Consider the following 1,065,453-nt stretch of genomic DNA (forward strand, 5'->3'; position numbering starts at 1 on the left):
TTGGAATAGTCTGAGAAAGACAGGGGTTAGCTCTTCCTTAAATGTTTTGTAAAATTCTCCTGGGAAACCGTCTGGCCCTGGACTTTTGTGTGCTGGGAGTTTCTTGATGACTGCTTCAATTTCCCCAACTGTTATCGGTCTGTTCAAGCTTTCTGTTTCTTCCTCCTTCAGTGTTGGAAGATTATACTTTACTAAAAATTTGTCCATTTCATCCAGATTTTCAAATTTCTTGGCATATAATTGTTCATAATAGTTTCTGATGATCATTTGTATTTCTGTGGTATCAGTTGTTATTTCTCCTCTTTCATTTCTGATATTATTAATTTGGGTCCTCTCCCTTTTTTTCTTGATGAGTCTGCTCAAAGGTTTGTCCACTTTATGAATCTTTTCAAAGAACCAGCTTCTGGATTGGTTGATCCTCTGAATTGTTCTTTTTGTCTCTATGTCATTCAGTTCTGCTCTAATCTTGACTATTTCCTCCCTCCTACTTGCTCTGGGATTTATTTGTTGTTGTTTCTCCAGTTCTTCAAGTTGTAGTGTTAGGTCTTTTATTTGAAATGTTTCTATCTTTTTAAGGTAAGCCTGTATTGCTATGAACTTCCCTCTCAGGACCGCCTTTGCTGTGTCCCATAGGTTTTGGACAGTTGTCTGTTCATTTTCATTTGTTTCCAGAAATTTTTTTATTTCTTCTCTTATCTCATTATTGACCCATTCATTGTTTAAAAGTGTACTATTCAGTCTCCATGAGTTTCCAAGTTTTTGAAGTTTCTCTTTGAGTTTGATTTCGAGTTTCAAGGCCTTGTGGTCTGAGAAAAAGTTTGGTATTATTTCAATTTTCCTGAATTTACTGAGGCTTGCTTTGTGTCCTATCATGTGGTCTATCTTTGAAAAACTGCCGTGAGCATTTGAAAAGAATGTGTATTTTTCTTCTTTGGGATGTAAGATTCTATATATGTCAGTTAAGTCTCTTTGATTCAGTGTTTCATTCAGCGCCACGATATGTTTATTAATGTTTTGTTTGGAAGATCTGTCCATTTTGGACAGTGGGGTGTTGAAATCCCCTACTATCAGTGTGTTGCTATCTATATCTTTTTTGAAGTCATCCAACAATTTCCTTATAAACTTGGGGGCTCCTATATTGGGAGAATATAAGTTTACAATGTTGATGTCTTCTTGATAGATTCTTCCTTTAAGTATGATAAAGTGCCCCTCTGGGTCTCTCTTTATGGCCTTTGCTTTGAAATCGACTTTGTCTGATACAAGTATGGCAACGTCTGCGTTTTTCTCATGTCCATTTGCTTGGAATATTATTTTCCATCCCTTTACTTTCAATCTGTGTAGGTCTTTTGCTCTGAGGTGGGTCTCTTGTAGGCAGCATATGTGTGGGTCATGTTTTCTTATCCATTCAGCTACTCTGTGTCTTTTGATTGGGGCATTTAATCCATTCACATTGAGAGATATTACTGATAGAAACTTACTCATCTTTTCTCTTTGTACTTGTGTTCCTCTCTGTCTCATTCTTTTCCTTCATCTGCTTAAACCAGTCCCCTTAGCATATCTTGGAGTGCTGGTTTGGTAGAGATGTATTCTTTTAGCTTTCTTTTGTCTGGGAAACTCCGTATTTCTCCTTCTATTTGAATGGAGAGCCAGCTGGGTAGAGCAGCCTTGGCTGTAGGCCCTTGCTTTTCATGGCTTGGAATATTTGTTGCCATTCCCTTCTGGCTTGTAGTGTTTCTGTTGAGAAGTCAGCTCCTAGGCGTATCGGGGCCCCCTTGTATGTTACTTTCTCCTTCTCCCTTGCTGCCTTCAGGATTCTCTCTTTGTCTTTGACATTTGCCATTTTAATGATGATGTGTCTTGGAGTGGACCTCCTTGGGTCCTTCTTGAGTGGGGTGTTCTGTGCCTCCTGGATCCATGAGAGCCTTTCTCTCCTCAAATTAGGGAAATTTTCCATCATTACTTTTTCGAGGAGGTTCTCTATTCCTTGCTCCTCTTCTTCTCCTTCTGGTATCCCTATTATACGGATATTATTGCGTTTCAGGTTGTCCTGCATTTCCCCAAATGCTTCTTCATTCTTTTTGAGCCGTTTTTCCATTTCTTGCTCTTTCTGGGAGCTTTTTTCTACCTTGTCCTCCATCTCACTGATTCGATCCTCAGCTTCATCCAGCCTGCTTTGGATTCCTTCTACTGTGTTCTTCAATTCAGAAATGGTATTCTTCATATCCTCTTGTGTCTTCTTGATAGTTTCTATGTCCTTTTCCAGGCTGATATAGTTTGCTGTAAGATCCTGATAGTTTCTCTGCAGTTTCTCATAGTTCTCTTTGAGCTGGCTGAGCTCATTGAGCTTCCTTAGAACCATTGTTTTAAATTCCATATCTGATAGTTCCCTTGCCTCTATTTCATTGAGCTCTCTCTGTGGGGAGTCCCCTTTTCCACTCATTTGGGGAGAACTTCTTTTTCTTCCCATTTTTGTGAGAGTCTGTTAAGTATTTTTGTCCTTTACTTTTCTTTCTGGGCTTGCCTCTGATGATGTCAGTTGTTGACCCTATAGGGCCTTGGGTTGTTTGTTTGAGCCTTTCAGGAGTCTAATGCCTGTGTCTGACTCCTGCTTGGAGCAGCTCTGTGACCCCTTCGGTCAGGGCTGGGCTATTTTTGGGGATCTCTCTGCGCTCTCACGAGAGCTCCTTTAGCGCGTTCCCAGCGCGGCAGTGTCCCCCACCTGCCTGGTCTCGCATGTGTTTGCCCCAGACCCGGGGGCTTATTCTCGACCTCCCGTGCTCATCTGAACTCCCTGGCACGCGAGCTTCGCGGCACTGGTCAGTTTAGAATCTTCTATTGTGTGTTTTCCCCGCTTTTGGCTCTTTGGGTGCGTTGCTTGCCCTCGCCAAATGGGGACTACGGAAATGGGAGGAAATCAGCTCTCCGGTTAATCCTGTTTCTGGTCTCTCCTCCAGGGACTCTGGGCAGCTCTACTTATTTTGTGGGCTGCTCCGCAATCGCGGCGGGTAGGTCAATTTATGCCTGCCCTTGCCCCTATGTGCAATCCCTCGCAGGCCGTATGGGTGCCAGTCTGTGTGAGGCCTTGCCGGCAGGTGCAAGTGTTCGCCAGCCCGCGTGGGTCACACACACGCTCGCCAACCCTGGCCAGTCACTCGGCGCAAGTGTGCGCGCCTGCTCTGGGTGTTTTGGGGGTGTCGCCTCTTCCCGTGCAATGGAGACTTCGGCAAGGAGGAGTCAGGACTCCCCGGTTCCTCCTCCCGTTCTTTCCCCAATGCCTCCGTTTCTAGTCTCCCCTCAGGGGCCTCTGGGCAGTTCTGTGACCCCTTCGGCTGAGGATCCAACCCCTGTGCAGACTGCGTTTCAATCGCAGGCAGTCTGGTTCATGCGCGCCCTGCTTCTGCCTCTTTGGGGTCGCACCTTTCCAGCCCACAATGGAGACTACCGAACGGGGAGGGAGTCGGGACTCCCCGGTTCCTCCTCCCGTTCTTTCCCCAACGCCACTGTCTCCAGTCTCTCCTCAAGGCTCTCCCAGACAGTCTGCACTCAGTCCCACAGGTCACACGCGCACAAGCTGTGTGCGGAGCGCACAAAAGGCAGGTTAATTGATTCCCTTATGCCTGAGCGAGATGGTAGCTGCAGAGTGGGAAGTGCGTTATCACCCGGGCTCCACCGGCCGCAGAGTCAGTTCTCTTCACAAAGTTTTCCTCACCAGTCTTTTCCCAGGCACCAGCCCACCCTGCTGCCGCCTGTACCCAGCGATCAAGGAGGGTGGCTGCCGCTGCAACTTTTGCGTTTGCCCTTTAAATGTCTTTTTGCATCCCCAGCCACCTGTCTCTGGCAGAGAGTGCCCCTAAGCTTTTTGGGGTTGTGTTTTGTCTGTATTTTCTCGGCTTTAGCGGCTGTAGTTTAGGGGTTCCTGTTTATGATTCAGACCCCGTCTTCCCGGGGGGACGCTAACTGGCCGTTTCAATGTCCCTCTGGTGCCAGTGCCCGTGCGCACCCAGCCCACCCTCTCGAGCCTCCACCGCAATTCTCACCTGTTGGGATGTGTGAGAGTCAAATCCACTGTCCGCGGCACCAAGGCTCCTGTCCCACTATCGCTCCACTGCTTTCCAGGTGATTACTCCATTATTTAGTTGCAATTCCAGTTTGGTTTTAGGAGGAAGTCAGCGTGACTCCCTTTCACTCCTCCGCCATCTTTTTCTCTCCTCTAACCTCAGAAATCTTAAGTATAGTGTTGTAAACATTGGTAACTTCTTTTCCAAGGAAATCAATTTAGTTATGAATACTTCAGTATGAACTATTAAGAAAAAACATGTATGGGAAATCAAGATGACTGAGTAGTGAATGGAAGTCAACTGACCTCCTGTCAGGAACAACTTGGAATTACAACTAAATTTTGGCGAAATTAGCTGGAACAAACACCTGAAAAATAGTGAGATAGTAGCCTTATAACCTCAGAGACAGAAGAATCAGCTTTAGCACAACCTAACTAGTAAGCAGTGCGGTGGAAACATGAGAAAGCGGGTGAGATGCACACAAGCCGCAGTGCCAGAAGGATATTAAAATGGCAAGTTGGATCGTCCTGAGAAGAGCAGGATTGGGACAAGGGGTGTCCACAGCCCCGGGGCAAAGGCTGTGGAAATAGGCCGTGCCCCAGAAGGTTCACGGGTTTCCCGTGCTCTTTCAACCGCACCGTCCTTCATTCTCCAGGACCTCGAGCCTTCCTCCCCAGGCAAGCGCTGGACATGCAGGCGCCCTGAGGTGAGCACGGACACGGTGTCCCGAGAGGCAGCTCCGGGTCCAAGCGCGCGCGAGAACGGCCTCTACGCCGCCGGCTGGGGCTCCCGCGGCTCGGCCCGGTGTTCCCACAGCGCCCGGAAGCGTCCCCGCGCGGGCGTGCTCGCCGAGTCATTCGCGGCACTCGCTGTCAGCGGGCTTCTCGAGAACGCAGGGAATCTGCTTCCCCTGCCGCTAGCGCGCAGACCCAGGAGAACTCTCCTGCCCGAAACCCGTGCGACCCAGAGTCGGTCCCCGCACCGAGCAGCGGGACCGAGCGAGGCGTCTGCCACGGGCAGGCGTGTCCTGACGAGGTGGGTTGGGATGGCGGAGGCCGGGCAACGTGCAACGGCTTTGGGCCCGACGGGGACCACGGGCAGCCTACAGAGCCTGGACACACCGTGTGCTGTCTCGGCCGGGGCCTTCTCCGCCTGGCGGGGTCCTCGGGGCGGCAGAGAACCGTGACGGCTGCGCCGCGCTGCACGCAAAGAGGGGTGCTCCCGGCGGATGCTCGAGAACACTCTGTGCCGAGGCAGTGTCCGCCGTGAGGAGGCCTGAGGCGCACGCTCTCTGGCCCGCACTCTTCCCCGCCGGGAAACACGTCTTCCCCGGAGACGGGCTTCCGGAGCCTTGTCCCGTGACCCACTTCGCCGGCTGTCTCAAGCGGGCACGGGCAGCTCCTGGCCGCCCAGTTTCCGCCCGAGGCCGCAGCGGGCCCTCCTGGCGCGGCACCCCGTCGAGGCTCCACGCCCTCCGTGGACCTGCGCCGGCGCCCCAGACAGCTTACTGCAAAGAGGAGCGCTCGCCAGGGGTGGGGCGGCCGCTCAGCGGCCGGCGCAGCGCAAAGACCGTCCCCTGCCGCGGCTGGAGAGTAGAACCCTCGCCCATTCCCCCGTCCGGCCTCGCGTGCTCCGGGACCTCGGGCGTTCCTGCCGAAGGAGCGCTCGCCAGCAGCGCCCCCTCCGGTGAGAACGAGGTCGTGTCCGCGGGAGGCAGCCCCCGGTCCTCGGCGACAGCAGCGCTTGCTTCTCCCGGAGAGCCGTGGCTGCCACTGCCCCGCTGTGTCGTTCCTCTGCCCCCGAAGGCCTAGAGCACCGAGGTGTGCTGGGAGAGACTTGGCGCGCCCTCGTCGTCCTCCAGCCCGTCGAGAGAGCTGGGCCTCTGCTCGTACTGCATGTAAGCCGTAGGCCTGGAGACGCTCCCCTGCCAGGACCCCGTGTGGGACCGGAATCCGTGCTAGGACGCAGGATGGGCACTTGGCAGAGCCCCCGGCCCCCTTGTAGAGTCTCCTGACCTTTTTTGTCTGGAACCCTGTCGCCGGGAGAATGTGGATAGGACTCCCGGCTCAATGAGGACATCGTGTTCTTCAGAGAGCTTGGGCACTGTGTGCTTTCATTGGCTGCACTTTCTCTGCTTCTCAGAGTGCCAGGGTTTCTTAGAATGTTTGCTCATGTGCTGCAGGTGTAGATATTCCACCCTGAGTCGTCTCAGGCAAACTCATGGATTGGCAGTGTTTGGCATGTTGAGGCCTAATGTCCACCCTCTTTGCCTGGCATTCTTTCTTTCAGGCAATCTCAAACTCTTCAAGATTAGCTCCCAGTTTTATCTCCCATGATGTAAATCATTGTGTGTCTAAATACTTCAAGAAAACTCCTTTCCCTTCTTATACTGCCTAAAACCCAAGTGACACTTCTTGCTGTGATTCAAATCAAAAGTGCACTAGTTATATGGTCTCTTACCGAGGGCACAGAAAAACTACTTCCCATAAGTTTGATCCCAAAAAATGGATCCACAGTTCAGTTTCAAGGAAAGGCGAAATAGGTTTTCCTGGGGAAGTTACAAAGTGTTTCCCTTGCTGTTTCAGGAGTACTTGGTTTAATTCTCCAGGATATCAGGCGTTCTTCCCACAGCAAGTATTTGAAATGAATGTTCCCTCAGGCGAAAACAAAAACATTATCCCTGGAGGTTGCTCCTGGTCAACTACAATTGGATAACTTGCTTTATTTTACAGGCTGTGGCTCACCCTGCTGTGCTGTGTATTTGTTTACTCCTGAAGGTTGTCCTCACTAAGATTTGCATGTGGAGTCTTTCCCAGTACTCGTTATCTGCAAGCTTGTCAAGTCGACGGGAACTGTGGGGTACTGCAGTCAACTCATTAGCTTCAAGAACAAATCATTCCATGAATCGATTCTGAAATTGTTTCACTGTCTATACATTGACCTGGGAGTTAGTGGGGTTTTTGCAAACAATTAAGTGTTCAGGATGGGGTTAGGATGATTACTTATTCCTGGGGGATGTTGAAATGAATGTTAGCTTTAAAAATGTGAGATTTCTGCATATGGTGAGAGTTTCCAGATGCAGTTAGTTTGATCGCTCATGGGTAGGGGATGTTGATATGAGTGTTAGCTTGGAAAGTAAAATGGGCATATAGGGAGCTTGCACAGTGTGTGCGTTCATTTTCTGGACTTTCTTGTGTTTCTCAGAGAATCCAGTGTGGCAATGATTGTTTCGTGCCCCAGTGTTCAAAGTGAGAGCGCTCCCTTATGGAATGGCAAGATGCACTCTGTTTAAAGACAGTTGCTATACAGGAGAAGCTTCTGGCCCATGCTACTTTGCTATGTATTCTTTCATTCGCCAAAATGTATTCTCATTATGGTGTGCTTCTAGAGTCTTTATCAAAAGACTGACTATATCAAAATCCACAAGTTCTTAAGACCAGCTAGGAAACTCTTTTTCATACTGTTATCTGATAGGCACAAAACAGCACTTCAATCCGCATATCCTATCAAATCTTGTGTGACAATCTGGACTCTTCAACTTTTACGTGTTGAGATGTCTGACAGCAGAGGTATCTTATGAGTTTGACTCTGCAACTTAAAGGAGTAAAAACTTTAAGTTAGATTTTGTGTGGATGTTTTAAAAGTTTCTCAGGTCCTTTTTACAGTCTGCTCTTTCATTCTCCAGGAACTTTTGTGTTCCCACATTGGCAGGGTAGGCATAAATGCTCTCTGAAGCAAAACTCAAAAGAACATTTTTCCCTGGGTGAACTGTAGAATGTGTTCTGTTACCATGATATGTTTTATACAGTAAGCTGTGGTTCACTATTATCAGCAGTGTGTTCTTTCACTCACAGAAACACATTCTCACTAAAAAGTGCTAGTGTAGTCTATGTAAGTGGATATTTAAGAAACGTCCATTCTCAGTCCTCAAAGTACACATCCTCCAAGAAAACACCAGTGAAACCAGTGAGCACTGCAAGAGCAGTTTTAATTAGATATTTTGTACCGAGTGGTTTTTTTAAGCAAAAACCGTTAAGGATTTTCTAGGACAAATACACATACTCAGTACACTGTGGGAGCCAGATTTTAAATAGAATAAGTACCTTCCACACACTTTTTGTAACTTTTTCTTTCTAGGGGAAAATCTTTTGTCATGCCCAAAATGCATGTACAGGATATTGCATGATTGTACATGGCAGGTTTCTTGCAATCGATGTACAAAATTAAGAAAGAGTGCACTCTCAGTCCTTAGACTGAGACGTAGTTATATCCTTCAATGAAACTCCAGTGAAACACGTGAGCAGGCAAGTCCTTTTAGAAATAAGATTATTTTCCAAAATAAGACCAGCAACACTGAAAGGAAAAGAAACAAACAGAGACAAGAGGGAAGGAGGGAGGGGAGCAGGGGAAAAGGAAGGGAAGGGGAAAGTCAAGAAACATATAGCAAAGACTCATGGACAGAACCAAAGGGGAAGAGTTGAGGGAGGGGGCAAGGGAAAGTGGCGGGGGGTAGGCAGAGACAAATTGTTTTGAAAAAATAAATTAATTTAAAAAAGATTATTTTCCAAGAAGCAAGCTTCTAGAACAAACACTTGTAATCAGTTTCTAGGCCAAATACACATATTCTTTACATTGTGGGACCCTGTTTTAAACTGAATAAGCACCTTCCACATATTTCCTGTAAAGACTTCATCTGAGGGAAAGACTTATCTCATATAGAAGATGCATGTACATGATAGTACTAAAATTTTACACTACACTAAAGTGCATATGAAAAAAAGTCCACTCTCAGTCCTGAAAGCCCATATTTGAAAAAACACCAGTGAAACATGGAAGCACTTCAAGACCAGTTTGTAATAACATTATATCATACAAAGCAGTTTTCTTTAGTAACAACTATTATGCAGTTTTGGGCCAAATACACATACTCAGTACAATGTAGGAGCCTGTTTTTAAATAGAATAAGCACCTCCCACACATTTACCATAAAGTTTTCCTTCTAGTAGAAAACCTTATTTCATGTAGATGATACATGTACATGGTACCAACACAATTTTACACTACTGGATTAGAGTATCAAGTGCATATTAAAAAGAGGTCCATCTCAGGAGTTTGAGGAAAAAATACAAAATAATATTTTTCTTCCCCTGAAGTAAAATATTCAAACCCAGAGTCTACAAAGTAAAATATTGACAATATGACTATGTTAAACATTTAAGACTGTTGGGAAATGCCCTGCCTGGTTCCAGGGACTGTAGCCTGGAAGACAGGCAAGAGGACCCTATGGTTGGAGCTAATCAAGGAGGCCTTGGGAAAAAAGGCCACTGAGGTGACACACGTACCCCTGTCAGGGGCGCAGCCCTTGTCTCCCTCACATCATCCTGTTTGGCTCTGTGATGGTTGGTTGTTGATGATGAGTAAGTTCTCTCAACAGGAGAGATGGCCTAAGACAGACATTGGCTGGTATGGGCAACAAACATGGGCATGGTGGACACAGAGAAAGGGAAAAAATGCCCGCACCCCTCAGCTCGACTCGGACGTGTCTGGAGTCCTCATTCTAACTGAAAGAAGTCTCTTTATCTCTTGGTGGCTCTGCCCCACCTGCCTAGTTCAGGCTTGAAACAATACTAAAGGCAGGTACAGCCCTAAACTGGAAGGGGTGGTTTCTGAGGACAATCAGGCCTAGAAATAAGTTCCTCTAAGCATGCTTTGTTCTTCCCTTAAAAGCGATGATAACTGGCTCATGTTGGGAAGGAGATTTACATTATTCAGAGACCCTGACCGGAAGCAGATCTCTTGTGTTCCTCCAACTGTTATCCATGGTCTCTATTTGTTTTCTGTAAACATAGCCACTTGACATTGATTGAAGCTTTGCTCTATACCCCTGTGCATATGGTTCTCGATAAAAGCTTTTGGACATTGGAGTTCTAGGCCTTCTCTCCCCTAGAGGGAAGAGCCATGTCCCCTCTCCTGGCAAACAGAGAAGTGTTTGCAATGACTCCTGTTTATTCCCCTCATCCATGGCAACCCCAGGACGGGCATTGTGGGATTCAGAGCCCTGCTCCTTCCTCAGCTGGCTCCAGACAGTGACCCTCAGATCTAGGAGCCCTGCGCTCCACCACATCCCTCCCCACAAAACGTGGCTCCCCATGACATAAGACTATGTAGTGATATACATATTTTCAAAAGGTTAAGGGACAAGTAATTGAATAGGAAAGTATTTGCCACACATCTAAAAGGGGGTAAATAGTATTTTGTGATTTTTTTTAGGGAAAAAATTCTACAAACATTTAATCAAAAAATGGAAAAGTACCAAAAAGTCATTTAAGGCTTTTTAAAAATAATAGAACAGGCAAGAAGTATACAAACCAGGTTGAGTTTCAACAAATAATAAAGGAACAATTCAATTAACACATCATTGTCGCAATCATATTAGTGAGTATTAAAAATATTGGTAATACCAAGTATCGGTGACTGTGAAAGGAAGTGTGCATTCATTTTTTTTTACATTTTTATATTTTTTTATTTATAAATCATGTTTATTCTATTACAGTTGTCTCAATTTTTCCCCCTTTACTCCTCTCCTCGTATCCCACCCCCAACCCCTGCTCCCACAGTCAATTCCCACTCTGCTGTCCATGTCCATGGGTCATTCATACATATTCTTTGTCTAGTCCCTTCCCTTCTTTCCACCATTGTCCTCTTTCCCCAGCGTGCATTCCTAGACTCTTTTTCTTTATCTTAACGCAGTCCTTTTAGCATATCTTGCAATGCTGGTTTGGTGGAGGTGTATCCTTTTAGCCTTCTTTCTTGGAGAAGCTCCTTATCTCACCTTGCATTTTAACTGAGCGTCTTGCTGGGTAGAGAAGTCTTGGTTGCACACCTTTGTTTTTAATTACCTAAAATATTTCTCGCCATTCCCTTCTGGCTTGCAGTACTTCTGTTGAGAAGTCAGCTGCCAGCTTTCCCAGGGCTCCCTTATATGTTACTACCTGTTTCTCCATTGCTGCCTTTAGGATTCTCTGTTTGTCTTTGATATTTGCCACTTTAATGATGATGTGTCGGAGTGGGCCTCATCGGGGTCCTCTTGAATGGAACCATCTGTGCTTCCTGGCCTTGTGTGACTTTTTCTCTCATCAATGAGGGAAGTTTTCCATCATTACTTTTTTCAAACAGGTTTTCTATCTTCTGGTATCCCTATTATACAGATATTATTGTTTCAGATTGTCCTGCGTTTCCCTAAAAGTCTCTTCATTGTTTTTGAGTCTTTTTTCCATTTCTTGCTCTTTCTGGGAGCTTTTTTCTACCTTATCCTCCAGCTCACTGATTCGATCCTCTGCTTCATCTAGCCTGCTTTCGATTCTTTTTACTGTGTTCTTCAATTCAGAAATTATATTATTCATTTCCTCCTCTGTCTTATGGATAGCTTCTGTGTCCTCTTTCATGCTGATATAGTTTTCAGTAAGTTCCTTGTAGTTTCCCTGTAGTTTTTTGAAATTCTCTCTGAGCTCACTGAGCTTCCTCAGAACCATTGTTTTGAACTCAGTATCTGATAGTTTACTTGCCTCTATTTCTTCTAGTTCTTTCTGGGGATTCCTCCTTTCCCCTTGACTGGGGCGTGTTTCTTTGTCTTACTATTACTCATGAGATGTTTCTCTTTTGCTTCTGGTTCTTACATTGATCTGTCTTGATTTCCTGATTTTGTGATGTGAACTTCTATGGTAAGAGACCAGTGTTTTTTTCTTTCTGGATCTGCCTCTGCTGATGTCAGAGGTTGACCCTGTCTGTCCTTCGGCAGTCTGTTCAAGACTTCCAGGAATCTCCTGTCTGTGGCTATCTCCTTCAGTTGTTAATCTAGTCAGTCAGCACTCAGCACTCAGCAGGCTGGCTTAGAGTCATCACAGTGTGGAGCAGAGTCTCTCCTGGGGGCGGGGTTATTGGATCCTCTCATGCTGCTGCCACTCAGGGGAGTGGTCTTCCTGAGCAAGATTGGCTGCTGCCAGATGGGGGATGAGTCAGCACAAGGATCCTGCTGGCTACTTTCTCTGTTCTCTCCCCAAAGCCTCCTTCCCCAGTCTCTCCTCAGGTGTCTCCAGCCTACGGTGCCCCTGCCTTTGCCAGAGCTCAAGTCAAGTGGCTGCAAACAAAGATTTACGCGTTGGCCCTTTAAACAGCTCTTTTCATCTCCAGCTGCCCATCTCTGGCAGAGAGCAACCTTGCCACTTTTTGCAGCTGGCTGTTATCTGTGTACATTTGGCGCTCTGGTGTTGTAGGCTGGAGATCCCCATTTATGATTTAGACCCCTGTCTCCCCAGGGGGATCCAACTGGCTGTCTCAATATCCTTCTGGTGCTGCCAGCCACGGGAGCCCTGCCTGCCTTCTTGAGTCTCTACTGCACTCCTTACCAGTTAGGTGGTGCTAAAGCTGATTCCTCTGCCTGTCCAAGATTAATAGGTTCCTCTCTTGCTATTGTTCAGTTGTTCATTCCAGGTGATTTATCCACAATTTAGTTGTAATTCCAGGTTGATCCTGGGAGGAGGTCAGTATGACTTCCACTCATTCCTCCACACTCTTGATTCCTGGGAGTATAACTCTTCAGGATGTCACTTTGGAGTCCCTTCCCAAAAGCGGGAATTTTAATGTGGCCTGGGTGGCTCTCTCCACATCCTGAGGGAAACAGGCCCCTTTTTTGTGTTGTAGCACAGAGGTCTCTCCCAAGCAGAGGCATGCAGTAACCCTTTCTCTGGTTTTCCAGAGTTATGAAGGTGGCACCTTCCCCAGTGCACTGGTGGTGGCTATCTTACAGAACATCTTGTTCCAAAGTTGCATGAGGAAGGGTGGAGGCTACCCATAGCAGCACTGGAGCAAACTTCCCAGAACAAAGTGGCAGGAGACCACCTCCAGAGTGAGGGTTTCCCCAGTGTGGAGTAAAGGGGTTCCTTCCTCCTGCATCCCCGTGTTCCATTACCTTAGGGATCTCTCTCCTCAATGTATGGGGGAACCAAGAGCAAACCCGGCTGAAAGTGGAGTTTCCCCGTAGTGATGGTGACTCCACTTACAGCATTGGAAGTGGGGTCTATTCTTCTAAGTGGAGGACTCCAAAAGTAGTATGAAGGTCTTATTCCTCAGCATGTGTTGTATGTGTGTCCCACTTTAGAGCATGGGTTTTACTCCATAAGGGGGGCACCCTTTCAAACACTGGGAGAACACCCCACCAGATTACAGGACTCCCAGATTAGAGTGGGGTCTCCTCCTTGCACATGGTTTTGATGTCACACTTCAGGGTTGTGGGGTTCCCAAAGTAGCACATGGTGCACCCTCCGCAGAACAAGGACACATAGTACCTCTTTACTATTATGGGGTACCTATAATAGAGCAGAGAGGACACTGCTCTGGTACTTGGTATTCTTATTTGAATTTAAGGTACTCCTTCCCCAGCACAGCCAGGTGCCCTGTTTTCTCCATGGGGTGGTCTTTCTGCCTGGTAAAGGGTTGAGTAACAGGCTACCCTCTGAAGTGTGAGGAGTGACTAGCTTCTTCCACAGTGCAGAGGTGGGGAAGAACTCACCCTCTGCAGTATGGGGTTCACTTAGTAGCACAGAGTGATCCCCCTGCAATGCAGGGTAGCTGTGCCCCCCCATTTAAGCACAGGGTTTCCAAATTAACACATGGGCACTCTCCTGACCAAGGGATGGCAGGGCCCTCACCTGAACAGTGTTCCCAATGTAGCATGGCGGTCTCCTTTACTGTGGGATTGTGAAGATCACCTCCTTAGGGATGCAGTTTCCAAAGGGCTCCAGAGGGCTCTTCCTCTGGTGAGGGGTGGGGGAAGGCTGAAGACATGCCTTCAGATTGTGAGGTTTTCTCCATGCTCCTCTTTCCCCTTTGCTATAGCAAGTCTGGGGGGGAGGGGGCAGGGCATACCCATGAGAAAACAGGGCTTCCATGTAGCACATGGGTCGACTTCCCCAGTATTGGGTTTCTGAGACCCCTCTAAGTCACAAGGTCCCCAAAGTTAATATGGGGGCATCCTTCCCAGGACAGTAATACACGAGCATTTCTGTAGCAGTTTACCAAAATAGATCAGGAGGCTCCTTCCCCAATATGGAGGAGGGAGAACGAGGGTTTCCAAAGTATCAAAAGGTCCTCCTTTCCCAGCACAGTGAGAGACTTCCTTACAGAACATGGGGTGCCTCACCAGTGTGGGGGGGGGGGTAGGGTTTTCCATCCCCTAGGCAAAAGGTTCACAAAATACTGCTGGAGTCTTTACCCCAGCAGGAGAACGTACCCTCTGCCGTGCAGCCCTTGTGATGGCTCCCTCTTTAGAGTGTGCAGTTGCAAATTAGTGCATGGGTCACCCTCCCCAGCACAAGGTAGCAGAATGAGGGGGTCACAACTCTGGAACACAAGGGTTTCATCTGCAGCACAGGGATTGCAAGTTAGTGGGGACAATCCCTCCTCTGGTACAAACGGTTCCCAAAGTAGCTCCTAAGGCCCCCTCCTGAGAGTGAAGGAAAGGAACAGGGGAGATACTTCTCTGTATTATGGCAATCCCTCCATAGTTTGGGGGTATCCTCCCAACACAGGGAGGCAGGAAGGTACGTCAAGACCTCACTCTGGGGAGTGGTATTTTCAAAGTAGTACTGAGGACTCTTAGTCCTGTGTAGGAGAGAGGGCCTCCCCTCCATTGTGCAGAGTTCCTAAAACAGTGTGGGGCCGGGGGAGCACCTCCCCAAAGTGGGGTTATGGGGAAGGGTGGGAGGGGAAATGGGAACTCCCCTCCTGGTTACCAGGTTTCAAAGTAGCATGGCGTGTCTTACGCCAACATGAGGTGTCCAGAGACCCTCTTCCAAATGTGGGTTTTACCCTGTAATAGGTATTCCTCAAACTCAGGGGTATAGATACCTAGTGCCAGACATGGGAGGTGTGGAAGGGGAGGTGGGACTCCCCTCCAAAAGAAAACATTCACAAAGTAACACATTCTCCCCAAGACTGAGTTGTGGTAGAGAGCACTTAGGAACTTGGTGTTTATAATTTTGTGCCAGGGGCTCCCTCCTTACCACCGGAAGGGGAATCTGGGGTTCCTCCAGGATACAAGCTTTCCAAAGTGGTATGTGGTCCCCTCCAGTGCTTACTTGGTACAGTAAGGACACCCCTCTGGTTGAGGCATACACTCTGTAGGGCATGGGCCCATTCTGGAGTGTGAGATTCCCAAACTAGTTTGGGGACTAATTCTCCAACATGTGGAGAGCCTTCTGTAGATAGCAAGGTACCCATTTTAGTGGAGAGGGCTCCCTCTCCAGTGCAGTGAATCAGCACAGGGATTCCAAAGTAGTGTGGTAAACTCCTTAACCAGTACAGGGTAATTCAAGGTGGCGGGGGTGAGGGCTACTCCTGAATTGCATGGTTCCTTTTGTACTATGGGGCATTCTCCGCAGTACTGGAGGACAGAGCCACTCCTCTTGTGAGCAAGGTTCTCCCCTAGTGTCAGGGGCTTTCTTCACAGCATGGTGGGGGCGGGGTTCCCTCCTCCTAAGCAGAGTTCCAAAATCAGTGCAGGGATCTTCACAGGGGTGGGTGAGAACCTACACTTTGGAGCATGGAATTTCCAAAGTAGGGCAGATGAGGGTAATTTTCCCCCACTATGTGATGGCAGACACCCCCTAAATGGTGGTGTAAGTGCATGAGTGAGGAGAGCAGAGACCCCACATGAAGCCCAGGGTTCCCATACAGCATGGGAGTCTCCCTCCATAGCATGGGGTACTATGCCCCACCCCCCAACCACTCCACCCCAGGGTGCAGACATCCCAGATAACTCCATGGCACAGTGCTCCCAATGTAGCAGCAGCAGTTGTCTCCACAGAGTAGGGGTCATCCTTGCCATCAAGAGATGCATTGCTCTATAGCACAGGACACACCAGCTTGAGGGGAGGGGTGCACAATTCCCAGGGAAGTGGACTAACATTTTGTGGCACAGGGCTCCCCAAGGGCAAGGGGAGCTCCTTCCCCAGCTAGTGGACCCCACACTGTGTAGCCTTTGTCTTGCTCCATAAAGAGAAAATCTCCCTCACCAGCTCTGAGGGGCAGCCTCCCTCTAGCAATAGGCACACTTCCTGCTAAAGTTTTCTTTTGTAGCATTGGTCACCACCAGAGAGAGTGGGACACCTTCACCAGCAAAATGTCCCCTTGGGTTAAGTGAGAAGCCCTCCAGGTAGGGGGGGCCATATTCTATAACATGGTTCTTCTTCCATAAAAAGAGCAGCTCCCCCTTGAGTGAGTAGGGGTGGGACAGCTATCCACAGAGAAAAGCTTCCTCCATATCAAGGGGAGCTTTCTCTCCAGCCAGGAGAGACAGACTCCTCGTACTACTGTGGGGCTTTCTAACTAGTGCCAGGATTCCTCAATGGAGAGGAAGGCTCTCTCTCCAGCAAAGGGCAGGTTTGTTCCTCTGCAGCAAGTTGCTCCCTCTAGACATGAGCAACCTCCATGGGGAAGTGGGCTCCCTCCCCAGCAGCAAAAGGGCCTCCCCTCCATAGTGCTGGCACCCTCCAGGGAGAGGAGGATGCACTCTCCTGGGATGGTACCCCCTTTCTCTGGCACAGGGTGCCCCAGAGGGCCACAGGAATGCTCTGCCCAATGAAAGTATCTTCCCTTTTTGGCATGGGGCACCTCCTGGGACAAGGGGTGTGCTCTCCCCAGCCAAAAGGATGCCCACACCTTGTGACATGTGGCACCCCTCAGGACAAGAAAGACTTTCTCCAGCAAGTGGGAGTCCACACTTTTTTGCCTCGAACTTTCTCCATCAAGATACAGGCTCCCTTCCCATTGTTGGGGAGCAGGGCCACACCTTTAGCATGTGCATCCTCTGTAGTATGGAGCTCTCTCCAGAGAAACTTCTTCCTCAGACAGAGGTTGTTGGGGCTGGGGCCCTTCCTCCATAATGAACGGCTTCTTGTGTAGGAACAGGCACCCACCAAGCAAGAGGGGCCCACCTTCCTAGTACAAGGTGCCCTCCCGAATAAAGTGGGCCCACACATGGCTGTGCAGTGCTCTCTCCAAGAAGAAGGGTGCTCCCTCTTCAGTGAGGAATGCCCCACTCTGTAGAGATTCCTCCCATAAGGAGAGGCACTTTCTTTTGAGTGGGGGCTCTCTCCATATAGAGAAGGGATCCCCCTCCAGTGAGGGGGGTGGGAGCCCTTCCTTCAGAGGAGGTTATCCCTCTGTAGTGACAATCTCTCTCCATGGAGAGAGTAGAGCCCTCCATTGTAAAGAGGACCTCCTGCATGGGTCTGGGGGCCCTCCAGGGAGAGGGGTTTGCCTTCCCTAGCAAGATTTCTCTGTGGTGCTGGGTGCTTCCTGGTGTGAGAAGGGGAATCTCTCCAATGAGGTGCCCATTTCCCTGCCTTGGGGTACACCTCCAAGCCTGGGTGGTGTTCTTTCCAGCAAGGGGGCACCCCTTCATGGTGCTGAGCACCCTCCAGGGTTATGGGGCACCCTCCCCAGCAATGGCCCACCTGCTTGCTATGGGGTGTCCTCAGGGGGTGAGGGGGCCATCCTGCTCAGCAAAGACTGTCTCAGCCTTCTTGGTCAGGGGATTTCTTAGGGTCAAGGGGGACTCCCTCCCCAGCAATGGGGCCCCACATTTTGTAGTGTGGGACTTCCTTCCTGAAGAATGGGGCTCGATCCTGAGAAAGTGGGGGTGTAGCCCCCATCCAGAGCTTAGGATCCATCGGTATAAGAAGGGATTTCCTTTCCAGCAAGGAGAGACAGTGCCCCTCTAGTGTGGGGCTCTGTAGGTAGCATAATGCTCCCTCTGCAGCAAGGAGGACTCCCTTCCCAGCATTTCAGGGCAAGGGTCCTTTCTCTGTAGGGAGGTGCTCTCTCTGTAGAGACAGACTCCTTCCATGGGGAAGGGGCACTATTCTCACCCATGTATCTGGTATCTGGCATTTGGCATCTGGGCTCCCAGGTTCTCCTATGGATATGGAATCAGGAATATGGATTTGGGCTCTAATGTCTGAAATCGTCTCTCTGGGGTCCAAGTTTTAAGTCCAGATATGGAGTCTGGATCTGGTTTCTGGTATCTGGTATCTGGTGTCCTGAGATAGAGCCTGGATGTGGCATCTGATGTCTAGCATTTGGTGTCTAGGGTCCTTGTTCCATGTTTGTGTTCTAGGCATGGGGTCTGGCTCCTATGTCTGATGTCTAACATCTGGTACCTGGGGTCTTGCTTCAGTTCCAAGGTCAGAGTACACCTCCTCCCATGTCAGAAGTATGACATCTGATATCTGGGGTTCAGGTCTGGGATATGATGTCCAGCTCTGGTTTCTGATATCTGGCACCTGGGATCTGGTGTTAGGGGTCTGCCTTCAGTTCCAAAGTCGAGTCTGGATCTGGCATCTGTTGTCTGGCTTCTGGTTTCTGGCATCTGGAGTCCAGCTTTGACATCTGACATCTAGGACCTTTGCTCTGGCTTCAGGTCTGGGGTCCAGAATCCAGTTCTGGTATCTGATGTCTGGCATTTGCTTATCCAGGGTCTTGGGACTGGCTTTAGGTCTGAGATTCAATTTCTAGAGCCCAGCTCTGGTATCTGGTGTCTAGCATCTGGTGTTTGGAGTCTGGCTTCAGGTCTGGGGTCTGGAGTTTGGCTCCAGCACCCCAGGCCTGAAATCTGGCATCCATAGTTCAATGCTGGTTCTGGGGTCCAAATTCAAATCTTACATCTGGTGTCTAGTTTCTAGCATCCAGGTTCCAGGGTTGGCTTTGATTCAAGTATCCAGATTTAAACTCTGATGTCTGGTATTGGCCTTCTGGGTCCTGGCGTCTACTGTTGGGCATTTGGCATACAAGTTTCAAAGTTCAGCTCCAACATCTGATGTCTGCTATCTGGCATCTGGTATCAGGCTCTGAATTTGATTCTGGAATAGAGTTTGAATCTGGCATCAGGTGTCTGGTGCCTGGTACCTAGGATCAGGGTCCAGCCTTGTTCTGGATTCCAAAGTATGTCGTGCATCTGATGTCTTGCATCTGGTGTTCAGGGTCAAGTTCCAACTTTGGGTCTGGGATCCAAGTGTGACTCTTGAGGTTGATTTCTGGGATCTGGTGTCTGGCACTGGGTTGGAAATCCATGGTCTAGGGTATCCCTCAGGCATCTAGCGTCTGGCATCTGGCGTGCGAGATCCAGGTTGGCTGTGGTTCAAGGATCCAGTGTCAGGCTTTGGTTTTGGTATCTGGCATCTGTCATAAAGAGTCTGAGGTCCATCTTCAGGTTCATGTCTGGAGTCTGACTCCAGCATCTGTTGTTCAGCAGTTGTCATCCAGCAACTGGGGCTCCACTTAGGGTCATAGGTCTAGAGTCTGTTTCTGGCACCTTGTTTCTGGAATCTGGTATCTTGGGTCTGGGTTCCAGCTCAATTTGGTGGCCTGGAATTTGGCTCTGACATCTGGTGTCTATAATCTGGTGCCTGGGGGGGATTGGAGATTGTCTTGGGTTTCAGGGTCAGGGATTTGGCTCTGACCATCTGGTATCTGGCACTTACCACCTGAGATACAGGGTTAGCTTAGGCCTGGGGTCTGCAGTGCAGCTTCATCATCTAGTGTCTGGCACCTGGCATACAAGATCAGACTTCAGTTTCTAGTCTGGAGTCCAGGATGCAGATCTGGTTTCTGCTATTTTATATCTGGCATCCAGAGCCCAGGGTCTGGCTTTGAATTCATGTTCCAGAGTTCAGCTCTGGTATCTGATGTCTGCCATCTGGTGTCCAGTGTTCTACCTCTGGCTTTGGCTCTGGAGTCTGGAGTTGGCCCCTGGTGTCTTGTATTTATCATATTGCATCTGAAACCTTGGACTGGGTTTGTTTAGGCTTCCAAAGTCCCGCTTCAGCATCTGGTATCTGTACTCTGGCATATAAGTTACTTGGTCCAGCCTCAGATTCATTGGCCAGAGTTTAGCTCCAGCATCTAGTGTTTAGGGTCCAATGTTTGGCTTTAAGTTTGATGTACAAAGTCAGGCACGAGTATTTGGTGTCTGGCATTTTGTGTCAGAGTCAGGCTCTGTGGTCTGGCGTTTAGCATCTAGCTTCCAGAGTCCAGAGTCCGGATTCAGTTTCAGGGTCCAAAGTCAAGCTCTGGAGTCTAATATCTGGCATCTGGTGATCTGGATTCTTGTTTTTCTTTGAGTATACAATCCCTTTTCATTCTCAATCCTGTCAGGGTCTCATTTTGAGTCCAGAATCTGGAATATGACTCCAGCATCTGGTTCTAGCATCAATTTGGTATCAGAGTTCCAGCTTCCGGTCTGGATCCCAGAGTTCAGCTCCAGCATTAATGTCTGGCATTTGGCATCTGGAATCTAGGCTCCAGCTTGGATTTCATGCCTAGAGTTTAGCACTGGCATCTGGCGTCTGGCAATTTGTATCTGGCTTTGACATCTGGTCTCCCCCATTTTGAGTCTGGGGTAGGGGTACTGCTTAAAGGTCCAGGATCAGGAATCAAGCCTTGGAGTCAACTGTCTGGAACCTGGTGTCTGGATTTTGTTTTTTGTATTTGGGTCCAGGGTTCAGGGTCTGGATTTTGCATCTGGTTTCTGGTATCTGGGTCCAACGATGGGGTCTTGTTTTGGGACAGAGGTCCAGAGTCTGGCTCTGGTATCTGTTGTCAAATGTTTAGCGTTGAACCCCCTATGGCATCAGTGATCTTCCTACACAGACAACTCCCCTGAGCATCAGCATGAGAGGGATTATGCTCTGCCCTGTAGTGTCTAAGCCTCACTGCTGAGTGAAGAGTGACTAGATTAACAACTGAAGTAGACAGCCACAGACAGGAGATTCCTGGAAGTCTCTAACGGACTGCCTAATGATAGATGGGGTCAACATCTGACATCATCAGAGGCAGATTAAGAAAGAAAAAACAGCAGTCTCCTACCATAGAAGTTCACACCACAAAGTCAGGAAGTCAAGAGAGATCAATTTAAGATGCAGAAACAAAAAAGAGAGTCTCAGAAATAATGAAAGACAAAGAAACATCCCTCAATCAAAGGGAAAGAGGAATCCCCCAAATCAGAACTATGTGAAATAGAGGCAAGTAAACTATCAGATACTGAGTTCAAACCAATGGTTCTAAATAATCTCAATGAGTTCAGTGAACTCAGAGATAATTACAAAAAAACTATAGGAAATCCTTGAGGAACTTACTTCAAAAAATATCACCATGAAAAAGGACATAGAAACTATGAATAAGACACAGGAGGAAATGAAGAATAAAATACAAAAGCTCAGTGAGATCAAAAAGAACCAAAAAACTACAGGGAAACTATGAGGATCTTACTGCAAACAATGTCAGACTGAAAGAGACATAGAAACTATAAATAAGAGGGAATAGCAAATGAAGAATACAATTTCTGAATTGAAGAACACAGTAGAAAGAATCAAAAGCAGGCTACATGAAGCAGAAGATCGAATCAGTGAGCTATAGGACAAGGTAGAAAAAAGCTCTGCGAAGAAGCAAGAAAAAAACTCAAAAAGAATGAACCAGCATTCATGGAAATGCAGGACAACCTGACACATAATAATATCCGTATATACGGATACCAGAAGGAGAAGCAGAACAAGGGACAGAGAACCTGTTTGAAAAAGAAATATGAAAAACTTCCCTAATTGGAGGAGAGAAAACGTCACACAAGTCCAGGAAGCACAGAGGGTCCCATTCAAGAGAAACCCAATGAGGCCCACTCCAAGACCCATCATCGTTAAAATGGAAAATACCAAAGACAAGAGAGAACCATAAAGGCAGCAAGGGAGAAACAGTTAGTAACATACAAGGGAGCCCCGATATGGCTAGCAGATGACTTCTCAACAGAAACACTACAAGCAAGAAGAAAATGGCAAGAAATATTCCAAGTAATGAAAAGTAAAGGCCTGAAACCAAGACTGCTCTACCCAGCAAGGCGCTTAATTAAAATGGAAGGTGAAGTAAGGCGTTTCCCCAGACAAGAGAAAGCTGAAGGAATACACCTCCACCAAACCAGGACTACAAGATATGCTAAAGGAACTACTTTAAGAAGATGAAGAAAAATAGTGAGAAAGAGAAGAACACCGGTACAAAGGGAAAAAATGAATCGGTGCCTATCAATAATCACTGTAAATGTAAATGGATTAAATGCTCCAATCAAAAGACATAGGGTAGCTGACTGGATAAGAAAACATGACCCACACATATGCTGCCTACAAGAGACCCACTTCAGAAAAAGGACCTACACAAACTGAAAGAAAGGGGATGGAACTAAATATTCCAAGCAAATGGACCGGGAAAAAGAGCAGCTGTAGCAATACTTATATAAGAAAAAATAGTCTTTAAAACAAAGGTCATGAAAAACAGACCCAGAAGGACACTTCATAATACTCAAAGGAAGAATCCATCAAGGAGACATAAACATTGTAAATATGTATGCACCCAACATAGGAGCAACCTAATATATAAAGAAAATCTTGGAGGACTTCAAGAAAGATATAGACAGTAGCACACTGATTGTAAGGGATTTTAACATCCCACTGTCAAAAATGGATAGATCTTCCAAACAGAAGATCAACAAGGACATTGTGAAACTGAATGACACATTAGATCAAATGGACTTAACTGACGTATACAGAACTCTTCATCCCAAAGAAGCTAAATACACATTCTTTTCAAATGTACGTGGAACATTTCAAAGACAGACCACAAGATAGGACACAAAACAAGCCTCAACAAACTTAGGAAAATCAAAATCATAACAAGCATTTTCTTGGACCACAAGGGCTTCAAACTGGATACCAACCTCACGGAAAAAAAACTCACAAACATTCAAACTCATGGATAACTGATAGTACACTATTAAACCATGAATGCATCAATAACGAAATCAAAAAGTTTCTGGAAACAAATGAAAATGAACACACAAGTAAAAACCTATAAGACATATTGAAGGCAGTCCTGAGAAGAAAGTTCATAGCAACAGAGGCCTACCTAAAAAGATATAAACATTTCAAATAAATGACCTAACACTCCAAGAGCTGGAGAAACAACAACAAACAAAGTCCAAAGTGAGAAGAAGAAAGAAAATAATCAGGATCAGAGCAGAATTGAATGACATAAAAACTGAAAGAACAATTCAAAGGGTCAACCAATCCTTCAGCTGGTTCTTTGAAAAGATAAACAAAATTGACAAGCCTTTAAGCAGACTCATCAACAAAAAAAGGGAGAGGACTCAAATAAATAGTATCAGAAATGAAAGAGGAGAAATAACTGATACCACAGAAACACAGGATTGTAAGAAATTACTATGAGCAATTATATGCCAAGAAATTGGAAAAGCTCAATGTAATGAACAAATTTCTAGAAAAATATAATCTTCCAATACTGAATGAAGAACCAGAAAGGCTGAACAAACCAATAATAGCTGGGGAAATTGAAGCAGTAATCAAAAAACTCCCGACCCACCAAAGCCCTGGACCAGATGGTTTCACAGGAGAATTTGACAAAACATTTAAGGAAGCGCTAACTCCTGTCCTTCTCAGACTATTCCAAAATGCAAGAATAGAGAAGACTCTCAAACTCTTTTTATGAGGCCAGCATCATTGTAATCCCAAAACCAGATAAAGACACAACAGAGAAAGAAAACTACAGGCCAATATCGCTGATGAACATAGATGCTAAATTCCTCAACAAACTACTGGCAAACCACATTCAGCTATACAGTAAAAGGATCATCTACCATGATCAAGTGAGATTCATTTCAGGGATGCTAGGATGGTTGAATATTTACAAATCAATAAATGTAAAACATCACATAAACAAAAGGAAAGACAAAAACCACATGATCATCTCAATAGAGGCAAAAAATTCATTGGATAAGGTCCAGCAGCCATTTATTATAAAAACACTCAGCCAAATGAGTATAAAGGGGGCATACCTCAACATAGCAAAGGTCATATATGAAAAAACCTAAAGCCAACATCATACTCAACAGGCAAAAACTAAAAGCTTTCCCACTAAGATTGGAAACAAGAAAAGGATGTCTGCTTTCACCACTTCTATTCAACATAGTATTGGAAGTCCTAGCCACAGCAGTCAGACAAGAAAAAGAAATAAAAGGCATCCAAATTGTAAAGGAGGAAGTAAAACTATCACTGTTTGCAGATAACATGATAGTGTACATAGAAAACCCTGTAGACTCCACGAAAAAACTACTCAACCTAATAAGTGAATTTGGCAAAACAGCAGGATACTAAGTCATTCAGAAATGAAAGGCATTTTTGTACACCAGCAATGAAATAGAAAAAGAAGAAGAAATCAGGAAAAAAAAATACCATTCAAAATAGCAACAAGAAAAATAAAGTACCTAGGAATAAATTTAACCAAAGAGGTAAAAGACCTCTACACAGAAAACTATACAACACTGAAGAAAGAAATTAAGGAAGACACAAATAAATGGAAGCATATACCATGTTCATAGATCGGAAGAATTAATATCATCAAAATGTCCATATTACCCAAAGCCATTTATTCAACGCAATCCCTATTAAATTACCAGTGACGTATTTCACAGACATAGAACAGACATTTCTAAAATTTATATGGAACTATAAATGATCCTGAACAGCTGTAGCAATATGAGAAAGGAAAATAGAGTAGGAGTGATCACAATACCGGACATCAAACTATATTACAAGGCCACTGTAATCAAAACAATCTGGTACTGGCACAAGAACAGACACATAGATCAGTGGAACAGAATAGAAAGCCCAGAAATAAACTGTTGTCACTATGGTCAATCAATATTTGACAAAAGGGTAAGAAGCATAAGTTGGAGTAAAAGTAGCCTCTTCAACAAATGGTGCTGGGAGAGCTGGACAACTACATGCAAAAAATTGAAATTTGATCACCATACACCAAAATAAACTCAAGATGGAGAAAAGACTTAAATATAAGTCACAACACCATAAAAGTATTAGAGGGGAACATAGGCAGGAAACTCTCTCATATCCCATCCAGCAATATTTTCACTGATATGTTCCCTAGAGAAAGGGAAATAAAGGAAAAAATAAACAAATGGGACTTCATCAAAATAAGAATATTCTGCACAGCTAAAGAAAACATCAGCAAAATGAAAAGGGATGCAACCTCATGGGAAAAATATATGTGCCAATGATACCTCAGACAAGAGTTTGGTCTCCAAAATATAAAAAGAACTCGCATGACTCCACTCCAGGAAGATAAACAATCCAATTTAAAAAATGGGCAAAGGACCTGAACCGACACTTCTCCAAGGAGGACATACAGAGAGCCCAGAGACATATGAAAGGATGCTCAGCATTACCAGCCATCAGAGAAATGCAAATTAAAACTGCTTCAAATCAGTCAGAATGGCCATCATAAATAAATCAGCAAACAATGGCTGCTGGCAAGGTTGTGGATAAAAGGGAACCCTAGTACACTGTTGGTGGTAATGCAGACTGGTGCAGCCACTGTGGAAAACAGTTTGGAAATTTCCTCAAAAAGCTAAAAATGGAACTGCATTTTGACCCAGTGATTCCACTGCCCAGATTATATCCTAAGAATCCCAAAACACGAATTCAAAAGAACCTATGCATCCCAGTGTTCATAGAAGCACAACTGATAATAGCCAAGTGCTCAAGCAACCTAAACGCCCATCAGTAAATGAGTGGATCAAAAAACTATGGTAGATTTAGACAATTGAATACTATACAGCAGAAAGAAAGAAAGAGCTACTACCCTTCACGACAGCATGGATGGAACTAGAGAGCATTATGCTAAGGGAAATAAGCCAGGGGGTGAAAGACAAATACCATATGATCTCACCTATAAGTGGCACCTAATCATCAAAGCAAGCAGGCAATGAAAATATGACCAGCAACACTGAAAGGAATAAGAAACCAATGGGTTTGGGAGGGACGAAGGGGTTGGGGGGGTAGCAGGGAGGGGAACGGGAAGTGTCAGATCGAGGAACAGGTGTGAAGGACACATGAACACAGCCAAGGTTGGGAAGGATTGGGCAGGGAGGTGGAGGTGGGTGGGGCAGGGGAAAGTGGTGGCAGGTAAATGGAGACAAATATGTGTGAAAAATTTTTTTAATATAAACAAATAAATTTAAAACATTTTTAAAAAATACATCACAGTAAAAAAAAAAAAAAAACCAACCAAGTAGGTAAATTTGTTTATCATTTGATGGAAACAGTTGCAAAAATAACTTTTAAATTATCTAAGTAGTCTGCATCATCCCTGGGGAAAGCTTACAGACTCTGTTACTCACCATATGAAGAAGAAAAAGTGGTGAATGAGATATCACAAGGACTACTTGAGTAAAACATTTTAAACCCATAGTTATTACCACTTCATCAAAACCAGGACACTCTCTATTTTAAGATGCATCATTGGTTCATATACTACTAAGAAAAGCAGTGCCAGAGATCCAAGATGGTGGAGGAGCAAGTGGAAACTACACTGACCTCTTCCCAGAACCAATCTGGAATTACAACTAAATTGTAGAGAAATAATCATGAATAACCAACTGAACACCAGCTGGAGAGAAGCCTTATAACCTCAGACAGACAGAAGAAACTTTTTCACCACAATGTCACTGGCAGGGAGTATGGAGACATGAGAAGGCTGGGTGTGCTTCCTTGGGCAGCATCTAAGATCTGGTGGGACATTTCAGTAGCTAAGGGGTTCCCTTAGAAGTGTGTGGTCTAAACCCCAAGCTGCGCTCCTGAGCCTATGGCACCTGATCTGGAAAGGAACCCAGATAACATCCAGCTGCAAAAAGCGTCAGGGTTTCTGTCTGCTAAGGAGAGACAGCTCCTTTAGAGAGGCAGAGAGCCTCTTAAAGAGGCAACATACAAAATTTCATTGGCAGCCACTTGTCCTGGCCTCCAGCAGAGGGAGGGGAGTGGACTAGAGAAGCTTGAGGAGATTTTGGGGTTGGTGACTATGGGGAAAGAACTTAAAGAACAGCCACCAAGTTCCCTGTGCTGAGTCATTCCCCATATTGCAAAAGCCACGTTTCTCAGGCACCGCAATCCTCCTTGAGTGGCATGAGCCTGAGGGGAAGCAAGAGCCCTGAGGAGGATGTGGAGCTTACGCCAGTCTGCTGACCACATGATTAGTTTAACAGCTGATCAGTTTAACAACTGATTAGTTTAACTGCTAAGGCAGAAAATACAAACAAGCAGCCAAAATGTGAAAGCAAAGAAAGAGACCCCTAATGAAAAAACAAGAGAATTCTCCAGAAGAAGAACTAGATAAAACAGAGGCACGTAATTATCAGATAGAGAGTTTAGAGTAATGATTAAAGGATACTCAACAGCATAAAGAATGACATAGAAACCATAAAAAACAAGCAGTCAGAAATAAGGATTGCAATATCTGAAGTAAATAATACACTGGAAGGAGTAAACAGTAGGTTAGAGGAAGCAGAGGATCACATCAGTCATTTGGAAAATGAGGTAGAAAAAAACACCCAGGCAGAGCAGCAAAAAGAAAAAGATTTTAAAAAATGAGAAGAGCTTAAGAAACGTTTTGAACAATATGAAGTGTAACAACAGCTGCATCACGAAAATAACAGGAGAACAGAGTGAGCAAGCAATCGAGAACCTATTTAAAGAAACAATGACTGAAAAATTCCCTAATCTGATGAAGGAAAAAGACACAGAAGTCCAAGAAGCTCAGAGAATCCCAAACAAGTTGGACCTAGAGAGGCCTACACCGAGACACATCATAATTAAAATAACAAGGCTTAAAGACAAGGAGAGAATCCTAAAAGTTGCAAGGAAAAAAAACACGTAGTTTCCTACAAGGGAGCACCAATTAGACTTGCATCTGATGACTCAGTGGAAACAATTCAGGCCAGAATGAAGGGAAGTGAAATATTCAAGATGATGAAATGCAGGGACCTACAACCAAGGCTACTTTACCCAGCAAGGCTATAGAGCTTCCCAGAAAAGAAAAGGCTAAAGGAGTTTGTTAACACCAAACCAGCACTGCAACAAATATTTAAGCGCTTTCTTTAAGAAAAGTAGAAAGGGAAAAAAAAAAAACAAAGAAAGTCTAACAATAAAAAGGCACCACATGCATATCTATCAATAATCATCTTAAATATAAATGGCTTACTTAAATGTGCCAACCAAAAGACATAGGGTAACTGAATGGATGAGAAAACAAAATGCATATATGCACTTCCTCCAAGAGACCTATCACAGATTGAAAGATACATACAGACTAAAAGTAAAGGGATGGAAAAAGATATTTTATACAAATGGAAAAGAAAGAAAAGATGGGGTAGCAGTACTTATATCCAATAAAATAGAATTTAAAACCAAGGCTATAGCAAGAGACAAAGAAGGACACTAATAATGATAAAGGGAACAATCTAACAAGAGGATATAACCCCAGTAAACATTTATGCATCCAATATAGGAGCACTAAATATGTACAGCAAATCTTGATGGACATAAAGGGAGAGATTGACAGAAATACATTCATTGTTGGTGATTTTAACACGCTATTGACTTCAGTGGATAGATCATCCAGGCAGAAAATCAATAAAGAGACAGCAGCCTTAAATGACACGCTAGATTAAAAGGATTTAATGGATATCTTCACAGCATTTCACCCCAAAGTAGCAAAATATACATACTTTTCAAGTGTACATAGAACATTTTCTAGGATAGACCACATGTTAGGACACAAAACAAGTCTCAATAAATTTCAGAAGACTGAAATCATAGCACATCTTTTCTGACCACAATGCTTTGAAACTACAAGTAAATCACAAGAAGAACACTGAAAATCACACAAAGACATGGAAGCTAAATAACTGCTATTAAACAATGAATGGGTCAACAACAAGATCAAGGAAGAAATCAAAAGATACCTTGAAACAAATGAAAATGTGGACACAACAATCAAAAATCTGTGGGACACTGGGAAAGCAATCTTAAGAGGGAAAAGAAGGAAATTCATAGCATTACAGGCCAATCTCAAAAAAAAAAGAAGAAAAAGCTCAAATAAACAATCTAACTTCACACTTAAAGAAACTTGAAAAGGAATAATAAAGCCCAAAGGGAGTAGAAGGAAGGAAATAATTAAGATCAGAGCAGAAATAAATGGAATAGAGTCTTAAAAAATGATACAAAAGATCAATGACTCCAAGAGCTGGTTTCTAGAAAAGGTAAACAAGATTAACAAACCTTTAACCAGACTCATCAAGAAAAAAAGAAAAAGAACCCTAATAAAATCAGAAATGCAAGAAGAGAAATAATCGATACGAAAGAAATAGAAAGGATTGAAAGAAAATACTATCAAATACATGCCATTCAACTGGACAACCTGGATGAAAGGGACAAATTTCTAAAAAAATACAATCTTCCAAAACTGAATAAACTAATTATAACTAGTGAAATTGAAGCAGTAATAAAAATATCTCCCAGCACAGAAAAGCCATGGACCAGTTGGCTTCACAGGTGAATTTTACCAAACATTCCGAGAACTAACACCTCTGCTTCTCAAACTACTTCATAAAATTCAAGAGGAGGGAAGCTCCCAAACTCATTTTACAAGGCCTGCATTTTTCTAATACAAAAACCAGATAGAGACACTACAAAGAAAATTATAGTCCAGTATCTCTGATGAACATAGATGCTAAAATCCTCTACCAATTAAGCAAACAGAATACAGCAATGCATCCAAAAGAATATACACCATGATCAAGTGGTATTTATTCTGGGAATGCAAACTTGATACAACATTCATAAATCAATACATGTGATTCAGTACATAAACAAAATGAAGGATAGAAACCACATGATCATATCAGTAGATGCAGAAAAAGCATTTGATAAAATCCAGAATCGATTTATGATAAAACCCTCAACAACGTGAGAATAGAGGAAGCATACCTAAACATAATAAAGGCCATATATGACAAACCAACTGCCAGCATCATACTCAATGGGCAAAAACTACAAACGTTCCCCTTATGATTGAAAACAACATAAGGATGTCTGCTTTCAACTCTCATTCAATTTAGTACTCGAAGTCCTAGCCACAGCAATCAGACAAGGAGAAGAAATAAAAGGCATCCAAATTGGAAAGGAGATAGTAAAACTGTCTTTATGCACTGATGACATGATTCCTTACATAGAGAATCCCAAAGATTCCACCAGGAAACTACTAGAACTGATAAATGAACTCAGCAAAGTAGCAGGATACAAAATTAATATCCAGAAATCAGTTGCATTTTTATATGCCAATAACATACTAACAGAAAGGGAAATCAAGAAAACAATCCCATTCACAATAGCTTCCAAAAGAATAAAATACCTAGGAATAAACCTAACCAAGGATGTAAAATCTCTGTACTTGGAAAATTATAAGACATCAAAGAAATTGAAGAAGATACAAGAAAGTGGAAGCAAACATGTTCAGGAATAGGAAGACTTAACATCATTAAAATGTCCATACTACACAAAGCAATCTATAGAATCAACGCAATTCCTATCAAGATTCCAATGACATATTTCACAGAACAAGAAAAAATACTTCAAAAGTTTATATGGAACCACAAAAGGCCCCTCATAGCAACAGCAATCCTGAGGAAGAAGAACAAATTTAGAGGAATCATGCTACCTAATATTAAACTGTACTATAAGGACATAGTAACCAAAACAGTGTAGTCCTGACATAAAAACAGACACAAAGATCAATGGAAGAGAATAGAAAGCCGGGAAATAAGTTCACATCTTTATAGTCAACTAACTTTTGACAGAAGAAGCAAGCACATACAGTGGGCTAAACATAGTTTATTCAGTTAAGTGGTGTTGGGAAACTTGGACAGAAACATGCAGAAAAACAAAACTAGACCACCTTCTTGCACAACACACAAGAATAAATTCAAAATAGATCATACACTTAAATTTTAGACCCAAAACCATACAAATCCTAGAAGAAACATAGACAGCAAAATCTCAGACATTGCTCACAGCAATTTTTTTATCAGATATACCTCCTCAGGTAAGGGAAACAAAAGAAAAATAAACTCATCAAACTATAAAGGGTTTGCACAGCAAAGGAAATCATCAACAAAATAAAAAGACAACACACAGAATGGGAGAAATATTTGCTGATACATCTGATAAGGGGTGAATATCCAAAATTTACAAAGTACTTATGAAATTCAACACCAAAAAAACAAACACAACTAAAAATTGGGCAAAGGACCTGAAGAGACACTTCTCCAAAGAGAACATACAGATGGCCAATAGACATATTAAAAGATTCTTGATGTTACTAATCATCAGAGAAATGCAAATTAAGGCTATTATCAATAAATCAACAAACAACAATTGCCAATGAGGATATGAAGAAAGGGAAACCCTTTGCATTGTTGGTGGGACTGCAGACTGGCACAGCTACTGTGGAAAGCAGTATGAAGATACCTCAAAAAATTAAAAATGATCTCCCTTTTGACCCAGTGATCCCACTTCTCCAAATATATGTGAAGGAACCCAAAGCACTAATTCAAAAGAACATAAGCACCCCTATGTTCATTACAGCATTATTTACAATCGCCAAGATATGGAAGAAGCTCAAGCGTCCATCAAAAAATGAGTGGATAAAACAACTATGGTACATTTTCACAATGGAATACTATTCAGCCATAAAAAAGAAGAAAATTTTACCCTTTGTGACAGTGTGAATGAAGCTAGAGAACATTATGCTAACTGAAAAAAGACATTTAAAGAAAGACAAATACCATATGACTTCACTTGTATGTGGAATCTAATTAACAAACTGAACTAACAAGGAAAATGGGGACAGACTCATAGATGGAGAGCAGGAGGGCAGCTAGTGGTGGGGAGGAGGTTAGGGAATGGAGGGTTTGAGCAAAATAGAAAAAGGACTCATGGACATGGAAAAAAGAAGAAAATGCAGGTGCCTGTGGATATTGCCTTGTACCTACTAAATTGGATTAGGTCAGTGGTCCTCAAAGCTGATATCTGAATAATCTGGAGATGAGGTGAGGCAGGGTTAGGTGAAAGGGAAAAGAAAATAAAAGAGCACTGCCAATTAATTTATGACTTCTTAAATGCATCCCAACTGAAAGATCTCACAAGAGTGAAAAATATGTGTGCCTTAGGATGGTATTGGTGTGTGGATTTACAGAGGGTAAGGAGACTGGTAAGACTGGAAACTACTATACCACAGTGACTAAGGAACCACCACAGCAGCAATGGAGAGAATGGAAAGGGCTGTGCTGTTCTGAAGGCAAGCAATATCCATTTGAAATGCTAAGTCTATTTTTCTTGGATATGAAAGGTATTTTGTAACCTTCATAAAATATGAAAAAAATTAACAAAACAAATTTATCTTAGTTTTTATTTCAATTTAGGCTAACAAACTTGATAGTGGTAATACTTTTGTGTTAAATGTTGAAGGTATTATAATCATTGGTATAACCTGAAAACCTGTTGTTTAAAGGGTCTGGACAATTTGAAGGGCTTTTATTTTCTTAGCTATGCATTTTTTCTGAGAGGAACCAGAGAGTGAGCAAAACTTGACTTAAAATCATCTCAAGCTCAGAATCTGGAGGTCTTGAGCCAAGATCCAGATTAGGGAGCACAGGAAGGACAGCTGGAGACCTTGGCCATGTCAGTGCATGTGTCCTATAGTCAGCCAAACTGTCCTCACATACCAGCTCCTAGTATAGTCTGCAGTGGGGCTCCTTGGAGCCTGAGGACAATGCGGGAGGCTCTGACTCTCACACAGACCTCCCAATGGATACTCCCTCTCCAGAAGGCCTGGTCTCTTTGAGTTGGCACAGCGCCAGGTTCCTAGCCAAGCAAAAGGATCCCCTAAAGCAGTAATGCATAAACTGGAAAGTACACAATGGGCCCTTTGTGGTTTTACTACATCAACGCTTCTTGGGAACCCTGGAGTTGGGGACGGCCCTTACTCACTGACCCTACCTTGCTTCCTACAGCACTGCAGGGCCAGCTTTGCTCGCTCTCCCAAACATACCCCTGGCCCTAGCTGGCTGGTTGCCAATACCCACATGCCCACTGGGAGCCTACCCTGATTGAGCTTCCACAGACCTGTTCCTCCATCCAAGAGGTGGTGGCTCTTGCATTCTATGTTGGCCATGATGCTAAAATCTCCCATCTTCAGCCCAGGGGATGGCCCAGCCACCAGGCCTTAGGTTGGTGATAGAAAGTCACCAAGAATATTGAGAAGTTCAGGCTGCCTTGAGACAGGAGCTCAGGCTCTGCAGTTTACTTGCCATAAAACCTCTTCTAATTATTCTGAGAAAATAGCCCTTTGCATTCATTCCCCCTGCCTACCATTACACTAAGTAAAACATGTCAGACTGAACAGGGCAAGAATCTTATCAATGATTTCACTCACAGGTGGGGAGGAAAGCAAAAAACCAACAAATGAACAAACAAACAGACAAAAGACTCAGATTTAAAAAAACAAGAGGATGGCAATTATCAGAGAATATGGAGGGTGTAGGGGAGAACGGAGAAGGTAAAAGGTGTGAAATGCATGGTGAGGGATGGAAATTAGACTTTGGGTGGTGAATACACAATAAATCATCTAGATGTACTGTAAAGTGTACACCTGAAATTTACATAATATTATTAACCAATGGAAGCCCAATAAAGTTATTTTTTTTAAAAAAAAGACAAGCAATAACAGACCACCCAAGAGCCAGGAAGACATAAGGCTGACGGACATTGGCTACAGTGGCAAGGGCCAAAGAACTGGTCAAAGGAAAGAGGAAGTCAATGAGGTTCAAAGAAGTTTTGAGCTTCATCAGAGAATTTCTGGACAGGGATTAATGAAGGGTAAGTGGTGGCAATAAAAACTGGATTGTTGATGGTTGAGAAAAGTGGGGTAAAGACTGCCAGGATGTAGGCATCCATCTATTGGCCTGGAAGGAGTAGGACAGAGTGAGGAAGTGATATGGAAGAAGGATGAGGAGAGAGGAAGGGGTATTGACCAGGATGACAGGAACTCAGCCTTGTCAGAGAGTGAGGACACTGCATGCATACCGCAAAACTTGAACGTACTGGGATGAAGACAGGCATTGACAGAGAAAATATGGGGTCCAGGGTGTTGATTTACTACCATTCCAAAGTGCTGACCATATATGTGGCCTATGGGTTTGGGATCTCTTGGAATATCCTTGGCTGAATCTTCACTGTTTTCCTGGGTCTTCCACATATGCCTGTAGGCCCCCCAGAGCCTAAGGTTCCCACACCAGACCAGCTCTCTGAACTCAAGTGTTGCCCCAGCCTTGCACAACTCACCTTCTTCCAGGGCAAAGCTGATGGACTCTAACCCAATCTTTGAGACTGGTCCATTTACTAGAGCAGTGCAGAGGCGTGGCTGTCCCAGCAAAGCTTCTTAAGAAGTCTTGTGTTCAGATACTCCTACAAATGCTATGCCTGCAGTGGAGTCTTCAAGGTACATTTATCCCCAGGCTAAGGCAAGGGATTCCAGCATAGCCGGCCTCCCCATCTCTCCCTGGGTACTGCATTCTGTCTAGTACAGGCCTCTTTGTAGTATTTTCATACCCATGCTTTCTGCTCTCAAATCTGCATTCCTTTTGGAATGCAAAATAAATATTTGTTTTGCACCTCACTACTTCCAAATGTGGATACTCATAGAGGCTCTCTAAGCACACACTGTTAGTTCAAAAACTGCACTGGGGAATGTAAGGAGCCAATAGGGGAGAGTGACATAAGGCATGCATAGGTAAGAGTGTGGTGAGAGGTCTGGTGATTCATGGTGTGCAAAACACTGTTCCAGGTGTCATCTTCAGGACTCCACATTCCTATAGGCAGCTTCCAGAGCACAGACAACTGCACCCACGGCACCCAAAATGTACTAGAGGACAGCAGAGAATAACTTTTCTTCGTAACCAATCAGGTTTTATTTCCAAGATAAAAACTAGATGGCAGCACAAAAGACTGTTTTCCTGTCTTAGATGTTCTGTCCACTGGGCATTAAAATGAAAATCCAGTCCTCTGGCATTAAGCTCATTTTGAGATAAATCCTGTTTTAGGCCCTATCTCACCTACTGCTTTACCTACATGCCTTATCTCTCCTACTGGTCCCATTTGCCATGTGAGGCAGGGACAATTATTGTCTCATTTCTACAGGTATTAATACTAAAGACTGATTCTTATACAGTTCAAAATCTAGAACTGAGGCCTAAATGAGCCACGATGAGCCAGAAGAGCATGCATACACAGTATCCTGGACAAAGAATTATCCAAATAATCCTTGCATCTTTGGGTTGAATCTTGGTCATTCTATTTGAAGAAATTTTGCATATAACTTAATGGTTCAACCTGCCACACACTCACCCAAGCTGTGTTTTGCAGTGAGATTTGGACAGGCGTCTCAGGAAGAGGACAGATGGGGAGGGAAGAGGTGGCCTGGCACTTCACAGAAACACAACCAGCACCAGATTCTTATGACAGAGATTTCCCCACTATACACCCTGCCTGCCATCTGGAGTTTTAAAATGTTTCTCAGTCAAGAGCACTAGTATGTTTCTGCCCATGTGTCCTTCCTCTATGATCTCAACTGACCAGAGATTTCTACCTGCTCAGAATGGAGTCTAAGCAGACAGTTTTCTTATTGAGGAATGCCTGCGTCCCGGACAAGTCCAGAGCTGATCTTTGGCTCTCCCACATATTAGTTGTGTGATTTCAGACAAACAAATGAAAACTTAGTCTCTTCATCCGTATAACCACTCCCTCTCAGGGTGGCTGTGAGGATTTAGTGAGATGGTGAATGTTAGCTTTTGCCCAACATGTGATTGACACCCGCTCTCCCTCCCTCTTTCCTTTTTAGTCTTTTCCTAACTTCTATGGGCCAGAAAAATTGAACCTTAAACCACATAGAATTGTAAACCAGTCTGAGGAAAGGTTAGTTACCCACACAGGGTCCTGATCTTTAGATGAGAACCTTTTTTACACTGTTCTGACTGTCACTGTCCACATTTACCCATGGTGCACAGAAGTGGACCTGCTCAAGAGGTAGTGCACACTGCAGCTCTCCCACAGCCAGAGGCCTGTGAAACATTTCATTTGTTTTCCTTTCATGGTATGTTACTGGCATTGTCTTTTTCTCTCATCTGTGGTTCTGGTGAGTTTTACTTTTCATCATGCCATGCTCTAGAATGTTTACCCTACCCTGATAGTTTATCACCCCTGATGGTTCCTGTTTTAAATGAAACAATTTACATTAAAGCCTGTCAAAGAGTGTTTTAAAAAGAGTTTAGCAAATACTTTCCTTTAAGCACAATGAGCTCTCTTATTGGTGTCCAAATAGCCAAGCTCCCCCTAGGTACTAACTCTTGCACCTGTGCTGGCTTTCCACTCAGGTTAATTTTAACCATAGCCTCCTCTTAATCCTCTATTCATAACCCTTCTTCTAGGCAAATTCATGATCAGACTCTTTGCAGATCTATCTAATACATAAAACAAACACAAAGTGATGGCCAAAATAGGAAGACAAAGAAACAGACTCCAAAAGAAAGAGCAAGAGAATTCTCTAGAAAAAGAGCTAAATTAAATGGAGGCAAGCAATTTATGAGATATAGAATTCAAAGTAATGATTATAAGGATACTCAACAGCATGAAAAAGACATAGAAGCCATTCAAAAGTACCAGTCAGGCTTCTGGTCAAGATGGTGGCATAGGTATACATGGCTCACCTCCTCTCACAGACACATCAAAATTACAACCAACACTCAGAGCCATAAGAAATTAGATTTAAAGGAAGGCTGACAACTGTGGAATTAAAGAAACTACATGGTTTCTTTAGGGGAGAAGGGGAGGAGACATGGAATGAACTCATCCCACATCCACGTATGGTGGATAAAAATTTGAGAGGGATATCTTCAGAGTAAGGAGTCCCAGCCCCCCAGGCTAGGGTTCCAGTGCCAGGTTGATAAGTCCCCATAACTTCTGGCTGCAAAAAACAAAACAAAACAAAACAAAACAAAACAAAACAAAAAACAGTGGGGATAGAATTGGTGGAAGAAGCTTCTGTAGTCTCAAGCAGTTCTTCTTAAAGAACCCAAACACAGACTTACTCAGACTCATTCTCTCTGAGCTCCAGCACCAGGGTAGCAGCTTGAAAGGCACCAGTGGCACACAGGGAGAAACTAAAGTATCTGTCATCAAGGTGAGAGCCGGGGGACAGCTCTCTCCCAGACAGAAAGGTGAGCAGAGGCCATTGTCCATTTTCTGAACCCCTCCTCCAACAGAGTAACACAGCCAGCAGGCAGGTGCCATATCTGAGACCCCATCAATCTGGCTATCACTGCTTGCCCCACCCTGGAGATCCCCTGAGACTCCTTTCAACCCAACTTATGGGCCCACCTAATTTTTCCTTATGAATAACTGGTCTCGGCTCATGTTTCACAACTTCCTAAATCCTCTCAAAGCAACAACTAGTCTCAGTGAACCCCCAGTCCTCATACCTCTTGCTAAGTGGCCCCAGGTCCGGCACTAGGAGCAGCCAGCCTAGATTCACAGCTTGGCTTCCCCTGGGAATACCTAGCCCAGCACAAGTAGCAGGCAATTCAGATTGTTAAAGAGCCCAGGAAGGGTGGCCCTGGGCAAAACAACACAGGTAGGGGCTAATCTTGGCCTGTACCACCTGGGAAACTGCAGAGCCTGTGTACCCAGTGGACAGCTATAGACAACATCAGAGTACCACCACCTTGCCCCTGCACAACTGATCTTTCACGGAAGGTGGAGGATGGTGGTCAGTGGTCACAGCAAGTCTCTGCAGCTGACTGGTCTGAGTAAATCCCTCCCAATGATCTGCAACAGTAATCAAGGCTCAACTACAAAAGGAAGGTTACTCAGCCTACATGAAGGGCTCACCCTGAGTACTCAGACTGGTAGATAGGGGAGGCTGTGCCTCTGGACCTTACTGGGCTCACCAACTATATTAGGTGATGCTACAAAGACAGGGAGTCATAGCAGCACTGCCTAATACATAGAAATAGACACACAGAGGTACCAAAATGAAAAGAGAAAGAAACATGGCCCAAATGAAAGAACAGATCAAAACCCCAGAGAAGGAACTAAACAAAATGGACACAAGCAATTTATCAGATGCAGAGCTCAAAAGACTGGTTATAAGGATGCTCAAGGAATTTAATGAGGACCTCAGAAGCATAAAAAAGGTCCAGTCAGAAATGAAGGATACACTAATTGAAATAAAGAACAATTTATAGGGAAACCACAGTAAAGTGAATGAAGCCAAGAATCCAATCAATGATTTGGAACATAAGGGAGCAAAAACAACCACTGAGAACTACAAGAAGAGGTGGGACAATATGGCAGAGGAGTGAGTGGAAGTCACACTGATCTCCTCCCAGGACCAAACTGGAATTGCAACTAAATTGTAGAGAAATCACCTGGAAAACAAAGAAATGATAGCAGGAGAGGAGCCTTAAAACCACAGATAGACAGAAGAATTGGCTTTCACACAACCTAATGGGTAAGAAGGGTGGTGGAGGCTCAAGAAGGTGGGCTGGGTGCCCATGCGCAGCAGTGCCAGAGGGATGTTGAAATGGCCAGTTGGATGCCCCTGAGAAGAGCAGAGTCTGAATCATATGCAGGGACCCTAGCCTACAGTACCAGAGCCCAAAAAGCACACAAAAGACGGCTGCGAAAAGCAGAGTGGTGCTCTCTGACAGAGACCAGTGGCTGGAGATGCAAAGAACCACTTAAAGGGCCAATGCAAAAATTTGCAGTGGCAGCCACTGACCTTGGTCTCTAAGCAAAGGCAGGGGCAGAGTGAGCTGGAGCCATCTGAGGAGAGATTGGTGAGGAAAGCTTTGTGGAGAGAACTGAGACAGTGGCCTGTGGGGTCCCAGGGCTGACTTACCTCCCACTCCACAGCTTCCATCTTGCTCAGGCAAAAAAGGGACAATAGCCTCAGCCTCAGGAGGCTCTGACCTAGCCAGGAATTGCATACAGGCCTGAGTGCTGAATGCAGAGCAGCTGGCATAGATAGTAGATCCCTGGATAAAGGGGACACAGAGCTCTCTAGAGACACTTGAGAGACTAGAGATGGAGGCATTGGGGAGAAAACTGAGGGAGTAGCTGAGGAGATCCCAGTGCTGACTCCTCCCCCATTCCACAGTTTCCATCTTGCTCAGGCAGGCCACGCCCCAGAGTGGCAGAAGCGTGAAAGGAAACAATAGCCCTGCCCTGAGGACACTCTGCCCTGGCCAGGAGCTGCATGCAGGCCTGGGTGTTGAGTACGAGCGGCAGTCACAGATAGAAGATCCCTGGCTAAAGAGGATGAAGAGTACTCTAGAAATGCTTGAGGAGAGACTGGAGACAGAGGTGTTTGAGAGAGAACTGAGGGAGTAGCCAAGGGGATTCCTGTGCAGACTACTCCCCGACTCCTCAGCTTCCTTCTTGCTGAGGCAGACCACACCCTTGAGTGGCAGCAGCTTGTAAGGACACAATAGCCCCATATTCAGGAGGCTCTGTGTACCCTGCAGTGCCTAAGCCGGACGGCTGAGGGCAGAGTGACTGGATTAATAATTGCAGGAGAGAGACCCAAACAGTAGATTCTTGAGGGTATAACACAAATTGCATAAGGTCAGATGAGGTCAACATCTGACATCATCAGAGGTAGACCCAGAAAAGAAAAGGAAAAAAAGAGCCATCTATGGCCATATAAGTTCACAGCATAAAGTCATGAAATCAAAGCAGATCAATTTAAAAAGCAGAAGCAAAGAAGAGTCTCACAAATAATGAAAAGAAAAAGAAACACGTCCCAAACGAGGGGAAAGGAGGAATCCCCACAGAGAGAACTAAATGATATAGAGGCAATTAAACTGTTAGATATTGAATTCAAAACAATGGTTCTAAGGAAGCTCAACAAGCACAGCAAGCTCAAAGAGAATTATGAAAAACTACAGGGAAACTATGAGGAACTTACTGCAAACTATATCAACATGAAAAAGGACATAGAAACAGTCATAAGAGACAAGAGGAAATGAAGAATACAATTTCTGAATTGAAGAACACAGTATAAGGAATCAAAAGCAGGATAAATGAAGCAGAGGACTGAATCACCAAGCTAGAGGATAAGGTAGAAAAAAGCTCCCAGAAAGAGTAAGAAATGAAAAAATGACTCAAAAAGAATGAGAGGGCCTTTAGGAAAATACAGGACAACCTGAAATGTAATAATATCTGTATAATAAGGATACCAGAAGAAGAAGAGGAACAATGAATAGAGAACCTGTTTGAAAAATTAATAATAGAAAACTTCCCTAATTGGAAGAGAGAAAAAGTCACACAAGTCCAGGAAGCACAGAGGGTCCCATTCAAGAGGAACCCAATGAGGCCCACTCCAAGACACATCATCATTAAAATGGCAAATATTAAAGACAAAGAAAGAACCTTAAAGGCAGCAAGGGAGAAACAGGAAGTTACATACAAGGAAGCCCCGACATGGCTAGCAGCTGAATTCTCAACAGAAACACTACAAGCAATAAGGGAATAGCAAGATATTCCAAGTAATGAAAAGCAAAGTCCTGCCACCAAGACTGCTCTACCCAGCAAGGCTCTCAATTAAAATGAAAGGTGAAATAAGGAGCTTCCTAGAGAAAAGAAGGCTAAAAGAATACACCTCCACTAAACCAGCACTGCAAAATATGCTAAAGGGACTGCTTTAAGATGAATCTGCTTTGAGATTAAAAGTTTAAAAAATAATAAAACTAAGGAAATAGAAAAACTATTACATGCAAATGGAAAGGAAAAAAGCTGTGGTTGTAATACTTACATTTGGCAAAATAGACTTTAAAGCTTAGGCTATAATAAAAGACAAAGAAGGACACTACATAATGATAAAGGGAACATTCGAATATGAGGATATAACCCTAGTAAACTTTTATGCATTCAACATAGGAGCACAAAATATGTAAAGAAATCTTGATGGACATAAAGGGAGAGATTGAAAAAACTACAGTCATAGTAGGGGATTTTAACACCGCATAGACTTCAGTGGATAGATCTTCAAACAGAAAATCAACAAGGAGATCATGGCCTTAAATAACACTAAATCAGATTAATTTAATTAATATCTTCAGAGCATTTAACCCCAAAGCAGCAGAATATACATTCTTTTCAGAGCACATGGAACACATTCTAGGATAGACCACATGTTATGACACAAAACAAGTCTCAATCAATTTAGGAAGATTACAGTTATATCAAGCATCTTCTCTGACCATAATGATAAGAAACTAGAAATCAATCACAGAAAGAAAATAAAATACACAAAGACATGAAAGCTAAATAACATGTTATTAAACAATAAATGGGTTAACAGTGATATCAAGAAAGAAATCAAAAGATACCTTGAAACAAATGGAAATGATAATCCAACAACCCAAAGCCTGTGAGACACGGAGAAAGCACTCATGAGGGAAATGCATAGCATTACAGGCCTACATCAGGAAAAAAGAAAATCTCAATAAACAATCTATCTTCATACTTAAAGAAACTGGAAAAAAAACAACAAAGTCCAAAATGAGAAGAGAGAAGGAAAACATTAAAACCAGAGCAGAAATAAACAAAATAGACTCTAAAAATATATATATAAAAGATAAATGAAACCAAGGACTGATTCTTTGAAAGAAGAAACAACATTGAAACACTTCAAAGACTAAGCAAGAAAAAAGAGAGAACCCAAATAAATGCAATCAGAAATGAAAGGAAAAATAACAACTGACACCAAAGAAATACAAAAAAATATTGTAAAAGAATGGTAAAAACAACTATATGCCAGCAAATTGGACTATCTGGAAGAAATGGACAAATTCTTAGAAACATAGTATCTTCCAAAAATGAATAATGAAATATATGAAAATCTAGATACATAGAGAGATTAAACTAGTGAAGTTGAAGCAGTAATCAACAAAATCTCAACAAACAAAGCCCTGGACCAGGTGGATTCACAGAGGAATTTTATCAAATATTTAAAAAGGAACTAATACTTATCTGTCCTCTATTCCAAAGTATTCAAAAGGAGAGAAAACTCCCATGCTCATTTTTCAAGGCCAGAATTATCCTAACAAACTAGATAAAGACACTACAAAGGAAGAAAATTATAGACCAATATCCCTGCTGAACATAGATGCTAAAATTCTCAACAAAACAATAAAAACTGAATATAGCAATAAATGAAAAAGATCAGGGAAAATCAAAAAGGCAGAGAAGTGAATGGAAATCACACTGACCTCCTCCCAGAACCAATCTGGAATTACAACTACTTTGTGGAGAAATCACCTGAAACAAACAACTGAACAATAGTGAGAGAGAAACCTTACAACATCTGACAGAAATAATCAGCTTTAGTACCACCTAACTGGTAAGGACTGTGGTAGAGACTCGAGAAGGCGGGCAGGGCGCCAATGCATGGCAATGCCAGGGGGATATTGAAACAGCCAATTGGATCCCCCTCAGATGAACAGGGTCTAAACCATTAGCAGGGATCTCCAGCCTACAGCACCAGAGCCCAAAAAGTATGCAGAGAACCGCCAGCTGGTGAAAAGCAGCATGGTTGCCCTCTGCCTGAGATGGGCAGCTGGAGATGCAAAGAGCCTTTGAAAGGGCCAACTCATAAATTTATATTTCCAGCCACTTACCCTGGTCTCCAGCAAAGGTCGGGGCAGAGGGTGTGAGAAATGCCTGAGGAGAAACTGGGGAAAGAGGCTTTGGGATGAGAACTGAGAGTAGCTGGCAGGATCCTGGTGTTGACTCATTCCCCAGATGGCAGCAGCCATCATGCTCAGGCAGACCACTCGACCAAGTGGCAGTAGCATGAGAGGACCCAATAGCTCTGCACCCAGGAAGGATTCAGCCTTGGCCCGGTAGTGCTAAAGCCTCATGGCTGAGTACAGAGTGGAAGCAACAGATAGTAGATCCCTGGCTAAAGGGGGTGCAGAGTGGTCTAGAAACACTTGAGGAGTGACTGGAGACAGAGGCTTTGGGGAGAAAACAGAGAGAGAGCTGGCTGTATCCTGGTGCTGACTCCTCCCCCATATGGCAGCAGCCATCTGGCTCAGGCAGATGACTCCCTTGAGAGGCAGCAGCATGACAGAACCCAATAGCCCCACCTCCCAGGAGGTATTCTGCCTCACCCTGTGGTGTCCAAGCCTGACTGCTGAGTGCAGAATGGCTAGATTAACAACTGAAGGAGACAGCCACAGACAACAGATTCCTGGAAGTCTCGAACAATAGCCTAAAGCCAGACAAGGTCGACATCGGACATCATCAGAGGCAGATCCAAAAATTAAAAATAGCAGTTGGCTACCATAGAAGTTCAAACCACAAAGGCAGGAAACCAAGGCAGATCAATTTAAGAGCAGAAGCAAAAAAGAAGAGTCTCACAAATAGTGGGAGGACAAAAAAAAAAAAAAAAAAAAAAAACATTCCCCAGTTGAAGGGAAAGAGGAATCCCCAAAAAGCAGTTATTTCTAAGTGAAATAGAGGCAAGAAAACTTTCAGATATTGAGTTCAAAACAATGGTTCTAGGGAAGCTTAATTTCAGTGAGCACAGAGAGGATTACAAAAAACTACAGGGAAACTACGAGGATCTTACTACAAACTATATCAGCATGAAAAAGGACATAGAAACTATCAATAAGAGATAGGAGAAAATGAAGAATACAATTCCTGAATTGAAGAACACATTAGAAGGAATCAAAAGCAGGCTAGATGAAACAGAGGAAGGAATCAACAAGCGGGAGGATATGGTAGGAAAAAGCTCCTAGAAAGAGCAAGAAAATGGAAAAAGACTCAAAAAGAATGAAGAGGTGTTGAGGGAAATTCAGGACAAACTGAATCATATTAATATTCATATAATAGGGATACCAGAAGGACAAGAAGAGGAGAAAGGGATGGAGAGCCTGTTTGAAAAAGTAATGATGAAAAACATCCCTAATTTGAGGAGAGAAAAAGTCACGCAAGTCCAGGAAGCACAGAGGGTCGCATTCCAGAGGAACCCAATGAGGCCCACTCCAAGGTACATAATCATTAAAATGGCAAATATCAAAGATAAGCAAAAAATCTAAAGGGAACAAGTGGGTAACAGGAAGTAACATATAAGGGAGCCCTGATACAGCTAGCAGTTGACTTCTCAACATAAACACTGCAAGCCTGAAGGGACTGGCAAGAAATATTTCAGGTTATGAAAAGCAAAGGTCTGCAACCAAGACTGCTCTATTCAGCAAGGGTCTCAATTAAAATGGAAGGTGAAATAAGGAGTTTCCCAGACAAAAGAAAGATAAAAGAATACACCTCCACCTAACGAACATTGCAAGACATGCTAAAAGGACTGCTTTAAGGTGAAGAAAAAGAGTTTATGAATACCCAGTTCCTTTCAGAGTTGCCAATACTTGATATTACCAATATTTTTTAATAAGGATTAATCTGATTGTGACAATGATGTGTTATTTTCATTGCTCCTTCATTATTTGTTGAAACTAAACCTGTTTTTGTATGTTTCTTGCCTATTTCTATTATTTTTAAAAAGCTTTAAATGACTTTTTGGTATTCTTTATCCATTTTTTGATTAAATATTTGTAGAATTTTTTCCCTAAAAAACAAAAAACCACTAACCCTTTTTTAGATGTCTTGCAAATACTTTCCTATTCTATTACTTGTCTTTTAACTTTTTGTATATGTATATTACTGTACAGTCTTAAATGTTTAACATAGTCACATTGTCAATATTTTACTTTATAGCTTCTGGGTTTGAATGTTTTACTTCAGGGTAAGAAAAATATTAGTTTGTATTTTCTCCTAAAACACCTAAGTTTTTATGTATTGATTTTTAACTCACCTGAATTTTTCTGAATAATGTGTGAAATAGAGCTCTATATTTGTTTATTTCAAGTAATAGTGGTCCATGCACCTTATTTGTTGAATAAGCCCTATTTTACCCATTGATTTGAAATACCAACTTAATTATATATTACATTGTGAGACAGATATATACATTTGTCTCTAGAATTCTCATTATATTTCATTGATCTACTTGATTATTTCTGTGCTGTTGTCATGTTGGTTTAATTGCTGATTCTTTATAATGGTTTTAAATTTTTTAATACTTCACAATTAACTTTGACATTTAAAAAATAAATGAAACCAATCTGCATTTGAAAGAAAGAAAGAAAAGAAAAGAAAGTTTAATACTTCACAATTAACTTTGACATTTAAAAAATAAATAAAACCAATCTGCATTTGAAAGAAAGAGAAAGAAAAGAAAGAAAGTCCTTTTGCAACAACATGGATGGAACTGGAGAATATTAAGCTACATGAAATAAGCTGTTGATATAGGACAAATACCATATGATATCACCTATAGGTGGAATCTATTCAACAAAATAAACTAACAAACAAAATAAACCACAGGCATGGAACCATGGAGCAGACTGAAAGCAACTAGAGTGGATGGGGAAAGAGGACAATGGAGGAAAGAAGAGGAAGGCACTAGACAAAGAACATGTATGAATGACCCATGGTCAAGGACAACAAAGTGGAAATTGACTGTGAGAGGGGAGGTGGGGGTGGGATGGGCAGAGGGGGGTAAAGGGGGAAAAATTGAGACAACTGTAGTAGAATAAATATGATTTATAAATTTAAAAAAAGGAAATAGAAACTATAAACAAGATCCAGGAAGAAATGAAGAACACAGTATCTGAAATAAAAATTACACTAGAAAGAATCACAAGCAAGTTGATGAAACAGAGGACTGAATTACTGAGCTGGAAGACAAGGTGAAAAGAATACCTAGGTAGAGCAGCAACATGTAAAAATACTCATAAAGTATGAGGATAGCTTAAGGGAACTTCAGGACTACATGAAATGAAACAACATTTGAATCATAGAGTATCAGAAGGAAAAGAAAAGGAGCAAGGGATAGAAAAATCTGTTAGAAAAAATAATGACAGAAAACTCCACTAACCTGGTGAGGGAAAAGCCATGCGCATTTAGGAAGCACAGAGGGTCCCAATCAAGATGAACCCTAAGATGCCTATTACAAGATACATCACAATTAAAATGCCAAATTTTAAAGAAAAATAGAGAATCTTAAAAGCAGCATGGAAGAAACAGCTAGTAACACACTAGGGAGCTCCAATAAGTCTAGCACTTGACTTCTCAACAGACACACTACAAGCCAGATAGGAATGGCAAGAAATATTCCAAGTAAAGTAAAGCAAAAGCATGCAACCAAGACTACTCTACCCAGTGAAGCTCTCATTTAAAATGGAAGGCAAAATAAGGAGTTCCCCAGACAAGAGAAGGCAGAAAGAATACACCTCCACCAAACCAACATTGCAAGACATGCTAAAGGGACTGCTTTAAGAACATGAAGAAAAAGTGAGATGGAGAGGCACCCTGGTACTAATGGGGGAAAAGGCAATGAATAAATACATATTGATAATAACCTTAGGTAAATGGATTAAATGCAGCAATCAAAAAACAGCGTAGCTGAATGGATAAGAAAACATGACCTACACATACGCTGCCCACAGGAGATCCACCTCAGAACAAAAGACCTACACAGAGAGGTTAAAAAGGATGGCAGAGGAGTGAACGGGAGTCACGCAGATCTCCTCCCAAGACCAAACTGGAATTGCAACTAAATAGTGGAGAAATCACCTGGAAAACAATGGAACGATAGAGGGAGAGGAGCCTTGGAGCTGTGGTAGACAGTGGAATCAACTTTCACACATCCTAATGGGTGAGAAGTGCGGTGGAGGCTCCAGAGGGTGGGCTGGGCACCCACAGGCACCAGCACCAGAGGGACGTTGAAACAGCCAGTTAGATCCCCCTGAGAAAAGCAGGGTCTGAACCATAAACAGGGACCCCTAGACTACAGCAGCTGAAATCAGGAAAATCCACAGACAAAACACAACCCCAAAAAGCTTAGGGGTGCTCTCTGCCAGAGACAGGTAGCTGGAGATACAAAGAGACATTTAAAGGGCCAATGCAAAAATTTGCAGTGGCAGCCACCCTCCTTAATCTCTGGGTACAGGAGGAAGGAGAGTGGCCTGGTGCCTGAGGAAAGATTGGTGAGGAAAACTTTGTGAAGTGAACAGAGACTTTGGCCAGCAGAGCCCTGGTAATAACTCGCCTCCCACTCTGCAGCTACCACCTTGCCCAGGCATAAGAGAATCAATTAACCTGCCTTTCGCATGGTCAGCGCACAGCTTGTGGGCGTATGGGCTAGGGGCTGAGTGCAGACTGGCTGGAAGAAATAGAGGATCCCTGGCCAAAGGGGACACACAGCTGCATAGAGACCCTTGAGGAGAGACTGAAGATTGAGAGGTTGGGGGAAGAACTGGAACATTATCTGAGATCCCCAGAGCAGAGTCCCTCCCCAATCTGTAGTCTCCATTTGCGCAGGCAGGTGACACCCCCAGAGGCAGAAGCGGGCACGCAATTATGGTCCGCAAAAATAGTGGATCTCTAGCCAAAGGGGTCACAGAGCTGCCCAGAGACCCTTGGAGAGAGACTGGAGACAGGATTAACTGGAAAGTCCCGGAGCGGACTTCTTCCCATTTCCATAGTCTCCATTTGGCTTGGGCAGGCCATGCCCCCAAAGAGCCAACAGCGGGAAAAGCACACAATAGAAAACCCTAAACTGACCAGTGCCAAGGCACCTGCCAGGCAGAAGGTGAGCACGCCAGGTCAGGCGAGTACACCAGCTTGGCCAGGGCGAGTGCGCTCAAAGAGCTGGCATGAGAGTGCAGAGCGATCCCAGAAATAGTGGATGCCTGGCCAATGGGGTCACAGAACTGCCCAAACCAGGAGTCAAACACAGAGTAGATTCCTGGAAGGCTCAAAAAAACAACACAAAGTCAGATAGGGTCAACAACTGACATGATCAGAGGCAGACCCAGAAAGAAAAGTAAAGGAAAAAATAAATGAATGAATGAATGAATGAATGAATGAATAAAAAGACCCGCCTACTACCATAGAAGTTTAATCCACAAAGTCAGGAAATCTAGACGGCCCAATTGAAGCAGAAGCAAAAATTAAATAAATAAATAAATAAATAAATAAATAAATAAATAAATAAAAATAATAGACTCTTACAAAAATGGGAAGAAAAAGAAGTTCCCCCCAAATGAAGGGACAGAAGGAATCCCCACAAGACAGCTAAATGAAATAGAGGCAAGGGAACTATCAGATACTGAATTCAAAACAATGGCTCTAAGGAAGCTCAACGAGCTCACCCAGCTCAAAGATAACTATGAGAAACTGCAGAGACTATCAGGATCTTACAGCAAACTATATCAACCTGGAAAAGGACATAGAAACTATCAAGAAGACACAAGAAGATATGAAGAATACCATTTCTGAATTGAGGAACACAGTAGAAGGAATCAAAAGCAGACCAGATGAGGCCAAGGATCGAATCAGCGAGATGAAGGATAAGGTAGAGAAAAGCTCCCAGAAAGAACAAGAAATGGAAAAAAGACTCAAAAAGAATGAAGAGGCATTTAGGGAAATGCAGGACAACCTGAAATGCAATAATATCCGCGAGGGATATCGGAAGAAGAAAAGGAGCAAGGAATATAGAACCTCTTTGAAAAAGTAATGATGGAAAATTTCCCCAATTTGAGGAGAGAAAAGTCTCAAGGATCCAAGGAGCACAGAGGGGCCGACTCAAGAGGGACCCAAGGAGGTCCACTCCAAGACACATCATTAAAATGGCAAATATCAAAGACAAAGAGAGAATCCTAAAGGCAGCAGGGGAGAAATAGGGGAGAAATAACATACAAGGGAGCCCCTAAACGCCTAGGAGCTGACTTCTCAACAGAAATACTACAAGCCAGAAGGGAATGGCAACAAATATTCCAAGTCATGAAAAGCAAGGGCCTACAACCAAAGCTGCTCTACCCAGCAAGGCTCTCAATTAAAATAGAAGGGGAAATAAGGAGTTTCCCAGACAACAGAAGGCTAAAAGAATACATCTCTACCAAAGCAGCACTCCAAGATATGCTAAGGGGACTGGTTTAAGCAGATGAAGGAAAAGAATGAGAGAGAGAAAAACACAGGTACAAAGAGAAAAGATGAGTAAGTTTCTATCAGTAATATCTCTCAATGTGAATGGACTAAATGCCCCAATCAAAAGACACAGGGTAGCTGAATGGATAAGAAAACATGACCCACACATATGCTGCCTACAAGAGACCCACCTCAGAGCAAAAGACCTACACAGATTGAAAGTAAAGGGATGGAAAATAATATTCCAAGCAAATGGGTAGGAGAAAAAGGCCGGGGTTGCCATACTTGTATCAGACAAAGTAGATTTGAAAACAAAGGCCATAAGAAGAGACCCAGAGGGACACTTCATAATATTTAAAGGAAGAATTTATCAAGAAGACATAAACACTATAAACTTATATGCACCCAACAGAGGGGCTCCCAAGTTTATAAGGAAAATCTTGGATGACTTCTAAAAAGATATAGACAGCAACACACTGATAGTAGGGGATTTCAACACCCCACTGTCAAAAATGGTCAGATCTTCCAAACAAAACATCAACAAGGATATTGTGGAGCTGAATGAGGCACTGAATCAAATTGACTTAACTGACATATATAGAACCTTACATCCTAAAGAAGAAAAATACACATTCTTTTCAAATGCTCATGGAACTTTTTCAAAGATAGACCACATGACAGGACACAAAGCAAGCCTCATCAAATTCAGGAAAATTGAAATAACTATCATTGTTTGCAGATGACATGATAGTATACATAGAAAACCCTGTAGACTCTACCAAAAAGCTACTCAACCTAATAAGTGACTTTGGCAAAACAGCAGGATACTAAGTCAATATTCAGAAACGAAAGGCATTTTTGTACACCAGCAATGAAATAGAAGAAGAAGAAGAAATCAGGAAAAAAAATACCACTCAAAATAGCAACAGGAAAAATAAAATACCTAGGAATAACCTTAACCAGGGAGGTAAAAGACCTGAACGTAGAAAACTATACAACATTGAAGAAAGAAATTAAGGAGGACACAAATAAATGGAAGCAAATACTGTGCTCATGGATTGGAAGAATGAACATCATCAAATGTCCATACTAAGCAAAGCAATTTATAGATTCAATGCGATCTCTATTAAGATACCAATGACATATTTCACATAAATAGAACAGACATTTCAAAAATTTATATGGAATAATAAATGACCCCGAATAGTCACAGCAATTTTAAGAAAGAAAAACAAAGTTGGAGTGATCACAATATTGGACATCAAACTATATTACAAAGCCACTATACTCAAAAGAATCTGGTCCTGACACAAGAACAGACTCATAGACCACTGGAACAGAGTAGAAAGCCCAGAAATAAGCCCAGGTCTCTATGGACAACTAATATTATACAAAGGGGGCAGAAGCATAAAGTGGAGTAATAATAGCCTCTTCAACAAATGCTGTTGGGACAGCTGGATACCTACATGCAAAAAATTGAAATTGGATCATCAGCTGACACCTAACACAAAAATAAACTCAAGATGGATAAAAGACTTAAATATAAGTCGCAACACCATAAAAGTCCTAGAGGAGAACATTGGCAGGAAACTCAGATATCCCACGCAGCAAGTTTTTCATTGATATGTCTCCTAAAGCAAGGGACATAAAGGAAATAATAAGCAAGTGGGACCTCATTAAAATAAGAAGCTTCTGCACAGCTAAAGAAAACATCAGGCTTTCACCACCAGGGAGCCTTCTGGCCTAGCTCCTCCGCGGTCTCTGCTCTCTGCACCTCTCAATGCCCTGGGTGCCAGTGCAGTCATGAGCCACGTGCGGTGCATTGGGGCATGCCCCGCTACGAGCTGGCTATGATCCTGAAAGCCATGCAGCCGCGACAATCCTGTTCCCAGTGCCCTTAGCCCAGTTTCATTCATCCAATCTGTGACCTTGTTTGTGCCTTCCGGAAGAAACTTACCGCCCTGCTTTTGATTGAAATCGCAGTAGGGAGTCTCAGGTGTGGAGGGACGCTGAGCACGCCTGCAGCCAGTTCACAGGCAACCTTCGTCTGACAATGCGATGAGAAGACCTTATTACTCTGGTGTGCAGAAGAATTATTGTCTCTTTCAGGGGACCTCTGATTTCTCTGTTAATCTAAAAAATTTTTTTCTCCTGCCACCCCAAGACAGCAAGCAGCTTTCAACACCGGAGCCAGTCTCGTTTCCCCTGTGGGCTCTTCTTGCCTGGTGAGGTTCTGTCACTGCAGTCGCAGGCTAGAAAAGCATCCAAGTGCCTGTCCCCCGGCCCACATTCTGCGGCTCCGCTCTCCCAAGGCGCTGAGGGTCCGTTGTCTTCCCGCTCAAAGACGGTGGCACCTCCAGTGATTAGCAGGGACCCATCACTGAGTGAAACACCACTTCGGCGGGGTGGTTGTAACTAAGTTTTGTGACCTGAGGCTAAGTGGGCGTGGGGAGGGCTGCACAGCCTTGTCTGGGACTCTAGGCGTCTCTGTCTCTGCTTTTCACAGCCCGTTGCTCCCTTCCCTGCACTGGGCTTGTGGCCCTTCCCCTCTGCTTGGAGTATCACAGAGGGTAGCCTGTGGGTTAGTCTCCTTCTCGACCATCCTCCAAACTGGCTCTGTTACCGGCTGTTAAAAGGTTGGGCCTGTCAGTGGCCCCACCGGGCAGAATCCTGCTCCTTGCTTACCCTCTGCTTTACTCCCACGTCCCTTCCACCTGAGGTACAACTGGAAAGGACCACATGGGTATCTAGTGGGGACAGCCTCACCGTTCCCCCGGTTTGCGTTAAGATGTGTAAAGACCACTCCTGTTCAAGTGCGTGATCACAGAGACTGCCCGGACAAAACTCTCCCACGGAATCAGAGAAGCTCGTGAGAGAGAGGCTGAGAAGGACTTGGGCGATGCGGAGCGAGCGAGTTGGCAGAAGACAGATGCGCAGAGGACAGATGCGCAGACGCAGAGTTGCATTCGCTGAGCTCTGGGTCTCGCAGGGGCGCTTTGGCTCTCCGCTGCTCTCCGCTCTGACCCCGTAGATTAGAGCGCCGAGGAGTAGGATCCAGCCTGTTAAACCCTGGTTTGATGTTAGATATTGTGAAGTATGAGTTTTTTAACATATCTGAGGTTACAATGACTGATATTTGAAGTGGTATTTTAGTAGAAAAATGCTTTTAGACTTCAGTATTCATAAAGTTTCTGGTTAGGTGGGTGTTACGTTGCTTAAGTCATTTCAGGGTCAGCGTTAGCCGGCGTAGACTTTGCTAATAAGGGTGTATTTCTGTTCGCGTGTACACCCACCTGCCGTTCAGAGAGACTGGTCTTTCCCCTTGATTTCTCTTCCTTCACACCACTTTAATTCTTCACCTGTTCTCTCAGCAGTACCAGATTCCTGTATTGGTCTTTTGCTGGCTTAGTTCATTTTCAGGCTTACTGCTGCAGTGTGCGAAAGGGCTGCTTTGCCGCTGGTGAGAAAACTTGTATCCAAATGATGATTCTTTAATTATAGAAATGTTTAAATAATATCAAATTCCTATTAGTTTAAACTTATTTTCAAAAATAATTTTCTCAGACTTTGTGTTTACTGGTAATAAAAGCCCTAATTCAGAAAAAAGAAAGAAAGAAAGAAAGAAAGAAAGAAAGAAAGAAAGAAAGAAAGAAAGAAAGAAAGAAAGAAAGAAAACAGCAGCAAAATGAAAAGGGAGCCAACCCTATGGGAAAATATATTTGCTAATGATACATCAGAAAGAGGTTTGATTTCCAAGAAATATAAAGAACTCACTCGACTTTACTCCAAGAAGACAAATGATCCAATCAAAAAATGGGCAAAGGACCTGGGCAGATGCTTTTCCAAGGAGGAGATACAGAGGGCCCAGAGACATTTGAAAGGATGCTCAGCATCACTAGCCATCAGAGAAATGCAGATCAAAACCACCATGAGGTACCACCTCACACCGGTCAGAATGGCCATCATAAACAGATCCACAAACAACAGGTGCTGGCGAGGCTGTGGAGAAAAGGGAACCCTAGTCCACTGTTGGTGGGAATGCAGACTGGTGCATTGTGGAAAGCAGAGTGAAATTTCCTCAAAAATCTGAAAATGGAACTGCCTTTTGATCCAGTGATTCCTCTGCTTGGACTATACTCTAAGAATACCATGGCAATGTGAACGTATGCCCCACAATGTTCATAGCAGCGTTACTTACAATAGACTGGAAACAGCCTAAGAGCTCATCAGTAAATGAGTGGATCAAAAAACAGTGGTATACTTACACAATGGAATACTACACAGCAGAATGATAAAAGGAACTCCTACCCTTCAAGACAGCATTGATGGAAATGGAGAGCATTATGCTAAGTGAAATAAGCCAGGTGGTAAAAGACAAATACCATATGAATCACCTATAATTGGAACCTAATCAACAAAACAAACAAATGAGCAAAACATAACCAGAGACATCAAAATAAAGAACAAACTGACAGTAACCAGATAAGAATGGCGAGGCAGATAACGTGGGGGGGGGGGGAGAAGGGCAAGGGTCACTAAGGAACATGTATAAATGACCCATGGAGAAAGACTACTGGTGGGGGTGGAGGACCGAAGTTGGGCAGTGGGGGTGGGTATGGCAGGGAGAGTAATGGGGGAAATATGGGGACAACTATAATTAAATAATAAAAAAATTTTAAAAAAACATGGGCATTGATATACACATAATTCTGATAGATATTTGTTATATTAATTAACAGAGTGCCAGCCAAAGGATTAATAAGACCCATTTTTAAATATCAAGGGGGTCACAGAATCCAGGATAAAAATAGTTTGGAGTTTGATACATGGAATTCCACAATTGTTAAGTATTTTGGACTTAAAGGAAAAACAATAATAAACTCTTAATATTCTGGCATTATCTTTTTAGTTTAAGATGGGATTACTGAATTCTGTTATTATTTGGGTGAGTAAAGTGTTATTGATACTTTTTTGTAGTGGAAGTCTGGCATCTTTTTCCATTTACCTTTTATGTAGAATATCTAGGGCAGCTGGGATGTGAGCCACCTTCTATCTCCAGGTAAGTTAGGGTGGTGCCAGCCAAGGCCAGAGTGGTGGAGTCAGAACTCTGTGCTATGTGTTTGTGGTTCTTACTAGAGCCAACCACAGGCCTAACATTTTGCTAAAGCATTTGTGTCTCCACTTGCATATGTCCAAGTATCTTGTATATGTCTGAGCAAGAAGCTGTGAATGTAAAGCCTGTCCAATTAACATCAATACTAACATTTTCTCATTTTGGAGCCAGTCAATAAAACATTGTAGTTACAAACTTATGTTGAGTATAATCACTTTATGAATTTGATCTTATTTATTCATTTTTATTATCTCAACATGAATCTCCTTTCTCAAGCAGTAACACTAAAGCCAGAAAAAGAAAATTCTCCAGTTCTGAAGAACATAAAGATTCTTGTCCCTGAAACCAGTCTCTCAGGTTTGGAGAATTTACTTACACGGCATTAATTATGGAAGAGGCTTAATAACTACAAATTAGTGTCAGGAAAACACAGTGGGAGAGGGTATGACTTAAATCAGTGAAGGGAAGTAGTAAAATTGCCCTTGAATCTATTATAGACGGGAGCTTGCACTATTGACCAAACCATATTTGTGGCACATCACAGTTGAGAAAAATACTATTATAGGAGGTGACAGAAAGTGGGTTGTTAGATTGAAAAAGGATAACTGCTTTGCTGTTGCATTCTATAGTTTCAGTTCCATTATGAGAAAGAGTGCAAAACCAAAACAAACATCAGCTACCCAGTGACTCCATTTGTTAGGTTGTCAGCCCCCAGATGGCCCCAGACTGACGTCATATTTTAAGCAATGCAATTCCAGGTTTACTAACACATCATGAGAGTTCCTTAGATTTTGTTGTATTGAAATATAGGTAAATGACTCCAATGGATATAAAGTCACAGGCCATGTAGCAATGTGAACAATGGACTACATTTACAATGATAGTCCCATAAGACTGTAATGAAGTTGAAACTTCGGTGATAAATGGAAGCATTTGTGGTTCCTTGGGATTTTTTTTTCCTCTGGCATGAGAAATATCTGCAGGTTTTGGCAATTCATTTACTCTCATAGTACCTCAATTTTGAGTGCATAGTACACATCCCAATGTCATTCACTCTACCTTTTCTATGTTTAGATATATTTAGATGAACAAATACTTACCATTGTGCTGTAATTGCCTACAGTGGTCAGTACAGTAACATGCTATACAGGTTTATATCCCAAGAGTAATAAGCTCCATAATGCCCAGGGGTGCAGTAGGTGAGTTGAAGTGCAATTTGTGATATTCACAAAATAATAAAATCACCTAATGACATTTCCTAGAATGAGTTCATTGTAAAGTGACACGTGATTGCATAAAATCAGAAAATTTCAACTTTTTACATTTACCACCGTACTTATTTAACACCATACCTCAATTTTGATCTGTTTATTTCCAGAAAGTAAATTATAGATGCTTTAGTGGTGTTGCTTAATTTGAGCTTAAGGAGACAACCCAAAGAGTTTAAAAACAAATGACATGTATGACAGAGGACATGTAACTATAGGTGATAGAACTGGGCCAAGAATTCAGGGCTTTTTTTTTTTTTTTCTAAGATCAGTGCTTCTTTGTGATACAGTTCTCTGAAGCTACTATGATGGACTGTCTAATTTTTCTGTGCTATGTTCCCATCTGAGGATCATCTCTACTCACATAATATAGGATACCTGCAACGATCCCCAGTCTCCTTCTGTCACAGTATTGCCTATATCAGGCTTCTCTCTGGGCCTGAGCCTTGGCTTTCTTCTTCCATCCAGATTTACCCAATTGATCCACCAGAGCTCTGCCCTCCTGCTTTTCACCATCAGTACGCAAAGGGTCCTCACACCTCCAGAGCAATGAACTTACCCATCTGCAACACAGGACTCGACAGAAAAAGGGTCTGCCTTCTAGATCTTTATACAATGCAGCTTTTAATGCTTATACTTTGTTTGTTTCCTTTCTATCAGATTCAGAACTATTATACACAAAAGAGTGAATGAAAATAGAACATAATTAGCAAGTCAAAGCTAAATTTAAAGCAAGGGTGATTCAGGATCATATGCAGAACTAGCACAGAAATTACTGATAGGTGTTGAAAATAAGAGAAAAGCCAAGGAAAATAGAGGCCCAGAGAGCTCATTTCTCCAGTCCATCTGACAAGGTCTGGAGAAGAGAATGGGAGAATGGATGTATGTATGTGTGTGTATGTGTTGAGGGGGTGTTCATGTGTGGTTTATTTTAGGTTTGATTATTTTGCTCTTTTAAATAAAGTGAATAATAATGAAACTCTTCGAATGTGATTCATTTGGAATAAAATAATGTGATTTTTTCTATTTGGGTATAAAGGAATTTCAACCTTCAGTAGATGCTGAAGACCTTCTCTAGTGATAGCACTTTGAAAAATGCAGGCAGAACTATGTCCAGGTAAGACACTTACTACATCTTTGATTTAACTGTCCATATTAAAAATAGTGCATTTTTTCCTTATTTTCCTTCTTTGTAAATGACCTAAAGGTTGGACATACCTTTCTACAATCAGAGTCAGGAGTATATTTTAAAGCATGTCCATAAGAGATGTGAAAACAATTTTTTGATTAAACCAGTCACAGAAAAAGAGAGCTAGAATCTTGGAATTGTTTCCCTTCTGCCACTTTCAGCATCATTAATAGGACAAGGGTCAGGAGATAATCATGTTTAAGAATTTTTATTACCCTTCACAGTTCTTCCAAAGCTCAGGGTTTCTCCATTTCTTAAGTTTAATTCTAATTGTTGTTCCTGTTTTTAATACAAGAAACAGCCCTTTGAGGGGGAGGCAGTTTTGGAGTTTGAAAATGATGGAAATTACTGAAGTACAAGGAGACTTGAATATGCATTCACATATTTATTAGTGCCAGGTCAACTTGAGTGATAAAATATAGATGCAATTGTTTACTGGACATTTCACTGGTGGATAACATAACATTCTGTACTTTGCTATGCACATTAGAAATAGTCTGGTTTTTTTTCTTGTTTTTTGGTTAAATGTGGGCCAAAAAAAAACCACAGTTATACTGATTTGCTTTTATCCTTTGTCATGTAATTTCAAACACAATGCTGAATGATTTGTTCAGTCATCAAAGTTGCACTAAAGAGTGGTTTTAAAATTTTATGTTAAAGTTACAGTTGACTTTTTATTACCTAGAAAAAGTTAGGTACTTGCTATTCCAACTGAATGACATTTTTCTTTTTGGCCACATGAGAACTAAATTTACTGTTCTCATTGGGCCACTAGACCTTGAAGAATCACTTTCAATGTACCACAGCTGAAAACTGAACAGCAATGTTTATCAATATTAAACAGGCACTTGGTGAAGTATGCATAAATATTTCTTCATGTAAACATAACAAAAAATTAGATAGTTCGGAAACACAGACACCACTGAGCACATGTCCACTGTTGTCAAAGTCACCTGTAAATACCAGCTCACACTGAATACAAAAGCAACTCACACTCTGACTCTGGCCATCATGGAGGTCCTATACAAATGTGAGATTTCTCCTCAGCTTCCCTCCTCCACCTCTCTCCCCATACAACTCCAGCCAAAGGAAAAGAAGGGACTCCAAAAATTACAGAAGCAACAAAAATGACACCAACAGCAGTACCCATCCCTGCCAACAAAATAGAACATTTAGCATTTTGGCCAACTCAGAAAAATAAAACATAATTTTACCTCAATATTTAAGGAAATCAATTTGTAGCATTACATTTAAAGTGTAATTTTTGGACAGAGGATATGTGACTTCCTAAGCCCCACCTACTAGGTGATGTTCACAAGATAAAAACCAGGAAGCACTTGCCAAAACTAAGTAACAAAGGTATAAGTTTTTCAAGAGGAATCGAGATGGTGGAGGAGTGAGTTGAAGTCACATTGACCTCCTCCCAGGACCAACCTGGAATTACAACTAAATTGTGGAGACATCACCTAGAACAAACAATAGCGAGAGAGGAGCTTATAACCTGGGAGAAAGAAGAATCAGCGTTAACACAACATAACCGACCACTTACTCTGAGCTTCGGCAAAGGTGGGGGCAGAGTAGGCTAGAGACGCCAGAGGAGAGAGCTGTGGAAGGAGCTTTGGGGAGAGAACTGAGAGAGTAGCCAGCAGGATCCTGGTGCTGTCTCATCACCCAGATGGCAGCAGCCATCTTGCTCAGGAATACAACTCCCCTGAGTGGCAGCAGCGTGAGAGCACCTAATAGCCCTGCCCTCAGGAGGCTGTGCCCAGGCCCAGTAGTGCTAAAGCCTGACTGCTGAGTACAAAGTGGCAGCCACAGATAGTAGATCCCTGGCTAAAGGGGGTGCAGAGTGGTCTAGAAACACTTGAGGAGTGACTGGAGACAGAGGCTTTGGGGAGAAAACAGAGACTAGCTGGCTGGATTCTGGTGCTGACTCCTCCCCATTTGGCAGCAGCCATCTGGCTCAGGCAGATGACTCCCCTGAGAGGCAGCAGCATGAGAGGACCAAATAACCCCACCTCCCAGCAAGGACTCTGCCCCACCCTGTGGTGTCCAAGCCTGACTGCTGAGTGCAGAATGGCTAGATTAACAACTGAAGGAGACAGCCACAGACAATAGGTTCCTGGAAGTCTCGAACAATAGCCTAAAGCCAGACAAGGTCAACATCGGACATCATCAGAGGCAGATCCAAAAATTAAAAACAGCAGTTGGCTACCACAGAAGTTCAAACCACAAAGGCAGGAAATCAAGACGGATCAATTTAAGAGCAGAAGCAAAAAAGAAGAGTCTCACAAATAATGGGAAGACAAAGAAACACTCCCCAGTCAAAGGGAAAGGAGGAATCCCCAGAAAGAGCACTAAGTGAAATAGAGGCAAGTAAACACTCAGATATTGAGTTCAAAACAACGGTTCTAAGGAAGCTCAATGAGTTCAGTCAGCTCAGAGAGAATTACCAAAAACTACAGGAAAAGGAAGAACTTACTGCAAAATATATCAGCATGAAAAAGAATATAGAAACTATCAAAAAGAGACAAAAGGAAATGAAGAATACAACTTCTGAACTGAAGAACACAGTTGAAGGAATCAAAAGCAGGCTAGAGGAAGCCGAGGTTCAAATCAGTGAGCTGGAGGATAAGGTAGAAAAAGCTCCCAGAAAGAGCAAGAAATGGAAAAAAGACTCAGAAAGAATGAAGAGGTGTTGAGGGAAATGCAGGAAAACCTGAAACATAATATCTGTATAATAGGGATACAAAAAGAAGAGGAGGAAAGGATGGAGAACCTGTTTGAAAAAGTAAGGATTGAAAACTTCCCTAATTGGAGGAGTGAAAAAGTCACGCAAGTCCAGGAAGCACAGAGGGTCCTATTCCAGAGGAACCCAATGAGGCCCACTCCAAGACACATCATCATTAAAATGGCAAATACCAAGACAAATAGAGAATCCTAATGGAAGGAAGGGAGAAAGAGGTAGTAACAAATAAGGGAGCCCCGATATGGCTAGCAGCTGACTTCTCAACAGAAACACTACAAGCCAGAAGGGAATGGCAAGAAATATTCCAGGTTATGAAAAGCAAAGGCCTGCAACCATGCCTTTCTTTTGCTCCTACCAGCAAGGCTCTCAATTAAAATCGAAGGCTTCTCAGACAAAAATAAGGCTAAAAGAATACACCTCGACCAAACCAGCATTGCAAGATATGCTAAAGGGACTGCTTTAAGAAGATAAAGAAAAAGTCTATGAATACCCAGTTCCTTTCAGTCACCAATACTTGATATTACCAATATTTTTAATACTTACTAATCTGATTGTGACAAAGATGTTACTTTAATTGTTCCTTTATTATTTATTGAAACTAAACCTGTTTTTGTAGATTTCCCATTTCTATTATTCTTTTAAAAAGCTTTAAATGACTTTTGGTACTCTTTATTCATTTTTTTATTAAATCTTTGTAGAATTTTTTTTCCCTAAAAAAAAAAAACGAACCATTAACCCTTTTTTAGATGTGTTGCAAATATTTTCCTATTCTATTACTTGTCCTTTAACTTTTTTTATATGTATATTACTTTACAGTCTTAAATGTTTAATATAGTCATACTGTCAACATTTTACTTTATAGCTTTTGGGTTTGAATATGTTACTTCAGGGTAAGAAAAATATTAGTTTGTATTTTCTCTGAAAACTCCTTAGATTTTTACATATTGATTTTTAACTGACCTGAATATTTTTAGTGTAATGTGTGAAATAGGGCTCTATATTTGTTTTATTTCAAGTAATAATGGTCCATGCACCTTATTTGTTGAATTAGCCTTATTTTCCTCATTGATTTGAAATATCAGTTTAATCATACATTACATTTTAGAAAGATATGTACATTTGTTTCTAGAATGCTCATTTTATTTCATTGATCTACTTATTTCTGTGCTGGTGTCATGTTTTAATTACAAACACTTTATAATGGAGTTAAACTCTAATATTTTATAATGGATCTTGACATTCAAAAGATAATACACAAAATCAATCTGCGAAGAAAGAAAGAAAGAAAGAAAGAAAGAAAGAAAGAAAGAAAGAAAGAAAGAGAAAGAAAGAAAGAAAGGCCTACCTTTTGTGCCAACATGGATGGAACTGGAGAATATTATGCTAAGTAAAATAAACCAGTTGGTGAAAGACACAAATACCATATGATCTCACCTATAAGTGAAATCTATTCAACAAAATAAACAAATAAAATAAACCACAGGCAAGGAAACATGGAGCAGACTGAAAGTGACCAGAGGGGATGGGGAAGGAGGACAATGGTGGAAAGAAGGGGAAGGGACTAGACAAAGTACATGTATGAATGACCCATGGACATGGACAACAGAGTGGGAATTGACTATAAGAGGGGGGAATGGGATGGGATGAGTGGAGGAGGGCAAAGGGGGAAATACTGAGACAAGTGTAATAGAATAAACATGATTTAAAAATAAAATTTAAAAGATTTATGTTTTTTATTAAGATGATGCCAGGCAACAAGAAATTAAACACCAGGTTCTCCTTCACACCACCCTCCCACAGTGTCTTCTACTTTGCCGTGTATTGCTGTGAATGACTTTCACTTGAAAGTATGACACTATTATGGAGTTATAAGTTTAGGTAGCAGTTTTGTTTGGACACACTCAGAAATGGAGGATTAAATTCAAATATGTGGATGTGGTACTTTTTTTGAGCTCAGAGGAACCCAGTTTGACTTAACTCTGTTGAGAACATCAACAAAGATAATTTACACTCAGTCTGGTCAAGCCTTGGTGCTTGACCTTAATCACAATGCTGTCCATGGTGCCCAGACCTGTTGGGAGGGCCTGGCTGCTCTCCATTCCATAATCTCTTGGTTGGTTTTGGTAAAGCAGCAATTCACCAATTTGCTTTTCTTGTCTCTGTTTCTGTCTTCCAAAACAGCAGTTTCCAAATTTCTTTTTTTTCATCAACAATAATGCTTAAAGAATGATTTTTTTTTCAAATAAAATTGAGAACCACTCAATCCTGACAAGACAGGATAGTAAGAAACTAGGAAAGTTCCTAGGCAGCTACAATGGAGGAATTGAGACAAGAAAATTAATGCCAAACAGTTCAGTATAAGACCTTGTCAGAGAATATATATTAACCTTGGCCTTAATCCACAGGCCTCCAGGGCAGAGAGGAAGAGGAATTCTAATGCAAATGAAGAGATAACTGCAGAACAAAGGAGCCAGCTTGGGAGGAAGCAGCAGACTTCTTTCAGCTCCTACTTCCAAGAAAAATAGCACATTAGTGCTCCCTCTGGGAATTTTCCCCTCCCAAATTTCTATATTTACCACATATAAACTTATTTCTGAAACTTGCTTCTGAAAGCTCAAAGTAAGGTGGATGTTAGGGTTTTAACCCAGTACCTTCTCAGACTGCTAGCCTCTGATATTTAAAAAAAAACCCACCACCACAATAATCCAATCCCTGTCTCTCCTTTTTAGCTCAGCGGTGACAGGCAGCAAGCACTCTGGACTTGGTTGCCCTCCAGTTTCACTGATTTGCTAAAAAATAATGATACTAATAGTTAACATTTTGGCAAGCACTTACTATGCACCTGACCCCATTTCAAATGAGGCATTTAGTCATCCAAAACAACCCTCATTTTATAGATTTGACAGAAGAAATTAAGAAGCAGAAGGTAACACTTCCAAGCTCCCATTGTTTTGTTCTGGGTTGGGGTCAGGTTTTGATCCCAGATAATCTGGATCTCTGCAGGCATTTTGTCATGATTATCGGAAAATAAAAGTAGAAGTAAAATGTAGAAGATAGTGACATTGGTATTAAGACTTTTCAGAGGAAGAACAATTTTTGATCTGGATTTTTAATATTTTTTTCTTCATTCTGTCACAAGTGGGCACAGGTAACCAGGTTCTTGGTGATCGCAGACAAAAAAATTGAACCGAGCACACAGAGTTTATAGCAGAAAGTGAGAGAATGCAGATTTATTAAGCCACACAGAACATGGGAGCAGGCCAAGTCTGAGCAGAGCAGAGCCTAACAGCCTAACAGGCTAATAGCTCTGACCTCACGGGGCTAGAGGGTTTTTATTCCTTTAGGGTGGGTCTCCCATGATTTCCTTGATTGGCTACCGGGAATGGGGTCCCACAATGCTAATTTATTATAATGCTATTATAATGAAGCAGGAGTCAGGTAACATCTTCTGCACAGGTGCATTCCTGATTCACTAGGATTCATTGCTTTTCCAGAAAGCAGGAACTACCAGTCTTAGAACAGGGTCTCCACCCTTTGCCCACGTTCTTTATCTTAGCTCTGGGGCACCTCTGGAGTTTCCTCCTTCCTCAATTCAACATTAAGTCTCTTCTGTGTGCCAGGCACTATATGAAACACTTCTGCCCTCAATGAATTTAGGCAAATGAGAAAACAAAGTTTTAGAGAGTTCAATTGCCTGAGGTCACACTGTTGAAACATACTAAATCCTGGGAGTCAAATCTTGATCTATCTCATCCCAAAGTAGATATTGGGGTAAGAAGTTTGAATTTTATCATGAAAACATATGATGTGAAGTTCAGGAGTCATTTCAGATGGTTAGTAAAGACTTCACTCTGGACAGTATGGGAGATTTGAGGAAGCAAAAATGTAACCTTGCACACTGGGATTCAGCCACTTGTTGCCCTTACATAAGACCCAATGATCTGTTTTGAAGGAAACATGTTTTTATTAACAGGGTTCCAACTTTGGGGGAGGAGTTAGAACACTCCTGCTCTGAGCCCTTCTCTCCCACAAGACCCAGAACTTGTCTTAGTCCCCAAAAGACCACAAGCCAAAACCATACCCAGAAGTTCCACATTTCCTTAACTGTCCATAAGCCAGTCACGCAAACAAATCTCCATCCTCTTTGGCATGTGCACTTGTCGGTTTGAGTCACCGCCTACTTGCAGCAGCTCTTATCCAGGATCTGAGGTGTGCTGATCTGTCTCCATGTAGCAGTCCAGGAAACATGTGCCATGCTACACTGGATCATAGTGTTCCAGAGGCTGGAGCCCAGGAAGGCATATATCCCAGCGTGGGATCCTGACTCCAGGAGTGGGCTTCCATCCATGCAGTGTCTTAAGTTCCTGCTGGGCCTGGCATCTGCCTTGCCCCACAAGTGCTCCTGTCCATTCAGGGAGTAGCGCCAGAGGCCCAGAATGTCCAAAATGCCAAAAGCCCAGAGAGAAAACTTGCACTAAGGTCCAAAGCCCCATACCAAGACAGCAACTTTGCTGGAGCAAGCGATGGACAAAGAGCAAGAGCAAAAGAGGTAGAGAGCAAAAGAGAGCAAGGGAGCACCTTTCTGCCTCTCTTCTTTAAAAAGCCTTTCGTAAATGACACGTAAGCAGGAAGCCAGTGGGAGTGTCCAGCTTTTCCTGTGGTACGTCGGTCTGCCATGTTTGTCAGCTCCCCAGTGTCTTTGACCTTCTTTCGGAAGTCATTTTTAGTCAGGGGAAAAGTTTCCCAGTCACACACAGGCACACAGGCATCTGTTCATCCAGGATGGGGCATCCACCTCTTTCCCCCACAAGCTCAAGCTGGTGCAGGTTTGCATAGCCACCTCTCCTTGTTTACAGTTTGGCCCAGGCAGTAGCCTCCTTCCATAGGAAGGTCATCAACCTTGCCTTCCATAGCCCCTCCCTGGAAGGCAAGGTTGCATTAATCTGCTTTTGTTATGAAATGTCCCTTAAGCACTGTGCCTTCTGCTCCATCAGCACCTCCAGGTATTTTTAATCTGCCACCTGGGCAGCCTTGTTGCCCCCCACCCCCACCTTTTTGCTTGGGAGAATTCCCCTGGATCTGGGGTCTCTCCTGTTTTCCAGGGACCTCTGCTCGAACCTACCCCACTTACCCCACTACAGGACCAATTAAAACACTTTACATTCATCCTGGGGAGAAATGAGTGTTCAAACTAAAGGCAGTGACAGTGATTAGAATAAAGGAAAGGATTTGAGATTGTCTGGGAAGTAGAATAGAATTACTTGGTGACTAGATATGGAGAAGTGGAGAGGTGAGGTGAAAATTTCTGCTAGATTTCTGGCTTAGGGGACTGGGTATAGCTTTGTGGTTGAAAGCTGAATATAAACCATTTTGCTATGTTCATTTTGTGATAACTGAACTTCTATTTTCGAAAATAGCACACATTAGATGAAATCAAAAAAATTATGGAAATTTCCTAAGGTTGACGTGCTAAGAGTATCATCACACTTTTTGGTGATTGCTTTCATGGAATAACTTGGCATTTATGGTTTTATTAAATGAGGCATCCTATGTAAAATAAAACAAATAAAATCATTTAAAATTGTATTGTCATTAGAGTATGTAAAAAGTAAAGACATGGGTATAGAAGTGATTGCTTTTGAGGAGATATGTATAAGAACTAAGAAAGAAAAAAAGAAGACTTGGAGAATAGGGAGATTCAGGTGACATTTCAGTGAAGCTTGCAAATGTGAGCAGTGGAAGTCAAGGTACCTGAGTATTACCAGAAGTGTCTGATCCGCAGAGTCTTACGAGGTTGGGGCTCACATCTGTCTTTTGTTTCTATTATAGCAGTGCCTACTGGCCAGGAACACAGTCAAATGTTGTTGAGGGCAGGAAAGCCACATATGTCATTTGCTATGGCAACTCGATGATTGGGGATGTGTGCCAGCAGGATGGCAGGAAGTGAGTAAAAATTGGAGGGGAGAAAGTGAAGACCAAAACTGAGGTCCTCTCTTCCCATCTATTTGGCTAAATGTGATAGTAGTTAAAGAGAAATACGCTGTTAGGATTTTTTTTAGAAGGGAAATTTAAGTATATTTTAAGCAGTAAGAGCCAAGGGAGGAAAAGCTAGTTTAAAGTTATAGGAGAAAGGAGAATGAATGAAGCAAGACCCCAAGAAGGCTGAAGTGGATGAACTCCAAAGCAGGGGTAGTTTAGCATGGATTATAGAAACGTACTAAGGGACAAAGGACCTGTGTGGCCATAGAGACATTTATAGCGAAGATTTAAGAAGTTTTAATTTTTTTTTTAATATGGCGGAGGACTGAGTGGAAGTCACACTGACCTCCTCCCAGGACCAAACTGAATTGTAACTAAATTGTAGAGAAATCACCGGGAAAACAAAGGAACGACAGTGAGAGAGGAGCCTTAAAACCTTGGACAGACAGAGGAATTGGCTTTCGCACAACCTAACAGGTAAGTGCAGTGGAGGCTCAAAAAGGTGGGCTGGGAGCCCATGGGTGGAGGCACCAGAGGGACATTGAAACGGCCAGTTGGATGCCCCTGAGAAGAACAGGGTCTGAATCATAAGCGTGGACCTCCAGCATACAACAACAGAGCCTAAAACACAGACAACAGAGAGCTGTGAAAAGTGTAGTGGTGTTCTGTGCCAGAGACAGGCGGCTAGAGACACAAAGAGCCACTTACAGGGCCAATACAAAAATTTGCAGTGGCAGCCACTTACCCTGGACTCTGGGCAACGGCAGGGGCAGAGTGGGCTGGAGCTGCCTGAGGAGATACTGGGGAGGAAGGCTTTGGGGACACAACTGAGAAAGTGGCCAGCAGGTCCCTGGTGCTGACTCACCTCCCATTCTGAAGCTTCTATCTTGCTCAAGCATAAAAGATACAATATCCTCGCCCTCAGAAAGCTCTTCTCTAGTCAGGTATTGCATGTGGGCCTGGGTGCCGAGTACAGAGCAGCTGGCACAGATAGTACATACCGGGCTAAAGTGGACACAGAGCTGTCTAGAGACGCTTGAGGAGAGACTGGAGATGGAGGCGTTGGGGAGAGAACTGAGGGAGTAGCTGGGGAGATCCTGGTGCTGACTCCTCCCCAATTCCGCAGTTTTCATCTTGCTCAGGCAGGCCATGCCCCAGAGTGGCACCGACATGAAAGGAAACAATAGCCCCACCCTTAGGACGCTCTGCCCCTGCCAGGAGTTGCGCGCAGGCCTGGGTGTTGAGTACAGAGCAGCAGTCACAGATAGATCCCTGCCTAAAGGGGATGCAGAGCTGTCTAGAGATGCTCGAGCAGACTGTAGACAGAGGTGTTGCAGAGAGAATTGAGGGAGTAGCTGGGGAGATCCCAGTGCTGACTCCTCCCCCATATGGCAGCAGCCATCTGGATGAGACAGATCACTCCTGAGTGGCAGCAACCTGAAAGGACAGAATAGCCCTGCCGTCAGGACATCCTGCTCTGGCCAGGTGCTGCATGCAGGCCTGGGTACTGAATATAAACTGGCCAGGACACACAGTAGGTCCTCGGCTAAAGGGGAGACAGAGCGCTCTACAGACGCTTGAGGAGAGACTGGAGACGGAAGCGTTAGGGAGAGAACTGAGGGAGTATGCAGGGGAATCCTGGTGCTGACTCCTTCCTGACTCCTCACTGTCCATCTGGCTCAGGCAGACCACTCCCCTGAGCGGCAGCAGCCTGAAAGGACACAATAGCCCAGCCTTCAGGAGGCTCTGACCCACCCTGTGGTACCTAAGCCTGACAGCTGAGGCCAGTGTGACTAGATCAACAATTGCAGGAGACAGACACAGACAGTAGATTCCTGGAAGTCTCGAACAGACTGCCTAAGTTCAGATGGGGTCAATATCTGACATCATCAGAAGCAGACCCAGAATGAAAAAAAAAAAAAGAGCCATCCAATACCATGTAAGTTCACACCACAAAGGCAGGAAATCAAGGCAGATCAATTTAAAAAGCAGAAGCAAAAAAGAAGTTTCACAAATAATGGGAAGAAAAAGAAACACTCCCCCGCAATCAAAGGGAAAGGAGGAATCCCCACAAAGAGAACTAAATGAAATAGAGGCAAGTAAACTATCAGATATGGAATTCAAAACAATGGTTCTAGGGAAGTTCTAAGAGCTCAGTGAGATTAAAGAGCATTATAAAAAACTACAGGGAAACTACAAGGAAGTTACTGCAAACTATATCGACAGGAAAAAGGATATAGAAACAATCAGTAAGAAGCAAAAGGAAATAAAGAAGACAATTTCTGAATTGAAGAACACAGTAGAAGGAATCAAAAGCAGGCTAGATGAAGCAGAGGATCAAATCAGCGAGCTGGAGGATAAGGTAGAAAAAAGCTCCCAGAAAAAGCGAGAAATGGAAAAAAGACTCAAAAAGAATGAAGAGGCGTTTAGGGAAAATGCAGGATAACCCAAAACGTAATACTATCTACATAATAAGGATACCAGAAGGAGAAGAGGAGCAAGGGATAGAGAACCTGTTGGAAAAAGTAAGGATGGAAAGCTTCTCTAATTGGAGAAGAGAAAAAGTCACAGGAAGTCCAGGAAGCACAGAGGGCCCCATTCAAGAGGAACCCAATGAGCTCCACTCCAAGACATATCATCATTAAAATGGAAAATATCAAAGACAGAGAATCCTAAAGACAGCAAGGGAGAAACAGGTAGTGACACACAAGGGATCCTTGATATGGCTAGCAGCTGACATCTCAACAGAAACACTACAAACCAGAAGGGAATGGCAAGAAATATTCCAAGTAATGAAAAGCAAAAGCCTACAACCAAGACTGCTCTACCCAGCAAAGCTCTCAATTAAAATGGAAGGCGAAATAAGGAGCTTCCCAGACAAAAGAAGGCTAGAATAATACATCTCCACCCTAACCAGCACTACAAAATATGCTAAAGGGACTGGTTTAAGATGATGAAAAAAGAGTAAGAAAGAGAAGAATACAGGAACAAATAGAAAAATGAAATAAGTACCTCTCAATAATAACTCTAAGTGTAAACGGACTAAATGCCTCAATCAAAAGATACAAGATATGGATAAGAAAGCATGACCCATACATATGCTGCCTTCAAGACACCCATTTCAGAAGAAAGGAACCACACATGCAGAAAGTAAAGGGATGGAAAAAAACATTCCAATCAAATGGATAGGGAAAAAAAGTAAAGGTAGCAATACTTTTATCAGACAAAATAGACTTCAAAACAAAGGCCGTAAAAAGAGACCCAGAAGGACACTTCATAATACTTAAAAGAAGAATCTATCAAGAAGACATAAACATTGTAAACCTATATGCACCGAACATAGGAGCACCCAAATATATGAGGAAAATCTTGGAGGACTTGAAGAAAGATCTGGACAGCAACACACTGATAGTAGGGGATTTCACCACCCCACTGTCAACAATGGAGAGATCTTCCAAACAAAATATCAGCAAGGATATCGTGGAACTGAATGATGCATTAGATCAAATGGACTTAACTGACATATATAGAACCTTACATCCCAAAGAAGCAAAATACACATTCTTTTTAAACGTACACGGACTATTTTCAAAGATAGATCACATCATAGGACACAAAGCAAGCCTTAGCAAATTCAGGAAAACTGAAATCATAACAAGCATTTTCTTGGACCACAAGGGTTTGAAACTAGAAACCAACATCAAGGAAACACTCAAAAACATACAAACTCATGGAGACTGAATAGCACACTACTGAACAATGAATAGGTCAATAATGAGATAAGAGAAGAAATCACAGAGTTTCTGGAAACAAAGGAAAATGAACACACAACAGACCAAAACCATGGGGCACAGCAAAGGCAGTCCTGAGAGACAATTTCATGGCAATACAGGCCTATCTAAAAAAGAGAGAAACATTTCAAGTACATGACCTAACCCTCCAGCTTCAAGAGCTGGAGAAATAACAACACACAAATCCCAGAGCAAATAGAAGGAAGGAAATAATCAAGGTCAGAGCAGAACTGAATGAAATAGAGACTAAAAGAACAATTCAAATGACCAACCAATACAGGAGCTGGCTCTTTGAAAAGATAAAAATCAAGAAGCCTTTAAACAGACTCATCAAGAAAAAAAGGAAGAGGACCCAAATAAATAATACGAGAAATGAAACAGGAGAAATAGCAACTGATACCACAAAAATACAAAGGATTGTAAGACATTACTATGAACAATTATATGCCAAGAAATTTGAAAACTTCAATGAAATGGACACATTTATAGAAAATTATAACCTTCCGACACTGAGTGAAAAAGAACCAAAAAGGCTGAACAAACCAGTAACAGCTGGTGAAATTGAAGCAATAATCAAAAAACTCACAGCACACAAAATCCCTGGACCAGACGGTTTCACTGGAGAATTTTACAAAACATTTAAGGCAGAGCTAATCCTGTCCTACTCAGACTATTCCAAAAAATTGAAGAGGAGGGAAGACTCCCAGACTCTTTTTATGAGGCCAACATCATGCTAATCCCAAAACCGGATAAAGACACAACAAAGAAAGAAAACTATAGGCCAATATCACTGATGAACAAAAATGCTAAAATCCTCAACAAAACACTGGCAAACTGCATCCAGCAATACACTGAAAGGATCATCCATCATGATTAAGTGGGATTCATTCCAGGGACGCAAGGATGGTTCAATATTCTCAAATCAATGAACGTAATACATCTTATAAACAAAAGGAAAGACAAAAACCATGTGATCATCTCAATAGATGTGGAAAAAATATTTGATAAGGTACAGCACCCATTTATGATAAAAAAAAACCCCTCAGCAAAATGAAAATAAAGGGGGCATACCTCAACATAATAAAGGCCGTATATGAAAAACCTATAACCAACCTCATACTCAATGGGCAAACACTAAAAGCTTTCTCACTATGGTCAGGAAGAAGACAAGGATGTTCACTTTCATCATGTATATTCAAATAGTATTGGAAGTCCTAGCTACAGCAGTCAGACAAGAAAAACAAATAAAAGGCATCCAAAATAGAAAGGAGGAAGTAAAACTATTATTGTTTGCAGATGACATGATAGTATACATAGAAAACCCGAAAGACTCCACCAAAAACCTACTCGACCTAACAAGTAAATTTGGCAAAACAGTAGGATACAAAGTCAATATTCAGAAATTGAAGGTATGTTTGTATACCAACAATGAAATATCAGAAGCAGAAATCAAGAAAAAAGCCCCATTTGCTATAGCAACAAGAAAAATAAAGTACCTAGGAATAAATTTAGCCAAGGGAATAAAATACCTGTATGCAGAAAAATATACAACACTGAAGGAAGAAATTAAGGAAGACCCAAATAAATGGAAGCATATACCGTGTTCATGGTTTGGAAGAATTATCATCATCAAAAGGTCCACACTACCGAAAGCAATTTATAGATTGAATGTAATCCCTATTAAAATACCAATAATGTATTTCACAGACATAGAAGAGACATTTCAAAAATTTATATGGAACCATAAATGACTCCTAATAGCTGCAGCAATTTTGAGATAGAAAAACAAATCAGGGGGGATCACAATACTGGACATAAAACTACATTACAAGGCCACTGTGATCAAAACAGTCTGGTACTGGTACAAGAACAGCCACATAGATCAGTGGAAAAGAGAAAGCCCAAAAATAAATCTATGTCACTATGGTTAACTAATATTTGACCAAGGAGGCAGGAGCATAAATTGAAGTAAAAATCGCCTCTTCAACAAATGGTGTTAGGAGAGCTGGATAGCTACATGAAAAAAATTGAAATTTCACCACCAACTGACACCATACACAAAAATAAACTCAAGATGGATAAAAGACTTAAATATAAGTTGTGACACCATAAAAGTCCTAGAAGAGAACATAGGCAGGAAACTCTCAGATATCCCACGCAGCAATATTTTCACTGGTATGTGTCCTAAAGGAAGGGACATAAAGGAAAGAATAAACAAGTGGGACCTCATCAAAATAAGAAGCTTCTGCACGGCTAAAGAAAACATCAGCAAAATGAAAAGGGAGCCAACCGTATATGGGTTTGATATCCGAAATATATAAAGAACTTACACGACTCCACATCAGGAAGACAAACAATCCTATTAAAAAATGGACAAAGGACCTGAACAGACACTTCCCCAAGGAAGGTACAGATGGCCCTGAGATGTATGAAAGGATGCTCAGCATCACTAACCATCAGAGAAATGCAAATTAAAACTACAATGAGATACCACTTCACATCAGTCAAAATGGCCATCATAAACAGATCAACAAACTACAGGTGATGGTGAGGTTGTGGGTAAAAGACAACCCTAGTACACTGTTGGTGGGAATGCAGACTGGTGCAGCCACTGTGGAAAACAGTTTGGAATTTCCTCAAAAAGCTAAAAATGGAACTGCCTTTTGGCCCAGCGATTCCACTGCTGGGATTATACCCTACGAATCCCAAAACACCAATTCTAAAGAACGTACGCACCCCAATGTTCATAGCAGCACAATTGACAATAGCCAAGGCCTGGAAGCAACCTAAGTGCCCATCAGTAATCGAGTGGATCAAAAAACTATGGTAGGTTTACACAATGGAATACTACACAGCAGAAAGAAAGAAAGAGCTACTACCCTTCATGACAGCATGGATGGAACTAGAGAGCATTATGCTAAGTGAAATAAGCCAGGGGGCGAAATACAAATATCATATGATCTCACCTATATGTGGAACTTAATCAACAAAACAAACAAGGAAGGAAAACATAACCAGCACAAGTGAAAGAAAAAAGAAACCAACAGAATCACGAGTGAATAAGGGAGGGGTGTGACGGGGAAGGGGAAGGGAAGGGTCAAGTTAAGGAACATGTATAAAGGACCCATGGACAAAGGCAAAGTGGGAAGGGAGTGAGGGGGGGAGGCGGGGAGGTGGGCAGGGGAAAGTGGTGGTGGGAAAATGGAGACCAATGTATTTGAACTATAAAAAAAAATTAATTCCAAATCTGTTCTTATTCTGATTTATATTGGAAAGGCATTTTAAAATAAAAACCTTCCCTATCAAAAAGCAATAAAAAGAAGTTTTAAGTTCAGACCATCTTACGTGGTTACTTTGAGTCTGTTAGTCCACCATGCCGGCCTGTCCTGAGGTTGTACTTAGTATGTGACCCCTTTTTCCTCTGAAGTTCAAATACATAATAGAAAAAAAAAATTCTGAGTATATTTATACATCAAATTTGTGAAGCAGGTTCTGTTACCCTAGCTGGGCTGTTTCCAATTTTTCATTTTATGGCATGTATAAACTAATTACTAAAATTCTGCAGCACATCAAAAAATGTTTTGCCAATCTTACAAAAAAAAAGAAATAGGTGTAATTTTGATTCCCTTACACCAGATGGATATTGTTGTGTTGTCTGTTGCCATTTTTTTAACTTGACAATCTAAGGTTAAAGAGGTCAGTGCCTCTGACTAAATAGTCTGGTACTGTATGTTTTAAAATTTCTTGTGGCACACCAGTGACTTACCAGTTGAAATTTGCTGCCTTAGCTAAGTCGTTTTCTTTCTTTCTTTTTTTTTTTTTTTTCATTCAGAAACTTAGTAGTAAGTGCCTGCAGTCTGCTAGGCAGTGTCTAGAAATTACATGTTTCTACTGACATGAAAGAATGCTTCACAGTAACAGTTAGGGTTGTTATTAACTTCCGTTAAGCTTGAAGGAGGCCTCAGTGAGAGCGCGATATCTGAGCCAGGCCAGGGCAGCACTCAGGCTTCTGCACACCACGCTCCCAAGTGCTCAAGCTGCTTCCATAGCAAACCACTGAAGAGTTCTTGATTTCTGGTCTTCCAGAGGGGCCCATCATGCTTTTAAGTTCAGTTAGGTTGTGCTGAAGCTGATTCTTCTGTCTGTCTGAGGTTATAAAGCTTCTCTTGCGGATCTCCCAAAGTCCCCTTGTTTTTGAAGCTTGGGTTGGCATCTGCAAAATAAGTTGTGGTATCTCATAAGGTCCCTTCCAGGCAGTAATCATAACAATAATCATGAAGCCAGGCTTAGTGTTGTTCGCTGATTGCCATACATCACCAATTTACCCAAAGTATGCTACTGTCCCCATTTTACAGAAGAGGATTCCAGACTGAGTAATCAGCTCACGTTCACTGTGTTCGGGTATGCAGGTCTGGGGCCGGTATGTTTCCAAAGGCTGCCCTTCCACTACACAAAGCCCAGGTAACCTCTTTAGTTTCTCTTTAGATTTTGGAGAACAGGATATCGTAGTTACAGTGCATTGATACTTACCCAGTTGAGGCTTCCAGATCAGGGGGGGTATAGCTTTCTTTCCCAGTCAGAAAGTGCCACCTGTATACTTCATGAAGACATCATTTATTGGACAGTATGGGCTAAGCCAAGGCCAGAAGTGCTGTCACCACCAAAACCGTGTATACGACTCCGAGTTCTCGCCAATCGGTTCCCCTACGAAAAAGAAAGTAGTGGTCGGGCCCTTGGTGATGACGTACTTTCCTGCGCCAAGCGGCTGTGGAGGCGGGGTTTGAGGTGGGCGGGGCGCAGGGACCTTGTGGCTGGAGCTAAGGCGGAGGAGGGCTCCTCAGCTTAGGTGGCGGCTGGGCTGATGCTCCTGGCAGTTGCGACTGGTCGCCCCCGCTGCAACCCTTCCCTCGGTCGGTCCTCCCCGCCCCCAGCCTCGGTTTCCAGACCCGCAGGCCGCTGGGCGCGGAGCCCATGAGGGAGCGGGCCGCACCGCCGCCTTTGCGGCGTCGCAGTGCTGCTGAAGCGCCCCAAGCCGGCTAAGGCATGGCCGTAGCCTGAGCTTGGAGCCGGAGAAGGAGCCGTCAGTACCCGAGGCGGGAACCATGTCTGAGAAGCGCGCGGGCGCGCAGGCCGCAGGCGGCAGCTGGGTGAGCGTGAGGATCCGCTGCGTTGCCCAGATGTAGGCCGGGAGTCAGGGGACGGGAGGTTAAGCTGATCTCGGTCAAAATCTGGAGTCTCCTGGGTGCGGGGCACTGACACTGAGACAGGAGCGCGACAGTCCGTGGGCTAGGGCAGGAGCTTCGGTTCCGGGTGAACCTACCTAATTCATCCCTAGGCATTTCTATAGCCCTGCTCATTGCTAGGCGAAGCTATGTTTTGGTTATTGTTTGAAAGGTGCCAGACGGGACAGTGAATGTAAATAATTTGGTTCTTTCTCCATTTTCCATTCCTGTGAGATAGTCAGTATCATTTTTATGGTACAATTTCTGGTCAGACTGCTTAGAGGATGTGTGGGAAACCTTTAGAACCGTCATTCGGCTCTCGAGGGGAAGTTGGCGTTGGAGACCGGCAGTCCCTTTCTGCTCCTTGATTCTAAGCAGTCGCAGGAGCACTTGGGGAATAGGATTTCAGACAAAACCGAGGATCCCAGGACCTGGCAGAAGAACATGTTTCTTTTTACAGTTTAAATGAGGTTCATATGGCATCTAAAGCCCTCATGTAATTGGCTTGGATTCAACAGAACAGGTTTTGTCAGTGGCATTATGGTTTCCCATGGTGGAACACTAAGCGTAGAGTCGGTTGTTTCTTAACGATATTTTCATTTCGCTTCTTTTCCTTCGTCTGTTTAGAACAGGAAATATAGAAACGTTACAGTAAACAGAAACTAACGCTAAGGAAACGTTTTTTTCAAAGAAAAACAGGAATTTTAGAAAATTAAATATATGGTAATCGGTTTTAGCTTTTTCGCTTACCTACCTAAATTTTCTTTTAAAGAAAGCTAAATGATTGTATTTGGTGATATGAGTTCCCATTAGTAGAACTGAGAGGACAGGTGAAGTGGGAGGAGTCCCTAAGTAGAACGGAGGCAGTAGAGCTGGTTTCTAGTCCTGATTCTACCAGCTCTAGTGTACACCAGGCAGGGTTCTGACACAGCCTTGCCACTCAATGCATAATTTGTCAAAAGAAGCCTTGGTAATGTTGAAGGCCCCTCCCTGCCAAAGTGACTTATTATTTTTGAAAAAGTTTGGGAGGGAGTGGAATTCTCATTTCAAAGCTAGTATTTCTGGAATGTGGAAAATTTATTTTGGTAGGAGAGGAAATTTTACAGAATTGGTTTTCCTCGTTTTGTTTCTGATTATGGAAAAAGTAGACTGGTCATCTTCCTGCCCCCTAAACAAAACCAAACTGCCAGATCCTCTTTCTGTTTTTCTTTTGAATTGATACACAGTAATTACAAATCACTGACCAAACCAGTAGCCTAAGAGGTAGTGACCTTCATTCCTTTGCATTCGTGCAACATTCAGCTACATTACTAAGTCTAGCTAAGTTTACCAAGTAAAGGTTTTAGGTTTTATCCTTCTCTGCATTCCTGTGGTTCAGTTCCTCAGCATTTTTGACCTAGATTTTGTCTGTCTCTTGAGACAGTTGCTTACCTCACCATCAGTGTGCCTTCCACAATATGTATTGCAATACTAGTGTAATCTAACATGTAAATACAATCATTACTCCTCTCCTTGATTTTTCATTGGCCCCCCTTGGCTTTTAGGATCAAAAGATAACCTGGCAGGTTGAAGCATTATAGCATGGTGATTAGATGAGGATGCTTGGAATCTCAGTTCCCACCTTTTATTAACTGTATAACTTTGGGGAAGTTACATAATCTCTCCGAACTGGTAACATTTACCTCAGAGGATTGTGAAAATTACTGCAACCTGGCATTTAGTAAGTCCTCAGTAAACATTAGCTATTACTTTCCTTATTTCTCAATATTTTTGGTATGAATGATTGGTCAGAATGTATAGGGGTTCCCTGACTTATAAAAGTATTCAGTCATCTCTTATTTACTAATCTATATAGGAACTAGAACCCATCCTAAAAATTAAAATTGTTAATTGTGTGCTTAGGACAGGAACTTTTGAGGTGTGTTTACTTAAAGAAACCTAGTCAATTTATTCCAGAATTCCTTCTCTGAATCCGGATGCTAATTTGGGCACAAGTAGATTTCCTGTGCATTCTTTCCTCATTTCTAATGGTACATAAAGTCAGTATTGGTAAATTGCAGTGAATACTGAAAATGACTTTTCTTGGTGCTTGCTATACTTAGTGAAATAACTAGCATGGGCAGGTGGCAGAATCCAGTCACTGGTGCCTTTTTGGAATGTGTGGTGGCTGTGAAAGCAGTGAATGCCTTTAATCCTGTATGTTCATGTCATATGCCAGTACCTCCAAATTATTCATCTTTCCTGCCTGCATTTTCTGTTCAATATCACTTTCAGGTGCTATTTTCTGCAGCTCCCAGGACTACATCTTATTTTGTTTGAATTTCCTGACAGCTTGATTTCATGACTCAAGGTCTTAGATGTCTCTAATAATCTATGGAAACAAAGACCATGTATAAGGAATTGGCTGACAACTTTTTTCTACCTTGTTTGGCAAAGAGATGTATTGACCTTAATAATAGAAAGGAATCAAGTATTTATTCCAAGCAATTATTACCTTCAGGAAAAGGGAGGTGTGAATTATTTTTTATATAGTGCAACGCGTGGATGGAAGTTCTTTTTCTGCGTATATATAACCAATTGTTGCATCATTTGTTGAAAACACTTTTTTTATTCACTGTATTGCTTTTGTGACTTTGTCACAATTATCCATATATGTGTCAGTCTGTTCTGCATTCTCTGTCATCTATTTGTTTATCTTTACATCAATATCATACAGTCTCTGTTACTAGAAGTTCATAATAAAACTTGAAACAAATAGAGTTGATTCTATTAACCTTGTCCTTCTCTTTCAAAATTGTTTTGGCTTTTCTGGGTTCTCTGTATTTTAGAATTAACTTATGAATTTCTACAAAAAAATTAAAAGGCTGCTGGCATTTTCATTGGATTTTGTTAACCCTGAATCATTTTGGGGAAAATTGAAAACAATATTGAGTGTTCCCTTTCATGAATGAGGTTATTTCTCCATTTATTTTAGATCTTGAATTTCTCTCAGTTGTGTTTTGTGGTTTTCAGTGGATGGTTCTTTCACAACAGTTGTCAGATTATTCCCTATTTCATATTTTTGATGCTATGGTACATGTAATGTAAATGTAATATAAATGCAAATTCTTAAAAATGTTTAAGTTCACAATTGTTTGTTGCCAATATGTGGAAATAGAGCTGATTTAAGAAATATTTTTAATTGCCATTATATATCCATAACAAAATTTAGCATTTAACAATTTTTAAGTATTTAGTTCACAGTGTTAAGTGTGTTCACATTGTTGTACAACCAATCTTTAGAACTTTTTTATCTTTTAACACTTAAACTTCGTGTCCGGTAAACAGCGACTCCCGTTTACTCTATCACCTGTCCCCTAGTAACCACCATTCTGCTTTCAGTTTCTGAGTTTGACTATAGATACCTCATATAAGTGAAATCATATGCAGTTTGTCTTTTTCATGATTAGCTTATTTTTTTACACATGATATCCTCAAAGTTGTTGGCACATGTTGTTTTCACTGTTGAAGGCATGTTTGGCATATGTGTTTTTTTCCTTTAAGACAAAATAAGATTTCATTTTATGTATATGCAACTTTTTGTTTTTCCATTAATCTGTGAATGATCACTTGGGTTCTTGTATGTTTTCACTACTGTGAGTAAGGTTGCTGGAACATGACTATAAATACCTCTTTGAGATCCTGCTGTTAGTTCTTATGGATATCTGCCCAGAAATGGAATTTGTGGGATAACTGGGTGATTATGTTTTGAATTATTTGAGGAATCACCATACTGTTTCCCATGTGGCTCCACAATTTTACATTCCCACCAACATGGCACTAGTGTTCTAATTTCTTCACATCCTCACACCTTATTTTCTTGTTTTTGTTTGTTTGTTTGTTGACAGTAGCCATCCTGACGGGTGTGAGGTGATATTATGTTTTTCATTTTGCATTCATCTAACAATGATGTTGAACATTTTTTCATATGCATGTTGGCCATTTGTATATCATCTTTGGAAATACGTGTATTCAAGTCCCTTGCCCATTTTTAAGTTGGGTTATTTGGTGTTTTTTTGTTGTAAAGTTGTAGAAGTTCCTTGTATATTCTGGATATTAACTCCTTGGATATATGCTTTACAAATATTTTCTCCACAGATTGTCTTTTCACTCTGTTGTGTGTGTCCTTTGATTTACAGAAATTTAAAAGTTTGATAAAGACCAATTTAAAGTTTGTAATTTTGATGAAGCCCATATTTGTTTTGTCTTTTTTTTTTTTTTTTTCACTTAGAGTTTGGAGTCGTGCCTAAGAATCTATTTCTAAATCCAAGATTTATCTTTATGTTCTAGGAGTTTTAGCTGAGGTCATTCATCCATTTTGAGTTACTTTTTATCTGGTATGAAGTAGGGTTCCAGCTTTATTCTTGTTTTTCTGCTTTCGTTTTTATTTATTAATTTAATTATATTTTATTTTTTATGCTATTACAGTTGTCCTGATTTTTCTCCATTTGCCTCATTCCACCCAGCACCCCCCATTCCCTCAGGCAGTCCCCACACCTTGTCCATGCTCATGGGTCATGCATATATCTTCTTTGGCTACTATATTCACTATGCTGTATTTTACATCTCTGTGACTATTCTGTAACAACCAGTTTGTACTTAAATCATTCATCTTTTTTGCCCATCTCTCTGATGCCCCTCCCATCTTGTAACCATTAGAACATTCTTACTCTGTTTCTATTCTGCTTGTATGGTTTTTTTGTTTGTTTTTTAGATTCAATTGTTGATAGGTAGGTTATTTATTGCCTTTTTATTGTTCATATTTTTTATTTTCTTGTTAAAGAAGACCCTTAACATTTTATATAATACTGGGTTGGTGGTGATGAACTCCTTTAGCTTTTTCTTTTCTGGGAAGCTCTTTAACCTGTCCTTCCATTCTAAGTGATAGCTTTGCCAGATAGAGTAATCTTGGTTGTAGGTTCTTGTTTTTCATCACTTTAAATATTTCTTATTAATCCCTTATTATGCTAAGTGAAATAAGCCAGGCAGTGAAAGACAAATACCATATGATCTCACCTATACGTGGAACCTAATCAACAAAACAGACAAGCAAGCAAAATATAACCAGAGACGTTGAAATAAAGAACAAACTGACAATAACCAGGGAGGATGGGAATAATGGGGGAAAGAAAGGGGAGGGTTGTCAGGGAACATGTATAAAGGACACATGGACAAATCCAGTTGGGGTGGGGGGGGTAGGATTGTGTGTGGGAGTCGGGGCGGGGAACAGGGGAGTGTGGGGAGAATGGGGATAACTGTAGTTGAACAATTAAAAAAAAGAAGAAATAAAAATGAAAAATAAGCTGACAGTCTCTGGGAGTTCCCTTGTAGGTGACTAACTCTTTTTTCTCTTACTGCTTTTAAGATTATCTCTTTGTCTTTAGCCTGGTATTTTAATTATGACATGTGTTAGTGCGGGCTTCTTTGGATTCATCTTGTTTAAGACTCTGCACTTTCTGAACTTGTATGTCTATTTCCTTCACCGAGTTAGGGACGTTTTCTGTTGTCATTTTTTCAAATAGGTTTTCAATTTCTTGCTATGTCTTCTTCTTTTGGCACCCCCATGATATGAATGTTGGTGCACTTGAAGTTGTCCCAGAGGCTTCTTACACTATGCTTATTTTTTTTGGACTATTTTTTCTTCTTGGTGTTCTGATCGGGTGCTTTTGCTTTCTTGTATTCCACATTGCTGACTTGATTCTTGATTCTCAGTTCTTGATTCTTCAGCTACGCTACTATTGAGTCCCTGTAAATTGTTCTTTATTTCAATTAGTGTATCCTTCATTTCTGGCTGGATCCCTTTATGCTGTTGAGGTCCTCACTAAGTTCATTGAGTATCTTTATAACCAGTGTTTTGAACTCTGTATCTAGTAAACTGTTTGTCTCCATTTTGTTTAGTTCTTATTCTGAAGTTTTGATCCATACTTTCATTTGGGCCACATTTCTTTGTCTCCTCATTTTGGCAACCTTCCTGTGCTTGTTTCCATGTATTAGGTAGAGCTACTCTGTCTCCCAAGTGTGGTAGAGTGGCCTAATGTAGTAGGTGTCCTGTAGGGTCTAGTGGCACAACCTCCCGTATCACCCAAGCTGGGTACTGAAAGTGCTCCCACTGTATGGGCTGTATACACCCTCCTCTTGTAGTTGAGCCTTGGCTGCTGTAGGTATGTCCAAGGTCAGCCACTGCCTCTGTTCTGTCTAGGGCCACCTGGCATAAGCTATAAAGCGATCTGCAGATGACTGCTATGTGTGCTGGGCTTGGAAATGCCCTGGCGAGGCCAAGCTGTGTGGCAAGGCTGATAGCTGCTAGTGCCAGTCCTTGTGCTACTTTGAGGTACAGGGCTCACTGAGGTCAGATGCTGCTTGTTGAGAGAATTTAGGAAAATGTGAAGCATGAGCCAAGTCAAGGCATTTGTATGGAAAAGCCACTGGAAATAGCTTAGGTGGTCAAGATAGTTGGGTGGGGTGCCACCTCAGGCACTTGCCAGGGTGGGGCAAACAGTGGAACCAGGTTGATGAAATCTTAGATATGGCAGCTCCCTGCTTTCTGTATGGGGAAAGAGAGCTCAGAAAAGGAACAATGGCCTCTGTCAGCACTTCTGTGAGAGCTGGGAGAAAGCTACACCCCCCAGCTCTTACTTTGCTGCCAGACAATTCATTTCCTTTCCATATGTCTCTGATGCCTTTCAAGCTGCTGCCCTGTGGTTGAGCTCAGAGTGAGTGAATCTGTGCACAGGCCCTTTAAGAGGAACTGCCTGGGAGTTATGGGAACTTAACTTCCTGGCATTGGAACCCTGGGCTGGGGGCCTTGGTGTGGGCTGGAACCCCTCACTCCTGAGAATCCCTCCCAATTGTTATTCACCACACGTGGATATGGGACCAGCCTGTCTGCATCTCTGCCTCTCCTCCCAGTCCTGATATGGTTTCTTCCTTAATTACATAGTTGTAGGACTTCCATTCAGTTCGATTCTTGGCAGTTCTGAATGATGGTGATTCTGTAGTTTAGTTGTAATTTTGATATGGTCGTGAGAGGAAGGGAGCCATGTTTATTTACACTACCATCTTGACTTGTAGTTGAGCTTTGTTCTTTACATGTGGAAATTCAGTTGTCTCAGCACTCTTTGTTGAAGCAATTGTCCTCTCTCCATTGAATGAATTTGACACTGTTACCAAAAATCAGGTGGACATAAATTTATGAGTGTATTTGTGGACTCTCAATTTTATTCAGCTGGTGTATATGACAGCCTGTCTTTTGCTTCCATGTAGGCAGGTCACTGATGTTTACTGGGTACTGTGATCTTTAAGTTGGGGATCATGTGTGAAACAAATGGGAGGAACTTTCAACCATTTTCCAATTGAGAACAGATGACCTGATTGAGAAAAGCTCTATGTCCTAGTTTATCTGAACTGTTCAGGTCATGTTGAGAAAGCAGGTGAGAGGGTTAATAAAAATTTTCTTTCTGTCAAGTTACATACTGGCGAGACCAGACGCCTTAGTGTCAGGAAAGGGGTGGATAGGTACATAAAGGACTGCACTGGGCTTGGCTTGAGGATCTATGTTTGACTCCTGTTACCTCTTGTTCAAATTGCTACATCCAGGCTACCTGCCATATATCTGTGCTAATTCTCTTTGTGGAAAAATATGGGCTAAGAGTGACAGTGTAAGTAAATACAGTGGTAAGTAGCACACACTCTGGAGGTATGTGACTCTGGATGGAATACTAGCTTAGGCAGTTAACTAGCCACTTGAGTTGGGCAAGTTACTTAAATTCTCTTCATTTGAGTTTTGTCGTAAAATGGGGAAAACAATAGTTCCTTTTTCAAAAGATTGTGGTGAGGATACAGTGGTAGTATGAATAATGTGATTTGATCCAGTGCTTGGCATGGTATCTGTTGCTGCTGTTATAGGATAATTTTCGCCTGGATATAGCTCAGGACTCTTTGTAATAGACTGTTCTTGTCCTTCAGAGTGTTTATTTCCTTTTTTAATTTTGTATACATAAAATGAGAGGAGACATATTTTCTTTTGTTGCTACCATTGTTCCCACCATCCAACTGACATATAGTAGAGCTCAGCATTATGTGTTAAATGAATTAATCAGTTGGAGTTGAATATTTTTATTCTTAAAGAATGTTAATAGAGACAGGACTATTTAAAATGTAGTTCTTGGAGCCTTGGTTTGCTTTAAATAGGTGTAGTTGGTAAATTAAGAATTTGAAAAGTTGAGTGAAAAGCAGTTTTTTTTTTGTGTGTTGGTGTTTCAGGATCCTTAGGCTATATTCTCAGAAGTAGAATTGCTGGGTCAAAAGAAGTTCCACTTTAAATTTTTTAAAGATATTTCATATTGTTTTCCACTGTGGCTGAACCAGACTACATTCCCACCAAGAGGGCATTAGGGTTCCCTTTTCCCCACATCCTCGCCAACACTGCTGTTTGTTGATTTATTGATGATAGCCATTCTGACAGGTGTAAGGTGATATCTCATTGAGGTTTTAATTTGAAGTTCTCAGATGATTAGTGATGTTGAGCATTTTTGCATATGTTCATGGGCCCTCTCTATGTCCTCTTTGAAGAAGTATCTATTCAGGTGGATTTGTTTGTCTTCCTTGTGCAGAATTGTATTAGTTCTTTGCATATTTTAGAGAATAAAACCTTATCAGAGGTATCATTGATGAAAATGTTCTCCCATACAGTGGGTTCATCTTGAAGATGGTTTCTTTGGCTGTGCAGAAGCTTTTTAATTTGATGTAGTCTTTTTTTTGAATGAATGAATGAATGAACAAATGGCAAATAAAGAAAAAAGTAGTTTCTTTTGGATAAGCTCTTGTAAAAAAATTCAGAGAAATTTCACTCCCAAAATCTATCCTCTGGTTCACAAGAGTGTTCACATGAAATTATGAAGATTTATGATGGCCTTTTCCTTCACTTTATTCTCTTTCATTTATTTTTAAATTTTATTTTTAAATCATGTTTATTCTATTACACTTGTCTCAGTTTTTCCCTCTTTGCCTTCCTCCACCCATCGCGTCCCACCCTGCTCTCCCACAGTCATTTCCCACTCTGTTGTCCATGTCCATGGGTCATTCATACATGTACTTTGTCTAGTCCCTTCCCCTTCTTTCCACCATTGTCCTCCTTCCCCATCCCCTCTGGTCACTTTCAGTCTGCTCCATGTTTCCTTGCCTGTGGTTTATTTTGTTCATTAGTTTTATTTTGTTGAATACATTAAACTTACAGGTGAGATCATATGGTATTTGTTTTTAACCAACTGGCTTATTTCACTGAGTATAATATTCTCCAGTTCCATCCATGTTGTCGCAAAGATAGAAGTTTCCTTGTTTGCTTGCTTTCTTTCTTTCAATGCAGATTTTATTTATTTATTTATTTATTTATTTAAATGTCAGGATCCATTATAAAACATTAAAAAATACAAATCCATTATACAGTCTCAGCAATTAAACCAACATGACACCAGCACAGAAATAATCAAGTAGATCAATGAAATAAAACGAGCATTCTAGAAACAAACAGATATATCTATCTAACAATGTAATATATGATTAAATTGATATTTCAAATCAATGGGGAAAATAAGGCTTATTCAACATATAAGGTGCATAGATCACCATTACTTGAAATAAAACAAATATAGAGCCCTATTTCACAAATTATGCAACCAATATTCAGGTGAGTTAAAAATCAATATGTAAAATCTAGGAAGTTTTAGGAGAAAATACAAACTAATATTTTTCTTACCCTGAAGTACGTATTCAAACCCAGAAGCTATAAAGTAAAATATTGACAATATGACTATATTAAACATTTAAGACTGTACAGTAATATTCATGTAAAAAAAGTTAAAGGACAAGTAATAGAATAGGGAAGTATTTGCAACACATCTATAAAAGAGTTAATAGTTTTTATTGTTTTTTGGGAGGGGGGAAATTCTACAAAGATTGAATCAAAAAAATGGATAAAGAATACCAAAAAGTCATTTAAAGCTTTTTTTAAAAAAAGGAAAAAATAGAAATAAGCAAGAAATATACCGAAACAGGTTTAGTTTCAACAATTAAGAAAGGAACAATTAAAATAACACATCTTTGTCACAGTCAGATTAATAAGGATTAAAAATACTGGTAATATCAAGTATTGGTGTCTGTGAAAGGAACTCGGTAATCACAGATTCTTTTTTTTCATCTTCTTAACGCAGTCCCTTTAGCATATTTTGTAATGCTGGTTTCGTGGAGGTGTATCCTTTTAGCCTTCTTTTGTCTGAGAAGCCAAAAGAAGGCTTATTTTGTCTTCCATTTTAATTGAGAGCCTTGCTGGGTAGAGCAGTCTTGGTTGCAGGCCTTTGCTTTTCTTGACTTGGAATATTTCTTGCCTCTCCCTTCTGGTTGAGAAGTCAGCTGCTAGCCGTGTCAGGGCTACGTTATATGTTATACCTCTTTTTTCCTTGCTTCCTTTATGATTCTCTGTTTGTCTTTGATATTTGCCATTTTAATTATGAAGTATTTTGGAGTGGGCCTCATTGGGTTCCTCTGGAATGAGACCCTCTGTGCTACCTGGACTTGTGTGACTTTTTCTCTTCTTAAATTAGGGAAGTTTTCTATCATTACTTTCTCAAAGGGGTTCTCTATCCCTTCCTCCTCCTCCTCTTCTCCTGGTATACCTGGTATTATATGGATATTACAACATTTCAGGTTGTCCTGCATTTCCCTCAACACCTCTTCATTCTTTTTTGAGTCTTTTTTCATTTTCTTGCTCTTTCTGGGAGCTTTTTTCTACCTTGTCCTCCAGCTCGCTGATTCGTTCCTCTGCTTCATCTAGCCTGCTTTTGATTCCTTTTACTGTGTTCTTCAATTCAGAAGTTATATTTTTCATTTCCTTCTGTCTCTATTGATAGTTTCTGTGTCCTCTTTCATGCTGATATAGTTTGCAGTAAGTTCCTTGTAGTTTCCCTGTAGTTTTTTGTAATTCTCTCTGAGCTCACTGAGCTCTTTGAGCTTCCTTAGAACCGTTGTTTGGAACTCAGTATCTGATAGTTTCCTCGTCTCTATTTCATTGCGTTTTCTTTCTGGTGATTCCTCCTTTCCCGTCAACTGCGGGGAGTTTCTTTGTTTTCCCATTATTTGTGAAATTCTTTTTTGCTTCTGCTTCTTAAATTGATCTGTCTTGATTTCCTGACTTTGTGGTGTGAACCTCTACGGAAGGAGACCACTGTTTTTTTTCTTTCTGGATTGTCCTCTGATGATGTCAGCTGTTGACTCTGTCTGCTAATTTGATGTAGTCTTATTTGTTTGTTTTCTCCTTTGTTTCCAGTCCCTTTGGAGATATATTAGCAAAAATATTGCTACATTGGATATCTGAGATTTAGTATGTTTTCTTCTAGGATTTTTGTAGTTTTGCAACTTATATTTAAGTCTTTTATACATTTTGAGTTTATTTTCATGTATGGTGTAAGTTGGCAGTCTAGTTTCATTTTTTTGTATGTACCAGTGCAGTTTTCCCAACAGCATTATTGAAGAGACTTTCTTTGCTCCATTGTATGCTCTTGCCACCGTTGTTGAATACCAGTTGCTCACACAGGCATGGGTTTATTCCTGGGCTTCCTGTTCTGTTCCATTGATCTGTATGTTTGTTCTTATGCCAGTACCAGACTGTTTTTATTACAGTGGCATTATCTATGCAGCACTAAAAAAAAGAAGAAACTTTTAGATTTTGCAACAGTGTGGATAGACCTGGAAAAAATTATGTTAATTGAATTAAGCCAGTCAGTAAAAGAAAAATGCCACATAGTCTCACTTATATGTGGCATCTGATGAACACAATGAACTAACGAACAAAATAGTAAATGAAGTTTAGATACATGAAAACAGACTGACAGCTTCTGTAAAGGAGGTAGGGGAGGGAGCGGTATGAAAGATGGTGCAGGGATTAACCAAAGAACATTTATGCACAACCAATGAACTTTGGCAATATGGGGATTGACTTTGGGAGTGTAGAGGATGGGGACTGGGTGTAGGTGGGAAAAGGAGGAAAATTAGGAACAACTGTCAGCATAAACAATAAAAATATAAAAATTAAAAAGAAAAGCAGTTATTTTACAAATATTTAATGAATGTTTAGTGTGTCCAACATGATCACCATCTCATCCAACTATTTAATATCATGTTGAGAAAATTTTTATATTTTTTGTGGAAAAGTCATTTATCTGGAGAAATAAGAAATAAAACTGCTTTTCCTACTTTCATTCCAATATTATTAGGAGAAGGAAAAGCAAAGCCTTCAGGTATAGTTATTTATTTGGTTTTTAAATCCATTTGTTTCCTCATTCTTGTGCACATATTTGAGAAGGTTTCTGAAAGCTTTATTTTTGATAGAGCATTTGCTAACTGAATAGATATAGTGATGTAGGTTAAAAGTAGCAAATATGTGAATTATTAAACTAGTGAGAGCTTATAATAAAACATACTTTTCATATGTGTCTTCATAGTAATGTAGAAGTGACTGACTGAATCTAGTGATAGCACTTTTCCAAATACGAGTACTAGTTTCCTGTTAGAAAAATACCTCAAAATAAGATTTTTTTCCACTTAGAAGTACAATAGATTCACCAGTATACACAGTTATAGTCTTGGTTCCTAAGCTTATATATGCAATTCAAACTAAGATCTCATTTTTAACAAGTTAACATTGTACATGATGTGACGACTTACTTGATGATAACGGGATTTATTATTACACCTAATGGAAGGACAAGGACACAATAGTGTGTTTAGGTTAGGAGTTTAATATCGCCAAGGACCTGGTGGGCTCATTACATTCATATGCTCTGATCTTCCCAGTATACTGACTTGTGGTCTCTAGGACTGATCCCCTCTGGCCTTAAGATGGTTGACACAGTTAAGGGAGAGGAACATCAATAAGCTAGACAAATAGTGATTGGCTGCCTCTCGCACACCCCCAACTGGGGACTTGGCCTACAACCCATGCATGTGCCCTGAACAGAATCGAACCAGCAACCTTTTGGTTCACAGGCTGGTACTCAGTCCACTGGGCCACACCAGCCAGGGACCCCATTTGTCTATTAAACCATCTTATTAGTATAGACTCATAGATATTTACTTTGTAATTGGTGATATAATGCAATACTAATTTATTTCATTGCTCATATTGTTCCAACTTTGGCCATTGGGAGCTTTTTGAAATACCACTGCCCCACCCCTGCCTTATTTGAGCATTTAATAGTCTAGCATTACAAAATGCTCAGGCTTCTCTTGTCTGTTCCTGCCCCAGTTCTAGAACTGGCCATTGCTCCAAGGAGCTCTGGTTCCTTTTATTGGAGAATGGTATTTAAAACCAAGGTATTTAAAACCTAGACATTAGATGCTTATTGCTGTTGGGCTACTAGGGTGTTGCTCTTTTAGGCTTTCTCAGCTGGCAGAGCAAGAGAATGGAATGTATGGGTGTATGCCAGCCCATGTATATATACATATATCTATAAATATTTCTATATGTGACCATCTTTATCTATGTGAAGCTAAAATGAGTTTATAATGACATTTCCAACTCTAGTCAATTATGACATGGTTTCATCCCCTTGTTTATTTGTAACCTTCCTTTCCAGTGGTGAGAAAACTGACTCCCACCATTTGCTACCATTTACTTAATTGTTCAATTCCAGAATATATGTATAGTGGTTTCAGAATAGTTACCTGTACTCTTTTGGGGAAGGATGTTATCAATTAGAACAGTACAGATGCCACTAAGTCCTAATGTTAGATTGCCAACTTTTTCCTACCCTTGTCAATGAAGTTGATTTATTCATTTGTAATATAGGTAGCTTCTCTGTCAATATTCTGTATTCCATGCTAAGATTTCCTACGTCCTAAATATATTTTTTAATAAGCATGTACTAAGGTTCACTCTTTGTGCTCTGAAGGTCTGTGGGTTTTGACAGATGCATTTATCTACTACTACAGTTTCATACAGAATAATCTCTACTATGCTTTACCTGTTTAACTGTATACTCTCAACTTCTAGCAATCACTCATCTATTTACCATCTCTATAGATTTGCCTCTTCAAGAATGTATATAAGTGAAATCATACACTATAAAACTTTCCAGACTTGCTTCTTTCATTTAGGATGATGCATTTAAGATCAATCATCCAACAATTTCATTGTTTTAATTTACATTTTTAATGACATGTTGAGCATCTTTTCATATGCTTTATTTGCAATCTATCATTTTTGTTTAGGATGCTGCTCAGATCCCTTCCCCGACAGACACACACACCATTGTGTTACAATTAGGGGATTTATGTACTCATTTAACAAGAAATGTGGAGGCAAGACTGTTCCAGGGTTGGTTCATTAGCAATTGAACATTATCATCAAAGACCAAGGTGCTTTTTTAAAAAATTAGATTCATTAGGGTGACATTGGTTAATAGCATTATGTTTTGAGCACACAATACATAATACATACATACAATAATAATACATAATCCATATATTACATTTTTGTGTGCTTGCCACCCAAAGTCCGGTCTTCTTTCATTACCGTATTTAGACTCCCTATACCCTTTTTAGTCTCTTCCTAGTTCCCTTCCCCTCTGGTAACCACCATGTTGTTGTGTGTTTCTGTGAGTTTATTTGCCTTGTTTATTTTTTGCTTTCTCTTTTTTTTAAAAAAGATTTTATTTATTTTTAGAGAGAGGGTAAGAGAAGAAGAGAGGGAGAGAAACATCAGTGTGAGAGAAACATCGATCACTTGGTTGCTTCTCTAGCTTGGGGACCTGGCCTGCAACCCAGGCATGTGCCCTGACTGTGAATTGAACCAGCAGTCTTTTGGTTCTCAGACTTGTGCTTAACCCACTGAGCCACACGAGCCAGAGCTATTTTTTGCCTTCTATTTTATATCCCACATATAACTGAAATCATACAGTTCTTATCCTTTTCTATCTGTCTTATTTTGCTTAGGATGATAGTCTCAGGACCCATCCATGCTGTCACAAATTGCTGTATTTAATCTTTTCTTCTGGCTAAGTAGTATTCCATTGTATATATGTATCACATTTTCTTTTTCCAGTCATCCATCAAAGAACACTTAGGTTGTTTCCATGTCTTGGCTACTGTGAATAATGCTGCAATAAATATAAGGAGATGTACATCTCTACAAAGAAATTTTTTTCCAATTTTTCAAATAGATAAAAGAGGTATTGCTGGGTCATATGGTGTGGTAGCTCTATTAATTTTGCTGAATTTATTTATTTGAACAGTTTGTGTTTATGTGTGTGTAAAACCTTTAGAGGTTTTTATTTTTTATTTGTTTTTTACTAAGATCAGTTTGGATGCCATTTATTTCTTTTCCTTTTTTAATTACTCTGGCTAGAACTTCCAGTACTGTATTGCATAGAAGTGGTGAAGAAGGTATTCTTTTCTTATTCCAAGTCTCAAACAAACTTTTTCAGCCTTTTACTATTGAGTGTGAGGTTAAGTGTGGACTTTTCATATGTGGCCTTTATTATATTGAATTATGTAGTTTCTACATATTCTAGTTTTGGGATTTTTTTCTTCATAAAGAAAGGGTGTTAATTTTGTCCAGGCTCTTTTCTGCATCAATTGAGATGATCATGTGTTTTTAAACCCCCTTCATTTTAACATGGCGTTCTGTTGATTGGTTTTATATTTGAACTATGTTTATATTCCAGGAATAAATATCATGGTATATAACCCTTTTAATATGCTGCTGAATTTGGTTTGCTAGTATTTATTAAGGATTTTGCATCAATAGCATAAGGGAAATTAGCCTGCAGTTGTTTTTTCATTTAGTGCCTTTGTCTAGCTGTGGTACAGGTAATGAATGATTCCTTCATGGAATGTGTTGTGTCCCTCCACTCTGTTTTTGAAATGAGTTTGAGAGGGATTGGTGGTAGTTCTTCTTTAAATATTTGATAGAATTTTATCAGTGAAACTGTCAGTTTCAGGGCTTTTTTATTTGTTAGGAGGTTTTGGCCACTGATTCAATTCCTTAGTAGTACTAGGTCTATTCAGAAGTTCTATTTTTTCATGATTCAGTCTTAGTAAGTTGTTTCTAGGAATTTGTCCATTTAATCTAGTTTATCTAATCTGTTGATTTACAATTGCCCACAATTGCTCTTATAACTCCTCTTTCATTTCCGATTTTAGTAATTTAAGTCTTCTGTTTTTCTTGGTCATTTTCACTAAACACTGGTGAATTTTATGATATTTTTATAAAATCAACTTTTAATTTTGTTATTTTTCTTTCTTGCTTTTTAATTCTGTATTGCATTTATTTCTGCTCTACTCTTTATTGTTTTCCTTCTTGCTTTGTGTTTAGTTTGCGCTTTTCTAGTTTCTTATGATGAAAGGTTAGATTATTAATTTCAGATCTTTTATAATCAGGCATTTACAGTTATAAATTTTACCTGTCAGCACTACTGCATTCACCAGCTATGTGTGTTTTCATTTTTGTTCATCTGAGAGTTTTTTAACTTTCCTTGTGATTTCTTTTTTGACCCATGGTTATTTAGGAGTATGTTGTTTAATATTTACATATTTGTGAATATTCCAAAATTTCTGTTACTGATTTCTAGTTTTATTACACTGTGATCAAGAACATAGTTTCTAACAGTTTTTTAAAATTAATTCAGACTTGTTTTATGGTCTTTTCATGTGCACATAAAAAGAATGTGTGTTCTGCATATAGAGTGTACAGTAACGTCTGTTAGGCCTAGTCAGTGTATAGAGTTACTGAAATATTCTGTTTCCTTGTTCTTCTGTCTAATTGTTCTAATCATTATTATAAGTGGATATTGAAGTCTCCAACTATTGTTGAATTGTCTATTTGTCCCTTTATTTTTAAAGGATATGGGTGCCAGTAGGTGAGGGAGAATGAATGATTGTGTTGGATTACACTCTCTGATAAAAAAGGTGCAGAGGTTGAGCTAAGAATTCATATAACAATGTAAATTCCTAATAACTGTAGGGAAAAAAGCTCAATTTCACTTGTATCCAGGGAAATGCAAAATAAAATGAGACAACTTAAAAATGTAATCTGCAAAATATAAAAATTATTTAGTCTTTTAGTCTTTAACATGTATTTTCAAGCACTGTTGAGAAGTTCTAATTTTTTTGACAACCTTTTTAAAGCTTTTTGGCTTTTCTAAAACTTACATTTTGTTACGTATTCTCCTCATATATATCATCCCACTTCAACAATTAGAAACAAACAAGGCCAGTTTTATATCATCTGCATTTTCTGTAATTTGTCATTAACTATCAGCTGAACCACATAGGAATACTTTATGTGGTTCTATTTTTTGTTGTATCACATTATACAGTAAAGAATATTTGACTTTGTGATGTTATGATTGTTCAGGCTTTAGGTGTTATAGTTTGATTTTTCCCTTATAAAGTGTCTCATCAAATTTTAATTAATAGTTTTTATAGCCATTAATGATTATTGCCTCCATTCACTGTTTCAGTGAGATTGCAAAGTGGCAGGGTATAAGTTAACCATTCCTTCTTTATTTGTTATTGAAATTCTTTTTGGGCGGGGGGCCGTGAATTATGTTTAATTGAAGCATTTTCCTTTGTAGTTCTTAACTAGCTGGTCATCCCACTGCACCACTGTTGATGTTACCTATGGTGTCATAAGGGTGGCAGCTGTCAACATTGAAGGCCACAGACTGGGCAGTACTCAGGATCTCTTTAATGGTTCCAGAGAGTTCTCTAGCTAAAGATCGGTGTCACTTCTAGTCAGGCTATGTTGACAGTCTCATCAAAAGTGATACTTTTCACTGTGCTTAATTTTTTTTCTTTCTGTTTCTTGGTGGTCACCTCAGTCTGGGCCTGGCTCTTCTAATGGTCAATTTCATTGTAATCCTCAGACCTTTCTAATCAAAGCTTGCTTTGGTGGTCATCACCAAACTCTTAAAAAAATATTTATCGAGTGTTTATTACATGCCAGGTACAAGTACAAGCATTTTATTTTTATTATTGTTTATTTTTACAGTAGTCCCAATTTTTCCTTCTTTACCTAGCCCACCACCACCAGCTCTCACAATCCCCACACTGTTGTTCATTTCCCTGGGTCATTCTTACATATTCTTTGACTAGTCCCTTCCCCTTCTTTTCCTCCCTCGCCACATTCCCTCTGGTAGCTGTCAGTCTGTTCTGTGTTTCCGTGTCTCTGATTCTGTTTTACTCATTAGTTTATTTTGTTCATTAGATTCCTCTTGTAAAGGAGATCATATGGTATTTGTCTTTCACCAGCTGGATTATTTCACTTAGCATAATAGTCCCCACTTCCAACCATGCTGTCGCAAAAGTTAGGAATTCCTTCTTTCTTTCTGCTTCCTAGTATTCCATTGTGTAAATGTACCACGGTTTTTTAGTCCACTCATCTACTGACAACACTCAGGCTATTTCCCGCTCTTGGCTATTGTAGATAGCACTGCTGTGAACATAAGGGTGCATGAAATCTTTTGAACTGGTGTTTTGGGATTTTTAGAGCATATTCCCAGCAGTGGAATCACTGGGTCAAAAGGCAGTTCCATTTTTAAGTTTTTGAGGAATTCCATGCTGTTATTCATAGTGGCTACACCAGTCTGCATTCACACCAAAAGTGTAGTAGGGTTCCCTTTTCTCTGCAACCCTAGCAAATGTTTTTTGTTGACTTATTAATGATGGCCATTCTGACTGGTGTGAAGTAGTATCTCATTGTGGTTTTAATTTGCATCTCTCTGATGGCAAGTGATGTTGAGCATCCTTTCATATGTCTGTGGGTCCTCTATATGTATTCCTTGGAGAAGTGCCTGTCCAGGTCCCTTGCCCATTTTTTAATTGGATTGTTTGTCTTCCTGGTGTTAAGTCATGAGTTCTTTATATATTTTGGAGATCAAACCCTTGTCCAGTGTATCATTGGCGAATATGTTCTCCCATACGGCCAGTTCCCTTTTCATTTTGCTGATGGTTTCTTTAGCCACGCAGAAGCTTTTTAATTTGATGTAGTTCCATTTGTTTATTTTTTCCTTTGTTTCCTTTGCCCTCTGAGAAATTTTACTGCCTGTGTTTTCCACTAGGACTTTTATGGTATCACTGTTACTTAACAGCATTTGGGGTCCTGCTGACCTTCACCACCCTTGAGGCAAAGGTTTGGTGATAAAGGAAAGGAGTCTTTATTGAAAAGCTTCGCCATTTTGGAATAAGAGCATTTCACATACATTCGCCACTTAAGCCTATTAATTAAGGCTGAACTCTTTAACTCTTTAGTTATGGCTTTAATCACTTAAATCTATAAATCAAGGATAAACTCTAACACCTGAGTTCTATCATTCACCCTGTTAGTTTTAATTATCTTATTTCTATAGGGTTGGTTTACAAATGAAAACAAAGTAAGATACAAAGCTACTCAATATTTGGAAGACTGGCAGGCTTCTGCTTCCGAGGTCATCCCCTTTAGAACACCCAAAGAATAATAACTCTGCCACCCTCTGCCAGGCCTGCCAGACTCTAGGCTATGCCTGGAGTGTCTTCCCATCTAAAATACTGTCTGTTGGGAAATGCAGGCAGCTGCAGCACGATCATCCAGGCATCCTCGAGGAAGAAAAGAGCCTGAGAGTCAGAGAGAGCCAGGGAGAGCCAGTGCCAGCCCATCCAAGAGCCCTTCTTTTATTTCAGATCTTACTGCCCATAATTCCAAGCGCTCTGTAGGCATTCAGCTTCTCAGTGCATCCACTCCTACACTGTTTACCCTTGTCACAGCAAACTCCTCCAATGGCCCCACCCTACTTCTCCCCAACAATCTGATCAGATCTCACTGAATCAGACAAGAAAAAGGTACAGAAGGCATCCAAATTGGAAAGGAGGAGGTAAAAGACTTAAATAAAAGTCTTTTGAGTTTATTTTGAGTCTATTCTGGCATATGGTATAAGTTAGTGGCCTACTTTCATTTTTTTACAAGTACCAGCCCAGTTCTCCCAACACCATTTATTGAAGAGACTATCTGTATTCCATGTATGCTGGTGTTCCCTTTGTCAAATATTAATAGAGCATAGAGGCATGGGTTGATTTCTGCTTCTCTATTCTGTTCCATTGACCTATGTGTCTGCTCCTATGCCAGTACCAGACTGTTTTGATTACAGTGGCCTTGTACTACAGTTTGATATCATGTATTGTGATTCCTTCAACTTCGTTGTTCTGTCTCTAGATTGCTGAGGCTATTTGGGGTCCCTTTTGGTTCCATATAAATTTTTGAAATATTTGTTCTAGATCTGTGAAATATGCCACTGGAATTTTAATAGGGATTGCGTTGAATTTATAGATTGCTTTGAGTAGTATGGACATTTAATGATGTTATTCTTCCAATCAAAGAACATGATATATGCTTCCATTTATTTGTATCTTCCTCAATTTCTTTCTTCAGTGTTCTATAGTTTTCTGATTACAGGTCTTTAAACTCTTGGTTAAATTTATGCCTAGGTACTTTATTTTTCTAGTGCTGTAGTAGTGGGAATTTTTTTTCTTAGGTTCTCTTTCTGATGACTTGCTGTTGTACAAAAATGCTACCTATTTCTGAATATTAACTTTGTATCCCACCACTTTGCTGAATTCACTTATTAGGTCAAGTAGTTTTTTAGTAGAGACTGTATGGTTTTCTGTACACTATCGTGTCCTCTGCAAATAATGACAGTTTTACCTCTCCCTTTCCAATTTGGGTGCCTTTTATTTCTTTTTCTTGTCCAATTGCTATGGCTAGAACATCCAGTACTATGTTGAATAAGAGTGGTGAAAGCTGACATACTTCTCTTGTTCCTCATCTTAAGGGAAAAGCTTTTAGTTTTTGCCCATTGAGTATGATGATATCAATAGGTTTCTTGTATATGGCCTTTATTATGTGGAGGTATGCTCCCTCTGTACCCACTTTGCTAAGTGTTTCTATCATAAATAGGTGTTGGATTTTATCAAATGTTTTTTCAGCTCCTATTGATACGATCGTGTGATTTTTGTCCTTCATTTTGTTTATGTGGTATATATGTTTACTGATTTGCGAATATTGTACCATCCTTGCATTCCTGGGATAAATCCCATTTGTTAAGTGTGTGATCTTTTTGATGTATTGGTGGATCTGGATTGCCAATATTATGTTGAGGATTTTAGCATCTATGTCCATCAGACATATTGGTCAGCAAACATCTTTCTTTATTGTCTTTCCAGGTTTTGGAATTATGATAATACTGGCCTCCTAAGAAGAGTGTCAGAGTCTTCCCTCTTCCTGAATTTTTTGGAATAGTTTCAGATATATAGGGGTTAGTTCTTCTTTGAATGTTAAATTCACCTGTGAAGCCACCTGGTCCAGGGCTTTTGTGTGCCAGGAGTTTTTTGATTAATGCTTCAATTTTCCTAGTTATTGGTTTATTCAGGCTTTTGGCTGCTTCTTGATTCAGTTTTAGCAGATTGTATGTTTCTAGGAATTTATGCATTTCGCCCAGGCTGTCCACATCTTGGCATGTAGTTCTTCACACTAATTCCTTACAATCTTTTGTATTTCTCTAGTACCAGTTGTTACTTCTCCTCTTTCATTTTTGATTTTATTTATTTGGTTCCATCTCTTTTTGTCTTGATGGGTATGGTTAAAGGTTTATCAGTATTGTTTATCTTTTCAGAGATCCAGCTTCTAGAATCATTGATCCTTTGAATTGTGTTTTAAATCTTTATGTCATTTAATTCTGCTCTGATCCTGATTATTTCCTGCCTTTACTCACTCTGGGCTTTGTTTGTTGTTGTTCCTCTCATTCTTTTAAATGTAGCATTGGGTTATTTATTTGGGGTCTTTATATCTTCTAGGGTAGGCCTGCATTGCCTTGAACTTCCCACTCAGGACTGCCTTTGATGTGTCCCATAGATTTTGGGTTGTTGTGTGTTCATTTTCATTTGTTTTCAGATACTTTTTGATTTCTTCTTTGATCTCATTGTTAACCCATTCATTATTTAATTACATGTTATTCAGTCTCCATGTATTTGAATGTTTTTGAGTTTTTTTTCCTGAGGTGGGTTTCTAGCTTCCAATTATTGTGATCCAAGAAGATGCTTGATTTGATTTCAACTTTCTTGAATTTGTTGAGGTTTGTTTTGTGTCATACCATGTGGTCTATCTTTGATGATAATGTGCATTTGAAAAGAATGTATATTTTGCATCTTTGGCATGAAATGCTCTGTAAATATCGGTGATGTCCATTTAACCTACAGTGTCGTTCAGTGCCGCAATATTCTTGTAGATCTTTTTTTTAAATTTTTTTGAATGATCTGTTGTTGACAGTGGGGTATTAAAATATCCTATGATGACCGTATTGCTGTTGATCTCTTTGTTAAAGTCCTCCAGGATTTCCCTTATATATTTAGGTGCTCCTATATTGGGCGCTTATATGTTTTCAAGGGTTATATCCTCTTGCTGGACTGCTCTATTAGGTAGTCTGTAGTGTCTTTGTCTCTTGTTATGGTCTTGGTTTTGAATTCTTATTTTGTTTGATATAAGTATTGCTACTCCTGCTTTTTTTTCGTGCCCATTTGCTTTGAATATTTTTTTCCATTCCTTCACTTTCTGGCTGTATATGTCTTGTGTTCTGAAGTTGGTCTCTTGTAGACAGCGTATGTGTTGGTTATATTTTCTCACCCATTCAGCTATCCTAAGGCTATTAATGGTTGGTAGGTTATATATTGCCATTTTCCCCTTTGTACCCATGTTCCCCTCTCTCCTTTTCTCTATTTCTACATCTTACAAACAGTCCCTTTAGTATCTCTTGCAATGCTTGTTTGGTGAAGATGTACTCTTTTAGCCTTTTTTGTCTGGGTTGCTCCTTATTTTGCCTTCTCTTTTTAATTGAGAGCCTTGCTGCATAGAGTGGACTTGGTTGCAAGTCTTGCTTTTTAATCACTTGAAATATATCCTACCATTCCTCTTTGGCTTGTGGTTTATCTGTTGAGAAGTTGGCTGATAGCCTTATCAGAGCTCCCTTACATGTTACTAGCTGTTTCTCCCTTGCTACCTTTAAGATTCTCTCTGTCTTTAATTTTTGCCATTTTAATTATGGCATGTCTCTGAGTGGCCTTCATTGGGTTCATCTCAATAGGACCCTCTGTGCTTCTTGAACTAGTGTCACTTTTTTCCTCACCATGTTAGGGAAGTTTTCTGTCATTTTTTTCAAACAGGTTTTCTATCCCTTGCTTATTTTCTTCTCCTTCTGGTATCCCTATGATGTGAATTGTTATGTTCATGTTGTCCTGCACCTCCCTTAAACTATCTTCCTTGTTTTTGAGTCTTTTTCATTTTGTTGCTCTGACTGGGTGTTTTTTTTTTTCCTACCTTGTCTTCCAACTTGCTGATTCAATCCTTTGCTTCCTTTAGCCTGCTTTTAATTCCTTCTAGCATATTCTTCATTTCAGATACTGTATTTTCATTTTCCTCTGGTTCTTAGTCATAGTTTTTATGTCCTTTTTCACACTGATATAGTTCCTACTAAGCTACTTGTAGCTCCCATAAAGTTCCCTGTCTTTCTCACAGTTTCTTGAATACCAGATAGCCATTACTTTGAACTCTATATATAATAAATTGCTTGTCTCAATTTCATTGAGCACTTTTTCTGGGGATGTCTCCTTTCCTTTTGATTGGGGGTTGTTTCTTTGTCTTCCCATTTTAGGTGACTCTTTCTGTTTGTTTCTGCTTATTAGATTGATCTGCTTTGGCTCCTTGTTTTTGTGTGGTGGCCTTCTGTGGTAGGAGACCTGTGAGATGCACTGGTGAAGTTTCCTTGATCTCCTAGACTGCATAAAGGATCCTCTAAGGATGTCCTTTACGCAGTTGCAGGTTTTGGTTGTTGTCTCATTCATTGGCAGGTTCTCCCCTTTGGATGGCTGACTGAGAGTCACAACCCCCACCCTATCTTGTATGCTGTTGTACAGGTGGTACCAGAACAAAACAAAACAACTCAGGAAACAAAACCTACACCAGCAAAAATACCTCCCAGTCACAACTGCAATATCAACAACAAATAACAAAAGGTTAATAAAGGTGGAAGAAGACTAAGAATATTATAAGAAAGAAGAAAGATTATGCTATGTCTAAAAGAAAGAAGAATGATTTTGAGGGGATAGAGGGAAGGGAAATAATACAGAGTAAGGAGTAGAAACCAGCTTAAGAAAGAGAAGGAATAAAATTTAAAAGGAAAATAAGAAAGGGCAAGGGGAAGGCAAAATGGAGTAGGACAGGGAAACAGTAAAGTAAGATATCTGAAATAAAAAAATAGTGAACATTTAGGAATAAAATTGAAGAAATGCAGCAACAACCACAATATCAACAACAAACAAGCAAAGATTAATAAAGATGGAAAGAGAATAGGATATGGTAAGAAAGGGAAAAAGAATGTGAGATGGCTAATGGAAAGAAATGGCTTTGAGAGGGTGGAAGGAGGGGAATGAGTTAAAGTGAATAACAGAAACAAGGTTTAAAAGGGAAAAATATAATTTGAAATGGAAATAGGAAAGGGAAAGAAGGCGGCAAAGTGGAGTAAGAAAAGGGAAGAATAAAGTATGAGATTTGAAATTAAACTAAAATAAATTTTAGAAGTCTGAAATAATAGAAAAATATTGAGGAAAATCAACAAATGTTAAAATGCTGTGGAGAATAAAAGAATAAACAATTAAAAAGAACGATGTGGAATTCATCTCAGCAGAACTGAGTTTTGCCAACTGTCTTCTCCTTCTTGGTCCATCTCCGATAATGTCAGTGGTGTCTCTGTCTAGCTTTAAGCAGCCTTTTCAAAGCTACAAGTGATCCGCAGTCTGTGGCTGTCTCTTTCAGGCTTAGTTCAACCTTGCGATTCCTCCTTGCTGTCTTTTTATGAGCACAAGGCCAGGAGTAGTTCATCTAAGGTCCAACAGCACTGCATGTACCACTTCCACCTGCCTTTAGAAGGGGCTTCTGGTGTGATGAGCAGGGTGTGATCCATGGGTCTCCACTGATTGGCGCTCTTCAGTCCTCAGGAAAGATGGTGGGTGTGGCACACATCTTCTCCTTTGGCACACATCTTGGTCTGTCCCAAATTATATCCAGTAATGTGTAGTTTCTGATGAATTAGCTGTCTGTTTCACCTGAGGGTACAATCTGTGTAAAAAGGTCAGTGCTTTCCTGCTTGGTGCGTTGGCAACCTCTGTATAAGAGCCAAGAGTGGGTGGGGCCCTCTATGTCCCTTGCTGTGCCAGTTTATGATCTCTCAGCTCTGCTGGTTTCAGTGAAATAGAGACTGAGGAACCTGAGTAGCCTGTCAGCATCTGGTAAAATTTGAGGCAGGGTCTTTTTGGAGATCCTCTTTCTTTCCCCTGTGGTTATGTGTTTGGCAGGGGGTTCTTAAATCTCTCCTCACTGCCATGCAGAGTTTTGCAATCCTGCAGTTAGGGGTTGGGCATGCCTTCCTCTTCCCAGAGGTTGGTACTCTGCAGTGTGAGAGGGCCTGCTGGCTGCAAATAGTCTCAGGCGGTCTAGCTCTTCTGTCCATTGCTATCACAGGAGACTCAGACCTGAACTCTCCATTCTGTGCAGCTCCTTACTCACCAGTTGCGCTGGGTGGGACCCCGCAATTCCTTTCTGGTGCAGCTTTATCATCGTCCTGCCCAAATGGATTCAGTGGGAACAAACTGTGTTTTCAGTCTGGTTTCTTTACTGTCAGAGTAGCTGCGTGTGTGCTGCAGTCCCTGCTCGGCAATACATCAGCACCCCTTTTAAAAAGTTTCTATGTGACACCCACACTGCAGCACCAAGTCACTAACTGGTTCTCCATGAACTCTACCTCCCCAAGAAGCAAAAAGTCTCTCTGGGTCAGGGCTGCCCGCAGCCTGGCAGTGCCTCCAACAGTTTAAGGAGGTAGGATATCTCTCTGGAACTCTCTCTCTTGGCCCTACAGCTATGGATGTGTTGCTTGCTGTGTATATGCAACCTGAGTCTCCCAAACTCTGTATATCCTCCCTAGTCTCTCTAGATTAGAGCTGGGGGTTCCCTCTGTGGGACCTAAGCCCCCCATTCCAGGAAAAGAGGAATCAACTAAGCTGCATTTTCTCTGTGGTCTCTCTTCTGCTGCAGATGTGTCATGTAGATTATTTCCCCTTCAACTTATAAAATCTCTTACTGGATGGTGCAAAGCATCCTTGTACTCCTTCGCTTCAAAAATTCATATCAGCTGAAATTCTGTTGATTGTTCAAGTCAGTTGTCAGAAGATCAGCTGAAAATCCATTCTGGGGGTGGGGGACATGAGCAAGTAGGCCCAGGTTCCACCTACTCAGCCTCCATCTTCCTGTCATCACAAAACTTCTTTGAAAACAGACCCAGAGGGTCCATCCTGGGGGCCAAGGTAGACAATGTACTGACTTCCCCAGCAGCGTGCCTCAGGTATGCAACTTTGATTTCTTTGGGATTGAACTTCAGCAGCATGGATCAAAGTTCTCATTGTGGAGACAGCTTGTATTTGATTAACCTGTTAGGGACAGTTGAAGAAAGTTGCACCTAAGCCTCCTCCAAGCCGAAACTGAAAGTCATTGAAATTCTTGAACTTTCCCTAATCAGGTATTTGGTTACCCTAAGATATAGAAGAGCAAAATAAATGCTTCCTTTTTTTCCTCCTCATTTACCAGTTTTCAGAACAATGACTTCATTTTCTAACATCCTCCAAAGATGAATGGATTTACAAATTTGAACAGTCATTGCCCAGTGGGAGTTCCTTCAGGGTGACTCCTGAATCCTCTTCATACAACTGTAGCATCTTTGCTTTTGGCAAGGTACTGTATTTTGCCATGTATAATGTGCTCCCATGTATAGTGTGTACCCATGCTTGTGGCCCAAACTTTCAGGAAAAAAACCCTATCGCTTCTTTTTATTTATTTATTTATTTATTTATTTATTTGCATTTAGAAGCCAGTAATCATATTCCAGGGGTTATTTTGCATACAGATATCGTTACTGATTTCTAGAGTTAATAGTTTTAATGCACAGGCATAAATAAAAATTAAAAACATTTATATAGATACAGAATTAGTACTACCCATGTATAATGTGCATCCTTATTTTTCCCTCAAAAATTTGGGCATAAAGTATGCATTATACACGGCAAAATATGCTAAGTTCCAGGAGCACGTGTGTGTGTCTATTTTGCCCCCGACCTGGAATCAGCTATTTGTCCACAGAGTCCCATTTTCTTTTAGTGAGAAATGATATTTCAAGACCACAGTCTGGGCCCTGGGGGTGCTCACTTTTTTTTTAGGGTGCTTATTTTTTCTAGGACTTTTCAATGGGTAAAACTGGGAAACCCTAACTTTTTCTTTAAGTCAATATATAATCATAATATGTATTGATATTTATAGACCAAATTTAGGATTTCAAATTTTTACCTTGATTTTATGTTTGTCTTTTTCTCTTACAATGAAAATATGCTTACATAGCATAGTAACTTATTAATATTTACTGTATTCTCCTACAGTAGTTCCCCTTTATTCATGGGGAATACATTATGAGACCCCAGTGGATTTCTGAAACTGCGGATACTACCTAATCTACATATACTGTGTTTTCCTCTAAATAATAAAGTTTAATTAAATTAGGCAGAGTAAGAGATTAACAACCATAATTTACTACCAAAACACAGATTTGCCTACCTGTCACAGTGAAAGCCAAACTCATGTGACAGGTGCTGGTGCAAAAGGAAAGAGGTTCATTCAGGTACCAAGACTTTGAAGAACGAAGAATGGTAGGTTCTGTGGACCTGTCTCAAAGACCATTTCTCCTTCCTGCTCAAGCCTGGTTCTTATAGAGATGGGGTAGAGAGAGTTATTTTTCTATCCAGTTTTCTTGCTAGCCTTTGGCATGCTCAAGCCCTATCCATTCATTCATCTTTCTAGCTTTTAGGACATTCAAGTTCTGTCCATTTATCTTTCTAGTTTTTGGCATGCTCAGGCCCTGTTCATTCATCTTTCTAGATCTGGGTTGGGGGAGGTGGATCCAGTCCATTCTTTTTTCTAGGTTTTGGAGAGCTCAGTGTAAGAACCTCCCCCTGCACCATCTTGGCCAATGGGGGAGACGACTAGGTGCTCCTTGACTGTCAAGGGTTTCAGGGTCAGTGGGAGACAGGGGCTGCTGGACCCTGCACAGGGGAGAGCTGGTACCCGGGTTCTCTGCTCAGCGCCCACTGGGCCCTTTCCCTCCAAACTGACCAGCCGGCTGCCCTCTGTCTGTGGTAATAAACTGTTAATAAAACAGAATAATTATAACAATATACTGTAATGAAAGTTATGTAAATGTGGTCTCTTTGATAATTGATCTGATAACTGATATGGCTACTAAGTGATTAATGGGCAGGTAGTGTTATGGATACACTGGAGGAGGATGAGTCAGCTCAGGGGTTTAGCTTCCACCTCTGTTGCCTTTACTCCATTTCCTTCATTCTGTATGTAACTACTTTTCATTGGATGCTTATTTTTTCTTCCATCTTGTGTTTTGTTTTTAAATACAAGCACATATATGTGTGTGCAGAGGTATTCATATTCCTTCATCTTTCTTAAATTAAAACTACTGCACATGTCACAGTACTTTGTACTTTGTTTTTTAGTGGGTATCATATCCAGGGCATTATCCAAAGCAATATGTAGAGATCTCCTTTTTACTGGTGTATAATATACAAGTGTTTGACTTTATTGTACTTAACTGAATGAATAGTCCCCCTCCCACCCCTTTTTTTGGCTAGTATAGTGTTGCTCTAGCCTTGTGCATATGACACATCATATTTTTGTCATTTCTTCCTTTGGGACAAATCCTAAAGTAGGATTATTACTTCAGAGGATAAATTTGTAAGTAATCTTGCTAGATGTTTCCTCATTGTACCATTTTTTATTCCCATTAGCAGTATAAGAGCATATTGTCAAACTTTGGAATTGTCATTCTTTTGTCAAAATCGTACGTGAATATATCTTAATTTTGCATTTTTCTTATTAAGAATGTAGTTGTTGAAGGGCAGCTTTGATGTCTTATTCCGTGAACTGTTTGTTCATATCTCTTATCCATCTTTCTATGGGTTGTTAGCCTTTTTATTTATTTTTAAAGAAGCATTTTATGTTAGAGATTAGTTGATTAGCTGACATAATAATTTGAAGTATTTTTTCACCCAGTTGTACAGTTTTTTTATAACTGGTTCTTATTGTACAATTTAAATAATTTTAAAATTATGATTTATAATTTATAATTTAAAATATGATAATTTTTGGCTCTGCAATTCCTCTTCTAGGAATTTATCATAAAATGCTGTTCAGTCATATATATAAAAGGATATTAATTGTTCCAACACTTCCACTCCTAGTTATATAGTCAAGGGAATTGGAAACATATCTTCTTCGAAGAACTTGTACACCAATGTTTATAGCAGCATTGTTTACAATAGTCAAAGGTAGAAACAATCTAAGTGCCTATAAACTGATGAATGAATAAAGAAAATGCAGTATATTTAAACAATGCAATTTTATTTGGCCATAAAATTGAATGGCGAACATGGATGAACCTTGAAAATATTATGCTGGAAAAAAGAAGCAAAACACAATAGGCCATATGTTGTATGATTCCATTTATGAATTCCATTCATATATGATTCCAGAATAGGCAAACCCAGAGAAACAAAAAGTAGATGAGTGATTGTCAGGGGCTGTGCTGAGGGAAGAGTGGGGGTGACTGCTAGTGGGTACAGGATTTTTCTGGCGGGATAAAGAGAGTATTCTGGAATTAGATAGTGGTAATAGTTTTATAACTTTGTAAATATACTAAAAACTACTGAATTGTACACTTGAAAATGGCGAATCTTATGGAATGTGAATTATATCTCAAAAAAAATAAAATATGTGCACCATTAATCTAGTCATGAGAGAACATTAGACAAATTCAAATTGAAGGACATTTTACAAAATAACTGGTAAGAGTAGGTATCAAGATCATGAAAATAAAAAGTAAAAGTTTTAAGAACTATTTTCAGATCAGGAGAACTCAAGGAAACATGAGAACTAAACGGAGCATGAAGTCCTGGATTAGGTTCTAAACTAGAAAAAGGTAAAAAAAAAAAAAAAAAAAAGAAAAGAAAAAAGAAAGATAGTGGGAAATGGAATAATTCAGATGAAACATGTAAATTAGCTAAAGTAGTTAAGCAATGTTAATTTCCAGGTTTGGAAAATTGTACCATAATTATATAAGATGATAACATTTGGGGAAGATGGTAAATGGTATACAGGAATTCTGCACTGATTTGGTAACTTTTCTGTAGGTTTAAAAATGTCGAAACAAAAAGTTTAAAAATTATTAATTGCAACAACATTAAAAAAATGAAAACTCTGTAAACATTCATCAGTAGTGGAATGCTTACCTCTTGCACATTAATGTTTCTCTCCCTCTCTTTCTCCCTCCGTTCCCCTCTCTCTAAAAATAAATAAAGTAAAATATCAAAAAGTTTTAAAACATTTAAAATAAAATATTTGATAAAATGCTAAAAAATAAAATATCAAAAAATGTTTTAAAACATTGAAAATGTTTAATAAAACATTGAAAGTACATAAAATCTTTAAAAAGAATAGTATTCATAAAACATTACTTGTATTTTATTTTATTTATTTTTAGAGAGAGGGGAAGGGAGGGAGAAAGAGAGGGAGAGAAACAGCAATGTGTGGTTGCCTCTCACACACCCCTTACTGGGGACCTGGCCCGCAACCCAGGCAAGTACTCTGACTGGGAATCAAACTGGCGACTAGCAGGCTGGTGCTCAGTCCACTGAGCCACACCAGCTAGGGCTACATATTATTCTTTAATCTCACAAGTATTTTATTGAGTTATGTTTGGACTGAGGGATGAAATTGGAGAGCTACAAAAGGAACTTCAAAATAGTCTTAAGAGTGTAAACTCTTAAGGGCATAAGAAGCTACTTCAAAAATCAGCGGCTTAAAGCAGCAACCATGCATGACAATTTTGGGGGTTAGCAGTTTGGGGAACGCGCAGTTGGAGGTTCTTCACTAGATTAGAGTGCAGTTACACTTCTGCAGTCATCTGCAGGCTTAATTTTAGTCGGATGACTTAAGACAGCCTTGATCTTATGTCAGGAAGTTGGTGATGGCTGTTCACTGATTGGTCTAAGGGGCATCATTTGGGAGGGCTTCAAATGCTCTCATCCCCCTGTGGCAAGAAGGGATTTCTCCACTTGGTCTTGAAGGCCCCTGGAGGCCTAGGTTTAACTGCATGTTGTCACTTCACCTGACATCTGTTTGTTAAGCCAGACCCAATCCAGGAAATTGGAAAAATAGACTCTACCTATTGATGGAATCGGTAGCACAGTCACGTTGCAAAAATGTTGTGTATGCAGGAATAGAGGAATTTGTGGCTCATTTTTTGCAGTTTTGTGCAGGAGTGATAGGAGGAAATTTGTATTTTAGAATGAACAGCCTGAGTATAGTGTCAAGAAAGATTTGAAAGGAGGCAGGGAAGAGGAATCAAGGCAGGATGAAGAAGCCATTGTAGTTATTTATGGAAGAGATGATGATGCGTGTAAAGGCATCATGACACACTATCTCTTAAGTGTCTCAAGGTGTTCCATACTGATTTATTAAAGGACAAAATAAAGAGGGGATACATTGAACTGATTGAGAGAGGCTGTACTAGATCAGTCTCAACTGGAAATAATTGGCTAAGTTTTGATAAAGGCTTTCTAATTAGCTCAGATAATTTAAAGGAGACACCTGTGACACTGTTTTTCTCAGCTCCTGGCCACCAGGAACTTAGAAAGAATTGAAAGTAAGGAAGATTTATTTTTTTTACCTTATATCCAGTTGCCCATACAAAGTTACCACCATACCCAGGCCTGCCTGCTCCTTTTTTCTCATATACCACTGTTATTGTCTGGGGATGCGTGATAGTTCAATTTAAAGTAATTTATGTAGAGAGGAGAGTAATAATGTAATGTTTGCATTTTAGAAGAGAGGTTTGTTAATTTTTTTAAAACTATGTGTGAACAAAAAGGTGGGTTGTCTAGTTTTTTGCAAGGTGTTGAAAATAATAGCATGAAAATATGTGCACACAGAATAAAGTATGTTTTAAAATAGCCTAATAGCCACATGGGTCTCTATCCCAATGGTCCCCATACATAAACCTTCATTTTCTGGGAAAGAGCACCAAACCATCAAAACTGCAAAGGAAAAATAGGGTAGTCTTCCTATTCTTTCTACTTGCAGCTGTTTTTCAGTTTTTTTTGAGATTCTTGTATGCATGATGCTTGATAAATAAAACAAATGATTGGAGAAGAATAGGCTATTTGTTGACGCTCACCCTGTTTGTTGACTGGAAGCAGTTGTTTTGCAGTAGAGGGTGCATTACTATAAGAATTTTCAACAGTTATTTATTTTTTAAAATTAATTTTTTGCCACCCCTGAAGAAGATTACTTTTGTTATCATCTCATACCCAGTCCGTTTTCACATTTTCATGATTGATTAAAAATTGTCTCACTTCAGTTTATTTGAGTCCAAACCCAAAGTCTACATATTTCTTAATTTTTTTTAAGTCTATATACTAACATAGTTCTTTCCCCTTTTTTTAACTTACCTATTCTGTACCATTTCTTTGTTGAAGAAACTGGGTCACTTATTTCAGTTTTTTCCTACATTCTGGGTTTTGCTCTTTAAACGACAAGAGAAAAGACATTAATTTGATTGTATGACTCTTGTCTTCCTGCATTTAGTTTTGTCTTTTATAACATTGAGATTTTTCAGGAGAACAGGCCAGTTGTCTTGTTGAGTGTCCCACAGTCTGGATTTATCTGATCATTTTGTCCTGATTAGATTCTAGTTCAATCATGCAGATGTAATTTTACCTTTTGAAGACTTAAAAATATAAGCATAGAAATAGTATGTGTTTTGCAAAGTCTTTGTAAGCTCACTTCCAGTTGTACCAAGTGCTAGCAAAGCCCCTGATCGTGTCATAAGTGTTGTCAGAGTCAAAGAACATTAAATTCAGAGGAAATTTAGATTCCATCTCCAGAAGTCACAACTGCAAAAGACTAGCAGAATAGGCATAGTCTTAAAAGAGAAACAAAGTTTTGACACTTACAGTTCTGGAGTATGTTTTCAGATTTGACCTAATCTTTATTATTTTTCCTCCAACCATTAATTTAGATCATCTATGCTTCCCTGAAGCTTTTGAGCACAGAACTCTAAAGCCTACCCATCCTTATAGCTAGAGAAGCTCAGGCTTAGAGTGGCCAAGTTGCTGAGAAACACGTAATTATTAAGAGAATACTTAGGTCCTGGAACCTCAGTCTCTTGAAGACTCAGTTGATTTTTTTTTTACCAAAACTCCAGTGATTTGTATTGACGGGATGAGTAAAAAGTCTGTAATCTTGATTCTGTAATTAGGGAAGGTGAAAGAATCAGGGATACTGCAGAATGAAGTTTCATCCTGAAGATAGTTTCAAAATTTATACTCTGTGTGTGTGTGTGTGTGTGTGTGTGAGAGAGAGAGAGAGAGAGAGATAAAGAGAGACAGAGAGAGACATAGAAACCCCATTTTAAGATAATAGATATTAAAAATCACTTTACTTTTTTTCATAATAACTTTCTTCATTTTTTAGCTACAAGGCTTTGGCCGACCAAGTGTGTACCATGCTGCTATTGTAATCTTCCTTGAATTCTTTGCATGGGGCCTATTGACAACTCCAATGTTAACTGTAAGTATTGCTGAACTGGGCCCTTGTCTATAAGAGCAAAAGAGAAGTGCTTAAGCATATATTCACAGGACCATAAATCTAAATGTGTTAGAGAGTAGTTCTTGACAACAGGTTAAGACAGTTTATTCTATTGGGTTGTTTCCACTGTGTAGATGGAACCACCTGCAACAAAAGACCTGGGCTGCTTGTAAATATTCCTGGGTAGCAAGACACTCCCACTGAACTACTCTTGGTTCAGAATGAATAAACTATGTATTTTAAAAGATAGTTAAAATGGCTTAGAGGAAAGTATCGCAAAGTTTTGTTGAAGTTTATCAATTACTTTATATGGACGTGATGGCTTTTGACTTAAGAACATAGTAAATGGGAGATTGGTAAGTATCTGGTAACAATGAATGTGATAATAGTAAGAATGTCCAAATTTCTATTTTTGGTAGCTTACCCACAGCCATATATATTTGTTTATTTTAATCCTCACTGGAGAATATGTTTATTGATTTTAGAGAGAGAAAGAAAGAGAAACATTGATGTGAGAGAAACATTGATTGGTTGCCTCCCATACACATCCCAACTGGGGATTGAACCCACAACCTAAGTATGTGCCCTGACCAGGAATTGAACCCACACTGTTTTGTTGTATGGGAGAACGCTCCAACCAACTTAGCCACTTGGCCAGGGTTGTAGTCATATCTTTGCAGAAGCTGTGTTGAATTACTTAGAATTTAGATGTTTGATGTGCGGTTAGAGGAAAGAGAGATGCTAAGAAAAGATTGGGTTATAGATTTTAGGTGCCTAGTAACTGTTTAACACTTTTTTAATAAAGATATTTTGAAATTGGCCTTAAATTTCAGTTATCTTAATTGCTCTTGAAAAATCATTAGAAGTTAACTTCCTTCCCAGTCACCATTTCGCCTTACCCAAGAAAATCCTTTTGGATACAAATAACCTTTGTTTCCAGTTGGGTTTGGAAAATAGAGAACTTAGGAAGGTGCCTATTAGCTTTATGTAAGACTTTGCTGTACACTTTTAAAAGTTTTTAATTCTTGTGGCACATTTAAAATACAATATGATTAATTAAAATTACAACTTGGGTGGAATGGTCAGTTGAAAAAGTTGCTGGTGTGTTTTATCCTGTTTTATTCTTTCTCATTGCATTACTTTTTTCTTCATAATGCTTTACCATGGAAGGTAACTGGTTATTAGTTAATGGAAACGAGTAGTCCTCATTTTAAGTTTCATGAGATTTTGCCTGCTGTGCTCATCACTGTTTGCCTGGAACACAGTTGGTACTCAATATGTATTTTCTTTAAATATATGTGTTGCAGGTACACAAATGTATATGTCCCGGAGTGATTGTTTCTTCAACACATATTTTTAGTATGAATATAGACACATTAGTCCACTTATTTTAAGAAGGTGTGTTATTTAATTTTTTGTCCTAGTTCTCTTTTTCCTCCAGCTTTTCTAGGTTACAAAGCTAAGAGTTTCAAAATAGTATTTTTCTGATGAAACCAGTTGCTTATAATCTGTTGTGGTCGTTCAGCCAGTTCCTCAATGCAGAAGTAATCCCGTAATCATTCTTTATTTGGTAAAAATTCAAATTGAATTGAAGAATGCTTTAATATTTTTGATACCCTGTCAGAAATTCTGCAACCTCCTTTTTGACTCTAGCTGTTTTGACTCTAGACCAGATTGTCAGATCCCTTTTAATTTTAATTAAACTAGTTCATTTTAATATGCCCCAGGGACTGATGCACCTTCCTTCTTCATGTCCACAGCAGATAACTTTTCTTTTGTGTCTCTGTTAGACCCAGGCAGCCAGCTAAAATGCTGCTGTCCTCTCTCTTCCCAGTTTCTAAGCAATGCTGCTGCTTGCAAGAATTTGGCTAAAATGAGCATTTATTTGTGAGCAGCACAGAGTTACTAGCGTTGCTTTGACACTCTGTAGTGTCATAGAAGTGTTGCTGAGTTAATAGATGTGCTTATTCTTATTTTCTAAGCTCTTGATGTTGCTAAATTAAGTCAAATGCCCTTTACTTTTCTACCTTCCTCAACCTTTATACCAAAGTTTTCTAATAACTCTTTTGTTGTTGTTTGTTCGTTCATTTTTTTAACGCAGGGGAATTGTTCGTCTCCCTCTTTTGAAAAAAAAGGTTTTTTCTGGCATATCCATTTCACTTCCTGCCTTTTCTGGTTGGACAAAGAGTAATAACGTTAGATTGTTTGATAAGGAAAGGAAAAAAGTAAGGTTTATCTCATTACAGCTGGATTCATTTATCCTATCCTTTATGTTGTGGTTTACTATTGAAGATTTCCAGTTCTTGGCATCCTAAATCTGTCACCTGCCATGGTTAAACTCTCGGTGGTGGTGGTTCATGTGTGTTCTTTGCTTTTTTTTTTTTTAAACTTGCTGTCCATATAGCTAGTGGACAGCACTCTGTCCTGTTTCCATCAAGGTGAGAAAAAGTTTTGAGATCAGGATTTGAAGATAAAGGAACAGTATGTACATTTTAATATTTTGTTCAATTTGACTATCTCTACATTTAGCACTCATTAGAACCCTCTTGTTTGAAATAGTGTACAACAATTTACCTTGTTTTAATAATTTTCTCTGTGAGATTTGTTTCCTGTGTATGAGATTTCTAGCCATGTCCTGGATTACAACGTTAGTTTGTTAATTAAGTACCATCAGAAAAGTGTCCATCCGTAAAACACTGAAGCAGATTTGTAAAATTGATCTCACACAGTAGCCTTACCTTTTAGTAGTAGTAGTTTGTACAAGAAAATGAAATGCCTGAAATTCTACCCTCACGTCAAAAGCACATCCTCTAGAGAGACTCATCTTATTTTAATGAAAATAAAGTACCTGTAATCTGATTAAACTAATTTAAATGTCTTCAGATATGTTTAAATAGAGCACTTATTTCACTAAAGATATACTTTCATTTTTGTAGTTTGCAGATTTTCTTTTGCAAGTGACCTTCCTGAAATCCTGCTAGAGATTCTGGAACCCAGTATTTGCGACTATACTGTCCTCTTTGTATGGTGATCTAATAATTCAGAGAATGCTCATTAAACAGTTTACTGACATACTCATATTCCTATTTTATCCCTTCTTCCCTACAGTCACAATATGTACTCATTTACAACAAACATATATTCTATCTCGTCAGCCTATTATATGCTCTGCATTTTTTTCACTTCATTAGTGTGTCCTCTTGGGAATTGTGGTGGGTGGGGGGTGGGTTAGACTATTTGCCAGATATTTTTTAGCTTAAGACAAAGGCACTTCATTGGGTGATTTGCTCTTTACATGAAAAGGAAGTAAAGTTCTAACTACAGTGACATAGAGACTGTCTTGCTTTCTGGAATCAAGATATTCCAGGCTCATCTTAAGGTTTTGACGGTTTTTTTAATGGTGTTTTTACAATGTAGCAGAACCTGCCCTCTGTGTGCTTTTTAATTACTAAAATGAGATAAGTAGCACTCACTAAAAGTATCTGTAACTAATGTTCACAATGTGTTAAATCTTTGCTTTTTCTTGCACAGCTTACTATTAATGATATAGTAAGCATTAAGTAAGTGGATAAAATGACATTTGCTTGGCATTTATTTCAGTTCTGTTTTTATGTGTTGTATTGTCACTGGGTGGGGACCAGGCCCAGAGCAGATCTGCCTCCAGCCAAGCCAGTAGTGTGTGGGTCTTGAATTAATGCAGGAAAGATTTCATAACACAAGTCCACGTGATTTTGAGAGTACGTTTATTAAAGCTTGGGAACAAAGGAAGGACTTATGGTAGAAGCAGCAACAGGACAGAGCCTAGGCAGTGCTCTGCTTTAGCTCTCTAGAAGTTTTATGGGAAAGGAGTGAGCCAAGGTGGACTGCTGTTAGCTCACTGGGGAGTGAAGGTCACAGAGACAGAAGTGAACCAGGGTGGGGCTGCTGTTAACTCACTGGAAGGTCAGAGAAAAGGGAGGATCTGGAGACAGGTTCAGGGGGTAAAGCCCAAGATGAGCTGCCACTGCCCGTCGTTCCCCTGGTTATAAGTTTTATGGGGATTCTTAGAGTTTAGGAGAAAGAAAGTAAAAATAAATATTCATACTTAGGAAAAGGCGTGGGCATGCTCCAGAAAGAACCTGCACTGGTATCCTTTGTCTTGAGGGTTTCTGTCTCTCCTGTGGGCGAGGATCTTAGGGGAGGGTTTAAGCAGAATATTCATCAGTTTAGGTGGGTGTCTTTTTTTTTAAATTTTTTTCTTTTATTGTCATTCTAGTGTGTTTTTAATATGCTGGCACATCAAAGTGAGCATGTAGGAGAGTTTGGTATTATTCCCTGGTTAGCTCCACTGTTTTACTTTTAACTTGGGTCTGTCTGGCTATAATCAGGTTTTTGTTGTTCCCCTGACATCATGAGTCTTGGTTTTGGTTGGCTCAAATGGCATTGATTGGATCTCTGTTCTCTATTTCCTCAACCAGGGTGATTTGAGCTATGTATTCTCTGGTTAAGGAAGAGGATCAACCATTTGTTTCAAGTGTCCTTGATCAGGGAAGACAAGGTCTGATAATTCACCTGTAAATAGTTTAAGTTATTTGGCTTGATAAAATATTTTGTGTTAAATTATTTTTTCTCAGTTTCCACATTCCACTTGCCCAGGAATTTTTCTGTCTTCTTACTATCCTGCCTCAGTATTTTGTAGTCTGTATATCAATAAACTTGTGAATGCTTAAGAAAAGACAGTGCTGACTTAATATAATTATTAGAGAAGTTGACACAGAAATATAAGATAGCCATTGGTGGATCTGCTTGTCTTAAAATTTGATATATAAAATGTTTGGAGCTCATTCTTATTTTTTAATAGATTTTTCAGCGCTTTTAATACATTATTATATTGCTTTCTGGCATCCATTATATATGATAGAAAGTCAGCTGTTAATAAGTATTGTTTTCCTTATGTCAGGGTTGTGCAAATTGTGGTACATAGGCCTAATCTAGCCTACTGCATGTTTTTATGTAGTCTGTGCACTAAGAATAGTTTTTACATCTTTAGGAAAAAGTCATAAGAAATATTTGGTGTTACATGAAAACTGTATGAAATTCACAGTGAGTATCCATACATAAAATTTTGTTGGACCACAGTAATCAGTAATACCTATTGAATGTGGGTGCTTTTGTGCTACACTGTCAGAGTTGAGTAGTTGCAACACAGGCCATGTACCCTAAAATGTTTTCCATGTGCTGCCATGTGTCCCTTCACTGAATAAGTTCATCAGTTTGGCTCTACATGGTAGTTCATTTTTTTTCCTTGCTGCTTTAGAGATTTTTTCTTTGTTTTTCAATAATTATGACTATGCTGTAGTGTGTCTAAGTGTGAATCTCTTTGTGTTAGTTTTACTTGGGGTTTGTTTAGCGTCTGGGGTCTGTACATTAACATTTTTTTAATATCTTAAAAGTTTGGGAAGTTTGAGGCCATTATTTTTTAAAATATTTTTGCTACCCCGTATCTGCTTTCCTTTTGGGACTTTCATTATGCATGTGTTGTTACACTTGATAATGTTTCACAGGTCTCTCAGGTGAAGTTCATAAATTCTTTTTTTCAAAAAATTACTGTAGGACTTTGACTTTTGGCATGACAGTATAAAGAGGTCAACTTATTCTGTCCAATAAAGCTGGACAAAACAGTCAAAAACAACCATTTCGGTACTCTGGAATTCAACCAAATACAGAAAACAAAGTGAGAAGCATTTATTCATTAAGCTGTTGAACTTCAGGCCAGAACAGTGAGTTTGTAGTTCTGAACTATATACTTTTGCTCTAATAAATTGTAACTGTGAGTGTCACACATTCTGAGTCCTGTATTTACTTTTAGCAAATCACTTGGAATCTGTTCTATTGTTGATAGATGATGTTTGGGTTTCCAGTTTTTGCCTATTACAAATGCTGCTTTTGTGACATTTCTCGTATATGTCTTCTGCTAAATATATATATACATACATTTCTTATAATATATACCTAGGAGTAAAATTACAGGGTTTCATTCTACTTCAGTATACACTGCCAAAGTTTTCCAGAGTGCTTGACCCAGTTTATTCTCAAATAGCCAGGCTTCACATCTTCACAAACAATTACCATTTCATTTTAGCCATTCTAATGGGTACAGTATGGTCTTAATTTGCACCTTCCTCATGATCACCGAAGTTCACTCCTTTTACATATATTTATTGGCCATATGGCTATCTTCGTGAAGTGTCAATTCAAGTGTTTCATCCGTTTTAAATAATTGGGTTTGTTCTTTTTTCATTTTTAAGAATTCTTCATATATTCTGGATACAAGTTCTTTTTTGACATTTATGAACATGTATTTTGTGTTTTTACACTCAAGCATCTATTGCTAAAATCTTTTCTCCCTCCTTGGATTGCCTTTTTACTCTCTTAATATTGTCTTTTGATAAACAGAAATTTATAATTTTTATGTAATTCAGGTTATTAATTTTTTTCTTTTGGTCAGTGTTTTCTTAAAATTTGTTTAAGAAACTTTCTTCTCCAAAACTTTATTGATCTATTTTTAACGCATAGAAAAAATTCATCTAGAAAAAAATTCCAGGATGGCTATGTTCCTTTTTAGTTTCTAGTTCAAAAGTATTAAGCTTATTTTCTATATCTTGGAACATGGGAAGCATAGTCATTTTAAAGCCAGTGTTGAATAATTCCAAAATGTTAAGTCTTTGATAGTCTGCTTCTGTTTGTATTTTTGCATGCTTGTTACTATTTTTTGTGTATGGTATCTTACTTCCTTTTGCATCTGATTACCTTTGATTATGTACTAGTTATTATATTTGAAAAAAATACGTATGTATGGTTGATTTGAAGCCTAGATGATGACATTTTCAGTGGTGGTTTTAGATATTTTTCTGTTAGACATACGGAGGTGCTACCAGCCTGGAATCAATATATAATCCAAATTTAAGGCTTGATGTTTCCCGAACTAACTAGGTGACATACAACTGAGCTGCAGGTCCATACCTGGGTTGATAAAAACCTTTGTGATACCTGCTTAAAATTGTTGGTGATTGAAGGGGTAGCTATTTAACAATTTATTTTTGCTGCAAATGCTCTTGTAGCAAAAGCAACTTAGTGGAGTATGTTTTTAGGTTCTTGTCATATATAGATTTGTGCCTTACTATCTTGTTACTTTTCCATATATTTAGAATATTTTTCGTATTTCATTGAAACTTAAAAATTGTTCATTGCAGGGTACCATCTTACTTGCCATTAACAGAAGCAGAAATCTTCCCTTTTAATTTGCTTTTGAATTTGTCTTGATGTTTGTTTGCTTTTTGTAGATTCTACATGAAACATTTCCTCAACACACATTCCTTATGAATGGTCTCATTCAAGGTGTAAAGGTAAGAATGATTTTTGAGTCATTCATTGTGAAGGAAGCCAGGAATTTTAGAAGTTTAACTCTGGAAGTTTAAATGGGGTTTAGGAAAACAATTGCTATTTGCTTGGGAGACCTAAATCTAAATTTTTAGCTGGATTATCAAAGTCTAAATAAAATACAATTCAAGTCTATAAGACATAAAATGATTTACTTGTAAAAGAAGTACTTTGTGGTTTTGTTTTTTTTTTAAATTAACATTTGCACTGCAGTTTATGAAGTGTTTAATTCTTTAAACTTTTTATTTCTCTGCCTATCAACAAAATAAAATGGGCAAATGTTACTTTTAGAATGAGGAAAGCATCAAGAATTAGTTGGGTATGTGTAGTCTTTTGGCAAGGCTGGTATTCCAACCACAACTTTCTGAGTTCTCAACGTCTTATCTTAATTAGCCTTAATTTATTGTTTAAATTTTAATGTGATATTTATTAGAAAAGCTTATAAATATGTAGCTTTTAAATTAAAAAGCTACATATTTATAAGCTTTTCTAATTTAAATGTTAAAATATGATGTTATGTCCAGTTCCACTTTATAGTTAAGTATACACAGCTATAATGTCTAACTTTCCCTTTCCAACCTAGGACATATAAATCTGTGCATAAGAATGTGCCGAATTCACAGCTTTGAGCAGCATTAATTATAATGAATACTATTTACTATTTGCCTATTTTCAAAAATAATTTGAGAATGTTTATGACAACATAAGTAAAACAAGGCAATATAAACATAAGTTGAAACAAGTTTTTAATACTCACTGAAAAAAAGAGGCTTATAATCAAGAATCTGGCATGTAGCTATTTAAGCACCAATGCAGATAAAAAGGAAAAACTAAAGATATGAGAGAGAGCATTGGTAAAAATTACAAGGTAAGTTTATTCTTACAGTAAATTCTTTGGGAGAGTTACTTCATAGATCATTTGTCCTGTGGACCAACCAATAAAATGTGTTTTAGTCTCGTTCTGCAAAATAAAACCAGCCATGTTACATCCTAAAGCTGAGTACCATACTATACTTCCACTTAGAGACATTTGTGATGTTTAAAAAACAAAAGAAAGAAAAACATAAAACAGAAGGTTTTAGTTTTATTCAAGGGCGTGGACAGACTTATTCAGCTTGAATAACTGTTGAACTTCAACTTACTAAATTTATATACTTTACTAATTGTTTATTGTTTCAGAGGTTTCAGAAGTTAGGGTATAATGATAGAACCCTACAGCAAAGCATAGCTCTATTAAGATACTCTAAAATGCATGTGAGCATAGTGGAATGAATATGGTCTCAGATCGCTTTAGCTTTAAGTTGCTGCTCTGCACCTATGTTATTCTTAGTCATATAATTTAACCTCCCCAACCTCAGTTTCATTATTTGAGAAATGAGAAGGATAAAAGATCTTTCTAATAGGTGATTATGAGGATTAAATGAGTTCATGCATGTAAAGCTATTAGCAAATCATCTTCATGTGCTTATTACTCAATAACTGTTGCAAAGAAAAATATGTAAAAACCAAAAACTATTAGACAGAAACGTTGGTGACCATTTTTCATACCAGTTTCAGAAAACAACTTTCTTTTTTTTAGAACAAGAAGTTAGAAAAAGAGTGAGTTATTTGCATAAATATTTTATCTTTGGTAAGTCAAAACCATTATGATCAAAATTAAAAGACAAATGACAAAAAAATTTTTTGCAACATATATAATAGAAAGAGGAATACATAAATGAGTTCTCAGAGTAAAACCATAGGAAAATGACTATCCCAGAAAGGCATATCCCAGAAAGATAGTTTACTTATATAGAGCCCTATTTCACATTATACAAGAAATATTCAGGTGAGTTAAAAATCAATATGTGGAATCTAAGGAGTTTTAGAAAATGGAACTGATATTTTTCATGACCTGAAGAAAAATATTCAAACTTAGAAGCCATAAAGTAAATATTGACAATATGACTATATTAAACATTTAATTATATAGTAATATACCTATAAAAAAAGTTAACTATAAAGGAAGGAACTATAAAAAGGAAGGATGTCTATAGGAGATGACAGTGTAAAAATAAGTTTATCACAAGTAAGCAGTGAATCTCAAAATGGGTAAGGTAGTCTTTTCACATACATATTGGTTAAAAAGTTTAAACTTAAAGAAATGATTTCAGTGTATGCAAATTTGGCCCCCATGCATTGTTGATGAGAGGATAAAGTGCTACAGCTTTTCCAAAAGGCAGTATTATAAGATCCTTAAAAATATTCACATATTTTAACAAAGTACTTTTATTTCTTGAGAATTGTTCTAATCAAATAGTTATTCAGAGATTCTGGTAAAGAGCTATTTGTAATAGTACACGTGGAAATAATAAAGTACCTTAGAATTAAAAGAATAAATATGTTGTGGTACAGCCATATGATGTAATTAATATAGGCATAGAGAACACATTTTTGAAGAACATCATATAATATACAACAAAATGGAAAGAAAACTATACAGTATGGTTTCAGTTTTGTTCAGTCCCAAAATACATGTATATAAGTGAGGTTGAGGGGAGGATTAAAAAGGAAGCACTGAAGTTTGAAAGTATATGAATTTATGAATGATTTTGTTTCCTTTTTTATACCTGTTGTTAATCTGCAAATTTTTTTACAGTTAGCTCTTTACTTTGTAAGTTCACTATTATACTGCATTAAAGAGAAGGTTTAGATTTTGGGTAAACACCAAGAAAGGACACAAGTGTGAAAACAGTTCTCCAGTTTTAGTTTTGGATGTTTTGTTTTGTTCTGGTTTTTTAGGTAGTAGCTTCATTGAGCTATAATTCATGTACCATGCAAGTCACCCATTTATGCAGTCATCAGTCTACAGTCAACGTTAGAACATTTATTACTCCCCAAAGTAATCCTGTACCAATTAGCAGTCACTCCTCATTTCTCCCTAACTTCTTTAGCCTTAGACAAGCACAGATCTATTTTCTTCTCTAAAAATTTGCCTGTTCTGGACTTTTTTTTTTAATTTATAAATCATGTTTATTCTATTACAGTTGTCTCAATTTTTTCCCCTTTACCCACCTCCACCCATCCCATCCCCACCCCCACTCCCATAGTCAATTCCCACTCTGTTGTCCATGTCCATGGATCATACATGTTCTTTGTCTGATTCCTTCCCCTTCTTTCCACTTTTGTCCTCTTTCCCCCTCCCCTTTGGTCACTTTCAGTCTTCTCCATGTTGCCGTGCCTGTGGTTTATTATGTTCATTAGTTTATTTTGTTGAATAGAGTCCACTTATAGGTGAGATCATATGGTATTTGTCTTTCATCAACTGGCTTATTTCACTTAGCTTAATATTCTCCACTTCCATCCATGTTGCTACAAAAGGCAGGATTTCCATCTCTCTTTCTTTCTTAAAGGCAGATTGATTTTACTTATTTTTTTAAATGTCGAAGTTAATTATAAAATATTAAGAAAATTTAAAACCATTATAACGTCTCAGCAATTAAACCAACATGACACCAGCACAGAAATAATCAAGTAGATCAATGAAATATAATGAACATTCTAGAGACAAACATACATATCTAAGAATATAATATATGATTAAGTTGATATTTCAAATTAATGGGTAAAATAAGGCTTATTCAACAAATCAGGTGCATGGACCACTATTACTTGAAATAAAACAAATATAGAGCCCTATTTCACATTATACAAGAAATATTCAGGTGAGTTAAAAATCAATATGTGGAATCTAAGGAGTTTTAGAAAATGGAACTGATATTTTTCATGACCTGAAGAAAAATATTCAAACTTAGAAGCCATAAAGTAAATATTGACAATATGACTATATTAAACATTTAATTATATAGTAATATACCTATAAAAAAAGTTAACTATAAAGTAATATACATACAAAAAAAGTTAAAGGACAAAGAATACAAAAGAAAGATATTTGCAACACATCTAAAACATGATTAGTAGGGTTTTTGGGGGGTTATTTTTTTGGGGGGGGAGTTCTACAAACCTTTAATCAATAAATGGATAAAGAATACCAAAAAGTCACTTAAAGCTTTTTTTAAAAAAATAATAGAAATGGGCAAGAAATATACTAAAAAAGATTTAGTTTCAACAAATAGTAAAGGAACAATTAAAATAACATTGTCACAATCAGATTCATGAATATTAAAAATATTGGTAATATCAAGTATTGGCAACCCTGAAGGGAACTAGGTATTCATAGAAACTTTTTCTTCATCATAAAGCAGTCCTTTTAGCATATTTTGCAGTGCTGGTTTGGTGGTGTAGTCTTTTAGCCTTCTTTTGTCTGGGAAGCTCCTTATTTCACCTTCCATTTTACTAGAGAGCCTTGCTGGGTAGAGCAGCCTTGGTTGTAGGCCCTTGCTTTTTATGACTTGGAATATTTCTTGCCATTCCCTTCTGGCTTGCAGTGCTTCTGTTGAGAAGTCAGATGCTAGCCGTATTGGGGCTCCCTTATATGTTACTACCTCTTTTTAACTTGCTTCCTTTATGATTCTCTGTTTGTCTTTGATATTTGCTATTTTAATGATGATGTGTCTTGGACTGGGGCTCATTGGTTTCCTCTTGAATGGTACCCTCTGTTCTTCCTGGACTTGTGTGACTTTTTCTCTCCTCCAATTAGGGATGTTTTCCATCATTCCTTTTTCAAACAGGTTCTATATCCCTTCCTCATCCTCTTCTCCTTCTGGTATCCCTGTTATATGGATATTATTACATTTCAGGTTGTCCTGCATTTCCCTAAATGCCTCTTCATTCCTTTTGAGTCTTTTTTCGTTTTCTTGCTCTTTCTGGGAGCTTTTTTCTACCTTGTCCTCCAGCTCACTGATTCGGCCCTCAGCTTCCTCTAGCCTGCTTTTGATTCCTTCTACTGTGTTCTTCAGTTCCGAAATTGTATTCTTCATTTCCTCTTGTCTCTTATTGATCGTTTCTATGTCCTCTGTCATGCTGATATAATTTGCAGTAAGTGTCTCGTAGTTTCCCTGTAGTCTTTTGTAATTCTCTCTGAGCTCACTGAGCTCATTGAGCTTCCTTAGAACTGTTGTTTGGAATTCAACATCTGATAGTTTTCTTGCCTCTATTTCATTTAGTTCTCTCTTTGTGAGGATTCTTCCTTTCCCTTCAAGTGGGGCATATTTCTTTGCTTCTACTTCTTAAGTTGCTCTGTCTTGATTTCCTGACTTTGTGGTGTGAACTTCTTTGGTTGGAGACCGCTGTTTTTACTTTCTGGATCTGCCTCTGATGATGTCATATGTCGACCCTGTCTGACCTTGGGCAGTCTGTTCGAGACTTCCAGTAAGCTACTGTTTGTGGCTGTCTCCTTCAGCTGTTAATCTAGTCACTCTGCACTCAGCAGGCCACCTTAGACAGCTCAGGGCGGGCAGAGTCCCTCCTGGAGGCGGGGTTATTGGATCCTTTCACGCTGCTGCCGTATGGGGGAGGAGTCCACACTGGGATCCTGCCAGCTATTCTCTCTGCTCTCTCCTCAAAGCCTCTGTCCCCAGTCTCTCCTCAAGTGTCGCCAGTCCTCTCTGCACCCCCTTAATCAGGGATCTACTGTCTGTGGCTGCCACTCTGCACTCTGCAGGCAGCTTAGACAGCACAGGGTGGGGTGGAATCCCACTTAGGGGCGTGACTATTGGATCCTTTGATGCTGGTGCCGCTCAGGTGCTTGGTCTCTGCCTGAGCAAGATGGCTGCTGCCGCATGGGGGATGAGTCAGCACAGATCTCGCTGGCTACTCTCTCAGTTCTCTCCCCGAAGCCTCCTTCTCCAGTCTCTCTCTCCTCAGGCGTCTCTAGCCCACTCTGCCTCTGCCTTTGCTGGAGACCAGGGTAAGTGGCTACAAATAAAAATTTTGTGTTGGCCCTTTAGAAGGCTTTTTTCGTCTCCAGCCACCTGTCTCTGGCAGAGTGACCCTGCCGCTTTTCGTAGCTGGCTGTTTTCTGTGTACTTTTTGGGCTCTGGTGCTGTGGGCTAGAGATCCACATTTTTGGTTTAGACCCCGCTCTTCTCAGAGGGATCCAACTGGCCATTTCAATATCGTTCTGGTGCTGCTGCCTGTGAGCACCCCGCCCACCTTCTCAGGTCTGTACCACACTCCTTACCAGTTAGATTGCGCTAAAGCTGATTCTTCTGTCTCTGCGGTTACAAGGCTCCTCTCTCACTGTTGTTCAGTTGTTTGTTCCAGGTTATTCCTCCCCAATTTAGTTGTAATTCCAGGTTGGTCCTGGGAGGAGGTCAGTGTGACTTCAACTCACTCCTCCGCCATCTTGATTCTAAGTGGACATTTCATGTAAATAGAACCACTGGCTTCTTTCACTTCACATAAAAATTTCAAGATTCACCTGTATTGTAGTACATATTAGTTCTTCATTCTTTTTATAGCTGTTATTCCATTCTATGGATATATGCCAGTTTATCTATTCATCGGTTGATGGACTTTGGGTTGTTTCCAGTTTTTGGCTGCTCTGAACATCTGTGTAAAGGGTTTCGTGTATACATGTTTTCACTTTATCCTTGGTATATACATAGAACTACATATGCTGGGTCATGTGGTAACTTGATTTTTTTTTAATGCTTTCTCATTAGCCTACTTCTTAACCCTGTTTCTGACAATATATGTGTGCCTTTTCTCCTACACTAATGAAAGATGGGTGGCTCAAGCCTCGAACAATAATTTCTTTTATCTTGGTATTTGTGCGCATGTGCTCTCTCTGTCTCTCTAATACTGTTGGACATCAATTTTAATTCCCTAATAAATCCATCAGCAAATTCTGTGGTTCTACCTTTAAAATAGATTAATAATCAGAACATTAACTGGTTCCTTCTCAGTAGAGAATCTGTAACCAATCCCACTTTGGCAGCCTCCCTGTTCTCTTCTCCACTCCTTGCTGGTGTTGCTGCAGTCACAACCTCCTTAGTCCTGAGGGCTTTGTTTTTGCTACTTCCATTGCTCTCTCTGAATATGGGCTCTGAATGACAAAGCTCATTAACTCTCAGCTTTTCGCCCAGATGTCAATTTCAATGAAGCTTTTGTTACAGAATCAACTAGTTTGGGATCCAAGATACTGTTACTGAAACAAGCTCCCTCCCCTTGAGTCTTTCTGTTCTAGGTTCATCATTGCCTGCCACCTGATGAACTGTGGCTCTGAATGCCATAGTTTGGTAAAAAGGAAAACTATTTATTCAAAAGTTATACAGGTTTAGAGTAATGGCAGAATGTTGCTGTTAAATCCCAAAGTCCCTTTGAAACACCCACCAACACACAGTCCTGCCTTCCCCCCTTTGTCTAGTCAGGCCAGTCTTAGAACATGCCAATTAGAAGTACTGCCTTCCAGAAGGAAAAAAGACAAGTCCACAGCTCATTTCTCCTGATCCCTCCCAGTGGTCTGTGCTCAGCTGGGCAGATTTCCCGCAGTTCCCAGCACCACCAGCTGTGTTCTCACAATCTCCAGTTCTTCATCCAAAACCACGTGGCATCTCCTCATGGCCCGCCAGGAAGTCCTTTCACCACTTTTCTTCCCACATCATCTCATATTGTCCCCCCATCCCCCATGGCGGCCCACCTTTTAGTTTAAATCCCAGCCTGGAACCTCCTCTTTAACCCCATTTCTGGCTCCTCCCACAATCAGCTACACCTGCTAGCACCCCTGTATTCTCTACATTTCTTGCCTGTCATAGTTAGTCTGGGCAGGCAAGGCCCCATGGCAAGGAGTGAACCATCTCCAGGCTCTTGTGCAGGTGCTCTAACCAGGGGAGCCGCCTCCCAGTTACATCATGGGTCAAAATAATGCCCAACTCCCTAGCTAGCCTGCTGTTATTGCTATGCAAAAAAGCCATTTTTGCATATAGGTATGAAGCTATCCTGCTGTTATTGATATACAAAATAACTCATCCCTATACTGCTGCTTTTCCTAGCCCCCAAGGTAGGCCTTGGGTGGGGGATGGTGCTTGGGACCTCTCACCATACACTCTGTAACACTTTCTTTCACTGCCTACCTACCATCTTAAATAATGTGCCCTGTTCTCGTAACTCCTAGTTCCCCTTCTCTACTTTGTTTTTCTCTCTTGTTTTGTTATTTTTTAATTGAATTTATTGAGGTGATAATTGGTTAATAAAACCATATAGGTTTCAAGTGTTCAACTCAAAACATCATCTGCGTGCTGTATTGTGCATGTATAGCCCAAAGTAAAGTCTCTTTCTGCCCCTATTTATCCCTTCTTTGCCCACTTTCACATCCCCTGCTTTGCCCCTGGCTATTACTATACTTACTGTTGTCCATGTCTATGTGATTTGCTTACTCTCTCTACCCAGCCCCTAACTCTCTCCCATCTGACACCTGTCAGTTTGATTAATGTATCTATGCTTCTGTGTCTATTTTGTTTGTTAAATTAGTTTGTTCATTGCATTTCACATATAAGTGAAATCTTATGGTATTTGACTTTCTTTGACTGGCTTATTTTACTCAGCATAATACTCTCAGGTCCATCTATCCTGTTGGAAAAGGTAAGAAGAGTTCCTTCTTTTTTATGGCTGAGTAGTCCATTGTGTAAATGTTCCACGCCTTTTTTTCCACTGATCTACTGATGGGCACTAAGATTGTTTCTGGGTCTTGGCTATTATAATTAATGCTACAGTGAACACAGTGGTGCATATATTCTTTCAAATTAGTGCTTTAGGTTTCTTCACATATATTCCCAGAAGTGGGATTGCTGGGTCAAAAGGCAGTTCCATTTCTAATTATTTTAGGAAATTCCAAACTGTTTTCCACAGTGGCTACACCAGTCTGCATTCCCACCAACAGTGCTTGAGGGTTCCCACTTCTCCACAACTTCACCAGCACTTGTTGTTTGTTGATATATTGATGATAGCCATTCCAACGGGTGTGAGGAGATCTCTCATTGTGAAATTAATTTGTATCTCCCATTCATGACATTGAGCATCATCTCATATGTCTATTGGCCATCTGAATGTCCTTTTGGAAGACTCTACTCAGCTCCTTTGACCATTTTTAAATTGGATTATTTGTCATGGTTTTGAGTTTGGTACGTTCTTTATACATTTTGGAAATTAACCCCACATCACAACTATAATCTGTGAATATGTTCTCCTATCCAGGGTGTTGCTTTTTTATTTTGTTGAAGGTTTCTTTGCTGTGCTTTTTAGTGTGATATAGTCCCATTTGTGCATTTTTTTTTCCCTTTGTTTCCCTTGCCTGAGGAGATACAGAAGCAAAAAAAAAATCTCAGAGGTGTCAGAAATTTTACTACCTGCTCTTCTAGGATTTTTATGGTTTCACAACTTGTTTAAGTCTTTTATCTATTTTAGTTTACTCTCGTGTATAGCGTAAGTTGGTTTCATTTTTTTTGCATTTTCCTGTCCAGTATTCCCGTGACCATTTATTGAAGAGACTGTCTTTACCCCAGCGTATGTTCTTGATTCCTTTGCCAAATATTAATTGACCATAAATATGTGGATTTATTTCTGAGCTCTCTGTTTTGTTCCATTGATCTATGTACCTGTTCTTATGCTGGTACCAGGCCCTGTAGAATGATATCTGGTAGTGTGATATCAGGTAGTGTGGTACCTCCCATTTTATTCTTCTTTCTCAAGATTACTGAGGCTATTTGGTTGGGTTTTTTTTTTTAATTAAATATTTGGCTCTCGTTCTGTTACAGTTGTCGCAATTTTCCCCCCTTTGCTCTCCTCCACCTCGCCCACTATTCAGGGGCTTTTTTTGGTTCCATATAGGTTTTGGGAATATTTGTTAAAGATCTGATAAATATGCCATTAGTATTTTAATAGGAATTGTGCTGAACCTATAGATTGCTTTGGGTAGTGTGGACATTTAAATAATGTTAATTCTTCCTGTCCATGAATGTGGTATATCATTCCACTTATCTGTATCTCCCTTGATCTCTTTCTCCAGTATCCTATAATTTTCTGAGTACAGGTCTTTTACTTCTTTTGTTAAATATTTTCCTAGGGATCGTATTTGGAGTTTTTTGCTGCACTAGTAAATGAGAATGTTTTCTTAATTTCTCTTTCTTATTGTTCATTATTGGTGTATAAAAATGCCATTGATTTCTGAATATTAATTTTGTATCCTGCTACTTTACTGAATTTATTTATCTATTCTAGCAATTTTTGGTGGAATCACTTGGGTTTTCTATCTGCAGTATCATGTCATCTCTATTTAATGGCAGGTTTACTTCTTCTTTTCCAATTTGGATGCCTTTTATATCTTTTTCTTGTCAATTGCTGTGGCTATGACTTCAAATACTATGTTGAATAACTGTGGTGAAAGCAGACACCACTGTCGTAATCTTAGGGAAAATGTTTTTTAGTTTTGGTCTATTGAGTGTGATATTAGCTATGGACTTGTCATATACAACCTTTATTATGTTGAAGTACGATCCCTCTATTCCCACTTTGCTGAGAGTTTTTAATCATAAATGGGTACTGGATATTATCAAATGCTCTTCTGTTACCATTGCTGTGATCTTGGGATTTTGAACCTTTATTTTGTTTATGTGATGTATCACATTTATTGATTTGCAAATGTTGTATTTACTTTTCATCCCCAGAATAAATAGCTTTTGAAGCTGTGTGATCTTTTTAATGTATCGCTGTAATCAAAAGCACGTCTGGCTGCCTGCCACTGTGAAACGAAATGCTCAAGAGGCAAGTGCTAATGTAGAGGAAAGAGGTTTATTTTCAGATGCCAACAACCTGGAAGATGGTGGACTCATATGTCAGATTCTGTCTCCACCTGCCAGTGGAGGCAGAGGTTTTTATAAGGAGGAAGAGAGGAACAGAACAAAGAGGTTAAAGAGGGAGTTGAAAAGTTCTATATGTGCAGACTAGCACAGTCCGTTCCAATAAGGCAAGTCCAGTGTACATCATCCTGGTTAATCATCATGGATTCTCATCATCCTGACCTCCTATCATCCTGGCTCCACAGTTGAATGTCAGCAAATCTGGAACTAGGATGCTTGAAGGTCAGCGTCTATATCTTTTGAAACTAGTTCATATAATTCTTATACAAATATACTGTTCATTTACAAGTCACATATTAGAGTCAGGGCTCACTTAGAGAAACAATGTCAAAAGAATGTTAGCGTGCGTTACAATTTTCCACTGTTACATTGCTGGATCCAGTTTGCTAATATTTTGTTGAGGATATTAGCATCTATGTTCGTCGGGTATATTTGCTTGTAATTTTCCTCCTCTGTAGTGTCTTTATCTGGTTTTAGAATTAGAATAATGCTGGCCTCATAAAATAAACTTGGAAGTCTTCCTCCTCTTGAGTTTTTTGAAATAGTTTGAGGAGGATCAATGTTAGTTTTTCCTTGAAGGTTTGGTAAAATTCACCTATGAAGCCATCCAGTCCAGGCAAACTGTTGTTTGCTAGGAGTTTTATGATTACTGCTTCAACTTCATTAGTTGTAATTGTTATATTCAGATTTTCTGATTTTTCTCTGACTCGATATTGGAACATGGTATGTTTATAGGAATTTATTAATTTCACCCAGGTTTCCAGTTTATTGGTACATAGTTGTTTGTAATATTTTCTTACAGTTGTTTGTATTTCTGTTACTTCTCTTTCAAACCTTCTTTTATTTATTTGTGTCCTCTCCTTTTTTTTCCTTCATGAATCTTATTAAAGATTTTCAACCTTTTCAAAGAACAAGCTGTTGCTGTCACTGAATTTTTTTGTGCTGTTTTTTACTGTCTCTGTCGGGGGTTTTTCTGCTTGCTTATATCATTATTATTATTTCCTTGCTTCTACTTACTCTGGGTTTTGTTTGCTTTTTTTTTCCTTGTTCTTTGAGGTGTAGGGTTAGATTGTTTGATATTTTTCTGGCTTCTTTTGGTAAGCCTGCAATGCTATGAACTTCCCTCTGAGGACTGCTTTTACTATGTCCTATAGATTTTGGGTTGTTGTACATTCATTTTTGTTTGTCTTCAGGTAGCTTTTGATCTCGTCCTTGATCTCATTGTTAACCCATTCATAGTTTAATAACATGTTATTTTGTGTCCATGTGTTTGAGTGTTTCTCGGTTTTTTTTTCTTGTGATTGATTTCTCATTTCAGAGCATTATGGTCAGAAAAGATGCTTGATATGATTTCCAACTTCTTAAATTTACTGAAATTTTTTTGTGTGTATGTCCTAACATGTGGTCTGTCCTAGAGAATGTTCCAAATACTCATGAAAAGAATGTATATTCTGCTGCTCTGGGGTGAAATGCTCTGAGATACATATTAAATCTATCTGACCTAGTATGTCATGTACGGCTGCTGTTTCCTTGTTGATTTTCTGTCTGGAAGATCTGTCCATTGATGTCCATAGGGCATTTAAATCTTCTACTATGACTGTATTACTGTTGATCCCTCTCTTTATATCCATCAGGATTTGCTCTTTATATTTAGGTGTTTATATGTTGAGTGCATAAGTGTCTATAAGGCTTCTATCTTCTTGTTGGATTGCTCCTTTTATCATTATGTATTGTCCTTTTTTGCCACTTACTGTAGCCTTGTTTTGAAACCTATTTTCTCAGATATAAGTATTGCTACCCCAGCATTGTTTAAAAATTTTATTGATTATGTTTTGAGAGTTGTCCCAATTTTTCTCCATTTGCCCATCTCCACCCAGTACTACCATTCCCTCCTGCAATCCACACCCCCGCCGCCCTCGCCACTGTTAGTTCATGCCCATGGGTCATGCATATAGTTCTTTGGCTACTCCATTTCCTATACTGTTATTAACATCCCTCCATCTACTCTTTACCTGCCAATTTGTACTCCTTAATCCCATCACCTTTTCTCCCACTCTCCCCATACCCCTTCCTAACTAACTAATAACGCTCCAAATGATCTTCATATCCGTGATTCTGTTTCTGTTCTGCTTGTTAGCTTAGTTTGTTTTTTTAGATTCAGTTGTTCATAGTTGTGAATTCCTTGCCATTTTAGTGTTGATCTTTTTCTTAAATAAGTCCCTTTAATATTTCATAATAATGGCTTGGTGATAATGAACTCCTTTAACTTTACCTTGTTGGGAAGCAATTTATCTGCCTTTCAATCTAAGCTATGATTTTGCTGGATAGAATTATCTAGGTGGTAGGTCCTTGCATTTTTTCACTTTGAATACATCTTGCCAGTCCCTTCTAGCATGCAAAGTTTCTTTAAAGAAATCAGCTGACAGCCCTAGCTGGTGTGGTTTAGTGGATTGAGCGCCGGCCTGAGAACCAAAGGATCACTGGTTCGATTCCCAGTGTAGGGCACATGCCAGGGTTGCAGGCCAGATCCCCAGCAGGGTGAGCACAAGATGCAACCACACATTGATGTTTCTCTCCCTCTATTTTTCCCTCCCTTCCCTTCTCTAAAAACAAATAAAATCTTTAAAAAAAAAAATCAGCTGACAGTCTTATGGGAACTCCTTTGTAGGTAACTGTGCTTTTCGTTTGCTGCATTTAAGATTTCTTCTTTATCTTTACCCTTTGGCACTTTAATTATGATGTGTTTTGGTGTGGTCCTCTTTCTGTCCACATTGTTTGGGACTCTCTGTGCTTCCTGGACTTGTTCATCTATTTCCTTCACCAAATTAGGAAAGTTTTTGTTTGTTATTTTTTTCAAAAAAAAAATCTTTCAATTCTTGCTCTTTCTCTTCTATTTCCGGCACCCATGATTCAGATGTTGGTATGTTTGAAGTTGTCCCAAAGGCACCTTAGCCTATCCTTACTTTTTTGGATTCTTTTTTGTTCCTACTGTTCTGGTATTCCAAATCATTTATTTGAAACTTAGTTTCATCCACTCCATTGTTGGTTCCCTGTAAATTTTTCTTTATTTCTCCTAGTGTAACCATCATTTCTGCCTGGGTCTTTTTTATGTTGCTGAAGTAGCCAGTGAGTTCGTTGAGCATCCTAATAACCAGTGTTTTGTACTCTGCTTCTGATAGATTACTTATCTCAGTTTTATTTAGTTCTTTTGGGGTTTTGTTCTGTTCTTTCATTTGGGCCAGATTTCTTTGTCTCCTGATTTTGGCAGTCTCCCTGTGTTTTTTTCTGTGTATTAGGTAGAGCTGCTTTGACTCCCTGTCTTAGTAGCATGGCCTATTGTATAAAAGTACACCAGTAAGTTGGATGGAGAGGAGCCTTAGGCAATCACCAGGGCTTAGCAACCTGTGTAAACCAAGTTGATGGAGTCTCTGTAATGTTGTCACCGGTCTGTGGCTCTGTGTTGGGGAGGGCTCAGAAAGGGGACAGTGCTGATGCCTGGCCTCTGGTGTTTTGTCTAGGAAGAACCTGTCCCCTGGCACTCACCCTGAGGCCTGGCACTTCAGTTTCCCCCTGTATTGCCCCTGTTGCCCTTTCAGCTCCTTTCCCTGTATTAGAGCCCGGAAGGAGTGAGTCTGCTGAAGTCCTAAGTCTATTGTGGGCCCTTTATGATGAGACTCCAGAGAATTCTAGTTTCTTCCTTCACCCTATCCCCACTGGTTTTTACAACCGGAAGGTATGGAGACTTATCTTCCTAGCACTGGACTGAGACTCAGTCCTAAGGTATCCCTCCTGATTTCTATCTACCACACATAGGTGGTGGACTGCCCATTCCACATCTCTGAACCTCTCCATGCATCTCCACCTCTCTGCCCCTCCTACCCATCTGGATGAATGTGACATCTTAAATTCTTTACTTGTCAGACTTCCATACAGCTCAATTTTCTGACGTTTCTGGGTGATAGTTGTTTTGTAGTCTAGTTGTAATTTTTGCTGTGGTTGTTCAAGGAGACCACCCATGTTTACCTGTGCCCCCATCTTGACCAAAAGTCCCAGCTTTCTTTGTTTCCATTTGCACATAATTTTTTTTAATCCCTTCACTTTCAGTTAGTGTGCATCTTTTGCTCTGAGGTGCTTTTCTTGTAGACAGCATATATTGAGATCATGTTTTAATATATTCAGCTACCCTTTACAGTCCTTACAGTTAAAGTTCTTATTGGTAGGTACTTATTTATTGCCATTTTATTCTTTTTTTAAAAAGAAAGATTTTATTTTTATATTTTTAGAAAGAGAAGAAGGGAAGAAGAGGGAGAGAAACATCAATGTGTAGTTGCCTCTCACGCGCCCTCTACTGGGGACCTGGCCCAAAACCCAGACATGTACTCTGGGAATCGAGCCAGCACTCAATCCACTGAGCCACACCAGCTAGGTCTTTATTTTTTATTCTTTATATCTTTGTTCCTCTCTCTCTCTCTCTCTTTTTTTCTTTCTTCTCAGAACAGTCCCTTTAACATTTCTTGCAATACTGGTTTGGTGGTAATGAACTCCTTCAGCTACTTTTTTTTTTTTCCTTTTTGGTAGGACGCTCTTTATTTTACCTTCTCTTTTAAATCATAGCCCTGCTGGATAGAGTCGCCATGGTTGTAGGTCCTTGAATTTCATGCTTATCCCTTGTAGCCTGAAATGTTTCTGTTTAGAAATCAGCTTATGGGAGTTCCCTTGTTGGTAACTAAGTGCATTCTCCCTTTGTCTTTCATCTTTACCATTTTAACTATGATGTCTCTTGGTGTGGTACCGTTTTGTTCATCTTTTTTGGGGCTCTCTGAGCTTCCTGAACTTGTTATTTCTTCTTTCTTCATGTTATGGAAGCTTCAGCCATGATTTCTTCAAACCGGTTCTCTATCACTTGCTGACTCATTTCCTTCTGGTACCCTTATGATGTAGGTGTTGTTATGCTTTATGTTGTCCCATAGGTACTTTGGACTTCCCTCATTGTTTTCTATTCTCTTTTGGTTGTCTTGCTCTGCTTGGGTGCTTACTGTTATCTTGTCCCCCTTTTCTTTAGGTATATTTTATTCATTATGCTATTAAAGTTGTCCCATTTTTTTCTCCCTTTTCTCCCCCTCCACCCTGCATCCCCTCTCCTATCAGCATTCTATCCTGTTAGCTGTATGGAAGTCTGCCTCCAATGGGTGGTCGATATATAGGGTACTTTGGGATGACTTTGGAAGGATTCTCCCTCAGTTGTTTACAGGCTGGAGATTGGTACTACTAACCAAAACTACTGCATGCAGATCTCCATCCCTAAGTGGAAGTCAAGTTAAGACTCTTCAAATACAAAAACAAAATTCCACGCAAATAAAAGATGTGTATCAAAGTGAAAATTTTATTAGCACGATACTGAAAAGCAGTCTTTAAAGGGCTGTGATATATATTCTTGAAGCTATGCCAAAGTAAAAAAAATATGCTCGTACTATACAAGAGAAGTAAAGAAAAAGTATAAATTCAATGATTTTACATTAATATTAAAACATGGATGTTGTTTCAGGAACTTAAAAAAATCTTTTTAACAAAAAATGAAATATATTACCCTTTTCAAATTTCAAAGGAAAAAAAATCTTTTTTTAAAGTATATTTTATTGATTATGCTATTACAGTTGTTACATTTTTTTCCTCCCCTTTATCCTCCTTTGCCTTGCATCTCCCTGCCTTTGAGCATCCCTCCCCACCCTTAGTTCATGTCCATGGGTCGTACATACATGTTCTTTGGCTTCTCCATTTCCTATACTATTCTTAACCTCCCCTCCCGCCCCCGCCAATCTACTTTGTACCTACCAATTATGCTTCTTACTCTCTGTACCTTTTCCCCCATTCCCTCACTCCTCTTTCCCACTGATAACCCTCCATGTGATCTCCGTTTCTGTGATTCTGTTCCTGTTCTAATTATTTGCTTAGTTTGTTTTTTGCTTTTGTTTTTTAGGTTCAGTTGTTGATAGTTGTGAATGTGTTGTTGTTTTACTGTTCATAATTTTTATCTTTTTCTTAGATAAGTCCCTTTAACATTTTATATAATAAGGGCTTGGTGATGATGAACAACTTTATCTTGTCTGAAAAGCACTTTATCTGCCCTTCCATTCTAAATGATAGCTTTGCTGGATAGAGTAATCTTGGATGCAGATCCTTGCCTTTCATGTCTTTGAATACTTCTTTCCAGCCCCTTCTTGCCTGTAAACTTTCTTTTGAGAAATCAGCTGATAGTTTTATGGGAACTCCTTTGTAGGTACCTGCCTCCTTTTCTCTAGCTGTTTTTAAGATTTTCTTATCTTTGAATTTGGGTAATTTAATTATGGTGTGTTCCTCCTTGGGTCCAGTTTGTCTGGGACTCTGAGCTTTCTGGAGTTCCTGGAAGTCTACTTCCTTCACCATATTGGGGGAGTTCTCCATTATTTTTTCAAGTAAGTTTTCGATTTCTTGCTTTTCCTCTTCTTCTGGTACCCTTACGATTTGGATGTTGAAACATTTAAAGTTGTCCCGGAGGTTCCTAAGCCTTTCCTTTTTTTTTGAATTGTTGTTTCTTCATTCTGTTCTGGTTAAAAATGTTTATTTCTTCCTTCTGTTCCAAATCAATGATTTGAGGTCCTGGTCTTCTTCCCCTCATTGTTGGTTCTCTGTATATTTTTCTTTATTTCACTTCTCCATCTATTTTGCATCTGCATCCTGATTACCAGTGTTGTGAACTGTGAGTCTGACAGGTTGACTATCTCTTCATTGTTTCTTTTTCTGGAGTTTTGATCCCTTCTTTCATTTGGGCCATATTCCTTTATCTTGGCACACCTGTTATGTTGTAAGAGGGGCAGAGCCTTAGGTATTTGCCAGGGCAGGGCAACTCACTTCTCTGCATCATGATGCTATATGTGGGGGTGGGGACTGAGAAGGAACACTGCTGTTTGCTGATCTCTCACCCAGCTTTCTGTCACTTCCTCTGCTACCCACAAGCAAATTGGGCCCTTCTGGTGCTGATTCCCACATGGGTTGGCTTGTGTATGTTTTAGGACCCTGTGGGTCTCTCCAGTGAACTCTCCTGGGAAGTTGGGAATTTCTCCCACCACCACAACCACCACAGGTTTTTACAGCCAGAGGTTTTGAGGCTTTATTTCCCTCTGGTGGAACCCTGGATTGCATGGTTGTCTCGCTCCCCAGGTGTTCCCCCTGGTTTATCTACACTTGAATGTGGGACTGCCCAGTCTGCCAAAGCCACTGCCTCACCCACCCGGTCTGAGTCTGTCACCTTGCCATGCTCTCCTCCCCAGCTGTCCATCTGCACCCCTAACTGCCAGTCTGGATGAGTGTTTCTTCTTTAACTCCTTGTTTGTCGGACTTCCATACAGTTGGATTTTCTGGCAGTTCTGGTTCTTTTTTGTTTTTAAATTTGTTGCTGTCCTCCTTTTGGTTGTGCAAGGAAGCACAGCTTATCTATCTCTGCTTCCCTCTTGGCCTAAAGTCCCAAATCCTGTTGTCTTGTCCTTTAAATTGCTGATTCAGCCCTCTGCTTTAACCTAACTTGCTGTTGATTTCTTCCAGTGTATTCTTTTTTTCAGATATTGTACTCTTCATTTCTGACTGGTTCTTTTTTATGGTGTTTATGTCTTTTTTAATGCTTACTATCTTTTTAAGTTCTCAGTGAGAATCCATTCGTCCCTTAAGGTTCTCGAGCATTCTTATAACCACTGTTTTAAACTCAGCTTGTGGAATCTTGGTTACTTCCATGTTATTTAATTCTTCTTCTGGTTATTTTTCTTGTTCTTTCATTTGGGGCTTTGTGTTGTGACCATTCAGGGCCAGACAGGTTCATGGGATTTGCGCATATGGAAAAATGTTCACGGAGCTGTTGGGATGCCTGACATGCCTTTTTTCAAGAGTGGACAATCTATTCAGGCTGCAAGCTGCATGTCACACTGCATGTCACCTATCCCCTCTGTATGGCACCTAGTGTGGGCCCTTGCATTCCCCCTGCATGTCCATGTCTACGCCCCCAGTGAGAAGCCCCTACCTTCTTAAGTACTAAAGCAAACAAAGCCAACAGGGTGCCAACAGACCTTAGGCAACAGAGCTTCGTACCATGCGTGTGAGCCCACTCAAGACTATGGGCATGGTTTATCAGACCCAGTCTTAAGGCTGTGAGAATACTACTTTATCAGACCCCTTTAAGATTTTGAGAAACTGCTTCTCTTAGTTACCCAGACATCTGGGTGAGGAAGCCAGACTGCCTCCATTTACGCTACAGGCATATTTTTTGTCTCCCCATTTGGTCTCCATTTTTGTGTTTATCTCTGTATATGAAGTAGATCTACTTATGATTCCCAAGCTTGTTATGGCTTTGTGATACAGGTACCATATGGTTCTCAGTGGCACAGTCTTCCTGATCACCTTAGCTCGGTGCTCCAGAAATGATTCTTGTTTGGGTTTATGTCCCTGTCCCCCACCATTGTAGCTGAGTCTTGAATGATGTTGGCCCATTCATGAGTAAAGTTAACCCTCGGGCTGGCTGACTATAAGGATAGACTTTGTTCACCATTTATAACTTGCTGTTCAAAGGCTGCTCATCCAGGCGGATCTGTTCACAGCAGGTCTGTGCCAAGGTCCTTGTTTGCCTGTTCCATTTTTGTGGCTACTTTGGTTGAGCTGTAGGGTGTCTTGAAGCCCACCACTGGTTGTATTGGTTATTGGTCCACTTGGCTGGGGTTCAGGTACAGTTGATGTCAGATGTTGTGTGTAGCTGACCTTGGGCTACCCATCTGGTGCCACCACTCTCTTCACAGTTTGTGGCTTGTGCCTTCTGGGTCTGGGTGTGTACAAAGATCAACTTCCTGCAGCTCTGAGCTGGGGACAGCTCAATAAAAGGTCCAAGGCTCCCTGACATCGGTGTCCACCTGTCAGCCCCTTCACCAGACCCTGAAGTTGCCCAGACTTCCTCCAGAGTTTTATAAGAAAGGCTGTAAAGTGTGCTCAACCTGGCCATACCTCACTGACCCTTCAACAGGGCTCATGCTTGGTAGGGCAGGGCAACTGGGTTGCAGGGACAGGGCCTACTTGGGGGCAGTGTGGTCAGGCACTGAATGAGGAGAATGTGGCCTTTATTCCAGATCCATACCACACAGTCTTCTACTAGAGTCTCTAACTCTAGCTTTCCCAGGAGGAGCACACCACAGGTTCAGGTTTCAGTACAGACAGCTGTCCCCACTACAGGAGCAAGCTCAGCAGGGCAGGGCCACTGGGACTTGGCAAACAGATCAAAAAAACTCTCTGTTGGGGGTGGCACCAACTTGGCCATGGGAATTAGGGTGAGCTGCACTCCTCCCCTTAGCTTTATATCCACATCTGCTCAAGTGCCAGACTGGAGCCTCAGCAAGGAGACATGCTCCAAATGTCCCAGCTCTGAGTCGTGTTCCCTTCTCCCCCACTGAACTCAGTTCCCTTCCCTGCTCAGCAGGATGGGGCCGCCAAAACCTGGGAAAGCAGATCAAGGGAGTCTCCCGTTGGTTTTGGGGACTGCTGAACCCATGAGAAATGAGAAGATTGGCCCACATCCAAAGCCACACAGTTCAATGACTGACTGAGTTGTCTGCCTATAGTTTCTATAAAAAAAGAAAACCACCGCAGATCTCTGTTGGGTGCAGCAAATAGTCCTTTCTTCTGGACTCGATACTGGCAAGGTAGTGTCATCAGTATTTCAAGGAGCAGGTTAGTGCACTTCCCAGACTGTTTCTATAAGGAGTGCCCAAACCTGGGAGATGGTGCCTAAGGACGGTATGTGATGTTGACTCAGGACTAAGACCTCAGTAGCTGACCCTCCAGATCTCTCTTACAGAGCCACGCCACCCAGATTTCCTCTTTATGATTCCCGTACGCAAGAGCAAGTTCCTGTGAATTCTGGCAGACTCCCCTCTTCTTCCCAGCTGACAGAGTCCCTGCTGATTTTCACAGCCAGATGTTATGCAGGCTCCTCTTCCTGGCCCTGGTGCTCTGGGTTGGGGATCCCAGCATGGGGTTAAGACCCCATGCTTCTCAGTGGGGACTTTTGCAGCCAAGATATCCCTCCGACTTCTCAGCAGCCACACCTGGGTTTAGGGGCAAGCCCTCTCTGCATCTCCTCCCTTCTTACCAGTCTCTGTGTAGCTGCTTCTGTAAATCTATGGATGTAAATCTCCTGTTCAGCTGTCATTCAGGTCAATTGCTATATAATTTAGCTGTAAATCTGGTTTGACACCAGGAGGAAGTTATGTAGCTTCTGCCTACTAGACAGCCATGTTGAATCTTCTGCTTTGTTTTTCTCCAAACATTATCAACTCACCTCTAACATGATATATATGTTGCTTTATCTTTATTTTGCTGTTGTGTGTTCTTCTGATTTCTTCTCTTTTAGATTGGAACTTTTTGAAAGGCATGGAGTTTTGTATGCTTTGCTCACTTCTGTCCCTTGCACCTAGAACAGTTTTTGGCACATGATAGTCACTCAGTAAATATTGTCACATTTACATTTCTTTTCTGTCCTTTTCTGTGGAGCTTTAGTCAAGATCCAGTGTACATGGAGACTGTAAGCATATCTTTTTTCTTATATCACTACTAGGTATATCATTATAATTTTCTCATGACCTTAAAAACTGTATGAAATACAAGCTTTGCACATTCTACTATGCACGAATTTCAGTTATCATGTTTCAGTTAAATAACACTAGTTCCCCCACAACACAATTTTCATTACCATTGTGTTACCAACTATGCAAAACTACATAAAGTACACACTGCTGCTAGCTTCTCAGTCCACAGAACACTACGCAAATAACAGATGACATGATTAGTAGCCAGTCACGGAATTTCAAAAGTGTTGGTGACTGGTCACTGCCCATCTCTTAGTTTAGGCACAGACAGTAAAACACGTAGTTGTGTTGTCTCCTTGTCTCCAGTGATAAACCTATTACATGACAGTTTACAATAATGGATCATCAAAAAAGGGCATTGACCAATGAGCATGAAAGTGCAGTAAGAAGTAGTGATATGATGGAAGTGAGATTCACATAGAATGCAAATAGTTGTGATGAAAAGTATGAAGATGTCCCAGAGGAAGTTACACTGGCAGAAGGCTTCACATTACAGAAACTCTCAAGACATTGAAAGTACAAAGGATTAAAAGTTGAAAGCTGATCCAAACTTAGAAAGGCATATGACAATTTGCCAAGCCATGCACTATATGACTTACAAAGAAGACATGCCCTGACTCGTGTGGCTCAGTGGACTGAGCTCTGGCCTGAGAACCGAAAGGTTTCCAGTTCATTTCCTAGTCAGGGCTCATGCCTAGGTTGCAGGCCAGATCCCCAGTTGGAGGCATGTGAGAGGCAACGGCTCAACCTATCTCTTGCACATTGACGTTTCTCACCCTCTCTTTCTCCCTACCACCTCTCTAAAAATAAATAAATAAATAAATTTTTTAAAAGAGACAAGTGCTGTTCAGATGGCTCTTGATAAGTTTTTTACAGAGAAATAAAACATTTAAATTCTTTTTTTCAATTGATTTTAGAAAAAGAGAGGAAGGGGGAGATTGATTTGTTGTTCTACTTATTTATGCGTTCATTGGTTGATTCTTGTATATGCCCTGACTGGGAATCCAGCCAGCAACCTCAGCATATCTGGACAACGCTCTAGCCAACTGAGCTACATGCCCAGAGCCTAAAACACTTAAATTCTTAATGTTTTAAATTACAGTGTACTAAATAAATATTAGTCTTAGTTTTTTATTTTACTCAACATTTATAACTGACAGTAAAAGAGTTTTCAGTGTTCTGACTAAAAAATTTCCAAAGGTCATGGAACAAATCACAATTTTTCTTATTGATTAAAATTACTTTACATGTTTTCCTGCTTTTACAGTTATTTTTATAGTCCTGCACTACTATTCAAAGTAGGAACTGCCTGTATTTTTTTTAATGATTTTACACTCCCATTGTATGAATATGCCATAATTTATTTACTATATAAATTGTTTCTGAATTCCAGTTATTGAAGATAATTATTTAATAAATTTTAAGAAATAAACCTTTTTTGCTGTTGTTGTTTTCCAAAAATGTAGTTGTAAAGGTTTGACTATTGAGTAAAAAGATTTGGACATTTTGAAAGTCTTACATGTATAGTACCGCATTATTTCCCAAAACAGCTGTGACATTTCGCAACTATGGGCAACTGGTGATTGGCTGCTTCATCACAACAACACTCCTGCTCATGCATCATGTCTCATGAAGAGTTTTTTGGCAAAGCATCAAATCACCCAGCTGTCTCAGCCCCCCTATAGCCCAGATTTGGCGCCCTGTGACTTCTGGCTTTTCCCAAAACTAAAATCAGCTTTGAAAGTGAAGAGATTTCAGCCCTGGCTGGTGTGGCTCAGTGGATTGAGTGCCGTCCTGCAAATCAAAGGGTCACTGGTTCGATTCCCAGTCTAGAGCACATGTCCTCAGGAGGGGGCACACAAGAGGCATCCACACATTGATGTTTCTCTCCCTCCCTTCCCCTCTCACAAAAATAAATAAATAAAATCTTTAAAAGAAAGAAAGTGAAAAGATTTCAGACCATCAGTGAGATTCAGGAAAATATGACAGGGCAGCTGATGGTTATTGGAAGAACCATGTGAGGTCCCAAGGTGCCTACTTTGAAGGGGACTGAGGCATTATTGTCCTTTGTACAATGTTTCTTATATCTTGTATCTTCAATAAATATCTCCATTTCTCATAGTACACGGCTGGGTACCTTCTGGACAGCCCTTGTATGTAGGTCAGGTGTGTAGACCAGCTGGAAACTGCTACAGTCATGAAGCAGAATTCTTTCCTCTCCTGGAAACCTCAGATTTTTCTTGTAAGGCCATCAACTGATGGGATGAAGCTCCTCATTATTGAGGGTGATGCCCTTTAAAGCCAATTGTTATAGATATAACCACATCCACAAAAAACTTTCACAGCAGTATACACACTAGTGTTTGTTTAAATAACTGGGGATTGTAGCCTAGCCAAGATGATGCATAAAACTAATCTTCACAGAAGTTTGGCTACTCTTTGTTATAACTAAAACACCAAATTGAGATGCTGTGGTTTGACTGACCACTGGTTAACATGAGCAGACAGAGTGATTGTAATCATTTTCTTCACTAAGACCAGCTAGTCTGATTTCCCAATGTCTACCTTGAAACTTCTGGAAGCTTCTTTCTTTAACATGTTTTATATTTATTATAAAATTAGATGCCCTCACCCTGGCCTCTTAGCTCAGTTGGTTGGAGTCTCATCCCATGCACCAAAAGGGTGCAGGTTCAATCCCCGGTCAGGGCACATACTTTGGTTGCACATTTGATCCGCAGTTGGGCGCGTACATGAAGCAACCGACCAATGTTTCTGTCTCACATTGATGTTTCTCTTGCTCCCTCTAAAGTCAATTAAAAAATACCATCGGGTAAGGATTTTTTAAAAATTAGATATCTTTATTGGTATCCCAAACTAAAATTAAGTGGGCCAGATGTCCACGGTTGATTTATGCTGGAGTGATTAATATGAAGAGCATACTCTTAAAGCAGACAGGCTTGATCTTTTCTACCTTTGACCCCACAGCAAGGGATTGGAAAAGGGAAAGTAGAAGACCCAGTGAGCTACCTCAGTTCTTGGCCGCAGTTTCCCATGGAGATGTACTTCCTCTCAGCCTAAATTTGACATCAAGTCTGGTCAAGAAGATGGCACCATAGATCCTCTGCCACAGTGCTCTTCTGCAGGCATTTGTTATATGAAGAGTTTCTGTAGTCCTAGGAATTACTATTTTAATGAATTAAATCATCAAACAGCTTTTTAGCATTGTAGCTTAGCAAAAGCACACAGAAATTGTTGGTCAATGTTTTCAAGATAAAAACAAAAACCCAAGATTCTTTTAAAGTACCCTCATAGCTGCTTTTTTGGATTAGTAAGTACAAAAATGCTTTTCATGTGTGCACACACAATAAATTGCTTTCTTAATTTGGACAAAAACCTGAGTAAAGACTATCCTTTTTATTATCATTAAATAAAATTGTTAAAAACAACCTACTTGAGAGACTTTACTTAGTAAGTCTTAGTAAGTTCTAAGTAGAGTATTTTGTAACAGACTACTGCTTTATTTATTAACAGACATTTAAGGGAACTGATAAGTAGGTAAGTTTCAGTGTGCTTTAGGTTAAAAGATACTGAAATGTCAGTAACAAATTAATTTAATAGTTGGTTTGAATTGCAGGTTAACGGGTTAGGGCTCAGGTTCTAAGTCCACCTCATTCTTAGGCCGAATCCAGCCTCTACTGCTTTACTCCTTTACTGGGCTTCAGGGTGCCGTTAGTTACCTGAATAACACCTACCTCAAAGGGCATTCACATGAAATCATAGAAGAGTTGGCATATATGAATGCTAGCTGTTATTACTGTTATTACTTTAAAATGCATGCTGAGCTTTCCTGGAGTCAAAATTTGAAGTAGTGGCCCTACAACTTCTAAGAATAAAAAGCCTGTATATATTTTAATTAAATAAATTTAATTGCTCTTTTATCTGCCTTTGTTTTTGCTTTCTTTCAGTGAAACTTCCCTACATCTTTCCCACCTTAAAAATAAATAAAAGTCATTACTAGTAAAAAAGCTGTATGAAAATTAAAGTGAATATATCTAATTTTGGGGTAATCCATGTCTGCATGTTGCAAATTCCTCCTTGCTTATTACAGAATACTGAAAATTTTTCATTAAATGTAACAAAGTCACTACCATGCTTTCTTGGTTATTCATGTATAGGATGAGGGGGGGATTTGAGGTGCCCAGCTGCACATTCCCAGTTGAGGTTAAAGGCAGCCTTCCGTCCTCTTACTTCAGGTCTTATACTGTAAACATGTGTCCTTTGTAGTCCTTTTAGTGCCACATTTTATTTTTGTGCCTTTTGTTGCTGATTTTGCTGTTTAAGATGGCCCCAAGTGTAATGCCAAAGTGCTATCTAGTATTTCTGAGTGCAGGAGGGCTGTGGTGTGCCTCATGGCGAAAATATCGTATTAGGTGAGCCTCATTCAGGCATGAGTCATAGTGCTGTTGACTGAGAATTGAATGTTAATAAATCAACAATTTATATTAGTTAAGGTACCTTTGAACACAACCACACATAAACCAATGTTATGTATTGATTGGTTTATGGAAATATGTGGCCAGAGTTTTTCAGGAACCTAACCTCGTGTTTCTCTGGGTGCAGTGGTTCCACATTTGCTAATTCAGGTTCTCGGCACCCTGTAGAACATAAAAACTACTGTGAGTAATGAGAATCGACAACATTTCTGATAAAGTCCAGGGCTTTGATGTCAGTCTTGTTTTAATTTTTATTCTCATTTGCAAAATGTGCTTAGCAGCTTTGGAACTGATGAAATGCATGCCCAATCAAGGTATAAATGTCCTTCTCAATCTGCTTTAATAATGTGGCTTGATAGGATCTAGGGCCAGATTGGGAAGTAAAAAAATTAACTCTGGACACAAGAAAATATTTGATTTTCAGGGAATACAAATTTTCCAAATAGAAAGTGTATTACCAGATTGTATTTTAGTATCTTAATATAAAAGTAGGTCCTCCCAGAGAGTATTTTTAGTATCTGTTATTGTCACTGAGAATTTGATGGAAGTACTATTATTTAATCAGTGGATTGAATTACAACTTAAATTCCTAATCTACAGAGCAATATATTTTTTCTATAAAAAAAATACATTGTTTTGATAAAATTTTTAAAAATATATATTTTATTGATTATGCTATTACAATTGTCCCATTTTTTTCCTCCCCTTTATTCCCCTCCACCCTGCAATGCCTCTCCCCCAAGCCTTAACCCCACCTCCACCTTAGTTCATGTTCATGTGTCATACATATAAGTTCTTTGGCTTCTCCATTTCCTACACTATTCTTAATCTCCCCTTGCCTATTTTGCACCTACTATTGATGCTGCTTATTCCCTGTACCTTTTCCCCCATTCTCCCCCCTCCCTCTCCTGTCTGATCTCCATTTCTGTGATTCTGTTTCTATTCTAGTTGTTTGTTTACTTTGTTTTGTTTTTATAGGTTCAGTTGTTGATAGTTGTGAGTTGTCATTTTACTGTTCATAGTTTTTGATGTTCTTTTTCTTAGATAAGTCCCTTTAACATTTCATATAATAAGGGCTTGGTGTTGATGAATTTCTTTAACATTCCTAAAGTTATCTAGGAAGCACTTTATCTGCCCTTCCATTCTAAATGATAGCTTTGCTGGGTAGAATAGTCTTGGATGCACATCCTTGCCTTTCATGGCTTTGAATACTTCTTGCCAGCCCCTTCTGTCCTGCAAGGTTTCCTTTGAGAAATCAGCTGATAATCTTATGGGAACTCCTTTGTAGGTAACTGTCCCCTTTTCTCTTGCTGCTTTTAAGACTCCTTATATTTAATCTTGGGTAATATAATTATGATGTGCCTTAAGTCTGTCCTTCCTTGGGTGCAACTTCTTTGGGACTCTCTGAGCTTTGTGGACCTTCTAGAAGTCTATTTCCTTGACCAGATTGGGGGAGTTCCCCTTCATTATTTGTTCCAATAAGTTTTCAATTTCTTGCCCTTCCTCTTCTCCTTCTGGCATCCCTGTGATTTGGATGTTGGGTAGTTTAATGTTGTCCCAGAGGTTCCTATGCCTCTCCTCATTTTTTTGAATTCTTGTTTCTTCATTCTGTTCTGGTTGAATGTCTGTCTCTTCCTTATGCTCCTGATTGTTGACTTGTGTCCTCATTTCCTTCTTCTCACTGTTGGTCCCCTGTATATTTTTCTTTATTTCACTTTGCATAGCCTTTACTTTTCCATTTTGTGACCATACTCAACCAATTCAGTGAGCATCCAAATCACCAGTGTTTTGAACTGTGCCTCTGATAGGTTGGCTCTCTGTTCATCGCTTAGTTCTATTTTTGGAGCTTTGATCTGTTCTTTCATTTGGGCCATATTTCTTTGTCTTATGAGCCTGTTATGTTGGGAGGGGCAGAGCCTTAGGTATTTACCAGGGCAAGGCAACCCAGGTCACTGTGTTGTGATACTGTATGTATGGGAGGGGTCAGAGAGGAAGCAAAGCCACTTGCTCAGCTCTCAGCTTTCAGTCACTTCCTCTGTTACTCACAAGCAAATTGGGCCCTTCTAGTCCTGACTCCTGGGTGGGGAGGTTTGTGTATGTCCTAGGACCCCGGGCGTCTCTCCAGTGGACTCTCCTGTGAGGTTGGGAGTTTCTCCTGTTACTGCAACTCCCACAGGTTTTTACCTCCAGGGCTTTTGAGGCTTTCTTTTCCTGCACTGGAACCCTGGATTACATGGTCTGTCTCGATCCCCAGCTGTTCCTCAGGTTTATCAGCATGCAAATGTGGGACTCTGTCATCTCTAGCCACTGCCTTGCCTCATGGCCCGTCCACCCTGGTCCCCATCTCTTCCCCTCCTACTGGTCTGGATAAATGTATCTTCTTTAGCTGCTTGGTTGTTGGACTTCCATACAGTTCAATTTTCCGGCAGTTCTGGTTATTTTTTGTTTTTAAATTTGTTGTGGTCCTTCTTTTGGTTGTGCAAGGAGGCAAAGTGTGTCTACCTATGCTTCCATCTTGTCTGGAAGTCCTCAAAAGTACATTATTTAAATTGCTTTAATGTTCAGCCTTTTCATATTTTGAAAATGGCATACCTTCCATAATTTAAAGCATGGTATAAATTCTGAAGTTAGAACTGTGTGAAACTATTCCAGGGTTCTTTGTGGTTAAAGAATTTTTGTTACTGTTTTTGTGGTGGTGATTATTTCTACAGCTTTGTCCTCTTAAATTTGTTTACAATTTTTTTCTTGACCAATTTTGTACTATTTTTTAGAGAATTTCCATGCAGTATGAAAGATTTTCTTTTCTAACTTTCACGAAACTAATAGTCACAAGTCCAGAATTTGAGCCCTGCCTCTGTAGTTATTAGCTTTTTTTTAACACTTCTTCAAAATCGAAGACTTTAAAAGATTGTTTTTATTGTTCTTCAACTATAGCTGTCCCCATTTTCCCCCCAACACTATCGCCCACCCTCCCTATCAGTCCTACGCCCCCTCCCCAAAGTTGGCTTTGTCCATGGGTCCTTTATACATGTTCCTTGAGGGCCCTTCCCCGTCTTTCCCCCATTATCCACTTCCCCCACCACCCTGCCCCAGTTACTGTCAGTTTGTTCTTTATTTCAATGTCTCTGGTTATATTTTACTTGCTTGTTTGTTTTGTTGATTAGGTTCCACTTATAGGTGAGATAATATGGTGTTTGTCTTTCATGACCAGGCTTATTTCACTTAGCATAATGCTCTCCAGTTCCATTCATGCTGTCCTGAAGGGTAGGAGCTTCTTTCTTTTCTGCTGTGTAGTATTCCATTGTGTAAATGTACCATACTTTTATTTTGATTCACTCATTTGCCGATGGTCACCCTGGCTCTTTCCAACACTTGGCTATTGTAAATTGCACTCCTATGAACATTGGAGTGCATAGGTTCTTCATCATTAGCCCTTAAAGAAAGTCATTTAATACAATACTTGATCTGTTACTCTTGACACATGAACACACTGAAAGGTCTGGAAATTCCCTGTGGTTTAGAAATTACAAGGATTACTATTTTATTTCAGAGGGGCCAAATAGCTTTTCTCTTCAGCTTACTGCCCTTCACTGAGTCTTTCTATCACCTTCCCTTCAGTTTACCTGCCTCCTGGCCTTGGGTTCTGAGTTTACTAGTGGCTGGTAGGACCTGGTATCCTATTCCTTTTCTTCCTAGCTATGAGACCTTGGAAACTACTGTGAATTGATTTTTCTCTTAAAAGTTATATTGATTTCACCAAACCTCTTTGAAAGCTCTTATTTACCAGGCCCTGTGATAGGCCCCAAGGGTAGAGTTGAAATGAAAGCAAACCATTCCTCTGACCTTAACCTCAACTTGTAATCCAATAGAGGAGATAAACAAATAACCAGTAATTGTAATAAAGTGTTACAGTTACAGTAGAACACATATGTACTAGGTTAATTCTGTTTGAGTAGCTAAGAGAATGCCAGAAGAGTTGCTTCTCACCCAGAGTTGTAAAGAATGACTTGAAGTTTTATCAGGTACAAGCATGGAAGTGCATGCAGGCACAGCAAGGACCTGTGCAAAGGCACGTTGCCAAAAAAGAACATGGTATATTCAGAAAACTGAAAAGTATTATGTATAGCACAGTATAGTATGTGTGTTAGGTACCAGATTTTGTGTGGTTATGTTTATATGCTATGTTGAGGAATTTTTAAAACATACTATGAAAATTCAAATGCACAGAATTAGAAAATAATATAATGAACACCCATGTATTCATCATCCAGTTTCATTATTTATCAACATTTTCCCACTCCTGTCTCATCTGTCCTGTTTTTTCCCCACCCATTTTTATCTTTAGTATTTAAAAGCAAAGTTCAGACACATTATTTCACACTGACATGCTGAAGAATTTAAACTCTGCACAAGGAGACTATAACTGGGTTTTAAAGAAGGGATGAAAGAGCTGATACTGGCAGCTCATCATTGCTCTTGGGATATGTGGAGGACATTCCTGGGAGGTAAGACCAGGGTCAGAGGCCAGTTAGAAGATGGTTTTATTTTAATTCAGGTAAGGAGTGCTGAAGTGTGTGACAGCAGGGGAAGGATATAGAGAGGCCTTTAAGAAAGAATTGTCTAAACAATAGCCTTGGGGAGTGGAAGGATGGAGGAGGAAGCTTTGGAGGGCTTCTTAGCCAAGGTGTGAAGTGTGGGTGTCTGGTCAGGTTTACAGTTGTCCTGCCTTATTGTAACCAAACAAAAATGGAGGTTTGGCTTTCTGTCGCCACAAAAGCCAAACTCATGAGGCAGATGCTAATGCAAAAGAAAAGAGGTATTTATTTTTCAGGTGCTGTGCGACCTTGGGAGAGTGGCAGATTTCCACCTGAAAGACCATCTCAGCTTCCTGCTCAGGCCTGAGGTTCTTGTATGGATAGGAAGAGGAGGGCTTTTTCTTCCATCCAATTATCTTATTAGCTCTTTGCATGCTCAGGGCCCTATCCATTGATATTTCTAGCTTTCTGCATACTCATTGTAAGAATTTCCCCCACTGCCATCTTGGCCAATGGGGAGAGACTCCCCACTGCTCCCACTGACTGTTTTATGGTAACAACATCTGCTGTAGTTTCTTTCCTCAGTTTCAGTTACCTGTGGTCAACTGCAGTCAAAATATTAAATGAAAAACTCCAGAGGTAAACAATTCATAAGTTTTAAATTGCACACCATTCTGAGTACAGTGATGAAATCTTGCACAGTCTCACCTGGCATGTGAACCTCCCCCGCCCTTTTTTTTTTCTTTTTTTTTTTTTTGACAAAGGGGAAGGGGAGGAGAGAGAGGGAGAGAAATATCACTATGTGGTTGCCTCTCGCATGCTCCTTACTGGGGACCTGGCCCGCAACCCAGGCATGTGTCCTGACTGGGAATCGAACGCAGCAACCCTTTGGTTAGCAGGCTGGTGCTCAGCCCACTGAGCCACACCAGCCAGTGCTTTGTCCAGAATATCCACACTATATGTACAGTGAAGTAAGATATTTTGACAAAGAGAGATCGCATTCACATAAGTTTTATTATAGTATATGTTATTATTAGCTATTGTTAGTAATTTATAAACTAAATTTTATCATGGTTATGTGCATATAGGAAAAAACGTACCGTGTTTAATGCACAACCATGTTTTTGGCCGAAACTTTCAGGGAAAAAATCTTTTGTATTAATTTTTTATTCAATTATTTATTTATTTATACTTAAGATACTTATTTTTTGTATTATAAAGGAATTTTAGCATTTATTTTTGAGCGTATTATAGTGCAAGAAATTTTATGTAACAAATAGTTGCAAAACAAGAACAGATACAAGGTACAAGAAATTTTGTGTAACTGTATCAAATTAGTACTACCCATGTATAATGCACATCCTTACTTTTCCCCTCAAAAATTTGGGCAAAAACGTGCTTATCATACATGGCAAAATATGGTAGTATATACAAGATTTGGTACTACCTGTGGTTTCAGGCAACCATTAGGGTCTTGAAATATATAGAGGAGACTGCTGTAGAGGAAAGAGTATACATCTTAAGTATCCTAATAGAGAAGTCCATTTGACTATAAGCATGGAGCTCAGAAGAGATTGGATATCTGCTCAAATTGTGCAGACAGAACTGGGGAAGAAAGGACTGTGGCACCAGCAGGGCCTGAGGGTCAAGCCTCTGGCCACCTCAGAGGACCCTGAGGTCAAACAGGAAATTGATACGAAAGTGGCCAGCCAACAGTGACTGACAGTCAACATGAGTTTACTTCTTTTGTTTATGTGTGGTATCTTGCTTCTTGTTTCCCCTTAGCCTCAACTCTGTTGAGTTTTATTATCTTCTTCCTAAGTTCAGCAGGAAGATAGAACTTTAACTTCCCTTATGGACGTTTGGTGTATGCATGCTTGTTCTGTTTATCCCTATTAGCTTACAGACAGTTTGAGAGTAGGTGTGTATTCATTTAGGTCTTTATTGCACCAGTTAATTCACAGCTTTTTACCTAATAGATGTACTGTACATATTTATTAAAGTGAATTAAGATTCTGGTTTCTTCCATGTGCTTGGCGTATTTTTATCTTAAGGGCCAATTCTGGGTATGTATATATTTCATATCACCTTTCTTTTCCAGTTTCTCCCAGAAAACGAGCTCTTTCCTTTTTTCGCTAACAGCATATTTAGAAATTTTATTGGAATTTTTTTAATGGCAGTTTATATTTAATGTTTCAAATTACTCTGTTCTGGGGCCAACAAAATGAACTACAGCATTTAAAAATTTATTTAGAAAATAAGAATTACAAGTAATTGGGGAATTGCATCATATATCTGACCTTTGCTTCTGTTTTCTTCTCCAGGGCCTGCTCTCTTTTCTGAGTGCACCACTTATAGGTGCTTTGTCTGATGTTTGGGGGAGGAAGCCCTTTCTCCTAGGCACCGTCTTCTTTACTTGCTTCCCAATTCCATTGATGAGGATCAGCCCTTGGTGAGTGGTTCAGCCTTTCTTCATCATGACTGTTTTGGGTCACATAGGAATAATACATCTGCAAGAGCCCTTCTTAATCGTTTCAAAGCACTTATATCTGTGTTTTCATTTGATCTCTTTGGTAATACCAAAACCCAGGGGGTTTTTTGTTTGTTTTTTCTTGCTCTTTTTTTTTCATTTATTTTCTTTATTTTTTCAAATACATTTCTCTCTGCCTTCCCCACACCACCTTCCCCTGGCTCCCCTCCCCACCCCTCCCTCAATCCTTCCCCTTTGGTTTTCTATACGAGACCTTGCTACATGTTCCCAAACCCTCCCATTCCCTTCCTTTACCACCGTTCCCCGCCCCCCCCCATCCCTCTTGTCTCTGTTGGTTTCTTTTCTTTTCAGTGTTGCTGGTCTCATTTTCCTTGCATCTTTGTATTGTTGGTTAGGTTCCGCTTATAGGTAAAATCTTATAGTATTTGTCTTTCGCCCCCTGGCTTATTTCGCTTAGCATAATGCTCTCGAGTTCCATCCGTGCTGTCACGAAGTGTAGTAGTTCTTTTTTTCTTTCTGCTGCGTAGATTTCCATTGTGTAAATGTACCGTTATTTTTTGATCAGATCATCTACTGATGGGCATTTAGGTTGCTTCGAACACTTGGCTATTGTCAGTTGCGCTGCTATGAATATTGGGGTGCATACGTTCTTTTGTATTGGCACTTTGGTATTCTTAGAGTATAGTCCCAGCAGGGGAATCACTGGATCAAAAGGCAGTTCCATTTTCAGCTTTTTGAGGAAATTCCACACTGCTTTCCACAGTGGCTACACCAGTCTGGATTCCCACCAACAGTGTACTAGGGTTCCCTTTTCTCCACAGCCTCGCCAGCACCTGTTGTTTGTGGATCTGTTTATGATGGCCATTCTGACCAGTATGAGGTGGTACCTCATGGTGGTTTTGATCTGCATTTCTCTCATGGTTAGTGATGCTGAGCATCCTTTCAAATGTCTCTGGGCCCTCTGTATCTCCTCCTTGGAAAAGTGTCTGCCCAGGTCCTTTGCCCATTTTTTGATTGGATCTTGTCTTCTTGGAGTAGAGTTGAGTGAGTTCTTTATATATCTTGAAGATCAAACCTCTATCTGATGTATCATTAGCAAATATATTTTCCAATAGGGTTGGCTCCCTTTTCATTTTGCTGATGTTTTCTTTCACCGTGCAGAAGCTTCTTATTTTGAGGAGCTCCCACTTGCTTATTCTTTCCTTTATGTCCCTTGCTTTAAGAGACATAACAGTGAAAAACTTGCTGCCTGGGATATCTGAGAGTTTCCTGCCAATGTTCTCCTCTAGGACTTTTTAGCTGTCACGACTTACATTTAAGTCTTTTATCTGTCTTGAGTTTATTTTTGTGTATGGTGTCAGCTGATGATCCAATTTCAATTTTTTGCATGGAGCCGTCCCGCTCTCCCAACACCATTTGTTGAAGAGGCTGTTATTGCTCCATTTTATGCTTCTGCCCCCTTTGTCAAACATTAGATGCCTATATTTAGACCAGAAATAGACCTGGGCTTATTTCTGGGCTCTCTATTCTGTTCCACTGGTCTATGGGTCTGTTCTTGTGCCAATACCAGATTGTTTTGAGTATAGTGGTTTTGTAGTAGAGTTTGATGTCTGGTATTGTGATCCCTCCTACTTTGTTTTTCTTCCTCAAAATTGCTGCAGCTATTCGGGGTTGTTTATGGTTCCATATAAATTTTTGATATGTCTGTTCTATTGCTGTGAAATACGTCATTGGTATCTTAATAGGGATTGCGTTGAATCTATAAATTGCTTTGGGTAGTATGGACATTTTGATGATATTAATTCTTCCAATCCATGAGCATGGTATATGCTTCCATTTGCTTGTATCTTCCTTAATTTCTTTTTTCAATGTTGTATAGTTTTCTGCATACAGGCCTTTTACCTCCTTGGTTAAAATTATTCCTAGGTACTTTATTTTTCTTCTTGCTATATCGAATAGTATTTTTTTTTCTGATTTCTTCTTCTTCTATTTCATTGCTGGTGTACAAAAATGCCTTTCATTTCTGAACACTGACTTTGTATCCTGCTGTTTCCCTGAATTCACTTATTAGGTTGAGTAGTTTTTTGGTAGAGTCTACAGCGTTTTCTATGTACACTATCATGTCATCTGCAAACAATGATAGTTTTACTACCTCCTTTCCTATTTGGATGCCTTTTATTTCTTTTTCTTGTCTGACTGCTGTGGCTAGGACTTCTAATACAATCTTGAAAAGAAGTGGTGAAAGCAGACATCCTTGTCATGTTCCCGATCCTAGTGGGAAAGCTTTCATTTTTTGCCCGTTAAGTATGATGTTGGCTGTAAGACTTTCATATATAGCCTTTATTGCGTTGAGGAATGCTCCATTTATTCCCATTTTGCTGAGTGTTATGATCATAAATGGGTGCTGTACCTTATCGAATGCTTTTTCTGCGTCTATCGAGATGATAATGTGGTTTCTGTCTTTTCTTTTATTTTTGTGATGTATTATGTTTATTGACTTGAGTATATTGAACCATCCCTGCATCCCTGGGATGAATCCCACTTGATCGTGGTGGATAATCTTTTGAATGTATTGCTGGATGCGGTTTGCCAATATTTTGTTGAGGGTTTTAGCATCTATGTTCATCAGCGAAATTGGCCTGTAGTTTTCTTCCTTTGTAGGGTCTTTATCTGGTTTTGGGATCAGGGTGATGCTGGCCTCATAAAAAGAGTCTGGGAGTCTTCCCTCCTCTTGGATTTTTTGGAATAGTCTGAGAAGGACAGGGGTTAGCTCTTCCCTAAATGTTTTGTAAAATTTTCCTGTGAAACCGTCTGGCCCAGGGCTTTTGTGTGCCGGGAGTATCTTGCTTACTGCTTCAATTTCCCCAGCTGTTATCGGTCTGTTCAAGCTTTCTGTTTCTTCCTCCTTCAGTGTTGGAAGATTATACTTTTCTAAAAATTTGTCCATTTCATCCAGGTTTTCAAATTTCTTGGCATATAATTAATTGTTCATAGTAGTTTCTGACAATCCTTTGTATTTCTGTGGTATCAGTTGTTATTTCTCCTCTTTCATTTCTGATATTATTAATTTGGGTCCTCTCCTTTTTATTCTTGATGAATCTGATTAAAGGCTTGTCAATTTTATTTATCTTTTCAAAGAACCAGCTTCTGGATTGGTTGATCCTCTGAATTGTTCTTTTCCTCTCTATGTCATTCATTTCTGCTCTAATCTTGACTATTTCCTTCCTTCTGCTTGCTGTGCGATTTATTTGTTATTGTTTCTCCAGTTCTTGAAGTTGTAGAGTTAGGTCTTTTATTTGAAATGCTTCTATCTTTTTCTGGTAAGCCTGTATTGCTATGAACTTCCCTCTCAGGACTGCCTTTGCTGTGTCCCATACGTTTTGGACTGTTGTCTGTTCATTTTCATTGGTTTCCAGAATTTTTTTGATTTCTTCTTTTATCTCATTATTGACCCATTCATTGTTTAATTGTCTACTGTTCAGTCTCCATGAGTTTGCAAGTTTTTGAAGTTTCTCTTGAGGTTAATTTCCAGTTATAAGCCCTTGTGGTCCAAGAAAAAGTTTGGTATTATTTAAATTTTCTTGAATTTGCTGCGGTTTGCTTTGTGTCCTATCATGTGGTCTGTCTTTGAAAAACTGCCATGAGCATTTGAAAAGAAGGTGTATTTTTCTTCTTTGGGATGTAAGGTTCTATATATGTCAGTTAAGTCTCTTTGATCAGTGCGTCATTCAGTTCCACGAAATCCTTACTGATGTTTTGTTTGGAAGATCTGTCCATTTTTGACAGTGGGTGTTGAAATCCCCTACTATCAGTGTGTTGCTGTCTATATCTTTTTTGAAGTCATCCAACAATTTCCTTATAAACTTGGGGGCTCCTATATCGGGAGCATATAAGTTTACAATGTTGATGTCTTCTTGATAGATTCTTCCTTTAAGTATTATAAAGTGCCCCTCTGGGTTTCTCTTTATGGCCTTTGTTTTGAAATCTACGTTGTCTGATACAAGTATGGCAACCGTGGCCTTTTTCTCCTACCCATTTGCTTGGTATATTTTTTCCATCCCTTTACTTTCAATCTGTATAGCTCTTTTGCTCTGAGGTGGGTCTCTTGTAGGCAGCATATGTGTGGGTCATGTTTTCTTACCCATTCAGCTGCCCTGTGTCTTTTCATTGGGGCATTTAGTCCATTTCCATTGAGAGTTATTAGTGATAGAAACCTATTCAGTTTTTCTGTTTGTACCTGTGTTTTTCTCTTTCTCACTCTTTTCCATCATCTTCTTAAACCAGTCCCTTTAGCATATCTTGGAGTGCTGGTTTGGTAGAGATGTATTCTTTTAGCTTTCTTTTGACTGGGAAACTCCTTATTTCCCCTTCTATTTTAATTGAGAGCCTTGCTGGGTAGAGCAGCCTTGGTTGTAGGCCCTTGCTTTTCATGACTTGGAAAATTTGTTGTCAATCCCTTCTGGCTTGTAGTGTTTTGTTGAGAAGTCAGCTCCTAAGCATATCGGGACCCCCTTGTATGTTACTTTCTCTTTTTCCCTGGCTGCCTTTAGGATTCTCTCTTTGTGTTTTATATATATCATTTTAATGATGATGTGTCTTGGAGTGGACCTCCTTGGGTCCCTCTTGAGTGGGGCCCTTTGTGCCTCCTGGATCCATGAGACACTTTCTCTCCTCAAATTGGGGAAGTTTTCCATCATTACTTTTTCGAGGAGGTTCTCTATTCCTTGCTCCTCTTCTTCTCCTTCTGGTATCCCTATTATGCAGATATTATTGCATTTCAGATTGTCCTGCATTTCCCTAAATGCCTCTTCATTCATTTTGAGTCTTTTTTCCATTTCTTGTTCTTTCTGGGAGCTTTTTTTCTACCTTATCCTCCGTCTCACTGATTCGATCCTCGGCTTCATCCAGCCTGCTTTGGATTCCTTCTACTGTGTTCTTCAATTCAGAAATGGTGTTCTTCATATCCTCTTGTGTCTTCTTGATAGTTTCTATGTCCTTTTCCAGGTCGATATAGTTTGTTGTAAGATCCTGATAGTTTCTCTGCAGTTTCTCAAAGCTATCTTTGAGCTGTCTGAGCTCATTGAGCTTCCGTTGAGCCATTGTTTTGAATTCATTATCTGATAGTTTCCTCGCCTCGATTTCATTTAGCTCTCTCTGTGGGGAACCTCCTTTTCCACTCATTTGGGGGAAACTTCTTTTTCTTCCCATTTTTACGAGAGTCTATAAAATAATTAATTAATTATTTTTTTTAGTTTTGCTTCTGCTTATTTGATCCGTCTAGATTTCCTGACTTTGTGGATTAAACTTCTATGGTAGTAGGTGGGTCTTTTTTTTATTTGTTTGTTTGTTTGTTTTTTCCTTTGCTTTTCTTTCTGGTCCTGCCTCTATTGATGTCAATTGTTGACCCTACATGACCTTGGGTCATTTGTTTGGGCCTTCCATAAGTCTACTGTCTGTGTCTGACTCCTGCTTTGGGCAGCTCTGTGACACCTTTGGCCAGGGATCCACTATTTCTGTGGATTGCTCTGCACTCTCACGGCACTCCTTGAGCGCACTCCCTAACCAGGCAGGATCCCGCACCTGCCTGGGCTCACTCGTGCTTGCCCCAGCCCAGGGGGCTTATTCCCGACCTCATGTACTCATCTGGCCCCAAGGCCAGCGGGCACCCTGGCACTGGTCAGTTTAGGGTCTTCTATTGTGTGCTTTCCCCACTTTTTGGTCTTTGTGTGCGTTGCGTGCCCTTGCCAAATGGAGACTGCAGAAATGGAAGTCAGCTCCAGGACTCCGGTTAATCCTGTCTCCAGTCTCTCCTCCAGGCACTCTGGGCAGCTCTTTGACTCCTTTCGCCTGGGATCCACTCTCTGCACTTGCGGGCCTGCACGGGTCAGTTTTTGCCTGCCCTCGCCGATCTGTGCACTCCCTCGCACGCCCCGTCAGCGCCAACCTGTGCGAGCCCTCGCCAGCTCAAGTGGATCCACAGAGACGCTCGCCAGCCCTCACCAGCCACTAGGCACGAGTGTGGGCGCCTTCACTGGGAGGTTTTGGGGTGTCTATTGTGTGCTTTTCAGCTTTTGGCTCTTTGGGGTGTGGCCTGTTCCCGCACAATGGAGACTACAGAAAGGAGAAGGAGTCGTGACTCCCCTGGTTCCTCCTCCCGTTCTTTCTCCAACGCCTCCGTCTCTAGTCTCTCCTCTCTATGCAGCTGTGTGACTCCTTTGGCCAGGGATCCTCTATTTATTCCAGCTTGTCAGCACTTAGCCCCCTGGCTCACACGCACACAAGCTGTGTGCGGAACACACAAAAGGCAGGTTAATTGATTCCCTTATGCCTGAGCGACATGCTAGCTGCAGAGTGGGAGGTGCGTTATCACCGGGACTCCGCTGGCCTCCATCTCAGTTCTCTTCACAAAGTTTTCCTCACCAATCTTTTCCCAGGCACCAGCCCACTCTGCTGCCGCCTCTACCCAGAGATCAAGGAGGGCGGCTGCCACTGCAAATTTTTGTGTTGGCCTTTTAAATGTCTCTTTGCATCTCCCGCCACCTGTCTCTAGTAGAGAGCGTCCCTGAGCTTTTTGGGGTTGCGTTTTGTTTGTGCGTTTTTCTGGTTTTAGCTGCTGTAGTCTAGGGGTCCCTGTTTATGGTTCAGACCCTGTTCTTCTCAGGGGGATCCAACTGGCCGTTTCAATGTCCCTCTGGTGCTGGTGCCCGTGGGTGCGCAACCCACCTTCTCGAGCCTACACCACACTTCTCACCCATTGGGATGTGTGAGAGTTGAATCCACTGTCTGTCTGCGGCTCCAAGTCTCCTCTCCCTCTATCGTTCCAATGTTTTCCAGGTGATTTCTCCACTATTTAGTCGCAATTCCAATTTGATCTTGGGAGGAGGTCAGCGTGACTCCCATTCACTCCTCCGCCATCTTAGCTCCTCCCCAAAAGCCAGTTTTGGTAGTTACCATCTTGCCAATATTATAAATGGGGAAATGAAGAGAGTACAGAATTAAGTCTGAAGTGAAAAAATAGAAATAAAAGCTGTGGTTGCTATGAGGCGAGTTACAGGATTGAGTCTCAGGAGGGAGCTGAGGATCTCTGTACTCACTGCTATGGCTCAGTTGACTTTGCAAATGTATTGTTTTTGTCATCTCATTGGCCTAGGGGACTGATATGACATAGCTAATGTCAATAGGTAGGGATCACTTTTGTATATAATGTGGTAAAGACCAATAGCCTATTCTAAATCATAATATAAAATTTTAAAAAATGTTTATTGATTTTTAGAGAGAAACATCAGATTGTTGTTCCACTTATTTATGCATTAATTTGTTGATTCTTGTATGTGCCTTAACCAGAGATCAACCCACAACTTTGGCATATTGGGACAACACTCTAACCCAGCCAGAGCCATAATATGAATTTTAATTTGATCTCATTTTTTGTGATAAATAAGAAGGGAGTATTTAGTGTGTGAACAAGTCTATTTAGTTACCAAAGATGAGTTGTAATTTGCACTAGAGCTGTAATTTAGTTGTTTCTCTAGAGTACAGAGGATGGCATTTTGGCCAAAATTCCTCTTGCTTAACTCAGCAATGTGAAGGACCATACCTTAGAATGGAAGGTTTTTGTGTTTTGTTTTTAATGCAATTAAGAGATTTTCTTTTTATAGCTCATGTGAAAATACCATCATTTGATTATTTGATAGGAATTTTTAAAATGTCAACATTTGTCACATTCTATATCTGTTGGGTACCCATAATGGATCATTTTATTTTCTACCAGATGAAAAAAAATTTTAAATACTTTTTGATATTGAGTCTTTCTGTTTAAGAACATGTCATGCTTTTCCAATGAATTAGGGCTTTTTTTGTGTGTATCCTCTAAATACCTTAAACTTTATTTTTATTTTTAGATTTTTAAATGATTTTACTTATTCCCATACAGTTTTCATGGTGCTGCATTTGCTACTTCTGTTGACTAATGAATAATGTTAAATAAAAGTGATGATTGTGGACTTATCTTTCTCTTAATAAAGAAAATATTGTAATGTTTATCATTAAGTGTTAAGCTAGCTTTTATAAGCTAGGTTTTAGATTGAAAAATACTCATTCTATTTTATCCAGAGATGTTCTTTTATAAAGTAAACATTCGGTGTCAAATTTTTAAAAAATGCATTGTTGCAACCATGGAGATCATTTTATTTTTCTCCTTAGATTTGTTATTATAATGAATATTAATATATTTTCTAATATTGAAACATTATTATATCTGGGACAAATCCTCATTTCTGTTCTGTGATGTTCTGTTTGCAAGTGTCTAATCAGTTTTTTTTTAAAGGTATCTATGCGTATGATAAAAATTTTTGGTCTTAATTACATTAACATTTTTTGTTAGCCTTCTTTTGTGTAGCTCTTATTAAGTTATTTGCTATACATGCTATCTTTTTCTTAACTAAAGCTAGGAAATTTAGAAAGTTTTTATTTCTCTTCTTTTGGCTTCCTCTAAAGCTTATTTAAACTGCATGTGCTGGCACCCATGTTTTGTCAGCAGTGACAAAATTAGTTTGTTTTTATGTCTTTCTCTCCATCTTGATCATGCCTTTATTAGTTGTCCTCTTTCATGCATATTTTTAAAATTTACTTTTTGGTTTATAATCTATATATCTTTGGCTCTGTTTATAAAAATGTACATACACTACCTCTTCTGCGTAATTGAAATGATTCTTTTTTTAGGTGGTATTTTGCAATGATTTCTGTGTCTGGAGTCTTCTCAGTCACGTTCTCTGTGATATTTGCCTATGTAGCTGATGTCACTCAGGAACATGAACGAAGTACTGCTTATGGATGGGTAAGATAATAGATTTTTTTAAACCAGAAAAATAATTAACACTCTATTAAAAATTCACTGAATAGTGCCATTTAAAATAAGTGGTAAATAATGCCTTATATAAAAGAAAATCTAAAGTAATCGAAATAAAAAAAGAGACACAGAAAGTTAAAAGATAGCAAGATAGAAATTGCCATTAGTTCTGTGGTTTTAGAACTGGAAGATTATCAGGAATATCTGAGTTGCCATTTGTAAAGTCTTTTAAAAGTTGGCTTGATTTGTTTTGTTAGCTGATCACTTGACAAATCATAAACAGTTTACAGATTAGAACAGGTTAGAAGTCTCTGCTCACCTAATTCGAATTGACGATGTATTGGAACCTGAGGCATATTAATCCATTGTTATGTTACTGGTTGTGTGACCCCAGTCAGTTATTTGGGACATAGTACTGCAGAAAAAGGATTACACTCATTCATTCAAGAAATAATTGTTGAATGCATTGCAAAAGTTATAGGAGACCTCCCTTTTTTTTTTTTTTTTTTTTGATAATTGAGTATTAGGCAATCATTTCTAATTTTCCTAGGCATGATAATGGCATTGTGATCAAGTAGGCAAAGAAAGGTATAAAATGACAGGCTGAAACCCTTTATGTCACAGTGTCACATCTCTGAGAGCTACTCAACTGGTTCAGGGAGAAAAGGGGGCGTGTGGGTATGTGTTCAATGCATGAACCTGTTGGGGCATGTGGGTGTGGTTGAAGAGGAAAAATGTCCTCCTCTTACCTTCTAGGTTCTTTGGCTGGCCTAATAATTAAATTGGCATAAGACAGATTAACAGGAGAAAAACAAATTTAATTTTACATGTACAGGAGCCCCACAAAGACTTAAGCGACACAAAGGTAGTTAGGCAGTTGGGGCTTATATGCCATCATGAGCTAAGGAGAAAGAGGGTAGGTTTCTGGGGCTTCAAAGGGGGAGGAATACAATTCACAGAAAGATGAAAAGAACAAATCATTGCTAAACAAATGTTTGCCCTGCCATGCAGATAAGTTTTTCTGATATAAACAGGTGTCTTTGGTAATAGCTGCCTTTCTGGTATAGGCTCCCTATCTGGTAAGTTTTCTTAGGCTGTTAATGGGAGAAGTATAAAGCTTTTCCTGAGTCTTTTGGGTCTTAATTACTTTCAGTTCAAAACAATCCACATGCCAAAGTGGCACATTTTGGGGTGCTCCCCCTAAAATGCACATTGTGCTCCTCTCCACTTTCCTGTGTTTGAAAATGTTTACAGTAAGAAGGTGGAAGAAAAAATGATCTGGCTGGATTGCTGAATAGTTTGGAGTGGGGGATTGAATGCCAGAAATCCAGGTTATGTCTCTCTTCCCAGGTCTTCCTTTTTCTTTTAAATCCCACTTCCTGGGAAGACAGTAAATAGTCATTCAGTGTTGACTGATTGAATGAGTAATTGCACAAATCAACAATGGGGATGTAAGTCAGTTACTGCTGTCCCACAAAACACAATAGCAATGTTTACTTTGTTGACTTCAAATCTCAGGAGTTTGAAAACTTCCATTTCAACCCTATTTTCCCTAGCTGCTACCTGCTCTCTCCTCCCTTCCTTTTTCCCTCCTTCCCTAAATGTCTCTTGTGCCACATCCTAAAGGCAGGACATCTCTAGAGTACTGTGGAGGAGGACAGAGGGATCTGATAGGAAGGCTTCAAAAACACAGCGTGTTCAAGATGGCTCTTAGAGGCTGGCGAACAGAGAATTTAGAGGTGCCAAAAGCCTCTTTTATCACACTTGTTATGCAGACTTTCTCTACATTTCAGAAAACACCAGTTGAGGTACTAACTTCCCTCCTGTTTTACTAGATTTTTGTTCCTTGCTTTCAGCAGAAAAAAAAATTCACAAAACTGTTGTGCTGAGCATTAGGGCTTTGAGGAAAGATTTCAGAGAGAGTTCTGAACCAATGAACTTAGGTTCCCCACTAGTTCAGTTATTCATCTGTAATATAATGCCTGCTCATAATGGGGTTGAGAGAAGTCACTGAGAGAAGTGCCAGGCAGAAGTATAGGGCTGCGTGGATTTGGTCACAGGACTAAGGATCTTGGCAAGTGTTTTTGGATGATATTAACATTTAAATTGGTGAATTTGGGGTAAAGCAGATTGCAGATTCTGTCCTATAATGTGAATGTTTCTCATTCAGTCAGTCTGAATAGAACAAAAAACATGAAGGAAGCTATTTGTTAAGCACTACTGTATTCCATGAACTTTGCCAAGTGATTTACTTACATTATCTAAGTTATCCCTAACATCCCAATATTACAGATATTTTTATCATTTTATAGAGAAGAAAATTGAGATTTGGAAAAGTTACATAATTATGAAAGGTCCCAGGGCCCAGGGCTCAAAGTATTAGATCTGGGATTTATACCCAGTTCTGTCTCACTCCAAAGTCTGGGATGAGACACCATGAAAGGAAAATAGTCCCAGGAATCTTTACATTTATTCCTGTGCATTGACAAAACTAAAAGAGAAAAAAAGAAAAGCTTGCCGTCTACCTATCTTAGAGATAGGAGGATTTCTTGCCAATTACAGGATTGTCAACCAAGTGTAGCTTAAGTTCTAAGAAGCATTTTGAGATTTGTGAAAGAATACATAAAATATTTTTACCTTTCCTTACTGAAACTGCCTCTAGTAAACCAAGAAAGTGATCATTCTCTGAGGAGGAGGTCGGACTCTGTCCTGCAGAGGCCACTCCGGGTTGCCATGGATGGGAAAAAAAAAATAAGTCATCCCAGACACTTTTCTCTCGGTCTGCCAGGGAAAGGGGTGGCTATTCCCTCTAGCAGAGAAGGCCCCGAGCCCTTCTCTTGAAGTGGCTTTTATTGAGAACCATAAGCATAGGGGTAGGGGTATAGAGCATGGATGCAAAGCTCATCTGTCAATGTCAAAAGGCTATGTTTACAGAAAACAAATAGAGATCCTAGATAACAATTGAAGGAACACAAGAGATTTGCCTCAGATCAGGGTCTGGTAGACAGGGTGGTGCCCATTCAGCCCTGAAACCTGGGAAACTGATCACATTCTATGCTCAACCCCAAACATCAGTTCTTGTTAACTCAAGGGCATTCTTAGCAAAGGAAGTTTCATAGGATTTAATATATTCCTTTCCCAGGCCTAATTGTCCCCAGGAACTACCAGTTTAGGGCTGTACCTCCAGTTTAGGGCTATACCTGCCTTTAGTATTGTTTCACTGACCCGATCAGACAGCGGGCAGAGCAGCCAAGAGATAAGGAAACTTCCTTCAGATAGAATGAGGACTCCGGCCATGACAAAGCTGAGGGGCGAGGGTCTTTTGCACTTCCTCAGTGTCCCCCAAGTCCTTCCCTGATGGCCCCTATGCAACTGTGCCTTTCTTAGGTTGCCCATACCATTGAGGGGTCTTATCCATCATTGACTAACCAGCCATCGTCTGGGGCCAAGCAGGGTGATTTGAGGAAGACACGTTTTTGTCTGCTTAGTGGCCTATTTTCCCAAGGTCTCCTTGCTCAGCTCCTCTTGGGGCCCTCTCACCTGTTGGCGAGGCTGCAGTCCCTGAAACCAGGCAGGATGGTTCCCAACAATTCTTAGGGCTGCAGCAATGAATAGTCATATTAATTAAGTTAATGCTTATTAAGAGATTGCTTTGGTGAAGTCATCCTTTAGATTTATTCATCAGAGTCATATTGAATATTAAGTGAAAGAGGGGTTGAGATAAATATGCAGACTAAGCACGTTGGCTGCTTTAAGTTTTAAGAAAGACACAGCATTTTGCATTTATCCATCCAACAAATATTTATTGAGCATCAACTGTTGAAAGTAGTATATCTGGTCAAATAGAACAGTTAGGAAACTACTGCAGCTTCCCTACCCCCTTCTGATATTTGAAATTTTATGCCTTACCTTTTTACTTTTATTTTCATATTCCATGATTAAATTGGCTCCCACCATAGTCACTATTTTATAGTTGAATATTAAGCAGAGATTTTTCCCACTAAAGGCCTGTTGTTTCTCACTATCAAGATATATACAGGGTAGGGCGAAAGTAGGTTTACAGTTGAGGTTCCTTATACTTAGAATGCTGTGGAATTACAAAAAGCAGTTTCAGCTGAAATTTATCAACTGTAGGTCTGACTGTAACACTTTATTGGGGAAAAATAATTTGAGAGATTGGAAAAAGGCTTCTAGTTCCTGCTTATCTATTTGAACTTAAGATAGTTATTTAACAGTTTTATTATTGTTTATTTGTACATTGTATGATAGAGTATCTTTGCAATTTACATACACAATGCAGAAAGGATTAAGATAGTAGAACACTTATGGATTAATGAACAATTAAGTCATTTTGTGCAGATACTTTGTGCACCTGAGGACACTGCAGCAGTGTTCACTTCGTACACGAGATGCCGCAGCAGTGCTCCCTTAGTTGTTTGCATGTCATTGCAACTTATAATGTAGTTACGTGATTGCCTTGGTTTCTTGAATAATGTGGAAAAACCTGAAGGACAGGAACTCTGTGTTCCTATTTATCTGGTACAGAGTGGGTATTCGATAAATACCGAAACAATGAATTTGTGTTCCCCAGATCGGAATTCTATACACCCCTTTGTTCACCAGAAATGATTTTATTTGACTTACAGTATTTTTAGTATACGAATTTCAGACACATATTTTTATACATTCAGTTGGGGGGTGATGAAGGAAAAATGTCATTTGCTATCAAGAGTCAAAATTTTAATTAGCATAATGATTTCTGTGGTTTCTATAAGAACAATGATGTGGGGATTACCTGAGAGAGTGGGGAATGCTGGGTGGAGGGAGGCAAAGAAGGAAAAAATGGGACAACTCTAATAGCATAGTTAATAAAATGTAAATTTAAAATAATTAAAATAAAATAATATGGAGGTGAAAATAATAGTAAAAAAAAAAATGTTATTCTGGTACTGGCTGGTATGGCTCAATTGTATCATGCCCATAGACCAAAAGGTTGCAGGTTCAATTCTTGGTCAGGGCACATACCCAGTTTGTGGGTTCGATCTATGGTCAGGGTGCCTACAACAAGGCAACCAATGGATGTTTTTCTCACATTGATGTTTCTCCCTCCCTCCCTCCTTCTCTCTGTCTCTGTCTGTCTCTCACTCACCCTTTCTCTCTGAAAGCAATGAAAAGTTGTCCTCAGGTAAGGATAAATAATAATAATAAATTAAATAAATAATTTTTGTTTTGCTTCTCTGATTGTTTTCTGCCACCTTGTCTTCAAATCATTTATCTGACCCTCTGCTTCATTTAACTGCTCACAGTTGCTATCTTCCTTGGATCAAGCACTTCTGTCCTTATAGCAGCAGCCTGGGGGAGTATATTAGCCTGGTTCTCCAACTCTCTGTAGCCCCACCTGGCCAAGCTCATGACCTGCAGAAAGGTCTGTTTCAGCTTGGGCACAGTGCACTCTGCCTTGGGGAACAATTAAGGAGATTCAGGAGAACCCCGTAGTAGTTAGAGGCATGGGCATTCAGTGAATTGTGTGGCTCTGGAGCAGTAGGCCATTTTTCACTCGCTGCATGACACTGGTGCTGTCAGCCAACAGGAGACCCGTGAGCTCTGTCTTTCATATTTCCAGTGGCCCTGCCCTGCTGAGCTCACCTCGGCCGGCTGCTCCCAGTGAGACCTTTGGTGCAATTTTTGTATTGAGATTTTGGCAGAGACTCAGATGGACACTGAGTTATGTGGCTCTGGAACAGGGACCATTTTCCCTCCCTAGATACCACCAATGCTCGTCCCCCAGCAGGAGACCCATTACCACCCTCCTGCTTAGCTTGCGTCCAGCAGAAAAATCTGCTTGCTGTACCCAGTTTGGACCTGTGGTGTACTTTTTCTTGGGGAGCTATTGTCAGAGACTAGCACAGACCCTGAATTGTGTAGCTCTAGAGTGGTGGCTGTTTACTCTCAAACCCCCTCCATGCCACTGGTGCCGTCCCTCAATAGGAGACCCACTAGCTTTGTCCTTCTGACTCCCAGTGGCCCCACCCCTCTGAGCCCATGCCCTGCAGAAAAGACTGCTGGCTGTACTCAACCTGTACCTAGAGTGCACTTTTTTTCTTGAGAGGCTCATGTTGGCAACTTGGACAGGCACTGAGTTGTATGACTCCAGAGCAAGGGACATTTCTCCCTGCATGTCACCAGTGTTGTTCCTCAGCTGGAGACCCACTAGGCCTGGCCTCCCCACCCCTAGTGTCCCCGTGCTGCCAACGTCACAACGCCCTGCCTGAAGACCCTGAAGAAAAGTCTGCTTGTTGCATGCAGGCTGGACCTGCAGTGTGTCTTTTTGAGGATGCTCTGGTCAGAGACTCAGGCAGAGACTGAGTAGTATGGCTCTGGAGTAGGAGCCACTTTCACCCCACTCAGTGCCTGACCTGCACCAACCTCAAATAGGAAGTCCACTAGTTCTGTTTGCTTGACCGTACTGAGCTCATACCTTGTGGAAGAGACTGTGGGCTATGGCCAGCCTGGGCCTACTCTAACGACGTTGTTCAAAAGGCTCTTGAGGAAGTATAGGCAGCCTCAGGAGGTGTAGGACAGCTGACAGGTAGATCTCAGGGTGCCTTGGGGCCTTTTACTGATCTTCCCTCAGGCCTGGAGATGCTGGAAGCTGACCTTTGTACAGGGCTTGTCCTTTTCCCCCCTACACGCAGGCCCAGCAGACACAGCCACAAACTCTGATTACATGGCAGCTCCAAACAGGTAGCCCAAGGCCAGTTACAAGCAGCATCTAACAATAACTTTCACCAGAGTCCCTCCCAAGTGAACCCGGAACCAGTGCAACCAAAGCTGGGCTTCAGACCACACCAGAGCATGACAAACTAACCACACAAGTGGCACATTCAAAGGAAGATCTTGGCAGGCAACAGACCCTTGTGGAGCCAACTCTGCTTGGTAAAGAGGAGGGCAGGTCTTGCACAGTAGCTCGTACACTGTGGTCAGGGTTGATCCTTATGGTCAGCCAGAGCCTGAGCATTAGCCCACTCACAGATGAGCCAGCAGCAGTCAAGACACAACTGCAACAGGAGGGCCTACATAACCCATCCAAGAGGCATTCCTGGAACACCTAGCTCGGGTGATCAGGAAGGCTGGACCACTGAGTCCCACAAGACACTGACTATATAAGAACATACCAACACTGGGAGACACAGCAGAGTTACCTAATACACAGAGACAAATGCAAAAGGCAGACAAAATGGGGAGACAAAGAAAACATGTCACAAATGAAAGAATAGGAAAAATCTCCAGAAAAGGAACTAGATAAAGACAAGGTAAGCACTCTACCAAATACATAGTTCAAAACAATGCTTATATGGATGCACAGGAACTTGAGGCAGGTGGAAAATGGATGAACTCAGTGAGAACTTAAATAATAGGTATTAAAGGGTCATAGAACCATAAAAAAAGAACCAGTCAGAAATGAAGAATACACTAGAAGGAATCACCAGCAGGGTTGATGAAGCCAGGGGATCGAATCAGCAATTTAGAGGAAAAGATAACAGAACACAGCCAAGGAGCACAACAAAAATAAAAAATAAAAAAAATTTTAAATGAGGGAAGTCTAAGGCAGGGGTGGAGTCCCCAAGCCCCAGACCGCGGACTGGTACTGGTCTGTGGCGTGTTAGGAACCAGGCCACCACAGTAGGAGGTGAGTGGCAGGCAAGGGAACAAAGCTTTGCTTGCATTACTGCCTGAGCTCCACTTTTTGTATCCCCTCCCCCCACCTCCGATCCATGGAAAAATTGTCTTCCATGAAACTGGTCCCTGGTGCCAAAAAGGTTGGAGACCTCTGGTCTAAGGGACCTTTTGAACAACATCAAGCATAACAACATCTAATTCATAGGGATACCAGGAGAAGAGAGCACAAGGGATTCAAGAAACTATTTGAATAATGGCTGAAAACATCCTTAACCTGGTAAACGAAAAACACACACCTGTTCAAGGAAGCATAAAGTCCCAGTCAAAATGAACCCAAAAAGGCCCACAACAAAATTCAAATGGCAAAGGCTAAAAAACAGAGTCTTAAGAGAAGCAAGAGAGTTAATTACCTTCTATAAGACTGTTAGCAGATTTCTCATCAGAAACACTTCAGACCAGAAGGGGTTGGCAGGAAATATTCAGAGTGATAAAAATGAAGGACCTACAATTAAGACTATTCTACCCAGTAAGGGTGTCACTTAAAAACTGAAGGTAAGTTAAGGACCATTCCAGAAAACAAAGCTACAGTATCCAGAAATCAATTAATGTGATACACCACATGAACAAAATGAAGGGGAAAAATTATATGATCATATTAATGGATGTAGAAGAAGTATTTAATGAAATTCAGAACCCATTTATCCTAAACACTCAGCAGCATGAAAGTAGAGGGAACATAGCTCAACATAATAAAGGCTATGTATGACAAATCCACAGCCAACATCATACTCCATCGTAAAATCTAAACATGTTTCCCTTAAAATCAGGAACTAGTGATATGCGCTTGCACTGCTGTTACTCAGCATAATACTAGAAGTCATAGCCACAGCAGTGAGACAAGAGGAAAAACTAAAATGCATCCAAGTTGGAAAGGAAAAAGCAAAACTGTCATTATTTGCAGATAACATGGTACTGAATATAGAGAACCCTAACGGTTCCACCAGAAAAACCATTAGAACTGATAAATTCAGTAAAATAACAGGATACAAAATATCCAGAAATCTGTTCCATTTTATACACTGATAGTGAACAGAAAAAGAAGAAAAAAAAAGTCAAATCTAAAATCGCATCCCAAAAAAAGTACCTAGAAGAAAATTCAACCAAGGAGGTAAAAGACCTATACTCATAAAATTCTAAGGTACTGAAAAAAAGGAATGGAATAAGATACAAATAAATTGAAGCATATACCATGCTCATGGATAGGAAGAATTAACATCATTAAAATGTCTATACTACCAAAGCAATCAATAGATTTCAATACAATTCCTATCAAAGTCCCAATGGCATATTTCTAAGAACTAGAACAAGTAATTAAAAAATTTATATCGAACCCCCCCCCCCCAAAAAAAAACCCAAGTAGTCTCAGCAATCTTGGGAAAGAACAGCAAAGAAGCATATTACTATGTTATATCAAAGTATACTACCCGAAATCAAAGCACTATGTTACTGGCATAAAACCAGACACATAGATGAACAGAACAGACTAGAGATCCCAGAAATAAACACATACCTCTATGGTCCTTTAATATCTGACAAAGAAGGCAAGAATATACAATGGGGTAAAGACAGTCTATTAAGTAAATAGTGTTGGGAAAATTGGACAGATAGATGCAAAAAAGTAATGATCACCAAGTTCTGCCATGTACAAAAATAAACCCACAATGCATTAAAGACAAATGTGAGGCTTGAAACCATAAAACTCCTAGATGAAAACATAGGCAGTAGAATCTTGGACGTTTCTGTTAGCAATTTTTTTTTTTTCTGATATATCTTCTGGGCAGAGGAAACAAGAAAAAAAATGGGACTACATCATCATCAAACTAAAAAATTCAAACTAAACATCAAACTAAAAAATTTTTGCACAGCAAAGGAAACCATCAACAAAATGAAGAGACAACCCACTAAATGGGAGAAGATATCTGCCAATGATATATTCAATAAGGGGTTGATATCCACAATTTTTGAAGGACTCATACAATTCAACACCAAAATATATGAGGTTAGTCCTGAAGATATCCAGCCATGTGCTATGAAAAACAGACATTTATTAAAGAAGATACAAGAAACATTGTACATAGAACAATGGTACCTTGGGGCCTCACACAGTTCTCCCAGTTTCCATCAGCTGCCCCATTGTATTTTCCTGAGTCTCATCAACGGTCTGAAGTCTCCACTTTCAAAGATGATTTTAGTTTGGAGAAAAACCAGAAGTCACAGGGCACCAAATCAGAGCTGCATTGGGGCTGAGTCAACTGAGTGGTTTGATGTTTCACCAAAACACTCTGCATGAGACATGATGCAAGAGCGGGCGCTTGTCATGATGAAGCTGCCAATCACCAGTTGCCCATAGCGGCAGCCTTCTGAATCATCGAAATAGTTTCCCTGGTGGAATGGTCAAGCTTAACGCAAAATTGGATGCAGATTTGTTGCTTGCTCTACTTGCTCAGTCATTTTGAATGCAACAACCATGCAGTGCACATGCTCATTACTCAACAGCATCTACCACCCCCTCTGACCAGTACAGTGCAACCATCATTGTTCACGCATATGCATTCCAGTCCACTCTCCTAGGCTGCCAGTTACATCAATGCCACACAAACCATTCTCAATATATTAACAATGGCTGGACTTTTTCTGGGCAGACTATATATAACACTTAAAAGAGGACCCCAATACACATTTCTCCAAAATAGACATAGAAATGACCAATAGACATATGACATGAAAAGATGCTCAGTGTCACTAATTATCAGAATTGCAAGCTAGAACACGGTGAGCTGTTACTTCACACCTGACAGAATGGCTGTCATCAGTAAATCAACAAACAAGTGTTGGCGAGGATGTGGATAAAAGGTAATCCTAGTGCACTGCTGGTGGGAATGCAAAATGGTGCAACCACTATGAGACACACTGGAGGTTACACAAAAAAATTAAAAATGGACAGGCACTGAGTTGTGTGTATTACCCAGCAATTCCACTTCTGGGAATATATCCAAAGAAACCTGAAACACTAATATGAAAGAATATATGCACCCCTTGTTCATGCAGCATTATTCACAATAGCCAAGACTTGTAATAACCCAAGTGCCCATCAATAAGTGAATGGATAGAAAGGAGAAATGATATATATGCATAATGGCATACTACTTGGCCATAAAGAAGAATGAAGTCTTATTTTTTTTTTTTTCGTGACAGCATAGATGGACCAAGAGGGTATTATGCTAAGTGAAATAAGTTAGAGAAAGAAAAATACCATATGATTTCACTTATATGTGTAATCTAAATAACAAAATTAAAAAAAGAAACATACATAAATAGAACAAGCTGACACTTTTCAGAAAAGAGGAGGTTTGGAGGAATGGGTAAAAAAGGTGAAGAAATTAAGCAATATAAGTTAGTTACAGAATTGTCACAGAGATGTGGATTACAGCATAGGGAATATAGTCAATACTGACTTGATGACTGTGGGCAGGTGGATGCTTGAATCATTGGGGGGAAACTACTGTTAAGTACATGATTTTCTTGCCACCCTACTGTGCATTTGAAACTAATGCAGATTAATGTTGAATATAAACTAATTGAAAAAATAAAAAATGAAATAAATTCAACTGATTTCTGATTATTAATTTTAGTTGCTATTATTTTACTGAATCCATTTATGAGTTCTAATAGGTTCTCTATATAGAGTATCATCTGCAAATAATGACAGTTTTACTTATTTCTTTCCAATTTGCCTGGCCTTTATTTTTATTGCCTGATTCCTGTTGCTAGGAGTTTCAATATTATGTTGAATAGAAATGGAAAAGGACAATATACTTAACTTGTTGCTACGTTTAAGGAAAACACTTTCGGTTTTGCCATCTTGAATATGATGTCAGCTGTGGGTTTTTCATACATGGCCTTTATTGTTTTGAGGTGTTATTCTCTCTGTTCTCATTTTGTAGAGAATTTTTATCATAAATGGGTGCTTAATTTTTGTCAAATACCTTTTCTGCATCTAATGATACGATCATATGATTTTTATCCTTCATTTTGTTTTATGTTGTATATCATGTTAATTGATTTGTGGATTTTGTACCAACCTTTCATGTCAAGAATATTTCATGGTGTATGATCTTTTTACTATATAGCTGAATTCAGTTTGCTGCTGCTATTCTATTGAGGATTTTTGCATGTATATTCATCACAGATATTGACCTTTTCTTTCTTTTTTCTTTTCTCTATTTGTCTGGTTTTGGAATCAGGATAATGCTGGCCTTGTAAAATAAGCTTTAGAGCCTTTCCTTGCCTTCAGTTTCTTGGAATTGTTTGAGGATAGGTGTTAAATGTTTTTTGAATGTTTGGTAAGGTAAAATTCACCTGTGAAACCATTTGGTCCAGGGCATTGGTATGTTGGGAGTTTTTTGATTACTGATTTGATCTTGTTGACAGTTTCTGGTCTGTTTAGATTTTGTTTCTTCTTGATTTGGTCTTGGAAATTTGTGTGGTTTTCGGAATTTATACATTTCTTCCAGAGCTGTCCAGTTTTTTAGCAGTCAGTTGTGTAACTGGACATCCCCTGAATGATCCAAATACTTATACTTCCGATTGACTAGATGATACTTGGCTTTGCTTGCCTTCTACTCCTCAGTCAAATTGTATTCTCTGTATCTTCCTCTTCCTGCGTCATGATTTCCTTTTCTTTCATTTCTGATTTTATTTATTTGGGTCCTCCCTCTTTTCATCTTGATGAGTCTGGTTAAAATTTTATCAGTTTTGTCTATCTTTTTAAAGAACCAGCTCTTGAGGTTATTTTTAGACCCTATTTCTTTTATTTTCACTCTTTACTATTTCTTTCTACTCATTTTGGGCTCTGTTATAGTCCTTTTTCTAGTTATTTTAGATGTAAGAAGAAATTGCTTACTGGAAATTTCTTGAGGTAGGCCTGTATTGCTATGAATTTCCCTGTGAATTAGAACTGCTTTGGCTGCGTCCCATAGATTTGGGGTTGTAGTGTTCCCATTATCATTTCTCTCAAGATATCTTTTGATTTATTCCTTTGCACCTTCATTAATTGATTCATTGTTCAGTAACATTATCTAGCCTCTATATGTTTGTGTGTTTTTCAGGGTTTTTTCCCTTGTAACTGATTTTTAGTTTCATACCATTGTGGTCAGAGAAGATACTTGATATGATTTCAGTCTTCTTAAATTTGCTGAGACTTGCTTTGTGGCCTCACATATGGCCTATCCTAAAAATGTTCCATGTGTGCTTGAAAACAACACATGTTCAGCTGCTTTGGGATAAAATGTCTTTACAATTAAATCATCTGGTCCAATGTGTCATTTAAGACCACTTTTTCCCTGTTAATTTTCTGTCTCGAAGATCTATCCAATGATGTCAGTGGGTTGTTTAAGTCACTATTACTGTAATACTGTCAGTATTTTCCTTTATATTAATCACTGTTTACTTTATATATTTACATACTTGTACATTGGATACATATATACAAGGTTTATAACTCTTGTTGGAATGATTGATTTATCATTATGAAATATCCTTTGTTTCTTGTTATAGCCTTTGTTTTAAAAATCTATGTTGGTTGATACAAGTATTGCTACCCCAGGATTGTTTGGGTTTTTTTTTTTTCATTTCCATTGACGTGAAATATCTTTCTCCATTCTTTTTTACTTACAGTTTATGTTTGCCTATCTGTCTGAAATGGGTATGTTATAGGCAGCGTAAGTATGGGACTTGTTTTCTTTTCCATTTAGCCATCTATGTCTTTTGATTGAAATATTTAATTTCTGTAGATTTAAAGTAATTATTGATAGGTATGTAGTTACCGAGCCTTTTATTATTCATATTTTTGATACTTTTTTTCTTCTTCTTAAAGAAGTTCCTGTATCATTTATTGCAATACTGCGTTGGTAGTGATGAACTTCTCTAGCTTTTTCTGGTTTAGGAAACTTTTTACCTGTCTTGACTCTAAATGATAGCCTTGCTGAGTAATCTTGATTGTACGTCCTTGTTTTTCATCACTTTGAATATTTAGTGCCACTCTCTTCTGGCCTGCAGTGTTTCTGCTGAGAAATCAGCTCACAGTCTTATGAGAGCTCCTTTATAGGTATCTAACTGCTTTTCGCCTGCTGCTTTTAAGATTCTCTGTTTTTAACCTTTGCCATTTTAATTATGATTATCTTGGTGTGGATCTGTTTGGGACTCTCTACGCTTCTTGGACTTGTTTCCTTTGCCAGGTTAGGGAAGTTTTCTGTCATTATTCTTCAAATAGGTTTTTAATGCCTTGTTCTCTCTTTCCCCCTCCTTGTTCCCCTTTATGCAAATGTTGATTCACTTGATCTTGTCCCAGCAGTCCATTAAACTATCCACGTTTTTTCATTTTGCTGTTCTGATTGGGTGTTTTCTGCTATCTCATCATTCCAAATCTCTGATTTGATCCTCTGTTTCTTTTACCTTGGTTTCTTGTAATATATTCATTTTTCAGGTAATTGTATTCTTCATTTCTGTTTTAATGTTTCCTATCTCCATTTTTATATTTTCTATCTCCGTTGAAGTTCTAAGTTCATCTGCTGTTCTCCTAAGTTCATTGAGGACCCTTATAACACTGTTTTCATCTCTGCATCTGGTAGATTGTTTATCTCCATTTTGTTTTGTTCTTTTTCTGGAGTTTTGTTGTGTTCTTTCATTTCAAACCTGTTTCTTTGTTTCCTCATTTTGGCTGCCTCCCTGTATTTGTTTCTATGTTTTAGGTAGAGCTGCTACATCTCTTATTTGAGTGACCTTATGTAGTAAGTGTCCTGTAGAACACAATGGAGCATTCTATTCTCCCCAGCTCCAAGTGGGTGTCCTCAGTGTGAGCTGTGTGCACCTTCCTGTTGTTATTGATCCTTAATTGAGGTGGCACATCATTGGAAAGGATTTACCCCCAGGTTGATTGGCTGAGAGGACTGGCTACAACTATTATAGAGGATCTGCAGGGCAGGTTTCACTTCAGTGGGATTCTGGTGCCCACTGAGTCTGCCCCTTGAAGTGTTACTCATGGAGGTCTTTGGGTTGTGCTTTGGTGTGGTCTGAAGCTGTTCACCAGGTGGCCTGACTCTGGGGCCTTCTGGGAAGTGCAGGCCAATGTCAACCATTGCCCGCCCCTTACCTAGCATGACTTCCAAAAAGTTGTCCAAATGGTTGCTGCTCGTACTGGTGTTGGAGGTATCTGGAAGAGGTCAAGTTGTGTACTGGGGCCACTGCCACTAGTGCTGGGCCCGGGGTCACTTATTAGGAGTTAAAGGGCACACTGAGGCCAGATGCTACTTGTTGGAGATTTGTGAACCTTTGAGAGAATGTAGGAGAGTCTGCAGCATGAGCCAAGATTGGCCATTTGTGTAGAAAAAACACTTGAAGTGGCTTGGGTGGGCCTGCAAGTTGGGTGGGACAGGGTATCGGGGAGTCACCGGGGCTGGCTTAACAGTGTTAGCCAGGATGATGGAGACTCAGATATGGTGTTCACCTGCACCTGAATGGGGAGAGCTCAGCAAAGTAACAATGGCCTCTGCCAGCATTTCTGTATGGGAGAAAGCTACCCCTCCAGCCCTCATTCTGTTGCCAGACAAGTTAGTTCTTCCCCGTATCTTTCAAGCTGGTGCTTCAGTGCTGGAGCCCAGAGTGAGTTAGTCTGTCAGTGAGTACATTCATACATGGACCTTTGAAGAGGAACTTTCAGGACTCCAGAAGCTATCTGTGTCACTTAGCCACAATCCCTGCTGGTTTTTCCAGACAGAAGTTATGGGTACTTCTCTTCCCTGTACTGGTACCCTGAGCTGGGGAGCCTGTTTTGGGACTGGGACCCCTTGCTCCTCTGAGGGGAACCTCTGCTACCCAGATATCCCTCCTGATTTAAACAACCAAATGTGGGTGCAAGACCAGCCCATTCTGTAAATATACCCCTCCTTCCAATCGCTGTGTGGCTGCTTTTTTGTATCCTTAGGTATTGGACCGGTGTTTAACTAGTCTTCAGCAGGCTCCCAATGATGATTTTTTTGTAATTTAGTTGTAATTTTTATGTGGTCATGGGAGGAGGCAAGTACAGTATTTGCCTACTCTGCCATCTTGACCAAAAGCTCAAACAAGGCATATTCTTGAGAAATGAGATCAAGGACAATCCCTGAGTAATTTGTAAATTCTTATCATAAGCCCTGCTGGCATTTTTTACACCCTTCTCCCCACATCCCCATTTCTCAATTAAAGAAGATGAATAAAGCATGTATTTTTTTATTGGGGAAGGTTTTCACAATTTTTATTTTTAATAACATTATTATATTTTACTCCTGTAGCTTTCCAGGATATCTCCAATTAGTTAATAGTGGGTGAAAAAAATTCTTAAAATTACTTTAATTCTCTTTCTTAAAATTTTTGTACAATGCATTCCATTGTCTTGTTTAAAACCAAGGGTAGGATGACTGTAGGTATACACGTGTGGGACCCTGGGTGAGAACGGGAATGTAGGTGGGCACCTGCTGCATAGGAGACCCTGGATGAGAGTGTGCTTTTTCCACAGGTCTCAGCCACCTTTGCAGCCAGTCTGGTCAGCAGCCCAGCCATTGGAGCATACCTCTCAGCCCGCTATGGAGACAGTCTCGTTGTACTGGTAGCCACAGTGGTGGCTCTTCTGGACATCTGCTTCATCTTATTGGCTGTTCCAGAATCCTTCCCAGAGAAAATGAGACCACTCTCCTGGGGAATTCAGATTTCTTGGAAACAAGCAGACCCTTTTGCGGTAAATAAAATTATGAAAATATTTACTTTTCTAAGTATCTTTCTAAATCATGGAAATAAAAGAATATTTCTGCAACCTCAAGCATCCCAGCAGTTGTTAATCCATTTCTATCTCCAGTAAAAGTAGGGAAAAAAAAGAAATTACAAGGAAGGGATTGAGGTAGACTGTGCACCAAAGAACGTATGGAATTGATATTCCTTAAGTCAGACATGTGGTTTTTATCACAGTGGAAGAGAGAAACACTGTCTATTTAATATCTGATGAGGAAAAGAAGTTTTGTTTTGTATTTTGGGTTTTGTGTTGTGTTTTTGTTTTTGTTTTTTTCTGCATGGTGACTTTTTATTGTTTTTTTAAACAAAATGTGTGAACGTGGCCATTTGAAGTGGTTTTATTCACTGAAATTCAAAAAGGATAAAAAGTATTTGGTCTGACTAAAGTAGTTATTTTCTAATTTCTTCTTAGGGCAGAGGCTTTGAACTTATGTTTTACAGATTGAATGGGTTCTTTGTTTACCAAAATTTATTTTTATTTTTTGGCATGAGATAATGGCATTAACAACTCAAAAAAGTACTTAGAAGAAGTACAGTATTTGTCTACTCTGCCATCTTGACCAAAAGCTCAAACAAGGCATATTCTTGAGAAATGAGATCAAGGACAATCCCTGAGTAATTTGTAAATTCTTATCATAAGCCCTGCTGGCATTTTTTACACCCTTCTCCCCACATCCCCGTTTCTCAATTAAAGAAGACGAATAAAGCATGTATTTTTTTATTGGGGAAGGTTTTCACAATTTTTATTTTTAATAACATTATTATATTTTATATAATATAAAAGTTGGAAGTCTTATCTCTCCCCTCTTGGTTTGAAATTGTTCTTGAAGAAAATATATGCAGAAAAAAATTAACAAGAGATTTGATTTTTGCTTTATATCTCCCAAATTTACCTTTTAGAAAAAATACATGTGATAAGAAAACTAACCCATCAAATTCTTTTTAAGAAAGCCTGCTTAGGGCATGACCTAGGAACCCTGCCCATTCTGTTTGTGCCCCATTTGTTTCGCGACATGGAGAAAGAAGGAAACCAGGCATACACCCACAGATGGTCGGGCCCCACACCTGATTTGTCAGCTAGCTTACAGGCAAATTGAATACTAACATGTTAAAGAATATAGTGAATTTATGTGTAATGGAACCCCTATACTGTTCATGGCTTTAAAGAAGTTACATTATAAATGAAAAAGAGAGATGAGATTTTCTTAAAAGATTCTGGATCAATGTGTTTTCAGCGTCTGTTCATAGGATGTTCAGGGTGTGTTTCAGGTGAACCAATATTTTGAAATAAAAACGAACAAGTGTGTGTATGTGTACACGTTTAAGTTGTAATATTTTAATTACGTACCTCAGAAATTAGGAATTGCAACCTCCATAAAGAGATGGCAATGTATTTAATGTTAAAAGTTTACTCCTTTTATAGTCCATTCACCTTTTGTTATCCACCTTAATAGATCAAAACAATAAAGATCAAAATAAAAATATGTAATATCACAGAATATCAGCAACATTAGTTTCTATTTGCTTTTTAAAATGTTTCAATTACAATTGACATACAATATTATATTAGTTTCAGCTGTGCACCCCAGCGATTAGACATTATATAACTTACTAAATGACCATCCCGATAAGTTTTATACCCATCTGACACCATACATGGTATTAGACTATTCTTGGCTATATTCATTATGCTGTTTGCTTTTTATGTCTCTTTCTGCTTTTTCCTAGTCACTGAAGAAAGTTGGAAAAGATTCTACCGTCTTACTAATCTGCATTACCGTGTTTCTTTCTTACCTTCCTGAAGCTGGACAGTATTCAAGTTTTTTCCTCTATCTCACACAGGTGTGTCATGGGTGCCTGGTAGCTTTTGAACATAAGGAAAATTAAAGATTGGCTCCTGTCTAAAGGTATTTTGGGGAAAATTCAGTGTAGAGAAAAATAATTGGGTGAACTTGCTTCAAGTTATAGATGTAGGTGCTGACATATAATTAGTAGACAGGAAACCTTTAATGCAATGATGTTGTAAAATATAGTGAAATGTTTACTGTAGAAAAATTTCCTTGAGAATTATACATAAAGAAAATGAGCAGAAACAGAATTTATCATAATGTTTTAAATCTTTATATTTTAACTTTATATTTTTAATATTTATTTATTCATTCTTTCTTAAAAGAGAAGGTAGGGAGAAAGAGATGTCAAGAAACATCGATGTGTGAGAGAAACATTGATCTGTTGCTTCTCACACGTGCCTCAGCCGGGGACCTGGCCCACAACCCAGGCACATGGCCGGATTGAGAATAGAACCAGCGACCTTTTGTTTTGTGGGACAACACACAACCAACTGAGCTACACCCACCAGGGCTAATGTTTTAAACCTTTGATAATACCCATTAGAAAGAGAGAAAGTTTACTTCAAAGTACCCTGCTAGGTTGCTGAACCATCCCTCAGTAGGCCACAGCTCAGTGTTGCTGTGGATTCCAAGGTGGCTCACAAAAAATAATAAAAATAATCTTTTGTCTCCTCTGATTTTTTCCTCTTTAAAAATTTATACTTTATACCCCCAAGAGGCAATTGACTTAATAACATTTTTTTTTAAGTTCCTTTTTCCAATTTTTGTTTCAGGTCTCTGGGATTGCTGAGACCTGAGTTGCTTTCCATTGCAGTCCAGCCTTGGTCTTTTCCTGATTTCACTGGAAGTCCTAATGGTGTAGTCCATTTGTCAGAGGAGTCTTTCTTAGATAAATTCCTCTATTTTGGAGATATTTTTAAATAAAACTTATTAAATTTGCAATTTTTATAGTTTTCCTGAGATTATGACATTAATATTTTACATGGCAGCTTATAAGAAAAACTTTTTTCAAGCAGTTCTATTTTGTTCATTTTTGCTGGGGAAGGTGCTAGAGATTTAGAGGGAAGAGTGGTGATGATTAAATTGTACATTGTATTAAATATGCATTTACTGTAGGAAAAATGGGAAAGCCCAAAGAAGAGGGTGAAAAATCGTATCTCATCTCCTCATGTGTATAATAAACACCTGTGAATAACTTTCCTATTCTTTTTTCCTATATACATATGCTTATTGTGACTACCATGACCACCAATAATTACAACAGATCAGAATCATTCTGTTATTTTTGTATTTGTGCTTGCTTTAAAGAAGTTAACACACACATTTTAAAGTCGCATTTGATATTTGTAAGTCATTTATCTGTTAAGGATCTTATTTCTAGTATATATGTAGAAGTCTTAATGACTCAGTAAAAAGACAACCAACTCAGCTGAAAAATTAGGCAAAGGATTTTAAATAGGTGTTTCTTCCCAGGAAGAGTATGCAAATGGCCCAAAAGACCAGGAAAAGATGCTCAGCGTCATTAACCATTAAGTAAATGCAAATCAAAACAAGATACCACTTTATACCTGTTAAATGGCTTTAATCAAAAAGACTGACAAGGATATGGAGAAATGAGGATTTTCAAAATGTTAGTGGGAATGTAAATAGTATAGCCACTGTGGGAAACAGACCAGCAGGTCCTCAAAGTGTTCAACATAGGATTGCTAGTAAATCTATTCTTAAATATATAGCCAAGAGAAATGGAAAAAAGAAAGCATGTCTATACAGACATTTCTATGCAAACCATTACTCATAACAGCTTCAAAGTAGAAACTACCTATTGGGTTGGCCAAAAAGTTCCTTTTTTTCTGTAAGATGGCCCTAGTAGTGCTTAGTAGTCTTTAACTTCATTTGAAATAATTTTGTTAGATTCTGTTGTGACAGCTGTCATATCAGTGTGTGCGCTTTTAAAAAAAAAAACTGGTGAATTTTTGTGTAGCCATTTTAATATTGAAGATGGAAGAAAATATACAACACTTTTAGCATATTACGCTTTATTTCAAGAAAGGTAAAAATGCAACTGAAACACAAAAAAAGATTTATGCAGTGTATGGAGAAGATGCTGTGACTGAACCTGTCAAAAGTGGTTTGCGATGTTTCGTGCTGGAGATTTCTCCCTGTACTATGCTCCACGGGTGGGTAGAACAGTTGAAGTTGATAATGATTAAATCAAGACATTAACTGAGAAAAATCAACATTATACCACTCAGGAGATAGCCGACATACTCAGAATATCCAAATCATTATGGTTATTGGTGAAAATGAAAAATATGTCTTTTATTTTACTGAGAAAAAACAGACTTTTTGGTCAACACAGTATTGTATATTAACTCATGAAACAAATGTGGGATAGTTATACAAAGGAATAACTGTTTCTCAATTAAAAGTAATGATGTGGGCAAAAGTAGGTTTACAGTTGTACAAAATATTAAACAATAATAATAAATCACAACATGCTGTGTCATGTACTCACAACTGTAAACCTACCTTTGCCCACTCCTGTGTATTCTTGTCAGGTAATTTCTGTGTCATAAGTGTTAACAAATTTACTGCTGTCTTATATAACCCATGCTCTTTTAGATTTATTTACGTATTTACCATTTCTTTTTTATTGAGGTAAAATTGACATATTTACCATTTCAGTGGCTCTTCATTATGAATCATTGAGATTGCTTTCATTCTATCTGAAGAACCATCTCTTCTTTAGTGCAGGTCTGCCATTTACAAAATTATTCAGCTGCCTGCCTCCCTGCCTTCCTGCTTTCCTTCTGCCCACCCCACCCCACTCTTTTTGTCTGAAAATGCCTTTAATTCTAAACTGCATTTTTTGGAAGGATAATTTTTCTTTTTCCTTTTTTCTGCTCTTGCAATTAAGCCCTTGGCCTTTTCTTCTTTAAGGGCTTTTCTCTTTTCAATTTATTTAAACTTAAAAATATATTTACCCACTTATTACCCACCCCCAGCTGCCTCTGGCAACCACCAATAAATTATCTATCTATGAGCTTTTTTTTAATTTAAGATTCCACATATAAGTGAAATCACATGATATCTGTCTTTGTCTGACTTATTTCACTTGAGCGTAATGCCCTGGAGATCCATCCATGTTGTTGCAAATGGCAAGATCTCATTCTGTTTTGAGGATGAATAATATTTCTCTGTGTGTGCATGTGTGTATACACCACACATTTATCCATTCACGCAGCAGTAGACACTTTTATGAATGGATAATACTCCATTATTTATATAACTTTTTTAATTTTTTTCCTATTTATTTATTTTTTAAATCATGTTTATTCTATTGCAGTTGTCTCAGTTCTCAGTTTTTCCCCCTTTGTCCTCCTCCACCCATCCCACCGGCCTCCCCGACACAGTCAGTTCCCACTGTGTTGTCCATGTCCATGGGTCATTCATACATGTTCTTTATCTAGTCCCTTTCCCTTCTTTCTACCATTGTCCTGCTTCCCTATCCCCTCTGGTCACTTTCAGTCTGCTCCATGTTTCCATACCTGTGGTTTATTTTGTTTATTAGTTTATTTTGTTGAATAGATTCCACTTATATGGGGAGATCATATGGTATTTAACTTAGCATAATATTCTCCAGTTCCATCCATGTTGTCACGAAAGGTAGGAGTTCCTTCTCCTTTTTTTAAAATGCAGATTGATTTTATTTATTTTTTTAATGTCAAAATCCATTATAAAATATAAGACATTTTTTATCCATTTATCCATTATTGGACACTTAGGTTGTTACATTATCTTGGCCATAGTAAATAACACTGCAGTGAACATGAGGGTACATATATCTCTTCAAGTTAGTGTTTTGGGCTTTTTAAATAAATGCCCAGAAATGGAATTGCTGGATTGTGTGGTAGTTCTCTATTTTCAATTGTTCGAGGAACCTCCATACTGTTTTCCATAGTGGTTGTACCAGTTTATATTCCCACTAACAGTGCATGAAGATTCCCTTTTCTCCAACGCCAACACTTGTAATTTCTTGTCTTTTTGATAATAACCATTTTAACTGGCATGAGGTGATATCATTGTAGTTTTAACTTGCATTTCTCTAATGCTGAATAATATCAGTATCTTTTCATGTACCTGTTGGCCATCTTTATGTCCTCTTGGAAAAAATGTCTATTTAGTTTTATGCCCCCCCCCTCTTTTTTTGGTTTTGGTTGGTGTTTTTTGGGGGGGGTTTCTTTTTGCTGTTCATTTGTTTTTGTTCTTGTTCTTGTTTTTTGCTACTGAGTTGCATGAATTCTTTATGTATTTTGTATATTAGCACCTTGTCAGATATGATTATCTAATTATTTTCTCCCATTCACTAGTTTGCTTTTTCATTTTGTTGATGATTTCCTTTTTAGTTTGATATAGTCCCACTTGTTAATTTTGTTTTCTGTTGCTGTTGATTTTGGTGTCAGATTGACTAAATCATCGCCAAGACCTATGTTGAGGAATAGACCGCCTATGTTTTCTTCTAGGAGTTTTTTTTCTTTCAGGTCCTACATTCAAGTCCTTAATCTGTTTTCCATTAATTTTCATATACGGTGTAAAAAAGTGGCCTAGTTTCATTCTTTTACTTCGCTGGCCTATTTTCTAACACTATTTTTTTTAATCATTTTTTCTTGTTACTCTATTATGATTGTTCCCGTTTTTCCCCCTTTGCCCCCCTCCGCCCATCTCCACCCCCACAGTCACTTCCCACACTGTTGTCCATGTCCATGGATCATTCTTATGTGTTCTTTATCTAGTCCCTTCCCCTTCTTTCCCCCATTATTCCTCTCCCACCTCCCCTCTGTTGACTGTCAGTTCGTTCCTTACTTCCATGTCTCTGGTTCTATTTTGTTTGTTTTATTTTGTACATTAGATTCCACTTACAGGTGAAATCATATGGTATTTGTCTTTCACTAAGTGGATTGTTTCACTTAGCATAATATTCTTCAGTTCATCTATGCTGTCGCAAAAGGTAGGAATTCTTTCTTTCTGCTGCATAGTAGTCCATTGTGTAAATGTACCACAGTTTTTTAATCCATTCATTTACTGATGGGTACTTAGGCTGTTTGCACACTTGGCTATTATAAATACCCCTGCTGTGAACATAGGGATGCATAAGTTCTTTTGTTTTGGTGACTCAGGATTCTTAGGGTATGTTCCCAGCACTGGAATTGCTGGCTCAAATGCCATTTCCATCTTTAGTTTTTTAAGGAATTCCCATACTGTTTTCCACAGTGGCTGCACAAGTCTGCATTCCTACCACCAGTGTACTAGGATTCCTTTTTCTCCACATCGTTGCCAGCATTTGTTTGTTGATTAACAAATGATGGCCATTCTCACGAGTATGAGGTGGCATCTCATTGTAGTTTTAATTTGCCTCTCTCTGATGGCTAGTGATATTGAGCATTTTTTCATATGTCTGTGGGCCATCTGTATGTCCTCCTTGGGGAAGGGTTTATTCAGATCCTTTCCCCATTTTTGAATTGGATTGTTTGTCTTCCTGGTGTTGCATCATATGAGTTCTTTATATATTTTGGAGATCATACCATTGTCCGATGGGTCATTGGCAAATATATATTCCCATACAGTAGGTTTCTTTTCCATTTTGATGATGGTTTCTTTAGCCGTGCAGAAGCTTTTTAGTTTGATGTAGTCCCATATGCTTATTTTTCCTTTATTTCCCTTGCCCGAGGAGATATATCAGCAAAAATACTGCTATGTGAGATATCTGAAATATTTCTGCCTGTTTTCATCTATGGTTTTTATGGTGTCACAGCTTATATATTCAAGGCTTTTATCCATTTTGAGTTTATTTTGGTGTTTAGTGAAAGTTGGTGGTCTAGTTTCATTTATTGCCAGTACCAATCCAGTTCTCCCAAAACCATTTACTGAAGAGGCTTTCTTTACTCCATTGTATGCTCATGCCACTTTTGTAAATATTAATTGACTATAGAAACTTGGGTTTATTTGGGGGTCCTCTATTCTGTTCCATTGATCTATTGTCTGTTCTTATGCCAGTATCAGACTGTTTTGATTGCAGTGGCCTTGTAGTATTTCTGTCGTTTGTGGTTTGATATCAGGTATTGTGATACCTCCTATGTTGTTCTTCATTCTTAAGATTGTTGAGGCTATTGAGGGTCCTTTTTGGTTCCGTATAAATTTTTATTTGTTCTAGATCTATGAAATATGCCATTGATAATTTAATAGGGATTGCATTGAATCTATAGATAGCTTTGGGTAGTATGGATATTTTAAAGATGTCAGTTCTACCAATCCATGAACATCATATATGCTTCCACTTATTTATATCTTCATTACTTTCTTTCTTCACTGTTTTGTAGTTTTTCGAGTACAGGTCTTTTACCTCCTTGGGTAAATTTATTCCTAGGTACTTTATTTTTCTTGTTACTATAAAAATCTCATAGTTTCTCTTTCTGATATTACATTGTTGAACAAAAATGCCTTCAATTTATGAATATTGACTTTGTACCCAGCTATTTTGCCAAATTCTCTTATTAGGTTAAGTAGTGTTTTTGGTGAAGACAATAGGGCTTTCTATGTACACTAGCATGTCATCTACAAATAATGACATTTTTACTTCCTCCTTTCCAATTTGGACACCTTTTATTTTTCTTTCTTGTCTAATTGCTATGGCTAGAACTTTGGTACTATGTTGAGAAAGAATGGTGAGAGCAGACACCCTTGTCTTGTTCCTGATGTTAGTAAGAAGGCTTTTAGTTCTGCCTATTGAGTATGATATTGCTGTAGATTTTGATATATGGCTTTTACTCTGTTGAGGTATGCTCCTTCTACTTCCACTTTGCCAAGTGTTTTTTATCATAAATGGGTGCTCGATTTTATCAAACACTTCTTCAGCATCTACTGATATGATCTTGTGATTTTTGTTCTTTGTTTTGTTTATGTGGTATAAAACTTTTATTGATTTACAAATATTGTACCATCCTTATATCCCTGGGATGAATGCCACTTGATCATGCTGGACGATCTTTTTAATGTATTTCTGAACCAGATTGCTAGTATTTTGTTGAGGATGTTAGCATCTATATTCATCAGAGTTACTGGCCTGTAGTTTTCTTTGTACGTTGTATCTAACCTGGTTTTGGAATTAGGATGATACTGGCCTTGTAAAAAGAGTTTGCAAGTCCTCCCTCTTCTTGGATTTTTTGGAATAGTCTGAGAAGGACAGGGGTTAGCTTTTCCTTAAATGCTTCATAAAATTCTCCTGCGAAACCCTCTGGGCCACGACACTTTTGTGCTGGGAGTGTTTTGATTACTGCTTCAATTTAACCAGCTGTTATCAGCCAGTTCAGGCTTTCTGCTGTTGCTTCATTCAGTGTTGGAAGGTTATATTTTTCTAGAAATTTGTCCATTTCACCCAGCTTTCCAAATTTCTTAGCATATAGTTGTTCGTAACTTCTTACACTCCTTTGTATTTCTGTGGTATCACTTGTAATCTCTCTTTCATTCCTGATATTATTTATCTGGGTCCTCTCCATTTTTTTCTTGATGAGTCTGCATAAAGGCTTCTCAATTTTGTTTATCTTTTCAAAGAACCAGCTCCTGGATTTATTGATCCTTTGAATTGTGTTTTTGGTTTCCATGTTATTTAGTTCCGCGCTGATCGTGATTATTTCCTTCCTTCCATTTGCTCTGGGCATCTTTGTTGATACACCAGTTCTTTTAGATGTAGGGTTAGGTTGTTAATTTGTGTATTTTCTGTTTTTTAAGATTTTATTTATTTATTTTTATTGTTTTTTTTTTTTAATTTTTTCAAATACATTTGTCTCTGCCTACCCCCAACCACTTTCCCTTGCCCCCTTCCTCCCTGCCTCAACTCTTCCCCTTTGGTTTTGTCCATGATTCCTTGCTACATGTTCCTTAACTTTCCCCTTCCCTTCATTTTCTGCCGCCCACACCCCCTCCTTCCCTCTTCTCTCTGTTGGTTTCTTTACCTTTCAGTGTTGCTGGTCTTATTTTCCTTGCATCTTTGTATTGTTGGTTAGGTTCCGCTTATAGGTAAGATCATATGGTATTTGTCTTTCGCTCCCTGGCTTATTTCACTTAGCGTAATGTTCTCCAGTTCCATCCATGCTGTCACGAAGTGTAGTAGTTCGTTTTTTCTTTCTGCTGCGTAGTATTCCATTGTGTATATGTACCATAAGTTTTTGATCCAATGATCTACTGATGGGCATTTAGGTTGCTTCGAACACTTGGCTATTGTAAATTGTGTTGCTATGAACACTGGCGTGCATAGGTTCTTTTGTATTGGTGCTTTGGTATTGTTAGAGTATAGTCCCAGCAGGGGAATCACTGGATCAAAAGGCAGTTCCATTTTCAGCTTTTTGAGGAAATTCCACACTGGTTTGCACAGTGGCTGCACCAGTCTGCATTCCCTCCAACAGTGTACTAGTGTTCCCTTTTCTCCACAGCCTCGCCAGCACCTGTTGTTTGTGGATCTGTTTATGATGGCCATTCTGACCGGTGTGAGGTAGTACCTCATGGTGGTTTTGATCTGCATTTCTCTGATGGCTAGTGATGCTGAGCATCCTTTCAAATGTCTCTGGGCCCTCTGTATCTCCTCCTTGGAAAAGCGTCTGCCCAGGTCCTTTGCCCATTTTTTGATTGGATCGTTGTCGTTTTGGAGTGGAGTCGAGTGAGTTCTTTATATATTTTGGAGATCAAACCTCTATCTGATGTATCATTAACGAATACATTTTCCCATACGGTTGGCTCCCTTTTCATTTTGCTGATGTTTTCTTTTGCCGTGCAGAAGCTTCTTATTTTGAGAGCTCCCACTTGCTTATTCTTTCCTTTATATCCCTTGCTTTAGGAGACATATCAGTGAAAAACTTGCTGTGTGAGATATCTGAGAGTTTCCTGCCAATGTTCTCCTCGAGGACTTTGATGGTGTTGCGACTTATATTTAAGTCTTTTATCCATCTTGAGTTTATTTTTGTGTATGGTGTCAGCTGATGATCGAATTTCAATATTTTGCATGTAGCCGTCCAGCTCTCCCAACACCATTTGTTGAAGAGGCTATTATTGCTCCATTTTACGCTTCTGCCCCCTTTGTCAAATATTAGATGTCCATAGAGACCTGGGCTTATGTCTGGGCTTTCTATTCTGTTCCACTGGTCTATGGGTCTGTTCTTGTGCCAGTACCAGATTGTTTTGAGTATAGTGGTTTTGTAGTAGAGTTTGATGTCCGATATTGTGATCCCTCCTACTTTGTTTTCCTTCCTCAAAATTGCTGCAGCTATTCGGGGTTGTTTATGGTTCCATATAAATTTTTGAAATGTCTGTTCTATTTCTGTGAAATACGTCATTGGTATCTTAATAGGGATTGCGTTGAATCTATAAATTGCTTTGGGTAATATGGACATTTTGATGATATTAATTCTTCCAATCCATGAGCACAGTATATGCTTGCATTTGTTTGTATCTTCCTTAATTTCTTTCTTCAATGTTGTATAGTTTTCTGTGTACAGGTCTTTTACCTCCACGGTTAAAATTATTCCTAGGTACTTTATTTTTCTTCTAGCTATATCGAATGGTATTTCTTTTCTGATTTCTTCTTCTTCTATTTCATTGCTGGTGTACAAAAATGCCTTTCATTTCTGAACACTGACTTTGTATCCTGCTGTTTCCCTGAATTCACTTATTAGGTTGAGGAGTTTTTTGGTAGAGTCTACAGGGTTCTCTATGTACACTATCATGTCATCTGCAAACAATGATAGCTTTACTTCCTTCTTTGTTATTTGGATGCCTTTTATTTCTTTTTGTTGTCTGACCTCTGTGGCTAGGACTTCCAATACGATGTTGAAAAGAAGCGGTGAGAGCGGACATCCTTGTCATGTTCCCGATCTTAGTGGGAAAGCTTTCAGTTTTTGCCTGTTGCGTATGATGTTGGCTGTAGGTTTTTCATATATGGCCTTTATTACGTTGAGGAATGCCCCATTTATTCCCATTTTGCTGAGTGTTTTGATCATAAATGGGTGCTTTCTTATCGATGCTTTTTCTGCATCTATCGAGATGATCATGTGGTTTTTGTCTATTCTTTTATTTATGTGATGTATCTCATTTACTGATTTGCGTATATTGAACCATCCCTGCATGCCTGGGATGAATACCACTTGATCGTGGTGGATAATCTTTTGAATGTATTGCTGGATGCAGTTTGCCAATATTTTGTTGAGGATTTTAGCATCTATGTTCATCAGCAAAATTGGCCTGTAGTTTTCTTCCTTTGTAAGATCTTTATCTGGTTGTGGGATTAGGGTGGTGCTGGCCTCATAGAAAGAGTCTGGGAGTCTTCCCTCCTCTTGGATTTTTTGGAATAGTCTGAGAAGGACAGAGGTTATCTCTTCCTTATATGATTTGTAAAATTCTCCTGTGAAACCGTCTGGCCCAGGGCTTTTGTGTGCAGGGAGTTTCTTGATGACTGCTTCAATTTCCCCAGCTGTTATTGGTCTGTTCAAGCTTTCTGTTTCTTCCTCCTTCAGTGTTGGAAGATTATACTTTTCTAAAAATTTGTCCATTTCATCAAGGTTTTCAAATTTTTGGCATATAATTGTTCATAGTAGTTTCTGACGATCCTTTGTATTTCTGTGGTATCAGTTGTTAGTTCTCCTCTTTCATTTCTGATATTATTAATTTGGGTCCTATCCCTTTTTTTCTTGATGAGTCTGCTTAAAGGCTTGTCAATTTTATTTATCTTTTCAAAGAACCAGCTTCTGGATTGGTTAATCCTCTGAATTGTTCTCTTCGTCTCTATGTCATTCAGTTCTGCTCTAATCTTGACTATTTCCTTCCTTCTACTTGCTCTGGGATTTATTTGTTGTTGTTTCTCCAGTTCTTGAAGTTGTAGTGTTAGGTCTTTTATTTGAAATGCTTCTATCTTTTTCTGGTAAGCCTGTATTGCTATGAACTTCCCTCTCAAGGACTGCCTTTGCTGTGTTCCATGGGTTTTGGACTGTTGTCTGTTCATTTTCATTTGTTTCCAGAAATTTTTTGATTTCTTCTCTTATCTCATTATTGACCATTCATTGTTTAATAGTCTACTGTTCAGTCTCCATGAGTGTGCAAGTTATTGAAGTTTCTCTTTGAGATTGATTTCCAGTTTCAAGCCCTTGTGGTCCGAGAAAAAGTTTGGTATTATTTCAATTTTCCTGAATTTGCTAAGGTTTGGTTTGTGTCCTGTCATGTGGTCTATCTTTGAAAAACTGCCATGAGCATTTGAAAAGAATGTGTATTTTGCTTCTTTGGGATGTAAGGTTCTATATATGTCAGTTAAGTCTCTTTGATTCAGTGCATCATTCAGTTCCACGAAATTCTTATTGATGTTTTGTTTGGAAGATCTGTCCATTTTTGACAGTGGGTGTTGAAATCCCCTACTATCAGTGTGTTGCTGTCTATATCTTTTTTGAAGTCATCCAACAATTTCCTTATAAACTTGGGGGCTCCTATATCGGGAGCATATAAGTTTACAGTGTTGATGTCTTCTTGATAGACTCTTCCTTTAAGTATTATAAAGTGCCCCTCTGGGTCTCTTTTTATGGCCTTTGTTTTGAAATCTACATTGTCTGATACAAATATGGCAACCCTGGCCTTTTTCTCTTGCCCATTTGCTTGGAATATTTTTTTCCATCCCTTTACTTTCAATCTGTATAGCTCTTTTGCTCTGAGGTGGGTCTCTTGTAGGCAGCGTATGTGTGGGTCATATTTTCTTATCCATTCAGCTATCCCATGTCTTTTGATTAGGGCATTTAATCCTTTTGCATTGACAGTTATTACTGATAGAAACGTATTCAGGTTTCCTCTTTGTACCTGTGTTTTTCTCTTTCTCACTCTTTTCCATCATCTTTTAAACCAGTCTCTTTAGCATATCTTGGAGTGCTGGTTTGGTAGAAATGTATTCTTTTAGCCTTCTATTGTCTGGGAAACTCCTTATTTCCCCTTCTATTTTAATTGAGAGCCTTGCTGGGTAGAGCAGCCTTGGTTGTAGGCCCTTGCTTTTCATGACTTGGAATATTTGTTGCTATTCCCTTCTGGCTTGTAGTGTTTCTGTTGAGAAGTAAGCTCCTAGGCATATCGCGGCCTCCTTGTGTGTTACTTTCTCTTTCTCCCTGGCTGCCTTGAGGATTCTCTCTTTGTGTTTGATAGTTGCCATTTTAATGTTGATGTGTCTTGGAGTGGACCTCCTAGGGTCCCTCTTGAGTGGGGCCCTCTGTGCCTCCTGGATCCATGAAACCCTTTCTCTCCTCAAATTGGGGAAGTTTTCCATCATTACTTTTTCGAGGACGTTCTCTATCCCTTGCTCCTCTTCTCTCCTTCTGGTATCCGTATTATACAGATATTATAGTGTTTCTGGTTGTCCTGAATTTCCCTAAATGCCTCTTTATTCGTTATGAGTCTTTTTTCCATTTCTTGTTCTTTCTGGGAGCTTTTTTTCTACCTTATCCTCCGTCTCACTGATTCGATGCTCGGCTTCATCCAGCCTGCTTTGGATTCCTTGTACTGTGTTCTTCAATTCAGAAATGGTGTTTCATATCCTCTTGTGTCTTTTTGATAGTTTCTGTGTCCTTTTCCAGGTTGATTTAGTTTGTTGTAAGATCCTGATAGTTTCTCTGCAGTTTCTCATGGTTATCTTTGAGCTGGCTGAGCTCATTGAGCTTCCTTAGAACCATTCTTTTGAATTCAATGTCCGATAGTTTCCTTGCCTGTATTTCATTAGCTCTCTCTGTGGGGAGTCCCCTTTTCCACTCATTTGGGGGGAACTTCTTTTTCTTCCCATTTTTGTGAGAGGCTGTTGAGTTAGTTAGTTAGTTATTTTTGCTTCTGCTTCAATTGGGCCGTCTTGATTTCCTGACTTTGTGGATTAAACTTCTATGGTAGTAGGTGGGTCTTTTTATTTATTTATTTGTTTGTTTGTTTGTTTGTTTGTTTTTCCCTCTCCTTTCCTTTCTGGGCCTGCCTCTGATGATGCCAGTTGTTGACCCTATATTACCTTGGGTCATTTGTTTGGGCCTTCCAGGAGTCTACTGTCTGTGTCTGACTCCTGCTTTGGGCAGCTCTGTGACCCCTTCAGCCAGCGAACCACTATTTCTGTGGATCACTCTGCACTCTTACACCAGCTCCTTGAGCGCGCTCCCTGGCCCGGCAGAATCCCCCACCCGCCTGGAGTCACGCGTTCTTGCCCCTGCCCAGTGGGCTTATTCGCGACCTCGCTTAACGTCTAGCCCCCCAGGCCGGCGGGCACCCCAGCACTCGTCAGTTTAGGGTCTTCTATTGTGTGTTTTACACGCTTTTGGCTCTTTGGATGTGTTGCCTGCCCTCGCCAAATGGAGGAAATGGGGGGAAGTCAGCTCCAGGACTCCAGTTAATCCTGTCTGCAGTCTCTCCTCCAGGGACTCTGGGCAGCTCTGTGACCCCTTTGGCCAGGGATCCACTATTTCTGCGGACCGCTCTGCACTCGTGGGCCCGTGCTGATCGATTTACATTTACCCTTGCTGATCTGCACAATCCCTCACAGTCCCCATTGGTACCAACCTGTGGGAGGCCTTGCCAGCCTGCGCGGGTCCACACACACACTCGCCCACCCTCTCCTGCCACTCGGCGCAGGTGTGCGCGCCTGCAGTGGGTAGTTTTGGGCTGTCTATTGTGTGCTTTTCAGCTTTGGGCTCTTTGGGGGTGTGGCCTGTTCCTGCACAGTGGAGACTATGGAAAGGAGAAGGAGTCAGGTCTCCCAAGTTCCTCCTTCCATTCTTTCCCCAGTACCTCCGTTTCCAGTATCTCCTCAGGGGTCTCTGGGCAGTTCTGTGACCCTTTCGGCCAAGGATCCACCACCTGTGCAGACTGGGTTGCAATTGCAGGCAGTCTGGTTTGTGTGTGCCCTGCTTCTCCCCTTTTGGGGGCGCACCCTGCCTGCCTAGAATGGAGACTACAGAACGGGGAGGGAGTCGAGACTCCCCGGTTCCTCCTCCCGTTCTTTCCCCAACACCTCCGTTTCCAGTCTCTCCTCAGGGGTCTCTGGGCAGTTCTGTGACCCCTTCGGCCATGGATCCACTATTTGTGCGGACTGCGTTTCAGTCCTGGGCAGTCTGGTACGTGTGTGCCCCACTTCTGACTCTTTGGGGGTGCACCCTGCCTGCCCAAGATGGAGACTACAGAATGGGGAAGGAGTCGGTACTCCCCGGTTCCGCCTCCCGTTCTTTCCCCAACGCTTCCGTCTCCAGTCTCTCCTCAAGGCTCTCAATGCAGCTGTGTGACCCCTTTGGCCAGGGATCCTGTATTTCTTCTAGCCAGTCTGCACTTAACCCCCTAGCTCACACGCGCAGAAGCTGTGTGCGGAGCGCACAAAAGGCAGGTTAATTATTCCCTTATGCCTGAGTGAGATGGTAGCTGCAGAGTGGGAGGTGCGTTATCACCGGAGCTCCACTGGCCGCCGTCTCGGTTCTCTTCACAAAGTTTTCCTCACAAGTCTTTTCCCAGGCACCAGCCCACCCCGCTGCCACCTCTACCCAGAGATCAAGGAGGGTGGCTGCCACTGCAATTTTTGCGTTTGCCCTTTAAATGTCCCTTTGCATCCCCAGCCACCTGTCTCTGGCAGAGAGCACCCCTAAGCTTTTCGGGGTTGCGTTTTGTCTGTATTTTCCTGGTTTTAGCTGCTGTAGTTTAGAGGTCCCTGTTTATAATTCTGACCCCGTTCTCGGGGGGAGCTAACTGGCTGTTTCAATGTCCCTCTGGTGCTGGTGCCCATGGATGCCCAGCCCACCCTCTCGAGCCTCCACCACACTTCTCACCTGTTGGGATGTGTGAGAGTTGCATCCACTGTCTATCCGCGGCTCCAAGGCTCCTCTCCCACTATTGTTCCATTGTTTTCCAGGTGATTTCTGCACTATTTAGTCGCAGTTCCGGTTTGGTCTTGGGAGGAGTAGGTCAGCATGACTCCCATTCACTCCTCCGCCATCTACCTCCTATTTATTTTTTTTAGACAGAGGGGAAGGGAGGGAGAGAGGGAAGGAAACATAAATATGTGGTTGCCTCATTTTCCCCCTACTGAGGACCTTGCCTGCAATCCAGGCGTGTGCCCTGACTGGGAATCAAACCAGTCACACTTTGGTTCACAGGCCTTTGCTCAGTCCACTGAGCCACACCGGCCAGGGCTATTTTATATCTTCTTTAGGTAGGCCTGTTTTGCTATGAACTTCCTTCTCAGTATTGCCTTCACTGTGTCCCATAGATTTTGGGTGGTTGTGTGTTCATTTTCATTTTTTTCCAGATACTTGTTGATTTCCTCCCTGATATCATTGTTGGCCCATTCATTATTTAATAGCATGTTATTCAGTCTCCATGTATTTGAATGTATTTCAGTTTTTTTCTTTAGGTTAGTTTCTATATCAGTCCATTGTGATCTGAGCTTGACATGATTTCAATTTTCTTGAATTTGTTGAGGCTTATTTTGTGTCCTACTATCTGGTCTATTTTTAAAAATGTTCCATGTGCTTTTGAAAAGAATGTATATTTTGCCTCTTTGCAGTGAAAGTTTCTGCATACCAGATAAGTCCATTTGATCTAGAATGTTGTTTAGTGCCACAGTATTCTTGGTGGTTGTTTGGTTGGAAGATTTACTCATTGTTGACAGTGGGGTGTTAAAATCCCCTACAATGACTGTGTTGTTGTCAATATAAGGGTTTTACCCTGCTGTTGGATTGTCTTTTAAGTATTATATAGTGACCTTCTTTGTCCCTTTTTATATCTTTTGTTTTGAAGTATATTTTGTCTGATACAAGTATTGCCACCTCAGATTTCTTTTTGTGTCCGTTTGCTTGAGATATTTTTTTCTATCCCTTCAGTTCAGTCTGTGTAGACCTTTTGTTCCAAAGGTGGGTCTCTTGCAGACAGCATATATGTGGGTCATGTTTCCTTTTCCATTCGGCAAGCACATGTCTTTTGATTGGAGCATTTAATCAATTTTAGTATAAGGTTATTATTGGTAAGTACTTACTCGTTGCCATTTTTTCCACACTTTTCTCTCTCTCTTCTCCTCTCCTTTTTATACCTGTCCCTTTAGCAGTGCATCTCTTGCAGTGCTGGTTTGGGGGAGTTGTATTCTTTTAGCCTTCTTTTGTCTGGGAAGCTCTTTATTTCACTTTCCAATATAAATGAACGCCTTTCTGGATAGAGTATTCTTGGTGGTAGGTTCTTGCTTTTGTAATGAAAATATACCTGGAATATTTTGTGCCAGTACTTTCTGGCTTGTAATTTTCTGTTCGAAAGTCAGCTGCTAGCCATATTGGAGCTCCCTTGTATGTTACTTGGTGTTTCTCCCTTGCTGCCTTTAAGATTATCTCTTTGTCTTTAAAATTGCCATTTTAATTATGATGTGTCTTGGAGTATGCCTCTTTGGATTCATCTTGATTGGGACCCTCTATCCTTCCTGAACTTGCATTACTGTTTCCCTAACCAAGTTAGGGAAGTTTTCTGTCATTTTTTCAAACAGTTTTCCTGTCCCTTTCTCCTTTTCTTCTCCTGATATTCCTATGTTGCAAATATTGTTACATTTCATTTTGTCTGGAAGCTGTCTTAAACTATCATCATTCTTTTTTCATTTTATTGCTCTGACTGGGTATTTCTTTCTAGCTTGTCTTCCACCTTGCTAAATAATCTTCTGCTTCATCTAGCTTGATTTTAATTCTTTCTAGTGTACTTTTCATTTCAGATATTGTATTCTTCATTTCCTCCTGGTTTTTATTTATAGTTTCTATGTCCTTTTTCATGCTGTTGTAGTTCCCACTAAGTTCCTTGTAACTGTCACTGAATTCCTTGAGCATCCTTATAATCATTATATTGAATGCTCTGTCTATTGATTGCTTGCCTTAATTTCATTTTGCTGTTTTTCTGGGGATTCCTCCATTCCTTTTGACTGGGGGGTCCTTTCTTTGTCTCCCCATTTTAGGTGACTCTTTCTGTTTTTTTCTTCATCTCAGGTTGCTCTGCTTTGCCTGCCTGTCTTTGTGGGGTGTACTTCTGTGGTAGGAGCTCTGTGGGACTCAGTGGTACAGTCTCTTTGATCACCTGATCTGGATGCCCCAGGAGTGCCCTTTATTCAGTTTATGTGGGCTCTCTTGTACTTGGGCTTTGATTCTTGGTGGCCCATTCGTGGGTGGGTTCTCCCCTCCAGCTGGCTGACTTAAAGTCTCAACTCCTGCCACATCTTGTATGCTGTTGTACAGCTGCTGTTTAATAAAGTACTATTTTAATAAATCAAATCCCACACTAGCAAACATAACCCTCTACCACACCAGCAATATTAACAGCAATTGAGCAAGGATTAATAAAGGGAGAGAGATATTGAGAATATTGTAAGATAGGGAAAGGGAATATGACATGACTAAAGGAGAGAAAAATGATTTTGAGTGGGAAGTGGTGAAGAAATATGAGTTGGGAATAGAAAAAAGGCAAAAAAGGAGAGAATAAAATATAAAATGTAAGTAAAACAGGAAGAGGCGATGACAAAATGGAGTAAGAAAGGGGAAGAGTATACTATGAGACTTGAAATAAAATCATAAATACAGTGAACCAAAGGGAATAAAATTGCAGATAAACCACAGAAGGATCAATAACAACGATATATGAGCAAAGATTAATAAAGGTGGAAAGGGAACAGAATATGAAATGTCTGCAGTGAATAAAAATGATTTGAGAGGGTACACGGAGAAAAATACTAAGAGTAAGGAATAGAATCCAAGCTAAGAGAGGGAAAATAAAATAAAATTCCTAAGTCAAATAATTAGGGAAAGAAGGCAAAATGGAGTAAGACAGGGGAAGAGTAGTAACCTGTGAGATTTGAAGTACAAAAAATAGTGAACATGTAGGAATACCATTGAAGAAGAACAGCAATAACAATGATATCCACAGCAAACATGCCACAATTTATAAATGTGGAAAGGAAATAAGAATATTATAAGAGGGGGAAAAAGAATGTGAGCTGAATAAAGGAAGAATGCTTTGAGAGGATAGAGGGAGGAGAAATAGTAAGAGTAAGGGATAAGAACAAGATGTAGCTTAGGAGAAAATAAAATTTACTACACAAATAAGAAAGGTTGGGAAGAAGGCAAAATGGAATAAGACAAGGGAAGGGTGCAATGTAAGATTTGAAATAATAAAAATAATAAAATCTAAATAAAAAGAATAAAAAATAAAGTGAATTAGTTGGAGTACATTTGAAGCAAAAGAATAAATATTAAAAGGCTATGTGAAAGGAAGAAGAAAAAACGTAAATTCTGAAGAAGAGTGAAGTGAAATTCATCTCAGCCATTTGGTGTTCACCTTCTGACTTCCCTTTCTGGATCTGCCTCTGGTTTCTTTTATCAGATCAAGGTCCCTGGGTGGGTCATCATACTCCTGGCAACATCACCTGTATCACCTTCACCTGCATCTAGAGGGAGCTTCTGTTGTGATCAAGAGGGTGGGACCCCTACGTTTCAGTCTTCTGGGAAACATTGTTCAGTCTTCTGGGAAAATTGTGTGTGTGTCCCCCTGCCCCAGCACCACCAGTCTTGATCTGTACCAGCTGATTTCCAATAATGTATAGTTTCTGATTAATTAGCTCTCTGTTTCATGGTGGAGGGCAACCTGTGTAAGGGTCAGCTCCTTCCTTCTTGGTGTTCATGGCAGCTCTGTGTGCGAACAAGGCTAAACAGGGCCCCGATTTCCCCTTGCCACACCGATTTCTGATCTCCCTGCTTTGCTGGCCTCAGTCAAATAGACACCTAGGAACCGATGTATTTTGCCTACCTGAGAGAAGTTCAGAGTTGGCCCTCTAGGTGTACCTCTTGCTTTCTTTCTCTTGCAGAAATGCACCCTGTAGCATTTTAGAGCCTGACCTGCCTGCTTTGCAGATGTTTTCTGCTCCTGCAGGAAGTGGGGCCTGGGTGCAGCCTTCCCTTTCTGGTGGCTCAATTTCCACCAGGGAAGGAGGCTCTGTCTGGCTTTCAATAATCTCAGGTGTACAGCTCACAAGCTTTCAGTTCCCAGACTACAGCCCTCACAGTAGAGAGGCCTGCACTTTCCACTGTGCGCAGCCTCCGCCCTTCCAGCTGCACCAGACTGATGCTCAGAGATCCCTTCGCTTAGCACCTTTCTGATCAGTCCGCCCAGCTGCACTGAGTGGCAGCATGCTGTGTCCCTTCCCCTTGCTGACAGGGAAGCTGCATGTAAGATTTCTGCCCAGCACACTTCAGCTCCCTTTTTGAAGAGTTTAACTGGGCACTCTGCAACACTGAGTCACTTTCTGGCTTACACACCACCTGTCCAAAAAGTCAAGTCTTTCACAGTCACAGCTGCCCACAGCCAGCCTCCTCCAGCTAACCCAGGTGCAAATAGTATCCCTCTGTCTTTCTGGCACTCTCCCAGTTGGCGTTTGCTGCTGCAGCTGTGGGTGTGCCACTTTCTGTGTATGTGCAGCCTCAATCTCACTGACCTTGTATATCCAAGTCACTCCCTGCCCGGGCCTGGGGATTCCCCAGGGCAGGGAGCCACAACGCTGCCATCTCTGACCAGGTTCTCTGTGGCTGCAGGCGCCACAGACAGGGTGATTCCCCTTCTACTTATAAAATCTCCTTACAGCCTGTTGTGAAGCATTTTCTGTACTCCTTGGTTTCCAGACTTCCTATCAGCTAAGATTCCATTGCACGTAGTTTATTTTATGCAAGATCAGCCAAGTGTCCAAGTTGGGTGCAGGAACAAGCAAACTCAGCTTCCACCTTCTTGGCCCGCCATCTTCATTCTCCCCAACACTATTTACTGAAAAGACTATCTTTCCATTTCTTTATGTCTTCTTCAATTTTATTCATTAATATCTTACAGTTTTAAATATACAAGTCTTTCTCTTTCTTGGTTAAATTTATTCCTACGTATTTTACTCTTTTTTTGGTGCTATTTAAAATGGAATTAACTTATTTTTCTGGCAGTTCATTATTAGAATAAAGAAACACAACAGATTTTTTTCCCTTAGGTGTTTAATTTTATTTTTTATTATTTTATCAAATTTATTGGAGTAACATTGGTTAATAACACATTAGTTTCAGATGTATACTTTATAGTGTTTGCTACCCAAAGCCTAGTGTTCTTTTGTAACTATGTGTTTGACTGCCTTTATCCTCTTCTCCTCCCCCAATCCCCATTCCCTTTTGGTAACCACTATCCTGTTGTCTGTATATGTGCGATGTTTTTTGTTTGTTTGTCTTGTTTGTTCATTAGTTGCTTTTTGTCTTATATCTCACATATGCATGAAGTCATACCATTTTTATTCTTTTCTATCTGACTTAAATATCATTTAAACACATTATTCCCAAAGTCCATCCATGTTGGAACTGGAAACCATTATGCTAAGTGAAATAGGCCAGGGGATGAAAGACAAATAACATATGATCTCACCTATAAATGAAACCTAATCAACAAAACAAACAAGCAAGAAAAATATAACCAGCAACATTGAAAGAAAAACAAACTGACAGTAACTAGAGGGAAGAAGGGAGGAGTGTCATGGGGAAAAGAATGGGAAGGGTCAAATCAAGAAACATGTATAAAGGACCCATAGACAAAGCCAAAGTGGGGAAGGATTGAGGGTGGGCAGTGGTGGTGGGTGGGGCAGAGGAAAGCCATGGTGGGAGGAAAAACCATCCATGTCCCCAACAATATTTTATCTTTTATGGCTGAGTAGTAGTCTATTTTATATGTGTATCACATTTTCTTTACCTAGTCATTTGTCAAAGGACACTTAGATTGTTTCCATGTCTTGGCTGTGGTGAAAAATGAATACTGCAGTGAACATAGGGATACATATATCTTTATGAATAAGGGTTTTTAAATATTTCAGGTAGATAAATTGAAGAGGGATTGCTGGGTCATATGGTAGTTCTGGTCTTCATTTTTTAAGGAACCATCACATTATTTTCCACAGTGGCTACACCAATTTACATTCCCTTTAATGGTACACAAGTGTTGTGGTTTGTTGTTTCTTTTGTTTTGGGGTTTTAGGTTTTAGGGGTTTTTTTGTAATAACCATTCTGAAAGTTTGGAGGTGTTACCTCATTGTGGGTTTGATACGCATTTCTCTTGTAATGAGTGATATTGAGCATTTTTTCATGTACCTGTTAGTCATCTCTATGTTTTCCTTGGAAAAGTGTCTATTCAGATCCTCTTCCCCTTTTTAATTGAATTGTTTCTTTATATTTTTTAGTTGTGTTTGAGTTTCTTATATATTTTGAATATTAGCGCCTTATCAATGGTATCATTTGCAGTTATCTTTTCCCATTCAGTTGCTTGCCCTTTTGTTTTGTTGATGGTTTCTTTTGCTGTGCAGAATCTTTTTAGTTTGAAATAGTCCCATGCCTTTCTTCTTTTTTTTTTTTCAATTTTCTTTGCCTTTAGGGTCAAGTTCACAAAAACCCCTCTGAAACCAAGATCCATAAGTTTAGTGCCTACTTTATTTTCTACTATGTATTTTGTTTCAGGTCTTGAAACCTTTAATCAATTTTGAGTTAATTTTGGGGTGTCATGTCAGATAGTACTCTATTTTCATTCTGTTGCATGTGTAATTCCAGTTTTCCCAACACCGTTTATTGAAGATACTGACTTTCCTTTCTCCATTATATGTTTGTGCTCCTTTGTTGAAAACTATTTGCCCATATAGGTGTGTTTATCTTTGAGCTTTCAACTCTGATCCATTAGTTTGTGTGGTGGTTTTTCTGCCAGTACTGTACTGTTATTATTGTAGCTTTGTAGTATAATTTGAAGTCAGATTTTCTTTTTTATCAGGATTGCTTTGACTCTCCAGGATCTTTTGTGGTTCCATGCAAATTTGAGGGGATTTTTTTTTGTTCTATTTGTGTGAAAAATGCCGTTGGGACTTTGATAAGGATTGCACTAAATCTATATTGCTTTAGGTAATTTGGCCATTTTAACAATGTTAATTCATGCAATCTATGAACATGGAATATCTATATTTTTGTGTGTCTTCATTTTCCTTCAACAATGTTTCACAGTTTTCAGAGTATAGAATACAGCCTTCACCTCCTTTTTAAAGACTTTCCCTAGGTGGTATTACTAATTTTGTTCTGATTATAAATAGGATTGTTTTCTTCATTTCTCTTTCTCATACTTTGTTGTTAGTACCTAGGAAAGCAGTGGATTTTTGTATATTTATTTTGTATCCTTCAGCTTTATTGAATTTTTGTATGTTCCAACAGTTTTTTGATGGGGTCTTTAGGATTTGCTAAGTACACTATTATGTCATCTGCAAATAGTGATAGTTTTTACTTCTTCATTTCTGACATGGATGCATTTTTTTCTTTTTCTTGCCTCTTTGCTGCTGCTATAGGACTTCCAATACTATTTTGAATAAAAGTGGCAAGAGTGGACATCTTTGTCTTTTTCTGATCTTAGAGGAAAAGCTGTGTGTGGGTTTGAGTAGGGGGTTGTGTTGTCTTGTCATACATGGCCTTTATCATGTTGGGGTACTTTCCCTCCATACCCACTTTGTTGTGTTTTTATCATAAATGTATGTTGAATTTCATCAAATGCTTTGCAACTATTGAGATGATCATATGATCTTTATCCTTCATTTTGTTAATGTAGTATAACATTCACTGATTTGCAGATGTTGAGCCATCCATCTTTGCCTATCTGGTATAAATCTTGCTTGGTCATGGTGTTGATGTATGATTTTTTTTTAATGTATTGTTAATTCAGTTCGCTGCTACATTGTTGAAAATTTTCGCACCTATGTTCACACAGATATTAGCCTACACCCAATAATTTTCTTTTTTTTTGGCATCCTCTGGTTTGGTATCAGGATAATCCTGGCCCTGTAAAATGTGTTTGGAAGAGTTCTCCTCTCTACTATGTTTTGGGAGAGTTTGAGAAGGATTGGTATTAATTCTTCTTTGAATGTTTAATGGAATTTACCAGTGAAGCCATCTGGTCCTACACTTTTGTTTTTTGAGGGATTTTTCATTACTGATTGAAGATCCTTGCTGTATTCAGTTTGTTCAGATTTTTTATTTCATTGTGATTCTGTCTTGATGTAGGTTATATGGTTCTAGGAATATATCCATTTCTTCTAATTGTCCACTTTGTTGGCTGGCATATAGTTGTTCATTATAGTCTCTTAATGAACATTTGTGTGGTATCCGTTGTAAAATTTCCTCTTTCATGTCTGATTTTATTTATGTGAGTCTGTTCTCTTTTCCTTTGGTGATTCTAAAAGTTTGTCGATTTTGTTTATATTTTCAAAGAATTAGTTCTTAGTATAATTGATATTTACTATTGTCTTTTTACATTCTATTTTAGTAATAATTTAAAAGTCCTTTTTCTGAATTTTACAGAATTTTAATGAAGGAGAAAAGAATTTAACTTTTTAAAAACTTGATATTTAAAACTAAAATTTTAAGACCTTTCAGAGGTATGTTAAGGTTGAGAAATTTAGAAATCATTGCCAGCTAACTTTGGCTGCACATTGGAATCACCATGGAAGCTTTTTGAAACATACCTTTGTCTGGGCCCAGAGAATCTGATTCATTCGGTCTCAAATGGTTGTCGAGTCTCATTGCTCCCCTCTCCTCTGCCATTCTTTCTGCATTTCTGTGTCCCACATGATTTTAATGTACAGCCAAGTTGAGAGCCACTGAATTTGCTAGTGAGGAAATTCCAAATTCTGTATCAAACGTCAGATTAAGTCAGATTATTTTCTTTATATTTTCTCTAATGCTTGATAACACCACATTTGGTGCTTGGTGGGTTGGGGATGGGAAAGTATGTGAAACAATAGATAGGCCGATAACAGAAAATATCTTTAAAATATCTGCTAAATTAAGTTGTACCTCCTTGCATTGGTTCTTTAAAAACCAGCTTTAGATATAAAATAGTTAAATAGATTGAACTTTCAGCACTGCCTTAATTTGCCATTCTCAAAGTTTTATGATTTTTTTTCAATTGTTTGGTCTTACAGCTTTACTAGAACATTACATTTCTTATTTTTATAATATCTGTATTAACAGTAGTGGTTTTTTTCCCCCTATTTTCACAGGTCATAGGTTTTGGATCAGCTAAAATTGCAGCATTCATAGCTATGGTAGGAATTCTGTCTATTGTGGCTCAAGTGAGTGTCATTTTACTCATTTTTTTTAACATTTTTATTAAGTAACTGTAGGTTTATAGGAAGCTACAAAGAAATGTTAAATATCCCCTGCACCCCTCTGCCTCCTCCCCTGCCATGGTAACATCTTGTATATATATCTATGGTACAGTAGCAAACCCAGTAAGCTGACAGGTATATGATCCTCAGAACCATTCCATTTTTAATAGAATGTTGAGATTGGGATTTGTGAGTAATTTAATTCAACCTTTCAGTATTTTTTAGAATACTTGTTACCTCTACTGGGTCTATTCAGCAAACAAAAATTTGCTGTCATAACCACCAACTACAATTTAACTAACTGCACATATCAAAAAAATATACTTAAGCAGGAGAATACATCAATATTATTTTAACGTTGAGAAGTAAGTGGAAGTGAAAAACAGAAATGAAATTCAGCCACTGTTTCAACCTCTGGTAATCTCTGAACTGAAGAAATGTGGCAAATAAGTGCATTAGAATATATGTGATGAATCAAGAGCATTAAAAATTTACTCATCTGTTATAGATAGGAAGACAAAAGGCAGGGTAAGTGCTCTTTAAATTAATTCACTGATATGCTTTAGATGCATTCACTATATCATATGGGACATCTGAAGGCTATTTCCCTAAAACAGCTACTTACTGCTTTAAAGCAAAGTAGGCCAGGTGTAGCACTCTTATATCGCAGAGAAATGAAAAGACTGCAAAACTGTTTTTGCCTATATTAGAATTGACAAAGCTAATAGGAATGTATCAAGGCAGAGGCCTTTTTTGTTGTTGTTGTTGTTGTTAAACTGTATTAGCAAATGTAAATTGTGTTAAACTTTCAAGTTGCTCATGATTTTTTTTTTTTATGTTAACTCTAGTTAATGGATTAGCCCAGACTCATCTTTTATCCTGTGTCTTTTCAGGCTATCTCAACTAGTGTTTTAGCGGACTATGTTTATTAAAATCACATTTTTTAAGCAGACTATATTTATTAAAATCAAATTTTTATCAGTCCAACTTTGTGAAACTGGTAACCTCCAGCAAAATCCCACATATTCTGTAAATACTCAGCAAGGGTTTGCTGTTCACTGGTGATAGATGTTATTCACTAAGTGATTGGTGTTTCTCAGAAGAGACTGAGGCCATGTCCCTCTCAATCACAATAACCAGTGAATGGCTGTGATTATCTTTTTTGGGAAAGTGCTAGCAAAGTACCAGATAAACAGATTTTTGGGAAGAAGGCCAAAGGCTCTGAATCCCAAGTCAGCAAGAGAACCACTGAAGTTCCAGTTCTTTAGAGCTACATCAGTACCAAGTAGTCTGGAAAGTCTCAGCTCAGGCAGTTCCCAGTTATCACTGTTGGGCTTCTCCCACAGAACTTGCTTGCATCAAATCTGTGTGTTCACATGGTTTCTCAGGATTATCTCTTTTGCTTTGCAGACAGTCTTTCTTACCATCTTGATGAGGTCACTAGGGAATAAGAATACCGTCCTCCTTGGCTTGGGTTTCCAGATGTTCCAGTTAGCCTGGTATGGTTTTGGATCTAAGGCCTGGTAAGCCTCTTTCGTGGATTCTATAAACTAGCAGAAAGACACGTCTTTCAGAGGATCTTGAGGTGGTTGAGTGTGATGTGAAGGAAGCAAGGGTTATTTTACTGATTTGATGTATTCAACATTTCAGAAACTTTTCAGACCTAATTTGGGGAAGGATGGAGCTAGGTAATTTGGGATTGTTTGTACAGATTGTCTTCACTTCAGTGACTTTCACTGAGTTGTTACTTAAGTAAATGTGTGTGCTTCCTCCTCCAACCCCTCCAAATATTTTATGTCTACCTTTTAAACACATTTGTCAGTTTTTAGGGACATCACACAAAAACAAAACAAAAAATTAGGGAAAAATGATAGCAGGATTCATTGCTGTAATTAGCTGACTGACGTCAGGCAGTGACATAACCTTTATAACATAAAACATTTGAATTAGAGTAATCGTAATAGCTCTTCCAAAATCATGTGTGCCCTGACACAGTTATTATTACAGCTAACATACTATATTCCCATAAACAGGGAGGTCAGAATAAGCCCTGGAATCAGAAGAAATAAAAAGACTCCTGAGTGCTATTTTTGTTGTGTGGCAAGGTTCTCTGTGTGCCTGATTACCAAGTACCAGAGTTCATATCTCTATTTCAAATATTAGAGTTAGTCCTCATTTTACATACATGGCATAATTTATAGAAACTAAAAATGCTTTAGAGGTCAGGAAATGATTCTTGTTCTCTAAGATTTCAGTCCTACGAGCTTTGGTTCAGTAGTTGAATCAGATTCGTGCTATGTTAAAAAGATTTTGTCAGCCCAAAGTGTTTCTCCATTTTCAGTAAGGATGTGCATGTTAGCCATTCCCAAGGAAGTTTGGCCAAGCAGAGTTTTAAGCCCACTTGGGGCTTCACATTCCTCACGCTTATGCTTAATATTCATACACACTTAAGTTCCTTTTATTGAGAAAAGGACAAAAGTCTAAAGGAAGCAGGCTTATAAGTCTGCAGGATATCTTCCTGCACTTCAGGTTTCTGTTTTTTCCCATTGGTAATACATGACACTTTGTTGAGGGGTAGCAAAATGAGCAGCTCAAGGGCAGGGTGAAGGTGAGCCTTTGAGAAGTACAAAGAAAAAGTGGAAAATTAGTAGAGGAAATGTGGTATTTATAGAAACAGGAAATGTTTTGGAACTTTATTGAGCTTACATATAAAGGTGGTAAGTCAGAAAGTCAGAACTTTCTGGTATGAGGAAGTCAGAAAGAAGGTATGAGGAAGTCAGAAAGAAGAATGGATTTTGAAAGCAGTAAAATAAAATAAATGAAACTTCCCCAGCCTTTGAAGTAATCAATAGCAACAGTGACATATAACATTTCAGGTTAAAAAGAATCCATTATTAAAGAGTGAAAATGAAATATAACTTAACATGAGAAAATGAAGTATTTTGTGCTTTTGCCGCTGATTGTACTCTGAGCAGCAGGTTTCTTGGGGGCTGGCTTGCTGCCTGATTGCAGCCTGTGCTGTCATTGCAGGATGATGTGGGCAGCGGGGACTGTGGCCGCTATGTCCAGCATTACGTTTCCAGCAGTCAGTGCCCTTGTCTCTCAGAATGCAGAGTCAGATCAGCAAGGTGAGATCACTGTTCCCTCTTTGCTTTCCTCCTCAGTTGAGACATACCTGCCAGAAACAAGAGCAGCTCTGAACCTCTCAATCCATGTGGTCCCTTCTCAATGATTATAACTATTTACTTCTGCAAATAGGAAGATTCTGTTTTCCTTTCTGCTCTGATCTTATACCCATGTTTTTAAAATGTGGGCTCAACAGTTCAGAATACTAAGAATTACAGATAGAACTGTTTTCTCCTTTTGGTTTTGACTCCTCTTTAGTGTACTACCATCAGCATTAACTAGGCTATAATCATATTTTAACAGATGTCTATTTAATATTGACAGACTAGTACAACAATGAGCTCTTGATTTAGTCATTGTAATCACTAAAATTTCTTTAATTTGGGATCTAAGTTCATTAGTTTAATTTAGGAAATGATTTTTTTGAGAAGGTAAAGAAAAAATACACCTGTGTAGTTGTTGATAATTGGTGCAGAGTAAGAGACAAAGTTAAAACAACTATGTGGAGAGAAGCTTGTAGGCTCTTCCTTCATCTTCCTTTTGTCCTTCTCTGGTATTCCCATCATGCAGTTCCTACTAGAATTAATCCTTTTTCTTTGTCATCTTTTAATGACTCATCTTACTGTAGTCAGGAAGTAGTAGATTTTAGAAGGAAAAAAATTTAATGGATCAGAGCCCTTTAAAAAGTTTCAATAGTATGGATAGACCTGGAGAACAGTATGCTAAGTGAAATAAGCCGGTCAGAGAAAGACAAATACCATATGATTTCACTCATATGTGGAATGTAATGAACAAACTGAGCTAACAAGGAAAATGGAGACAGACTCATAGATGGAGAGCAGGATGACAGCTAGTGGGGGAAAGGGTGAGCAAAAAGGAAAAAGTACTCATGTACATGGACAATAGTATGGTGAGTGCAGGGGGGGTGGGGGGTATAAGAGAACTAAATGATAATGGAAAAAAATACAGTGAAGATTAAATCAAAAAAGTTTCAATAAAAAACTATATAGGAAAAAATAGTTTATTTATTGCATCAATTTTTCCACATCAGAAAGTAGCCATCTTATTCACACCCACATTTTAAAGTAGTTTCACTTGACCACAAATCTTATGTGTCCCTGGCCGTTGTAACTCAGCTGGCTGCACATCCCTGGAGAGGCATGAGGACTGACATGAAGGTGTGCCGTCTGACAGATGCAGTCCTGTTTTCGTGGCATAAATTCTCTTTAGCTCTTTTTATGCTTATATATATTAATACAGGTGTTTCTAAATGTCTGCGTACAAAATTATTACTACACATGGTATAAGGTTGAATTATCTTTGACCTACAGAAACACACATTTCATACAGTTCAAGCTAATGTTATACCTGTCATTTTGGAAACCAGGTATATCTAGAAATTGGCACTTGCAGGATTTTTCAGTGCAGGTCTGCAGAAAGATGATTCAGAGATGAGGAGGTCATGTTAAGGAAACAGTTTGCCCAGAGCGGCTGGGACCACAGAACATCAGGACTGGTGGACTCACATGGACAGGGCTGCAGGAGGCAAAAGGCAGATCTTCATTATAAAAGTACCATTAAATGAGTAGAGCAGGAAAACCTTAATCCACCAAAAAGGTGTGAATTGTCTATAAATGGAGAATATTAAAGTTTTTCATTTTATTATTCCCACTTATAGGAATATCTAGCTGTTACAGGGAGAGTTCAGCTCCTAATCGGCTTCAGAAACATCACTGCCATTTCATTTTCTTATGGATGTTAGGGCACACAGTGATAACATTAAAAGGACATAGTAAAACCAAGAATACATTTGTGCAATGAATGCAAATATAATGGACAAAATCCCTAACCTACTTTCCTCAGTATGGAGTACTCTGTTCCACTCAATCAGTATATCTTAGTTTGTAATTAAGTCCCCAGTCTTGAAAGGCTTCTCAGAGGAGGCTGGCTTTCTTCTTTGTTTTGACTTAGGAGTTGCTCAGGGAATCATAACTGGAATAAGAGGACTATGTAATGGCCTGGGACCAGCACTGTATGGCTTTATATTCTACATGTTTCATGTGGAACTGACTGAGTTGGAACCAAAATTGAATTCTAACAATGCTGCTCTGCAGGTAATTTGTTGATAAGTCTAGTTTTATAACAATGATTATGTCTGATTGTAGTAAAATCTTCTGACCTTAAATTTGGAGAGAGTCCTTATTTGCATAATATTACTATTATATTTGACAGTAGTGACTGCTTTGTTAAGTGCTTCCTGGGATTGGGAAGGAATCATTTCAGTGATTTAATATCTTATATAAAAGATTTCTTTTAACTCTGTTCAGATTCTGTTCTCACCTACACAATACCTCTGATCACAATGCTGTTTTCTGGTAAAGCCCAGGCTAAATAAAATATAAAATGACACATAATTCCAGGTAGAAATTGAACTAGAGTTCTTTTCCTATTCATTACTTAGTATTTCTTCCTCCCTTTCTTCTAAGCAATATTTAATATAGATATCTGTACAAAATTGGAATTCATATTCATGTAGAGAATCAACTGTTATCGATAAGTCTAGTTAAACTATTGAGAAGTGGTGAAAAAAATCAGTGCTTAGTTGCCCTCTGTCAAATATATTCCAAACTCTAGGCTCAAGGACAATTTGCCTTGACAGTTAATGAAACATTTGCTCAAGAGAAAATGATTCACTTTGAGCTGGTGTGGGGGGTTTTGGGTCATTCAGAACAAATTTTGCAGTGAAAAGATTAACCAAATTCTTCATCTCCATTTGTTTCCCACACCCAATAGGAAGCTGTCATCCCAGGCCCACCATTTTTATTTGGGGCTTGTATAGTTCTTATGTCTTTTCTGGTTGCCTTATTTATCCCTGAATACAGTAATGGAATTAAAAAACATAGCAATAGCATTAGTGGCAACCTGACCAACACCCCAGAACGGGGCAATAATGAGGACATTGAGCCACTCCTGCAAGACAACAGCATCTGGGAGCTTACTTCCTTCGAGGAGCCTGGGAGTCAGTGCACCGAATTATAAACTTGGCAGAAAATAAGATTCTGCGGATACCGTCTCTCTGAAGTTGTTGGGGAGCCACACCACATGGAGACATTTTGGGGCTGGAAGGGAAATGCTAGTGGCATCCTTCAGGGCCACATTTGATAAGTAACCCTTTGCCTCCCCCTCTTCCTCCTTCTGTTCCTTTTCTTCCATTCTTTTTCTTTCTGTTTATACCTTAGAATAAGTTAAAATTTGAAATACGTTGCTACGAATAACATGCAACTCTCAAAGTGATCTGGAGTCCAGACTTTGAAAACAAATAGAAAAGGTCATATCTGCTAAAAAGGATGGCCTTCCTTTAATACCTCCAGATTAAGAGTGACAGCAGTTTTACATGTCTTTTTCAGTAGAAGTGCAGGATTTTGTTGGTCCTGCCATCTCTGGCCAGATTTACGGTAAAGAATCCTTTATGATTTTGTTCCTTCTGGTTTCTCTGAAAAGTGCCCACTTAGTCCATTGGTGTTTTTGAGTGGCTGCACATAGACTCAGTGTCAGGGATCTATTGCCTTTGTTCAAAGGTCAAACAAAAACCCATTCTTAATCTCTTTTCCTTGTCTCTCTACTTAATATTCTTGGCTAGAATAAAATTCAGCATTTACAGCTCTGGATATTAATAATATTGATCAGTAATATTCTTTACCAGTGAAGAAATTTTTCTTATAAGTTTAAGTCATGAAGAAATAACAATTCAGATTCCTCGACCTAGTGTCTTGGTGAGATCCAAAGGTGATTTTACAGAAGAAAATATACATCAAACATTCTGGTAGCAATGTAGAATTTGGAGGGTGCTTCCAAGAGTTTTCAACAATGTAAACATTCCTAAGTGAGGATAAGTGTTAGTAACTGGATACCAGTGGAGTTTATATCCAAGTTCATACTCATGTAATGCATTATTATTTGTTCCTTCCCACATCTCCTGTGTCGTTCGTCTCGATTTTTCTCATTCATTACATCCCTGCTTTAACTGCTCTGTGTAGTATACATTTGTTTCAATAGGTCTTTATTTCCATCTATTTATCTGACTTTTGAATCTCATGGGAATGTGCACATCAGATTCATTTCTAAAATATGATGGTTTAGGACACTTAGTGTCACAATAAGTGTCTTGCTAATTTTTTTGAGATGTTTTATGGACAAAGAAAGCTTTACAGGTAGATAGATAGATAGATAGATATATGCATTTTGCTGCACCAATAAATTAACCATTCACTAGGGCCTACCTTTAACAGAGCACTCCTTTGAAGGTTTTATAGGTATGATATATATGTAGATATTTGTAAGAAGTTTTAAATTTTCTTGATAGAGTGCTGTGTAAATCTTGTATTTATAATTGTAATGAAGGTGTTCACAGAAAAAATATACAACTTTTATAAAGGATTATGTACTGACTGAATATATTTAAAAGAAAATTTATTTTGAAACCTATTCTGCTATGAACAGAAATGACATATCTTTTTACTATGTTTGTTGATTTTTAAGTTAAGCTTCCTAATGCATAATAAATTTGTAATGGATACCTCTGTGACTGTGTGTGTGTGTGTATTTTAAACAAATAGCATTGATTTTGGGTTCTCTTTTGGGTGGCTTTCAACTGAAGTAAATTGCTAATCCTTAAGGTAATGCAAAATATATGTGTATTTTCAAAAAGTTTAATTTTTAGCAAACATCCTTCAAAAATCTCTGTAGCAGATCATAACCTTTTTTTATTTTTTTCTAAAAAGCAGGGACACATTGTCCTGGTCAGTGTGGCTTGGTTGGTTGGAGTGTCGTCCCATAGACCAAAAGGTCATGAGTTCGATTCCTGCAGGGAGCATACCCAGTTTGTGGGCACATATGAGAGGGCAACTAACTGATGTTTCTCACATCAATGTTTCTCTCTCTCTCTCTCTCTCTCTCTCTCTCTCTCTCTCTCTCTCTAAAGGCAATGAAAAGGTGTCCTCAAGTGGGGTTAAAAAAATGAAAAGCAGGGACACATATTTGTACACCCATGTTGATTAGCAACATTATTCACAATAGCCAAAAGGTGGAAGCAACCCAAATGTCCATTGTTGTGGGAATGAATAAAGAAAATATGGCGTATACACACAATATGTAGTATTATTCAGCCTTAGAAAGAAAATCCTGATTGATACATGGATGAACATTAAAGACGTGCTAAATGAACTAAGCCATCACAAGAGGACAAATTCTGTATGATTCCACTTTTATGAAGTATCTAGTTAAATTCATCAAGACACAAAGTACATTAGTGGTTGCCAGGACTAGCGGGAAGGTGGAGTGGGAAGTTATTTAATAGGTAGAGTTTCAGTTTGGTAAGATAAGCAAAGTTCTGTAAATGGATGGTAAGGATGGTTGCACAATTCGAATGTACTTAATGCCACAGAACTACTTAAAAATGATTAAAATGTATATTTTGCCAGTATTTTTAAAATGCTCTCACAGCATCTTTGATCTTTACCACTACTTATCAAAATTGTGGTTTCTTTACCCAGTATAACAAATGGCTCTTTTTTTGTAATTAGGGTTTTTCTTAATGGAGATAAAATTCACTGTTTTAACCATTCCAAAATGCTATTCACTGGTTTTTAGCTTATTCACATGGTTGTGCAGCTATTAGCATGGATTCCAGAGCATTTATATGATTCCAAAAAAGAAACCCTATGCCCATTAGCAATCACTATCAATTCCCCTATCCACATCCCCTGGCAATGAATATTATACTTTCTGTCTATGGATTTGCTTATTCTGGACATTTCATATAAGGGAATCATACAATATGTAACCTTTTGTGTCAGGCTTCTTCACTCAGCATGTTTTCAGTTTTCATTTACATTATATCGTGTCAAATTGTATTCCTTTTTAAAGCTGGATATTATGCCATTGGATGTATACATTACATTTTCTTAATTCATTCATCAATTGATCATTTATCAATTAAATGTCCGTGAATATTTGGGTTGTTTCCACTTTTAAGCTAATAATGCTGCTGTGAACTTTCTTGTCCTAAGTTTTTGTATGAACATTCTTTTAATTCCTCCTCGGTTTACACTCGTGAATGGTATTGCTGACTATGAGGGAACAACATTTAATCATTTGAGGGACTGTCAAACTTTTTTTTACAGCAGCTGCACATTTTTACATTCCCATCACTAATATAGGAGGGCTTAAATGTCTTCATATCCTTGCCAACACTTTGTTAATTTGTTTTGTTGTTTATAGACATCCTATTAGGTTTAAAGTAATACCTTATTGTGGTTGCGACTAGCATTTTCCTAATGATGGTGAGGATTTTTTTCAGGCGCTTGTTTGCCATTTGTATATTTTCTTTGAGGGAATGTCTTCAAGTCTTTTGCCCATCTTTGATTGGGATGTTTGTTGTTGAGTTTTAAGAGTTCTTTATTCTGGATACTAGACTCTTATCAGATAATTGATTTGCAAATATTTTCTCCCTGTTTTGTGGGTTGTCTTTATTTCTTGATACTATTCTTTAATGCACAAAAGTTCAATTTATCAGTTTTTTTCTTTTGTGTACTTAGTATCGTATCTTTTTTTTTATTTATTTACTTTTTAAATACATTTGTCTCTGCCTTCCCCCCACCTCTTTCCCTTGCCCTCTCCCACCTTCCCTCCCTCAGCTCTTCCCCTTTGGTTTTGTCCATAAGTCCTTGCTATATGTTCCTTGACTTTCCCCTTCCCTTCCCTTTCCCTACCCCCACCTTCTCTCTTGTCTCTGTTGATTTCTTTTCCTTTCAGTGTTGCTGGTCATATTTTCCTTGCATCTTTGCATTGTTGGTTAGGTTCCGCTTATAGGTGAGATCATATGGTATTTGTCTTTCGCCCTTTGGCTTATTTCGCTTAGCATGATGCTCTCCAGTTCCATCCATGCTGTTCCAAAGTTTAGTACTTCCTTTTTTCTTTCTGCTGCGTAGTATACTCCATTGTGTTATGTACCATAAATTTTTGATCCAATCATCAACTAATGGGCATTTAGGTTGCTTCCAAGACTTGGCTATTGTAAATTGTGCTGCTATGAACATTGGGGTGCATAGGTTCTTTTGTATTGGCGTTTTGGTGTTCTCAGGGTATAGTCCCAGCAGGGGAATCGCTGGATCAAAAGGCAGTTCCATTTTCAGCTTTCTGAGGAAATTCCACACTGCTTTCCACAGTGGCTGCACCAGTCTGCATTCCCACCAACAGTGTACTAGTGTTCCCTTTTCTCCACAGCCTCGCCAGCACCTGTTGTTTGTGGATCTGTTTATGATGGCCATTCTGACCGGTGTGAGGTGGTACCTCATGGTGGTTTTGATCTGCATTTCTCTGATGGCTAGTGATGCTGAGCATCCTTTCAAATGCCTCTGGACCCTCTGTATCTCCTCCTTAGAAAAGCATCTGCCCAGGTCCTTTGCCCATTTTTTGATTGGATCGTTTGTCTTCTTGGAGTAGAGTCGAGTGAGTTCTTTATATATCTTGGAGATCAAACCTCTATCTCATGTATCATTAGCAAATATATTTTCCCATACGGTTGGCTCCCTTTTCATTTTGCTGATGTTTTCTTTTGCCGTGCAGAAGCTTCTTATTTTGAGGAGGTGCCACTTGTTTATTCTTTCCTTTATGTCCCTTGCTTTAGGAGACATATCAGTGAAAAAATTGCTGCGTGGGATATCTGAGAGTTTCCTGCCAATGTTCTCCTCTAGGACTTTGATGGTGTTGCGACTTATGTTTAAGTCTTTTATCCATCTTGAGTTTATTTTTGTGTATGGTGTCAGCTGATGATCGAATTTCAATTTTTTGCATGTAGCCGTCCAGCTCTCCCAACACCATTTGTTGAAGAGGCTATTATTGCTCCATTTTATGCTTCTGTCCCCTTTGTCGAATATTAGATGTCCATAGAGACCTGGGCTTATTTCTGGGCTTTCTATTCTGTTCCACTGGTCTATGGGTCTGTTCTTGTGCCAGTACCAGATTGTTTTCAGTATGGTGGCTTTGTAGTAGAGTTTGATGTCCGGTATTGTGATCCCTCCTACTTTGTGTTTCTTTCTCAAAATTGCTGCGGCTATTCGGGGTCGTTTATGGTTCCATATAAATTTTTGAAATGTCTGTTCTATTTCTGTGAAATACGTCCTTGGTATCTTAATAGGGATTGCGTTGAATCTATAAATTGCTTCGGGTAATATGGACATTTTGATGGTATTAATTCTTCCAATCCATGAGCACGGTATATGCTTCCATTTATTTGTGTCTTCCTTAATGTCTTTTTTCAATGTTGTATAGTTTTCTGCATACAGGTCTTTTGTGTCTTTGGTTAAATTTATCCCTAGGTACTTTATCTTTTTTCGTGCTATATCGAATGGTATATTTTTTCTGATTTCTTCTTCTATTGCATTGCTGGTGTACAAAAACGCCTTTGATTTCTGAATGTTGACTTTGTATCCTGCTGTTTTGCCAAATTCACTTATTAGGTTGAGGAGTTTTTTGGTAGAGTCTACAGGGTTCTCTGTACACTATCATGTCATCTGCAAACAATGATAGTTTTACTTCCTCCTTTCCTATTTGGATGCCTTTTATCCCTTTCTCTTGTCTGACCGCTGTGGCTAGGACTTCCAATACGATGTTGAAAAGAAGCGGTGAGAGCGGACATCCTTGTCGTGTTCCCGATCTTAGTGGGAAAGCTTTCAGTTTTTGCCCATTGAGTATGATGTTAGCTGTAGGTTTTTCATATATGGCCTTTATTACGTTGAGGAATGCCCCATTTATTCCCAGTTTGCTGAGTGTTTTGATCATAAATGGGTGCTGTACCTTGTCAAATTTTTTTCTGCATCTATCGAGATGATCATGTGGTTTTTGTCTTGTCTTTTGTTTATGTGCTGTATCACGTTTACTGATTTGCATATATTGAACCATCCCTGCATCCCTGGGATGAATCCCACTTGATCGTGGTGGATAATCTTTTGAATGTATTGCTGGATGCGGTTTGCCAATATTTTGTTGAGGATTTTAGCATCTATGTTCATCAGCGGAATTGGCCTGTAGTTTTCTTTCTTGGTAGGGTCTTTATCTGGTTTTGGGATCAGGGTGATGCTTGCCTCATAGAAAGAGTCTGGGAGTCTTCCCTCCTCTTGGATTTTTTGGAATAGTCTGAGAAGGACAGGGGTTAGCTCTTCCTTAAATGTTTTGTAAAATTCTTTTGGGAAACCGTCTGGCCCTGGGCTTTTGTGTGCTGGGAGTTTCTTGATGACTGCTTCAATTTCCCCAGCTGTTATCGGTCTGTTCAAGCTTTCTGTTTCTTCCTCCTTCAGTGTTGGAAGATTATACTTTTCTAAAAATTTGTCCATTTCATCAAGGTTTTCAAATTTCTTGGCATATAATTGTTCATAATAGTTTCTGATGATCATTTGTATTTCTGTGGTATCAGTTGTTAGTTCTCCTCTTTCATTTCTGATATTATTAATTTGGGTTCTCTCCCTTTTATTCTTGATTAGTCTGCTTAAAGGCTGGTCAATTTTATTAATCTTTTCAAAGAACCAGCTTCTGGATTGGTTAATCCTCTGAATTGTTCTTTTCATCTCTATGTCATTCAGTTCTGCTCTAATCTTGACTATTTCCTTCCTTCTACTTGCTCTGGGATTTATTTGTTGTTGTTTCTCCAGTTCTTGAAGTTGTAGTGTTAGGTCTTTTATGAGAAATGTTTCTGTCTTTTTAAGGTAAGCCTGTATTGCTATGACCTTCCCTCTCAGGACCGCCTTTGCTGTGTCCCATAGGTTTTGGACACTTGTCTGTTCACTTTCATTTGTTTCCAGAAATTTTTTTATTTCTTATCTCATTATTGCCCGAATCATTGTTTAATAGTGTACTGTTCAGTCTCCATGAGTTTGCAAGTTTTTGAACTTTCTCTTTGAGGTTGATTTCGAGTTTCAAGGCCTTGTGGTCTGAGAAAAAGTTTGATATTATTTCAATTTTCCTGAATTTGCTGAGGCTTGCTTTGTGTCCTATCATGTGGTCTCTCTTTGAAAAACTGCCATGAGCATTTGAAAACAATGTGTATTTTTCTTCTTTGGGATGTAAGGTTCTATATGTGTCAGTTAAGTCTCTTTGATTCAGTGTTTCATTCAGTGCCACGATATGTTTATTAATGTTTGGTTTGGAAGATCTGTCCATTTTTGACAGTGGGGTGTTGAAATCCCCTACTATCAGTGTGTTGCTGTCTATATCTTTTTTGAAGTCATCCAACAATTTCCTTATAAACTTGGGGGTTTCTATATTGGGAGCATATAAGTTTACAATGTTGATGTCTTCTTGATAGATTCTTCCTTTAAGTATGATAAAGTGCCCCTCTGGGTCTCTCTTTATGGCCTTTGCTTTGAAATCTACTTTGTCTGATACAAATATGGCAACCCCGGCCTTTTTCTCCTACCCATTTGCTTGGAATAATATTTTCCATCCCTTTACTTTCAATCTGTGTAGGTCTTTTGCTCTGAGGTGAGTCTCTTGTAGGCAGCAAATGTGTGGGTCATGTTTTCTTATCCATTCAGCTACCCTGTGTCTTTTGATTGGGGCATTTAGTCCATTCACATTGAGAGAGATTACTGATAGAAACTTACTCATCTTTTCTCTTTGTACCTGTGTTCCTCTCTTTCTCATTCTTTTCCTTCATCTGCTTAAACCAGTCCCCTTAGCATATCTTGGAGTGCTGGTTTGGTAGAAATGTATTCTTTTAGCTTTCTTTTGTCTGGGAAACTCCGTATTTCTCCTTCTATTTTAATGGAGAGCCTAGCTGGGTAGAACAGCCTTGGCTGTAGACCCTTGCTTTTCATGGCTTGGAATATTTGTTGCCATTCCCTTCTGGATTGTAGTGTTTCTGTTGAGAAGTCAGCTCCTAGGCGTATCAGGGCCCCCTTGTATGTTACTTTCTCCTTCTCCCTTGCTGCCTTGAGGATTCTCTCTTTGTCTTTGACATTTGCCATTTTAATGATGATGTGTCTTGGAGTGGACCTCCTTGGGTCCCTCTTGAGTGGGGTCCTCTGTGCCTCCTGGATCCATGAGAGCCTTTCTCTCCTCAAATTAGGGAAATTTTCCATCATTACTTTTTCGAGGAGGTTCTCTATTCCTTGCTCCTCTTCTTCTCCTTCTGGTATCCCTATTATACAGATATTATTGCATTTCAGGTTGTCCTGCATTTCCCTAAGTGCCTCTTCATTCTTTTTGAGCCGTTTTTCCATTTCTTGTTCTTTCTCGGAGCTTCTTTCTACCTTGTCCTCCATCTCACTGATTCGATCCTCAGCTTCATCCAGCCTGCTTTGGATTCCTTCTACTGTGTTCTTCAATTCAGAAATGGTATTCTTCATATCCTCTTGTGTCTTCTTGATAGTTTCTATGTCCTTTTCCAGGCTGATATAGTTTGCTGTAAGATCCTGATAGTTTCTCTGCAGTTTCTCATAGTTATCTTTGAGCTGGCTGAGCTCATTGAGCTTCCTTAGAACCATTGTTTTGAATTCAGTATGTGATAGTTCCCTTGACTCTATTTCATTTAGCTCTCTCTGTCGGGAGTCCCCTTTTCCACTCATTTGAGGGGAACTTCTTTTTCTTCCCATTTTTGTGAGAGTCTGTTAAGTATTTTGTCCTTTACTTTTCTTTCTGGGCTTGCCTCTGGTGATGTCAGTTGTTGACCCTATACAACCTTGGGTTGTTTGTTTGAGTCTTTCAGGAGTCTAATGCCTGTGTCTGACTCCTGCTTGGAGCAGCTCTGTGACCCCTTCGGTCAGGGCTGAGCGATTTTTTGGGTTCTCTCTGCGCTCTCACGCGGGCTCCTTGAGCGCGTTCCCAGCGCGGCAGGGTCCCCCATCTGCCTCGGCTCGCATGTGCTTGCCCCAGGCCAGAGGGCTTATTCGCGACCTCCCGTACTCATCTGGCCTCCCTGCATGCGAGCTTCGCGTCACTGGTCAGTTTAGGGTCTTCTTTGTGTGTTTTCCCCGCTTTTGGCTCTTGGGTGCATTGCTTGCCCTCGCCAAATGGGGACTACGGAAATGGGAGGAAATCAGCTCTAGGACTCTCCGGTTAATCCTGTTTCTGGTCTCTCCTCCAGGGACTCTGGGCAGCTCTACTTATTTTGTGGGCCACTCCGCAATAGCGGTGGGTAGGTCAATTTACGTCTGCCCTTGCCCCTCTGTGCACTCCCTCGCAGGCCGTATGGGTGTCATTCTGTGTGAGGCCTTTCCAGCAGGTGCAAGCGTTCGCCAGCCCGCGTGGGTCACACACACGCTCACCAACCCTCGCCGGTCACTCGGCGCAAGTGTGTGCCCCTGCTCTGGGTGTTTTCGGGGTGTCTATGTTTGCTTTTCAGCTTTTGGCTCTTTGGGGGTGTTGCCTCTTCCCGCGCAATGGAGACTACAGCAAGGAGAAGGAGTCGGGACTCCCCGGTTCCTCCTCCCGTTCTTTCCCCAATGCCTCCGTTTTTAGTCTCCCCTCAGGGGCCTCTGGGCAGTTCTGTGACCCCTTCGGCCAGGGATCCAACCCCTGTGTGGACTGTGTTTCAATCGCAGGCAGTCTGGTTCATGCGTGCCCCACTTCTGTCTCTTTGGGATTGCGCCTTTCCAGCCCACAATGGAGACTACCGAACGGGGAGGGAGTCGGGACTCCCCGGTTCCTCCTCCCGTTCTTTCCCCAACGCCTCTGTCTCCAGTCTCTCCTCAAGGCTCTCCCAGCCAGTCTGCACTCAGCCCCGTAGCTCACACGCGTACAAGCTGTGTGCAGAGCGCACAAAAGGCAGGTTTATTGATTCCCTTACGCCTGAGCGAGGTGGTAGCTGCAGAGTGGGAAGTGCGTTATCACCCGGGCTCCACCGGCCGCCGTGTCAGTTCTCTTCACAAAGTTTTCCTCACCAGTCTTTTCCCAGGCAGCAGACCACCCTGCTGCCGCCTGTACCCAGCGATCAAGGAGGGTGGCTGCCGCTGCAACTTTTGCGTTTGCCCTTTAAATGTCTTTTTGCATCCCCAGCCACCGGTCTCTGGCAGAGAGCACCCCTAAGCTTTTTGGGGTTGCGTTTTGTCTGTATTTTCTCGGCTTTAGCTGCTGTAGTTTAGGGGTTCCTGTTTGTGATTCAGACCCCGTTCTTCTCGGGGGGACGCTAACTGGCCGTTTCAATGTCCCTCTGGTGCCAGTGCCCGTGCGCACCCAGCCCACCCTCTCGAGCCTCCACCGCAATTCTCACCCGTTGGGATGTGTGAGAGTAGAATCCATTGTCCGCGGCACCAAGGCTCCTCTCCCACTATCGCTCCACTGCTTTCCAGGTGATTACTCCATTATTTAGTTGCAATTCCAGTTTGGTTTTGAGAGGAGGTCAGCGTGACTCCCTTTCACTCCTCCGCCATCTTTCCAACCTCCATATCTTTATTAAGTTGTAAGAAGTTCCCCTCTATTTCTAGTTTGTTGAGTTTGTTTTTTTTAAAATCCCAAACAAGTTTTGGATTTTGTCAGTTGCTTTTTCTGCATCAATTGAGATGATTGTTGGGGTTTTTTCTCTTTTAATGTGGTGTATAATTCTATCACATTGATTGATTTTTATCTGGTGATTCACCCTTGCATTACTGGCATAAATTCTACTTGGCCATGATATGTAATCCTTTTAACATGCTGTTGGATTCAATACACTGCTGCTTTTTAGGATTTTTGCTTCTGTGTTCATAAGAGATACTAGTCTTTCCTCATGATGTCTTTTTCTGGCTTCGGTAATGCTGACTGCATAGAATGAGTTGAGAAATGTTCCCTTCTATTTTTTTCGGAAGGCTTGATGTTAATAGTTCTTTAAACAATTGCTAAAATTCTGCTATATTCGTCAAGTGTCCCACAACAGCAATTTATACAGAGAGTTTAATATAAAGAATTGTAAACTAGGTAACTAAAAGAGTAAAGCAAGAGAACTCCAAGGCAGTGGTTCTCAAACTTCAGCATACGTCAGGTTTAATGTGGAGGACACATTAAACATAGCTTCCTGGTCACATTGTCATTTACTGACTCAGTAGGCTGGATGGTGTTGGGGGTTCTGCATTTCTAACCAAACCCCAGGAGATACTGATGTTGCTCATCCTGGGACCACAGTTGAGAACTACTGTTCCAGGGTATCATGGGGCTAACAAGTACACTTTCCCTGTATTGAGGGAACAAAGGCTACACATTTGAGTTATTAAAATACAGAATTTAGGGAAGGGTCATAGAATCTGTAGTTGGGCCTCAGACTTCTGACAAAGGGCTGCCAACTAGCCAATGGTGGTGTTTCTTGGCTTGAAGGTAAGGTCTCTGGGGGTGGTGCCTAGGCCTAGCTCAGTGTACCTGGTTCTACACATAGTGGAAAAACTACAAACTGGGTTCACCTGCTGCTATGGGAAGGAATTATCTACCAGTGAGAAGAAGCATCACTGGAATGGAGCTGTAAAAAATGAGAAGCAGGCAGTTGAGTCGGTTAGTCCCTCCACTTCCTCTTCGGTGAGCAGTTCCCTCCTAACACCCTTTCCTGGCAGAGCTGAGACAGAGCCGGCTGGCAAAGCCTTTAAAGGACAGGTTGCAACTGAGAGATAATACTGATTCCCTGACCCTGTCGATACTTGCTACATGTATGAGCTTCTGTGCAGCCACCAACCAACTCCATTTTCTTTCTAATGAGATGTAACTATCTTATTTACCCATGATCCACCCTTTGCAAAATTAGAAGACGCAAAATATTAGCAGTCAAGTATCTATCACTGGACTATTGATTACTCCCCCAAAATCATATTTCCGTCTGAAAATCTTCTGGGGGTGGTGCCTAGGCCTAGCAAAATGGTAAAATTAGCCTCCAACAAAACTTGTATAATGTGATAAGGAAAGAAAAGATAATGCTTACTCTCTACAATTACAAACCAGCAAAAGCAAAGAGAGATGAATGCGACTGCTCTGCACTCTTCCGTGGCTGCTTATGTAGCTGTGGCTTCTGCTTCTACCTATTCTGTATTTCCTTGGCACTCACCAGGCCTCAGCTTGTTGGGGATTTCTATCTGATAGGTGATGTAGATCTTCATTCCTAAAGGATCTGAATCCTCAGTAGTACTGCCCTGTTTGGGTTTTGATTTTTTTTTTTTTTGGATTTTTGTTTGTTTTGATTTATAGCTATGGCATTGTAGTACTAAGAGGTGCCTCAGAGAATCCACTGAGTTCCACATGTAGCCTTCCTTACCCCAGTGATGGGCAGCAGTCCATTTGCCTCAGTCCCTGAGGAGGCCAGGTAGCAGTTCATCTTTTGGTGCAGTGAAACCATAGTTGTTTCACCTTGTGGCAGTATTACCCACACACCTTCCACTACCAGCTGTCAAAGTTGCAGAGACGGGTTATTAGGTGTGATGGTAAGAGTAGCCTCCACTCCACTTTCTCTCTTGAATCCTGAAACCTCGTATTCTGGCTCTGAGAGACACACATTATATATTATCTTATGCAAAGTAGGTAGTACATCCTGTTAGAGCCACATTCTTTAAGGTTTTTGCTTGTTTTGAATTCTTGATTAAAATTCTTTGTATAAAATTATATATTTAAAGTATTTGAAACAGCTAAAGTTTAAAAGCTTATAAAATTCAAAACAATGGTTAAAGATAAGTATGGAAGTCTTATGGCACAGTTGTATTTAAATGGGAGAAAATTATATTTGTATATGCTATCAAGGAACAATTGGAAAAATTAAATGAAAATTCCATTTATGACTCCCGGTCAAGATGGAGGTATAGGTGACAGGTTTTGCCTCCTCGTGCAACCAAAAGAGAATTACAACTAAATCTCAAAACAATTAACACCCAGAACTATCAGAAGATCGAACTGTACGGAAGTCCGACAACCAAGGATTTAAAGAAGCCACATTCATCCAGACATGTGCCTTTACCAGGGAGTCAAAAAAGTTCTGCCTAATACACAAAAACAAACATGGGGAGGCTGCCAAGTTGAGGAGACAAAGAAATACTGTCCAAATGAAAGAACAAAACTCGAGGGGAAAGAAAAACCTAAATAAAATGGAGATAGCCAACCTATGAGATGCAGAGTTCAAAACACTGGTGATCACAATGCTCAAAGAACTAATTGAGCTCAGCAACAACATAAAGGAAGAGATGAAGGTTACACTAAGTGAAATAAACAACTACAGGGAAGCAACAGTGAAGGGAAGGAAGCAGGGATTCAAATCAACGACTTAGACAAGGAAGAAATAAACATTCAACCAGAACTGAAAAAAGGAATATTTTTCAGAAAAGTGGATAGTACAAGAAGACTCTGGGACATTGCCAGACATGCCAACATCAGGATGCCAGAGAGGAGAAGAGGAAGAACAAAAAATTAAAAACTTATTTGAAAAAAAAAAAAAGCTTACCTAATTTGATGAAGGAAATAGACATACAAGTCCAGGAAAGCACAGAGAGTCCTAAACACGTTGGACCCAAAGAGGACCACACCAAGACACATTATAATTAAAATACCAAAGATTAAAGAGAGAATCTTAAAAGCAGTAAGAGAAAAGCAGAAAGTGACCTACAAAGGAGTACCCATAAGACTATCAGGTGATTTCTAAAAAGACACTTTGCAGGCAAGAAAGGTCTGGAAAGAAGTATTCAAAGTGACGAAAATCAAGAACCTACAACCAAGATTATTCAGCAAAGCTATCATTTAGAATTGAAGAGCACATAAAGTGCATCCCAGACAAGGTAAAGCTAAGGGATCACCAAGCCCTTACTACATGAAATGTTGAAAGGACTTATATAAGAAAAAGAAGGTCAAAACTATGAACAGTAGAATGTCAGCAAACTCACAACTATCAACAACTGAACCTAAAAAACAGAAAACAAAAGCAAACTACTAGAAAAGAACAAAAATATAGAAATGGTGATCACATGAAGGGTTATCAGCAGGGATGGGGCAGATCAGGGGAAAAGGTACAGGGAATAAGAAGCATAAATGGCAGGCACAAAATAGATGGGAACATTAAGAATAGTATAGGAAATGGAGAAACTGAAGAACTAATATATACAACCCATGGACATGAACTGAGAGGTGGGGAATGCTGAGGGGAGGACAGGTGCAGGGTGGACAGGGATAAAGGGGAGAAAAAATTTGGACAACTGTAATAGCATAATCAATAAAATATTAAATAAGGAGGCTAATTTTTGGTCGGTGGAATCTGGAAGCCTTTAAAATGAAATAAAATAGGTGATATTATAAAAAGTAAAAAAAAGAAAACCCTATAGACTCCACCAAAAAATTAAATTTTTTTACCAAAAAATTTGGCAAAAAGGTGGGATAAAAAATCGACATTTTTGTACAACAGTGAAATCAGAAACAGATATGGGGCAGCGGGGGCAGGAGGGAATCTCATTTACTGTAGCAACAAGAAAAAATACTTAGGGATGAACTTAACCAAGGAGATAAAAGACCTGTACTCATAAAATTACACAACACTGAATGAAGAAATTGAAGACACAATAAATGGAAGCATATACCGTGTCCATGGACTGGAAGAATTAAAATCATCAAAATGTCCATGCTATCCAAAGCAATTTATAGGTTCAATATAATCCCTATTAAAGTACCAATAATGTATTTCACAGACGTAGAACAAACACTTAAAAAATTTATATGGAACCATAAACAACCCCAAATAGGCGCAGCAATTTTGAGAAGAATAAAGTAGAATGGATCCCAATACCTGACATCAAACTATATTACAAGGCCACTATAATAAAAAAAAAAAAAAAAAAAAAGTCTGGTACTGGCATAAGAACAGACACATAGACCAATTAGAACACAGCAGAGAGCCCAGAAATAAACCCATGTCAATACAGTCAATTAATATTTGACAAAGGGGGTAGGAACATAAAATGGAGTAAAAATAGCCTCTTCAGTAAATGGTGTTGGGAGAGCTAGACAAGCACATGCAAAAAATGAAACTAGACCACCAACTTACAGCATACACAAAAATAAACTCAAGATGGATAAAAAACAAATACAAGTTGTGACACCATAAATGTCCTAAAGGAAAACAGGAAAACTTCAGATACCACACGCAGCAATATTTTCACTGATAATCCTCTAGGTCAAGGGATATAAAGGAAAGAATTAACAAATGGGACTACATCAAACTAAAATCTGCATGGCTAAAGAAAACACCAACAAAATGGAAAGGGAACCAATTGTATGGGAAAAACATATAAATGCCTATGATACCTTATACAAGGGTTTGATCTCCAAAAATATATGAAGAGCTCACATGAGTCCACACCAGGAAGGCAAGGAATCCAATTTTTTAAAGGGCAAAGGACCTGAAAGGACAGTTTTCTAAGGAGAACATACAGAGGGCACAGAGACATGAAAAAATGCTCAACATCACAGGCCATTAGAGAGATGCAAATTGAAACCACAACGAGATACAGCTTCACACTAGTCAGAATGGCCATCATTAACAAACAGCAAGTGCTGACGAGGTTATGGGGAAAAAGGCAACCTAGTACACTTGGTGGGAATGCAAACTGGTGCAGCCACTGCGCGAAACTATGGGATTTCCCCAAAAACCTAAGGTGGAACTGCCTTTTGATCCAGCAATCCCACTGCTTGGGCTATACCCTAAGAAACCTGAATCACCAATTCAAAACACCTGTGCACGCTAATGTTCATAGCAGTTTTATTTACAATAGCCAAGTGCTGGAAACAGCCTTCGTGTCCATCAGTAAATGAGTGGATAAAAAAACTGTGGTACATGTACACAATTGAATACTACACAGCAGAAAGAAAGAAGTAACTCCTACCCTTCTTGACAGCATGTATGGAACTGGAGAGCATTATGCTAAGTGAAATAAGCCAGGTAGTGAAAGACAAATACTATATGGTCTCACCTATAAATGGAACCTTTTAAAGAAAACAAACAAATGAACAAAACAGAACCAGAGACTTGGAAATAAAGAATGAATCGACAGCCCTAACTGGTGTAGTTCAGTTGATTGAACACCAGTATGTGAACCAAAGGATTGTGGGTTTGATTCCCAATCAGTGCACATGACTGGGTTGTGGGTCTGGTCCCAGGGGCACATAAGAGGCAACCACATTTTGATGCTTCTCTCCCTCTCTTCTTCCTTTCTCCCCCAATCTAAAATTAAATAAATAAAATTTTTAAAGAAAGAAAACCAGAAGTGACCTGAGGGGTGGGGTGAAGGGGATAATGGGGAAAATAAGGGGAAGGGACAAGCAAAGGAACATGAATAGAGAACTCATAGGCATGGGCAATGCTGGGGATTGAATGGTAGTAGGGTAGATGGGGTATGGGAGAGCCTTGGGGATAAAGATGGGACCACTGTAACTGAACAACAACAACAAAAAAGTAAAAGGACTCTACAAGAACTGACTCCATCAGAAAGAACAAAGTAACAATAATAGGCATACCACAGTGAGGGGCGGAGAGAGGGAGAAGGGAGTGCTGATCCTATTGAAACAAATAGTTGATGAGAACTTCTCAAAGCTATGGAAAGAGCTAGATCCTCGAATCCAAGAGGTAGTCAGAACACGTAATTACCTCAATTCAAAAACACTTTTCCAAAACACATGTATTAAAACAGTCAAGAATTAATAATGCATTTTCAAGGTAGCCATGGAAGAGAAGACAATAACCTATTAAGAAAAACCCATTAGGTTATCATGCTTCTCAGCAGAAGCTTCTCAAGCTAGGAGAAAGTGAAACCAAATATTCAAACTACTGAAAGGGAGAAATTGCCAGCCAAGAATAATGTATCCAGCAAAGTTATCTTTTAGATGTGACAGATAATAAAGACCTTTCCAGGCATACAGATGCTGAGGGAATTTACCACCAGAAGATCTACATTGCAGGAAATATTCATGGGGTTATTTTTCCTGAAACACAGAGCACAAGGTCACAAAACTATGAGTAAGATCACCAAAACACTTTCAGTGTAAGTAAGGATAATTTTTGACAATGAAAACATAAAAGGGGAGGTAGGAAATTTTGAGTTTTCAAAGGGGGATGGAGATTAGATTTATTGAAAAGAAAAAGGACTACAGTATATGTAAAACTTTTAATGGTAACTACACAGAAAACCCAAAACTAAAGTAACATAAAAAAAGAGAAAACCAAATTACAACAAACAAACACAAAGAAAAAAAAAAAAAAACTCAGACACAGAGTGACCAGAAATCAAAAGATTAAAAGATAAAATGGGTATAAGAAATCTTAATACATTAGAGATAGAGAATCAAGATGGTGGAGGAGTGAGTGGAGGTCGCTTTGGCCTCCTCCCAGGACCAACCTGGAATTGCAGTTGGATTGTGGGGAGATCGCCTGGGACAAGCAACTGAGCAGTAGTAAGAGAGGAGCCTTTTGGCCTTGGACAGGGAAATCAGCTTTAGTGCAGCCTAACTGATGGGGAGTGCAGTGGAGATTCATGAGGGTGGGGGGACACCCATGGGCGGCAGCACCAGAGGGATGTTGAGGTGGCCAGTTGGATCCCCTTGAGAGGAGCAGGGTCTGGAGCATGGGCAGGGATCTCCAGCATGGAGCACCAGAACCCAGGGAGTGCATAGATGGCAGCCTGCTGGAAGGAGCGGCGGGGTTGCTTTCTGACAGAGATGGGCAGGTGGAGATGTAAAGAGCCCTTTGGAGGGCCAACATGTAAATTTCTGTTTGCAGCCACTTGCCTTGGGCTCCAGCAGGGGCAGAGTGGGTTGGGGACACCTGGGGGGAGACTGGGGGAGGAGGCTTATGGGGGAGAACTGAGGGAATAGTCAGCAAGATCCCAGTTCTGAGTCATAGGGTTGCCCATAGGGCAACAATCATCTTGTCCAGGCAGCCCACTCACCTGAGGGGCAGCAGCAAGAGATGACACACTAATCCCGCCCCCCAGGAGGGACTTTGCTCCACCCTGTGGTACCTAAGCCTGACTGCTGAGTACAGAGTGACTAGATTAACAACTGAAGGAGACAGCCACAGACAGGAGATTCATAGAAGTCTAGAACAGTCTGCCTAAGGTCAGATAGGGCCAACATCATCAGAGGCACATCCAGAATGAGAAAACAGAAGTCTCCTACCATAGAAGTTCACACCACAAAGTCAGGAAAACAAGACAGACCAATTTAAGAAGCAGAAGCAAAAAATAAGCATTTCACAAATAATGAGAAAACAAAGAAACATCCCCAGTCGAAGGGAAAGGAGGAATCCCCAGAAAGAGAACTAAATGGAATAGACGCAAGTAAACTGAGTTCAGATACTCAGATACTGAATTCAAAACAATGGTTCTAAGGAAGCTCAATGAGCTCAGTGAGCTCAGAGAGAATTACAAAAAAACTACAGGGAAAGTACAAGGAACTTATTGGAAAGTATATCATCATGAAAAAGGACATAGAAACTATCAATAAGAGAAAAGAGGAAATGAAGAATACAATTTCTGAATTGAACACAGTAGAAGGAATAAAAAGCAGGCTAGATGAAGCAGAGGAACGAATCAGTGAGCTGGAGGATAAGGCAGAAAAAAGCTCCCAGAAAGAGCAAGAAATTTTAAAAGACTCAAAAAGAATGAAGAGGTTTTTAGGGAAATGCAGGACAACCTGAAACGTAATAATATCCACATAATAGGGATACCAGGAGGAGAAGAGAAGCAAGGGATAGAGAACCTGTTTGAAAAAGTAAGGATGGAAAACTTCTCTAATTGGAGGAGAGAAAAAGTCACACAAGTCCAGGGAGCATAGAAGGTCCCATTCAAGAGGAACCCAATGAGGCCCCCTCCAAGACAAATCATCATTAAAATGGCAAATATCAAAGACAAACAGAGAATCCGAATGGAAGCAACAGAGAAAGAGGTAGTAACACATAAGAGAGCCCCGATACAGCTAGCAGCTGACTTCTCAGCGGAAACACTACAAGCCAGAAGGGAATGGCAAGAAATATGCCAAGCCATGAAAAACAAAGGCCTGCCACCAAGACCGCTCTACCCAGCAAGGCTCTCAATTAAAATGAAAGGCAAAATAAGGAGTGTCCCAAACAAAAGAAAGCTAAAAGAATACACCTCCACCAAACCAGCGTTGCAAGACATGCTAAATGGACTGCTTTTGAAAATATGAAGAAAAAGAGGCTATGAATATCCCAGTTCCTTTCACAGATGCCAATACTCGATATTACCAATATTTTTAATACTTATTAATCTGAATTTGAAAATGACATGTTATTTTAATAGTTCCTTTATTATCTGTTGAAACCAAAGCTGTTCTTGTATATTTCTTGCCTATTTCTACTATTTTTAAAAAAGCTTTAAATGACTTTTTGGTATTCTTTATGCATTTTTTGATTAAATGTTTGTAGAATTTTTTCCCAAAAAAACCCAACTACTGAGAGAAGATGGCGGAGGAGTGAATGGGAGTCACGCTGACCTCCTCCCAAAACCAAACTGGAATTGCAATTAAATAGTGGAGTAATCACCTGGAGCAGTGGAGCAATAGTGGGAGAGGAGCCTTGGTGACGCGGACAGTGGATTCCACTCTCACACATCCCAATGGGTGAGAAGTGCGGTGGAGGCTCAAGAGGGTGGGCTGAGTGCCCACAGGCACTAGCACCAGAGGGACATTGAAACGGCCAGTTAGCTTCCCCCGAGAAGAACGGGGTCTGAATCATAAACAGGAACCCCTAAACTACAGCAGCTAAAGCCAAGAAAATACAGACAAAATGCAACCCCTAAAAGCTTAGGGGCGCTCTCTGCCAGAGACAGGTGGCTGGGGATGCAAAGAGACATTTAAAGGGCAAACGCAAAAGTTGCAGTGGCAGCCACCCTCCTTGATCTCTGGGTAGAGGTGGCAGCGGGGTGGGTTGGTGCCTGGGAAAAGACTGGTGAGGAAAACTTTGTGAAGAGAACTGACACAGTGGCCAGTGGAGCCCCAGTGATGGCGCGCCTCCCACTCTGCAGCTACCATCTCGCTCAGGGATAAGGGAAACAATTAACCTTCCTTTTGTGCGCTCCGCACACAGCTTGTGCGCATGTGAGCTGTGGGGCTGAGTGCAGGCTGGCTGGGAGAGACTTGAGGAGAGACTGGAGATGGAGGCGTTAGAGGAAGAATGGGAGAAGGAACTGGGCAGTCCCGACTCCCTCCCGCTTCGGTAGTCTCCATTGTGGGCTGGAAAGGCACGACCCCAAAGAGGCAGAAGCGGGGCACGCAGGAACCACACTGCCTGCGATTGAAACACAGTCCGCACAGGTGGTGGATCCTTGGCTGAACGGGTCACAGAACTGCCCAGAGACCCCTGAGGAGAGACTAGAAACTGAGGCATTGGGGAAAGAAAGGGAGGAGGAACCAGGGAGTCCCGACTCCTTCTCAGTGCCGTAGTCCCCATTGCGCGGGAAGAGGCCACACCCCCAAGGACCCAAAAGCCGAAAAGCACACATAGACTCCCCCAAAACACCCAGTGCAGGTGCGCACACTTGCGCCGAGTGACCGGCGAGGGTTGGCAAGCATGTGTATGACCCGTGCGGGCTGGTGAATGCTTGCACCGGACACAAGGCCTCCCACAGATTGGCACCGATTCCACCTGCGAGGGAGTGCACAGAGCGGCAAAGGCAGGCGTAAATTGACCCGCCCGCCCGTGATTGCTGAGCGGCCCACAAAATTAGTAGAGCTGCCCAGAGTCCTGGAGGAGAGACCAGAGACACGATTAACCTGAGAGTCCTGGAGCTGACTCCCTCCCATTTCCGTAGTCCCCATTTGGCAAGGGCAAGCAACGCACCCAAAGAGCCAAAAGCAAGGAAAATACACAATAGAAGACCATAAACTGACCAGTGCTACGGAGCTTGCCGGCCAGGGGGGCCAGATGAGTACGCGAGGTCGCGAATAAACCCCTGGTCTGGGGCAAGCACATGCGAGCCCAGGCAGGCGGGGGATCCTGCCGTGCTAGGAGCGCGCTCAAGGAGCCCTCATGAGAGTGCAGAGAGATCCCAAAAAATAGCCCAGCCCTGACCGAAGGGGTCACAGAGCTGCTCCAAGCAGGAGTCAGACACAGCCATTAGACTCCTGGAAGGCTGAAACAAACAACCCAAGGTCCTATAGGGTCAACAACTGACATCATCAGAGGCAGGCCCAGAAAAAAAGTAAAGGACAAAAATACTTAACAGACTCTCACAAAAATGGGAAGAAAAAGAAGTTCCCCCCAAATGAGTGGAAAAGGGGACTCCCCACAGAGAGAGCTCAATGAAATAGAGGCAAGGGAACTATCAGATATTGAATTCAGAACAATGGTCCTAAGGAAGCTCAATGAGCTCAACCAGCTCAAAGATAACCATGAGAAACTGCAGAGAAACTATCAGGATCTTACAGCAAACTATTATCAGCCTGGAAAAGGACATAGAAACTATCAAGAAGACACAAGAGGATATGAAGAATACCATTTCTGAATTGAAGAACACAGTAGAAGGAATCCAAAGCAGGCTGGATGAAGCTGAGGATCGAATCAGTGAGATGGAGGACAAGGTAGAAAGAAGCTCCGAGAAAGAACAAGAAATGGAAAAACGGCTCAAAAAGAATGAAGAGGCACTTAGGGAAATGCAGGACAACCTGAAATGCAATAATATCTGTATAATAGGGATACCAGAAGGAGAAGAAGAGGAGCAAGGAATAGAGAACCTCCTCGAAAAAGTAATGATGGAAAATTTCCCTAATTTGAGGAGAGAAAGGCTCTCATGGATCCAGGAGGCACAGAGGACCCCACTCAAGAGGGACTCAAGGAGGTCCACTCCAAGACACATCATCATTAAAATGGCAAATGTCAAAGACAAAGAGAGAATCCTCAAGGCAGCAAGGGAGAAGGAGAAAGTAACATACAAGGGGGCCCTGATACGCCTAGGAGCTGACTTCTCAACAGAAACACTACACCAGAAGACAATGGCAACAAAAAGAGAAGAGAAAAGAATATATCTCTACCAAACCAGCACTTCAAGATATGCTAAGAGGACTGGTTTAAGCAGATGGAGAAAAAGAATGAGAAGGAGAGGAACACAGGTACAAAGAGAAAAGATGAGTAAGTTTCTATCAGTAATATCTCTCAATGTGAATGGACTATATGCCCCAATCGAAAGACACAGGGTAGCTGAATGGATGAGAAAACATGACCCACACATATGCTGCCTACAAGAGACCCACCTCAGAGCAAGAGACCTACACAGACTGAAAGTAAAGGGATGGAAAAAAATATTCCAAGCAAATGGGCAAGAGAAAAAGGCCGGGGTTGCCATACTTGTATCAGACAAAGTAGATTTCAAACAAAGGCCATAAAGAGAGACCCACAGGGGCACTTTATCATACTTAAAGGAGGAATCTATCAAGAAGACATCAACATTGTAAACATATATGCTCCCAAAATAGGAGCCCCCAAGTTTATAAGGAAATTGTTGGGTGACTTCAAAAAATATAGACAGCAACACACTGATAGTAGGGGATTTCAACACCCCACTGTCAAAAATGGACAGATCTTCCAAACAAAACATCAATAAGGATTTCATGGAACTGAATGACGCACTGAATCAAAGAGACTCAACTGACATATATAGAACCTTACATCCCAAAGAAGCAAAATACACATTCTTTTCAAATGCTCATCGCAGTTTTTCAAAGATAGACCACATGACAGGACACAAAGTAAACATCGGAATATTCAGGAAAACTGAAACAATACCAAACTTTTTCTCGGACCACAAGGGCTTGAAACTGGAAATCAACCTCAAAGAGAAACTTCAAAAACTTGCAAACTCATGAAGACTGAACAGTAGGCTATTAAACAATGAATGGGTCAATAATGAGATAAGAGAAGAAATCAAAAAATTTCTGGAAACAAATGAAAATGAACAGACAACAGTCCAATACCCATTGAACACAGCAAAGGCAGTCCTGAGAGGGAAGTTCATAGCAATACAGGCTTACCTTAAAAAGATAGAAGCATTTCAAATAAAGACCTAACACTACAACTTCAAGAACTGGAGAAACAACAACAAATAAATCCCAGAGCAAGTAGAAGGAAGGAAATAGTCAAGATTAGAGCAGAACTGAATGACATAGAGACGAAAAGAACAATTCAGAGGATCAACCAAGCCAGAAGCTGGTTCTTTGAAAGGATAAATAAAATTGACAAACCTTTCAGCAGACTCATCAAGAATAAAAGGGAGAGGACCCAAATTAATAATATCAGAAACAAAAGAGGAGAACTAACAACTGATACCACAGAAATACAAAGGATTGTCAGAAACTACTATGAACAATTATATGCCAAGAAATTTGAAAACCTTGATGAAATGGACAAATTTTTAGAAAAGTATAATCTTCCAACACTGAAGGAGGAAGAAACAGAAAGCTTGAACAGACCGATAACAGCTGGGGAAATTGAAGCAGTCATCAAGAAACTCCTGGCACACAAAAGCCCAGGGCCGGACGGTTTCATAGGAGCATTTTACAAAACATTTAAGGAAGAGCTAACCCCTGTCCTCAGACCATTCCAAAAAATCCAAGAGGAGGGAAGACTCCCAGACTCTTTCTATGCGGCCAGCATCATCCTGATCCCACAACCAGATAAAGATCCTACAAAGGAAGAAAACTACAGTCTAATTTCGCTGATGAACATACATGCTAAAATCCTCAACAAAATATTGGCAAACCGCATCCAGCAATACATTCAAAAGATTATCCACCATGATCAAGTGGGATTCATCCCAGGGATGCAGGGATGGTTCAATATATGCAAATCAGTAAATGTGATACATCACAGAAATAAAAGAAAAGACAAAAACCACATTATCATCTTGAATGATACAGAAAAAGCATTCAATAAGAACAGCACCCATTTATGATCAAAACACTCAGCACAATGGGAATAAATGGGGCATTCCTCAACGTAATAAAGGCCGTATATGAAAAACCTACAGCCAACATCATACTCAATGGGCAAAAACTGAAAGCTTTCCCACTATGATCGGGAACACGACAAGGATGTCCACTCTCACCGCTTTTCAACATCATTTTTGGAAGTCCTAGCCACAGCGGTCAGACAAGAGAAAGAGATAAAAGGCATCCAAATATGAAAGGAGGGAGTAAAGCTATCATTGTTTGCAGGTGACATGATAGTGTACATAGAGAACCCTGTAGAGTCTACTAAAAAACTCCTCAACGTAATAGGTGAATTTGGCAAAACAGCAGGATACAAAGTCAACATTCAGAAATCAAAGGCATTTTTGTACACCAGCAATGCAATAGAAGAAGAAGAAATCAGAAAAAAATACCACTCAATATAGCAAGAAGAAAAATAAAGTACCTAGGCATAAATTTAACCAAAGACGTAAAAGACCTGTACGCAGAAAACTATACAACATTGAAAAAAGAAATTAAGGAATGCACAAGTAAATGGAAGCATATACCGTGCTCATGGATTGGAAGAATTAATATCATCAAAATGTCCAGACTACCCAAAGCAATTGATAGATTCAACGTAATCCCTATTAAGATACCAATGACATATTTCACAGAAATAGAACAGACATTTCAAAAATTTATATGGAACCATAAACGACCCCGAATAGCTGCAGCAATTTTGAGAAAGAAAACCAAAGTAGGAGGGTTCACATTACCAGACATCAAACTCTACTTCAAAGCCACTTTACTCAAAACACTCTGGTACTGGCACAAGAACAGACCCATAGATCAGTGGAACAGAATAGAAAGCCCAGAAATAAGCCCAGATCTCTATGGGCAACTAATATTTGACAAAGGGGGCAGAAGCGTAAAATGGAGCAATAATAGTCTCTTCAAAAAATGGTGTTGGGAGAGCTGGACAGCTACATGCCAAAAATTGAAATTGGATCGTCAGCTGACACCATACACAAAAATAAACTCAAGATGGATAAAAGACTTAAATATAAGTCGCAACACCATCAAAGTCCTAAAGGAGAACATTGGCAGGAAACTCTCGATATCCCACGCAGCAAGTTTTTCACCAATATGTCTCCTAAAGCAAGGGACATAAAGGAAAGAATAAACAAGTGGGACCTCCTCAAAATAAGAAGCTTCTGCACGGCAAAAGAAAACATCAGTAAAATGAAAAGGGAGCCAACCATATGGGAAAATATATTTGCTAATGATACATCAGATAGAGGTTTGATCTCCAAGATATATAAAGAACTCACTCGACTCCACTCCAAACGACAAACAATCCAATCAAAAAATGGGCAAAGGACCTGGGCTTACGCTTTTCCAAGGAAGAGATACAGAGGGCCCAGAGGCATTTGAAAGGATGCTCAGCATCACTAGCCATCAGAGAAATGCAGATCAAAGCCACCATGAGGTACTACCTCACACCAGTCAGAATGGCCATCATAAACAGATCCACAAACAACAGGTGCTGGCGAGGCTGTGGAAAAAAGGGAACCCTAGTACACTGTTGGTGGGAATTCATTCTGGTGCAGCCACTGTGGAAAGCAGTGTGGAATTTCCTCAAAAAGCTGAAAATGGAACTGCCTTTTGATCCAGTGATTCCCCTGCTTGGACTATACTCTAAGAATACCAAAACACCAATACAAAATAACCTTTGCACCCCAATGTTCATAGCAGCACAATTTACAATAGCCAAGTGTTGGAAGCAACCTAAATGCTCATCAGTAGATGATTGGATCAAAAACTATGGTACATATACACAATGGAATACTATGCAGCAGAAAGAAAAAAAGAACTACTGAACTTTGCGATAGCATGGATGGAACTGGAGAGCATTATGCTAAGCGAAATAAGCCAGGGGGCAAAAGACAGATACCATATGATCTTACCTATAAGCGGAACCTAACCAACAATACAAAGATGCAAGGAAAAGAAGACCAGCAACACTGAAAGGAAAAGAAATCAACAGAGACAAGAGGGAAGGAGGGAGGGGGAGGGGACAAGGAAGGGAAGGGGAAAGTCAAGGAACATATAGCAAGGACTCATGGACAAAACCAAAGGGGAAGAGCTGAGGGAGGGATAGAGGGAGGGGGCAAGGGAAAGTGGTGGGGGCAAGGCAGAGACAAATGTATTTGAAAAAATAAATTAAAATTAAATTAAAAACAAATAAACAAAGAAAACCCCAACTATTAACCTTTTTTAGATGTGTTGCAAATACTTTCCTATTCTATTACTTGTCCTGTGACTTTTTTATTTGTATATTACTTTATAGTTTTAAATGTTTAATATAGTCATATTGTCAATACTTTATCTTCTGGGTTTGAATATTTTTCTTCAGGGCAAGAAAAATAATATTTTATATTTTCACCTAAAATTCCTCAGATTTTACATATTGATTTTAACCCACCTGAATATTTCTTGTATAATGTGTGAAACTGCACTCTATATTTGTTTTATTTCAAGTAATAGTGGTCCATGAACCTTTGTTGTTGAATAAGCCTTTTTTCCCCCATTGATTTGAAATATCAATGTAATCATATATAACATTATTAGAGATATATGTTTGTTTCTAGAATGTTCATTTTATTTCAATGATCTACTTGATTATTTCTGTGCTGGTGTCATATGGGTTTAATTGCTGAGATTATAATTGTTTTAAATTTTTTAATATTTTATAATTGACTTTGACATTTAAAAAAATAAAGAAAATCAATCTGCATTTTAAGAAAGAAAGAAAGAAAGGAAGGAAGGAAGGAAAAGGAAAGAAATATGAAAGAAAAAGAGAGAAAGGAAGGAAGAGAAAAGAAAAAGAAAGATGAAACTCCTACCTTTTGTGACAACATGGATGGAACTGGAGAATATCATGCTAAGTGAAATAAGCCAGTTAGTGAAAGACAAATACCATATGATCTCACCTGTAAGTGGAATCCATTCAACAAAATAAACTAATGAACAAAATAAATCACAGGCATGGAACCATGGAGCTGACTGAAAGTGACCAGAGGGGATGGGGAAGGAGGACAGTGGTGGAAAGGAAGGGAAGGGACTTGACAAAGAACATGTATGAATGACTCATGGACATGGACAACACAGTTGGAATTGACTGTGGGAGTGGGGGTTGGGATGGGTGGAGGGAGGTAGCGGGGGGGGAAATTGAGAGAACTGTAACAGAATAAACATGACAAAATTTTTTTAAATGGCAAAAGTATATATATTTTAAAAGAATTAATGCATGGAAGCAAAGGACAGTGGTGTTTGCCAGATCTTTAGGAGAGGGAAAATTGGGGAGAGATTGGAAAATGGGTATAAACTTTTAATTATATGATGAATAAGGTCTGAGGATCCAATATATATACGTATAACATGATGACTCTAGTTGATAATACTGTTATATAATTGAAATTTGCAAAGGGAGTAGAACTTAGGTGTTCTCACCGAAAGAAACAAACTAAATGTAAATATTTCAGGTGATGGAAGTATTAATTAACTGGATTGTATGTGAGAATCTTTTCACAATGTATACATATATCATATTGTACACATTAAATATATTACATCTCCTGGGTAAGGATGGCGCTCCTTCATAAAGGGGAACACTTTTAAGGAGCTCTCTTAATTGTGTTCATTCGGTGGCCAGCAGGCCTTTACAGCCTCTCCCATTGTGTTCCACAGTGGTGTGACTGTGCAACCCACCTACCCAAATTAAACCTGCTCTTGTACCCTGGCTCTGGAGGACCCAAGAATGGACTCTTATTGTGAAGACAGATGGAGTACAGAAGTAACTCACCAGGGATGAGACCCAGCAATTTGAAAGGAGGGGATTCAAGCTGGGATTGAAGATGCTGCAGGCACCAGAGAGCATCCTTACTAACCACTAATATGACCTCCAGCCTGCAGCAGAAGCTTTTCTACCCAGCCCTAATTAGCTAGAGGAGTTCTGGCTCCACAGTAGTCATGGTGTGCAGGGCTGTGGTCTGGATAGGCCTCAACATGGTCCACACTGGCTCAGCTGAGGCTACTCTACAACCACTGGGGAGACTGCAATGACTGCATTACCAAGAACATCATCCACACCCGCTACTCTGTAAAGGGAGCCCAGAGAGAGAGATCCACCTGTGGTACCAGAACATTGAGCTGGTGGACTGCACAGATGAGGACCACCAGCATTTACTCAGCCTCAGTACTCAATCTCCCTTCTATTACCCCAGAATCCACACAGGACCAGACTCTGATGACAAGACCTTGAGCCCATGTCCATGCTCTGCCCGTCTGTCACAAATTACCTCCTTTCCTTCTGCACCCCCCTAGCTCAAAATGGTTTGAGTCACCAACTCTATGTTCCTTTCAGTGACCTAAGCCACCAAGAGATTGGACCTTTCTCTACCAAATCCTTTCTACTGAAGTGCCGGACAACCTTCAAGGTGTCTCCAAAAGTGAAGAGTGTGACCTCTCTCTCTACAGAGGAGCATTAAAATTAACTGTGCTGTGCCAAAAGATTAAATTATATAAACTATAAAAAACATGAAATCCTTAAGGCAGTTTTAGTAGTCTTTCTCAACTAAACAAAAGGGATTTTAGGAAGTTTAAAGGCATAATCTCTTGGAAACTTAATCCTCAAATCAATAAAAAGATTTAGAAAAAGGGACATGTCTTTAAAATGACCGATAATAATGGGTGTTGCTTTTGGAAGTGAGGAAAGCCCACTCAATGTTTAAATGACTGGTAAAGGTGCTGCTAGCCTAAACTAAAAGAGACTAAGATCATTCGAATTGTAACAGTGTCTCTTGTCCCTGACTTTTTCCAGGGAAGAACAGGCCAAAAGAACTCAGCTGCCAACACAGGCCATTTCTTCAGAGGTAGCCAAAGAGAGTGATAAAAAAAAAAATAGATGTCTTAGAGAACACAGAGCTTAGAGTTCAGAGACAGAAATTGTGGCAATCAATAGGTTGATAACTACTCTGAGAAAGCAGAACTGGAGTGTAATCAAAGAGTCTCACTGGAGTCAGAGTGCTTGTCAATATCTTCCCAGAAAAAAAATGAGAACTGATCTAGAGTGGTGACTGGTGGCTCCCATTCCTCCTCTTTTCAAGTTAGATTGTTCGCTACAGCTATCCTCATTTCACTATGATATGCTTGATGTGTATGTGTTACGGTGGTCTTATAGCTCAGATGTCTCCTGGTTAAGAGATAAAATATTCTAGACTTTTAGCCAGATGCTAGGACTAGATAAAGCATTTAAAGCCCCTGGGATGGGAGTGAGGGTACACTGCATGTGGAAAGCATGTGAGTAATTGGGGACAGAGAGTAGGAGTTCCAATTCTCCACCCCTTCTTTGCAATTACTCTTTGAGGCTCTCCTCTTCAGGAAGTGAAATCTAGTCTCATTCTTGGGTAAGGGAATCTGTCAAATCTGTCAAATGATGGTGTGCAAGTTCCAAGAGACATCCTGGAACCCCCACCCTATCCTAAACCTGTCTCTGTCATAACTAAGACTCCAGGTTCCATGCTGGAGGAGATACCATGCAGCCCCCTTTGGCCCCTGAGTGTAACCGAATACAGATCTGGCTACCTGCCACTTTGAAAGCTAATACTCAAGAGACAGGCGCTAGTGTAAAGCAAAGTGATATATTTTCAGGTGCTGACAACCTGAGAAGATAGGAAACCCTTGCCTCAAAGCCTATCTTAACATCTTAGAGAAGGCAGAAGTTTTTACAAGGATGGAGAGGGGAATCAGAACAAAGAGATCAAGGGAGGGGTTTGCAGACAAGCACAGTCCATTCCAATGAGGCAAGTGATGGTCCAATGTTCATCATCCTGGTTTACTCATTCTGGCTTCATGTCTTACTGGCTTTTTGTCATCCTGGCTCCATGGCTGAAGTTCAGGAAATCTCAAGCTAGGATTCCGGAAGGCTGGAGTCTGGTTCTTTTTCACTTAATACTCTTCTGAGGTCATTTTTCTTTCCATTGCTTTTCAGAGTGAGAGGGAGGGTGAGAGAGAAATATCAATGTGAGAAAGAAACATCAATTGGTTGAGCAAGCCCAGGCAAGCAGAAACCAGACAGCATACCCACCCAGCTAAACCAAGAATGGCGAAATCCAATAAATGACTGCCATTTTAAACTACTGGGTTTTGAGGAGGTTTATTACACAGTAATAAAAATTGATAGAATGCAATTATGCTACCTTTGCTTTTTTATTTTTTAATTTTTTTATTGTTGTTCAACTCCATTGTCCCCATTTTCTCCCCACCCCACTCACCTCTACCTCCCACCCTCAATGCTACCCACCCTTGGGCTTTGTCCGTTGGTCCTTTATATGTGTTCCTTGATGACTCTTACCCTTCTTTCCCCCATTTTCTCCCTCTTCCTCCCCTCTTTTTACTGTCATGTTGTTCTTTATTTCAATGTCTCTGGTTATATTTTGCTTGCTTGCTTGTTTGTTTTGTTGTCTAACCACTTACAGGTGAGATCATATGGTGTTTGTCTTTTTTTAAAGCACAGATTTCTTCTAATAAATTGTCTCTAATTGGTGAAGATACAAGTTACTTTTAATTTTACCTTGGGATTCTTTGATTTTCTGTAATTTGTACAGTTTCAATAATTTTTTGACCTGAAAATATAGAAAAAACACTGCTATTCTCACACAGAACCACCAAGAAAAAAAGAAAAGGCAAAGTTGTACTAAATATTTTTAAAACCAGTAACTTACAAAGTGTTGCAAAGGTCCAAGTACAAGCAGATAGATTAATGAAATAGTTAAAAAAATAGCCCTGAAAAAGAAGCATAAATATATAACTACAAAGACGCAACCCATGCTAGTGAGTCCAGAAGAAATTATTTAATAACAATTGGGGTGTGGAGATTAAATTTTGGGAGGGTAGTATCATACCCAAGATATATCTGGCATAATTTTTAAAAATTGTGTGTGAACAATCAACTGATAAATTAGGAAAAAATAGTTAAATCTCTGTGGAAATTTTAGAAATCAGAAAACTTTTCAATAAAGGAAATTAAAAAAACAAAGAATTTGTCTCTATAAAAATTGGTAATCGTCAAATAAATTTTAACCAAAATGCATACTTAGAGCTAATAAGATAGTGCATAATTATGTTCTTTGTATAAATCAATGGGGTATGATTTTTTTTTTACCTATTACATTTAGCAGGTAAATATTACAAATTACAGTTACTTTCTTAAAAATATTAAATTACTTGAAAACAAGGTAACTATAAAGACTAGGAAATAACTCCAGTAATTCTACATTTATATTGCTCTAGGTTTGGCTAAGTTCTCAGTTCTTTTTATAGAAACCAAAACAAATTTATAAATAATACATGGTTATGTTTATGCAAAAAAAGTGGAACTTAAGTCAACCCATGCTCAAGTCCTCAGAATGATATCTAAAGCTTCATATGTGAATGCACAACTATCAAGTTAAACTAAAATATTTATTTCTAACATTTTTTATAATTCTTCACTTTAGATGACTTTTAAATTAACTAACAAATTACCTGGTCCGAAATGTGTTGTTTAAGGTTAAGTGGGTATCTACCTTATGCACTGTTAAGGACGAGTTAAAAGAACTTTTTAACCCTTTGGACTAAGGAATCTTACATCTCAGAGATAATCTTAATTGTAGTGAGTGCCCACATCCCCTTCAGGTATCTCATTCCCCTTCAAGACACTCATTCCCCAGTTGCTCAGCCTGTTTGCAGCTGGTAGCTCAGAGTCTCCCTCCAGGCACTTTCCTTGGATGAACAGCACACTTCTTCCCAGGAGCAACTACATCCACTGGCTGGTCGATGAAGGGTGCTTTTGGACAACTTTGGAAGGATTCTCCCTCAGTTGTTTACAGGCTGGAGGTTGGCACTACTACCCAGTAAACTTATTGCATGAAAATCTCCATCCCTGAGTCTATTCCCCAGGAAACTGAAGACTCTTCAAATACAGGGAAAAAAATCCATGCAAATAAAAGATGTATATCAGAGTGAAAATTTTATTAACAAGATATTGCAAAGCAATCTTAAAGAGCTATGATATGTATTCTTGAAGCTATACCAAAGTAAAAAAAATATGCTAGTACTATACAAGAGAATTGGAGAAAATTTATAAAATCAATGATTTTCTATTAATATTAAAACATGGATGTTGTTCCAGGAACTTAAAAAATCTTTTTAACAAAAACTGAAATATATTACCCTTTTCAAATTCCAAAAGAAAAAATAATTTTTTAAAAAATGTATTTTATTGATTATGATATTACAGTGGTCCCATTTTTTCTGCCCTTTATCCTCCTCTGCTTTGCATGCCCCTTTCCTTGAGCATTCCTCCCCTCCACCACTTAGTTCATGTCCATGGGTCATACATACATGTTCTTGGCTTCTCCATTTCCTATACTATTCTTAACCTCCCCCCCTCCCCTGGTCCATTTTGTATCTACCAATTATACTTATTCCCTGTACCTTATCCTCTACTCCCTCCCTCCCTTTCCCCACTGATAACCCTCCATGTGATCACCATTTCTGTGATTCTGTTCCTGTTCTAATTGTTTGCTTAGTTTGTTTTTTAGGTTCAGTTGTTGATAGTTGTGAATGTATTGTCATTTTATTGTTTGAAGTTTCGATCTTCTTTTTCTTAGGTAAGTCCCCTTAACATTTCCTATAATAAGGGCTTGGTGATGATGAACTCCTTTATCTTATCTGTGAAGCACTTTATCTGCCCTTCCATTCTAAATGATAGCCTTGCTGTATAGAGTAATCTTGGATGCAGGTCCTTGTCATTCATGGCTTTGAATACTTATTTCCAGCCACTTCTTGCCTACAAAGCTTCTTTTGAGAAATCAGCTGATAATATTATGAGAATTCCTTTGTCGGTAACTCCCTTCTTTTCGCTACTTTTAAGATTCTCTCCTTATCTTTAATCTTTGGTACTTTAATTAGGATCTGTCTTGGTGTGCTCCTCCTTGGGGGCCAACTTCTCTGGGACTCTCTGAGCTTCCTGGAGGTCTATTTCCTTTGTCAAATCAGGGAAGTTCTCCATTATTTTTTAAAATAAGTTTTCGATTTCTTGTTCTTCCTCTTCTCCTGCTGGTACACCTATGATCTGGACATTGGAACATTTAAAGTTGTCCAAGAGGTTCCTAAGCCTCTCCTCAATTTTTTAAAATTCTTGTTTCTTCATTCTGTTCTAGTTGAATGTTTATGTCTTCCTTCTGCAGCCAATCATTGGTTTGAGTCCCAGTTTCCTTCCCTTTACTGTTGATTCCCTGTATATTTTTCTTCATTTCACTTTGTGTAGACTTCACCTTTTCCTCCACTTTGTGACCATACTCAACCATTTCTGTGAGCATCTAGATTACCAGTGTTTTAAACAGTGCATCTGATAGGTTGGGTATCTCTTCATTGCTTAGTTCTGTTTTTGGAGCTTTCATCTGTCCTTTCATTTGGGCCATATTACTTTGTCTCAGGATGCCTGTTACATTGGAAGGGGTGGAGCCTTAGGTATGCCCCACAGTGGGGCAATCCAGGTCACTATGTTGTGACACTGTATTTTGGGGAAGGATCAGAGAGGGTACAATTCCACTTGATTGGCTCTCAGCTGGCTTTCAGGCACTTCACCCGCTACCCATAAGCAAATTATCAGGCATAGAGTTCAAAATAATGGTTATAAGGATGCTCAAGGGACTGAATGAGAACTACATCAGCATGAATAAGGATATACAAACTATGAATAAGAGCCAGTTGGAAATGAAGAATACACTATATGATATGAAGAATACACTATAAAAAATTAAAAGCATCTAAATGAAGAAGAGGACAGAATCAGTGATTTGGAATACAGAATAGAAAAACTCCCAGGAAGACCAACAACAAGAAAACAACTTAAAAGGAATGAAGAGCATAAAGGGAGCTTTGGGACTACATAAAACATACCAATATTCACATCATAGGGATACTAGAAGCAGAAGAAAGAGAGCAAAAAATAGAAAACCTGTTTGAAGAAATAACTACAGAAAACTTCCCTAACCTGTTGAGGAAAAAGTCACAAAATTTCAGAAAGCACAGAGAGTCCCAACCAAAATGAACCCAAAGAGACCAACATCAAGACACATCATATTTAAAATGGCAAAATTCAAAGACACAGAGAATCTTTAAGGCACAAGATTGAAATAATAATCTAAGAAGGAGCTCTGAAAAGACAATCAGCTGCTTTCACAACAGAAATATTTTAGGCCAAAAGGGATTGGTATGAAATATTCCAAGAAATGAAAAACAAGAACCTATGATGGAGATTACACTTTCTAGCAAGGCTTTCATTTAACATGGAAGGCAAAATGAAGAACTACAAAAAAAATAGGCAAAAGAAGTACATTTCCACAAAACCAACATAGCAAGAGATGCTAAATGGACTGCTTTAAGAAGAACAAGAGCCCTGGTTGGTGTGGCTCAGTGAATTGAGTGCTGGACTGTGAAGCAAGGGGTCTCCAGTTCGATTCCCAGTCAGGGAACATGCCTGGATTGCAGACCAGGTCCCCAGTGGGCAACAGACAAGAGGCAACCACGCATTGATATTTCTGTCCCTCTCTTTCTCTACCCCTCCCCTTTCTCTAAAAATAAATAAAATCTTTTAAAAAAGAAGAGGAAATAGAGAGAGGAACACAGGTTCAAAGGGGGAAAATAGCAATGAATAAGTACCTATCAATAATAATTTTATTTTTTTATTTAAACTCACTTTATTTTGCACATTGAATACAAGTTACATTTAGGGTACTATCATCTGTCATTGCCTGAGAATTTTTTTTTAATTTATTTTTCAAATACATTTGTCTCTGCCTACCTCCCACCACTTTCCCTTGCCCCCTCCCTTCCTCCCTCCCTCCCTCAGCTCTTCCCCTTTGGTTTTGTCCATGAGTCCTTGGCTATATCTTCCTTGACTTGCCCCTTCCCTTCCTTTTCACCACCCCCCCTCCCTCCTTCCCTCTTGTCTCTGTTTGTTTCTTTTCCTTTCAGTGTTGCTGGTCTTATTTTCCTTGCACCTTTGTATTGTTGGTTAGGTTCCACTTATAGGTGAGATCATATGGTATTTTTCTTTCGCCCCCTGGCTTATTTCACTTAGCATAATGCTCTCCAGTTCCATCCATGCTGTCGCGAAGTGTAGTAGTTCTTTTTTTCTTTCTGCTGCATAGTATTCCACTGTGTATATGTACCATAAGTTTTTTATCTAATCATCTACTGATGGACATTTAGGTTCCTTCCAACACTTGGCTATTGTACATTGTGCTGCTATGAACATTGGGGTGCACAGGTTCTTTTGAATTGGCGTGTTGGGATTCTTAGGGTATAGTCCCAGCAGGGGAATCACTGGATCAAAAGGCAGTTCAATTTTCAGCTTTTTGAGGAAATTCCACACTGCTTTGCACAGTGGCTGCACCAGTCTGCATTCCCACCAACAGTGTACTAGGGTCCCCTTTTCTCCACAGCCTCGCAAGCACCTGTTGTTTGTTGATCTGTTTATGATGGCCATTTTAAATGTAAATGGATTAAATGCTTCCAATCAAAAGACATAGGGTAGCTAGAAAAACATGACCCAAATATTTGCTTCTACAAGAGACCCAACTCAAAACAAAAACTTTACAAAGGCTGAAAGTGAAGGGATGGAAAAGATATTCTATGCAAATGAGATAAGTAAAAATGGGAGGTAGCAATACTTACAGTATTTTGCCATGTAAAATGTGCACTTTTGCACCCAAATTTTTGAGGGAAAATTAAGGATGCACATTATACATGTGTAGTACTAATTCCATATCTATATGAACGTTTTTAATCCTTTATTTATGCTTATGAATTAAAAGTGTAATTCTAGAAAGCAATGATATCTGTATATAAAATAATACCTTGGAATATGGTAATCAGTTTTGTTTCTAAATACACATAAATAAATAATTGAATTGACTATCAGATACTGACTTCAAAACAATGGTCCTAAGGAAGCTCAATGAGCTCAGCCAGCTCAAAAATAACTATGAGAAACTACAGAGAAACTATCAGGACCTTACAGCAAACTATTATCAGCCTGGAAAAGGACATAGAAACTATCGAAAAGACACATGAGGATATGAAGAACACCATTTCTGAATTGAAGAACACAGTAGAAGGAATCCAAAGCAGGCTGGATGAAGCTGAGGATCAAATCAGTGAGATGGAGGACAAGGTAGAAAGAAGCTCCCAGAAAGAACAAGGAATGGAAAAACGGCTCAAAAAGAATGAAGAGGCATTTAGGGAAATGCAGGACAACCTGAAACACAATAATATCTGTATAATAGGGATACCAGAAGGAGAAGAAGAGGAGCAAGGAATAGAGAACCTCCTTGAAAAAGTAATGATGGCAAATTTCCCTAATTTGAGGAGAGAAAGGGTCTCAAGGATCCAGGAGGCACAGAGGACCCCACTCAAGAGGGACTCAAGGAGGTCCACTCCAAGACACATCATCATTAAAATGGCAAATGTCAAAGACAAAGAGAGAATCCTCAAGGCAGCAAGGGAGAAGGAGAAAGTAACATACAAGGGGGCCCCAATACGCCTAGGAGCTGACATCTCAACAGAAACACTAAAAGCCAGAAGGGAATGGCAACAAATATTCCAAGTCATGAAAAGCAAGGGCCTACAGCCAAAGCTGCTCTACCCAGCTAGGCTCTCCATTAAAATACAAGGGGAAATACAGAGTTTCCCAGAAAGGAGAAGACTAAAAGAATACATCTCTACCAAACAAGCACTCCAAGATATGCTAAGGGGACTGGTTTAAGCAGATGAAGGAAAAGAACGACAAGGAGAGGAACACAGATACAAAGAGAAAAGATGAGTAAGTTTCTATCAGTAATATCTCTCAATGTGAATGGACTAAATGCCCCAATCAAAAGACACAGGGTAGCTGAATGGATAAGAAAACATGACCCACACATTTGCTGCCTACAAGAGACCCACCTCAGAGCAAGAGACCTGCACAGATTGAAAGTAAAGGGATGGAAAAAAATATTCCAAGCAAATGAACATGAGAAAAAGGCTGGCGTTCCCATATTTGTATCAGACAAAGTAGATTTCAAAACAAAGGCCATAAAGAGAGACCCACAGGGGCACTTTATCATACTTAAAGGAAGAATCTATCAAGAAGACATCAACATTGTAAACTTATATGCTCCCAATATAGGAGCCCCCAAGTTTATAAGGAAATTGTTGGATGACTTCAAAAAAGATATAGACAGCAACACACTGATAGTAGAGGATTTCAACACCCCACTGTCAAAAATGGACAGATCTTCCAAACCAAACATTAATAAACATATCGTGGCACTGAATGACACACTGAATCAAAGAGACTTAACTGACATATATAGAACCTTACATCCCAAAGAAGAAAAATACACATTCTTTTCAAATGCTCATGGCAGTTTTTCAAAGACAGACCACATGATAGGACAAAAAGAAAACCTCGGCAAATTCAGGAAAACTGAAATAATACCAAACTTTTTCTCAGACCACAAAGGATTGAAACTGGAAATCAATCTCAAAGAGAAACTTCAAAAACTTGCAAACTCATGGAGACTGAACAGTACACTATTAAACACTGAATGGGTCAATAATGAGATAAGAGAAGAAATCAAAAACTTTCTGGAAACAAATGAAAATGAACAGACAACTGTCCAAAACCTATGAGACACAGCAAAGGCAGTCCTGAGAGGGAAGTTCATAGCAATACAGACTTACCTGAAAAAGATAGAAACATTTCACATAAAAGACCTAACACTACAACTTCTAGAACTGGAGAAACAACAACAAATAAATCCCAGAGCAAGTAGAAGGAAGGAAATAGTCAAGATTAGAGCAGAACTGAATGACATAGAGACGAAAAGAACAATTCAGAGGATCAACCAATCCAGAAGCTGGTTCTTTGAAAAGATAAATAAAATTGACAAGCCTTTAAGCAGACTCATCAAGAATAAAAGGGAGAGGACCCAAATTAATAATATCAGAAATGAAAGAGGAGAACTAACAACTGATACCACAGAAATACAAAGATCGTCAGAAACTACTATGAACAATTATATGCCAACAAATTTGAAAACCTTGATGAAATGGACAAATTTTTAGAAAAGTATAATCTTCCAACACTGAAGGAGGAAGAAACAGAAAGCTTGAACAGACCGATAACAGCTGGGGAAATTGAAGCAGTCATCAAGAAACTCCCAGCACACAAAAGCCCAGGGCCAGACAGTTTCCCAGGAGAATTTTACAAAACATTTAAGGAAGAGCTAACCCTTGACCTTCTCAGACTATTCCAAAATCCAAGAGGAGGGAAGACTCCCAGACTCTTTCTATGAGGCCAGCATCACCCTGATCCCAAAACCAGATAAAGACCCTACAAAGAAAGAAAACTACAGGCCAATTTCGCTGATGAACAGAGATGACATAGATGCTAAAAACCTCAACAAAATATTGGCAAACCGCATCCAGCAATACATTCAAAAGATTATCCACCACGATCAAGTGGGATTCATCCCAGGCATGCAGGGATGGTTCAATATATGCAAATCAGTAAATGTGATACATCACATAAATAAAAAAAAAGACAAAAACCACATGATCATCTCGATATATGCAGAAAAAGCATTTGATAAGGTACAGCACCCATTTATGATCAAAACACTCAGCATTATGGGAATAAATGGGACATTCCTCAACATAATAAAGGCCATATATGAATAACCCACAGCTAATATCATACTCAACAGGCAAAAACTGAAAGCTTTCCCACAATGATCGGGAACACGACAAGGATGTCCGCTCTCACCGCTTCTTTTCAACATCGTATTGGAAGTCCTAGCCACAGCGGTCAGACAAGAGAAAGAGATAAAAGGAATCCAAATAGAAAGGAGGAAGTAAAACTATCATTGTTTGCAGATGACATGATAGTGTACATAGAGAACCCTGTAGACTCTACCAAAAAACTCCTCAACCTAATAAGTGAATTTGGCAAAACAGCAGGATACAAAGTCAACATTCAGAAATCAAAGGCATTTTTGTACACCAGCAATGCAATAGAAGAAGAAGAAATCAGAGAAAAAAAATACCATTCGATATAGCAAGAAGAAAAATAATGTACCTAGGCATAAATTTAACCAAAGACACAAAAGACCTGTATGCAGAAAACTATACAACATTGAAAAAAGAAATTAAGGAAGGCACAAGTAAATGGAAGCATAAGCCGTGCTCATGGATTGGAAGAATTAATATCATCAAAATGTCCATACTACCTAAAGCAATTTATAGATTCAACGCAATCCCTATTAAGATACCAATGACGTATTTCACAGAAATAGAACAGACATTTCAAAAATTTATATGGAACCATAAACGACCCCAAATAGCCACAGCAATTTTGAGAAAGAAACACAAAGTAGGAGGGATCACAATACCGGACATCAAACTCTACTACAAAGCCACCATACTGAAAACAATCTGGTACTGGCACAAGAACAGATCCATAGACCAGTGGAACAGAATAGAAAGCCCAGAAATAAGCCCAGGTCTCTATGGGCATCTAATATTTGACAAAGGGGGCAGAAGCGTAAAATGGAGCAATAATAGCCTCTTCAAAAAATGGTGTTGGGAGAGCTGGACAGCTACATGCAAAAAATTGAAATTGGATCGTCAGCTGACACCATACACAAAAATAAACTCAAGATGGATAAGAGACTTAAATATAAGTCGCAACACCATCAAAGTCCTAGAGGAGAACATTGGCAGGAAACTCTCAGACATCCCACACAGCAAGTTTTTCACCGATATGTCTCCTAAAGCAAGGGACATAAAGGAAAGAATAAACAAGTGGGACCTCCTCAAAATAAGAAGCTTCTGCACGGCGAAAGAAAACATCAGCAAAATGAAAAGGGAGCCAACCATATGGGAAAATGTACTCACTAATGATACATTAGATAGAGGTTTGATCTCCAAGAGATATAAATAACTCACTCAACTCCACTCCAAAACGACAAATGATACAATCAAAAAATGGGCAAAGGACCGGGGCAGACGCTTTTCCAAGGAGGAGATACAGAGGGCCCAGAAGTATTTGAAAGGATGCTCAGCATCACTCGCCATCAGAGAAATGCAGATCAAAACCACCATGAGGTACCACCTCACACCGGTCAGAATGGCCATCATAAACAGGTCCACAAACAACAGGTGCTGGTGAGGCTGTGGAGGAAAGGGAACACTAGTACACTGTTGGTGGGAATTCATTCTGGTGCAGCCACTGTGGAAAGCAGTGTGGAATTTCCTCAAAAAACTGAAAATGGAACTGCCTTTTGATCCAGTGATTCCCCTGCTTGGACTATACCCTAAGAATCCCATCCTGCCAATTCAAAAGAACTTATGCACCCCAATGTTCATAGCAGCACAATTTACTATAGCCAAGTGTTCAAGCAACCTAAATGCCCATCAGTAGATGATTGGATCAAAAAGTTATGGTACATATACACAATGGAATAGTACGCAGCAGAAAGAAAGAAAGAACTACTACAGTTCGCAACAGCATGGATGAAACTGGAGAGCATTATGCTAAGCAAAATAAGCCACGGAGTGAAAGACAGATACCATATGATCTCACCTATAAATGGAACCTAACCAACAATACAAAGATGCAAGGAAAATAAGACCAGCAACACTGAAAGGAAAAGAAACAAACAGAGACAAGAGGGAAGGGAGGGCGGAGAAAAGGAAGGGAAGGGGAAAGTCAAGGATCATATAGCAAGGACTCATGGACAAAACCAAAGGGGAAGAGCTGAGGGAGGTAGGTAGGGAGGGAAGGAGGCGGCAAGGGAAAGTGGTGGGAGGTAGGCAGAGACAAATGTATTTGAAATAAATAAATAAAAGAAAGCATATTGAAATGTCAAAAAGAAAGAAAGAATCCTGAATCATCAATTCAAAAGAACATATGCACCCCAATGTTCATAGCAGTGCAATTGACAATAGCCAAGTGCTTGAAGCAACCTAAGTGCCCATCAGTAAATGAGTGCATCAAAGAACTATGGTACATTTACACAATAGAATATTACTTAGCAGAAAGAATAAAGGAGCTCCTACCCTTTGTGACAGCATGGATGGAACTGGAGAGCATTATGCTAAGTGAAATCAGCCAGGCAGTGAAAGACAAATAGCAATGATCTCACCTATAAGTGGAATCTAATCCACAAAGCAAGCAGGCAAGAAAAATATGAACAGTAACATTGAAATAAAGAAGAAACCAACCGGGACGGGGGGAGGAAGGGAGAGGGGTAGGGGAAGGGGAACAGTAAGATCAAGGAACAGGTGTGAAGGACACATGGATGAATCCAAGGTGGGGAAGGGTTGAGGGGGGAAGGTGGGGGTGGTTGGGGCAGGGGAAAGTGGTTGCGGGTAAATGGAGACTAATGTATGTGAAAAAATTTTTTAAAAAGAAAGAAAGAAATTTTTTTAAAAAGAGCCTCAAAAAAAATTGGCAAAGTATCTCAATGTACATTTCTCCAAACAAGATACACAAGTAGCCTAAAAGCAGATTAAAATATTTTCAATACTTCTAGCTGTAAGGGATATCAAAATTCCAATGACAAGGAGATACCCCTTCAAATTCATTAGGATGACTATAATAAAAAAAAATGCTCAAACCATAGGTCATTAGGTAAATGCTCCCATGAAGAAAACTATAATACAGATAATAACAAGTGTTAGTGAGGAAGTAAAAAAATGAAGAACCCTCATATAGTGATAATGGGAATGTAAAATGGTGTAGCCACTTTGTAAAACAGTCTGGCAACTCTTCAAATGATTAAACACAGAGTTACAATATGACCCAAATTTCACTTCTATGTATATACCCAATACAAATAAAAACACTTTTGGTCAAGATGGGGGCATAGGAAACATGGTTCACCACCTTGCACACTCTCATTAAAATTACAACTAAACTATGAAACAACCGGGGGCGGGGGCGGGGGGGGATAAAGTTGGCAGAGGAGTGAGTGGAAGTCACACTGACCTCCTCCCAGGACCAACCTGGAATTACAACTAAAATGGGGGGAAATCACCTGGAACAAACAACTGAACGACAGCGAGAAAGGAGCCTTGTAACCTTGGAGACAGAAGAATCGGCTTTAGTGGAATCTAACTGGTTAGGAGGGTGGTAGAGACCTGAGCAGGTGGACGGGGCTGCCACACATGGCAGCACTAGAAGGACATTGAAATGGTCAGTTGGATGCCCCTGAGGAGAGCAGGGTCTAAACCAAAAGTGGGGATCTTCAGTCCACAGCACCAGAGACCAAAAAGTGCATGGAAAACAGCCAGCTGCGAAAAGCAGCAGGGTTGCTCTCTGCCAGAGACAGTCGGCTAGAGACACAAAGAACTGTTTAATGGGCCAACGCATAGATTTTTATTTGCAGCCACTTACCCTGATCTCTGGCAAAGTTGGGGGCAGGGTGGGCTAAAAACGCCTTAGGAGAGACTGGGGAAGGAGGCTTTGGGGAGAAAACTGAGAGTAGCCAGCAGGATCTCGGTGCTGACTCATCCCCCATGCAGCAGCAGCAGCCATCTTGCTCAAGCAGAGACCACTCCACCTGAGAGGTATGAATATGAAAGGACCCAATAGCCCCACCCCCAGGTGGGATTCCACCCAGCCCTGTGCCCTCTAACCTGCCTGCTGAGTGCCCAGTGGCAGCCACAGACAGTAGATCCCTGGCTAAAGGGGGCGCAGAGAGGTCTGGCGACACTTAAGGAGCGACTGGGGATGGAGACTTTGGAGAGAGAATGGAGAGAGTAGCCAGCGCGACCCCAGTGCAGACTCCTCCCCCATATGCACCATTGTCAGAGGACCCAATAACCCCACCCCCAGGAGGGACTCCACCCCGCCCTGAGCTATCTAAGGTTGCTGGCTGAGTGCAGAGTGAATAGATTAACAGGTAAAGGAGATAGCCACAGACAGTAGATTACCGGAAGTCTCAAACAGACTGCCAAAGGTCAGACACGGTCAACATCTGATATCATCAGAGAGAGATCCAGAAAGTAAAAAAAACAGCGGTCTCCAACCAAACAAGTTCATACCACAAAGTCAGGAAATCAAGACAGATCAACTTAAGAATCAGAAACAAAAAAGAAGAGTCTCACAAATAATGGGAACACAAAGAAATATGCCCCACTCGAAGGGAAAGGAGGAATCCCCACAAAGAGAACTAAATGAAATAGAGGCAAGTAAACTATCAGATATTGAGTTCCAAACAATGGTTCTAAGGAAGCTCAGTGAGCTCAGTGAGCTCAGAGAGAATTACAAAAATCTACAGGGAAACTACAAGGAACTTACTGAAAACTATATCAGCATGAAAAAGGACATAGAAGCTATCAATAAGAGACAAGAGGAAATGAAGAATACAATTTCTGAATTGAACAGCATACTAGAAGGAATCAAAAGGAGGCTAGAGGAAGCTGAGGACCGAATCAGCGAGCTGGGAGACAAGGTAAAAAAAGCTCCCAGAAAAAGCAAGAAAATTAATAAGACTCAAAAAGAATGAAGAGGCATTTAGGGAAATGCAGGACAACCTGAAACGTAGTAATATCCGTATAATAGGGATACTAAAAGGAGAAGAGGATGAGGAAGGGATAGAGAACCTGTTTGAAAAAGTAAGGATGGAAAACTTCCCTAATTGAAGGAGAGAAAAAATCACACAAGTCCAGGAAACACAGAGGGTCCCATTCAAGAGGAACCCGATGAGGCCCACTCCAAGACACATCATCATTAAAATGGCAAATAGCAAGGACAAACAGAGAATCCTAAAGCAAGCAAGAGAGAAAGAGGTAGTAACATATAAGGGACCCCAATACAGCTAGCATCTGACTTCACAACAGAAACACTACAAGCCAGAAGGGAATGGCAAGAAATATTCCAAGTCATGAAAAGCAAAGGTCTGCAACCAAGACTGCTCTACCCGGCAAGGCTCTCAATTAAAATGGAAGGTAAAATAAGGAGTTTCTCAGACAAACAAGGTTGACAAAATACACCTTCACCAAACCAGCAATGCAATATATGCTAAAGAGACTGCTTTAAGATGAAGAAAAACTGGGTATTTCTATGAATACCCAGTTCCTTTCAGAGTTGCCAATACTTGATATTACCAGTATATTTAATATTCATTAATCTGATTGTGACAATGATGTTATTTTAATTGTTCCTTTACTATTTGTTGAAACTAAACCTGTTTAGTATATTTCTTGCCTATTTCTATTATTAAAAAAAACTTTAAATGACTTTTCGGTAGTCTTATCCATTTATTGATTAAAGGTTTGTAGAACTTTTTTCCCAAAAAAAACCCCCAAAAAACAAAAAAACATATTAACCATGTTTTAGATGTGTTGCAAATACTTTTCTATTATATCCATTGTCCTTTAACATTTTTATATGTATATTACTATATAGTTAAACATTTAATATAGTCATATTGTTAATATTTAATTTATACCTTCTGGGTTTGAATATTTTACTTCAGGTCATGAAAAATATTAGTTCTATTTTCTTCTAAAACTCCTTAGATTCTACATATTGATTTTTAACTCACCTGAATATTTCTTGTATAATGTGTGAAATATGGCTCTATATTTGTCTTATTTCAAGTAATAGTGGTCCATGCACCATATGTGTTGAAAAAGCCTTATTTTACCCATTGATTTGAAATATCAACTTAATCATTTATTGTTAGATAGATAGATATGTTTGTCTCTATAATGCTCATTATTCGTTGATCTACTTGATTATTTTTGTGCTGGTGTCATGTTGGTTTAATTGCTGAGACTTTATAATGGTTTTAAATGTTTTTAATATTTTATAATTAAATTTGACATTTAAAAAATAAATAAAATCCATCTGCATTTAAGAAAGAAAGAGTGAAAGATGGAACTCCTACCTCTTGTGACAACATGGATGGTACTGGAGAATATTAAGCTAAGTGAAATAAGCCAGTTGATGAAAGACAATTACCATAAGATCTCACCTATAAGTGGACCCTGTTCAACAAAATAAATTAACAAACAAAATAAACCACAGGCATGGAAACATGGAACAGACTGAAAGTGACCAGAGGGGATGGGGAAAGAGGACAATGGTGGAAATAAAGGGAAGGGACTAGACAGGAACATGTATGAATGACCCATGGACATGGACAACCAAGTGGGAATTGACTTGTAGGAGTCAGGGGTGAGGGTAGGGTGGGTGGAGGGGGGTAAAGGGGTAAAAACTGTGACAACTGTAATAGAATAAACATGATTTATAAATTTATAAATAAATAAATAAAAATTAAAAGAAAAAAAGAAACAACCATCACTCAGAACCATCAGAACTCTAGTTGAATGGCAGTCTGACAACTATGGAATTAAAGAAACCACAACCATCCTGACTGGTAGCAGGGGCTGAGATGTGGGAACACAAGATGTGCAGATCCCACATTGACATGTGGTAGATAAAAATTCAGGAGGGATATCTTGGGAACAAGGAGTCCCAGCTCCACACCAGGCCTCCCTACAAGGGTCCAGTACCTAAAACATTAGGCCATGCTACCAAGACAGGGAGTCATAGCAGATCTACCTAATACATAGAAACAAACACAAAGAGGCTGCCAAAATGAGGAGACACAGAAACATGGCCCCAATGAAAGAACACATCAAAACTCCAGAAAAAGAACTAAACAAAATGGAGATAAACAAGATAGATGCAAAGAGGCCCACTCCCAGACACATCATAATTAAAATGCCAAGGGTTAAAGATAAAGAGAGACTCCTACAAGTAGCAAGAGAAAAGCAGTTAGTTACCTACAGGGCAGTTCCCAAAATACTGTCAGATGATTTCTCAAAAGAAAGTTTGCAAGCTAGAAGGGATTGGCAAGAAATACTCAAAAGCATGAAGAGCAGAGACCTATAGCCAAGATTGCTCTACCCAGCAAAGCTCTCATTTACAATCAAAAGGCAGATAAAGAGCTTCCCAGACAAGAAAGAAACTAAAGAAGTTCATCATCACCAAACCACTATTATATGAAATGTTAAAGGGACTTATTTAAGAAAAAAGATGATCAAAACTATGAACAATACAATGGTAATAAATACATATCTGTCAAAAATTGAATCTAAAAAACAAAGTAAGCAAACAAGAAGAGCAGAGACAGAATCATGTATATGGAGTTTTGTTGTTTGCCTGGTGGCAACGGGATGTGAGGGAATTGGTCAAGAGGTGAGGGAATTAAGAAGTACAAATAGGTAGTGACAGAATAGCAATGGTATGTAAAGTACAGTATAGGAAATGGAGTAGCCAAAGAACTTATATGTATGACCCATGGATGTGAACAATGGTGTGGGGACTGACTAAAGCAATGGTGACTGCTGTGTGGAGGGGGCATGGAGGGTGGAAGAGTAAGGACAACCATAATAGCATAATCAATAAAATGTATAAAAAATAAAAACATTTATCCACATAACCCTTGTATATAAATGTTCATAGTAGCATTAATCATAATAGTAAAAAATAGAAACAACCCCAAAATTTCCAATGATGAATTTAGAAATGTGATATATCCATACAGGAGAACACTATTCAATCATAAAAAGTAGTGAAGTACTGATATATTCCACAATGTAGATAAATTTTTAAGTATATTTTATTGCTCATTGTATTAAAGTTGTCCCAAATTGTCCCCCCTTTAACTCCCTCCACCTAGTTCCCCCTTTCCCCCTTTAGTTCATGTCCACAGTTTGTGCATGTAAGGTCTCTGGCTTCTCCATTGTCTATACTGTTCTTAACATCCCCCTGTCTATTCTGTACCTACCCAATTATACTTCTAAATACCTATACCTTTTCCCCCATTCTTCCCCTTCTCCCTCCCAGCTGAGAACTCTCCAAATGGTCTCCGTATCTGTGATTCTATTCCTGTTCTAGTTCTTTGCTTAGTTTGTTTTTGCTTTTTTTAGATTCAGTCATTGATAGTTGTGAGTTTGTTGACATTTTAATGTCCATAATTTTGGTCTTCTTGTTTTTTCCAAAAAAGTCCCTTTAACATTTCATATAATAAGGACTTGGTGATGATGAACTCCTTTAGTTCCTTGCCTGGGAAGCACTTTATCTGTCCTTCACTTCTAAATGATAGCTTTGCTGGATAGAGTAATTTAAGTTGTAAGTCCTTGCTTTCATCACTTTAAATACTTTTTGCCAGTCCTTTCATGACTGCAAAGTTTCTTTCGAGAAATTAGCTGATAGTACTATGGGAACTCCTTTGTAGGTAACTCTCTACCTTTCTCTTGCTGCTTTTAAGATTCTCTCTTTATCTTTAATCTTTTGCATTTTAATTATGATGTGCCTTGGTGTGTCCCTCTTTGGATCCAACTTGTTTGGGAGTCTGTGCTTCCTGGACTTGTATGTCTAGTTCCTTTGGCAAATTGGGGAAATTATCTTTCATTATTTTTTCAAAGAAGTTTTCAATTTCTTGCTCTTCCTCTTCTCCTTCTAGCATCTCTATGATTTGTATGTTGGCCCTTCTGAAGATGTCCCAGAGACTTCTTAAACTGTCCTTGTTCTTTTAAGTTCTTGTTTCTTCATTTGTTCTAGTTCAATGTTTATTTCTTCCTTATGTTCCAAATCATTGATTTGAATCCCAACTTCCTTCCCTTCACTGTTGGTTTCCTGGGGATTTTTCTTTATTTCCCTTAGTAGAGCCTTCATTTCTTCCCGTGTGCTTTTGCCTTATTCAATGAGATCTTTGAGCATTCTGACCACCAGTGTTTTTGAACTCTGATATGTTCACTATCTCTGCCTAGCTTAGTTCTTCTTCTACAGTCCTGTTCTGTTCCTTCAATTGGGTCATATTTCTTTGTCTCCTTATTTTGGCAACTTCTCTGTGTCTATTAGGCAGAGCTGCTTTGATTCCATTTTAGCACACCTGTTAAATCATGCAGGGGCAAAGCCTCGTGCATTCTCCTGGGTGGGCCAACCATGGCTCTGTGTGTGGGGGGGTAGGTGTTGAAGAGGGGACAATGCTGCTGCTGGCTGACTTCTGGAGGCTTACCTGACCCTCACCCCATTTCCAGTCACTTCACCTACTTTCTATATGTGACTGGAGCCCCTCTAGCTGCTGTCCTGGTCTTGGTTCCCAGGGTGGGTGGGTTTGCATTTGTCCAGGATCTCCTGAGAAACCAGCAGTTTCTTCTGCCACTCCAAACCCCACTAGTTTTACCGCAGAAGTTATGAGGTTTTCTTTTTCCCCATGCTGCGTGGTCTGGCCTGGGGTGGACTTGCTGGCTCACAAGGTTTCTCTCTGATTTTTATCTGCCACCATGACTGTGGGGCTGCCCCATCTGCCCCTAGCTCCCTGCCACCACATCAAGTCCTCTTGACAACTCCCTGTCTCAGCCCCTCATACCCATCTGGGTGAATATAGCTTCCTTACATCCTTGGTTGTCAGACTTCCAAACAGCTCTGAGTGCTTTTCTGGGTGAAATTCTGGCAGTTCTGGGTGTTTTTTGTTTTTAAGGTATGTTCCTTCTTATGGTTATGCAATGAGGCAAGGCATGTCTATCAACACCTCCACCTTGTGAATCTTGAAAACATTATACTAAGTGCAAGAAGCCAGTCACACAGAATCACATATTGCATGATTTTATTTACATGAAATGTCCCAAACAGGCAAACTTATTGAGACAGAAAGAATAGTAATGCTTGTTTATGGCTAGGGAAAATAGGAGGATTTGGAAGTAACAGCTAAAAGTTATGAGTTTGAAATGGAGGTGAAAAGAAAATGTTTTAAAACAGGAATGATTGTTGCACAACTCTGAACATACCAAAATCACTGAATGTTAAATTGGCAAACTATATATGATGTAAAGGGGAGTCTTTAAAGATACAGCTATTTCCAGATAGAATACAATAGCTTGTAGCAGGCCAGTGTTTTTTCCAAGAACTGTAAATGCTGGACAAAAATACTAAAATCATCTGTATTGAAAGCACTAGAAAGCTGTTAGAGGCTAAAACTGAATAGAAAACTTTAAAGATTTAAGGTAACAAATGTAGCCACATTTACACTGTTAGTATCTACCAAGTTTAAGTGTAGGCAAAAGGGGAGAATTCATCTTTCAATCAGTAATTTGAGTGAGAAGTCAGGGGAACTCAAACACATTTCAAATTTTCCACTCAGGACATTGGCCAATTGTAGTGCTTTATGGACTGAAAATCTAAGCAGATAATCTCTGAAAAGCAAACCAAAATTTTAGTTGTCTGGAAACATGGGTATCTACCAGGGGGAGGAACATCTACAAAGGACAAACTGGGCTCTCAGAAGGAAATCCTAAATGGCCAGGATATGCCAGAGGTAGATTGGGTCCTATTAGGGCTTCAACTCAGCCTTGATTAAATGTACTGCAGCACCTGGCTGGATAAAGGTGTTCATTCTACACTGTATCTGCTAACAAAGTTAAAAGAAGAATACTCTGTTAAAAAGATAACATCACCCAGATCCTCAATAATGTTTTACATACTGTTTGACACATTTAAATAAGAATTATGCTTACCAAAAGACAGGGCCAACATCTAAAACCAGGGGGAAAAGTACAGTGGAAACACTCCTACGGGGAATTGGGGTAAGTTAAAAAGATGAAGAATTTCATTAGAGAACTGAAATTTATAGTAAAGAATCAAATGAAAATTCAAAAACTGAAAAATTTAATATAAAACTAAAAACAGAGATAGGTGTGATAGAATATAGCATTACTAAAATGGAAGGCTAGAAAATAAAAAAACATCCAAACGGAAGCACAGATTTATTTTAATAAAAATGAACACACGACCATGTGACATGTGTTATATATGTAACACAGTAAAAAGGAATAAAGCATTGGAGTCTGAGAAGATAAAAAAGAAATAGAAGCAGTATCAGTAAACATCAACCCAGACATTCAGGAAGCTCCTCAAGTCCCATTTTACAAAACTGCAAATACTGACTATGCAAAACAGTAACAGTAATATCTTGTAAAGTTTAAAATATGTGTAGAATTTAAATGCATGAAAGTTATGTCAATATGAAAGGCAGTTAATGGAATTAAAATTCTTTAGCATCCTAGAATTATTGAGGTAATAAAATAATAATGAATTAATAATATTGTAATATCTAGGGTAACAAAATAAAGGAAAGTATAATGAACCAGTTTAATCGAAAAAATAAAAGTTTGAAAAATCTAAAAGAAGGTCCAGTAGGAAATTAATAATGTTAAACAGGTAGTTCAAGCATAAGACTAATAGTAAGGTGGTAAAAATAAATTCCACTATATTATTGTTACGTGTAAATAGACTACTGGGGAAACCTAATAAACTCAGAATTATCTTCTGGACAGCAGGCTCCTTGTAGTACAGGCTTCCCTCACTAGTTGAGTGTTCTAGGAACCCATCTGTATCAGTATACCAGCTGGCATTGTTGTTAGAGGCTGTATTCAGCTTCCATTAATTTTTTTTTTTGAAGACTCTCAACACATTTGCCCATTTCATTATGGGGGATTTACAAGCTCACCTGCTCACATCGCTCTGAGTGTTTCAGCAGTTTTTGACCAAAAATAGCATGACCCCTATGACCCACCAAGCTTAACCCAAGTGACATTTTTTCCGCCAGATGAGAAAAGTCCTCAAAGGGAAACATTTTGTTGATGTGTTAAAGGTGAAAATGAAAACTGCAGAAGCTCTAAAAGGCATCAAAACTGACAAGTTTAAAAACCTTTTTGAGCAGTGAAAAAAGTTTCAATAGGTGTATTGCATCAAATGGAGAGTACTCTGAATGTGACTGAGTTTAAACATGTAAGAATTAACACATAACTCTTAATAAATAAATTCCAGTTTGAGGGGAGTTCCCCCTTGTATACATTCAAGTTAAAAATAATTGAGGCCTGTGGTTCAAAAAATAGCTTTAGTGTATTCCGGCCTATTTCCCCTAATTATCTAAAAACTTAGAAAAATGCATAAAGCACCGCGCTACCATCTTTTTCCATTTCAGTGATTTTGTATTCTGTTACTAAACCTGTTTTAGTTCTCTTGGCTTTTTATCAAGAGCACATTTTTGTGTGAGTGAAACTAGTTTAGCATCTTTTAGAATCTTGATAGTCTGAAAATTGCCTAAATCATCAAGACTAGTTCCTTTTGTTAAATAGTTCTTCCTTCAGTCCATCTCTTAATACTCAAGTTTTTCTGTAAGCAGGAAGAAAAATGCAGGCTACATCTTCAGCATTTTGCTTGGAAATCTCAGAGAAAAATCCAAGTTCTTCATTGAAAAATTTGTTTTCCACATACCTATAGAACAAAACTCAGCTAAGCTTCTGCTTATAACAGAAATGGCCTTTCCTCCAGTTTCCAGTAACTTATTTCTCATTTCCTTTTGAGTTGTCACCAGCAGCACTTTAAAAATCTTTTAATTAAAAAAAAGGGTTTTTTTATTGTTCAAATGTATTTGTCTCCATTTTCCCACCACTACTTTCCCCTGCTCCACCTCCCTCCCTCCCTCAATCTTTCTCCACTTTGGTTTTGTCCATGGGTCTTTTAACATGTTCCTTGATTTGACCCTTACCCTTCCATTCCCTGTTACCCTCCTCCCTTCTTCCCTCTCATTACTGATGGTTTCTTTTTTCTTTCAATGTTGCTTGTTATATTTCTCTTCCTTGTTTGTTTTGTTGATTAGGTTCCACTTATAGGTGAGATCATATGGTATTTGTCCTCGACCCGCTGGTTTATTTCACTTAACATAATTCTCTCCAGTTCCATCCATGCTGTCGTGAAGGGTAGCAACTCTTTCTTTCTTTCTGCTGCATAGTATTCCATTGTGTAAATGTACCATAGTTTTTTTTATCCAGTCATTTACTGATGGCCACTTAGGTTGCTTCCAGCACTTGGCTATTGTCAGTTGTGCTGCTATGAACATTGCCGTACATAGATTCTTTTGAATTGGTGTTTTGGGATTCTTAGGGTATAATCCCAGCAGTGGAATCACTGGGTCAAAACGCAGTTTTATTTTTAGCTTTTTGAGGAAATTCCATACTGTTTTCCACAGTGGTTGTAGCAGTCTGCATTCCCACCAACAGTGGACTAGGGTTCCCTTTTCTCCACAGCCTCGCCAGCACTCATTGTTTGCTGATTTGTTTATGCTGGCCATTCTGACCAGAGTGAAGTGTTATCTATTGTGGTTTTAAATTGCATTTCTCTGATGGCTAGTGATGTTGAGCATCCTTTCACATGTCTCTTGGCCCAGTGCATGTCCTCCTTGGAAAAGTATATGTTCAGGTCCTTTGCCCATTTTTTAATTGGATTCTCTGTCTTCCTGGAGTGGAGTTATGTGAGTTCTTTATATCTTTTGGAGATCAAACACCTGACCAAGTTATCTTTGGCAAATATATTTTCCATGTGGTTGATTTCCTTTTCATTTTGCTGATGTTATCTTTAGCCATGCAGAAGCTTCTTATTTTGATGAAGTCCCATTTGTTTACTCTTTCCTTTACATCCTTTGCTCTAAGGGACATATCTGTGAAAATATTGCTATTGGGAATATCTGAGAGTTTCCTGCCTATGTTCTCCTCTACAACATTTATGGTGCCACACCTTATATTTAAGTGTGTTATCTACCTTGAGTTTATTTTTGTGTATGGTGTAGATTAGTGGTCAAGTTTCATTTCTTCACATGTGGCTGTCCAGATATCCCAACACCATTTGTTGAAGAGGCTATTTTTACTCCTTATTAAACTTCTGCCCTCTTTATCAAATATTAATGGACCGTAGAGACATGGGTTTATTTCTGGGCTTTCTATTCTGTTCCATTGATCTATATGTCTGCTCTTATGCCAGTATCAGCCTGTTTTGATTACAGTGGCCTTGTAATATAGTTTGATGTCAGGCATTGTGATCTCTCCTACTTTGTTCTTCTTTCTCAAAATTGCTGCGGCTATTCAGGGTCATTTATGGTTCCATATAAATTTTTGAAATGTTTGTTCTATGCCTGTGAAGTATGTAAAATTGGTATTTTAATAGGGATTGTGTTGAATCTATAAATTGCTTTGGGTAGTATGGATATTTTGATGATATTAATTCTTCCAATCCATGAATACGGTATATGCTTCCATTTATTTGTATCTTCCTTAATTTCTTTCTTCAGTGTTGTATACTTGTACAGGACTTTTACCTCCTTCATTAAGTTTATTCCTAGGTACTTTTTCTTGTTCCTACAGTAAATGGGATTTTTTTTGGATTTATGATTCTGATATTTCATTGTTGGTATATAAAAATGCCTTCCATTTCTGAATATTAACTTTGTATCCCGCTGTTTTGCCAAATTCATTCATTAGGTCAAGTAATTTTTTGCTAGAGTACACAGGGTTTTCTATGTGACACTCTCACGTCATCTGCAAACAATGACAGTTTTATTTCCTCTTTTCCAATTTGGATGACATTTATTTCTTTTTCTTGTCTGACTGCTGTGGTTAGGACTTCCAATACAATGTTGGATAGAAGTGGTGAAAGTGGACATCCTTGTCTTGCTCCCAATCTTAGTGAGGAAGATTTTAGTTTTTGCCCATTGAGTATGATGTTGGCCATTGGTTTTTCATACATGGCCTTTATTATGTTGAGGTATGCCCCCTTTATTCCCATTTTGCTGACTGTTTTTATCATTAATGGGTGCTGTACCTTATCAAATGCTTTTTCCACATCTATTATATGATCATGTGGTTTTTGTCTTTCCTTTTGTTTATGTGATGTATTGTGTTTATTTATTTGTGAATATTGAACCATCCTTGCATCCCTAGGATGAATCCCAGTTAATCGTGTTGGATGATCTTTGTAATGTATTGCTGGATGCGATTTGCCAAAATTTTGTTGACGATTTTAGCATCTATGTTCATCAGTGATATTGGCCTGTCATTTTCTTTCCTGGTTGTGTCTTTATCTGGTTTTGGGAATAGGATGATTCTGTCCTCATCAAAAGAGTTTGGGGGTCTTCCCTCTTCTTGGAGTTTATGGAATAGTCTGAGAAGGACAGGAGTTAACTCTGCCTTAAATGTTTTGTAGAATTTTCCTGTGAAATCATCTGTTCCAGGGCTTTTGTGTGCCAGGAGTTTTCTGATTACTGCTTCAATTTCCCCAGCTGTTATTTGCCTGTTCAGGCTTTCTGCTGCTTTTTCATTTAGTGTTGGAAGGTTATATTTTTCTAGAAATTTGTCCCTTTCACCCAGGTTTCAAATTTTTTGACATATAATTGCTCATAGTAATTTCTTACAATCCTTTGTATTTCTCTGGTAGCAGTTGTTATTTCTCCTCTTTCATCTCTGATATTATTTATTTGGGTCCTCTTCCCTTTTGTCTTGATGAGGCTGCTTAAAGGTTTATCATTTTTGTTTATGTTTCCAAAGAACTAGCTACGGAATTGGGTGATCCTTTGAATTGTTCTTTTTGTCTCTATGTCATTCAGTTCTGTTCTGATCTTGATTATTTCCTTCCTTCTACTTGCTCTGGACTTTGTTGTTGTTTCTCCAGTTCTTGAAGCTATAGGGTTAGGTCCTTTAATTGAAATATTTCTATCTTTTTTTAAGTAGGCCTCTATTGCTATGAACTTCCCTTTCAGGACTGCTGAGACTGTTGTGTGTTCATTTTCACTGGTTTACAGAAACTTTCTGATTTCTTCCTTGGTATAATTATTGACCCATTCATTGTTTAATAGCATGCTATTCAGTGTCTATGAGTTTGAAATTTTTTGAGGTTTTTCTTTGAGGTTGGTTTCTAGTTTCAAGCCCTTGTGGTCCAAGAAAATGCTTGTTATGATTTCAATTTTCCGGAATTTGTTGAGGCTCGTCTTGTGTCCTATCATGTGGTCTATCTTGGAAAATATTTTGTGTGCATTTGAAAAGAATGTATATTTTGCTCCTTTGAGATGAAATGTTCTGTATATGTCAGTTAAGTCTATTTGCTCTAATACGTTGTTCAGTTCCATAATATCCTTGCTTATGTTTTGTTGGGAAGATCTATGAATTTTTGACAGTGAGGTGTTAGAATCCCCTATTATCAGTGTGTTGCTCCCTATATCTTTCTTGAAGTCCTCCCAGATTCTCCTTATACATTTGGCTGCATATAGGTTTACAATGTTTATATCTTCTTGATGTATTCTTCTTTTGAGTATTAGGAAGTATCGTTCTGGGTCTCTTATTCTTTTTAATTTTTTTATTTTTAAATCATATTTATTCTATTACGGTTGTCTCCATTTTTTCCCCCTTTGCCCTCCTCCACCCATCCCACCCCGTTCCCCTCTCCCACAGTCAATTCCCTCTCTGTTATCTATGTCCATGGGTCATTCATTCATGTTCTTTGTTTAGTCCCTTCTCCTTCTGTTCCACCATTGTCCTCCTTCCCCATCCCCTCTGGTCACTTTCAGTCTTCCCAGTGTTTCCATGCCTGTGCTTTCTTTTGTTTGTTAGTTTATTGTATTGAGTAGATTCCACTTATAGGTGAGATCATGTTGTATTTCCCTTTCACCTACTAGCTTATCTCACTTAGCATAATATTTTCCAGTTCCATCCATGTTGTCGCAAAAGGTAGGAGTTCCTTTTTCTGTTTTTTTAAATGCAGTTTGATTTCTTTTATTTATTTCTTAAATGTCAAAATCAATGATGAAATATAAAAAAATTTAAATCCATTATCAAGTCTCAGCAATTAAAACAACATGACACCAGCACAAAACTAATTAAGTAGATCAGTGAAATAAAATGAGCATTCTAGGAACAAACATATATATCTGTCTAACAAAGTAATAGATGATTAAATTGATATTTCAACTCTATAGGGAAAATAAGGATCATTCAACAAATAATGTGCATGGACCACTATTACTTGAAATAAAACAAATATAGAGCCCTATTTCACACATTATACAAAATTTTTCAGGTGAGTTAAAAGTCAGTATGTATAATCTGAGGAGTTTTAGGAGAAAACAAAAAAAATAATATTTTCCTAACCCTGAAGTAAAACATTCAAACCCAGAAGCTATAAAGTAAAATACTGAACATATGACTATATTAATCATTCAACAATATACAGTAAGATACATATAAAAGAGTTAAAGGACAAATAATAGGATAGGAAAGTGTTTGTAACATATCTATACCAGGGTTAATAGTTGTTTGGTTTTTTTTTTAGGGAAAAAATTCTACAAAGATTTAATAAAAAAATGGATAAAGAATACCAAAAAAAGTATTTAAAGCTTTTTAGAAATAATAGAAATAGGTAAGAAATATACAAAAACAGGCTTGGTTTCAACAAATAATAAAATAACACATAAAAGGACACATCATTGTCACAATCAGATTAATAAGTATTAAAAATATTGGTAATATAAAGTAATGGTGCCTGTGAAAGGAACTAGGTATTCATAGACTCTTTTTCTTCATCTTTTTAAAGCAGTCCCTTTAGCATATTTTGCATTGCTGGTTTGGTGGAGATGTTTTCTTTTTATCTTCTTTTGTCTGAGAAGCTTCTTATTTCACCTTTCATTTTAATTCAGAACCTTGCAGGACTTTGCTTTTCATGACTTGGAATATTTCTTGCCATTCTCTTCTGGCTTGCAGTGTTTCTGTTGAGAAGTCAGCTGCTAGCTGTATCAGGGCTCCCTTATATGTTACTACCTCTTTCTCCCTTGCTGCCTTTAGGATTCTCTCTTTATCTTTGATATTTGCCATTTAAAGGATGATGTGTCTTGGAGTGGGCCTCATTGGCTTCCTCTTGAATGGGACCCTCTGTGTTTCCTGGACTTGCATGATTTTTTCTCTCCTCCAATTAGGGAAGTCTTCCATCCTTACTTTTTCAAACAGGTTCTCTATCCCTTGCTTCTCTTCTTCTCCTTCTGGTATCTCTATTTTACAGATATTATGTTTCAGGTTGTCCTGCATTTCCCTAAATGCCTCTTCATTCTTTTTTAGTCTTTTTTCATCTTCTTGCTCTTTCTGGGAGCTTTTTTCTACCTTATCCTCCAGCTCACTGATTTGGTCCTCAACTTCATCCAGCCCGCTTTTGATTCCTTCTACTGTGTTCTTCAACTCAGAAATTGTATTCTTCATTTCCTCTTGTCTCTTATTGACAGTTTCTATGTCCTTTTTCATGTTGATAGAGTTTTCAGTAAGTTCCTCGTAGTTTCCCTGTAGATTTTTGTAATTCTCTCTGAGCTCACTGAGCTCATTGAGCTTCCTTAGAATCATTGTTTGGAACTCAATATCTGACAGTTTACTTGCCTCTATTTCACTTAGTCCTCTTTTTAAAGATTCCTCCTTTCCCTTCTATTTGGGGGTGTTTCTTAGTCTTCCCATTATTTCTGAGACTCTTCTTTTTTGCTTCCTCTTCTTAAATTCATCTGTTTTGACTTACTGACTTTGTGGTGTCAACTTCTATGGTGGGAGACAGCTATTTTTTCTTTCTAGATCTGACTCTGATGATATCAGCTCTTGACCCTCTCTCACCTTAGGCCATCTTTTAGAGACTTCCAGGAATCTACTGTCTGTGGCTGTCTCCTGAAGTTGTTAATCTAGTCACTCTGCACTCAGCAGTTATGCTTCAGCAGCACAGGCTGTGGCAGAGTCCCTCCTGGGGATGGAGTTATTGTGTCTTCTCAGGCTGCTGTCACTCAGGGGAGTGGTCTTCCTGAGCAAGATGGCTGCTGCCATACTGGGGAGGAGTCAGCACCAGGATCCCACTGGCTATTCCTGCAGTTCTCTCTCCAAAGCCTCCGTCTTCAGACTCTACTCAAGCGTCTCTAGACCACTTGGTGCCCTCTTTAGCCAGGGATCTACTATCTGTTGCTGCCACTCTATATTCAGCAATTGGACTTGCACACAACTGCCGGGGTAGTGCCTCCTGGGGATGGGTCTATTGTGTCCTCTCATGGTGCTGCTGCTCAAGGGAGTGTTCTGCCTGAGCAAGATGGCAGCTGCCAAGTAGGGGATGAGTCAACACCAGGACCCTGCTGGCTACTCTCTCCATTTTCTCTCCAAAGCCTTCTTCCCTAGTCTCTCCTCAGGCGGCTCGAGCCCACTCTGCCCCCACCTTCAGGAGCCCTGGATAAGTGGTTGCCAATACAAATTTATGCATTGGCCCTTTAAATGGCTCTTTGTGTCTCCAGACTAGTCTCTGGTAGGAGCAACCTTGCCGCTTTTCACAACTGGCTGTTATCTGCATATTTTTTGGCCTCTGGTGCTGTAGGCTGGAGATTCCCACGTATGGTTCAGACCCCACTCTTCTCATTGGGATGCAATTGGACATTTAAATATCTCTGTGACATTGATGCCTGTGGTTTCCCAGGCTGCCTTCTCGAGTCTCTACTACACTCTGTACCAGTTAGGTTGTGCTAACGCCAATTCTTCTCTGTCTGAAGTCTTAAGGCTCCTCTCTCACTATTGTTCAGTTGTTTTCCAAGTGATTTATCCACAATTTAGTTGTAATTCCAGATTGGCCCTGGGAGGAAGTCAGCGTGACTTCCATTCACTCCTCCACTATCTTGAAGTCCCGAAATCTTTTTCTCTGAATAGTCTATTCATAATAATTTGTCTTAAACTATATAAGATTTTTTTACTATATATTTTACTTCTCAATTCTTTAGCAGAGTCATTAACATACATATTTCCCTTTATTAAAAAAAGTATTTTATTTCATTTTTTTACTTTTTTTCTTATTATGCCACACCCTTCTGTTCCTCGCTGCAAGCCACTTGTGCCCTTCACACTCCTGCTCCAGTGCTGGAGCCCAGAAGAAGTGAGTTCAAGTAAATCTGTGTGCAGTGTGAGGCCCTTAAAGAGGAGAGGCCCATGAGTCCTTCAGTTTCTCCTACCAACCCAACCCCACTGGTTTTTACAGAAGTTATGGGGACTTATCTTCCTAGCAATGGAACCCTGGGTTGGTGGTCTGAAGCGGCAGTGGAGTCTGTTACTTCTGAGATATTCCTCTGTTTTATGTCTACCACAAGTGGGTCTGGGACCAGCCAGTTCTGTATCTCTGTATCTCTGCCCCTCTACCCCTCTACCTTCTGGATGAATGTGGTCTAATTCCTTAGTTGTCAGACTTCCATGCAGGTTGATTTCCTCATGGTTCTGAGTGATAGTTGTTCTACATTTTGGTTGTAATTTGGCTGTGGTTGTGCAAAGCAGTGGGCTGGGTTTACCTATACCTCCATCTTGACTAGAAGTCATATATATTTCTAATATCAGTCTGTTCAAGAAAAATCTGAGCTCTTGATATCATGCTCTTCTTTTACAGATTTTATCAATTACAAAATTCCAAAGCCATTTCCAAATGTTTAGGTATTTGTTACAGCAGCACTCCACTTCCAGGTACCAATATCTGTTATGGTTTCCTACTGCTGCTATAACAAATTATCACAACCTTAAAACAACATCCTTTTTTTTTACTTATTATTACAGCTTTGGAGATTCCAAAGTACTAAGTGGGTCTGAAGGGCTTAAAATCAAAGTGTTGGTAGGGTTGAATTCTTTCAGGAAGCTCTAAGGAAAAATCCATTTTTATTCCTTATTTAATTTGTAGAGACTCGGGTCCCTTTACTATATCTAAGCCATCAGAGTAGCACCTTCAAATCTCTTCCTGACTCTGACCCTTCTGCCTTCCTTTTTCACTACTGAGGACATTTGTGATTGATTACACCGGGCCCACTCAGATAATCCATGCTAACCTCCCCATCTCAAAATACTTAATCTGTAAAGTTCTTTTTGCCATGTGGAGAAAAACATTACAACCCCCAAAGACTAAGACACGGACATCTTTGGGTCCTATTATTCTGCCTACCATATCCAGTAAGAGAATACGGGATGGTAAAAGTAAAAAGAATGACTTCAAAATCCTGAGTAAAATAATTTATAATCTAGAATTACACCCAATTAAACTATGAAGTTACCAAGATAAAAAATAAAGACATTTCCAGATATGCAAGGCCTCAAAAATTTACTTCACATACATACTTCCTAAAGAGCTACAGGGTAATATGCATTAAAAATGAAACCATAGCCCTGGCCATGTGGCACAGGTTGTTGGAGTGTCATCTGTACACCAAAAGGGTACAGGTCTGATCCCCAGTTGGCACACATACCTAAGATGCAGTTGATCCCTGGTCTGGGCACATACACATGGCCACCAATTGGTTTCTCTCTCGCATAAATATTCTCTTTCTTTCTCTCTTACTCTCTCTCCCCTCCTCTCTAAAATCAATAAACATATATCCTCAGGTGAGGATTTTAAAAAATAAAACCATTAATCAAGAAACAACCAGTAAACAAAAAATCCAACACTTGAGAGACATGAAAAGAATTCCTAGTATTGTGTCAAAGGGAGATCTCAAGTCCATGAATGACATTAGAGATCAACTGTGAGCAGGTCAAAGACTCCAAAAGAAGTTTCTTTAAAGAGCTGAAATGAATAGCCTCTATTCAGGAGCCAAACTGCCTGAGTTTTACTCCAAACTTCACCACTGACTATCAATGAGATTTTGGGCAAGTGAATTTGCCTCTGTGTGAATGTTTCCTCCTCTGTAAAATAAATACAATGATTATAGATACCTCACAGGGATGGTTATATCAATTAATGAAGAGCGAAAAAGTGGTTACAGTGCCTAGAATATAGTAAGCACTATATTAGTGGTTGTGATTAACATTACTGTTATTATCTAATATATTGAGAAGACGTTTATATATCGGGGAAGAATATGGAGTTGAATTAGTGATATAGATATAGATGATATAGGTAGAGATATGGAGATACACAAAATAAACATTATTAAACCAAACAATTATTAATTCCAGGTAAAACAAAAAGTATGCACAAAAGATAAATGGTACAGCTCTTAATATAATTAAATTAATTGTAATAATAAACAGAGGGAGAGAAACATTGATGAGCAATAGAAACATCGATCAGCTGCTTCTCACACACCCCCAACCAGGGACCTGGCCAGAATCAAACCTGCAACTTTTTGGTTTGTAGGACAACACCAACCTACTAAGCCACATCAGTCAGTGAGCAACCTTTTAATTTATCCAAAATTATAATATACTTATAATAGTAGGAGAGGACATAAGAAATGTCCAAGTGAGTGTTGAGGGCCTAAGTGTCTATAAGTTAAATCCTTATTTCCCATTGTGTTAAGTCAGCAGATGCTACCTAAAACTGAAAGCCAAAATGTAACAATATAAATATTATTTAGATATATGAAAGTATTGGGTAAGCCAAAAGGGTGTTTGGGTTTTTTTCTGTAAGATGGCTATCGTAGTGTTTATGCATTGGAAGACGTTTAGCCTCACCCCTGGCCTCTGCCCACTAGAACCAATAGTGGGAGATAGTGGACATACTCAAAATATACAAATCAATAAAGTTATTGGTGAAAATTAAAAAACATATCTTTTATTTTAAGGGTAAAACCATATGAACTTTTTGGCCAACCCAATATATACCAAAACAGTCAGTTTAACAGAGCTCATAGTGATTACCTCCGAGAAATTGGAATTTGAGGGGTAAGACAGCAGATGATAGCTGTCTTTTCTATGAAACTTCAAAAAATGATGTGACTGAGTAAATACATGTACAACTTTTATGACAGTCAAAACAAAATATTTACTTTAAAAGTTAAAATGCAAAGAACAAAGATGTAAATGTAATTTTAAAAGAATTATGTAAGACTATGCATAATATAAAAATGAATTCTGTTTTTAAAAGTGAATGAGAGTGATATCAGAAAAATGGCATGTGAGGGGTCCCCTCAGTTTCTCACCATGAAGTTTCAACAATTTGAACAGTTATACTTCAACAAATGATTCTCTGCTCAACACAAAAACACACTTGAGAGATCTATGCCTTGAAACATATGAAGATAGGCAGGTGGGGGCAAACCAGAGATGAGCAAAAGGAGAAGAGCTGAAATGGTGTTATCAAGCTCACTGGGGGTTCAGGATAGGGGAGGAATCAGGTTGCCACTCCTTTCAGGTGAGAGAAGCAGAGAGATACAGTGAACATGCCTGCAAAACTGACCTGCAAAAGTGGTCAGTATTTGTCTCTGAACCCAGCGACCTGGGCTGGGACAAAGTGCAGAGGTACAGCCATGTTTGTCTGGCAAAAGTCAGTCCAGATATAAAAGTAATACCACAGAGGCTGCCCACCTCCTATCCCCTTCCCAAGACAGTGTGTCCCAGAAGAAGCTATAGCAGTGTCAGATTACAGAGCACATTATCTACAAACCTGAGAACTGATACTACAAAGAAATATTTTTTCCCTGAATTATAGACATGCTGTATGACTAAACCACAGGTCAAGTGGAGGTACAGAGGGGAGGCCACTGAGGTCTGTCAGTCATCATTACTAAGAAAACAAAGCAATAAGGCAAGAGCCAGTCTCCTCAAGCTAACCCTATTCTCACCCTTTGAGGCTGTACTGTCAGCAATGTCACCGCAGTGGACAATACTGGAATTATATCAGTTTGGAGCTTCATCATCCAACATATTCCCCCTGCAAAATTTGTCCCCTGAGACTGAGAAGACCAGAGTATGGAGGAGATGCCCGCCTTCCCAGGGAACCCTGGACACAGAGATCTCAAAAGCCAGAACAGGGTAAGAGAACTAAAAATTTTTTTAAAATGTGATTTAGTGCCATCTACTGGAAAACAACAGAAGCACTTCTTAATCTATTAGAGAAGAGCCACTCATAAACACATACCTTCAAATTTATCACTAAAACACCTCCATTGCAAGAAATACTCAAGGGGGTTATTCTACTTCAAAGAACAAAAGGTCACAAAACCAAAGGACAAAAAAAAAACAAGATTACCAACAGACAGAAGCAGAAAGAGAAGGAATTCATTAAAAAACATGAATAACCAAGGTAACAAAGCTGCTCAGAAAGAAAATTTTAAAACCTCCAAAAAATAAACTTAAATACATGCAAATGTGTGATCTAAAGACTGTAATTCTGAAAAACTACATTACAAGAAAACACAGGCAATTTAATACAGTAAAGAATAAAATTAATAAATAAAATGAGTATTTTTCCAAAGAGATTGAAATTTTACAAAAGAACCATATAAAAGTCTGGATATGAAGAACTCTATAAAAGAGATAAAGAATTAGCTAGCAAGTTTAGAAAAGAAAGATGACAAGATGGAAAGAAGAATTAATGATATCAACATAGAAATGATGCAGAGGGAAGATAGAGATTTGAACATAAAAAACAAATGAAGGAGGTTTACAAGAACTATAGGACTCCATTTGAAAGAGTAATATAAGAATAATAGGCATATCAGCAGAAAAGAGGAGGAAGAAAACAGAAAGCCTATTCAAACATAGTTGGTGAGAAGTTCCAAAACCTACAGAAAGAGCTAGATCTTCATCCAAGAAAACAAAACACTTAGTTACCTCAATCCAAAGAGGGTTTCTTCAAGGCACATTGTGTTAAAACTGTTAAAAATTAACAATAAAGAAAGAATTCTCAGGGAAGCCAGGGGAAAAAAGACAGCAACCTATAAAATAAATCCCATCAAATTATCATAAAATTTCTTAGCAAAACCCCTACAAACTAGGAGAGAGTGGAATCAAATATTCAAGCTACTGGCCTAGCCAGGTGGTTCAGTTGGTTGGAGCATCATGCTGTATACCAAAAAGCTGTGGATTTAATTCCTGGTAGAGCACATACCTAAGTTGCAGGTCAGATTCCTAGTCAGGGCATATGCAGGAGGCAACTGATCCATGTTTCTCCCTTACATCAATGTTTCTCTCTCTCTCTCCCCCTGCTTTCCTTTCCTCTCTAAAAATCAATAATAAAAAAAAATCCTCAGGTTAAGATTTTAAAAAAATATTTAAATTACTAAAAGAGAGAAAGTACTGACCAAAAATAATATATCCAAAAAAGTCATTCTTTAGCTATGAAAGAGAAATATAAGACTTCCAGGCAGACAGATAGAAGCCGTGGAAATTTATCACTAAAACACCTCCATTGCAAGAAATACTCAAGGGGGTTATTCTACTTCAAAGAACAAAAGGTCACAAAACCAAAGGACAAAAAAACAAGATTACCAACAGACAGAAGCAGAATATTACAAACCTTTTTCAGAATAAGGTACTATTCATTTAAATATCACATAAAAGCTAAAAGAAGTAAGAATATTTCTTTTAAAAAGGGAAGAAAACAATAGGCACTACAATTCAAAACTAAACTCAGAGGGTAAATATAAATAATTTGTGACCAAAAAAAAACATGAAAGAGGAGGGATAAAGGTCTGAATTTGCAAACAGAAATGAAAATTCAATGCATTCAGAATAAAAAGAACTAAAAATTTCTTTTGCATAAACCTAAAGGTAAACACACACACACACACACACACACACACACACACACACACACACCAAAAACAAAACTGAGAACATAACTTTAAGAAAAGGAAACAGAGGAAATAAATATTGAATACCACCCACCAAAACCAACAGCCAAGAACACAAGGAAAAAGGAAGAGTGGAGGCACAGAGCCACCAGAAAACAACAGATTAAATTAACTAAATGGCTATAGGAAATCCTCATACATCAATAATCATCCTCACTGTAAATAAACTGAATTCACCAATAAAAAATGCAGAGGAGCAGACTGGATCAAAAAACGAAACCCAGACTCATGCTTCCTTAGGGAGATACATCTAAGCTGCAAAGACAAATATAGACTCAAGTAAAAGGTTAGAGAATCATTCTCCAAACAAATAACATCCACAGAAAAGGTGTAGTTATATTTGACAAAATAGATTTCAAAATAAAAAAAGATAACAAGAGACTAAAATGAACATTTTATAATGATAAATGTGAAAGTACATCAAGAAGACATAACAATTCTCAATATATATGCACCCAATCAGAAACCACAAAAATATATAAAGCAACTACTAATAATTAAAGGGAGAAACTGACAAAAACACAATCAGAATAAGGAACCTAAATACCCCATTCACAGCTATGGGTGGATCATCCAAACAGATAATCAATAAATACCACCCTTCAATAACACATAAGACTAAATGGACCTAACTGATATTCACAGAGCCTTTCATCCCAGAACATCAGATTATACATTATTCTCCAGTGCACATGGAACAGTCTGAAGACTACACTATATGTTGAAACACAAAACTAGTCTCAAAAAACTTAAGATTTAAATCATTCCAAGCATATTTTCTGACCACAATGCTTTGAAATAAAATATCAATTGCAAAAAGGCAGCAGAAAGAAATCAGCATAGTTAACATGTCCAAAGTACCAAAAACCATAATGCAATCACCATCAAAATCCCAATGACATTGACATGTTTTAAAGAAATACAAAAAAAAAAATCAGATTTGTATGGAACCAGAAAAGCCCCCAAATAACAAAAGCAATCCTGAGGAAAAAAAGAATGAAACCAGAGGTATCATACTCCCTGACTTCAAATTATACTACAAAGCAATGGTAATCAAATCAATAAATATGCTAGGAAAATTAAAAAGCCACATGCAAAAGAATGAAGCTAGACTACTATCTGTCCCAATATACAAAAATTAACTTGAAATAAGTCAAAGACCTAAATATAAAACATGAAACAATAAATTACATAAATTAAAACATATATACTAAATAACAGATCCTGGTCTTAGAGAAGGTTTTCTAAATTTTTTCCCAAAGAAAAAGAAATAAGAAAGAAATTAAGGGGACTATATAAAACTAAAAACCTTCTGCACAGCAAAAGAAACCATCAACAAAATGAAAAGAGAACCCACTGAATGGGAGAACATATTTGCCAATAATACATATAATAAGGGGTTAATTTCCTAAGTATAAAAAACTTATAGAACTCACACCAAAAAAAAATAACCCAATTTAAAAAATGGGCCAAGGATCTGAATAGACACTTCTTCAAAGAAGACATACAGAGGGCTAATGGACATATGAAAAGATGTTCAACATCACTAATCATCAGAGAGATGCAAATTAAAACTACAATGAGATATCACCACATACCTGTCAGAATGGCTATGATCAATAAATCAACAGACAACAAGTACTGGTGAGTATGTGGAGAAAGGGAAACCCTAGTACACTCTTGGGGGGAATGTACTGTTACAGCCACTATAGAAAATAGTATGGTGTTTCCTTAAAAAAATTAAAAATGAACTACATTTTTTTAATGATGTTTTATTGTATTTTTTTCTATTACTATTTAGTCCCCTTATACTCCCTCCTCCACCCTTAGCAATTGCCACACTGTTAACCCAGCTTCTGGAAATAATCCAAAGAATCCAATACACTAATTTAAAAGAATATATGCACCACTATGATCACTGCAACATTAATAAAATAGCCAAGATCGTGAAACAGATTTAGTGCCCATCAGTTGATGAATAGATAAACAAGCTGTGGTGTATTTACACAATCAAATACTGTTTGACTGTAAAATAGAAGAAAACTATATCTTTGGGACAACATGGATGGAGCTGGAGATCATTATGCTTAGTGAAATAAGCCAGTCAGAGAGAGACAAATACCATATGATCTCACTTACATGTGGAATCTAATTAACAAAGTTACAAACAAAATAGAAACAGAAGCATAGACACATAGAAGAGACTGACTGCTCTCAGATGGGAGTGGGATTGAGGGACTGGGTGAAAAAAGGTGAAGGGATTAAGCAAAAACATATGACACATAAACAAAAGAAGTGTGTATATGTGTGTATATGTGTATCATTCATCAGAAAAGATGAAATCCTGCCAATTCTAACAACATGATAAATCTTGAGAATATCATGCTAAGTGAAATAAGTCAGACAGAAGAAGTCAAGAACCATATATGACTTCATTCATATAGGAGATATAAAACTGAAAGCAACAAATGAACAAACAAGAAAAAAAAGAAAAGAAAAACTAATAGACAGAGACAACAATGCGGTGGTTACCAGAGGGAAGGGGATAGAGAGGGTAGTAAAGTACTAAAGATCAAATACGTGGTGACAGCAGATTTGAACTTGGGTGGTTGAAACACAGTGCAATATACAGATCATGTGTTACAGAAATGTACGTTTGAAACCTCTATAATTTTACTAACCAATGTCACTCCAATTAAATTAATTTTTTAAAATAGTCAATGATCTGATTTCTACTCCTGGAAAGATGGGGTAAATGCCCTTGTCCTTATTCATCTAAGTACATCTAGAAACCATAGACATTATCCATAAAACAAACATAAGAAACTCTGAAAAGTTTAAAAAAAAAAAAAGCAAACTAGTAAAGATCTCAGGGCCCAAGTAACTATACAGCATGAGCTACCTAAAGTCTACTGCATCATCCACCTCTGATCTGGTGCTAGAGAAAACCTATAATTCAGAAATACCAGCAAGTAAATATTCACAGAAAAAGCTCAGATAAAAGCCTGCTCTTTTTAGCCAGAAGACCTGAAAAGGGACAACTAGAAAGACAGAAAACTTTTAGACAAAATGTACTCCAACCAACCACAACAGATTTTTCAAAAAAAACAAAAATAAAAGCGTGAAATAAATATATTTTGTGAAAATGGAAAACAAAATAAAAGTTGACATAGCAGTATTTATAACAGACAAAATAAACTTTAAAGCAAAGACTATAACAAGAGACAAAGAAGGATCAAGCAATTTAACTTCTGGGTATGTACACAAAGAAACCCAAAACACTAGATCAAAAAGACATATACATCCATAGGTTCACTGCAGCATTACTCACAATAGACAAAATATGGAAGCAGCCTACGTATCCATCAATAGATGAATGGATAAAGAAAAAGTGGTGCAGATATACAATGGAATATGACTAAGCCATGAGAAGAATGAAATCTTGTCTTCTGCAACAACACAAATGGACCTAGAGATTATTGTGCTGAGTGAAATACATCAAATGTCAGATGATTTAATTTATATGTGGAATCTAAAAAACAAAGTAAATGAACAAGCATGGAAAAAAATAGACTCATAGACTTCCGGCCAAGATGGAGGCTTGGGTAGGTACATTTTGCCTCCTCATGCAACCAAAAGAAGAACATCGACAAATATAAAAATCAACCAGAACTGCCAGAAAATTAAACTGTATTGAAGTCTGACGACCAAGGAGTTAAAGAAGAAACATTCATCCAGACTGGTAGGAGGGGTGGAGATGGGCAGCCAGCCAGAGAGGTTGCATGGCAAGGCGGTGGCTGAAAAACTGGATGGGCAAGATGGTGGCTGGCAGTCCCACACTTGCATGTGGATAAACTGGGAAGGACACCTGGAGAGCAGGACAGACCTTGCAACCCAATGTTCTAGCATGAGGGAAGAAAGCCTCAAAACCTCTGGCTGTAAAAATCTGTGCGAGTTGCAGCAGCATGAGAAACTCCTGTTTTCACAGGAGAGTTCATTGGAAAGACCCACAGAGTCCCAGAGTGTACACAAACCCACCTACCCAGGAATCAGCACCAGGAGGGCCCAATTTACTTGTGGGTAGTGGGGGAGGTGACTGAGAGTGGGGCGAGGACTGAGCAAGCAGAATAGTTCTCTACCTGAAACCCCCATATACAGCACCAAAATGCAACAACGTGGGTTGCCCCTCCCCGTGAATACATAAGGCTCCACTCCTTGCAACATAACAGGTGTGCCGAGACAAGAAAATATGGCCCAAATAAAGAACAGATCAAAACTCCAGAAAAAATACAACTAAGCAATGAGAGATCGCAAATCTAACAGATGCAGAGTTTAAAACACTAGTAATCAGGATGCTCACAGAATAAGCCAGGAGGTGAAAGACAAATACCATATGATCTCACTTATAAGTGGAAACTAATCAACAAAACAAACAAGCAAGAAAAATATAACCAGCAACATTGAAAGAAAAAAAAACAAATCAAAAGTAATGAAAAGGAAGGAAGGAGAAGGTAATGTGGAAAAGAACGGGAAGGGTCAAATCAAGGAACATGTATAAAGGACCCATGGACAAAACTAAAGTAGGGAAGAACTGAGGGTGGGAGGTGGGGGTGGGTGGGGCAGAGGAAAGTGATGGCAGAAAAATGAAGACAAATGTATTTGAACAATATTAAAAAAAAAAGAAGAAAAAACAAGGGATGGAAATGGTCCAAGAAATGAAGTGCACTAAGCATTTCTAGACACTGGTTAAGTTTTATTTTACTGCATTATCTCATTCAGACTCCATCCCCTGCAGGGGTAGATGTTTTTACCTATATTTTACCTCGGAAATTAATGAGGTTGACTAACCTGCCAAAGTTACTCACAGGGCTCTTAAATGGATGATGAACTCCTTGAGGAGAGGGCAGCATCTTATTCATTTTTACATCTTCTGATATTGAGCAAGGGGCCCAGCAGAGAACAGGCATTCAGTGCACGTTTACTGAAGGTCATGGTCATGGCAGAGGTGGAGGTGAAATTCATACCTGGCAACCTTCTAATCTGTTAATCTTTTAAGGAGAAAAATCTTAAAAGCAGCAAGAGAAAAGGAGGCAGGTATCTACAAAGGAATTCCCAAGACTATCAACTGATTTCACAAAAGAAACCTTACATGCAAGAAGGGGATAGAAAGAAGTATACAGTCATGAAAGGCAAGGACCTACATCCAAGAGTACTCTACCCAGCAAAGCTATCATTTAGAAAGAAAGGGCAGATAAAGTGCTTTCCAGATAAAGTAAAGTTAAAGGAGTTCATCATCACCGAGCCCTTATTATTTGCAATGTTAAGGGGACTTATCTAAGATAAAGAAGATCAAAACTATGGACAGTAAAATGACAACAAACTCACAACTGAACCTAAAAATGAAAAAAAAAAAAAAAAACAACAACTAAGCAAACAACTAGAACAGGAAGAAAATCATAGAAATGGAGATCAGAGGGGAGGGGGAGGGGGAAGAATCCAGAAAAAGATACAGAGAATAAGCAGTGTGTTGCAGCTTCTCTAGGCTGGACAGGTCCACTTGGGGCTCAGGTAGATGGAAGGCAATGCATGGAGCTTGGGGATGCTTGACATACCTTTATTCAGGAGAGTCACACAGGCACAAGTCTGGTCCAGGGAAATCCCACAGGTCACAAAACCTGTGTCTACGCCACACACAGGCCACGAGCCCATGTGGAGGGAGTCACACAGGCCACAAGCCCATGTCCAAGTCAGCGCCTCAGCACCCCACCCTATCCAAAGCTCATATCCCTTTTATACTAGCCCCAAACAAAGCAGGCAATCAGACCAGAAGGTGAAGTAACTACCATGAGCTGCGCATGGGATCCTACTCAAGGCCACAGGGCAATTTATCGCACCCAGGGCTCAACGCCGTGAGACCCAGGCAAAAGCCTGTGGGAACACTGCTTTATGAGACTCCTCCAAGGTTGCGAGGAGTTGCTCCCTCCAGTTACCCAGGCATCTAGGTAAGGGAGCCAGACCGCCTCCACGTACCCTCAGTCCACCCCTTCTGGGTTCCTCACCGTACAATCTGCCAGGATATGTTCCACAAAGTTCCTTTGGCGAGGTGGGCAGAGCCCTGCACCCATAAACCACAACAAATATAAGCTACAGCAACAAGCAAGCAATACACAAGTGCTGCCACCCAAGACAGCGAGGACCCACTGCCATTCAGTTGTTAGGGATGCCCACCATTCCTGCAGAGGATGGCCTGTCAGGTGTTCAATGGCACAGGTTTCAGAGGTTAATGCCTACAAAGGTTGGCTTACATTGTGGTGGACATCAGGAACATAAACACAATATTCTGACCCTACTAGGGCACATACACCACCTTGGCATGCGGTGGGCATATCTAAATTCATACAATTCTGCAAGGCTACTTTTCTTAACTGATGCACTTCTTCATTTAACAGGCTTAAGGAATCATGTGTTGTGTTCAGCGCATGGGTAGTGTACAGGGTCAAAGCAGTTATCTCAGTCTCAGTAATTAGAGAGGCAGCTTGAGGAGAAAGAACAGCAAGTAGATAATACCACCACGGGGTACGCTTTACCCAGTGTCATGCTCTAAATGCTTCCCAATTTGTTGGTCGGCTTACAAGAGTTCTGAACTCGAGCAGACAAATAGCGCCATCCCCAAGCACAACCAGTCCAGTTTCCAGGCAGGTAAGGCCACCCATGTGAGCCATACACCCAGAGGGCTCCAGTGGGGACTGCAGCCCAGGTGTCCGCCCAGGCCTTCCAGAAATGTTCCAGGGTCAGAGACTGACATAGACTTGTCAGAGTCCAGCCCACACTGGCTTGTCCTGTGGGGTTCTCAATTCAAAGGGGAGCTGGTCCAGCCAACTCCATGGCTTCAGCTCTAAGCCACCCCAACACAGAGTAGCCAGTCAACAGTCGGGGTCAGTCATGCCGCTGCTCTGCCCCAACGTAAATGTTAGTCCAAGTGGCACCCCACATCAGATGTTTGCTGTTCCAGTGGTTCCGGAGCCATGTCCAGTTCATGATGGAAGCAGGGGCCATGCGCCATGGAAGCCCAGATAAGGTGCTCAGTGGGACTTCCATGCAAACCCAGGACGCTGATTGATTTGCCACTGAGGCATAGGTACGGACCCAATCCACTAAGGTCCATACCTTTTGCACCCTAGGTGTGGAAAGACAAAGCAGTTAGAGGCACCAGCAAGGGCAAATCATGACCCTCAGGTAATACACAAGCAAGCCTCTGGTCAGTGGTAGGACAGTGGCTGACAGAGGAGGTCTTCCCAGGCATGCATACCAGACCTCCTGTGCCTCAAGTAGGGGCTCCACATCTACGTGCAGCAACAGGGGAGAGCTCATAGTAGGCCAGAGGGAAATTACAGAGGTGCCATGGAGCAACTTTTTGTGGTCTGCTGACCCTGGATATGTCACTTTTAGGATCGGGGGCCAGGTCCCCATCACCCAGGGCGCTATTTGCAAGTCCTGCTCCACTCCTTGTCTCCAAGGGTCAATGAGAGCCACCCAACGCATGTGAGGGGCTTTTATTTTCCAAGGCCAGGTCCAAGTAGCTGTTTGTCCTCACTCCAGATCCTCCAGAGCAGGCAGGAGAATATTCCCCTGTTTCCCCAAGCCTGGTTTCAGCAAGGCATCCTTAGTCTGTGCCTGCAGCTGGATGGGAGCTGCAGTCCAGTGGAGAAGCGCTTCCATCAGAGCAGGTTCCCCCACTCCGGCTCCTCTCATTCAAAGCCTGGAGAACAGTCCATAAGCGCTTTGTCCAGCCCTTCAGCGTGGGGATGGCAGCCGCAGCTCCCAGGCCCTGCTTTAAGAGACCTTTATACTATTCAATCATCCCAGCAGCTTGGGGGTGATAGGCCACCTGGAATTGCCAGTCAATCTGCAGGTCTAGAGCCCATTGTTGTACCAAGTTTCCAGTAAAATGTGTCCTTTCATCACTCTCAATGACCAAGGGGTGCCCATAAGCAGCACATTACCGCTGGAGGGCGGCTATTACTGCTCTCTGATCTGGGTGCCATGCAGGATAAGCAGCTAAGAGTCCCGTGGCTGTGTCCACACCTGTAATAGCATACTTATATCCCTCTGAACAGGACAGGAGCCCGATAACATCCACTTGCCACCTGGTCAACGGTGCTGGTCCCCACACCACCTGCCCAGCAGTTCCCACAGTCTTTAGGGGATGCTCCTGTGAGCAGACAACGCAAGTCTCACAGGTTTCTTGTACTTCTGCCAAAGTGACAGGTAACCCCCAAACATTTGACAGACAATCCAGGCCCTTGCACAGTGTGCCTGGAGACCCACGCTCGCCGCAGGCTCTGCTTCCTCCCCTTCTGCTGCTCTGCCATTTCTGTGCCATGGGCACTGCCCTTCAGTGCGCCTGGACCACCTGCTTCCCGCTTCACCACCATCTGCTCCACCAGTGCAGTTTGCTCCAGCATGCTTTCTGGCAGTTGCATGTCGTGCTGCCAGCTCTAGCAGCTGTCCCACCGGCAAGGCTAGGGCAAATTGAGCAGCATGGCTAGGCAGCTCAGCACGAGAGAGCATGGGGTCAGAGCTAGCTTCCCGTCAGCTTACAGTGGTTGGCAGCCTGGCCACCTCCCAGGCCAAAGCACATCCCATGGGCACCACCAACTAAAACGCCGCTGCCATGTTGGGCTCCGGCTCCATGCACTTGGCCTTGGCCCACAGACACAGCCAGTGTATGCTACTCGCCTGCAGGACCCCTCCCTCTTCTCATCAGCTCGGTGAGAGCAGAGAGTGCCTGTCCTGCCACCAAAAAACCAGCCTGGGCCGCAGTCCTCTGCCCCAGTCAGGTTCAGCAACTATGTTACCCTCTGCTTGGGGCGAGGGAGGGAAAGGGGATTCCGGGCTGCCCAGAGTCCTCCAGAGCAGGCAGGAGGATATTCCCCTGTTTCCCCATGCCTGGTTTCAGCAAGGCATCCTTAGTCTGCTCCTGCAGCTGGCCAGACTTCCACGCTAGGCCCTTAAAGACCTCAATTCTGTTTCCCCCCACCTTTTTTCCCTGACTTGCTCACTACAAATTGGGAGGGGATTGGCAGCAGCTCAGCTGCTCGGAGGCTTTTCTGTAGGGTGCAGAGTCGAGTCTTCAAGGCTTTTTTGCCTCTTCCTTGGAGTTTCCTAGTTCGCAGGCTGCACTGGGAATTGCAGTTTTCTCTGCTGAAAGAAGCATTCAGCCCATGTCCCCGCACCCGCAGGAGTGCTGGAGCACGCCAGGTTCGACCCTGGCTCTTCAGCAGCAGCAGGCGACTGGGGAGTTGAGTCGCTCCTCCGCTGCATGCAGGGCTTCTTCTGAGGCCTTAATTCTGGTTTCCAGGGAGCCCTCTCTTCCCTGGAGCTCCCTCTGCTTCGCTGCATCGCAAAGCTGCTAGACCATTGCAGGGTATCCCCAACCTCCCTTAAGGCTTTCTCCACCGTGTCAGGTGCACCACTGACATCGGGCCACTCTTGCCGGGGGGGCCGTCCACGATGCCAGGAGGCATGCCATTGGGTGCCATTTCCCAGTAGCAGGCTACCCCTTGGGACTTCCACCAGGGAGCCCAGGGACTCCATCTTCCTATCGAGAATCCCATCCTGTTGGTGATGCCACTTGTGTTGCAGACGCTCTAGGCTGGACAGGTCGGCTTGGGGCTCGGGTAGATGGCAGAAGATGTGTGGAGCCTTGGGGATGTGTGACATGCCTTTATTAGGGAGAATCACACAGGCATAAGCCCGGTCCAGGGAAATCACACAGGTCACATAGTCTGTGTCCCTCCTGCACACAGGCCACAAGCCTGTGTGGAGGGAGTCACACAGGCCACAAACCCATGTCCAAGTCCACACCCGAACTCCCCACCCCATCCAAAGCCACGATCCCTTTTTTTTTTTTTTTTTTTTTTGGTATTTATTAGTTTATTTTTTGTTCAAATACATTTGTTTCTGTCTTCCCACCACCATTTTTCCCTGCCCCCGCTCTCACCCTCCTCCCTCAATTCTTCCCCATTTTGGCTTGGTTCATGGGTCCTTTATCCATGTTCCTTGACTGGACCCTTCCTTTCCCTATCCCCTTCCCCCACGCCTTTCTTCCCTCTTGACTCTGTTGGTCTTTTTTCTTTCAATGTTGATGGTTATATTTTCCTTGCTTGTTTGTTTTGTTGGTTAGGTTCCACTTATAGGTGAGATCATATGGTATTTGTCTTTCGCCCCGAGGCTAATTTCACTTAGCATAGTGCTCTCTAATTCCATCCACACTGTCATGAAGGGTAGTAATTATTTTTTTCTTTCAGCTGTGGAGTATTCCATTGTGTAAATGTACCATCATTTTTTGATCCACTCATCTACAGATAGGCATTTAGGTTGCTTCCAACACTTGGCTATTGTAAATTGTGCTGCTATGAACATTGGGGTGCATAGGTTCTTTTGAATTGGTGTTTTGGGATTCTTAGAGTATAATCCCAGCAGTGGAATTGCTGGGTCAAAAGGCAGTTCCATTTTTAGCTTTTTGAGGAAATTCTAGATTGTTTTCCACAGTGGCTGCACCAGTCTGCATTCCCTCCAACAGTGGACTAGTGTTCCCTTTTCTCCACAGCCTTGCCAGCACCTGTTGCCTGTTGATCTGTTTATAATGGCCATTCTGACCAGTGTGAAGGGATATCTCATTGTGCTTTTCATTTGCATCTCTCTGATGGCTAGTGATGCTGAGCATCCTTTCATATGTCTCTGGGCCCTCTGTATCTCTTTCTTGGAGAAGAGTCTGCCCAGGTCCTTTGCCCATTTTTTTACTGGATTTTTTGTCCTCTTGGAGTGGAGTCGTGTGAATTCTTTATATATTTACGAGATCAAACCTCTATCTAATGTATCATTGGCAAATATATTTTCCCATACAGTTGGCTCCCTTTTCATTTTGCTGATTTTTTTTTTAGCCATGCAGAAACTTCTTATTTTGATGAGGTCCCACTTGTTTATTCTTTCCTTTATGTCCCTTGCTCTAGGGGACATATCGGTGAAAAAATTGCTGCATGGGATATCTGAGAGTTTCCTGCCAATGTTCTCCTCTAGGACTCTTATGGTGTCACAACTTATATTTAAGTCTTTTATCCATCTTGAGTTTATTTTTGTGTATTGTGTCAGCTGATGATCAAATTTCAATTTTTTGCATGTAGCTGTCCAGCTCTCCCAATACCATTTGTTGAAGAGGCGATTTTTACTCCAACTTATACTTCTGCTTCCTTTGCCAAATATTAATTGACCATAGAGAAATGGGTTTATTTCTGGGCTTTCTATTCTGTTCCAGTGATCTATGTGTCTGTTCTTATGCCAGTACCAGACTGTTTTGATTACAGTGGCCTAGTAATATAGTTTGATGTCCTGTATTGTGATCCCTCCTACTTTGTTTTTCTTTCTCACAATTGCTGTGTCTATTCAGGGTCATTTATGGTTCCATATAAATTTTTGAAATCTCTGTTCTATGTCTGTGAAATAAGTCATTGGTATTTAAATACGGATTGCATTGAATCTATACACTGTTTTGGGTAGTAAGGACATTTTAATGATGTTAATTCTTCCAATCCATGAACACGGTATATAATTCCATTTATTTGTGTCTTCCTTAATTTCTTTCTTCAGTGTTGTATAGTTTTCTGCATATAGGTATTCTATCTCCTTGGTTAAATTTATTCATAGGTACTTTATTTTTCTTGTTGCTATAGCAAATGGAATTTTTTTTTCTGATTTCTGCTTCTGCTATTTCATTCTTGGTGTACAAAAATGCTTTCAATTTCTGAATTCTGACTTTATATCCTGTTGTTTTGCTAAATTCACTTACTAGGTCGAGGAGTTTTTTGGGGGAGTACATAGGATTTTCTATGTACACTATCATGTCATCTGCAACAATGATAGTTTTACTTCCTCCTTTCCAGTTTGATTGCCTTTTATTTCTTTTTCTTATCTGACCTCTGTGGCTAGGACTTCCAATAATTCGCTGAATAGAAGTGGTGAAAGTGCTTGTCTTGTTCCCGATCTTCGTGGGAAAGCTTTTAGTTTTTGCCCATTGAGTATGAGGATGGCTGTAATTTTTTCATATATGGCCTTTATTATGTTGAGGTATGCCCCTTTATTCCCATTTTGCTGAGTGTTTTTGTCATAAATGGGTGCTGTACCTTAGCAAATGCTTTTTCTGCATCTTTCGAGATGATCATATGGTTTTTGTCTTTCCTTTTCTTTATGTGATGTATTACACTTATTGGTTTGTGTATATTGAACCATCCTTGCACTCCTGGATGAACCTCACTTGATCATGTTGGATAATCTTTTTAATGTATTGCTGGTTATGGTTTGCCAATATTTCATTGAGGATTTTAGTGTCTTTGTTCATCAGCGATATTGGCCTGTAGTTTTCTTTCTTTGTAGGGTCTTTATCTGGTTTTGGGATTAGGGTGATGCTAGCCTCATAAAAAGATGATATTTTGGAATAGTCTGAGAAGGACAGGGGTTACTTCTTCCTTAAATGTTTTGTAAAATTCTCCTGTGAAACCGTCTGCCCCAAGGCATGCTTTTGTGTGCTGGGAGTTTTTTGATTACTGCTTCAATTTCACCAGCTGTTATCGGTCTGTTCAGGCTTTCTGTTTCTTCTTCATTCAGTGTTGGAAGATTATACTTTTCTAGAAATTTGTCCATTTCATTGAGGTTTTTAATCTTCTTGGCATATAATTGTTCATAGTAATTTCTAACAATCCTTTGTATCTTTGTGGTATCAGCGGTTATTTTTCCTCTTTCATTTCTGATATTATTTATTTGGGCTCTCCCTTTTTTTTCTGATGAGTCTGCTTAAAGGTTTGTCAATTTTATTTATCTTTTAAAGAACCAGTTTCTGGATTGGTTGATCCTTTGAATTGTTCTTTTAGTCTCCATGTCTTACAGTTCTGCTCCCATCTTGATTATTTCCTTCCTTCTACTTGCTCTGGGATTTATTTGTTGTTATTTCTCCAGTTCTTGAAGTTGCAGGGTTAGGTCATTTATTGAAATGTTTCTATCTTTTCTAGGTAGGCTTGTATTGCTATGAACTTGCCTCTCAGGACTGCCTTTGCTGTGTCGCATAGGTTTTGGACGGTTATATGTTCATTTTCATTTGTTTCCAGAAACTTTCTGATTTCTTCTCTTATCTCATTATTGACCCATTCTTTGTTTAATAGTGTGCTGTTCAGTCTCCATGAGTTTGCAAGTTTTTGAGGTTTTTCCTTGAGGTTGGTTTCTAGTTTCAAGCCCTTGTGGTCTGAGAAAATGCTTGCTATGATTTCAGTCTTCCTGAGTTTGCTGAGGCTTGTTTTGTGTCCTATCATATGGTCTCTCTTTGAAAAAGTTCCATGCGTTATTCAAAGGAATGTGTATGTTGCTTCTTTGGGATGAAAGGTTCTATATATGTCAGTTAAGTCCATTTGATCTAATGCATCATTCAGTTCCACAATATCTTTGTTTATGTTTTGTTTGGAATATCTATCCATTTTTGACAGTGGTGTGTTAAAATTCCTTCCTATCAATGTGTTGCTGTTTGTCTTTCTTGAAGTCCTCCAAGATTTTCCTTATGTATTTAGGTGCTCCTATGCTGGGTGCCTATAAGTTTACAATGTTTATATCTTCTTGATGGATTCTTCTTTTGAATATTATAAAGTGTCCCCTTGGGTCCCTTTTTATAGCCTTTGTTTTGAAATCCATTTTGTCTGATATAATCATTGCTACCTCTGCTTTCTTTCCAGTCCATTTGCTTAGAATATTTTTTTCTATGCTTTACTTCAAATCTCTATAGGTCCTTTGTTCTCAGAAGTCAGTTCCGGGATCCCCCCTGCTACTCCCTAGTTCTCTCCCCAACACCTGCAACTCCAGTCTCTCCTTGAGAGTCTCAAGGCAGCCTGTGTCCCCTTTAGCCAGGGGTCTACTATCTCTGCAGGCCACCCTACATTCAGCACCAAGGGCCCCATGCAACTCCTGTCTGGACCAAACTGTCCTGAGGGCAGGGCTATTATTTCCTTTCCCGCTGCTGCCTCTTTGGGCATGGCCAGCCTGAGCAAGATGGAGACCGTGGAATGGGAAAGGAGTCAGTACCGGGAGCTCCCCAGCTGCTCCTTCAGTTCTCTCCCCAACACCTCCGTCTCCAGTCTCTTCCCAAGGGTCTCCAGGCAGCTCTGCATCCCCTCTGGCCAGGGATCTACCATCTCTGCTGGCCACACTGCAGTCAGCATCCACGCCTGCATGCATCCTGGGCAGTGTGTCTTAAGGGCAGGGGTATTGTTTCCTTTATGCGTGAGTGAGATGGAAGCTGAGGAGTGGGAGGTGAGTCATCACAGGGCCCTGCTGGCCACCATCTCAGTTCTGTCCCCAAAGCTCTCCTCACCAATCTTTCCTCAGGCTCCATCCCACTCTGCTCCCACCTCTGCCTGGAGACCAAGGAAGGTGGCTACCACTGCAAATTTTTGTGTTGGCCCTTTAAATGTCTCTTTGCATCTCCAGCTGCCTTTCTCTGGCAGAGAGCACCAGTATGCTTTTCACAGTTGTCTTTTGTCTGTGTGCTTTTTGGGGTTCAGACATTGTGGTCTAGAGGTCCCTGCTTATCATTCAGACCCTGTTCTTCTTAGGGGGATCCAACTGGTTGTTTCAATATCCCTCTGGTCCTGGTGCCTGTGGGCGCCCTACCCTCTCGAGCTTCCACCTCACTTCTCACCCATTAGGATGTACGAAAGTTGATTCCACTGTCTGTCCAAGGCTCCAAGGCTCTCCTCTCTATATCGTTCCATGGTTTTCCAGGTGATTTCTCCACAATTTAGTTGCAATTCCAGTTTGGTCCTGGGAGAAGGTCAGTGTGACTTCCACTCACTCCTCCATCATATTCTCACTCCTATTCCTTTTATACTAGCCCCAAACAAAGCAGGCAATCAGGCCAAAAGGTGAAGTAACTATCATGAACTGTGCATGCAATCCTACTCAAAGCTACAGGGCAGTTTATCGCACCTGGGCTCAAGGCCATGAGACCTGGGCAAAAGCCTGTGAGAACGCTGCTTTATGAGACTCCTCCAAGGTTTCGAGGAGTTGCTCCATCCAGTTACACACGCATCTAGGTGAGGGAGCCAGACCGCCTCCATGTACCCTACAAGCAGCATAAAGAGTAGGGACAAAATAGACAGGGGGAGGTTAAGAACAGTATAGGAAATGGAGAAACCAAAGAGCTTACATATATGACACTTGGACCTGAAATAAAGGTGGGGGGTGAGGGGAATATAGGTGGGAGGGAGGATGCAGGGTGAAGAAGTATAAAGGGGAAAAAACATGACAACTGTAATAGCATAATCAATAAAATATACTTTAAAAGAAAAAAAGAAACAGACTCCTAAATACAGAGAACATACTGAAGGTTGTCGTATAGCAGGGGTGAAAGGGATGTGTTAAAAAGGTGAAAAAATTAGGAAATACAAATTGAGCCCTAGCTGGTGTGGCTCAGGGGATTGAATGCCAGCCTGCGAACCAGAGGGTCACTGGTTCGATTCCCAGTCAGGGCACATGCCTGCGTTGGGGATCAGGTCACCTGTAGGGGGCATTTGAGAGGCAACCACACATTGATGTTTTTCTCCCTCTGTTTCTCCTTCCCCTGTCTCTGGAAATAAATGAATAAATCTTTTTAAAAAGTATAAATTGATAGTTACAGAATAGTTAGGGAATGTAAAGTACAGCGTAGGGATATATAATCAATAATATCTTAATAACTATGTATTGTGTCAGATGGGTACTGGATTTATTGTGGTGACTGTTTTATAAGTTATATAACTGTCTAATCACTGGGCAGTATACCTGAGACTTACATAATATTGTATGTCGACTGAAATTGAAAAATTAAAAATTATTTAAAAGAAAAACAAACAAAATACTTTGGGCATAATACCACATGCATCAGCAAAACCTCCGTGGGTAGCCTACACTCCCACTCCATTCTGACCAAACATAGGTGCCCCTTCACACTTGAATAAGGTGGTATGGAAAAGAACAAAGTGGGAGTTGGGACATTCATCTATACATAGTGATAGTTAAAGAAAATATAGACTAATATCACTCATAAATATCACACAAAATCCTTAACAAAATATTAGCAATTTTATGTAAAAATATAAAAAGCACTATATGCCATGACCAATTAAGATTTACTTAAAGGGCTTTAAATCCTCCAAGTCGAGAGAGAGAAGATGGCGGAGGAGTGAATGGGAGTCACGCTGACCTCCTCCCAAAGCCAAACTGGAATTGCAACTAAATAATGGAGTAATCACCTGGAAAGCTGTGGAGTGATAGTGGAAGAGGAGCCTTGGTGTCGCAGACAATGGATTCTGCTCTCACACATCCCAATGAGTGAGAAGTGCGGTGGAGGCTCAAGAGGGTGGGCTGGATACCCACGGGCACTGGCACCAGAGGGAGATTGAAACGGCCAGTTAGCTTCCCCCGAGAAGAACGGGGTCTGAACCATAAACAGGAACCCCTAAACTACAGCAGCTAAAGCCAAGAAAATACAGACAAAATGCAACCCCTAAAAGCTTAGGGGCGCTCTCTGCCAGAGACAGGTGGCTGGGGATGCAAAGAGACATTTAAAGGGCAAACGCAAAAGTTGCAGTGGCAGCCACCCTCCTTGATCTCTGGGTAGAGGTGGCAGCGGGGTGGGCTGGTGCCTGGGAAAGGACTGGTGAGGAAAACTTTGTGAAGAGAACTGACACGGCGGCCAGTGGAGCCCTGGTGATGGCGCGCCTCCCACTCTGCAGCTACCATCTCGCTCAGGCATAAAGGAATCAATTAACTTTCCTTTTTGCGCTCCGCACACAGCTTGTGTACGTGTGAGCTACGGGGCTGAGTGCAGACTGCCTGGGAGAGCTTTGAGGAGAGACTAGAGATGGAGGCATTGGGGGAAGAACGGGAGGAGGAACCGGCGAGTCCCCACTCCCTCCCCGTTCTGTAGTCTCCATTGTGGGCTGGAAAGGCGCGACCCCAAAGAGGCAGAAGCAGGGCGCGCAGGAACCAGACTGCCTGCGATTGAAACGCATCCGCACAGGCGGTGGATCCTTGGCCGAACGGGTCACAGAACTGCCCAGAGACCCCTCAGGAGAGACTAGAAACTGAGGCATTGGGGAAAGAAAGGGAGGAGGAACCAGGGAGTCCCGACTCCTTCTCAGTGCCGTAGTCCGATTGCGCAGGAAGAGGCCACATCCCCAAAGAGCCAAAAGCCGAAAAGCACACATAGACACTCCAAAACTACCCAGTGCAGGTGTGCACACTTGCGCCGAGTGACCGGCGAGGGTTGGTGAGCATGTGTGTGACCTGCGCGGGCTGGCAAATGCTTGCACCGGCGACAAGGCCTCCCACAGATTGGCACCGATTCCGCCTGCGAGGGAGTGCACAGAGCGGCAAGGGCAGGCGTAAATGGACCTGCCCGCCCGTGATTGCTGAGCGGCCCACAAAATTAGTAGAGCTGCCCAGAGTCCTGGAGGAGAGACCAGAGACACGATTAACCTGAGAGTCCTGGAGCTGACTCCCTCCCATTTCTGTAGTCCCCATTTGGCGAGGGCAAGCAACGCACCCAAAGAACCAAAAGCAGGGAAAATACTCAATAGAAAATCCTAAACTGACCAGTGCTGCGGAGCTTGCTGGCCAGGGGGGCCAGATGAGTATGCGAGGTCGCAAATAAGCCCCCTGGTCTGGGGCAAGCACATGCGAGCCCAGGCAGGCGGGGGATCCTGCCGTGCTAGGAGCGCGCTCAAGGAGCCCTCATGAGAGTGCAGAGAGAACCCAAAAAATAGCCCAGCCCTGACCGAAGGGGTCACAGAGCTGCTCCAAGCAGGAGTCAGACACAGCCATTAGACTCCTGGAAGGCTGAAACAAACAACCCAAGGTCCTATAGGGTCAACAACTGATATCATCAGAGGCAGGCCCAGAAAAAAAGTAAAGGACAAAAATACTTAACAGACTCACAAAAATGGGAAGAAAAAGAAGTTCCCCCCAAATGAATGGAAAAGGGGACTCCCCACAGAGAGAGCTCAATGAAATAGAGGCAAGGGAACTATCAGATATTGAATTCAAAACAATGGTCCAAAGGAAGCTCAATGAGCTCAGCCAGCTCAAAGATAACTATGAGAAACTGCAGAGAAACTATCAGGATCTTACAGCAAACTATATCAGCCTGGAAAAGGACATAGAAACTATCAAGAAGACACATGAGGATATGAAGAATACAATTTTTGAATTGAAGAACACAGTAGAAAGAATCCAAAGCAGGCTGGATGAAGCTGAGCATCAAATCAGTGAGATGGAGGACAAGGTAGAAAGAAGCTCCGAGAAAGAACAAGAAATGGAAAAACGGCTCAAAAAGAATGAAGAGGCATTTAGGGAAATGCAGGACAACCTGAAACGCAATAATATCCGTATAATAGGGATACCAGAAGAAGAAGAAGAGGAGCAAGGGATAGAGAACCTCCTCGAAAAAAGTAATGATGGAAAACTTCCCTAATTTGAGGAGAGAAAGGCTCTCGTGGATCCAGGAGGCACAGAGGACCCTACTCAAGAGGGACTCAAGGAGGTCCACTCCAAGACACATCATCATTAAAATGGCAAATGTCAAAGACAAAGAGAGAATCCTCAAGGCAGCAAGGGAGAAGGAGAAAGTAACATACAAGGGGGCCCCGATACGCCTAGGAGCTGACTTCTCAACAGAAACACTACAAGCCAGAAGGCAATGGCAACAAAGAAGAGAAGAGAAGACTAAAAGAATATATCTCTACCAAACCAGCACTCCAAGATATGCTAAGGGGACTGGTTTAAGCAGATGAAGGAAAAGAATGACAAGGAGAGGAACACAGGTACAAAGAGAAAAGATGAGTAAGTTTCTATCAGTAATATCTCTCAATGTGAATGGACTAAATGCCCCAATCAAGATACAGGGTAGCTGAATGGATAAGAAAACATGACCCACACATATGCTGCCTACAAGAGACCCACCTCAGAGCAAGAGACCTACACAGACTGAAAGTAAAGGGATGGAAAAAAATATTCCAAGCAAATGGGCAAAAGAAAAAGGCTGGGGTTGCCATACTTGTATCAGACAAAGTAGATTTCAAAACAAAGGCATAAAGAGAGGCCCAGAGGGGCACTTTATAATACTTAAAGGAAGAATCTATCAAGAAGACATCAACATCCCAATATAGGAGCCCCCAAGTTTATAAGGAAATTGTTGGATGACTTCAAAAAAGATATAGACAGCAACACACTGATAGTAGGGGATTTCAACACCCCACTGTCAAAAATGGACAGATCTTCCAAACAAAACATCAATAAGGATTTCGTGGAACTGAATGACGCACTGAATCAAAGAGACTTAACTGACATATATAGAACCTTACATCCCAAAGAAGCAAAATACACATTCTTTTCAAATGCTCATGGCAGTTTTTCAAAGATAGACCACATGACAGGACACAAAGCAAACCTCAGCAAATTCAGGAAAACTGAAATAATACCAAACTTTTTCTCGGACCACAAGGGCTTGAAACTGGAAATCAACCTCAAAGAGAAACTTCAAAATGTTGCAAACTCATGGAGACTGAACAGTAGACTATTAAACAATGAATGGGTCAATAATGAGATAAGAGAACAAATCAGAAAATTTCTGGAAACAAATGAAAATGAACAGACAACAGTCCAAAACCCATGGGACACAACAAAGGCAGTCCTGAGAGGGAAGTTCATAGCAGTACAGGCTTGCCTAAAAAAGATAGAAGCATTTCACATAAAAGACCTAACACTACAACTTCAAGAACTGGAGAAACAACAACAAATAAATCTCAGAGCAAGTAGAAGGAAGGAAATAGTCAAGATTAGAGCAGAAGTGAATGACATAGAGACAAAAAGAACAATTCAGAGGATCAACCAATCCAGAAGCTGGTTCTTTGAAAAAATAAATAAAATTGACAAGCCTTTAAGCAGACTCATCAAGAATAAAAGGGAGAGGACCCAAATTAATAATATCAGAAATGAAAGAGGAGAAATAACAACTGAAACCACAGAAATACAAAGGATTGTCAGAAACAACTATGAAGAAATTTGAAAATCTTGATGAAATGGACAAATTTTTAGAAAAGTATAACCTTCCAACACTGAAGGAGGAAGAAACAGAAAGCTTTAACAGACCGATAACAGCTGGGGAAATTGAAGCAGTAATCAAGAAACTCCAGGCACACAAAAGGCCAGGGCCGGACGGTTTCACAGGAGAATTTTACAAAACATTTAAGGAAGAGCTAACCCCTGTCCTTCTCAGACTATTCCAAAAAATCCAAGAGGAGGGAAGACTCCCAGACTCTTTCTATGAGGCAAGCATCACCCTGATCCCAAAACCAGATAAAGACCTACAAAGAAAGAAAACTACAGGCCAATTTCGCTGATGAACATAGATGCTAAAATCCTCAACAAAATATTGGCAAACCGCATCCAGCAATACATTCAAAAGATTATCCACCACGATAAAGTGGGATTCATCCCAGGCGTGCAGGGATGGTTCAATATACACAAATCAGTAAACGTGATACATCACAAAAATAAAAGAAAAGACAAAAACCACATGATCATCTCGATAGATGCAGAAAAAGCATTCGATAAGGTACAGCACCCATTTATGATCAAAACATTCAGCAAAATGGGAATAAATGGGACATTCCTCAACGTAATAAAGGCCATATATGAAAACCCTACAGCCCACATCATACTCAATGGGCAAAAACTGAAAGCTTTCCCACTATGATCTGGAACATGACAAGAATGTCCGCTCTCACCGCTCTTTTCAACATCGTATTGGAAGTCCTAGCCACAGCGGTCAGACAAGAGAAAGGGATAAAAGGCATCCAAATAGGAAAGGAGGAAGTAAAACTATCATTGTTTGCAGATGACATGATAGTGTACATAGAACCCTGTAGACGCTACCAAAAAACTCCTCAACATAATAAGTGAATTTGGCAAAACAGCAGGATACAAAGTCAACATTCAGAAATGATAGGCATTTTTGTACACCAGCAATGCAATAGAAGAAGAAATCAGAGAAAAAATAGCATTCGATATAGCAAGAAGAAAAATAAAGCACCTAGGCATAAATTTAACCAAAGACACAAAAGACCTGTATGCAGAAAACTATACAACATTGAAAAAAGACATTAAGGAAGACACAAATAAATGGAAGCATACGCCGTGCTCATGGATTGGAAGAATTAATATCATCAAAATGTCCATACTACCCAAAGCAATTGATAGATTCAATGCAATCCCTATTAAGATACCAATGACGTATTTCAAAGAAATAGAACGGACATTTCAAAAATTTATATGGAACCATAAATGACCCTGAATAGCCGCAGCAATTTTGAGAAAGAAACACAAAGTAGGAGGGATCACAATACCGGACATCAAACTCTACTACAAAGCCACCATACTGAAAACAATCTGGTACTGGCACAAGAACAGACCCATAGACCAGTGGAACAGAATAGAAAGCCCAGAAATAAGCCCAGATCTCTATGGGCATCTAATATTTGACAAAGGGGGCAGAAGCATAAAATGGAGCAATAAGAGCCTCTTCAACAAATGGTGTTGGGAGAGCTGGATCGCTACATGCAAAAAATTGAAATTGGATCGTCAGCTGACACCATACACAAAAATAAACTCAAGATGGATAAAAGACTTAAATATAAGTCACAACACCATCAAAGTCCTAGAGGAGAACATTGGCAGGAAACTCTCAGATATCCCACGCAGCAATTTTTTCACTGATATGTCTTCTAAAGCAAGGGACATAAAAGAAAGAATAAACTAGTGTGACCTCCTCAAAATAAGAAGCTTCTGCACAGCAAAAGAAAACATCAGCAAAATGAAAAGGGAGCCAACCATATGGGAAAATATATTCACTAATGATACATCAGATAGAGGTTTGATCTCCAAGATATATAAAGAACTCACTCGACTCCACTCCAAAACGACAAATGATCCAATCAAAAAATGGGCAAAGGACCTGGGGAGATGCTTTTCCAAGGAGAAGATACAGAGGGCCCAGAGGCATTTCAAAGGATGCTCGGCATCACTAGCCATCAGAGAAATGCGGATCAAAGCCACCATGAGGTACCACCTCACACCAGTCAGAATGGCCATCATAAACAGATCCCCAAACAACAGGTGCTGGTGAGGTTGTGGAGAAAAGGGAACACTAGGCCACTGTTGGTGGGAATGCAGACTGGTGCAGCCACTGTGCAAAGCAGTGTGGAATTTCCTCAAAAAGCTGAAAATGGAATTGCCTTTTGATCCAATGATTCCCCTGCTGGGACTATACCCTAAGAATCCCAACACACCAATTCAAAAGAACCTATGCACCCCAATGTTCATAGCAGCACAATTTACAATAGCCAAGTGTTGGAAGGAACCTAAATGCCCATCAGTAGATGATTGGATCAAAAAATTATGGTACATATACACAGTGGAATACTATGCATCAGAAAGAAAAAAAGAACTACTACACTTCGCGACAGCATGGATGGAACTGGAGAGCATTATGCTAAGCGAAATAAGCCAGGGGGCGAAAGACAAATACCATATGATCTCACCTATAAGCGGAACCTAACCAACAATACAAAGATGCAAGGAAAATATGACCAGCAACACTGAAAGGAAAAGAAATCAACAGAGACAAGAGGGAAGGAGGGAGGGGGGGCGCAGGGAAAGGGAAAAGAAGGGGAAAGTCAAGGAACATATAGCAAGGACTCATGGACAAAACCAAAGGGGAAGAGCTGAGGGAGGGAAGGAGAGAGGGGGCAAGGGAAATTGGTGGGGTGGGGGCAGAGACAAATGTATTTAAAAAATTAATTAATTAATTAATTAATTAATTAATTAAAGATTTACTTAAAGGTTGCAAGTCTAGTTCAGTATTTGATAATGAATCAGTGTAATCTACCACAGCAATAGGCTAAACATATAATATCACATGGCTATATCTTTGACACAGAGTAAGAACTTGACAAAATTCAACCTCTGCTCATAGTAAAATGTTACAACTTTCCTTTACAACATACTCTTTGGAGCAGCAGCACAGACATTACACAGGAATCCTAGTCCTCCTAAATCAGAATCTGAAGTCATGTGCAAGTGTGCAAAGAACTGCTTTATAAGACAATATAAAACCTGTTAGTCCACTCGTAAGAGAATTGTTGAAGACACTGTTTTGTCTCCATCCATCTTAAGATCTATCAAAAAATTGTCTCAAATACCAAGAACCAGGAAATCTTTACCAGTCAACAATATAAACCACATATCTCATTTCCGTTGTTACTATGTCTTTCATAAACATCACAGGTAATTTTACATTTCAAAGTTCATAACTGTGAAACCACACAGTTCACATATATACATGATGTAAACTTGACTTGGTGTTTATAGTCTCTTTTTATTTTCTCTAATCTCAGTTTTTATTTATTCTTGTCCATCTGACTACAAGGGTTCTTAGATGCATTGTAAAGTCCACTACAAAATAAGAAAGCAACAAACAAATATATGAACAAGTAAGAACTTACCAGAAATTTGGTAATTTCTGGCTCTTCTGGGTAAGGTTCAGAGCTCTAAAAAAAAAACCCAGGTATACAGAGAGAAACATGAGAAAGGAAACTATGCCAATGTCGCACATAAACTCACACATCATTTAGTGCTCGTGCACCTGACCCAAATAGTTATTTCTAGAACTATGTCATAAAAAAAAATTCTGTATTGAACAAAGACATAAATACAGGAGGTTTACCATACCAGAACTAATAATAACAATAAAAAAGCTAGAAATAGCTTGATAAATAATAATTGTGGACTACTTAAATAATTTATAGAACACCCAAAGAACATATATAAAATTAAACTACTACAGAAAAAATGTCTTAAAATGTCAAGTAAAAATAAAAAGATGTACTAAACTGTACAATTTCATTTTCATTGAACAATATGTATGTACATACATGCATACACACACATGAATGCATTTATGCACACACATATAGAAAATTATCTACAAAGATACACTAAAAGTTAACAGATACAACATCTGGGTGACAGTAAAATAACAGGTAATATTGATGTGTATATATTTTTAAATGGAATGACATATCTTGCTTATTCATTGAAATTATAATCAGTATTATATAGATATCAATTTTCTCATTAACCCATAACTTTAACCCAAGCCCAAACAAAATCTCAAAAATAATTTTTGTGGCTCAGTCCAAAATAAATATGGAAGGGTAAATGTCTAAGAAAGACCAAAACAATTTTGAAAAATAACAACCTGCTCTGTTAAAAATCAAAACATATTACAAAGCTATAATAATTAGGTAAACATGATATTTGTTAGGAATAGACAGTTGGTCAGTGCAACAAAATAGCTCAGAAACAGATCCACACAGAAGACGGAACTTGCTATAAGACAGAAAAAAACTTTTTTAAAATATATTTTATTGATTATGCTGTAACAGTTGTCCCATTTTTTTTCTCTACTTTATTCCCTTCCACCTTGCACTGCCAACCCCACCAGAATTCCCTCCCCTAATATGTATGTCCATGGATCATACATATAATTTTTTTGGCTTCCTCATTTCCTAAACTATTCTCAACCTTCCCCTGCTTATTTTGTACCTATTATTGATGCTGTTTATTCTCTGTACCTTTTCCTGGATTCTTCCCCACTCCACCCCACCCATGCTCTGATCTCCATTTCTATGATTCTCTTTCTGTTCTAGCTGTTTACTTAGTTTGTCTTTTTTTTGGTTTGTTTTCATTTCATTTAGGTTCAGTTGTTGACAGTTGTGTTTGTTGCCATTTTACTATCCATAGTTTTGATCTTCTTTTTCTTAGATAAGTCCCCTTAACATTTCATATAATAAGGGTTTGGTGATGATGAACTCCTTTAACTTTAACTTATCTGGGCAGCACATTATCTGCCCTTCCATTCTAAATGATAGCTTTGCTGTATAGAGTAGTCTTGGATATAGGTCCTTGTCTTTCATGACTTTGAATATTCCTTGCAAACCCCTTATGGCCTGCAAGGTTTCTTTTGAGAAATCAGCTGATGGTCTTATAGGAACTCCTTTGCAGGTAACTGTCTCTTTTTCTCCTGTTGTTTTTTAAGATTCTCTCCTTATCTTTAATCTTTGGTATTTTAATTATAATGTGCCTTGGTGTGTGCTTTCTTGGGGTCAATTTCTTTGAGACTCGCTGAGTTTCCTGGATCTCCTGGAAGTCTATTTCCTTCACCAGACTGAGGAAGTCCCCCTTCATTATTATTTCAAATAAGTTTTCAATTTCCTGCTCTTCCCCTTCTCCTTCTGGCACCCCTATGATTTGGATTTTGGAACATTTAAAGTTGTCCCAGAGGTTCCCAAGCCTCTCTTCAGTTTTTTGAATTCTTGTTTCTTCATTCTGTTCTGGTTGAATGTTTATATCTTCCTTCTGCTCCCAATCGTTGGTTTGAGTCCCGATTTCTTTCCCTTTACTGCTGATTCTCTGTATATTTTTCTTTATTTCACTTTGCATAGCTTTCACTTTTCCCTCCATTTTGTAACCATACTCAACCAATTCAGTGAGCATCCAGATTACCAGTGTTTTGAATTGCGCATCTGATAGGTTGGCTATCTGTTCATTTCTTACTTCTATTTTTGGAGCTTTGATCTGTTCTTTCATTTGGGCCCTATTTCTTTGTCTCAACATGCCCTGTACATTGGGAGGGGCAGAGCCTTAGGTATTCACCAGGGCGGGGTAACCCAGGTCACTGCGTTTTGACTCTGTCTGTGGGGGCGGGGTCTGAGAGGGAGCAATGCTACTTGTTTGGCTCTCCACTGGCTTTCAGTCACTTCCCCTGCTACCCACAAGCAAATTGGGCCCTTCTGGTGCTGACTCCCGGTTGGTGGGTGGGTTTGTGTACATTCTAGGATCCCATGGGTCTCTCCAATGAACTCTCCTATGAGGCTGGGAGTTTCTCATGCCATTGCAACCTCCACAGGTTTTTACTTCTAGGGGTTTTGAGGTTTTCTTTTCCCACACTGGAACCCTGGATTGCTCCCCAGCTGTTCCTCATTGTTTATCCACATGTAAATGTGGGACCACCCTGTCCACCAGCTGCAGCCTTGCCACACGTCATCCCCATCCCTGCTGCCTGTCTCCACCCCTCCGACCAGTCTTGATGAATGATTCTTCTTTAGCTCCTTGGTTGTCAGACTTCCATACAGTTCAATTTTCTGGCAGTTCTGGGGTTTGGTGTTTTGTTTTGTTTTGTTTTGTTTTTTGGTCTTTATAATTCTTTTCTTTGTTTTATTTATTTTAATTTATAAATCATGTTTATTCTATTACAATGTATCAATTTTTCCCCCTTTACCCCCTTCCACCTATCCCACCCCCACCCCCACTCCCACAGTCAATTCTCTCTGTTGTCTGTGTCCATGGGTCATTCATACATGTTCTTTGTCTAGTCCCTTCCCCTTCTATCTACCCTTGTCCTCTTTCCCCCTCCCCTCTGGTCACTTTCACTCTGCTCCATGTTTCCATGCCTCTGGTTTATTTTGTTCATTAGTTTATTTTACTGAATAGAGTCCACTTATAGGTGAGATCATATGGTAATTGTCTTTCATCAACTGGCTTATTTCACTTAGTTCAATATTCTCCAGTTCCATCCATGTTGTCACAAAAAGTAGGAGTTCCATCTCACTCTTTCTTTCCTTCTTAAATGCAGATTGATTTTATTTACTTTTTTAAATGTCAAAGTTAATTATAAAATATTTTAAAAAATTAAAACCATTATAAAACCTCAGCAATTATACCAACATGACACCAGCACAGAAATAATCAAGTAGATCAATGAAATATAATGAACATTCAAGAGACAAATGTATATATCTGATTAATATATCTATAATTAAGTTGATATTTCAAATAATGGCTAAAATAAGGCTTATTCAACAAATAAGGTCCATGGACCACTATAACTTGAAATATAACAAATATAGAGCCCCATTTCACACATTGTACAAGAAACATTCAGGTGAGTTAAAAATTAATATGTAGAATCTAAGGAGTCTTAGTAGAAAATACAAAATAGTATTTTTCTTACCCTGAAGTAAAATATTCAACCCCAGAAACTATAAAGTAAATATTGACAATATGACTATATAAAACAGTTAACTATATAGTAATATCCATATAAAAAAAGTTAAAGGACAAGGAATAGAATAGAGAAGTATTTGCAACATATCTAAAACAAGGTTAATAAGTTTGTTTGCTTGTTTGTTTGCTTTTTAGAAAAAAAAAGTTCTATAAGCCTTTAATCAATGAATGGATAAAGAATACCAAAAAGTCATTTAAAGTTTAAAAAAAAAATAGAAACAGGCAAGAAATATACTAAAACAGGTTTAGTTTCAACAAATAGTAAAGGAACAATTAAAATAACATCATTGTCATAATCAGATTAATGAGTATTAAAAATATTGGTAATATCAAGTATTGGCAACTCTAAAAGGAACTAGGTATTCATAGAAACTTTTTCTTCATCTTAAAGCAGTCCCTTTAGCATATTTTGCAGTGCTGGTTTGGTGGAAGTGTATTCTTTTAGCCTTCTTTCATCTGCGAAACTCCTTATTTTGCCTTCCATTTTAATTGAGAGCCTTGCTGGGTAGAATAGTCTTGGTTGCAGGCCATTTATTTTCATGACTTGTAATATTTCTTGCCATTCCCTTCTGGCTTGCAGTGTTTCTGTTGAGAAGTCAGATGTTAGCCTTATTGGGGCTCCCTTATATGTTACTACCTCTTTCTCTCTTGCTTGCATTAGGATTCTCTCTTTGTCTTTGCTATTTGCCATTTTAATGATGATGTGTCTTGGAGTGGGCCTCATTGGGTTCCTGTTTAATGGGACTCTCTGTCCTTCATGGACTTGTGTGACTTTTTCTCTCCTCCAATTAGGGAAGTATTCCATCATGACTTTTTCAAACAGGTTCACTATCCCTTCCTCATCCTCCTCTCCTTCTGGTATCCCTATTATATGGATATTATTACGTTTCAGGTTGTCCTGAATTTCTGCATAAATGCTCCAGTCAAAAGACATAGGGTAGCTGAATGGACAAGATAACATGACCCACACATATGCTGCCTACAGGAAACCCACCTCAGAACAAAAGACCTACACAGACTGAAAGTAAATGGATGTATAAATATTCCAAGGAAGTGAACAGGAAAAAAAAGCTGGGATAGCAATATTTGTATCAGACAGAATAGATTTCAAAACAAAGGCCATAAAAAGAGACCCAGAAGGAAACTACATAATATTAAGGAGGTAATCCATCAAGAAGATAGAACCCTTGTAAACATATGTGCACCCAACATAGGAGCACACAAATAAATAAGGAAAATCTGGAGGACTTCAAGAAAGATATAAACAGCAACCACTGGGATTTTAGCACCCCACTATCAACAATAAATAGATCTTGCAAACAAAATACCTGCAAGAATATTGTGGAACTGAACAACGGATTATATCAAATTGACTTAACTGACATACATAGAACCTTTCATCCCAAAGAAACAAAACACACACTCTTTTCAAAATTGCATAGAACATTCTTAAAGATAGATCTCATGATAGGACATAAAACAGGCCTCAACAAATTCAAGAAAGTTGAAATCATATCAAGCATTTTCTCAGACCACAAGTGCCTTAAACTAAAACCAACCTCAAGGAAAAAACTCAAAAACATTCAAACTAATGGAGACTGAATAGCAGACTGAAAACAATGATTGAGTTAATAATGAGATCAAGGAAGAAATAAAAAATTTTCTGGAAACTAATGAAAATGAAGATACAACTGTTGAAAACCTATAGGACACAGCAAAGGCAGTCCTGAGAGGGAAATTCATAGCAATACAGGTCTACCTAAAAATGATAGAAGCATTTCAAATAAACAACCTAACCCAACATCTAAAAGAACTGGAGAAACAACAACAAACAAATCCCAGAGATAGTATAAAGATGGAAATAACCAAGATCAGAGCAGAATTAAAAGACAGAGAGACTAAAAGAACAATTCAAATAATCAATAAATCCAGGAGCTGGTTCTTTAAAATGATGAAAAAAAATCTACAAGCTTGTAAGCAAATTTATCAAGAAAAATAGAGAGAGGATTATAAATAATATCAGAAATGAAAGAAGAGAGATTGCAACTGACACCACGGAAATGTAAAGGATTGTAAGAAATTACTGTGAACAACTATATGCCAAGAAATTTGAAAACCTGAGTGAAATGGACAAATTCCCAGAAAAATATAACCTTCCAACACTGAATGAAGAAAAAGCAGAAAGCCTAAACAGACTGCTAACAACTGGTGAAATTGAAGCAGTAATCAAAAAAGTTCTGGCACACAAAAGCCCCAGACCAGACAGACTCACAGGAGAATTTTACAAAACATTTAAGGAAGAAGTAACCCCTGTCCTTCTTAGACTATTCCAAAAAATCCAAGATGAGGGAAGACTCCCAAACTCTTTATGAAGCCAACATCATCCTAATCCCAAAACCAGATAAAGACACAAGAAAGAAAGAAAAATACAGGCCAATATTGCTGATGCACTAAGATGCTAAAACCCCCACAAAACATTGGCAAACCTCATCCAGCAATACATTAAAAAGATCATCCACCATGATCAAGTGGGATTCATCCCAGGGATGCAAGGATGGTTTCATAACAAATCAATAAACATGATACATCACATAAAAGGAAAGACAAAAACCACATGGTCATCTCAATAGATATAGAAAAAGCATTTGATAAGGTACAGAATCCATTTATGATAAAAAAAACACTCAGCAAAATGGGAATAAAGGGGGCATACCTCAACATAATAAAGGCCATATATAAAAAACCTGCAGCCAACATCATACTCAATGGGCAAAAACTAAAAGCTTTCCCACTAAGATCAGGAACAAGACAAAGATGCCCACTTTCACTTCTTCTATTCATCATTGTATTGGAAGTCCCAGCCACAGTGATCAGACAAGAAAAAGAAATAAAATGCATCCAAATTGGAAAAAAGGAAGTAAAACTAATTGTTTGCAGGTGACATGAGAGTGTTACATAGAAAACCCTATGTACTCCACCAAAAAACTCCTCGACCTAATAAGTGAATTTGGCAAAAGAGTGGGATACAAAGTCAATATTCAGAAATAGAAGGCATTTTCATACACTAACAAGGAAATATCAGAAATAGAAATCAGGAAAAAAATCCCATTCACTATGGCAACAAGAAAAATAAAGTACCTAGGAATAAACCCAACCTAGGAGATAAAAGACCTACACTCAGAAAACTACTCAACTCTAAAGCAGGAAATTAAGGAAGACACAAATAAATGGAAGCATATACCATGTTCATGGATTGAAAGAATTAAAATCATCAAAATGTCCATACTACCCAAAGCAATTTATACATTCAATGCAATCCCTACTAAAATACCAATGACATATTTCACAGATATAAAACAAACATTTCAAAAATTTATGTGGAACTATATATGTCCTTGAATGGCTGCAGCAATTTTGAAAAAGAACAATGTAAGATAGATCACAATGCCTGACATCAAACTATATTACAAGGCCACTGTAATCAAAACAGGCTGATACTGGCATAAGAGAAGACATATAGATCAATGGAACAGAATAGAAAGCCCAGAAATAAACCCATGTCTCTACGGTCCATTAATATTTGACAAAGGGGGCAGAAGCTTAATAAGGAGTAAAAATAGCCTCTTCAACAAATGGTGTTGGGAGATATGGACAGCCACATGTGAAAAAATGAAACTTGACCACCAATCTACACCATACACAAAAATAAACTCAAGGTAGATAACACACTTAAATATAATGTGTGGCACCATAAAAGTTGTAGAGGAGAACATAGGCAGGAAACTCTCAGATATTCCCCATAGCAATATTTTCACAGATATGTCCCTTAGAGCAAAGGATGTAAAGGAAAGAGTAAACAAATGGGACTCCATCAAAATAAGAAGCTGCTGCATGGCTAAAGCAAACATCAGCAAAAAAAAAAAAAAAAAAAGGGAACCAATCATGTGGGAAAATATATTTGCCAATGACACCTCAGTCAGGTGTTTGATCTCCAAAATACATAAGGAACTCACACAACTCCCTTCCAGGAAGACAAATAATCCAATTAAAAAATGGGCAAAGGACCTGGGAAGACTATTCTCCAAGGATGAGATAGAGAAGGCCCAGAGACATATGAAAGGATGCTCAGCCTCACTAGCCATTAGAGAGATACAAATTAAAACCACCACAATGAAATACCGCTTCACTCTGGTCAGAATGGCCAGCACAAACAAACCAATGAAGAATAGGTGCTGGTGCGGTTGTGGAGAAAAGGTAACCCAAGTACATTGTTGAAGGGAATGCAGACTGGTGCAGCCACTGTGGAAAACAGTTTGGAATTTCCTCAAGAAGCTAAAAATCAAACTGCCTTTTGACCCAGCAATTCCACTGCTGGAATTATACCCTAAGAATCCCAAAACACCAATTCAAAAGAACCTGTGCACCCCAATGTTCAGAGCAGCACAATTTATAATAGCCAAGTGCTGGAAGCAACCTAAGTGCCCATCAATAAATGAGTGGATCCAAAAACTATGGTACATTTACACAACAGAATACTACTACAGGAAAAAGAAAGAAGGAGCCACTACCTTTCTCAACAGCATGGATGGAACTGGAGAGTATTATACTAAGCAAAGTAAGCCAGCAGGTGAAAGACAAAGACAATATTATCTCATCTATGGGTGGAACCTGATCAGCAAAACAAAGAAGGATGCAAAATATAACCAGCCACATTGAAATAAAATGCAAATTGACAGAAACCAGAGGGGAGAAGGGAGGGTGATGACAGGGGAATAGAAGAGGAAGAGTCATCAAGAAACATGTATAAAGGGCCAGTTGACAAAGCCAAATTGGGGAAGGAATGAGGGTGGTAAGTGGGGGAGGCTGGGACACAGGAAAGTGGTGGCAAAAAAATAGAGACAGCTGTATTTGAACAATAAAAAAATAAATTTTAAAAATATATATATTTGGTCTTAGTCCCTGTTTCCGTCTCAGAGTTCCCCAAACCCTTGGAATTTCCTTTTCTATTTTTTTAAAAATATTTATTTATTTTTTAAAGAGGGGGGAAAAGAGATAGAGAAACATCGATGTGAGAAACAAAACATTAATCTGCTGCCTCTTGTACATGCCCCAACAGGGACTGAACCCACCCTGACTGGAAATCAACCAGCGACCCTTCACTTTGTGAGATGATGCCCAACCAACTGAGCTGCACTGGTCAAGGGTCCCTTGAAATTTCTTAAGTGTTGAGAGTGATAAATGTATATTTTATTATGTGAGGTGACTTTTAAAAGCACTTCAGATGGGGGCTGGTTGTCAGGATATCCAATTCTGTGATTAGGTTAAAACTTTCAGCCTCACTCCATGACATCCAGAGAGAGGAGACGGTCTAGAGGTTGATCAATCACCAATGGAAAATAATTCAATCAAGCCTATGTTAATAAGCTTCCATAAACCCCACCCCCAAAAAAACAGGGCTTGGTGCACCTAGAAGTTAAGAACATATGAATATTCATATGAGGAGAGTGGCATGCTCAGAGAGGATATGGAAGCATCTTGCCCCTTCCCACATAGTTTGCCTTATGCACTTCTATTCTTTTATAATAAACTGGTGACCCAGTTTATTATTAGTATTATAAGTAGTATATGTTTATGTTAATAAGTATTAGTATTATTAGTAGTATAAGATTAGTATTATATTTCTCTGAGCTCTATGAGCCCTTTTAACAAATTAATCAAACCTGAAGTTAAGGGTAATAGGAAACTTCAATATATAGCTGATTAGTTAGAAGTTTTTCCTTTGTCTTTGGAACACATTGGATATTGCCTCCTTGTGTTTACAGTTTGCAAACCATAATAACTGTGAACAAATCTTTATCATTTTTTCCTAGAAAATACTTTTGATTATCTTCATTTGACATATAGGGTTTTAGCCTCATGGAATCCAGAGAATGTTCCACTTCAATTTCAGTGCTGCCACTGGATTTGAGCAAGGTACCTGCTTGAGCCCTTTGTGCTCTGTCATCTTGATAGCTCTGGATTTCCAGTGGTAAGTTTTTTTTGGTTTCAAACCTCCCTACCTCAGGTGAAATTCAGAGCTTTTATTTTGGGGTTCTCTGATACTGGTTTTTGTAATGGGGCACCCTCTATCTAAATCTGCTACAGAAGGGCAATCCCCATCTGGAAAAGCAGCTAAATCTATGTTTAAAACTATGGTCCACTCCCTATTAAGTTTTTATCCCAATGGACCTCAGACATAGAAGATAACTTACAATTACAATGGCAACTTTGGGGTACTTTTGAAATTCCAAAACTAATACATTTGTATGTACAATGGGAAAATCTTAGAAATGTAAGCTGAATGAGAAGAATTTTTTTATCTGTATAGAAGCCTCTAAGAAATTAAATGATTCAAAGTTTGCCTTAACTTTTGTCTTTTGGTATGGCTGTGACGTGTATCAGAAGAATTTATCTTCAACATGGGACTCTCTAAATAGTTCCACAAATGTTTTTTCCTCCCTTAGAAATTCTTTGTTCCTTTTTTGGGGGGCGGGGGAGTTGGGGAAGGAAAGAATGATTTTGTTCCTTTTTAATAAAATGGGGCAACATAGCCAAAATAATATAAAACTGTAATGGCCATTAAGGAAAAATTTTAAGTCCACCTCAGGAACCCTCTCTTATAGAGAATTCCAAACCTTTCGAAGATAATAGAATGCATTTTTTATTGATATGCAGAAACTTCTTTAAAAAAAAAACATAAATTGGCTTTCAAAATGGCTCTAAAGGAATCTCTAAAGAAACTTTGGCCAGCTGAGCAGTGCTTTGAATTTTCTTACTTTTTCTATTGCCTAAAAACTGATAAAAATATCTCAAATTTAATAACTCCCTTATCATAAATTTGGCAAAACTGGAAGCTAAAGATTCAAAGCCTGATAGTATATTTTTAAAGTCCTTCTCCCCTTACTATTCACTGGAGGGGAAAGAGCAAATTAGGAAGATGTAGTTGGACAGATAGATCAACTAATGATGTCACTTAAATTACAACCAAATATTTGGGGGAATTGAAGGCAATTATTTTTATCTTACAAATTTTTGCAAAACTAAAAATGCAGCTTTAAGCCTACCTATCTTTACCATCCCAATTCCTAAGACTGCAGGAAAAAAACTGGAAGATGGCGGGAGGGGGGGGGTGGGGATTGGTGTTTACAGCAAAAACTGCTGCTCTGGCTCCAAGGCACCTTGCCAAAAACATATGCAAGTCTTGTCTTCCCTATAAGTGTTAACAAGAAAAAGTCTTACCCATCTGAATAAACCTAACTTATTCCAACTGCCTTAAATGAGTGGGGGGTTTTTTTGGTTTCTTGTTTTCTGGGGGGTTTTTTTTTTTTTGGTGTTTTTGTTTTTGTTTTTGTTTTTTTGCTTTATAGTACCTGTCTCATGGGTGAAAATTTAAAATGAAACTATCAGGTCTTTGGTTGTGTCTATGAATGTGTATATATGTTTGACTTAGGCAAATATTACTAGAACTAGTTTGTAATAAGTTCTGTTTAACTGGCTTAAGGGAATTATATTCTTACAATATAGGAAAGGGGCATGAAAACTAAACAAATAGGCCAAAATAAAGCTATGCTGACCTCAGAACCTGCTCAGTGCCATCAGATACAAAACTTGGTTAATCAGTCATGATCTGATCAAACTACAAGAATTTACTAAAGAGATAATTTTTGTAAAGATTACTATCATTATCTTGCTCATACTACAACCATTTACTCTTATCATACAAGAGAAACAGACTTCAAACATACTTTGTAAAGATTAAATTTAAGTCCAATGTTTTTTCCACTATTTCCCAATATCAGTAATTTTCCACAGAAATCACAAACAGATATAAACTCAATCTCTAGGGACGATTGGGGTCTGTTCCTTCTCTTGAGAGAAGAGACCACAACTCTGTCTATGGAGTGGCTTTTCCTGTTTATCATTTGCTCAATAAAACCTGCTACTCTTCTTCAATCCAAGACTCAATGTTGATTTTTTCTTGCAAACAGCAAAGAACCCTCTTGGCTTAGGACTCAAGCCCCCATTAGGGACTCACTCTTCCAACATCACTCGCATAAAAATTCTTAAAATTATAATAAAAATTAACACAAATGTTTTTCAGGATCACATGATCTGAAAATACAGTTGATACTAAATCTGCTTTGACTTTGTTTGCTTGAACAGGCATATTTTTATAGTTACCAGGATTAAGCATAATATTTTTATTCTACCTGGATTTATGTTATCTCTGCTGCAAAATCTATTGCAAGAAATATATGGTATCGTACAACTTTCATAAGTAATTTAAACAATTTTTAAGAACTAGTAAACTAGAGGATCCAAGATAGAGGTGGAGTAGATGGAAGCTACACTAACCACTCCCAGGGCTAAACTGAAATTACACCTAAAATATTGAAAAATCATCCTGAAAAACCAACTGAAAACTAGCTGGAGAGAATCCTTAAAACTAAGGACTTACAGAAGAAACCACAACACATCAAGACTGGTAGAGAGTGCAGAGGCATGAGAGTGCCGGTTAGCTCCCACTGGCAGTACCTGAAGTTCTAAAGGGATATTTCAGTGGCTGATGGGGAAAGTTCCCCCTGAGCAGTGTGGGATCTAAATCCCAAACTGGGGTCTCCAACGTATAGCACAAGAAATGGGGAAGGAATCCATATAACATTCTGATGTGAAGCACAGCAGGGTGTCTGTCCACCAGGGAGAGATGGCTAGACAGAGAACTTCTTAAAGAACCAACACACAAAATTTTGTTTATAGGCACTTGCCCTGGGCTCCAGCAGAGGGAGGGAACAGAGACTAAAGCAACACAAAAACAGTCCAATGTTGGTGGCTCTGAGGAGAAAGCTAAAGGACTAGCTACCAGGATCCCTGTAGCCAGTCATTCCCTGTAGTGCAGAAACCATGATTCTCAGGGAGAGAATCCCTTCCAAGCAGCAACAGCTTGGGGCAAGCAATAACTCTACCAAAATAGCCCCACCCGGTGGAGCTTAAGCTGGGCTGCTATGGAAAACAGCTGGAAGACCATTAACTGAATAAGCCTAACATGAAACCTGCAGGTGAAGGCAAATCTCTGGGAGTTTTGAGACATGAGCTGACTCTCCGCTGGGCCTGGTTCTTGTTAAAGCCAGCATTGATGCAAAGCTTGGTTCTTGGTTGTATAAACCCAACCCCAGCAGAGGGAGCCAGAAGCTGTGGATCACTGATAGCTCCAAACGGGTGGTGCAGAGCCAGTCACAGGCAGTGTCTGACATAGAACTGCACCAGGTTCTTTGCAGATTTATCTAATACATAGAAACAAACATAAAGATGCAGCCAAAATGGGGAGACAATCATAAAAGGTACCAAATGAAAAAACAAGAGAACCCTATTGAAGATCTAAATGAAATAGGGGCAAGCAATTAATCAGATATAGAATAAGAACAGTGATTATGAGGAGGCTCAACAGCATGAAAAAAAAAAACACAGAAACCATAAAAAAAGGACAAGAGAAACCATGAAAAAAGAAATAATGCAATATTGGAAATAAATAATACACTGGAAAGAATACACAGTAGGTTAGATGAAGCAGAGGATTGAATCAGTGATTTGGAAAACAAGATAGAAAAAACACCTAAGTAGAGCAGTTAAAAGAAAAAGATTTTTTTTTAAATAAGGAGAATTTAAGAAACCTTTGGGACAACATGAAGTATAACAACATCCTCATCATGGGGATACCAGAAGGAGAAAGAATGAGCAAGGGATTGAGAGCCTATTTGAATAATGACCAAAAAATCCCCTCTCCTGGTGAAGGAAAAACACACACAAGTCCCAGGAAGTGCAGAGTCCCATACAAAATGGAATTAAAGAGGTCTGCACCAAGACAAAACATAATTACAGTGGCAAATCTTAAAGACAAAAATCTTAAAAACTTCAAGAGAAAAGCATCTAGTTACCTACAAGAGAGCTGCCATTAAACTGACATCTGATTTCTCAACAGAAACATTTTATGCCAGAGGGCAATGGATTGAGATATACAAGATAATGAAAAACAAGCACCTACGACCAAGGCTACTCTACCAGCAAGACTATTATTTAGAATAGAGGGAGAAATAAAGAGCTTCCCAACAATAAAAAGCTAAAGTTTGAACCACCAAGCCAGTATTGCAACAAATGTTAAAGGCTTGATATAAGAAGAAGAAGGAAAAAAAGAGGAAAATAGTTAAAAATGAAATGGCAATAAATATGTATCTAATAATGACTTTAAATGCAAATAGTTTAAATGTTCCAATAAAAGATATTGGGTAGCTGAATTACTAAGAAAACAAGACCCATATATATGCTGCCTCTAAGAGATCCACCCCAGTACTACAGATACACACACACTAAAAGTAAAGGGATAGGATAAGATATTTCATGCAAATGGAAAAGAAAAAAAAGCTGAGGTTGCAATATTTATATCTGCCAATTTGGACCTTTTTTTTTTAAGAAACATCATTTTATTTTCTTAATATTTTATTGATTATGCTATTAGAGTTGTCCCAATTTTACCCCCATTACCCCCTCTACCTGGTACCCCATTCCCTCCAGAAATCCCCACCCCCTCAGTGCATATATATAGGTCATGCATATACATTCTTTGGCTACTCCATTTCCTATACTGTTTTTAACATTCCCCTGTGTATTCTGTACCTACCAATTTGCACTTTTTAATCCCTGCACCTTTTCTCCCATTCTCTCCCTTCCTCCTTCCAGATGATAATCCTCCAAATGATCTCCTATGATTGTGTTTCTGTTCTGCTTGTTTGCTTAGTTTGTTTTTTACTCAGTTGTTGATAGGTGTGAGTTTACTGCCATTTAATGTTCATAGTTTTCTCCTGCTCCATTTTCTTAAATAAGTCCCTTTAACATTTCATATAATGGCTTCATGATAACGAATGCCTTTACTTTTACCTTGTCTTGGAAGTACTTTATCTGTCCTTCAACTCTAAATGATAGCTTTGTTGGGGAGAGTAATCTCGGTTGCAGTTTGTTCCTTTTCATCACTTTGTGCATTTCTTCCCAGTCCCCTTGGCCTGCAATGTTTCTTTTGAAAATCAGTTGATAGTCTTACAGAAAATCCTTTGTAAGTAACTATGTGTTTTTCTTTTGCTGCTTTGAAGATTCTCTCTTTATCTTTAACCTTTGGCATTTTAATTATGATGTGTCTTAGTGTCGACCTTTTTGTGTCCATCTTGTCTGGGACTCTCTGTGCTTCCTGGATTTGTATGTCTATTTCCTTTGGCAAATAGGGACATTTCCTTTCATGATTTTTTCAAATAAGTTTTCCATTTCTTGCTCTTTGTCTTCCCCTTCCACATCCCTATGATTCAAATTCGGTACTTTTGAAGTTGTCACAGAGGTTCCTTAGCCAATCCTTGAGGGGGGGTTATTGGATTCTTTTTTCTTCCTGTCATTCTCATTGAATGTTTTCTTTCTCCTTATGTTCCAAATCACTGATTTCATCCTCAGCTTCATTCACTCCACTGCTGGTTCCATGTAAATTTTTCTTCATTTCACTTAATGTAACCTTCATTTCTGCCTGGGTCTTTTTTATGCTTTTGAAATACCCAGTAAGTTCCTTGAGCATCCTTCTAACCAGCGTTTTGAACCCTGCATCTGAAAGAATGCTTATCCCCATTTTGCTTATATTTTTTTCTTGCATTTTATTCTGTTCTTTCATTTGGGCCAGATTTCTTTGTCTCATGATTTTGGCAGCCTCTCTGTGTTTGTTTCTATGTATTAGGCAGAGCTGCTTTGATCCCCTGTCTTAGTAGCGTGGCCTATTGTAGAAAAGTGCACCAGTAAGTTGGATGGGGTGTAGCCTTAAGCAATTGCCAGGGTGGGGCAACACATGTGAATCAAATTGATGTTGTCACCACTTTGTGGCTCTGTGTGGCATAAGGCTCAGAAAGGGCATAATGCCACTGCATAGCTTGTGGACTTTTGTTCAAGAAGAAGCTGTCATCCAGCACTCACCCTATGTCAAACACTTCAATTTCTCCCCATATGCCACTGTTGCTCTTACTGCTGCTGCCCCCATGCTGGGGCCCAGAGATGGTAAATCTGTGTTACTCCTAAGTCTGTTGTGGTCACTTTAACAAAATACTCCTGAGAATCCCACAGCTCTTCCACTGTTTCAACCTCCACTGGTTTATAAAGCCAAAACTTGTGATAACTTATCTTCCTGGCATGGGAAACCTGATCTGATGTGGACCTGGGACCACTCATTCCTGAGGGATCCCTCCAAATAGTGTTACACCAAACATGGGCGTTGGCCTCCCTGTTCCACATCTCCACAAGTCCATGCCTCTAAGTGCCTCTCTGAGTCACATGTTCCACTTTCTGCTCCTCCTACACATCTGGATGAATGTCATTTTCTTTTCTTTCTTCCTTCCTTCCTTCCTTTCTCTCTCTCTCTTTCTTTCTTTCTTTTTAAATTAATGTTCAAGTACAGCTTTCTCCATTATCCCGCCACCATTACCCCCATGCCTCCCATCCCAACGTCTCACCTTTGATCTCACCCTTTCGACTTTGTCTATGTGTCCTTTATACGTGATCTTTGATGACCTTTGCTCTTTTTCCTCCTGTTATCCTCTCCTACCCTTTTCTGGTCACTGTCAGTCTATTCTCCATTTAAATGTCTCTGGTAATATTTTGCTTCCTTGTTTGTTGTGCTGATTAAGTTCCACTTACAGGTGAAACCCTATGGTATTTGTCTTTCACCCCCTGGTTTCCTTCACTTAGCATAATGCTCTCCAGTTCCATCTCTACTGTCATGAAGGGTAGGAGCTCCTTCTTTCTTTCTGCTGGGCAGTATTCCTTGTGTAAATGTTCCAGAGTTTTTGATCCATTCATTTACCGATGGGCAGTTTAGTCTGCGTGCAACACTTGGCTATTATAAATTGTGCTGCTAGAAACATCAGGGTGCATGGATTATTTCAAATTGGTGTTTCAGGATTCTTAGGGTATAATCCCAGCAGTGGAATTGCTGGATCAAAAGGCAGTTCCATTTTCAGCTTTTTGAGGAAATTCCACACTGTTTTCCACAGTGCTGCACCAATCTGCATTCCTACCAACAGTGGGCTAGGGCTCCATTTTCTCCATAACCTCGCCATCACTTGTTGTTTGTTGATTTGTTAGTGATGGTTAATCTGACTGGTATGAAGTGGTATCTCATTGTGGTTTTAATTTTCATTTCTCTGATAGCTAGTGATGCTGAGTATCCTTTTATATGTCTTTGGGCCCTGTGTATGTCCTCCTTGGATAGACTCTCTTCAGGTCTATTGCCCACTTTTTAATTGGATTGTCTTCCTGGAGTGGAGTAATGTGAATTCTTCATACATTTTGGATATCAAACCGTTGTCCAAGGTATCTTTGGCAAATATTTTCCCATGTGGTTGGCTCCCTTTTTGTTTTGCTGATGTTTCTTTAGATATGCAGAAGCTTCTTAGTTTGATGAAGTCCCATTTGTTTTTTCTTTCTTTTACATCCCTTGCTCTGGGGGACATACTGTGAAAATATTGCTATGTGGAATATCTGAGAGTTTCATGCCTATGCTCTCCTCTAGGACTTTTGTGGTGCCGTGACATATTTAAGTCTGTTATCTACCTTGAGTTAATTTTTGTATATGGTGTAAGCTGATGGTAGAGTTTCATTTTTTTCACATGTGACTGTCCAGATCTCCCAACGTCATTTGTGAAAGAAGCTATTTTTACTCCGTTTTATGCTTCTGTCCCCTTGGTCAAATATTAATTGTCCACAGAGACATGGGTTTATTTATGGGCTCTATTCTGTTCCATTGGTCTATATGTCTGTTCTTATGCCACTACCAGACTTTTTTAATTATAGTAGCCTTGTAGTATACTTTGATATCAGACATTGTGATCCCTGAGATTTGTTCTTCTTTCTCAAAATTGCTCTGGCCTTCAGGGTCATATATGGTTCCATATAAACTTTTAAAGTATTTCTCTGTATCTGTGAAATATATCATAAGAATTTTCATATGGATTACACTGAATCTATAAATTGCTTTAAGTAGTATGGACATTTTGATGATAGTAATTCTTCTAATCCATGAACACAGTATATGCTTTCATTTATTTGTGTCTTTCTTAATTTTCCTCTTCAATGTTGTGTAGTTTTCTGAGTATAGGCCTTTACCTTCTTTGTAATGCTTCTTCCTAGGTACCTTATTTTTCTTCTTGCTATAGCAAATGGGGTGTTTTTCCTGATTGCTAACTCTAATATTTCATTGTTGTCATACAAGAATACCTTCAATTTCTGAATATTGACTTAGTTATGCCAAATTCACTTATTAGGTTGAGTAGTTTTTTGGTGGAGTCTATAGGGTTTTCCATGTACACTCTCATATCATCAGCAAACAATGACAGTTTTACTTCCTCCTTTCCAATTTAGATGCCTTTTATTTCCTTTTCCTGTCTGATCACTGTGGCGAGGATTTCTAATACTATGTTGACCAGAAGTGGTCAAAGGAACATCCTTGTCTGGTTCCTGATCTTAGTGGGAGAGCTTTTAGTTTTTGCCCATTGAGTTTGACGCTGGCTGTAAGTTTCTTGTATATGTTCCTTATTATGTTGAGGTATGCTCCCTCTACTCCCACATTGCTGAGTGTTTTTATCATAACTGGGTGCTATACCTAATAAAATGCTTTTTCCACATCTATTGATGTGATCATATGATTTTTGTCTTTCCTTTTGTTTATGTGACATATTATGTTTATTGATTTGCAAATATTGTCCCATCTTTGCATCTCTGCGATGAATTCCACTTGATCATGTGATCTTTTTAATGTATTGCTGGATGCAGTATGCCAATATTTTGTTGAGGATTTACGCATCTTTGTTCATCAGCAATATTGATCTGTAGTTTTCTTTCTTTGTGTCTTTATCTGGTTTTGGGATTAGGATGATGCTGGCTTAATAAAAAGTGTTTGGGAGTCTTCCCTCTTTTCAGATCTTTTTGAATAATCTGAGAAATACTGAGGATAGCTCTTCCTTAAATGTGTTGTAGAATTCTCTTCTGAAACTGTCTGTTCTGGGGCTTTAGTGTGGAGGGGGTTTTTTGATTACTGCTTCAATTTCACCAGGTGTTATCAGTCTGTTCAGGCTTTCTTCTTCTTCTTCATTCAGTTTTGGAAGATTATGTTTTTGAAGGAATTTGTCCATGTCACTGAAGGATTTCTAATTTCTTGGCATATAGTTGTTCACAGTAATTTCTTACAATCTTTTGTATTTCTGTGGTGTCAGTTGTAATGTCTCCTTTTCATTTATGATTTTATTTATTTGGGCCCTTGTTCTTTTTTTCCTGAGGAGTCTGCTTACAGCCTAGTCAATATTCTTTATCTTTTCAAAGAATCAGCTCCTGGATTTATTTATCCCTTGAATTGCTCTTTTAGTTTGTATGTTGTTTAATTCTGCTCTGATTTTGGTTATTTCCTTCCTTCTGTTCCATCTGGGCTTTGTTTGTTGTTGTTTCTCCAGTTCTTTTAGATGTCAGGTTAGGTTGTTTATTTGAAATGTTTCTATCTTTTTTAGGTAGGTCTGTATTGCTATGAACTTCCCTCTCAGGACTGCCTTTGCTGTGTTCCATCAGTTTTGGACAGTTTTATGTTCATTTTTATTTGTTTTCAGAAACTTTTTGATTTCTTCCTTGATCTCATTATTAACCTATTCATTGTTTAATAGCATGCCATTCAATCTTTGAGTGTTTTTGAGTTTTTTCCTTGAGGTTGGTTTTAGTTTTAGGCCCTTTCTGTCCAAGAAAATGCTTGATATGATTTTAATTTTCTTCAATTTGTGGAGGCTTGTGTTGTGTCCTATCATGTGGTATGTTTGAAAATGTTCCATGTGCATTTGAAAAGAATGTGTATTTCTTCTTTGGGATGAAAAGTCCTTTATATGTCAGTTAAGTCCATTTGATCTAGGATATTGTTGAATGCCCCAATATCTTTATTGGTACTTTGTTTAGAAGACCTATCCATTTTTTTACAATGTGGTGTTAAATTCCCCTAGTATTAGTGTATTGCTATCTATATCTTTCTTGAAGTCCTCCACGATTTTTTTATATACATGGATGCTCCATGCTGGATGCATATATGTTTACAATGTTTATGTCTTCCTGATGGAGTCTTCCCTTGAGTATTATGTAGTGTCCTTCAGTATCTCTTTCTTATGGCTTTTCATGTGAAATCTGTTTTGTCTGATATAAGTATTGCTACCCTGGTTCTTGTTTCTTGTATGTTTGCTTGAAATATTTTTTTCCAACCCTTCACTTTCAGCCTCTGTAGCTGTTTTGTACTGAAGTGGGTCTCTTGTAGGCAGCACATATGCAGGTCATGTTTTCTTATCCATTCAGCCACCCTATGTATTTTGATTGCAGCTTTTAATCCATTTGCATAAGGTTAGTATTGATAGATAGTTATTCATTTCCTCCCCTTTCTACCTGTGTTCCTCTCTATCTCACTCTTTTTCTCCCTCTTCTTATGCAGTCCCCATCTTGCAGTGCCAGTTTGGTGGAGGTATGTTCTTTCAGCCTTCTTTTGACTGGAAAACTCCTCATTTCACCTTCCAGTTTATTTTTTTAATTAATTAATTTATTTTTTCAAATACATTTGTCTCCACCTTCCCCATACCACTTGCCCCTCTCCACCTCCCCTCTCTCTTTCCCTCAATCCTTCCACACTTTGGCTTCGTCCATTAGTCCTTGCTATATGTTCCTTGACTTGCCCCTTCCCTTCCCTTTCCCCTGCTCACCTCTCCCTCCTTCCCTCTGGTCTCTGTTGGTTTCTTTTTTTCTTTAAGTGTAGCTGGTATTATTTTCCTTGCATCTTTGTATTGTTGGTTAGGTTCCACTTATAGGTGAGATCATATGGTTTTTGTCTTTCGCCCCCTGGCTTATTTCGCTTAGCATGATGCTCTCCAGTTCCATCCATGCTTTTGCGAAGTATAGTAGTTCTTTTTTTCTTTCTGCTGTGTAGTATTCCATTGTGTAAATGTACCATAAGTTTTTGATCCAATCATCTACTGATGGGCACTTGGCTATTGTAAATTGTGCTGCTATGAACATTGGGGTGCATAGGTTCTTTTGAATTGGTGTGTTGGGATTCTTAGGGTAGAGTCCCAGCAGGGGAATCACTGGATCAAAAGGCAGTTCCATTTTCAGCTTTTTGAGGAAATTCCACACTGCTTTCCACAGTGGCTGCACCAGTCTGCTTTCCCACCAACAGTGTTCCCTTTTCTCCACAGCCTCACCAGCACCTGTTGTTTGTGGATCTGTTTATGATAGCCATTCTGACCAGTGTGAGGTGGTACCTCATGGTGGTTTTGATCTGCATTTCTCTGATGGCTAGTGATGCCTAGCATCCTTTCAAATGCCGCTGGGCCCTCTGTATTTCTTCCTTGGAAAAATGCCTCCCCAGGTCCTTTGCCCACTTTTTGATTGGATCATTTGTCTTCTTGGAGTGGAGTCATGTGAGTTCTTTATATATTTTGGAGATCAAACCTCTATCTGATGTATCATTGGCAAATATAATTTCCCATACAGTTGGCTCCCTTTTCATTTTGCTGATGTTTTCTTGAGCCATTCAGAAGTTCTTTATTTTGATGAGGTCTCACTTTTTTATTCTTTCCTTTATGTCCCTTGCTCTAGGGGACATATTAGTGAAAAAATTGCTGCATGGGATATCTGAGAGTTTCCTGCCAATGTTCTCCTCTAGGACTTTGATGGTGTTGTGACTTATATTTAAGTCTTTTATCCATCTTGAATTTATTTTTGTGTATGGTGTCAGCTGATGATCAAATTTCAATTTTTTGCATGTAGGTGTCCAACTGTCCCAACAGCATTTGTTCAAGAGGCTATTATTACTCCACTTTATGCTTCTGGCCCCTTTGTCAAATGTTAGTTGCCCATATAGACCTGGGCTTATTTCTGGGCTTTTTATTCTGTTCCACTAGTCTATGAGTCTGTTCTTGTGCTAGTACCAGGTTGTTTTGAGTATAGTGGCCTTGTAATATAGTTTGATGTCCAGTATTGTGATCCCTCCTACTTTGTGTTTCTTTCTCAAAATTGCTGCGGCTATTCGGGGTCGTTTATGGTTCCATATAAATTTTTGAAATGTCTGTTCTATTTCTGTGAAATACATCATTGGTATCTTCATAGGGATTGCATTGAATCTATAAAGTGTTTTGGGTAGTATGGACATTTTGATTATATTAATTCTTTCAATTGATAGGTGGGGGATTAGGAGTAGGGGTGGTTTCTGGTTCCACAGTCACCATCTTAGATCGATCTTGTCTTTGGTCCTTTCATAGCTTCATATCTTCTTGCCTTACACTTGCAAGAAAAAAACAAAAACAAAAAAATTTCTGCTGGCTTTAAACCAACCAAGCAGGTTCTGCTGGTCTTCTGCTGCATGCAGAGGGGTGATGGGCTCCATTTTTTTTTTCCCTTTCCTGGGGATATGTGAGGATAGGCAATGGGTCTGAGCTGCAGTATCCACTGGTTCTCTGACTCCAGCTGAGACCTCAGAATGCATTGGGACCCACACTGTCCATATGTGTTAAGCCTGTGCCTTTAATCTGCCTCCATGTGCAGCTCCTTGATTCATTGGTGAGGTCCATAGAGTGGGAGCAGGTGCCCTCCTTTGCTGGACTGGGCGCTGGGCCTGCACAAAGTCTCTCCAGGGCAGTTTAGTTTCTCTATTAAATAAAGTCTCTGTGGGGACTGCTACCCCTCTGGCCCCTGTTGCTCCCCTTTGATCAATCCATGGGGTGCCCTTATGTCACAGGTGGGCACAAGTAACCAGGTTCTTGGTGATCATGGACAAAAATTTGAACTGAACACACAGAGTTTATAGCAGAAAGCGAGAAAAAGCAGATTGATTAAGCCGCACAGAACATGGGAGCAGGCCAACTCTGAGCAGAGCAGAGCAGAGGAGAGCAGAGCAGAGCACAGAAGCAGCAGCAGCCCTGAACTCAGGGGCTAGAGTGCTTTTGTTCCTTAGGGTGCGTCTCCCACAATGCTAATTTATTATAGTGCTATTATACTGAAGCAGGGGTCAGGTAGCATCTTCTGCACAGGTGCATTCCTGATTCACTAGGATTCAATGCCTTTCCAGAATGCAGAAACTACCAGTCTTATAACAGGGTCTCCACTTTTTATCCATGTTTTTTATCTTAGCCCTGGGGCACCTCTAGAGTTTCCTGCTTCCTGACTATCTCTTGCTTCACTTATGTGGAGCAAATTGCATCCCCCCTCCTCCTTAGCTGTCCTGGCTACTGCTGCATGCCAGAGGTACTTGCACAGCAAATGAGAGCTGTTTTCTTTTTTTCTTTCTTTCTTTCTTTCTTTCTTTCTTTCTTTCTTTCTTTCTTTCTTTCTTTCTTTCTTTCTTTCTTTCTTTTTCTCTCTCTCTTTCTTCCTTCCTTCCTTCCTCTCTTTCTTTCCTTCCCTCCCTCCCTCCCTCCCTCCCTCCCTCCCTCCCTCCCTTCCTTCCTTCCTTCCTTCCTTCCTTCCTTCCTTCCTTTTCCTTGGTTGTGGGCAGCCTTTCCTAACAATCCTCAGGCTTTTCATTCATCCCAAGTCTCTGACAAGTCCCAGGACTATCTGGGTCATGGCCAGTTGCAGCCTTTCTCTTCTCCAATCTCCTGGTGTCACCCAGCTCCCTCAGTTCCCTGGGACTGTCCTAGCCAGAGACTATGGTCCCAGCCACAGAAAGCTGCGTGTTGTGTGTCTCCCACTGCCTCTGTATTCCTCCCAATGACTTTCAGCAACCAGGTCTGTACTGGCACAGGTTGGTGGTTTCTCTGATCTGGGAGGGGAGAGAGCTGGCAACTCAAAGTTGCTGAGCCAGCTCTCCTCCAAAGCTCTTGTGGTAGCCCCAGTCTCTGGTGCAGGGCCTGGGGATCTCCACAGCCACAGTCTGAGGCACAGGACCCAAGGAACTTCCCGTTGGCCTACAAACCCTCTTTATTATCCATTTTCTAATGCCCTCTGCAATCTTTGGCATCCAAATTTCAAACAAGCTGCGATTTTGTTGGCTGTTCATTCATTTCTTCAGAAGATCAGCTAGGTGTCACAGTTGGATGCACAGGCAAGAAAGTTCAGCTCCCACCTACTTCACCACCATCTTCCCCTCTCTTAATGTGACTTCTTTCATTCCTTGGTTGCTGAACTTCCTTGCAGCTTGATTTTCTGATATTTCTGGGTGATACTTGCTTCATAGCCTAGCTGCAATTTTGTTGTGGTTGTGTGAAGAAGCAAGCTGTATTTCTCTATGCCTCCATCCTGACCAGAAGTCAAACAAAATAGACTTTAAAAATTAAGGCTAAGTAAGAGACAAAGAAGGACAGTATATAATGATAAAAGAAAAAACCCAAAAAGAAGATATAACCCCAGTCAACATTTATTCACCCAATGGAGGAGCACTTAAATACATAAAGCAAACCTTGATGGACATAATGAGAGAGAAGAGAGGAAATAGTAGGGAATTTTAACACCACATTGACTTCACTGGATAGATATTACAGACAGAAAATCAACAGGAGACACCTGGATTTAATTGATATGTAGAGAGCATTTCAGCACAAAGCAGCAGAATATATACATTCTTTACAAGTGCACATGGAATGTTTTCTTGGATAAAGCATATGTCAGAACACAAAACAAGTCTCAATAAATTAATAAAGATTGAAATCATATAAAGCATATTCTATGACAATAAGGCAATGAAACAAAATCGATCACAAGAAGAAACTGGAAAAATACACAAAGACATGGAAGCCAAATATTATGTTGTTAAACAGTAAATGGGTCAACTATATGATCAAGAAAGAAATCAACAAATATCTTGACACAAATGAAAACAACACAACAACCCCAAAACTGTGGGACACAGGGAAATCGATCCTAGGAGGGGAATGCATGGCAATACAGACCTATCTAAAACAAACAAACAAACAAAAAAAAAACACAGAAAACAAAAGAAAAAAACTCAAATAAATGATCTAACTTTACTTTTAAAGAACTTGAAAAAAATACAACAAACAAATCCCAAAGTGAGTAGGATGAAGTAAATAATAAATATCAGTGCAAAAATAAACAAAATACAGACTCAAAAAAAGCAAACAATCAATTAATCCAAGAGCTGGTTCTTTGAAAATACAAACAAGATTAACAAACCTTTAAGCAGGATCATCAAGAAAAAAAGAGAGGACCCAAATAAATAAAATCAGAAATGAAGGAAGAGAAACAACTGACACCAGAGAAATACAAAGGATTTTAAGAAAATATTACAACCAACTATATGACAACAAATCGAATAACATGGACAAAATGGATAAATTCTTAGAAACATAAAATTTTCCAAAACTAAATCAGGAAGAATCAGGGACTCTGAATTGGCAAATTAAACCTAGTGAAAATGAAGCAGTGATTTAAAAACTCCCAACAAACAAAAGCCCTGGACAAATAGCTTCACAGGTAAATATTACCAATCATTCCAAAAAGAACTGACACATCTACTCAAACTTTTCCAAAAAGTTCAGAAAGAAGATTCCAAAACATGTTTTATAAGGCCAGCATTATCCTAATCCCAAAACCAGATAAAGACATTCTAAAGCAAGAAAATTATAGGCCAATATCCCTGCCAAACATAGATGCTAAAATCCTCTCAAAATATCAGCAAACTGAGTACAGCAACACATCAAAAAGATCATACACCTTGATGAAGTGTGATTTATTCTGGGGATGCAAGGTTGGTACATTTGCAAATCAATATACGTTATATACTATATAAATATAATGAAGGCTAAAAATCATATCATCATATCTTACCCTGGCTGGTGTAGCTCAGCGGATTAAGTGTCATCCTGTGAACAAAAAGATCACTGGTTTGATTCCCAATCTGGGCACATGCCTGGGTTGTGGGCCAGCTCCACAGTTGGAGGTGTGAAAGAGGCAACTGACTGATGTCTCTCTCACACGATGTTTCTCCCCCTTTCTCTCTCGCTTTCCCTCTAAAAATAAATAAATAAAATCCTTTTAAAAAATCACATCATCTTATAATAGATAAATCCAGCACCCATACATGATGAAAAGTTTCAGCAAAGTGGGAATAGAGAGAATATACCTCACTATAATAAAGGCCACATATGACAAACGCACTGTCAGCATCATTCTCAATGGACAAAAACTACAAGCATTCCCCTTAAGGTCAGGAACAAGACAGGTATGACCACTTTCACCTCTCTTATTCATAATAGTAGAAGTCTCACAGCACTCAGGCAAGAAGAAATAAAAGGCATCCAAATTGGAAAGGAAGAAGTAAAACTGTCATTTCTTGCATATGACATGACAATGTACATAAAGAACCCCAAAGATTCCACCATGAATTACTAAGACTCATAAATAAATTCAGTAAGGTAGCAGGATATAAAATTAATGTCCAGTAACCAGCTGCATTTTTATATGCCAATAATGAAATATCAGGAAGGGAAATTAAGAAAAAAAATCCTATTCAAAATTGCATCTAAAAGAATAAAATACCTAGGAATAAACCATAGGGGTCCACTTTGCGTGGTATCAGGAACTGTTGCCCTATGCAAGCTGGGGCCTGGGAAAGGACCCATAAGTCTTGGCCAGAACACCGGTAAAGCCAGAGACAGACAAGACCCAATAATAACTCTGAGGGCCCTGGGGGAAAATCAGACTTAGAAGTAAATTACACTCCTTGAAGCATACTTTGTTTTTCCCTCCAGCTCTGTTAATCTTATATGAGATAACGAGCTCAAGACTGGGAAAGAAATTTTCAAAACTCCTGGGCCCTGACTCAAATCCCACCTGGCACCATAATGTTTGCTCAACTCAGACCCAATGAAGTTCTGTGTTTTCCTGCCATTGTCATCTTTAAACACCATCTATTCTCTGTAAGGTTAAGCTACTGATGTAATTAGATTACCTATACATTCCTGCTACTTATCCCCTACATGTAACCTTCTCAACAAAAGCCATTCAGCACAGGGGCTCGGGGCACTGTCCTCTAGAGAGGATTGCCTTCCCCTTTCCTTGACAGGCAATCAGTGTCTGGGACGACTCATTATTTCATCTGTGGTGAATCAGAGGACTCCGCAGGACAGAGTTCCCCATAATAAACCTAAGCAAAGTTATAAAAGATCTGTGCTAGAAAAATTATCAGACACTGAAGAAAGATATTGAAGAAGAAAATGGGAAACAAATAAAAAAATAATGGGAAACAAATACTGTGTTCATAGATAAGAATTAACATCTTTAAAATAGCTATAGACACAAAGCAATCTATAGATTCAATATAATTCCTATCAACACACCACTGACATTTTTCACAGACTACAACAAATACTCCAAAAGTGTATAAGGAATCACAGAAAGTTTTGCACAGTAATGGCAATTTTGATAAAGAATAATAAAGTTGGAGGAATCATGCTACCTAATATCAAACTATACTATAAGGTCACAGTAATCAAAACAGCATGGTACTGGCATAAAAACAAATACATAGATCAATGGAACAGAACAGAGAGCCCAGAAATAAGCCCATACCTTTATAGTCAATTAATATTTGATGGAGGAAGCAAGCACCTACATTGGACTAAAGATATTTTATTCAATAAATGGTGTTGGGAAAATTGAACAGATACATGTAGAAAAATGAAACTAGAGCACCTTCTTAAGTCACACAAAATGTATACAAAATGTATTAAAGATTTAAGTGTTAGACCCAAAAACATAAAAAACCTAGAAAACATAAGCAATAAAATCTCAGACAGGCTCATAGCAATAATTTTTCTGATATCTCCTCAGGCAAGGGAAACAAAAGAATAAATAAACAAATGAGGCTACATAAAAACCATCAACAAAATAAAAAGACAACCCACTGAAAGGAAGAATGTATTCACTGATACATCTAATAAGAAGTTAATATTCAAAATTGATAAAGAACTAACAAAATTCAACAGCATAAAAAAATCTAATTAAAACATGGGAAAAAGATCTGAATGTTTTTCCAAAGAGGACATACAGCTGGTCAATAGATATATGAAGGTAATCACCATCATTAATCATCAGAGAAATGCAAATTAAAATTACATTGAGATATCACCCCAAACTGGTCAGAATGTCTATCATCAATAAATCATCAAAGAACAAGTGCTGGTGAGGATGTGAACAAAGGGGAACCCTTTTGTACTACAGGTGAGGTATGGATTAGTGCAGCCACTGTGGAAAACAGTACGGAGTTACATCACAAATGAGAAAAGGAACTGCCTTATGATCCAGTGATTCTTCTTCTGGGTATTTATCTAAAGAAACCCAAACTCATTGCAGCATTATTTACAATTACCAAGAATTGGAAGCATCCCAAATGCCCATCAGTAGATTAATGGATAAAATAATTATTGTACATTTATACTATGGAATACTACTGAGCCATAAAAAAGATATTACCTTTTGTGACAACATGAATGGACCTGGACAACATTATACTAAGTGAAATAAGTCAGTCAGTGAAAGAGAAATACCATATGATTTCACTCATATGTGGAATCTAATGAACAAACTGAACTAACAAGAAAAATGGAGAGAGACTCATAGATAGCAGACTGACAGCTCTGTCAGGGAGAGGGGCATTAGAGGGTGGAGGGATCAAGAAAATAAAAAGGACTCATGGACATGGACAAGTGTGGTGATTGCAGAGGGAGAGGGGTTGGTGGAGGTGAAAGAGGATATAAGGGTGATAAATGCTAATGGAAAAAATACAATAAAATGTTTCTTAAACAATAGTAAACTTAACTGTAAATTAAACCATTTTTGCAGATATACAATTTTTGGCAATTATATGGTATGTGCAGTTAAATAACTGAAATCTAAGTCATATTATAAGTCAAATTAAATTCATTGAATATGTTGATCATTTCCAAGTGAAATAGAATACTAAAATACTGTTAAGTAAGTCTAAGTTTATCTACATTGATTTCTTATTACAGAGAAATGAAAAGATAAATTTGGATTTTTAATATATTCTGCTTTGTTGAAGAAGTATGTTTCTAGAAATATTAAATATATTTGCCAATACAAGAACTTATGTTTCTAGAGATAGATAATAAATTTATAAATTATCCAGGATAATTGGGTACTTTTAAATGGATAACAAAGAAAAATTTAAAAAAAGGATAATTGCTTACTTTTGAATTGTCATTAAAAATTGTTTCTTAAAGGGTAATAATTCTAATTTTTAAGAGAGAAAGGAAAATATGGAAATGCACATTTAGGAAAAGAAAGGAAATGGTTTGTTTTAAAATAACTTGATTATTTCTAAATGCGGAAAAAGAAACAAACAACAGCACAACGAAAATTGTAGGTTTGTGAAAAGGAATCTTGGTAAGAAATATTATGTTTGATTAAGCTAGAGAAAGTTAAATAAGAATGACTTTTAAAAAGAATCAGGAGGGCAAGATGGTGGAGGAGTGAATGGAAATCACTCTGATCTCCCCCCAGGACCAATCTAGAATTACAACTAAATTGTGGAGAAATTACCTGGAACAAATATCTGAACAATAGTGAGAAAGAAGCCTTATAACCTAAGACAGACAGAAGAATCAGCTGTAGTACAACCTGACTGGTAAGGAGTGTAGAAGAGACTCAAGAAGGACGGTTGGGTGCCAGAGGGATATTTAAACAGCCAGTTGGTTCCCCCTGAGAAGAACAGAACTAAACCATAAGCAGAGATTTCCAGCCTACAGCCCCAGAGCCCAAAAAGTACACCAATAACAGCCAGCTGAGAAAAGTGGCAGCATTGCTCTCTGCCAGAGATGGGTGGCTGGAGATGTAAAGAGCCATTTCAAGGGCCAGTGCATAAATTTTTATTGACAGCCACTTACCCTGGGCTCAGGCAAAAGCGGGAGCAGAGTGGGCTACAGACACCTGAGGAGAGACTGGGGAAGGAGGCTTTGGGGAGAGAACTGAGGAAATAGCCAGTGAGATCCCAGTGCTGAGTCATCACCCATAGAGCAGCAGACATCTTGCTCAGGCAGACCACTCCCCTGGGCTCCAGCAGCGTGAGAAGACACAATAGCCCCGCCCCCAAGGAGGGACTCTGCACTGTCCTGTGGTGCCTAAGCCTGACTTCTGAGGGCACAGTGACTAGATTAACAACTAAAGGAGACAGCCACAGACAGGAGATTCACAGAAGTCTAGAACAGTCTGCCTAAGGTCAGACAGGGCCAACATCATCAGAGGCAGATCCAGAATGAGAAAACAGCAGTCTCCTACCATAGAAGTTCACACCACAAAGTCAGGAAAACAAGACGGATCAATTTAAGAAGCAGAAGCAAAAAATGAAGAGTCTCACAAATAATGGGAAGACAAAGAAACACTCCCCAATCGAAGGGAAAGGAGGAATCCCCAGAAAAAGAACTAAATGAAATAGAAGCAAATAAAGTATCATAGTGAGTTCAAAACAATGGTTATAAAGAAGCTCAATGAGCTCAGTGAGCTCAGAGAGAATTACAAAAAACGACAGGAAAACTACGAGGAGCTTACTACAGCATGAAAAAGGACATGGAAACTTGATGGAGGGGGTAAACGGCGTCCCGCACAAAGTCCCCCTGGGGGTCGCCAAGGATGAAGGAAAATAAAATAAGCCATTCCAGACACTTCTCGGTCTGCCAGGGATATGGGGTGGTGATTCCCTCTAGTGGGGAATGCCCTGAGCCCTTCTCTTGATGTGCCTTTTATTGAGAACAATATGCGCAGAGGTATACAGATGTATGCAAAGCTCATCAATCAATGTCAAAAGGCTATGATTGAAAGAACACAGAGATTTGCCTAAGGTTAGGGTCTGGTAGACAGGGTGGTGCCCATTCAGCCCTGAAACCTGGGAAACTGATCACATTCTATGCTCAAACCCAAACATCAGTACTCATTAGCTCAAGGGCATTCTTAGCAAAGGAAGTTTCATAGGATTTAATGCATTCCTTTTCCAGGCCTAATTGTCCCCAGGAACCACCCAATCCAGTTTAGGGCTATACCTGCCTTTAGCATTGTTTCACTGATCCGGTTGGGTGGCTGACAGAGCAGCCAAGAGATAAGGAGACTTCTTTCAGATGGAATAAGGACTCCAGCCATGACAAAGTCAAGGGGTGAGGGTCTTTTGACCCTTCTCCATGTACCCCAAGTCCTTTTCTGATGGCCTCCATGTGACTGTGCCTGTCTTAGGTTGCCTCTGCTGCTGAGGTTCTTACCCGCCATTGACTAACCAGCCATCCTCCGGGGCCAAGAAGGGTGATGTGAGGAAAGCCCACAGCCCCTGCCAGGGGGATGGGTTTTGCCTCCTCAGTGGCCTATTTTCCCAAAACCTCCTTGCTCAGCTCCAGCCTTGGGGTCCTTTCTCCTGTCAATGAGGCTGCAGTCCCTGAAACCAGTAAGGACGATTCCCAACAGAAACTATGAATAAGAGGCAAGAAGAAATTAAGAATACAATTTCTCAATTGAAAAACATAGTAGAAGGAATCAAAAGCAGTCTAGATGAAGCAGAGGATCGAATCAGCGAGCTGGAGGACAAGGTAGAGAAAAGCTCCCAGAATGAGCAAGAAAATGAAAAAAGACTCAAAAAGAATGAAGAGGCATTTAGGGGAAAATGCAGGACAACATGAAACATAATAATATCTGTATAACAGGGATACCAGAAGGATGAGGAAGGAATAGAGGACCTGTTCGAAAAAGTAAGGATGGAAAATTTCCCTAATTTGAGGAGAGAAAAGGTCCCATGGGTTCAGGAAGCACAGAGGGTCCCATTCAAGAGGAACCCAGTGAGGCCCACTCCAAGACACATCATCATTAAAATGGCAAATACCAAAGACAAAGAAAGAATCCTCAAGGCAGCAAGGGAAAAACAAGTAGTAACATACAAGGGAGCCCCGATACGGCTTGGAGCTGACTTCTCAATAGAAACCCTGCAAGCCAGAAGAGAATGGCAAGAAATATTCCAAATAATGAAAAGCAACGGCCTACAACCAAGGATGCTCTACCCAGCAAGGCTCTCCATTAAAATGGAAGGTGAATTAAGGAGTTTCCCAGACAAAAGAAGGCTAAAAGAATACACCTCCATGAAACCAGCACTGCAAGATATACTAAAGGGACTGCTTTTAAGAAGATGAAGAAAACGAGTCTATGAATACCCAGTTCCTTCCACAGTCACCAACACTTGGTATTACCAATATTTTTAATACTTATTAATCTGATTGTAGCAATGATGTGTTATTTTAATTGCTCCATTATTAATTGTTGAAAGTAAACCTGTTTTGTATATTTCTTGCCTATTTCCATTATTTTTTAAAAACTTTAAGTGACTTTTTGATACTTTATTCATTTTTTGACTAAATGTTTGTAGAATTTTTTTCCTTAAAAACAACTATTAACCCTTTTACAGATGTGTTGCGAATACTTTCCTATTCTATTACTTGTCCTTTAACTTTTTTAATATGTATATTACTGTATTGCATTAAATGTTTAATATAGTCATATTGTCAATATTTTACTTTTTGGGTTTGATTATTTTACTTCAAGTTAAGAAAAATATTATTTTGTATTTTCTCCTCAAACTCCTTAGATTTTACATATTGATTTTTAACCCACCTGAATGTTTTTTGTATAACGAGTGAAATAGGACTCTATATTTGTTTTATATCAAGTTAACACTTGTCCATGCACTTTATTTGTTGAATAAGCCTTATTTTCCCCCATTGATTTGAAATATCAATTAATCACATATTACATTGTTAGAAAGCTATGTACGTTTGTTCCTAGAATGCTCATTTTATTTCATTGATCTATTTGATTTTTTCTGTGCTGGTGTCATGTTCATCAAAATAAGAAGCTTCTGCATGGCTAAAGATCTGTGGCTCTCTTGTTGGGTGGCATATTTAGTCAGGGTTTTCAAAGGAGGGGAGAATGGCCCCCATCCAAGAATCACACAATGCATCGCTGACATTTCCTGAATCCACCTGGACCTCTACACCAGGGACCCAGGCAGCTGACTCTTCCACAGAACATGACCTTGGCAGGGCAGAGGCTATAGGGAGATGGGAGTGTGGGGATCTTGCATTCACCCAGGCTGATGCTGTATGGATGGGAATGCTCAACACAAAAAAAGATGGCATCTGTTGGTGGTTTGAGAGAGGGACTCAGATCAGGGACCCTGCTGGATTGTTTCTTTAGCTCTATCCTCAGAGCCACACAATCCAGTTTCTACTCACATGATTCTAGTTTACTTTGACCCTCCCTCCTTCTATTGGATCCCAGGGTGAGTGGCTGTGAACAAAATTTTGTGCTGTGGTTTCTAGAAGATTCCCACCTCTCATTGGCAGACAGAATCCATGCTGAATTTCACTGTCAAGTGCCATGAGTGCTCCTCTTTTCAGCTCCAGTACTCTGGTTTAGGGAGTCTGGCATGAGTTTGGGACCCCACACTCCTCAAGGGGTACCTTTGCAAGCAAGATATTTCTCTGGCTTCTCAGCCACTTCATGTGGATTCAGGTTCATCTTTTTTCATGTCTTTGTTCTTCCTACTAGTCTCGATGTGGTTTCTTCTATAATTTCTTAATTATGAGACTTATGTTCAGCTAGTCTTCATTAGATTATTCAGGTAGATTATTCTTATAGTTGTAATTCTTGTTTGGTCCTGGCAAGATGTGAATGTAACTTCGACCAGCTCCACCACCATCTTGGATTCTCTTGAAATGTCAATTTTTATATGTATAAATTTATATGAACTTGGTCACATTATTTCCCATTTAGACAGCTGAATGAATTATGAGCTGTGTCTGTGTCAGAGGCCTCATGGCAGCTTCACTTAAGACAATAAACAGAAATACCTGCTTTCCTTGTATTCCTTCCGTCAAACTCCTTTATTCAGAAAATATTTATTGTGCACTTACACATACCAAGAACCAGTGAGTGGGGAAAGATATTCGTGTTATGGTGGGAGTTACAGGCAGTATGTGCATATACAAACAATTGAGGAAGGTGATTTCATGTAGCATTAAGTGCAGTGAGGAAATTGATATATCAGGGTGTGACTGTGGGAAGCCACTGGAGAGTGTTAAAGTAAGGGAGTAGAAAGATCTCTTTCAATATTAAAATATACTCTGGGTGCTTGGTGGAGGGGGTGGTGTGAAAGAGTCCTGATGATTTTATTATGACCTATGCATAAAATAATCAGTGTTAAAGAATAACATGAAGGACTGTGTAGAGAAAAAAATGCAGTTAAAGCTAAAGCAGGCAAACCTTGCTGAAGTCATGGGGTAAAATGTCCACAAAGTTCCCAGTGCATTTTTATCCCCATCTGTGTTTTTGGGGGGCATAGAATCATGGCAGGTGGCTTCAGGGCACATAATGCCATGTACCTTTATAGACTTCTGGTCTCCGGAGCTTACTGAGAGCCTCTAGGGTTTGGGAAAGTAGATTCTGGGACCAGGTCATTGTTCCTTTTTTGGAGTCTGGAGACACTTTTCAACAGTAAAATTTTGCATTCCATTTTATCCCCTTATGTGCTATTAGCTCCATTTGTGGGAGACTAGGTTCATGTTTGCGTTCTGCACATGAGGCGTGGGCAGTGTGGGCAGACTCACCTGTGGCAGGGCAGGGACTTTGTTTTCACTAGAATAAGTTTGCAGTCACTTTAATAGGGGCTTGGAGTGTCCAGGAGTACTGGTTGAATGTGAAATTATGTGGGTCACCTGTGACATTAACAATTTCTAAGTAAGGCTGCTTTGGGATTAAGTAAATTGCATCAGATCCCAATGGCAAATGGCTGAAAAGGGTATGCCTTATGGCAGATGCTGTGCTGAGGGTTTTATGAGCTCTAACAAGGGCCTCACAAGCTCATCTTCCTGTCCTCCTGGCCTGTGGGTCCATGACTTTTGGCCTGTCTTCTGGCATGTCTTGAATCCCATCTGCTTGAGCCCAGAGTTGGTTTAATGGTGCTTTTCTTGGATAGTGACCTACACCTACCTGTCTCTATTCTGTTTTTCCTGCGTAGTCCCCATGCAACACCCCCCGCCCCCAGCTTTTCTTTAAGATTTTATTTATATTCCCTGGCTGGTGTGGCTCAGTGGACTGAGTGCCAGCCTGCAGATTGAAAGGTTGCCAGTCCGATTCCCAGTCAGGGCACATGCCTGTCTCACAGGCCAGGTCCCCAGTTGGGGTAGTGAGAGAGGCAACAAATTGTTGTTTCTCTCACATATCATGTGTCTCTCCCTCTCTCCTTCCTTTACTCTCTCTCTAAAAATAAATAAGTAAAATATTTAAAAAATAAATAAAAGATTGCATTTGTTTATTATTAGAGAGAGAGGAAGGGAGGGAGAAAGACAGGGGGAGAAACATCCAGGTGCGAGAGTCTCACTTGCCGCCAACTGGGGACCTGGCCTGCAACCCAGGCATGTGCCTTGACTAGGAATCGAACCAGTGACCTTTTGGTTTGCAGGCCGGCACTCAGTTCACTGAGCCACACCAGCCAGGGCCATGCAACCTCTTCTTAACTAGAGCCCCAGAGTCTCAAACTTGTTTCAAGGTGCACAGGAGAGGAAATATAGTACAGACTAAGGACTCTGCCCAGGAAGACTACCTTGCCCAGGGGCCAGGACAGCAAGGCCAGAATGCCTGCCATTCTATCTGATTGCAGAGATGACACAGGCCCAGGTAAGTTAATTTTGTGTTCACATATCTATAACTCTGTGCAATGAAACACACACACACACAAAACCAAAAGGCCTTGTGATCATGTAGTAAGTGATACAGAAAAGGAGGCTTCACTCAAGCTTACAGAACATTCACTCAAAGGAAAGATTAAAATCTAGGAAATTATGAGGGAAAACATCTTATGAGAATCGATTTTGAAAAATTGACTGGAGATAATGAAATAAAGTTTATCTTTTTAAATAAAATAAAATTGCATTTGCAACTTGGCACTAATTCTTAAAAAGGGCAGAGAATGATGAACCTTGATTGCTCTTGAACTTTGAGATAGAAAATTTGAAACTTACAGCAAAGTGGAACAATTATGGGAATCTTCAGGTATCATCATTCAGCTTTAACCATTGTCAATTTGTGTGATTGTTCTTTACTGGAAACAATTTTTTCCCACAAAATTAGATAATCAGTGTCTGCAGAAGCACATTCAATGGTTTACATTTTTGGCACTTGCAAGCAGTGAAGCAAGGAACTTCCTCATATGCACATATATGATCAGAGAGCAACTGGATTTTAGGGTTGGCGCTGGCAGTAGGATTACTGGATTGAAGTGTTTTCAACATGCTGATGGATATAGCCAACTTGATTTCTGATTAACAGTCTGAGAAACTGTGCCTATGATGCTAGCTATCATGTTAACAGGAGTCTACTCATACATACTTTTCTATACTTGAATTGTCCCTGTCAGGACACATATGAGTTAACCTAAAAGTAAAAGATCAAAGTGAGAGGCAACAAGCATCTATTTGAGGTTTTTATTTAAAAAAGAATAGTTATTTACAAAGCACTGATTCAGGCAGCAGCCCAATAGTGTTCCAACTAGGAGACAAAGGCAATGGATATTTATGGGAAAGGGAAGGGGAAAAATTACAATAGAAGGAAGGCTTTACTATAGGTCCAGATAAGATAACATAATGATTGCTAATTCTAAACAATGTTTGCATTTTCAGTCCAAAGTCCTCAGTGTAGTAGTTCTAATTGTTCTCTGTATCATTGTAAATGGTTCTTAGGGACACAATGTAGCTTTAGGCCCAGGGCAAAGGATATTTCCTCTGTTTTAACATTTTCTTGATTACTGATGAAGTTGAATATCACCTGATGAGCCTATTGGACATTTGTGTATTTTATATGTGGGCCCATTCAAGTCTTTTTTAAATATATTTTTTAAAGGTTTTATTCATTTATTTTTAGAGACAGCAGAAAGGAGAGGAAAGACAGGGAGAGAAACATTGATCAATCAGGTCTCACATGCACTCTAACCAAGAACTGGGCCAGAAACCTAGGCAGGGACCCTGACTCAGAATCAAACTGGTGACCTTTTACTTTACAGGATGATGGCCAACAAACAGGGGTCCTTTCAACAATTTTACACAGTTTTTGGATTGTCTTTAATGTTATTTCTGACTTAAAGGAGTCCATTCTATTCTGAATATAATTCCATTGTCAAATGTATGCACTGGAATATTTTCTTCCAGTCTGTGGTTTGTATTTTTACTTAACATTGTGTTTTGATGAGCAAAACTTTTTAATTTTGAGGAAGTCCTTTAGCCTAGCCTCTTCTTCATCCAGTCTTCTGTTGAAGGACTCTTAAGTTGTTTCCATCATTTGGCCACCATGAATAATACTGCAATAAACAAGAGGGTGCATATATCTTTGCAATTAAATGTTTTTCAGGTAGATACACATAAGAGGAGATACTAGGTCATATGGTAACTCTATTCTTAATTTTTGAGGAGCCTCCATACTGTTTTCCATTGTAGCTGTATTAGTTTACATTTCTATCAGGGAATCTAAACTGATAGAATGTAAAAATGAGGGTTCCTTTATTTCCACAACTCTCCAACACTTGCTTTTACTTGCCTTGTTGATAATAGTGATTCTAACAGGTGTGAGTTGGTGTCTCATTGTAGTTTTGATTTTCATTTCCCTAATAGCTAGTGAAGTTGAACATCTTTTCATACACTTGTTGGCCATTTGTATGTCTTCTTGGGAAAAGTGCCTGTTCAAGTCCTCTGCCTACTTTACAACTGGATTGTTGGGTTCTTTGGTGTTTAGTTGTGAGTTCTTTATATACTTCGGATAATAACTCCTTGTCAGAACTGTTGTTTGCAAATATCTCCTCATTTGCTTGGTTATGTTTTATTTGGTTGGTTTTGTAGCACTTTCTTTAGCCATGCAGAAGCTTTTTAGTTTGATATAGTCCCATTATTTTACTTTTTCCTTTGGGGTCAAATTCATAAAAACTCTAAGACCAAGTTCCGTAAGTTTAGTACCTGTTTTCTTCTATGTAATTTCTTGTTTCCAGTTCTATATTTAGGTCTTTGATCTATTTTTAATTAATTTTGTATAAGGGGAAAAACAGTCTAGTTTTGTTCTTTTGCATTTGGATTTCTAATTTCTGAGCATCATATGTTGAAGAGGCTTTCTTTTCTCCAATGTATGTTTCTGGCTTCTTTGTAAACAATTATTTTCCCCTATACATGTGGGTTTATTTCTGAGCTCTCAATTCTGTTCCATTTGGTTGGTGTGTTTATTTCTCTGTCAATACCATGCTGTTTTGGTTATCATTGCTTTGTAGTATATTTTGAAGTGAAAAATTGTGAAACCTCTGACTTTGTTCTTTTTTCCTTTGGATTATTTTGGGCATTCAGTTCTTTGTGGTTTCACACAAATCTGATAATTTTTGTTCTATTTCTTTTTAAAAAAAGGTCATTGCGATTTTGATAGTGATTGCATTAAATATATGTATTACTTTGGGTAATAGGGACATTATAACTATGGTGATGCTTCCAACTCATAAACATGGAATATCTTTCCATTTCATTTTGTCTTTTTCAATCTCTTTTAATAATGCTTTGTAGTTTGCAGTATATAGATTTTTGACACCCTTTGTTAAATTCCTAGGTATTTTATTATTTTCATCACAATGACAAAAAGAATTGATTTTTACATTTCTTTTTCTGAAATTTAATTGTTAGCATATAGGAATGCAATAGACATTTGTACATTGATTTTGTATCCTCCCAATTTAATAATTTTGTTTATTGTTTCCTACAGTTTTTAGTGGGGTTTTTTAGGGTTCTACATAAGGATTCATGTCATTTGGAAAAGTGACACTTTCACTTTTTCATTCCCAATTTGGATGCCTTTTCTTTTTCTCTCTCACCTGACTGCTCTGGCCAGGAATTCCAGTACTATGTTGAGTAAGAGTGGTAAGAGGGAACATCCTCATTGCCTGGTTCCTGATCTTAGAGGAAAAGCTTTTAGTTTTTCACTATTGAGTGTGATATCGTCTGAGGGTTTGTTATATATGGCCTTTATTATGCTGATGTACTTTCCCTCTATAACTATTCTATTGAATGTTTCAATCATAAAGGGATGTTATCAAATATTTTTCTGAATCTATGGAAAAGGTCATATGATTTTTATTTTTTTTCTTTTGTTAATGTAACAAATGTGTTACATTGATTGATTTGCATATGTTGAACCATTTCTGTGCCCCTGGAATGAACCCCACTTGAACATGATGTACAATTTTTAAAATGTTATATTTGAGTTGCTAGTATTTTGGTTAGGATATTTATATCCACATTCATCAGAGATATTGTTCTGTAGTTTTCTTTTTCTGTGTTATCCTTGACAGGTTTTGGTATAAAGGTCATGTTAGCCTAATAAAATCTGTTAGAAAATATTGTCTCATTTTCATTTTTTAGAAGAGTTTGAGAAGGATCAGTATTACCTTTTTTTTTTTAATATTTAGTAAAACTGACTACTGAAGCCATCTCATCCTGTAGTTATACTTTTTGGGAGGTTTTTTCCCATATCTAATTTTTATTCTGGAATGTAAAACTCTTTTGAATTAAAGTACAGTCGACATACAATATTAAGTTTAGGTCTATAACAGTGAGATTTTACAGTTATATATCTTAAAAAATGATCACCACAAAAAGTCCACTATCCATCTGTCACTGTACAAAGTAATTGTGATATTACTGATATTTCCTATGCTGTACTTTACATTCCTGTGACTTATTTATATTATAAGTTTATACCTCTTAATCCTCTTCATCTTTTTACCCATACCCCCACTGCCCAACCCTCTGGCAATTACAATTTTTTCTGTACCCATGAGTCTGTTCATTTTGTTTATTTCTTTAGTTTTTTAGATTCCACACATAAGTGAAATGATACAGTATTTGTCTCTCTCTGACTTATTTCATTTAGCATAATACCTTCTAGGTTTATCCATGTTGTTGCAAACAGCAAAATTTCATTCTTTTTACGGTTGAGTAATATTCCAATGTGTGGAATATATATCTACTCCTTTATCAATTCATCTATTGATGAATATATAGGTTGCTCCAATAACTTGGCTATTGTAGATAATGGTACAGTGAACAAGAAGTGCACATATCTTTTTTAATTAATGTTCCATTTTCTTCAAATAAGCCCCAGAAAAGTGGAATTACTGAATCCTCCTTTGTCTGTTATATAGCCTTTGTTTTAAAGTCTATTTTTTCTGATATATGTACTGCTATCCCAGCTTCTTTTTTTAATTTATGTTTTCATGAAATATCTTTTCCATCTCTTTACTTTCAGTGTCTGTGTGTTTTTCATTCTGGAGTCTCATGTAGGCAGTATACATAGGGACCTTCTTTTTTTATCCATTCAATCACCCTATGTTTTTTCAAAGTAGTACTTAGTCAGTTACCATTTACTTACTGCTAGATTTTTGACAGTTGCTTCAATTTCTTCACTGTTGATTGGATTTATTTAGATTTTCCAATTTTTCATGATTTAGTGTGGAAGATTATGTATTTCTTGGAACCTATCCATTTCTTCTATGTTATTGAACTTTGTGGCCTATAGTCTTTTATAGTATTCTAGTGTGATCCTTTGTATTTCTGTGATGTCTGTGGTAACTTCTCTTTTATTTCTCATTTTGTATGTTTGTCTTTTTGTCCTTAGTGCATCTAGCCAGTGGTTTGTCAATTTTACTGTTATTATTTTTTAAGAACAAGCTTTATTTTTATTAATATTTTGTATAACTTTTTGTTCTTTTTTTTACTCTATCCTGCTTTAATTCTTATTATTTCCTTTCTTCTGCTGACTTTAGGCTGCTTTTGTTCTTCTTTGTTTAGCTATTTAAGGTGAAACGTGGACTTCTGGTCAAGATGGAAACATAGGTAGACATGCTTTGCATCGTTGCATAACCACAAGGATCACAACAAACCTCAAAACAAAACACACCCAAAACTGCCAGATAATAGAACTGTATGGAAGTCTGACAACCAAGGATTTAAAGGAGCCATGGTCATTCAGCCAGGTAGGAGGGGCAGAGATGGACAACTGGGACAGAGAGGACGGGAGTTTCCACATTCATGTGTGGTGGATAGAAATTGGGAGGGATACCTTGGGAGCGAATGCCCCAGTCCCAGGCAAGACCACGCAGAAAAATAGTTCTAATGCCAGAAAAATGAAGTGTCATAACTTCTAGCTGTAAAAACCAGCGAGGGTTGGGGCAGTGGAAAAAATTGCTGGTCTCTCAGGAGAGAATGTTTAAAGGACCCACATGGTCCTAGAACACACAAATGCACCTACTCTGTGAATCATCACCAGGGAAACAGCTACAAGGGTGCCAGTCACAAACAGAAACTAGGTGAAGTGACTGGAAATGGGGTGAGTGTTGAGCAAGTCTCCAGCTGCCAGGCAGCAGCATTGTCCCCTCTCTTGCCCTTCCCCCACATACAGAGCCACAAAACAGTGAAGTGGGTTGCCTCATCCTGGTGAATACCTAAGATTTCACCCCATATGACTTAACAGGTATGCTAAGACAGGGAGCCAAGTAGCTCTACCTAATACACAGAAACAAACAGAGGGGGGCTGCCAAATTGAAAATACAAAGAAATATATCCCAAATGAAAGAACAGAATTATACCCCAGAAAAAAGAACTAAACAAAATGGAGATAGCCAATCTTTTAGATGCAGAGTTCAAAACAGGGGTGATAAGGATCCTCACTGAACTCACTGAGTATGGCAAAAGCTTAAGGGAAGAAATGAAAGCTACATTAAATGAAATAAAGAAAATTCCACGGGGAACCAACAGTGAAGGGAAGGAAGCCAGAGTTCAAATAAAAAAAATTTGGAAATAAACATTCAACCAGAACAGAATGAAGAAACAAGAATTCAAAAAAAAAATGAGGAGAGTATATGAAGACTCTGAGACATCTCCAAAAGAGCCAACATCTGAATCAGAGGGATGCCAGAAGGAGAAGAGGAAGAGCAGGAAATTGAAAACTTACTTGAAAAAGTAATGAAAGAGAACTTCCCTAATTTGCCAAAGGAAATAGACATACAGGTCCAGGAAGCACAGAGTTCCAAATAAGTTTGGACCACACCAAGACACATAATAATTTAAATGCCAAAGGGTAACGATAGAGAATCTTGGAAGCTGCAAGAGAAAAGCAGAGAGTTACTTACAAAAGAGTTCCCATAAGACTATCAACTGATTTCTCAAAAGAAACTGCAGGCAAGAAGGGACTGGCAAGAAGTATTCAAAGTGATGAAATGCAAGGACCTACAACCAAGATTACTCTATCCACCAAAGCTGTCATTTGGAATGGAAGAGCAGACAAAGTGCTTCCCAGGTAAGGTAAAGTTAAAGGAATTAATCACCACTAAGCCCTTATTATATGTGATGTTAAAGGGACTTTTCTAAGAAATAGATTAAAATTATGAACAGTAAAATGACAACAAACTCACAACTATCAACAACTAAACCTAAAAAACAAAAACAAAGACAAACTAAATGAACAACTAGAACAGGAACAGAATCGCTAAAATGGAAATCACATGGGAGGTTATCAGTTGGGAGGGGGAAGGGGGAAAAGGAACAGGGATTAAGAAGCATAGTTGGTAGGTACATAATAGGGGGATGTTAAGAATAGTTTAGGAAATGGAGAAGCCAAAGAACTTGTATGTATGACCCATGGACATGAACTAAGGCAGGGGAATTGCTGGAAGGAAAGGGAATAACGGGTGGGGTGGGCAAAGAGGGAGAAATTGGGACACTGTAATAGCATAATTGATAAAATAAAAATAAAAAGATGTAAATGTTAGGTTATTTACTTCAGTTTGTTTTTCCTGTAGGATATAGATTTTTTGATGTAGGCTTGAAATGATGCAAATGTCCCTCTTTTTACTGCTTTCACTGCATTGCAAAAGTTTCGATATGTCGTTCTCACTTTTAATTTCTTTTTCAACCCTGTCATTTTTTTAGTAGCATGTTGTTTAATCTTCACATATTTTGGAGTTTTCAAACTTTTTTTCTGCAGTTGATTTCTAACATCAAAGGTCGGAGAATATACTAGGTAGGATTTAAGTCTTCTTAAATTTGTTGAGGCTAGTTTTGTGCCCCAATATATGGTCTCGCCTTGAGACTGTTCCTTGTGCACTGGAGAAGACTGTAAAATCTAATGTTTTGGAATGAATTGCTCTTTAAAAGTCAATTATTTCTCTTTGGTTTCATATGTCATTTAAGGCTGATATTTCTTTGTTGATTATCTGTTTGTAGGATCTGTCTAGAGTTGTCAATGGAGTATTAAGGTTCCCAACTATGATTGTGTTTTGGTCAGTTTCTCCCTTTAGTTGTTAGTAGTTTCTTTACATATATCCGAACTCCCTGATTGGTGCATATATGGTACAAACTATTATGTTACCCTGGCTGTATGGTTCAGTTGGTTGGAGCATTGACACATGCCCAAGTTGGGGGCTCAATTCCCAGTTAAGGCAAGTGCAGGAGGCAGCTTATTGGTGGTTCTCTTTAACATCAATGTTTCTCTCTCTCTCTCTCTCTTTCTCTTCCCCCTCTTGAATGAGAACAAACCTTTTAAAAAAGTGTTATGTCTTCTTGATGTAAAATTCTCTTTATCATTATAAAATATCCATCTTTGTCTCTTGTTATGTTTGTTATACTGAAATCTATTTTGTCCAATATAAATATGGCTACATCAGTTTTTTTGTGGATATTATTTGTCTGGAGAATAATTTTCCACGCTTTCAGTTTGAGTCTGTTCTTGTCATTGCAGATGTGTCTCCTGAAGGTAGTATATGGCTGGGTTTTGTTATTTTTTATCCAATCTGCTACTCTGTGCCTCTTTATTGGTGAATTTGGTCCATTTACACTTAGGGTAATTATTCATGTATAAGGATTTCCTATAGCCATTTTATCTTTTGTTTTCTGGTGGCTCTGTGCCTCCACTTGTTTTTTCCTTTTTGTTTTTGTCTGTTGTTTATGTTTAGTGGTATTCCATACTTTTTCCCTGTTTCTTCTTTAAAGTTATGTGTCTCAGTTTTGGGGTTTGTGTGTGTGTGTGTGTGGTTACCATTTAGTTTATATAAAAGAAAGTTTTATACATACATATATACACACACACACATACATATATATATACACACATATATATTCTCTTTTTATTTTGAATGCATCTAATCCCTATCCTTATTTGCAAATTAGACGTTTACCCCCTCCTGTTTTATGTCATTGTTGTTATAAATTATCCCTATTTATGCTGTAAGTTGGTTGGTGATCTTGCTTGTAGTTTTGTGACCGTTAGCTCTTTGTTTCAGGTAGAATAACCGCCTGCAATGGAGTTCTTCTGGTGGTAAATTTCCTCAACTTCTGTATGTCTGGAAAAGTATACTGATGCTGTAATTATTATTCTTGTCAGGGGATTTCTCTTTCTGTAATTTGAATACTTGATTACACTATCTTTTAACTTGTAGGGTTTCTGCTGAGAAGTCCAATGATAACCTAATGGACTTTTTTTTTTTTAATGTTACTTTCTTCTTTATCCTGGTTGCCTTGAGAATTTTTTCATTAACTTAAAAATATTTTTATTTATTGATTTTTAAAGAGAGAGCGGGAGAGAGGGAGAGAGAAAAACATCTATTTGTTGTTCCACTCATTTATACACTCATTGGTTGCTTCCTGTATGTGCATTGACCGGATATTGAACTTGTAACCTTGGTATTTCAGGATGATGCTCTAACCAACTGTGCTACCCAGCACAGCCTCATCATTAATTTTTGACAGTTTTAATACACTATACTTTAGAGAAGGCCTTTTTGGATTGAGGTAAGTGTTCTGTTCTGTTTGCTTTATGGATTCAAGGATGAAGCTTTTTCCATATATTTGAGAAGTTCTCATCAATTATTTGTTTTTAAAGGCTCTTTGTTCTCTTCTCCCTTTCCTCTTCTTCCCTTATGTCTGTATTCTTATATTACTCTTGGTGATGGAGTCAGATAGTTCTCATAGAGTTCTTTTTATTTTTGTATGCCCAAGGTTCTCTCTTCTTCTCTCTATATCATTTCCAGCTTCATCTTTGAATTCACTAATTCTTTCTTTCGTCTGGTCAGCTCAATTTCCTATGCTTGCTAGTTCATTCTTTATCTCTTTTATAGAGTTCATCTCCAGAATTCTTATTTTTTTAAAATGTCTTTCATAAACTACTTGTTTAATTTGTTGATTTTGTTTTTGAGTTCATTAAACTGTGTTTTCTTGCATCTTGTTGAGTTTTTGAGATCTGCAATCTTGAATTTTCTGTCACTTAGGTCACATATTTCCATGTTTTTAAGTTTATTTTTCTGGGTAATTTCTATTTTTTTTCTGAGCTGCCTTGTTGCTTTCATCATTCATGGTATTTGATAAATTCCTTTTCTGTTTAGGCATCTATGGGTTGCACTTCTCTAGTAGATTGATAAGAAGTCTTCCTATTATTTTCTAGCATGTGGTGCTGAATCACATTTCTTACATTTGTGGCACTTCTCTGGCTTTTCAGATCTTGGCAAGGTGGTAGAAAATGGCCTGTGTTCCCTGGGAAGGTAGGCGCCTCTTCTATGCTCTCCTCTGTGTCATTTTGGTCTTAGAGGACAAACTCCCAAATTCCCCAGGGGAATGTGGTGAACATTTGGGTTTCAAATCTGTGAATCCCAGTGCTGTCCCCTACGGCCAGACTCTGCCCGCAGGGCAGCTGCAATGTGTGGGGGTGGGGTGAGTTGGAGGAATTTGGTCACTTTCTTTGTTGCTTTGCAGACATTTGTGGCATTGCCTCCCTGTCTTCACCAAACCCTGGGTTTAGTTGCAGTGTGCCTATTGCTCAGGTAAAAAGAAAAATGTTTCTGTAGTAACCCCACAGTCACTACTGCAGCTTCTTCTGGGGCCTGCTAGTTCTGGGAGTGTGAGGGGAGGTGGCCAGACTCCATGGCTTTGCTTTCTTTGTCTGGAATGCCAATTGCCAAACCACCATGGGCACACCTCTGTGCTTCATCCCTGCGTAGGTCACTGGACTAGGCTGCAGTTTCTATTGTCCACCCCTTCAGGAATGCTCACTAAATCTTTTTTAAAAAATGATTTTATTTTATTTTTTATTTTTAGAGAGAAGGGGAGGAAGAAATAGAGGGAGAGAAACATCAATGTGCAAGAGAAACATCAATCGGTTGCCCCTCATACACCCCCATCCCAGATCCTGCTTTGCAACCCAGGCATGTTCCCTGACTGGGAATCACACTGGTGACACTTCTCTTTGCACAGCAATGCCCAACACACTGAGCCATGCTGGTCAGTGTGCTCAGTGAATCTCTTTGCTCCTCCAGGCTCAACGGAGTACTAGCAGCAACCTGACTGCTGAAGCAACCTTCTCCAGCGTGAGCTATGCAGTGAACTCTGGTCTGTTGGCTGTGTCTTTGTCTAGTCTTAGCTCTTCTCCCTTCTTACCTCCCTGGTTCATTCCTACTTACCCACCTTCAGATGTTTCAATGTGCCAGTGTCTCCGTTGTCTCTGTGCACTGAGCAGGGGATTTTTGTTGAATTACAGCTGTTCAAATTGTTGAAACTTCAAGGGGATAGACCAAGGGGATCTCTCACACCACATTCCTCTGATGTTACCCCCCACCCTTTTTCTTTTTTGGCATCATACATCCCAGACTTGAAGCTAAAAGAAGCCAACAACCAGAAGGTGCAATCAAAAACAAAAACAAAAAAAGTGCCATCCCCCAACCCAGCCAAGAAAAGCTCCAGTCAAAAAGCCAGAAAAGGAAAAGCCTATCAAGACAGAACACTTTTACACAATAATCTCTTTACTGGAGCTAGATACTATAAAAATCAATGCGGCTGCAATCCACCATACCAGTGAAGCCCAGACTTCTACACTCTGAAGGTTAAAAGCTATTCTAAATCATCCCCATATGCTACCTACTGGAATAGTGTCAGAAAAGGCTGAGTAGTATACATGGGTTTCTTTGTTTTAGCTCCTTTGTTAAATTTATTACTAAATATTTTATTGTTTTTGATACTATTGTAAATGGGATAATTTTCTTTAATTATTTCAGATAATTTATCATTAGTGTATAGAAATGTCACTGATTTCTGTATGTTATTTTTGTATCCTGCAACTTTACTGTATTCATTGATTAGGTCTAACATTGTTTTGGTGGAGCCATCAGGTCTTTCTATATGTAAAATATCATCTGCAAAGATAGACAATGTTACTCTTTCCTTCACAATTCTGATTCTTTTTCTTTCTTCTTTTATGTCTGATTGCTCTGGATAGGATTTCCAGTACTACGTTGAGTAAGAAATGGTGGCAGTGTGCATCCTTCTCTTGTTCCTAAACTTCAGAGTAGAAGTTTTCACCCATTCACCATTGAGTATGATATTGACTGTGGGCTTGTCATACGTGTTATTTTTAATGTTGAAGTACAATATTATATACCAAAATTGTTTATTATGGATGTTTGTTGATTTTTTTCAAATGCTTTTTCTGCATCTACTGTAATGATTTCTTTGCTTTCATTCTATTAATATAATGTATCACATTTATTGACTTGAAAGTTGATGTTTAACCATCCTTGCAACCGTGGGATAAATTGCACTTAGTCATGGTGAATAATTATCTAATGTGCTGCTGAATTTGGTTTGCCAGAATTTTATTGAGAATTTTCTATTCATACTCATCAGGGATGTTGGTGTGCTGTTTTCTCCTACTGTCCTTATTTGTCTTTGGTACTTTTTTCCCCTTTAGGATAGTAGCTTAAGATTATTGATTAAATCTGTCCTCATTTCTAATATTGGTATTTAGTGCTGTTTCTCTCAGCTCTGCTTTACCTGCATACCACATATTTTGCCATATTGTATGTGTATTTTCATTTAGTCTATGTATTAATTTCTTTAGAAATTCCTCATGAGTCACAAAATATTTTAAAATGTTAATTTTCATATGTTTAGGGGTTTGTTTTTTCTGATACTGACTTGCAGTTTTGACTCCACTATGTTCTGGGAAAACAATCTATATGATTTCAAATTAGTATTTTGAGTTTCTATGGATAAATTCCCAGAAGTGGAATTGCTGGGTGATAAAACAGTTCCATTCTTAATTTTCGGAGGCAACTGCACACTGCTTTCCATAGTGGCTGCACTAATCTGCAGTTCCACCGTCAAGTGCATGAAGGCTCCCTTTTCTCCACATCCTCACCAATACTTGTCTGTTGATTTATTTATGACAACCATTCTGACAGGTGTGAGGTGATTATCTTGTCATTTTAATTTGCATTTCTCAGATAAGTGACATTGAACATCTTTTCACATCCACTGGCCACTTACATGTCTTCTTTGGGTAAGTGTTTATTGGGGTCTTCTGCCCACTTCTTAATTGAAATTTTCTTTTTGGTATTGAATTTTCTTTTTTAAATTAATTTTATTATTAAATCATGTTTATTCTATAAACAGTTGTCTCAATTTTTCCCCCTTTTCCTTCCTCCACCCATTCCAACCTGCCCCCTGCTCCCACAGTCAATTCCTACTCTGTTGTCCATGTCCATGGGTCATTCATACATGTTCTTTGTTTAGTTCCTTCTCCTTCTTTCCACCATTGTCCACCTAACCCAGCCCCTCTGGTCACTTTCATTCTGCTCCATGTTTCCTTGCCTGTGGTTTATTTTGTTTGTTGGTATATTTTGTTGAATAGATTCCACTTATAGGTGAGATCATATGGTATTTGTCTTTCACAGACTGGCTTATTTCACTTAGCATAATATTCTCCAGTTCCATTCATATTGTCGCAAAGGGTAGGAATTTCTTTTCTTTTCTTCCTTCCTTCCTTCTTTCCTTCCTTAATGCAGATTGATTTTATTTGTTTAATTTTTGAATGTCAAGATCCATTATAAAATATTAAAAAATTCAAATCTATTATAAAGTCTCAGCAATCATGAAAACTGTACAGAAATAATCAAGTAGATCAATGAAATAAAATGAGCATTCTAGAAACAAATGTATATATATTTCCAACTATGTAATATATGATTAAAATGATATTTCAAGTCAATGGGGAAAATAAGGCTTGTTCAACATATAAGGTGCATGGATCACTATTACTTGAAATAAAACAAATACAGAGCCCTATTTCACAAATTATACAACAAATTTCAGGTGAGTTAAAAATCAGTATGTAAAATCTAATCAGTTTGAGGAGAAAATACAAAATAATATTTTTCTTACCCTGAAGTAAAATATTCAAACCCAGGAGCTATGAAGTCAAATATTGACAATATGACTATATTAAACATTTAAGATGATACAGTAATATTCATGTAAACAAAGATAAAGGACAAGTAATAGAGTAGGAAAGTATTTGCAACACATCTGTAGAAGAGTTTATAGTTGTTTTTTTGTTTTTTATCGAAAAAATTCTACAAAATCAAAAAAATGGATAAAGAACACCAAAAAGCCATTTAAAACTTTTTAAAAAATAATAGAAATAGTCAAAAAATATAAAACAGGTTTACTTTCAATAAGTAATAAAGGAACAATTAAAATAACACATCATTGTCACGATCAGATTAATAGGTATTAAAAATATAGGTAATATCAAGTATTGGTTGGTGACTTTGAAAGGAACTGGGTATTGATACACTTTTTCTTCATCTTCTTAAAGCAGTTCTGTAGCATATTTTGCAGTGCTGGTTTGGTGGAGGTGTATTATTTTAGCTTTCTGTAGCCTGGGAAACTCCTTATTTCGCCTTCCATTTTAATGAAGAGTGTTGCTGGATAGAGCAGTCTTGGCGGCAGGCCTTTGCTTTTCATGACTTGGAATATTTCTTGCCATTCCCTTCTGGCTTGTAGTGTTTCTATTAAGAAGTCAATTGCTAGCTGTACTGGGGCTCCCTTCTATGTTACTACCTCTTTCTCCCTTGCTGCCTTTAGGATTCTCTATTTTTCTTTGATATTTGCCATTTTAAGGATGATGTGTCTTGGAGTGGGCCTCATTGAGTTCCTCTTGAATGGGGCCCTCTGTGCTTTCTGGAGTTGCAAGGCTTTTTCTTTCCTATAATTAGGGAAGTTTTCCAACATTACTTTTTCAAAGAGGTTCTCTATCCCTTGCTCCTCTTCTCCTTCTGGTAACCCTATTATACAGATATTACTATGTTTCAGGTTGTCCTGCATTTCCTTAAATGCCTCTTCATTCTTTTCGAGTCTTTTTTCATTTTCTTGCTCTTTCTGGGAGCTTTTTCCTATCTTGTCCTCCAACTTGCTGATTTGATCCTCTGCTTCATCTAGCCTGCTTTTGATTCCTTTTACTGTGTTCTTCAATTAGAAATTGTATTCTTCATTTCCTCTTGCTTCGTGTTTCTATGTCCTTTATCATGTTGACACCGTTTGCAGTAAGTTCCTCATATTTTCCCTGTAGTTTTTCCATAATTCTTTGAGCTCACTGAGCTCGTTGACCTTAGAATCATTGTTTTGAATTCAGTATCTGAGTTTACTTTCCTCTAATTCATTTCATGCTCTCTATGGGGATTCCTCCTTTCCCCTCATTTGGGGTGTTTCTTTTCCATTATTTGTGAGAGTCTTCTTTTTTGCTTCTGCTTTTTAAATTGATCTGCCTTGATTTTCTGATTTTGTGGTGTGAACGTCTATGGATGTAGATGGGTCTTTTTTTTTTTCTTTCTGGGTGTGCCTCTGATGACATTAGATGTTGACCTCATTTGACCTTCAGCAATCTGTTTGAGACTTCCAGTAATCTACTGTTTGTTTCTCTCCTGCAATTGTTAATCTAATCACTCTGCCCTCAGCTGTCAGGCTTAGGCACGACGGGGTGGGGCAGTGCCTCCTGAAGGAAGGCCTTTGTGTCCTTACAGGCTCCCGCCACTCTGGAAAGTGGTCTGCCTGAGCAAGATGGAAGCTGAAAAGTGGGGGAAGAGAGCACCAGGATCCCCCTGGCTACTCCCTCAGTTCTCTCCCTATCGCTTCTCTCTCTAGTCTCTCCTCAAGCATCTCTAGACAGCTCTGTGTCCCCTTTAGCCAGGTATCCACTTTCTGTGCTGGCCCTTCTGCACTCAGCACCCAGGCCTGCGTGCAACTCCTGGCTGGAGCAGTGTCCAGAGGGCAGGGGTATTGTTTCCTTTTCGTTCTGCTGCCACTCTGGGGCATGGTCGGCCTGAGCAAAGATGGAGAATGTGGAATGGGGGAGGAGTCAGCACTGGGATCTCCCCGGCTATTCCTTCAGTTCTGTCCCCAACTCCTCCATTTCCAGTCTCTCCTCAGGCGTCTCTAGACAGCTCTGTATCCCCGTTAACCAGGTATCCACTTTCTGTGCCGGCTGCTCTGCACTCAGCACCCAGGCCTGCACACAACTCCTGCCTGGGGCAGAGCATCCTCAGAGCGGAGCTATTCTTTCCTTTCCAGCTGCTGCTTCTATGGGGCATGGCTTGCCTGAGCAAAATGGAGACTGTGGATTGAGGGAGTCAGCACCAGGATCCCCCTGGTTAGTCCCTCAGTTCTCTCTCCAGCGCCTCCATCTCCAGTCTCTCCTCAAGTGTCTGTAGACAGCTCTGTGTCCCCTTTAGCAAGGGATGCACTGAAAGTCATTCTTGACTTCCTGACTTCAATGCATTGCTTGGCATTTATAAAATATTCAGGTTGGTCTCAGAAAATTCCAGAGAATTACCCTAAATAATTTCAAAGGCCTCCTGTATGTTGAACAAGCCTGCACCTTAGGATACAGGAAGGTTAGTTGTAGGTATTACCGCACTGGCCGCCTGCCTTCTTTAGTTTTGACTGCATTCCTTACCAGTTAGGCTGTGCTAAAGCTAATTCTTCTGTCTGTCCGGGGCTAAAAGGCTCCTCTCTCACTATTGTTCAGTTGTTCGTTCCAGGTGATTTCTCCACAATTCAGTTGTAATTCCAGGTTGGTCCTGGGAGGTGGTCAGTGACTTTCACTCACGCCTCTGCCATCTTGATTTGGTATTGAATCTTCAAAGCTCTTTATAAATTTTGGATATTAACCCCTTATTAGAAATAACCACGAATATATCCTCCCATTCAGTGGGTTGTTTTCACTTTTTTGATGGTTTCCTTTGCTGTGCAAAAGACTTTTAGCTCGATGTAGTCCCATTTATGTATTTTTTGCTTCCCTTGCCTGAGGAGATATACCAGAAAAAATGTTGCAGTGAGAAATGTCCGAGATTTTAATACTTGTTTTTTCCCTAGGATTTTTATGGTTTTGAATGTAACCTTTTAAGTCTTTAATCGATTTTAATTCTGTGTGGCATAAGGTGATATAGTTTCATTTTCTTTTTATGTACCCCCCCGTCCAACTTTACAATTTATTTAATAAACTACTTTTAGCCCACTGTTCTTGCCTCCTTTGTCAAATATTGACTATGTAAGGCATGGGTTTATTTCTGGGCTCTCTATTCTGTTCCACCACTTTTGCTGCAAATATTTTGAGGCCCTGTTACTTGGTTGCATACACATTTAAGATTATGATGTCTCCCTAGTAAATTGACTTCATTATTAGCGTCCTTTTTACCTCTAGCATTTTTATGTCCTTTAGTCTATGCCATTGGGTATGAATACAGCCATTTTTTTTTTAATTTAAAAAATATTTACTTTTAGTGAGGGGGGAGGAAGAAAAATAGGGAAAGAAACATCAATAGATTGCCTCTTGCACATCCCCAACCAGAAACCTGGCCCACGATCCAAGCATGTGCCCTGACCGGGAATTGAACTGGCAACCTTTGTTTGCAGGACAACATCCAACCCACTGTGCTATACCAGTTAGAGCTTGTTTTGTTTTTTAAAGAGTAACGTTTGCATGGTATTTTACCCTATTCTTTTAATTTCAATCTACCTATGCACTGAAGTGAGTCTGAAAATGAGATTCTTGTAAACAGCCTATACTTGCATCATGGTTTTTAATACTCTGCCATCCTTTGATTAGCATATTTTGACCACTTACACTTAAGACTAATTATGATAAGGTAGTGCTTGTCTGCCATTTTCACTTCCTCTAGTTCTCATTTTTTTCTTCTTGTCTGTGAAATACTTGTATATTTTAAGTAATCTGTCTTGATTTACTTCTAGTACCTGAGTGTTATCTTATTGTATAATGGTTGCTCTGTGTATTACAATATATATATGTGGTATCACAGTCCACTAGTAAGAACACTCTATCACTTTGAATAAATTTAGTAAAACCTTACTTCTATTTAGGTCCACAGTTTTAAATACCATTGACTTGAGTATATGGTGTTATATTGTTCCAATCATTTAATGGTTTATAGAACTCATGAAGGATAAACCATTGCTATGTACCCACATTTATGCTCTTCCTGTTGGTCTTTCTTCATGTTACAAGGTTCTTTAATACTTTTCTATTTCAATAACTGCCTCTAGTCAATATTTAGTGGTAGGTCTTCTAGTGACAAAGTACTTTAGTTTCCATTGTCTGAAAATGTCTTTATGACCCCTTAATTATTGAAGTATAGGAAATTTGCATCTGACAGGGGTTTTTTCTTCCCTTACACACTTACAAAATATTGTGCCACTTATTTCTGGCCTCTAATGGGCAGGTACACCTACACATGGATATTCTGAACAAAGGGATGATTCATACATTGGGAAGAACAGAGGGGAATGGCTCAAGATTTAATTATCCTACTCAGAATGGTGTGCAATTTGAAACATATCATTTGTTTTTTAAAAATAATTTTTATTTTTCAACTACAGTTGAGATGCTATAATTATATTAGTCTCAGGTATACAACACAGTGATTAGACCTTTATATAACTTATGAGGTGATCACCTGGAGGTCTAGTACCAACATGGCACCACACATAGTTATTACAGTATTACCGACTATACTTCCCATGCTGTACTTTAAATCCCTGTGACTATTCTTTAACTACCAATTTGTACTTCTTAATCCACCTTTTTGCCCAGTCCCCCAAACCCCCTTCAAAATGTCCTCTGTATCTGAGTCTGTTTCTGTTTTGCTTTATATTTTCAGATTCCATATATACTGTGTTTTGCTGTGTATAATGCACTCCCATGTACAAAGCACACCCATGTTTTGGGCCCAAACTTTCAGGAAAAAAAAAATCTTTCATTTTAATTTAATTCAATTATTTATTTTTTTATATTCAGAAACAAAACCAATTATCGCATTCCAGCACAGTATTCTGCATACGGATATTGTTATTGCCTTCTAGAGTTACACTTTTAACACATAAGCATAAATAAAAGAATTAAAAACATTTATATAGATGCAGAATTAGCACTACTATGTATAATGCGCACTCTTATTTTTCCCTAAAAAATTTTGGGCAAAAAAGTGCACACTATACACAGCAAAATATGACAAGTAAAATCACCTGGCATTTGTCTTTTGGTGTCTGACTTATTTCACTTAGCACAATATCCTCTAGGTCCACCTATGGTGTTGCAGATGCAAGATTTCATTAAAACTTATGAATTGTTTATTTCTGAAATTTTCCATTTAATATTTTCAAACTTTGTTAACTATTTTCACTGAATAACAGACCATAAAAACGTGAAACTACAGATAAGAATATGCAGGGCGCGCAGGGGTATAGCTAAGTGGTAGAGCATTTAACTGAAGAAGAATGTGCAGGGAGAATGCTACCATAATTTGGATTTTAATCCAATACTAACTTTTTGCTGTTGTTTTTCAAATTGTTCTATTTCAGGTTGGCTTTTGTCCCTTTGACAAAACAAAAAAAATATAAAGAAAAAAGTGTGCTAAAAATTACATAAAACTTACCAACTTAACCACTTTTAAGGGTACAGTTTAGTAGCATTAACTATATCCATTTTTTGTGCAAATGACTTCTAGAGCTTTCTCTTCCTGCAAAATAACATTTTAACATCTCCCCCACCCTCTTTCTCTACCTGCTGCTCCTTGCTTGCAACCATCATTGCATTTTGTTTCAATGAGTCTGCCTATTCTAGGTACTTCATATAGCATTTGTCTTTTTTGTAATTTCAATAAGCAACTGATACTATTCAATTATATGTATATTCCACATTTGCTCCACCTCTTGGATGTTATGAATGATACTGTAATGAATCTGGGTCTACAAACATCTCTCCAGAAGCCTGCTTTAAATTTTTTTGGAAAATATGTCCATGTTTTATATTCCCACCAAGAGTACACGAAGTTACAACTATCTCTGCATTCTTGCCACCTTATTTTGTTTTGTTTTTTCCATAGTCCTGGATTTGAATAGTTATTATAGCAGCCAGAGCCACACAATTCAGATATCCCTTCACTAGAATCTGATGTAAGAAGCATAACTGGTTGACAGCTTTCAGTTACTATACTTCCAGAGCCACTGAGGGATCTATGCTGAAAGCACGTCCACCCTGGGCTGCTCCAAGCCATGCAGCAAGTAATGCTGGGATACAAAGACAAGTTATTTCTACCAAACTCTAAACTCTTTATTTTATTTTTGGATCCTTGCCTGGGAACGTCTGATTGGCCTGATCAAGATTTTATGAAAGTTGCATGGCAGCCTTGGCTTTTTCTAATCAATTTTCCTTTTAACTTTCCACAGGTACCAGAACTAAATTGTAGTCTGAAGGTTCCCTCTACCTATGCTTGTTCCCTTTCCCCTTTATTCTTCATGTATGTTTCCCCCAGTAAATCTCAGACATCTAATTTTGTCTCGGCTGCTGCTTCTGTGACACAGGATTTTGGGAAGAAGTAAAATGAGATATTCAGTTCACTGTCTTAATACAGAAGTCACTATTAACTTTTTGTGTTCTTTGAAGATAGTAAGTTTCAAATTTCATTAAACTATGGGAGGACAAATTACTTTTAATGCATTTATCATCTGAGAGAAAGCTTTTTTTTTTTTTTTTGCTTTAATGGAACAAAATATTCCATGAAATTACCCCAGAAAAGTGCAGGTAGTTATTCATTCTTTCAACAAGCTTTAAAAGACCACAGAATGAAGCACATTATGCCATTTCAATCACTTCTACATTCTACAATTGAGAATTCAAGTATAGAAATAAGCTTTAGTGCTGAGGTAACATTGTAACCTTCTCCCAATATGACAGTATATCTCTCAAGCCACTTGATGAATCAATCCCACTTCCAAATTTTAGGCCAAAAGCAGCATATTACATGTACCTGAAAGAATTATCTTCCCTATATGTATACTTATATGTATATGTGTATGTGTGTGTAGGGAAAGATACACGCCAGGAAAAGGTTAACTGAACCTCATTGATAGCAGCATTTTAGAAGTCAGATGATGTGGGAAGTACAGAAACATACACAGTCTTCGTGTTCAAAGTCTTCATGGGGATTTTTTCTGTAATTTCTAGAAAAGAAGAAACAGAAATAAAATTTATACCTATCCTGCATATTTTAAAAATGTTAACTGCCTAAGTAGCAATGAATTTAGCTTTACCCGAATAGAAGTCTGACCTTTATCCCAGTTCTAGGGGAACCTCTAAACTCATAGAACTTCCTCAGTGATAGTCATGTGTGTTGTTCTTCATGGTAGGCCCTTGATCACACCTGACAATTTACTCTGAAGAGATGACTTAGGGTGGAGGTGGCCACACCAGAAAGACCAACCATATGATTTGGGGCAAGAATAAGCTCAACCATGTGGGCAACAAATCAATCATGCCTATGTAATAAAGCCTCAATACCAGCCTAACACACCAAGGTGCAGGTGAGCTTCTCTGAATGGTAATAAACTATACATAAGACTGGCACTGGGGCCAGGAGGAGATAACACTGTCTATGACTCCTTGGAGAGAGGACAACTGAAGCTCTGTGTTTGGACCTTTCTCATATTTGGCCTGCACATCTATTCCTTGCCCTGGTTCAAGGTTGTATCCTTGTGCAATAATAAATGTAGTTCTGTGAAACCTGCTAGTAAATTATCAAGCCTGAGTGTAGTTTTGGGAAACCCTCTGATCTTGCAGTTGGTGCCAGAAGTGACAGTTGCCTGGGTGTGAATCCCTCCTTCTCAGTTTGTAGTTGAACCCTAACTTCTTACAGCTGGGGTTCAATTCTTGATTTATATTATGAAGAACTGTGCCCTCAACCTAACTCTTGGGTGTTGCTCAAAATGTCTCCATACACCCTCCCTCCATAATCACTCCAGAGATATTTCCTGTATCTACAGAAAAGGCCTTGGAGCAAAACCAAGCCAGTAGTCCAGATGTGTGGTTTCTAAATATTAACTTCCTACATGATGAAGAACAGCAATTTCTAAATCTGGTGAAGTGGGAGTACATGGTAAGCCGAGGACACCTTCCAGTGTCAAAAAACAGTAATTTTCCAAAAAATGACAGGCTCATGTCAAACAATATAGGAGCCAAAGTGGCCAAAGTAAAAATTTTGAATATACAAAATGTAACACAAGCAGAATTGGTTAACAATGAATATATAAAAACTCAGAGAATAAATAAATAATTAAAAAGTTCTTTGACTACTTTAGGTCATTTTGCAGTTAGATCTGAATTCAAAGGAAAGGATCAACTTTCTCTAAAAGTGGCTCTTGCCCTAGCAAAAATCCTCAGTGTAAAAATACTCTGAAGCTGCTTCCTTAATAGTTCATTTCAGAATCTAGAGACGATATTCAGAAGCTAGTGGAAGAATCAAAAAGGCATCAGTGAGTTTTTTAAACTGTAAGCATTATGTCATCCTTCTAATTTACCAAAATATTAATATTTTTATGAAAGACAATTTATAGAGGAAAAGAACAGTGAAAATGAGGCATGAGATACCAGCATGTGTGTCAAGCTCCCTCTTAGTTTGGTGGTGGGCTTGAAGACAGCAGCCCGTGTTCCCAGTGTGGGACCCTGGCACCTATTTCTAGAAGGAACAGAGAAAAAATACTGTTTGTTCTAACCTGGGTAGGGGCTATCTCAAGAACTTATATAAGATGCTTTTCTTTGTTTTGCCTAACTTGGAAAAACTCTGGGCAGCAAGTGGTAGTACTGTTTAAAAACATTGTAAGGTGTAGGGGACCGCTTTGAGTGGTAATAGGGACTGTAGTCCCAACTCAAGCTGGGGCCTGGGATAGGCTCCATAAGACCTGGCCAGAACACTGGTAACGCAGTTGATAGGCAAGACCCGACAATAGCTCTGAGGGCCTCCAGAAGAAATCAGGCCTAGAAGTAAATGATATTCATTGAAGCATGCTTTGTTTCTCCCTCAAGCTGTTAATCTTATACCGGATAACCAGCTCAAGGCTGGAAAGTAAATTTACAAAATTCCTGGACCCTGACCCAAATCCCATCTGGCACCATAATGTTTACTCATCTCGGACAGGAGCAATTCGGTGTGTTCCTGCCACTGTCTTCTTTAAACATCACCTATTCTCTGTAAAGTTACTGATGTAATTAGATTACCTATACATTCCTGCTACCTATCCCCTGCTTGTAACCCTCTCAGTAAAAGCCATGGAGCACAGGGGCCTGGGGCATTCTCCTTGAGAGAGAATCGCCTTCCTCTTTCCTTGATAGGCAAACAGTGTCTGGAATGACTCTTTCTTCTATCCGCGGTGTATCGCGGACTTCCTGGGCCGGAGTGCCCCATAGGAAGGCAAACAAAAATGCCCGCAGTTATGTGGAACAAAAAATTATGATCGAGACAAACACAGACTGCTTAAGGATTGCAGACTGCTTAAGGATTGCGAAGAAAAGCAGGGGACAGTTTCTTTGGCTAATTGGGGCATTAAATATTCCTGGGAAATGTATCCTGGGAAATTTCAGAAAGCCACATGTCTTTGCCAGTATATATACACAGAAAAGACCTGAGAAGAGGCAAAGCTTTCAATTCTGAAAAATATAAAAGGCTTTTCTGACCAAGTCTGGCTGTTCTCCAGGCTCGGTGAAAAAAGAAATTGAGAATAGCCTGGCTGTGATGAATGAGTGCCACAGCACAAGCCGATCCCCCAACCTTGGGAGAGGTGGGTATTTTGTTTTTAAGCTTTTAGCTCCTAGAATTCAAGAAAATCCCTACCAAATAGTAGTTCAATATAAACGTCGAATACACACACACAGACTACATACTACATATATGTATATGTATTACATATGTACACTACATATTACACATGTATGTGTATATATATGTTATATATAGTATATAAAAATATGTATAAAGTTTGGAAAAGTAATAAAACAAACAAACAATTACAGCTTTCAGAAATCAGAAACAGCAAACTGGAGAGGGGGAGAACCTGATTTTCAAAGTTACCACAGTATTCTAATAACTAGTTTTCAACAACAAAAATATTCTAAGGCATACAAAGAAACAGGAAAAGTTATGGTTCATTCAGAGAAAAAAATAACTGACAATATCTGTCCTTTAAAGCAGAAATATCTGAACATACAAACATTCCAGAGGAACACTGTTAAAAGGAAAACCACAAGCCCATGGAAAGGCCAAAAGAAACCATAAAAAATTAAAGAAATCCAAGAAAACAATGTATCAACAATTCAAGAACATCAACAAAGAAAAATTATAAAAAGGAACTAAATAGAGATTCTGGAGTGGAAAAGTACAACTGAAATATATTCACTAGAGGGGCTAAACATATTGGAGCAGGCAGAAGAATCAGTGATCTTGAACATAGGATATTTGAAATCATCCAGTCAAATGAACTAACATAGACATTATGGGAGTTTCAGAAGGAGAAAAAAAGACAGAAAGAACATTTGAAGAAATAATGACCAAATGCTAAAAGCAGCATGAGAGAGCCAACAAAACAGGAATATTCAATAAGATTAACAACCGTCAATTTCAAATAGAAACCATGGAAGCCAGAAAGCAGTGGGATGACAAATATAAAGTGCTGAAAATCTATCAACACAGAAATCTCTATCTGGCAAAACCATTCTTCAAAATTAAAGAGTATTAAAACATTCCCATATAAAGAAAAGCTGAGGGAGTTACTTACTACTAAATGTGCCAGCCAAAATGATAAAGGGAGTCCTTCAAGTTGAAATGAAAGGAAATTAAACAGTGACTCAAAGTTGTATGGTTATTGCACTGTTAGTTTATAACTCTTCTTTCTGTTTTGTACATGATTTAAAAGACAAATACATAAAACAATAAAAATTATATTTCTGTATAGTATATTTTCTGACAAGTAAATAAGTGCGGGCAGAGCTGGACAGAAGCAGAATTTTTGTAAGCTATTGAAGTTAGACTGAGGACATCAAGATGGTGGAGGAATTAATGGAAGCCAAACCGACCCCCTCCCAGGACCAATATGAAATTACGACTAAATTGTGGAGAATTCACCTGGAACAAACAACTGAACAATAGTGAGAGAGGAGCCTTATAACCTCGGACAGACAGAAAAATCAGCTTTAGCACAACCTAAATGGTAAGAAATGCAGTAGACTTGAGAGGGTGGGCGAGGAGCCCACAGGCGGCAACTCCAGAGGGATACTGAAACAGCCAGTTGGATCCCCCTGAAAAGAGTGGGGTCTAAATCATAAGCAAGGATCTCCAGCCTACAGCACCAGAGCCCAAAAAGTACACCGATAACAACCAGCTACGAAAAGCAACAAGGCTGGCTCTCCCAGAGATGGGCGGCTGGAGGCACAGAGTCTTTAAAAGGGTCAATGCATAAATTTTAATTTGAAGCGACTTACCCTGATCTCCAGCAAAGGCACAGGGAGAGTGGGCTAGAGACACCTGAGGAAAGACTGGGGAAGGAGGCTTTGGGGAAAGAACTGAGAGTGCCTGGCAGGGTCCTGGTGTTGACTCATTCCACATTCTGCAGCTGCCATCTTGCTCAGGCCAAGCATTCCCCTGAGCAGCAAAAGCATGAGAGGATACAATAACCCCGGCCCACAGGAGGCTCTACCCCGATGGCGGTAGTGAGCAAGCCCAACTGCTGAGTACAGAGCAGCAGCTACAGATAGTAGATCTCTGGCTAAAGGGGGAGCAGAGTGTTCCAGAACGGCTTGAGTAGAGTTGGAAGATGAAGGCTTTGCAGAGAGAACTGAGGGAGTAGCAGGCGGGTATCTGGTGATGACTCCTCCTACATACTGCAGCAGCCATGCTGCCCAGGCAGAACACTCCCCTGAGCAGCAGCAGCCTGAGGGGACACAGTAACCAAGGACCAGGATGGATTCTGCCCCACCCTGTGGTGCCTAAAGCCCGACTGCTGACTGCCTACTGCCAAGATTAACAACTGAATGGGAGATCCACAGATAGATTCTAGGAAGTATCTAAAGGACTGTGAAAGGTCAGTCGGGGACATCGTCGGAGGCAGATCCAGAAATTTAAAAAAAAAAGTCATCTCCTACCAGAGGTTCACACCACAAAGTCAGAAGTCAAGACAGATCAAGTTTTAAGAGGCAGAAGCAAAAAGAAGAGTCTCACAAATAATGGGAAGACAAAGAAACACTCCCCAATCAAAGGGAAAGGAGGAGTCCTCACAAAGAGAACTAAATGAAATAAAGTCAAGTAAACTATCAGATATTGAGTTCAAAACTATGGTAATAAAGAAGCTCAGTAAGCTCAAAGAGAATTAACAAAAACTACACGGAAACTATGAGGAACTCACTGAAAACTATATCAGCATGAAAAAGATAGAAACTATCAACAAGAGGTAAGAGGAAATGAAGAATACAACTTCTGAATTGAAGAACACAGCATAAGGAATCAAAAGCACGCTAGATGAAGCAGAGGATTAAATCAGCGAGCTGGAGGATAAGTCAGAAAAAAGCTTCCAGACTGAGGAAGAAAATGAAAAAGACTCAAAAAGAATGAAGAGGCATTTAGGGAAATGTAGGTCAACCTGAAATGTAGTAATATCTGTATAATAGGAATATCAGAAGAAGAGGAGGAGCAAGGGGTAGAGAACTTGTTTGAAAAAGTAATGATGGAAAACTTCCCTAATTATAGGAGAGAAAAAGTCACACAAGTCCAGGAAGCACAGAGGGTCCCATTCAAGAGGAACCCAATGAGACCCACTCTAAGACACATCACCATTAAAATGGCAAATACCAAAGACAAACAGGGAATCCTAAGGGCAGCACGGGAGAAGAAGGTAGTAACATACGAGGAAGCCCCAATAACGGCTAGCAACTGACTTTTCAACAATAACACCACACGCCAGAAGGGAATGGCAAGAAATATTCCAAGTCATGAAAAGCAAAGACCTGCAATCAAGACTGCTCTACCCAGCAAGGCTCTCAATTAAAATGGAAGGCAAAATAAGGAGCTTCCCAGACAAAAGAAGGCTAAAAGAATATACTTCCACCAAACCAGTGTATTGTAAAATATGCTAAAGGGACTGCTTTAAGAAGATGAAGAAAGAGAGTCTATGAATATTCAGCTCTTTTCACAGCCACCAATACTTGATATCAGCAATATTTTTAATACTTATTAATCTGATTGTGGCAATGATGTGTTATTTTAATTGCTACTTTATTATTTGTTCAAACTAAACCTGATTTTGTATATTTCTTGTCTTTGTATTATTTTTTAAAATGCTTTAAATGACTTTTTGGTATTCTTTATTCATTTTTTGATTAAATGTTGATAGAATTTTTTTCCCTAAAAAAACCCCTATTAACCCTGTTCTAGATGTGTTGCAAATATTTTCCTAGTCTATTACTTGTCCTTTAACTTTTCTTTAATGTATATTACAGTATTGTATTGAATGTTTAATATAATCATATTGTCAATATTTTACTATATAGCTTCTGGGTTTCAATATTTTACTTCATGGCAAGAAAAATATTAGTTTGTATTTTCTCTGACTGCTCAGATTTTACATATTGACTTTAACTCTCATGAATAGAAATTGTTTTATATCAAGTAACAGTGGTCCATGCACTTTATTTGTTGAACAAGCCTTATTTTTCCCATTGATTTGAAATATCAGTTTAATCATATATTACACTGTTAGAGAGATAAATACATTTGTTTTTAGAATGCTCATTTTATTTCACTGATCTACTTGATTATTTCTATGCTGGTGTCACGTTCATCAAAATAAGAAACTTCTGCACATCTAAAGAAAACATCAGCAAAATGAAAAGGGATCCATCCACATGGGAAAATATATTTGCCAATGAAATCTTAGAGAAGAGTTTGATCTCCAAAATACATAAAGAACTCACACGACTCCACTCCAGGAAGACAAACAATCCAACTGAAAAGTGGGCAAAGGACCTGAACAGAGTCTTCTCCAAGGAGGACATAAACACAGCCCAGAGACATATAAAAGGATGCTCATCATCACTAGCCATCAGAGAAATGCAAATTAAAACCACAATGAGATACCACTTCACACTGGTCAGAATGGCCATCATAAACAGATCAACAAACAAGAAGTGCCGGCAAGGTTGTAGAGAAAAGGGAACCCTAGTCCACTGTTGGTGGGAATGCATACTGGTGTAGCCATTGTGGAAAACAGTTTGGAATTTCCTCACAAAGCTAAAAATGAAACTGCTGTTTGACCCAGTGATTCTACCGCTGAGATTATACCCTAAGAATCCCAAAACGCCAATTCAAAAGAACCTATGTACAGCAATGTTCATAGCAGTACAACGGACAAGAGCCAAGTGCTGGAAGCAACCTAAGTGCCTATCAGTAAATGACTGGATAAAAAAATTATGGTCCATTTACACAATGGAATACTACTAAGAGTAGCAGAAAGAAAGAGTTGCTACCCTTCGTGACAGCATGGATGGAACTGGAGAGAATTATGCTAAGTGAAATAAGCCAGGAGGTAAAAGAAATACCGTATGATCTCACCTATACTTGGAACCTAATCAACAAAACAAACAAGCAAGGAAAAGATAACCAGCAACATTGAAAGAAAAAAGAAACCAACAGAATCAAGAGGGTAGCAGGGTGGGGAGGGGAAAAGGAAGGGAAGGGTCAAGTGAAAGAACATGTATAAAGGAGCCATGGACAAAGCCAAAGTGGCAAACGAGTGAGGGAGGGAGGTAGGGGAGGGTGGGGCAGGGGAAAGTGGTGGCGGGAAGGTGGAGACAAATGTATTTGAACAATAAAAAAAAAAAAATACTGACAGAACATTAATAGTAATAAAATCTGAGATGTCTTTGATCATGGGAAATAAAGTTGGTATCACTTATAACTAGGTTACAAATTAGAATGTTAATTGTAATCTGTGATTAACACTAATACCTAAAAAAATACACAAAAGGAAGACAGAAGAAAATCAATAGAGTATATTATAAAGAATAAACTAAACACAAAAGATGTTATTGAATGAAGAAAGTGAGGGAAGATAGGTGTAAGACTTTCAGAAAAGAATCCTGGAACAATAGCAGAAGACCTCTGTAGGCAGTAATCATTTTTTAATTTTTCTCTCTTTTAAACAGAGTCTAATTTACTCAGGGGATGGAAAATACCTAATCTTAGCCCCTTATTGCTTTCCTTTTACAAGAAAGAAAAAAAAACAACAAAACAAAACAGAGAAATACCTGTGAAGGTCATAGCCCCGAGTCACATACCCACTAAAGACTGAGACCTAGTGATAAAACTATAGGAGACTTTACACTCCTCCTCTCTCTATATCTTACCAAGACATTTTGTGATCTCCTGTATGATTAACTGTATTACAGCTGAAAACAGCAAAGGTCCTATTTACCCTAGTTCTATTTCCCTAATACATCATGTTGAACTGTCAACAAAAACACTCAAGGCATTCTAAAAGACTAAAACACAAAAACAAAAAGAAAATCAAACAAAGAAAAAATACCAAAGCAAAAAAAAAAAAATCACCCCACAAAACAAACCCAAAACCATCAGTAACAACAGAAAAATAGTAGGAAGAGACAAAGCAAGCATCAGAACCACACTCCAACATGGCAGAGACTTTGCCATTATTAGAGTGGGAATTTAAAATAAATAGAATTAACATGGAACACTCTAATGAAGAGTTTATAACATGCAAGATCAAATGGGCAATGTAAGCAAAGAGTGACTAAGAAAGAATTAAAAGGAAATTTCAGAAATCAAAACAATGCAATAGAAATGAAGAATGCCTTATACCAAAAAAATCTAAACCCAGTTTTATCATATTCAATCCGCAGAAAAATCAAAGATAAGAGGGAAAGGTAATGTCTGGAAGGTTTCCACCAGTGCTAGAAGACACAACACAAATCCTGATTCAGAAATTCCAACAAATCTCAGGTTATAAGGCTGTATAAATTAAAGGGTGGGATGTTAAAAGGTTTTGAGTTGGGATGACAAGGATGGCTATGAAACAAATAAACAAAGACAAAACAAAACAAAACACAATCCCACTGGAAGATTCATGGAAATGATGGCCAACGTGTAAGCGGTTACAGACCAGAACTTAGCGGGGAGGGCTAACATGTCAATAGAGATGTTGTCAGCATAACCAGAGAAACAGTATCACAGAAGTGGATTATGTAAAGCGAAGTGTAAGATAAAGAGAAAACATGTCCTTGAAGACACTATTCTGTGTGTTGTACGAGCAATCATCCTGAGTCTTTGTTTTCTGAATTACTGGGTGGTAAATATGTTGACTGATGACCTAGCTGTTCATTCTTATTTAACTCACTGAGAAAATGCATGTAAGTAAGCCTGCTTTATAAGCTGTAAAGAAGGAAGATTAGTTATAAGTTTCCCTCACACTGTTATTTTACAATAATGTGATCATTTTGACTCCTGGGGAAGAGAACAATTTAGAATCAGCAAGTAGGCTAATTTTCTTAAAAGCATGTACAGGGCAAAAGTAGGTTTACAGTTCTTTGTGTGGAAAATAATGCAATAATTAATAAAGAAAAAAGACTGTTTTGTGTACTCACAACTGTAAACCTACTTTTGCCCCACCCTGTATTTTCAGTTACATACCAGTATAATTTCTAGATAATTTCAAAAGCAAAAGGCAATCATCCTCTTAAATGTTATTTTTTTAAACATTGTATTATGGCAAATATCTAGAGAAAGAAGAAAAAGAGATAATAGTACTATTTCTCACATTTAACCTGTAATTGGTTCCTGGTATCAAATCTACTTTCAACAAAAGAAAAGTAAAACAAAAATGAGTATGTCCCACAATCTCCTCACCATTCATTTGAGTTTCATCCTGAAACAGCTTTAACTTCTTGTTGCGAAGGCCAAACACCTTGGCTGCTTCATAGAGAAGACCTTCATAGGTGAGTCCATTTTGCCCACATGGGTTTTCAAGCAGGAGAGTGCCCACTTTTCCTATTAAACACTCTGCAGAAGAAAAAAATCGGATTAAATCAAGAGTTCACACAATCTAGATACTGGATCCCGAATGGAGGGATCTGCTGCTGGCTTGGAGAGTCAACAGTAAATACAAGAGCATGAGTGGGACAACTGTACAGTTTGCAGAAACAGTCTTAAATATCTCACAAAGGAAAAGGGAAAGGAGAAAAAGAAAAATCTACCAAAGCGCTCTGCACCTTGGAAAAGAGATATTCAGTAAACACTCCAATGAAGAGCCCAAAGGCTCCACTAACAAATGTGTATAATGAGAATGCCAAGTAACAGGAAAAAATAAGTAACAGCTTTCAAAACATTTTCCAAGAGCCCAGGCCAGGAAGCTTGAGTTGATTAGTGTTGTCCCTATACATCAAGGTGGTGGTACAGATGGCACATCCAAGAGGCAACTAATGATTGCAAAAAAGGTGAAACAACAGGATCCAGCATGGGTGCAGAGTAGCTGGAAGCTCCATCCACTTGCTCCCTGAGCCAGACCAGTCTTGCGGCTAAATCACAGAGCAATCCACTCAAAAATCCAGCTGAGAGTGAGAGCATGCCTGAATATGTACACAGACGAGTGTGTGGGGCATGTGTGTGAGTGGGCAAGAGCCTGCCTGCCTGTAGGGCGCACAGGAAGGAATGGGCAACCTGGGCTCTCCTGGCAAAGCAGCCTCTGAAGCTGTTGCCCAGCCCCAGCTCTGGCTCCACAGGTTTGGGGAGGGGCCATTTTGAGGAATTTAAAATAGCCTCCTCAGCAAGTTTCCAGATTGCCTGTACTTCGGCACCCAGATGTATCTCTGCCCTGGGCCAGGATCTGGTGACTGCAGTACTTACTGGGGAAGGGGCTGTCACTTCCCCGACCCTGGGTGCCACGGGAACTGTGCAAATGGGACAGAATCTGACTCAGAAGCCTTGAGCTCTAGGGGCTGTGCAAGAGCGCCAGGGTGGTGCTGGCTCAAGAGACATCTCAGTGGCAGCAGGCCTGCCTGAGGTTGAAATGCACTGGAGGAAGCGGCGAGAGCATCCTGCCACCTCTACATTCTATATACTACTGGCCTCTTGCCAGTACCATCCAGGAGAGATCCTGAAATTTTAAAACCGTTGAAGTGAAGGCAGGCTGTGGTCATCCCTGACTTAGAGACTGTGCTTTTTGGGGAGGGGAACATGCAGAGAACAAGGCTCCCAGGGCTTGGTGCTGCAGTGTGGGGGCCGCACAGAGACTCTTAAGAAAGGAGCTGAGGCAGGACTCAGTCTCACCAGGGACCTTGTGTTTGCAAGCACATGCAGTGTCTTGCAAACAAAGAAATCAAAGTGATAGTGTCACAATGAAAGGGCTGTGGAACCTGACCAACCACAGCTGGCAAGCAGGGGCTGTGCAGAGTGGGAAGTCTGGCCTGCATCTCCTGCAATAGAGGGAGGCAGGCTGGGGACGTGACGGCCAGGAGCTGAACACCTGAGATTTACTGCAGCCAGGCAGGTCCCCTCACAGGCAGGTGTGCTCAACCACCTGTGGGATTACAGACACTGCAGATCAGTTAAGTGCAGTCGCAGGACCCTCCTGCTGGGTGCAGATCCACAGGGGAAAGAAGGAAAAGCTCTGAAAGGGACCATTTTACCACACACCACAAGCTACACTGCTCCTTGGGCCCTTGTCCACTGAAACCAGCAGAGCAGAGAAATTAGAGACAGGCGCAACAAGAGGTATTCAGGGCTCCACCTAGCCTGAGCACACAGAGCTGCTGTCTGCACCGAGCAGGAAAGAGTTCTCCCCTTAACACAGATAGGCTCCTTACAGGAAACAGACAGCTAATTCACCACAAACTGTACAGCATTGGAAAGAATCTGGGTCATACCAAGACATGTGGTGAAAGGGTGGGGAAACACTCCCACCACCTTCCCTGAAGACTGAAGAGGACCCACGCTGGGGGTGACCCAGAGATACCCTCTGGAAGCAGGTGGAAAAGGTACTGGCAGTCCTTTCAGGTCATTAAATGAATGACTCCTGGGCCCTGGGCTGATGTGAAGTATATAGGGCAGGACACTGGGGAACCACCCAAGCCTGAAGGAGACAGCCACAGATTGTGGATCACTTGTAGTGTCGAACAGGCTACCTAGGGCCAGACTAGGACAACATAAGATATTATCAGAGGTGGATCCAAAGAGAAAAGACAGTGGCAGGCACTGGGCTCTGCTGAGACGAATTCCACTGTGGTCTTATTCATTATTTGCATTATTTTTCTCTCCTGTATAGCTTTTTAACATTCATTTATTTTCCTTCAAGTTTGTTCCTATTATTTCACTAGTATTTTTAAAATTTATTTCAAATCTCGAAATCTGCACCTTTCTCTCCGTTCTGCCTTCTTCCTTCCTCTTCTCAGTTTTAAATTTTATTTTTTCTCCTGCTACAACTTGTTTCTAGTCAGTGCTCTTACTATTTCTCCTGCTCCCAGCCTCTCAAAACCATTTTTTCTTGTCATTAGGCATCCCACATTCTTTTTTCCTATTCTTAAAATACCCTTATTCTCCCTCCACCATTAATAATCTTTGCTAATTGGTTTTTGATATAGTGGTTGTTGCATTTGTTCAATCATATTCCCAGATATTTACTACTTTGATATTTCAAATCTCAAATTTTACTGTTTCCTTCTCCTACTCCATTTTACCTTCCTCCTGCCCTTACCGTTTTTTGTTTTAAATTTTACTTTTCCCCTTCTTAGCCTGGTTTTTATTCTTCACTCTTATATCTTCTCCCTCTATCTTCTCAAGATCACTTTTTTTCCTTTAGACATCTCATGAGCTTTTTCTTTCTTTTTTTTCCTTCTTATTCTCATTCCACCTGTATTAATCTTTCATCATTTGTCGTGGATATTGTTGTGGTGGGCCTTTCCCTCCAATTTGGTCCCTATTTTCTTCACTATTAAAAAATATATTTTTTTAAAAACCTCATATTACATTCCTCTTTTCTTAATCCATTCTGACTTCTTTCCCCCCTTTTTAATTTACATTGTAAATACTCTTAAGCTCTTTACACCTTTGTGTGATTGTGGCGGGGAGGGGTATTTTTGCAGATGTGGGTTTTGTTTCCTAGTTTGTTTTGTTCTGGCAGCACCTCTATAACAGCATACAAGATATGGTAGTCAGTGACTCTCAGCCAGCCAGAGGGAAAGACCCGCCAAAGAATGAAACAACAACCAAAACCCAATTACAACAAGAAAGCCCACATGAACTACATAAAGCATATCCCAAGAAGATCCAGATCAGGAGATCAAGAAGACTGCACTGCTGAGTCCCAAAGTCTAACACAGAACACCTTGAAGACAAGGAGTCAAAGAAGATCATTATAATATGCATAAACAAACAAGAGGAGTCACCTAAAATGGGGAGACAAACAACTCCCAATCCGAAGGAAAGGAGGAATCCCCAGAAAGAGTGCTAAAGCAATCTATCAGACATAGAATTCTAAATAATGGTGATAAGGATGCTAATGTAGCTCAGTGATAACTACAAGGAACTCTATGGAAGCTACGCATAACTTACTGGGAAATACATCAGCATGAAAAAGGACAGAGAAACTATCAATAAGAGCCAGGAGAAATGAATACAGTATCTGAAATGAAGAATACACTAGAAGGAATTCAAAGCAGGCTAGATGCCGAGGAATGAATCAGAAAGTTGAAGGACAAAGTAGAAAAAAATTCCAATCCTAAGTAACAAAACAAAAAAAGACACAAAAAGAACGAAGATATTTAAAGGGAGCTGCAGGGCAACATGAAACGTAATAATATCTGTATCACAGAGATACCAGAAGGAAAAGAAGATGAGCAAAAGGTAGAAAAACCTGTTTGAAAAAGTAATGACAGAAAACTTTCCTAACTTGGTAAAGGAAAAAGTCATGCAGGCCCAGGAAATAAAGGGGGTCTCAATGAAGATAAACCCAAAGAGGGTTCACATCAAAGACACATCATAATTAAAATGGCAAAACTTAAAGACAAAAAGAGAACCTTAAAGGGAACAAGGGAGAAACGGCTAGTAACATCCGAGGGAGCTCCAATAAGGATATAAGCTGATTTATCAACAGAAACACAACAAGCCAGGAGGGAATGGCTAGAAATATTCCAACTAATGAAAAGCAAAGTCCTACTACCAAGACTACTCTACCCAGCAAGGCTCTCATTTAAAATGGAAGGCAAAATAAGGATTTTCCCAGACAAACGACGGCTAAAAGAATATATCTCCGCCAAACCAGCATTGCAAGGCATGCCAAAGGAACTGCTTTAAGATGAAGAAAAAGAGAAATACAGGTAATAAAGGGAAAAAATGGCAATGAGTAAGTACCCTTCACTAATAACTTTCAACATAAATGAATTAAATCATCCAATCAAAAGACAAGGTAGCTGAATGGATAAGAAAACACAACCCACATATATGTGGTCTACAGAAGACCCACCTCAGAACAAAAGATCTACAGACTGAAAGTGAAGGAATGGGAAAAAATATTCCAAGCAAACGGACATGAGAAAACAGCCCAGGTAGCAATACTTAAAATCACACAAAATAGACTTCAAAACAAAAGCCATAAAGTGGCTTTTTATTTGAAAATGAGACAAACAAGGTCACTTCACAATACTTAAGGGAGTAGCACAACACATAGATATTACCCTTGTAAACATATATACACCCAACACAGGAGCACATAAATACAGGGCCTGGCAGAAGTAACACATGCTTGAGTGTGCTTGGGAGGGAAATAATATGGGTGTAATAATTTTTAATTTGAATTTGAACATTTCACCTAAAATGTCATACAGTGTGCTTGAGTGTGATATTGTTATGTTAAAGGCTTATGTGCTTATGATTTTGTTATAAAAAAGTGGTGGTATTTGTAATGGACCTTGTATGTAAGAAAAATCTTGGAGGATTTCAAGAAAGTCATTGACAACAACACAGTCATCGCAGGGGATTTTAACACGATTCTTCCAAGCAAAGAATCAACCATGATATTGTGGCATCGAATGAGACTCTAGATCAAATGGACTTAACTGATGTATACAGAACCTTTCACCCCAAAGAAGCAAAATACAGTCTTTTCAAATGCATCTGGAACATTTTCAAAAATAGACCACATGACAGGATACAAAACAAGCCTGAAAAAATTCAAGAGAATTGAAATCATATCAAGCATCTTCTTGGATCACAGTGACTTGAAACAAGCAACCAACTTCGAGGGAAAAACTCAAACACATTCAAATACATGGAGACTGTATAACAGGTTATTAAATAATGAATGAGTTAACAATGAGATCAAGGGAGAAATAAAAATATAACAGGAAACAATGAAAATGAATACACAACAGCCCGAAACCTCCAGGACACAGCGTAACAGTCCCGAGATGGATTTCATAGCAACGCAGGCCTAACTAAAGACTGAAAAACCTCAAACAACCTAACCATACATCTACAAGAACTAGAGGAACAGCAACAAAACCCACAGCAAGTAAAAGGACAGAAATAATCAAGATCAGAATAAAATTAAATGACACAGAGCCTAAAAGAACAATTCAAAAGATCAATATATCCAGGAGCTGGTTCTATGAAAAGATAAACAAAATTGACAAGCCTTTAACCAGACTCGAAGAAAAAAAGAGGAACCAAATAAATGAAATTGGAAAGAGAAGTTACGACCAATACCACAGAAATATACAAAGGAATGTAAGAAACTACTATGAACAACTATATGACAAGATATTGACATCTTAGGAGAAATGGGCAAATTTCAAGAAACATACAATCTTCCAAAACTGAAATCAGAAGAAACAGAAACCCTGATAACACATGGTGAAAATGAAGCAATAATAAAAAAACTCCTGACACACAAAAAGCCCTGGACAGGATGGCTTCAGAGGTAAATTTTAGCAAACATTTAAAGAAGAATGAACCCTTATCCTTCTCAAACTATTCCAAAAAACTGAAGAAGAGGAAAGATTCCCACTCATTTTACAAGGCCAGTATTATCGTAATTCCAAAATCAGGTAAAGGCACAACAAAGAAAAAAAACTTTACAGGCTAACATGTCTGATGAACATAGATGGTAAAAATCCTCAACAAAATAGTGGTAATCCGGATCCACCAATACATCAGAAAGATCATACACCATGATCAAGCAAGATTCATTCCAGGGATGTAAGGATGGCACAGTATTCGCCCATCAATAAATGTAATACACCAAATAAAACAAGTGAAAGACAAAAATCACATCAATAGGTAAACAAAAAGCATTTGATAAAATCCAGCAGACAAGTGTAAAAACTCAGCAAAGCAGGAAGAGAAGGACCATACCACAACATACTGAAGGCCATATATGAGACACCTACAGTCAACATCATACTCATAGGGTGGAAAAAAGAAACTAAAAGATATCCCCTTAATATCAGGAACAAGACAAGGGTGTCTGCTTTCACCAGTCTCATTCAATATAGTACCGGAAGTTCTAGCCAAAGCAATCAGATAAGAAAAAGAAATAAAAGGCATCCAATTGGAAAGGGGAAAGCAAAACTGTCATTATTTGCAGAACACTACAGAGTACATAGAAAACTCTATTGTCTCCACCAAAAAACCACTTGACCTAACGAGTGAATGTGGCAAAACTGTGAGATACAAAAATCAATATTCAGAAATCAAAGGCATTTCTGTACACCAACAATAAAACACCAAAAAGAGAAACTAGGAAAAACTCGCATTTACTATAGCAACAAGAAAAATAAAGTTCCTAGGTATAAACTTAACCAAGGAGTTAAAAGATCTGTCCTGGAAAACTACAGAACGCTGAAGGGATTAAGGAAGATATAAAAACATGGAAGCATATATCATGTTCATGGACTGCAAGAATTAACATCTTTAAATTGTTCCTACTACCCAAAGCAATTATAGATTCAATGAAATTCCAATTAAAATGCCAATGGCATATTTCACAGACATAGAACATTTCAAAAACTTACATGGAACCACAAATAACCCCAAATAGCTGCAGCAATTTTGAGAAAGAAGAACAAAAGAGAAGGGATCACAATACGTGACATCAAACTATTTTACAAGGCCACTGTAATCAAAACCATTTGGTACTGGCCTAAGAACAGACACATAGATCAATGGAACAGAACAGGGAGCCCAGAAATAGACCCATGCCTCTATCGTCAATTAATATTTGACAAAGGGGGCAGAGGCATGCTGAGGAGGAAAAACAGCCTCTTATCAATAAATGTTTTTGGCAAAACTGGACTGGTACATGCTAAAAAAATGAAACTAGACCACAAATTTACACCATGCACCAGAATAAATGCAAAATGAATAAAATAATTATTAGTTGTGACACCATCAACAAAGTCTTGGAGGAAAAACTGGCAGTAAAATTTCAGATAGCACCCAAAGTAGTATTTTTGCCAACATATCCGCTAGGCAAGGGAAATAAAGGAAAAAATAAACAAATGGATCTACATCAAATTAAAAAGCTTCTGCACAACTAAACAAACCATCATCAATCTGGAAGGGAACTGACCATATGGGAAAGCCTATTTGCAGCTGACACTTCAGACAAGGGTTTGATCTCCAAAGTATATAAAGAACCCATACAACTCAAAACCAGGAAGTCAAACAATCCAATTAAAAAATGGGCAAAGGACCTGAATGGGCACTTCTCCAAAGAGGACATACACACTGCCCACAGACATATGAAAAAATGCTCAACATCACTAGCCGCCAGAGAGATGCAAATTAAAACCACACTGAGATATCACCTCACGCTGGTCAGAATGGCCATCATTAATAAATCAACAAACAAATGCTGGCAAGGAAGTGGAGAAAAGGGAACCCCAGTGTACTGTTGGAGGGAATTCAGACTAGAACAACCTCTGTGGAAAACAGTATGGAATTTCCTCAAATAACTAAAAATGGAACAGCCTTTTGACCCAGCAATTCCACTGCTAGGAATATACCCTAAGAATACTTAAACACCAATTGAAAATAACTTATGCACCCCTATGTTCATAGAGGTGCTATTTTAATAGTCACGTGTTGGAAACATCCTAAGTGCCCATCAGTAAATGAGTGGATCAAAGAACTGGTATATTAACATGATGAAATACTGCACAGCAGAGAGAGAGGAAAAAAAAAGAAAGAATGAACTTGTACCTTTTACGATAGCATGGGTGGAACTGGAGACTATTAAAATAAGTGAAATAAGCCAGCTGGTGAAAGACAAATACCATATGATCTCACTTATAAGAGGAACCCAATGAATGAAATAACTAATGTACAAAATAGAACCAGAAGCATGGAAACATGAACAGTGACTGGGGGTGGGGATAGAGGGTGGGGAGAGAAGGAGGATAAGGGTGGAAAGAAGGGGAATGGGCTAGTCAAGAAACATGTATGAACCCATGGGCATGGACAATGGTGTGGGGACTGACTGTGGGAACGGGTGGGGGGATGGAAGTAGGCAAAGGGGAAAAATTGGTACAACTGTAATAGAATAACAGGAAAAGATTTTAAAATAAATTTTTAAAAAATAGTGAAACAACAGACTGATGTCTCCTTTCCCCCACTTTTAAAAAAAATCAATAAAACAAATATCCTAAAAAAGCCTAAAATGTTTTGGCATTTAAACAATTTAGCTTCATTTACTCTTTTACCTAACCAGTTTATATCATTTCTTTAACATGTCAGATGAATGAAGTTGTTTCTATATAAAAGTATCAAAAGAAATAAACATGTGTGCACCCTAAAGGAGGGTGGGTATCCACACTTAAATTACTACATTGAAGTCAATCTGAAAAATCCACGTAAATCAAGAGAGGCTGAACGTTAAAGGAAACCTTATCGCCCAACACCCCACAATTCACCAGATGATGAGGGTGTTCACAGCTGGGGAAGGCACACACCTTGTGGGTTTGCATTCAGGAGCCGTAGGTTGATATACTGACAGGGAAGAGTACAAGGACTGTCAATCAAAGAGGGAGCTGATCCTGGAGTCACACACAGTGTTTTCCCACTAAGACTCAGTAAGTTGGTTTGATTTTGTATTTCTAAAAATAAGAAAACAGTAACAAGATATCATTCTTTCAGAGATAGATAGTTCAGAGCTGAAGTCATTCACTTTTTATTTGTTAAACTACCACATATACATATTTTTCCAATGATACTTTCTATTTGTTTATCAAAAGACATTGCCTTTACTATAAAACCAAGACTTTAATGACATGCAATTAGTAGACAGTGTTATTGGTGCAAAATGGAGTATTTACAACCTAAAATACAGGCCAACTCTTTTGACATTCTTCTGTATTTTCCCTGTAGACACTTTAACAACATGGGTTTGAACTAGGTCAACTTATATGAAGATATTTTTCAATAAATACAGTCAGTCCTTTGTACTTGCAGGTTCTGCATCTGAGGATCGAAAACAGTATTTTTGCATTCCCAACTGTGGATGGAAAATACTGTTTTCCATCCTTGGTTGGTTGAGTCTGTGAAGGTGAAGGTTGACTGTAGAAATTATATAGTTTTTGACCAGAAGGGTGGGCGGGGGTGTCACTATCCATTAAACCCACATTTTTAAAGAGTCAACTGTATATTGTAGCTTTCTTAAAATTTCCTATGAGCCTCAAGCTTCACCATGAAAAGAGACATATTTAAGAATGATAGTTATAGTAGGAAGACAAGTTTTTGGACTCTAGAACATATGTGGAAAATAGCAAGACACACAAAACACATGCAATATTGGTAGAAAATTAAACATTGCTAAGTAAACACAGGTAAATTACAAGTAGTGGCGGTGACTGAGGATGGGGAATGGAACTGGCAGATACGAAACCAGACTGGGTAATACCCTCAGGGATCTGTTCCACCTAGTGGCTAGATAATGATGACCTGCCTGAGGCCACAAAGTCTCCTCTCTTGACCCACACCTGTGGTTTCCTGAGAATTCACCAGTTGACAGAGAAAGAAAGTTTTCAGGTTTGCTGTGTGGATGGCTCTGCATAATGTGCTGCTCTATCACAAGTAGATGATTGCAGTCCTGCACACCCACCGACTCTGGGTGGCCCCAAAGAACAATGTTGACAGGAATCCAATTAGTGGACACAAGTTCATTCAGGGCAGCTGATTTGTTTATGTCACTGAGGTGAGAGGTCCAAAGAAATGGATCTACACTGACCCATGGGCAGTGGCTAATGGTTTGACTGATAGGGAATGACCAGGGACTTGGAAAGAACAGCACCTGAAAACTGGTGTCAAGGAAGTCAGGGCAAAGGTATGTGGAAAGACTGCTCCAAATGAGCAGACCATGAATGAGGATTCTAAATATCAGATAGACAGTATCATCTGTTTTGTGGAAGCCTGCCTGCCATTCCCCAGCCACTCTTGCCTTTGACCAATGGAATGATGAATAAAGGAGCCATCCTGGCTAGGCAAGAGATTTCACATGGGCTCAGTAACAGGACTTCCACTCTAAAGAATGATTTTGCTAATTGTTACAGTGTATCCCACCTACCAACAGCAGGGCCATTACTAAGCTCCCAATATCACATTATTTCCAGTTGATGAGTAGGGTACACAAAGGCAGATTTGTTACTGAGCCACTTCCATTATGGAAAAGGCAGTACTTTATTCTTACCGGAACAGACATTTGTTTGGGGTATGGGTTAGTCTTAGTTGCCCGCAATGCTTCTGTTAGATCATCCATGGACTTTGGCAATGTCTTATTTACCAATATGGCACCTCACACAGCACTGCTTCTGACTGAAGAACTTGAAGTATGGTAAGGTGTGTGCGTATTTAGGGAATTCACTGGCCATGCTATGTTCCCAATCACCATGAAGCAGCTGGTCTAGAACAATGGTGGAATGGCCTTTCAAAGACACAGTTTCAGTACCACCCGGGTACCAACAGATAGCAGAGCTGGGGTACCGTCTTCCAAAATACCCTTCATGCTTTAAACCAGCATACGGAGACTATGGCTCCTGCCTGGTTGCTTGTTTATATAAACTTTTAATAAAACACAGCTTTGCTCAGCCAGGATAGATGCCTGAATCACAAGGGCTGGACTGTGGAAGTTTACCTCAGCTAACTTAGCTAAGCTAAAACAGTTTCCCAGAGAAAAGTGCACAGGATTTGGAAGATAGTTTAGTTATAGCCACTATATTCTAAGGGTGAATGTAGGCCCAGGCAACACCCAGCTTTCACAGGCTTCCATTCTTCCAACTTCCGGGCCAGGCACATGAGCAACTCTCTTGCAAAGCTGCTTTTGCAGGTCCCAACCGTCAGGGTTAGAAGTGGCTACACAAATGAGTTCCAGTCTGTCCCTGCTGACCCCTGCTTCTCATTCTATAGTGACTTCAGGTAGAAACCCAATCCTTCCACTGACTTAATAATCAGCCCCCCTTGGTGGATCCTGGTCAGAGATTTTTCACAGATCCTCCAACTAACTGTACTCATCCAGACCTTCACATTCTGGGTTTCTCTCACATTACTTTTGCTTTCCTTCTTCAGCCCCTAACAGATAGGACGGCATGATTTTTCATGGTGATTCTATCCACTTACAATCCAACAATGAATGCAAGTTCCTATTACCCAATACCTTTGACAACATTTAATGCTGTGAAATTTTTCTAGTTTTTGCCAATGTGGTGGCAAGTAATAGTACATCACTGTGATGTTTACTGTTGAGGTTCAGTAGGTACTCCTTTAATTATTGACCATTTAAATGTTCTTTCAGGCTATTTAAGTTTCTGAAAATAAGAATTCAGATCATAAAATAAGTATATTATTTTCTTTACAGCTGCTGCAAGAACCATAAACTAGAGGGCTTAAAAAAACAAATAGTTCTAGAGGCAAGACGTTTATAATCAAGCTCTCAGTAGGACCTTGCTTCTTCTGACACCTGTAGGGGAATCCTTCCCTGTCTCTTCCTAGCTTCTGGAGGCCCCTACCTATCTTTTGTGTTTCTTGGCTTGCAGCTGCATAATTCCATGTCATCGGCGTCTCTCTGTCTTCACCATCTTCTTATAAAGACATCAGTCATACTGGAGTAGAACCCACCTTACCTTACCTTAACTTACCTTACCTGCAACAATCCTATTTACAAAGAAAGTCAGTGGTACAGTGGGTAAAGACTTCAAAATATACTTTTGGGGAAGGGGGTGAGCAGGTTGCGTCTCAAACTTTAACCCATAACAATGGGAGAGAATGTACTTACAATTTTAAAAAAATTTATTCAGTCCTATCTTACTGAGAATATGGATTTAGCAAGACACAGGTAACACATTTAAGAAAGTTAAAACTCACCAGGGAAGTCCCTGAAGACGAGAACCCATCACATGGCTAATAGGCGAGAGGATACGATTGGAGCCTTAATCTCCTAATAAGTATGGTGTTCACTCTGCCATATTGCACAGAATGGAGACACAGACACATTTCAGGCAGGCACTGCTGAACAGCCCAGCCTGACTCACATCTTTAACAATCCATCTTATGTCAAAGGTCACACAGACAGCTTTCAATTTTGCACATACCTGTTTCACCATGGAAGACAGCCAGCTCTGTATTTTTCATACCAAAAATGCTATTAACAACACTCTTCAGATTTAAAAGGTTTAACCTATTATCGCCTTTTGGATTTTCCAGGAGCAATACTCCACCTAAAAAGCCACAAATATAAGTAACACTGAAGAATAAGGTAAATTTGAATGAAAAGTAAAGGAAAATAGGGTGTGCAAGCCTGACTTTCTTTTCTTTTAAGCATATACTATATGCACTCTTAGTATGTGCTTTGGTAATCCCAGGTAGACTTGTTCCAGGGGTGGATCTCCATCAGGCAATCTTTTTCTAGATTCAAACTTTTGTCTTTATGACCCTCATTTTTCATTCTGCAACATTTATAAATCCCTAGGGCTCAGAACGGTCAAATATACCATCTAATTGAAAATTAATAGCCTCAAGTGGTCCTTGATATTGATTAGTCTTATGCCTTAGATTTAACTAGACATTTGTTTTACTGATTTATTTCAATATTTTGAGATAATTAGTAAGTGACATGCAGTTATAGTAATAGAGATATCCTGGTCCCTTCACCCAGTGTACTACAATTAACATAAAACTATAACGTACAGTATCACAATCAGGGTACTGACACATACACAGTCAAGACACTGAACAGTTTGATCACAAGAATGCCTTGTGTTGCTCTTTAAAATCTACACCTAATTCCCTGCTCCCTACTTAACCTTTAGTGAACATATTCTCCATTTCTGTAATTTATCTTTTCAAGAATTATAAAAATGGGATCATACATTATGTATCCTTTTGTGATTGACTTTTTTCACTAAGCATAAATCTTAAGGTTTACCTAGGTTGTTGCATGAACCAATGGTTTTTGTTTTTTCCTGCTGAGTCAAGTTCCGTGGTGTGATAGCACAACAGTTTGTTCAACCATCACCTGTGAAGAGCATATTGGTTGTTTCCAGTTTTGGGTTATTATGAATGCGGCTACTATAGAAACATTTGGGTAGAAGTGCTCTGGGGAACAACTCAACTTTGATTACTCTGGACTAAATAACCAGGAGTGGAACTGTTGGATCACTGTGGAAAGCATGTTAAGTTTTTAAATAAACTGCTAAATGATTTCCAGAGTAGTTGTCCCATTTTACATTTCTAACAGCAATACATGAGAGATCCAGTTTCTCTACATTTTCATCAGCATTTGGTATTGTTACTTTTATATTTTAACCATATTAAGAGGTGTGTAGTTATGTCTCATCCTAATTATGATTTTTATTTCCCTAATGATGTTGCAAATTTTCATGTGCTTATCTGTCATCTGTATAAATCCTTGGTAAATGTCTATTTAGGTCTTTTCCCATTTTCTCCTGGATTTTTAAAAACTGTTGAGTTTTCAAAGTTCTTTATATATTCTAGATGCTTCTTTTGTTGATTAAGTGGTCTGCAAAAATCTGTAACTTTTTTCCCTCCCATCCTTTACAAAGGATCATTTGCAAAGCAGGATTTTTAATTTTGGGGAAGTTCAATTTATCAATTTTTCCTTGTATAAAATTGGCTTTTGGAGTTAAGTCTTAAAAACTTTTTGCCTAGTCCTTAGTTCTAAAAAACAGCTGAATATTTTGAAATTAAGTCTGTGATTCATTTTGAGATTTTTTTTTAAATAAGATACAGACTTAGGTCAAGGATATTTTTTGGTGTATGGGTATCTAACTGCTCTATAGCAATGACAAGACTCAACTGAATTGCTTTTGATTCTTTCTCAAAAAGCATTTTGCCACTTTCGTGTCTATTTCTTTATTTCTTTTCCAAAAATTCTCACCCAAGGACATACTTACTGATTTTAGAGATAGGAGAAGGGAAGAAGAGAGGGAGAGAAACATTGAAGTGAAAGAAATTTTGATTGCTTGCATCTTGTACCTGCCTTGACAAGGGAACCAAACCCAAAACCTGGGTATATGCCTTGATGAGGAATTCAACCTGTGACTTTTCAGCTTATAGAATGATGCTCTAACTAACTGAGCTGCACCAACCAGGGCTGTCAGTCTTTCTGTATTCTTTATCTGTGACATTGATCTATGTATTTTTTCGATGTTCATGCCAGTCTTCGGATGTCTTGAAATTGGGTTAGAGTGATTCGTCCCATTACCTTATCTTTAAAAATTCTTTTAGTTATTTTATTTCATTTTTCAGATCAAATTTTAGGATAATCCTGTCTATATCTAGAGAAAGTTACAAACCATATAAAATCACGTTAAGGCAGGTAATTAATCTGTGGTTGTAAATGTATTTATCCCTGGGAATATGTCATTGGGAGTTGGGAGCAGTTTTTCCATGTTTGATCAGTTGGTCCTAAAAGGAACAGTACTGGAGTCAGCTGTAACTGATCCTGGCATTGCTGACATCACTGATCCACATTCTACAGGTTTACCTCTATAACAAGCCAGCTCATATGTCATGTATCACTGAACTTGGGCAGCAGTGTAAAGGACCATGTACTGCCTAAGGCATCATCACACGTCCAAATGAACTCATGACCATCCCAGTAACAGTAGGTGCTGGTGCTGGTGGGCAAACCACTGGAGGGCTTTTAGGGCATATTTCTATCTGTAGATTCCACAGAATTTTCTATGTAGACAATCATGTCACTTTCAAATAGGGACAGATTTATTTCTTCCTTTTTGATCATAATTCCTTTTTTAGTTCCTTGCTCTATTCCACTGGCAAAAACTTCCAGTACAATGTCGAACAAGAGAAACAAGAATAAACCTCCTTTCCTTGGTTCCAATCTTAGGTATAAACATTCAATATCTTCCTATTGAATTATGTTAGCTGTAGGGTTTTTGTATATGTTCATTATGAGACTGACTTATAATACAGAGGAGTTATGCTCTATATTTTTCTGGAAGTACTTTTAAAATCACAAATGGGTGCTGAATTTTCTAAGTTGCTTTTCTGTAACAACTGGTATAATAAAGTAATCTTTTAGCCTGTTAATATGCGAAATTATACTGGTCTTTGAATACTGCCTTGCACACTTAATTCTTTGTATATACAGTTTTTATCACTCTGCCTATACAAATTACATTTATATTCATGAGGGAGATCAGTCAACAATTTTTCTTTGGTATGGTCTGTATCTGTACGAGTGTAAAACTACCCTTAATAAAGTAAGCTGGAAGTGTTCCATCCTCTTTATTTTCTGGAAGAATCTGTGTAGAATCAGGGTTAATTTTTCAAAAGTCTGGCTGAATTCTCTAGTTAAACCCTTTGGGACTGAAGATTTCCTGAGAGCTTTTTAATTAATTAATTGATATTTTATTACACTTATTGAGGAGACATTAGGTAATAAATTTATACGGGAACCACTCTGCTGTCCATCTAAAACTAATACAGACTAATGCTGAATGTTAACTGTTATTTAAAATTATACGTTTCAAGTGGACAATTCTGATACATCATCTCTATATTGCATTGGGCTTACCAACCAGTCATCTTACATCACCATATATTTGACACCTTTAAACTTTACTACCCTTGCCCCCGACTTCCCTGTATTAACAACTATGCTGTCCTCTGTGTCTATTTTTTTATTTGTTCATTTGTTACTTTGTTTTAAAACTTAAAGAATGAAATTATGTTTCTTGACTTTTTCTGACTTATTTTGCTTAGCATGATACTCTTAAGATCCATCTGTGTGGTTGCAAATGGCAGGATTTCATCTTTTCCTACAATTGAGTAGTGTTTCATTATATATATGAACATCTTCTTTATCCAACCATCCACTAAGGAATACCAGTTGTGTCCATATCTTGACCATTGTGAGTAATGCTGCAAAAAATAGGGAAGCGCATATCTTTCAGAATAAATGTTTTCAAATTCTTTATGTAAATACCCAGATAAGGGGTCACTGAGTTACATGGTAGCTCTACTCCTAATGTTTTAAGGACCCTCCAAACTGTTTTCCAAAGAGGCTGTACCAGTTTACATTCCTACCAGTAGTGAATGAGGGTTTCTTTTCCCCATAACAATTTGTTATTACTTGTCCTGTTGTTACTAGCCATTCTAACAGGTGTGACATGGTATATCATTGTACTTTTTGATTTGCAACTCCTGAACAGTTAATAAAATTCAGCACTTTTTCATACATCTATTGACCATCTGTATGTCTTCTTGGAAGAAATGTCTGTTCAAGTTTTCTGCCCATTTCAAATATTGGATTCCTTGTTTTGTTTTTGCTTGTTGTTGCAAGAGTTTCTTTATATATTTTGGATATTAACCCCTTGAGAGACATGTTTGCAAATATCTTCTTCCATTCAATTGTTGTCTTTTTGTTTTGCTGGTGGTTTCTTTTGCTGTGCAAAAGCCTTTTGGTTAGTCCATTTATTTTTGACTTTACTTCCCCTGCCTTTAGTGTCAAATTCATAAAATCCTCAGACCAACTTCCATAAATTTAGTACCTATGTTTTATAGGTACTAAATGTGTTAGTACCTATGTACTATGTTTTCTTCAATGTATTTATTGTTTCAGATCTTGTACTTTGGTCTTTCATCCATATTGAGTTAATTTTTGTAGATGGGAACAAACAGCAGCATAGTTTCATTCTTTTGCAAGTGGTTTTCCAATTTTCCAAGCAAGTTTATCAAATAGGCCTTCTTTTCTCCATTGTATATGTTTTTGGTTCCTTTGTCAAAAATTATGTGGCTGTAGACATGTGAGTTTATTTATGGGCTCTCAATTCTGTTCCATTGATCTGCGTGTTTTTCTGCCAAGACAATGCTTTGGTTATTTGGGATCTTTTGTGGTTCCATATAAATCTGTTGATTTTTTAGTTCTATTTCTTTAAAAATGTCATTAGGATTTGGATGGCAATTGCATTAAATCTGTGTATTGCTTTGAGTAATATGTCCACTGTAACAATGTTGCTTCTTCTAATTCATGAACACAGAATATCTTTCCATTTTTTCTTTTTTGTACTCTCTAAATGACACCTTGCGGTTTTCCACACACAGGTCCTTCACACCCTTTATTAAAGTTATTCCTAAGTATTCTATTTTTTACATTCCAACTGCAAAAGGATTTTTTTTTCCTAATTCTTTTCCAGGAATTTGATTGTTAGCATATAGGAATGCAACAGATTTCTTCATGTTGATTTTGTATCCTGCAACTTTATTGTATTTGGTTGTTTATAGTAGTTTTTGGTGAAAGAATGTTGTCATGCACAGAAAGTAACAATTTACTTCTTCATTGTCAACTTAGATGTCTTCTATTTTTTTCTCTTGTCTGAGAGCCTTGTCTAGGACTTCCAGTACTATGTTGAATGAGAGGAATGAGAGGGGCATCCTTGTCTTGTTCCTCTTATCTCAGAGTAATAGCTCTCAGTTTTTCAACATTAAGCAAGATATTTATTATCTGAGGTTTTGTCATGGTGAGGAACTTTTCCTCTATACCTGTCTTCCCCTGGAAATAACCCTACTTGATTGTGATGTATTTTAGAAATGTATTATTGTATTTGGTTTGCCAGTAGTTTTAGAATTTTTGCATCCAAATTCATCGAAGATATTTGTAGTTTTGTTTTCCTTTGTCATCCTTGTGAGATTTTGGTATCACAGTCATGTCGGCCTCATAAAATGTGTTAGAAAATATTGTCTTTCCTTCAAATTTTTGGAAAAATTTGAGAAAGACAGGTATCAAATTTTTTTTGAAATGTTCAGTAGAATTGACTAGTGAAGCCATCAGGCCCTAGACTTTACTTTTTGGGATGCTTTTGATAAGTGTTTCAATTTCCTCACTGTTTCAGTCTTGGAAGGTTATGTATTTCTACAAACTTAGAAAAATCATTCTTCTCATTTGTTAAATTTGGTGGCATACAGTCTCTCATAGTAATCTTGTTAGGTCATTTTTATTCTGTCGTGTCTGGTAAATTCTCTTCATTTCTGATTTTGTTTGAGCCTTTTCTCTGTTTTTCCTTAGTGAAACCAGAGGTCTGTCCATTTTTGTCATTTTTTTCCAAATTACCAGCTCTTCGTTGCATTAATTTTTTATAGTCTTTTTATTCTTTATTTCAGTTACTTTCAACCAATGTGCTGGAATAATTTTTAAAACATTCAATACCTGACTATTCAGTCAGGAGCAGTGACCTCTTTTCCTTAGAATGCCAAATAAAAAAATGACAACAGCCAACAAACAATAGATGTCTGGGGAGAATAAATCAAAATCATACCTATTTTGTCAGATTGCAAAAAAAAATAATACACTTTTTGGTCTGCTGCAGAAATTTAGTAGCTTACGTATGCCACAAGATAAAAAAAGGTTGAAAATCACTTCTCTATTTCATTTAATTTTGCTCCAATTTTTATTATTTCATTTCCTTTGCTGGCTCTGGGTTGCTTTCATCTTTTTCTACTGCATTACTGTTGGGAAACGCCCAGCCTGGTTTCAGGAGCTGTAACCCTGCCAACAGGATGGAGGGCCCCAAGACTGGAAATAATCAGAAGGCCTTGGAGAAACATGCTCCTGAGGAGACCTGGCCTGTCCCACCTTTGCCTCTGCTTTGCCATGGATGGTCAATGGCCAAAGATGGGTAAGTTACCTCGCGCTGAGGTATACAACCTAAGACAGCTATTGGCGGATATTGCCAGCAGATAAGAAACTGGACACAGAAAGGGCAAAAAGGATCTCACACCTCTCAGCTTGGCTTGGACACGGCTGGAGTCCTCATTGAATCTGAGAAGCAATCTCCTTATCTCTTGGTGGCTCCCTCCCCCAGCCTGGCTTAGGCTTGAAACAGTGCAGGAAAAACAGCCCTAAATCAGATCTAGCGGTTGCCAGGGTAATCAGGCCTAAAAGTAAATTCTTTATAGAGTGTGCTCAATTCCTCCTTCAGATCTCTGGTCAGCTCATGCTGCGAAGGACCTTCACATTATTTACATCCTTTACCCTTTATCATTAAGGCGCTTGCCGTTATCTTCATTCTCTTTTGTTTAGACTGGTCTCCTCTCAGACCCATGTTAATCAGTGACTTCCTGTCACTTGTTTTCTTAAAGGTATCTATTCTCTATGAACCTTAATATGTTAATGTAATGAGATAACATACGCATTCCTGTTACATACCCCACTGATAAGATTTTCAATAAAAGCCTTGGAACAAAGGGCAACGGGGCCTTCCTGATTAGGGGGATGAAGGCCAAGGCCTTCCCCAGTAAGAGGGAAGTGCCCCCGTCTGCTCTCAGGGCAAACAGAAGTGTTTGCGATGTTTTGTGTTTGTCCCCCTCATCTGTGACAACCCCAGGACGGGTTCTGTGGGTTTCAGAGCCCTGCTCCCACCTAAGCTGGACCCAGCCAGTTTCCCTCAGGTTCAGGGAGCACTGAACTCTGCGGTGCTCCCCCGCAGCAGTGTACCCCCTATAGACGCCGCACAGTGTGACACTTTACAATGTAATGTTAGGTTGTTTGCTTGAGGTTTTTCGTGTTTCTGGAAATAGACCTATAATGACATAAAATTCCTTCTTGTTACAGATTTTCCTGCATCCCAATAGTTTTGATATGTTGTAGTGCCATTCTCATTTGACTCTATCTTTTGACCTTACTTTTCTTTCTTTGACCCAGTCTGTTTTTTTTTTGTAGCACGTTGTTTAATCTCTACTTTGTGAGATTTCTCGTTTTGCAGTTGATTTCTAATTTCAAATCCTGTGGTTTGAGATTATGCTTGGTATAATTTCAACCTTAAATTTGCTGAAGCTCCTTTTGTGTCCCAACATATGGTCTATCTGAGAAAGTTCCATGTGCAATGGAGAAGAATGTGTAACGTGATGTTCTGGGATGAAAGGCTTTGTAAATGTCATGTCCATTTGATCTAACGTGTCATTACTGATTTTGTTTGTGTGATCAATCTTTAGGTGTCAATAAGATATTTAGGTCTCCTTTTATGTTTGTATTTTAGTCAGTTTCTGTTAATAGTTGCTTTATACATTTTAGTGCTAACCAGGTGCATATATATTGAAATGTGTATGCTTCTTGATATAACGTATCCTTTATCATTATACAGTGTCCCACCTTTGTCTCTTGTTACCTTTGTTATCTTGAAATCTATTTTGTCAGATATAAGTATGGCTACACCCACATTTCTTTGGATGCTATTTGCTTAAGAATCATTTTCCACTTTTTCCTTTGGGTCTGTATTTGATGTCACAGCTGAGATGTGTCTCTTGATGGCAGCATATGGTTGGGTTTTGTTTTTGGATCCAATTTGCTTCTGTGTGTGTTTTAATTGGTAATTTCTGTCCTTTTACCTATAGGGTGATTATTGACATATCAGGGTATTCTACAGCCATTTCACCTTTGGTTTCTGGTACCTCTATGCTGCCACTGTTCATTATCCCTTGCATTTTTATTTATTTTTTTTAGTTTAATGGTATTCTATAATTTTTTATTGTTTCCTTCAAGTTATGGGTCTCAGTTCTGAATGTGTGTGGTTACAAAAAGGTATATGCAGAAGATTTACATATATAGTATAACCCTTTATTTTTTGAAAGAATCTAATCTCTATCTCCCTTTGCAAATTCAGAACTTTACCACTTCCCTTTTCATTTTTTGTTGACACTAATTTACCCTATTTATGCTGTGAGTTCAAGTAGCTATTGCCTGCTTCCTCTCGTTTAATGTTTCCTTCTTTACCTTTTTTTTTTTTTAATGTCCTTTAACCGTCATGTAATATTTAAGTGTAGAGTATCCTATTCTGAAAAAGGGCTCTAATATCCTGCTTCTCCCTGACTACTGGTGATCTTACTCATAATTTTAAATCCTTTTATTCTGTTTCAGGTAGAATGATACCCTTACATAAGATCTTCCTCAGCTCTGCAAAACTTTTTATCTTTTCTTCAAAGAATACCTTGGCTGAATACATTATTCTTGGCGGGTAATTTCTCTAATTTAGTAGTTTGAATATTTGACTCTACTACCTCCTAGCGTGTAGGGTTTCTGCTAAGAAATTTGATAACTAAAGGGATTTCATTTAGAAGTTAGGGTCGTCTCTCCCCTGGCTGCCTTGCAAATTCTTTTTGCCACCAATTTCTGAGCATTAATACAATGTGCCTTGGATTGAGAAAACCAGGTGTTCTATTTGTCTCAGATTTGAAGACCTAGGAGGTCTTCTGATACATTAGAGAAGTTCTTGTCAACTATTTATCAGAATAAGCTGATACCATCTCCCTATCATCTTCTAGTTATGCCTATTATTCTTATATTTTCCAGTGGAGTCAGAGGGTTTTTATGGAAGTCTTTTTTCTTTGTTGCATTTTCAAAATATATTTTATTGATTATACTATCATAGCTCTCCCCTGTTTTCCTTCCCTTTATTCCCTCCTGCCCTGTACCCACTCCCTTGCCCGCATTTCCCCCCTCCTTGGTTCATGCCTATGGGTAGTACATGTAAGTTCTTTGGCTTCTCCACTTCCTATACTATTTTAAACCTCTCCTTGTCTATTTTGTACCTACTATTGATGCTACTAATTCTCTGTACTTCCCTCGCTTCTCTGTTCTCCCCCCTCCCACTGATTTCCATTTCTGTGATTCTCTTCCTGTTCTAGTAGTTTGCTTAATTTGTTTTTGTTTTCTTTAGATTCAGTTGTTGATAGTTGTAAGTTTATCATTTTACTGTTCATAGTTCCTGATCATCTATTTCTTAGACAAGTCCCTTTTACATTTAATATAAGGGCCTGATGATGATGAACTGCTTTAACTTGACCTTATCTGGAAAGCACTTTATCTGTCCTTGCATTCTGAATGATAGCTTTGCTGGATAGAGTAATCTTGGATGTAGGTCCTTGTCTTTCATATGTTGAACACGTCTTTCCAGCTGTTTCTTGCCTGCAAGGTTTCTTTTGAGAAATCAGCTGATTGTCTTATGGGAACTCCTTTGTAGGTAACTGCTTTTCAGATTCTCTCCTTATCTTTAATTTGGGTAATGTAATTATGATGGGCTTTGGTCTGTGCTACCTTGGCTCCAACTTCTTTGGGACACTCTGAACTTCCTGAAAGTCTATTTCCTTGGCCAGACTGGGGAAGTTCTCCTTCATTATTTTTTCAAATATTTGCTCTTCCCTTTCTTGCTTTTCTCCTTCGGGCACCCCTATGAGTTGGATGTTGGAATGTTTAAAGTTGTCCCAGAGGTTCCTAAGCCTCTCTCTTTCTTTCTGAATTCTAGTTTCTTCATTCTGTTCTAGTTGAATATTTATCTCTTCCTTCTGCTCCCAATCGTTGATTTGAGTCCTGGTTTCCTTCCCTTTACTGTGGGTTCCCTGTATATTTTTACTTCACTTTGCATAGCCTTCATCTTTTCCTCCACTTTGTGACCATACTTAACCATTTCTGTGAGCATCCTCATCACCAGTGTTTTGGACAGTGTGTCTGAAAGGTTGACTATCTCTTCAGCACTTAGTTCTTTTTATGGAGCTTTGGCTCAGTGCGCCTGTTACTTTTGAGGGGGCAAAGTCTTAAGTATTCACCTAGGTGGGACAACACCCAGGTCCTTAGGTTGTGACACTGTGTCAGGGAGAGGCCTGAGAGGATACAATGCCACTTGCTCGGCTCTCGGCCAGCTTTCAGTCACTTCCCCAGCTACCCACAAGCAAATTAGGCCCTTCTGGTACTGATTCTGGGTGGGCGGGTTTGTGTACATTCTAGGACTCTTTGGGTCTCTCCAACGAATTCTCCTGTGAGGCTGGGAGCTTGCCCTGCTGCCACAACTCCCACAGGTTTTTACGGCCAGAGGTTTTGAGGCTTTCTTTATTCACACTGGAACCCTTGATTGTGTGGTCTTTGTTGCTCCCCAGCTGTTCCTTCCGGTTCATCAGCTGCTCTTACAGGTCTGGCTGAATGCCTCTTCTTTAGCTCCTTCATTGTTGGAGTTGCATACAGTCCGATTTTCTGGCAGTTCTGGTTATTTTTCACTTTTAAATTTGTTGTCCTTCTTTTGGTTGTGTGAGGAGGCAACGTGTATCTACCTATGCCTCCATTTTGGCCAGAGGTATTAAAGTCTTCAGTTTTTAAAAACTCTCTTCAGTCCCATGTCACAGTGATCAGTCCCACAGGAATGGAAGAATGCTCATTGAATTTGTCTGCTATTCTTGTCTGAAAGGAGTGCCAGTAGCAATCTGACTCATCCCCTTTCCCAAAACCCTTAGGGAGTTCTACGATGTGTTCATGGCACAGTCTCAGCTCTTACCCTCGACCCATCCATTTTGCTCCACTTGCGTACCTTCACGGATCTCTCAGGCATGTTTGTAGATTGAGAAGAAAATACTTTGTTGGATTAAAGCTGCTCAAATTGTTGAAACTTAAAGAGGAGATATCAAAAGGACCTCCCACCCTGCCATTCCTCTGATACCAGTTCTGAAGTTTTTTCTCTTCTCTTTGTTCTTAAATTTTTATTTATTTATTTTTAGAGGGGAAGGGAGGGAGAAAGAGAGGGAGAGGAACAATGATGTGCAAAAGATATATCAATCAGTTGCCTCTCGCACACCCGCAACTGGGGACCTGGCCCATCACAACTCATGAATGTGCCCTGACTAGGAATAGACCTGGGGACCTTTTGGTTCCCAGGCCAGCACTTGATCCTCTTAGTCACACCAGTCAGGGCAGTCCTGAAGCGTTTTTAAGTCACTAATTCAATATACTTAATAGCTGTAGGTTTACTGAAATTATGTATTTCGTATTGGGAGGAGGTTGCGGTATTTCAGAAATTGCTTTATTTCATTGAAGTTCTCAAATTATGTATGGAGAGTTGTTTATTGTATTTGTTTACCTTTTTGATCCTTGTAACCTGTATTCATACCCTGTTTCATTCCTGATATTGGTGATTAAGTGTATTCTCTTGTTCTATATCACTCTCATTACAGGTTTATTGACTTTATTTTTTTTTCAACCACGCCCCCGAAACACATTTTTGTTTCATTGATCCTCACTACTGTTCCCGTTTTCAACTATATTGATTTCTGCTCTTTTTATTTTCCTTCTTTCTGCTTTCTCTTTGTAACTGTCTTGTTTTTAGTTTCTTGAGGCTGGACCTTAAATTATTTATTTGAAATCTTCTTTTCTGATCTCAGTCCTTAAAGGTATAAATTAGTTGCATTCTCCATGTTTTAATTTGTTGGAGTTCCCTTTCCACTCAGTGGTATGAATTCTTTCATTGATACTTTCCCCCAATCATGGATTATTCAGAAGTATATTGATAAGTATATGGGAATTTTGCCTTCCTCTATGATTTGATTCCACTGTCATCAGAGAACACACTGTATATATGATTTCAACTCTTAAATTTGTGGAGGTTTGTTTACAGCCCAGGCTATAAATTATGTTGGTAAATGTTCTGCAGAACTTGAGTAGAATATGTATTTTGCTATTAGGTGGGGTGTTTGATAAATGTTGATTGGATTCTAATTTTCTGCCTAGTTGATCTATCACTTATTTAAAGGGGTATATTCAATTCCCAAAATATAATTATAAATTTCCTAAGTTTTCTTCAAGGTCTATCAGTTTTGGTTTCAGGTATTTTGCAGTTGTTGTTACACACTTGAGATTAAATTTTCCTTGGGGATCTGTTACTTTAAACAGTCAATTGGAGCACCAGGGGAGTCTCTGCCCATTATCCAAGATGACAGGGATAGGGTCTTACACCAAGCACACCAAAAGCTAAGGGGATGAAGGGATAGGGCCCAAGCACATGCAGAAAGATAAAAAGATAAATGGCTAGGGCCTGAGCGTGCCAAAAATTATAGAAAGATGATTGGAGAGGCTCGAGCACACTAAGAGCGAGGAAGATAACTGGATTAGGAAAAAAAGCCCTCCATTCCATAGCCTTACTAAGAACTGTGGGCTGAACAGGAGTATTGAGATGGCCTTTAGAGACGGGAGTCTAGCACTGTCCCAGGCTGTACAGCATCTGAGTAAACCTCCTTTCTTTTGTAACAGCACCTGCCTCATGGGTTCAGTTGCTTGTGGTGACAGGCAGCTGAACCTCAGACTTCGTTTGTTACAGTTTTGGTGAACCCAGATGGGACCACGTGGCCCTTGGCAAGTCATAAGGGCTTGGACTTAGGTACCAGCAGCCTAACCCCAAGAGCAGGGCTACAGGATCTCCCTGTCTCAAAATTTTCCTGAAGGAAGTCCAAGTGGCATAATTTTAGTAAATTGGTTCATGTACACATATTATGCAATGTCTAAGACAGAACTGGTGCTTGAAGTATGTATACATTAGACTACGGGGAAAAATGATCCTAAAAACGGTTCCCTAAATTACTATACCATCATGCAGCTGGAAATATTTTTGCCCGTGGTCAGGGAAATGAGACAAATTCCCTTATGGCAGTCGTTTATGAATATAAAGATAAGGGTTCAACAAGGGAGGGGAACCATTTAATGATGCAGAGAAGGGATGTGTCTTCAAAACCTCTCCCAGAGAGTAAGACACAGGGAGAAAAAGAAAATGAGGAAATGAGTCTCTCTACTGCCCTGAACCCAGGGGATGTAGAATTATCAGCAGGAAGACTTACCCCATCACCACTCCTAATGCTAGATAACCCTGAAATAGGGCCCAGAGAGGCAAGAGTCCCACCCCTGTATGAGGAAGGGTCTGCTCCTCAAAGACCCTGCAGGACACCAAGGGCGAATTCCTATCTGGAGCAACACAATTCTCCTTGAGGCAATAAACTACTAAGCTGAATAAACCAGGAAGGCCAGCACGTTGGATACTATTGGGCCCATACTCTATTTTCCACTTCAGGCTTAACTGAATTGGAAAAATGTCAACACATCATATAAGGAGGATCCTCAGAAAATGGCAGATCTCATCACCTTCATTTTTACTACTACCATCCAAACTAGGCAGATGTACAAGCACTCCTTAACATCCTGCTAATAGCAGATAAAAGGCTGCTAGTTACAGATAAGGCTGAAGAGGCTCAATGCTTCCAACTAAGAAAATCCCGATGGAATGCCCAACCAGCTGGGACAGTTTCTTTGAAAGAGACCAACTGGGACCTGAATAGTGGGGTCCTAGCCTTCCTTGAACATTACTAAAGGTTCTTATTGGAAGGGATTAAGAAAGGTGTGCCTCGAAAAAAAGTCTGAATATGATACAGGCCATTCAACTGAAAGCAAATGAACACTCCTCTGAATTTTTAGAAAGAATCTATCAGGCCTATTTGAAGGCACACTGATGCTGACCCACAGGCAACAGAAAGTATCTGGATGATAAACATGACTTCTATTGGGCAAAGTGCTACAAATACCAGCAGGAAGATCCAACGTTCAGAAGGGGCACTGGAAATTAATTCCTCTCAGCTGGTGGACACAGCCTTTAAAATTTACACTATGCCCCGAAAAAAAGGAAGTTAAAACAGGCCAGTTTTCTTAGAAACAATGTGGGGTAACCAGAAAGAGGTGGGCCCAGAAAAGAAAAGACTCATTAGGTGAGAGTCAATGTGTCTATCGCAAAGAAGTTCATTTGGAGAAAGGTCCGCCAGACATGTAAATAGTAAAGTAATTGGCGGGAAAAAAAGGCAAAAAACAAAAGAACTTCCAGTCAAGATGGTGGCATAGGCAGATATGGCTGGCTCATCTCTTCACAAAACTACATCAAAATTACAACTAGAACATAGCACAACCATTAGTCAGAGCCATCAGAAATTGAGTTGAAGTTGGAGAACTATGGAATTAAAGAAACCAAATCCATCCAGACTGCTTGGAGGGGCGCAGATGTGGAACAGACTGGTCCCTCACCCACGTGTGGTAGATAAAATATCAGGAGGGATGCCTTGGGAGCAAGGACTCCTAGCCCCACACCAGGGCCCCCTAGCCCAGGATTCTAGTACCAGGAAGATAACCCCCCAGAACTTCTGGCAGCAAAAACTAGCAAAGATTGAGCCGGTGGAAGAAATTTCTGGAGCCCCAAGCAGTTCCTCTTAAAGAATCCACACTTGGACTTACCTACTCAGATTCATTCCCTCTGAGCTCCAGCACTGAGGTAGCAGCTTAAAAGGCATCAGTGGTATACAGAAAGAAACTTAAGTTCCTGGCCTTAAGGTGTGTAGACACCATTGTCGCTTTCTAAACCTTTCCCCCCCAGAGCCTGCAAGCTGGTGCTGTATCTGAGACTCCATCAACCTGGAAAACACTGTATGACATGCCTTGGAGACCAGCCAAGCTGCTTTTCCATGTGAATGGCTGGTCTTGGCTCATGCTGCACAACTTCCTAAATCCTCTCTAACAAGTAACAGCTGACCTCAGTGAGCCCTAGGCCCATCACTACAAATAGCCAGCCTAGATTCATAGCTTGGCTTTGCCTTGGCGTCTCCAAGTCCAGCACAAGGAGCAGCCATCTCAGATTCTTTTATAGCTCAGGAAAGGTGGCCCCATGTAAAACACAGGTCAGTGCTGACCTTGGCCTGTAACACCTGGTAAACCCCAGAGACTGTACCTAGAGGACAACAACAGACAACAGTGGAGCCACACAGTCACAGCCAGTCTTCGCAGCAGACTGGCCAGGGTAAATACCTGCCACTGATCCACCAACATCAACCAAGGCTCAACTACAAGAGGAGAGTATACTCGGGCACATAAAGGGAGCACCTCAAATACCCAGCATGGATGACAGGGGAGGCTGTGCCACTGGACCCTACAGGACAATTACTACATTAGGACACATTACCAGGACATAGAGTCAAAGCAGCTCTACTTAATACATAGAAACAAACATATGGAGGCTGACAAAATAAGGAGACAAAGAAACACGGCCTAAGTGAAAGAACAGATCAAAAATCCAGAAAAAGTTATTTGAAATGGAGATAAACAATCTACCAGATGCAGAGTTCAAAACACTGGTTATAAGGATGCCCAAGGAACTTAGTGAGGACCTCAGCAGCATAAAAAACACCCAGTGAGAAACGAAGGATACACTAATTGAAATAAAACTTCACAGGGAAACAGTGGATGAAGCTGCCAATCAAATCAATGATATAAAACACATGGAAGCAAAAAAAAAAAAAAAACCCAACAAACCAAACAAAAACCAACAACCAATCAGAGCAAGAAGAAAAACGAAGCTAGAAACATGAGGATCGTACAAGCAGCCTAAAGGAACTTCAAGAGTTCCAATATTAGCATTGTAGCGGTATCTAAAGGAGAAGAGAAAGAGCAAGAAATTGGAAATCTATTTGAGAAAATAATGAAAGAAAACTTGCCTAATATGGTGAAGGGAATGGACATACAAGTCCAGGAAGCACAGAGTCCCAAACAAGATGGATGCAAGGAGGCCCACCCCAAGACACATCATAATTAAAATGCCAAAGGTTAAAGATAAAGAGAGAATCTTAAAAGCAGCAAGAGAAAAAGTTAGTTACCTACTGGGGAGTTCCTATAAGATGGTCAGCGGATTTCTCAAAAGAAACTTTGCAAGCTAGAAGGGGATGACAAGAAATATTCACCGTCATGTAAAGCAGAGACCCACAGCCAAAACTGCTCTACCAGCAAGGGTATCATTTAGAACTGAAGGGTAGATAAAGAGCTTCCCAGGCAAGAAAAGACTAAAGGAGTACAACATCATCTAACCATTATTATATGAAATGCTAGAGGGATTTATTTAAGAAAAAGAACATCAAAACTATGAACAATAAAATGGCAAAAATTACAAATCCATCAAAAATTGAATCTATAAAAACAAACTAAGTAAACAAGAACAGAGACTGAATCAAGGATATGGGGAGCATTTTGATGGTTGCCAGATGGGAGGGGGATGTGGAGGAATGGGTGAAGAGGTGAAGGGATTAAGAAGTACAAATAGGTAGTTACAGAATAGCCATGGGGATGTAAAGTACAGCATAGGAAATGGAGTAGCCAAAGGACTTATACGCACGCCCTATTCATATGAACAATGGTGGGGGCATTGCCAAAGTTGCGGGTGCTGGGTGGACGGGGGCCGGGAGGAAAGGGGGAAAAATCAGGACAACTGTGTAGCATAATCAGTAAAATATAATTAAAAAAAGAAAGAAAGAAAGAAAAGGCGAGTCTGATGAAAAATGAGGAGGCCCAGAGGTTCCTGAGACATCTCCAGACATAGTAGTATTTCCCCCCAGGAGCCCTGGGTACAACGCACAGTTGGGAAAACAAGGTAACTGACTTCCTTGTAGATGTGGGAGCTACATATTCAGTGCTAAATACAAAACTAACCAAGACAAGTTCAGCTGCAGTGACTGTTACTAGAGTGACCAGACACAAAAAAATACATTCCTTTAACGTCTAAAAGGCCAGCCTGGGGCTCAAAAACATATGCATAGTCTTCTCTACATGTGAAACTCCCCCGATTCCATTGCTAGGGTGAGATTTACTTCGTAAATTACATGCACAATTAACCTTTCTCCCAAAAAGCAGCAATTACATGTAAAAGCCCCACTGGAACATGCTCTCAAGCTTCTGGTACCCCTGACTTAGCTCCAAAGGACCCAGAAGTGACCTCTTCCCACCCAAGATCTGTGAGCAGGTTGTTCAAGCCATTTGGGCTAATGGAACCCCAGAAAGAGCATTTAAATTCCAAACCATAAACTAAAAGAGGTATGGATCCCATCAAAGAAACATTATCCCTTAAAAAGGAAACTTTAAGAGGAATTTCAAGCAGTATTACAGAAGTTTAGAAAATGAGGATTAATTCAGCCATGCCAGTCTCTGCATAACACTTTCCACTCTGAGAAATACTGATTTGTACAAGATCACAGGGCCCTAAGACATTGTCTAGGACATTAATCCTATGGAGCTCAACCTTTATCATTTCTTGACCATTGTGCCTGGAGATAGCAAATGGTTTTCAGTAAGAGTATCTTTTTCTGTATCCCAATAGATGAATAGGCTCATTTATTATTTGCCTTTGAATGGCAGGACACAGAAACTAAAGCCACACTCCAATACTGTTGGAAAATGTTGCCGCAAGGATTTAAGAATTCCCTGACTCTACTTGGGGAAACAGTAACAAAAGAATTAAGGTATACTCAATTGAAATTCGGGAGTTCTACTGGGTTGGCCAAAAGTCTCTTTAGTTTTATCCATAAAATAAAAGACACATATTTCATTTTCACCAATGATGTTAGTAATTTGGATATTTTGAGTATGTCAGCGATCTCCTCTGTGGTATAATGTTGATTGTTTTCAGTTGATGTCTCAATTTGTGCACTATCAACTGGTTGACCCAACAATGGAGCACAGTCAAGTGAGAAACCTCCAGCATGAAAAGTATGCAAACCACTTTTGACATACTTGATCAGTCACAGGACCTTCTCCATACACTGTACAAGTCCTTTCTTGCATTTTATTTATTTTTTTTAACAGATTTTATTTATTTTTAGAGAGAGGGGAAGGGAACGAGAAAGAGTAGGAGAGAAACATCAGTGTGTGGTTGCCTCTCAAGTTCCCCCCACCAGAGACTCAGCCCACAACCGCAGGCATGTGCCCTGACTGGGAATCGAACCAGAAACCCTTTGGTTGGCAGGCCAGTGCTCAATCCAGAGAGCAACAGCAGCCAGGGCCCTTTCTTGCATTTTAGTTGTGCTTTTACATTTCTTGAAATAAAGCACAGTATGCTAAAAATGTTATTTATTTTCTTTCATTTTCAACATTAAAATGGCTACGCAAAGCTTCAATTTGGTAAGTTTTATTAAATGAATGCTGATATGACAGCTGTCATAATACAATCTAACAAAATTGTTTTGAATGAAGTTAAAGACAATTACGTGCTACTAGAGCCATCTTACAGAGAAAACAAAATGGACTTTCTGGCTAACCTAATACGATATATAGATGACTTACTGACAACTAGTAATACTTCTGAGGATTTTTTGCTCAACACCATCACAGTCCTGAATCACATGGAAGAAGGGAGTATAAAGTATCGCCTCACAAGGCCCAAATTTGCAAATAGAAAATGGCATATCTGGGATTCCAAGTGAAACAAGGCAGTAGGACCTTGATGGCTGATCAAAAACAAGCCATTGTTACAAAAAATCCGAGAGAACTGGCAGCAGCTTCGGGGTTTCTTAGGGATGACAGGGTTCTGCCAAATTTGGGTTCCAAACTTTGTACTTACAGCAAAACCACTGTATAATTCTTTGAAATAGACAACCCAAATGTTACCTAACATACTACCACTAATTTAAACCCGGCTATCCTACTCCCACCTAGACTCAGAGAGGCTCAAACCTTCAGCATGGCAGCTTGAAAAATCACAAAGTTTACTGCAGCAGGCCGGATCAACTGAGCCAGCCAATGACAGAACCTGACTAGCAATTATGTACAGATGGGAGCAACTTCACAGAGAATGGTAAGAACGAGTCAGGTGTAAGGCAGTCACTACACACAAGGTAATAAAAGCACAAATTTTTGGCATAGGAACCTAAGCACAAAAGGCTTAACTGACAGCTCTCCTAAGAGCCTTAGAATGTCCCAGAGGAAGAATGTTAACCTCTGTACTGACTCTGAATATGCCTTCGTGGCAGTCCATGCCCATGGGGTACTATGGAAAGAAATAACAACTCTTAACCTTAGGAAATAAGAACATCAAACATGCAAAATAAATTTTTTAATTGCTGGAGGCAATGAATCTACTGTACCAGATTGCCTTAATGCCTTAATGCACTGCCCAGGATGCCAGAAGAATGGTTCCCAAACAAGCCAAAGAAGCCAAACTTCCGACAAAGCAGCAAGACAAGCCACATGAGGGCCACCACTTCTGGGGGCTCTGATTCTCTACCTGCACTTGTCAGAATTTAAACCCCATCGCAAAGAACGAGTGAAGGAATGGGCCTGTGAATGGAGATTCTCTAATACTGACCCTAATTCAATATGGAAGATCAACACTCATGGTGCAATCTTACTCCTTGAAGCTCTAGTGTAACCCATCCTCGAACACTTACATAAGGGGTCCCATTAGGGGAGGGATGCTTTAATGGACCTAGGCAGACTACACTTGAAGGGCTCTCATTTGCAAAGGACCATCCAGAGGATTACCCAAGCCTATCAGATATGCACCAAAAATAGTTCTAAAGAGAGAACATATTCCAATGAAAAAGGGAGTACAATATAAAAGGGTTTTCCCATTTAAAGACTGGCAAATTGACTTGACACAGATGCCTAAAACCTGAGGAAACTTTAAATTTTTATTAGTTCTTGTGGACACTTTTTCTGGATGGGTGGAGGCATAATCAACTACAACTGAGAAGGCAACTGAGGTAGCAAAAGAAATAATCCCTAGTTTGGACTTCCTCACAGCATTAATAGCAACGACAGACCACTGTTCACTTCAGAAATCTCCCAGAAGATAGGACTGACACTACAGATTCAATGGAAACTACATGCATCTGGGAAACCTCAATCTATGGGAAAGACTGAGAAAATGAAAACACACAGTAAAGTGTGTTTTCACAAATATATGCCAGGTAACCCATTTGAAATGGGACCAGGCACTCCCTATTGCCTTGCTCTGAATTAGGGCAGCGCCATGAAGTGGGCTTAAATTAAGCCTTTCTGAAATAGTTTAAGACCCAAGTTTCTGTGTGACTCCCTTTAGAGTGTGAATCAAAAATTAAATATGTACAATATGTAGGGCAAACACTAACAATTTTGCACAAGTTTGCTCACAGGTCTATCTATCCATCTGACCATCCCTTACATCCATTTCAGCTGGGAGACTGAGTCTTACTAGACCAGACGACAAGGCCCTGAAGAGCAGTTAGCTAAGCAATGAATTGGTTCCTATTATGTCCTGCTCATAACACTCTCCTCCATAAAAGCTCAAGGAAATCAAGCCTTGGATCCACCATACATGAATAAAGCAGCCACTACCTGAGGAAAACTCAGATTTTGCTGCTGTTGATATGCAAGGGAAAGATGGACCTACACTCCTGAAGATTTAAAATTCATCTCTCAGAGGGGTACAGTGGCTCCCCATATTAAGTGACAATGTTACTTTTTATTTTATTTCTTTTACTTCTTTTTTCTGCATTTCCCAGTAGTGACTTTGTCAGTAAATTTATTCTGTTGTGGGGGGTTGTCACCCAAAGCCCTGCTCAAGTTTAGATAATGTGGGTTCTTTGGTCTCTCTGATTTCTCACACTTCACTAAAACACTTCACTGTTTGCACAATAGGTCTCTTTTTGGAAACCCTTTTGTAAAACTCTCTTGTAACATTAAGCAGTGCCATCTTCCAAGATACCGCAAATGCCACCTTCCAAAGACAACAATCCTTCTCCCTCGTGTAAAGAATTCCCTCCATTCCTGTCCCCTCCCTTGTTAGACAGTAAGAATCTCTGGACCCAGAGATTAGTAACCACAGAAGACTAAGACCTTCGATCATTTTCCAGGAGGGAGTAATCGCAGAAGAGTAAGACCTTCAACCATTTACCCTTGTAAAGGCGGAGTTTTGAAGGGTGGGGGAATAGTTATAAAAGTCAGTGGGAGCACCAGAGGAGTCTCTGCTCATTGGACAAGACAGTGGAAAGGGAAAGTTTTTACACTAAGCGTGTCAAAAGCTAGAGAAATAAATGGATAGGGCCTGAGTACACATGGAAAGCTGGAAAAGATGAACATGGATAGGGACCAAGCATGCCAAAAGCTGGAAAGATAAATGAATTAGGAAAAAAGCCCTCTCCTCTCTATCCCTATATGAACTGTGGTCTTAAATAGGAGGATTGAAATGATGTTTGAGACGGGAGTCCACCATTATCTCAGGCTGTGCAGCACTCGCATAAACCTCTTTCCTTTTTGCACATCACCTGCCTCACGATTTGGCAAAACATACATATTTATATATTTTTATATGCTTTTTATACAGCATATAGCCGATGTGTTTGTATTATTCCACCAATTTAAACCCTCCACATTTTGTATTATTATTGATGTTAACCTTAAGTCTTACAATTTATTTTCTGTTTTCTATTTGTTCTCTTTTCCCAAGCTTCCTACGGGTTATTGGAAAATATAATTTCAGTTTTGTCTAGTGTTTTTGTATGTATCTCTTGGTATAGGCTTTTTTTAGTGGTTGCAGTAAGTGGTACATAATACATATATAACTAGCAACAAATTCTTTTACTTCTCCTTCATTTGAGAATGCCTTGAATTTCTATTCATCCTGAAAGATATTTTTGCTTGGTACAACATTCTGGGTAGATAGTACACATCCTTTAGCATTTCAGAAATGTTGCCCTTTTATGTTCTGGCCTTCACGGTTTCTGAGGAGAAATCCAGTATTATTCAAATTTTTCCCCCCTCTAAATTAGGTGTTGCACATCTCTCTGCTTTCAAGGTGTTTAAGTTCTGGTAAGTTTGATTGTGTTGTCTTGATGTAGGTTCTTTTGGGATTTTCGTATGTAGTTCCATGAGCTTCTTGAACCTGTAGATTTACGTCTTTTGCCAAATTTCAGTTTTTGGTCATATTTCTTTGACTATTTAAAATCCTGTCCTTTCTTCTCTTTCCCCCAGAATTAAGAGAAAATATGAAACTTGTGCGGCTACCCTACAGACCGACCCTTGAGGCTCTGTTCATTTTTTCCCCCATTTGGAAGCATTTAATAATTAAATCTCATTAAAAATACTTGTTACTATATTTTTCATTTCTAAAATTTTCACTTGATTCTTCATGTTTTCTATTTCTTTTCTGAGACTTTATACTTTTAATTTGTTTTTGTTGTGTTTGTAATTATTCTCTGGAGCATTTTTATTATGGCCACTTTATATTCTGCCAAGTAATTTCAAAATTTCTGCTATCTAGGTCTTTGTATGTACTTCATTTAGTTTAAGACCTTCTCAGTTCTTGGTAAGATGAATAATTTTCAATTAGGACCTGGACATGTTAGGTTTTATTGAGACTCTGGTTCTTAATTAAACCCTCCATTGTAACCGACTTTGATATCACATTGGTGGGGAAACATGGCATTCCTTCATTATTGCTTGGTGACAAGGTATGTCCAGGTTTCCTATCATTGATATTCTTTGTCATTGTTGAGGGATGGGGAGTAGTGGTGGGTTGAGGGAGTTCCCGCCTTTCTTTAGGCCTCCAGAGACAAGCCTTCCTGACTACGAAGAGCTGAATTGCCTCCTCACTGGTCCCTACATGGCCCTTAACGATACCTCACCAGGGAGATGGGTGTTAGGTGGCCTCATGACTACTGGGCAAAGGTGAGGGGAAGAGATACCTTATTACTGGCTGGTGGGGATGGAAGTCCAGGCCCTTCATATGACCTACACTGCCACTATTGGGAAGACGGGTCAGCTACCAACTAAGCAGGATAAAAGTCCCAGCTTACTATTTGGTCTTCTCTGAAAACCACCATGGCACTGGGGACTTGAAGCTCCTCAGCCTGGCGAAGGCAGAAGTCTAGGCTCCCCATTTGGTCTTTCTGTAAGTGGTAGTGAGGTCATAATTTTTTTTTCTGTTGTGGTTGGCTGGGGTAGTTATTATCAGTTATTATCTAGAAGTTTTCTGACTTTGTCAAGGTTGCCCTCTTTGGTCCTTCACCTAGAGAGAGCAGGAGTTTGGGTGTTGCTGTCCACACTCACTGGCATTTCCAGAATGCCGGCTTCTTTAACTCCAAATCTGGGATACACGATGCAAAAAGAAATCCCAGGGAACACAGTTCTGTTTACTGCTTGGTCCCAAGGTCCCTAGCTAGCCTGCCTCTTCCTTCCACCTTTAAGAGTATTGGAAATATAAGTCCTGTTTTTGTTTTTTCTATTTTGTAATACAAGTGACTGACTTAAGCTTTGTTTGCCTAAACATGCACTTCAAAGACAGCTACCTCCAATAAACACATTGCCAGTCACTTGGTTAGACAAAGAGCTACGCGGGGCTCTTCACACCCAGGCTCCTTTGTTTCAGAGATCTCGGTTGACCTCAATATCTAACATTTGGCTACTTCTTGTTTTCTCTTCCCATGCTTTAAATCCTGCTCTCATGTTTTAAGTTCACCAATAATCCAGGTCCATGCATGTGCATGCCTGCATCAACCCCGACCTTGCTGGGTGGCCCCATGTGTGTCGTGTAAATCCCAGGATTTGTAAATAAGAAACATGTTCCTTTTCAAAGTTTCCTGATGGTGATTGCTGAAGGGTGTCTTAATCATAAGAACCAAAAGGGCTGGTCTACCAACACCATTAATTATTGATAAACTGAGAACAGTACAAAATAGTCTTCTCATGTTGGTTTCTACATATAATATGCAGGGTGTTTAGCTGTACTTTGTGGGAGACATAAGGAAACGTATGTCTACTCCATTTTCCTGGTAGGACAAGTCTAATAATTTACTATTGTGGGTTCGTTTTGATAACAATTAAAAAGAAAAAGTTACCCAATTTTACCAACTCTGTAATGATAGCTTTAAAGATATTCATAGGTTTAAGTAAAAAATAAAACACCAACCATGGAATTCATTTACTCTTACCTTGCTGGCTGCCATTTCCACAAATGTAAAGATTGACATATGCACAAGCAGGGCTAGGCTGAGATGATCCCCTGGTGAGTGTAATTTCCAGGTCCGACCCCTTTAACTGAGCACACAGGAATATGTGATTGAGTAACTGCAGCATATGACCACAGTGTTAAAGTAGCACAACAACTATTTCTTGTAAGATAAAGAACCTTCTGCAATTCCGAGAGCATATTCCATCCCATCACTAAAATAGTCAAGGGCTTCAATTTCCCCCCTCATTTTTCTTTACCTTGTTTTTTCCTTTAATTTATTGTTGTTTAGTTACACTTCTCCTGCCTTTTCCCCCCGTTGCTCACTCCTACACTGTCCCTCCCGCTTGCACAGTCAATACCCCCTGTCTGTGCCCATGAGTCCTCTATTCATGTTCCTTTGCTTGCCCCTTCTCCTTCTTTCCCCCCCCGCCCCCAACGCTGTTACCGGCCTCCGGTCACTGTCCTTTTGTTCGGTATTTCCAAGTCTCTGGTTCTATTTTGCTCATTTGTTATTTGTTTTGTTGATTAGGTTCCACTAACAGGTAAAAAATACACAAAATTGAAAATGAACCTGTCTTGTAAACTGCCCCCACTAAAAAGGTAAGTCACTTCTGGCCCTTGCTTGTCTGCCTTATTTGTCTCATACAAAATAGGAACAGATTAAGAAGCAAATGACTGAATAAACCAGTGGCTGATGTAGATTTTCTTCCCCTGTTATACATGACCATCTTCTGGCAATGTCTTAGTATCAGATTTCCAAAGTTACCTCTAAAATGTACCAACAGGAAATAAAATCTTAGTTTTACGTATAACATACTACTTTAAAAGTTAACTGCTTTTCAAGTCAATTGCAGTTAACCTTAACAATAATTCCCAGAATCCACATTATGGACTTTCTTAGTTTTAGATATAACTGGCCCATACAGCCATGTGATACTAGCAATTCTTACATACTCCCTGAGTTTCCCAAAAGAACTGCCAGGGGAACAGGCATCTTTTCCTTCCCTCTTTCCTATCTTGGACATCATCTCCCTGGCCCTACAGGCTACTGTCCAAAGCAATAATTGAGAACTAAATACTAAACCAACTGCTACTGAGGAAACAGAATATCAAGAGGTTAGTACATAGCCCTGAGTGATGTGGCTCAGTTGGTTGGGCATAGTCCAGCAAACCGAAAGGCTGCTGGTTCGATTCTTGGTCAGGGCACATGAATGGGTTGCGGGTTCAGTCTCTGGTATGAGAGGTATCAGATGGCTGTTTCTCCTTCACATCAATGTTTCTCTCCCTCCCTTTCCCTCTCTCTAAAAAAATAAGTAAAATCTTAAGAAACAAATGAATTTCTTAGATTAAAAGAGAGAGGTTAGTACATAAACTTAACATAAAATCTAATACTAAATCTCCTAGTAGTTTAACAAAACTCAGAACTCACCTCAATTTTTTCTTGAATAAGAATTTGGTCTGATGTAGGCACTGGATATGGTTTCAAGGGAGCCCTTATGGTGGCAAATATGAACTCCATGTGGCTTTCAATAATGGTACTCAGATACTTCCCTTCAGACTGTGCTGTGTAATAAACTGTTATTTCATCAGTTGTAACCAGACTGCACTGAAAGGACATATAGGAAAATTAAAAAGGACTTTGTTAATTAAAATGTAAGGTGCTGTTGAACAGGGGCTACAATCCTATGCTGAATCATTATGGGAGGACACAGTCCCCTGCCCAATCTTTCTCTGAAACAAAGGAGAACCACAGGAAGAACCCAATCACGAAGCTCAGTACCAAGATAAGAACTCACGAACAGCCTGTTTAGATACAGGAAGTGGCCTCCTGAGACCCTGAACTATACATTTCAAACATAAAAGGATGGGGGTATAAGGATGGGGGCTGGTGGGAGTGTTCCTAGTGGTAGGAGCCCCATGGCTCTCTCACCTGGTGGGAGCAGGCAATGGTCTCCGTCCACCAGCGTTGGCTCCCAGTTCCCAAATAAGAACCACCCCTTCTGACCAGATCAACAGTCTCTCCCCTGAGACAGAAGACCTTTCATGCTGACTTGACTGCACCTCTACTCTTCCTCAGAGACACCCACTGTCACCACTGATGATCTTCTGCACCAGTCATAAGATGATTTTGTCAAAGCCCCAGGAAAATGGAAAAAAGGAGGAAAAGGGGCCCAGATTGGCTGAAAGCGCCTAGTCAGAGAAATAAAGTAGCCACGCTAAGCTCGGGAATGAACCAATAGAAAGGGAAAGGGGCCTAACTTTCTTGCAGAGTGCAATCTGAATGGACTATACATTAGCAACTAATTTTCATTAACTGATTACCATTTTTTTTATTGCCTACCTCTCCCATCCTCCCCGACAACGAAACCTTAAACAAAATTCCAAAACAGCAGCCTGCTCCTAACATGACAAACCTTTTTGCGAAGTTTCTGGATGCGATTGATGACTTCCCGAGCCACTCCTTCATCCATCATTGACTGGTCAGGGGTGACGTCTAAGAGAACCAAAGCCTATAGGAATAAACAGAACACACCATGACAATCATTTAAGGAAAAAGTTCTCTCAAACTTAGCAAAATGCTATTTAAACTAAATTCTGAGAAGTCTAATATGCAGCAGTATTTATTCACAAAACTGAGCAAAGGATACAGTTAATCTAGTTTCTTTGTAGTTCAGGTTCTTGCTTATAATCAGCAATTGCTTAAACCCTTGAGGTGCAGCTTTCTTATGTAGGATGCTGCTCACAGAAGATCCTGAGACCAGCTTTTGTTAGTCTCTCAATTCTGCTTTTTGTCTATCTAATAAATATTATTAACTCTTCTAATAAAAAGATCAACAGGCAAGAGATCCTTAGAGCAGCTTTTCACAATGGATCCACAACAAACAAGTGTATTAAAGGCAGCCACCTGTTATTTTCTTAAACCATGATGTCTTTTTATCCTTTGGTTTATTACTGTGATTCAAAAAATAATTCCCAAAATGGACCACAGTACTTTTTTGAGTTAAATTACCATCTTCTTGTCAACTTTGTCTACTTTACTGTCTCATATGTTCTGAAGGTTGTTGATGAATATGTACTAATGGTATGTTTCACTTCTACTAGAGGGAAATAAACATATAAATTAGGTAACATCACAATTTACCTCAGAGGAAAATCAATCAGAGAAGTTAAACTTCATGAAGGTACATAAGGCAGAACTGGAAATGGAGGACGAGTCAGAGCAGGGCCAGCACAGCTCACAAAGACATTTCCTTAAGTGTAGACCACTTTTTCAGGCTCTCCCTAACACAGGCTGGAGCTAGGAAGGACTGCACCATCTCAGTGTTTAGCATCTTCCCTATACTCCCTTCCTTCCTGTGTAGCTTCCTCACCTTTGGCTACTTACACCAGTCTGCCCACATAAAGACTACATCTAACGTAAGCCCCAAGGAGGTCGGGCACTTCAGACAAGGTACCCACCACCTTCCACTGAACCTGGCATATTAGGCACAGAGGGACAAGTGTTGGTCGGCAAGCCCCCAACTCTCACACTGGAAATCTTAGAACCTACCTGCCTGGAGAAGCCTAATTAGGAGTAAAAAGAAATGTTATGCTCCATCAAAATAAAAAATGTTGGCTCAGGATCCAAAACTGCTTGTATACTCTCTTCAAAGAGCACCCCCTAAACATCCCCACCTCTACCTCTACTTCGATTTTATTTATTTATTTATTTACTTACTTACTTACTTATTTTTTAGAGAGAGGGGAAGGGAAGGAGAAATAGAAGGAGAGAAACATCAATTGGCTGTCTCTTGCAAGCCCCCAACCAGGGACCTGGCCTGCAACCCAGGCATGTGCCGTGAAAAGGAACTGAACCAGTGACCTTTTCCTTTGAGGGACAACACTCAACCCACTGAGCCAAATCAGTCAGGGATCTACCCCACACGTTAGAAAGGAGCTACTCTTAGTACTTACTTTTACCAGATAATTTATCAGGCAGAATAACAATAAGCTTACTCTCCTATCTTCATGATGGACTTATTCCTTGAAAGATAAGATTACATCACATCTTATTCATTTTATTATGACCCAACACTTGGGACAATTACTCGCATACAGAACTCACAAACTGTCTACTTATCCATTGGTTAAAGAAATGCATATGTAAAAAGCATATAATAGAGGAGTTTAATAAGCCAATCTAAAATAAGTAACTGGTTCATTTTATCCTGAGACATGCTGTCAACATTTCAGGAAAGGAGTGTGTCTTATCTTCTGGTAAAGAAATGTTCTAGGGAACAGAAAAATACCTGAGCATCTGAGTGTGCTTCAAATTGTGCTGTTCCACTTGTTGCCTGGTCAAAGGTATACATCAGACGAATGTCTTCTTCATGTAATTCATGGCCTCCGACAACAATGGTCCCTATTAGAGAAGCAACTGCCACTGTTACTCAATCGGTCCTTTCTCCTCCTTAAGCTGTCCTGCTCTAAGTACAATGTGCTACTTTTTGCTAAGAAATTCATAGCATTAAGCTACAGAGGCTTTAAGATATCATGTTCTCCTTACCCAATGTCTACAGTTGTATATAAACTTCCAGGTCCAAAGACACATGCCAGGAAACCATGAATCCTCATCATAAATACACACTTCATGATGTAATAAGGTATGCAATCTGTAGAGTCAAACTGGCCTTAGGCCCACCACTCACTGACAGTAGGACTGTAGCATTTTATTATGTGTGAGTAGGGTGCAGGTTAAATAAGGTGAATAGTGTGACACTCTGAGGGTCATACCCATCCACCACAGGCAGAGTATTTATGCAGCTCAGGATGGCAATCCCCATCTTCAGGAAGCCCACTGTTAATTACCAACAATGATGTTCTTGGTCTCTGAACACTGGGTTGCTACTCTAACTTCATGTCACTGTGTTCTTAAAACTATTCTTATTTTTTTTTCCCATCAGGGTAGAACAGTCTATTCAGAAAATACAGTTTAACATCTGTTGTCTTTTGGTTTCTGAAGCAATGTATTTCAGGAATTTTGGATATTCTGGCTATCTGGTAAAGCAACTTAGGTTTGTGACTGGAAGGTTGAGCAAAGATTTCTCTTAATTTATTATAGCAAGTAAAATTAGTTATGGACTCAACTTCCAGTTGTTAACAATTCATGTAAGATCTCCAGATAAATTTTATCTAACAATCTGAGGAATCTTAGGGAGATTTCCCCAAATTTTCATAATCACTCATTGGATTTGAGACTTTAAGTCACTTTTCATGTCACCTCTGTGCTTATGATTTTCAGCTTCAGATGGAGCCCTACCAGTTAGACACCTTGTGCCCTGGGACAGCTGCAAAATGTCAAGCAGCCATAAGAAGACCAAGTACTATTCTAACCATGGCAGAGCTGAGAACTTCTGGACACATGGAAAGCAGATGGAAAGAGGGCTGAGTCCCCTTTCCTGATCTCCTTGTATGTCCTATTACATTTGCTTCAGAGTACTTATAAAACTATGATTACTTCCATAAATCTTCAACTTCTGCCAGCACAGTGAGGGTGAGGTTGACTGTCATATAAACTCAAATAGAAGGGCTTTAAAACAAAATTTGCTGAGTGAACAAATCCAGCCTTGCCCAATTAAGAGACCAAATATGGATCCTATATATATTAAGGGAAACTGTGATAACTTCTGACCTAGTTCTCCTTCACAAAATGTTTCAAACTTCAATGCTAAATCCCTTCTCTAAAAATACTTTAATTTTTTTTTCCTGAATATTTTCCAGTATTCATTCTGATGCCTCCAAAAGTCACCATCTTTTTCCTGACCTAGCAATATTTGTTAGCAGTGACTTTATACCACTGGCTGGGAATAAAGCCCCAAGAGTTCTGCTATCTCCGAGGAAGGTATATTTTCTGGGCCCACATTAGCATTTGTCAAATTCAATGATAACCTCAGGGCCAACCATCTGTTTCAGTAATTTCTATCTAGAAATTTAGTCCAAAGAAATTAATTTCATAAAACATTTACATGAAAATATTCACTGAAGTATTACTTGTAATATTAAAAGAATAGAAATAACCTAAAGCACCAACAATAAAAAACTGATTAAAACCGTTATCAGACATCCATATGAAGGCAAATTACGTAGTTATTGAAATAGCATTTTAATATTAACACATAGAAACATTTATAAGATAAATAAAAAGGGAATAAAAGCAAACAAAAAAGAAAATTCAAAATTATAGTTTCATAATGCAATTATAGGACTATATATGTTAACTAAAAGAAAGTGTATCAGAATTTTAACAGTGCCCCCAGCACCTAACATATTAAACAGCAGAGAGAAGGCACTCAACCTACATTAAATGAATGTGTGATGGGTTAGGGATCATTTTTATTGCCTTATTTAAGTTTTTCTAAATTATCAAAACTATGTCTAATAAACATTTTCATAAACAGGAAAAGTTTTTACTAGGGAAAAGGTTAAGATAGTAAATGTCAAACAGAAGCCTCATCAGGCTGAGACTCCCATCAGGCTGATACCCACCACTCTTCTGGAACTGCTCCAGCTCCTCACTGCTCAGCTGCTTGATGGACGTCATCAGCGCCTTGAAGGCTCCCTTCAGACGCTTCCCTAGGATCATGTGATCAGGTTCTGCCCTTAGGCGAACACCGTATTTGTTTTTATCTGTAGAAAGTGTAACTTTTCGAACATTCAATTCCTATGGTTGGCGGACAAGATAAAACAAAAACAAGGAAAAGGAAAACATATGTCCACAAAAATATTGCACACAAATGTTGATAGCAACATTATTCACAATAAACAAAAAGTGGTTCAACTGTGAATGGATAAAAGATGTAGTCTAGCTATACAATGGACTAACATTTGGCAATATAAAGAAATGAAGCAGAGACTTCTGGTCAAGATGGTGGCTTAGGCAGATATGGCTCACCTCTTTGCACAACCACATCAAAATTACAACTAAAATACAGAAAAACCATCACTCAGGAATGTAAGAAATCTGACAACCATGAAATTGAGTAGAATGGGAATCTGACAACTATGGAATTAAAAGAAACCACATCGATCCGGACAGGTAAGAGGGGCGCAGTCACAGAACAGGCAGGTACCTCACCCAAGTGGGTAAAAATTCAACAGGGATATCTCAGGAGTGAAGAGTCCCAGACCTACACCTGGAGCCCCAGACCAGGATTCCAATGGCAGGAAGATAAGTCCCAAAAATTTCTGGCTACAAAAACTAGCAGGGATTGAGTCAGTGGAAGAAACTGCTGGAGCCCCAAGCAGTTCCTCTTCAAGAAACTATACATGGACTCACCTACTCAGACTCACTCCCTCTGAGCTTCTAGCACCTGGGTAGCAGCTTGAAGGGCACTAGTAGTATAAAGGGAGAGACTGAAGTGTCTGGCATCAACGTGAACACAGGCCACTGTCCCTTTTCTGAACCCTCCCCTGACAGAGCCTAAAAGCCACTGCCATATTTGAGACACCAACAACCTGGCTAACACTGTTTGGCCTTCCTCCATGATCCCCAAGGCTCTGTCCAATCCAACTTATAGGTCCAATCAAGCTGCTTTTCCAAAAGAATGGCTGGTCCTGGCCTCTAAATCTTACCAAACAAGAAAAAGTTGGCTTCCTGAGTCCTAGTGGCACCCAGACTCACAGCTTGGCTTTGCCTGGGCATCTCCAAGCCCAGCACAAGGACCAGCGATCCCAGACTGCTTTACAGCTCAGGCAGTGTGCCCTGGCCAAAACACCTTGATCTGCACTACCTGAGAAACCATATAGCCTGCGCACCCAGTGGACACCTACAGACCATGTCAGAACAGAACCGCACTGCCCCTGCACAGCTGATCCTCCACGGACAGCAGAGGTTGGTGGTAAGTGGTCACAGCCAGTCCCTGTAGCTGACTGGCCTGGGTAAATCATTCCCATTGATCTGCCAACAGCAACCAAGGCTCAACTACAACAGGAAGGTGCACGTAGCCCATATGAAGAGCACACCTCGAGTACCGGGTTTGGGTAACAGGGGAGGCTGTGCCACTGGGCCTCACAGGACACAGGACACCTCCTACATTAAGACACACTACCAAGACACGGAGTCAAAGCAGCTCTACCTAATAAATAGAAAAAAAACACATGGAGGCTGACAAAATAAGGAGACAAAGAAACATGGCCCAAGTGAGAACAGATCAAAACTAGAAAAAGAGCTAAACGAAATGGAGACAGGCAATATCAGATGCAGAGTTAAGTTCAAAACATTGGTTATAAGGATCCCCAGGAACTTAGTGAGGATCTCAGCATAAAAAAGACCCAGTGAGAAACAAAGGATACACTAATTGGAATAAGGAACAATTTACAAGGAAACAACAGTAGAGTGGATGAAGCCAAGAATCAAAATAATGATATTGAGCATAAGGAAGCAAAAAATACCACGCAGTACAACAAGAAGGAAAAAGGATCCAAAAACATGAAGATAGTATAAACAGCCACTGGGAGAACTTTCAAAAAGTCCAACATTCGCATTATAGGGGTGCCAGAAGGAGGAAAGGAAGAGCAAGTAATTGCAAATACGTTAGAAAAAGTAGTGAAAGAAAACTTCTCTAATTTGATGAAGGAAAAAGACATGCAAATCCAGGAAGCAAGGAGAGTCCCACTTATGATGGATGTAAAGAGGCCCACTCCAAGACACATCATAATTGAAAAGCCAAAGATTAAAGATAAAGAGAACCTTAACAGCAGCAAGAGAAAAGGAGTTAGATATCAGACAGCTGACAGATGGGAGTGTGGAGGAGAGAGGGTAAATTAGCCAAGGGGATTAAGAAGTACAAATAGGTAGTTACAGAATAACCATGCGGGTGCACAGTACAGTATAGGAAAAAGGGTAGCCAAAGAATTATACGCATGACCCATGGACATGAACAATGGTGAGGGTATTGCCTGAGGGAGTGGGAGATGGTGGGTGGAGGGAGACTAAGGAGAAATAAATCAGGACAACTATAATAGCATAATCAATAAAATATAACAATAAAACAAGAAATGCACTAATTCATGCTTTAACATGAATAAAGTGGAAGATGTCAGATACAAAAGACCATATATTATGTGATTCTATTTATATGAAATGTCCAGAATAGGCATACCCAGGGAGAGAAAACATACCCAGGTCGTGGTTAATAGGGATGCTGGGACCTTGAGGGGAAATGGTGCATGAACACTAAGGATACAAGATTTCTTCTTTTTAAAGATTTTATTTAATTGTTTTTAGAGAGAAGGGAAGGAAGGGAGAATGAGAGGGAGAGAAACATCAATGTTGCCTCTCATGTGCACCCTACTGGGGACATGGCCCACAACCCAGCCATGTGCCCTTGACTGGGAATTGAACCTGTGACCCTTTAGATCGCAGGTTGGCTCGCAATCCACTGAGCCACATGAGCCAGGGTGGATACAGGGTTTCTTTATGCACTCGTTAAAAAGTTGTGGTGATTGGTTGCACAACTCTATAAATAATACTAAAAACCACTGAATTGCATGGTATAACAAAACTTTTCCTGTCTAGATCAGTCAAGAAGGTTGAGCATAACTCAATGAAAAATGACTACAGAATTAGGAATCTGAACTTCATCTCTCAGGGATAACCTTTGATCAGGCAATTTCAGAGCACCAAAAGGTTAACTATTCAGAAGAATCTCTTAATCATAACATTCCAGGCCTCAATCATGATAGTCAAAAATTACTAATGTAGCAGGAACTGATGACAGGACAGGATATATGACTAAAGCAAACTGTAGGGAGGTGTCTAGTTTTGCCATTACACTTAACTGTGTTATGTGATCCTACAGTGATTAAGATATTCTATTTAAATATATTCTATTTTTATCCATATCTACAAGCATTAATTACAAAATTTATATAACTCTTTAGTTTCTAATATTTATCTGGAACTCTTATGCAATTAAAACAAAGAAATTAATATTTTTACAATAAGAAATTTAAATATCATCAGTAAAAAGAATAAAAGTGAAATTTAAAATGATATATTTTTAAAGCATCATGGAATAAAGTATTTTGAGATGACACCAACATCAGTTTAACTCTTGCCCTCAAATCTTTACTTCCAGGAATCTAGTCAATGTCCATACTCTGACACACAAATTTAGACACAAACCTTTTGCTTGTAATGAAAAAGCTAAATTTCCACCAACACAAGAGATATTATAAATAAATTCTGATAGAGCCAAAAAGTGAACATTATGCAGTTGTAAAAAGAATAAAGTAGATCTTTGTTTTAACACAATATACTTTATGGAATTCTAAGTGAAAAAAGCACATTATATATACAATACTCTATATTCATAAAGCCAATGATGTGTGTATGTCTGTAAACGCTCGAAAAACTCTCGCAGGAACTACCCTAGGGAATATCCCTAGGAGAAGGTGAGATTCCATGGAGCAGATGGAACAGAAGGGGCTCACCTTTTACTCTATGCTAGTGCTCAACTGTTTACAACCAGCGTGTTCACTTGTCACTCATATAATTTGAAGGAAAAAAGTTTTTTGTTAACTATCACAAAGTACTATGAGGAAGAAAAGTGGATGACGCTATAAATGATCCAACTAAGTTAAGGCAATTCATTGATCATGACATTTTTTAAAGAATTACAGTAACACTAAAAATTCATGATGATTCCGAGAGTAAAATTTTACGGATAGTTAAATTTATGTATATAAAGATGTACACAATAGAAAGGATAAATTATATATTCAAAGTGTAGTTCACTGAAGAGTCCTAACTGAAATAATCTTCTCAAGGAAAGAATCCTGCTTAGACCCAAAGAAATAAATCATCTGCCTTACCTCAATGATATACTTCTCCAAAGACCTGATATCATTAAGAGCTTCTAGATCATGATGAATTACCACGATTTCTTTCAAAGGATACTAGGAGGAAAAGACAAAGAGTTCACTAAGCAGCCAATCCTCAAAACTGCATAAAATATGGAAAGTTAAATGTTTGATCTGAATGTCAAGTTCCAAGACTAATTAGGCTCAGCAAGTACTAAGTCATTCATACTTTTATTGTAGAAGGAAATGAAAATTTATGCCATTACTAGAAGCTCTCTATATTACGAAAATATTCAAACATAATTATTTAGGACTGTGCAACGTAAAATAAATAAAATCTCAAACCTTTATTGGAATAGTTTTGCGGTCTCGAATCACTCGCCCAAGTTCAATGACAGACTGCATTCTAGAAACTGCACTTTCGATTTTCTTGTCAATCAATTCCTCTCTAATTAGAAGAGGTAGGGATGTAAAAGACGTTAGAGTTAAAAGAAAAAAAAATCATAAATAACAGGCATACTTAAATGAGGAAGAGGGTCAAGTTAAAGATACAATGGTGTGGCAAGGCCTCTCAGTGAGGCCCCTGGAGGAGGACAGAATAAGCTGGTCTTGAGAGTATGGCAAGAAGCAGGCAGTAAGCCTGAGTCTCCTGCTCAATACACCCAGCAGCTCCCCAAGATAACTCCAACAGACCTGCTGAAGCACTATAGGTGGTTCCACATTGAGCATCCCCACTCCTACTCTTACACCTGTAACCTGAGGAGAAGCTCAGGTGAGAGGCAGAGCAAGAAGCGACTAGGGCTCCCACACTAGTGCATCTCTGGCAAATCCCCTTCCCATGGGCCGGTGAGGTTTACATGTATTTGATTCTTACCGAACATGGGGCAGCATGAGGTAGTGGATGCTGCGCATGTCCTTGTCCTGGACAGAAATGGGGTCAATCAGCTTCTTAAGATTCTGGTACATCAGTTCAGTAAGAAAAGGTGTATAGGGGGCCTATATAAGGACAGAAGACACCATGTAATTCATGTGCAGCAATCGTTAATTGATTTCAGAGTGAAAAATGGGAACTAAACATTTTAAAGAAAGACACAGATATACGGACAGACACTGGACATGAGGTTACTAAACATGTCCTACAAGAGAAATGACCCCATCATGAACTTAGAAAAAGGAACTTCCTGTGAGCACAAGAAGTGTACAGGTCAGGACCCAAACCATCCTGAAAGATTTCGATAATAAAAATAAGAGTCACTGGTCTATCTCAAGAAAAAAAAAATCCTAAGAAAAAGAAACAACCTAATATTAATCTTAAAGAAGTAGAAAAAGAAGAACAAAGGCAGTCCAAAGTCAGCAGGAGGAAACAAAAAAATTATAGAGTAGAACTGAATGAAAGAACAAAAAGACTATACAAAAATTAATATAACAAAGCTGGTTCCTTGAAAAGATTATTAAAATTGACAAATCCATGGTTAGACCCACTAAGGAAAAAAGAGAAAAGACTAATAAAAAAAATGAGAAATGAAAGGGGAGAAGTTACCTCAGACACCACCAAAATACAAAGGATCATAAAAAATATAAAACAAGTAAGTTCTAGAAACACATAACCTTCCTAGACTGAATCACAAAGAACTGGAAAATCTAAACAGACTGAACAAGAGTAAGAAAATTGAAACAACCATCAAAAACCTACTAAGCCCTGATCAGTGTGGCTCGGCTGAGTGTCGTCCCACAAAGCACAAGATCACTGGTTCTATTCCCAGTCAGGGCACATGCTTCGGTTGCAGGTTCAGTCCCAGGTTGGGGTGAGTATAAGAGACAACTGATTAATGTTTCTCTCCCTCTCTCTCCCTTTCCTACCTCCCTCTAAAAAAATTAATACATAAATTAAAACAAACAAATAACAAAATTCCTAAAAAGTAAAAGTACAGGATCAGATGGCTTCAACAGTCAATACTCAAGATTTGATACTAACTCTCCTTCAACCCTTCCAAAAAACTGAAAAGACAGTACTCTCATACACATGAGGCCCAACATAGCCCTGTTACCAAAACCTGACACAGATAAAACAGAAAAAGAAAACTGCAGACCAGTATCTCTGATGAATACAGATACAAAAGTCTTAAACAAAATACTGCAAATTGAACACAATACTATAAAAAACAATACACCATGATCAAATTGGGATTCATTCCAGGGGTATAAGGATGGTTCAACATATGCACATGGATCAATGTACTGCACCACATTAACAAAACAAAGGATAAAAATTATATGATCTTATTAATAGATGCAAAAAAAGCTTTTGATAAGATACAACATCCATTTATAATTAGAACACTCAATAAAATGGATATAGAAGGAAAGTACCTCAACATAATAAAGGCCATATACGACAAACCCTCAGCTAACATACTCAGTGGTGAAAAACTGGAAGCTCTTCCTCTAGGATTAGGAACAAGACAAAGATGTCTACTCTCATCACTTTTACTCAACATAGTATTAGAAGTTATGGCCAGGGCAATCAGCCAAGAGAAAGAAATAAAAGGCATCCAAATGGGGAATGAAGGTGGTTTCAAAAGCATCACTTTTTTCAAATGACATGATTCTCTCTATAGAAAAACCTAAAGACTCTACTCAAAATTATTAGAAACAATAAACAAACACAGTAAAGTGGCAAGATACAAAATCTATGTACAAAAATCCAAAGCAAAGCACTCCTATATACTAACAATGAAATTTCATTAAAAAACTTAAAAATTCCTTTTGCAATTGGAGCAAAAAGAGCAAAATTCCTAGGAATAAACTTAAAAATGTGAAGGATCCATGTACTGCAAACTCAAAGGATTATTAAAAGAAACTGAAAAAGATATAATGAAGTGGAAAAATATTTCACGCTCTTGGATTTGAAGAATCACCATAGTTATAATGCACATATTACCCAAAGGAACATACAGATTTAATGCAAGCCCCATCAAAATCCCCATTTTTTTTAAAGTTAAAGATTTAATTTATTTTGTTTTTAGAGAGAGGGGAAGGAAGGGAGAAAGAGCGGAGAGAAATATGATTGTGCGGTTGCCTCTCATGTGCCTCCCACTAGGGACCTGGCCTGCAACCCAGGCATGTGCCCTGACTGGGAATTGAACTGGCAACCCTCTGGCTTGTAGGCTGGCACTCAATCCACAGAGCCACACCAGCCAGGGCTATTTTTCAAAGAAAAAGAACAACAAAATCATCAGGTTAGTATGGGACCACAAAAGAACCCAAAGAGCCAGAACAATCCTAAGAAAAAAGAAAAAAACCAAAGGGATCATGCTCCCTGACTTCAAATTACACTACATAGCAACAATAATTGAAACAGCATGGTACTGTGGAAAATAGCACGGAATTTCCCAGAGATTCCACTGCTGTGAATATACCCTAAGAAGCCTGAAACGCCAATTCACAAGAACTTACAAAACCCCATGTTTACAGCAGCGCTATTTACAATAGGCAAGTGTTGCAAACAGCCTAAGTGCCCATTAGTAGACGAAGGACTAAAAAAGTGTGGTATGTTTACACAATAGAATACTATGCAGCAGAAAGAGGAAGGAATTCCTACCCTTTGCCACAGCATGGATGGAACTGGAGACTATTATGCTAAGTGAAAAAAGCCAATCAGTGAAAGACAAATACCATATGATCGCACTTATAAGAGGAATCTAATGAACAAAATAAGCTAAAGAACAAAAGAGAACCAGAGACATGGAAAACAGAGAACAGATTGACAGATGCCTGAGGAAATGCGGGAGGGGGAGAAAGGTGGAAAGAAAGGGAAGGGATTAGTCAAAGAACAAGTATGAATGACCCATGGACATGGACAATGGGGTGGGGATAGACTTTGGGATCCGGGGGTGCGTTGGACAGAGGAGGACAAAGGGGGGAAAAATTGGGACAACTGTAATAGAATAAACAAAAAAATCCCAGCATGGTTTGGCAAAAAAACAGGCACAGATCAATGAGCGCTGAGCCCAGAAACCAACCCACATGTGTACGGGCAAATAATTTTTGAAAAAGGAACCAAAAACACAACAGAGAAAATAAAACATCTTTAATAAATAGTGCTGGGAAAAATAGAAAGCCACATGCAAAAGAATGGAACCCAACTACTGTTTGTCCCCATATATTAAAACATAGGTACTATACTTTATGAACCTTAGTCATACATAGGATTTTATGAATTTGACCCCAAAAGGCAAGGGAAAAGGGAAGTAAAGGCAAAAATAAATTAACGGGACTGTATCAAACTAAAAAACTTCTGCAAGATAATAGAAACTAGCAACAAAAACAAAAAAGGAACCAAGTGAATGGGAGAACATATTTGCAAACAACAGCTCCAACAAGGGCTTAATGTCCAAAATATATAAAGAATCCATACAATTCAACACCAAACAAATAATTTACAGATGGACAGAAAAACTAAACAGACATTTCTCCCAAGAAGACATACAAATGGTTATGAGATATATGAAAAGATGCTCAACTTCACTATCTATTATGGAAATGCAAATCAAAACTACAATGAGATACCACCTCACACCTGTTAGAATAATTATTATCAACAGGACAAATAAGTTTTGGAGAGGTTATGAAGAAAAAGGAACCCCCTCACTCACTGCTGATAGAAATGTAAAATGGTACAGCTATGAGGGAAAACGGCATGGGCGTTCTTTTAAAAATTAAGAATAGAGTTACCATAGGACCTATCAAGTCCTCTTCTTGGTATCTACCCCCAAAATTTGAAAACATTTATTCCTAAAGATATGTGCCCATGTTTTCATCACAGCATTATTCACTGTGGTCAAACCATGAAAACAACCAAAGTGTCTTTCGATAGAGGAATGAATAAAGATGATATGCTAAATATATAGTGAAATGCTACTCAGCCATAGGGGAAAAAATGAAATACTGTGACTTGCGACAACATGGATGGATCTTGAGAATATCATGCAAAGCAAAATAAGTCAGAGAGAAAAAGCTAGAACCATATGATTTCATTCATATGTGGGATATAAAACTGAAAACAATAAATGAACAAACAAGAAAAACAAACAAAAACTCAGAGACACAGACCACCACTGTAAGGTTGTTACTAGGGAACAGGGGTAGAAAGGGTAGTAAAGTTTTGAAGAGTGTCAAATACCTGGTGATAGAAGAATTGACTTTGGATGGCAGGCACACAATGCAATATAGAGATGATGTCATAGAACTGTACACCTAAAACTTACATAATTTTATTAACCAATGACACTCCGATAAATTCAATTGTTTTCAAAAAAGGGAGTCACTGACCAAGTGCCAGCAAAGTCAATATAAAAATGACTCAATGTCCCTAAAACTCAGAAACCTCATTTGTAAACTGGGGGAACAAAACCTGCTTCATAGAATATAAATGAGTGAGGACAGATGTGTTGAACCAGGCATAGGACCTGATACAAAGCAGGTTGTATTCTGTGCATGTTTAGGAAATATACAAAAGGAGGCTTATAAATAACAGTAGACTAGCAGAAATAGGATACAAGAATTAAAACAAGTAAAAACTTTACTTGTATATAATTTAATATTTCAGTTGGTAGAGAGGAATTCCCATGAAGGTGGGATATGATATTCAAGGGAACTGTGGCCATTCAATCTAGATGCAAGAACCATGACCTGAAATGTACTGTCAGTAGTGAAAAGAAAAAAAGTCCAGCTTTTGAAACTAATGTTTCTTAGTTCTTGCTTGACATATGTAAACTAGTAAGATTTCTGAAAATTAATTAGAGTTTTAAGTTGTTTTAAAACTTGATTTCTATTTCTGCTGTAACAAATACAGAATAGGTACAGATAAGACTCTGAAGCAACAAGACACTGCAGGGAGTCCAAAGGGCTAGAGTTTTAGAATGGGGCAAAGAATCTTACCATAAGTCTGCAGAGGGAAAGCAGAACACTAAACAAGGTCTCCAGGGCCATCACACAATCCTCTGTCCCGTTTTCACCCTAGTGAATAAAAAAACAAACAAACAAACAAAAAAAAACCCAAAAAGAACCCCACACTGAACAGTTAAAACCAAATAAGAAGTTTATTAAAGACAGGTAATCCAAAGGGAGCCCTAGTGTAACAACAGGACAAAGACAGGAGAAATGACCACAACCACATATGATCTGGGGTCAGTCAGTGCAGAGAGCCAAGATGGGTTCCCCTACTCCCTCCCACCTCTGGGGCTGGCTAAACTGATGGAGAACGGCTCTGTAGCTGAGAGGTAAAGTTGAACAATAGAACCTAAGTCTGAAAGTGGAATACCTAAGAACAAACAGAAGTACTTGCCAACACAGAAACTTAAAGAGTACTTTTAGGTAACATTCCTTAGTTTTAAAAAATGTATATACTATGTATTTTAAAATAGTTATATTGATTCATTATAGAAAAAATCAAAAGATTATAAAAAAGAAAACCATAACTAAAGAAAAAAAACTACTGTAAATATTTTAATGCATGTCCTTGTAGATTTTTGTGTAAATACATGCATACATGTAAACATAGGTATGTTTTAACAAAAATGAATTACTGTTCTGTTACGGACTTTTATCCTTAACACATGTAAAGGCAAAACTTTGGTATGAGCATCCCTCACTTCCTGTCTTGTACAATCATTGTTTATGCATGGCTTTAGTCTTGAGAAGGGACCCATTCTTCACTTATCATAAATCCCCAACAGGTTCAAGGAAGAGTTTTGTCAATAAATACCTGTCCGTTTAAAGGTAGAAGCCCCTCTTCATATCACAGTAGTATGTAACATTTGAAAATATTTACATAACTTTATTTTGGGTTTTAAGAGGTCTGCTCAGATTAGTCCTCTATGGCCCCTGAGACTCCCTCCATTATGACATGTCCATAATCGTGTTGTGAAAACACGCACCATGACTTTTAGAACTTACAGGTCCCCATCCATCAAATGGTAATAAATATAGTTAATATGCAATGTACAAAGCAAAAGACTGCTTCAAAAACTGAGAGCATTTGCCTGTACTCAATTACACATTTCCTACACCTTTTGCTCTTCTGGAAGAACAGTCTGGACTTACCTTTAATCTTCGGCGGTTCATTCTGACATACCAATTGGTAAGAACATCAACAAACTTGACCAGGCGAGGGACCACAGTATAGAGCCTATAGGCTAAAAGTAAGGGCAATCAATTAGGCAGCAAGAATATACTAGGCCTCTGGGGTGCTTGGGGAAAGGATGGATACAAGAAAAAGACAAGTTGCCCTGTCATCCAAGGGCCGCCAAGCTTCTGAAGGACAGAAAAAACCAAAGTGAAGCAATCACAATGACTCATTCACTGAGGACATACTATATGACCATCAAGTGCCTAGTGGTGCACACGCACCATCCTGTGAAGTCCTGTCAGTGAGGAAAACATAAACCCTTTATGCGTGGCTGAGAGGCCAACACTGCCCATCACATTACTCCAGGAAGCAAGTTTCCCAGGAGCTTTGCAATGCTGTAGCACCACAAAAGCATGACTTCCTTCACTGTGCTGCTCTGTACCGCAACTAAGATGGACATGAAAACCTCTAATGAGATGTTAAGAGCTATAACAGAGACCAATGTTTCTCAACCAGAGCAACTTTGTACCACAGGGGACATTGGAAATGTTTGGAGAGACATTCTGGTTGTCACAGCTGAGGAGGTGGGTGCTCCTGACATCTGGCAAGGAAAACCAGTGATGCCTGCTGCTCAGCCCTGTACAACACTATCCTTCATTCTACTACTGAGAAACTTAGCAAGAGCTATGAATAAAACAGGCTTTCTAAAGGGAAAAATACAAGTATAACTCATTTTATTGTACTTTGCTTCATTGTGCTTCATAGATATTTGGCGTCTTTTGTTCTTTTGATTTTTTTTTTTCCTTTTACAAATGGATTGTTTCTGGAAACCTTACAAGTCTACTGGCACCATTTTCCCAACATCATTTCCTCGTTTTATATTTGTTTCATTTTGGCAGTTCTCGCAATATTTCAAACTTTTTAATTATTATACTTGTTATGGTGATCTGTGGTCTTTGATGTTACTATTGTAACTGGTCTCGGGTTATCATGAATCATTCCCACAAGTGCTGTGTCTTTCAACTGCCCTACTGACTGATGATTCCCCCATTTCTCTTCTGTTCCTCAGGCCTCCCGATTCCCCGAGACACACAACATTGAAATTAGGCCAATTAATAAATCCACAATGGCCTCTAAGTGTTCAAGTGAAAGAAGTGTCGCATAACTACTCCCGGTGAAGACAGTGTAAGGATTGGTGAAATGACAACAAAGGATTTAGAATATTATATAAACTTAGTTGATAAAACAGCAGCAGGATTTGAGATTGACTCCAATTTTGAAAGATGTCTCACTGAGGGTGTAAAATGTTATCACACAGTATCACTGTTCATGAAAGGAAAAGTCAACTGATGCAGCAAACTTCACTGTTGTCTACTTTTAAGAAATTGTCATAGCCACCAGAACCTTCAGCAACCACCACCCTGATCAGTCAGCAGACATCAAGGCTAAGGAAAGAACCTCCACCAGCAAAAAGACTACTGAAGGCTCAGATGATGGGTAACCTAAGTATGTGCATTGTTTTAGACACAATGCTTTTGGAGAGTTAGTGTAAACATTACACCTACGTCCACTGTGAAACCCAAAAATTCGTGTGGCTCGCTTTATTGTGATATTCTCTTTATTGGATATTTGTTTTATTGTGGTGGCCTGGAACCAAACCCATAGTATCTCTAAAAGCTTGACAGTCATATGATCCTAATTATGTATTTATAAGGGGGGGATATAGTCTGTCAGGATGACCGAAAAACATATGGAAATTCCTAGACTAACTGTCCTATTGTGCCAAGTGTAGAGGCACCTATTCCAGCTGAGGAGAGGTAGACCTCTGTCTGCAACAAAGGGTTGCTCTGCCTCTCAAATTAACGAGCCCTGCACCTGCACAGCAGCACCTGGCAACCACAGAGTGCTGAGGGAGGCAAGTCAAACTTGCCAGGGTGTGCACAGGGAATCCCCATCTCAGGTATCCTGGTCAATAATTTCTGAAAAATTTCCCCCCGACTTATGATTGTTCTATCTCCAACCTCGAGAAAACCATCATAACCTACTTTCCCAACCTCTGTATAAAACCAAATTCATGTTGCTAGGAAACGGAACTATACAGAAATGTCTACTTCATTATTGCTTTTTTATTTTTCCTAATTTTTCTAGACTGTACAAGGACTACTAATTTAATAAAGTAGACCGGAAAATAAAAAACGAACCATTAACAAGTACTACTTATTGAGTACTTGTTATCTGCCAGCTACTTTACGTATATGATCTCTATTTGAGCCTTATAGTAACTTTAATAAGGTATTTTTCACAGAAAGAAACTGAAGTTCATACCAGGTAATGCTCCCCCAGGAAAAAGGTAGCACAGCGATCCAACACTGAAGCCTATGATTCCATGGGCCCATGTGTTGCCACTAGAGAGCTAAGGTCCCTGGACATCTCCTGAGACAATTCCCTGGGCCTTGGACCAGCACCTTTCTACAACAAGTCTCAACAAAATTATATTTGAGTGTTAAAAGAAACAAATATTTACCTACTGTTCTGTATTTCTTAAAATTTCCGTAAAATTTCCTGTTTGTATATAAAAAGTTAAACATCTAAAGGGCAATCATAAAGAAGAGTCCTTAGTTCTGGAAGGACAGCTAAAGAAAGACGCACCTGCCATTTCGGTCTCAAAGAATGCAATGAGTGACTGCATGAAGGACAGGACCCACCGGTCTGTGATGTTGGTACTTTTCTTAACCGTGTTCTCATTGTATAGGAATTCCGTTTTTTCCTCCTAGGAAATGACAATTATTTTAACATTCTGCATGCTCGGCAGAAATTCATGTAAAGAAATGAACACTTTAAAGCACTTAAACTGAAACTGATAGCCAGCCCCCAACCCCCAAATCCAGACCTACTGGGAATCTAAACTTCTAATTCTCAGTAATATTTTCAGGATAAGCTCTAAATCTGGTACATTAAGTCCTCAACTTATGAATTAGATTTTCGAGTGAAGTAAGGAGAAATTCGGGGAAAAAAAAATTACTCCTCCACACCAAAGAATTATTATGAATTAAATATTACAATATCTTGTCAATAAGTATGAAGCTTAGTTACTTTAAATGTGAGGAAGGAAAAACAGGAAAATTGGCAATCTCTGGATAACTGTCTATAAATTGAAAATGAGCTATAGGAATTAATGTCTCGGCTTACATTATTCACTTTACCTAGAACGCTCTGTTCCGCCCCTTCTTATTCCTTTGTAAAATCTTCCTCAGTCCTGAAGGCCCACATCACCTATTCCTACTCATATAGCATCACCACCAGTGGCTGAAAAGTGGCCATGCTGATCCTTGCCCTGATTTAAGCACGTGAGGGTAGAGCTGGTGTCATGTTGCCATACCCAGATGAGGCTCCAGACCAGCAGAGGCCTGCAAAGTGGACTGCTGGCCCAAAGATATGGTAGGAATGAAAAGTCAGGGACACTAGGGGCCTGGGGAAGGTGACTGCCTTTCTCAAATCACAGAGGCAAAAACCCCTCAGAAGGTTCATTAGCAGACCTAGATGAGGCAGGGACAGCAGAAGACAAGTGACCTGACTGCTGGAGTCCTGAGAGCGCAGACAGGCATATGTGTAATGGAGCCTGCTGGCCCAAGAGCAGTCAGTAGGGGAGGGGAGGGGGCTTCTCAGAGAATGCCTTGTGGGCAACAGGTAACTGCCAGGAAGGAGCCTTCCTATACATGTCTACATCACAATCATTACTTTAAGTCCTAACAACCCCATGAGAATTTCTCTCACATACAGAGTCTCAGCCCAAACGCCCCCATTGAAGAGCCTTCCCTCAACACCCCCCTATCTGCAGTAGCCTTTACCGGACAATCACTCTCAGACAGTAGCTGACTCTTCACTGACTCCCCCAGGGTACCCCGACTGGTTCCAGGGGAGGAGAAGTGGCTGACTAAATGTATATACAATGCAGCTCTTCTACAGGTGAGGCTCCTATGTCTGTATAGGTGAACCTGCCCAGATGGCCTAGCTCCAACCCATGCTCCTGGCCCAGTAAGGACCCCAGATAGATCCATCTATGGTTTCCCAAGTGTCTATGAGCTTCCACCCATAGAGCCTGAGCAAACCCAGCTCAACATAGCAGAGAAGGCCCCTTGGCCCACACCTTCTGCAGTCTTAGGATGTTTTGGATGAAGAAGCGATAGGCATTGTACCAAGGGAGTAGCACATCCTTCAGGACATCACGTACACCTTCCTCTTTAAAGCGGAGGTTTTCTGCTCTCACCACCGGGGAATTAATCAGATATAATCTGGAAGAGAAAATTTATACAAAAAAGGAATGTAGATGTTACCAATTATTATGTGACATTTTGAGAGGATTACACCAAAATGATTATTTCCTTCTAAAAAGGGGATTAATTATGAGTACTCTTCTCACGGTCTATATAAAACTGACAAAGCTCTTTTACATGTAAGAAACCCAGGAAATTATAAAAAGAGATGTAACCCCCACAACAAAATGTGGCACTGGGCCAAGTTAGAGGCACATCCTGTGCTGGTCTCAGCACAAGCCATTGGTAGTGGGTGCAGCAGAACCAAGAGGAAGCAGCCACGACACATGCTGGCACCAGAGCCTCACAAGGAATTGGCAGAGAGAGGCTTTTAACCTGAGTACTCAATTTTCATGACTACAGCTATTTCAACAGCAGCTCACAATCTCTAAAAGCTTTTCAATACTGATTTTTACTTGCTCTAGCATAAATATACCTCTTATGATTCTTCTGAAGGGTAAGTGCAAAATAGAAATAAATGATGTAACACCAACAAGATGGGAAAATTTAAACATAGGTCCTTGTCCTTCGAAAGATTTTTAGGTTTGGAAATGTCATTATTACTTAAAAAATGCCCTTGGGCCACAGCTCAGTGGACTGAGTGTCAGCCTGAAAAGCAAAGAGTCGCAGGTTTGATTCCTGGTCAGGGCACATGCCTGGGTTGCAGGCCTGGTCTCCAGCTGGAGGTGTGCAAGAGGCAACCACACATCAGCCTCTCTCTCCTTCTCTTTCTCTTTTCTTTCCCCCCTTTCTCAAAATAGATGCATAAAATCTTGAAAGAAAGAAAGAAAGAAAGAAAGAAAGAGAAAGAAAGAAAGAAAGAAAGAAAGAAAGAAAGAAAGAAAGAAAGAAAGAAAGAAAGAAAGAAAGAAAGAAAGAAAAAGAAAATGCTTTGGGTAAGGGAAGGGGGTTTAACTGAACACCACACAAATATAACTCCTTCTATAACAGAGATATTTTAAAAAGTTAATTACAAACCAAATGTTAGGAACATGATTAACAGAATGAGAGATGCTTACATCAGAAATGACAAATACACACAAGACGGAGCACCAGTTTATACCTGAGGGCATCAGCACCATATTTATGGATGATTGAAAGTGGATCTGGATAATTCTTTTTTCGTTTGCTCATTTTTTGGCCATCACTTGAAAAACAAAAGGGACATGTCAATTAAATAAGTCAACCTCACAGTATCTTTATAGATGGTTATAGATATTTTCAATTGGAATACAAGAATGCAAGTGGCATACAAGTTAATGTTAAGGTACAATAAAATTTTGTTAATATCTGTAGGCTTCTTTTTTAAATGCTGTGTTGAGTCAATGGAGAAGCTTCAGGAAATAGATGGTAGCAAGACATCGCAATGTAACAGTAAAAAATGCAGACTAAGCATTTATCCCAGAGAAATGAAAATCTTTAGCTATGCAAAACCTGTAACAAAGTTCATAGTGTTATTCATTGTCAGTTAACACTGGAAAAAAACCCAAGGTCTTTTGGCAGGTGAACTGTCAAACTTAAGGGTTACCCACATCAAAGAGAAGGAACCACAGATAAACACGCACCTGAGGAACATCCAGGGAATAACATCGAGCAAAACAAGCCCCACCCAAAAAGTTACATATGGTATTATAATTCCATTTATGTAACATACTTGAAATGACACACTTGAGCGATCTTACTTGACACACTCTTATTTATTGTGCAACCTTATTTTTTCTGTCCCTCAAATGTAAAATAGGGTAATCAAAGGACCCATCTCACAGAGTTCTGGGGATTTAGTGAGTAAAGACTTTATATTCTGATTTTTCTTCAAGTTTATTTACCATCATTTGCTAAAACTAAGTAATAAAATAATATTCCATAATCTTCTTTTCTGTTAATAAAGTTACAGATCTTCCAATTAATTCTTTTTGGCTTCTCCTATCTTAGGGATGAGGGGAAGAAAATCAGTATAAAACTTAAGGAAATCCTATTTTTATTCCATACTATGTATCAAGCGTTGCAAGGCACTTTATATTTATTGTATCAGTAAATCTTCACACCAACTTTCTGTGACTTTAATCTCCCATTTAAACCAAGAACCTTTCTATTTAAGTAATTTTTTTCAAAGTCAAACAGCTAATAAGAGGAACCAAGAATTTGACCTAGATTTGTCTGATTTCTATTCCTATACTTATTGTTAATTTTTCCTTTCAAATGTATTTGTTATCCTTAAAATTTTTTTCTGCCACCACCTAATTGGTCCATCACTGATATTAACTGGGCTTTCACAAAAACACCTTAATTAATTTCCACAATATCACAACAGGGCCTTTTGTCATCCTCCACCCTCACAGCACATAAAGCTAGGTATCTATGTAAACATTTTTAGTTTCTTATTTTTATCTAGGTTTTACTTTTAACTCGAGGAAGTGGAAGCAAAGGACTCCCATATAATACCAGAAACCTCTCGGACCCATAATCTCCTTATATATTTAAAAAAAAAAAAAGCAAAAATCTATATAAAGTATCAGTGTGCAGATTAAGTAAGAGCTAAAAGCAAAAGTAATTCAAAAAATTCTAAAATGACAAATATTATTTCATCACTAGAAATATTCCAGGAAAGTCCTCCTCCTTTGCCTGCTCCAGTAGGCTTAGCTTTCAATCCAACTCTTCTTCCTAAGACAGAGGAAGTGTGCAGACAGAACGCAAAAGATGCAGAAGTGCACAAAAACAGGAGTTGGATGAAAAGGAAGAGTAGCAAGAAGTATAAAAGCAGACAAGGAAAAGTAGTAAGAACAGAGCTGGGGCATTCCTAAACTCCTCAATTCACGAAGAGTGGTTAGGGGAACAGGAAATGGAACTTGTCACAACACAAAGAAGTACACCTGCCTTGCAAGAACAAGTCCATTCACAATCACATTCCTGAAGGGCGGTTGTCCAAAGAGAGCTGTGGCCAGCACCAACAGAGTGTAAAACCTGGAAAAAAAATCCCACAAAGAAAGTTAAAAAACAAACAACAAAACGAAAAGAAAAGAAGCCCAGCATAGGAAAAAAACTGTAGTTACTTTTTACTTATTGAACTGAATTTTTATTTTTGATCTGTTACACTTCTAATCACTTAAGGCAAAGGTTTTTAATTCTGGTGACATACTAAATCATTGAAAAATTACACACAAGACCCACTACAGATCAATATTTGAGCTTCCGATTACAAAAAAGCATGCTTTATGTAAAGCAAATAAAGGCCTGAAGTGAGGTACTGACCCCTGTTGAGGATAGTACCATTACCCTTCTCGGGAAGCCAGATGAACATAATTTTGTAAGGCTAATCTGCCTAATAAGGCAGGGCAGAGCAGGACAGTGATAGGTGGCCTCTCAGAACCTCCCCACAAAACATAATGCTGAAATTCAAGAGCTATATGTCGCTATTAGCACAGGGTCATATGGGATAGTCTGATGACCACCCTCACCCCACACAGCCATAAAGGCAAAAAGAGCAAAAAGCACTGTCATTCCAAAGTCAAAGACAGATTACAGGAGAAGAGAAAATGTTTTTATTCTGTCAGATATCATGTATGTGGTTTATCTGCTAGTTAGCTTATTCCTTAAAAGAACTGCGTCACATCCCTAGAAGCTGTCCTGGTTAAGTAAGGCTCTTATGTCACCTCCAACCTGACTTTGCACTCTAAGACCATCACGAGACATGAATTGGTAAGGTCACATACCAGATTCCACATGTAACATGAATACCTGACCTCTAAGGTATGTCAGGAGGACCCTGGAACCTAGGAGAGGCAGCCTAAACCTGAGGAAAGGGAGGGAGGTAATGTGCACAGGGAATCCATGTAAGGACTATTAACAGTTGTCAGACAGCACCACTCCTGAGAGAAACTCCTTAGGAATAGGAGTTTGTTCCTGGGAGCTGTTCCTACAGGTAAATGGATTGTAAACTGAAAACAGCACATTCCATAAAGCATTTAAGGGTAGAAATAATCAGTTTGTGATGACTACCACAATCTGCAAAAGCAAAGACCACCACCAAAAAACATTCCTTAAACACCCCTGTAGAAACACTACTAATGAAAGTATAATTAGAACCTGGGCCAACCAAGCTCACCCACAAAGAGAAGCTAATCTTTTAATAACTAAGAGGGTGAGGGTAGTGCTTTAAATAAGGCATTAGATAAAACCAATGCCAAAACCCTGTATTTTTTTTAATCTATTTTTTTCAAATGTTAATTTTGTAAGGCTAATCTGGCATCTGAGCATATTTCTAATTATTCCTCTTCACATTTGTAGTACCCCACCCATCATCTTGTAGGTAAATACTCATTCCACATTTGAAGAAATGACTTGAAGTGAACAAGCTATGACCACATATTAAGTGTTTTGTATCACTTAAATTTCCACTGAAACAAATCTCTATATCCCAAGATGTCACTGAAATAATTAAAACTCTAAAACTATTGCCCTACCATAGACAGAGATTCCTACTGAAAAGACAATAACGGTTTGCTTGGTGGTAAGGAGTAGAGCCTATCTCACTTGACACAATCTTCCCAGTGCATAGTTGATAAATAACTAGGTGCTCAGTAAAGTAACTGCTAAATAAAATCCAATCAACAAAACACTTGTAAGAACAACGAACATACCATCCTCTGGTTTGGTCAATGCCTTCGGCAATAAAGTCTGCAGGAAATGCATCTTCAAACTCCTTCTTATTTTCAAATGGATAATGAACTTGAGCATAGGGCATGCTGCCACTCTCAAACCAACAGTCAAACACTTCAGAGATGCGACGCAGTGATCCCTTCCCACAGCGTGAAGGAATGGTCAGATGGTCAATGCTAATGAACAAAAATGTAGCCGTTTCTATTAATTTTAAGCACAAAAGAACTTGCAATTGAACTGCTACCAGAAAACACAATTCCTGACAAGCTCTTCATGGGCATCTATGAACAGGAACATCAGCAGTCATCACAGGTTTACAGAGAGCACAAAGGGTGCTCAAACTAGAAGTCCTCTGACACCTAACTAAAGAACAGATGTCACCCTACCTCATTATGACACAAGTCATCATGAACAATGCAATTCAGCAAACAAGTGTTTGATTTCTATATGTAGCTCTGTGATCTGCTACAGAGACCGTATCTTAATAGGCTAGCACCTAGCCCAATGCTCCCTAAATGATAGAATGGACATGAATCAAGCACTCAGACACTGACCTCTCTCTGTGGAGATCTGAGATCTTTGCTCTTGACAGTTCTTCAAGTTCTGCCATTGACCCAATGCATACAATCTGTCAAAACAAAGTTAAAAAGCAAGAGTGCCTGAGAGGCAAAGATCACACAGCTAATTTCTGCTGACACTGAAGTTTAGCTGTAGAAACCTTCTATCTTCAGGGTAGATATCACCAATGTGGCTTACCCTCATGAAATACTACCGGTGGCTGTCTGAAGAGGTAAGCAGACCTCACTTCCCTGCTACATAACCCCCGTATCAGAGGGAGGCCCTACACAATGGATCTCTCCTGGGAGGTGCTGTTCAGACTTCAGAGGAGGTGTTGAGTGTATTCCCCTGTCCCTTGGCCACATGTCTTGGTCTGTCACAAACTATTTTCAGTAGTGAATAGTTTCTGAAGAGTTAGCTGCCCATTTCATGTGAGGGGATAATCTGTGCAGAAGGGTCAGCTTTTTCCTGCTTGGAGCTGATGGCTGCTCTGTATAAGAGCCGAGGCTCCCATGGGACAGCCTCCTTTCAGCCTCTCTGTCCTTTCCTGAGGGTGCCTGGCTTCCCTCTATAGAAAAGATTTTAAACATTCACAACCATCATCTCAACAAGCATTTCTTGAGGGTTTACAATGTCCACATCTCTGCCAAAAATAACCAGCGGAAGTGAAATGGCTAAACTAATACCCCAAGGCATCTCAGTTTCTTCCTAGCACTTGAATTTGGTTTGTTAAGCTAAAATATTCCCAAGTCAAAGCCAGAACTAAATTACTGTGCTGAACCCAGTCACATAACAAAATGTTAGAATTATGTCCAGGTGAGGAGGCTGAGAGATGGGCCCTCTTGGGGCACTCACAACAGGAACTATTATCTGATGGGGCAGCACCAGCAGGACATGCAATCAGTTGTTATCCAAGGGTTGTCTGTTATCTAGTGAACACTCAGTCTCTTTCTCTCCATCTTCTTGACCAGTCCTGGAAAGTCTTCCAATTCAGCTACTTCACTGCTGCTTTGCAAGTCCCTTTGTACTGGAAATTTACTGATGTCCCTGGGCCTCTGTGGTTCACGACTGTTCTAATGCTCTCAGTTTTTAGCGACAGACAGAAGGTCCCATAATAAGAATACATCTACAGTCATATATATATATTTTTGAATGCATGCACTCATATAATCATTTTTTTAAATTAAAAGTATGCAATGACTTAGTTAAGTTTTTCAGTCTTCCTTTTTCCTGGCTGTAAGTGAAGAATATAGACTGTTCTGCGTGATAACTCACAAGAAAAAGATCTGAGCAACACAAAAAATTTAATGTGTGGGTTCCCTGAGAAAAATACAAATTGCATTTAAGAAAAAGTAAAAAAACCCTAATGTTCCTATTTAGTCATGATTAAAGGAAAGAAAAAATTAGGAAAAAAAAGATGAAAGAGGAGGAAAATGAGAAAGAAACCATATTCTTTTACCCCCATATTCACATGAAACAGAACAAAAACGGGTCTCAGCAAAAATCAACATACAAAAACACCGCCAGCCTCACCTCCTCGAAGTCCTCACTGACCCACAGTGGGATAGGGGTGCCCCAGTATCTGTTTCTGGAAATTGCCCAGTCACGTGCATCTTTCAGCCAATTTCCAAATCTCTTTTCTCGCACAAACCCTGGGACCCTGCAATTAATAGGTCAGACACACAATCGCTTAAGAACATTACTAAGTAAATTTATAAATGACATCTGCAAAAACCTTTCTATAACGCTTTTGTGGACCAAACACTCTGGAAAGGCTGATCTCATTCCTCCTGGGAGATTATTTTCTGCATGGACAGCATCAGATGACTCATAGTGGCTGTATCTGCTGTGAATTAAACCCAGTGAAGATGCTCTTTGATAGGAAACCTCACAGCACCCATGCCTTCCTATCCTGCTCTACAACCAGAAGACTGCCACAGTTTTCTAACCATCACCAGAATGTCAGCTAGCCTGGTCACACTAATATCTACTTTCTGGGTTATCCAAGCAATAACTCCTTTACTGTAACTCACTAGTGCAGGCATCCAATCACCTAGAAAATAATACTCTGAACAGGTGGGCTATTGGTAGCTACTTGGTAGCTGCCTCTCCAGACTCACCTGAGGTCCCCTTGGCCTTACATGTCAGGCTCAAGCAATGAGGCAAGTCCTTTAAATTCGGCTTTTCACCTCATTACTTTTACTAGTACCATCTGTCCACTTTGATAGCCTTCACCCAGCAGCCACTGTATCAACCACTATTCCCGCAAGTTTCTACTGCCTCTGACTGGCAAATGACTCCTTATCCTTTGAGGTTCAGCTTTGCAAGAAACCGTCCCAAGATCAAGGCTGAGGTAGGGCACCGTAGGCTCCTGAACAACCTGACTTCAGTTCTGTATCATAAATGCCAGTTTTTAGGCTGCACCACCCCACAAGGCTCTCATACTAACATTCTATACTAAGCATATCACACATTATTAGAGCTAAAGAACTTCTTAGGTATTTAAAAAAAGAAAAAAAAAAAAAGCTTTTTCTTGAGAAACCAGGTCACTGGGCTAGGAAAAACAAAAAAACTATAGCTTTTTGTTTTTAATGCTCTGGAATTCTCCCCATTCTTCCAAAATTAAATGTAGTTTTTAAGTTCTTTTGGAAAGTAAAAAATACTAATTATCCTTCAAACTCTCAGTGAAAAACATTATTCTGCAATACACATATTAAGCCATATTTTATTTTTCTAACAGGTAGAACTTACACCTCTCTGTGGACAGAGATTAGCTAAGAACAAGGCTTCTGTCCCTGCAGTCTTTACCCATGAAGCCAGCTTGCACAAGGCACTGTCACAGTCAAAGAACTCAACAAGCATCAAATGTAGTAGCTGACCCTTGAGTAACAAGTGTATGAACTGCAAAGTCCACTTATATGTATTTTTCTTTTCAATTGACCTGTACAATTTAAACCCCTGTGTTGTTCAAGGGTTAATTCCCATGTTGGAAATCCATGGGTGTGCAGAACTGACTATAGTTATACATGGATTTTTGAATGAACAGACATTGGCACCCCTTACCCTTGCAATGTTCAAGGTTCAACTGATATTATAAATGGCTTTTGTAGCTATATTCAAAACAAAACATTTACGTTGAAAATAACTGTTATATAAGGCTAATAAGCTCTGAGAGTACAGCCAGATCTTTCTCAGTCATTCCATTCTGTAATTTAAATAAACAGCAGTTTCTCATTTTTATTGGGTTGGAAAAAAAACCTCCTCAATATGCTTTATAATAAAAAGAATGCTATTTTGCTACATCTTAGATGGTTATTAAAATTATAATTTGGGGGAAGTGTAAACCAATACTTACTAACTACATGACAAAGGACATTATGAAGACACACATCTTATTTCTTACCAGTAACACAGATCATTGTTCTTCAGCAACTGGTCTACCATGTGCTCAACCCGCACAAACCAGCTGGGCACTGCTTTGTAAATGAGGGGAGTGTCTGACCTGGGGAAGCAGAAATGGAGGTGTGGCTGGTCAGACTTAGGTGCACAGGTGCCCGAGGTAACAACAACCATCAATGTCTTACTGATGTGACTGCCACCAACTTTGCCTTCTGCCAAGAAGGCATGAAGTAGACATGTCTACTGTAAAACTAATGTCTATGTCCTTAGTATTGGTCATGGTCCTACACAATGCTAAGAAAGGTAAAAGCTAACAAAAGACGACGACAAAAAAAGTCCTCATATAGTTCTGCTGGTGTATGACAGCTATCTAAAAACTGGTATCAAGTTCAGCAAAGACAAAACATGATGCCATTATAACATTCCATTTCACCCACATACTGAGAATCTTGTATTAAAAGTTATGTTGCCCATTTCTCACTAAATTCCATTAGGAAGTGTTAGACCTATCTTATCCTAAAGAAATGTGGCCCCAACACAAAACCTATTTGTCTATGTGAGATAATAGAAAACATACATATATGTGTACATACATACATATATATGCCTTTGCCCCTGGTTCTTGGCACAGAGTTCCTGAAACCCTTAAAACTTCTTAGGTGATAAGAGCACTAGGAACATCTTTATTTATAATATTTGGTCTTGAACACCAGTTACTGACACAGAATTCCTAAAACCCTTATAATTTTTTGGATGACAGGAGTGTCTTTTGTTCTAATGAGATGAGTCTGTATGGGCTCTTTAGAGGGGGGCTGGTCACCAGAAAGACCAAACCCCAACAGCTTGGAATTTTCAGCCCTGTCCCCATCCTCCTGATGAAATCCCAAAAGGAGGAGTGTAAGGGGGTTCCTAGGTTGAAGAACACATCCACATACTGGAAGGGTAAGCACCCCAACTACACAGGACAAATGCTCCTGTTCACAGGACCCTCCCAGACTTCTCCTTATGTGCATATCTTCATCTGGCTGTTTATCTGTGTTCTCTAATAAATAAAAGTGTTTCCTGGAGGTCTGTGAGCCTCTGTAGCCAGTTTATTGAACCTAAGGAGGGGACAGTTGGAATGTCTGATCTAAAGCCAGTCTGCTCATGAGAGGAAAACCTGGGTTTGACTGGCTTCTGAAGTGAGTGCGTGTGTGCATGTGTGTATGTGTCACATTCTTGTGGGATTGGGCCCTTAATCTCTGGGTAGTGTTGGAATTATGAGAGCCAGCTGGTGTCATAAAGAACTGCTTGGTGTGGGGAAAAAAACCTTCACAATTTTGGTGACTCAAAAGTGTCACCAAAGTTTATAATGGTAGTAAAGAAGACTCACAGGATAATCAAACAGTGCAGAAGAAATGTATTTTGTTTCTGTATAGCACAAGACTGAACTGGTTATTTTTCTTTATAGTCTGTATCTGTACTTTTCAGACAACTCCTGAGGAAGAAGTAAATGCATGTATTCATAAAACTTCTCAAAACAAAATGGCAGTTTCCAAACACTAACTCCAAAAAATACAACTGAAATGGAAACAAGTGATAGAATGGGCACACACATTAAGTGCATGCACAAATCTAAAACTCTAGTTACAACAGTCTTTTCTCCTCACCTCCAGCAGAAAGGATAGCTATGAGTGAAGGTGCTGGCAACAAGAAGTCGGCCTTGTTCCTTCAGGGCCCTGATGATATTTTTGTCAGCATCCTGTTAAAAAAAAAGAAAATTAAAACCTAGCCATTAAAATATCCTACAGTACTTAGCAACACAATAAAATTAAGTATATTACTAAAACCTGGTATTTGGTTACCTTTACTAAGGGTACAAAGAACAAATAACAAATGTACCATAAAATGACTTGACCTTATATTTTAGCTACCTTATAACTTCATGTACTTTTTAAATATCTTCCACACCATTAAGGAAGTGAAGTTTGAATCAGCAATGATTACCCCAAGGTCACAAAGATGCTTTGTGAGTCACCAGTCAGAGCCCAATTTTTCTAATTCCTATGCTTGAAACTATAGCATGTCTCCTCTAAAGATACTAGCCCCCCAGAATGTAGCTGATAACATCATCTATTTTTTCTGATTTTATGTTCTGAAACAACACAAAACAGAAACAACTTCCTGGAAAAAAAATCCCAAATGTGGAAGCTATTTGATAAAAACTGATTAATGAAAAAAGTATGTTGAAACCAACACCTTTCTATGTCATACAGTCACACACCTTCACATACTGTCCCATGAAATCTGCCACTTCTGCTGTGAAACAGCCTGAAGCATCCACAGGGCAAACAGGGACAGAATCTTTCTGAATGATGTTGAAGTCCATACAGACCCGGTAGTCATCCTAGGGGAAAGGGGAAAGGGTGGGGAGAGAGAAGAATGAAACAGTAGATGTATGCATGGGGCAAGAGAGGGGGGTATGTATGAGCAGGTAGGTTTACAGGGTAACTTCTCAATATTTTGACATATAAAAGGTAATCAACTCTAATTATTCTCTCAACTGAAGTTACTTCAAAGACCACACAGAGAGTAACTGAGCCTTACAACTGGACAGGGGATTAGATCATCTAGCCCCATTTAATCAGCCATTATTTCACAGACCCCTACATACATGAGTGTCCACTAAGTGAGAAGAAAGATGAGTATATTAAAACAACATCAAATTTGACTTTTAACATCATTATGTATGCTACACAGGTATGATCAAAGCAGAAGCACACACAGGCGTTGGGCATGGCCTATTCAGTACTGCATGATGCTAGATACGGGTAGATTTTCATCCCATCAAGGAGCACCTGAGAGACTGCAACACTGAGCATAGCTTGCCTAGATTACACCACGACACTCAGGAATACATTTTGAGTAGTGTTAACAATCAGAGCTAATGCTTATGTAACGCTAAGATCAAACAGTATTCTGAACATTTTACTCCTAACTCATTTATTCTTCACAACAGCAAGGAAGGCTAACTGGTGCACTAGGTTTTTTCCACGTGTTCCCCTGGCAAAACCCAACAACTACTCCAATTTAACAGATAAGGAAGCTGTGGCACAAGGAAATCAGCTGCAAAGTGGCAATGCTTCCATTCAAAACCAAACAGCCTGGCTCCAGAGTCCAAAGTCTTAACCACTGTGCTATGTTGCCCAAATCTAAAATCAAAGGGATTATCTTAGCTAGATAGTGAAACCACACTCTGGTTTGACTCCAAGATAAAACGGAAAGCCAATGTGACCACTTGGGCCTGTGTTTAACTCTCTCTGTACTGAGGGGCTCCTTGCTGTGATGCAACATGTGGGTTACCTGGCCATGAAGAAAGACCCCAAAATGTACCTGCACAACAGAAAGGACAGGCCCTGAAGCCCAGCAATTTTAAATACTTAGTGGAGAACACACAGCCCCACCTACTTCAACTAGCTAAAAGCAGCATTCCTGAACGGAGTCAGGACTGGTCTCAATCATGCATAAGTAGGACTCTGCAGAGGTCACAGTGTATCCCCTAGAAAAATGCAATATGGGAAGTCTCTCAGAAACTTTCTACCAAATGGGGTGAAAGGCTAGTTCAAAGATCTGATCTTCTACAACATTAACCTGCCTGGCATTCAGGACAAAAACATGAGGTATTACAATAGTAAATAATACATAAGCACATTTTAAAATGAAAACCTAAACTTTAACATGTCACATAATACAGGTTTAGTGGTGATGAGCTCCTTTAGCTTTTTCTTCTCTGAGAAGCTCTTTATCTGTCTTTTGATCCTAAATGATAGTTTTGCCAGGTAGAGTAATTTTGGTTTGTAGGTCCCTGCTTTTCATCACTTTGAGTATTTCATGCTAATCCATTCTGGCCCGTAAGGACGCTGTTGAGTAATCAGCTGACAGTTTAATGTGAGGGAGCTCCCTTAAAGGTAACTAACTCCTTTTAAGATTCTCTATGTCTTTACTCTTTCACATTCTAATTATGATGTGATTTGGTGTGGGCCTCTTTGCGTTCATCTTGTTTGGGGCCCTCTGTGCTTCCTGACCTTGTATGTCTATTTCCATCACTGGGTTAGGGAAATTTTCTGTCATTGTATTTTCCAAGGGTTTTTAATTTCTTGCCCTCTCTACTTTTTATGGAACCCCCATGATGCAAATGTTGGTACATTAGAAGTTGTCCCAGAGGCTCCTTACACTATGCTCATTTTTTTGGATTCTTTTTTTCTGTTTAATTAGGTGTTTTTTGTTCCTTATATTCCAAATTGCTCATGTAATTCTCAGCTTCATCTGCTTTCTTGATTCCTTGTAAATATTTCATTTCAGTTAGTCTCTTCTTAATTTCAGACTACTCCTTTTTTATACTGCTGAGGTTCTCGCTATCATTAAGGTTCAATGCGTATCATTAATAACTAGTGTTTTGAACTCCGCATCTAGTAGATTGCTTGTCTCCATTTTGTTTCGTTCTTTTTCTGGAGTTCTGTTCATTCGAATGTCTCATTTTAGCAGACTCCCAGTGTTTGTTTCTATGTATTAGGTAGAGCTGCTATCTCTCTCAGGCTTTGTAGAGTGGCACAACTTTCCTGATTTCCCAAGCTGGGGACATGAGGTACACCTAGTTAGCCTTAATTGCTTTGGCATGTCAATGAGAGTAATTTACTCTCAATCCAATCAGCAGTGAGGACTGGCTGCAACCAATGACCACCACGGGGGACTTGCCATGCAAGTCCCTACCCGCCCCCCCCCCCCCCCCCCCCGCCAATAACAGGATTTATTTCAGCAGGGCTCTGTTGCCCGCTGAATCCACCCCTTTAGTGTGTCACTTGCTAAGGTGGTTGGGTGGTGATGCGTCAATGTGATCAACTAGCCGTCCACTAGGTGAACTGGCCTCCTGGAAGATGAAGGCTAAGGTCAGCTGCTGCCTCTGTTCTTCCCAGGGCTACCTGCCATAAGCTAGAAAGCAATCTGCAGATGGCTGCTACTTGTGCCAGGCTTGGAGGTACCCAGGTGAGGTCTAACTGACCCACAGCGGGCTGCGACCAGTGCCAGGCTGGGGCCACTTAGTGAGAGGTATGGGGCATGCCGAGGCTGGATATTGCTTGTTTTAGAGATTTTAGGAAAATGTGAAGCATAAGCCATGATAGGTCACTTGCATGGAACAGCTTGGATAGGTCTAAAAGTAGGGTAGGGCAGGGCCTCAGGGAATCACCAGTGCAGGGCAGTGTGTGCCCAAGTTGATGGTATCTCACATATGGTGCCTGCTCTGAGGGGAGGGCTCATCTGTTGGCACTTTGTATGGGAGAAAGCTGCCCCTCCAGCTCTCATCATGATGCCAGACAATTCAGTTCCTCTCCACGTCTCTGGCATTTTTCAAGCTACTGCCTCAGCATAGGAGCTCAAAGAGATTAGATTGTGTCTGAGTAATTCCATGCACGGACACTTCAGCAGGAATGGCCTGGGACTCGAGAAGCCCTGTCTCCCTCAGCCTTAATCTTTACTGGTTTTTAGAGCTAGAGGTTACAGGGACTTGTCTTCCTGCCACTGGAACCCTGGTCTGGGGCTGGGACCCCTCACTTGTACAGGGAAACCTCTGCAGCTGAGCTATCCCTCCTGATTTTTATCTGCCACTGGTGATTGTGGGACCAGCCCATTCTATGTCTCTGCCCCTCCTAATAGTCCCTATGATGTGGTTTCTTTAATTCTCTAGTTGTATGACTTACATTCAACCAGATTTCAGGTGGTTCTGAATGATGGTTGTTCTGTAGTTTAGCTCTAATTTTGATGTGCTTATGGGAGGAGGTGCGCATAGGTTCCACCCAATTTGAATAGTGAACAGGTAGGTGATAATAAGAAATTGGTAATTTTATTATTTTAAGAGTAGCATGGTGATTAAAAACAAAATTTCTTATCAATTAGAGACATGTACTGAAGTATCTGCAGACCAAGATATGACATTCAGAATTTGCTCCAAGAAAGTCCAGTCTAAATAACAGCATGGGGGAAGGTGCGGGGAGTAAGATACATAAAACAGAATCCCCAAAATGTTGATAATTAATGCAGCTGGATGATGTGAACATAAGGACTTATTATAATTTTTTTTGCTTTTTGTTTATGAAGATTTCCATAATAAAAATATCTGCAGAGTTTAAGTATGAAAACAAAATGACCAATGGAATAGGCTAGCTTATCACCCCTATCACTGACAAAATGATCAAGCAGAGCGTCGTGTAGATCCCCAGAGTGCTACACTGGCAGTGGTGACTGTGTACACTCCTATAGCATCATGCACTGTGTTAAACACTCTTTATAGAAGATTCCACTTAGTCCTTCTAGGTCTCAAGACAGGCAGGCACTAACACCCTGTTACAGAAGAGGAAAAGAAAATCCAGACAGGCCAACTAACTTACCCAGGGAGTGCTTGTTATTGCAGGACTTCGACTTAAAGGTTTGGTTAGTTTTAAAACATGTGCCCTTAACTTGTAAACTCTACTATTGTATTTATATAAAAATAATATTAAAAGGATTATATTTTCAGAAAAATTGCTTTGGGCAAAATATAAAATTAACCATACCCTTCTCCCTTCTAATCATGCAGTATTTAGACAAAAAAAAACAAAACAAAAAACAGCAGAGGTGATCGAACCTTTCAGAAGTTTGACTAATCGCGGTGACTGCATGACTATGTGCCCTTGTCAAAACTCACATAAACTGCATAGAAATTATGAATGAATGAAAACACAGCTTGCCTTTTAGAAAGACTAAATGCCCGTAGCCTACCATTTTTAGAAATCAGCTCAGGGTGAAAAGAAACTGCAGATGTAATTTTATAAGCCTGTAAAGAGGTTGACCCCATGGCTTAAACAAGAGTGGTGATCAAGACACACACATGCATACATGCACCGATACGAGGACAATGACTCTGTAGCCAGTGACACTGATTTCTTATAAATATATTTGCAAGATTTATACTACTCACTGCGCCAAAGTAAGGAGCTTGATGTACAACCCCAGTGCCTTCTTCCTCCCTCACATAGCTGTCAACAAGCACAGTAAAAGCACCATTCTCTTTACACTGGAAAAGAAACATTAGGAGGATTAAAGAATGAAACTGTACCATATCATAAAATTAATCTGATAGCAGCTTTTAGAGCTTGAAAAACTTTTAACATGTGAAATTCTTTACAGCAATAGAAACGGCAATAATTCAGATTGAAAAGAAACATGCTAATTCTGTACAGTAGTTCATAAATAATGACTCATCACTTACAAATGAAATAATCATCTAAAGACTTGCAGAGAAAATTTTGTAAGTCTCTTAGCACAACACTGGACTTTTTGGTTAGTTCTCCTGGACTGATTCCTCTATCCAGCCTCGCACTCAGCATGCCCTTTATCAGTCTCAGAAAATATACTCCTTAAACTATTCCCACTTGATATATAGCTCACCCTTGAACAATGCAGGGGTTAGAGGCACCGATCCTCATGCAGTGGATATCTGGGTGTAACTTTTGACTCTACAACTGGCCCTTCGCATCCCTGAATTCAACCAACAACAAACTGAAAACCATTTTTTCAATCTGCAGTTGGGAATGCGAAAAACTGTTTTCTTTCCATGGTTAGTCAAATAAAATCCATGTATAAATGAATTGACACCTTGTTCAAGCTTCAACTGTATTTTCAATCACTGCATACACTTTGCTTTTCTTTCCACTTCAAGTCCAGCTCAAGTTATTCAGTTGTAAAAGGCAAACCTCAAGAGGTGCAGAATGGGGGAGCCAAGAGCTACCAGTTCTATTTACAGATATTCTACCCTAAAGTAACACTGAGAGGTAATATTTCCAATTTGATTTCCTTTTCAGTAACAATAGTTAGGTTAGTACATATAAGGCTACAGACCTACTTTTTCTACATTTCATCCCTTTAACAATTCTTTTCACATATCCTTTGTTTTAGCTCAACTAAATCCCTTTGCTTTCTTATCTCTGCCTTTGTAAAAAAAGTACTTTCAGAAATGATTTTCACAATTAAGTCTATAATCCCGGAAAAGAAAAAGGCATTAGTATTTCCATGTTTTTAAAATATTCTGGTTGCATCTGCCTTTCACAAGTGAACTCAGAAGAAAGACAAAATGGTTTGCGCAAATCACAGAAACAGCAATGAAGCTGGACCTGAAACAAGGTCACCTGGTCCCAAATACAGTATCATTTTCAACTGTTTCACACCTCTTTGTTTGGCACATGCTTAAAACTAAACATGAAAAAGAACCAAACATTTTTCATTGCAGTAACCCAGATCACCTGGATATGTTTTTGGTGTGGTATCATAGGTACTGAAAGGTAAGTCTTCTATGATATAAACAGAGAATATGTATGTTCTTACGATCATAGGGAACACAAAAGTACCTCACTGTTTATAAATACCAAGAAACTCCACACTACATTCATATCTGTCCAGCTCCGGATCCTGCCCCACTGAGGCTGAGACTGGTCAACAGTCAACACAGTGCTGTACCCACATACTCTCATAGCTCTCATTTAATATTTCAGAAAATGTGTATTTTAGGTATATATCAAATGATTTTGTCCTAAGTCAGAGAATTTGTAATCTCTGTCTAAAATTCACAGAAGGTTCCAGAAATTGCAGGAAGCTAAGTGAATGGATAGGTCTTATTCATCTTAACTCTATGTACTAAGTGCATATTCCAATGACTTAACCCAAAGTTCCTATCTAAGGTGTCCACGTGCACTTTCTGAGAGGGTTGAGCTTTCCTCAAGTCCTCAATTGAGTCTGTGGGTCAGAAAGTTTAACAGTCACTCACCTAATGGAAGAGTTTTAAGACAAAAACAAATAAAACATAAAACAAATTATGTTAAGATACATGAGAAACGACTACAGTAACGACATGTTCCAGAAGGGAGAAATCAAAGAGGCATTTCAGAAAACACTTTTTCCGATGGGATCTAAGTTCAGCTTTAAAAAGTGAGTTTGAACTAGAGCTGATGTGACATTACAGAAAGGTGATGGATTTTTTAAACAGAAGAAAAAGGTAATGAAAACAAAGGCAGGCAGGAAAAAAGGGTAGTATAACTGAAGCAAAAGATATGTTAGGTGATGCGACTAGGAAGCCAGTCTGCCTCATGCCAAGTGGAGAACATTCAGTGAGGAATGTGCTGTCAAACAAAACAACTACAGGCTTACAGGGACGAAACAGATCAGGCAAAGCATAGGGATATCCATCAGCAGCAACATGTAATGAGGGAAAGGGCCACTAGTTAGGAGACTGGAAACACGGAAAACACTCAAAGAGCGTGAAAATGAAAAGACAGGTGTAGGCAACACTGTGGACACAGTCCAAATGGCAGGTGTCATCTGTATTAAGCAAATTCTGTTACTGAATTGAAACACAACACAGAGGTAAGCAAATGTTTTATTCTGGGCTGTAAGGTTTTGCTGGATAACAATATGTCCCACTGAATATATTTCTTACATAAGATGTAAAGCCAGGTTTGATAGTGTTGCTCATCATTTTACTCTAAGACTTATAAATAAGGACTGATTCCTGCTGACCTTGTTCTTCTGTTGGTGGTTGGATTTACAACTATAGCTGCAAATTCTGTTGTCAGAAAACTACATAAAACAGCTTTATTACTCCTAAGAAAAGTTACTAAATTAATGAGCTCTGTTGTGGTGCCTAGATTTAAACACCCACCTAGTCAATTTCCATTAAATGAACTGTTTATTTTTTTATAGTCTTATTTTGAGTACCAGCCTAAATTTGTAAAAACAAAAACTAAAACCATCATATTCCTGGGTGATGTGTACACTATAAACAATAAATATATACACATATAGCTTATCAAAAGTAAGTAATCTTTTATGTAACTTGAGAAAAGTATTTTTAAAGTTCCTGTAAGATTTTAATGATTAGAACAAGGGAATACAAACAGAACTTAATTCTGTTCACACCAGACTTTTTGATTCAGGCACACTCATGAAAACAATATAATAATCAGACCACTTCAGTTACCATTATATTGCTCTAGTTATCAATATAATACAAGGGTCGTGGAGAGTCACTGTGGCAATGCTCCCTAAGCTTACCTTCACAAAATAATCAAACAGGGGTCTGTACTTCTTGCCTTTGAGATAGACACCAGGAAATCTAGGGGGAAAAAAAAGAGAAAAGCAAACTTACAATTATATTCAAATTACCAAAGGAATTAGGTTGTAGCCACATCAAGTCACCATCCCCTTCTGATTTACTTGTTTCTTAGTCATTAATGTAGGCACGTTACCAAAAATGCTAGTATTTAAAAAAGTACTTAATATTTAAAATGGTATTGGTATTTAAACTAAACTTGAATAATACAGCTTTTGGATAAGAAAGTTATCTCATTTTTTTAAAACTAAAGACACACATGCAAAAGTCAATGATTTGTATACTTACCTTTCAAGGATCTCATAGTCACTTTCCAATTTAAAGAGGGCTGGTAATCTGGCCTCCATTAAAATGAGTGATGTACCTCTTACAACATCTATGAGACCAATAGAAAAAAATGGACCTCAGTGATATTCACACTTTGTCTTACTCTAAAAAAATGCATCAACATAGCTGTCCCTCCAGCAACTCCTGTATCACCTGTACTCAGTGTGCTCCATACTCGCAGAGAAACATTGCAAAGAACACTACACACTGCTTTCTGGATACTAAAAAGATGAAAACATCAAACGCTGTTAGGCATCTCATCAATTGTTGTAAAGTGCACCTCTATTCATTTTAAGTAAACTAATCTTTATTTTCTACCAAAGGTAATATATGTGACTGATTCAAAGTCATTAACATTAAACCAAGAAGTTCACAAATAAAAGTCCCCCGTAATCTCATCTACCCTCAGGCACTAACTATCATATATTTGAGTGCCTATCTCCAGGTATTTTTCTATGCATATGGTAACACATATTATGCGACTGAGTGGTTTAATTGTGGAATATAACTCAATATAGTTTTAAAATTTGTTTTCACATAATACACTGTGAACATCTGTTTACATTAGGATGAGTATCCTTGTATGTTTCTTTGTATTCTTATTGGAAATGGAGCATATTACCCTAAAAATAGAAAAGCTGGAACAATTATATAAACATTTAAAATTTAACAGATACATTGTCTTACAAAACCTTAGAAAAAAATTCCCACCTATAAAGGATAACATACCGAAGAATTTACTAGAGCCTATGACATACATACAATTCACCATAAGAAAAATGAGAATGTGAATCTTCGTGAAGGCTTCTGTAATTCATTGAAAAACTGCTATAAATAAGTTTGACACTCATGAGGCCTGACTTCATAGGAACTTCATTACAAGTGGAGTTTACATTTTCTGAATAAAACTCAGAACGCATAGTCTACCAAGTACAAGAGGCATATACAAGCAGAGTGACAGGATTGAAATCTCAGCCAGATGGCCCCTAAGGCTGTCAGGCTCACTACAGAATGGCTATGTCTCAAGGGTGACCAAGAGCAGTTATAGAACCAGGCTCTATGTATACAATAGCTCTTTCCCAGCAGGTATCATAAGAAACCAACTCTTGGTCCCATCCACTCCCAAGGCATGGCTAAATAATAATACAATTTACCTGTTTTCTGACCCCCAATCCTCTCCATTCCTTTATCAATATTTTCCTCTTGCCAACAAAAGCTACTGTGGATCATGCTGATTGTCATGTAAGGTGGGTTTTTTTCCCCATAGGTTTTTTTTTTCCTCCCTTGCTTCCCCTCCTCCCCTATAAACTATCAAAACCTTGAAGGTTCCAATCTTCTATTTTCATATAAGTATCTTTAAAATGGCCTCATTTAGACTGTGGTTAACTCTCTACCAGTGAATATTAGAAAGACACAAAGTCAAGTTGTGATACAAAATATGTGATACTGAGGCAGGAGAGAGCATAGCAATGGAGGAGCTCTGAGACTGCACTGCTGATGCTGGCCAGTGTCTAGCCTCCTGGTTGTCAGGAAACACCTTTTAGCACCTAGGTAGAGACCATGCCTGTGCATGTAAAGTTAGTGGTAGTTAATGAAAGGATTAAGCCAGCACCACTTGCTATCGTGGCACCATTTGCCAAGCAGGCCTATAACCTTGTTAAACATGACTGCCATTTTTCTCTTCTGAGCTTATGTCCCCAGGACTGGAAATTACTGGAAAGCAAGAACAAAACTAACTGCTCCCTACAGCCATGGGCAGAAGATAACATTGGAACAAACTGCAGCCTTGTATAACAATGCCCCAGTGAAACGGGGTGCAAAGTGGAAATGTTCCCCATAGCCCAAAGTTGGAGGATGAGGGAAGGGAATGATAGGATGAGTGATAGGATAAGGGAAGGGGATAATATAGAGGTTAAGATATCTTTTATAACAATGGCAAGTTGATAGCTGTGTTGCCAACTTGGATAAAAGGTCTACTTGACTTTCAGACTTAGCCTGGGGAGCTTATACAGCACCTGCAGGAGAGGGCAGGCTGCTGTGTCAACGGGTAACCTTGCTCTGACTAAAGATGACAGCCAAAAGAAGGTTAAATATATGGGGGAACTGGCAAAAGTAGCACTTTATAGGAGGGGCCAGATATGAGGTCACACAGGATGCTCCAGGTCAGCATTTAAAAAATAAGGGTACGCTGAGAGGAAGGGAAGCCAAGCCAAGCGTTTGAAAGGGTGTAGAAGCGTTGCCCCATTGGCTGTGAGGTCAGTCGTTACTGGCAACCTTGAGGAAGGAAAGAGCCAGGGAAATTTCAACCATGAGGTCTGAGAGGAAGCAGCATGCAGCTATACAGTCTCTAGTGAGGCGGTCCACCATGAGGGTTGGTGTATAAGGTATAAGTCGTACCGGCTAGGAGTTCGGATTCCGCTATGTGGCCTGAGGTAGTGAGGAAGGCAGCCATGCAGGCTGAGGAAAGGGTATAAGGAGAGAGCTGATGGAGCTAGACAGGAACCTGCTGAACCAATCACGGATTTGTGAGAGATGCCTGGAACTCTAGCTTTTGTTTCTCTGAGGGATATACAGAGAAGCCACTCTCTTGGTATGTGTGACTCCCTGGGCTCCACCATGATCCAGAGTAACATGGCACATGTTTTCCTGGACTACTACACAGAGGCCAGAAAAGACAATGTACCCCAGCCTCCTGAAGGAGAGGGCAGCCTCCTGTAGGAGGATAGAGACTGAAACTCACAAGTGTATACTTCAGAGAGCACGGAGATTTGCATAGCTGGCTTAGGAACAGATAAGGATATGGGGAACTTTGGGGCATGTCTTTGACTTATAGCCTGGTGGAAAACAAGGTAAGTGCTGGGTTTCATAGGAGAACAGGGCTCTGAGCAGGAGTGCTCCCAGACCCCCGAGGTAAGAATCCTGTAAATAAAAACCTGTTTCCTTCAACACTGATTGCTGGGTCATACATCAAGGTGACAAGTGGACGGGCCCTAGTTTGCTCTGTTACACCAATAGCCAAGAGGCCACACAACAGCAACTTCCTGACCTTATCTAATCTAGTTATAATCCAATAAAAACTCACAGCCCCTAATTCTCAATTTTGGTGCATCTCTCCACACTATTTCCCTCTCCTTTCTTGGAGAGTGAACAAATACTTTACTCTTTACACTTTCTTCTCTGTGAATTCTTTCACAGCCCATGTCACTGACCACCCTAACAGTTAACCCGCCTCACCCCACTTCCTGTATTTTGCCACATATAATGGACTTCCGTGCTTAACGTGCATCCATGTTTTTGGCCCAAACATAAAAAACTTTCCTTTTAATTTTTGAATTCAATTATACAAAAAAAACAAAAAATACCCCACCAACAAAAAATACCAACACAACTCAAAAACCCATTTGTCCTGGTCTAAATATAATCCTTTTTTTCTTTTATTTTCCAATAGCTCCCCATGCCCTGCCTTCTTCCTAAAAATATCTTTCATTTTGCATAACTCTTAGCAGTACTCTTTTAGTTGCTAAATGGTATACTACTTAATAAAACCAATTAGACCTTCAAATTTATTTGGCTGAATATTGTTTTTTAACAGATTAGAAAAAAAAAACCTCTTTTAGAGTTTATTGTTCTGATTAAGCCTAATACTTTTTCAGAGCTTCTATTTTTACTCCAAAAATAAATGAAACTTTCATTCTTTCCCAAAATGTTAAAATTATTTCATCTATATTGATTATAATTAACTAGGCTCACACTTACCTTTAATCTTTACATATTGCATATCTGGATTAACACAGAGGGCAAGGTTACTAGGAAGAGTCCAGGGAGTAGTTGTCCAAGCAACCAAAGATACATTTTCATCTTCCTCTAAAGGGAAGGTTACAAATATTGAAGGGTCTTGAACATCCTGAAAGAAATTTGACAAAGTATTCTTTTACAAAACCCTAGACATGGAAGGAAAAGAAACTAATCCTGAAAAATAAATTGACATTCAGAACAAACTGAGATTTTAAAAAGCACTTACCATATTTATAAAAACAAAACAGAAATTCAAATATATATTTTAATAAACTTTAAAAGCTTTAATAATTATACACTGCATATTGATATTTTGGTCAATGGACTGCAGATATGATGGTGGTCCCATAAAGATTATAATGGAGCTCAAAAATTTCTAAAGGATAGACTAGTAATGTCGTAGCTTTCATAAGGTTGTAAGGCAATGCATTAGGTAGCCTTAGTAGCACTGTGTCACAATCGTCTACAATATTCAGTATAGTAACATGCTGTACAGATTTGTAGCCTAGGACGTGTAGGGAAACAGAGTATGTCATCCTAAATTACGTCTATTTTTATTAGATCAATTAAAGAAACAGTAGACTGGGAGAAGCTCTGAAAACCAAGTAGTAAGTTAGTTTTTGTAAAAGACATTTACTTTTGTAAAGGAAGTCTCCACCTGTAAGAGTTTCTCCTCTCCGAGTGCCAGGAAGAGGAAGAATGTATCTGCAGAAACTCTTTTATCAATACAGAAGACAACTGTGTAAATCTGCAGAGCAAACTTACTTTTTTTTAATGTGATTTTCCTGGCAATTTCTTGTAAATGACTCCCACCACCCCTAACATCTAGACTTGAGCAAGATATATTTTAAGGTGGCTTCTGCATTTTTGCAAGTTACTCAGTTTTCCTGGGTCTCTCCCATGTACAGAGAAGGTATACATGCTATTAAACTTCTTTGTTTTTTTCCTGTTAATCTGGCTTTTATTGTAGGAATGACTTAGCAAAGAAGCCAGAATGGTATAGGGAATTTATTTCTCCTCCCAACAGAACAAAAGGCTATTTGCCATATAGTCTAGCTTTGTAGTAGGCTATTACACCGAGGTTTGTGTTAACTGCATTCTGATGTTCTCACAAGGACAAACTCGCCTAATAGATCCTTAAATGGAGCATGACTGTAGTCAGATATAAAATATTAAGTGTGTCAAGAGGGCTATATGTATAATAGAGGTTTCACTATTACAATGATCTATTTTACAGTATACCCTTTATAAGTAGTACATCAACAAAATAACTTTGGAAAAAATTATTCTTTATTCCAAAATCTAAAAATGAGTCATTCTGAAACACCGTATACTTGAAATTTTAATATGCCAAAACTGTAACAGAATGAAATGTTGGCCTCACTCCACCTTGTTCAAGCCTGCTTTGTTCCAATGGCCTTCAGGTTAATAGCTTCTGCTTAGTTTTGCATAGAGACATGCTAATCATTAGAGAAATTTTGCTTGTGGCCTAAGTTTTACAAAAAACTCACTTAACAGAAATTGTTTCTCTCAAGAAGAGAAACATGTACAAAAATGATTATCAAAGAGTTGAATGGACTCGCATCAGCTAGAATCAACAGACTAAGAACAAAAAAGTTTCACAATCTTCCTTGGACCCTGTTGGTGCACAGATGCATGCAGCTGTTAGTCACCTCTTTCCCCTCCTATTTCCCTCTTCCCTTAACATAAAAGGCTGAACTCTGTACTTCCTTAAGATGGTTCTTTAGGATGCCATTCTGCCATCTTTTTGGCTTGCTGGCTTTCTGAATAAAGTCACTTGCCTTGCCTCAGCACCCTGTAAATCAACTCATTGGCTGTTGTGTGGCAAGGGGTAGGAATTTGAACTTGGTTCAATAATAATTCATCTCCTAAAGAAAAAAACAACCTTAGTTGTAACCAATACACAATCATAGAACTGTAACCGAGCAGCCTGGGGTCTGACTACCTAATGCTTGTGAACAAGCATAACGTGGAAGTAGGTGAGGTTTATATTAACAGGTATACAATTTTGGGGCGTGGTGGCTGGGAGCAGCCCTGCTCCAAGCCAACCTCTTCCACAAAACACAGAAATTCCACTGTTCCCAGAAAGAATTCCAAATCCATGCCCATTAGTTACCTATCATGCTTATCTATCCTTTCAGAGCCCAAGGAGGCTACACTAACAAGCCTCTACTTCTCCAGCTTTCAGTTACACACTTCTGGGTTCCAGACCACTACTATCTCTTGCAGCTTCCTCTGTCTCCCAGGGCCTGGGGTGCGATGCCGGATCACTTCATGCAAGAGAAGCTCCATCTGTGGGACCCTGCACCCAACAGTTACTCGCGCCCCAGGGCCAGTGAGTGCTCCCAGCCCATGCCTCCATGTGTTGTCCTCAGGGCAAAAGCAAGGGCAAAGTCCCAGACCCCTGTATCACAGAGTAGCTGCATTTCAAGGGCCTGCAATGGAAGACGCATCTTGGAGTGGGACTCTACCTCCATGGGCGGGCCCCCCACTGTGCAAGGTGGAGGGGGGAGAAGCCCTGAGTGGGCCCTTCATGTGCCTATCATGCAAGCAGCTCCCATGCCCCACCCCAATCAGGTGCGGGCAGCAAGGAAGAGAGAAAGTTTCTCCCAGTGATGTGTTTTAAAGTCTGGGCCCACAAACCCATGCACAATGGTGCATCTGGCTTTTCAACCAACGCACTCTTAATGTCTGCCACGTTTGTCAGCATCACAGTATCTTTGTCCCTCTTCCAGATGCCATTTCACAGAACGGGGAAGAAGTTTCCCAGCTGTGAACAGGGGCACAAGTGTCTTGACCCAAGATAGGGGATTTGGCCCACACGTCCAGCCCAGATTCTGTGCAGCTGGTGTCACGAACTGCTCATTTGCTGGGGCAACACACGCTGGTTAGTGCCATGGTGCCTTTGTTTACAGTGGTTCCCAGGCATTGATGCCTGTCTAACCCCAGCTCATCTCAATCCAGGGTTGCCATCATCACTTCCTGTAAACCCCTCCCTTCTGGTGGTGGACGGGAGGTACTGGCTCTCAGGATTTCTTCCCTGCTCCCCAGAAATCTGGGCAGACCCCTCTGTTACAGAATAGCTACACAATAAAAAGAAAATGCTGTGTTGGGAGAACGCAGAGCAATCAGAATTGTCTAGTGGGAGTATCATTCAGTATAACCACTCTGGAGCACTCTATGCTAGTATATACTACAGTGAAAGGAATCAACCTTCAGCCCACAAGCCTAATCTGGCTGTACCCTGTTTTCATACACATCAAGAGCAAGGAATGGTTTTGACAGAATTGAGTACTGGAAGACAGGCCATTTGGCTCACAAAGCCTAAAATATTTACTAGATGGTCCTTTGAAGGCTGCCAACCTGTGTACTGGCGCTAAATATAAGCATACCTTTTGATTCAACAATTCCACACCTGCTGGGTATGTGTCTAACAGAGATAAGTACAGAAGACAAGTTCTACAATGTTCACAGTAGCACTATTGATAAGAACTACAAACTGAAAATTGCCCAAATGTCCATCAATATTAGGATAAATTAAAAAAAAACTAGATAATAATTAAAATGGCAACCTACAAACACAACATGGATGACTTTCAAACAATCTTGAGCAAGAGAAGGCAGACATACACAAACAAAATCACACAGTATGAAGCCATTTATGTATATCTTAGAATCAGCAAACAAATCAGTGCAGTTGGAAGGAGAGGTGAGGAGTGCACAGCTAACTTAAGGGACCATGATGAGAAGAGAGAGCTACTGATAGGCTGATAAGGTTCTTTATTTTATCTGGGTGCTGGCTTCACAGACTTATTCATTTTGTGCAACTATATGGAGTAGAGCAAGAAAATGGTGGAGCAGAAAACAGGCATTATCATTAAAATAAGGCAACAGGCACTAAGATGTAAAAGATTAATTTTAGCACGTACAGAAATGAACATAAAAAAATAAAACTTAAAACTTCTACATGGAAACCCAAACAAAACATTAATAATGATTGCCTTTGGGTACTGGGATAAATTTTCCAATGGTTTCAAAATATTCCCCAATGAGACTGAACTTCAAAAATCTTCCAATTAACCAGACTTTCAAAAACCAAAAACTCAGACAAATAACAAATGAGTATTTTTATATACCAAAAGGTGGTTTACCCTTGAAAACAGTTGGAAGGCCTTTCTCTTCAAACTCAGTGTACTCTTGCACAGCTTGTTCTTTCCCAATTAGACAATGTTTATGGAAGAGAGTAACTTTTTTAAGTTCTAGAAGCTCACAAGCTATTATGAAGGTCTAATATGGAAAAATTTAGGTGCCAAAGGACACCCAGCATAGACAGACAAGGATTTATATTTAAAATGATCATAGCTATGCCCCTCAAAACCACTCAAATGTCTACCAAAACAATAAATTATAACCTGTTGCATGAAACACTACACAGCAGTTAAAAATAAACTTAAATGTGCATGTATCAAGATAAAGAATCTTTAAAAAATAGTGTTTAGTAAAAAAGGTAAGATGTAGAGTAAGTAGAGTGGTGAGATTTAAAAACATGCAGGACAATGCTTACTGTTTATGGATATTTATGTAGATAGTAAAAGTATAAAAATATGCATGGGAAAGAAATGTCAATTTCAGCATAGTAGTTACCTATCAGGATGTAATGAAGGAAATGGAAAAGTGCTATAAATATACTATGGTATATTCACTCATATAGATATTAGAACCAAATATCTGTAACTACAGGTAACGTGGATCACTGTCAGAATGCTGAGTGAGAAAAGCTAGTTACAAAGAAAACAAAAAAACAGAGTGGTTCTTTCCATTTCCACAAATTGCAAAAGCAAAATTAATCAACTAATATCTGTAGTATTTAATATATTTTTATAAAAAAGAGATGCCATTTATGGAAATTATCAAATGGTACACTTAAGATTTGTCCATTTAATTGTTTATGAATTTTAACCACCCCACCTTGACAACAACACCCCCAAGACCATAAACAAATACTGACCTCTTTAACGACATACACGAAAAAAATAAAAATAAAAATGAAGTACCAATTTCTACAAAATATAAAGGACAGAGAAAATGTTATATTAGATCATGGAGACGCAACTCAAACACTCACATTGTGGAAACTCTCAAGACAAAAACTGTCTCCTAAACAATAATTTGCAAGGAAAAAGAATAGAAAGAGAAAAGGAGACCTACAGATTAATACGAAACAAAAACAGTTATTACTATGGATAAACCTTTCTTAAATCCTGACTAAAAAAAAAAAATCCAAAATAAACCTGAGGGACAAAAGGTATGGTATTTATGAGACAAAAAGAAACACTACTGATATAAAGGAACTAAAGAATATTAAAGTATTTAAAATTAACAATGACTGCTGATGAGTTTAGGTGCAAAAATGGCACTACAGCATTGTTTAAAAAAAGATAGTGCTTAGTATATAATTCTCTACATTCGTATGTGCTTAAAATATTTTATTAAAAAGAAATACAACACAATTATTAGTACTACCATAAAAGGGTATTTAGGAAGACAGGAATTATTATGCCCACATTAGAAGGATTTGCAAAGATCAAACTAAACGTATGAAAAGCATTCTATAAGATGAAAAGTGCTTTCAAAATGCAAGGTTTAGTAACATTTCCAAATCTAGCTATAAAATGAGAATTTCCCCTCAAAAATCAATGTCCTTTAAAAAGAGAAGGATAAATTTTCAGAAATGAAAACACCTCAATACACACACACACGAGAACAAACAGTTCACAGTTCCTTAAGATTTATTGCCTTCACGATCTAGATAAGTTAAAGCAGTATATTTTATACCTATTGTAAGACATGTCTAAAATCTATCAAACCAATGACAGGATATTCCATTGATTAGAAAAGAAGCTTATAATACTGTACATCCATTCCCAATCAGATTTTTTTCCAATACCAGTAATAAATAAATGAACTATGAGATCTCAGGTGAGAGATAAAAATCATCCAAACCAACAACTCTTGTGAAACAGTAACAGGAGAAAAACAGGGCAGAGCTTAACTTGTAAACCAGAGTCATAAAAGTATGGTCAAAACAAGCAAAACCTATCACATTAAGTAAGACATTATTCACAAATATCACAGGGAAAAGGTAATCCCTTGTTTTCAATCTTAACAGAGCTTCAGTTCAGTGACTGGTAACATTACCAGCAATCAGTTAAAAATAATCAAACTGATAAGACTTGTTAGGCTAACATTCTATATTGGGACCAGTTACCTTGCTCACTACCACCATTTAACTTTCTGTGTACATAATGCCCAACGACATCCTACTTACCTTGTAATTCTGGTGAGATTCGAAGTTGGAAAGTGGAGTGTTGCACGCAGTAGAAAAGGGCATCACTTTCATACCTCTATAAACAAGGCCTTTATCATAGAGTTGTTTGAAGACCCACCTAGCAAGTAAAGAGACAAAGTTTTGGAATAATTATATAACCTAAACTCTGTTTCCCCAAATGTAAACATTTACACCAGGTAATGTTTAGTTTGTGTCAACCAAAAATGTGAAAACACAGTGTCTCTGAACTGAAGATTATCTAGTAAATTACAAGAGATCAGAATGAGACATTATGTAGACATAAAAATACTACTTATTTGTTGACATGGAAACATGTTCATAACTTAATACTGAGAAAAATAACACTATGTTGTAAAGTACCAATTATGTAAAACCGTACATATCAGTACACATTTACATTTTTCAAGAATGCTGAAAAAATACTCCACTATGTCTGATATTTCAGTTGTTTTTAATGGTTTTCTGGTATATTGCTTACATTTTACTATAATGGGCAGTATTACACCACTGGGGTTAGAATCTCTCTCTCCCCTACAACTAGTCAAAAACCTTTATTCAATACTTAATTATGTTACTTCAAGCAAAATATATTAATAAAACACGGCAAATGTCAGTAACAGTCATTCCAGATTCTCCTGTGACTGCTCAACTCTCCCAAATGGATGCTAGGATGCGCTGGGGGAAGCCTCAAATTTTCCCACTTTCAAATTCGATCCTTATAGTCCAATTATCATGTGACTGCCACAACAAATGAATTAAAACCCCTCTCCTTTGCTATGATACATTTTTAAGAAAACTGAGCATTTTCATGGCATTCTTTGGCTTTAAATAAAGCTTAAAAAGTGATGTTTTACAATTAATTTCCCAAGGTTAAACTCTTTCTTAAAGTATATACTTTGAGGTAGAACACTTATAGAGGACTGCAGAGTGAGTGTTAGATTAGCTATTTTAAGACCCAGTTTTTAAGCGTAAGAGCAATAAAACAAGCTGTGTGATTTTAGGGAAGTCGTGATCACTTGCCTTTACCTCAAACAGGGTCCCAACCCAATCTGCAGGGCTCTTTGCATGAGGTGAGAAAATTCACATAGAAATACTTTACATTTTTAAGCCAAAAAAAAAAATTATTCAAGAAAATGTAAAAATATTTTACTTATCCTAGTACATGAATCAATAGTCAAAACTGCACTATTACACATTAATAAAAATTCCACATATCATCCTCAGATTGATCAGTTTCTCCACAAAGATTTACACATTTCCAATGTATACAATTCTTCCTCAGTGTGCTACTCAGCTCAGAGGTTCTGCTCTAATATTCCCCAAATCAAGTGCAGAATGTTTATCAATTTCTCCAATGATTGCAACATTGACACCTCTTATGATATATAACCCTAGTACCACTTGTTCTACTGTCTGTGAAGAGTTGAACGCTTGTTCATGCTTTCATCCACAATTGAACTAATGGTCTGGTCAAAACCTTTCAGTGTTCCCACTATCATTCTCCCATCAGAATAGCAACAGGTCAGCTGATACAGGTCTCCAGAGTGGAAGTCACGGTGCTCAGTCCGGTCACACCAGGCAACATTGCAGCATAGGTGACAGAAGGACCACGTGGAACTACTTTATAAACTCAAAAGCTCCAACTCAATCTAAATTTTCACCATTATTATTAATACCATCATTATTAAAGGTATCACCTACTATTTTTCATATTTACCCGCCCTACCTGCCTTATTTATATGCCAAGGTGTTTCTCAAAACACTAACATCTTAACACCAATAAACTTTAAAAGCTGTTTTCTCTTGATTCAAGCATGTTTTGTGTAAATTAAGAATTATGATATAGAGCTATAATTTCCAACATGTAGCAAGACACTAGCCATAGGTGCACATTTACATTTAAATTCATTGAATTTAGAAATTCACCTTCTTGATCACAGTAGCCACATTTAAGTGATCAATAGTCCCAATCCAGAACATAAGTATACCTTTTGGATTTTTAACACAAATCCTGGTTTTTAGATGCTGTAATAATGAGAATCCGAGCTGTGCAGTGAATAGGAAGCCCCCTTCCCAAAGTTCCTGGCACGTCAGAGAATCTGATCAGTTTCTACTCTCGGGTAAGTGGGTTTGGAGATGCATCCACAGGGGCACATCAGTGTCAAATGGTGTGAGAACCGCCCCAGGTGTCTTGTTCCTCAAAGGCAAAGAATATGTGCCAAGTATGTGCAATAGATCCTGACTAACTGAAATGTGAGCAGGTAGACAGAAAGGCAATGAATGAGTCACAAGCACCTACAATGCAGTGCAATGAATGTGCTTCCCATGAAATAGCTTTGCAACTCACTTGTAATTATGTATAACTTATCTGAGTAATATATAGAGGACATTTTACAACCCTAATAATAATGTCTCTTTACCTATTAACAATATGTAATGATTTTCAGACTACAGTAGCAGGCTTAAGTTAAAACACCTATCAAGGCTGACATTGCAACAGCTGTCTTTTTAAACAGTAAATAAGCAAAACCCATTTTGAAACAGTTACGGAACAGTAACTGCACTATACTTTTCTCCTGGTATAAAATTCAAGCACACAATCTCTTATGATTTAATTCCTTAGAAAACAAATTCCTGAAACCAGTTTCCCTAAATTTTGTATCAATTTAACAAAAAAACTGATTATTTTCAGTAAGTCGACATTCAATATTATTTTATTAGTTTTAGGTGTACAGCATAGTGGTAAGACATTTTTATAATTTATGAAGTGACTCCCTCACCCTGATAATTCTAGTACCCACATGGAACCAAATACAGTCATTACAGTATTACTATATTCCCTATGCTAAACTTTACAATTCTGTGACTATCTTTTAACTACCAATTTGTACTTCTTAATCCCTTTACCCTTTTCAACCATTCTCCAAACCTCCTCCCATCTAGCAACCACTAGGTTTTTGTTTATCTACAAGTTTCTTGTTTGTTCATTTAGCATAATACCCTCTAAGTCCCTGCACATTGTTGCAAAAGATCTCATTCTTTATCTTTATGGCTTAGTAATATGCTAATGTATTTAAGTATCATATCTTTTTTATCCATCTATTCATCTACTAATGGATACTTAGGTTGCTTCCACATATTAGCCGTTAATAATGCTGCAATGAACAAAGACATCCATGTATCTTCTTGAAATAGTTTTTTCTTCAGATAAATATCCAGAAGGGGAACTGCTGGGTCATACGATAGTTCTATCTTTTTTGAGGCAACTCCATACTGTTTTCCATAGTGGCTGCACCAATTTCCAATCTCACCAACAATGCATGAGGATTCCCTTTCTCCACATCTTTGCCCACAACTGTGTGATTTATTGATATTGTGTGACTTATAGATTCCAGGTCATTTATATTTGTTCTACATAGTGTGAATGATTCTTTGTTCTGGTGCAGAAACACTAATGTATTTGATTATGGCTTGCTGCCGAATATTCTGGGGCCATTATACATGACAAAATACATGAATATCTTATTACCTACCTAGAATCCAAAATTAATTGATTTCAAAAAAAAATCTATGTACAGTGCTAGAATGATGGATCCATGTCATTACACTCTTACCCAAAACCACAGAATGTTCAATAACAACAATCGACTTTGAGTGATTATAATGTGTCAATAAAGGTTCGAAGGTAACAAATGTACCATTCTGGTAGGGGATGTTGAAAACAGGAGGCTATGTAAGTGGGGTTACAAGGCATATGGGAAATGCCTGTATTGCCTCAATTTTGCTGTGACCCTAAAAATACTATAAAAAAATATATAAAATTTTAAGTCTTAAAAACAAAAAACAAAATTCATCACCCTGCTAATACAGGGGTGAGCAAAAGTACATTTACAGTTATAAGCGAAACAGAGTTGATTCTTATTTATTATTGCATTTTCAATTTGAACTGTAAATCTACTTTTGCTTACCTCTATGTAATAGAATTGTATTTACAATTTCAAATAAACCTACCAGACAGATTCCATGAATTCTGGATACAGAGTTTTGTAGTCATTGTCAAAGTCAATCCATCGGCCGAGTCTGGTAACAGTAGACTAAAAAATACAAATATTAATTATTAGAGAATATTATTTACGTTACTGTACACCATTGGGTTTTACTTCCTGTTTTAAAGCATTTTTTTTTTAAAGATTTGATTTATTCATTTCTAGAGAGAGGGGAAGGGACAAGGGAAACATTGATGTGAGAGATACATTGACTGGCAGCCTCTTCCATGCCCCCACCAGAGGATCTGGTCCGCAACTCAAACATGTACCCCGACTGGGAATCAAACCTATGACCTTTCAGTTGCAGGCTGGTGCTCCACCCACTGAGCCACACTGGCCAGGGTGAATGTGTTTTACTTCTTTCTCACACCGCATACAATGATTTTGAAAAAAAAAAACAGAAAAATCAATGATTGAAGTTAATCTATATTGCAATCAATATGGTACATAAGTTTAGGAACCAGTTTTTTCCTGGCATACATCCTATATGTAAATAATGTTATTTACAAGTATTAATGTGTCTTTAAAGTATACCAAAACTACCATCTGAAAAACACTGGCAAGAACCATTAATAGGTACTAAAGCTACTGAATGAAAGTATAAGAAACAGAATATTTGCAAAGACTCTCCCCACAGAATAATGATCAATTTCAAATGAAAAACTCTGACTTTACAATGAAGAAACCTGACAGAGATCACCTTAGTGACAAAAGTTAACACCAATGAGACATCAGTATCACAGGCCTCCTGATTATGATAGATTAAGAATGGTATGATGTCACTTCTGAAGCATTTTTTCTGAACTGCAAAACCTACACTAGATCATGAAGAAACGTTAGACATTGAGGGACTTCTACAAAATAAATGGTCTGTACTATTTAAAAGTGACAAGGTCATAAATGACAAAGATAGATTGAGGGAATGTTCCATATTTAAGCAGACTAAGGAGGTATGACAACTAAATGCAATGTGTGCTTCTAGATTGGATCACGACCCAGAAATAAAAATTAGTGGAACTGGTTAAATTTCAGTAAGGTTTAACATATTGTATTAATGTTAATTTCTTTTTGATAATTTGCTGATTATATAGTTACTGAAGAGGTTAGCTGATGAATGAAGGACATAGATGAATTCTTCATACTACTTTTTGCAAATATTTTTACATTTATTAGTTTTAGAAAGAGGAAGGGAGGGGGGAAAGAGAAACATCGATTTGTTGTTCCACTTATTTATGCATTCATTGGTTGGTTCTTTTATGTACTGTGACTCTCTAGTTGAACCCGCAACTTCGGTGTATCAGGATGATATTCTAACCAACCGAGCAACCTAGCCAGGGCCTACTTTTGCAATTCTTAATAAGTCTAAGTTAATTCATAATGAAAAATTTACAAATAAGAAAAAAAAAAAGACCCAAATACATATTATAATCACCAGGATTTTTAGCTACTGGCAAATAGTAAAGAAAAATTAGATTTAAGAAAGGAGAAAATTTAGCAGCTTTGATTTTTCAAGTTGATTAAAAAGAATTTTATTCATCAATGAAGTTACTCTTTGGAGCAGAGAATAAGATAAGCACTGTTTTGTGGGAGAGATAACTTGGCAGGGTGGGCGGAAAGAATATTAACAAGAGACCAATTAGGAGATTATTACAGAAATAGAGGTAAGAGGCTAGGGAAAGGTTGTAAGAATGAAAATGTATGTGACTAAGTAAGCAATACTAAGAAGAAAAACTTGATACGGCTTGACATTTGATTTGACCATGAGGATTAGTATTTGAAGCCTGATGTTTTTGGCAGAACAAGGAATTCTGAAGAACGGCAACTTTGAGAAGTCAAAGTGGTTAAGATGGCTAAGACTGGGGGCAAAAAAAAAAAAAAAAAAGGCGCCAGACATTTTTTAGGTTGTACAGACAAAGTACTGGGTTGGCCAAAGATTTCTTTTGGCTTTTTCCTAAGACGGGTGTAGTAGAGCTTAGTTGTCGTTTAACTTCATTCAAAACAATGTTAGATTGTATTGCGACAGCTGCCGTATCAGTGTGCATTAAAAAAAAACAAAAAACATTAAAATTGGTGAATTTTTGTACAGGCATTTTAATAATATTAATAAAGCTTTATTATTTCAAGAAAGATTTTAAAAAAGAAACTGAAATGCAAAAGAAGATTTGTGCAGTGTACGGAGAAGGTGCTGTGATCGATCGAAGGTGTAAAAGTAGTTTGTGAAGTTTCATGCTGGAGATTTCTTGATGGACGGTGTTCCATGGTCAGGTAGACTAGGTGAAGTTGATAGTGATCAAATTGAGACACTGAGAACAATCAACATTTTACCATGTGGAAGATATCTGACATAAATATCCAAATCAATAGTTATTGGTGAAAATGAAAAACGTGTCTTTTATTGTCCTGGGGAAAAAAAAACCCAAACCAAAACCACATAACCTTTTCGAACAATGTAATAATTAATTGAGGGCCAAGGAAGAAATAAGGAGTTGAAGACCTTTGTTCCTAAGCCTCTAAGGACAAGAGAGGGCAGGAGCTCTAATAGCACTTGACAGTTATCTAAAGGTATCAGTTATGGGAACTCCACTATTAATAGGGGTGGGCAAGATGGGAGTAAAATTCATGTAAAAATAGGTCCAAATTAGAATTCATTTTAATTCTGAATTTTTCTTAATACAACATTCAAGTTAATCTATTTGCTAGGACAGCCTGATTCTTGTCATATACTATAGGCAGGTAAAAAGATTAAATATGGAAGACTATCAAGCACCTACAAGTAAGAAACATTTCAGTTTAAGCTACAGTCCAAGCATTAGGGTGGGGAGGTGGGCGCCAAACACTCCTTTAAAAAGGATGGTCAACCTCTCTCATATACAACCTCACACAGACAGCCATACATTTGGGAGCATCAAAAAAAGCACAAAGGGCCATAAACCATTTCAACTTCCATTTAAATTACACATTTTTCTTCATTCTACTGAAAATAACCAAACATACCTTCCATTCAGAAGAATATCTCATTACAATGGCTCGGCACTGATTGTTGTATTCCACAATACCCATTTTGGCTACATCCTCTGGTCCTCTGATTCCTAGTAGCTTATCAATTTCATATTCCTGAAAATTTACAATAAGAATGTTAACCCTGCCCTTTAAAACAAATGCAATTCAGCAATTCTAGAAAATAAAACATATTTTTAAAAACGAGTTCTCAGAAAATCTAGAGAAAATGAACTATAAATAGTATTATGGAAATGAAGTAGAAAAAAGTCTGATTATAGTAAAAATTCATCATACTTATATATATATATAAAATATCTAATGTTTATTAAAAAAAAAAAAATCAGCCCTGGCTGGTGTGGCTCTGTGGACTGACTGCCAGCCTATCAACCAAAAGGTTGCTGGTTTGATTCCCAGTCAGGGCACGTGCCTGGGTTGCAGGCCAGATCCCCAGTGGGGAGCATGTGAGAGTGTTGTCCTGCAAAGTCAAGGGTCACTGGATTGATTCCCAGGGATCGGGGCACATGCCTGGGTTGCAGGCTCGGTTCCCTAGTTGAGGTGTGAGTGAAAAGCAGCAGATGGATGTTTCTTTAACACACTGATATTCCTTTCCCTTTCTTTCTCACTCCATTACCCTCTCTCTACAATAAATAAAATCTTAAAAAAAAATTCAAAACATATAGCTGGTGGTTCCAACATACCACAGGTAAGCCATGACAATCCCATCCAAATCTTCTGTCAACGTGAAACCCACTCTGGTGAGCATATCTTGTAACTATATCTTTAATTGTCCCTGCAAGTATATGTCCATAGTGAGGCAGTCCAGTTGCAAAAGGAGGCCCATCATAGAAAGTAAATCTAACAGATGTAATAAAAATATGTTCAGTTACTTAAAAAAAGACAGCAAAAATTTAAGACAACATTTTTCTGTAGATGGCTCTTGGCACAGGGGAGTCTTCAAGAAGGAAAGCAGTGAGACGAGGAAATTCAGGTAATCAATTAGATGTTTACTGGAAGCCCAGACTTCAAAAAAGCTAGTTATGAAAGAGCTAGAGAGGCTTCTATTGGGCCACCCATTCTTCACTGATTAGTCCACAACACAGCCCAAGTTATCCATCCTGATGCTAAACAATTAAGTTACTCATCTGTAAAATAGGGCAACAAATGCCTATTTCATAAAGTTTTTGAGCACATGAAACATATGATTAAAAAAAGGACTGGTCTTTGGGTGAATGAAAGATCAGTAAAGGCAGGAAGTACCCTAATAGAAGGCTACTACTAGTCTAAGTACTTAAATAAGGTGATAATGAGAAAAGTGGAAAAGAAGAGGGTGATAGGTAAACTCTAGTTAATAATGGTCCAAAGCTAAACGGCTTTTAAAATCTGAATTTTATTAGAACATTCAAGTAAATCTCTTAAAGAAGCTAAATCTAACTTATTAATTAAGAGGACTTTTGACTAAAGCTGTCATTTAGAATGGAAGGGCAGATAAAATGCTTCCCAGATTAAGGTCAAGTGATGAGTTCATCATCACCAAGCCCTTATTATATGAAATGTTAAAGGGACTTATCTAAGAAAAAGATGAAGATGAGAAACTATGAACAGTAAAACAGAGGGGAGGGAAGGGGGAAGAATGGGGGAAAAGGTACAGGGAATAAGCAGCATAAATAGTAGGTACAAAATAGGCAGGGGAAGGTTAAGAATAGTATAATAGGAAATGGAGAAGCCAAAGAACTTATATATACATGACCAAGGTAGGGGGTTGGGGGGAAGATGCTGGGTGGTGGGGTGGTATAGCGTGGAGCGGAATTAAGGGGAGGAAAAAAATGGGACAACTGTAACAGCATAATCAATAAAATTTTTTAAAAACCCTATTATTTAGGAACTTATCCATCCATTCAGTGTATATCTACCAATGAGAGTACCTACGACATAGAGCTAGGAGACTCTGGGAGTACAAAGGTGAATAAAAAGTTCTTGCCTCAATGAAACACAGTCTGAGAAATGATTATTCTTAAGGACTCTACCTTTACCAAAGAAATTCACATACCTTGGTCTATGTTTGGACTGCTTTAAGCATTCTTGAAAACAATTAAATTCAGACCAGAACTGCAAGATTTTCTCTTCTTCAGCAGGAAAATCAATGTTTTCTGGAACTGAATGAACCATTTTGGTGCTGCAAGAGAAAACAAATTTATTATTTTCAAAAGAGAAGTCTAGAAATAAAGATTACTGTACATTAAAATGAGTGTATATATTACTACCCTTGACACTACATGGTATTTTAAAAATTACAGCTTTTTTTGAGGTAAAATTGATGCACTATAAAGTTCATCTTTTTAAAGTGTACAATTTGGTGGTTTTTAGTATATTCACAAAGTTGTGTTACCACTACCATGCTTTAATTCCAGAACATATTCATCAGTGCTCTCTCCCTCTCCTCTAAAAACCTATATACATGAGCAGTCACTCTCCATTCTCTCCTTCCTCAGCTCCTCAATAACCATAAATCTGCTTTCTGTTTCTACAGAGTTTCCTACTCTGTACATTTCATACAAATGCAATCATGTACATACAGCATATTTTGTCTGGTTTCTTTGGTTTAGAATTATGTGCTCAAAGTTCATCAATGTTGTAATATGTATTCATATTTCATTATTTTTATACTGAGTTAATATTTTACTGTAAAAACATGCCACATTTTGTTATCCATTCATCAGCACATAGACATTAGGACTGTTTCCACTTTTTGGCTACTGAACAATGCTATGAATATACATGTATAAGTTTTTGTGTGGATATGTTTTTAGTGCTCTTGCGTATATAACCAGGAATAGAGTTGCTGGATCACATTATAACTGTATTTAACTTTTTAACTCCAAAATTTTTCCCATAGCTGCTGCATATTTTTATATTCTTTCAGAAGTGAATGAAGATTGCAGTTTCTCTAAGTTCTCACTCTTTATTTATTACCCATTATTGGATTATAGGAAATCATAGGAAATCCTAGTAGACAGGAAGTGGTTAACTCATTGTGGTTTTAATTTGCATTTCCTTAATGATTAGTGATGTTGAGCATGTGCATTTTTATATTTTCTTAAAGAGCTGTGTATTTACCCTCTGCCCAGTGTATGATTTGGTTGTCTTTTTATTGCTGAGTTGTAAGAGTTATTTATATATTCCAGATACAAGTTTTTCAGGTATATAATCTGCAAAAATTTTCTCCCATTCTGTGGGCTTTTTATTTTCTTCATGTTATTATTTGAAGCCCATACAATTTTAAATTAATGAAGTATAGTTTATCTACTTTTTGTTTTGTTACTTGAGCTTTTGCTGTAATAGCTAATAAACCACCACCTAAAACAAGGTCGTGAATATTTAGCTCTTATTTTGGTCGTTCATCCATTCTGAATTATTTTTATATATAGCGTGAAATAGGGATACCTATTTTTTAAATTATTGCAAAACTTATGTCCAAATCACACTCTTCACCTATTTTTCAACTACAATATAACATTTAGTAATTGCAGACAATATGCTTCTAGAAGTAAAAAAGAAAATCTTGGGAAATCGATCTAATGACAATAAAAATTCAACAACAATCTAAAAAATAAATCTCAAAATAGGTGAGAATTAGTACCTATATCCACAGGACAGAAAACACTTCTGTTCAAATAATCTCATCTCTTGAACCCCATATGCTATAAACCTCAAAAACTGTAATTTGCTATTGAGTAATGACAAACAAGACCTAAAGAAAAAAAATTTTAAAGCTAAAAAGATGAGAATCTTACATTCACATAATTCCTAGATCATTCTTATTTTCTATTTTCTTTTATTGCTTATTCATTTTTGGAAAGGAGAAAACTTACAGATTTCTGATTTAATCCCTAGTGAGAGAAGTATTAAAGTATCCTTATACAGTTTTCTAATAATCACTTGATCAGTCCAGGGCGGCTTAACTATCTAGAGTGATCATCTTCAATTCCATTCCTCCTCAAAACCTACTTAATATTACTTTATTACTCTAATTAGGTTGGTGATCAGATTTTTAAGCTGACATCAGATTAGAATGAGACAGGAATGCTGAAAATGAGAAAACAACAGAGAAGATGGAAAACCTTAAACCTGTAAAAGTCTGGAGTAAATGACTTTAGAAATTCTGAAAACATCCAAGCTTAATCACAGTAATTGACCCATGTCACCAGAACAAAGTTTGTTACAAGCATTGCCTCTCCTTTTCTTTTCTTTGTTTTTGAGATCCAGGAGTACCTTTGAGTTTTATACAGGAAAAAAGGAAAAAAAAACCAACAGGTGGGTTGTTTAATTAATTCTACTATACATATCTGATTAAATGGTATTAATAAACAAAAATTGATGGCATTTTGGATCTTCAGCTACTTCCAACCTTTCAAGCCAGAAAAAGTGTTAGTTTGTACATTTACAGATTAGGGGGTCCTATTGATTCTTGGACTACCTTATTCAAGGATGCCTAAAATTTAAGGGATCATATTGAAAGACGAGATGTTTAGGTAACAACACATTTATTTCTGTAACTTCTAATGATCCTCAAGGGTGGTCCTGTAATTGCCAGGATCTGTGGGAACTATTACAGTAGACTTACCAGTCCTACGTTTGAATGAGGAATCAGTACAGTACCTACATTTTAACAATGGATTATCATGTACAGAGAACTGTGAATCATCATTCTGCACCTGCTCCGACTTATGTCTAGCTAAACGTTTTATCTTTTTTTTGTTTTATTGAGAAAATGAGATTTAAGCTTTCTGTGAAGATGGCTCATAACTCTGTATTCCAGGAAAAGCAACATTATCAGTGACAGGGCTATGCTGGCTACAGAAGAGAAACAGCTTCCATGTACAGATCACAGGTTTGCTCTAGCTCCATGCATCCACTGGAGAGCTGTTCTCGCACAACAGCATCCAGTAACCACAGGGCACTTGTGGGCGAGAAAGAGAAGGAAAATTAATCTCACCGAGGCTGTGCTCAAGAAAGCAATCTCTTCTTCCCTCTTACTATATTCAGACCTCTTTACACTCAACTTCCTGTTCAGCAATTTCTTGATACACTCTTTGACCTTTACCTCAACAGATTTTGGAAAATAAATCTCATGATCTTCCTTGTCATCCCTGCTCCCACTTTTAAGTCAACAGTAGCTATAGTTCCAATATTCACTCCTGCTATCTGAAATTTCTGAGTCACCTTTAACCCTACCAGACGATGCCCATATGTAATTGATCATCAAATCATACGGATTTGACTTCTATTAACCTGTTCCCTTTTCTTCATTGCCAGGTCTTAACCTGTTACACTGAGATAAACTGAACCCCAGAGTTAGTCCATCTCCAGCCTTTTCTCAGTTTAGTTATATCCTATTGTACAAAGATAGTAACTGAAGCACTGTTTTTATAAACAAGTACCTAAAATATACAGGTGCCTAAAATAGAGTACATCAATATCATACAGGCATTAAAAATAACAAATCTCAATATACCAGATATACATATTACCTATACATACTGAGAAAGGAGAGTCACAGCAATAGCAATTCATACTACATATATTGTAATATCACTTTCAAGAGATTTTTTAAAACATATACATTAAATCTATGTGTAAGTAATTTTGTATTTGAATTTAGAAGCAACCGACCAAACTTAACTATGGGTACCCATCAGGGAATAGGACTGTAGGGGAAGGGATAAATGAACAAGTTTTTATCTTACCTGACAAGAAGAAAATTCTAATTTCTTAATTATTTTTTTCAATTACAGTTGACCTTCAGATTATATTAGTTTCAAGTGTATTAGACATTATATAAATTACTAAGTGATCATCCTGACAAATCTCATACCCACCTGACACCACACATAGTTTCTGATACATTTTAAGTTACATTACAGAGGCTGGAGAGTGAATGAAACAGAACTGTTAGTCTGCTAATGGCTGCTCACCAGCTAATAAAAGACTGCTCACATTCCTGTTTTGCCTGTTGGAATTTAGGATTACTTTCCGGGTGGCTCTTTCCACTTGTTCAGCCAAGCCCCATTCAACTCCAGAACTTCTGCTTGTTTATACATGGGCTTTCCTGATAGCTGCCTCTGCCATTCTACAGGAATGGACATTTGTACATGCAAACTCTGCGCTTATTCCGAAGCTGAGCTGACCCCACTTGACCTTCTCCTACCACTTGCCCAAAGCTAATGTAAATTCTTTCAGTCTCTTTCTTTTTCCTTCCCTCTAACTTAATGTATAAAAAAACTCTTGCAAAATGCTGGAACAATGGACATGATGTCTCTTCTACCTTGCTGTGCTCCTGGCCCCTAGACCAGTTTTCCTGGCTAGCAATTTTGACTGAATAAAATCTTACTTACAAAAGACTTTGAGCTGTGAAAGTTCAATTTGTATAAACACTTCATACCATTGTTTTGATTTTTATTCTATATCCTACATATCACTATAGATTAACCTTCACAATGGAAAAGCTGGGAAAGTAACACTTCTATATTAAAAAGAAATCCAATGGCTCCTTGCTCCCAAAAACATTCTGTAGACGTTTCAGTGAAACACTCAAGGCCACCATGTTCTTACTCTAAACTGCTACTCTTACTCGTGACCTTTATTTACTCCTGTAAAACTCTAGGTCTGGCTACATCACTCTTTTGGGTCACTGCTGATAAGCAAAACCATTGTTTGAATGAATCCTTCTGTCAGCATCCTTGGTTTCCTCAGTGATACTCCTGCCTGCCCTTCCAATCTATCCCACTCCATGGGCTCTTCCTGGCCCAAGATAATAGCTTTGAAATTTGACAGTCTTGGTGCCACCACTTAGTCCGTGAGCTATAGGAAAAGTTACTTAACGTTTAAATCTCAGTTGTATCATCTGTAAAATAAAGGCCATAAACATTCACAATGGTAACTTCATCAGTGAAATAATGGCTAGTAGAGCTCAGAGAAATCACAGCATCCATTTAAGCTATTATTACTTCTTTGCCCACAAATTCCATTCTATTGCCCTTTCCCAGCTACTACCTCCTTTCCAAGAACACTTAAAGAGTAAAATCTACACTTAGCTGCCTTGTCTCCTGTATATATAATTCACTAATCACTTACGATAAGGATATTAGTCTTCCATTTTACTAATATTTACTTTTTAAAAGTTCATCATATAACAGAAAACCCCTAAATCTATTATTCTGCCTTTAGTATCCTTCCTGAGCTCTCCCCAAAACCTGAATACTAAAAGTAACATTATGCCACCTTTTAAAAAAACATATATTCTCTTCTGGGTTCATTTAAACACTTTATTCAAGAAGGAAACTACAAATTCACAGGTCTGGAAGCTAAGTGCCACCTCACAATAGATCCTCACAAACACCCTAAACTGCAGGGACTATAGCCCACTTCCTGATTTAACACACATTGAAATCCAGCTGTAAAAAAGAGTCCAGAGAAATCTTTTTTGAAAATTAAGTTTGTTCAGATAATGACTTGAAAACCAGTAAAAAGATGAACAAAGAATGTGTTCCAAAATGGAGGGCATAAGGCAGGATTTATAAAGACAAAAGCTGCAAAGATCTGGTGGTCAAAGTGATGGATTGTTAGGGAAAACAAGACCCTACCGACTTATAAAATTGGTTTTCGGATTGGTGGGTTTAAGTGGACTTTCAATGGTGGGCTGACTCCGGGGGTAGGGCCAAGTGGGGTTGTGCGGGGAAAAAGGACTGTCTTTGACCACACAGTCATAGTACAGTAAGTATTACTTAACGACCACGCAAGAATACATTTCTCAAACAGCAACACCATCAGCAGACGAAGGCTGTTCGCTCGGCAGGCGGTTTCGGAGCCCAAAAGGGCGAAGTTATGCTCTGTAAGCCGTCTCAGAGCTCAAGGTGTAAAAAAATCCAAATAGTAGGCCAAAATTATAACATTAAAATTCTTGTAAGTCCTCAAGGCTATACTTCACTATGGTTCCCTGTGTCCTCTGTCTCCCTCAATTCCTACTTACTATCTTCAGGACCCCAAACCCATCGCAGCTCCTCAGAAGCCGTCTCCTCCCACCTCCAAATCCCACAGGTCTTCCTTCCCCCTACCTGCATACGGCGTTATCAGACTGCGAGGGCCGAGGACAAGGCCGTGCTTACTTCCTCTCCAAATCTAGGTACCCGGCAAAGAACACCTCTTCATGGGAGTCTAGTACCTGACCTGTTTTTACGAATACCTCGACTGCCAAGTAATTTCTAATTTCGTCCGCCTTCTGCACTTCTCCAGCAAGCTCGATCACACCAAATTCCACAACCACTCAACGATGTTACCACGATTCCAGTTTGTAAAAGAACTTCCAAGGGTTGCAACCCGGCACGAGAGGCAAGATTCGTTCCCGGTTCCGAGTTCTTTAGCCCACTTACACCCCCTCCCAATCTTCTCCTTAGAAATAAATATGCACCCAACGAACCCAAAGCCCTGCAGAGACATTAAAAAAAACCACCAAAACGTGTGCCAGAGGCGCAGTACCTGACACTACCCGAGCAGACTCCTGGGAAGAAATGCGTGCACGCCGCCGGCACCGGACGTCCGGGGGTGATGCAACATCGGGACCGCGAGGAGGCTAACGGTATTCGGAGCCGGCTAATAAGCGTGCATCGTCGGACACCCGGCAACAAACCGAACTTCGATTGGCTGAGCGAGGATCTGACCACGCACACCCGGTCGGATCCCGTGGAGCAATCTGGGAAGGCGGCTCTGCGATTTAAAGCCGCTTGGACAGTGGTGGAGGGCGAGACCTTCAAGTGGCTTCTCGGTTGGATACTGACTGGGACGGGGGCAGAACGGCGGTTAAGTTGTGCACCCTGATGGGCGTTGTCACACAGGTGTAAGCGCTTGTCCATGTTCACCTTTCTATACGTTAGACCAATCAGATCCAACGACAGTGGCCTCGGTGATTGTAGCGTGAGTCTGTGAGCAAGCAATGCCAAGACTGATTCCCGAGGTAACCCTTACAAAAAGCAGCCTTGGCTCTAGGACTGTTCCACAGGGTAGCTGCAGTCCTTCACCAAGTCACCAAAAAAAAAAAAAAAAAAAAAAAAAAAATGCCTGCCGAGACTCTCTGGTGTTGGTCACAAAAAGCTGCATTTTAACAGGTACCTGGATAATTTACGGCACACTAAAATTCCTGACTCCCATATCTGTAGACACCTTCCTAATCCTCAGAAAAACGGAGACCACGGTACTGTGTCTGGAAGGAGCCGAGGCACGCACGGACAGTGTTCCAAGGAAGCCCTTGCACCCTGTGTTCGTCAGTGCCACCTCCAGAGTTCTGGATTTCACTGCAGGAATTATGGTAATAATGTCATACGGTAATATGGAGATAAAACAAAAAGCAAACTTCTACCAACCAGCTTTAAAATTGTTTCCAGTTATGAAAATAAAACTACTTATCTCCTCAATTATGTACTTACCTGCTGTGTGTGTGCCTGGTACCTCTAGATCTGTTGGTTAAAGCAGGAAAATCCAGAGCCATGCAAAGGACAGTAGACCTCAAGCTTTGACACCAGGGACTAGGAATATTTTAGGATTTGACAAATGGAGAGTAGTTCTGCACGTGACTACTTACTGATTCCATTATAGGTACAAAAATTGATCTGGCCAAGAATATGTAGAAAGCATTTCCTTAATAACTTTAAGAGCATTTTAATAATTTGTGTAGCATTCATTCAACAGTCACTGAGGGTCTAGGTACACTTTAAGTGTCAGGGATTAGAGCAAGGTGGGTTTCATGTCCCTCTTCAAAGTGGTAACCCCCAAGGCAATAACTTAACACACTTGAACATCCACATTTAGTAGTTGTGTGTCTCCACCTTGTTAACTAGAAGTACTTGGAATGTGTTTTAAGTCTCTACATTTAAGTTTCAGTTCATTTTTATCATCTGTCCAGACCGTCCACATTGGAAAAAGAGGGCTCCCAGAGAGGAAGATGACAGGTCTGATAAAATTGGATTGAGAAATACTTCACAGTACTGGTGGGAAATATGGGATGGATAACTATAGGAAAAGGTAAGCAAGTTAAAAGAAACATTCTAGTAAAAAGTTAAATGTGGTCAAAGTATATTACATGTCTAAAACTGAAAAACCAAGAGATGACAGCTTACGCATTTGGCAAAAATATGGAGATAAATTTGGAGAAAATAAGTTATTGAAGATGATTTTATCTGGGGAGCAGGATATGGGGGGTGGTCAAAGCTACATGATAGCACTTTCGCTTTGGAGATGTAGAGTGTAGACAGATTTTTCTTTTTTTTAAATACATTTGTCTCTGCCTACCCCCCACCACTTTCCCTTGCCCCCACCCTCTTCCCCTGTGATTTTGTCCAGGAGTCCTTGCTATATGTTCCTTGACTTTCCCCTTCCCTTCCTTTTCCCTGCCCCCCCCCTCCTTCCCTCTTGTCTCTGTTTCTTTTCCTTTCAGTGTTGCTGGTCTTATTTTCCTTGCATCTTTGTATTGTTGGTTAGGTTCCACTTATAGGTGAGATCATATGGTATTTGTCTTTCGCCCCCTGGCTTATTTCGCTTAGCATAATGCTCTCCAGTTCCATCCATGCTGTCGTGAAGTTTAATAGTTCTTTTTTTCTTTCTGCTGTGTAGTATTCCATTGTGTATATGTACCATCAGTTTTTGATCCAATCATCTACTGATGGGCATTTAGGTTGCTTCGAACACTTGGCTATTGTAAATTGTGCTGCTATGAACATTGGAGTACATAGGTTCTTTTGTATTGGTGTTTTGGTATTCTTAGGGTATAGTTCCAGCAGGGGAATCACTGGATCAAAAGGCAGTTCCATTTTCAGCTTTCTGAGGAAATTCCACACTGCTTTCCACAATGGCTGCACCAGTCTGCATTCCCACCAACAGTGTACTAGGGTTCCCTTTTCTCCATACCCTCGCCAGCACCTGTTGTTTGCTGATGTGTTTATGATGCCCATTCTGACCGGTGTGAGGTGGTACCTCATGGTGGTTTTGATCTGCATTTCTCTGATGGCTAGTGATGCTGAGCATCCTTTCAAATGCCTCTGGGTCATCTGTATCTCCTCCTTGGAAAAGTGTCTGCCCAGGTCCTTTGCCCATTTTTTCATTGGATCGTTTGTCTTCCTGGAGTGGAATCGAGTGAGATCTTTATGTCTCTTGAAGATCAAACCTCTATCTGATGTATCATTAGCAAATATATTTTCCCATATGGTTGGTTCCCTTTTCATTTTCCTGATGTTTTCTTTCGCCGTGCAGAAGCTTCTTATTGTGATGAGGTCCCACTTGTTTATTCTTTCCTTTACTTCCCTTGCTTTAGGAGACATATCAGTGAAAAACTTGCTGCGTGGGATATCTGAGAGTTACCTGCCAATGTTCTCCTCGAGGACTTTGATGGTGTTGCGACTTATATTTAAGTCTTTTATCCATCTTGAGTTTATTTTTGTGTATGGTGTCAGCTGATGATCCAATTTCAATTTTTTGCATGTAGCCGTCCAGCTCTGACAACACCATTTCTTGAAGAGGCTATTATTGCTCCATTTTATGCTTCTGCCCCCTTTGTCAAATATTAGATGCCCATAGAGACCTGGGCTTATTTCTGGGCTTTATTCTGTTCCACTGGTCTATGGATCTGTTCTTGTGCCAGTAGCAGATTGTTTTGAGTATAGTGGCTTTGTAGTAGAGTTTGAAGTCCGGTATCGTGATACCTCCTACTTTGTGTTTCTTTCTCAAAATTGCTGCGGCTATTCGGGGTCGTTTATGGTTCCATATAAATTTTTGAAATGTCTGTTCTATTTCTGTGAAATACGTCCTTGGTATCTTAATAGGGATTGCGTTGAATCTATAAATTGCTTTGGGTAGTATGGACATTTTGATGATATTAATTCTTCCAATCCATGAGCACGGTATATGCTTCCATTTATTTGTGTCTTCCTTAATTTCTTTCTTTAATGTTGTATAGTTTTCTGCGTACAGGTCTTTTACATCTTTGGTTAAATTTATGCCTAGGTACTTTATTTTTCTTCTTGCTATATCGAATGGTATTTTTTTCTCTGATTTCTTCTTCTTCTATTGCATTGCTGGTGTACAATAATGCCTTTCATTTCTGAATATTGACTTGTATCTTGCTGTTTTGCCAAATTCACTTATGAGGTTAAGGAGTTTTTTGGTAGAGACTACAGGGTTCTCTATGTACACTATCATCTCATCTTCGAACAAGGATAGTTTTACTTCCTGCTTTCCTATTTGAATGCCTTTTATCTCTTTTTCTTGCCTGACTGCTGTGGCTAGGACTGCCAATATGATGTTGAAAAGCAGCGGTGAAAGTGGACATCCTTGTCGTATTCCCGATCTTAGTGGGAAAGCTTTCAGTTTTTGCCCGTTAAGTATGATGTTGGCTGTAGGTTTTTCATATATGGCCTTTATTACGTTGAGGAATGCCCCATTAATTCTCATTTTGCTGAGTGTTTTGATCATAACTGGGTGCTGTTTCTTATCGAATGCTTTTTCTGCGTCTATTGAGATGATCATGTGGTTTTGTCTTGTCTTTTATTTATGTAATGTATCACGTTTATTGACTTGCGTATATTGAACCATCCCTGCAACCCTGGGATGAATCCCACTTGATCGTGGTGGATAATCTTTTGAATGTATTGCTGGATGCGGTTTGCCAACATTTTGTTGAGGATTTTAGCATCTATGTCCATAAGCGAAATTGGCCTGTAGTTTTCTTTCTTTGTAGGGTCTTTATCTGGTTTTGGGATCAGGGTGATGCTGGCCTCATAGAAAGAGTCTGGGAGTCTTCCCTCCTCTTGGATTTTTTGGAATAGTCTGAGAAGGACAGGGGTTAGCTCTTCCTTAAATGTTTTGTAAAATTCTCCTGGGAAACTGTCCCGCCCTGGGCTTTTGTGTGCAGGGAGTTTCTTGATGACTGCTTCAATTTCCCCAGCTGTTATCGGTCTGTTCAAGCTTGCTGTTTCCTCCTCTTTCAGTGTTGGAAGATGATACTTTTCTAGAAATTAGTCCATTTCATCAAGGTTTTGAAATTTCTTGGCATATAATTGTTCATAGTAGTTTCTGATGATCCTTTGTATTTCTCTGGTATCAGTTGTTATTTCTCCTCTTCATTTCTGATATTAATCTGGGTCCTCTCCCTTCTATTATTGATGAGTCTTCTTAAAGGCTTGTCAATTTTATTTATCCATTCAAAGAACCAGTTTCTGGATTGGTTGATCCTCTGAATTGTTCTCTTCGTCTCTATGTCATTCAGTTCTGCTCTAATCTTGACTATTTCCTTCCTTCTACTTGCTCTGGGATTTATTTGTTGTTGTTTCTCCAGTTCTTGAAGTTATAGTGTTAGGTCTTTTATTTGAAATGTTTCTATCTTTTTTAGGTAAGCCTGTATTGCTATGAACTTCCCTCTCAGGACCGCCTTTGCTGTGTCCCATGGGTTTTGGACTGTTGTCTGTTCATTTTCATTTGTTTCCAGAAATGTATTGATTTCTTTTCTTATCTCATTCTTGACGCATTCATTGTCTAATAGTCTACTGTTCAGTCTCCATGAGTTTGCAAGTTTTTGAAGTTTCTCTTTGAGGTTGATTTCCAGTTTCAATCCCTTGTGGTCCGAGAAAAAGTTTGGTATTATTTCAGTTTTCCTGAATTTGTTGAGGTCCTTTGTGTCCTATCATGTGGTCTATTTTTGAAAAACTGCCATGAGCATTTGAAAAGGGTGTGTGTTTTTCTTCTTTGTGATGTAAGGTTCTAGATATATGTCAGTTAAGTCTCTTTGATTCAGTGTGTCATTCAGTGCCACAATATGTTTATTCATGTTTTGTTTGGAATATCTGTCCATTTTTGACCTTGGGGTGTTGAAATCCCCTACTATCAGTGTATTGCTGTCTATATGTTTTGAAGTGATCCAACAATTTCCTTATAAACTTGTGGGCTCCTATACTGGGAGCATATAAGTTTACAATGTTGATGTCGTGTTGGTAGATTCTTGCTTTAACTATTATAAAGTGCCCCTCTGAGTCTCTTTTTATGGCCTTTGTTTTGAAATCTACTTTGTCTGATACAAGTATGGCAACCCCGGCCTTTTTTTCCTACCCATTTGCTTGGAATATTTTGTTCCATCCCTTTACTTTCAATCTGTGTAGGTCTCTTGCTCTGAGGTGGGTCTCTTGTAGGCAGCATATGTGTGGGTCATGTTTTCTTATCCATTCAGCTACTTTGTGTCCTTTGATTGGGGCATTTAGTCCATTCACATTGAGAGTTATTACTGATAGAAACTTACTCATCTGTTCTCTTTGTACCTGTGTTCCTCTCTCTGTCATTCTTTTCCTTCATCTGCTTAAACCAGTCCCCTTAGCATATCTTGGAGTGCTGGTTTGGTAGAGATATGTTCTTTTAGCCTTCTCTTGTCTGGGAAACCTCGTATTTCCCCTTCTATTTTAATTGAGAGCCTAGCTGGGTAGAGCAGCCTTGGCTGTAGGCCCTCGCTTTTCATGGCTTGGAATATTCTTGCCATTCCCTTCTGGCTTGTAGTGTTTCTGCTGAGAAGTCAGCTTCTAGGCGTATCAGGGCCCCCTTGTATGTTACTTTCTCCTTCTCCCTTGCTGCCTTGAGGATTCTCTTTGTCTTTGATAGTTGCCATTGTAATGATGATGTGTCTTGAAGTGGACCTCTTTGAGTCCCTCTTGAGTGGGGTCCTCTGTGCCTCCTGGATCCATGAGACCCTTTCTCTCCTCAAATTAGGGAAGTTTTCCATCATTACTTTTTCAAGGAGGTTCTCTATCCCTTGCTCCTCTTCTTCTCCTTCTGGTATCCCTATTATACGGATGTTACTGTGTTTCAGGTTGTCCTGCATTTCCCTAAATGCCTCTTCATTCTTTTTGAGTCTTTTTTCCATTTCTTGTTCTTTCTGGGAGCTTTTTTCTACCTTATCCTCCATCTCACTGATTTGATCCTCAGCTTCATCCAGCCTGCTTTGGATTCCTTCTACTGTGTTCTTCAATTCAGAAATGGTATTCTTCATATCCTCTTGTGTCTTCCTGATAGTTTCTATGTCCTTTTCCAGGTTGATATAGTTTGCTGTAAGATCCTGATAGTTTCTCTGCAGTTTCTCAGTTATTTTTGAGCTGGCTGAGCTCATTGAGCTTCCTTAGAACCATTGTTTTGAATTCCGTATCTGATAGTTCCCGTGCCTCTATTTCATTTAGCTCTCTCTGTGGGGAGTCCCTTTTTCCACTCATTTGGGGGGAACTTCTTTTTCTTCCCATTTTTGTGAGAGTCCATTAAGTAATTTAGTTATTTTTTAAATTTATTTTTGCTTGTGCTTCAATTGGGCTGTCTAGATTTCCTGACTCGTGGGTTAAACTTCTATGGTAGTAGGTGGGTCTTTTTATTTATTTATTTATTTTTGGCCTTTAGTTTTCTGTCTGGGCCTGCCTCTGATTATGTTAGTTGTTGACCCTATATGACCTTGGGTCATTTGAGCCTTCCAGGAGTCTACTGTCTGTGTGTGACTCCTGCTTTGGGCAGCTCTGTGACCCCTTCACTCAGGGGTAGGGTATTTTTTGGGTTCGCTCTGCAGTCTCACGCCGGCTCCTTGAGCGCGCTCCCTGGCGTGGCAGGATCCCCCGCTTGCCTGGGCTCGCGCATTCTTGCCCCAGCCTAGGGGACTTATTCGCGACCTCGCGTACTCATCTGTCCCCCTTGGCCGGGGAGCTCCCCGGCACTGGTCAGTTTAGCGTCTTCTATTGTGTGTCTTCCCTGCTTTTGGCTCTTTGGGTGTGTTGCTTGCCCTCGCCAAATGGGGACTACGGAAATGGGAGGAAGTCAGCTCCAGGACTCTCTGGTTAATCCTGTCTCCCGTCTCTCCTCCAGGGACTCTGGGCAGTTGTGACCCCTTCGGCCAGGGATCTACTAATTTTGTTTTGGGCCGCTCTGCAATCGCAGGCCGGGCAGGTAAATTTATGCTTGCCCTTGCCACTCTGTGCACTCCCTCGCAGGCCATATCGGTGCCAATCTGTGGGAGGCCATGCCGGCCGGTGCAAGCATGTGCCAGCCTGCGCGGGTCACACACACGCTCACCAACCCTCACCGGTCACTCGGCGGAAGTGTGCACGCCTGCACTGGGTGGTTTTGGAGTGCTCTCTGTGTGGTTTTCGGCTTCTGGCTCTTTGGGGGTGTGGCCTCTTCCCGCGCAATGGAGACTACGGCAAGGAGGAGTCAGGACTCCCCAGTTCTTCCTCCCATTTTTTCCCAACGCCTCCGTTTCTAGTCTCTCCTCAGGGGTCTCTGGGCAGTTCTGTGACCCCTTCAGCCAAGGATCCACCCCCTGTGCGGTCTGCGTTTCAATCGCAGGCAGTCTGGTTCCTGCACGCCCCTCTCCTACCTCTTTGGGAGCGCGCCTTTCCAGCCCACAATGGAGACTACGGAACAGGGAGGGAGTCGGGGCTCCCTGGTTCCTCTTCCTGTTCTTTCCCCAATGCCTCCGTTTCCAGACTCTCCTCAGGGGCCTCTGGGCAGTTCTGTGACTCCTTCAGCTAAGGATCCACCCCCTGTGCGGACTGCGTTTCAATCGCAGGCAGTCTGGTTCACGTGCTCTCTGCTTCTGCCTCTTGGGGTCACGCCTTTCCAGCCCACAATGGAGACTACAGAACGGGGGAGAGAGTCGGGACGCCCCGGTTCCTCCTCCCATTCTTCCTCCAACGCCTCCGTCTCCAGTCTCTCCTCAAGGTTCTCCCAGCCAGTCTGCACTCAGCCCCACAGCTCACAAGCGTACAAGCTGTGTGCAAAGTGCACAAAAGACAGGTTAATTGATTCCCTTATGCCCGAGTGAGATGGTAGCTGCAGCGTGGGAGGCGTGCCATCACCCGTCTCCACTGGCCGCTGTGTGAGTTCTCTTCACAAAGTTTTCCTCACCAGTCTTTTCCCAGGCACCAGCCCACCCTGCTGCTGCCTCTACCCAGAGATCAAGGAAGGTGGCTGCGACTGCAGTTTTTGCACTGGCCCTTTAAATGTCTCTTTGCATCCCCAGCCACCTGTCTCTGGCAGAAAGTGCCCCTAAGCTTTTCAGGGTTCCGTTTTGTCTGTTTTCTTGGTTTTAGCTGCTGTAGTTTAGGGGTTCCTGTTTATGATTCAGACCCCATTCTTGGGGGAAGCTAACTGGCCATTTCAATGTCCCTCTGGTGCTAGTGCCCGTGGGCACCCAGCCCACCCTCTTGAGCCTCCACCGCACTTCTCACCCATTGGGATGTGTGAGAGTGGAATCCACTGTCCGCGTCACCAAGGCTCCTCTCCCACCATCGTTCCATTGTTTCCTGGTGATTACTCCACTATTTAGTGCAATTCCATTGGTATTGGGAGGTGGTCAGCGTGACTCCCATTCACTCCTCCGCCATCTTCTCCTCTCTGGACAGATTTAAACATGGCCACAAACCGACACTGAGAGGTAATGAATGGTCTGTGCCCCCTGCCATAGAGTCTAATTGAGCTCAGTGGTCTGTTCGGGCCTATAGAATATAATGGAAATGACTCTGAGCCAGTTTTTGGGCTAGGCCTTACGAGATGGCCAGCATTTGATTTCTTGATCCTAAACTTTAGTTGCCATCCTGTGAGGAAACTCATGGATAGGCACTGAGTAAATGGGCCATTTCAGAAGTGGATTCACTAATTTCAGCAGATCCACTCCAATGACACTACATGGAGACAAATGAGCAGTCCCCAGTGAGTCCTGACCAGATTGGTTATTTGTAAGCAATATAATTCTTAATGTGATGTTATTATACAGCAATAGAAAAGAAGGTACAAATATAATTATACATCAAGTGAAAGTGGAACATTTGTATTTATCCCGCTGAGTGGTTTCCATTCTCTGTGAAGTAGTCTGTAGGAATGCCTCTTCAGTTACTTAGTTCCTTGAACCCCATTGAAAAACTTATGTGCTGAGCACCCACTATGTGTTAGACATGGTTCTAGGCAGTGAGGACAAAATGGATATCCAGAGGACACCTCAGCCCTCATTAAGCTTATATTCAATCAAGATGCAAAATACTTCATTTCAGACACACACATTATCGCTCCATGAGAATCCCTGGGAATTGTTTACATAACACGATCATGTACAGAGGCCAGTTTGATAGGATTATCTGTCTTTCATGCTAGCCCTGATGATTTGTCAAGGTACTAAATCTGCTTCCCTATAAGAACCCAGGTCCTGACTCCTAACTGTGACTACTACATACCTTTCAAACACTTGGATTTTTCATAAGCCTCTGGTCTAACTAGGATTTTAGGAGTGATCGGTGGTCTCTACCAATTCCTAGAGGCCAAGGATACAGAAACTCTATTTGGTGTTCTTTCCTGGTTTTCCCAGAACTCTCCTATGATGTTGGTCTGAAATGTCCTGCATTTCAGTTAGGTATTCACCAGGAAGCAAGTACAAAACTCAAGTTTGACTTGTGTTCAACTTCTTAAACCAAAAACGCAAAATGGAGGTAAGGTGTATTTAATACAATCAGACATAAATATCTCAAGTAGTCTATAATTCACACAAAATCTAACTTGGAAAACACAAGTGCTCTGACGTGTATTTAAAAGGCTTTATGTAAAGTTTGCATCAGAAGATGCCCATTAGTTATTGGTGATGGAAGGCAAAGAGATTATACAAAATATTTTTTTTTTTTGAGAGACTATCTTGTTCTTCATTAAAAAAAAAAAAAAAAAAAAAAAAAAAAACCATTTCAGCCCCTGGCTGGTGTGGCACAGTGGACTGAGTCCTGACCTGCAAACCAAAGAGTCACTGGATTGATTCCCAGTCAGGGCACACACTTGTGTTGCGGGCCAGGTCCCCAGTAAGGAGTGTTCGAGAGGCAACCACAAATCAGTATTTCTCTCTCTCTTTCTCCCTCCTTTTCCCTCTATCTAAAAATAAATAAAATCTTTAAAAAAAAAAAATTCAGGTTAATTTTTTTCCCAAGAATTTAGGAAGAAAATCCACAGGAAATCATTGCAAGCAGAATGATACCCATCAGTCAGATTTTGAATAATCCTTCACTCTGATTTCTTGTCAGCTAAAATTATTTTCTAGTTCATCCAATTTCCATAGGTGAGTCTTCTTAACAAGGAGTATCAAAACTAATAATGACACTTTTTATTTTGGTTTCACTCTCCTTTTGGCATCTTTATGTTTCTTCCGACAATCCTATAAAAACATAAAATCAAAAATGTCTTTGTTAAAAATAAATGTAAACTATTTTTAAGTTCTGTAACTATAAAGTAAAACTTAGGGTTAATCAGTACGGAGGTTGTGGAAATCATTTTAGAAGTGCTCACCTGGAATGAACAGGGACTATTTAAATTTTTGTCTTTAAGTGTTTACAATGGAAACTAACTCAGTCTTTCAAAAGTCTCATGATTTCCTGTTACTTAATGAACAGGGCTGGAACTCAGACCAGTCACTCAATTCATCCAGTCTTCAGTCTCCACCTGTACTGTATGTGTTGGATTAAACAATGTCAATGCTCCCTTCCAACATTCTCAGTTGTCATCCTTTTTGTCAGTTTTGTACCTTATTATCTTATTCTTACACAAGGCATATATTAACACAAATATAAAATTGTATCTATTTATGGGGCAATCGATATGAAGATACAATTACTCACCCTATGCAGGTTGTTTGTTCTGGCCTCCCAAGAATTCCTACTAATATTACCTCCTGTTCCTTTCCAGAATAAGTCAGAACCTACTAAGGGAAGATCAAAAAAGATAAAGCAACAAACTAATACCAAAAAGGATAATAGTCTATGCTGGCATTATCAAGGTCTTCAATTCTATTTAAGACTTTCCCCACATCCTCAATTTATAATTTTAAAATCATTTTTTTATTTTTCAATTACAGTTGACATGCAGTATTAATTTTCAGGTGTACACTGCAATGATTAGACATTATATAACTTACTAAGTGATCATCCCAATAAACCTTGTACCCATCTGACATCATGGTTTTAGAATATTATTGACCATATTCCCTGTGCTGTACTTTTTACATCCTTGGGACTACTCTGTACCTACAAATGTGAACTTCTTAATCCCTTTACCTTTTTCACCCATCCCAATCCACCTCCCATTAGACAACCATCAAAATTTTCTCTGTATCTATGAGTCTGTTTCTGTTGCTTGTTGGTGTATTTTATTTAGATTCAACTATTAATAGATATATATTTAATGCCATTTCACTGTTCATATTTTTATTTTTTTTCTTTTTAAAGAAGCCCCTTTAACATTTCATGTTAATACTGGTTTGGTGGTGAACTCCTTTAGATTTTTATTGTCTAGGAAGCCCTTTATTTCTCCTTTGAGTGTAAACAATAGCCTTGCTAGGTAGTCTTGGTTGTAGGTTATAGTTTATTACTTTGAATATTTCATGCCAACCCCTTCTGTCCTGAACTATTTAATATCAGCTGAGAGTCTAGTGGGAGCTCCCTTTTAGTTAACTGCTTTTCTCTTGCCACTTTTATGATTCTCTCCATCTTTAACCTTCTGCATTTTAATTATGCAGTGTCTTGGTATAGGCCTATTTAAAGTCATCTTGTTTGGGTTTCTCTGTGCTTTCTGTACTTAGTCTATTTCCTTCACCAAGTTAGAGAGGCTTTCTGTCATTACTTTTTCAAATAGGTTGTAACTTCTTGCTGTCTTCTTCTGGGACCCTCATGAGAATGTTGGCATGCTTGAAGTCTTCTCAGAGGCTCCTCACACTATCCTTATTTTTTTGGATTTTTTTTTTTTCTGTTTGGCTTGAGTGTTTTTTGCCTCCTTTTATTCCAAATTGCTGTTTTGTTCTTGGCTTCACATACCCTGCTGCTAATTCTCTGTAAATTGTCCTTCATTTCAGTTAGTGCATCCTTCATTTCTGATTGGTTATTTTTTTATGGTTTCCATGTCGTTTTTCATGCTATTCAAGTTCTAAGTACGTCTACTCTTCCTCTATGCCCAATTAGCATCCTGTTTTGAACTCTGCATCTAGTAGATTGCTTGTCTCCATTTTCTTTAGTTCTTTTTCTGGAGTTTTATTCTGTTTTTTCATTTGGGACATGATTGTCTCCTAATTTCAGCAACACCACTGTTTGTTTTTATGTATTAGGTAGAGCTGTTGTGTCTTCCGGGCTTGGTAAAGAGGCCCAACGTGTAGGTGCTCCGTAGGGTCCAGTGGCACAGCTTCCCTGTTTACCCAAGCAGCGTACCCTAAGTGTACTCCCTTTCCCCATGTGGGCTGTGTACCGCCTCCTGTTGTTGAGCTTTGACTGTTGTTGATATGTCAACTGGAGGGAATTACCTCAAGGTTGATCGGCTGCAAGGAGTGGCTGTGACCGCTGTGGAGGATCAGCTGTGCAGGGGGCCACCCCATGGAGCAGGACTCTGATGCCTGCTAAGTCCAGCCTTTGAGTGTTACAACTGTGTAGGTGGTTGAGTGGTGCATTGCCTGGACAGGGTCCACAGCTTTCCATAGCATGCACCGGCTGTGGCCTCAGGATGTGCAGGCCAAGGTTGCCTACCACCTGTGTTCTGTCTGGGGCAATCTGGCATGAGCTACAAAAGTGATCTGCAGATAGCTACTACTTAAGCTGGGCTTGGAAGTACTCAGGAGGCCAAGCTGTGGACCATGGCTGGCTGCCACTAGTACCAGAACCGGGCCACTTAGAGGTATGGGAAACACTGAGGACAGATCATGCTCATTTGAAAGATTTTAGGAAAGTCTGAAGCATGAGCCAAGAGAGGCCATTGACATGGAAAAGTCGTTAAAATAACTTGGGTGGGCCTGCAAATTGGTGGGGTGGGTTCAGAATCACCAGGGTGGGGCAAACAGTGATAAGTTGATGGAGACTCAGATAGCGAGCCCACTGTTGGGGGAGGGCTGACCTTCCAGCTCTTGCCCCAATGTGCAGTTGCTCCCCATATACCCCTTGAACCTTTCAAGCTGCTGCCCCAGTGTTGGAACTCAGAGGGAGTGAGTCTGAGTTAGTCCACATGAGGGCCCTTTAATAGGAACTGCTTGGGGCTCCAGATGCCCTTCATCTCACCCAGCCACAATCCGGGCTGTTTTTCACAGCTTAAAGTCATGGGGACTACTCTTCCTGTCACCAGAACCCTAGGCTGGGAAGCCTGGTATGGGGCTCTCATATCTCACTCTCAGGTGGCATCTCTGCAGCTGAGATATTTCTTTCAATTATTATCTGCCACACGTGGGTCTGGGACTAGTCTGTTCCAGTCTCCACCCCTACCAGTCTTGTGGCTTTTCTATGTCCTTTGTTGTAGGACTAAGTTTCAGGTGGCTGTGAATTATGGATGTTCTATAGCTTAGTCATATTTTTGAAGTGGTTGTGGAAGGAGGCAAGTACCATGTTATCTAAGCCACCATCTTGACCAGAATGAATAGGTGTGATCTGGGGCTCCTCTGGGGCAGTGAGTGCAGTCCCAGATTTGTCTGGAATCCTGGGTGCAGACTTCCCCACTGCAGCTGTGAAGATTTATGCTAATTTACAAAAATATTTTGTTTTTTTACAAGATGAAAATGTAAAAAAAATTTTGTTTTTTTACAAGATGAAAATGTAAAATTTCTAGGATATACAATTTACTATTATGTAACTTGATTTATGTTTGTGCTAGGATTTAAGAAGTAAGAAGTTCACCAGCAGCCTCAGAGTTTTCATATGAACTTTTAGGGTACTAAAAATGTAGGATTGGTTTTCCTACCATCTAAGCAAGTCCCTGAAACAAAACAAGATCTTGCTGAGGATAATAAATGAGTGAGGGAGGTAGTAGGTGGGCACTCTCAGCCCTCTAGAGCTTTACCAGTCAACATGCATTAGTCTAACAAAGTGGGCTAAACCACACAATAATGCAAAGGGTCACAATTTTTGCCACACAGTTCTTACATGGACGCAAGTTATGGTATCAGACTGTGCGGTGTTAAGAGTTGTACTATTACCAGTTCTGTACCATTTAATCAAAAAATGGACTCACCATGAAGTCTTTTATCATTCTTGGCAAAAAAGAAAAATCTAGTTGTCTCTTTCTCAGGTAATGATACCTCTCTGGAAAGAGAGAGATTGGTGGTTAATTTCTGTATTTGAGAAGACATGTGTACATTGAAAATATATATGAACTATTCCTTAAGTATGCTCTGTGTTTTGCTTATTTTGCTGAATTAAAGTAACCCCATGCTGTCTATTCTACATTCTTCTCTTTTAACTGAAGCTTTGGTGATAAAGACTTGTTTAAATACAAGCTCTATCTTCCCCACGCTGGTTGCTGATAGTCTCACTTCTACTATTGCCATCCTGTTTGCCAATGTTTGCCATGGGCTGTTAGCTGTAGAATTCTCTTTTCAGAACAGTGTCACGCTCCCTTTCCTGTGCACATCGTATCTTCCACCCAGTGCTACCCAAATCTCAAGAAAAGGAAATATGTTCCCCACTACAAAAAGGCTACAGAACTCTCTAAAGAATCTAAGAGAAGACAATTAAGTTGTCTTGAAAGGTAAGTTTAGGTACTTCTAGAATATTTCTAAAGCATGTCTAACTCAGATTTTACAAAGTATAGGGTGTACCTGTACAGTAACAATTTGCTTACCCAGAGCTCGGGTTTTTGTCATTTGTTTCTTCAGTAACATCTTCTTCTTCTGAACTGCTGTCTTGGAAATAAGGGGCTTCCTGCCAGGAATTCTGCCCAGGTTTCACTGTCTCAATTCTATAGGTCTCTATATTGTCATTACAATAAAAAATGTCAGGATTGTAACTAATAACCAAGTATTGCTGAACATACTCATTTGATCACTTTCACCATGTTACCGTATCTTTGCATGGACAGTATCTTAATCATTAATTAAAAATAAGTAGTATCTTTTAAAATTTTCAAATACTAATTGAGAGAAGTTACTATCATATTTTTTTGGCATTGGTAGGGTTTCTGATAAGGAATACAATAATATTATAAAAAGATATAGAAAACGAAGGTTTATAAGTGGGCAACATAGTTTAAAAAAACAAAATAAGTGCAGTACCTGTGATAGCATGAGAAGTTAAATATTGTGTTAAAAACCAGATTTCCCTCCTGCTTTTGCATAAATGAGAAAAGGTATATAATGTTTATATTTTCCATTTCCAAAAGCTTTCTAAAACTGCTGAAAAAGGGTACTGTTAAAAGATGTGGACAGTCACCTCACGAGTCCCCAAAATTTCCCAAGTACTTAAAGCACATCTTCCAGGTTGCTGAGGTGTCTTAATACTCATTTCAAGACTAATTCCTCACACCTGACTCTCAAATTTAGAATTATAGTCCATATCCGTATTACGCCAACTCTGTTCAATAGTTTAGTACTTAACCTTGGTACTTAAAAAGAAAACAATCAGGGAAGTGAATGAGATAAGCAGAGCACATCCTATATTGTGTCTTATTTAGAACAGTATTTGAAAAACTACTAGACTGTTGTACCCCTGTTGGAGTACCACAGGGCTGGCATTTAATACTTAACAGCTAAATACATGGATGCTATTCTAACTGCTGATCTTTCAAGTAGAAACTACTGTAGTTAGGTGTATAGTTTTCACACTGAAGTTCCAGAAATGCTGCACTTCCATTCTGAACACTAGGTGAAGAGTAGCCCCCTAAGAACAGGCATCTTCAACTTTTGTACAATGTTGGCCTTCAGAGGTAAACCTTCCAAAATGTAACGCAAAACTGTACGTACTGGTTTTGATACTTTTCTCTAAGTTCTGTCAACTCTTCAAGGATGAAATCTGAAACAACTGACATACTAATGAAATAGCATATTTGCACAGAGCCAAGGTTACCCATTTCTTCTTTTCCCTTACCATATACTTGTAGTTGTGGCTTTCCCTAAGTCATGGCTTCTTCACATGCATTTAAGATATGAAGGCATTTAAATATATGACTTACTATACTTGTTTATGATTATTTTCTACTCAATAGAAGACATGCTGTGCATTACTTTCTAGCTTCCTTTCATATGGCTAAAAGTTTGCTCCCTTAAATCAGAAACGATGTTTTGTTGTGTTAAACACAGCTCCAGGAACATTACATTTACAGTTGTATGATATTGAACCTCATGTTTATCTAGGTGCAAGAAAGAATCCTTTCTTCAGCTACTCTTAAATAATTACACTTACTGTAGACACAGTCAATTAAGTTTAAACAGCCTAGAATGAAATAGTTTAAAAAAATTAAGGTACCTTCCTTTACATCTTTAGTGTCTGAATCAAAAAAGGAAAATGTGAACCCGCTGGGATGCTTGGCCCCAGTCTTCAAAGCTGCAGGATCATGGAATTCCTTGGCCTTCTCCCCATCACAGTCTTCATTCCAGGGTACGTCTTCCTTTTCATTGGTATCTTTTGTAGTTTGGAATATTTCTTTTAAATCCATAGCAATGTTATAATACATTTCTTTAGACACCACAGGTAGCCTCTCAGCTTCCTCTCTTTTCTTCTTACGCTTTGCTTTACTACATTGACATAGACATGTACGTCAAAATTAAAGTCAATTTTTGGACAATTTCCAAAAATCAAGATAGGAAAATAGCATGGCTAACTTAAATTCCACCCTTTCAAAATCCAGCAGGATCCACATACATAAAACTCTACTGATAAAAGCAGAATCTTACCAATAAGCTTTTATATATAATAACTATCTCAAACAGCTCCAGTAAATATGAGTCATTCTCTATCTCTTACCCCCTGAACCTCAATTCAGATATTACACCTAAGACATTAGCTTTGAGAGTGAAAAAACTCACTTAACCACAATGCCCCTCAATTTCCTCACCTGCAAAATGAACATGTTAAATCAATCTAAGACCTTTCCAAGTTCTAAAATTCTGATGATTTTACAAAACTGGCAGAAAAGGTTTTAGTTATAATTCTGTTTTAGAAATGAATTATAAATATGCTAAGTCTAGTTTGTTTTGGAATGAAATTTTTATATTACCATAAACCTGCTCTATATTTAGGAATATGTTTTTCCTCTTTGATCTTTGATAAAGAGTTACATGGCAGTTTCCAATATCAAGTTTTTAGTTATTAAAAGATTCAAATCCTTTTTCCTATTAGAGTTGAGTCCAGGCATCAGGCCAGAATTTTAACTGTATTACCTACAACAGCAAGTGAATAAGATGTCTTAAATGTTCATCTTATTGGTGGAGACTATCTCGCAGTGAGAAATTTTTAATACTTCCAACCTAGCTATGATTAAGATACCTATGCCTCCTATGAAAGCAAACTCTACAAAAAGTGGTGCCCCTTAGACAGTCCCAAGTGATTACCACTGAGCCATAATGTAGTGGTTTTAAAGTGGTCCAGAGATCCTTTGATAGTTCCTCCTCTGAGAGGTGAGATGAATTCCCCCATTCCTTGAGGGTGGGCTGGATTCGACCTCTTTAACCAATAGAATTGATGGTGTGTAACTACTGACACTACTGTCATGGAACGCAGTTTGGTTTTCTTAATGCTCTCTCCCTTTTCTGGATCACAGGCTTTGGGGGAAGCAGCTGCCATGTTGTGAAAGTACTCAAATAACCACGTGGAGAGGCCAAAGAGGCAAGGAACTGAGTCTTACTTAAGCTAATGGCCCTGTGTTGATCCATCTTGCAAACAGATCTCAAACCTTCAGATACTATAGCCCTAATTTACATCTTGACTGCAGCCTTTTGAGAGCCCCTGAACTAGAACTACCTAGAAGCACTCTCCAATTCCTGACCTAGAGAAGCTGGAACTTAAAAAATGTTTCAGGTTTCAAGCCGTTATATTTTGTGGCAATTTTTTATACATAATTTATACAGATCTGAGGATCCAGAAGTGGAGTGCTGCTGTAACATAAACCTAAAATACAGGAGTGGCTTCTGAGCCCAAGGAATAGGGAAAAATTGGTAGGTCAGGGAGGTGTTAGCAAAAGTGTGAAGAGCCTTAAAGAAACTGTTAGTAGGAACTACATGGCCACTGAGGAGGCTGTAAGGAGAGGGCTTATAGAAAAGTGAGGTGATGCTATGCAAAATGGAGGAAAGGGGACCCCTGCTAACAACAGGGCACTTTCTGTACCAACAGAAAGTTTAGCCACACTGTCACCTTAACTAAAGTGGAAATTAGAAAATGTACCTAATCAATAGGTGATCTAGCTAAAGAAATGTCCAGGAAGGTGATGAAGGTATTTGCTGTTTTTTTCTTGCTGCTTACCATAAAACGTCAGCAGAAGCAGTAACATCAGAGGAAAAAATTTGTAAGGAGTCAGAATCTCATGGATTATAAGGCTTCTAATCTCCAGAAGACAAATGACATAAAATTTTATTAATGAGTTCTAAGCAAAGATCAAATCTTACATTCAGAAAAAATGATCTAAAGCAGATGCTGGCACACTATAGCAAATGGGCCAAATCCAGGGTGCTACATATTTATGTATGTACAAGTTAAGAATATTTTTATTGTTTAAATGGTTGGGGGAAAAAAAAGTAATAGATGATTTTGTTACATTCACAAGTCACTTTATGTAACATAAATGACAGTGTCCTACTCATAGTTTTTTTGGAACACAGGCTCCCTCATTTGCTACAAAGGCTGAGTGGAGTCATTGGCCTGCAAAGCCAGACGCATTAACTATTTGACCCTTTGCAGAAAATTTGTACTCTCCAGTCTACATGTAAAACAAAATCCTTTGTTAAGACACTACACATAGGTCAGAAACAATTGTTCAAATAATACGGCTTATAATGAGTTTAAAGATGGTGTTTCTCAGCAGAAGCCCACAGTTAAGAAAGGATGATCTCAAAATGATTACTGATGTGGCTTTAACAGAATAAACACCAAAATATTCACAGAAGAATCACAAATATTTTAGGGGGATTATGTCAACATTAAGAGAAATACCCCTAGCTTGGACTGATAAATACAAACACATTCCACAATGAACAAACTTCTGAACTCCCACATTCCTAAAAACACAAAGCTGGATAAGACAATCACTGAGCTACAAACAAATGTGTTAAAAAAATCAAGGATGACCTAAAAGGCAGAGTTAAGAACTATAAGAACATAAAGAATTATTCTCAGGCCCTCAGGTCTAATAAAAGATCTCACAACATTTGGTTACTTAGATTTATTTTAGAGCTCCTATAAACTAGTGACTTCTTCATGTCTTCTCTTGTATTCTACTGTTGGTCAGTAGTGCTTACATTGGTTAGCCATGCTTGTACCACCACCACACATTCACAGGTCTTCTGATTGAAAAGGCTGCACTGGCCCTGACTGGTGTGGCTCAGTGGACTGAGTGCCAGCCTGCAAACCAAAAGATCACTGGTTGATTCCCAGTCTGGGTGGTGGGCTAGGTCCCCAGTTGGGGGTGTATGAGAAACAACTGATCGATGTTTCTCTCCCTTCCTTCCTCTCTCTCCCAAAGTAAATAAATAAAATCATAAAAAAAAAAAGAAAAAGAAAAAAAAGGCTGCACTTAAAGTTCTATACTCAAAGAACAACAAGAGATAAGATTCATCTATACCTTGATCTGATTTGGATGACAACATCCTGGATTCTGAACTAATGCTGCAAAGAGCTGAGAAAAAAAGACTTCCGGGGAAGTCTTAGGAAGGAGGGAGAATTATATATGTGATAGGAATGTAAACAATTTATGGCCAGAGGGTGGATGTTGTAGTTTTAAATAAATGTTTGTGGTTTTAAGGTGCTAAGTTTTGGATAATTTGTTATGCAGCAGTAACAAATACACCCTAGATGTAAATAAAACTAATACATTACACAAACATTTCCCACTTGTACCAATGTAGATTATCATAAATAGCATACACAAATTTTATATTGCAGGGAATATTTATGCTAGTTCTTCTTTGGTCTGATATGTGAACCTTTTTAAAAGAAACCTTTAATATAAGATTTACAGAAATGTTACCAAAAAAGTACAGCATTCCTAAATAACTGTCACCTAGTTTCTTGTCATGGGAGAATCTTATTAAACTATGATACAATTCTCAAAACTGTAAGATTAACATTGTTACATTATTATCAACTAAACTCAAACTTTATTTTCATTTTACCAGTTTCTCCACAAATGTCTTTTTTGTTCCAGGATCTAATTCAGGATACCACATGTCTTTAGTGACTGTAACAGTAGAAAAATGAAGGAATCATTCCAGGTCAAGTTACTGTTGGCTTCATATATCTGGCATATTTGTCAAACTGACAGCTTATCTATAAGAAATGGAAGCTCCTACCACAGTAGAGCAGTGGATTGAATGGGTGCTCCCAAAAGATACATATCCTGGCTCAAATTCCTGGAACCTGTAAATGTTACCTTATTTGGAAAAAGGGTCTTTATAGAGTACTTAAGGACCTTGCAACAAAGAGATTACCCAGGATTATCCAGGTAGGCCCTAAATGCAATCACAAGAGTTCTTGCAGTAGACACAAAGATGACATACACTCAGAAAAGAGGAGGTCATGGAGACAAAGATCAAAGTAATGTAGCCAACAAGCCAAGGAATACCAAGAATTGCTCGCAGCCACAAGAAGCTAAGAGAGAGATGTGAAATGAATTTTTACCCTGAATTTCCAAAAGGAAAGGAGGCCTTCCAATAGATTTCAGACTCCTAGCCTCCTGAACTGCAGAAAAATACTTTTTTGTGATCTTAAGCTACCAAGTTTGTGGTAACCTGTTACAGCAGCTATGAGAAACTAACATAAGTAGGAGGCACCATACCAGAGTGGGAGCACTTACTATCATTTACACACATGAGATTCCTTTGTCAAAGGTATGGCTCTCTCCACCATATCCATTAATTCCACTCTAACTTTTCTCTCCCCTGTCTTAAACTAAATACAGTGGAAACCAATAGATGGGATGCTGGTTACTATCTACTTTTTTCATTGTCTGAAATAAGATTAATTCATATGATCCTGCTACGAAAAGAAATTTACCTTTCTTTTGGTTTATCATCTATCCTTTTTTCATAAGTGGCATGGTCACGCCTTGTTGGATCATAGTGTATGATGTCCCTATGTTAAAAAAAAAAAGTGATAAATTAGAAGAGATAAATCATAACACTAATACAATAAGTTAATAGCAAATTGTAATTCAACACCAGAGCCATTCCAATTTTTGAGCAAGACAAAGCTACACAATATCAAACGAAATCAATCTCATTAGAAATAATCATATTTGAAATTATCTAGTTTTGAGTTTTCCTGGATCTTTTTGTAAATATTAAAAATTATTTTAAATATACTAAAATATATACAAATAAAATGATATACTATTTGGATCTGCATAAAATATTTCAATGGGGAAAGTAGAAGCAATTGTGTAAAGATACAGAAAAGAAAACTGGTCACATGTTGGTGACTGTAGAAGCTTGTTACATCAGTTACTGCACCTTATATATTTAAAATTTTCTGTAATAAATAGTTATATTTATTAACATTTAAACCACTGTACAACTGTTTCGCTAATGGAAGCAATGTTATCTAAGATCATAAATATAGAAATAAAATTAGTTTCTTGAAATTGAATTATTGGGTCAAAAAGGCAGGTATATTTTTAATGGTCTGAAACACACTGCCGCTTCCGACCTTAGAGGTTTAAAATGGCCTAGTTTTACACTGAGTTCAAAAAAGCATTTATGGCAAAGGAAAATAAGGTGGAATGGGACAGACATAAACCATACTTAAATCTCTTAGCAGCTACTGATCCTTTGCTTGTAGAATTGCTTAAGTTGATTTGCAAAATACTCTGCACAATATTCAGGGCTTTCAACTTTTCTGCAGCAAGCTCTTCTTCCTCAGCGGTTTCCTTTTCATTTACCTCTTAGAGGGAAAAGGACAATTAGTAATATCTTGGCAAATATAACATGAGAAGTCTTAATCATCAAGTCTTTATCAATCACCTAAACACATCAATTAAAATAAAAAGAAGAGAAGTTAAACCTCATTTTGCTAACCTCTCTAACTCCAAGACCCTCAGTGCCAATGTATCCAGAAGCTGCATGACCAGCAAACAAAAAGTTTCATTTTTGTTTGTAATTATAAAAATCGAATCTGGATTTAGAGGCTTTCATTGGCAAGTATAACGGTTTTTAAAATAAAGCCTGACAAATGTATAGAGAAAGATACTAATTACAAAGCTAAAGTTATCCCAAACTGAGTTTATTAACATCCTAAAAATGTAATCTTAATTACATATAAATCTAAAAGTGAAAGATGGTAATTTTACTAATATTGTTAGTAGACAGTTGCTTCAGCCTTTGATGAAGCAATAAATATTGCAGGAAGAGAGCCACAGGTGTATTATACACACAGAGAATCATAAGCTGTTATCCTCAACTACTAGAAAAAGACAAGTATCAGGGAAGAAAGTTAAACAGACAGTTTAGATTACAGAGAGAAGTATAAAAGAAGCCTAAGCCTTAAAGACCCGATTAACTTTTCACAGCATATAAACCAAGAAACTGAATCTAAAACAAAACACTGATTTTGAAAAAGTGCTCTACAAAGATGCCCTGAAAGTATCTGAGGGTTCAAAAGAGGTATTAGTTTATGTTCAAATGAACCAAGAAATGCTTTATAAACCAAGTGGAGTATAATAGGGAGGAAAGACAAAGTGATGGGAGGAGAGCATGGCAGGTATAGGAAAACAAAACAAACACGTATCTAAAAAAGTACAAAAGAGTTTTACACTGCATTAGATTGAACCCTATGAAACTATTAATCTTCAACAACTTTTTAAAACAGATTTTATTTTTAGAGAAGGGAAAGGAGAAAAGAGGGAGAGAAACATCAATGTGTGGCTGTATCCTGTGCAACCCCTACCAGGGACCTGGACTGCAACATAGGCATGTGCCCTGACAGGGAATCGAACCAGTGACCCTTTTGTTCACAGGCTGGCACTCAATCCACTGAGCCACACCAGCTAGGGCTATATTCAACAACTTTTGTCTTTGGAATCGGCAATTCAATTTTAACCTAATAATGACTTCTAGGAAGTAGAACACAAAAGGGCTCAAGGGGTTTGTAGACTGGCTGTGCTTACTTACTTGCAGGGCAGTCTTTGCAATTCACAAAAAATTAAGCCTCTAAAGTAGGGAAGAAACAAACAGAGCGGTTCTATGTCTGAGTGCTTTAAGAATGGCAGCACCATCAACAGAAACAGAAAGGTCCAGAGGACCTGAAAGAAATTCAAGTTGGGACTTAAATTTTAACATGGGCTCAGAACCACCTGTGAGAAATATCCATGAGAAACCAAGAAAAGAATGAATGAAACTCAGCAGAACAGCCAGGATCAAAGATGACCCAAATTTGGAAACTGCCTATGTATGAGAAGGATAAAGCAACAGGAACTTACAGAACACTGGGAAAAGTCCACATTTAGAGGCAAAGGGGAAACTGAGAATGAAGAAAATGAGAAAACCAGGAAGATATGGTATAATGGAAACAAAGGGAAGAGAACATTTTAAGAAGGGATGGCAATCAGTCACAAATGCTATAGCCAGGCTGAAGATGGTGAAACTGGAGAAAATGCCACTACATTTGGTGAATTAGTTATTCTCAACTTTGAGGGAACTCATACCAGAAGAGCTGTGATGAGACAGACCAAAGAGGCAGAAGTTAAGAAAGTAACCACTATATGCAGCTTCTAAACATAGGCTATTCCCAAGTTTCTCTCCATTCCTATTTTCAACATGGGATTTTGAGTGAGAAGCTCTGAATTATAAGTTGGTGTGGGCCCTGGAGAATTTACTCTTTGAACTCTGGTTTCTGGAAACGCACAATACACATAATAATCACCTTAAAGAGTTGAATCATCAAATCAGAGGCTGTATTTACAATAAAGTCACCTGGTTCTGAATTAGATGTAATTTATTATTTCAAGTTTAGAACTAAAAAAAAAAAAGATGGGAGTGGCAACTCGAAAATTGGCAGGGTTGAAGGAATTGTCTTCTGGATCTATGACACATTTCTTTGCAGAAATAGGCTAGGAGCTAGAAGAAAGCAAAAGGATAAAGCAGCATGTGAGAAAGCAGGTAAGAGGATGTATGAATGGGGGGATTAAGATGCAGGTTAAATTAACTCAACAAGGAAAGAAAAAGAGATGGTATAAGGGAACAAGTTCTGGGACTGCAGAAGTAAGCAGGGAGCTCACTTCAGGATAAGAGAAAGTTTAGAAAGGCTGCTATGAAAAACGCAAAAGGAAGTCAGAAAGAGTAGAACTGGGATGCTTCTGCTATCATCATTACTGTTATATACATCCAAATAAGGATGAATTCAAGTAGAATGGCATTCAATAGTATATTTCTTTTTAGAAAACCGGACACCAGGATACACAAAGAAGGGAAGATGAATACTCTTTTTTAGGAAGTCCAGTATGACTTACCTGTGTTCCATGCCCTCACCTGGACCTCCTCATCTACTATCAGATAGGGACCTCACCTTTTCTCTTATGCCAGAGATGAGACAGAGGAAGATGATGCTTCTGGTGGATGCTATCTATCTATTTATTCCTGTTTTCTGGCTGCTTCAAATACTTTTAAATTTTGTAAGTAACTTAATATGCACAAATGAACTCGAGCATTGAGTAAGCTAAGCATGGCATTATAAGCTTCACAATTCAGTATCTTGGGGTAAAGAGTTTCTCCACATGTTAAGCAAAAGCTAGACTGGATGACTTCTTAGGGTGTGCCAAATCTGGCATCAGCACTGTTTGGACAATGAAGCATTTACCTTCCTGTTCTTCTTCACTGTCACTTTCTAGAAATCGGGAGTCCATGCGAAATCTGTCATCAATGCCAAAGTGAGACTGCAAATCCATGAGCTACAAAAACAAAACAGACACACAATTGATAGCCATATTCTCAAGAAATTACTTCTAAAGAAGACCTGCAAAGTCCCACTCTACACCCTGAAATTCCAGTTAATGTCTGTATAACCTTACCCACCCATGAAGCAGTCAGAACAAGTAGTTGAAGATATACTCCCAAAATAAATTTTTAAACACAGGAGTGCAGGTCAAGGTCGTCCTGAATTTACCTAGATTTAAGGACTATGTTGAAAAATAAGGACATGTAGCAAGTTCTATCATTTTCAGACTTTACTAACCTTCTTTCCAGCTCTACCCTCAAACTGAGGTTTAATTCTGAACCTATTACTGTCATCTTCAGAATCAGATTCCTTCTCATCACAGCCAAACAGCTTCCCAGATGCTCTACTCAAGAACTCCTGTTATGCAGATGAAGACAGAAACATTTATTAAAAACTGAGGCAATCAGTGTTTTATTATGTAATTTTGCCCCTCACATTTAAGAACCAACAACCCAGATGCATCTCCCAGGTAAGGGCGAATGGTGGTTAGAATGGAAACTTCTGACTCGGTGATACCTACTTGGACTTTCAGTACAGCCTGAATGGGGTGTGAAGGAAAGGAGGAGAGTTATTATATATGTGAGAAGAGTTTCAACAGGATTTCACTAATATTGATGTCAATGTGTAGATGATGGGAAGGCAAAGCTCATGTGGGAGTAAATCTCCAAGGTCCTCGTAGTTTCTGTGTGTGGTGGACTGAAAAGCCCTGGGTTTCACTGTGGCTCCCAGAGGATTTTATACTGAGCCTGGCAGTTGTGTAGAGGTCTTGGTATGCAAGTAACAAAAATAGATCTGCAGATATAGTGGAGTACCCACACAAGATACCCTGAACTTCTTACTTTTACTGGTTTCTCCACCAGATGGCTCAGCTCCGGAGTGTACATCTCCTCTGTCTCACTTTCACTGCCAGAACCAAAGATGATGTGTGTTGGTTTGTCCTCTGGATGACCATCCTAGAACCATCATCAAAGGCATCACATCTTAAGACAAACCCTCTTCTCCCTTCCCTCCCTTGTCCACTTCCCATCCTTTTTTTTTTTTTTAATCTAGTGAATGCCATTATCCACTTATTCTCCCAAGATAGTAACCTGTAAGTTCTCTTCCTCTCCATATCCAGTTGATCACCAAATCCCACCAAGTGGACCTTCTTGGTATCTTTTAACTCTATTCCCACTGTTACTGCCTTGGTTCACAACCTCCCAAAGGCTGTCCCTGTTTCCAGATTTGCCCCATTCAATCTGTTGTTCATCATGGCCTAAAAGTTCTTTCCCAACAGAGTTTAGCAAACTTTTTCCGTAAAGGGCCAGAGAGTATATATTTTAGGCTTTATGGTCTCAGTACTGTAATTACTTTTAAAAAATCCTTTAAAAATGTAAAAATCTTTCTTAGCTTCAAGGCTGTGCCAACACAGACTGTGGGCTGCATGGCCTGTGAGCTGTAATATATCAATTCCTGTTCGAATATATATACAACTAATCTTCATTCCTTTGCTTAAAGTTCTTTACTTTTTCCATAGCCTTCAGAATAAAGTCCAATGTCTGTAGCCTCTTCACAACCCCTATTTATTTCTCTAGACTCATTTCTTCCATCTCATACTCTATACATTTCAGCCATACTGACTGCAAACATTCCTGTATATATAAGTTGCTCCCTCTTCAGAAATACTTTCTTCTCCCTTCCTACCCTCTTACCTCTGCCTAACTAGTTTATACTGATTTTATCATTAGACTCAGTTCAGGCTGAGGAAACTCCCGACTCCCATCCTCCGGACCAACATGGTGTCTCCAAAGCACAACCAGAGCACATAGGCATACTTCTCTTTTCGCCTGTCGAATTCAACTGCCACCTTCTGCCAATGACCACCTGAAACAGGGACCATGATTCTCGAACTCACTCTATAAATTTATAACTTACAGTGAAGGCCTAGAACTTCATAGGTACTTAAAACTTGTTGATAGAATAAAGGCTCATTATGGTAAATCTTGGCAAGATATAAATTACTTGGGAAGTGATTTAAATGTAAATTCAGACATATTAGAATACATTACTTAGCTATACTAGTCCTAGTTTCTAAAGGAACGTGAACCAGAAAAAAAACAAATTAAAAATGTTTTCCTAACAGTTTAATCTCGCTTCTGCCAGGATACGCTAAAAATATGTGGTAATAAAACGTTTCTAACTCAAGGACACAAAACATGAAACTGGTAGGTGCTAAGATACTGACCTCTAAAGGGGCATGCCTACCTTCATGGAAAGAAAAGGATACAGGAGAAGCAAGCTGGCGGAGGAGTGAGTGACGTCACACTGACCTCCTCCCAGGACTAACCTAGAATTACAACTAAATTGTGGAGAAATCACCTGGAACAAACAACTGAACAATAGCAAGAGAGGAGCCTAATAACCTTGGACAGACAAAAGAATCAGCTTTAACACAATCTAACTGGTAAGGAATGTGGTAGAGACTCGAGAAGGCAGGCGGGCAGCCCCCATGGGCGGGAGCACCAGACAGGTATTGAAACGACCCGTTGGTTCCCCCTGAGAAGACTGGGGTCTAAACCATAAGCAGGGATCTCCAATCTACAGCACCAGAGCTGAAAAGTACATAGAAAACAGCCAGCTGTGAAAAGTGGCAGGGTTGCTCTCTGCCAGACACAGGCAGCTGGAGATGCAAAGAGCCTTTTAAAGGGCTACTGAATACATTTTTATTTCCAGCCACCTACCCTGGGCTTAGGCAAAGGCGAGGGCAGAGTGGGTTAGAGACACACTTGAGGAGAGACTGGGGAGGGAGGTTTGGAGGAGAGAACTCAGAGAGTAGGTGGTGGGATCCCGGTGCTGACTCCTCCCCTATACGGCAGCAGCCAGCTTGCTCAGGCAGAGCACTCCCCTGAGCAACAGCAGCCTGAGAGTACAAAATAACCTCACCTCCCAAGAGGGACTCTGCCCCGCCCTATGGTATCCAAGCTTGACTGCTGAGTGCAGAGTGACTAGATTAACAGCTGAAGGAGACAGCCACAGACAGTAGGTTCCTGAAAGTCTCTAAGAGACAGCCTAAGGTCAGACATGGTCAACAGCTGACATCATCTGAGGCAGCTCCAGCAAGAAAAAAACAGTGGTCTCCTACCACAGAAGTTCACACGACAAAGTCAGGAAATCAAGACAGATCAATTTAAGAACTAGAAGCAAAAGAGAAGAGCCTCACAAATAATGGGAAGACAAAGAAACAGTCCCCAGTTGAAAGGAAAAGAGGAATCCCCAGAAAGAGAACTAAATGAAATAGAGGCAAGTAAATTATAGATATTGAGTTCAAAACAACGGTTCTAAGGAAGCTTAATGAGTTCAATAAGCTCAGAGAGAATTACAAAAAACTACAGGGAAAACTACGAGGCACTTACTGCAAACTATATCAGCATGACAGAAGACATAGAACTATCAAGAAGAGACAAGAGGAAATGAAGAATACAATTTCTGGGTTGAAGAACACAGCAGAAGGGATCAAAAGCAGGCTAGATGAAGCAGAGGAACGAATCAGCAAGCTGGAGGATAAGGTAGAAAAAAACTTCCAGAAAGAGCAAGAAAATGAAAAAAGACTCAAAAAGAATGAAGAGGTATTGAGGGAAATGCAGGACAACCTGAAATGTAATAATATCTGTATAAAAGGGATACCACAAGGAGAAGAGGAGCAAGGGATACAGAACCTGTTTGAAAAAGTAATGATGGAAAACTTCCCTAATAGGAGGAGAGAAAAAGTCACACAAGTCCAGGAAGCACAGAGGGTCCCATGAAAGAGGATCCCATGAAAGAGGATCCAAATGAGGCCCAGTCCAAGACACGTCATCATTAAAATGGCAAATATCAAAGACAAACAGAGAATGCTAATGGAAGCAAGGGAGAAACAGGTAGTAACATTCAAGGGAGCCCTGGTATGACTATCTGCTGACTTCTCAACAGAAACACTACAAGCCAGAAGGAAGTGGCAAGAAATATTCCAAGTCATGAAAAACAAAGGCCTGCAACCAAGACTGCTCTACCCAGCAAGACTCTTAATTAAAATGTAAGGCAAAATTAGGGGTTTCCTTGACAAAAGAAAGCTAAAAGAAGACATCTCCTCCTAACCAGCATTGCAAAATATGCTATAAGGACTGCTTTAAGAAGATGAAGAAAAAGAGTCTATCAATACCCAGTTCCTTTCACTGTCACCAATACTTGGTATTACCAATATTTTTAATACTTATTAACTGATTGTGACGATAATGTGTTATTTTGGTACTTTATTATTTTGTTGAAACTAAATCTGTTTCTGTATACTTCTTGCCTATTTCTATTATTTTTAAAAAGCTTTAAATGACTTTTTGGTATTCTTTATACATTTTTTGATTAGAGTTTATAGAATTTTTTTCCCCTAAAAAAAAAAGTATTAACCCTTTTTTAGATGTGTTGCAATATTTTTTAAATTCTATTACTTGTCCTAAAACTTTTTTATATGTATATTACTATATAGTCTTAAATGTTTAATATAGTCATATTGTCAATATTTTCCTTTATACCTTCGGGTTTGAATTTTTTATGTCAGGGTAAGAAAAATATTAGTTTGTATTTTCTCCTAAAACTCCTGAGATATGACATATTGATTTTTAACTCACTTGAATATTTGTTGTATAATATGCAAAATAAGGCTCTATATTTGTTTTATTTCAAGTAATAGTGGTCCATGCACCTTATTCTTGAATAAGCCTATTTCCCCCAGTGATTTGTAATATCAATTTAATTGTATATTATATTGTTAGATATATACATTTGTTTCTAGAATGCTCATTTTATTTCATTGATCTACTTGATTATTTCTGTGCAGGTGTCATGTTTTAATTGCTAAGACTTTATAATAGATTTAAATTTTTTAATATTTTATAATGGATCTTGATATTTAAAAAAATAAATAAAATCAATTGGCATTTTTAAAAAGAAAGAATCTTTTGTGACATGATGGATGGAACTGGAGAATATTATGCTAAGTGAAATAAGACAGTCGGTGAAAGACAAACACCATATGATCTCACCTATAAGTGGAATCTATTCCACAAAATAAACTAATGAACAAAATAAACCACGGGCATGGAAACATGGAGCAGACTGAAAGTGACCAGAGGGGATGGGGAAGGAGGACAATGGTGGAAAGGAGGAGAAGGGACTAAACAAAGAATGTATGAATCTTGATACAGAGATTCATACCCATGGACATGAACAACAGAGTGGGAATTGACTGTGGGAGAGGGGGACGGGGTGGGATGGGTGGAGGAGGGCAAAGGGAAAAATTGTGTCAGCTGTAATAGAATAAACATGATTTAAAAATAAGATTTAAATTTTTTAAAAATGGATACAATTTTAGAGGTCTTGTTAAACCAGAAATTGAAAATACACTCACCAAATTTGCCAGGGCATTATGAATCAGTTTCTTTTGTACTTCTTTGGCCTTCTGCCTAGCCTCTAAGGCAGCCAAACGCTTCTGATTATCTTCAGCTTGCTTGTCCTTAGCATTAGCATCTGATGAGCTAACAGGAAGTTGGAAGTCAGTTTCACTTCCCTGAGTATCCATCCTGGAGGAGACCTCTAGGGACTTCTCAGGGACTATGTGGCTGCTCAGGTCAGGCATCTTTTCAGAGCCCTCTCCTGTCTTTGTGGACCTATGGCAACAGTCTTCATCAAAGCCTATTTTGGGAGTCTCTGCATCAAGAATTATAGATTTCTTATCTTTTAATATTAACAGATTAGACATAGGAATTCTACGCCCTTTTTCTGCAGTGCTAGAGGACACCACTTTGTAATTCTGACTCGTAAAAGTGAACTGTCTCTGAGGCTGAATATGGTTTGGGTCATCTGCTTTCTCTGCACATGGAAAAGGAGTGAGTTTGCTTGATGGGCCATTAGCATATGGGAAGCCCTTTTCCATGGACAAGTTAGGAGGGTCCTCAAGTTTCACGGAATTCTGATTTTTATTAATATTGCCAGATTTTTTCACCAATTCCTTCCCATAGAGACAACCTACTCCCTTGAATGCCTGGAATTTTAGCTTTAAGTTGTTTTCCTTCGGTTTCTGTTTTCTAGGAGTGTTCTCTTCTCCTTCTAAAAGGGAAGCCACAATCTCTTCAGGATAAATACATTGTCGACCTCCTCTGTGGAGGCTATCAGAAATCCTGTGGCTCTTGGAGGTGGTTTCCCAGCCATTGCTCTTATCTTCTTTTGGAGCCTTCAAGTCACAGCCAGCTAACTGTTCCAAATTAGCTAAAGTAAGAGTCACATGGAGAGAATTTTTCACCATGGCATTATACTCATCTTCCTGGGACTTGGCTAATTCTGACACAGAATCAGCATCCTCACTGCTAATGGACTTGGACAGAGATTTACAACTAAGATGCTTTATTCTGTCACTGATGGCTAGTTTTACGTTGTGTTTTTTTTGTACTTTAATACAATGATCAGAAAGCTCACAGTTTTTTCTATTTTTCGAAGTTTTCTTGTACAGAGGCTTTTCCATTTGTGAAAATTCTGTACTATTTTTGATCTTATCAACATTTTTTTCCATTGCAAGATCATCTGTATCTCCTGAATCATAGTCACAATTATTACCCACAAGATTTTCTTCATTATCGAGGCAAGAGACATTATTTTTGTTGCCTAAACCTGTTAAAGAACTAAGTTTGTGAACATCTGATTTGAAATCATTCCTTACAACTTCAAAGGGATCATTTTCAGATTCACTTATTGAGGACCATGTAGTGCTCCCTAAGTTTTCCTCTCTTGCAATCATTAGTCTTAATCCATCTTCAGAATCGATATCATCATCATACATGCTATTTTTGTTTCTTTTAATTTTTTGACTATCAGAATCAGGTACATGGAATGATTTAGGAGTAGTAGGATCATTATGTATTTTCTGAGCAGCCTGTTGCAGTGTTAAGTGTGGATTCTTCATTTTTACTTTGTGGTGTCTTGATCTCATAGCCAGAGATTCAGTAGGGCTCTCATCCTTCTGCACTTTTATTATTTTGTTGGGAGGGCAGTGAAAGTCAGAAAATTTCCCTTGCCGTTTCTTACTCATAGGACCGTTCCCTCCTTCCAACTCCCAAGTGAGACTGGATATAGGAATGGCATTTGTGAAGTCTTCTCCTATTTTTTTTAAGTTGTGGCAGTATTTTGAAGGATCATACTTTATAATGTTTTCAACAGTCAAGGAACAAAACAGAGGCCCTAGGTTTTATGAAAACCTGTCAGTCTGGTGAAACAAAAGGAATACTTTTTAATTTTACCCTCAGTTTCCTACCCAATAAAATGAGGACTTCATTAGGTGACCTCAGGTTCTCTGGAACTGAGCATTTTATCTAGAGTTCAAAACAAAGTATCATCACTAATAACTGGAAGAAATTATGTGGGAGATAAAATGAAGCACCATTACTATTAATTAGCAGAATATCTACTTGAATGTAGACATTACAGCAAACTAATTCAGATTATATTCTAGATACAGAGACCCAAAAACTGTTTTTTGTAAATCTGAGAAATCCACCCACTGAACTATTGCCATAAAGCAGACTGTAGAGAGCACCCAAAGGGGCACAGCTAGACACTGCACGCCCTTGGGTCTTAAATTTTGGGGGGCATTCCTGCCTTCTCCATACTGGTTTATCCTAGCTTTGATTTTCCTAGCTCAGTAACATCAATTTTACATCTACTCACTCTCTGCGGGGTGTTCTAAAGGTCTTTATTAGAAAGGTAGTAACTCTTTGCCAGGGCGTGTTTTGTTGCTACTATTATCCAGAAAGAGTCTAGTTAATGTCAATGTGCTGTTACAGTTGACATACTATGTCATGACAGCTGACATTTGTTGATTTCCTAAAACATATGAATAGGCAATAGTAAGTTGCTTTAAGTTATCACTTCTAAAAAGTGTCCACGGTTTCTCAGCTTCACACTTCCCTTCAAAATCCTCCTCTTTGCTCTTAGTGCCTGCCATTGGTAGGAAGCCAGAAGGTAAAAAGAAAAGAGTCACTGTTTTCCTGATTTTTGTGCCACAGGCAGGGAAGACAACAGCAGCAGCTATGGCCCAGGCTTCAGTGACCTCAGTGGCACAGTAGCTATAAGCAATGAGAACACACCTTTCTGCTTCTCTAACTCCAGAAAGTAGCTATTGGCTTGGGTTATTAATCTCTGGGCAGCCTGATACTCAGCTTCTAGCTCCTCCAGATTTTTAAACACACAGAGTATATTACGTCCTCTCTGTTTGAAGTACCTGGAACTGCTTCTGGTTCCCTGATACATGCTATAAGAGCTAAAGAATACACAAGTTACACCTTCTGACCAGGAGTTCATGACATTAGGAATTCGAGGTCTTAGACAATCTGACTGTATTACCTCAAGGGAACAGGCATCTGAATTTGCTCTTTCTGGGTTCCACACTATTTCTCCACCCACCATTCTCATGCTTGTCTACATATTTTAATCTACTATTTTCCTCTCTCCTGGACTCCTTCTTATTACTTTTCTAGTAATGTGAAACCTCCTCCACGTCCTCCAAAGCTTTCTTTTAACAATAACCCCATGTTCCTTTGCCCTACCTCTTTCAGCAATGGCTTTGAATCCATGTCAAATGAGAGGAAGGGTCTATAAACTAGTAAATGCAAAGACGTCTTTGACAATCATCATTTGTATCATTTGTATAAAACTCATTGCATTCTCTAATTATTCTATTAATTGTTCCATTCTTATAGGTAGTAAGGTCTTACCTTAGGTAGATGTTGGGAACATAAAACCATTAAATAAACACTTAAAGATTTCCTGACAGAGGCAGCAAAATTCTAAAGGCAGGATGTAAACTTTCGTAGTTAGCCAAAACTGTGCTAAATAATTACTCTGAAAACCCACTTGCAAAGGATATTTTATGTTTGCGTTGATTCTTTAGATGAAGAATAGGTAAGACTCTTCCAAATTTACTCACAACCCAGTTCTAAAAAAAAAAAAAAAAAAGTATTTACTACATATGTCACAAATAAAAAAGATAAACCAATTTTTATAAATATAACTTAAAAAAATTGAACTCATGCTCAGTTATGATTACTATTGGGTTTAGTTTTCTGATAATGAAACGTTGAGTTCGCAAAAAAAGCATATGAAGAAAAAAAAGAAGGAAATTAGGGGTAGCTATCAATCCCATATAAGCCATGTAGGATGCTACGCAAAAAACACCAGTTGTTAGTGATAGTAGCAGCATGGCAGCATGAGATGACCTCCCCTTAAAGTTATAACAAGTTAGACAGCCATAAGTCAACAAAGGACTCAATACGCAAATACTTCTGAGGGATCCACGCACTGAGACATCTAAAGGTGGGCATATCAGAGTGAGCAGGGAAGAAGAGGGGTTGAGGACAGAGATAGAAGCAGCAGATACAGTCTGGTGCTCACTGTGGACTAAAAAGACACAAAAGCAAGGAAGAGTTGGGGTGACACCACTAATGGACAGAATGGAGGAGCAGAGGCAGCAATTGGGCCTTCGTGGCAGGTACACACTGAGGCTGAGTCCCAGGGTCACAGCAGAGAAGCAGTACAAAGGGTTACAGTATTCCACAAACTGCCAACACCAAAAAATAAAAAAAAAGAAAGCAGCAGTCGTGGGAACCCCTCCCCCTACCCATCCTCCTGTGGCCTGCCCAGCATTAAAGCCCTCATTTGCAGATCAAGAAAAGGCAAAAACAACTTTCAAAGCCTAAATGGTCTGTACACATTATAACCTAAGCCAGTGGAAAGAAGAGTCTCAGACATGTCAAGCTACCTCTGCTAACCTACCCTTCACCCACCCATCATGGCAGAGCCTGGTAGAGCCAGCTGAGACAGTAGTGTGGCTGGTAGCTTACATCTGCAGGAGAGTGGCACTAAGAGGCACAGACCAGCAGACCCAGAGCCTGCCACATATCACCATCCTGAGACTGAGGAGTCTGGGTTGTAAAAAGGAAGCCCACATCCTTACAGGATATGAGGTGATTCCCCCAACTGAAGAGACACCAATGCACAGAGATCAAGAAAGCCCTAGTAATGCAGGTAAAACAAAAAACACCTGTACTTTACCACCACCTACTGGAAAACAAAAGAAAGACCTCCACTTACCAATATGCTAAACAAGTGATTCTTCAACTGCTGTGCCACAGAATTTTAGAAATGTTTGTTAGAAAAGGATAAATGTTTAGAAATTTAGAAATATTTGACTACTTAGTCAGGGGCATTGACCTCTTTTCCCATAGACTGTCAAAAAAAAAAAATAACAGCAAACACAACAATAGCTGTCCCGCAGGAATGCCCTGAGGTCATACAGTACAATTCTTCTTACTGGGCATGTCACATAATAAGGTTGTGTTTGATTGGTTAATTCTTGGTACCAGATATCCTTATCTACAAGCATAGGCACCTGATTTTTTTTTTTTTTTTTTTTTTAGATTTTATTTATTTTTAGAGAGAGGGGAAGGGTGTAACAATTGATTCCCTCTCACATGTCAGCTGGGGACCTGACCTACAAGCCAGGTATGTGCCCTGACCAGGAATCGAACATTGACCTCTCGGTTCTCAGGCTGGCACTCAGGCCACTGAGCCACACTAGCCAGGGCAGCACCTGATTTTTTTTTTTTTTAAATCTTCACCCGAGGATATGTTTTTACTGATTTCAGGGAGAGAGCAAGGGAGAGGGAGAGAAACATTTGATGGGTTGCCTTGCGTACTTGTCCTGACTGGGGATCAAACCTGCAAAGTAGGTATGTGCACTGATGGGGAATTGAACCTGCAACCTTTCTGGTACACGAGACAATGCTCCAACCAAATGAGCAACCCAGCCAAAGTTAGGTACCTGATTTTTTACAAAGTCACATTGGAGCAAAACGGGTAGGTAATAACCATTATTTTTTGTTTTGTAAATCAATCAAAATCGTACACATTGTTTTGATCAGATCAGCAAAAAATGTATTTTTTGGTGTGCCACAGAATTTTAGTAATTAGTTGATATGTGCAATGATATAAAAATGGCTGAAAAATCACTGTGCTAAATAATAAACAGTCAAATACTGCAAAGAGAGGGAGAGGGAGATTAAATTCCACAAATGCTCAGGAAGAAAAATAATGCATCAAGCAAAATGAAAAACCAAGGTAAAAAGAAAGATCAGAAAGTAAATGAAAAATACAAAGAAAAAAAACTTTAAGACAAAGAAGACAGTGATTAAAATTACAGAGAATTCAAGATTATCATATTGAAAAAATTCAGTAACATACAAGAAATTTCAAAAAATTAGTTCAAGTTCAGGAATAAAATCAACGAAAAAAAGAAGTACTTTACCAAAAAACTGAAACTTTCAACAAAAACCAAACAGAAATTCTGGCTGAAGAACTCAGTAAAAGAGATGAAGAATGAACCAGCAAACTTAGGAAAAAGAGCACACCAGATGGAGAAAGAATTAGTGATACTGAAGACAGAAATCTAGAAATGACTTGGGTGGAAGAACAGATTCGAGAGTAAAAAAATTTAAAGAACTCCACAAAAACTATCTAATTTCATTAGAGAGAGCAATATTAAGAATAACTGTCATACCAGAAGAGAGGGAGAAGGGAACAACGAGTTTATTCAAAAGAAAAATCGACAAGAACTTCCTGTACGTACGGAGAGAACTGGACATTCACTCTAAGAAGCTTATAGACCTAATTTTCTCAATCCAAAAAGGCCTTCTTGTAGGTACATTAAACTGCCAAAATTTATTAAAAAAGGAAAAAAGCTCAAGGTTGCCAGGGTAAAGACAGTAACCTATGAAATAAACCCCATTAGGTTATCATTCTGTTTTTCAAAAAAAACTCTAAGGTAGGAGAGAGTGGAATCAAATATTCAAAATATGCAAAGAAAGACATCACCATGCAAGGATAACATATTAAGCAAAGTTATCCTTCACACATAAAGGAGAAATAAGGTTTTTTCCAGACAAACAGAAGCCGAGTCAAATTCCGACAAGACCTGCATCACAAGAAATGATGAAAGGTGCTCTTCTACCTGAAACAAAGACAAACAAAACTGTAAGATGATTAAAAGACAGAAGCAAAACATTTCAACTCATGTTCAGAATAGGGTATTAAACATTTAAATATAACATAAAGGTTAAAGGAGGTCAAATCTTTTTAAATAAACAAGGTAATAGATACTGCAACTGGAAATGAACAGAAAGCATAAAAGAAGATAATCTGTGACAACAAAAACATAAAAGGTGAGGTGGGAGGGACTGATCTTGCCTGGTGAATGAAGATAAAGCGCAATCACAAGGAAAAAAACTCTTGTACAATTGCAACTTTTTTTTTTTTTTTTTTTTTTTGCAGAAACCTAATGGTAACCACTACGAGACAAAAATCTAAAACTGAGACATAAACCAAGAAAAATAAAACAGCCCTGGCTCATATGGTTCAGTTGGTTGGACCATCATCCCATACATCAAAAGGCTGGGGATTTGATCCGCTGTTGGGGTATATGTAGGAGACAACCAATGCTTCTTTTTCTCTCTCTCACTCTCTCTGTCTCTCCCTCTACCTCTTCTTCTCTCTCTAAAATCAATAAACATATTTTTAAAGAAAAAGAAAACAGAGGGAAAAAAATCATAAAATACCACCAAACTAAAATAACAGACAGAAATACAAGGGAAAAAAATAGTGAAGACACAGAGCTACCAAAAACAAAAGATAAGATGGCTATTGCTACCTTCAGGAGACACACCTCAGCTACAAAGACAAACATAGTGACAGGGTAAAATACGATACTCCAAGCAAGTTGCATTCAGAGAAAAATTGGTGTAGCCATACTTAAAACAGACAAAATAGATTTCAAGATAAAAATAGGTAGCAAGAGACAGAGATGGACATTTGATAATGATAAAGGAGGTAATACATCAGGAAGACATAACACTTACCAATATACCGTGTTATGCCATGTAAAATGTGCACCCATGTTTTTATTATACCCATTACTATACACATGGTATGTAACCATTCTACCCATGTATAATGCGCATCCTTATTTTTCCCTCAAAAAACTGGGCAAAAAAGTACACATTATACACAGCAAAATATGGTATATGTACCCAACCTAGGAGCATCAAAATCTACAACACACTTACTAAACAGAAATAGAGAAAGTGACAAAAATACAAGTATAGTAGGGAACATAAATACCCATTGACAGCAATGCATAGACCATCCAAACAAAAACATCAATAACTGGAACTATAATAGCATAAACAATAACAACAACAAAAAAAAAACCAACAATGAAATATCAGTCTTAAATGAAACATTAGACCAAAGAGACATTATCAATATTTACAGAGCTTCCATATCAAATACCAGATAACACATTCTTCTCCAGTGCACGTGGAACAGTCAGTCAAGGACAGTCCCAATGTTGGGGTACAGAACTAGCCTCAACAAATTTAATAAAATTGAAATCATACTAAGCATATTCACTGACCACAATGCTTTGAAGCTATAAATCAATGGGAAAAGCTGGGAAAACTACAAACATGTGAAGACTAAACAGCATGCTACTGAAAAACAATGAGGTCAAAGAAAAAATAGAATCAGAGATCAAATGATACATAGAAACAGATGAATATGACAATACAAAAAAATCAAAATTTGAGGATGCAGCAAAAGCACTAGCATTTCAGGCCCACCTCAATAAGAAAAATCTATGCCCTGGCTGGTGTGGCTCAGTGGACTGAGAGCCAGCCTGTGAACCAAAGGGTTGCTGATTCAATTCCCAGTCAGGGCACATGCCTGGGTTGCGGGACAGGTCCCCAGTAGGGGGTGTGTGAGAGGCAAACACACTTTGATGTTTCTCTCCCTCTCTCCTTCCCTTCCCCTCTCTCTTTTAAAAATAAACAAATCTTAAAAAAAATAAAAAAAGAAAAATCTCAGATAAACAACCTAACATTTCTCCTTAAAGAACTAGGAAAAGAATAAATAAAACAAAGCCTAAAGTCATCAGAAAAAAAGAAATAATAAAAACTGAAGCAGAATTAAATAAAATACAGAACAAAAAAAAAAGCAATAGGAAAAAGTCAGTGCAAGAAAGAGCTGGGTCTTTGAAAAAATATATACCATATATACTTGAGAAGACTCAAAATCAGAAATGAAAATCAAGAAGTACACTGGACACAAAGAAATACAATGGATTATAGGTTATGCATCATCAAATATGATAACTGGAACTATATGATAACCTAGAAGAAATGGATTATATATAGTCTTCCTAAACTGATCAAGAAGGACTGGAAAATCTAAATAGAACAATCAACATTAAGGAAATTGAAAGTCATCAAAAACCTCCCCCAAAAATAAAAAGTCCAGGGCTGGATGTCTTCAACAGTGAATTCTACCAAACATTAAAAGATTTAATACCTATACTTTTCAACTCTTAAAAAATTGAGAAAGAAGCAATACTTCCAAACATGTTTTATGAGACCACCAAATCCTGGCACAGATAACACATGCAAAAAAATTACAGACTGGTATGTTTGATGAATAAATACAAAAGTCCTGCACAAGATATTACCAAACAGAATACAACAATACATTAAAAACATAATATATACATCACAATCAAGTGGGGTTCATTTCAGGAGCCCAAGGATGGTTCAACATATGCAAACTGATCAATACACCATATTAACAAAGTGACATGTAAAAATCATGTGGCAGATATCAGTGGATGCAGAAAAAGCATTTGACAAGAAAACAACATCTATTTATGTGTAAAACATTCAATAAAACAGGAACGGAAGGAAAGTACCTCATAAAATAAAGGCCAGAGGGGGGGAAGGAAGATGGTGGAGGAGTAAATGGGAGTCAAGCTGACCTCCTCCTCCCAAGACCAAAGTGGAATTGCAACTAAATAGTGGAGAAATCACCCGGAAAACAATGGAACGATAGTGGGAGAGGAGCCTTGGAGCCGGGGACAGACAGTGGATTCAACTCTCACACATCCCAACGGGTGAGAAGTGTGGTGGAGGCTCAAGAGGGTAGGCTGGGCGCCCACGGGAACTAGCACCAGAGGGACACTGAAACGGCTAGTTAGCTCTCCCTGAGAAGAACAGGGTCTGAATCATAAACAGGGACCCCTAGATTATAGCAGCTAAAACCTGGAAAACACACAGACAAAACGCAACCCCAAAAAGCTTAGGGGCGCTCTCCGCCAGAGAGACAGGTGGCTGGGGATGCAAAGAGACATTTAAAGGGCCAACGCAAAAATTGCAGTGGCAGCCACCCTCTTTGATCTCTGGGTAGAGGCGGCAGCAGGGTGGGCTGGTGCCTGGGAAAAGATTGGTGAGGTAAACTTTGTGAAAGGAACTGAGACGGCGGCCGGTCGAGCCCCGGTGATAACGCACCTCCCACTCTGCAGCTACCATCTGGCTCAGGCATAACGGAATCAATTAACCTGCCTTTTGTGCACTCCGCACACAGCTTGTGCGTGTTGTGAGTTGGGGGGCTAAGTGCAGACAAGCTGGAAGAAGTAGAGGATCCTTGGCCAAAGGGGTCACACAGCTGCATTGAGAGGCTTGAGGAGAGACTGGAGACAGAGGCATTGGGGAAAGAATGGGAGGAGAAAAAGGGGAGTCCCGACTCCCTCCCCATTCCGTAGTCTCCATTTTGCGCAGGCAGGGGGTGCCTGCAAAGAGGCAGAAACGGGGCGCGCATGAGCCAGACTGCCCGTGATTGCAACATGGTCCACAGAAATAGTGGATCACTGGCAGAAGGGTTCACAGAACTGCCCAAAGACCCCTGAAGAAAGACTGGAGACAGAGGCATTGGGGAAAGAACAGGAGGAGAAACCAGGGAGTCCCGACTCCCTCCACATTCCGCAGTCTCCATTTTGCATAGGCAGAGCGGGCCCCCAAAGAGGCAGAAGCAGGCGCACAGGAGCCAGACGGCCTGCGAATACAACGCGGTCCGCAGATATAGTGGATCCCTAGCTGAAGGGGTCACAGAACTGCCCAGAGACCCCTGTGGAGAGACTGGAAACGGAGGCGTTGGGCAAAGATCGGGAGGAGGAACCAGGGAATCTCAACTCCTTCACCTTTCCATAGTCTCCATTGTGCGTGGGCAGGCCACGACCCCAAAGAGCCAAAAGCTGAAAAGCACACAATAGACAGCCCAAAACCACCCAGTGCAGGTGTGCACACACACGCACCAACTGCCCGCGAGGGTTGGCAAGCGCGTGTGCAGACCCGTGCAGGCTGGTCAGGGCACGCGCAGGCTGGCGCCCACGGGGCCTGAGAGGGAATGCACAGATCGGTGAGGGCAGGCATAAACTGGCCCACGTGGGCCTGCGAGTGCAGAGCGGTCTGTAGAAATAGTAGATCCTGGGCCGAAGGGGTCACATAGCTGCCCAGAGACCCTGGAGGAGAGACTAGAGACAGGATTAACCAGAGAGTCCTGGAGCTGATTTCCTCCTATTTCTGTAGACTCCATTTGCGCGGGTAGGCGATGCCGCGAAAGAGCCAAAAGCGGAGAAAGCACAAAACAGAAGACCCCAAACTGACCAGTGCCGAGGTGCCCCTGGGCTGGGGCAAGCGCGCGCCCAGGCAGGCAGGGGATCCTGCCGGGCCGGGGAGTACACTCAAGGAGCGGGTGTGAGAGTATAGAACGATACACAGAAATAGTGGATCCCTGGCGGAAGGGGTCACAGAGCTGCCCAAAGCAGGAGTCACACACAGACAGCAGACTCCTGGAAAGCTCAAACAAATGACACAAGGACATATAGGGTCAACAACTAACATCATCAGAGACAGGCCCAGAAAGAAAATAAAAATAAAAATAAAATAAATATAAATAAACAAATAAATAAAAAGAACCGCCTACTACCAAAGAAGTTTAATCCACAAAGTCAGGAAATCTAGACGGCCCAATTGAAGCAGAACCAAAAATAAATAAATAAATAAATTACTTTATACACTCTCACAAAAATGGGAAGAAAAAGAAGTTTCCCCCAAATGAGTGGAAAAGGGGACTCCCCACAGAGAGAGCTCAATGAAATAGAGGCAAGGGTACTCTCAGATATTGAATTCAAAACAATGGTCCTAAGGAAGCTCAATGAGCTCAGCCAGCTCAAAGATAACTATGAGAAACTGAACAAAAACTATCAGGACCTTACAACAAACTATATCAACCTGGAAAAGGACATAGAAACTATCAAGAAGACACAAGGGAATATGAAAAACACCATTTCTGAATTGAAGACCACAGCAGAAGGACTCCAAAGCAGGCTGGATGAAGCCGAGGATCGAATCAGTGAGATGGAGGATAAGGCAGAAAAAAGCTCCCAGAAAGAACAAGAAATGGAAAAAAGACTCAAAAAGAATGAAGAGGCATTTAGGGAAATGCAGGACAACCTGAAACACGATAATATCAGCATAAGAGGGATACCAGGAGGAGAAGAAGAAGAGCAAGGGATAGAGAAACTCCTCGAAAAAATAATAATGGAAAATATCCCCAATTTGAGGAGAGAAAAGGTCTCGTGAATCCAGGAAGCACAGAAGACCCCACTCAAGAGGGACTCAAGGAGGTCCACTTCAAGACACATCATCATTAAAATGGCAACTATCAAAGACAAACAGAGAATCCTCAAAGCAGCAAGGGAGAAGGAGAAAGTAACATACAAGTGGGCCCCCGATACGCCTAGGAGCTGACTTCTCAACAGAAACACTACAAGCCAGAAGGCAATGGCAACAAATATTCCAAGTCATGAAAAGCAACGGCCTACAGCCAAGGCTGCTCTACCCAGCAAGGCTCTCAATTAAAATATAAGGGGAAATAAGGAGTTTCCCAGACAAGAAAAGGCTAAAAGAATACATCTCTACCAAACCAGCACTCCAAGATATGCTAAAGGTACTGGTTTAAGAACATGAAGGAAAAGAGTGAGAAAGAGAAAAACAGAAGTACAAAGAGAAAAAATGAATAAGTTCCTATCAGTAATAACTCTCAATGTAAATGGACTAAATGCCCCAATCAAAAGACACAGGGTAGCTGAATGGATAAGAAAACATGACCCACACATATGCTACCTATAAGAGATCCACCTCACACAAAAGAAGTATACAGATTGAAAGTAAATGGATGGAAAAAAATATTCCAAGCAAATGGGCAAGAGAAAAAGGCCAGGGTTACCATACTTTTATCAGACAAAGTAGATTTCAAGACAAAGGCCATAAAAAGAGACCCAGAGGGGCACTACATAATACTTAAAGGAAGACTGTATCAAGAAGACATAAACATTGTAAATTTATATGCTCCCAATATAGGAGCCATCAAGTATATAAGGAAATTGTTGGACAACTTCAAAAAAGATATAGACAGCAACACACTGATAGTAGGGGATTTCAACACCCCACTGTCAAAAATGGACAGATCTTCCAAACAAAACGTCAATAAGGATATCATGGAGCTGAATGATGCACTGAATCAAATAGACTTAGCTGACATATATCTAAAACCTTACATCCCAAACAAGAAAAATACACATTCTTTTCAAATGCTCATGGCAGTTTTTCAAAAATAGACCACATAATAGGACACAAAGCAAACATCGGAATATTCAGGAAAACTGAAATAATACCAAACTTTTTCTCGGACCACAAGGGATTGAAACTGGAAATCAACCTCAAAGAGAAACTTCAAAAACTTGCAAACTCATGGAGACTGAACAGTACACTATTAGACAATGAATGCGTCAAGAATGAGATAAGAAAAGAAATCAAAACATTTCTGGAAACAAATGAAAATGAACAGACAACAGTCCAAAACCCATGGGACACAGCAAAGGCGGTCCTGAGAGGGAAGTTCATAGCAATACAGGCTTACCTAAAAAAGATAGAAACATTTCAAATAAAAGACCTAACACTACAACTTCAAGAACTGGAGAAACAACAACAAATAAATCCCAGAGCAAGTAGAAGGAAGGAAATAGTCAAGATTAGAGCAGAACTGAATGACATAGAGACGAAGAGAACAATTCAGAGGATCAACCAATCCAGAAACTGGTTCTTTGAATAGATAAATAAAATTGACAAGCCTTTAAGAAGACTCATCAATAATAGAAGGGAGAGGACCCAGATTAATATCAGAAATGAAGAGGAGAAATAACAACTGATACCAGAGAAATACAAAGGATCATCAGAAACTACTATGAACAATTATATGCCAAGAAATTTCAAAACCTTGATGAAATGGACTAATTTCTAGAAAAGTATCATCTTCCAACACTGAAAGAGGAGGAAACAGCAAGCTTGAACAGACCGATAACAGCTGGGGAAATTGAAGCAGTCATCAAGAAACTCCCTGCACACAAAAGCCCAGGGCGGGACAGTTTCCCAGGAGAATTTTACAAAACATTTAAGGAAGAGCTAACCCCTGTCCTTCTCAGACTATTCCAAAAAATCCAAGAGGAGGGAAGACTCCCAGACTCTTTCTATGAGGCCAGCATCACCCTGATCCCAAAACCAGATAAAGACCCTACAAAGAAAGAAAACTACAGGCCAATTTCGCTTATGGACATAGATGCTAAAATCCTCAACAAAATGTTGGCAAACCGCATCCAGCAATACATTCAAAAGATTATCCACCACGATCAAGTGGGATTCATCCCAGGGTTGCAGGGATGGTTCAATATACGCAAGTCAATAAACGTGATACATTACATAAATAAAAGACAAGACAAAACCGCATGATCATCTCAATAGACGCAGAAAAAGCATTCGATAAGAAACAGCACCCAGTTATGATCAAAACACTCAGCAAAATGAGAATTAATGGGGCATTCCTCAACGTAATAAAGGCCATATATGAAAAACCTACAGCCAACATCATACTTAACGGGCAAAAACTGAAAGCTTTCCCACTAAGATCGGGAATACGACAAGGATGTCCACTTTCACCGCTGCTTTTCAACATCATATTGGCAGTCCTAGCCACAGCAGTCAGGCAAGAAAAAGAGATAAAAGGAATTCAAATAGGAAAGCAGGAAGTAAAACTATCCTTGTTTGAAGATGAGATGATAGTGTACATAGAGAACCCTGTAGTCTCTACCAAAAAACTCCTTAACCTCATAAGTGAATTTGGCAAAACAGCAAGATACAAAGTCAATATTCAGAAATGAAAGGCATTTTTGTATACCAGCAATGAAACTGAAGAAGATATCTGAAAAAAAAAACCATTCAATATAGCAAGAAGAAATATAAAGTACCTAGGAATAAATTTAACCAAGGAGGTAAAAGACCTCTATGCAGAAAACTATACAACATTGAAGAAAGAAATTAAGGAAGACACAAATAAATGGAAGCATATACTGTGCTCATGGATTGGAAGAATTAATATCATCAAAATGTCCATACTACCCAAAGCAATTTATAGATTCAACGCAATCCCTATTAAGATACCAAGGACGTATTTCACAGAAATAGAACAGACATTTCAAAAATTTATATGGAACCATAAACGACCCCGAATAGCCGCAGCAATTTTGAGAAAGAAACACAAAGTAGGAGGTATCACGATACCGGACATCAAACTCTACTACAAAACCACTATACTCAAAACAATCTGCTACTGGCACAAGAACAGATCCATAGACCAGTGGAACAGAATAAAGCCCAGAAATAAGCCCAGGTCTCTATGGGCATCTAATATTTGACAAAGGGGGCAGAAGCATAAAATGGAGCAATAATAGCCTCTTCAAGAAATGGTGTTGTCAGAGCTGGACGGCTACATGCAAAAAATTGAAATTGGATCATCAGCTGACACCATACACAAAAATAAACTCAAGATGGATAAAAGACTTAAATATAAGTCGCAACACCATCAAAATCCTCGAGGAGAACATTGGCAGGAAACTCTCAGATATCCCACGCAGCAAGTTTTTCACTGATATGTCCCCTAGAGCAAGGGACATAAAGGAAAGAAAAAGAAGTGGAATCTCCTCAAAATAAGAAGCTTCTGCATGGCTAAAGAAAACATCAGCAAAATGAAAAGGGAGCCAACCATATCGGAAAATATATTTGCTAATGATACATCAGATAGAGGTTTGATCTCCAAGATATAGAAAGATCTCACTCGACTCCACTCCAAGAAGATAAATGATCCAATCAAAAAATGGGCAAAGGACCTGGGCAGACACTTTTCCAAGGAAGAGATACAGATGACCCAGAGGCATTTGAAAGGATGCTCGGCATCACTAGCCATCAGAAAAATGCAGATGAAAACAACAGTGAGGTACCACCTCACAGCGGTCAGAATGGCCATCATAAACAGATTATCAAACAACAGGTGCTGGCGAGGTTGTGGAGAAAAGCGAACACTAGTACACTTTTGGTGGGAATACAGACTGGTGCAGCCACTGTGCAAAGCAGTGTGGAATTTCCTCAAAAAGCTGAAAATGGAACTGCCTTTTGATCCAGTGATTCCCCTGCTGGGACTATACCCTAAGAATACCAAAACACCAATACAAAAGAACCTATGCACCCCAATGTTCACAGCAGCACAATTTACAATAGCCAAGTGTTCGAAGCAACCTAAATGCCCATCAGTAGATGAGTGAATCAAAAAATGATGGTACATTTACACAATGGAATATCACGCAGCAGAAAGAAAAAAAGAACTAGTAAACTTTGCGACAGTATGGATGGAACTGGAGAGCATTATGCTAAGTGAAATAAGCCAGGGGGCGAAAGTCAAATACCACATGATGTCACCTATAAGTGGAACCTAACCAACAATACAAAGATGCAAGGAAAAATAACACCAGCAACACTGAAAGGAAAAGAAACCAACAGTGACAAGAAGGAAGGAAGGAGGGAGGGGCGGGGGAAAAGGAAAGTCAAGGTACATATAGCAAGGACTCACTGACAAAACCGAAGGGGAAGAGTTGAGGGAGGGAGGGAGGGGGCAAGGGAAAGTGGTCGGGGGAAGGCAGAGACAAATGTATTTGAAAAAATAAATAAATAAATAAACAAACAAACAAAGGCCAAACCCCTCAGTTAATATTACACTGAACAGTGAAAAACTGAAAGCTTCTGCACGTTTAACATGGTTGAAATGACCCTATCACCTAAAGCAATGTACAAATTTAATGCTATCCCCAGCAAAACCCCAATGGCAGTTTTCAAAGAGGAGAAAAAAAATCATCAAATATTTATGGAAACACTAAAGACTCAATGGCCAAAGCAATCCTGAGAAAAAAGAACAAAGCTGGAGGTACCTAGTCACTGGCTTGAAATTATATTACAATATAGGTACAATAATCAAAATCGCATGGTACTAGAAAAATAACAGACAGCAGACAAATGGAACAGAATGGCAGTCCAGAAATTAATCCACATGTATATGTGCAAACAATTTTTAACAAAGGAGCCAAAACATATACTCGATAAAGGACAGCCTCTTTAGTAAGTGGTGCTGGATAAATTGGAAAGCCACATGTAAATGAATGAAAGCAGACTGCCGTTTTACCCCATATACAAAAATTAACTCAAAATGGATCAAAAGACTTAAATACAAGGCCTGAAACAATAAATTACATTGAAAAAAACCATAGGGCTGAACTTATGGATCTTGGTCTCAAAGATTTTGTGAATTTGGCCCCAAAGGCAAGGGAATTAAAAGGAAAAATGAATGATTGAGGCTGTATCAAACTAAAAATATCAACAACAAAAAAAGGCAACCATCCAAATGAGAAAATGTCTGTAAACAATACCTCTGATAAAGGACTCATATCCAAAATATAAATGAACTCATAACCTCAACAACAACAAAAAGAACAATCCAATTAAAAAAATCTGCAGAGGACCTGAACAGTTACTTTTCCCAAGAAGATATGAATGACCAACAGATACGTGAAAAGATGTTCAACTTCACTAGCTATTAGGAAAATGCAAATCAAAACTACAAAGAGATACCACTTCACATCTATTAGAATAGCTATTATCAACAAGACAATTAGTAATGAGTGTTGGAGAGGTTGTGGACAAAAAGGAACTTTGACTCTGCTGGTGGGAATGTAAATTGGTATAGCAACTCTGGGAAACAGTATGGAGGTTTCTCAAAACATTAGAAAGAGAGCTATCTTATGATCTTGCAATCCCTCTTTTGGGTACCAACCTGAAAAATTTTAAAACATGTATTCATAAAGATGTGTATATACCCCTATGTTCACTGCAGCATTATTCACAGTTGCTAAGACATGGACACAATCTAAGTATCCTTCAACGGATGAATGAAAAAATAATGTGGTACCTATATACAATGGAATACTGCTCGGCCATAAGAAAGAATGAAATATTGCCATTTGGGACACTATGGATGTATATTGAGAGTATCACACTAAGCGAAATAAATGAGATGCTTAAAGTCAAGAACTGTATGATTTCACTCATATATAGGAAATAAAAATAAAGCAACCAAACACACAAAACAAACTCATAGACACAGACAAGAATATGAAGGTTATCAGAGAAGAAGGGGGTGGGAGAATGACGAGGGTAAATGGAGGCCAAATATATGGTGATAGAAAAAGACTAGACTTTGGTTGGTGAGCACACAGTGGAATATATGGATAACGGAGACCCGCCTCCACTTGTTTTGACTTCTGCCTCTGTAAAGTGGAGAACTGTGCTTACCCAAGAGTTGTAAATGCACTTTGAAAACCATAAAGCACATCTATGTTAAAAAGAAACTGCTTTAGACATGATGCTGACAGTTAGGTGGTCTCAGGATTCGGTTCCTGGGCTAGTCATGCTACCAGATGAGACTCACTTTGTGCCCTGGTACTTCTGTCCCTGGCACAGCTTTCATATGGAAATCCACCACTCCCATATTTTCTAACAAGTTGGTTTCACCTATTGTTGATTTTTTTTCCTTTGCTTTTGCTTCTTCCCTCTCTTGGGCCAATCTGAATCAAAGAGAAAATATAAACAAACCAACCATGTTATTAGTGGTGCTTTTGTTTTGTTTTTTAATACTATAATGCTGTTTAACTTTATAGTGATCATTTAGGATTTCTCAATTTTCCTTTTCAACTTATTTATTTCTGGCCATTTTACCCCTCCTCAATCTCTTCACTCTTCCTCATGAGGAAGAGGTATCTTTCAGAGCTCAATCTGCCTAGTCTTGATTATTTCTATCCTCATAATAAAGAGAATGCTGAATGACATCTCATCCTTCTGATTCAAACTCTCCACCTTATGTAAGCCTGAATAACTACGCTGACCAGCCATTGCTGGACTCTCTGCTTCTGGTGTCTTTCTTAACATTCCACCATCCAGAATGACTGTCAGATTTATGCTTGTGCAGGCACACCTGCAGGCACTGATTCAAGGCAGCAGTACTGTGTTCTCACCCTGCTTAGGACTGAGGTCCCAGTTCTAGTGCATAGCAGGCAGTGAAGTGCTGCTGAATAAAAGTCTCATTACTATCCTGTTCACAGATATTCCTCGCTGAAGAACAAAATCAAATTCTCACCTGTCTTACTTGACCACTCCCTCAAAACACGCCTCTGTTGGCCACTTGCCTTAGATCTTATTTTTCCTTGATCTTTTCCTTGATCTTATTAATGATACTCATTATGCCATCTGCATATTCCAAAAATATTTCCTCTTTGAAAGTTCCCAAACTTACACAATCTTTCCTCCCTTAGAATACCTCCAGGATCCTAAAGTACTTCAACAGTCATTACAATTCCTTGATCTTAATCACTTGCCTAATTAACCTTATGCCTCTCACGCAGGGATTTCCTACTCTCTTTACCTTTATATAACACTAGCATTAATAGTCAAAAATAACATAAACAACGTTCTAGTGTCTATTAAAATTTTAAATGTACATAACTTCAAGACAGTAACTCTTATGGCTGACACAAACCTCAGAGGAAGCTTTGCATTATGCAGGAGCCATCCTTCAAGGGTCATCTATTACCACGACAAGGTGGAAATAGTCTAAATGTCCATCATTGGGGCATGGCCCACTATACTGTGGCTCAGCTATTTTCTGTAATAGTACTAAACAGTTAGTACAAAAAAGAGGAAAGATCTGCATGACCACAAAAGATTGTGTTAAAAAAGATAACATAGGCATATATTTTTATAGTTTACAATGTATATATGCAAATGCATTGCATTGTCTTTTTTGTGAAGTCTGGGATCATGAAAAGTCAAAGATGAGCAGTACTTTAGCTCTGCTTGTGATGTTTGAATTTGCTAATATCATAATAAATACATTACCCAATAGTTTCAAATCAATTAAGTGAATATATGAGACCATTTAAAAAATTAAAAAAAAAATACTGTTTAAATTTACATAGAACAAATCTTACCTGTGCAAAATACTTTCTTTTGCTAACTGAATTTGTAGTGTTCCACCTTTCCATTTTGTTTTATTTAAAACAGACATACCTATAGAGCAGAGAATTATTACCCAGTTATATGGCAATGCAAAATACATTTCAGAATGTGGTTTTTCTAATTATTTAGTATGTACCAAGGAAAGGAGACATGTTAACCATAAAGATACAGAGAAAACAGAATAAGGAATTTGATATCTGGAGTGAAAACACCTAGATCCTGGTCTTTCTTTGACCACTTATTAGTGGATCCCTATTTATTCCCTACAACCCAGTGAGACTGGAAGATATAAACAAAGCAAATGTATAAACTATAAAGCAAAATTTGTTTGTCATTTGTTTATAAAGTCATGTCAGAAACTTCTAGTGAATGACTGATATTTAGCATTTCCCACACGAAAACTATAAAATATTCATGTAATTGCCCTAAGGGGAATCAGAAGACACTTTGAAATTCTGGAGTGCCTCACCTTTATTTATTACCTCATACTACTTATTATTATGTAACTTTTTTTAAAAAAGATTTTATTTAGTTTTAGACGGGGGTGGGGGGGCGAGGGAAAAAGAGTGGGAGAGAAACATCGATGGGTGGCTGTCTCTCACACGCCCCCTACTGGGGATCTGGCCTGTAACCCAGGCATGTGCCCTTACCAAGAATTGAACCAGCAACCCTTTGGTTTACAGGCCAGCACTCAATCCACTGAGCCATACCATCCAGGGCTACTATGTAACTTCTAAACAAACAAGCTGCAAGTGACTAAACAGTGTTTGAACTGCTACACCCTAGTAGTTCATTTTTCTCAGTATTTGCTATCAGCATTATTAACAATAACCACTAATAGAGAGTAGATTGTTGGTGGGTACTATTTTAAAATACAAAGGTACTATTCAATTTAATCTTCACAGTAATATTCTGAGGAAAGCAGTATCTTTGTTACTCTTCAGATAAGCAAACTGGGGCTTAGAAGTTTAAATTAAATTGCCACAGGTCACACATAAGAGCTGATGTGTTTTTAACCACAACTTACTATATATACTTTCTCACTTAACAATAGGATTAAGGTTTTGTTTTTGATTTTTTTGCAAATGAAATGCAAGGATGATGGCCCTCTTTCTCTATTAATAGTACCTCTTGAGTTTTCAGCTTCCAAATAACTAGAATACGCTACTTCATCAGTGGCAGTATGGATTATCTCCCCTTTCAATAAAGACCACAGTTTGCCCTCAGCTTTACTAAACTTATCAACTGAAATTTTGTAATTTCAAGAATATGGTTTTATAAGGGAATATACTAAATCCAGCCCTCTCCTAACTCCATTCAATCACAAGAAAATAACCTCCATAAGAAATACATGCACTGGGGAAGGGGTGGGGATATGGCATAATATCCAGTGGAACACGTGTGACAGGCAACTTCTATGAAAGTTCTGTCTCTTGTCCAAAATATTTTAGAATACCATTTTTGAGCAAACCCATTGCCAATGTGCTACCACATGTCTGCTGATGCCAAATGGTATTAAACGAAACCTGCTGTGTTCTGGAATACTCTTCATCATGGTTGTCCCTCTGGATGACTTGAAAAGTGGTCACTGAAGTTTAGATTTAGAACGAAGTTTTCCAAGTTACTCTGACATAACCTGGCAAATAATATAGAAGACATCTTACATTTTTTCAGATCTGTGTCTGCTACTCTGATGTTGATGTATGCAAAAACTTTCTGTGGGTTTCCTAAAAAAAAAAAAACACACAAAAACAAAAAAAAACAGAAAAATTCATTTAAACCTTGATCCAGAAAACACTGTTAAAAATGATTAAGTTTCTAAATAAAAAAAAAAAAGAGTTCCTGGAAACTTACCCTTTCAAAGAAAAACCCTGTTTAGTTTTCACTGGACATAAACACTGAATTTTTCCAAATATGATTATCAACATATTCCAAACAAATAGAGTTAAAAAATGTCCAGTGGTCAGTTAATTACGTAATTATTATGTTGTTACATGTTTTGATTCCATGTTAGTGATATTCTACTTAATAGGACATTTAATGAGTATTAGATATTGGCACTGAAAACTGAAAGTTACATGTTTCAGAAACTGTATGTTTTAGAATTTAGAATATTTTTGATTTCAGTATTGTAATTCAGGGTAAGTCCCACATCATAAGTTTTACCTCCAGGGCATAGGGCGCGATGTATAGGACAGTGTACTACAATGATACACAAATCTCTTTTAATGTTTCAGGCTAACGTTCATCCCTGAAGTTCCTTTACTTTGTGATAAGTGACCTAGTTAGATCCGCCTTTAACGACACATAAAGGACTATAAATTTACCTTGATCATCTTTCCGAGTGATGATCTCCACATCAGAAACTTCTCCAAATCTGCTGAACTGATTTTGTAGGTCTGCCTCAGAAATGTTCTGGCCAAGGCCACCCACAAAAAGGCGCTTTGTTTCTCTGTTGACCTTCATAAAGGCTGGGCATACAGTGTATTCTGGTGGGAAAAATAATTTTCTATCTACAGAGAAGAGTTCTTTCCATTAGTTCTTCTCAAACCTAAAAAAAAAAAATTAAAAAAAAAAAACCCCAACAAATTTCTTACCTTCTGTGTTAAATTGATTGCCTGAACTTTCACTATTACATTATTTCTAAATTTTTATACCTGGAGATTCTGGTCGAGCTCTACATTCACTTTGTCTATGAATTCACTTTGGAACAGCAACCTCTGCACACACACAGGTAGGGCAGATGCTTTGAGGCTTTCCCTCAAATGAGCACAGTATTATACTCTACCCCTCCTCGTTTACTTGTCCATGTTGTTAGACGTTTTTATTTTATTCATTTATTCACTTTAACAAATACTGACAGAAATGGGATGTGGCAGGTCAATACACTAAAGAATTAAAAGAAAAGCACTCTATCCTGCTGTCCTCACAGCCATGTGAGAAGCAAAGGATGCAATTACAGTACTGCCGCAAGAGGAGTGCCTGCAAAGTGCTGTTCAGGCAAAGAGAGCAACTGATATCGCTAATACAGACTTTTTGTTTGTTTGTTTGTTTTAAGATTTCTTTATTTTTAGAGACGGGAAGGGAGGGAGAAGGGAGGCACAGAAATACCAGTCGGTGGTTGCCTCTGGCGCGCTCCCTACTGGAGACCTGGCCGGCAACCCAGGCACGGGCCCTAGATTGGGAATCCAACTGGGGACCCTTGGGTTCGCAGGTTGGCACTCAGTCCACTGAGGCACACCAGACAGGGCTTGCTTTTTCTGTTTTTTGTTTACTATGGGCCAGCGTTGCATGACACAGTTTGCGTGCATCTCATTTCTCAGATGAACCGGAGAAGTGAAGTCACTTTCCTAATGCCATCCAGAGAATTAGCGAAGCTAGAATTATGAACCAGGTCTAATTTCAGAACCTTTAATGCATAACTATACTAGGAAGGTTGTTGGATTAGAAGGGGCTCGGGAATATTCTTTCGGAGGTACTAAAATTTGAGGCTCTTTATGAGATCTCTAATCCCGTTTAACACCCACAGGCGCTCAGCTGCCACACTTAGCTTTTCCCAAAGAGCTGACAGATTCCCCCCACCCAACGCAAAGCTCGGGTTCTGGGCATGTCCCTAATAGACTTCTCTGCCCCCAACCTATCCACCCCAGCCTTCTTCCCCCTGAATTCCCAAAGACAAGAAGGGACAGCGAGGAGGCCAAATGGCCGGGTGACTTGCCCTAAACCCGCTCCTCACCACGTCGTCGTCTACGCAGCGCCGCTTCGGCCCCTAACTTCTAGTCACGTGTCTCACTAGGCGGAGTCTCTATTCCTTCCTACTAGATTTCCAACCCAGCCTCCTAAGGTTCCGTTACTATAATCAGTTCCCTAGTGCTCTTTATTTCGTTTCTCGCCCAGGATAGTGCGATGCCTCCCCCACTGGACGTCTTAAAAGGACCCAAACCATAATTCCATAATTCTTACCTGATAGGGTTAGTTATTGCCTTCTGTTTATCCACATCTGGACTAGGTCCGCGAAAGAGAAATGAATAAAAATAACGAGACTCTCCACGCGGCCGCGGAAGCGACTCTTCAGTGACGTACGCATCCGGGCTGTTCCAAACTTCACTAGCGCAGGTTGGGCTGTAGTGCCCTTGGATTTTGGGTTGGAGAGAACTAACTCTCTCCAAGCGTAGACGCTGCTGGAGCACAGCTGTGGAAGCGTGTAAAGGGACAGAAACGAGCTCGGGATACTCTGAGAGCTATGGTTGCACTCACAGACGTAGCTCATACTCCTTCGCCTCCCCGCTGAGCTCCGGGGATGGTCCGTTCCAGGAGCGCGCGAGACTTTAAGCGTCCGCTCTACGCACTTCTGGCCAACTGTTAGCGCGCCCCTATGGACCGTCAGCTGGCGGAGGTTCGCGTCTTGGAAGCCGAGGTTGCGGCCCTGATGTTGGCTTACGAGGAGATGCTGGCGCCCGTGGAAGACACCGCCCGAGTCCAGTACGTGGCCCTCCTCAGGTCCTGTGGGTCTGCCGAAAGTCTCTCCTCTCGGACGTTCCGGACCTCCCTGCAGACATTTCCGAAGGACCAAACGTGGGCGAGAGCGCAAATAATTGTGTAATAACGGTCTAGGATGATTAAGTCCTCTTGGGGATCTTTAGTTGTAAGCGTGTGGCCATGTGTGAAGTAATTTAAATCGAACCGCTGTTAGGGAAGTAGGAGAAATACTTGTCTAAAGGACAACAAAGCCATTATGCACTAATAGGCAGAGATTAAGTGGACAGTGCTGTCTGCTACAAAGCCGAGATATCTTAACGTCTTTGTTACTAGTAATAGACATGGTCCATCGATTACCTACTGAGTGCCAGACTGAGAAAGGCAGGCAAAGATCTTTATGTGCATCATCTCTCTTAGTCTACCTATGACAATCCTCTAAGGTAGGTGCTATTTTTAATCCTGTCTTAAAGTTAAGGAACCTGAGGCTCAGTGAAGTTAAGTTGCTTGCCGAAGGTCTCAGAGATAGTAAGTCTCAGATCTGGATTGGAACCCAAGAATCTATCTTTAAAGCCCAGGCACTTTGTTTAGCTGGAGGAGGGGAGAAAGGGACTGTGTACCTATTCATTCAAACTTGCTGACTGCCCAAAAGCAGACTGTCTTCATTTTTTCACTCAAGGCTAATTTGACAAGTACAAAGAGAATTAGGTTTTCCTGAGCTAACTGGACAAGAAAATTGGGAGGAGTTATAAATAAAATGTTTGCATGCATATTGGATGGGATCATGAAGGTGTAGAGGTAGCTGTGACTGGTGAAAAGGAGAGGGAAGCAAGTGAACAGGGAACAGATTCGGTACTTTACAATGCAGGTGCTACTCCAGGGGTGCTTCGCAGATTGGAAGCAGTAGTATTACTTGGGACTTGGATAAATTTGACTTCATGCCGACCTACTAAGTCAGAATGTGCACTTTAACAAGGCCCCACGCTATTTTATGCACATTTGAAAGTTTGAGAATGCTGCATTATACTGTGGGGAAAAGTTGTTGCTCTACTTGCTACAAGGTGTCATTGTTAAACCAGGATAGCATGTAGACTATTAATGTAATCTGGACCTCTTCTATGATCAAGTTGTGAAAGTTGGAAGAGTCCAAATTATGGAAGACATTAAATATTAGTCCAGGGCATTTGGATTTAATGTGAGGTTTTTTTTCACTATGGTGGAAAAGGAAAATTGGGACCTGTGTACAAAGTTTCTTTGTTTTTTATTGTGGTGAAATACCATAAATTTTACCACCTTAACTAACCATTTGTAAGTGGCCATATCAGTGATGTTACATACATTCATAATATTGTGCAATCATCAGCACCATCCATCTCTATAATTTTCATTTTGTAAAACTGAAACTATACCTTCAAGCCGTATTCTTCACTTTCCTTAACCTCTGGCAACCACCATTCTCCTTTCTCTGAATTGGACTTTTCTAGGTACCTCCTATAAATGGCATCATACATGTTTGTCTTTGTGTGACTGGCTTATAACACTTAGCTCAACATCCTCAAGGTCATCCATATTGTAGCATATGGCAAAATTTCCTTTTTCAAGCTGAATAATAATTCATTGTACGTGTATACATTTTGCTTATTCATCTGTCGATGGATGATGCTTGGGTTGCTTTCATGTTGTAGCTATTGGGAATAATGCTGGTATGAATATGGGTTTAACAATATCTCTGAGACCCTGCTTTTAATTCTTTTGATATACACTGAGACACGGAATTGCGGGATCATATGTTAATCCTATTTTAAAGTTTTTGAGGACCCCTCCCCATGCTGTTTTACACAGTGGTTGTACCATTTTACAGTCCCATCAGCACTCCCCAAAGGTTTCTCCACATCCTCCCCAACACTTGTTTTCTGGTTTTGTTTTGTTGTTTTAAACATATTGGTGATTTCTTTTTTTAAAATATTTTTTATTTTTATTTTTAGGAGAAGAGAAGGAGAGAAAGGGAGAGAAACATTAATATGTGGCTGCCTCTCCCACGCCCACTATTGGGGACCTGGTCTGCAACCCAGGCATGTGTCCTAAGCTGGCAGTCAAATTGTGGATCCTTTGGTTTGCACAACAGTATTCAGTGAGCCATACCAGCCAGGGTTGTTTTATGGGTTTTTGTTTGTTTGTTTTGTTTTAATAGCAATTCTAATGGGTATGAGGTTCACTCTAGTTTTATTTTGCATTTCTGTAATTATTAGAGATGTTGAGCATTTTTTCATGTACTTATCACTCATATATTATTGGAGAATGTCTAGTCACATCCTATTCCTATTTTTGAATCAGTTTGTTTGGTTTTTTTGTTTTGTGAGTTTTAGGAATTCTTTATATTTTCCATATTAATCTCTTTTAACAGATATGTGGTTAGCAAGTATATTCTCCCATTTTTTGGGTTGGCTTTTTACTCTGTCAATAATGTCTTATGATGTACAATGTATTTTTTAAAGTCCATTTTTTTTGTCTATTTTTTCTCTTGTTACTTGTGCCTTGGATGTCACATCCACATACTCACTGCCAAATCCAATATTGTAAAGCTTTTATCCTGTGTTTTCTTTAGTAACACTAAAGAGCTCTGTTGCTTTAGTGTTACATTTAGACCTTTGATCCAGTTTGAGTTAATTTTTGTGTATGTTAGATAGGGGTCCAACTTCATTTTTTTGCATGCAGATATCCAGTTTTCCCACCGTCAATTGAATGATATCAGCATGCTTGTCAAAAATCATTTGACCATAAATACAAGGGTTTATTTCTGAGCTTTGTATGTTATTCCATTGATTTGTACATCTGTCTTTATACCAATGCCACACTATTGTTTACTGTAGCTTTGAGGTAAGTTTTGAAACAAGAAGTGTGAGTATTCAGGTGTGTTTATTTTCAAGATTGTTTTGGCTATTTGGGATTACTTGAGATTCCATATGAATTTTAAGATGTCTTTTTCTGCTCCTGCAAAAAATCTCATTGGTATTTTTGTAGGGATTGCATCAAATCTTTAGATTGCTTTAGGTAATATTAGTAATATCTTTGATAATATCATTTTCCAATTCATGAACATGAAAAGAGTTTGCAATTATTTATGTCATCTTTAATGACTGTCAGTGATTATTTTATAGTTTTCATTGTACAAGTCTTTTACCTTCTTGGGTAAATTAATTCCTAACTATTATAGTCTTTTCACTGTTACTGTAAATGGAATTGTTTTTGTAACTTCCTTTTCAAATTGTTTATTTTTGGTTTGTAAAAACACATCCAATTTTTGTGTGGTAGTTTTGTATCCTTCTTTGCTGAATTCATGTATTAGTTCTAACAGGTTTTTTTGTGTGTATGTGTGTGGATGGAATCAGGAGGGTTTTCTACATAGAAGATCATATCAAGCCCTAGCTGGTATGGCTCAGTGGATTGAGTGCCGGTCTGTGAACCAAAGGGTTGTGGATTCAATTCCCTGTGCTGGGCACATACCTGGGTTGCAGGCCAAGTCCCCAGTAGGGGGTGTGTGAGATGCAACCACACATTCATGTTTCTCTCCCTCTCTTTCTCCTTCCCTTCCCCTCTCTAAAAATAAATAAATAAAATCTTTTTAAAAAATCATATCAATAGCAAACAAAGATAATTTTATTTCTTTCTAACTCAGATTCTTTTTTTCCTTGCTTAATTGCTCTGGCTTGGAGTTCTAAAACTATGTTGAATAAACATGGTGAGAGTGGGCATCTTTGTCTTGTTACTCATTTTAGTTGAAAAGCATTTAGCTTTTCAGTATTAGTTATGATGTTAGCTGTGGGTTTGTCATATATGGCCTTTATTATGTTGAGTTATGTTTCCTGTATACCCACTTTGTTAAGAGTTTGTATTGTTGAATGTTGAATTTTATTAAATACTTTTTTCTGCAGTTGTTGAGATGATCACATGATTTTTATCCTTACGATTGTTAATGTGGTGTATAATTTTGATTTGCAGATGTTTATTCTTGCATTCATGGACTGAATCCCACTTATAGTGTTTGATTCTTTTAATATATTATTAAATTTGGTTTGCTAATGTTTTGTTGAGAATTTTTGCATCAACATTCATCAGGGATATTGGCCTGTAACTTTAATTTCTTGTAGTGCCTGTCTGGTTTTATGTTCCTTCCTTTTCTGTTTTTAGAAATTTTTGAGAGGGATTGGTATTCTTCAAATATTTGGTAGAATTTACCATTGAAGTCACCTAGTTCTGGATTTTTGTTTGTAGGTAGGTTTTTATTTTATTTTATTTATTTTTAATGAAAGCCCTATTTTATTATTTTTTTAAATTTATTTTTAGAGAGAGGGGAAAGGAGGGAGAAAGAGAGGGAGAGAAACATTGATGTGTGAAGAGAAATATCAATCAGCTGCCTCTCACACGCCCCTGAGGATGTGGCCTGCAGCGGATGCATGTGCCCTGACTGGGAATCGAACTGGCAACCTTTTGGTTCATACGACAGTGCTCTATCATCTGAGCCACGCCAGCCAGGGCTATTTTATTCATTTTTTAAACATTTTTTATTTATTAAATTTTTAAAATTAAATTTATTGCGGTGACATTGGTTAATACGGTCATATAGGTTTCAAGTGTACATTTCTATGATACATGATTTGTATATTGCATTGTAACCACCATACTGTTTTCTGTCTATGAATTTCAATTTTATATCCCACATATGCGTGAAATCATGTGGTTCTTAGCTTTCTCTGACTTATTTCATTTAACATAATATTCTCAAGGTTCATCCGTTTTGTTGCAAATTGGCAGTATTTCATGTTTCCTTATGACTAGTAGTTTTCCATAGTATCTTTATCCAGTCCTCTGTCAAAGGACACTTTGGTTGTCCTCATTTCTTGACCACTGTGAGTAATGCTGCAGTGAACATAGGGGTGCATAAATCTTTGTGAATAAATGGTTTTTGAGTTTTTCGAGTAGATATCCAAAAGAGGAGTTGATGGGTCATATGCAAACTCTATTTTTAGTTTTTTGAGGAACTGTCATACTGTTTTCCACAGTGGCTGTACCAGCTCATGTTCCCACCAGCAGTGAATGAGAGTTCCTTCTCCACAATCTCTCCAACACTTGTTATTACCTGTCTTGTTGATAATAGCCACTCTTAACAGGTGTGAGGTGGTAACTCATTGCAGTTTTGATTTGCATTTCCTAAATAGCTAGTAAAGTTGAACATACTTTCCTGTATCTGATGGCTGTCTGTACGTCCTCTTGGAAGAGGTGTCCATTCAGGTCTTCTGCCCATTTTTTAATTGAATTGTTTGTTTGGTTTGAGTTGTATGAGTTCTTTATGTATTTTGGAGATTAACCCCTGTTGAAACTGTTGCTTGCAAATACTTTCTCCCATTCAGATTGTTGCCATTTTGTTTTGTTGTTTGTTTCTTTGGCTGTGCAGAAGCTTTTTGGTTTGATATAGTACCATTCATTTATTTTTGCCTTTACTTCTCTTCCCTTTGGGGTCAAATTCATAAAATGTTCTCATCACCCATGATCCCTAAGTTTAGTACCAGAGTTTTTTTCCTATGTACCTTATTGTTTCAGATCTTATATTTAGAGCTTTGATCTGTTTTGAAGTAATTTTTGTGCAAGGGGACAACTTGGAATCTAATTTCATTCTTTTGCCTGTCATTTTCCAATTCTTCCAGCACCTTTTGTTGAAGACGCTTTCTGTTCTCCATTGTATGTTTTTGGATCCTTTATCAAAAATTATTTGCCCATTACCTGTGGCTTTATTTCTGGGCTCTCAATTCTGTCCATTGGTCTATGTGTCTGTTCTTCTAATACCATGCTGTTTTGATTATCATAGCTTTATAGTATAATTTGAAGTCAGGGAATGTGATGCATCTGGATTTATTTCTTTTTCTTGGGATTGCTTTTGATATTTGGGGTCTTTTGTGGTTCCATACAAATCTGATGACTTCTTGTTATTTTTCTTTAAAAAAGTCCATTAGGATTTTGATGGGGTTGCATTAAATCTCTATATTCCTTGGGGTAATAAGGCCCATTTAACTATGCTGATTCTTCCCATTCATGAACTTGGAATATCTTTCCAAATCATTGTCTTTTTCAATCTCTTTTAATAATGCTTTCTAGTTTTTTGTATACAAGTCCTTTACATCTTTTGTTAAGTTTATTCCTAGGTATTTTATTTTTATTTGGTTTAATCAAAACCTACATTTTTATTCTTATTTTTAAATTTAATCTTTATTATATATTTTTCCATTACTATTTAAGCCCCCTTTTCCTCCCCTCCCCCAGCAATCACCACACTGTTGTCCATGTCCATGAATCCTTTTTCCTTTTTGCTCAATTCCACTACCTGCTAAACCCACCTGCCCACTAGCTGTAATCTGTTCTCCATGTATGAGTCTGTCTCTTTTGCTTGTTAGTTCAGTTCGTTCATTAGATTTCATATATGAATGAAATCATATGGTATTTGTCTTTCTCTGACTGGCTTATTTCACTTAGCATAATGTTCTCCAGGTCTATCCATGCTGTTGCAAAGGCTAAAATTTTCTTCTTTATGACCAAGAAGTATTCCATTGTGTAATGTCCCATAGTTGTTTCATCCACTCATCTACTGATTGACACTTGGGCTGCTTCCATATCTTGGCGCTTAGAAATAAGCTGCAAGGAACACAGTGGTGCTTATGTTCTTTTGAACTAGTGTTTTGGGTTCCTTCAGGTATATTGCCAGAAATGGGAACGCTGGATCAAAAGACAGATCCATTTTTAATTTTTTTGAGGTTATCTCAGTACCGCTTTCCACAGTGCTGCACCAGTCTGCATTCCCACCAATAGTGCAAAAGGGTTCCCCTTTCTCTACATCCTTGCCAGCACTTGTTTGTTGATTTATTGATGATAGCCATTCTGACAGGTGTGAGATGGCATTTCCTTGTGGTTTTTATTTGCATTCTCTGATGAGTAGTGACGTTGAGCATCTTTTCATGTCTATTGGCCACCTGTATGTCCTCTTTGAAGAAGTGTCTATTCAAGTCCTTTGCCCATTTTTTAATTGGGTGGTTTGTTTTTTTTTGTTGTTGAGTTTTGTAAGTACTTTATAAATTTTGGATATTAACCCCTTATCAGACGTATCAGTGAATATATTCTCCCATTCTGTGGGTTGTCTTTTTATGTTGTTGATGTTTTCCTTTGCTGTGCAAAAACTTTTTAGTTTGATGCAGTCCCATTTGTCTGCTTTTTTCGTTTTTGTTTCCTTTGCTTAGGGAGATATAACCAGTAAAATATTGCTACAAGTAATGTCTCAGATTTTGTTGCCTATGGTTTCTTCTAAGTTTTATGGTTTCGGGTCTAACATTTAAGTCTTTTATCCATTTTGAATTTGTTTTCATGTGTAGTGTAAGAAGAGGGTTTAGTTTCATTTCTCTGCACATATCTGTCCAATTTTTCCAACACCATTTATTGAATAGACTATCTGTAGCCTGTTGTATGTGCTTGTGTCCTCTTTCAAATATAATTGAATATAAAAGTGTGAGTTTTATTTGTGGGCTTTCTGTTCTGTTCCATCGATCTATGTGTCTGTTTTTATTCCAGTATTATGTTGTTTTGATTACTATGGCCTAGTAGTATAGTTTGATATCAGGTAGTGTGATTCCTCCAACTTTGTTCTTCTTTTTCAGGATTGCTGTTGCTTTGTGGGCCCTTTTGTGGTTCCATATACATTTTTGAAATATTTGTTCCAGTTCTGTTAAAGACATCATTGGAATATTGATGGGAATTATTGAATATATAGATTGCTTTGGGTAGTATGGACATTTTAATGATGTTAATTCTTCTATCCATGAACATGGTATGTGCTTCTGCTTATTTGTATCTTCTTCGGTTTCTTTCTTCAGTTTCTTATAATTTTCTGAGTGCAGGTCTTTTACATCCTTGGTTAGGTTTATTACTAGGTATATGATTCTTTTTGAAGCAGTTATTAATGGGATTGTGAGATTGTTTTCTTAATTTCCCTTTCAGTTACTTTGTTATTGGCATATAAAAATGCCACTGATTTCTGGATATTAATCTTGTATCCTGCTACTCTGCTGAATTCATTTTTCAGTTCTAGTAGTTTCTTGGTAGACTCCTTGGGGTTCTCTATGTACCGTATAATGTCATCTGCAAATAAAGACAGTTTTACTTCTTCCTTTCCAATAGGTTGCCTTTTATTTCTTCTTATCTGATTTCTGTGGCTAGGACTTCCAATACTATGTGAGTAAGAGACGTAAAAGTGGACATTCCTGTCTTGTTCCCAGCGTTAAGGGGAACAATTGTAGTTTTTGCCCATTAAGTACAGAATCAATATGGCCTTTATTATGTTAAGGTGTGTTCCCTCTATTCCCACTTTGCTGAGAGTTTTTATCATGAATGGGTGCTGGGTTTTATCAAAAGCTTTTTCTGCATCTCTTGATATAATCATGTGGGTTTTGACCCTTCATTTTGTTTATGTGGTGAAGCACACTTACTAATTTGCAAATATTGTACCATCCTTGCATTCCCACAATAAATCCCACTTGGTCATGGCACAGGATCTTCTTGATGCATTGCTGTATTCGGTTTGCTAATATTTTGTTGAGGATTTTAGCATCTATGCTCATCAGGGGTATTGGCCTATAATTTTCTCTTTGTAGTGTCCTTTGTGGTTTTGGAATTAGGATAATGCTGGCCTTGTAAAATGAATTTTGGAGCATTCCCTCCTTTGGAATTTTATGAAATAGTTTGGAAGTAGAGGTATTATTTCTTCTTGGAATGTTGGGTAAAATTCACCAATGAAGCCAGCCATTCCAGGGCTTGCTTTTGTTGGGAGTTTTTTGATTACTGCTTCAATTTCACTAGGTGCAATCTGTCTATTCAGGTTCTCTGAATCTTCCTGTTTTAGTTTTGGAAGATTGCATGTTTCTAGGAATTTATCCATTTTGTCCAGGTTGTCCAATTTGTTGACATGTAATTCAAAATATTATCATATCATCCTTTGTATTTCTTTGGTGTCAGTTGATTTCTGGATTCAGAGCACTGTGGTCAGAGAAGATGTTTGATATGATTTGAATCTTCTTAAATTTATTGAGAGCTGTTTTGTGTCCAACCCTGTGTTCTATCCTAGAAAACATTTCATGTGCACTTGAAAAGTATGTATATTCTGCTGCTTTGCAATGAGATACTCTGAAGATATCAATTAAATCCACTTGATCTAATGTTTTGTTTAGGCCACTGTCTCCTTGTTGATTTTCTGCCTGAAAGACCTATCCATTGAAGTCAATGGAGTGTAAAAATCCCCAACTATGGTTGTGTTTCTGTTGATCTCTCCTTTTATGTCCATAAAGATTTGCTTCACATCGTTTAGGTGCTCCTATGTTAAGTGCATAAATGTTTACTAGGGTTATATCCTCTTGTTGGATTGTTCCCTTTATCATTATGTAGTGTCCTCCTTTGTCTCTTACTACAGCCTTGGTTTTAAAGTCTCTTTTATCAGATGTAAGTACTGACAAAAGTGGAGTAAGTACTACTCCAGCCTTTTTTTTCCATTTGCATGAAATATCTTTCCAATTCTTTGCTTTTAGTCTGTGTGTATCTTTTGATCTCTTGGAGGCAGCCACTCAACTATATATATGGGTCTTGTTTACTTATCCACTCAACTACCCTGTGTCTTGGTGAGAGATATAAGCCATTTACATTTAAGATAATTATTGATAGATTTGTATGTAGTGCCATTTTATTGTTAGACTGTTTTCGTCTGGGTTGGTTGGTTGGTTTGTTTTCTTTCTCTTCTTATTCTCAAAGCAAGCCATTTAACATTTGTTGCTGTACTGGTTTGGTGTCAACAAAGTCCTTTAGCTTTTTCTTATCTGGGAAGCTCCTTATTTCTCCTTTGATTTTAAATGATAGCCTTGCTGGGTAAAGTAGCCTTGGTTGTGGGTCCTTGCTTTTCATCACCTTGAATATTTCACTCCACTCTCTTCTGGCCTGAAATGTTTCTGATGAATAATCAGATGACAGTCTAATAGGTGCTTCCCTGTAGGTATCACCTGCTTTTCTCTTGGCTTTTATGATTCTCTGCTTATCTTTAAGCTTTGTCATTTTAATTATGATGTGTCTTAGGGTAGGCCTGTTTGAATCCAACTTGTTTGGGACACTCTGAGTTTCCTGGACTTGCGCAACTTTTTCCTTCACCAAATTAGGGGAATTTGGGGTCATTATTTCTTAAAATAGGTTCTTGATCCCTTGCTCAGTCTCTTCTCCTTCTGGTATTTCCATGATTCAAAAGTTATTCTTCATGTTGTCCAAGGTGTTTCTTAAACTCTCCTCATTTTTTAAAATTCTTTTGTCTTTTTGCTGCTCTTTCTGGGTGTTTTTTTCTACCTTGTCTTCCAAATCACTGATTTGATCCTGTTTCATCTAACCTACTGTTTATTCCTTGCACTGTATTATTTCTTTCAGATATTGCATTTTTTTTATTTATGACTACTCCTTTTTTATGGTTTCTATGGCTTTTTTCATGCTGTTGAGTATTATAATCATTACTCTAAACTCTCTATCAGATAAATTGCTTACCTCCATTTCATCTAGTTCTTCTGGAAAATTCTCTTGTTCTTTCATTTGGGGTCTGTTTCTTTGTCTTCCCATTTTGGCTGCTTCTTAATTTCTGCTTTAGATGTTAAAGTAAGGAGCTATTAGTTAAGCTGATCAGCGGTTAATCCAATCAATCTGTGATCAAAAGTCAGGTTTAATTACTACAAGGTGGGGCTATTGCTTCTCCTCAGACTGTTACTATTTAGAGAAGAGTGCTGTGCCTGAGAGAGATGGCTTCTGCAGTGTGGGAAATGACTAAGCACATGGATTCTGGTAGCTCTTGCTACAGTTTTCTCCCCAGAGACACAACCCCAGACTCTCCTCAGGCATCTCTAGTCCACTCTGCCCTCCTTTTGCCAACGCCCTCTGTAAGTGGCTGCAAAGGAAATTTTCTGCATTGGCCGTTTAAGAGGCCCTCTGTATCTCCAGCCATCTCTCCCTGGCAGATAGAAACCCTGCTGCTTTTCATGGCTGGATGTTATCTGTATTCTTTTTTAGCTCTGGTGCTGTAGGCTGGGGAGCCCAGCTTGTAGTTTAGACTCCGTGCTTCTCAGGAGGAACTCCCAGCCACTGAAATATCCCTCCAGCACTAGAGCTGCTGCCCATGAGAGTCCAGCCTGCGCTCTCACGTCTCCTCCACACTCCTTACCAGTCACATTGTGGTGAAGTGTTTTCAGGTGTCTATCTGTGGTTTTAAGGCTTCTCTCCAGCTAGTGTTCAGTTGGTTATTCAGGATGCTTTCTCTACAGTTTATTTGTACCAAGTTGATCCTGGGAGGAAGTTAGTGTAGCTTCCACTTACTCCTCCGCCATCTTGGATCTCCCCCCACCCCCACCCCCCAAAAAAATAAAAAGCCTCAGCATTTTATTCTTTTGGTTGCACTTTGTTTTTTCTATTTCTTGTCTGAAATCTCATTGTTGGTATATTGGAAAGCAGTGGATTTTTGTACATTGATTTTGTGTCCTGCAACCTTACTGTATTTGTTTACTTGCTTCTAATAGTTTTTTGGTGGAGTCTTTAGACTTTTCCATATAGAAAATCATGTCATCTGCAGAAAAATGACATTTTACTTCTTCCTTCTCAGTTTGAATGCCTTTTATTTCTTTCTCTTGGCTGATTGCTCTGGCTAGGACTTCTATTACTGTGTTAAATTAGAGCGATGACAGTGGACATCCTTTTCTTTTTCCTGGTCTTAGAGAAAAAGCTTCCTGTGTTTCACCATTGAGTATATTCGCTGAGCATTTGTCATGTATGGCCTTTATTATGTTCAGGTTATTTCCTTCTATATCCATTTTATTGAGTGTTTTAATTATAAATGGATGTTGTTTCTTATCAAATGCTTTTTCTCATCTATTGATAAGATCCTATGATCTTTATCCTTTGTTTTGTTAATGTGGTACATTACACTGATCAATTTGTGTGTGTTGAACCACCCTTGTTCCCCTGAAATGTACTCCACTTGATCGTGATGTATTGTTTTTTAAAATGTATTGTTGTATTCTATTTGCTGTAGTATTTTGTTTAGGATTTTTGCATCTGTATTCATCAGATACTGGTCTGTAAGAGTTTTTATTTTTAAATGGTATCCTTGCCAGGTTTGGTATCAGGGTTATGTTGTCCTAATAAAATGTGTTAGGAAGTACTGCCCCTTCTTCAATTTGTTGGAAGGGTTTGACAAGAATAGGTTTCAAATTTTCTTTGTATGTCTGGTAGAATTCAGTAGTGAAGCAATATGGTCCTGGACTTCTATTTTTTGGAATGTTTTAATGGTTTCCATTTTTTCACAGTTTATTGGTCTATATAGATTTTTCTTCATGATTCAGTCAAGGGAGGTTACATATGTCTAGGGACTTATTCATTTCTCCTAGGTTATTGAATTTTGTGGCATATAGTCTCATAGTATTCTAGTATGATCCTTTGTATATGTATTTGTGATGTCTGTGGTAACTTCTCTTTCATTTATGATTTTGTTTATCTGAGTCTTTTCTCTTTTTTCCTTAGTAAGTCTAGGCAGGGGGTTCTCAATTTCACTAATCTTTTCAAAGAACTAGCTCTTTGTTGTATTAATTTTTTGAATAGTCTTTTTGTTTATTTCATTCAAATTTGCTCTAATTTTTATTATTTCATTTCTTCTGCTGACTTTGGGTTGCTTTTGTTCTACTTTCTCTAGTTCTTTAAGATGTGATGTTAGGTTATTTACTTGATATTTCTCTTGTTTTTGTGATGTAAGTGTGCGATTATATAAACTTTTCTTATTACAGCTTTTGCTGCATCACAGAAGTGTTAATATCTTGTATTGTCATTCTCACTTGTCTCTGTATACCTTTTTTCAATTAAAAAAAATGCTTACCCAAGTATATATTTATTGATTTTGAGAGAGAAAGAGAAAGAGAGAGCGAGAGAGAGAGACACATCTATTGGCCTCTTCTCTTATGTAATCCAACTGGGAATCAGAACCACAGTTGAGGTATGTCCCCTGGCCAGAATCAAACCTCCAACCTTTTGGTGTATGGGACAATATTCCAACCAACCAAGGCACCCAGCAAGGCTGTCTCTGTATATCTTTTATTTCTTTGTTGACCCAGTCATTTTTTAGTAGTATGTTGTTTAATCTCCACATATTTATCGTTTTTTTTACTTTTCATTTTGCAGGTGATATCTAATATCAATGCATGTGGTCAGAGGATATGCTTGGTATAATTTTACTCTTCTTGACTTTGTTGAGGCAAGTCTGTTACCCAATATATGGTCTGTTCTTGAATGTTTCGTGTGCATTGAAGAAGGATGTATAATCTGATGTTCTGGGTTGAAAGACTATAAATGTCAATTATGATTATTTGGTCTGTGTCATTTTAGGCTGATATTTCTTTGTTGATTTCCTGTTTGGCTGATCTGTCTAGAGCTGTCAATAGAGTATTAAGGTCCCCCAACTACGATTGCATTGTTGCCTGGCTCTCCCTTTAGTTCTGCTGGTAGTTGCTTTAAATATTTCGGTGCTCCCTGATTGGGTGCATATATCTTAAAGAAATGTTATGTCTTGATGTAGCATGCTCTGTATCATAAAATGTCCATCTTTGTTTCTTAATACTTTTTTATTTTGAAATCTAGTTTTTTCAGATATAAGTATGGCTACACCTGGTTTTCTGGGGATGTTATTTGTTTGGAGAGTCATTATCCATCCTTTCACTTTGAATCTACCTTTGCTTTGCAGGCAACATAGGTTAGGTTTTGTTTTTTTTATCCTATCTGCTACTATGTGCCTCTTTATTGGTGAATTCAGTCTACTTACATCTTCCTAGATGTAATTATTGATCTATGAGGATATTCTGTAGCCATTTTGTTTTTCGTTTTCAGGTAATTCTCTGCCTCCATTGGTTCTTTTCCTTTGATATGTCTGAGTATTGTTTTTGTTTGGTGGTATTCCACATTTCCTTCCTTTGTTTTCTCTTTTTCTACACTATGTGTCTCAGTTTTAGTTTTTTTTCTATGTGATTACCATTAGATTTATGAAAAAGAAAGTTTCATATATACAGTGGACCTTTTCCCCTCCCCTTCTCTGTTTTTGTTGTCACAAATTATCCCTCTTTATGCTCTAAGTTTGTTGGTGATCTTACTAATAAATTTGTGCCTTTATTTTTTGTTTCACATGGAATAACCTCCTGAACTATTTCCTGCCATAGAGGTCTTCTGGTGATGAATTCCCTCAGCTTCTGTATGTCTGGAAAAGTCTTTATTTCTTCTTCACATTGAAAAGATAATTTTTGCTGGATGTATTATTCTTGGCTGGTAATTTCTCTCAGTAGTTTGAATATTTGATTCTACTCTCTTCTGGCTTGTAGAGTTTTTTGCTGAGAAGTCTGATGATAACCTAATGGGCTTTCATTTATAGGTTAGTTTCTTCATTTCTCTGAGAACTCTTTTTTTTTTCCATTAATTTTTGACAATTCTAACAAAATGTGCCTTGGAGAAGGCCTTTAAAAAATTATTTATTTTTAGAGAGAGGGGAAGGAAGGAACAACTAGAGGGAGAGAAATATCAGTTACCTCTTGTACATGCCCTGACTGGGGACCAAATCTGCAATTCAGGCATGTACACCCTGACCAGGAATTGAAATGGCGATGTTTCACTTTACGGAATGAGCCACAATGGGTAGGGCAGAGAAGGCCTCTTTGATTGAGGTAACTAGGTGTTTTCTTTTCTTCTTGGATTCAAGGAGCTAGCTTCACAGGTTTAGGAAGTTCACATCCACTATTTGTTTGAACACGTTCTGTGTTCTCATCTCCCTCTTTTCTCCCTCTGCTGTGCCTGTTATTCTTATTACTTTTTCTTATGGAGTCAGATAGTTCTCATAGAGCTCATTTTTTCTTTCTTTAAAGCTGAGGTCTCTCTTCTTTCCTCAGCATCGTTTCTTGACATTTTTTGATTTCTTTCCTTAATATTCCTGATCATTTTATCTAGTTGGTTTGCTCTGTTTCCTATGCTTACTGGTTCATTCTTGATGTCTCTTATTGGCTTTTTCATAACCAGAATTTTTTTTTTAAAGTTTCAATCTATTTGAAGTACTTGTTTTATTCATTAAGTTTTTTTCTGAGCTTGCTAAATTGCATGTGTGTATTTTCTCACATCTCATTATTTTTAGAACTACAATTTTGACTTCTCTGTCATTTATGTCACTTTTTTTCATGTCTTAGGGTTCATTTTTGGAGATTTTTTAATTTTTTTCTAGCTGCCTCAGTACCTTGGTTATTCATGGTATTTGTTGGATTCATTCTTTGTCTAGGCATCAATGTGTGAGTGGCACTTCTCTAGCAAATTAATAAGGAGAGGTCTTTCTATTCTTTTCCAGTAGGGAGTGCTGAATCACAAGTTTTGTTTTTTTGTATTTTTTGTTTTTGGGGTTTTTTTTTAGCTCTGAAGTCCATTGTGGATGCCATCTCTAGGTGCCCTCAATGTAGCCACAGTGCCAGGGGTTGGGAGGGCCGAGGGAATCCACCAGCTTCTTTTTTTCTTCTGCCTTCCTGGCAATGGCAACTTTGGTATTCTGTGGGTCCCAGTTAGCTCCAGCCCCAGGACCTGTCACAGAGTAACCCCTTTGCCCAGGAAGAAATACAATTTTGTAATACTAGTTCTCGGGCTTGCAGATAACGTACTCTGCAGACCAACACCAGGGCAAAGGGAGGCATGCTCTTGGAGGCTAAGGGGAGGCTGCCAGGCTCAGCGGTTCTGTTTCTCTGCCTGGAACATGGACCACCTGTCAACTGTGGCGACACCCCTCTACTGTGTCATTACCCAGATTTCTCCACTCAGCAACAGCTCATTCTGCTCACTCTTGCAGGAGTATCCACCTAGCCTTTTTGCTCCTCCTGGCTGAGGGGAGTGTCAGCCACACCTGGATTCCTCACCTTTGGGAGTTTTAAGCTTGCAGGGCTGTGTCCCTAGCTCATATCACCCACTTTCCCTTTTTGCCTCCTCTTTTTGCTCCATTTGCCCACCTTTAGCTGTTTCAATGCACAGATCTCTTGGGAGTACTTCTGCATTGAACAGGGAATCCTTTGTTGAGTTATAGCTGTTCAAATTTTTGAAACCTCAAAGGGAGATACCAGGAGGATCTCTCACACCACAATTCCTCTGACATCACTTTGTAGCTAGGTTTTTGATTTGTGATTCAATGTCATTACTAGTAATTGGTAAATTCACATTTTTTATTTCTTCATGACTCAGTCTTGGTAGTTTTATGTTTCTAGGAATTTTTCCTTTTCTTCTATGTTATCCAAGTTTTAGGCACATAATTTTTCATAGTATTTTCTGATGATTTTTGTATTTCTGTGGTGTCTGTGGTAACATCTCCTCTTTTAAGTTCTGACTCTGTTTGAGTCCTCCCTTTATTTCTTAGTGAGTCTAGCTAAAGTTTAGATTGTTTTTTGTATCTTTTTAAAAGCGTTGGTGGTATAGTGGTGAGCATAGCTGCCTTTCAAATAGTTATTAATTTCATTGATTGTTTCCTATTGACTTTTTAGTTTGTATTTTATTTTGTTTCTCACTCTGATCTTTGTTATTTCCTTCATTCTACTAACTTTGGGCTTCATTTGTACTTCTTTTTCTAGTTTCTTGAGGTGTAAAGTTAGTATTTTTATTTGCAATAGCACCTATGTCTTAAGGTAGGCAGTTATTGCAATAATCTTCTCTCTTAATGCTGCTCCTGCTTCAGCCTTTAAGTTTGATATATAGTGAATATTCATTTGTCTCATATTGTTTGATTTCTCTTTTGATACCTTCTTTGATCCACTGGTTGTTCAGTAGCAAGTTGTTTATTCTTTACATATTTGTAAGTGTTTCAGTTTTCTCCTTGTAATTAATTTTTAGTTTTATACCATTGTGGTTGAAAAAGATGCTTGATATGATTGCAATCTTCTTTAATTTATTAAGACTTGTTTTGTGACTTAACATATGACCTATCATGGAGAATGTTCCATGTGCTCTTGTGAAGAATGTATATTCTGTTGCTTTTGGATGACCAGATCATCTGGTCTGATGTGTCCTTTAAGATCAGTGTTTTCTATTGATTTTCTGTATGGATGATCTATCCATTGATGATAGTTGTTTGTTAAAGTCCCCTACCATTATTGTGATACTGTCATTCTCCCTTTAGGTTTGTTAACGTTTTGTTTATATATTTAATTGTTTTTATGTTGGGTGTACAAATATTTGCAAATATTGTATCTTCTTATTGGACTGAACCCTTATTATTATGTAATGATCATGTTTGTCCTTTTAAAATGTTTGTCTTAAGAAGATTTTATTTATTTATTTTTATAAAGAGGGGAGGGGAGGGAGAAAGAGAAGGAGAGAAGCATCAGTTTGCCAGAGACACATTGATCAGTTGCCTCTTGCACGTCCCCCAGCTGGGCACCTGACCTGCAACCCAGGCATGTGCTCTGACTGGGATTCAAATTGGCGACCTTTTGATTCACAGGTCAGCACTCATTCTACTGAGCCACACCAGCCAGGGCAGTTGATTTACACGTTAAGTAATTACTGATAGGTGTATATTTATTGCCATTTTGTTGTTTTATGGTGGCTTTTTAATTTTTTTAAATTTTACTGTTTATGCTGTTACAGTTGTCCCACTTTTTCCCCTTTCACCCCGCCTCCACCCAGCCTGCCCCCACTTCCATAACCATATCCCCTCACCATTGCCCATGTCCATGAGTCCTTCATGTATGTTCTTTGACTAATTCCTTCACCTTCTTTCAGTCAACACCACCCCCCCTCCCCTCCACCCTCCCTGCAACTTACACCTGTCAGCCTGTTCGATCATTCTGTGCTTGTGGTTCTATTTTGCTCATTAGTTTATTTTGTTCATTAGTTTCCTCTTACAAGTAAGATCATGTGGTGTTTGTCTTTCACCAACTGGCTTATTTTACTTACTATTATAAGTCTCCAGTCCCATTCATGCTGTCACAAAAGGTAGGAATTCCTTCTTTCTTCTATGTAATATTTGATTGTGTAAATGTACACTCATTGTCATTTCTATAAACCAATAATAAACTATCAGAGAAACTAAGAGAAAAATCCCATTTACTATTGCAACAACAACAACAACAACAAAATAAAGGTTTTTTTTTATCACAATTTACATCTTTTTATTTTGTATATCCCATAACAAGTTGTATTAGACAGATTCTGCAGTGCAGTCACTGTCTAGGTGTGGAATGCTAGCTTATTGACTTTTAAACTGAAAGTCTCATGTAGATTTGTTTTAAAAGAGACCCAGGAATAAATTTAACCAAGGAGGTAAAAGACCTGTATTTGGAAAACTATAGGACACTGAAGAAAGAAATTGAGGAAGATACAAGTAAGTGGAAGCATGTGCCATGTTCATGTATTGGAAGAATTAACATCATTAAAATGTCCATACTACTCAAGCAATCTATAGATTCAATGCAGTTCCTCTTAAGATACCAATGGCATATTTTATAGATCTAGAACAAATATACCAAAATTGTATATCGAATCAAAAAAGACCCCAGATATCCTCGGCAGTTTTGAGAAAGAAGAACAAAGTTGGAGGGATCACAGTACCTGAGGTAAAACTATTCTACAAGGCCAGTGTAATCAAAACAGTATGGTACTGGCATAAGACTGGACACATGGGTCAATGGAACAGAACTGAGAGCCCCCAAATAAACCCATGTCCTTATGGTCAATTAATATTTAGCAAAGGAGGAAAGAGCATATTGTACAATGGAGTAAAGATAGTCTCTTCAGTAAATGGTGTTGGGAGAGCGGGACTGGGACATGCTAAAAAATGAACCTAGACCACCATTTTACACCGTACACCAGAATAAACTCAAAATGGATAAAAGACTTAAGTATAAATCATGATACCTTAAAAATCCTAGAAGAAAACATCAGCAGTAAAATTTCAGGTATCTCCTGTAGGAATATTGCCAATATGTTTTCTTGTGGTTTTGTAATTCACTGTTCCTTCCTTTCTTTCTTGTTCTCTCCTTTTGTGATTTTTCATGATTTTCTGGGTGTTATGCTTAGATTCCTTTTTCATTTGTATATCTGCTAAAGGTTTTTACTCTGTGGTTATCATGTGGGTTACATAAAATATATTTATAATCATCTATTTTAAATTGTAACCTATGTTTGACCTTTACAATGAATGCACTGTAAAGCTCCATGTTTTTACATCCTCACCCTTCATTTTATGTTTTGATGTCACAATTTACATCTTTTTATTTTGTATATCCCATAACAAATTGTATTAGACAGATTCTGCAGTGCAGTCACTGTCTAGGTGTGGAATGCTAGCTTATTGACTTTTAAACTGAAAGTCTCATGTAGATTTGTTTTAAAAGAGACAAGTTTCTTGTGAGCCTCTACTTTTGACCAAAAAAAATTATGCTAATAAGACAAATTTACAACTAGTACATAAAACCACAAAGCCAATAAAATCTGTAACCCAAAAACATTCAAACTAATGTCATTAGTTGACATGGACTAATGATATTTTGTTCAAAGTAAATTTCTGCTATGAATGAGAACATGTCATTCATAAAAAAAGTTTGTCTTTTTGTGGTAAATCATACATAACATAAAACTTACCAGGAACTTATTTGAAGTATACAGTTTAGTGGCATTAACTGCTTTCACACTATCAAGCAGCCATCATCACTATCCTCGTCTAGAACCTTTTCATTGCCACAAAATGAAAGTCTGTAGCCATTAAACATTAATTCCACATTCTCCCCTTTTCCAGTCATAGGCTCTTTTTTACTTTGAGTTTTGCATCTCTATCCTTTAATATGACTTAGTTTTCTTATCACTTTGCTCTATTAGAAATACCTTAACATTTTCATTCATAGTTTGCTGTGATATTATTTGCTATTCACTTAGAAGGAACTTAACATTTGTATATGAAGATTGCTTCTCTATTTTTGCATCAATATTCTGTATTTAAAGTAATTTTTATTAAAGTGATAAATTTTTATTAGATTTTAATTTTATTAAAGTAATAAAGTTAAGTAATTTTTTATTACTTTTTATTAAAGTGATTAATGATGGCCAATACAAAAGAGCATGTGGTAGTCTCAGAATATTCTTATTTTAATATTTCAAGTTAACATGAAAACAACATTTAAAAAATTACTATAGATTTTGTACAAATGGTTGATCTCTAGTGTGAAGAATACAGAGTTGGAGGACCCAAGATATAAAATTAGAATTAGGATAATCATGCCTCAGAGTTGAAGGAAGGTGTCTCTTAAGATGGTTACTAAAAGTCAACATTGTATGAGGGCAATATAGTGTGACAAAAAGTAAAATGCCATTCCATGTGAATATTAGCTGAAATTTTACCATTTTTCAAGGAAAATAGAATTACATGTTTTCAATTAAGAATATTTGCGGTGTTAAGTATGCTGTTTCTTATTTTTTTGGAATTTTTTTACCCCCTGTATTCTCAGATTTCCTGAGAATCCCTTTCTTAACATAAAATGCTCTCTGATATTTTACTTGTTTTGGAAGTTAAAGCTTGCTAATTTCTTTTGTTTTTAATTTCATGACGTCTTTTAAAATAATTTGAGATGTCTTCTTATATCACACATTTAGGTTGGAACATTTTAAACATTCCTACCTAAATGGACATTTTAATTCTGTAAAATATTCCATGATAATACTTTTATAGTTACTTTGAATATATAGACATAGGGTAGGATAATTTGGTTAAATTTGTTTTATTGTTGTGATTAAAGGCTGCAGTATCAGTAAGCCATATTGGTTTTGAGTTGGTTTTAATGGAAAAAGAGTCAGAAGGACAAAATGGGAATGGTTTGAAGAAATTTGTAGATATTAGATGGTTTCTTTTTTAATCCTCACCTGAGGACATGCTTATTGATTTTAGAGAGAGGGGAAAGGACAGAGAGAGGAAGTGAAAGAATCATCAGTCTGTTGCCTCTCGTACTCCCCAACCAGGGACTGAATCTGCAACCTAGGTATTTGCCCTGACCAGGGATTGAACCTGTGACCTTTTGCTTTATGGGACAATGCTCCAGCCAGCTTAGCTACGCTGTCCAGGGCTTAGATGGCTTCATGGAGTAATTATTTCCAATATTTGCTTTTTAGAAAATCATGTCAAGAAATACACCAATCCAATTCTGAAGAATGGAAATCTTCAGAAGATCTGAGGAGCAATCTGGGACATTTAGAATCAGAACTTCTCTTTCTAAGCATGCTTACTGACATCAATATAAGCAATTACTCCAAGAAGACAGAGAACCTAACAAGCACTGAGATGACAGAAAAGAGTAAGTGTTCATTTTAATCTAGAAGTGGTGTTGAAGCTTACCTTGTTATGCATAGGAAATTGGGTGGCATAGAGTGGAATTAAAATTCTGCAAGGTAACTATTGGAATGTGTGGTTGTGGTAAGCCTTGTTTTGTAGGGTGTCTTGATCATCACAATATACCGGTTACTCTTTTAAAAGCTGCCTGAGGCAGATATTAAGGAGACAATGTTTTATTAAGTAACTTAATAGTCAAGTAGGAGAGAGGAGTGATTGTAATATAACAGTACCATTAATTTGTAGATCTTAGGAATTTGTCCACCACTGACATGAGAGATACCTCATATACAGTACTGTACTGCTATTGAACATAGCCTGTGGCCAAGGTAAATGCTTCAGCAGCTGGACCATTTACCCAAGGAGGGTTTCTGGTCTCAATAACTAAGTTTTATCGCCAGGGATCTGTGATGCATTAACAGGAAAGAGAAAGGTAATTCAGCTGTGCAATTAGATATCAGGAGCTTTAGCAGAAGTACCATTCCCTAAAGAAGGAATCACTTTTGGAAATGCTTTCTGACTCCCACTGAAGTGACCCCCAGTGTGGTTATCTCATCTCAGTGGAAGTTTGAGCTACATACAGAAATGGTGGTATTTAGACATTTCAGGTACTTGAAAAAAAAAAACGAGTTGAAATGCAGAGAGAATGGAGAGTGAGGTTAGGCCAGGTAGACTTTTATTAGTACAAAAGTCTCAGTCTTCCTCTTTTGAGCCCCAAGTTCAACCTGATCTGGTGAAGTACTTGGTTCTGCCAATTCAGATTGCCTTTGTGGTATTCTGCTCTATAAATTGGTTTGATTCTGAGCTTTCCCCATTGTTGGCTTAGGTTTCAGTTTTCCTGGGTCTGCCAGTCAGTTCTACTTTTCCATGTGATATCTAGCTCATCCATATGCTTTTCAACTTTCAAAATTAGGTTGCTTTCATCTTTCTCCTTCTTTTTATCCTTGTAGAATTGTGCCCTTCTAAAAATACCTTTATTAGTAAATCTAAATGTTGATAAAGTCAGAATAGTAGTTATTTGGCAGGGGTGGGTAGAGTATAGCCTGGGAAAGGGCATGAGGCAACTTCACTAGGTACTTTAAAATTTCTGTATCTTGATCTACTGAGGTGGTTACATGAGAAATATTTATACTTTATCGTAATCTTTTGTATAATTGAGAACTAAAAAGTACAAGTTGATTTAATTCTATTTTACAAAAGTAATCAATTTGGTGTGCAGTACTCTAGATATTTTCAATGCCAACACTAAAATATATTTCACACATATACCCACATGAATATTAGAGATATTCACATAAAATTAATTTATGGATATTTGAAGGAAACTGTTATTTGCAAATAAAATATTTGTTTTTCTGATAGGTATAAAGAAAGTTATACAGAGACACAAATTATCAGGAAACTGCCACATGATTACATTTCAAGTTGAATTTCAGATTCTGGAAGTCCAGGTAAAATAAAGAATATGTTGTGATAACAAAGATTCTGTTGCTTTGAAATAAAAAATCCCCACCCCCATCCCCTGCCCCCAGCAATGGCTGAGCTGAGGAGGAGTTCATGAACCAGGATCTCCTTGTAGCATATTTGTGCAAAGCGATACCATTGCATAACATTTTCAAAGTACAAATACTGTACTCCAAACACTGCATATCGTATTTTTGCTGCTGAGGGTATAGGTACTTTATTGAAGGGTAGGTTACAAGGTGCTCTTGGGCTCCCAGTGCAAGCCCTGAGGCCATGGGAACAGTCCTTGGTGCCCTCAGTAGTTAGCTGATATGCCAGCCATTTATTTTAGTTAATTTATTGTTGCTTAACAAGTTTCCCTAAAATCTAATGGCTAAAAACAACAACAACATTTACTATCTCACCCATTTCCTATAGGTCAGGAATTTGGGTATTTTGCTTAGGGCCCCTCATGAAGTTGTGGTCATTTGGGACCACAGCCATCTGATCTGGGCTGAAGGATTAGACTTCAAGGTGGTTCACAGTTATGTCAGCAAGTTGTACTAGACTTCTGAGACACAACACAGAAGGAGAATACTTTTGACTCAGATTTTCACATAAAATCAGGAAGCAGACTGAATGATAATACGTAGGGTGAGACTACGATGGAGTAGGAGAATAAAGCTCTGACATCTTTAAAGGCTGGCTCTGCCAAGAGTGGGATCCAGCATAATTTTGTGAACTGACCAGGGTGGGGTTCATGCTTTGATAGCAGAAAGCACTTTGAACCAGTTGGTTTTGCCATCTGGGCCTACCAAGAGAGTGTGTAGAGGACAGGAACAAGGAAGGGCAGGAAGGTTGCCTTGGCTTAAGCTCATCAGATAACTAAAGTGGCTATAAACTAGTCATTACACCAAGTCCTAAGTCCTATGGACAAGGTGCTCACTTGCATTTATGGCTGTGTGCCAGGATTCCTCATCCTTGTCCTCAGCCAAAAAAACAGCCCCAAGTTCTCTCTTTATATGGGACAGGAGTTGATGTTTGGTAATCAGGACCCTCTCTTCTTAGAAACTAGTCAAGAGTGCCTGGGTCCAGCTATCTGTACCTGAGGATTTGTTTCTTGAGAACTCTATTCAGTTCATAGCCCAATTATCACCACTGACGCTAACAGGCTGAGTGAGAATGAGCTTAGGGATTTCTAGGCCCCTCATCAGATGACAGAGGTCCCAGCTTGCTCTGTCACAGTGTCCCCTTTCTTTTTTTAAAAAAATTTGTATTTATTGATTTGAGTTAGAGAAAGTGGGAGTGGGGGAAGAGAGAAATACCAATTTGTTTTTCCACTTATTTATGCATTGTTTGATTCTTATGTGTGCCCAGGGATCAAACCTGCAACCTTGGCGTATCAGGATGACACTCTAACCAAATGAGCTGTCCAGCCAGGGCTCAGAGTGTCCCCTCTCAACACTGCCAGGGTGACCAAAAACATCCACAGTGTGACATTGCCAAGGCTAGTGGAGCAGAATAGGACACAGTGAGGGGCATAGGTAATGAGTGGCCCTGAGGGAGAAGTATTATTCCCAGGTTGGCACCAGGTCTTGGATCCATGTAGGGTCACTGAAATGGTATGAGTGTTCTGCATGATCATCTGCTGAAAAGTCAAATAGAACATGGACCCAAATGGCTTAGTCTCCTTTAGGATGGATGGCTTGTACCAGGACCCCAGGCTTCTCCTAGTGCAGCTCAGGAACTCGTGGATGTTGTCCCATTGCAAAAGCTTGCATTACAAAAGAACCAACTGCATTTTGTTATCTAATGTGATCCTAAACTCAGAGTAGTAAAACATCAAGTGCTCACCTGCATTCTAACCTTCATTTAATGGACCTTGCCTTCATTCCATGCCAGGTGGTGGAGTTATAGGCTTGAGGTCCAGTTCCATATCTAAAAAGATCTGTACTGTCAGTGGATGATTGAAGCATGATTGAAAATTTTCTGACCATTTAGTAATGTCCCAGGAAACTTCTCGGGGTATCCTCGTAGCCTTGCGGCCCTGCAGGCTTTTCTTCTATAGGTGTTCATCTGTTTTCACAGTCATACCATGGGTTATCAGGCTTGCCTTTGGGACATTTATCTAGAAGTCCAATTGAAAAGAGAGTCTGTCCTCTGAAGTTGAGGTGAATGAGCTGCTCAGTGGAGCTGGACATTTGGGTTGTGCCCAAAGATTGATTGGTGTTCTCACTAGTAGGGCTTGGCCTGAGAAATGTAAAATGGACTGCATTTTCTGTTATTTAGACTACATACTTTAACTTCCTTTTTTTTTTTTTTTTTTTTTTTTTAAGCTGCACACTTTGGTTCCCTTGAAGGCTCAGAAGGAAAGCTTCAGACAGTATTTGATCCCATTGTGAGTCAGACCAAAGATGAGGTCACAGTTTGAGGACATTTTTTATAACATGGTGTGCTCCTGAAGAATGGCTGCTGCCTGACTGGAGTCCGTCCTAGGGTGAACTGGCGCTGGGCCCCCGCCGCTCCTGCAGTGGTTTGGCTTGCTGGTCCTGGGTGGCCGCTGTGAGGTAGCACAGACAGAACCAGAGCCTTGTGGGCCCTGACACACAGTCCCTGCTCCCCCTGCTGCAGAGGCCATGTTTCCTGCCTCCTACTAAGTAGTGGCAGCACCAGCCCAGCCCTTACTTCCCTGTCAACACTGTTCTAAGCTAATATTCTGATTCCCTACCACCGAAGCATGATTGAAAATTTTCTAACCATTTGGTAATGGCCCAAGGTTACACCATTAGCTCACATGCTGAATGAATTAGAATTAGTTGAGCTGTACATGACAGAAAACCTGAAAATAAACGGGGTTTCAGGTAATAGAAGTCTGTTTCTCTGTTGCTTAAATAAATTGTCATGTAAGTTTTCAAGGGCTTCATGATCATCAGGCTCTACCATCATCCACATGGCTTCCAAATCATGGTATAAATCACCCATTCAGGCATCATGAGGAATGTAGGCAAATAAGGGCTTAAAAGGGCTTACTTTTTCCTTAGAGTGACACTTTTAAAAGATTGTAATGCCCATAATTTTCGTCTGTTCTCTTGGCTAATAATTTAGTGCAAAGGAGGCTGGAAATTTGGTTTTCATTTTGCATGGCTATTTACCTAATGAAGATTTGAGGCAAAAAAGAAGAATTGGGGGTGCCAGCAGTTTCTGTCCCATATGCTTTAGCAGATGGGGCGAAAAACATCTGAGGAGAGGAAGAGTTGATATTCATTGAAAGACACAGAACACAGTAATTGCCAAGTCTCTTAAAGAGACGTGAGTTGTTATTGTTCACATTTCAAAGTATGTAGGTATTTTTGAACTGCTTGGTTTTACCTGGCTGCAGAAAGAGCATATTCTCCCTGTGTATGTTAAGAGCACTCACTTTCTCTCTGCTCCTTTACAATTTTGTAATTCTTCTTGAGGACTAGACTGGTAAGCAAGATATTGAGAGCAATCACAGGCAACTCTTGAATCAGCAAGATTCTAGGGATAAGTTATATGTGGGACTCAGGCTTTTTTGGAGAAGAAAGGAACAAAGAACTATCTTATTTTTATTATTTATTTATTTACTGTTGCTTAGAATTATGATGTAATGGGGTAGTGAGAGTTAGTTTTTAAATTTTTATTATTTAATGGTAAATCCTCACATATTCTAGGCCTACTCATATAATTAAGTATATCTTTAGAAATATATTTCTAGTAGAATGCTAGGTCAAAGGAGATGTACATGTAAATTCTGATTGATAGTACCACAGTGCCTTTTAAAATGGTTTTACCATTTTACATGTTAAACAGATTTTTATAATTGAGACTGATAGAAAAAAAACAGTGGTGAAGACACAGCGATCTTCTGTGTACTAAAATATTTTTAAACAAAATTTCCACTAGAGGGAGTTGTTTAGCTACCAGAAAATTTAAATAATTTCTGTCTTCATAGAATGTTGTAATACATTTTATGGTAAAATCATGGTAATACAATGTTAGAAGCAAAATGACCAAAAATCATAATAGAATGTTGGAATCAAAAGTGACCTTATAGATTATCTAGGTCAACCCCCTTATTTTGTAACAGAAATATGCTTGGAGTATTTGAACGATTACCCATGTTGACATAACTATTGTCATAGGTGGTTGGGACATTCATCTCAGTTCCCCAGATTTACTGTCTGGTGTTCTTTGTCCCGTGCAGTTTGTGTGGAGTTACAAGAACATCAGCATTGACATGTGTCAGCATTCATAGTCCATGAAACATAATAAATGAGGTGGATGAGATTTTGGGGGAAAGGGACAGATTGACAGTGTTTTCATAACTTTTATCCCTGAAGCCCAATGAAATGAACAAAATGATTAAGTAACAGGAAACTTTTTATTTTTATTATTTTTAAAAAAGATTTTCTTTATTTTTAGAGAGAGGGGTAAGGAAGGAGAAAGGAAGAGAGAGAAATATCGATGTGAGAGAGAAACATCCATCTACTTGCCTCTTACTGACACCCCAACCAGGGAACTGGGCCTGAAATTCAGGCATGCCCTGGGCCCTGGGCCCTGGGCCCTGGGAATCGATCTGGTGACTTTTCATTTTGTGGGATGACACTCAACCAACTGAGCCACATTAGTCAGGGCCAAATAGGGAAACTTATTAATTAAAAAAAAAAAAAATCCTGCCACAGCCAGTGTGGCTCAGTTGGTTGGATGTCATCCTGTAAAATGAAAGGTCGCTGGTTTAATTCCTGGTTGGGGCACATGTCTGGATTGCAGTTTTGGTTCACCATCAGGGCACATATGGAAGTATAGAAGGCACTGGTGGATGTTTCTCTCTCACATCAATGTTTCTCTTCCTCTCTTTCTTCCTCTCTCCCATTCCCCCTCTCTAAAGTTAAAAGTAAAAAAATAAAAAATTCCTATATCATACGCATCAAAGAAAATGTACCTGATACAATTACATTCAACTGCGAGTGACAGAAAACATTGAAATTTGATATAGGGTGCTTCGTAAGCAGTATATAAATTTTACAAAGTTTATGGGACCATTTTCTTGACTGTTTCTACTCATAATTTTTAAGCTGAAGTGAAGAATGAGAACTTTGGACTTATACTAAATGGACTTTGGTGAAAGGAATGTGCTGCTCAGACTCAGACAGTGTCTTTGAGGTCAACTTGTTCATAAGCCCCCTTCCCTTGTTCCCCAACGGGAGAAGATTGACCTGGTTAGCAGTATGACATGCCAGAGATTGATGGAAAAACTGTATCTTGGAGTCAGCTTTTCAGTGGTTGAACAGAATCCAGTGGCTGAACAGAATCCAGACCTTCCCCTCCCCCCAAAAATAAATAACAGAGGGGCCAGTAAATCATAACCTTTATGCTGACAGAATTATTTGCCTCTGCCAATGGGTGAAAGGCCAAAATCTACACACCCACACATACTCAAACAAAAGACAATATGTGCCTCTAAGGTTTTTTTCTCTTTTGTAACAGCTCTATTAAGATATAATTCATATACCATATAATTCATCCATATAATGTATACTCGTACATTTAGTAGTTTTTAGTATAGTCACAGAGTTGTGCAACCATCACTACATCAATTTTTAGGAAATTATCCCCTTAAAAAGAAACTTCAGCCCTGATTGGGGTGTCTCAGTTGGTTGGACATTGTCCCTCAAAGCCAAAGGTCGATAGTTCAGTTTGATTTCAGGGCACATTCCTGCTTGTGAGTTCGGTCTCTGGTCAGGACATGTAGGAGAGACAACCAATTGCTGTTTCTCTCCCACATTGATGTTTCTCTCCCTCTCTTTCTCCTTCCCTCCACTCTTTCTAAAAATAAATGGATAAAGTCTTCAAAAGAAAGGAAGAAAGAAACCCCATACTCTTTATCACTCCTCAGTCCCCTTCCTTCTGCCCAGATCTAAGCAACAGCTAATCTGTTTTCTCTCTGTGGATTTGCCTATTCTGAACAGTTTTCACATAAATGGAATTATAATATGTGGTCTTTCCAATTGGCTTCTTTAACTTTGTTTTCAAGGTTTATTCATGTTGTAGCATGTATCATCATTTCATTCTTTTTTGGCTGAATAATCCAGTTTCAGGTTATTATCACATTTTGTTTATTCATTCATTAGTTAATGGACATTTGAAGTTGTTTTCACTTTTGGCTGTTGTGAAGAATGCTTCTATAAACACTCATGTACAAGTTTTTAAGTAGACTTGTTTTCAGTTTTCTTGGATATATATCTAGGAGTAGAATTACTGGGTCAAATTGAACTATCAGGTGACTAGTGATATTGAGCATCTTTTCATATGCTTGCTGGCCATTTATATATCATTGAAAAAATGCTGAGATGTTTTGCTCTTTTAATTGGGATCTTTTAATTGAGTTGTCTTTTTATTATTGAATTGTAATTGTGCCTCTGAAATGTATGTTTTTGATTAGATACAGAGTGGTAGATGGCTACTTACACCTAACAATTCCCACTATACCCTCAGTAGCTAAAAAACTAAACAATTATAAACCATCAATATCCAATTCTCCAGCAGCTCAAATACAAAGAAACAAGTCAGATAGTGCTTAGACAAATGAAGAAGAATCAAGGAGAATCCAATCACTCTGCTTCTAGGAAATAGCAAAAATTTCTAGACTTACTCCTATTAATAAATAGGAGCCACAGATTTCACAGCACAAAGATGGTGTAGAGTTCTTTCATCATCGCCGATGCAAAAATACTAACACAAACGAAATTATTAAGAAAATGGAGATGAAGTCACTTTGGAAGACAGTCCAGAAAGTACAAGAACTGCTATGTAAAATTACTCTAACTCTCAAATGAGAGTACTTAAAGAAAATTGAGTGAGAGTAGCAGAGAAGTCTTGGCCAGTGTGACTCAGTTGGTTGTTGAATCATTTCAGAAAGGCATGGTTCAGTTCCCGGTCAGGGTACGTGCCTGGGTTGCGGGTGCAGTTCCCACCCAGGACACATATGAAGAGCAATCAGTTGGTGTTTCTCTCTCACATTGATGTTTCTCTCTTTCACTCCTTTCCTTCTCCTATCTCTCTTTAAAAAAAAAAAAAAATCAAAAATCAATGGGCATGTCCTTGGGTGATGATAAAAAAAGGGAAAGAAAAGAAAAGAAAAAGAGTAACAGAATTGAGAGGAAGGAAGGAAGAAGTGAGGAAGGGAGGGGAGAGGAGGGGAGGAAGGAGGGAGAGAATAGGAAGAAAGGAAGGAGAGATTGGGGGATATAATGATTATAGTCCTGAAAACTATATTAGAAGTAGCCAAGAGTAGAATATGAAGGATAGGCTTGAAGAAAAAAATCACCTGTAAGAAGAACTGAGAAGAAGAAAAATTTGAAAGACAGACAAGAGAGAGTTAATAAATGATTTTTTCAAAAACAAGAATAGAAAAGAGTGAAAGAAATTATAGGCAAATATATAATAGAAGAAAATTCACTAGAATAAAAAAGAAAATCTGAATTGCATTTCAAAATATGTAAATTTATTTAGCAATCCCCATTACTGAATATTGAGTTGCTTATTCCCTTTTGTAATAAATAGCCAGAAGGCTTTGTCTTCATTTCCTATTATGTCAGGATAGAAGTCAAATCGCTGACTTCTTAGAAGTCAAATTGTTGGGATAGAGACTATGAATATTTAAAGTTATGCATTTCCCAAATGATTTTATAGGAAAAAAATCTCATCTTATTGTTTTAATTTACTTTTATTTTGTTACTAGTGAGAGTGAACATTGCTTTTCATGTAAATTGGCTTTCACCTTCAAGTTTTTATTTAATGTGCTTTGCCCTTTTCACTTTTCCTATCTCTGTTTTGTTTATAGTAAAATTTTCACTCAGTTTATTGCTTCTCTTTTAGTTATAAAGTTATTTTTATATAGATATTATGAGTTTTTATCTGATCTGCTTACTTTTTAATTATTGTTTTGTAGAAAGTTTTTTCTTGCTCAGCAATCAGTTAACATTTAGGTAAGTAATTCATTTGAAGTTCATTTTGTCTTTTTGGTATGGAGCAAGAATCTGATTTCATTCTTTTAGCAATAACCAGTATTTTCTGTACCTTCTGTAGATTACCTTTTCCAATTACTTGGTGGCATTTCATTTTGCATAAATTTTTAAATTATCTTTGTCTTTATTTAAATGTTTACTGTGCTCTGATACATAAACTTTTTTAAAATTTTAGAATAAGGAGAATTTATCTTCTGTTATTACTGACCTCAACATAATAATGGAGCCCAACGCATATTCAGAACTAAGTGAATTCGTGTCTAGGTAAGACATTTTACAAATTTTTTTTAAGGATTATTTTCAGGTTATAGTTCTGAGTTTACCTTTTCTCTCTTCTTGGTGAGTAAATATCAAGTATTTCTGAAAGTATGTCATTATTATGGCTTATATTTTAGCCTGTATTCTCTATATCATTCTTTCATTCAGTAAAAATTTATTATATATTTACTAGGCACTAGGCATTAAAATTAAATTGTGAGCAAAAACAGATACAAGCCTTGATCCTCATGGAATTTATAGCCTAATGGAGAAGTCAAGTACTAAATAATCAGAGAAATAAATCTAAAATTGTGCCTGTGTTAAATATTACGGCGAAGAGTTACATAATGCTGTTCAAGCATATATCAGGAATTTAACTTTCGGGGAGAACATGTGATGATTTCCTGAACCTTGAACTGACATCTGCTAAATGAATAGGCATAAACAAAGAAGTCTTCGACAGGATAGCTCTTGTGGAGGCACTGTGCTAGGATGAAGCATGACATCTGTGAGCAGCTGACAGGGGTCCAGAGTGATGAGAGAAGGGCAAAACAAGGGAGTATGGTATGAGATGAAGCAAATTATGAAAGATCCACATTATGTGGAGTTTGTGGTAAGGAGTGAGATCACAGAACTAAGACCCACATGGAGCTATTGAAAGGTTTTAGCCTAAGGAAGGCAGAAGTGTGACATACTTTCTGTAAGGAATTAATTCAGAATGCTGCAGGGAGAACAGATTGAAGGGGTGCAGTAGTAGATGCAGGTGGGTAAGTGACTAGCAAGAAAGATGTTCATGCAACAGAAGTTTATAGTTTGGACTACAATAATGGCAGTTGGGGTAGAAGGATGGATTTGGTAATACTTAGGAAGCACAATTGAATGGGCATGGTGTTGTTGAATAAGAGGGGTCAGTAGTCATTGACAGGCAATAACTTATTAAGACAGGGAAAATTGGAAGAGGACCAAATCAGGTAAGGTTATAACCTCAGTTTGGACATGGTGAACTTGAGTGCCTGTGAAACACTGAAGTAAAAGTATGAAATAGATAGCTGAGAAACAGTGTAAGTAAGAGACATAACACTGGAGTGATCCACCAGTAAGGAGAAATTAAAGCCTTGAACAGGAATGCAATTGCCTATGGAAAAAATATAGAATTGAATTGTGAGCAAAATAAGAAAATAGAAAAGACCTGGAACTGAACCATGAGGAATTCTAAAATGTACTGCTGAATGAAAGAGAAAGACCTTGCAAAGGAATTAGAAAAGGAACTGTCTGAGTGGTGGGAGGAAAACCAGAAATGTATTGTTGACCATTGAAAACTGGGTTGACAACTTTTCTTTCACATCTTTAAAGATATCCTTCCAGTGTCTTTTGGATTGCTGGGTATAACAAGTCTGTTACAGTGTTATTTTGGCCATGTTATTTTGGTTGCCTTCAAACCTTCCTCTTAATTGTTCTTTTCTGCACTTTGTGTTATATCTAGGATTACTTTACATGGAAATTTCCTGCCATATCTTCTAGTAGCAAATCCAAATTTAATTCTCTTATGCTTAAAATGGGTTTTTGGAAGTTGGGGGATTTTCCTCAGTGTTCCAAGTCCACTCTTTGCTTTCAGCAAGTCCCTATGTGTTTGCACCTCAGAGGGGGATCTTTCTCTGTACACTTGATGTGCCACTAGCAGTAGATACTGATGCTCGTACTTGGTGCTAGATTCATGGTGGGAATAAAGGGAATTCTGTGTTTTCATGGTTTGTCCTCAGTATCGGGCAGGTCCTGTGGACTTGCACCTTGAGGGTAGGGTTCTCCAGTGTTTCTGCTGCTTCTTCCCAGTGCGGCCAAATTCTGCCTGGGTCTATGAATGATCTTCGGTGAGAGAGTTCCTTTTCCTTCCCCCAGTGGTAGTAGATGTAGGCTTGATATTAATGTAGGTTCTGGCACCCAGTGGGTTTCCTGCCTCCTCCCAGAAGAAAAGTTTTTGCCTCTGCCCCTCTTCCTGAAGCAACGGATCTTTAATTTGGTAGCAGGTGTATTCACTGCCCCTCTCCCAGAATCAGATGGGTTTGACTTCAGTTCCTCCCTCAGATAATGGACTTTCCCCCCTATTTCTTTACTGTTGCTTCTTCAACAGCTTGGAGTTTTTGCTTCCCACCATAGAAGAGTTCTGGCTTAATTTTATGCCCCAGGAGCAGCTGATCACCTCTGCATGCCTGTGCTCCTGGGGGAGCTCTCCAGGTTGCTGACATGACTCCAGTCTTTCTGATGAAGACCTTTTGTGTCTCAGGGTCTCATCTGTTTTAAATGACTTCATACTTGTCCTTTACAAATTTGTCAATATTTTAGTTGATTTCTCCTTATCTACTTGTGTGGTGTCTGCTTTCTTCCTCTATGTTTAACCAAACATAAACAGTTTCTATGTTCTGTCCTTTTTGAAAGAGAAAAATGTTTATTTACCTGGTTGTTGTGTGACTTCCAGTCTTTGACTGGCGCAAGGAAGATTATGATTTTATAGATTTTTCAGATTTTCCTGATGGTATGTTGAGAGTGACCTTCATTGCAACTTTTTACATCCTAAGTAGCAGCAGAACTCTTTTCTGGGTTTTTTTTTCTGAATCTCACTCTGGAATTTGGGACATACTATATTTTGACATTCTGCATCTGACTTACCCTTTCTTTATAATTTCTATTACTTCATATCTTTCTGTTTATTCCTGATTATTCCTCAGATCTGTATTTGAGTTTAGAAATTCTTTCTTCATTTTCTGACTAATCTATTAATCTCCCATTCTTTGAGTTTCCAATTTACTGATAGTACTTGTCATTTGGAAAAAGTCCAGTGTATCTCCTTTTCAAATTTTCCTGTCTTTATTTTTTAATTTTGTCTATTTTAATTTTTTTTATTTTTAAGCCATGTTTATTCTATTACATTTGTCTCGGTTTTTCCCCCTTTGCCTTCCTCCACCCATCCCACTTTGTCCCCCTCTCCCACAGTCAGTTCCCACTCTGTTGTCCATGTCCATGGGTCATTCATACATGTTCTTTGTTTAGTCTCTTGTCCTTCTTTCCACCATTGGCCTCCTTCCCCATGCCCTCTGGTCACTTTCAGTCTGCTCCATGTTTCCATGCCTGTGGTATATTTTGTTCGTTAGTTTATTTTGTTGAATAGATTCCACTTATAGGTGAGATCATATGGTATTTGTCTTTTATTAAAATTTATTAATTTATTTATATTGTTCAAATATATTTCTCCTTTACCCGCCACCACTTTCCCCTGCCCCACCCACTGCCACCTCCCCCGCCCCACCCCAATCCGTCCCTACCTTGGCTTCATCAATGTGTCCTTCACACCTGTTCCTTGATCTGACCCTTCCCTTTCCCGCTATGCCCCTCCGTCCCACCCTCCCTCCCAACCCTTCGTTTTCTTTCTTTCAATGTCGCTGGTCATCTTTTTCTTGCCTTCTTGCTTTGCTGATTAGGTTCCACTTATAGGAGAGATCATACGTTATTTGTCTTTCACCACCTGGCTGATTTCATTTAGCATAATGCTCTCCAGTTCCATACACGATGCTGTGAAAGGTAGTAGCTCTTTCTTTCTTCTGTGCAGCATTCCATTATGTAAATGTACCATAGTTTTTTGATCCACTCAGTTACTGATGGCCACTTAGGTTGTTTCTAGCACTCGGCTATTGTAAATTGTGCTGCTATGAATGCAGAGGTGCATAGGTTCTTTTGAATTGGAGTTTTGGGATGCTTAGGGTATAATCCCAGCAGTGGAATCAGTGGGTCAAAAGGCAGTTCCATTTTCAGCTTTTTGAGGAAATTCCAAACGGTTTTCCACAGTGGCTACACGAGTCTGCATTCCCTCCAACACTGTACTAGGATTCCCTTTACTCCAAAACCTCGCCAGCACCTGTTATTTGTTAATCTGTTTATGATGGCCATTCTGACCGGTGTGAAGAGGTATCTCACTGTGGTTTTAATTTGCATTTCTCTGATGGCTAATGATGCTGAGCATCCTTTCATGTGTCTCTGGGCCCTGTATATGTCCTCCTTTGAGAAGTGTCTGTTCAGGTCCTTTGCCCATTTTTTAATTGGATTGTTTGTCTTCCTGGAGGGGAGTCATGTGAGTTCTTTATATATTTAGGAAGTCAGACCCCTGTCTGAGGTATCATTGGCAAATATATTTTTCCATACAGTTGGTTCCCTTTTCATTTTGCTGATGTTTTCTTTAGTTGTGCAGAAGCTTCTTATTTTGATGAGGTCCTACTTGTTTATTCTTTCCTTTATGTCCCTTCTTCTAGGGGACATATCGGTGAAAATATTGCTGCATGGGATATCTGAGAGTTTCCTGCCTATGTGCTCCTCTAGGACTTTGATGGTGTCACGACTTATATTTAAGTCTTTTATCCATCTTGAGTTTATTTTTGTGTATGTTGTCAGTTGATTGAATTTCAATTTTTTGCATGTAGCTATCCAGCTCTCCTAGCACCATTTGTTGAAGAGGCTATTTTTACTCCATTTTATGCTTCTGCCCCCTTTGTTGAATATTAGTTGACCATAGAGACATGGGCTTATTTCTGGGCTCTATTCTGTTCCATTGATATATGTGTCTGTTTTTATGCCAATACCAGATGGTTCTAATTACACTGGCCTTGTAATATAGTTTGATATCGTGTATTGTGATACCTCCTACTTTGTTTTTCTTTTTCAAAATTGCTGTGGCTATTCAGGGTCATTTATGATTCCATATACATTTTTTAAATGTTTGTTCTATGTCTGTGAAATGGGGATTGTGTTGAATCTATAAATTGTTTTGGGTAGTATGGACTTTCTGATGATGTTAATTCTTCCAGTCCATGAACACGGTATATGCCTCTATTTATTTGTGTCTTCCTTAATTTCTTTCTACAGTGTTGTATAGTTTTCTGCGTACAGATCTTTAACCACCTTCGTTAAGTTTACTCCTAAGTACTTTATTTATCTTGTTACTAATGGGATTTTTTTTCCTGATTTCTGATTCTGATATTTCATTTTTGGTGTACAAAAATGTCTTCGATTTCGAATATTGACTTTGTATCCTCCTGTTTTCCCACATTCACTTATTAGGTTGGGTAGTTTTTTGGTGGAGTCTATGGGGTTTTCTATGTACACTATCATGTCATCTGCAAACAATAATAGTTTTACTTTCTCCTTTCCAATTTGGATGCCTTTTATTTCTTTTTCTTGTCTGACCGCTGTGGCTAGGACTTCCAATACTATGTTGAATAGCAGTGGTGAAAGCAGACATCTTGTCTTGTTCCTGATCTTAGTGAGAAAGCTTTTAGTTTTTGCCCATTGAGTAAGATGTTGGTTGTAGGCTTTTCATATATGACCTTTATTATGTTGAGGTATGCCCCCTTTATTTCCATTTTGCTGAATGTTTTTATCATAAATGGGTGCTGTACCTTATCAAATGCTTTTTCTGCATCTATTGATATGATCATGTGGTTTTTGTCTTTCCTTTTGTTTATGTGATGTATTATGTTTTATGAGTTGCAAATATTGAACCGTCCTTGCATCCCTGGGATGAATCCCACTTCATCATGGTGGATGATCTTTGTAATGTATTTGCTGTATGGTTTGCCACCATTTTGTTGAGGATTTTAGCATCTATGTTCATCAGCGAAATTGGCCTGTAGTTTTCTTTCTTTGTTGTGTCTTTATCTGGTTTTGGCGTTAGGATGATGCTGGCCTCGTGAAGAGAGTTTGGGAGTCTTCCCTCTTCTTAAATTTTTTGGAATAGTCTGAGAAAAGAGAGGGGTTAGCTCTTTCTTAAATGTTTTGTAAAATTCTCCAGTGAAACTGTCCAGTCCAGGGCTTTTGTGTGCCAGGAGTTTTCTGATTACTGCTTCAATTTCCCCAGCTGTTATCGGTCTGTTCAGGCTTTCTCCTGCTGCTTCATTCAGGGTTGGAAGGTAATATTTTTCTAAAAATTTGTCCATTTCACCTAAGTTTCAATTTTGTTGTGATATAATTGTTCATAATAACTTCTTACAATTCTTTGTATTTCTGTGCCATCAGTTGTAATTTCTCCTCTTTCATTTCTGATGTTTATTTGTGTCCTCTCCCTTTTTTCCTTGATGAGTTGCTTCAAGTCTTGTCAATTTTGTTTTTCTTCCAAGAACCAGCTCCTGGATTGGTTGATCCTTTGAATTGTTCTTTTAGTCTGTATGTCATTCAATTCTTCTCTTGATTATTTCCTTTCTTCTACTCACTCTGGTCTTTGTTGTTGTTTCTCCAGTTCTTGAAGCTGGGGGGTTAGGTCCTTTATTTGAAATGTTTCTATCCTTTAAGTAGTCTAGTATTGCTATTAACTTCCCTCTCAAGACTGCCTTCACTGTGTCCCATAGGTGTTGAACTGTTGTGTGTTCATGTTCATTTGTTTCCAGAAACTTTTTGACTTTTTCTTTGACCTCTTTATTGACCCATTCGTTGTTTAATAGTGTGCTGTTTAGTCTCAGTGAGTTTGAATGATTTTGACTTTTTTCCTTGAGCTTGGTTTCTACTTTCAGTCCTTGTGGTCCAAGAAAATGCTTGTTATGATTTCGATTTTCCTGAATTTGTGGAGGCTTCTTTTGTGTCCTGCCTTGTGGTCTGTCTTTGAAAATGTTCCATGTGCATTTGAAAAGAATGTATATTTTTCTTCTTTGGGATGAAAGGTTTTATATATGTCAGTTAAGTCCATTGGATCTAATGAGTCGTTCAGTTCCACAATATCCTTGTTGATGTTTTGTTTGGAAGATCTATCCATTGTTGACTGTGGGGTGTTAAAGTCCCCAACTATCAGTGTTTTACTGTCTATATCTTTCTTGAAGTCCTCCAAGATTTTTGTTATATATTTGGGTGTTCCTATGTTGGGTGCATATAGGTTTACAGTGTTCATGTCTTCTTGATGGATTCTTTCTTTTAATATTATGAAGTGTTCTTCTTGGTCCATTTTTATGGCCTTTGTTTTGAAATCTATTTTGTCTGATATAAGTATTGCTACCCTTTCCTTTTTTCCCCTGTCCATTTCCTTGGAATATTTTTTTCCATCCCTTTACTTTCAATCTGTGTAGGTCCTTTGTTCTCAGATGGGTCTCTTGTAGGCAGCATATGTGTGGCTCAAAGTTTTCTTATCCATTCAAATATCCCATGTGTTTTGACTGAGATATTTAATTTATTTACATTTAAAGTTATTATTGATAGGTACTTATTTTTTCCCTTGTTACCTGTGATCCCCTCTTTCTCATGCTTTTTCTTCATCTTCTTAAAACAGTCCCTTTATTATATTTTGCAATGCTGGTTTGGTGGAGTTGTTTTCTTTTAGCCATCTTATGTCTGGGAAAGTCCTTATTTTCCCTGCCATTTTAATGGATAGCCTTGCTGGGTAGAGCAGTCTTGGTTGCAGGCCTTTGCATTTCATAGCTTGGAATATTTCTTGCCACTCCCTTCTGGTTTGTGTTTCTGTTGAGAAGTCAGCTGCTAGCTCCATCAGGGATCCCTTATATGTTACTATCTGTTTCTCCCTTGCTTCCATTAGGATTCTCTGCTTGTCTTTGATATTTGCCATTTTAATGATGCTGTGTCTTGGAATGGGCCTCATTGGGTTCCTCTTGAATGGGACCCTCTGTGCATCCTGGATTTGTGTGACTTTTTCTCTCTTCAAATTGGGGAAGTTTTCCATCATTGCTTTTTCAAACAAGTCCTCTCTTCCTTGCTCCTCTTCTGCTCCTTCTGCTGTCCCTATTATATGGATAGTGTTATGTATCAGGTTGCCCTCGATTTCCCTGAACACCTTTTTATTCTTTTTGAAGCTTTTTTCATTTTCTTGCTCTTTTGGGGAGCTTTATTCTGCCTTATCCTCCTGTTCGTTGATTCATTCTGCTTCATAGAGCCGGCTTTTGATTCCTTCTACTATGTTTTTCAATTCAGAAATTGTATATTTCATTTGCTCTTGCCTCTTATTGATAGTTCCTGTGTCTTTTTTCATGCTGATATAATTTGCAGTAAGTTTCTCATAGTTTCCGTATAGTTTTTGGTAATTCTCTTTGAGCTCACTCTGCTCACTGAGTTCCCTTAGAACCGTTGTTTTGAATTCTGTATATGATAGTTTACTTGCCTTCATTTCATTTACTTCTCTTTGTGGGGATTCCTCCTTTCCCTTCAATTGGGGGGTGTTTCTTTTTCTTCCTATTATTTGTAAGACCCTTATTTTTTGCTTTTGCTTTAAATTGATCTGTCTTGACTTCCTGACCTTGTGGTGTGAACTTCTGTGGTAGGAGACTGCTGTTTTTTCTTTCTGGATCTGCCTCTGATGATGTCAGCTGTTCACCCCATCTGACCTTAGTCAGTCTTAAGAGACTTCAGGAATCTGCTGTCTGTGTCTGTCTCCTCCAGTTGTTAAACCAGTCATTCTGCCCTCAGCAGTCAGGCTTAGGCACCACAAGGCAGGCCAGAGTCCCTCTTACGGGTGGGGTTATTGGGTCCTTTCACACTGCTGCCACTCAGGGAAGTGGTCTGCCTGAGCAAGATGGCTGCTGCCATATGAGGGAGGAGCAGCACCAGGATCCCACCTGCTACACTGTCATATCTCTCCCCAAGCCTCCTCCTCCAGTCTTTTCTCTAGTGTCTCTACACCACTCTGCTCCCCTTTTTGCCAGGAATCTAGTATCTGTGGCTGCCACTCTGTACTTAGCAGTCAGGCTTTAGTACTACCGAGTTAGGGCCAAGTTCCTCCTGGGGGCTGTGCTATTGTGTCCTCTCACGCTGTTGCTGCTCAGGGGACTGGTCTGCCTCAGCAAGATGGCTGCTGCTGTATGGGGGATGAGTTTCATGTCTTTTTTAAAATAAAGATTTTTTTTTTAATGGTTGCTTTTTGTGCAGTTATTCTGGATTATTTCAGATATATATTCATGTAAAGCATATTTCCTCAAAATGTATCTAATCTGCTATTAAACCCATTTATTGATCTTTCAACAGTCAGGAATGGTACTTCTCAAAGTTCTCTTTGGAATTTTGTGGCCTCTTTTGTAATTTACATTCCTTTTCTTTTTTTTTAAATTGTATATATTTTATTTATTTTTAAATGTCTTTATGAAATTAGTTTTTTATTTTTGTTTTTTAAAAGGAAAAATTTTTATTACATTTTATTTCATTATCTTTTATTCCCCTTATACTGCTCTCCCTCCAGCAGTCACCACAGTGTTGTCCATATTCCTGAGTTCTTTTTCTTTCTAATCAGTCCCTCCACATCCTTCTTAAATTGATCTGTCTTGACTTCCTGAGCTTGTGGTGTGAACTTCTGTGGTAGGAGACTGCTGATCCCTCTAGTATCATCCTCCTCTCCATCTGTGAGGTGTCCCCATTTTCCATGTTAGTTCAGTTTGTTCTTTCAAATCATGATATAATGAAATAATATGGTATTTGTCTTCCTCTGACTGGCTTATTTCACTTAGCATAATGTTCTCCAGGTTCATTCATACTGTTGCAAAGGGTAAAACTTTCTTCTTTTTTACAGCAGAGTAGTTTTCCGATGTTCAAATATCTCATAGTTATTTTATCCACTCAACTATTGATGGACACTTGGGCTGCTTCCATATCTTGGTTCTTGTAAATAACACTGTAATGAACATAGAGGTGCTTATGTTCTTTTGAATTAGTGTTTTGGGCTCCTCAGGTATATTCTCAGAAGTGGGATCTATGGGTCAAAAGACAGATCCTTTTTTATTTTTTGAGGTATCTCAATACTGCTTTACGAAGGGGCTGAACCAATCTGCATTCCCACCAGCATTGCATAAGGGTTCCAGTTTCTCTACATTATTGCCCGCATTTTTTGTTTGTTGATTCATTGATGATAGCCATTCTCACAGGTGTGAGATGGTATCTCATTTTGATTTTTATTTGCACCTCTCTGAATAGTAGTGACATTCAGCATCGTTTCATATGTCCATAGGCCATGTGTATGTCCTCTTTGAAGAAGTGTCTATTCAGGTCTTTTGCCCATTTTTTAATTGGGTTGTTTGTTTTTTTGTTGTTGACTATTGTTAGTACTTTATAAATTTTGGATATTAACCCATTATCAGATGTATTGGTGAATATGTTCTCCCATTCTGTGGGTTATCTTTTTATGTTGTTGATGTTTTTCTTTGCTGTGCAAAAGCTCCTTAGTTTGAGGCAGTCCCATTTGTTCATATATTATTTTTTTGTTTCCCTTGCTTGAGGAGGTATAACCAATTAAATATTGCTACAAGTAATGTCTGAAATTTTGTTAATGTTTTCTAGGATTTTTATGGTTTCAGGTCTATCATTTAAGTCTTTGATCCATTTTGAATTTGTTCTCATGCGTAGTATAAGAAGATGGTCTAGTTTCATTTTTCTGCACACATCCATCCAGTTTTTCCATCACCACTTATTGAATAGACTATCTGTAGTGCATTGTATGTGCTTGCTTCCTCTGTCAAATATTAATTGAATATAAAGATGTGGGCGTTTTTCTGGGCTTTTGTTCTGTTCTTTTTATCTGTATGTCTGTTTTTAGGCCAGCACCAGGCAGTTTTGATTGCTATGGCCTTTTGGTGTAGTTTGATGTTACATAACATGATTCCTCCAAATTTGTTCTTCTTTTTCAGGATTGCTGTTGCTATGTGGGGCCTTTAGTGGTTTCCTACAAATTTTTAATATATTCGTTCTAGTTCTGTGAAATCTCTCATTGGAATCTAGATCAGAATTGCATTAAACCTATAGATTTTGGGGGGTAGTATGGACATTTAAATGATGTGAATTCTTATTCATGAACACGGTATGTGCCTCCACTTATTTGTATCTTCTTCAGTTTTTTTTCTTTGGTGTCTTGTGCCAGTAATTTTCTGAGTATAGGTCTTTTATATTCTTGGTTAAGTTCATTTCTAGGTATTTTATTCTTGAAGTAATCATGATTGGGATTGTTTTCTTAATTTCCCTTTCTGTTAGTTTGCTATTGACATATAAAAATGCAATTGATTATTGGATATTAATGTTGTATCCTGCTACTTTGCCAAATTCATTCATCAGTTCCAGTAGCTTCTTGGTTGAATCGCTGGGGTTCCCTATGATATTATCATTCATCTACAAATAAAGATAATTTTACTTCTTCCTTTCCCATCTGGATGCCTTTTATTTCTTGTTATCTGCTTGCTGTGGCTAGGACTTTCAGTACTATGTTGAAAAGAGAGGTGAAAGCAGATATCCCTGTCTTATTCCCTGTTTTTTTAAATGTGATTTTATTGATTACGCTATTACAGTTGTCCTATTTTTTCTCCCTTTTATCCCCTCCACCCTGCACCGCCCTTCCCCCCAGAATTCCATCCCCTCCTTATTTCATGTCCATGGGTTGTATGTACAAGTTCTTTGGCTTCTCCATTTCCTATGCTATTCTAAACCTCCTGCTGCCTATTTTGTACCTACTATTTATGCTGCTTATTCCCTGTACTGTCTCCATCCCACCCCCTGTTCACCCTCCTCTCCTCTGATCTCCATTTCTATTATTCTGTTCCTGCTCAACTTGTTTGCTTAGTTTGTTGTTGTTGCTGTTGTTCTTGTTGTTTTTAGGTTCAGTTGTTGATAGTTGTAAGTTTGTTGTCATTTTACTGTTCATAGTTTTTTATCTTTTTTTGATAAGTCCCTTTAACATTTCATTTAATAAGGGCTTGGTGATGATGAACTCCTTTAACTTTACCTTCTCTGGGAATCACTTTATCTGACCTTACATTCTAAATGATAGCTTTGCTGGATAGCGTAATCTTGGATGTAGGTCCTTGTCTTTCCTGACTAGGAATACTTCTTTCCAGCCCCTTCTTGCCTGCAAGGTTTCTTTTGAGAAATCAGCTGCTAGTCTTATGGGCACTCCTTTGTAGGTAACTGTCTCCTTTCCTCTTGCTGCTTTTAAGATTCTCTCCTTATCTTTAATCTTGGGTAACTTAATTATGATGTGCCTTGGTATGCACTTCCTTGGGTCCAACTTCTTTGGGACTCTATGAGCTTCCTGGATCTCCTGGAAGTCGATTTCCTTTACCAGACTGAGGAAGTTCTCCATTATTTTTTCAAGTAAGTCCTCAATTTCTTACTCTTCCTCTTCTTTCTGGCACCCCTATGATTCAGGTATTGGGTCATTTAAAGTTGTCCCACAGGTTCCTAAGCCTCTCCTCATTTTTTTAAATTCTTATTTCTTCTTTCTGTTCTGGTTGGATGTTTTATCTCTTCGTTCTTCTCCCAATGGTTGATTTCAGTCCCGGTTTCCTTCCCTTTACTGTTGGTTCCCTGTATGTTTTTCTTTATTTTGCTTTGCTTAGCCTTCACTTTTTCCTCCATTTTGCAACTATTCTCAACCAATTCAGTGAGAATCCAGATTACCAGTGTTTTGAACTATGCATTTGATAAGTTGGCTGGCTATCTGTTCATTGCTTAGTTCTGTTTTTGGAGCTTTGATCTGTTCTTTCATTTGGGCATATTTCTTTGTCTGAGCACACCTCTTACATTAGGAGGGATTGAGCCTTAGGTATTCACTGGGGAGATGGGGGAAACAAAGGTTGCTGTGTTCTGCTGCTGTGTGTTGGGGAGGGGTCCATGAGGGAACAGTGCCATTTGCTCGGCTCTTGTCTTGCTTTCAGTCACTTTTCCTTGCTACCTACAAACAAATTGGGCCCTTCTAGTACTGATTCCTGGGTGGATGGATGGGTGTGTGTGTGTGTGTATGTTCGAGGACCCCTTGCGCTTCTCTAATAGACTCTTTTCTGAGACTAGAAGTTTCTCTTCCTGCTGCAGCCTTCACAGGTTTTTACCTCCAGAGGTTTTGAGGCTTTCTCTTCTCACACTGGAACCCTGGATTGTGCAATCTGTCTTGCTCCCCTGCTGTTCCTCTTGGTTTACCCATATGGAAATGTAGGACCACCCAGTCCACCAGCTGCCGCCTTGCCATGTGTCCTCGCTGCCCCAGATGTTCATCTCTGCCTCTCCTACTGGTCTGGATGAATGTTTCTTTTTTAGCTCCTTGGTTGTCTGACTTTCATACAGTTCAATTTTCTGGTAGTTCTGGTTATTTTTTGTTTTTAAATTTGTTGTTGTCCTTCTTTTGGTTGTGCAAGGAGGCAAAGTGTTTCTCCGTATGCCTCCATCTTGGCCAGAAGTCTCACTCTTATTCCCTATCTTAAAGGGCACATTTGTAGTTTTTACCCATTAAGTATATCACTGTCTGTGAGTTTATTATGTTTAGTTGTGTTCCCTCTATTCCCACTTTGCTGAGAGATTTTATCATATAAGGGTCCTGAATTTTATCAGAAGCTTTTTCAGCATGTGTTGATATGATCATGTGGTTTTTATCCTTCATTTTCATTTTGCTTGTATATTGAATCACATATATTAATTTGCTAGTATTGTACCAACCTTGCATTCCCATAATAAATCCCACTTGATCATGGTGTATGATCTTTTTGATGCATTGCTGTATTGTCTGTTAATATTTTGTGAGGATTATAGCATCTTTGTTCATTAGGGATATTGGCCTATAATTTTCTTTGTAGTGTATTTATCTGGATTTGGGATTGGGACAATGCTGGCCTTTTTAAATGACCTAGGGAGTCTTCCCTTCCCTTGAACTTTATGAAATAGTTTGAGAAGGAGACATGTTAGTTCTTCTTGTAATGTTTGGTAAAATTCACCTGTGAAGCCATCTAGTCCACAGCTTTGGTTTATTGGGAGTTTTTTGATTACTGCTTCAGTTTCATTAGGTGTAATCTGTCTATCCAGATTCTCTGATTCTTCCCGATTTAGTTTTAGGAGATGTATGTTTCTAGGACTTTATCCATTTTGTCCAGGTTGCCCAGTTATTTGGCATATAGTTGTTAATAATACTTTCTTGTAATAAGTGTGTGTGTGGGGGGGGGAGTTATTTCTCCCCTTTCATTTTTGATTTTATTTATTTGGGTCCTTTTTTTTTTTTTTTTTTCTTGATGAGTCTAGGTAAGGGTTGTCAATTTTGTTTATCTTTTTAAAGAAGCAGCTTGGTTACATTGGTCTTTTGTATCACTTTTTTAGACTCTTTCATTTATTTTTTCTCAGACCTTAATTATTTCCTTCCTTCTACTCACTTTGGACTTCGTCTGTTGAGCTTTTGCAAATTCCTTTAAATGTAAAGATAGATTGTTTATTTGAGCTTTTCTTTTTGTGGACAGGCATGTAATGCTATGCATTTCCTTCTTCGGATTGCTTGCTTTTATCCCACAGAACTCAGATTTGTGTATTCATTCTGATTTGTATCAAGCTGTCTTTTGATTTCTTCCTTGATCGCGTTTTTGTCCCATTCATTGTTTAATAACATGTTATTTAGCTACCATGTCTTTGCATATTTTTCAGTGTTGTTGTGTTGATTTCTAGTTTCATAGGATTGTGATCAGAGAAGATGCTGATATGATTTCAATCTCATTAACTTTATTGAGACTATTTTGTGTCCTAACATATGGTCTATCCTAAAAACGTTCCTTACACACTTGAAAAGTATGTATTTCATGCTTCTTTGGGAAAAAATGCTCTGAAGATATCAATTAAATCCATTTGATCTAGTATGTCATTTCAGGCCTCTGTCTCCTTGTTTAATTTTTGTCTGGAAGATCTTCCCATTGAAGTCAATGCAGTGTTAAAATCTCCTACTGTGACTGTATTTCTGTCTCTCTCTCCCTTATGTCCATCAAGATTTGCTTAACAGATTTAGATGGCCCTATGTTGGATCCATAAATGTTTATTAGGGTTATATCCATTGTTGGATTGTTCCTTTGTCATTATGTAGTGACCCTCTTTGTCCTTAGTATAGCCTTGATTTTAAAGTCTCTTTTGTCAGATATAAATACTGCTCCCCAAAACGATTTTCCTTTTCCATTTGCATGAAATAAGTTTTTCCATCCCTTTAATTTTTTTAAAGTATTTTTTTGATTATGCTATTGCAGTGGTCCCAGTTTTTCTCTCCCCTTTATCCCCCTCTACCTTGCACCCCCTTACCCTTCTACATGCCTCCCCCTCTCCACAGTTCTTATGCATGGATTGTACATATAAGGTCTTTGGCTTCTCCATTTCCTATACTATTCTTAACCTCCCCTTGTCTGGTGCCTACCAATTATGCTTCTTATTTCCTGTACCTTTTCCCCTTATTCTTCCCTCTCCCTCCCCACTGATAACCCTCCATGTGATCTCCATTTCTGTGATTGTGTTCTTGCTCTGGTTGTTTGCTTAATTTGTTTTTGTTGTTTTTTCTTAGGTTCAGTTGTTGATAGTTGTGAGTTTGTTGTCATTTTACTATTCCTAGTGATTGATCTTCTTTTTCTTAGATAAGTCCCTTTAACATTTCATATAATAAAGGCTTGGTGATGATGAACTCCTTTAACTTGACCTTATCTGGGAAGCCCTTTATCTACCCTTCCATTCTAAATGATAGCCTTGCTGGATTGAGTAATATTGGATGTAGGTTCTTGCCTTTCATGACTTCGAATTCTTTCCAGCCCCTTCTTGCCTGCAAGGTTTCTTTTGAGAAATCAGCTGATAGTCTTGTGGGCACTCCTTGTAGGTAACTGTCTCCTTCCCTCTTGCTGCTTTTAAGATTCACTCCTTATTTTTAATCTTGGGTAACTTAATTATGATGTGCCTTCTTGTGTTTCGTCGTGGATCCAATTTCTTTGGGACTCTTAGCTTCCTGGATCTTCTGGAAGTTGATTTCCTTTGCCAGACTGGGGACATTTTCTTTCATTATTTTTTCAAATAAGTTTTCAATTCCTTGCTCTTCCTCCTCTCTTTCTGGCACCTCTATGATTTGGACATTGGAACATTTAACATTGTCCCAGAGGTTCCTAAGCCTCTCCTCATTTTTTTGAATTCTTGTTTTTTCATTCTGTTCTGGTTGGATGTTTATTTCTTCCTTTGGTTCCAAATTGTTTATTTCAGTCCCAGTTCCTTCCCTTCACTGTTAATTCCCTGTATGTTTTTCTTTACTTCACTTTGTATAGCCTTCATTTCTTTCTCTATTTTGCAACCAAACTCAAACTAGTTCTTTGAGAATCCTGATCACCAGTATTTTGAACTCTGCATCTAATAGGTTGGCTCTGTCTTTATCACTTAGTTGTATTTTTCCTGAGTTTTGATCTGGTCTTTCATTTGGGCCACATTTCTTTGGCTCGACACACCTGTTACATTGTAAGGGGCAGATCGTTAGGGGTGGAGCCAGGGCATGGCAACACACTTCAAGTTGTGGTGCTGTCTGTGGGGGAGGGGTCAGAGAGGAAAGAATGCTGCTTTCTCAGCTCTGGTCATGTTTTCAGTCACTTCCCTCACTTCCCACAAGCGGATTGTGCCCCTCAGGTGCTGAATCCGAGATGGGTGGCTTTGTGTACATTCTGGGACACCGTGTGTCCCACTAAAAGACTCTCCTTTGAGCCTGGGAGTTTGTGCTGCTGCTGCAACCCCTGTAGGTTTTGCACCTTTAGTTTCTCACACTGGAACCCTGGGTTGTGCGGGCTTTCTTGTTCCCCAGTTGTTATTCCCATCTTATCTGGGTGGGAACGTGGGACTACCCAGTGAGCCAGCTGCACACCTCGTCCCAAGGGTCCTCCAGCCCCCACCTTGCGGCTCATCCTCTCAGTCCTGTCTTCCTCTCTCCACCCCTCCTCCCAGTCTGGATGAATGTTTCTTTAACTCCTTGGTTGTAAGACTTCCTTGCAGTTTGATTTTCTGGTAGTTCTGGTTGTATTTTGTTTTTAAATTGGTTGTTATCTTTCTTTTGGTTGTGCAGGGAATCGAAGCATTTCTACCTTCGCCTCCATCTTGGTCAAATAACCCCATCCCTTCACTTTTAATCTCTGTGTATCTTTCGACCTGAGATGGATCTCTTGAGGTGGCATATATATGTTTCCTGCTTTCTTATTCATTCAGCTCCCCTGTGTGTTTGGTTGGAATATTTAAGGCATTTACACAAGTATAGTTCCATGTTATTATTACATTGTTTTCTTCTGTATTTTTTGGCCTTTCTCTTTTTCTCTTCTTAAAGCAAATGTCTTCTTTAACATTTCTTGCAGTACTGGTTTGGTATTTACAAACTCCTTTAGCTTTTTCTTGTCTGGGAAGCTCGTTATTTCTCCTTTGATTTTAAATGATAGCCTTGCTAGGAGCTTGGTTGTAGGTCCTCGTTTTTCATCACCTTGAATATTTCATGCCACTGCTTTTTGGCCTGAAATGTCTCTGTTGAGAAGTGAGATGACAGTCTAATACATGATCCCTTGTATGTAAATACCTGCCTTATCTTGTGGCTTTTAAGATTATCTCCTTGTCTTTAAGCCCTGTCATTTTAAATATATGTCCCTGTGTAGGCTCTTTGGGTTCAGCTTGATTGGGAATCTCTGAGCTTCCTCGACTTGTGTATCTTTCTCTTTCACCAGATTAGGGAAGTTTTCAGTTGTTATTTCTTGAAATAGGTTCTTGATCCCTTCCTCATTCTCTTCTTCTTCTGGTATTCCCTTGATGTGGATATTGTTACTCTTCATGTTGTCTAAAATGTTTCTTAAGCTCTTCTCATTTTTTTAAATTCTTTTTTCTTTTTGATGCTCTTCTGGATGTTTTTTCCTACTGTGTCTTCAAATCACTGATTGGATCCTCTGATTCACCTAACCCACTGTTTATTCCTTGAAATGTATTACTTATTTCAAATATGGCAATCTTTATTTCTGCCTGGTCCTTTTTATGGTTTCTGTGTCTTTATTCATGCTGTTGAGTATCCTTGTAATCATTACTCTAATCTCTCTGATATATTGCTTGTCTCCATTTCACCTAGTTCTTCTGGAAACTTCTCTTGTTCTTTCATTTGGGGTCTTTTTCATTGTCTTCACATTTTGGCTGCCCTTTGTATTTTCTGCCGTAGTTGTTATACTAATCAGTGATATAGCCTGAAGGTGTAATCATCTTCACCTTAAGTCCCATGGGGTGGGGCAATGTTATTCTTGTGGGCAAGGGTATTGCTTCCCCTCAGGCTGATGTCATTCAGGGAGGAGTGCTCTGCCTGAGAAAGATGGCTTTGGGAGTAAGGGGAATAACTCAGCACAGGCATCCTGGTGGCTGTTTCTTCAGTTCTCTCCCCAGAGCCACCAATCCAAGACTCTCCACAAGCATCTCTAGTCCACTATGTCCTCCCTCTCCTGGAGCCCAGGTATGTGGCAGCAAATGAAATTTTGTATGTTGGCCCTTTGAGAGGCTCTCTGTGTCTCCAGCCATCTCTCCCTAGCAGACAGAAACCCTGCTGCTTTTCACAGCTGCATGTTATCTGGGTTATTGTCCAGCTCTGGTGCTGTAGGCCGGGGAATCCAGCTTGGGGTTTAGACACCACACTTCTCAGGGGGAACCATCTAGCCACTGATATATCCCTCTGGAACTTCTGTTGCTGCCTGTGGGATTCCAGCCTGCCCTCTTGTGCCTCTTCCATACTCCCTACCAGTCTCATTGTGGTGAAGTCGTTCTATCTGTCTGTCCTTGATTATAAGGATTCTCTCCAGCTAGTGTTCAGTTGGTTATTCAGGATGATTTCTCTACAATTTATTTGTAATTCCAGAGCGGTCCTGGGAGGAGGTCTCTGTAGCTTCCAGGTACTCCTCCGCATTCTTAGATCTCTGTCCAGTGATTTTGAATATTTTTTAATACTCCATTTTAATTTGATTTTTGCTATATCTCTTACATATAAAATATAATAAACATAAGCATATATTTTAATAATATATGTAAGTAATATTATATGTATTATGTACACTACTGGTTTCTATAGGAATCATAATCTACTTAGAATTAATATTTTCTCTCTTTAGTGGAATATAGAAACCTTATTCTAAACAGATCCCTTAACTCTCATCTCTTCATACTGTAGTTTTCATATGTATTCTAAATATATTGAAACCCTCATCAGATAATATTATAATTCTTTTTTAACACTTCTTTAAATTCTCGTTTATTCTATTTTAGTTTCTCCAATTTTTCCTCCTTTGTCCTCCTCTGCCAAGCCCATCCTCCCTTTCCCACAGTCAATCCCCACACTGTTGTCAGTGTCCATGGGACATTGATACACATTCTTTGACTAATCTCTTTTCCTTCTTTACACCATTCCCCTCTGCCCTGCTTACCTCTGATAGCTGTCAGCCTGTTCCATGTTTCCATGTCTCTGGTTCTCTTTTACTCAGTAGTTTGATTTTGTTATTAGATTCCTTTTATAAGTGAGATTATCTGGTATTTGTCTTTACTGACTCTCTTATTTCATTTAGCATAATAGTCTGTAGTTCCATCCATGCTTTTGCAAAGGGTAGGAATTCCTTCTTTCTTTCTGCTACATAGTATTCCATTATGTAAAGGTACCACAGTTTTTTAATCCATTCATCTACTGATGGACACTTAGGCTGTTTCTAATATGTGGCTATTGTATATATCACTGCTATGAACATAGAGATGCATAAGTTCTTTTGAATTGGTGTTTTGGGATTCTTGGGGTATATTCGCAGCAATTGAATTGCTGGGTGCAAAAGCAGTTCCATTTTTTTTTTTTTTTTAATTATTTACTTTTAAAATACATTAGTCTCTGCCTCCCCCCCACCTCTTTCCCTTGCCCCCTCCCACCTTCCCTCCCTCAGCTCTTCCCCTTTTGTTTTGTCCATGAGTCCTTGCTATATGTCCCTTGACTTTCCCCTTCCCTTCCCTTTCCCTGTCCCCGCCCCCTTCCCTCTTGTCTCTGTTGATTTCTTTTCCTTTCAGTGTTGCTGGTCATATTTTCCTTGCATCTTTGCATTGTTGGTTAGGTTCCGCTTATAGGTGAGATCATATGGTATTTGTCTTTCGCCCCCTGGCTTACTTCGCTTAGCATGATGCTCTCCAGTTCCATCCATGCTGTCGCAAAGTTTAGTACTTCTTTTTTTCTTTCTGCTGCGTAGTATTCCATTCTGTATATGTACCATAATTTTTTGATCCAGTCATCTACTAATGGGCATTTAGGTTGCTTCCAAGACTTGGCTATTGTAAATTGTGCTCCTATGAACACTGGGGTGCATAGGTTCTTTTGTATTGGCGTTTTGGTGTTCTCAGGGTATAGTCCCAGCAGGGGAATCGCTGGATCAAAAGGCAGTTCCATTTTCAGCTTTCTGAGGAAATTCCACACTGCTTTCCATAGTGGCTGCACCAGTCTGCATTCCCACCAACAGTGTACTAGGGTTCCCTTTTCTCCACAGCCTCGCCAGCACCTGTTGTTTGTGGATCTGTTTATGATGGCCATTCTGACCGGTGTGAGGTGGTACCTCATGGTGGTTTTGATCTGCATTTCTCTGATGGCTAGTGATGCTGAGCATCCTTTCAAATGCCTCTGGGCCCTCTGTATCTCCTCCTTAGAAAAGCATCTGCCCAGGTCCTTTGCCCATTTTTTGATTGGATCGTTTGTCTTCTTGGAGTAGAGTCGAGTGAGTTCTTTATATATCTTGGAGATCAAACCTCTATCTGATGTATCATTAGCAAATATATTTTCCCATATGGTTGGCTCCCTTTTCATTTTGCTGATGTTTTTTTAGCCATGCAGAAGCTTCTTATTTTGAGGAGGTCCCACTTGTTTATTCTTTCCTTTATGTCCCTTGCTTTAGGAGACATATCCGTGAAAAACTTGCTGCGTGGGATATCTGAGAGTTTCCTGCCAATGTTCTCCTCGAGGACTTTGATGGTGTTGCGACTTATATTTAAGTCTTTTATCCATCTTGAGTTTATTTTTGTGTATGGTGTCAGCTGATGATCCAATTTCAATTTTTGGCATGTAGCCATCCAGCTCTCCCAACACCATTTGTTGAAGAGGCTGTTATTGCTCCATTTTATGCTTCTGCCCCCTTTGTTGAATATTAGATGTCCATAGAGACTTGGGCTTATTTCTGGGCTTTCTATTCTGTTCCACTGGTCTATGGGTCTGTTCTTGTGCCAGTACCAGATTGTTTTGAGTATAGTGGCTTTGTAGTAGAGTTTGATGTCCGGTATTGTGATCCCTCCTACTTTGTGTTTCTTTCTCAAAATTGCTGCGGCTATTCGGGGTCGTTTATGGTTCCATATAAATTTTTGAAATGTCTGTTCTATTTCTGTGAAATACGTCATTGGTATCTTAATAGGGATTGCATTGAATCTATAAATTGCTTTGGGTAGTATGGACATTTTGATGATATTAATTCTTCCAATCCATGAGCACGGCTTATGCTTCCATTTATTTGTGTCTTCCTTAATTTCTTTTTTCAATGTTGTATAGTTTTCTGCATACAGGTCTTTTGTGTCTTTGGTTAAATTTATCCCTAGGTACTTTATCTTTTTTCGTGCTATATCGAATGGTATATTTTTTCTGATTTCTTCTTCTTCTATTGCATTGCTGGTGTACAAAAACGCCTTTGATTTCTGAATGTTGACTTTGTATCCTGCTGTTTTGCCAAATTCACTTATTAGGTTGAGGAGTTTTTTGGTAGAGTCTACAGGGTTCTCTATGTACACTATCATGTCATCTGCAAACAATGATAGTTTTACTTCCTCCTTTCCTATTTGGATGCCTTTTATCTCTTTCTCTTGTCTGACCGCTGTGGCTAGGACTTCCAATACGATGTTGAAAAGAAGCGGTGAGAGCGGACATCCTTGTCGTGTTCCCGATCTTAGTGGGAAAGCTTTCAGTTTTTGCCCGTTGAGTATGATATTGGCTGTAGGTTTTTCATATATGGCCTTTATTACGTTGAGGAATGCCCCCTTTATTTCCATTTTGCTGAATGTTTTTATCATAAATGGGTGCTGTACCTTGTCAAATGCTTTTTCTGCATCTATTGAGATGATCATGTGGTTTTTGTCTTTTCTTTTGTTTATGTGATGTATCACGTTTACTGATTTGCGTATATTGAACCATCCCTGCATCCATGGGATGAATCCCACTTGATCGTGGTGGATAATCTTTTGAATGTATTGCTGGATGCGGTTTGCCACCATTTTGTTGAGGATTTTAGCATGTATGTTCATCAGCGAAATTGGCCTGTAGTTTTCTTTCTTTGTAGGTCTTTATCTGGTTTTGGGATCAGGGTGATGCTGGCCTCATAGAAGGAGTCTGGGAGTCTTCCCTCCTCTTGGATTTTTTGGAATAGTCTGAGAAGGACAGGGGTTAGCTCTTCCTTAAATGTTTTGTAAAATTCTCCTGGAAAACCGTCTGGCCCTGGGCTTTTGTGTGCAGGGAGTTTCTTGATGACTGCTTCAATTTCCCCAGCTGTTATCGGTCTGTTCAAGCTTTCTGTTTCTTCCTCCTTCAGTGTTGGAAGATTATACTTTTCTAAAAATTTGTCCATTTCGTCAAGATTTTCAAATTTCTTGGCATATAATTGTTCATAATAGTTTCTGATGATCATTTGTATTTCTGTGGTATCAGTTGTTCTCCTCTTTCATTTCTGATATTATTAATTTGGGTCCTCTCCCTTTTTGTCTTGATGAGTCTGCTTAAAGGCTTGTCAACTTTATTAATCTTTTCAAAGAACCAGCTTCTGGATTGGTTGATCCTCTGAATTGTTCTTTTTGTCTCTATGTCATTCACTTCTGCTCTAATCTTGACTATTTCCTTCCTTCTACGTTCTCTGGGATTTATTTGTTGTTGTTTCTCCAGTTCTTGAAGTTGTAGTGTTAGGTCTTTTATTTGAAATGTTTCTCTCTTTTTTAGGTAAGCCTGTATTGCTATGAACTTCCCTCTCAGGACCGCCTTTGCTGTGTCCCATAGGTTTTGGACAGTTGTCTGTTCATTTTCATTTGTTTCCAGAAATTTTTTGATTTCTTCTCTTATCTCATTATTGACTGATTCATTGTTTAATAGTGTACTGTTCAGTCTCCATGAGTTTGCAAGTTTTTGAAGTTTCTCTTTGAGTTTGATTTCGAGTTTCAAGCCCTTGTGGTCTGAGAAAAAGTTTGGTATTATTTCAATTTTCCTGAATTTGCTGAGGCTTGCTTTGTGTCCTATCATGTGGTCTATCTTTGAAAAACTGCCATGAGCATTTGAAAAGAATGTGTATTTTTCTTCTTTGGGATGTAAGGTTCTATATATGTCAGTTAAGTTTCTTTGATTCAGTGTGTCATTCAGCACCACGATATGTTTATTAATGTTTTGTTTGGAAGATCTGTCCATTTTTGACAGTGGGGTGTTGAAATCCCCTACTATCAGTGTGTTGCTCTCTATATCTTTTTTGAAGTCATCCAACAATTTCCTTATAAACTTGGGGGCTCCTATATTGGGAGCATATAAGTTTACAATGTTGATGTCTTCTTGATAGATTCTTCCTTTAAGTATTATAAAGTGCCCCTCTGGGTCTCTCTTTATGGCCTTTGCTTTGAAATCTATTTTGTCTGATACAAGTATGGCAACGCCAGCCTTTTTCTCATGTCCATTTGCTTGGAATATTATTTTCCATCCCTGTACTTTCAATCTGTGTAGGTCTTTTGCTCTGAGGTGGGTCTCTTGCAGGCAGCATATGTGTGGGTCATGTTTTCTTATCCATTCAGCTACCCTGTGTCTTTTGATTGGGGCATTTAGTCCATTCACATTGAGAGATATTACTGATAGAAACTTACTCATCTTTTCTCTTTGTACTTGTGTTCCTCTCTGTCTCATTCTTTTCCTTCATCTTCTTAAACCAGTCCCCTTAGCATATCTTGGAGTGGTGGTTTGGTAGATATGTATTCTTTTAGCCTTCTTTTGTCTGGGAAACTCCGTATTTCTCCTTCATTTTTAATGGAGAGCCTAGCTGGGTAGAGCAGCCTTGGCTGTAAGCCCTTGCTTTTCATGGCTTGGAATATTTGTTGCCATTCCCTTCTGGCTTGTAGTGTTTCTGTTGAGAAGTCCACTCCTAGGCGTATCGGGGCCCCCTTGTATGTTACTTTCTCCTTCTCCCTTGCTGCCTTGAGGATTCTCTCTTTGTCTTTGACATTTGCCATTTTAATGATGATGTGTCTTGGAGTGGACCTCCTTGGGTCCCTCTTGAGTGGGGTCCTCTGTGCCTCCTGGATCCATGAGAGCCTTTCTCTCCTCAAATTAGGAAAATTTTCCATCATTACTTTTTCGAGGAGGTTCTCTATCCCTTGCTCCTCTTCTTCTCCTTCTGGGATCCCTATTATACGGATATTATTGCGTTTCAGGTTGTCCTGCATTTCCCTAAATGCATCTTCATTCTTTTTGAGCCGTTTTTCCATTTCTTGTTCTTTCTGGGAGCTTTTTTCTACCTTGTCCTCCATCTCACTGATTTGATGCTCAGCTTCATCCAGCCTGCTTTGGATTCCTTCTACTGTGTTCTTCAATTCAGAAATGGTATTCTTCATATCCTCTTGTGTCTTCTTGATAGTTTCTATGTCCTTTTCCAGGCTGATATAGTTTGCTGTAAGATCCTGATAGTTTCTGTGCAGTTTCTCATAGTTATCTTTGAGCTGGCTGAGCTCATTGAGCTTCCTTAGAACCATTGTTTTGAATTCCCTATCTGATAGTTCCCTTGCCTCTATTTCATTGAGCTCCCTCTGTGGGGAGTCCCCTTTTCCACTCATTTGAGGGGAACTTCTTTTTCTTCCCATTTTTGTGAGAGTCTGTTAAGTATTTTTGTCCTTTACTTTTCTTTCTGGACTTGCCTCTGATGATGTCAGTTGTTGACCCTATAGGGCCTTGGGTTGTTTGTTTGAGTCTTTCAGGAGTCTAATGCCTGTGTCTGACTCCTGCTTGGAGCAGGTCTGTGACCCCTTTGGTCAGAGCTGAGCTATTTTTTGGGATCTCTCTGCGCTCTCACACGGGCTCCTTGAGCGCGTTCCCAGCGCCGCAGGGTCCCCTGCCTGCCTGGGCTCGCATGTGCTTGCCCCAGACCAGGGGGCTTATTCGCAACCTCCCGTACTCATCTGGCCTCCCTGGCACGCGAGCTTCGCGGCACTGGTCAGTTTAGGGTCTTCTATTGTGTGTTTTCCCCACTTTTGGCTCTTTGGGTGCATTGCTTGCCCTCGCCAAATGGGGACTACGGAAATGGGAGGAAATCAGCTCTAGGACTCTCCGGTTAATCCTGTTTCTGGTCTCTCCTCCAGGGACTCTGGGCAGCTCTACTTATTTTGTGGGCTGCTCCGCAATCGCGGCGGGTAGGTCAATTTACGCCTGCCCTTGCCCCTCTGTGCAATCCCTCCCAGGCCGTATGGGTGCCAGTCTGTGTGAGGCCTTGCCGGCAGGTGCTAGCGTTCGCCAGCCCGTGTGGGTCACACACACGCTCGCCAACCCTCGCCAGTCACTCAGTTCAAGTGTGCGCGCCTGCTCTGGGTGTTTTTGGGGTCTATGTTTGCTTTTCAGCTTTTGGCTCTTTGGGGGTGTGGCCTCTTCCCGCTCAATGGAGACTACGGCAAGGAGAGGGAGTCGGGACTTCCCGGTTCCTCCTCCCGTTTTTTCCCCAATGCCTGTTTCTAGTCTCCCCTCAGGGGCCTCTGGGCAGTTCTGTGACCCCTTCGGCCAGGGATCCAACCCCTGTGCGGACTGCGTTTCAATCGCAAGCAGTCTGGTTCATGCGTGCCCCGGTTCTGCCTCTTTGGGGTCGCGCCTTTCCAGCCCACAATGGAGATACCGAACGGGGAGGGAGTCCGGACTACCCGGTTCCTCCTCCCGTTCTTTCCCCAACACCTCTGTCTCCAGTCTCTCCTCAAGGCTCTCCCAGCCAGTCTGCACTCAGCCCCGTAGCTCACACGCGTACAAGCTGTGTGCGGAGAGCACAAAAGGCAGGTTAATTGATTCCCCTATGCCTGAGCGAGATGGTAGCTGCAGAGTGGGAAGTGCGTTATCACCCGGGCTCCACCGGCTGCCCGCGAGTCAGTTCTCTTCACAAAGTTTTCCTCACCAGTCTTTTCCCAGGCACCAGCCCACCCTGCTGCCGCCTGTACCCAGCGATCAAGGAGGGTGGCTGCCGCTGCAACTGTTGCGTTTGTCCTTTAAATGTCTTTTTGCATCCCCAGCCACCTGTCTCTGGCAGAGAGCACCCCTAAGCTTTTTGGGGTTGCGTTTTGTCTGTATTTTCTCGGCTTTAGCTGCTGTAGTTTAGGGGTTCCTGTTTATGATTCAGACCCCGTTCTTCTCGGGGGGACGCTAACTGGCCGTTTCAATGTCCCTCTGGGCCAGTGCCCGTGCGCATCCAGCCCACCCTCTCGAGCCTCCACCGCAATTCTCTCCCGTTGGGATGTGTGAGAGTAGAATCCACTGTCCGCGGCACCAAGGCTCCTCTCCCACTATTGCTCCACTGCTTTCCAGGTGATTACTCCATTATTTAGTTGCAATTCCAGTTTGGTTTTGGGAGGAGGTCAGCGTGACTCCCTTTCACTCCTGCGCCATCTTTCCAATCAGCAGTTCCATTTTTAATTTTTTTAAGAAATTCATGTTTTTTCCACAGTGGCTGCACCAGTCTCCTTTACCACCAACAGTGCACCAGGGTTCCCTGTTCTCCACATCTTGCCAGCACTTGTTATTTTTTAAATTGTCAGTGATGGCCATTCTGACAGGTGTGAAATGTAATCTAATTGTGGTTTTAATTTCCATCTCTCTGATGGCCAGTGATGTCGAGCATCTTTTCATATGTTTATTGACCATCTGTGTGTCCTTGGACAAGTGTCTATTCAGGACCTTTACCCATATTTTTAAATAGAATTATTCATCTATCTATCTATTTATCTATCTATCTATTTATTTATTTTTAGAGGGAGAAAGGGAAAGAAACAATGTGTGGTTGCGTCCTGTGTGCCCCATACTAGGGACCTGGCCTGCAACCCAGGCATGTACCCTGAACTGGGAATCGAACTGGTGACCGTTTGGTTTGAGAATCCACTAAGCCACACTCACCAGGGCCCTTTACCCATTTTTTAATTGGATGCTTGTCTTCCTATTTTTAAATTATGAATTCTTTATATATTTTCGAGATAAAACTGTTGTCCAATGGTAAATATTTTCGCCCATACAGTTAGTTCTCTTTTCACTTATTTTTAAAGATTTTATTTATTTATTTTTAGAGAGAGGGGAAGGGAGGGAGAAAGAGAAAGGAGGGACACATCAATGTCTCGTTGCCTCTTGTGTGCCCCCAACTGGAGACCCAGGTGTCCTGACTGAGAATCAAACCAGTGACCCTTTAGTTCACAGACCTGCACTCAATCCACTGAACCACACCAGGCAGGGACCCTTTTCATTTTTTGATGGTTTGTTTAGCTGTACAGAGGTTTTTAATTTAATGTAGTCCCATTTGTTTATTTTTTCCTTTATTTTCTTAACCCTAGGAGATATATCGACAAAAATATTGCTACATGGGATATCTGAAATTTTACTGCCTATGTTTGCTGCTAGGACTTTTATGGTATCACTATTTACATTTAAGTCTTTTACCCATTTTGAGTTTATTCTTGTGTAAGTTGGTGGTCTACATTCTCTCAAATTCATTTATTAAAGAGGCTATTTTTACTCCAGTGTATGCACATGCCCTCTTTGTAAAATATTAATTGACCATTGTGACACGGGTTTAATTCTGAGCTCGTTCTTTTGTATTGTATTTGTTTGGTATCGATCTGTGTCTGTTTTTATGCCACTACCAGACTATTTTGATTATAGCGGCCTTGAAATGTAGTTTGATATTAGGTATTCTGATCCCTCCAGTTTTTTTACTCTTTCTCAAGATTGCTGTGGCTATTGGGTTTTTTGGTTACATACACATTTTTGATGTATTTGTTTTAGATCTGTGAAATAGGCCATTGGTATTTTAATAAGAATGCGTTGAATCAGTAGGTTGCTTTGGGTAGTGTGGGCATTTTAATGATGTTAATTCTTCCAACCCATGAACAGGGTATATGCTTCTACTCATTTTTATCTTTCTCAATTTTTTCCTTCAGTGTTCTATAGTTTTTCAAGTACAGGTCTTTAACCTCCTTGGTTAAATTTATTCCTAGGTGCTTTATTTATTGTTGCAATAGTAAATGGGGTTTTTTTTTCTTAGTTTCTCTTTCTGATAGTTCATTGTTGGTGTACAAAAATGCCATTGATTTCTGCATATTGACTTTTTTATCCTTCTACTTTGCCAAATTAATTTATTAGGTTTAGCAGTTTTTTCATGGAGCCTATAACGTTTTTCTGTGTATACTATCATGTCATCTGCAAAGTGACACTTTCACTTCCTTCTTTCCATTTGGATGCCTTTCATTTCTCCTTGTCTGATTGCTGTGTCTAGGATATCCAGTACTATGTTGAATAAGAGTGGTAAAAGTGGACACCCTTGTCTTATTCCTGATCTTAAGGGGAATGCTTTTACTTTTTGCCCATTGAGAATGATTTTGGCAGTAGGCTTTTAGTGTATGAGGTTTGCTCCCTCTATTCCCACTTTGCTGAGTGTTTTTATCAGAAATTGGTGCTGGATTTTATCATATACTGTTTCTGCATTTATTGATATGATATGATTTTTGTTTCATTTTGTTTATGTGATGTAAAACATTTATTGATTTGCAAATATTCTACCGCCGTTGCATCCCTAGAATAAATCCCACTTGATCTTGGTTTATGATCTTTAAAATGTATTGGTGGATGCGGTTTGCCAGTATTCTGTTGCAGATTTTAGCATCTATGTTCATCAGAGATAATTGGTTTGTAATTTTCTTTGTCTTTACCTGATTTCAGGATTAGGATGGTTCTTATCTCTTAAAAGGAGTTTGAGTGTCATCTCTGTTCTTGAATTTTTTGAAATAGTTTGAGAAGGATAGGTTCTTCTTTGAATGTTTGGTAAAATTTACCTGTGAAGTCATCTGTTCCAGGGCTTTTGTGTGTTAGGAGTTTTTTGATTACCGCTTTAATTTTGATAGTTGTTATCACTCTATTCAGATTTTCTGCTTCTTACTGATTCAGTTTTGGAAGATTGTATGTTTCTACAAATTTTTTCATTTTGTTCTATTTCTTAGAATATAGTTCATAGTATTTTCTTACAATCCTTTGTATTTCTGTGGTTTCAGTTGTTACTTCTCTTCTTTCACAACTGATTTTATTTATTTGGGTCCTCTTTTGTGTTTTTCTTTATGAGTCTGGTTAAAGGTTTATCATTTTGTTTATATTTGCAAAGAACAAACTCGGATTCATCAATCATTTACACTGTTTTTTCAATCTCTATCTCATTTAATTCTGCTCTGATTTTGGTAATTTCCTCCGTTTTGGTTTCTTTGTGCTTCAGTTGTTCCTACAGTTCTTTTAGATGTATGGTTAGCTTGTTTGAGATTTTTCTCCCATCTTTAGGTAGGCCTGTATTGCTATGAACTTCCCTCTCAGGACTGGACTGCCTTTGCTGTGTCTGCTAGGTTTTGGACTACTGTGTGTTCATTTCATTTGTTTCCAGGTATTTTTTTTATTTCTTCCTTGATCTCATTGTTAATCTATTCATTATTTAGTAACAGGTTATTTAGCCTCCATGTATTTGAATGTTTTTGAGGTTTTTTTCTTTAGGTTGGTTTCTAGTTGCATGCCGTTGTGTCTGAGAAGATGCTTGATATGATTTCAATTTTCTTAAATTTGTTAAGACTTGTTTTGTGTTCTGCCATGTGATCTATCTTTGAGAATCATCCTTGTGCCTTTGAGAAGAATGTATATTTTGCTTCTTTGGTGTGAAGTGTTCTGGAAATATCGATTAAGTCAAGTCGATCTAGAGTGTGCAATGCTGCAATTCTTTTTGATTTTTTGTCTGGAATATGTATTCATTGTTGACAGTAGGGTGTTAAAAATCCCGTACAATGACTGTATTACTGTCTATCTCTTTCCTAAAGCTTTCCAATATTTCTTTATGTACTGGGCCTGGCACAAATAATGTCCCTTTTTACTACAAAATCTTTTATTACAAAATCACAAGCATGTAATTCTGTAACATAACAATATCACACTCAAGCACAGCATATGACATTTTATGTGAAATGTTCAAATTAAAACTATAAATTATTATTATTTTATTTGTAGAGAGTAAAGTTTTTATTTACTCTCCAAGAAAGGAGAGGGGCATGGTGTGGAGAAATTATAATTATATTAAAATTGTAATTTATTAAACTCATATTATTACCCTACCAGCCACACTCAAGCAGGCATTGCTTCTGCTGGACCTTACATTTAGATGTAGCAATAGCAATGCATACATATTTATAAGAGTTATATTCTCCTGTTGTACTACGTCCCTAATTGTTATGTAGTGACCTTTGTGCCTCATTATGGCCCCAGTCTATTTTATCTGATATAAGTACTGCTACCCTAGGTTTTTTTCATGCCCATGCAAATCCCTTCCATCCCTTCACTTTCAGCCTGTGTATATATTTTATTCTGAGGTGGGCCTCCCCCGAGGCATGCTAGTCTGAATCTATCTGGGATTATTTCCCTGTACTCAGCAGGGTGGCGCCCCTAGTACACTTCTAGAGCTCAATATTGGGTGTGCTGGATGCCTGGATGGTGTTTCTGTGGCACTCCTGTGAGTGAGAAGCAGCAGTCTGTTTCCCAGGATAGTGAAGGGATTGGATGCACTCAACTGCCAGTCTCTGATGCCCCCTGAATCTGTTTATGTTACTATCTCCGCAAACAGGATTTCAGGGGTTGTGGCTAGGGGAATTCCAGAGGGTGAGGGGAGCAGTATCCCACAGGTAAGGTATTTGATTTTTCCCTGGGAGGGGCTAGCTCTTCTCAAGAAAGATGGCTGCTGTGGAATATAGGTATATCCAGGCCTGAAAATCCCACAGCCGCTTCCCCAAGTGTCTTTCCAGTGCCTCCTACTGCAGACTTTCTTTGCGTCACTCCAGTATGCATTATCCTCCATTTTCTGGGGCCCTTGCTGAGTAGCCACAAACTGAAGAGAAAGAAAAAATGATGTTGGATTTGTCTGTAGCAGTTTTCATCTCTCCCCAGTGGAGAGAGCTCCCATTGTGCAGCCTCTTTAATCTCTTGATCTGGATGCTCCAGGAATGTTCCCTGTGTGGGTTATGTGGACTCTCCTTTTGTATTTGTATCCTGATTGTTATTGGCCCATTTGTTGGTAGGAACTTTCCTCTGTCTGGATGACTAAGGGGTTCAACCCCTATCATGTCCACCTCTGCCTTGAGGCGGCTTCTGGGCGTGAGTTGGATCCCCAGGCCGGGCACATACAGGAGCTATCAACGCTTCTCTCTTATACCAAAGCCTATCTCTCTCTCCAAATCAGTAGAAGATATCCTGTATGTATTGTTTTCTTTCAGGTCTCATATCATCCTGATGGAGTGAGGGAAAGAGGGGAAGAGTCCAGCAGGAAAACTGTAACACAGGACAGTAGCAGGCTCCATCCAGTGAGTCTCAGCCTCTGGCCAGGTGCTGTGCTCCTGCCAAGGCCTCTACAGACAGCACTGCCTCTGCCACCTCTTTCTGCCCTCGTCATGCCTGGCTCCTTGGCCAATCTGGAGCCTCCTCAGTTAGATTCTAGTTTGCAGTTCCAGTGGCACCCAGGGCTGGGGAGGTGACTGCCCCATCCTGGGCAAATACCACAGTCCTGGACCCTTGCTCCCCTCGACAGCAGGGTGTGTGGCCTGCCCGGCACAGAGTGCATAGAGGCAAGGCTGGGCGCTGAGGCCGCTCCGGTGGCTTCATTCCCCAGGAGGATTTTGTAAATTCCACAAAATGGTTTACTCTTCAAACATGCACAGTCAGAAGTGCTTGGGTGGGTGGTGATGGTGGCAGCGGCTCCACCAGGAGAGCCCCAGCCACCAGCCCCTGCATGCCCTCACACATGGGCAGGCATTCACACACTTGCATATATGCCAGTACACTTGCCTGTACACACACTCACTTGCTCAACTCAACTGAATTTTCAAGTTGGTTGCTCTGTAGTTTATCTGCAAGACTTATATGGGGCTGGGAGAAAGAGGATGGAGCTTCCAGCTACTCTGCAGCCATCTTGCAACCACCAAATAATGTTATAATTCTTATTTTCTGCTTTTTCACATATTTTAAGGAACTTAAGAGAAGTCTAGTCTGATAAATATATAGATTTTTACCATTTTTGATTATTCTTCCTTTATTTCTGATATTCCTAGTTACCCTCCAGTATCGATTTTCCTTTCACAGAAGAATTCTCTTTAGTATTTCTTTTTGAGTAGGTTCATTTAGACAAATTCTTTTAGTTTTCAGATGAAACTTTTTAGTTTCATCTGAGACTGTCATGATCAAACCTCTGTTCTTGAAGGATATTTTCACTGGATATTGATTTCTGGGTTGACAGATCTTTTCTTTCAGTTTTTCAAAAAAAGTTTGACTTCTTTCTGACCTTCATGATTTATGTTAAAAATCTACTCTCTTTGAATCCAGGTTTCCCTATATGAAGTATATGTCTGCTTTTCTCTAACTAATTTCAGGATTTTAAAAAAAACGTTTTTCAGTCGTTTAACTATGATTTGTTGAGGCATGGATTTCTTTGTGTTTATCATCTCTGGGGTTATCTGAGCTTCTTGAATTTGTAAGTTTTTGTTTCGGTATTTTTACCGAATTTGGCAGGCTTTTCATTTATTATTTCTTCATATGTGTGTGGGGGGGAGTGGGTGTATTATATATATTTTGCTCAATACTTTTTCTCCTCTGCTTCTGGGTCTCTGATAACAAATATGTAAAACTTTTTGGTATTGTCCTACATGTTCCTGAAGCTCTGTCATTCTTTTTCCTCTTTTCCTTTTCATTTTATTCATATTGGATATTTTTTAATTTTATTTTTTTATTGTTTATGCTATTTAAGTTGTACCATTTTTTCCCCCCTTTGCTCCCCTCCACCCAGCCCACACCCATTCGCACAGTCAATCCCCACACCGTTATTCATGTCCATGGGTCATGCACATAGGTCCTTTGTCTAATCCTTCACCAGCAAAACCATTCTTTTTTTTTTTTTTTTTAATTGTTCAAATACATCTGTCTCCATTTTCCTGCCAACACTTTCCCCTGCCCCACCCACCTCCACTTCCAACCCTCAATCCTTCCCTACTTTGGCTTTGTCCCTGGGTCCTTTATACATGTTCCTTGATTTGACCCTTCCCCTTCTGTTCCCCATTACCCCCCTCCCTCTTTCCCTCTCATTACTGTTGGTTTGTTTTTCCTTTCAATGTTGCTAGTTATATTTTTCGTGCTTGTTTTGTTGATTAGCTTGCACTTATAGGTGAGATCATAAGGTATTGGTCTTTCACTGCCTGGCTTATTTCCCTTAGTATAATGCTTTCCAGTTCTATCCAAGCTGTCGTGAAGCTCTTTCTTTCTTTTTGCTGCATAGTATTCCATTGTGTAAATCTACCATAGTTTTTTGATCCACTCATTTACTGATGGGCACTTAGGTTGCTTCCAGCATTTGGCTGTTGTCTATTGTGCTGCTATGAACATTGGGGTGCATATGTTCTTTTGAATTGGTGTTTTGGGATTCTTAGGGTATAATCCCAGCAGTGGAACCATTTTATAATCCTTTTTCACCAGCAATGTGAAGTGATTGATAATATTTTAGGGAATTAACTTTTGATATTCATCTGGATTTAGACCTAATATTGGTAGCAACTTGTTTTTGAAATAAAAGTATACAGTTTTTATTTTAAAGTTCTGTTTTGCTTTATTATTAAGAAACTTTATTAAGACACTTGGGGTTACTTTATGTTTCTGACTAGTTGAAATTGAAATGTGTCACTGCCAGCATTTTGTGAAAGAAATCTGTAACATCTGTTTTGCATTAGTAAAGTTTGGACTGTGCTTGGGAAAAACAAATAATTTACAGTCACCCTTAACAGCTGTAAGATACACACATTTCTTTCCATAATGGAAAGCTATATATGCTGTAATGGAGTACACTTCATGGAGATGTGAATGAGACTCAGTCTACTATTTTTTAATGACCTACTTTTAAAAAAAATTCTCTTCTGAGGATATGTTTGATTTTAGATAGAGAGGGAGGGAGGGGGAGAGGGATAAGCGGCGGTTGGGGGGTGGAGAGAGAGAGAGAAAGAGAAAGAGAAACATCATTGTGAGAGAGAAACATCAATCCATTTCTTCCTGTAAGTGCCCCAGGGATCAAACCCACAACCTTTTGGTGTACAAAACAGCGCTTCAACCAGCCAGGGATAATTTAGTCCACTTTTAAATAAAGTTCTTTCTAAAAATTTATGTAACAGGACAGTCTCTTTCTCTTTCCTTCTCTCTGAGTGCCTGTAGAGTGTTTGTGTTTAAAATTTAGCTATTGTAGTTTTTAAGATTTTTTTTCTCTGCTCCATCACCACATGATCAAGTGCTTAATGTTGGCTACCTTGTTTGATAGAGATTAAAATATCCTGTCACTTTGACCTGTACACTCCAATGAATTAACTACTGATCATTATAGGCCTATATTCTTTGGAGAGTAATTTATTTGTTCAGACGTTAAAAGGGTATATGTAATAGATATTGGAGTATGTTTTAACACTTAATCTTGAGTATTCTCTGTAAAATACATGCTTATGTAGTTGTGTGTTAACTTTTATTTTCTTTGTTGTTTTCTCGCTGCCCCTTTTGGTCTTTTGTCACTCTGTTACCATTTCCTGCTTTCTTTGGGATTTTTGGGATAATATTTTTTAGTGTTCCATTTTCATTTATCTACTGATAGTTTGGCTATATCTGTTTGTATTTCTTTTTAATTGCTCGAGGGATTGCAACATACATAACCTAATTTTTAACAGTTTACTTGGATTTGATACTTCGCCACTGCAAGTACAATCTTGAAGGCTTGTAACTATAGATCCCTTTCTCTGCCTGCTTCTTGTTATAGGTTTCATAGGAATTACATTGATATGTATGCACTGAACACCCAATCAGATAGTTTTACACTTTTTAACTTTTGAATATCATATATGTTAACAAACTTAAGAAAAGGCTGATAATTTGTTATATTTACCTAGATTTTTACAGTCTCTGTAGCTCTCCCTTTTGAAATGTTTTTAATAACATTGCATATATCATGACTCTGTCCTAAATACATTGGTGTACACTTCTAACAGTATAGCTATTCCCTCTATGAGGTCTGTCCAGAAGAAGTCCAACCATTGTAAATATAACAAGAACAGTTTGTGCAACATCCATGTAAACTGGCAGCCAAGGAGAGTGGACCGGAATGCACATGCATGAACAATGACTACTAACTCACTATACTAGTCAGTGGGGGTGGTAGATGCTGTTGAATGAGCATGCGTACTGTGTAGCTGTCGCTTTCCAAATGACTGAGTGAGCAGAGCTATGAATCTGCATCAAATTTTGCAATAAGCTTGAACATTCCTCCATGGAAACTATTTGGATGATTCAGAAAGCAGTAGCTATGAACAACTGGTGATTGGCAGCTTCATTACAACAGTGTGCCTGCTCATGGATCATGTCTTGTGCAGAGTTTTTTGGTGAAACATCAAATCACCTAGGCGACTCAGCCCCACTGCAGTCTAGATTTGGTGACTGGTAACTTCTGACTTTTCCCAAAACTAAAATCACCTTTGGAAGGGAAGAGATTTCAGACCACTGGTGAGATTCAGTAAAATACGATGGGGCAGCTTGGTGGCAATTGGGAGAACTGTGTGAGGTCCCAAGGTGCCTACTTTGAAGGGGACCGAAGCATCATTGTCCTGTATACAGTGTTTCTTGTACCTTGTATCTTCTTTAATAAATGTGTTTATTTTTCATACTATATGCCTGGATATCAGCTGGACAGACTTCATATAATCATAGTGCAATGTTTGACTTCATAAATTGACAATGATGTAATACTTTTATCCAATTTGCCATCTGGAGGGGGAGAAGGTGGGTATAAGGAGACTAAATGGTAATGGCAAAAATACAATAAAAATAAATTAATTAAAAAAATAATTTGCCATCTATACTCCAATTTTGTTAGTTGATCTAATTTCCTTTATTGAATTTTCTTTTTCCCTACAGTGGGTGGTCCATTCTTGGATCAAGTATTATAGATACTTGGCATGTTTCTGTAGATTTCTTTATTCTGGAATAACTCCCAGAGGCTTTGCATTTTATGACATTTCCATCTTCAAAAAATACCGTTCTTCCACCTTCCCCCTCAGTAAAATGTTCCTTATTTTGTCTTTGATCTTTTCTTATAATCACATGCTATTTATGTATTTTCAAGTACAATAAAATACTCTATAGATGATGTTTTGTTTTTCTCAGATATTTGACCCTCATAGGTGATCTTAATTTTGTTCATTCAATTAGAGTGTTGCCTGATTCTCCACTGTGTCATCACTGTTATTATTTTTTTCTTCCCTTGCAACTGATAGGCAGTCTGTGGGGAGATACTTATCACCTATACACAAACTACTCTTCATTAAAATATTTGCCTAGATTTAGCATCTCCTTATAATTCTTGCTTGATCCACTCTTTACTATGATGGTTGCAAAATGATAATTTTTCAACTCTAGCATTTCCTCTACATTTTTCAATAGGCATTAGGCCTTGTGCTTAAGAGATCTCTCTTCTCCCTTATGTATACATGTCTATTTATCTGTGTGTATATTTATTATAGGTATGGTTTCATTTGTTCTTATTTTTTCGATGATTTATAATTCCTTACTCTTCTTATTTATTTTGGTGCTCAAATTATCTTGGTCATTGGAAAATCCTTCAGACAGGCTCCTAAATTTGTGTGATATTTTCTCATCATATTTTTGAGCACATTCTTATATTCTGGCATAAAAAAATTTCTAGGCTCAAACTATACCTCTCCTACCCCCCCAAAAGAAATAAAAGCATATTATATATTTACACATTAGTCTCTAAGAATATAATGATGAACAAGGTATATTGTTGCTGACTTCATGAAGCTGACAAACTAGTGAATGAGCAAAACCAGCAATGCATGGTAGATGATGATGGGATAAATGCTCTGGGAGCGTAAATGTATACTTACTACATGGCAAGCGTAGTTGTATGAGCTTAATATGTAGCAGTGAACAAAACAAAGCATCTCTGCCTCATAAACTTATTTTCTAGTAGAGAAATAATAAATAAAACTGATATGTGAAGTAAATACATTAGATATGAATAAAGAATATGAAGCAAAAAGTACGATGGGAAATAGGGAATGTGAAGGATGAAGGAGAGGTATCCAATTTTTAAATTTATTTATTAGTTTTTTAATTATAGTTAACATAAAATATATTAGTTTCAGGTATACAACATAGTTTGTAGACATTTATATAACTTAGGAAGTGATCACACCAATAAGTTTAGTACCCACCTGGCGGCATACATAGTTATTACAATATTATTCCTTACCCTGTACGTTACATTCCTGTGACTGTTTTTATAACTGGCAATTTGTACTTCTTAATCCCTTCTCCTTTGAACCCATATTTTGAAAACCCCTTCCATCTGGCAGCCATTAAAATGTTCTCTGTGTCTATGAGTTTGTTGATTTTGTTTTTTAGATTGCACATAGATGTGAAAGCATTTGGTATTTACCTTTCTCTCTTGACTTATTTCACTTAAAATAATTACATCTAGACCCGTCCGTATGGTTTCTAAAGTACTGTATCCATTGCATGTATGTACCACATATCCTTTATCTATTCATTTGTCAATGACCACCAAGGTTGTTTTTATATATTGGCTATAGTATATAAAGCTTCAGTGAACATAGGGGTGCATATCTCTCCTTGAATAAATGTTTTCAGAATTTTCAGGTAGATACCCAGGAGAGGGGTTGCTGGATCATATAATTCTATTCTTAATTATCTGAGAACCCTCCAAAATGTTTTCCATTGTGGCTATACCAGTTTACATTCCCACCAGCAGTGAATGAGGTTTCCTTTTTCTTTACAACCTCTCCAACACTAGTTATTATTTATCTTGTTAATAGCCATTCAGGAGTGAGGTGGTTTCTTATTGTATAGTTTTTATTTTCATTTCCCTAATAGCTAGTGAAGTTGAGTATCTTATCATATATGTTGACCATTTGTATGTCTTCTTGGAAGAACTGTCTTTTCAGGCCCTCTGCCCATCTTTTAATTGGATTGTTTGGGGTTTTTTTTTTGGTGTTAAGTTGTTTGAGTTGTTTGTATATTTTGGGTAGTTAATATATAATATCCACTTATTGGAGATGTTGTTTGAAATATTTTCTCCCATTCAATTGGTTGCCATTCTGTTTTGTTGACAGTTGGCTGTGACCCGCGTGGAGTGGACGTCTCTAAGCGGGGGCGGGCAACAGGAGATTGAGAAATAGACAACACAGTTTAAGAAAAAGCGAGGGCCAGGTGGGGCATTTTCCTCAGATGGAGAGACAATGACCATGAACGTGGTCTCCGTGTTTATTTTATGGGCGTTGGTTAGATGACACTCAAGGACGTTTTGCAGCTGCAGGCAAAGATTGTTGTTTCCCAGGCTACCTAAATGATAAACTGTTTCTTCTGCAAAAGTTACAGTTGCAGCAGCTGAAGCTTGCAGTTATCTATTCCCTTCTAACCCCACCCATGACGGGTTCCAGCTGCTGTCAGCCGCTGGCTTGCTCGGCTTTACAGGTACAAGCTGGTCAAGCATGGCTTTGCCAGGCACTTAACCTGCTTTTGACGTCAGCCTTCACCATCCTCCACAACAGGTTTGTTTTTTTTTTTTTTCCATTGCAGAAGCTTTTTAGTTTGATACCGTTCCCTCTATTTATTTTTGCTTTTACTTCCGTGCCTAAAATCCTGTCTAAAGCCAAGGTCTGAGTTTTGTACCTTTGTTTTTTCCTATGTAATTTATTGTTTAGGACTTTCATCCATTTAGAGTTAATTTTTGTATGTGAAGACAAACAGTAGTTTAGTTTCATTCTTTTGCATGTGGCTTTCCAATTTTTTTCAGCACCACTTACTGAAGAGGCTTTTCTGTTTCTCCTTGTCAAATATTACTTGCCCATACACATGCGGTTTTATTTATGGGCTCTCAATTCCGTTCCATTGGTTTATGTATCTTTTTCTGCCAATGTCATGCCCTGTAACATAATTTGAACTCAGGAAGTGTGGTACCATTGCCTTCATTCTTTATTCTCAGGATTTCTTTGGCTATTCAGTGTCTTTTGTGGTTCCATACAAATCTGATGATTTTAAAATTTTTCTTTAAAAAAATACCATTGGGATTTTGGTGCGGATTGCATTTAATCTGTATATTGCTTTGGGTGATATGGCCATTTTAACTATGTTGATTCTTCCAATCCATAAACTGGGAATATCTTCCCATTTCTTTGTGTCCTTTTAAAATCTCTTTTAATAATGCTTTGTAATTTGCATTGCATAGGTCCTTCACATCCTTTAACTTTATTCCTAGGTATTTCTTCAATTTTTTTTTTGCAATTGCAAATAGAATTGTTTTTTTTTCCTTTTCCCTGGAATTTCATTGTTAGTGTATGGGAATCTAATGGATTTTTACACATTGATTTTATACCCTGCAACATTAACTGTATTTGTATATCATTTCAAATAATTTTTTGGTGTAGTCTTTAAGGTTTTCTAAATAAAATATCATGTCATCTGCAAAAAATGACCCTTCTACTTCTTCATTCCTAATTCTCTTGCCTTACTGCTCTGGCTAGGACTTCCAGTATTAGGTTAAATAACAATGGTAAAAGTGGGCATCCTTGTCTTGTTTCTGATCATAGAGGAAGAGGTTTTAGGTTTTTATCATTGAATATGATGTTAGCTGAGTGTTTGCCATATATGACCTTTATTTTATTGAAGTATTTTTCTTCTATACCCATTTTATTGAGTGTTTTAGTCATAAATGGATGTTTGTGACCTGTCAAATGCTTTTTCTGCATCTATTGATAAAATCATATGATTTTTATCCTTTGCTTTGTTAATTTGGTATGTTATACTGATTGATTTGCACATGTTGAACCATCCTTGTACCCCTGGAATGAACTCCACTTGATCATAATGTATTTTAAGGTATTGTTGTATTCTGTTTGCTAATATCTTGTTTACGATTTTTGCATTTGTATTTATCACAGATATTGATATGCAAGTGTGTGTGTGTGTCTGTTATCTTGCATGGTTTTGATTAGCTTGCATGGTTTTGGTTATCTTGCCTGGCCTTATAAGATGTGCTGGGAAGTATTTATTGTCTCTTCTTCAAAGAAATTGAGAAGGATAGCTATTAAATCTTTGAATATTTAGTATAATTCACTAGTGAAACCAACTAGCCTTGGATTGTTACTTTTGGGGAGATTTTTGATGAATGTTTCAATTTCCATACTCTCGATTGTTCTATACTGATTTCCCATTTCTTTGTGATTCAGTCTAGGAAAGTTATAGATTTCTAGGGACTTACCTATTTCTTCTAAGTTATTGAATACAATGACATATAGTCTTTCATATTATTCTTGTTTGGTTCTTTATATTTCTGTGGTGTCTATGATAACTTTTCTTCTTTCATTTCATTTTTTAGGGTTTTATTGATTTATTTTTAGAGATAGGGGAAGGAAGGGAAAACAAGAGGGAGAAAAACATCAATGTGTGGTTGCCACTTATTGCCCTCTACTGGGGACCAGGCCTCCAACCCAAGCAGGTGTCCTGACTGGGAATCAAAACAGGACCTTCTGGTTCACAGGCCAGCACTCAATCTGCTGAGCTACAACAGCCAGGGCTCTTCTTTCATTTCTCATTTTGTTTATTTGAGTTTTTTTCTCTTCTCCCTTAGTTTAGACAGAGATTTGTCCATTTTATTATTTTGAAAGAACTACTGTATTTTTCTGTGTATACTGAATACCCATGTTTCTGACCCAAATTACAGGAAAAAAGAAATATTTCATTTTAATTTATTTATATTTAGAAACAAAACTGATTAATGTATACCAGGGTATTATGTCACGTACAGATATTGTTATTGCTTCCTAGAGTTTGACTTTTAATGCATAAGCATAAATGAAAGAATTTTAAAAATTTATATACATACACAATTAGTATTACCCATGTATAATGTGCATCCTTATTTTTCCCTCAAAAATTTGGGTAAAATGTATGCATTATACATGGTCAAATACAGTAAGTAGCTCTTTTTTGCATTAAATTTTTGTAGCCTTTTACTGTGTGTGTGTATTATGCAGATTTCTTAATGCATATTTTTAAATTTATAAATCATGTTTATCCTATTACAGTTGTCTCAATTTCTTCCCCCATTACCTCCCTCCACCCATCCCACCCCCACCACCAACTCCCATAGTCAATTCCCACTCTGTGGTCCATGTCCATGGGTCATTCATACATGTTCTTTGTCTAGTCCCTTCGCCTTCTTTCCACCATTATCCTCTTTTCCCATCTCCTCTGGTCACTTTCTCTCTGCTCCATGTTTCCTTGCCAGTGATTTATTTTGTTCGTTATTTTATTTTGTTGAATAGAGTCCACTTACAGATGAGATCATATGGTATTTGTCTTTCATCATCTGGCTTATTTTACTTAGCTTAATATTCTCCAGTTCCATCCACGTTGTTGCAAAAGGTAGGAGTTCCATCTCTCTCTCTCATTTCTTTCTTTCTTTTTCTTTCTTTCTTTCTTTCTTTCTTTCTTTCTTTCTTTCTTTCTTTCTTTCTTTTCTTTCTTTCTTTCATGCAGATTGATTTTATTTTTTTAAATGTCAAAGCAATTATAAAATATTAAAAAATTTAAAACCATTATAAAGTCTCAGCAGTTAAACCGACATGACACCGGCACAGAAATAATCAAGTAGGTCAATGAAATATAATGAGCATTCTAGAGACAAACATATATAGATGTCTAACAATATAATATGTGAATAAATTGGTATTTTCTAATCAATGGGGGAAATAAGGCTTATTCAACAAATAAAGTGCATGGACCACTATTACTTGAAATAAAACAACTATAGAGCCCTATTTCACACATTATACAAGAAATATTCAGGTGAGTTAAAAATCAATATGTAGAATCTAAGGAGTTTTAGGAGAAAATACAAACTATTTTTCTTACCCTAAAGTAAAATATTCAAACCCAGAAGGTGTAAAGTAAAATATTGACAACATGACTATATTAAACATTTAAGACTGTACAGTAATATACATATAAAAAAGTTAAAGAACAATAGAATTAAGAAAGTATTTGCAACACATCTAAAAAAGGGTTATGTTTTTTTGTTCTTTTTTGTTTTTAGGGAAAAAATGCTACAGTCATTTAATCAGAAAATGGATAAAGAATACCAAAAAGTTATTTAAAGCTTTAAAAAAAAAAAAAAAAGAAATAGGCAAGAAATATACTAAAACAGGTTTAGTTTCAACAAATAATAAAGGAACAATTAAAATAACGCATCATGGTCCCAGTCAGATTAATAATTACTAAAAAATATCGGTAATGTCAAGTATTGGTGACTGTGAAAGGAACTGGGTATTCATAGATTATTTTCATCTTTTTAAAGCAGTCCCTTTAGCATATTTTGCAATGCTGGTTTGGTGGAGGTGTATTCTTTTAGCATTTTTTGGTCTAGGAAACACCTTATTTCATTGAGAGCCTTTCTGGGTAGAGCAGTCTTGGGGGCAGGCCTTAGCATTTCACAACTTGGAATATTTCTTGCCATTCCCTTTTGGCTTGCAGTATTTCTGTTGAGAAGTCAGCTGCTAGCCGTACTGGGGCTCCCTTATATATTACTACCGGTTTCTCCCTTGCTACCCTTAGGAGTCTCTGTTTGTCTTTGATATTTGCCATTTTAAGTATGATGTGTCTTGGAGTGGGCCTCATTGGGTTCCTCTTGCATGGGACTCTCTGTGCTTCCTGGGCTTGTGTGACTTTTTCTCTCCTCCAATTAGGGAAGATTTCCATCATTACTTTTTCAAACAGATTCTCTATCCCTTCCTCCTCTTCTCTTTCTGGGATCCCAATTACAGGGATATTATTATGTTTCAGGTTGTCCTGCATTTCCCTCAGCGCCTCTTCATTCTTTTTGAGTCTTTGTTCATTTTCTTGTTCTTTCTGGGAGCTTTTTTCTACCTTACCCTCCAGCTCGTTGATTCATTCCTCTGTTTCATCTAGCCTGCTTTTGATTCCTTCTACTGTGTTCTTTAATCCAGATATTGTATTCTTCATTTCTTCTTTTCTCTTATTGATAGTTTCTAGGTCCTTGTTCGTGCTGATAAGTTTGCAGCAAGTTCTTTGCAGTTTCCCTGTAGGTTTTTACAATTCTCTCCGAGCTCACTGAGCTCATTGAGCTTCCTTAGAACTGTTGTTTTGAACTCAATATCTGATAGTTTCCTTGCCTCTATTTCATTTAGTTCTCTTTCTGGGGATTCCTCCTTTCCCTTCGACTGTGGAGTGTTTCTTTTTCTTCCCATTATTTGTGAGAGTCTTCTTTTTGGCTTCTGCTTCTTCAATTGACCTGTCTTGATTTCCTGACTTTGTGGTGTGAACCTCTATGGTAGGAGACCACTGTATTTCCTTTCTGGATCTGCCTCTGATTATGTCAGATGTTCACCCTGTCTGACCTTAGGCAGTGTGTTTAAGACTCTCCGGAATCTGCTGTCTGTGGCTGTCTCCCTCAGCTGTTAATCTAATCAATCTGCTCTGAGCAGGCCACCTTAGACAGCTCAGGGCGGACGGAGTCCCTACTGGGGGCAGGGTTATTGGGTCTCCCATGCTGCTGCTATATGTGGGAGGAGTCAGTACTGGGAACCCGCCAGCTACTCCCTCAGTTCTCTCCCCAAAGCCTCCCTCCCCAGTCTCTCCTTAAGTGTCTCCAGATCTCTCTGTACCCCCTTTAACTAGGGATCTACTATCTATGGCTGCCACTCTGCACTCAGCAGGAGGCTTAGACATCACAGGGCGTGGTGGAATCCCACCTGGGGATGAGATTATTGGGTCCTCTGACGCTGCTGCCACTTAGGGGGAGTGGTCTCTGCCTGAGCAAGATGGCTCCTGATGCATGGGCGATGAGTCAGCATTGAGATCCTGCCTGCTACTCTCTCACTTCTCTCCCCAAAGCCTCTTTCCCCAGTGTCTCCTCAGGTGTCTCTAGTCCACCCTGCCCCTGCCTTTGCCAGAGACCAGGATAAGTGGCTGAAAATAAAAATTTATGCGTTGACCCTTTAAGCGGTTCTTTGCCTCTCCAGCTGCCCTGTCAGTTTTCGCAGCTGGCTGTTTTCTGTGTACTTTTTGGGCTCCCGTGCTGTAGGCTCGAGATCCCCACTTTTGGTTTAGACCCTGCTCTTCTCAAGAGGATCCAACTGCCCGTTTCAATATCCTTCGGTTGCTTCTGCCCATGGGCGCCCCACCCACCTTCTCAGGTCTGTACTGCACTCCTTACCAGTTAGATTGTGCTAAAGCCGATTCTTTTGTCTCCAAGGTTACAAGGCTCCTCGGTGTTGTTCAGTTGTTTGTTCCCAGTGATTTCTCAACAATTTAGTTGTAATTCCAGGTTGGTTCTGGGAGGAGGTCAGTGACTTCCACTCACTCCTCCGCCATCTTGATTCTTCTCTTTAAGTATGAGGAATCAGTATGTAAAGACCCGGTTTCATTAAATGTATACACCAAAAAATTCTTGGATAAGAATGAGTGTTTTGTGAAGTGCAGAGTCTTTGGTTTTTCATCAGTGGTATACATATAAATCACCCCTTATAAGGTAACTTTTTTCATGGCTTAGAGAAGTCTGCTTTGGAGGAGAAGGGACTGTTTGGCCCCAACCTTGAAAATCCGCAGGTGTCTGCAGAAAATCTACAAAATCCCCAACTGATGCAACATGGCTCCCAGGTTCTGTTCGCTCTCCTCACGGTGCAGGGTTGGGGTTGAGGTTCCAAGCATCGTCCCAGGAAATCTCAGTGTGAAGTGGGTCCTGTTAATTTTGTCAGGCGGCTCCTCCCCTTTCGCCGCTGGACCTCCCCAGGGCAGGTGCCGGTCGCACCCCTCCTCCCCCCCAGAGGCAATTAGCCTGCTCCAATGTGTCATTTCCTGTCAGGGAACCAGATGTTGTGGCAGATTGGGAAAGGACTCAGTTGACACCAAGAGTAGCTAAGGGAAGGTAAACTTTATTAACGCATGCCGGCCCAGTGGAGTATCCTCACAAAGTCTGGGCTGCATAGTCTTTTATTTCATTTCTTCTACTGACTTCGGGTTGCTTTTATTTTCATTTTTCTAGTTATTTTAGATGCAATGTTAGGTTGTTTTGAAGGGATTTTTCTTGGTTTTGAGATAGACCTGCAATGATCTAAACTTCCCTGTTATTACTGTCTTTGCTGTATTCCAAGTTTTGACATATCAGAGTGACCTTTTCATTTGTCACTTACATCTTTTGATCCTTCTTTTTACTACGTTTTTGGCCTCATCATTTTTTAATAGCATGCTGTTTAATTGCCCGATTCTGTGTTGTTGTTGTTTTTTCTGTTTCCTTTCTGCACTGGATTTCTTATTTCAAAGCATTGTGTTGGGAGAATATTCTTGGTATGATTTTAATATTTAAAACATTTTTAAGGCTACTTTTGTGTCCCAACATATATTCTACAGAAGAATTTACAATCTGGTATTGTGGGATGAAAGGCTCTGTAAATGTCAATTATGCTGACATTTTGTGTTATTTATGGCCAGTATTTCTTTATTGATTTTTCCGTTTGAACAGATGGTCTATCCATAGCTTTAAATGTGTTATTTAGATCCTCTACTATGACTGTTTTCTTGTCAGTTTCTCCCTTTAGTTCTGTTAGTAGTTCATTTATATATTTTGTTGCTCCCTGATTGAGTGCATACATACTGAGAATTGTTATGTCTTCTTGATGTAATGTCCCCTTAATCATTATAAAATACCCATTTTGTCTTGTTACCTCTTTTATTTTGAAATACATTTTTTCAGATATAAGCATGGCTACGCCTGCTTTTCTCTGTGTGCTACTTGCTTGGAGAATCATTTCCCACCCTTTCACATTGGGTATGTATTTCTTTTTGCAACTCATATATGTCTTCTTAAGGTAGCATATTGTTGGATTTCGTTTTTTGATACTCTGCTTCTCTCTGTCTTTTATTGGTGAATTTAGTCCATTTACATTTAGGTTGATTATCAGTGTACCAAGATTTTTTATAGTTTTTTATCTTTTTATTTCTGGTGGATCTATTTCAGCATTGTTTCTTTTCTCTTGTGTTTCTGTGTGTTGTTTTAGTTTGGTTTTATTCTATAATTTTTTTCTCTGTTTCCTTTATTCTTTAAGTTATGTGTTTGTTTCAGATTTTTTGCATATGTTTGGTTACCGTAAGGTTTACACAAAAGAAAGTTTCATATATAGTAGTCCGTTTTCTTCTCATTGCATCTTATCTCCAGTCCCCTTTGTCAATTTGGACTCTTACCCTCTCCCCAATTTTTTTTGCCATCATGAATTTTTCTCTACTTATGCTGAGAGTTCATTTCTGAATTGCTGTAGCTATTGTATTGTTCCTCTAATTTTTTAAAGTTTTTACCTTCTTTAACCTTTATGTGATATGTAAATATACAGTACCGTATTCTGAAAAAGCATTCTAAATCTTGCTTTCTGTTTGTCTGTTGGTAATCTTAGCCATCCTTTATTCTTAGTGCCCTTTTGTTTTATTTCAGGTAAAATAACCCCCTTAAATATTTCTTTCTTTCTTTTTTTCTTTTTAGATTTTATTTATTTTTAGAGAGAGGGGAGGGGAGGGAGAGAAACATCAATGTGTGATGGATACATGGATTGTTTGCCTCTTGCATGCCCTGAACTGTGGAGGACCTGGTCCCACAAAGTTCCCTGGAGCCACGGATGAAATAAATCTACCAACACAATTTGCCTGGGGAGAAAAGGCTAGCCAAGTCTCTCAGAGGAAAAGGGCCCTGATCGCCTTTTTCTCTGGGCTTTGAGTTCAGCAGGTAAGGGAGCACACAGCACGTACATATAGCTCATCAATCAATGTCACATAGTGTTGACCAAAGGAGAATAGATATTGTTCAGAAGTAACAATTGCAAGAACATAGGGGTCTCCTTGAGTCAGGGTCTGTTAGACAGCGTGACACTAGATGGTGAGGACAGTGTTGTGCTTGGAAACTAAACATCCAGTATACATTAACTTGATTAACTAGAAGACATTATTCTTAGCAGTACAGGCTTCAAAGGAAGTAATGCATTATTTTTCTTCAGGCCTGATTTCCTGGGTGGGGGGAGGAGTGGGGTGCGGGGTGCTGCCTGTGCCCACGTCGGTTAATACCTGCTGCCTAGCATTGCTGGTTTTCCAGTTGAGACTTACAGGTTAGACCTTGCTCATGGAGGGCTACAGTCCCTGATACCAGGCAGGGCAGTTCCACACACCTAACTGGGGACTGGCCTGCACGCCACGCATGTGCCCTAACTGGGAATTCAAGCTGCGACCTTTCAGTATGCAGGCCGGCAGTCAATCCACTGAGCCACACCAGCCACAGCTTGGGCATTTCTTGTAATGGAGGTCTTCTGGTGGTAAATTCCCTCAACTTCTCTTTGTCTGGAAAAATCTTTACTTCTCCTTCATATATAAAGGACAACTTTGCTTTATATTCTTGGCTGGTAATTTCTTACTTTCAGTAGTTTAAATATTTAATTCCACTCCCTCCAAGCTTGTAGACTTTCTTCTGAGAAATCCAGTGATTAATAATGGGGTTTCCTTTATATGTTACTGTTTCTTTTCCCTAGCTGCCTTGAGAATTCTATCTTTGTCATACATGTTTGCCAATTTTAATACAATTTGTTTTTGAGAAGGCCTTTCCTGGACTGAGATACTTAGGTGTTCTCTTTGCTTCTTTGATTCAAGGATCTAGCCCTTGCCATAGGTTTGGAAAGTTCTTGTCAAGTACTTGTTGGAATAGTCTCTATTCTCTCTCTCTCTCTATTTCTTCTGTTATACCTATTATTTTTATATTACTCTTTCTAATGGAGTTGGATAGTTCTCACAGAGGTCTGTCGTGTTTGTTTTTTTTTTATTCTATTTTTTTCCATTACCACTTAGTCCCCTTATATCCAACCCTGCAATCATAGTGTTGTCCATGTTCATGAGTCCATTTTCCTTTTTGATTACTCCCTCCGCTCGCTCCCCTCCCGCCACCCTTAGCTGTCATCCTGGCCTCTGTCTGTGAGTCTGACTCTATTTTGCTTGTTACCTCAGTTCATTAGACTTCACATATGAGTGAAACATGGTATTTGTCTTTCTCTGACTGGCTTATTTCATATAGCATAATGTTCTACAAGTCTATACATGCTGTACCAAAGGGTAAAATTTTCTTCTTTTTTATGACCTGGTAGTCTTCCACAGTGTAAATGTCCTAGAGTTATTTTATCCACTCATCTACTGATGGACACTTGGGCTGCCTCCATATCTTGGCACTTATAAATAACACTGCAATGAACATAGTGGGGCTTATCTTCTTTCAAATTAGTATTTTGCATTCCTTCAGATATATTGCCAGAAGTGGGATCACTGGGTTAAAAGGCAGATCCATTTTTTAATTTTTTAAGGTATCTCCACACTGCTTTCCACAGTGGCTGCACCAATCTGCATTCCCACCAACAGTGCACATGGGTTCTGGTTTCTCCACACCCTCACCAGCACTTGTTGTTTGTTCATTTATTGATGATAGCCATTCCGACAAGTGTGAGATAGTATTTCACTGTGGTTTTAATTTTCATTTCTCTGAAGATTAGTGACGTTGAGCATCTTTTCATATGTCTGTTGGACATCTGTATGTCCTCTTTGGAGAGTGTCTATTCAGATCCTTTGCCCATTTTTTAATGGGTTGTTTGTTTTTTGTTTGTTGAGTTTTGTAAGTTCTTTATAAATTTTGGATATTAACCCCTTATCAGGTGTATCAGTGAATATGTTCTCCCTTTTTGTGGGTTGTCTTTCTATGTTTTTGATGTTTTCCTTTGCTGTGCCAAACTTTTTTAGTTTGATGTAGTCTCATCCGTTCCTTTTTCCTTTTGTTTCCCTTGCCTGGGGAAGTATATCCAATAAAAAATTTCTACAAGCAATGCCCAAGATTTTGATGCCTATGTTTTTTTCTATGATTTTTATGGTTTCAGGTTTAACATTTAAGTCTTTGATCCGTTTTGAATTTGTTCTCACGTGTGGTGTAGGAAGCTGGTCTAGTTTCATTTTTCTGCATGTATCTATCCAGTTTTCCCAACACCATTTATTGATTACACTATCTGTAGCCCACTGTATGTGCTTGCTTCCTCTGTTGAATATTAACTGACTGTAAAGGAGTGTATTTATTTCTGGGCTCTCTGTTCTGTTCAATTGATCTATGTGTCTGCTTTTATGCCAGTACCATTCTGTCTTGATTACTATGGCCTTATAGTATAGTTTTATGTTAGGTGGCTTGATTCCTCTAACTTTGTTCTTTTTCAGGATTGGTGTTGCTACATGGAGACTTCTGTGGTTCCATATAAATATTTGAAATATTTGTTCTAGTTCTGTGAAATGCATCATTGGAATCTGGATAGGAATTGCATTGAATCTCTAGATTTGTTGGGTAGTATGGACATTTTAATGATGTTAATTCTTCCTACCCATGAACACAGTATGTGCTTCCACTTATTTGTATCTTCTTCAATTTCTCTCTTCAGTGTCTTGTAATTTTCTGAATGCAAGTCTTTTACATCCTTGGTTACGTTTATTCCTAGGTATATGATTATTTTTGAAGCAGTTATTAAATGGGATTGTTTCCTTAATTTCCCTTTCTGTTACTTTGTTATTTGCATGTAAAAATGCAACTGATTTCTGGATATTATTCTTGTATTCTGCTACTTTGCTGAATTTACCAGTTCTAGTAGTTTCCTAGTGGAATCTTCGGGGTTCTGTATGTACAGTGTCATCTCATCTGCAAGTAAAGACAGTTTTATTTCTTCCTTTCCAATTTGGATGCCTTTTATTTCTTCTTCTTACCTGATTGCTGTGGCTAGGACTTCCATTGCTGTGTTGAATAAGATAGGTGAAAATGGATATCTCTGTCTTGTTCCCGATCCTAAGGGCAACACTTGTAGTTTTTGCCCATTGACTATGATGTTGGCAATGTGTTGTCTTATATCACCTCTATTATGTATAGGTATTTTCCTGTAGTCCCACTTTGCTGAGTTTTTATCATAAATGGGTGCTGGATTTTATCAAATGCCCTTTCTGCATCTGTTGATATGGTTATGTGGTTTTTATCCTTCATTTTGTTAATGTGAATCACATTTATTGATTTGTGAATGTTGTACCAACCTTGCGTACCCAGAATAAATGACACTTGATCATGGTGTGTGATCTTTTTGATGCATTGTTGCTGTATTAGGTTCGCTAATATTTTGTTGAGGATTTTAGCGTTTATGTTCATCAGGGATATTGGCCTATAATTTTCTCTTTTTTTTGTAATGTCTTTATCTGATTTTGGAATTAGGATAATGCTGGCCTCTTAAAATAGTTTGCAGCCTTTCCTCCTGAGTTTTTTGAAATAGTTTGAGAAAGAGATGTGTTAGTTCTTAGAATGTCTGGTAAAATACCCATGGACCTGTGATGCCATCTGGTCCATGGGTATTTTTTTTTATTGGGAGATTTTTGATTACTGCTTCAGTTTCACTAGGTGTAATCTGTCTATTCAGAGTCTTTGACTCTTCCTCATTTAGTTTTGGAAGATTTCATGTTTCCAGGAATTAATGCATTTCATCCAGGTTGTCCAAATTGTTAGCATATAGTTATTCATAATATTTTCGTACAATCCTTTGTATTTATTTGGTGTCAGCTGTTCTTCCTCCTCTTTAATTTCTAACTTGACTTATTTGGGTCCTTCTTTTTTTCTTGATGAGTCTCATTAAAGGTTTGTCAATTTTCTTCATCTTTTCAAAGAACCAGCTCTTGGATTCATTGACCTTTGTTTCATTTACTTCTGCTGTGACCTTTATTATTTCCTTCTTCTGCTCACTTTGGGTTTTGTTTGTTGTTCTTTTTCAAGTTCCTTTAAGTGTAAAGTTAGATTCTTTATTTGAGCTTTTTCTTGTTTTTTGAGGTAGGCAGGTAATGCTATAAATTTCCTTCTTAGGATTGCTTTCCCTTTGTCCCACAGATTTTGGATGGTTGTGTTCTCATTTTCATTTGTTTCAAGGTATCTTTTGATTCCTTCCTTTATCTCATTGTTTAATAACAATGAGATCCCATTCATTGTTTAATAACACAGTATTTAGCTTCCATGTCTTTGCATGTTTTTCAGTGTTCTTATAACTGATTTCTAGTTTCATGGCATTGTGGTCAGAGAAAATGCTTAATATCATTTCAATCTTAAAATTATTGAGACTTGTTTTGTGTCCTAATATGTGATCTATCTTAGGAAACATTCCCTGTGCACTTGAAAAGTATGTATATTCTGCTGCTTTGCCATGAAACACTCTAAAGATATCAGTTAAATCCATTTGATTTAGTGTGCCATTTAAGGCCTCTGTCTCCTTGTTGATTTTCTGTCTGGAAGATCTATCCATTGTAGTCAAAGGGGTGTTAAAATCCCCAACTATGACTGTTTCTGTTGATTTGTTTCTTTATGTCCATCAAGATTTGCTTTACATATGTAGGCGCTCCTATATTGGGTGCATAAATATTTACGAGGGATATATCCTCTTGTTTCAGTGCTCCCTTTATTGTTATGTCGTGTCCTTCTTTGTCTCTTACTACAGCCTTGGTTTTAATGTCTATTTTGTTGGATATAAGTATTGCTACCCCAGCTTTTTTTCCTTTCCATTTACATGAAAACCCTTTTTCCTTCCCTTTTAGTCTGTGTGAATCTTTCTATCTGAGGTGGGTCTCTTGAGGCAGCATATATATGGGTCTTGTTTATTTATCCATTCAGCTCCCCTATGTCTTTTGGTTGGAGTACTTAAGCCATTTACATTTGCTGTTATTATTTGGTAGACACATATTTAGTGCCATTTTATTGTTAAACTGTTTTCCTCTGCCATCATCATTGTGGTCTTCTTTTTATTCCCCTTCCTTCTCCTCTTTCTTCCTCTTCCTTTTTCTTCTTCCTTTTTCGTCCTTCTCCTCCGTCCTCCTCCTCCTCTTCCCTCTCTGCCTCTCCACTTTTCTCTTTGCAGTGTTCTCTCTCTCTCCCTCTCCCTCTCCCTCTCTCCCTCTTTTCCTCTCTCTAAAAATGAATTTAAAAAAAAGATAAAATGTGTTGTCCATAGTTCCCAAGAGAAGGGGAACACGATGCTACCTTGGGCCATAGGGAGAAGCACCAGAATAGGTCAGGATTTAGAGGTAGAGGGGGAGACTTGGCAGAGGTCTCTGTTGTGATTCCTGAAGGAAGGAACAGGTGAGGCAGGGCGTCCAGGCTTTGGTTTGGCTAATGTGAGTAGTTTTAGGAGGTTTTAGGGGTATAGGGGCTGGATGTTATTCTAATTACCTGGTACCTGTGGTTAAGGCAGGTGGATAGTCACTAGGTTTGGAGAACCTGGTAAAGGAAGTAGTTAGGGATGTGGGCTCTAGAAGAATTGGATAACATTTGAAAAGCACACTCAGGAACAAGTTGTTAATTCTCTCTAGGAATTGGCTAACCTTGGCAGGGACAGTTTCTCCAGGGTTAGCAAGATCCCTGACTTGACAGCATAAGAATAGAGAAAATAAAAGAGGGTTAATACAGAGCCCCCTCTGAGTTCTTTTAAAATCCAAGGCATAGACATCAGTGAAACTAGAAAATAAGTACTTTTGAAGAGTCTCTCCTTCATAAAAGCAAGAAGTAAACAGGCAAAAACAGCAAGAATTAAATTTCTCAGAACCTATAAATGAACCAAAGGCTTGTAACAATCCCAGGAGGCTTTATTTAGGAAAAACAGCAGAATCTTGATAAAAAGAGTAAGGTTTTGTGGCTTTTTAAATGCCCTGTTCCCATCTCTCTCTTATCAGCTTTGAGGTAGCTTTGATAATCAAATTCTGCAATCATCAAAGGGAACAGAATAGGTTCAGACTTATTCAAAACCTCATTCCTAGTGAATTGTCATTATTTGACTTGTTTCTTGGTTTCCTGAAAGATCTCACTTGCAAGGCTTAATTTGACCCAACTCAGAACTCATTCAGTGTGAAAGCCTTTTCTCTGTGAGCATTTGCTGAGGATATTTGGAGGCAATTTTTAAACTTTACTGGTGGATAACAGCTGTAGCAGTTAATAGAGTAATGAAAAAGCTTAAAAAGAAAAGCTGGAGAAAGGGATGGCCACAGGGACTTGGAAAAGCTCTAATATATTTCTGGGAATCTAGAAGGTCCCACCCATGTGTTGGGTTGTGTGTATGCCCAGGTTTATGTTAATGTTTAGGAAAGTCCTGATGTGGCCTAAAGTTCTCACTATTGGCTAATCATGAGGCTCAGCAAAACTGGGAAGTGAAGGTGAAGTTAGCTGTTCGTTGCTTTGCTGAGTATTGAAGGCATGTCCCAGCACACCCAAAGAGCCTCTTAGTAAAGACTGGGTGACATATGGGTTCTAGGTTGTAGCATGGGGGAGCAACACCATGGGCCACCACTCGTACCCTGTCTGGGCAGCAACTGCTGCGGGGCGATGGAGCACGTTGCGGGGAGTGCAGCGCTCTGGGACCTGAGGGTTACCATCCAGGGCCAGCCGAGATGGGAGCAGGGCTCTGAATCCCTCAGAGTTGACCCAGGGTTGTCATGGAGCAGGGGAATAAACACAGTCATCCAAACAGTTCTTTGTTTGCCAGGAGAGGGGACGGGGCACTTCTCTCTTAGTCGAGAAGCGCCCCCCCCCCCCCCCCCGCACCCCAGCCCCTTTTTCCAAAGGCTTTTATTGAAAAGGTTATCAGTGGGACTAGGTAACAGGAATGCACAGGTTATCTCATTACATCAGTATGTTAATGTTCACAGAGAATGGGTGATGTTTTGAAGAAAAAAAATGGCAGGAACACACCCATTTACATGGGTCCCAGAGGAGACTAGTAAACAAGAGAGATGACTAAACATGAGAGTATAGTAAACATAAGAGTGCCTAAGGGTATAGGGTTAGGGTCTGTGAATAATGTAAATTTTCTTCCCAGCATGAGCTGGCCATAGCTTCTGGGGAAAAACAAAGCACACTTTAAAGAATTTACTTTTAGGCCTGATTTCCCTGGGAGCTGCCAGATCTGGTTTAGGACTGTCTCCAGTATTATTTTGAGCTTGAGCTAGATGGGGGTAGGGAACCATCAAGAGACAAGGAGACTTCTTTTGGATAGAATGAGGACTCTGGCCATGTCCAAGCCAAGCCGAGGGGTATGGGCCTTTTTTGCCCTTTCTCCATGTCCCTCATTTTGTTGTCTGCTGCCAGTACCTAATCGATATCTGTATTAGGTTGTCATCTCAGCATGAGATAACTTACCCATCATGGATTACCGATCATCACATGGCAAAACAGAGGCAGGAACTTCACCTCTGCGGGGGGGTGGGGGGGGCAGGGAGGGACAGGTTATGTCTCCTCAGGAGCCTGTTTCTCCAAGACCTCCCTGATTATTTCCACCCTTGGGGCCCTCCAGCCTATCAGCGGGGTTACAGTTCCTGAAACCAGACAAGGCATTTCCCAACACTAGATGTTTAAGTAAACCTCTGTCAGAATATTAGCTAACTGTGTAGAAACTTCAGTAGCCACTCAGAGCAAAGAGCATAGACTTTATAGATTAGTTCAGAAAAGTCACTAAATGAATAAATAAGAAGAACAAAAAACATAAACCCTAGGGAGAGGGGGGAATCTGATTTTTAGAATTGCCACACTATATTATTTAAAATGTTTAGATTTCAACAAAAATTATGACAGGTAAAACATGAAACAAGAAAGTATGGTTCGTATACAGGGTGAAAATAAGCAGCCAATCAATAGAAACAGTTCCTGAGGAACCATAGACACTGGACTTAGTAGACAAAGACCTTGAATCAGTTACTTCAAATAGGCTCAAAGAGCTAAAGGAAACCATGTGAATGATGATGACTTTGGGAACAACATATCTTAATTTTTTTCATGTGTAAGTGTCTTTATTCTACCTTCATTCCTGAAGATTTTGTGTCAGTATAGAATTCCAGTTTGACAGTTCTTTCAGCATTTGAAAAATGTTAAAAAATGGGCAAAGGACCTGAACAGACACTTCACAAAGGAGGACATACACAAGGCCCAGAGACATATGAAAGGATGTTCATCATCACTAGCCACCAGAGAAATGCAAATTAAAACCACAATGAGATACCACTTCACACCTGTCAGAATGGCCATCATAAATAAACCAACAAATAGCAGGTGCTGGCGAGGTTGTGGAGAAAACAGAACCCTAGTACACTATTGGTAGGAATGAAGACTGGTGTAGCCATTGTGGAAAATAGTTTAGAATTTCCTCAAAAAGCTAAAAATGGGATTGCTTTTTGACCCAGTGATTCCACTGCTGCGACTATACCCTAAGAATCCCAAAACACCAATTCAAAAGAACCTGTGCACCCCAATGTTCATAGCAGCACAATTTATAATAGCCAAGTGCTTGAAGTAATCTAAGTGCCCATCAATAAATGAGTAGACCAAAAAACTGTGGTACATTTACACAATGGAATACTACACAGCAGAAAGAAAGAGCTACTACCCTTCACGAGAGCATGGATGGACCTGGAGAGCATTATGCTAAGCAAAATCAGCCAGGCGGTGAAAGACAAATACCATATGATCTCACCTGTAAGTGGAACCTAATCAGCAAAGCAAGCAGGCAAGGAATATATGACCAGTGACATTGAAAGAAAAAAATTGACAGCAATGGGAATGAGGGAAGAAGTGGGGTAGTGGGGAGGGGAAGGGGAAGGGTCAGATCAGGGAACAGGTGTGAAGGATACATGGATGAAGCCAAGATGGGGAAGGATTGAGGCGGGGAGATGGGGGTTGGTGGGGCAGGGGAAAGTGGTGGCGGGTAAATGGAGACAGATGTATGTGAAAAATTTAAAAAGAAAATAAATAAAAGAAGAAAAAAATACTGTGTCCTTATTTGTAATGCTTTTTTTTTCTCTGCTTTCAAGAAGTTTTCAGAAATTTAGATATCGTTTGTCTGGGTTTAGACACCTTTGTGCATCTGTAGGTGTATTTTTAAGCTATATTGGGTAACTGTTCAGTCTTAATTTCTTCAAATATTTTTTTCAGGTGCTTTTCTTTCTCCTGAGGTTCATGACATAGAGCTTAAACTTCTTGATATTTTTTCAGAGCTCCATAAAAATCTCTTTTTTTCCTTCTAGTCTGTTTCACTCTGATGAATTGGATTCTTTAAGTTCCCTGATTCTTTCCTCTGCCATTTCCATTCTCCTGTGGAACCCACCTACTAAGATTTGAATTTATTATAGTTTTCAGTTCTAAATTATTCATTTAAGTTTTCTTTTTATTATTTCTTGATACTTTCTATTTTTACAGTTCTTTCAGTGGTGTTCATGACAGCTTGTTGCAGCATTTTTATGATTTTTATGTTGCGTTTTAAGAGGCTTTTGTATAGTCTGGATAATAGGTCCTTAACACATATATGTTTTGCAAATACTACTTGTAGTTTGTTCACTTGATAATGTTCTTTGATGCACAAAAGATTTTTTAGAAGATTTATTTTTTAGTTTAATAGTTGTTTTGATGTTTAAAGTTTTCATTTTTATATAGTCTATACTGTCTCTTTTATTTTGGTGTTTATGATTTTACTGTCATGTAAGAAACCATAGCCAAAACCAAATTCAGATATTTGCCTTTATGTTTTCTTCTGAAAGGTTTCTTTTTAAATATAGTTTTAAGTTTTTATATTTAGATCTTTGACCCATTTTGAGTTAATTTTTGCATGTGCTTTGAAGTAAGAGTGCCACTTCATTCTTTTGCATGTGGATAGCCAGTTATCCCAGCACCAATTTTTCAGGATTGTCCCTACCTTCATTGAATGGTTTCAGCACCCTTATTGAAAATCAATTGACCATAGATCTATGGTCTTACTCTTGGATCCTCACTTCTATTTTACTGATCCATATTTTTATGTTTTTACCCATTAAAGAATGTCTTGATTACTGTTGATTTTGTAGTATATGTTAAAATAGGGAAGTATGAGCCCTCCAGTTTTTCTCCTTTTTCAAGATTGTTTTGGATATTAAGTGTCCCTTTCAATTCCATATGGCTTTTACCGTTGGCTTTTCCTTTTTTGCAGAAATGATCATTGGGATTTTAATAGGGATTGCATTGAATCTGCAGACAATTTTGGCGGGGAGGGTGTGTGTGTTGCCATCTTAACATTATTAAGTCCCCTGACCATAAGCCCAGATGTCTTTTCATTTATTTAGGTCCACTTCAATAGCTTTCAGTGATGTTTTATCATTTTCAGTGGTACAAGATTAGACTTGTTTGGGTAGTTTTATTCCTTTGTGTTTTATTCTTTGGGATGGTGCTGTAAATGGAGTTGTCTTATTAATTTTATTTTCACATTGTTCATAACTAGTGTATAGAAATGTAATTATTGTGCAGTTCCCTTGTATACTGCAACTTTTCTGAATTCCTGTTAGCTTTAACAATTTTAGGATTTTCTAAATATGTAAAGTCTTACTATCTGTGAATAGTTATCCTTCTTTCTATCCAATAGATGCCATTTATTTTTTTTCCTTGCCTAAGTTCCTGATTAGAAATTCCAGTACAATATTGAATAGAAAAGTCAGGAATGAGCATCCTTGTCTTATTCTTGTTCTTAAGAGGAAAACTTTTCATTTTCCACCATTGAGAATGATGTTTTCTTTGGGTTTTCTTATTTGGCTTTTATCATGTTGAGGATATTCCCTTTTATTTTTAATGTATTGATCATTTTTATCATGAAGAGTACTGGATTTTGTCAAAGCATTTTCTGTGTCAATTTGTGTAATAGTAGTGTCCTTTTTTTTTTTCTTTCATTCTGTTAACATCATGTGTTACATTTATTGATTTTTACTTAAAATCTGTTTTGTCTCCTGATAGTTATAGCCACTTCAGCTCTATTTGCTAGTGTTTGCATGGAATACCCTTTTCAAGACTCACATTTTAACCTGCAGTATTTTTTTAACCTCTAAAGTGAATTTCTTATAGACAGCATATTGCAGGATCACTTTTTTGAAAAATTCATTCTCCCAATTGGCCTTTTACTTGGACAGTGTCATTATTTACATTTTAAAGTAATTATATTAAGGAAATATTTATTGTATTTTGCCGTGTATAGTGCACACTTCTTTGCCCAAATTTTTGAGGGAAAAATAAAGATGCACATTATACATAGGTATAATGATTACATGCCGTGGGTATAATAATCCTGTGTATAATGTACACAAAAATGTGGGTGCACATTATACACAGGAGTGTATTACACATAGCGAAATACGGTACTTTTGTCATTATGCTATTTGTTTTCTGCGTGTCACATCTTTTATATACCTTCAGTACTGCCTTCTTTAATGTTTAATTGATTTTTTAAAATGTTTTATTTATTTATTTTTAGAGAGAGGGGAAGGGAGGGAGAAAGAGAGGGAAAGAAACATCAATGTGTGGTTGCCTCTCATATGCTCCAGCTGGGGACCTGGTCCACAACTCAGGCATATGCCTTGACTGGGAATCGAACCATCGACCCTTTGGTTTGCAGGCTGGCACTCAGTCCATTAAGCCACACCAGCCAGGGCTGATTTTTTAGTGTACCATTTTGATTCCATTTTCATTTCTTTATCTGTGTAATTTTTTATTTATTTTCTTAGTGGCTACCTTGCTGATTACAATTAATATCTTAAACTTATAAAAACATTTTGAATTAATATCAGTTTTGCTTTTAATAATATGTAAAAGCTGTTTCCTTATATCTCAATTTCTTTTTTATATTGTTATTATCACAGATTACATCTAACATAGTGTACCTATTAATATAGACTTAAAATGATTACTTTATGCATTTGTATTTTAAATCATCTAGGACAAAAGAGGGGTTATAAATAAAAAATTCAATAATATTGTCTTTTTATTTATATATGTAACCATGTTCTTTATTTCTCCATAAGACTGAGTTACTGTCCAGTATTCTTTCATTTTAGCCTGAAGGATATTCCCTTTAGCATTTCTTGTAGGTTGAGTATATTAATAATGAACTCCCTTAGCTTTTTAATATTAGGCAGTGTCTTAATATCTCCTTCATTCTTGAAGCACAGTTTTGCCAGATGTAGAATTATTGGCGTTCCCCCACCCCCCCGCCGCTCCCACTTTCTTTAGCACATTAAATGTCATCACAGTACCTCTGGCTTCCAATGTCTTTGATGGTAAATCAGCTATTAGTCTCACTGATGACTTTTTGTGTAATGGGTGAGTCACTTCTTTCATCACTCTGAGAATTCTGTCTTTGGTATTTGGCAGTTTGAGTAGGCGTCTTAATATGGATCTCCTTGAGTTTAGTTTTTTTACAGCTTGCAAGCTTCTTAGATTTGTATAATTTTTTCATCCAATTTAGAGAGGATTTTGACCATTATTTCTTGAAGTAAAGTTTTAGCTCCTTACTCTCAGCTCTTTTTCTCTGACTTCCATTGTGTGTTTTGGTAACTTGCTCGTGTCCCACACATTTTTAGGGTCAATTTTTTTTCTCCTCTTCTTTCTGCTCTTAAACTGGATAATTTCACTTTACCTATATTTACTTTTTGTTGATTGTTCAGCCTGTTCAAATCTGGTTTTGAACCCTTTTAGTGAATTTTTTGTTTTCATTATTATACTTTCTGGTTCTAAAATTTCTATTTCCTTTTTAAAATTTGTTTCATTGACATTCTTTGTTGCACATATTGTTCTCTTGGTTTCTTTGAGTTCTCTTTACACATTTAGGGTATGTTGAGTTAACATCTTTGTCTAGTAAGTCCACTGTGTTTCCTTACGGACAGTTTCTGTTAATTTCTTTCTATCTTTTATGCTTAGTTTTTTTATTGTTCTTGTTGAATACAGGACATTTTGAATTTGATGTACAAAAAGAAAATAAAAGTATATTATCTCCAGGGTTTTGGGGGGTTTTGTTTTTTTGTTTTTGGCTTTGTGTTGAGGCACTAATTCACTTAGCAGAGGCTTTCACAACTTTGTCTTAGCCTTTATTCCCTGCCAGCCTTTAGCCTGAAGATTAGCCAGCGGTGAAAGCTGTTGTCTTCTCAGGTCTTTTCTGAGCATGAGTCCTACCCTGGACATTCATGTGGCTTTCTAGCTTTTTGGTATTCAGGGTCTCTTTTCAAAATACTTATTCTCTAAAGATTCTTACTCTGCACCTTTTTATTCCTTGGCTTTTGGCATGTCTGTTGTTTGTATTAACTGTTGTTTTGCCTAAGGCTACAGCAGGTTGTTCATTTGACTCTCAAAGTCTTTTAGAAATGTCCTCTGCATAGTTATGTCTTTACTCCAAAGAAGCTATGAGTTAGGTGAAAAACCTCATTCTCTTTTCATTATTAGTCCTCAAGGACCCGTCTGAGAGATCAAAACAAGCACAATTCAGTTGGGAACAAGATCCACTTTACTGTGGTTAGGAAAAAGGTTCCCCCGCTGAGAAAACTGGGTTCCGTCTTCAATCCTGCCACTTTGTGCAGGTTGAGGGTATGGAAAACTAAAGCACTAGAAAACTTTCCTCCCCTGCTTAGTAGCCTTCTCCTGGTTAAATGTTTTACTATCATCCCACATTCCAGTGTGAGTCTGACAATGGTTTTTAGTGTTTATGAGCAGGCATGGCCCCCGTAGTCTATTTTGCCATATTTGCAGTTTTCCTTGTCAACACACTTTTACTCAAAAGCACATCCTCGCTCACTTTAATGGGCTGTAGTGTAAATGTGCTATCTGGATTTGCCTTTCCTGTACACTGCCCTGAGGCCAGTCTGAATTCTGAGTGGCATTGTACACTGTAGTTCACTTCGTGGTGTTTTTTACTTTATAGTTTTGGTCAGATTTGTTTGTGGGCCATTTGGGTGGTGATCTCACAACTTCATTCACCAATGTAAAGGATACCTTCTCTCTAATTCTCTCCACTTTGTGCTTGGGGTCACAGGATGTGAAACATTGACAAAGCATCCTAACTGTATTTGCAGGAGCTTTTTCTCAATTTTGCCTGGTGTCAAGTCTAGGGCTAATTCACAAAGCTTCCTCCCACAGCTCCCCAGCAGCATGCTATCAGGAAGTGAGGGCACTGCATTTTTCCAAACATTTGCTTATTGTCAGCATTGCCAAATTCCCAACTGGGAGGAAGAGGACCTCAGCTCCTCTTTAGCTTTGGAGTTCTGTTCTGCATGGACCCCTCTTCTCATCGTTTTTTTCTTTTTGGACTTCATCAAAATGTTACTACTTAGTTTTTGTAAACCTTTGCTATTAAGCAATAATTCACAAAAGAAACTTATAAATAACACATTTTTAGGATTACATCACTTGATTTTTAATACTAGAGGTTTTTTTTAAGTTGGATATTGTTGACATACTAGTTTCAGGTGTGTATCACAATGATTCAATATTTGTATATATTGCAAAGTGATCACTGCCATAAGTATAGTTAACACTCATCACCACACATAGTTTGAATTCTTCTTCTCATGAGAACTTTTAACATACAATAGCAACTTTTACACATAAAGTATTATAAACTATAGACACTATTCTGTACAATACATCTCCATGACTTATTTTATAACTGGATGTTTGTGTCTTTTGACCACATTTACATTTCCTACCCCACCCCTGACTCTTGGCAACCACCGATATCTGTGAGTTTGGTTTGTATTGTTTGTGTGTGGGGTGTTTTCTAAAGATTTTACATGTGAGATCATACGATATTTGTCTTCATCTGACTCATTTCATGATACCTTAGTGTCCATTAATTTTGTTGCAAATGGCAGGATTTCCTTCTTTTTCATGTTTGAATAATATTCTATCATGCATGTGTGTGCATGCCTTCCACATTTTTTGTTTTCCATTCACTTATTAATAGACACCTCCGTTGTTTCCATGTGTTTGTTACAGTAAATAATGCTCCCTCAATTCTCTTCTCAAAGCCTCCCTCCCCAGTCTTTCCTCCAGTGTCTCTAGCCCACCCTGTCCCCATGTAGCCTAAGTGGCTACAAATAAAAATTTATGTGTTTGCCCTTTAAAAGGCCTTTGCATTTTCAGCCACCATACAGCAGGAGCCATCTTGCTCAGGCAGACCACTCCCCTGAGCATGTGAGTATGGGGGAACATATATCTTTTCAAGTTAGTGTTTTTATTTCTTTCAGATAAATACCCAGAAGTGGAATTGGTGAATCATATGGCCATTGTAGTTGTAATTTTTTCAAAAACGCCATACAGTTTTCGTATGGCTCTACCAACTATTCCCAAGAGTGCACAAAGGTTCCCTTTTCTCTACATGCTCGTTGACATTAGTTATTCCTTGTCTCTTTGATGATAGCCATTCTGATAGGTGTGAGGTAATAATTTCATTGTGGTTTTGATTGGCATTTCTCTGATGGGTAGTGATGTTGAGCAATTTTTTATGTACCTGTTGTCTGTGTATATGGCTTCTTTGGAAAAATGTTTGTTTAGGTCCTCTGCCCATTTTTTAACAAGTTTTTTTTTTGCTATCATATGAATTCTTTATATATTTTGGATATTAACCATATCAGATACATGCTTTGCAGGTATTTTCTTCCATTCGGTAGGTTGCCTTTTTATTCTGTTGATGGTTTTGTTTGCTCTGAAGAAATTTTTTAGTTTGATGTAGCCCCTTGTTTATTTTGCTTTTGTTTTAACTTTTGGTGTCAAGTCAAAAAAATCATTACCAAGACCAATGTCCTCCTTCTTCTCATCTTACATTATCTCTGCTGGCTAGAATGTAGCAGTGTTTCCCTGGTCCTTTAATTTGATTTTTTAACTCTAACCTATGGTCATTCTGGGCTGCAGTCTCCTCTAGCATTTATTTGGAATATACAGGAAGCAAAAATAACCCCCAAGGAACTGAACACCCAATCATTCCTTATTCCTGAAGTTTCTATCCATTCTGCCTTCTTCTGTTCACATTTCACAGTCTTTCAATTCTTGCTTTACTTACTATGTCAATGGTTATAAATTGTAATTAATAAGCTTTTAAATCCATCATGACGAGAATGGGAACTTTATTCCCATATTTACTGAATGAATGATTAAATGAATACACACATCCTGCCTGCAAGTTGCTTGTGTTTGTGGGTGTCAGTATAACAATAGGAACAGTATTAAGAGAATTAATTCCTATGGAAGCTCATAGGCATAGGAATGAAATTATTTTTAGTGATATTTAGAATAGGACATGTGGTGTGGTAGTTAGGTCATTGTTCATACAATAATTTTCTGAGATCAACTGGGTATCCTTTAATTTGACTCAGTCCTGACACTACCCAGAATTGGCATAGACCCACAGGTTAAGGGCAAAATCCTTTACAAAAAAAAATCCTCTATTTTGAGGAGAATCAAGATGGCAAAGGAATGGAAGTCACACTGATCTCCTCCCAGGACCAGCTGGAATTACAACTGAATTGTGGAGAAATCACCTGGAACAAACAACTGAACAATAGTGAGAGAGAAGCCTTGTAACCTCAGAGACAGAAGAATCTGCTTTAGCTCAATCAGCTGGTAATGAGTGTGGTAGAGACCCAAGAAGGCGGGCAGGGCGCCCACAGGCAGCAGCACCAGAAGGATATTGAAATGGCCATTTGGATCCCCCTGAGAAGAGCAGGGTCTAAACCATAAGCAGGGATCTCCAGCCTACAGCACCAGCGCCAAAAGAGTCCACAGATAACAGCCAGCTGCAAAACAGCAGCAGGGTTGCTCTCTGCAAGAGACAGATGGCTGAAAATGCAAACGCCTTTTAAAGGGCAAACACATAAATTTTTATTTGTAGCCACATACACTGGACTCTGGCAAATGGGGACAGGGTGGGCTAGAGATGCCGGAGGAGAGACTGGGGAGGGAGGCTTTGGGGAGAGAACTGAGGGAGTAGCTGGCGGGATCCTGGTGCTAATTCTTCCTCCATACGGCAGGAGCCGTCTTGCTCAGGTGGACCACTCCCCTGAGCGAGAGCAGTGTGAGAGGACCCAATAACCCTGCCCCCAGTAGGGACTCTGTCCGCCCTGAGCTAAGGCAGCCTGCTCAGCGCAACATTGATTAGATTAACAGCTAAGGGAGACAGCCACAGACAGGAGATTCCTGAAAGTCTCAAACAGACTGCCTAAGGTCAGACAGGGTGAACATCTGACATAATCAGAGGCAGATCCAGAAAGGAAATACAGTGGTCTCCTACCATAGAGGTTCACACCACAAAGTCAGGAAATCAAGACAGGTCAATTGAAGAAGCAGAAGCCAAAAAGAAGACTCTCACAAATAATGGGAAGAAAAAGAAACACTCCACAGTCGAAGGGAAAGGAGGAATCCCCAGAAAGAGAACTAAATGAAACAGAGGCAAGGAAACTATCAGATATTGAGTTCAAAACAACAGTTCTAAGGAAGCTCAATGAGCTCAGTGAGCTCGGAGAGAATTGTAAAAACCTACAGGGAAACTGCAAAGAACTTGCTGCAAACTTATCAGCACGAACAAGGACCTAGAAACTATCAATAAGAGAAAAGAAGAAATGAAGAATACAATATCTGGATTAAAGAACACAGTAGAAGGAATCAAAAGCAGGCTAGATGAAACAGAGGAATGAATCAACGAGCTGGAGGGTAAGGTAGAAAAAAGCTCCCAGAAAGAACAAGAAAATGAACAAAGACTCAAAAAGAATGAAGAGGCGCTGAGGGAAATGCAGGACAACCTGAAACATAATAATATCCCTGTAATTGGGATCCCAGAAAGAGAAGAGGAGGAAGGGATAGAGAATCTGTTTGAAAAAGTAATGATGGAAATCTTCCCTAATTGGAGGAGAGAAAAAGTCACACAAGCCCAGGAAGCACAGAGAGTCCCATGCAAGAGGAACCCAATGAGGCCCACTCCAAGACACATCATACTTAAAATGGCAAATATCAAAGACAAACAGAGACTCCTAAGGGTAGCAAGGGAGAAACCGGTAGTAATATATAAGGGAGCCCCAGTACGGCTAGCAGCTGACTTCTCAACAGAAATACTGCAAGCCAAAAGGGAATGGCAAGAAATATTCCAAGTTGTGAAATGCTAAGGCCTGCCCCCAAGACTGCTCTACCCAGAAAGGCTCTCAATGAAATAAGGTGTTTCCTAGACCAAAAAATGCTAAAAGAATACACCTCCACCAAACCAGCATTGCAAAATATGCTAAAGGGACTGCTTTAAAAAGATGAAAATAATCTATGAATACCCAGTTCCTTTCACAGTCACCAATACTTGACATTACCGATATTTTTTAGTAATTATTAATCTGACTGGGACCATGATGCGTTATTTTAATTGTTCCTTTATTATTTGTTGAAACTAACCTGTTTTAGTATATCTCTTGCCTATTTCTTTTTTTTTTTTTTTAAGCTTTAAATAACTTTTTGGTATTCTTTATCCATTTTCTGATTAAATGACTGTAGCATTTTTTCCCTAAAAACAAAAAAGAACAAAAAAACATAACCCTTTTTTAGATGTGTTGCAAATACTTTCTTAATTCTATTGTTCTTTAACTTTTTTTATATGTATATTACTGTACAGTCTTAAATGTTTAATATCGTTATGTTGTCAATATTTTACTTTACACCTTCTGGGTTTGAATATTTTACTTCAGGGTAAGAAAAATATTAGTTTGTATTTTCTCCTAAAACTCCTTAGATTCTACATATTGATTTTTAACTCACCTGAATATTTCTTGTATTTGTTTTATTTCAAGTAATAGTGGTCCATGCACCTTATTTGTTGAATAGGCCTTATTTTGCCCATTGATTTCAAATATCAATTGAATCATATTTTTCACTGTTAAGCAGATATATCTGTTTCTAGAATCCTCATTTGATTTCATTGATCTACTTGATTATTTCTGTGCTAGTGTTATGTTTTAATTGCTGAGACTTTGTAATGGATTTAAATTTTTAATATTTTATAATGGGTTTTGACATTAAATTAACAAATAAATAAATAAAAATCTCTATTTAAAAAGATAAAGAAGGAACTCCTATCTTTTGCAAGAAAATGGATGGAACTGGACAATATTATACTCAGTGAAATAAGCCAATTGGTGAAAGACAAATACCATATGATCTCACCTATAAGTGTAGAGTATTCAACAAAATAAACCAGCAAACAAAATAAACCACAGGCATGGAAACATGGAGCAGACTGAAAGTTACCAGAGGGGATGGAGAAGGAAGACAATGGTGGAAAGAAGGAGAAGGGACTAAACAAAGAACATGTGTGAATGACATGTAGACGTGGAGAACAGAGTGGGAATTGATTGTCGGAGAGGCTGGCAGGTTGGGATGGGTGGAGGAGGGCAAAGGGGGAAAAATTGAGATAGCTGTAATGGAATAAACATGATTTATTTATAAATAAATAAACAAACAAATAAATAAAAAAGACTGCTCTATTTCATATGCCAGGCACAAGTCTCAAGGGCCACTTGCCTGTCTGACCTAGTTAGCAATAATTTGGGTGTTTGCACAGCCCCCTCAAATTTGACAATTTGCTAAGACTCAAGAGAACTCACTGAAAATGCCATACTGAAAATTGTAGTTTTATTATAAAAGTTACAATGTAGAAATAGCCTTAGGGAAGCAATGAATAGACTGTGGTCTGGAGCAGGGTTGGGGTGGGGTCACAGAGGAACATAGAGCTTTCGCCCTTTCTTGCTAAATCCATGTACATTAATGTAGCTTCCCAGCACATTAATGTGTTCACCAATCAGGAAGCTACAGTGAACTTTGTTGTCTAGATTTTTTATTGTTGTTTCCTCATACAGTGATCATTGATTAAATGATTGTCCACGTGATTGAGTTCCTCCCACCCCTCCCTCTCCTCCCTGGAGGTCCGGTCAGGTCAAAGTACCAAGCTCCCTAATCAAGTGGTGGGTCTTTCTGGTGATGTATTCCTATCCTGGGACTATCTAGGGGTCACCTTGAGTCACTATTAACAAAGGCATCCTTGTCACTCAGGATTTTTAAGGGTTTTTGAGCAACTGGGAATAAAGACAAGATATATATTTTTTATTACACCACAGTTATCAAATAAAATTTCAAGGACAATGTGGTGCCTTGAAAGATGGGTAGGATTTAAGCATTTGGAAAAGGGGACAAGGGCATTCCAGGCTGAGAAAGTAGTATTAGCAATCACACAGGCATATACTCCAAAGTGCAGAGATTAGGATGAAGAAATATATCAAATATATTTTTTTTAGCTTTAGCGAAGGTTATATAAAAAAGAGGAAAGTCAGGTTGGCCCTGTCATTTAGTAATATTCATTAATCATAGACACTTTTTATTCCTACAGAGCAGAAGAAAGAAGAGATCTGTTTATGTTTTTCCGAAGTCTACACTTTTTTGTGGAGTGGTGTGAATATCGTAAGCGCACATTTGAACATTTCAAGGTAGTGTCTAAAGTCTTTAAATTTAAACATATATGGCCCTGGCCAGGTAGCTCAGTTGGTAGTAGTGTCATCCAGATGCACCAGGGCTGTGGTTTGGTCCCCACAGGGGCACAGTGGGAATCAACCAGTGAATGCCTAAACGAGTAGAACAAGTCAATGTTTCTCTCATTCTCCCTCTCCCTCCCTCTCTCTCTCTCCCCTACCTCTCTTCTCAACCCCCTCTCCTTCCCTCCTCCTTTCTCCTCTCTCCCTACAGTAAAAAAATAATTTATTTTTAAAAAAAGTATATGGAAAAGTGAAGCTCAAGTGAATTTGGGGATTTAACATAACATTCTTTCCTAAGTTTTTAAACAAAAAAAATTTTTAATTGGCCTTTGGAATTTGCAATTATCTGGAATAAATGGAGGACTGCTCCTGTACAAATCAGTGAATCTTATATGATGGAATATCTTGAAAGAAGTGTAGTTTTATTCTTATTTATTTTATAATACACATTTTGACAAATTAATCTGTCAAGCATACTGGAAGTAAAATGACAAATACTAATAAAGAATATAATAGCAGCCTTATCACATAGCAGTATAATCTTTACTTCCTAAGCTAGACTCAGTATCCTGAGCTTCTTAATTATTATATTATATTTCAAGTTTTAATACTGAAACCTGATTCTTGTCAAATAATGCCTCTTAAGTCAGATACCAATACTTTCAAAGACTCGTTTTTATTTTGTTTTTTGGCATAACTTCAAAATTGGATAGCATCAAATTATTCACATCAGTGATCCACACAAAAACCAGTACTGAAAGAGTCAACATAAATAACATCTCAAGGTTCAGGTTTGCCCAAAAGCCTAACTAAGTCATCATGACTATTGTTTTTATAACTCATATTAACTCTCCTTTATTTCGGATTCTATTATTATTGTTATTATTTACACTCCGTTTGGTTGAACTAATAAAATCTGTCAGGCACAGGGTTTTCTTTAAAATGAAACATGCCAGTACCTGTCCTATACCTACCTGTACCTGTACTGAGATCCCTTGAGTAGTTCTCACAGTTGTGTTGTTTACTTGCAGATGCTTTTGGCACCAGAACAATTAAATAGCCCTTCTTTACAAATGATTGAGGAATATGCTGGCAGTTACAGTTATGAATCATCTAATGCGGTTTTTTATTTAGTCATTTGAATGGGTTGTGGGAAATGTGAGGGTGAGTCCCGTTTCCAAAGCCAGGTTGCCTCCAGGTGCTTTCAAGACAGGTGTAGAAATAATGGGTACGTTTTTCCTGTAGCGTGTAGAACACTTCTATGTTCTACATAGAGGTCTTTTGCTGGTGATAAGATTACATGAATGGAAAGAAGCAGTCACATTGTTGTGTAACCATCATCAATGTCTAGCTCCAGAATTTTTTCATCATTCCACACTGAAACTGTACCTGTTAAACAGTAACTTGCTATTTCCTATTCCCCCCAACTTCTGGGAACCACCATTCTATCTTCTGTTTCTATGAATTGGACTACCTCATTTAAGCAGAAGCATCAAATTTGTCCCTTTTTCCTGGCTTATTTCACATAGCATAATGTCCTCAAGGTTCATCTAAGTTGTAGCATGTGTCATCATTATAACACTCCTATATAAGGCTGAATAATAATCTGTTTTATGTATTTGTCACATTTTATTTATCCATTCCTCTGTTGATGGACATTTGGGTTGTTTTCACCTTTTGGTTATTGTGAATAATGAGTCTATGAGGAATGGTATACAACATCTGTTACATCTGTTCGAGTCCCTGCTTTCAGTTCTCTTTAAGTATAACCTGTAGTAGAATTGCTGGATTGTATGGTAACTCTAGTTTAATTTTTTTTTTTTTTTTTGGTACAGCAACTGTACCATTTTACATTTCAAAGAATGTATGAGACTTCCAATTTCTCTATATCCATTTGTTATTTTGGGTGGGTTTCTTTTTCTTTTTGTCAAAGCCTGCCTAGTGGGTGTGAAGTGATATTCTCATTGTGTTTTTAATTTGCATTTTCTTAATGATGTGTTTTTGAGCATCTTTTCTTGTGCTTATGGGCCATTTGTATGTCTTCTTTGGAGAAAGATCTATGCAAGGCCTTTGCACATTAAATCAGATTGTTTGGGGGTTTTATTGTTGAGTTATATGTGTATATATTCTAGATATTGATGTTATCTAATACATAATTGGCAAATATTTTCTCCTGTTCCATGGATTGTCTTTTCATTCTCTTGCTAGTGTCTTTTTTTAATTAATTCATTTTCTTTTCTCACCCGAGGATATGTTCATTGATTTGAGGAAGAGAAGGAGGGAGGGAGGGGCATCAATGTGAGAGAGAAACATCAGTTGGTTGCTTTTCATACGTGCCCCAACCATGGATCAAACCCACAACCTAGATATGTGCCCTGATGGGAAATCAAACCTGCAACCCTTTTGGAGTATGGGACAATGCTCCAATCAACTGAGCCACCAGCCCAAGGGCTCTTGATAGTGTCTCTTGATGCACAAAAATCTTTAATTTTTATGAAGCCAATTTATTTATTTTTTTTTTTTTTGCTGCTTGTGCTTTTGATGGCATATCCAAAAAAATCATTGCCAAATTTAGTGTCATAAAGATTTTTCTCTTTTTTTCCCCTAAGAATTTTATAGTTTAGTTCTTAAGCTTAGGTGTTTAATCCAGTTTGTAAGTTAAGGATCCAACTTTATTCTTTTGTATGCGCATATGCAGTTTTCCAGTGCTGTTTGTGATAGAGACTGTCCTTTTCTATATTGAGTAGTCTGTCACCTTTGTTGAAAATCATTTGACCATATGTGCAAAGGTTTGTTTCTGGGCTATTATATTCATTGATCTATGTCTCTCCTTACACCAGTACACTTTTGATTGTAGTAGCTTTGCAGTTACATTTTGAAAGGAAGATGTGTGAGTAGTCCAGTGTTGTTCTTTTCAAATTTGTTTTGGCTACTTGGAGTTGTTTTGAGATTGTTATGAGTTTTAGGATGGGTGTTTTCTTCAAAAAATGTCATTGGGACTTTGAAAGGGATTGCATTGAATCTGCCAATTGCTTTGGATAATAGTGACTTATTAACTATTCACTCTTCTGTCCACGAACACAGGATGTCTTTCCATTTATGCATGACTTCTTAGTTTCTTTCAGAAATGTTCGTAAGAGTAAAAAAATTTTTAAGTCTGTATTTCTTTAACTGTCAGTGTCAAAAATGAAGCAAATCTATTTAAGTTAATGGGATCAGCATATTTTTAACTCTCATAATTTGTGACTTAAGGGTATATATAATGTTGTCAGGTATTCATGTTCATCTAGAAGTTATAAAATTATTTTTAAATGATTCTATAACAGACTTTACCAGTGCTCTTTCCTAAATATTTTATCTAAACCACTCGCTTTTAAATTCTCTAAAATTTGCTAGTTATTTTATGATTTTTTTTCTCTTTAAGTTTAATTATATTAAGAACATAGTAATACATTATTTTTCCGACATCAGGAAATGAAAGAGAACTCTCCTCTGACAGTTTTTCCCAGTTTTGATTCCACCACCCAGCTCTCCTATCAAGTTTCTTTTTCCAGATAGTTACAATTTAGTTCCATTATTTATTCGAGATTATGATGGCTTAAAGATTTTATTTCAAATACAGCAGAGCCCTTCTGTTTAAACGGATTTTATTTTGCAGTGTTTATTGTATATTCAATTCAAATGTGGTCACTATTGTTCTAGGCACTTTGAAAGTATAAAGGGTATATTTATGTGTTTAGTGAACTCAGTAAGCCTTCAGTGATAGAAAAATGAGGTATGCACACAAAATAATGAGAAAGCAGTATACTAGTCATGATTATCAGCTGCTGAAATAAAACAAATGAGTGAGTTAATAAGTGTTATGGGTAATTATTGTGGCCTTAAGAGATCACAAATTGCTTAATGAAAAAGTTACATTTTGGGGCCAACCTTGACAAATTGGGGAAAAATTGAAAAAAAGGCCATTCTAGGTAGGGAAAACAAGGAAGCAAATACTTCAAAATAAGGAAGAAGTATTTGTTCTGGGAATAGTACACAGACACCAACTTGATTCTAATGTGTAATTTATGTTGGAAACAATGTCAGTTAATTTTTATATACACAGTTCAAACTTATGTTTCTAAAGAACTGATAATTTTTTTATGTAATCCCAAAATAATGTGGCAGCTAAGACTTTTGAGTGAGGTATGGACAAGGGAAAAGTTATTTTAGGATCTTTAATCTGATAACAGTGTGTCATTATAAATCTTCACTATATCATTGAAGATGAATGTTCATGATTAAATGTATTGGTTAATTATGGATCTTTAGAAAATGTTGCCCAGAAGTTTTGTGATTATATAGTCTGTTTGCATAAACATGGATGTGTATGGGTGGGTGGGAATGTTGTGTATAATAACACTACAGAACTCATTTTGTTTTTGTGTCTCACATTTGGATAGATTTATTGATACAATTCTCATTCCTGTAGTGTAAAGAGAAAATATTTTGCAGTAGTTATAATATTTGCAAGCCTTTACAATAGAGAACGTTATCTCTGTTTTCTGAGAAATGGGGTGGACTTTCGTTTCTTTTTGTTTTTGTTTTAATATACATATAAGCATACTGATTTTGGTCTGCTTGACTTCTTAAAATGTTTTACATTAGATTTAGAATGTTAATATTTAGAAAAGAGAATTTCATACTCTATTCTACTATTCTAGTAGAATTCTTAGTACTATTCTACTAAAGCCTTTAACTGTCTGACTGCAAAGCAGAATCACACTGAACATTACTATATTAGCTTATCAGAGAGTAAATTATACTTTATTTGAAAAGTTTTGCCTACGTATGAGACTATGCCCTATTTCTCAGGCTAAGTAAAAAGATAATAGCAGCTTTAACAGAAAGAAAAGAGTTTCTACTTCATTATGAATAGTGTATGAATCATAAGAGAAAAATGGAAAAGCACTGGAAATATTTAGCTTTTCAGAGATTTGGAAATGTCAACCTTAAATGCTTTAGGGATCCAGTAAAGGCCAGAAAGGACAAACAGCTGAAAGTTTCTTGGACTTATCCTCACTTCATTAGTAATAGAAATTAAACTTCTCAAATTGAGATATTTATGGGAAATCACACCTTTTAAAAATGGCACTCCACTATAAACTACTAGGATTTTGTTATGCTGTTTAAATATTTGCATATTAATTTGTTTTGAACTTAAGATTTAGTCTTAACTTTTTACTTATTATATGTTAACTTTTGAACATCCTTGCTTAAAACATAAAATTGCTTCATACTGGGATACAAAGTTACTATTAAACGGATATTTATGCTCCTTTAGACATTGTTGAGACAGATTGTAAGTATGTGAGTAGTTTAGTTTATGTGCTGCATTAATTGATAGGTGTTAAAAGTATGACCCTACAGGTAATATTCTTAAACAGATAAAACTGTTCGGATGCTTTCCCAGGATGATGGGATTTCCCTCCAAGCGTATCTCTTCAATGCGGTTCCGAATATAACGAGTGTCATTAGCCTTGCAGAATGTATCATCTGTAATTGAAGTTATGTTGTTAAACTGGAAAATAAAAGGGAAAAAATGTTCAAATATCTGAAATCAATCTTTTGTATGCTGTGTAATGGGATCTAAAAATATTTATATAAAGTGACTTTTAAACTATTACACAATACACACTGTATATTCTCATGGTAATAAAATCCTCTCTGTGCAGTCTGAGTCTTTTTTATTATTATTTTTTTGGAGAGAAGGAAAGGGAGAGAGAGAAGGAGAGAGAGAGAAACATCGATTGGCCCTCCGTACTGTGCCTGGACTAGGTACCAAACCTGCAGCCCAGGCATGTGCCCTGACCGTGAATCTAGCTAACTGAGCAACATGGGCTGGAGCACAGCCTTTTTATTTTTAAATCTACAGTGTGACTTTGGAAGAACAGACTACTTGCTATTATAGTAGCTGGAAAAAGTACCCTATTCTAGTGTCAACTCAAAATGCTACTGTGTCCTTAAATATTCTTTAAAGAACTAAAAAGAACAAATACAAATTTTTGTAATGCTGAAAGAGCAATTTTAGTTTATTTTTATTCCCTCCTCACTTTCCTTTACCTCAAGTTGATGTTGGACAATAAAGTCAGTTGGAAAGTCTTCAGAAGTGAAGATCTACTGCTATTGGACAAAGAAACATAAGCCAGAGGTTTTAATGTCCCTTCACTTTAAATCCATGGGCCAGGTTAACCTAGGAGACACTACTGCACAGCTGGAAACAAACACCACTCTGAGAGCAGATCTCAAACCTAGTGGTGCTGGACCTTTCAATGTGTTATGGATGGAACAGGGATTTGTGGGCAGGAGAGTACATTGGGCATAATATTAATACTTTTTGATAAGCAAAATTTACTTGTGAATGTGAGTTTCCTAAGATTGAGCCTTAGTAATTTAAAGTCATATTATGAAAGGAGAGGTCATACCTGCAGATGAATTACACGAAGACTTTCTGGTAAATTAAGAGGCACAGATTCCAGTGCGTTATGATCCAAATAGAGGAAGGACAGGTTACTCAGTTTCTGTAAGGAAAAGGCACTTTCAGTTCAGTGAGGTCAGTGCATTTCTTCACAGGATTCAAATTCTGCACACACATATATGTACACATGTACATATTCAGATTACAGGGGTTTTTGTTTTTAAAGTGAGTTTAGTTTTTAAAATTCTCCTAAATCCCTTAAATTTCACATAACTTTGATGTGTCTCTAGAATGTCCCTTAAATTTGAAAGAGGGTTCCTTAAATATACATAGAAAAGAAAAATGAAATATTTTTACCTTTTCTGACATATTGTATGTTTATGGACAGATTGTACATTGTGTGATCATAAACTTTATAATAATGAATATTTAATAATTTTAGGTTCTTATCATCACAAGTTACAAATCTTCCTTTTGAATAAGGTTGTCTGTTGTCAACAGTATCATGATCCTTGTGTCTGGGGTTCCTTCCAAGACTGGAATGAGTATATCAGAACTTTGGAAATCCTGAGGTGAAGTGATTACTTCTTGTGCATTTAGAGATAACTTGGCTACCTAAATCACAGTAGATCACCTTCCCTTTTTCCTCTACATATGTTTTCCTGAATTACTAAATTAAAAAATTATTTAATTTTCACTACATAATTTCATTTTAGGTGCCATAATGGAATTCAAAAAAAAAAAAAAAAAGAAAAGAGGATAACTACAGTATTTTATGGTCTAATACATTTAAGTATTAAAACTAAAATTCAGTATTTTGAGAATTTAATTTTTTCTGGCATTGGTAAATTACTAATATTGTAAAGAAAAAGTCAGGAAAACTCCCATTTTGAGGTTTTGTACAGTCTTGGTGCCATGAGGATGTGAACCATGTCTGTATAAGTAAATATTTGCTGTGTAAACAACTTAAAAAGATGGGACATGAAGTAGTCCATGAAACAAGATAAAGGTTATATAATTTTGTAAAGGACAGGCATAAACTAGACCAAAGGGGTCTAACGGTATGGCTACTTATTATGTAAATAATTCATTTATTAAATTAAAATAGTCTTAAAACATAAAACTAAATTCTAAACCAGATTTTCTCATTACTTTATTATCATTGTCTGTATAAAACTGATACTGTTTAGTCATAGTATAACATACTTACTTTGAATGTATTTGCTTTGATTCCTCTACTCTTGATTTTGTTGTATTTTGCATTAAATAACGTAAGCTTGGGAGGAAGAACTGGAAGTTTCAATAGTTGATTTTCAGCTAGTGTAAGTTCTTCTAACAGAGAAAGTTTTGAAAAAGTACTGTCTTCTATTTCTTCAATCAAATTTCCCGTAAAATCAAGCCTTCTTAAATTAGCTTAAAGGGAAAATATACCAAAAAAATACAGAAATAAGAAGTTAAAATCTCATTTGTGTACACTTTATTGAATACAATCATGTATGTTATTTTTGGATTTTTTGCTGGCATGTTGCATTGTCATTATGGGTATGTTCTCTTAATCTTTCTATGCCTTATTGCTGAACAATAGACAAAAAATGTTCCTTAATTTGTTAAAGTGATGCAGACTAAGAGAGAAATTCATACACTGAAATTTTAGACTAAACAGGACTGAAATTCAGTATATGAATTTCTCTCTTAAAAATTCATGTGCATGTGTATATGTGTATCACTTTGTGTGTCTGGGACAGTTGGGAAATATAGTTGCTTCTCATTATTTGAGTTTGCTATATATAAAATTGCTGTAAACATTGAATTAGTAAATATGGAACCATTGCTCCTAGTAGAGATGCAGGGCTAGGTCTCTTTAAGCCTCTGGTCATCCATTTCCATCAGCTAATCAGTACATAATTTTGCATGTGATTATTTTTAATGACATATTTAGTGTATATTGTTAATACATTAACATTGAACTCAACAGCCATTAGCAATGTAACTCACACTTGAATGAAGATTACCTAACGTGTATTTTCTACATAAGGCACATCACAAACTTCTTGTATTTAGAAATAGTTAAACAGTACTTCAGCACTTTGCTTGGGGACCATTTTAAACAGCAAAAAGCACAAGAAATGTGAAAAATGTGGCACTAATTAGACTAAACAGGACTGTTGTGTACCATATAACAGCAGAAAGAAAAGGTCAGAATGTCACCTTGTTTGACCTTGACGGGGTAACTCAATTTTTCTTTTTTTTGCCACAATATATATGTCTGCAAATGACTGTGAAAGTATTGTAAATACTGGTTTGGGATTTACAAATAAATTTTAGCAGGTAGATGAGTTTGAAAATATGGAATCTATAATTAATGAGGAACAACTGTACTTCAGCCAATAGAGAGGTTCCAGAGGCAGCATGAATCCAGTACAGTTAATCTTGTAAAAGTGTAGTGGGGTGACTGTATATTTCTTGATGTGATTTTCTTCAGAAGCACTTGACAGCATAGGAATTGAGAATATTTATGAGGAATTAGTGATCCAGGACTGGGACTAGGCACTGTAAAAATGAGGATTTGCTGTGCTCTTGGCAGTGCCCTAGTGGCAAGGTTTTACAAAGTTTGATAAAACATCAGAAGTCCAAGATTTTATATGACTTAGTTCCAATCATATTAGAATCATCTGAGGAGTCTTTTTGTGTTTAATGCTGATGCCTAGGCCTCTCCCTAGAACTCAGTGAGAACCTCTGGGGACTTCGGGCCTGCCTGGTATCAGTATTTTTTAGATGTTTCATCAGATAATTTTAATCATGCAGCCAGATTTAAGAACCATGAGTTGAAGTAAAGAAAAGCAGTCTCTATGCTTTTACATTGAAGGTAGAAAATAAAACGTTACAGTTTGAGAAGCATCCTTATTATATTGGGATTGCTGACTGGCTGAGGCAAATGGATCTTGAAATATTGGGGTTGAGAAGACATAGCCCTTAGCCTGAATGTTAAACGGCTATCAACATAGACACCAAAGTGACCATTAAAAAAGATGACAGAGGAGATCTGAATGAAAGAGAGATTTAACTAACAACACAGTGTGGTCGATACTTAAATAGGACAATAGTGACTACCCTGGATGTGATAGGCTACAAGTATCTAGAGTCTTGTGTTTATGTGAGTTAAATACTAACATGAGTTAACACTAATGTCTTATTTAAAACTGACTTACGGATTTCTGCAAAATCTTTGGCAGTCAACTTTTTAATTTTGTTGAATCGTGCGTAAAGATAGGCTGATTCCTTTGGCAAGGGTGGTACAACATCGATGTCAACTTCTTCACAGTATACAGAACCACTTAAACAAACACACAACAGGCACGTGGGCATTTCTAATTGGGAAAAAAATCAAAAGTATAAAAGTTTAAAAATATTTGGCCTCTACTAGTAAAATTATTGCTGTTATGAATTTAATTACTGAGTTGAAAAGATTTTACAGAATTATAGGTGATAAGAAAGATACCATGGTTACAGTAGCTAGAAACCTGTACTGTAACTGATAATTCATTATTTTTGATTCTGTAATTCACAGTCTCTTTTATTCTCCATTTTACCATTGATCTTTTATTATCGAATTGATCAACAATTATATTTCATCATTTGAATACCAGAAAATTTGAAAAGCAGGACTTAAGGTAAACATGAGCTTTACTTTATCACTTGGTGTCGCACAAACACATTTCATATTGGTGAAAGCTAAGGAGTTTAGAAACTACTGGTTAGATAAGCAAACTATTAACTTGAAAATTAGAGTCATCATAGGCACTATTGGGATTCCATTTCACTCTACCATCATTATTGCATTATTTGCCATGCCTCTTTTGTCTCTCAACTTTGAACAGTTCATTAGTCTTTATTTTTCATACCTTCTACTTTTTTGAAAAATTTTAATGTGTTTTTTTAAATAATTTTTATGGCATATATTTTGCAGAATGTCTTTTAATTAGGGTTTGTAGAGGGTCCCCATTTTTGGCAGGAATACCATGAAAATGATATAGGGTCCTCATTGCCATGAACCAAGGAGCACGTGGTATCTATTTGACACATTCCTGACAATGCTGTCTTTGGTCACTTGGTTCATTTGGTGGCCACCATGTTTCTCACTCTGTAAAGTAAATATTTTTCACTTTGTAACTCATAAGTATCTTTCAGAGAACTACTTTGATATTTTAAATATCTGATTTGTTATTAAACATCCACCCACTAGTTTTATCACCTATTGATTCTTACATGAATTGTTTATCACTAGGATAGTTGCCAAATAATGATTTTCTAATTCCATCATTCTTTCTGTACTTGTTAGTTGGCATTAGGTGTAAAGTGGAGCATTCTGTTTTCCTTCCTTCCTTCCTTCCTTCCTTTCTCTCTTCCTTCCTTTCTTATTTTTGTAATTAAGAATTTAAGAATTCTTTATCCTATAGGTCATAATACATTATTAACACATTTATTTTTATAATCAAATTGTCACAGATTAGCCAGTAAGAGCTCTTTTAAGCTCTTTTTTTATCCTGCCATTGCTTTTTTTTATTATATGACATACAATAAATTGCACATATTTGTTGTTTAATTTATGTTTTTGATATAGTATATACCCATGAAACCATTACCATAATGGACGTAATTAACATGTCCATCACCCCCAAAACTTTCTCATGCCATTTGGTAATCTCTCCCTTCCAATCTTGTATCAGAAGAACCATTTTTTATATACTCTTGTCTGGTTTCTTTCACGCTGCATAGTTACTGTGAGAGTCATCTGTTGTTGCTTGCATCAGCAGTGCATTCTTTTTTGTTACTGAGTAGTATTCCACTATGTCAGGGTACACAATTTATAATCATCTCTTCTGGACATTTCAGTTGTTTCCAGTTTAGGGCTATTTCAAAGAAAGCAGCTAAAAATAATTACATACAAGTTGCATGGACTTAATGCATTCGTTTTCTTGGTTAAGTACCCTAAGGGTAGAAGTGTTGGTTAGGTAGATGTGTATGTTCTCCTTTTGAAGGAAGTCCCAAACTATTTTCCAAAGTGGCCATGCCATTTTATGTTCACATCAGCACTGCATGACAGTTTGTTCCAGTTACCCTACATCCTCACCAACATTTTGGTGTGGTAGGACTTTATAATTTTAGCCATTTAAAAAAGGTGTGTTGTGGTATCTACTATTTTTTTTAAGGTTTTATTTCTTTATTTTTAGAGAGAGGAGAGGGAGGGAGAAAGAGAGGGAGAGAAACATCAATGTGTGGTTGCCTCTCATGTGCCCCCGCCCCCACTGAGGACCCGCCCACAACCCAGGCCTGTGCCCTGACTGGAAATGTAACCGGCAATGCTTTGCTTTGCAGTCCCTTGCTCACTCAGTCCACTGAGCCACACCGGCCAGGGCGGTATCTAGCATTTTAACTAGGATTTCTCTAATGATTAATGATGTTCAGCATCTGTTTGTTTTGTTTTGTTTTTTATATTTTCCTAACCAAGCCCCTGTTTATACACTATTTGCCATCCACGTATTTTCTTAGGTCAAGTGTCTATTCATCTCTTTGCCTATTTTTTAAATAATTTATTTTTTGTACTATTATTGAATTATAAGAGTATATATTATGGATATAAGTCATTTGTCAGATTTAAGTTTTGTAAATTTTTTCCTCCAGTCTGTGACTTGTCTTCTTCTTTTCTTATCAGTGTCTTTTGAGGAGCAAACATTTTTAATTTTAATGAAAAACAATTGATTCCTTTATAGTTCATTTATATTCTGTATTTAAGAAATCTTTGCCAACCACTAAGTTTTGATCCTGTGTTTTCAAGATCATATAGTTTAGACTCTTTATATTTAGATATAGGGTTCATTTTGAGTTAATTTCTATATATGGTTTAAGGGAGAGCTAACATTTTCTTTTTCTATACCTATCTGGTTCTTTCAGCACCATTTTTTTATATAAGATTGTTTTTTCTCCATTGAATTGTATTGGCAGCATTGTACATAATTAGCATACTATATTGTATGTCTATTTCTAGACTCTGTTTTATTGATCTGTTTATTTTTATGCTAGTACCACTATATCTTAATTCCTATTGCTTTATAATAAGTGTTGATATCAGGTTGTATAAATCCTCTTAACTTTATTCTTCTTCGATGTTGTAGTGACTGTTCTAGGTTCTTTGCATTTCTACATAAATTTTAAGAATACCTGTTAATTTTTTTAAAAAAAGAAAGCCTGTTAGAATTTTAATTGTAATTACATTAAATCTATAGGTAAATTTTTGAAAAATTGATATCTTAATGGTATTGAGTTTTCTGGTTGTGAACATAATATATCTATCCATATGTTTATTATTCTTAAATTTCTCTCAGCATTGCTGTCCAGAGTATAGTGTACAGGTCTTACACATCTTTTGTAAATGTATGCCTGTGTATTTTTTATAATTTGATTAATTCTTAGAAAGTTAAAAGTCACCATTATTCTTTGAGAACTTCCTGGTTTTCTTACTTGGTAAGATGTCCCAGACCAATCTTGCCTTTTCCCTGCCCAAGCCTGAAATCAGCTATTTCTTCAAAGAGGACTGGTTACTTTTAACAGAGAATGGCATTTAGAAACCAAGATTTGGATGTGGATATTCTCCTTGCTACCAGAATCTCACTGATTTTAGGCTTTTCCAGCAGAGAGAGCTAAGAAATATATTCATGTATATTTGTCTCTCTTCCCATATGTAATAATACACATACATATACACGTGTATATATATGTATATACACATACATATATACATACGAGATCTATCCAGAAAGTATCCAGCTGTGTGCTATGAAAAACAGAGACATACTGAAGAAGACAGGAGATAAAAGAAATGTATGTAGGACAATGACACCTCCGTCCCCTTCAAAGTAGGTACCTTGGGACCTCACATAGTTCTCCCAGTGTCACTTCCATTGTTCAAAACACTCTGCAAAATCCTTTGTTGGAACCCCCATTAGCTACCCTGTCATATTTTCCTGAATCTCACTGATGGTCTGAAATTTCTTCCTTTTTGAAGATGATTCAGTTTTGGGAAAAGCCAGAAATCACAGGGTGCCAAATCAGGGCTATAGGGGGGCTGAGTCACTTGGGTCGTTTGATGTTTTACAAAAAAACTGCATGAAACATGATACATGAGTAGACCCATTGTCTGATGAAGCTGCCAGTCACCAGTTGCCCATAGCTGTGGCCATTTTCATTGTACTCCATCACTCAAAGAACTTTGAAGTAGTACTCCTTATTAATTGTTTGGCCTAGAGGGGCATACTTTTGGACAGTACCTACCCAATCAAAAAACACAGTTAACATGGTCTTGATCTTGCAGCGACTTTGCTGTGCCTTCTACAGACATGGTAAACCAGGCGACTTTCATTGGATGACTGGGCCTTCATTTCCCAGTTATAGCTGTAGACCCACCATTCATCTCTGATATGACCTTGAGGAAATCTGGTTCATTGGCAGTAGTTTGAATCGTCATTAGCCACTGCAGCATGATCCTTCTGTCCTGGAGCAAAAGCCACAGAACAGATTTTGCCAGGACGTGTTTCATGCCAAGATCTTACGTCACAATCTCAGACCCAGTAGTTTTTGGAATCCCCAGGTAAGCTTCTAGTACTTGCACTGTCAGTTGTTGATATTTGTTGATTGCAATCCATACACATTCAGCATTGTCAGGTGTTCTGCTTGTTGCAGGCCTTCCAGAACCTGGATCACTTTCAGCAGATTCTCGACCATCTTTGAAACATTTGTGCCATACTTTTATTTGGGCTGTAGTCACTGCATCATCCCCGAAAGCCTTCTGAATCATCTGAGTAGTTTCTCTGTGGAGTACTGTTCAAGCTTAGCGCAAAATTGAATCATCTGAATAGTACTCTGTGGAGTACTGTTCAAGCTGAGCACAAAATTGGACGCGCATTCATAGCTCTACTTGCTCAGTCATCTTGAATGCAATGTCCACACAGTACACATGCTCAATCAGTGGTGTCTTCCGCCCCCGCTGACTAGTACTGTGAAGTCGCAGTTGTTCACACATGCGCCTTCCAGTCTACCCTCCTTCACTGCCAGGTTACATCGCTATCGCACAAACCATTCTCATGTTAACAATGGCTGGACTTTTCCCGGATAGACCTTTTATAAACACCCCCCGCCCATACCCCATATACTCGTATATACATAAACACAACATATGCATATATATGCAACATATACATACTCACACAGAGAGACAAACATGTCTATATCTGTTTCTGTATCTTTATGCAAGCCATGAATTGATGGTGATGTCTTCCATTCCAGTTCAGCTCCACAGTGTTCATTCTAGCTTTCTCCCTTTTCATATTTATAACACCCATCTCTGACAGAGACCTAGCTCTCACTTTCCACAGTGTGTTTACATTATTCAGTCCCAGGACAGGCATAAAGTAGTTTCCTTATTGCTACAAATCCACATACTAGGATTTTAGTGTTTGTTTACTGGTTTGTTTGTTTTAGACTGAAGGTATACTGTCAAAATACTGAATTTAAATCTTACTTGGATTAGATTGCCTCATTCATTTGAAATGTGTTTCTATTTTTTAATTTGTATTTCACTTTTTCATCTTACCCTTGTTGATTTTATTTATAAATATATTTGTTTGCCCGTGTGAAAAATAACCTTGTTCTAAAATCAAATCTACACAAAAAGTATACACTGAGAGAAGTGTTACTACCTTCCCCACACAACCACTTCATTTCCCACCCCCCACTACTTTCCACTGCCAGCAAAGATGCTGGCCCCATCTTTGACCTGTAAGATACTAGTCTCAGTTTTTTAATACCCTTGTTGAGCTTTTTTCTTTTTCTTTTTAAAAAGATTTTACTTATTTTTTTTTTTTAGAGGGAACAGAGGGAGAGAAACATCAACGTGCCAGAGAAGCCTCAGTCAGTTGGCTCTCAATTGGTTGCTTTTCCAACTGAGGACCTGGCCTGCAACCCAGACATGTGCCCTGACTGGGAATCAAAGCAGTGACCTTTCAGTTTGCAGACCAGTGCTCAATCCACTGAGCCACACCAGCTAGGGCAACAAGTGAGCTGATGCCTATATATGTTCCCATATCCCCTTCTTTGTAAGAAAAAAGGCAGCATACTGTAGGTATACATTTTCTTTGTAACATATTCTAGAAATCATTTCATCTTAGTTCATAGAGATCTTCCTCATTTCTTTTTACAACTGCATAGTATTTTTGTGTGTGAATATATCATACTTTATTCAAACAATATTCAGTGTATGGGCAATTATATTGTTGCCAGTATTTTGCGATTGCTGGCAATGCTTCAATGATTTTGTATATGAATTTACTTTCAGAGATTTATCTTTAGGGTACATTCCTAGGAGTTGATTGTTATGTCACAGAGTAAATACATATTTGGTTTTATTAGATATTGCCCAAGTTCCTGTCCAAAAGTGTAGTACTAATTTACATTCCCACCAGCAGTGTGTGAGATTGCCTTATACCCCATAGCCTTGCCAATAAAATATAGTAATATATTGTCACATTTTTAATTTTTCTGAATCAGATAGGTTAAAAATGGTATTTCAATGTAACTTTGTGTTTCTTTTTATGTGAAATTGAACATCTTTTCATATATTTAAGGGTCATTTTTTAATCAGTGAACTATGTGTACATCTCTTTTGCCTGTTTCCAATTGATTTTCAGTCAATTTCTTTTTTCCTGGAATTTTTACTTTTTATATAAATTAGAGGTATTAACTCTTTTTCTGTTTTAATCCTCATCGAGGACATGCTTATTAATCTTAGAGAGAGGGGAAGGGGTATACAGAGAGAGAAGGAGAGAAACATCGATGTGAGAGAGAAACATCTATTGGTTGCCTCTCATATTCTCCCACACCAGGGACTGAACCAGCAACACAGGCATGTGTCCTGACCAGGAATCAAACCTGCCACCTATCTATCAGTCTATGGGGCAGTACTCCAACCAACTGAGCCACACTGGCTAGAGTGAGGTATTAACTTTTTATCAGTGATATAAGTTACAAATTTTTTTTATCAATTTTCAGTTGTCTTTGACTTCATTTGTGATGTTTTTTGCCATGCAAAAGTTTTATTTTATGGAGTTGAAATTCATTGATCTTTTCTATTACTGTCTTTGGATTTGGAGGCAACTCACACCCAAGTTATCTTCTAGTATTTGTATGGTTTCACTTTTTAAACTTAGACCCAAATTTATTTACTTTGTTAAAGATTTTATTTATTTTTGACAGAGGAAAAGGGGAGAGAAAGAGAGAAGAGAGAAACATTAATGTGTGACTGCCTCCCGTGCACCCCCAACTGGGGACCTGGCCCCACAACCAAGGCCCTGACCAGGAATTGAACTGGCGACCCTTTGGTTCGCAGGCCAGCACACAATCCACTGAGCCATACCAGCCAGGGCTAGACCCGAATTTATTTGGAGCTTATTTTTTGGTGTAAGGTAGAGAGATCTAATTGTGGTCCTTTTCAGTTGACTACTCAGTTGTCCAAGCACCATTTAAAAAACAAAAACAAAACAACATTATCTTTGCTTCAGTGATTTTTAGGTGCTGACTTCATCATATACTAAATTTCTACATGTATTTGTGACTTTTTCTGGGTGTTCTATCCTGTTCATCCACTAGTATTGCACTTTGAAAAAGTGGAATGATTTTAAACTGTGTTCTAATGTGTGTGGTACATCTGGTTCCTGCAGATACCTATCATTTTTCAGTGTTTCTCTAGATGTTCATGCAGGTTGATTTTTCAATATGAACTTTAGAATCAACCTTACCAGATCTTTAAAGAAGTTTATTGTTACAAATTTAGAAATAGCTGACATCTTTATGATACTGAGTCATTTTATCAAAGTGCAAGGGATGCCTTTCCACTTGTGCAAATCTATTTTTACTTTGATACTTTTCAGGTTTCTTAAGATATATTGTCTGTTTTGGTTCATTTTAATTTTTTTGCAGCAATATAGAAATTGGTGTGTGGGTTTTTTTTTCATGTTGTTGTGTAAAATAATGTTCTGTAATAGAACAAGAATAAATCAAATAAATAAGAACTATTGAGCAGGACTTTGTAATTTAAGTTTTGTTTGTTTTCTATTGTTTTAGTAGAAATGTACATTATAATTATTTTTATACAGTCATGCACCACATAATGTTTTGGTCAATGATTATTACATATATGATGGTAGTTTATAAGATTATAATGGTGCTAAAGAATTTCTATCATCGAATGAAGTTGTAGCCCTTATAATGTCATAACACAATACATTATGTATTTTGTCGTGATGCTAGTGTAACTAAACTTACTGAGCTACCAGTATAAAAGTGTAACTAACATATACAATTATGTCCATACTTGATAATGATTATAAATTAGTATGTCATTGATTTATGTGTTTGCTACACTATACTTTTTGTTATTATTTTAGAGTATGCATATTCTTTATACTTATTTTTAAAAAGTTTACTGTAAAACAGCATGCTGCATTACACAGGCAGAAGCCTCATACATCTTGTGTTTACCAGATCTCTTGATTGCATTATTTTCTCTTGTGCTTTATTTAATGTTGTGTTATTTTATGCAATAACATACTGTACAGGCTTGTAGCCTAGGTGCAATAGGCTAACTGTAGGTATGTAGTAGATTCTACCGTCTAGATTTGTGTGAGTACACTCTGTGACGTTTACACAACAAGATCACCTAATGATGCATTTCTCAGAATGTATCTTGATCACTATGCAGCACGTAACTATATACAGATGTTCCTCAAGTTAACAATGTAGTTACATCCTGACAAACCAAAACCTGACTATATCGTAAGTTAGAAATTCCTAACATACCGAACATCTTAGCTTAGCCTAGCCAGTTTCTACTGAATGAATATTGCTTTTGTACCATCATAAAGCTGAAAAATTAACTCAAATCATAGTAAGTTGGGGACAATCTGTATCGCCTTTTCTCCCTTTTCTGTGAGTTTCTTGAAGGCAAGAATTGTGTTTTCCTTAGGCTATAATAGTACCTGTGCTCCTCGACTTATGATGGAGTTACTTCTAATAAACCCATCGTTAGTCGAACATATGGTAAGTTGCCCAAGCCAGGTGGTTCAGTTGGTTGGGGTGTCATCCCGTACACCAAAATGTTGTGGGTTTGATTTCCAGTCACAGCACATACCTAGGTTGCAATTCAATCCCCTGTCAAGGGCACAGATGAGAGGCAGCCAATCTAAGTTTCTGTCTCAAAGCATAGCCTAGCCTACCTTAAACATGCTGAGAACACTTATATTAGCCTACAATTAGGCAAAATTATCTAAGACAAAGCCTATTTTACAATAAGGTATTGAATATCTCTTGTAATTTATTACGCATACCACTTTGGAGCCATTGTAAGGTTGAAAACTGAAGTTGAAACTTTAAAAGACTGAGTTTGAAAGTAATCAATGTTTAATAACTGTTTCTTGAATTGATTTTATATAGACAGAAACACATACTCTGTAGGTGCTAAGTTTGGATTAGGCTTTGGTTGTTCTTGAACGTTCCTATTCCATGTTTCTTACTCATAACATGGGATGGGAAATGATGTGCACTCCTAACATACCTGTTTGACTTTATCATTGGAGATGGAATTCTACTGTTTGCGTTTACTATATCCAGAGGCAATTTGTGATTACTATAAAGAATAAAGTTCCATTATAAGCTGTTTTTTAAAGTTCCATTTAAAGCCCTGTTTGATATGGCTCAGTGGGGTGAGTGCCAGCCTGAGAACCAATAGGTCACTGGTTCGATTCCTGGCCAGGGCACATGCCTGGGTTGCAGGCCAGGTACCCGGCTGGGAGCATGTGAGTGGCAACTGATTGAGGTTTCTCTTTCACATTGTTGTCTCTCCCTTTCTCCCTCCCTTCCCCTCTCTCTGAAAAATAAATAAATAAATAAAATCTTTATAAAATCAGGTAATAGGTATTAGGTATTCATACTTACCATCATTTTCTTTCTTGGGGGGTAATGGTGTTACACTCTCATCTTTATGCATTTGAAGACTTTTCTCATCAGATATGATCATAGATTCTTTTACCTATTGGAAGAATAAAAATGTATCATGTGATAAAATCTAATTTTGGCTATAAAAACTAAGGGAGTGTGGACAACCTCTGTCTTCTCATAGTCATAGTTAATGGCATTTATTTTATCTTTTATTAGGATTTTATGTATTTATTAAATTATATTATGAATATTTGTTTAGCTTGCTTTTCCTTCATACTGTGGGCTCCTTGAGCAGAAGAACCAGGTCTTTTTTTTTTTGTTTTTATATCTCTAAAAGCCAAACTCCTTGCTTCCTAAATGTTGAGCATACTGAAATTCCAAATGGGAACTGAGAGAGAATTCTCTGCTTGGAATTAAACGTTTTTTTGTAGATAGTGTCTTGAGATTATTTTTATGTAAAGTAGTTCTTTTAATTATTCTTTACGGTTCTTACTTGAACTGAGTTCCTGATACCATATTCTGACATGTTCAACAAAACTAAAGAACCAGTCATGTCATGTGTAAAAAGCACTAAGCTCTTTTTATCTCTTCTGGAAGTGACCCTTAAATTATCTGTATGCCTCCATTAAGCCCTGGCCCTTGGAGTCCTTTTATTCCAGCCTGTCCACCACACTCAGACCACTGGTCCACGCTAGTAGCTCTAGGAGAACGGGGGCCTTTATCATTTACACTCTCTTTCATAAGCATTTTTCTGTCTTCAGTGTGTCTTAACTCCTTCATTCTCTTACGTGTGTTCTGGTTGATCAGTCCCTTCCACTCTGTGTTTGTGTATTAAGTGCCAGTGAATTCTGCTCCACTTCATTTATATTAAGACGGACTTATAAAGAAAACAACATAAAGAAAAGAAACATAAAACTTCTTTTACTTATTACATTTTTGGGACCAGGGAATTTTAGAAACATTCTTCTGATTGATAGTTTTGAATCATCCTTGTGATCCAGTATCTTATTATAATGGGCCTTTTTTTGAAGCTATGACTAGTGATACCTATTTTTTGGTGTCTTAGTGTTGGGCAAGAATAATACTAGCATATTAACTAACTTCATTGAAGGAAAATATGGTGTTAACATTTGCTCATCTGTGAAAGAGAAAGAAAAAGGAAGAAAGAAAGGGAGGGAGGGAAAGAGTTCTTTTCAAGAAAAAGAAAAGAAAGAGAGAAAGGAAAGAAGAAAGGAAGAAGGGAGGAGAGAGGGGCAACTATAACTGGTCACTCTTAAAATCTTTGCCGTCTTATTTGTAGTGGAGAAGAACTTTGAAAAAGATAACATTGTTAGATATTTGGCTGCATTTCTCATTCTCTCTCTCTCCTTCTCTCTCTCTCAGGCGCTCTGTGTGTGTGTGTGTGTGTGTGTGTGTGTGTGTGTGTGTGTGTGTGTGTTGTTTGTCTGACTGACTATAGGCAGGGAAAAGATACTTATGTGCTGTATTAACTTCTTTACCCTGCGGTGTGCCAAGAAAACCACAAATAGTTACTTAACCCATACAAGTGAAGTATGAAAGATTTGATAGAGTATTAATTTAATAAAAGTTACATTTACTTGGTACAAATTGATAGTCTAAATTGTTGATGGTGATTTAAAAAGAAAGCTCCATATTAAGTAGTTTGTTTTCGGTACTATAAATAGTTGGCAAATATAAATTATTGTAAAATACTATACATACCAAACTGATGGTGCTCTTCTATTTATTTCCTTGAACCACTTCTTCCTAAAATAGTAGATCTTAAGCTTGTAGTCCATCTTTATTTCTCCTAATACATCTCCTATTTTATTTTGAGATAATATAATATTCAAATATGAGCACTGTGTAACACTGATACTTCACATATAAATCTCAGTTGGTCAGGGATTACCTTAAAGTTTAGTTTTCCTTAAATTCTGTGTTAGTTACTATAGATGCTGTTTGGTTATCATAAGTATTATTTAATAATTTGAGAGACATACATACTTTAAAAATACAATCTTAGGGATACTTATTTTTAATTACTCTGAATCACTTAAAGTGCTTTTTTTCTTTCCTCTTACATATGAGACACATTCAGAAAAAACAAAAGCATGCATTTAAATGGGCTAGACTATTTTAAGAAGTTAAATTTAGAGTAGAAATAAGGTACCTTAATATTTTTTTCATCCAGGTATTGATCCTCATAATCCTGGGTAAGTAAGATTTCTTCAAAATTATCTGTTCCATAATCAGAGATGATGTGTGAGTTCTGCTGAGTTGGTGGTGCTGGCTTTATCAGAGGCATAAACAGCAACAGAAGTGTAGACTGCAGAATCTTCATTTTAACAAAAATTAAGGTGACTGGAAGTTAATAAGCTAGTATTGGCCTGCTAATTGTAGGACAGTACTTCTTTTTCCCTGGAAGTAAAAATACAGACCATCGAAGCAATGTTTAAAAGCTTAGAGGACTTTTTGGCAGTGTGTACGCAGTAGGGGCCAGAGAACAAGTATTTAACCCTTAGTGATCTTTAATTAGATGCTAAAAGTTTTTAAGTATCAGTGATATTCTGAAAAACAGTTTCAGGAAATGGTTTTGTGTCTTTCCTATCAAGAAAATCCAAGCAATGTTGATAATTTCAGTTTCTTAATAATTAGGTACCATGAACAAAGGTACTTTTATAGACTTGAAATCTTAGGATACCTGTAGTATATAAATAGTTAAAGTGAAGACCCACGATCCTGCCTCCTGTGAGTTTAAAATATCATATTTCAACTTTGCTATTTTATAAGAACTCTTGATTTGTATTGGTATGAACAAAACAAGTTCCAAGAAAAGTTTTAAAATTTAATCTTTAAATTTAACATTATGAAAGGTAGTCATTAACACTTACTTTTTGGTGGCACAAAATAGAAGAAAAGCCATATTTTAATTTTCTTAGTTTTTTTGAAATTTTCATAGGTATCACTATTTTTAATTAATAGAATTACTATTTAAATTTAAATAAAAAAATAGTATTGCAGACTTGGAAAATATAGAAATTTAATAAAGGATAAGAAGAATGTAATGTGAAGGATTTAGGCTTATGGGTGGATTTTATCTGGCAGTGCACATTTCAGACTTATTCTTACTTAATTTCAAACAGAATCACCCAGAGTTGATGGTGCTGCATTGTAGATGCCAGTTCATCAAAAATCAATGGTTAAAAATTAAGAATAACAAGATTTGGGACATTTGCAGCACCATTTTCTTGCCGGTAATGGATATTAAAGTTATACAATCATAAATACTAATGTAGTTGTTAAAAATAATTGTTTAAGGTAACTAAAACATTAAAAAAAAACTTAGAGATAACCTTTACATTTATTAAGACTGTTCGATGAGTCACATCTTAACAAATGACCTTTAAGATAATATGTAGGAGTCTGGGGGAGCCTACCATTGTATCTATTTTGAAGCTTTTTTGTGGTTTTCCTCAATAGATGTTAATGCCTGTGCATAAGCCCCAAGTAGGAGGGTGAATAAGGAAAGCTGTGGATTGATTTCAAACTGCTGAGTAGAATTTCAAGGCCCAACAGCTTTAAAAGCTGTTTCCATGTGGTAGAGATCTTTGCCAACAACATTCTTTCTCTAGAGTGAAATGTAGTGACTGTGTTGTACAAGGAACTGTGCTTAAAATATTTGTAATTGTTGTGTTCAGTCTGCTTCTACTAATTATCGTAAGTTTGTATTATTTTTGCCTTATAAAATCAACACTAATGTTTTTGTGACTATAAAGATAACGTAGTTCTAAAATTACGCTTTCCATTTTAATGTTTTCACAGGAGATAAACATCTTTTTCTTAAATGAAATAGTATAGCAAACCAAAGCATAGTCTATGATCCACTTTTATTAGGAGTAGCAATATTGTTCTAGACTATAATTCAAAGTAAAAATTAGTTTTAGCACAAATTATTTTATAGTTTAGTCATGTGGGATTTCCTCCCCTTTGTACTCATTATGTATAAAATAGCCCAAGTGTCAGAATCGGCTTTTTAGTAGACTTGATTTATAATCTGGCATTTGATAATAAAAATTTATTTTTGTGTGCTAAATGAAGGAAACTATAAATATTTAATATTAAATTTATTTTTATCATGCTTTGGTACTTTTAGCAGTCAAGGTAATATTTCTCCCCTAAGCTAAAAATTCAGTAAATATAAATATGGATAAATGTTTAAAAATAGAAAAGGAAAGAATATTAGTTTGTTCTTATTTTCTATTCAAAACTGGTTTAAGTTTCTTTCAAATGAAAGCTTGAATAACCTAAGGCCTGAATAACCTAAAGCTTGAATACTCATGTTTTTATTTGAATGTGAATTATTTTAAATTTAGTTTTGGTATTTTGGGGTTTTGGTTGATATAAAGTGTCAATTCTATGGCTTTAAGGGTATAAGAAACATTTTAAAATCATCTTGTAAGGGTAAAAGAAAATATCTAATAATGAAACACAAGATATTGATTTGTTTTCACATTGCGTGGCAGGTTTAATGGAATGTAGAGAGGTGAACTAGATAGATATTAAATGTCAAATTTATAGAATCTTAGAGATTCATAGTTTTACTAATGGTATACACAGTTCCATACTTTGTACTACAAAAAATTACTTAGTGGATTGTATCTTTCTTTGAGAAGTTATGACCAGGAATACAGTTTTATTGGCATTCATTCATTTAGTAAAAGTTTATTTGGCACCAGTTCTCTGCCAGAACTACAGACAAGATAAGCACAAACAAGAAAATTTACTCAGTTTCGCCCCTTTTTAGTAAATCAGCATGAAGGGCAGCGAACAAACCATATTATGCAGTGAGACCTGCTTCACAGAAATGGGCAGGGTTCTGTAACAACCTTGAGTGAGGGTGAGGCCACAGAGGCTGCATCAAGCTGACCTATATAGAGAAAATGGGTGACAAGTGGGAATAGTGGCAGAGGGTAAGATGTTCTAGGAAGGGAAGCATCACCCAGGTGGGGTAAGGTAAATAATTGAGAAAATTTATTAGTTGTATATGGTTAGAACTTGGAGGGATAGAGAGAGGCAGTGAGGTGGTGGCCCATAAGAAGAGATCAGACAGGGGTCTAGAGGTCAGATTAAGGAGAGTGTTTTATATCTTGCTAAGGTGTTTCGGCTTTATTCTGTAGCCACAGAGAGACCACTGAAAGATTTTCTTTTTAACCAGTAAGTGATACGATCCTATTTTTATGTTAGAAATATCCCACTAATGTTACAGTCCTGAAGAATACCACTCTTTGTCTATTGTATGGGTTATTGACATTCATTAATGGCTTAAAATAACATACATTTATTATCTCACAGCTTCTGTGGGTCAGGAGTCCAGGCATGGTTTTGCTTGGTTCTTTGCCTCAGGATCTTACCTGAAAGCTGTAGTCAAGTTTTTGGCTGGGGCTGTACCCTCACTAGAAGAGTGGAGTAAAGTGAAGGATCCACATGTAAGCCTGTGTGGTTGTTGGCCACAGCTTGTTGCAGAATGTCAGACTAAGGGCCTCAGTGTCTTGCTGGATATTGGCCAAAGACCACTCTTATTTCCTTGCAATGTGGACTCTTCCATCAGACAGCTCCTAACAAGGCAGGTTGCTTCTTCACAGCTAGACAGGGAGATAGTCTTTCAGCAAGATGCACAGTACAGCCTTTATAACAGTCATGCACACATAATCACATATATGCCATCTCACCTTTGCCATGTTCTGTTGTTTTGAAGCAAGTCAGAGGTCACAGCCACACTGAAGGGGAGATGGCTACACAAGGCAAGATACTAAAGATACTCAGATTTGCACTGGTCAATAAACCCATCTCTTGCACAGAGTTAGCCAAACATAGTTTGAGGACATAGTCCCCAAGATCATCCTCACTTAAACCAACTGCAAGTTTTAGGGGTTTCCCACAGCTGCCCTAACATTTGATAATTTGCTAGAAGGACTCATGGAGCTCACTGAAAGTCATTGTAGTTATGGTTTATTAGGGAAGAATACACATAAATATCAGCCAAGTAGACATACATTGGGCAGAATCTGGGGAGGTTCCAATGTGCAGAACTTCCATTGTTCTCAGGATGCATTACCTTCCTGGCATCAATGTGTGACAACACACCTTGCCAACCAGAAAAGTGCAACAAAGCCTTGCTGTTCAGAACCTTTTTTTTTTAATTGGGTCTTTAATTACATAGGCATGATTTATCAAGCATCCATGTGGTTGAACTCAACATCCAGCTCAACTGATACCACATGACCCAAAGTCCCCATCCTAAATCACATGGTCTTTCTGTCTCTTTCTGATATGTCCAAGCCAACCCTAAGACTATTGTGTATGACTAGTTCTACCCTAAGATCTTGGTGTGATGACCCCAATTCTGAACAAAAATATTTATTACCTCCTAGAAGCTGAAAGCAAAGCTCAGACCTCTCTTTTGGGTAAACTCCGTTACTATACAGTTCCCAGAATAAAATATGTTTGAAATTTACATTGTGTTCTACTCTACAAAGAACTATTATATCCTAGTAGAAAGCTATTTAGCTTTCACTGCACTGTAATGAAAGATGAAAGTTGTCTGAGGCTCAAGGGCAGGCATTTATCCAAAATTGAGTGAGTTTACTCTGTGGAGTTCTTTCTGGTGACCCTATTGCATTATCCTTGGTATCTTTGTAGGGATTTGTATTGTTGAAGGTGCCCCACTGAGCTGTTCATTCTACCTATCTAATTGTTTCTCACCCACAGGCAACCAAAAATGTGTTGAATAGAATTGAGTTTTGGAAAGAAGGGTTTGTTTGTGTGTTCAGTTGTTCATTTGTTGTTCAGTTACAGTTGTCCCAATTTTTCTCCCATTACTCTCCCCTGCCCTACCCACTACTCTCCTTCCCATTCCCCTCCCCGTTCTGCCCCCGCACCATTGTCTTTGTCCAAGGGTCCTTTATATATGTTCCTTGACTTGACTCTTCCCCTTCTTTCCCCGTTATCCTCCTCCCCCCTCCCCTGTGGTCAGGACAGGAGGGTTTTCTAGGAGAATTTTTATTTTTTTGGAGGAGGAGGAAGCTTAGTTCTACTGACAAAGAACAGATAACTAAAAGTAGATTGAGTTTCAAAAAAACTACAAGTGTGAAGAGTCTTTTCTTTCTTTATCCTCTAACTTCATTGGAAGTAGTATAACTTAAGAGTCAGAACACATAAGCCTTAGTTTTGTTCTGTCATTAACCTTCAGATTAATGTGCCTTATTTTCCTTATCTATTAGACTAGAATCCAGTTCCTATAGAGTTCCTCAACTTCAGCACCATTAAACTTTGGGCTGGATATTTGTTTTAGTAGGGATTGTCCCATGCATTATAGGACATTTAGCAGCATCCCTGATCATTAGAGGCTAGTAACGCTTCTCTATCCACTTCCTACCCTCCCCAACAGTGACAACCAAAATTTGTCTCAAGACATTGCCAAATGTCCCCTGAGGGCAAAGTCGTCCCCATTGAGAACCACTGAGTTGCCAGATATTTATAGATTATTTAAATACGATATTCTAGGATTTTATGGACAGTCAGTGGTTTGAATCTCCATCTCAAATCTCACACATATACCTGAAGACCCATCATTTGGTCAAAGGAAATACAAATGAGAACCAAGAATTTCTCAAACTAAAGGGTAAAATTTAAAGGGTGGGAAATTATATAAAGGGTGGACTCAATATAAGAGAAGGTTTTGTTAAAAATGTATCATATTCGTGAATTTAATTTCTCTGAATAGTACATAAATCTCTAGTGAATTTGCAACATATTTATGTTATAGTGACAGGCATGTTCATGATTCTGTGATATTTACTTGCTAGGCATAGTTATATTTATTTAGGCAATTGGAACATAGAAGAAACTTTGGATTTTTAGCTGCTGTGATTTAATTTTGTTTCCAGCTGCTGTAATACTTTATTTCTAAGATTTAGAAAAAATGGATTCAAAGTCAGGAAACCAGGGTTTTAACTCCAGCCATCTTTGGGGTCATATAAATTCTCTGCAATAGTAAAAGTATATAGAAGAGACAAGATTTCTTTCTTCTCTTTTGTTCTCTGTGGAGTTGGTTAAGTGTGTCATATGATACATATACATCTGCATTCTAGTTTAGTGGTTCCAGTTTGAGGAATAATGGCAAATGTATAGTGTTTCAGGTAATATTTAAATCAAACTAAACATTCTCAACTAGTATTATTGTGAGCAACTTATGAAATACTATTTATTTTTATTTTCTTTCTGTAAATTAAATGTATGTTATGCTTTTATGTTTATTAATTAAGCTTGAGTTCATGGTGTGATTTGGATTTATTTGTTAGTGGTCACCCAGTTCAGTCTAGTAGCTAATACAGCTAATACTTTGAAGTGTAGTAAACAAAATAGATGAAGTGTAGTAAAAAAAAAATAGACGAATTTTCATCTTTTTCTTTCCTGTTATAGATATCAATCACTGGTTGTATCAGTAACTCTGGTAGATACCTGCAATTTTAATGTGCCAGTTGAAGAAGTTCTTTATTCTTCTTTGTCCTAGAAAAAAGCTTTGGGGGTTATTTGTTTTGTTTTGTTTTTAATGAGAAAAACTTGCGGAGGATTCCTTAGAACATTTTCGAGTAACAGAAGATAATTGTTAACTTGTCTTCTCATTGGGCCCTGCAGCTCGAGGGCCTTTGGAAGGAGGAACCAGAGCAGAGTTGACCTCCTCTTCCTAATATACTGGAGGATTTGACCTCACTGGCCAGAGTGCCATGTAAGGAGCACAGAGAACCCGTAGGTTGCTGAGCTGAACATGCTGAAATGGTTCCTGCTTTTGGATACCTGTGACTATCATAAGCTTGTTAAATCCTTTATTAATGTACACTGTTTCTCCTTATCCTACAACAGCTTTGTGGGAACCTTCTTTATGGGAACGAGGAAGAGGGGAGCCTCCAGAAGTTAAAGAACTTACTGAAAATCACCTAGCTCAGCTAGAACTACGAAGTCAGGCTTCTATCCACGTACATCTGATTTTGAATTGCTAAATTGTGCAGTTTTATTCTTAGATAAGGCTGTTTTTTGAAGATTAAAATATATTTTCTTTCATCAGTTTAGAAGGAGATAAAAATAGAAGCTCCAGAGTTCTGAAAGTTGCAGGGTTTTGTTTTCATTTTTGACTGTGAAGAGGTGAAATAAATAATTCCCACATTTCTATATTAATCTCGCCCTGGGAGTGTGTTTTCTCTACTCTTACCAGTCAGTTCCTATTCACACATCTTCTGTGAAGCCTTCAACTACTTCACCACATTCTGGCTAGAAGGAAAATTAGGATATCTGTAATCACATAATTTTTCATAGTTTCTGCCACTTGAACATATTTTCTTTCCTCCTTATGTTAGAGTGAGTTGTTTTATTTTCTTCCTGAAATTTTTTAATAACAGCTTTACTGAGATAATTCACATCTCATACAGGTCACCCTTTTAATATGTACAGACTTATACTTTAATATTTTCAGACTTGTACAACGATCATCACAATAAATTTTAGAACATTTTTATCACCCCAAAAAGAAACTTTCTATTAGTGGTGGTGAGAACAGCACCAGGTATTAGATAGGTGGGGCCAGACCAGACCTTGGTTCAGCAACCTCAATATTTGAGTTCTGGCTAGGAAAGAATTCAGAGCCAAGACTGAAACTAAGAAAAAATTTATTTAGAAAGTCACAGAGGTAGAAGTGAGTGGTAGAAGAAATGGGCTCAGGAAATAAGACCGAGGCAAAAGAAGGGCCTTTGGAGTTTAGGAGAGAGGAAGGTAAAGCACCTGGGGGGAAGAAAACAGGGAGGGGAAAAAGCTCAGTTGTGCTTTTGGAAGGGAGACCCCTGCTGGGTTCTCCAGCCTAAGGACTTTTAAGGGTGTAGATATTAGGAGAAGTTCCAGGGAAGGATTTCAATAGAATATTCATCAGTTTTCCAGGTGCATCCTTTAAGGGCCATGGTCTCCATTGATTGGTCAGTGCATACTGGGGGGCAGGGGAGATCATTAGTGCAGCTGATCCTCAGGCAGCCATTGTCAAGACTTGTCTGGTTTTGTTGCTTTTCGGGGCTGGAGCTGAAACGCAACTGAGGCCTGGATATTATCTTTAAGGAGGAAAGTTCAGGGGAACTAAACCACATGAAAGGTCAGGGGATCCAAACCCACAACCTGTGTGTGATATGCTAGGGGAGGAAAGGTTACCCTGGGGGTGAGGTCCTTGTTTTTCCAGTTTTGCCTGTTGCTAGACACCCAGGGCTTTTTTTCTTTCTCTCTCTTTTTTTTTTTTTTTTTTTTTTTTTTTGCCCTGGTGACTTCCTGTACCTGGCCTATCGTTCTTGTTCTGCTCTCTGCCTACCACTGCCTACCACACTTCTACCCATTGTCAGTACTCCACACTTTTCTTCTATTTCCCCTTCCTCTAGCCCCAGGCAGGCAATAATCTATCTGTTTCTATAGATTTGCCTGTTTTGGACACTTCACATAAAAAGAATGATATAACGTGGTCTTTTCTGATTGATTTTTCACTAGCATAATATTTTCATGGTTCATCCATGTTGCAGTATGTATCATTACTTCATTGCTTCTTTTGGCTGAGTAGTATTTTCCTTGTGTGGATATACCACAGTTTGCTTATCAGTTTATCAGCTGATGGACATTTGGGTGCTTTAAGACTGTTTATGAGTAATAAATACTGCTATGAATGTGTTTTTGTGTGAACATATGTGGATATTTCTCTTGGGTATACTCCAAGGAGTACAACTGTTATGTCACAGGTAACTCTTAACTTTTTTGAAAAACTGCCTGACTGCTTTCTAACACAGCTGCACCATTTGATATCCCTACCAGTGGAGCATGAGGGTTCAACTTTTTGCACCTTCTTGCTAAGACTTGGTATTTTTTTTAATAGTTCATTTTTAATGTATTTTCCCATTACCCTTTATCCCCTCATCCCCTCTTCCACCTCCACCCACCCTCACAGTCATCATACTGTTGCCTGTCCATGAGTTCTTTTTCTTTTTTCCTCCAAGTCTCCGCCCCCTAACCTGCTCCGTCAGAACTGTCAGCCTGCTACTATTAATGTGAAAAGGTATCTTAATGTGGCTTTGATTTACATTTCTGTGATATCTTAGTAACAAATTATTCCAGGTAAGAAACATGAATATTTCTTATTTCCTAAAACACCCACAGTATTTTCCACTTATTAGCTCATAATAAAAATTTAAATTTATAACCCTATCTTAAAAATTTTCAATAAAGAGGTAGGTGGTCCTTAAATTTTGTTTTACTTCTATTTAAAGTGGGCTTTACCCACATCACTAGCATTTTTCTCTGACCTTTTACCCTCACAACCTGTACCTTATGGTGTCACAGTCGCACATAGGTACTCCATTTCTTGACCTCTAATGGCTAAGCCCTACATCCCAAACAATTTCATGAATGTTAATTAAATGAAAGAATGGAATGTTGTCTGTGTTCATTTTGGGTTGTTGAGCTTGTCACTGGGGACAGGTGGGTACTGTTTCTGTTAAATACTAATAACTTAAAGATACAAAGAGCCTTAGAGGCTTCATTTTAAACTGTCTCATCTCCAGAAAAAAATAAAGACTTGCCACTTGAAAACTGCTTCTACAATATAGTTTTACTTGTCTGGTCTTTGCATACTGTCCAAATCATTCTTGTTTGTTCCTTGGGTTCCCTGTGTAGGCAGCCCCAGATTTATGCTTCTTCCTTACCCAAAGAGTTCTGTAAAATCTTTTAGTCTGATAAATCAAGAAAGTTTCATCACAGCAGTTAAATCATCTTTATTATATAAGGTACACTTAAAATATTTCAAAATGATAGATTAAATAATATGTGATTTTTTTAAGGTTTTAAAAAGGATGTCAAAGCCTGTCTGTTCATATTTTAAGGGAACTTTATTGAGTTTTAACACTGTAAATAAACATTGGCATATGTGCATGTATGTTTCTAATTCATTGTGCTAGAAAAATAGAAAATTTTATTGTGTTTGATAATGTTGATATACTTTCTTGTGCTAACATTAACCTTGTGAACAAAGCAGTTGTTTATTAGCAAATCTTTATGTAACTAAAACAAAGAAACCTCTCTCTAGTGAATTTACTATAAAAACATTTATCCCAGTTAAAATGGAACACAGTAAAAACTGTTTTGGACAATTGCTAAAATTCACTAAATACAGGTTGTGATGAAATAATTTTGTATTTTTTAGTTATCCAAACACAAGTTTTAAAATTCTGTTGCTTTAATGCTCTGAAAGGAAAACAAGATTCACTGATTTTATGAATCTCTCTCCCTGCCCGATATCCTTAGTAGGATGTCCTCTTTTGAAAAATCAGAAGTATCCTCTTAAGCTCTAAGTGGTAGGGCCAGGGGGTGGATATGATGGTGGTGAGATCTCACACAAGTGTGAAAGCGTTTCTGGGAGTCAGGTCAAAGAAACCCTATTCCTTAAGTGAATGGCTGCCTATTACATTGATGTAACCTGTCGGCAGTTAAATGCTATCCTCATAGTAAATCAAAGTTACTAATGCTACTGCTTTCATCATTCTTAGAAAAATTACTGTTAATAGAAATGGCATACTCACTTGTTTTTCAACGTGATAAAATTTTTGTGTTTAAAGTTCCCACTTGTCATTCTAATTTATATTTCTAAAGACTAGCATCATTTTGAGTAAGTTCTAATCCTATGTAATGATGCATATGTTACCAACAACTTAAATTCAAGTATTTGATCTTATACTAACACATAATTCTTCATATATTGTTGTGACCTATAAGTTTTGTGAAGTCATAAATGTATACCTACAGAATTTCTTGCCATTCTTGACTCCCATAATAGTGAGGGTCAATGTTTTCTTCTGTTTCTTCTTGTTCTGAAACTTCATGACGATCATCATGATCTTCACTATCAGCATCATCTTGAAATCTCCCTAAAACTTGTGTCTTCAGCTGTATTGTTTGACCATTAATGCTTCTTTGTTCACCATAATAAATACTATGTATATGAGGGAAGCAGAGGAAAATGTATGAGCTAATAGGTTCTCTTAGCTTATTTTGGTCCACACGAATGTATGTTAAGTGGTGGTAATATAGTGGGTCAATAGATGGACACATCACTGTAACATTGATATCTGAAAAATACAAATTAAAAATTAATCCTGCTATATTACATTAATAATCCTATATTAAATTTTATTAAAATTTTATATAGATGTAGTTTTATTAATTAGACTACTTATAAGTAGAATTAGGTTTAATTATTTTTACAGTAATCAATAAAATGAAGAAAATAAAACTATAAATGAATTTTATATTATCAAAATATGATGACATCATTGGAAATTGAGCAACTTAATAATTAAAGTAATAAAATAAACTTTTATTAGAAACAGTCTCAAAAAGGAAAAATGAAAATCACTTATAGTTGTAATACTTAGAGTACTCGTATTTCTTCATATACTCTTAAGTATTATTTCTCAATGTTCAAAGTGATAAAATTTAATAGATAAACTTTATGTCTTTCTCTGGGGCCAAGTTCTGCATTTTCCTAGTCACACTACTCTGGATACTCATATTTCTTCATATACTCTACTACTTCTCAGTGTTCAAAGTGATAAAATTTAATAGTAAAGGCTATAAACCTTATAGCACCCCTCTCTTGGGGCCAGCTTTAAAGCAACAAATTTTCAGCAATGTATAAAGTATAGGTTTGTAAAGATTTTGTCTTTAAAAAAATAAGGAAATTTTACATACTTTCAATTTCATTATTTTCTAGGTATAGATGTTCTAAATTTCTTGGAATATAGAATGCTTGCTTCAGTTTGTTGTGTCCAACATTGAGTTCTGCAAGGTTGGAAAGATTAAAAATATTATGTGGGATGTCTTGTAGTTTGTTGTGTGACATTCTTAGAGCATGAAGTTTTGGAAGTTCATTGAAGTAATTTTCTGGTATAGAAGAAATTGAATTATTTTCTAAAGACAAATACATAAGTGAAGAAGGCAAACCAGGAGGCATTGATTCTAATCTGTTGTTACATAGGTTGAGCTGCATTAATTTTTCCAGTTTGACAAGGTTTTTTTCTTGTAACATAGAATCATCAAGATGATTACAACAGAGATCAAGCATAGTCAAGTTTACTAGCCCATCCATGGCATTTGTTTGCAGTCTGGAGATTTCATTGTAACCAAGAAGAAGTCTTTCCAAAGACTTAGGAAGAGGATACGGAAATTCTTCTAAATTGTTATGCTCTAGGTGAAGTTGTAGTAGATTTGACAACTTAGCAAACACACCGTGATCAATCTTTTGAGATTTGATTTTATTGTGACTGAGATTGATTTCTTTAAGATGAGTTGCATTGACGAATGAATCTGCAGTCACAGCTTCAATTTCATTGAACTGAAGGTAGACTTGCTGAATGTGTGCTGGAATATTTGGTATACTCTGGAGTTTGCGATTATCACAGTACATTGATGATGGAAAGTTAGGTGGGCAGAAGCACTCACTGGCACAGCCTAAAGTATGCTGGTGAAAAGGCACTCCATAGTCCACATTTTGATGGAAGTGGAATTCTGGTTGGTAAACATCATCTGGCTCTTGGTCATAATCTTCATCCCATTGATAACTTTCATATTGGCAATATACTTTGACTCCAAACAAGAAGAAAAGTATACATACTGGACTTAAGCCCATAGTCTCTTTTTGTCCTATTGAGAGGAGGAAAGGAAACATATTGTGGGAAAAGTGAGTGAAATTTAGAAAAACTTTTGTGTAAACTGACAGTTACATAAAGCACATAATATCTCTATCTGTGCTGAAATATAAAAAGAATGTCCCGAATGAATAGGCAATACTGAAGCCAAAATCAATGTTTAAGTAGCAGTGAGGTGCTTTTTTTCCTTTTTAAAAGTCCCATGTTGCATTGAATCAGACTAAACAACCATCTTTTAAGAGAATCTCAGTATGTCTTGCTAGTTTGCTGGACTATAGATTTGCAATGATAACCTGATTTCTCAACTCCAGAGCTGATGTTTCCTTTACTCTAAATGCTGGTGTCCTCAATGACTGTTTGGTCCCTTGGTGATGGTCACTACCGATGAGAGGAGAGACACTATGTTGTAGTTAGATTTTATCTCAGAGATTCTTTAATATTAACCAAAAATTTTCCACTCAATTCCTGTTTTCTGCTCTGGTAATTCCTGGTAATGCTCTTTTCTGCCCTTTGGGAAAACATGAAACACTTCCTTTTATGTGAGAGCTTGAGATATTAAAAATAGCAATCATGTTTCCTCTTTGTGTTTTCTGTCCAAGCCTAACTATGACTTCAGATTTTCCCCATGAAACAGTTTTACAAAATACAATTATTCCATCTCTGAGTCTACTTGAATAACTAATTCAAATCACAAAACACATACAATATTTACTTTCTACCAAGTTTTTTTAGTTTCTAATAGATTATGCAATACATTTTTCTTATTATCTTAATTTCCTTCTTTCTACTTATATTTTTGAGTTAAGCTTTATATACAGATATTAAAAACACTGTGCTGTACCCCAGGAGCTTAGGTCTAATGGAGTATCAGAGGGATGTCTAAGGCACTGAGTAGAAGAGTATGTATGGTTTGGGCTTGTAAAGGAGGGAGTACTCAGCTTGAGAAAGGCAGACAATTAGCATTCTTGCTGAACCTTGAAGTTGTAATGAGTGGCAGATTGTGTATTGGATGAGGAACCTGAAAACCTTCATTTAAGTCCTGTCACTTATGATGATAAAGTCACTTAACACATCTGCCTCTTGCCTCACAAATAAAGTTAAAAATTAAAAATACTTGTTTATCTCATGTTAGTTGATAGGGTATATGAAATATGCATGTAACTGTGCTTTGCAAATTTAAAATGATCCAGATGGAATAATTATGTTTTAAAAAAAAAGATTCATACCTCTTTTATTCAGAGGCCATTTTCTCTGTCCTTCCCATCCAGGATTTGACAAGAAAATTAATGTCTTAACACACTGTATGCATTAAAATGAGTAACATCCTATTTATCATGAATAGCACTATTTTTTTCCACTGGGATAACTGAGAAAAATAGTTACTTAAATCATTTTCTCTGATGGAACCTCATTTTAGAAAGCCTGCTATAGACCCTAACATTCCAGTTTTTGTTTTTCTTATCAGAAATTAAAACTGAAGAGTGCAAATATTGAGTGTATTTGGCAATTGAAGTAGTTATTCTAGTAGAGTTCGAGGCCCTTGATCTTTCACTTAGGTTTTCTCTAGTCTTCTTTACTATTCCATGGGTCTTGTCATTATTAGTGCTGCTGTCCTTCACATTCTAACCTCTATCTACTGTCTTTATAACTTTGTCCATGTAGTAACTCTAACTGCAATAATTCTTTAACTTGAATGTGATCTAAAATATATTGTTCCTACTATTTTTTGGTTGACCTTTATCCATACCTCGCAGTACACAATTTCTTCTTACCAACCTAGACCCCACAGTGCATCACTGCGATCATTACTTTTTACATGCCGTAAACTCTCTGGCCCCTTATAGCCTCATACTCTCTGGTTATTTCAGTTCTCCATCTACTCTTGCCCTGACTCAGGCAGCTGAATATGACAAGAATAAACCATGACTATGCCAACTGGTTTAACTTTAAATTCATGACCATTCAAATGCTACCCAGCAGCATCTACTTAGGCAGTTCCCTTCCCTTTCTCCGAGACAAACCTCTAAAACCTCAATTCCCCATTGATTTTGGATGATGAACTTGCTTATTATTTTCACCAAAAAAGTAGAATCAATCATTTATTCTAATATATTTTTCATTATATATTAATATTTTCTCTATCTACAGAAAATTGTTCTATTATTTTTTTAATGGCTACTATTTTAGCAATGATTTGATCTTTTTTTAACCAATCTGTGGTTTTTAAAAAAGATTTTACTTATTTACTTTTAGAGAGAGGGAGAAAAACATCAATGTGAGAGAGAAACATAGATTGGTTGCCTCTCGTATACACCCCAGTTGGGGATTGAGCCCACAACCCAGGCACGTGCCCTGACTGGGAATTGAACCAGTGACATTTTGGATTGAGGGAGCCATGCAGGTCAAGGCGAACAGTCTATGATTTTGAAACTCATGAAGTTTTCTATTGCAAATCTAAATAGACTACACCCATTGTTCCTTCTTATCTGTGGGATTCATGGAAGATGTGGCATTTGAACAGACTTGGAAAGAATGTTAGGGTGCTCACAGAGGGATGAGCAAAAATATATAAGCAGCACAGAGTGGGGTGTTGGGGAACTGATGGTTAACTGTTGAAGGAACAAAATAAAACTGTTAGAACCAATCTAGACCAAAATCTGGAGGGCCTGAATTCTGACCTAAGGGATTTACACTCTAGGACTAAACACCTAATTTAACTTATTAATATAGTTGAGCTATGGTCTTCATACAACAATGTTCATGCATGAAATAGGAGAGAGAACTAGGAGGAGAAAAGGAGAAGAGTGGTCTAATTCTAAAGGGTAGTATTTAGTGCTGGCTGATGTATATGAGGGGGTGGTGCAGGAAGCTTCCAGTGGGTCTGATTGGAAGTGCTCTTTCATCTGCTGTAGTTAGTGACTTACATTAGATGTTGTGTGTGAAAGGGGTTAGGAAAAGACCATACAACTGCTAGTAGTTATTTAATTTGGTTGGGTTATTCCAGTTAAAGAATGTCTTGAATTATTTCCAGAGACCCAGAACCTAGTGGGGAACACAGAAATGAAGATGTGAAGGCATGATCCCTTCTGTTAAGAGCATATAGCTTAGTGTATGAGAGAGGCACAACACAGCAAACTGTATTCTCAGGCAGAGGGAAATATGGTTTATAGCAGCGGCACCAGTGCTTTGGGAGTTGGTGGCTTAACCCTTCTTGCGGGGGAGACAGGGAAGGCTTTATAGACATCATTTAGCCCAGGCTTTAGGATGTTAGCAGGAATGGGTATAGAAAATCCTGAACATTTCGCTCACTAGTTGATAATAACTTATACATTTAATTTGAAATATTTTATTATACTCATTATAGTATAGCACACTAACTTTTTAAAGTACTTGTCATACTTCATTTCAGTCTCACTGCACCATGGAGTTGGGGTTCTGTAAGGTTGCTGTGTCCCAGTAGAAGTAGAAGAATGAAAGTAGAAGCAGAGGCAGAGATACGCAGTTGGGTGGGGTCAGGACATTTAGAGGGTCTGAGAAGCTTACTGTGGCACAGTTGAATTTTGAAAAGAGGGTTGTTCATCAGAACTCTGAATTTTATTCTTGTGTTAAGAAAATTAGCAATTATTGATTAGTAACCTTTCATTTGAGGATTAAAGTCAAAACTCTGTTCAGTAATTATGATAAATTATTGGGGGGAAAAGGAGACCTAGATGATACTTTTGATACTGCAGCTAATTGCATACCTTTGACCTGGAACCAAGACCTCATGATGATAGGGCCTCCCTGGAAATAAGTGGATTCTCCTGTCTGCTTTTGGTCTCTTTGGCTACCTAAGAAGAAAGGTTTCTCTTCTCTTCTAAGTCTGAACTCATCATTGTCCTTATCCCTTGAGGACTGTGGCCCAGTATCTCAGCCTTGTCCCACTCCCTTTTGACTGTTAGCGTAGCTTTCTGATCTGAAATCCATCCCATCTACATCCATATGTCCGTTATTTTCTATTCATCTTACTCTTCAACTTCATTCATGATAATTTTCCATTGCAATCATCTCATTTCTTTTCATCCAAATTTTCATGCAACTCATCTCTTCCCAGTCATTTGCTAAGCATGTTTTTATTACTTCTGGCTTTTTAAGTTCTACAATTTATGCCTTGTTTCCTATAGGATAAGTCATAACAAAACATTATATCTCACTGTCAATCATATTTCCTGACTTCTAATTTTTGACAGAACCTAGTACAATTCACATTGTATGAGCACTCAAAATTTTGTTAAATGAATGATTGGTGTAATAAATTATAGATTCTATCTCATTAATGATACTTATCACTACTAATGTTGAGTATTTCTAGGCATGTATGTATGTTATCACAGTGATTTATTCAAGTGAACATAGTCACAAAGAATGTGGCTCTTGTCCATTGAATATGTCTCCATCACAATATACTGTATTAATTTTCCTATTACATTGAGTGGTAGAAAAATAACAAATGTGAAAAAGAAAGTAAAATACAAGTTACCAGTTTTAAAAAGTATTCGTTAATGTAAACTTTTCATATTACAGCTATAAAAGTTCCTATGCAATAACATTTCTCTGTCTTGGAAAAAAGTACTTGTGCTTTCATCAGGAAAGTTCTAATTAAAGTGATTAATTAAAATGAGATAGAATTTTGTTCTTGAAAGTTACAAGTAATTGGAAAGCCTCATAGCATTTTATTGTTTTAAAATAGATTTAATTGTTTTCTCAGTGTGCCATAGAAACTAGATTATGAAAAACCAAATATTAGTTTGTGGTTCAGATTTTTTTTTAAAGTTTTAAGTTTAACTGTAAAATTAGTATGCCATCACTACTACACCCAAGGCCTAAGGAAGTAAGACTCTTTTACTGTTTAAAACTTGGAAGTCTCAAAATTATTTTTAGCCATAATACATTTAAATCTTAACCAAAACCCAAGCAACTAGATCCTTCGGTACCAGATAGAACACTCATATCTTTCCTTTGAGAAAGAGGCAAATAAAAGCAAAAGAGTTTTAAATACCAGGGATTTGGTCAATGGAGAATTTTTGAGAAAATTTCTAGTGAAATTTGCATAAATACCCATTTTCCCTACCACCAGAATCTCTTAACACTGCTGAAACATATTAGTCAAAGGCATTTGTCAGGTTTTTGTCATTTAAAGTTGAGAGACAGAAGGAGATGGATAAAATATTCCATTAACCTAAGACTCTTTCATTTAAAGCAAAAAATGTATAAAAACAAAGATTATTTATTGGATCCATCTTAAATTCAAAAATTAAATTCACTTTAATACATTTTCCCTGAGTAATTTGTCTAATAAAAGTTTTAAGGTAACTTTTACCAGATACTGCTTCCAAAAATTGTGCTTTTATGATGGCTGAAATCTATTTTAATGTTAAACAAATCAAATATACTTTTTTATTTTTAAGACTAGGAATACTTTCTTAAAAACTTGAAAATTATTTTGTCACCATACCTGTTGAGTTTGCTGTAGTTTTCAAGGGGTGATGAATTTGCAAGTCCTGTAAATGAATCAAAGATTCCTAAATTCTTTAACTGAGTCTCTTAAAAATCCTCAGTAACTGTATGTTTAAATAGGTCTGTCTCTTGAGTCACTGTAACAATTTAAGGAAATATAATCTGCTTGGAAAACACTTGGGTTAAATTAAAATTATGTTTTCCTTTTCATTATCCAAAACTTTGTGGATTTAAATTGAGATGCTTGTGTTCTTGGTAAGATTTATGTGGCTTACTTCTTTGTTTTCCCCTTAAATTTGCTTTGAGGTGTGGTAAGAATTTCCTCTAATATGAAAGGCAAACAGAACTAAATGAAACAGTACTGATTACTGTTTTTATTTTCATTTTCATGCCAAAAGAATTTTTCAAATTAAGGTCCACTGTAACATGGAGCTCAGTGTCTCAGCAATTTAAGGTGGAACTCAGAGTCATCTTGAGACCTTGCTTGTCTGGTACCCTATGTTCATGCTTGTGCTTCCTTTCATTAAAACAAGGAACTAGAGTTATAAACATAGCATTTCACATCTAGTTAGTTTTTTAAAATGAAATAGATTGTCATTGGTCACAAAGATTAAATATATAACTTTTTCATACAAAGAATTATATCTTCTTTTCTACCAGCTATCACCTTCCTCCCAAACATACTCATTAGAATGGCTTCTAATAATGTTTGAAATAAAAACATAATCCGTTGGTTATAGAATTCGGTGTTTTGCCCTTACAAGGTATACCTCTGATTTGCCTGTTTTTAGTAGTACAAAAAAAAATTTCATAGTCTTGAATAAGATGACATTAGGAACTTCTGCTGATCGATTACTATTGTAGAAAATGTTCTGATTTCTCTGAGCTGTCTCTCCTGCAGAGTAGCAGTCAACTGCTTAAATGCTATGTTTTTATACTAATGTTCTCATATTTTAAACAGAGAGTTAACTGTGTCTCTTGGCAGTAAACTTTGAGATCTTTCTTTGGGAGATTCTTTCAAGTCTGTGCAAACTAATATGTTTTGCTTTTTTTTCCCTTTCAGAATTGTGTTTTCCATTAGGTTTTTACAAAAAATTCACAATATTTATTTTGTTATACTTCACATTTTTAAAAACTGTACAATATTTCAAGTGATGCTTTGGCAATATTGAAAAAAATCTCATCTATTATTTGAGACACTGGTATGCAAAATGTGGCGGACTATATTTGGGCCAAGATCTTTTCCGTATGTTTTCTATTAGCCTTTGTTCTTAAATGTTAGACTTCCACACTAAGGAACAGAGAGCAAATCTGTGTACTTTATCTGAAAATTATTTTATATGCCCTCATAGTTATTTATTAAGATAGCTCAAATTGAAGTGTCTAGGAAATTTAAATGGGGTTAACAGTGTCCAGGAGGTTTAAGTTTGGCAGTGGGTGCAGGGGTTGGGGGTGTGGAAAGTGGTGGGAAAGGTGGTCCAAGTCAGGCCTTAGAGAAAAAGTAGAAGCTGTGATAGTATAGTTCGCTGTTTTAGTTAGTTGGTTATAATTGAAGGAATTGAGGAGAGAAGTCAGTTACATTGGTAAAAGGTCTAAATTATATTCTACAATTATAATTTGATTAACTTCAATACGTATATCAAGCCTAAGTAACATACTGCTGGATAGGAAAAGCCTGACTGAGACCTACTTAATTATGGTAATAAGGATAAATATTTTTCATTTATTTAATAATTTAGTTTATTAAGCACCACCTTTGATCAAGGCAGTTTTAGGGGCTAAGGACCCAGCAGTAAAAGTCCCTGTTGTCATAGAGTAGGAAAACAAAATAAACATATTAAGTGGCGTGATGGTGTGAAGTACAATACAGAAGAATAAAGCAAGGTAGATAGCTAAACATGAACGAGCACAGGGGTTTAAATCAGCAGTTCTGACACTGCTGCGATGTAGGCTGGAACGAAATGGTTACATAACTGGCCAGTGGGAGGTCCAAGTATCTCACTGCTGCAGGAATGTAACCAATAAGCAGGGGGAGGCGATGGGAACAATCCATGTGGTGATGGATCTCAGTATGAACTCATGTTCAGCTTCATATACCTACACGTGGCTACATATAGAAATGTTTATAGATATACATTTGTTTATCTATAACATTGTGTTATAGATAACATGATTGTATGTTTGTGGATACCTGGGCCAGAGTACACACATCTATCTCCTGGCTCTGCTGACTGAGAAGGCTTAGAAACAGTGACACTCTCTCAGCAACAAACACCCAGCACCCGGATCTTGGTTTCTAATACCATTCTCCAATAAAAGAGACCAGGGATCTTTGGAGAAATGGCTGATTCCAGGCCTGGGGCAGGGAATATACAGGATGAGCCTGGAGTATCTTGCAGTGCTAGAAAATAAGGAGGTACTAAGAAGGGAAGAGATACGGAAAAGCTGTGTACTTCTGCTCAGTTTTGCCGTGAATCTAAAACTGCTCTAAAAAATGAAGTCTATTAATACATTTTAAACAGGGAAGTTATGATTTTAAGTAGTTTATCAAAGACCTGCAGTGGGGAAACAAGCCAAGTTGATATAAGAGGGGCAAAAGATGCCATGACTGGGACTAAGTGATCTAGGCAGAGGTGTGGGGTTATCCTCATAGAGGCATCTGGGGCCAGCAAGAACAACATATGCCTCTTACATGCTTGGAAGTCTCAGCTTCCCAACATTCTAAATCAAATCATATTTAGGAGGCAAATATGACACTTAGTTGGTGAGCTGCTTCCATCAGAAAGGCCACATAGGCAGCCCTACAGAAATAGCCCAAACCCTGAACATCACGTATGCCCAGCAGATATGGCCCACCTTTGTGCATCTGCCTTCACAGGGCTGTGAGGAGCTCAAGTTCTTGAATGCATGACTAGCTTCTATTTCCCTCCTCATTTACTCTTCACATAAAATGGTGAAGATGGTTCCATGGAATGGAACCCCATTCCAACCTAACATACTCTTTATGTAAGACAGAATCTTGGGAGTCCTCTAAATCAGTGCATCCCAAAATGCGGGAGATTTCCATCAACATACAAATTGCTAGGGCCACTGGTTTAAAAATTCATTCTCTAGCATGTTTATACCCTAGACCTGCAAAATTATAACCTCTGAGTTGTGGGCCCAGGAACTTATATTTTTAACAAGTATTCTACATGCTATGAAACTCGAGAACCACTCATCTAAATTACCTTCTGTTCTTCACTTTCAAATTGTATCTATTCCTGAGTCCTTTGCATTCTAGCACCTAAATAATTTTTTAGTGTGTCTGTACTCTTGGTATCCCCTGCCACTGCCTTTCCAGAAACTAGTGTTTATTATGCAGATGTTTTCAGCAGTATCTTGACTGTTCTCCCAGGGCTCACACATCTCCTTTTCCAACCCATTTTTGCCATGTTCTATATAAAAGTAAATCTTGATTTTACAATGCTTCTGCTTAAAATCCTCCAGTGGTGCATAATATTTTAAAATAAATTCTAACTATGACCTTCAGGTTGGGGAAGCTCTGACAGCCTACCACTTGCCCATTCTTAGACAGCTGACTTGTGTTTCTGGGTTGTATCCACACTAACCCTCAAGCTGCCCCCCTCCTTGTTCACTAATGCCGTGGCATTTGCTTTTGCCTCTGCTTGGAATGCTGCGTAATTATTTATGTGATTTCTCCTTTCCACCTAGGCTCCCTCTATGGGCTGCCTGTTTCCCATTATGGATCCCCAAATGCCTGTTCATAGCTGGTGCTCAGTAAATATTATTTAATGAATGAATGCATGAATACTCAATACCTTCTAAGGTTCTCCCTCTTCTCTATATTCTGAATATCCTTTAAACTTCTTGCCTGTTAGAGGAAAGATGGTCCTGAAAAGCTGCCCCATACCATCCCAGAGATAAGTCCTCCTGCATGTTCTCTTACAGTTGACCCCTTGGCCTCACCTGGTCAGCTGATCAGTGGACTTCATATGTCCTGTGTATCAGACAAACTTGTTAGCATAAAAATGTGAATACAGTAACACTGACTAAAGAAGATACTTGGTAACTGGTTGGCTGAAGTCTACAGGTTAAAAAAGGAAACGAAGAAATGAGTAGTTCTTATCTTTAATACAGCTTCTAGATCACCTTCAGAGGTTTTGAAGCTTCAAGTCTGGGTGGAACACAGCCAATTTTATGTTTAAATGACTCATATGTTATAAAGGTAAATGTTATTACCTCTACTCTATTTCTAGTCATAGTACTTCTGAGAACAGATGTTGGGTTTTTTCCCCCACCCCATTCAATTATCAGGCACCAGCTAGATGCCCTACAGTTTAATTCAGTTCTCACACTGTCTGCCTAGAGTTAGTATCTGATCCAACAAGTCAAGGGCTCAGTCCCACTAGACTGTCCCCAACTTTAAACACCAGTTGTAAGTAGTAGGTCTCCAGGTCACCAACAACTTCTGTCCAACTTGGCTACAAATTGGAGGTTCCCATGTCTCGCTCCTCAGATTAGGTAATTTGCTATAACAGAACTCATAGAAACACTTGATATGTTTACCAGTTATTGTTTAATAAAGCATATGATAAAGGATACAGATGTACAGCCAGATGAAGAGCTACATTCGGTCAGGCCTGGAAAGATTCAAGCACAGGAGCTTCTGTACCTGTGGAACTGAAGTAAGTCACCCTCCTCCAGGATCATGGACGTGTTCAATAACCTGGAGACTCTCTGAACCCTACATTAGGGATCTTTATGGAGGCTTCATTATGTAGGCATGATTGATCATAAACTCAGTCTTCATCCCCTCTATTTCCCTGGAGGATGGTGGGTATGGTTGAAAGTTCCAATCTCCTAATTATGGCTTAGTCTTTCCAGTGACCATTCCCCACCTTGAAGTTATCCAGGAGCCCACGAGTAGCCTCCTTCCAACAAAAGACCCTCCTATCACTCAGGAAGTTCCAAAAGATTTAGGAGCTCTGTGTGAAGCACAGGGGTCCAAGACCAAATATTAGAACAAAAGAAGCTCCTAGTGCTCCTCTCACTTAAGGAATTATAAGGTTGTAGGAGTTGTGTGTCAGGAACAGGAGGGCAGAGACTAAATATGTATTTCTTATGTCACAGAGGTACACCATGAAAACTCACCCTGCAGCTTCTCTCTCCCAGCCACCTGGTTCCCAGTCTGGCAGCCCCTGCTAAGGACTAACACATTGCATAACTCCAGCGGGACACATTCACTGCTGTTGAGACCTTTAGTAGAATACAGGGCCTCTTTCTTAGTGATATCTTAGGAGTACTTTATAAGTTGTAGATACCAGTCTTTCATTAGTTATACGTGTCATTGTGTCATCATTTTTCAATTGATTTTCTTGGGTTTTCCATGTACATACCGGTCATATGCACATGATCATTTTACTTTCTTTCTAATTGTTTTTGAGGGAGTAGCTCGCTATCTCTAAAAGACATTTTATACATCCTTAGTATCCAAACAACTGGACTGTTGGTTTGTGTTCCTCCTGGTTGGTTCCCAAATAAACTACATGAGATAAAAGTACTTTTCAGATCATTAGGCCACATAATAAAAAAGGCTAGCAGAAATCATTCAAACTTCATCAAATAAATAGGAACAGAGAGAAGAATTTTAAAAAGACTAGTGCACTACCAGCCACAGAAGGTAGAAAAAGCAAGGGAGCAGCCAGAGGCGCATGGGTAGGCCAGTACTCTCCACCCTCACAGAGCAAAGTTCTAAGATAATGCATGCAGTTAAAAAATAATCTGCATGACCCACACAAGTATTTCTTTTGCATTGGTTGGGACTGAGTAAAAGCCATAGCATTTTTAGACTCAAGGTAGTGTGATAAGATGTGTTTCTCTTGGCCAAATTAGAAGAAAATCTTATTTGTTATGAGTGAAGGTGAGATATATAAACTCAGGAAGCAGAATTCCATTGTGTTTATTCAGGTTAACAGTTTTTGACAAAAAAAAATTTTAAGTTGAGGAGAAGGTTATACTGCTGGTGGCAAAGTTCTGGTGCAGAGGAGTATGCCTGGTGGAGTGAGTAAATGAATGGATGTTTGCAGGGGAAGAAGTATAGACTAGGAGGAGGCATGGAAGAACCTTCTGGGTTGATGCGAATCTTTTATATGTTGATCTGCTTTGAACAAATGGTGCCAAAACAACTGGATGTCCACATTATACTATATGCAAAAATTATCTCTAACTGGAAAAAGGATATAAGTGTAAGAGCTAAAACTATTAAATTTTAAAAGAAAACACAGTCTTTATGACCTTGCATTAGGCAACAGTTTTTCAGCTGTGACACTAAAAGCACAACAAACAAAAGAAAAAAATTGGATATCATCAAAATTTTAATTTTTTTCTGCGCCAATGGGTACCACCAAGAAAGTGAAAAAAACAACATACAGAATGGAAGAAAGTTTTGCAAATTATATGTCTTATAAATAACTTCTGTCTAGAATAGATAAAGAATTCATACAACTCAATAATAACAATAACAACCAGTTGAAAAGTGAGTAAATGATCTGAATAGACATTTCTCCAAAGAAGGTAGCAAATGGTCAATAAACACGTGCAAAGCTGTCCTATATCACTAATTATCAGATAAATGCAAATCAAAACCACAATGAAACACCACTTCACATTCTCTAAGATGGCTGTGATCAAAAAGATGAACAATACAAGTATTGGTGAGGATGTGGAAAAAATGGAATCTGCATATATTGCTGATAGGAATATATAGTCACTTTGGAATAAGTACCTGAAAAAGTTAAACAAAGTTGCCATTTGACCCACCAATTCCACACCTTAGTATATCCAAGAAAAGTGAAGACACCTGTCCACACAAAGCCTTACACGCTAATATTTATAACATCATTATTCATAACATCCAAAAAATAGAAAGAACTTATGTGTCTACTAGCTGGTGGTTTATTTATACAATGGAATATTACTTGTTGATAAAAAGGAATGAAGTACTGATACTGCTACAACTTGAATGGACCATGAAAACGTTATGCTACATGGAAGAAGCCAGTCACAAAAGACCACTTATTGAATGATTCTATTTATATGAAATGTCCAGAACAGGCAAATCCATAGAGACGGAAAGTGGATTTGTGGTTATCTAGGATGGAAGTAAATGGGGAGTAACTTTTAATGGGTACAGTGTTTCTTTTTTGAGTGATGAGACTGTTTTGAAATTGATTGCGGTGATCTTTGCTAACCTTGAATACACTAAAACCATTGAAGTTTAGATAGTTGAATTGTATAGTATGTGATTTATATCTCAATAAAGCTGCTACTAAAAATAATAGCAATGGTGAAGGGATTAGCCAAAGAACATACTTGTGTGACTCATAGACACAGACAATAGTCTGGGAACAGCCAGAGGGAAAGGGTCAGGGGATGGGTGGAGGCAAGCAAAGAGGGAGAAAGTGGGACAACTGTAATAGTGTCAACAATAAATTAATTTAAAAAATTAAAAAATATTAACAGTGGGAGTGTAAATGAATAAGATTGTCTATGAGTTGATAATTTTTGAATCTGAGTAAGAAGTACATGGAAGTTCATTATATTATTTTGTCTACTTCAGCTTCTGTTGTAAATTTTCCTTAAAAAAGAGTTTCCAGCACTCAACCTGCAAGTCTTATGATTAGGACTCCATATGACTGGTTGTGTTCTGTGTGTAAAGTAGGGGAACAGTATGTGCTTTTGCCCCTTATCCTCATTTCTTCCTGAGTTTCTGCTGCTTCAGTGTCTGTAAGCTCTTGCTCTGTCTATGGAAGGACTCATTTTAAAGCGGTTCTCTTTAGTCCATGTTACTGTTTCACCATGGACTAAAGGAGAGAGATGTCACTGCTGGGAATGTTTACCTTGATACAGCACTAGTAAGAGCTGATTAGGTGGGAGAATCTGTTTCAGAGTTCCCCAGAAACTGGTAAGTCCCTTCAGTAACACTGAATCATTGAGGGGTGGGAAATGTTGTCGGTGCAACTTCTGAATATTGTTTAGCATACAATATGTCTGCATACAGTGAATGTAGTCTGTGGGAGAGCTGAAGAGCATGGTGGTTTGCTTGGATGGAAGAAGCAGTATAGGATAAAAACACATATTCTTAGGGTGAGGAAAAGTTTATTCTTTCCCTTCACTGATTGATTAACAGCTGAAGGAGACAGCCACAGACAGTAGATTCCTGAAAGTCTCGGACAGACCTCCTAAGGTCAGACAGGGTCGACATCTGACATTATCAGAGGCAGATCCAGAAAGAAAAAACAGCAGTCTCCTACCATAGAAATTCACACCACAAAGTCAGGAAATCAAGACAGATCAATTGAAGAAGGAGAAGCCAAAAAGAAGAATCTCACAAATAATAGGAAGACAAAGAAATCCGCTCCCCCACTCGAAGGGAAAGGAGGAATCCCCACAAAGAGAACTAAAAGAAATAGAGGCAAGTAAACTATCAGATATTGAGTTCCAAACAACAGTTCTAAGGAAGCTCAATGAGCTCAGAGAGAATTGTAAAAACCTACAGAGAAACTATGAGGAACTTACTGCAAACTATATCAGCATGAAAAAGGACATAGAAACTATCCATAAGAGGCAAGAAGAAATGAAGAATACAACTTCTGAATTGAAGAACACAGTAGAAGGAATCAAAAGCAGGCTAGATGAAGCTGAGGATCGAATCAGTGACCTGGAGGACAAGGTAGAATAAAGCTCCCCAAAAAAGCAAGAAAATGAAAAAAGACTCAAAAAGAATGAAGAGGCATTAAGGGAAATGCAGGACAACCTGAAACATAATAATATCCATATAATAGGGATACCAGAAGGAGAAGAGGATGAGGAAGGGATAAAGAACCTGTTTGAAAAAGTCATGATGGAAAACTTCCCTCATTTGAGGAAAGAAAAAGTCACACAAGTCCAGGAAGCACAGAGGGTCCCATTCCAGAGGAACCCAGTGAGGCCCACTCCAAGACACATCATCATTAAAATGACAAATAGCAAGGACAAACAGAGAATCCTAAGGGCAGCAAGGGAGCAAGGGGCAGTAACATATAAGGGAGCCCCGGTACGGCTAGGAGCTGACTTCTCAACAGGAGCACTGCAAGCCAGAAGGAAATGGCAAGAAATATTCCAAGGAATGAAAAGCAAAGGCCTGCCACCGAGAATGCTCTACCCAGCAAGGATCTCAATTAAAATGGAAGGTGAAATAAGGGGTATCCCAGACAAAAGAAGGCTAAAAGAATACACCTCTGCCAAACCAGCACTGCAAAATATGCTAAAAGGACTCCTTTAAGAAGATGAAGAAAAAGAGTCTATGAATACTCAAATTGAGACAACTGTGCTAGAATAAACATGATTTAAAAATCTTTAAAAATAAATAAATAAAAAACAAAACAAAAAAACTCAGGAGCATGTATGGAGCCAAGGGAGTGTGGTAGCCTTTGGAGGGGGAAAGAAAGAGAGGATGCAAAGATAACTAAAACACATTACTTGCAAACAAGATGCCCACAAATCCTCTAGAGATGGTTAAAGAAAAAAACCAATATATAAATAGCTATAATAAGTTAAGGTGTGAAAAATGCAAGAGAACAGAGGGAGGCGCGGTAAGAAACCACATACGTTTATGAGGGAATCAGGAAGGTGAGCGTACATGGACGTCTTTTGACAAAAACATTTGAGGTTGGGTATGATTTTGTTCATGCAAAGGATGTGTGAACAAAAACAGAGAAGCCAGAAAACACAGAGTATGTTTGAGAAACAGCAGGTAGGCTTGAGCTGGAGCATAAAAAGATGTACGCATGAAAGGAAAAGCTCTAAAATCATTATTTGAGTGTGGATCATAGATCATCTTAAAGGGTAGGTTAAGAAGTTATTGTAATTTAGCAATGAGTAGGAACTGTCATAGGTTATCAGTGAATAATCAATCCAGATAAAATGCAAATCTATTTTCTTGGTCAGTTAGCACTGGACTGACAAAACATGACCAGGAACTGATTTTGATACTTCAACTGGAAAAATAAAGTGATTGTGATATAGTGAATGAGAATGAAAATGAAGGAATGTATGCAAGCAGTATGAGGGTTAGGACAGAATGTGGCTCAAGTTTCAGGAATAAACCTGAACAACTGTGGAAAAGAAAAGGTCAGGAGGGAAAACGTAGGTTTGAAGGAAATTGTTTATGATATTGGTATTGATAAGAGTTTAATGGATCCAAATGTTTGGGTTTGCTTTTAAGAGTTTCTTACTCTCAAGTGAGGGCCCTGTTTGAGGTCAGTTTCAGTAGCCTCACATTAGAGGTTATGGCCGAAAGTGCAGAAATGGATGAGATTGCCAGGGGTCAGAGAGAAGAGGCCAAAAGGATGATAGTGGGAACACTAGCCATTAAAGAACAACCTGAAAGGTGGGTATGAAAGGCAAGTGAGTATAGATAGAGTCTTTAGAAGGAGGCACTATACAGTTTTACAATGATTATCACTGACTAAACAATAAGTGTTTCATCACAGTTAAAAGCATGGAGATAACACTGCTATGATCAAATCCTAGATCTGCCACAAGTTATTTAAAATGTGTTGCCCAGTTTCCCCCACCCTTCACTCATATAACAGGTATACAGGTACCTGCCTCATAGGGTTATTGTGAGGAGTAAATGAATTAATACAAGTAAGGCGAGTCATTTGGAAGAATGCCAGAAAATGTTATTGAAAAATTAGCTATTAACTATTATTCATACAATATGATGTTGGGAAAATAGATTTAGGAGAATGAAGGTATTTGCAACCTTGTGAGAGGTAATTAAGACCAAGGTAAGACATGATGCAATAGTTTAAAGAGGAGCAAATTGATTTTTTAATAAAAATTTTAGTTTTAGTGACTTCAAGTGGTTTCTTAAAAGTGTATTTTCATGAATTCAGTGATCATTTTTTATTGTATTATTTCAGAGGAAATAAGGACAGATAGATGGTCACTGAGATTTTTTTTTTCTACCTTGAAGTTCTTAATAAATCTAGTAAGTTGTAGTAATTCATTTGTTTCCAAACTTTAATGAATTTTAAGTGGGTAGTATTTTGTATTTATCATTAAAATGGGTTTATATCAGAAAACTGAAGTGCAGTTTTGGTTGTTTATGATTTTTATTGGTGAATTTTTGTAAACTTATAACCAAAAATGATTAACAGCTGTGGAAAGAAAAACAGAAACGTTAACTACAGGAAATCAATTGCAGTGATTTCAGGAATCATATACAGTATTTAAAATTTTTTGCTGTCTTTTTGGAAAAAGATTAACTTAGCCACTGTAAGTTCCCTTACTCAGACCAGACTAATCTGTTTGTTAGGTGATTTTAACCTTAGCATTAGCCTTATTAATTTAATTATTAATTTTAAGAACCCAGTTTGTCTTTTATTTTTATTCTTATAAGTGCTATAATGTCACAATTTTACTTTTATTATATATGTAGAAAAATATTTTTTATTTATTAAAACTGTTGTTGGAACTTCAGAATATTTGAATTTTAAAATGGTCATCATCATAATGTATTTTTTAATTTTTTTAAAAAATTTTATTTATTTACCTTTAGAAAGAAGAGAAGGGAGGGAGAAAGTGAGAAACATCATTGTGCGAGAGATATATCGATTGATCGCCTTTCTTATGCCCCCACCCAGGGACCTCACCTGCAACCCAGGCATGTGCCCTGACTGGGAATCGAAACAGTGACCTTTCAGTCCTCAGGCTGGCGCCCAGTCTACTGAGCCACACCAGCCAGGGTGTATTCTTTTATTTTTAAGGACTTCCTAATCAATTTTTCTTGTCAGTAATCATCCAGTATAATAAGCACTTGTGTTTTAGGAATCTTTATGGTTTACAAAATATTTTCACATACCTTTTTATTATTCAGTTCTCATGCAACATAATTAATCAGTATTGTCACCCTTATCCTATACAGATGAAGAGACGGTTTCAATGAGATTACAATTTGCTTAAGACTATTAATGGAACTGGATTTCTGATTATGTTCTTCCAGCTCAGAATTCTGTATCCCTGAGCTCTTTCTGTTACATTACTATAATTTTACCAAACAAACATAGCTGTTTTCAGAAATTAAGTAAGTCTCGAAAAAAGTGTTGTTCTCAGTCATCCCTGCTCTCCATTCCCTGACACACACACACCCATTGGCAAATGTCTGTAGAAATTGTTGATTGTTGCACAGTGGGCTGGGGTTGCAGGTGCTACTGGCATTCTAATGAATACAAAAAAAGTGAGCTGCCAGACATTCTGCAAAGGACAGCACACCCTGTCTCCCCACACTGGAAATGATCTACCCCGGAGTGTCAGCATCACCAAAGATGGGGAACCTCTTCAGAAAGAATAAGACCTATTTACCCATTCTTGACCTGGATACTGAGATCCCTTCATACATGTCTGAAGTATTTTCTACTTTTCCAAAAACTATTTAAAATCTCATTTTTAAGATAGTTTAACATAAAGGTGATTTTCTTTTATACAGCAAGCATAATGTGGAGTATTTCAGTGTCACTACTACAAAACAGTCACAGGGACATAAAGTACAGCATAGAGAATAGTGTCAATAATATTGTAATAACTATGTATGGTGCCAGGTGGGTACTAGGAACAACGTGGGGATTACTTTATAAATTATATGATTGTCTAGCTCCCCTGCTGTACACGTGAAACTAACACAAAATAATATTGAATGTAAAATGTAATTGAAAAATGAAATTTAAATTAAAAACCAAAGAAAAATAATAAGCATTAATCCTATGCTGGGATGATCAAAGATGGTGGAGTGAGTGGAAGTTACACTAACCTCCCAACCCCAATCTGGCATTATAACTAAATTGTAGAGAAATTACCCAGAATAAACAACTGAACAGTAGTGAGAGAGAAGCCTTATAATCAGAGACAGACAGAAGAAACAGCTTCAGCACAATGTGACTGATAGGGAGTGTAGATGAGATGCGAGAGGGCTGGCTGCGTTCTCTCAGGCTGGAGGAATATGTCAGCAGCTGGGGAATCCCCCTGAGAAGTGTGGGATGTAAACCACAAGCCGGGCTCCCCTTCATGGCTTTCACTTAAGAGCTGTGAAAGTATACAACGTCCAGCTGCAAAAACTTGCAGGGTTTCTCTCTGCCAGAGAGATGGCTGGAGATTCAGAGAGCCATTTAAAGGGCCAATGCATCAATTTTCATTTGCAGCCACTTACACTAGATTCCAGCAAACTGGAGAGCAGAGTGGACTGGAGCTGCTTGAGGAGAGACTGGGGATGAAGGCTTTAGGCAGAGGACTGAGAGAGCAGCCGCTGGTATCCTGTGTTGAGTCATCCTCGTGCTGAGTCATCATCCCTACAGCAGCAGCCATCCTGCTCAGACAGTCCACTCCCCTCCAAGAAGCATCAGTCTGAAGGGAAGTAATTGCCCTGCCCCCAGGAGTTACTCAGCCCTACCCTGTGGAGCTTAAGCCTGGCTGCTGATTGCAGAGTGACTAGATTAACAACTGAAGGAGTCAGCCACAGACAGTAGGTCCCTGGTAGATCCTCCTCCACCAAAGGCAGATCCAGAAAGGAAAAACAGTAGTAAATACTAGATGCTACTGAGACAAATTCCACCATGGTCTTCCTCATGATTTGTGATATTTTATCTCCTGCATAGTTTTTTAATATTCATTCCTTTTCTTTCAAGTGTGTGCCTATTAAGTCACTAGATTTTATATTATAGTTTATTTCAATTCTCATTTTGTTCCTTCCTTATTCCATTTACCTTCTTCTTTCCTCATTTTTTTTGCTTTAAATTTTGTTCTTTCTCTAACTATGATTTGTTTCCATTCCACACTCTTACTATTTCTCCCCTGTCCAGCCTATCAAAACCAATTTTCTTGTCAGTGGTCATCTCACCTTCTTTATCCCACTCAAAATACCTACATTTTCTCTCCACCTTTATCAGTCTTTGATCATTGGTTGTGACTAGGGTAGTTGTCATTGCATTTTTACAGTTTTATATCTACATCTTGACTATTTTTGTATTTCAGATCTCAAATTTTACCACCCCCCCTACTCCATTCTGCCGCCATCCTGCCTATTCTTGTTTTCATCTGAAATTTTAATTTTTCCCCGTCTTAGCCTGGTTTTTAGTCCTCACTCTTAATAGTCCCTCTCCTCTGTCATTTCAAAATCACTTCCCTTTCCTCTAGACATCTCAAGCTTTTCATTCTTTCTTTTTCCCCTATATCATTCCCACTTATATTATTCTTGGCTCATTTGTTGTTGATAGTGCTGTGGTGGATCTTTTTCTCCAATTTGGTTCCTTTTTTAAAGAAAAATATTTCTTCCCTTTTTCTCTCTCTCTCACTTTATTTTTTATTTGTCTTTAAACTTAATGTTATGTTTCCCTTGTATTACTCCATTCCAATTTCTTCATTTCCTTTTTACTTATGATATAAATTTTACTTTCTTTGTATTGCCCCAGTTCCCTACTCTTATTAGTCCTCCATCTACCCTCTCAAAGTCATTTTTCTATCAGTTACTCATCTCATATTCTCTTTTCCTTTCTTATAATAGTCTTAATATGTTTACACTCATTAATATTGGCTCATTTGCTGTTGATAGCAGGATTGCGGGTGGGAGTTATTTTCACAGGTGTAGGTTTGTTTCCTGAGCTATGGGGTTTTTCTGGCAGCACCAGCACATCAGCATAAAACATGTGGTGAGCGGAGTGACTCTCAGTCAGCCTGCTGGAGGCAAGAATCCACCAAAGAATGACCCAAAAACAACCAAAATCTAATTACATCTAGGGAGCCACTATAAAAGGCATAAAGGGCATCGAAAGAGATCAAGTCCAGGAGATCAAGGAGATAGCACCACTGAATCCCACAAGTCTCCTGCTGTAGAAGTTCACACCACAAAGACAGGGAGTCAAAGCAGATCAATTTAAGACATGGAAACAAACAAGAAGAGACTCCCCTAAAATGGAGAGACAAACAACCACCAATCAAAAGGAAAGGAGGAATCCCCAGAAAGTGCTCAGTGAAGTAGACAAGTACTGTCAGACATTAAGTTCAAAACAACAGTTATAAGGAAGCTCAATGAGCTCAGTGAAAATTACAAAGAACTACAGGGAAGCTATAAGGAACTCAGTGTGAACTACATCAGCATGGAAAAGGACATAGAAACTCGATAAGAGCCAGGAAGAAATGAAGAATACAGTTTCTACATTGAAGAACACGGTAGAAAGAATGAAAAGCACGCAAGATGAAGCAGAGGATCAAATCAGAGATCTGGAGTACAAGGTAGAAAAAACTTCCTAGAAAGAGGAAGAAAAGAAAAAAATACTAAAAAAGAATGAAGAGGATTTAAGAGAGCTACAGGACAACATGGCATGTAATAATATCTGTATAATACAGATACCAGAAGGAGAAGAAGAGGAGCAAGGGATAGAAAAACTGTTTGAAAAAGTAATGACAGAAAACTTCCCTAATTTGATGAGAGAAAAATTCACACAAATCCAGGAAGCACAGAGAGTCCCAATCAAGATGAACCCAAAGAGGGCTGCTCCAAAACACATCATAAATAAAATGTCAAAATTCAAAGACAAAGAGAGAATCTTAAAGGTAGCAAGGGAGAAACAGAAAGTAACAGACAAGGGAGCTCCAATAAGGCTAGCAGCTGATTTCTCAATGGAAACACTACGAGCCAGAAGGGAATGGCAAGAAACATTCCAAGCAATGAAAAGGAAAGGCCTGCAACCTAGACAGCTGTACCCAGCAAGGCTCTTATTTAAAATGGAAGGCAAAATAAGGAGTTTCCCAGACAGAAGAAGGCTAAAAGAATACACCTCCACTAAACCAGCTTTGCAAGAAATACTAAAAGGACAGCGTTAAGAAGGTGAAGAAAAAGAGTGAGAGAGAGAGGAACACAGGCACAAAGGGGAAAAATTGAAATGAATAAGTACCTATCAATAATGACCTTAAATATAAATAGATTAAATGTTCCAATCAAAAGTCATAGCATAACTGAATTGATAAGAAAACATGACCCACATATATGCTTCCTGCAAGAGACCCACCTCATACCATAAGACTGGCATACACTGAAAGTGACGGGTTGCAAAAAAATATTTCAAGCAAATGGACAGGAAAAAAAAAAGCTGGGGTAGCAATACTTTTATCGGACAAAATAGATTTCAAAACAAAGGCCACAAAAATGGACACAAGGAGGACACTTCATAATAGTGAAAGGGAGAATCCATTCAGGAAGACATAAACATTGTAACCTATATGCACCCAACATAGGAGCACCCAAATATATAAGGAAAATCTTAGAGGACTTCAAGAAAGATATAGACAGCAACACACTTACAGTAGGGGATTTAATGTCCCACTGTCAATAAAGAATCAACAAGGATACTGTGGCACTGAATGATGCTCTAGATTAAATGAACTTGATATATACAGAGGCATTCATCCCAAAGAAGCAGAATACACATTCTTTCCAAATGCACATGGAACATTTTCAAAGATAGACGACATGATAGGACACGAAACAAACATCAACACATTCAAGAAGATTGAAATCATATCCAGCACTTTCTCAGATATGGTAGTTTGGAACTAGAAATCAACCTCAAGGGAAAACACTCAAAACATTCTTCCACGGGGACAGAATAACATGTTATTAAACAATGAGTGGGTTAACTATGAAATCAAGAAAGAAATCAAAAAGTTTCTGGAAACAAATGAAAATGAACACACAGCACCCCAAAACCAATGGGACACAACAAAGGGAGTCCTGAGAGGGAAGTTCATAGCAATACAGGCCTACCTTAAAAAGACAGAAAAATTTCAAATAAACAACCTAACCCTAAATCTACAAAACCTGGAGGAACAATAACAAACAAAGCGCTGAGTGAGGAGAAGGAAGGAAGTAATCAAGATCAGAGCAAAATTAAATGACAGAGACTAAAGTAAGAATTCAAAGGATCAATAAATCCAGAAGCTGATTTTATGAAAAGATAAACAAAATCGACAAGCCTTTAAGCAGACTCAACAAGAAAAAAAGAGAGAAAACCAAAACTTAAAATCAGAAACAAAAGAGGAGAAATTACAAGCAATACCACAGGAGCACAAAGTATTGTAAGAAATTACTACAAACTGTATGCTGAGAAAGTTGTAACCCTGGGTAAAATGGATCAATTCCTGGAAATACATAATTTTTTTTATGAGGCCAGCATCATTCTAACCCCAAAACCACATAAAGACAAAACAAAGAAAGAAAACTACAGGCCAATATCACTGATGAATATAGACACTAAAATCATCAATAAAATATTGGCAAACCAGCCTCAGCAATATATTAGAAAGATCATATACCTTGATCAAGTGGGGTTCATCCCAGGTCATACCACTGCAAGGATGGTACAATATATGCAAATCAGTAAATGTAATACACCACATAAACAATATGAAAGACAAAAGCCACGTGATCATATCAATAGATGCTGAAAAAGCATTTGATAAAAGTACCGCTCCCATTTATAATAATTAAAAAACACTCAGCAAAGCGGGAATAGAGGGAGTATATCTGAACACAGCAAAGGCCATATACAAGATACCTATAGCCAACATCATACTCAACGGGCAGAAACTAAAAGCTTTCTACCAAAGATCAGGCACAAAGCAAGGGTATCTGCTTTCACCACTTCTGTTCAACATAGCATTGGAAGTTCTAAGGACAGTGAAAAAAAAAAAGGACATCCAAATTGGAAAGGAGAAACTAAAGTTGTCATTGTTTACAGATGACATGATAGTGTACATAGAAAACTCTATAGACTCCACCAAAAAACTACTCGACCCAATAAATGAATCTGGCAAAACAGTGGTATGTAAAGTCAATATTCGGAAATCGAAGGCATTTTTGTACACCAAAAATGAAATATCAGAAAAAAAAATTAGGGAAAAAAATCCCACTTACTATAGCACGAAGAAAAAGTACCTGGGAATGAACCTAACCAAGGATGTAAATGACCTGTACTGAGAAAACTACAGAACTCTGGAGAAAGAAATTAAGGAAGACACAAATAAATGGAAGCATATAATGTGTTCATGGATTGGAAGAATTAACATCATTAAAATGTCCATACTTCTCAAAGTAATTTACACTTTAATGTAATCCCTATTAAAATACCAATGACATATTTCACAGGTGTAGAACATACATTTCAAAAATGTATATGGAACATAAATGACTCCGAATAGTCACAGTAGTTTTGAGAAAGAAGAACAAAGCAGGATGGATCACAACACCTGATACCAAACTATATTACAAGGCCACTGTAATCAAAATAGTCTGGTAGTGGCATAAGAACAGACATGTAGATTAATGGGACAGAATAGTGAGCTCAGAAATAAACCCATGTCTCTGTGGTCAATTAATATTTGACAAAGGGACAAGACCATAAAATGAAGTAAAAATGCCCTCTTCAACGAGTAGTGTTGGGAGACCTGGTCAAGTACATTTTAAAAAATGACACTAGACCACCAACTTTTACCATATACAAAAATAAACTCCAGATGGATAAAAGACTTAAATATGTCATGTCACCATAATAATGCTAGAGGAGAACATAAGTAGAAGAATTTCAGATATCCCCATGCAGCAATATTTACACCAATATGTCCCCTATAGCAAGAGATAGAAAGGAAAGAGTAAACAAATGGTTCTACATCAAATAAAAAAGTTTCTGCATGGCTAAAGAAAACATCATCAAAATGAAAAGGGAACCAACTATATGGGAAAATATATTTGCTTATGATATCTTGCAAAAAGGTTTGATCTCCAAAATATATGAAGAACTCATGCAACTCCACTCCAGAAAGACAAACAATCCAGTTGAAAATGGGCAAAGGGTACTTCCAGCCAAGATGGAGGCATAGGTAGATATACCTTGTGTACTCACACAAGCAAAAGAAGGACAACAAATGGATTTAAATACAAAAAACAACCAGAACTGCCAGAAAAGTGAACTATATGGAAGTCCAACAAACAAGGAGTTAAAGAGGACATTCGTCCAGACTGCTAGGAAGGGTGGAGATGGGCAGCAGGGTTGGACAAGAAGGGGTGGCAAAGTGGCTGCTGGCAGACTGGGATATCCCACGTTTGCGTGCAGATAGACCAGAGGAACAACTGGAGAGTGAGAGAGACCCAGAGTTCCAGCACTGGAAAATAAAGACTCAAAACCTCTGGCTGTAAAAAAACCTGTGGGTGCTGCGGCAGTGGGAGAAACTCGCAGCCTCACAAGAGAGTTCGTTGGAGAAACCCACAGGGTCCTAGAACCAGAAGGGCCCGATTTGCTTCTGGGTAGTGAGGGGAAACACTGAAAGCAGAGTGAGAGCCGAGCAAGCAGCATTCTTCCTTCTCTGACCCCTCCCCCACATACCACGCCACAATGCAGCGATGTTCATCGTCCAGTCCTGCTGAATACCTAAGGCTCTGCCCCTTACAATGTAACAGGTGTGCCAAGACAAAGAAATATGACATGAATGAGAGAATAGATCAAAACTCCAAAAAAAAAAAAAAAACTAAGCAATGAAAATATAGCCATCCTATCAGATGCAGAGTTCAAAATACTGGCAACCAGAATGCTCACAGAAATGGTTGAGTATGGTCGCAAAATAGAGGAAAAAGTGAAGGCTATGCAAAGTGAAGTAAAGGAAAACATACAGGGAGCCAACAGTGAACGGAAGGAAAGTGGGAGTCAAATCAACAATTGGGAGCAGAAGGAAGAAACAAACATTCAACCAGAACAGAATGAAGAAACAAGAATTCAGAAAAATGAGGAGAGGCCTAGGAGCCTCTGGGACAACTTTAAATGTTCCAAGATCTGCATCATAGGGGTGCCAGAAGGAGAAGAGGAAGAACAAGAAATTGAAAACTTATTTCAAAAAATAATGAAGGAGAAATTCCCCAATCTGGCAAAGGAAATTGACTTCCAGGAGATCCAGGAAGCTCAGTTCCAGAAAAGTTGGACCCAAGGAAGCACACCAAAGCACATCATAATTAAGTTACCCAAGATTAAAGATAAGGAGAGAATCTTAAAAGCAGCAAGAGAAAAGGAGACAGTTACCAACAAGGGAGTGCCCATAAGAATATCAGCTGATTTCTCAAAAGAAACCTTGTAGGCAAAGAGGGCCTGGCAAGAAGTTTTCAAAGTCATGAAAGACAAACACCTACATCCAAGATTACTCTATCCAGCAAAGCTATCATTTAGAGTGGAAGGGCCAATAATGGGCTTCCCAGATAAGGTCAAGTTAAAGGAGTTCATCATCAAATCCTTATTATATGAAATGTTAAAGGGACTTATCTGAGAAAAAGAAGGTCAAAACTATGAACAGTGAAATGACTACAAACAACGGTCAACAACTGAGCCTAAAACAGAAACAAACTAAGCAAACAACTAGAACAGGAACAGAATCACAGAAATGGAGATCAAATGGAGATCACAGTGTTGGGGAGAGGGGAGGATGGGGGAAAAAGTGCAGGATTTAAGATGCATAAATGGTAGGTACAAAGTAGACAGGGAGAGGCTAAGAATAGTATAGGAAATGGAGAAGGCAAAGAACTTATATGTATGACCCATGGACATGGACTAAGAGGAAGGAATGCTGGTGGGAGGCAGTTGCAGGGCTGAGGGAAATAAAAGGGGTGGAAAAAAACAGGGAAACTGTAATCACATATGAATAAAGTACACTTTTAAAAAAATAGGCAAAGGACCTGAACAGACACTCCTTCAAAGACGGCATACAGAGGGCCCAGAGGCAGATGAAAGGATGCTCAGCATCAGTAGCCAAGAGAGATGCAAATTAAAACTGCAATGAGATACCACTCCGCACTGGTCAGAATGACCATCACTAACTAATCAACAAACAACAGGTGCTGGCGAGGTTGTGGAGAACAGGGAACCCTGGTACACTGTTGGTAGGAATTCACACTGGTGCAGCCACTGTGGAAAAAAGTATGGAATTTCCTCAAAAAAAAAACCAAAAAATGAAACTACCTTTTGACCTGGTGATTTCACTGCAGATATTATACCCTAAGAATCCTGAAACACCAATTCAAAAGAACCTATGCACCCCAATGTTCACAGCAGCATTATTTCCAGTAGCCAAGTGCTAAAAAGAGCCCAAGTGCTATATTTACAGAATGGAATACTACACAGCAGAAAGAAAGCAGGAACTCCCACTCTTCACGACAGCATGGGTGGAACTGGAGAGCATTGTGCTAAGTGAAATAAGCCAGGCAGTGAAAAACAAATACCATATGATCTCATCTGTAAGTGGAACCTAATGAACAAAACAAACAAGCAAGAAAAATAGGTCAGAGGACATGGAAATGAACAAAATGACAGTGACCATAGGCAAAGGGGGAGGAGGATAACAGGAGAAAGAAGGGGAAGGGTCAAGGAACACATATAAAGGACCCATCGACAAGGACAACAGTGGGGAGGATTGAATATAAGAGGCGGGTCAGGGCAGGGGAAAGCAATGGGATACTCGGGACGACTGTAATTGAACAATTAAAAAAATTTTTAAATGCTATGCTAAAAAATGTTGCTCTATATTGATTTTTATGAAAAATAACACCCCCATGGCAGAAGAAAAATTCAATCAAAGCACAAATGTTTTACTTCAAACCAATTTTTAATGGTCTCCTGATTTCCCAGTTTTACTTATGTTGAATGCCAATTAAAAAATACATGAAGTACTCTTGTTTTATTCAGAGCTTTTTGGTTTTTTGTGTTTTATTTAATGCTCTGCCTATTTAGTTAGTACCTGCTATGTTTTTCAGAGTTATCCAGTCTGTGCATATTTGAGGAGATAATTTTCTGTAGAGTTTAGAGTGTCTGGCTTTCCAACCAAGGCCTTATAAAGGAACATCTTGAAAACACCCCTTAGCTCTGAGATGAGAATGTTACATAACTTACCAATTGACATACTATGAAAAGCTTATAGTAACTTTGATAATAAAATATGAGTTACAGATTTTATATAAACACTCAACTATACATTTTATAGAGGTTTTATAAGTGAATAATTTAAAAAGTAAAGCATGTGCTGTAGCTCAAAAAGCAGCTCTTATGAATAGCATCTGTCAAGATGGTCATTACACTTACTGAAGGTTTTGTTATAAAGGGTCAGTTTTAAACATAAAGACAGTAAGGCCCTAAGACATGATAATTTGAATAAGATTACATCAAACCATACTTTAACATTTTTAGAAATATTACAGTTCAACCTCAAATTATTAAAGAACAAATAAGAATAGTATAATGTACTCTTCATCTCACTGCCTTGTTAATTTTGTTTTCTTAACAGCAAATAAAAGAACACAGATATTGCTAAGTCAAGCATTCCATTTACAGTACAGTTCTTTTTAACACATATTTGGTAACAAAGTGTTAAATACTCAGTGTCTTCTTTTTTTTGAGAAAGAATATCCAAGCATGAGATATATGCAAAATCATGTGTATGTGAAAAGAAAATGCAGTCGATGCTTGTTTCTCTTAATTCTGATATATCAATAGCTTTGCAAAATTCTGATGAAATTTTTTGTCCTAAAGTCAGTCACTGGATATACCATATGGGAATAGATTTTTGCTTCTGAGCATAATACCAACATTAATAATAGAGTTCAAGTACCCCAAATGCAACAATTTTTAATTTTAGATTAAATGGATATTATTAATTGCTAATTATTATTCTCTGAAGTTCCCAAGCTGAACACTCATTCTGCTCAAAACACAACGAAATGTTGCAGGTTGCACTTCCCAGTACTTCATCGGGTTGTTGAATAAACTTATTGCACTGTATAAAGATTTCTTCATCTTTGGCACTGTTGGGCAGAAGTCATTCACTCCCACTTTTGTAATTGAATTAGAATGAAGGAAGATTACCTGTTTTAGTAGGGAAAAGAATGGATTTTAAATACATAGTACATGTAAAAGAATATACTCTTTATAGTTCATAGGCTTATTTTACACTGATTTGAATGTATTTCACTTAAAATGTACTCATTTATAACTGTTAAATACTTAATTTAACAACTCAAGCTCATGTGTTATACACAAAAGTGTTTTATGTGTGCAGTATGATACAGGACTCATGCCGAGGCCTAGAGCACACTGCTTGGTAGACATCATTCTTCTCTACACATGTATGGGGGGTGGAGGTGAGTAGGGGGGGTGGGGTGTGTGTGTGTGTGTGTGTGTGTGTGTGTGTGTGTGATCATTTCAGTGCCATATGTACAATAATTTTAAAAGTGTTTTAAAAGTATTAGAGCCCTGAATAGTGTGGCTCAGTTGGTTCCACAAAGCAAAGGGTTTGATACCAGGTCGGGGCACTTGCCTGGAATGCGGGTTTGGTCCTCAGTCCCTGGTTGGGGTGTGTACAAGAGGCAACTGATCAGTGTTTCTCACATCAATGTTTCTCTCCCTTTCTCCCTCTCTCTCCCCTCTCTAAAATAAATAAGTAAGTAAGTGTTTTTAAAAGTATTAAAAATGAGCAGAATAATGCAATTTAATGCTTCAAGAATTAGGCTTGCAGTATGAATGTGAAGAATCCAGCATTTTATGTAATCAAGGAAGGGAAGTGTAGAGCTGCATTTTTGTAAGTTGTTTTATAGAAAAATGTATCTATCATCATCTTAAATATATATCTGTAATACAGCATCAGTAGTTGAATATTTGCACCAATGCAGAAAATGCAATATTATTAGTTTTGTATATGTCTTTAAATTAAATTATTATTGAGGATGGACAATATATAATCTTCTTTTCATTCCCTTTAAAACTCTAAATTCCTTCTTTGGGCTTTTTTGGCAACTGAAATTTCTGGGTAGTAAAAACAATATACTTAACTGATAGCAGTTTGGCATATTAAAAAAGTTGGACCCTTTTGCTGGCAAAGCTAAGATATTGGTCTGGCTGTTTCTCTGGAATCTGCCTTTATGTCTTGGTGAGATTGACCTGAGCCAGTCATGAGAATTCTAGGCATTACTAAAACCTTTAAGTTTAATGTTAGAGTCCCCCCTGTGCCTCTGTCTTGGCGATTTTGTGACAGATGCTTTTGTGATTGCTGTGCATTTCCCAGAAGCTCAGTGTCAGTGCAAGGTGTCATTTATCACCATACTGACTGCATTGGAAATGGGAACCAGCGCTGGACACATGTCTGTTTGCTTTATGAATAGTCATTAAGTTGTACCCTTATGACTTGTGTTCCTCTCTCTTTGTATTAAAATTCTATTCATTTTGTTTAAGTGCTAACAAGAGTGTGGGTAGACTTAAGAGCTCCCAGAAGCTGGGATCAGAGTTGTGGACTCAAGTACGCAAAGATGGGACAGCTCTAGAGAGAAATGACTCAGGTCCAGCTTGCTGGTTAAAAATAGACATTTAAATCTACGACTTTAAAAAGTAAGAGCAAAAGCTGTAACTTTGAGATGAACACCTGCATATAGCAAATTCATTTTGATGGCTTGCATCTCAAAAGAGTGTAGTTAACAAAACTTTTAAAGATAAATAGGAAAGAAATGTAGAAGCAAGTAGTTGAAAGCCCAGCTTTGTTCTCAATATGTTTTTGCTTCTTGGAAGATGAGAACATTGTACAGCGAGAAGTCATTCACTCCCACTTTTGTAATTGAATTAGAATGAAGGAAGATTACCTGTTTTAGTAGGGAAAAGAATGGATTTTAAATACATAGTACATGTAAAAGAATATACTCTTTATAGTTCATAGGCTTATTTTACACTGATTTGAATGTATTTCACTTAAAATGTACTCATTTATAACTGTTAAATACTTAATTTAACAACTCAAGCTCATGTGTTATACACAAAAGTGTTTTATGTGTGCAGTATGATACAGGACTCATGCCTGTCACAAAATCGCCAAGACAGAGGCACAGGGGGGACTCTAACATTAAACTTAAAGGTTTTAGTAATGCCTAGAAAACAGAAAAGCATATGAGAAGAAGAGACTAAGGTGAAATGAGGTTACGTATGGATTCTTAATTTGAGGTCTGTAGATGAGAATCAGGGAGATCTGTAAAACTTCTAAAACTTTGTGCAAAAGGTTGTTTTCATTTTTATTCTTGAGAGGATCTCTATGTAATTCTCCAAGGATTCTGTGGCCCCTCCCAGCTAGTCAGGAGTTGCCAGATTAAAGGAAAATGATTTTTAGTAATGAACAAGAAATGTGACCCTCTAATGTTCCAAATACTGACTTTTGATTTTATATTATGGCTTGAATTTTTTAAAAAGCATACACACTTCTAACCTAGCACCACTTTGGTAGTTAAAATACCTAGGAACTTGTCCACATGGTTTGCCTTTATTAAGCATGCCCAGAATAAAAGAATATGTGGTCTTACTTGATTTCCTCCACATAGCCACTGCCACCCAGAAACCTGAAATTAGTTAGTACCTGTGTCATAATGGCCTTGGCAGTTTCAGTAGGAGAAAAGGAAGGATGGACATGGGTTACCTGAGTGTTTTAGCTGATGTTCCCATAGAAACCATCCTCCACGCGCTCTCCAACTTTACCCTTGGAACTTGGTTTTTGCTTTAGGTGTTAATAGATTTCATAAGAACAAAGAAAAGTACTAATATCTACTTGTATAAAACACAAGTAGAATGTCTTACCTGGAGGTATTTCAACTCCTGTAATCCTGAAGGGATTTTTCTTAGTTTATTGTTTTCCAAGTGTATTTCTCTTATGCGTGGTATGTTAGCAAGACTTCCATTTTCAATATCTGTGATTCTGTTGTTTCCTAGGCCCAGCCTAAAAGTGATATAAAATTCATCAACTCTGAAGAATGGAGTGATACAGTCAGATGAAAACATGAAAGAGTTAGAAATATAAACCTGTCCTATATATGTGTTCAGAGGAAGGTATTTCATGGTTTTATTTAATAACCTATTTCAGTATGTTACCAGCCCTCTCCTCCACTCTCAGAAAATTCTTTGTGTAACATTTGAAAATTGTTTCCTCATCCTACTTGGTGCCTCTTCCATTATTGAAACAGAATAATAGCAGTACTTTCCAGTTTTCCTTTCAAAATCTCCAGTAGTATCAATATAATCTTGACTAGGTCCCTATAATATTCTCCAAGAAATTTCATTAATATCTTCATCATATAGACTACCACTTGTAAGTTAGAATTTGGGGAATTTTTACCTTTGCAGATCCTTGTATCGTTTAAAATCCTCAAGTTCCACTGTTGAAATTTTATTAAAATCTAAATGAAGCTCTAATAAAGTTGATGGTAGTTCTAATGATAAAGAGAGAAAGGTGTGTTAGATCAAGTAAGATCAAGCCCCATTGATTGTACTTGTTAAGTTTCACATTATAGTCTTAGGTAATTTTTTAGGAATCTACTTTTATTAAACTTTCTATTATGGAAACTTTCACACCTACAGAAAAATGGAAGCTGGTATTACAAACTATCTTGCTGTTGCCCAAGTTCAACAATTATCTTAGTATTTCCAATCTTGTTTCATCTACCCCATTAGTTATTGATTATTGATTTTTTTAATTGAAATTTTTGAGGTGACCTTGGTTAATAAAATTATATCACTTTCAACTTTACAGTTCTGCAATACAACATCTGTATATTGTATTGTGTTCACCACCCAAAGTTAAGTCTCCTCCTGTCATTTATGCCCTCGTTATTGTCCTCTACCTTCCCTTATCCCCCTTTCTCTCTGCTGTTTTCTATGTCTATGAGTTTTGTTCTCTCTCTTTTTTTTTTTTTTTTTTTTTGCTTAATCACTTCACCTTTTTCACCCAGCCCACCAACCCCCCTTCTCTGATTACTGTTATTAAAAACAACTGATTTTTGTTTACTCATTTTTTTTGCTGGCCTATTTAAAATTAAATTCTATGCACAATGTTATTTCACTTGTAAAAACTTTACTAGATGTCTTTAATTCATAAAGTCATCTCCTATTTATATAATCATCATGTGAATATCACATCTAACAAAATTAATCATAATTATCTACTAAATCTAATATTAATTTCCCTAATGATCTCAAATATATTATTTTGCAGTTGATTTGTTCAACTTGGGATCCTAATAAAGTTTACAGAATACATTTATTTGGTTCTTATGTTTCTAAAAATCTATTCTTCTACTATATTCTCCCTCCTTTTCTTCCTCTTCTATCAAATTGTTTCAGATATTGATTTGTTTGAGATACGCATTTGTGAGATTGGCTGATGACTTCCCAAGATAGTTTATCATGGTCCTCTAGTCCTATTAATTCTTAGGACCTAGTAGTTAGATCTAGAGACAGACCAAGTTAGACTCAGAAGATCACCCTTTCACCTGATGCTCTTGGCATTCATTGATGACTGCTAGGTCCATTACTTCATTAAGAATGGGAACATGATGATTTTCCTGATTTTGTCATTCTTTAAGCATTTATTAGGTGGAATTTGCTAAAGAATTTTTTTCTTCATCAGTTATTTAGTTACTGTGTAATAGAGCCTTGCAGAAAAGCTTGATTCTTTCAAGAAATGAATTAGTACAATACCCAGGAGTAACCAGTGAATTTTTTTTTTTTAAAGATGGTGGCAGAGTAGGAGAGTTTATCTCATACCACCTCCCAGAACCAAGCTGAAAATAAAAATAAAGAGAGGAACTTCCACCTTAAATAAACAACTGAGGACTGCCTAATGAGGAGATACTTAACCAATCATGGGCAGAAACCACCTCATGACTGGTAGAAGGGCAGGCACACAAAAGGGGCCAGCATCATTTTCAGAGGTGGCTGGGTTACGACCAAGATGGGGGCATGGCGGAGGGAGCCGCCCCCAGAGAGGAGTGAGGCCTGGACCTCAGACCATGCTCCCAAGCATAGAGTGCCAGTGTTGGGATCACCCACCCATGCAGCATGCAGTGGTGAAAGGCCATGGGTTTTTTTGCCTGACAGAATAAGTAGGAACCTGCTTGAGACAACGCCACCTTTGTTTTTTTTCTTTCTTTTCTTCTAAGGGGCCAGTGCAGAGATTCTGTGTTCCCAGCCACTCACCTTTGGCTCCGGCAAAAGGTGGGCAGCACTGTCTGTAGTGGAGCAAAGAGAGTCTGGATTTGGGACCCTTGGGGGAGGGCCATGGGGGAGTGGCTGCAGGGTTCCTGGTGCTGTGACATTAACGCCATACTGCAGCAGCCATTTTTCTTGAGAAAAGCAAAAACCCTCCCAGGGGAGAAACAGTTACTCCATCCTGTGGGAAAACTGCTCGCCCTAGCCTCTGAAAGCCTCCTAATCCCATCCTTAAGTCCTGCTTGCCACACCCTTTGAAATCCTGCTTGCCCCACCTGGCATCTGTCTCAGGTTCCCCCAACCTGCATCTTATTCCCTGCCAAGGAGACAGTAACATAGGAACATAGGTAGACTCAGGAGTGTTAGAGACTGACTTTAGGGCATGGCCATTGCATACAGCTTCTCAGGAACCAGATTGTGCTTCCAGCTCACAAGAAAGCCTAGGAACACTGTGAGACCCTAACTCTGGGCTCTGGAAGTCCCACCTCCTACCCTACTATGGGCTTTGCCCTTCTGAGTTCAGGAAAATAATATGTGACAGACTGAGACATGTGAACACACCAACTATCTTCCCTGAAGTCTGAATGGCACCTCCTACAGGAGATCCACACATCCCATCATACTGATTCTACCAGAAGCCCTCTTAGAAACAGACAGGTCAGCAGCTAGACTAAGACTAATGGCAGGACTGCAGGCAGAGGCAGGTGAAGGCAGTACCTGAAGTGCTTTTGGATATTAGTTGAGCCACCCTTGGTCCTGGTACTGCTAAAAAGCCAGGAGTGCAGAGCAGTGAGGAAGACCGCAGAGTCTGTAGACTCTGTAGAATGCTTGTAGCTTTGAACAGGCTGCCTAAAGCTAGATGAGGACAACTTCAGAACACCAGAGATATATCCAGAAGGAGAAGCCAGCAGGCAAGCACTAGACTTTTCTGAGACAAATTCCACCTCAATCTTTTTCATTATTTGAGTTTTCTTTCACATTGCTTTTTAACTTTTTTCCTGTTTTTTAATTTTGTTCCTATTTTTCCACTTCAGATCTCTTATTTTGCCACCTTCCTTCCCTTTATATTCATTTTAAGTTTTATTTTTTCCCTTTCTTCACCTTGTTTCTATTCTTTACTCTTACCTCTCCTCCCTCTATCCTCTCAAAATCATTTTTCTTTCCTTTAGTTATCTGATACTCTTTTTTCTTTCATATAATATTCTCATTCTCTTTCCACCTTTATTACCCTTTGCTCATTTGTTGTTGACATTGCTGCTGTTGTTGAGGGATATTGTTGCTGGCATGTGTTCTTTTCTGTGTTCTTTTGTTATTCTGTCAGAACCTGTACAACAGCATATAAGACATGGTGGGCATTGACTCTCAGTTAGCCTGCTGGAGGAGAGCACCCACCAATGAACAAGCCAACAACAATCAAAACCCAAATAAAATAGGAGAGTGCACACAAAACTTCATAAAGTGCATCCCTAGAGCATCCAGCTCAGGAGGTCAAAGAGACTGCGCACTTAGTCCCACAGAACTCCTCCCACTGAACGCCACTGCATGAAAACAGAGAGTCAAAGCAGATCAATCTAATACATAGAAACAATTGAGTCACCTAAAATGGGAAGACAAAGAACCCCCAATATAAAGTAAAGGAGGAATCCCCAGAAAAAGAGCTAAATTAAATGGAGGCAAGCAATTTATCAGACATAGAGTTCAAAATAATGGTTATAAGGAGGCTCAAGGACTTACTGAGAACTATAAGGAACTTTATGGAGCTACAAGGAACTTCATGGGAGCTACATCAGCATTAGACAGGACATAGAGCCCTGGCTAGTGTGGCTCAGTGGATTGAGCACTGGTCTGCAAATGGAAAAGTTGATGGTTCAGTTGCCAGTCACAGCACATGCCTGGGTTGTGGGCCAAGTCCCCAGTTGGGGATGTGCAAGAGGCAACCTGTTAATGTATCTCTTGTGCATTGATATTTCTCTCCTTCTCTTTCTCCCTCCCTTTCCTTTTCTCTAAAGCTAAATAAAAATGAAATTTTAAAGATATAGAAACTGTATAAGAACCAGGTGGAAATGAAAAATGTGGTAGGAGGAATTAAAAGCAAGCTAAATAAAGCACAGGATTGAATCAGCAAGTTGGAAGACAAGGTAGGATAAAACCACCCAGTCAGAGCAACAAAATGAAAAAAGACTTTGGAAGAATGAGAATAGTTTAAGGAATCTTTGAGACAACATGAAATGTAACAATATTCGTATCATAGGGCTACCAAAAGGAGAAGGGAGCAAGTGATAGAAAACCTGTTTGAAGAAATAATGACAGAAAACTTCCCTAATTTGGCAAGTGAAAAAGTCTCACAGGTTCAGGAAGCACAGAGAGTCCCAGTCAAGATGAACCAAAAGAGGCCCACTCAAAAGACACATTACAATCAAAATGGAAAAAGTTTAAAGACAAAGAATCTTAAAGGCAGCAGAGAAGAAACAGCTAGTAACATACAAAGGAGCTCCTATAAGACTATCAGCCAATTTGTCAATGGAAACCGTACAGCCTGAAGGGACAAAATATTCCAAGTAATGAAAAACAAGGACCTGCAACCAAGACTACTCTGTCCAGCAAAACTCTCATTTAAAATTGAAGGCAAAATATTTTCCCAGGTTCAAAACAAAACAAAAAAAAAACCAAACAAAAAAAAAAACCCAACTAAAGAAATACATTTCCACTAAATGGGCATTGCAAGAGATATGAAAGGGACTGGTTTAAGAAGAAAAAGATATATAGAGAGAAACACAGGTACAAATGGAGAAAATGGCAGTGAATAAGTACCTATCAATAATAACCTTAAGTGTAAATATATTAAATGCTCCAATCGAAAGATATAAGGTAGCTGAATGGATAAAAAAACACAACCTGCAAATATGCTGTCCACAAGAGACACACCTCAGAACAAAAGATGTACACAGACTGAATGTGAAGGGATTGAAAAAAAACATTACATGCAAATGGACATGAAAAAAAAAAAGCTGGGATAGCTATACTTGTATCAGACAAAATAGACACAAAACTAAGTCCATTATAAAAAGACAAAGAAAGTCACTACATAATTCTTAAGGGACTATCCAATAAGAGGCTATAACCCTTGTAAACATATATACGCCCAATGTAGGAGTACCTAAATATATATAGAAAAAGTTGGAGTGCTTTAAGAAAGAGATCGACAGGAATACAGTCATTGTGGGGGATTTTAATAACCCACTGTCAACAATGGACAGATCTTCCAGACAAAAAATCAACAAGGATATGGCAGCATTAAATGACATACTAGATCAAATGGCTTTAATTGATATTTACAGGACATTTCACCCCAAAGAAGCAAAATATACATTCTTCTCAAATGTCCGTATATTATTGTCAAAGGTAGAACATGTGGCAGGACACAAAATAAGCTTAAAAAAATTCAAGAAAATTGAGATCGTATCAAGAATCTTCTTGGATCACAATCGCTTGAATCTAGAAACTAACCTTAAGGGAAAAAACCTCAAAAACATTCAAATACGTGGAGGCTGAATAACATGTTATTAAATACTGAATGGGTTAACAATGAGGTCAAAGAAGAAATCAGAAAGTATCTGGAAACATGACTATGAATACACAACATCCCCAAACCTCTGGGACATAGTGAAGGCAGTCCAGAGAGGGAAGTTCATAGCAATGCAGGCCTACCTAAAGAGGATAGAAAAATCTCAAATTAACAACCTAACTCTTCACTTAAAAGGACTAAAAGAACAAGAACAAAAACAGCCTGGAGTGAGAAGGAAGGAAATAAGATCAGAGCAGGCAAAACAACGCGCGCGCGCGCGCGCGCACACACACACACACACACACACACACACACACACACACAGATTCCCGCCCCCCCCCCCCGCCGCCCCCCAAGTGTCAGTGAGTCCAGGAGCTGGTTCATTGTGAACAGAAATAAAATTGACAAACCCTTAACCAGACTCATCAAGAGAAAGAGAGAGGACTCAAATAAAATCAGAAATGAAAGAGAAAAAGTGACAACCAATACCACAGAAATACAAAGGATTGTAAGAAATTACTATGAACAGCTATATGCCGAGAAACTAGACCACCTGAGTGAAGCGATAAATTTCTAGAAACATACAGTGTCCAAAACTGAATCAGGAAGAAGCAGAAAATCTGAAGAGCCCAATAACAACTAGCAAAATTGAACCAGTAGTTTAAAACTTCTGGCAAACAAGAAGCATGACCAGATGGTTTCAAAAGTGAATTTTACCAACCATTCAAAGGAGTTATTAACACCTTTTCTCAAACTATGCCAAAAAATTCAAGAAGAGGGAAGACTCCCAAACTCTTTTTATAAGGCCAGTATTATTCTAATCCTAAAACCAGCTAAAGATACAACAAAGAAAATTAAAGGGCAATATCTCTGATGAACATTCATGTAAAATCCTCTACAAGATACTAGTAAACAAGATCCAGCAATACACTGAAAAGATTATACACCATGATCAAGAGTGATTTATTCCAGGGATGAAAGGACTATACAATATTTGCAAATCAATAAATGTGATACATCATGTAAACAAAGTGAATGGAAAAACAGTCACATGCTCATATCAATAGATGCAAAAAAAAGCATTTGATAATATCCAGCACCCATTTGTGATTCAAAAAAAAAAAAAAAAACCACTCAGGAAAGTGGGAAGAGAGAGAGCATAACTCAACATAATAAAGGCCATATGCTGAAAGCCTGCTGCCACTGTCATACTCAATGGGCAAAAACTAAAAGCTTTTCCCTTAGGATCAGGAACAAGACAAGAGTTTCTGCTTTCACCACTCTTTTTATCATAATACTGGAAATCCTAGCCACAGCAATCAGACAAGAAGAAATAAAAGGCATTCAAACTGTAAAGGAGGAAGTTAAACTATCACTCTTCAGAGATGACATGATAGTGTACATTAAAAACCCTATAGGCTGCACCCCAAAATTTTTTGACCTAATAAGTGAATTCCACAACATAGCAGGATACAAAGTTAATATTCAGAAATCGAAAGCATTCTTGTACACTAACAATGAACTATGAGACAGAAACTAAGAAAAAAATTATTATAGCAACAAAAAAAAATAGTGTACCTCAGAATAAATTTACGATGTAAAAAACCTTTACTCAGAAAACTATAGAACACGGAAGAAAGACATTGAGGAGGATAGAAACAAATGGAAGTATGCACCCTGTTCATGGATTAGAAGAATTAACATCATTAAAACGTGCTTAGTACCCATAGCAATCTACTGATTCAATACAAAATACTGATGGCATGTTTCACAGATCTAGAACAAGTATTGCAAAAATGTATATGAAACCAAAAAAGATCCCAAATAGCCTTAGCAATCCTGAGAAACAAGAGCGAAGTTGGAGGGATCACAGTACCTGATATCACGGCCACTGTAATCAAAACAATCTGGTACTGGCATAAAAACAGACATGTAGATCAATGGAACAGAATAGCAAGCTCAGAAATAAACCCATGTCTTTATGGTCAATTAATATTTGACATGGGCATACAATGAGTAAAGACAGTCTCTTCAATTAGAGGTGTTGAAAAGACTGGGAGATGTAAGTCATGGTACCATAAAAATCCTAGGGGAGAACATAGCCAATAAAATTTCAGATATCTCCTATACATTTTTGCTAATATGTCTCCTAGGGCAAGGGAAATAAAGGAAATAATAAGTGGGAATACATCAAATTAAAAAGCTCCTGCAGAGCTAAAGAAAACATCATCGAAATGAAAAGGAAACCAATTGTATGAGAGAACATATTTGTCAGTGATATATTGGATGAAAGTTTACTCTCCAAAATATGACTCAACACCAGGAAGACAAATAATCCAATTAAAAAATGGGCAAAGGACCTGAATAGACACTTTCAAGGAAGACTTACAGATGACCAGGTGAAAAAATGCTCAACATCACTGGCTGTCAGAGAGATGCAAATTAAAACCACAATGATATTTCACTTCACGTCCTTCAAAATGGCTAACATTAATAAATCAACAAGTGCTGGTGAGGATGAGGAGAAGACAGAACCCTATTGCACTATTGGTCAGAATGCAGACTTGTGCAGCCACTGTGGAAAACAATATGATATTTCCTCAAAAAATTAAAAGCAGAACTACTTTTTGACCCAGGAATTCCACTGATGGAAATACACCCTAAGAATCCTAAAACACCTATTCAAAAGAATTTATGCACCCCTACATTTATAGTAGCACAATTTACAATAGCCACGTGCTGGACACAGCCTAAGTGCCCATCAGTTTATGAATGGATTAGAAAACTGTGGTACATTTATTCAATGGAATACTATGAAGCAGAAAAAAAGAAGGGATTTCTGCCTTTTGCAACAGCATAGATGGAACTAGAGACTATTATGCTAGGTGAAATAAGCCAGTTGGTCAAAAACAAGTACCATATGATCTCACTTATAAGACAAATCTATTTAACAAAATAAACTAATGAGCAAAAGAAAACCAGAGTCATAGAATCATGGAATAAACTGATAGTGGCAAGAAGGTGGTGGTGGGAACTCTTCGAAAGAAGGTGAATTGACTAGTCGAGGTACCTATATGAAGGACTCATAGAAGTGGACAATAGTGTGGGTATTGACTGTAGAAATGGGGACGGGCTGGGCATAGGGGCAACAAACGGGGGGAAATGGTGGCAACAGTAACAGTATAAACAATAAAACATAAAAATATCACTATGAACACATGGATTTTTACTCTATTTGATATGATTGCTTCATTGCAGAATTTATTCTTTTCAATTAGTCATAGTTTCTGCATAAATTAAGAGAAGCATCTCTTAATTCCTTAATCTGCCAGCACCACCTGGCATATAGCAGGTGCCCTGTGGATATATCTGTATCTTCTCTTCTCCATGCACATGCATGTTCTGACCCCAAACCTCCCCAGATTAACTGAAGCTGGGATATAAGAGACTGACTAGAAAATTCAGTCAAATTTCATTTTTGTAGTCTTATATAGTACCTGGTATTATATGTAATTCCTAGTATTAAAAATATAAAGTATTGTCAATCAAAGGTTGTAGTTAGCTAGCTGGGAAAAGAGTTCTTTCTTTTCAGCTTTTACTAAAACATTTTCTTCCTCTATTAGTGGTAAAGACTGATGAAGGTAATCAAAGCATCCTTATAAATATCATATTCTTCATGGCTGAATTTATGTTGATTTTAGAATCTACTTTGAATTTTAAAAGTAAATAAACTAGAGTAGAAAAATAATTGTAAACTAATAGAGTTCTAATTTCTTGAATTCTGATTAGTTTATAGAACAACTACATACTCACTTCAATATGTAAAAGAAAGGTTCTCTTTTCAAAGACCTTATTAGCTGAGCAAATCCATCATGCATACAGAAATCACTAGAAAAATTTCATAAAGTTTTCCAGCCTATTTAGAATATATTGTAGCAAGTCAAAGAAAACAGAAGTATCTCTTCATGTTGAGGAGTCAGGGAAATTTCTTGGGTTTGTAGGATTGACAGGACTTCTCCCTAGGACCTGGAGAATTTAGGTAACCAAAATGGAAAGTGTAGCCTTTGTAAGACAAATGAGCAAGGGTTTGGATTTAGGTAGAAGCTCATTGACTGCCAACAAATATTAGCACATTTTATACAGCTATTTCTATTCCTACTCTACCTTTAAACAGGTCTTTCCTCCCCTCCACACAACACTACTATGAAAGTAGAATTTTCCAAATGAATAGGAAGGAAGACATTTTTCTCTATATATTAACTTGTCAGTTCTGGTAAGGACTTTTGGGTCCTAATTCATCCTGCCACAAAGGGTAGTAATTGTTGAATTATAACATTTAAGGAGTCAGCCTTTACTTTTTTTTTTTTCAACATACACCTTTTATATTTAGGTTCATTCCTCAAGAGCTTATGCATGCTAGGATCCCAAAGTTATTTTTCTAAAGTATGTTTTATTGATTATAGTGTTACAGTTGTCCCAATTTTGCTCCCTTCCACCTGGTACCCCACTTCCCTCCAGCAATCCCCACCCTTAGTTCATGTCCATGGGTCTTGCATATAAGTTCTTGGGCTCTTCCATTTCCTATAATATTCTTCACATATCGCTGTGTGTTTTCTACCTACCAATTTATGCTTCTTGATCCTTGTATCTTTTCCCTCATTCTCATCCTTCCCCCTCCCTGCTAATAACCCTCCCTGTATGTCCATTTCTATGATTCTGTTACTGTTTTAGTTGTTTGCTAAATTTGTTTATGTTGGGTTTTTTTTTAGATTCAGTTGTTGATAGCTGTGAGTTTGTTGTCATTTTACTGTTCATAGTTTTAATCTTCTTTTTCTTAAATAAGTCCCTTTAACATTTCATGTAATAATGGCTTGATAATGATGAATTCCTTTAGTTTTACCTTGTCTGGGAATCACTTATCTGTCTTTTCATTCTAAATGACAGCTTTGCTGGATAGAAAAGCAAGGTTTTAGGACCTTTCTTTTCATCATTTTGAATACTTATTGCCAATCCCTTCTTGCTTGCAAAGTTTCCTTTGAGAAATCAGCTGATAGTCTTAGTGACTTCTTTGTAGGTAGCTCTCCTTTTTTCTCTTGCTGCTTTAAAGATTCTCTCTTTATCTTACCTTTGGTATTTTAATTATGTGTCTCGTTGTTGCCCTCTTAGTGTCCAACTTGTTTGGGACTCTCTGTGCTTCCTGGAATTGTATGTCTATTTCCTTCACCAAATTAAAGAGATTTTCTTTCATTATTTTTTTTTCAAGTAAGTTTTCAATTTCTTGCTCTTCCTCTTTTCCTTCTGGCATTCCTATAATTCGGATGTTGACACATTAGGAGATACCCAAGAGTCTTCTAGTTGTCTCTTCTTTATTTTTTTTTTTAATTCTTGTTTCTTCATTCTGTACCAGTTTACTGTTTATTTCTTCCTTATGTTCTAAATTGTTGGTGTGAACCCGAGCTTCCTGTCCTACACTTTTGGTTCCCTGTGGATTTTCTTTATTTCACTTAGTGTAACCTCATTTCTTACCTTGTGCGTTTGTCATATGCACCGAGATCTCTAAGCATCCTTATCACCAGTGCTTTAAACTCTGCATGTGATAGGTTGGCTATCTCTGATTCACTTAGTTCTTTTTCTGGAATTTTTATCTGTCCTTTCATTTGGGCCATATTTCTTATCTCCTTAATTTGGCAGCTTCCCTGTGTTTGTTTCTGTGTATTGGATAGAGCTGCTTTGATTCCATCTTGGTGCACCTATAAAGGGTGGAACCTGACATTCGCCAGGGTGGGGCAATATGCTCTGCAGCTTTCTGGCTCTGTATGTAGGGGAGGGGCCTAAGAGGGAACAATGCCACTTGCTTGGCTCTTGTCCCATTTCCAGTCAATTCCACCACTTCCTGTATGCCACTGGCACCCTTCTAGCTGCTGCGCTGGTACTGAATCCCAGAGTGGGCAGGTTTGCGCATGTCCTGGGTCTGTGCAGTTCCTTTAAACAGACTCTCCTGAGGGACCAGCAGTTTATTCCGCTTCCTCAGTGCCCAGTGATTTTCATGGCCAGAAGTTATGAGGCTTTATTATCCTGGCACTGGAACCTTGGTCTGTGCAGTCTGGCCTCACTCCCCAGGTGTCCCTCCTGGTTTTTATCTGCCACAAGTGAATGTGGGACCACCTGTTCCACAGCCCACCATTGCTGCTGCTGCCTCACTGCTGCCCCCACACCACATTCTCTCCTCCCGGCTCCCCACCTCCGCCCCTCCTACCCGTCTGGATAAATGTTTCTTCTTTAAATCCTTGGTTGTCCAGCTTCCATACAGTTCAATTTTCTGGCAGTTCTGACTTATTTTGTTTTGAGATTAGCTGTGATCCTTCTTGTGGTTGTGCAAGGAGGTGAAGTGTGTCCACCTATGCCTCCATCTTGGCCGCAAGTCCAAGCCTTTACATTTTACCAAATAAGTTATGAAACAAAAATACTTAACTGGATTTTGAATGTTGTGGGGATATTAATGGGGTAGTTAGGGACTTTGGGAGATTTTATTTTAATTTAAATTTCTAAAAACAAAAAAATCTTCCTTTAGGTATTCGAAGAATCTTGAGAATTTAAACCTCCATTTGTAAGCTTCTCTTTGAAACTTGAAGAGAATTGGAGTCAGTATGTTTTTGCAATATAGGAAAGACTGTTGGTGTGACTCTAAAGTGCAGTGACAGTTGCAGGGTGCGTCCAACCAACAGCTCTGGGCAGAGACTTCCACTGTTCCTGCTCTGTCCTGCCCTCTTCCTGTTCCCCCAGTGTTAGCTTCTAGCATATACCAGGGATTTTATCTATTTAAATTGTTAGGTACAGTTTGTATTTTTATTTTTCTATAGATGAGAATGTAAATATTGTGACATTTTTAGAAAAACAGCCACCTGCTTGAAAGCTAAATTAAGGTGGTTTTTAAATTGTGTAGTTCTGAATTAAAATGATTTTTCTGTGTTAAATTTTTTTCCCCTTTTACTTTAGTTGACTTTTCTCCTAAGCAAAAGATCATCACTTCATCAATAATAGCAGCTCTGCTCTATCTTTAAAATGATCAGTTTATATTTGTTTTATTAATCTTCTTGATGAGAAGGATAGTAGAAAAGTGGTTATGGTTAATTTGCTGCTTTCACTATGGATGCTAAATGTGAAAGAAAAATATATTATTTAACCATAGGGGTTATTTCAGATCAATGTAGTTATTACAGCAGAGAGAGAACGTCCTTGTCAGGGAGGAGAAAGTAAGAATGGCCATGGGTCCTGAGAAAGGCAGTCCTATCCAGGTAACCATCAGATCAGGAGCTTGAAGTAGTAATGCATTAGGAAATTGGCCCAGTAGCAACCATAAGAAGCATTTACTTTGAGGTGCCAGCTTCAGGTCACATGATAAAGAGTATGGCACTCATTCTTGCAACAGTTACATCACAAGACGGTATTTACCAAGTCCTCAACATTGTCCTCAGACCATTCTGTGCATTGACTCAATCTGTACAACAACCTTAAAAAGAAACAAACAAGCCCCTTGGCCTGAGTTCACACTCATCCCTGTTGGAGCTGGCTTCTGTCCCAGTCTGGCTTCACAAGGCCACCCTGGCAAACCACTGCAGCATGGCTGGGACAAGAGTCAATGGCGCAGTGCATCTTCCTCTGTATCTTTACAGACTTTTCACCTGTAACAGGTGCATCACAGAATTACAAAGTATAGATGAGTAAATATCAGGAAAGAAGGAAAATAAGAGGTTTATTTCTTCTTAATGTTTGTTCTCCCTTGGGGAAAAAAAAGATTCTGGTTTCATACTACCCCCCCTCCCCCCCAAAAAAAGTACTACATATGGTTCTTCATGGCATGTGTGAGAAAACACTCCTTTCACACTACACTGACCAGATAGACTGGTACAGTGGGGTTTAATTACACTGTGGTTTTTATAGTGTACACAGTTTACAATAGTACATTTAATGGTTATTTAAGGATGACAATTTAAAAAAAAATACTGCATCTTAAATAAAGTAACACAAACCTTTGGGAATTGAGGTTAGTTTTGCCTCTGCAATTCTGATATGGAACACTGTCACCCCTTCAAATGCCCCTGGCTCAATCCCATTGCTGTCAAGAGGGTTTGCACTCATTTCTGTGGGGAGGGGAGGAATTACATAATTTAGCATATATATGTTTTACTAGAATGAAACTCACAATGCAGAGATACACATCCCAAACAACAGGAGAATTGTTTAGACTCATTTTTACTCTGTGTATCTGTTTCTGTGTTTATTCACCTTTCTGTCAGCCTTGGAAAAGACGACTTTGTATTTATAATCTGGAATATATAACAGGTTTACTGTTTTGCTTTGAATTATTAAATCAATAAATTATCACTCTCTTCCAACCATAAGTATGATCAAGGATTCATTGTAATATTACATTAGAAAAAAAGATTATTCTTCATATAATTCAAAATATTTGTAACTGCCAATTTTTATTAATTTGTTACCTAAACTTTTAAAATTATAAGTCAATTAGAAATTGTTACTTATTAACAGAAAGATAACTGAGGAAATGCCAGCAAGTCGTGCTGATCGAATTAAATAAGTGAATAAATGAATGAGAATATTGGTTAGGGATTTTGAATGGATGTTGTAGGGGGAGATGGCATGGTTATTCTATGAGTGTTAGAAGTAAAATGGGATGGAATTTAAAATATACAACAAAAGGATTTTTAACTCAATAATCTTAAAGCAGATAATGAAAAGTTAAATGTACATTCCAGACAATATGTGAATTAACTTTCTATGCTGTGTTTGAGTAGTTTGTACTACTACAATACATTAAAAATACTACCTTTAAATTTTATAATAACATTTTACCAATTAGGGGGCAGTCACAAAATACAAACCACACTAAATATTTAAGAGGGGAGTCTTAAGAGTTCATATGCGTGTGTATATTACAAAAGGCATCATAAATTTTAATATTTTAATTGATTTGTAAATGGTTTATCTCAATAAAGATTATTAAATTCAAAAAATTAATTTTGGGCCCTGGTTGGGTAGCTAAGTTGGTTGGAATGTCATCTTGTGCACCAAAAGATTGTGGGTTCAATCCCTGGTCGGGGCATGTTCCAGAGGCAACCAATTGATCTCTATCTCTCTCACCCCGCCCCCGTCCCCCTCTCCCCCCACTCTAAAATTAATAAGTGTATCATCAGGTGATGATTTTTTAAAATAATTAATTAATTTTGGAAATTATCAGTCTTAAAAGCTGTTAATGATAGTAAAAATCTCTACCTCTCTGTATTAATTATAATTTCTAAATGTCCTGTTTATTTGCAAAAACTTACCAAGAACGTGTAAAGCATTCATTCCTTTGAATGTTTCCTTTTGTATTTTCTTAACTTTATTATCATGAATTCTGAGTTCTGCTAATGATTTGGGGAGATTAAGTGGTATTTCATTTAGTTGATTGTGGGACAAGTATAGTCTTCTCAACTTTTTTGTTGTTAGAAAGGCTTTTGGGTGAATCTTTGTTAGCTTGTTGTTGTTCAGGATCAAAGCCTAGATGAAGCATAAAAAGTTACACCATATTAAGAAGCAAACTGGTTTACCAGTATTCTACAGCGATTAGTCACTCATGGAAATCAATGCAAGTTATATCATTTTGTATACTTGATTAATCATGTAAATAATTCCTCAGCCTAATCTAAACTAAAACACACATACACACACACACGCACGCACGCACATGCACACACACGCACACTACTGAGTTGGAGCAGTGCAAAGCTTTAATGATTGTTTTTGTGCCTTTGGTTTATCTTTGAGTAGGTGATGTGTTCACATGGTTGAGGCCCCACTCCTATTTCTACTACCCTTTATGGAAATGGTTGGTAGTATTATCTTTATCTAGCTTTAAAGTTTGTCCACTCTGCAAAATTAGTTTTAACCTCACTTTTTCCATGTTTTCTAATGTTTGCCATCTTTTCTAATATAGACCTCCCAAAATAAACTCCTACAAAGTACCCTCAGACATATTTAAAACATTGGGGAGACAGTGGTGAGACTTGAAAAATGACTCAACCCTCCTCACTTTCCTGGTTATTTCTCAGTGTGATGTGGCAGCACCTTTTAGAGGTGACAACAGGTCTGAGAGTGAAGGAACTTGTAGCAGCAGGCCTCTGCATCCTTGACAGCCACACCCTTTGTGCCCTGCTGAAAGGGTGCTAACTACCACATTCTTGGTCCCCTAGGATGTACAAACTTCAGAACCAAAACTGGGAATGTCCTTGGCAACCAGGACTTGTCAGTCACCCTAGTAATTATTTTCACTGCAAAATGAACATAGCTTAGTCCTTGTTTTACTGCCGGATTTTGCAAGAGTATTTCCCTGGCGTGATGGTAGGTGGCTTAGCATTCCTTAGACTTTTATCTCTCCCTACTAATCTAGATCCTCTCATTGTTTCAGGGAGCAGCTTTAGATTCATTGATTTTATGAATTTTGTCCCCAGTCCCATTCTACAGCAATCTTCCTCTTGTTCCCACACTGAGTTGATATGCTTTTCCAATGTTATTCATGTTGTTGTTATTACACAGAAGAAATACTAATAAATGCTTTGGCAATTAAACTTTCTTTATTATTATGTTAATCATTTCCCTGTAGGTACTTTGCTTCTCCCTTTTCTTGCCCTTCTTTCAGATATATCACTACTGTTAAATTTTTACCTGGGAAAAGTTAAGCCTAGGAGAAGAGATGAAACTACATTTAGTTACTACATTATAAAATATACTCCTTTCTGAATGTATAATACCAACTAAGAGTTCTTTTTTCCCTTGGTTATGCTGAAATATGAGGCCAGGGGACAGGGGTGGGGATGTAACAAATTGGTGAACCTTTCTCAGCTCCATGAGGTCAATTTAGCAAAAGAATTATTTCATTCCTTTTAGTAATGAGGAAATGGGCATGAGTGAAGAAAAGTGACTTGCCTCCTGCCAAACGCAGCCTCTCCACCCTCCACACTTTGCTCTTCCTTCTTTGTGCAGTTCCTGTGGGCTGCCTCTGTAAGGAGCCCCAGAGGGAATGTGTGCCTCAGTTAGATCCAACCATCATGCTTGGAGTTTTTGTCTTTTCCCCGTCTGATTAAGACATGCGGTTGTCAGAGCTTCATAAAAGGAAGTATAAGTAGTACAAAACTCAGGGGTAAGAGTTTTTACAGAAGTGCCATCAAATACTGACTCAGTAAGCGAGGTGAGCAGACTCTCTCCAGTTAAGCTGTACTTTTCAGTGCTTGCTTTTACATAAAAATTCCAAAAGTGGTAGTCAGAGAGCCCTAAATAATGTTGTTCTATATAAGGCCCACAGATGAGAAAAATATAACTTTTCAGGAGTAAGACAATATGATGAATGTGGTTTCGCATTCATCAATAATGGGCTGGAAGTGAACTGTGAATATATGTGTGTGTGATGATCTCCCTCATTCTCCAATGCTGTATTGTCCTTTGTTTAAGAACCACAATGCTAAACAAGCTGCTCAGGCTTAATATAGAGAATTTATAGATTATCTAAAAAACATTTTGATTCTCTTTAATGACAGGTAGTGATGATATAATTAAATAAATGTTTTTAATATACAATATGCCCACAATTCAAGTATAAAGTTTGTGCTTTAACATCTATTTTACATTAGGACATTAGCCAGTCTAGAAACACTAGGCTGTTTGGCAATAATAGTTAGTGGTTGCATGCTGGGCACTTCACATGTATTCACTCATCTAGTCTAAATAAGCATTCTGAGTTCCCTGCTATTACTACAGCCCTTTTACATCTAAAAAAGGTAGGGCTAAGAGAGGTGAGCTACCATACCAGTGCACTTCTGGTGAAGCCCAGATCTGAGCCAGGCCTGCCTGACTGTGTGATGCCACATAGAAATGGACTAAAAAGGAAATGAAGGAGGACTAAGACAGTTCCTGTCATCTTTTCCATTCTTATGTACCAACAATTAACAGGACTACATGTGGACTAAGTCCCTGTAATACCCCCAAAATGTAATAAATAATGATATGACAAATTAAAGACTTTTTTATGATTTTGGTATTAAATATGGCATTAATTATTCTTGTGGTTGTATAGCTGAATATAGATTGAAGAAGTGGTAAAAGCATTTATAGGCTGTATTTCCAACTTATGAAGGTAGAATAATGGCCATTCTCCAAAAGTTTCTGTGGTCTGAAGTGAATAGGGTGGACTGGATGGATCCTTGATGGGATCCATTGTGCTATTTATATTTCTGATAGTCTTAATATTTAGGTGAGGCCTTGGTTATGCAATAAGTATATACTCTCCCAGTTTCTTGTGTGTGTGTATGTGTGTATGTAGCTTAACAAAATCTGAGCTGTCTGCAGAGTACCTTTAAAAGGAAAGGGAGCAATCAGGGCCCCATGAGCACAGATGCCTGAAAGTGCAGAGAAGAGAATGGCTTTGTAGGGAAGCTGACTCAGCTCCCTGCAGGTGCCACCCCTTCCAGGCAAGTTTGGTATGAGGGCTGAGCTAGAGAGCATAGGAAAGAACATCCATCCTGGTGCCTACAGCATGATCAGCCTGACTGTCCTTGCTCAACCAACTGACATACAGTTACTGGTTTGCATGATGGGACTCAATAGTCCCCTTTTCCTGTCTGCTGGGATGGGTCAGTAGGGTCCATGCACTGACCCAAGGCAGGGTGGTCTCAAGACTTTTAGATACAGTAAGATAACAGGTCTACTTGGCTGGCCACAAGAAAAGTGGTCAGTGTCTCTATCTTCTCCCACTGGAGGTGACAGCTTTTGCATTTCTTCTCTCCAGCACAGCATGAGAATGTGGAGAATGGCTGAAAGAGCAGCATTGTCTGAACACCCACAGAGGAGAATAGATGGCACCCATGCCTCTAACAGTGTGGAATCAGGCTCTCCCTCAAGCTTAATTCCAAATTACATTAAGAACTTTACTTGCTAAAATCTAGTGGCTCAAAATGTTAAAAAGAAATAAAAATCTTTTAAATCTTAGAAAATTAAAATATTAATAAAAATAATAAGGAAAATTTATTTTCATCTTTAAAGGTCTAGAAAAAAGCCATACAAGTATATATTAGATAGATATATTCCATGTAAGACATTTGTAGTGCCTTAAGATAAATCACTTGGTTTGGGTACAGATTTTCTTAACACTGTAGGCTGAGTTCTTGTAAATAATCATCGTCTTACTCAATTAATTGTATAGCGACTGTGGTTACCTAAATACATCATAAGCTCATTTAAAGACCATTTACTTAATTTTTAGCCCACTGCTTTTCACCCGGCTGTTATTCAATAAACATCAGTTGAATTAAATTATTATTTGAATTAAATCTATAATTTTTTATTAACTAGAACACCCCTGAATAGCAGGTGTTTTGTCATTCTTTACGCACAGAAAAGACTTGTTTACATGAACACAATACAAGTAATTTTAAGCAGTGATAAGAGATTTTCACTTAAATATCTAAAAATATGAGCATATATTCTTACATAAAGTGAAGAGAGTCCTTTAAAATCATTTTCTTTGATTTCCTTAATTTTATTATTTTGAAGGTCAACCATTCGAGTATCAAGTGGAATGTTGCTTGGGACAGAGGACAAACCTGAGAAATAAACAAATATGTTACATATGCCTTATATGCTGAAGAGCGAATGCTAACATGTTAGCAGTGTGAATTTGTTAAAAATCCATGGTTATCATTAAGTAGTAGATGACTTAAAATGTAACACATGACAAAAGCATTGTTCTTTAAAAAGGCCTAAAGACCTTTTTCAGTAATTTATTTTTACAGGATGTCTAGCTGGGTCTAGCTGTCACTGTTCATCTGCTGCAGGTGGCATAAAACGGAAGTAAAGAGCAACATGGCAATTAGGACTGCCAAAAAGCAACCAAAAGCTGAAGCACAGCTTCTACTGATGCACTTTTGGCTGATGAACATTGAAGTTCTTTGCACATTTTCAGTCTGTCGTGGTACTAAATAGGAGCCTGTGGGCTTTGATCATTTTAAAAAGCCTCTCTATATAGAATATTTTGCTTAGAAAATAGGTGAATTACATATTTTCATACATATTATCAAAAATTTACTGCCCATTTTCTTTACTAATGAACTTCTCTAATAAGTTGTAAATTACTTGATTTGCAAAAACTTATTCAGCCATAAGTTATTATTGGTATCTAAGTGTGCAGCATAGCCTTACTGAATTCATCATCCACAGCATTAGTTCTTTTTCAGCCATATGCTCCAGTTTTAAGTTACCTGGGCCCACCTATTAGTCACCATTCCTCTTTGCAGGTACAAGAATAGCTTCCTTTTCTGTCACCTCAGATCAAGGTACAATTACATCTTCTTTGTGTAGGCATTCCATAAATATTAATTAAATTGTTTGAAAAGACTTAAGTGTATTTTTCCCTCTTGAATTAAAAAAAAAAAAAAGGCAGAAAATTACCAGGAGCTATACATGCTACATTTGTTCCTTGCTTTTTTTTCCCTTTCCTAGATGGCTGAACATGCCCATTCCTGCTTGTTGTCAGACTTTCCGTACAATAGTTAATGCTTGATGAGTATGGGCCTTGTTTTTCCCCAATATTTTATTGTTTAAATGTAACATACAGAAAAGCTTGAAGAATTTTACAGTGAAAACCCATATTCTCTTTCTACCATCATTTTACTATGCTATCCATTATTTCATCTTTTTTTTTAATGCATTTTAAAATGAGTTTCAGATATTGGCATACTTTTGGTGGATCCATCCTTACTCCTTAAGAGTAGTGTTATATTTAGTAGCCCAAAATGAAGAATTCTGTATCTAAATACTATGACAATCAATATTTCACTCTACAGCCATCCCTCCATACTTTAGGACTGACAACTCTTTTAAGAAATTTGATCATAGATAAATAAAGAAAAGGGGTTTAGTAGCTTGATGGGCTAACATAGTAACAGTTTTCTCGGATTATTTTGATTTTAGAAAATTATGTGGAAGGTCTTATAGGAAGCTGAAGTCCTATAACACAAATGGGCCTGGTAACAAACTTTGACAAAACTTCCCCCATCCTACCCTTGATGAAATTAGGTGCTCTGAAAAGAATTTCATTTTTCTTGGGGAGAAAAAGCTAGAAGTATTTAAACTTTTTCGTTGTCACTGGTCATATGGGAGGTACAGTATATGCTGCTAAGGGTGAGATATCATTTAAAGGTATGTGTCAATACAGATTTTGTTGCATTTTTATTTTATAAGCTAAATATTCAGGGGAACACAATATACAACCAGCTGTCTGTCATAAGATAGTTTGTTTTTTCTCAGTTTTTTCAGAACAGTCATGTACTGGAGCAGATCTATGTAACATTTCTCCAAAACCTTCGTATTGAGACAGATGACTTTGCACTGGAGCAAATATGAAGACTGTCACATGAGGAAGGCCTGTGCTAAAGACGTACCTCTCTTGACTCCCAACCGTGTACATCCAACTGTGTCAGAGTACATATGTACATTTTTGTCGTGATTTTAGTTTTACAAAGTAGTTTCACATATACCAACTCTGCAAACTGAAGTCAGAGTTGTTTCCTGCCTGGGAAGCAGCTTAGAAATTACAGTACATTCTGATATTTCCTAACTATAACCTTTTCTCATACCAAAGTCTGTCTCAGCATCCGCATTTCTCCTTCCTACTGCTCTTCTCACACTCACTCTCCATCGGCTTCCAGACTAGCTTTTCTCAGGTATTGCTTTATCTTATCTTTTTTATACACCAATGCCAAAGGTAAGGCTTAAAAGCCAATTTTTTCCTGACCTGTATATTACATTAACACTTTCCCACTGATTCTAGCTAATAATCTTTCCCTGAATGCTTTTTATTCATCTCTCTCATTTTGTCTCCAGAGTGGATTGTAACAAGCTTTGACTACTTGCGAGAAATGTGGTAGCAGTAGAAAGTGAGTCTAAAACTTTCAGAGGCACCATGTGCTCATATGCACTCTGGAAGTTACCGTGAGGGGCCTGCAGTTCTAGAATAGGAGGTATGTGCCAGACCTTGGCTTGCCGTAGTGTGGCAGATTTGAGTCATCCCCTCTTTTGGAAATAACAGAATACTGCAACTCTTGATGTAAATATTCATCACACCCTCTTTTTGAGCAGGCTATACATGTGCCCCTCTATTTGAAAACACCTTCAACAGAAATATTAAAGAATAAAATACTCAACAGAAAATTATACATTTTAAGAGATTTTAAAAAGTAATTTAGCTCAGCCACTTCTTTTGTAGACAGTTCTAAATTCAAATCACTTAAAACAAGTAAAGGATTCTCTTTAAAATATGTAGATGAGGGATTTCACAAGTCTATAACCTATTTTTAAAAAAAATTTTCAATGATCTCAAGAAGACAAACAACATGATTAAAAAATGGGCAAAGGACCTGAATGGACACTTCTCTAAAGAGGACATACAGATAACCAATAAACATATGAAAAAATGCTCAGAGCTACTAATCATCAGAGAGATGGATGCAAATTCAAACCACAATGAGATATCACCTCACACCTGCTGGAATGGATATCAATAAATCTATAACATATTCATTGTCCTGGACAGTTGATTAAATTAGTTATTGTAGAATTTTACTAGAAAGCACAATCGCAAACTGCTAGCACCCTAAGACAAAGAAACTACAGTAACATCCATTCTTACTGAAGGAAGTGAAAATTGAAGCACTTTGTTTCAAATTTGGGAAGAGAAAGAAATGTTCTATATATGAAATTCTCATTGTTGCCCTCTGATTTTTTTATCTTTAAAAACAATTTGGATGTACTTTGGAGTTTGTTATACTTTCCAAAAATTCAAATGAAATTTATTTTATAATCATTGAGTTGATTTTTGAAATTTCATTGAAGATTTGTCCTATTTTATCAGAATGATGTTATTCTCCAGAACAAGTTGACATGTTCTTACCTAGATCAGAACAGTGGACGACTCTTGAGTAGCATTGGCATCCAAATGGACATGTTGGAAACAGATCGAATGGGAAGAAGGGGTTAATTGACTCTCTGGTTGGAAAAAGAGAGTTGTCAGCATCACCATCACCATCACCTTCATCTTCCATGTCCTTCAGCATTATATTCTTCAGCATTATATATGAAGGGTGAAATAAAGGTTCGGCAGAGCACAAAGCTAAGAATACTAGGAGCACACACACCTTCATGTTGTCTTGTGTACAGGACCAATCTAAAACTTAATTAGACATTGAGGATTAAGTTAAGGGTTAAACATACAATTTCTGCAACTGTACACTTCTCAGAGCTGGTAAGAGTACAATGTAATGTCATTCTTATCTATTGCTATTGTGAGAGTAAATTTATAAAACAATTTGGAAAGCAATTCAGCAGTATGTACTGGAAGCTTTAAAAAGATCTTTGTTTCTCATCTAGCAATTAATTTTTAGAATCTAATCTCAGAAAATAATTCTAATGTGCATAAAGATGATCATCATAGAATTATGTACGATAGCAAAAAGGTAAAGGTAATGCTATGATTAAAGGAAAATAGTAAAATAGAGTATATTCATGAAATACTTTGTAACCCACGAGATACTTGCATAGGTGTTTAAAAAGAAAAATATTATTTTTTGAAATTAAAAACAAATACAAAAAATTCAGACATACCAAACAAACAAATCCCTGACACAAATATACCTAATTGATATAATCTCTGGGTGGTAGAACAATGAATGGCTTCTGGAGTCTTTTTTTTTTTCTTTTTTTTCTTTTTAAATAACCAGTAAGTACAGCTTTTGTAGTTAGGAAACTAATAAATGTTTTTAAAAATAAAACCAGATCATCATCATACCTGACTGTTCCAAAGCCCTTCCATTGCCTTAATATTTATGTCACTTTCAAAGTAAAATCTTCATATCCCCTTGGCACACATCTGGAAGTTTTCTTTAATGGGTATTTCTCCTACCATCCTCCCCAGCTTCAGTCTCAGAGTTGGTCATTTTTTCCACAGTGTCATTTGGATTTCTTCCTTTTAATCTGTTCCATTATCTAATACCTGAGGCAAAGCATCTGAGGTCCAGACTATTCTTTCTTACCCATCTTTCCACTGTATACTGTTTGTTTGGTTTTTAGGGGGAATTTGTTTTTAGTTGTATATTTTAAAGTCCACACAAAACTGGAATGTATGAGTGATAACCTTCTGAACATGACTTTGTTGTTAAGCTGATTGTGGATCTTCTCACAGGTTTGTTTACTTATCGTAGTTTCTTAACTATCACCTGTGAAACATATATTCTTTGTAATTTTCAAAAATTTAAAGCATTATGAAATCATCCAAAACAGATTTATGCCAGCCTTCCCTCACCCAGATGTCCCTCAGCCAAGTCACCCAGCAGTGCCACTGGCCTGCCATACGTAAGCACGAGACAGCACCTTAGCCATCAGTTGGCCCGTGCTTAGGAAGACATGGCCCCCAAATCCTTAAATCATGTAAGCTGCTTATAATTTCCCAGAACCCAGACATCAGCTTTAACATCTCTTTTTCTGGACTTAGGAATCAGAAATGAATTAACTAAACTAAAACACTCATTTATGTGTGTTATGTCTTTTAATCGCCAGAGGAAGTTTAATATTAGTTCTTAGAATTCTAAATGGCAACGTGAACATTTGGCCACCTGGATGGCCAGATGTCACCAGCCCAATACATGAGGTTTCCCTGTGATAAACTACATTCAATTATGCTAGGGAAGAGGAGATTATAGGACATGTCTGAGAATGGCAAAAGCTTTTTATATTTTATTAATTCTATTCTGAAATCCCACTACAGAACTCTGCTTTGGCTTGTGGAATTATCAATTAAGAATCTATTATAGATGCATCCCTTACATTAACCCAGAGGAATGGGATGTTCAAAGAGCTTCAGTGGTTTCCCTAAGTCCACATGACCAAAGAAAATTGGAACCCAAGTTAGAGTCCATTTTTCTCAATCCATTCTCTGCCTCTTCTGATGCAGCCCACATGGGAGCACTCTACTTTTATCCCAAAATCTAGCAGCCTCACAGGGACACTCTGTCATTTCTCTCCAGCCAGTCTACACATTGTCTCCTGGTCCACATCTATATAGAAAGGGACTCACACATAACTTGGGAGAGCAGGCATGGAAGTAGTTCTGTGGTCAGATTTGAATAGTATAGAGGGAGATTGTGCTAGCAACTCAAAGTCCAGCAGCTTCTGTCAGCCATCCCTGAGAACATGTAGATTGGTATTCTGTGTTCCTGGAATCCTGGCATGGGTGGCTGTTTAAGGTCAACAGGGTTTCTTTCCCGATATCACTTTGTCTCTGGCACATTGTTTCTTTTATCCATTATGTTTCTTGCGCTTCTTTGTGATTTCTTAATGCTTGGTCCCCAGTTTTTGTCTTGACCCCCAAAACTCTCAGCTAATTCAGTTCTTAGTCCTTAGCTGAACCAAAGCTTATCCCTGGTACCAATTTATTCTTTAACATTGTTCTGTATTTCAGCTATGTCTTCTGAGGCCATGACTGCCCTGGCCTTGTCTGACTTTGGCATAGAAGCTGTTGAATGAAATGTCATTTGAGATCCTGTCTCTGGCTTTGTTTGAGGTTGCTGGAGTTTTTCAGTCGACATCTATCAGGTACCCACTGTGTACCAGGCACGGTACTAGGATGTGGAATCTATAAAGTGGAGCATGTCTGGGCACTCTTCCTTAATCAAAAAACAAAGCCATAGCTCCTAATGTGCTATTCTCTTTGTAAAAGTTAATACTTGGTCAGGTAAATTCATAGAAAAACTAAAAAATAAGTGTCCAAGTTAGTAAATAGGCCTAAACTGCAAGTAGATTGTGCTAACTGTGGCTCGATCAGCTTGTCAGAATCTCCAGATGTGTGGTTCTCAGAATCTGAAAGTAAAATTTTCACCATAAGTCTGTCTACTCTTCATAACCTTCAGCTTACTCTTTGAGATCAATAGAAATGAAGACATCTATAAAATATGAGTATACACACATGTGAAAAAGAGATTGAAATAGAATTCACTCGTAATGGAATTACGAGTGAAGGAATGTGTTGCTTTCTAAATATTTAAATATTAGCCTGCCAACAAAATTTGCTTTGCTTTGCTCCTCCCTGTATTCTGGCCTTTTTCTACCATTTCTACAGCATGAAACATTTAGTGCAATTAAAAGTTTTACACATGCTGCCCCCACCCCAAACTCCAATAACAGTGCCCACTTGAGAAGTTGTTTAGGATCAGTTTCTTGAGGCCTAACCACATTTACTGTAATCCCTGGGAGATGAAGAGTTTGATAAAAACAAATAAACAAAAAAAACTGTTTTTGAGGTGGTTGGCTATTTAAGTTTTGGTATTTTCCTGTAAAAACTTAGGGTTATAGGGATTATAGTTTCCCAGTCTAGACCAGAAAAATCTGTTTAGCACTTATATATGTGAAATTCAGACTTAAGAAAAGCATAGAGCTTTTAAAAATACATATAAGAGGAATGTGTTAGCCAAAGTGGGGGAGGGAGAGGACAAAAATAGGTAGGCTTTTCCTGTGGCCTGGCAGACAGTGATTTGCCTTCACTTCTGTAAGCCCCACTTTCCTTCTGCTTCCTGCTGCAGTCATGTTGCCCTGTGACCTAGGAGAGCCTGGGAGTGGGGTGCAGACTAGGATAAGGAGCAGAGTAGGTATGACTAACATAGAGGAGCAGAGCTGGGAGGACCCAGACAAGCCAGTCACACAGATGAAGGAGAGGAAAGAAGCTGTGTGTATACGCGCGCGTGCCTGTGCGCAGGGTTGTTTCTCTTCCATATCCCCTCCTCCTGAGCAGCTCATCTCTGGGGTCAGGAGGGCCCTCCCTTTCTTTCTCCCTTCCACATTCTCCTTGCTTACACTACATATTTATGTGAGACCCTCCCTGCCTTAGATGAGGTGGAGACTATGGCCTGCTGATTAGACAGTGGCACATGTGTGGTAGTTAAGCTTTCCAGTTGATGGCTGGTGGGGGCAATCACCTGTCATGCCTTCCCTGGCCCTTGATGAGTGAGGGAGGAGACCTGTAGAAGCATGAAATGTCATCTAGTTGGAATTTCTTCTAGTGTTGGAGGTTCCTTCAGAACATTCTGGACCAGATAGCATGTTCATTCTCTGTTTGCTTGACTCCAGTGAGAGGAATCAGGGAGCATACCTTGTGGAAAGGCCTCCAGTTTCCATTGTCCTTCTTTGGTTGATTAGAAATTCTTTGTATGGAAACCAAACATGCCTTCTGGCATAGTCATCTCTCTTTACTAGTTCTGTGTTCTGTTAGCCATGTAAAATTAATCTTATATTTTTGTACTCTCATATTATGGTTACTTGAAAAGAGAAGTCAGGCACACCTTGATTCCACAAGAAACTCACCATTTACACCCTTGATCTGAGATGATAAAGCCTTGATAAAGTACAAATGATTATAGACCCCAAACCTTACCTTATTTTATTTCAGCAGTTTTTTTAATCAGTAGAAAAATATTGGAATGTCCAGGAGGGAATACTATATAGTAATGGGTTTTTCCCTATTTTCAGAAAGAATATAAAGAACAATATTTCTCATTTAAAATGATGTGACTTTTAGTTGTTTGCCTTATTTTACCTTTTGAGTTTATTAATACGGCTGAAGCTCTTACTTGATTAATTTTGGCAGTATTTAAGTCTAGGTCTCAGGAAGACTCAGCATTTTCCCAGTTTAGACCACTTTTGTGAGAGTTTTTTACTTATGGAAAGCTTTGGATTTTGGTTTCAAGTTTCTTTTAATCAGAATAATATCGAATAATATTTTCATATTAATGCTGTTTTTGATTGAATAATGACACATTGGAGACTTTCCTTTCATTGCCCTCTTTGACATCTTAAGAAGCTGAGGCCGGCCTCCTCACTCCTGCACTGTCCACTTTACTGCACGGCCTCCTCCAAGTCCTAATCCCACAGTGACTTCCAGATAGTAGCCAAATTGTCCTAAGAGAGCACAGGCTAAGAAGTTTGCTTGTGTTTTCAGGGCTGGAAATGTAGCTAAGAAGTGTCTTCTTGAATTTGCATAAGCTCCTGTTTTCCACTTCAACATTCCACAAACTTGGAATGGAAAATCTACCTAAGTGAAATGGTATTTCCTCTTAGGCACTATTATTAGGAAAATAAGTCACTGTACTTTTAAATCCCATGTTTGGCGATTTTTCCCGTTGGCTGAACAGTTCTATCATTTCTCAAGTGCCAGTAGTAATTTTCAGTATATAAATGTTATATAACATACTCTGTATTCACAGATGGAATCCAGACTAAATTCAAGTATAATCAAGGCACAGCCTTGTAAGTGAACAAGTAAGTTTAACATCCAAGCATGCTTTTGGAAACTTATTCACAGTACCTTTTGGTCATGGAAACTGATACTTTTATAGACTATAATTAACTTTATCTTAGAAGTATGAATAGCATCTCAATAAAGAACTTGCTGGCTGCTTTTCCTTTCATATCAGTTTTGTCCTTTATCATTTTTTCAATGTATCTAGCAACCTAGCTTCTGTCTTAAAAAGCAAAAACTCCTACCTGTTCATTTTTCTGCTGTTTCCTATAGTGCCTTAAGACTTGTGCTTATAAAAGTAATCTATTTTACCTCAAATCTCAGATCAGGTATCAAATATTCTTTTTAAATATTTTTAATAAGTAGTTGTAATAGAAGACTGCAGTCCCACCATCTGCCCACCACTATACAATATTGCTAAATGTCGAAAACAAACAGAGTATCAAGATACTTTCAACATATATTTGCACTTTTGATTTATTTTTATTTCTTTTTTTACACAGTGATTCTCAGTGGGATTAATTTTAAAAAGTATTTTGTTTTTAGAGACGTATAGAACCCTAAGGTTTCTTTGTAATTTAATTCTACCCATGTGCCCACAGTTCATAGCTGTCACACATCTTTTGGTTTAACAAGAAAGAACACGCTATTCAAATTAGGAAGGAGTAGAATATCAAATACATTGCTTAATTTTTTTTAATTTAATATTTAATAAAAATTTTACTTTGGGATGGGACAAAAGAAATCTTTTGTTTAAATTCAGACTTTATGGATTTTGTGAAAAAAAGTTCCTAATTTTTTATATTGAATATAGAGCTAGTTAAACTATTGCTGAGCATTATTCTTTCTTGGCATTATATGGCTTTCATTTTACTGTAAATGCCATTTCATTACATAAGAATAAGGAAGACTTTTATCAGGGAAAATATGAATATTCAAATGTAAGTAATAATGACATTTGAATAATTCATATATTTAAAAATATATTAGAAAATAATCATAGTTGTACATTTCAAAAGAATTATTTACTGTTTTATTTAATGTATTTGTGATATTCTCATACTTTCTTATCATTAATTATTAAGGTAGTATTATTTTCCTAAAGGAAGATACAAATGTTTGCTTAAATGATTTGTAAAGTCAGCCATATGAACATATGAACATTGTTGGTGAAGCATAATGACAGGCTTCCACTTAGCTGTAAAAACAGTCACAATTGAAAATAAATTCATTATATATAAAACATAAAAAGCTAGAGTAACTTTAGATATGTAATTAAGTACTGATTTTTAAAGAAATTATACAGATCAACTTTAAACTTTACCATATAATTTACAGTGATTTATGTAATAATATTAAAGTTCCCTTAGTATTAACTATAAAATAATTGTATACTGGTACATGTAAACATACCTTGCAAGAAGAGAGTAAGTCCTCTTGAAAGTAGAACTTTCCACCATATACTGCTTATCTGTAATGTAAATGTTCTCGGATACTATTTAAGAAGAAAAGATGAGGTGTTACAATTAAGAGGAAAGCACCCTTCAGCAGAGCCTTATGTGGCTTCACCCTGGGTGACACTGGAATAAGCTGCTTCCACAGATTAGCCCATGTTAGTACTGAGAAGCAAGATTAAAACTTGTTACTGCTCATGTGTTTTTCATCACTGTTTGTATTGTAGCCAAGACTTCTAGCTAAACTCTAGACCGTCTACTGGAAGATTCTGAAGAAAAAAAGTGTTTAATAATACATGGCAACTGGCCATTGAAAATACAGTGATAGTCATTCAAGAAATACCTGATTTGAAAGAGTACTTCATGAAATTCTTAAATGAATGAATGCTTATAAATTATAAATGTAAAAATTATTCACCTTATATAGACCAACAAAATATTTATCAATCTTTGTAAAGCATGTGAACATTATTGAAGTATGAACCCAAATTCCAGAAGTATCTGAGAAAAGAGCCATGCTGTTGTTTTCTTCTGGTGACTGAAGCTATTACATAAAGCATGCTTCTCAAGATTTTCTTTAAAAGCTTTTAGCGCTGCTCTAGGCATGCCAGGGGAGCTGCAGACCAGGCCCTATGTAATGCTCCAGGTCTCGGCCTGTTTGCTGTGATACAGGCATAGACACCTGGATCCAGGTGACACCTTTTTGGACTTTCCTTTTTCAAGAGAATATCAGCTGTGACCACACAGTTTTTAGGGAGGACTCAGGAGCAGAAAGACACCATTCTCTGAGAAGAAAGTCATTGTTAGCATATCTTTTCCCACTTACCCCAGAGAGAATGCCCAATTCTTACATCAAATAAGACATCATCTTTTGAGAGAGGACATTTTCCTAAGTCTAGTGAGAAAGACTGACTAGTGCTAGGTGATGCCAGTGGGTCTTCTGAGTTTCAGATTTGGGTGCCAGCCTCTTTGCAGAGTGCATTTCCAGTCAGTTAGCAGAGTTTGTCTCTCCTGCCATAAAGATTCTGCCTGTCCTTTCTCTCCTCCCAGGAAGTGACAGCCACAACCATAGAGAGATTACTGTGGCTCAAAGGTGTGGGGAGCCAGCCCCTACCTCAATAAAATACCCTTCCTTGGACCTCAAGGTGGACAGTTTCATACACTGGACCCAAGGAGCTGCGAACCTGCAGCACCTGAAGGGTAGTAGTTCTGTTTGGTTAGAATGCTCATATTCTTATTTATTAGGTTATGTTTAGTTCAAAACAAGGTACATGTGTTACCTTGATAAACTGGGACATCTTGAAAGTTGAACTAGATTTTATTAACCTGAGTTCCATGAGAGCAACAGCTGTAAATGGAAAGACCTTGGGAAAAATCGCATTTGTCCTGCCCAATGTTTTCTTTCATTTTTTAACTTTTAACTGAAGTATATATTACAAAAATATGAACACAGGAAGTGAGCTTTTTCTAAAGGTATGTTATACCCTCTTTCTCCTCACCCTACTTGTGAGCCCTGAATTTGTCTTTCTCCAGCATCAGTTAATTTTCACAAACTGAACCCTGAACAAGAAATCCCTGCACTCCCCGAGCCCTCTATATAATCACTTTCTTCAGAGGGGACCCCGCCTGGCACCATAGTTAATTTTCTGAACTTCACATAAATGGCTCATTCTTACTGTACATTCTCTTTGTGTCTGGCTTTCTTCATTCAGCCTTATGTTTTTGAGATCCATCTAGGTCCTTGTGCTTAACAATGATTTGTTCATTTTCATTATTGTATGGTATACTGTTAATGACTATGCCACAGATTATGTATTTTATATATAGTCAACTGGGTTCATTCCCATTGGTAGCACAGCTGTAAACATTCAAACATTCTTTATTGTCTGATGATGCTCATATGTGTGAACTTTTGTTAGGTGCAATTGCTGTATTTAAAAATTATGAGGTTAATATTGGAGAATTAGTTTTACTATATTAAGTAATATTGTTAGGAATCATGAATAACCAGCACATAATTACATGGTAAACAAGAAAATAAATTACAAAACTGAAAAAGTAATATGCTCTGTACTACCATTTTATGAACAGAGACATGGATTGCTATAAAATGGACTTCAACACGAATTTCTTGCATGGCTCAATATATTCCAGCCATGTAAAGATAAAAATAAATTGCTTAAGCCAAGCTCACATATACTTTCCAAGACCCTTTCCTGACTACCTCCTACTTTAGAAATGGAGTGGTCCAAACCCAAACAAGTGAGAAATATCTTAGAAATCATCTTGTTCAAATTAAGAATCCTATGAGTAAGGATTAGGAGTGACTGGCCACATGCAATGCCTTTCCGAGCTCAGGTACCACTCAGGTGATTAAGTTTGTGGTGTTCAGCATCCAGTATCTGGTGCCTCGTCTCTTTTTTTGCACTCACCATATAAGTACATTGGAACAGATTATATAATGATCTCAGGTAGCAGTAGCTACGAGGAATCTGTTGGGCCATCCTTTCATTCAATGAGTGGTATAAGTGCTATGGAGAAAAGCAAGTTTGGGGGGTGAGGGTAATCAGTCATCAGAGAAGCCCTGAGGGTTGTGTGGGAAAGTGCCTTGCAAAGAAATACCTAGTTTAAGAATGTCCTAGGCCATTGAGTCCTAGGATATAAATGATGTATGTTCTTTATGCATAACATAAAGGTTGTATATAGTAGGCATTCACGAGACTTCTGAAACGAATGGATGGTTATGATTTCATGGTTTTGAATGTTCAGGTGACCCTGGTAGAAGACTGCGTTCTATGGTTTATAATGAATTTCCTATATACTGTAGGTCATGACCCATGGGCAGTAGTCAGCTTGTAGATGTGTTTTGTATGGAGCATATGGTATTTTTTAAAAACCAGGACATTTTATATCAAATCCAAATTTACAGAAAATCTTTAAAAATCAGTCTGACAAAGTCAGCTCTTAATTCTTGTGCAATTCCAGCAATTGCCCGAACTCATAGCGAGCTCCTTAAAATGGGCTCCTGATCCCTGGTTTTTGGCTTTCTCTCCCTTCTCTACCCCATTTGCTGTTGAGGACTTACTTCTGTGATACACAGGCTGAGGGAGATTTCTCTCTGAAAATAAATTTATGCCATAAATTGTCATTTTAAATGAATTAAGTTTATGAAAAACAAAGGACTTACACAGTTTATAATATTGTGTGAGTGTCAAATATTTTTTAAATAATGCCTCAAAAGTCAATTTGTTTTGAAAAATAGGTACAAGTAATGATTTTGTTTTAAATCAATTTCCCAGTATTTCCCACTGAAAAGACTTCAAAACAGAGAGTTCATCTAACTTCCAGATAGGTGTTTTTAGGGACCGTTTCGCACTTTAGGTACCAGGTCAGGGCCAGGAAAGTATGAGGTGTGCCTGAAACATCTTGTTGTTCCAACAGTCATGGGAGTGTATAGAAATTACTGTGGACATGTGAATAGAACATAGAAACCCACATGAAAGTAGCTTGAGCACTTTAGAAAGAATAAGGGTGGAAATGGATTATATCATGCATCAAATGTAAAATCTGTTCTATATAGTAACAGTGGAAAGAGTGTCAAAAGAGTAAGAGCCTCTCCTATAGAAGAGTGCCAGCTAATGAGTACAGAAGGAATCTTAGAGTTAGAAAAGCATGACTGTGAAGCCTCCAATATAGTGACTGATTTAGGCAAATCAGTTACTATATCCTGATTTAGGATAAAATCTTCCATTATCTAAGTAAAAGATTATTGGATGGCAAAATATTTATGCAAGATTCAAAATCTTACCTTGCAGCCCTAGCTGGTGTTGATCAGTTGGTTGGAGCATAATCCTATACACCATAAGGTTGCAGGTTCAGTCCCCAGCCAGGGCACATACCTAGGTTGCGGCAACTGATCTATTTATCTTTCTCACTCTCACATCAATGTTTCTCTCTCTTTCTCTCCACCCCCAACCGCCTGCCCCTCTACCTGTCTCTCAAATCAATAAATATATACTTGGGTGAGAATGTTTTAAAAAGTGAGATTCATAGAGAAGATTCATGGGTAAGTGATGTGTTATACTATCTGCAACTTACATTGCAATGGACTGTTCTCTGCAAATAACCTCAGTTCTTGAACATCTTGGTTCTCAAACAGTTTGGTTCTCAACCAAGTTGTTCACAGGAAAAATGTCTTCATTGCCTAACAGAACTTTGAGTCTAAATTCTCTCTACTCCACAACCATGTCATGCTGATATCTTTATGATCTGTTACATGTCTCTCAGGCAACAAACAAATGAGATTCAGTTTTTGAACAAATTGCTCCTCGAACAGTTTTCCAGAACAAATTAAGTTCAAGAACCAAGATTCCAGTGTGTGTGTGTGTGTGTGTGTGTAGATATGGACATGGGAAGAAAGATAAAATGAATGTGAAAAAATATTAATTGGTAAAGGTAGATGAAGAGCATATAGATTTTCATTGTATTCTTTTAACTTTTCTATGGCCTTAAAGTGTTTCTAAATAAATGTGGGAATAAATGCCAAGTGAGGGAAACAAAGCCATTTGCCTTAATTTTAACTTTTTGATTTATCTTTAACTCTAGTTAAATATTTACATGTAAAATTTATTTCAAGTTAATTAAGGAGTTACCCTAGGAGGCATTCTTAACCTAGGTTACATAAATCCCTAGAGGATTTTGGAAAAGTTAAATGAATCTCTTGATACATGCAAAGTGTTTTTACATGTGTTTTTTTCTGTACAGAAGGTTCATCATAGTTTTCATCATATCTTCAAAGGGGTTTATCCTTCATATAGTTAAGAACTATGGCCCTATAATAGATTTACAATTTACAGTGCATTCTTTATTTAGAGTATCACAATACTAGTTACATTTGTATATCAGACAGTATGTGTATAAATTTGGTAATTATGAATGTAATCTCAACTTAAAACAAATGAACGTCCATCAGATTCTAGCTTACAAAAAGATTTGCTTGTATCAGCTGATAGTTTAATGTAAGTTTATTTGACCACAGAGATTCTGTTACTTAGGAACACACAATGACATTTTAATAACATGATATATTTCTTCTTCAAGCTAATATGTATTTAGTGCAATCAAGTGTTATTTTTAATACAATCTACTTTCCCTTGTGTGGACTTCACATTTTGTGCAAAATAAAAAATATTCCAGACTGTAAGTTTTGATTTTATTCATGTTCACGTAGAAAAAGGAAGATAACTTCAGAGAAGAGGTGGTTATGCTTTTATTTCTTAGTTGTGTGATCACTAAGCTCTGTTTACCAAGTTAGAAACATTCACTTCTCTGCAAATAATTGTGTGACAGAAGGAATTTCGGCATGGCTTATCTGTTCCTGTTCAGCATGTTGAAGCAGAGACATGAGTAATAGGTTAGAATATGCCGAAGTGTTGTTCAAGATACATTGGATTGAACATGTACTAACAAGTTAGAACACTATTTATGGTATGCTTTAGTTTTTCTGAAAAAAAATTTTTAAATGCCTGTGGATCTGTTGGATTAGGTTCAGTCACAGGGATTGTAATGAAATAATTAAACTCCCCAAGAAAACCATCTGCCCAGAGCATGCTGCACCTAGCTACAGAACAAGAAAGCCAAGGCTTACTCTATCCCTGTACATTCCCTGTTGGTTATCTCAGAGGTAGGAATTTATCTGCAGGGCAGGTTGATTGATCAAATATTCTTCTAGTTTAGCTGGCTACCTTTTTTTATTAATTTTTAAGAAATCCTCATGTGAGGATATGTTTTTATTGATTTTAAGGAGGGAGGGAGAAAGGGAAAGAGAGGCAAAGAGAGAAAGAAAGAAAAACATCGATCAGTTGCCTCCTGTACGTGCCCCAACTGGGTATCAAACCTGCAACTTAGGTATGTGCCCTGACAAGCAATCAGACACACAACCTTTTGGTGTATAGACACTCCAATCAATTGAGCCACCAGGCCAGGTTTATCTGGCTATCTCAAATACAGTTTTTAACCCATTTTTGGTGTTGAAAGTAATCGCATGTATTAGAAGTCAGATTCACTTTTTTTTCTAATAATCAGGATTAAAAAAAAAATCTGCTCCTAAACTACTACCATGTCCATGACAGGAAGTAGTTCAGACTCTTTGTCCTAGCTTCACTCTGCGTTTATGGAGTCCCTTCTGGAGCACATTTTACTCTGGTTCACCCTGCCCTGTGTGATGGGTCACTAGGGATGAGCTTGGGATCACTGCTGACTTTGCAGCACTGTCCCAGTGGAGCCTGACCCTCTACAGAGAGTATTTGCTGACCCCTGTCTTAGTGTGAAAGGTCCACTCATTTTCCCACTATACTTCACAATTTAAGGAATCAGTTTACTTGAGTACTTAATATCTGCCATATTTAGAGGGCTGGCAGCCTTGAGCAAGTCACTGAACCTTCCTGCCTGCTGGTTTCCTAGCACCTCTCAATGAAGAATGGGCAGTCACCTTATCTGACATTCACCCTGTGCCCAGCACTTTCATAGACATCACCTCATATAACCTTCTCAGCAACCTTGGGAGATAGATGTTGTTCCCCCTAATTCAATGAGTGACAAATTGGAAATCAGAATCTATCTTGGCCAAGTCCACAGCTAATAAGGGTTTCAGTTCAGGACCACAATATTCATTTTTGTTTAGAGGTGGCCTGAAACTTCTGATTCTTTTCATGGGTGTTTTTACTATTTTTGAATTTTAAGCTGACTAAGATCTGAGTTCACATTCAACTATGGACAGAGGAACGGTTGTCACCGTCAATCTGTAAATACTTCTCCTATGAGGAAACTTTCTGTTTTCTAAATAAGGGAAAGTGGTGAAATAGATATCATAAAGGGTTTTATTTGGGCCTTTGAGGTTTCACTTAACAGCAGAATTTGAGTATTATATTCTTTTATGTCAGCATCTGTGAACCTAGTAATCCATGGTATGTTTAAATGATGGGTTTGGAAAACATAGTGTTGCTATTATGCGGAACAATGAGTTCATTCCCAAGTACTACCAGTTGTCAAAGCATGACTTAATTGTTTATAAAATATGCACTGTGCTTTCTGATGTCTATACCAGAAAATACTAATAAAAGAAATTACTCCTTATTAATTTTAAGACTATATAAATCTTTTTCAGTCCAATTTCTCACTTTTACTTTAAAAATCCTTAAAATTTACAGATTCCTTTTTGTTTTGTGTAGGAATGGTGTTAACATCACCTTTAGTCAACTTATAAATTGATTCAGTTTAAACTAGGGGATCAACAGTCATTTTAGCCCCTGCTTCTTACACAGAATACAGGGACCCAAGAAATGAATCGTCTCTGTTCTAAGTTTTATCTTCTTTTGGGAGATGCAAGATGCAGCAGGTCCTCAAATAATGTTCTTTCATTCAACATTGTGTTGTTACAACGTTGATGGGATGCTGTAGAAACTTAACTCATTTATATCACTTAGCCTATGATAAAATTGGTTTCTTTATATGTAGTTTAAAGTCACAGAACCCATCAGCAACATTAAGTGAGGATTTACTGTATACCTCCTACCTGTCTACTGTGCAACACCCCACATATGCAAAGAAATAATTAATACAGACCCAACTCATAATACCAGATCTGTCTGTCACCAGAGTGGTCGCACAGACACTGATTACCAAGGGGAGAAGGTCACTTCCCCAGGAGCCAGTCTTCTAGACACAGCTTGTCTTGTGCCCTGGAACCTTTGTGAGGCCAGACCACAGCTCAGGTCAGATGGAAACTTTAAGTGCACTTGGCTCTGTCACACTCCCCTTGACATTGGGGGCTGGTGCCCATTAGAGTCCAGCTCTCCTGTCCTCCTTAAATGGCCCTCAGTTACATCCTTGCCTGTGGGTTCCACTCCAGCTGCACATATTTCTGCCTTTCCTACTCCTCCCATCCTCCTGCCTGAAATCTACAACTCCCTAACTTGAGCACAGTCTTACCCAAACTGTGCCTTTCTAAACTCAGCCTGTCCACATCATCCCTGAGACTCAGAGCAGCTCTTCTTTTGGGCTCCCTTCTTTTCTACCCACAGGTATTTCTTTTGAAGTATCTTACATACCTGTCTCTGTTTCTGCATCTGCTTGTTTCTCCTGTCATCTGTGCTATTTCAAGATTATTACAGGTACTGTTTCAAGATTATTGCGGTGGTGTCTTTTTTCCTTAAACCATTGTTTTCATGGCACATTTCTCCCTTCAGAGTTTGTTATTGATGTTCTGCATATCTCATTATAGTAAGTCTGATATCTCTTGACCTTCTAGGCCCTTCTGGCCTTTAGTTTCCTTTCTTCTCTCTTAACCAGTGAACCTCACTCTGCAAGGCACACACCTCTCACTAATCATTCCCTACTCCCTCAACTGATCACAAACCTATTTCAAGGCCCCAGTCAAGGCTGTTGATTTTTTTCTTCTTCAAATTACATATGTGTGTTATATGATTCAGTGCTAATTATTTCCTATATTATACTACAGGCTTCCTTTGTTACTCCTGATCTAAATTTGTCAAATTGGAAAACCATTTTTGCCTGCAGCAGACAGCACTACACTTAACACAATGTGGGCCACCAGTAAAATTTTGGGGTTTTATTTTCAGATTTTTTAAACAAATTTTTAAATCATGTTTATTCTATTTCACTTGTCTCAATTTTTCCCCATTTGCCCTCTATGCATCTCCCCCCGCCCCTGCCCCCCCTCCCCCGCTCCCACAGTCAATTCCCACACTATTATCCATGTCCATGGGTCATTCATACATGTTCTTTGTCTAGTCCCTTCTCCTTCTTTCCACCATTATCCTCCTTCCCCAACCCTCTGGTCACTTTCAGTCTGCACCATATTGCCATGCCTGTGGTTTATTTTGTTTATTAGTTTATTTTGTTGAATAGATTCCACTTATAGGTGAGATCATATGGTTTTTGTCTTTCACTGACAGGCTTATTTCACTTAGCATACTATTCTCCAGTTCCATCCATGTTATCGCAAAAGGTAGGAGTTCCTTCCTTCTTCCTTTTTTTTTAATGCAGATTTATTTTATTTATTTACTTTTTTAAAAAGTCAAAATCCATTTTAAAATATTACAAAATTCAAATCCATTATAAAGTCTCAGCAATTAAAACAACATGACACCAGCACAAAATAATCAAGTAGATCAGTGAAATAAAATGAGCATTCTAGAAACAAATGTATATATCTGTCTAACAATGACATGTATGAGTCAATTGATATTTCAAGTCAATGGGGAAAATACGGCTTACTCATCAAATAAAGTTCATGGACCACTATTACTTGACATAAAACCAATATAGAGGCCTATTTCACACATACAATAAATATTCAGGTGAGTTAAAAATCAATATGATATCTAAGGAGTTTTAGGAGAAAATACAACCTAATATTTTTCTTACCCTGAAGTAAAATATTCAAACCCAGAAGCTATAAAGTAAAATATTGACAATATGACTATACTAAACATTTATACTAAATGTCCTCATTTAGTATAGTAATACTAAATGTACAGTAATATACTTCAATATGACTTCAATATACTTCAATATGGAAGCCTATTTCACACATACAATAAATATTCAGGTGAGTTAAAAATCAATATGATATCTAAGGAGTTTTAGGATAAAATACAACCTAATATTTTTCTTACCCTGAAGTAAAATATTCAAACCCAGAAGCTATAAAGTAAAATATACCCCATATGATTATATTAAACATTTATACTAAATGTCCTCATTTAGTATAGTAATACTAAATGTACAGTAATATATTAAAACAAGGTAAAGGACAAGTAATAGAATGGTAAAGTATTTGCAACACATCTAAAAAAGGGTTAACTGTTTTTTGGGGGGCGGGGTTTAGGGAAAAAAATTCTACAAACATTTAGTCAAAAAATGGATAAAGAATACCAAAAAGTCATTTAAAGCTTTTTAAAAATAATAGAAACAGTCAAGAAATATACAAAAACAGGTTAGTTTCAACAAATAATAAAGTAGCAATTAAAATAACATTACTGTCACAATCAGATTAATATTAAAAATATTGGTAATGTCAAGTATTGGTGACTGTGAAAGGAAATGGATATTCATAGACCCTTTTTCTTCATCTTCTCAAAGCAGTCCCTTTAGCATATTTTGCAGTGCTGGTTTGGTGGAGGTGTATTCTTTTAGCCTTCTTTTCTCTGGGAAACTCCTTATTATACCTTCCATTTTGAGAGCCTTGCTGGGTGGAGCAGTCTTTGTTGCAGGCCTTTGCTTTTCATGACTTGTAATATTTCTTGCCATTCCCTTCTGGCTTGTAGTGTTTCTGTTGAGAAGTCAGCTGCTAGCCATATCGGGGCTCCCTTATATGTTACTACCTCTTTCTCCCTTGCTTCCTTGAGGATTCTCTGTTTGTCTTTGATATTTGCCATTTTCATGATGATATGTCTTGGAGTGGACCTCATTGGGTTCCTCTTGAATGGGATCCTCTGTCCTTCCTGGACTTGCATGACTTTTTCTCTCCTCCAGTTAGGAAAGTTTTCCATCATTACTTTTTTGAACAGGTTCTCCATCCCTTGCTCTTCTTCTCCTTCTGGTATCCCTCTTATGCGGATATTATTGCATTTCAGGTTGTCCTGCATTTCCCTAAATGCCTCTTCATTCCTTTTGAGTCTTTGTTCATTTTCTTGCTCTTTCTGAGACCTTTTTTCTACCTTATCCTCCAGGTCACTGATTCGTTCCTCTGTTTCATCTAGCCTGCTTTTGATTCCTTCTACTGTGTTCTTTAATCCAGAAATTGTATTCTTTACTTCCTCTTGTCTCTCATTGATAGTTTCTATGTCCTTGTTCATACTGATTTAGTTTGCAGCAAGTTCCTTGTAGTTTCCATGTAGTTTTTTGCAATTCTCTATGAGCTCACGGAGCTCATTGAGCTTCCTTAGAGCCGTTGTTTGGAACTCAATATCTGATAGTTTACTTGCTTCTATTTCATTTAGTTCTCTTTCTGGGAATTCCTCCTTTCCCTTCAACTTGGGGCGGGGGGTGTTTCTTTGTCTTCCCATTATTTGTGAGACTCTTCTTTTTTGCTTCTGCTTTGCTTCAGTCTTGATTTCCTGACTTTGTGATGTGAACTTCTATGGTAGGAGACTACTGTTTTTTTCTCTCTAGATCTGCCTCTGATGATGTCAGATGTTGACCGTGTCTGACCTTTGGCAGTCTGTTTAAGACTTCCAGGAATCCCCTGTCTGTGGCCGTCTCCTTCAGCTGTTAATCTAGTCACTCTGCACTCAGCAGGCTGGCTTAGACACCACAGGGCAGGGCAGAGTCCCTCCTGGGGATGGAGTTATTATGTCCTCTCACGCTGCTGCCACTCAGGGGAGTAGTCTGCCTGAGCCAGATGGCTGTTGCCATATTGGAGAGGACTCAGCACCGGCATCCTGCCGGCTACTCTCTCAGATCTCTCTCCTGAGACTTTGTCTCCAGTCTCTCCTCAAGTGCCTCTAGCCCACTCTGTGCCCCCTTTAGCCAGGGATCTACTATCTATGGCTGCCAGTCTGTACTGAGCAGTCAGCTTTAGCACCACCAGGCCAGGGCAGAGTCCCTCTTCGGGGGAGGGCTCTTGTGTCCTCTCATGCTGCTGCTGCTCAGGGGAGTGGTCTACCTGAGCAAGATGGCTGCTGCTGTATGGAGGAGGAGTCAGCACCGGGATCTCACCGGCTACTCTCTCGCTTCTTTCCCCAAAGCCCCTTTCCCTAGTCTCTCCTCCAGCATCTCTAGACCACTGTGTTCCCACTTTGCCAAGCCCAGCTGCAACTAAAAATTTATGTGTTGGCCCTTTAAAATTCTCTTTGCATTTCAAGTCTCCCATCTCTGGTAAGGAGCAACCCTGCTGCATTTCGCAACTGGCTGATTTCTGTGTACTTTTGGGGCTCTGTTGCTGTAGACTAGAGATCCCCACTTATGGTTTAGACCTTGCTCTTCTCAGGGGGATCCAACTGGCCCTTACAATATCCTTCTTTTGCTGCAGCCCATGGATGCCCCGCCCACCTTCTCAAGTCTCTGCCTCACTCCTTACTAGTTAGGTTGTGCTAAAGTTGATATTTCTGTCTGTCTGAGGTTATAAGGCTCCTCTCTTGCTATTGTTCAGTTGTTTGTTCCACGTGATTTCTTCACTGTTTAGTTGTACTTCCAAGTTGGTCCTGGGAGGAGGTCAGTGTGACTTCCACTGCTCCGCCATCTTGATTCTCTTCGAAATAAAGGATTTTGTCTTGTAAAGGATTTTTCCCTTAACCTGTGAGTCTGTGCTAAATCTGGGTAGTGTCAGGATTGAATCAAGTTAAAGGATACCCAGATGATGTCAGAAAATTATTGTATGAATAGTGACCTAACTACCATACCATATGTCCTATTCCAAATATCACTAAAAATAATTTCATTCCTATGCGTTTGAGCTTCCATAGGAATTTAATTCTCTTAATACTATTCCTATTGTTATACTGACACCCACAAACAAAAGCAACTTGTAGGCAGGATGTGTGTATTCATTTCAAATAGCTAATTCTTCTGCCTGTCTGAGGTTATAAGTCTCTCTCACTATTGCTCAGTTTTTTGTTCCAGGTGATTTCTCCACAATTTAGTTGTAATTCCAGTTTGGTCCTGGGAGGAGGTCAGTGTGAATTCTCTTCACTCCTCTACCTTCTTGATCCCTTCTATTCTTTAGCTATATAGCTACCATCTGTTTTTGCAGAATTATCTTAAAACAAGCATTATAATTTATTAACACTTCCCAATGAATTTAAAGGTTTACTTTACTTAGAATTGAACAGTTCCTGGGATAGTCACATTCTTTTTGTGAGTGGGATAGTCATCCTGACCTCACTGCTCTTAGAAGTGTTCATGTGGATCAGAGGACACTGTGCATACACCCATTTCAACTAGTGTTATGGGTGGTGTTTTCCATTTTAATAAAAGGTGTAATTTTTAAAAATGTATTAGTTTCAGGTGTCCAGCATAGTGGTTAGACAATCACATACTTTACAAAGTGTTACCCTAGTATTTCCAGCGAAGTACCTGGCACCATTCATAGTTACTGCAATATTATTGACTGTATTTCCTATGCTGTACTACATGCCCCTATAACTACTTTGTAACTATGAATCCACACTTTTCAATCCCTTCACCTTTTTCACCCAGTCCCTTAACCCCCTTCCCCTCCAGCAACCATCAGTCTGTTTTGTGCGTCTGTTTCTATTTTATTCATTTATAATGTTCTTCAGAGTCCACATATAAGTGAGATAATTTATTTGTATTTCTCTATATTTCACTTAGCACTATACCTTCTAGGCCCATCCATGCTGTCACAAATGCTAAGATTTTATTCTTTTTATAGCAAAGCAATATTCTGTGTGTGTGTGTGTGTGTGTGTGTGTGTGTGTGTGTGTGTATGAATATATGTATATACTCACAGCTTTTTTTGTCAACTCGTCTATTATTGGGCACTTGGGTTGCCTCCATATCTTCACTATTGTAAATAATGCTGCAAATGAACATAGGATACATATAGTCTTTCAAATTAGTGTTTTGGGTTTTCTCAGATATGTACTCAGAAGTCAAATTGCTGGGTCATAAGGCAGTTTCATTTTTAATTTTTTCAAGGAAACTCCATACTGTTTTCCACAGTGGCTGCACCAGTCTTCATTCCCACCAACACTCCACCTTTCTCCACATCCTCACCAACATTTGTTTTTTGATATATTGATAATAGCTGTTCTGGCAGGTGTGAAGTGATATCTCATTGTGGTTTTAACATGCATTTCTCTGATGATTAGTGATGTTGAGAATCCTTTTATTGTCCATAGGCCATCTGTAGGTCCTCTTTGGAGAAGTGTCTGTTCAGGGTTTTTTTTTTTCCATTTTTTAGTTTGATTGTTTGGTTTTTTGGTGTTGAGTTGTAAGAATTCCTTATAAATTTTGGATATTAACTTGTTTATCAGATGTATCATTGGTGAATATGTTCTTCCACTCAACGGGTTGTCTTTTCATTTTGTTGATGGTTTTCTTTGCTGTGCAAAAGCTTTTTAGTTTGATATAATTCCATTTGTTGATTTTTTTTCTTTTGTAGCCCTTGCCCAAAAGAGACATATTAGAAAAAAAGTATTAATAAGAGAAATGTCAGAGATTCTAATGCCAGTGTTTTCTTCTACAAGTTTTCTTTTTTCAAGTCTTACATTTAAGTCTTAAATCCATTTTTAATATATTCTTACATATGATGTAACAAGGTGGTCCAGATTCATTTTTTTTTTTTTTTGCATGTATCTGTCTAGTTTTCCCAACATGATTTATTGAATGGACTGCCTTTACCCCATAGTATGTTCTTCCTTTGTCAGGTATTAATTGACTCTATAGGCAGGGGTTTATTTCTGCACTCCCTATTCTCTTCCACTGATCTACATGTTTGTCTTTATGTCATTACCATGCTGTTTTGGTTACTATAGTCTTGTAGTATAGTTTCATATTAGATAGTGTGATACCTTCAACTTTGTTCTTCGTTCTCAAGATTGCTGTTGTTGTTTGGGGCCTTTTGTGGTTCCATGTAAGTTTTATGAATATTTGTTCCAGCTCAGTTAAATATGTTACTGATATAATGATAGGAACTGCATCAAATCAATAGATTGCTTTGGGTAATATGGACATTTTAATGATGTTAATTCTTTCTGTCCCTAAGCACAGTATATGGTTTCATATATTTATACTTTTTCAGTTTATTCAATATCTCATAATTTTTCGAGAGCAGGTCTTTTACTGCCTTGGTTTTAATACAATTATAAATGAGACTGTCTTCTTAATTTCCCTTTCTGATAGTTTATTATTAGTGTGTAGGAATGCAATTGTTTTCTGGATATTTATTTTGTGTCCTGTTACTTGCGGAATTTATTTATCAGTTCTAGTAGTTTTTTGGTGGAATCTTTAGGGCTCTCTACATATAATATGTCATCTGCAAATAATGACAGTTTTACTTCTTTCTTTCCAATTTTGATGCCTTTCATTTCTTCTTGCCTCATTGCTGTGGCTATGACATCCAATACAGTGTTGAATAAGAGTGGTGAGTGTTTACATCCCTGTCTTGTTCCTGATATTTAGGAAAATGCTTTAGATTTTCCCCACTGAATATGATGTTGACTGTGAGTTTGTCACATATGACCTTTATTATGTTGAGATATGTTCCCAGTGTTTCCACTTTGTAAAGAGTTTGGGTACTGGATTGTCATAGGCTTTTTCTGCATCTTTTGATAAATCCTATGATTTCTATCCTTCATTTTGTTTACGTGGTCTATCATGTTAATTGATTTGTGGGTATTGTATTATCCTTGCATCCCAGGAACAAATCCTACTTGATTGTGGTGTGTTACATTTTTAATGTATTGCCAGATGCAGTTTGCTAATATTTTGTTGAGGATTTCTGCATCTTATGTTCATCAAGGATATTGGCCTTTAATTTTATTGCTTTGTAGTTTTTATTTGGTTTTGGAATTCTGATAATGTTGGCCTCCTAAAAAGAGCTTGCAAGTCTTCCCTTCTCTTCAATTTTTTGAAATGGTTTGAGAAAGACAGGTGTTAATTCTTGCTTGAATGTTTGATTAAATTTGCCTGTGAAGCCATCCAGTCCAGTCTTTTGTTTTCTGGGAGTTTTTTGATTATTGCTTTGATTTTAGTAATTGTAATGTTCTAATCAGGTTTTCTGATTCTTCCTGATTTAGTTTTGGAAGATTGTATGTTTCTAGGAATTTATCCATTTGGGCTTGATTGTTTAATTTAATGGCATGTCATTGTAATTATTTTCTTTAATGCTTTGTAATTCTTTGGTGTCAGTTGTTACTTCTCTTTCATTTCTGATTTAATTTATTGGGCCTTCTCTCTTTTGTCTTGATGAGTGTGGTTAGTTTATTAATCTTGTTTATCTTTTCAAAGAATCAACTCCTGGTTTCAATCCCTTGTATTGTATTTTAGAATCTATGTCATTTATTTCCTCTCTGATTATTATTTCCTTTCTTCTACTCACTTTGGGTTTTGTCAGTTCTTCTTTTTTTTAGTTCCTTTAGGTGTAAGGTTAGATTATTTATTTGAGATATTTCTAGTTTCTTGAGATAGGCCTGTGAATTTCCCTATTAGGGCTACTTTCGTGTGTGCCATAGATTTTGCATTGTTGTGTTCCCATTTTTATTTGTGTCCAGGTATGTTTTGATTTCTTCCTTAATTTCATTGTTTAGTAGCATGTTATTTACTCTTCATGTGTTTGTGTTTATTTCAGTTTTTTCTTGTAATTGATTTCTAGTTTCATACCAGTGTGCCAACAGAAGATGCTTGATAGGATTTCAATCTTATATTTATTGAGACTTGTTTTGTCTCTTAACATGTAGTCTATCCTAGGAAATGTTTCATGTGTATTTGAAAAAAGATATGTATATTCTGCTGCTTTGGGGTGAAAAGCTCTGAAGATATCCATTAAAGCTCTCTAGTTTCATGTGTCTTTTAGGGCTACTCAGTCCTCGTTGATTTTCTGCCTGAAAGATCCATCCATTGTTGTTAGTGGAGTGTTAAAATCCTCTACTATGACTCTGTTACTATTTATCTCTTCCTTTATGTTCGTCAATATTCTCTCTCCATATTTATGTGCTCCTATGTTGGGTGCATAAATGTTTATTAGGGTTATATCTTCTTGTTGGATTGTCTCCTTTATCATTATGTGGTGTCCTTCTTTGCCTGTTACTATAATCTTTATTGTAAAGTCTACTTTGTCTGATATAAATGTTGGTAGCCCAACTTTTTAAAATTTCCACTTGCATGAAATAATTTTTTTCATACCTTTACCTTCAGTCTGTGTGTGTGTGTGTTTCATTCTGAGGTACGTCTCTCACAGGCAGCATACATATAAGTCTTGTTTTATTATCCACTTAGCCACCCTTTATCTTTTGATTGGAGTATTTCAGCCATTTACATTTAACGTGTTTATTGATAGGTACACATTTATTGCCATTTTATTCTTTATAACTATGTTTTTCTTTCTTTTTCTTTCTTATTGTTAAAGAAGTCCCTTTAACATTTTTTATTATACTTGTTTGGTGGTAATGAACTCCTTTAGCTTTTTCTTGTCTGGGAAGCTCTTTATTTCTCTTAAAATTTTAAAATGATAGCTTTTGCTGAGTAGAGTCATCTTGCTTGTGGCTCCTTGCGTTTAAAGTTTGAATATTTCATGCTAATCGCTTCTGGCTTGAAATGTTTCTGTTTAGAAATCAGCTGACAGTCTAATGGGAGCTCCCCTGTCAGTAACTAACTGCTTTTCACTTGGAGCTTTTAAGGTTCTCTCCTTGTCTTTAACCTTGCCATTTTAATTATGATGTGTCTTGGTGTAGGCCTCTTCAGGTTCGTCTTTTTTTGGGACTCTGTGCATTCTGGACTTGTGTGTCATTTTGCTTCACCAGGTTATTAAGTTTTCAGTTACTATTTCTTTGAATAGGTTCTTAATCCCGTGGTCTCTCTCTTCTCCTCTGGTGGATGGTGTTACGTTTCATGGTGTCCCAAAGTTCCCTAAAACTCTCCTCATTTTTTTAAATTCTTTTTCCCTTTTTCTGCTTGACTAGGTGATTCAGTCCTCTGCTTCATCTAACCTACTGGTGATTTTTTTCTAGTGTATTCATCATTTCCAATATTGTATTCTTTGTTTCTGACTGCTTATTTTTTATGGTTTCTATGTCCTTTTTTATGTTGTTCAAGTACTATGATCCTTGAGCATCCCTAAAACCATTGTTTTGAACACTATATCTGGTAGGTTACTTGTCTTTATTATATTTAGTTCTTTTTCTGGGGATTTCTTTTGTTCTTTCATTTGGTGCATGTTTCTTTGTGTCTTTATTTTGGCTGCCTATCTATGATTGTTTCTATGTATTAGGTTGATCTACTATGTCTTCCAGTCTTGGTAAGGTGGCCTTATGTAGTAGGTATCCTTTGGACCCATTGACACAGTCTCCCTTTTCACCTGAGCTTCGTGCTCCAGGAATGTCTTATGTGTGGGTAATGTGAGCTTTCCTGTTATAGTTGAGTCTTTTTTTTTTTTTTAATCTTCACCTGAGGATATATTTATTGATTTTAGATAGAGGGGAAGTGAAGGAGGAAGTGAAGGGGAGAGAAACATCAATTGGTTGCCTGCCGTATCTACACCAACTAGCGGTCAAACCCAAAACCTTGGTATGTGCCCTGACTGGAGATTGAGTCTGCAAACTTTTGGTGTATGTGTTGATGCCCCAACCCACTGTAACACTTGGCCAGGGCTATAGGTGAAACTTGATTGCTGTTGGCCCCTTTGTGCATGGGGTCGACACTCAGGCTTGCTGACTTGAGGCTTGACTTTGACTACAGTAAGCAAGCTGCTGTGCAGGTGCTGACCACAAGAAGCAGAATTTGCCTCACCAGGGGTCTGGTGCCTGATGAGATCTTCCTTTGGATGTACTGCTTGTGGAGCTAATTGGGTCCTGCTCTGATGTTATCTGAAGCCTGCCACTGGGGACCCTTGGGAGGGATTCTAGTGTAGATCAATATCAGATACTGTCTTTGATTGGCTCTGGGCAAGCTGTTTGGAGCTACCAAGTTATCCACAATTTGTGGCTGCCTCTGCTGGGCCTGGGTTTGTGTGGGAATGGCCAAGCTGTGCACCAAGGCTGGCTTCCACCAGCATTGAACTTGGAACAGGTCAGCAAAAGGCCCAGTGCTTCCTGAGATCCACTTTCCCCTTCTGGCTGCCTGATAGGCTCAGTCACTGAAAGAGCCTCTGATGGTACATGAGTGGCATGAGGTAGGTTCTTAGTGAGTCACCAGGTTTGGGTAAGTGGTGTTTCCCAGACTGATACAAATTCAAACTTGGTGACAGTGCTGAGTCTAAGGCAGGTCAGCAAAAGTCCCAGGATACACCAAGGCCAGCTTCCACCCACTGAGTACCGGCCAACCGTTGTGGTGGGGTCTCAGGAAGTCATCAGGGGGAGTCCAGCAGCATTTACCAAGCCCAAACATATCAAGAATTGGCCATAAGAGAGGGCTCTGTACCAGTTGGGCTTGCAAGAGAAAAATAGATCCTACTGTAGAACCACAGAACACAGTCTGCCCCTTTTTTGGCCATACCACCTCAAGAGCTCTGGGTCAGCAGAGGATAGCTGCTGGGAGTCAGGATTGTATGGATAGTAGGTCTCCCTTTGAGGGGCAGTGCCTGCCAGCCTCCCAGGAAGGTGGGGTGAGTGACCCTGGCCTGTGAGCCCACCACTCAGTCTCTGACATTCCCTGACTTCGTCTGCACCTCTACCAAATAGGTCCAAGCAGCTAAGTCCACTGCAAGGCATGAGCTCTCCAGGGCAAGGTGAGAGGGAGTTAGGAGGGTTGGGCTCTTTTATTCCCCCAGGTTGATGCTCTATGGAGGGAAGTGCTCTCTTGGCAGTGTAGGAAATGGACTCAGTACGGGGACCCTGGTAGTGATTTCTTCAGCTCTCTTTCTGGAGCCACACAACCCAGTCTCTCCTCACACAACTCTAGTTCATCACAAGCCACTCTCCCTTCTCAGAAGCCCAGGATAAGTGGCTGAGAATGAAGTTTTGTGCATTGGCCTTATGGGAGGGCACCTGGGTTTCTAACAGACTCCTATCTCTCAGACTCCCTGGCAGACAGAATCCCCGCTGAGCTTCACAGTCAGATGCTATGTGGGTGCCTCCTCCTTGCTCTGGTGCTCTGGGCTGAGGAGCCCAGCATGGCAATCTCACTCTTAAGGGAGGACCTTTCCAGCTGAAATGTCACATTCTCAACCACCATAAGTGGATGCAGGGCTGGCCCTTCACGTGTCTCTGCCCTTCCTACCTACCCCAGTGTGGCTTCCTCTATAATCCTTGATTATAAGAATTCTGCTCAGCTAGTCTTCAGTTGGTTAGTCAGGTTGATTGTTCAATATTTTAGTTGTAATTCCAATTTGGTCCTGGGAGGAGGTGAGTATAACATCTACCTACTCCACCACCATCTTGGATCTTCAGTCAAAATCAGTTTTCTTAAGGAATAATTAACTTTAGCTCTTAAAGTTATGGTAGAGTCATTTGACAGTGGAAGCTGAAGGAGATTATTATATCTTCCTCACCCTGTTGGCAGCACCTGCTCCCCTGGTGCCTTGTGCCCTCAGATTCAGAGGTATACCATGCTTATTCTCAAGCATCCAGACTTTTCACTGTGGACTTCAATCAGAAGATATTGGTCAAGGCCAGACCCTGCTATGTTCTTTCTGTTCCCAAGTTGTACCCACCTGACCACCCTTGCTCCAGGGTCCTAACCATTCTTCCTCATAGTGAGTCATGAAGGCAGGCAGAGATTAAGGGTGTAGGAGGGTCATCTGTGTGCCCTGAAGCATGATACCATGTTGGAGCCATTATGAAGAACTGCACTTAGCTGACTGCCTTTCAGGGGTTTTCAGATCAAAAGTCAGCAGTCTTTGGTTGTTGCAGACCTGCACAGGGCTGATCCCACTCTGTGGTGCTAGAACTCTAAAGGAACAGACACACCAACTAAATGTTCTTATTCAGGTACAAAAGAGTGTGGCTGTATCCAGGCAGCTGTAACCAGCACACCTGAGAAGGATTTGCTCAGGCCAAGGTTCTCCAGCTTGGTTGCTGGGCAAACGTGAGGGAAGGACCAGGGGCTTTGATTGCACATTCTTTGTGAATCTTAAAATTTGGTGTGTGACATAGACAGTACCTTTTCCATTTGTTTTAAGGAAAAGAGGGGTAGCAACAGCTAGCCCTTTCTGATATCAAAGACTGCTTTGTCTAAAGGGAGAGTCTTTAGGGACACTTCCACCTCAGGGCTCCATGAACCCCTGCTGAGTCATGCTTAAAAACCACTGATCTGTTCCAAACATGTCGTTTTATAATTGAATTAAGTGAATCCCAAAAAAGCAAAATGACTGCATAATTAATCATCAGGAACCAAGATGGGCACCAGATATCCTGGTTCCTGAAGTAATTATAACAATTTCCTTATTATTCCAGGCTATTCATATGCCTTTCACCATAACATATCTTAAATGCTTTTTGAAACAGTATCATCTACAATAAGCCAAATCTTAAAATTCAAAATATAGTTAGTATTCCTTGTATATATGTGCAAAGATGACACCATTAATATTTCCACACCATGGCTAGGCAAGGACTTCCTTTGTATTCATATGTGTTAGTATTTATAGCAGAATTTTAAAGCCGAACAGGATGTTTGTTTGTTTTTAACATTGTATTTTGAAGAATGTTTGCTGTAAGACCATTTATCACTTTTTTTAATCCTCACCCAAGGACATTCTCACTGATTTAGAGAGAGGGGAAGGGAGGAGAAAGAAGGGAAGAGAAGCACCAACATGAGAGAGAAACATTGATCTGATGCCTCTCACATGTACCGCAATGGAGGACTGAACCCGTAACTTAGTCATGCGCCCTGACCAGGAATTGAACACTTGACATTTCGGTCTGCAGGATGATGGGCCTCAGGATCCCAACACAGTTCATTGCTTTGCCACCTTGTTCTACTGACTTCATTTTACTTGCCTATTGATTTGATTGTCTATTTGATTTCCTGTTTATTGCTCCTACCACACTATGCGCTCCCAGATAACAGAGACCTCATCTAATCAGTTCATCCCTGTCTCTCTCTAGAACAGCATCTGGAACACAGCTAAAGTCAGAATGAAAAATGAATACTGGAATATCCATCTGTGTTGTCCCAGGACGCTAATTCTGTTGACTCACTTTTTTCATTTTGAGTCCCTTCCAACACTGATTTTGTTTACTGCTTACCTTGCCTTAAACCTGCAATTTTCAACCTTTTCCATCTCGTGACATGCATACACTAAGTACTAAAATTCTGCAGCACACCAACAATATATTTTTTTGCTGATCTGACAAAAAGATAGGTATAATTTTCACCCATTTACATGGAATGACTATCGTTGTGTTGGCTGTTGTCATTTTTCCCTTTGACAATGTAAGGGAAAAGAGGTCAGTGCCAATGACTAGTCAGGTATTGTATGTTTTAAAAATTCTTGCAGCAGACCAGTTGAAAATTGTCTTAAATCATTTAGGTCTGTGTATTTATATTCACACAGCAAGAAACACTGCACAAGGTTTCTTGTTAAATGAATGGATAACCATATTTTCTTATTTTTACCTGTCTTTTATATTCAACTTGGCCAATTTAAAGTTAGTTAATGCTCCTATATTCTGAAACTTATTATGAATCTCAACTTTCCATACGATTCTTTTTCTGTTTTTAGCCAGTTGGTTTAAGCCTTGATTCTTGATTTTAACAGTCTTCCTTATATTATTTTTCTTATTTATATTGTAATCTCAAAATCCTAGCTGTTAAGGGGGTTTGGGGCTCAGAAAGAAGGGTTTGTAAATAACATGCTCAGTTGAGTATGGGCACCCAGGTATCCTGATTCCTGGTGTAGTTATTTCCTTATGATTCCAGGCTATACATGTCTTTAGTGCTTTTCAAAATAGCCTTATCCATAATAATTAAATTTGAAGCTGGTTGTTCTGAATTTTACTTGAAAAGTTGGTAGTAGTAAGTGCATTCCTGCATACCACATTTCCTAGGTGCTTTTCATTCTGTAGTTCTCATAACAGCCCTGTGAAGTGGGGCTGGAAGGTTCTGAGGGTGGTGAGTGAACTATTAAAAGATTAAATAACTGAAGTTCAAAAGATCAGCATAACCTTCACAACGGTGCCAAGACTGGGACTTAAGTTCCTAGTCTGGTGTTTTTCAAGACACCAAACTGATAGTAACAAGAAAAGTCAACACAGTTTCTGTATGTGCCTGTTATGAATTATTTTAGAAATACAGATAAATGATCATTATGTAATGAAAATTCTAACACATGGAGTTGGTAGTGTCCAGTATGTAGTAAAATACTAATAGCTTTATTAAGGTGATTAAAAAAAATATATACTTGAACAAATCAGAGCAAAGAAGATAGGTACTAAAAATGACCAAAGGAGCAAAAATTTTCAAAAGCTCAAGCAATAGGTTTACATTTGCCAAGATATAGTCAAGGATAATTAACATACTTTCAGCAAACTCCACTGCTTTCCATAAAACCTTTTGATCTTGAGTAAAAACTAATGAGGGTGATCTAAATATACTGCTACACTTTTTATATACTTTCAGCAAACTCCACTGCTTTCCATAAAACCTTTTGATCTTGAGTAAAAACTAATGAGGGTGATCTAAATATACTGCTACACTTTTTATACTTAAAGAAAATTTTCAAAATAATATACAATTCACATGTACCATTCTCTCAGCTTCCCCTAATATTAAAAATCTCATAAATACCCCATAGTACAATTCTCAAAATGAGGAAATTAACATTACAATGGTGTTTTGATTTCACACATGTAATTAATAGAAGAAACTAAAGCTAACCCAATATTTATGTGTATCTATACCAATAATTGTAGCATAGGGTCTTAAAGAAAGTTAATTATTCTTTCTACTTTAAAATAAACAACATTTGTTCATAAATTCCTCCTATGATCTTTTTCTACCATTCATTTCTTGATCTTGACCCATAGCATACATAATTTTTAAAGGGACTTAAGGGGTCCCCAGCAGTATTCACAGGTCAGTTGTAAAGGACATGTTTATTTTGTTCCAGATTCTTTGACTCTTGCTCAGCAGTGTATAACATGAAATTCCCATCAGAAAAGCTTTGCAATGATGGCTTATTTCTAGAGTATGAAACTGAAACCTTAGCTGAAAGTGTTAGAGGATGAAACCTTTCTAGATATATTTTTGGTTGTTCATCTCTAGATTAATCAATCAGGTAGACTAGCGTAATGATACTGACTATAACATGACATGATGTGTCTCATTGATGATAAATACTACTACAACAAATATATAAATATAGCTTATAAATGACAAAGGCAAATGTAGTATTACTTGATATTCTGTGGTTTAAGAATGATACTCGAATATGATCTTATGCATGAAAATGCATAGGGTGATATTTCTCTTGTTTTAATATAATTGTTTTCAAGATGAAGATATTCCAGTGTTGAATCGTCATCATCTTCAGCACTGCAAATTTGTTCTGGAAGAATATCCCTAAGGAAAAATAAACATGAAAGTCAAAATAATTCAAGTAATATTCTGCCTTCATAATTTAGGAGTTAAGTTTTACATTTATTTTAAAAAGTTATCTTGTTATGAAATAAAATTGATCCCTTTTTTATATTTTATACCAGAAAAAGTTACAAATACATCAAAGATCTGAATGTGAAAAATGAAACCATAGATGTATTAAAATGAAGAAAGCATGGTCATAACCTGGGAGCAGGGAAAATGCTTCCTGCTTGTGACTTAAAAACTAAAAGCACTAAAAGATGAGATTAATGAATATACTGCATGGTTTTTTAAAAAATCCAGTTAAAAGACAAATGGCAAACTAGGAGAAAAATCTTTGCAACTTATATTACAGATAAAGGGCTAATATACAAACACCTAAAAATCTAGAAGGAAAAGGGAAAAAAGAAAGGAAAAAGAATGAGACAACCAATTCACAAAAGGAAAAAATAAAATGATATGTGAATATGAAAAGATGCTCAATTTCATTCATGATAAGAGAAATATAAATTGAAAGTATACTGGCATACTATTGTCACCAGATTTGCCTCAAAAAAAAAGTTCAAAAGCTCATCAACATGTTCTGACAATGAAGCTGCAGAGGACCAAACACCAACGAAAGGAATTCATAACAATAGAGGCCCATCAAAAGGAACTTTGCAGTAGCTAGCAAAATTACATGCGCCTTTCCCCCTTTTTATCCAGCAATTCCACTTTTAGGAATTTATCCCAAAGTTAGACTGGAAAAATACAAAGTGAACAAAGTTACGCACTGTGACCTTATTTGTACTACTAAAAGAATGAAAACAATCAAATTTCTATCAGTAAGGAACTGGTTGAATAAAATATCTGAACAATGGAAAACTGTGCAGTTGTAAAAAGGAATGAGGAAATTCTCCATTTACTGATATGGAATAATTTCCATGATATACTGCTCATTTTAAAGAGTAAAGAATGGAAATAAACACATGTTTTCTTTCTAAAGAGGGAAAAGAACATCCTTCTATGTAATATTTGTATAGCAGTTGTTGGGGAGAATGGGGGAATATGGATATGTATGTATGTATGCTTATATTTGCAAAAAGAAATACTAGAAGGTTAAACTAGAAATTAATTTAAAAATTCAACCTGTGGGGGCAGATGGATTACAGTGTAAGGGTCAGACAGAGGAGAAAGACTTCTTTTAATATACATTGTTAGCAGTTTTGACTTTGAAATCATATAGTGTTTAACATAGTAAAAATTATATTAATCAACTAGAAAATAATAATTCCTAAAGTCTCCCAAAAAAGACCTTTTCTGAGTATGTATTAAGTTGTTGACAAATTATTACAGAGAAAACCACTGTATTTCAGCTATGCTTCTTTTGTACGACTTACTCCAAGGACAAATGGAGCTACCAAAAACATCAAACTTTTTTGTTATTAGCTGTAATAATGGTATTATCATTTAAAAACTACTGTTTAGCCCTGGCTGTTGTGGTTCAGTGGATTGAGAGCCAGCCTGTGAATGAAAGGGTTGCCAGTTCAATTCCCAGTCAGAGCACATGCCTGGGTTGTGGGCCATGTCCCTAGTAGGGGGCACATGAGAGGCAACCACACATTGATGTTTCTCTCCCTTTCTTTCTCCCTCCCTTCCCCTCTCTCTAAAATAAATAAATAAATAAAATTTTAAAAAACTATTGTTTATATATTGTAATATCAAATGTAAGTTAATATTTTTGGGAACCTAGATTTTCAGTGTAAGATAAACAAGTTTAAAATGAGAAGAATACGCTATAATGTTAAATTAGAATTGGGGATGTCAGTATGAACTCATTTTTCTATTTACAAAATGCATGTTTTTTAGGAGTCTACTAAAATTTTTCAAAACAGTAATAGCACATTTGAAGGGAACATGCCTGCTGTACAGACCAGGTCCTCTGAACACTCTGCCCCTGTGAGAAGAGCTGGGAATCTTTGGAGAAAGGCTGGCACAGGTGTGCAGTAGAGAATGTAAAAGTGAGCTAAAATCAATGGAAGATTGTCTAAGGACATAGGAGCCAGCTTGAAGGGCTACTATTGGCCAAAGATGGGACAGTTTAAGAGCAAAAATTGCAATTAATTGAAACATTCTAAATAAGTAAAACCATAAGTTCATGTTGATTCTCCAAAGAGAGAGAAAGCCAAAAACAATAATAAAGCAAAAACACTCAACCACCATTTTTCCCTGAGATAACCACTATTAACATTTTAATATATTTTACAGTCTTATATATATAATTCTTCTGATTTTATGAAAGTAAAATATTGTATTAGTTTAAAGTATACAGTGTAATGATTTGACATATGTATGTATTGGGAAATGATTGCCACAGTAAGTTTAGTTAACATCCATCACCTCTCATAGTTACAAACTTCTTACTCTGACAGTTTAAAGGAAAGAACTGATCATTTACCCTATCTTTCAGAATAACAAAAGTGGCCCTTGTTGATAAGAAAAAATCCTTTATAGAGGAATTCCAGCTGGCAAATATGGAAAGAATGACAAAAATAGAAATTCACCATTTTGTAACCCTTAAGAAAATAAGACTTGGGACTTCTAGTCATGATGAAGGCATAGGTAGACCTGCTTTACCTCTTCACACAACTACAAGAAGAATCACAACTAACCTGAAAACAAAAAACATCCAGAACTGCAAGAAAATCAAACTGTATGGAAGTCTGACAATCAAGGATTTAAAGAAGCTGCATTCATCCTGATGGGTAGGAGGGCCAGAGAGGTGGTGGTGATGTCAGAAGGAGCAGTATCACATCCATGTCTAGTGGATAAAACTCAGGAGGGATACCTTGATACCAGGTGATCCCAGACCACGTAGCCCAGCATTCCAGTGCCGGAAGGACAGAACCTCACAACTTCTGGCTGTAAAAACCAGTCGGGGTTGGGGTGGCAGAAGAAACCGCTGGTTTCTAAGGAGAGTCCATTTAAAGGACCCACTGAGTCCTAGAATGTCCACAAACCTCCACCCACTCTGGGGATATTCAGCAGGGCAGCAGCTAGAGGGGCACCAGTCGCATACAGGAAGTGGGTGAAGTGACTAGAAATGGGACCAGTGCTGGGCAAGCCTCCAGAGGCCAGGCAGTGGCATTATCCCCTCTCTAACCCCTCCCCCCACACAGTGCCACAAAGTGGTGAAGTGAGTTTCTCCGCCCTGGCAAATACCTAAGGCTTCACCCCTTACAACTTCTCTGGTGTGCTAAGACAGGGAGTCAAAGCAGCTCTACCAAATGCGCAGAAACAAACAAAGGGAGGCTGCCAAGTTGGGGAGACAAAGAAATATGGCCCAAAGGAAAAAACAGAACAAAACTAAGTGAAATAGATGTAACCAACTTATCAGTTGCAGAGTTCAAAACACCGGAGATAAGGATGCTCAGAGAAGTCATCAAGTACAGCAAAAACATAAGGGAAGAAATGAAAGCTACACTAAGTGAAATAAAGAAAAATCCTCAGAGAACCAACAGTGAAGGAAAGGAAGCAGAGTTCAAATCAACGATTTGGCACATAGGGAAGAGATAAACATTCAACCAGAACAGAATGAAGAAACAAGAACTTAAAAAAGCTAGGAGAGGATAAAAAGATTCTGTGACATCTCCAAATGTGCCAACATCTGAATCATGGGGATGCCAGAAGGAGAAGAAGAAGAGCAAGAAATTGAAAGCTTATTTGAAAAAATAATGAAAGAAAACTTACCTAATTTGGTGAAGGAAATCAACATACAAGTCCAGGAAGCAGAGAGAGTCCCAAACAAGTTGGACCCTAAGAGACCAACACTTCGACATATCACAATTAAGATGCTGAAGGTTAAAGATAAAGGATTTTAAAAGGGGCAAGAGAAAAGGAGAGAGTTACCTACAAAGGAGTTCCCATAAGACTATCAGCTGATTTCTGAAAAGAAACTTTGCTGGCAAGAAGTATTCAAAGTGATGAAAAGCAAGGACCTACAACCAAGATTACTCTACCCAGCAAAGCTATCATTTAGAATTGAAGGACAGATAAGTGCTTCCCAGACAAGGAGTTCATCACCAAGCCATTATTACATGAAATGTTAAAGAAACTTATCTAATAAAAAGAAGGTCAAAACTATGAACATTAAAATGACAAACTCATAACATTCAACAACTGAATCTAAAAAACAAAAACAAACAACAAGAACAAGAAGAGAATCACAGACGTGGAAATCATTTGGAGGGTTATCAACTGGGAAGGGGAAGAGGGAGAATGGTGGGAAAAGTACAGGGATTAAGAAGCATAATTGGTATGTACAAAATAGACAGGGGTGTGTTAAGAATAGTATAGGAAATAGAGAAGCCAAAGAACTTGTATGCATGACCCATTGGCGTGAGTTAAGTGGGGAGTGCATATTCCTGAAGAGAAGGGGGTGCTGGGTGTCAGGGGGACAAAGGCAGAAAAATTGGGACAACTGTAAGTGCATAATCGATAAAATATACTTACGAAAAGAAAAGAACAGATTCAGGCAACAGTGGTCTATCTGTGAGTGAAACCACTGGTTCAGTGGTGGAGGAGAAAAGGTTATAATGCAAATGTCAGGCCTTGGCCCCCTAAATCCCACCAGAAGTGGTACAAACAAACATATGTATCCTGTTGCAAAGTAATAGAAAGCAAGCACATAACATGACTTGTGGAGTAAATTAGCCAAATATTTTGAAAGCAAATCTTACAAAGCCTCCCTAGCTACCCCCTACTTCTTCCACCAGGGCATTTAGAATCTCTTAATCCTTTCTCTGTCTTGTTTTTGGAGGCGTTTAAATGTGTTTGGAATTTTAGAGGACAGGAAAGGTATGAAGATGTACTCTTCATGGACAAGGCCCCAGAGCTCAGTGTTTTGCCTCTTTTGTTAATGCTTTCTGGGCAGGCAGAACCCATGCAGAAAACTGTCTCGACAAGTGAGGGAAGATGAATCTCCATAAATTTATTTAGAATTTTACTTTCAGAAGAATCTAGATAGAAGCAAGTTTAATTTTAGCATATATTTAGATGTTGTGTTCCACAGATTAAAGTGTTTATATGTGAAGGTGTGAGAAGCACCATCATCTAATACCTTGATGCCTCATTTCAACCTGTCTTTGAGGTTCCAAGTATTATATAATAATACTCTGCTTTTAAAATATTTTACTATGGAAATACACAAATATATACAAAAGTAGAGAAACATAATGAATTCTTATGTACCTATTATCTTCTGGCTTCAACAATTACTAACGTTTACCAATCTTGTTTAATACAACTCTTGTCACTTTTTTCCTTAAAGTGAATCCCAGACATCATGTCATAGTAGTTTAATCATATATTTTTGTCAATCACGGCAATACAAATAAATACCTGAAAAAGCCAAAATTTACCGTATCTTGTTGTTGTTCAACCTCAAGAAATGTAGTGCTTTCATTTCTTGAATGCCTGGTGGTATAGATTTTAAGTCATTGTGATCCAGAAACAGCTCTCTCAGAGAATGATAAGCCCCATAGAAGGAGACTCGGTCCACACCATCATCAGAGAGTTTGTTGAATGAGAGGTACAGATATTCCAGGCCTGGCTGCATGTGGCCAAACACATAGCCAGGGATGCGCTCAATCCTGTTCCCCAAGAGCACAAGGTGCAGCAGCGACTTGGGGAGATAGGAGGGGACATGGTAGAGCTTGTTGTAGGAAAGGTCAATTGATTCCAGATTTCTGTGGCAAAGCAAAGAATAAACAGGGTAGAATATCAGGGCAGTGACTGTGAGCTTTAGGTTTTGACAAGGCCAGTGAGGATGCTTTTTGATTTTTTTGCCAGCAGTCGGTGTGCTATGATGATTCCCAGTGCAACAGTGGCTCTGTGGCAGCCTGACTCAAGTTGTGTTCTCTTACCTGGGCACCACACAGCTGCTCCAGTTCCATCAGAGAGGTGCACCAGAGTTCAGAGAGAAAAACTCATATCCCAGGGGTAATGCTGAGGCTCAAAGAAGTCCCCAAGTATCTCTAAGGTCAAACTTGAATGAGAGATGAAATCTAAGAGTTCTAGCCAACATCAAATTGCCTATTCCTAAAATCTTCAATGGTCCTAGCAAAGAAGTGGCAGTGCTGTGGTGTTTTTGTATTCTCATTCCAATTTGATCTGATGACCTGGCACCTACGACATGGAATGAGACTGAGGGATCTAGAAAAGGTTGTTCACTGGCCAGAAGCTTAGGAAATGTGAACTGCCTGATTGATTTCAGGAGCCTCACTTGCAGGCTCTGCCTACTCATAAGACTGGGTACCTCACGAAGACTCAGTCACCTGCCACTACTACATCCTGCTAAAACCCAGTTGGCCATCCACACTTTTCATTTATTCCCATGCTGCTTCTAAAAGAAACCTTTCCCAGCTGTGCTAGTCAGATCCCTTGCTCCCTTGCCACATGCTGGACCCACTAACAGGGCTCAATCAAGCTTTCCCACATGGCTTATTCTTCACCTTGCCCAGCAAAGTCTCCACACTGGCCCCTTCAGTGAGGGCTGCAGCCTGGGGCCACATATTTCTCTTCAGGAAAATGATCTCTGCTGTCTGTCTGGGCTATCAGGCCAAGCATTCTCCAGTCTACTTTGTCAGACTTGAGGAAGAGAAATTGTTTGGAGAAATGAAGACAGTGTGGTTGTAGGACAGTGAAGCCTGGTGCTTTTACCTAAGCAAGTTGACAGAGGAGGGCAGTTTCCTTCCTCAGTCTGTGCAGGCGATTATCTCACTTAAACTTCATGACTACCCTGTGAAGTCAACAGAGTGTCGTGGTAGTTAGAGCCCAGGCCTACTGCACAGGCCCAGTTGTGGCTGGCCGAATACTTGCATGTGGTAAGGTGTCCACAGCAACAGTGACTGTGGCTATCCTAACACCAGTCATGTCATCATTGGTTTGAACTCCGTGCCTAAGTTTGGGCGGGTGGGAATGGAGTCACTAAGAAAGGATGCTGTCACCTCCCTCATATCTCCATGATCATATCTCTTTAATAATGGCAAAAGGGAGAGATTGTCTTAAAAAGTCTAATTATAGTAGATACTTACTCTTGGTTTATCCAGGCTAAAGGGGCAATCCTATTTTCTTCGATTTTATTATAACATAGTACAATGACATTGATATTTCTGGTATGATTGAAACATATTTCAGTTATTTCTTCAATTTGGTTATTTTCTAGGTATAATTCCTATAATTAAAAGAAAAGACTTATTTTTCTTCTTGTTAGTTGATGAATATATTCAATTTTACAGAAATTAAAATGGTATCACAAACTATTCTCATTAGTATTATCTAAAGAGTCTTTTACTGCTCTTCCAAGGACATTTTTAAGCTGTCAAATTTTTTAATTAGAAAAATATGGAGTGTCTGTGATTTTATTTAACTATTTTTAACCATAAAATGTGGCAAGATATAGTATGCCATAATAATTGGATAAACTTATTCACATAAATTTTTTCATTTGACTTCAAAATCCTAGTAAATAGGTAGAAATTATAATCCCCATTATAATCTCCAGCAGTGGAGAGAATCCAGCCTAGAGACACAAGGAGCCCATGCTCAAGGCTACACAGCCAATGTACAAAGAAAACTCATCCTAACTCAGCCCCACCAGTTCATGTTGTCTGCAGTATTTTTAGGCTCATGTTTTTTGGACTTGCTTTTGTATGATGATTAATTTAATTTGAAGTCAATTCAGATCTTTTATGTATTGTCATGGTGAAGTTTACCAGAACTTTAAGTTTTCAAAAGCTAGCTCTCTTCAAATTTAATTCAGTTGGCATCAGGGTTTTTCATTCAACCAGAATCTCATTGGAATTCAGTAGAATGGGTATGTATCTTCAGTGTAACTTTCTGTTCCTTTTGTAGTAACTTCCCTGTCATTGTCACTTAAGTTTGGTATTTTTTAGGAATGGGCAAAGAGATTTTTAGCTTATTTCTTTTCCCTTCATATGTATTTAGGGGTAAACTAGATCAGTGGTTCCCAAACTTTGTATGGTACAATAATTGTGAGCTCTTTATTTTTATTTTTAAACCTCACTCAGGGATACATTAATTGATTTTTAGAGAGAGGAAGTAAGAGAGACAGAAACATCAATGTGAAAGAGAAACATCGATTGGTTGCCTTCTTTATGCACCCCAAGCAAGGATCCCAACCAGGGATCAAACCCGCAACCTTTTGGGGTATGAGATGACACTCCAACCAACTGAGCCACCTGACCTGGACACTTGTGAGCTTTTTAAAGTGTAAATTTCAACTTAAATGTACCCCAGTCAAAGCACAGTCATCCATACATTGAAGCTATGCAGCTCTGAAGCTGTGCCTTGGGTGGATTCAGAGCACAAGTGTCTGTGTGGACAGCACTTCCCAGGTTAGTCAGAGAAGTCCTTTGGAAAGAGAAGAGAGGGATGGAAGGGTTAGATGTGGAATGGACGCACATTGCTCTTTGTATTTTTCAAGCTGTGTGCTCACACACCTATGTATGTACTTGTGTGTTTTACTGTGTACATTATGTATTGAAAACTTTAATTTTTAAAAAAAGTTACAAATTGCTGACCCCCCATACAAAGAACCTGATTTAGCATGTCTGGAATAAGTCCAGGAGTCTGTATTTCTTAAGCATCCAAGTGACAGTGATGTAAAGCCAGGTTTGGAACCATGATCTTTTCTATTCTGATAAATTCTAATCTTTCGTCTCAATCTGAAAATTGGAGAAAAAGGAAGGGTGGTGACTGTGGCAGCAACATCAGATGGAGATCAGTGGCTCCCTCTTGGCCCTCTGGGTCCCCAGGTCTGGGAAACCTCATCCTTCCTTCTTGCTGAGTAATCTAGTGTATGGTAGAAATGGAGCTCAGAGGAGATGGTCTGGGTTTCAGCTGGATCTGCCAGACCTTTGTGTCCTTAATGCAGGAAGTTCGATGTACCCTCAGTAGCAAAGTCCATCAGGAGTCCTTCATAGTTAAGTGTGTTCCTTGCCACAACAAGGGAGACCACACTTCTCTGCAGCAGGGGCATCTGCAGAGGGGTGGAGACAAGAACAGCACTTGGACCTTTGGGAGGAGCTTGTCAGAACTGGTAAACTGGGAGGCTGTCAGCACAGCTGGCAGCCTTCTCTGTAGGTTATGTCCAATCATGCAGGGTCACTGCTAGTTTACGTGGGACTCTGAGTGACACAGACTGGGATGATTATCACAATTCTCTTGGGGATCGTTAAAACTAATTTGCAAGTCAGGGTACTTCTTGCAAGTCATAGATTCTGTTTAAATTCTCAGTTCATTTTCCCAGTCTCTCCTGAGGAGCTGTCAGTAGGACCATTTATTACTTTTTTAAGGGTCTCTACTCATAATTATAACTTTGATTCATAATTGTATGTAATTTATAGAGAAAAATGTTCAAATTATAGCAAGTTCCATATATAGAATAAAAAATACAGAGTTTAATAAGCCTCACAATAATGCCTTAAAATATATTGTTTGTTTTGTAGCATACTGTATTTAAAATATAAAATATTTGCAGAAAGATATGGGTACCTCAATTGAAGCAGGAAGACCCTGTGGTATAATTCTAAATTTATTTCTTCCCAGCCGCAGGTAGGATAGGCTCTTCAAAGGTTTGAAAGCTAAAGGATTGACGTTGGTTTCACTGAGATTGTTTCCTTCCAGTTCTAAGGTGACCAATTGATTTAAATCTATAAAAAACATAATTATTGGGGTATTAGGATACCAACTGGAACATCATACAATTCCTATAACCTTTCAAAATGTCATGTGAAGTGTTCAGTTTATTTGGAGGATAGATATTGTAGCTTCTTTTGTCTAAGATCTTATTTATTCATTTTTATTTTTAATATATAATTTATTGATTATGCTATTACAGTTGTCACATTTTTTTCTCCACTTTATTCCCCTCCACCCTGCACTCCCCCCCGCCCAGCATAAACTCCCCCCACTTAGTTCATGTCCATGGGTTGTACATATAAGTTCTTTGGCTTCTCCATTTCCTATACTATTCTTAACCTCCCCCTGCCTATTTTGTACCTACTATTTATGCTGCTTATTCCCTGTACCTTTTCCCCCGTTCTTCCTTCTCCTCCTCCCCTCTTTTTTACTGTTCATAGTTTTTCACCTTTTTCTTAGATAAGTCTCTTTGACATTTCATGCAATAAGGTCTTGGTGATGATAAACTCCTTAACTTGACCTTATCTGGAAAGCACTTTATCTGCCCTTCCATTCTAAATGATAGCTTTGCTGGATAGAGTCATCTTGGATGTAGGTCATTGCTTTTCATGACTTCAAAAACTTCTTGCCAGCCCCTTGTTGCCTGCAAGGTTTCTTTTGAGAAATCAGCTGCTAGTCTTATGGGAACTCCTTTGTAAGTAACTGTCTCCTTTTCTCTTGCTGCTTTTAAGATTCTCTCCTTTTTTTTAATCTTGGGTAACTTAATTATGATGTGCCTTGGTGTGTGCTTCCTTGGGTCCAACTTCTTTGGGGCTCTCTGAGCTTCCAGAATCTCCTGGAAGTCTGTTTCCTTGGCCAGATTGGAGAAGTTCTCTTTCATTATTTGTTCAAATAAGTTTTCAATTTTTTGTTCTTCCTCTTCTCTTCTGGCACCCCTGTGATTCAGGTATTGGGTCATTTAAAGTTGTCCCAGAGGTTCCTAAGCCTCTCCTCAATTTTTTGAATTCTTGTTTCTTCTTTCTGTTCTGGTTCAATGCTTACTGTTCCTTCTGCTCCAAATCGTTGATTTGAGTCCTAGTTTTCATCCCTTCACTGTTGGTTCCCTGTATATTTTTCTTTATTTCATTTTGTGTAGCCTTTGCTTTTCTTCCATTTTGCAACCATACTCAACCCTTTCTGTGAACATCCTGAGTACCAGTGTTTTGAACTGTACATCTGATAGGTGGGCTATCCCTTCATCGTTTAGTTCTATTTTTGGAGATTTGATCTGTTCTTTCATTTGGGCCATATTTCTTTGTCTTGGCATGCCTGATACATTTGAAGGGCCAGAGCCTTAGGTATTCACCAGGGTGGGGCAACCCAGGTCATTTTGTTGTGACACTGTGTGTGGAAGAGGGGTCAGAGATGGTACAATGCCGCTTGCTCAGCTCTCGGCCTTCGGCCAGCTTTCAGTCACCTTTTCCCACTACCCACAGGGAAATTGGGCCCTTCTGATGCTGATTCTCAGGTGGGTGAGTTTATGTACATTCTAGGACCCCACGGGTCTCTCCAACGGACTCTCCTGCGAAGCTGGGAGTTTTTCCTGCTGCCATATCTCCAACAGGATATTACAGCCAGAGGTTTTGAGGCTTCCTTTTCCTGCACTTGAACCCTGGGTTGCGTGGGCTGTCTTGCTCCCCAGCTGTGTATCTGCATGCAACTCTGGGACCGCCCAGTCCACCAGCAACTGCCTTGCCCACTTGGTCCTCCAGCTGTCACCTTGCCATGTGTCCTCTCCACCCCAGCTGCCCATCTCTACCCCTCCTATCTATCTGGATGAATGTTCCTTCTTTAACTCCTTGGTTTTCATACTTCCATACAGTTCAATTTGCTGTGGCACTTCTGGTTGTTTTTCATTTTTAAATTTGTTGTTGTCCTTCTCTTGGTTGTGTGAGGAGGCAAAGTGTATCTACCTATACCCCATCTTGGCCAGAAGTCTCTGTAGCTTCTTTCTTTGTATGTCCCTATAGAGCCTTTTCCCAAGTATGTTGCACACTCTAAATGCTCAGTTAAGCCAAGACTGAACACTGAATGCATGGTGTCATGGAGAGGCAGGCCTATAGAGAAACCATTGTGCTGTCTGGTCAGAGTGAACACCGTAAGGATTGGCAAATAGTTGGTGGAGGCAGCGATGGCCCAGCAGGGACTCAGAACACAGCTGTGCAAGAAGTAGAAGGTTGTGGAAGATCATTTGAAGCATTTGTAGAGACAGGTGGGTATTAAATGGCAACATAATTGGGGATGGATGAGGAGTGTAGTGCAAAGATTCCTTTTCCAGGACAAAGAAGGAACGCTCTTTGCCTGGCAAACCCTCGGTTTCTGAACATGCAGCATTGAATTTCCATCACAATATTCACTTCCTGGCAGAGAATGCAGCCAGGTAGACATTTTGAAAGCAAAATCTTCAAAAATTCTCCATGCGTTCAGATCGTGCTACCAAAAAAAGGCCTTTATACAAACAAGTGTTCTCTGAATTGTTTCTACTGGCCTCAAGAGTGGTATGATCCAAATTAATTGGAATCTTAAAGAAGAATGGACAGGTCAACAATGATGATTGCCAGAAGTGTCTGAGTCAGACATTCAGGGTGTAACTTTGGAGTTTGTTCAGTGGCCAAGATTTCCAGAATAGAGGATGTTTTCATATTCAACTGAAGTCACAGGCATTGCCCTAAATGCTCTGTGCAACTCATTTCCTTCTCTTAGGCCTATCAGAGAAGCAAGACAGTACTCCCCAGAGTACAGATCATAGACACTAGAAGATGACACAGAGATAGACAGCAATGTAGACTTGAGTGGTATGGGAGTGTGAGCCGGGCTCAGCTGGTGGTGTTTAGGATCAGTTGAAGGGCTGAGAGACATGAATTTGGGAGGCCAGCCTGTAAACTCTAATAAGTGATTACACTTCCTCATATTCACTTTATCCAAAACTGAAAATACTGAGCATTCAGCATATTTATCTAGCACAGATTTCAGGTTTCGGAATGTAATAGAAGTTGTCCAGTGAAAAACAGATAGTAGAAGTACACAAATGGTTATTACATGCCCTCCAAAAAGAGAAACATAATGCACAATACATGTACAATATATTATACATCACTTTACAATTCCCTCATTTATGTGTATATTGTATATGTAGGAAGCACACAGTATGTGTATTAGTATGTTAGAGGAAATGAGATAGAGTTAGAAAAGATTAAAAGGTTCTTATAGGTTAGACTTGAGGTAGAAAGAGGATTTATTATCAGAGAGCTAGTAGGAAGTCATTCCTGTTGTGGGCTGGAGGAGCGACATGACAGATTATAGATGTGGGTAGACATTTTTTTAAGCACATCCAGTTTTCCTCTGCTGTCCCTCCTATCTGCCCCTTCACTCCCCCCCACCACCCAATTATAAGACCCTCCATTTCTCCCTAGTGGGTATGCAAATCTCAGTGAATCCTCAATGAACTACCAGTGTCTTGGCACAACAGGTGCACCTTTTCTTTGGTCCCTGCCCACCTTTTCACGAGGTGAATTCCCCATCACACCCTGAATGACAGACTCACAGAACTAGAACTGCATGCTGTTCCTGTGGCATCCAGATTGTTTCATTTCTCCATGCTTTTGCACATGCTGCTTCTCTCCCTGAAGTGTATTTCTTTCCCACTTCCCTAGAACTATACATAACCTGAAAGGTCATGGGCAAGAGACCTGCCAAAAGAGATAACAGGAGAATAGCAGGCCACTGATGACCAAGCCAGGAGATTCCACCTTGAAAGAGCAGTGTCACAGCGCTAGTTCTGGCCTTTTCTCAGGCTCACCCTGCTCCCTGCCAGTCAGCCTGATCATCTAGGGCAGCAATATTCACAGGAGCTGGGGAGCTTCAGTGGCTGCCCCAGTCAAGGGAGAATCCAGCACCTGAGGGATTGGCACTGGAGCAGGACTAAAATGTCATCCAAAGAGAAAAAGAGCTGGCCCAGACAGAGAGTGCAGGGGGCTCTATGAGCGAGATGACAGTGGAGAGCCTCCTTAGTGGCTACCTGCACAGGTCCGAGGCCTGTGTAGTACTGGGACTGTGAAGATGGGTGGGGAGTACATAGGAGGCCAGTTTACCCTGGACCCCAGTCAACCCTCTGGAGCTGTGGAAACATTTGTTCATGAGGGAGAAGAGCAGAGAAGCAGTTGCAGGAATGTGTGAGAGAATTTTCCAAATATGGACTTATGTCTTATGACATGTCATTTGATAACACAGGGGAAATGTGATCTCACATGTAGTTCACATACAGCCCATTAGTACACTTCTTCTGAAGTAAATATTCCTTTGGTCTGTTTTGGTTACTAGCAGTAAGAAATTGAATTTTCTAATGTCTTTTTCATATTACAAAGCCCATCAAAATTTGTGTTTATTAATTGTTTTCTTGTGTACCCTGAAATTCATCTGGAAATAGAGTATTTCCATAACTCTGGAATCCTCAGTTTTCCCATTCTCACTGTTATATTTTTTTTTCCCATTACCAGAAGTGTTTTCTTCCTGAGAAAATTTTTGGGAGTGAAAGGAAATAATTTAATTGTTTTATTCCTTTGAAGGGTTGGGTAATCAATATTAGCATAATAAATATATTTCAAATCAAATAAAGTGTTGAGCACTGTACCTCAAGAGCTACATTAGACTGTTTCAAAGATAAAACAAAAAATTAGGCAGTCTTTGTCTTAAAAAGAATGTAATCTAATTAAAGACATTAGCTAGAGTTCATGAAAGCTAAATTTAGTATTGCCTCTTTTATACAGAGTTGATATTATGGCAACTTTAGTTATCCAGCATAGTCCAGAAACAACCATAAGAATACTCAATTCTAGGTGTATCAAATATGTGGAATGTGGGGCACCTTCACTAAAGCCCATTCATAGGAAAGCCTGCCTGTCATGGCAGCCACACACCCATGTGCATCATCCATCTTGTGCTGTGTAAAGAAGTGCCAGAAGTGCTAGAACAATCCTCTTAGGAACAAGACTGTCAAAGCCAAAGTTTCTGCCATTGAGTGCAAGTGCTACAGTTAGTGATTGTTGGATAGCCCCGTGGCATCACATATAGTGCCCACTTACTCATATTTGACATATAATTCTTATATCCCAACACATGACACATTAAAATAGCAAACTGTTTGGAGGCAGCAGGAGTTGTGGCTGTGGTATGCTGGGCATCTAAGAGTGATAGAGACCCAATTAGTCAGCTGTGGGACAGCATTATCACCAGTAAGCACCAAAAACTCGGTACAGACATAGCACCAGAACACCTGTCTGTGTCCAAAGTTAGTGTAACTCAGGATATTACAGACTTGCAGTTCGATCAATGTGTTGTAAATAATGAAAACCTGAAATAATTGAGAGATTTATTCCTATTTAAAGTACTTTTTAAGACAAGAGGCAGTTTAAAATACATTTTAGGAAATTTCAACAGTCAACAGTTAAAGCAAGTTTTATCAACCTCATGATAAAGTGACCTTAAAAACCTTGCTAACTACTTATGTGGCAACTCTGCAATTAGAATTCCTGTACAACTACAGAAGAAGGTATAAGGACACATATAAAATCACATGCTAAATACCTGATAAACTTTCTTCTTCAATAGCCCGAAGATTGTTCTCACTGATTTTAAGTTCTTCTAATGTAGATGGTAGTTCTGAAGGAATCTCTGCCAAATTGTTCCCATCCATATTTAGATGCATTAATTTCTTCAGAAGCTTAAAAGCAAATCTCAAAGTTACTTTTTTATCTGGTCACAGAAGTATAGTAACATTTTTCATTTAATGGTCCGATTTGTTCTAGTTACTGACATCTTATAAACCTGAACTTACTCAGTAGGTTTACATGGGAATCCCCATATTCTCCCTGCTAGGTAGATGTTGATCCTGTTGCTAGTATTTATTCCCAGGCATTTTCAGCAAACTACATTTGGTGAATTTGTATTCCTGTCACCTATATTTATTTGCCACTGGATTGATGATATTTTGCTAGATCTTAGGTCTTCACTTCAGCAACAGACACAAAGTTAATTAAATCATGCAGTGACCTGAATCTGTCATGGATTCTGAAATTAGGATATCAATTTGAATCCTTTCAAATTTGTAAACCTGTTTTCTATGTTCATTCAGTAGAAGCAGAATTATAACAGCATTAATTATGGTGAAAATTCTTCAAAATGAAATGATACAAATTTCACAAGCTATTGCTATGGTGGTACCCAAAGAGTTTTACCTGGGTGGGAAGCACATGTCCACATTTATGGTTGTATGCTTGTTGGCCAAACAGCCTGCACTATCACAGTGGAGTGCTGCAGTTGGGCAGGTTTAAGTGAAGCCATGCGAATGATTCACTCCAGTAGTGTTCACAGTCAAATTTGAGCATTTTGTTAATGGTACAGAAAATCCCAAAGCAAAAAAAGAAGGTAATTTCCTGGCCTTCCTTTTTGATCAAATACAGGAAATGTACAAGTCCCAGGTTTTCTCTCAGAAGAATGACTAGCATGAGGCAGGTACTCTTCATCTGTGACATAAATGTGAACCTCTTATCTGCCAGCCCAGACTCTGAATGAGAACCAGGAACTGGGTGTATAAGAAGCCTGCAGTTTGTTTAAGGATTGGACAGAAGGCTGGCCAAGAGGATAAAGTTTGACCTAATGAGATACAGTACGTTTTAGTTGGGCTTCTTAAAGCATACATATTTATGAGTATTTGTTTACACACAAAGAGCTCTCCTTTCATGCTTCTGCCTTTGTTTATCTGAAATTCCTTCATCCTCTCTTCTTTTCTCCTTTTTAGAAAAAAAATTGTCAGATCTGAGTCTTTCGGAAGTTTATTCTGTACTATTCCCCATTTTTTGCCCTTCCTTCTTTTTGCTCCAACCTATCCCCATTACAGTTTTCATCAGAGTCCGTTTATTTTTTCAGAACCCCTTTTTGCTGAAGTATCCCTTCATCAGATGTTGCCCATGGCACAAAGTAGGGAAGCTCTGGGTTGCTGGCCTCAAAATATCGATAGAGTTTCCAGATAAAGACTATTCTTTCTTCCCAGGAATACGTTTTGTACTAAGAGACCATATTTCAACATCTTTGATTGTTGAACAAGATGATTTCAACATCTTCAGCTACTTAGGGGAAAACTGCTCTTTGAATTTAAAACGCTTCTTTGTCATGGATGCTGTTGTTGGTGCTCTAAGGGTGAAGCTTAGAAAAACCAGCCAGAAACATGTGAAACAACAGAGTCTATTCAAAATAAAACTTGAATACAGTTTAGGGACATCAGGGAGGAAACTTTAACTTAGGAGAAAACTACCAGTTAAAACATTTAACTTTTTCTCCCTTCCCTGTCTCCACCCACTACTAGTACAAGTCATGGGAAAGCTGTCTAAATGGATTGTTACTCCCAAATCAGAGCATGTGTTTACCTTGAATGCTTTTGGACCTATGCCTGAGGAGGTGATATTATTTTTGCTCAAATCAAGCCTTTCCAAATTTGGTAATCCATTAAAGGCTTCATCTGGAATGGAGGTGATGGAATTGCCTAGGACACAGAGCAGTTGATTTTTAGACCTAGGTACCAATACACACATGTATGTGAATGCACACACATACGTACATTCATGTGCACATGAACAGATGGCAAAAGAGAGTTTTGACTGTAGGAGAAAGCAATACTCATAACAAGGACAGGATATATATTATATAAGCAAATACATGTTTAGAAAAATAACAAGACTGGGACTAGACTGTTACATAGTCAAAATGTTCACTCTAAAGACTTGTTTTACTTAAAACAGCCACAGTGCGGTTTGCTGGATGATTCTGTTAGCATTGTGCATTTTATAAAAAGATTGTTTCTGGAAGGTTATGTAGAAACTGATTTTTATAGCTCTTCATATTTTCCCATGGGTATTTCTGAGAACCTGGTTCAGAAATATGATACTATTATTAACTAATAAAGTCTTGGGCATGTCACTTAACCTTTTCTGAGCACCAATTTTCTTTTCTAAATAAGAAGCTTGGGGAGATGTTTTACTTTTATGACTTTAATCTGCAGAAGTTCTATATGCCTTAAATTTATGGTGTTTTGTTTCAACATTTAGCTAAGTACAGCACTCAATGGTTTTAGACTCAGAAAATGAGTTTACCAGAAACAGTACTACATAAATCACATGGTAGCCTTCGTGTAAAACCAAGGTAATATGACTGAGCACAGGTCTTTTATCTTTCATAAGACTTTAGACTTTCACAAATTGAGCTTTCTTATGGCAGAGCATATCTGGCATGCAGGCCACAGGAGAAGGGGGCCTTGCTGGAGCACGAGTCTCTGGGTATAAGAAAAATTCCTTTGGTGGTCACAAGAGGATCATGTCAGGAAGGCCATGACACTGCTGGTGTCCTAGCGCAGACTGGTCATCCTGAACACAGGTGTTGGACTTTTTCTATTGAGTAGTTATATGATCATTTATTATTTTGGTGGTAGTTTATTTTTATGTTTTCCCCCAAGACACACCTGAAACCCCATTGAGATTCTGTCACCCCTGCATCTGCAGGGCCACCCCTCATGGGCCTTATCACCCTTTTTCATTTGCCCAGTCTCCCTGCCAGCCAGCCAGCTCACACACACACATCTGGTCATGCCATTCTTCTACTTAGAACCCTTTCAGGTGGCCCTATAAAAACAAGAGTGAAACGTTCGGACCACTCCATGTCCATCAGAGTGGCTAAAATGGGGGGAGGGGATAGCTGACAGGAAGCAGAATGGTGAGACCTCTCTGACACTGTTGTCAGGAATGTCACAGCCTCTTTAGAGACTGTTCAGTAGTTTCTCACAAAGTTAAACATGCATTTACTGTGTCACTCAGAGGCCCTACGCCTGGATATGTATTCTAGGAAAGAGAAAACTTTTGTCCTCACAAACATCTCTATGTGGATGTTTATAACAACTGTACATATAATTGCCCCAAACTAGGAATAATAGACATCTTTTAGCTGGTACCTGTGGTTCATCCAAACAACCGCTCGGTAATATGGAGGGGCAAGATACTGATAAATGCAATAACTTGGATGACCCTTAAAAGCAATATGATAAGTGAAGGAAGCCCAACAGAAAAGCCTATGTACTGAATAATTCTATTTGTATGACATACTGGAAAAGGCAAAACTGTAGACACAGAACATATCCTGGTGGCCAGGGCTTATGAAAGGAAGGACATGAGTGACTAGGGGGAGGCGAGGAAATGTTCTGTATCTTGATTGTGGCGGTGGTTTCCTGACTATATGCATGTGTCAAAACTCAATAACATGCTAAAAGTAAGTTTTACTACATATAAATTATACCTCAGTAAAGATGACTTTAAGAAAGAGTCCATGGGCAATCATGGTTTGACTTGGAGGAATTTGCTTTATACCTAATTATGCTATACTGTAGTGAATACCTACCTCTTCTGCAAAGTTTATATGTTTGAAGATTGTGAAAATAGACTGTTTGGAATCAATTTATATTATGAAATTAAAATATAACATTCATGGGACAAAGAGAGTCATCTACTTTTAAAGCACAAAATAAAACAGACATCAACATCTCTTACCAGGAAGCTCCAAGCTTGTTATCTCTGGTGCTGTTAGCGGTGGTATCTCTGTGAGGTCAGCGCTGCTGCAGCTGATGGTCCTATAGGACAAAGAACATCCACTTGGCAGAGGTGGCATGCCTCTGGGAGGGGCAGGGACTGGGAGTGGAGATGGCATCCTGAATACGTCTCCTCTGATGGTCTCATACTGGTCCTTGTAGTCCTCCTCTTCCTTTTCCTCCTCCTCCTCCTCCCCGCTTGCTGTGCTTCCGTGTTGATGGGTCTGCCTCCCCTCCTCTCCAGGTCTCTGCTCTGCCCCTTCTCTGCTCTGCCTCTCAGTAGGAAGTCTCTTCCCATCTCCAGTTCCAGGAATATTTTTCTTTTGCTCTCTATCTTCATTTTCTTTAATTTCTTCTTTATATTCCTCAAATTGAAGTTCCTCTTCTCTCAGTGCTTGCTCCATTTCCACTGGAGGAGGTGGCCGTTGCTTATGAAGTAAATTAATAGTTTCTCTTTGTTCTAAAGAATCCCCAGAAAATTCAGTTCTGTCATTTCATGCTCTACCACTGAATAGCAAGTAAGAGACTACACTGACCATGCAAGAAGTAGGCAACAGGGGCATGTTGGGATATTAATATAAGGAAGAATCATAGCAAAAATGAGGTTAATAAATATTACTCCCTCCTGGTATTTTTGTGTGCAGTTTAAACATGAAATACATCTTGAAATCTTTGATTAAGTAGTTTTAATAGTACCTTTATTCTGTAAATTCTGTTGTAGACATTATTTGTTTTGCCTGAGGTTTTATTATTTATTTGTACTGAAGTATCATGGTACTTAATAACTAAAGAGGGAATAATGTTATCACACATGATGAAAAAAGGGGAAGCAGTCCTATGTGAGATTGCAACGTAGTCACATATGATACCTTTATAATAGATACTGTTTAGTTAATAAGGATTATTGATAATGCAAGAATTTGTACACTATCAGACATAAAAAAAAGAAACGCATATTTTACTTACGGTAGTGAAATTGGCTTTTGGTTATAGAATTATTAGTTTTGTCCAATTTTCTTTTAGCTCCATGAGTCTAAAGGCATCCTTCGATAGAAAGTTATTTTTTTCCTCCTACACTCTATTAAATCATTTTTGCTTCTTGAGACTTAAAAAACATCTGGACTTAATTAACCTAGACATATGCATGAGGGTACTTTTTGTTATTCCATGATGATGAGAACATAAATACAGGGGCAGGGAAAAGTAGGTTTACAGTCGTGAGTTGTATTATTTATTTATTAATTATTGTAGTACTTATTTGTGTTATTTGTCTTTTTCCATATGAATAATGTAAACCTACTTTTGCCTAACACTACATTTCATCTACATTTGTATTTAGCTGTTGATACTTTGGCTAAAGTGGGGAAGATGGGACTAAGACCATACTTCAGACTCACCTATCTCCTTGCTTTTATTTAATACTATATATAAATCATCCACAAAGAACTCAGAAAATATAATTATTTGAAGGATTACTTGAGATTTCAATCCAGTATATATTATAAAGTCTTTCAGTTATTTTTTTTTTCACATCTCTGGCAGAAAATACAAAAGAATAGGGAAAAATTAGCAGAAGTAAATTAAACTATCATACTGAAACATTTAAAATACTTCCTATATGTCCAAGTTTATTTTTCAAAATAACCACAGCATTTTAAGAATAATTCCAGTCCTTTAAAAAATGTTTCAGAATTGTTGAATCTTTCATTTATAAACCTAGTGGTTCCCCACCCCCCAGGAGTCAGTTTTATTAAACACTTTTATTTTCTAACACTTTAAAAGTCATAATTCTTTAGTAAAATAATTGGTACTATCCACCAAAAAAAATTCCTAAATATTCTAAAGTTCTTCCTAACAGGAGACCCTTGTAGATACTGACCCTGTGATCATCCTTGATAACAGACAAGAAAAAACATCCAATCTCTTCCTATAAATTATTTAACTTTTATGTATTTATTTCATAAGGGACGGGGTAGGCTTTTCTTGGAGGAGACCTGAGTCTCTATCCTAAGGATTCTCTATTCCATGAGGTATGAGCCTCATAGGATAAGGGGACAGTGAGTAGCCAACAAAATCTCATAGCATGATTTTCCTGTTAACAGCAGTGCCATGAGAAAGCCACTGCTCCAAATAGACTGGAAAGTTGGGATTTATTTTTTTAGATGCAAACCATTCCTCTCTTTGTTCACTCTGAATTCTTCATCTTTGTTTAGATAATTGTACCCACACTCAGTTGGATTAGTGAGATAATGCTTTTAAGGAACGAAGCAGAGCTGCTTATGCAAACTTACAACTCAGGAACTATTGCCTATGTAAATTCTGTCACTGCATTCCTAAAGCTGAGAGTCAAATGCGGAATGGGATCTGATCCAGGTTTACTCATTCTGCTAGAGCTACAACTATAGCGCCAAGATCTTTTATTTCTGTTCCCTACCATATGTTTTCCCCAGTAACTTCTATTTTTACCATAGTTGTGCAAATATTTTAAGTACTCTGATGACTAATTTATCATAATTTAAAACTTAAGGTAATTAACAAAATAAAAACAAGTGGAACTTAAGGACTAAATTACATGTGATATTTTGTTTTGGTTAAATATTTATACCGGTTTCAGAGCAGACTGGGCAGCATTCTCCTTCAGGTGTAACTGTTTTGGGACACCTCTGAGGATGGCACATGGTTTTATCACAAAGCACTCTTCCATTTGAACAGAGGCAGGTAGTGCAGGGCTCAGGAGACCATGCAGCGCTGTTGTACATGGTCATCCCATTTACCAAACAGTGTCCCTTCTTTCCTAGGAGAGAACATAGGACATTTAAGTTCTGAGACTGGTTACCAGCACCTATGAATGGATGGGAACACAATGTGAAGTCAAACCGTTAGAACCACACAAGAATAGCATTCTGTGTGCATTCGTGCTTAGGGTAAAAGTATCTTATCAATGTACCCCTCTGAAATACTTTCACATACACTGCTCTCAACCTCTCTCACTTAGGTTCTGTAGTGACCTCCTCATGATAACTTAACCGTGAATTTCACTTTCATCCTATACTTGTCAGATGGCCAAGTTATACAACAGCAGATATGTGGATAAGTATGTCAGCTAAGCAGGCCATTAGTCAGCTGATTTGAATATAAGAGGGAAAATTTTTCTTCTGACCCTAGCATTATTTCTGTTAACTCTTCACCTAATGAGCTATTGTCCCCAAATTACACCTCCAAGCAAGCTCTCACATTTGTCCTGTCCTTTCCATCACCACTGTGTCAGTCCAATTCCAGTCCTACCCAGCTCTCATTTGGATGCTTTCAGTAGACTAATACCACCCACCAAATTCCTCCCATGGAAAAAAATAGATTCACATAAGTTTTTTCCTGATTATAAAGGTACTAGATTCTATCAAATTTCCAACAGCCTTTTTTTTGCAGAAATGGAAAGTTGGTCCTTAAATTCATATGGAATTACAAGGGGCCCTGGAAAAGCCAAAAATTCTTGAAAAAAGAACAAAATTAAAGCACTCACACTTAGAGATTTCAAAAATTACTACAAAGCTGCAATAATCAGCTTGTGGCAGCGTGGCTTAAGGGAAAGCACATAGACTAATGGAATATCAAGAGTCCAAAAATAAACCCATACCTATGGCCAAATGATTTTTGACGAGAGTGTGAAGAGAAATTCAATAGGGGGAAAAATAGTCTCTTCAACAAATGGTGAAGGACAACTGGATGTCCACAGGCAGAAGAAAGAAGTTGTCTCCTACATTATACCAAATATAAGAATTAAACTCAAAGTGGATCAAAAACATAAATATAAGAGGTAAAACTATAACACTCATAGAAGAACACATAGATGTAAATCTTCATGACCTTGGATTTTTAGATATGACTCCAAAAGCCCATGCAACAAAAAAAAAATTGGATTTTATCAAAATTAAAATTTTGATGCATCCAAGAATATTGTGAAGAAAGTGAAAGGACAGTATACACAATGGAAGAAATATTTGCAAATCATATCTGATAAAGGCCTAATAGCCACAGTATACATAAAAAACTCTTATAACTTAACAACAGAAAGACAAACAACCCAATTAAAAAATGGGCAAAGAACTTGAGTAGACATTTCTCAGAAGATTATATACAATGGGAAATAAACACATAAAAAGATGTTCAACATCATTAGGCATTAGGGAAATATCCATTGAAATACCACTTCACATTCACAAGAATGGCTGTATTTTAAAATGGAAAATAACAAATGTTGACAAGGATACAGAGAAATTGGAGTCTTTGAACATTGCTGTTGGGTATGTAAAATGGTCTCTATCACCTTGTAGAAAACATTTGGGGGTTCCTCAATAAATAAAATTACCATATGGTCCAGCTCCTAAGTACCCCATATTCCATATCTAAGTAGATGCCCAAGAAAATTGAAAGCAGAAGTTCAAATTGAAACCTGTTCACAAGTGTTCATGGTTGTGCTGTGTACAGTAGCCAAAAGTCAGAAACAACACAAATGTCCATCAACAGATGAATGGATAAACAAATGTGGTATATCTATGTAATAGAATATTATTCAGCCATAAAAATAGATGAAGTGCTGTCATCATGCTACAGCGTGGATGAATCTTGAAATATTTATACTAAGTGACAGAAGCCAGACACGAAAGGCTATATATTATATGACGTATCCAGAATAGACCTATTAGAGACAGATCAGTAGTTGCCAGGGGATGGGGCTAGGGAGAAATGGGGAGTGACTTCTTACTATGTATGGAGTTTCCTTTTGGGGTGAAGAAACTGTTTAGGAACTAGGTAAGTAATATTTGTTATACAACATAGTGAGTATACTAAATGCCACTGAATTGTATACTTTATAACATTATTTTTTAAAGACTTCATTTATTTTTAGACAGGGAGAAAGAAGGTAGAAAGAGAGGGAGAGAAACATCAGTGTGTGGTTGCCTCTCATGCACTCCCTACTGGGGACCTGACCCACAGTCCAGGCATGTGCCCTGACCGGGTTAATCAAGCCAGTGACCCTTTGTTTTGCAGGCTGGCACTCAATCCATTGAGACATACGAGCCACGGCTTGTATACTTTATAATGTTAAATGGTAAGTTTTATGTTAAGTATATTTTATTACAGTTTTTTAAAAAGTGCTATAAGACCACTGGAAAACATTTTAAGACAACTGAGAAATGTTTAGTATACAGCTATACATTTTCATTCATACTTCCCTATATTACATATTTTTAAACATACTTGAGATCACATTATGCACACTACTTTTCAACCTTTGTGTTTTCTATTATAGCTTGGATATTCTTCCAAATAACTAGGAAAATTGAACTCATTATTCTTTAGCAGTTGTGGATATAGTGTTATCATATCTTCTTAGTAGATTTCCCTGCCTCTGACTTTTCTCCCAATCATGCTCTAAGTGTGATCTAAGTTGTATATTTGCATGGGAAATTTATGTTATTTTCCTAACTTTATGGAAATACCATCATGTAGAACATTGGTTTTCTAAAGACAATATATGATGTATTGGCCACAGAATATAATGTGATACTTTTTTGGTCTTCTGAAAGTTTTATGTAATGGAAACATATGTATAACTGCTTTTTTCTTCCAAATCTGCAAAATGTGGACCATTAAATACTAGTTCTTAAAAATGCCTAGTTGAAATATTTGGCAGAATTTTCAATCTTTTCAACTGTTAAAAATTTAGTAATTTAGTCTATATAAAATAAAATAGTTTTAACTCCATTTTTGTTGAAAAATTTTTATTGAAAATATTTAATAGCCAGGGGTTCATAGAATCATCTGAATAATTTATTTCTATATTGTAGGTGACATACCATTACAAGTGAAAGAGCAGTTTACAAGTTTATGTGTATATTTTCTATGTTATGGTTACAACTATTTAAAATACATGGTATACTAAACAAGCTAGAAATAAACAAAATAGTAACTATGGTTTTATAAGTGTAGTTGTAGGATAATTAGTCTTTTCCAATAATTTTATAAGTACATGTTATAAATGATTTTTTAAAATTAATTGAAAATTCATCTTCCTAGATTAAGCCAAAAGATAAGTTGAATTTTTAAAAAATTATCTTTATAGAGTTTCTTTCCCTCCCCCTTCTCTCAAGTACTGTTTTCTTACCTGGTAGTATATTATAGCTTGATTCTACACCAACGACACTTGAAAAGGATTCAAACTTCTCCTCTGTGCTATAATCCAAGTTAACCATGGGAAGTTTTTCTGCTGGTTGCACCATCATTATTTGCTGAATTCTAAGCTGTCTCCTGGATCTGTGGAGAGATGAACTTTTCTTCAGTCTTCTATAATACATCTTCCTTTGCTTCCTAGAAGCTTCATCATTTTGTCCAAAATCAGTTTGAAAAATGATAAGCAGAAAAAAAAACAAACTTGCAAACTTCATGCTGATTTTTCACCACCCAGTTTCTAGAATAAGAATGAAACAGAATTTCTGAGTTAATGGTGACCATATCCTTACCTCTGAAAACTGGCTAATAATTGCCTGTATGCCTCAGCAGCAAGTCTTTGAGAAATAACACGTATGATATATGGGCTCTATGCTATAGTAACACTGCCAAATCAGAATTTAGAATTTTTCTATCAGAATCAAAGAACTTCTAATATCTTTATCTCTAGACCAGGCATGAGCAGACTTTTTCTAATAAAGGACCAGGTAGTAAATATTTTTGGCTTTAGAGGTTCTCTGTCACAACTACTCAAATCGGCCCATGTAGCACTAAAGCAGACAATATATACACAGATGAGTGTGGCTGTGTGCCAATAAAACTCTATTTACAGAAACAGGCAATGGGTCAGACTTCGTGCCTGGGCCATCGTTTGCCAACCCTTCTGTGGACCACTGTGTTGTAGGTTTTCAGAGGTCACTCAGGAGACTTCTTTCCACCTGTCTGCCAATTCATTTTGTGACTAATCCAACCTGTTCTCCCAGCTCTTCTATTTTGTTCTTTTATTCTTCAGCTTTATAATTTTCTTGGTTGGGTCAAGGGATATGATTGCAGTATATAAAAATAACAGTAAACTAGCATCAGTTAATAAAAAGGTAAGAGTGACAAAGAGTAACTATTAATCAGCTGGTTTCAAGAGCATGACAGGGCCCTGCACACGGTAAAGCTAAAAAACATATTTGAGAAATACTTAAGTACTCTTGGTGAGAAATACTAACGTGGTAGTAGCATTGTGGTCAGACAGGATGGTCCAGGCTCTGTAAAGTCAAGTGGCAAGGACAGGTAAAGAGAAACCCTTCAAAGGTGAATTACAGGGGCTTTGTTGAAGGATCACCCAGCCACGCTCTCGGACCTGCAGTTAGTCCTTCAGTGGAAGGTTCGTACAGTGCCCATTTCCCCTCTGAGCTTAGAGCCAGTATCCCCATCTTTACCACAGCCTGCTGGCTCTTCCCTTGCCGCTCTTCCCTCAGGTTCTCTCAGGTTCTCTCATTATCAGTACTCTCTGAGATCAGCTGCCCTCTCCACACAACCAGGGTATATGGAAGAGAATCTGAAACCCCAGGGATCCTAAGAAGCCAGAATCCTTAAAGCAGCTTTGTTCAGGGAGGAAACTTATTCTACTCCTCACAGACCTGCCTTGATCATCTTTCTCAACCAGAACAAAACTTATACTTCAGAAGACATCACTCTGGCTAGTGATGGGCAGGAATGGTAAAGGTTCAAGGTGATGCCACACACCGAGATTCAAACTTCAAACTGCAAAGGAGGGACTTTGAGGGCTCAAAGGGCCAACAGTGGCCATAGACTATCAACCACCTAGCTTGTTTAGAGATTAGAAAATAGCCAAAATACCCACTAAGCATTTGATTCAGCCTTTCTGTATGAAAGTGATCTGTTGCCATCCAGATGCTACTATCTTCCAGGTCTGTTTCAAAACATGTGAGTAAGCTGTGGGAATCCCAAGAGCATCTGAATGGAAGACCATGTACTGGGGTTGAAGCAGGCCTTCTCCACCACAGTACCTGCCACCCAAATGTATATGAAATTGGGGTGATCAGTGTTAAGTCTAGCCAAGTATTGTGATCTTCTCTCAGTAGAAACCTTAATGATTATAGCAAAAACAGGGTTACCACCCTGGATTCTTTGCCTAGGTATAAATGTCATTCATTCACTGACAAAAATAGGAACACAGCAACCCAAAAATCTATGGGACACAGGAAAGCAGTGCTAAGAGGGAAATTCATAATAATACAGGCCAACCTTAAGAAGCAGTAAAAATTTTAAGTAAGCAATCTGCCCTTACACCTAATAGAATGAGAAAAAGAACAACAAATAAAGATAAAGCGAGTAGAAGGAAAGAAATAATATAGATCAAAATAGAAATAAATAAAATAGAGTCTGAAAAACAATACAAAAGATCAGAGAAACCATGAGCTGTTTTTTTGAAAAGATAAACAAGATTGATCAACCTTTAAGCATAAGCAGACTCATCAAGAAAGAGAGAGAGAGAGAGAGAAAATGAGCCCAAATAAGTTAAAACAGAAATGAAAGAGGAGAAATGACCACTGAAACCATGGAAATGCAAAAGGTTATAACAAAATACTACAAACTATTATATGCCAACCAACTGGTCAATCTAGAAGAAATGCATTAATTCCTAGACACATACAATCCTCCAAAATTGAATTAAGAAGAAAAAGTACAATACAAATTTAAAAAATTAAATTAAAAAAAAACAACAGAAAATCTCAACAGATTACAGACTGATTACAATCAAGGAAATTAAATTAGTAATCAAAAACTCCCATAAAACAAAAGTCCAGGACAGGTTGGCTTCACAGGTGAATTTTACCAAAATTCAAAGAAGAATGAACACCTATTTTTCACAAACTAGTCCAAAAAATTCAAGAGCAGAGAAGGCTTTCAAGCTTATTTTATGAGGCTGCCCAGATCCAACACTAGACAAAGATATTGCCAAAAAAGAAAATTACAGGCCAATATTCCTTATGAAAATAAATGCAAAAATTCTCAAACAAATATTAGCAAACTGAATCCAGCAATGTTTTAAAAAGATTATATACTATGATCAATTAGGATTTATTCCTGAGATGCCGTGTTGGTTGAATATTTTCAAATCAATGAATTGATATACCACATAAATAAAATAAAGGATAAAAATCATATGATCCTATCAATGCATAAAAAGATTGGACATCATTTTATAGCATCCATTTAAAATAAAAATTTTCAGCAAAGTGGGAATAGTGGGAACATACTTCAGCATAATAAAGACCATATAAAACAAGCCCACAGCTAACATCATACTCAGTAAGGAAAACTAAAACTGTTTCCCTTAAGATCAGGAAAAAGACAAGGATGTCTACTTTCACCACTTTTATTCATAATAGCACTGGAAATTCTAGCCATGGCAATCATACAAGAAAAAATAAAATAAAACACATCCAAATTGGAAAGAGGAAAGTAAACGTGTCATTATTAGTACCTAACATGGTACTAAACAGAGAGAATACTAAAGTTCCCACCAAAAAACTATTATAACTGATAAATTAATTCAGTAAAGTAGTAGAATACTAAATTAATATTCAGAAAATGGTTGGGAATTTTATACACTAATAACTTATTAGAAAGAGAAATTAAGAAAACAATCTCATTTACATTGCATCAAAAATATCTAGATATAAATGTAACCAAGGATGTCAAAGACCTGTACTCATAAAATTATAAGACAATGAGGAAAGAAGTTAAAGAAGATAAAACTAAATGGAAGCATATACCATGCTCATGTATAGTAAGAATTAACATTGTTAAAATGTCCATACTACCCAAAGCAATTTATATCAAGGTTGATGAGAAAGAAGAGCAAAGTTTAAGGTATCATGCTAGCTGATACCAAACTGTACTACAAGGCTGTAGTAATGAAAACATCATGTACTGGCATAAAAATAGTCACATAGATCAGTGGAACAGAATATAGAGCCCAGAAATAAATCCATGCCTAAGTGGTCAATTAATATATGACAAAGAAGGCAAAAATATACAACGGGGTAAAGACAGTCTCTTCAATAATAGATGTTGGCAGAACTGGACATACACATGCAAAAAATGCACCTAGACTACCATCTTACACCATGTACAAGAATAAACTCAAAATGGATTAAAGACTTAAATGTAAGAGCTTAAACTGTAAAACTTTTAAAAGGAAGCAAAGGCAGTAAATTCTCTGACGTGCTCTTAGTAAATTTTTTTTGATATGTCTCCTCAGGAAAAGGAAATAGGAGAGAATATAAGCATGGACTACATCAGAACTAAAAGATTTGCACAACAAAGGAAGCCATAAAAAATAAGAAAACCTACTGAATGGGAGAAATATTAGTTGATTATACATCTACTAAGTGATTAATATCTGAAGTTTATAAAGAATTTATTCAACTTTACATAAAAAATAGAACCCAAACAATTCAATTAAAAATGGGCAGAAGACCTGAATAGACATTTCTCCAAAGCAAACAGGAGACAAACCAAACAGAAGCAGACTACAAAGAGGACATACATGTGGCCAATAGACATGAAAAGATGCGCAAAGTCACTAATCATCAGAGAAATGCAAATTAAAAATACAATTAGATATTAACTCACACCTGTCAGAATGGATATCATCCATTAGTAAACAAGTGTTGATGAGGATATGGAGAAAAGGGAACCCTATATACTGTGGGTGGATTGCATACTGGTGCAGCCACTATGGAAAACAGTGTAGGGGTTCATCAAAAAATTAAAAATGGAACCCTCTTGTGACCCAGCAGTTACACTCCTGGGTATTTATCCAAAGAAATCCAAAACACTAATTTAAAAAGATACTTGCCCCACTGTGTTCATTTGCAGCATTATTTACAATAGCCAAGATATGGAAGCAACCTGAATGACCATTGATAGAAGATTGGGTAAAGAAGATGTCATACATTGTCATACATATATAAATGGAATATTATTCAGCCATAAAAAATGAAATCTTATCATTTGTGACAACATAGATGGACCTAGAGGGTATTTTGCTAAGTGAAGTCAGACAGAGAAAGACAAACACCATACCATTTTACTTTTATGTGTAATCTGAAAAATAAAATAAATGAACAAACCAAACAGAAGCAGACTCATGGATACAGAGAACAAATTCATGGTTGCCAGATTGGGAGGGGTTTGGGCCTGGATAAAAAAGGTGAAGGTATTAAGAAATACAAATTCATAGTTACAAAAACAGCCATGAGGATGTAAAGTAGAACATAGGGAGTAAACATAGTCAGTAATATTGTAATAATTTTGTATGGTGCCAGGTGGGTACTAGACTTAGCAGGGGAGTCACTTAATAAAATATATAAATTTCACCATGCTATACACTTGAAACAAATATAAAATAACAATGAGTTTCAACTGTAATTTAAAAATAAAAAATAAGTTATAAATAAATATGGAATACAAGGATGTAAAACACAGCATTAGTGAATACAGTCAGGTGGATATTAGACTTACTTGGGTGATCACTTTGAAAGTTATGTAAATGTCTAATCACTGTGTTATATACCTGAAAGTAAAATGATACTGGATGTCAGCTGTAATTGAAAATTTTTTTTAATCTTTGTTATATTTTTTTCATTACTATTTAGTCCTCTTATACCCTCTCCCCTCAGCAATCACCGCACTGTTGTCCATGTCCATGAGTGCTTTCTCCTTTTTGCTCAGTCCCTCCACTCCCTAATCTCTCTCCACCCCCACTAGCTATCATCTGTTCTCCACCTATGAGTCTGTCTCTGTTTTGCTTGTTAGTTCAGTTTGTTCATTTGTTTCCACATATGAGTGAAATCATAGGGTCTTTCTCTGACTGGATTATTTCACTTAACATAATGTTCTCCAGGTCCACCCATACTGTTGCAAAGTGTAAAATTTTCTTATTTGTTACGGCCAGTAAAATCCCATGGTGTAAATGTCCCATAATTGTTTTATCCAGTCATCTACTGATAGACGTTTGGGCTGCTCCCATATCTTGGCAATTGTAAGTAATGCTGAAATGAACATAGGGATGTTTATGTTCTTTCAAATTAGTGTTTTGGGTTCCTTAAAATATATTCGCATAAGTGGGATAGCTGGGTCAAAAGGCAGATCCATTTTTAATTTTTTGATGTATCTCCATACTGCTTTCCACAGTGGCTGCACAGTCGGCATTCCCACCAACAGTGCAAAAGTGTTCCCCTTTCTCCACATCATCACCAGCATTTGTTTGCTATTTTATTGTTGATACCCATTCTGATAGGTGTGAGATGGCATCTCATTGTGGTTTTTATTTGCATTCCTCAGGTGATTAATGATGTTGAGCATCTTTTCATATGTCTACGGGCCATCTGTACGTCCTTTTTTAGAGAAATATCTATTCAGGTCCTTTGCCTATTTTTTAATTGGGTTGTTTGGGGGTTTTTTTGGTGCTGAGTTTTGTGCTTTATTTGGTTATTAACCCCTTCTCACATGTATTATCCCATTATGTGCATTGTCTTTTTATTTTGTTGACGATTTCCTTTGCTGCACAAAAACTTTTTAGTTTGATGGAGTCCCATATATTTATTTATTTTTCTTTTCTTTACCTTGCCTGGGGAGATATTATCCAATAAAAAATTTCTACAAGCAATGTCCAAGATTTTGCTGCCTATGTTTTCTTGGATTTTTATGGCTTTGGACCTAACATGTAAGTCTGATCCATTTTGAATTTATTCTTTTGTGTGGTGTAAGAAGGTGATCTAGTTTCATTTTTCTGCATGCATCTGTCCAATTTCCCAACACCATTTATTGAATAAACTCTCTTTAGCCCATTGTATGTGCTTGCTTCCTCTGTTGAATAGTAATCAACTTTAAAAGTATGGGTTTATACCTGGGCTCTCTAGTCTGTTCCATTGACCTACGTGTCTGTTTTTACACCAGTACCATACTGTTTTGAATACTATGTCCTTGTAGTATAGTTTGATATTAGGTCGCATGATTCCTCAAACTTTGTTCTTTCTCAGGATTGCTCTTGCTACATGGGGCCTTTTGAGGTTCCATAAAAGTTTTGAAAATATTTGTTCTAGTTCTGTGAAATACATAATTGGAATATTGATAGGAATTGCATTGAATCTCTAGATTGATTTGGGTAGTGTGGACATTTTAATGATGTTAATTCTTCCTGTACATGGTGTGTACTTCCAAATACTTGTATCTTCCTTAATTTCTTTTTTCAGTGTCTTATAATTTTCCGAGTGCAGGTCTTTTACATCCTTGGTTAGGCTTATTCCTAGGTATTTTATTCTTTTTGAAGCAATTGTGAATAGGATTGTTTTCTCAATTTCCCTTTCTGTTAGTTCATTATTGGCATATAAAAATGCAACTGATTTCTGAATATTAATTTTGTATCCTGCTACTTTGCTGAATTTATTTATTCTAGTAGTTTCTTGCTCACATCGTTAGGGTTGTCTATGTACAGTATCATGTCATCTGCAAATAATGACAGTTTTACTTCTGCCTTTCCGACTTGGATGCCTTTTATCTCTCCTTCTTGTCTGATTTCTGTGGCTAGGACTTCCAGCACTATGTGAATAAGAGAGATGAAAGCAGACATCCCTGTCTTGTTCCCAATCTTAAGGGGAACACTTACAGTTATTGCCCATTTAGTACAATACTGGCAATGGGTCTGTCATGCATGACCTTTATTATGTTTAGGTATATTGCCTCTATTTCCACTTTGCTGAGAGTTTTGATCATAAATGGATACTGGATTTTAGCAAAAGGTTTTTCTGCATCTATTGATATAATCATGGTTTTTATTCTTCATTTTTTTATGTGGACAATCACATTTATTGATTTGTAAATGTACCATCCTTGCATTCCCAGAATAAATCCCACTTGATCATGTATGATCTTTTTGATGCATTGCTGTATTTGGTTTGCTAATATCCTGTTTAGGATTGAAAAGTTTTTAAAAAGAAATGTGGAATGGCTATACAAATATTAGATGAAGTAGATAAGATGAAGAAAAATATTAGCAAACACAAAGAGAGCTATTGTATAATTTTAAAGAGGTATTTTCTCCATGAAGAAAGACAAAACAAGCTAAAACCTTTACATACTGAACAATACAGCTTCAAAATAGATAAAGAAAAAACTGATAGAACTGCAAAAAGAAATAGACCAAATTTTAGTTATCCAAAAATTTTAATGTCCTGTCTCAAATATTGTTTTTTTTTTAAATAATGGATTGCAAGTTAAAACAACAGGGTAGCACTACACGCCTATAGAATGGCCAAACTCAAAAACACTGACAAGACTAAATGCAGACAAGGATATGGAGCAACAGGAACTCTCATTCATTGCTTATGTGAATGCAAGATGGTGTAGCCACTTTGGGAGACTTTTTGTTAGTTTCTTAAGAAAAGTAAACATTTATATAAGACACAACAACCATAAGACTTGGTATTTGTCCAAATGAGTTGAAAACTAGTGTCGGCCTGAAAACCTACACGTGGCTGTTTACAGCAGCTCTATTCACAGTTGCCAAATATCCTTCATTGGGTGAATGGATAAACTGCAGTCCCTCCAGACAATGGAATGTTTTTCAGTGCTAAAAAAGAAACAAGCTATCAATATTTTAAAAGACTTAGAAGAATTTGAATGCACACTACTAAATGAAAGAAGCCAACCCGAAAATGCTCATACTGTACAATTGCAAATATATGGCCATCTAGAAAAGACAGTAAAAAAATAAAAATCAAGGGTTGCCCTGTAGCTCAGTTGGTGGGAATGTCATCCCATAGATGAGAGGTTGTGGGTTTGATGCCCAGTCAGGGCACTTGCATGGATTGTAGGTTTGATCCCTGGTCCAGGCACATCTGGGAAGGAGCTCATCAATGCTTCTCTCTCACTTCAGTGTTTCTCTATCTCCCTTCCTCTCTCTCTAAAAAACAATGAAAAAATGTATTCAGGTGAAGGTAAAAAGAAAAAAAAATATCAACAGTTGCCAGAGGTTCATGTCATGGGAGAGGGATGAATAAATAGATGGAGCACAGAGCATTTTACTGTCATGATGTATATGTGTCATAGATTTATCCAAATTCATGGACTGTACAACACTAAGTGTGAATTGTAATGTAAATTATGGACTTGGTTATCATGATGTGTAAGTTCATCAATTTTCACTTGCTGTGACTCTAAGTCTGATAATTGCCATACAAATTAAAAACTGATTGCTGCCATGCTTAATAGTTAAATACTATATGTTCCCTTAAGGTAAGGAAGAAAGGATGTCTGATCTCACCACTTCTAGTGAACATTTTACTGAATGTTCTAGCCAGTATAGTAAGGTAAGACCAAAACACAAAATGCATCCAGATTGGAAAGGAAGAAATAATACTGGCTTTTTGCACAGATGTCTTTGGTTATCTAAGTGAAATTTTATGGTGCCTGTGAAAAAGCTTCCACAACTAGTAAGAGTTTAGCAAGGTTCCAGGACAAGATCAGTATACAAAAATCAACTCCTATATGCTAACAACAATCAGCAAATGAAGTTAAAAATACATCACCATTTATAATAGCATAAAAATGTTAAATACTAAAGAGTACTTCTGACAAAAAGTATGTAAGATCAATGCCCTGAAAACTATAAAGCATTACTGAGATAAATGAACAAAGACCTATATAAATGGAAATATATATTGTGTATATGGACCAGATGGCTCAGATTTAAATTCTCAATTCTCCTTTAAGTTAATTTATAGATTTGTCACAAAGACAAAAGTCTGGCAGGGCTTTTTTTTTTTTTTTTTTTTTAAGTTGACAAGATGATTCTAAACCTCATACGGAAATGTGAGGAGCCCAAAATTGCCAAATGAACTTTGTAAAAAAGAAAACAAATTTGAGTACTAACAGTACCTGATTTCAATAGTTATTAAAAGCTAGAGAATAAAAAGATAGAGGGATTTGGGTGTTTACAATACACAAGTAAATCAGTGAAACAGAATAGAGAGTACAGAAATAGACTAAACAATGGTCAAGTGGGTAACAAAATAATTTTAATGGAGCAAGGATGATCTTCTCAACACATACAAAACAAAAAAAATACAATACAAAAAATCAAAAATAATGTAAGAGCAAAATATATATAAAAATTCTTCCTTGTAGAAGAAAACAGGAAAAAATTTTGATGACTTTGGGTTTAGCAAATATTTCTTAACTACAGCAATGAAGAGCATGTAATATTTTAGAAAATAAATTGGACTTGGTCAAAATTTAAATCTTTTTGTCTTCAAAAGACATTTAAGAACATGAAAAGACATGCTACATAATGGGAAAATATTTGCAAAATATATATTCAAAAAGGACTTGTGTCAAGAATAAAGATGCCTTATGACTCAATTATAAGAAGAAAAACCGCTCAATTTTCAAAATAGCCCAAAACCTTGAACACACTTCACCAAAGATGGTGCACAAATGGCAAATAAGCACATGATAAGATGCCACATGATTAGTCATTAAGGAAATTGAAAATAAAATTTCAGTGGGATACCACTACACACCTATTAGAATGGCTAAAATTAAAAAGACACGCAAGTGTTGACAAGTATGTGAAGTAACTAGAATTCTCATACTCTTTCTCTTGGTAATGTAAAACAGCATAAATTTTTGGGGGAAACTGTTTGACGCTTTCTTCAAAAATTAAATATGCACCTTCCATTTATCAAGCTATTCCACTCCTAGAACTAAAAGCATATGTCTACGCATAGGTTTGTGTATAAATGTTTAGAGCAGCTTTTTTCATAGTAGAGAAAAAGTGGAAGCCATATAAATGTCCATCAGTATGTTCATGAATAAACAAACTATAATACATCCATACAGTGGTAACTACTTAGAAATAACAGTGGGTGAATCCCAAAATAATTATGGTGAATGAAAGAAGTCTTACACAAAAGGATATATACATGATTTCACTTATATAAAGCTGTAGAAAATACAAACTTTTCTATAGGGAAAGCATCTTTGCTTCAAGACAGGGACAGGGGTTTTGCAGTCAGGCAGGTGGAGGAGATTACCAAGGGTTATGAGTGAACTTCTGGATGTTATGGATATATTAATTTTCTTCATGGTGTTCACGATTTTACAGGTACACTTTAAATGTATGCACTTTTCATTTACAGTGATTTATAATTTACAGGGATACTACAAATATTTGCTTAATTGTGTCCACAACTATATTTGGATAGGGCTACCACTTTGATGTTCAGAGTAAGAAGAGTGGCTGTTTGAAATCACACATCTAAATCACGTAATGAATAAAATTCACAGTCCCAGCTTGTCTGAACTGCTTAGCAATGATGTGTGATCTCAGACCTCTCCTAAAGCAGAAGTAACATCATGGAGGACCTTGAGAACCAGGCTATGCTGTTGATAGTAGCTTAGATCAAGGATTAGGAAATTAGGGCCCAGAGGCCAAATTGAGCCAGCTGGGTGCTTAAAATGGCTTTTATATTTTAATGAGTTTAAAATTTAAAAGAAGAATGATATTTTATGACAGAATTAAACTATATAAAATTAAACTTTCAATATCCTTACATAGTTTTATTGAAACAGTCATGCTCATTTATTTATATATTGCTTATACTTTTGCGCTACAATGGCAGAGTTAGTTACCACAGAGACTTAACATGTAGGCTTCAAAATCTAATAGTTCGTTGCAAAAGTTAGCCAGGCATAGTTTATAACAATGTTTGGGGTGAGGTGGGGGGGATGACTGACCCCCAGGAGACACATTTGGAAATGTCTGGATACATTTTTAGTATTCACACTTGAGAAGGATGCTACAGGCTTTCAGTGTATAGAGGCCAGGGATGCTGCTAAATGTTTTACAATACCCGGGATAGGCCTCCACAGCAAAGAATTAGCCAGCAGTGGGGAAGAAAATGTCATTTGTGCCAAGATCCAGGAACCCTGGTTTGGAGAAATAAAGAGTTACTGTAGGTTTTTATTCAAGACAGTCGCATGTTGCTTACAGACAGAATCTAGTGAATTACAACTAGGTGGGGTTATATATAAATCATTTCCATATGGTAATCTCTTTCCAAAGGTTGTCTCCTAGTTCTTTTGATCTAAGTCTTAGACATATATGCTTATGTAGTCAGACTTGCATAGTTCTTGATTTATGATCTTACTTATAGTTTGTATTTCTGTTGTGGTCAGGTGTTGCTGTTGTTTCCTAGCATTCTACACCATTTATAACGAACGGTGCTTCACTGTATTGAACTCAGACTTTGAAGGAATCTTTAAAGTCATGTACTTTTTCAGTAATGGGGAATTCTTTATCTTCCATGTTTAGACAGCTCTGTGAGAAAGCTCTTACTTAGGTTGAGCTACAGTTTGTTGTCCACATGATAGCCCAAAAGAGATTTCAAGATGAAAGCCATGTTGCACAGTTTCTTTCTCCTGAGTCTGTAATCTTTTATTTTCTTAAACAGTTCTTTTTAAGGTCCTTTCCAGTTCTCCTGTGTTAAATAATAACACATTCTGGTTATTATTTATTTTTTGTAAGAGATTCTTGAATAAAACTAGCACTGCCCTTTAAAAAATAGAAAAGATGTGTTTAAATGTATTAAAATAGCATACTTTTTAAAAAATTCAAAATGAAACACATGAATAAGGCATAAAACATAGTTGCTTTAACTAAAATTCATAGTTTTGTGCAAGGGTTGACACATTTTTTCTTCAAGGTTCAGAGAGTAAATATTTTTGGCTTTACTGGCCAACAGTCTCTGTCAAAACTACTCAGCTTTGCTAGTTTTATAGCCCAAAAGTAGCCATAGAAGGTAGGTAAATAGATGGGCATGACTGTTCTGATAGCAATTTGTTTAAAAAAACAAAACAAAACAGGATTTCAGCTGGGGGCCATAGCTTCCTGACCCCTCTTTCAGTTTATCTTTCATGACCCCTTCTAAACACATATGAATATACACATTTAAACTCAAATGGAGTTGTATGATAAATATTATGCTGCAACATAATAAATTTCACACTCAGTAATAAGTTTTGGATATATGCATATGTACAGGGTGTGGCAAAAGTAAGTTTACAGTTGTGAGTATGCAAAACAGTTTGTTCTTGTATTATTATTTATTATGATACTATTTTCTACACAAAAAACTGTAAACCTAGTTTTGCCCCACCCTCTATGTCAATGTATATAAATCCATCAGGTCTATACACTTTATTTTTATTTCATAAGTTATTCAACAATTTGATATGTATTTAATTTTTCCAACATTTTGCTTTATATCCAACATTATTCTTATACATATGTCTTCTGGAAGTATTTTTGTGTTTTAGTTTTAATTTACAAATACAATAATAGTAGAGTCATTACTGTTTTTAAACTGTATGATCTTTTGGGTTTATTTTTGGATTTGGTTTAATATTTATAAGTCATTTTGGTCATATTTGATATATTTTGAGTCTATATATTAGGTATATTCAAATTCATAATTGTTATATTTTTCTGGTGCTTTTATTGTTAGGTTCCTTCTGTTTCACTAGTAGTGCTTTTTGTCATAAGATCTACTTTGTCTAATAATGTAGCCACTTTTTTTTCGTTAATGTCTACTTAATATATTTTTTTGCATTTTATTTTCAACTTTTTTTATACTCTTCTATTTTCAATATACTTTTTTTTAAAGACTTTTATTTATTTGTTTTCAGAGCACGGGGAAGGGGGAGAGAAAGAGAGGGAGAGAAACATCCATTGGTTGCTTCTTGCATGCCCCGAACTGGGGATATGGCCCACAACCCAGGGATATGCCCTGACCAGGAATTGAACCAGCAACCTTTCGGGTTACTTGCTGGTGCTCAGCCCATTGACACATTGGCCAGGGCTCGCTATATTTTCTATTAACACATCACTTCTAATGCAGTCTAACAACTTTTGTCTTTTAATTGGAACATTTAATCTATTGGTATTCAAAGTAATAGTTGATGTATTTCAGTTTATATCTTTTTTTCCTGACTATTTGCTTTCTTTTATCCTGCCTGTTCTGGGTTTGTTTTTTTTTTTCTACTTGTTCTTATTTTTTTTAAATGATTACTTAGTTTTTATTATTACATTAGCAGTTACACACTTTTACTATTCTGTTCTTTGTGTAGGTTACCACGCACACATCCTTGACTTATCAAGTCTAATACAAATCAGTACCTTTACCTTTTCCTGTACAATGAAAGGACCAGGACACCTTTAGCTTCATCCTAGCACATATGCTGCTTTTGTCACATATTTTTACCTCTTTACATATTAAACCCACAAAAGATTATTATTATTATTGTTTTATACTCAAAAGTTCATTTATATCAGGCTTTCTCAGCCTTAGCACTGTTAACATTTGGGTTGGATAATTCTTTTTTTTTGTAGGGTGGCTGGCCTTTCTACACTTAGTAGCATCCCTGGCCTCAAGCCAGTAAATGCCCCTTCAGTTATGAGAACCAAAAATATCTCCAGACATTACCAATGTATCCTATGGTATGGATGGAATCATCCTGCCCCTAGATGAGAACCACTAATTTAGATTGACACGAACATTTATCCTTTTTGTTTCTCTTTATTTCTTATTGCATATTCAGTCCTCTCTTAGGATTACCTCATTTCTGATTGATGAATATCTTTAATTCTTTTAGTACAAGACAACTGATGACCAATTCTCATTTTGGTTATCTGAAAATAAATGTTACGTGTTTTCTGAAAGGCTCTATTCTCTAGGTATGAAATTCTAGATTGCTAATTGGTTTCGTTTGGCATTTTGAAGATTTAATTTCAATATCTTCTTGTTTCTGTCATTTCTATTAAGAAGTCATCTGTCCAACTAATTTCTCTATTAAAAATAACTATTTTTCCTGGCTACTTTGAAAATGTCCTCTTTAGCTTTGGCTTTCAGCTATTTTACTCTGTTATACTTATGATTTTCTTATTTTTATCCTACTTGAGATTCATAGCACTTTTGAACCTGTAGCCTCAGATTCATCAAATTTGGGAACTTCTAAGCCCTTATCTCTTCAAAGAATACTATCTTGCTTCTCTCTTCTTTTTCCTTTTAGAACTACAATTACATGTATGCTAGTCTTCTTATATCTTTTTTTGTTCTGTTTTGTCCTTTTGGGTTTTTTTTTAATTTTTCGATTACAGTTGGCACTCTATATTAATTTCAGGTGTATAGCATAGTGGTTAGACACTTATGTAACTTATGAAGTGATCCCTCTGTCACAATATCAGTATATTCTCTATGCTATACTTTACATCCCTATTTTTTAATCCCTGTTTTTTAACTGCCAATTTGTACTACTTAACCCCTTCACCTTTTTCAACCAGCCCCCCAACCCTCTAAATGCCCCTCCCATTTGATAACCATCAGTTTATTTTCTGTATCTATGAGCTTGTTTCTGTTCTGTTTGTTCATTTCTTATTATGTCTTTAATGTCTGTTTCCTTGTCTTGTACTTTTCATTCTTGTGTGACTCTGATTCATCCTGGTTTTTCTTTTAATCTGCCTTCCAGTTCACTAATTAGCTACTCAACTGTGATTTATTTGCTATTAAATCTACTCATTGACTTCCTTATTTTTGTTGTGTGGCTGGATTTTTTTTTTATGAGTTTTCAGTGGGTTTTTCTTATTGCTTCTGACTCTACTGAAGTTTTCAATCTTGCATTTTACTTTTTTGACCATATTTGTCACAAAAGTACTCTCTGAAGACTCCATATTCTGGACCATCTATATGTCTATTTCTGTAGTCTGTATTTTTTTAGGTCTTTAGCCATGTTTTTCTATTTGTATGCTTGATGGCTCTTGCTTGAGTGCCAGACATTGTATATGAAAAATTATGAAAATACTTTGAAGCCCAGGATAATGTGTTCTCTATCCCAAATAGATTTACATCTGCTTTGCCTGTGAGGCTAAGGGCACTACTAATTATAGATCAAGTGATTTGAAGCACTTTGTGTCCTAAACCAAGCCTAAGGATTTCACCAGCATCTCTCTTCCCTGCCACCCTTGCTGCTTGCTTGGCCCTTTTCCTTGAGTTTTGGGAAACTTGAGTTTTGTCTCTCTCTTGGCTAATGAGGCTGTTTTAAAGCTATATACTAAGCCTCTTGGCCTCCAGAAGAAAAGCTTTTCCAAACCTCTTTGGGTTTCAGACCTTTCCCATGTGTTGGTCCTGTTATTTTCCTGTCTTGTTTAATTTTCCTCAGCAGGTCAATCATTCTGAATTGCCTAGCCTGCCATTATTAGAAGCAGACGTTCCCTCAGAATCGTTTTATCTCCTCTTAAAATATAGCCACTTCCTGAAAGAGAATGTTGTGAGTTGTAAAAATTTTAAATTCTTATATCAGAAAATATTCTGTTTGGTTGGAAATAGAATTATTTCAACATTATTCTCCTTCAATACTTTACAGATATTATTCTCCCAGTTTCTTTCATCTAGTGTTGCTGGTGAAAAGTTTAACTTGAATCTGATTTTCATCTCTTCCTAATAAATCTCATTTTCCCTCTTTCTATAAATCAGAATCTATATAGTCTCAGTGAAATGTTTAAGTAACTTTTATCAAATGGCCTTTCAATACTAGTTTTATAATTGATTACTAGACCTTTGTTATTTCTATAGAAACTTTTCATATTTTCAATTTATCTTTAATATTCAGAAGTTTTACTATAAGGTAGAGGGGTGTGTCTGTGTTTACTTCATCCTTCCTGGGATCTTTTAATTTAACAACTTCTTTTTTCCCTATAAGCTCTCTTTTACTTAGTTCTCTCCCATGCTACAGCTATGTTTTCTCTCTTTAAATTCATTTCCACATTTTGCTGTCTTCGCAGGACTCCTCACAGTTTCTGTCTCGGCAATTCTCCTTATTTTCTAGTGTAACTATATACTCATGTGTGTATTTGTAATATGTCTTCTCCTATTTCTAGGGATCTAGTGAGAGAAGAGGGTGTGATATCTGCTTAGTTTGCCCTCTTGAATTTCAATAGTTCTTTTTATGATTTTATCCAACAAAACCATTTTCCTCTAGTCAGGTTGCCTTTGGATCATATTCTGACTTGCCACCTCTAAGGTATCTTTATGTCAGCTAACCTCAGCACTGTAAACTTTGTTCAGTATATACCGTATTTCACCATGTAAATGTGCACTTTTTTGCCCAAAGCTTTGAGGGAAAAATAAGGATGCACATTATACATGGGTACAATGATTACATACCATGGGTATAATAATCCCGTGTATAATGCACACAAAAATGTGGGTGCACACTGTACACGGGAATGCATTATGCACTGCAAAATACAGTATGTACATTAATTACCTCATTCACTTTGAAATCTTTACTGTAGGTCATTGAAATGAAACTATATTAGAACAAATTTTTGTAATCTACTTTTAGAAAAACTAACGTGCAAAATGTAAGGAAGTAGCACACCCCTTAGCTGATTGGCAGCTAAAATTGTTAAAGTGAATTCAGAGAGCAAGCTAATATCAGAAAGGAATAGCAATAACAGCAGGAGAGAGCTTATGAAAAGACGGACTGTGAGATAGGCTGGAAGGAGAATGAGCTGAGTGGCACGACAAGTGGGTTCTGATGGAGAGTATAAATGCTATGCTGTGCATTAAACATACATGGAAATGTTCTTGCTTTGACAGTCATATGTGTAAGTGCTCCTGTGGTGGGAAAGAGTTCTGGGCAGCTGGGCGCTGGACCTGAGGGCTCTGGAGATAAACTCTCATGAGGGTCTCAGGTATCCTCTTGTCCCTGGGCCTCCTGTGAGCACTCACTTAACAAGGTGCCTGAGCTCACCTCTCTCCCAGGTTCCCTGTCCTGGAAACTGGTTCCCTTTCTTTTTCTTTTTTCCCCACAAATTGGCCTACTTTTACTAATCCAGAAATCTAAGTAGATATGTACAGAAATAAAGTTGCAGAGCTATCTTAATTGTAACAAAATCAGAATCTATATAGTCTCAGTGAAATGTTTAAGTAACTTTTATCAAATGGCCTCTCAATACTAGTTTTATAATTGATGACTAGACCTTTGTTCTTTCCAATGATTTATAGAATTCTGCATAGCATTTAATGTCTAATAAGCAACTTTGCAATTGAGTTAATACATTTCTAGAGGTAAAATTTTATGGCACTCAAATCACAGTAGGTATTATTTTGATCAAGTAAATTCTTCTTTTAACACTTACTGTGTTTATCCCAACAGTAAATATCACTTGTAAATCTTGGTTAACTTACTGTTTTTCTCCTTAAAGTTTTCATCAACATTCCTAAGTCACCTTTTACAATATAAAATTTAGGATTTTAAACTTCTACATGAAGGAATGAGATGCTGTTATCCCTTTAACTTCACTCAACAGGCTTCAAATGAAAAAGTTTTAATTAATCCTTTATGGTTTTTTAGGACTTCTAAGTAGAGAAATTTTCAAACCAACTAGTAGTTCCACTGAGCATTTTAGTTCTGTTTAAACATATGAAAAATATATTTAATCCCAATTCCATAAGTTGTGAAATACTTGGGAAGTTTTCGCCCTGAAGAGAAAAAGTAAACAGAATAATATGCACAATTTAAACTTTAAATATCTATTAGTAAGAGCTGATTTCCTCAAGTGTTAAACACATATACAAAATAAAACACCCAGATATTAAAACCATTCCACATGCTTTAGTAGAAACTTAAAATTGAAAACTTTTTTACCTGGAAATCTAAACTAAGTAGGCTTTGCTTCGTGTCATTTAAGTCTCCAGCAGAAAATGAAACAAAACCAGAGCTTTCTTTAAAACAAAGAACAGAAGGGAATGTTGAAAAATGTTCACTGACTTCTTAGTAACCTCTAAAATAACTGGTTCCCTAGGGGATAAATGCCTTACAGTTCTTTGTGCAGAAAATCAGCCAAGAGAGTAACAGGAAAAATGGTTACCAGGGGAAACATTTTTTCTAAATCACAGGAAAAGTGGAAAACAGCAGTGGAGCAGGGCAGGGGGGCTGGGAGGGAACACATTAGTCAGTAGGCTGAGAAGGCAAAGTTGGAAGCACAAAAATGAAACTTGATTGAGTAATCTGTGGTTTTCATCGGCTATTTACATAAAAAATCTTAACATTTATACAAGCCTAGGTGATACCACTTGAGTTTTATCAGATTACTGACATGCCATTGTTGTCAAGTTAGAGGAACTGCATTCCTGGGATGCCTTTAGTTGGGTTAATGTTAATTAACTCTCATCATAGCTGTATCTCCCCACAGGGAATCTCACATGCAGCATTGTTAACAAAACAGAAAGCTGATAGTATTGTTATTGAAATTGTGTAATTTTCCACCTGGAGGCAATAACAGGAAAATATGTAAGGGAGCTGTGAGGCTTCTGGTCATGGTTACTCTGGCAAATTGGTTATGTACTTTGGCCTCATTTTCTTCATCTGCAATTGAGTAGGTCAGAGGCTGGTTGAGGTCCCAGCCTCACAACATGGCTTACAGATAATTTTGGGTGAGTTACTACTATTTCTGTCTAAAGTGTTTTTTTGTTTTTTGTTTTTTTACATCAGGGATGATAATACCTACCTTTCACATTTTTTGTACAAATAAATGAATAACATATATAAAGTGCCTGTCATAGACTAGGTAATTATATATCTATTTTTTTAATTCTTCTTATTCTACCAGAGGGGTCCAAATTATTTGACAGCTAAGAGCTACATTTTTCTTTTCCCAAAATCTTAAAATGGCCTGGATAGGTCAAATCAAGATGGTGGACTAAGCACATGGGCCACCCAAATTTCTAAAAATAACAGAAACTACATTTGTTTTTAAAAATGTAACACAGCACTGCAAAATAATTAGTACCATTAGAAGACAAGAAGTTCTGAGAAATTTCTTAAAACCTGAAGGCACATAGGCTCTGTCTGATGGACCACACTATAGCCTAAAACATGTATGGGAGAGGATAGGTCTGTGGGTGTTCCAAACTTAGAAATGACAGATCCTAGGAATGGTGAAGTTTGTTGGAAAACTGCACTTAAGAGTAGCAGGGCAAATGACCCCAAGCCTCTGATGTCTCCATGATTTGTTCCAAGAATTAGGTATTTGCCTCCAAATTGAACCCATGTTTTCAGCCACTTGGCCTTAGGTAGCTGGTAGAACAGGGAGCCCCCGTGATCAGAACCCAAACTCACTACAGTACAACTTGGTTCAAGCACAGAGTTCACCATCTCCACCCACCTATTCAGAGCTTTTGGTCAGTGTGTTAACTCTGTATTATGCCATAAGGAGATAGTATAGTGTTACCAAATGTTTAGCAAGGTTCTAACATTGGAAATAGGAGTCCCCCTCACCTCCCCTCCAGAAAATACATACACACAATCAGAAAGGATAAGAACTTTTGGAGACTAAACCAACAGTGAGGTGTTACTACACACCTACTAGAATTGCAAAAATCCAAAACACTGACAAAACTAAATGCTAGTGAGAGTGTGGAACAATAGGAACTGTTACTCATTTCTGGTGGGAATGAAAAATGAAAAATTCCCTTGAGCCACTCTGGAAGACAATTTGGCAGTTTCTTTAAAAACTAAACATATTTTTACCCTATAATAATCCAGCAATCATGTTCCGTGGTATTTACCAAAATGGGTTTAAAACTTATGTCCACACAAAAACCTGTACACAGATGTTTAAAGCAGCTTTATCTATAATCACCAAAACTTAGAAACAATCAAGATGTCCTTCAGTAGGTACCTGGATAAACTGTGGTACATCCAGAAAACAGAATATTACTCAGTGCTAAAATGAAATGGGCTATTAAGCCATGAAAAGACATAGATGAACCTTAAATGCATATTCCTAAGTGAAAGAAGCCAACCTGAAAAGGCTACATGCTATATGCTTCCAACTGTATGACGTTCTGGAAAAAGGAAAATTTGGAGACAGTAAAAAGATCAGAGATTGCTAGGGTTTGGGGAGGGGGAGGGATGAATAGTTGGAGCACAGAGGATTTTTAGGGCAGTGAAAATATTCTGTATGATCTTTTAATGATAGATACATGTAATTATACAGTTGTCCAAACCCACACAATGTATAATACCCAAAGTGAACCCTAATGTGACTGTGGACTTCGGTGATTATGATGTGTCATTATAGGTACATTAGTTTTAACAAATGCACCATGATAGTGGGGATGTTGATAATGAGGGAGGCTGGAGGGGAAACTGGAGATATAAGGGAAACCAGAGATACATGGAAAGCCTCTGTACCTTCCTCTCAATTTTGCTCTGAATCTGAAACTGCTCTTTAATAAAATAGCCTTTAAAAATTTGGCTGAGGAGGGAAAAAATATTGCTGATATGCAGTGTTTAGGGCACACAGAAACTCTTATTTCCTTGAGGGCAGCTTAAAAATAGCTACATTCCATCTTAGCCTTTTACTTCTAGAAATCCATTATAGAAACACATCTTTCCCAGCACAGGTGTGCCTGTAGGAAAGCATTTTGAAGCACTGTAACCATGAAAAAAAAAGAAGGCATTCACCCAGTTGTATATTCATATGGAAAGTGGGCTGCCATAAATCTATGAAGAGAGACTGAAGTAACTCTGTTATACAGGCATGCAAAGTTACAATAAACCAAAAGGAAAAAAGAAATTTCAAACCATATATGTGCTGTTACCTTCTTTTAATTGTATACAATTTAGCTCCTTACCAGAGAACAGGTTAGAAAGAATAAGCAACAAACTGTTAAAACATAGTGGTTATTTTAGTGATAAAATTATGGGGGAACTTTACTATGTAAATCTGTATTTTGGTAATGTTTTGAGCTTTTTATAACCAGATCAGAAAACTAGTAACTTCTTAAGGAGAATTTAAACATTTAGGGGGAAAAAGTAGCAGCATGGAGGAGTAGGAGCAGTCACCATGCCCAGAATGACATGGTTGTAGAGGGCCAGATTGTACAGTTTCTGAGATCCCTGCTCTAAAATTTTGTGGTTGGATGGACTGTTACATAAGTTCTTCCACAGAAACTATTTTAACAACAGTAGTGCATGGAAAATGCTGGGATTAGAGAGTTCTCCTCCCCCTTATTATTACAGCAGTCGCTATGTTCTGAGACTCAGCTCTGACATCTCTGCAGAGGTTATTTTGGTCACCGAACAGGATGTGAGCAGGTCCTCAGTGCCCAGTCCACAAGGGCAGCAAGTGCAGGTTTCAGCTCCAGAACGTGTCTGAGTGAAGTATCTTTCCCTCAGTGGTATAGAGCACCAGTGAGTTAAGTTGTTTTTTTTTTAAGGTATGATTACTTTCCATTTGACAACTTTATAGATAATACCCAGATAAAGCGAAATTTTAAGTAGAACCCCTCTCAGAAATGGGAGTCCTGCCTATTCTGAATCATCACCTACTGCCATAGTCAAACTCCTTTTCAGCTAATTCACACTGAAGTATGACAGATGTTTCATTTGCCCCCTTAAAGGAATACTAACATTTAAGTGGAGTACTGATGTATAAAATATGCCATCTGTCTATCAGTGGACCTTTGGGTTATGTACCCTTTTTGAGTTTGGGTGCATGTTTCCAGATTGCTTTCAAAAAAATTCTAGTAATATATACTCCCACAAGAAAATGTATAAAATGCCTGTTTCATTGCTATTTTATTTTTTAGATTATTTTTATATTTTTGAATAGACAATGCATGGTAATTGACATAAATTTTTAAAGTAAACAGTTAAAATTTTCAGCTTTCTACATCCAGTATTGGCAAATTGATTGATTATACCAATCTTCTCATCAAAGACAACTAAAAAAGTTGGATCACTATAAAAACATTTAAAAATCATTAGTGAGGTCTCACTGGGCCCTGACCCAAGGGAACTCATGAGCAGATTTTTGCCCTGGGAGTGTTTACTAAAAATATTAAAGAGCAAAAATATCAATGAAAACCAATACACAGCAGATAAGATCAACATTGCGAAAAGCTGGGTTTAAAAAAACAAACTAATAAAATTGTTAATGCAGGGAGGAAGGGGAAGGAAAAAGCACAGGTTACCAGTATGAAGACTAGAAAGTTTGCCCATTACAGATTCTAAAACATTTAAAAGAAAAGATGATATTATGAACAACTTTATGCCAGAAAATTTAGATGATATAGACAATATCTAGAAAGACACAATTTCTTAAAACTGTCCGAAGAAGAAATAGAAAATCTGAATTATATATTAAGGAAATTGAATTCATAATTTCAAACCTTTCCACAAAGAATACCACAGTCCTATATTACTTATTAAAAAATTCTATCAAGCAATTTGTTAATGTCACAGGTGAGCACAGATAACCAAGTTCTTAGTGAGTGCAAACAATGAATTGAACCTGAACACACAGAGAGTTTATAGCAGAAAGAGAGCAGATTTATTAAGCGTTAGTACACTCCACAGAACGTGGGAGCAGGTCATTCCAAGCAGAGATTGACCTTCAGTGGCAGGAGGAATTCTATTCTTATGGAACAGATATTTCCTGGCTAGTTTTGGTGGGCTATTATTGTGAGTGTATAAGCAGTTACCATATTTTACCATGTATGATGTGCACCCACCTTTTTGTGCGCATGATACACAGAATTATTATACCCACGTATAATGTGCATTCTTATTTTTCCCTCAGAAATTTGGGCAAAAATTTGCACATTTGAGGTGGAGGCAGACTCTGTCCCGCAGAGCCAGTCCGGGTCGTCACAGATGGGGAAATAAAAATAAGCCATTCCAGACACTTTCTCAGTCTGCCAGGGAAAGCGGGTGGCAATTCCCTCTAATGGAGAATGCCCCAAGCCCCTGTGTTCAATGTTATCAATGGGGGCTAGGTAGTAGGAATGTATAGGTAATCTCATTACTTCAGTATGTTAATGTTTACAGAGAATAGGTGATGTTTGAGGAAGACAAAGGGCAGGAACACACCAATTTGCATGGGCCCAAGACAAGTAAACATAAGAGCGCCAAATGGTTTAGGGTCAGGGTCTATGAATAATGTAAATTTCCTTCCCAGCATGAGCCAGTTATCATAGCTTTGAGGGAAAAACAATGCATGCTTCAAGGAATTTACTTCTGGGCCTGATTTCCCCCAGGAACCGCCTGATCCAGTTTAGGGCTGCCTCTAGTATTGTTTAAAGCCTGAGCCAGGCAGGCAGAGCAGAGCATCCAAGACATAAGGAGACTTCTTTCAGATAGAATGAGGATTCTGGCCATATCAAAGCTGAGGGGTAAGGGTCTTTTACCCTTTCTCTGTGTCCCCCAAGTCCTTCCCTGATGGTTCCCATGTGACCTGTGCCTGTCTTAGGTTGCCACTGCCATTGAGGGGTCTTACCTATCATTGACTAAATAGCCATCCTCCGGGCCGAGCAGGGTGATGTGAGGGCGATTTTGTCTCCTCCGTGGCCTATTTTCCCAAGGCCTCCTTGCTCAGCTTCAGCCTTGGGGCCCTCTCGCCTGTTGGCAAATCTAAAGTCCCTGAAACCAGGCAGACAGTTCCCAACACACATTATAAATGGCAAAATGCGGTATATTACTTTTAAGCTACTGTGCATACAGTCTCCTGTGATTTTCCTGGATTGCCCACTGGGAGAGGGGGTCCTCACCATGCTAACTTATTATAATGCTATTATAATGAAGCTGGGGTCGTGTAGCATCTTCTGCACAGGTGCAGTCATAATTCACCATGATTCAGTGCTTTTCTAGAAAGCAGGGACAATGGGTCTTAGAACAGGGTCTCTGTCTTGTATTGATATCCTTTGTCTTAGCCCTGGGGCACCTCTGGACTTTTCTCACTCCTGAGGAACCGCTCTTAGAACAGAGTTTCTGTTCTGTATCGATGTATTTTGTCCTAGTATGGGGACGCTTCTGGAGCTTTCTCACTTCTGACTCTCTTCTGCTTCATTAAGGCCAGTGTAACTATCCTACAACTTGTCAAGGACATTACAAGAAAGGAAAATTATAGCTCAGTCTCACTAATGAATTAGATTTTTAAAAAACTAAAATATTAGTTAACCAAATCAACCATACACACGTAGGATAATACATCATGACTAGATTGGCTTTATTCAAGAAATACCTGGTTTATTTAAGGGTGAAATGCAAATACTATATGATTATCTTAATGTTATAGAAGAAAGAAAGGACAAAAGGGGAATAAAGGAAGGAGGGTGGGCAAGCAGGCTTTTCCAATACTAAAATACCAGAATAAGAAGGAAACTCCTTAGTCTGACAGTATCTACAGAAAACAACATTCTTCTACTCCTAGCTATACACCCAAGAGAAGTGGAAATATATCCTCATGAAAGCTTGTACACAAATGTTGGATTTGACAGCTGCACTATTCATAACAGCCCAAATACTCATTAGCTGGTAAGTGAATAAATAAAGTGTGGAATATTATTCAGCAATAAAAGCAGTTAAGTGCTGACATGTGCCACACATGGATAAACCTCAAAAACATTCTGCTCAGTGCATGAAGCCAGTCACAAGGAGCCACATATTGTATGAATTGATTTTTATGAAATGTTCAGAACAGGCAAACCTCCAGAGGTGGAAAGCAGATGAGTGGTTGTTGGGGTGAGGCAGGTGGGAGTTGGAACAGGACTGGGTGTTACTGCTAATGGGTATGGAGTTTCTTTATAGGTGATCAAAGGGAGTGTGGATGGCTCTCAAGTATGAATATATTAAAGACCACTGAATTGTATACTTTAAAAGGGTGAACTTTATGGTATTTAAATTATATTTCAGTAAAGCTGTTATTAAAAAATACTCACTGGTGAAATATTGAAATATTTCCCTTTCTGGGAACAAGATAAGTAAGCGCACTGTAGCTTCTAGCCAGTGCAGTGAAGCAAGAAAAAGGGGGAAAAACAGGGTAGGGACAAAATTTAAAATTTTTCTTAGTCTTATATAATATGGCTGTATATATAGAAAATCTGAAATAACTTTCAGATAAATTATTAAAACCATCTAAGGAGTTTTTTGATATACAACATAGAAAAATCAATTGTATTTTTCTACAGTTAGAGAATAGAATCAAGGAAAAAATGTATTTAAGTATCATATGTGAAGTACATAGGGATAATCTAACCAAAGATGAGCAAGATAACTTCAGAGAAAATGTTGAGTGAAATTAAAGAAAATTATACGGTGGAAAGGAACACTCAGGATTGCAAAGATAGCATTCCTACTTAAACTGATGCAACTTGATAGCCATTTCAATCAAAATCCTAACAGTTTAGCCTTGACCTGTGTGGCTCAGTGGGTTGGTCATCATCTCACAAACCGAAAGGTCATGGATTCAATTCTGGATCAGGGCACATGCCTGGGCTGTGGGCCAGGTTCCCGGTTAGGGGTGTGCGAAAGGTGGCCAATAGATGTTTGTCTCCCTCTCTTTCTCCTTCTTTTCCTCTCTCTCTAAAAATAAATAAAGTCTTTTTAAAAATCCTAACAGTTTATATATTGTTGTTTTTTTGTTTGTTTGTTTTGTGCTGGCATTTAACAAATTCTAAATGTATATGGAAACACAAAGGCCAAAGAATAGCCAAGCCGTTGCTGGAAAAAAAACAAAACAAAACAAGCCTAAAGGGATTTCTGTCCTAAATATCACCTCTTATTATAAGAAACCACAGTAATTAAGACAATTTGGTAATGACGTAAAGATGAATAATAAACCAGTGGAAAAGAGAACTCAAAGGACTTGTTCACATTTGGCTACTTGATTTAGGCTCTGCCAGATGTGCCAGGTGTGGGGATGCCTCGCCTCAACCACAATTGTTTAGAGGGACTGAGGAGTGAAGACAGAAGAAACCAAAGATATAAAAACAAGCCCTGGATATGTTCTCTTATGCTCCAGAGACTAGAATCAGCATCAGTAAACAGAGGTTATAAACAGTCTTATTTGGGCTTAGTTTAAAAACAAACAAACAAAAAAACTTTCTCATAACCACAACTATCTGGCTGAGCTGCCGGATGAAATGCTGAGTCCACAGGACTAGAAGGATTTCAATCAAACCAGATGACATTCTGTTGGGAATGCTGCACCAGGGACTTTCAAGGACTCTGAACTCAATTATGTCATTTTAGTGATATGGTTCAAAGGTTTTTTGAGTCTGTCTTCTTAAGATGGCATTGTCAGGCCACAGGGACCTTGGAGGCCCATCTTTCTCTGGGAACTTCTCTCACACACTGAGCATAGTTTGATCAGGGACAGCATTAGTAAAATGGCCCATGTGGACTGTCAGAGGTGGGTTCTAGGTCAGGTTCTTTGCCCCTGGGTTTTCCAGTCCGCAGCCCTCCCTTGAAGTTCCAGTGTCTGGAACAGACCCTGAATCTCCAGTCTTAGCACATCAGGCAATGGACACATTAATAGGTTCCTCCGCATTGCAGCTGGGTGTACAGACCAACTCCAGAGAACAAATGGTCTGACTTGAGGATATCAGGGTGCTAAAGTCTTGATAAGAGGAACTAATCTAATGAAATAGTACAGTTCCTTGTTTTTGAGAATAAAGTGTAAGAGATGACATCTGGCCCTGGCTGGTGTGGCTCAGTGGATTGAGTACCGGTCAGTGAACCAAAGTGTAGCCGGTTTGATTCCCAGTCGGGATTCATGCCTGGGTTGTGGGCCAGGTCCCTAGAGAGGGGAGTGCACCAGAGGGGAGGGCAACTACACATTGATGTTTCTCTCCCTCTCTTTCTCCCCTCCTTCCCCTCTCTGTAATAAATAAATAAATAAATAAATAAATAAAATCTTTGAAAGAGAGAAATGACATTTAATATAGCATATGTTCCTGGGGCCTGTCATTTCTTCATTTCAGTTTTGTTTGATTTCTCGTCCTGCTTCAGGAACATTCAGTCTGGGAGACTGGAAAGGAAGAAAGGATTGAGACAAAAGTACATATGAATGTTCATATATGATATTCCACATGTTCATAAGTTATAAATCAAACTAGCAAACAGTTAAATAAATACCTTGGGGCTCTGTTCTCTCACATTGACAAGTATCCTGTATGATAACCTGAAAATCTGAGATCAAACTTAGAACTCCAAACCTCTTAGAATTTTCCTCCAGCTAAACACAATGGCTCAAAAGGAGCAACTACTCCCTTCTACCCCATATTGTGTGCCGTCCCAAGCTATGAGCTGCTTGTGTTGGCACCCAGCCCATGATTCCAAGTTTCTTCTCAACCCCATACAAGCAAACCCTTTGGGCCTAGGATTTTCTCACCTAACATTGTATTGTGTCCTCAGGGCCACAGAGCCAGGGCCTTTCCCGGCTGAACCCTAGAAACAAGGCCACTTGGGCAGGGTGCTCTGACGTGTCAGGTACTCAAAACATGACCTCGAGGGGGATGCACTTGCTGTGAGAGTACCTTGTGTAGTGGGGAGTGGAATGACCAGAATAAGTCAGCTTGGAGCCTAGTTCAGAGACTCCCTCTCTCCCTGGTCTAAGTGTGGGACTAGGATTGGAAGCCAAGAAGTGTCGCGAGTGGTAACCATAGTGTTCTAGGGGAAAGAACTCTATAGAAATACAGTAAGGACTTGGATGTGGTAGTCTCATTGTGTTTCAGCTCAGCTCCCCAAAATGATGTCCTTGAAACACATATATATGGAGGTTCATGTGATGTCCTATATTTCTAAATAAACTTAGCTCTTGAGATAAGGGAAATCCTATCATAAGTATAACAAAAATCAAGGAGATAATCTTTTGGGGGGATATAAAAAAGTACAGCAAATAAACATGTGAGAAGCAAGTAGGTTCTCTGTTGACTGAAGAGAGCATCTTCATGAACTTGTTCATGGGTCAAGAGGAGACCCTTAAGTTTACCAGTTAGGTCTTGGATATGAATTCACACCTTCCCGGTATCCATCCTTTTGGACTCATGACATACCTGAATGACTTGATTGTGTTGAGAGCGTGACATTGGACACCAGGTGTTAAACGATGGCTGCAATTTAGAAGGATCATGGTGGAGCCTGTCCACAGCATCCTTTTTTTAAAAAAAAGATTTATTTGTCTTTAGAGAGAAAGGAAGGGAGGGAGAAAGAAGAGAAACATCAATCGGTTGCTTCCTGTACATGCCCCAACAGGGACCAAACCTGCAACCCAGGAATGCCCTGACCAGAAATCCAACTATTGACCTCTTGCTTTGTGGGATGACAACCAACCAACCAAGCAAGCCACAACCGGTCAGGGCCTGTCCACAGCAATCTTTAACTAAGAGCATAGCAGTTTGCATAATCTTGCTTTGTTCCTCTTCACCTGCTTCTAAACTCAAACTTCTGTAAGCCAGAAAGAATCTTCCTGTATCCTGTTTAGCTGTACTCAAACTGCCATCTGTTTCTTCATCCTATTCTCTACTTAATTTAATCTCTAGGAAATGCCTCCACATATTCACCTCCCATGTATTACTATTCTTCTACAGCTCTGCTGCAGCATTTTTGTCTGTCATAAAGTGCCCTCTCAAACATCCTAGTGGCGCCCAGCGCCATCTAATCAGACTTTTTTGTCACTTTCTGTTGATTAGCGTATTTGCAACTCAAGTCTGCTCTCTCCTCTATCATTCTCTTTAGCTTTTACTGCTCCTCCCCCTTTTTGACATTGTAAATGTTGATGTTCCTATCCTTTTTCTCCCTCATGATCTTGTTCATTCATTAAGCAAACACAAATGAGCACTAATCACATTGCTTTAACATATGTCAGTGAGCTACAGATCTATTTCAAGCTCTAAAATGTTTCCTGAGCTTTATACTCAAATTGCCAACATTTGGTCAATTTGGCTTGGATCTCTCCCAAGCACTGCATCAGCACACCCAGAAGAACAAGATGTACTATCTACCCTCAAACTTGCTTTTCCTTCTTTATTCCTTATTGTAGATAGTTCCTGGAAATGCAGAAATGCAAAATTTACTCAAACACTGATTTTACTGGCTGATTTTAGAATTTAGTTCCATCTCTCCTTTTTATAGCTGATTATTTAAGTTTAGATTTGTATGCAGATGTGAATTTATATTATGTCTATAAAGCCAGGATATTGTTTTGCTTATCCAAACCAACCCATTTTAATAAGAGTTCCAGGGCGCTTACATTAGAGAAGAAAGTTTGTACTAAGAAAACCATTATTTAATATTTAGGTTTTGTTTTTGTTTTTGCCATAGGACTGTGGATTCAAAGCTTAAAAATGTATGTTATTAAGCACTTAAATAATTTTGTAGAGTTTTAAAATAACCTAGGAATAGACATTTGCAGGACGTTTTTTGGCAGCATAAGGTCCTGTACATGTCTGAGATGGGGGAGAAACAAGGAAGCCAGCATCAATGAGTCCCATTATGCTCCAGTTGCCTAGCTTTCTGCTTGGCATGGTGCTCCTGTATCTCTGCAACTCCTTTAATGTAATGGTTGGTGTGGTTGTCCTCCTGTTTATACAGTAGGAGAGCTGAAGCATTACAGAGGCTAAATGAGGAAACTAAAGCTTCATGGGGTTAAGTAATTTGTCTAGCTTGCTGGGAAATGAGAGAACTGAGAGGGACTCCAAGTTGGTCTGATCTCTTTTTTTCCACAAAGTGAAGCTGGAGTCCCTGGCAGCTTCCCCTGCAGCCCCCTCCCCCAGCGGATAGGACTGTATTGTGCAGCCTATTCAGCACAAACCAGCTCTCACCACCATTGTGGTTCCATATACCCATAAACCTACAGGCATCAGATTCCTTCCAGATGGAAACCAGATGGCCCAAGTGTGGGGGAAGCATATGCTGTGTAGTTCCTTACAAGATGTTGAGAATGGGATTCCTCTCTGCCCTTTGTTTCGCAGTGAGGACTCTCCTCTGGGGTGAGGCTCTTCATCTTAAAAGGAAGATCTGTATGGACTCCCCAGGTGTTTCTGGCATTCTGGATGTGGCATTCCGCTTTGGGAAGAGCCACTACAGCCACAGCCTCCAGATCTGGTCTTTTCCTATCATTTTTCTCCTGCAAATGCCGAAACCCATGATTAACATGAGATTTGTGAGATTACACATATGGTAGTTTTAACATTTGCTGAAATGGAGATTCTTTTCCACTGATACACTGTCTGAAGGAGATGGCTATAAATCAGAGAAACCACAGTATTTACAAAGGTATTTGGTGAAAAGGACAACTTTGGCAACTAGTGTAACCCATCACTCGTGGGGAATGAAGCTTGCTTGAGGTTTAATAAATTAAAACATAGTGTCTTTGTCCACAGCTTCATGTTTTCCTCATTGCTGGAGGGTAATAAATCATCTTTCTTGCTTCCATTAGAATGTTTTAGCATCTAAGAGTAGAAAAAAATGTTAAAATGTTAAATTAATGTTAAATTCATTTATTATGCTGTATTTCCATTTTTAAAGAGAAATTTAATTTTAATTCTGCCAGATATGTGAATAAAATTTTCAAACTCTTCTCAGGGATTTATGGAATTTTCATAAGAACAATATTCTGGATATTACTGACTTTTTGTATATACAAGGATATTGTTTTTGAATTTTTTTGTCTTATTTTGCCTAAATGAAACTAATCTTTGAAAGAAAAAAGACTAAAGCCACCCTCCCCACCAACAAATTATAGCAGAATATAAAATTTAGAAATTGCTAGAAAATGGAGATTTATAGCCAAGACGGAGGCATGGATAAATACATTTTGCCTCCTCACACAACCAAAAGAAGGAAACAACCAACTTAGGGAAAAAACAACCAGAACTGCCAGAAAATCTAACAGTATGGAAGTCCAACAGTCAAGGAGTTAAAGAAGAAACATTCATCCAGAATGGGAGGAGGGGTGGAGGCAGGCAGGCATGGAGGAGAGGACAAGCAGAGCAGCAGCTGGCAGGCCTGGCGGTCCCTCATTCACGTGCAGATAAACCGGCAGGAACAGCTGGTGAGTGAGACAGACCACACTATGCACAGTTCCAGCACAGGCAAGATAAGGCCTCAGAACCTCTGGCCTTAAAAACCTCGAGGGGTTGTGGTGATAGGAAAAACTGCCAGTCGCTTAAAAGTGGAGGAAGAGCTGAGCAACTGGCATTGTTCCCTCTCTAGCCCCTCCCCGACATGCAGCACCACAATGCAACCAAGTGGATTGTCCGTGCCCCCCTGCAAATACCTAAGGCTCTGCCCCTTACAATGTAACAAGTACACCAAGACAAAGAAATATGGCCCAAATGAAAGAACAGATCAAAACTCCAGAAAAAGAACTAAGCGACAAGTACATAGCCAACCTATCAGATACAGAGTTCAATACAATGATAATCAGGATACTCACAGAAATGATTGAGTATGGCTGCAAAATAAAGGAAGAAATGAAGGCTATACAAAGTGAAATAAAGCAAAATATATAGGTAACCATCAGAGAAGGGAAGGAAACCAGGACTCAATTTAACAATTTGGAATAGAAGGAAGAAATAAACATTCAACCAGAACAGAATGAAGAAACAAGAATTCAAAAAAATGAAGAGAGGCTTAGGAACCTCTGGGACAACTTTAAACGTTCCATTATCAGAATCATAGGGGTGCCAGAAGGAGAAGAGGTAGATCAAGAAATTGAAAACTTACTTGAAAAAATAATGAAAGAAAACTTCCCCAGTCTGATGAAGGAAATAAACATGCATATCCAGGAAGCTCAGAGGATCCCAAAAATGTTGGACACAAAGAAGAACATGCCAATACACATCATAATTAAATTACCCAAGATTAAGAGTGGGAATGGACTGTGAGAACAGAGGTCAGAGTGGGATGGGTGGGGGAGGGCAAAGGGGGAAAAAAATGAGACAACTGTAATGGAATAAACATGATTTTAAAATAAAATTTATAAATAAATAAATAACCCAAGATTAAAGATAAGGAAAGAATCTTAAAAGCAACTAGAGAAAAGGAGACAGTTACCTACAAAATAGTTCCCATATGACTGTCAGCTGATTTCTTGAAAGAAACCTTACACGCAAGAAGGGGCTGGAAAGAAGTATTAAAAGTCATGAAAAGTAAGGACCTACATCCAAGAGTACTCTATCAGCAAAGCTATCATTTAGAATGGAAGGGCAGATAAAGTTCTTCCCAGATAGGGCAAAGTTAAAGGAGTGCATCATCACCAAGCCCTTATTATATGAAATGTTAAAGGGACTTACCTAAGAAAAAGAAGAAGATCAAAAACTATGAACAGTAAAGTGACCACAAACTCACAACTATCAACAACTGAACCTAAAACAAAACCAAAAACAAAGGAAACAACTAGAACAGGAAAAGAATCACAGAAATGGAGATGATATGGAGGGTTATCAGCAGGGAGGGGGAAGAGGGAGAATGGGGGAAAAAGTACAAGGGATAAGAAGCATAACTGGTAGGTACAAAATAGACAGCAGGAGGTTAAGTATAGTATAGGAAGTGGAGAAGCCAAAGAACTTATATGTATGACCTGTGGACATAAAATAAGTGGGAGGGAATGCTGGAGGGAATTGGGGGTACCACATGGAGGGGGGTAAAGGGGAGGAAAAAACAATGGGACAACTGTAATAGCATAATCAATAAAATATATAAAAAAAGAAATTGCTAGGAAATGTAAAGACTAAGGTCCTTCATAATCATACCACTGTCGAGATTAATATAATGCAAAAATTATAGTATTTTTAAATATTGAGTTGGCCAAAAAGTTTGTTTTTTCCATAAGATGACTATGGTAGCATGTAGTTGTCTTTAACTTCATTCAAAATAATTTTGTTAGATTGTATTGTGACAGCTGTTATAACAGTGTGCATTAAAAAAAATTTTTTTTCAACTTCAAGTCCAGATGGCAGCATAGGTAAACACAATTCACCTCCTCATACAGCCACATCAAAATTTCAACTAAATTATGTAACAGCCATCATTCAGAACTATCAGAAATTGAGTTGAATGGAAATCTGACAACAAAGGAATTAAATAAACCAAATCTATCCAGACTGGTATGAGCAGCAGAGACGTGGAACATGCTGGTCCTGCGTACACATGTGGTGGATAAGGATTCAGGAGGGATATCTCAGGTATGAGGCATCCCAGCCCAATACAAGGCCCCCCAGCCTTGGGTTTCAGTGCCAGAAAGATAAGTCCCTATAACTTCTGCCTGCAAAAACCAGTGGAAATTGAGTCAGTGGAAGAAACTTCTGGAGTCTCAATCAGTTCCTCTTAAAGAACTCACACATGGACTTACTCAGACACACTCCCTCTGAGCTCCAGGAGGGTGGTAGCAGTTTGAAAGGCACCAGTGGCATACAGGGAGGAACTAAGTGTCTGGCATCAAGGTGAGAGCTGGGGGACAGCTTTCTCCCAGACAGAAAGGCAGAGGCTATTGTCCCTTTTCTGAACCCTACCCCACACAGCCACAGAGCCACCAGGTGAGTGCCATATCTGAGATTCCATCAATCTGGCTAACACTGTTTGCCCCATCCTGAAGATCCCCTGAGGTGCCGTCCTACCCAACTTACAGCTGTTAACAGTGGCTTTTCCATACAAATTGCTGGTCTTCATCCATGCTTTGCAACTTCCTAAATCCTTTCAAATAAGCAAAAGCCAGCTTTAATGAGCCTCCAGCCCATGTACCTCTTGCTAACTGGACCCAGGACCAGCACTAGGAGCAGCCAGCCTAGATTCACAGCTTACCTTCGCCCGGGAATCCCACAGCCAAGCGCAAGTAGCAGCCATCTCAGCTTGCTTTATATCTCAGGCAGGGCACCCAGGGCAAAACACAGGTGGGGGCTGACCTTGGACTGCTCCATCTGAGAAACCCCAGGGCCTGCGCACCCAGTGGACATCTATAGACTACATTGTAGCACCGCCACCCTGCCTCTGCATAGCTAATCTGCCTCGGAAGGTGGACAGTGGTGGTTAGTGGTAACAGCCAACACTTGCAGCTTATTGACCTGGGTAAATCTCTCCCATTCACTTGCCAACAGCAACTGTGGCTCAACTACTAGAGGAGGGTGTACTCAGCCCACAAGAAGGGCACACCTCAGGTACCCAGACTGTGTGATAGAGGAGGCTGTGCCACTGGACCCTACTGGATACCTACTACATGAGTGTACGCTACCAAGACAGAGAGTCATAGCAGCTCTCCATAATACATAGAAACAAACACGGGGAGGCTGCCAAAATGAGGAGACAAAGAAACACGACTCAAATGAAAAAACAGATCAAAACTCCAGAAAAAGAACTAAACAAAACGGAGATAAGGAATCTATCAGATGCAGAGTTCAAACCACTGGTTATAAGGATGCTCCAGGAACTTAGTGAGACCCTCAGCAGCATAAAAAAAAAATCCAGTCAGAAACGAAGGATACACTAAGTGAAGTAAAGAACAATATACAGGGAGACAGCAGTAGAGTGGATGAAGCCAAGGACCAAATCAATTATATGGAACGTAAGGAAGCAAAAACAACCAGTCAGAATATCAAGAAGGAAAAAAAAATCCAAACGATAAAGATCATGTAAGCAGCCTGTGGGACAACTTCAAGAGGTCAACATTTGCATTATCGGGGTGGCAGAAGAAGAGAAAGAGCAAGAAATTGGAGATCTATTTGAAAAAACAATTAAAACTTCCCTAATTAGATGAAGGAAATAGACATGCAAGTCCAGGCAACACAGAGTCCCAAACAAGATGGATGCAAAGAGGCCCACACCAAGACACATCATAATTAAAATGCTGAAGGTTAAAGATAAAGAGAATATCTTAAAATCAGCAAGAGGAAAGCAGTTAGTTACCTATAGGTGAGTTCCCATAACAGTGTCAACTGATTTCTCAAAAGAAATTGGCAGGCTAGAAGGGATTGGCAAGAAATATTCAAAGTCATGAAAAGCAGGAACCTTCAGCCAAGATTGCTCTACCCAGGAAATAGATCATTTGGAATCAAAGGGCAGATAATGAACTTCCCAGACATGAAAATCTAAAGTAGTTCATCATCACCAAACCATTATTATATGAAATGTTACAAAAGTATGAACAATAAAATGATAACAAATATGTATCTATCAACAATTGAATATAAGAAACAAACTAAGCAAACAAGAAGAACAGAGATAGAATCATGGATATAGAGGTTTTGATGGTTGCAATATGGGAGCAGGGTTTAGGGTAATAGGCGAAGAGGTAAGGGATTAAGAAGTAGAAATTGGTACCTACCAAATAATCATGGGGATGTACAGCATTGTGAATAAAGTAGTCTAAGAACATATATGAAGGGGAACCCAAAAAACCCAGAATTCATTTATAAAAAATTGTGTATTCTTACATGTTTAAACTCTAGCCACCTTCAAAGTACTCTCCATTCAATGCAATACAACTATTGAGACATTTTTTCCACTGCTCAGAACAGTTTTTGAACTCATTGGTTTTGATACTTTTTTTTGTTTGTTTCACCTCTTCCACATTGGCAAAACATTTCTCTTTGAGGACTTTTTCTTCCCAGGAAACAGTCACTTGGGGCAAGATCTGGTGTGGAGTGTGTGACATGGGGGTCATGCCATTTGTAGTTAAAAACTGCTGAACACTCAGTGCATTCTAGGCCTGTGTGCTTATAAGTGTCCCATCTTGTAATGGGCAAACATGTTGAAGGAATGTTCAAAACAAATTCACTGAAGCCAAATACAGCCTCTCACAACACCACCAGCTGGTACACTGATACAGACAAGTGGGTGAAGCCAGTACTACAAGGGGCCCACCCTCCAGAAGATAATTCTGGGTATTTTGGGGTCCTCCCTCATATTAATGACCCATAGGCATGGGCAACAATGTGCAGATAACCTGAGGGAGTGGGAAAGCTGTGGGGAGGAGGGGAAAGGGTGAAAAACTGGGACAACTGTAATAGCATAAACAAAAAAATATAATTTTTTTTAAAAATTAATTTTTAGAAGTTCCAGAAGGAAAACTGTTCAGTGGGATGCGGGTGAAGTATTTGAAGAAAAAGTTATGAGCAAGTTTGGACAAATTTCACAGAGGACCTAGAATGCCACATTTTAGAAATTTAGCCTTTATTCTAGGCTATACAAAATCACTTTTAAGTTTTTGAGAATAGTGACATGAAAACATTCATGTATTAGGAAGATAATTTTGGAGATGTGTGAATGATATTTATAGAATCAAGAAATTAGGTATGGTACCTAATAAAGAGTTTGACCCCATTTTTAATATTCGATTCCTGGCAGCTCTTAAACCTTACCCTCCTTCTTCCCCTCTGTTCACAAAGCTCACATACTCCTTACTTTGCTCCATCAAGTTTGAACCACACAAGCCCTAGCCAGAGCCAGTTGTCCACCCCTGCTCTCAAGCAGCTTAGAAGCTGCCCTTCTCTTTCTAGACTCCTTATGTGAATAATAAACCTCTTTTCATCCTCTTGTAATGTGTGGCACCATCAGTCTTGGCAGTTGTACCCAGGCTTGGATGGGGATGTTCCCTGTGCTCTGTAGACTGGTCTCAACACTGTACATGTGGTGCAAGAGAGGGTGCACATCTGTTTTTTGGTGACCTACACCCCTCCCCTCCTTCTTAGAGCATCCCCTTTGAGGAACTTCCCTTCTCCCATGGACTGACATACCCTTGATTAATACACATAGTGGAATACTGCCTAGCCATTAAAAAGAACACAGCAACTCGGTACCTTCACAGGAAAAACTCTTCAATACACATTGTTGAGTGGAGAAAATCAAGAAAAAACAGTATGAGTGCAGTATGCTTTTATTAGTTATTTTTATATTAAAGTATTCTAAATTGAGGTATAATTTTCATACAGTAGTTTTGACAAATGCATACTGTCATGTGACCACCACCATAATCAAGATATAGAACTCCCAACGTCCCACTGATTCCCTCATGTTCCTTTGTAGACAACCCTTCTCCCTACCTTCAGCCCACGGCAACCACTCATCTCTTTCTGACCCCATAATTTTGCCATTTCCAGACTCATAACAGTATGTAGACTTTTCAATCTAGTGTCTTTCATTCAACATAATTTGAGTCAGCCATGGCATGGTGTGTGTGTGTATCAGTAGTTGGGCCCATGGTATGGGTGGACCTCAACAGTTGAAGGACTTTTGAGTTGTTTCCAGATGTGGATGATTAATAATAAAGCTGCTATAATTATATTAGTACTTATATGTGGATATGTTTTTATTCTACTTGGGTAAATACTTTAGAAGTGGGACTGCTGGGTCACATGGTGAGTACCTTTAACTTCATTAGAAACTGGTTTTCAAAAGCAGTTGCACCATAGGCATTTCCACCAGCTGCCTGTGTGGACTCCACAATCCAACCTGTTTCCTCTGGGCCCAGAGAGGTCTGTAATTCTAGAAAAGACCTGTAAGACACCCCCCACCCCCAGGGAGAGAGGGGTGGAGACTTGAATTGGGGTTATATTGGGGGGAGTTTAACCATTTAATTTTTAAAATGAGAATGCGTTTGTTAATTACTTGCATGATTAAATGACAACGCCATATTTCTTACCAAAAAGTAAGAAGGGGAGACTTAGAGAAATATAGTAAGCTGAAATGGCCATATCCGCCCTCCCCTACCACTTTAAACACACAAATTCTGGATTAAGTATAACATGTTTAAGTACATAGTTGGGCTTAAGAGAAAAAAGTAGAAATGTTCTGAGAGCCATAAATAAGCAAAATCTCAGCCAGGACAGGCACAAGTGCTGGGCAGCCCACAGGTCTCAAGGCAGAGCTGGGCCTGGGCTGGGGTTGGAGTGCTCCTGCCAGCAGATGGGAGGATAGTCTGGACTGCATCCTATGGGGCTACAGGGGCTCCTCCTCCCAAACCTGGATCATCAAAGTCTTTTGTTGGTTGAAAGGAGAGGAGAATAACTGCCAACTAGCCCAGGGGACTTAGTTGGTAGAGAAACCCACCTCTCTAGATCCCTGGCATGGACACAGGGACACAGGGTCTCAGTTTACCTTGCCTCCATGTGGTCTAGGTAGAAGCCCAAGTTCAGAAAGGAATGCAAATTGCAGGCATAGGGACTCCCCAAGGTTCTGAGAAAAGCCACTGGGAACCTGCCCTGGAGGGAATTTCTCACACCCACACTCAAAGAACAGTCATAGAAAAAAGTACCCTGGTACTTTTTAATGTGCAAGTGTATATTAAAAATTATGCATTAATTGAAAAAAACAAACCTGTTAAGTGAGAATTTTAGAACAATCTGGGCAAAACTGCTAAGTAAAAGACTAGAATTCTCAAAGTGATAACTGAATAAATAGAAACTTAATTAAAAATATAAGACAATTTTTTACAAAACCTGATACAAAAAAGAAACATTCACATCTAATAAGTCTTTTAAAATGGCATTACAATTTTAAAAATTTAAAAACCAGTTGGATAAGTGAAACAGGTTAGATATCACTAAAGAGAAAATTAGATTTATTTCAAGAAATTGACCAAAAGAACAGAAAGATAATAAGATGGAAAATATGAGTTCAGTTAAGAAGTATGGAATGGAGTGGTTCAACATAATCTAATGAGATTTCCAGAAATAGAGAATGAATGATATGCTATATTTATAAAGAAAAGAATGTTACCTTGTCAGGTACCCTCAGTTGTTTATCGCTCTAGCCCTACCTCCAAAAGGAAGTTCCAGTATCCTGGCTTAGGGTTCTAGGTACAGGAATAGGAGAGACAAGAGCATTCACCTTGCCAGGACAGTTTCCATTCTAAAGCCCATGAGGAGTGGTGGATGTATGTGAGGGTACAGAAAGAAACATGACACCTGTATTACTAGGAAATTTAAAGGAACAATTATAACTCCATACATGCATGTATCATTTCAGAATTTATAAAGGATATATTTTTTCTATCACCATATATCCCCCTATACCCTCTTCTACCTCCAGCACCAGTCTGCATTCCTACCAACAGTGCCAAAGGGTTCCCCTTTCTCCACATCCTCACCTACATTTGTGTGCTGATTTATTGATGGTAGCCATTCTGACAGGCATGAGGTGGTATCTCACTGTGGTTTTAATTTGCATTTCTTTGATGATTAGTAACATTGAGCATCTTTCCAAATGTCTGTTGGCCATCTGCATATCCTCTTTGGAGAAGTGTCTGTTAGGTCCTTTGCCCATTTTCACATTGGATTGTTTGTTTTTTTGGTATTGAGTCTCATCAGTTCTTTATAAATTTTGGGTATTGACCCCTTATAAGATGTGTCAGCGAATATGTTTTCCCATTGAGCGGGATATCCTTTCATTTTGTTGATGGTTTCCTTTGCTGTGCAAAAATGTTTTAGTTTGATGTAGCCCCACTCATTTATTTTTTCTTTTGTTTCCCTTTCATGAGGATATATCAGAAAAAAATATTGCTATAAGAAATGTCTGAGATTTTACTGTATGTTTTCTTCTAGGATTTTTATGGATTAGGTCTAGCATTTAAGTCTTAAATCCATTCTGTCTTCTTCCATGTGGTATACGAAGGTAGTCTAGCTTCATTTTTTTTTTTTTGCATGTATCTGTCCAGTTTTCCAACACCATTTATTTAATAGACTATCTTTAGCCCATTGTATGTTTTTGACTCCTTTGACAAATATTGATTATAAAGGTATGGGTTTATTTCTGGGCTCTGTATTCTGTTCCTTTAATCTATGTGTCTGTTTTTATGGCAGTATCACCCTTTTCTGACTACTATGGCCTTGTAGTATAGTTTGATATTAGGTAGTGTGATGCCTCCAAGTTTGTTCTTTCTCAAGATCTCTATGGCTGTTTGAGGTCTTTTGTGGTTCCATATAAATTGTTGGAATATTTGTTTCAGTTCTGTGAAATATGCCATTAGTATCTTGATAGGAATTTCACTGAATCTGTAGATTGCTTCAGGTGTTATGGACATTTTAATAATGCTAATTCTTCCTAAACAATATTTTTTAAAGAGAAGAATAAAAGGAACTGCTGAATTGTTTTACCAAGTGGCTATATGATTTTACATTCTTACCAACAATCTATGAGGGTTCCATTTTTCCACATTCTCACCAACACTTGTTGTCTGTCTTTTTTATTATAGCTATTCTAGTGGGTGTGAAACAATTTCAAACTAAGCATCCTGCACTCTGGCCAGGTTTCTCAGTTGGTTGGAGCATCCTGAACACCGAAAGGTTGTGGCTTCAGTCCCTGGTGGGGGCATGTATGGGAGTGAACAGATTGATGTTTCTCTGTCTCTCTCTCTCTCTCTCTCCCCCCGCTTCCTTTCTCTCTCAAATCAATAAACATATCCACAAATGAGTATTTAAAATCAAAAAGCAAAAATATACTTAAGAATCCTGTAAATCTACTTTTTATATAGAACTACTCTACTTCAAGCTGTTTATGATTCAGATTGTTGTTGAATGCCTTTCTAAACTACCTTATCTTACAAAGGGTAGTTGTAATTTAAATTAAGAATAATCATCCCTGGCCGGGTGGCTCAGTTGTTTGGAACATCATCCCCATACACCAAAAGATTGCAGGATTGATCCCCAATCAGGGCACATATGGGAGGCAACCTGTCAATTTTCTCTCTCACATCAATGTTTCACTTTCTTTCTCTCTCTCTCTCTCTCTCTGTCTCTCTCTACTTCCTCCTCTTCTTCTCTCTCAAATCAATAAATATCCTTGGGTGAGAATAAAAGGAAAATAAACAGGACAACCATATGTTCAGATACCCTCTATATCAGTTTTTATTTGATCTTTGATTATGATGTTTTTAATGTGTTTAAAGTAGTATTTTTCTAATAAACACAAACTTTACTGTACCACATCACCACCACCCCTGCAAAAAAGATTGATACATATATTTTGCCCCAAGAAAGTAAAGTTTGTTTAGAAGCATGTTTGAACTAATCAACTTCGCTCATAATTAGTTAAATGATTTCACATGACCTTTACCATGTCTGTATAAGTCGGAGTCTTTAGGCTAGTCATTTAGAAACATCATAATCACTTTCACATGTAAAGGCATGGACAGAAAGGCCCAGATATTAGTAAGTGCTCTTGCAAGTAATGGGAGGGGCTTAGTTGAGGAGGTTCACCTAGTTTGTGTGGGGGTGGAGGGCAAAGGGCTTTCAGGTTCTCTAGCTCTGTTACAAAAATAGTTGTTGACTACTTACTGTAAAGTTTTTTCAAACTGAAACTTTAGTTTTTCTTCTCTGTGCGTTTTCTTGTTTTATAAGAGTCAGTAACATCTGATTAGTATTCATTGCTTATGACAGTTGTAAGTAAAGGACCCTCTTTCTACTACAAATGTATAAACAATGCTTACAGCTATTTGATATAAAAAACTGTGTCATCTTTATTTGCTGAGGCTGAAGTTTGACATTTAGGAAATTGGAATCTCTCCTTTGGCTGTTTTGTTTTTCTTAAATTTTTTTTTTTAATTTTATCTTCACCTGAGGAAAGTTTTTCATTGCTTTTAGAGAGAGAGGAAGAGAGAAACAGAAACATCAATGTGAGAGAAAAACATGGATAGGTTGCCTCCTGGCAGCGCCTAGACGGGGAATGCTCCTGGACAGGGTATCATACATACCCCAACCTGGGATCGAACCTGCAACCTAGGTATCTGCCCTGACCAAGAACTGAACCCACAATTTTTCAGTTACAGTATGACGTTCTAAGCAACAGAGCCACACCGTCTTTTGTTTGTTTGTTTAATTCTTGTTCCTGCATTCTGCACTGGTTGACTTTATTTCTTCCTTATGTTCCAAATCATTGGTTTGAAGCCCGGCTTCCTTCCCTTCATTGTTGGTTCCCTGTGGATTTTTCTTTATTACACTTACTGTAGCCTTCGTTTCTTCCCCTATGTGTTTGCTGTACTCAGTGAGATCTCTAAGCATCCTGATCACTAGTATTTTGAACTCTGCATCTGGTAGATTGGTTATCTCCGTTTCACTTAGTTCTTTTCCTGGAGTTTTGTTCTGTTCTTTCATATGGGCCTTATTTCTTTGTCTCCTCAATTTGACAGCCTCCCTGTGTTTGTTTCTATCTATTAGGTAGAGCAGCTTTGACTCCATCTTGGCACACCTGTTTCCTTGTAAGAAGCAGAGCCTTAGGCATTTGCCAGGGCGGGGCACCCTGCTTCGATACTTTGTGGAGCTGTATGTGGGGAAGGGGCTGGAGAGGTAACAATGCCTTGCTCGGCCCTCTCCCCATCTCCAGTCATCCCCTCACTTCCCGTTTGTGACTGGCCCCCTTCTAGGTGCTGCCCTGGTGCTAATCCCAGAGTGGGTGGGTTTGCATACACTCTAGGGCTCTGCGGGTCTTTAAACAGACTCTCCTAAGAGACCAGCAGTTTCTTCCACTGCCCCAGCCCCCACTGATTTTTACAACCAGAAGCTGAGGCTTTATTATCTGGCCATGGAACGCTAGGCCGTGTGATCTGGCCTGGGGCTGGGATGGCTTGCTCCCTATGTGTCCCTCCCAGTTTTTATCTGCCCCATCTGAACGTGGGATCACCCATTCCACTGGCTGCCACCACCGCTGCCTCACTGCCACCACACCACATCCTCCCTGCCCAGGCTCCCCATCTGTGCTCCTCCTGCCCATCTGGATGAATATTTCTTCCTTAAATCCTTGGTTGTTGGACTTCCATACAGTTCAATTTTCTGGCAGTTCTAGTTTTATTTTGTTTTGAGGTTAGTTGTGAATCTTCTTATGGTTATGCAAGGAGGTGAAACATGTCTACTTATGCCTTCATCTTGGCCAGAAGTCCCGTTTTGTCTTTTTTTAAAAAACGTGGATAGCTTGCCCCAGTCAGTGTTGTTCAGTTGGCTGGAGCATCTTCCTGTGCACCAAGGGAGGGATTACAGGTTCAGTTCCGCTCATGGCTAGGTTGTGGGTTCAGCCCTGGTCCAGGTGCATATGGGAGGCAGCCTGTTGAGGTTTCTCTTACATGGATATGTTTCTCTGCCCGCCCTTTTTCTCCTTCTCTCTCTAAAATCAATAAATATATTTTTAAAAAATAAATAAAAATTAAAAAATAAAAAGTGGACAACTTGATGTTGTTGGCTCTGTTTCCAGATCCTCAGGTTGCCTGCTGCACACGCAACTTTGGACAGTTGTGCAAACCCCTGGGATTCTGGGGCCTCTGTACCCCTCCACTGCTTAGCAACAGCTCTCTGTTCTCAAATAAAGCTAAGAATTGTGCAGGCTTTTTTCATTTCTTTGGTCAGCCTTGGCCTCTGGAAATTAGTATGCTTCTTTAAATATTATTGAAACTTAAAGGATTAGCTGACTTCTCAGTAGAAGGATATTATGAAAGATAAGTAGAAAACTCACAGACATGCAAACAAATGTCTTTACAGCAAAAAAATGTTCATGTAACAAGGATTGATAAGCTGTAGCTTTGGCTCATTTATTTCAAGCGTAATATAACTAATTTTAGTTGAACAAAATCATGTGGACTGTATTTTTAGGACAGAGAAGTGTTAAGCAACTGAACTTTGTGTAAATGAGCCAAGGAGTCAACAGTAAAATCTCCATGTTTTCAGAAAACTTTAAGCCTTTCTACACTTTGAAATATCAAAAGGATAGAAATGCACTGAAAACATTTTTCAGAGTGCGCAGAAAACTAGTCAAAACTCATGTGCAACACGGACTTCTGGCAAGATGAAGGCAAGACTGGTGAGCGGTGCCCGCGTGCTTCAGGACTGCAGTGGCCGGCGCCGGCTGGGCCTTCACGGTAGTAGTCCAGCACAACACGGGTGGGTGTCTCATTGTTACACATGCACACGTGGTGGTAGAGGCTGGCCAGCTCCTCGCTAAAGGTCACCAGCTCATCCTGGGCCACACTCAGGCTGCCTTGTGTCTCACCCGCAACATCACTGACCTTCTTCAGTTCTGTCTGCAGCCGGGCCAGCAGCTCACGGTCCTGGCAGCTGGCCTTCTCCAGCAGGGACACCTTCTCAGTAAGCGCCTGGCTCTCGGCCTCATGTCGGCCCTTCTCCTCCGCATGCCAAGCCTCGCTGGCTTCGTGTGCACTGCGTAGGGCCTTCAGCTGCTCCCGGAGCTCACCAGCCTCTGCCAGAGCCACACGGTACTTGCAGGCCAGGATCTCAGGCCCATTGATGTCCACCTCATAGTAGTCACCATCCTCATGGCTGTCGTGCTCCTTCTCACTGTCCAGGGCTGTGCGCCGCTCCTTGCCAGCCTGCAGGCGCTGCAGAGTACTCAGGCTCTCCGTGAGGCGGTTCACCTCCTCACGCTGCTCTGACAGGGTCCCCCGAGCCTGCTCCAGCTGCTTCTGTGCGTCCTGCAGTGTTGCTAGCAGGCCTGCCTTCTCCCGCTCCATCTGAAAAGGCATAGAGCGGCATAGAGCGAGCCTGTCAAGAGCCTGCAGGGACCCCCAGACAGTCCCAGTAATGACCCCACCCATCTCCCTGTTGGCCTGTCTGTGACACTGTCGGGACAAATGTCTCAGGGACTGGGCAGTTCTTACTAAATGCTGTTGTTGCTATATGTTACAATGTAGCACAGTATTTTGCAGAAACAACTGTAAATTAAGATGAGTTTGACAGGAGCTGAACAGGATAAATGCCTGCAAAGAAATCAATGTGTAATTGACCAAATAATGCATATAAGCAATAGCTAAGCCTCCCTTCTGGGAGGGAGGCAGAGCTTCGGATATGAATTCCGTCTCCTTTAATTGCTGCAAGTAAATAAAACGATTTTGCAGTAACCCTGTCCCCGAGTTCAGTAACATGTCTGGGTAGGGGTGCCATGTGTGGGGCCATTGTTGGTCACCCCCCGCCCGGAGGCTTGGGAGGCCAGGTGCGACCCTCCTCAGAGACATGCAAATTGAAGGGCCACGGTACAGACCCTGGGATTCCATTCAGTCGGGACACAAAATCCTGATGTGAAGTGCCCACAAAAGAGAGAGAGGAAGACTACAAGTGGGCACCACAGAGGGAACATAACAACACCTTGGGCAGCACTGAGACTTCAATCTCATAAGCAGGAGCCCACTACTCTGGGTTCCTCCTACCTGTAATGCTGCAGTTCCACTTACGTAGCAACACAGTTTAAGATAAATATGAGATAACGTAGGTAACATCAACAAAGTGTTGTCGGGGGTGGGGCAGAAATAGAGGTGGACCTCCCTGCCTGCCCACCCACTCACCTGCATCAGCTGCTGCTTCAGCTTCTGGATCTCGGAGAGATTAAGCTCACTGAGGAGGTCAGACACGAGGCTGGGGCAAGGCGGGGCCAGGCTGTCCTTGGTGGGTGTGGAGGTCTTGTTGTCCAGTGGCAGCTTGGCCAGACAGCTGTGCTCAAAGCCATTGGCCAGGGTCTCAGCATCATCATTGAGCTTGAGGCCTTCCAGGGAAACATGAAGCTGACTGGTATAGAGGGAGTCATTGATGCTCATATAGTGTGACAGCTCCTTGCGCAGGCTGTTCTTCTGCTCCCTTTCCGTCTTCAGTGTCTCCAATGCCTCCTCCAGCTGCCTCTCTGAGATCTCCTTGAGCCGGATGGCATCCTCCAGCTGGCTGTTGAGGTACTCCGTTTCTTCCTCCAGACGCTTGATCTCATGCTTGAGGCCCTCAAACTCCACCTGAGAAAAAAAGGATGATCCTCTTCTAAGCCTGAGTGATCAGAAGGAAGCACCAGCATGCTGACTCCATGGCTGAGCATGAGGTGTGAACAATCAGGACAAGTGTGCATAGTGTGTGAGCAGTGCAAAAGCCAGAACGCATCCACACTGAAAATTTGTTAGATGATGTAGTATGTTACCAACTGTATAATGATCTGAAATTCTACAAAACTACCTAACATTAATCGTTAACTAAATATTTTAACATAAAGTATGTATCTAGATGTGTGGTATAACCATTAATTCTAAACGTATTTCAAAAACAAAGAAACTGCAATTCCTACTGAAGCAGGATTTGCCATAGCCACTCCACACCCACACCTATAGACGCCCAAGCAAATGGGAGAGGCCGAATCCTGCTGCAACTGTATTTGCAGATAGACGAAGAAGAAGCAGGCAGCTTCCGGCCAAGATGGAGGCATAGGTAGGTACACTTTGCCTCCACGCACAACCAAAAGAAGGATATCAACAAATTTAAAAACAAAAAATAACCAGAATTCTCAGAAAATCAAGCTGTGCAGAAGTCCAACAACCAAGGAACTAAAGAAGAAACATTCATCCAGACTGGTAGGAGGGGCACAGACGGGCAGCCAGAACAGAGAGGACATGTGGCAAGGGGGTGGCTGGCAGACCAAGCATTCCCATATTTGCATGCGGATAAAGCATGAAGAACAGCTGGAGAATGACAGACTGCAGTCCAGAGTTCCAGTGAGGGAAAAGAAAGCCTCAAAACCTCTAGCTGGAAAAAACTGTGGGGTGTGGCAGCAGGAGAAACTCCCAGCCTCACAGGAGTCTGTTAGAGAAACCCACAGAGTCCCAGAACACACACAAACCCACCCACTCAGGAATCAGCACTAGAAGGGCCCAATTTGCTTGTGGGTAGTGGAGGAAGTGACTGAAAGCCTGCTGAGAGCCAAACAAGCAATATTGTTCTCTCTCAGACCCATTTCCCACACACAACATCACAAGGCAGCGCCCTGGGTTGCCCCACCCTGGTGAATACCTAAGGCTCTGCCCCTCCCCACGTAACAGGTGCACTGAGACAAATATGGCCCAAATGAAAGAACAGATCAAAGCTCTAAAAATAGAACTAAGTGATGAACAGACAGCCAACCTATCAGATGCCCAGTTCAAAACACTGGTAATCTGGATGCTCAATGAATTGGCTGAGTATGGTCGCAAAATGGAGGAAAAAATGAAGGCTATGCAAAGTGAAATGAAGAAAGATAGGGAACCAACAGGAAAGGGAAGGAAACTGGGACTCAAATCAACAACTGGGAGCAAAAGGAAGAGATAAACATTCAACCAGAACAGAATGAAAAAACAAGAATTCAAAAAAATGAGGAGAGGCTTAGAAACCTCTGGGACAATTTTAAACGTTCCAACATCTGAATCATAGAGGTGCAAGAAGGAGAAGAGGAAGAGCAAGAAATTGAAAACTTATTTCAAAAAATAATGTAGGAGAACTTCCCCAGTCAGGCCAAGGAAATCGATTTCCAGGAGATCCAGGAAGCTCAGAAAGTTTCAAAAAAGTTGGACCCAAGGAAACACACACCAAAGCACATCATAATTACATTATCCAAGATTAAGGAGGGTACCTTAAAAGCAGCCAGAGAAAAAGAGAGAATTACTTACAAAGGAGTTCCCTTAAGACTATCAGCTGATTTCTCAAAAAGAAACCTTGCAGGCAAGAAGGGGCCAGGAAGAAGTTTTCAAGGTCACGAAAGACAAGGACCTACATCCAAGATGATTCTATCCAGTACAGCTATCATTTAGAATGAAAGGGCCAATAAAGGGCTTCCCAGACAAGGTCAAGTTAAAGGAGTTCATCATCACCAAGCTCTTAATATGAAATGTTAAAGGGACTTATCAAAGAAAGAGAAGAAGGTCAAAACTATAAACAGTAAAATGACAAACTCACAACTAGCAAAAACTGAACCTAAAATAAAACAAAAACATACTAAGCAAACAACTGGAACAGGAACAGAATCATAGAAATGGAGATCATAGGAGAATGGGAAGGGGAAGAATGGGGAAAAAGGTAGAGGGAATAAGCAACATAAATAGTAGGTACAAAATCAGCAGGGGGAGGTTAAGAATAGCATAGGAAATGGAGAGGCCAAAGAACTTGTATGTACGATCCATGGACATGAGCTAAGGAGGCGGGGGTGGGCGGCGCAGGGGGAATACTGGGGCGGCGGGGGGGGGCAGTACAGGATGGAGGGGAATAAAGGGGAGAAAAAATGGGATAGCTGTAATAGCAAAATCAATAAAATATATATTAAAAACAATAGAACAAGAAAAAGAATCAATGGGAGTGCTTTGTATAGGAAGCTAATGTCTGCCACATTAAAAACAAAAATCATGTGCTACAGGGGAAAGATATCCAAAAACTACGTATTGACAAATGTACCCTTGTCTATTAATCATGACCAAAGAAAAGGCATAGAGACTGCTCCCCAAAACAGTATTTCAGATAACTTCACATCAAGAAAGTTTCTCAGATTTCTAGCCTTATCCAGGAACATCAGGAAAAGCAAAATAGATGTTAAGTCCTTTTTACCAAATCCTAGAGCATCTGTACACAATATTTAATGCATTTATTGTCACTGCTCTCCAGGACAGATATGCTGAAACTATGAATCATTGTAAGATCCATCTTGCCAATTCATAGATGGTCTGTAAGGAGATGAATAAATGCAAGCACTTTCAGTGTTTGCTACTGTGCTGGTATCTGTCTTGAGTCTCAGGTCAAGCCCAGGATCAGCTGGCCCCTCCCTCCTGCTCCTCAGCAGTGGGGATGGTGACAGTGGGGGTGGGGCTGCTGATGTGGTTTGTGGCCAGGCAACAACAAGTGTTATTCTAGGACACAAAGAACAACTATGCATTTTCTCTTAAGATTCTTTACGTGAAAAGTTTAAGTCCTTTATTAAGACATCTAAGCATAATATTTCAACCTGTAGCAGGACATAAAGGAGATTATATAGAACAAGCATCTAGGTAAATTTTCCTACCTTTCTCATTAACCTCAAATGTCATGTGGGATCCTGGGTGGGAATCCTAAAATAGATAAAGGATATTAAGTAAAAATTAAGGAAAGCTGAATAAAGTATAGAATTTAGTTAAAAAAGTGAGATACTGCCCTAACTGGTGTGGCTCTGTGGGTTGGGCTTCATCCTGCAAACCAAAATTTGCAAGGTGTAAGAGGCAACCGATCAACGTTTCTCTCCTTCCTTTTTTCCCTCCCTTCCCCTGTCTCTAAAAAGCAAATAAGTGAAACTTTAAAAATAAAATAAAAGTGATGCACCAATATTGGTCCATTACTTATAACTAATAGATCACACCAATGTCTGATGTTAGTAATAATATGAGAACTCTGTCCTGTCTTCCCAAATTGTTAACCTAAAACTACTCTAAAAAATAAAGTTTTACAAAATTTAATAGAGGGTCTTATGAAGCCCATACACAGAGGGTTCCTGAAGCATAAGCTTTATTGGTTTCAGGGTGAATTTATTCTGACCTCCTCTACTCTGATTAGGGCTGAGCTTGGAGCATGGATCACCTGAAATTTGCTTCAGGAAAGGCATTAAGACCCCTTTGGGCTCTGGGTCATTGGAGCAACTTTCCATGTCTCTGGCCCTTGTTTTTCTTATTTTTAAATGTTTTCAATTACAATTTACACTCAATATCATTTTGCATTAGTTTCAGGTGTAAGTTTTTCTCTTATTTTTAAAATGGACATAATTTTGTATTCCCACCTCATAAAGGTGTCCTGTGCTTCAATATGTAAAGCTCTGGCAAATCTAGAACTATTTCGCAAACAGAATAAACTATTATTGTCTTTTGGATTGTCTCACCAATGCTTGTTTTAATTATTTTGCCCAATTTTCATTTTATTTTATTTTTCCTTAACCATCAACTTTTGATGTAATGCAAAATTTTAGCCACTTAAAATTTCATTCACATAAGTTATTTTGCCCCAGAGGCGGAGGTTTGCTCCATTACTAAGGACTTGTGTTGACCTGATGATTCATATTTTTGCTTCCTCTTTTTAAAAATGGAAGGCATGTAACTAACATAGGACCCTAGAGTACAAGTTTGGATATATATTATTAGTGCTATTAAAAATATAATGTAAATATTATTTAAAACTTAACTTCTATATCCAAACTATTCATCAAGTATGAGGAAAAACTTAAAATATTATTGAATATGAGGGACCTCAAAAATGGAATATTGAAACACATAGCCCTTTGTAGGCATTCTGCCAAAGCCTTTGTGAAATGACAGTAGAAGGGTTTTTAAAAGACACTAGTGCATAAAGCTAAAAATGGGTGGGAGGAAGGCCACAATACATTAATGTACTAGAAGCCAGGAAGCAGGTGAAAGTGTGGTATTTGATGAAAAGACCAGAGAACACAGAGACCCAAACCTTGAAGAAGGCTGATTTGTTCTGTGTAACCTCTGAAAGTAGACCTTTGGTTAAGTAAAGAATTAGTGGAAAGTCTACATAAGACTCAGCCCATCCCTACCCTGAGAGAAGGTCTATCTGAAAAAGATAGGAATGTCCAGAAAGGGCCTGGACTCTGGGCCCTGCCTCCTCTGGAGAGAAAAATAAGGACTTTTAATTTTTTTTTAAAAAAGGCACAGCAGTTTCTTTGACTATATCAGGAGCCCTTTATACTTGGGGACTTAGGTCTTATTCATGTCTGGCACAGGATGTGGAATGTATGAACAAACTTTTAGGAGCAGTTATGTTTCCCAAGAAAAATGTTTTTGCTTCTGCCATCAAAGTCAGTTGCCAACATGAATTATGTTGCAAGAAGATTTTAATAACTCTTGACCTGTGCATTAAAACTATACTTGAATTTAGAAATGTTATATGGTAGAATGTTCACAAGCTCAGGTTTTGGAATATGATTGCCAATCAATTTACATGTGCAATCTTGAGTAAGTGTCTCAATGTTTCCAGCCTCAGTTTCATTTAAATAATTGTATCGATGATTCATTCAGCTGTTGTGAGGGTTGAATGAGGTAATGCGTGTCAAGGACATAGGGCCTGCAAAGGTTGTGTGTGGCAGTGTGTATATGATTTGTCTTTTTTAAAAAAGAAATGTAAGACCTTAAAAGTTAGAGTCTGTGATTCCATGAAAAAATTTTAAATGAGAGCATAATAAATTTACATTGTAACCAGTTTCAATATTTTGGACAACAGTACTTGGAGATTTATAAACTAATGAGAGCAGGGGTGTCCAACCTATTGGTGTCTCTGGGCCATACTTGAAGAAGGGTTGTCTTGGGCCACACGTTAAATACAGAAACACTAACGAAAACAAAAAAAATCTCGTGTTTTAAGTAAATTAATGATTTTTTGTTGAGCCGCATTCATAGCCATCCTGACCGCAGTTTGGTCACCCACCCTTAGTAATGATAAAATTGCCAGTAATACCTGGAATATTACTTTCATTATCTGCTATTTTGCTTGCATAATTACATCTGAATAACTGTATGAAGAGAAAGTTGTGAATTTACCTTTGAAGAGTTTCTAGCATAGATTATTATATTTATGTATCTGTGTGTATTCAGCTTCTTAATTATATTTCTGACTCTTAAACCAGTTTGGCTCAAACCTTTTTAATTAGTCTAGGAGGGAACAGAACTACTTTTCAAAACACACAGTTGCTACCTGATTATCTTAGAATGACACTCTTAAAAATAGAACTATTTCCAGGACTTACACCACCCCCCGGCCCCCTTATTATGTTTGTCTTGTCATCTAAATGGGGTGAGTCTTAAAAAATATACTTTATTGATTATGCTATTTCAATTGTCCCAATTTTCTCCATTTGCCCATCTCCTCCTAGTACCCCCTTTTCCCTCCAGCAGTTCCCCCGCTTAGTTCATGTTCATGGACCATGCATGTAAGTTCTTTGGCTATTCCATTTCCTACACTGTCTTTAACATCCCCCTGTCTTAACATCTATTTTGTACTTACCAATTTGTGCTTCTTAGTCCCTCCACTTTTGCCCCTAGTCTCCCCCTTACCCATCCCCAGTGATAACTCTGCATATGACCTCCATATCTTTGATTCTGTACCTGTTCTGCTTGTTTGCTTAGTCTGTTACTTAGATTCAATTACTGAGAGTTGTGAATTTATTGCCATTTTAATGTTCATTGTTTTGATCTTTTTCTTATATAATTCCCTATAATAATGGCTTGGTGATGATGAACTCCTTTAGTTTTATCCTGTCTGGGAGGCACTTTATCTTCAATTCCTTCTTTTTTTTTTTTTTTTTTTTTTTTTTTTTTTGGATACTGCACTACTGCTCCATCTTTCAGAAAGACGCCAAAGGTATCAGGGACAAATCAAACACAGTACACCAATTAAAAATATGCACAGCATAACTACCTAAGATAGGAAAGGCTAAGAGCTACTGTCCAACATTCAGCATTCAGCAACCCTGTTCTCAAGATTGTACTAGGCCTATCAAGAAAAGCTGTGAACAGCGCCATCAGACACAAAAACAGCCATTCCTGGGTCATCCTTACCCAAGAAAAAGATGGAGGCGAGTTAACACAACAATTTTTTTTAAAGATATACTAAAATGAAAACCTCTATGAGAAAATGTCTCCCTTAGGACATGAAGGGATGATATATGGGATATAACAGAACCGTATGCATGTTATCTGTGACCTCTGTGGACGTTTGCCTGAATTCCCACCTGGGAGTGAATCGAGGGAAGGGCCTAAGGCCATTGGGGGATGTCTGTGGGTTTTGTGGTATATGTGACAGTGTCTCTGGGGTTGGGGAATTTAAAAATGAGAAAGCAAATACAACAGGTTAAACAAAGAATGGAATGATCAAGATTAATGGGAGCTCTAACTGGATCCACTTTACCATTGTTCCTTCTCTCCTAGGTCCTCAGTAATCACATGAGACTTCAGGAATGTACCACAAAGATATGATTAAATAATGTACCACACAGAATTCATTTGTTAAATATCACCCCTCCCTTGCCCCCTTATTATGTCTGTCTCCAGCATATTCTCTAGAGTGGTACAGGCAGGGAAGATCTAACTATTGGGAGGAATCCCTAACACTTTTCCAGGGTAGAATTCCAGCTAGTCCAAAAAGGGTCCTTCTCTTACAGGTTTTGGGAAACTAGACAATGCAATTTTATCAGTATCAGCAACCTTTGTTTAGAGCAAATTCAGCTCCAGGAACTGCACAGTTGAATGCAGGAGGGGTTCCACCAATTGCCTCTACTCCCTCCATTGTAGCAGCTTGGCCAAAGCATTGTGTAATTGGTGGGGTCAATCGCAAGGTTCCCTCTGGCATCATAGTGGCAGGTCCTGGAGGAGCTGGGGTACCAGCATGCACAGGAGCAGGAGGCATGGCGCCTCTGCTATTTATGCCCACAGTACCTCCCGTAGCCATCTGGCCCATCTGTATCTCCTGCTCTCTCACATAAGAGAAGGTTCCCTTGAATCCTTCTTGCTGTTGCTGCATCATTTTCCTGCTGTCACCGCAACTCTTCCTTACAGCACCCGTGCACCTCTTCCTGCCTGAGCTCCAGCTGCTTTCGCTTTTGTACTTCTTGGTTGTGCAGCTCTTCCATCCTCTTAAGTTCTTCTTGACACCTCATCAGATCCCCTCACTAGCATGAACTGGTGCCCATGGCGAGCAGCTTCCATCTCCATCTCCAGTGTTTCACAAGCTTCCTTGATGTTGTGGTCCACTTGGTCCTGGCTGCTGTTTCTCCATCTTATTGAGTGCCTTCCAGCGCACGGCATACTCATACTCAAAGGAGCCAGGCTATGCAAATCTAGGGGGCTGCTCCTGCTCCTTGTGAAATTGCTGGTTCTTTAAAACCAGCTTCTCTGGAAGTCCCTCTTCATCATCGAACTGGGCCATGGGCTCCACAGTTACAGGGCAAGGAAATGTAGTTAGCAGGAAGGAGCCTTCACTGAACCTGGCCAGAGCTTTCTGAGCAGCTGGCTTCCCTGAGAATGCAGCAATGCCTTTTCCTGATGGCCCTCCTCAATCATTCACAATGATGACGGCCCTCTCCACCTGGCCAAACACAAAAGTCTTCCTCCAGCAGTTCACTGGACACATACTGAGGAAGGTTTCTAACCATAGGGGATGCACTATGGCAGGCAAAGCGCACATGCAGATCTTTCCATGGAGTGGCATGTTGTCCAGCTCCTCTTTCACAATCTCTGCTAGGGTTCTTGTTTCCAAGCAGATAAAGCCAAAGCCCTTACCTTATGAATGAAGACTTCACCTGCCTTCCCATATTTCTCAAATAGTTTCCTCATTTCCTCCTCAGTGATGTCAGGGGGAAGATTGCCCACAAAGAACTGGCTATGTTGGGTGAAGCATCTTCTCTCCTGGTTTCCTAAAATTCTTTAGGTCAATAGTTAAGCCTTCATTTTGGCTGTTGGTTTGTTGCCCATTTGCAGGTATTGGTGGCAGCAGTGGCTGCTGCTGCTGCAGCTGCTGCTGCTGTTGCTGCTGGTGATGCTGATGATGCTTCCTTAGAGCATGGTTTTGCTTCGCCAAGTTAAAGGTTTTATTGCTCTGCATTTTTTAACCCCTCTACTGACCATTCTTTCATCAGAGTAACAGCAACACTACACGGCCTCTACCGTCCCCTGCTCTTCAATTCTAAATGATAACGTTGCTTAATAGAGTAATCTAGGGTGTAGGTTCTGGCTTTTCATCACTTTGAATACTTCTTGCCAGTCCCTTCTAGCCTGCAAAATTTCTCTTGAGAAATCAGCTGACAGTTTTACGGGAATTCCTTCGTAGGTATCTCCCTGCTTTTCTTTTGCTGCTTTTAAGATTCTCTCTTTATTTCTACTCTTTGGCATTTTAATTATGATGTGTCTTGGTGTGGTCCTCTTTGGGTCTACTTTGTTTGGGACTGTCTGTGCTTCCTGCACTTGTATGTCTAGTTCCTTCACCATATTGGGGAAATATTCTTTCATTTTTTTTTTCAAATTAAGTTTTCAATTTCTTGCTCTTCATCTCCTTCTGGAACCCCTATGATTCAGATATTGGTATGTGTAGAGATGTCCCAGAGGCTCCTTAGCCTGTTCTTGTTTTTAAAAATTTTTTCTTCTTGCTCTTCTGATTGAATGCTTTTTTCTTCCTTGTGTTTCAAATCATTGATTTCATTCTTAGCTTCATTCTCTCCACTGTTGGTTCCCTGTAGATTTTTCTTTATTTCACTTAATGTAATCTTCATTTCTGCCTGGGTCTTTTTTATATTTTGAAGTACCCAGTGATTTCCTGGAGCATCCTGATCACCAGTGTTTTGAACTCTGCATCTGATAGGTTCCTTATCTCCATTTTCTTTTGTTCTTTTTCTGGAGTTTTGTTCTCTTATTTCATTTCAGCCACATTTCTTTCTCTCCTAATTTTGGCAGCCTGCCTGTGTTTGCTCCTTTGTATTAGCTAGAGCTGTTTTGACTCCCTGTCTTAGTAGCGTGGCATGTTGTGGAAAAGTTCACCTGTAAGTTGTATGGGGTGTAGTCTTAAGTATCTCCAGGGGGGGAGAACCAGCGTCACCACCCTGTGGCTCTCTGTTGGGGAGGGCTCAGAGAGGGGACAATGCTGCTGCCTGGCCTCTGAAGTTTTGCCTGGGAGGAAGCTGTCTCCTGGCACTAACCCTGTTGCCATTGACTTCAGTTCCTCCCTGTATGCCACTCGTGCCCTTCCAGCTGTTACCCTGGTGCTGAATTTCAGAGTGGGTGTATCTGCATAAGTCCTAGGTCTGTTGAGGATCCTTTAAGAGGAATCTCTGCAGAATCCCACAGTTTCTTCTGGGGCACCATCTCCCACTGGTTTTTATGGCCAGAAGTTATGAGCACTTACCTTCCTGGTGCTGGAATTCTGGGCTGGGTGGTCTAGTCGGTATGGGATCCCTTGCTCCCAAGGTATCCCTTCTGATTTTTATCCACAACTTGTGGATGTGGGACTGCCCATTCCTCATCTCTGTGCCTCTCTATGCTGCTCTGCATCTCCACACCTCTCCACGCCTCTCCATACATCTCCACATCTCTGCTCCTCCAACCTGTCTGGATTAATGTAGCTTCTTCAAATCCATGGTTGTCGAACTTCCGTATACCTCAATTTTCTGACAATTCCGGGTGATATTTGTAGTCTAGTTGTAATTCTTGCTGTAGTTGTACAAGGTAAGGCATGTTTACCTATGTCTCCATCTTGACAGAAAGTTGATTTATCTGAATGGGGTGATTTAATGGGTACATTTGCCTTCAGATTGACTGCAGGGCTTGTGTCCCTTCACTGTACATGTGACTGAATTTGCTTGCCTGATTTTCCCCTTCTTTTCTGAAACTGTAAGGTGTAGAAGACTTATATTTGTAAGCTTTATTCCTTTCTTGGATTCCCACACCCCCCTCTATGTTCTTCCGATTCCTTTTTAGACAAGGCCATATTTCATGTTGTGATCTCTCCTATCAGCAACTCCTTGCTGTGCTGCTTGCTCTGGAGGGTTTTTAAAAACTGGCTGAGGAGAAGGTCCAAGCATGTGGTGTGTTGGAGAGTCCCAGCATGTTCTGCCTGCCTGGTCTGGCCTGGCCAAGGCAGGGGCAGCTCTCACTCTTCCCATGGATCCCTGGGATTGGGAAGAAATGGGTGAGTACAAAAGTTCATGCTCCCCCTCACCTCTGTCATCCCCACTCCTCAGAGCTGCCTTCAGTAATTGCTCCAGCAAAGGTAGAGGTAGTGGGGAAAACCCACTGTGGATACGTTACTGAACAAAAATGGGGATCCAAAAAGGGGGTTGGTCTGCCTACCACCACAAAAGCCAAACTTCTGAGGCAGGTGCTGGTGCAAAAGGAAAGAGGTTTATTCTGGTGCCACGCAACTTGGGAGAATGATGGACTCTAGTCTCAAAAACCATATCGTCTTTCTGCTCAGGCCTGCAGTTCTTATACAGCTAGGGAAGGGAGGCCCTATTTTCCCTAACCCAATTACCTTTCTAGTTTTTGGTGTTCTGGGGACTCTATCCATTCATACTTCTCGCTTTCTATGTGCTTGCCGTAAGAACCTCCCCCTGAGCTGTTTTGGTCAATAGACAATGGGTGATCCCTATGGTCCTCTGACTACTGTCTATGGTAATGGGCTGTCTGTGAGTAGGGATTGTGCCAGGATGGAGAAATTAGATGGGGAGGTAAAACATCCTGACTTTATTTAGGGGGATTTGGAGAGTGCTGTGCTGACATCAGAAAAGGCAGTATTGGTCTCACCATTGAACAGATTCAGTTGGAATAAAGTCAAAAGATAGGGCATTCTCTGTGACAGGCCAACTTCAGAACATGCTGTGTCTCCTGGGACAGATATTGTTATTAGTACCAGAGATTACAGACAAACAACAAATAAAATTTAAACATGCAATTATAAAATAAGTAACTGAGGATTTTTGAGGACTTATTTCTAGTTTAATATAATTAAAATGAAATAAGAAAAAATAAAGCAAAAAAATAAGGAAAGAAGTGTGCTCTCTGAGAACCACTCAGCAACCTGTACAGCGCAGATATGACCCTTGAACTGGACCCTGATGGGAGTCCTGGAAATAAGAAGGGATCTGAGAAATGAAAAATAGAGTACAAAAGAAGGGAAGGAAGGAAGTACATTTCAGTCTTAGGGTTAAAGATAACACTGTCCTGGGTGAAACAGATAGATATGTGTGAGGGGGTGAGAATCTTATTGAGCAGAAAAGTCCTACCGTGTATCCCGGTTTATTTCAAGGGCTACGAAGGACAAATGTCGGGGCCATATCTGCCCCCTCCACAGACTTCCCGTTCAGGACTGCATAATCTGGGGTAGCTGGTTTGCTACTCTAGCCCCATTGCTTCCTCTTCCTGGTGGCACAGCAACCATTCGTGTGGAACTTTCTGTTAATATAGCCCCACCAAGTCTTCACTTTTAGTGAAGTCTTCACTTCACTAGCATTTTAGCAAAAATGCTAGTGGAATATATTTCCAATAAAGTGAGTCCCTGAGATCCTCTGGTTCTTCCCAAGTCTCACAAAGCAAGAAAAGGGGGTGAAGAGAGGATGGAGTAAAGTGGCTGGTCTGTTCTGGAGTGACTCGGGGGTGAAGAAGGTGCCAGAGCAGGCCACACACTAGGGTGGGGCAGTGGAGAACATTTGGACAGGCCCTTGGGGGTTTCTGGGACATAATACCAGGAGACGCCCATGAGTCACACCCAGAGGTTTATGTGTGATCCACAGTCAGTGCTGCAATGGCCTGCTGCTTTTCTTGGGTTTATGAGCCACCATGGGCTTGGAGTACAGGTTTTCTGGTTGGTTGTTTTACTAAGCAACCTTTTGGGCACTTTTTTTTTTACCTCTCTCTGGATCAGAAATACCCTAACAGAGCTACTGAACATTTCCCAATCATTTCTTGCACAGTTCCTGTGGTACAGGCCCCCCAGGAGCCTGTATCTAAGAGAGGATGGGGGCACTTTGTTAACCCACCCATGAGTCTGTCTCTGCCCCCAACCTAGCAAGCTGCTGTGCCTTATTTTTACCCACCAAAGCTTCTCGTGTGTAGACACGTGTGGAGCTGTGTCTGTTTGTGTCTCATCACCAGGAACACATCCAGGAAAGTTGGGGCAGTGTGGTTTCCAAGAGGTAATTCCACAGCATAGCACTTCATCTTACTTCATGGGATGTTTACTTTAACCACATGGTCTAGGAAAACTAGTGAAAATAAAGTCCACACACAGTCTTCCCATCCTCTGTGTAATCAAAACTTAAAAGTAGGGCCCCTGTTATCCAGTGTGTAGCTTGAGGGGTTTTGTTAAAATTTCTCTTGGTCAGTGTATCATGAGTACACTTGGTTAAAATGAGAAGCTTCCAGCTCTTCTGGTTACTGTGCTAATTAGGAAACTTACAAACGCGATTTTAAATGCTGCAGCCAGCGGTTCTGTTATGCAGACGGTTATGATGACCTGACGGATTTCCTCTTCAGAGCTGTCCTAGAATAACCATCCCTTCCCTGTGATCGCTGATCACAGACTGAGACCCTCCTCACAGCCACAGTCCTTAGGACACCCTGGCCAGCGCATACCCAGAAAATTTCATCAGTGAATGCCATGAGTGCCTGGGGTGCTTGTGTACGTTGCTGTATATTGTATATGTTGTCTCTTCCCTCACAGAGGCGTCAGTGTGGGGCACTTCTGGGAGACTGTAAACTGATCCAGTAAATTCATTGAGGATGAAGGCTAGAAGACTCCGGGGCATGGACCGAGGTGTTGGAGTGGTGTTGTGCCTGTTTGTTGTTGTTTTTTAAATATGTGTGCAAAGGAGAATGCAGGAAGGGCCGTGATGTGTGTGCTGGTGCGAGTGTCACACCACCGTGTTTCCGAGCTCTTCCCCCTGAGAGGGCCTGGAAGCACTAAAGCCCCAGGAGCCATGAGCCCTTCACTTGTGGAAGAAATGCTGACTCCCATTGAGCATTGAGTAAAGTAGTATCCTGTGAGTCAACACTGATGAAGAGGAGGCAGTTCACTGATGTGGAGGAAATGAGGGACATTAACCCTTTGGCGGCCGTTATGTCGTGAGTGCACAGACAGCAAGAAACCAAACAGTAGCCCAGTCTCAGGATGTCCCCTTGGAAAACACCAGTTAAAGAGGAAAAAGGGTGACTCTGGGGCTCTGCCACAGCAGCGTTTCCATGGTGCTCATGGTGCAGCAGAAGTGCACTGAGGCCCATGCACAGCCTTAGAGGTCTACACGGTCCATATTGCTGAGCCTGAAAGCAGGGCAGATGGGGGCATGGGGCTTGCAGTGGGCACAGTGAGGAGCTGAGAACATCTGAAAGGGGCATTTTCTGCCTGGGATGTCTATATTTTGGTAAAGCAGGAGGATGGCCCCATTTGGGGAAACACCCACTGAGTGTCCAGGGAATGGAAACAAGTGACAGTGGGTGTCATGATTGTGGGTCAGCATTGCTGGGAGGTGAGAGAAGGTCCACCCAGCAGAACAGCTGCAGCCCCAGAGCCCTGGAACCATACACGATTATTACATGGCATCTGCAACCATATAGTCTAAAATGGTGTAAAGAAATTCCACCCATGTCTTGCACAGAGGAACCACTTAATATTTGTTAGTTTCATCTTCCAACATGAGAGATCACTATTCTCCTCCATGTGGATGTCAGGCATTTCTAAGCTTTCTGACACTGGGGACAATTGGAACACTTGTCTCAGAATTCTGGGGTGCGGGTGCAGTGCAGGCAGGTGCCCAGTGTCCCCCCAACACCCGGAACATCGTTTGCCTTCTGCCAGTGGACCCCCAGCCTAACCCCGACCCACCCCACTGGGAGCTGCTGTGGGCCATTCCTGGGCTGTAGGTGGGCAGCTTCTCACTTCGTCCTTCACCCAGCTCTTTGGAGTCCATCTGCTGTGTCAAATGACAGAAATAATATTATTTAGTAATGAGTTGGATGTCCTTTATTTAAGAAAACTCCATAAATTGGGGGTGTTCAGTGCCTCGCAAGCAGGGAGCACTCTTTCTGAGGGGAGTGGCTGAGAACATTAACAAGGGCCACATGAGACAGAGCAAATCCTGTTTTCTCCAGTACAATGACAGGTTTAGACTTCTGCCCTAAGCCAGGCCTCTGGGGCAGCTGAGCCTCAAGGGCACCTCCATTTTGTGGAACTTGATCTACAAACCTATTTCTGCTCCATCAGTGCCACCCAGTCCATCCCTGCGCTGCAATGAATGACTGTTGGCCTCCTGCCTGCTCTCTCCTGGGCCATTCGGTCAGCACACATGTGTGCCAGAACCTCACATTCCTGCTGCCAGCACACACTGGCTCTCTGCTTCTCCTAGCAACAAGGCTCCTGGGAAACTCCTTGGCCCTGGGTCTCACCTCACCTTGGGTCCTCCACCCACCAGAGTCTAGGACAAGGCCCTGTAGCCCATGACAGAGCTACAGGGTCACTGACTCCTTCCTCCCAGAGCCTTGTCTGTGATACCTGCTACACCTTGGGTACTTCGTCCACAGACTGACATGGCACCAGGAGCGCTACATCTTCCTACCACACCACCTCTCCCCGCCAGCACCATTGCATATAGCGAGTCTTCCACATCCCCACATACAGCAAGCCCTCTCTGTTCCTTTTCTGGGATACATACTGCTGTCAAAACCAGGCCACAATCTGTCAACCCTGGCCACAGGTCCCCTTGCTTTGCCCACGTTACCTCCTCTACTCTCCAAAGCATGGCAGTCAATATCATGCTTTCAGAATGCAAGTAAGACTACATGTCATTGTTGGCATATGTGCCTGCATGTCCTGGCCTGACCACCTCCCCTCTTCATCTGTACTGTTTTCCATGTTACCACTTGGTATTGCTTTGTGTAGCCTCAACAAGCCAACTTGTTCCTGATATAGGCTGGCACTATGCTGTTTGTTCGAGGCCTGGAATCCACCCACCCGCCTGTCTTCCCATCATTGCCATAGGAACCTGAGTGTCCCCTACCCAAGAAGGGCCCCCTGACCACTCACCTCCCAGCACTCACCACTACATATCTATATGTTCCTCACCACTAGATCTGCACTTCTAAAACAATTCTTGGCACAAAGTAGCCTGGGCAAAGGCTGCTGTTCACGTTGGGGAATGGGGCTGCTCAAGTTTGCAAGAAGAGAGGAGAATAACTTACAGGAACAAGCTATGAGTCAGGGGTGTGGCCTCTGTTTAAAGACAGATTTATTGAGGTCTAATTTAAATACAATAAAATGTACGCTTTTTAACTGTAGTAGTTGCTGAGTTCTGACAGATATCTTTCCATTTAGTCTTTTGCCCTGGTGACTCCTGGTCTGTTCTCTTCTTTTCTATAATCTCATAACTGGAATGATATATAGTGTGTGTGGTCTTTCATGTCTGGCTTCTTTCACTGGGCATATTGCTTCTGAGGTTTATCCATGTTGTGTGGAAAACGTTGCTAAACATCATCCCATTGCATGGCTGGCACCCATTGCTTCCACACCCACTAGGGAAAGAAAGGATTACTCACTCTCTAGTTTTGGGGTTCTTAGTAATCTTTGTATGCAAATCTTTGTATGGACATATGTTTTCATTTTTCTTGGATAAATACTTAGAAGTAGGACTACGGGATCACATGGTAAGTGTATGTCTAACTTTATAAGAAGCTGCCAGATTTACCTAATTCACAGCAGCAATGTATAATAGGTCCAGTTGCTCTTCAACTTTGCGAAACTGTGGCATTCTTAGTCTTTTTGATGTTAGCCATTCTGGTAGGTTCCTTGTGTTATCTCACTGTGGTTTTAATTTGCATTTCCCTAACAATTGGTGGTATTCTTTTCCCTTCCACATCTCTCTTTTTTTTATTGTTCAATACATTTGCATCCATTTTTCCACTGCCACTCCTCCCTGCTCCACCCACCCCCACCTCCCACCCTCACTCTTTCATCACTTTGGATTTGTCCATGGGTCCTTTATACATGTTCCTTGATTTGACTCTTTCCCTTCTGTTCCCCATTACCTTCCTCCCTCCTTCGCTCTCGTTACTGTTGGTTTGTTTTTTCATTCAATGTTGCTGGTTATATTTTCTTGCTTGTTTGTTTTGTTGATTAGGTACCACTTATAGGTGAGATCATATGGTATTACTCTTTCACCCCTTGCCTTATTTCAATTAGCAAAATGCTCTCCAGTTTCATCCATGCTGTCACGAAGGGTAATAGGTCTTTCTTTACTTAATAGGTATTACATTGTGTAAATGTACCACAGTTTTTGATCCACTCATTTATTGATGGGCACTTAGGTTGCTCCCAGCACTTGGCTATTGTAAACTGTGCTGCGATGAACACTGGGGTGCATAGGTTCTTTTGAATTGGTGTTCTGGGGTTCTTAGGGTATAGTCCCAGCAGCGGAATCACTGGGTCAAAAAGGCAGTTCCATTTTTAGCTTTTTGAGGAAATTCCAAACTGTTTCCCATGGTGACTGCACCAGTCTGCATTCCCACCCAACAATGTACAAGGGTCCCGTTTTCTCCACAGCCGCACCGCCACTTGTTCGTTGATTTGTCGATGATGGCCATTCTGACCAGTGTGAAGTGGTATCTCATTGTGGTTTTAATTTGAATCTCTCTGATGGCTAGTGATGCTGAGCACCCTTTCATATGTCTCTGGGCCCTGTGTATGTCCTCCTTGGAGAAATGTCTGTTCAGGTCCTTTGCCCATTTTTTAATTGGATTGTTTGTCTTCTTGGAGTGGAGTCGTGTGAGTTCTTTATATACTTTGGAGATCAAACTCCTGTCTGAGGTACCATTGGAAAATATATTTTTCCATACAGTTGGTTCCCTTTTCATTGTGCTGACATTTTCTTTAGCCGTGCAGAAGCTTCTTATTTTGTTTATTCCTTCCTTTATTTCCCTTGCTCTAGGGCACATATCGGTAAAAATATTGCTGCATGGGATATCTGAGAGTTTCCTGCCTATGTTCTCCTCTAGGACTTTTATGGTGTCATGACTTATATTTAAGTCTTTTATCCATCTTGAGTTTATTTTTGTGTATGGTGTCACTTAGTGGTCAAATTTCAATTATTTGCATGTAGTTGTCCAGCTCTCCCAATACCATTTGTTGAAGAGGCTATTTCTACTCCATTTTACGCTTCTGCACCCTTTGTCAAATATTAATTGACTATAGAGACATGGGCTTATTTCTGGGCTCTCTATTCTGTTCCATTGATTTATGTGCCCACTCTTATGCCAATACCAGACTGTTTTGATTACAGTGCCCTTGTAATATAGTTTGATGTCAAGTATCGTGATCCCTCCTACTTTGTTTTTCTTTCTCAAAATTGCTGTGGCTATTCGGGGTCGTTTATGGTCCCATATAAACTTTTGAATGTTTGTTCTATATCTGTGAAATATGTGATTGGTATCTAAATGGGGATTGAATTGAATCTATAAATTGCTTTGGGTAGTATGGACATTTTGATGATGTTAATTCTTCCAATCCATGAACACAGTATATGCTTCCAGTTATTTGTGTCTTCTTTAATTTCCTTCTTCAGACTTGTGTAGTTCTCTGAGTCTTTTACCTCCTCAGTTAGGTTCATTCCCAGGTACTTTATTTTTCTTGGTACTTTACTTTAAATTCATTGGCACAAAAATGCCTTCAATTTCTGAATATGGACTTTGTATCCTGCCAAATTCACTTATTAGGTGGAGCAGTTATTTGGTGGAGTCTGTGGGGTTTTCTATGGACACTATCATGTCACCTGCAAACAATGACAGTTTTACTTCCTCCTTTCCAATTTATTTGCCTTTTATGTTTTCCTTGTCTGATCACTGTGGCTAGGACTTCAATACTATGTTGAATAGAAGCGGTGAAAGCAGACAACCTTGTCTTGTTCTCGATCTTAGTGGGAAAGCTTTTAATTTTTGCCCATTGAGTATGATGTTATGTTGGTTGTGGGCTTTTCATATATGGCCTTTATTATTTTGAGGTATGCCCTCTTTACTCCCACTTTGCTGAGTGTTTTGATCATAAATGGGTGCTGTGCCGTATCAAATGCTTTTTCCCCATCTGTTGATATGACCAGGGGGTTTTTGTCTTTCCCTGTGTTTATGTGATGTATTACATTTATCGATTGGTGAATATTGAACCATCCTTGTATCCCCAGGATGAATCCCACTTGATCATGGTGGATGATCTTGTAATGTATTGCTGGCTGTGGTTTGCCAATATTTTGTTGAAGTTTTTAGCATCTATGTTCATCAGTGATATTGGCCTGTAGTTTTCTTCCTTGGTTCTGTCTTTATATGGATTTGGGATTAGGATGATGCTGGCCTCATAAAAAGCATTTGGGAGTCTTCCCACTTCTTGAATTTTTTGAAGAGTCTGAGGAGGACAGGGGTTAGCTCTTCCTTAAATGTTTTTTAAATTCTCCTGTGAAACCATCCAGGCCAGGGCTTTTGTGTGCAGGGAGTCTTTTGATTACTGCTTCAATTTCACCAGCTGTTATTGGTCTGTTCAGGTTTTCTGCTTCTTCTTCATTCAATGCTGGAAGGTTATATTTTTCCAGAAATTTGTCCATTTCATTGAGGTTTTCAAATTTCTTGGCATATAATTGCTCATAGTAATTTCTTACAATTCTTTGTATTTCTGTGGTATCCTTTGCTATTTCTCCTCTTCCATTTCTGATATTATTTATTTGGGTCCTCTTCCTTTTTTTTTTTTCTTGATGAGTCTGCTTAAAGGTTTGCCGATTTTGTTTATCTTTTCAAAGAACAAGCTTCTGGATTTTTTGATCATTTGAATTGTTCTTTTATTCTCTATGTTATTCAATTCTGCTCTGATCTTGATTGTTTCCTTACTTCTACTCGCTCTGGGCTTTGTTGTTGTTTCTCCTGTTCTTGAAGCCTGGGGGATTAGGTCCTTTATTTGAAATGTTTCTATATTTTTTAGGTAGGCCAGTATTGCTATGAACTTCCCTCTCAGCACTGCCTTCACTGTATCCCATAGGTTTTGGACTGTTGTGTGTTCATTTTAATTTGTTTCCAGAAACTTTTTTATTTCTTCTTTGATCTCATTATTGACCCATTCACTGCTTAATAGCATGCTATTCAGTCTCCATGAATTTGAATGTTTTTGAAGTTTTTCCTTGTGTTTGGTTTCTAACTTCTAAGCCCTTGTGGTCCGAGAAAATGCTTGTTATGATTTAAAATTTTTTGAATTTGTTCAGGCTTGTTTTGTGCCTTATCATGTGGTCTATCTTTGGAAATTTTCCATGTGCGCTTGAAAAGAATGCGTCTTTTGCTTCTTTCAGATGAAGCATTCTATACATGTCAGCTAAGTCCTTTTGATCTAATGCATCGTTCATTTCCACAGTATCCTTGTTGATATTTTGATTGGAAGATCTATCCATTGTTGACAGTGTGGTGTTAAAATCCCCTACTATCAGTGTGTTACTGTCTATATCTTTCTTGAAGTTCTCCAAGATTTTTCTTATATATTTGGGTGCATATATGTTTACAACATTTATATCTTCTTGATGGATTCTTCCTTTGAGTAGTATGAAGTGTCCTTCTGGGTCTCTTTGTAAGGCCTTTGTTATGAAATCTATTAAGTCTGATATAATTATTGCTACCCCAGCTTTTTTTGTTTCCTGTCCATTTGCTTGGAATATTTTTTTCTACCCCTTTACTTTCAGTCTGCCTAGGTCCTTTGTTCTGAAGTGGGTCTCTTGTAGGCAATATATGTGCAAGTCATGTTTTCTTATCAATTCAGCTACCCTTTGTTTTTTGATTGAAGCATTAATCCATTTACATTTAAATTTATTATCAATAGGTACATACTCATTTTTTCCCTTTGCACCTATGTTCCCTTCTTTCTCATCCTTTTTCTTCCTCTTCTTAAAGCAGTCCCTTTAGCATATCTTGCAGTGCTCGTTTGGTGGAGGTGTATTTTTTTTGTCCTCTTTTGTCTGGGATGCTCCTTATTTCACCTTCCATCTGAATTGAGACTTTTGCTGAGTAGAGCAGTCTTGGTTGCAGGCCTTTGCTTTTCATGACTTGTAATATGACTTGCCATTCCCTTCTGGCTTGTAGTGTTCCTGTTGAGAAATCAGCTGCTAGCCATACCAGGGCTCCCTTATATGTTACTACCTGTTTCTCCTTTGCTGCCCTTAGGAGTCTCTCTTTGTCTTTGATATTTGCCATTTTAATAATGATGTGTCTTAGAGTGGGCCTCATTGGGTTCCTCCTGAGTGGGGCCCTCTTTGCTTCCTGCACTTGTGTGACTTTTTCATTCCTCCAATTAGGGAAGTTTTCCATCATTGATTTTTCAAAGAGGTTCTCTATCCCTTGCTCTTCTTCTTCTCCTTCTGTTATCCCTATTATACAGACACTATTATGTGTCAGGTTATTCTGTATTTCCCTAAACACCTCTTCATTCTTTTTGAGTCTTTTTTTCATTTTCTTGCTCTTTCTGGGAGCTTTTTTTCTACTTTGTCCTCCAGCTCGTTAATTCGATCCTCTGCTTCATCTTGCCTGCTTTTGATTCCTTCTACTGTGTTCTTCAATTCAGAAATTATATTCTTCATTTCCTCTTGTCTCGTATTGATAGTTTCTATGTCCTTTCTCATGCTGATACAGATTGCAGTACATTCCTCATAGCTTCCCTGTAGTTTTTTTGTAATTCTCTCTGAACTCACTGAGCTCATTGAGCTTCCTTAGAACCGTTGTTTGGAACTCAATATCTGATAGTTTACTTGCCTCTATTTCATTTAGTTCTCTTTCCAGGGATTCCTCCTTTCCCTTCAATTAGGGGGTATTTCTTTGTCTTCCCATTATTTGTGAGACTCTTCTTTTTTGCTTCTGCTTCTTAAATTGATTTTCCTTGACTTCCTGACTTTGTGGTGTGAACTTCTGTGGTAGGAGACTGCTGTTTTTCTTTCTGGATCTGCCTCTGATGATGTCAGATTTGACCCTGTCTGACCGTAGGCAGACTGTTCAAGACTTCCAGGAATTTCCTGTCTGTGGCTGTCTCCTTCAGCTGTTAATCTGGTCACCCTGCACTCAGCAGTCAGGCTTAGGCGCCACAAGGCAGAGCAGAGTCCCTCCTGGCGGTGGAATTATTGTGTCTACTCATGCTGCTGCCGCTCAGGGAAGTGCTCTGCCTGAGCATGGTGGCTGCTGCCATATAGGGAAGGAGTCAGCACCTGAATCCCACTGGCTCTTCTCTCAGATCTGTCTCCAAAGCCTCTGTCTTCAGTCTCTCCTCAAGTGTCTCTAGACTACTGTGCACCCCCTTTAGCCAGGGATATACTATCTGTGACTGCCACTCTGTACTCAGCAGTCAGGCTTAAACACCATTGGGCCAGGGCAGAGTCCCTACTTTGGGTCCCTTTTACATCTCTTATTTGACCATTAAATCCTTTTTTTGAGCATTATTTTAACAATGGAATTGTTTGTCTTATTCCGGAGTTGTAAAGTGGTCTTTATGTATTGTGAATACAAGTTTTTACCAATATTTTCACTTAGTCTGAGGCTGGCCTTTTTCATTTTCTTAACAATGGCTTTTAAGAGCAGTGCTTTCTAATAATGATAAATTCAATTTATCAATTACTCAATTTATTTTTTTAATGGATTCTGATATTTTTCTCTTGTATTTGAAAGATCTTTGGCTAACCCAGGATTACAAAGTTGTTTTTTCTGATGTTTTCTTTCAGAAGTTTTATATGTTTAACTCTCACATTTATATTTATGGTTCATCTTGAGTAAATTTTTGTGTATGTTATTAAGTAAGCATTGAGGCTCATTTTCCTACAAATTCATATCCAATTATCCCAGCACCATTTTTTGAGAAGTCTAGGATGAGTTTTGTCCCATTGTGTGACCTCACTGATCTTACATTACCTCTGGACTAGGCTGTCTTCAAAATATAAAATGTTATTGAAATGTGACTGCTGCCAAGTCAAATGGGGGAAGGAAAAGTCTTTTCAACAGCTGGTGCTTGAACAACTGGATATTCGTAGGCAAAAGAATGAAATTGGACTCCTACCTCATACCATATAGAAAAATCAACTCAAAATGGATCAAAGACCCAATTTGGAAGGCTAAAAATATACTCTTAGGAGAAAACATAGGTGTATATTCCTGTGACTTTGATTAATTTTTTTTAGCTATCACCCCAAAAGCACAAGCAAAAAAGAACAATAGTAGATGAATCGGTCTTCATCAAAATTAAAAACTTGAAACAAGTGACATCATTAAGGAGGTAAAAAGACAATCCACAGAATGGAAAATCATTTTAGAAAATAATACGGCCAGGGCCAGGTAACTCACTTGGTTAGAGCATCATCCCAGTACACCAAAGTTGTGGATTCAAGCCCTGGTCAGGGCACATACAAGAAGCAACTAATGGGTGCATCAATAAGTGGGACACTAAATGGATGCTTCTCACTCTCTCGCTCTCTCTCAAATCAAACAAATTTTTTAAAAAAATTTAAAGAAAAGAAAACTATATATCTGATGAGTGATTTAAACTTGGAATATATAAAGAACCATTACATTTCAATAATCAACAGGAGAATAACCCAGTTACAAAATAGGCAAAGGATCTGAATAGACAGTTCTTCAAAGGAGTACAGATGGTTAATAAGCACATGTTAAGATGTTCAACATCATTGGCCATTAGGGATATGCAAATCAAAACCACAATGAGATAACATCTCACACCCACTAGGATGGCTAGATTTTTTTTTTTTTTTAAGAAAAATAAGTGGAGATTAAGATGGTGAAGGAGTGAATGGGAGTCACGCTGACCTCCTCCCAGGACCAAACTGTAATTGAGACTAAATAGTGGAGTAATCACCTGGAAAACAATGGAACAATAGTGGGAGAGGAGCCTTGGAGCCGCAGACAGTGGATGCGACTCTCACATATCCCAATGGGTGAGAAGTGCAGTGGAGGCTCGAGAGGCTGAGCTGGGTGCCCACAGGCACTAGCACCAGAGGGACATTGAAACAGCCAGTTAGCTTCCCCTGAGAAGAACGGGGTCTGAATCATAACAAGGGACCCCTAAACTACAGCAGCTAAAACCAAGAAAATACAGACAAAATGCAACACCGAAAAGTTTAGGGGCGCTCTCTGCCAGAGACAGGTGGCTGGGGATGCAAAGAGACATTTAAAGGGCCAACACAAAAATTGCAGCGGCAACCACCCTCCTTGGTGGGTCGAGGCTGCAGCACGGTGGGCTGGTGCCTGGGAAAAGACTGGTGAGGAAAACTTTGTGAAGAGAACTAGGACGGCGGCCAGTGGAGCTCCGGTGATAACGCACCTCCCACTCTGCAGCTACCATCTCGCTCAGGCATAAGGGAATCAATTAACCTGCCTTTTGTGCGTTCTGCACACAGCTTGTGCATGTGAGCTGGGGGGCTGAGTGCAGCCTGGCTGGGAGAGCTTTGAGGAGAGACTGGAGACGGAGGCATTGCGGAAAGAACGGGAGGAGGAACCAGGGAGTCCTGACTCCCTCCCCATTCCGTAGTCTCCATTGTGGGTTAGAAAGGCGTGCCCCCAAAGAGGCAGAAGCGGGGCACACATGAACCAGACTGCCCATGATTGAAATGCAGTCCGCATAGGGAGTGGATCCTTGGCCGAAGGGGTTACTGAACTGCCCGGAGACCCCTGAGGAGACTCTGGAAAAGGAGGCATTGGGGAAAGAATGGGAGGAGGAACCGGGGAGTCCCGACTCCTTCTCCTTGCCATAGTCTCCATTGTGTGGGAAGAGGCCACACCCCCAAAGAGCCAAAAGCCAAAAAGCACACATAGACACCCCAAAACCACTCAGTGCAGGCACGGACACTTGCACCGAGTGACCGGCGAGGGTTGGCGAGTGTGTGTGTGACCCGTGCAGGCTGGCGAAGGCTTGCACCAGCTGGCAAGGCCTCCCACAGATTGGCACCAATATAGCCTGCAAGGGAGTGCACAGAGCGGCAAGGGCAGGCGTAAATTGACCCGCCCGTCCCACGATTGCTGAGCGGCTGACACAATTAGTAGATCCCTGGCCAAAGGGGTCACAGAGCTGCCCAGAGTCCCTGGAGGAGAGACCGGAGACAGGATTAACCGGAGAGTCCTGGAGCTGACTTCCTCCCATTTCCGTAGTCTCCATTTGGCGAGGGCAAGCAATGCACCCAAAGAGCCAAAAGTGGGGAAAACACACAGTAGAAGACCCTAAACGGACCAGTGCCGGGGATCCAGCCATCCAGGGGGGACAGACGAGTTCGCGAGATAACGAATAAGCCCCCTGGTCTGGGGCAAGCACACACGAACCCAGGAAGGCGGAGGATCCTGCGGCGCGGGGGAGCACGAACAAGGAGCCTGTGTGAGAGTGCGGAGCGATCCCAAAAAATAGTCCAGCCCTGACCGAAGGGGTCACAGAGCTCCCCCAAGCAGGAGTCAGACACAGACAGTAGACTCCTGGAAGGCTCAAACAAACAACCCAAGGTCCTATAGGGTCAACAACTGACATCATCAGAGGCAGGCCCAGAAAGAAAAGTAAAGGGAAAAATAAATAAATAAATAAATAAAAAGACCCACCTACTACCATAGAAGTTTAATCCACAAAGTCAGGAAATCTAGACAGCCCAATTGAAACAGAAGCAAAAATAAATAAATAAAGACGTAAATTACTTAACAGACTCTCACAAAAATGGGAAGAAAAAGAAGTTCCCCCCAAATGAGTGGAAAAGGGGACTCCCCACAGAGAGAGCTCAATGAAATAGAGGCACGGGAACTCTCAGATATTGAATTCAAGACAATGGTTCTAAGGAAGTTCAATGAGCTCAGCCAGCTCAAAGATAACTATGAGAAACTGCAGAGAAACTATCAGGATCTTACAACAAACTATATCAACCTGGAAAAGGACATAGAAACTATCAAGAAGACACAAGAGGATATGAAGAACACCATTTCTGAATTGAAGAACACAGTAGAAGGAATCCAAAGTAGGCTGGATGAAGCCGAGCATCGAATCAGTGAGATGGAGGATAAGGTACAAAAAAGCTCTCAGAGAGAACAAGAAATGGAAAAAAAGACTCAAAAAGAATGAAGAGGCATGAAGGGAAATGCAGGACAACCTGAAACGCAATAATATCCGTATAATAGGGATACCAGAAGGAGAAGAAGAGGAGCAAGGGATAGAGAACCTCCTCGAAAAAGTAATGATGGAAAATTTCCCTCATTTGAGGAGAGAAAGGCTCTCATGGATCCAGGAGGCACAGAGGACCCCACTCAAGAGGGACTCAAGGAGGTCCACTCCAAGAAACATCATCATTAAAATGGCGACTATCAAAGACAAAGACAGAATCCTCAAGGCAGCAAGAGAGAAGGAGGAAGTAACATACAAGGGGGCCCCGATACGCCTAGGAGCTGACTTCTCAACAGAAACACTGCAAGCCAGAAGGGAATGGCAACAAATATTCCAAGTCATGAAAAGCAAGGGCCTACAGCCAAGGCTGCTCTACCCAGCAAGGCTCTCCATTAAAACAGAAGGGGAAATACGGAGTTTCCCAGACAAGAGAAGGCTAAAAGAATACATCTCTACCAAACCAGCACTCCAAGATATGCTAAGGGAACTGGTTTAAGAAGATGAAGGAAAAGAATGAGGGAGAGGGGAACACAGGTACAAAGAGAAAAGATGAGTAAGTTTCTATCAGTAGTATCTCTCAATGTGAATGGACTAAATGCCCCGATCAAAAGGCACAGGGTAGCTGAATGGATAAGAAAACATGACCCACACATATGCTGCCTGCAGGAGACCCACCTCAGAGCAAGAGACCTACACAGATTGAAAGTAAAGGGATGGAAAATAATATTCCAAGCAAATGGGCAAGAGAAAAAGGCCGGGGCTGCCATACTTCTATCAGACAAAGTAGATTTGAAAACAAAGGCCATAAAAAGAGACCCAGAGGGGCACTTTATAATATGTACAGGAAGAATCTATCATGAAGACATAAACATTGTAAACTTATATGCTCCCAATACAGGAGCCACCAAGTATATAAGGAAATTGTTGGACGACTTCAGAAAAGATATAGACAGCAACACACTGATAGTAGGGGATTTCAACACCCCACTGTCAAAAATGGACAGATCTTCCAAACAAAACATTAATAAACATATTGTGGTGCTGAATGACACACTGAGTCAAAGAGACTTAACTGACATATATAGAACCTTACATCCCAAACAAGAAAAATACACATTCTTTTCAAATACTCATGGCAGTTTTTCAAAGATAGACCACATGACAGGACACAAAGCAAGCCTCAGCAAATTCAGGAAAACTGAAATCATACGAAACTTTTTCTCGGACTACAAGGGCTTGAAACTGGAAATCAACCCCAAAGAGAAACTTCAAAAACTTGCAAACTCATGGAGACTGAACAGTAGACTATTAAACAATCAATGGGTCAATAATGAGATAAGAGAAGAAATCAAAAAATTTCTGGAAACAAATGGAAATGAACAGACAACAGTCCAAAACTTTTCTATGGGACACAGCAAAGGCAGTCTGAGAGGGAAGTTCATAGCAATACAGGCTTACCTAAAAAAGAGAGAAACATTTCAAATAAAAGACCTAACACTACAACTTCAAGAACTGGAGAAACAATAACAAATAAATCCCAGAGCAAGTAGAAGGAAGGAAATAGTCAAGATTAGGGCAGAATTGAATGACATAGAGACAAAAAGAACAATTCAGAGGATCAACCAAGCCAGAAGCTGGTTCTTTGAAAAGATAAATAAAATTGACAAGCCTTTAAGCAGACTCATCAAGAAAAAGAGGGAGAGGACCCAAATTAATAATATCAGAAATGAAAGAGGAGAAATAACAACTGAAACTACAGAAATACAAAGCATCGTCAGAAACTACTATGAACAATTATATGCCAAGAAATTTGAAAATCTTGATGAAATGGACAAATTTCTAGAAAAGTATAATCTTCCAACACTGAAGGAGAAAGAAACAGAAAGCTTGAACAGACTGATAACACCTGGGGAAATTGAAGCGGTAATCAAGAAACACCCGACACACAAAAGCCCAGGGTCAGACCGTTTCACAAGAGAATTTTTCAAAACATTTAAGGAAGAGCTAACCCCTGTCCTTCTCAGACTACTACAAAAAATCCGAGAGGAGGGAAGACTCCCAGACTCTTTCTATGAGGCCAGCATCACCCTGATCCCAAAACCAGATAAAGACCCTACAAAGAAAGAAAACTACAGGCCAATTTCGCTGATGAACATAGAGCTAAAATCCTCAACAAACTATTGGCAAACCGCATCCAGCAATACATTCAAAAGATTATCAACCATGATCGAGTGGGATTCATCCCAGGCATGCAGGGATGGTTCAATATACGCAAATCAGTAAACGTGATACATCACATAAATAAAAGAAAAGACAAAAACCACATGATCATCTCAATAGATGCAGAAAAAGCATTCGATAAGGTACAGCACCCATTTATGATCAAAACACTCAGCAAAATGGGAATCAATGGGGCATTCCTCAACGTAATAAAGGCCATATATAGAAAACCTACAGCCAATATCATACTCAACGGGCAAAAACTGAAAGCTTTCCCACTAAGATCGGGAACATGACAAGGATATCCGCTCTTACCACTTCTTTTCAACATCGTATTGGAAGTCCTAGCCACAGTGGTCAGACAAGAGAAAGAGATAAAAGGCATCCAAATAGGAAAGCAGGAAGTAAAGCTATCATTGTTTGCAGATGACATGATAGTGTACATGGAGAACCCTGTAGACTCTACCAAAAAACTCCTCAACCTAATAAGTGAATTTGGCAAAACAGCAGGATACAAAATCAATATTCAGAAATCAAAGGCATTTTTGTACACCAGCAATGCAATAGAAGAAGTAGAAATCAGAAAAAAAAATACCATTCGATATCCCACTCTTGGGATGGAATGACTGATAATATACACAAACCTGGTTCTCTAAAGTTCTGTGAAAAATTTGTTCCCTTTGGACCAGCACCCAGCAAACATTCCAACAGAAAGTGGGTCTCAGGCATAAAACTGGGACTGGATATTAAACCGCCATCATTCTCATCGCCACCATTTTTCTATCATAAACATCAGGAGAGTTTCTGGATGCAAACTCCAGGCATATGGCAAGCAGCTGAATAAACACCCATTGTGAATCACTGCGTAGGACAAGCTTCCTGTGGAAGCCTGATGAGCCCAGCGTGTGCAAAGCACTCATATAGGGAAGCTTCTTCCTGGCCTTCCCAGTGGCACTGGGGGCACAGGCCTCCCATCCACTCCCCTTATGCACACACCTGGGTCTTGGCTTTGTTGGTGGCAGAATGCGAAATATCTGAGGTGCTTTCCAGATCAGTCTGAATGTTTTCCAGTTAAGCTTTTTGTATGTGTGCAGCTCCTTTTCATGGAAAGTATTCTAAAACATATTGGCCAGATCTGTGCCTTATCAGTATATATCCATCTTAACCCTTTCTTGATGATTCAGTTATTTTTTTTATGAATGTCAGATACAGTAATATGTAAAACTTTCAATTGCTGTTGAGATGTCTTTTTTTCTTAATCCTTACCCAAGGATATATTTATTGATTTTAGAGGGGGTGAGGAGAAAGAGAAACATCTATCGGTTGCCTCCCATACACACCCTGACTGAGGATCAAACCCACACCTTTTGATGTACTGATAACACTCCAACCAACTGAGCCACCAGCCAGGACTAGATGTGCTAATCTTATATTAAGTGACCTGAGGCCCACTTTGCATTTAGAGTTGTATCATTTTTCACAACTTTCTGTCTTCCCTCTCAAAGCCACCCGTGCACTTCTATTGATGAGACCCTCTATTTGTGTTTGGGTGCTCAGCCATTAGCTGCTTTCTTCCTGTGGCTGTACTCTGAACATATTTGAGGTGACCAGGCAAATGAACAAAGCTGGACAAACAGGGTAATATTATTCACTTGTGTGAAGGGAAACTGGCCACACAATCCCTGCAAAAGCTCTCTAGAAACACATACTGAATGCCAGACCTTTTCCTAATGTCAGCATTTCTACTTTTGGTGTTTAAAAAAAAAAAAAAAGAGAGAGAGAGAAGGAAAGAAAACTAAGGAGAGTACGATTTATTTCTTAGTGAAAGCTTCTAATCTAAACCCTCCTTTTGCTCATGGGGGTAAGGCCTGGAGAGGCTGTGAGGTCTGCTTGGGGTCTGGGCCTGCAGCCAACCTGTGCTGCCCTAGGCCCCATGCTGGAGCCAGCCCAGGCCACATGCTGCAGTGGCTCAGCCTGAAGGTGACACAGCCACATCCACACATTCTCTTCTGCATTCTTCATACAGTTGTTACTCATTTAGAAGAGCTTGAGGTTTAAAAGCCAACCAGCACTTTCCATTTAAAACACTTAGGTATAAATTTTCCAACAAAAACTGTTCTGCTGAAATTAGAAATTGTCTATAAGCTTAAACCAGGCGCACCCAGAATTTGGTCAGAACAGCTTCATGTTTGGGTATGTTCTTGGCCCGTCAGCGTCTTTCACACACAGAGGTCTGGGAGCACTGGTCTCACATGCTGGGAACAAGTTCACTGATATGTGGGCTGGTCCTTAAAAAGCGGTGACCCATCTTTCTCCCCACTAGACCTCATTTGACAGAGCTGATTCAGTCCACCAAATACCTGCAGCCTCAGGAAGGCCCATCCTCTGAAGCCCGCAGGTTCTGCACACCCCCAGTTTAGCCCTGCCCCTTGTCTCAGGGTTCTCTGACTTCTAGACTGAGTGTTTCTCAGATGACATTGTACCTCACTGTCCTTCCTTGAAGACTGGAGTGGCCACAGTAGCTGGGTTTGGGTTTGGAACATAGTGGGACTCACATCTGACTTTAGCATCAGCCCAGGTGGCCATTTCTGCATCAAGAGTTGTAAGAAGAGAGAAATGTGTCTTTCAAAAGCTGATCCTAGGAACTCGAAGTCTCACTGTGAAGCCTACTCTAATGGTCTCTCTTATATCACCCCCAAACCCACAATCCATTCTCTCAAGAGCAGGCAAAAAGACAAGTGACTCTATCCATGGGAAACAGTCTGTTCAGATCCCTGCAAAACTTTGTTGTGCTAATGACCTGCAAGTCAAGTCTAAATTAAGGTGTCAGGCCCTGACTGATGTGACTCAGTGGGTTTGGCGTTATTCCTCAAACCAAAAGGTTGACAATTCCATTCCCGGTCAGGGCACATGCCTGCGTGGCAGGCCAGGTTCCCAGTTGGGGGTGTGCGAGAGGCAGTCAATCAATGTTTCTCTCACACATCAATGTTTATCTCCCTCCCCACCCTCTAAAAATAAAAAAATAAAATATATTTTTAAAAAGTAAAATAAAAAGAAATGTGGTGTCAGGTCTGATATACAGGGTGGGACAAAGTAGATTTACAGTTGTTCATGTAGAAAACAATACAATAATAAATAATAGTACAAGAGTAAACTCTGTGTTTCTTATACAACTGTAAACCTACATTTGCCCCACCCTGGGTCTACTGTGAATAGTAGGAAGTATAGACATTTCCAGAATTATTGCATTACCTGGCTAGGTGGGGGGAGCCAACTCTACCTTAAAGAGTTTGCAAGCCTAGAAATTTGTGAAATTCCACTTCATTTCCCAGTTTTAGAGTATATTTTTAACTCTTAAATGGGACACAGCCTTACCATGAGGCTTACTTTTTGCAGAGCCTGCTCCCCAGAACCCCATTTCCCAGAATAGCCAGAACTGTGCCCGTTGAGGGAGACAACCAGGTCGATGGTAGGCTCTGGGAGGCCCTGCACTATGTAGGAGCCATCTGCCCACAGTTATCAACAGGCAGGCCAGGGTGATGTGGTGTCAAGTGTGAGGACATACAGGGTAGGAGCACCCACTGTAGGTAGAGGAGGGGGCAGCCCACATGCATTAGCTTTTAAAATTGAATGCTAATAGTTGCCTTACAGCGAGGAAGCTGGCACACTATACCTCACCTCAGTTATCAGGGTCAAAATCACCTGGGTAAGTCAGCTGGACTCTCTGTCCTAAGGGACACTGCACAGCATGCCTGACTGGCCTCCTCAAGGGCAGACAGAAAGGCTACCTCAGATCTGAGGGGACTTAAGGAGGCACGACAGCCAAATGCAGGACCTTGCACGGACAAATTGGTGAAATCAGAATGAAGTTGTTCTGTAACATGTTAACATTGGAGAGTTGACAGTGTGGCAGTTTGGGGGCCTTGTGGCAGTGGAAAGATCTAGAACAGCACTGAAGGCAGGAGTGTGAGTGGCTGTGGCCAGGGCATGATGATGCCCTGTGTTGGACAAGCGATTGGCACATCAGAAACTTAGACTTTCAGGGAATGTGAAAGACACATTGAAAGGGTTGCTTGCTTCTCCCCAGTCCTCTGGGTCAGTGTGCCTGTGCCCTACAGATTGCTCTATGAAAAAAATATAATAAGGGGGCTTCTGATCAAGATGGTGGCATAGGTGAACATGGTATTTTTGCATTCTCCCACAGCCGTATCAAAATTGCAACCAAACTATAAAACATTTAGAACTGCCTAACATCTGGCCGAATGAAAGTCCTATAACTAGGGAATTAAAGCAGCTACATCAAGACTCGTAGGAGGGGTGGAGATGTGGAATAGGCTGGACCCACACCCATGTGTGTAGGATAAAAATTGGGAGGGATACCTTGGCTGCAGAGGTTCCCCCGCTGAGGAGTAGGGGTTCCCAGCCCCATACCTGGTCCCCAGCCCAAGGTTCCAGTGCCAGCAAGAGAAGTCCCCATAACTTCTGGCTGTAAAAACCAGTGGGGATAGAGGCTGAGGGAATTCCAGGTATTCCCCTTAAAGGGCCCATGCATAGACTTACTGGGAATCACTCCCTCTGAGCTCCAATACCGGGGCAGTAACTTGAAAGGCACCAGAGGCACACAGGGAGGAAATGAATTGCCTGGCATCAGTGTGAGAACTTTCTCCCAGGCAGAAGTGCTGGCAGAGGCCATAGTTCTTTGATGAGCCTTCCACCTACAGAGACAACAGGTGGGCACCATATCTGAGTCTCCGTGAACCTTACTCACACTGTTTGCTTCACCCTGGTGACTTACTGAGGCCTGACCCAACTTTCAGGCCCACCCAAGTTGTTCCAGTCACTTTTCCTTACCAATGGCTTGTCTTGATCCATACTTAAGACTTTACTAAAATCTCTCAAACAAGCAGCATCTGTCCTCAGTGAGCCTTGTACCTCTCACTAAGTGGCCCAGAGTCTGGCCCTAGCAACAGGCAGCCTTTGTTCACAGCTTAGACTCACCTGGGCATGTCCAAGTCCAATACAAGTAGCAGCCATCTGCAGGTTGCTTTGTAGCTTACGTCAGGTGGCCCTGGACACAGGTGATGGCTCACCTTGGACATTCCAACAGCAATCAAGGCTCAACTACAAGAGGAGGGTGTACACAGCCCACACAGTTGGAGCATCCTGAGTACACGGCTTGGGTGATAGGAAAGGCTGTGCCACTGGGCCCTACAGGACACCTACCACATTAAGCCATTTTACCACAACTGGGAGACATAGCAACTCTACCTAATACATAGAAACAAAAACAGAGAGACTGTGAAAATGAGGAGACAAAGAAACGTGGCCCAAATGAAAGAAGAGAATAAAACTCCAGAAAAAGAACTAAACAAAATGGAGATAAGCAATCTACTAGATGCAGAGTTCAAAACACTTGTTATAAGGATGCTCAAGGAAATTTGTGAGGACCTCAACAAAATAAAAAAGATCCAGTCAGAAATGAATGGTAAACTGATTGAAATAAAGAACAATTTATAGGAAATCAACAGATTGGATGATGATGAGAGGAGAATCAAATTGGTGATTTGGAATATAAGAAAGCAAAAAAACATCCAATCAGAACAGCTAGAAGAAAAAAGAATTTTTAAAAAATGAGGATAGTGTAAGGAGCCTCTGGGACAACTTCATGTGTACCGACATTTGCATCATTGGGGAGCTAGAAGGAGAGAGAGAGCAAGAAATTGAAAAGCTATTTGAAAAAATGACAGAAAACTTCCCTACCTTGGTGAAGGAAATAGACATACAAGTCCAAGAAGTGCAGAGCTCTTAAACAAGAGAAAAGCAGTTAGTTTCCTACCAGGGAGACTCCCTAATACTGTCAACTGATTTCTCCAAAGAAACTTTGCAGGCTAGAAGGGGTTGACAAGAAATATTCAAAGTGATGAAAAGCAAGGACCGACACCCAAGATTACTCTCACCAGCAAAGCTATCATTTAGAATTGAAGGACATATAAAGAGCTTCCCAGAGAAGAAAAAGCTAAAGGAGTTCATCACTACCAAACCAGCATCATATGAACTGTTAAAGGTCTTTAAAAAGACAAAAAAAAAAAATCTTAATAAAATGGCAATAAATACATATCAACAACTGAATCTAAAAACCAAACAGGCAGAACAGAAACAGACTTATAGAAACAGAGAAAATTTTGACAATTGCCAAATGGAAGGGGAATTGGGAGTGCAAAGGTAAAGGGATTAAGAATTACAGATTGGTTTTTAAAAAATAATTATGGGGATATAAACTACAGCATAGAGAATACAGTCAATAATATCCTAATAACTATGTACAGTGTCAGATGGGTGTGAGATTTTTTGGGTGATCACTTAGTAAGTTATATTATGTCTAATCACTGGGGTGTACACCTGAAACTAATATTATATTGTTGCCAACTGTAATTGAAAAATAAAGAATGACTTTAAAACTAGTAAGTTTTCTTCTTCTCACAGGAAAAGTACCCAGAGTCTGTGCACCTCTTGGAGGGGGCTTCCTCCAGCTACATGGGGATCCAGAGCACCAGCCAGCCAGGGTGAGTGCAAGTGCCCCATGGCACCCTGTACCTTCCTTGCTGGCCAAGTCCCTCCCCAGCAATCACATGGTGGTTTCCTGTTAAAAACAAGGATTATAATTAGTAGAGGACAAATGTAAACTATCTGACATGTCGAGAAATGTCTGTGAATTCATAACAGATAGGTAGCTGATGGTAGGAAAATAGGAAGAAGGCCTTGCTGGGTGAAGGAGGAGTGCAGTGTGGGGATGGTAAACCACAGCTGGATGAGCAAAAGTTCAGCAGGTGCTGGTTTCACTGCAGGGGCCCTTAGGGCACCAAGGAGGGGAGGCCTAGAAGTGGTGGAGTTATTTTGTTCAACTTATTCTAGAAAGTTCAGGAGGCAGCAAGTGCTGACAGAGGGAGGGAGGGATGGAGGGATGGGGGTCTCTTCTCTGCTGTTATGGACACTTGTGAGTGTGCACATAAATGTACTTTGATAACTTGCATAGTAGTGCTTAGAGATGTTTGATTTTGTTTTCAAGTCTTAAACTGGTGTCATAATTATGTAGGCTTCTGGGACTTGCCTTTTAGTAGTAAAATATTTTCCAGATTCACCTCTGGTGACACATGTAGCTATAGACCATTCATTTTCAGTAATAATACTCTACTAGGCATATATATATTTTTCTGTATTCTTCAGGTGTTGAGCATTTGGGTTATTCATCAACAAGCTTCTCTTGGACATATATCTAGAAATGCACTTCCTAGTTACAGAGTAGGTTCAGCTTTCTGCTACTGCCAAATTCTATGCAAAGTAGTTTATCAATTTGTATTTCTCATAGGAAATTTTAAGTTCCTGTTACTATCATGTACTTCATTTATACTGTCACCCTAATATTGTCTTTGTTTCCATTTTCCTGTTTGTTCATGATGATGAACATGTATTCATGACTAACCAACATATATACTCTTCATCTGTGGATGGAAGTCTTTAGGAACAGGGTCAACGGAGCACAGCCCCAGGATGGTCAAAGGAGAACAGAGTTCCTGCCTGAGTGGGTGTCCCTCTTCCCACTGCATAGAGCATAGAGCTTTTTGTTTGTTCGTTCGTTTGCTTTTTTCCTGAGAGAGATCTGTGCCACTTACTTAAGCATCCGCTGGTTGATTCTCTTTTAAAATTATATTTTGTTGATTGTGCTATTACAGTTGTCCCAGTTTTTCCCCCTTTGCCCTCCTCCACCCAGCACCACCCCGCTCCCTCAGGCAATCCCCACAGCTTTGTTCAGGTCCATGGGTCATGCACGTAATTTCTTTGGCTTCTCCATTTCCTATATTGTACTCTACATCACCATGACTATTCTGTAGTACCAATTTGTGCTTTTTAATCCATTCAGCTTTTCACCTGTTCCTCCAATTCCTCAACCCATCTGGCTGCCATCGCCCATTCTCTGTATCTAGGATTCTGTTTCTGTTTTGCTTGTTTGGTTTTTAGATTCAATTGTTGATAGATATGTATTTATTGCCATTTTATTGTTCATAGTTTTGATCTCTTTTTCTTAAATAAGGCCCTTTAATATTTCATATATAATGGTTTGGTGACGATGAACTCCTTTAAAAGCTTCTTCCTGTTTAGGAAGCTCTTTATCCTCCCTTGGATTCTAAATGATAGCTTTACTGGGTATAGTAATCTTGGGTGTAGGTCCTTGCTTTTTATCCCTTTGAATATTTCTTGCTAATCCCTTCTAGCCTGCAAAGTTTCTTTTGAGAAATCAGCTGACAGTCTTATGGGAACTCCCTTGTAGAGTACTACCTGCTTTTCTATTGCTGCTTTTGAGATTTTCTGTGTTTAACATTTGGCCTTATTTTGATGTGTCTTGGTGTTGGTCTCTGTGCATCCATCTTGACTGGGACTCTGTGCCTCCTGGACTTTTATGTCTGTTTCCTTCCCCAAGATAAGGAAGTTTTCTGTCACTGTTTTTTCAAATAGACTTCTAATTTCTTGCTCTTTCTCTGCTCCTGCCACCCCAATGAGGTGAATGTTGGTACACTTGATGTTGTCCAGAGTCCTTATACTGTCTTCAACTTTTTTTTTAATTCTTTTCCTTGCTGTTCTGATTAGTTGTTTTTCACTTCTTTATGTTCCAAAACATTGATTTGATTCTCGGCTTCATCCACTCTACTGTTGATTTCCGGTCAATTGTTCTTTAAGTAATGTACCCTTAGTTTCTGACTAGATCTTTTTTATTTCCTTGAGCATCCTTATAACAAGTGTTTTGAACTCTGCATCTAGTAGATTGCTTGTTTCCATTTTGTTTAGTTCTTTTTCAGTTTTATTCTATTCTTTCATTTGGGCCATGTTTGTCTCCTCATTTTGAGAGCATCTCTGTTTTTGTTTCAGTGTATTACAAAGAGCTGCTATGACTCCATATCTTGGTAGCATGGCCTAATGCAGTAGGTGCCCTGTGGGCCCCAGTGGCACAGCCTCTCCTATTACCCAAGCTGAGTACTTGAGGTGTGCACACCATGTAGTTTGAGCACACCCTCCTCTTGTAGTTGAGCCTTGATTGCTGTTGGCAGGTCAATGGAAGGGATTTTTACCCAGGCCAGTCAGCTGCAAGGGCTGGCTATGACCACTAACCACCAACCTCTACTCTCCGTGAAGTATCAGCTGTGCAACAGCCCACTCCACAGAGCAGGGCTTCAAGACTTACTTCAGCAGGGCTCTGGGGTATGCTTGTGTTCTGTCTGGGGCCACTTGGCATAAGCTATAAAGCAATCTGCATTTGGCTGCTTCTTGTGCCCTAGTGAGGGCAGACTGTGAACTAAGGCTAGCTGCTGCTAGTGCCAGGCCTGAGGCCACTTAGCAAGGTATGGGGGCTCACTGAGGTCAGCTGCTGTTTGAGGACTTAGAAATATCAGATGCATGTGCAAGACAAGTCATTTTTATGGAAAAGCCATCGTTAACCATTTGGGTGGCCCTGTAAGTTTGGTGGGGCAGAGAATCACCAGGGCCGGGTAAACAGTGGAGACTCCAGGTTGATGGAGTCTTATATACGGTGCTGTGCTCTGTGGCTCTGTGCGGGGCAGGCGCAGAAGACGAACCGTGGACTCTGCAGTTTCTTCTTGGAGAAAGCTGCCCCCAGCTCTCGCCCTGATGCCAGTCACTTCAATTTCTACCCATATGCCACTGGTACCTTTCAAGCTGCTGCCCTGGTGCTGCATTCAGTGGGAATGAGTCTCACTAAATCCATGTGCGGACCCTTTAAGAGGGACTGGCTAGGAATCCAGCAGTTTCTTCTGCCGAGGCAATCTCCACTGGTTTTTACAGCCAGAAGCCACAGGGACTTACCTTTCCAGCACTGGAACCCTGGACTAGGGGGTGTCTAGTGTGGGGCTGGGACCACAAGCTCCAGGGATCTTCCTCCTGCTTTTTATCTGCCACACGTGGGTGTGGGACCAGCCTGTTCCACATCTCAGCATCCCTACCCCTCCTATCAGACTGGATGGATGGACATGGTTTCTTTAATTCCATCGTTGCAAGACCTCCATTCCCTCAATTTCTGCTGGTTCTGAGTGATGGTTGTTCTATAGTTTAGTTGTAATTTTGATGTGGTTGTGTGAGGGGGGAGCCGTGTTTACCTAGGTCACCATCTTGGAGGTACATGAATGGGGCCAGAACACAGAAAGGTGTCTGTCACACTGTAATCAAAGATGTGGGCTTAAAGCCAGGAACGGGAGGGGGGAAAAAGGATGTCAATCAACTTCTATTCATCCACATGGCCTTAAGAACTCTTGTCCTTGCACATGGAACCATCTCCTGGAAACTTCCTGGGCGAAACCACAGCCCCCAGGTCTGCGAAGACAGTGGCACCACCAGCTTATACATAACTTGACAGCCCTGCAACCCCCCTTCTCAGGGGAAGAGCCTCACAGTCCCTACGCCATCTTGCCAAGCTGGTCCTCAGGGTCTGCTCCAACCAGACTGGCCTGAACAGAGGGGCCGGCCACAAGCCCTATGCCAGAACAGCCACAGTGACTGTCTCACCTGTACACCCACAGACACAGCCAGTATCCCATTGGTTGATTCCTGTATGTGCTCTGACCAGGGATTGAACCCTCAACCTTGGTGCATCAGGACAATGCTCCAACCAACGGAACCACCAGGCAAGGGGTAGAATTCACTCTTTTAACCAGGTTTTACAGGCACTTAGTGATGAATCTTACCTTTTTCAGCTTTGAATTAGTCATCATTTGGAGGATACAAATAGATGAAGAAGGGAAGGTTTTGCCGAAGCTGGATCTTCTCACTAAAGTGCCACAGCAAGGTATGGAAGGGTCCCATGAGGGTATTCTGGTGACTTCTTAATATGCACCTACTTATTTCATCTAGTTTTACATGACAATCAAAAATTGGAAATCTCATTATTGTACTCTTTACATCAGTTTTTAAAATACTTTTATCAATAATCACTAAAAAGGCACAAACAGGGTGATTGCTCCCCCAAGGCTCTCCTGGGCTGAGTGCACAAGGGGGATGTTCTCTCTCTGCCTCCGGCATGCAGTGAGCTGCATTCACAGCCATGACACAGGCTGGCCACTTGGTGAGGCAGAAAGGGTCTAGATGAAGTTTCTTACCCAGTTTTTTTTCTTTACAGCCCTGGAGTTGGACCAGAAGGGAGTAATAGAAACTGCTCCTCTCAGCTTCCGAACCCTGCTGGGCGCACTAGGCATTGAAGTGGCTTTAGAAAGCCTAATAAGAACACTCTGCACAGAGGAAAACCACTAGTTCGCAAACAGTAACACCTAGGAGTCAGATGCTGCACCAGGAAGCATGTGATTTTATTGAATATAAACATTTGTTGTTTTCCACTTAGAAACCGTACCCTTAGACCTTGTCTGTGCAGTTATGACACATTATATATAAACTGTCAGGACATGAAAAAATAAATACAGCTATTTAAATACAAAATGCCAAACACTGATCTGCGGGGAGCAGCTGTGTACCCCTCCCACACCCAGCCTGAGGGCAGAGGCAGCCACCCACCCTCTGAGGCTCTTGAAGCCTCATTGTTTAGACACTCCCCAGATACCCTGGGGGAGGTGCACCACCCTCCTCGCCTCCCTGCTCTGGAAAGCAGCACTTGGAGGCATCTACAGCACCTCTCAGCAAGTCCTCTGATACTCACTCTTTTTGGTCATCCACAAGAAAGTGGAACCGTGGAGCTTAAAAAAATGCAGTGAGACAGCAAAGACTGCATTGTCCCTTCACATGGAACATCAGTACCTGTTCCTCCACACAGAAGAAACTGGGTTTTCATTTAAGTCCTCCAGAGTCTAAGTGCTGCACTGACCCCAGTCACCCATTTACAATGTTAGAACTAGTGAGAAGAGTGTTTCAATCAAATGAATGCCACAGTCAGGTAAGAAGAGGCTATGGTGGCGTCAAGAGAGCAAAGGGTTGGAACAAGACCTTCTAGCAGGGGCTGTTCATCTGTATCCTCTTCCCCCAAGTTTCAGACTGCTCAGTCCAGCCAGTGCAGACCACCAGGAGGCTGCCCAGCTCACCTTCTCAAGAGGCTGGGGTTCCCAAGCTCCATGCACAGGGACCCAGGGTCCTATGAAGATGGTGATGCCAGGCAAGATTGTGTGCCATGATCACATTCCAGCCAATCCCTCCCCTGTCCCACGCCAGCGACAAGAAAAAACCTCCAGCCAAAACAACACTGACAGCTGCTTCCCTCCCCATACTCTGTGATTTGCATGAGAACACAGCTCCACTCAAGTACCCAGAGGTGGAGTCTCCAAAGCCTCTGTACCCCAACACACTGACATAGACATGAGACATGTCATTTGAGTATCTTTTTAACAATTTGAGTTTAGAAGTAAGAAGTAAATGTTAGGAAAGAATTAAAGAATAAATTCTAGAAAAACTTTCTTAATTCAAATGAGTGTAATTCTCAAGTGATCAGAAAAGGTCTCCCACAAAAATTTACAATCAAAATATTCTTCTTATTTTCATGTAGTATTTTCATATAATTACATGGCTTCACTAATATTATTATATTACAATAAGCCTTCATTAATCCCCAAAATGATATAAATAATGTGTATAACCTACCATAGAATAAAAAACTGAAGCCAAGATTCCCAACAGTTTCATAGCAGCCAGGCACACTTTTGGTGAACCTAACACAAACCCTCTTGGTGCCAGCCAGGAGTCGCCCATCTTGTCAGGAGTCCTGACAGGGAGGTGGCCCAGCACACCACTTGAGGCTGCAAACAGCACATATCTCAGTGAAACCAGAGGAAAAACAAGTACAGAGAGGATGAGAACTCAAGACATCACTGGCTCTGGCAGAATTGGCTGAGGTTCCCCAAACACCCACAATTGCCATGAACACAGAGCTGCCCCAAGCTCAGCAGCTCCATGTTACAGATCTGCTTCCAGCTTCCACAGCAGCAACTTCAGGTGAGAAAGAATTCCTTGTCTCCCCTAAAGCTAAAGACAAAATCACTCAGAAAGAAAAAAAAAATGAAAGTCAACGCTCACATGAGTGGTGTTTGCCCATGACCTGAGTCCCACGGTCCTCGTTGCTCCTGCACAGAATGGTGGAGGCAGCACCTCCACAGGGACCCTGAGTCCCCAGTGCTCAGAACTGACATCTATACCAAGAACACATCACTTTGCAGCAGGGAATCCCCAAGCCTGTGATGACGTGTGGCTTGCATTAAAAAGTGACCAAGAAACTCAGGTGGGAAAGTTCCAGTAGTATCCCTGTTTTCTTAAGTTTCTTAAAAGTCCAAATTGTAAGATATATATGACAATTCAAGTTTTCTATGTTAGGAGTCTTGTAGAAGATCCAAATCTCGGGTTTCAAAATAAGGCCTTTTGCATTAGAGATTAGACATGACCCTTCGGTGGAAAGGAAAAACTGTCCAGAGGGGCTTTCTGGGACACAGATGCTACAGGTCTCACATCTCACCTTCCTTGTCCTGGAAGGTGTTTCTTCCATTTTGTGTCTCGCAGACGCAGTCCCGCCTGAACAATGGTTAAAAAGCAAAAACATTCACAGCCAAAGTCACCCAACACAAGAGGAAAGAGCTCTATCGTTCAACCTTCACATTCTATGTTCAAGTTTCAATGACATCACAGGAAAAAAGTTAGACTTTATGGAGAACTAAGGTACAATCTTCACTTTCCTTGAACCTAGGTGACATCATGGTGGTGTCTTTGGCATGTACAGTCTTTGAGTAGTAGCTGACTATCTTGCCATCCAGTTTGTACTGATGAGGGATACTCTCGTAGGGTTTAAGGTCGAGATCCAATACAGACACGGAGAAGGCAAACCGGGATCTTGATGAAGGGACGATGGGCCTTTGATCAGAGCTGAAAGTAAAAAAAAAAAATTTCAGCCTTCCCAATTCCTCTGATCCTAGCTCACAAGTAGCCCATTCTGTACATCTACATACATCCAATCTCCATCTGTCAGCTGTGAGCACCAGCGTTTAAAGCTTCTACCAGACTGGTGCCTGCTCTGAAACACCAGGTAAGAGAGGATTAAAGTACAGAAAGATGAAAAACCAATTATCTTGGATACTTGTGACATTCCGCATATCCCAGTGTTAAAAGTAAATGCTGAAAAAGATACTGCATTATGGGCCAAGTATTACAAAACCTAAGAAAAAGTAGAAAGTTGATCTGGCCATTCAACAACCAAATGTATAAAATGTCGAGAACAGACTTTTCATACACACCTCCCCCGTGTCTAGTTTCATGTTTTATTCTCAAACTGTATCTGCAGTGTTTTGTATTTTGTTTCTTGGGGCTTAGTTGTGTGGTTCTTCTAAATAGCAGAAGAATCATATGTTTGTAACAAATATGTGAACATTTACTTGTGCTTAAAAACACTGAGACTAATTCTGAATTCTAAACCTGTCAGCATGCTCAGTGCACAGTCTGGGTCCAGGTGACTGGTCACATGCATTGGATGAGCTCAGTGCAGCTGAAGGGAAGTAGTCAAGAGTCCTCACTTCCCCATGCTTAACTACTATTTAGAAATCACTAAAAAACAAAACAAAACAAAAACAAGTCAAACAAACAAAACACCAATTTCAAAAGTTTCTGCCTGGGAGAAGGAAGGCCAAACAACCTTGTTCCTGTACTGATGACTCTAATCAAGGCTTAGACTCTCACTTCATTCCTGCTCTGAAATACAGCCAACAAGAAAAACAAACCATGGGTCAGCAGCTGGGTTCCTAGTGACTCCCTTCTGAAGAGCAGAGGAACAGATTTGCAAATTAAGGTCTTGCATCAAAGTCTCCCCTCAGGGCCTGAGCTGAGCTTGGGACAGTCCACGTCTCCAGCCCTCAACAGGGCTACACATTTTAGAGGATACCTCAGTTTCTCACTTCAGAACCAGCACCCAACAAGATAAAGTGAATCCATCACAAACACCTGATGGAAGCATGGCCAGAGGGCCATCCCTACGAAAAGTCTGTCTTTCAACCAGAAGCTCCTCATGAGCCCAGTATATGGCCCCTGACACCTAAACACTGTACCACCCCTGGGGCTGAGACTGGTGCCCATGTGTTTCAGAACTTCCTGAACTCCCATCCTGGCTTCTATTTTAATGTGTCGGGGTTTTTTTTTTTAGGGTACTGGGGCCCTGGGCCCTCAGCCCCTCACATTTCTGTATCCCAACTGCATCCTTGCTTCAGGCAAGGCAGTAGATCATAACATCTGTGTGGTTTTCTCTCATCCAACATCACTAGCTTAATCCAGCAAATGGATTCCTCATAATTAAGCACCAGGGGCATTTGGTGGGGGGAGTGGATAACAGGAGTTTTCACCTAAATAGACTTTTTTAAATTTAATTTATACCCTATAAATGGCCCTCCGTGTTTCCTATGAAAAAATGGGCAGCTGGCAGCCAATGACAAGCTCACATTGACCCAATAACATTTGTCAGAAAAATGCAGAACATTCCACAAATACTGTGTGTAGCATTTTGCACCCTGAAGACAAATGCTGAAGATGCCATCTATTTACTAAGAGATTATCAGGTTCATCCTGAATTCCTAAAAAATGATGGATGACAACATGGTGTCTAAGGAGAGAGTCTGCAAACAGGCAGAATAATGCACGTGTTGTTTTAAAGGCTTCAAAATGACTCTGAATGTGGCATTTCAGGGCACTTCGGGACCTGGTAGAGGAAGAGGAACAGGCCCATGGGAACCTACACCTTCTCAGGCCTCAGAGCCTTGACAGGAGCTTGGGGCTTTCTTTGAAAGAAAGGAACTTGCACCACACTATCCAAATAGCTTCTAAGTCCTTAAGGTATTTTCTTAGAAAATGATAATCTTTATTTAATAGAACACTCTTTTAAAATTATTCTCCATAAATATCTTTTTAACTGAATTACAACCTTGTAAAGAACAAGAATTAGTAAGTGGTATGATACCAAGCAGGCCTTGGAGATCAGCCTCTGGATAAATGTGATCCTGCATGGGCTCTCTAAATATGGGGAAACCAACTCTTGTCAATCCACAAAATCCTGTTAGACCAGACATGCAACGCGGGAAGTGGGCACCTCACCTTTCGTCCTGAAGACAAGGGGAGAGTGCGATCATGATGGAGCAGTCCTTTGCAGTCATGGCAACCCGGTACTGCTGAACCTGCAGGGGAAGGAGAGGTCAGCCCTAGGCACCATGCCACCACATGTACACTTCCTCCCAGCGAGGTCTGGGAACCACTCACAGAACCTGGGGGTGGGAAAGCTCTAAATCCAAAAGGTTCCTTAGAGGCCAGCCTGCCCGCTGGCTTCTCACTGCAAGCAGTGTGTGGACCCTGATTCCAGACCCCAGGATTTATCTTCAGCAAGGCAACCGCAGTCTCCCTCAACAGAAAAAGCAGGAAGTTACCCCAGCTACTGCTGTGCTGGCCATACTGACAAGGTTGAGAAACCATCACTATAAACCTCAAGATGGTGGCGCACAGACAACCACCAAAGTCTGCTTAGAGCAGCCTCCAACCTTTTTTGCACCAGGGATCGATTTTGTGGAAGACAATTTTCCCATGGATGGGGCGAGGGACAGGAGTGGAGGAGGAGACAGAAGGCAGGGCACAGGCAGTAAGACCAGTGATGCTTAGAGCTGCCTGCTGCTTACCACCTGCTGTGCAGCCCAGTTCCTAACAGGCAGCCCAATGGGTTGAGGACCCCTGGTTTAGAGCAACAGGACATACCTCATGTTGCAACACACCCCAGAATGTCATGCAGCCACCTGGAATGATGCTACAGACAGCAGAGTCACCAAGCTCTCTGTTCAGTCACTTCATCCCCACAAGACCTCACAGGCAGGCATTGCTAGTATCCTAACTTATGGATGAGGAATCTGAGACACAGAACCACCTATCCCATCTGCATTCTTACGCGGTAACAGGGCTGGACTCAAACGCAGGGTCTTGGCTAAGAAGTTTGTACTCTTACCCATGGGCTACAAGCATGTGTAGATCTGTACCTGCTGGCCTGGAATGGCTTCCACCAGGGCTGCCAACTCAAGCAACATACAGCATAATTTGCAGGATCTTACGCATAAAGCTGTATGTGTGCTCACATGTGTGTTACAGACAGAGAGATCCTAATAGATGGTCCCCTCCGTATGGAATCCAGGGCATTCTTTCCCCTTTCCTCTTTGAAGTTTCCAATATTTCATTTTTTTTTTTTTTATTGAATAGCTTTTAATAAAAATAAACTAGTTACAAAAAAGAAAGTGCCTTAGACTTTATCACTGGTCCCAACATTTGTGTGATGACAGATTCATAACCTCTCTCCCTTTTAGTCATTCCCCCTGTGTCACTCAGCCAGGAGGACCCACCCTGAGAAAACATCCAAGCTTTACTTTTCCCAAAGACAGAACTGTACAGGAAGGAGGGGAAAGAAGCCCAAGTGTAAGTTATCTCAGGCCTACTGACTGCTTTTTTTTTTTTGGTGCCATTTTTTTCTCCCCTTCATTCCCCTCTACCCTGCCCTCCCCACCACCAGCCTTCCTCCCCCCACCCCCCTACTTCATATGCATGGGCTGTACATTTAAGTTCTTTGGCTTCTCCATTTCCTATACTATTCTTAACCTCCCTGTCTATTTTGTACCTATTATTTATGCTTCTTACTCCCTGTACCTTTCCCCACATTTGCCCCCTCTCCACCTCTGATCTCCATTTCTATGATTCTGTTCCTGTTCTAGTTGTTTGCTTAGTTTTTGGGTTTTTTTTTGGGGGGGGGGTTCAGTTGTTGCTAGTTGTGAGTTTGTTGTCATTTTACTGTTCATAGTCCCTTTAACATTTCATATAAGAGCTTGGTGATGATGAACTCCTTTAACTTGACCTTATCTGGGAAGTTCTTTATCTGCCCTCACAGTCTAAATGATAGCTTTGCTGGATAAAGTAATCTTGGATGTAGGTCCTTGCCTTTCGTGACTTTGAATACTTCTTTCTGGCCCCTTCTGTCCTGCAAGGTTTCTTTTGAGAAATCAGCTGATAGTCTTATGGGAACGCCTTTGTAGGTAACTGTCTCCTTTCTTTTGCTGATTTTAAGATCCTCTCCTATCTTTAGTCTTGGGTAACGCAATTATGATGTGTCTTGGTGTGTGTTTCCTTGGGTCCAACTTCTTTGGGACTCTGAACTGCCTGGATCTCCTGGAAGTCTATTTCCTTTGCCAGATTGGGGAAGTTCTCCTTCATTATATTTTGAAATTAGTTTTCAATTTCTTGCTCTTGTTCTTCCTCTCCTCCTTCTGGCACCCCTATGATTCGGATGTTGGAATGTTTAAAGTTGTCTCAGAGGTTTCTAAGCCTCTCTTCTTTTTTTTGAATTCTTGTTTTTTTTCATTCTGTTCTGGTTCTATGTTTATCTCTTCCTTCTATTCTAAATCGTTTATTTGCATTCCAGTTTCCTCCCTTTACTGTTGGTTCCCTGTATATTTTTATTTTACTTTGCATAGCCTTTTTTCCTCCATTTTGCGACAATACTCAGCCATTTCAGTGAGCATCCTGATTACCAGTGTTTTGAACTGTGCATCTGGTAAGTTAGCTATTTCTTCATTACTTAGTTCTATTTTTGGAGCTTGGATGTGTTCTTTCATTTGAGCCATATTTTTTTGTCTCTGCACCTTATTTATTTTTTATTTTTATTTAGAGACAGAAAATGAGAGAGAGAGAGAGAGAGAGAGAGAGAGAGAGAGAAACATCGATCTTCTGTTCCACCTGTACATTGGTTGGTTCTTTTATGTGCCCTGACTGGGGATCAAACTCACAACCTTGGCATAGCAGGATGACATTCTAACCAACTGAGCTACCCAGCCAAAGCTCTGACTGCTCTTCTTTGGGAGTGGAAAAAAACCTTTACAAGTAGAAGAAAAAGGAGCTCTTCTCTTTATATTGTTCATTTAGCTAAGAAATCAGATATTTCACACAGTACATTAAAAATGCAGCCCTTATAATTATGAAGAGATAAATACAAAAAACAGGTATAAAATATTTATTATGTCCTAATCTGCAAGACATAAGTCCCAGAAGCCATAAAAGACTAAAAGATTTGAATACATAAAAAATATTTCATATGACAGTTACTGAAATGGAAATTATTATGACATATAAGAGATGATCAATATGAAGAATAATGTGTTAAATCAATACGGAAAAAGAAAAGTACCCAAGAGAGATATGGACCAAATAAATTGAAATAGCCAATAAATAGATGAAAAGTTGCTCAACCTTATAGTAACCAAAGAAATGTACATTATAATAGTGAAATATTTCCACTCATAAGATAGACAAAATTATAAATATATGTGTTTTTCAGACACAGAATGAAAGGGTGAGACTTACGCATCAAATGATGCTGGACTATATTACAGGGGCCAAGCTAACGCTGAGGTCAAGTAGAAAAAGCTGGACAGAATATTGAAAACATCTGCGTGAAGGCAGAGTAACAAGACCAAGGAGAATTGTTGGACCAAGGGGAAGACAAAGACATTTAGGTCTTTTTTGCCTAGGAAAGGGCAGGGGAGAGCAAGCAACAATTTTGGAAGGTTGTCCAAGGGGCACTTTTAACCAATCTCCAGGGCCCTGGAGACAGTAACCATGACGAACTTTGGGTTAGTAACCAAAATGCTGTATCTTAAAACTGAGTGAGCCAAAAGTTGTCAGGCCTTACCAGGAACTGCAGCTTTGCTTCAATGAGCTCAGCCACCAAAAATGGATTAATATGATCCTAGCTTGCCAATGTATCCTCTGGCCAGAGCAAACCTAAAATTCTCCCTGGAAGAAAATAACATTCTAGGCCTCAAATTATTTCTCAAATAATTTCTCAAATAGTTTCTGATACACAAGCAAAACAAATCCAAGTACAAAACAAGATGACTTGAATGAAGAAAAACCACGACAGTAGAAAGAGACACACATGGACTCCAGCTATTAGAAGTACCAGACATGCATGCTGCTCTGCTCAAAGAATAAAAGACAAAATGGAGAACTTCAAAGAAGAACTGGAGACTATAAAAATGAACTGTTAGAAAATTCCAGAAATAAAAACTATAAAAATCAGTATTGAGAATTCAACAGGTAATTTTAACAGCATATTAGAAAAAACTGAATAGACTCGCTAAACTGGGAGATTAAGTGTGTACATATATTTACACATATATTCACAGTGAAGCATGCAAAGGAAAATGGCTAGAAAACATTGAGGAAAGGACATGAGGCAGAAATAAAAGAGAATGTGTTTAATATACACGTAACTGGAAGAAGAGAAAGAACTGCAGAAACAAAATTTGAAAAAGTTAAGGCCAAAAATATTCCAAAACTGAGGAAAGACATCAAGCCACAGATTCAAGAATGACTTAATACACCCTGGCTGGTGTGGCTCAGTGAACTAAGCACTGGCCTGTGAACCAAATGGTCACTGGTTCGATTCCCAGTCAGGGCACATGCATGGGTTGCAGGCCTGGTCTCCAGTTGGGGGCGTGCAAGAGGCAACCACACATTGATGTTTCTCTCCCTTTGCCTCCCTTCTCTAAAAATAAATAAATAAAAATGTTTTAAAAAAACAATGACTTCATACATATCACCAGAGAGTAACTAAGAATGAATCACCAGCAGACCTACACTAAGGGAATATGAAATGGTTATTTCATTATTTCATAATTTGGTTATTCATTAGAGAAACCAAAATGATCCCAGACATAAGCTCAGAAATGCAGGGCAGAATCAAAGACAATGCAAGAGAAAATATTTGGGTAAATGGACACTGATGGTATAAAACATACATAGCAACAATAGCAACATAAGTCAGGAGTAATAGTAAAATATACGCCAACAATATAGCATTGTTCAAGAAGACAGTAAAGGAACTAAACAATATTAGACTTTAATAAGGCAACTGTTTGCTGCAATCACTAGAATAAAACACTAAAAAAAACAAACAAAAAAACCCAACTCATTAACTTCCAAAGAAACAGAGCACAAAAATGGACTGATTTTAAAAAATCAACCCAAAATACAATAGGAGACAAGAAGAAACCTAAAACAGGAGGGAAAAATTAAAAGGATTAAACCAAGGAATAAGTCCCATTAAATGATAAAGACATAATATCAGAATGGACAGAAAATCAAACCGTATCACAAAGATTAAAAATAAAAGAGCAGGAAAAAATATACAGGTTCAAGTTCTAACCAAAAGAATCTAGAGAAGTTACAGAAATATGAGACAAAGGAAACTTTTAAGGTAAAAAGTATTACTGGAGCTAAAGATACCAAAAATGACAAATGACACTTGAAAATGAAAAATGCAATTTACCAGGAAGATGTAACAATTCCAAATGAAAGGCACCTGATAATATAGCCTCAAAATATGTAAGAAACAAAAAAAAAATTCCATAATCATTATGTAACATTTCAAAACATCCTTTTTATGGTGCAGGCAGAATGGTAAAATCAGTAAGGTTATACACAATCTGAATAACATAATTAATTTGACCTAGTGGGCTAATATAAAACACTGCATCCAACAATTTAAAAAGATGGCTTCTTTTCAAGTATACACAGAAGCATTTTTAAAAAAATGAATAAATCAAGTCACAATAAATTTCAAAGTATAAAAAGCCAATCTCAACAAATTTCAAAGGGCGATATTAAGTATATTCTCTAACTATAATGGAATTTTGCTAGTAATCAATATGAAAAAGATAATTAGAATCACCACTTTTGGTAATTATTTCTCTTCTAAAATACTTCCATGGGTCAAAGAAGAATCCTGATACCAATCAGAGTATATTTGTATTAAGTGACATTGAAAATTCAGCTTGTGGCATGTAGCTAAAACCATGTTTACAGAAAAATACAGGGTAGGCAAAAGTAGGTTCACAGTTGTGAGCACACAAAACAGAGTTTATTCTTGTAATATTTAATTCCAGTACTATTTTCCGTATGAACAACTATAGACCTACTTTTGTCCACTCTGTATATAGCTTTAACTATATATTTTAGGAAAAAAAGAAGGCCAAAACTTAATTAGGTAATAAGCGTTTCTCATCTGGAAGAAGTTATTTCAGAAAGAACGAATCATCCAAAGAAATTTTCAAAAAGGTAATAATCAAGACTAGAAACTAATGAAATGGAAAATCATACAGTATGAACTATTAAATTAACTTTTACAAAACTAGCAGAAGTTATAAACTCTTGGGGGGATGTACTGAGAAGACAAATATAATACATCAGGGATAAAGGTGTATTTTTTTCAGATGTTATAAAATATTAAAAGATGAGAACATTATGGAAAATAATATGCCAAAATTTTTAAAATTTTACCTAAAACAAAGATTTCTACAAAATACAACTTACCAAAACTGACAAAAGAAAGAAAATCTGAAATTGAGATCAGAATTGCAATTTCCCTACAAAAGACAACTATGAGCCCAGGTGGTTTCATTTGTGATTCTACAAAATACTTAAGGAAAAAATAATAAAAGTTTTACTTCACCTCTTCCAGAGAACAGAACATAATCAGACCCTACTGAAATATTTTATGACAGGCATAATCCTTGATCTCAAGACCTAACAAAAACATTACAAAAACTCTCATCATTCACAAACATTTATGCAAACTCCTAGAAAAATATTAACAAATATAATATAGAAAAAAAACTAATACATCACTACAAATTGTACAATTAGCCCATTAACAGAAAATAAGGGAAAAGTCCTATAATCACCTCAAAAGAAAAAGAAAAGGCATTGATAAAATTATATATTCACTTACGATAAAAAAAAAAAAAAACCCAAAGGAAAACAAACCTCTTAACAAATCAGGCTCTGGCCAGTGTGGCTCAGTTGGCTGGAACATTGGCCCATAAACCGAAAGGTTGCAGGTTCGATTCCTGGTCAGGGTACATACGCAGGTGGCAGGGTCAATTCCCAGCCAGGGCCAGTAGAAGAAGGACACCAATCAATGCTTCTCTCTCTCTCTTTGTCTCTCTCTCTCTCTCTCTCTCTCTGTCTGTCTCTCTACCTTCCTCTCTCTCTAAAAAGCAATGACAAAATGTCCTCGGATGTAAGCAAAAGAAAATAAGTAAAGGTATGAGGGTTGGATAGGAAAAAAAAAAATCAAAATCAGAGACAATATAATCACATATATTGAAAATTTAAAAGAAGCTATAAATAAGTTGTTAGACTTAGTTTAGCAAGGTTGACAAATAAAAGGTCAAAACAGAAAAATCAACTGTTATCTACAACAGTATAAAAATATTTTAAGATACCATTTATACCTAAAACTATCAAATATCTGAGAATAAATCTAATAAAACATAAGACCTCTCTAAAGATGATCATAAAATGGTTTTTTTTTTCAGATTTTAAATACCTCCAAAAAAACTAGAAAGAAAATATCCGTGGTGGAAGACACAATATTGTGCATATGTCACCTCGCATGCATTACTTTAATGTCAAACCAATATAAATCCCAAGTTTTATTGGCTTTTCCTTGTGGAACTGAACAAGCTGATTCTAACAATTACATAGACAAGTAAAACATCAAGAAAGATTAGGCATTTATTAAAGAAGAGACATTCTTGAAGAAGGTAGAATTTATTCTACTAGGTATCAAGACTTGTTATGATTTTATAGTGACCAGGACAATTCCTATGATTCTGGGACAATTCCATATGAAAAATAAAACAGTTCCTCATACTGTACCAAAAATCAATTGCAAATGGATACCCACCAAATATGAAAGATAAAATGATACAGTTTATATAGTACCTATAGGTCTTTAAGGTAAATGAAAGGTAGAGATAGACTTAAAAAGAAAAAAGATGTAATTAAACTACCTTAAAGTTATGAAATTCCCTTTTTTAAATTTTTTTTACTTTTCAATTACAGTTGACATATAAAATATTAGTTTTAAGTGTACAACATAGTGATATGACATTTATGTAACAAAGTAATCACCCCGTAAGTCTAGTACCCACCTAACACCATACATGATTATTACAATATTATTGACTATATTCCCTTTGCTGTGCTTTATATGCCCATGACTATATAACTAGCAATTTGTAATTCTTAATTCCATCCCCTTTTCCATCCATTCCCCAACCACTTTCCCATCTGGCAATCATCAAAATGTTCTATACCTGTGAGCTCATTGTTTTGTTTGTTTATGTTGTTTTTAAGATTCCACATATAAGTGAAATCATATGGTATTTGTCTTTAACTTATTTCACTTGGCATAATATCCCCTAGAACCATCCATGTTGTTGCAAATGGCAAGATGTCACACTTTTTAATGGCTGAATAATATTCCACTGTATATACATATCACATCTTCTTTATCCATTCGTCTATTAATTGTTTCCAACACTTGGTTATTGTAAATAGTGCTGCAATGAACATAATGATGTATGTCTCTTTCAATTAGTGTTTTGAGTTTCTTTGAATAAATACCCAGAAGTGGGATTATTGGGTCCTTCTGTCTCTTATTTATAGCCTTTGGCTCTCTTCCCTTCTTAAAGGGCTCCATTAAGAGAGTAAAACAGCAAGCTACAGAGTGAAAGAAGTTATCTGAAAGAAGTATCTTCCATATATAAAGTACAATGGGCTTCTTTGCAGAATACATAAAGAACTTTCAAATCAATAAGGAAATGGCATCACTAGCCATCAGAGAGTTGCAAATTAAAACCACAATGAGATACCACTTCACATCAGTCAGAATGGCCATCATAACCAAATCAACAAACAAGTGCTAGCAAGGTTGTGGAGAAAATGGAACCCTAGTCCACTGTTGGTGGGAATGCAGACTAGTGCAGCCACTGTGGAAAACAGTTTGGAATTTCCTCAAAAAACTAAAAATGGAACTGCCTTTTGACCTGGCAATTCCTCTGCTGGGATTATACACTAAGAATCCCAAAACACCAATTCAAAAGAACCTACACACCCCAATGTTCATAGCAACACAACTGACAATAGCCAAGAGCTGGAAGCAACCCAAGTGCCCATTAGTACATGAGTGAATCAAAAAACTAATGGTACATTTACACAATGGAATACTAGGCAGCAGAAAGAAAGAAGGAGCTCATACTCTTCGTAACAACATAGATGGATCTGGAGAGCATTATGCTAAGTGAAATAAGCCACGTGGTGAAAGACAAATACCATATGATCTCACCTATAAGTGGAACCTCATCAACAGAACAAGCAAGCAAGCAAAATATAACCAGAGACATTGAAATAAAGAACTGAGAGTAACCAGAGGAGGGGCGAAGGGGATAACGAGGACAAAGGGGAAGGGTAATCAAGGAACATGTGTAAAGGACACATAGACAAAGCCAAAAGGGGGTAGGATCAAGGGTGGGAGGTGGGATAGGAGGGACGGGGGGAGTGATGGGAGGAAAATGGACAAAATTGTACTTGAATAACAATAAAATAAAGTTTAAAAAAAAAAAAGAAATGGCGAACAACCCTACAAGAAACTGGTCAAGCAGTACTTCACAAAAAAGAAAACACCTATAGCCATTAAACATTGAAAAGGTGCTTACTCTCATTACCACAACAAGCCATCAGTACACACTCATCAGAATAGCTGAAGTTAAAAAGACCCACAACCAAGGGACTGAGAGGGTATGGGGCAACAGGAACTACCCTGGTCCATTGTGGGGAATAGAAATATTAAACCTGCTTTGCAATATCTGCTAAAGCTAAATATGCTCAAACCCCTGGCCTAGAAATCCCACTACTAGGAATGCACCACAATGCACCCACTCATGCATCACTTCTCATGCAGAGGTTTTTGGCAAAATGTCATATCACCCAGGTGACTCAGCCCCGCTTCAGTCTAGATTTCGTGCCCTGCGACTTCTGGCTTTTCCCAAAACTAACATCACCTTGGAAAGGGAAGAGATTTCGGACCATCGATGAGATTCAGGAAAATATGACGGGGCAGCTGATGGCAACTGAGAGAACTCTGTGAGGTCCCAGGATGCCTACTTTGAAGGGGACTGAGGCGTCATTGTCCTATGTACAATGTTTCTTGTATCTTGTATCTTCTTCAATAAATGTCTTGATTTTTCATATTACGTGGTTGAAAACCTTTTGGACAGACCGCATATTTCAAGAAGAAAAGAACTAGAAAAAACTTTAGGCCAATAAATTAGACAACTTAGATGAAAGAGACAAATTCCTAAAAAGAAGGAAATTACCAAAACTGACTCAAGAAGAAATAGATAATATGATTAGACTTACAATAACTAAAGAGACTGAGTTGGGCATCAAAACACTACCTACAGAGAAAAGCCCAAACTCAGATGGCTTCACTAGTGAATTCACTAGTGAATATTCTATCAACTATTTAAAGAAGATTAATTATCACTCCTTCTCAAACTCTTCCAAATTTAAAAGAGCCTGGATCACTTTCCAATTCATTTGATAAGGTCAGTATTACCTGATGCTAAAAACAAAAATAGACATCATAAAAAACTGAAAACTACAGATTAATATCTCTTATGAATATAGACACAAAAATCCTCAAGGAAATAATAGCAAATTGCATCCAGCAACATATAAGAAGGATCATATGCATGACCTAGTGGGATTTATCCCAGGAATGCAAGGTTGGTTGTAATATACCAGAATAAATTAATTTAATATACCATATTTATAGAATAAAAACCAAAAACCACATGACAATCTCAATTGATGCAGAAAAGGCATTTGACAAAATCCAATAATCCTTTCATGATAAACACATTCAACAAATTAGGGAGAAAAGGGAATTTCTTCAACCTAATAAAGTATATCTATGAGAAACCCATAGCTAACACCATACATAATGACAAAAGAGTGAACACTATCGCAGTAAGACAAGAACAAATCAGGGATGTCAGATCTTGCCAATTCTATTCAACACTATATACTAAAGGTTCTAGCCAGGGCACTTATGCAAGAAAAACACATAAAAGGCTTGCAATTTGGAAAAGAAGAAGTAAAACTATCTCTATCCACAGATTATTTTCTATGGAAAGAAAATAATCCCAAGCAGTCCACTGAAAAACTATTAGAACCAATAAATTCAGCAAGGTTGAAAGTGATAAGATCAATACGCAAGAACAAATTGCATTTCTATACACTTGCAATGATCAACCTGAAAACACAATTTAGAAAACAATTCCATTTACAACAGCATCAAATAAACCAAAACATTCAGCAACAAACTTAAAGTACAAAATTTATGCTCTGAAAACTATGGGATTGTTGAAAGAAAAACCAAGATCTAACCAAAATGGGAAAGCATCTCATGTTAAAAAATTGGAAGCCTTACTATTGTAAAGATGGCCATACTACCCTGAGCAATCTACAGATTCACCACTATCTCTACCACAATCTCGGCTGGCTTCTTTGTAGAAATTGCCAGGCTGATCCCAAAATTCATATGGAATTAATTATAAGGAACTCTGAAGAGCTAAAACAATCTTAAAAAAAAAGAACAAAGTTGGAGAACTTATACTTCCCAATTTCAAAACTTACTAAAAAGCAAGAGTAAATCAAGACAAGATATGGACATAAGTATAAACATAGATCAGTGGAACACAAGGGTGCCAAGACCATTCAATGTCTCTTCAACAAATGGTACAGGGACAACTGGATATCCACATGCAAAGAATGATGTTGGCTCTCTAATTCAAATCATATATAAAAATTAACTCCAAATAAATAAAAAAACTAAATGTAAGAGCCAAAACCATAAAAATGTTAGAAGAAAATGGAAAAATATTCATCACCTTGGATTTAGCAATGGATTCTGAGATATGACAATGAAAACATGAACAACAATAAGATAAAAATAGATAAATTGGACCTCATCAAAATTAAAAACATTTTTGCATCAAAGGACATTATCAAAAGAGTAAAAAGACAACTGAAAGGATGGAAGAAAAAGTATTTGCAAATCATATATCTGATAAGGGCCTACTATCCACAAAATACAGAATTCTTACAACTCAACAACAAGACAAATTACATAATTAAAAAGTGGGCGAAGGATGTGAAAAGAGTTCTCCAAATAAAGTATAAAAGGGGTAGCAAGCACATAAAAAAAATTGTTTAGTCTTCAGGGAAATGTAAAACCACAATGAGCTACCACTTCACACCCAAAAGGATGACTAAAATCAGAAGAACAGATAACAAGTACTGTCAAAAATATGGAAAAATTGGAACTGTCCTACACTGCCAACAGGAATGTAAGTTATCATTTGATCCAGAAATTCCACTCCTATGCATATGCCCTAGAAAAGTCTATGTCCACACAAAAATCTGTACACAAATATTTACAGCAGCATTATTCACAGTGGCCAAAAAGTGGAAACAACTCAATGCCCAACCAACTGATGAATAAACAAAATTTGTTTTGTATATCTATACAGTGCAATATTATTCAGCCATGAAGTATTGATATATGCTACAGTACAGACAAACCTTGAAAACATTATGCTAAGTCAGAGTCATAAAGGACCATAAATTGAATGATTTCATTTATATGCTATATCTAAAATAGGTAGATAGTGATCGAAAGATTAGTGGTGGCTGAGGGCTGCGGGCAGGGAGTGGGGTGGTGATAAAGGGATTATAGCTAAAGGGTAGGTGACTTCGGTGTTGATGAAAGTGTCCTCATCATTTGGTATGGGGATGGCTGCACATATTTTTGAATCTAGTAAAAACCATTGAATTATACACTTGAAGCAGGTAAATTATATGGTATGTAAATTATACCTCAATAAAGCTGTTATTAAAAAAAGGGAAAATAGGAAAGACCTGAGATGCAAGAATGTTGGATATAAACATGAGCAAACATGGTAGATCTAAACAAACATCTGTATAAAATAATACTGTAAATTGTGATTTTGAAAAAGAACAAGACAAATAGAATTGCAGACAGTAAGTACATGTATGTTGCGAGAAATAACTGAAATTAAAGTATCCGAAATCCTTTTTTTCAAAAAGATTTTACTTAGTTTTAGAGACGTGAAGGGAGGGAGAAAGAGAGGGAGAGAAACATCAATGTGTGTTTGCCTCTCATGTGCCCCCTATGGAGGACTGGCCTGCAACCCAGGCATGTGCCCTAGACTGGGAATCGAACTGGCGACCCTTTGGTTTGCAGGCCAGCACTCAATCCACTGAGCAACACCAGCCAGGGCGGTTTCCCAAACCTTATATTGTTTGTTTGGCCATGGTTGGAGGTTTAGGGGTTAAGTTATTATTTAGCGTTATACTTTAAATCTGCATGGTCAAATTGGACAAATAACCACTAAAATAACATGAACAATGTATAATTTCCAAACTAATAAGAAAAAAATGGAATATAAAAGCTAACAAGCAAAAATGAACAGAGAGGTCAGCAAACTGTGGGGCTGGGAGCCAAATCCAGCCTGCCACCTGTTTTGTAAATAAAGTTTTACTGGAACACAGCTGTGCTCGCTTATGTTTGTTTATGGCTGCTTCTAAGCTACAATGGCCAAGTCAAGTACCTACAACAGAGACCAGATGGCCTACAAAGTCTAAAGCATTTACTATCTGGCCCTTTATAAAGTCTGCTGACTGCCAATACAGAATACTACACGACAAGCAGAAAGCAAGAGTCACCCTGGGCTGCAATTTCCTGAGCATGGAAATAAAGACAATATCCCCTCCTCTCTCATTTCATCAGAGGTACATTAGGTAAACAACCTTTGAGAAAGAACTTTAACAGCCTGTGTCCAAGGAATGTTCTTGACCTACCCTGCCAGCTTCCCACTCCACAGCAGCCCTCTTTTGATTCTAACCACCAGAACCTAACTCCTTAAGACAAAAAGAGGCAGACCCTTATATTCCAAAACTGAGAGATCTCAAACCACGTTACATTAAATTCAAACTGGTGAACAACACATAATGTGGACAGTCCCCCGAATGGTGTGAGTGTGGGTGTGTGGGTATGTGCTTGTACGTGAGAAGTTCTAAAAACATACACTCCATACTGTTAGCCATGCATATCTATTGCCTGGGTAGGAATATGGCCACATTTTATACAATATACTCACTGCTTGCATCTTTTCATCAAATGGTTTGTTTAGAGATAAGTGTAAGTTCACGTGCACTTGAAAGAAATAAAGAAGAGATCCCAAATACCCTTTACCCGGCCTCCCCCAATGGTGACATCTTGCAGAGCTGTATAATACACTATCATGGCCAGGAGAGTGACATCGATACATTCCACAGTTTTATCCCAATCTCCAAAGTTTTACATGTATTCCTGTGTTTGTGTATTTTACCACACATGTAGAACAGTGCATACACCACCACAGTCAAGTTACATACAGAGCAGTTCCATCACTGCAGTGATCCCTCATGTCGACCTTTTATAATCACACCCACCTTCCTTCTACCTCCTCTCCAACCTGCGGCAATGACACATCTTTGTCATTTCAAAAATGTCACTTAAACAAAAACACAGTGTGTGACCTTTTGTGATTGGCTTCAGGGTGCTATGTGTATCCAGAGCCTGTTCCTTTTCATTGTTCAGCAATGCCAGTCTATGCAACCTATTGTAGGTCATGTGCTGGCAACTTAGTTTGTGTCCACATTCTAGTCATTCCATAGACTAAATGAACACCCCTGCACAAGGTTTTGGGTGAGGAGAAGTCTTCCATCCTCTTTGAGAACTGCCCAGCTGGGTTACAGGCTCTTGCCTTGTTCAGTTTATTAGAAAGCTGCCAGACTGTTTCCTGAGTGGCCAATGCCACTTTACATCCCACCAGCAGTGTATGAGTGACCCATTTTCTCTGCATCAGCATTCAGTGTTTTCCCAATGTCCTTATTTTAGCCATTTTCATAGTTACGTAATGACTACTCGAATCTATTACGAGACTATGTTTACATGAGGTTAAAAAACAAATAAAACTAAAAAGTAAACCATGATTATTTAGTAGGAATTTTGAAAAATATAGAAATATATAAAAAAGGAACTAAGGTCCTATGTTTTCTCTCTTTAAACAAGAAGCAATGGTGTTATTTATTCCAAAATCAATGTATTCAAGTTCCAGGCAACATAGGGCAGATTCTGTTGCTTCATTTGAGGCCAAGGACCCACTTTTGGTTCTCTCCCCACCTTGAAGGTGCTCTGCCTTCAGAGAGGACCTCTTGGCCAGAAACAACAGTGAGGCCTCCTTTTTTTTTTTTCTTTTTTAAATCCTCACCTGAGGATATGTTTATTGATTTTAGAAAGAGAATAAAGGGGAGAGAGAGAAAACCTCGATGTGAGGGAAAACAAAGATCAGTTACCTCTGGTACATGGCCAGACCAGTGATCGAATCCGCAACCCAAGTATTGGTCCTGACTGGGGATCGAACCTGCACCCTCTTGGTATACGAGACGATGCTCTAACCAACTGAGCCACCTGGTCAGGGCGTGAGGGCTTTTTTCACAAGTGGGAACCACAGATACATCATCAATACCAGGACAGGTAAGCCAAGGGCTCCAGGGCAGCTGCCCTGGGGCACACAGAGAAGGTCACTCAGACACCTCTCCCCTACAAGAAAATGGTTCCTTAACCATTACAGCATCTAGCAACACCGTTAGCAGCTCAGTGAGGCTATGGATCCCTCTCTGAATCTAACACTTTTAAATGCAGAGAATAAAAAACAGAAGGTGACCGTATCAGACACCACACTTTTTAAAAAAATATGTGTTACACAGAACTATATAATCAAATCTCACAAGTGATGACGACAAAGCTTTTGTAAGACCTCTGTAGCAACTGCAGTGAGAAATGAAAGGTCTGATTTCTCGTGGTGCAGCCAGGGTTCTGTTCACCCTACAGTAGTTTTTGCCATGTTCGTAATGGAATGAAACACTGAATTTCAGTTAGAGCTTAGTAAAAGATTTAACTTTTTTTCCTATCCATTTTCATGGAGCTTCTGAATTCCCTGATTTGGCAGAACCAGAAAGAACAGGACCAGGCCTCTTCCCTAAGAGATTCTCCCAAGCTGCCCCTTGGCCTGAGTTCTGGTAGAAGGAAGCCCCGACCCAGCCCAACAGGTGAGGGTTCCCGGACCCCAGTGAGAGCTGTGAGAGGAAAGGTTGGTGCCAGCCAGTTCAAAGGTTTCTCAGAAGGAAGCACAGAGAGGTGACCCAGGTCCTGGACCCCAGCATAGGGGTGCAGAGAGGCTGAGCCCTGTGTGGGGGACTGCAGCCAACTGAACAAATCTTCACCAGGCCCAGTCCATCTGGGGGAAACTTTAGCCACTTCTTTCTCAAATCCCTAATTTTTCTGCTTTAACCATCAGAGGCAGGTACTGGGAAACCTTTCTCAGGAAAACCTCAAGTTAGTGCTAAGAGCCTAAGGAGCATGCAGTGTGTTTCTGGAAAGGTCTGCCCACCTTTGTCAGTGCAAAAGCCACTGTCCCGTCATCCTCAGTGGAAAGATCAAGCAGCTTCTGGTGAAATGTTTCATCATAAGGCCCATCTATCTGCAATGTTTTTCTGAAGGAAAGGGCACAAAAAAACAAGATGACAAAGCTGACTGAAAATGGTTTCTTAAACTGCTAACAGTATTAAAGAACACCTAAGGGATTCTCTTCTTCCTAATGCTACACTTTATCCTGAAGCAGCAGTTTTAAAAAGAACTTGCAAGACCAGAACCTGGGGAGCTGAGGCTGCACATTTGTTTGTGACAAATGGCATCCAGGTCAGAGAACCCACTGAAAGGACAATGGAAAAGAAGGGAGTTTCAATCCCCATCATGCATTTGAGATTGTGGACCCCAGGGACCCAAATCAGGAGGCCAGGGAATGAACTCGGCAGCTCAGGAAAACCTGAGGCCTAGAGCCTGCCTGGTACAGAAGCCGCCACCTGTGGAACGGCACTGCCCCCTGCAGGCTTGGCCCCAACTCAAAACTGTCAGATCCACAAGACATGCTTCTTTTCCAGGAACAGACCAGTGACTACTGATCTAAGGGACCCTGGTCCATCTTCACACAGCACTGAGTCCCTGGGTGGAACTGGCACTTGAGCGTAATGGGGAAAGGTGGATGGGACTGCTCTTCCACCTGAGAGGCCTGTGCTGCCCTTGCACTGGAGCAGCCCTTCCCCTCATCTCCACCTCACCTTCTGGGCTGCTCAGGGGCCCCACACTGGACCAGAACAGGTAGCGGTACCACAAGCCCAAGTCTCACCTCTGCTCAGGAAACTCCTCCAGGTACCTCTCAACCCGTCGATACAGGGGGTAGAGGCCTTCAATGTCCAGCAGGTCCAACATCTGCACCTGAAGGGTTTTATACAGAAGACAGCCCTTCGGTAACCCCGAGCACTCCAGGCTGCTTTTTCCTACCAAGAACATCAGGGGAAACAAGAGGTTACTGTCAAGGACTAATAAAGGTGCAGGCACAGGCTGCACAGCCTCAAGAAGCTGCTGGGCTGCTGGCACATGCACAGGGCCAGGCACACGAGAGGGAGGTGACACACATTCTGCTCTCTGTCCCTCTTTTCTCTCAGCACCCTTCTACTCCACCACATCTGTCCAGATTTAAGTTTGGAGAGACGACCTTTTGTCTAGATAAGTTAAGGCACAAAATTTAAAATGATCATGCTAACATCCCCAAATCTGTAAGAGCATGTCTGTGAAGGCCAGATCCACAGCCCACTTGCAGAGGCAGGTATCTGAAAACAGTCATATCTGTTGTGCAGAGGCAACTATACAACAAGACCTAAAAGCCACACAGGGCAGTGCTGCTGTCTTCTCACATCACATCCCTGTGGCTGTCATCAGAGGTCTCTGAGAGACCACAGAGCTCTTAACACAAAAACTGAAGCATCTCAGACTTCCTAGTTGGCCCCACAAAATAAATTCCTGGTTATAGCACCCGAAGCCACAGACGTGAATATGTAGTGGAGCACCTAGCAGGTGGCAAAGGGGCAAATGAGGAGCCCATGAACACAGGACAATAACCCAAACTAGCCTTCTTCTTGAAGCCTAGATGCCAACGAGTCACAGCTGGCTACTGGTGAATCTGTGAGGAACAGGTCCTCTAGTAGGAAATGCCCAGAGTCACAAGCTCTGCGTGCCTGTGCTCACACCTGTCTGCCAACTTCTGCCTGCTGGGACCACCCCTACCTTGAAGGGCTTGCACTGTGGGACTCCAACTTCAGTGACTCATTTCTCCACATGTTAAGAAACAGGCCAAGGAAATACACCCCCAGGTTTGCAAAGAGAATAAACCAGAAGCATGTACAGAAAGCACTCAGCAAACCACAGTGGATGCACAGACTTGTAGGACAATGCTTTAGAGAAAACCATACAGCCCAAATCTGTGCGGCAATTCACAAATCGAGACTGAAGATGAGAAAAGGAGTCTCCCGACCTAGGCCTGAGAGGCAGGGAGGTTGGATTTGGGGAGCCCTGTTGGGGCCCAGGTTGCTCCTGAAGAAGCTCTGTGAGGCCAGGAAGGACCCTTGCAGGTTGTGCCCAGGCTCTGCCCACACGCCGACCCACCCAGCCAGCCTACCTTGGTGAGGCAGGCTCCTGCTGAAAGGGCTGGCTTCACAGACACACGGGCCCCGCAACCCTGGCCCCAGCCTCCGGGCACCTGCCTGGCCCTTGTCCGAGCTGCTCAGCAGCACTCGTGTGATGACACGCACCAGCTCCCGGATCACAGCCCTTGTGCAGTGGGGCCCACTGGCCAGGCCGTTGGATGGGAAGAAGAAAGGTTTCAGGTGATATGCCAGCTCGCTCCAGTCAGCCGCGGGGCTCCGAGCATCCTTGCAGCCATAAATCAGCTCCCCATTCTTCAGGATGGAAAAAGGACAGGGAAGTGTCACCTCCAAGAGATGGGTAGGAAAGCACCTTTTTCCCCACCCACTGGGCAGGCAAAGGAGGTGACCTAACATCATCCACATGCCCCATCTGGGGTCTCTGCAGCCTGCAGGGAAACCCACTCTCATGCACCCTATCACTAACCCAGAGGCAGATCCCACTAAAAGATGGCAAAGTCCTGACCTGAAACACAAACTCTCAGACCAAAACACACAGCATATTGGCAGCCTATCACTCAACAGGCTGAGTGGTGCCCATGTGCCTGAAAGGCACACAGTGTCAGCTGGATGCTGAGACTTCTAGGCCAGTGTGGATGTCTTTAGGTGGCCAGTTTTCCAGAGCACTTCTATCCTCTGCGAAAGGCTGGGCCAGGCCCCTGCCAGGGTGGGTGAGTCTGCCAGCATTACTAGTGTGCAAACCTTCATCTTCAAGGCCATTTTGCCTTCTAAAATCAAGTCCAGCAAAGAAACACCATGTGGCACTGATGTTCCCAGCAGTGCAGGTGGGAATGCCCAGTAGGCCCAACCCTGTGACTTGTACAGGGTCTGTGGTGTCTGGTGGAAAAGGCCCCAAGAGAACCCTGGTCCCCACACCCCTGAGGAGCAGCCAACCCCAGGGGAGTAGCAAACCTCTTGCCTCATCTGTGAGATGGTATGGTCAACGGCCCCCAGGATGGTCCCCAATGGCCCCCACCCCTTGATATTCATATCCTGTAGTCCTCACCACCTCTGTAGTCCTACCCTGTAGTCCTGCAAAGGCCTGGTTTGCATGACCAACACAATCAGAGCTGAGTGACAGCATATCCCCAACAAGATATTAAGCTATAGAAGACATTGTGGCTTCCATCTTGATGACTCTATTCTCAGCTCATAGCAAGACCATGTTGAGCAGCCCCATGGAACACCTCATGACCAGGAACAAAGGCTCCCACCCAGGCCAAGGCCCTATCCTGGGGACACAGACTCTGGCGCTAACCAAGTTTTCCAATGGGATGCAGCCTCAAAAGAGACCCTGGGCCAGAGCCAGCCATGCTGTTCCTGAGTTCCCAGCCACAAATGCTGTTAGATGGCAAGTGGCTATTATGCAGCAGCAGATAATATTGATGAGGATGATTCTAGCTCTGCCCTCAGGTAGCAGATGGAAGTCAATTCAATCCAACCAGAAATGCTGGGCTTCTGGCCAAGATGGAGGGATAGGTAGACAGGCTTCGCTTCCTCGCACAACCAAAGGAAGCATAACAACCAACTTAAAAACAAAAAAACAACCAAAACTGCCAGAAAATCGAACTATGTGGAAGTACAACAACCAAGGAGTTAAGGAAACATTCATCCACACTGGTAGGAGAGGCAGAGACAGGAAGCCAGGGAGAAGAGGACGCAAGGCAAGGTGGGGACTAGATGACCAGGCAGGTGAGGTGATAGCTGGTGGGCCGGGCAGTCCCACATTCGTGCACAGATAAGCTGGGAGGAACAAGTCGGGAGCGAGACAGACCGTGCAACCCAGGGTTCCAGCACGGGAAACTAAAGCCTCAGAACCTCTGGCTGTAAAAACCTGTGGGGCTTGCAGCAGCGGGAGAAACTTCCAGCCTCACAAGAGTCTGCTGGAGGGGTCCACAGGGTGCTAGAATGTACACAAGCCCTCTCATCAAGGATTCAGCACCTAAAAGGGCACAATCTGCTTGTGGGAAGCGAGGGAAGTGACTGAAAACAGGACAAGAGCTGAGCAAGTGACATTGTTCCCTGACCCCTCCCCCACAGACAGCACCACAATGCAGCCAAGTGGGTTGCCCCACCCTGGGAAATACCTAAGGCTCCACCCCTTACAACTGAACAGGTGTACTGAAACAAAGAAATATGCCCCAAATGGAAAAACAAATCAAAGCTCCAAAAAAAGAACTAAGCAACATGGAGACAGATGACCTATCAGATGCAGAGCTCCAAACACTGCTAATGAAGATGCTCACAGAACTAATTAAGTCTAATCACAAAATGAAGAAGTAAAGGCTATGCAAAATGAAATAAAGAAAAATATACAGGCAACCAACAGTGACAGGAAGGAAACTGGGACTCAAGTCAAAGATTTGGAACAGAAGGAAGAAATAAACATTCAACTGGAACAGAATGAAGAAACAAGAATTCAAAAAAAAATGAGGAGAGGCTCAGGAACTTCTGGGACAACTTTAAACGTTTCAACATCTGAATCATAGGGGCACCAGAAGAAGAGGAAAAGCAAGAAATTGAAAACTTATTTGAAAAAATAATTAAAGAAAACTTCCCCAGTCTGGCAAAGGAACTAGACATGCAAGTCCAGGAAGCTCAAAGAATCCCAAAGCAGTTGGATCCAAGGCAAAACACACCAAGACATATCATAATTAAAGTATCCAAGATTAAAGATAAGGAGAGAATCTTAAAAGCAGCAATAGAAAAGGAGACAGTTACCTACAAAGGAATTTCCATAAGACTATCAGCTGATTTCTCAAAAGAAACCTCACAGGCATGAAGGGGCTGGAAAGATGTATTCAAAGTCATGAAAGGCAAAGACCTACAACCTGGACTACTCTATCCAGCAAAGCTATCATTTAGAATGGAAGGACAGATAAAGTGCTTCCCAGATGAGGTACAGTTAAAGGAGTTCATCATCACCAATCCCTTATTACATGAAATGTTAAAGGGACTGCTCTAAAAAAAGGTCAAAAACTATGAACAGTAAAATGACAACAAACTCAAACTATCACCAACTGAGCCTAAAAAACCCCCCACTAAACTAAACAAATAATTAGAACAGGAACAGAATCACAGAAATGGAGATCACATGGAGCCTTATAAGTGGGGAGGGGACAGGGGGAGAATGGGGGAAAGAGGTACAGGGAATAAGATGCATAAATGGTAGGCACAAAATAGATGGGGAGGTTAAGAAGAATATAGGAAATAGAGAAGCCAAAGAACTTATATGTGCAATCCATGAACATGAACTAAGGGTCAGGGAGATGAAGGGGGATGGGTAAGGCAGAGGGGGATAAAGGGGAGAAAAAAAATGGGACAACTGTAAGAGCATAATCAATAAAATACACTTTAAAGAAACAAAAACAAAAAACACATAGACAGGGCTTTCCTCCCTCAGTAAGGTCCTGGGATTCAGCAGCATGATGCCTCCACTGAGAAGCCCCTCTTTGCACTGTCAGAGCTTACAGTGTGGGTGTCCAGGGTGATGGGGACACAACTAAAGCTACTCCCAGCATAGGACTGGGGAAACCATCAAGAGACATTGACCCTTGAGATCAGCCTTACAGTGGGAGGAGGATGTGCCAGGCAAAGGGAAGGCAGTAGCTCCCAGGAGGAAAACAGGCCAAGAAGAAGTAGAAGCCGAAGCCAGGGATCATGAGTTGCAGCCTCGGCCCACCTTGAGGTTGGTCCCTCCTCCCAGCCCATGAGCGGCTGAGTGACCCCTGCAAGTGGAAGGCCTTTTCTCACCAGTGTCACATGTACATTTCAGTTGCTCAAGGACCTCATGTGACATTTGGAGGAGAGGCATCAATCCAGGCTCCATGACTACCCCATGTGTTCCCCCGCAAGTTACACAAGTGATTAGTGTTGGGCTGGACAGAGCCACAGCCCTGGAGTCTATGAACAACTTTGGGAAAGAGAGCATAACAGTGGCACTGATCCTGACACACAGAGAGGGAAGATTTGAGATTCAGAAGCAGAGCTTGCTCATTAGAAGTTACAGCACTTACAAAAATGCACTGTGTTGTTCCAAATATTATTTTTAAAAGCCATTCTTTTGAACCTATTATCACAACCTCTGAACTTTTTTCCATACTGATTTCAACAGAAGCAGCAGGCATCCAGGTTCCCAGGCCCAGGCTCTGGTCACAGGGCAGGGCAGTCTATCCAGGGGCCAAGTCAGACTCACCACTCAGCCTAAGTGTGGGCTTGACAGTCCAGCCCAGGCCAGGAAGTCAGAAAAGGGTCCACTGGAGACAGAATGCCAGTCTTACTATAGGTTCTAAAGAAATCCCCAGGTGAAAGGAAATTTACCTTCGAATGTAAACATAAAATTTCTGAACTCCTCATTAAATTTAAAAACATAAACTGACTTTGAATATGTCCTCCTTTTCTAGATTTGGAAAAGTGGAGGCACACATGGTAAAGTCAATTCACTGTGACCAAATTTCTAAGTCAGATGGGGGAAAGTCCCCCAACGCATCCCAGTGCCTTCTGAGGAGCGTCAGTGTACAGAACAGAGCTGTCCATGTAGAGCAGGACACAGAGAACACAAGCTGTCCAGATCCAACATCCCTGCTTCTGCACCGATGTGCTGCCTGCAAGCCTGTTGCAAACTCTCACATGTGTCATACTTAATTAGGACATAACTGGGACTGAGGACAGAGTCAAAGGCAAAGAGAAAAGGAGATGACAAGGGGAACCCCAAGGGACACATTTCCCACAGAGGTCACAGGTAGCTGTCCTCCAGATCTGGACAAGCCCTCCTCTCCTCTTCCCATACTCACTCCTGAGGCCCAACTCCTCCAAGAAAGAGGCCAGGTGACCACAGGGCCTCAGTGAGCCTGATCAGGGCGCCAGCCGCAGGTGGCAAGGAGAAAGCCGAGGATGCCTGGTCTGGGTGGTGGATGAACCCCTCCCTTGTGAGGCCAGTACAGAATTTACTCATTGACAAAGGGGTCCTCTAATTACAAGCTCCCTAAGTCAATTGGGAGCAAATGCACAGGTATGGCCACCCTCTAGGTTGTGCTACTGTGCCACCTAGTTGCTTCTCCCACCTCAACCACACTGGCCACAGAGATGCAGAGAAGGATATCTGCGATACAGCCTGACCATGCCAGGGCCATCCTCATTCAAAGTCAGGCCTAAGGGGAGCTGTCAGGGGAGCATAAGGCCACCTAATGGTCAAGGAGTCAACATCATATACCAGAGGAATTACAGGATGTCATGCTCATGGAATGAGACTTGGAAAATAGACTCAAAGATCCGTGCCAAGGCAGACCCAACCCAGATGTCCCTATCTGCAAGGTCAAAGGGACCAGAGTGCCATGAGTGCATCAGGCTCAGTCCAGACACCTACTGGCTCCCCCTAAAAGGGCCACAAAATAGAAGCAACTCTTACCTTAAATATCTTTAAGTTGTTCTGTGCCTCCTGCAACAAGCTTTTCAAGGCAAAGTACATTCTCTGTTTATTTCTAAAAGGGGAAACGATTATTGCTAGAATTAGAAGCAGTCTTTGCATTTACCTGCCTGTGGCTCTGGAGACATGGCTCAGGGGACAAGCCAAGGAGCTCCTGGTCTAGGTCTCCGAGTTTTTCAGGTTAAGGAGCTGCCCAGCCCTACTTGCAGAAGCCCCTAATCCCCACCCTGCTCTCAGCCCTCTTCTTGTGGCAACATCTTTCCAGCTGCTGGCTCTGCCAGGTAACTTGCAGGAATCAATACAGGCAACCCTAACCCCAGGCAAAAACCTGAGTCCTGCCCAGGGACCTGGCTATATAGGGGCCAGTAGTTCCCACGTCACAGAATGCCTGCCCCACCCCCACTCCCACACCTCCCCCACCTCACAGAACACACACCTATCGACCCCACCTCAAGAATACCTCCTTCACAGAACATCACCCAACCTCACAGAATGGCCTGCCCATGGTTCCCACTTCACAGAATACCTCCCCACCACCACACCACAGAACACCCACCAACTCCCCCTCAGAGAACATTATCCTACCTCATAGAAAACTCCCAACCACCCCACCTCCAAGGAAGATGGCACTTGGGACAAAGTAGAAGTGTTCTCTTACCCTGAGTAGAGATCAAGGGGACAGTATTTACTTATCTGCTTCCACTTCCCAGTCGCCACCTGTTAAGAATCCACCACATTGTGTCAACAATTGGATTGAGGACAGCATTGGGCTAACTGTAACACAGAACAGCTAAAGTGACCAAAGTGACCAAGATGATGAAGGTCCCAGCAGATGTCACTGCCTCTGGGTATACATCACTAGCTGGGGAGGTGGGCTTGACTCCAACCCCAGGAAACCTGGGCCTTCTCTAAGAGACTCATGTGCCTGCCAGCCCAGACCTCCACAGAAGCAGGGAAGCAGCAAGCACCGTTCTAAAGTGACATGGCTAAATTTTGGTAATCAGATAAACAATTCTGATTTGGAAGGGGAGGATGTGGCTAATAAGTAATTTCATGTTGTCTGTGAGAAGAAAAATCAGCACAGTGTTTTGAAAGGTAACATGCTAGTGTTCATCGAAACTTAAAAAGTGGGTGTCTCCTGACTTGGGAAATCCACAAAGAATTACAGGGTCAAGGATGTTCACTGCTGCCTCCCTGTAAAAGCAAAACCTAGAAACAACTAAGTCACAGCACAGCTGCTCTCAGGGGCCAGGTCACAGCAGGACACATGCTGAATGAAACAATGAATAAATGACATGCAGCTACTACCAGAAAGAGGTAGAGCTAAAATCACCAAGATTTATTCAAGTCAAAAGGCAACTTGCACAACAAAAAGTGTGATGTCACTTTTGTGAAAAAAAAAAAAAATATTACATGCATATATCCAAATATTCAAAGAAAAAACCTTGAAGGATACACAACAAACAATCCTCAAGGATTAAGTGAAAAAAGAATTAGCAAAACAACTGTACATGGCAAGATCCCATATATGCTTTAGAAATGTGTATACATGCACATGTGAACACATTAAAATATACTTAGAGACAGGCATCACCTCATTTTCACTGGATAATTTATTTTTGTTGGCACAGGAAGAAGTCTAGAAGGATGTACAAACTGATGATATGAGTTACCTCTGAAAGGCAGGTGACCTAATTCATACAATTCCATATTTTATCAGTTAAATGAGTAGGAATTGAGTCAGCAAAAATGGTGGAGTAAGAACCTTTAGAAAATCTTCCATATGGGCAACGAGAAAACTGGCAAAAACTAGGAGAATCAATTAAAATTTCCATAACTGAAAATTAACCAAAGTCTTGCAACAATCTGGGGAGCATTTATTCAAGGAGAACAGCCAAATCTAAGTAATAACTGAGCTTTGTGGCACTTTTAATGCCCTATTCCCACCCCCTTTCTAGTTGCAAGGGAACCCTGAAGACCAACAGCCCAACCATGGTGAAAAAAAGTCTGGCAGCCTCCAGAGGGGTTAAGTAGGCCAATATTCCTTAAGAAAAAATCCTTAACAAAAACTAACATCAAATTCAGCAGCATGCTAAAGGGATTATCCACCTACAATGAAGAGGGATTTATCCAGACATACAAAAATGGTTCAACATAATGAAAATCAGTGTAATTCACCATGTTAATAGAGGGAGGAAAACACCTCATGATCATTTCAGTGTAGGACAAGTACTTGATAAAATGCAACATCCTTTCATGATTTAAAAAAAAAAAAAACACTCAAGCCCTGGCTGGTGTGGCTCAGTGGACTGAGTGCCAACCTGCAAACCAAAGGGTCGCCAGTTCAATTCCCAGTCAGGGCATATGCCTGGGTTGCGGGCCAGGTATCTAGCTGGGAGAGGCAATCACACATTGATGTTTCTCTCCCTCCCTTTCTCCCTCCCTTCTCTCTCTAAAAAAAATTAATTAAATAAATAAAATCTTTAAAAAAAGAAAAAAATCCAAAACATCTATGACAGACTCACAGCTAACATCACACTTAAGGGTGAAACACTGAAAGCTATCTCCCTAAGATTGGGAACAAGACTTTTGCTACTTCCATAAAATATTATACTGCAAGTTCTAGATAGAGCAATTAGGGAAGAAAAACAAATAAAAATCATCCAGGTTGTAAAGAAAGAACTAGAACTATCTCTATTTGCAAGTGATCATGTATACAGATGATCCTAAGAAACCATCAAAAAAAAAATAAGAGCAACTGAGCAAGTTCATCAAAGGTAACAGGATTAAGATGAACATGCAGCACACAGTAGGTACTCATTCTCTGAGGGCTTTTTTTTTTTCTTCAGGTTTCCAGGGTCCAATCTTAATTCTGTGGCTCTCCAGGGGTAGTTGAGGCTATGGGGATTCTCTGATCCCTGGACTGCAGCTATGTAGAGTGTTCTGGAACTCAGTATCTCTATCCTGATAGTCCCTCACATTCCTAATATACTAAAGACTGTAGCTCCCCTGCTGGGTCAGTTCTGTGATGTTCTGATTCCTGGAGAACAACCTATGGCTTACTCCTCCAGCTTCCCAATGAGTCTCTAAACACTCAATTTCCTGTATTAAACTTTTTTGCTTAGAATACCTAGAATTGTTTCTATTTTCTATTGAACACTAAAAAATATACAAGATAAGGTTGTCAGACCAATGACGACCAAGATTGCATTTTTTTCAGATTGACTGGGTCTTAAGTGTAAATAAGCCACGTAAAAGAAAGTCTAACCCCTGCCTTGGCTTTGGGGAGTTGGACCAGTAATTGCGCCAATAGAAGGGAACAGAAGAAATGCTTCAGAAGAGCTGAGTCAGAAGTTGGCCACACAGAAGAGTTACTAGAGTTGGCATTCTATCTCCACTCTATTCCCTGCTGTCCACCAGAACTTCAGCAGCTGACTACAGTCTAAGAGGAGCTGTTAACATTACATCTGTCACTAGCTACAGCCACCTTAAGAAAGGAAATACCCCAACGGTGAAAGTATCCTGCACTAGGATGAGGCGGGGGCAGTGAGTAGATGCCACTTCTGTTGTTGTGCATGATACCTAAGAAATGAGCCTCGTTAAAAAAAAAAAAAAAGAAAGAAATCAATATGCAAAAACTGTGTTTCTTAGCTCACACTCATTAGGATGACTACTATGAAAAACATAAAACAAGTCTTGGTGAGGATATGGGAAAATTGAAACTCTTGTGCACTGTGATAGAAATGTAAAATGGTGCAGCCACTGTGGACAAGAAAATGGTGGCTCCTCATAATGAAAAACAGAACTACAATATGATCTAGCAATTCTACTTCTGGGTATATTCTCAGAAAAACTAAAAGAGCTATTTGTATAGTCATCTTCATAGCAGCATTATTCACAACAGCCAAAAGGTGGAAGCAGCCCAAGTTCAATTCATCCTTCAAAAAGGAATCTTGACACATTATATACAGCATGGATGAACCTTGGGGACATTATGCTAAGTGAAAATGAGCTAGTCACAACAGGGCTAATACTGTACGATTCCATATATATGAGGTACCAACAATAGTAAAATTCATAGAGGGAACAACTACAATGGTGGTTCCCTTGGACTGTGTACAGAGTTTCAGTTTTGCAAGATGAAAAAGTTCTAGAAATGGATGATGGTGATTGTTGCGCCACAATGTAAATGTACTTAATGCCAGTGACCTGAAATGGTTAAGATGGTGAATTTTATGTTTTGTGTATTTCACCACAACTAAAAATATATATATTTTAGAGCCCTGGCCAGGTAGTTTCAGTTGTTTAGAGCCCTGTCCCAATTCTCAAAGGTTGTGGGATCAATCCCCAATCAGGGCATATACACAGGACAACCAATGAGAGCATAAATAAGTGGAACAAGAAATTGATGTCTCTCTCAAATTAATAAAAAAATTCTTGAAAAAATAAAAATATATAAATTTTAAAAATCAACTGCATTGCTATGCAATAAATCTGAAAATGAAATAAAAGAAAATTTCATGTACAATAGCATCCAAAAAAATAAAATACTGAGGAATAAATTTAACAAAAGAAGTATAAGACCTATACACTGAAAACTACAATATAAAACATCAGTGAAAGAAATTAAAGACCTAAATAAATGGAAAATGACCTGTTGTTCCCAGTGTATTAATACTGTTAAGATAGCAATACCTCCCAAATTGACCTACAATTCAATGCAATCCCTATCAAAAATCCCTGCTGACTTCTTTGAGGAAATGGAGAAGCTAAAGGCAACTGACTGGAAAGGTGGAAATAAAACTCTCAATTCACAAATGACATGATCCAATATATAGAAAATTCCAAAGAATCTACAAAAAAGCTACTACAGCTAATAAGAAATTCAGCAAGGGTGCAGGGTACAAGATCAACACACAAAAAATTAGCTGTGTTTCTATACACTAGTAATGAACACTACAGAAAGGAAATTAAGGAAACGATTCCACTTATAATCACATCTGCAATATTAGAAAACAATAAAATACCTAGAAATAAACTTAACCAAAGTGGTGAGAGACTTGTGCAGTGAAAACTACAAAACATTGCTAGAAGAAATTAAAGAAAAATCTTAAGAGATTGACAGCCTGTGTTCATGGATTACAAGACAATATTGTTAAGATGGCAATCCTACTCAAAGTGATCTACAGATTCCTGCAATTTCTGTCAAAGTTCCAAGTTATGCTTTCCAAAAAGGAAATATCCAATCCTCAAATTCATAGGTACCATGTTTTGTCACTGATAATGCACACTTTTTTTGCCCAAATTTTTAGGGAAAAATAAGGATACACATACACGGGTAGTGCCTGAAATACCTTGTATCTGTTCTTGTATTTTGTAATTATTTGTAACAGAAAATTTCTTGTACCATAGTATGTTCAAAAATAAATGCTAAAATTCCTTTAAAATACAAACACCAAGCATCTAAATATAAATACATAAAAAATTGAATTAAAAAATTAAAACAAAAGATTTTTTCCCTGAAAGTTTGGGCCAAAAACGTGGGTGCACATTATACCCGGCAAAAATATGGTAATTGTATAGGGCACCCAAATAGCCTAAACAATACTGAAAATGAACAAAGCCAGAGGACTAACACTTACTGAATTCAAAACTTACTACAAAGCTACAGCAATCAAGAGAGTATAGTATTGGTATAAGAAAAAATATATAGAACAATAAAATAGAATAGAGAGCCCAGAGATAATTCATCACATATATGTCCAAAACATTTTTGATAAGGGTAACAAGTCCACTCAATGGAGAAAGAATAGTCTTTTAAATGAATGGTGCTGGAAAAACTGAACATACACTTACCTAAGACCGTATACAAAAACTAACTCAAAATGGATCAAAGACATAAACATAAGAGCTAAAACTATAAAACTCTTAAAAGAACACATATCCCCTTCATGACCTTGGATTAGGCAACGATTTTTTTAGATATGACACCAAAAGCAAAGGCAACAAAAGTCAGTAGACAAATTGGACTTTATCAAAAGTAAAAACTTTGTGCCTCAAAGAACACTATCATCAAAGTAAAAAGGCAACATACAGAAGAGGAAAAAATATTTGCAAACCACATATCTGATAAGAGATTAATATCCAGAATGTATATAGGATACATAAAACTCTACAACAGAAAAACAAACCAATTCAAAATGGGCAAAGCATTTTAATAGACATTTCTCCAAAAAAGATACTCAAATGGCACAAGAAGCATATGAAAAGATGCTTCAACATCACGGTTAGAGAAATGCAAATGAAAACCACAATAAGATACCACTGCACACTCATTAGGATGTCTATAGCCACAAACAGGGTAACAACAAGGGTTGGCAAAGATGTGGAGAAATCAGAACACTCATACAATTGCCGGAGGGGATACAAAATAGTGCAACAGCTGAGGAAAACAATTTGATGTTTTCTCAAAAAGTTAAACACAGACCTTCCCTAGAACCCAGTAATTCCACTCCAAGGAATCTACCCAAGAGAACTGAAAACAGGGATTCAAACAAATACATGTATACACGTTTATAGCAACATTATTCACAACCAAAAGGCGGAAACAACCCATGTATTCATCAATAGATGAATGGATGAACAAAATGTTCCCATACAATGGAATATTAATCAGCCATAAAAGGAATAAAGTGCTGATATACACTACAACACATGGATGAACCTCAACATGATTATACTGAAAGAAGACAGTAAGGCCACATATTGTATGATTTCATTTATATGAAATGTCCAGAACAGGTAAATCCAGACAGACAGGTGGTTGACAGGGGCTGGCAGTATAGGGGATTGCAAAGTGAACGCTCCCGGGGACAAAATTTCTTTTCGAAGTGATGAAAGTGTTCTGGAATTAGTGGTGGTGACAGTTGCACAACTTTGTGAATATACTAAATTATACACTTTAAAAGGGTGAATCTTAGGGTAAGTAAGTGAATCTTATCCCAATTTAAAATAAAACAAAACAAAAAGGTGAACATGAAGCGCTTGTGAAATAAAAAAATAATAATGAATATCTACATTTTCTTTTGCTCTTTTGAAAACTCTAGGTGGTCACACCTCAGGCCCAACCACCCTCCATAGCTCTGCAGGGAGGGACTTGGCCTGGTTGGTTCTCCTCACCTTGAGGTGCTGGTGCATGCAGTAACGGCAAACCTTATGTTTCATCTCATGAGTAACATTACTGGAGAAAGGAATAAACCCACATTTTGGCTGCAAAACAAAGAAGAAAAACTGCTTAAGGAGAAACCACATACCTTTAAATAGACATATAACTAACTACAAGACAACAATGAGGAGTAGCAGCAAATGTTAGATAAAAACATCCCCCAAGTTGCTTTTCTCTCCAGCCCCCCAAGGAAACTGATGCTTCCCTCCTCACATTGTATAAACATCTCTCTGCTGCTAGAGAGTCAGAATTCTCACTGGGAAAACATGGTTCCTCTATTGCTAGACTGAAAAGTACAACAGAGAGTTGCTTTGTGTTTTCCAGACAGAAGGAGACTGGAAAGACTCTGGGAGTGCAGATTCACCCCGCACTCCTAGCTCTAAGAAGCAGAACTCTTGTTCCCTCTGATAAGAATTTGTGATTGGGAATGTGCCCATCAGATGGCTGCTAGGCTCACAGAATGCCTGGAACCCCAGTTGCCTTTTAAAAGCCACAGTTTCTGGGTATGTATGATACATGAGACCTGCGCTCAGCACTGCGGCAATGAAGAATATGACACAATTGGTTGTGATGCCTAAGACACTCATGCTCTGGTTGGGGAAACAGATCATTAGGCCCCACTGAGCACACAGGTTGCTCAGAGCCAAGGGTGTGACCCAGAAATCACCACCACAAAGATCTGGATGAAGGAGACAAACAATGGCCTGGGACATCTGGGATGCTTCCTGAGGAAGACTTGAGCAGTCACACTGGTCACTGCACAGCAGAGCTGAAGCTGGGGCCTGGCCCTTATCCAGCAATCACTTCCCTCCATTAGAATAGTGATGCCCTTTGTCACCCCGACTCAGGACTCCTGGACACGGCAAACCAGGGCCCTGAGAGTCACATAGGTTCCTGTGCCTCTGGGGAGGGTCTCTACTGAGCAGGACAGAAGCAAAGGAAGAGAGTGCCACCCAGTCTAAAGGGCAACCCTCAAGCTGGCCCCATGGAATACAGCATTCGGTGTCACCACACTGCAAAGAGCGCATGGCAGGGAAGGTCAGGGTAGCCTAGTGAGCTGCACCCTCCAAACAAAACAGGGAGGGTGGAACCCTGGTCAGGGCTTGTCCCTAGCTGACTCCCCATCAAAGCACCTGGAACAGGCCTAAATCTGGGGATCTGGGGAGCCATGTCCCTCAGGTCTGGCCAGTGGGAGAAACCAGAGCAGAAAGGTGCAGGTGGTACACATGGAAGGAGAAGGAAGCAAACTGAATCTCTGAGAGTTGGGGGTCCCTGAAAAGGAGCCGTGGGGCCCATTGTGAGGAACACCAGGAGCTTCCGTGGAAAAGTGCACTCTAGGCAGGTACCATGGATTTACAACCTGAACCCACCTTTCCCTTCTCCCCACATCACTTTCCCCTTGACAAAACTTCACCTTGATCTCTACACACAGAATCGGCCGATGCTCGGCAAAATGGTAGGTCTGAAGTCTGGCTAAATTGGGAAGGCACAGAGCATAACCACTGAGAGTATCCAGGTCCTTGTCACAGCGAGATTCTAGAAAACAGCAAAAAAAATACCTGAGGATCAGTGCCAGACAGAAGAAGATCCTACAATAACTTGACAAATTCCTGCTGAGGAAAGGTCAGCCTTGCCTAAAAGGGGTAGCCTTGGCCTCCACCTCTAAGCCTTGAGGTGGCCTACCTGAGGAATGTCTCGGTGCCTTTGAGTGACATGAGTGTAACACTGTGATTCATGATGGGTATGGGTCTCACAGTATCAGCTCAACCTCCAAAAGGCTGAACACTGAGGGTGGCTAGTCAGCTGTGTCTACACACCCAATTCCCAAAAAAGCCCTGACACTGAGGCTTGGGCAGCCTCCATGCTTGGCATTCCTCCATGAGTTCACACACTGTTGCTGGAAGAAGTAAGCACCATCCACACAACTCCAGTGGGAAAGGACACCTGGAAGCTCATACTGGTTTCCCTGGACCTGCCCCCAGCGCCTCTTCAATCAGCTGGTCTTAATTTCTGTCCCTTAGCTGTGGTAAACCATAACCATGAGGATAACAGTGAGTTCTATGGGTCCTTCTAGCAAACTATAAGATCCTGAAGTTGTTCTTGGGGATCCCTGAAGGTTCAATTGTCACCAGAAGTAAGGGTAGATCTGAAATGAGGGTGGTTTGGGGGACTGTCCCCCAATTCTGTGAGTCCCTTAACCCAGGAACTTAGAGACAAAGGAGGGGACAGCCTCAACCGTTGTCTTGCTGGCTCCTCCAGAGTCCTCAAACCTCACTATTTCCTTAGTACTGACTGCTAGAAGTTGTACTTGGACAGTCACAGAACATCCATGTGGCCTCCAGACCCCAGGTAGAGTTGACTCTCCTCCTTTCACACAACATGCCTGATTATGAGTCATTATTACAATGGGGGGACAGTTCTTACTACTGTTAAGTAGTACAAATTTCACTGCTAATTATAAAATAAAATAATGATATTGAGCAGCATTATAGCTGGGTGGCAGAACCCTAGACAAGTCTCAGTCTGCCTTAGTCTGGCTGAGGACAACGGAGCCAAGACACAGTCCTGGCTTTAACATCGCTACAACATCCTTCCCCCTCATTAGCCATTTCAACACACAGAGCCCTGCTCCTCAATGCTCCTCAAACCTGTGGCTCCAAGGCATGGCGCCTTAATTTTCCTAATCAAGTAAGGAGAGAATTTTATATTGGCCAACTGCACACCTGGACTGCCTGGCTGTGCTTTAGGAGGTGCACATCCATCCTCAATAACATGGGCTTCACATTTTTGTGTGAAAGGAAAGGTTTTGACATGGTTACTGGCATTACAGCCACGACCAAGTATGAGGAAGGTACGTGACGTGATAGGGGAGGCATATGAGGTAATGGGAGAGGTACACAAGGTGGGGAAAGGTATGTGAGGTGACAGGGGGAGGGTATGCAAGGTGAAGTGGTGAAGATACTCAATGCATGGGGGAAGTATGTGAGAAGTACAGGAGATGTGGGAAATACATGAGACGAGAGGGCAGGCACTGCCCACAAAACTCGCATCTCCTGTGTTCTCCCAGGGGGATCAGCATGCTGGGTGGATCCCAGCTCTGGGAGAAGGTCCTCTAGCTGCAGACCTGCTAGGGCCTGGCCCATCCTCTGTGGTTTGGGTCTACCTCAGTTTTCTTTTTGACTCCTCCAGGCCTCCCTATATAGCCCACTGTCTCTACCCTAAGTCTCCCCTAACTCCTTCAGCTTCTTCTCTCTCCCAAATGCATTATCTGTTTTTATTAATTAGTTCTTGGTCGTATATTCTCTGTTGTGACCTGGGTATCTGATGCCCAGGATTGTATTCATGAGCTCTTGAGATTTCTACCCCTGATAATCATGTTTCTGGCAAAAGAACTGCCAAAAACGGCATCTATCTAACAAGAGTAATAATGTCAAACACTTTTCAAATGGGATATTTTAAATTACAAAATAAAATTTATAAGTTAGAAACCCTTACCTGGTCTTTCAGACTGTATCTTTAAACAAAGCTGTTTCACAAAATCTAAAGGCAGCTGAACGACTTCCTGTAAGGATAAATACAAAATACTCAGCTTGGCTGTAAAACAGTGTGAATGTACTTAATGCCACAGACTCGCATAATTAAAGATGGTTAAAATGGTACACTTTATGTTATGCATATTTTAGCACATTAAAACAAAGTAGTCAGATGTGGGCCTTGGGTATAAAGATGCTCTTCTATTTTAAGGACATGTCCAGATGAAACAGAGACACTAATGTTTTTCATGCATTCAAAGCAGCTGGTGCCTATGCTGGTGGTGATCAGCAGCATGCCTCACATCACCCACAGTCAGTCTCCACAAAGCACCTCCTCCATCCTCACTGAGACCTTGTCTCTGTCCTCCTGGTGTCTGTGGACTGCAAAGCAGGGCCTGAGGCAGTTCTCTGCCAGCGTAAACATTCCTCACTAGCTATCTCCACAGACAACCTGAGGCTTCTCACCCTCCCACCGGAGAAACAGCTCAAGGGAAAGGGTCTGATCCCATATTAACCTCCAGGTTGAGACTTCCTGTGTGCTCACTAGCCACAGGACTCAAGGTGGCCCAATATGCAGTGCACCTGGGTGAAAAACAAAGAGCAACTTCTCTCTGCTTTGCTGTCTCTTTGCAATTTCCTGGAGCTTTTATTCCATGTTGCTCACCATCTTCATCGTGTTTCCAGGGTGGCAGATTTCTGACTTCTGAAGAAGTCCCAACAGGGCACAAGAGACCAGCCTAGAATGTGAACACCAAGACCCTAAATGCTGACACACCACGCCTTCTCCATCCTACCCTATCCCACCTGTGCATCAGCACCAGCTAGTGGCTGACCTGCCCTCGAGCCTGAGGCCATCCTATTATTTGGGCATGCTTCTGCAGTCAGTCCTGGTTCCAGTCAATCGTTTACTTCCCAGTCTGCCGTGCCAACTTAACTCATGATTTTGTCACTTACCTACACATGCTATAAACTGATATAAAGTGAGATGCTAAAAATTTAGTTCTGAATTAGTAAGATGAAACAATGGAAAAGAGTGGGACTTAAAAAATTTGAAAATTCAAAACTTGGACCATCTCACAAAAGTCCAAGTTCTTACTCACACCACTTTAAAAATAAAACCAAAGGTACATAGTGGGCACATGGCAGATAAGGGATGCTATGCAGGGAAGACAAAGAACTGCACCAGTTCATCTCTCAAAGAAATGCCTAGCCCTGCACAGCTGAGAGGCAATGCAGGAAGATCAGGACAAGCACACCAGGTCACAGCAAGCACATAAACTGAGGTCTCCACATGGCAGGAGTTGTGATGCCCCCCAGCTGGGAAAGGAAGGCATGGCCCATGCTGGAATCAACAATGCAGTAACAGAAACTTGGAGAGAAGGAGACAGGATCAAGTTCAGAGTCAAAAGTGGCTCAACTACTCTGACGCAGCATCTATGAACTGCCCTGCCTAAGTCCAGTCACCAAGGTAAAAAGTAGAACTAATTCCTTAAGCAACTTTAAATTCCTGATTTTATAATGAGTTCTACTTGTGTTTTAAGTCAGAAATGTTCAGAGTAGGCATCCTTTCTAACATTTGGCTACATTTATCAATCTTTGATTCAGACTCGTAAACCATGCCACGGATGGACAGACAGCACCTACAGAACCCTGGGAAGATGGTGATCATCAGCAGGGCACTTGGCCAGCACCTGCACAAAGTATTAACTTAGGAAAAATTACAGAGAAGAGACCACAAAATTCCTCTCAGGGAAGTGTAACTTGAAAGGTGTGGCCACACCAGCTTCCCTGTTGATAAGCATCTGTCCTCAAAGGGATGAAGGGATGACTGTAGAAAAGGACAAAGGGCCACCGAGACTGGAGGGGGCCTGGCTGGTAAGCAGCATTTCTACAGTCTTCTAGAAGCTCCATCAGGAGAACAGCATCCCTTCATTCATTGTGTGTGGTGGCCAGGCCATCATGTCAAGTTAAAGTGGGAAGTCAAGGCCTGACCAATGTGGCTCTGTTGGTTGGGCATCATCCTGCAAAGTGAAGGGGTTGCCAGTTAGATTCCTGGTCAGAGCACATGCCTGGGTTGTGGGTTCAGTACCCACTCGGGGCATATCCAAGAGGCAATTGACCAATGTTTCTCTCTCATATTGATGTTTCTCTCCTTCTCTTTCTCCCTCTCTTCCCCTCCCTCTAAAAATAAATAAATAAAATATTTTTAAAAAATAAAAATAAAGTGGGAAGTCAAAGCCACTCAGGGATATCCCGCCTCGGGAGCACTGGGTCTGTAAAAGTGAGGTAAACTTCTAAAATTCCATCAGTGTCTCAACTATCCCCAGTAATTAAGACACAAACACCTGCAGGCATGAAAGAAAGAGCCTCTTCCCTATTTCCTAACCTCCAGCTCACACGGAGACTGGACCAGACTAGTCACCAAACCAGTTGGGCAGGCCCAGAGGCAGTGCGGGCACAAGGGGGTGTGGTCTGTCACCCCGTCTGGGCCTTCTGCTCTTGCCACTGGGCTAGTCTATATCTTGTCCCAGGATACAGAGGAGGGAAATGCTCACCAGGGGTCCACTCTGCCCTACTTCTTGTCAGTGGTCAGAGAAACCAGTGGCAATTATACATGCTGATTTTGCCTGTGCATAGTCTTGTGCGGATCAGAGATGTGCTCTGTATGCCACATTCCAACTGTGCCAGGGCCTCAGTGGCAGCCCCCTGGGGACATCACGTCCACCTGGAGGAAAAGCAGGTTGTATTCACTTTGGTGTTGTCTTCATGTGGAGAAGGCATGCCAATGGGATGAATGTTCCCAGAATGTGATCTCGTGGACTCACCTCATGCCCAGAGCTCCATCTACTGTGTACAAACAGAACCAAACCTGGAACCAGGGCATGTATGCCCTGGGCCCTAGGGCAACATCCTGATGCTGCTCCCACTTGCCAGACCATCCTTAGCTAGATCCAAGCTCTTACCACTGTTCCTCACTGTAACCCTTTCAGGGGAAAGGTCTAGAGCCCCCAGTGCTGTGATGGAGAGAAATGCTCCCACTTGACCAGACCAGCACTCTCTCCTCAAGGAGGAAGCTGGTATCAGCATACCCGCATTCACTCAGACACCATCCAGGCCAAGAAGCAGGCAGCACCCATCACAGGTGGCTCAGAGACAAGGGGCTCTCACAATTCAAATGAACAGCTAAAGACCTCATTGAGTGGAGTGCCAGCACTAAGGATGGCCCGGTGACTCTAGTGCCTGTGTAGTTCCTTCCACACTGGCTAGGGCTGGCCTGTAAAGCCACCAGGATGCAGTGGAAATGACAGACACAACTCTGGGCCAGGTATCTCTCAGACTGAGTGCTTAGGGGAGCCAGGACTGAGTCTCAAGGATACTCAAAGGCCTGCAGTGAGTCTGCCTGACTGCTGCACGGCTGGGCCACGCTGGAAAGGGGTCTGAAGCCTTCAACTGAGACTGCAGCCCGGAGGGTGCCCAGCAGCACAACCCACGGTACATCCTAAGCTTGACAAAAGACCCTTCTTGGAAGATGTTTTCCTGTCAGAACCATTTAAATTCTACTTTACCAAGCAATCCTTATCCTTCAAAAAAAACTTTCCTTTGACCACCTTAATGTCACTTTTTTCAGAATGGACATAAGGTACAGTATTTGCAAAATGGAAGCAGTGCTCTATGTGTTCAAAGTGACAAACCTGCTGGTCTAAGCAGAGCTCTAATCTAAGAAAAGCAGCAAGGCCAGCAAAAGCCTAGCAGACATCCCAAGTGTGGACAACAGCAACTGTGTCTCCCTGCACTGCTCCTCCGTGAGTGTCCAAGCTGCAGACCTTGCCTGTGACAGGCACTCCTCTCAGATACCAAGACCAGAGAGAGCCAGCAGTAAAGACTATCCACATGCACAGGGACCAGGGATGCTGTCTGGACCTCACTCCAGAGCTCTCACCAAGCTGAATGTCTCCATGAGGGCAGAGTGGAGAAGAATGGGTATCCTGGCAAGTAGGGGTTTCACATGGTCTCTCTGAACCTCAGGCTTTTCAGCTAAAATACAGGAAAATACTATTCACTCTGCTACCTCTCAATGCAACAAATGAGAACAACCAAACACTTGGAAACTCTGTAATTAATATGAGGAGTTATCGTTAAGCACAAAGTTTCAAACTATAATTGAGGAGTCGGTATTATTGTACAGATCTTTCCCATGATTTTAGATTAAGTAAATAAAAATCACTTACCCCACAATGAACATAGTTCTCCCCCAAAAATTCCTTCATGACATTTTTGCCAAAGTCTACTATGTTCTGTAGGTGCTGAAATATTTCTTCCGAGGTCTGTAAAAAAGAAGCACAGGCAGGCCTTAATGATCAAGACCTCCAAGGAAAGATGGAGGAAGTAGACTCTGACACCGTCAAGAGCCCGTTACCACACAGGGCTGCCATGCCTGCAGAGAGTGGTGGCCCTGGACTTGGAAGGAGGGGAGCCTTACCACAGAGACCACTGGACCCATCGGAGCTTCTGTGCCCTTTGTCCCCCAGACCCGCTCCTGCCTTCTACCCAGGCCCATGTGGCCCACACCTGTGTCAACCTCCTACCCCACCAAGAACCCTTGTGGATCCACCAGCAGCCTATGCACACCTTCCAAGGAAATGGACTTTGAAAATATCTCCTGTCCAAAAATCACTAGATATTTAGAGTTTATTCTTCAGCCTCTAAATAGGGAATAAAATATTTTATGCCAAGTCTGATTTTCTTAAGAAGCTAACAAGCTGCGAGATTTGGGTGAGACAGGAAATCAGCCCTGTGTCCCTCCCTCTGACCTGAGGCAACAAGCCCAAAGGGTCTATCACAAGTCTCTGTAAGGGGCAAGAAGGCTCTTCTCATCACACGCAGGTCAGGTGCCTGACACACAGCTTGAGCTCTACAAAGGTCCTGTACTGAGCTGCCATCTGTACCTGTTACAGGTGCAGACCACAGCCTGCATCCTGGGGCACATACAGTGAGACTGCATGAGAAGGAGGCCTAACAGTAAAGCCTAGAATACACCCAGTGGCTCCATACAGCTGTGTCCTCTGAGCTTCTGACAAAAAGCTCTTCTTGGAGACAGAATTACCACATGATTCTCCACCAGTAATGCAGCTGGTATCACACCATGCCATTTACATAATAAATAAAGGCAGATTGTTGCCTTGGAAGACAATGCCTCAATAAATTGAAACAGGAAAAGCTGAGGGAGGCATCTAGGGAAGACTGGCCCTTCTCTGAGTCTGGGCTCTACAGATGCTGTGTGGGGGCTAGAGGCAGCCTCCCAGATGGTTCTAGTTTCCACTTGGATTCCACAGAAACACAACACCCTGCACAGTTCTCTTCAGCAGCTGAGAAGGGGCAGCCCTCCACTTGTGCTCTCTCATCTTTTGCCATCCTTCCCTGCACTGACCAAACCATCCCCAGATCTCATGGCAGCACTCTCCTTGCTTTCTCCCACAGATCCTTCTTTTCTTTCTATGTGACTAACTCCTAAGTGTGCCCTTCACTTCCACTACTGGCCACCACCAGTGCCCATAAGCAATCACCTCCCCTCCCTTTCTGGTTGTCTCTCCCTAACTCAAATGAAACAGTGATGTGCCTCTCCTATACCCTGATCTTCTGCCCAATTTCCACTCACCACCCAACCACCCCTGCCCCATCCCCACTATGAGGGCTGTGACCACCCCCGCAAACCCCATTCCTGCCTTTGCTCCCTTTTTAAGATAAAAGACTGTGCTGTGGCACAGAGCTCACACCCACTTCTTGTTCTTCCCTCACTCCCTCCAGGACCACAAAAAAGGAAGGGCTCCAGAAGGCTCTCCTTATTGACCCCTGCAACCACTGAGACTTAGATAAATACTACAGTGACATCCCACTCCAGGGAGACAGGCACTGCAACTCAGTGGTCAGCCAGTGTGCTACAGAACAGCAACAGCTTTCAGAGGGTGTCACAGTACTTGGCTTGGATGACTCAGCAAATAGAAACCAATGCTCCATCTGAACTGCCTGTTATGACTTGTAACACTGTCTACCAGGCAGCACCACAGGCGTTATTTTCATATATACAATTCCAAAAGGTAACAGGGTATAAGGAAATCACCACAGGAAAGCTGAGACCTGGTCCTGGGGGTCCTGGCCAACCAGAAGGACTCTTGGAACTGAACAGGGTGACTCCCAGCTCATAACTCTAGGACTCACCATAGCAACCCAGAGTGATCCCAGCAAGTCAAAGCACTGGGTCCTGCAGGACTCAGGGACACACCACTTTCTGCACTGAATGCTTGTGTCATATTTAAATTTCTATAGTTAGCATTGATGTTTCTACATCAGAAATAAAATTAAAGTTTTCTTAAGTAAAATTGTTTCAATGACTGGGTGTCAAAACGCACAGTTCTTACCTTCTTCCTGTTGGGAGGAAACTTCAGAAAACGCAGTACCACACAACGCTATTGGAAAATAAAACAGTCTGATTAGTACCAGCCCAAAGCTCAGGGAGAAGGGTGGATGGCTGTGGAGAAGGGAATGAGGCAGCTCAGGGATTACAAACTCCATAGATAGCCCATTGGCCTGGAATACTCTCTGTCTCCATAGAGAGGCCCAGCACTGTGTCACATGCCAGAAGACACATTGGGGCCACAGGGCAATGAGGAAAATCTGTGCCCTCTGACCTAGCATTCCCTGGAATTTATCTTAAGGGAATAATTAAGAATATGCAAAAGATTTTAGCTACTCATATAAAAGTACTGTTTATAATTCTAAATAAAATGTAAACAACTTAAATGTCCATCAATAGTGAGATGGTTAAATACAGGGGGGCACATTCCAGACCATGGAATACTATGCTGTCTGACAAGACAACAGGAAGCTCTGTATTTACAGATACAGATGAAAAAAGTCACAGAAGAGGGATTATACAATGAGCTCATTTTTATAAATATATAATTACGTATGTGTATATGTATTTGTGTATATGTGTGTGAGTGAATATATATGCATATAGCATTATGTATGTGTGTGTGCATGTGTGTGTGTGAGATGAGGCCTCTCCAGAAAAAGTCCAGCCTTTGTTAATATAATGAGAATGGTTTGTGTGATATCAATGTAACCTGTCAGCCAAGGAAAGTGGACTGGAATGCACACGCGTGAACAACAGCATCTTCACTGTACTAGTCAGTGGGGGCAGTAGACACCAATGAGTGAGCACATGTACTCTGTGGCCATCACATTCAAAATGACTGAACAAGTAGAGCAACGAATCTGCATGAAACTTTGCATTAAGCTTACACATTCCTCTGTGGAAACTATTCTGATGATTCAGAAGGCCACAACTATGGGCAACTGGTGATTCGCAGCTTCATCACAACAATGTGCCCTCTCATGTATCATATCCCATGCAGATTTTTTTGGCAGAGTGTCAAATCACCAAGGTGACTCAGCCCCACTACAGCCCAGATTTGGTGGCCTGCGACTTCTGGGTTTTCCCAAAACTAACATCACCTTTGAAAGGGAAGAGATTTCAGACTGTCAATGAGATTCTGGAAAATACAATAGGGCAGTTGACTGTAACTGGGAGAACTGTGTGAGGTCCCAGGGTACCTACTTTGAAGGGGATTGCGGCATCACTGTCCTATGTATAATGTTTCTTGAATCTTGTATCTTCTTCAATAAACGTCCCTATGTTTTATATTACATGGCGGGGTACCTTCTGGACAGACCTTGTATTTAGAAGAGTAATTACAGGTACAATTCTATTTATGTGATATTCAAAAACAGGTGAGACAAAGTTGGTGACCACCCCTAAGGTAGGTGAGAAAGTCCCTGAGAAAGGTTATAGAAGGGGCTGGTTATGGGATTATGGATCCATGTACTTTTGTAATAATTAAACTACAGATGCACTAATAATTTAGCACTTTTTTGTAGGCTTGTTACATTTCATTCTTAAAAGTATGTAAAATAAAAATGTTTAAATATAGTACTTGTACTCTCCATTTGTATAAGATATTTGAAAGCACTTCAGCACAGGTAACAGCATCTCCAGGTAGAACTGGGATAACAATTTTTTTAAAGCATTTATTTATTTATCTTTCGGGGATTTTTAAAGAGACACATATATTCTAGAAAGAGAGGGAGAGAAAGAGATAGAGAAACATCCATGTGAGAGAGAAACACTGGTCAGCTGCCTCCAAATGGGCCCCAATCAGGGGCCAAACTCACAACCCAAGCAGGTGACCTGACCGAGAATTGAACCCGTAACCTTTCAGTGCATTGGATGATGCTGCAACCACCTGAGCCATACCAGCCAGGGCAACAATTTCTTTTTTTTAAGTTCTGCTTACTTGGGTTTCCCAATTTTTATAATTTCATATAATATACAAGAATGAAAAAAATAACTTTTTAAACAAATACAGCCTTTAAGGTTGTCATTCTCCAAGGAAATAACCTGGAGATGCTGTGGAGCCTCAGTAACCAGGCAGACTTACTCCATTTGGATGACTTTGGAAACCAGTCCAGCACACACTAAATGTCAGCAGAGGTCTGAGGTCAGGGAGCTCAGCTGGGTCCAGAGAGAAGCCATGAGCAACAGGAGGAGGGAGACAAGGGAGTCCTGCAACCTGGGCAAGCAACTGAAGAGGCTCAGAAAGTATAGCTTTCTAAACCAAAATGTGCTTGCAAGCAAGGAATACGCCATGGAGACCAGAACCTTCTGTCCAGGTCGCAGGCCCTCTAGAACCTCCTGCCAGCTCAGAGAAAACACATGACCTCTTAAAAACCGGGACACCTATCACCTGCTTGGGCCCCAAGCCCAGACCTCAGGAAACCAAGGTCAACAGCATGCCGGTATCACTATCTCCTTCCACATTCAGGCACATGTCAATACTCAATCGTGGGCATCAATCAGCCAAGGATCATTTCCAGAGAACTACAATTCCATCAGAATACAAGGAGAAACAGAAGGTAATATGCAAAAATACTAATTCGAGGCAACTTTCCAGAAACTCATTCTCCAAAAGTGCACTAACTCCACACTTGCACACCACCACTCTGTTCAAGACCTGCCAAGAAATTCTGAGTGCCACGTTGTATCTGCTTCAGGAAAACTGCTTTCTCTCCTGACATTTTTTATCATCCAAAAACTGTCACCAGAAACCACCATCCTCCCCAGGGAGCTGAGTGGCAGCCTGAGAGCTAGCCCCCACAAACACAAGCACTCAGTTGGTATGCCTGTTCTAGTAGGCAAGCACCACCTGTTCCTGATGAGGACCTGACCAGTCTGGGCTGGCAGCCCCAAGGAAATGCTGGCCATGGAGCCAGCCTCACCCATTCAGATGGACGGCAGAGAAAGGTGAGAAATCAACCTTACCAGCCCTCATTGGTAGAAAGGCACCATTAGTCCAAGGGCCACCCATAGCAGAAGGGCAAGGCTGCCTTGGCCACCCATGGGGAGATGCCCAGGAAGGAGGCAGCACTGCCCAGTAAGCACCAGGGCTCTGTCATCTCACCAGATCTTAATCAGTTGTGAAGGAAACTCCTTTCCTTTTCAAATGAATATCTGAAAGCAGATGTTTAAAATGTACCCCCTTCTTAATGTCTAGGACAAAATGCTAAGAAAGTGAAGAGAAAGGGGTGAGATTAAGAAGAGCTTAATGAGGGCTTCTGCACAGCCTGGGCTGGGCCACTCTTCTCCACAACAAGACAGGGAAGCACAGCACTCTCGTTTATACCACAAAACACTACATGAGAATCAATTATTTTAACAAGCTGAAAAAGCCACTGAATGCAGGAATGAAACGTATAAACACATACAAATTAAACAACCTCAAAATATAGAGTTAAGGGTACAACTTGCTACTTATAAAAGAAGCAGAAAGCATTCAGCACTTTGAGGGTTCCAGGTGTGGCAGGGTAGGGTTTGGGCCTGAGAGGTGCTTCTGATCCACTCTGAGAACCCATCAAGTCATCAAAACACCAAAATGTTTGCTAAAGCATGGTTCAAAATGGTTCTAAAAGCACAACCTTGAGAATGTCTGACAGCACATGATCAAGGACTCTGGCTTCCCGAGTACTCTGCAGCCCTGGAGATGTGCGTGAAGGATTTTCTACAAATTTAGGCTGCAAGGTTGAGTGAAAAGCAGAAAACAAAAACAAACACATAGGATTCTTAAGTGCCCAATGAAACTATATAATGAAAGGAAGTGCACCAGACTGTTAACAAAAATTATTTTCTTAGTGTAGGAATATTGGGTGCTTTTTACTTTCTTCTAACATCCTACATTTTCTAGAACAGAAGGACACAATAGTTGGTATTAAATAAAAATAAAAGACCACAAAACCCAACATATTAAAAGGGACACCTGCCTACCTGAAGCCAGAGAGAGGGAACCTATGGGTGGAATTAAAGGCTTCAGGGCCTCCTGGCAAAGACCAACACGAACGCCGCCCATGGCCCACGGTCACCCCTGCACTGGCAGTCTCACGGCCTCGCTGCTGCAGAACAGGCCTAACCTTCCATTAGGATGATGAAATGACCCAGAACAGGGTCCTCAGAAGGCCTCAAGGAATCAAATACCGGGCAACTTTCAAGGGAAAGGGAGAGACAAACACAACAGCAGAAGGAATGGCAAACTTGAGGTGCTGCCCTGAACATGTGAAATGGCTCAGGATGCTTCTCAGTAAGGCTACCTTCTGTAGTCACTCCACTGGCCCCATCCTGGCTGGTCTATCAGAACACGTATTACATAACACCTAGCCAAGTCACTCACTTTTGGTGACACAACCAGAAACACACTCCAGGGCTCACATTGGGATTGGTAAACAAGGGGTGACACAAGGAATGGCACAAAGGGTGGGACTTAGTGATGGGAAGGTAGCCTCAGACAAAACAGATGAGTGAGACAAGATGTATCGCAGAGGGAAGCCCAGGATGCCCCATGGAGGCCAGAAAGGAGGGCCCTTTCCTTCTCAAAGTTTTCGTAGCCCCATCTGGACTCACACCTGCTGCACAGCTGAAGCAGATGCAGACAGAACCCATGAGGTGGGGATGGGACAGTGAAGGTGTAACTCCAGGCAATATGTGGAAGGACACTCTGGGGCTGAAGCAAAAGAGAAGCTTGGGTGGTCCCTGAAGGGATGAACAATGAGACAGCCAGAGGGGAAGCAGACAATTTGTAAAGATAAACCAAAGTGCATGGAACACACAGTGAGTCTTCGAGGAGCTATCAAGGCCCTAGACACTCCCAGGCCACATGTGGACCATGCAGCAGGTATACAAACACACTCCACGTGGCAGTGGGGGATCTGGAGTTGCAGTCTTGTCCTTCTGCTGCAGATACAGAAACATTCCTTACCTTACTGATAAAGGGGGCCACTGCTGTCCTGAGTTCTGACCAAGGAGGAGGAAGGGAAGCCAATGGCACCTTGGGAGACCAGGCCTAGCCGGCAGACCCTTGCATACTAGGAAGGCAGAGCTCAGCGTTTTCCAAGGCCAGGACTGAAAACAACCAAAGGAAACTCAAGTGGGAAATAACAAATCCTAGCCATTCAACTGCAAGTGATCCTGGGAATACATAGATGGGAACTACATGCAGAGTTCTCTGATGAGATCTTACCACAAAAGAAACATCAGCTGTATCAACCTGTATGGATAATATTAAAAATCTCAAACATAGACTCAGTTACTTGTTTAAGATACTACTGGAGGCAACAAAAAGTTAAGACTCAAATAGATTGAGGAGAAAATTAAAGAAGGGAGGGGCCCAGGACTTGGTAAAAGTCTTATTTAAAAAAAACAAAAACAAAAAACCAGAACGGAACAACTCTTATTTGCTTCCAACATGTACATGATCTACAAACCAGAAATCCTTAAACTCAAGACAAGAAGGAAACAGTCAGGTGGGCCCTGACTACTGGAACCTCATATCTTCAGGACCCAGATAAACACCACAGGGCATCAAAAACACCAGGCCCACAGAATCTTAGAAAGGGTATAAAACCTGAAAGATGAGACATGAGCAGCTTCCTTCATGCTTCTGATAAGTGATCTTTGTTGGCAGGTCTTTCATATTACCTCTGTCACAACAGCTTAGAGTGATGATGGGAAGGAGCCACTGTTTGCCTTGTACCCCATGAGGGCAGCTGGAGGGCAGCTCAAGGCCTGTTGACGACTCTTTGCCTGGCCTGCCCCAAGGGAGTCCCACCACCAGAGGACACTTAGATCAAATTACAAACCAGACTTATGGTGACCTTCACAGGACAGGACACTGAACCAAGCCAACAGGACAAAGGTGAAGAAGGGTAAGTTGCAGATGTGAAAGCCATGACACCACACAGACAGATATCCTAGCAGCACCCAAAAGGGCAGCCCTAGGCTTCACTAAGCACAGCTCAGAGTGAGCAGAAGTGTGACATGGTCACCAGAACAAGTGACAGCACCTCTGCTTGCCCACAACGGAAATGCCCTTGCCCAATACCTTTCATGAAGTCAGTGCCTGGACCTCTAGGCACCCACTGGGGCACAGTGCCAAGTTGGCCAGAGCCCTGGAGCACCTCAGAGGGTCAGCACCAGAGATAAGGCCCAATACCTGGGAAAGGGTTAAACTGCACTGCCGGACCCAAGGGTGCTAAGCACCAGGTTGAGGGTATTTCAACCCGAGGGGTGGGTGATGCTGAGGGGAACAGGAACTGTCCAGGAAAAAGGGCATGACAATGTGGGAATGTAAAATTGACCCATGGAGAGGCTATGACACTCTGTGGGGACGCAGTGCTGACCTGGAGGGGGGGTGGCACTGGGGGACCCAGAAACGACCCGGGGTTGGGGGAGGTCTGGGAGGACACAGAATCGAGCTGCACTGATGGGTGTGGGAGGGCGGGGGATGCGGGCGGGGCAGGAACTTGGAAAGAGACACAGGATGCCTAAAGGCACCATGGGGGAAGTTGACAGCAACCTGCCAGGAACTTGTCTGCCATTAGGGTGTCACCATGTCCTTTCTTACTGCTCAGCCCTGAGTACACCCCCATGCTACAGCCTGGACTTAGCTCTTCCATCCCAAGGCTCCATTTTACAAGGCTCATGTTCCTCAAAGCCCCTGACTCACCAGCTTGGAAGGCTGGCTGTTTTTCATCTCATGTTCCTTCAGTGCAGACACCAGACCCCAAGACTGGCTGCCCTGAAAGCACACAGCGTTAGTCACTTTTTAGAGACCTTTCAATTTGAAAGTAAATTATGCCCTTTCAAAGAGAGTGATTGTCTCCTGATCTGGGAAAAATGTGGCAAAGCCAGCTCTCTACCTTGGAATTAAGGGCTTGGGTCTGCGGAGTCCACTTGCAGGTGAGGGAATCCTTGTGTTCAGTTGTCCACCTTCCCTCAATCCCACTCACATACACATCCTCTTCTTGGGCACAGCACAGACCTGAAAGGCTGCCTTCCAGGACTCTTGCCTCCTCCTGGTATTCACGGCCCAGGCAAAGTATAAAGCCTTCTTCATACCCAAGGGGCACAGTCCTTTCTTATTCAGTGTTTTCACTTGGTAGGAACATTTTCTTATAACCACAATAGCCCAAAAACAAAAGGAACTCTGCTGGAATGTCCTATGCTTCACCTGACCTTGAAGCACAATGGGGTGCAGCAGGCTGCACAGAGAAGAATGGCTTCAGCCTTGTCCATCATTAATTCATCTAAAGATCTTAAGCAAAGCCTATGGTCTCAGTTAAGTTTCCTGATTGTGCTAATGGGTAACCACATGCAAAGGTGTAACATAGGGGCCACCTGAGTGACTGCAATTTACCCTACAGCTGACCTAGCGCACCAAGCACTGGAATGGCACAGCAAGGCACCACCCATGGCCTGCACCATTCCGTTGGAGCTCTTGGACTGGGTCAGAGCTCTTAACCTCACTTGTTAAGTATAACTTGTCCAGCTCCTGCTCACCTCATCTTTCTAGCAATTCCACAAAGGGGGTGTTGTTACTAATACACTTTTCAGATGCAGAAGCCTGGGCCAGGCAGTGGCAGAACAGTGATTCTGCCCTGTTCTGTGAGACTCCAACTCCCATGTTCTTAACCCTTCTCCCAGCCCACTACATTCCTGTCACTTGTATCAGACTGCAGGATGTCAGAAAGATCCCGGCCTTCATAGAAATCCACAAGCTTCTCTTCCTGGAATATTCTCCATGGGAGTCCTTATAGCACTTTCTGAAATTCTCACCCTCACTTAAGAAACGGAGGAGTAAGAACAGGAGAATTAAGAAAGAGAAACTCAATTCTTCAAAACAACCTATGGGCAATACTCTATTATTATCAAGAGCAGCAGCCGCGGCATAACAGCAATTTTGGTGTCTCAGAGACCAAACTTCCTTGGTGCTGAGCGATAAAGAGCACCCCGGGCACTTCACTCCTTCCTCTAGAACTGCCAGGACCCTCCATCCCAGCGGGCGACTTTCCAGCGCAACCTTCGCCCCACAGCAGCTGGACAGCCCGAGAGGGCACGGACCACACAGAAGAACACGGTGGGAGCCTGGCGGACAAGGAACTGACCAAAGGGGTGGTGACACTAGGGTAATGCGGAATTCACTCCGGGGCGGGGGGTGACCCTGGGGCGTCGCGGAGGGGACCCGAGGGGTGGGTGATGCTGAGGGGAATAGGAACTGAACAGGAGAGAGGGCGTGACAATGTGGGGATGCAAAATTAACCCATGGAGAGACTATGACACTCTGCGGGGACGCGGTGCTGACCTGGGAGGGGGGGAGGTGACACTGGGGGACCCGGAAACGACCCGGAGTTGGGGGAGGTCTGGGAGGACGCAGAATCGAGCTGCACTGACGGGTGCGGGAGTGCGGGGGATGCGGGCGGGGCTGGAACTTGGAAAGGTGGAAAGGACTCAGGGCAGGGTGAGGGTCCCGGACCAAGCCGACCGTCCGTCGCTTACCTGAGTGTGGGCCACAACCAGGCTCTTGTTGCCTTCGCCGTGGTATCTCCATTCATTCTCGTCCATCTTCCCCTTGTCCATCCCCCAGTGCGGCCCTGGCGCCTCGTAAGGCCGCGAGCTGGGGGTCGCCAGTCCGCCTGGGCACCGGCGGCGCCGTCGTCGTCGGACGAGCGTCTGTCAGCCTCTGCCTACGCTGGACCCGGCCACCCCGGACTCGCAGGCGCTGGCCACCGGAAGCCACGCCCCCCGCAGGGCCATGGCAGAGTCGGGCAACTTCCGGGCTTGAGTCCGCTTCTCCTCCATTTACCACACCGACGGATGGGCCAACGGCCATCTTAGGTGCGGGTACAGGGTCTCTTCCGGAAGCGAGGTCCTCAAAACCAGAAGTGACGTTTCCGCCTCGGCGCCGGAAGCGCAGCAAGCCTGAGGAGCCTCCGTTTTTGGAGTGGCGGTGCGAAAAGCTGGGATTCAAGCGTACCCGTGCTGGAGGGATCCCGGTTGCCCAGAGATGAGAGACCCTACGGGGAGGCGAAACCCAGGCTCCCCGGAAGAATGAGGTCTGTGCCTGGACTCACTTTTTGCCTGTAGATTACAGTGTAGAGTGGTTACAGTACTGTTCTCTATTCTGTTCCATGGATGTTTTTTGATTTTCTGGGGTTTTTTTTCCTCCCTACCAGTTCCCCACCATCTTGATTATTGTAGCTTTATAGTAGTGTTGAAATCAATATTCTCCCTGCTTTTGTCTTCTGGAAGAGATTATAGATGATTGGTATAATCTGTTCCGTAAATGTTTGGTAAAATTTACCAGCGAACCAATCTCGGCCCAGTGCTATTTTTGGAAGGTTATTAATTTTGTGGACATAATTATTTATAATATTCTTCTATTATCCTTCTGATGTCCCGGGGATCTGAACTGATGTCCCCTTTTATTTCTTATATTAGTACTTGTCCTTTGTTTTCCTTAGCCTGGTTAGAGTATCAATTTTACTGATCTTTTCAAAGAACTAGCTTTTACTTAATTTTTTTTCCTATTGGTTTCTTATTTACAATTTTATTGATTCTGCTCTAATTTTTATTTTTTCCTCTGCTTACTTTGGATTTAGAGTGCTCTTCTTTTTTTAGTTTCCAAAAGTGGAATCTTCGATTACTGGTTTCAGGGTTCCCCCCCAAAATATATATGCACTCAGTGCTATAAATTCCCCTCAAAACACTGCCTTAATGCATACTGCTAATTTTGGTAAGTTGTATTTTCATTTTAGCTTTCATTTATTTCAAGTTATTTTTAATTTTTAATTAATATTTCTGTTGAGATTTCTCTGAACCACGTATTACTTATTAGTGTATTATTTAATCTACGAGTACTTGAGGGTTATTCTTTCTGTTACTGATTTCTAGTTAAATTCCACCGTGGTCTGAGAGCAGACATTGAATGATTTCTATTCTTTTAAATTTGTTAAAGTGTATTTTAAGGCTCAGAATGTGGTCCATTTTGGGAAATGTTCTATGTGGGCTTGAGAAGAATTGTATTCTGTTGTTGAATAGTCTGCAGTTGTCAGCCAATTGATAGTGCTGTTGAGTTCAAATATGTCCTTGCTGATTTTCTGACTGTTGGATCTGTCCATTTCTGATAAAATTATGGTCAGGTCTCTTAACTGAAATAGTGATTTCATCTGTTTCTTCTTGCAGCCCTCTCAGCTTTTGCTGATATACTTTGCTGTTAAGTGCACATACGTTAAGGACTCTTATGTCTTGGAGAATTGACCCCTTTATCATTATGTAATACCCCTCTTTATCCCTGTAAACTTTTCTTGCTCTTAAGGAAAAAAGTTTGTTACATCTGAAATTAATATAGCTATCACCCCCTTTCTTTTCATTAGAGTTAGCATGGTGTATCTTCTCCATCCCTTCACTTTTAAATTATATGTCTTTTATTTAAAGTGGGTTTTTTGGAGACAACCTATAATATAGTTGGGTCTTTTTTATTGGTCCACTCTGACAGTGCCTTTTAATTGATGTAACCATTAATGTTTAAAGTGATTATTGCCCTGTTCTTTCTTCCTATTTTGGCCTTCTCCCTTTCTTGGCATATCTTTTTTTTTTTTCTTTTTACTTTTTTTATTGCTTGCCCTAGAGTTTCTAAAATACATTTACAACTAACCAAGCCCACTTTCAAATAACACTATACCACTTCACAGGTAATGCAAGTAACTTATAACAAAATATTCTTAATTCTTCTCTCCTGTTGTACCATTGCTGTCATTCCTTTTACTTATACATGTCTATAATTATTAAACACATTATAGCTATTCTAAACAAACTGTTATCAGATCAAGTAACAATAAAAAGTTTTCGTTTTACCTTTACTTATTTCTTCTCTAATGTTATTCCTTTATGTTGATCTGAATTTCTGTCTTATGTAGCTTTCCTTCTCTCTGAAAAACCTAACATTTACTGCAAGGAAGGTCTACTGGCAACAAAATCCCTCAATGTTTGTTTGTCTGAGCAAGTCTTTATTCTTTTCCTTTCAAGAATAATTTCATAGATACAGAATACTCGTTTGTTTTGGTCTCACCAGTTTAAATATTTCACTCCACTGGTTTTTGAGAAGTTGGATATACTTATTTTTGCTTTGCTATAGGTAAGCTTTTGTGCCCTGCCTTCTACCCCACCCCGCCGGGCTTTAAGATTCATTTTCTGCACTTTGAGTATCGTATGCCTGTATAGTTTTATTTTGGCATTTATCCTGCTTGGTGTTCTCTGAGCCTCTTGGATCTGTGGCTTGGTGTCTGAAAATTTTGGGCAATTCTCAGTCACTGTTGGCTTCAAATATTCTTCTCTTCCTTTTGCTTTCTTCTTCTGGTTTTCCCATTTTGTGTCTATTACACCTTTTGTAAGTTGTCCCACAGTTCTTGGATACTGTTTTTCATATTTTAGTCCTTTTTCTTTTTAAGTTTTAGAAGTTTCTACTGACATACCCTCAGAGAGTCTTTTTTCAGCTATGTCCAGTTTACTAATGAGCCAACCAATGGCTTTTTAATTATTTTTTTCTTTTTTATTGACTCTAGAGAGAGGGGAAAGGAAGGAGAAAGAGAGGGAGAGAAACATCTTTGAGAAACATCGACCGGCTGCCTCCTGCATGCTCCCTGAGGACAAAACCTGCAACCCAGGCATGTATCCTGATCTGGAATCAAACCCGTGACCTTTTCAGTTTGCAGGACAATGCTCATCCAACTGAGCCACACTGGCCAGGACAGGCTTTCCTTATTTCTTACAGTGTTTTTTAATTTCCAGTTTTTTATTCTTTCTTAGATTAATCCATCTTTCTGCATGTGCTCTTATATGTTGTTTCTCTTTTCCATTTCCGCCCTCAGTGTATTAATTAAGTTATTTCAAATGCTTGGTCAGGCACTTCCAACATTCTTGCCATATATAAGTCTGGTTCTGATGCTTGCTCTGTCTCTTCAAAGTGTGGTGGGGGTTTTTCTTTTGTTTTTTGTTTTTTTTTTCATTTTATTATTCCTAAGTTTTTGTTGAAAGCCAGACTTGCTTTACTGAGGAAAGGGAACTTTTAGTGATATAACAACAAATTGGGGCAGGGGAAGCATTCTCTGGAACTGTGATTAATCTGTTTTTAGTGTCCTTGTGCCTCACACTCTTCTCTTCTTTTCACCCTTTTGGTGGTCAGGTATGGCCAGAAGTCTGGAGTTAGGTATTTTCCTCCCCCACACATTAGTCACTGTGGTAAAGTAGTTTGTCTGGAAGCTAGGCCTGGTTAGAAAGAACAGAATGCTGTAGGGTGTTTCAGAATTGCCACTTTTCCCATCTGCTGCTGGAAGCCTAAGGGTGTTTTTCCCCAGTCTTCACTGTGGGAAACTGGTAGAGATCCTGGAGGTAAAACTCACTTAAATGTGAGGTATCCCCTACATGACTGGGGCTCCTGGAGCTTTTATCTTTCATACTTGTCTACACTGAGCCCCCAGAAATTTGTTTATTACAGTTTAGGTTTTCTTCCCCAGGGAAACTGGTTATAACTGTTCAGGAAAGTTGTAATTCTCTGTACCTGTCTCTACAGTTTTGGGGGCAGTGGTACCCTGTATCCTCATGTCTATGATGGATCAAGAAGAGTTGTTTGTTTTTCCATTTGTTCTGCTTTTTACTTACTGTTTTGACAAAGTCATTACTTAGAAGCTCTTTATAGGTTGGACCAGAAATCAGAAATCCTGTTGTTAGATTTTTGATTATTGATTCAATTTCTTGTTATAGGTCTGTTATTTCCTTTGGCCCTGGCTAGGTGACTCAGTTGGTGGGAGGATCATCCAGTCCATGAGAGAGTTGCGGGTTTGAGTCCCAGCCAGGGAACATGCAGAAGGCAGCCGATCAATGTTTCTCTCATATCAGTGTGTCTCCCTCTCCCTCTCTCCCCCCCTCCCCCCCTCTCTCAAATCAATAAACATATCCTTGTGTGAGGGTTAAAAAAAAATTATTTCCTTTGGTGTCACTTTGGTAGTTGGTGTGATTCTAGTGATTTACTACTTCATTAAAGTTATCTAATTTGTTGACATTGTTATAATCTTTTTTTATTTATGTAAAACCATTAGTAATGTCTCCATTTTCATTGCCAGTTACAGTAATCTGAGTTGTCTGTTTTTTGTCTTGCTAAAGGTTTGTCAATTTCCTAGGACACTACCTTTGCTTTTCTTGATTTTCTCTATTTCATTTATCTCTGCTATAACCTTTAGTATTTCTCTCTGCTTGGTTTAGATTTAGATTATCCTTTTTTTTTTCTTTTTTTGGTGTAAAATTACTCACAGTACTATTATAACACTTGGTATTTCTATAAATTCAGAACTAATTTCTCCCATTTTCATTTGTAATTTTTGCCATACCTTGTTTTTTTCTCATGTAAAGGTCTTGTCATTTTTGCTCATCTTGTTAAAGAGCTTTTGGTTTTGTTGCTCTCCACCGCCCCCCACCATTTCCTGTTTCATTATGTCCACTCTTTATTGCTTTATTTCATTTCCTATGCTTGCTTTGGGCTTAGTTTGTTGTTCTTTTTCTAGTTTTGTAAGATGGGAAGTTAGATTATTGATTGGAGTGCTATTTGTCTTTCCTCTCATTATCTTCCTCAGCCCACTGTTATTAAGAAGTGTGTTATTTTGGCCCTGGCCAGTGTGGCTTAGTTGGTTGGAATGTCATCCCATAACTGGAGGGCAGCAGGTTTGATTCCCAGTCATGGCACATGCCTAGGTTGCGGTTTGGTCCCTAGTCAGGGCACGTACTAAAGGCAGTCGATCAATATTTCTCTCCCTCTCTCCCCTCCTCCATTCCCACCTCTCTAAAATCAATAAGCATGTCCTCAGGTAAGGATTAAAAAATAATAAAAATGCGTTGTATCATTTACACATATTTGTGAATTCTACATTATTTCTAATTTTATCCCATTGTCATTGGACAATAATGTTTGTATAATTTCTCTTCTTTAACTTATTGAGACTTGTCCTTGGCTTAAAATACGTTTTACCCTGGAAAACGTTCTATATGCACTTAAGATGTATTTTTCTGTTGTTGGTTACTAAGTTTGGCTTACGGTTCTGTTCAGGAAATCTTGGGTTAGAGTCCTACTTATTATATTTCTTTATAGTTTGTCTTGCTCTGTAATTGAAGGTGGGGTATTAAAGTCTCTTAACTATTGTATTTCAGCTATTTCTCCCTTCAATTCTGGCAGTTTTGGGCTCTATTGCTTGATGCATGTGTTTATAATTGACCTTCTAGATGGAGTTGACCCTGTTATCATTATCCGTTCTTCTTTATCTCTCTTAACAACTTTCATGTTATCTATTAGTGTAACCATTCCTGTTTTGACTACTCTTTGCGGGGAATCTATTTTTCCATTCCTGTACATTCAACTAATTTATATTATATCATTGAATCTAGTGAGTCACCTAGACATGCATAGTTCAATGATGGTGTGAGCAATCAACGAGGTTTGGTAAGTAAAATCTACTGAAGCTCTAGGTCTCTATTTTATGCTTCCATTTATATAAAGTACAGAAATAGGTACAAGTTATCTACATTGACAGATTGAGGGAGTTTTCCCTGGCAGGAAGAATGGGTGCAGAGAGTATGAGGACTTTGAGGGGGCTGCCCTCATTTGCTTTTCATTTGGATGGTGGCTGCAGTGTGTTAATTTTGCAGGAATCCAGCTAGCAGACAATTGTTTTCCCCCTTACGTGTGTGTGCTACGCTTCACAAACACTTTAGGGTAAATAAAGTGTTTTCCAGCTTAGGGGAAGGAGCCCCACCACAGGGTGGAGGACTTCACCCTAGGGACTTGGTCTTACAAAGGTAGGATCCTGAATGAACCAAAGTGAACTAACAAGAGCCAGTGTCCTTACCCACAAGAAACCTGACAAAATGACAAGGTGTAGACCTTACAGCTCTGCTGTTAGGATATAGCTGAAAGTTGAGCACAGAGGTAAACCTGATGGCAGCCCATTCCTACCAAAATCCCATACCAGGTGATGTCAGAACGTTAGCACATCTCTTCTCCCAGCACCTCACCAGGGCCAGCAGAAAGAGGCATTCCGTTAATGTGTCCCAAGAAGCACTTCTAGGAACTCTGTGGCTTTTTGGTCACACAGATGTTTCCTGTATGCCCATCTGGTCTATATGTTAGGATGCACACTTTCCTAAATGCAAACTGTTTTGGCAAAAAGCTGACTTAAAAATCACACTCCCTATGGGACCAAAGTGCAGCTCCATGGCCTAGCACCTTAGATCTTAGTAATAATGACAGTGGCAGCAAGAACCGTAATAGCAACACCCATCCATTAAGTATTTGCGGCATGCGGGATACCTAGGGCTTGGTGAAGCTTCACAACAACCTTTAAACAAAGAACTACATTCCCCAACCTACAGAGGAGAAACTGAGGCACAGTGAGGTTGTCAGCCAGGATCAGTCAGCTACCAAAAGGGGACAATTCAGCTGAAGGTGTGTTTCCAAGCTGGCACTGTTGGTTTGAGCTCTGGGAAGTAGGGGTGAAAATTGCTACAGGAAGACAAAGTAGATGGTGGAAATAGAGACGTCCCCTATTGGAGGGGAAGGTTGAATAGTCTTTTCAGCACCAAATGCCCCCTCTCTCCCACAGGCTCCTGAGATACTGCCCACTTTGGAGGCTGCCATTCCACCTGTGAAATGAAAAGCCACATGTGCAAGGACCCAGAGCACAAGTGCCTGGGGGCAGGGTGGGGGGAAGGTCTTGCCATCTGGGTTTGTGAAGATCACACACTCCAAAATGTGGGACTGGGCTGGGGCCACAATGTGCCACACAGGTGGTAGGAGCCAAGGGCCAGATGGTATCCCCATCTGGAAAGGGGCCTACCCCTATTTGGCCCACTGCGAATGTCTGCTCCTCTTTGAGGTGAGGGGGGAGGTTCCTCCAGATCTGCTGCAGGCTCTAGTCTCAAACCTCTTTCAGGGATCTGGTGGAATAATATGGGCCAGTAGGGAAGGAAGATTTTTCTAGCTACAGAGTGAGGAAAAACAGTCTCTTTGAAAAAAGTTTCAAATTGAAGATAGGTTCAGGCCACTGCTACTAAAGAGGGATGGGGATCATAGAGGAAGGGGCCAGTAGTAACCACAAGGCCAGGAGAAATCCCAGGTGAGAGGGAGGGGTCCTGGGGAGATGCCAGGGCAGGAGACTCTGGCCTCAGATGGCCTTCACCCTGAGGTTTGGGCGAAGTTGCTCAGCCCTGACTGAGGCTCAGTAGAAGGAGCGGCAGAGTATCCCAGGGACTTCCTGTTCCCTCAGCCAGGGTGTATCCCCTATACTTACCAACCATAAGCAATCACCAGAGTCAACATGCCTTGCACATATTCCTGCAGATGAATATGGTTTTTGATTACAAGTAACTTGTTGCCTGGAACTGGTTGTTCCTGGAATCAGTGAGCAAGAGTTTAGACAGCAAAGGGTCCTTTGTTATCCAAATCTCTTTACTTTCTGGTCAGGATGGTGTGAAGGCAATATGCTCTCACTGCCACAGTGCTGGGTACTCAGGACACCTGATGCTCATTGCAGGAAGCACCCCTTCCTCCTCCCCTCCCTACCAATTTGTACTGAAGGTTGCCTCCAGCTCCCACCACCAAGATTTCCAGTAGGCTGGTTCTGTTGTTCTAGGTGCTGGCATTACAGTGCATTGCCAGACCCAGTCATCTTGGGCAGGGGATCAAAGCAGCCAGAGAGAATAAGCTTTGTGCTTTATCTTTGTATTTATTTATTTGTCCTACCAACACGACCGTTCACCCAGGCCCACTGTTGCTATATGCAGTGGCTTTGAGGCCTTTTCATGCCATGTCTGTGTCTTAAGTCATGACTGATTTCTCCTTCTATTTCCTTATCTATCCTCTGCCTCGTTTCCTCAGAATCTGAAGCCATTGTTGTTTATTTGTGTGGGTCTGTGTAAAGGTTCCTTAGCAGGAAAACATGCATATGATCTTAATAAAGACAACACTCTGACAATGCATGGGGGCGGGGGGGAATACAGTACTCAGACATCATTGCAAATAAATACCCCAAATAGATGAAGTTGTAAATGTAACATTTCTTATGAATCAACACTGTAATAGAAAGTAAAAATAGGGGTCCCTACAACTAGGAATCAGAAATGCTCATTCCAGGAAACAGAACTCTTCAACTAATTATAATTTGTCTTTTATTTTGGAGGAGGGAGGACACTTGTTCTTCCTCTTTGAGTACCAATTTGCCCATTCACACAATCTCATCGAACTGGACAGACCTGGTTTGCTAAGGAGCTTTAGCAAGTTCTGTTTCCTGAAATTAAGTGATTAGTTACACCAAGCAAGAGAATATATAACATCTTTTTCTCACATTTGCAAAGAATACTATGTCTAGCCCTCACCCCACTGCATGAGGCTGACAGCACCATCTCCCCTGCTGCCCAGTGGCTCTTCACAAACATGGCATGTTACTCACACCACTTGCTTAGCTTGTCCTATAAAGTCCATTTGGTTCCCAAAAGCACACTCAAGGTTTATGTTCACTTCCGTTCCTCAGCCCCTGAATTTCCAAGGATCTGCACAGTAAAGAATCACTGACTAACAGAATTTTACACAATTGCTGTTTTCTTTCCCTCAACGAAGATGCCCAGGTTCAGGTGTGAAGATGTATGCCTTTTCACACCTATTGGTCCACACTGGCCTTCAACATTCCCAACTAGCTCTTCACTGTCCATTTTAGAGAATAACTATGCTGGGACACCTCCCTTAACTGATGAAGGCACTACTGGCAATGATTACTAAAAGGTGTTGAAATAGAACACCTTAGAATTTGACAACTGTAGAATTTTCTAAGTGTACCACAATTTGGCACTACAACCAGAGTAACAAAACAATTCCAATTTGGAATTTCACTGGTACAGTTGTATAAAATTCTGTTAATCAGTCATGCTTCACAACATCTTAAAACCCAGAAAATTCTGGTATGTGTAGGTAATACTAGTCATTCAATAATTTATATTTTTTGTTTTCAAGTGCCTATAACTGTTTAACCAGAACAAAGGTCAAGTTTTCTTCTTGTTACATCGAACTATTCCTAAGAATAATAATACAATATGAAAAACCCCAGAATCAGAAAACCCTGGATTTCTTAATGAACATGGCATTTAAAAACTGTTAAATTTCAAACGTGAACCACAATGCCGTATAATCGAAAAGGCTGCTGAACCACAGCATGGATATTTAGCCAAGCTCCTTGCCGGGTCAAAGGCTTTATCTAAACATTCTAGAGCTGCACACTAGCTGATGCCACAAGCTGATGTCAGATCAGCATGTCAGGAGCTAAGACGTGGTGCTACAGAACAAGACAGACCACGGCACTGGAGACCATCTCTATGTGAGGAATTAAGGAATCAAATATAATATCAAAAATATTAAAAGTGCACAGGTTGATCAAATGAAAAAGGAGTGTCTGTAATAGGGGGACCCCAGTGGTGAGCGATTCTAGCGGGTTCCTAAGTGAGCCTGGTGGCTGCTGTCCCAGCAGGTTCTTCAAGCACTTGTACAAAGGCCTTTCCAAGCAGCGGCGGCTGGCTTTCTGAACATTAAAGCTTTACTCCTCTGCCATTAAAAACTCAGGAATGCTATTTTGAAAAGAATTGCAGTGGTATATCCAAAAATGTTTCTAAGTGGACTTTTAGGCTGCCCTTCCTTCCTCTGCGTGGGCCCACGGGAGGGGAGGGGAGGGGTTGCAGTGTGACAGGGCCGGTGGCTGAGTTCTCCCGGCAGCTAATCTACAGCTGAAAAACGGGAGAAAACAAGACAGCGTTAGAACCAGTCACCTGTTGGGTAACTAAAGCTCTTGCCGAGCTGTGAGCGCGTGGGTGTGTTAGTCAGCAGCAGAGAAGACTTGCGTATGTTAAGGAAGCCTCCAGCTCCAAGTACCTCATGAAGATAAAAGTATAGAGGAAAGCTGCATGCTGGGCTCAGCTAGGGGAGCAGAAATGGTGTGTGGAGCCCAGTTCTCCAGAAGTCCTGCCTGCACAGGGGTAGGAGGGAACTGACTCCTTCCTTCTCTAGTAGGAGGGGAATCCAAGACCAATATCCCACCAGCAAAGCAGTCCAAAGCCATGGACAAACATGCAGAGGGGACAGGTGTGCCCAACCCACACCTCTCCACTCCCGTGGTTTGCAAAACCCAAGGTGGTCTATGCAGCATCTGGAGTCTGGTGGGACTTAAGACACACTAGGGAACCAAGGGGAAGGGTGGTGTTGGAGTAGACACCTGTGTAAGAGAGCAATGTAACCCCCCTCCCTAGGCCACAAAGAATCCTTCAGGGAGAGGACTGTAGCCTCATACCTGGTGGCCCTCATGGGGTAAAAGGGAGATAAACACTGAGAAAGGTCCTGTTTCCACATGCATCAAAGCTCTGGTGTGGATACAGCTGGCAACAGGAGGAGCCCACAGCTGCCTTTCCTTTCTGTCACCATCCCTGCAATTACACTGATTCAGAAGAACCACATCCCTCTCAGTGAATCCTCAAACTGGCACTGGGCCCACACAAGTCTCCTTTCCCACATTGGGCTTGGCCTCAGCTGCAGCTGGGGATTTTCAAAGTACTGTTTCTTAGGGTCTAAAAGCCCCTCTTGGAGGAAGGCCTGATTATGGACATAGGGTGGAGAAACAGCTCTGAAAGCTTGGGACCCCCTAAATACAAAGGACAGGCTTCCCCCAGGGACACGAGTCTAGTCAGGCACTTGGGATTTTTCTCATTGGAAAAACCCCAGGCTGTGGGCCTGCTAATATGTCACCTCACTGGACACCAGACCAGTGAGGAATCTCAGAGAAGCCGAAGTTTTGAGCTCTGGTCTCAGAGTGTAGCAAGGTGTGACTGTGACCACTGCTCAGATCATGTGTACATCTGAGCTGGAGGATTCAGGGCTGCTCTTTCTCTGGGTTTAGGGGAGAAATTCTATCCTTTTCTCCTGAATAGAATTTGTAGTGAGATGGTGCACAAACTACAGAGTAATCCTCTGTCCTCTGAGGCAGCAGCTGGAACCCAGCTAGAACCTCTTAACACTGCTCCCTGGGTGCTGGGGCAGCACAGCTACTTTAGATGCATGCAGGTTTCATCAGCAGAGCTGATGACACCTGGACCCTGGGAAGTCGTATTTTCCCAAGGACTAATGGCTCCAACCCCACCTTGACCCCCACCCCCACCCCAACAAGAGAGCAGCTGCTGTGAAGGGTGGTCCCAGGGGATGAGAAGCAGACACCTAGCTTGCACTGTCCAGGTGGAGCAGCACACCATCTCAGCTAAATCCTTCCTTCTGTGCGTTAGTCATGGTTAAGACCAGCCTAGCACCGCGGTCCCGCTGCTGCTGGGTTAGTTGAGGTGAAGCAGACAGGTGGCAGCAACAGGTTAGCTGCGGTGTGCAGCCCTGAGGCCCTAGTCGCAGCAAATGTTATACTTCTCACCACAGAGCACCTGGGCAGCGAGCCCAGTGCCCTCAGTCCTGTCGCTGGCACAGGCGCAGGTGTGACTTACACTAGGGGTGCTGGGCTTGGCTTTGGGGGTAGCCTTTGCACGGCCCCGTCGGGTCTGCTCATGGTCCAGCTCAAGCAACTCCAACCGCTGGGTCAGTGCTAGCTTCTGCTGGATGGCCATGCGCAGCAGTGAGTTGAGTGTCTTCTTCTCATCTTCAGCAGCTGCCAGCTGCCGCTGCATCTCATCCAACTGCGTGATGTACTCGTCACACCTGTGGGGACATCAAAGGTGAGAGCATGGCTGAAGGACCCAGGCAGGGGACATGAGCACTGGTGAGGGGACCTCAATGGGGCCCCTCTGCTCATTGGGCTGGAAGAAGAGGCCCTGCCCCCCTCAGCAGTCTGGCTTTCCCTGGGAAGGACTCTATGAAGCTGGTTTTCACTGAGGGAGGCAAGGCCTTCAGGTAACCCAGGGGCAGCTGGTTAGAGGCAAGACATTACCTGGCTCTCAGAATATAGGGGTAAGTCCAAGGAAAGGACTTTGTTTTTCCCAGATTAGCACATCCACCCAGGAGGTGTTCAGTAAATCTGCACCAAATGGTGAACCAAAGCCTGGGAAGGGTTCATGTAGGTGTGTGAACAGCCCATTTTAGCTTCTGCTTAACTGTGACATGTGACCACACCCCCACCTGAATATGGAACTGGGGGACACAGAGCAGCACACCCAGGGCCTGTATCCAGAAGCACAGAGTGGGGCCTGGGCAGAGGGGGTATTAGGCATGCCTGCCTGCCACAACTCTCCCTTCTCCAGGGCCCAGGGCCAACAGTGAATTTTAGCTCTCGCCCAGAGACGAATGGGTTTGTGATCTCAGCTCCATTGGAGAAGTCAGATCTTTAAAACAAGCTGAGGAAGTGAGGGTCAACATATCAGCGCTGAGGGACTAACAGATCCTTCCCAAGCATTCTGCCCAAGACAGGAAGCTTCTAAGAAGCCTGGAACTAACTTTGTCTTCTCCCTTCCCCTCTGGGAAGTGGGATCACCCAGCACCTCACCCAGAGTGAGGAAAAGCAGTTCCTGAGCTCAGTTGCTACCCCGCTTATCCTGGGAATACACCTGGACCATCTAGGGGCCATCCAGGACCTGCCTGAAGCCAGTCAGCAGATAGCACCATGCCCCACTGGGTAGCAGAAACACCAGGAAGCTGTCAACTTCCCCACAGGCCCATAGCTTTGCTTCTACCACCACCCTCCACGCCCAACCCCCCAACCCCAATCTCTGGCAGTGTTGGGGGTACTAGGAGCGGGGAGGGTTGGTGGTAAGAAAAGCCTTGCTTCTTAATTCACAAACTTCCATCCAAGTTCTGGGTAACAATCCTCATTTGGCCCTAAAATCTACCTGTGTAACCTGCTCACCAGCAGGCTGGCCACTAGGGAGCCCCAGCTTCCTCAGCTTACATGTATAGTGGACACAACCTGTGCCCTCTGGGTTTTCACAAACAGCAAAAATGGCACATCCCCCAGCACCAAGCTACAGGGCCACCAGTTAAGCAGCAACAGGAACAGTCAGTGTTACCTGGTGGCAAACATGGCACGCAACGAGGAAAAGGTGGCTGCATCCTCCTTGAGGGCCTTGAGCTCATTGCGTAGCTTCATCATGGTCTCAGTCACCATAGCTTTCTCATTCTCATACTTGCTCTTCAGGTTGGCAAGGGCCACCTCAGCTGTCTGGGGGTCAAAGACACACAGGGTGCATGGGTAGGGAGAACGGGAGGGGCCTCCCTGTTACAGGCCAAGACTACAACCTGCCTGGCCCCTCAGCACCCAGCTCCTCCCGACAACACTGAGTTGAGGCTCTCACCTCAGGCAGCATGAACAACATGATCCACAATCTGAGCCCTGAGCTGACCTGTGATGACGTAGGCCCTGAGGTGCTGGGGAGAGTAAGGAGCCCCCACCAACCTCCCACTGGACCAAGCACAGTATGCACCTGCTTGTTGGCTTTGAGCACTGTGCGCAGTGTGGTGATCTGCTCCCGCTTGGTGCTGAGCAGAGACTTGAGCTTGAGGATCTCCTCCATAAGTGCCTCCCGGTCCTTATCTGTGGCAGGACCCAGCTCCTGTGAGGCCAGGCGCTGCCGCGACAGCTCCGTGGTGCGGTCCACAGCTGCCTGCAGGTGCCTGATCTGGTCACGTATGATGGCAATCAGGTTGTAGATGTTCATAGGTTCCCGGCGCGGATCACTCAGGGGTGAGGGTAGCGAGGGGCTGCTATCCCCAGCCCCAGCCTCTGCAGCCAATGGTCCTTTGTGCAAGACTGGTGAGCGGTGCCCGCGTGCTTCAGGGCTGCAGTGGCCGGCGCCGGCTGGGCCTTCACGGTAGTAGTCCAGCACAACACGGGTGGGTGTCTCATTGTTACACATGCACACGTGGTGGTAGAGGCTGGCCAGCTCCTCGCTAAAGGTCACCAGCTCATCCTGGGCCACACTCAGGCTGCCTTGTGTCTCACCCGCAACATCACTGACCTTCTTCAGTTCTGTCTGCAGCCGGGCCAGCAGCTCACGGTCCTGGCAGCTGGCCTTCTCCAGCAGGGACACCTTCTCAGTAAGCGCCTGGCTCTCGGCCTCATGTCGGCCCTTCTCCTCCGCATGCCAAGCCTCGCTGGCTTCGTGTGCACTGCGTAGGGCCTTCAGCTGCTCCCGGAGCTCACCAGCCTCTGCCAGAGCCACACGGTACTTGCAGGCCAGGATCTCAGGCCCATTGATGTCCACCTCATAGTAGTCACCATCCTCATGGCTGTCGTGCTCCTTCTCACTGTCCAGGGCTGTGCGCCGCTCCTTGCCAGCCTGCAGGCGCTGCAGAGTACTCAGGCTCTCCGTGAGGCGGTTCACCTCCTCACGCTGCTCTGACAGGGTCCCCCGAGCCTGCTCCAGCTGCTTCTGTGCGTCCTGCAGTGTTGCTAGCAGGCCTGCCTTCTCCCGCTCCATCTGAAAAGGCATAGAGCGGCATAGAGCGAGCCTGTCAAGAGCCTGCAGGGACCCCCAGACAGTCCCAGTAATGACCCCACCCATCTCCCTGTTGGCCTGTCTGTGACACTGTCGGGACAAATGTCTCAGGGACTGGGCAGTTCTTACTAAATGCTGTTGTTGCTATATGTTACAATGTAGCACAGTATTTTGCAGAAACAACTGTAAATTAAGATGAGTTTGACAGGAGCTGAACAGGATAAATGCCTGCAAAGAAATCAATGTGTAATTGACCAAATAATGCATATAAGCAATAGCTAAGCCTCCCTTCTGGGAGGGAGGCAGAGCTTCGGATATGAATTCCGTCTCCTTTAATTGCTGCAAGTAAATAAAACGATTTTGCAGTAACCCTGTCCCCGAGTTCAGTAACATGTCTGGGTAGGGGTGCCATGTGTGGGGCCATTGTTGGTCACCCCCCGCCCGGAGGCTTGGGAGGCCAGGTGCGACCCTCCTCAGAGACATGCAAATTGAAGGGCCACGGTACAGACCCTGGGATTCCATTCAGTCGGGACACAAAATCCTGATGTGAAGTGCCCACAAAAGAGAGAGAGGAAGACTACAAGTGGGCACCACAGAGGGAACATAACAACACCTTGGGCAGCACTGAGACTTCAATCTCATAAGCAGGAGCCCACTACTCTGGGTTCCTCCTACCTGTAATGCTGCAGTTCCACTTACGTAGCAACACAGTTTAAGATAAATATGAGATAACGTAGGTAACATCAACAAAGTGTTGTCGGGGGTGGGGCAGAAATAGAGGTGGACCTCCCTGCCTGCCCACCCACTCACCTGCATCAGCTGCTGCTTCAGCTTCTGGATCTCGGAGAGATTAAGCTCACTGAGGAGGTCAGACACGAGGCTGGGGCAAGGCGGGGCCAGGCTGTCCTTGGTGGGTGTGGAGGTCTTGTTGTCCAGTGGCAGCTTGGCCAGACAGCTGTGCTCAAAGCCATTGGCCAGGGTCTCAGCATCATCATTGAGCTTGAGGCCTTCCAGGGAAACATGAAGCTGACTGGTATAGAGGGAGTCATTGATGCTCATATAGTGTGACAGCTCCTTGCGCAGGCTGTTCTTCTGCTCCCTTTCCGTCTTCAGTGTCTCCAATGCCTCCTCCAGCTGCCTCTCTGAGATCTCCTTGAGCCGGATGGCATCCTCCAGCTGGCTGTTGAGGTACTCCGTTTCTTCCTCCAGACGCTTGATCTCATGCTTGAGGCCCTCAAACTCCACCTGAGAAAAAAAGGATGATCCTCTTCTAAGCCTGAGTGATCAGAAGGAAGCACCAGCATGCTGACTCCATGGCTGAGCATGAGGTGTGAACAATCAGGACAAGTGTGCATAGTGTGTGAGCAGTGCAAAAGCCAGAACGCATCCACACTGAAAATTTGTTAGATGATGTAGTATGTTACCAACTGTATAATGATCTGAAATTCTACAAAACTACCTAACATTAATCGTTAACTAAATATTTTAACATAAAGTATGTATCTAGATGTGTGGTATAACCATTAATTCTAAACGTATTTCAAAAACAAAGAAACTGCAATTCCTACTGAAGCAGGATTTGCCATAGCCACTCCACACCCACACCTATAGACGCCCAAGCAAATGGGAGAGGCTGAATCCTGCTGCAACTGTATTTGCAGATAGACGAAGAAGAAGCAGGCAGCTTCCGGCCAAGATGGAGGCATAGGTAGGTACACTTTGCCTCCACGCACAACCAAAAGAAGGATATCAACAAATTTAAAAACAAAAAATAACCAGAATTCCCAGAATATCGAGCTGTGCAGAAGTCCAACAACCAAGGAACTAAAGAAGAAACATTCATCCAGACTGGTAGGAGGGGCACAGACGGGCAGCTGGGGCAGAAAGGATACATGGCCAGGCGGCAGCAGCTAGAGGACCAGGCGGCCAAGGTGGCAGCTGGCAAATGGGGCAGTTGCACATTTGTGTGTGGATAAACCATGAGGAACAGCTGGGGAGGGACAGACCACACAATCCAGGACTCCAGTGAGGGAAAAGAAAGCCTCAAAACCTCTGGAGGTAAAACGTATGGGTGTTGCAGCAGCAGGAGAAACTCCCAGTCTCGCAGAAGCATTTGTTGGAGAGACCCATAGGGTCCCAGAACACACACAAACCCACCCACTCAGGAATCAGCACTAGAAAGGCCCAATTTGCTTGTGGGTAGCAGAGAAAGTGACTGAAAGCCCACAGAGAGCTGAGCAAGTGGCATTGTTCCCTCTCAGACCTCTCCCCTCATACAGTGTCACAAAGCAGTGACCTGGGTAGCCCCTCCGCCCCACCCCCACAAATACCTAAGGTTCCACCCCTCCCAACATAACAAGCGTGCTGAGACAAAGAAATGTGGCCCAAATGAAAGAATAGATCAAAGCTCCAAAAGTAAAACTAGGCAATAAAGAGATAGCCAACCTATCAGATGCACAGTTCAAAACACTGGTAATCTGGATGCTCCCTGAATTGGCTGAGTATCATCACAAAATGGAGGAAAAAGCAAAGGCTATGCAAAGTGAAATAAAGATATGAAGGGAACCAACAGGAAGGGAAGGAAACTAGGACTCAAATCAACTGGGAGCAGAAGGAAGAAATAAGCATTCAACCAGAACAGAATGAAGAAACAAGAATTCAAAAAAATGGAGAGAGGCTTAGGAACCTCTGGGACAACTTTAAACAATCCAACATCCAAATCATAGGGGTGGCCAGAAGGAGAAGAGGAAGAGCAAAAAATTGAAAACTTACTTCAAAAAATAATGAAGGAGAACTTCCCCAATCGGGCCAAGGAAATCGATTTCCAGAAGATCCAGGAAGCTCAGAGAGTCCCAAAGAAGTTGAACCCAAGGAAAGCATACACCAAGGCACATTATAATTACATTACCCAAGATTAAAGATAAGGAGAGAATCTTAAAAGCAGCAAGAAAAAAGGATACAGTTACCTACAAAGGAGTTCCCATAAGACTACCAGCTGATTTCTCAAAAGAAACCTTGCAGGCAAGGGGCTGGAAAGAAGTTTTCAAGGTCATGAAAGGCAAGGACCTACTTCCAAGATTACTCTATCCAGGAAAGCTATCGTTTAGAATGGAAGGGCAGGTAAAGTGCTTCCCAAATAAGGTCAAGTTAAAGAAGTTCATCATTACCAAGCCCTTAGTATATGAAATGTTATAGGGACTTATCTAAGAAAAAGAAGGTCAAAAACTATCAACAGTAAAATGACAACAAACTCACAACCAGCAACAACTGAACTTTAAAAAAAAAAACAAGCAGCAGCTAAGCAAACAACTTGAACAGGAATAGAATCATAGAAATGGAGATCAGAAGGGAGGGGGAAGGGGAAGAATGGGGGAAAAGGTACGGGGAATAAACAGCATAAATAGTAGGTACAAATAGGTAGGGGGAGGTTAAGAATAGTATAGGAAATGGGGAAGCCAAAAAAACTTATATGTACGACCCATGGACATGAGCTAAGGGGGGCAGAGGGCGGGGGTAATGCTGGGGAGTAGGGTAGTGCAGGGTGGAGAGGAATAAAGGGGAGGAAAAAAATGAAGAAACAGTACAACTGTAATAGCATCATCAATAAAATATATATTTAAAAAAAAACACACAGGCAGAAACCTGTGCTTGATATGGGGAATCAGAGTCTATGTGCAATTTAACAAAACATTTCTAATTATTCTGTAATATTTGCACAAAATATAAGGAACAAGCCACTCAAAGGCAGAGTATATCTCTGATGGTTGCAGGCCGGGGGAGGGGGATTCCTGGGAGGGGGGTGGACTCTACCACATGCTACCCAGGGCCAGAGGGTGAGGTCTCCCTCTCCTCAGGACCCTTGTGTATGACCAACAAAACGTCACAGTAGTCCTTCTATGTGACCAGAGGTGCAGCTCCTGTCCCTGCATTCTTGGGGAGAAGTGTGCTTTCCGCTGGCTTTTGCAAAAACAGGTTCTGTAAACACATGGGTCCATACTCCCCTATGCAGAATTTAAACTGGGAAAACGGCATCCCCAGTTCCCACCCTGTGGAGGTGTGGCTCCTGGAGAGGTAGGTCACAGGGGCAGGCACTGAGGGACGTGACTGACCAGAATCACCCTGTTGTCTTGCCACAGGTGAAGGTGACCCTCCTCATCCCACTCACTGCTAAGATTACTTGAGGGCAAGAGTTAACAGCTTGAACATCTCCACACTGCTCCTCAAGGAAGGCCCACTGGCTTCACCCAGAGGGTCACTCAAGGCCCAGGACCACACAAAATCAAAAGAGACTGGCAAACATGAGAGAGCAGGAGGGATGAGCATGCCAACAGTTCCAGGGTACCATAGGACATAGGATATCTTGGCGTTCCTATCAGCACCTCAGAGGGGACTAAGCTAGATACCCAGCCTCTGGAGTCTTTGGTGTCACCTCTTCATCAGCTCCTGTATTTCCCCCATTTTTTCTGGCCAAGACATCTTGGCCAGGCCAATGTCAGCCAACACTAAACCTAGAGGCCTTGTTATGGTCATGGGGCCAGACCCTGCCACCACAACCACCTGGTTCATAACAGTGTGGCCTTCTGACCACACAAAATGGCAAAGTGAGGGAGTGCGAGGACCATGGCCCAGAGCCCCGACCAGACACTCACCTGGTTCTGCCTGAGCACAGACACCTGCTTCTGCAGGCTGATGTTCTCCTCCTCCAGCTCTGAGTAGTCCTGCAACAGGCGGGCCTCCCGGAACTTGTACTCCTTGATGTCATCCCGAAGACGGCCCCGCTGGAGCTCCACATTCTGATTGATCTGCCAGAGGAAGGCAGGTATGAGCAGCCTGTCCCAGCTGGCCCTGCCACCCTTGGCGTTCAGTGGCTCAGCCTACTCAGGCCAAGTGTGGCTTGCTGGAGGGGAGCTGGGGCCCTGGGCAGTGTGGGGTAGAGATGAACAACAAACAGCCTCAGCTGACTCTGACTCGATGTCTTCATCTGCAAAATGGGTTACAATGGTATAGTGCAGTGGAAACTGGCTGCAGCTGCTCCAACAGTTCTGCAGTTACCACCTGACCTGGCAATGCTGCTCCTTGGAATACACGTCAGAGAAATTATTAAAACACAAACTAAAAACCAGATAAACATATGTGTTACATTCATATAACTGACACATACTCTAACAAAAGTGAACTTCAAAAATGTTATGAAAAAAAAAAGATAAAAGAGGTCATGCACTGTATGATTCCACACATATGGAATGTCCAGAAAAGGCAAATCCAGAGATAGAAAGTAGATCAGTGGTTGTGGGAGGCAGGGAAATGGGGGGCGGGGCGGGAGGGCAGTGACTGCTAACTGGGCTTCTTTCTGGAGTGATGAAATGTTCTAAAGCAGCTTTGTGATGGTACATAAATCTAAACATACTACAGCACTCTCAATTGTACACTTAAAGTGGTTAAGTTATAAGTATGTGAACTATCTCAATAAAGCTGTTACAAAATTGTTCCTGCCTCCAGGTTGCCTTGAGGGTTCAGATGTCCTGCACAGAGGAGGCTGCCGCTGGCAACGTGTGCCAGAACCTGGGTCCCTGGGCCCCAGATTTTGCAACATTCTGGGGTCATCCTGTACCTGATGGATATTTAGCAGCCCCCTCCCCTATTTTAACAACATAAAATGTCTCCAGACATGGCCAATGTCCCTTGGGACAGAACTGTCCCCTAGACAAACCATCTCCCCTCACCCTGTTGCTCCAAGTGGACTCCCTGAATATCTGCAAAGATCTGGTACTCCCAAGCCTATGCCACCCCACCTTGGTCCTGGGCACCAGCTGGGCCCCATGCTCACTTTGCTTTCTCTCAGTACACTGGCCTCTTCACTGGTGCTGAGGGTTCTTGTGATTGCATCCATGTGCACACCTTGCAGGCCAAGATTCCAAGGTTCCATGCAGCCACGCACAAAATAGTAACGTGACATTAGTAAAATGAAATAGAACCAAAAAGAAAGAGCAAAGGAAAACAACAGAAGCGGGAGAGTCATCATGTACAGCTAGCATTCACAAATTCTTACTGCCAAAACCTCCAGCAAATGGAAGGACCTAAAAATATCAGTGCCTGAGGGCCAACATCACAGAAAGTAGACACCAAGCTACTGCCTAGAGAAAAGGCCCCCAACCTCAGGAAGTAAAACTCCTGGTAAATGAGCAAAAATAAGCATGAGGATAGTGAGTGGCAACATGAGTAAACACAGACTGACTCACTTCCATTTATCTGAAGAGGCTGCTGGAAATCCCTAGCAAAGTTCACATGCAACCTTGCCTCTGCTCATCACCCACTTACAGCCTGACCAACTGTGATGGTAAATTTCGGAACCAATTAAGCTAGGTCCCAGCATCCACATATTTGCTCCTGCACCAGTCTAGATGTCTGATATTTTTCAGATGAGATTAACACTGAAGTTAGCCAACTTTGAGCAAACCAGATGACCCTCCCTCGTGTGAGTGGGCCTCACCAATCAGTTGAAAGGAAGGGAAGGAAAAGGGAGGGGAGAGGGGAGATAGATTTCGGGTGGGAAGATTCATTCAAAAAAAGGAGCATGTGGAAACACCATTCCTTTTGATCTGCCCTTTCCCCACAGGGTCTGGATGTCCTGGGCCCCAGATATTAGGTACAGTAGGAGAGGAGGGGAAGAGGCTCAGGCCTGTCAGTGTCAGGCCCCACACCAAGCCCGCACCACTCCCCTGGCAGGAGGGGGTGTCAACTGGGTAGGAAGAGGACAGGGCATCACAAGATGGGGACCTGAGGGCACAGACTCCGAAAGATGTCTGACGCTAGACAGCAAATGGAGACCAGGTAAGCCACCTACATCTATGATACTTTTGTGTGGGAGAAGAGGTTCCTGCCACAACATTGAACTAAGCTGGCAGAGGGTGACGGTGATTTTTCTTTGGGTGTCTTAAACCAAAGTTTACGTGCCTTCTTCAGTTGTACAGATTTTTGTTCTTCAGCTCTTGAATCTATGTAGTAATTGTAATGACAAATATTTAAATAGCCTTTTTGATTGTTAAATAAAAAGATTCCTTTCCTTTCCAGAGAACTGTGTCTGGAGTTTTGCCAGGTAGGCAGCAGGGATAGGACCTCTCCTTACTGGCTGGGTTCAGTAACAGGAAGGGTATGAATTTGGGGGGCCAGAGGGTAGATCATTACTGGTTTAAAGGTGTTCCCCCAAAAATATGCTGAAATGCTAATCTCTAAATTCTGTGAATGGTGCAGACATAATCAAGTTAACATGAGGTTGTAGAGGTTTAGGGTAGGCCCTAATCCAACAACTAGTGCCCTTTCAAGATTGAGAGTTGGAGATAGGCACTCAGAAGGCCATGGGAAGATGGAGGCAGAGACTGGAGTGATGCATCCACGACACAACAACAGCCAATAGGAGCTGGCAGAGGCACAGAACGGAATCTCCCACAGAGCCTCCAGAACAAACCAACCCTGCCAACACCTTGATTTTAGACTTCTGACCCCTTGAACTGTGAAGAGAATAAACTGCTGTTGGCGTAAGCCCCCAGTTTGTTGTAATTTGTTATGGTAAACAAAGGAAATGAACACAGATTTTGGTTTCACCCTCCTGGAAGTTGGGGTCAGGTAAGGGGAGAACCTAGGTTGCCTGGATAAAGTTAAATGGCATTGTGGGCTGTTACACCAGGGTAAGAGGAAAGGTCAGAGGAACCCCCAGTGCTGTTAGCACCTCTTTGTACACCCCACCTTTCATGGATAGGGTGGTGTGATTGGCCCCACTTGAAAGCGGCTAAGGAGCGAGGTGCATGACACCAGGCAGTCCTGCTTGACAGCGCCTGCCCCTGCAGGGGAGCCTCAACCATTTGGCTAGTGCGCTCTCAAAGAGGCATCAGCTGTCTTTATCAGCAACACACTATCAACAAATGGACCCACCCCTAAAGAAGCAGGAGGACTCAGCTGTGATGACACCTCAAATTGATTCAGATAGGAGTGGGGCCTAGTGCCTGGGTAGGCTGCCAAGAGGACACAGGAGGCAGGGAGCAGCCAGTGAGGGCCACTGCCCCGGCATAGCTGCCACACCTCGGCACACCTCTCAGGGCCTCTTCATTGTGAACACTGTGGTGAGGAAAACTGGCAGGGAAGCTAAAGCCTTTGCACACATCCACACAATGCACAATCCCACCTACTGTAGGCAACATAGCAGGCCACAGCTAGCTCATCTGCTGAACTAGTCTTCCCTCCTCCAGTCAGCGGAGGATGCTCTCATACAATTGGCTTTTCTCTTACATTGTGTCTCCCCTGCTCAAATGCTGCTGGAGCTTCTCACTGGTTCCCACTGCTTTCAGCAGACTGTGGCCATGGGCCCCTCACCTGACCAAGCCCCTGCCCCTCCACCTCCTGCTGCCACACACAGAGCCTCCAGCTTTCTGTGTACACACAACCTGGGGCTTGCTTATCCCTCTGCCAAAAAGGTCTGATCAAATCCTCCCTCTTTCCTTGCAAAGTCAGCGTACTTGACATGCAGGAAGTGCCCAAACACAGGCAGCATCACCAAACATAGCCACCTAGCAGAGTGGAAACCGAAAGGAAGGTCCAAACCCACCAGCTCCCCATGGGTCTCGGCAATGGGACCTCCAGGCTATGGAAAGAAAAACTCAGTGTAGCTTCCCATGTGGCTGGAGCAGACTTCACCTTCCTAACTCAGGACTGGGGCAGACATACCTGGGTCAGGGCCTATGCAGGTACCCCAGGACCCCAAGAGCCTTGTCCTTGTTCCACTGGCAAGCCCACAGGTGGGCCCTGTGGGCAGCGAGGCAAGGCACACCCAACTTACAAACTGGCCCCAGACACCGCAGAGCAGGAGGTGCCATTTGCTGACACTGCAAGACTCACAGGCCTGTACCTTGGTTTCCATAGTGACCAAGCTTCCACCCTACACTACAGGTGTGGGCACCTCCACCCAACACACACCCAAAATCTGCGGGCTCAAACAAGCTCCAACTAGCCACCATGGAGTGTGGTTTTCCCCCAGGTAAGCACCTTCCCCCAGCTGTCAATGGCAGCCCAGATGGAGGAAAAAGGTGGGCAAGTAGGGGTCCCATCTCAGCTCCTTTTTCCAAGGGACTCCTGATCCCAGGTTACTTGTTGGTTTAAAAAAAAAAAAAAAAAAAAAAAAGTGGCTACAATGCCAGCCTCCAAGGCCCAGAAGGCACCTGACCTGATGTGTTGGCTACCCTTTCCTATGCCCCTCAGAGCCCCTACCCTGTCTACCCAGCACACTCACACCTTGACCCCTCAGGTGCCCTGAGCAGAAGATGAGGACAGACATCCCCTTCAATGAGGAAACCTTGCAAAGACCCATGCAAGAATGCACAAAGAGGACACACACCAGAGAGAATGGCCATCCTGGGGCCATCAGAGTAGTTTTAGGGGAGACACCAGCAGATCACAAGGGCAGGACACAGACCAAGCCAGGCCTTTGTCCTCTGGCCAGGCCTCCACCCACTCTCCCTGTCCACCCTAGGAGGGACGGAGGACGATGATGGGGTGCCAGGCCTTGGAACAGATAAGTTGGGAGGTTGGGGGAAACAGAGACAAGGAACAGGAGGGAGAATAAGAGAAGAGAACCTGGGGACCAGCCTCACATAGGTGCCTGTGATGACCATGCAAGCCAGACAGGCAGTGTGATGCAGGGCTGAGGCAGAGATTTCAAAGGCAACAGCTCTCTCCTCCTGGCTCCATGGGCCTGGGCCCTCAGCTGCACTTCCTGCCACCCTTCTCCCAGCAGGTTCCAGGAGGTAATGTATGACCACCCAGGCTGCACCCGTGATACTGAGGCAGACACTTAAGCCAGTCTGACCACAGAGCCCCAGGACAGGCCAAGGAATTTGGTTCTGCAGGGATATGGAAGGTTCCAGAGCTCTGTAGTACACACTGCAACCACAAAGTATGCATGACCAGTTGTACTGCATAAAAATTAAGTAAATGTAACAAACGAGAATTCAGCTCCCAGGGAGTCCCGGTGACCACAGCTGCAGCTGATAGGCAAAGGCCAGACTCTGAGGGGGGGAGTAGGACAGAGGCGGCAGGTGCGTCTGCCTGGGACTGGGGGCACCTTTTCCTGGGTGTCTGAGGAAGTCAGTATTTTTCATGTCCAATTTTAGAGGCTGAGGGTGGAATGAACTCACCCTGTGCAGGCTGCCCAAGCAGGGGCATCCACCTTGCCCCCTGAAGACCCTCCCTCACCAACTCCCCTGATCTCACCTTCGTGACAGCCCCCCAACTCACCACCACAGCCCCTCCAACTTCTGGTTCTGGACCTGGGTGTCCACCCCATGCTGCAGAGCTCACCCGGTTGCCTGGTGCTCTTGACCCACCACACACCTCAAGCTGGTCCTGGAGGCCCAGACGTCACCACAGAAGGAAACAAGTCCTTTGCTGGCTCCTGGCCTAGGCTGGAGGGGACTGCCACTGGGGCATCCCTATCACTCACTCCTGGGGCTGCACAGGGCCTGAGACACAAAGGGTCCATTAGAACAGTAAGGCCAGGGTATAAGGGTCCACTAGGACAGGAGAAAAGTAGGAAATACCCAGACAGCAAGATCACCAGGGGGTCTCCACTTGGCAGATGAGGCTGACCCCTCTCCAGCCAGCAGTCCTACTTCTCAAGGGTAGCCCCCAGCATATGCAAAGGACCTGACTCTGCTTCCAACCAGGTGTGGACATGCCTGGATTCCTGGGACTCTGCTTCTCCACCTACAAAATGGAGCTCAAGGCCACATCCCGGAAGAGAAGCTACCTGGCTTGACAACATATAGTGCAGAGGTTAGGACTGTAGGTTTACAGGGTCCTTGGGGTAAGCTGGGCATGAGGGTACAAACACCTAAGCCAGTTGTTACAAGGAAGATGGGCAGGCTGGCTCATCAGCCACTAAATGTGACAGGTCTGGACTGGGCCCCAGGACACAGATATGCTCCTTGTGAAAGGGGCATTTCATGGGGTAACCTTGCAAGATCTGTGCAGCTGGGTTATCCTGAGGCAGCCATGGGCTGGTGTTCACTGGGGACAGTGCTTGGTATTGTGTCCTCATGGTCCAGGCTCCTCCGCCAGGTATGAGCCTTGGGCGTGAGCCTTGTACAGGAGAGAGAGAGGCATGCCAGAGGCCACAGAGGAGCTTGGCATAGCAGCTTGGGTGGAAGCAGCAGGACCAGGACTGGTGGAAGAGCCACAGGAGAGGGATGGGAGAGGGATACAAATGGAGCCAGCAATGGAGGAGACTGACCAGGGCTCTGGTCCAAGCTGGTAGGAATAGGGAGCCTCCTCCCCAGCCAGGAAACCCAGGAAGGCTCCACATGGCCTGCCTCACAGGAACTTCAGGGGTGCAGGCTGTGCCTTGGGAGCAAGAGGCAGCTGAGGAAACATGGGAGTGGCAGACTTCCTCCTGAAGCACTAACAGGAACAGCAAGGATCCCTGCACCATCAGACCTGTTCTTTAACAGTCTGTGGGACTGGCTGAACTAACTTTCTGGCACGCAAAACCAGGAGTTAGCAGGTCCCAGCACTCTCCTCACAGCCCAGGACAGGCCCTTCTGGGAGAAGGAAAAGGCAGAATGAACCTGGGCTTGGCAATGAGGAGGTCGACTTTTCTCAGCCCCTCCTCCCCACCCTGACCAGGGTGATCCTGTGGGAGGAAATGAGATAACACATTCCATCTCCAGGCTTCGAAGGGCGGCCGAACCCCAGATCCAAGCCAAGCTCTTCCCAGGCCCACAGGCCTCAATGACTTCTGACCCAAATGAACCCACAGGGGAAGGGTGACTACTCCCTGCTACTGCTGGCCCCTGGACTCTGTCCCAAACTTTGCCAGTGTCCCCTCCCAGTCCTCTGGGACCATCCTGTTTGAGATGTGGGCATCAGAGCTGGTCTGCATTCAGAACCGTCTGCCTGTCTGGTCACCTGTCACTGCCCTCCCCCCAAAACAGAGAGTGGGCCTCTCTCAGGCCCAGAACATGGCCCTTTGCCTTCCTGAAAACCCAATGGCTCTGAGGACCAGGGGCCCCAAGGCCTTGGGCTAGGGTTGCAGCTCACAAAGACTTCCAGCTCCACCTGCCATCCCTGTCTAATTCTGTTTTGGGGTCAGTGACCCATCTTTCCACCTCCCTGAGAGGTCACTGGCCACTTGCCCTCTGTTCTCCACTCATCTAGGCTTCTCACGGCCAGGTCCCTGTCAGGGGCCAAGCTGACACTGGGGGCTGTCTGCAGAGACCTCTTCTGACTTTCCTGTCAGGAACTGGCAGGTAGAGGCTATAGTCCCACTTTCTACCAGAGGAATGAGCTGCCCCTGAGACCCAGGATTCATACCAACTCAAGCACAGAGCCAAGACACTTACCAGATCCTGGACCAGGTGAGGCTGAAGCTGGGCAGGTGGAATGAGTGGTGGTGTGCCCCCCACCCCCCGGCACACGGGGGCTGTCTCCTCACCCACAGGTCAGCCTGCCCAGCCCGAGGTACCTCCTTCAGCTCCTGCGCCACCGAGGCTAGACGCTCACTCTCCAACTGTGCATTGGTAAGCACGTTGCGCAGCTGCTTCAGCTCTGTCTGCAGCTCCAACACCTTACGCATGTAGTACTGCTCTTTGGAGGCCGACTCCTGGATCAGACTCTCCTCCCGGCTCTCGCCATCCGCAGCCACCTTCCTGTGGTTCGTATGCACCTGTCCAAATGCCTGCATGGAGAACAGACACCAAGAGAGTAGGCGAGGCAGCATGCTTCCAAGTGCACATGGAGCTGGACCTGGGGGCAGGGGGGCCTGACTCCAGATCTGTCCATTCACCTTGGTTACACCTATGATCAAGGGCGCCCAGACCTGCATGGGGGGGACCAAAGCATGAGTCAGGACACTCAGAACCTGCCACCAACCAACCATTTGTGCCTGATTCAAGAGACTCCACCTGGCCTCCTAGAACCTGGGCACGGAGCTAGAACTGCCAGACAGGGGAGATGATGCTGTCACCCCCAGACCCAGGGAGGGCTTTGGGTTGTGAGAGGTGAAGGGGCAGAAGGGGGAGGCCCCATGGGCAAGAGCAACTAGGCGAGTCCTAGACCAGCTGGGGCCTCCCATCATGTCTTGTGCCCCAGGCAAGGGGCCAGGCCCCCAGGAAGTACCTCTGCTTCTCCTTCCCTCCCACGCTGTACATCCCAGTAGCCAAGATGGGACCCCCACGGGCCAATGTTGTGTGCCCTCCCCAGTGCCCCCTTCCTACTGACTGCCCCATAGAGACCCCTGGGGGAGATCCTGTCTCTTTACAGGGCTCCTGAACAACAAGGAAACTGATGCCTTTATTTCTTGATAGAAACAGGGACATTTTCACTCATTTACTATGAATGTCTAGGCTAATATGCCAATATGACCAGACTAATATAATAGAATAATATAGGCCCCAGAATTTAATCCAAGAAAACACTTGGGAAAATGTACAAAGCTATGTATAAGATGTTACTAGGCAGGACTGTTTCTAATACAAGAAAGTGACTTGTTTCTCTGCAGTGGGGGGACTGGCTAAATAAAGCAGGGTCTGGTCAGAGTAACAGCTCGCCCTCCCAACGACGGGTCTTGCGCATCTGCCCCCAGACACTGACACAGCCGTTTTGAGAAGATGTCAGTTTATTTTCAAACCAAGTCAACTCAGCCCTGTGACTTCTGTTGCTGTCCTCCTCCTCCTCCATCCTGGTCGGGGAAAGCCCAGAGCACAGATTGTATCTACACAGGACCTGCCCCATCCTGGGTGGCTGCCTGACTCCCAGCTGTACACCAGTCCTGGCACTCTCAGAACCTGTCAGGCTCCCAGGAGTGCAGGAAAGCATCAGCCAACTAATGGTGTCCCTCCAAACCTCCAGACAAGCCTAACTGGGTGGACAAACCAGAACATGCTCATGAACCTTAAGCCAAAATGCAAACATCTCAGGAGGCATTGAGTCACCCTGAAAGGCTGTCCACAGGTAGAATGACTCAATGCTGTGATACGCACACACATGCGAGTCCAGGCCTGCTGGAGGCATCCTGAGCACCCAGGCAGCTTTTCAGAGACTATGGAGATGAAAGACTTGCACCCCCCACCAACACAATGATCAAGGGCGCCCAGACCTGCATGGGGAGACCAAAGCATGAGCCAGAACACTCAGAACCTGCCACCAACCAACCATTTGTGCCTGATTCAAGAGACTCCACCTGGCCTCCTAGAACCTGGGCACAGATCGTGCGGCAGGGGGCTGATCTACCTTCTGTGTGGAAAAACTAAAAATAACTAGGAAGGTGATGCAATTGAGCAATGGTTTTCAAGTCACTGGACACCAGGTAGTGAGAGGCAGGGCACAGATAAGCTCTAGGTCAGCACCAGCCCCTCCCAGAAGAACTCCAGCCAAGACGCAGAAAGAGTACAAAGTGGTCAGCTGGCCTGAGGGGAGGAGGCTGTGCTGAGAGACAGGAGACAGATGGTGATGGCAGTAGACCTGTAGACAGAGGAGCCCTGAGTCTTCGCAGGGGACAGTGCAAGCCTGTGAGTAAGCCACCAAGGCTGGAAAAGAGCCACCAGCAGGACAGAAGGAATCATCCCATCACTCCCATAGGCTCTGGCCAAAATGGAGGCAAGTAAATTCTCTCTAGTCCCAACCAACAAAACTTACAGGTAAAACCCGAAAGGATCCAAGAACTATATCCCAGAATGAAGCATGAAAATACACAGAGGAATAACAGCGCCATCTCCCAATCAAAACCCAGCACCCCATCACAGGTCACGCAGACCACCGAGGGGAGAGGGCGTAGCCCAGCAAGGACGTGGAGACCTGTGATGCAGTGACAGATCAGGGACACTCGCCAGGACTAACCACACAGGCTCAGAAGGCAAAGGTGGAGAAGAGGGAGGGACAATGTGTGAGATGAAAAGGGCACTGGATGGGATTAACAGGAGATTACAGGACACAGAAAAGAAAATTGAAGAAATAGTAATAAAGACTACCCAAAATGTAACACTCAGAAAAAAGGCTAAAATACCAAACACCACGAATGAGCTGTGGGATTTCAAGGAGACTAATGCACTGGGGGGCAGTGAAGATAGAAAAATACCTGAAGAAATAATGGCTGAAAAATTTCCAAATTTGATGGAAACTATTAATCTACAAATGCTGGCATCTCATCAACCCCCATGCACAAGAAATATGAAGAAAACTACACCAACGCAAACCACAAAATTGTTTAAAACAAGTAACACAGAGAAAATACTAAACTCAGTCAGAGGAAAACAAACATTCCTTATAGAGAAGCAAACACAGAATTACAGCAGGTTTCTCTGGCGAGCCTAGAGGTAGTGGAGCAACATCTTGGAAAACACAAAACAAAAAGCCAATTAACCAGAGTGCTACACATAGTGACAACTGCTCACAACAGAGGTGAAATAAAGACTTGAAACATAAAAGAGCTGAAAGATTTTATCACCAGCAGACCTGCATTACAAGGTGTTAAATAAAGCTTTCCCACTAAGATCGGGAACACGACAAGGATGTCCACTTTCACCACTTCTTTTCAACATCGTACTGGAAGTCCTAGCCACAGCAGTCAGACAAGAGAAAGAGATAAAAGGCATCCAAATAGGAAAGGAGGAAGTAAAACAATATTGTTTGCAGAAACATGATAGTATACATAGAAAACCCGGTAGACTCCACCAAAAAACTATTCAACCTAATAAGTGAATTTGGCAAAACAGCAGGATACAAAGTCAATATTCAGAAATCGAAGGCATTTTTGTATACCAGCAATGAAATAGAAGAAATTGGGGGAAAAAAAAACCAAACCATTCGATATAGTAACAAGAAAAATAAAGTACTAGGAATAAATTTAACCAAGAAGATAAAAGACCTGTACGCAGAAAACTATACAACATTGAAGAAAGAAATTAAGGAAGACACAAATAAATGGAAGCATATATCGTGCTCATGGATTGGAAGAATTAATATCATCAAAATGCCCATACTACCCAAAGCAATTTATAGATTCAACGCAATCCCTATTAAGATACCAATGACGTATTTCACAGAAATAGAACAGACATTTCAAATATTTAATGGAACCTTAAACGACCCCAAATAGCTGCAGCAATTTTGAGAAAGAAAAATAAAGTAGGGGGGATCCCAATACCGGACATCAAACTCTACTACAAAACCACTATACTCAAAACAATCTGCTTCTGGCACAAGAACAGACCCATAGATCAGTGGAACAGAATAGAAAGCCCAGAAATAAGCCCAGGTCTCTATGGGTAACTAGTATTTGACAAAGGGGGCAGAAGCCTAAAATGGAGCAATAATAGCCTCTTCAACAAATGGTGTTGGGAGAGCTGGACGGCTACATGCAAAAAATTGAAATTGGATCGTCAGCTGACACCATACACAAAAATAAACTCAAGATGGATAAAAGACTTAAATATAAGTCACAACTCCATCAAAGTCCTAGAGGAGAACATTGGCAGGAACCTCTCAGATATCCCACGCAGCAAGTTTTTCTTTAGGAGACTGATATGTCTCCTAAAGCAAGGGACATAAAGGAAAGAATAAACTAGTGGGACCTCATCAAAATAAGAAGCTTCTGCACGGCTAAAGAAAACATCAGCAAAATGAAAAGGGAGCCAACCATTTGGGAAAATATATTTGCTAATGATACATGAGATAGAGGTTTGATCTCCAAGATATATAAAGAACTCACTCGACTCCACTCCAAGAAGACAAACGATCCAATCAAAAAATGGGCAAAGGACCTGGGCAGATGCTTTTCTAAGGAGGAGATACAGAGGGCCCAGAGGCATTTGAAAGGATGCTCAGCATCACTAGCCATCAGAGAAATGCAGGTCAAAACCACCATGAGGTACCACCTCACACAGGTCAGAATGGCCATCATAAACAGATCCACAAACAACAGGTGCTGGCGAGGCTGTGGAGAAAAGGGAACACTAGCACACTGTTGGTGGGAATGCAGACTGGTGCAGCCACTGTGGAAAGCAGTGTGGAATTTCCTCAAAAAGCTGAAAACGGAACTGCCTTTTGATCCCGTGATTCCCCCGCTGGGACTATACCCTAAGAATCCCAACACGCCAATTCAAAAGAACCTATGCACCCCAATGTTCATAGCAACACAATTGACAATAGACAAGTGCTGGAAGCAACCTAAATGCCCATCAGTAGATGATTGGATCAAAAAATGATGGTACATTTACACAATGGAATACTACGCAGCAGAAAGAAAAAAAGAACTACTAAACTTCGCAACAGCATGGATGGAACTAGAGAGCATTATGCTAAGCGAAATAAGCCAGAGGGCGAAAGACAAATACCATATGATCTCGCCTATAAGTGGAACCTAACCAACAGTACAAAGATGCAAGGAAAATAAGACCAGCAACACTGAAAGGAAAAGAAATCAACAGAGACAAGAGGCAAGGGCGGGGCGAGGGGGGGTCTCGGGTGGGGGGACGTGGGGGGGGCAGGGGGAGGCAGGGGAAAAGGAGGGGAAGGGGAAAGTCAAAGAACATATAGCAAGGTCTCATGGATAAAACCAAAGGGGAAGAGTTGAGGGAGGGAGGGGGGAGGGGCAAGGGTAAGTGGTGGGGGGAAGGCAGAGACAGATGTATTTGAAAAAATAAATTAAAAAAAAATAACAATTAATAATAAAAAAAGATGTTAAAATTCTTAGGCAAAACCAAATATATCTATCTATATCTAGATCTAGATCTAGATCTATCTCAGATGGAAATGTAGATTTATGAGGAGTGAACAGAACCAGGTAACTATGTGAGTAAATATAAAAGACTCCTTTGTCTCTTATTATTTAAATCCCTTTAAAAGATGATGAACTAGAGAGTCAATGGAACCCCTACCAAAATTCCAATGGCTTTTTTTTTTTTTTGCACAAATAGAAATCGATACGGAATACGAATAGCTAAAACAAAACTGAAAAAGATCAAAGTAAGAGGTCTCAAATTCTCGATTTTGAAACTTCTATGAGGCTCCAGTGATCAAAACGTGTGGAAATGCATAAGAACAGACACTAGAAACCAATAACAGAAGAATCCAGAAATAAATTCTCACATATGTGATCAATTGATTTTGAAAAGGGCACAAAGATAATTAAATGATGAAAGAATTTTTCAACAAATGGTGCTGAGACAAATGGAAATCCACATGCAAAATAATGAAGTTGGATCATATACATCACATACAAAAATTAACTCAAAATGGATCAAAGACTTAAATGTGACATCTAAAACAATGATCAGAAGAAAACAGATAAATCTTCATGACCTTGTTAGCAATGGGCTATCACATGTAACACTAAAAGCATGAGCAACAAATGAAAAAAATAAACTAGACTTTAAAAATTTTTTAAATCTGTGTATCAGAGGACACTGTAAGTGAAGAGACAACTCACACAATAGAAGAAACTATTTTAAATCTTGTATAAGAGTCTACTATCTAGAATATATAAAGAACTCCTATAATTCAATAAGATGAACAACCCAATTAAAAAAAAGGACAAGAACTTGAATAGATGTCTCTCAAAATATAAGCAAATGGCCAAAAAGTACATGGCAAGACATTCAATATTAGCAGACATTAGGGAAATGCAAGTGAAAACCACAATGAGGTAGCACCTGACACTAACAAGGAGGGCCTTTTTTGTTTTTAATAGAAGGTAAGTGCTGGTGAAGATTTGGAAAAACTGGAATCCATATATGGGTGGAGCTGCTTGGAAAACAGAATGAAAGTTCCTCAGAAAGTTAAATATACAGTGACCATGTTATCCTGCAATTCCACTCCTAGACACAGATCCAAGAGAAATAAAAATATATACCTACACAAAAACTTACTGTACAAAAATGTTTGTAATAGCCAAAAAGTGGGAACAACCCAAACGTCACCAACCCAGCTGATGAATGGATAAATAAAATGTTATCTATCTGTCAAATGGAGTAGTACTTGATAATTAAAAGAAATGAAGCACTGATACATGGTACAACATATATGAACTTTGAAAACATTCTGCTATGTGAAAAAAGAGAGTTAGAAAGGACCATATATTATTGTATAATGCCACTTATTGTACATGAAGTGTCCAAAGCAGGTAAATCTATGGAGGCAGAAAATGGATTAGTGGTTGCCCTGAGCTAGAGATGGAACTGGGAAGTTGGAGTTGAGAGCAGTGCAGGGCATCTATTACAGGCTGTGGTGATGGCTGCACAACTCTGTGAATGTACCAAAGGCCACTGAATTGTATACTCAAAGTAAGTGAATTGTGTGGTATGTGAAGTAGAGAAATAAGTAAAGCTGTTAAAATACAGCTGTTTTAAAAATGTAAAGGACAGAAAAAGACAAACCATGCTAACGCCCATCAAAAGAAAGCTGAGCCCTGACTGTTGTGGCTAAGTTGTCTGGAGCATTGTCCTGTACACCAAGAGGTTGGGAGTTTAATTCCTCCTGGTCAGGGCACACACCTAGGTTGTGGGTTCAATCCCCAATTGGGGCACATATGGAAGGCAACCAACCAACGTTTCTCATATCAATGTTTCTCTTTCTCTCTCTCCCCCCCCACCCCATTCTCTCTCAAATCAATAAACAGTTTTTTTTTTTTTAAGTTGGAATAGCTGTATTAACCTTAAATAAAGTAGATTTCACAACAAAAAAAATACTACCAGAGACAGGGGGTCATTTCATAATAAGGCAGTTAATTCACAAAGAAATTGTAACAATTCTAAATGTTTGCGCACCTAATAACAGAGCTTTAAAATACCTGAGCAAAAGATAGAACTGGGAGAAGAAATAGACAAACCCACTAGCTAACTTGTCAACAGCAGCAGCACATACAAGGTCTGTCCAGGAAAAGTCCAAACATTGTTAATATAATGAGAATGGTTTCTGTGACATCAATGTAACCTGACAGCCAAGGAGGGTGGACTGGAAGGCACATGTGTGGACAATGACAACTGCACTGTACAAGTCAGTGGGGGCAGTAGACACCGATGAGTGAGCTCATCATGAATGCGACTGTGTGGCCGTCACATTCAAAATGACTGAGCAAGTAGAGCAATGAATCTGCATCAAATTTTGCATTAAGCTTGAATATTCCCCCATAGAAACTCTATGGATAATTCAGAAGGCCACAGCTATGGGCAACTGGTGATTGGCAGCTTCAAACAACAATGCACCCACTCATGTGCCACGTCTCATGATATTTGGTCAACAAATCACCCAGATGACTCAGCCACTGTACAGCCCAGATTTGGCACCCTGCGACTTGGCTTTTCTCAAAACTAAAATCACCTTTGAAAAGGAAGAGATTTCAGACCATTGATGAGATTCAGGAAAATACAATGGGGCAGCTGATGGTGACTGAGAGAACGGTGCAAGGTCCCAGGGTGCCTACTTTGAAAGAAGAGTAGAGACATTCTATTCTTTTGAGGTGTCACTGTCCTATGTACAATGTTTCTTGAATCTTGTGTCTTCTTCAATAAATGCCTCTATTTTTCGTATTACATGGCTGGATACCTTCTGGACAGACCTTGTACATACATTCTTTTAAGGGGCACATGGGACATTTACCCAGACAAATTAAATTTTGAGGCATTAGACATGTCTCAAACTTAAAAGAATTCAAGCCATAAAAAGTATGTACTCTGACCACAGGGAGTTAAATGAGAAATCAATAACCAAAAGATATTTAGAAAATTCCCAAATATTTGGCAAGTAAATAACAGATCTAAGTAACTCATGGTCAAAGACAAAATCAAAAGGAAAACTAGAAAGTATTTTTAACTGAATGAAAATGAAATGAATATGGGACTCAGTAGGATGCCATTAAAGCCAAGTACTCAGAGGGATATTTATAGCACTAAATGACTATGTTGGGGGCAGGGAATCAATCCAATGAATAACCTCAACTTCCATCTTAAAAGGTAGACTGAAGGCTATTTGCAAAGCTCAAAGCAGAGTTAACAGCCCTAATGGGTTGAGTCAACAGATAGGAAGACTGAGGCTTATTAATTAGGCCAAGAGCCTGGGCCATGTTCACACAGCTGGTATGAGCCTGGTGCTCACCCCACTCACCACACTTAATTTTCTGCAGACAGCCCTCCAGGCCTTCACCCAAATGCTCCATGGGCCTTCTCCAGACCAACGGATTAAGGCCTTCAAGTCCTTCCTGATGGCCTCCATGTTCCTCACCTCTAGGTTCCAGACACCAGAAGTTCCCTTGTACTGAAGAGAAAACCCCAAAACCCCACTGAAGCATGGTTTTAAATCTTCCATACGGGCAGTGCCTTCCTTAGGGGAGAAGCTCTTTCTTATTTTGGCTGGTCTTTGGGCCCAGATGGTGTCTTGTGAGAATTTAGCCAGCCCCAGTCAGGACTGTCTCTCTTTTCACTTAATCACTCAACAAATACTAGATGGCATCAATGTTGGACTAGGACACATTGTCACACCCTGCCTAAAACCCTCATGAACTCTCATCCTCTCTGGTGGTAGAAGTGTTACCTGATACAACCACTTAGGAAGAGCCTACTAATGCTAAGAACATGCCTGTGCTCTAGGAATACTTACATGTGTGTATGAGAAGACATGTTTATGGAAGCAGTATTTACAGAAACCCCAAACCCAAGTTCCCAAGTACCCATCTGTCAACAGGGGAAGAAAAAATTGTGATATAGCCTCATGACAGAATACAAACACAGACAAGAGAAGAATCTCACATAATGTTGAGTGAAAGCAGCCAGACACAAAAGAACATATACTATATGATCCCATTTATATGTATATAGTTCCAAGAATAAATAAAACTGCTGGTATAAGACAGGGCAGTGGTGACCTTGACCTTGCACTGGGGGAGGGGCAGTTCCTAGAAGGGTCCTCAATAGGGACTTGTAGTGCTGAAGATGGTCTGATTCTTAATCTGGGTGTTTATGTCAGTGTGTTCAGCTCATTGAAGTTTACACTTATGATGTGGGCCCTATATGTTTTTCCTCAAAAATTAAAAACAAACTAGAATAAGAGCAAATGAAACTCTCAGAAAATGAGGAACTAATAATGATCAGAATAGAAATCAATGAAATAGAATAAAATACGCAGAAAAATCAATTACATCAAAAGCAAATCCTTTGGAAAAAATCAATCAAATCAATAAACTTCTAGCCAGACAAATCGGGGCGGGGGGGGGGGAGGCGGGGGCATAAATTACCAGTTATCAGGAATGAAAGGTGTGAGCAGTACAGATATTAAAAAGAGTAATAAGGGAATATCATGAATAGCTTTATACCAATAAATTTGGTAACTTAGATAAAATAAACAAATTCCTTAAAAGACAAACTACCAAATAGATAACCTGGAATTGAATGTGTAACTGTTAAAAACCCACAGAGAACATGCTGGGCCCAGATGACTTCACTGGTGAATTCTACAAAACATTTAAGAAAGAAATCCAACTCTATACCAACTTCTCCAGAAAACTGAGAAGGAAGAAGTGTGTTCCAACTAATTTTGTGAGACCAGCGTTACCCTGTAAACCAAAACCAAAGACAGCGCAAAAAGAAAAAGAAAAAGGAAACTAAAAACCAGTATCCTAGAAAAACAAAGATGACAAAAATTCTTCACAAAATTCTGTCAAATAGAATCCATCAATATAAAAAAGAATAAAGGAAGCATGATACAGTGGGACTTACCCAAAGAATGTAGGGTTGACTAACATTAGGGAAAAAAGCAATGTAATTCAATGTATTAACAGACAAAACAGAAAGTTCATATGATCTCAAAATATACAGAAAACGATCTGACCAAATTCAACATCCATCCCTGATCCTTTCAGCAAACAGAAAGGAGCTTCCTCAACCTGATAAAGGGCATCTTCCAAATACCTTACAGCTATTTAATGGTGAAAAACTGTGACTTCCCACTTCTGCTCAACATTGTACTGGAGTTCCCAGCCTACAATACAATGAAGCAAGAAAAATCAAAGGCACCAGATTGGAAAGGAACAAGTAAAACTGTCATGCAGTGTGTTTTAATCATGTATCATTTCAGTCTATACGCAGAAAATCCAAAGGAATCTATTGTATAAAGGAGCCACTAGAACTAGTAAGTGACTTTAGCTAGGTTACGGAGGTACAGGATCAATATACAAAAATCAAGCTTATTTCAATACACTAAGAATAAACGATCAGAAAGTGAAAAAATTTTAATGTTATTTATAAAAGCATCAAAAATATTCAATGTTTCTATTTAGATCTGACAGAAGATACACAAGACTTACCCACTAAAAGCCACAAAATATTGCTGGAAGAAATTAAATAAATGGAGAGCTATGTTGCATATACCTTATGACTTGTTCATGGGCCAGAAGCCTCAATATTGTTATGATGCTGTTCTTTGCAGATTGATCTTTCAATTCACCACAATGTAAATTTTTCAGTAGAAATAGATCATATGATTCTAAAATTCATACGGAAATTCAAAGGACTTAGACCAAACGAAATGACTTTGGGAAAAAAAAGTAGCAAGACTAACACTACCCGATTTCAATATTTATGAAGCTATAGTACAGTATAAGACAGCACAGTATCAGCATAAAGACAGACAGATCTGATCAGAACAAAGAATCCAGAAATAGACCTAAACATATAGCCAAATGATTTGACAGAAATACAAGGCAATTTGCTGGAAAAAGTACCTATCCATACCTCAGAGCATATATGAAAATTAATTAAAAAGGAATCATAGGCTTAAGTGTTAGAAGTATAAGACTTCCAGGGGAAAGCAAGAGAAAACGTTTGCGATCTTGGACATGATCCAAAAGGAAAAACTGGTAATTTGGACTTCAAAACTAAGATCAAAGACAAGTTAAGAGAATAAAAAGGCAAGTTGTAGACTAGGATAAAATCTTGGCAAATCATATATATGATAAAGGACTTGTATATATAAAATAGAACTCTCAAACCTCAGTAAGAAAAACAACCCATCCCAGACTGGGGTGGCTCAGCTGGATATCCTCCTGTGAAGTGAAAGGTCACCGGTTCAATTCCCAGTCAGGACACATACCTGGCTTGTGGGTTCGGTTCTTGTTTGAGGTAGGAGGAAGCAACCGAACAATGTTTCTTTCTCACATCAATGTTTCTCCTCCTCTTTCTCCCTCCCCCATCTCTAAAAATAAATAAATAAACCTATTTTAAAAAGAAAATAGTAAAAAATGGGCAAAAAAACCTGAACAGACACTTCAGCCAAGAAAATATATCTATGGAACAGGATAACATGAAAAGATGCTCAACACTGAAAAATGACAACTACAATGAGATAATGCTACATACCTACTAGAATGTTGAAAATTATGCTTGACCCTAGCAAGTGTTGGCATGAGGCAGAGCAATAAGGACATGCTGCTGGTGGGGAATGTAAAATGGTACAACACTTGGGAAAACAATTGGGCAGATTCTTGAAATTGAAGCATGTATCTGGTATACAGCAGAGCCAACCACCCCTCAGTATTGACCCAAGAAAAATGAAAGCACATATCCATATAAAGACTCACAGAACTAAACAAAACAAACTGAAAACAACCCAATGTCCACAAACAGGAAAGTGAATTTTTTTTTAAAAAAGTGTGGGGTGGCCACATAATGGAATACTACAGGCACACCTCATTTCATTGTACTTCACTTTATTGTGCTTCATAGATGTGTGTTTTTTACAAACTGAAGACAAGACCCTCCACCAGCTAAAAGATGACAACTCGCTTTATATGCCCACTTTATTTTGGTCTGGAACCAAATCCTAAATACCTCTGAGGTATGCCTGTACTCAGAAATCAAAAAGAAAGAACTATTGATAGGCACATCAACACAGATTCATCTCAAATTATGCTTAGTGGAAAGCCAGACCGGCATCCCCCCCAAAAAACAATACATGCTGTATGATTTCATTATATAAAAACCATAAAATGTAAATAAATGTGTACTGAGCTTGCCTAGAGAGGAGGGAAGAGATCACAAATGCATCTAGGAAACACATAGGATAATGGATCCTTTCATCATCTCCATTATGTTGTTGATCTCACAAGTGTACACCTTATATTAAAACTGATCAAACGGAATACTTTAAATATATTCAATTCATTGCATTTCAATTCTCCTTCAATAAAACTGTTTGAAACAAAAACTCGGATGCTTTTGAAGCATCCTACCACCAACCTGAAGAATGTGAACCTAGGAGCCCCATCCCTGTGCTCACTGTCCCAGTCACAGGCCAAGAGGCTGAAAGTCAGAAGGATGGAAACTGTATCCCTTGTCACTAAGCCCACCTGTCTGAACAACTTCTGACCAAGGCATAACTCATTCCCACCTTGCACCATCCTGTATGACCTTCAGTCCATCTCAAAACCTGCCTACCCACCCTGGGAAGTGCTCAGAACATTCACCATCTGACTGGCAGAGAGCCTCTAGGTGGCGATCCAGCCTGGGCCTCTACCCTATCCCTGCCAACAAACTTCCCAGGCTGCTCTGGGGAAGAACGGCAACACCTACTGAACTACAAGCACACTGGTCTGGGCTTCAAGAGGTGGTGGTAATGTCTTTGTGATGTCCCCCACGCCGCCAAGGGGCTGCCCTGGCTGTGGGCAGGCTGACTGCTGTTCCTGACAGACTCCTAGCCTACACCCTACCCACTGTTCTGAAGCTGCCCAGACCGGGAAAGCTCTGACACAGCCCAGGGAGCCCAGGTGTGAGGTCACAACTGGCCTCCTTTCAAGTTCGTCCACACAAAGGTGGATGCTGTGCAGAGGTCCAGGCTGAGTGAGCTACAAATCTCGGGGAAGACACCAGCAATGCAGCATGGCATAACAGGAGCAATGGCCTCTCAGATAGCCCACGGAGGGTGATGAGCCTGGACAGGCGCCAAGCGCAGTGGGGCCCAGTACTCAGGGTGCCCACAGAGCAGGACACAGTTGGAGTGGAGTAAGCACGGAGCCCTGGGCTACGATTCCAACTACACGTGTACTGGGCTGGAGACAGCAGAGTCAGCAACTGAGACCACTGATGAGGGCAGGGGCTAGATGTGGATGGAGCTCTCATGAGGATATTCTTGCAACACACCAAACCTCTGCTCCCCCAGTGGCTGGCAGCCCTCTCCTGCCTCCAAAGGAGCCAACACCTCTACAGCCAGCATTTCTGACAGCCATCAACAAGCTGAGATCTCCCTCCCACCGACCTCCAGGGAAGGGGTTAAAAAGCACGTTCTATGAAGCACAAGGCCCCACCAGACACTCGAGCTGCCACTATCCCAATTAGGCTGAGATCCAGAAACAGAAGCAGACATAGAAGCAAAGATAACAATTACAGACAACAGGCATTTGTTGACTACCTGAGAAGAAGCACTACTAGTCCAGAGGACAGCACACTGCAGCCTTATGGGTGTGTCTGGACCAAGTCTGGTTCTGCAGGCAGTTTGCTAGAACACAACTAAATGAGAAAGCTGATGAAGGAGAGTGACACTGGAACCAATACCTAGAGTCCATGGGCACAAGAACTGGGGCTCAATGAGGGTCGCTGGGGCTCAGGCCCAAACTGGGGTCAGTCCGCAACCTGATGGAGACTGAGAACCTGGTGTCCACAAGGAATATGTGGACCTCCCAGGCAAAAGGCCCCATTCTTCCTAATCCACATGGTTCAGCGCACAGGCCTCCTGGGGAAAGGTAAGTCTCTTTGAAGCCGTTCTGGCCCTAGGTCCCACCTCAATACCAAGAAAGGAGCCAGAATGCCTCTCTGGGTGGGGTGCCCAGGACAGGGAAAAGGATGAGAGGGTCAAAGCAGGGAGGCAAACAGGAAGAGACCCCAACCAGCTCCATACTCTTGGTACCAAAATCTGTATTGGCCATGGTTCCCTCGAGAAACAGAACAAAGAGAACATGGAGATACATACATAAATACACATATATCTCAGAGCACCAATGCACAAAGGCAGGACATGGATGTCCCAGCTGAAGGAGAGAGAACTTTGCCTTTTGTTCAATTTGGGCCCCGAGAGATTAGACAATGCCAGCCACACAGGGAGGCATCTACTGAATCAAATGCAGGTCTCTTCCAGAACCACCCTGAGACACACCCAGAATGAGGCTTCACTAGCTGGCTAGGGTCCCTCAATCCAACCAATCAGAAACACAGAATTAACTACCATGCAGGTGTGGGGTCTGTCTTAAGGACTCTCAACTCTTGCTGTGGTTGAAAGCAGCCATTGACATGTGCAAGACTGAGTAAAATATCGTTCACATGACCAGGCTGAGGGCCAGAATGGACCGCAGGGGCCAGCACCTCATCATCATATGGCACCCACCTCCTGAGGTTCACTACAGAAAAACTAAGTGTGTGCTGTAAGGACGCATCTCTAAGCCAACTGCAGAGGCAGAAATGCACATCGCGTCAGAACCTGGAAAGATGGGGCTGCTCCAGGTGGAAGTATGAGTATGGCCAGAGCCCAAGCCTGAGCCCTGGACAAGAAGCCCATTTCCTTCTCGGCTGTGGCAGACCCCAGCACCCAGCAAGTAGAAGAGCAGGTATGAAGCACAATGGCACCTGCCACGTGGGCCCCATTCTGCCCGTGAGTAAGGCAGGTCCCTCACATTCAGTGTGCCTGGCTCTTCACAGGGTAAGTATGGGTAATGCCCAGTGCTGAGGCAGCTGAAAGGACCCAGGTGCACAACTGAAACAAGGTATATCAAGCCAAGTTATAAAGAGTGCCAGGGCTTGAAGAGCAACCCTGTGAGTTCTGTCCCTGAACCCATGCAGGCCATACCCTTTGGCCCCCATGGGGCAGTCTATCTGCTCTTCAGTGGCTTGGATCAAGAAAAATGGTTTTTGGGCATCTCTGCAATGACCACTGGTCATCATTCCCAGCTCACAGAAGCTAACTCTTATTCTGACACAACTATTCAGGGTCTGGAAATGTCATATTTTGCCAGGTATACTGCACTCCTGTGTAGAATGCACACCCATTTTTTTGGCCCAAATTTTCAGGGAAAAAAATCTTTCATTTTAAATTTTTAATTCAATTTTTATATATATAAACTAATTATTATATTCCAGGGTATTATTTTGCATACGGATATCGTTAGTTTCTAGAGCTACATAAGCATAAATAAAAATTTAAAAGGTTTACTGTATTTTGCTGTGTATAATGTGCTTCTGTACAGAATGCACACCCATATTTTTGGCCCAAACTTTCAGGAAAAAAAATCTTTGATCTTAACTTTTTAATCCAATTATTTATATATTTATATTTAGAGACTGGGTTTTTGTGTTATACAGGAATATTAGTATTTACTTTTGAACATATAATGTTATAAGAAATTTTCTGTAACAAATAATTACAAAACACAAGAACACATATAAGGTACAAAAAAATTTATGAACTGGTAACAAATTAGTACTATCAATGCATAATGTGCATCTTTATTTTTCCCCTCAAAAGCTTGGGCAAAAAACGGAAATCAAGATGGTGGAGGAGTGAGTGCAAGTCACATTGACCTCCTCCCAGGACCAATCTGGAATTACAACTACATTGTGGAGAAATCACCTGGAACAAACCACTGAACAATAGCTAGAGAGGAGCCTTATACCCTTGGACACACAGAAGAATCAGCTTTAGCACAGCCTAATGGGTAAGGAATGCAGTAGAGACTCAAGAAGGAGGGCAGGGCACCCACAGGTGGCAGCACCAGAGAGATACTTAAATGGCCAGTTGGATCCCCCTGAGAAGAGCAGGGTCTAAACCATAAGTGGGGTCTCCAGCCTACAGCATCAGAGCCCAAAAAGTACACAGATAACAACCAGTGTGAAAAGTGGCAGGGTTGCTCTCTGCCAGAGACAGGCAGCTGGAGACGCAAAGAGCCGTTTCAAGGGCCAACACATAAATTTTTATTGGCAGCCACTTACCCTGGTCTCCAGCAAAGGTGGGGGCAGAGTGGGCTAGAGATGCCAGTGGAGAGACTGAGGAAGGAGGCTTTTGGGAGAGAACCGAGAGAGTAACTGGCGGGATCCTGGTGCTGATTCATCCCCGATACATCCCCATTTTGCTCAGGCAGACCACTCCCCACAGCGGCAACAGCATGAGAGGACCCAATAGCACCACCCCCAGGAGGGACTCTGCCCTGGCCCAGTGGTGCTAAAGCCTGACAGCTGAGTATCAAGTGGCAGCCACAGACAGTATATCCGTGGTTAAAGCAGGCACAGTGTGGTCTAGAAACACTTGAGGAGAGACTGGAGACGGAGGCTTTGGAGAGAGATCTGAGAGAGTAGCTGGCAGGATTCAAGTGCTGACTCATCCCCCATATAACAGCAGTCATCTGGCTCAGGAAGACCACTCCCCTGAGTGGCAGCAGCATGAGAGGACCCAATAACCCTGCACCTAGGAGGGACCCTGCACTGGCCCTGTGGTGTGTAAGACTGATTGCTGAGTGCAGGGTGACTAAATTAGCAACGGAAGGAGACAGACACAGACAGTAGATTCCTAGAAGTCTCCAACAGACTGCCTAAGGTCAGAAAGGGTCAACAGCTGACATCATCAGAGGCAGATCCAGAAAGGAAAAACAGCAGTTTCCTACCACAGAAGTTCACACCACAAAGTCAGGAAGTCAAGACACATCATTTTAAGCAGAAACAAAAAAGAAGTCTCACAAACAATGGGAACACAAAGAAACACTCCCTAGTCGAAGGGAAAGGATGAATCCCCACAAAGAGAACTAAAGAAAAGAGAGGCAAGTAAACTATCAGATACTGAGTTCAAAACAGTGGTTTTAAGGAAGCTCAGTGAGTTCAGTGAGCTCAGAGAGAATTACAAAAAACTCTTGGGAAAGTATGAGGAACTTACTGCAAACTTTATCACTATGAAAAAGGACATATAAATTATCAATAAGAGGCAAGAAGAAATGAAGAATACAATTTCTGAATTGAAGAACACAGTAGAAGTAATCAAAAGCAGGCTTGATGAAGCAGAGGATCGAATCAGTGAGCTGGAGGACAAGGTAGAAAAAAGCTCCCAGGAAGAGCAAGAAAATGGAAACAGACTCAGAAAGAATGAAGAGGCATTTAGGAAAATGCAGGGCAACCTGAAATGTAACAATATCCATATAATAGGGATACTAGAAGGAGAAGAAGAGGAGGAAGGGATGGAGAACCTGTTTGAAAAAGTAATGATGGAAAACTTCCCTAATTGAGGAGAGAAAAAGTCACACAAGTCCAGGAAGCACAGAGGGTCCCATTCAAGAGGAACCCAATGAGGCCCACTCCAAGACACATCATCCTTAAAATGGCAAATAGCAAAGACAAACAGAGAACCCTAAGGGCAGCAAGGGAAAACAGGTAGTAACATACAAGGGAGCCCCGGTATGGCTAACAGCTGACTTCTCAACAGAAACACTACAAGCCAGAAGGGAATGGTAAGAAATATTCCAAGTTATGAAAAGCAAAGGCCTGCAACCAAGACTGCTCTCCCCAGCAAGGTTCTCAATTAAAATGGAAGACGAAATAGGGAGCTTCCCAGGCAAAAGAAGGCTAAAAGAATATACCTCCACCAAACCAGCATTGCAAAATATGCTAAAGAGACTGCTTTGAGAAGATGAAGTCTGTGAATACCCAGTTCCTTTCACAGTCACCAATACTTGATATTACCAATATTTTGATAATGATGTTATTTTAAGTGTTACTTTATTATTTGATGCAACTAAACCTGGTTTTGTATATTTCTTGCTTATGTCGATTATTTTTAAAAGCTTTAAATGACTTTTTGGTATTCTTTGTCCATTTTTTGACTCTTTCTAGAATTTTTTTCCTTAATAAAAAAAGAAACTATTAACCCTTTTTTAGATATGTTGCAAATACTTTCCTTATTCTATTACTTGTCACTTAACTTTTTAAAATATGTATATTACTGTATATTCTTAAATGTTTAATATTGTCAGTATTTTACTTTACAGCTTCTGGGTTTGAATATTTTACTTCTAAAATTCCTTAGATTCTACATATTGATTTTTAACTCACCTGAATATTTTTTGTATGTGTGCAATAGGGCTCTACATTGGTTTCTTTTCAAGTAATAGTGGTTCATGCATCTTATTTGTTGAATAAGCCTTACTTTCCCCATTGATTTGAAATATCAATTTAATCATATATTACATTGTTAGACAGATATATGTTTGTTTCTAAATGCTCATTTTCTTTCATTGATCTGCTTGATTATTTCTGTGCTGGTGTCATGTTGTTTTAATGGCTGAGACTTTATGATGGATTTAAATTTTTAAATATTTTATAAGGGATTTTGACATTTAAAAAAATAAAATCAATCTGCATTTAAAGAAAGAAGAAAAGGAAGGAAGGGAGGGAGGGAGGAAGGAAGGAGGGGGGAGAGAGAGAGAGAGAGAGAGAGAGAAAGAAAGAAAGAAAGAAAGAAAGAAAGAAAGAAAAGAAAAGAAAAGAAAAGAAAAGAAAAGAAAAGAAAAGAAAAGAAAAGAAAAGAAAGAAAGAGAGGGAAGGAAACAACTCCCACTTTTCACGACAACACTGATGGAACTGGAGAATATTATGCTAAGTGAAATAAACCAGGTGGTGAAAGACACAGATACCATATGATCTGACCTGTAAGTGGAATCTGTTCAACAAAATAAACAAACAAAATAAACCACAAGCATGGAAACATGGTACAGACTGAAAGTGACAAGATATGGGGAAAAAGGACAATGATGAAAGAAGGGGAAGGGACTAGACAAAGAACAGGTATGAATGACCCATGAACATGGACAACAGTGTGGGAATTGACTGTGGGAGCAGCCGGGGGTGGGGGAGAGTAGTGGAGGGGAGCAAAGAGGGGAAAAATTGAGACAACTGTAATAGAATAAACATGATTCAATTTTTTTTAATTAGGCAAAAAAATGTCCATTATACATTTGTAGAACTACAGGGAAGACTGAAAACAAACCCTACTCCTGACCCCAGCAGGAAACCAACCAGGCCTGCAGTTTGGTATCTGAAGCAACAAGTATAACACAGGTCAAGCCAGGAGCAGTGACTTCAGCATTCCCATGAGGAAGGCATCCTTACAGAAAGCAGTTCCCAAGATGAAGCTGGCATTTGGGATTCTCAACTCCTTTGCTGTTACCATTCCTGGGCTGACTCAGTCCCGCTCACAACGAGTGGATTCCACCTCTCCCTTAAAGGGCCACCAGCTTGCACCATGTAGGGGCAGCCCAGGAATGCCTTAGGTCTGCCAACTGCCCATCCTACCCCTCTGTGAAGCTCCTTGCCTGATCTTCAACTGCTCCTGGGACCAGGGGCTGGAAGGCTCATGGCCTACTGCCCTACTCAGGTCTTCCTATGCAGGTCTGGGGGAAACCCCACCAGGACCTTACCAGGTAGCTTACAGCGCCTTCAGTCCCTTACCAGTAGCACCATGCCTTGTCTCAAATGGGTGCCGCTGCTGTGAAGAATGCAGCTACTGTCAGGCTCCAGGACCCAACTCTGTCCCAGCGAAGACACAAAAGTCTGGCATCCTGGGGAACCACCGAATGAACAGAAGCACTGCCACTTCAGCTCACCAATGGTCTTGACTACTGATCAATGACTGTCATCACCACAACCTCTGTATCGCCCAACCAGAGCGAGGAGCCCCTTAAGTGTCCAGTGCCCCTTTGCCAGTTCAAAGTGGCATCCTTACCAGAACCCTGCTGTGGGGAGCAGATTCTCAGAGCAAGTGTGCACCACCTTGGGCAGGGCACTGGCCTGGACAGAGCTGGGCCATCTGGAAGCTGGTGCTCAGGGAAGGAAGGCTCACTTCATGTAGTCACCATCTGCTGGCACACTTGTGCCCAATGGACCTCCTGCAGCCCCACCTAACTGGCTGAAGTTGTAATTCACTGCTTCTATCCTGAGGGAGGGAAGAGCATGGAACTAGGCAAGGAAGAGGAAAAAGCAACTCAAGCTGGCCTGTCACAGTCGTGCTCAACAGATATTGATGGACTGATGGATTCCCCCCAAGCCACAGGGCTTCACCATTCACTAGTCATAGTGGGATCTGGCAACTCTGAGGACTGGAAAGAATACCTAGTATGGTGGGGGTTACTTGTGACATGGGGACTACACTCAGACATTATTTGTGTGGTCAACTCCCTCTGTAGGAGCCCATCAGCCCTGCAAAACCCCACTTCTACAAAAGACTCATCACACTCAAGAAAAGGATCAGACCTGAGAAGTGGATAAAGATATAAGGTCAATGACATTATTATGAGATAAAAATTTGATACCATTAAGAGATTAAAGTCTTTGTCAAAGGTTGATTAAACTTATCAACACTGAATTTGCTGGCCCAAACACCTTAGCAGAAAAGAACTAGTAATGGCAGACATTCAAGAATGTGTCAACTAGAGATCTGGCATCTAGAAATTGCTATCATTTGGCAATACGCAAATAAATCAGAATTAGCATCAACACAACACAGAGAAGATAACAGCAGGATGAAGGCCACAGACTTCTTTTCAAGACAGCTTTTCCCTAAGGAAATGAAGTCGCAATGGGATGGAATAACATCACATTAATATAAAAAGGGAAGAAAATCCACACATATTGTGCACCCACCATGGTAGAACAAAATAAAAATATATATTTAAAAGTTTTCTGTACATCCAAAACTATCCTTTAAAAAAAAGCTACTAAAAAACATATTAGCATGCACCCAAATACATGGAAATTGATCTCTTCAATGTCTGTATCAGAGAGGTCATACAGAGAAAAACAACAGGAAGTCAAATAACAAGAAACAGAAACACTGCATATCAGAAAGTGGGGGTCCCTGCCAAAGTTGTACTGTGCTGAGGGAAGGGCTGCACTAAAAATAGGCATTCAAGATAAAGAAATACAGAAACTGAACAAAGTGACAAGTCTCACAAAGGGAAAATAACACAACAAAAACCCAAACCCTGAAGAAAAAAGCAAAAGCAACTAAATTAGTATATTTTCTCAACCTGTGCAAAGTCCATGTCACTAAACCAGGGGTGGGCAGGCCTATGCCTCCCCCCTCACACACCCCCCCAGGACTGTCAGGCACTGGGGATGGTAGAATCAGGACTGGAACCCAGAGCTTCTGTCTACTGCCACATCCACTCACAGCAGGAGACAGAGCAGAGGAAGGGGAGGGCGGATGGTCAGCACAGGCTCAAATCAATCCACATGCCCAAACCCCTTCAGGAGCTCCACAAATCCTCCCTTCAAAGTGAGGATCTTGAACACCCACAGTGACCACGCACACAAAACCTCAGTCGAGACCTCAGCAAAAAGAAGCAACAATCCATCTTGAGAATCATTCATGTGCCCCAGAAACACAAAACTAGTGGCATCCATTCAACTTAAAAATTTGATTCAGCACCTAAGCGATCAAAAGAGGCCAAGTAAACCATACAAGGACATGTGTCAGAAGTGGAACCACAGACAGCGTAATGTTTAGAAAGAAAGAATTCCATCTGCACTAAGATGTATTCACTATGATCTGGCCTCACTTTTCAATTGAAGCTTCAGAAAAATGTATGTGGTAACTTTCTTTCTTAATGTTAGAAAAAGAGCATTTATATAGTAAATCTCCCATACAGCAAACATTAACAAAGAACAAAATGCATTAATAAATAATGGACAAGCACTGGTGTCACTCCCCTTAATTAAAAGGCTGAGGCAAGAAAATCTCCCATCACATTTCATAGAGACTAGAAGAAACAGAAAAAAGGATAAAGTAATTCCATACTGTTTGCAGGTGATGATTTTAACTAATAAACACCTCCAAAAGGTTATTTAGAGATCTCCAATCCCCCCAAATTAAATTATTAGGTTAGGAATACATAATTTAAAAGACCAGCATTTAAACCTCAGCATCAAAAACATTAACACTTGAATATTATTTGAACTAGAAACATAAGTCTTATTCAAAGAAAATGATAGATATACTAATGAAAAAGGCTGAACCTAGTCATAGCATGGAGTTCACCCCAACATGAGCAACACAGCTCTATGCCTGAAGGAAACTGTCCAAATTCTCTGGGATTACTTCAAAGTAACAGTAAAATTTATCTAGCACATTTAGAAAGCAAAAAGACTCTTCCTGTCATCTCCCCTGAAAAAAACTTAAAGATATAATTCACATATCGTAACATTCAAACTTTTTGTTGTACAATTCAGTGGCTTTTAGTATATTCATAGGTTTGTGCAACCATCACCACTATCCAATTCCACATTTTCATCACCACAGAAGGAAGACCTATCCCCATTACCAGTCACTCACCAGCACCCCTCCTCCTCGCCCCCAGACCCTAAAAACCACAAATATGTATTTTCTGTCTCTTTGGATTTACCTACTCAGGACGTTACATATGAAGGGAACCTCACAATACCTGATCATCTGTGACTGGCTTCTTTCACTGAACATGACTTCAAGATTCATCCATGGTGTAGCATGTACCAGTGAGACAGGCTTAAATGGAGGAGAATCCTCTCCAGTTACTTTTAAGCCTCTCCCAGATAAGTTAAAAGTTTCTCTACAGGCACTCCCCAAAGAACTCCCCCACTCGCACCTGCGCCAGTTGATGCCAGCCCATTGCAGTAACCTAGAAAGCAAAGAAATCTACTCTGCACCTGCATGAAGAACACACCCTATATAAGACAGAACCCTGGCAGTAGTTCGGGAGCCACACATACTCTTCATTAGCGAGTGCTCCCTTAATGCATCAAGCTCCCTCCTTTTCTCCTTTCCCGCCACCTTGTTTTCAGTAAACCTCTTTTTTTTAAATCTGCTTCACCCCCTCTCTTGATTTCTATCTTGAAAGGGGGCAAGAACCCCTTCACCAATAACACCAGCACTTCACTTCTCTTACTGCCAAACACTGTCCTATTGTATGAATGGACCACATCTTCCATCTGTTAATGCACACAGTGGTTTCCACTGTGGGGCTGTAAAAAATAATGCTTCTGTGAACACTTATGTATGTATGCTTTTGTGTGGACACAAGCTTTCAATTCTCTTGGGCATATACATAGGAGTATACACCTGGGTCTTATGGTAACTCTATGTTTAACACTTTAAAGAACCAACAGACTATTGGCCAAATCAGCCGTACGGTTTTTCATTCCACCAGCTAAGTGTGAGTTTTGATTTCTCCATTTCCTTATCAACATTGTTATTGTCTCTCTTTTGATTTTAGCCATCCTAGTGGGTGTGAGGTCTCTTCCCATTTAAAAAATATTAGTAACAATAATGGCTACCACTCATATCATTCTCCATAATGGTATTATTTCACTTAATGTCTAACTCAAAATTCTCTGGAAAACTGACATTTCCATTTAACGGACAAAGAAACAAATGCTCCAAGAGGTCAAGGCATCAGCTATTCCAGGCAAAGGCACATCTAAAACTCTGGGCCATCCAGACCCTCACGCCAGCTCCTTCCACTGCACTAGCGTCAGAAATACTGGAGGGGGCAGAAGGAGCTATAATCAGAGTAAACAAAGAAATGTGACATGTCAGTAAGGAAAAAAGGCGGACACCCCATAGAAAAACTGGCAAAGGTCCTGAACAGGTTCTTTACAAGTCTCCAAATGGGGAAATGCAAATCAGCACCAGGATGGCAAGAAGACAAGATCAGAAAGGCTGGAGTTAAACACACAAAGTGCCAGTTTGGGTGAGGAGGATGGTGAGAGCCAGGAGCACCCACACTCCAACTACCCTGGAAACTGCCTATCCTCCACTCACCCAAGGGCCCCATCCAGGTGCCATCCATATGCATGCTTACAGTGGCACAGAGTCCGACAATCCAAACCTTGGATAAGAAAGCACCGTAAGTCCATAAGAACCCTACCAGTGACAAATGCTGACAATATGCAAATTCAGGCAACACCACTCCGTGACACCAAATGGTGAGTAAACAAATAAAACCCATGCCAGGGGACTGCCTACAGTAAATCGAAAATAGGGAAATTCAGAGCTAGAACCATTACCCCTGGACAAAGTCAGGGCCCAGTCACTGGGAAGCTGACAACATGCCACTGTTCATCTGTGGGGCTATGTGGGGCCATCAAGCTGTACAACTATGATCAGTGTAGTCTCTGTAATTATCTTAACACTCCAAAAAAAAGCTCATTTTAATAAAAAAGGAGTACAATATGACAATCTTCAAAACTATTAAAAATAGGCCCTGGCTTGTGTAGCTCAGTGGACTGAGCATCGGCCTGCAAACCAAAAGGTCGCCCGTTTGACTCGCAATCAGGGCACATGCCTGGGTTGCAGGCCAGGTCCCCAGTAAGGGGCATGCAAGAGGCAGCCACACACTGATGTTTCTCTCTCTCCCCTTCCCTTCCTCTCTCTCTAAAAATAAATAAAAATCTTTTTTATAAAAGGTTTAAAAATAAACAGTAAACAGTAAATTATATCTCAACAAAAAGTAAACAAATAAAGTACTTTCTAAAACTGAATACTGAAATAGAAGCAAACCATTAAAAAGGACATAGTGTCTGAAATGTTATCCAAATGCACGACACTAGGAGACGAGACGCTCAGAGCCTAGCAGTGAGAAAAAAGCAGGCAGCAGAATGCCAAGTGTGACCAGAAGTGGTGTGCACATGCACTTAAAGTCTGTGCATTTCCCTCCATGTAATTATAGCTAAAAGATCAATGAAACCCAAACCAATGAACCTCTGGCTGGAATATACCCTAGGGATCCAAATCACTCCTTACTGATGAGACAAGGCATCAGAAACAAGATGAAAGACAAACTTCCCATAAATCACTTCAACAAAAACCTGATACAAGTATGCAAGGTCCTGTCCTGGCCAGTGTGGCTCAGTCGGTTGGAGTGTCATCCCATAAAACAAAAGGTTGCATGTTTGATTCCTGGTCAGGGCATGTGCCTGGTTGCGGGTTTGATCCCTGGTTGGGGTGTGTGAGATAAGCAAATGACAGATGTTTCTCTCCCTCCCTTCCCCTCTCACTAAAGGATGTTCTCTGGTGAGGATAAAAAAAAAAGAAGCCCTGCAGCACCCAGAAACAAAGTGGTTCCAAGGCCCAGCCAGCAGCCCTGCTCAGAAGGACCAGCTCTGCTCTCTGCTCCAGTGTCCCCACCAGGCCGTCTGCACTCTCCCAGCTCTAAGGGATCTAGGGAGAAGATGAAACAGCTAGGAGAGGCCCAGGAGAGTGGGTTATAACACAGACCTACACACTTCACAGTCTGTGCCAAGATGAGCCCATTAGCTTCCCTCCTGGGGGGGATCTCCTTTCACAGGTGAGAAACTGAACTCTGAGAACAAACTCCGTATCGTTTCCCAGTGGAACCACCAGACAAGACAGGAAAAAGGTGGAAGAATTTGTTGAAACTCAGCCAACGGGTTGGCTGCCTGAGCCTCAGAATTACCCAGGGATTCAAAAACATCCATTCCCAGATTCAGGCACATCTGCCAATTGGCCCTTCCCAGTCTTGGGGTCTGGGCCCTAGAATCTGGCTTACTGGGACAGTACCTGTTAATACTCGGGTCTGGCTAAAGCCAGATCTCCTTCACACAGATTTACGGAGATTATCTCCATCCTGGTACTCAGCCCTGCCACCCCCAGGTGCTAGGTAACTGAAGTGTCAGAGCCCAAGAAGAGGCTGGCCTTTTTTCCCCAGAGAACCAGGGCAGCTGTCTGTGTGTCCATTCTGGACAAGAGGAGATGGACTTACCTCATGGGAATGGCCAAAAAAAGGTGAAAGCCCAGGTCCACACAGAGCCTCATGCATGGGTGTTGTTACTACGATCCCCAGAGTCAGACACTAGCAACCCCAAAATCCACCAGAGCGGGACGGGTTAGTGATTCACGCACAGAGCTCAGAGAAAACCAACAACCAACACGTGCAACTCCATTGCCTCTCAGAGAAGCCAGACACAAAAGTCAACTGGGAGCAGCTATCAACAAAGAAGTCTAGAATAGAGATTGCTCACCATATTGAGGTCCCATGCCCAGGGGAAGACGAGACTAGAAGGCACATTAGGATGACCCTTACTGAGTGGGGTCTGAGGGAGGCCAGGCCTGACACCCAGATACACAGTGTGGGCCAGGGTGCCTTTTCACACAGGGAGGAACACAAGCACTGGTGCACCTGGGCACCCCATGCCAGGCACTGAGTCTATGCCCCCTCAGTGGGTTGCCTGCTGAAGCCGTGAGCCCACACCTGGCAAGGGACAAGTGCTCAATAAATACCTGTTGACAAACTGGAGGACAGGGAGGATGTGGGAACACTGCAGGGGATTGACAGGCCCACACCACAAGTGGGCAATGGGAACAACAGGAGTCTCCCCAGGTCTGCTGGGAAGGCCAGGGGTATGCAGGTTTTGGGGGAGACACTGCTCCTCCTAGCCAGCAGGGGACACACTCCCAGTGACTCAAAGGCAGAATGGCCCCCAGCCTCATCTCTCTAGCTGGGTCTACCCTCTGCTCACGTACACATCCAGAAAGAAGTCCTCTTTAGGCCCAGCTCAGGGCAGCTGGTAGCCCCGACCTAACAGGGTGATGCAGACAAAGAGGCAGGCCTCCCCAACAGCACACAGACAAGGGCTGGGAGCATTCCTGGGCCCCCAGTGGAGACCCAGGCAGACGAATGTAGAGTGACACTCCACCACATAGGCAGGGAGTCTTCAGATCCCAAGGTAAGCTGCAGGGACAGGATGGGACACCCAAACTCATCTTTCCCCTGGCATCCTTCCAGAAGCATGAATACTCCCATCTCACTCATCCCGCCCATGTCCCACCCTGGGACTGACTGGATCCATCTGGGCATGGGCAGTGGTGGGTGTGGGAGGCTTTGGAACGCCTGAAAGTTTATGAGGTGATCCTGACCTGCAGAAGATGCAATAACACACTGGCTTTGCAGGTGCTTCCACAGGAATGCAAGTCAGCCATAAAAACCAGAGCCAGGTCTCACGGACGTGCCAATTTACCCAAAGGACCCTCATGACCACTCCAGAAGAGACCTCAGCTTACTACCCTCACTCAGCCTGCTCTTCCCATCCAATCCCACCTGGTATGAAGTTTCAAGAAGGACCCCCCTCCCCAGATGTACTCCTTCCTTTCTTGCTCCAAGGGCATGTCCTGAGCAGACAGTGGTGGTAGGCACGGCCAGGAGCGCCTGGATATGTTTAGAGGCAGCTTAGGAAGGCTCAGCTACAGAGGTAGGTGTGATTATTACCAGTGGAGCGTCAGTCAAAGCCCTGAGTCTCCCTGCCCCCTCCCACCAACCAGGATGGCCCAGGGAAAGAAGGGATTGGTTGGGAGGTGGACCCACCCACAGTTTACAAAAGTTTGGGAAGTTGATTGGTCCCATACCCAAGCTAATATAAACCCAGGGGAACAAAGAAACACTCTCTTGCTCTTGCTTGTGACCTGGACTCACACAGTGTACTCACCTGTTTTCTCCATGGGCCACATGGCCTTAATAGCTCTCTTGCCCAGCTAGTGATGCACGGGCTGGTGCATTTATGGACTCTCTTGTCTGGGAGTACATGACCTTGCATACCAAGCAGCCACATGGCCCATGGACTCCAGGAGGGAGCCTAAAACAGACAGTAGCTGGGAACAAGCTAAGCTCCAGGGATGACCACTTAGCAGCCGCCTGCAGGCTCCAAAAGATTATATTTTAAATTGGAACAGAAGCTCTAGACACTGCCTTTTGTTTTGATCTTGCTAAGGTGATGGTCCGTTGATAGAGAGTTCACCATTCTTCCAGGCTGTGCAGCTTAGCACCAGCACCTGCCTAACAAATTTGGCTTTTGTGGCAGCAAGCAGACAAACCCCTTTTTTGTTTGGTAACACAATCTTATTTGATCTTCACAACAGCCCTGCAAAGTAGAAACTTTCATCACTCCCATTTCACAGGTGAGCAAACCAAGGCTCAGTGAGGTAAGATAATTTGCCTGATTGTCACTATAGGACGTATTCTAAAAACCACTTTTCCTCTTCCCAGAGCTGGGGTGCCCTGGGAAGGGTGGAGTGTGCTGGAGAAAGAGCAGGTTGTGGGGAAGCTGGCCCCAAGAGGTCTCAACCGCCTCACATGGCAGGAGAGCAGGGAGGAACCTGGGAAACTGATAAGATCCCTGCATGAAGTCCTCCTGGAAATGGGGGGCAGCACAGAGGCTGTGGGCACACCTGCACACACCCTACCTGGCAAATAGCCCTCATCATCAGACCAGCGTGCCAAGGGCCCATACCCATCCCAGTTGCAGAAGGGTCACATATGTAATATCTGTCCTCTCCACCACCCCACCCTTCTCACGGTATGACTTCCAGACTCAGTTTCCCTTCAGAGCACCTACAAACTGGCTGTGGTGATCAAAAATATGGGCTGTGGTGGTTGTCACCACTCCCACCATGTCTGTCCCATATGCCCACTCCCATTGCTTACCACTCACCCCAGCTGCCCTGGGCAGTGTCCAAACACTGAGCTGTTGTTAGAAAACTGGCATCCACTCTTGGGCAGGAGGGATTTCGCCAAAACTGGGTGCTATTTAGAAAAAATTACACCCTAATTGCCTCAGTGTCAGCAGATAGGGTTCTAGCCAGCTGAGCCCTGTGGCTGCTGGCAGTCTCCACAGATCCTGGCTGCTCTGCCCAGGGACACAGAGGCCAATCCTGGGGCCTGGGGACAAGCCACCATCTTCTGCAGCAGCTGGCTGCCTGACACAAACCTCTATTCAACAGTGTTCAGTCAGGGCAGGATGGGCAGCTGTCCAGCTCCCATTTGTCCCAGGCCTCAGAGGATGGCTAGGGCAGAGCAGATGGGAGTGTGTTGGGCTGGGGAACGCCAGGAGAGCAGCCTGGTTGGAGTGGGTGGGTTGTCTCTAATCTCAGCACATTTCCTGAAGTTATTAGCCCATTTCAGGAAGGGACACCCAGCAAGCTTCAAGGTTATCAAGTGCCCAAAGACTCTAATTCAGGTCATGTCCTCAAAGGACCCAGGGCTCTGCTGCCTCAAGATGAGAATGGAACCCATCGGGAAGGTGGGTGTGGCTGCAGCGATGATTAGATGCTCACATGAGCATGGAGAGGCTCTAGGAGGTACATGGGCCTGTCAGCAGCTACAGCCAGGATGAAAGGGTCTCAGGGGCTGAATGAGCTCCACATTTGGCACTCTTTGTCACAGTCACCCTGGCAGTGTCAGTCCCAGGTGCTCTGTGGAACTGATTAAGTATCACCTGCCATGATGGGCTCCCACACCCCGATAAAATGGGAACACTGACCATGAAAAGAGTGAGAAACTGAGGCTCAGGGAGGGACAGCCATGATCCTGAACTAAACCCAAGTGTCTAGACTCCCTGCCTCAACCCTCCACCCCAAACACATGGAAGTTGCCGGAGGTGTAAGGTCTGCAGGATCCTTCCTGTGACATCTGTGACACATCCATACGTGCACACATGGTCCACTCCATCATAACATGGACATGAGGGCCCAGGACCTACCATTCCTGACTCATCCTGGACACCATCCACAGAGACTGCCTGGGCCAATTTTGCACCCCAATCACAACAGCACCAACTTTGCAATAGTCATCATGCAAATCACAAGCAAGGAAAGTATGATGTCAGGACCTGACCCACCACTCTACACGTTTGGCCCAGGCATGTTCCCTCTCTGTGCCTCGCTGCGCCATCTGGATCCTGAAAAGACGGAGGCATTCCAGACTTCAGCTGGCATGGTAGGGCATGCCACAGTGGAGGTGAGACACTGATGTCAAGAGAGCATGGGGGAAAAGAGGTGTGCACCACCCACAACAACCATAAATCTCATAGTGGATTCCTGCAGAGCTGGCCTGATGCCAGTAAAGAGAGGCGCAGGAGTAGGTACAACCTGAGCTGGCATCTAGTACCAAAGAAGGGGCCAGACCCAGAAAGGTGCTCCTGAAGGGTGGTGGGCACCTGAAATGACAGTAGAGGCAATTGCAACCCAAACAGAAACGTTGGTCACACTTTTGGAGGGACCTAGCAGCCAGCCCATACCCATGGGGCAAGCAGCCAGTGAATGTCTAAGCGGGACTCAATCTCAGGTCTGACCAGTAGCTGCCACCACACCCCTCCCCTAACTGCCACCACAGTCAAATGCACAAGCTACAGTAAGTTAAGCAGCTTGCCAGTGGTTCACCAGAAATAGTCACCCCTGACTGAGCTGAATCAAAAATGGAAGGTCCCATGGAGGACACAAGCCTCACATTTGTTCTCTATTGAGAATCTGACCAACTATACTAGTGATTTTTCTTCTTAACTATGTGCATCCTACTATTTTTTCTCAAGATTTAAAGAGGCAGGAGAGCATCATCAATTGACAGTAACCAGGACCAACCCTGCAGTTTTGGCCCACTGACCTAAGTTAGGTGTGCAGTCACACAATAAAAACTATAGGGCTGAAGAGAAAGATTCGCCAATGACAGGAAAAAGACAGAAACCCAATAATACACAATCAATACAGCAGGGTACTGGCAAAAGGACAATCGCACAGATCAACAGGACAGAAAATGGGGTCACAGGGCCAGGAGCAGACCCACACACATAAAGTCAACTGATCACTGACAAAGAAGCAAAAACAATTTCAAAGAAAAAGTATAACCTCTGCAATAAATGGTACTAGATATTAGGAAGAAAAAAAAAAAGAATCGGGATAGACCTTAAACCTTTCACAAAAACTAGTCAAAATGAACCACAGACCTAAATGTAAAATGCAAAACTATAATACTTATAAATAAAAACATGGGAAAAGAATCTGTGACCTTGGGTTTGGTGATGAAAATCTTAAAACCAAAACTATGATCTGCAGAATGGTATTAAAATTAAAAATTCTACTCTGTGAAAGACATTGTTAAGAGAATGAAAAGACAGGCCAAGAAAACATTTGCAAAGTAAGATCTGTACCCAAAATAGACAAGAACTCTCAAAACTCAACAATAAGAAAACAACTCCATTTTAAAATTAGCAAAAGATCAGGACACCTTAAAGAAGCTATAAAGATGACAAGTAAACACATAAAACAATGCTCAACATCATATGTCATCAGGGAAACGCAAATTAAAACGAGGTACCACTACAAACCTATTAGAAAGGTTAAAACCCAAAACACCACCAACAAATGCTGGCAAGGATGTGGAGCCACAGGAACTCTCATTCATTGCTGGTAGGAATACAAAATGGTGCAACCACATTGGAAGACAGTTTGGCAGTTTTCTTACAAAACTAAGCATGCTCTTAATCAATAATCTGGTCAGCTCATGCTGTGAAGGACCTTTATTTACACCCCTTCCTTTGTTAAGACATTTGCTTTATTTACACCCCTTACCTGGTATCGTTAAGACATTTATTTACACCTTTTACCCTATATCTTTAAGGCACCTTTACGTCTACTTCCCCCTTATCTATAGTCTCTATTGTTGATTCTAGTCTCCTCTCAGACCCATGAAAATCAATGAATTCCTGTCACTTGTTTTCTTAAAGGTATCTATTCGCTGTGAAACTTAACTTGCTAATATAACAAGTGTACGTATGCTTTCCTATTACATACCCCACTAATAAGATTTTCAATGAAAGCCTTGGAACAAAGGGCAATGGGGCCTTCCCCACTAGGGAGATGTGCCAGGGGCCTCCCCACTGAAGGGAAGGAGCACGGCCTTATCCAGTGAGCGGGAAATGCCCCTGTCAGCTCTCCCAGCAGAACAGTGTTTGAGACGTTTTGTGTTTTATCCCCCTCATCCGGGACAACCCCGGGACAGGCTCTACGGTTTTCAGAGCCCTGCTCCCACCTCAGCTGGCCTCAGCCGGTTTCCCTCAGGTTTCAAGAAGCTCTGCGCTCTCTGCAGCGAAGCCCCACGGTGGCAGGCCCCTACAGCCACCGCGCAATGCAACATTTCAATCCCCAGTCAGGGCACATACAAGAGGCAACTGATCAGTGTTTCTCTGTCACATTGATGGCTGTCTCTGTCTGTCTCTCTCAAATCAATTAACATGTCCTCAAGTGAAGACTAAAAATATAAATAAAAATTAATTAATTCCCAAAGACTAACCTCAAATGAACCTTTAAAAAAAGAATGAGCCTGGAGAGTCTTGTAGCAATGGAAAGTAAAGAGGTGCTAAGAAAGGAAAGGAGGGGAAAAAAATCATGACAGGTATCTCAATGGGGGGCACAGGAGCCAAATAAAAGAGCTGCTAGGGACCAAATCTGGAACAAGTTGAGCAACAAAATAAAGCAGTACTGGATCATAACCCAAATATAAAACAAACATCCATGAGTCCATACCAATATAAATGGTTGCATAGATAAAGAGATGACTGATAGATAGATAGATAGATAGATAGATAAAGATAGACAGATAGATAGAGAAGAGACAGGTCTCCCATGCAGAAAAATTCTAAATAATGTATGTAGATAATCCCCCTCAAAGAGGAGAGCATGATCCTTACTTAGGGACTCACAGTTTGGAAAGGGATATAGAAACTGGCAAACACTTCAATCAATATCAACAGGAAAAGTCACTGACACCTAATAGGATGTAAGGAGAATGACACTTCACCTCTGTGGTCTAGAACCCTATTCTAATTATAAGAAAATATCAGACAAATCCCAAATGAGGGACATTAAACAAGATACCTAACCAGTGCTCCTCAAAACTTTCTAAATGACCAAATACAAAAAAAGTCTTAGAAACTGTCATAACCAAGAATAGGAGATGTGACAACTAAATGCCACGTGGAACCATGGATGGGGTCCTGGAGCAGAAAAAAAAGCAGGTAAAAACTAAGAAAATCTAAATAAAGTATAAACTTTAGTTTATAAGGGCACATCAACACTAGCTAACCAACTGTAACAAATGTGCCACCCTAATGTGAGATGTTAGTGACAGGAGAAAACAATGCTGGGTGTGCAGGAACTCTCTATCAGTCTATCAGCTTCACAATTTTTCTGTAAGTCTAAAACTTTTCTAAAGTAACTTAATTTTAAAAATTAACTTAAAAAGACAGCACAGCATTACACATGTTAAATAATTTAAAAAGATATAAACGCTGCAATATACACAGCACTTCATCTTGACAAGAGCTAAGGTTTGCCAGTGCAAGAGGTGTCGGGGGCAGGGGGCGCGGTGGAGTGTGCCTTCTGAAATGGGATGGGAAACTGCACCAGATTCAAGTGGGTGGGTCACTGGGTGCAGGTTCTGTGTTCACCTGGTCTACTCTGGGGACAAAAGTGACACATAAGCAAATGCTAAAATTTCATTATGCTCACACTGTTCCCTCAAACATTATCTACTCTGGAAAAAATGTGCACTTTCCAAGCAAGTGTTATAGCAGAACTGACTGCTTCACAGAAGAAGAAACAAATCAACTCCCTTAAAACACCACGTCTCCCTCAGCACGCTGGCCATGACAACACAGCAGGTACTGGTGAGAATACAGACTTGCTCCAAGGCTGTTGCAGGAGTCTGTGCTCCCAGATTGGGTAGAACATTCGCAATCCCAGCCATCTGCACCAGGTGACATGGTAACGGCAGGTGAGGTTTTGGGTTCAGAACTATAGAGAGCCTTCCTGGTATACCCCCTTCCAGGGGCCAATGTCCCTTTTGACTACCCCAGATCTCAGTTTTACAATGCCTGTGGAAAACCCTGGACCTCTGCAGTGCGTGCAGCATGGGGCATGAGGAGAAAGGAGAGAGGGGAGTGCCCAGACAATTCCAGGCAGCGAATCACAAGTGCCTGTAGAATGGGGTCCTGGTCCACTGCCAGGGCTTCAAGAATGCACTGACGTAAACCAAGGAAACTGAAGCCAAGGGAGGGGAACACTCAGGGTCACGTCACGCATTCCTAGGACACCGCATGGGCTATCATCCTCACTCATGGAGCCCCAGCACCCCACCTGTAGAACAAACACAAGAGTCTCCCCTCCTGGTTCAGAGAGAACAGGGCAGCTCTCAGCATCACAGTCAGGACAAACTCAATGGGTGGCCATGAGCCCCAGCAGGCACAAGTAGGTACCATAAAGGGTGGTGTAATGACTAGATGGGTAACAATGACCTAGCAACCCAAGGGCCAGGCCACATGTCAGCTGAAGGCAATCATTCTGGCCAATTTTTTAAAAAAGAAAAGGTAAGAGAGGTGTGCCAGGTCTGAATGGGGCTGGGAGAGCAGGTCCAGGTTTCCCGCAGGAAGGCAGGATGGGTGACCACCATACAGGCACATGTGGTTCTGTCTCTACAGCAGCGAAGTCCTCTGCATGGAATGGATACTGCTTGGCTCCTGATGCAAGCCAAGCAACTAGAAAGATACATTTATGAGCCCAAAACAGGAAATCCAAACGATAACTAGTTAGGAAATGGCATTAAGGAATCACTGTTAATTTTGCTATGTGTGAAAATTCACCTATGGTTATGTTTTATAAAATAGAGTTATTGCTCTAACCGGCATGGCTCAGGTTGTTAAGCATCGTTTCACAAAGTGAAAGGTCACCAGTTCGATTCCCAGTCAGGGCACATGACTGAGTCGCAGCCCAGTCTCAGGGTGAGGTACAAGTGAAAGGCAGTTGATCAATGTTTCTCTCATGCATCGATGTTTCTCTTCCTTTCTTCCCCACCCCCACTCCAAATAAATAAACATCTTTTTAAAAATTTTTTTAAAAAAGTAATTTTCTCAGCACAACACACCACTGTATTTACAGACAAAGTGAGGCAAAGAGAAGACTGCCAGAGATGGAGCTGCCAGAGCAGGTGGGAGAACACAGAAGCCAACCATTCTCTCTGCTCTAGGTATACTTAACAACTTCCCCTAAAGAAGGCCCTAAAGAAGGTAGAAGCCGTTTATGAGGGAAATGATGCAGAAAAACTGACTTTGAAAAAGCAAACCTGGGAAGTGCAAACCACAATTATTTCCCATAATACAACAGACCGAAAGTGCACAGCACCTTCTGAATCTATGGAAACTTCCATGTCTTTATCTACTTGAATGAAATCTGCTTTTCAGCAACTCAAAGGGTAACAGCAAACTCTGTCTTTTTAAAAGCAACTGTTACAGATACTCTAAGCACTTTTTATTTTTTATGGTATCATCTGTATCTCACATACATAAAGTGGAAGAAAAAAGCCACAAGTAGAAATACCAAGTTGTTCCCCACACTTCTCATCATCTTCCTAATTCCTGCTGAGACACTATTCACTTTTACTTTCTGATGTTCCAAAAATGAATAAACTAATTTTAAACACATTAAACTCTAAAAAAGCTGCTGCAGCCTAATCCTCCTTGATGCCATCACTTGCCTTACCCTGAACTGCCTGCTCCACTCTGAGACCCACTCTACCCTTGCAATCCCATCCCTCAGTCCACCTCCTGTGGTGGAGCCCAGCGGGACGGCTGCATTTTATATCCAGGACAGCAGCTGGGCAGTAACACAGGCCCCTCTGCTCTGGGGAATGGCTCAAGGAGCCATACTCCAAACACATGACAGCCCAGGGCCCAGGGCCCATGAGGGCATCACTTGTCAAGAGCCTGCAGGTTTCTGGACACCCACTGGCCCACTTCACCTCACTGTCTAAGAAATCAAATCCTTCCTTCACCCCCAATGTATACAGTGGCCCTTCACCCAGTGTACTGATGTGGAGACGCGGGTCTAAAGCGTGGGGGGGTTACCCCAAATTGATGAAGGGAACACGATCTCCTTCATAGGAAGTGATGGGGGAGGCCCAGCATGAGCATGTGCTGACGTGGCTATGGCTCTCTCCAAGGCAGCTGCTCAGACCAAGGGAGCCTCAACCACCACCATCCTTAATGGGCTCCAGGTACACCAACGCATGCAGTGTCCTGCATCCTAGCGACCCCGACGTCTGGCCCCAACGGGCAGAGCTGCTTGTCCAGGACCACAGAGCTGAGGGCTCAGGCAGGGTCCGAGCCCTCCATGAAGCCAGTGTGAAAACCACAGCCCTGGACACCACATGCTTCACCTCCTTGCCTGCCCAGGTAGGCCACTTTTGGGACACAGGCTCCTGGTCCCAGACCTGACTTCCCTCCTGTCCTACTTTCCTACGAAGACAGCTCTGCCACAGAGTGCCAGTCTTGAGTACAGGGCCATGCCCTGGGGATGCTGAGGTACACTGCTGTTCACCAACCAGGCCAGCAGAAGTAAACAGCCCAGGTGACGCAGTAGTCCCGGATGCCTTTAAAAGTAAAAGAGCCCATAAGATTAATGCACAATCCCCTGCCCAACATACGCTCTGCCTGTGGGACTGCGGGGAGTGTCCAGCAGTATAGCCACAGTGGGCCCTGGAGTCATGGCCTTCTGATGCCCTAGCTGCCTCTCCTGGCTGTTGACCAGGAGTCAGCAGGGCCACCTCAGCACCTCCAGGATTCCCTAGACTACAGCTTCTACTCCAAGTCAGGCTTCTTCATGCTGAAAGCAGAATAATGCACATCCCTGCTCCAGCTCCAAAAGGCCCTGGGACTCCTCCCCCCAACCACTCTGTGCTCCAAGTTCTAGGGCAGTATCAGAGGAGTAGGAGAATCCCTACAGGCTTTAGCCAAAATCAGGACTCTTCCAGCCCTGAAGCAAACACTCAAGGAGGCTGGACCTCACACAAAGGCCTCCAATTACCCTTCAATCCTCAGTAGGCGCCTGCCCTTTTGGGTCAGGCTGCCTGGGCTCACAGTGTTGAGCAAAACACAGCTTCTCTGCATCTACCTCAGTTTCCCCACTGGCACAATGGACATAAAAAGGTGGTACCCCAAGGACTGGTGTGGGGAATGCAGGAGTCAATGGGGCACAGGAAGGCTATGGCAGAAACAGTTCAGCTGTAGGGGTAAGGCTGAGTGGACACTCTCATACCACCTCTCCTGGCCATGACTTCTGGGAAAACATGGACAGGGAACTTTGTACCGAGGATCCCTTGCCACGTTGTCTGAGCTGCTGAGCCTTCCTTAGTCTCTCCCACCCATCTCTACTTCAGTCTCTCCATCCTCTGAGAGATGAGATTACAAAACAGATGGGAAAGAGGGAGCAAAGGGGACAGAGGAGCTGCTTCCACTGGCTCTGCAGCAGCCTTTCGTGTGGCCGCTGAGCAGGCAGGACAGGAGAGACACCCAAGTGTTGGGAGCTGGGCTCAGGCAAGTCCAGAGGCAGTGGAAGAAGAGGCTTAGAAGCATCAGATGGTAAAGGCAGTACAGGATAAGCCAGACTGGAGGCCCCAAGCAGCAGGCTTGGGTTGCCCTCTGGGAGATGAGGTGAGGCCACTCAGGACCACACAAGGCCAAGAAGCAGAGCCCAAGTGGCTGTGGGGATAACAGGAAGGGGATCCAGACCTGACAGGTGGAGGAAAGGAGCTGAGGACACCACCCAGTACCCTTACTAACCAGGCACTTTCTGTGTGCTGGACACCATGTGCAGCTTGTTACACACCAAAGCTCACCAAATTGTATGTGCACCACACATTCAAGATCCTGAGGTGGCACAGAGGCAGCGAGGTCCAGACCTGTCTTCCCACTCTCTGGGAGCCAAGAGATGGTGGGCTGAGAATGCATCAGGAACCCACCTCTGGCCTGAGGCATACCCTCTAACCTTCACATCCCCACCTAGGAGGACCACCACCTTATGGAGCTGCCACCCCAGCACACCTGCACTCTTTAAGCTGCAGCTAAGGTCACAGTGCCTGTGCCCAGCAAGGCAGTTTCCCACCCTCAAAGACAGTATGATCTACGAATGCTGGGCAGGAGTGCAGCCAACTCTGTTTGCAACATAATTTGTTAGTAACCATACCCACTTTAGTTCAAGAAATAAAATGTTAAAAGAATGAAGACGGTTCACTTCTCTACAGGAGAAAAAAAAAAAAAAGGACCCAACAAATACTGGGTGGGGCAAAAACAGGTTTACAGTTTTGAGTACATGAAACAGTTTATTCTTGTATTATTGTTTATTGTTATTTTCCATAAGAACTATAAACCTATTTTTGCCACCACCCCATATTGTCTAGTTAAATCTTGATTTTTAAAATAAGAGTATTTCCACATATGAAACTAGACAAAAATACACAGGTTGACAAGAGCCCGTACTGCCATGAGTGTGAGGGAACTGGTGCAACCTTTCTGGCAACATCTACTGAAATTGATGCACCTTCCTCTAGCTTCTGCCAGGACTTCCCATCTACAATGGGGGAAATTCAAGTTCAGGGCAGTGGGACAACATGTCCAAGGTCATGTAGCCAGTGTATGCAGGAACCAGGAGGTGGCAACAAACTAATAAGCAAGCACCTGAAAAATACCTGCAGAGACTGACAGGCCTTCCTCCAGATTTCCCTAGGACCCACCCTCCAGATAAACCAACTAAATGGAACCAAGATTCCTGCACTGGCCAAAATGTTTGTGTCCACAATAATAAAGAGCTAACAACTGAAAGGTGCTTGAATGAAAACCAGTTCCCTCTGCGATGGTCAGTCTAGTCCCTTCTTACAGGAACACAAAAGGGGACTGTGCGTGGGAAAGGCGGTGAGCCCCACCCTGGAAGACCATGGATACATCCCCCCAACACCAAAATGGTGTAAGAGAAGCCACATGTTACCTCTCTGGTAGAACTAATGCCAGCCAAGGGGCCACTCAAAGGAGGCCCCAATACCTGCTGAGAGACATCAGGACCTCGGGTAAATGAGCTGCTACCTGCCTTCTCACCGCCATCTCCATTTCAGTTATTTACTGATGCTAATGCTGAGCACCTGCTATGCCAGGCATTCGACTTAAAGCACCAAGCACAGATTCATTCACTGTTTTCTCCCCACCTTAAAAAGAGGTCTCCCCAGTGAGGCAGGGAGGCTCTGAACAGTCCAGGCACCCGCCCAAGGCCACTGAGAGCTATGGTGCCAGGAGGTGAGTGGTGGGGGAAGCAACTAGTATAGTGGATCCCAAGACCAAGGGCCAACAGCCCACCCAGACAAGGGAAAAAGTTAGGTGGGAAGGGGCAAAGAAACAGGCCACACACCTGACACCATGCCCACCTTTTCAAATATAAGACCCTCATAACCTTTTCGTGGACAATGTTGCAGAGGGAGAAGCTAAGGCCCCTGCCCACAGGTACATCATCAGCCAGGTAGGGCCTCGGTCCAAACCTGGGTGTTCCACCCAAAAGGCAACAACTCCCTCCTCACTCTCGACAACAGCGCTGGGAGAGAAGCTGCTGTTTAAATCACTGAGAACTACTTCACAGAAGGACTGACCGGGGGACCCAACCTCCTCATCCCGGAGTGAAAACCACACAGGGGACACAAGGCTCTCTCTGAGACAAATACCCACCGACCTGTCACCAGCATGCAGGGAAGAGCCTGGGAGGGCGTCCAGGACAGGAATTGGGAGGAAGCACAGCAGCCCAGAGCACTCATTACGCGATATGGTCAGAAAGCTGTTTCTGGGAGGGACACTGGGGGACCCCAGCTGGCAACGATGGCCACACACAAGGCAAGCCCCCGTCCCAGCCCTTTCCTGGCCTCAGAGCACGCGTGGAAAACACGGAAACCGCTGAAGGCAACTGCGCTGAGACTGGGGAAGCGATCGGCCTGGAGGTAGGTGACGCAGGACCAGGCCCGGCTTTTCTCTGCATCTGTCCCATGCCCACACACTCAATGCCCACACTTTTCCCGCCCCCACCAAACATCGCAGAGAAAACCACCCCACTGTTCCCGAGGCCTGCCACCAAGAGCAAGCAGGCTGGCGACGCGGCACCATCGCAGCCCTGGCAGACGGCCGGCGCCCTTGGGCTGCCGACTACGTCGGCACAGCCCAAGCTGAGTGATCCGCTCGAGAGTCAGCCCGGTCCGGGTGAGGGGTTGGCTCAGAGGCAGGGGTCTGGGTCGGGGTCCCGGTCCGGGTCCGCGTCCAGGTCCGGGCGGAGACGCCGGAGGGCGTGGCGGCGGCCGTCCGCGCTCCTCACCTCCTTAAGCTGCTCCATCTCGCCCCGGATGGCCTCATAGTCCACCTCGAGCTCCTCGAACTGCAGCTTGAGCTGGTGTTTCTCCTCAAGTACCGCCAGCCCGTATTCGGCCGCCTGGATCTTCTCGCGCGTGGTCTCAGCCAGCTCGTGCGACAGCCGCTTCACCTCGGCGCGCAGCCACTCTGGCTGCGCCTCCATCACCAGCCGAGCGTACTCCTCCTCCTCAGACGGCGCCGACATGGTAGCCGTAGCCTGGCGCACGTCTCCTCCACCAGGCTCAAACCCGGGTCCCGTCCGCTTGACCACCGCCCAGCCCGACGGCACCGCGGCCCCCGCGCAGCCGCAGTGGGCTTCCAGCCGCGCGGGGCACTGTGGGTGCCGTAGTCCCGCCAGCGCGACTGGAAGGCCCCTAGTGACAAGAGCACACCCGTCCCAGCCCGTGATTGGCTGGGCCCAGCGCCTAGGGCCTCCACCCACGCCAATTCGAAAGCCTGGGCTGCCGCCGAGGGGGACGTTGTGGATGCCCGCGTCCCGCCGGCGGCGCCGACTATAAAGCCCGTCATGCACCGCGCCTGCCCATCCCCGGCAGTCATTGGTCCTCAAGGCTGCCGTCACAGAGCCGGAATCACGCTATTTTCCGGTGCCCGCGCCTCAGAGCCGCGAGGCTGGAGGCTGGCAGTGGTTTTTGGGCCGTCGGGGAGATGATGTGTGTGTGGCGGGGGTGCTGACACCTGGCCTCGGATCCGCCCCGCCCCTCAGGGTCCCCAAGAACCTTGGGAAGGGTAATTAGACATTTCGGACGTACAGGCTAGGCAGGCCCAGCCCTGCACGTGTGTAGTGGGGAAAATGGTCAAGTGCGCGGTTTAAGGTTTCTAGTAAAGTCTGAGAACCAGATCCGCGTTCTAAAGGAAATGAAGAGCACACTGATTGAGGGCCGGTAGCGGAAGGGCCGCCTTCCCCCCTACTAATTATGAAATGCTTCCGGCCTGTTTCCTAATAACTAGACGTTTCCATGTGCAGTCCAGTGTTCCCATTCTGGATGCCCGACCCTGATGCTGTGCTCATTAGCACGGTTCCAACCTCCTTCAATGGTTGTCATGTCTCCTTACTCTCTCTCCAACTGGGAGAGACTATTCCTCTTTGTCTTTATGACCTTGATCTTCCTAAGGCACGCAAGACTGATGTATCCATAGATTAGGTGATGGTGCACTTTGGCTGGTGGTGCTGAATTGTCAGCATTCAATTGCATCACTCAGATCACTGCTGAGTTTTCCCTTGTAATTACTACTTCTGAGAAGACACTTTGAGACTGCGCCAAAATCCCTTCACTCCTCTCACTTTTAACCCACTAGTTTTCATTTATAGTTCTTGTCCAAATGAATTATTGCCATACTATTTCTTTTCTATTTCCATCATTCCTTCTCCATTTACTAGCTTTGTATTCCAGAGAAAATATATCATTCATTAGCAGTATGGGCCAGTGGGTTCTTATTTTACTCAATGAGTTTTATTCTATTACTCTCCTTATTCATTTAGATGCTCAAATGGCAGATTTAGCCAGTGGGGGCTACTCCAAACTGGCTTCCTTTTCCTTTCAATACGTCATAATTTTTTAGCACTTTCTTACTTTCTAGCACAAGTTGTTCTAGAATCATCTTCTACTCTGTCACAGACCTGGAATCAACCATTTCTCCAAGGAACCCTAATTCCTTGTCATGGTTTAATGTTTCATTTGTATGAAAAAAAGTCATAATTTTAGTTGTGAAATTCTTAAAAAGTTTTAGAGCATTCATTCTACCACAATAAGAGTAGGATGCCCAACAAGCCTAATTTTCCTAGGACTGTACTGGTTTTACCACTGAGAATCCCAAGTCCCAGAAAACCCGAGGACCTAGGCACAACTCTCAGCCTAAGAGGGAGAGATAGATCCTAGAGAAAAGGAGAAGGAATAAGCTTTGTTTCAGCAAGTTTAGCATAGGAGGAGGGACTGATGCTTCAATTAGTGGTCTGTCCAAGGTCACACAGCCTCAGGGCAACATCCCCTTCTGACCCAGGATGGCCAGACTTGGAACCCCCACCTCCACTCCACACCTTCATGTAGAATGGACCTGAGGGGGAAGAGGAGAAGAGCCATGGGAATATCGGAGAGACATTGACCATGGAGCTTTGAACTTGGAGAAGGGGGACAGGCAGGGACCTCTAGATGCTGGGGACAGAGGACCTATCAATGCCACTGTGGGCTTCCTGCAGGAGGGACAGCTGTTCTGGCCATCAAGGTTAGAGTTCTGATGGAGGAAACATGATGTGTAAGTGTTGATGGTAGAGATATCAGAGAAGGATGCCTTGAGAAGGTTAGACCTAAGTTGAGACCCAAAGTATGCACAGGAAATGGCCAGTCAGGCTGCCGCAATAGGAGACTGGCAAGGATAAGAGAGGCAGGGCCTCTCCTAGGCATCTCAAAACCCAGCACAAGTAGCAGCCATCTGCAGATCTCTTTATAGCTAATACTGTGTGATCTGGAACAGAACACAGGTGGTGGCTGACCTTGGATGTGCCAACAGCAATCAAGGCTCAACTACAAGAGGAGGGTATACACAGCCCACACAGTGAGTGCACGTTAAGTATCCAGCTTGTGTGATAGGGAAGGCTCAGCCACTGGATCCTACATGACACCTATTACATTAAGCCACTTTACCAAGCTTAGGAGATGTAGTGGCTCTACCTAATACATAAAAACAATCACAGGAAGATTGCCAAAATAAGGAGACAAAGAAACATGGCCCAAATGAAAGAACAGATCAAAACTCCAGGAAAAAGAACTAAACAAAATGGAGGAAAGCAATCTATTAGATGGGGAGTTCTAAACTGGTTATAAGGATGCTCAAGGAAATTAATGAGGAACTCAACAGCATAAAAAAGATCCAGTCAGAAACAAAGGATAAACTAATTGAAATCAAGAACAATGTACAGGGACTCAGCAGTAGAGTGGATGAAGCTGAGAATCAAATCATTGATTTGGAACATAAGGAAGCAAAAAAACAACCAATCAGAACAGAAAGAAGAAAAAAGAATTTTTAAAAAACCCACAAGGATAGTGTAAGGAGCCTCTGGGCCAACTTCAAGCATACCAACATTCACATCAGAGGGTTGCTGGAAGGAGCAGAGAAAGAGCAAGAAATTGGAACTCTATTTGAAAAAATAATGACAGAAAACTTTCCCCACTTGGTGAAGGAAATAGACATAGAAGTTCAGGAAGCACGGAGAGTTCCAAACAACAGGGACCCAAAGAGGCCCACACCAAGACACATCACACTTAAAATGTCAATGGTTAAGCACAAAGAATATTAAGCAACAAGAGAAAAGCAGTTACCCACAAGGGAGACCCCATAAGACTGTCAGCTGATTTCTCCAAAAAAAACTTTGCAGGCTAGAAGAGATTGACAAGAAATATTCAAAGTGATGAAAAGCAAGGTCCTACAACCAAGATTACTCTACCCAGCAAAGCTATCATTTAGAAATGAAGGACAGAAAAAGAGCTTCCCAGACAAGAAGAAGCTAAAGGAGTTAATTATCACCAAACCAGTATTGTATGAAATGTTAAAGGGTCTTCTTGAAGAAGAATATCAAAAATATGAACCATAAAGTGGCAATAAATACCTATCAACAATTGAATCGACAAAACAAAATGAGCAAAACAGAAACAGAATCATAGGTATAGAAAACATTTTGATGGTTGCCAGATGGGAAGGGGGTCAAGAGGGCTGGATGAAAAAGGTGACAGGATTAAGACACACAAATTGGTAGTTACAGGATAGTTATGGGGATGGAAAGTACAGCATAGGGAACAGAGTAGCGGAAAAACATATATGCAGAACCCATGGACATAAATAAAGGTGTGGGGATTGCCTGAGGGAGTTGGGAGGGCTGAATTGAAGAGGACAAGGGAGGAAAATTTGGGACAACTGTAATAGCATAAAGAATAAAATAGAATTTTTTAAAAAAGAGGAGCAGGGATCCCTTGTTGAGTCCCACCTGGGTTGCCAACACAGATAGTTACTTGACATATATCATCTCATGGAGTCCTCACATCACCCCAAGAGGTGGGAATTGATGCTATTTTCTTTGACAAATGAGGAAACAGACTCAGGGCAAAATCCTCAGTATAACTCTCCAACTTCTTACCCCTCTTCTGATTTCTCAGTCTGACAGCAAAGAATAGACACAGCCTCAGCCTCATGTCCTTTTGGCTGCACCTCTGTGGAGCCCCATTACCTCCCTCCTGTGCGGTCATCTTCCTACTGGCCTTCAGCTGGTTCCCAAACTGTCTTTTCTGTCAGGGCTGAAGTGTTCCTTAGATGCAAGGCAAGTCACACCTCCTCTGTCCAAAACCCTTTGAGTACATTCAGGCTACTATAAAAATAATACAGACTTTTGAACATTTATTTGTCATGATTCCCCTGGGGGGAAAAGGCCACAGGCCTCAGGTGCTCACATTATAGGGGGGAACAGTTAACCAGCTTGCTCACCTGGTGCACACAGGGCACCAGCACCTGGTCTGAAGGACCCAAAACATCACAGAGGGGGTGGCAGTGGATTGGGTTTCAAGAGATGCTCAGGTATTTTTCAGGCACAGAAGATGGGGAAGAGCATCCCAGAAAGGCAGAGGTGGAATAATGGATGAGCATGGCCCACAGCTTAGTTGGGGACAGGGGTTGAAATCAGAGCATGAGGAAGTATGCATGTACATATGTGCTTTGGAAGGTAATGAAGGAGACCTACTGACATCAGACTGTAAAACTCTGTCCTAGCCAAATATTTGCCTCATCCGTTTCAAGCTGGTGTTGCGCAGATCCACTTGTGGTATGTTACCATTTGAGTTCCCTAGAAAGCAGGAAGCAACTGCTGAGATCAAATTTGAGGTAAGAGATATTTATTATGGATCGAGGCCTGTGGAAGGAAAGAGGAAGCAGCAAAGTGGGGCAGCCGAAGAAGCTGAATTTCACTGTAGCCTTCAGCAAGCTCTGCCAGCCCCACCTTGCCATGTTCACACCTGCCATATAGGGGCTGCAGTCTGTTTGGCTGGGACAAGTTCTGGAACTGTGATGTTCTTTCTTAGCGCAATGACTTCAAGGTGTATCCATGTGTAGCATGTACCAGACATTTGTTCTATTTTATGACTAAATAATATTCCATTGTATGGCTATACCACAAGTGTTTATCCATTCAGCTGCTGATGTACACCTGGGTTGTTCACATGTTTTGGTTATTATGAGTAATGCTGCTATATACCGGTACATTGGTGTACAAATATCTGTTTGAGTTTCTGCTTTCAGTTCTTTTGAGTGTATACCTAGAGGGAATAACTGGATCACATGGTAACTCTGTGTTTAACCTTTTGAGGAACTGCCAAACTGTTTTGCACAATGGCTATACCATTTCACATTTCTACCAGCAATGTTCAAGGGCTCCAATTTCTCCCCATCCTCACCTATACTTGTTATTTTCCATTTTTAAAAATGATAGCCATACAAATGGGTGTGACATCGTATATCATTGTGATTTTGATTGCATTTCCGTAATGACTACTGATGTTGATCACCATTTCATGTGCTTACTGGACATTTGTATATCATCTTTAGAGAAATGTACATTTAAGTCCTTTGCCAATTTTTGAATTGTTATATTTTTGTTGTTAAATTGTAATTCTTTCTATATCCCAGATATTAATCCCATATCAGATGTATGATGTATAAATATCATCTCCTATTCTGTAGAGTCTCTTCACTTTTTGAAAGTGTCTTTTGATGCCCCAAATTTTTAACTTTGGTGAAGTCCAGTTTGTCTATTTTTTTGTTTAGTTGCCTGAGTTTTTGGTGTCATACCTAAGAAATCATTGCCAAATCCAATGTCTGAAGATTTCCCCTTAGGTTTTCTTTTAAGAGTTTTATAGTTTTAACTTTTACATTTAGGCCTCTGAGCCATTTTGAGCTAATTTTTGTGTATGTTGTATATCCAGTTTATCCAGTGCCATTTGTTGAAAGACTTTCCTCATTGAATAGTCTTGTTACCCTTGTCAAAAATCAATCAACCTTATATGTGAAGGTTTATTTCTGGGCTCCCTACTCTATTCCATTGGTCTATATGTCTATGTTTATGCCAGCACCACGCTGTTTTGCTTACAGTAGCTTCGTAATAACTTTTGAAATAGGGAAGAATGAGTCCTCCAAATGTGTTCCTTTTCAAGATTGCTTTGACTATTTGGGCTCCTTTGATATGAGTTTCAGCATAGGTTTTTCTATTTCTATAAAAAATAAATGCTGTTTGGATTTTGATAAGGATTGCATTGAATCTGTAGGATGCTTTCAAAAGTATTGTCATCCTAACAATATTGTTTCCCAGTCCATGAACACAGAATGTCTTTCCATATTTGTGTCTTCTTTAATTACTTTTAGCATTGTTTTGCAATTTTCAGTCTACAGGTATTTTGTATCTTTAGTAAGTTAATTTCTAACTATTTTTAGGCTATTTAAATAGAATTGTTTTCTTAATTTTTTACAGATCGTTTATTGTTAGTTTATTGAACTGCAACTGAATTGTCTTTTAATTTTGTATCCTACAACTTTGTTTAATTTGTTTATTAGCTTTACTAGGTTGTTCTGTATGTGGGAGGTTGGTGTGAAATCTTTAAGAGTTTTCTATATGTAATATTGTATAATATACGGACAAAGGTAATTTTACTTTTCCCTTTTCAATATGTATGCCTTTTATTTATTTGTCTTGTCTAACTGCTCTGGCTAGGACTTCCAGTACCATGTTGAATAAAAGTAGCGAAAACAAACATTCTTGTTTTGTTTCTGATCTTAGGGGTAGAACTGTCCATCTTTCACCATTGAGTATGATGTTTGTTGTGGGTTTTTCATATATGGCCTTTATCATGTTGAGGAAGTTTTTTTCCATTTCTAGTTTGTTGAGTGTTTTTATCATAAGAGGGTGTTGGACTTCGTCCAATGTTTTTCTACATTAATTGAGCTGATCATGTGGGTATTTTTCTCCCTTCACTATGTTAATGTGTTATATTACACTGGTTAATTTTCATATGATGAACCATTTTTGCATTCTGGGAATGAGTCCCATTTTGTCATGGTGTGTGGTCCTTTTAATATGCAGCAGAATTTGGTTGGTTAGAATTTTGTTGAGGACTTTTGTAGCAATATTAATAAAGGATAAATAGTCTGTAAGAAAGGTATTTTTAAAGGTATATGAAAATCATCCAGCTCCCCTTGTTAAGATGTGGGGCTACATGGAACTGAATATGATACCATGATAAGAAGGGGAAGAAACAGGAGAGAGAGTTCCTGTGCTTGCAAGTCTGGAACTTGGCCTGGCACACTTCTAGCAGAACTGGAATAGTGGTTTGAATAGTGATGGGAGTGTGGAAAATCATTTCACCTTGAACATTTTAAATAAAGGAATGGTTGTTAATTTTAGGTGTAATTATGTAAGAAAATGTGAGGAGCTTCTAATATAAACACACCCTGAAGTATTTACAGGTGGAGGAAATGATGTTTGGTTTGGTAAAAATGATGGTTTTATCCCCAGATAAAAGGGGAGATGGGGATAATGAAACAAGCAGAAGTTGTTGATTGTAGTTGAAGCTGTGTGGATGCACACACTGTTACATTATGCTCTTAACTTTGAGGTCTATTTTGAAAAAATATTAAATACTTTCAAATGTTTATGTTATAATGGCATTACCTTCATAAAGCATGAGAAGACAAAATTTAAAAATCATTTACTTGGGACAGTGGGGGAGGTGGAAGAGTGTATGAGGGGATAAATGGTGATAGACGGAGGCATACTTGAGGTGGTGAACACACGATACAGTGCACAGATGATGTGTTATGGATTTCTGTACCTGAAATCTGTATAATATTCTTAACCAATGTGACCCCAATAAATTCATTAAAAAGAGAAAAAAATCATTTACCTCTCTGCTCAGAAATGTGTCAGGCTGCCGTCAGGCTGCCATCAAGCACCATTTGACCTCTAGGTGGCTGTCCCTGCTAGGAACAGAGTGCCTGACCAGTGACATGAACTCTGATCTCATGCTTCGACCTACCTATTTTAATTTTTTTTGATTTTTTTATTTTAATTTATTTTTTCAAATACATTTGTCTCTTCCTACCTCCCACTGCCTACTTTCCCTTGTCCCCTCCCTCCTTCCCTCCCTCAGCTCTTCCCCTTTGGTTTTGTCCAGGAGTCCTTGCTATATGTTCCTTGACTTTCCCCTTCCCTTCCTTTTCCCTGCCCCCCCTCCCTCCTTCCCTCTTATCTCTGTTGATTTCTTTTCCTTTCAGTGTTGCTGGTCTTATTTTCCTTGCATCTCTGTATTGTTGGTTAGGTTCCACTTATAGGTGAGATCATATGGTATTTGTCTTTCGCCCCCTGGCTTATTTCGCTTAGCATAATGCTCTCCAGTTCCATCCATGCTGTCGCGAAGTTTAGTAGTTCTTTTTTTCTTTCTGCTGCATAGTATTCCATTGTGTAAATGTACCATCATTTTTTGATCCAATCAATCTACTGATGGGCATTTAGGTTGCTTCCAACACTTGGCTATTGTCAATTGTGCTGCTATGAACATTGGGGTGCATAGGTTCTTTTGTATTGGCGTTTTGGTATTCTTAGGGTATAGTCCCAGCAGGGGAATCACGGGATCAAAAGGCAGTTCCGTTTTCAGCTTTCTGAGGAAATTCCACACTGCTTTCCACAGTGGCTGCACCAGTCTGCATTCCCACCAACAGTGGACTAGAGTTCCCTTTTCTCCACAGCCTCGCCAGCACCTGTTGTTTGTGGATCTGTTTATGATGGCCATTCTGACTGGTGTGAGGTGGCACCTCATGGTGGTTTTGATCTGCATTCCTCTGATGGCTAGTGATGCTGAGCATCCTTTCAAATGCCTCTGTGCCCTCTGTATCTCCTCCTTGGAAAAGCGTCTGCCCATCGACCTACCTATTTTAAATGAATCCACTGGTATCCTGTTTATCAGGTGTTCTCATGTGCCTGCTTGTGTGACTTTCTTTTTTTTAAATACTGTTATTGTTTTTGGTAATATGCACATGTTTACAATTTGAGTTTAAAAGAAGAATGTACAACAATACACCTATCAAAATGGCTAAAATAGGGAAAAAAACAAAACAGCAGCAGCAACAAATACTGGCAAAGATGCAGAGAAATAGGACCATGCATACATTGCTTTGGGGAAGGCAAAATAGTGTAGCTGCTCTGAAAAACTGTTTGATTTTTTCTTATAAAACTAAACATGCTATTATCATAGGACAGAGCAGTTTCATTCCTGAACATTTATCTCAGAGAAATGAGAACTTGTGTTCACATAAAAATGTTATACTGATATTCATAGAAGCTTTATTCATAAAAATCCCCACATGGGAAACAACCCTAAATGTATTTTATCAGGTTGATGGTTAAAACAAACTGTGATCACTCATGCAGTGCAATACTACTCAGCAATAAAAGTGATAAGCTCTGATGCACACAACATGAAGAACAAATCTCCAGAGATTTATGCTATGTGAAATAAAAGCCAATCCCAAAAGGTTACATACTATATGATTTCATTCATATAATATTCTTTTTTAAACAATTTTATCTGTGTTTGTTAAATTATAACAAAAGTAGAACAATAAATACCAAATAGAAAAAGAGATCCAAAAAAGATGATGAAAATGTTTAGAAACAGAAATAGCTAATTTAGCTGAAGGAATTACCCAGATAACATTAAAACACATTTGCAACTTATAATTGGTTATCTATGTAAATTAAATTTAATAACTGAGTCCTAATTCACTACTAAAAGTTATCAACATATTTTCAAAATGTTTCATAAAATTGACATCCATAAATATATAAAGACCAAGCAAAATATCATAAAAAAATAAATAAATATATCCTGAAATAAAATGCAAATCACACTTGTCATGACAGATATAGAATCTCTTTTCCTCCACATATATTAATAATTGTGAGGATTCAGTGTTTTCCACATTCCAAGATAAAGTGATGATGATACATGTAGATGCAAATTTCTACCATAAAAATAAACTGCTTCATATCATAAATCTTCCTACAATGAAACATCAGGATTCCAGTTTTACCAATAAAAGCTTTATGAAGACATAATTTGTGTTTGGTTTGACTCTTGAAATTGTGGCTGAAAACTCTCAGCAAAGCATTCTAGCCTTTTTTTTTCTCCCTCTCACACCAACTAACCCAGAATGTATTTTAAGAAATGTTCATTTCCTGCCCTGGCTGGTGTGGCTCAGTCGGTGGAAGCATCCTCCTATAAACCAAAAGGTTGTGGGTTTGATCCCTGGCCAGGTCATGGCCACCTACGTTGCAGGTTCCATTCCTGGTCAGGGCATGATGAACGCAACCAACTGATGTTTCTCTCTCACTCCTCTCCATTCTTCTCTCTCTAAAAGCAATTAAAAAACATCTTTGGGCAATGATTTAAAAAGAAAAGAAATGTTCATTTTTTTGTGCATATTTATAAAACTCTGAGCACTTTTTCTTTTTCCTCCTCATCACTATCAGTGACATTGACTTGCTGGGTGCTAGAAGGAGTTGATCTAGGGGCTGTTAAGACTTTTTCCAACACCCTGATGTCCATCTGAGGCATGGGATTTAGGTACTCTTCCCCACTGTGATTAATGTAGTAAAAGGTCCCATCCATGCTCTCACAGCTCTGAGAATCTGCACTGTGTCTGCATTTATCTGGGTAGTCTCTGAAAGGATAGCTTCTCTTTAAAGCTGAAAACACAGCTCAGGCTGGGTGGCTCACTGGGTTTGAGCACCATCCTTTACACAAAAAGGTTGCAGGTTCAATTCCTGGTCAGGGTACATACCCAGGTTTTGGATTCCAGGTCAGAGCAACCAATTGATGTCTGTCTGTCCGTCTGTCTCTCCCCCCACCCAAAATCAATAAACATATCTTTAGGTGAGGGTTTTAAGTAATTAAAGCTAAAAACATAGTCTCGTGTTTTTGGTAACTGTCTTCATAATAATCAAGGGACTCTAGCATTGAACTTGAAGAATTTCCATAGCCAAAGGGAGGCCAATTATAAGGACATGTGCTTATGATCAAAACTGCTATAAACATTCATATGCAGGTTTTTGTGTAGACATAAGTTTTCAGTTCATTTGGATAAATACCAAGAAGTGTGATCGCTGAGGAATACGGTAAGAGTATTTTTAGTTTTGTAGGAAACTGCCAAACTGTTTTCCAAAGTGTTTGTGCCATTCCCACCAGCAATGAATTACAGTTTCCTTCACTCACCAGCATTTAGTGTTGTCACTGTTTTGGATTTTGGCAATTCTGATATATGTATAATAGTATCTCATTGTTCAAATTTGCAATTCCTAATGATATATGATATGGAGCATCTTTTCATATGCCTAATTGCCACCTGTATATCTTCTTGGTAAGATGTTTGTTCAGGTCTTTTGTCCATTTTAATGGACATTAATTTTATTTTATTAATTTATTAATTTTTAATTTATAAATTTTTATTTTTTCCATTTTTTAAAAAATTTATTTACTTTTTAAATACATTTGTCTCTGCCTCCCCCCCACCTCTTTCCCTTACCCCCTCCCGCCTTCCCTCCCTCAGCTCTTCCCCTTTGGTTTTGTCCACGAGTCCTTGCTATATGTTCCTTGACTTCCCCCTTCCCTTCCCTTACCCTGCCCCCCCTTCCCTCTTATCTCTGTTGATTTCTTTTCCTTTCAGTGTTGCTGGTCATATTTTCCTTGCATCTTTGCATTGTTGGTTAGGTTCCGCTTATAGGTGAGATCATATGGTATTTATCTTTCGCCCCCTGGCTTATTTCGCTTAGCATGATGCTCTCCAGTTCCATCCATGCTGTCACAAAGTTTAGTACTTCTTTTTTTCTTTCTGCTGCATAGTATTCCATTGTGTATATGTACCATACCTTTTTGATCCAATCATCTACTAATGGGCATTTAGGTTGCTTCCAACACTTGGCTATTGTCAATTGTGCTGCTATGAACATTGGGGTGCATAGGTTCTTTTGTATTGGCGTTTTGGTATTCTCAGGGTATAGTCCCAGCAGGGGAATCGCTGGATCAAAAGGCAGTTCCATTTTCAGCTTTCTGAGGAAATTCCACACTGCTTTCCACAGTGGCTGCACCAGTCTACATTCCCACCAACAGTGTACTAGGGTTCCCTTTTCTCCACAGCCTCGCCAGCACCTGTTGTTTGTGGATCTGTTTATGATGGCCATTCTGACCGGTGTGAGGTGGTACCTCATGGTGGTTTTGATCTGCATTTCTCTGATGGCTAGTGATGCTGAGCATCCTTTCAAATGCCTCTGGGCCCTCTGTATCTCCTCCTTGGAAAAGCATCTGCCCAGGTCCTTTGCCCATTTTTTGATTGGATCGTTTGTCTTCTTGGAGTAGAGTCGAGTGAGTTCCTTATATATCTTGGAGATCAAACCTCTATCTGATGTATCATTAGCAAATATATTTTCCCATACGGTTGGCTCCCTTTTCATTGTGCTGATGTTTTCTTTAGCCGTGCAGAAGCTTCTTATTTTGATGAGGTCCCACTTGTTTATTCTTTCCTTTATGTCCCTTGCTTTAGGAGACATATCCGTGAAAAACTTGCTGCGTGGGATATCTGAGAGTTTTCTGCCAATGTTCTCCTCTAGGACTTTGATGGAGTTGCGACTTATACTTAAGTCTTTTATCCATCTCGAGTTTATTTTTGTGTATGGTGTCAGCTGACGATCCAATTTCAATTGTTTGCATGTAGCCGTCCAGCTCTCCCAACACCATTTGTTGAAGAGGCTGTTATTGCTCCATTTTAGGCTTCTGCCCCCTTTGTTGAATATTAGATGTCCATGGAGACCTGGGCTTATTTCTGGGCTTTCTATTCTGTTCCACTGGTCTATGGGTCTGTTCTTGTGCCAGTACCAGATTGTTTTCAGTATGGTGGCTTTGTAGTAGAGTTTGATGTCCGGTATTGTGATCCCTCCTACTTTGTGTTTCGTTCTCAAAATTGCTGCGGCTATTCGGGTCGTTTATGGTTCCATATAAATTTTTGAAATGTCTGTTCTATTTCTGTGAAATATGTCATTGGTATCTTAATAGGGATTGTGTTGAATCTATAAATTGCTTTGGGTAGTATGGACATTTTGAGGATATTAATTCTTCCAATCCATGAGCACGGTATATGCTTCCATTTATTTGTGTCTTCCTTAATTTCTTTTTTCAATGTTGTATAGTTTTCTGCATACAGGTCTTTTGTGTCTTTGGTTAAATTTATCCCTAGGTACTTGACCTTTTTTCGTGCTATATCGAATGGTATATTTTTTCTGATTTCTTCTTCTTCTATTGCATTGCTGGTGTACAAAAACGCCTTTGATTTCTGAATGTAAACTTTGTATCCTGCTGTTTTGCCAAATTCACTTATTAGGTTGAGGAGTTTTTTGGTAGAGTCTACAGGGTTCTCTATGTACACTATCATGTCATCTACAAACAATGATAGTTTTACTTCCTCCTTTCCTATTTGGATGCCTTTTATCTCTTTCTCTTGTCTGACCGCTGTGGCTAGGACTTCCAATACGATGTTGAAAAGGAGCGGTGAGAGCGGACATCCTTGTCGTGTTCCCGATCTTAGTGGGAAAGCTTTCAGTTTTTGCCCGTTGAGTATGATATTGGCTGTAGGTTTTTCATATATGGCCTTTATTACGTTGAGGAATGCCCCATTTATTCCCATTTTGCTGAGTGTTTTGATCATAAATGGGTACTGTACCTTGTCAAATGCTTTTTCTGCATCTATTGAGATGATCATGTGGTTTTTGTCTTTTCTTTTATTTATGTGATGTATCACGTTTACTGATTTGCGTATATTGAACCATCCCTGCATCCCTGGGATGAATCCCACTTGATCGTGGTGGATAATCTTTTGAATGTATTGCTGGATGCGGTTTGCCACTATTTCGTTGAGGATTTTAGCATGTATGTTCATCAGCGAAATTGGCCTGTAGTTTTCTTTCTTTGTAGGTCTTTATCTGGTTTTGGGATCAGGGCGATGCTGGCCTCATAGAAGGAGTCTGGGAGTCTTCCCTCCTCTTGGATTTTTTGGAATAGTCTGAGAAGGACAGGGGTTAGCTCTTCCTTAAATGTTTTGTAAAATTCTCCTGGGAAACCATCTGGCCCTGGGCTTTTGTGTGCTGGGAGTTTCTTGATTACTGCTTCAATTTCCCCAGCTGTTATCGGTCTGTTCAAGCTTTCTGTTTCTTCCTCCTTCAGTGTTGGAAGATTATACTTTTCTAAAAATTTGTCCATTTCATCAAGATTTTCAAATTTCTTGGCATATAATTGTTCATAATAGTGTGTGATGATCATTTGTATTTCTGTGGTATCAGTTGTTATTTCTCCTCTTTCATTTCTGATATTATTAATTTGGGTCCTCTCCCTCTTTTTCTTGATGAGGCTGCTTAAAGGTTTGTCAATTTTATTAATCTTTTCAAAGAACCAGCTTCTGGCTTGGTTGATCCTCTGAATTGTTCTTTTTGTCTCTATGTCATTCAGTTCTGCTCTAATCTTGACTATTTCCTTCCTTCTACTTGCTCTGGGATTTATTTGTTGTTGTTTCTCCAGTTCTTGAAGTTGTAGTGTTAGGTCTTTTATTTGAAATGTTTCTCTCTTTTTTAGGTAAGCCTGTATTGCTATGAACTTCCCTCTCAGGACTGCCTTTGCTGTGTCCCATAGGTTTTGGACCATTGTCTGTTCATTCTCATTTGTTTCCAGAAATTTTTTGATTTCTTCTCTTATCTCATTATTGACCCATTCATTGTTTAATAGCCTACTGTTCAGTCTCCATGAGTTTGCAAGTTTTTGAAGTTGCTCTTTGAGGTTGATTTCGAGTTTCAAGCCCTTGTGGTCTGAGAGAAAGTTTCGTATTATTTCAGTTTTCCTGAATTTGCTGAGGCTTGCTTTGTGTCCTATCATGTGGTCTATCTTTGAAAAACTGCCATGAGCAATTGAAAAGAATGTGTATTTTTCTTCTTTGGGATGTAAGGTTCTATATATGTCAGTTAAGTCTCTTTGATTCAGTGTGTCATTCAGCACCACGATATGTTTATTAATGTTTTGTTTGGAAGATCTGTCCATTTTTGACAGTGGGGTGTTGAAATCCCCTACTATCAGTGTGTTGCTGTCTATATCTTTTTTGAAGTCATCCAACAATTTCCTTATAAACTTGGGGGCTCCTAAATTGGGAGCATATAAGTTTACAATGTTGATGTCTTCTTGATAGATTTTTCCTTTAGTATGGTAAAGTGCCCCTCTGGGTCTCTCTTTATGGCCTTTGCTTTGAAATCTACTTTGTCTGATACAAGTATGGCAATGCCAGCCTTTTTCTCATGTCCATTTGCTTGGAATATTATTTTCCATCCCTTTACTTTCAATCTGTGTAGGTCTTTTGCTCTGAGGTGGGTCTCTTGTAGGCAGCATATGTGTGGGTCATGTTTTTTTATCCATTCAGCTACCCTGTGTCTTTTGACTGGGGCATTTAGTCCATTCACATTGAGAGATATTACTGATAGAAACTTACTCATCTTTTCTCTTTGTACTTGTGTTCCTCTCTGTCTCATTCTTTTCCTTCATCTGCTTACACCAGTCCCCTTAGCGGATCTTGGAGTGATGGTTTGGTAGAGATGTATTCTTTTAGCTTTCTTCTGTCTGGGAAACTCCGTATTTCTCCTTCTATTTTAATGGAGAGCCTAGCTGGGTAGAGCAGCCTTGGCTGTAGGCCCTTGCTTTTCATGACTTGGAATATTTGTTGCGATTGCCTTCTGGCTTGTAGTGTTTCTGTTGAGAAGTCAACTCCTAGGCGTATCGGGGCCCCCTTGTATGTTACTTTCTCCTTCTCCCTTGCTGCCTTGAGGATTCTCTCTTTGTCTTTGACATTTGCCATTTTAATGATGATGTGTCTTGGAGTGGACTTCCTTGGGTCCCTCTTGAGTGGGGTCCTCTGTGCCTCCTGGATCCATGAGAGCCTTTCTCTCCTCAAATTAGGGAAATTTTCCATCATTACTTTTTCGAGGAGGTTCTCTATCCCTTGCTCCTCTTCTTCTCCTTCTGGGATCCCTGTTATACAGATATTATTGCGTTTCAGGTTGTCCTGCATTTCCCTAAATGCTTCTTCATTCTTTTTGAGCCGTTTTTCCATTTCTTGTTCTTTCTGGGAGCTTTTTTCTACCTTGTCCTCCATCTCACTGATTCGATCCTCGGCTTCATCCAGCCTGCTTTGGATTCCTTCTACTGTGTTCTTCAATTCAGAAATGGTATTCTTCATATCCTCTTGTGTCTTCTTGATAGTTTCTATGTCCTTTTCCAGGTTGATATAGTTTGTTGTAAGATCCTTAGAGTTTCTCTGCAGTTTCTCATAGTTATCTTTGAGCTGGCTGAGCTCATTGAGCTTCCTTAGAACCATTGTTTTGAGTTCCATATCTGATAGTTCCCGTGCCTCTATTTCATTGAGCTCTCTCTGTGGGGAGTCCCCTTTTCCACTCATTTGAGGGAAACTTCTTTTTCTTCCCATTTTTGTGAGAGTCTGTTAAGTATTTTTGTCCTTTACTTTTCTTTCTGGACTTGCCTCTGATGATGTCAGTTATTGACCCTATAGGGCCTTGGGTTGTTTGTTTGAGCCTTTCAGGGGTCTAATGCCTGTGTCTGACTCCTGCTTGGAGCAGGTCTGTGACCCCTTCGGTCAGGGCTGGGCTATTTTTTGGGATCTCTCTGCGCTCTCACGCGGGCTCCTTGACCGCATTCCCAACGTGGCAGGGTCCCCCACCTGCCTGGGCTCGCATGTGCTGGCCCCAGACCAGGGGGCTTATTCGCGACCTCCCGTACTCATCTGGCCTCACTGGCACGCGAGCTTCGCGGCACTGGTCAGTTTAGGGTCTTCTATTGTGTGTTTTCCCCACTTTTGGCTCTTTGGGTGCGTTGCTTGCCCTAGCCAAATGGGGACTACGGAAATGGGAGGAAATCAGCTCTAGGACTCTCCGGTTAATCCTGTTTCTGGTCTCTCCTCCAGGGACTCTGGGCAGCTCTACTTATTTTGTGGGCCGCTCCGCAATCGCGGCGGGTAGGTCAATTTACGCCTGCCCTTGCCCCTCTGTGCACTCCCTCGCAGGCCGTATGGGTGCCAGTCTGTGTGAGGCCTTGCGGGCAGGTGCAAGCGTTCGCCAACCCGCGTGGGTCACACACACGCTCGCCAACCCTCGCCGGTCACCCGGCTCAAGTGTACGTGCCTGCTCTGGGTGTTTTTGGGGTGTCTATGTTTGCTTTTCAGCTTTTGGCTCTTTGGGGGTGTGGCCTCTTCCCGCGCAATGGAGACTAGGGCAAGGAGAAGGAGTCAGGACTCCCTGGTTCCTCCTCCCATTCTTTCCCCAATGCCTCCGTTTCTAGTCTCCCCTCAGGGGCCTCTGGGCAGTTCTGTGACCCCTTCGGCCAAGGATCCAACCCCTGTGCGGACTGCGTTTCAATCGCAGGCAGTCTGGTTCACGCGCGCCCCCCTTCTGCCTCTTTGGGGTCGCGCCTTTCCAGCCCACAATGGAGACTACCGAACGGGGAGGGAGTCGGGACTCCCCGGTTCCTCCTCCCGTTCTTTCCCCAACGCCTCTGTTTCCAGTCTCTCCTCAAGGCTCTCCCAGCCAGTCTGCACTCAGCCCCGTAGCTCACTGCGTATAAGCTGTGTGCGGAGCGCACAGAAGGCAGATTAATTGATTCCCTTATGCCTGAGCGAGATGGTAGCTGCAGAGTGGGAAGTGCGTTATCACCCGGGCTCCACCGGCCGCAGTCTCAGTTCTCTTTACAAAGTTTTCCTCACCAGTCTTTTCCCAGGCACCAGCCCACCCCGCTGCAGCCTCTACCCAGCGATCAAGGAGGGTGGCTGCCGCTGCAACTTTTGTGTTTGCCCTTTAAATGTCTTTTTGCATTCCCAGCCACCTGTCTCTGGCAGAGAGCACCCCTAAGCTTTTTGGGGTTGCATTTTGTCTGTATTTTCTTGGTTTTAGCTGCTGTAGTTTAGGGGTTCCTGTTTGTGATTCAGACCTCGTTCTTCTCGGGGGGACGCTAACTGGCCGTTTCAATGTCCCTCTGGTGCCAGTGCCCGTGGGCACCCAGCCCACACTCTCGAGCCTCCACCGCAATTCTCACCCGTTGGGATGTGTGAGAGTAGAGTCCACTGTCCGCGGCACCAAGGCTCCTCTCCCACCATCGCTCCACTGCTTTCCAGGTGATTACTCCATTATTTAGTTGCAATTCCAGTTTGGTTTTGGGAGGAGGTCAGCGTGACTCCCTTTCACTCCTCCGCCATCTTTCCCCTTACCTCCTTAATTTATTTAATTTATTAATTTTTAGAGGGGGGGAGAGAGAAACATCAACTTGTTGTTCCACTTATTTACGCATTCATTGGTTGATTCTTGTGCCCTGACCACAACCTTGTGCCCTGACCAAACCCACAACCTTGGCATATCAGGATGACCTTTGAACCAACTGAGTTACCTGCCAGGGCTCTTTCCATTTTTAATCAGGTAGTTCATTTTCTTATTGTTGAGCATATACTATTCTTGAAATGACAAAATTAAAGAGATGGAGAACACATTATTGATTTCCAGGGGTTAGGGTGGGGAAGGGTGTGCGAGGGTACAAAAGGCAACATGAGGGACCCTGTGGTCCTGGAAATGTTCTGTATCCTGCTGTGATGTGTGACATGAATATACACATGATAAAATTGCACAGAACTAACACACAGCAAGTACCTGTAAACCTAGTGAGATCTGAGTGAAATGAGTGACTTGCATCATACCAGCTTCTTGGTTGTGATATTGTATTATAATTATTCTGAAAAATATAACATAAATATAAACTGAGAAAACATGATATGGCTTTTAATTTGGTGAGTAAGGCCTTAACCCAAAGTGCTCATTTCTGTCAGAGATAAAAGAAACTAATAATATTAAAATTACACATATTTATAAATGAAAAACATTATACAGAGAACAATAATCCCCCCACAAAGACATATACAAGCATATATTTCTTTTCCTTAAAAAAATGATAGTTTATGATACACATGGTTTCCCATCAGCACATGTTTTTAGGCTGCATTGTACACCATAGTGTAAGTATGCCATACTTCCTCTCCATCAATGGGCATTTAGATTGTTTCTGGTCTTTTACAAATATACTAGTGAAGTAATAAATATCTTTGCCCATCATCTCTGAGGTCTCATAGTTCTCTTGTTTCTGAAAATGAGACGGCTGTTTGAGCAACTTTCCCAGTTCAGCTTCTGACTAATGAATGGGCACTTCTGTCCCTTGGGTTTTCCTCTCAGGGCCCCACTTATGTCCTTAAGTGTCCAGTGGCAGGAGTCCTCTGACTTGGGCCAAGGCTGCTCTGTAGGGGGCATCCAATTGGGACAATCATCCATTGCTGAAGTTGTCTGCGAGAATCTTTCCTCCCCCACATGGCTCCTTTTGCTCTTTGAAGCCCTGACATATTCCCCAAATTGGCCTATAGATTAAACAAAATCCCTATAAAAATTCCAGCTAGCATTTTTTTTTTGCAGAAAATGATAAATGTAGTAGAATCAAGAGTCCAGAAATTAATCCACACTTTTCAGCAAATGTCCTGAAACAATGGGAAATCCACACACAGAAGAATGAAATTGGACCTGCACCTCACACCAGATGCAAAAGTAACTCAGAATGGATCAAGGCCTAAATGAAAGAACTCTTAGAAGAAAACATGTGTAAATCTTAGTGACTTTGGATTAAGCATGGTTTCTTACATATACCAAAAGCACAAGCCAAAAAAAAAATGTATACATTTCTAATTTAATCAAATTTAAAATATGTGCCTCCAAGAACAATATTAAGAATAGAATGGGAGAAAAAATTCAAATTATTATCTGATAAGGGTCAAGTATCCCCTTTATCGCAGGTTAACTTGGAATTCAACCTCCAAGACCCTGATGTCAGCCCAGGAGTGGGGCTGGCATTCTGGCGCCCTCTGCTGGCCCCTTGCTCCTCTGCACCTGGGACCAGGGCTGGTGCAGGCCTGGAGGGGTTTTCCACCTGGTGACAGGGATAGGAAAGGTGAGAGACAGGAGGAGTAGGTGATTAGAAAGAAGAGGGGGGCAGTAAAGAGAGAGGTGGGATGAGGAGAAAGGGAAAAATTTTCCATGCACAAACACTGCACTTTAATAATCATACCTCCAACTCTAAGTGTCTTAGGTCAGGCTCCTATAACAAAAACCATAGACTGGGTGACTTATTTATTTAAAAAAAATTTTTTTAAATCCTTACCTGAGGATATGTTTATTGATTTGACTGATTGAGCAAGAGAGTGGGAAACATCAATGTGAAAGAGAAACATTGATCTATTGCCTCCCATAAGCACCCCAACCAGGGATTGAACCTGCAAACTTTTGGTATATGGGAGGATGCTCCAACCAGCTAAGCCCCCAGGCCAGGGCTAAACTTGGTGATCTAAACAGCAGATATTTATTTCTCACAGTCCAAGAGGATGGAAGTCCAAGAGTAGTGCCAGCATGGTGGGTTCTGGTGAGAGCTCTCTTCCTATCTTGTAGACAGTCAGTCTCTTTATCCCCAAGTCTTCACATGACAGAGAGAGAGACAGAGCTCTGGTGTCTCTTCCTCTTCCTAGAAAGGGGCTAACCCTATTGGCTCAGGGACCCATCCTAATAACCTCATTTAACCTTTATTACATCCTCACAGACCCCTATCTCTAAATAAAGTCATATTGGGAGTTAGAGCTTCATCATGTTAATTTTAGGGGAACATCACTCATTTCAGAGCAACAAGAATAATATATATCAAGAGGTATGCTGTAAGATATTTAACAATATGCTCTCCTGTTTAAAAAAAAAGAAAAGCCCTGATTTGTAGGATTTTGTGATTTCTCCACTCTTAACCTCCCACAGCCAGTTTCAAGTGACCAATGACAATTATACTGAGTGAACTTGGGAAGAAATGCACAGTAGCAACCATTCCATAGTATTGCCTCACACAGATAAATACACAAAAATAACCTTGAGAGCACCATAATAGTAAAAAGTAGCAAGGTAATTAGGAAGCAAAGAGTCTTGTACATTTACTGTAATCTATTTATTTGTACATGTATATAACTGAATGTTTAATGGAGGCGGAGTTTAACAACAGGCCTCAGCATTCCTGCATATTTCACAATGTTTGTTTCAACAACAAACAACTTTTCACAACCCCTTCCCCATATGTGCACTTTAAATAATGTACATGCTTACATAAAATACATATCAACCCTGCCCAGTGGAGACAACCTGTCTTATACTTTTGCCGCATCTCAGTTCAGGAAGTATGGGTGATTTGTGATCTTAGTCAGATCTCGATACAGCTTCTCAGAGGACAGTGATCACTACTAATAGAAGAGTTTAATCACCCCTAAATCCCCAAGGTATAATTGTATAAATAAGGAAATAGAAATTGCTCTAGATGTTTCAACAGAAAGGGGTTTGCTACAGAGAATTAGTTGCTTGCAAAATCATGGAAAGGACTGAAAGAGCCAATGTCAGTAGGGCTATATGACTGGGCCTCAAAATCATGCCATAGCAACTCTAACCCAAAGATCAAAAAGCTGCAGAAAACCATTGCCATGGTCACATATGCCTAGGCCCATGTAGCTTGGTGAAAAGTCAGTGGGACATGGACTTGAGCCACTGAAAAAATTTATATCAGCTAGAGCCTGCACATCACATGCCACCACTGCCAAAAGAATAGTGTCCTGATCCTTCTGCCTTCCAAATCTCATGCAATCACATGTCACTGGCAGACCCCAAGTGAGTCAATGCAGAACCCTTAGAGCAAAGGTCTCTCAGCAATGTAGTTTTTAGCCTTCAAGACCTTGTTATACAGAGGGTGAAAGAATAAATGTTGTAGAAATATATGGTGAGTGAAAATACACAATGTCTGTCATTGCAATGGTATTGTAGAAGAGAATTCTTGCAACAAAAATGTTATTTGTATTTTTAATGTGACAAAGTGAGCAGGTCTACAAATCTTCTTCTAGAAAAATTGTCTATAAAAGCTGGGGGAAACTATCGAAACAGTCCAAAACAACTATTTCAGTGCTTGGAAATTCACCAAATCCACACATAAAACTAAGACATACTTATTCAGCTACAAACAGCAAGAGTCTGTGATACTCTTGCTTGAAGAAGCTGCCATCACTTCTCATTACTGTAGTTCAAGAATTTGATTCCACTTCCAGAGTGATCTCATTTGATTTGGAGGTTTGTCATTTAAAGTACATCTTGTTGGCACGTGGCCAGAGAAGGCCAGCATTTCTTCTAATAGTTCAGGACTGTTTTGAGCAATCAATGGACTAGGATAAAATTTGAGGATTTATTAGGGAGCTCCAGCAGGTGAGACAGCATCAGGGGCCTTGTTAAAACTGCCACACAACCCACATTGAGCAGAGGGTGTTAATGTGTGCGGGAAAGGCTAGAGCAGGCTGAAGACACTCACACACCTCTGGCCAACAGAGTATGATTTTGTATGGAGAGAAGATGCAAGAGATCCTAGTGGAATGTGAAGGCCAGGATAAATTTGAAAGTCACCTGAGGCTAGAAGGTACTTCTCTGCCCACACACAAACCCACCAGCAGAAGGCGGGAAAGCCTCATTGGCTCTAAACATAATCTGACTAACCTTTGGCTGAATGCTAAGCTAGGTAGTCACAAGGACAATATGTGGGATGCAGTGCTTAAACATACAATAAAAATAAACAAACAACTGAGCAGACACATTAGTAGCCATACATTGCTGGAGAGACAGAGTTCACAAACAAACAAAAGAAAAACAACAATATTGCATGATAAAAGGGAATTGAAATTCAAAGTTGCTATAATATATTCTCTACTTAAGAAAACATTACAAGACATGCAAACGCACAAGAAAGTGTGGCCCATACTCAGAAAAAAGGGAGTCAATAGCAATTGGCTCTGACTATCCCCATATATTAGATTTAGCAGACAAAACTTTCAATGCAGCTATTGTTAAGAAGTTAAAAAAGCTAAAGGAATACATATTTAAATAACAAAAGAAATGCAATACAGCACTGACTCAACAAATAGAGAATCTCAATAATGATATAGAACTTATACAAAACAACAAAATGGAAATTTTGTAATGAAAAAATATAATAACTAAAATGAAACTTTTACTAAAGGGGCTCAAAAGAAGAATTAACATGGCAAGATGAAGAAACAGCAAACTTAATAGATCAATAAAAAATGTCCAACTAGAAAACAAAGAGAAAAAAACAAGAAAAATGAATACAGCTTCAGCCATCTCTGAGACAACATCAAGTGTACCAACATAAGTATAATGGGAGTCTCAAAGGAGAGAAGAAAAAGAAAAGGACAAAAATACTCAAAGATGTATAGTAAATGGGCTAAATTTAAGAAATTTAACGTGACACAATCTATGACTACAAGAAGGATAAACACAAAAAGATCCACACCTAGACACTTAATAGCTCAAATGTTGAAAGACAAATACAAAATGAAAATATTGAAAGCAAGAAGAAAATGACATACACTTAAATAATACAATTAGCAGGTAACTTATCATCAGCAACAATGGAGAACATAAAATGTAAGTAAAATGGCACAGTTAAAGTGCTGAAGAAAAAGACTGCCAATTGAGAGTTCTATATCCTTAAAAATAAAGATGAAATAAAGCTTTTTCCAGATAAATGAAGATCAAGAGATAGTAGCATACTGGCCTAACAATAACTACTAAAAGAAGTCCTTCTGGCTAAAAGTCAATGATACCAGATAGTAACTTGAACACTCAGGAATAAATGAAGAAATGCATAAGTAAATATCAAACACTCTGTGGGTATGTCTTTCTCATTTATTCTCTTAATTAAAATGCATAACATTGCATGAAGCATTAATTATAACACTGTATCAAACTACAGAAATGATCCCCAAAAGTATAGTCATATGACTCAAAACCAGGAAGACAAATAATCCAGTTTTTAAAATGGGCAGAGGACCTGAATAGACACTTCTCCAAGGAGGACATGCAGGTGGCCCATAGACATATGAAAAAATGCTCAACATCACTAGCCATCAGAGAGATGCCAATTAAAACCACAATGAGATATCATTTCATACCTGTCAAAATGGCTATCATTAATGAAGCAACAAACAAGTGCTGGTGAGGATGTGGAGAAAAGGAAACCCTAGTGCACTGTTGGTGGGAATGCAAACTGGTACAGCCAACATGGAAAACAGTATGGAATTGCCTCAAAAAATTAAAAATGGAACTACCTTTTGACCCAGTGATTCCACTGCTGGGAACATACCGTAAAAATTCTGAATCACTGATTCAAAAGACACAAGTCACCAAAACGGGAAGTGAAAAAGTGGACTTTATAACTGATCATATAGAAATAAAAATGATTGTGAGAGAACATTTTGAACTATTTATAGCAACAAATTAGACAACTTAGTTAAAACAAATTCTTAGATGCAAATTATCCAAATAGGCTTAAGAAGAAATAGAGTATTAGAATAACAAATAAAGTATTTTAATTAGGAATTTAAAAATTCCACAAAGAAAAGTGTGGTCCAGATGGCGTCACTGGTGGATTTTATCAAATATTTAAAGAAGAAAATATAATAATACAGTGTTCCCCCTTAGCTGCATTTTTGCTTTCTGCAGTTTCAGTTGCCTGCTGTCAAGCACAGTCTGAACATGTTAAATAAAAATTTTCAGAAATAAACAATCATAAGTTTTTTATTTTCTAAAAATATTTTATTTATTGATTTATGTATTTATGTTTAGAGACAGGGGAAGGGAGGGAGAATGAGAGAAAGAGAAATATCAATGTGTGGTTGCTTCTGGAGAGCCCCCTACTGGGGACCTGGTCTGCAACTCAGGCATGTGCCCTGACTGGGAATCGAACTGATGACTCTTTGTTTCACAGGTTGGCACTCAATCCACTGAGCCATACCAGACAAGGCCAATTCATAAGTTTTTAATTGTTCACCATTCTGAGTAGTGTGATAAAACTTCTCACCATCCTCATCCATTCCACACAGGATGTGAATCAGCTCTTTGTCCAGTGTTTCCATGCTGTACACACCATCTGACTATTAGTCACTTAGTAGCTGTAACACTTACCGGATCAATTCTAGAGGTATCTCAGTGCTTATGTTCAAATAACTCTTATTATACTTAATAATAGTCCCAAAGCACAAGAGTAATAATGTTGGCAGCTCATATATGCAAAAACGGGAGCCACAAAGTGCTTCCTGTAAGTAAAAAGTTATATATAGGGTCTGGCAGAAGTAACACCATTTTGAGTGTGGTTGGTAGGGTGATAATGTGGGTGCAATAATTTATAGTTTTAATTTGAACATTTCAGCTACAATGTCATATGGTGTGCTTGAGTGTGATATTGTCATGTTACAGAATTATATGCTTATGATTTTGTAGTAGAAAAGGGGCACTTTTTGTGCCGGACCCTGTATGTAGAGGATAAAACATACATTTTATGTTTTATACATATAAATGAATCTATGTTTATAAAACATAGATTATACCATGGTTTGGTATAGATTATATATATATATGTTTTGGTACTATATGGTTTCAGACATCCACTGAACAGTCTTGGAATATATACCTCATAGATAAGGGGTGAGGGATGACTACTTACCTCACAAATATTTCAGAAAATAAGAAGGGAAACTCCTCATCTCTTTAATAAGGCCATTAGTTCTCTGATACTAAAAGAAAAAAAAAAACATAACTAGAAGACAAATTAGAAGAATAGGCAGTCTAATCATAGTCACAAAATTTACCAGCCCAAATTCAACAATACATAAAAAAGGATTATACACTATGACCATATGAGAATTATTCTAATATGATTTTAATATCTGAAAAATCAATTACTGTAATACACAGTAACAGAATAAAATATGAACACTTTCATCTTAATTCATGCAAAAAAAAAAACATTTGGGAAAATCCAAGAAACATTCATGAAAAAAACTTTCAATACAGTAAGAGTAGAAAGAAACTTCTTCAACCCAACAAAAGGTATCTACAAAAAAACAAAAACAAAACCTACAGCTAGCACCACACTTAATGATGAAAGATTGAATGCTTTCTTACTAATACTGGGAACAAAGAAAGGAAATCTATTTCATCACTGTTGTTCAACACATTACTGGAAATTCTAGCCAGCACAGTAGATAATAAAATGAAAAGCATACATATCAGAAAGGAAGAAATAAAACTGTCCTTATTTGCAGATGACATGATAGTATACATAGAAAATCCTAATTAATCCACATACAAAAAAAATTCCTGGAACAGATAAGCAAGTTCAGCAAATTTGCAGGATACAAAATTGACATACAAACATCAATTGTATATCTGTATACTAGCAATTAATGCACTGAAATCAAAATTTAAAAATAATACTACAGTTCAGAGGCCTGTCGGGTGTGGCTCAGTGGATTGAGCTCTGGCCTGCAAGCCAAAGGGGTAACAGCTCAATTCCCAGTCAGAGCACATGCTTAGGTTGTGGGCCAGGTCCCCAGCTGGGGCGCATTCAAGAGGTAACAACACATCGATGTTTCCCTCTATTTCTCCTTCCCTTCCCCTCTCTCTAAAAATAAAAAAAATAATAAAATATTTTAAAAGGAAAAGAAGAAATAGTATCATAGTTCAAAATGAAATACAGTATATAGGTATAAATCTATAAAACATGCACAGGATTTCAATGCTCAAAATGTAAAAATTCTGAAAAAATCAAACAAGATCTAAATAAATGGTGACAGAAATTGTGGAGAAATCACCTGGAACAAACAATTGAACAGTGGCAAGAGAGGAGCCTTAAAACCTTAGACAGACAAATGAATCAGCTTTAGCACAGCCTAATTGGTAAAGAGTGCAGTAGAGACTTGAGAAAGCAGGTGGGGTGCCCATGGGCACCAGCACCAGAAGGACACTGAAACAGCCAGTTGGATCCCCCTGAGAAGAGTGCAGTCTAAACCATAAGTGGGGATCTCTAGCGTACTGAACCAGAGCCAAAAGTACACAGATAACAACCAGCTGCAAAAAGTGGCAAGGTTGCTCTCTGCCAGAGACAGGGAGCTGGAGATGCAAAGAGTCTTTTAAAGGCTATGCATAAATTTTTGTTTGCACCACTTACCCTAGTCTCTGGCAAAGGCAGGGGCAGAGTGAGCTAGAGATGCCTGAGGAGGAACTGGGGAAGGAGGCTTTCAGGAGAAAACTAAGGGAGTGGCCCGGGAGATCCCGGTGCTGACACGCCCCCATACAGCATTAGCCATTTTGCTCAGGCAGACCACTCCCCTGAGCTGCAGGAGCTTGAGAGGACCCATAACCCCACCCCATGAGGGACTCTGCTCTGGCCCTGTGGTGTCTAAACCTGACAGCTGAGTGCAGAGTAACTAGATTAACAACTGAAGGAGATAGACACAGTCAGTGAATTCCTGGAAGTCTCAAACAGACTGCCTAAGGTCAGACAGGGTCAACAGCTGCCATCATCAGAGGCAGATCCAGAAAGAAAAAACGGCAGTCTCCTACCACAGAAGTTCACACCACAAAGCCAGGAAGTCAAGACAGATCTATTTAAGAAGCAGAATCATAAAAGAAGAGTCTCACGTATAATGGGAAGACAAAGAAACACCCCCCAATCAAAGGGAAAAGAGGAATCCCCAGAAAGAGAAATAAAGGAAATAGAGGCAAGTAAACTACCAGATATTGAGTTCAAAACAGTGGTTTTAAGGAAGCTCAGTGAGCTCAGAGAGAATTACAAAAACTACAGGGAAACTATGAGGAACTTACTGCAAACTTTATCAGCATGAAAAAGGACATAGAAACTATCAATAAAAGGCAAGAGGAAATGAAGAATACAATTTCTGAATTCAAAAACACAGTAGAAGGAATCAAAAGCAGGCTTGATGAAGCAGAGGATCGAATCAGTGAGCTGGAGGACAAGGTAGAAAAAAGCTCACAGAAAGAGCAAGAAAATGGAAAAAGACTCAGAAAGAATGAAGAAATGTTTAGGAAAATGCAGAGCAACCTGAAACGTAATAATATCTGTATAATAGGGATACCAGAAGGAGAAGAAGAGGAGGAAGGGACGGAGAATCTGTTCAAAAAAGAAATGATGGAAAACTTCCCTAATTGGAGGAGAGAAAAAGTCACACAAGTCCAGGAAGCACAGAGGGTCCCATTCAAGAGGAATCCAATGAGGCCCACTCCAAGACACATCATCCTTAAAATGGCAAATAGCAAAGACAAACAGAGACTCCTAAGGGCAGCAAGGGAGAAACAGGTAGTAACATACAAGGAAGCCCTGGTATGGCTAGCAGCTGACTTCTCAACAGGAACACTACAAGCCAGAAGGGAAAGGCAAGAAATATTCCAAGTCATGAAAAGCAAAGGCCTGCAACCAAGACTGCTCTACCCAGAAAGGCTCTCAATTAAAATGAAAGGCAAAATAAGGAGCTTCCCAGACAAAAGAAGGCTAAAAGAATACACCTCCACCAAACCAGCATTGCAAGATATGCTAAAGGGACTGCTTGGAAAGATAAAGAAAAAGAGTGAGAAAGAGAGGATCACAGGTGCAAAGGGAAAAAATGAATAAGTACCTATTAATAATAACTTTAAATGTAAATGGATTAAATGCCCAATCAAAGGATACAGGATAGATGAATGGATTAGAAACATGAGCCACACATATGCTGCCTACAGGAGATCTACCCACCTCAGAACAAAGATCCTGCACAGACTGAAAATAAAGGGATGGAAAAAAATATTCAAAGCAACTAGACAGGAAAAAAAAAAGCAGGGGTAGCAATACTTACATCAGACAAAATAGATTTCAAAACAAAGGCCATAATAAGAAACCCAGAAGGACACTTTATAATACTCAAAGGAAGAATCCATCAAGAAGACATAAACATTTTACACATATATGCACCCAATATAGGAGCACCACAATATATAAGGAAAATCTTGGGGGACTTCAAGAAAGACATAGATACTAACACACTGACAGTAGGAGATTTTAACACCCCACTGTCAAAGATGGATAGATCTTCCAAACAAAACATAAACAAGGATATTGTGGAACTGAATGATGCATTAGATCAAAGGGACTTAACCGGCATATATAGACCTCTCTTTTCTTTTCTTTTAATTTATTTTTTCAAATACATTTGTCTCTGCCTACCCCCCACCACTTTCCCTTGTCCCCTCCCTCCTTCCCTCCCTCAGCTCTTCCCCTTTGGTTTTGTCCAGGAGTCCTTGCTATATGGTCCTTGACTTTCCCCTTCCCTTCCTTTTCCCTGCCCCCCCCCCTTCCCTCTTCTCTCTGTTGATTTCTTTTCCTTTCAGTGTTGCTGGTCTTATTTTCCTTGCATTTTTGTATTGTTGGTTAGGTTCCACTTATAGGTGAGATCACATGGTATTTGTCTTTCGCCCCCTGGCTTATTTCGCTTAGCATAATGCTCTCCAGTTCCATCCATGCTGTCGCGAAGTTTAGTAGTTCTTTCTTTCTTTCTGCTGCTTAGTATTCCATTGTGTAAATGTACCATCATTTTTTGATCCAGTCATCTACTGATGGGCATTTAGGTTGCTTCCAACACTTGGCTATTGTCAATTGTGCTGCTATGAACATTGGGGTGCATAGGTTCTTTTGTATTGGCGTTTTGGTATTCTTAGGGTATAGTCCCAGCAGGGGAATCACGGGATCAAAAGGCAGTTCCGTTTTTAGCTTTTTGAGGAAATTCCACACTGCTTTCCACAGTGGCTGCACCAGTCTGCGTTCCCACCAACAGTGTACTAGGGTTCCCTTTTCTCCACAGCCTCGCCAGCACCTGTTGTTTGTGGATCTGTTTATGATGGCCGGTGTGAGGTGGTACCTCATGCTGGTTTTGATCTGCATTTCTCTGATGGCTAGTGATGCCGAGCACCCTTTCATATGCCTCTGTGCCCTCTGTATCTCCTCCTTGGAAAAGTGTCTGCCCAGGTCTTTTGCCCATTTTTTGATTGGATCGTTTGTCTTCTGGAGTGGAGTCGAGTGAGTTCTTTATATACCTTGGAGATCAAACCTCTATCTGATGTATCAGTAGCGAATATATTTTCCCATATGGTTGGCTCCCTTTTCATTGTGCTGATGTTTTCTTTAGCCGTGCAGAAGCTTCTTATTTTGATGAGGTCCCACTTGTTTATTCTTTCCTTTATGTCCCTTGCTTTAGGAGACATATCAGTGAAAAACTTGCTGCGTGGGATATCTGAGAGTTTCCTGCCAATGTTCTCCTCTAGGACTTTGATGGTGTTGCAACTTATATTTAAGTCTTTTATCCATCTCGAGTTTATTTTTGTGTATGGTGTCAGCTGACGATCCAATTTCAATTGTTTGCATGTAGCCGTCCAGCTCTCCCAACACCATTTGTTGAAGAGGCTATTACTGCTCCATTTTAGGCTTCTGCCCCCTTTGTCAAATATTAGATGCCCATAGAGACCTGGGCTTATTTCTGGCTTTCTATTCTGTCCCACTGGTCTATGGGTCTGCTCTTGTGCCAGTAGCAGACTGTTTTGAGTATAGTGGCTTTGTAGTAGAGTTTGATGTCCGGTATTGTGATCCCTCCTACTTTGTTTGTCTTTCTCAAAATTGCTGCAGCTATTCGGGGTCGTTTATGGTTCCATATACATTTTTGAAATATCTGTTCTATATCTGTGAAATATGTCATTGGTATCTTAATAGGGATTGCGTTGAATCTATAAATTGCTTTGGGTAGTATGGACATTTTGATGATATTAATTCTTCCAATCCATGAGCACAGTATATGCTTCCATTTATTTGTGTCTTCCTTAATTTCTTTCTTCAATGTTGTATGGTTTTCTGCGTACAGGTCTTTTACATCTTTGGTTAAATTTATTCCTAGGTCCTTTATTTTTCTTCTTGCTATATCGAATGGTATATTTTTTCTGATTTCTTCTTCTTCTATTGCATTGCTGGTGTACAAAAATGCCTTTGATTTCTGAATGTTGACTTTGTATCCTGCTGTTTTGCCAAATTCACTTATTAGGTTGAGGAGTTTTTTGGTAGAGTCTACAGGGTTCTTTATGTACACTGACATGTCATCTGCAAACAATGATAGCTTTACTTCCTGCTTTCCTATTTGGATGCCTTTTATCTCTTTCTCTTGTCTGACCGCTGTGGCTAGGACTTCCAATATGATGTTGAAAGAAGCGGTGAGAGCGGACATCCTTGTCGTGTTCCCGATCTTAGTGGGAAAGCTTTCAGTTTTTGCCCGTTGAGTATGATATTGGCTGTAGGTTTTTCATATATGGCCTTTATTACGTTGAGGAATGCCCCATTTATTCCCATGTTGCTGAGTGTTTTGATCATAAACGGGTGCTGTACCTTATCGAATGCTTTTTCTGCGTCTATTGAGATGATCATGTGGTTTTTGTCTTTTCTTTTATTTATGTGATGTGTCATGTTTATTGACTTGCATATATTGAACCATCCCTGCATGCCTGGGATGAATCCCACTTGATCGTGGTGGATAATCTTTTGAATGTATTGCTGGACGCAGTTTGCCACTATTTTGTTGAGGATTTTAGCATGTATGTTCATCAGCGAAATTGGCCTGTAGTTTTCTTTCTTTGTAGGGTCTTTATCTGGTTTTGGGATCAGGGTGATGCTGGCCTCATAGAAAGAGTCTGGGAGTCTTCCCTCCTCTTGGATTTTTTGTAGTAGTCTGAGAAGGACAGGGGTTAGCTCTTCCTTAAATGTTTTGTAAAATTCTCCTGTGAAACCGTCCGTCCCTGGGCTTTTGTGTGCCGGGAGTTTCTTGATGACTGCTTCAATTTCCCCCGCTGTTACCGGTCTGTTCAAGCTTTCTGTTTCTTCCTCCTTCAGTGTTGGAAGGTTATACTTTTCTAAAAATTTGTCCATTTCATCAAGATTTTCAAATTTCTTGTTCATAGTTGTTTCTGACGATCCTTTGTATTTCTGTGGTTTCAGTTGTTATTTCTCCTCTTTCATTTCTGATATTATTAATTTGGGTCCTCTCCCTCTTTTTCTTGATGAGGCTGCTTAAAGGCTTGCCAATTTTATTTATCTTTTCAAAGAACCAGCTTCTGGCTTGGTTGATCCTCTGAATTGTTCTTTTCATCTCTATGTCATTCAGTTCTGCCCTAATCTTGACTATTTCCTTCCTTCTACTTGCTCTGGGATTTATTTGTTGTTGTTTCTCCAGTTCTTGAAGTTGTAGTGTTAGGTCTTTTATTTGAAATGTTTCTCTCTTTTTTAGGTAAGCCTGTATTGCTATGAACTTCCCTCTCAGGACTGCCTTTGCTGTGTCCCATAGGTTTTGGACCATTGTCTGTTCATTCTCATTTGTTTCCAGAAATTTTTTGATTTCTTCTCTTATCTCATTATTGACCCATTCATTGTTTAATAGCCTACTGTTCAGTCTCCATGAGTTTGCAAGTTTTTGAAGTTGCTCTTTGAGGTTGATTTCCAGTTTCAAGCCCTTGTGGTCCGAGAAGAAGTTTCGTATTATTTCAGTTTTCCTGAATTTGCTGAGGTTTGCTTTGTGTCCTGTCATGTGGTCTGTCTTTGAAAAACTGCCATGAGCAATTGAAAAGAATGTGTATTTTTCTTCTTTGGGATGTAAGGTTCTATATATGTCAGTTAAGTCTCTTTGATTCAGTGTGTCATTCAGCACCACGATATGTTTATTAATGTTTTGTTTGGAAGATCTGTCCATTTTTGACAGTGGGGTGTTGAAATCCCCTACTATCAGTGTGTTGCTGTCTATATCTTTTCTGAAGTCGTCCAACAATTTCCTTATATACTTGGTGGCTCCTGTATTGGGAGCATATAAGTTTACAATGTTTATGTCTTCGTGATAGATTCTTCCTGTAAGTATGAATAAAGTGCCCCTCTGGGTCTCTTTTTATGGCCTTTGTTTTCAAATCTACTTTGTCTGATAGAAGTATGGCAGCCCCGGCCTTTTTCTCTTGCCCATTTGCTTGGAATATTTTTTTCCATCCCTTTACTTTCAATCTGTGTAGGTCTCTTGCTCTGAGGTGGGTCTCCTGTAGGCAGCATATGTGTGGGTCATGTTTTCTTATCCATTCAGCTACCCTGTGTCTTTTGATCGGGGCATTTAGTCCATTCACATTGAGAGATACTACTGATAGAAACTTACTCATCTTTTCTCTTTGTACCTGTGTTCCCCTCTCCCTCATTCTTTTCCTTCATCTTCTTAAACCAGTCCCGTTAGCATATCTTGGAGTGCTGGTTTGGTAGAGATGTATTCTTTTAGCCTTCTCTTGTCTGAGAAACTCCGTATTTCCCCTTCTGTTTTAATGGAGAGCCTAGCTGGGTAGAGCAGCCTTGGCTGTAGGCCCTTCCTTTTCATGACTTGGAATATTTGTTGCCATTGCCTTCTGGCTTGTAGTGTTTCTGTTGAGAAGTCAACTCCTAGGCGTATCGGGGCCCCCTTGTATGTTACTTTCTCCTTCTCTCTTGCTGCCTTGAGGATTCTCTCTTTGTCTTTGATAGTTGCCATTTTAATGATGATGTTTCTTGGAGTGGACCTCCTTGAGTCCCTCTTGAGTGGGGTCCTCTGTGCCCCCTGGATCTATGAGAGCCTTTCTCTCCTCAAATGAGGGAAATTTTCCATCATTACTTTTTCGAGGAGGTTCTCTATCGCTTGCTCCTCTTCTTCTCCTTCTTGTATCCCTATTATATGGATATTATTGCGTTTCAGGTTGTCCTGCATTTCCCTAAATGCCTCTTCATTCTTTTTGAGTCTTTTTTCCATTTCTTGTTCTCTCTGGGAGCTTTTTTGTACCTTATCCTCCATCTCACTGATTCGATGCTCGGCTTCATCCAGCCTGCTTTGGATTCCTTCTACTGTGTTCTTCAATTCAGAAATGGTGTTCTTCATATCCTCTTGTGTCTTCTTGATAGTTTCTATGTCCTTTTCCAGGTTGATATAGTTTGTTGTAAGATCCTTAGAGTTTCTCTGCAGTTTCTCATAGTTATCTTTGAGCTGGCTGAGCTCATTGAACTTCCTTAGAACCATTGTCTTGAATTCAATATCTGAGAGTTCCTGTGCCTCTATTTCATTGAGCTCTCTCTGTGGGGAGTCCCCTTTTCCACTCATTTGAGGGGAACTTCTTTTTCTTCCCATTTTTGTGAGAGTCTGTTAAGTAATTTACGTCTTTATTTATTTATTTTTGCTTCTGCTTCAATTGGGCTGTCTAGATTTCCTGACTTTGTGGATTAAACTTCTATGGTAGTAGGTGGGTCTTTTTATTTATTTATTTATTTATTTTTCCCTTTACTTTTCTTTCTGGGCCTGCCTCTGATGATGTCAGTTGTTGACCCTATAGGACCTTGGGTTGTTTGTTTCAGCCTTCCAGGAGTCTACTGTCTGTGTCTGACTCCTGCTTGGGGGAGCTCTGTGACCCCTTCGGTCAGGGCTGGACTTTTTTTGGGATCGCTCTGCACTCTCACGCAGGCTCCTTGTTCACGCTCCCCGCGCCACAGGATCCTCCGCCTGCCTAGGTTCGCGTGTGCTTGCCCCAGACCAGGGGGCTTATTCGCGACCTCGCGTACTCGTCTGTCCCCCCTGGATGGCGGGATCCCCGGCACTGGTCCGTTTAGGGTCTTCTACTGTGTGTTTTCCCCGCTTTTGGCTCTTTGGGTGCATTGCTTGCCCTCGCCAAATGGACACTACGGAAATGGGAGGAAGTCAGCTCCAGGACTCTCTGGTTAATCCTGTCTCCGGTCTCTTCTCCAGGGACTCTGGGCAGCTCTGTGACCCCTTTGGCCAGGGATCTACTAATTGTGTCAGCCGCTCAGCAATCGTGGGACGGGCGGGTCAATTTACGCCTGCCCTTGCCGCTCTGTGCACTCCCTTGCAGGCTATATTGGTGCCAATCTGTGGGAGGCCTTGCCAGCTGGTGCAAGCCTTCGCCAGCCTGCATGGGTCACACACACACTCGCCAACCCTCGCCGGTCACTCGGTGCAAGTGTCCGTGCCTGCACTGAGTGGTTTTGGGGTGTCTATGTGTGCTTTTTGGCTTTTGGCTCTTTGGGGGTGTGGCCTCTTCCCACACAATGGAGACTATGGCAAGGAGAAGGAGTCGGGACTCCCCGGTTCCTCCTCCCATTCTTTCCCCAATGCCTCCTTTTCCAGAGTCTCCTCAGGGGTCTCCGGGCAGTTCAGTAACCCCTTCGGCCAAGGATCCACTCCCTATGCGGACTGCATTTCAATCATGGGCAGTCTGGTTCATGTGTGCCCCGCTTCTGCCTCTTTGGGGGCACGCCTTTCTAACCCACAATGGAGACTACGGAATGGGGAGGGAGTCAGGACTCCCTGGTTCCTCCTCCCGTTCTTTCCGCAATGCCTCCGTCTCCAGTCTCTCCTCAAAGCTCTCCCAGCCAGGCTGCACTCAGCCCCCCAGCTCACATGCACAAGCTGTGTGCAGAACGCACAAAAGGCAGGTTAATTGATTCCCTTATGCCTGAGCAACATGGGAGCTGCAGAGTGGGAGGTGCGTTATCACCGAGGCTCCACCGGCCGCCCTCTCAGTTCTCTTCACAAAGTTTTCCTCACCAGTCTTTTCCCAGGCACCAACCCACTCTGCTGCTGCCTCTACCCAGAGATCAAGGAGGGTGGCTGCCACTGCACATTTTTGCGTTGGCCCTTTATATGTCTCTTTGTATCCCCAGCCACCTGTCTCTGGCAGAGAGCGCCCCTAAGCTTTTTGGGGTTGCATTTTGTCTGTATTTTCTTGGTTTTAGCTGCTGTAGTTTAGGGGTCCCTGGTTATGATTCAGTCCCTGTTCTTCTCGAGGGAAGCCAACTGGCCGTTTCAATGTCCCTCTGGTGCTAGTGTTCGTGGGCACCCAGCTCACCCTCTCGAGCCTCCACTGCACTTCTCACCTGTTGGGATGTGTGAGAGTCGAATCCACTGTCCGCTGCTCCAAGGCTCCTCTCCCACTATCATTCCATTGTTTTCCAGGTGATTACTCCACTATTTAGTCGCAATTCCAGTTTGGTCTTGTGGGGAGGAGATTAGCATGACTCCCATTCACTCCTCCGCCATCTTAATCCTCTTCTGCTTCCTTTATATTATCTAAATAAAATATTTTAAAAAATAAAATAAATGCCTGAAATACTTTGAGGTAAATCTTTATTGGGGTGCAAAAAGAACAGGCACAGATTTTTGTAGTCATTGACTTTTAGTGTTGAAACTTTGTAGTGCTGTAGTGACTGGTCCACATGGTTTGCCTTCAAGAAATTTTAATTAGGAGAATCATACTGTCCTTCATGGTTATTGATTTATGAGAGGCTTCAGCACCCTTTCTTTTTCCCACTGTGAAAGTAAGAGACAACTGATAATGCAAATTATCCTTCTCTGTAGGAATGTGTGAAGATAGCTGATTCCGGCACTGGGGACACGCACTGCAGCTGATCAGTCATTGACCCAGAACTGAGGACACTGCCTGAATACATGCTGCTGAATGATTTTTGTTGATAAATTTGGGGAAGTGTAGTAGGGGGGTGGTACCTGGGCAGGAGTGTCTTTCTGATTCTTGGATCAAATCTTTGGCATGTGCTTGCTTTATATCTGTATGAGTCATGACTTCACTTTTTAAAAAGTGGGAATTCCCCCAAAACAGGCTGTATTTACATGCTCAGATTCAGCATACCGTTACCACATGGAGGTCAAGTGTCAACACACTGAGGAAGACCTGGCAGGGGCTGTGAACCTCACCATGATTGTCCTCTCAGAACCCCTGTGGAAACATAGAACTGAGCACCACAGATCTTTCAGAGAGTCCAGAGCCCCACTCCCTTTGCTTTGGAACATCTTAAATTCTAATTTGTAGAAATTAGTTTGGAGAGTAGGGGTATAGAATAGACCCTAAGAAGCCCTCTTTTCTGGAAAGGAGGTTTAGACATCCATGTTACAATATGAACAAGAAGAGGAGTGACTACATCCAGGCTTGCTGGGCAGACTCCCTTCCATCTGCCCTACTTCCTGTCTGGCCACTCCTGGGCCACATCCCCTCCAAACAACAGGACACCCACAAGAGACAGAGAAGCTGACTCCTGGACTGCGGGCTGTGCCAGGAACTTCCCAGAGTACAAACAACGTTCCAAACAATAACTTTGTAGGTAATCGCTGCAAACCTCCAAGCAAGTCCTGTCATCAGGGAGGGGAAAGCAATGCCAGCATGTCAACAGGTACCTAGTTTTAGAGGGGAAACTGAGACTGAGAGGGGGAAGGAAATTTCCCCCTCAGACACTCCTCCTCCATCCTACCTTCAACCTTACCCTCGCCCTCAATATTCAGCTCCAGAGGCTGGGCCTGGGCCCCCTCACTCTCCTTCTCCTCCTTCTCCCTCAACCACTCTACTCGAGCTTCTCTTCCCAACACTCTCTCCCCACTCCCGCTCTCCTCATCTCCTATCTTCACTTCTTGATTTAGCTTATAGAACCCCTCTGCAGAGGCCTCCCCAAGCTTGGCTTTGTCTTCTCTTGTCAACGTGCCTCCTCCATGACAAATACATTTCGCAGGCTGGTTTAGCTGCCTCTCTTGTGACGCTGAGTAACCTCTGGATCTTTCCTAAGAGGTACTCCCCTCACTATTGGACAAGGTCAGAACCGAGGCCAGGAGTGATGAAAGAAGGATCTCTCCTCACAAGAGGAAGCCCCTATCCATGGATCCTCTGGAGGGGTTACAGACACATGAGACCCCAGGCGCAGACCTGTTCCCACGCCTATGAGACACATGTCCCTATTGCTCCCCAAGCCAGCAAGGAGGTGGACAGGGCTGACATTAATTTCCAATTTGAGCAAAACCATAAATTAACCTTTATTACCATCTTGCATTTTTTTGTAAGTGAAATGCTAGGGCAGGGTACCAAGATAATCTCCCCCTTATTACTTCCTGCTTGACCACCAACAATGAAATAAAAATACATGGTTGCATGTTAATAAAATGGAAAAGAAATAAGACAAGCAAGTAATTTGGCATCAAAATGGCCTGTTTTTCACAGGTAATGAATCACTAATGTAAACAATTACTCCTGAAACAGTGCTACTTTTGTTATGTCACAATGATGGTTGGATAAAGTGCCCCCCTTCATGACGCAGGGCCCCACAGTCCAGGAGGCCCAGAATTTTGCCCCTGCCTAAGCCTGGGCATCCACACCACAGAATGAGAGTGACAAGGGCCCCCCACCCATCTTGGAGGGGCGGAATATCCAGTGAGATGTGTTGATACTATCCCCTGTTGTCAGTGCTCAAGGAGAGGGGAGAGGGGCAGCTTTGTCTCAAGTTACAGATGACGAATTGGAAACTCCTAGAGTTTCAGGTTTGACCAAACCCTGTCCTCCTACCCAGGTCCGCAGACCCCAGGTCTACACGTGAATTCCTTCCCAGGTGCCCATGTGTAGAAATACCAATAGTTTATGTATATTCATCTTCTATCCTGAAACCTTGGTTATTAGTTCTGATAGTTTTTCTGTGGACACCTCAGGATTTTCTATTATTTCTTGCCCCTCTAACTGGCTTTTATTTTTTTTTCTTGCATAACTGCCCTGGCTAGACTCTCCAGTATGATATTGAATAGAAGTGGAGTAGATATCCTTGTGTTTGATGCTTTGATGATGGAGGAAAACATCAGTCGGTCCTCATTAAGTATGATGTTCCCAGTGGGATATTCATAGATAACTGTTATATTTAATAGGTTGAGGAAGTTCCCTCTATTCCTAGTTTACTGAGTGTTTTTTATCCTGAAACGGTGTAGAATTTTGTCAAATGCTTTTTTGTACCAATTTAGATGTCCATGCAGTTTCTGTCCTTTGTTGTATCTAAATGGTGTATTATATGTCATAGATTGAATGTTTGTGTTCCCCAAAATTCATATGTTGAATCCTAACCTTCCATGTGTTGGTATTTGGAGGTGAGGTCTTTAAAAGACCTTAGGTCACAAGGGCAGAACCCTCATGAACAGGATTAGTGCCTTATAAAAGAGACCCCAGAGAGCTCCCTCACTCTTCACCCAAGTGACGACACAGGGAGAAGAAGGCCATGTATGAATCAGGAAGTCGCCCTCAGCAGACACCAAATATGCAGGTACCTTAATCTTGGACTTTCCATCCTCCAGGACTGTGAGCAATTTCTAAATTTTTGTCCTTTACGAACTACCCAGTCTATTTTGTTATAACAGCCAAATGAAGTAAGGCATATGATTCTTATTATTTGCTGTAGTTATGTTCTATAAAGCCACAGTGAATGCTGAATCAGCAAATTCTGAATTGCTGCTCTTGGGGAAATATAGGGTTAGGATCCCATTAGCCTCATGTCACACTTTTTCATCAATTGATCAATACATAGAATTTTAAAATGTGTTTATGTTGTGAAAAATAATATAAACAAAGCTACTTTAAAATGAAGTTGGAGCCCTGGAAGCATGGCTCACTTGGTTTGATCCCCAATCAGGGCACATGCCTCGGTTGTAGGTTTGATCCCTGGTAGGGATGTATGTGGGAAGCAACCAATCTCTCTCTCTCTCTCAAAATCATGGAAACATGTCCACAGGTGAGGATAAAAAAATAGAAAATAAAATGAGTTTGGAGTCACTATCCTAGATGAACTGTCTCGCAAGTGTTACTCTTTAAACATCTCAAATGTTAAAAAAGGGCAAAATAACCTTTTGACTGTGCTTAAAGCAGCATTATGTCCCAAAGAACTGTTTGGAAAGATAAGACGGTAGGTCACAAGGGCAGAGCCTGAAAATTGGAGACATTCTTTAGAATTAGCATCACTCTGTGTTGGGGACCACTTTGTGTGCTATCAGGAATTGTAGCCCTGCACGAGCCTGGCCTGGAAAGGGGCCTGTAAGTCTTGACCAGAAGACAAGGAATGTTGAAGACAGACATGGTCCAACGCTAACACAGAGAGTTCCCATGGGAAATCTGGCCTAAAAAATGCATTGCAATCAACTGAAGCATGCTCTGTTTTGCACTGCCCTGATAAGGAAAAACCACATGTTTAAGATCCAAACAGGAGTGAATTCCTAAATTCAGGAGCCATACCTTAATGACCATCTGACATCAGCATGTCTAACAGACCCTGACCTGAGGCAAATCTCTGTGTTCCTTCAATTATTATCTATGATCTCTATCTGTTTTCTGTAAATATAACCTTTAGGCACTGATTGATAAACTTTGCATGCATGCTCTCTGTCATTCTCAATAAAAGCCACTTCAGGGAATGGCTCAGGGCATTCTCCTCTAGAGAGAATTTCCTTCCCCTTGACAGCATTTGGTGTCTGGAATGACTCATTATTTCATCTGTGTTCATCTGTGGCGAATTGGAGGACTCCACGGGACGAGGTCCGCCACAACTCTGTAAACTTATCTGAGCTTATTTACAGAAATTCCTTCTTTGTCTTCATGTAATTGTTCCCATTCCCTTTCTCATAAATACCTCTTGCCTTCACTATTTGGGGTTTTGCCTGAATCAGTGTTTCCCAAATAGCTATTCTTTTGAACCTCAAATAAACACTTGTGGTCTCCCACTTGGACTTTTGTTTTTAGGGTAACACGTGCCGACATTAAAGTGGCAACAAGGGTTACCCTAGGCCTGTAGTTAATTTTTATTGAGCCAAACTTATGACCTTCTAGGAAGCAAGATCTCAAATGCTCCAGAGAATGACAGTTATGCAGTTTCTTTTTATATATTGGAATTAAGGCAGAAACTAGGAAAGATTGTATAAAGGTGGGAGAAAGCAAGGTGGGATCTAAAAAAGAATGTTACTATGGCATTTCAAAGGTGTGTTAACTTAGATGCACAGCAGCAATGGACAGGGTTTGCTTAAGGCAAAGAGAAACTTTTTACATGCCTGGGGTATGACCACCCACCATGACCTGCCCAGTTAAGAATTTATAATCAGATCACTCTGTAAGGTTACTTTTGGTCACTGATTTATTATTATAGAGGCCCCTTTTCACTCACTCACTGTTTAAAGACAACTTATTTATAGCATTGATTCATTAACAATGTATCCTGTGTGACTAGCACATAATTCATTCCTGAATGAAGTTTATCTAACATTGTATTTTCTCCACAAGGTACATCATGGACCTCTTACACTTAGAAACACTAGGCAGACCTGCCTGGATACCTCAGTTGGTTTGAGCATCATACTGACTCACCAAGGTCGTAGGTTTGATGCCTGTTGAGAATCAACCAATGAATGCATAAGTAAGTGGAAAAACAAATTAATATTTCTCACTCTCTCTCTCCTTCCCTGTTTCAGCAGCACTCCAGAACTACACTTGTGGGCATTTTAAATAACAAAATCACCAAAAAAACACCCCACACCATTTTAAGAACATAAATGCTTAAATTATGGCACTAAATAGACTTCAAAGAAGAATTCACAGGCAGTCAAGATGGAGGTGTAGGTAAACACGGCTCACTTCCTCACAAAGCCACATCAAAATTACAACTAACTATAGAAAAACCATCACTCAGAACCTTCAGAAATCGAGTTGAATGGAAGTCTGACAACTACAGAATTAAAGAAACCACATCCATCCAGACTGGTAGGAAGGGCAGAGATGTGGAGATGCTGAACGAGCTGATCTTATACCCATGTGTGGTATATAAAAGTTAGGGAGGGATATCTCAGGAGTGAGGAGTCCCAGTCCCACACCAGGGCCCCCAGCCCAGGTTTCCAGTGCCTGGAAGATGGGTCCCCGTAACTTCTGGTTGCAAAAATCAGTGGGGATTGAGTCAGTGGAAGGAACTTCTGGAGCCCCAAGCAGTTCCTCTTAAAGAACCCGGAAATGGACTTACTCAGACTCACTCCCTCTCAGCTCCAGCACTGGGGTAGCAGCTTGAAAGGCACCAGTAGCATAAAACGAGGAACTGAGAGTCTGGCATCAAGGCAAGAGCTGAGGGACAGCTTTGTACCAGAGAGAAAGGTGGGCAGAGGTCATTGTACTTTTACTGAACCCTCTGCCCACAGAACCACAGAGCTGGCAAGCAGGTTCCATATCTGAGACTCCATCAAACTGGCTGACAGTGTTTGCCACACCCTAGAGATCTTAGGGCTCACCCAAGCTGTTAACAATGGCTTCCCACATGAATGTCTGGTCTTGGCTCATGCTTCACAACTTCCTAAATCCTATCAAACAAACAACAGCCAGCCTCAGTGAGCTCCCAGCCCCCATACCACTTGCTAAGTGGCCCCAGGCCCAGCAATAGCAGCAGCCAGCCGAGGTTCACAAGTTGGCTTCACCTGGGAACCTCCAAGCCCCGCACAACTAGCAACCATCCTTAATTGCTTTATAGCTCATGCAGTGTGGCCCCGGGCAGAACAAGGTGGGAGGCTGACTTTGGCCTGCACCACCCTGTAAATCCCAGAGCCTGTATATTCAGAGGACAGCTACAGACTACTTTGGAGCTCCACCACCCTGCCCCTGCACAGCTGATCCTCCACAGAGGGTGGACAGTGACGGTCAGTAGTCATAGCCAGTCCTCACAGCTGACTGGCCTGGGTAAATCCCTCCCATTGACCTATCAAAAGCAATCAAGGCTCAACTACAAGAGGAGGGAGTACTCAGCCCACACAACGGGCACAACTCGAGTACCCAGCTTGGGTGATAAGGGAGGCTCCACCACTGGACCCTATAGGACACCTACTACATTAGGCCATGCTACCAAGACAGGGAGTCATAGCAGCTCTACCTAATACATAGAAACAAACACAGGGATGCAGCCAATATGAGGAGACAAAAAACATGTCCCAAATAAAATAACAGATCAAAACTCCAGAAAAGGAACTAAACAAAATGGAGAAAAGCAATCTATCAGATGCAGAGATCAAAAGACTGGTTATAAGGATGCTCAAAGAACTTAGTGAGGACTGCAACAGCATAAAAAAGATCCAGTCAGAAACAAAGGATACACTAATTGAAATAAAGAACAATGTGCAGGGAAACAATAGCAGAATGGATGAAGCTGAGAATCAATTCAATGATTTGGAACATAAGGAAACAAAAAAACAGCCAATCAGAACAGGAAGAAGAAAAAAGAGTCCAAAAAAAAAAAAAAAATGAGGAGAGTGTGAGAAGCCTCTGGGACAACTTCAAATGTTCCAGCATTCACATCATAGAGGTGCTGGAAGGAGGAAAGAAAAGGCAAGAAATTGGCAATCTATTTAAAAGCATAATGACAGAAAACTTCCCTAATTTGGTGAAGGAAATAGACAGACAAGTCGAGGAAGCACAGAGAGTTCCAAGCAAGATGGATGCAAAGAGACTGCCTCTGAGACACATCATAATTACAATTTCAAAGGTTATGCCCTGGCTGATGTGGTTCAGTGAATTGAGGGCCAGCCTGAGAACCAAAGGATTGCTGGTTCAATTCCCAGTTGGGACACATACCTGGGTTGTGGGCTGAGCCCCCAGTGGGGGGCACATGAGAGGAAACCACACATTAATGTTTCTCTGGCTCTCTTTTTCCCTTCCTTCCCCTTCCTCTAAAAAAAAAAAATCAAAGATTAAAGATAAAGGACCTTAAAAGCAGCAAGAAGAAAGCTGTTAGTTACCAACAGGGGAGTCCCCATAAGACTGTCAGCTGATTTCTCAAAAGAAACTTTGTGGGCTAAAAGGAATTGGCAAGAAATATTCAAAGTCATGAAAAGTGGGGACTTAGAGTCAAGATTGCTGGTAGGGAAAATGAAGTCAATCAGGTTCCCTCACCCAGATGTCTGAGCAACTATGATTTAGCAGTATTCATATAACCTTGAGTATTGGCCCACATGCACAGAATCACTCTCTATTATACAATATCTTGGCACCGTGCCGGCTTTGTGTGCATTTGGTATACAAGGGAGTCAGGACTTCCTGCAGGATGACATACAGCTTGCAGCATGTCTGGGTCACACCACCCTAGAATAAAGGCATGTCAGACACCCCGACAGCTCTATGAATTTCTCCCATCTGCCAGAATCCCATGTGAACCTGCCCAGCCTTGGACAGCTCCAAGACATTGTTCTACCCAGCAAAGCTATCATTTAGAATCAAAAAGCAGATAAGGAGCTTCTCAGACAAGAAAGAACTAAAGGAGTCATCATCACCAAACAATTATTATATGAAATGTTAAAGCAACTTATTTAAGGAAAAGATCAAAACTATGGACAATAAAATGGCAATAAATTCATATATATCAATAATTGAATCTAAAAGACAAACTAAGAAAATAAGAAGAACAGAAAGAATCATGGATACAGAGAGGGTTTTGAGGGTTGACGGATGGGCGGTGGTGTAGGAGAATGGGTGAAGAAGTGAGGGGCTTAAGAAATGCAAATAGGTAGTTACAGAATAACCATGGGGATGTAAAGTACAGTATAGGAAATGGAGCAGCCAAAGAATTTATACACATGACCCATGGAAAAGAGCAAAAGTGAGGGGATTGCCTGAGGGAGTGGGGAGTTGAGGGATGGGTGGAGAGGGGGAAAAAGGGAAATATTGGGACAACTGTAATTGCATAAGCAATAAAACATAATTTTTAAAAATAATTTACAGTATGAGAGCCAAAACAGGAAGGCAAAGCATAACCTTTTTTGACCTTGGCTGGGGATGGAACAACTCAGATTTCAGCCACTCTAAAACATTTTTGTCAGTGACCAAGAAAGTGTCACAAATATTGATTTGGGGACTATAAATAAATTTTGGTAAGTAAGCAGACACACAATTAGTTCATCTGCAAATAATAAAGGCTGACTTTTCATCGATTGAGATTTTTTATCATCTTTTTAAATTTCTTTTTAAAAACTTTTTCAAATACATTTGTCTCCATTTCCCCGCCACTCTCTCCTCCGCCCCACCCACCCCCACCTCCCCTACTCAATCCTTCCCCACCTTGTCTTCGTCCATCTGTCCTTTACACCTGTTCCTTGATCTGACCCTTTCCCTTCCCTTCCCCACTATCCTCTTCCCTTCCTCCCTCCCGTCCCCATCAGTTTCTTCTTTCTTTCAATGTTGCTGGTCATATTCTCATTGCCTGCTTGCTTGGCTGATTAGGTTGCACTTATAGGTGAGATCATATGGTATTTGTCTTTCATTGCCTGGATTATTTCACTTAGCATAATGCTCTCCAGTTCCATACATACTGTCATGAAGGGTAGTAGCTCTTTCTCTCTTTCTGCTGCGTAGTATTCTATTGTGTAAATGTGCCATAGTTTTTTGATCCACTCATTTACTGATGGGCACCTAGGTTGCTTCCAGCACTTTGATATTGTAAATTGTGCTGCTATGAACATTGGCGTGCATAGGTTCTTTTGAATTGGTGTTTTGGGATTCTTAGGGTATAATCCCAGCAGTGGAATCACTGGGTCAAAAGGCAGTTCCATTTTTAGCTTTTTGAGGAAATTCCAAACTGTTTTCCATGGTGACTGCACCAGTCTGTATTCCCTCCAACAGTGTACTAGGGTTCCCTTTTCTCCAGAACCTCGCCAGCACCTGTTGTTTGTTGCTTTGTTGATGATGGCCATTCTGACTGGTGTGAAGTGGTATCTCACTGTGGTTTTAATTTGTATCTCTCTGATGGCTAGTGATGCTGAGCACCCTTTCATATGTCTCTGGTCCCTGTGTAGGTCCTCCTTGGAGAAGTGTCTGTTCAAGTCCTTTGCCCATTTTTTAATTGGATTGTTTGTCTTCTTGGAGTGGAGTCGTGTGAGTTCTTTATATATTTTGGAGATCAAACCCCTGTCTGAGTTACCATTGGCAAATATATTTTTCCATACAGTTGGTTCCCTTTTCACATTGCTGATGTTTTCTTTAGCCATGCAGAAGCTTCTTATTTTGTTTATTCCTTCCTTTATTTCCCTTGCTCTAGGGCACATGTCAGTAAAAATATTGCTGCATGGGATATCTGAGAGTTTCCTGCCTATTTTCTGCTCTAGGACTTTTACGGTGTCATGACTTATATTTAAGTCTTTCACCAATCTTGAGTTTATTTTTGTGTATGGTGTCAGTTGGTGGTCGAATTTCAATTTTTGCATGTAGTTGTCCACTCTCCCAGTATCATTTGTTGAAGAGGCTATTTTTACCTCATTTTATGCTTCTGCATCCTTTGTCAAATATTAATTGACTATAGAGACATGGGCTTATTTCTGGGCTCTCGATTCTGTTCCATTGGTCTATGTGCCTGCTCTTATGCCAATATCAGACTGTTTTGATTAGAGTGCCCTTGTAATATAGTTTGATGTCAAGTATCATGATCCCTCCTACTTTGTTTTTCTTTCTCAAAATTGGTGCAGCTATTCAGGATCATTTATGGCTCCATATAAAATTTTTAAATGTTTTAATGATGTGAAATACATCATTAGTATTTTAATAGTGATTGCATTGAATCTATGAATTGCTTTGGGTGGTATGGACATTTTGATGATGTTAATTCTTCCAGTCTATGAACATGGTATATGCTTCCATTTATTTGTGTTTTCCTTAATTTCTTTCTTCAATGTTGTATAGTTTTCTGTATACAGTTCTTTTACCTCCTTGGTTAAGTTTTTTCCTAAGTACTTTGTTTTTTTTCTTGCTATAACAAAGGGAATTTTTTTTCCTGATTTCTGATTCTGATATTTCATTGCCTTTGATTTCTGAATATTGACTTTGTATCCTGCTGTTTTGCCAAATTCACTTATTAGGTGAATTTTTTCACTTATTAGGTGGAGAATTTTTTTTGGTGGAGTCTATGGGGTTTTCTGCGTGCATTATCATGTCATCTGCAAACAATAACAATTTTACTTCCTCCTTTCCATTTTGGATGCCTTTTATTTCTTTTTCTTGTCTGATCACTGTGGCTAGGGCTTCCAATACTATGATGAATAGAAGCGGTGAAAGCAGACATCCTTGTCTTGTTCCTGATCTTAGAGGGAAAGCTTTTAGTTTTTGCCCATTGAGAATGAGGTTGGCTGTAAGTTTTTCATATATGGCCTTTATTACATTGAGGTAGCCACCTTTATTTCCATGTTGCTGAATGTTTTCATCATAAAGAGGTGCTGTGCCTTATTAAATGCTTTTTCTGCATCTATTGATATGATCATGTGGTTTTTGTCTTTCCTTTTTTTATGTGATGTATTATGTTTATTGATTTGCGAATATTGAACCATCCTTATATCCCTGGGATGAATCCCACTTGATCACGGTGGATGATCTTTTTAATGTATTGCTGGATGAGGTTTGCCAATGTTTTGTTGAGGACTTTAGTGTCTGTGTTCATCAGTGATATTGGCCTGCAGTTTTCTTTCTTTGTTGTGTCTTTGTCTGGTTTTGGGATTAGGATAATGCTGGCCTCACAAAAAGAGTTTCGGAGTCTTCTGTCTTCTTAGATTTTTTGGAATAGTCTGAGAAGGACAGGGGTTAGCTCTGCTTTAAATGTTTTGTAAAATTTTCCTGTGAAACCATCCAGGCCAGGGCTTTCATGTGCCAGGATTATTCTGATTACTGCTTCAATTTCACCAGAAGCTATCGGTCTGTTCAGGCTTTCTGCTTCTTCTTCATTCAGTGTTGGAAGGTTATACTTTTCTAGAAACTAGTCCATTTCATCAAGGTTTTCAAATTTCTTGGCATATAATTACTCATAGTAATTTCTTACAATCTTTTGTATTTCTGTGGTATCAGTTGTTATTTCTCCTTTTTCATTTATGATACAATTATTTGGGTCCTCTCCCTTTTTCTCTTGATGAGTGTGCTTAAAGGCTTGTTGATTTTGTTTATTTTTTCAAAGAACCAACTCCTGGATTGGTTGATCCTTTGTTATTTTCGTCTCTATGTCATTCAGTTCTGCTCTGATCTTTATTATTTCCTTCCTTCTACTTGCTCTGGGATTTATCTGTTGTTGTTTCTCGAGTTCTTGAAGCTGGAGGGTTAGGTCCTTTATTTGAAATGTTTCTACCTTTTTTAGATAGGCCTGTGTTGCTATGAACTTCCCTCTCAGGACTGCCTTCACTGTGTCACATAGGTTTTGGAGTGGTGTGCTCATTTTCATTTGTTTCCAAAACCTTTTCAATTTCTTCTTTGATCTCATCATTGACCTAGTCATTGTTTAATAGCATACTATTCAGTCTCCATGAGACTGAAAGTTTTGAGGTTTTTCCTTGAGGTTGGTTTCTAGTTTCAAGCCCTTCTGGTCAGAGAAAACACTTGTTATGATTTCAATTTTCCTGAATTTGTTGAGGCTTGTTTTGTGTCCTATCATGTAGTCTATGTTTGAAAATTTTCCATGTGTATTTGAAAAGAATGCGTATTTTGCTTCTTTGGGATGAAAGGTTCTATATATAAGACAGCAACACACTGATAGTAGGGGATTTCAACACTCCACTGTCAAAAATGGACAGATCTTCCAAACAAAACATTAATAAACATATCGTGGTGCTGAATGACACACTGAATCAAAGAGACTTAACTGACATATATAGAACCTTACATCCCAAAGAAGAAAAATACACATTCTTTTCAATTGCTCATGGCAGTTTTTCAAAGACAGACCACATGACAGGACACAAAGCAAACCTCAGCAAATTCAGGAAAACTGAAATAATACGAAACTTCTTCTCGGACCACAAGGGCTTGAAACTGGAAATCAACCTCAAAGAGCAACTTCAAAAACTTGCAAACTCATGGAGACTGAACAGTAGGCTATTAAACAATGAATGGGTCAATAATGAGATAAGAGAAGAAATCAAAAAATTTCTGGAAACAAATGAGAATGAACAGACAATGGTCCAAAACCTATGGGACACAGCAAAGGCAGTCCTGAGAGGGAAGTTCATAGCAATACAGGCTTACCTAAAAAAGAGAGAAACATTTCAAATAAAAGACCTAACACTACAACTTCAAGAACTGGAGAAACAACAACAAATAAATCCCAGAGCAAGTAGAAGGAAGGAAATAGTCAAGATTAGGGCAGAACTGAATGACATAGAGACGAAAAGAACAATTCAGAGGATCAACCAAGCCAGAAGCTGGTTCTTTGAAAAGATAAATAAAATTGGCAAGCCTTTAAGCAGCCTCATCAAGAAAAAGAGGGAGAGGACCCAAATTAATAATATCAGAAATGAAAGAGGAGAAATAACAACTGAAACCACAGAAATACAAAGGATCGTCAGAAACAACTATGAACAAGAAATTTGAAAATCTTGATGAAATGGACAAATTTTTAGAAAAGTATAACCTTCCAACACTGAAGGAGGAAGAAACAGAAAGCTTGAACAGACCGGTAACAGCGGGGGAAATTGAAGCAGTCATCAAGAAACTCCCGGCACACAAAAGCCCAGGGACGGACGGTTTCACAGGAGAATTTTACAAAACATTTAAGGAAGAGCTAACCCCTGTCCTTCTCAGACTACTACAAAAAATCCAAGAGGAGGGAAGACTCCCAGACTCTTTCTATGAGGCCAGCATCACCCTGATCCCAAAACCAGATAAAGACCCTACAAAGAAAGAAAACTACAGGCCAATTTCGCTGATGAACATACATGCTAAAATCCTCAACAAAATAGTGGCAAACTGCGTCCAGCAATACATTCAAAAGATTATCCACCACGATCAAGTGGGATTCATCCCAGGCATGCAGGGATGGTTCAATATATGCAAGTCAATAAACATGACACATCACATAAATAAAAGAAAAGACAAAAACCACATGATCATCTCAATAGACGCAGAAAAAGCATTCGATAAGGTACAGCACCCGTTTATGATCAAAACACTCAGCAACATGGGAATAAATGGGGCATTCCTCAACGTAATAAAGGCCATATATGAAAAACCTACAGCCAATATCATACTCAACGGGCAAAAACTGAAAGCTTTCCCACTAAGATCGGGAACACGACAAGGATGTCCGCTCTCACCGCTTCTTTCAACATCATATTGGAAGTCCTAGCCACAGCGGTCAGACAAGAGAAAGAGATAAAAGGCATCCAAATAGGAAAGCAGGAAGTAAAGCTATCATTGTTTGCAGATGACATGTCAGTGTACATAGAGAACCCTGTAGACTCTACCAAAAAACTCCTCAACCTAATAAGTGAATTTGGCAAAACAGCAGGATACAAAGTCAACATTCAGAAATCAAAGGCATTTTTGTACACCAGCAATGCAATAGAAGAAGAAGAAATCAGAAAAAATATACCATTCGATATAGCAAGAAGAAAAATAAAGGACCTAGGAATAAATTTAACCAAAGATGTAAAAGACCTGTACGCAGAAAACCATACAACATTGAAGAAAGAAATTAAGGAAGACACAAATAAATGGAAGCATATACCGTGCTCATGGATTGGAAGAATTAATATCATCAAAATGTCCATACTACCCAAAGCAATTTATAGATTCAACGCAATCCCTATTAAGATACCAATGACATATTTCACAGATATAGAACAGATATTTCAAAAATGTATATGGAACCATAAACGACCCCGAATAGCTGCAGCAATTTTGAGAAAGACAAACAAAGTAGGAGGGATCACAATACCGGACATCAAACTCTACTACAAAGCCACTATACTCAAAACAGTCTGCTACTGGCACAAGAGCAGACCCATAGACCAGTGGGACAGAATAGAAAGCCCAGAAATAAGCCCAGGTCTCTATGGGCATCTAATATTTGACAAAGGGGGCAGAAGCCTAAAATGGAGCAGTAATAGCCTCTTCAACAAATGGTGTTGGGAGAGCTGGACGGCTACATGCAAACAATTGAAATTGGATCGTCAGCTGACACCATACACAAAAATAAACTCGAGATGGATAAAAGACTTAAATATAAGTTGCAACACCATCAAAGTCCTAGAGGAGAACATTGGCAGGAAACTCTCAGATATCCCACGCAGCAAGTTTTTCACTGATATGTCTCCTAAAGCAAGGGACATAAAGGAAAGAATAAACAAGTGGGACCTCATCAAAATAAGAAGCTTCTGCACGGCTAAAGAAAACATCAGCACAATGAAAAGGGAGCCAACCATATGGGAAAATATATTCGCTACTGATACATCAGATAGAGGTTTGATCTCCAAGGTATATAAAGAACTCACTCGACTCCACTCCAGAAGACAAACGATCCAATCAAAAAATGGGCAAAAGACCTGGGCAGACACTTTTCCAAGGAGGAGATACAGAGGGCACAGAGGCATATGAAAGGGTGCTCGGCATCACTAGCCATCAGAGAAATGCAGATCAAAACCAGCATGAGGTACCACCTCACACCGGCCATCATAAACAGATCCACAAACAACAGGTGCTGGCGAGGCTGTGGAGAAAAGGGAACCCTAGTACACTGTTGGTGGGAACGCAGACTGGTGCAGCCACTGTGGAAAGCAGTGTGGAATTTCCTCAAAAAGCTAAAAACGGAACTGCCTTTTGATCCCGTGATTCCCCTGCTGGGACTATACCCTAAGAATACCAAAACGCCAATACAAAAGAACCTATGCACCCCAATGTTCATAGCAGCACAATTGACAATAGCCAAGTGTTGGAAGCAACCTAAATGCCCATCAGTAGATGACTGGATCAAAAAATGATGGTACATTTACACAATGGAATACTAAGCAGCAGAAAGAAAGAAAGAACTACTAAACTTCGCGACAGCATGGATGGAACTGGAGAGCATTATGCTAAGCGAAATAAGCCAGGGGGCGAAAGACAAATACCATGTGATCTCACCTATAAGTGGAACCTAACCAACAATACAAAAATGCAAGGAAAATAAGACCAGCAACACTGAAAGGAAAAGAAATCAACAGAGAGAAGAGGGAAGGGGGGGGGGCAGGGAAAAGGAAGGGAAGGGGAAAGTCAAGGACCATATAGCAAGGACTCCTGGACAAAACCAAAGGGGAAGAGCTGAGGGAGGGAAGGAGGGAGGGGACAAGGGAAAGTGGTGGGGGGTAGGCAGAGACAAATGTATTTGAAAAAAAATATAAAGGAAGCAATGATTAACTTGAGATTTAAAAAAAGTATATTTTATTTATTTATTTATTTATTTATATTTATTTTTAGACAGAGGGGAAGCAGGGGAGAAACAGAGGGAGAGAATCATCAATGTGTGTTGCCTCTCGCACGCCCCTTACTGGGTACCTGGCGCGCAACCCAAGCATGTGCCCTACTGGGAATCAAACCAGTGACACTTTGGTTTGCAGGCAGGCAGTCAAGCCTTGAACCACACTATCCTGGGCCAGGTATTTATTTCTTGTAGACCCTGCTCCCAGTCTCCCTGACACCAGGGGGCACAGCAACCCAACTTCATCTTCTCTGTGCAGTCCTTTTCTTTAATTAAAACTGCTCGTTGTTGAAGTATATAGACCCTCAGTTGAAGTATATGGACCCTAAGTGTAACTTCGAAAACACCAATGTACCTTTGTTTACTTTTCTGCCGATATGTTCCCCCTCATATTCCTTAAGACTTTGTGAAGCTCAGTTCTTAGGCTAGACCTCAGTCAGGCCCGAACAAAACTCTTTGCTTAAATTTATAGATTTGGTTTTATTCTTGTTGACAGCAGTTTTCTACAATCTTCTCAAGTTTTCCTCACACTTGTTTAGAAAGATGATGTGGTCCTTGGCCAGTGTAGCTTAGTTGGTTGGAGCGTCATCCTGTAACCAGAAGGTGCACGTTAGGTTCCCAGTCTGGGCACATACCTAGGTTACAGGTTCCATCCACAGTATAGGTGTGTACAGGAGGCAACCAATTGATGCTTCTCTCTTGCATTGATGTTTATCTCTCTTCTATCCTATCTCTCTAAAAGCAATGGAAAAAAATGTCCTCAGGTGAGGATAAAAAGTAAAATAAAATAAAACAATGATGTGGCTTAGATTCTGAAGAAAAAGAATGTGTCGGGGGCTGGGTGGACAGGATAATCATTGCCCCAGTCCTTGATGCCACCAGGGGTTTTCAGCATTAAAATGCTGTTGAACTGTTATTTTACATTTGAATTTTTCCCTGTTTTACAACAATTCTAAACACTTTGTACAGGTTAGCTTGATCACATGATGATGTTGGTTAAGTTTCTCCACTGTAACGATCTTCCCTTTCCCATCTAGCTTATAAGAATCTTGGGGGTCATTATGTAAATTCTGTTTCTCCTCAAATTTTCACCAGTGCCTTTTACCTCCATTAGGGGCAGCTCGTCTACAGGCGTTGTTTCTGGTGTTTGCCCACCTCTGATTCTCCGTGTCCCTCTTCCATTGCCATTGTTTCATGGAATTCTGCAAAAATGAACTATCTCTCCTCCTGCATTATTTATTGACTTCTTCAGTTATTAATTTAAGTATGGATTTGGTGATACCTGTTTTATTCTGTGGGTTAAAATCTGATACTGTCATTTATTTTGTTGCTAAAATTATCCTAGCTTTGCTAAGTAGGAGTTCCTCCAGGTCAGGTCCAGTGTTATTTGATAAGCCCCATACTTTTGGAGGGGCATTGCCGACTCTGGCACAACAAGATATTCTAGGCTCATTTTCTATTTTCTCTGACTGAGCCCAGGAATCAACCAAGGGCCTCCAGGAAGCAAAAGGATGCAGGGATGCAGTCAGGGGATCTATAGGACAAGGAGGGTGTGCTCAGGTGGTCTCTGAGGAAAAGGAGGATGTGGTCAGGGGGTTCTTTGAGAACAAGAAGAGTAGAGTAATGGGGTCTCTGAATATGAAAGGGTATAGGTCCCTCTGGGGATCTACAGGGTATGTCATCAGAAATCTCTGAGAACCAGGAGGGTATTCTCAAGAGGTCTCTGGGGACCAGGATTGTGTGGTCCCAGTGGTCTCTAAGATTAGGAGGGTATAGTCAGGGGGGTCTACTTTGGGCTGGGGTGGGTTGGGTTGCAGAGATGTAAGCCTGGGGCTAGAGGTTGGGTGAGCTCTACTACCTCAGTTTGAGGTCACCAAGTCACTTTTCTATGCAGAGGGAATCTGCATACATCTGTAACATTGGTTACATCTGACTGGAATTCTGTGTTTGTGGTGCTCTTCTGGGCTAAATGGGGGAAGTGTCTACAATCAAGATTTGGAATACGCCACTTTTCAAGGAAGAGTTGGCATGGGTTTTAAACACCATACAGTACTTTCCCCTTATCTGTGCTTTTACTTTCCCCAGTTCAATTTCCCATAGTCGACCAAGGTCTGAAAATATTAAATGGAACGTCCCAGAAATCAAGAATTCATAAGTGTTAAATTAATTGCCATTCTGAGTATCTTAAAACTTCGTACTGTCCTGCTGTGTCCCACAGAGATATGACATATCCCTTTGTCCAGTGCACCCACCCTGTAGATGCTTCCCACCTGTTTAGCCACTTTGGTTATTAGATGAACTGTCACAGTATCTCAGTGCTTGAATGCATTTTATTTAATAATGACCCCAATGTGCAAGAGCAGTGATGCTAGTGATTTAACTATGCCAAAGAGAAGCCATAAAGTGCTTCCTTTAAATGAAAAGGTAAGAGTTCAAAACTATCCAGGGCTTCAGGCATTCACTGGGGTCTCAAAGGTATTCCCTGTAGAAAGGAGGGGACTCCTGTATTCCCAGAACACTGGCACTGCTGAAGTTGCACTTGCCATCATTTAAGTTCGTGGTGAAAACATGTCAGCAGTGGTGAGAGAGGGCCCCAGACTGCAGCAAACTCTGTGCTTGTGTGCTTAGATGGCACAGAGGGCAATGAGAATACCAGAGGTCTGAGATGCACCATCCAGGAGCACTGGAGCCTAGAACAGGGAGCTAGGACAGGGAGGGCCTGGGCAGCTCTGCAAAGATCTGAATTTCACTGAGTCAGATGGAGGCACTTTCTCACTGAGGCACTTTCTGGACAATCAAGATGTCAATGAAGTTTTCCCATGTTTTGAGTGAGGCCTTGGCCAACATTACAGGCTTCCTTCACCCTGGACATGTGGTCGCCTCTACCTACCCTGCCACATCCTCAAGGCTCACCACCACCCAGAGGTCTGGGGACCTCTGTCACCAGAGTGAGTGGGAGGGCATAGAAGGGGGGCCCAGCCAGGTGTGGGGGTGCTCCTGAGGACAGTTGGGTCAGGGCTTCTTACTCTGAGACCCCAGTGGCCCCAGGACTGACTGGTTCTGGATTTCTCTGGGAGAGAAGGAACTGCACCAGGCCCTACCCAACCTTGAGTCTTGCAGCCCAGGGCAGGAGGGCAGACAGGTCCCAGCTGGCCCCCATGGCCATGCTGGGAGACTTGCTGCACTTGAGGCCTGTCAGGGTGAGACACCACAAGACGCCTGTCACACTAATTTTGGGAAGGCTGTGCCCCAACCTGGAAAGGGTTTCTGTGTTGGGTTTGGCACACAGCTACTTTCCATGCCTGACACACGCCTGTACTCTAGTTTCCTGGTTATCATCCTTTAAAAAAGTTTGGATTTGTCATGGTGGAACCAAGAGATTTAAAAATGTGTGGGGGCACCTGGGGTGGGAGCACATGTGTGCGTGTATGTGTGTGAGCATGTGCATGTAATGGATGTGTGAGCACATATAAGAGCATGTACATGCCCTCAGGATGAAAGCCTCCGTGGCACCCAGGTGGGCCGGCCCCAGAACCCACCAAGTGCCAGCACCAAGTTTGGTGAGACCACAAACCCAGGAGGAGGAGCCTGGAGTTACCATACAAATAAATCAAAATAATGTATTCATTATGTAACTGGTATGTAAATACCTAGTAAACAGTTCTTAATTTATAGTTAATACAGGGTGGGGCAAAAGTAGATTTACAATTGTTTATATGGAAAATAATACAATAATTAATAAATAATAATATAAGAATAAACTGTGTTTTGCATATTCACAACTGTAAATCTACTTTTGTCTCACCCTGTATATATAATAGTAGTTCACTCAAAATACTCGTGTGCCTGTTTTCTGGGCTATGAGCTTTGACAGATCTCGTATACCTCATGCTGAAGGGATGTGCTATTCTGACTCATCTAACTACCAAAGGAGTTTGGACCACGTCTGTGCTGCCACCTATTCTTTCCTCTCCAGGGTCACACCCACATTTGGAGGCCAGCAGGAGTGCCTGCAGAATTGAGTCTGTTGGGGTGGAAGAAAGCTTCCGATTTGTGTTTCTGTCAACTGCTCTATGCAAAAAAACCAAAAAAACAAAAATTCTGTCTAGCTTTCTGAGGATGAGATATTTCTGCCCTTTATGCTCCTGGGTGACACAGGAAAAATTTCCCATTGTTGCAACAATGGGATAATTTTAAACCCAGCAGATAAATGCTTAGAGTTAAAGTATTTCTGCTATTTTTCTACATGTCACAGGAAATGTGACATGTAGAAGACCTCAACTAAAGACACCTTTTCTTTGCTGACAGTTTTAACAATAAAAAAGTGAACCATGGGTCCAGGCCCTTGGGACTGAGTTACCGGGTAACACCCAGACATCATGACAGCCCCTCCAAGCAGAGGGCACCTTCCAGGACAGGACTTGGAGCTGAACCCAGAAATGTTGCCTTTCTCTGAGAGACAGTTGGGTGTAGGTTTGGGGTAAAAAGACCAAGATTTGGACAATTAAATGAAGCCACCTATGGAAAGTGTGTGAAACCTAATAAGCACTTAGAAAACAGAGGAAATTCCCTTTTATTTCCAGTTTCTACACATTTCTTATCACCACAGCATGAGAAAAAAGAACATTTGCAAACAGTTCCACAAGCGTGCACTCTTTCGCCTCCCTCTTTGCAATTTTTTTTTTTTTTTTTTTTTTTTACAAAATGGTAATCACAGCTTCTCATAGTGCCATTCGTCTGGGTGTGCTTTCCTGTGTGCTACACCACTGTCTTCATTATTTTAGGGGCCGCCCATGATCTGTGCATTAGTGCTTCGGGGATAAGTGTGAATTCTGTGACATAAAGGCATTTTCCCCAGGCCACAAGCTTCCTTGTTTATCTGCAGATTTTCTAAGTATAGTAAAGACCACCTGGGGACATTTGGAGTTTCAAACCTGGAGCTTTCTCCAGGACATAGGATGAGAGGCATGGCATTTCCTGGGCACTGAAAACCTCCCCTGGGTGTCACCTCCCATATACATCAATCACTGTGTGGGCATGAGTGTACATGAGTGTCCCTCACTGACAAGAGGCTGGCACTCGGAGACAAAGGCGACATGGAAATGGCGTGTTGGCTACCTGCCCCACAGCCTGTCCCTCCCCAACAGAGACCCCAGAACACACCAGAAATGTGGGCTTGCAGGGAGGCCCAAATTGACAGACCCAGAGTGTGGATATATGAAGAACAACGAGATCTGGAGGGTTTTAGGTCTATGTAGTCTGGACAGCGAGTGGTATCTTGGCTTCAGAATAATTTATCTGTTTGTGTGATGGTTGTAAAATGGTCCATTGTTCACAGTGTTATGACTGAATTTAGGGTGGCCTGGGTGAGGTCTGCAGTTCAGTGCTGGGAAAGAAAGAAGTCCCCATTGCAGAAGGAGAAATCACTTGATTGCTGGTCCCCTCGCCTCCTGTTTCCATTCACTGTAGGAGGGTAGAGAGGCACCAGGAGAGATGCCTCCACTCACTTAGCCCTTGGGAACATAGCAGGTCTTTTTCCTTTAAAATGTGTTTTCCTCTTTGCATTTATTTTTAACTTCAGAAGTAACACATTAGTGTACCCTCTTTACAAGATGTTTCAATGTTACCAGAAATGTCTATATGCAAGTACAAAGTGAGAAGTTAGAACTTTGGAGTTTCAGACTTCCAAGGGAACCCGTGGGGAGGTTTCAGGCCTTACTTGATACATTGCAAAGACTTAAGCTAGACAAATGGCATTAGGATGACAAATGCTCAGAGTCCTGCAGTCGGGGTACCATGGGAAGCTGATGCACAGTGCTCATATTTGTGGGTTGCCAGGCTGGGCCACCAGAGTTTCCAGCTCAAGGCCGTGATCTCAGCACTTATAATTTGTGATGTGGCCGTGAAGTTCCGGCTTCTCTTGTACAGAGGGAATGACCTGGGGGGACGATTATCTCCTCTGTACCTCAGCTGCCTTGGCTGAAAACACAGTGATAATAATACTCACCTTACAGGCGTGCAGCAGAGATTTAACAGGTAAGTCCATGTCAAGTTCTCAACACAGGGCCTGGGGGAGCAGACATGCCCCACGGATGCAAATGTCAGTTCACATCCCTGAAATTTAGGGGTACAGACAAGAGTGTGAGTGAATGTGAGGAAGGTTGTGGAACACAGACACACACGTCCTTCATCCCACACGTCTCACACATAATTCTCTGTCATACACACACAAAGTCTCTCTCTCTCTCAACAAAGACCTCTTTAAGCAGGTGTGTATGCCCATATACCTTCCTAGCCATGTAGTAGGCATCCCCACACCAACAGAAGGGAGTTCATTGTGGTGACAGGGTATTTAAAACTCCCCAGGTCCTGTCTCGTGGCCTCCTAAAAAGTCTGCGAGAGAGAGAATGGGTGGCAGAGGTGTTTAGAACAATGACTAATACCCTCCCAGCCTTCCTGGCCCCCACCAGCCCAGGATACTCCCTGCCCTGCACAGCTGTGGCAACAATGGGCACCTCAGGGCTGCACTCCCCTTACCCCTCCCACTGGCTCTGGATGAGCAGAGGGGCTTTGTCAGGCGCTTGTCTCCTTGTAGTTGCCTAACAGAGAAGAAAGGGGGCTGTCTGTGGGTGCTGCAAGGACCCTGTGAGGGCCCCCCAAACAAGGAGGAAGTTGCCACCCTGGACTATCTAGGCTGGTAGGGCCCCTACTGGTCTCACCCTGGACTTACTGCCCACAGCAAAGTGCAGCACAGGAATCTGGGGCTGAGTCTTGCTCCTTGGTGACTTGCTGCAGTCCCCTCCAGTAAGCAGTGCCAGCAGAAGTAATGATGGGGACCTCCTGGCTTTGTTGTTTGCCTGTTTCATGGCTTTTCTCTTCAAGATACAGAGGTGAGTAGGCTGGTATCTGCAAAGGGAGAGACTTCCCAGGTTTAAGGCAGAGGCTGGAGAACTGGTCAGCATAATCCTGCCTATTCTCCAGCTTGTGGGGCTGGGTCTTGTCCGCGGTGTGACATGCAGAGACATTTCACCAGCCACTTGGCTGCCTACCTGGTCCGGCTCCCCTGAGGAATCCAAGGTCCCTGACTCTTGAACAAATTCGCCCAGAATATTTATAGAACAAACATGTATGCTGTTGGACTTGTGACGGCACCAGGTTTATTACTAAATTTCTCTATCCTCACCCCTCTTCCTGTGTCTTTTAAGAGGACATGAAGGGATGAAGTATGCTTTAGAAGTACTGTTGCTCAAGGTTGTTTTGATAACAGGGATCCCATTTCAGATGTCAAGATTGTCTTTTTTTTTTTTAATGCATTATTTTTTAGAGCAGTTTTAGGTTCAGAGCAAAATTGAGGGGAGTACAGAAATTTCTTATCCCTCAGCCCTCAACCCTCATAGCCTCCCATTATCATTACCCTCCATCATCACGGTGAACCTGCACTGGCATATCAGTATCACCTGAGTCCATAGTTTATCTGAGGGTTTATTCTTGGACTCATTCTGTGGGTTTGCTCAAGTATGGAATGACATATACCCACCATTATGGTGTCATACAGAGTAATTTCATGGCCCTAAAAACTCTCTGTGCTCCACTTCTTCATCCCTCCTCCCAAACCCTGGGTAACCCTTGATATTTTACTATTCCCATAGATTTGCCTTTTTGAAAATATCTTACAGTTGGAATTGTGCAGTGTGCAGCCTTTTCAGATTGGGTTCTCTCAGGTACAGTTAAGGTTCTGGGATTGTCTTCTTTTCTTTCTTTCTTACTTTTTTTTTTTTTTTTTGGTGTTATCGCTGATCATTTCCCTTAAGTGTCACCTCTTGTAAGAGAGTAAATAAAATCAGGTGAGAACTGGTGCTTTGGCATTGCTGTGAAAGTGTGAGGTTCATTAGGAAAACTGGTTGTTTGGATGAATGTGTGCAAGGGGACTTTTTCTTTAAAGAGGCTGTAAGGTGCAAATTCCTGGGTCTTTGGGGATACCAGGTTGTCACTGGCTCTTGGGTGGTATGTTTCTGATGCTGTGTCCGTGAATCAAGACAGTGAGAATACCTTAGCTGATGTGTTGGTTTCCACGGTAACTTGGGAGTCCAGCTTCATTGCCATAGTCAGCTTGACGTGAAAAGAGTGAATGTGTGGTTGTGCCATGTACACACACGCATACAGAGGCAATTTTGCAAACTATTGCACAGCTCAGCCCCAGAGAGGCTATCATGGAGGTTGTGCTGTGCAGGAAAACTAAACATGTCTTGGTGAGGGTGGTGGTTCTGTCCACACCCCTGTGTTGTCAAGCCAGTGGGTAGGTTTCCTGAGGGCCAGCTCAGGGTCCTGAGGCCCGGGGTTCCACAGGCTAAAGTCCCAGCCTTTACCACCTAATTAGCGATGGGGTGATGGGCAAGAGAGGCTGGTCTGTGTCTCATGGGTATAGAGACCCACTGGGCAGGGGTTGGGCTGGGGCCTCAGTTTTCTCTGTACCTTGTGAACACCTGTACCACAGTGTTCATGACAGCTCATCCTCGGGCCTTCAGTGGTCTGCTGAGTGACCTCAGCTAATGCCATGGGGGCCTGGTCATGTTCTGGAACCCAGAATGGACCAACCACACATGTCTTGGGAGCTCAGAACAGGACACCTCTGCCTGCCATGGGAAGAATAAGGTCCCACTCCACCCCTACCATCCGACCATGGGCCAATGCCTCAGTTTCCCTGGCTATCCAGTTGGACTTCCTATGGGTGAAAGGAGCTAAGGGATACATTGCGGTATGGGTGGCTCATCTGACTGAAGCATCTGCCTTAGTCATGGGGCCACATTTCCCAAGCTCATGGGCATTGGCTCTGCCTCAGTCCTGAAGACTTTGGGGCTGTCCGCCTTCTCTAGGACATTTGTGTTTGCAAGGATCCATCTCTCCCAAGCCAGCACCTGTGTAGCCAAGAGGTGTGATTACCCCTGTCCTGCCACTGCCCCTGAGAGGGTCTCAGCTCTCCAGACCCAGTCAGAGGTAGAATCCCCATTAGGGCTTGACTGACTGACCAGGCAGTTGCTGCTGGCCCCCAACCAACCATTAACCAATTAACTGTCTGACCTACTTCCTTTTCCCTTCCGTCTCTCCTCTCCTCCCTCTTTCCTTTCTTCCTTCCTACCTTGTTCCGGAAAGGGTTTCGTTAGGCTAATGTATGCAAGGTAGGGAGAAACAGACAAATGCAGCATAAGAGCAACTGTATTTGTCAAAACTTGTGGGGAGCTGACCCTTAGAGAGCCTTGGCCCACTGGGAGAAGGCAAGGGAAGGGAGGGCTCCACACCCACGTGTTCAAGGTTGGCTAGATTAGTCCAAGCCCCTCCCCACCTCCAGGTCTGCCCTTGTGAGCTGTCAGTGCTTGTGAGCACCTGGGGACCTTCCCGCTGAAGAAAGAAACCCAGACACAGACGAAGAGCAGGCTCAGAGGGAGCTTCAGAACAGAAACCTCTAGATGACCTCAGGCTGCTCAAAGACAGTGCTGCCCCTATTGCCCTGGGACTCATGCTGACTAGAGAGCAGGAAAGCTGTGGTTCTCACCCAAGGGTTGGTTCACCCCAGGCCTACCCACTTTTGCAGCCCCTCAGGGTCTGTCCTCCCAGCTGTCAGTTCCTGTCCCTGCAGGAACAAGGGCAGGGGGAACAGCATGGGGGTAGGCAGATGGCTCTTCTGCCTGGATAGGAGTTGAAGGCTGTGCCCCAAGCCTGAGACCCTTGAGCCATGTCCAGTGAATGTAGGGGGAATTCCAATGGCTTTCTGGAGATCCAACAGTAGCTTTTAAAATGAAGAGCTTCTAGTGCTATCTGCTTAAACAGATAAATGAGAAAAGCCTTACTGTTTTACAGTAATTAACTTCTAGTAATTCCTAGTCTGTCTTCTCCAGGTACATAAATTCATATCTCAGAATATTCCACCTGGACAGAAATAGACATAGCTGGATTTTTTTGTGAATGCATCTTTTGCTTAACTTGTAACATGCCAAAATAAATTGCTGTCTCATGCTGATAGGGAGTTATTTCTGTTCACTCCTTGCTCTTATTTTTTGAAACATCTGTGCCCCAAGGATCCCGCATTGTTGCTGCTGCGGCTGTGAACTGTGAATGAGATGAACTGCTGACATCAGAGCTGTCCTAGTCAGTAGGCTGGGACTTCTCTGCAGCCTGTCTTGCTTCTCCACAGACTGGGTCCAGGGGAAGGTACCAGTTGCCATCTTGTCCTGGGTGACTGGTCATAACCCCTGGTGTGAGTGGGGACCTGGCCTGTGTCCGTGTGTGTGTGTTTATCATGTTCAGAGGGGTCTGCAAGAAACTGAGGAAGTGGCAATTTTACTAATGCCAGGAGCTGCTGCTGCACAGAGAGTCCTGCCTTCCCCTGTCCCTAACAGATGATGTCTGGGGCAGGTGCCATCTCAGAGTCTAAGACCTTCAGCAGCAAAGGGGGCACCCGGTCCTTTGATCTGCCCCATGATTCTTCATCTTAAACCAAGTTCCAAAAATTTTGTCTACAAAACAAACTATGTTGCTTAAGAAATGATTGCGGGAAGGGCGCAGCTTCTGACCTCGTTGTTGCTTTGTGAAAATGGCCCCTGGCTTCCTGGCTTACATGCACTGGGGGCCAGCCCATCTATATGTATTCTCAATTAGGAAAAGGATGCATACACATATTACTGTAAAAATCAAAATGTCGTAAATACAGCTGAAGCCCCATGTGAGTCCTCCTCAGCACTGTTAAAGCTGGATGTGTGTTCCGTGGACCCCTGTGAGGGATCCTCCATTTCCTCCCTCTGTCCTGCTCTTCCCTTGCACCTCCCATGTTCCTTCTCTTCCCTTCTCCTGTCTCCCCTTCTGCCTCCACTCCCTCCTTTCCACCTTCCCCTTTAAACATCTTCCCATCCCATGCTGGGGCCTCTGTATTATTCTGTCCTGTCTGGAAGCTCTCAAATGTCACTTCTAAGGGTTTGAGGTACAATTGCTTCTCCAGTGCAAAGCCAGACTTCTTTTTGGCTGAGTTGACTAAACCATAAAGCACTTTTAAAGTGATTCCTTTTTTTCCCCCCATAGGGTATTAAAGTGAGTGATAATGAATCAGCGCCTCACTGCTGACACTTTGTATTTGATGTGCATTTCCCCAGGGAGCCTGGCATTGGAGCAAAGCGCTCTCTTGCAGTCACCTGGCAGGGTGTGGCCCATGGCCTCCAGGTTCTGACCTGTCCACCCTCTGCACTGCCTGACTGATGAAATTCAAGGCAATACCCATGTTTAGGAAGTATTTTCTGTCTTTGAACAAAATGCCATTTCAGTTTAAAGCAACCTAGAGAACTTTATTTTGCAAAAGAGTGTTTTACAGAAAGCAAAGTTACACTCAATGTCCCTTCTTTTTTGGTTTCTTTCTTTCTTTTTCTTTAAATTTATTTTTATAAAGAAGGGAAGGGAAGGAGAAAGAGAGGAAGAGAAACATCAATGTGTGGTTGCTTCTCACGTACCCCCTACTGGGGACCTGGCCCTCAACCCAGGCATGTGCCCTGACTGGGCATCGAACCAGCAACACTTTGGTTTGTAGGCTGGCACTCAATCCACTGAGCCACTCCAGCCAGAGCCTTTTTTTGGTTTCTTGAACACATTTTTCCTCAGAGACATTTAGGACAGCTAAGTAGAAATTAAATTTTCTATACATAAACAGCATGGAGACAGCTGGCTCTGACTGTGATTGCTGGAGGACTGGAATCTCAAACAAGCAACACAGAAGCTTTATCCTCTTTTAAATACGTTGGCTCTTCTCCCGATTATAAATGTAATGAATGTTCTTTGCAGAAAGTTATATATTATCAAGAAGAATGAAGAAGAAAGTGAAAATTCCCAGAAGCTCACTATCCAGAGCTTGCAATGTTAGCTGTTCAGGCACATCTGGACATATTTCCCACTTCCTTTCCTGGGTCTTGTCTTCTGTTAGGTGGAATGCTCAGTAGGATTTACCTTGGGTCCTGAAAGTCAACGAAGGTGCCTCCCCTAACCAAAGACCTTTGAGTCCCCACCCCAGCTACTTTGGCACTTCTGTGGCTTTCACCTGCCTTGTGGAGAGGAGAACACCAGCTCAGGACACTTGTCCCTCCTTGGGGTCTGAAGGGTACTCCCAAGTGACCAGTGCCTGTGTGGCTCCTGTGACCAGCTGTGACCCTGACAAATGAGGAGAAGGGGTGCAGGTGCAGGGGTGACTTGTCCCAGAGGAGCTGGCAGCCTCAAGTGTCACCTCCTTCTTTGCGAGCTACTTTCAGAGCCTGTCTCTCTTCTTCTATACCCAATGTCTGCTCTGCAAAAGACTGTTTATTAAATAAAGGCACCTGATCTTTCTGACCCTCAGTTTCCTGGTCAGTAATGGGTATCTTACTTCCAGGGCCTATCACTTGCCTTTGAGCCTCCTCAATTCCCTATACCTCAGCTGTCTCTAGTGGCCAGCTGTGGTCTGGCTGTACCCTCTGCAATGCTCAGCACACTGTAGCCTCAGCAGTTACTTCACCTTCTGAACCACAGCTTCCTGTTCTAGAAATAAGGAAATGGAGGGTAGCTTTGAGGTTGTGCCTCAATCACTGTGTTTATGGGGGCTCACAGTCTCACCAGAGAATTACTGACACCAGATCTAAATGTCTATAAGGGAAGGCAATGGGACAGGATGCCTGCAGGACAGGGGTGAAGAGCCATACGCCCTTGAGCTGGATGTGGGTAGGTGATAGACACTAGCCAGAAGGCACAGATTTGAGGGCTGTGCCCATGTGAGGCAGGTAATGTGGAGCCACAAGGGGGTGGGAAAAGGTGGGCAGGGGCCAGGGCTTGGAAGGGCTTTGGGTTTCTGCCACCTCTGTCTCTGGTAATATAAACTAAGGATTCCAGGAATTGCCAAGTTTCACTTGATAACTCATTGTTTCTCCTAACAGCCAAGGGACTCCATTAGTACTTTTTTTAAAATTAAACTTTTACTTTAAAATTAGTGTAGGTTCACATGCAGTTGTAAGAAATAATGCAGAGATACTGAGTGCCCTTTACCCAGCCTCCCTCAATGGTGACATCTTGCCGAGCTGCAGAGTGCCAGGCCCCATCGAGGATGCTGGCACTGACTCAGCCAAGATCCAGAACCCTTCCATCTCCCAAGAATCCTTCCTGATGACCTTTAATAGCTGCCCTTAATTCCTTCCTCCTCTGATGCCCCTTAATCTGCTGTCTATTTCTAAATTTTGTCATTTCAAGAATGCTTTATACATGGAATCATAGAGTATGGAACATTTTCACTGAGCATTCACTTTGAAGATTCATCTAGATTATTTCATCAGTTTCTTGCTTTTACTGATGAGCAGTGTCTTTGCCACAACTCAGTCATGTAGCCCTCAAAGAACGTCTGGGTTGTTTGTAGTTGGAGCTATGAAGAATAAGGCTGCTTTGAACACTCATGAGCAGGTGTCTGTTTGAACATAGGTCTTCATTCCTCTAGGACAAATGCCCTGGAGTGCAATTGCTGTGTTGTAGAGTATTGCATATTTTCTTATAAAAGAACCTGCCCAACAATATTCTAGAGAGGCTGCCCCATTGTGCATTTCCACCAGCAGTGTGTGAGTGACCCAGTTTCAGCACATTCTCACCAGCATTTGGTGTTGTCACTATTTTTGTTTTAGCCATTCTGATAGTAATGGAATCATGGCTTTAACTGACATTTCCCTGATGGCTAATAATGTGATGAACATCTTTTCATGTGATTCTGTGTGATCCATGTATCCTCTCTGGTGAAATGTTTCTTAGTGTCTTTTGCTCATTTTCCAATTTTGATTGTCCTGCTTTACTGTTAAGTTTTAAGAGTTCTTTACATATTTTATGAAGTAGTCCTTTATTGGATACACAGTTTGCAAAGATTTTCTCCCAGTCTATGCCTTGCCTTTTTCTGTGAATTATTTGTTCCTGTCCTTTGGTCAGAGTTATTAGTTTCTGGATCATTCCACAAACCACTCACTCCCCTGGCCTCCCTTTACCCAGACTAAATGATGGAGGGTGACTCATGTGATGGGGGTTCAACCATGCAAATATTAAAAAATTAAAAATTGAACCATTTTGCAACAAACCAAACGTAGGTTGAGTCAAGTCAACTCATCTATCTGCACACATATAAACATCAGACAAATTGCTTTATATCTGGTAGTTTTTTTTTAAATTATCCTTTTTTGTCTCTTATGCTGCCATACTGACTGACGACGTGAGCCAGGAAGTTATTCAGAACATAAAAGGCAGTAAGATACAAGATTTTGAAAGAAAGCCCACCTGCTCCTGGTTCCCCCAATGGAACTGTTCAATCTCATTAAAACATTCAGTACTGAACTGTTAAAAACCCTTTCATTCTGGAATAATTTTAGATGTACAGACAAGTTGCAAAAACACAAAGAGTTCTTGTGTACCCTTCATCCAGCTTGCCCCAATGTTGACATAACTGGCTCTATTTGTCAAGAAATTGGCATTGGCAGAATATTACAAACTACAGACTACTCAGATTTCACCAATATGCAGTCTGGGGTACCATGTTGTATTTAGTATATATTGAATTTTAATGTGTGTGCTCAGAATTTTATTAAAAGACCAGAGAGAGATTTAGGTTCTCTTAATAAGTATTTTTTTAATAAAGAAACAAAACACCTTAATTCTTGATGTTTTAAGTCATAGCCTACTTAGAATAAATGTTGTACCATTTTTTCATCTCTATATTTACAGCAACAGTGAGAAAGTTTTCACTGTTCTGACAAACATTTCTAAAGGTGTCGGAATGATGGTAGCTTTTCTCTTTGGTCAGGACCAATTTGCAGGCCATCTTCTTGGTCCTGCACTACTGTGCAGTGGGGCTGCCTGCTGCCTGGCTTCTTAGGATGTATTTGCTACCACCTGCTCTAGGTCACAGCGTTGGCGCAGGGATGCCCCATCAGGGATGCTGAAGTGATGTCAGCTCTGTAGTTCTGCCTCAATCCCCAAGGACACAGAGAGGGACCACAGGCAGGAGGGCACACGTAGAGTCAGTAGCAGTACTGAGGGGCTCTGACGGAAGATAGGTGGGGCCCAGTAGCACTTGGAAAATCCCAAAAGGTGTCTATTCTGTGTATCACCTGAGCTATCTGGAGCTGAAGCAGTGATTGCCCAAAGTCTGTGGTCCAGAACATCCATGCTAATGGTTCACAAGAGTGTCTTCAGGAGATGCTGGCTGCCTGCCGCAGGAGAGTGAGACCAGGTCAGCTCGAGTCAGCATGAGCAGGAGGACCGGGCTACTCCAGCCCACTACTTACCAGGGACAAGGAACACCATCTTCAGGAACCTTGGTTTACCCACTCCACTAAGGGCTAGAGGATTTGATGAGATCTCTGAATACCTACCCAGAACATACTTGGGTTGGTTAGGCCCCTCCTTTTTTCTAGCAGGGGCTTGGACATCACAGGTGTCTATGAGTAAAATCTGACTTGTATCCAAGGAGAGGTATCTTGAATATCTTCAGAGTCTTATAGGCGGCTCATTTAACATGTCAAAGCTCAATGTCTTACAGTTGATAGACAACTTTTTTCTGTAACTAAATACTTTTGCTGCCCTCTGGCCTATGCGTGTGCAGGAGAACCTCAGCGAAACCTGGCCACACTCCTGGTTCTGAATATTTTGTGGCAAGTGGATATCCACAGCCAGAAATACCCCTTCATGCCTGGAGGATGGACCCTGGTGGTAATGTGATTCTGAACAGCACTTGGGGTGAGCCCAGTGGGTGCCAAGTTACTCCACAAATCCAACAAAGGCAGGGTCTGGTTCAGGTGTATGCTTAGTACAGTGTTCCCCCTTATCTGTGGCTTCATTTTCTGTGATTTAAGTTACCTGAAGTCAATTGCAGTCCAAAAATATTAAATGGAAAATTCTTCAGTTTTAAATTGTACCATTCTGAGTAGCATGATGAAATCTCCATCCCGTTCTGTTCTGCCTAGATGTGAATCATCCCTTTGTTCAGCTGTAGCCATCTTGGTTATCAAATCTGCTGCTGAGATATCAGAGTGCTTGTGTTCAAGTCACCTTTATTTTACTTAATAATGACCCTAAAGCGCAAGAGCAGAGATGCTAGTGATTCATATATGCCAAAGAGAAGCCATAAAATGCTTCCTATAAGGGAAAAAGTAAAAGTTCTTGACTTAATAAGGAAAGGTGTACAGTAAGAATAAACTTTCTATCTGTGAAAAAGAAATGCATGCTAGTTTTTCTGTTGTACCAGAAACTGCAAAACTTATGGCCACAGTGCGTAAGTACTTAGGATTGAAAAGACACTAAATTTGTGGGTGGAAGACATGAACAGAAAACTTGTTCTAATTGACAACAATATGTTGCATCAGAAAGCACTGAACCTATATGAAGGCTTCAGCAAGGGACCCCCTGAAACAAATGACCACATTCACATCACTTTTATTATAGAATGTTGTAATTGCATTCTATTTTTATTGTTAGTTACAGTTAATATCTTATGTGCCTAATTCATAAATTAAACTTTATCATAGGCATGTGTGTATAGGAAAAAACATAGTATATCTAGGGTTCAATATTATCTGCAGCTTCAGGCATCCACTGGGTGTATTGCAATGTATCCCTTGTAGATAAAGAGTGGTGACTGTAAATACCAGCTACTTTTCTCCTAAAATCTTCCATTGAAAGGCTCCAAAATCACCATGGATGATATGGTTTTGCTGAGAAGATGCAATGTGTTACCTCTGGATGCCAGCCGGCCATCTGCCCCCCCACAGATGGTAAACTGGTAACAGCTCCGGGAAAGAAGGTGAGTGAAACAGTGAGGATGGGCTGGGTGCTGTAAGAAGTAGTTGGCAAGCTTGGTCATGGCCCAGTGCTGGAAATGGGACAGTGCAGGAATATATCAAGTCAGGGGTTTGTTGCAGGAACAAGACTGTCTACAATGTTAGAGACTACGAAGGATGTGTCCAGCAGCCTACCAGCAGACCGGCTATGAAGGGGAGCTGGTGGGGCTGGCCATGGAAAGCTGCGACCCTTCACCTGGGGCTGGGCCTGGGTTAACTGCGGTTGTTTTGGAGGATACAGAGTTGGGCAAAGAGCAGAGATAAATGGGAACAAGCTGGAACCTGTGCGGGTCTCTTCCATCTAATCACGTTGATCTTCAGAGAGAAAGGAAGATCTTCACTTTTGCCTCTCAGATCTTGAGGAAACTTCCCATGTGACCAGGCCTAATTTAGATTCTTAGGAGAAAAGGGGTCTGGGCCATGTAGGTCCAGCTCAGCCCATTGATGGTCTGGGGCCCAGTCCCTTCCATTTGGTGGCTCTTGGCCTATCTTCTACACATTTTGCCCTTCAGACCAGGAGGAGGGACCTAGAAGATTGATGGTAGTCTTTGAGAGGTTAGATCTAGAGGGGAGTGTCATCCATTGTCTGGGGCTAGGTCACATGTCCCCTCACCCCTTGATAGGGAAGGCAGGCAATGACAGGACCTGCTGGATCACTCCACTCTTCAGAAGAAAGTGGAGGTGGGGGCAGTGCTACTGCTCTCTACTCCTCACTCCCAAACAAGTGCAGAAAAAAAAAAACAACCAAGAGGTGCTATTTTACAGTTTAATATTTTATGCTATACAGTATTCATCTTTGACAAAGGATGTTGAAATTGTCACTGTGGGTTATAGCATCCATTGTTCTGACACTTTGCAAAGTGGCTTGTCAATACACACCAGCCCTCACTTCACTGCTTCCGTCTGTGAAAGTGGGGTATGAGAGATCCAGTGAGCCATGCCTGTGAAAGTGCAGTAGCATTCAAAATGGTGATACTATTTAAAGTTAAAACCTCTCTCAAATGGCCATGGTCATAAGAACATTGAATGGACTTGAGAGATCTTTTTCAGAGCCTGGTTGGTGCAGCTGAGGTGTCCACTGAGTCCATCACTCTGATTTTAACCAATGTTGCAGAGAAGTTACAGTTTGTACCTAGAGAGAAGCCCAAAGCTAACAGGGTTGCCACAAACTGGTCAGGGGGTGGAGATGGCATTGGTGTCAAAGGGATAGTCTCCTAAAACGGGGGAAGGTGCATCTGATTTGGTGTGGCTGCCATAAACTGGCTATTTGGCTGGTTAATTCTGGGTTATCAGCATGAAATTAGGATCGCTCAATAAAATACAGGATGTCAAGTTAAATTAGAATTTCAGATGAACAATGAATACTTTTTTAAAGACATAAGAATGTCCCGAATATTGCATGGGAAATACTTTTACTAAAAAAAAAATCATTCTTCATTTATCAAATATTTGAATTTAACAGGGTATACTGCTTTTTTATTCGCTAAATCTGGCCACCCACCCAAACTAGTGTTTAAATGGGAAAGGTTTTTTTCAGGCATGTCCGTGACTGCAAGCTCAGATATGTACCTGGCAGAGATGGCAGATGTTGGCCAGCATAGGCAGTGACTTGGGTTTTTTTTATCTCCACTGCACAAAGCCTCCAGCTGGCCTGATAGCAGGGCAGTCAAATCAAGACTCCCAAGAGGGTAAGAGAGAGGTTGGCATACCACACACTGCTTTAAATCTTTGGAATTTTTGTGCCTTGTGCAACATTTCCCACCTGAAAAGCCAAAATCACCTACAGACACACACACTAGATAACATGTGCCCAGGAGTCCTTAGAACCTAGCCCCTGGCCTCTTTCAGAATCACATTTCTTATTCCCCCTCATAGTCTGTCCAAGATCAGCCACATAGAGCTCTTTAAATGCCAGGCTGCTCCATGACCCTGAGAATTTGTAAATCTGGCACCATCTCTGTGTTCTGAACCCCCTGCATGGTACCCTCCTAGGCCACTGCTGGCCTTTCCTCTTTGTTTAAAATTTTTTTTTATTTATTTGTTTACTATGTAGACATTATAAATTTTCATGTCAAGTGCATCAGATCTTTTTACTTTATGGTTTATGCTTTAAAAATTCCATAACCTGAAGTCATATGGACATTTCCATATATTTTGTTCTAAAAGTTTTCAGGTTTTCTTGCTTCTCACATTTGGTCTTTGATTCATCTGAAGTTATTTTCATGAAAGGTGAGGGGCAGTGATCCTGTTTGTATCCCTCTCCATATTTAGTGAGTGATCCATCCTTTCCTTACTGATTTGTAATGGCATCTCTACCATGTCTGCATCTGTGCCCCACACACATGTGCACATACCCTTCCTCATCTGCAGTCTTGCACCTGGGCAGTCTGTGTGCAGGTCTCGCTTGTCCAGCCTTTGAGCAGCCTGAGGCCTTCAGAGCACAACCTAGACCCAGGTCTGCCTTAACTCTCTCACTGATTATTTGTGCAGTTTGGGACAGGTTAATTTCATCTGTCTGAGCTTCTGTCCTTCTTCTGTAATGGGGATAATATGCCAAATTAATGGATTTCTTATGAGTATTACACCCAATAATGCCAGAAGAGCTAATGTTGTGTGTGGTGTGTACTCTGCACCTGTTGTCAAGATGACCTCTGTGTACCCTGAACAGGCACAGGGCAGGTGCTGTACCTGCTCTCAGAGTGAATGGTGAACCAGGGAGTTGAGGGTTGGGCAGAGAACAAATGTACAGCCCAGAGAGAGACTCCACACACTCTGAACTTCACCACCTGTGCAGTCTCTTTCACCACTTCTTTCCACCGTCCTTTATGCAGGCCTTCCTAGTTCCTTGCTGGCTTGTCTTTTACCCCTAGAAATGGTCCCATGTCCTCGGCAAGGCTGAGATAAGCAGGGGCCTCCCCTCAGGATGTGGACTCTGCCCAGCTCCACCTTCCCCTGACCAGTTTTTCTGGCCTGGTCTCTTTGGGTCATTCCTAAATGAAATGAGTGGGCATTCCCCCTAGTGCAAAGGTCTCTGCTTACTTGTTCTTCCAGCCTTTAGCTCCACACAGGCCCTTTTGGTTGCCTAGCCTTGAGAGTTCCTCTGCCTTTTGATGATAGGCAGTCCCCAAGTCATTACCAGCTATCCTTGGGGAAATATGTCCCCATCAGAGTGCCTCCTGTGCAGCAAGCTGCCTACGGGAGGAGTAGGCCCACTTCCCGGCCCTGGGAAGGCAGGGGGATGATGGGAGAGAGTCACAAGGCCTTTCCCTGAAGAGCCTCTGACGTGAATAGCATTTAGGGCCATGGAGAGTGAACAGCACAAATGAATCTTCACCATTGTCACCAGAAAACCCTTCAGGGTTGAGGACTCAGTTTGGACCATTGAGTCACTTATGAAATAATTGGACAGAGAAATAAGAATATATGCCATTAATTCCCTATGGATATCTCTCCATTGTGGGCTGATACCCCCCAACCTTAGATCATCCCTTGCTCTTTTTTTTTTGCCTGGTAACCATATTATATCACCTATCTATCACTGCATACCAAATTACCTAAAACTTATTGAACACTTATCAACTATGTTTGAGTAGATCAGGAATTTGGGTACAGAGTGGCTTAGGCTCGGGGTCTCTCTTGAGGCTGGTGTCAGATGTTGGCTGGAGTTGTGGTCTCATCTGAAGGCTTGACCAGGGCTGGGGATCCACTTCCACTTGATTCATTCCCTCATGGTCAACTAGCACTGGCCACCCCCTGGGGGCCTCAGCTCCTCCCCACACAGGGCTCTCCCCATGACATGGCAGCTGGCTCCCCAGAGCAAGAGATTCAGGAAAAACAGAAACTACAATGGGGTGCATGTCCTAGCCTCAGAAATCACCTATTGCAGTGTCCTATTGGCTATGTTTCAGGGTCAACCCTATTCAAGGTGCGAATGGGTACACAGGTTCAGGATCACCATGAAGTGACCATCATTGTGCCATCTTGGGAGTAGCTGCCACAAGCACATTTCTTCTTGGAGGTTATCACCTCTCTGATGGAGATACCCCTTTCAAGAAGAGAGGACTCTTGACCCCAGTTCTGCTTTCCAGTCATACCCCTTACCCTACTTCTTCTGTTAGTCACCTGCCAAGACCCCTTACCTTCCAGGTCATTACACCTGGCCAGCTGCTGCCAGCATTCACCTCTCCCTTCTTAGACAATTTCTGATTGTCTCAGAGACCCAAGCCTGGGTCCCCAGGCCCTGATGAGGTCCTGTTGCCAGTGGCTCAGGGACATCAGTGAGGGAATGGCTGTGCTGGGAGATGGTGTCAGGTGCTGTTCTGCCCAAACCGAACTGGAAGCATCTGGATGGTCCACCTGCCACAGGTCAGGCCATTGTTCAGCACAAACTCCAACCGTGAGTCCTGTATTCTCTCTGTTTTATGGAGTGAGAATTGGAGCTCCAGGAGGTGAAAAGAGCAAGGGGTGAAAAAAAAAAAGTGCAAAACTAAAAGCTCATGACTCATCAGCTGGGATGTGAACTCAGGTGCCTCTGAGACACTGGTTACCTGTCCTCTGTCACCGGCTGGGTGGGATGGTTCTGATTACTCAGCGATGGTGGCAGCCAGCAGAACCAGACTTGTCCTTATTTTGTTCTGCAGAATCCTGGAGGGAGTTACACTTGTGTGGAGCTGGGCCTGGTTTGGGGCTGTGGCACCCCGAGGGCCCAGCTCATGGTGGCTCTCACTGCGACTTGTTATGAAGGTGACCATGTGCACATCAGCCTTATTTATAGAACCTTTGAAATCTTGGGTTGAAAGAAAGTATATCTGGAGGTGAAAGTGGGTAGTGTCTCTAAGCCTACTGCCTCGATCAAACAACTGGTAAATATTTGGAGAAACTGAGGGAGGAAGTGAGTCCCCTCTCTATCTGCTGTGAGCCTCACTTGGGAATCTGGAGAAACAGGGCTGTGCACTCAGGGTATGTGCCAGGGGAGGTCAGTGTAGGGTGAAGAAATGAGCGGTGGACCCTTGTGGATTTCTGTGGAGGCAGGTATCTCCAGGAAAGAGGGCTGACTTCACCTCTGGGAACACCTTGAAACAACCCACTTTCAGTGTGGTGGGGGGGGGGTCTCTCAGATTTCTGAATATATGTGGCCACTTTCACTGTTCCTGCCGAAGAAGATCCTGAGGTGGAAGTTTCTGACAGTGGTTGGGCCCTTTCTCTCAGCCCAGGAAGCTGTTGCCTGTGTGTTCTGGGGCCTAGTCATACCACTCAGATCTGCTAGATGCCCCTTTCTGAGGATTCTAGTGGAGAGTGCTTGCAGGTTTGCTAAGAAAAGCCCACTGAGGTGGAGGTTACTTCCTCCAGCCTGGAACCATTCAGGCACCACAGCATCCTGTTAAACTTGAAGCCACTGCAGGCTGCAGTGGGCTGCTGTGGCCCAGGCCTCAGACAGTGTTGTAGCCAGTCTGGGCTGTGCTTTCACAAATGACGCAGCTGTAGCCCCAGCAAGCTGGGGCGTGTGACAATGCGGAAATGCACATGCATGTCACTTGGTGACCCATATTGCGAAAACTAGCAAAAGGAAGTGTGTTCTGCTGCTGCCCGAAGTCAGCTCCAGGGAGAAGTTCGAGTGTCCTGAGGGGCAGGTGAGTGGTGCTATCTCCCAGGTCTCTGCATCCCTGAGAGCCTGGGCTGGTCCTGTAAGGGGGCACTTTTCGGTTAGGGGACATTCAGAGGAGGAGCTGTTGGTGACTTGTCTTCAAGGCAGGAAGCTGTCGTGGTGACACTGTATGGTGTCTTGTTTTTGTCCCTTTGTCTTCCTGTGGTGTCTCTGACATGTATGTTAAAAGTCAGGTTATTGTGGAATGGCAAGTGTGCGAATCCTTTGTAAACACCGAGTGCTGGGACGACACTGGCTGTCATCTGGGCAGCCTCATTCTCTAGCAAAGGTGAACTTGAGCCCAGGGGGGCCAGGGTCCCAGTGGCTGCTCGATGGAGGTCCCTGCTTCAGCCTGGCTGGCATACCTGCCAACTTCCTGGCTTCCCTCCTGTTGCCCAGGCCCAGGGCTATTTGGGTCTTCCTTGCCTGGGCCAAGGAGGGGTGGATGGTGCCAGACACAGTCCCTCGGGGGCTAGACATTTTCACACAATACGGCTCCAAAAGGTTCCTCTGCAATCTGCTGTTTTGATACTGAGAGTCATGACTTGTCTGTGGTTGTGCTACTAGGAAAAAGGGCTAAGCCTACCAGGGCCTCCTCACGACCCACAATGTGCCCAGATAATGTGGGGCAGTGCCAGGTGCACAACCCAAGCTCCATGACTTTGAGCAGCTGCTCTGACAATCTCACTCTCTTCTCTGTGATGTGGGGCCCAAGTGCTGCCAGGCTCCTGCTGTGAGCACAGAGCTACAAGGCTGGTGCCCTCAGGGCATTGTCCACAATAGCTCCCAGGGCCCACTAGCTCAGCAATTCTTGCAGGAGAGGAAACAGACACACAGCGCCTTACTGATTGCCCCAGGCTGCCCAAACCCAAACCTCAGAGCCTGACAGCTTGCAAGGGCTGGGTGGGGCCTGGTGCAGAGGGAGGAAGTGGTTTGTCCTCAGTTGTGTAGTTGCAGGAGGCCCAAGGCCATGGTTCCGCTCCTCAGGGCTGATGTTTTTCTCTGCTCAAAGACCAGCACCTTATATACAGTGGCTCCTGAAGCTGGACAAGACTGTGTCCCCTGAACAGGTAAAGACCTGGATTGAAGTTGGTCTTTCAAGGTCAAAGCTGAGATGAAGTGCTCAGTGAGATCCCAGAGGCTGGGTGGGGCTTTGCTGCCCTGAGCCCCAGAATAGTGATCACCGCAGTGGGAACTTCTGCCTTGCTGCATCCTCTCTATCTGCCGCAAGTGGGCTCTGATGACCCCCACTAACAGTTGAAGTAACTGAGTCTCCAACATAAAGAAGGTGAGCTTGGTAGTCGAAGTGCAATCTTGGGGCAGTACTGACCGTGGGACAGATGTGAAACCCAGACCTGAAAGGAATGTCACTCACATTCATGACCCTGTCTGTCCACCACAGTGAGATCCATCTTGGCTCTGCTGTCTAGATCCCACCTTCTTCCCTTCTGTTCTTGGCCCTCTCTAACACACTGTCAGCTCTTCAGATGTCCTGGCTCAATCTTACTTGCCTTTGTGCCCTTCCCTCTGTTAGAACACTGTTTCCTCTGCATGGGATGTGTTCCCTCTGTCTGGGATGATGTTTTTTCTGTCTGAGGTAGAGTTCCTCTGTCTAGGATACTTTTCCTTCTGAGATACTGTTCCTTCTGTCTAGGATGCTGTTCCCTGTGTCTGCAACACAGTTTTCTTTCTGTGGAATGATGTTCCCACTGTTTGGGACACTGTTTCCTCTGCCTGAGACACTGTTCCTTCTACCTGGGATACTTCTTCCATCAGGATGCTGTTCCCTCTGTCTAGGACACTGTTCCCTCTCTCTGAGATACTGTTAGCTCTTCCTGGGACACTGTTTCCTCTGTCTGGGATGCTGTTCCCTTAGTTTGGGATAGTTTCCTCTGTCTGAGCCCCCATGTGTGGTGGTGATGACTGGTCACCCAGGTCTTCAGTGGATGGTGACCAAACTTACAAGTCAGCTCCTGTGTCTTAGAGGCCCAAGTGGAGCTTGTCATTGCCCAGGACACAGAGTTCTTGCTGGTCAGGCATGTGATTTGGAAGGATGAATCACTATCTGGGCTACCCTTTTACTGTAATAGCCTGACAGAGTGGCAGTACAGTTAAGTGAGGCATCATGGAGGAGCCAGGCCTAGTGATGGAGTATAAGCATTTGACCTGTAACATTGATTTGGAGGTTTTATTTTCAAAATTTGGACTTAGCCAGAGCACATTTTTGTATGTTTATGTAAAAGTACAGATTAGAAGGGAAGTAAAGGCTGCTTGAAATGCTGAATCAAGTCCTCCATTCATTTAGTCACCAAAATGCTTACTGGGCCCTGTTTCCCAGGCAGGGACCATGTGAAGAAGGTGATGTTTTCACCTCTTTCCTCCAGTATTCTGGTGGGGAGTGGAGTGGGAAGCTGTGGATGCCTGGGGAGCTGGGCGTGCCCAGGCAGCGGGGCAAGCTCTGTCCTGAGAAACCTGAGCCGGGAGGGCGCTGAGTAGGGAGCAAGGCTACGTCTGTGTAAGGATTTCAGTGTTGACTGAAGCCATTGGAAGGTTCTTGTTTGTTTTGTTTTATAACTTTTTTAAAATAAAAAATTTACAACATAATCAAAAGTAGAGAGAATTATGTAGTGAGCCCAGGGTGCCCATCAGAAAGTCGGCCTGTACTCATTGAAGGAGTGGAATGAAGAGCCCCCTTTCCTACTGCCCCAAGTGTGGATGTGGGGTATGGGGTACTGCAGGGGTCAACTGTTTCACGCAAAAACATTGTTATAAAAAATTTCAAATATACAGCAAAACTCCAGGAATTTTGCATTGCCCACCCCTGAATTTTGACTTGCTTTGTTGCACATCTAGCTACCTGGACAGGGAAAGATTTGTTTTTTATTTTGAAGGTCGTGATTTTATTTATTATTTTTTTAATATAAACAACTGTTTTTAGTATCAGTGGAGTTTTTTTTTTTTTAATCCTCACCTGAGCATATGTTTATTGACTTTAAAGAAGGGGAAGCGGGAGTGGGATGGTGGTAGGGAGAGAGATAGAGAGACCGAGAGAGACTGAGAAAGAGAGAGAGAGAGACATCGATATGAGAGAGAAACACTCATTGACTCCCGTATGCAATCCAACCATGGATCAAATCTTCAAGCTATGTGTGTGCTCTTATTGGGACTCTAACCCACAACCGCTTAGTGCACTGCACAATGCTCCAACCAACTGAGCCACCTGGCCAGGGTGTGATTTTATTTTTATAGTAGCCTTTTACATGTATGACAGTAGACAGTGACTATAGTGTTTATATTTATACTCCTTCTAATGAAAATAAAATAAAACAGAAACGAAATAGAAAACAGAAATATAATAAGTATAGAAAATTCAAAAGAAAATAAAAATTGGAACTGAAGGATAAATATTAAGTAATCACATAAGTTAAAAAAAAAAAGTAGGAAGAATGCAGTGCTCGGTTTCCCAGGTTCACCCAGTCCTGCATGCAATGTGTTGGACCTTCTGGTTAGCACCTTGTACTGTACCCCTGTACCCGGGCCTTGCTATCCATGAGCTTCTCTCAATCTAGCTTTGGCTCTGCTGGAGCTGAGCAGGCCCTGTGTCAGGGACCTGGGATCTTCATTTAACACTAATGGCCATGTTTGTTTGTCTATAGGGTATGGCCTATGGTGGGGAGGTGCTGTGTTGTGTGCTGCCCTGGTCTTTAGGAACCTTCTCAAGACCACTGTTGTATTCATTTTACAGACAGAGAAACTGAGACTTGGAGGGGTCGAGGTTGTCTGGCTGCCCAGCCAGTAAGTGGTAGACACTGATCTGATTGGATGCATAGCCTTGGACCACTGCACTGCTGCCCCCCATCAGACGCACAAAGGAGAGCCCGTGATGTGTCTTGCAATGTGCAGTCAGTGGGGGATGTTGTGCCCTGAGGGACCCAAGGGAATAGTCTGAGGCCAGAGCAGGGAGACCCTCTGGGGAAGGAGGGGTCTCTATGCCTCCCCTCTTCCTACAAGAATGCCATCTGCTGAGGCATTCCCAGTCTCAGGAATGCAATCAACCAGGAAATCATCCTGTATTTTCCCAAAAATTATTTACTGAGCCTCTAATAATGATACCTAGGCTCTGTGCTAGCCCCTGAGCTGTCCTTGAGCCTTACCCCTTGAGGTAGGAGAACCATATGGAGTGTGGGCTACAGTTGGCCCACCCTGGGTCTGTGTGCAGCCCCTCTAGGATCTGTTTCCTGAAGAACAAGGCAGGAAGTGCAAGTAGCAAACCTCATCAGTGGGCTGAGGGGTTCACAAGCAACGCTGGACCCAGGCCAGGCCACGAGGGTCCCAGGTGAGTGTGGAGAAAAAAAGCCCAGGAGTTGAGGCCTAGGGTGACAGGGGTGCAGGGTGGAAAGTAGGTTTTAGGTGCTTTTGAATCACTGTCATCTTGGCACTAATTCACAGAGCTTCTGATGAGAAACGCATAAAGCTTTTAAAAATGGTTGTAAAATACATGTAACACAGAATTTACCATCTAAACTATTTTTAAGTGTCCAGTTCAGTGGTATTAAATTCATTCACATTATTGTGCAACCATCACCAACATCCATCTGCAGAACTATTCATTGTGTAAAGCTGAAACTCTGTCCCCATTAAACACTAATCCTCCATACCTCCTCCCTCTGTCCCTGGCACCCACCACCCTACTCTCTCTCTCTCTCTTTCTCTCTCTCTCTCTCTCTCTCTCTCTCTCTGATTAGACTAGTCTAGGGACCTCATATAAATGGAATCACACAGTATTTGTTCTTTTGTACCTGGCTTATTTCACTCAGCATAATGTCCTCAAGGATCATCCATGTTGTAGCTTGTGTCAGAATTCCCTTTCTCCGTGTTTGCCACATTTTATTTATATCCATTCATTGTTGATGGGCACTTGGGATGCTTCTACCCCTTGGTTACTGTGAATAGTGCTGCTGTGAATATGGGCTTGCAAATATCTGTTTTAAGTGTCTGTTTTCAATTCTTCTGGGAGAAATGCGTTCTTGAGGACACAGTGAATTTATGTTGTAACGCGGTGTTGAAACAAAGGCAGCTTCTCTAAGACAAGCTGCAGCACCTGGGAGAGCATCTTCCCTGCTCAGCGTGCTCCACTGCTCCCCCAACTTGTCCCAAGGTCCCACTGGTCTCCCCTACGTGCCAAAGCATGTGGCACCTCATGCATCTCATCCATCTCTGTGTTCTTAGCACACAGGATAAACACCCTACGCCATGCTGGCTACAGCCAGAGTACTTCCCAGGCTGAGACCCCAAGTCAAGTGTTGTGCTTCCAGATCAAGACCCTGGAAGGAAGTCCCCTGTTTTGGATAACGGGGTGACCCCACTACAGGTTGTTTTATCTTGCATGGCCACTGCAGCTGGGCCTTTGTTACTGCTGCTATGGCCTGGTGGTTTCTGCAGCTTTGTCTCCCAGTCTGTGACCTCCATGCAAGTGTGCCACACAGGGGTTCCTGGTGTTTCCCCCTGGCACTTTCACTATTGTTTAATAACCTCCTGCAAGTAACCAACTACCTGAACTTGGTGGAGTAAAAAGCAATCCCACTGAACATTGTCATCTCTCAAAATTATGGGACTGGCAGGGTGCAAGTGAGCATCTCTCACTGGGGTTGTTGCCAAGCAAGGCTGGGACAGTTCCAAAGGCTTCTGTGTGGTGGCTACTCTGGGCTATCAGCTGGGGCCCCATGTGCCCAGGCCACTGGGCCACATCAGTGGCCAGACAGGGGAGTTCCCTGCCTGCTCAGGGCCTCTGAGGTGCGAGGTATCAGGAACAAATGAGACAGGTGTGGTGATGGTTTTAACAGGGGCTCCTGTGCTGCTCCTAAGGAGATGTCTGACAGCAGGTGGAGCTGGGTGGTAGGCAGTCTCATGGCCCATCTCTGGGACCATTCCAGCCCAATTCCAGCAGGCACCAAACCATATGGGGACTTCAAGGCAGAGTCCAAAGCATTCATGTTACCCTCTCCACCGGCGGCTGTATAGGAAGCCACTTAAATGGTCCACCATGCCCTGAAGAGTGGGATGCATTTAATTTCTCCATGTTTTTGCAGTCCTCATACCTCCCCCAATCCCAATGTTGAGACCTCAGGTACTGAGTGATGGCACCCCTGACTGAGTCCTGCAGCACACACAGCTCACCTGTGGTTGGCTCACTTGGAGTAGGCAATTGTCATCCTCACTTAGCTTAGGCCGCTCAGGGCTTCTAAAGGTAGAGCTGAGGGAACCATTAGAACTGATAGCAGCTCTTTGTTATCTATGTGGTAACATGTCTGATGCCCTGAGAGTGTCAGAATGAGCCCAGAGCCCAGTCCTGAGGTTCAGAGCAGCATGTCTGCTGGGCCAGGGTCCTGGGGGCTGTTTTCCTCCAGACCAATATGTGGCCAGGATCATGCTCATGTCTTCCTTGTCTGAAACATGACCATCACCCATTTCAGGGATTGACTGGGTGGGCACACAAAAGTGCTTAGCATGGCTCCTGGAACATGGTGTGTGTGTTTAAGTATATGTATGTGTGCATGTGTATATGTGTACATACATGTGTGTTATGGAGGCATGTGTGTATGTGGGCATAGGTGCACATGTATATCTCCTCCCCAAAGCCCCCTTGCTCCCCTGAGCAGTGGAGGGGAGAGAGGAGGGGAGGCTGAATCTGGCCTGACCAGCTCTGGTGCTTCCTTTGGCCTGGGAAAGGCAGCTGGGAGACCAGTCCTTAGCTGAGCAAGGCCATGGGCTGCATCCTTCAGCTTCCTGAATCAGATCGGATGTGGTCTTGGTTGTTCGACACCGGGCCCTCTCCCTGTCCCATGCTCCACTCCCTGACCCCTGGGCTCTTTTGTCTGGCCGAAGATTGTTTGGCTGCCCTTGCACAAATGTCCTGGGAAGATGAGATGATCATAGCTCAAGAGTCTCCACTGGAAGGACACACACCTTTCCTTTGGACAGGACTGTCAGGTCTTACCACCATCCTTTGCATGATTCATTGTCCCTTCTGTAATAAGAAAAATGGCACTAGGGAATGGCAGCAACTCGCCAAGTTCACACAACTCAGAGGTATCACCTTCTATGAGTTATAACTGACACACAATTAACTGCATGTATAAAGTGTATGATGCAATGTTTTGACATATGTATAAACCCTTGAAATCATCACCACAGCCTGTCACCCCTTAAAAGCTCTGTTGTAACCCCCACACCACATCACACCCACCCCTCCTTCTAGGCAACCCTAAGTCTGCAGTTTGACACCATAGATTAGTGTATGTTTTCTAAAATTCTATATAAATGCAAAAACAAGTATGTACTTTCTCTTTTGTCTGCCTTCTTTTACCCAGCATCATTATTTCTAGATTGATCCATGTTGTGGGGAAGTGTCCTTTCTTTCCTGAATATTCTGAAAAAGGTTTATGAAGAACTGACACCATTTCTTCCTTAAGTGTTTGATAGAATTCACCAGTGAAGCCATATAATCCTGGAGTCTTCTCTGTGTAAAAATATTTAAATATAAATATTTCTTGTGCTTGGTGTTCACTGAGCTTCTTAGGTCTGTGGATTTATAATTTCCATCAAACAGGGGAAAACTTTGGTTATTATTTCCTCAAATACTTTTCCTGCTCATTCCTTTTTTGGGATTTCAGTTACATATGGAGAAGCTGATCACACATATATTATGCTGCTTGAAGTTTCCCTACATCTCACTTATTCTCCCTCTCTCTCCCTTCCCGCTTCCTCCCTTCTTCCTGCCTTCTCTCCTGTCCCTCTATTTTGAATAACACCTATTATCTCTCCAAATTCACTATTTTTTCTTCTTCAATGTTTAATTTGCCATCAAGAACCCTTCTAGTGGGTCTTGATCTCACACTCTGTGGGTTCACCTCTAGAAGTTAAATGTGCATCTTGTGTATCCTCCACGTCTCTGCTGACCTGCTGAGCATGATATAATGCAGGCACCTCAGCTGCTCCAATGACCTTGTCTGCTAATTCTCACCTTGGGGCCCACTGTGGGTCAGTTTTTCTTCACTGACTTTCTCTCTTCACTGTGAGTTGTGTACTCCTGCCCTCTGTGTGCCTCATAACTTTTGGTTTGGGACTGGACACTCACTTTTAGGTGCTGGCTATGTTTGTGTTCCCATAATTTTCTTGAGTGCAGTTCAGAGAGGCAGTTAAGCTGCTTGTAAATAGACTGGCTTCCTGTTAAGATTCACCAGTATTTATTAGGTAGGACCTGAGCAGAGCTCACTGTGGGACTAATTGTCCCCTACAATGACACAAGACTCTTCCAAGTTGTCTAATGCTTTGTATCTTGGGGTTTTCAGTCAGGCTGGTGGGAAGAGACATATGCCCTACACTGTGTGAGCACCAAGTGATGTTCCTGCCAGCTTCCTGGGAAGTTCTTTCTCCAGCCTCATGGTTTCTGCACATCTGCGCTGAGCCTTCTTTGAGGGCTCTCTTCAGTTTTCCTTTCTCTCTGCCGCTCTCTCCAGTGCTCCATCCTGTGATCTCCAGCCATCTTGTCTTCCTAAACTCCCAGCTCCATCTCTGCACTCAGGCATCTGCCTGGGGTCCCCTTCTATAGGCAGCTGGGGTGACATAGGCTGTAGTGCACCAGCTACCACCTCTCAGGAGCATGGTGCTTCACTGCCTGGCGTAGGGTGTCTGTCAAGCTGTTGTTTCACATGTTTTATCCAGGCTTTGCTGGTTTCAGACAAGAAACTAAATGCTGTTTCTGTCATTGTACTTTGACTGGAAAGAGGAGACCCTGAGACGGGATTGGGCAGGCTCCACCTGGTGCCAGGTGCCTGCAGGTGCACATACTATGGCTGAGTGCCAGGCTTGCATTCCATCTGGCATATTTTTATTGCTGTGTTATGTCTGATTTCCAAGAATTTGAGTTTATCTCCTGTGCTATGAGAAGAATGCAGCAAAGCATGTGTTTTCTGTTTATAAATACTAATATTTCTCCTAGATTAGCTTGTTAGGAATGTGGCAATGGCCAATGATAAATGTGCACCCTGCACCGGTTTTGGTGTCTCTTAAAGAGAGGTCTGCTCAGAAGTAATGAGGCCACAGGAGAAGATGAAGGCAAGGAGGTTGTCGCAAGGGGTGGAGTTGGTTCTGGGCCGCTGAGGCTCATGCTTTACTTCCGAATGAGCTCTGCCCAGAGGCATTTATGCCATGTGAGCAGCCAAAGAGCACACTCTGGGACACCTGCCCAACTGTGTGTACGGGACCTGTATCCCCACTGAGGGTTCTTTACTTTTTAGCAAGTGAGGAGCAGAACGTGAAGAAGCTCCTGGCAGCACAGCCTAGTGAGAGGGTGTCAGCGAGGTGTTCAGGGTGTGGGCTGGGAGATACGTGGTGGTGTCCGTCAGCTCCCCTCATCCTGGGTGGGCTCTGCACCTAGGGGCACACTGCCTCCCAGGTGTGGACCTCATGTGGCCAGGGACAGACTCAGTTCTGGTCCAAGAGTGACATGCTGGGACCTAGAAGCTGCCCCACATCAGGGGACACTACCTCGGGTGCTCAGGGCCAGGGAGCCACATGCTCCAACTACCTGCAGGCCCCTGTGACCTGCCTGGGGTCTGCAGTGTTTTGTGATAGCATGGAGCTGCCTGCCTTCCCATCCTCTCCCTTTAGACCTGGGCCTGTCACCCTGGCCACTCCAGCACCAGTGGAGGTGGTTTTCATTCTCCTTTCTTATTGTTTTAGAACCTCCTGAACTGCTCTACTTCAAACCTTCTGGGCAAAAAAAAAAAAAAAAAAAAAAAAAAAAATTCAGCAAATTCTCCCAGCCCTGGACAGCCAATTTAGACCCTCAGAACTTGGCCAGCAGAAAGCCAGGCATCTACCCACCCTCCTCAGTACCTTTGCCAGGAGTCTGTGGGCATCTGGTAAGTGGCCTGACCCTTAAGTGACTGTTGCTCCTAGTTCCTGTCCTTCTGTGTAGCACTACTGAAGGTTTAAGAGGAAGATTTCAGGGAATGTCTATCTCGCTCTCTCTGTTTTTTGCTTTGTTTTGTTTGTTTTAAGATTTTATTTGTTTTTTTCCAGAGAGGGAAATGGAGGGAGAAGGAGAGAAACATCAATGTGTGGTTTCCTGTCGTGTGCCCCCGACCTAGGGACCTGGCCCACAACCCAAGCATGAGCCCTGACCAGGAACTAAACTGGCAATCCTTTGGTTCGCAGGCCGAAACTCAATCCACTGAACCATACCAGCCAGGGCAATCTCACTCTCGTCCAGTCCCATCCTTGACCCTCCTTGGTGGAACTTGCGCACATTCTCTATGCACCTAGAATGATGATTGAACTTGCCTCTCCTGAGAGAAGGCTTCCAAGCAGGGTATACTATTGGGGTGTGGAGTTGCCTGGGTCTCTAGAAAGTTCCTGGCAGTGGTGGTGAGTCAGGGTTTTGACAGAGATCCTGCCTCACCTCAGAGCCACATCATAGCATAAAAAGTGCTGTGGCAAAGCACATTGTAGACCTGATCCCCAGTGCTCACGATGATTATTGCTATTATTTTGTGCATCTGTTTTGAATTCCTTGAGCAGCAGGTAGCTTCATACTATAGGATTCCTTTCTTCCTCCCTTCTGTCCTCACTGTCTCCCTTCCTCCCTTCTCTCTCTTCCTCTCTTCTTCCTCTTCTTTTTATGTAGAAGAAATTTATTTTTAAAATATAATTCTTTCCATTTGTCATTGCCCCAAAGCCTGTTTAGATAGAACAAGCTGAAGCTGGTCAGCTGTACAGTGTGCACAAAGCCCAGCTCATCTCCTTCCTGGTGAGTTTCCAGGAGGTGCAACTAGACACTGCATTTGGGGGGCTGTACCAGGAGCTGGCCCACAACTCAGCTGGCATTGACTGTGCTCATTTCTCCCTGACAGGAAGCCCTCCCACTGCCCTGCACCCTGCGAGCCCCTCCATAGAACTCAGAGAGCTCAGCTTTGAGAATGGAGTCAGGAGAGGGGGCCTCAAGAGCCCCAGCCCCTGTTGCCACCCTGGGAAGGCCAGACACTGGGCCTAGCTGTTCCTCCCTGGAGCTGCCCAGCACAGACCCGGGGAAGCTCCAAGAACTTCCCATTGGGCCTGGAGCCCACTGTGAGGACTGTGCCACTAGGAGTCCTGGTGGCCAGGCTGCTGTGGGGGACAGCCCCCCAGACAACACTAAGATCCCTAACCGGGACAGTGGGATCGACAGCCCATCCTGCAGTGTTGCCAGTGAGCCCTTCCCCTGCGAGGAGGGCAGTGAGGCAGGCCTGGGCCCCACCATCCTGGGACCTCACCCAGAGGCGGCACCAGACAGCAAGACCCCCCAGAAGGAGGCTGACAGCGATGTGGGCAAGGACAGCAGCAAGGAGCCTAAACCAGAGAACAGCCCTCCAAGGGCCTATGTGGACCCAGCCAAGGTAGGCTGCCCTCCTGTTAAGGGTGGTGGGGTTCTTCCATGAAGGTATTACATTTACAGTGGCATCAACCACATTTGGTGCCAGTAGTGGGGTACCTGCTCAGACACCACATTCAGAGAGGCCCCTTCAATGGGTCAGTGGACAGGCCCTGGGGAAGAACCACACAGACAAGCTTCCCTGACACCTCAGATGAAAACCTCGCTCTTGAGCCTGGTTTCCATGGCTACACAGTGGTATAGGAACCCCACCCCAGGATAACCTAACCATCAGTCTTAGTGGGAACAGTGCTGTCACCAGCACCCTTTGCCCATGCTCTCTGGCCACCTTGCAGAACACCCATGAGGAAAACAGCATGAATGTCACCTGTTTTGTAAAGGGAGAGACCCCCAGAGTAGCCTACAGGGTGGGGTGGAAGTGGGAAGGGAGCCCATGCACGTGTGTGGAGCCCTGAGCAGATGGCCTGGGGAGCAGCTGTGTCCATAGGATGGGTTGGCTTTGAGAGAAAGCTCCTCTGCGTCCCTTTAGGATCTTGGGCTCTGTGCTCTATGCTGGTACTTGTGGGGACAGAAATAAATCAGATAGCCCTTGCCTTGGGGAGACCACCTGGGCATGGGAAAATGGCATGAATAAGCTGCAAGTGACTGTGTCCCAAGAGAAGCAAGGTGGTATCTGATGGGTTAGGCCTCCTGGCTCTTGGTGACCATGGTGCTGGCTCTTGTGGCAACACCAGGAAACAGGACTGGGAAGGCAAAGGGCAGCTGCAGGCCTGCACCCTTGAGAGCCAATTTTTCTGGAGGATGGACTGGGCTGTGTTTTAATCTGGGTTTATTATTATTTGAGTATGGTGAGGCCAGAAGATCAGGAGATGACAGCCACTGAAAAATAGTTTGTTACAGTTCCCAAGAAGAAGGGGCACAACACACCACAGAGGCCATGTGGGGAAGCATAAGGGTTGGTCAGGAGGCAGAGTCAGGGGAATTGAGGGCAAGAGACTTTATTGTAGTTTCTGAGGGAAGGAACAGGTGAGGCAGCTACCACATTCAGGACTGGCCAGCTTGACTAATTCCAGTAGGCTCTGGGCACAGGGCTCTCCCTGGACGTCTGGTACTGGTCCTTGGTGATCAGGGTCAGGGGATAGTGGGAATAGCAAATATGAAGTTGGGGTGTGGGTTAGGGATGGATTGGTTTGCATATGGAAAACAGGTTTGCAGGCAGATCTTCTATATCCATAGGAATTAGCTATCCCTGGGAGGGAAAGTCCCTCTGGGGTAAGCAAGGCCCCAAGATGTCAAAACATCATAAAATGAAAATAAATAAATGATGTATTTACTACTACCTGTGACTCTCAAGGTGCATTCCAGAGAGGCTGACTACCTCAGTCTCCCAGGTCCTGGGGGCAAGTGCAGACCCCGAAACTGGCCGCATCTTGCCCACACAGGCTCTGGGGTGCTCCTGGTACCTGAGAATTGCTGAGGAAGGCCCAAGCCTCTGTATTTGTGACACGACAATATCATTTTACATTGACACTGGTGGGAATGGGTCTATGCTTTCTGTAATGGGATTCTGGTTAGAATGCCATGTATCAGACACTGGCCCAATCTTCAGGGTAAGGCTCTGAACCCAGAGCCCAGGGACCCTTTGCTTCATGTTCCCTACCCAGGTAGAATAAAGGGGTGCTGACATGGGGAGATAATGCAGGTGTACACGCATGTCAAATTAGCCTTTAAAATGTGGAACTCATTTTCTTCTTCGAGTACTAATTTGTTGACTGTTCTTATCACAAAAGAATGTTAAATCTTACTGAATACGTTTTGTGTGTCATTTGAAATGCTCATGTGTTTTTTTTCCCTCATTCAATTAATGTGGTATATAACATTGATTGATTTTCATCTATGAAACAATTCTTGTAATCCAGAAAAAAAATTCCACTTGGTCATGATATATGAGGGGGAACCCCAAAAACCAGAAATTTATTTATAAAAAATTGTGTATTTTTTCATACCTGTTTAAACTTCAGTCGCCTTCAAAGTACTCTTTATTTGATGCAGTACACCTTTCGAGACCTTTTTCCACTGCTCAAAACAGTTTTTGAACTTCTCAATTTTGATACCTTTTAGTGCTTCTGCCATTTTTTGTTTCATATCTTGCACATCAGCAAAACATTTCCCTTTGAGGACTTTTCTCACCAGGGAAACAAAAGTTACTCAGGGTGAGACCAGGTGAACAGAGAGGGTGGGGCACAGAGGTCAAGCCATTTTTTATCAAAAATTGCTGAACACTCAGCATGGTATGGGCAGGTGTACCCACAAACCACCCATCGTGAAATGGGCAAATTTGTTGAGTCCTCAAAAAAATTCGCTGAAGCCGAACACAGCCTCTCACAACAGCACCAGCTGGTACACTGATACAGATGGGTTTCTAGAATACTCTCTTGGGTGGGGGGAAGCGTGTACTACAAGGGACCCACCCTCCAGAAGGTAATTCTGAGGGTTTTCTTGGTTCCCCCTTGAATGATCCTTTTAATAGGCTACTGAACTCAATTTGCTGATATTTTGTTGAGGATTTTTGCATCAATATTCATCAGCAATATTATCCTGCAGTTTTCTTTTCTTGTTATATCCTTGTCTGGTTTTGGTGCCAGGGTAGTTCTGGACTCATAGAATAAGCTTGGTAGTGTTCTATCCTCTTCATTTTTTTGGAAGCATATGAGAAAAATATTCTCTAGTATTATTAAATCTCTTGTGATGTGACCAGGGTTTTTTCCTCTTGGGAAATTTTTAATTGCTCATTCAATCTCCTTATTCATTATTGGTTTGTTCAGATTTTCTGCTTTTTACATTTTTTCAAATCATGTTTATTCTATTACAGTTGCCCCAATTTTTCCCCCTTTACCCTCCTTCACCCATCCCACCCCACCCCCACTCCCACAATTCCCTCACTGTTGTCCATGTCCATGAGTCATACATGTTCTTTGTCTAGTACCTTCCCCATATTTCCACTATTGTCCTTCTTCCCCATCCTTTCTGGTCACATTCAGTCTGCTCCATGTTTCCATGCCTGTGGTTTATTTTGTTTGTTAGTTTATTTTGTTGAATAGATTCCACTTAAAGGTGAGATCATATGATATTTCTCTTTCACTGACTTCTTATTTCACTTTATTCTCCAATTCCAGCGATGTTGTTGCAAAAGATAGGATTTCCTTTTTTCTTTCTCTTTTTTAAAGCAGATTTTATTTATTTATTTAAAGTGTCAAAATTTGTTATAAAATATTAAAAATTGTAAATCCATTAAAAAGTCTCAGCAATTAAAACGACATGACACCAGCACAGAAATAATCAAGTAGATCAATGAAATAAAATGAGCATTCTAGAAACAAATGTATATATCTGTCTAATAATGTAATATATGATTAAATTGATATTTCAAATCAGTGGAGAAAGTAAGGTTTATTCAACAAATAAAGTGAGTAGACTACTATTACTTGAAATAAAACAGATATAGAGCCCTATTTCACACATTATATAAAAAATATTCAGGTTAAAAATCAATATGTAAAATCTAAGGAGTTTTCAGAGAAAATACAAAATAATATTTTTCTTACCCTGAAGTAACATATTCAAACCCAGAAGCTATAAAGTAAACTATTGACAATATGGCTATATTAAACATTTAAGACTATACAGTAATATACATATTAAAAAAGTTAAAGGGCAAGTAATAGAATAGGAAAGTTTTTGCAACACATCTAGAAAAGGGTTAATAGTTGGTTTTTAGGGAAGAAATTCTACAAACATTTAGTCAAAAAATGGATAAAGAATACCCAAAAGTCATTTAAAGCTTTTTAAAAATAATAGAAAAAAGCAAGAAATGTACAAAAACAGGTTTAGTTTCAACAAATAATAACGTAACACTTAAAATAACACATCATTGTCACAATCAGATTAATAATATTAAAAATATTGGTCATATCAAGTATTGGTGACTGTGAAAGGAACTGGGTATTCATGGACATTTTTTCTTCATCTTCTCAAAGCAGTCCCTTTAGCATATCTTGCAATGCTGGTTTGGTGGAGGTGTATTCTTTTAGCCTTCTTTTGTCTGGGAAGCTCCTTATTTTGCCTTCCATTTTAATTGAGAGCCTTTCTGGGTAGAGCAGTCTTGGTTTCAGGCCTTTGCTTTTCATGACTTGGAATATTTCTTGCCTTTCCCTTCTGGCTTGTAGTGTTCCTGTTGAGAAGTCAGCTGCTAGCCATACCAGGGCTTCCTTGTATGTTACTACCTGTTTCTCCCTTGCTGCCCTTAGGAGTCTCTGTTTGTCTTTGCTATTTGCCATTTTAAGGATGATGTGTCTTGGAGTGGGCCTCATTGGATTCCTCTTGAATGGGACCCTCTGTGCTTCCTGGACTTGTGTGACTTTTTCTCTCCTCCAATTAGGGAAGTTTTCCATCATTTCTTTTTTGAACAGATTCTCCGTCCCTTCCTCCTCTTCTTCTCCTTCTGGTATCCCTATTATACAGATATTATTACGTTTCAGGTTGTCCTGCATTTCCCTAAATGCCTCTTCATTCTTTCTGAGTCTTTTTCCATTTTCTTGCTCTTTCTGTGAGCTTTTTTCTACCTTGTCCTCCAGCTCACTGATTCGATCCTCTGCTTCATCAAGCCTGCTTTTGATTCCTTCTACTGTGTTTTTGAATTCAGAAATTGTATTCTTCATTTCCTCTTGCCTTTTATTGATAGTTTCTATGTCCTTTTTCATGCTGATAAAGTTTACAGTAAGTTCCTCATAGTTTCCCTGTGGTTTTTTGCAATTCTCTCTGAGCTCTCTGAGCTCATTGAGCTTCCTTAGAACCACGGTTTTGAACTCTGTATCTGATTGTTTACATGCCTCTATTTCCTTTATTTCTCTTTCTGGGGATTCCTCCTTTCCCTTCGATTGGGGGGTGTTTCTTTGTCTTCCCATTATACGTGAGACTCTTCTTTTATGCTTCTGCTTCTTAAGTTGATCTGTTTTGATTTCCTGACTTTGTAGTGTGAACTTCTGTGGTAGGAGACTGCCGTTTTTTCTTTCTGGATCTGCCTCTGATGATGGCAGCTGTTGACCCTGTCTGACCTTAGGCAGTCTGTTTGAGACTTCCAGGAATCTACTGTCTGTGTCTGTCTCCTTCTGTTGTTAATCTAATCACCCTGCATTCAGCAATCAGTCTTAGACACCACAGGGCCAGCGCAGAGTCCCTCCTAGGTGCAAGGTTATTGGGTCCTCTCACGCTGCTGCCGCTCAGGGGAGTGGTCTTCCTGAGCCAAATGGCTGCTGTCATATGGGGGAGTAGTCAGCACCAGGATCCCACTAGCTATTTCCTCAGATCTCTCCCCAAAGTCTCCATCTCCAGTCTCTCCTCAAGTGCCTCGAGACCACTCTGCACCCTCTTTGACCAGGGATCTACTATTTGTGGCTCCCACTCTGTACTCAGCAATCAGGCCTTAGCACCACCAGGCCAGGGCATAGTCCCTCCTGGGAGCGAGGCTATTGTGTCCTCTCACATTGCTGCTGCTCATGAGAGTGGTCTGCCTGAACAAGATGGCTCCTGCTGTATGGGGGATGAGTCAGCACTGAGATCCAGCTGGCCATTCCCTCAGTTCTCTCCCAAAAGCCTCCTTCCCCAATCTCTCCCTGGGGGTCTCTAGCCCACTCTATCCCCACCTTTGCTAGAGACCAGGGTAAGTGGCTGCAAAAACAAAATTTATGCTTTGGCCTCATAAAAGGCTCTTTGGTTCTCCAGCTGCCTGTCTCTGACAGAGAGCAACCCTGCTGCTTTTCGCAGCTGGTTGTTATCTATGTACTTTTTGGGCTCTGGTGCTGTACGCTGGAGATCCCAGCTTATGGTTTAAACCCTGCTCTTCTCAGGGGGATTCAACTGGTTGTTTCAATATCCCTCTGGCACTGCTGCCTGTGGGTGTCCTGCCTTCCTTCTTCAGTCTCTACCATACTCCAGACCAGTTTGGTTGTGCTAATGTTGTTTCTTCTGTCTGTCTGAGGTTATAAGGCTCCTCTCTCACTATTGTTCAGTTATTTATTCCAGGTGATTTCTCCACAATTTAGTTGTAATTCCAGATTGGTCCTGGGAGGAGGTTAGTGTCAATTGCATTCACTCCTCCGCCATCTTGATTCTCCCAGATTTTCTGTTTCTTTTTGATTCAATCTTATTAAGTTGAGTGTTTCTAGAAATTTATGCATTTTTTCCTATGGTATCCAATTGTTCATAATATTCTCTTACACTATATATTTCTGTGGCATCAAGTGTCATGTTTTCTCTTTCATTTCTGATATTAGTTGTTTGAATCATCTCTTTTTTTTCTTAGTTTAACTAAGGGGTTGTCAATTTCATTGATCTTTTCAAAAACAACTCTTAGTTTTGCTGATTTTCCCATTTTTTTCTATTCTGTTTCATTTATCTCTGTTTTAATCTCTCTTGTTTCCTTCCTTTTGGCTCCTTTGAGTTTAGTTTTTGTTTTTCTGGTTTCTTGAAGTGTCAAGTTAGGTTGCAGATTTGGGATCTTTGGTCCTTGTTCACATATGCCTTTACAGCTATAGATGTCCATCTCAGCACTGTTTTTGCTGCATTACATAAATTTGGCATATTGTGCTTTCAATTTCCTTTTTCTCAAGGTATTTTCCAGTTTCTTTTGTGACTCTTTTGACTCTTAAACGTGTGTTGTCTTAATTTCACATAGCTTTGGATTTTTCCAGTTTTCTTTGTTCTGTCGATTTAGTTTTATTCTATTTTGATTAGCAGAGGTATTTTATATGATTTCAGTCTTCCTGAATTTGTTAATACTTGTTTTGTGGCCTAACATGTGGTCTTTCCTGAAAAATATGTCACATGCACTTGAGAAGAATGTGTGTTCTGCTGTGTTGTGTATATGTCTGTTAGGTCCCTGTGGTTTTA

General features: G+C 40.0%; 11 protein-coding genes, 1 non-coding gene and 1 pseudogene across 26 annotated transcripts in view; 3 read left to right on the plus strand and 10 right to left on the minus strand.

Moving 5' to 3' along the window:
* Positions 1 to 74,118: 74,118 nt before the first annotated feature.
* MFSD14B (major facilitator superfamily domain containing 14B) lies at positions 74,119 to 207,955 on the plus strand. Of its 3 annotated transcripts, XM_054587996.1 has the most exons (12): positions 74,119 to 74,428; positions 108,255 to 108,350; positions 115,691 to 115,753; positions 148,591 to 148,718; positions 157,479 to 157,593; positions 173,897 to 174,115; positions 175,894 to 176,007; positions 200,164 to 200,235; positions 201,682 to 201,794; positions 203,302 to 203,399; positions 205,369 to 205,511; positions 206,191 to 207,955. In XM_054587996.1, exons 1-12 carry the CDS (start codon positions 74,384 to 74,386, stop codon positions 206,434 to 206,436), a joined length of 1,452 nt encoding a protein of 483 aa, XP_054443971.1. In that variant the 5' UTR covers positions 74,119 to 74,383; the 3' UTR covers positions 206,437 to 207,955. The 3 variants fall into 3 exon arrangements, with proteins under 3 accessions (XP_054443971.1, XP_054443972.1, XP_054443973.1); XM_054587997.1 differs by lacking the exon at positions 115,691 to 115,753; XM_054587998.1 differs by lacking the exons at positions 108,255 to 108,350; positions 115,691 to 115,753.
* A 142,302-nt stretch (positions 207,956 to 350,257) lies between these two features.
* Positions 350,258 to 464,907, minus strand: IARS1 (isoleucyl-tRNA synthetase 1). Of its 3 annotated transcripts, none has more exons than XM_054587993.1 (34): positions 464,821 to 464,907; positions 458,336 to 458,461; positions 456,987 to 457,143; positions 456,283 to 456,402; positions 453,254 to 453,336; positions 449,222 to 449,339; positions 442,834 to 442,981; positions 439,039 to 439,126; positions 438,693 to 438,753; positions 435,568 to 435,663; positions 430,840 to 430,962; positions 430,226 to 430,317; positions 428,581 to 428,679; positions 426,711 to 426,837; positions 425,174 to 425,247; positions 424,601 to 424,795; positions 422,838 to 422,924; positions 421,027 to 421,110; positions 419,798 to 419,942; positions 418,300 to 418,420; positions 415,626 to 415,717; positions 414,462 to 414,539; positions 409,396 to 409,517; positions 408,867 to 408,969; positions 408,534 to 408,617; positions 404,205 to 404,379; positions 401,969 to 402,081; positions 400,094 to 400,189; positions 399,109 to 399,285; positions 397,660 to 397,765; positions 373,203 to 373,328; positions 369,573 to 369,716; positions 360,478 to 360,630; positions 350,258 to 350,740 (listed from the first exon to the last, which is right to left on the minus strand). In XM_054587993.1, the coding sequence occupies exons 2-34, from the start codon at positions 458,452 to 458,454 to the stop codon at positions 350,658 to 350,660; spliced, it is 3,789 nt and encodes a 1,262-aa protein (XP_054443968.1). In that variant the 5' UTR covers positions 458,455 to 458,461; positions 464,821 to 464,907; the 3' UTR covers positions 350,258 to 350,657. The 3 variants fall into 3 exon arrangements, with proteins under 3 accessions (XP_054443968.1, XP_054443969.1, XP_054443970.1); XM_054587994.1 differs by lacking the exon at positions 464,821 to 464,907 and adding an exon at positions 464,400 to 464,806; XM_054587995.1 differs by lacking the exon at positions 464,821 to 464,907 and having other exon boundaries at positions 456,987 to 457,078; positions 458,336 to 458,464.
* Positions 461,112 to 461,244, minus strand: LOC129082396 (small nucleolar RNA SNORA84). Its single transcript, XR_008530414.1, has one exon. It is a non-coding gene; the product is annotated as a small nucleolar RNA SNORA84 (small nucleolar RNA).
* Positions 464,908 to 475,074: 10,167 nt separating the features above from the next.
* NOL8 (nucleolar protein 8) lies at positions 475,075 to 519,487 on the minus strand. Of its 6 annotated transcripts, none has more exons than XM_054588002.1 (17): positions 519,426 to 519,487; positions 518,017 to 518,178; positions 517,354 to 517,416; positions 515,662 to 515,740; positions 514,107 to 514,242; positions 499,172 to 499,242; positions 495,667 to 497,455; positions 491,087 to 491,200; positions 490,485 to 490,604; positions 490,110 to 490,200; positions 487,061 to 487,199; positions 486,315 to 486,392; positions 481,578 to 481,846; positions 479,959 to 480,085; positions 479,350 to 479,420; positions 475,992 to 476,074; positions 475,075 to 475,531 (listed from the first exon to the last, which is right to left on the minus strand). In XM_054588002.1, exons 2-17 carry the CDS (start codon positions 518,153 to 518,155, stop codon positions 475,481 to 475,483), a joined length of 3,420 nt encoding a protein of 1,139 aa, XP_054443977.1. In that variant the 5' UTR covers positions 518,156 to 518,178; positions 519,426 to 519,487; the 3' UTR covers positions 475,075 to 475,480. The 6 variants fall into 6 exon arrangements, with proteins under 6 accessions (XP_054443977.1, XP_054443975.1, XP_054443978.1 ...); XM_054588000.1 differs by having other exon boundaries at positions 518,017 to 518,240; positions 519,426 to 519,482; XM_054588003.1 differs by having other exon boundaries at positions 475,992 to 476,071; positions 518,017 to 518,202; positions 519,426 to 519,480.
* A 565-nt stretch (positions 519,488 to 520,052) lies between these two features.
* Positions 520,053 to 849,816, plus strand: CENPP (centromere protein P). The gene is made up of 8 exons (XM_054588017.1): positions 520,053 to 520,171; positions 541,424 to 541,605; positions 543,003 to 543,091; positions 551,307 to 551,395; positions 618,863 to 618,959; positions 844,968 to 845,047; positions 849,242 to 849,333; positions 849,664 to 849,816. Exons 1-8 carry the CDS (start codon positions 520,065 to 520,067, stop codon positions 849,792 to 849,794), a joined length of 867 nt encoding a protein of 288 aa, XP_054443992.1. The 5' UTR covers positions 520,053 to 520,064; the 3' UTR covers positions 849,795 to 849,816.
* On the minus strand, positions 623,424 to 640,968 carry OGN (osteoglycin). Its single transcript, XM_054588016.1, has 6 exons — positions 640,679 to 640,968; positions 638,503 to 638,596; positions 628,671 to 628,829; positions 626,672 to 626,874; positions 625,469 to 625,564; positions 623,424 to 624,564 (listed from the first exon to the last, which is right to left on the minus strand). Exons 1-6 carry the CDS (start codon positions 640,847 to 640,849, stop codon positions 624,394 to 624,396), a joined length of 894 nt encoding a protein of 297 aa, XP_054443991.1. The 5' UTR covers positions 640,850 to 640,968; the 3' UTR covers positions 623,424 to 624,393.
* On the minus strand, positions 651,379 to 658,922 carry OMD (osteomodulin). Its single transcript, XM_054588012.1, has 3 exons — positions 658,780 to 658,922; positions 652,330 to 653,280; positions 651,379 to 651,707 (listed from the first exon to the last, which is right to left on the minus strand). The coding sequence occupies exons 2-3, from the start codon at positions 653,264 to 653,266 to the stop codon at positions 651,379 to 651,381; spliced, it is 1,266 nt and encodes a 421-aa protein (XP_054443987.1). The 5' UTR covers positions 653,267 to 653,280; positions 658,780 to 658,922.
* Positions 680,536 to 714,529, minus strand: ASPN (asporin). 3 transcript variants are annotated; one of them, XM_054588014.1, is made up of 8 exons: positions 714,286 to 714,529; positions 707,482 to 707,576; positions 704,025 to 704,137; positions 699,830 to 700,043; positions 698,513 to 698,623; positions 685,047 to 685,140; positions 684,512 to 684,650; positions 680,536 to 681,769 (listed from the first exon to the last, which is right to left on the minus strand). In XM_054588014.1, exons 1-8 carry the CDS (start codon positions 714,330 to 714,332, stop codon positions 681,572 to 681,574), a joined length of 1,011 nt encoding a protein of 336 aa, XP_054443989.1. In that variant the 5' UTR covers positions 714,333 to 714,529; the 3' UTR covers positions 680,536 to 681,571. The 3 variants fall into 3 exon arrangements, with proteins under 3 accessions (XP_054443989.1, XP_054443988.1, XP_054443990.1); XM_054588013.1 differs by having other exon boundaries at positions 707,482 to 707,760; XM_054588015.1 differs by lacking the exons at positions 680,536 to 681,769; positions 684,512 to 684,650; positions 685,047 to 685,140 and adding an exon at positions 697,144 to 698,164 and having other exon boundaries at positions 707,482 to 707,760.
* Positions 738,319 to 782,815, minus strand: ECM2 (extracellular matrix protein 2). Its single transcript, XM_054588008.1, has 10 exons — positions 782,719 to 782,815; positions 764,081 to 764,383; positions 760,520 to 760,708; positions 757,877 to 758,374; positions 755,711 to 755,826; positions 753,873 to 754,008; positions 748,104 to 748,261; positions 745,622 to 745,761; positions 743,948 to 744,274; positions 738,319 to 738,530 (listed from the first exon to the last, which is right to left on the minus strand). The coding sequence occupies exons 2-10, from the start codon at positions 764,358 to 764,360 to the stop codon at positions 738,362 to 738,364; spliced, it is 2,013 nt and encodes a 670-aa protein (XP_054443983.1). The 5' UTR covers positions 764,361 to 764,383; positions 782,719 to 782,815; the 3' UTR covers positions 738,319 to 738,361.
* LOC129082243 (non-POU domain-containing octamer-binding protein-like) lies at positions 817,791 to 819,194 on the minus strand (annotated as a pseudogene).
* Positions 849,817 to 850,291: 475 nt separating the features above from the next.
* Positions 850,292 to 904,554, minus strand: IPPK (inositol-pentakisphosphate 2-kinase). 3 transcript variants are annotated; one of them, XM_054588009.1, is made up of 13 exons: positions 904,232 to 904,554; positions 895,710 to 895,757; positions 893,523 to 893,618; positions 889,256 to 889,322; positions 887,175 to 887,296; positions 885,715 to 885,804; positions 879,194 to 879,252; positions 878,518 to 878,590; positions 873,086 to 873,365; positions 871,757 to 871,907; positions 870,962 to 871,064; positions 854,604 to 854,683; positions 850,292 to 852,395 (listed from the first exon to the last, which is right to left on the minus strand). In XM_054588009.1, the coding sequence occupies exons 1-13, from the start codon at positions 904,310 to 904,312 to the stop codon at positions 852,170 to 852,172; spliced, it is 1,476 nt and encodes a 491-aa protein (XP_054443984.1). In that variant the 5' UTR covers positions 904,313 to 904,554; the 3' UTR covers positions 850,292 to 852,169. The 3 variants fall into 3 exon arrangements, with proteins under 3 accessions (XP_054443984.1, XP_054443985.1, XP_054443986.1); XM_054588010.1 differs by lacking the exon at positions 904,232 to 904,554 and adding an exon at positions 902,403 to 902,472; XM_054588011.1 differs by lacking the exons at positions 878,518 to 878,590; positions 879,194 to 879,252 and having other exon boundaries at positions 904,232 to 904,553.
* A 5,157-nt stretch (positions 904,555 to 909,711) lies between these two features.
* On the minus strand, positions 909,712 to 972,612 carry BICD2 (BICD cargo adaptor 2). Of its 2 annotated transcripts, XM_054588006.1 has the most exons (8): positions 972,272 to 972,590; positions 931,743 to 931,955; positions 923,884 to 924,036; positions 920,045 to 920,479; positions 918,221 to 919,216; positions 917,807 to 917,958; positions 916,295 to 916,505; positions 909,712 to 914,545 (listed from the first exon to the last, which is right to left on the minus strand). In XM_054588006.1, exons 1-8 carry the CDS (start codon positions 972,509 to 972,511, stop codon positions 914,540 to 914,542), a joined length of 2,406 nt encoding a protein of 801 aa, XP_054443981.1. In that variant the 5' UTR covers positions 972,512 to 972,590; the 3' UTR covers positions 909,712 to 914,539. The 2 variants fall into 2 exon arrangements, with proteins under 2 accessions (XP_054443981.1, XP_054443982.1); XM_054588007.1 differs by lacking the exon at positions 909,712 to 914,545 and having other exon boundaries at positions 915,676 to 916,505; positions 972,272 to 972,612.
* An 85,441-nt stretch (positions 972,613 to 1,058,053) lies between these two features.
* FGD3 (FYVE, RhoGEF and PH domain containing 3) overlaps positions 1,058,054 to 1,065,453 on the plus strand; it is a 36,188-nt gene continuing 28,788 nt past the window's right edge. The window contains 1 exon segment of the mRNA XM_054587935.1: positions 1,058,054 to 1,058,509. Within this exon segment, the coding sequence (XP_054443910.1) occupies positions 1,058,054 to 1,058,509 (456 nt within the window).

Source organism: Pteronotus mesoamericanus, unplaced genomic scaffold (genome assembly GCF_021234165.1).
Source record: "Pteronotus mesoamericanus isolate MK-2021 breed Mesoamerican mustached bat unplaced genomic scaffold, CSHL_Meso_final scaffold_125, whole genome shotgun sequence".
Classification (NCBI taxonomy): Eukaryota; Metazoa; Chordata; class Mammalia; order Chiroptera; family Mormoopidae; genus Pteronotus; species Pteronotus mesoamericanus.

What these genes read in the sequence shown, in the direction of transcription:
- MFSD14B (XM_054587996.1), top strand. Translation starts at nt 74,384, where the DNA reads ATGTCTGAGAAGCGCGCGGGCGCGCAGGCCGCAGGCGGCAGCTGG. An exon ending in GAAGTACTGCTTATGGATGG is followed by an intron (nt 157,594 to 173,896) that starts GTAAGATAATAG and finishes CTTTTTCCACAG; the next exon opens with GTCTCAGCCACCTTTGCAGC. An exon ending in TTTTCCTCTATCTCACACAG is followed by an intron (nt 176,008 to 200,163) that starts GTGTGTCATGGG and finishes CTATTTTCACAG; the next exon opens with GTCATAGGTTTTGGATCAGC.
- IARS1 (XM_054587993.1), bottom strand. Translation starts at nt 458,454, where the DNA reads ATGGTTCATTCAGTTCCAGAAAACATTGATTTTCCTGCTGAAGAAGAG. An exon ending in CAGTCCAAACATAGACCAAG is followed by an intron (nt 457,144 to 458,335) that starts GTATGTGAATTT and finishes TACATCTGTTAG; the next exon opens with ATTTACTTTCTATGATGGGC. An exon ending in TCCAGAAACTTCGCAAAAAG is followed by an intron (nt 399,286 to 400,093) that starts GTTTGTCATGTT and finishes ATGTCCTTTCAG; the next exon opens with TGCAGTCTGGTTACAACTGA.
- NOL8 (XM_054588002.1), bottom strand. Translation starts at nt 518,155, where the DNA reads ATGAAGGTCAACAGAGAAACAAAGCGCCTTTTTGTGGGTGGCCTTGGC. An exon ending in AAAGAAAGTATTTTGCACAG is followed by an intron (nt 514,243 to 515,661) that starts GTAAGATTTGTT and finishes TCTTTGATTCAG; the next exon opens with ATTGGCCCAAGAGAGGGAAG. An exon ending in TGGTGGAGAAACCAGTAAAA is followed by an intron (nt 490,605 to 491,086) that starts GTAAGAAGTTCA and finishes TCTGCATAACAG; the next exon opens with GAGTTCTTGAGTAGAGCATC.
- CENPP (XM_054588017.1), top strand. Translation starts at nt 520,065, where the DNA reads ATGGACCGTCAGCTGGCGGAGGTTCGCGTCTTGGAAGCCGAGGTTGCG. An exon ending in CACTGAGATGACAGAAAAGA is followed by an intron (nt 541,606 to 543,002) that starts GTAAGTGTTCAT and finishes TTTTTCTGATAG; the next exon opens with GTATAAAGAAAGTTATACAG. An exon ending in CTAAGTGAATTCGTGTCTAG is followed by an intron (nt 551,396 to 618,862) that starts GTAAGACATTTT and finishes TTATTCCTACAG; the next exon opens with AGCAGAAGAAAGAAGAGATC.
- OGN (XM_054588016.1), bottom strand. Translation starts at nt 640,849, where the DNA reads ATGAAGATTCTGCAGTCTACACTTCTGTTGCTGTTTATGCCTCTGATA. An exon ending in CCCCAAGAAAGAAAATGATG is followed by an intron (nt 628,830 to 638,502) that starts GTAAGTATGAAT and finishes TTTCCCAATTAG; the next exon opens with AAATGCCCACGTGCCTGTTG. An exon ending in CAAAGATTTTGCAGAAATCC is followed by an intron (nt 626,875 to 628,670) that starts GTAAGTCAGTTT and finishes TTTCCCTTTAAG; the next exon opens with CTAATTTAAGAAGGCTTGAT.
- OMD (XM_054588012.1), bottom strand. Translation starts at nt 653,266, where the DNA reads ATGGGCTTAAGTCCAGTATGTATACTTTTCTTCTTGTTTGGAGTCAAA. An exon ending in AGAAAATAATGAAATTGAAA is followed by an intron (nt 651,708 to 652,329) that starts GTATGTAAAATT and finishes TGTATTTTTCAG; the next exon opens with ATATCAATGTTACAGTGATG.
- ASPN (XM_054588013.1), bottom strand. Translation starts at nt 707,731, where the DNA reads ATGAAGGTGTGTGTGCTCCTAGTATTCTTAGCTTTGTGCTCTGCCGAA. An exon ending in CGTCCACTGTTCTGATCTAG is followed by an intron (nt 704,138 to 707,481) that starts GTAAGAACATGT and finishes TTTATTTCTCAG; the next exon opens with GTTTGTCCTCTGTCCCAAGC. An exon ending in CGATACAAGGATCTGCAAAG is followed by an intron (nt 684,651 to 685,046) that starts GTAAAAATTCCC and finishes TATCACTTTTAG; the next exon opens with GCTGGGCCTAGGAAACAACA.
- ECM2 (XM_054588008.1), bottom strand. Translation starts at nt 764,360, where the DNA reads ATGAAGTTTGCAAGTTTGTTTTTTTTTCTGCTTATCATTTTTCAAACT. An exon ending in TGAAGAAGAAAGTTTATCAG is followed by an intron (nt 748,262 to 753,872) that starts GTATTTAGCATG and finishes TGTTTTTTATAG; the next exon opens with ATTTAAATCAATTGGTCACC. An exon ending in GTCTTCCTGCTTCAATTGAG is followed by an intron (nt 745,762 to 748,103) that starts GTACCCATATCT and finishes TTTTAATTATAG; the next exon opens with GAATTATACCTAGAAAATAA.
- IPPK (XM_054588009.1), bottom strand. Translation starts at nt 904,312, where the DNA reads ATGGACAAGGGGAAGATGGACGAGAATGAATGGAGATACCACGGCGAA. An exon ending in CCCCTTGATCTCTACTCAGG is followed by an intron (nt 878,591 to 879,193) that starts GTAAGAGAACAC and finishes TTCCCCTTTTAG; the next exon opens with AAATAAACAGAGAATGTACT. An exon ending in CCTTGTCTTCAGGACGAAAG is followed by an intron (nt 852,396 to 854,603) that starts GTGAGGTGCCCA and finishes TTTTACTTTCAG; the next exon opens with CTCTGATCAAAGGCCCATCG.
- BICD2 (XM_054588007.1), bottom strand. Translation starts at nt 972,511, where the DNA reads ATGTCGGCGCCGTCTGAGGAGGAGGAGTACGCTCGGCTGGTGATGGAG. An exon ending in CTGTGCTCAGGCAGAACCAG is followed by an intron (nt 920,480 to 923,883) that starts GTGAGTGTCTGG and finishes TTTTTTTCTCAG; the next exon opens with GTGGAGTTTGAGGGCCTCAA. An exon ending in CGTGCCATGTTTGCCACCAG is followed by an intron (nt 916,506 to 917,806) that starts GTAACACTGACT and finishes ATGTCCCCACAG; the next exon opens with GTGTGACGAGTACATCACGC.